Source organism: Schistocerca cancellata, chromosome 11 (assembly GCF_023864275.1).
Source record: "Schistocerca cancellata isolate TAMUIC-IGC-003103 chromosome 11, iqSchCanc2.1, whole genome shotgun sequence".
Taxonomy (NCBI): Eukaryota; Metazoa; Arthropoda; class Insecta; order Orthoptera; family Acrididae; genus Schistocerca; species Schistocerca cancellata.
In genome coordinates, this window is record NC_064636.1 from 32,960,880 (window position 1) to 34,067,845 (window position 1,106,966).

General features: G+C 43.2%; 6 protein-coding genes, 1 long non-coding RNA gene and 2 other non-coding genes across 17 annotated transcripts; 5 read left to right on the plus strand and 4 right to left on the minus strand.

Annotated features, from left to right (window-relative positions):
- Positions 1–1,673: 1,673 nt before the first annotated feature.
- On the minus strand, positions 1,674–48,672 carry LOC126108557 (uncharacterized). 3 transcript variants are annotated; one of them, XR_007523549.1, is made up of 3 exons: positions 47,535–48,672; positions 22,772–22,960; positions 1,674–1,846 (listed from the first exon to the last, which is right to left on the minus strand). XR_007523549.1 is itself a non-coding variant. In XM_049913844.1 (3 exons), exons 1-2 carry the CDS (start codon positions 48,548–48,550, stop codon positions 22,840–22,842), a joined length of 1,137 nt encoding a protein of 378 aa, XP_049769801.1. In that variant the 5' UTR covers positions 48,551–48,672; the 3' UTR covers positions 1,674–1,846; positions 22,829–22,839. The 3 variants fall into 3 exon arrangements, 1 of the variants encoding a protein (XP_049769801.1); XR_007523550.1 differs by having other exon boundaries at positions 22,749–22,960; XM_049913844.1 differs by having other exon boundaries at positions 22,829–22,960.
- A 263-nt stretch (positions 48,673–48,935) lies between these two features.
- LOC126108921 (tRNA-dihydrouridine(47) synthase [NAD(P)(+)]-like) lies at positions 48,936–245,687 on the plus strand. Its single transcript, XM_049914289.1, has 11 exons — positions 48,936–49,190; positions 49,291–49,436; positions 130,943–131,216; positions 146,606–146,805; positions 155,579–155,733; positions 164,566–164,760; positions 174,006–174,122; positions 193,121–193,300; positions 218,300–218,620; positions 222,729–222,910; positions 245,038–245,687. The coding sequence occupies exons 1-11, from the start codon at positions 49,108–49,110 to the stop codon at positions 245,108–245,110; spliced, it is 1,926 nt and encodes a 641-aa protein (XP_049770246.1). The 5' UTR covers positions 48,936–49,107; the 3' UTR covers positions 245,111–245,687.
- On the plus strand, positions 74,270–106,401 carry LOC126108924 (uncharacterized). Its single transcript, XM_049914293.1, has 2 exons — positions 74,270–74,827; positions 105,113–106,401. The coding sequence occupies exons 1-2, from the start codon at positions 74,492–74,494 to the stop codon at positions 105,494–105,496; spliced, it is 720 nt and encodes a 239-aa protein (XP_049770250.1). The 5' UTR covers positions 74,270–74,491; the 3' UTR covers positions 105,497–106,401.
- Positions 245,688–303,982: 58,295 nt separating the features above from the next.
- Positions 303,983–556,615, minus strand: LOC126108922 (uncharacterized). Of its 3 annotated transcripts, none has more exons than XM_049914292.1 (5): positions 556,563–556,615; positions 336,923–337,036; positions 327,833–328,012; positions 321,064–321,261; positions 303,983–304,249 (listed from the first exon to the last, which is right to left on the minus strand). In XM_049914292.1, the coding sequence occupies exons 1-5, from the start codon at positions 556,590–556,592 to the stop codon at positions 304,082–304,084; spliced, it is 690 nt and encodes a 229-aa protein (XP_049770249.1). In that variant the 5' UTR covers positions 556,593–556,615; the 3' UTR covers positions 303,983–304,081. The 3 variants fall into 3 exon arrangements, with proteins under 3 accessions (XP_049770249.1, XP_049770248.1, XP_049770247.1); XM_049914291.1 differs by lacking the exon at positions 556,563–556,615 and adding an exon at positions 512,093–512,137; XM_049914290.1 differs by lacking the exon at positions 556,563–556,615 and adding an exon at positions 510,653–511,339.
- Positions 361,801–887,456, plus strand: LOC126108920 (serine/threonine-protein kinase OSR1). Of its 5 annotated transcripts, none has more exons than XM_049914286.1 (13): positions 361,801–363,304; positions 534,866–534,979; positions 776,198–776,412; positions 777,328–777,440; positions 793,797–794,044; positions 810,261–810,426; positions 826,448–826,549; positions 828,727–828,860; positions 840,556–840,670; positions 862,020–862,124; positions 871,928–872,253; positions 878,516–878,729; positions 886,913–887,456. In XM_049914286.1, exons 1-13 carry the CDS (start codon positions 363,261–363,263, stop codon positions 886,988–886,990), a joined length of 1,974 nt encoding a protein of 657 aa, XP_049770243.1. In that variant the 5' UTR covers positions 361,801–363,260; the 3' UTR covers positions 886,991–887,456. The 5 variants fall into 5 exon arrangements, with proteins under 5 accessions (XP_049770243.1, XP_049770241.1, XP_049770244.1 ...); XM_049914284.1 differs by having other exon boundaries at positions 361,803–363,304; positions 793,794–794,044; XM_049914285.1 differs by lacking the exon at positions 361,801–363,304 and adding an exon at positions 497,777–497,860 and having other exon boundaries at positions 793,794–794,044.
- Trnad-guc (transfer RNA aspartic acid (anticodon GUC)) lies at positions 619,057–619,128 on the plus strand. The gene has a single exon. It is a non-coding gene; the product is annotated as a tRNA-Asp (tRNA).
- Positions 793,171–793,244, minus strand: Trnas-cga (transfer RNA serine (anticodon CGA)). The gene has a single exon. It is a non-coding gene; the product is annotated as a tRNA-Ser (tRNA).
- Positions 887,457–959,676: 72,220 nt separating the features above from the next.
- On the minus strand, positions 959,677–960,649 carry LOC126108937 (uncharacterized). The gene is made up of 3 exons (XR_007523656.1): positions 960,308–960,649; positions 960,043–960,153; positions 959,677–959,883 (listed from the first exon to the last, which is right to left on the minus strand). It is a non-coding gene; the product is annotated as an uncharacterized LOC126108937 (long non-coding RNA).
- Positions 960,650–961,058: 409 nt separating this feature from the next.
- On the plus strand, positions 961,059–1,003,094 carry LOC126108153 (uncharacterized). Its single transcript, XM_049913397.1, has 4 exons — positions 961,059–961,293; positions 978,164–978,239; positions 996,122–997,508; positions 1,003,091–1,003,094. Exons 2-4 carry the CDS (start codon positions 978,176–978,178, stop codon positions 1,003,092–1,003,094), a joined length of 1,455 nt encoding a protein of 484 aa, XP_049769354.1. The 5' UTR covers positions 961,059–961,293; positions 978,164–978,175.
- The last annotated feature ends 103,872 nt before the right edge of the window (positions 1,003,095–1,106,966 follow it).

Genomic DNA, 1,106,966 nt, shown 5'->3' on the forward strand with positions numbered 1-1,106,966 from the left:
TACACAACAGCTTGAAAAAGGTGTATGGAGATGCTGCTGTCGATCGCAGTACAGTTAGTCGATGGGCAAGCAGGTTATGATGAAAGCGGGCACGGCAATATTGAGGGTTGTCCTCACAGCATCAGGCCTCGTGCTGCACACACTCCAGACTATGTGTAGAGTGTTAACGAATTCGTGACTGCTGACAGACACATCACAGTGAAAGAATTGTCACGCTACGTTGAGATAGGGGAAGGAAGTGGTTGCAGAAAACTGAAAGTGTTGGTGTTAAAAAAGGTTTGTGCCAGGTAGGTTCCCAGGATGTTGACAGTGGCCCACAAAGAAACAAGAAAAACAATATGCAGCAAACTTTTGGAACAGTATGAGAATGGTGGAGATGAATTTCTTGGAAGAATTGTGACAGGTGATGAAACAAGGCTCCATCATTTTTTACCAGAGACAAAGAGGCAATCAATGGGGTGGCATCACGAAAATCCACCCAAGAAAAAAAAAAAATTCAAAACGACACCTTCTGCTGGAAGAGTTATGGCTATGGTGTTTTTCGATTCCGAAGGAGTCTTGCTCGTGGACATCGTGCCAAGTAGAACCACCATAAATTCTGATGCATAGGTGACGACACTGAAGAAACTTCAAGTTCGACTGACTCGTGTTCGACCACATCGGCAAGAGCAGGATGTTTTGCTGTTGAACGACAATGCACGGCCACACATCAGTCAAAAAACCGTGGAAGCGATCACAAAACTCGGATGGACAACACTGAAACACCTGCCTTACAGTCCTGACCTGGCTCTTTGGAAAAACTGAAAGACTCTCTTCGTAAAACAAGGTTTGAAGATGACGACTCCCTTGTGCACGCTGCCAAACAGTGGCTCCAACAGGTTGGTCCAGAATTTTACTGTGCGGGTATACAGGCACTGGTTCCAAGATGGTGTAAGGCAGTTGAGAGGGATGAAAATTATGTGGAGAAATGAAAATATTGTTCCTAAAGGATGTATCTACTCACTGTAAAACTTTCAAACATGTACAATAAAAGATGGAATTTTTTTTTAAAAAAGTGTGCATTTCTTTTGGAGTGACTCTTGTATTAGGCTTGGGTGGACACACACACACACACACACACACACACACACACACACACACACACACACACACACAAAAACTGCCTGGCTTCACAATGTATGATGACAACGAGGAGGTAGTGTGTGAAAGAAAGAGGATACACAAGTACAAAGTACCTGCAGGAAAGTCTTGAGACAAGGTTGGGTACTTGTGCACCATTCACTGTAATGTTTTGCGAGTGTATTGTTATGTTGTAAAGAAACCTCTATACTGAGGAAAGTCTCAATAAATAAATAAACCAAGTATTTTCCATTACAGTAAGATATAATCTGCATCAAGTCTGCTGGATCACAGTCAAAGTTGGTAAGTAATAAGGATAGTCCACAACAAGTCACTTTAACATATTACAAAGTGTACTGACCAAACAAGTACTACCTCTGTGTGTACCGTTGACATAAAAGGCAAGATGCACAGAGAGCCAGTGAAAGATTACATCCAATTATTTTTATTCCTTTACATCATCAACACACAAGTTTAGTTTAGTTATATTGTTCAGTAATAGCACAGAACTAAACACTGGGAGCAAACCAGAATTGGATAACACTTGCAATCTGTATAACTGCCAGAAGTCGACTCATTCCGGAATCGTCCGAGGATGAGGCAGCACTGGTACAGTGCAGAATATCCTAAGTGTCATTCTGTTACACTTCCAATCGAACTGTCTCGGTAGAAGCATCACTTGCTACCCTATAGGCCGGGCAGCCATCTCAGCAAAAGGCACAGAACCCTGAAACAGAGAACAGAGTATTACGAAAATGATAATATAAGATAATATAAAAAAAGAAACTCTTTCCTGGTGTTCTGAAATTATTATTTACTTAATCGTGAAACTTCACAATGGAACAGGCTGTTCTGTATGTTTCTTGGACTGTAATAAAGAAAAGAATTCATTATATAGTGCATCAACTTATTTCAATCCCATTATCCACACCTCTCTCACAAATTGAACCACAGGCAAACGTATAGCTTGCAGTAATGGCTAAATCTGTGGATTCAGAAAAACCCTTAATAGTCAATCACAAATGTAATTTTATTGGTTACTAGTTTTGGCTTATCTGCAAGCTACCTTCAGCTCTGTAATAGAGAATAAGCATCTAAGAAGTGCAAAAATTGTACGAGTTACTATAAAAGTTTAATCACAAAATACATGTTGATGTGGTCTTCAGTCCTGAGACTGGTTTGATGCAGCTCTCCATGCTCCTCTATCCTGTGCAAGGTTCTTCATCTCCCAGTACGTACTGCAGCCTACATCCTTCTGAATCTGCATAGTGTATTCATCTCTTGGTCTCCCTCTACAATTTTTACCCTCCATGCTGCCCTCCAATACTAAACTGGTGATCCCTTGATGCCTCAGAACATGTCCTACCAACCGATCCCTTCTTCTGGTCAAGTTGTGCCACAAACTCCTCTTCTCCCCAATCCTATTCAATACTTCCTCATTAGTTATGTGATCTACCCATCTAATCTTCAGTATTCTTCTGTAGCACCACATTTCAAAAGCTTCTATTCTCCTCCTGTCCAAACTATTTATTGTCCATGTTTCACTTCCATACATGGCTACACTCCATACAAATACTTTCATAAACGACTTCCTGACACTTAAATCAATGCTCAATGTTAACAAATTTCTCTTCTTCAGAAACGCTTTCCTTGCCATTGCCAGTCTACATTTGATATCCTCTCTACTTCAACCATCATCAGTTATTTTGCTCCCCAAATAGCAAAACTCCTTTATTACTTTAAGTGTCCCATGTCCTAATCTAATTCCCTCAGCATCACCCGACTTAATTCAACAACATTCCATTATCCTCGTTTTGCTTTTGTTGATGTTCATCTTATATCCTCCTTTCGAGACACTGTCCATTCCGTTCAACTGATCGGTGAACCTCAAAGTTTTTATTTCTTCTCCATGGCTCAGTATACCAGTATACAGATTGAATAGCATTGGGGAGAGGCTACAACCCTGTCTCACTCCCTTCCCAACCACTGCTTCCCTTTCATGTCCCTCAACTCTCATTACTGCCATCATACATACCAAAACAAAATATACTGATTAGTGTACAACTGCCAAATGGCAGGACACATCACCATTATTGGTGTGAAGAGGATTGTTTGTTATACCAGAGTCAGTCAAAAAGCAAAGCCTCTTTTTTTATCCACAGTTTTGGTCCATCTTTTAACAATGGTATATATTTCGGCGAGGTAAAAAGCATGGTCCTGCTTCTGAAGCCACTGATTGTGTCTGATTCTCCTTCTAAACAATGAAACCAAATTTAACTGTGAGTCACAATTTTTTCAGAAAGTCCTCTCCCTCCAGACAGAAATACTACCAGAGATGGGAGGCAATCCCCCCCCCCCCCCCCCCCTTTATTCTGGTCAGTTAAAATTCTCGGCATCCAAGTTGCACAAATCTTTGAGCATCCTAGCTGTTGAATAACTGTCACCACACTGCTTTCCCTGAGTGAGCTAATGTGACACAAATCACTTGCAGTCACTTAGTGGTCAACACGAATGATGTCATTTAGTTGCTGAATGCAGTGTGGTGTCACTGAGGTCATCGGCCTTCCGTTCTGCATTTCGTCAGCAAACGACGTTTGTTCTTCAGCTTCATTACAGCGACAACCTGTCACCTGACAGCACTAATATCCATTGTTGCATCACTGTAAAAAATTTTCCAGTCTCTCATGAAAGCAAATGGGCATTCTGTATTCGAGAATTCTATCACAGAACGCTGTTTAATACGAACATCGATGTCAGCCATTTCACAAGTGACTGCACTGGTGGCATCTGCTGATGCAGAAAATTAGCACTGCGTTGGACTGGAGAAGAAGCATTGTGTAATAGTGCGATGTTCAAATTTTTCACCTAATGAAAAACATTATTTAGGGGGGAAAATAGGAGCCATTACTATTTGAGTGGCCCTCATCAGTCTAACAGAACAATGATGCAAATTATCATGACAATAAGCAAGAATACATAACAAGGATACTTACGTTGAAACTGTAACTCTCAGCCAGAATGAAAAATCAACATATATAATACACAGTGCAGAATCTAACAGCTTTCATGTGGACACTGAGATCATGTTTTCCACATTACATCATTCTAAAGTAACCTCAATAAGTATTGCCTGTTATGGACTGTAGAAACAAACACGTTTCACATTAGAAACTAGTACTGTGTAACCACCATATGTGAACATAAACATCATGTGTCACTCATGACACAAGCTTCGGTAGATCAGGAAGTGCTCGTGCTGTGGCAGGGAAAAGATTAACCAGTGCTATACTTTGAGACTTGCAGGAAGTAATTATTAGCACCATCTGGCAGAAATCGTCTATCTGTAAACCTTGGTGGATAGCATTGGGTAATCTACTGCCTGCCGCAGCTTGGGCACTTGCTAGTCTACTGAAACTTTTGTCGCAAGTGACACACGATTACGTTCACATGTTGATGGTAGGCAATGAAAACCTTGTAACTCCACCTGTCTGTGTAACAGTAATTACTTACGATGTTACTTTATAACAAAATGTGAAAAGCATGATGTCAGTGTTCATATAAGAAAATTGGCACATTCTGTCAGGGTACATTACATACCACAACAGTTTATTCTGGGTAACAGTTGTAGTCTCAATGTAAATTTCCTTGTCACGTATTCTTGCACTATAATATTATTGTCACAACATAAATAGGTTTTTAGGATAATTTACATCATTGTTCCATTAGACTATATAACAAAAACTCCTGCTCATGCAAATTATGATGATGTGTCCTGCTGGTTGGCAGTCGTACACTAATCAATGTTTTTTTTTTGGGATGGAACTTCTATATAGATAATTTATGTTTCTGTATTTGTTAGATGCAATTTCTATATTTCAGACCTACAGACGACTTATAGACAAGCAAAAACAAAGTAATCAATAAAATTACATTTATGATCTTTATTATTAGGTTGGTGCATAAGTTCATACCATTTTTCCACAAATTTAATAAGTACAACAGTTACACATAAGAGAGACTGTATTCATCAATAGTGCATTCTCTTTCACTATTTTCAACAGTTTGCCAATGCAAGGGTAACTTTTCCATTCCGTGACTGTAGAAATTGCACGGTTTTGAGGCTACGAACTTGTGGAATCATGTTCGGTGCACAATTTCTTTTGGAAAGGATGTCCTTTGAAGGTTGTTCGAAAGAGAGTGGGAAAGGTGAAAACCTGAGAATGCAGAGGATCAAGTGAATAAGATGGGTACAGAATGACTTCCTGACCCAACTCTTGTATAGTGCGTTTCTTCAGTCTAGCGTAACATGGGCAGGCAGTATCGTGGAGTAGCATCACTTCACGCAGTCTTCCTGGTTGTTGTTGTTGTTGTTGTTGTTGTTGTTGGACTGGATCTGCAAGATGTCCCAGTTGTTGACAGTTAATGTCAGCAGTGGTTGTTACACCTCAGGGAAGTAACTCTTAGTACACTACACCGTTTCTGTTCCACCAGATGCATAACACTATCTTTTGTGGATGTGCACAGGTCACTGCATGGGAAGCTCCTGCATTATTTGGGCTCAACCGTTCCTTTTTTTCCCTTTAGTTAGCATAAGAACACCACTTCTCTTCGCCAGCAGCCAGTGGTGGATAAAGAAAAATCTCAAAGAGGGGGCGCTAAAGAACTTGAGATACCTTAACTTGTACCGTAATAAAAAAATAATTAAGTGAAATGCACAGTATGACAAAGTTTTATTTATACTGATTATACACATATACAAGACAATGCCTTCTTACGATACAAAAATTTAGTATTTTGGTTCTCTTTCTTAAATGATGAATCCTATGTGCCTATTCTTCCTGGCAAAATGGTTAATTACATCGTCAATAGGACAATAAATTGAAGGGGACAGCACGGACAGCCCTGCAAAGGGGGAGGGGGCGCACGTAACCCGTGCTCCCCGTACGTATCAGCCACTGCCAGCAGCAATACAGAACAGGAATAATCAGTGTCGTTCATGAGCCAATCGATGACAAGCAAGCAGAGATGAACATATGGCCACCCACCGTTTTTTTGTGATTTTGGCTTACAGCATGCAGTACACTTAGGCCCGATTTTTTAACCTGCCCCATTGCGTGCAAATATCACATGAAGGTGTAATGACCACAGTTCACCACAACTGCCAGTTCCCCAGTACAGTGATGTGGATCACTCTGGATTAATGCATTAAATTATCTTCACCAAACCCTGAAGGCCTCTGTGAACATGGAGAGTCACTAAATGTCAAAACGATCCTCCTTAAAGTGAGAAAACCAATTCCTTGCTATGCTCTGGCCAACGGCATTATCCCTGTACACGGCGAGGATGTTTCTGGCTGCTTCTGCTGCTGTCACCCCTCTACTAAACTCAAACAGAAGTATCTGTAAGAAATATTCTGCTTTCTCATTTAGTACTCCATTTTATAGCATCCACAGCTTTACTCTATCTCCAAATGACAATATGTAAATTCAAGTAGCATACAGTGAACTACAAATAAAAAATTACAATCAATAAATAAACCCATAGCAACTAGCATACCAACATGCAACACAAAAACATTATGAACTTATGCACGAATGTAATATTAAGGGTTTCCCTGAATCCACAGCTTTACACAACAGATTGGTTATCTCCAAGTTTGACCATATCAAATAATAAGATAATGGCTAAAGCTCTCACTTGATAGATAAAATTCTATGAAAAAGGAAAACTGAGTAAAATTACATCATTTTTTGTGTATGTTGATCAACAGGAAACAGTGAGCAGTTACAAGAAATGATAAACTATCCCATATGTTGTCAAAATTTCGGATAGCATTGCAAAACAGTTAAAAGTTGCTCCACTACAGACCTGCATTTTGCAACACAAGTAAAACAGCTAAGGTACTATTCAATAGCAGAGATGAAATGATACCTTCGGCACAAAGCAGTTTGTATAAAGTCACTTGCAAGCCCTGTAGAAATGTATATGCCGAGAGATGCTGCAATTAGGTTTTCCTAACAGGAGAGAAGCTAAAGACTAAGATAGGGAGATTTAACCTTTGCAGAACACCTTCTAGCAGAAATCCACCCATATACTGCACAGTGTGACATTTTATTTGGGGTCGTTTCAGACTAGTCTCTCTGCTGAGAAATGGAATGGCAGCTGTGGGCATTGTTGTCATTCAATTCTGATGGTATTTGATGTATTTTGTTATAGTTTTCATTGTTTCTGTATTTTTATTGTGAAATATGTGACTGAACAGTTCTTATCTGCTTTGTGGTGGAAGTAAACTGTAAAGTACTAATTACATTAAAAAACCAACACATTTTTTTAAAAAAGAAAACAAGACCAAATTGAAATAATTAGCCCATGAAGCAAAAGCCAAGCTGCTATAAGGCCCCTATTACATGGTACACCTATTGTATACAAGTCTGCACCAGAGCTCCAAGAGTACAAGTCTGGAAATGCCGACAGTCCCGTTTGCCCTATTAAACTGTGCACCTAACGTATACAAGTCAGCCCCAGTGCGCCAAGAGCAAATATTCGGAACTGTGGGCTCGTTTACATTGATCTCTTTCAACTGTAGGCTTGTTAACGTTGATCTCTTTCTAATGGTGCCGCTTACTCATTAAAAAACTTTTAAGAGATCTAGGTTAGTATTTATTATGCAAGTATTGTTATCTTGAGCAGTTGTTATGATCTTGTGCAGTTATCGTGAAATTACATTACCGCTATACTGAATTATGGGCTAAAATGTTTGTTTTATGTCATGCTGGTACAAGCAAATGATTATCTACATTTATGTTTCACGCAATTATCTATGCAGCACTTGCCATGACAGTGGCCACTACAGTCATTAGGATGACGACGAATGATGACATAACGCCAGGAGCGACAGTTTGGCTAGACCCTGGCTAGGAAGAAGGGTGAAGCATGACATATACCCCCTGTTAATGAAGAAGCTGAGGCTCCAACATCCACAGGAATTTAGGAACTTTGTCAGAATGGATGCGTCTTGTTCTGAGAAGCTGCAATTGATTGTACATGATGGTATTCATGCAAGTGACACAGTAATGATGGAAGATATTTCACAATAGTGTGAGCACAAGGCTGAAAAATGTCTGTAGTCTTCAATTGATGGAGCCATCACAACTGCTCTGACATTTCTCTCAACACTATTCTTTCTGGCGTGCTGAACTAATTCGAAAGATACAATCAAATTAAACACAAGAGGTACTTTCACCAACAACAGTCACATGTACACATATCAAAAGTAAACTATATACACATTTACATAAATTGTATAAACTCAGACTCCAACATTTGTGGCTATATTTTATTTTGGTACAGTGTATCTAGACGATCATATAGACACCTTTCCTTACTCAATGCCTCAGTAAGCATGCTTATACTTTCTTTGTTTCATTCCATTTCTACAATAAGAAGTTATTATTAGATATACAGCTTTTCTTAACGACTAGAGAAAAAGAGGGAATTTTCATTTTTTTAAAATCCAGTATTTACAAAATCAGTTTGGATTCCGTAGAAATACTGGAACACGTGAGGCAATACTGACCTTACGACTTATCTTAGAAGAAAGATTAAGGAAAGGCAAACCTACGTTTCTAGCATGTGTAGACTTAGAGAAAGCTTTTGACAATGTTGACTGGAATACTCTCTTTCAAATTCTAAAGGTGGCAGGGGTAAAATACAGGGAGCGAAAGGCTATTTACAATTTGTACAGAAACCAGATGCCAGTTATAAGAGTCGAGGGGCATGAAAGGGAAGCCGTGGTTGGGAAGAGAGTGAGACAGGGTTTTAGCCTCTCCCCGATGTTATTCAATCATAAAAACGTTGAGGTTCGTCGATGACATTGTAATTCTGTCAGAGACAGCAAAGGACTTGGAAGAGCAGTTGAACGGAATGGACAGTGTCTTGAAAGGAGGATATAAGATGAACATCAACAAAGGCAAAACAAGGATAATGGAATGTAGTCGAATTAAGTCGGGTGATGTTGAGGATATTAGATTAGGAAATGAGACACTTAAAGTAGTAAAGGAGTTTTGCTATTTGGGGAGCAAAATAACTGATGATGGTCGAAGTAGAGAGGATATAAAATGTAGACTGGCAATGGCAAGCAAAGCGTTTCTGAAGAAGTGAAATTTGTTAACATCGAGTATAGATTTAAGTGTCAGGAAGTCATTTCTGAAAGTATTCGTATGGAGTGTAGCCATGTATGGAAGTGAAACATGGACGGTAAATAGTTTGGACAAGAAGAGAATAAAAGCTTTCGAAATGTGGTGCTACAGAAGAATGCTGAAGATTAGATGGCTAGATCACATAACTAATGAGGAAGTATTGAATACGATTGGGGAGAAGAAGTGTTTGTGGCACAACTTGACCAGAAGAAGGGATCAGTTGGTAGGACATGTTCTGAGGCATCAAGGGATCACCAATTTAGCATTGGAGGGCAGCGTGGAGGGTAAAAATCGTAGAGGGAGACCGAGAGATGAATACACTAAGCAGATGCAGAAGGATGTAGGCTGCAGTAGGTACTGCGAGATGAAGAAGCTTCCACAGGATAGAGTAGCATGGAGAGCTGCATCAAATCAGTCTCAGGACTGAAGACCACAACAACAACAACAACAACAACAACAACAACATTTACAAAAAAGTAGCTTACTGCAAAATGTGTAGGACATCTCAGGCAATAGCCGAAAGAGGCCTTAAGAGGTCACATATTTCTTGTCTGCTGACGAGAAGTGAAAACATTCAGACATCCCCCTCAAAATACTGCATCACGCGCGTGTGCGTATTCACCACTAAAAAACCTTACATATTTATTCATTCAGTTTCCAAATTTAAATATTAACTTAAAATTAGTTTTGAATTTGCGGTTTCTCTACTGATATATATGTCTTTGGTTCTCAGAACTTTTAATAATACATAGCATTATTAAAGCCCTTTGAAATACAAATAAAAATTTTCACTCATTGGTGACTGCCAACAAGAGTACGGGCTGGATATGTTCTCTGAAGAATGCTTCAGCACTGAATTGAATCCTTTGCTTTTACATATAGATCATCAAAAATTTTCACATTTATCCTAAAATAGTGGAAAAAGGTATTGGTACCATTTCTAAAGTTCTCTAAAAGTATTAAGAATGCCTCAACATTGTCTCTCCTCACGCTGGTTGGATGAACCCATCACACCGTATTTCTTCTTCTTGTCTTCAGGCATCTAAGAGAGAGCATCCAGGTAACCCCTTTGCTTAATTCTTTGTCAAAATTTAGGAATATACGTACACTGTAAACATGTGACATACTGCAGCTGCAGCATTCCGTCATGCAAGCTACTGCACTATTTGTACGAATGTCGTGCTGATGCAAACAGCCCCCACTTAACAGCCATGCACCCAGCACCATTAGCTTGCCAGCTTGATAAGTGTGAAACAACCCTTATTGTTTCGAAATGCAGACAGGTGACCTCAGTGAAAATACTTTAAGCCAATGAACATACGACACTGAATGCCAGCTTAGTTTCAAATGACCAAGCACAATTTTCTCTTCCACCTTTATTAAATTAAGTTTCAGTTATGCGAATGTTATATTACAATAGTAAAACCAACTTTACTCTTCATTTTTGTTAAATGTAACGATATCCAGTAAAGTAATACCTCCCATTTTAAACAATCTGTATGTTCGTCACTAGTATCTCTGTAAGATGTACTTCAATGTTATCTGTGGTAGTGACATTCAGTTGTAGCAACCTTTCCAATTTTAGTTTATTTGTGTCATATAGCTCTACTCTCACTAATTCAGTTCAATACCATTTCATTCATTATCCAGTGTACCCATCTAATATGCTGCATTCTTTTATCCCCATCACATTTCAAAAGCATCAACCCTCTTCTCATCTGTACTGATTATGGTCTACTTGAATAAACCAACTGACAAAAGCACAACATATAATAAAAAGTGCTTACAATGTAGCCCCTCGATAGTCACAAAATTAAATACAATACAAAACTTACACAACCAGGAATAAAATATGTAAGTGGAATCACTTAAAAAACAACTAACACTGAATTTGCAACTAAAACAGGAAAGTGAATGTCCTGCAGAACTTCCAGATAACTTCCAGAGGATACTACGAACTTAATCAGAACATGCACAACAAAAACTACCTAGAAAAGGGTTTTTGAGACTAGATTCTACAATGAAGTGGAACTAGTCACGAGCACAATCAGGAGAAAACACAATTTATTTCTTTGGGCATCCAATAAAAGCAAGAGGAAAGAGGAGTCAGGACAAAAAGAGAGGAATTCTGGAACAGTAAGAGCAACATGAAAAGGATTATGGAAATCGTGGAAATTATAAGGCAACTACAAATACATATACAATACAAATTACGACAGAAGACTTATAAAAACAGAACAGATAAAAATTAAGAAACTCAAAGGCTCACAAAGTAGATTACAAACTGACACCAACAAACAAGCAATGGGAAGGGTCATTTCCAAGAAGAAGTACTCAGCCAACAGGACACTAAGAAACTCTTTTTGCAAAATTGACTCAAGTGGTCCATGAAAGTCACTGCAAGAGGTACTACTATCACTAGTATTATGATACAGTAAACAGTATTCCCTGTGCATTTCTTATTGTCTGGAACTTTTGGAGCTGGCTGCACTTTTCTCTGGCAGGTCAGCGACTCACTTATTTTACATTCAACAGCACCCAAGTATTACCTGTCACACGCTCCAGTTTTTGAGTTGTTGCTGTTGTGGTCATCACTCCTGAGACTGGTTTGATGCGGCTCTCCATGCTACTCTATCCTGTGCAAGCTTCTTCATCTCCCAGTACCTACTGCAGCCTACATCCTTCTGAATCTGCTTAGTGTATTCATCTCTCGGTCTCCCTCTACGATTTTTACCCTCCACGCTGCCCTCCAATGCTAAATTGGTGATCCCTTGATGCCTCAGAACATGTCCTACCAACCGATCCCTTCTTCTGGTCAATTTGTGCCACAAACTCCTCTTCTTCCCAACTCTATTCAATACCTCCTCATTAGTTACGTGATCTACCCATCTAATCTTCAGCATTCTTCTGTAGCACCACATTTTGAAAGCTTCTATTCTCTTCTTGTCCAAACTATTTATTGTCCATGTTTCACTTCCATACATGGCTACACTCCATACAAATACTTTTAGAAACGACTTCCTGACACTTAAATCTATACTCGATGTTAACGAATTTCTCTTCTTCAGAAACGCTTTGCTTGCCATTGCCAGTCTACATTTTATATCCTCTCTACTTTTTTTGATTGATTGATTTCTTTATTAATCCATGTAACAATTTACATTGTGTGGATTTCGTCAGCAAAATCATATACAATACAATATACCTACAATTATACATATAAAATTTGTATTTACACACATTTTTGAGGTATCTTAAATTAGTTTTATATCCTTGTGTAATTTGTAATTTTCTTATAGTACCGTACAATTTTGATTTCATATTATAATTATTTCCTCATGTATTACAATGCAGGCTACTTTAATTACACTAGACCATCATCAGTTATTTTGCTCCCCAAATAGCAAAACTCCTTTACTACTTTAAGTGTCTCATTTCCTAATCTAATTCCCTCAGCATCACCCGACTTAATTCGACTACATTCCATTATCTTCGTTTTGCTTTTGTTGATGTTCATCTTATATCCTCCTTTCAAGACACTGTACATTCCATTCAACTGCTCTTCCAAGTCCTTAGCTGTCTCTGAGTAGAATGTCATAATTTGGGTTTCACGTGGAATGGTGGCACAACAAATTATTTAAATAGTTGCACGTGTGATCAAAAATTAATGAGAATTTCTGCTTTTCTTAAAGAATCTATATTTATTCATCAACATTAACTTCCCCCCCTCAGATATAACACACTTGTGCCAGCACTTTTTTCAATCTTGGAAGCACTTCTGGATCTCACTTTTTGTAAAAATAGAATCTTGGTGGCAAAACAACATCTTTTCACAGTTCTCTACAGTCTTGGGAATAGAAAGAAGTTGCAGGGGGCCATGTCCGGTGAATATGGTGGCTCAGGCAACGTAACAGTTTTACCTTTCATCAAAAAATCATTAACAAGTATTGAGGTGTGAGCACAAACATCATCATCATCACCACCACCACCACCACCACCACCACCACCACCACCACCACCACCATCCAATATCCACCACTGCTTTTGCCACAATTCTAGTCATTTCCTTCAGATAGCTTTATGCAAATAATGCATAACTTCCATGTAGTATTCCTTATTGCCTACAACCATAATGCTGGAACTCATGATGCACATATCATTGTTATCAGTAAAAACAGTGAGAAGAACCTTCACATGGTTTACCTTTTCGAACTTCTTTTGGTCTTACCTCTTAAAGCAGTTACCATTCGGAACACTGTGCCTCCGCTTCGACATCATACCCATATAACCATGTTTTGTCACCCTTTTAACCTTCTTTAGAAATTCTGGATCATTGTCAACTTCATTCACCAATTCCTCAGCGATGTCTCTGAATTTCATCTTTGGTTGAAGTTCAATTTTGGAACTAACTTTGCTGTCATACATTTCATGCACAAAAGATCTGAAAAAACTGAACGGTATGAAGGTAATAGTGAGCAATAATAAGGTTTATTTGTGGAAGGTGCATGTGATTATGCATGAAACCACTGTTGTCAGTCAGTAGTTTCCACTGACAGAATATACACCCATCAAAAAAAGTTTTGCACCACCCCGGTTCCCAGAACTCCTGAAGACAGATGTTGATTGTGGATATTGTATCACAGACACAGTCCCTTTCACTGTTCAGAGATGTCACTAAAACCACCCAAAGATGTAAACAACCATGCATGAGCAGCGTCTATTAGATGGAGGGGGTCTAACAGCCGATCAGTTCCAGTCATTCCACCAGGAAGGAGGTACACGGCTCGTGTTTTACATAGTTCAACCATGTCTAGGCAGTCAATACCGTGGTTCGATCACATCCGCATTGTTACTTTGTGCCAGGAAGGGCTCTCAACAAGGGAAGTGTTCAGGCATCTCAGAGTGAACCAAAGCAATGTTGTTTGGACATGGAGGAGATACAGAGAGACAGGACCTGTCCATCACATGGCTCACTCAGGCTGCCCAAGAGCTACTACTGCAGTGGATGACCACTACCTACAGATTATGGCTCAGAGGAATTCTGAAAGCAATGCCACCATGTTGAATAATGCTTTTCGTGCCATCACAGGACGTTGTGCGCAATAGGCTGCATGATGCGCAACTTCACTCCCAACGTCCATGGCGAGGTCCATCTTTGCAACTACAACACCATGCAGCGAAGCATAGATGGGCCCAACAACATGCCGAATGGACCACTCAGGATTGGCAACATGTTCTCTTCATTGATGAGTGTTGCGTATGCCTTCAACCAGACGACCATCGGAGATGCGTTTGGAGGCAACCCGGTCAGGCTGAACGCCTTACACACACTTCATCAAGTGCGGCAAGGTGGAGGTTCCTTGCTGTTTTGGGGTGGCATAATGCGGGGCCAACATACGCCGTGGTGGTCAGGGAAGGCGCCGTAACGGCTGTACGATATGTGAATGCCATCCTCCGACCGATAGTGCAACCGTATCGGCAGCATATTGGCGAGGCATTTGTCTTTATAGATGACAATTCGCACCCCCATCATGAGCATCTTGTGAATGACCTCCTTCGGGACAACGACATTGCTCGACTAGAGTGGCCAGCATATTCTCCAGACACGAACCCTGTCAAACATGCCTGGGATAGATTGAAAAGGGCTGTTTATGGACAGCGCAACCCGTCAACCACTCTGAGGGATCTACGCTGAATCGCCGTTGAGGAGTGGGGCAATCTGGACCAACAGTGGCTTGATGAACTTGTGGATAGTATGCCATGATGAATACAGACAGGAATCAATGCAAGAGGACGTGCTACTGGGTATTAGAGGTACTGATGTGTAGAGTAATCTGGACCCCACCTCTGGAGGTCTTGCTGTATGGTGGTTCAACATGCAATGTGTGGTTTCCATGAGCAATTAAAAGGGCGGAAATTGTGTTTATGTTGATCTCTATTCCAATTTTCTCTACAGGTTCCAGAACTCGCGGAACCGAGGTGACGCAAAACTTTTTTTGATGTGTGTATTACTGTCTGAACAGTTATCAAAAGATGACTATGGAGAATTGTAACCTGAAAGTTTAATTTGGAAAAGCAATGCAGCAACAACAAACTTGAGTGTGAAAGTGGAATATATTTAACTATTAATAAGGGCATGGTTGGTGATGTCTGGAAGTATGTGACCCACAATAAGTCAACATAAAAAATAAAATCATCTTCACTGCTATTCTTTCAAAGCAACATTTTTCCACTTAAATTTGGGAAATTTTAATATTCGCAAAATACAGAGACGCTTTTATAAGAGGCAACACGGTCTGTTTCATTTAGTAACACACTGTGTTCAGTCTGTAGACTATACTGAGCAGTTCCAGGAACGTCCGTGCCTATCGATTTCAGAGAAGGCTTACTGTGACTGGTGTTATCTGTGGCCACAGAGGAATTCTAAGCACCGTTGGCTGGTATGGTGTCTAAGCAAGCAATCTGCTGCAGGTGACGAAGTGACTGTCTGATGGAGTGGGTCAGCTAGCTGCCAGTCTACGTACTGTAGTCACAGAGATGCGACCGCCGAGCGTCGAGGGCAGTACCGAGCTACAGACGAGTACAGGCTATCTGTTTCCTGCTACCGTGTATGGAGTACGATGCCCTGGTGGATTCTGTGGCTGTCACATTCTGACAAGGACGGGTGGGGAAGTGACAGGATTTTGCTAAGCGAGATTCTCAGCTAGGCTCGCAAGAGAATAAAAGCCATCGTGCCAGTGATTATCGGAGCTGAAGTTGTCATCAGCCTGCCACGCTTACCGCGCCTTCTGTTCTGGTAGAGGCTACCGTATTTACTCGAATCTAAGCCGCACTTTTTTTCAGTTTTTGTAATCCAAAAAACCGCCTGCGGCTTAGAATCGAGTGCAAAGCAAGCGGAAGTTCTGAAAAATGTTGGTAGGTGCCGCCACAATTAACTTCTGCCATCGCATATATATGTAGCGCTACACTGGCATCCTTTGTAGGCAAAAAGATAAATACTGGGGCCAAAACCTCTGCGTCAGTAAATAAAATTTAAAAAAAAATTGGAAGACGAGCTTTTTTTTCTCCGCCCAAGTTTCGACCACTGCATTTTCATACATTATCCAATGAAGTAAATACAAATTTCGTATTGTTCATCTTCGAATGTAGCAGAATTTCAATGTACTACGAAAGTCCGACTGGCAAGACTGGGATTTTTGTCAATATGGCCAACTCTACGTTCTGAATTTTTTCCTACCTGTGAGAAGAGATGGTTGCTAATAGGAACCTGATGAAATGTGAATCACATGCAGTATTCTCTTCACCATAAGAATAATACGAATATAAACATTTTGCCATGTATTCTTTCGTGTTTGTTTCTATCTCATTTAAATCCTGTCTGCCTAATAAACTACGAAACTAGAGTGAGACAACAGCAAACGCGGAAGAATATACATATCGTGTCATGTTTATATTCGTATTACTCTTATGCCTAATAGTGATACAGTCAGAAATGAAGCACGGCAATTGACTAGATTTTTAAATCGAAGATGACTAATTTCTGTGCAGAATTTCATGTACTAAAGAAGCGGCCGCAAAGACTTTCAAACGGAGAAAAAATTTCGCCAAACTCTCGTTCAGAACATGTTCTATCATACGCAGTCTATTATTTGGTTCTTGTTGATCATTATCAAAGAAAGCAGCAGTATAAGTAACTACAAATAGCAGTCTCTTGCCATTGTTTCGCTAATGAGACGATTCCTCTCTTTTTTTAATTGTAGGCGGCGGTAGCGCACACAAAAGCAAGCCATGCCGCGAGCAGCGACAGGCCGTAAACACGCACTATCAGAATGCGACAAACAATGCATGACACAATATAGTAATGCATTTTCAGCTTAGAGTGACTGACGTAAACACCTATAACACAGAAAACGGCACTTATCAGATCAAAGCAAAATAAGCAATCGATTCAAACCAGACGAAGCACGTGAAAAGGAAGAGTATCCGTGTAAATACGGACGGAGCGCCTGACGCATAGCAATGGCTACCTGGTAAAGCTTAACTGCTAAGCTTACGACTCGAACCAAACTACTGTAGCTGTTTCGTCATTTATTCGACTTAAATTGTCTCTCATATTACAATGGACCAACTTTGTTTCGATTTGGAGGTGCGGCCTAAAACTTTTCTCTGCCCTTGAATATCGAGTCTCAAATTTCAGGTGCGGCTTAGATTTGGGATTTTTTTTTTTTTTTTTTCCTTTATTTCAAATCTCATTTTTCAGGTGTGGCTTAGATTCAAGTGTGGCTTAGATTCGAGTAAATACGGTATTTAGTCTGTTTTCCTCTTTACTGCTGTAGGACAGTACAGCAGTGTGATGGGTAGGTAAACTGGGGTTCACCAGTGTTTGAGTGTCATTGTTTGGCAGACACTTCATCGGTCAGTATACGAGTGACATTGTCTGCCAGAAACTGTGGTTGGTCAACGTACGAGAAATGCTGTTTAAACTGTCATTGCACTTTTTGGTGGCACTGTCCTTTTTACCTGGGGAATCCCAAAAGTAAGGACTCCTATTTTTTTGTATGTACACAGACTTGTTTATTTCTACAATGGTTTACATCAGTTTACAGCTTGAACATTTAGCTATTTTTTTGACATAATCACCATTTCTGTCGATGCATTTTTGTAGACGCTGTGGCAGTTTTTGTATGCCCACGTCATACCAGCTCGCCGTCATGCTGTTCAGAAAGTTATGAACTGGTGCGATTGTTGCTTGGTCTCAGGTGTTAAGTGGTATGCCCAGGTTTCGTCACCCGTGACAGTTGAGTCCAGAAAGTTGTTCTGTTCGGCTTCAAGACAGTGAAGAAATGCGCGGGAAGCATCAACTCGTTGCCACAAGTGGCCCTCTGTCAACATGCGTGGCACCCATCTTGTGCGCACCTTCCGGTAGTTCAATGTTTCTGTTAAAATTCTGTGAGCGGTGCTTCGGGAAACCTCAGGAACCAATGTGCAGAGATCATCCAGGGTGATCTGCTGATCTTCACATTTGCTTTGCTCAACCTTCAACACTGTCTCCTCAGAAATTGACGGTCTCCCACTCCTTTGTTCGTCGTGAATTTCGGTCCGACCAGCTGCAAACACTCTACGCCGCCTACAAACATTTTTGACATCCCTGCACGACTCACCATACACTTCCGTCTATCGCCGATGGATTTCAATCGGTGCAGAGCCCTCGGTGTTCAAAAACAGAATAAATGCGCGCAATTTGCACTTGGTGGTAACATCCAAAGAGAGCTCCATTCTTAACGGCTGCCAAGCCAAGACAGCGCCTCAGTGCGGTGTGTGCTGTTTACACACAGTGCATGAAGCACTCTTCTTTCCAGTGTGACCAACTGCCACACAGAGTTCTGTACTTATAAAAAAAAAATAGGAGACCTTAGTTTTGGAATTACCTTCATAGTTGCCTCTTCTGCAACGTTTGTCTCATGGGTTGTGCTGGTTTAACGTTGCCTCCTAGCAAGCATGAGCTTGCACATAGGTAAAGTGTATCTGTTGGTCTAACTGTCTCTAGTATAAGTAAAGGGCTCGTTATTGATGCCAAGGTTGCTCCTCATTCGTATTCTATTTAAAATTAATATTAAGCTTTGCTTTTATTATTTATTAAATATGTTGTAACTGTGTTGCTTTTAAGTGGTGTAAAAGAATGGAATGTCTGATTGAAAGTTTAATCTGTGAAGGTTGGCAGCATTCGATTGCTATTAAATGTTTACTGCACTGGAATTGAGGTTCTATAACAGATGGTGGAATATAAGTGAGAGCTATTGATGTAAGGTTGCCAACATTTAACTTTGTTAAAGTTTAGTGTGTTAGTTCTGTTATGGCTATGTTAAGGGTTCAGTACACAGGGTGATTCCGTGATGATCTTACAAACTTTCAGGGATGATGAGGTAAGGAACCTTGGTCCGGAAATGACCGAGTCGAAAGTTAAAAGTGAAAATTGTTCTGATACCTCTGACAGTGGAGCTCTTCCACTGCAAGCTCTACCTACTCCCAAACCATAGCTTGGGAGTAAGTAGTATGGACCAAAACAAGAAAAAAGTCCAGTAAGCAGGGCTCTACTGTGTCTACAAGCACTACAAGCACAGTTTTGCTACTGTGAAAACACATCTCTTCTACTAATCAAGTGTTCATAGCTTTTAAGGCACACATTTTGGAACCCGTGTTTGCTACACATTTTCTTTCTTGTTTTGGTTCACACTACCTCCTCCGAAAATATGGAAAGTGCAGAGCTCGTAATAGAAGAGGTCCACTATCAGAGTACCAGAATGATTTCAGTTCATAGCCTTTGCTCCGTTATTTGTGGACCAGGTCCCCCCCCCCCCCCCCCCCCCCCCCCCCCGCCTACTTCAAACTGATACATTTACCCTTATCTATCATCCCTGGAAGTTTGTAGCACCATCTCAGAATCATCCTGTATGTGAATCCAATTGATATATGTTTATTACTTGCATTTTTAGAGCTGCACATCAAACAGTGGTTTTAAAAGAAACAGAGAGTTAACTTGTAAAAGTCTTTAGAGGTCTACAAGGAGAAAAATTTGTTTCCCCGGTGGCAAATGTGGTGCAATGAAGATGGCTATTAATACTTTTAACATCAAGGTAATGACCTATCGTTATGCCCCACTGATGCCAGTACTGTCAGAGTGCCATTTTGTCAGTATGCTGTTTTCTTTCACTTGGCTTACAAAATTCAATGCCAGATGTAGCTAGCAAGTGCAGTATTGGGGCTCAACATTTCGATTTGTGTGTACATTGGCAGTTATCAACTTTTAAGCATTGTTGCAGTGAAATACTGATGATGTGTAGCTCAGCTACTGCATTGTTCCTGTGTTGACATCATGCTTAAAAATACTTGTTTACATTCTGTTATATCATCTGACATTTTTGTGTAGTATTGTTATTTTATGTTGTTTCTGTGCTATTTTTGTTTCTGCTGATGTTTGCTGTTTGTTTATTTAATTCATTTTTGCAATTTTTTTTATAAAAATGTGTCCAATAATAAAATTTGTGAGTTATTGAAAAATACTTGTTATATGGAGTATTTAAGAGAAAGCAGCAGTGGCTCAGAAAGTGACAGTGATTTTCATGCTGGTATATTGATGGAAAGTGGACAGTACGGAAAATACACAGTACACTGAAATGATGGCACCTGAAACACTACAGCCGCTGCCACATCCATTACAGGAGGTGCCTGGACCACAGCATATGTCACCAGTGGGATCTTCCACAACTGAATATTTCAATTTATTTTTCACTACAGCATTACTTCAAGTAATTGTCACTGAAAGAAATCACTCGGCTAAGCAATTTGCATCCGAACACACTGTTATTTTATCCTGCTCACAAAAAAAAAAAAAAAAAAAAAAAAAAACAAAAAAAAAAAAAACGGAAGAATGTCGTGATAGGTGACGTAAGAGGTTTTATAGCATACTTACTGAATATGGGACTCGACAAAAGGCCCATATTCTTTACATAGAGGAGCACAAAACTATTTGGCAAAATGTATTCTGCTAGAAAACATGAGAGTTAGGTGATACAGAACTGCATAGATCGGTCAGACTGTAATGTGCTGTACAATTATTATAATTTTTACCATAAAATAGGGTGAGTAGAAACAATGAGGTGAACAGCAGCAAAACTTCCTGAAAAGTTCTATGCTACTGTGTTGGAAGACAAATGGCAATATCATCAAAAGATCTATTTGTCTAGGCTGGTAGTGAATCAATCTAACAGGGAAGTTATGAATTTCAAAATTGACAACACTGTCAGTCAGTGTCTTGTTCGCTCTATGATGATCACCGGATGTGGTGCTGAATTTGCTTACTTTGAACTTTATTTGAAAGCAACAGTCTAAGTTGTGTTGTTTGAATTTAGGCACACGGTAAGCTAATTTGCAGTCCTGTTTCATTAACCAAAAGTTCAGTTTTAAAGTATACTTTGATCTGACTTATGTTTAAGCTAACTGAAAATGTGGGGGCTGTGATTTTGAACATTGTGGGGTGAACAGAAATGACAATTTGAAGTGTTTCTTCTGAAGAGGATGTAGAATTTGATGGAAATGAAGATACACCTGGCACTGTTCTCAATCCAAGAGATCACCCTGTGATTAATTTTGAAAAGACAAGGGAAATAACACACATTTATTTTTGGAAATGAGGAGTCACTTTAGAGTGAAGGAGATGATGTTTGAAATCTCTTTGTAATTTCAAACACATCATTTTTAAACTTTATGTCACTTACTTAATGTCCAAAACAATGTTAGAAAATAATAATCTTTATTTGGGAAACAGTACAAAAAACAAAATGTATGCAACTTTTTTAGTTTTTGTTAAGGAATGGAACTATTTTGAACTAGATAAATTTTGTTTCTTGTTGTCCTACATCCAAAACACATTTTAATCCAAAATAGATTTTGACATGTCCCTGTTCACCCCAAGGACTAATAAATAGAAAAAATAATAAGATTACCACTGCTATTTCTATTCATCCCTGTCTGTGGAGTGAATGGAAATACAAAGTTTTTAATTGTTTATATTATGCATGATCTCGATCCCAATTTTAATTATATGTTCAAAGTTAAGCCCAGACATGTGAGTCCATGTAATTTAAATTTTCATATTTCTTGTTAATATCATCAGTTGTTTTTTTTCTTTTAAAGTTGAAAACTTTTTCTATTCACCCCATTGTATGATAAATCTGTAAATAATGTTAAAAATTTCATTTTTCTTATGCAAGTTTACTTAGAACTTTTGCTTAGATTTTATGGACATTTGTGTGCTTTCTTTAAATCAAAGGTGGTGTTAATTATATGGAAACAAAATCAAATTCGTATTAACTTTTTATTTTGTCACTGAAAAATGAAATGTTCGTATGGCATTTATTGGCCGGGATATCCCCTTCGGGGTTCGGCTGCCATATTGCAAGTCTTTTTACTTGACGCCACTTTGGCGACTTGTGTCCACGATGGTGAAAATATTATAATAAAAAACTTAAAGTGAAGTAGTATGGTAATCTGTGTGTACTATAACAAACTACATACTTTTGGGGTAAGTGGTATTTTTTTATATTTTCACATCGAATGCAGCACGATATATCGCACTTTAAATAGAACACTGCATGACAGTGTAAAAACTGTATGACATTTTTAGCATTTGCCGTTCAAAATGGCTGACTGCAAAAGGATTAAACTGTGCTACGATTGACAACTGTGAAATTGCTCTTACCATGCAGCATAGTATGGTGATTGTGTATTTATTGGTAAATAACGTCTCTAATTATGTTCACTGAAACCACAAGCACGCTCTACTCCATAAAGCCACGCTCCCTACTACAGTACGCGTATCATCGCCATTTCTGATAGCTGCAGAACTAAAATATAGAGGCAGGAGGGTCATACCGATACGTATCAGATAGACTCGCCTATGACTTGACATCAGCTGGCTATGTCCATCAGTAGAGCAGATCCATTGCTCTTACCCCGTGGGCGGCTACCGTGCAGAGCGACGGCCGAATCGCCTGCCTCGCCGGGCAGCCGGTGGCTGAGGCGTCGGTTTACTGGCTGCCCCAGGTTTCGGACCCACTGCAGTGGCAGGGCCATCCTTGCTGCTGCTGTAAAAGACAGGCCACTAAAGTCAGAGCAGAGCGCAAATAAAAACAACACAGAATAGGACGTTCACATAAGACTGGTTGTAGGGAAGGCAAATGGCAGACTATAGCCCTGTGTGAGAGTTCAGGAGACTGCATGATGCCTGTAAAGCATGATATACACATATTGCACATGAGACTAATTCTTGAGTATTGCTCAAATATTTGCATCCCACACCAGTCTGTCTGTCTGTCTGTCAGTCAGTCTCTCTCTCTCTCTCTCTCTCTCTCTCTCTCTCTCTCTCTCTCTCTCTCTCTCTCTCTCTGTGTGTGTGTGTGTGTGTGTGTGTGTGTGTGTGTGTGTGGGCGCACAATATTTGCCCCTTGCCATAAGCCATCCACCACACTGGTAGTCACAAAATTTGGAACACCATGACCTTCAACAGAAAGACTTTGAAATAAATAATTCCTTTTACATAGTTTGGAGTTTTTGTGACACAAAATGGAAGCTCTGTGGAGGAAATAAGTAGCAGAACATTTGTGTGTAAAAAGAACAATGGCAAGACCAGGATGGAAAAATAACAATACAGAAAGGGTAGATTGATACTCACTGCACAGAGGAGGCACTGAGTCGCAATCAGGCACAGAGAAAAGAAAGGGTTGCTCTGTATGGTGAGTAGCAATCCATATTGCTTATTGATGTGGTATAAATAAAACTTTAGAAAAGGTGAGGGGTTAAGTCAACTAAACCTACCAGTTTAGGACATCAGTTTTGACCAGTGGCATAATAATATGTGCTCAAACAGAAAGAGAACATAACAATGACAATACTGGTATTGCATCCAGAGTAGTTTTGGAAAGTAGGTAGTTGCGACATGATAATCTCTGGTATAGCCCGAGATCTAGGTTAGGTCGGAAGGTGACAGTTCGGTTACGAGTTGGCACGGCAGTATCGAAACCCAAAGTTTCGGAACTGAGAATGTTATGCCACTAGATGTCAAATGTGTGACATTTTTAGCACAACATGTCTCAGGACTATGTCATCCCATTATCAAATGCTACAAAACAAGGAAACCAGTCAAATACTGCAAAACTACATGTACTGACAACCGTATAAAAAATCCTTCTCCCTTCACGCTACAGCCTCCTCCTTACCCCCACCGAGTCGCCACTTCCATCATGCACTGGTGCTGCTGTTCGCAGTGTGGTTTCAGTTCTATGAGACTGCAGATGTGTGTGCAAGTTGTGTTTACGTGTGTGTGTGTGTGTGTGTGTGTGTGTGTGTGTGTGTGTCTACTGCTGACAAAGGCCTTAATGGCCGAAAGCTTTAATTGTGTGAATCTTTTTGTTGTGCCTATCGCGACTCAGCATCTCCGCTATATGGTGAGTAGCAAATTTCCTTCTCTGGTATTGTTACATTCCATCCTGGATTTCCCATTGTTTGATATTTTACCATATAAAAAATAGTTATATTGTCCCTCAGTAAAACATACCTTAAAGCTCCTGTCTGCCGTCAGGCAACGTCAAAAGTAAAAATCCAGCAGAAAATCTGTATCGTCAAACGTAAAACTTTTCTTAGAACAGCTCATGTTGACATGTTACTCTCTGAAGCGTAGTTGTGAACTAAAAGCAGCTGCTTCTACCTACCAAAGATAGTCCATTCCTACAATGCGTACGCCCCCGACGATGCTACTGTCTTCGATAAAATATGTGAACATTAATATGCTGAGTCCTAGAAATACACAGAAAGATAGATCCTTTGCCATTTAGCTACAAAATAGCAGGTCAGCAACTGGAAACAGTTAATACCATAAATTACCTGGGAGTACGCATTAGGAGTGATTTAAAATGGAATGATCATATAATGTTGATCGTCAGTAAAGCAGATGCCAGACTGAGATTCATTGGAAGAATCCTAAGGAAATGCAATCCGAAAACAAAGGAAGTAGGTTACAGTACGCTTGTTTGCCCACTGCTTGAATACTGCTCAGCAGTGTGGGATCCGTACCAGATAGGGTCGATAGAAGATATAGAGAAGATCCAACGGAGAGCAGCGCGCTTCGTTACAGGATCATTCAGTAATCGCGAAAGCGTTACGGAGATGATAGATAAACTCCAGTGGAAGACTCTGCAGGAGAGACGCTCAGTAGCTCGGTACGGGCTTTTGTCAAAGTTTCGAGAACATACCTTCACCGAAGAGTCAACAGTATATTGCTCCCTCCTACGTATATCTCGCGAAGAGACCATGAGGATAAAATCAGAGAGATTAGACCCCACACAGAGGCATACCGACAATCCTCCTTTCCACGAACAATACGAGACTGGAATAGAAGGGAGAACCGATAGAGGTACTCAAGGTACCCTCCGCCACACACCGTCAGGTGGCTTGCGGAGTATGGATGTAGATGTAGATGTAGATGTAGAAATTCTACAAACCAATAATACACCTATGTTGCAACATTTGCATTCGTACAGAATGGCAAACAGGAAACATAAAACCTAACACTGATTAATTCATAAGTTGGTACCTGCTTCTCAAGAAGGACACAGCTAAAGCGGGCCCAGAAATGTCTTCTCATTTACCATGCTGATGCCTTCCTTTCTTAAAGTGCAAAAAACACTGCTTCCTCTAAATCTGGCAACCACCACCATTTATCCTCAAAGTGCAATTACCCTCACTCATGCTGTTCACGATGTTACTGATGAACGCTGCTCACTCTCGACGTGCGTCACCATGCCTCTAAGTCCTCACAATGAGATTGTAGAAATGAGAAAGCTTAGGTAAATAGCAGTAGAAAGTGTTTTTTGTGCAGGTTTAATAGATAGGGTGAATGCAGCAGTAGTGCACAAAAACCAACAAAATTAGATAAATCTCCAGAAGTGTAAAGTAATGCAATATTGGGGAATTATCTCTGTGTATAAAAGGCAATGTCCCAACCGACTGACTCGTCGTCGGCCAGCCCGAACCGCTAAAGGATAGAGATTTGAAGTTTTGAGAGGGAGTGGATCTCATACTGTAGGCATCATTTAAGGATGGACTGCCCAAAATTCCAACCCTAAGGGGGCAAAATAGGGGATGGAAAGCTTTTTGAAAGTATGTCACTATTAAGGGAATTTTGATGCTAGATCTATGAAAACTGGTATTTGGTTTCTCTGTCAGAAAAATATAAAACACACATTACAGAATTTTTTATCCACTAACAGGGTAAAATAGTAGGTGAAAGTTTTTTTGAAAATAAATAATTACTAAAGATCTACTAAAGGATTTTTAAGGCTACATCTATGACAACTGGTACTAGACGTCTCTGTCACAAATAAAAAAAGTATGTGTTTATCGAAATTCTGCCCTTAAGAGAGTGCAATAGGCGATGAAAATTTTTAATAAAATATTTCATTACATTAAACAAATTTTAAAGACAAAATATGAAAATTGGCATTTCACTTCTCAATCAGATATAAGGAAATATTTGTTACAGAATGAAAGTTGCTATGGAAATATCTCCACCACAAGAATGCAAAAGGCACGATTAACAAAACTTGACTCCAGCTACCAGAATCGCTTTTTGGTAAGAATTACATTTGGCAGTGCAGTGCAGAAACTGTGCTAGTCCCGTATAAATTTGTGAGGTTATTTAACAATAAAGGGGTGCAAATTCCATTTAGGGTTGACAGCAAACTGCAGCAGAGGTTAAAGCATGACTGGCAAAGGAGCGTTTGTGAAATCAAGTGTCAAGATTGTGAAATGAAGTACACGGAGGAAACACAAAGAAACTTTAAAGTAAGATTTAAAGAGCATAAGAATAAAGAGAATGGCTCATCGGGAACTGTGCACCTTGAGAGTGAGTAGCATTGCTGGGTAATGTCACGGACTGCATAACAGTAACAGCACTTTGAAGATAGAAGGTGGTAGTTGTCAAATTTAGAAGAAGCAAGAGTTTTTTTGGACTTTATGAAAGGAAAGCATCAGCGTGTTTAATGGGAAGACATTTCTGGGCCTACTTTAGGAATGTCCACCTCGGCAAGCAGCCATCGACTTATCTGAATTATCGGTCTTTGGTTTTATGTTTTCTGTTGGCCATTTTATATAAATGCATATGTTGTAAGATAGCTGTAGTATTGGTTTGTGTGACTCGACATTTAATGTTCATAGATTTTATCAGAGACACTAGCACCGTTGGAGGCTGTGATGTATATGTTGCAGAAATGTACTATCTTTGGTAGGTGAAAGCAACTGCCTTTAGTTTACAGCTATGCCTTGAGAATGCAATACACTGACACTAGTTGTTCTAAGAAGAGTTGAATGTTTAACAATGCAGGTTTGCTGCTGTGTTTTTACTTTTGATGGTGCCTAATGTCACAGGAGCTTTAGGGTATATTTTACTACAGGATAATATAAATATTTTTATGTGCCCAAAATGAAATGTATTCGCAGTTGCGAATGTGAACTAATGTCAGTTGTACAGCAGAATGACGACAATGAAAATTTGTGCTCAACCGGGACCCGAAACTCGATTTCCCACTTATCATGATAATTCCATAATACAACTGACAGTTGTCCCTATTTGCAACTGAGAATACATTTCACGTATTTCATAACGGCTGCAGTGTCTGTTCCTTTGGACGTGCGTGCATATCTGAACTAACAATGCATCATTCTTAACAACACAGGTAATGAAATATCGTATTTTTTATATGGCTACCAGTATGTGCAGTGTTGAGATTTTTTGATTCGATTCATTGTTTTATAGCATTTGATGTTGTACTAAAAATATACATCTGAGAGCTCGTGGTGTAACATTCTCAGTACCGATTCATGAAATAGTTGTACAACAGGAGAACTGCGAAAGAGATTTGTGAAAAGTTTTGCTTGACATGTTCAATTATAGAAAAATGTTGAATGATAGATAGTTAGACTGGGTAAGTAATGAGCACGTACTGAATACAACGGGAGGAAAAAAGAAATTTATGATGCAACTTCCCTATAAGAAGTGATCAGTTGATAGGATATGTCTTGAGGTGTCAAAGAATTGTCATTTTGGAAACAGAGGAAAATGTGGAGTGTAAAAATAGTAAACAGGGACCAAGGCTTCACTACAGTAAGCAAGCTGAAGTGGAGGGAAATTGCAGTAGTTTTGCAGAGATAAAGAGTCTTGCACAGGATACAGTAGCATGGAGAGCTGCGTGGAACCAGCCTTCAGAATGAAAATAACAATGACAACAGGTCATCATATCTGTGATACATTCTCCACCTTTCATGACAGCACAAAAGAAGGCACCCTTCCTTTAAAATGTTGATGTCTTCCAGCAAACCTATGTCCACCCCCGGTAGCTGAATGGTCAGCATGACGGATTGTCAATCCTCTGGGCCCGGGTTCGATTCCCAGCTGGGTCAGGGAATTTTCTCCGCCCAGGGACTGGGTGTTGTGCTGTCATCATCATCATCATCATCATCATCATCCTATCATCCTCATCAACTGCAGGTCACCAAAGTGGTGTCAAATTGAAAGAACGGCACCCGGCAAATGACTGCCCGACGGGGGGCCCTAGCCATACGATTAAATAAAAAAGCAAACCTGTCTGCCAAGGATCCCATACCACTCATCAATACCCGAGATGTGGGTGGACGAGTGTTGTGTAAGCAGTAGCTTTAATATGCTACAGTATTCTGAGAAATCAGCAGAAGCAGAACTTGCTCTGGAAAACGGATGCTGAACTGCATTCGAAGAGACAGCTATTATTAAATGGACGAATGGTTTCTGTGACAGCATTAGAAATGAAGCAGTTCAATAAAATTCCTGAAAACAGCCACAATAAAGATGGTGGTCTGTAGCCAAGCACAGCTGGGGAGTTGGACACTGGAAGTGTGTAGCGTGTGTGATGCCCTTACAAGGAAAATATGACCTAGGACTGGACACTGGTGACATCAGAGGCAGCAGTGCAGCTACAGCGTGTCTCATTGACTATAACGGATCATATGAAGAGGTTCATTTTTTATTAAGGAACATATAGTCTTAAATATGTCTACCTGCTAGGGCAGCTGAGAGGGCTAAATGCCCTGCTTCCAGGACTTGGATAGCGCGCCGGCCCTGGACTGAATCCACCCGGTGGATGAACGATGACGGCCAGTGTGTCGGGCAGCCTGGATGTGGTTTTTTAGGCAGTTTCCCACATCCCACTAGGTGAATACTGGGCTGGCCCCCACATCCCGCCTCAATTACATGGCATGCAGACATCTGAACACTTTTCCATGGATTACACTAGTCGCAGAGAGTTGGGGTACACCATTCTGTTCCAGGCGGTACAGGGTGGTGGCAGGAAGGACAACCGGCCACCCCTTAAAGTTAAACTTGCCAAATCCAATTAACCGTGTCGATCCTGCGTAGCCATGGGAAAAGGCACAAGTGATAGATGATAGTCTTAAATACGTCCTTATGGTTATAATAATGAATAACTACAACTGCACAAAAATTATAATTTATTATAATTAGGTATATTCTGACAGTAATTACACGAACGGTTCAACAGCGCACCCTGTGCTTCAATACATGCTACACACCTTCGATCCAATGCCCATCCAACTCTGGAGAACACATCAAGACACTGTCAAATTTACATACAATGTATCGACAGTTGAGAATATGGACAACCGTCACCTGTATAACTGAATGAAGACAATGAAAATTTGTGACAGACTGGGACTCAAACCCAAATTTCGTGCTTATCGCAAACAGTCACCTTACCATTAGGCTATCTGAACATGTTCCACAGCCAGACCCAAACTTCCACATGTGGTCAACCATGTGTGTGCAATCTGCACTTGTACATTCATTATGTATATTGCCGTACAAGTTGTAGACACACGGTTGACGAGATATGGAAGTTTGGGTCTGGCCGTCGAGAGGGCTCCGATAGCCTAATGGTAAGGTGATTGTACACGATAAGCGTGAAATTCGGGTTCGAGTCCCAAATTTTGTCATCATTCAATTATAAAGCTGGCGGCTGTCCATATTCGCACTTGCAAATACATTTCATGGACAATGAGGTTTCTGGATTGTAGCCGGATCACGTTGACTTCTTGCCGTGATATTTCGGCTGGCAATCGTCCGGTCATCTTCAGGTGAGTATCCGCCACTGGAGACTGCAAGTTCTCGATATCAGCTTTATAGCAAAAATTAAACGCGTGCGCATTGGTGGCCATCACAGCAGTGTGCTCTATCAAACTCCGTGCCTTCTGGAAATACTGTTCTATCTGTGGCGCGCAGGCGCACATGTAAAGGTGGAGACTACACGTCCGTCCTCTGTCGGAATGCGCATTCGCATCACTAAAAACCGGACGTCAGATGTCACCAGACGTGCCATTATGAATAAACCGTCTTCTCTCAGAAGAAATTAGAGAGATCACCGCGTCCCAAGCCTTGTCCAATTGAAAACTGCCATCACGATTTATAAGATTTTGTGCTAGGCGTATTTCCACAGATTCTTTAATTACTGAATCCCAAAAAGTTCTCGCTGGGGCCATGATTTTCGTGGCAGAAAAATCCATAGTGTGTCCGGTAATACAATGCTCAGCTACGGCCCACTTACTGGGCCGCAAAAGGCAAGTGTGGCAGTCACGTTCAACACACCTTTCATGTACTGTGCATGTAGTCTGACCGATGTAAGCTTTGCCACACTGGCAAGGATATTTGTAGATCCCCGCCTTCCGCAGACCCAGATTGTCTATTACGAAACCGAGAAAAGGACACTAATCTTCGTTGGCGGCTGGAAGATTACTTTAAGTTGGTGTTTCCTTAGAATCCTACCTACTTTAGATGCAAGATTGCCGATGTATGGAATGGACACCCTGGACTTTAACAGCTCCTTATCTTCTCGATGTTGTGGGTGGTCACATTTCTTCATTCTTAGCACTGTACTAATCTGACGTGGAGAGTAACCGTTACCTCTGAACACCGACAGTAGATATTCTAGCACCTTTGTATGGCTGTCTTTATCCAAAACAACATGAGCCCAGTGCACCGACATTTTAAGGATGCTGGTAGTTTGTGCAGGGTGATGGCAACTCGATGCCTGCAGGTAAAGGTTCGTCAGTGTGGCTTACGGTAGACATAATGCCCTAATGAACAATCCACTTTCCTACTAACCGAGACATCCAGAAACAGCAAGTAACCATCCTTCTCTGTTTACATATATCGTGGCAAGAACTCATCATCATGAACCAACTGCAATCCTGAAACCTCATCGAAAATTCAGTGCACTGGGAAAACTTTGAGAATCACGCATTTAACATATTTCACAAAGGCTGTAGTGACTGCAATGTTTATTCCTTTGAACTAGGATGCAGGTGGTAGATATATGGGTGACGACATATGGAAGTTTGAGTCTGGCCTTGCTCAGATGGCCCAACTCTAAGGCAAGTGATTGCAATAAGTGAAAAATTCGGGTTCTAGTCCCAGTCGGGCGAAAATTTTCATTGTCATCATTCAATTATACAGCTGATGGTTGTCCATATTCGTAACTGTGAATACATATAGTGTATTTCATAACGCAGTGCCTTTGCATCATAATTCTGAACAACGCTGGCAGTGAAATATCGTATTGTCAGACCCGGTGGAATGCATCAGTGATTTGGGCTTTCAGCTCAGCTCTAGTGGCAATTTGAATAATGAGAACTGTATCCTTGACATGTCCCCAGAAAAAGTTAGCAAGCGGCATCAAGTCAGGGGAATGCACTGGCCATACGACAGGTTGCCTTGTCCTATCCGATGGTCCCCAAAATTGACAGTTAGCTGTGCCACCCACGAATGCTGAAGTGTGCTGGGGCTCCATCAAGCTGGAACCTGAGGCCTCAGTACACAGCATGCTATAAACTGTACAGCAGTTCCAGAAATGTGGTCTGCAGGAACTGTAAACAAGCTGCTCCAGTTAACAGAGGTGGCAGTATTACAGGTCTCAGAATATGATTATCCACAATTCCCACACACCTTTCCAGACGACGTTCATTGGTGTAATTTAATAGCAACCGCATGTGCGCGCTCATAATTCCAGATGTGACTGCCCCTGCAATTAAAGAAAGCCTCATCAGAAAATAAAACATAATTCACTCTTTGATGCACAAACTGCATACGATGTGGGTAATCAGCTGGTGTTAAAACCTGCACTCTGAGAAGATGGTACATGTGTAGGTTGTGCTCCAGCAAAACTCTCCAAACAGATATGTGCTGCTTGAAGATTCAATGCTTAATCAACAGATCACCTCACACCTGCACCTAAAGTCTAGATCGGGGCCAGCAGCAGTCACTGTGGTGCTTATCTACTGCTCGTAGGATGGCAAACCGTAAGTTCTGCGTAACCAACGGGACGATTCTTTGACATAATAAATGAGAGGCGAGCAGGGAGGAAATGTATTTCTAGCAGCGATATTGAAACACTTGTATTGTTTGCTGTTTTTCAGTGTATTGGTGAGTTTTGAGAGAAATATTTTGTAATTCTGGCAGCGAGTGTTATAAGGTGGACTGATTTAGTCCCATATGGTGACGTTCGTTGGTGCATCTCTCACGGATTAATTGCAGAGACACAAAAATGTGTCATATGTGGTGGTGAAATGACTATGCAATTGAGTGCCTGACCACGCTGAGTATGTGGATCAATGTTTTTTAACTAAATGATGGGAGAAGGTAAGCGAATCAATGTTTATTCACAATAGAGTCCCATGTTCAATGTATTAATAAACACAGATCCACCTATCTTCTCTCATGTTTAAATTAAAAACATTGAGCCACATGTTTCCACCCATGATTTAACAAAAAAAAGGGGGAGGGGGGGGGGGGGAGGGGAGACCAGTGACCCACTAACTCCGTGTGCTTGCATAGATCGATTGCGTAGCAATACAGAGTAGAGATATATTTCGCTGCTTTTTTGAATATATCACAGGTTGCGACAGTCCTCAGTTCGCAGATACTAGCACTGTTTCAATAGCTGCGACTCAAACAAGAAGCAATTAAATTCGTAATCGACACTTACAGCAATGTTTCACCCTTTCTTCCGAGTGTACTACTTCGAAACATATCGTCTGTCTGCTATCTCATTGGTTGCACAACACAAACAACTGAGACACGTTCTTTTTTTCCCATCGTACCTCACAGCAAGTGTTGACAACTTTCCTGCACAAAACAAACAAGTACTCCACTGGTCCTATTGTAGACTTTTACCCATACCTGCCACCTCCTACATGCCGAGGACACAAACTCTTCCTTTCTTGTAAGTGTCCACAAATTGCAGCCTAGGAACAGGAATGTGAGTGTCTTCTGATACGGAACTGATTTTCCTAGATACAAAGAGCTGCTTTTCCATTTCCCCTCACCTCTCTGTAAGACATAATCAGGACTAATAAGATGCACAACATTGAAGATACGGTATTATGACAACACTGGCTGAGTGTCGGGACAAGAATGACTCCACAAAATAACACCCTCATTAGGATGGGTGCAGCACATCACAACATGGCAGGGAACATCATGAACAGGCGCATAACTCACAAATGGCACATCAGAGCACATACGTTCCTCGACAAAAAATCATCTCTTTGTGTAATCTTTATCCCTCAACATTTGCTGATGACATCCTGAAACAGCTGTTTATAAGGATGACAGTAGCAAACCACACAACAGCAACCACTTGACTGTAGCCAATGGGCACTTAAGCAGAAGCTCATGGATACTCAACCACTTAACACAGCAGGAAACTCGAGTACATTTTAGGAGTATACAGGATATTTCACAATTCGTGTTACACACTTCTAGAGGTTGTCGAGGGGACTTAATAGACCAATTTTTACTCAGGAACCCATGTCCGGAGACAACATCCGACGACACTGCAGAGCATTAAAGTTACAGGTGCCAGTGCCTGTAAATGTAAGTATAATACAGAGTGATTCTGTGACGACTTTTGTTTTTGTTTTAGGAAGCAAAAACAACAAGGGTGATATGTGCTCATGTCAAAACTGTAAAACACAAAGAAAAGAGAGGACTTGAAAACAACAACACGTCAATCCCAATCGATGGGAGAGAAGACAGCTTAAAACAGGAACATGGAGAAAGGTCTATAAAGTACTCCATAGAGAAATGGATGTCCAGAACTAAAAATTAAATGGCCTTTGCCATATTGCTACAACAGATAAAAAGTAAAATGCGGTCGACAGCCCGTGCTTCGTTCATTAAAACGGCTGATAACTCAGACAGCAAACACAAACGGGAACATAAGCAGTTAAAAGAAGTGCACTCAGTCAGGAAACGGCAGACGGTTAAAAGTTGGGTGCAATGTGCAAAAAGTGGTAGGGGAGCACCACTTAACAAATGGCGACGGCTAAAAAGACAGTGCCCAATACGCAACCTAGTTAAAATGATGTCCTCAGGGAAAAAGAGCCGAGAGGAGGTTGTCCAAGTCGCTAGGAGAGGCTTAATAACCTGGAGCTCGTTCCCGCGAAGGGAGGACCAGTGGTGATGCCGAAGTGACACCACCTGTCGGTTGGTTGGTTTACAGGAGGGAGAAAAGGGACCAAACTGCGAGGTCAACGGTCCCTTGTTCCCGGTAAAATAATTACACGAGGGAAAGAAGAAAAGAAAGGAGACGTACAGCAAAATAACAGGAGACTGGAAGAACCAGAAGAATGACAGAAGGACAACTGACACTATTACAGGCAAAACAGGAAAAGAAAACCACAGAGAGAAGCAAGAAACAGGTAGAAGGGATAAAAAGAAGAGAGCAGATGACCGTGGCTGGCCGTCCACGAGAATAAAAAGTAAAAGCCAGCTACTCTGCGACACATTAAAACATCCAGCCTAAAAGCATTAGAGTGGAGAACACAAAGGGACAAAGGACATGCACGAAAACTTATACACAACGATAAAACCGACCGTCACATACAAAATGAAAAACTAAATTAGCGGATGAGGTGTCGTCAGCCAAAATTAATGGCAACGAGTCCAGTAACCGAAGAGTCCGTCGCAGGGCAGCCAAAGGGGGACAGTTCACTGAGGAATGGGTCACTGTCAGCCGGGCGCCGCACCGACACCGAGGTGGGTCATCACGGCACAGGAGGTGGCCGTGTGTCACCCCGGCGTGGCCAGTGCGGAGCCGACAGAGAACCACAGAGTCACTGCAAGTGGCCCGCGTGGAGGTCCTCCACACATTCGTAGCCTCCTTAACGGTAGAGATGGGGGATCCGCTCTTGAACTAATTCATAGAGTTGAATCTTTCAAAGGAGTGAACAATCAGCGATTCAGAAAAAAAGAACGGTAGCTCCAAACGTTTCCCACGGCAGAGAGAGAGAGAGAGAGAGAGAGAGATGGAGCATATCAGCGGCGCCTCTGCTGGTCAGAGCACAGTGCACGCCACACAACACAGCCAGCGCCGGCCTCTGCCCTGCTTCTACCTTGGCTGCCTGCATTGTGCAGTGCCCCATTGGATTTTGTGTTTCACATATGCCGTGCCATCGCGTGCAGTGAGTGTCTGGCGCAGCTTAACTTAGCAACGCACTCTGTCGGCGATCGTTTCAGTCGCACGTGCTGCCCTCTGGGCAGTTGATGCGAGCAACAGGACAGAGAGCCACCTAGCGGATAACATAGGAACTACTTGCAACAACCTGCTCGCAAGGGAACGGACGATTTGTCTCGGAGCGGGTGAGTTCACCACTCCCCCCACCCTCGGAACTCGCCCGCTCAACGCTCCCCCCACCGTCTCGACTCTAGCCAGAACGTTGAGCAAAGCGACTCAGGTGTCACTCTGGTCTCTGCGGTCTCAGCTCACGCAGTAATACAGCTTGCGGCTCGACCTGCTCGACTCAGCGCCTCTGCATCGGAGTTCGTCCCTACTGCATATTGTTCTTCGTACTAATACCGCTATGTATATTACATTATTATATTATGTATACATCATTTGTTTTTATTTTATTTTTATTTGTTTAAACTGATTAGATTAGGTTCCTGATGACTCCTCTTACTATAGGATTTTTATTATGGACACTCGAATTTACGCTTTAATTACGAGCGAACCGATAAACGTATCGCAAAATGTGATACACCAATATTTTCCTTCTTTTATTCTGTGTCAAATTTATATATTTTTTTCTTATTCTGGTACGGATTTTGCGATTTTAGGCATCTTCGGAAGGAAACGTTCACTTTAAAAATATATGGCTTGCGATGTATTTGTATGAGGTTAATGAAATTTTAATACATTATAGCCAAATATATTGTTAATGTAAATCTCAAGTTACAACATTTTCCGATCACCCAGAAAACCACGATAGTGCAAAATAAATCAATAATCAAAAACTTTGTCATATCGTGGAAATTTCAATAAACAATACAAAATTCTTACTCATTATCTGTGTTACTTCAAAATAGGATCAAATAAGATCAAGATACAGGTATAGTACTGGAATAAACCAAGTTTAAAGGGCAATGTGCCTTCCATTTATTTTCTATTGTAAATGAGTGGTGAGTCATAAAAAAGAGCTAATTCATTTCAGGGAGTGAACAGTTCTGATCCAATCTCTGAAAGGAACAGTTTTGCCCATCTCTACTTAACGGTACGCAGTTTGTTGTGCGTACTGAGGCTGTTGTGACTTGGCAAGACAGCCAAGACACTATGATGGGTAGCCGAAAAGCACGCGTTAAAGCTCACGCAGGCTGGCGTTAGGTCTGGAACAGTTATACAAGTTTATAGTAGGAAGAAAAGTACGTAGCTTCGGGAATACCTAACTTTAATCCACAATTGGTGAACATCGGTCTGACGGGACATGAATCACAAGATAAATAGTAACTGGTAATAGCGCCTTGCTAGGTCGTAGCAAATGATGTAGCTCAAGGCAACGCTAACTATCGGCGAATGAGAGCGTAATTTGTCAGTGAACCATCTCTAGCAAAGTCGGCTGTACAACTGGGGCGAGTGCTAGGAAGTCTCTCTAGACCTGCCGTGTGGCGGCGCTCGGTCTGCAATCACTGAAAGTGGCGACACGCGGGTCCGTCGTATACTAGCGGACCGCGGCCGATTTAAAGGCTACCACCTAGCAAGTGTGGTGTCTGGCGGTGACACCACAGAGGCCGTGCCATTCTGTCACCCAAAGACGCAAAACCTTGCGGCATAGTACTGAACACAGGTCAGTCGCAGACAAGACGATCTCCGTAAGCAGTTTCCGTGCAGCCTGTCGGCAAGTTTGTCGCCTGGGATTCCGACGTGACCAGGGGTCCAGACAAACACCACTGAATGACTGGACCGTTCAAGGGCATAGATGGACTCCTAAATGGTCACTACTAAAGGATGGCGAAGCTAACACTGGTCGACAGTTTGTAGGCTACACAGAAGAAACGACTCCCCATAGCATGAACGAGTGTGCTCGAGAGCACAAGATATAGCCACCAGCTCAGCAGTGAAAACACTGCAGCCGTCGAGCAAGGAATGCTGTTCAATATGTCCTCCACGGACATATGCGAAGCCGACGTGATCATCAGCCTTTGAGTCGTCAGTGTAAACCACTTCGTAGCCTCGGTACACGTCAAGAACTGAGACGAAGTGGCAGCGGAGAACTGTGAGGTTAACTGAGCCCTGAGGACCACGTGAAATGTCTAGACAAAGCCGCAGTCTAGGTGTATACCGTGGAGGTGTGTACGTGAATGGACCTCGAGTGTAGGTGGGAAAGGCAAGGACTCCAGTTTGGAAAGAAGGGATCGGACACGAACTGCATTTGGAAGGCCCGACCTGGGCCGCCAACGCAGGAGATGAACTGTCGTGCGTGGGATAAGGAGACATAATTCGGATGCGCAGGAGAACTACGAATGTGGCCAGAAGTTGTGCATGCCTAACCTGCAATGGAGGGGCTCCGCTCTCCACGAGGACGCCGGTCACCATACTCGTCCTAAAAGCTTCTGTCGCTAGGCAAACACCACAGTGGTGCACTGGTTCGAGTAAACGCAATGCTGAGGGTGCCACCGAACAATGAACCAGACTCCCATAGTCGAGGCAGGATTCGACAAAGGGCTCTGTAGAGCTGAAGTAACGTAGAGCAATCTGCACCCCAGTTGATGTTGCTCAGGCAGTGGAGGGCACTGAGGTCCTGCCAGCTTAAGCTGACGGAGGTGAGGAAGCAAAGTCAATCGGGCATAGAAAACCAGTCCTAAGAATTGGTATGTCTCCACTACAGTGAGTGGATCATCATTAAGGTGAAGTTCTGGTTCCGGACGCCAACAGAAGTGCACGACACAGGACTTTGCGGCCGAAAGCTGGAAACCGTGGGCTGGAGCCCACGACTGTGCCTCGTGGATGGCTCCCTGTAGGTGCCGATCAGCAACACCAGTACTGGTGGAGCAGTACGAAATGCAGAAGTCGTCTGCATAGAGAGAAGGTGAGACGGATGGCCCTAAAGCTGCTGTTAGACCATTAACAGCCATTAAAATTAGAGATACACTCAATACAGAGTCCTGCAGGACCCCAGTCTCCTGGATACGGGGAAACTATGGGAGGCACAGCTTGGACATGAAAAGTACGAAGTGACAGGAAATTCTGGATAAAAATCTGGAGCGGGCCCCGGAGCCCCCACTTGTATAATGTGGCAAGCATATGTTGCTGCCAGGTCGTGTCATATGCTTTTCGTAAATCAAAAAAAGATGGCAACCAGGTGTTGGCATCTGGAAAAAGGCTGTTCGCATGGCAGACTCGAGGGACACAGGATTATCGGTGGTAGAGCGACCCTGGCGGAGGCTGCCCTGACATAGATCCTGCAGGCCACGTGACTCCGGGGCCTAACCCAACCGCCGGCACACCGTATGTTCCAGCAGCTTACAAAGAACATTGGTGACGCTGATGGGCCGATAACTATCCACATCGAGCAGGTTTTTACCGGGTTTGAGCACTGGAATGACGGTGCTCTCCTGACACTGCAATGGAAAGACGCCATCGTACCACATCCGGTTGAAGGTGACGAGGTTATGTCACTTGTAGTCACATGAGAGATGTTTAATCATCTGACTGTGGATCTGATCTGGCTCAGGAGCAGTGTTAGGGCAATGTGCAAGGGCACTGAGGAGCTCTCACTCTGTAAATGGGGCATCATAGGATTCACTGTGGTGTGTAGTGATCCAGAGGACTTTCCCTTCCAGCCACCATTTGAGATTTCGAAAGGCTGGGTTGTAATTCTCTGACACAGAGGCTCGAGCATAGTGCTCAGCAAAGTGTTCACCAATCGCAATAGCGTCGGTAGATAACACACCGTTTATGTTAACACCGGTAACACCTGTTGGGGTCTGGTACCCGAAAACACATTTGGTCCTTGCCCAGACTTAGGAAGGTGCTGTACGGCACCCGATGGTCGAGACATATCTCTTCCAACACTCCTGCTTCCGTCATTTGATAAGTTGGCGAATGTGGGCACGGAGTCATTTAAAGGCTACAAGGTGCTCCAGGGAAGGGTGCCGCTTATGCCACTGTAGAGCTCACCGACTCTCCTTAATTGCTTCAGTGACTTCTGCCGACCACCAATGGACTGCCTTTCGCAGGGGGCACCGTAAAGAGCAAAGGATCGCGTTTTCGGCTGCAGAAAGGATTGTTGTAGTCACCTGCTCAACCATCACATTGGTGTTCCCGTGTGGGGAAGATTAAATGGTGACAGCAGAGGTGAAAGTTTCCCCGTCTGCCTTGTTTAAAGTCCATTTGGGAAGGCATCCTTGTGTCTGGCGCTGGGGCAGTGACAGGAAGATAGGGAAGTGGTCACTACCACACAGGTTATCATGTACTCTCCAGTGGATAGGTGGGAGAGGTCCCAGGCTCCAAATTGATCAATCAATGGCCGAGTAACTACAATGAGTAGTATTTAAGAAGCAGAAGTCAAACTGAGACAGTAAAGTTTCGACATCTCTGCCTCGGCCAGTAAGCACAGTGCGACCCCACAAGGGGTTATGGGAGTCAAAACCTCCCAAAAGTAGGAAAGGCTTAGGGAGTTGATCAATCAGTGCAGCTAATACATTCAGGTGTACTGCACCATTTGGAGGAAGATATACATTGCAGACAGTTATTTCCTGTGTCATCTTTATTCTGACAGCGACAGCTTAAAGAGGGGTTTGAAGGGGCACAGTTTCACAACAGACAGAGTTTAGGACATAAGTGCAAACTCCATCTGACACTCGATTATAGTCGCTACGGTTCCTGTAATATTCCTTATAGTCGCGAACCAAGTTTCCTGGAGGGAAATGCAGAAAGCAGGTGTAAAGCTTAACAGTTGCTGCAGCTCAGCCAGGCGGGGGACAACACCACCGTAATTCCACTGGAGGATGATGTCATCGTGAGACTGGGAAGGCACGGAACATTCAAAGAGGCAGTTTATGCCTCAGGGTCACCTGCTGCCACTGACTTATTCCCTGAGGAGTCTATACCCGTTGTGTCTGAGGGTCCAGTGAGATCTATGTTCTCAGCAGACGCCACAATCTCCACCTCATCCACAGACGCAGAACTTGTAGGTAGCGGTGGTTGGGTGCCACCACAATTGCCTTGGTCTTGGGATCTTCTTTTTGGATTTCTCTTGCTGCTCCTTGGGTTTCCCTGGCTGGGAGGACTTCACTGATTCAGTCTCTGGGACTGAGGATGGGTGTGAAGCCCTACAACCAGCTGCTTTTGGGCTCTTCAGCCACTGGCGGGTGTCACCTTTCCCACTAGCAGAAACCTGGGAAGGTAGTGACCAAAGGAACCTCTTTCTAGCGAGAGGAGCTGAAAAAGAATTATACTTCTCCGGCGCAGAAGTGGGGACTGATATCCCTGATGGTTGGTGTGGGAGGGGGGGGAGGTGCGGGGGGGTGCTCCTGAAGTAAGTGGTGTAGGAGCAACAGGGAGGGAAGTGGCCCCCACTATCAAGGGGGCAGGTGTAGTCTTCCGGCTCCGAGAGGAGACTAGAAATGTTGTGGCGGTGGCATAAGACGACATCATACATGCTGGATATAGTCATTCAAATTTACTCTTAGCCTCAGTGTACGTCAGTCCGTCCAGGGTCTCGTACTCCACGATTTTCCTTTTTTTCTGGTGAATCCTGCAGTCAGGCGAGCAAGGGGAATGGTGCTCTCCACATTTGGCACAGATGGGAGGTGAAGCATATGAGGTATTGGGATGTGAAGGGGCGTCAGCAATCTCAACATGTGATGCTGGAAGTACAGCGGGAAGACATACGGCCAAACTTCCAGCATTTATAGCACCGCATTAGGGGAGGGATATAGGGCTTTACATCACAGCGGTAGATCATCAACTTGACCACCTTGGGTAATGTATCACCCTCGAAGGCTAAGATGAAGGCACCAGTGGCAACCTGATTAACCCTCAGATTCCGGTGGACACGCCGAACAAAATGTACACCTCACCGCTCTAAACTGGCGTGCAGCTCATCGTCAGACTGCAAAACAAGGACCCTGTGAAATATGATACCCTGGACCATATTTAAGCTCTTATGGGATGGTTACAGAAATGTCTCCCAGCTTATCACAAGCGAATAACGCCCGTGACTGGGCAGAGGATGCCGTTTTGATCAAGACTGACCCAGATCTCATTTTGGACAAGCCCTCCACCTCCCTAAACATGTCCTCAAAATGCTCAACAAAAAGCTGAAGCTTCATCGTCATGAAAGATTCCCCATCAGCTCTTGAACATACAAGGTACCAGGGCGAATAAGAGCCGCTGCTATCCTTAGCCTGAAGTTCCTCCCATGGTGTCGCCAGGGAGGGGAATGATTTGGGGTCGTACTTCTGTGCATTGAACTGAGCCCGTGAATGCTTAGAGACTGCTGGTGTTTGACCACCACCAAGAGATGATGTACTACGGTTCATCGCGTGTCATCTGTCCTGGTGCCACCCACTCCGACCAGAGGCCCTCTCCATGGGTGCCACCCAGCCACAGCAAAGGCCACGTGGCAGCATGGCCATTGCTGGGAGTCCTTATGCCCCAGGGTCATGGGCTTCTACTCCTTGGCATACATGGGAAGTTAATGGTGCAGGCATCAGCAGAGCAATCCTCGTGTGGTCAAGGGTCTACAACAAACAGGGTACATGGTGGACCCACCACAACAGACTGGGTACTGCACTGGATATCAGGTGCAACCAAGCAAACAAGTCCATTATCTTCCTGGCATATTAAAACTGTGTGCCGGACCGAGACTTGAACTCGGGACCTTTGCCTTTCGCGGGCAAGTGCTCTACCAACTGAGCTACCCAAGCACAATTCACGCCCCGTCCTCACAGCTTTATTTCTGCCAGTATCTCGTCTCCTACCTTCCAAACTTCACAGAAGCTCTCCTGTGAACCCTTAAGGTCCCGAGTTCGACTCTCGATCCAGCACACAGTTTTAATCTGCCAGGAAGTTTCATATCAGTGCACACACTGCTGCAGAGTGAAAATCTCATTCAAGTCCATTATCATCATCAGCGTAGAAAATGATACTGCACAGTTGATGGAAAAATACGCACCCAGGAGGGTGATCTCACCCAACAGTTGGAGAATGAGGGGGAAGTGCAGATCCACGTCGACGAAGGATGCGATATGTCTCAGCACATGATGGACAAGATCCACCATGGAAGGTGCCCTTCCCCAAATTGCTCACTCTTCAGGAAAATTTTGAAAAATGGAAGTCAAACCCTACAAAGGACCATCACATAAAGGCCGAAACGTGCGAGACTCCTTTTAGTCGCCTCTTACAACAGGCAGGAATACCTTGGGCCTATTCTAATCCCCGGACCGCAGGGGGGCACGGCCTGTTGACACATGGCAACACAGAGATCACGGAATGGAATGTACTAACTAGCAGGCTGAGGTAAGAAGACTATAGCTGTGGCAGCAGTGTCAGCAGCCTCATTTCATGTCAGATCGATGTGACCAGGAACCCACATAAAGATCACAGTTGTGTTTTGTTCTTGTAGGTTTTGTGTGTGTGTGTGTGTGTGTGTGTGTGTGTGTGTGTGTGTGTGTGTGTGTGTGTGTGAGAGAGAGAGAGAGAGAGAGAGAGAGAGAGAGAGAGAGAGAGAGAGAGGGGGGTGAGAGGAGTGGGGGCATAAGGGGGGGGGGGGAGGCAGCAACTTAGTTTTACTTGTTGGTGGCTTTAGTTGGTAAGCATTTTTTCGTATTTTGTTCGGTTTTCGTTAATTAAGTACAGTATGTTTGTTTAGATTTGCAATCGTGTGTGTGTGTGTGTGCATTATAACTGGTAAGTGAAATTTGCAGTTCTCGGTTCTTGACTTGTATGTGGGTCTTTCATAATAGAGGCCTGCATCTGAGATATGTGGATCTAGTAAAATGTGCAATTCCTATTGTTTTCATTTTTCTAGTGTTGTGTTGAATGTTGAGCATTTTTTGTCCTCGATCTTTTGGATAATATCTGTTTTGCGATAGAGCCATTATTGATATTATCATATATTTAGCCTGTTCCCATCCTAAACCTCTTCCTTCCCATACTCGTCCCATTAGTTTAATTTTATTGCAGGAATTAAATACTTCATGTCATTTTTATCTTTGCTCACAGGTGTATATAGTGTTGCTATAGTCACCATATACAATATGCTGGAGATAGGGTGGCTACCATCTTGATGACATCATAGGTCAACACAAATGGTTTAAATTGAATTTTCGGTACTGCCTAATCAGTTTCGGCTGAAGTTTGATGCACACAATTGCAATACAAAACACAAAAATAATTTTCACATTGACTGCCTGCTTGTTCAGGATTCTGAATGGAGTTATGTGCTTTGGAGGTAACATATTCAACATGCTTCAGTGTAACATAAAGAAAGAAACTTGGTATCACTACTAATTCAAAAGAAAGTTATAAACACGCCTCAATTAGCCACCCTTTCTACGAATTACCTGAGTATGTAAATTCAGGAATTTACATGTTGTCAGCTGCTTGGCAAGTTTTAGTGTCTGTCATAAAGCTGCAGGATACATTATAATGTAATGCAAACAGCATTCAGTACTTACAGTTGTGGGTAAACATTTTCTTTGAACAACGTCATTACAATCAACTAAATATTAAGCTATCAACAGCAGACAGACAGGAGTTATTTAGAATAACTGAGAAAGCGACAGAGCTATCCAAAGTTCCAGCTGTCTAATTAACTTGTTTTCACTGGCATAAGTATGAATAGCAGTATAGTGGTAGTTTATTGCTAATAGGTCCTACAACATATAGATTATTTTCCTACATCCCTGAAAGTTATCCTTTTCGATTGGATAACATGAATGCTATAAATGAATAACAACATTTGTTACTGTGTAGAACTACAAAGGCAGTTGTGTTTAAGGCTCTCATCAACCACAAGCTTATTCACGTGTACCTGGTTCTAGGATACCACCCATTTACTTCGGACCATAACATAGTTGCACTGCGCCGCAATGTGCTGTGTGATGCCATCAAGCCGCGATGTTTTTTGGAAGTGGAAGTGAAATGTTGTTGGAGAGGGCAGTGTGTATGAAGAGGTGCCATGCTCTAGTGGTTTAATTACATGGAGTCAATATGTCTTTGAGGTATGTTATTATGTCATTTAGTGTGCTACAGTCGTCATGGTGAGGGATGTATGTAGTTACATTGTGGCACAATGGAATATATTGTGCAGAATGCTGTAATATAAAACAGAGTATGTCATAAAGTATAAACTGTGCACTTAGGTGTCTGCACGATCACTGAGCAAGTGGATTAATGTTTTAAATTAATTCGTGGTAGAAGGTAGAGGGAACAATGTTTACTAATATATCAAACTTGTGACTCTATTATTACGGTAATAAACAATGATCCATCTACCTTCTCCCAAGATTTAATTAAAAAACATTGGTCCACTTACAACATTTATCGGAAAGTATTTTCTCATGGGTTCCACCATCTTGTCTTACCCAACTCTTCACTTGTCATGTTCACTTCCCATCATTCACTGCGCATACAATTAACGAGTGCGACAGAAAAGCCATACCATAAGAGAACTATTACTCTGGGGTTGAGCTGTATAGGTGAATTGGAGATAGGGGTACCAGCTTTGTGTGTGTGTGTGTGTGTGTGTGTGTGTGTGTGTGTGTAGGGGGAGAGGGGGGGGGGGTTATTGGTATCCTGGTCTGGGCTCGGACATATAGATTAATTGAAGATTGGCATATGGGTGGAAACCCTGTCTTCGGTACAACAGTGCTTTACTACAGGCAGGACCCTGCTGGAAATGGTATCGCCTCGTTTTCCTCCAACATTCGAGCTGACTTACAGTCAGTTATGTAGGAAACATACAATTTAATGCTGGCACCACACCTTGATTCAACTTGGCATTCTTCATGTTAACAAATCATTTCCAGGTGTGAAACAAGTGATGAGGGACATGTAAAATGGCACGAATGACTTAGAATTGAACCCTAAGGCTTTGGGTTCACAGTTTGAGACTTATCCACTTAGTAGTGACTAAGGGCACCTGACAAACATGTCAATAAGAGCTTCCGTGGACCATTTGGTACTTTGGGTTAGTTGAAACCTTTGATACTGCTTTACCAATTCACAACCAAACTGTCACCTTTCAACTTAAACTAGACCTCAAGTTACACTGCAGCTTAGTCTTTCGCCACAGTCTACATTTAAAAAAAAAAAAAAAAAAAAAAAAAAAAGGGGATGGAGCAAGGTGGCGCAGTGGTTATCACACTGGACTCACATTCGGGAGGACGATGGTTCAAACCCACATCCGGCCATCCTGATGTAGGTTTTCTGTGATTTCCCTAAATCACTTTAGGCAAATGCCGGGATGGATTCTTCAACAGGGCATGGCCGACTACCTTCCCCATCCTTTCCTAATACGATGGGACCGACAACCTCCACGATTGGTCCACTCCCTCAAATCAACCAACCAACCGAAAAATGATACAGTAGCAAAATAAATAATACAGCAGCTGTTCTCCTTGTCTTCATGAACATACATCATCACATTTTGATTTAAAACTTACTGAATTTGTAACTGAGTTAGCCCCTCTTCTAACCATAATCTATCATAGATCCCTTGAACAGAAAGCCCTGCACTGTTCTTGGGAAAAATTGCAGGTCACACTCATATACAAGAAGGCTAGTAGAAGTTATTGATGAAACTACTGTCCAATATCATTGACATCAATCTGTTGTAGAATCTTAGAATGGAAAAAAAACACACCTCCATGATAACCAGCCCAAATTTTGAATACATCGATCACGTGAAATTCAACTCACACTTTTCTCACATGACATACTGCACACTTTGGATCAAGGCAAGCAGGTAGATGCAGTATTTCTTGATTTTTGACAAGTAGCACACCTACAATTATTGTCGAAAACAGTGTTATGAAGAGGATAGATTTCTATTCAGCATATAGCGGATATGGTGAGTCGTGGACAGGCACAACGAAAAAGACTGCTGAAAAAGTAATCTTTCGGCCATGTGTGTAAGAGTTGCATTACCCCCCCCCCCCCCTCTCTCTCTCTCTCTCTCTCTCTCTCTCTCTCTCTCTCTCTCTGTGTGTGTGTGTGTGTGTGTGTGTGTGTGTGTGTGTGTGTGTCCTTTCTGCCCACCAGCTCACTAGTTTTTCAGTCTTTTTGTTGTGCCTGTCTGTGACTCACAGTTTCCATTATATGGTAAGTAGCAATCTATCCTTTTCATAACATCGACATTATTCCTTCCCAGATTTTCTATTGCCGAAAATGCAATCAAGCGAAATTTGTGATTGGATTGAGGACTCTTTGGTAGGCATGATGCAGCATGTTATCCTGGCTGGAGAGTCATCATAAGCTGTAGTTAAGCAACTTCAGGTGCACCCACGGGAAGTGTGTTGGGCTCCTTGCTGTTCACAAGTTGTATATCAATGACCTAGCAGACAATATTAATAGTAACCTCAGACTTTTTAGAGATGATGCAGTTATCTGTAATGAAGTATTGTATGAAAGAGGCAGTATAAATATTCAGTCAGATCTTAATAAGACTTCGAAATGGTACCAAGATTGGCAATTTGCTTTAAATGTTCAAAAATGTAAATTGTGCACTCCACAAAACAAAAAAAGTTGTATCCTATGGCTATAATATCAGTGAGTCACTGCCAAACACCTGAGTTTAACACTTTGTAGGGATATGAAATGGAATGACCACATAGACTCGGTTATGGGTAAAGCATTTGGTAGACTTGAGTTTATTGGTAGAATAATGGGGAAGTGCACTCAGTCTGCAAAGGATATTGTTTACAAATCACTTGTACCACTGCTTCTACAATACTGCCAACACATGTGGGAATTGTACCAAATAGAAATGAAATTGGCCTCTAATAATTTCTGTCACTGTGGTAACTAAATATTCACTCATTTAAAGCTTCTAATCACGAGTGTGTTCTCTGTTGCTTTCATATAAAGAATGTTTCTTCAATTGACAACAAATTGTAACGCAACAGTTATTTAAAATAACTACGATGATCCGAAGCATCTTGCAAAAAAATTTCGCGTGCGCTATGGAAATCGGTGGGGTTTGAAATAGCAGTGCACTCTTCGCGTGCGCTATGGAAATCTGAGAGGTTTGAAATAGCAGTGCACTCTTATTACATACCCTGTAGCTGCGGTGCATTTCGACGATCCTTCGTCGTCCTCTGAAGAAACAGACGACAACTCGAAGTCGCTCATATGAACGTCACCTTTATCCACGCGACGGGCGATAGGAACGTCACACGTCTCTTCGTCTTCCACTCCTTCATCGCTGTCTTCGGAATGAAGTTGTGGCATATCTAAAATATTGCTGTCGTCTCCACTCTCACTGCTTTCTTCAGTTTCGCAGCAATCACCAACCGCTTTCACCCGATATGAAATCCTCTTTCTTTTCATCGATGTCCTCCTTTCCACGTCTTCAATGACAGTCACATTTGCTTCATTAAAATCATCCCCTACTTTGCTGACTTCATCTTCGAACACCGTCAATCTTTCCATAAGCTGTCCTACCAAACTATCAGTTTCGGCATTTGAGAACGAACTGAGTTCCGGATAAACTCGCAGGCACGCTCTTCTCTGTTCATTGTATTCCTTATTTTCTTGCTCCAACGCCGAGAACATCTCCCTGTATTGCGTTTGTACTTTAGTAAACTGAGTCCCCAGAGACTCTAAGAGGCCAACGTCTTCTTTGCCTTCTGCCAGCGTACAGTCGGGTACACTGAAGACAAATGCGTTCAATTCGAACAATTCTTGTAGTACATATCTAGTTTCATTTTGCTGAAAATCCTTTATTAAGTACAAAAAATGTTTCAGACACTGCCAATCATCGTGAGACAGGCTGATCTTCATGTACCGGGCTGCAGGTTGTTTAAGATAAATTGCTCGCAGTAAGTACAGACCACAAACACGTTCCTCCACTGTTTCCGACTTCAGCCAAATCCTCTTGCAAACTTTTAAGTATTCCTCCACAATCTCTTGCATCTCACCCAAATATTTCCACTGTGTCAGGACGAAAGAAAACTTCATTTCTTGCCATACAGCAGCGAAAGCGTCAAATTGTAAGGAGCCCTTGTCTTTAAATTTCGACAAGAACAGACTGCAATCTTCATTAAAATAATAACCGACTTTCACAGTACTCATGTCTGGGAGAACGAGCAAAGAAATTTACTAACTTATTATTAGTAACTGTTTCTGTCCCTAAAAAACCGCTATTTTAGTACATCCCTGTTGTAACATACACAAAAAAACTGAGTGAGAACCAAATGACAATCGAGCAACACAGCTATTGCACCCTTTGCCGCTGCCAATCTAATTATGCTACATATACTGAATAGGTTATACGGGTTTAGTGATTTTTTTCGCCAATGAAGCTCGCATTATTTTATTATATTTATCGATAAGGTTGACGATTATAAGAACTGGACGAAGGCAATTACTTAATTTTATTACTGAAACAGTGTTTTCTGGTTTGCTTCTTTTCGCAGAAATGTTGGCTATCCACAAGAGAATTGATTACCAATGACTATCTGCGTAATGGCAGAGACCACGACCGAGTGAAGTGTGTATGGATGTAAACAATATTGAAAGCAGGTTGGCTTTGTAAAATACTTCATCGTGACGTGGTTTTGGGTAGCGTCTTCGCAGTTTTAGTTCGTGACATTCTGTTGTGGTACAAGTTAAGGTTCCTCTTCTCAGAGATGGCTAGCACTGCTGTCGCCGTGGACTTACCAGCTGAAGTTAATGGAAGAAGCAAAGGCGGAGTTCTTCTTATAAAACAAGAGTGAGTCTTATTATACCATATAGAAATAATACCGAGGAAGGGGTATTTTGTAACTCATTCAGAGTTTAACTAGTCCTATGACTTTCTTCTGATGTGCCAGGTACGTGATATCTGATCGCGAGATGGTTGCAGTTCAGGTGGAGAAAACCGAAAATGAGAATGGAGAGAAGCCAGCTGAAAATGAAGATAATCAGCCTCCACAGAAGAAGGCACGTTGGAGCAAAGAACAGAAAAAGAATCGCAAAGGTAGGCTATGTTTGTTTTCGCTGGTCATAGTTTATTTATTAACTGTTACTCTGGCTCACACTTCTCTTTTTAAGGAAAAAAAAACACATGGTAATGTACAAAACGTGAATTAATATGTCGCACAAGTATAATGTCATAGTTGATGCTGACATGACTCCTCTGCCCCTCGTTAGCTCCCTCAAACAAAATAGCAATAATAATAATAATAATATTTTATTGATCGTCTAATAATTCATTGCAGATGTACAAAAACATTTCATGATATGCAATACAGCACTACGTCAGATGAGATTAAACATGGGGTCTAAATGGTGTGTGTAATAATTTATCATATCGCCATTGCTTATATATATTCACATTTCTGGTTTTGGGCAAGTACGTGACATCTTCAGATGTGCTTAATCCACTAAAGAGCTTTGCACAGGTATATAAACAAATATAGTTACGCTCCATGGGCATTACTAAGTCATTTAACATATTTCAGTGAATGTACATCTTATCAACACATGGTAAAATATGTCAATTTTTAAATAGATGATTTATTACTATTTACTTTTTTTCAGAACAGTTCTTACTTTGCTTGTGACAATGATTTTCTTGTAATGAGTAGGACGAGTTTTTTTAGAAGAAATTTATTAAGCTGAAACATAATAGTGATAACTATACCTAGCAGTTCATTGGTTAATTTTAATCTTGTATAATGTGGATCATTTTCATAGAGTGTCTGTGTTTGTGTAATTTTTTTCTTTAATAATAGTATTGTACTGATGAAAGTGAGAATATATGTTGTTGTACAGTTTTTTAAAAAATATACAGTACATGTTTTATTACAACAACAATAATAATATCATCTCCATACATAATTACTGTGGAGCTTACAGAACAGTACTGAGTGCCATTCACATAAATAAAAAACAGAAGAGGGCTCTATACTGAACAACGTGGCACATCATATTTTATAGTTGTAATTTTAGTTTTTGAACACCATTTTCTGTTTAAGGATGACAAGCTGTTTCCAGTTACTCAGTAGTTGATTAAGTTAGAAGCAGTTCCTCTTGTGCCACTGTTTTATAGCTTATCATGTAGGATAGTAATGTTCACGCAGTGAAAAACTTTCTCAAGGTGTAGACACGTATCTGCAACATGAATTCCTTGTTCTTGATGCTGCTACCCCCTCCTCAATTTACTGAACAGCTTGGGAGTTGATTTACGTTTTAGGAATGCACATTAGATTTTCAAATGTTAGGTCCATGAACCATGGACCTTGCCATTGGTGGGGAGGCTTGCGTGCCTCAGCAATACAGATAGCCGTACTGTAGGTGCAACCCCAATGGAGGAGTATCTGTTGAGAGGCCAGACAAACGTGTGGTTCCTGAAGAGGGCAGCAGCCTTTTCAGTAGTTGCAGGGGCAACAGTCTGGATGATTGACTGATCTGGCCTTGTTACACTAACCAAACCGGCCTTGCTGTGCTGGTACTGCGAGCGGGTGAAAGCAAGGGGAAACTACAGCCATAATTTTTCCTGAGAGCATGCAGCTTTACTGTATGGTTAAATGATGATGGCGTCCTCTTGGGTAAAATATTCCGGAGGTAAAGTAGTCCCCCATTCGTATCTCCGAGCGAGGACTACTCAGGAGGACATCATTATCAGGAAAAGAAAACTGGCGTTCTACAGATCGGCGCGTGGAATGTCAGATCCCTTAATCGGGCAGGTAGGTTAGAAAATTTAAAAACAGAAATGGATAGGTTAAAGTTGGATATAGTGGGAATTAGTGAAGTTCGGTGGCTGGAGGAACAAGACTTCTGGTCAGCTGAATACAGGGTTATAAATACAAAATCAAATAGGGGTAATGCAGGAGTAGGTTAAATAATGACTAGGAAAGCTCGTGGTCTCGCGGGTCCCGGGTTCGATTCCTGGCGGGGTGAGGGATTTTTCTTGCCTCGGGATGACTGGGTGGTGTTGTATCGTCTTCATCATCGTCATTCATCCCTGTTATGGTCGGAGCAAGGCAATAGCAAACCACCTCCACTAGGACCTTGCCTAGTAAGGCGGCGCGGGTCTCCCGCGTCGCTCCCCTATGCTCTGTAAAGGAGTATGGGACTCATCATCATCATCAGGAAAATAGGACTGCGGGTAAGCTATTGCAAACAGTATAGTGAACGCATTATTGTGGCCAAGATAGATACAAAGCCCACGCCTACCACAGTAGTAACAGTTTATATGCCAACTAGCTCCGCAGATGATGAAGAGATTGATGAAATGTATGATGAGATAAAAGAAATTATTCAGATAGTGAAGGGAGACAAAAACTTAATAGTCATGGGTGACGAACTCGATAGTAGGAAAAGGAAGAGAAGGAAACATAGTAGGTGAATATGGGATGGGAGTAAGGAATGAAAGAGGTAACCACCTGGTAGAATTTTGCACAGACCATAACTCAATCATAGCCAACACTTGGTTCAAGAATCATAAAAGAAGGTTGTGTACACGGAAGAAGCCTGGAGATACTGGAAGGTCTCCGATAGATTATATAATGGTAAGACAGAGATTCAGGAACCAGGTTTTAAATTGTAAGATATTTCCAGGGGCAGATGTGGACTCTGACCACACTCTATTGGTTATGAACTGTAGATCAAAACTGAAGAAACTGAAAAAGCTGGAAATTTGAGGAGATGGTACTTGGATAAACTGAAAGAACCAGAGGTTTGTAGAGAGCTTCAGGGAGGGCATTAGGGAACAATTGACAAGAATGGGGGAAAGAAATACAGTAGAAGAAGAATGGGTAGCTTTGAGAGATGAAATAGTGAAGGTAGCAGAGGATCAAGTAGGTAAAAAGACGAGGGCTAATAGAAATCCTTAGGTAACAGAAGAGATACTGAATTTAATTGATGAAAGGAGAAAATATAAAAATGCAGTAAATGAAGCAGGCAAAAAGGAATACAAACGTCTCAAAAATGAGATTGACAGGAAGTGCAAAATGTCTAAGCAGGGATGGCTAGAGGACAAATGTAAGGATGTAGAGGCTTATCTCACTAGGGGTAAGATAGATACTGCCTACAGAAAAATTAGAGAGACCTTTGGAGAAAAGAGTACCACTTGCATGAATATGAAGAGCTCAGATGGAAACCCAGTTCTAAGGGAAAGCAGAAAGGTGGAGGGAGTATATAGAGTGTCTGTACAAGGGCAATGTACTTGAGGACAATCTTATAGAAATGGAAGAGCATGTAGATGAAGATGAAATGGGAGATACGATACTGCATGAAGGGTTTGACAGAGCACTGAAAGACCTAAGTCAAAACAAGGCCCCAGGAGTAGACAACATTCCATTAAATCTACTGACAGCCTTGGGAGAGCCAGGCCTAACAAAACTCTACCATCTAGTGAGCAAGATGTATGAGACAGGTGAAATACCCTCAGACTTCAAGAAGAATATAATAATTCCTATTCCAAAGAAAGCAGGTGTTGACAGATGTGAAAATTACCGAACTATCAGTTTAATAAGCCACGGCTGCAAAGTACTAACACGAATACTTTACAGACGAATGGAAAAACTGGTAGAAGATCAGTTTGGATTCTGTAGAAATGTTGGAACACGTGAGGCAGTACTGACCCTACGACTTATCTTAGAAAATAGATTAAGGAAAGGCAAACCTACATTTCTAGCATTTGTGGACTTAGAGAAAGCTCTTGACAATGTTGACTGGAATACTCTCTTTCAAATTCTGGAGGTGGCAGGGGTAAAATACAGGGAATGAAAGGCTATTTACAATTTGTACAGAAACCAGAAGGCAGTTATAAGAGTCAAGGGGCATGAAAGGGAAGCAGTGGTTGGGAAGGGAGTGAGACAAGGTTGTAGCCTATCCCCGATATTATTCAATCTGTATATTGAGCAAGCAGTAAAGGAAGCAAAGGAAAAATTCGGAGTAGGAATTAAAGTCCATGGAGAAGAAATAACAACTTTGAGGTTCAAAGATGACACTGTAATTCTGTCAGAGATAGCAAAGGACTTGGAAGAGCAGTTGAACGGAATGGACAGTGTCTTGAAAGGAGGATATAAGATGAACATCAACAAAAGCAAAACAAGGATAATGGAATGTAGTCGAATTAAGTCAGGTGATGCTGAGGGAATTAGATTAGGAAATGAGACACTTAAAGTAGTAAATGAGTTTTGCTATTTGGGGAGCAAAGTAACTGATGATGGTCGAGGTAGAGAGGATATAAAATGTAGACTGGCAATGGCAAGGAAAGCGTTTCTGAAGAAGAGAAATTTGTTAACATCGAGTATAGATTTAAGTGTCAGTAAGTCATTTCTGAAAGTATTTGTATGGAGTGTAGCCATGTATGGAAGTGAAACATGAACAATAAATAGTTTAGACAAGAATAGAAGCTTTTGAAATGTGGTGAAACAGAAGAATGCTGAAGATTAGATGGGTAGATCACATAACTAATGAGGAGGTATTGAATAGGATTGGGGAGAAGAGGAGTTTTTGGTACAACTTGACTAGAAGAAGGGATCGGTTGGTAGGACATGTTCTGAGGCATCAAGGGATCACCAATTTAGTATTGGAGGGCAGCGTGGAGGGTAAAAATTGTAGAGGGAGACCAAGAGATGAATACACTAAGCAGCTTCAGAAGGATGTAGGCTGCAGTAGGTACTGGAAGATGGAAAAACCTTGCACAGGATAAGAGTAGCATGGAGAGCTGCATCAAACCAGTCTCAGTACTGAAGACCATAACAACAACAACAGGTTATGTTTGTTGAGAAAATTTGTAATTTATGATGCAAATTACACAATTAAAAGACATTTAGACACTACCACTCAGTTGCACATAATCCTACATAGACAGTCCGGGTAAACAGATTCCATCACAAGGAGGGAGAGGGTGGAGTGGTGACAGTAAGTGTGTCTGGGCCACACCTTAAACTGGCCTCTGCAGACCTTCGGCCACTGCCTTGTCTATGGTGAGAGGTAAGGCCTGCAATTTGGTAGTCTCAGGACACACTTGACGCTGTGGATCTCTGAATATTGAATTCCTCAATCATTTCTGAAATGGAATATCCTATGCATTTAGCTTCAACTGCCATTCTATGTTCAAAGCGTGTTTGTTCCCACGGTTTGGCCGTAATCACGTCAGAATTGTTTTCACTTGTATCACCTGAGAACAACTGGCAGCTTCGCCAACGCACTGCCCTTGTGTACCTTGTTTACGCAATACTACCACCATCTGTATATGTGCATATAACTATCCCATGAGTTGTCACCTCAGTATACACCACTGTAGTAAGACCTATGATGATTTATAAGGCTACAGTGTGGTGGAATGTAGTACAATAGAAGGTGGCTAATAAGGAACAGGGTAAAGGTCAGAGACTGGCCAGCTCAGCCATAACAGGAACTAGCAGTACTCCCACTGATGGGATGAAGACCATGCTGGACAAGCCGCAAGTATACCTTTGGGTTACAGTGGAGGCAGGGGCATATATGTTATGGATGGGAAAAAATGTCCGGTTAAAACGGATACCGGTATTTTGGCTCCGAATAACGGGTATTTTTTGGTATTTGTTTGGTCTCAGTTGTAACAGGTGTTTTTTGTTTTTTACTAATAACTGAGTTAAAAAAAATACCTATTACCCATAGCAGCACTTCTAAAATTTTTTGTTCTTAAGTAAATCTTTTTTTAAAAAAGGAGTAATATTTGTTCATAAAGTTTACATTGGTTTCAAATATTGCATTATTACAGAAAATGGGAAAAGCAATCAGTGCCGCCAGAAATGAGCCACAAACACGAGGCATAAGAATTGATACAGCATTGCCGAGATGATAATCTCTCTGTTGCTGTTTGTTGTAGCTTAAGGGGGTAGGACGTCAAACGGGCCGACTTGGAGCAGGAGAGGCGCCACAGGACATTTTAATTTCCACTGTCTATACTTTTATAAATAAATTCATAAAACTTTAACAACATGACCAGGAAGGATTCAGGATTCATACACATTGGAGTGGAAGCTCAAAAACGTAACAAAACACTTTTTTTTTACATGTGAAATTTTGTCATTTTTTCACTTACTACTGGCTGCATTTGTTAGTATAGGAACACTTTTCTTCCTAAGTAGGAGAGATTCTCAGATGACTTTTGCACAGCATACAAACCATAGTTACAGGTGTTTGAAACTCTAGAAGTTATTTAATTTATGAAAAAATGTGTGAACTGTTACATTTTAAACTTCATGTTTAGAAAAAATTCAAGAGTTATAGTTAATTACCTCAATTTTTTCCGCAGTTCTTAATAGATCTGGAAAATTCCAGTTTTTCATACACCTGTAACTACTGTTTGTATGCTATGAAAAATTCGTCGAAGAATCTCTCCTACTTAGGAAGAAAAGTGTACCTATAGCAACAAATGCAGCCAGTAATAAGTGAAAAAAATGATGAAAATTCACATGTAAAAAAAGGTATTTTGCTATGTTTTTTAACTTCCACTGCGATGAGTGTGAGTCCTGAATCCTTCCTGGTCATGGTGACAAAGTTTTATGAATTTATTTGTAAAAGTATAGACAGTAGAAATTAAAATGCCTGTGGTGAGTCTCCTGCTCCAAGTCGGCGCATTTGACGTCCTAGCCCCCTTAAGGTATATGCAGTGCACAAGATTTGCCCCTACCTGGTGTATATGGTAGTTTCTCGCTGTCGTCGCACATCTGTTGTATTGCCGAATGGCACTGTCGCTATTATAGTCTGGAAATATTTTTACGATGTGACATAGCAGTGAAATACAGTGCTTCATTTGCTTTAAAAGATTAAAGATTTATCTGCTATTTCTATGAAATAATAATAGAGGAAGAAAATTATGATAACAGTAATAAATTAAAAATTAACAATTCATTCACAATATAAATATAAAGGAGCTGGTCTGCTGCCTGCGTTTACATAATATTTCTTATTTATCTGCTTGTAGTCCTTGAAAAAAGACAGGGTTCTTCAACCTCGGTTTACACTCCTAGCACTGACTATTTGTAATGACCAAAATTGTGCTATAATGCCTAATTACATGATTTTGTTAGGAGAGTTTCAAAAAAATTAGAATCAGTAGGAGAATACTGGTGATCTTTTTGTAATATTAAACCACTTATCACTTTTCGAGAAAGGCAGTGAACGATGGACGGACTCAGTTTTCTTTTATTTACCTGTTTAATCCAATATTTTGATTCTGAACATCTTGAAACTTAGATAATCGAAATTTTACAATTTTTGCTTGATTTCTACATTTATTGCAGGAAATAATGGGAGTAAAAAAACAAACTGAGAATCAGTTATTTCAGAAATTGCGTATTTTGAGCCGTTTGAATAGTCAACTTAAACTGGTGTGGAAAAAACTGATGTAAGCAAAAACCTGTTGTTTCAGTGATAACAATCATCCCTAATATAGGTTTAAAACTGGAAATAACTAAATACCTTTAGGATATTGAGAATCTCACACTTATGTAGTGAGTGTTGTAAATATTGGAATGGTCGGGGAAATACCTGTTAACCATATTATAGTCTTACAGCTGCTTCAATAAATCTTTCAGTGTAACGATTGGAATAACAGACCACGACACCATTCAGGAGACATAGTGTAGTATACTGATGGGTCTGAAAGGCATGGAGCTGCGGCCTAGACGAGAGAGAGAGAGAGCGAGCAAGCAGTCTTTCTTGGGAAGCTGACTGCAGTGCTTCAGGCAGAAATATCTCCTATCAGAGCATGCGTGGAGGGGAATTTGCATAAAAGCTACAAGAATTGTAGCATCTACATTTGTTCAGACAGCCAAGCAGCTCCCAAATCTCTATCAACCCCCTCAACAAGATCAAAGATTGTTGCAGAATGCCATAAAGCCCTTGTGAGACTTTGGGAAAGCAACAGCTGTGGGTCTCTGGTCATTCCAAAGTTAGTGGCACAGAATAAGCAACTAATCCGGCAAGGACAGGCACGACAAACCATAAAATCAACGGTGTGCAATTGGATCAGAAGGCAGCCTGTAGAATATTGGACTGTGATCCAAAAACAAAAACGTGGCAAGCTAATAATGCCGAAGTCACATTCCGAGAGAAGTTCTGTAATCCTGGTCTCGCACAGGGGACAGATTAAACTTGTGATAGGATTTGCAACTCGCCATCAGAACATTTTTTTAAGAAACACCTAATCAAAATGGGTATAGAGGAAGGAGCCCCTAAGGATAGACTATGTGATGAGAATGAGGCTGCACCACACGTAACAGTCCAGTGCAAAGTGTTGGTAGCAGATACTACCGAGTGTTCAGGTCATTAAATCCTGAAAAAGTCGTGTCTGATAAGGAACTTATAAATGTTGTAGGGAAGTTCTTGTAGAATGTAAATAGTTCAGAATTAAAGGAGACCACTGCTGAAAAGCAGAAGGCACACATAAAAAAAGGAAAATTTGTTAGCTTTTGGAGTTATTGTTTGACAAGCCAGAGCCCACGCGCGTGCGCACACACACACACACACACACACACACACACACACACAATGCAGCATTACTGTATGTAGTTTTCTGAAAAGAAGATGAAGTAAATATTCCATAATTCAAACTGGGAACACCTGCCAAAATAAGTAACTTAGAAGTAGATATCCTCAGTGTAGCAAAGCAATTAAAATCACTTAATAAAGGCAAGGCCTCCAGTTCTGATTATATACGTCAGGTTCCTCCATGAGTATGCAGATACAATAGCTCCATTAGCAATCGTATACAACTGATCACATGTTGAAGGATCTGTACCCAAAGACTGGAAAGTTGCTAAAGTCGTTCCAGTACCCAAGAAAGGAAATAGATCTGCTGAATTACAGACCCATATCGCTAACGTAGATTTGCAGTAGGAGTTTGGAACATGTACTGTGTTCAAACATTATGAGTTATCTTTAAGAAAATGATTTATTGACAAACGGCCAACACAGATTCAGAAAATATCATTCTTGTGAAACACAGCTGTTTTATTCTTGCAAAGTAATGAGTACTTTTTGCAGGGGATATCAAAATGATTTCATATTTTTAGACTTCCAGAAGGCTTTTGACACCACTCACAAGCAACTTCTAATCTAATTATGTGCCAGTTTTACAACTGGATTTGTGATTTTTTGTCAGAAATCATAGTAATTGACAGAAAGTCATCAAGTAAATGAGAAGCAATGTCTGATGTTCCCCAAGGAAGTGTTATTGTCCCTCTGGTGTTCTTGATCTACATAAACGATTTAGGAGAGAATCTGGGTAGCTCTCTTAGATAGTGTTTGCAGATGATACTGTCATTTACCATCTTATAAAAGTCATCAGACAATCAGAATAAGTTGTAAAATGCTTTAGACAAGATATCTGTGCAAAAAGTGGCAGTTGGCTGTAAGTAAAAAAGTGTGAAGTCATAACATTAGTACCAAAAAGAATCCACAAGATTTCTGTTACATGATAAATCTCATGAATCTCAAGGCTGTAAATTCTGGTAAATGCTTACTTATTATAGTTATGAATAAGTTAAGTTTGAACGATCGCGTAGATAATGTTGTGGGTAAAGCAAACCAAAGACATGATTTATTGGCAGAACATGTAGAAGATGCAGCAGGTCTACAAAAGAGACTGCCTGCACTGTGCTTGTACATCCCTTTCTCGAGTACTGCTGTGCAGTGTGGGATCTGCACCAGATAGGATTGACGGAGGACATTGAAAAAGTGCGAAGAAGAGCAGCTTGTTTTATACTATCGCGAAATAGGGGGGGAATGCCACAGATATGATACACGAATTGGGGTAGCAGTTGTTATAACAAAGGTGTTTTTTGTTGCAGCTGGACCATCTTATGAAATTTGAATTACTAACATTCTCCTCAGAGGTTGAAAATACTTTTTTGGCGTCCACCTACATAAGGAGAAACGGTCATCTTAATAAAATAAATCAGAGCTCTGGTTTCTCCTATCTTGGAATCAGTTCTGAGACTCACTTTTCATTATTGCGTTCAGCTCCTTCAGCGATTCTGTTTTCATCCCATCAGTGATGGCAAACCGGCATTCTTTTGTGGTTCCCTTCAGCCTCGGAAATAGAAAGAAGGTGCAGGGGGCCATTCCTGGCAAATATGGTGGTGGCCGTGGCAACATAACGGTTCTGTTTTTTGCCAAAAAATCATGAACAAGCATTGAGGTATGAGCGGGAGCTGTATCGTGATGCAATTCCAAGTCATTTTGCTACAGTTCTGGCTTTATTTTGACTGGTTCATGCAGAGGGTGCTTAACTTCCAGGTAGTATTTATTATTGACTATTCGGTGATAAGGCAGGAACTTATGATGCACTATCCTATGTAATAGAAGAAAACAGTGGGAAGAACTTTCACAGTTGATCGAACTTGTCGAATTTTTATCAGTCCGTGGCTCTTCAGGCAGTTTCCACTGGGACGACTGGGCCTCGGTTTCGATGCCATGCCTGTGTACCCATATTTCATCACCTGTTATAACATTCTTTAGAAACTCTGTATCTTTGTCAGCTTCATTCAGGACTTCCTGAGCTGTGTCTACATGGCATCATTTTTCCTTAAAATAGAACAATTTCGGGAGAGACTTTGCTGTTACACATTTCATGCCCGAAACATTGAAAAAATTGCTTGGCATGAGCCAAAGGATTCACTGATGTCATTGACAGTGTCTCTGGTGGCGATTCGGTGATTTTCCAGAATCATTTTCTTTACTTCTTCACATTGTCATCAGTAATTGACGCGCTACAGCATCCCGGGCAGTCGTCATTTCCAACATCTTGTTGGCGCTCTTTGAAACATTTATACCATTTGAAAATTCTTGGTTTACTCATAGTAGATTCACCAAAAGCCAAAGCCAATATTTGGAATGTGGTCAGCACTTTATTCCATTTTTCAAGAAAAATTTAATGCAAATTATTTGATACATTTTTTTCAAAAGTAAAAATTCACTGAGCACTTGAAAATACGTATAATCTTTCAGACTGCCAACAGCATTATAAATGCCTGACATTGTCAGCTGGAGAGTGATCCATTAACTCAATGTAAAGAAAGCTTCTGGTATGAAGTTCCTTATTGCCTTGACCAAGTGTATTTACACTGGATTATTAATTTCAACAGGACTGAGCTGCCATCTTCAGGTCCACGGAATACAGCACAGCGCAGTACGATTTCAAAATGTGTACTCCATGGATCTGATGATTGCAGCTTAGTCATGTAGAAACTAGTAAACGAGTGTACATATATACGGTGGGCAATTAACAAAGTAATATCAGAAGCTTTGTTTATGTGTCAACAATAAACTAAATATTAAAAACAGAGGGCGTTTGATATAATGAAGAATATGATACATCAGCTTTGACTAGTGAAATTAAGAACAAGTAAAGGGTTGGACAAAAATAAGGAAACACTGTGAGAAATGTATGCTTCAACATAAATGTAGATGCTTGCCGAGCCTGCAGGTGGCACTGTTGTATTCGGTCACGAACAGCACCTGTGCGATGTGCTCAATACATTGCAAGTGTCAGTCATGCTCAGAACAGTGGTTCTGTGTAGTTTCGAGTCCATTATATCAGAGCTAGCTGAAGCTAAACATGGGGAAATTGTCGGTGGGCGTTTCCTTGCCGAGGTAGCAGAGTTGTTTGGTGTTTAAAGAGGCACCGTATTGGAGATTTGCGTACAAGGAAAGTGGAAAAGCATCTTCCACTAAGTCACGACGTAGATGAAAGCATGTATTGAGTGATTGTGACAGACAGTCATTGAAGGGGATTTTGATGAAAAATAGGGGGACGACAGCTGCAAAATTCACTGCACAATCGAATGTCGCATTTGCGAACCCTGTCAACATTGAAATAACTTGAAGGGGCTTAGTAGGCAGGGAACTGCAAGGCAAACTGGATTTCCAGAACCACTCATCAGTGTTGCAGATGACCTTAACACAAAAACATGGTGCTGAAACCATAAAACCTGGACTACAGAGTGATAGAAGAACGTCATTTAGTTGGTCGAGTCCCGTTTCACACTGTTTCTTGTTTCTAACTTCTGGCCGAGAGCGAAACACGGCAGGAGTTTGGGGACGATTTGGGTAGCCGTATCGTGGTATTCCTTAGGCTCCCCGTCCCGAGTGTGGGGTTTGCCAGGGATTGAGTGACAGGGGTACATGCTGCAGGAAATTCAGTCGGTTGACTGAACTGAGAGGGAAACTGTCTGATGATGAGGAAAATAAGTACTCAAGAGATATAATTCACCTCAAAATTTATTATGAATCTTTAGATCAAATTTACTTTCCTAGCTAAGGTGCCTCAATGTTAAAAGTCAAGTCCTCACACAGAGACAGTGACTGTCTAATCACTGTTCCGTCTGCTAACTGAAGCCCTTGTCCGAATCTAAGATTGACAGAGTCTTGCAGCCATTTAATTCCGACTGAGCAACATCAGCCTGACACACTTGCTGCCTCTGTCCGCAACCACTTGTCGTGCCTATCCTGTACTGTCACCGAATCTCCACAGAATCTTTCTCTCCACTGGATCTCCAGTCCTAGCATTTTGTTTGTCTTTCGCCTTAGACCTCACCAGCCCCTGAAGTGATGTAGCTTGTAATGCTTCACACTGCCTATTGGCTATGTTGATTTTTTTGTTCATTGGCTATCTTGCAGAGACCAGAGGGGATAGGAAGCCTTTCCCTATACGGCTACCAAATTCATCCTAAGCCTTTCATTGGTGTCTCGTGATGTAGTGTCCAGTACCAGTCCCTCATTCTTTCTCTCTTGCAGCTTGTGTTCTCTGTCTACAATTATTTCCTAATGACCTTGCCTCATTAATTCTGTCAACTAGTTTACCTTTACTGACACTTTGCTTCATTGATTCTGTCAAGTAATTTATCTCTTATCTCTGTAGGCCTCCTGAATCACTCTCCTGTGCTTCTGCACTTCAGGAATGTGACATACTTATCTCTATATGCCTCTGAAATCGGCTCTTGTAGCCCAACACGTGTGGCCCTTGTGGCTTCTGCCACATCCAAAGTTTCATGTTTAATCCAACTTACTTTCAGTAGTGTTCACAAGACTTGTCTTTTAGTTAAGGAAATGACACTGTGCAACGTCACATTATTGCGAAAGATTATGTGACCGTTTTGGCTGATCGGATCCATCCCACAGTAGTATTTTCACTGACGGTGATGCTGTATTCCGAGATGACAGGACTCCTGTTCACACAGCTAGCTCGTCCAGGACTGGTTTTGTATGCACGAGGATGAATTGTCGCATCTCATCTGGCCATCACAGTCGTCAGATCTCATTGTTATCGAGCCTTTATGGGCTACTTTGGAGAGATGGGTGCATAATCACAATCCACATCTGTCGTCATTACCTGAGCTTGCCACTATTAACCCTCAAGTGGGTGCGTATGTATAAAGTTTGCCAAGTACAAAAACATTGGTTTGTACCTTTCCATTGTTGTTTTACAATTGCGAGCTCATACTTAAATTTCTGTGCAGGGAAGAGACCCCACCCCCCAAGAGGGATCATTGCCGATAAAATTTTATTAAATAACTTTTCCATTCATAATGTACAGCCGTAGCCGGCTTGGGCATATTGTGGTGGAAGGTGCTGGCCGGAAGACCGTGGTTGGCACATTCCTGCCACATGCTCCTCGGTCAGACTCTAGTCGCACGAGTTGGTTGCACTGACGAGGGTACGCTACTAGCAAGGTGCGTTGGCGGAATCGACCCTCCGGTCAAAGACTAGTCGTGTGATCACGTGGGGACACAGCCGGAAGCGGCGAGGACATCTCAGAAACAGCTCCGCGCTCGCTTAGCTTCAGACCGCGGCCCCGAGTAGTCGCTCTTCTAGCCTCTGCCTCTCCCCTCAAACCTCCTGATGAACAGATGGCATCTCCTCTCGGGGCTGCTCAGCCCTACGTAGGCACCCATGTACCATTGTTACACGAATAAACAGGGTCCATTCCAGCTTGATTACTTTTAATTATCACAACGCCCACTGCTCCTGACCTCTATCCTGACGAACGTTTCTTTGTTACTGCTTCAGCAGAAATGGTGATAAGTTGTGTTGTCACACGTCCGAGTGAGCAACAGCTATATAAAATAAACAGCAAGCTAGGTGAGAAAAAAATTTACAGTTTGAGCAAGAAAATGACACAGGTTCTCAGCTAGCAGCACAATCCGACACGGAAGCAGCTATGTACGAGGTAACTAGTAGTCGAGTAAGTAGATTGGCATGGATACGAATGCAACTGTGCTGTTTAATGCATCAAGTAGATCACGATTTGGGGCGAGGGCAACACTTGTATGGGGCAATAGGTGATGTAACGAAAGTTTATTTTATTATTATTTAACTGAGTAGTGATTTAGCTCATATACTGTAATTCTGCTCAACATAAAGAAAGCTGTTCTTTACACGTGTTCAGAGTATGCCATGTGCCCACTTGCGGTTTTAGAGGAAGAGTGGTATAACATCCGTGTGAAAACAATACAGTACCTGAAATTGCCCATTCCAAGAAGACAGGAAACTGTTTTAAAGCCAACAGGTTTCCTACACAGTATTAGGCATGGTAATATGCTGTATTTTTGGTACATCCATAGTTTTGTCCAATTCTGTATATTGACTAATGTCGTCCAGTGATACATATTTTAATTATCCAATTACCTGGACTTTAGTGGGAATATTATTGAAATCTTTAAAATATCTAACAACAGTTAGAAAATAGTGGTTTACTTCAGACATAAGAACATCATAGCTCATTTACCAATTCACTTTCCAAACAGTGATGTGAACATACATGGCACCTGCACAAACCTCATCCCCCCACCCCCATCGGTGCCCAGGACACCCTCTACAGAAGCACGTATAGTAATGTAATATATAGAACTTACTCTAGTAATTCTAGTAATAATAATAATAATAATAATTTACTCTAATAATATATTTTCTGGAAAATCTTGTTTGTTATGGAGACCATTTGGCACCCCTCTGCAAGTGGCACCTGGGGCATGATAGACCCTCTTCCCCCCAACTCACCCCCTCACTGCACCGCTGTTTCCAACCTAACCTAGACCTCAGGCGATGCTACAGATTTGTTTGTCACCACAGCTTCTGTTTAGTGCTCAAGGCAACATCACTGGTCAAAGGAGAATGGCCGTATTGCGAACTTCAACATACTTGCAACCGCTGGCTCCATTGAGTGAAGAAATGTAGTTTTTGTTGTTATTTGGAAATTAGAAAGGAAATTTTTTATTTGTGTGGCCACAGTGTCCGTAGTTGCTTTACGATTCTCGACGGTATTTTTGTTCTGTCATTGCAACTACATAAATGCGTGATTTTTTTTTTTTTACCACACAGTTTTGTAGTTGCAACAACAGAGAAAAATACCCCCAAGAAATAGAACGGAAATGTTTGTGTGATGCATTTCCTATTCTTTAAGTTGCCAACAATGTAAAGAATTTACTATACAGTCATTTTCAGGGCCTTCATTATAGTTTTGCTTTGGCATTTAATAGACTCTTATCAGAAACAGTAAAGGGTGTGAATAAGCAGTTGAATGGAAAAGCGATTTGTAAGAAAATAAAACCAGGTTAATGGAATGTAGACAAGTTAAATCGGGTGATGCTGAGGGAATTAGATTAATAAATGAGAGACTAAACATAGCAGATGTGTTTAGTTGTTCAGTCGGCAAAATAAAACTGACAATGATCTTAGCCTTCGTTATAGAAGCTCCAGGACAGGGTGTTTATATATATATATATATATATATATATATATATATATATATATATATATATATATATATATATATATATATAAAAAGAAAGATGATGAGACTTACCAAACAAAAGCGCTGGCAGGTCGATAGACACACAAACATACACACAAAAATCTAGCTTTCGCAACCAACGGTTGCCTCGTCAGGAAAGAGGGAAGGAGAAGGAAAGACAAGGTAAGGAGTCATTCCAATCCCGGGAGCGGAAAGACTTACCTTAGGGGGAAAAAAGGACAGGTATACACTCGCACACACACACATATCCATCCGCATATACACAGACACAAGCAGACATTTCTGTGTATATGCGGATGGATATGTGTGTGTGTGCGAGTGTATACCTGTCCTTTTTTCCCCCTAAGGTAAGTCTTTCCGCTCCCGGGATTGGAATGACTCCTTACCCTCTCCCTTAAAACCCATATCCTTGTCTTTCCTTCTCCTTCCCTCTTTCCTGACGAGGCAACCGTTGGTTGCGAAAGCTAGATTTTTGTGTGTATGTTTGTGTTTGTTTGTGTGTCTATCGACCTGCCAGCGCTTTTGTTTGGTAAGTCTCATCATCTTTCTTTTTAAATATATTTTTCCCACGTGGAATGTTTCCCTCTATTATATATATATATATATAAAAAGAAAAGATCTGAGTTTGCAATATTACAAAGGAACAAATGTTGTTCTTATATTACGTGGTATGTGTGCATTCTTGAAATGATCTTGGTCAGGTTTCTGCACAAACTCAGTAAGTGGCAGGGCTGTGCTTTACAACTCACAGTTTTGGATCTTTGCGCACTAGTTACGGTGGTACAATGGATGCTGATTGTGAGCAAAGAGTGGGCATCTAGTGAAATGTGAACAATGATTAAGCAAGCATATGTTGGTGAGACACTTTCAATAAGTCTTGTTTGTGATTGGCACAAAAGGTTTTGTGAAGGCAGAGATTCAGTGCAAGACGATTCCCAGAGCCACTCACCAACTACAGCACATACCAATGCAAATGTGGGGCATGTAATACAGTTATTCCAATAAGATTTGTCATATAACTGTGCATACAATAATGTAGAACTTAATTTGAATTGTGATATTTGTCATAAGATTTTACGTGAAGGTTTAGTGAAACAGGAACTTAATGAAAAACTACACTAACAGATGAACAAAAAGAGGAAATGTGAAGAATTTCTGCTGAAGTACTGGATAGAACAAGACGTGATCCCACATTTCTGTCAAACATTATTGCTGGGGGTGAAAGTTAGTGTTACCAGTACGACCCTCACACAAAGTGTCAAAGTGCTGAATGCCACAGTCCTGAATCACCAGCCTCGAAAAAAGTCGAACAGCAATCTTCGAGAACAAAGACAGTCTTGATCACATTCTTTGATAGTAAAGAATTAGGTCACCATGGATATGTTCCTCCAGGTCAAACAGTGAACCAAACTCTTTACACCGAAGTCTTGAAAAGTTTGCAGCAAACAGTTCAATGTCGCCTTCCTGATTTGTGGTATTCTCAGAACTGGCTCTTACTGCATGACAATGCAAGACCCCATACTGCTTTATCTGTTACCAAGTATCTGGCCAGACACTTTGTTATTGACATGCCACCATATTCGCCCTCATGATTTTTTTTCTTGTTTTCGCGAGTGAAAAGGCGACTAAAAGGAAAGCTTCATCAAGAAATCGCAGACGTCCAACGAGCTGTGACAAATGAGCTTACAAGCATATCACTTTAAAATTTCCCTGCTTGCTTCCAAGACCCCAGAAACATTGGCAACTGTGTATAGATAGCCAACGGAACTACTTTCATAGGAGCTAGGATCATTATTTGGTAAGTGCAATTTTCTGTTTTTAAGAAAAACCTTTCCTGTAAGTTTTTTGACAACGGCAGTGAAATGCAGATTGTAAATAGCAGGAAAAGAGTTTCTGAAAAAGATAAATCTGATGACATTGAATATAAATTTAATGAAGTATTTTCTGAAGGTATTTGTGTGTATGGAGGTGAAACATTGATGATAAGCCATTCAGACAATACTTTTGGAATGTGGTGCTACAGAAGAATGTATAAGATTAGGTGGGTGTATCAGATAACTATTGGGGATGGGGTGTTATGAATCGGAGAGGAAGAAAAATGTATGGCACAACTTGACTTAAAGAAGGGATCAGTTGATAAAAACACCCTGAGCCATCAAGAAGTTGTATGTAGCCTTTCTCATGGAGTTTCAGCAAAGCTCACAATTCACAGCATTGTTGCCAGAACTGATTGTGGCCCCCTGGTTCTCCAGTCGCATGGAAGGATTGAACCAGAGACATTGTGGGTTCTGTGTCAAGCTAGACAATGACTTCTTAGACGTGTGCCATAGACAAGGACTTCTTAGACGTGTGCCATAATGTTGAGAGTTGAAGGCTCCCCATAAATTGGTCAGGTATGCACTACACATCAGATGCCGCCCAATGTAACTGAAGACCTTAGAGAAAACCTCAGTTCGCTTGCACGTAAGTTCCCTATTCGTAATGCAGTCATTGGAAGAGACTTTAATCATTCAAAAATCAGTTTGGTGATTGTAGTTTTGTTAATGGTGGACATGACAAGACATCCTGTGAAACAGTACTAAATACCTTCTTTGAAATCTACCTAGAAGAGTTAGTATGGAACCCCACTCATGGTGGAAATATGTTAGATCTAATGGCAGCAAACAGATGTGACTTCTTTGAGAATCGAAACTAGTATCAGTGACCATGAAGCAGTAGTGTCAGATCTCTGTGAGAAACGTGAATCTTTTAGCTCAGGACAATAACATTTAGAGAAATTATGGCTCAAGTTTAAAAGAATAGTTAACTATGTACTGGATAGATATTTACCCAGTAGAACAGTTCATGATGGGAGAGATCCTCCATGTTATTGCAGTCACTGTAAAGAACTTCTAAAAAAACAGACACTACCGCAAAAGAGGTGTAAAACAAAGCATAGGACTATATATAGAGATATGCTGAATGAAACGTCTTATTAAGAGAGCAATGCAGTGACTGCTGTAGCAGAATACTGTCAAAATATCTTTCACAAAACGCAAAGTAAGTTTAGTCATATGTATAGGACGTTAGTGGTGCCAAAGTGTCCAGCCACTGATGGACAAAGCAGCAACTTGACAATAGTGAAGCGAAACCAGAAGTACTTAAATTTGTTGTTATTTAGCACCTGAAGCATATTTCGAAGATTTTTAATTTGTACCCTGCAATGTACTTACTGCACTTAGAATCTTTTTTGGGTCTAGTGAAGCAGGGGATACAACCCGTCGGCTTTGAACAATGACGTCATTCCTTAGTCATAGATAGTAATGTCTTCACTTCGAGGCATAGATAATAAAGCAGTTCTGTGTTCTAATAAGCACTATCATTAAAATAATTGAATGTGAATCTAAAAGCGATCGCTTGATATTCGCTAAAGCATTAAACGTATGATTTAATTAAGTTAATTGTTTGTTTCTTATTCAGACGGTACTTAATATTTTTCGTAGTGATATTGAGGTAATGTGGATTATTAGTTTTTTATTATAGAACAATTTGTAGTGTCTTATTTTCGTTTATAGGAATGGATTTGTCTATCCCAATGAATCTGGACGATTTAAGGGAAGTTATGGGCCAAGATATGTTGACCACAATTTGCTTCCTGCAAATGTGTGGTCTCATTGCGGAATACGTTCAATGTCGTGAGTGCGGCGAACATATGCGCCTTACGAGTGTATCGAGTCGCCGTACTCACGACTTATTCGTATGGCGCTGCAGCAAAGATCGGTTGTGGCGGTCCATTAGACGAGGGACGTGGTTCGAGAAATCTAAGCTCGCCCTGAGAGACATAATGAAAATCATATATTGTTGGTGTTTAAGATATCCTGTATGGCTGTGTGTGCATGAGTGTCGTGTCAGTAAGCGTACCGTAGTAGACTGGTACTCGTTTTGTAGGGAGGTTTGTGGGGAATATATGAAATATAGGGGGCCGTTGGGGGGGCCGGGCATTATGGTCGAAATTGATGAATCTCATTTTGGGAAATGGAAATACAATAGCGGGGAACCTCCGGTTGGATTATGGGTGTGGGGGGCACTAGTTTCGGGTCAGCATTGTGATGATGTAGTGTTCAGGGTAGTACCAAATAGAAGTAAGGAAGTTTTGGTTAGGTTAATTGAAGATCAGGTTGCAGAGGGATCTATTGTTATTTCAGACGGGTTTTCTTCTTATAGGGATTTAGGGGATAGGGGTTACCAGCATCTTGTAGTAAACCATAACATTGAATTTAGATCTCTATCGACAGGCACCTGCACTAACAGCATAGAGGGGTACTGGTCAGCGGTAAAATCTCTCATAGGGAAAGGGAAACGCCATATTTCGACTCTTCAAAGCCATCTAGATGAGTATTCTTGGAGACAAAGCATTCCGCGGACATATTGCCCATTTAAATGTTTCATTAAACATGTGGGCAAAATGTACCGTCCCAAACATCTCAGTTAATTTCAGGGGGGGTGGGGGGAGAGGGAACGGGGGGTTGATGAATGAATGAAAGTGTGTGTGTGTGTGTGTGTGTGTGTGTGTGTGTGTGTGTGTATGGGGGAGAGAGAGAGCGAGAGAGAGATATTTCGTAATGTGTTTGTTGTGAGTGTGGGTATGTGATTTTCATTACTGTCTGTTTAGGCGAGCTTCCGTTATTCGTCGATATTTCCGTGTGGTAAGTTCTCTTTTCCATTTGCTTCTTTATCTATGTTTCACTATTTTGCCATATTTCACTTTCTTATTCCACCAATATGCTTCAGTAGCTGATAAGTGTTTTTTGGCTTAAAAAAAAAAAAAAAAACCTCACGAGATAGAATAAACTGATCCTAAGATACAGATGCTTCAGTAGCTGATAAGTGTTTTTTGGCTTTTTTTTAAAAAAAATCTCACGAGAATAGAATAAACTGATCCTACTTTATTAAGCAAGCAATAAAAAAACTAAACTAAAACATAACAGCAAAAGCTGGTAAATGGTAAACTGAAAATAGAATAGATTACGAAGACTTCGTTTTAGTTTAGTTTTTTTATTGCTTGCTTAATAAAGTAGGATCAGTTTATTCTATCTCGTGAGTTTTTTTTTTTTTTTTTAAGCCAAAAAACACTTATCAGCTACTGAAGGGAGCTACAACACTAAGAAGAATCGCTTCTCGGCTTTTGACAAGATCAATGTGTAGTTCCCTTTCAACAAGTGAAACACAAAGGTTAAATAAACAATCAAAATATATAAAATGAAACAGGTTGCAAATGTAACGTACGTGTATTTCCACCTATTCGTTACCAGTGTACATATATCGAGGTCAGTGGAAGTCTGGTATACATATATTACAGACGTAGGTCCTTCTGTCATCAGTAATACTGATATGTACGTAAGAAAAGACTGTTAGTAATAGCGGAGACGAAATAAACAGCACATCTACAATTTGTATCCCGTGTTCCACTTAGGGTTTACTGAAGCGGAGGATACATCGTTCAGGTGAAGAACAGGACAGTAATGCTAGTGAAAACGAAGAAATCGCCTTACGACAAACTCGTATTCCGGACTGTACTTAAGCAACACACTTCGAATGAGCTTTTAATTTGTATCGGGTGTTTCATTTGCGGTTTAGTGAAGCAGGGGATACATAGTTCAAGTGAACAACAGGACAGCAATGCTAGTTGAAACTAAGAAATCGACTACGCTGAACTTGTATCCCGTACTGCACTTAAGCAATGCAATTCAAAAGACTTTCGAGATACAACTGACATACATGTAACGTGATGTATTCTTTGCTAGTAATTTCATTCATTTCTTTCCATTGTATTTTGCGGAGAAATACTAAGATACAAACACGCGATATCGTTAACGTGAAAATACTACTGGCCCTTACATATGTGAAATAAAGTTTCTCTCTCTCGCATTCCTTTGTTTCTCAACATTCTCCTCAGCTCTTTCATCTTTGTAATACATGCTCTCTGGCGACTTGTGACGTTATTGTTCAAAGCCGACGGGTTGTATCCCCTGCTAAACGGGTCTAGTGCAGCAGGGGATACAACCCGTCGGCTTTGAACAATAACGTCACAAGTCGCCAGAGAGCATGTATTACAAAGATGAAAGAGCTGAGGAGAATGTTGAGAAACAAAGGAATGCGAGAGAGATAAACATTGATCTTGTCAAAAGCCGAGAAGCGATTCTTCTTAGTGTTGTAGCTCCCTTCAGTAGCTAATAAGTGTTTTTTGGCTTTTTTTAAAAAAATCTCACGAGATAGAATAAACTGATCCTACTTTATTAAGCAATAGTGTTTTTTGGCTTTAAAAAAAAAAATCTCACGAGATAGAATAAACTGATCCTACTTTATTAAGCAATATCTTGTCAAAAGCCGAGAAGTGATTCTTCGTAGTGTTGTAGCTGCCTTCAGTAGCTGATAAGTGTTTTTAGGCTTTTTTAAAAAAAACTCACGAGATAGAATAAACTGATCCTACTTTATTAAGCAATCAGTAAAAAAAACGAAATTGAAACATAACAGCAAAAGCTGTTATGTTTTAGTTTAGTTTTTTTATTGATTGCTTAATAAAGTAGGATCAGTTTAATCTATCTTGTGAGATTTTTTTTTAAAAGCCTAAAAACACAATCCACATTACCTCAATATCATTACGAAAAATATTAAGTACCGGCCGAATAAAAAACAAACAATTAAGTTAATTAAATCACACGTTTAATGATGTACCGAATATCAAGCGATCGCTTTTAGATAAACATTCAATTATTTTAATGATAGTGCTTATTAGAACACAGAACTGCTTTATTATCTATGCCTCGAAGACATTACGATCTATGACTAAGGAATGACGTCATTGTTCAAAGCCGACGGGTTGTATCACCACCACCTAAAGAGAAGGCCGCGGCGCGCTCTTGTGACGTCACGCAAAGCGGGCCAGGGTTGGCTTGGCGCTGCGCTTTAAGAATCGAGACGCACGGCCTGCAAATCTTTGTCAAACGGTTTTACAGAACCTATTCCGTAAAAAATAATTAATTTCTGAAATACTTTTAGCCTTATATGGCAGCTTCATGATGAAGTGCCAATCATTTCGATAATGGTCATAACTATTGTGGTATTTCACAGATGAGTATCAAATTTGAGAACGTTGCCATCAAAAATAGAGGTCGCTATGAATTTGTGTTTGATGCATATTACACATTCTATTGCTGAGTATGAAATACAGATGAGGTTTTGAAATTTTCGTAAAACTTTGGATCAGTATCTGCTTCCAATCTCGAAAAAATTGAGCATCTGCAACAACTTCACTTCCGATCGCAACGCGCGGCAATGAAATATTCATAACGCCTGTCATATCTCGTAAACCGCTGGAGATAACGAAACGAGATCTTGGCAAATGATACTACGCAAAGAGGAGAGTACTTTGCCGAATGGTAAAAATAAGTAACTTTATCAATCGCGATATAGCAGAAACTATAGTTTATAATTCTTTTTTACCGGTAATGTAATTGCATAAGACTTATCAATAGCCAGTGAAAACGTACGGGTGCGGGATGTAAATAATATTGCGATATACATGATAAAACAAGGTACATTTGTGAAAAATGCACTGTGATAAAGTACATTCTTTCTGGACCAGACAACTATTATTTAGACTCACTTGAAAAATTCTGCACTAATACAGTGTATAATATTAAATTCCTCTGCCTTCAGTATCCTAAATAAATACTGTGTAGCTGTTTATAGAGCTCCCTCAGGAAAGCCGAGTACATTCCCCAAGCAAACAATCACTTTTAACTCACCTCACATAAAGAATTATGCATTGTTATTGTAATGTAAATTTTCTTTCCTGTAAAAATATGGCAGATTTTGAGCATAAGTCAACAGTGAAAATCTACAAACCTTCAGCAGACATTTGCAGCAGTTGGAATGAGACAATGTGTCAAGCTAAAAACGTCAACAATAAATTTAACCTATTTCTAGATTAATTTGTTCCACTGTTTGACACATCGAAAAATAACACAGATATGCTTCGTACAGAGAGATCGGTTTTTAAACATGAAAACAGCAGTTTCAACATTCGTTAGCACTCATGCTAACTAATGCGAGAGTGAAAAACAACACCCACTCACAAATAGAGAATAAAACGTATCGGTAATGCGTACAAAATACGAACTGCAGAGAAATTTAAACACGAACAGAAAGTAACACGAGCCACAAATTTATATTTCGTTTTCAAAATCAAAATAAAGCCACTTGATAACGAATACTAGGCCTACTTACTGCGAACTTTTGCTCACAATTTTACTCAAATGTATCCAAAATGCAAGATATTCCAACAGAAAAAATAACAATTGTACTAGGTATATAGTTTTTACATACCTTCGTGTGCTCAGTGGGTTGGTAATTGTCCCGATGAATCGCTGAAAGACATTTCCAACGCAGATTCGCATCTTTCGGAAAGGAAAAAAACATTACTTTCGGTCGAGTTCCGTAATTCACACGACACCTTGGCACACAGCACTTTTAAACCATGTTCACAGTAGCTTCACTACACGCAAACACTGTAATCGCTAGTTTTAAGCACGAATATAGCACTCGATCCAACAAACGTGTAAATAAACAAACGCTTCGAAACACAACATGGTGGCCCGCTTGGAGTGACGTCACGGCCTGCTATGAATTTCGCGCCGCGGCCTTGTCTCTAGGTGGTGGTGGTTGTATCCCCTGCTGCACTAGACCCTACTAAACTATACCCTCTTTTTTCCCCTTTATTAATTCATCTGTTATATTGTGGGAATGCTGTAATACCTCTACTACTACCGTAATAATTTGTGATCATCCATGCTTGCCCATCTGTTCCTTCGTGCTTAGTTTGCACAACTGATAGAGCGAAATAAACTTCAACATAAATGCTTTTTCGCTCGAAATGCGCGGCTGAACCTCAACATGCCAAAGGTCCGGTATCTTTGCGGTCTTACATGCAGCTGTCTTTTGTTTGAGAAAGTTTAGTGTAGCCGGTCAAACTTGTCACATCGCCTTCAGTCAAAATTTCTCTCGGACACGCTTTGTGACAAAACGTTAAGCAGAGCATCACAGTGTCAGATAATTTGTCAACACGCGAAATTTTACAAATTATTTTATAGCCTTTCTCACTGGCATTGCGTTGTTTTGCCGAGTCACGTGATCTCAGCGGTGAAATAATGCGGTGTCGCTACAGTTCCGCAGTTGGCATCCCTTCCATAGTCCCTACGTAGAGGTCGTCGATTTGTTTACTGTTTACAGGAATGGAAAAGTGGACAAACGAAAAAACCTTAAATTTCATAAACGCGATACATCTGCGACCAGAGCTTTGGGACGTAGAAAGTAGTGTGTACAAAGACCGCAATCTCAAAAAGGACAGTTGGCTAGCTGTTGCCGATGACTACGGTATCACGCCCGATGAAGCCTACAAAAAATTTCGTAGTCTTCGTACGTACGCAAAATGCGAGGAGAAAAAGCACAGGAAGAGTGGAAGCAGTGGCGGGTCTACATCCCCATGGTTTGCGTACGATGCCATGAGTTTTATACTGTCCCAAGACGTGCCTGAAGCAGGAGCTGATAGTGAAAACGCAACTGCAGAGGTAAGCACAGAGTTTTATGTAATATTAGCGTAAATTTATGCTACAATATTATTCTGTAATCAGTAGACATTACATTATGTTTTCGGTACTTACTTTGCTAGCCTAAGCGATTTTGATCACTAACTTTCACACATTGATTTGTATCTTTTCTGTGGCCCCTTTCACTTTCATTCCTAGATGTTGGTTGTCGGTATTGCAAATATACGCCTTTGTTTCTCCAGTATCCCCGTAATATTCTCCCTGTTTCAACATTCAATTATAAAAATAACAGCCGTGGCAGCGAATATAGCATTTGTCTCACAAGTTATCCATGACGCAAAAATATTGTAAATATGCACAAACCATAGCAATTCTAGCAGTACTGTTCGCATTCAGATACACAGTGTGTGAAAAAAATTGCTTAAACAAGAGTTTGGAATGTTTAGATGAGGTAAGAAGGAACACTTTTTTAATGTGACTAGAATGTCAACGTTTCCATGCATAGGAGTTCTTGAGGGTTTTGATGCTAGTGATCATAGATTGTGTACAAATTCCCATGTATTAATTCGTTTGGGCCCCTTGTGTTCTCCATAGTGGTTGTGTTTTTGCTGTGCTGCTATTGTCTTCCATTCCTGGTGTTCTTGATGAAGTTAGTAGCTGTTTTCTTGTTACTCCCTTGAGGTTTTCTGTTAACCCAGTACTCCTTCATTTTTTCTACTGAACTCTGTTTGCATTCTTGAGACCATTTTCTGGTCTGGTCTGGTGGTCAACTTCTGTACAAGCTGTTAGACAGGGCATGGTTTCAGTAGCTAAATGTTTATCATCCCTATTAGTTATTCTGTCCTGCCAGTGATGTTCTGCAAAGTCTTTCTCTATTGCTTGATCCAATGGCTTTACCCTTGTTGGTTACTTTGAACATCATGTAAGGTACGCTGTGGGGAAGTTCATTCTGTACAGGTGGCTATAAAAAGCTAGTAGTCTTCGCATGGTGTTGGTAGATTTAACAGTTAGGTTTGCACTATTGTCTCCCCTTCGGTACTCTCTTCGACTCCTCAATCTTGCACAGGAATTTCCTTCCTTGTAATTTGGAGACCGTTATTTTGTCTACTTGGCTAGGGATAGCCACTCTGCTGTAAAGGGAACTGATGGTCTGTCTACTGTGTTGTAGTCTCATACTCATTGAAAGATCTCTGCGTGCATAATATGTCCTATAGATTTAGATTTTCCTCTGTTTCAGAGCTACTATTTCACTGAGATCATGTGAGATCCATTTTCCTAGGTACTTTACGGTTTTGGCTCTCGATATGCTTGGCAACTCTGACTCTCATTGCTCTCGGGGTCCTTCAATATTGGCAATGAATTCAGTCCTTCTGATGCTGATCAATAGACCTGTCTTCTCTGCTATTAAATGCAGTGCTCAGAGCTACAGGGATGCGTGTTGCATGTTATTTACTAGTAAAGTCAGATCATCAGCAAAAACCATGCACAGCATCCTTAGGTTGTCTGCTTTGATCCACATCCTTAATTAGGTGTTAGCTGGTAGAGATATGGGATAAAGAGGATTGTTTGATACGAGATGTTGCCTTTGACCAGTGACATAAAAATTGTGTGACAGATGCAATAATGACATGGTGACTATATTGGTGGCAATCATTTTTCAAGTGGGCTAAGCTATAGATCAGTCTATTACCACAACCACATTTCACATTTGTTGGTTTCACCAACTCTCAACCAAACTGTCGCCTTCCAGCCTAATGTAGACCTTTGGCAGTGCTACAGATATGTTTGTTACCAGTTTTTTTGCTTCCACATTCATTGGCTTCACTACCCATCAACAATACTGAATATATTCACCAGAAGGCGATGCCACAGCAGCAATTAATGTAACATCAGTGGTCAAAGCTATGAATGGTACAGAGTAGGCCTATTCCTCGACCGAAGATCTGGTCCATTCCCTAACGATTTTTTAGAGGATTCACTTATAATAGACATGAAATACGGCCTCCTTGTCTCATGCTTTTGTGTTGATCGGGAAGCTCTCTTGGAGTTATCCCCTAAACTGTACTTCAGATTTGGTGTTGTACAGGGCGGCCTGCACCATCCTATTGAGTTTTTCATTGAGCTCTAGTTCTCTTAGTATTCCAAAGAGAGTGGTTCTACTCATGAAGTTGTATATCTTCTGGAAACATGTGCGGGTAGTTACCCACTGTCTGGCTATTTTCTTACTATATCGGGGGATGATCTTGAGGGTTTTGTTTTGTTTGTTCAGTAAAGGATATTGACCTTTTGAAACCTGTTTGGTATACCCCTAACGCACTGTCCGGATGTCTTGTTACATGTTATTCAAGGATCTTTGAAAAGATTTTGTATGTGATTGCAAGGAACAATACTCCTCTGCAGTTACCGGAGCCTGTTTTTCTTCCTTCTTTTGAATGGCTAAGGTCCAGTCATTTGAGTGATGAATATTGTTTTAGATATGGTTTTTTGAAAATGTTGTCCATTTACATTGATGCAAAACTGGCAGTGTGCTAATGATTGTGCAATAAAGCAACACACTTTGTATACTGTGATTGCGGTGCACACACTTGCTGTTTAGAGATGACCAGTTTCAACATCTTATGCTGCCATCATCTGATCATATGGAACTCATGATAGAACTGCCGTGCTACATTATATGAAATCGAAGTATTAAAGGCAGCGCTCCCCATGTCTACATGTCTTGATAAAAATCCTGTTTATAAAATGCACACGGTTAAAATTCTTGTATTGTCTATGCTTGTTGGTGGCACATGTGATTCTCACAAGCTTGCCACACAGCATTCAGTGCTGTTAGAGCTGTGTGGAAAGCTTGTGAGAATAATGTTCACAGCCAACAAGCATGGATGATACAAGGATTTCATCATTTAGGTGCATTTTTATCGTTTGATTGCATTTTTATCCACTGTGAATTTCATCAGTGGATTTTTATCAGGATACATATACTTGGGGGATGTTTATGCTCTGACTTCATGTAATGTAACGTGGCAGTTTTATAAGTTCCATTAGATCAGATGACTGCAGCATAAAACTGTTGAATCCAGTCATCTTGGAACAATAAAAGTGTGTACACTGCAATTGCAGTGTACGGGGTATGTTCATTTTCAACCATACAATCGCCCCACAGCACAGCATATGTAGCTTAAAAGATTGTGTAACACACTCACAAGAACCATTTTTCACAAATAATGTCTTCAGGTTCAGCCAAAAGGGCAATCAGTTTTTGGTGAGTGTCTGTTGCTGTCTCAACTTGCCCTTGCATTAAAAGAAACAGATAGGTGAGCAACATCTCTAAAACAACATTCGTCACATGGCAGTTTTAATATCATCTCTGATAATCAAACTAAAAACCTTCATGCATCTCTAGTGAGTAGACAGTGCAAGTTTCACATAAAGTGTTCCTTTTTAGCTCTCATAAACACTACATAATTTTTTAGTGCTGTTCTTTTTTATACTCTGGATAATTTTTCAGAAGATTAAAGAAAAAGCACCTAATCCAAAATTGTTTGCCATTACCATTCATGCTCCAGATATTGGTAAGTTGCTAATGGACTTTTAAATCAGTTGAGAATGGATTCATATGATTTTCTGTCACTTTTAATGCATTGTTAGCAAGAAATACATTCCGGTATCAGTATGGGATTGACACATCTTCATCAGGAAGAGGACCTCCCAGGGGGCTCGCCGTTCTTTGTCGGGTTTGTGCTTGGCTACCACGGGGCCCCAGCCTTTGCAGCATCTTTTCCTTTTCATGCTGCATGTCATCCTCTTGCTGTTCTTTTCTCTCCTCCCTCGGGGAACATGTCTGGCGTGTTTTTGGAAATGGGTTCCACATTTTCAATAGTCAGTATCAGAACAGTCTCTCCACTGTTTGTGATTCCTTTTTCGTTCTTCGTTTCCTTTCTCCACTTCTGCGTTTCAGGTTCCTCTTTTTCTTCTTCCTCCCTGTGTGCTCCTGAAGGCCAGCTCATGCGTCTGACGTGTAACAGGTGACATTGTTATGCGTAGTTTCCAGCCTCAGGTACCTTCCAAAATTGCTGATTCGTCCCTCTTTCAGGTGTTCGGGAGGTGTGAACAATCATGTAAGGCAGGTGCGCCCCCTTCTGTAGCCCCCACCCCTGCCGCCTCCCAGTTAGGAGTGCGCCATCGGAGATGCTGGCAATCGTGGGGATTTTCTTGCAATGAGCCAGTCATCATCATCTCAGTCAATGTCTACGAAACATAAACGGAATGAGGCTAACAATTCAAAGACCCTACCAGCTGGACCACGGTTCCTCGTGGTTGCACATACAGAGGACGGTCAGTCCTTGGCTACAGTGAATCCATTTATTATTCAGAAAGGTGTTGATGCTGTTGCTGGCTCTATGAAATCCTGCTCTTGTTTACACAGTGGCACTTTGCTTTTGGAGACTGCTACTGACTCTCAAGCACAACTACTGCTTGCAGCTTTGCTTTTCCACAGAAAGGAGGCCCTTCGAATGCTAAATTCTTCCTGTGGTGTTGTTTAAATTGGACTGTTTGATGGTCTGACTGAGGCAGAAATCCAAACATACTTTTCTGGTCAGGGTGTCATTGCAATCCATTGGTTGATGAAAAAGGTAGGTGCCTCCTTAATGCCCACAAGCGCTCTTTTTCCCATTTTAGGTAGAGTGGTTCTTCCGTCAAAGATCAAAGTGGGTTATGAAGTTCTCGCAGTCAGTCATTGTGAACCTGATGTGCTGCTACCAGTGTCATAGTTACAACCACACTGGAGTGTCTTGTCGACTCTTGGCCACATGTGTAACTTGTGGTAGGGATGCTCACGAGGGCGATTGTCCTCCTTCTCCCCGCTATATCAACTACAGTGGCAACCGAGCTGGCTCCTTCCGAGATTGTCCTGTGTATCTCGATGAGCAGGCCATCTGGGAAATCTGGGCTAAGGAAAAAGTGCCTTACATGGTCGCTCGCAATTCAGACTCCCTGCGATCTGCTGTCTGGCACACACAGTACTGTTCTCGCTGCTTCACGAAGGACACGGCCACGTAGACATACCACCTGAAATTTGGCACCACGGTTGTAAAATTACCCAGTGTCGTGACCTTCCGCCCTTAGAACAGCATTCCACCTCATCGGGGATTTGTCCTGCTCGTCCAGGATTACGATCATAGTCACCCCGTCTTTCTGACTACTCAGCTTCAAGCTGTTGCAGTTTGCCTTTCTGTTCCTCACTTGACCTTTTCCCTTTGTACCGTTCACATCCCTCCGTCATTCAGTGTCAGTCCGTTCTCTCTGACATATACTCGAGCGACCATTTCCCGTGTGTTATCCATTTGCTGACTCCTACCCCACCTCTATGCACACTCAAATGGCAGCTTTCCTGGCAATCTTTGATGAACCACATTTCCCCAGTTGTGATGACCATGTAGAATATCTTACAAATGTTATCCGTACTGCTGCAGAACATTCTATTCCTCGCACTTCCTCTTTAGCGTGCCCTGTCCCGTTCCCTCGGTTGACTGAGGTGTGCAGCGGTGCAATTTGCTTGCGGAGACGTGCTCTCCACATTTTTAACTGTCATCCTGCAATGACAAACTGCATTTGTTATAAACAGTTGAGTGCACAACATCGTCGTGTTCTTTGGGATAGCAAAAAAGCTAGCTGAATTTCATGTACTAGTTCTTTTAACAGTTCCACTCCGTCTTCCATTGTGTGGGCCAACCTCTGACAGTTCTGAGACCGAGGTCCAGTCCCCAAATTGCGGCCTCACAGTAGCAGACGGTGTCATAGTGGTCCCTATTGCTATCTCTCACACCGTGGGCCGCTATTTTGTGGAGATTTTGAGCTTCTCCCACTGTCACCCTACCTCCCTCCACCAGAAACGACTGGAAGAGGCTCAGGCGATACCCTTTTCTTCTCAGAATTGTGCTACAATGCCTCCTTTACTATGAGGGAGCTAGATCGTGCTCTCCATTCATCCCGATCCTCCGCCTCGAGGCTAGACAATGTTCACGTTCAGGTTTTGCAGAACCCCTCTCTTGCGGGCAACCACTTTCTGCTTCGCAAGTACAATCGCATCTGGACAGAGGGCACATTTCCCGGATGCTAGCGTGAAGCTGCTGTCATACCCGTACCTAAGCCTGGTAAGGAAAAACACCTTCCTTCTAGTTATCTCCCCATTTTTCTCACCAGCTATGTTTGGAAGGTGACGGATCGTACAATTCACTCCCGGCTGGTGTGGTGGTTCGAGTTTCGCAATTTACTGACCACTGCACAGTTCGGATTTTGAGCGTGCCATTCTGTGGTTGACCATCTTGTCACCTTGTCAACCCCTGTCGTAATGGTGTTCTGTGGAAACTCCAGACTGTGGCTGTGTTTTTTGATTTGGAGGCAGCCTGTGACACCTGCCAGAGGACAGGTATCCTCCGTACTCTCTACGTGTTGGGCTTCGGTGACCACATGTCCCAGTTCCTTCAGAAATTTTTAGAAGACGGATTTTTCAAGGTAATAGTGGGTCCTGCCTTGTCGGACATCTTTATCCAGGAAACGGTGTGCCTCACAGTTCTGTCCTGAGAGTCGTCCTCTTTGCCATCGCCATTAACACTATAGTGGCCTGTCTCCTGTCGGGCATCTCCGCTTGCTTTTCGTTGATGATTTTGCCATCTATCACAGTTCTCGGCGGATTTGTGTCGTTGAGCGGCGTCTTCAGCGATGGCTCGATCGTCTTTACTTGTGGAGCATCGACAGTGGCTTTCGTTTTTCCACCGTTTGTATGAATTTCTGCTGGCACAATTGGTTTCCTCCACTATCTTTACATCTTAGGCCTACTACTCTTCTGTTCGTTGAAACGACGAAACTCCTTGGGCTCATGCTCGATAGGAAAATTTCTCGGTCCTTCCACGTGTCGTACCTGGCTGCCCGCTATTCGTGGTCCCTCAGTGTCCTATGTTTCCTCTGCAGTGCTACCTGGGGAGCAGATTGGACCACCCTCCTCTGTTTGTACCAGTCTCTTGTTGATTGGAAACTAGGCAGTGGGTGTCTCATTTCGTATCTGTCCATCTTATGCCGTCTCGATACAGTCCACTATCGTGCCATCCGTTTGGCCACTGGCACCTTCTACACGAGCCCAGTTGAGAGTCTGTATGCAGAAGCTGTCGAACTACCACTGTGACTTCCTCGTCACCAGATACGCGTGCCTTTGTCTGCCTCATCTGGCCACCCATCCTATTCCTCCTCCTTCGATGATTCCGTTGATTGCCAGTATGGGGCACATCCCTCTTCTCTGTTACCTCCTGGTGTTCACTTTCGGCTCCTGCCCCAACAGCTTAACTTCACATTACCTGCTATTTTCCCAATGGGCTTCATGTGGTGGCCCATGTTCATCTTGGCCGTCATTCACTTCCAAAAGACAATACGCCAGGCTTGCTGTATCGCTGTATGTTTCATTAGCGTTACGGCCTCCGGATCATTGGGTCCCGGTTTTGATTCCCGGTCAGGTTGGGGATTTTCTCTGCCCAGGGATTGGGTGCTATTGTTGCCATCATCATCATGATGTGACAGTGGCTAGATTGGACTGCATAAAAAAAAAAAAAGAATTGGACTGTGTAAAAATTGGGACTTTGTACAGGTGCTGATGACTGCGCAGTTGAGCGCTCCACAAACCAATCATCATCATCACGTTTCATGACCTTCGCACGGAATTTCACAATAGAACCTTTGTGTACGCTGATGGCTCTCGAACTGATCACGGTGTCGAGTGTGCGTTCGTCATTGGCACTGATGTTTTTTCAGTATCTGCTTCCGGAACACTGCTCAGTATTTGCAGCAGAGCTCTTTGCCCTGTATCAGGCTACACAGGGGTTTCCAATTGTGTCATCTGCTCAGACTGTCTCAACACTCTTCAAAGCCTCTGTGTGCTGTACACTGTCCATCCCTTAGTGCAACGGGTCCATCATTTGCTCACTCTTGGTGGAGCCACTGTGGTGTTTACGTGGGTTCCTGGTCTGATCAGTCTGACGGGAAAAGAGGCTGCTGATGGTGCTGCCGAGGTTGCAGTCCTGGTACCTCGGCCCACTAGTGCTGATGGCTCTCGAACTGATCACGGTGTCGAGTGTGCGTTCGTCATTGGCACTGATGTTTTTTCAGTATCTGCTTCCGGAACACTGCTCAGTATTTGCAGCAGAGCTCTTTGCCCTGTATCAGGCTACACAGGGGTTTCCAATTGTGTCATCTGCTCAGACTGTCTCAACACTCCTCAAAGCCTCTGTGTGCTGTACACTGTCCATCCCTTAGTGCAACGGGTCCATCATTTGCTCACTCTTGGTGGAGCCGCTGTGGTGTTTACGTGGGTTCCTGGTCTGATCAGTCTGACGGGAAAAGAGGCTGCTGATGGTGCTGCCGAGGTTGCAGTCCTGGTACCTCGGCCCACTAGTGCTTCCATTCCCTCTGATGATCTCAGTGTTGCCTTCTGTCAGCAGGTGATGTTACTTTTATGGCGCTCTACGCCACGGGAGGAAGTGCAGAATCTCGTGTGGTGCGCCGCTTTAAATTGAGCAGAAGTGCTGCGTGTGGCAATTTGCGTGCCTTTGTTAGGCCTTCTGGCAAGGTGATTCTCTCCGCCTGCTGGCTGACGAAGTGCTACAACTTCACTCCAGGACGGGACGTAGTCTTCAGCCGCCGGCGTCGCTTGCTGACTTCACCGTCGACGTACCGGGCTTCACCCCCCGGTCTCCTACCAGTCGACCGCTTACGCCTGACGCAGAACTACTGTGCGTTACCTTCCTAACTTCTCACCCCCCCCCCCCCCCCCCATTCACAGGGACGTACTCCATACTGTGCGGAGGGGGGGCTATGTGGCGTAGAGCGCCATAAAAATCGATATTTGTTCTGTGCGTAAGTGTGCTATCTTTGAGGATAGGGTTTTGGAGAGCATGTTGGACGCTAACGGCAATTAGCCTCCGGACTTGTATCTGTGTAGACGCTAAGTGTGAATAAATCTGTATATGAGAGAATTCTAGTTGTTTACCTACAACTATACCATATTCCCTCACTTTGACATGATCACAGGTCCTCCCTTCATGGGAACAAGCTCCGGGAAATTAAACATGTCCCAGTGGCTTGGATGACCTCTCAGTCATCTCGCTGTGAGGAGATCATTTTAGGAAGGTTGCTTATTGGGCTCTGTCTTTGTAGCCCTTGCCATTTGTTAAGTGGTGCTCCCCCACTGCTTTGTGCTCATTGCCCTCAACCTTTGACAGTTCGCCATTTCCTGACAGAGTGCCTGTTTTTTAACCACTTACGTTCCAATTTATGTTTACCGTCTGAGTTGTCGGCCACTTTAGCGAACAACGTGTGGGCTGTTGACTGCTTTTTACTTTTTATCTGCCATAGCAATATGGCGAAGGAGACTTATGTTTAGTTTAGGACCTAGGTTTCTCTGTGGTGTATTTCATGGACCTTTCTTCAAGTACCTATTTTTTAATGTTTTTCCTTCCATCGACTGGGCTTAACGTGTAGTTGCCTTTAACTCCCCCTCCCCGTGTTGTACAGTTCTGACTTGGGTGCTTATGACCCGCATGTTTTTGCGTGCTAAAAGAAAGCAATACAAACATCAGAAAGAGAAACAGTTTCAGGTAGTTTTAATGTTTGGTCCTGTAGGGCTTGTGCATTTGAAAGCTCTGCAATCTTCATTGATATCAGACATGCACGTAAGTGGATGGGTAATTTGCTTTTGCAACTGCAAATAGTATGTACTGGAAAACTGTTAATAATTGAATTATTTATTTTCATTATTTACCAGGCACTCATTACCTCTGTGTTTGCAGTGAATGTAACCGATGTGGTTAGGTAACTTCCAGCTATCTGGAAGATCTTTGGCAATCGTTTACCATTATTTAGTAAGTTGTAGCACTTAGAAAAATTGTCAGTAAATGTAGAAGAGGTATGCGAGCCGTTTCTGTAGCAGTTATTACAGCATCTAATTATGAACAGGCACCTAATATTGCAGCATGCTCTACACCTCTCTTCATTACGGCATGCAGCACAAAATAAAAAAATAAAAACATTTTGACCTGAGATTGGAGTAACCAAAAGTTAGTGCAGTCTTCAATGCAGCCACATCTTTCCTATTGTGATGTAGTTAGTAACAGCACAAACAGTGATCAAACTCCAGACAATTTGAGCCTACTAAGAGTGCTTGTATACGGTGTGTGCGTAACTTGTAGTCGTTTGATCACGTCAGTCCTTCCTGTGCCGATTTACGCTGGCTGCGGCCAGATGGGCCTCGTGGTATAACTGGATAGACAAAAAATATACTCACCGATCGGCCAGTTGCTATCTTCCTGCATCAAACATTACATCCCGTACAGCCTCAGCACTCGAGGCAAACGTATTTTTCATATGCAGACTCTTTACAATAATATACCGACATGCCCATCTCAGCCTTTAATGGGTGTAATTGCCCACCAGTCTAGTTGAAAAGCAGATTTCTTGGGTTGTTACATCCAAATGGTACTGCTGCTCCATCCAAAAAACAACTTACGAATACATCTCTTATGACTAAGTAATATCCTAATCTCGAATGTATAATCAGCAACTACCACAACACTATTACTTCCTAAAATCGTGCCCCGAAATGATGGCCATTCTGATATTTTGCCTATTCTTCTAGAATAGCTTTTCGTCTCCCCCCTCCCCCCTCTCCCCCTCGAATCTCCACAGTATCATGGTCAGGCCCTGACCTCTTCCTGCACCTATTTCTGTACTATCATATGGCTCCTACCATTGTGACAGTATCTGCTGTGTGTGTGTGTGTGTGTGTGTGTGTGTGTGTGTGCGCAGCCCTTCCTTGCGCTTGGACCTCTTCCTCCCGAACGCGTCGTCGGGAGGAGGTAATTTTAGCTAGACTCCGGATAGGGCACTGTCTTTTTAGCCATCGACATCTTTTAAGCGGCGATCCTCCCCCACTCTGTCCCCACTGCTTTCAGCTGTGGACGGTAAGACACCTTTTAATTGAATGCCCCTATTTTAATCCATTACGCTCCTGTCTACAGCTATCGCCTGATCTATCGTCGATTTTAGCAGATGACACGCGCTCAGCCGATCGCGTTCTCCAGTTTATTAGTGAATGTGAAATGACGTCAGTCATTTGAAGCTTTTTTTGGGGACAACCACCCCCTTTCTGTAGTGGATTTTTAAGCATTCCTTCTATTTCTAGTTTCTCCAATTTTATGACTTTGTTCCCATTGCTGCTGGTTTTCAATTTCGGTTTTTTACTGTCTTAAGTCACGGGCTGGGAGCTAATGACCATAGAAGTTTTGCATCCTTAAAAAAAAAAAAAAAAAAAAAAAAAAAAAAAACAGTATCTGCTGTAACAGTTGCCCTATGCACCTTCCTACCACCACCTGTACTAGCCACGCCACTGGCAAAGCATACACTATCAGAGGATGAGCCAACTATGAAATGATACGTCACGTACCAGTTGCTATGTAAACACTGTTCGGCGTTCTACATTTCTCCACCAAGTTATCAGTCAGGATGAACGGGCGTAGACGGAAGTTGTACAGTGGCAACACAGAATACCCAGTCGCGCAGGGTGCTGTACGACATGACAGTTGTGACTTTTGTGCCTATTTCACCACACGTCATCTGAATTCTTCCCCTTGATACAGTTTCTCAGAACTCTGCAAGTGGGAACTGACATAACTAAACGTTCTCCGTTCTTGCCAAACACCTGGCCTCGATTTCTCGGGTCTCAGCATTTCTTCTCAATAACTATTCCTTTCCTTGCTCCCTTTTAGTTTTCTGCATCTTTTCCTATCTGACTTGCCTATTTTTCCTTGCCCCCACCTGTACTACATACGAGGGTTGTCCACAAATTAAGTTCCGTTTCTATTTCTATCCGTGGCAGTGCTATGATCGCAGTTCCGAGCATGCGCGGCAGGTACTCTGACGCGAGGAGAAATCCCCCCCCCCCAGGGGGTCCACAACTCTTTTGTGGACACGTGCGTAGCGAGCACGGGACCCCGAGCTAATGTGGCCCTCCTTCCTTTCCGGGCTGCATACCTTCCCTTTCCGCATCCTTTCCCATCCCCCATCTTCGCCCCCCTCCCCCCTCCCTCACCTCTGGCTCTTTCCTTCCCTTTCTCCCCCTCTGGGAGTACGGTATGTGCCTACGTCCGAAGACGGATGCTCGAAACTGTTACAAATTCCTTGCTTTCTACACTTGCAAGTCTTCGTCCTTCCTCTGTCCTTCTCTTTTCCTTCCTTCTTCTCTTTGCCCTTTTCTCCGCTGCGGCGTTTGAGACCCCTCTTCTTTCCTTTCCCTTTCTCTTTTTTCCTCCCTGTGCGTGTCTGAAGGCCGACCCACGCACTTCCGTGCGTAGCCGGTGACGGGGTAACGCGTAATTCCCCGCCCCGGGTAGACAGGTAGGACACGTACGTACCCCCTGGTAACGGCCAGGCCCAGGGAGGGGTGATTACCCGAGCTGATACCTTCCAAAAGTGCCGATTGGTCCCTCCGTCCGATTGTCGGGAGGTGTGACCTGAGGTGTGAACAATCACCTAAGGCGGAAGTACCCTCAGCGAGGGCCCCCACGAGGGAGGAGCGCGCCATCGGAGACGCCGGTAATCCTGGGGTTTCTTCTGCAATGGTTTCCTCACCTTCCACTATGTCTGCTCACAAACGTAAGTTCACTGAGTCTCAGCCACAGACAGTTCTTCCATCGTTGCCACAGTTCCTTGTTGTTCCTCGGTCTGACGAAGGTCACGACTACTTCACGGTCAACCCTTTCATTATTCAGAAAGGTGTCGATGCAATTGCAAGTCTTGTTCCAGATTACAGAATGGCACCCTGTTGTTAGAAACAGTCAGTGCCCTCCAGGCACAAAAATTTTTGCGTACTTCTCTGCTCCACACCTTCCCTGTCCAGGTGGAACCGCACCGTACCTTAAATTCCTCGCGTGAAGTCATTTATACACGCTCCCTCGATGGATTGTCTGACGAAGAAATTCAGCACTACCTGTCTGACCAGGGCGTAATGGCTGTTCATAGAGTTATGAAAAGGGTTGACACGAACATCATTCCAACCCGCACTGTCTTCTTGACATTTGACAAAGTTCAACTCCCATCGAAAATCAAAGCAGGCTATGAGATAATTTCCATTCGCCCTTACGTCCCAAACCCTACGCGTTGCTATCGGTGTCAGCGGTTCAATCACACCAGCCAGTCCTGTTCCAATCCGGCCAAACGTGTTACGTGTGGCAAGGATGCCCATGAGGGTGCTTGTCCACCTCCATCCCCTCGCTGCATCAACTGTATGGGTGACCACGCTGCTTCCTCTCGAGATTGCCCCGTTTTTAAGGACGAAAAGCTCATCCAGGAAATAAAAGTGAAGGAAAAGGTGTCGACCTTTGCTGCTCGAAAATTATTCGCCAGTTGTCAGCCCACCGTGCCTCAGACAGGAAAATACAGCACTGTCCTTGCTTCTCCTCGGACAACAAAGGAGGCGGCCACACAGACTTGCGACTTCACCTTTAGTGCCACGGTCGTCAGATCGGCCAGCGCCAAGATCGCCCGTTCAACCTCACCACTTTCGCCTGCCCACTCTATGGCTCACCCTTCGTCGGGTTCTGCTAAATCTCGAGCCCAAAAGTCAGACACCAAGACTTCGAAAAAAGAGCATACTCGTGAAAAGTTTTTACGTACCGCAACTTCCCAACCATCGGTTCCTCCTTCATCTAAACATCATACTTCCAAGAAGGCTACAAAGAAACCCAGTTCCTCCCCTTCTCCGCCAAGGCGTGTCCCATCTACAGCACCACCTGGCGGAAATCGCCCTCGGCCGTCTTCTGTGTCGCCAAGGCGCACTGCTGGTGGCCGGTCAACCGGCCGATCGCTGGTGGCAGGAGCTGCTCCTGACCAACCTATGGATCAGGATCTTCTGCCTTCAGCTGAATGCCATTCCATGCTGTCGTTCGCAAGCTCTGATCAGTCGTTGAGTTGACAGCACCCTTGGTCACATTCCTCCATTTTCTGTTCATCCTATGTCCATTATCCACTGGAATATCCGCGGTATTCGAGCCAATTGGGATGAATTGTCGATCCTCTTACGATCCTCCTCGCCGGTCATCTTCTGTCTTCAGGAAACAAAGCTGCGTCCCCATGACCGCTTTGTTCTCCCTCATTTTCAGTCCGTCTGATATGATCTTCCCTCTGTTGAAGGCACTCCAGCACATGGAGGACTCATGATTCTTCTCCATGAAACTCTCCATTATTACCCAATCCATTTAAACACTTCCTTCCAAGCTGTCGCCGTCCGTCTTTCCCTTTCCGGATACACGTTCTCTCTTTGTACTGTATACATTCCATCATCCACACCAATGGCACGAGCTGATCTCTTTCATCTTCTTGGTCAGCTTCCACCCCCCTATTTGCTGGTTGGGGACTTCAATGCCCACCACCCGCTTTGGGGATCTCCACATCCTTGTCCATGTGGCTCACTATTGCTAGACGTCTTCCACCAAGCGGATCTAGTTTGCCTCAACACTGGGGTCCCTACATTGTTATCTGCCTCCACGACAAATTTATCTCATTTGGACCTTGCGGTCGGTACTGTTCCGCTAGCTCGGCGCTTCGAATGGTTCGCCCTTGATGATACACACTCCAGTGACCACTTTCCATGTGTCCTTAGACTGCAGCCTCAACTGCCATACATGCGCCCGCGACGCTGGAAGTTTGCCCAAGCTGATTGGACACTTTTTTCGTCTCTAGCGACATTCGATGACCGTCACTTTCCCAGCGTCGACGATGAGGTCACCCATAGTACCGATGTTATTCTTACAGCTGTGGAACATTCAATACCACGCACCTCCGAATTGCCCCGGCGCCCCCCAGTTCCTTGGTGGAACAAGGCATGCCGTGATGCAATACGTGAGCGGTGACGTGCTCTCCGCCCTTTCCGCCACCATCCTACTTTGGCCAACTGTATCCGCTATAAGCAGTTCCGTGTGCGATGCCGTCGTGTCATCCGCGATAGCAAGAAGGCAAGCTGGAAATTCTTTATTGGCTCATTTAACACCTTCACTCCCTCCTCGGAAGTTTGGAGTCGGCTTCTCCGGTTTTCAGGCGCACCTAGTTTCTCCCCGGTCTCTGGGCTCACTGTCGCGCATGATACATTCGTGGACCCCGTCGCAATTTCTAACTCGTTGGGTCAGCACTTTGCTGAGATTTCGAGCTCTTCAAATTACCCGCCAGCATTTCTCCCAAAGAAACGTGCAGCGGAAGTGCGACCTCTTGCTTTCTCCTCTCAAAATCGCGAAAGCAACAATACTGTTTTCTCCATGCGGGAACTCCAACATGCACTCTCTTCTTCTCACTCCTCCGCCCCAGGACCGGATCGTATCCACATCCAAATGTTACTGCATTTATCAACCCATAGTCTGCGTTACCTCCTTCGCCTTTATAATCGAATTTGGACCGACAGTACTTTTCCCAGACGATGGCGGGAAGCTATCGTCGTTCTCCGAAACCTGGAAAGGACAAACATCTCCTCTCTAGCTATCGCCCAATTTCTCTCACGAGTAATGTCTGTAAGGTTTTGGAGCGTATGGTGAATTACCGTTTAGCGTGGTGGCTGGAATCCCGCAGTCCCTTAACACCTGCCCAATGCGGATTCCGAAAGCATCGGTCATGCAGTTGACCATCTTGTTGCTCTCTCCACTTATATCATGAACAATTTTCTCCGGAAACACCAAACAGTAGCAATATTTTTTGATCTGGAGAGAGCATACAATACCTGTTGGAGGACAGGCATCCTCCGCACACTGTTCTCTTGGGGCTTTCGAGGTCGGCTACCCCTTTTTCTTCCCGAATTTATGGCAGAGTGCACATTTAGGGTGCGGGTGAACACTAATCTCTCTCGTAGTTTCTCCCAAGAAAACGGGGTACCCCAGGACTCCGTGCTGAGTGTTGTACTGTTTGCCATTGCCATCAATCCAATTATGGATTGTCTCCTTCCTGATGTCTCGGGCTCCCTCTTTGTGGACGATTTTGCGATCTACTACAGCTCTCAACGGACCAGCCTTCTTGACCGACGTCTTCAAAGATGTCTTGATCGCCTCCACTCTTGGAGCATCGAAACCGGCTTCCGTTTCTCTCCCAGTAAGACCGTTTGTGTTAATTTTTGGCGACATAAGGAGTTTCTTCTGCCCTCCTTACATTTAGGTCGTGTCAACCTTCCGTTTTCAGACGTCGCTAAATTCTTGGGTCTTATGTTTGACAGAAAACTGTGCTGGTCCTCCCACGTTTCCTATCTTTCGGCTCGCTGTCTGCGATCCCTTAACACCCTCCGTGTCCTGAATGGTACCTCCTGGGGAGCGGACCGAGTGGTCCTTCTCCGCCTCTATCGCGCCTTAGTGTGCTCGAAATTGGACTATGAAAGCATAGTCTACTCCTCTGCTCGGCCGTCTATTCTTCGGCGTCTCGACTCTATCCACCACCGTGGGTTATGTTTAGTGTCTGGAGCTTTTTACACTAGCCCTGTGGAAAGCCTTTATGCTGAGACTGCTGAACCTCCGCTGTCCAATCGGCGAGCAGTCCTTCTGAGTCGTTATGCTAGCCATCTGTCTTCCATGACCTTTTTTTCAACGCCTCCTTTGATGTAGGGTATGCAGGCCGCCCCTCCTCCCTACTACCACCAGGAGTCCGCTTCCATCAACTGCTCCATTCTCTTACCTTCCACTTTCCTAAAACCTTGACAACTTGGGGTACAGCACCGCCTTGGCTCCGTCCCCGGATCTGCCTGCTCCGTGACCTTTGTCGATTTCCCAAGGATGGTACCCCTTCACTTGTTTATCGTCGGGCATTTGCTGCTCTATGTGCACAACTGATGGACGCCACATTTATTTACACCGACGGCTTGAAAACATCGTTAGGTGTAGGGAGTGCCTGTATTGTTGGCGACACCCCAAATCACTTTCGGCTTCCCGACCAGTGTTCGGTTTATACTGCGGAGCTTTACGCTGTTCTCCAGGCTGTCCACTACATCCGCCGCCATCAGCGGATACAGTACATTATCTGCTCAGATTCTCTCAGCTCTCTCCTCAGTCTCCAAGCTCTTTATCCTGTGCACCCTCTGGTCCACCGGATTCAGGACTGTCTGCGCTTGCTCCACCTGGGGGGCGTCTCGGTGGCGTTCCTCTGGCTCCCGGGACATGTTGGTATCTGTGGAAATGAGGCGGCCGATATTGCAGCCAAGGCTGCAGTCTCTCTTCTTCGGCCAGCTATTCAATCGATCCCCTTCGCCGATCTATGGAGTGTTTTATGTCGTCGTGTTGTTCATTTATGGCACGCGCATTGGTCGACACTTCCCCATAATAAATTGCTTTTCCTTGTGCTTGGACCTCTTCCTCCCGAACGCGTCGTCGGGAGGAGGTAATTTTAACTCTACTCCGGATAGGGCACTGTCTTTTTAGCCATCGACATCTTTTAAGCGGCGATCCTCCCCCACTATGTCCCCACTGCTCTCAGCTGTGGACGGTAAGACACCTTTTAATTCAGTGCCCCTATTTTACTCCGATACGCGCCCGTCTACAGCTGTCGCCTGATATATCGTCAATTTTAGCAGATGACACGCGCTCGGCCGATCGCGTTCTCGAGTTTATTAGTGCCAGTGAAATGACGTCAGTCATTTGAACCTGTTTTTTGGGGACAACCAACCCCTTTCTGTAGTGGATTTTTAAGCCTTCCTTCTGCTTTTAGTTTCTCTAATTTTTTGAGTTTCGTTCCCATTGCTGCTGGTTTCCATTTTCGGTTTTTACTGTTTCCTAAGTCACTGACCGGGCGCTAATGACCATAGCAGTTTTGCGCGCTAAAACCAAAACAAAGAAGCAAGGAGAAGACATGTGCGCCATTTTCAGATCGCTGCTGTCGACGTGTGCTTTGTAGTGCTTCTTTTTAATGTCAGCCGTAATTGAAAATGCTGCCGCGTGTGAAATCAGACCTGTGATTCGTTTTCTAAATGCAAAGAAAGTTAAACCAAAGGAAATTCATCGGCAAATCTGTGAGGTTTACAGACAAAATGCTATGAGTGATTTGATGGTTAGAAGATGGGTCAGACTGTTCAATGAAGGATATGATCAGATGTACGATGCAGAACGAAGTGGATGCCCATCTGTGGTTACTGATGAACTGGGTCACACAATTGGAGAGAAGATTAAGCACAACCATAAGTTTACACTTCGTGCCCTTGCTATGGAAGTTCCACAAATCTCACGATCACTGATTCATGAAATTGTTACTGAAAAACTGAAATTTCGAAAACTTTGCTCACGTTTGGTACCCAAAATTCTTACTGATCGACACAAAAAAACAGTGAATGGGCAGTGCACTTCAGTTTTTTTGACATGCTAGAATGAAGGAGGCGATGGTTTTTTTCTCGGATAGTCACAGGGGATGAAACTTGGGTATCATACGACACCCCTGAAACAAAACAGCAATCAATGGAATGGAGGCACACTTCATCCCCAACGAAGGTTAAGCCTAAGTAAATCTTGACATCACGAAAAGTCATGCACTGTTTTTTGGAACAGAAAAGGCATTTTGCTGATTGATTTCTTACTATGAGGCCAACAGTCAGTGCAAATTAAGAAATTGCACCACGCGGCGGCATTTTCAATTACGGCTGACATTATAAAGAAGCACTACAAATCACACGTCGGCAGCAGTGATCTGAAAATGGTGTACATGTCTTCTCCTTGAGTAAGAGTAACTGCCGCACATGCTCGGAACTGCAATCGTAGCGCTGCCGCGGATAGAAATAGAAACGGTACTTACTTTGTGGATGACCCTCGTATAATGTGCTTAGCTTTCCACTCTTAACAACTCTTGCACAATGTTTTGCCAGCTACCTGTCTTGTTTAACCTCTCAAGTTTTGAAATCTCCCCATTTCGTAAACCTCACCAATCCTTTTCCTTCATCCTTCGTCCTTCCTCTTTGATCAGGAGCTGCCGCCACAGGCTCTGAAAGTGTGCACATTTCCTTAACTTGTGTGTTTTTTCTCATGCCACCACTTTCTGAGTAGATTTTTCATCCATCCCATTATATTTTCAAAAACTGATTTTCACAGGTAGGTGATGTGATTTTCATACTTTTTCTTCATTGACCACTGTTCTCAAACATGAAATACCTATCCAGCATTCCTTAACTTCAGTGATAGATTGGATATCTTGCTGAACTTAGACTAACACAAAGTCTTTAGCCATTTTCCGCTCCACTTCAGCCAAATGACTGTGGAATGAACTACCATGTAACCTGCATCTTGTCCAGAATCACTCTGCATCTGACAGGAAATCGGAGCTATAATTCTTAACATCAGCATAGCTTTGCTCTTGACTAGGATTACTAGATTATTTTATGGAGATGTAGGACATTTGACAAAAATGGAGGATGTTGTTGGTCAATGCAAAAATAATTTAAAGTTCTAATTTAAATGCTATTTATATACACACACAGACATATAAGTTTATATTTTCTTAGAATTGTGTGCATTCAGTGTCAAATGTGATCAGTGATAGCTGTCAGTTATTCTTCTCTGATGAAATAATCGTACACAAAAAATCTAGTGTGTGTGAAATATAACTGAGAAATTAAACACAACTGAAGTTTTAAAATTGCACTTCATAAAACAAAACCTTTGACTGAGTCAATAGATAATCTGTTCCTGTCATCTGTCCACTTTGCTCTTATTTTGTATTTTACATTCTACGGGCTATGGCAGTAACTTTTTTGGCTAAATAGAGGTCTTACTGTGGTGTCAGTTTGCTTGTTTGGGAAGAGTGGGAGTAAAGTATTGCTTTGCTTTGGCTCGGAGCGCAAGTGCAGTGTTACCACGTATCTTGTTCACTGGTGCTAATGCATGAGTACGCTCTTTGAATGTAGCCATATCGAGTTCAACTTGTAGCTAGTAACCAATTATTCATTTCTATTTTCCCAGTCACCAGTACATTTTTTAACAGTCACTACTTGTTTGTGAATATGTAGGACAGTAGGGACTTTTTGAACTACTCCTCCCCCTCCCCCAGATGCCAGACAAATGGTTGGAATTCCAGACATCTGGTAACCCTATTCTTCACATATCCCAGCTATTTTCCTTCTGTCCTGCAGAAGAACCAGTATCTGTCACGTTGTAAACTGTGCACACTTTTCTTATCACTTTTTATTTCTACATTCTTCCTACTATCTCCTCCGCTAATCTTATGCAGTCATGTCTGGCTCTTATGCCTAGCCAACTTCTTCTCCACATTTGATTACTTCTGTGCTGTAACCACACATTTCTGTTAGATGTCATTACTCACATTTGACAAAACTGTAGTAAGAAACTTCTAAAATGATGATAATAAAATTAATGTTCCTTAAATTAAGTATACTCATTACTGTATATTATTATTATTATTATTATTATTATTATTATTATTATTATTATTATTATACTCTACCATCTGGTGAGCAACATGTATGAGACAGGTGAAACACCCTCAGGCTTCAAGAAGAATATAGTAATTCCAATCCCAAAGAAAGCAGGTGTTGACAGATTTGAAAATTACCGAACTATCAGTTTAATAAGTCACAGCTGCAAAATACTAACACGAATTCTTTACAGACGAATGGAAAAACTAGTAGAAGCCGACCTTGGGGAAGATCAGTTTGGATTCTGTAGAAATATTGGAACATGTGAGGCAATACTGACCCTACAGCTTATCTTAGAAGCTAGATTAAGGAAAGGCAAACCTATGTTTCTAGCATTTGTAGACTTAGAGAAAGCTTTTGACAATGTTGATTGGAATACTCTCTTTCAGATTCTGAAGGTGGCAGGGATAAAATACAGGGAGCGAAAGGCTATTTACAATTTGTACAGAAAGCAGATGGCAGTTACAAGAGTCGAGGGACATGAAAGGGAAGCAGTGGTTGGGAACGGAGTGAGACAGGATTGTAGCCTCTCCCTGATGTTATTCAATCTGAATATTGAGCAAGCAGTGAAGGAAACAAAAGAAAAATTCGGAGTAGGTATTAAACTCCATGGAGAAGAAATAGAAACTTTGAGGTTCGCCGACGACATTGTAATTCTGTCAGAGACAGCAAAGGACTTGGAAGAGCAGTTGAACGGAATGGACAGTGTCTTGAAAGGAGGGTATAAGATGAGCATCAACAAAAGCAAAACGAGGATAATGGTATGTAGTCAAATTAAATTGGGTGATGCTGAGGGAATTAGATTAGGAAATGAGATGCTTAAGTCGTAGAGGGAGACAAAGAGATGAATACACTAAGCAGATTCAGAAGGATGTAGGTTGCAGTAAGTACTGGGAGATGATGAAGCTTGCACAGGATAGAGTAGCATGGAGAGCCGCATCAAACCAGTCTCAGGACTGAAGACCATAACAACATTATTATTATTATTATTATTATTATTATTAGCATCATTATTACACAGTATCCGATTAAAAGTTTTGACACATCCCAACATAATGCAGAATGGGTCAATAGAAGTGGACCCCAGTATGAAAGGAGGTGGGGGACTATTGTGTTGTCATTAAAGAAGAAGTGACAGCAAAAATGTATTGGCCGGGGCAGCTCAGTGTTGTCCAAGTTGACTGTTGGTGATGTGACTGTGAGGGGAAGATGCGAAGGAACAACCACAACTAGACTGAGACCATGTAGATATCTTGTACTGACAGGCAGGAATTGTCAAACATTGCGGAGGGTCATATAAAAACCTGCACGAGAGCATTGAAAGGAATCTCTACTGAATATTGTCAAATGATATTACACTAAACCCAGCGAAATTTGGGTCGTATATAACAGCTGTTAGCAGCACCAAAGTTACTGTCCAGCCCTAGCGAATGAGACAGGAACTAAAACAGAGGGTTGCTAAGCAAAAGCTGAAATCCTTAACTCCGTTTCCAAATGTTCCTTTACAAATGGAAACCCAGGAGAGTTGCCCCAGTTTAAGCCTCGTACCACTGAAAAGGTGAATGAAATGTATATTAGTGTCAGTGGTGTTGAGAAACAGCTGAAATTGTTAAAACTGAACAGGGCCCAGTGGAATCCCCATTAGATTCTATACTGAACTTGAGGCTGAGTTAGCCCCTCTTCTAACTGTAATCTGTGATAGATGCATTGACCAAAGAACCGAGCCCAGTTCTTGGAAAAAGGCAAGCTCACACCTGTCTATTAGAAACATTGTAGAAATGTTCTACAAAACCACCATCCAGTATCCTTGACACTGATTTGTTGTAGAATCTTAGAACATATTCTGAGCTCAAATATAATGAGGTATCTGAAACAGAATGACCTCTTCAATGCCGACCAGCACGGATTCCCGAAGCATTGATCACATGTAACCCAACTCGCACTTTTCTCACATGACATACTGAAGGCTTTGGACTGAGGCAGTGAGGCAGATGCAGTATTTCTTGATTTCCGAGAAGCATTTGGCTCGGTGCCTCACCTACGCTTATTGTCAAAAGCACGAGCGTAGGGGTATGAAGTGAAGTTTGTGATTGGACTGAGGACTTTCTGGTAGGGAGGACACAGCATGTTACCTTGGATGGAGAGTCATTGTTAGATGTAGAAGTAACTTTGGGTGCGCCCCGGGGCAGTGCGTCAGAGCCCTTGCTAGTCTTGTTGTGTATTAATGATCTTGCGGACAACATTAATAGTAACCTCAGACTTTTTGCGGATGATGGAGTTATCTATAATGAAGTACTGTCTGAAAAAAGCTGCATGAATATTCAGTCAGATATTGATAAGATTTCAAACTACATTCACATTCATGCTCCGCAAGCCACCTGACGACGTGTGGCGGAGGGTACCTTGAGTACCTCTATCGGTTCTCCCTTCTATTCCAGTCTTGTGTTCGTGGAAAGGAGGATTGTTGCTATGCCTCTGTGTGGGCTCTAATTTCTCTGATTTTATCCTCACGGTCTCTTCGCGAGATTTACGTTGGAGGGAGCGATATACTGCTTGACTCCTCGGGGAAACTTTAACAAAAGCCCGTTTCGAGCTCCTGGGCGTCTCTCTTGCAGAGTCTTCCACTGGAGTTTATCTATCACCTCCGTAACGCTTTCGTGATTACTAAATGATCCTGTAAACGAAGCGCACTGCTCTCCGTCGGATCTTCTGTAGCTCTTCTGTGAACCGTATCTGCTACAGATCGCACACCGCTGAGCAGTATTCGAGCAGTGAGTGAACAAGTGTACTGTAACCTACTTCCTTTGTTTTCGGACTGCATTTCCTTAGGATTCTTCCAATGAATCTCAGCCGGGCATCTGCTTTACTGACGATCAACTTTATATGGTCATTCCATTTTAAATCTCTTCTAATGCCTACTCCCAAATAATTTATGTAATTAACTGCTTCCAGTTGCTGACCTGCAATATTGTAGCTAAATGATAAAGGATCTTTCTTTCTATGTATTCGCAGCACATTACACTTGTCTACATCGAGATTCAATTGCCATTCCCTGCACCATGCGTCAATTCATTGCAGATCCTCATGCATTACAGGACAATTTTCCATTGTTACAACCTCTCGATATATTACAGCATCATCTGTAAAAAGTGAACCGATGTTATCCACAAGGTCAATTGTGTATATTGTGAATAGCAACGGTCCTACGACACTCCCCTGCGGCACACCTGAAATCATTCTTACTTTGGAAGACTTCTCTCCATTGAGAATGACATGCTGCGTTCTGTTATCTAGGAACTCTTCAATCCAATCACAAAATTGGTCTGATAGTCCGTATGGTCTTACTTTGTTCATTAAACGACTGTGGGGAACTATATCAAACACCTTGCGGAGGTCAAGAAACATGGCCTCTACCTGGGAACTCGTGTCTATGGTCCTCTTGAGTCTCGGGGACGAATAGCGCGAGCTGGGATTCCCACGATCGTCTTTTTTGAAACCCATGCTGATTCCTACAGAGTAGATTTCTAGTCTCCAGAAAAGTCATTTTACTCAAACATAATAAGTGTTCCAAACTTATACAACTGATCGACGTTGAAGATATAGGTCTATAGTTTTATACATGACGTCCCTTCTTGAAATCGGGGATGACCTGTGCCCTTTTCCAGTCTTTTGGAATGCTACGCTCTTCTAGAGACCTACATGACACCACTGCAAGAAGGGGGGCAAATTCCTTTGCGTACTCTGTGTAAAATTGAACTGGTATCCCATCAGGTCCAGCGGCCTTCCCTCTTTCGAGCGATTTTAATTGTTTTTTATCCCTCTGTCATCTATTTTGATATCTACCATTTTGTCATCTGTACGGCAATCTAGAGAAGGAACTACAGTGCAGTCTTCCTCTGTGAAACAGGTTTGGAAAAAGACATTTAGTATTTCGGCCTTTAGTCTGTCATCCTCTGTTTCAGTACCATTTTGGTCACAGAGTGTCTGGACTTTTTTATCCACCTACTGCTTTGACAAAAGACTAAAATTCCATAGCATTTTCTGCCAAGTCAGTACACGGAACTGTACTTTTGAATTCGTTGAATGCTTCTCGCATAACCCTCCTTGCACTACATTTCGCTTTGTGTGTGTGTGTGTGTGTGTGTGTGTGTGTGTGTGTGTGTATATATATATATATATATATATATATATATATATATATATACACACACACACACACACACACACACACACAAAGCGAAATGTAGTGCAAGGAGGGTTAAGCGAGAAGCATTCAATGAATTCAAAAGTACAGTTCCGTGTACTGACTTGGCAGAAAATGCTATGGAATTATATATATATAAGTAAAAAGAAAGATGATGAGACTTACCAAACAAAAGCGCTGGCAGGTCGATAGACACACAAACATACACACAAAAATCTAGCTTTCGCAACCAACGGTTGCCTCGTCAGGAAAGAGGGAAGGAGAAGGGAAGACAAAAGGATATGGGTTTTAAGGGAGAGGGTAAGGAGTCATTCCAATCCCGGGAGCGGAAAGACTTACCTTAGGGGGAAAAAAGGACAGGTATACACTCGCACACACACACATATCCATCCGCATATACACAGACACAAGCAGTGTGTCTGCGTATATGTGGATGGATATGTGTGTGTGTGCGAGTGTATACCTGTCCTTTTTTCCCCCTAAGGTAAGTCTTTCCGCTCCCGGGATTGGAATGACTCCTTACCCTCTCCCTTAAAACCCATATCCTTTTGTCTTCCCTTCTCCTTCCCTCTTTCCTGACGAGGCAACCGTTGGTTGCGAAAGCTAGATTTTTGTGTGTATGTTTGTGTTTGTTTGTGTGTCTATCGACCTGCCAGCGCTTTTGTTTGGTAAGTCTCATCATCTTTCTTTTTAATTATAATTATATTTTTCCCACGTGGAATGTTTCCCTCTATTATATATATATATATATATATCCCCCCTGCAAGGGTTTGGCTATGTTTATGTTTGCTGTGAAGTTCCCTTTGCTTCCGCTCAAAGATTGCCAGCTTGTTCTAAATGTTCAGAAATGTAAAATTTTGCACTTCGTATGAATGTAATATCCGTGAGTCACTGTTGGAATCTGCCAACCCGTACAATCAGCTGGGTGTAACACTTCGTAGGGATATGAAGTGGAATGTTCACGTAGGCTTAGTCGTGGGTAAAGCAGGTGGTTTATTATTTGAATACTGGGGAAGTGCAATCAGCCTACAAAGGAGATTACTTACGAATCACTCATGAGGTCAGTACTAGAATATTGGCGAAACGTGTGAGAGTGATACCAGATAGGGCTAACAGAGGATATTGAAAGTATACAGTGAAGGACAGCACAAATGTTCACTGTTTGGGGAGTGTGTCACTGAGATACTGAAGGAACTGAACTAGAAGACTCTTGAATTTAAACATAAACTATACCAAAAAAGTCTATAATGAAGTTCCAGGAACCGGATTTAAATGATGACTCTAGGAATATACTGCAACCTGGTATGTACTGCTCACATAGGGATCATTAGGATAAGATTAGAATAATTACTGCATACACAGAGGCATTCAAATGATCATTCTTCCTGCACTCCACAAGTCATGGACTAACACATGTTGCTTTATGGTAAACAGCTTTGTCATGCTGACAGAATCATCACCTACAGAACTGTTCCTCTGCCATACGCAGGACACAATGGAAGTTTTACATTCTCTTCCACATCTATCTATTTTTTTTTTTTTAAGCACAGTAGCGGGACCACACAATAAGCATGAGAAACACCCTCATATTCCTGAAATGGACTGACCTTCTCATAGTCCCCGCGTATAGTTGAACACTTACAGGCCAAGTTAGAATGTCGACTTCGTTCCAGCATCTGACATCATTTCCTTCTCCGGTTTTATTTTCTGAGGAAGAAGGGGCTGCCATTCCTCCAGACACTCGGACACCTCGTTGAAGGAGCCTTAGCAGAGTTCAAACCGGCTAAAGGTGGAAGAGGGACACATCCTATATTAATGTCCGCTAATAGGTATCCAGATAATTTTGATAAGGACTTTGTTTTATAAACGTACTAAACAAATGACATTGTAATTCTGTCAGAGACAGCGAAGGACCTGCAAGAGCAGCCGAAGGGAATGGACAGTGTCTTGAAAGGAGGATATAAGACAAACATCAACAAAAGCAAAACGAGGATAATGGAATGTAGTCGAATTAAGTTGGGTGATGCTGAGGGAATTAGATTAGGAAATGAGACGCTTAAAGTAATAAAGGAGTTTTGCCATTTGGGGAGCAAAATAACTGATGATGGTCGAAGTAGAGAGGATATTAAATGTAGACTAGCAAGAGAAATTTGCTAACATCGACTATAGATGTGTCAGGAATCCGTTTCTGAAAGTATTTGTGTGGAGTGTAGCCATGTATGGAAGTGAAACGTGGACAATAACTAGTTTGGACACGAAGAGAATAGAATCTTTCGAAATGTGGTGCTACAGAAGAATGCTGAAGATTAGATGGGTAGATCACGTAACTAATGAGGAGGTATTGAATAGAATTGGGGAAAAGAGGATTTTGTGGCACAACTTTACTAGAAGAAGGGATCGGTTGGTAGGAGATGCTCTGAGGCATGAAGGGATCACCAATTTAGTACCGGAGGGCAGCGTGGAGGGTAAAAATCGTAGAGGGAGACCAAGAGATGAATACACTAACCAGATTCGGAAGGATGTAGGCTGCAGATGATGATGAAGAAATTGACGAAATGTATGATGAGATAAAAGAAATTATTCAGGTAGTGAAGGCATACGAAAATTTAATAGTCATGGGTGACTGGAATTCGACAGTAGGAAAAGGAAGAGAAGGAAACGTGGTAGGTGAATATGGATTGGGGGCTAAGAAATGAAAGAGGAAGCTGCCTGGTAGAATTTTGCACAGAGCATAACTTAATCATAGCTAACACTTGGGTCATGAATCATGAAAGAAGGTTGTATACATGGAACAACCCTGCATACTAGGTGGTTTCAGATAGATTATATAATGGTAAGACAGAGATTTAGGAACCAGGTTTTAAATTATAAGACATTTCCAGGGGCAGATGTGGACTCTGACTACAGTCTATTGGTTATAAACTGTAGATTAAAACTGAAGAAACTGCAAAAAGGTGGGAATTTAAGGAGATGGGACCTAGACAAACTGAAACAACCAGAGGTTGTACAGAGTTTCAGGGAGAGCAAAAGGGAACAATTGACAGGAATGGGGGAAAGAAATACAGTAGAAGAAGAATGGGAGCCCGCATCTCGTGGTCGTGCGGTAGCGTTCTCGCTTCCCACGCCCGGGTTCCCGGGTTCGATTCCTGGCAGGGTCAGGGATTTTCTCTGCCTCGTGATGGCTGGGAGTTGTGTGCTGTCCTTAGGTTAGTTAGGTTTAAGAAGTTCTGAGTTCTAGGGGACTTATGACCACAGCAGTTGAGTCCCATAGTGCTCAGAGCCATTTGAACCTTTTTTTGAAGAATGGGTAGCTTTGAGGAATGAGATAGTGAAGGCAGCAGAGCATCAAATAGGTAAAAAGACGAGGGCTAGTAGAAATCCTTGGGTAACAGAAGATATACTGAATTTAATTGATGAAAGGAGAAAATATAAAAATGCAGTAAATGAAGCAGGCAAAAAGGAATAAAACGTCTCAAAAATAAGATCGACAGGAAGTGCAAAATGGCTAAGCAGGGATGGCTAGAGGACAAATGTAAGGATGTAGACGCTTACCTCACTAGGGGTAAGATAGATACTGCCTACAGGAAAATTAGAGAGACCTCTGGAGAAAAGAGAACCACTTGTATGAATATCAAGAGCTCAGATGGAAACCCAGTTCTAAGCAAAGAAGGGAAAGCACAAAGGTGGAAGGAGTATATAGAGGGTCTATACAGGGGCGATGTTCTTGAGGACAATATTATGGAAATGGAAGAGGAGGTAGATGAAGATGAAATGGGAGATACGATACTGCGTGAAGAGTTTGGCAGAGCACTGAAAGACCTAAGTCGAAACAAGGACCCGGTAGTAGACAACATTGCATTAGAACTACTGACAGCCTTGGGAGAGCCAGTCCTAACACAACCCTACCATCTGGTGAGCAAGATGTGTGAGACACATTCCCTCAGACTTCAAGAATAATATAATAATGCCAATCCCAAGGAAAGCAAGTGTTGACAGATGAGAAATTTACCGAACTATCAGTTTAATAAGTCACAGTTGCAAAATACTAAGGTGAATTCTTTACAGAAGAATGGAAAAACTGATAGAAACCGACCTCGGGGAAGATCAGTTTGGATTCCTTAGAAATGTTGGGACACGTGAGGCAATACTGACCCTACGACTTACCTTAGAAGAAAGATTAAGCAAAGGCAAACTTACGTTTCTAGCATTTGTAGACTTAGAGAAAGCTTTTGACAATGTTGACTGGAATACTCTCTTTCAAATTCTGAAGGTGGCAGGGGTAAAATACAGGGAGCGAAAGGCTATTTACAATTTGTACAGAAAGCAGATAGCAGTTATAAGAGTCGAGGGACATGAAAGGGAAGCAGTGGTTGGGAAGGGAGTGAGACAGGTTTGTAGCCTATCCCCGATGTTATTCAATCTGTATATTGAGCAAGCAGTAAAGAAAACAAAAGAAAAGTTCGGAGGAGGTATTAAAATCCATGGAGAAGAAATAAAAACGTTGAGGTTCGCCGATGACATTGTAATTCTGTCAGAGACAGCAAAGGACTTGGAAGAGCAGTTGAACGGAATGGACGGTGTCTTGAAAGGAGTGTATAAGATGAACATCAACAAAGGCAAAACGAGGATAACGGAATGTAGCCGAATTAAGTCGGGTGATGCTGAGGGAATTAGATTAGGAAATGAGACACTTAAAGTAGTAAAGGAGTTTTGCTATTTGGGGAGCAAAATAACTGATGATGGTTGAAGTAGAGAGGATATAAAATGTAGACTGGCAATGGCAAGGAAAGCGTTTCTGTAGAGGAGAAATTTGTTAACATCGAGTATAGATTTAAGTGTCAGGAAGTCGTTTCTGAAAGTATTTGTATGGAGTGTAGCCATGTATGGAAGTGAAATCTTCACTTGAAGATAATGGGTACGAAACCCTTCGAAACGTTGCGAGAAGACGACGCCTTTACTTGGCTGATCACCCGAGAAGATTTCACGAATGGAATACGCCGAGAAAGTCTCAAATCACATTGAACGATAAATAGTTTGCACAAGAAAAGAATAGAAGCTTTCGAAATGTGGTGCTACGGAAGAATGCTGAAGATTAGATGGGTAGATCACACAACTAATGAGGAGGTATTGAATAGAATTGGGGAGAAGAGGATTTTGTGGCACGACTTGACAAGAAGAAGGGACCGGTTGGTAGGACATGTTCTGAGGCATCAAGGGATCACCAATTTAGTATTGGAGGGCAGCATGGAGGGTAAATATTGTAGAGGGAGAGCAAGAGATGAGTACACTAAGCAGATTCAGAAGGATGTGGGTTGCAGTAGGTACTGGGAGATGAAGAAGCTTACACAGGATAGAGTAGCATGGAAAGCTGCATCAAATCAGTCTCTGGACTGAGGACCCCAATAACAACAACAACAAACAAACAAATCATAAAGTTGACTCACTAAGGATGTCTGGTTAGATGTAAGAGAGGTTGCCAAGGCCATAATCTTGTCACATGAAATAAATAAAAACTGTACTAGAAATATAATATTCAGAAGTAAATTACATACTTCTGATAGTCCTAAACTGTTAGATACAATTTTTGGTACCGGGTATTTACTAATGAGTTCATTCTTGTTTTCAGACCCAGTTCAAGACGGAGTTTATGTTGCTGGATGAAGAAAGTGACATGTTGGAACCAGAAATACAAGCGGTACCGCTGAGGCATAGCTACGGTGTGCAGAAGAAAGGACCACACAGGGACAAGCTACAGGACGCTGTCGATAAAGCCGTCCACATAATTCATCACGCCTCGCGGAAACGCACCAATCCGTCTGCGGCCTTCGGTGAACACGTGGCCGATAAGTTGTCACGTTACAGTGACTTGATCAGATCTGAAGTCGAATTCAAAATTAGTGAGATACTGTACAAAGCAGATATGAAGATGCTTCGAAGTGAAAGTGGTCAGTCTGCGACGACTTTCTGTCCACCTTCGCCCGAAGTTGTTTTCAGTGACGGCTCGAATTGACCGTCGCCTCAGTACGGCGTTTGGAAAGAGCTCTGCAGTTACGAATGGCGTACCGCGAAGATGTCGACGGCAGATCGGAGATCTTCCCTGCTCCTTTCTCGAAAGGAATCTTTCGTCCTTCTCCGACTGCGCGTCGGCCGTACCCGGTGGGCTCGGTCACCTCCTCTGGCGAGAGGGTCCATCCCGTTCTCGTGGCACCTCTCTGTCGGTGGTGTGTATCCTGTTAAGGGTGCCCAACTTCACTGCTTTGTGGTGGACATTGAAGATTGACAACACCCTGCCACTGCTGCTACTTGACAGCTTGTGAACAGCAGATTTGTTTTGACATTTTATTTGAGACTGCTCGACAGGTATGGAAGTTGGCTTCCAACCGCAGGACTGAAACTGAGAGGGGGTCAGTGCACCACTCCTGCCTCATTGGGTTTCCTTACCTTTTGACATTTATTATCCCTCCTCCTGTTGCTTACCTGTTTGCCTTGCTGCCTGCCTCAGATGGCACTTTCAATTTGGCAGCCTGTCATTTTCTTCTCCTGGAAATCTTTTGGCTTTGATTGTTACAGGGAAAAACAGAAATTATCACCACGGCTTTTAGTCCCATTACAACCTCCCCAAAAATTTATTAATTAAATCATTTATTCATGTATGTACAGCAAAGCAGGGCAGATGTAGACATATTTGCTGTTATAAGAACTGCAGCAGCAAGTTATAATTATATTATAAGTGTGTTGCTAGATGTATAAACTTTTTGTAAGATTCATCTCGTCATCGTTGAGCTCGTAGTGAGCGACTTGCCAACCGTCCATTTTTTAATTAATTTATTATTTATTAATTTTTTATTACATATTTTGTGTAAATTCATCGTTCTCTCTCTATAGTTGTAAATAACAATAAAACATTAAAATAAACGTTTTATTTTATTTCAAATTTACCTTAATGAATTCCTTGAGTCCTTCTACCAACATGTTGAAAACTTTGCTATTAAGAGGCACGTAGATGAGAAGTTCACTTTGAAAAGTTATGTCATGTATTTCTGTGTATCACCGGTAACAAAAAACCAAAGGGCAATCTCCTCTCTTGTTGTAAATGGTATACAATCTCTCGTATTAGTGGTGACCTTCCCAATTTTTCAACTGCTTGCTTTCACTGTGTTTTCAAACTGGTGTTTCAACATTCTACTGAAATTCTCTAAAAGAATTGTATCACTCCACAATTTAGTTTCAGAAGCAGTTCACTTGCTTAAAGAAGAGCAGGTCCACACAGCTTGATTTGTCATTTCATGTGGAATGCAGAGGGACGAGATCCGCAGTCACTCCCATTACTGCAGCTCGCTTTCGTCTATTTTGTGGCAGTGCAGCGGCAAGGAAATGTATTGCTGCAAACATTACCAACTAACAGTGGCTGGCAACATAGTCAAACTTGAGTCTGTAATTCATGTGACTGGGCAATACTGTCAGTGATATGTAGTTTCTGTGGCCCGTCTAAGTACACCTTTATGGACTACTGGCACCGTCTGCAAATTTTTATGAGATGCGGTCATTACTTGTTAAGCATTTCTGGTTTTGTGGTCAGAATATTGTGGTGTGTCATTGTTTCTCTTTTGATACTTAATGCAGTTAATTCCCCCTTAATGCAGTTAATTCCCCCCCCCCCTCTCTCTCTCTCTCTCTCTCTCTCTCTCTCTCTCTCTCTCTCTCTCTCTCATGAGAGAGAGAGAGAGAGAGAGAGAGAGAGAGAGAGAGAGAAACTGCTTAAACTACAGTCCGATACAAGGATTACCTCAAAAGTAAGGTCTCCTGTTTTTTTTATAAGTACGTAACTCTGTTTGTATCGCAGTTGGACACACTGTTATGAAGAGTGCTTCACGCACTGTGTGTAAACATGAGCACTCCGCGCTGAGACGCTCATTCTTGGCTTGGCAGCCGTTGAGAATGGAGCTCCCGTTGGATGTTACCGCCAAGTGCGAATTGCGCACAGTTATTCGGTTTTTGAATGCAAAGGGCACTGCACCAATTGAAATTCATTGCCAATTGACAGAAGTGTATGGTGAGTTGTGCATGGATGTCAGAAATGTTCGTAAGTGACTTAGAGAGTTTGCAGCTGGTCGGACCGAAATTCACGACGAACAAAGGAGCGGGAGACCATAAATTTCTGAGGAGAAAGTATTGAAGGTTGAGCAAAGCATGCGTGGAGATTGATGGATCACTCCAGATCTCTGCACGTGCAGCAACGAATTGATGCTTCCCGCGCATTTCTTCACCGCCTTGCAACCGAACAGGACGACTTTCTCGACTCAGTTGTCACGGGTGACAAAACCTGGGCATACCACTTTACACCTGAGGCCAAGCGACAATCACGCCAGTGGCGGCATCCTTCTTCGCCAAAGCCGCGGAAATTCAAACACACACATTCTGCCTGTAAAGTCGTGACAACCGTTTTTTGGGATAGGAAAGGGGTATTGTTGGTCGACTTTATGCCCACTGGGACCACAATTAACACTGACAGGTACTGTGAGACTCTGAAAAAACTCAAACGGGCAATTCAAAACCGGAAAAGGGGAATGTTGAGCAAGGGCGTACACATTCTCCGTGACAACGCTCGCCCACACATTGCTCGGCAAACCGTTGCTCTCCTGCAACATTTTCAGTGGAACATAATCACCCACCCACCCTATAGTCCAGTGACTATCACTTTTTCCCTAGGTTAAAAGAACATTTGGCTGGAAAGCAATTCAGCTTCGACGACAAGGTGAAAGAAAAGGTTCATAACTTTCTGAAGAGCATGGCGGCGAGCTGGTATGATGTGGGCATACAAAAAATGCCACAGCGTCTAGAAAAATGCAGTGACACAAATGGTGATTATGTCGAAAAACAGCTAAATGTTCAACCTGTAAACTGATGTAAACCATTGTAGAAATAAACAGGTCTATGTACTTATAAAAAAAAAATAGGAGCCTTTACTTGTGGGATCACCCTTGTAGTTGGTGTCCGTTACTTGCCACTACAAGGTTGCCTCATCGGCTGCCAGCTGGTTATATATGACACATAGCAAGGCAGGTCACTTGGGTCACTCCACAAATGCTCTTAATATGAAACTCTGATCATATTGGAAATGGTTGCCACGATGTATGTCAGGAATGCGAGATGTTATGTCAACAGCTGATTTTAAGTGAGCAATGACTAAACTGTGGCAGATGACAAATTTTGTAGCCCCGAATTTGAACTCGTGTCCTAAGTTAACTACAACCTCGTGATGTGCAATGTATCTGAGAAAGTGGCAGAATTAAAATCATTATTGCTTTGATGACGGTTATTGAAGCTCACCTCAATGAGCAAGCCCAAGACAGAAAAAATGCAGTTTCAATTCTAAAAGCAAACTAATTTCTCGCTACCATTGGTTACCTGAAACTATCCTCAAACTGGTTACATGAGCTGTCACGTTACCAATCTATCATCAGTTCTTGTTGGGACTCAGTTACAGTTTATGGGTGATACAGGCAGATTCCAAACAAAAAAAGTGATATTTGGAAGAAAAATAAAGCATTATGATGATGAAAATGATGCAGCAGACAATAAATTTAAAAAAATTGAACCAATTAATTGAATAAAAATGTTAAACTCTTTTGATTAGATTTAAAAATAAAAATTCACTATATTTGAATAGATTCAAACCTGTGAACTTCTACACCTCAAGTTAGTACACTAACCATTGCACTGCGACACAACCTTGGGTTAGGTAGTTATTATAGCTGTGGTGACCCAGTCTCAGTGGTGGATTGCAGCCTTCTCAAATTCAGCTTCACTCAGTGTCGTGCAAAGCTTTTCTAATGGAAGCCAAGCTGATCTCTGTGATTATGGTAACAGTATATGTGACATGAATCACGCTTTGTATGGAAATATCCAGTAGTCTTTCATCAGTGCTGTGAATGAAAAGTGTGTGTTTCATTAGCATCGTTGTGTGTGTGTGTGTGTGTGTGTGTGTGTGTGTGTGTGTGTGTGAGTGAGATGCATACGCAGTTCTTTCTTTTCTTGGGCTGGTCATTTGTGTAGAACCTAAAATGAAACTCCATTAAGATATTTTGGCTGAAACACCACCATCCAAAAAAATTGAAAAATCAACTTTAATGTGACTGACGGACAAGCATTTGACTCAAAATTGCTGGGCTCAATAGATGATTGAAAACTGAGCATTTTTCGTCATTGTGTATGTGATCTGCAAATGCATATTTTCATAGGAATCAAGGAAAGAAACCTCAACATCTGATGCTTATGCACAAATGAGATAATCACAGTTAGGTGAAAGTGCTACTGACATAATGCCCGAGACACGTGGCTCGAGAACAGGAAACCTGTGTGTTTCCTGCATTCTGCAGTTTAGTTTCTTTTTCCTCTCTTTCTATTTTTTCCCATTTTGAAATTGGTTGGAATTCAAGCATTAATAATGTAAGTATATGAGTAAAGGATAGTAACATGGCATCCAAATAAATCCTGATAACTTTGCTTTGTCACGTTTACTCACCTTATCATATCTTTTCACTTCCTTTCGAACAGCCAGATGGATGGTACTTCATAATATAACATATGAATGTTCGAAACAGATATACTTGTGACACTGAGAACGTCTATTGAATGCAGGCTTCTTGCCAACTACATTATCATTTCCAAAGATTCAGCACCAGACAGACTTAGTATACGTCTAAAATGTCCTCCATTCAGAAATTAATTTTGATGCGTGCCACACCCATGGTGCTGAGTGATAAATTCACAGCTGTCTTATTCAGATTTGTTTTGATATAAGGCTTAAAATTTTAATTTTGGACTAATTCAAGTTGTTTGGGAAATTAATTTGCCTACCAAATTATTATTATTATTACTGATTTACTTGCCTTGTTAACCTAGCTATTCCTACCAGTTTCAATACATAACACTTAAGTGCCTGGCAGAGTAGTCATCAAACTACCTTCAGGCTGTTTCTCTACTGTTCCACTTTTGAACAGTGCACGAGAAAAACAAACACTTAAATCTTTCTGTGAGACCTTAGATTTCTCTTATTTTATTACAGTAATCATGCCCCCCCCCCTCCTCCCCCATCCCCTCCTCCCATTCCCTGCGTGGAGGAGGAAATTGGTGACTGAAATTTCTTAAAAAAATGTCCCCACAACAAAAAACACCTGTATTTTAATGACTGCCTCCCCAACTTGCATATCGTGTGTGACACACTCTCCCCTATTTTGAAATAATACAAAATGAGCTGCCCATATTTCAACTCTTTCAATGTCCACCATTAATCTCTGCTGGTAGGGATTCCATACCATGCATGAATACTCCAGAAGAGGATGGGCAGACATAGTGGAGGAAGTCTCTTAAGTGGATCTGTGGCATATGTAGGTTTTATGCCAATAAAACAGTCTTCGGTTTGCCTACTATACACTATTTTCTTTGTGGTTTAAGTTGTTTATAATTATAATACGTAGATATTCAGTTGAATTGACAACTGTTAGATTGGAATGATTTATTATGTAAAGAAAATTTAATGGATTCCTTTTAGTACTCACATGGATTACCACAGACTTTTCATTTAGAGTCAGTTTTCACATTTTGAGCCATACAGGTATCTTGTCTAAATTATTTACCAATTAGTTTTGATCTTTTGGTGAATTAAGTAGATGGCAAATGATAACAGTAGAAAGGCGGAACACCGAAGAACTCCTTCGAATTGCGGTGTTGGGGGAAGCCTCTTAGAGTTACGTAGGCTGCAAAGAGAATGAATAGGTCAATATTAGAGCAAATAAAACCAGTGTGTTCCCTGGAAGGTCTGATATTAAAACAAAAGCTGACCTACTTTGGACACATCATGAGAAGATGTATTTCACTGGAAAAAACACATATGCTGGGGAAGATTGTAGGACAAGAAGAAGACATCAGAGATAAGATGGATCGATGGCATCCCATTACTTCTGTGTTTCAACCTGGAAAACGTACTGGAGAAAGTGCAAGTCAGGAGAAATTGGTATGCTGTGGTTCATGAGGTCACGGAGAGTTGGAACCGAATAATCGAATTGAGAGAGAGAGAGAGAGAGAGAGAGAGAGAGAGAGAGAGAGCGAGCGCATCATCTGCAAATGATTGAAGAGTACTGTTCAGATTTTCTCCAACTTTATATGATTATGGAGAACAGGGGCGTGTAACACTTCCTCGGGGAACACGAGATTTCAGTTCTTTTTACTTGATGACCTCCTGTTAGTTATTATGAACTGTGACCTTTTTGTCAGGAAATCACAAATCCAGTCCCGCAACTGAGACAATACCCCATAGGCATGCAATTTGATTAGAAGCCACTTCTGAGGAAGGATGTCAAAAGTCTTCTGGAAATGTAGAAATAGGGAATCAGTGTAAGATGCCCTGTTGATAGCACTAATTACTTCATGTGAATGGAGATGTAGTTGTATTTCACAAGAATGACATTTTCTAAACATGTGCTGACTATGTGAATAGATCAGTTTCTCTAAGGTATTTCATACTGTTCAACCACAGTATCCCACCTGAAATGCAAGATATCCGAGACATTTGCTTTTCGAGGCATGCTGCCACAGAATGGTAGGTCTGCAACTGTTTGGTCCTGAGGAAAGTGGATAATTTTTTATTTCGTCCGTTTCAGTTTATTCAGCTGTAGTGGTTACCAGTTTCAGGCTGACATGCCCAGTCTCAAACCACACACCTTGCTATTAACTGTAATTATTCATACAGCATGGTACCAAAGGTCACAGCAAACTATACAGTGGACAACAAGTACTCTATTTGATCTTAGCCTGTGCGTCTGTTGCAACTGACTGACACAATTAACATATCATAAATTTCTTTGAGATGGTAGAGTTCTGTTCACAAATCAACACAGTTTTAGAAAGCATTGCTTGTGGAAAACTCAGTGTGCTCTTTTCTCGCTTAATATCCTGCAACCATGGACGAAGGGTAACAGACAGATTCCATATTCCCAGCTATTCGCAAAGCATTTGATGTGGTGCTCCACTGCAGACTGTTAACGAAGTTACGGACATATGGAATAGGTTCCCAGATAGGCAAGTGGCTTAAAGACTTCTTAAGTAATAGATCCGATTATGTTGTCCTCGAAGACGAGTGTTCACCCGAGACAGGTATCGTCGTGATTGCTCCAGTGATGTGTGATAGGATTGTTCTCATTTTCTGATGATAAATGATCTGGGCAGCAATCTACAGCTGTTTGCTGACAGTGCTGTGGTGTACGGGAAGGTATTGTCATTGAGTGACTGTAGGATCACTTAGACAAAATTTATAGTTGGTGTGACGAATAGCAGCTGGCTCTAAATTTAGAAAAATGTAAGTTAATTTGGATGAGTAGGAGAAACAATACTGTAATGTTAGAGTACAACATTAGTGGTGTGCTACAGTTACATTGATTGAAGATCTTAGATATCTGGGAGTAACATCGCAGAGCGATATGAAATGGAATGAGCGTGTAAGGGCAGTAGTAAGGAAAGAAAATGGTCAGCTTCAGTGTATTGGGGCAATTTAGGGAACTTCTGGTTCACCTGTAAAGGAGACCACGTATAGAGTACTAGTGCTACCCTTTCTCAAGTATTGCTGCAGTGTTAGGGATCTCCACCAACTCTGGTGAATTCAGATGTAGGCTGCTGGATTTGTTACCAGTAGGGTCTGTCACTTCACAGGTATTATGGAGATGCTTCGGGAACTCAAATGGGAACCACTGGAGGAAAGGATATATATATATATATATATATATATATATATATATATATATATAAAAGAGGGAAACATTCCATGTGGGAAAAATATATCTAAAAACAAAGATGATGTGATTTACCAAACGAAAGCGCTGGCAGGTCGATAGACGCACAAACATACACACAAAATTCAAGCTTTCGCAACCAACGGTTGCTTCATCAGGAATGAGGGAAGGAGAGGGAAAGACGAAAGGATGTGGGTTTTAAGGGAGAGGGTAAGGAGTCATTCCAGTCTCGGGAGTGGAAAGACTTATCTTAGGGAGAAAAAGAGACAGGTATACACTCGCGCGCGCCCGTACACACACACACACACACACACACACACACACACACAAGCAGACATTTGTAAAGGCAAAAAGTTTTGGCAGAGATGTCAGTCGAGGCGGAAGTACAGAGGCAAAGATGTTGTTAAAAGACAGGTGAGGTATGAGCGGCGGCAACTTGAAATTAGCGGAGGTTGAGGCCTGGCGGATAACGAGGAGAGAGGATATACTGAAGGGCAAGTTCCCATCTCCGGAGTTCTGACAGGTTGGTGTTAGTGGGAAGTATCCAGATAACCCGGACGGTGTAACACTGTGCCAAGATGTGCTGGCCGTGCACCGAGGCATGTTTAGCCACAGGGTGATCCTCATTACCAACAAACACTGTCTGCCTGTGTCCGTTCATGCGAATGGACAGTTGGTTGCTGGTCATTCCCACATAGAAAGCTTCACACAGTAGGCAGGTCAGTTGGTAAATCACGTGGGTGCTTTCACACGTGGCTCTGCCTTTGATCGTGTACACCTTCCGGGTTACAGGACTGGAGTAGGTGGTGGTGGGAGGGTGCATGGGACAGATTTTACACCGGGGGCGGTTACAAGGGTAGGATCCAGAGGGTAGGGAAGGTGGTTTGGGGATTTCATAGGGATGAACTGAGAGGTTACGAAGGTTAGGTGGACGGCGGACAGACACTCTTGGTGGAGTGGGGAGGATTTCATGAAGGATGGATCTCATTTCGGGGCAGGATTTGAGGAAGTTGTATCCCTGCTGGAGAGCCACATTCAGAGTCTGGCCCAGTCCCGGAAAGTATCCTGTCACAAGTGGGGCACTTTTGGGGTTCTTCTGTGGGAGGTTCTGGGTTTGAGGGGATGAGGAAGTGACTCTGGTTATTTGCTTCTGTACCAGGTCGGGAGGGTAGTTGCGGGATGCGAAAGCTGTTATCAGGTTGTTGGTGTAATGGTTCAGGGATTCCGGACTGGAGCAGATTCGTTTGCCACGAAGACCTAGGCTGTAGGGAAGGGACCGTTTGATGTGGAATGGGTGGCAGCTGTCATAATGGAGGTACTGTTGCTTGTTGGTGGGTTTGATGTGCATGGATGTGTGAAGCTGGCCATTGGACAGGTGGAGGTCAACGTCAAGGAAAGTGGCATGGGATTTGGAGTAGGACCAGGTGAATCTGATGGAACCAAAGGAGTTGAGGTTGGAGAGGAAATTCTGGAGTTGTTCTTCACTGTGAGTCCAGATCATGAAGATGTCATCAATAAATCTGTACCAAACTTTGGGTTGGCAGGCCTGGGTAACCAAGAAGGCTTCCTCTAAGCGACCCATGAATAGGTTGGCGTACGAGGGGGCCATCCTGGTACCCTTGGCTGTTCCCTTTAATTGTTGGTATGTCTGGCCTTCAAAAGTGAAGATGTTGTGGGTCAGGATGAAGCTGGCTAAGGTAATGAGGTAAGAGGTTTTAGGTAGGGTGGCAGGTGATCGGCGTGAAAGGAAGTGCTCCATCGCAGCGAGGCCCTGGACGTGCGGAATATTTGTGTATAAGGAAGTGGCATCAATGGTTACAAGGATGGTTTCCAGGGGTAACAGATTGGGTAAGGACTCCAGGCATTTGAGAAAGTGGTTGGTGTCTTTGATGAAGGATGGGAGACTGCATGTAATGGGTTGAAGGTGTTGATCTACGTAGGCAGAGATACGTTTTGTGAGGGCTTGGTAACCAGCTACAATGGGGCGGCCGGGATGATTGGGTTTGTGAATTTTAGGAAGAAGGTAGAAGGTAGGGGTGCAGGGTGTTGGTGGGGTCAAGAGGTTGATGGAGTCGGGTGAAAGGTTTTGTAGGGGGCCTTAGGTTCTGAGGATTCCTTGAAGCTCCGTCTGGACATCAGGAATGGGATTACCTTGGCAAACTTTGTATGTGGTGTTGTCTGTAAGCTGACGCAGTCCCTCAGCCACACACTCCCAACGATCAAGTCCCACGGTCGTGGAACCCTTGTCCACTGGAAGAATGACGATGGATCGGTCAGCCTTTAGATCACGGATAGCCTGGGCTTCAGCAGTGGTGATGTTGGGAGTAGGATTAAGGTTTTTTAAAAAGGATTGAGAGGCAAGGCTGGAAGCCAGAAATTCCTGGAAGGTTTGGAGAGGGTGATTTTGAGGAAGAGGAGGTGGGTCCCACTGTGACGGAGGACGGAACTGTTCCAGGCAGGGTTCAATTTGGATAGTGTCTTGGGGAGTTGGATCATTAGGAGTAGGATTAGGATCATTTTTCTTCGTGGCAAAGTGATATTTCCAGCAGAGAGTACGAGTGTAGGACAGTAAATCTTTGACGAGGGCTGTTTGGTTGAATCTAGGAGTGGGGCTGAAGGTGACGCCTTTGGGTAGGACAGAGGATTCGGATTGGGAGAGAGGTTTGGAGGAAAGGTTAACTACTGAATTAGGGTGTTGTGGTTCCAGATTGTGTTGATTGGAATTTTGAGGTTTTGGAGGGAGTGGAGCTGGAAGTGGGAGATTGAGTAGATGAGAGAGACTGGGTTTGTGTGCAATGAGAGGAGGTTGAGGTTTGCTGGAAAGGTTGTGAAGGGTGAGTTGCCTTTTCGGAGGTGGGAAACCAGGAGATTGGATAGTTTTTTGAGGTGGAGGGTGGCACGCTGTTCTAATTTGCGGTTGGCCTGTAGGAGGATGCTCTGAAGAGCCAGTGTGGATGTGGGAGAGGAAAGATTGAGGACTTTTATTAAGGATAGGAGTTTACGTGTGTGTTCATTGGGTGAGTTGATGTGCAGGTGAAGGATTAGGTGGGTGAGGGCAATGGATTGTTCAGTTTGGAACTGGTATAGGGACTGATGGAAAGAAGGGTTGCAGCCAGAGATGGTAACTTTAAGTGTGAGGCCTTTTGGGGTAATGCCAAATGTCAGACAAGCCTGAGAAAATAAAATATGGGAGCGTAATCTGGCTAGGGCGAAGGCATGTTTGCGGAGGGAATGTAAATAAAACTTAGTGGGGTCGTTGTGGGGGTGTTGTGAGGGTGACATGGTATTAGAAGGTGGAAAGTGTAACATGAGGCTGAAATGAAAATGAAAATAAAAATATATGGGGAGAGATAAAGGTGAACTAGAAAGTAACTGGAGATCTGGTGTGAAAAACAGGATATAACAGCGTGGAGAGCTGCATCAGACCAGTCTTTGGACCGAAGACCACCTTAATTCGCTTGCCAAATCTCTCTCTCTTTTCCGCTGACTGCTTCCTCAGTTTACAGATTGAATAAAATAAAGGTTATATTGCAACCTTGCCTCATATCCTTTGACTCTTACAGCTGTGCCGAGCTACATAGAAATGAGGCCCTCCGTCAGAATTTTTGAGCTCAATGGGAGGGCCACCTTTTACTAAACTATTGCCCTGGTATGTGTGAGGAATGAATTTGTGTTTCTTCCATTAAGTGCTGTAAATTTACCCTCCCTCAGGTCTTTTATTGATTTTCACTCATTTCATAATAGATTCTTTTAATAAGCTATGAAAAGAGTAAGATTTAAAAATAACTGTTTTACTTATCATCTTTTCTCATAGTTGGCTCCAGTTCTTCATGTCCAGGGGTTTTTTCTTGAGGCTGAAATTTTTGACATTGTAGTTTCCAAATGACATAACTGTTGGAAGAATTGCCTGTTTTTATCTTGATGTTTATTTTTTTCACATTTTTCTATCTTGCTCTGTCTTTACAATTTCCGCTTCATTATCAAAAACTACATTGTTATTGCCAAACATAAAAACACGTTCGACCACAACCGAGGCGTGTTTACTATTACTCATTCTGCGGTACTAACAATATTCCAAAGAGTTTACAAATTTGATTGACAAATGAATTTCTATTAATCTGTACCATTATTTTATAAATGAATCCAGAAATAAACATACTAAATATTGTCTGATAATGCAATTAATAATAGGAATTTTAAGTGTGCCAAATATTTCGTAATTTCAAATGTTTCTAAAAAAAAAAAAAGAGGGGAGAGAGAGAGAGAGAGAGAGAGAGAGAGAGATTTTAGTGCAAAATATAATACATCATGCACAAAATCATATGAAATTCCTTTAGGAAAACAGCTGAGATAATATTAACTTAAGAGTTAAATTCGAAAATATTTTTGGTATTGGTTACTTCTGTTAAATAAAATTATTGTTAGAGGAGGGTGTCCCTTTACAGTGCTCACTTACGACATATGGCCATGTGCCATTTAACTACATACTCTAATTGCTAGTCACTGCAAATTACACAGTGATAGCTCTCTGATGAGTCTTGGCAGCCTGTGAGAATAAATGTGTTTCATAACAGGCTGTAAACATTATCACAGCTGATTTTCGCGAACAGCATTTTGCAGTTAAGTTGTCTGTTGTCTTGAAGAAAAATGTTACTGAAACGTACAGCAGTCTGGAGAGAGCTTAACGGGATTGTGGAATATCTCATCGAGCACGTTCCTGATGGCATTGTGCATTCAAAACTGGCTGGGAAAATGATGATTTGCAGGAAGGAGCAGGTGCACCTGGCCTGTTTCTGCCATAAGAGAAACAACAACCGACACAGCAGGTGCTATTATTTGAGAGGTCTTATGCCTTACTGTGAGACAGCTCGCACACTTCCTCGGGATATCAGTTCGGAGCACTCTCAGTTTTAGAACGACATTTGGAAGTGTCTAGGATTTGTGCATGACGGAGGCCACAACTGTTTACTCCACAGCATGTGCAGGCTTGTGTCAATGTGTGGCATTAATGGAAAGAACGTCTTGTGAACGAGAGCAGTGCTTGGGGGCAAGACATCACCATTGCTGATGAAACATGGGTGTACTGTTGATGTGTTTCAGGTTTGCTTGGACTGTGGGGTGGTTTTTTACAATTCAGTTTGTGCACATAACACTGAAATAAGTGGCCACCTGAACACTCATTTTATGTACAATGAATGTGCACCCTGAATATTTGGTCGCTGCTAAGTATTATTAATGAGGGTCCAGCTAGTCTGTGCCACGAATGTGTGTGCCTTCTTGCTCCGACTTAGCTCAGACTTCACCTTCTTATAGGCTGCAGATAAAGCTGCTGAAAATGAACTTCTCATTTTCTCATTCACTATACTGCATAAATAAGAAGTGAGGTTCAGAATGAAAGTTTCATTCTGCAGCGGAGTGTGCGCTGATATGAAACTTCCTGGCAGCTTAAAACTGTGTGCCAGATCGAGACTTGAACTCGGGACCTTTGCCTTTCACGGGCAAGTGCTCTACCATCTGCGCTACTCAAGCACGACTCACGAACCATCCTCACATCTGCCAGTACCTCGCCTCCTACCTTCCAAACTTCACAGAAGCTCTTCTGTGAACCATGCAGAATTAGCACTCCTGGAAGAAAGAATATATGGTAGAGCGCTTGCCCGCAAAAGGCAAAGGTCCCGAGTTCGAGTCTCAGTTCGGCACACACTTTTAATCTGCCAGGAAGTTTCAAGTTATTCTTATATATTAGCTTCAAAATTACAGCTCGATACATGGTAAATGAGGACAGCTACCAACTCGCATACTGTCTATCTGTACTACATACATAACAGATCTGATATTCAACTTGATAATTTACATACTACTAATACTACAATGTAGTAGGTGAATATGGAATGGGAGTAAGGAATGAAAGAGGAAGCTGCCTGGTAGAATTCTTCACAGCACATAGCTTAATCATAGCTAACACTTGGTTCAAGAATCGTGAAAGATGGTTGTTCATATGGAAAAAGCCTGGAGATACTGGAAGGTATCAGATAGATTATATAATGGTAAGACAGCGATTCAGGAACCAGGTTTTACATTGTAAGACATTTCCAGGGGCAGATGTGGACTCTGACCACAATCTATTGATTATGATCCGTAGATTAAATCTGAAGAAACTGTAAAAAGGTGAAAAATTGAGGAGATGGGACCCGGATAAACTGAAAGTACCAGAGGTTGTAGAGAGCTTCAGGCGGAGAGCATTAGGGAACAATTTACAAAAATGGGGCAAAGGAATACAGTAGAAGAATCGGTAGCTGTGAGAGATGAAATAGTGAAGGTAGCAGAGGGTGAAGTAGGTAAAAAGACGAGGGTTTATAGAAATCCTTGGGTAACAGAAGAGATATTGAATTTAATTGATGAAAGGAGAAAATACAAAAATGCAGTAAATGAAGCAGGCAAAAAGGAATACAAACGTCTCAAAAACGAGATTGACAGGAAGTGCAAAATGGCTAAACAGGGATGGCTAGAGGACAAATGTAAGGATGTAGAGGCTTATCTCACTAGAGGTAAGATAGATGCTGCCTACAGGAAAATTAGAGAGACCTTAGGAGAAAAGAGAGAGACTTGCATGAATATCAAGAGCTCAGATGGAAACCCAGTTCTAAGGGAAAGCAGAAAGGTGGAAGGAGTATATAGAGGGTCTATACAAGGGCGATGTTCTTGAGGACAATATTATAGAAATGGAAGAGGATGTAGATGAAGATGAAATGGGAGGTATGATACTGCGTCAAGAGTTTGACAGAGCGCTGAAAGACCTAAGTCGAAACAAGGCCCCGGGAGTAGACAACATTCCATTAGAACTACTGACGGCCTTGGGAGAGCCAGTCCTGACAAAACTCTACCGTCTGGTGAGCAAGATGTATGAGACAGGCGAAATTCCCTCAGACTTCAAGAAGAATATAATAATTCCAATCCCAAAGAAAGCAGGTGTTGACAGATGTGAAAATTACCGAACTATCAGTTTAATAAGCCACGGCTGCAAAATACTAACACGAATTCCTTACAGACGAATGGAAAAACTGGTAGAAGATCAGTTTGGATTCCATAGAAATGTTGGAACACGTGAGGCAATACTGACCTTACGACTTATCTTAGAAAATAGGTTAAGGAAAGACAAACCTACGTTTCTAGCATATGTAGACTTAGAGAAAGCTTTTGACAATGTTCACTGGAATACTCTCTTTCAAATTCTGAAGGTAGCAGGGGTAAAATACAGGGAGTGAAAGGCTATTTACAGTTTGTACAGAAACCAGATGGCAGTTACAACAGTCGACAGGCACAAAAGGGAAGCAATGGTTGGGAAGAGTGTGAGACAGGGTTGTAGCCTCTCCCTGATGTTATTCAATCTGTATATTGAGCAAGCAGTAAAGGAAACAAAAGAAAAATTCAGAGTAGGAATTAAAATCCATGGAGAAGAAATAAAAACTTTGAGGTTCGCCGATGACATTGTAATTCTGTCAGAGACAGCAAAGGACTTGGAAGAACAGTTGAGCGGAATGGACAGTGTCTTGAAAGGATCGTATAAGATGAACATCAACAAAGGCAAAATGAGGATAACGGAATGTAGTCGAATTAAGTCGAGTGATGTTGAGGGTATCAGATTAGGAAATGAGACACTTAAAGTAGTAAAGGAGTTTTGCTATTTGGGGGGCAAAATAACTGATGATGGAAGAAGTAGAGAGGATATAAAATGTAGACTGGCAATGGCAAGGAAAGCGTTTCTGAAGAAGAGAAATTTGTTAACATCGAGTATTGATTTAAATGTCAGGAAGTCATTTCTAAAAGTATTTGTATGGAGTGTAGCCATGTATGGAAGTGAAACATGGACGATAGTTTGGACAAGGAGAGAATAGAAGCTTTCGAAATGTAGTGCTACAGAAGAATGCTGAAGATTAGATGGGTAGATCACATAACTAATGAGGAGGTGTTGAATAGAATTGGGGAGAAGAGAAGTTTGTGGCACAACTTGACTAGAAGAATGGATCGGTTGGTAGGACATGTTCTGAGGCATCAAGGGATCACAAATTTAGCATTGGAGAGCAGCGTGGAGGGTAAAAATCGTAGGGGGAGACCAAGAGATGCATACACTAAACAGATTCAGTAGGATGTAGGTTGCAGTAGGTACTGGGAGATAAAGCAGGATAGAGTAGCATGGAGAGCTGCATCAAACCAGTCTCTGGACTGAAGACCACAACAACAACAATTTACATATTTATTATCTTTGACATTTTGCATTTCCACACCACCCTTCTGTGGACCTAGTATGTCTACCTCAGCAGGTAGGGTTGTCTGACTGCTACCCACTTCTGTACAGTCACTGGATTGTTAGCTCTGGTATCAGCACCCACGATTTAAAACACCTCCCAACAGTGAGGTGCTCACCACCTATCGATCACTCTCTGTCACAAACATCTTTTCTCTGACATATCTACTTAAGGACGTGATACCTCTCATTTGAGGAATGGGCTGTATCACTAGACTGTTATGACCCAAAGATGAAGCGGAGTAGTGCAGTATTTATGCAACACGGTCAATTCCCATCACAAAAGGCATGAGTGGAGAAGTTGACAAGTAAGGCAGTGTTGAACTACAGGGTGATTCAAAAAGAATAGCACAACTTTAGGAATTTAAAACTCTGTAACGACAAAAGGCAGAGCTAAGCACTATCTGTCGGCGAATTAAGGGAGCTATAAAGTTTCATTTAGTTGTACATTTGTTCGCCATTTCAGCCAATAAAGTTTTTGGTCCCTTTTTCTTCGAAGGTGCTACTTTAACTGGACTACAGTATCTGGAGATGTTAGAGAATTGGCTGTTCCCTCAGCTCGAAGAAGAAGCACAACAATTCATATTTCAGCAGGATGGAGCGCCACCACATTGGCACTCATCTGTCCGTAACTACCTGAACGTCAACTACCTGAGGCGATGGATCGGCCGCCAGGCAGCCCGTGACAGAGCACTTCATCACTGGCCTCCAAGAAGCCCCGATCTTACCCCCTGCGATTTTTTCTTATGGGGGTATGTTAAGGATATGGTGTTTCGGCCACCTCTCCCAGCCACCATTGATGATTTGAAACGAGAAATAACAGCAGCTATCCAAACTGTTACGCCTGATATGCTACAGAGTGTGTGGAACGAGTTGGAGTATCGGGTTGATATTGCTCGTGTGTCTGGAGGGGGCCATATTGAACATCTCTGAACTTGTTTTTGAGTGAAAAAAAATCTTTTTAAATACTCTTTGTAATGATGTATAACAGAAGATTATATTATGTTTCTTTCATTAAATACACATTTTTAAAGTTGTGGTATTCTTTTTGAATAACCCTGTATTTTCGAACACCATGCGATCCTGTACGTTCACAGAGTTTCGAGACGCACTACAGTTACTGCTGATTACTCTAAGAACATCCTGAAGTAACTGGTAAAGGCTTAAGACCACAAAAAGTGAAGGAACCCCATTGGACAGTGGAAGCTTCATCACGGTGGCACCAGGACACATGCTGCTAGTGCTGTTATTGAGATCCTATTCCAAAAATGCATTTCTCTGCTACACCATCTGCCTTGTAGTCATGACTTGGCTTTTTTGACGTATCTTAGCTCAGTGGCTGAAAAGGAAGTTAGGAGGTGTCAGTTTGATAAGACTAAGGCAGTGAAAGATTTATAGCTGACCATGAAGAGGATGTCCAGGTCTCCCAGGAATGGAAAAGGCGGTGGGGCAAGTGCACTGCATGCGGGTCGGCAGAAATAAGTCTGTATGAACAATTTTTTCAAATAAATTGTTGTGTGAGCATTAGTGCGAGTCTTTATTGAACTCCCCTTCTGAAATAAACCTGGCAGGTGAAATACCTACAGAATTAAAAAGAATGTAATAATTTCAGTTCGAAAAAACAGTAACACTTTTTTACAAGAGCATTATTTTTAACCTAATTCTACAACATGACATAACATCAAATCTTGTGTGTGAAAGTAACTGGCTGTAAATGCTGTTGATCTCACAGTATGTTTTTCTTAATATCTACATCTACATATATTATATACTCTGCTAGCCACCAACCAATGTATGGCAGAGGGCACAATTTGCACCGAAGTCATACCCCCCCCCCAATCAGTTCCACCCACCGATTGCGTGAGGGAAAAACAACACTCTGAATGCCTCAGTACGAGCTCTAATTTCTCTTATCTTTGAATGGTGATTTGAAAGTTGGTCTTAATAATACACTCCTCGAAATGGAAAAAAGAACACATTGACACCGGTGTGTCAGACCAACCATACTTGCTCCGGACACTGCGAGAGGGCTGTACAAGCAATGATCACACGCACGGCACAGCGGACACACCAGGAACCGCGGTGTTGGCCGTCGAATGGCGCTAGCTGCGCAGCATTTGTGCACCGCCGCCGTCAGTGTCAGCCAGTTTGCCGTGGCATACGGAGCTCCATCGCAGTCTTTAACACTGGTAGCATGCCGCGACAGCGTGGACGTGAACCGTATGTGCAGTTGACAGACTTTGAGTGAGGGCGTATAGTGGGCATGCGGGAGGCCGGGTGGACGTACCGCCGAATTGCTCAACACGTGGGGCGTGAGGTCTCCACAGTACATCGATGTTCTCGCCAGTGGTCGGCGGAAGGTGCACGTGCCCGTCGACCTGGGACCGGACCGCAGCGACGCACGGATGCACGCCAAGACCGTAGGATCCTACGCAGTGCCGTAGGGGACCGCACCGCCACTTCCCAGCAAATTAGGGACACTGTTGCTCCTGGGGTATCGGCGAGGACCATTCGCAACCGTCTCCATGAAGCTGGGCTACGGTCCCGCACACCGTTAGGCCGTCTTCCGCTCACGCCCCAACATCGTGCAGCCCGCCTCCAGTGGTGTCGCGACAGGCGTGAATGGAGGGACGAATGGAGACGTGTCGTCTTCAGCGATGAGAGTCGCTTCTGCCTTGGTGCCAATGATGGTCGTATGCGTGTTTGGCGCCGTGCAGGTGAGCGCCACAATCAGGACTGCATACGACCGAGGCACACAGGGCCAACACCCGGCATCATGGTGTGGGGAACGATCTCCTTCACTGGCCGTACACCACTGGTGATCGTCGAGGGGACACTGAATAGTGCACGGTACATCCAAACCGTCATCGAACCCATCGTTCTACCATTCCTAGACCGGCAAGGGAACGTGCTGTTCCAACAGGACAATGCACGTCCGCATGTATCCCGTGTCACCCAACGTGCTCTAGAAGGTGTAAGTCAACTACCCTGGCCAGCAAGATCTCCGGATCTGTCCCCCATTGAGCATGTTTGGGACTGGATGAAGCGTCGTCTCATGCGGTCTGCACGTCCAGCACAAACGCTGGTCCAACTGAGGCGCCAGGTGGAAATGGCATGGCAAGCCGTTCCACAGGACTACATCCAGCATCTCTACGATCGTCTCCATGGGAGAATAGCAGCCTGCATTGCTGCGAAAGGTGGATATACACTGTACTAGTGCCGACTTTGTGCATGCTCTGTTGCCTGTGACTATGTGCCTGTGGTTCTGTCAGTGTGATCATGTGATGCATCTGACCCCAGGAATGTGTCAATAAAGTTTCCCCTTCCTGGGACAATGAATTCACGGTGTTCTTATTTCAATTTCCAGGAGTGTATATGCTCTACATCCTCAGCAAAGATGGGATTTCAGAATTTAGTGAGCAGTGCCTTCCGTTTAGTGCGTCGTCTATCTGCAAGTGTGTCCCACTTCAAACTTTCTATGAGATTTGTAACGCTCTCACGATGGCCAAATGTACCAGTCATGAATCTTGCCACTGTTCTTTGGACCTTCTCAATCTCTTGAATCAGACCCAACTGGTGACGGTCCCATACAGATGAACAATACTCTAAGACTGGATGAACTAACATATGGTAAGCAATTTCCTTTGTTAAAGGACTGCATTGCTTCAGGATTCTACCAATAAACTGCAATCTAGAGTTAGCCTTGCCCGTTACTCGTGTAATCTGATCATTCCATTTGAGATCATTTCGAATAGTCATGCCCAGATACTTGACGGATGTTATCACTACCAAAGACTGGGCATTTATATTGTACTTGTACATTAATGGGGATTTTCGCCTTGTTACACGCAATAAGTTACACTTACTGATATTGAGAGATAATTGCCAATCATTACACCATGCATTTATTTGCAAATCCTCATCGATTTGTTCACAACTTTCGTGTGATACTACTTTCCTATTGACTACAGCATCATCGGCAAACAGTCTAATGCCGCTGTCAGTACCATCAACCAGATCGTTTATGTAAATTGTAAAAAGCAGCGGACCTATTACACTGCCCTGGGGCACACTTGAAGTTAGGCTTGTTTCTGTAGAAGTCACACCATTCAGGACGACATACTCTGTCTGTTGGAAAAAACTTTCTATCCAACCACATATGTCATCGGATAGACCGTAAGCGCGCACTTTTTGGAGCAAGCGACAGTGCGGAACTGAGTCAAACGCCTTTTGAAAGTCGAGAAATATGGCATCAATCTGGGAGCCGCTATCTAGAGCCTGTTGTATGTCGTGCACAAAGAGGGCCAGCTGTGTCTCGCATGACTGCTGTTTCCTAAAACCACACTGGTTTCTGCAGATGAGCTTCTCAGAGTCTAGAAAGGTCATTATGTCTGAATACAAAATATCTTCCACGATTCTACAGCAAATTGATGTTGGTGAAATTGGCCAGTAATTATTTGCATCCATTTTCTACCCTTTTTATAGATTGTTATGACCTGGACCTTGTTCCAGTCCCGTGGAACTTTCCACTGTTCCAATGATCTCTGATAGATGACGGATAAGAATGGGGCTATATTTGTAGCATAGATAACATATAATCTTATGGGGATGCCGTGTGGGCCAGATGCCTTCCTGGCGTCTAAGGATCTCTTCTGTTTTGCAATCTCAGATACACTAAACAATATGTCAGCCATCCTTGCATTTGTTCAATAAATGAAAAGGGGAATGGTGCTGTATTAAATCTTCTTAAATGCTTGAAATTGGCACCACCACCATCAACACCACCACCATCACCATGTGTGTGCTCTTATATAATGTAGAAACTAAGCAGCAATCAAGTGTTTGCGTCTTCAAAGATGAACTGAAGCCAACAAAAATGATTTTTCAGTGAAATACTTCCAAGAAAATTAAGGCTTGTTTTTTCTTTTACACTGCTTTAAAACGTTTTGCGTTTTGCATCATTCTTCTCATAATGATGACAACTTTGTCAGAGCAAATCGCTGAAGAATCGTTTGACAGAAAGTAAAACTATGGAATCATATCACATTTCTGTCTTTATCTTAATTTCCTGGCCACTCTTTTCTGTCCCCTTTTTGTCAGATAGCAAATGCATCAACGATTTTAATTGCCTGAAGAAGCTGTTGAACTCTTTAAAAGCCAATTTTTTCAGGATACTAACAACCAAGAGAAAAAATGTTTGCCAAATTTGTTTGCACACATGAAAGAGTATATAAATGTCAAGTACATAAATTTTTTCGAACAATAGAATGAGTTATAAAATATTTTTTTTCATTCAGTTGTTTACATTCCGAAAAATCTTTATAAGCTAAGATAACTTAGCATATAACCTTCCTTGGAGGTTGTTCGAAAGTTATTTATTGTTTTTTCGAGCAATGGAAAGTGTAGGTTGGAATAACAACAGTGTTATGAAAAGAGTAGATTGCTATTCACTGTTCCACACATGAGCTTTCAAGCAAAGCCTTCACATCTCATGCACACAACAGTTATGACTGGCTGCTCCTGCTGGAGATAGCTTTCACGTGTAAGTGAGGCGTGCATTAGAGTGCTGCAACGTTCCATGTTTGACCGGTCACGGCTTGCCTGTTGACGGGGGGACCGAGCCGCTCGTGTCCGGCCCCATACGACACGGCTCGGTCACGTACTCGCCCCATGTCTGATGTCCGGATTCCAGACACGCGGATAACTGAGCATGACCGGTCACCGCTGACGTCTCACCTCACCTCGCCTCGCCATGGCTCGCTGCTCTGTGCTGTACAAATCCAAGGCCTCTCTCTCTCTCTCTCTCTTTTAATACGAAAGTAACGTTTCCAAGAACGGGTACGTTACACAGCTAAATTCATAGAGCACTTTCTTTTATAATATTTACTCCCATCTTCCTAACGTCCAGGAATTTTGTTGTAAATAAAACATTGATCACAAGAGACCAAACTGTGTTAATGTAATGAAATGTAAGCATCAAATAGTGCACCTGATTATGTGAATCAGTCCACATATCAACTGTCACAGCACATGTGTTATTAATAACTTCCGCAATAACAGAAGGCATTATACTGTTTCGTATTGCATCAGCTTGTTCTTTGACATGTCTGCTTATAGTAGAGGGATGTGGCATGGCATCTCCCACGTTAACTTTTCCATAATGCGCACCTAGATGTATTAATTCTTGGCCTAGTTCTCTGAAACCTTCACCGCAAACAGCATTAAAAGGTCTCATATCTTTAGCACACATTGCAACACACTTTGCTGTAATACTATTTTTTATTACTGCCGGTATTCCTGAAGGAGCTGTATCTTTGTGAGGTTTCTTGCAACTGCGTTTCTTTAAAAGAGTGGTTCGCGATTGGAAACAAAATAATGTGGAGCAGTTTATGCACGATACGTACCCAGTAGACGCACTGTTTTCGTCTACAACCACCAAAAATATGCTCCGTACTTGGCTTTTTAGACCTTCCTGTCTCTTCATCGTGTAAACATTGATTTCAATCTTACGTCTTACTGCACTGGTTTCCTCGCACTGCATGATTGCAGAGAGAGAGAGAGAGAGAGAGACACCACAAATGAGAAGCCCGTACTGGCTGCGGTCTCACACGGATAATGACACGTGTAATGTGTTTGAAGTTGCGTGCTACGTATTCGGTCACGGCTTCTATGCTCGGTCACAAGAACTAGTGCGGGCAGCCTATCCAGTTAGGGTGTGCTCGCCCCATCTCGTATTTTGTGCTCGCTTACTCGGTCATGCAGGACTCTAGCGTGCATGTCCGTAGAACGCTTTGCCCGAAAGGTCATTTTCGTCATGCCTGTCTTTAACTCAGTGTCAGTAGCAATCTATACTTTTCATAATATTGTTAATTACACTGGGGTGACAAAAGTCATGGGATATTTCCTAATATACATTGTCTGTGACGAGAGGTGATGCCGCAGTGCAGCAACTCGATGTGGCGTGGACTCGACAATTTGTCGGAAGTTCCCTGCAGAAATATTGAGCTGTGCAGCCTCCTTAGCCGTCTGTAATTGCAAAAGTGTTGCCAGTGCAGGATTTTGAGCACAAACTGACCTCTCGATTATGTCCCGTAAATGTTTGACGAGAACTGGGTCGGGGGATCTGGGTGGCCGAGTTATTTGCTCGAATTGTCCAGAATGTTGTCGAAACCGGTCGCGAACAGCTGTGGCACGGTGCACTGTCGTTGACAAAAATTCCACCATTACTCGGGAACGTGAAGTCTGTGAATGGCTGGAAACTGTCTCCAAGTAGCTGAACACAAGCGAGGATCCTGCCCATTCCGTGCAAGCACAGCTCACACCATTGCGGAGCCACCACCAGCTTGCACAGAGCCTTTATGACAGCTTGGGTCCGTGGCTTTGTGGCGTCTCCCCCTCTTACCAACAGAGATCAGGACTTGTCTGATTAGACCACTGTTTTCCAGCTAGCTGTGGGCCAACAGATACGGTCATTAGCTCAGAAGAGGTGCTAGAGATGTTGCCGTAATCTTAGCAAAGGCACTCGCATCAATTGTCTGCTGCAGTAGCCCATTAATGTAGAGATGGGTCGAACTCGTTCGTTCCCGTGAACTACCTCATTCATTTCACTCTTTGCCGTGAAGCGTTCAAATGAAATAGTTCATTAATGAAGTACGGAAGCATGACGAAGTTGCCCAGTTCGCCGCTCAGCTGCGGCTACACTCGCTTCGCCTCGCTCGTACAATAAAGCTTCCTAATACTTCGTAATTTTACCAACAGATGGCCGAACTACGCCGCGTCTGAGTAAACTTGAGTAGAGCACGGTTGAAGGGGACAAAGGAAAGATAAACAGAGAAGTCTGTCACATATAAAGAAGGCATTACATTTAATCTTGCTCGACATTTTATCATGAAACGCCCAAAAAAGTCTTTACCTGCCAAATGAAACATTATTTTTTGTATTCGTGGACTGAAAACTAGGGCTAGCAACGAAATGCAGTCCAATTTTATGTTCCTTTTAAAATTTAATCCAAAATAGAATGAGTATGTTTACCACTGTCACGAAATCTATATACCTATGTTAAGTAATTATTCAGAAGTTTTCCTGTAGATTTTATTTTTGTTGAGAATAATAACTCTCCAGATTCAAAACGTAAACTGTCACCTGTAGTCATTGGTACGATTTCATGTTAAATCCCTCTTTCAGTGTTATTAACGAACCTTTTATTTTCATGTTGGCTGTGCGTGCTCACACAGCCAGCCTCTTCATTTGTATCTGTAATATTCATTTATCTGAAAGCGCTGCCAGCGGTAGGCTACCCGTAGACGCCAAGTATAACTGCACAAATAGTCATGGGTAATGTTGTCAGCACTGCAAGAAGCAACTGACGCTGCCTTCCTCTCGCCCCTCACTTACACGACCCCTCGTAAAGCTATCGTTCCCCACAAACACCGCGCGATTCGTCGACAGGCAGTAGAGGGAGGACTGAAGTGAAGGGAGAATGAGTGACGTAGCGCCGATGTAACGGGAGAGGGAGAGGGGAAGAGAGTGAGTGAGCTAGAGAAAAGTGTGGAGTGTGCTATCTGTGAAGAGTTTCGAGTACCAGTTCATTGAAATTGAGTGGTTAGTTCACACTTCACTGGAGTGAAGCGTTCATTTGAACAACTCATTCACGAGCTCCCCATCACTACATTAATGTCAAATTTCTGTGCACTGTTCTAACAGATACAGTTGTCGTATACCTTGCATTGAATTCTGCAGTTATTTGACAGCTAAGCCGCTGCTCTCAGTTGTTAAATGAAGACCGTCTGCCACTACATTGTCTGTCGTGAGAGGTGACGCCTGAAATTTGGCGTTCTCGGCGCACTCCTGACACTGTGGATGTCGGAATATTGAGTTCCCTAATGATTTCCGAAATGGAATCCCATGCGTTTAGCTCTGACTGCCATTCTGCATTCAAAGTCTGTCGGTTCCCGTCCCGTGGCTATAATCGTGTCTCGAACCTTTTCACGTGTGACTCGAGTACTAACGACAGCTCCGTCAATGTACCGTCCTTTTATTCCTTGTTTTTGTGATACTACCGCATTCTGTATATGCGCATATTGCTATCCCAAGATTTTTATCACATCAGTGTAATTCTTTTGTACATTAAAACTACAGTTTTTGCTTATATCACTTTCTTTAGACCACACGTTTAAAAATAGTCTTGTTAATCCACTATGTCTGATAATCCGGCATTGGCTGATCCTCGACCATGCCGGATTATTGAGGTCCTACTTTAGAATCATTATTGTCAAAAACTATTTTCAAATATTTCTGCAAAAAATCTGACAGTTGCTGTCATTATACACATACCCAGTATAAGAGAATGCATCTCCTGTCGCAGGGCAGAACAAGGCTCGGCCTTGCCCGTTCCGGGTGGACCGCGCGTCGTGCCTCTGTTCGAGCCTGATCGACAGCCCGACGGACGCAGAGGCAGTAGCGCAGTTTGCCGCGGGGAGGCCGGACGACCAGAAGCGGCTGTTTGAATGCCGCGGGGAGGCCACCTGCACCTACCTGCACGACGTCCAGAGCTACCTGGAAACCAAGCAGCCGGACATCGGGGAGGAGTGCCCCGTCTTCCGCACCCGCGGTCACTGCCCCTGGGGTCTGTCGTGCCGGTGAGTGATTCGCTGCAGCACTGGAACTTTTCCTTACCCTCTTGTGCTGGTGCATCTGTAAGGGACAACAAAATGAAAACCAAACACCTACCACAACCGGACCCTGGAATGGTTCCATTCAAAAGTAATTACGACATGCATTAAGACATTTATCCCGTGGCAAGACGAGACGATCGATTCCTGTTTCATAAACCGTGCTCACCTGCTGACGGATCCACAGTTGCACTCACTATTGCAATTTGTCGTCCAACTGAAACTGACATTCACAAACAGTCAAACCCCGCTTTTACACTTTACAAGGGACTTCAAAATAATGGTGTAAAATGCGGGAAAATGTAAAATTCGGGGAATAACGTTTTATGCTGTAAAAGTTACATGTAGGATACCCCCTTGCATATTATGTATGATATATGTATGTAACAGGAATTAAAAGACTTGTTAGGGACTTGTTTATTATCTAATGAAGGTTTACTATATAATACAAACCACTGATAACTGTCTGGGAAGTAGGAACGTCTGATTCAATTTCACATATCATAATCGATGTTTTTCAAAGCCAGCAACTATCATTCATTATTTAAATAATGAAATACTGCACTAGTTACATATTTTTTCATGCTTAGCACGACACGATTGGAGAAATTTTTCTTGTTGTCAAGTGCAAATATGTACATAAGTATTTTTTTGCGGTGTTCGAATGTGTGTTGTTGCGTCTCATGCACTGTAGTAGTCATTTTCAGGTATCAAGTAATGTGCCTCCTCAGTTATGTAGAAAACCACACACATATGCAAACTATCACTCACATTCTTTGTTTGTGTAACATAAAAAAAAAAATACGTAAATACTGCACTTGACAATGAGAATACATTCTCGAAACACATTTTGCTCAGCATGAATAAAATACGTAACCCGCACTGCGTTTAAACTAAAAAAAAAGAAAAGAAAAATAATAAATTCAATAAATGCAATGATAAATCTTTGTTTTGTTGTGTAAGAAGATGTACAGTGTGGTGGTGGCTTTAATGAAGGTTGGGAAAAAGACAAGATTGATTACATTTTTTTTTTTCCAAATTTGTGAATAGTTTTTTTGTGTTTTGTTCAAAAGTATATAAATATGGCTTACCTGGTTACTACAGCAATGCCTTCAGCTTGACCAAGGTGCGTGGTTCTCCTTCGTTTTAGTTGGTCGAATAATTCTTCAAATTATTTTTGAGGTCTACTCAATTATTTGTTTTGGTTTTTGCAACACAAGGGAAGGGTACCATAGTATTTGCAGCATAACCATTTCTTCCAGTGTGGTATCATCTTTTTCACCTGTCTGTGATGGTTGTTCTCTTGGACTTCATCTCAAAATCTGTAATAGTCACCTTAAAATCTGGAATTTATATCTTTGCTGCACCACATTTTTGTGTATAACTTTCCTTGCTAATTTTGAATTAACAGATGGTATATTCTCTTTGTCATTACATGCCTGTATCACATTAAATGGCTGCCTTCATTTCTTCACTATACAGGAGAGAGTTACAGTAATATATTCAGGGTTTATTTTCTGTGTCTTCCGCCATGCATCTGCTGTTAATATAACTGTTCTTTGAAAGTCTGCCCATCTACAAGGTAATGTGGTGATCCAAAGAATACATATTTCCACGTCAGAGCAGTTATTTCCTGTTACGAAGCTGCTGTGATTGATGTCTTGTGCTGAAAATGCACGTATCCCTTCAATACAGCTCACTGTATGAAATATTATATGCAATTATGACACAAAACTAAGTAAATGATAAAGCTTGGATAATTTTCAAATCTTCACTCACTGGCATTTTAAACTGCATATTGCATAAAATGATTGAAATGAAACATTTGTCCGTGTTTTATAGTCAATATGCTATTTTATGTTACCATTTTCTTATTACATGAATAACTTTTGGTTGTACCAAGCAGTGGAAACTCCAGGTGGGGACAATAACAATGTTATGAAAAGGACAAATTGCTGCTCACCGTATCATTTCATCTCCTTTTCACCACAAAGATGCTTCTGTCACTTTTGTGTCATTGGATAGAAAGACCTGCAACAGGTGACCATATAACTGTAGATGGCGTCTCCTGGCCAATAACGCCATATGATCATTTTATCACTAGACAAACTAAAAATTAGCATTAATAAATTTTATTATAGAAATGGAAGAGGTCATAGGTGAAGGGGAGATGGGAGACATGACACTCTGAGAAGAATTTGACAGAGCACTGAAAGACTAAGTGGAAACAAGGTCCTGTGAGTATACAACATTCTGTTAGACCTACTGATAGCCTTGGGAGCCTATGACAAAACTCTCCCATCAGGTGTGCAAGATATGTTAGACAGGTGAAGTATCTCAGACTCAAGAAGTATGCAGTAATTCCAGGTATAAAAACAATAAAATAAAATACAAGTGCTGGAAGGATGTAAATTATTGAACTATGAGTTTAATGAGACGTGGTTGCAAAATACTAACAGAAGAATGGAGAAACTGCTCGAAGCAGAACTCGGGGAAGATCAGTTTGGATTTCAGAGAAATGTAGAAACTCACAAACCAATACTGATCCTACGACTTATCTTAGAAGATAGGTTAAGGAAAGGCAAACCTACATTTATAGAATTTGTAGACTTGGAGGTAGCTTTTGACAGTTTTACTGGAATACTCTCTTTGAAGGTCTTCAAATAGTAGAGGTAAAATACAGGGAACAAAAGGTTATTAACAACTTGCACAGAAACCAGACGGCAGTAATAAAGAGTTGAAGAGCATGAATGGGAAGCTGTGGTTGAGAAGGGAGTGAGACAAGGTTGTAGCCTATCCCTAATGTTATTCAATCTGTACATTGAACAAGCAGTAAAGGAAACCAAAGAAAAATTTGGAATAGGGATTAAAGCTCAGGGAGAAGAGATAAAACCTTTGAGGTTTTCTTATGACATTTAACTCTGTCTGAAACAGTGAAGGACTTGGAAGAACAGTTGAATGGAAAGGACAGTGTCATGAAAGGAGGATGTAAGATGAACATCAACAAAAGTAAAACAAGGATAATGGAATGTAGTTGAAATAAATCAGATGATGGCAGAGGGAATTAGATCAGGAAACAAGACACTTAAAATAGTAGATGAATTTTGCTTTTGGGTAGTAAAATCAGTGATTATGGCTGAAGTAGACAGGATATAATATGTAAACTAACAGTGGCAAGAAAAACATTCCTTAAGGAGAGAAATTTGTTAACATCAAATATAGATTTAAGTGCTTGGAAGTCTTTTCTGAAAATATTTGTATGGAATGTAGCCATGTACAGAAGTGAAACATGGACGATAAACAGTGTAGATGAGAAGAAAACAGAAACTTCGAAATGTGGTGTTACAGAAGAATGCTGAGGGTAGATGGATAAATTGCGTAAATAATCATGAGGTACTGAATAGAACGGGGAGAAAAGAAATTTGTGGCATAACTTGACCTAAAGAATGAATCAGTTGACAAGACACAATCTGAGACATCAAGTGATCACCAGTTAGAGGGTGACCCAGGAGATGAATACTATAAGCAGATTCAGAAGGAAGTAAGTTGCAGGAGTTATTCGGAGATGAAGAGCTTGGGGGTATCGTGGAGAGCTGCATCAAGCAAGTCTTTGGACTAAAGACAACAGCAAAAGATTGTATTTATTCCAAATAATATTAGTACTATTTATGTTTTATTCAGGTTTTGGTGTTCATTTTTCCCATTATTTATTGTTTGTTAAAACTGTGCCAGACAGTCATTCCAACCAGGAACATTGCTTTTGATGTGGAATGTTCTTACTGACTGAGTTATCAAGACACAACTCAGATTTAATGTACAGAGAAGTTTCAAAGTGGTGTACACCCAGATCCAAGGTGAGGATTCATTCTGGATCCTCCTCACGTGCTCGTTAAACTCGGACAACATTTAAAGACAATGCTACGTTGGATTAGGGTGCGCTGTTATGTTCTCTTCCCTGCAACAAGCATTCGTAACTTCCAGTCTGTGCAAGTTTCGATCTCATATTGTAACTTCAGTCTGTCTTAACTTCACAAGCTGAAACTTTTTGTACATGTGTATAACATGACAAAGAAGATGTACTGTGCGTGGCACTCTTACCGTGATCTTCTGGAAACCATCATATACTTTATCGTCTTGCATGAAGACTTTACAGTCTGGCTGTCTAAAAATCGCCTTTGTAGATTTCAAGATTTCTGAGTGCCCTTAAGTACAGGTCATTTCAGTCGGAGCACTAATAAGTGAACGGATCGCGTGTAAGTTGAATAATCGGAAAGTCACTAGTTTTGTTATTGCTAGTGAAAGGAGTTGGGTGGCAAAACGTAAATTCTAGTTATGGGTTATTTTATTGTTCAGAAGATCAGCCATTCTTTTCTTCAGAATGATTTTGGCAAAATGAGAAAATGGAAAACCCAGAATGGAATAATGACAATATTATCAAAAGGAGACTGTCACAAATAATAGCTTTTGGCCAGTAAGGCCTTCGTCAGAATTAGACAGCAAACATGCAAGTGCAACTCTCTCTCTCTCTCTCTCTCTCTCTCTCTCTCTCTCTCTCTCTCTCTCTCTCTCTCTCTCTCCCCCCCTCCCTCCCCACACACACACACACACACACACACACACAACTTGCTGGCCAAAAGCTATTATTAGTGACAGCCTTTTGTTGTGCCTATCTGCAACTCAGCATCTCTGCTATATGGTGAGTGGCAGTTTTCCCTTTCATAACATTGTTACAGTCCATTCTGGATTTTCCATTGTTTGATTATCAAAAGGGGAGATTGCTGTTCACCATAGGGTGGAGATGTTGGGTCACATGTAGACAAAACAAAAAGACTATCAAACATGTAAGGTTCCAGTTGAAAGACGTTCTGAATTAGATGGCGTGCGCACACACATTTGTGCAAATGCAACTTGTACACACATGACCACTGTCTCTGGCTCCCGAGGCCAGCGGCCTTTAGGCATAAAGTTTGCCTGTTGGTATTCTTTTTGTTGTGCCTGTCTGTGACTGAGCACCCTTACTATGTAATGAGTTACAACTACCCTTTCCGTAGTATTACCATTATTCCATCCTGAATTTTCCACTGTTTTATTTTCTTTCTGTATTTTATTTCAAATTGCATGAAAATACCAGAGTTCACAATAAATTACGAGGACATGCTGAAAAGGAATGTGTGAAAATTCTGAAAGCTTTTTAAATATAAAAAAACTTTATTAACATTCTACACCTTCGTGCTTCATGTCTACATACCTATTTCTCAGTATAGCCACCCTGATGATGAACACATACCTTCCAACAGAAGGCCAGTCGTGTTGATACCGTCACTGTAGAATGTTTGACTTTTCGTGACGGAGCCACAACCGCACCTCTGCTTGCACCGATTCATCACTGTCAAAGTGAAGGCCTCAAAAAGAGTTCTTTAAGTTTTGGACTCAGATGAATATCGGATGGGGCCAAGTCGAGACTGTACGGAGGGTGATTGGTGACAGTGAACCCGAGGTGTCAGGGTGTTGCAGATGTGACAGCACTCGTGCACGGTCTGACATTTTCATGGTGAAGTAGAGGGTGCTCTGCGCGTGGAAGGCTAGAAATTTGATTCCAGCACACGTTTCTCACACACTGACATTGTTAAGCTGCACACCGCTGTGTTATACACTACACTTTGGAACCCTTTAGCGGTAGAGCTTTGCAACTTGTCAGCGGAGTTAGGAAGTCTACCAAGTAATATGCGTGACATGTAAGACCTCAACCGATATTGAAGACAGACACATTACTTCTCAGCACTCCCTTGGAAGAATTTGGTTAGAAACAGAATATAAAATATAAATGTGATGTCATTGTGCATGAACACATACTAAAACAACTGTGGGAGCCTGTGAAGTTCTCTTAATGACATTTGTTTTGTTGACGTATGTATGAATAATTATTTCGAATGTTCCACTGGAATTGTGTTACAGTTAAGGATTAGAGATGCAGATATGTCATAACCGACAGTGCTGTGTTCTGTGCATACAGAATGCTCAAAAACTATTTATGTGTTTTTGACATAGCAGAAGGTTTGAAATTGATCACACTCCTTCTAAAGAAGTCCCCATGAAATATTATATGCAATTATGACACAAAACTAAGTAAATGATAAAGGTAGGATAATTTTCACATCTTCACTCACTGGCATTTTAAACTGCGTATCGCATAAAATGATTGAAAATAAGACAAAATGGTCTCCCTTGTATAATCGTATGGTAAAAGGAACGAAGTTTGCAGTAAAAAAATTGAACTGTATTCTTGATCAAAGTTACAGAAATTGCACCTTATATTCCCTCCAGGGGCCCAGCACTCATTCACCGAGCATGGGCTTTTATGACAATACAAAACAGTTTTTTTATATACAAATAAGAGGGTTATTTATATACAATGAGAGGATTCCCCAGAAAGTAATGCACCACTCGCCCCCCCACCGTCTCCAGCCAATAACAATGGTACGAATGCAAAACTTACGGTACGCATTATTTGATGTTTCCAGAGCGCACGCACAAATTTTCTGTTTCCTCCGACAGGTGACTTAGCTGCAGTAACATTTCAAAATGGCGTCTCTAAGTGATGGGAGTTACAATCGGCACCTCGTCACCTAATTTCTCACTGCGAAGAAAGACTGTCAGGAAGAGTCACGAAATTCTGCGTGCAGTTTACAGAGCATCTGCAGTCAACAGATATATGGTCAGTCACTGGGCAAAGAGGGTGAGGGTTTTACAAGAAGGCGGTTTGGCAGAGCTCCAAGATTTGCAGCATTCAGGGAGGGCACCCACAGCTGCCACACTTCACGAGTTGCAGCTCACCGAAGTGCTCGTTCACGAGGAGCGATGTGGAACAACTCGGCAGTTTGCGCCGAAGCTACCGATTGCCGAGGGAGTGTGGATGCAGTCAGTAACCCGGGTGACTCTTTTATACAATACGATAATGCTCGACCTCGCAAGAGTTTCAGGACTTTGGAACACATAACTAAATGGGGTTAGACTGTGTTAGCCCATTTACTTACAGCCCTGACCTACCTCCCTCTGACTTCCACTTGTTTGGGCCACTAAAAGATGCCATTCATGGAAGACATTTTGAGGATGACGAAGGGACAGTTGGCACAGTGTGAAGAAATGGCTTCGTGACCAGGAGGAGGAGTGGTATTGTCAGGGCATACACACCCTTGTGTCTTACTACAGGAAGTTACATGGAAAAACAGGGAGCACAGAAGAAACGTCATACTTTCTTGTGTGTACTTTTCATCGTGTTCAATAAATATTTGTTGAACAAAAATGTGGTGCACTACTTTCTGGACAACTCCCAATCTTCGTATCCCCCCCCCCCCCACTTGATGCCCTTCTCCCATCACTCAGCAGCAATTTGAATTAATATTTTTCCTTGCTCATATTTGAAATTAAACAGTGGGAACTCCAGGTTGATTACCAAACAGCTATCCACTCAAATGAACGGCCAGACAGACTGTGGCTGAGAGCAAAGTAGACTATCCTGTGGCAAAACATACAGCTGTACGTAACGTGCTCGAATTCAATGGCTGCGTCACAACCCGGGCCATCTGAATCCCCTCCTCCCACACCAGCTTTCTGGACCCTGCAGATGGGAGTTATCGTTAAAATGCATTCTCCACTCCCCTAATTATCCCGGCCTCAACCTACGGTAACCTACTGCTCCACAGCCTCCACCCATTAGTTTCTGCCCCCTCTGTTGTGCCACCTTCTCCCTATTCTCGTCCCCTCCTGCTCTTTGTGTATGCCCTCTGCCAATGCACACTCCCCAGTCTTTCCTATTCACTGCTCCTCTCCTTTCTGCCCGTCACCTCACTATCTCCCAATCTCCTGACTTTGCATCTGCTGGATTCTGGTCCCTGCACACCTTACCAGACAGCACTCTTCTCTCCCTCCACCCATACTCTACTATCCCTTCCCCTTCCCCACACCCTCCAGATTGCTGCTTCCTTTCTACGTGACAGTTGCATTGCGGTCCGAGCTGCCGGAGATGATGATCTTGTGTCATGTGGTGTGCTTGCTTTTTTTTTGTGTGTGTGTGTGTGTGTGTGTGTGTGTGTGTGTGTGTGTGTGTGTGTGTGTGTGTAGCTACGTATCTACCTGAATATGAGATGACCCTGAGTATAAGAGAAATCCCTTTTCTTAAGAGGCTCCTTGAGAAAAATTCATTTGAAACACATTCTGACTATGGAATTAAAATTAGACTGTTTTATTGACATGAAGTACCTGCCAAAAAATTAATGTTATACCTATTTTAAACTTATACCATTTATTAATTGTCAACATTTTGATATTACTAGGACAAATAAAATAAAGAAAATGAAATGATTTACATTGATTTTCAGATCTTTTTCTTTTCTACCTTTTTTGCTTACAAACCTGTATCACTATTTTTAACTGTAATCATCATCGTCATCGTAACCACAGTTATTAAACATGGTTTTCCGAAACTCCGTCACCAAAGAAGATGAGTAAATATTCCGGAATTCCAATTGCCAAGATGAGAAATATAGAAGTAGATATCCTCGGTGTAGCAAAGCAGCTTAAATCACTTAATAACAGCCAGGCCTACAGTCCAGATTGTACACCAGTGAGGTTCCTTTCAGGGTATGCTGATACAATAGCTCCATATTTAGCAATTATATACAACTAATCACTCACAGAAAGTTCGATACCTAAAGACTGGAAAATTGCTCAAGTTACTCCAATACCCAAAAAGGGAAGTAGGAGTAATCCGCTGAATTACGGGCCCATATCACTAATGTCGATTTGCAGTGGGTTTCTGGAACTTATACTGTGTTTGAACATTATGAATTACCTTGAAGAAAACAATTGATTGTCACATAGTCAGCACAGTTTCAGGAAATATCGTTCTTGTGAAACACAACTAGCTCTTTATACTCGTGAAGTAATGAGTGCTATCGACAGGGGATGTCAAATTGATTCCATACTTCTAGATTTCCAGAAGGCTTTCGACACCGTTCCTCACAAGCGTCTTGTAACCAAACTGCGTGCCTACGGAGTATCGCCTCAGTTGTGCGACTGGATTCATGATTTCCTGACAGAAAGGCCACAGTACGTAGTAATAGATGGAAAGTCATCGAGTGAAACAGAAGTAATATCCGGCATTCCCCAAGGAAGTGTTCTAGGCCCTATATTGTTCCTGATCTATATTAACGACATAGGATGCAATCTGAGTAGTCGTCTTAGATTGTTTGCAGATGATGCTGTCATTTGCCATCTTGTAAAGTCATCAGATGACCAAAATTAATTGCAAAATGATTTAGATAAGATACCTGTATGATGCGAAAAGTGGAATTGACCCTGAATAAAGAAAAGTTTGAAGTTATTCACATGAGTACTAAAAGAAATTCACTAAAATTCGAGTATGCAATAAGTTGCACAAATTTGAAGACTGTAAATTCAACTAAATACTTAGGGATTACAATTACAAATACCCTAAATTGGAACAATCACATAAACAATGTCGTGGGTAGAGCAAGCCAAAAACTGTGATTCATTTGCAGAACACTTAGAAGGTGCAACAGGTCTACTAAAGAGACTGCTTACAACATGCTTGTCCACCCTATTCTGCAGTATTGCTGTGTGGTATGGGATCCGCATCAGGTGGGACTGACGGATGACATTGAAAATGTTCAAAGAAGGGCAGCTGTTTGTATTATCGCGCAATAGGGGAGATAGTACCACAGACATGATATGTGAATTGGAGTGCTAATCATTAAAACAAAGGTGTTTTTGTTACAACGGGATCTTGTCATGAAATGTCAATCACTAGTTTTCTCCTCCAATTGCAAAAACATTCTTTCGACACCCACCTACATAGGGAGAAACGATCATCGTGATAAAATAAGAGATATCAGGCTCACACCGAAAAGTGTAGGCGCTCATTTTTCCTGCGCACTGTTTGAGAGTGGAACAGTAGAGAGACAGCTTGAAGGTGTTTCATTGAACCCTCTGCCAGGCACTTTACTGTGAATAGCAGAGTAATCACGTAGATGTAGATGATAGCACAGCTGTGAAATTTATATCTCGATTTTCGCAAATATTTGGCAGTTTCTTCCAAATACAGGACTATTACAAATGATTGAAGCGATTTCATAAATTCACTGTAGCTCCATTCATTGACATATGGTCACGACACACTACAGATACGTAGAAAAACTCATAAAGTTTTGTTCGGCTGAAGCCGCACTTCAGGTTTCTGCCGCCAGAGCGCTCGAGAGCGCAGTGAGACAAAATGGGAACAGGAGCCGAGAAAGCGTATGTCGTGCTTGAAATGCACTCACATCAGTCAGTCATAACAGTGCAACGACACTTCAGGATGAAGTTCAACAAAGATCCACCAACTGCTAACTCCATTCGGCGATGGTATGCGCAGTTTAAAGCTTCTGGATGCCTCTGTAAGGGGAAATCCACGGGTCGGCCTGCAGTGAGCAAAGAAACGGTTGAACGCGTGCGGGCAAGTTTCACGCGTAGCCAGCGGAAGTCGACGAATAAAGCAAGCAGGGAGCTAAACGTACCACAGCCGACGGTTTGGAATATCTTACAGAAAAGGCTAAAGCAGAAGCCTTACCGTTTACAATTGCTACAAGCCCTGACACCCGATGACAAAGTCAAACTCAAACGCTTTGAATTTTCGGCGCGGTTGCAACAGCTCGTGGAAGAGGATGCGTTCAGTGCGAAACTTGTTTTCAGTGATGAAGCAACATTTTTTCTTAATGGTGAAGTGAACAGACACAATGTGCGAATCTGGGCGGTAGAGAATCCTCACGCAATCGTGCAGCAAATTTGCAATTCACCAAAAGTTAACGTGTTTTGTGCAATCTCACGGTTTAAAGTTTACGGCCCCTTTTTCTTCTGCGAAAAAAGCGTTACAGGACACGTGTATCTGGACATGCTGGAAAATTGGCTTGTGCCACAACTGGAGACCGACAGCGCCGACTTCATCTTTCAACAGGATGGTGCTCCACCGCACTTCCATCGTGATGTTCGGCATTTCTTAAACAGGAGATTGGAAAACCGATGGATCGGTCGTGGTGGAGATCACGATCAGCAATTCGTGTCATGGCCTCCACGCTCTCCCGACTTAACCCCATGTGATTTTTTTCTGTGGGGTTATGTGAAAGATTCAGTATTTAAACCTCCTCTACCAAGAAATGTGCCAGAACTGCGAGCTCGCATCGACGATGCTTTCGAACTCATTGATGGGGACATGCTGCGCCGAGTGTGGGAGGGACTTGATTATCTGCTTGATGTCTGCCGAATCACTAAAGGGGCACATATCGAACATTTGTGAATGCCTAAAAAAACTTTTTGGGTTTTTGTATGTGTGTGCAAAGCATTGTGAAAGTATCTCAAATAATAAAGTTATTGTAGAGCTGTGAAATCGCTTCAATCATTTGTAATAACCCTGTATTTTGCTATTTCTGAGGTTGTCTTCACAATGAGACCTAAGATCACAGCTTTCTTTCTTTCTTCCTTCCTTTCTTCTTCTTCTTCTTCTTCTTCTTCTTCTTCTTCTTCTTCTTCTTCTCTCCCCCCCCCCCCCCCTTTTTTTTTGCCCCCCCCATACCCCCACCCCCTCGGAATAGATATCATTTGTAAGTAGGTGTGAGAATATTACAGTATTTCACTCTTCCAAACACATCACTTCCCTCCCACTCCCCCATTGACAGGACCAGCTGACACACCCTCATCCATTCCCGTAGTACATTACGGCAGTTGTTGACAACATTTCAGCAAGAAATGTGTAAATACAGCACTGGCCCCTGTTGACTTTTACCATTCCTGCAGAAATGAATACTATTGTTGAGTATTTGTCCAATTTTAAAGTAGTTTGATTACGATTACAAATGGATTCAGGCTAACTGCATTTTAAATATGGTAGATGTTGATTAAAAGCCAAAGTACATGGTATAGATGCCCTCAATTGGTGGCAACACAACGAAATTTGCTGCCTGTTCAGCGCTCCCCTCCCTGCAGTCATCCTAGCTCCCAGCCAAACTGTTGTCACTGTTTACCTCCCATCCCTTCTGTAATGCTGAGCTTGAGTAACAGCGAAACACAGACTGAAATATCGTCTGGGTGCAGGTCATACATAACAACACCAACGAATGCTTAAATAAAAGATCACAATTACGATCCAGTTTCATTCTTGAAATTGCGCTCGTCCTGCGATCTGGTGACATCTGTCAATACTGACACGTCTTTCCTCTGCAACTTATTCTTGTGGAAACTGTTACAGTCAGTTTAATAGGATTTATTTCCTTTGTTAGACATTTCATTCTGGATTAATTTTCCTTCACGTTTTAATTAATTTTCACCTTCATGTTCTAAAGTTGACTAAAAACTGGTTGTGTTTTTACCTGGTGTTCTAATACATGAACAGTGACTTAATTTCTCATGCATAATCCACTTAGTAAATCATTCCAGTCTTTCATATTGATCTGTTTTTGAATCAGCTAACGTTTTTTGGAGTCACAACATTTCTCTCTGTGAATGTACCTTTACGTAAAAAGCAGCATTAAAATTTGTGTGTGGTATCCATACATAGTATGAGAACATTTATTGCAAACCTACTCAAATATGACAAAAGTTTGTAATGCTATCTGCTCCTGTGTTTCACAAATCCATCAAATTTTAATCAGAGCAACAGACTGTTGTAGTGGCTAGTTCATAGCTTCTTGCGCTCTCACTTGCACTAGTACCACACGAGTCAGTATCACACGATTGTTCTAGCAATGTCAATACTGTATCAGGAAATCTCGAGCCTGTTGGAATGTGAGTATCGTTTGCCGAACCCTGCCCTTCCAGATTCTTCAAAATAAATCTGCACATGACCGCAGTAGCCAAAGTTACATCTCTAAACATAAGCTTACCCCTAGAAACATAGGACTACCCCTATATACTCTACAAAACATCATAATAATGTTGACTGCCAGCACCAATAATTTAATATGTGGATATAAGATGATGCTATATATTCCTGATGATTAATCTGGGGGGGGAAAACGTGTCTTATATTCAAGTAAATATAGTAAATGCCTAACAGTTTATTTATTTATTTATTTGCATGTCAAGTTTCATAAAACCAAATTGAGGAGCAAATCTCCAAGGTCATGGAACGTGTCAGTACATGAAATTACAACATAAAAGTAATAAAAGATAAAAATAAAATGTTTATGAACCCAAAAAAAGTCAAGCCATATGTTTCAGTAAATGCAGTCAACAATATAACATAAGAATCAGCTTAATATTTCAAGGAACTGCTCAGCGGAATAGAAGGAGTGACCATGAAGAAACACTTTTAGATTCGATTTGAAAGCATGTTGATTACTGCTAAGATTTTTTAATTCTTGTGGTAGCTAATGAAAATGGATGCAGCAGTATACTGGAGTTGAGGAAGTCCCAATTGAAATGCAGGTTGGATTTCTGCTGAGTATTGACTGAGTGAAAGCTGCTTACTCTTGGGAATAAGCTGATATTGTATAAAAGAAACAACAGTAAAGAATATAGATATTGATATGGCAATGTCAAAATATCCAGACTAGTGAACAGGGGTTGACAAGAGGCTCGCAAATTTACACCACTTATTGCCCGAACCGCCCGTTTCTGATCCAAAAATATCCTTTTAGAATGGCAAGAGTTACCCCAAAATATATATGACATAAACAAATGAAAATAAGCAAAGTAGACTGATTTTCATGTCAAATGATCACTTACTTCAGACACCATTCAAATAGTAAAAATGGCATCATTGAGTCTTTGAACAAGATCCTGGACATGGAATTTCCACAATAGTCTATTATCTTTCTGAACATCTAGAAAATTGAGCTGTTCAGTTTCACTAATCATATGCCCATTCTGTGAAATTAGAATGTCGTGTTTTGTTGAATTGTGTGTTAGAAACTGCAAAAACTGTCTCTTACTGTGATTTAGCGTTAGTTTATTTTCTACAAACCATGAACTTGCATCATGAACTGCCCTATTTGAAACCGAGCCAATGTTGCACACATCGTTTACTACCAAGCCAGTGTCATTACCAAACAGAAATGTTTTAGAGTCATCTGAAATAATAAAGGGCATATCATTTATATAAATAAGGAACAGGAGTGGCCCCAAGACTGATTCCTGGGGCACCACCCATTTGACGGTACCCCACTCAGACCCCACATCACAGCCATTCTCAACATTGTGAATAATGACCTTTTGCTGTCTGTTACTAAAGTAAGAGGTGAACCAATTGTGAGCTAATCCTCATATTCTGTAATGATCCAACTTCTGGAGCAATATTTTCTGATCAACACAATCAAACACTTTAGTTAAATCAAAAAATTGGCCTAGTGTTTGAAACCTTTTGTTTAACCCATCCAGTACCTCACAGAGAAAAGAGAATATAGCATTTTCAGTTGTGAAATGACTTCTAAAGCCAAACTCTACATTTGATAGCAAATCGTGTGATATAAAATGATCAATTATCCTTACATACACAGCCTTTCAATAACTTTAGCAAAGACTGATGGCATAGAAGTAGATCTAAAATTGTCTACTTTATCCCTTTCTCCTTTTTTATACAACGGCATTACTACTGAGTGCTTTAATCGTTCAGGAAACTGACCGTTCCTAATCGAAAAATTACAAAAATGGCTATTTAAAGGACTAACATGTGCAGCACAGTACTTTAATATTCTGCTAGGCACTCCATATCCGTGAGAGTCCTTAGTCCTCGGTGATTTAATTATTTAATCAATCTTCCCCTTGTGTGTATCACATAGGAGTATTTCAGACATGATTCTCAACAAGGCATTTGCCAAGAGAGTTACATGGTTCCCTGTAGAAACTACATTTTTTATTTAATTCACCAGCAATGCTCAGAAAATGATTGTTAAATACTGAACATACATCTGATTTATCAGTAACAGAAATATTTTTACTACGAACTGACTGTATATCGTTGACCTCATACTGCTGATCATATACTTCCTTCGCAACTGATCATATGGTTTTAATTTTATCATGTGAATTTGCTATTCTATTTACTCACCACATACTCTTTGCCATCCTAATAGCATTTTTAAGCACCTCAGAATATTGTTTGTAATGGGCAACTGTAGCCTGATTGTGACTCCTTCTAATGTTTTGATATAATTCCCACTTTGTTCTACCTGATATCCAGTCTTTTCATATATGTGTAGCTAGACCTTTACAAGGTCCACTTGTTCTTCAGTGACGCACTGCAGCTCTACAGCAACAAGATAACAGATAGTGGCACCAAACTGGACCAGTTCGTCTTTGTTTCTCAGGTTCGGTGGGGCGCACCTGACGACAGACGGAAAGAATACGGTGGATGCCGAGAAGATGTCGAAGTACGCGTCAGACCCTCGACAGGGCACGACGAACGCGCTACACCGCGAACTGCAGGAGAACCTGCGGAAGCGCAGGTACGACTTCTCGAGGGCGGAGGCTGCGGTCGCCGCCTGCTCCAGGAACAAGAAGCCACAAGGTGAGCCGGCCAGACTCTTGTTGGCGATTTACGCTAGTTGTCACCTGTCGTTCGAGGTCCGAAGTTGTGTGTTCTTGCGTGAGGTACTGCCTTTAGGCAGTAGCCACTAGAGATAGGCAAACTTGTTCGTACTTGGGAACTAGTTCACTGCTGATCGTTCTTTTTTGGGAACTGTTCACTTTTACTCATTCACCGTTCATTGTGCTTGGTATGTGGTTCTTACGAAAAACTGAAAACTAGTAGTGTAGGTGACTGAAGGATGGAGGGCACCAAGAGGGGGCTCTTGCGTCCCCCTTGGAGTATAGAGTTTTTATTCATTACAGAATTCTTACACACTTTTAGAAGTAATTTCTGTGATTCTGCAGAACCTCTCGTTTAGCCAACCGTAGCCTTGTGTGGCTGATATGCAGGGAAATAATATAGGGTGGCGCACGGAAAACCGGGCCCCGAGTACAGACTGCTCACGGACGATGTTTTGCTCGTTACGAGCAGATACAACAAACAGACAAACATGCAATAATTAGGCAGTGAAGAAATAACAAGCTAATGCAAGCAACAATTGCGAAACAATCGATGACGATGTGTAGAGAACTGGAGAAGAGAACATGAAAAACTCACGCAAGACGCATGGGCTATAGCTCATGTAGTCTTGAAAACCTGTTGGTGGCTGTTTCCCAACTTAAAAGACCACAAGTGTCTTGTATAAAATTCTTCATTTCGACTTCCACTACATAGCTGTGCTACATTGTAATCAATAATCATTTACACCCTATATATACTTCACGTTCTCTCTGAGTTCGTAGGCGAAGTAAAGACTTTATGAAAGCATAAAATAAAATGTGGTTTTCTCATACTTGCGTCACATGCTTAGTAAAAATTAGGTTTTGATGTTGCGTTATTAAAGTTAATGCAGCAATAGTAATAATAATTAAGTTCACAGTTATAACGTTTTTGGTTTGAAAACTCCTTCTGAACAAATGTTTTTGAGATAATAAATAAGTAAATACAATTTTATGGCAATCTATGGCTTTTCAAATGGAGAGGCACTGCTTTTCCTACTGAGCCAAAATGACCCATAACCCACTTCCCCACCCACCCCCCCCCCCCCCCACCCCCCACCCACCCCACGAAGAAACCAAACTAGCGGGTAATGCAAACTGGAAACAACGAAACTTAAAAATAATTAGGGCCTTCCGAAATGTAATGTTTTGTATATGAAAGATACACGAAAATCGTTTTATATGAATTTTCTTACACTAAAAATTAAGCAAATTATTGAAAGTTAGCTGCTAAATCAAGTGGATGAAACCAAAAAATATATGAATAACAAAAAAATCTTCCCTTGTTATAAGTATGTCTTCTGTTGTTCATCGATATAATGAAGTGAGCTGATATGCTCTTTTGTTACCTGAAAAGACGTACCTATTTCATACAACGTAATTTACGTAACTATAAAATACTTTTTGATTACGGCCGTGGACGCTGAATAGCCAGAACCAAGTGCAAGAACAGTTTGGAACATATGTGAAACAGGCGAGCGCAGTGAACGAAACAAACAACTGGATACTGAACTAACTAGGAGCATCGGCAGTGGAACTGAGACAGGCGGTCATGCGAAGAACGACGAGTGCGGCCGAGGGAGACCGAGACTGAGACGAGCAGGCGACCGAGGCTGGAACGATAACTGCCGAAGTGACCGCCGCGACCGAAGTGAACTAGTGAACTATGAACCGATCGTTCCTAGTTCTCAGGAACTATAAGTAGACCGCTGCAACCGAAGTGAAGTATGAACCGATCGTTCCTTGGAATTCTTTCCTCGGTTCTTTTGTTCATCTTGGTGAACCGTTCCTTTGCACCCATTCGTTCGCGAACTACCCATCTCTAGTAGCCACAGCACTCTGCTCTCCACACCTATCTCCTGCACAAACACAGGGTTGTTCCAAGAGGAATGTTCTAAAACCAGGGATATGAGTGGAGTACTTACTTGAAGCAGAAAACTTCATGTGGACATGTGGCCTATCCCAAATTGCTTCCGATATAGAACAGATTTAGTGACACTTTTGTGTGTTTTTCTTAAATAACTCGAAAATGGCAGCCTCTAGTGATAAAGTTTTGCAATACATAGTTAAACTACATTAAATTTTCAATAAAGAAGATCCTAGTCTTTTTTTCTGTAGGACTGATAGTTTACACGAAGAGAGTGAGAGGATATTGAAAATTTTGTGTGATGCCCTGTAGCTTAGATTTTGTAGGCCAGTTTGAGGTAGTTTCACAAATTGTTGGAACACAAATGTCCCATATCTAATTGTTCATCTCTACATCTAGATCTAGATCTACATCTACATCGATACTTCGCAGTCCACCTTACAGCGCATGGCTGAGGGTACCTAATACCACAACTAGTCCTTTCCTTTCCTGTTCCAGTTGCAAGTAGCATGAGGGGAAAATCAACTGTCTGTATGCCTCGTTATGAGCCCTAATTTCTCATATCGTATTTTCGTGGTCCTTACACACAGTGTATGTTGGTGGCAGTGCCATCGTTCTGCAGTCAGCTTCAAATGCTGATGTTAATACTCACCAAACGCCACACTAGTAATGACAGAAGGTCTGTTCTGCAGTGACACGTCAAAATACAACATAAGCAAACTGAGAATAAATCACTGAGGTCGTTCCGCAATTAACACTTTACCTCAATGCGAACTCATCGTTACGTGCGTTCTGAGTTACGTAATATGGCATCCGAGGCTGTTCCTTGCAACTGCACAGACGCGACGCGGCTTCCGACGCGGAGTGCACATTGATACGAATCTAGAAGAGAACTGGGACCTGGCCTTAGCTCACAGCGCTCTTATTTATATAGCCTCAGTGCAGGCCGCCGAAGGCGCAGCTGACAAAATTTGCCTTCCTGACTAGCCACAGGGGCTAGTAAAGTGCCACTTCAAGTTACTAAATAATTAATTGCTTCATTTGATGAAGGCCAATGAAGCGCTCAATTTAAATGTGCAATCAGCACACGGGTAAGTATCAGTAATAAAATTCTCATGTGGCTATGTTAAATACGTTTGCCAAGAGAATTATTTTAGTTGCACTGCCTGCAATAGGTGAACTTTGAACTTGCCCTTTGGAGAGACGTTACAGCTGTAGTTTTATAGCTACCCATTTAAAACTTCTCACATCTTTGTTATTATAGCATATCACCATTCTACCTAAATCTAAACATCATAGCATTGTCTGATCACTTACTTAATCTATCTTGCTTCCGTACTGTTAGGGCAAAACAGGAAATTATGAATTTCAACCAAAATATTACTTTGTGAGATCCAGCATGCTGTTTCCATTAAATTAGAATGAAAAACGAATCCGAATATAAATTTTGAAGCTTCTAGCTCCTTCCTGTTGTGCTGATGATTTTTACATAAAATGTCCAAATTTTGAAAACTGTTAAAGTTACTAAACTGAAACTTAACACATTGTCATTTTAGCATCACTCTTGACATGCTATTAACTTTTCAGATTATTTACTTTACTTTTAAGGTATTGAGCAAAGTTCATGATGTCATAGCTAGTTTCAGCGGACTAGGCTGGCACACAATGGAAAGCATATGAATTCTATGTGGCGTGAGTAGGCTACTTCCCTACAAGTGCTACAGCCTCTGCTTCTTCATCATTTTCTGAATCTCGTTATAAAGTCATGGTGGGTCTTTTCTATCCTTAATGCACTTACTACGCACATAATTCTCCAGACTGTGATTTACAATCTGCTTAAACTTTGCCCATAATTCCTCTGCATTCATCTTACTGGAACTAAGTGATGTCAGTTCACTGTCTAAGTGAGATGATAACAACTGCTTAATTGGTCTTTCTAGCATAAACACTGTCCTAGCTTTCTTAGCTGATTTAAAAATTTTCATAACCATAGTTGCTGCAATGACATCATGATCACTAATCCCTGTTTCTATACTGACGGTGCTGATAAGGTCCGACCTATTTGTAGCTACAAGGTCTAAGATACATCTATTGCACGTGGGCTGCCGAACTAGCTGCTCGAGGTAGCTTTCAGAATGCGTGTTCAAAAGTGCTTCGCGTGACTGTCTGTACCCCCTACTATGAATCCACAGACATACCAGTCTATGCTCGGTACATATTTAAGCACTGCTGATCACCCACAATCCTTGGATGACTCTAGAACTGTCAGAGCAGAATCAGGTGGCTGGTAAAAACATCCAACAATTAGCTCGGTTTCACCTGGACCTGTTTCACGTGACCAGATAACTTCACTGTCACAGTCAGCTTCGACCTCAGTAGAGACAATGTTTTTCTCAACTGCAATGAATACTCCCACCCGTATGACCTCTAACCTGTCTTTCCAGTATACATTCAATGGCTCGCTAAATATCTCATAGCTTTCCACTTCCTGTTTCAGCCAGCTCTTGGTCCTGAAAATAGTTTGACCATGAGAACTTTCCTGGAGGGTAGTGACTTCGGGAACTCTGTTCCAAATACTTTGACAGTTTACTGATAAAATTTTGACAGTCAAAGTGTCTTTACTCTGAACGTGGTCTAACTTCTAGTGCTACGTATCAGCTGGTGAGTGTTCATCAGAGTATCTCAATTACCACCTAGCCTACAAAAGTCTCACGTGAACTCTAGAAGTACTCCACTGTATGAGTACAGATCAGGAAATGGGGCCAAGAAGACCGTCACAGAGTCGACGAATCCTTTGGTGGAGACCCTTCACTTGGCTCCAAATCAAAGGTCTCTGATCGACTTTGGAAACACTGCTGCAAATTGATAGCTCTGCTTACACGCTGTGTGTGAGGCCAGTAGGCTTACCACTTCTGCCAGCCATACGTACAAACTGAGGACGGCTTCAGAAGCCACACAGCAAGTGTCGTCGGTGCCGACACGAGCCACGTCTGACAGATGACTGCACCCCGCAAGCTCGATACCTGCAGACAAAGCTGCCGGCACATCTCAGATGAGGCCCCCCGGCAGACATGCCGAGTGCACATTGACCTTTTTTTCAGTCCAAAATGCTTCTTCCTGCAGGGCTCCATAACCTGCCTAGCATTGGAGCTGCTTATAAGTAGCAAATCGCTGCATATGTGTGCCTCTTCAGATCGTGCTGAAGGAGTGGGCACCTGTCCACTCAAAGGGTGAATGGACAAGTCCAGACGACCAGTCCCCACATTGGCCCTGTGCCTCGAGCAACATTAATGTGTTACCACTTGCCCTCCCCTGTGTTGTGAGGGCAGATCCACTGCGTCAAGTACTCTAGGAGGTGCCTCGGTAACGGAGCCTGTGGGCAAAACAAGTGACACTTGAGGACGCCCGTGCGACACGTGAGATTCTTCGCCTCCACTACACCCCGAGGCAGCAGCCTGAAGGTGAGTGACCGAAGTCAAAAGCACAGTCAGCTGTCTGTGAACTGTGGCCATCTGCTCCTGCATCCACACACAGCATGCACACATCCTACCCATCGTAGCAAAACTAACTGAAGAAGTAAACTATAATAGCAGACATGATCCTAGATGCACAACTTGTTTCCTCCTGATGTGTCACCAATGGGTGCCGATGCCTCAGTGAGCTATGTAGCTAGTTGTTTAGAAGAAATGAAAACTACGCTACAGACTGCCCGAATTTACGCTTACAGAATACAAGCTTATATATCGTAAATGGAAACAGGCACAAAATTTAATGAATATACTATGAGTAAAAGACAGGAAAAGATAGTCACCTGACTTGTCACTGTCTAGATGTGTATCAATGGAGAGCTGTGGAGCATCTCTCTACTTGCTCTACTCTGCTCGATCGAGTTAGAAACGAGCTACTTCGTACTAAAAATGGTCACACCTAGCAGTGTTCATCTGCCTACTGATCCGTATCGCAGATGGTGAGCCGTCGAGAAGTCTGGTGCTGACTGCAGCTGTGACCCGTATACGTAAACTATCACCGGAAGCGGGATATTTGGACTAAGCGGGGACTGGCGCCGTCTGGGGCTGTATTATTAAGGTTCTACTGTACATTTATAATGCTGCTTCAGAGTGCTTTACAAGGCACTTATCTGTATGTGTGGTATGCCTTCACTTTCCTCTGAGAAACAACCTGACTTATCCAGCCAAATAAAGAGGGACTTAATATGTTAACATGGACTGCAAAAGTCTATGCAACTTGACATTTCCATGTTGTTAGACATAACAGAAAAAAGATGCAATGGCCAACAGGGTATTGAACACGGGACCCTTCTTTTTGTAGTCTGCAATTTACCGTCTAATCCACTGAGTAGGGAAGGCAGTTACGCTGAAACAGGTGGTTTTCAGTTATATCAGTGTATTTCAATGCCAGTTCAGCCTGACTGTTAAAACTGCTCAAACTAACTGGTTTCTGAAATAAACAGTTTTTGATTTTTCATTCCTTTATTTCCAGCAATCAACATCTAAGTCAGAGATTGAAAAATTATGACTCTCTCAGTTCCAAGATACATAGAATCAAAATATGAAACTGAATAGCAAAATAAAAGAAAACAGTCTATCCACAGTTTGCTGCTTTTCTCAGGAAGTGATAAGTGGCTGAATACTACAAAAAAATCACTAGCATTGTCCTATTGATTCTGAGTTTTTGAAACTCTGTTCAAAAATCATGTTGAAATCATGGATCATACCACTGTGTTTTCATTACGAACAGTCGGTGCTAAAGGGTGAAAACTAAGATTGAAGAACTCTGTCTCCCATGTTAATCTGTCCATTTTCAAGGGAAACAAGCAGATAAAAAAAAGGCGTATTATATAGACATGGGTAGCAGATAAGCTACTTCCTGTTTTTATTTTATACTTTGAATGAATTATGGTTAAGATTTTAATTTATTACTTTTATCGTAATTTTCTTCCTCTCTTATTATTTTATGGAAATGATAGACAGAACTTTAATTTTTGGAACCAAATTTAGTTTTGTACTTCATTACTTTGTAAAAATATTTCCAGACTACAGTTCGTACCATTTTGCAATAAAACAGATGTCTGGTGATGACAGCGAAAAACTACCGTACAGACCTAGTGGGGGAAAGTCTTGCTCATCGCACCTACGCACATGCCTTAAACTGTGACAGATCGCAGCAGAGACATTATTGTCTCATCAGTGCTGTACCAATTCTTATGCCATGTGTTTGTTGTTCATTTCTGTTGTCAGTGTTATTAAAACAGCACTGATCATTTTCCCCGGTTTCTACAGTAAAGCAGTATTTCAAACCAATTCAAATTTTACTTACAAAAATTACTCATTTCTTTTTTAAAAAAAAAAGGGCATTTAAAAGTGAAACTTTTAGCATTGCTGCAGTGGATAGTTGATATTTTGGTTCTTTCACTCAGTTATTAGTAAAAAATGAAAAATACCTGTTAAATCCAAGCCCAAACAAATACAGAAAAATATTAGTTATTCAGGACTACAATAACGGTATCGATTTTAATTGGACGGTTTTTCGCGTCCCTATCACAGAGGGAAAGTCCTAGCTTATGCAAAAATAAATTATTTGTCATACAGAAACTGCATAGAGAGCAGAACCAAACTCTTGATGTGCACAAGAGAGTTATGTTCAAGAGGTAAGAAACGAAAATGCGGTGCTATTCTACGTTACTCATTTAAGCTATGAGTAATAAATACAAAACAATTATTTGTATTGCAGAGAGGTCAGTGAATAATTTCATGTCAAATATTTTTTTTGTATTAGTGTCTGTGTTTATTCGAATAATTATGTAGATAGAAAAGTTATTTGAATACTAAATTCATGTCGAAGCTGTCCGAGTTGACGGTCATGTATATGTGATTGTGTGTGTGTGTGTGTGTGTGTGTGTGTGTGTTTGTGTGTGTGTGTGTGTATGTGTTTTTGAATGAGTGGTATGTGTTTCTCTTTCTTTTTCTGATGAAGGCTGTGGCTAAAATTTGTGTGTCATTTAATTGTGCCCATCTGCAACTTAACATGTAATCTTTACAGTAAGTAGCAATCTATCTTTTTGCACATTGTTGTTATTTGAATACTACTTCTGTGTGCAGTATGTATCTAAAAGAGTAAATTTTACCAGGAAATCAAATTACTGTCCAGTAATAAAATTCGAATAGATAAAAAATACAGTATTCTCTCTCTCTCTCTCTCTCTCTCTCTCTCTCTCTCTCTCTCTCTCTCTCTCATATAGCTTCCCTCGTCAGAGATTGCAGCCGTGTGTGTGTGTGTGTGTGTGTGTGTGTGTGTGTGTGTGTGTGTGTGTGTGTGTGTGTGTGTGTGTGTGTGTGTGTGTTGCATTTGCATGAGTGCATGTTGTCAATCTCCGACAAAGGCCAAAAGATGACTTTCTGACAGTCTTTTTGTTGTGCATGTCTGTCACTCAGCATTTCGTCTATGTGGTGAGTAGCAACTATCCTTCTCATAATATTGTCACACCAAGCGAGGTGGCGCAGTGGTTAGCACACTGGACTCGCGTTCGGGAGGACGACGGTTCAATCCCACGTCCGGCCATCCTGATTTAGGTTTCCGTGATTTCCGTAAATCGCTTTAGGCAAATGCCGGGATGGTTCCTTTGAAAGGGCACGGCCGACTTCCTTCCCCGTCCTTCCCTAATCCGATGAGACCGATGACCTCGCAGTTTGGTCTCTTCCCCCCAAACAACCCAACTGGTAATATTGTCATATTTATATATTTTTTCCCCTTTCAAGCAAAAAATACCTTTGTCCCCTCAGTTTAACATTAAACCTAGCTGTCTGTAGCAGTTTCTTACTTATTGCAGAAGTACGAGAAAATGGGAAATCGGAAGAACCGAAAGCTCCCATCCCAGATGAGACCGCTAAAGATGAGCCTGCCAACTCAGAAGGGTCTGTGAAGACTGTGGGTGCTGTCACAGATGAAGACGTGATAAAGTCTCGACAAGTGGAGAAGAAAAAGGTGAGTATTTTCAGAATTTACTTAACCAGCACTGTGTCTGCTTGTCTGCAGACTTCTGTGAAATGTGACAATTCAGAAGAGTTACAGTACTGCCGGCCAGTGTGGCCGTGCAGTTCTAGGCGCTTCAGTCTGGAACCGCGCGACTGCTACGGTCGCAGGTTCGAATCCTGCCTCGGGCATGGGTGTGTGTGATGTCCTTAGGTTAGTTAGGTTTAAGTAGTTCTAAGTTCTAGGGGACTGATGACCTCAGATGTTAAGTCCCATAGTGCTTAAAAAAAAAGTTAAAGTACTAAATGCGGTAAACGAGAAAGTCGCTGATGGACAGCAAAGTCTTCTAGTGTAAAAATGAACATTAGAGATTAAGTAGTAGTTTCTTCGTTTGCTGCACATGTAATTCAAGTTTTTGTGCATTTTCCTTTCAGTAAATTTGTTATGCTGTTTTTTGCAAATTGAATTGTTTGTGACATAATGGAGGTTGCTCAAGTTTTACAAGTTTTTGCCAAACAGAAACTTTCTCAAGAATCAGAATTCTAAGTTGTGTGGAAATTTTCTTCTTAATCAAGTTCCTTGGTCGTTCATACGTGTTACAGTAGTATTTTCGCTCAGAAATACAATGTGTGTGTGATTAAAGTTCCAGTTTCAAAGCTCTATAGAAAGACAACCGCTGCTCAGAATGACATGAAATTTGAACAGCATATTATCAATGCAGTGGAAATTTCACACACAAAAAAAAAAAATGAAAATTTGGCCAATAGATGGCACTGTAAGCATCAGAATATGCACACCAACAGACACGTGGTACACGGCTGTTCGTCAGTTTGTGTCCAAAATGCCCAATGTGACTGCTTGTAAAGCTCTTTTACAAGAATGGTGACTGTGCACCAGTAGCCATGCAGAAGTTCCAGGCACTCATGGGTATGAAACAACAAGGCACTGGACCGATGACTGCTAATGGTGTGGAGAAAAAGATTACAGAATTTGAAAATTTGTGCTTTTGAAGTGAAATGTGGCAGAGGGAGGATAGATGTCGGTCCGACGTCTGTCAAAGATGTGACCACAGCATTGCAGGAGGGGTGGAGCGGTGGTGCGCAAGGAGTTGGTGCGTGGGGAGTTGCACAAACTTGGAGATGCCTGCGAGCATGGTCCGTAAAATCTTATGAAACACCCTGCATTGCTATTCGTACATAAACACCCCTGTTCAGGAGTTGCTTCCTGTTGGTCTGCCAGAGACAAATATTCACTTTGGAATGTCTTGCTGGCGTGAAAGTGTACAAATAATGGCCGTGAAACATTCTGTGGACAGAAGAGGCCCATTTCCATCTCCTGTGATGTGCCAGTATGCAGAACTGCAAAATATGGGCAACACAAAATCTGCACACACATCAACAGGTACCACTTCGTTCGGCAAAGGTGACTGTGTGGGGTGGGGTGACGGCATTGTCTATTGTAGGGCCTTATTTTTCTTTTTAGAGGAGACGAATGCTGTGGGTCCTGTGACCCGTACCATCATTGGTAAACACTATGCGAGTCTTTTGCTCACGAATGTCATACCGACCCTTCGACAGCACGGGTGTGTGAGTAGGCTTATTTTAATGCGAGGTGGTGCTCCTCTGTGCACACTGTGTAGCCAATGAAGCAACTGCTGCAGGGACATTTCGGAAATGCTTTAATTATCAGCCATCATTTCCGTGCAGCCTGTCAGTCCAAGTGACCTATCTTAATTCGTGTTGTCTGATGTTGGGTTCAGTGCTCCGATTTTGAACGTAGCTGAACTGAAGGCGTGCGTTGTGCAGTGCTTTAAAAACCTGTCTCATTTTGCTTTTCATGCAGTATTTGGCCCCAGGACATTTAAAAACAGATTTGGTGGATGAGCTTACCTAACTAACCGTGCCACAACTGTTAACTGCCGAACTCGTGCACATTGAACAGAATGGAAGGTGTAATGTGCAGCTCAAACCGTAGCTGTAGTATTGCAATTCATTCGTCATTTGTAACTGACCACATTTACGTTAAGACTTTAACAGTGCCATTGGTGAAATTTTCATTTCTTCCCTGTGACATTTCTCCCTGAATCAATAATATGCTGTTCGGACTTAACATCATTCTGATCAGTGGTTCTCTTTCTACAGAATTTGGAACTTGAATTATGTTATGAATTACGATATATCCCTCACTGATGGAGTTACCCCATTCTTGTTGCTAAACAGATTTTCTGTGTACTATTAGAAAGTAATTAAAAAAAAAAAGGTAAAGTCGGAATATTTTATACTGTGAAGTGATGCAAATGCCTTTTTTCAAATAGCTATTTTCTACTACGCGGGTAATCCCAAAAGTAAGGTCTCCTATTTTTTTATAGGTACATAGACCCGTTTATTTCTACAATGGTTTATATCAGTTTACAGCTTAAACATTTAGCTATTTTCGACATAATCACCATTTCTGTCGATGCATTCTTGTAGACGCTGTGGCAGTTTTTGTATGCCCATGTCATACCAGCTCACTGCCGTGCTGTTCAGAAAGTTACGAACCACTACTTTCACCTCGTCGCTGGAGCTGGATCGCTTTCTGGGCAGATATTCTTTTAACCTGGGGAAGAGGTGATACTGGGTGCCAAATCAGGACTATAGTGTGGGTAGGTGATTATGTTCCACTGGAACAGTTGCAGGAGAACAACAGTTTGCCGAGTGATGTGTGGGCGAGCGTTGTCGTGGAGAATGTGTATGCCCTTGCTCAAAATTCCTCTTCTCCGCGTTAATTGTGGTCCCAGCGATTCAGCTCCGATGATGAGGTTCATAACTTTCTGAACAGCATGGCGGTGAGCTGGTATGACATGGGCATACAAAAACTGCCACAGCAGCTACAAAAATGCATAGACAGAAATGGTGATTATGTCAAAAAGTAGCTAAATGTTCAAGCTGTAAACTGATGTAAACCATTCTAGAAATAAACAATAGGAAAATAGGAAACCTACTTTTGGGATTACCCTCGTACTAATGCAAAGAGAATATGTGTGAGAAAGTGCTAGGCTGAACTTCACCTTCACGAAGAGCTTGCAGTAGCTGAATTTTGTGTGGTTTCCAGTGGCGTAGCGTGAGAGGAGACTTTGAGACTTACTCTCCCCTGTATTCGTGCTTAAAAAAGATGCAATAGTAATACCAAATTTTCTCTCCAGTCCTTATAAATAAAAATATTGTGCTTGCTTTTCACCCTTTTTATTACTTCAGCACAAATTTCCACAGTCAGTAAGTTTACCAAAATATTGATATGTGCTAATTCAATCAGTCATTACTTTCTCAAGATCAGTCCAGAATTTCTCCACAGTCTGTCAATTGTTTCTGTTAGCAATGATGGTGGGGGCATGAAAATTAATGGAGGTATATTTCTTGTTAGTGCACTGCATGCGCTTTGTGATAAGGCGGTTGCTTGTGGGCCACATATCTCGTACGGACTCTAATATATTTTTGTGTATGACAGAAGCCATTCCCAGAAGCAGAGCACCTTTAGCAATACGTTTTTCTGTTTTACACTTAAAGATGCAATAATTTTCATAATCTATTGTGGCTTCATCTGTGAATCGTGTTTCCTGAAGGGCTAAAATCTGAAGGTTTTTGTCAATCTAGCTCCTGTACTGGGTCGTGTAATTTTCCCGGTTGCATTAGAGCATCAGGGTTGCTACAGAAAAATCAGGGAAATTTAAAAAAAAAAAATTGGAAAAAACCTCAATTTTGTCTCAGTAGATGAAATGGCTTACCTACTGAGATGTCGCACATCGTCGGTGGCTGGGTGCAACTGAGTATGTGCCCTGCTTCCCTGCTCTTTCATTCCTACTGCTTCTCCCCTTCTTACCACTCTCCTCAGCTTGCAGTCCTGTGCTGCCGCCACTTCTTGCTGCTAGCCCAGCAGCTGCCAACGAGAGGCAGGGAGACACATCATCTGATTCTCAGAGACTGTTGACACAGTGGATGGAGACAGTGGTCACGTGTATGTGTTTTGTGATTTTGTGAATGTATATGTGCTCTCGTATTCTGACAAAGGCTATGGCAAAAATTTAGTTGTGAGAAAGTGATTGTCTTTTCTATGTGCCGCACGGGATTAGCTGAACGGTCTAAGGCGCTGCAGTCGTGGACTGTGCGGCAGGTCCCGTCGGAGGTTCGAGTCCTCCCTCGGGCGTGGGTGTGTGTGTTTGTCCTTAGGATAGCTTAGGTTAAGTAGTGTGTAAGCTTAGGGACTGATGCCCTTAGCAGTTAAGTCCCATACGATTCCACACACATTTGAACAATTTTTTTTTTCTTTTCTATGTGCCTGTCTGTGGCTTGGCAATCATCTTTGTGGTGAGTTGCTTCCTGTCCTCATTAGTATTGATTCTCAGAGTATTTGCACAAGCTATCTGTTGCACGGATTGATCACTGTGGTCTCATTTCATCACCATAGTGTCTGAGACATGTGAATAGCTGGTCACACGTGTGGACTTTCATGATGGGCCAAAACCACAGGCCATTTCTGTTGTTATCACTAACAGATTGGGTCTGCCGATCTGAAGGCCGTAGCTTCCCACTAATCTGCGGGCCCCAACTGTCGGATCTAGTCTCGTCGATCTGCCTGCAGGCCGGGTCTGTTTGTGTGTGGTGTAATGCGGCAGATTTCCGTGCTTTATCCGTGGACCCGGGATTATGGTGCTCCTCGCCACAAGTGATGCTTTTCAGGAATTGCGGCTGTCTCACTGCAAGTACATTGTACAGTGCGGCGTTTTATAGATAGTTTATTTATTCTGTACATTTTGGCACTTTGAAAGTAGTTTATACATTAGAAAGTATGTATGATAAGAAGAAGAAATTTGTGGCAGTCGCTGGCAGTAGGTTTGCTAGGTACTCGTGTATTTCTTGAAAGAAAAGTCACACAGTACCTGTAAAATAATAGACATAACAAAGTTGGTAATAACCGACAGTAGTGAACATTACTTTTTTATTGGCGGTCACCTATAGTGTTGGTTTACACAACTCTTTCACGCCGTATACACTTCTTTAAAGGGGCCTACTTTTTTCTGAGGTTATTTCTGAAGGTATTTTAAATCTGTCTTGTAACTCTAATGAAATACGTTGTATTTTGCCACCAAATGTGTTTTGTTTTATTGAAATAAAAGAAAATCAGTGATCTTAATGAAACATATATACAATTTGGCTTGCTTGCTTTGTCCAGAAACTGTTCATTACAAAAGATGTTGATGTTAGTACTTAAGATTTTTGCTCACACGTTCAGAAATACAGAAATCTTTACATTTTTTGTCAACTTATATCTTACCCTTGAGATCTCAAAATTTGTCAGGGAAAAATGCTATATCTTGTCTGGAAATCAGGGTAATATCAGGGAATTTCACTTGGAAACTTGTGGCAACCCTCAGTGTTGATACTATACTATACTATACTATACTATATTGAAACATAAACTGAACAACCAATAACTTGGGCATAAGCCATACTGTTGTAACATAATACATTGTGGCATACGTTACAGAACAAACTACTACTAACTAGACTACTAGACGAAGCAATATACTTTTATTGCAGAATATTACAAAAATTTGTATCATGAATGAGGCAAGGCAAAACTTGCTGAACAAGTTAATAAACTGTCAGTTGCAGCAAAAACTTTAAAGAAAGTACATAATATGTACTTCGAAAACATGAGACATACGGAATAACACTCACCTATTAGTGACACAGTTTTGTATTATTTTTTTTATAATTCTTGAAAACAAATCAAATCAATAGTTTGATGGCATCGAGAACTAATCCAGACAGTACGTCTTTTGTGAGGCAGACAGCACCATGAGAGAACTAATGACTGAAACTACATCTTCCTTGCATCGAATGAAAGACGGTGCTTGTTGGCACTTATCTAATTCTGTGGTTGGATGGAATTTTAGCTTTGACATCCAGTAAAGATCTGTAGCCTAAGATGTGAGTGTTCCACAAATATCATATGGTTACTATGCCAATACTTGCGTAAATACACTCTGTGCCTTTGCCTTTCGCTTTGGTGCTAACTACCACACCAGTCATGGTAGTGTGGCTTATAAATAGAACTGATGCATTTGAAAATGTGAAAGTAGAATTTTGTGGCAAATTTGTTGATGTTGTAATTTAGGTAAACTCAAATGGTTTTATTAAGTGGGATGCCACAGATCACCATGTATCCTACTTTACAGATCAGATTGTGTGAAGAGTCATGGACATCCAACCATTTAGTGCGTAGTTGTAGTTTCACTGTTCTTTTACCTCTGCCCGTAGACACTCATGACAGAGCACGTGAACGTTCAACCACCTTCACCACATTTGAGATACTAGTTCACATACTCTGCATAATAATAATCTGTCCTTTGTCAAAGTCGCTGATCTTAGTGGATTCCCCCATTTGCAGCCCATATCTTCGCTAGGGTGAACCCCAGTCTGTGCCTGTTCCACTTACATACTTTTTCGTTACCAGCAATGCTACCAGGTGGCTTCTGATGTCGCGATGGGCAGTTGTCACAGTGTCTTGGCTTATCAGTATCTGTGGCACATTTGAAAGCCCACACATTAGTTACGTGTTACTCGCCAGCAACAGACAGCTTCTTTCCACAATTGTACTCAAACACACACTATTTCATATCACTCCACTTTCAGTGCGCAATCGTCTAGTTTTTTCTATTTCTGTTTTTCATTCACATTTTTCTGATCGTGGTTCGCATATTTTGAAGAGTCGAAACATCAATGTAGTTGAACAGATTTTGTCCCACATACTTTGATAATAGATTAACACATTTCACTGACTGTGTGCACAATATGGGTTCCGTGATTGCCCATTGTCTACTCTCTTCCTCCGCCAAACACAATGTTCACCGTATCTTGAAATTTTACTGCTAGTATTTGCTGGCTGGAGAGTACTTAACCAGGGTACCAATTCCGTAAATGTGATCTGTCAGCTGTATGTTTGTAATTACCTTTACCCTTAAGTCTTCTTTTTCTGCACTCGTGTCGCTCTTTGCAGCTACACAGTGCCACTTGTAGCTCTGTAGGAAATTGCTGTGATGATGGAAAATTATGTTTGCTGTCCTCTAGCTACAAAATCATGTAACCACTTTTTTTTTTTTTCAAAATCCTTCTGTATTTAACAGTCCCCACAACACACTCAGCATACAGTAAAACTCTATTTTTATGTTCCTGCAGTTTATGTTTTCCTGCTTTGTACAGTCATTTTTGTCAGTCCCAACAGAAGGCCTGTTTTCTCAATACAATGCTTTCCCATCATTAATGATTCTTTCTTACAACATGTTCTGCACTTTAAGGTTTCTTTGACAGTATTATGATCTTTAACATTGATTCTCATACAGATTTTTGCAGAAAGTGCTTTGTATTCCTGCTGAGTCAGCCTTGGAACAAAGCAGAAAATGCAGATTATATGCAAAGTTATTGCTCGTGGAACATAGCGTTAGCAGAGTAAGCAAGATTTTCATTGTCAGAATATTGGGTCGCAGCCAGCTGTATTACAAGTTTGCAGTGTTTGGAAGTGTGGAAAAGTATGCTGTGTCACTGCCTTAATGATGATCACAATATGACTAATAGCAACATTCCTTCAGCTCATTGTGTTGTATTAAAAAAAGCTTTAATTTAATTTCATAGTCATTTACAGAAATATGCACTGCTTTTGAAGATGACTGTGTCTATAATGGCTTTCAGAAGTTCTCGTTCATTCCGTGTTAAATACAGTAATCGGTGCTAGGCATACAGTCTTTCCTATACCACTATTAGTGTAAACTTAGGTTTCTACATGACCGTCTTTCATTGGTACAAAGAAAGTGGGATATGTTGCTACATTGAATAGTGACATGTGCCACCACAATCTGCATCACTCAGCTGCCTAAATTCCAGTAAACAGGCATCGCTGTGTAAACACTCGTCTATGCCATCACAGCCAAAAATTTGTATCCTAAATGAAAATATACTTAATGTGTACTGTTCTGGTTGGATTAAATATGAATTAATTTATGAAGTTTGGTAGTATTCTTTGTTACCTCTCATTTTGCTTGACGTCGTCTCCAATGCGAAGATGGAAGACTTCGTTTTCTTCTTGTTTGCAGGAATGTAATGCTGCAACATTCTGAAAACACCATACACACACATGTATAATAAATGTTATGCCATTTATTATGAAACCCAGTTGTAATTTTACGATTTTTATTATGCCCCTGTATGCCGTAACTTGATAAGAAACATTCTTGTACTAACCTTCTATGAACATGTGGAGATGAAAGCAGTAAAATCAAATAAAAACAATAATTGGCTTCCAAACACAGGGTCCAAAAAGGTGAAATCACAACGCCACCCACTGAACTCCAACTTCTGTCGGGCTCATTGCTCTTTAAAAAGACACCGGTCTTTCGAAAATTTTGACCGTCATTTTCTCAGAAATGGTTGAGTAACTACAGGCAACCAGAGACGTGTGTTCACTTATTTTGACCCCTCTTCCACTGAATGAGGTATCTGAAAATCGGGTTATGACACTTGTGATGTTCCCTCATCAGATGTAAACCTGATGATGCAGTTAGAAGCTGTGAAACCAGCCATTTCAATAAATGATAATTTGACAGCAGTTGTGATTTTTCATTGATAAGGATTTTGACAGCTGTGGCTGCCCGGAGCATAAATTGTTCTGAGAACAGTTCATCTGCAAGCCGTATAGCTTGCTATACTGGTCAGTCTCTCTCTCTCTCTCTCTCTCTCTCTCTCTCTCTCTCTCTCTCTCTCTCTATAATTTTATAGAATTATTAAATTTCTCCGCCCGTTGTGGCCACAGATTGACTGGCATGACAAGCTGTACCTGTCACCACTGACGACGGTGGGGAACCTGCCGTTCCGCAGGGTGTGTAAGGAGATGGGTGCGGACGTGACGTGTGGCGAGATGGCGATGGCTTCGAGCCTGCTGCAGGGGGCCGTGCAGGAGTGGGCGCTCACCAAGCGCCACCGCTCCGAGGACATCTTCGGCGTGCAGGTGAGTCGGCAGGGGAGCTCGCGTTCTCGTTTCACTCTTGTAGCTAGAAAAATAAATCTAATGATTCTAAATTTCCCAGCTGTTTGATGATATTATAAACTGTTAATTGGGTCAGTTGTTTGCTGTTGTGTTGATTTGCCATTGGACTGTTTGCAGACAGTATTACTGGGAAACTTACTTCCCAAATAGATACTGTATTTACTCGAATCCAAGCCGCACTTTTTTTCTGGTTTTTGTAATCCAGAAAACCGCCTGCGGCTTAGAATCGAGTGCAAAGTAAGCAGAAATTTTGAAAAATGTTGGTAGTTGCCGCCACAACTAACTTCAGCTGACGAATATATGTAGTGCATGCTTTGCAGGCACAAAGATAAATACTGGCGCCAAAACCTCTGCGTCAGTAAATAAATTTAAAAAAAAAAAGTGGAAGATGAGCTTTTTTTCACCGCCCCCGAGTTTCGACCACTGCATTTTCATACATTATCCAACGAAGTAGATACAAATTCCGTATTGTTCATCTTCAAATGTAGCAGCATTCCAATGTACTACGAAAATCCGACTGGCAAGACTGTTTGGGATGTTTGTCAATATGGCCAACTCTACGTTCTGAATTTTTTCCTACCTGTGAGAAGAGATCGTTGCTAATAAGAACTTTTATGAATTGTGAATCACACGCAGTATTCTCTTCACCATAAGAATAATACGAATATAAACATTTTGCCATGTATTCTTTCGTGTTTGCTGCTATCTCATTTAAATCCTACGAAACTAGTGTGAGACAACAGCAAACACGGAAGAATATACATATGTAAAGTTAGTAATGATGAAAAAATACATGCATGGATTAAAGGATTTGGTGTACTTGCCGAGAATGTAACTTTAACTGGTGATGTAACCTTGTACTATAATTATTAATAAAGTATGATCTGTAGCATCAGCTGCCAATCTCTAGACGTACATCTGGTGAACGGGGGCTCAAGGATGCAACAATTTGAAAAAAATCGAAAGCATAGTGCCGCGTTGGCGCTGAGTGCCTGCGAGGCTGCATGATGCAACCCGCTTGGGCCGTTGTATTTGTATTATTCTTATGTCTAATAGTGATACAGTCAGAAATGAAGCATGGCAATTAACTAAATTTTTAAATCTAAGATGACTCTAATTTCTGTGCAGAATGTAATGTACAAAAGAGGCGTCTTCAAAGATTTTCAAACGGAGAAAAATTTTAGCTAAACTCTCATTCAGAACATCTTCTATCATACGCAGTCTATTATTTGGTTCTTGTTGATCATTATCAAAGAAAGCAGCAGTGTAAGTAACAACAAATAGCAGTCTCTTGCCACTGTTTCATTAATGAGACAATTCCTCTCTTTTTTTTTATTGTAAACGGCGGTAGCGTGCACAAAAGCAAGCCATGCCGCAAACGGCGACAGGTCGTAAACACACATTATCAGAATGCGACAAACAATGCATGACGCAGTACAATAATGTATTTTCAGCTTAGAGTGACGTAAACACCTATAACAAAGAGAACGGCACTTGTCAGATCAAAGAAAAATAATCAATCGATTCAAACCAGACGAAGCAGGTGAAAAAGGAAGGGTACATATAAATACGGACGGAGCATCTGACGCATAGCAGTGGCTACCTGGTAAAGCTTAACTACGAACCTTACGACCCGAACCAAACTATTGTAACTGTATCATCATTCATTCGACCTAAATTGTGTCTCATATTACAATGAACCAACTTTGTTTCGATTTGGAGGTGTGGCCTAAAACTTTTCTCTCCCCTTGAATTTCGAGTCTCAAATTTCAGGTGCGGTTTAGATTCGGGAAATTTTTTTTTCCTTGATTTCGAGTCTCGTTTTTCAGGTGCGGCTTAGATTCGAGTAAATACGGTATATCACTGTAATAACCTACGTAACTGTGTGCCTGTGTGAAATGTGTCCTCTCAATGTGGGCTATAGCTAAGTTTCATTATAAGGGAATCAATATCCATACTATGATTAAAAGTGACTCTTTTTGAATGAAGCAATTTATGATTAACACTGCGTCTGTTATGTCTCGAGTTCACGAAAATGCCCGTGCCTCAGCCTTAACCTGATCGCACCAAATGAGAAAGTGGCGGTAGCATTTAAATCTTATGACACGCATAGCTTGCAAATGTCTTCTAAAATGAAGACAGGGATATGTCTGCCACATGGTAGCCAATTTTTAAATGACCGACACAGTGAAAAGAATAGTTTGTAGTGATGACTGTAGGGAGGATCTACAACAGCTTGTTGATAGTGTTTCAACAGTAATACTGAAGCAAATAATTTCTCTCTCAGTGATTCAGATGGTGAAAAACTGCAAGACAGAGTTGAAAGTGCATCTAGTTCTCAAAGTAGTGATGAAAGTGACAATAATGCAATGAATGTGCACCACCTGTATCAAAACCTTCATAATAGGAGCATTTTTTCAGTATGGTTCCCAACTTTTACTCTACCATAATTTTGATGTTAGATCGTCATAGCTTGGCATCGAAGACAGATTTTTGCTGAGTCAGGTGATGACTTATCTTTATAGGTGGATGTAATGTTAGAAACATTACATATGTAAATTGTGGACAGTTGAGAATGTGGATCTCACAGGAAGCGTGGAAGGGATAAATCCCTGCAGTCGCACTATTCATCTGTGTCCTCGGTGGCTCAGTGATTCGTGTAAGCAGGAGATCCCAGGTTCGAGTCCCTGTCGGGGCACACGTTTTCAGCTGTCCCCATCGAGGTATGTCAACAACACCTGTTGGCAGCTGAGGGTTTCAATTAATTATCATTTATTCTAGAGAAGCTGCATGGTGATCAATGGTATCTGTTCTTTTGAGAACAGTTACTATCTTCATATACAATTGGTAGAGTCTAGCATGAGCCACTGGTGGTACACCTCGCCCGATGGAAGGATTTAGTGTGAGCCACCAATGGTATATACTGGTGTGTGCATGTTAAACAATAACTTTCATTACTGTTTACAGTTTCTTCAAAAAGTAAAGGTCAAATGATGCTTCATCTGGATATTGCTACCAACACTTGCAGGTTTTGTTTGTGCAATGGCTTTTCAAGCAGAGCTTGTGGCTTCTCCATTGATCATAATCATGTATTTTGTGTTTTAACGTGACCGGAGAGTTTGAACTAGGCCTCGTCTGTGTAGAAGGTGATATCCAGAATATGAATGGTATTCCTCTCAATGAAAGATGTAAATCATTTGCAATAACATTAACGGATTCACTTATCATGATCCTCATCCTTCAGTTTGTGCACAGCTGTCGCTTTATACGGGAGCAATTTCAGTGTTTGCCTAACACTTTATGCACAGCTGCACTCCCAGTATCTGTTTCTTGTGCCAACTTGCACAATGATTTTTCTGGGCTGTATTGCATAGACTCCGGAAAAAAAAAAAAAAAAAAAAAAAAAAAAAAAACAACTACTTCTGTTTATGTCAACTACTTCTGTTTATGTACTTTAGATGGTCTACCAGTTCATTCAGCATCTCACACCGTCCCTATCTGTCTAAATTTTTCAATTAAGTCAACAAATCACATTACGATTAGTTTCAGCTTTTCCCAGGAATTTTTCAGCAAATGGCTTCTGCCATATGTGTATTTGTAACCTTCAAAACAGTTGAAAGCACTGTCATTTTTAAACAAATTGAACTTCTAAACACTAAACCTGGCTTCACTATCTTCTGTCAATTGAACTGAACAGTTAAACATTACAGAACAGTAGAATGAATTTAAAAAAAATCATATATCAGTGAGGAAAACTTTCTGCCAACTTTCATTCTGCCAGCTTTGTGTTAAACTTCTGACACAATTTTCGCCCGTAGTCCAGTGCATGATGACTTTCAAAATGCTCTGCATATATAGAGTCTTTTACCTGTTGTATTATTTTATTATCAATTGGAGATTTTTGCAAGATTTTACAATTTGCAACAATTTTGTTTCTTTTAATTTGCCGAAATCTTCCTTTTTCACTCTCTGAAAATGTTTTCACATTTGTATATGGATATTTGTAAATCGTTGTTACTTTGACATTAGTATCTAGTTATCTGCAAGTAATAATGTTCCCATCGTTGTCTTTTTGTAAGGGTTTTGCCTCCCTCCCATCAGATGGATTTTTACTACCATTCCTGGATTATTTCATCCATATACATAATAATAGTGTTTATATATATATTCTTGTCTAAATCCCTGATTCAGCTCTATAGTTTTTTTTCCTTGGTGTAAGTTACTTCCGTAAACTACATCTACCACCATACTCCGCAAGCCACTTGACGGTGTGTGGCAGAGGGTACTTTGAGTTCCTCTATCAGTTCTTCCTTCTTTTCCAGTCTCATACTGTTTGTGGAAAGAAGGATTGTTGGTATGCTCCTGTGTGGGCTCTAATCTCTCTGATTTTATCCTCACGGTCTCTTCGCGAGATATACGTAGGAGGGAGCAATATACTGCTTGACTCTTCGGTGAAGGTATGTTCTCGAAACTTTGACAAAAGCCCGTACCGAGCTACTGAGCGTCTCTCCTGCAGAGTTTTCCACTGGAGTTTATCTCTCATCCGTGTAATGCTTTCGCGATTACTAAATGATCCTGTAACGAAGCGTGCTGCTCTCCGTTGGATCTTCTCTATCTCTTCTATCAACCCTATCTGGTACGGATCCCACATCGGTGAGCAGTATTCAAGCAGTGGGCGAACAAGCATACTGTAACCTACTTCCTTTGTTTTCGGATTGCATTTGCTTAGGATTCTTCCAATGAATCTCAGTCTGGCAACTGCTTTACCGACGATCAACTTTATTTGATCATTCCATTTTAAATCACTCCTAATGCTTACTCCCAGATAATTTATGGAATTAACTGCTTCCAGTTGCTGACCTGCTATACTGTAGCTAAATGATAAAGGATCTTTCTTTCTATATGTTTGCAGCACATTACAATTGTCTACACTGAGATTCAATTGCCATTCCTGCACCGTGCGTCAAACCATGTGTCAATTCATTGCAGATCCTCCTGCATTTCAGTACAATTTTCCATTGTTAAAATCTCTCAATATACTACAGCATCATCCACAAAAAGCCTCAGTGAAATTCCGATGTTATCCACAAGGTCATTTATATATATTGTGAATAGAAACTGTCCTACGACACTCCCCTGCAGCACACCTGAAATCACTCTTACATCGGAAGACTTCTCTCCATTGAGAATGACATGCTGCGTTCTGTTATGTAGGAACTCTTCAATCCAATCACACAATTGGTCTGATAGTCCATATGCTCTTACTTTGTTCATTAAACGACTGTGGGGAACTGTATCGAACGCCTTGCGGAAGTCGAGAAACAAGGCATCTACCTGGGAACCCATGTCTATGGCCCTCTGAATCTCGTGGACGATTAGCGCGAGCTGGGTTTCACACGATCGTCTTTTTCGAAACCCGTGCTGATTCCTACAGAGTAGATTTCCAGTCTCCAGAAAAGTCATTATACTCGAACATAATACGTGTTCCAAAATTGTACAACTTATCGACGTTAGAGATATAGTTCTGCACATCTGCTTGATGTCCCTTCTTGAAAACGGGGATGGCCTGTGCCCTTTTCCTATCTTTTGGAATGCTACGCTCTTCTAGAGACCTTCGGTACACTGCTGCAAGAAGGGGGGGGGGGGGGGGGGGGGCGGCAAGTTCCTTCCTCTATAATATGTCTATTCATACTTAGTAGTGTATTCATTTCATTTATTGATCTGAACTATCTGATCAAATGTATCCGGATACCCCTATGTAATACAGAGTTGACCACTAGATGTCACGAGAAGGGGACCCACAAGTATAAAAGGATGCAGGGAGTGCTGTGATCTCAGTGGAGAAGCAGTAACAGTACAGTGGGTTGGACAGGAGAGGGCAGTGACGTTGAATGTGGATGAGGCATTGGATGCCACCTGAGTAACATACCGGTTGATGAGGTGTGTTCAGAAAGTAAGGGGACTTCATATTTTTATGAAAAAATATTTACTTATTCATCAATATTCATGTTGTCTCCTTCAGAGTTACCCCCTCAGATACAGTACACTTGTGGCAACACTTCTTCCAATCCTCAAAGCACTTATCGTAAGCACTTCTTGGTACAACCTCGAGTACTTACAGCAATGCGGTTTTCATTTCCTCAATCGCTGAAAATCTTCATCCTTTCATAGGTCTCTTCAAGTTTTGGAAACGGGAAAAAGTCACAGGGGGCCATATCCAGTGAATATAGTGGCCGAGGCACGAGTGTCGCATTGTTTTTGGCCAATAAATCTCTCACAAGGAACGATGAATGAGAAGACGCATTATCGTGCTGGAAATGCCATGAGTTGTCTTTACACTATTCCAGACGTTTTTCGCATATTTCTTCTAGCAAACGGCACATAACGTCAAGGTAATACTCATTATTGATCGCACAATCTTGAGGCAAAAATTTGTGATGCACTACACCACAGTAATTGGAAAAAACAGTGAGCAAAACTTTGGCATTTGATCGAACTTAGCATGTTTTTTTTCAGTCTTGGCTCTCCAGGATGCTTGGATTGGGACGATTGGCCTTGGTTTCGGCATCATAAGTGTAAATCTGTGTTTCGTCACCAGTTATGACCCTTTTGAGTGTATCAGGATCATCACTGACATCATTCGAGAGCTCCCGAGCGATTCTTGTGCGATGGTTCTTCTGATCAAAATTGAGAAATTTTGGAACAAAGTTCGCCGACACACTTCTTGTGCCCAAAACGTCCGAAAAAATTGCACGACACGAGCCGACCGATATGCCAACATCCTCAGCAACTTCTCTTACGATAATTTGACAATTTTCCAAGACAATTTTCGTCACAGGTTCGACATTATTGATGTGCTGGGGCATCCAGAGCGAGGTTCGTCATTGCCACCTTCTCAACCATCTTGGAAGAGCTTATACCACTCATAACTTTATTTATTTTTTTGTAACTTAGATCAGACTCACCATATGCCACTGTCAACATTTAAAGTGCTTTAGAGCAATTGATTCCATTTTTCACACAAAATTTGATACAAATCCTTTGCTCCATTTTTTTATAATAATCGAAAATTGCTGAGCACACTAAAACATGTCAAACCTTTCTGTCTGTCAAAAACAAACAAAATATGCTGTACACTTAAAACAGTGAGCATATGTTTGGGGCATGTGTACCAACATAACAAAAAAAAAAAAAAGATCGATTATCGAATGTTCGTTGCCTGAGCATTTTGAAAGGTGCCTTACTTTTTGAACAGCCCTCGCACATCTGGGAAATCTTGACCCCTCTAAAGTTGCCCTAATCCACTGGTGGTGATGTTATTGTGAAATGAAAACTCAAAAAATAACCAGTGCTAAACCAAGAGTAGGTTGACCTTATGTACTGATGAACAGGGGCTGTTGAGCACTGTGGAGGATGGTTTAATAAAATCACTGGAAAGAATCACTTGTGAGTTCGAAAGTAGTACTTGCATTGGGAGTTAGAAAGAGTGGGGTAGAGTGGTCAAGCAGCCCTTCACAAGCCACGCATATCTGTAGGCAGTGCTAAGTGAAGCTTGATGTGTCATAAAGAACAGTGGGTGACAGGAAATATGTGATCTGGAGTGATGCATCGTGCTGTACCTCCTGACAGTCCAACGGAAGGTTTTGGGTTTGGAGAGTTTTACTTGCCACTGTGTGTGCAGAGTCCAATCTGTCATAACAGCAAAGGATGGATGCATCCCATATTAATGTCCTGTAGTAGGTATCAGGATACTTTTGAGCAGTTAGTGTGAAAAATGATTGTGTGACTGTTACAGGTATTATACGGGGGCAAAAAAGGTAAAACGGATAACAGAAATGCGTGGTATTAATATTCAGTTAATGTGCGCAGAACATAGTTGTGCGTGTTGGCTCAGGTGACACATTACACTACTGGCCATTAAAATTGCTACACCAAGAAGAAATGCAGGTGATAAACGGGTATTCATTGGACAAATATATTATACTAGAACTGACATGTGATTATATTTTCACGCATTTTCGGTCCATAGATCCTAAGAAATCAGTACCCAGAACAACCATCTCTGGCCGGAATAACGGCCTCGATATGCCTGGGCATTGAGTCAAACAGAGCTCGGATGGCGTGTACAGGTACAGCTGCCCATGCAGCTTCAACACGATACCACAGTTCATCAAAGAGTAGTGACTGGTGTATTGTGACGAGCCAGTTGCTCGGCCACCGTTGACCAGACATTTTCAATTGGTGAGAGATCTCGAGAATGTGCTGGCCAGGACAGCAGTCGAACATTTTCTGTATCCAGAAAGGTCCGTACAGAACCTGCAACATGCGGTCGTGCATTATCCTGGTGAAATGCAGGGTTTTGCGGGGATCGAATGAAGGGTAGAGCCACGGTTCGTAACACATCTGAAATGTAATGTCCACTGTTCAAAGTGCCATCAATGCGAACAAGAGGTGATCGAGACGTGTAACCCATGGCACCCCATACTATCACGCCGGGTGATACGCCAGTGTGGCGATGATGAATACACGCTTCCAATGTGCGTTCACTGCGATGGCACCAAACACAGATGCGACCATTACGATGCAGTAAACAGAACCTGGATTCATCTGAAAAAATGACATTGTGCCATTTGTGCGCTCAGGTTCATCATCAAGTACACCATTGCAGGCGCTCCTGTCTGTGATGCAGCGTCAAGGGTAACCGCAGCCACGGTCTGGGAGCTGATAGTCCGTGGTGCTGCAAATGTTGTCAGACTGACCGTGCAGATGGTTGTTGTCTTGCCAACGTCCCCATGTGTTGACTCAGGGATCGAGATGTGGCTGCATGATCCATTACAGCCATGCGGGTAAGATACCTGTCATCTCGGCTGCTAGTGATACGAGGCCGTCGGGATCCAGCACGGCATTCTTCCTTACACGAGGGATCACAACAACGCCTCACAAGGCAACGCCGGTCAACTGCTGTTTGTGTATGAGAAATCTGTCGGAAACTTTCCTCATGTCAGCACAGTGTAGGTGTCGCCACCGGCGCCAACCTTGTGCGAATGCTCTGAAAAGCTAATCATTTGCATATCACAGCATCTTCTTCCTGTCTGTTAAATTTCGCGTCTGTAGCACGTCATCTTTGTGGTGTAGCAATTTTAATGGCCAGTAGTGTAATTTGCTGTTGGTTCTGTCTTTGCAATTTATGGCACATTTTTTTATAGATATGCGGAAACAACCCCCACGTGATGTCCCGCTGTGCGCAGATGTTGGAAGAACAGATCTCGCTGGATTTCCTGGACATCAACCTCGGCTGTCCCATCGAGCTCGTCTACGAACAAGTAAGTGTCGCACGTTTCACGGTTCGGGCAAATTTCTGCTGTTTTGTTAATTTGTTGGTCCCGTGCTCTAGACTGGGTGACGATGGGCTGTGGTGCTGCACTAGAGAAGTAATCTTGCTCTTGTGATGTGTGTCACGAGGATGTGTGTTGTAATTTGTTGTGTTGTTCAGTGGGTAAGTTTTGGAATACAAACCTAAATAATGTGCTAGTCACTCTGTCTTTTGCACCTGTACAAGAGGATTCCTCAGGAGGATGCTGTCATAAGGAAAAACAAAACTGAACATTCTCTAAGTAGCGGAGGTACTGTGTCGCAGATAGGGATGACAGAAAGACTGTCGCAAAATAAGGTTTTGGCCACAAGGCCTTTGACAACAATAGACTCCACACACACACACACACACACACACACACACACACACACACACAAAGCCAGACTACTACACCAGAGTCTATGTTCATGTGTGTAGGAGGTGCGCGCATGTGCGTGTGTGTGTGTCACATATTGATGACAGGTAGTCTGGCTTCAGCAGCCAGAGACTATGGTCACAATATTATGAAAAGGAAAGTTGCTACTCACCATATAGCTGAGATGCAACAACAAAAAGACTCTCACAATTAAAGCTTTTGGCCAGTAACGCCTTTGTCAACAATAGCAATTTGCACATACGACTGCAGTCTCGGGCAACTGAAACCACACTGGCTGTAGTCACATGCCTGTGAGTTACGTTTGCGTGTGTATGTCTGTCTGTCTGTCTGTCTGTCATCTGTTGTTGACGAAGGCCTTATTGGCTGATAGCTTATTTTGTGAGTCTTTTTGTTGTGCCCCTCTGCAACTCAGCATCTCCACTAGACGGTAAATAACAACTATCCTTTTCATAATTATGTTACATTCCATCCTGGATTTTGTGTTGTTCAGAAACTAAACATTCTATGCATTGGAGTGTGGAACGTAAGCTCCCTTAATGAGACTGGTAGGTTGGAAAATATAAAAAGTGGAGTGAATATGTTGACGTTTAGATATAATGGGAATTAGTGAATTCAGTGGCGGAAGAACTGGACTTTTGGTCAGGTGAATACCAGGCTACAAATACAAAATCAAATACGGGTAATGCAGGAGTAGGTCTAATAATGAATAAGAAAATATGACTCCGATTAAGCTACCATGACCGTCATAGTGAACGCATGCAGTATTGTAGCCAGGACAGGTATAAAGTCAACGTCCACCGCAGTAGTACAATTTCATATGCCAACTGGATCCTTACACATGACAAGATTGCAGAAATTTATGACACAAGATAAAATAAATTATTCAGATACTTAGAGATAACGAAGATTTAATTTTGATGGGGGATTTGGAATTCAGTAGTAGGAAAAAGAAGTGAAGGAGAAATAGTAGGTGAATATGGACTAGGAGAAAGGAAAACAAGAGGAACCTACCTGATAGAATTTTGCACAGGGCTTGATTTAATCATCACTAATACATGATTTAAGTATCATGAAAGAAGGTTCGTGATGCCTCTTTCTTCAAGCTTAAGAATTTGGTGTAATTTTTATGGTTTTGTAGGTACATATAATTAATAGTACGTAATGTTCAATCACAGAAGCTGAGATTATGCAAGAGCAAGTAGAAAACAAATTATAGAGACATAATACAAACTACACTGATGAAAAAAAAAATCACAGCACCAAAAATGATTGTTGTAGAGTATTGAAGTTTTGGGAATACATTTGTCTAGGTGACATAATTTAAGCGATTAACATTGCAGGGTCACAGGTTAATGTAAGTGCAATATAACCATTGCAAATATGAAATGCTGGTATATCAATAACCATTGTTGCCACCAGATGATTGAATGCAAACATGCATACATTTGTGTTTTGCAGGTGTGGGATGTCAGGTTACGAGATGGACTTCCATTCCCTTTGCACTCGCTCAAGTCAGTACAGAGACGACTAATGCCTTTTGTCGACGGTGCCAGAGTTGTCATCTGACGACTACGTGTGCTGGATTTAAGACAGGTCCGGTGATCGAGCAGGCCGAGGCAACGTGTTGACACTCTACAGAGCACATTCGGTTACAACAGCACTGTGTGTGAGAGCTTTATCCTGATAGAAAACACACCTTGGAATGCTGAACACTGCGGTCTCTCCTCTCGGTACTGCCACGAGTAGGGTGACCAGACGTCCGGATTAATCGGGTCATGTCCTCTGTCCGGGGTCTGGGCGGATTTTTACAGTGTCCGGCTTTTTCGGAAAGTTGAGCGTAATACAGTTAAATTTACAGTTCGTCCCGTTCCATTGCTCTTTTCTTAAATACTTTAACTATTGGCACAGCCTTCGTGATAAACACGCACGAAGGTGGTGTTAGTAGGTGGCACCAGGATCGTCGATGTTACCGTTGATCTACCTATAAGCGAATCCAAATATCGATTATTTAACATTTTCGTTTCGTATCTTCGCTTTGTATTGGCTTGGCTTCCTGTAGTGCACGTGTGATTTGTGAGTGTAATTTTTAACCGAGTGAGTTACGTAAAATATTTGGCTATAAATCTTTGAACGTAGCTGTTAAGGTTCAGTGACCGTGTCAGAATTATATTGGAACCAATAAGCCCTCGGTCACAAATATTAAGTCAAAATTGACCTGGTTTCGACGCTACTATGAGCGTCGTCTTCAGAATTAGACTAACTGTTCTAAAACATATTAGGTATATAGTAAATTAATAACATTGAAGTTTGTACTGACTGGAAAAGAGAGAGAATGGCACCAGTCCTCTAAATTCATCCTTTGCCGATCATCTGGACACGTGCCTAAAACCACAGGCGATAACAATATTCTGCATACCGAAAAGAAGGGGCGTAGGTTAGATGTCTTACAGGATTTTCAAACATCTCACTCGTCATGACCACCTCATTCTCAACGAACAGCTGCAGCTGCGAAATAAAAACTTTTTTGACTGTATAAAGCCATTGCTTGATCTTTGATTCAGATTTCCTCATGCAGTTTACCGAAATGTTGTTTTCCTGTCACATCTTTGCTGTTTTCTTGTATGTCATAACTAACGTTTTTTACGTTGCAAAATGTATCTCTATTTAAAGCAGGTAATATGTAACTTTATCCTGTTATTATTGATGCTTACGTTATGCCTGAATCAGCTGCATCACAATTTCATGAGTCTAATTTTGAATGTACAGTAGCCTAGTTGTTTCTGCGGCTACTAGATGGCGCTAGTAGCAACACCATGTTTACTTGCCCACACTTTCTAAAGTGGGCACTTCGGTGTTGTTGCAGCCCTTGTCCACAGTACGAGCAGCCCTTAGCGGCTCACCATATCACAAGTGTTCATGACGTTGCCTTTCCGGCTCAGATCTTTTTTAATATGTCACTTGTAAGTACTGCATCTTTTCCAGTCAGTACAAACTTTAATTTTATTAATGTACTATATACCTAATATGTTTTAAAATAGTTAGTCTAATTCTGAAGACGACACTCATAGTAGCATCGAAACCAGGTCAATTTTGACGTAGTATTTGTGACCGAGTACTTATTTGTTCCAATATATTTGGCTATGCCTAAACGAAAGTGTACATTTTCTGATTTCCTTTCCTGCAAATATCCGGCTTTAAGAAAGGGAGAAATGAATTTGAAGCGGAATGTAAGACGTGTGGGTCTGGAACGTACGTCTCAGTGGCCAATAAAGGTAAGAAATAACTCGGCAGATTAACTGTCACGGTTTTATTTCATTGTTTCATAGTCATTCAATTTATTTGTATTCGGAAGGTTAAAGTGCAGTTTACATGTTGTCAGCGGCTGCTTGAATTGTAGAGGTTGGTAGCGGTGCGTCGAATGAAAGGAGGTGAATGGTCTTACATTTTTCGCTTTGTAAACAATTCCGTGTTGTTGACATAACAGAATAATGACGCCACACTGTCACCACAATCAATGTCTTTAATTTTTTTTATATTGCTCATTTAACCACCACCTGACCATCAGTAGCAATTAACTACTAGTTTTACCGGTAATTCCCAGCAGTCACGTGACTTGTCCAAAGCTGACGGTTGGTATCCTCATATGCAGTTGACGCATTTGATGTGTCCTCTTTTTCTTCCTTTGTCATCCTTTTTGAAGCTGTTTGTCCTCCTTTTTAAACAATTGCATCTGGTCACCCTAGCCACAAGGCGATCCGGAGCACTGTCCTCTTGCGACCGTACATTCTCTTGACTCACTGCCAGCAATCGTGTACACTGGCAAAATTCCTGTCAAGTCTTTCTGCAGTATCGCAGAAGGAAGATCCAGCTTCTCGTATTTCTATTACGTGATCTCTTCCAAACTTGGTGAAGTGTTGATAATGGGGTCTTTATCACTTTAAAGGCATTCTTTACTATCAACAACCCGTCACATACAGTCTCAGCTAAACTAATGCTAATGACTATTACAGCATGTATTTAATGGAAATCAGATTTGCATCGTCATAGTGGTGCTATTAGCGCACCACTCTTATGCAACTGGCATGAAATTTGAATAGACGTAATCTTTCAGATGTAGAAACACATGTACCACCTTTTGTTTACATTGCACTGTCAGTATACCTCATAACATGACAAGAAATTTTCACAATTGATACATAAATGATGAAACAACACAGACTCTTGCATTAGCATTCACATACACATTCGCATCAAATTCCTTTACTGATTTCATTCTGATTCTGAATTGTTCATTGCTGAATTAATGCAAGTATAAGTTGAAAATATAATTTGAAAGCAAAGTGTTGTTCAAAGCCAATATTATTTATGCAATCCCAGTCACAACTTACTTTCAAAAATATTCTGAGGCAAGAGGCATATGTTAAAGACGAAGTTTGTGCGGGAGAGTTTTGAGTTGGGTTCACCGACATCTCTGAAAAAGCAATTCACAGTTTTCGACATTACATTGAAGAAATTTGATGATTTTCCTGATAGGTGGTATGCAAACCGAAAACACAGAGAACTTTGATATGGAGTGGACCTATCTTATGAAACACATTTTTAACATAAATTGTGAAATATTACAATGTTTTATCTCATTACCATTTTGTGTAAAAGAAAATTTTCTTGACAACAATTTATGAGTCAAAGATACAGCACAATTGCATTCCAGCTTCATGTAGAATTTCATTGTTATAGCTAAATAAAAGTAATCATAACCTCCTACCATGTACAGTATTTAAGCATGAATGGTAAAATTAATTTTTTTTAAATTTCAGTAGAGATTTTATACATGGAAGAGACCTGGAGACACCGGAAGGTTTCACACTGATTACGTTATCGTAATACGGAGATTTTTTAACCATATTTTGATCTGTAAGACATTTCCTGGGGCAAGTGTGGACTCTCACCACAATTTATTGGAGCTGTAGATTAAAACTGAAGAAAACAGGATTTTAAGGATATGGGACCAGGACAGGTTAAAAGAACCAGAAGTTGAGAATTTCAGACAAAGCATTAGCCAATGGTTGACTAGAACAGGCAAAAGGAATATAGCAGAAGACAAATGGGTAGCTTTAAGAGATGAAATGGTGAAGACAGCAGAGGATCAAATAGGTAAAAAGACAAGGCCTAGCAAAAATCTATGGGTAACAGATGAAAGAAGAAAATTTGAAAGTGCAGCAAATGTTAATGAAGGGATACAAACATTTAGGGAATGAGATTGACAGAAAGTGCAGAATTGCTAAGCAGGAATGGTTAGAGGACAAATGTAAGGATTTAGAAGCATATTTCACTAGGGGAAAGATAAATACTGCCCACAGGAGAAAAGACAAGCAACTGTATGAATATCAAGAGCTGAGATGACAAACCAGTCCTAAACAAAGAAGGTAAAGCTGAAAAATGAAAAGAGTATATAGAGGGTCTATACAAGGAAAATGAACTTGAAAGGAATATTTTGGAAATGGAAGTGGACGTAGATGAGAGTGACGTGGGAGATATGATACTGCAAGAAGCATTTGACAAAGCTCTGAAAATTTAAGTCGAAATAAGGCCCTGGGGGTAGACAATATTCTGTCAGAGCTCCTCATAGCCTTGGGAGAGCCAGCCATGACAAACCTCTTCCACCTAGTGTACAAGATGTACGAGAAAGGTGAAATACCCTCAGAGTTCAAGAAGATTGTAATAATTCCAATTGCAAAGAAAGCAGGTGCTGAGAAGTGTGAATATTATTGAACTATTAGTGTATTATGTCTTCGTTGAAAATTACAAAGACAAATTATTTACAGAATAATGGGATAACTGGTAGAAGTTCAAATCAAGGAAGACCAGTTTGAATTGCAAAGAAATATAACAACACGCATTGTAATACTGACCACATGACTTCTCTTAGAAGATAGTTTAAAGAAGAAAGGCAAACTTACATTTATAGCTTTTGTAGTAGTGGAGAAAGCTTATGACAGTGTTGAGCAGAATACAGTTGTTGAAAATTTGAAGGTAGTAGGAATAGAATACAGGGAGCAAAAGTTTATATGGAACTGGTGCAGAAACTAGATTATAGTTATTTGAGTCCAGGGGCATGAAAGGGAGGCAGTGGTTGAGAAGGGAGTGAGGCAGGGTTGTGCCTTACCACCGATGTTATTCAATCTGTATGTTGTGCAAGCAGTAAAGGCAACGAAAGAAATTTTTGGAAAAGGAATTTAAGTTCAAAGAGAAGAAATAAAAACTTTGATGTTTGCTGGTGACATTGTAATTAAGTTGGAGACAACAAAGGACTTGAAAGAGCAGTTGAATGGAATGGACAGTGTCTTGAAAAGAGGATATAAGATTAACATCAACTAAAGTAAAAAAAGGATAATGGAATATGGGCATCAAAATAACTGATGATGGTCGAAGCAGAGAGGATATAAAATGTAGACTCACAATGGTGAGAAAAGCATTTCTAAAGAAGAGGAATGTTTTAACATTGAATATAGATTTAAGTGTCAGGAAGTCGTTTCTGAAAGTATTTGTATGGAGTGTAGCCATGTATGGAAGTCAAACATGGATGATACACAGTTCAGACAAGAAGAGAATAGAGTTTTTTGAAATGTGGTATTACAGAAGAACGCTGAAGATTAGATGAGTAGATCATGTAACTAATGAATTCGTACTGAGCAGAATTAAGGAGAAAAGTTTGTCGCAAAACTTGACTCAAAGAAAGGATCGGTTGATAGGGCACATTCTGAGACATCAAGGGATCACCAATTTAGTATTGGACGGAAGCATGAGCAGTAGAAATTGTAGGAGGAGACCAAGAGATGAATCCAGTAAGCAGGTTCAAAAGAAAGTAGGTTGCAGTAGAGTTTGGAGATGAAAAGCCTTGCACTAGATAGTGCAGCATCAAACCACTCTCAGATTGAATGCAACAACAGCAATGTTTCATTTCTACAACATATTTCACTTTGTTTAAAACACCTTCAATTATCACTATAAATTCAGTTTAATGAGATCATAAACTCTTCTCATGTCTAAAAGAGAGTTTATCACTCACATACAATATTTCCATGTGTTCTTGAATAACAGACATTCAATTTTTGATACACGGCACCAACACACAGTATTTTCTCACTTGCATGTTTTTATATATCGGCATACACTTTGTATCCATTACGCAGAATACAATCATCTTTGTTTTTGTGGCTTTAGCAATGTCTGCTTTTTTGGTGTGTCCTCCTCCTCCTCCTCCTCCTCCTCTCCCTCCCTCCCTCCCTCCCTCCCTCCCTCTCTCTCTCTCTCTCTCTCTCATTCTACCTGTCTCTTATATGAATCTGGAATGGCTTCATGCGGCACACACAGACTGTGAATGCTATGTAGATGTATATTTAATTAATAGATGTCAGTTGACTGGCTGTATTTTGATTTTTATTTCAAGTACATATTTCAGAACTGAAGTGTGCACATGCCTTATTTCACCTGTAGTCCCCTTCTGGGAAGTTCGTCTACCTGGTGTGAGTCCCGTTATTGTTAGGGCTTCACAGAATCACAAGAGGCTTCCCGTCATGACCTGGTGAAGCATTCACACCCTCATCCAGAGGAGCTTATGTTAATTAATAAGTTAGTTCATTAGTTAGATGTTAAATAGTTCATTAATTATGGCATGGTAGGAGCTATAAAGGAGTGATAAGGTGTCAGGTTAACATTAATTCAGACCACCTGTAAAACAAATTTATTAACAAACAGTTCTTACTCAACAGTTATTAAAAATCATATTTTCCTACCACTTTTTTCCTCCTTTTAAGTGTAGCCATAATAAGGCTTATTCATAATTGATTATATTTACACTGATCAGTATCGAGGATAAAATACCAGTGATACAACAATGTCAAATTTGAGCCCAATGCAATTATTATGCGAATTAAAAGTTTGAACTAAAGCTGGACAAACTACTTGTGATAAACAAAATTTAAGGTCCCCAGTGCTATCTTAAAAATGTGTGCAAGAACCCTTAAAGAAATTTATAATAACAAACTGACAGCAATTGAAACCTAAACACAATATTCAGATAAATCCAGTTTAGCAAAAGCATTTGAAATGCACAACAACTAATTACAGCAGGATCCCCTTATCGTAAGTTTTGTACACACCAATTTTTCTCGCACCAAATTTAAAATTTGCTAATTTACTGCGCAGGAATACCGAACAATTTCAAAAGAAATTTAGGTGGAAAACTCCTTCAGATGTTTGCCAAATTAAGAGACATGAACTATTCAATTACAAAAAGTAATTACAAATCTGCAGCAATAGAATTCAACCACTTCCACCTCAGTGGGTTTACAGAGCCATAATCTTGCAGTCTTATTTTATTTCAGACATCAGTCTTCCACACACTTCCCAGCAGTACATTACACACATCATTCAATATCTGTGGTAACACCTGAAATGTAAATCAGTCGCCACCGGGCTCACACATGCGTACGAGAAATGGCCCCCACCAGGACAAACTCAGTGACAAGCTTTTAGCATGAACAGTTGAAACAAACAAATGACCAGCCACAAAGTAGTGGAACTAATGGCATCCCACAAGGGCAGGCTCAATTACAATTTTGCAAAACGAACAACTAACACACACAGATGGGCAAGTACTCAATAATAAAGTTGCTAAGCTCCACATGGAATTATCCAGTACTTGAGAGTAAATGCAACCGACGTACGGCGATAGTATAGTGACAGCTGTACAGGCCTCCAACCTCACTCCTTCGGGTGACTCCAGTATTGTGCAACCGAAGCACTCTTGTGTGTAAAATGGGAGCTGCTTTCCAAATTGGAGCCTTCCAAACAACAGCTCTCAGCGACAACTAGGCTGCAGTATCATTCCCGGTGCTGCCAAGTTTTCTGGCACATACAACGGGCCACTTCCAGCACAGGGATGTGCTCTCCACCTTTCTCGTGACACTGCTGACTTGAGACTCCTGTCACTGCCCGTCACGTGCCACCTCGTAGACCGCATTTATACCACGAGGCTCTCTGGCAGAGAGATTCTACACAGCCAGCTATACTACCGGAGAGGCACAAAGTAAAAAAATTAAAAATGTTATGGGAGGTTCCGACGTACAGCATAAATTAGTTACATGTTCCATAGATGAACTATTCCTGTATTGAAATGATATGGAATAAGTCAGTTTACAGATGTATACACTGAGCTGACAAAAGTCGTACAATAGTTATACGCACATGTACAAACAAACACAAACATACACGCAAAATTCCAGCTTTCGCAACAAACAGTTGCTTTGTCAGGAAAGAGGGAAGGAGAGGGAAAGACGAAAGGATGTGGGTTTTAAGGGAGAGGGTAAGGAGTCATTCCAATCCCGGGAGCGGAAAGACTTACCTTAGGGGGAAAAAAGGACAGGTATACACTCGCGCACACATACACATATCCATCCGCACATACACAGACACAAGCAGACATTTCTCATACACAGTGCGGATGGATATGTGTGTGTGTGTGCGAGTGTATACCTGTCCTTTTTTCCCCCTAAGGTAAGTCTTTCCACTCCCGGGATTGGAATGACTCCTTACCCTCTCCCTTAAAACCAACATCCTTTCGTCTTTCCCTCTCCTTCCCTCTTTCCTGACGAAGCAACCGTTGGTTGCTAAAGCTTGAATTTTGTGTGTATGTTTATGTTTGTTTGTGTGTCTATCGACCTGCCAGCGCTTTTGTTTGATAAGTCTCATCATCTTTCTCTTTAGATATATATATAATGGGCAGTGTATTGACGGAGCTGTCCTTTGTTCTCAGGTAATTCATGTGAAAAGGTTTTTGATGTACTTATGGCTGCACAATGGAAATTAACAGATTTTGAATGCAGAATGGAAGTTGGAGATAGACGCGTGGGACATTACGTTTCAGAAATCGTTAGGGAATTCAGTATTGCGAGATCCACAGTGTCAAGGATGTGCCGACAGACCAAGTTTGTGGCATTACCTCTCACCGTGGCTGCCGGCCTCCAGTTAACGACTGAGAGCAGCGCCATTTGCGTAGAGTTGTCAGTGCTAACAGACGAGCAACACTGCGTGCAACCACCTCAGAAATCAATGTGGGGCATACACTGGATGTATCCATTAGGACAGAGCAGTGAAATTTGTCATCAGTGGGCAACCGACGCGAGAGCCTTTGCTAATAGCGCGACATCACCTGATACGCCTCTCCTGTGCTCGTGCCCATATCGGTTGAGCCCTAGACAGTTGGAGAACCATAGCGTGGTCAGGTGAGGCCAGATTTTGGTCGGTAAGAACTGACGGTAGGTTTCGAACGAGGCACTGACCCACGAAGCCGTGGACCCGAGTTGTCGACGAGGCACTGTGCGAGCTGGTAGCAGCTTCATAATTGTGTGTGCTGTGTTTGTTTACGTGCAATGGCCTGTGTCCTCTGGTCCAACTGAACCAATTGTTAACTGGAAATGGTTACGTTCTCCTACTAGGAGACCATTTGGAGCCATTCGTGGACTTCAAGTTCCGAAACGGGAGTGGAATTTTTATGGCTGACAATGCACCGTGTCACAGGGCCACAAGTGTTCGCAATTGGTTTGAAGAACATTGCCGACAATTTGAACAAACAGTTCGGCAATCCAGATTACCTGACACAAATCGCATTAAACGTTTACGGGATGTACTCGACAGGTCAGTTTGTACTCAAAATCCTGCACCAGCAATGCTTTTGCATTTATGGATGGCTGTAGAGGCAGTGTGGCTCAATATTTCTGTAGGTGACTTCTGGTGACTTTTTGAGTCCGTGCCACGTCGAGTTGGTGCACTACGTCGGGCAAAATTGGCAGGTGGCCCGTGACTTTTGTCACCTCAGTGTACACGATTAGTGTTAACATTAATGAACACAATATTATGAGAAGGATCGATTGATACTCAATGTACAGAGCAGATGTTGAGTTGCAGGCAGCCTCAACAAAAAGATTGGTACACATTTGAGCTTTTGGCCAGAAGGCCTTCTTCTAAAGTAGCAAAGAACACACGTTCACACAAGAACAACTTGCACACACGTGACCACTGAGCCCAGACTTTGAGCAGTAGGTGAGGTTGCTTACAGTTTGATTTCAGTGGTCATGTTTGTGTGACTTGTGCTCCCTTGAATGTCTGTGTGTTTTCTGTTTTAGAAGACGGTCTTTTGACCAAAAGCCCAAATGTATAGCAGTTTTTTTGTTGTGCCTGTGTGCAACTCACCATCCCCTCTATACAGTGAGTAGCAATCAATCCTTCTCATAATATTTTCATTATTCCAGCTTGAATTTTACATTGTTTGAATCATTAATGGAAACATTTTTTTCGAGTCCTGCTTATGAAACTGGACTTAAAAAGTAGTGTTTTTAGAGAATACCAGTTCTTACATAGAAATTTGCCCATAGAATAGAATGAGTTGTCCAGGAGAACTGGTATTAGATTAGATTTAAAACTTGCTTGCGACCTGTCAGGCATTTTGTTATTCGCCAAATGATCAGAAATTTTTGCTGCTGAATGTTGAGCTCCTTTCTGACCCACTGACAGCTTTAATGGTGGGTTGTAGGGATAATTTCCTGCTCTAGTGTAATATGTATGGACATCACTGTTCATCTTCAATTGTATTTGATTATTTATGACAAATTTCATTGACAGATAGGTGAAGAGTTACCTTCATGATGACGTGGGCGAACACCACATATTATTCTTACCGCTTTCTTTTGTGCGATCAATACTTTCTAAGTGAGTTACCCCAGGAACCTTTTCCGTAAGACATTACTAAGTGCAAAAAATGTGGAATATGTCAGGAGGTTCATTCATATATTTCCAAGACAAGAGACTATGCAAAGTACAAAAGTAGCTGAAGTTAATTATGCAAAGAATTGGTCTCTTGATTGTGTTCATCAAATGGAATGTCAGCGTCTGTGAAGTTTATTTATTTCATTAACAGTACAGAGCAATCCACTGCCTTGAAATGTAAGGTGGGTCGGATGCTTCTGAATCTAACAGCAAAGACCTAGCATTGTTACAGTCTTATTGGTATACAGTTGTTAATGCTTTTTTTTAATAATATAAAGAACATAATATATAAAGATTTCTCTGAGGTTACAGCGAATTGAATGCTTAACAACTGTTAAAATGGTTCCATATAATTTATTACTACCTAGTTGTTGAGAATATAATTTATATAATGCAAATGTCAAAGAAAAATAAATTAAAAAAAAAGAAAAGTAACACAATGAGAGTGGTGAAAATGATTTGCAGTGTGTAGAGGGAAGTGACATGTTGTATTTGGATGTGTAATACAGTCTAAGTAGCATGTTGGTTAATAATGTACTATTTCTACCTATTTCAGATGAGGTCGTCTCGGTACAACCTCGAGCTGTTCTCATCTGAAATAGTTTGTGCTAATGTATGTTACACAGATTATACAGATTAAATGCTGATTGAGCACTTCATACATGGAATACATGAATTTTAGCTTTACATGAGAAATACACTTATGTCTGTAACTTGCTAGTAGAAATAGAATATAGTTCGTTGCTACTTGAATGCATTATTCCTTAAGGGGAGCCGGAAGTGCCTATGCTGCCCATGTTAAAATCACTAAGTTTGAGGAACATTTATGAATAAACTACCAAGTAGAAAAATTTGAATTTTTTTTTTTTTTACATATAGAGTGGTTTAGTATTGCAGTTATGACACAGGGATTTTGGAGTGTCTTTTCTAGTTTCTTTCCAATTATTTTTTTTTATTAATGACACATTTTTTTTACAAATAATTGCTTTATAATTAAACTGAAATGAAACTACTGAACATATTGCCAAATGGCTGTGTTACAATGTAAGTCTGACCACTAGGAGTGCTGTATAAAAATTTCATCTCTCTACCTTGAGTGGATTTTGAGAAAATGTTCCTTATGTTCGAAAAATTCTAATTTACGGGAAATGGCTATCAAAGTTTCTCAATACATTCCTGCACTATAGGATGGATTATTCTTCTTCATCCTCCAAAAGCTTCCTCTTCAGTCTTCTTTTCTGGCCTGTTTTACCATCATACTTCATATGCCTTTCTCTTCTTTCTGCTCCTCTTATCCTTTCACTGTGAATATTTCTTAGTGCTCGTACAGTGTTCACCGCAGCTGTAAATCCTAATGCCTTCAGAACTTCACACTTCACACTGTTCCCTTGGTTGTAGGTTGCTATTGCATCATAAATGCCAAAGTGCAGTGTTTTTATGCTTACAAACACCCTTTTAGGAATCACTTTCCAAATCAAATTGTTTACGCTCTCATTAGGATTCTGCATCTTTCCGTGTAGACATTTGTGTAACAATTCTGGCTGTGCTAGGTCATGAAAAATTGGTTTTATTGCATATATTTCTTAGTGCTTGTACAGTGTCACTAACATATTCACGAAACCTGTCACTTCCACCAGTCAGCTTCTTGCTAGAAGATGTCACAGGGCTATGGCCGGCCATGTGTTGCTTAGCAGAAGAATGCACTGTTTCAGTAATTGTAGTATCGCAACTTGGTATTAGTGTTAATTTTCTTTTCGCTACATTCTTCCTCTTCTTATATACACGGTTACTAAAACGTGGCATCGTAACCAGAACAACGCTTTACACAAGAAGTATAATACTACCAACAACAGGCGCAACACTGAACTAATTCGAAACAGTAAACAGCAAAGAGACGATGTTCCGCGCTCTTAGCGCTTCATTTGTCACAGAAAACAATGTAGCCCACCCTTGCACACTCGCTGTTTGCGTAACATAAGGCGCTGTATGCATAACAGGCCGAGAAAATCCCAAACAATTTGCCAGGAAGTCATGAGAGGGTGTCAGATGCATTCAGCGGCCGCCCATTTCCTCTGCAGGCGTGGGGGAAAATGGTAATAACTCCACTTCTAGGGCGAGTAGAACAATAATTCAAAGTTTACATTAAAGAGGAATGTTCCAATTAATTTTGCTCGCATCTCGTGGTCGTGCGGTAGCGTTCTCGCTTCCCACGCCCGGGTTCCCGGGTTCGATTCCCGGCGGGGTCAGGGATTTTCTCTGCCTCGTGATGGCTGGGTGTTGTGTGCTGTCCTTAGGTTAGTTAGGTTTAAGTAGTTCTAAGTTCTAGGGGACTGATGACCATAGCTGTTAAGTCCCATAATGCTCAGAGCCCTTTGAACCATTTGAACCAATTAATTTTCGGTAGCAAAAAAAAAATCGTAATTTTTTGGATTTGACCACCTCCGGCTCCCCTTAAATAACTTAATACATTTCTCATATATAAAATTCATTGATTGTAGCGTTGGATAGAGAAGAGAATATACTTCTGTCTGCACACAGTAAGATGAGCAATACATTACTACTTGTGTGCAGTGTACTTTAAACGCTGTGCACGATGTCATTGGGGAGGAGGAGCCTCGGAATAAAAGTTCTTCGATCCTTCTCCTCCCAAGCGACATTACCTCATTACTACGGTCTTAGTATGTGGTGCCGGTGTTTATTTGTTTCATGATTTTTGTATTGTTTGTGACAGTGTTGTGGCACGCAGTGTGATAGACTGTTGGTTTTGGTCCCTTACATGTCGATCCCTTCTGAGTCATGTTCACTTAGTGTTCCTTCCTCGGTTTCGGAATCTGTGGTCGTGTATGTGTCGTCCCATGTGGTTTGTTGTGTTGTTCGTGCTTGTCTACACCTCCTTCCATATGGGTTTTCGCGCTTGTATTCTTTGTGCAGAGCATTCGATACAATATCAGCTACGCTATTTATTGTGTTCCATTCATTGGGATTACATATTATTCTGGCCATGTCGTTGTCGTTCTGTATAGGTCCCACTTGTGCTAGTGTGTTTCACAGCAGTGTGACATGTTCTGGTGTCCAAGTTTCTCTGCATACGCATACTTCATCGTTAGTTAGTCCCATACGGTGTAAATGTACCAGATACGGCCCGTGGCCTGTCAGGAAATGGACCATCCCCGGCTTGGGTCGACATGTTTCAGTTGTAGTGTTTCATGTACATCAAGAGAGAGAGAGTGTACTCGGTGACCCTTGTTGGATGCATCCCACCCTCTCTGCCATGTTTGAATCCATCATTGTTTCATTTGTCTTTTGTTCATAATGTCAGTTCCCGTAATTTGGCTGATTTTATCGACCCTGTCCCTCTTACGCCAACAAAGTGCAGGTGTGTGGCGTATTGTTATGTCTACAGGGCAGGTCCCCATCACATCGCAAAGTGCCCCTAGTGACGTAGTGTTGGAGGCTCCGTTCTTTCTCAGGAGTACACTACGTTGACCTCGTCTTGCAGTTGTCTTGTTAGTTTGTATGTTCAGTCTGTGAGCCCAAGCACTTGTGACGAAGCGTGCGTCGGATTTAAATATTGGAATGTGGTAGGTCCTTATCGTGGAGTGTAAATGTGTGGTGTGCGATAGTGAACCATCAGCTCGTAGGCCCGTGTTTCATAAACAAATCAGTGAATGTACACAGGTATCGCTGCCTCCTAACAGACTATCTTCGACGGATGCTAGGAAACGTTCCTCTGCAGGCTAGGAAGAACGTGTGGTACCAACATGATGGCTGTCCAGCCCATAGTGTACGAAGTATTGTAGCAGGGCTTCACAACATACGTGCTCGCGGAGCAAGGTGTGAGCAGCAAGGCGCGAGCACGGAGCAGCGCGAGCATAGTTACGTGGGGCACACAACAGCTGCCGCCAGTCAATGTAAATCCGCGGCCACCTGCAGGGATATCACTCACGAATTATTACTGAAACACATAAAGGAGATTGTACACGTGCCACATTATTTTATTAGCTTAGTGTATGCCTCTACATTCGTATTAATGTGTGAACTGTTACACAATAAAAGGTGTCACTGAAGTGTGGGATTCTCGGTTATCTTGTACTTTTTGCCCTTTACAATTGCGTCTGTGTTCGGAGTAATCGTTCTTGTGCATTTTAGGCGCAGTGTGCAGTTTAAATTTCGATCAGACAATGCGTTTCTCAGGCGCATCTTGTTACATTTCATTGCAGAGAACAGTTGTTCACAAACATACGTGGAACTGAACATTGATATTATTCTAGCCGCCAATTTGTGCAAACGAGGAAATCTATCCTGAGGGAAGTGTCTGTAGAATTCCAAAATGTTTTTCTTATTCTGAAAGTTGTCTCTGTATTTTCTGTCACACTGCACGTCAATAATTTCTTGCTGCAGCTCAGGACGAATCTCTTAAATAATCGCTGAATATGGAGAGAACAGATCAAAATCACTGTCTAGTGTTGTCAGATCTTGAAAGTGCTGATCAACTAAACTATGTGAATAATGTTCACGGTCTTTGTGAACATCTTGCATGGATGATAATTTAGGAAAATGAGCTAGGTTTCCTGTTTCCAGCTGAGTCACCCAAAGTGTCAATTTCATTTTAAAAGCTCGTATTCGATCTACGAAATGAGTAATTAGCAGATCTTTACCTTGTGGTAAAATGTTCAAAGCATTCAGATGGCTAGTTAAATCTACTATGAACGCAAGATCACATCAAACGTGCGCGCGCATTTCCCCTCCCTCCCTACTCCGCGACCTTGCTCCTGCTCGCGAGCACGTGCCTGAGCAGACGCGAGTACTTGCGCTCAAAACTGGCCAGTTGTTAAGCCCTGTACTATAGCATGTCTTCACGAACTGTTTCTGATTCGTTGGATTGGATGCAGAGGACCTGTATGTTGGCTGGACTGTTTCCCATATTTCACACCTGTGGACATTTTCTGTGGGGAAGCTGAAAGATGCTGTCTACAAGGACGTACCAACTACACCTGATAATATCCAATGATGTATTACTGCAGCCTGCTCGAACATCTCCGCAGAAATGGTAGCACCTGTGCTGCAGTCGTTCCGTACAAGACTGGAGGCATTTATTGCCACTGCCAGTGGTCATTTTGAACACCGTCTGCATCGGTCAGTTGCCTCGTTGCCGGTTACGATCCACATAACTAGCGGGTACACTTGTGCTGTTCTTTAGTTTGTCTTAACACAGGTATTATACAAGTGTCAGTGTGGGAACTTTTCAAAATATGATACCTCATAAGCAGCTCGCTCTAGAATCCTGCAACAAACACCGTTGACACTCTATTTTACGCTATTTTTAGTCTGTTAATGTCGATAGGTAGTGCTGCATTTAAAAAAGTGTATGTTTGCACAAAAAATACACTTTGAAAGTACTAGTACAATCTGTGTATCGGCTTACGAGCCCCTGACTACCGACATATTCTGCGATAACTGCACATCAGTACCACGATATTTGCAGTGAAAATTCTAAGTGATTCATCCTGTATAAGGCACTACCCAGCAGAAGACAAACTGGGAATCAGGACTCTCCAAAGATGGCAGAAAGCCAGCTTGCCAATTATCACACAGTTTGGATGAAGCCACTTTGACGAAAACCTGAGAGCATTTCAGAATCGCGTTATCTGTGTATCACTCCATTTTAACTTAGTATCTGACTGAGCCCTAAGTATTCACACAAAGTGTGTTTTATGAAATTACAATGAAATGAATACCCTTAGCTGCATACAGGTATTGATATAAGTCGACGGGGACAGTTGAAAATGTGTGCACCCACCGGGACTCGAACCTGGAATCTCCTGCTTACACGGCAGACGCTCTATCCCTTTGAGCCACTGAGAACACAGAGGATGGTGCGACTGCAGGGACTATCTCTGGCATGCCTCCCGTGGGGCCCACATTCTCAACTTATTGTCCCGCACTATATTCATAGTGCCCCTGCCCATCATACTCATTACTCCTTGCTTTTCCGTCGATTCCCGTAAGAGTTTGGGCACCGTTTGTGTATCCACACAGAAGAAGATGGTCAAATGGCCGGTGAGCCATATATGGCTCACCGGCCATTTGACCATCTTCTTCTGTGCGTATATATAAAGATTTTGAGACTTACCAAACAAAAGCGCTGGCAGGTCGATAGACACACAAACAAACACAAACATACACACAAAATTCAAGCTTTCGCAACAAACAGTTGCTTCATCAGGAAAGAGGGAAGGAGAGGGAAAGACGAAAGGATGTGGGTTTTAAGGGAGAGGGTAAGAAGTCATTCCAATCCCGGGAGCGGAAAGACCTACCTCAGGGGGGAAAAAAGGACAGGTATACACGCGCGCACACACACACACACACACACACATCCGCACATACACAGACACAAGCAGACATTTGTAAAGGCAAAGAAACTCTTTGCCTTTACTTCTTACCCTCTCCCTTAAAACCCACATCCTTTCGTCTTTCCCTCTCCTTCCCTCTTTCCTGATGAAGCAACTGTTTCTTGCGAAAGCTTGAATTTTGTGTTGTTTGTGTTTGTTTGTGTGTCTATTGACCTGCCAGCGCTTTTCTTTGGTAAGTCTCAAAATCTTTGTTTTTAGATATATTTTTCCCACGTGGAATGTTTCCCTCTAAAATATATATATATATATGTCCGAAAGAACAGATACCATCTTCATATATATAAAGTGTGTTTTGTTCAGTGCGCAACTATTAACGTCTAGTCACGTTCACAGGGCGGCGGTTCCGGACTGCTGCGGCGTGAGCGGGTGCTGGAGGAAGTGGTGCGCAGCACGACCGGCGTACTGCGCCAGACGCCACTGACGGCCAAGCTGCGCACCGGCGTCTACAGTGGCAAGAACGTCGCCCACGAGCTGGTGCCCAAGTTTGCCGACTGGGGAGTCTCCCACATCACGGTGAGTGTACGGCCACGTCTGGAGCGGCGAGGATTCCTTTTTTGTGCCCGTGTTTTACTTTCTCGTCCCTCAATCTCGTGAGATTCTTCGTCTCGTAGAAGGCATTTTATATATGCTGTCCAGTCACCTCGATGTGACACCTGTCAAAAGCCCGAATGACCGATGTTTGTAGTGCAGAGCACTGCATGGTGTGCAGGAAGAGAGTCGGGAAGGTACTGACAGGGGCGTGGTGACAGGCCAACTCTAGTACTGTCACCAACAACGGTAGATTTCTCGGTCGAGGATTCGTGGTGCGAACAGTCCGACTGGGGAGGTCCCACAGTTTCTCTGTTAGTTTTAAGTCTGGGGAGTTTGCTAGCCGGTGTGGTGTGGTAAGCTCATCCTGCTGTTCTTCAAACAATGCAAGTAGACTGCGAGTTGTGTGTCAGGTCGCATTGTCTTGCTAGTACACTCATGCTCATAAATTAAGGATAATGGTGACACATGGTGAAACAATGCTCTGCTGGGCGGTTTTCGGATTTAAATCACCTCAGGGTCTGACCGTGCGGTGCATTTGACCTGCAGTCGTCGCACGGTGGCGCTGGCAGTAGTCCACATACGCAGAGGTGTGTTGGTGCATGTCAGAGTACGGTGCAGCGAGTAAGTGTGCAGACGTTTTCAGGCGTGCTAATGGTGACTGTGTGTTGAAAATGGCTCAAAGAACACATATTGATGACGTTATGAGGGGTAGAATACTAGGGCGACTGGAGGCTGGTCAGACACGGCAGGTCGTAGCACGGGCCCTCTGTGTGCCACAAAGTTTGATCTCAAGATTGTGGCAACGATTCCGGCAAACAAAAAACGTGTCCAGGCGCTACAGTAGGGGACGCCCACAGTGTCCGACAGAAGACTGATATCACACCATTAGTGCCTGCAGACGGCCATGGAGTACTGCTCGGGACCTTACTGCAGCCACTGGAACAGTTGTCTCCAGACACACGGTCTACAGACGACTGAACAGACACGGTTTATTCGCCTGGAGACCTGCAAGGTGCATTCCACTGACCCCTGGTCACAGGAGAGCCCATAGTGCCTTGTGTTGAGAACACACTACATGGTCATTGGAACAATGGTCCCAGGTTATGTTCACTGGCGAGTCCAGGTATAGTCTGAACAGTGATTCTCGCCGGGTTTTCATCTGGCATGAACGAGGAACCAGATACCGACCCCTTAATGTCCTTGAAAGGGACCAGTATGGAGGTCGTGGTTTGATGGTGTGGGGTGGGATTATGATTGGTGGACGTACACCCCTGCATGTCTTTGACAGGAGAACTGTAACAGGTCAGTTGTATCAGGACGTCATTTTGCACCAGTATGTCTGCCTTTTCAAGGGTGCAGTGGTCCCCACCTTCCTCCTGATGGATGATAACACACGGCCCCACCGAGCTGCCATCGTGGAGGAGTACCTTGAGACAGAAGATATCAGGCGAATGGAGTGGCCTGCCTGTTCTCCAGACCTAAACCCTATCGAGCACATTTGGGATGCTCTCGGTCGACGTATCGCTTCACATCTTCAAACCCCTACGACACTTCAGGCACTGGTGCAAGAATGGGAGGCTACACCCCAGCAGCTGCTCGACCACTTGATCCAGAGTATACCAACCCATTCTGCGGTCTGTGTATGTGTGCACGGTGATCATACCCCATACTGTTGTCGGGGTTCATGGGCAGGAAACAGTGGCGTTTTGTAGCACACGTGTTTCGGGACGGTTTTGTCAACTTACCAGCAATACCGTGGACTTACAGATCTGTGTTATGTGTGTTCCCTACGTGCCTATGCTATTAGCGCCAGTTTTGTGTAGTGCCACATTGTGTGGCACCACGTTCTGCAATCATCCTTAATTTATGAGCGTGAGTGTAGATACCGTCATGCCGAGGAAAAACAAACTGCTCGTAGGGTTGGACCCGGTCCTCAAGGTCGGACGTATACCTGTGTCGAACCACTGTGCCTTCCGGAATGATGAGATCGACCGGGTAATGCTACGAAAACATTCCTCAGAACGTAATGCCCCTTCCCTCGTTAGCTTTCAGACATTTTATGCCGTACACGCCCACGGCCATCTGTCTGTCAGAGCGTAAAACGTAATTTGTCTGAAAAAGCCACCTCATGCCACACAGTGGGTGGCCAGTTGGGGTATTTACAAGCAAATTCCAGCCTTCATCAGCGATGGACTCCAGTCAGTACTGTTACAGAATCAGGTGCCTACTGTGGAGGCCCATACGTACATTCACTGGACGGTCATTGAGAAACCACTGCCAGTAGCCGGTGGGCTCGTCTCAGCTGTCAGTTCCTCGACAGTTGCACGTCTATTCGCCCTATACATCCCCGCAGCCACCGTTAGCTTTTGTCATCTGTGGTCTGTTGTGCACCACAGGTGGCTTGTCACCAGTTTTGGGTAGCACCACTTTGTAAATCCCAGTATACAAGGGGTCACTCCAAAAGAAATGCATACTATTTTTTTAAATTCATCTTTTAAAGTTTTACAGTGTGTAGATACATCCTTTAGGAAAAATATTTTCATTTCTCCACATAATTTCCATCCCTCTCAACTGCCTTACACCATCTGGGAACCAGCGCCTGTATACCCGCACGGTAAAATTCTGGACCGACCTGTTGGAGGCACTGTTTGGCAGCGTGCACAAGGGAGTCATCATCTTCGAATCTTGTTCCAGGAAGAGAGTCTTTCAGTTTCCCAAAGAGATGATAGTCACACGGAGCCAGATCAGGACTGTAAGGCGGATGTTTCAGTGTTGTCCATCCGAGTTTTGTGATTGCTTCCACGGTTTTTTGACTGACGTGTGGCCGTGATTTGTCGTGCAACAGCAAAACATCCTGCTTTTGCCGATGTGATTGAACAAGACTCAGTCGAGCTTGAAAGCTTGAAGTTTCTTCAGTGTCGTCACATATGGATCAGAATTTATGGTGGTTCCACTTGGCACGATGTCCACAAGCAAGAGTCCTTTGGAATCGAAAAACACTGTAGCCATAACTTGTCCAGCAGAAGGTGTGATTTTGAATTTTTTTTTCTTGGGTGAACTTGCATGATGCCGCTCCACTGATTGCCTCTTTATCTGTGGTGAAAAATGATGGAGCCACGTTTCATCACCTGTCACAATTCTTCGAAGAAATTCATCTCCACCATTCTCATACTCTTTCAAAAGTTCGGTGCATACCATTTTTCTTTTTTCTTTGTGAGCCACTGTCAACATCCTGGGAACCCACCTGGCGCAAACCCTTTTTGAACACCAACACTTCCAGTATTCTGTAAACACTTCCAGTATTCTGTAAACACTTCCAGTATTCTGTAAACACTTCCAGTATTCTGTAAACACTTCCAGTATTCTGTAAACACTTCCAGTATTCTGTAAACACTTCCAGTATTCTGTAAACACTTCCAGTATTCTGTAAACACTTCTAGTATTCTGTAAACACTTCCAGTATTCTGTAAACACTTCCAGTATTCTGCAAACACTTCCAGTATTCTGCAAACACTTTAAGTACTCTGCTAACACTTCCTTCCACTATCTCAACATAGTGGGACAATTCGTTCACTGTGATGCGTCTGTCAGCAGTCACCAATTCGTTGACTCTCTACACACTGGAGTGTGTGCAGTACGAGGCCTGCCGCTGTGAGGACAATCCTCAGTGTTGCTGTGCCCACTTTCGTCACGTAACCTGTTTGCCCACCGACTAACTGTACTGCAGCATCTCCGTACACCTTTTTCAACCCCTTGTGGATGTTTCCCACTGTCTCTTTTTCACAGCACAGGAATTCGATGACAGCACGTTGCTTCTGACGAACGTCAAGTGTAGCAGCCATCTCGAAGACGTGCTGTGACGGCACCACTCACGGGAAGAGGTTGAACTAAGTTTGAAAACGAGCAAGAAGAATGTATCTACACACTGTAAAACTTTCACACATGCAAAATGAAAACTGTATTTTTACAAAAATAGTGTGCATTTCTTTTAGAGTGCCCCTCGTAGTTTAACAACAGTGGCATGTGAACAGTTTACAGACTTAGCCATTTGGAAATGCTTCCACCCTTGACCTGACAGCCAATGGTCGTGCCCTTTAGGTCATCAGGTAAATCACCCTATTCCAGCATTATGATAACGACTACACTGTTCCCTGCCTCCCTCCCCCTCCACCTGCCCTCCATACTTTACGAGGGCTATCCACAAAGTACATTACGTTTTCATTTCTGTCCGTTAGGGGTGGGGCTAGCGCGGCCATCTCGGTATGGCATTCCGCCACTCAGTCGGCATCCTGCCGTGCTAGTGAGAGGTTCGTGCTGTACTCCGTCGAGTTACTGTGACAGTTTGAAATGTCAGCGTTAATTGAAAATGCCGCAAAGTGTGAATTGCGTGCTGTAATAAGGTTTCGGACTGCAAAAAACTGTACACTGATAGAAATCTATCGGCAGCTTTGTGAAGTGTATGGGGATGACATAATCACAGAAGGTGGAGTGCGTCAGTGGGTCATAAAATTTAAAAATGGCCGAAATGACGTTCACGACGAAGAGCGAAGTGGAAGACCCGGCATAGTGACTGCCGAACTTGTCGAAAAAGTCGATGTCGCGGTCCGTGAAAATCGTAATTTCACAATAACGGAACTCTCTATGAGTTTTCCACAAATTTCACGAAGTTTGTTGCACGAAAGCATTACCGAAAAGCTCGGTTACCACAAGTTTTGTGCAAGATGGATACCAAAAATCTTGACAGAGATTCGCAAAAATCAGCGAACGGCTGCAGCGTTAACGTTTTCGGACGCTTACGAGAAAGATGGCTACTCGTTACTCGATCGCATCATTACTGGTGACGAAACGTGCGTTAAGCGTGTGAAGTGCAAGACAAAATTGCAGTCAGTGCTGTGGGGGCACTCAAATCCCCCCCAAAAACCCAAGAAACGCGTGCAGACAATGTTGGCAAGGAAGGTTACGGCGACTGTCTTTTGGGACAGAAAAGGTGTGATTTTTGTGGATTTCCTGAAAAGAGGCACTACAGTAAACTCTCAAAGGTATTGCCAAACTCTGCACAACCTCAGAAGAGCAATACAAAACGAGCGCAGGGGAAAGTTGCGCTCAAATTCTTGCCGATTCACGACAACGCCCGGGCCCACACGGCAAATGCCACTCGTGAAGTTTTCGAATCTTTTAAGTGCGAGTCGTTTCCTCATCCGCCGTACAGTCCCGACCTGGCACCGAGTGACTTCCACTTATTCCCAGCAATGAAGAAGTGGTTGGCTGTGCGGCATTTTGACGACGACGCACAGCTTCGAGAAGAGGTAACCACGTGGTTGAAAGCGCAGGCGGCCGAATTTTACGACGAAGGAATTTCCGAGCTCGTCCATCGCTACGATAAGTGCCTTAATTTAAATGGCAACTATGTAGAAAAGTAGTATTGAAGTGTTGCTTTCATCTGTATATAATAAAAAATTTTTCCAATACTTTATTTATTTTTAATTCCAAAACGTAATGTACTTTGTGGATAGCTCTCGTATATACCTTCCACTACTAGTGCTGCCACCTGTCGTCCGTGAGTGATTATTGCATGTTGACATCAAACATAGACAGTGGTGACGTAATTCTGATTGGACTGTGTAGTTGTGTACTGTCAGATAATATATGTACGGTATATGGACAAGATTCGTTACTCGGTTGAAGAGTTTCTGCCTAACACTACACAGTGTATCCTCTCCTCCCGTCGTCTCCTTTGTCGTCGTCATCGGTAGTGCTTGTGGTTTGTTTAGTTATCTCTTCTTTCTTCTTTACACGCTCGGGAAGTCCTCAGCGTCGTATGTTCGAGGAAGTGGGGAAGGGGAACATCTTATTATCTTATTGAAACCGTGATATACAACAAAATATTAAGAACTTCCAATTTGTAGCCTTCGTACGAGTACGGCAGGAAACAAAAAAAAAAAAAAGTGTCACTGTTTTGACAAAAATGATAACGTCGATGTGAAATTTTAGTTTCTACAGTTGGCCGTCTACTGAAATGATACGCAACATGTGAATTGTCTTTTCGTGTAACTGTAGTTTATTGAAGTCCCGATTTGGCTTAAAAACATTCATTCTGAACTCAGTCATAATTAATGCCAATTTTTATAGTGTTTGCCTGTGTTTGTATGGGATTTTCAACTTATAACTCCGTTCCAGCTACATGTAACCCGAGACTGTTGATATGTTGCTATGCAACCATACAATCAAATCTAATCCCGAAATTTGTCTTTTCTCTCACGAATTGATTATCTTCTGTAGTAGTTAATTAAAAGTCAGTTCAGAATCATATGCTTTCTCAAAACAACTTCTGATCTAATTATTATCGGTAATAGTTCTTTGTTGTAAGCGAAGTCTACACTGATGCTGTAGCGCGTTCCCTTGTAACATATATCACGCCTCGCTGATAAAGTCTGCAAGGTGTCACCTTTATTTGGACAGCTAGTGTATTCTTTTTTGTTTCCCTCTCTCTCTTCCTTTTACCACTCAAAGGACTCAGTAATTAATTAGAATTGCCCTCTACACGATCAGTTAGAACCAAAACACGAAATTGACTTATTGCGCACCAGAGTAACTTGATAGGGTGCAAACATCTCTGTCTTTATCAAAGAAAAAATATACTTCTTCATTGTCAAGTCTATGTCAAATCACTATTATATCACTGTGAATAAGATGTAATAGTCATACAATTTTTACTCATATCATAAACAATTATTTCAATAGCTTTTCAAATAAATAATCTAATTAAAAACCACAAATATTACTGTTGGAGTACATACAGTACATTTCGATATATTAAAAAAAAAAAATTTGATTCAGCGTGACGTCACGCATTGACACTTGCTGTTACTCTACCAACCCAACGTGACACTACACATTTCTCGGAATCAAAACTTCGCTGTTAAGTTACTTTCGGAGCATTTCTTACTTTTACCACGATTGACACGCTGTGTAAGGTTACAACAGCATGCCCTTCTTCCTTTTTCATCTTCTTCCTTGCTGTTTTCCCATTGCTCTGTGGTGTCGGCATCGTGGATTGTGGCTATGTTAGTGATAGCAAGTGGCCGGATTCTCTTCCCAATGCCAGCAGTCTCCCTCAGACTGAATCTGTGGACCACACCTGTCTGCATCTGGTATAAACCACATATTCAAGCGTGATAACATTTTTCTGAATGTTCATATAGCTTGTACCTGAGCCAGGATATTTGTACTGTCCCAGTATTTACCTAGTCGGATGTGGGAAACCACTTAGAAACCACGTCCGTGTCGGCCGGCTCACCACACCTCGTCATTAATTCGTGAGACGTATTTAATCCAGTGTAGGCTGGCTCACTTCCACAGATCCCAGAAGTGGCACATTAAAGTGTTCGACGATCCAGGTAGGTCACGCCATGTCATTCTTAACAGAGAGAAGTTTTCTGATCATCATCATCATCATCATCATCATCATCATCATCATTTAAGACTGATTATGCCTTTCAGCGTTCAGTCTGGAGCATAGCCCCCCTTATACAGTTCCTCCATGATCCCCTATTCAGTGCTAACATTGGTGCCTCTTCTGATGTTAAACATATTACTTCAAAATCATTCTTAACCGAATCCAGGTACCTTCTCCTCAGTCTGCCCCGACTCCTCCTACCCTCTACTGCTGAATCCATGAGTCTCTTGGGTAACCTTGCTTCTCCCATGCGTGTAACATGACCCCACCATCTAAGCCTGTTCGCCCTGACTGCTACCTCTATAGAGTTCATTCCCAGTTTTTTCTTTGATTTCCTCATTGTGCACACCCTCCTGCCATTGTTCCCATCTACTAGTACCTGCAATCATCCTAGCTACTTTCATATCCGTAACCTCAACGTTGTTGATAAGGTAACCTGAATCCACCCAGCTTTCGCTCCCATACAACAAAGTTGGTCGAAAGATTGAACGGTGCACAGATAACTTAGTCTCGGTACTGACTTCCTTCTTGCAGAAGAGAGTAGATCGTAGCTGAGCGCTCACTGCATTAGCTTTGCTACACCTCGCTTCCAGTTCTTTCACTATGTTGCCATCCTGTGAAAATATGCATCCTAAGTACTTGAAACCGTCCACCTGTTCTTACTCTGTTCCTCCTATTTGGCACTCAATCCGTTTATATTTCTTTCCCACTGACATTACTTTCGTTTTGGAGATGCTAATCTTCATACCATAGTCCTTACATTTCTGATCTAGCTCTGAAATATTACTTTGCAAACTTTCAATCGAATCTGCCATCACAACTAAGTCAGCCGCATATGCGAGACTGCTTATTTTGTGTTCACATATCTTAATCTCACCCAGCCAGTCTATTGTTTTCAACATATGATCCATAAATAATATGAACAACAGTGGAGACAGGTTGCAGCCTTGTCTTACCCCTGAAACTACTCTGAACCATGAACTCAATTTACCGTCAACTCTAACTGCTGCCTGACTATCCATGTAAAGACCTTTAATTGCTTGCAAAAGTTTGCCTCCTATTCCATAATCTTGTAGAACAGACAATAACTTCCTCCTAGGTACCCGGTCATATGCCTTTTCTAGATCTATAAAGCATAGATACAATTCCCTGTTCCACTCATAACACTTCTCCATTATTTGCCGTAAGCTAAAGATCTGGTCCTGACAACCTCTAAGAGGCCTAAACCCACACTGATTTTCATCCAATTGGTCCTCAACTAATACTCGCACTTTCCTTTCAACAATACCTGCGAAGATTTTACCCACAACGCTGATTAAAGAGATACCTCTGTAGTTGTTACAATCTTTTCTGTTTCCATGTTTAAAGATTGGTGTGATTACTGCTTTTGTCCAGTCTGATGGAACCTGTCCTGACTCCCAGGCCATTTCAATTATCCTGTGTAGCCATTTAAGACCTGACATTCCACTGTATTTGATGAGTTCCGACTTAATTTCATCCACCCCAGCCGCTTTATTGCACTGCAATCTATTGACCATTTTTTCCACTTCCTCAAATGTGATCCTATTTCCATCATCATTCCTATCCCATTCTACCTTGAAATCTGAAACATTACTGATCGCATTTTCACCTACATTGAGCAACTCTTCAAAATATTCCCTCCATCTCCCCAAGGCGTCCACAGGATTCACCTGCAGTTTTCCTGACCTGTCCAAAATACTTGTCATTTCCTTCTTACCTCCCTTTCGAAGACTGCTAATTACACTCCAGAATGGTTTTCCAGCAGCTTGACCCATAGTCTCCAACCTGTTTCCAAAGTCTTCCCACGATTTCTTCTTGGATGCTGTAATTATCTGTTTGGCTTTGTTTCTTTCTTCAACATAACTTTCTCTGTCTACCTGGGTTCTAGTATGTAGCCATTTTTTGATACACCTTCTTTTTCCTTTTACAGGCTGCCTTGACTGTATCATTCCACCAAGCTGTTTGCTTCATCCTACTTTTACACACTACTGTTCCAAGACATTCTTTAGCCACTTCTAGTACTGTGTCCCTGTACCTTGTCCATTCCTTTTCCAATGACTGTAATTGACTACATTCAACTAACTGGTACCTTTCTGAGACCGCTGTTATGTACTTGTGCCTGATTTCCTTATCCTGAAGTTTCTCCACTCTTATCCTCCTACATATGGACCTGACCTCCTGCACTTTAGGCCTCACAATCCCAATTTCACTGCAGATTAAATAATTATCAGTGTCATCAAAGAATCCCCTGAATACACGTGTGTCCCTCACAGCCTTCCTGAATTCATGATCTGTTATTATATAGTCAATGACAGATCTGGTTCCCCTGCCTTCCCAAGTATACCGGTGAATGTTCTTATGTTTAAAAAAGGATTTAGTGATTACTAAGCCCATACTGGCACAGAAATCCAAGAGTTGTTTCCCGTTCCTGTTGGCCTCCATATCCTCTCCAAATTTACCCATAACCTTTTCATACCCTTCTGTTCGATTTCCAATCCTGGCGTTAAAATCACCCATGAGCAGAACACTGTCCTTGTCCTTTACTCTAACAACTACATCACTGAGTGCCTCATAAAAACTATCCATCTTATCTTGATCTGTCCCTTCACAATGCGAATATACTGACACAATCCTAATTTTCTTGCTAGACACTGTCAAATCTATCCACATCAGTCGTTCGTTTACATACCTTATTGCAACTACGCTGGGTTCCATTTCTTTCCTGATGTAAAGCCCTACACCCCATTGTGCTATTCCTGCTTTGACGCCTGACAGGTAGACCTTGTATTCTCCCACTTCCTCTTCTTTCTCACCCCTTACCAGAATGTCACTAACAGCTAAAACATCCAGCCCCATCTTACTTGCAGCCTCTGCCAGCTCTACCTTCTTCCCATAGTAGCCCCCATTGATATTAATAGCTCCCCATCTCATTACCATTTGTTTGCCAAGTCGTATCTTAGGAGTCCCTGGTTTGTCAGTTAGAGGTGGGACTCCGTCACCTCCAAAGGTCCGAGGCATTTTGCTCTGATGTAAAAGTAAATTGGACTGTGCCTCAAGAAGGTTTATAGGACCATTACTCCGACAACATATATAAAAGACGTAGTGGTAAACGTCAGAAGCACCGTAAGACTGTTCACAGATGATGCTTTGTACAGAGAATCTTCCAGATCTTATAATTAAATTTTCCCCGAGACATTTAAGTCACATCTTTATCTACAATAATGTTGAAAGCTGAAGAAATGAATTAAAATTTATACCACGGCTGGCACTCGAACATGTTTGTTCTTTCTTACTAGGCAGAAAGGCTAAACACTACACCACTGCAGCACTATGGTCAACATTGCTGCAAGAAATACCCAAGTTGAATGCCCTCCTGAACACAAACTTCAATTCAAATCTTCAGCTTATTTTCCCCCTACATTGTCACTACTGCCAGGGCTCTCTGGCATTGTAATAACACCCTGACGTTAGACGTAGTGGGAAAGACCTGTACCATAGGTGACCTTCTAGATCTTATAATTAAATTTTCTGTGAGACACTTAAGTCTCATCTTTATCTATAATAATGATGGAAGATGAAGATGAGACTTAAATATCTGGTGGAAAATCCTGGATTTTATCAGTCAGTAATTTTTTATTACTAATTAAGAATCATTGATCACAGTAACATTAATAGGAACGCTTTAGTGACAGACAGCAACTTGTTACTTATATTGAACGTGACCACTAGTCTACTCAGAGTCTAACATCCTGTCAGGTTCATTTTCTGAGTAACAATTAACTTCTTAATGATTTTGATTAGGTAAGCCACCTTATCTGTTCTTACAGCTTCACAGTGTGGAAGTTTTTAATAAAATTCATCATGTACATGTGGCACAAAGGAAGTAGAGTCTATAGGTCTCCTTGCTTTGTTTTTTTTTTTAACCTAGGTTTCTCATTTTTCATTTCCAGAGCAGGGAAGACACTGATATTTCTGCCACAGTGATGTGCTTTCTTGTTGTTAACATTTTGAAAATCTTCCAGCTCTTCATTGAAAGATATTTGTAAGACAAGATGAAGGGTTACTTCTTTTGAATATGCAACTACTGCATTTTTCTCAAGATTTTCACTGAGTCCTTGAGACAATCATTGAGTCCATTTAGTGTGGTGAAATCATTATCAGTCATCTGCCCTACCTTAAGTTTCCTGCTGTCCTTGGAAATTAGCAATGCTCACTTAATCAGGTACCAAAATCCAAGGATTTGTTTTCCCCTGACAACCTTCTTAATAAATGCAAATCTAGGTCACATTGCATATAAGAATGACTGGAAATCATGGATTTGTGATCTACAGTTTCAGTGCGTGTTGTCTGGGTAATGTAATGCCAGAACCTCACAATGTATTTACTTTTATGTTGACCAACAGTGTTGTCACTAAAAGCTGTGATGTATTTAACTGAAGTGAGTAATCCACCTATATGGGGTAAGAGACAGTAAGAAATAATTTATTGGCATCAACAAGCAGCTTGATGTCATTGCAACTCCAGAGGCTGAACATGTATACGATAACTGTACATCCACAGCTGTCTTGCATGATACACTCTGATGCGAGAACACTGGTGCAGGGGGAGAGGGGGGGGGGGCATTCTTTTGCCCTGTATTTTGCTTCTCTAGCTGTCTTTGCCTTATGTAAATGTAATTATTTTGGAACAATCCTTGTCTGAACTTCTTGGATCTCCATGAACTATCAAATTCTGCAACCTGTGACACATCACATGTGTATCAGTACGAGGCTTTTGACACTGTACCACACAAGTGGATCATAGTTAAATTGTGTGCTTATAGAATATCGTCTCAGTTATGTGACTGGATTTGTGATTTCCTGTCAGAGAGGTCACAGTTCGTAGTCATTGACAGAAAGTAATCGAGTAAAACAGAAGTGATTTCAGGTGTTCCCCGAGGTAGTATTATAGGCCCTTTGCTGTTCCTTATCCATATAAATGATTTGGGAGACAATCTGAGCAGCCGTCTTCAGTTGTTTGCAGATGACACTGTCATTTATCGACTAATACAGTCATCAGAAGATCAAAACAAACTGCAAAATGATTTAGAAAAAATACCTGAATGGTGCGAAAAGTGTCAGTTGACCCTAAATAACGAAAAGTGTTAGGTCATCCACATTAGTGCTAAAAGGAACTCAAACTTCGGTTACACAATAAGTCGGTCTAATCTTAAAGCTGTAAATTCAAATAAATACCTAGGTATTAAAATTATGAACAACTTAAATTGGAAAGAACACACAGAAAATGTTGTGGGGAAGGCTAATCAAAGACTGCGTTTTATTGGCAGGACACTTAGAAAATGTAACAGACCTACTAAGGAGACTGCCTACACTACGCTTGTCCGTCCTCTTTTAGAATACTGCTGCGCGGTGTGGGATACTTACCAGATGGGACTGACGGAGTACATTGAAAAAGTTCAAAGAAAGGCAGCACGTTTTGTATTATCGCGAAATATGGGAGAAAGTGTCTCAGAAATGATACAGGATTTGGGCTGAACATCATTAAAAGAAAGGCGTTTTTTGTTGCGACGAAATCTTCTCACGAAATTCCAATAACCAACTTTCTCCTCAGAATGCGAAAATATTTTGTTGACACTGACCTACATAGGGAGGAACGATCACCACGATAAAATAAGGGAAATCAGAGCTCGTATGGAAAGATACAGGTGTTCATTCTTTCCGCGCATTATACGAGATTGGAATAATAGAGAATTGTGAAGGTGGTTCGATGAAACCTCTGCGAGGCACTTAAATGTGATTTGCAGAGCCTCCATGTAGATGTAGATGTAGTGTATGGAAACTTAGATTGAAGGCCATGTTGAACACAAGTCTCTTATAGCTGTCTTTAACGGGAGGTAAATTATTTTCTGCACAAAACTGTTTATAGAGTTCAGACATTTTCCACAGATGTGCACATATTTTTTATGAGTTAAAAGCATCTATAACAGTAATGAAGATAATATAAAATCAATAAATCATGAAGAACCATTATAATATTTTGAAATTAAATAGCTTTTGTTAGAGACTCAGCCACGAAAACGAAGACCTGTTTGCTGTCACGTGGTAGCCAAGAGATAAAAGTGCACTTACACTCTTTGACTTCTAAAGAGGATATGAGATTGTATTAGCAGTTTTCTTTGCAGCCACTAGATGTCAGCACCAGACTGCTTGTTACTTGTATCTTTTGACCATGCAGATTTGTGTTTGCTTTAACTGCTGAAATCTACACTTACCTCCAAAATTACACTATTGGTCATTAAAATTGCTATACCACGAAGATGACGTGCTACAGATGCGAAATTTAACCAACAGGAAGAAGATGCTTTGATATGAAAATGGTTAGCTTTTCAGAGCATTCACACAAGGTTGGCACCAGTGGCGACACCTACAACGTGCTGACATGAGGAATGTATCCAACCCATTTCTCATTCACAAACAGCAGTTGACCGGCGTTGCCTGGTGAAACATTGTTGTGATGCCTCGTGTAAGGAGGAGAAGTGCGTACCATCACGTTTCTGAATTTGATAAAGGTTGGATTGTAGCCTATTGCGATTGCGGTTTATCGTATCGCAACATTGCTGCCCGCGTTGGTCGAGATCCAATGACTGTTAGCAGAATATGGAATCGGTGGGTTCAGGAGGGTAATACGGAACGCCGTGCTGGATCCCGATGGCCTCGTATCACTAGCAGTCGAGATGACAGGCATCTTATCCGCATGGCTGTAACGGATCGTGCAGCCATGTCTCAATCCCCGAGTCAACAGATGGGGATGTTTGCAACACAACAACCATCTGCACAAACAGTTCGACGACGTTTGCAGCAGCACGGACTGTCAGCTCGGAGAGCGTGGCTGCGGTTACCCTTGACGCTGCATCACAGACAGGAGCGCCTGCGATGGTATACTCGACGACGAACCTGGGTGCACGAATGGCAGAACATCATTTTTTCGGATGAATCCAGGTTCTGTTTACAGCATCGTGATGGTCGCATCCGTGTATGCCGACATTGCGGTGAACTCACATTGGAAGCGTGAATTTGTCATCGCCATACTGGCGTATCACCCAGCATCGTGGTATGGGGTGCCACACGTCTCGGTCACCTCTTGTTCGCATTGACGGCACTTTGAACAGTGGACGTTACATTTCAGATGTGTTACGACCCATGGCTCTATGTGTTGAAGCTGCATGGGCAGCTGTACTTGTAAATGCCATCCAAGCTCTGTTTGACTCAATGCCCAGGCATATCGAGACTGTTATTATGGCCAGAGGTGGTTGTTCTGGGTACTGATTTCTCAGGATCTATGCACCCAAGTTGCGTGAAAATGTAATCACATGTCAGCTCTAGTATAATATATTTGTCCAATGGATACCCATTTATCATCTGCATTTCTTCTTGGTGTAGCAATTTTAATGGCCAGTAGTGTAAATTTCTTTTCATTTATACATCTTGGCTTCTAAAGGTCTCAATTTAAACCTATAGAACAATGAAAGCTGTGAAGGTGTGTGTGTTGATGATTTTATAAACGTCAATAATGTCCGACATTGAGTTGTTCGTGCTCGTAAGAAGGAAACAGTGGTGCTAACCTCAGCATATGTGTCGGAACTCGGAGTGGACCCCAGCTTGTGGCAACTGACGAGACTCATCGGAATCAGATTGATGAACTCATCAGAGAGAATTGTCAAAAAATGCTGACATAGCTTTCAGACAAATGTGGCATACCACGAGAGTATGTACAAGCTGTCATTGCAGAAATGTGGTGCAACAGAAAGCTGTGTGCATGTTGGGTGCCTCAAATGTTCACTCCTGATATGAAACGGAGGAGTTTGGACATGTGTCAACAGTTTCTAGGGCAGTGACAGATGATAAAATCTGGATTCACCCTTTTGACTGCAAAAAGAAAAGAGCATTAGTGGACTTCCACCACAAAGGATTGATGACACCAAAAAAATTTGAGACCAATGCAGCAGCAGACAAAGTTGTGCTCACATTGTTCTGGGATGTTCAAGGTGCTGTCTATTTCAGATTCTTGCCTAAAGGCACCACCATAAACTCTGCAAGGCATTGTAACGGCCTCAGAAAACTGAAAGCACAGATTCGAACAATTCAGCAAGACAATACCAGTCCACACACAAGCACTGCGACAGCCACAACAACCCGTGTCGGTCACTGATCATTCTCCGTACAGTCCCGATGTGGCACCGTCCGTGTTTCACACGTTTCCAAAATTTAAAGAACACGTTCGAGGACTTCACTTTTGTAGCGATGAAGCGGTTCAAGTGGATGTGAGGTAGTGGTTCTGTCAACAAAGTCAAATATTCCACAGTGACGGTATCAAGAAACTGCCCTCTCATTGTGAGAAATGTGTTCATTGCCAGGGTGACTATCTTGAGAAATAAATATGGGCATGTGAAGGATAAAGATGTAGAATGTTAGTAAAATTTGTTTTATTTGAAAAGCTGTGAGAATTTCCACATAGAAAATTCAGAGGCAATACTTTCTAGATTACCCTTATAAAAGCACACCTGTGGGCAAATTATTTCAGGTTGCAGTGAAGTATACGAACTTTCGAGGCTGCTTTTTGTGCAGCAAAATAACTGACGATAGCCAAAGCACTGGACATAAAATGAAGACTGACATAGCAGAGGATGCATGAAAAAGAGAAATTTATTAACATTGCTTACAAATTTAAATGATAGAAAGTCTTTTCTAGAAGTCTGGAGTGTACAAAAGTGAAACATCATCAATAAACAAAACAGGCAAACACTGTCCGAACAGGCCTTTGACGGCCCGACGGTGCCAACTGGCCGCCGTTTTGTCCTCGGCCCTAAGACGTCCCTGGATCTAGATACAGAGGGGCGTGTGGTCAGCACGGTCGTTGTCTGTTTTCGAGACCGGTGCTGCTATTTCTCAGTCGAGTAGCTCCTCAATTGGTCTCACAATGGCTGAGTGCACCCCGCTTGCTAAGAGCACTCGGCAGACCCAGACGCTGACCCATCTGAGTGTTAGCCGAGCCCAGCAGTGCTTAACTTTGATGATCTGATGGGAACCAGTGTTACTACCGTGCGAGGCCGTTGGCATTGTCGATAAACAGTTTAGACAAAAAGAGAATATAAGCTTTCGAAATGTGGTGCTGCAGAAGAAAGTTTAAGATTAGATGGGTAGATCGTGTAATTAATGAGTTGGTACTGAACAGAATTGGGGAGACAAGAAATTTGTGGCACAACCTGACCAAAAGAAGGGATCGGTTGATTGGACACATTTTGAGACATCAAGGGGTCACTAATTTAGTATTGGAGGGAAGTGTGGGCAGTAGAAATTGTAGGAGACCAAGAGATGAGTACAGTAAGCAGATTCAGAATGATGTAAATTGCAGTAGTTATTCAGAGATGAAGAGGCTTTCACAGGAAAGGCTGCTATAGAGAGCTGTGTCTAACCAGCGTTGTGGATTAAGCAGGTTCAGATTGAACTGGTTTCTTTCATAACAAGCGTAGAGGTTTTCAGTGTTTATTAACATCTTCTGTATAGTCACAAATTTCTTGTCTTCCACTGTTGTAGTGTGATATATGTATACAAGTGGTGTGTTTTCTTTTGGACATGTCCGAAAGAAGAGACACCATTCATATACATGCAGTGAAGGTTAATGTGATCATTGAGTGCAGAGCACTTTTCACTCAACTGTGTGCAGGACTTTGCATGATGTGACAAGCAAAAAGACAAAAAAAGAGCTAGGGGACATTACTTTGGTATTGTGTAGCAAATGAGAGTTTGGATTGAATGGGTAAGCGTGCTTGGGTAGCCAGCGCAATTGTGTTTAATCACTGTACCGAGGTGGCGTAGATCGTTAACGCCCAGTAAGAAGGGGACCCGAATTCGAACGCCATCCTTGGTACAAATTCTCATTTGTTGCTAATGAAAACTTTCATTGCCCAAATGTTGCCTAGATCAGAAATTCTACTTTCTCAACATATCATAGCATGGTCGTTAACATCAATAATACACACATCAAAAAAAGTGTTGCATCACCTCAGTTTCGAGAGTTCCAGAAAGTTGGAATAGAGATGAACGTAAACATCATTTCCGCCCTTTTTATTGCTCATAAAAACCGCAGTTTGCATGTTGTACCTTCAGAGGTGGTGGTCCAGATTGCTGTACACACTGGTACCTGTAATACCAGTAGCACATCCTCTTGAATTGATGCATGCCTGTATTCTTTGTGGCATACTATCCAAAAGTTCATCAAGGCACTGTCGGTCCAGATTGTCCCACTCCTCAATGGTGATTTAGTGTAGATCCCTCAGAATAGTTGGTGGGTCACGTCGTCCATAAGCAACCCATTTCAATCTAACCCAGGCATGTTTTGATAGGGTTCATGTCTGGAGAACATGCTTGCCACTCTAGTCGAGTGATGTCGTTATCCTGAAGGAAGTCACTCACAAGATGTGTTTGATGGGGGCACGCATTGTCGTCCACGAAGACAAATGCCTCACCAATACGCTGCTGATATGGTTGCACTATCAGTCGGAGGATGGCATTGATGTATCGTACAGCCATTACGGTCCCTTCCGTGACCACCAGCGGCGGACGTCGGCCCCACATAATGATGCTCCAAAACAGCAGGGAACCTCCCAAGTTGTTGCACTCGCTGGACAATGTGTCTAAGGTGTTCAGCCTGACCGGGTTGCCTCCAAACACATCTTCGACAATTTTCTGGTTGGAGGCATATGCGACACTCATTGGTGTCCATTCGGCATGTTGTTGGGCCAATATGTACCACGCTGCGTGGTGTTATGGTTGCAAAGGTGGACTTTGCCATGGACGTTGGGATTGAAGTTACGCATCATGCAGTGTAGTGTGTACAGTTTGAGATGAAGCATGACGTCCTGTGACTGCACGAGAAGCATTACTCAACATGGTGGTGTTGCTGTCAGGGTTCCTCCAGGCCATAATCCGTAGGTAGTGTTAATCCACTGAAGTAGTAGCACTGGGTCAGTCTGAGCGGGAGATCGTTTTGGTTCATTCCGAGGTGCTTGGACGCTTCCCTTGTTGAGAGCCCTTCCTGGCACAAAGTAGCAATGCGGACATGATCAAACTGTGGTATCGACCATCTAGGCATGGTTGGACTACAGACAACAGGAGCCGTGTACCTTCTTCCTGGTGGAATGACTGGAACTGATTGGCTGTCGGACCTCCTCCGTCTAAAAGGCGTTGCTCATGCATGGTTGTTTACATCTTTGGGCAGGTTTAGTGATATCTCTGAACAGTCGAAGGGACTGTGTCTGTGACACAATATCCACAGTCAACGTCTTATCTTCAGGAGTTCTGGGAACCGGGGTGATGCAAAACATTTTTGATGTGTGTATTTTGAACCCCTTCAGGAAGAGACTGGCCATTTGAAGTTGTTGGTGTTGTTTTTTGGTGTTGTTGTTTTTGTATTCATTCCGGAGACTGATTTGATGCAGGTTTCCTTGTTAGTCTGACATGTGGCAGCTTCATCATCTCAGAATAACTATTACACCTTTCATCTATGTGAAGCTGCTTACTGAATTCATACATTTCTCTCTCACTACAGTTTTTACCCCCCACCATCACACACACACACACACACACACACACTCTCTCTCTCTCTCTCTCTCTCTCTCTCTCTCTCTCTCTCTCCACTCCCCGCCCCCCCCCCTCCCCGCCCCCGCAATTGGTCTTAACTGAAAACAGGAAAGTGGTTTTTTTTATTAGCTTATGATCAGAATATTACTACAGGAGGCATATTAAAACTGTGGAAAATAATGTCATTCCAAGTACAAGGAATCTTCAACAAGTAATCCAGCACTTTTTTTCCTGAAAGTAGGTTGATTTTAGTGAGGATTTCAGTACACCAAATTATTCCCCACTCTTTCAGCTCAAAAGCATATTTTTCAACATAATTGCAGTTCAATGTGACAGTCTTATGCCTACGCAGTACCACTCTACTGGTTGACATTGGAGGCAACATCTTCTTGCGTCTGTGACCTCTCCATCATCCATTTACTGCTTCCTGCAGAGTGCATCCATCATTGGCCCAAACAGATGGAAGTTGGAAGGTGGAAGATGAAGGCTGTAGAATGGGGGAGGAGGAACAGTGGAATTACATATTGTGAGCTCCTTTTGTGTGGGCAGACGTGTATGAGGCCTTGCGTTGTCATGGAGAAGGAGAAGTTCATTTCCATTTTTCTGGCAACTGACACATTGAAGCCATTTCTCCAATTTCCTGAGGGTAGCTCTATACATTACAGAGTTGATCATTCACATCTACATCTACATGGTTACTCTGCAATTCACACTTAAGTGCCTGGCAGAGGGTTCATCGAACCATTTTCATACTACTACTCCTACTCCTACTCCTACTCCTACTCTACCATTCCACTCTCGGATGGCGTGCAGGAAAAAGGAACACCTAAATCTTTCCATTCAAGCTCTGATTTCTCTTATTTTATTATGATGATTGTTTCTCCATACATAGGTGGGTGTCAACAAAATATTTACGCATTTGGAAGAGAAAGTTGGTGACTGAAATTTCGTAAATAGATCTCGCGACAAAGAAAACCGCCTTTGTTTCAGTGATTGCCACCCCAACTTGCTTATCATATCAGTGACACTCTCATCCCTATTGCGTGATAACACGAAACGGGCTGCCCTTCTTTGCACTTTGTCGATGTCCTCCATCAGTTCTACCTGGTAAGTATCCCACACCGCGCAGCTATATTCCAGCAAAGGTTGGACAAGTGTAATGCAGGCTGTCTCTTTAGTGGGTTTGTCGCATCTTCTAATTGTTCTGCTAACAAAGCGCAGTCTTTGTTTCGCCTTCCCCACAATATTATCTATGTGGTCTTTCCAGTTTAAGTTGTTCGTAATTGTAATTCCTACGTATTTAGTCGAATTGACAGCTCTTAGATTTCTGTGATTTATCATATACCCAAAATTTATCGGATTTCTTTTAGTACCCACATGGATGAAGTCGCACTTTTCTTTGTTTAGTGCCAATTGCCATTTTTCGCACCATACAGAAATTCTCTCTAGATTATTTTACAATTGGAATTAATCGTCTGATGATTTTACTAGACGGTAAATTACAGCATCATCTGCAAACAATCTAAGGGGGCTGCTCAGATTATCGCCTAGATCATTTATGTAAATCAGGAACAGCAGAGGGCCTATGACACTACCTTGTGGAACGCCAGATATCACTTCTGTTCTACTCGATGATTTACTGTCTGTCACTACGAACTGTGACCTCTGTGAGAGGAAATCACAAATCTAGTCTCACAACTGAGACGATACTCCATATGCACGCAATTTGATTAATAGTCACTTGTGAGGAACAGTTTCAAAGGTCTTCTGGAAATCTAGGAATATGGAATCGATCTGAGATCCCTTGTCGACAGCACGCATTACTTCATGAGAATAAAGAGCTAGCTGTGTTGCACGAGAACGATATTTTCTGAATCTGTGTTGGTTATGTATAAATAAGTAATTTTCTTCAAGGTGATTCATAATGTTAGAATACAGTATATGCTCGAAAGTCCTACTGCAAATTGAGGTCAGTGATACGGGTCTGTAATTCAATGGGTTAATCCTATTTGCTTTCTTGAATATTGGTGTTACCTGTGCGACTTTCCAGTCTTTAGGAACAGACCTTTTGTCAAGTGTGCGGTTGTATACGATTGCTAAGAAAGGCGCTATTGTGTGTGCATACTCTGAAAGGAACCTGACTGGTATACCATCTGGATCGGAAGACTTGCCTTTCTTAAGTGATTTGAGTTGTTTTGCAACACCTAAGATATTACTTTTATGTCACTGACGCACCACGAGGAAGGACATCAAACTGAATAACCCCTTCAGATTCGCAGAAGTCCATTGCCGTGACGTTACCGACTGAGGGTGTGTCTGTGAACTTTTCCTTTGGAGGAGAGGTGGTGTGGGAGCCATCTGTGGACTGCCACTTTGTTTCCGGTTTGAAGTGATAAATGCATGTATCATTGCCTGTGAAAGTGTTCAACAAAAAAATTGTCGCAGTCAGCCTCTTAATTCTGCACAGAAGGTCCTTCATTGCTCTTTACGGTCTTCTGTTAGGGGACAAGGGTACCGTTGGGCATACAGGGTTGAGTAGTCTAACTGGTGGACGAATGTGTCAGTAGTATTAAAAGAGACATTCAGTCGAACAGTGAGTTGTTTGTCATTGGTCAGTCGTGTCAAATGAATGTCCGTAAATCTGTGGAGAAGAAATAAAAACTTTGAGGTTCGCCGATGACATTGTAATTCTTTCAGAGACAGCAAAGGACTTGTAAGAGCAGTTGAACAGAATGGACAGTGACTTGAAAGGAGGATATAAGATGAACATCAACAAAAGCAAAACGAGGATAATGGAATGTAGTAGAGTTAAATCGGGTGATGCTGAGGGAATTAGATTAGGAAATGAGACACGTAAAGTAGTAAAGGAGTTTTGCTATTTGGGGAGCAAAATAACTGATGATGGTAGAAGTAGGGAGGATATAAAATGTAGACTGGCAATGGCAAGGAAAGCGTTTCTAAGGAGAGAAATTTGTTAACATTGAGTATAGATTTGAGTGTTAGGAAGTCGTTTCTGAGAGTATTTGTATGGAGTGTAGCCATTTATGGAAGTGAAACATGGACGATAAATAGTTTGGACAAGAAGAGAATAGAAGCTTTCGAAATGTGGTGCTACAGAAGAATGCTGAAGATTAGATGGGTGGATCACATAACTAATGAGGAGGTGTTGAACAGAATTGGGTAGAACAGGAGTTTGTGGCACAACTTGACTAGAAGAAGGGATCGGTTGGTAGGACATGTTATGAGGCATCAAGGGATCACCAATTTAGTACTGGAGGGCAGTGTGGGGGGTAAAAATCGTAGAGGGAGATCAAGAGATGAATACACTAAGCAGATTCAGAAGGATGTAGGCTGCAGTACGTACTGGGAGATGAAGAAGCTTGCACAGGATAGAGTAGCATGGAGAGCTGCATCAAACCAGTCTCAGGCTTGAAGACAACAACAACAACAACAACAACAACATTCAAAGGTCACAGGAGCAACAGCTGTGTGGCTGCCGGCCAACATGTGGGGGATGGGACAGCCTTGCATGAATCTGTTGTGTTGCTGACAGATGCCTCACCTAGCGACTCACTGTGCTTTCATTCACTTCCAGGTCTCTGTGGATGTTCTGCAAATGCCTAGGAAAATCTGTAGTGCTCTGGTTTTCTGCCGGAAGAAACTTGGTGACAGCTGCCTGCTTGGAATGCACCTCCATTAAAGATGCCATTTTGGAGGCTACGTATAGGGCTGCCATCTGTCAGAACTTCACGAGACTATAGGGGCTGAAGCAGGAATATTCCACAATGCCCACAGCAAATTCTGTAATTTTTCAACCAAAATTGGTTGAGCAAAAAAAATGTGTTGGATTTCTTATTGAACACCCTTCGTACTGTCCTCACAGATCTGGCAGCAGAATAGGTCTCTCACATCCAATACACCAATGTTCCCAGTCAATTTACCTGTTCATCTTAAGTGACTTCAACTCCCAATCAAGGTGTGTTGCAGGTGTGCCCCAAGGCTCTCTCCTCTGCCCTCTCCTCTACCTCCTGTACACGGCAGGTATGACCCCCCCCCCCCCCCCCTCCAGTACACCTCCTGCAATAGGCTGATGACACCGCATTCCTCGCCCTCGCTCCTACCCTCCAACGGTCCCAACGCCTTCTCCAGAATCACCTTGACCTTTTTGCTGCATGGTGTAACCAGTGGCTCCTGAAACTCAATCCTTCCGAGACCCAGGCAATCATCGTAGGTCGTACCACTCGCTCCTTCCGGCTCCTGGATTTCTCCCTTACCGTCTGTGCCCGTCCTGTCTGCCTCACCCCCACCCTCACCTACCTTGGCCTCACCATTGACAGTCACCTCACCTGGATCCCTCATCTCCACACCTACAAATCCTTAATCCGTCCCATCCTCTGTTATGCCAGTCCCGCCTGGATATCTCCCCCCCCCCCCCCCCAAATTCTATAAGTCCCTCCAGATCCTCGAGTGTCGTGTACTCTGCCTCGCCTTCCGTATACGTCTCCCATCCCCCACGCGGATCCTCTATTACCTCATTCGTTTCCCCCATCTGCTCCTATTCCTCAAACCTATCTGCATACTCTACACCTCCTGCCACCTTGATCCCCCTCATCCCCTGGTTGCTCCTCTCCTCTCCCATCCCCGCCCCCTGCCACATCTTCACTGATGTGTCCCCCCTATCCTCCATCTCTACACCCTACATCTCCTTTCCCAAGGTGGCTTCCGTCAACTCCCCCTCCTGGATGATGCCCTCCTTTTATCCCTCCTATCAACTCTGATCTTCACCCCCCCTCTCCTTTCCTCTGTCCTTTTCCCTGGGCTCCCTCTTCCCACTTCCATCCTGTTTTCTTCCCGCCTACCCTCTCCTTACCTCCCATCTCCCCCCCCCCCCCCCCCGGGTCCTTTTGTATTCCCCTCCTCTGCCTTTCCCCACTCCCTGTCACGTCTGCCCAGCACACCCACCCCCCTCGCCCCTCTTATGGGTCCTCATCCTCCATCAGCTCCTTTCCCCCCTCCCCCCCCCTCGTTGTGCCTCTCCTTCCCCCCTTTTAATTTTCCCATCATCTGTCCAGGTTCCCCCCACCTGCCATCGGCTGTGGTATGTCATATTTGCCAACTTTTTAGTGCAGTGTTCAAGTGAATGTTCAGTGTTGTTCGTCTTTCCAACATGTTGCGAACAGAAATCATGCTGTCATTGGGTGTGAATTTTATATCTCTTGCAAACAGAAACCAGACTGTCACTGTGTTTTTTAATTGTCTGTCTATTGTTTTACCTGTCTGCTTCATATGTGTTTTATTAGCATCATCATCCCTTTGTTCCTATGTTCAACGATTTTTTCCACCATGTTACCATTGAAGTCTCCAATTTTATCACCTGTTTTTATTATTTAATGTCTTCCTCTTTTTCAAACAAATTCTGTAGGCTGAAGAGCGGCATACTAAGCTGCTGCCAGCCCACCCCCATCGGGGGAGGAGGAGGAGGGGGGGGGGGGGGGCGATTCGAAACACAGTACAGGAAAAAAAAAAAAAAAGGTTTATTGTCAATAATAATCAACAGGTTCAAGGCCTGAGAGAAGGGAGAGGAGATGGAGAGCAAGGGGGAGAGGGGGGGAGGGGGGGGTAATGGATAGAGAGATGGGAAAGGAGGAGATTAGAACATACATCCAATTCTCATACATATTTAGGAAATTCTGATGCATCACTGGGTTTTGCTAGTGTTATTTTAAAACCTTGTTAATTTGTCATCACTCAGAAAATATTTTTTCATTCAATTGATTATTGCTGTTGATCCTAGTTGATTATTGCTGTTGTTCCTAGAATTTCTGTATTAGTAATTTACACCTCCCTCATTTTGGCTCTTGTCAGCTCCATGGGCGGTCACGCGAGCAACGTTACAGCAAGTTGGCAGACTGGCCCTACATCGAGCAGTGTGCAGAGCTGGCAGCGCGGCGAGGTGTCCCGCTCTTCGGCAACGGCGATGTCCTGTCCTGGGAGGACTACCGGCGGGTGCGAAACGACTACCCGCACGTCGCTGGTGTGGCCATCGGCCGCGGTGCGCTCTACAAGCCGTGGATCTTCACCGAGATAAAAGAGTCGCGCCACTGGGACATCTCCAGCTCGGAGAGGCTGGACGTCCTCAGGAAGTTTGTCAACTACGGGCTCGAGCACTGGGGCTCGGACTACAAGGTGAGGGCTGTGTGGTCTTAGGGTAAGCACCACACCACAAATTTTAATGACAAAAGAAACAATAGACTGAAGCGAGTCCACAGAGAATTCTCCACAAACATGCGAAAACTTCTCCACATTAAGACACAAAGCAATTACAGACATTGGCTGCAAGTGGACATTGCCGGACTGGGATTCGAACCCTTGTCTCCTGCTCACTGGGCAGATGCTCTGACCACCGACTCATCTAGACGCAGTGGTCATTGCAACTTCGCAGACTACCCTAGCATGCCACATGTCAGACAGAAATTCTCAAATTATCCACACACTACTGATGTAATGCCCTTGTCCACTATTCTCATTACTCACGGCACTTTGCGAATTCCCGTAAGTGATCGAGTCTGGTGTGCATCCACAGTCAAGAGATCATTAGCTGTCCTCGCCAGTGTTTATACGTACGGTGTCTGTTCTTTCAGATACGTCCAAAAGAATGGACGCCATTTTGATCCAGCAGCCACTGCTAATTACAGGAATTGGCAAAATGTACGAGTAATGAGAACAATGGGCATGAGGCATTACACCAGTAGTGTGTGGCTAATTTGAGAATTTAGGTCTGAGGGGCAGACTGTGTGGTTTCAACGTCCACTGTGTCTGGATGGCTCAGTGGTCAGAGCATGTGCCTAGTGCGCAAGAGAGACAGGTTCGAATTCTGGTGTGGCACAACTTTTCAGCTTTCCCAATTGATTTAAACCCGTGCCCACTTATGGCCAGTATCTGTAATTCCTTTCTGTCTTAATTCACAGTGGCTTCGCTATCAAAATGGTGTCTGTTTTCTCGGACACATGTGAAAGAACAGACACCACATATATACTACTCCACGTATTCACCATCTTTAGTGCATTACTTCTCATGTTGGCAATGAAAGTTTTAAATCTCATATGCAAATCTCACATTCACCTGTCCTGACAATCATTCAACTCGGATGATAAGTATTTACTTGTTGAAGGTTGCATAAATTTGCTCTGTGTTGTTACAGTAGTGGAATCCTCTCACGCATACCATCAGTCTTAAGTTTCAAACTTTGTAGGCACCGAGATTCTCGGTCTTAAGCTTCAATTTTGATTCAGTTTGTCTTTGTATTTTTGGCTTAAGATCAGTGTCTTTGTACTTGAAAGATTTCTTTCAACACTTTCTTGATGAGTAATTTCCATGTCAGTTCAGTGCAGAAAAGTAGCATTTTTCAATCTCAGCATCTCAGATTATTTTTAGATTTGGTGCACCCAATGATGCACACAGCAGATGGAAAACCACATTTTGTAGATGTGTATAACAGTTGTATAGGTACGTGACAGTTGTGAAGAAAGTTACAGGTCGGCTAAGTTCGGAAGTTGTGTGAAATAAACTTTTTGCACAATGACTTTGGTCTGTTTTCTTGAGATTTACCATTTTTATAGTAACATAGTGCGGTAATACTGTGCACTTTTTTATCCCCCCACCTGCCCCCCCCCCCTCCCCCATTCAAAAAAAAATTGGAACATAGGGCGTTTTGAGACATTCGAGGTCACAGGCAGGTGAACTTGCATGTGAAAATTGTTATAGTGATTTACACGGAGTCAGATGTGTGTAAATTTCACACAAATTCTAAACTTGGCTGACCTGCAACTTGTGTCACATTTGTCATATACCTCTCAGATTCGTAGTTTTACGTCTCTTATCTGATTCATTGAATGAACCAAATTTGAAAGAAATCTGAGTGGATTGGGTTGAGTGGTGTACTGAATAGACACGGTATTTCCCTGAAGTATTATTTCATTACCAATAAAAGAGACTATGTACAACTTATCATCTAGAGATTTTTAGTGATAATACAGCTTCAGGGTCATCTTTGTTTGCATCTGGGTGCAATTCAGTCTTGTATTTTTTGTTCTAAATTTTTAAAAGAGGATCTGAGACACACAAATTTTCAAAAGTCTTGACTATTCACTTCTTCTGTCTTCTTCAGGCTTATGTTCCTGATTATTACTCAGTAAATGAGTTAATGATTTTGTAGTTGAAGGGTAGTGTGAGATAACGGCCTAAAGTACTCTGTCAGTCCCAGGAAACTTTGTATTACAGCAGTTTCGAAAGGCTTTCATATTTTCAAAAGTAGTTTTTGACCACAGTGTATGGAGCACCTTTCAAGAACTGGCATTTTGTAAAATTAATTTCAAAGCTTTATTTGGATTAACTTAATTGTGTCATTCCTCGATCGATGCACTGACATTTTGATTCTCTTTCGTGGCCACAATCTTCTGGGTCTGCTTCATTTTGGTTCTCCTTCTTTCACAACAATTTTCATTCTGACATCCGTAGTAATTTGAAAAAAAGTGCTGCAGAGTCACATCGAATGCTTGTCGAGGCATATGGTGATCGTGCTCTATCAGAAGCAACGTGCAAAAGATGGTTTCAACGGTTCAGAAATAATGATTTTTATGTAAGAAATGAAGAATGTGGAAGACCACCAAAAAAGTTTGAAGACGCTGAATTGCAAGCAATATTGGATGAAGATGATACTTTGAGTCAGAAGCAAATGGCAGCAATGCTAAATGTTGCACAACAAACAATTTCTGACCGTTTGGAAGCTGTGGGAAAGATCCAAAAGTGTGGAAAATGGGTGTCACATGAATTGAATGAAAGACAGATGGAAAACCGAAAAACCATTTGTCAAATTTTGCTTCAAAGACATGAAAGAAAATCAATTTTGCATTAAATTGTTACTGGCAATGAAAACTGGATTTATTTTAAGAATCCTAAATGGGAAAAATCGAAGGTTAATCCGGGACAACCGTCAACATCGACTGCAAAACCGGATCAATTCGGCAAGAAGACAATGCTCTGTGTTTAATGGGATCATAAACGCGTGATGTATCGTGAGCTTCTAAAACCGAGTGAAACTGTGAATACTAATCGCTACAGACAACAAATGATCAATTTGAACTATGCATTGATCGTGAAAAGACCAGAATGGGCCATAAGACGTGGCAAAGTAATTTTTTTACACGACAATGCACCTTCACACAAAGCAAAACTGGTTCAGGATACAATCAAAACACTTGGCTGGTAGCTGCTACCCCACCTGCTGTATTCATCAGACTTGGCCCCTTCCGACTACCACTTGTTTTCATCAATGGAACACTTCGATTTCTACGAAGAAGTCGAAAATTGGGTGTCTGATTGGTTTGTTTCAAAAGACGAACATTTATATTGGCGTGGTGTCCACAAATTGCCAGAAAGGAGGTCAAAATGTATAGAAAGCAATGGTCAGTATTTTGAATAAAATGCTTTTACTTTTCAATTCAAAATTAGTGTTTCATTTTCACAAAAAAAACACTCATTTCATACTGGTACACCTGGTATTTAGAGAGAGATTGCTCGCTCCTCAGCTGTCGCATCTACAGTTACAAGCAGTCCATTTAAGCATAATTTCCAACCTTTCCTAAACTTTTTCTCACTTAAGTGCTTAAACCCAAAGGTTTAATGCGTTAACTCATTTGTACAATAATCCGATGTTTGAAGCTGTTTTGTACATGGAGTACGATTCTTTAAAGAATATGGGGTTTACTGGTTAAATAAAACATTTGTTATTATCGTATTACAAGAATTTACAAGACATTAATTTTACAAGGAAAGAACTGATTTCACAAGGAAAGAATAGTATAATAAAAATCAAAATAATATGGTTTTAATTGATTATGAACTCATACAAAATTAAATAATGAGTTGACACCATGTAAACTGCAGATGTAAAACATTTTCACACTCACGGTGTCTGCAGCTCGTTGTCTAGTGGCTGGCATTGCTGCCTCTGGATCACGGGGTCCTGGGTTCAATTCCCGGTCAGGTTGGGGATTTTCTCTACCCAGGGACTGCGTGTTTATGTTGTTTTCAATGTCGTCATCATTCGTGACAGTGGTTAGATTGGATTGTGTAAAAATTGGGACTTCGTACGGGCGCTGACGATCACGCAGTTGAGCGCCGTACAAACCACAAACCGAACATCGTACTCGCGGTTCGCTATCCTGTGCCGAAATAAATGTAAGAATTGAGCATTACTGTAGAATGTTACATTAGGGTCGGCACGGTGTTTCAGGGAGTGGAGAACACACGCCGCTTTCTGCTGGAATGGCTGTCGTTCCTCTACCGCTACGTGCCAGTCGGGCTGCTCGAGAGGCCGCCCCAGAAGATGAACGAGCGGCCCCCGCCGTACGTCGGCCGCGACGACCTGGAGACGCTCATGGCCAGCGCCAACTGCGCCGACTGGCTCAAGATCAGGTGAGTCCACGACTTACACAATTCGACTGCGGCAGTCTAAATCTACGTATGTGCCCAGAAAACCCGCTGGGCAGAGTGTACTTCCATTGTACCACTTTTTAGAGCTTCTTCCTATCCCATTTGTGTGTAGAGTGCAAGAAATACAATTGCTTAAACAGTTTAATTTGGCTAATCTTGTCTTTTTGACTTGTAAGGAGCGATATGTAAGGGGTTGTAACATATATTGGGTGGTCATAATCAAACTAATGGTGTTCCGAGTGCTCCAGTGCGGGCTCTATATTCGTCACAGGACGCTGAAACATCATAGGTGAGATAATTAATCGGTGCGCTTGTGAAGTATGGTGAAAAAAATAATAGTTCCATTTTCTGCCACCAGGTGAAAATATAGGTTGAGTCAAAAAGGACTTTACAATTTTGGGATGGTATATAAATTTATTAAGATAACTTAAAGAATTGGTAGATGAGCTGCTTTGTAGCAAAACAGCCTCAGGTTTCACATAAAAGTGTCAAGTGTCAATTTGGTTTGATGTGACTACCATTTGTGATGTGGCAATTTCTTCCCACACTTGTTGCAGCAAATTGGGTGTAACTTATGCAACGTCCATGTAAATTTGCAGCTAAATTCTTTGGTATGGGAGGAACGTACACACGGTTCTTAACGAAACCCTGGAGAAATAAATCTAGAGGTGTGAAGTCTGGGAAGTGAGGTGACCACGCGATTGACCTTTCAGGACCAATCCACCGATCTGGGAAGCAATTGTTGAGGAAACCTCAAACTTCTGTGAGGAAATGAGATGGTGCACCGTCTTGCTGGTAGTAAACAGTTCCATCTCGGTCATCTTCATCGATCTGCGGTATTAAAAAGTTTTCAGACATATTCAGATACACGATACCAGTGACACTTTTCCCCACGAAAAACAAAGGCCAATACACCTTCCATTTACTAAGGGCATAAAACGCAGTAACTTCGGGGCTGTCACAAATGTGTTCCAGGCTTGCATGTGGATTTTCGTTACTGTGTTCAGCAATGTCTCTTCATCGTCTATCTGATGCGACATTTTCGCACAGAATTCCCCACAAGTTACCTTGTCTGTGTCACTAATGTGCTGTGCCGTTGTGAATCTCTACGGTTTCAAGTGTAAACGTCTACACAGTAGTTGCCAAAAAATCTTTCGTGGAATGCCAGTCTCGCGAGACGCACGTTGCCTCGCTTGCTGTGGACCGCAGGCAGAGCTCTCCCTAACCCGTTCGACATAATCGTGAATATGCGGGCGACCTGGAGAATTGTCGTGTCACAGTGAACGACCCTCCTCGACAAAGTTCTTGTGCCGGGAGTAAATCGTAGGCCTGATCAGAGGTTCTTTAGCATATTCAGTGCAAAATTTAAGCCGAACAATTATTGCACAGTTTGTTTTGTGACATCAATTGAAACGTGCCGGGCGGAATCCTTGTATTAGTGCCACTTACAGCTCAGGTCACAACCGGATGTATTGAAACATTTCCTCACCCAGTAGATAGTGCGCAGTGTTCCTGACCTACCTGGCTTTGCTTATTCAATATTGTCTTCTCGGTAGCTTCGTCCGCCTCACCTAAATCACACTGCAATTAAGAAGCCAGGGTCCTAGATTATGTTTTCCAAAATCAAAAGTCAAGACCGTATTCATTGTTGAACACTTATGACAACCACAGTGTGATTTATTTGTTAGCACTCACACACACAATATTCGTGTGACCAGGCCTCTTACACTTAATAATCACCACATTAGGTAGGTCACAAACTTCCAGTCTTCAACTATGTTCACAATATGCGTTAAATTTTCAAAGCCAAATACAATTACACTTTTTTGGTACCAACCAGAAAAGTTAAGCTTCTGTTTCAAGTATTATCACATCACATTCCGGCACCGACTTGCCACACTTTTGCTCCGTGAAAATCTGACCGAGAACTAACTGAGAACTGCACCTGCTCAGACCTTATATAGACAAGTGCTTGAATATTTGACTATTTCTGTTAATATATTACACTTCATAATTTCCCAGGGCTAAAATGATCCTTTCTAATTGGTTTTGAAGTTAACTATCGTGTTTTATTACTTAAATAACACACGTGAGCTGTATCAATTTAAATACGTGGAACTAACTTGTGCATCCGCAGTGGGAATTCCTGACTCATAACCGTGGCAGCCCTCTTGAACAATAAATTTTACTTATTCAAGTTTACTTAAGTCTTAATTAATGCACTTACAAAGTTGAGACTAGAGTCATTTTACGTAGAAAAATAAAGGTAGCAAAAGTATCAAAACAGATCTCGGAATTTTTCACTAGTTTGGTCACAATTGGCACTGAAAGTTATACAGGCTACAGATTTCGAGTCGTAATATCCATTTAACTAATAGACTTTATGTTAATTTAAATACTTTCCTGGAATAAGTAAAATTTAGGCTTTCTTTTGGATGCAGTCTTATAGCTGAATTCGATCTATTAGCTCACTTGAATTTTACTTAATATGTATTGCACAATATACATCATTGTTCATAATTTTTAATAGGATGCATTTCCAATGAAACTAATTAGCATATTACTTTCAGAATAGACATTAGAATGTACTGAAATAGTAGATTTTACTAGGGGAATTTTATTTAAATTATTTCTGAATTCTGTGGCATGAGGCTGAAGGCCACAGAATCTGTAGTCGGAATCTGAGTAGTGAAAACAGAAAAAAACTAAAAGTTCATTGCTTAACTAAGTTACTGAAGGAGTGTAAAACCAAAACAGGATAGCAGTGGGCAACCCTGCTTCGTTACATAATACAGACAGCAAGCACACTCCACACCATTGAAAGTAGCTATTTTAAATGTGCGCTGTGCTGGCCCTCCTGGTGGCAGAATGGGGGTACTGACGTACTGCGTGAATCAAACTTCAGGTTGTTTGCTACAAAGTGACACATCTACAAATTCTGTAAGTTGTGTCAGTAAACTTCTGTATCATCCCACATCTGGACTGTCCTTTTTGAATCACCCTGTATGGTGCTGTAAGCAGTCCAAATGCGGTATGGGTGCAGGAGAAGAAGAGGAATGATCACACACATGACGACAGTGGTTCTGGCTGTTTTAGTACGATACAGTCACAAATTGCAGCATGTGTTCAGGATAGTTTCCCCACTCGGCAACATGCTGCATCTGTAACACAGGTTGATCAACAGTTGTTTGCAGCATATCCAGTGTAATCAGGGTTATGCACTACTGGCCATTAAAATCGCTACACCACAAAGATGACGTGCTACAGACGTGAAATTTAACCGACGGGAAGAAGATGCTGTGGTATGCAAATGACTAGCTTTTCAGAGCATTCATACAAGGTTGGCGCCAGTGGCGACACCTACAACGTACTGACGTGAGGAACGTTTCCGACCGATTTCTCATACATAAACAGCAGTTGACCAGCGTTGCCTGGTGAAACATTGTTGTGATGTCTCGTGTACATCTACATCTACATTTATACTCCGCAAGCCACCCAACGGTGTGTGGCGGAGGGCACTTTACGTGCCACTGTCATTACCTCCCTTTCCTGTTCCAGTCGCGTAACGGTTCGCGGGAAGAACGACTGTCTAAAAGCCTCCGTGCGCGCTCGAATCTCTCTGATTTTACATTCGTGATCTCCTCGGGAGGTATAAGTAGGGGAAGCAATATGTTCGATACCTCATCCAGAAACGCACCCTCTCGAAACCTGGCGAGCAAGCTACACCGTGATGCAGAGCGCCTCTCTTGCAGAGTCTGCCACTCGAGTTTGTTAAACATCTTCGTAACGCTATCACGGTTACCAAGTAACCCTGTGACGAAACGCGCTGCTCTTCTTTGGATCTTCTCTATCTCCTCCGTCAAGCCGACCTGGTACGGATCCCACACTGATGAGCAATACTCAAGTATAGGTCGAACAAGTGTTTTGTAAGCCACCTCCTTTGTTGATGGACTACATTTTCTAAGGACTCTCCCAATGTATCTCAACCTGGTACCCGCCTTACCAACAATTAATTTTATACGATCATTACACTTCAAATCGTTCCGCACGCATACTCCCAGATATTTTACAGAAGTAACTGCTACCAGTGTTTGTTCCGCTATCATATAATTGTACAATAAAGGATCCTTCTTTCTATGTATTCGCAATACATTACATTTGTCTAAGTTAAGGGTCAGTTGCCACTCCCTGCACCAAGTGCCTATCCGGTGCAGATCTTCCTGCATTTTGCTACAATTTTCTAATGCTGTAACTTCTCTGTATACTACAGCATCATCCGCGAAAATCCGCATGGAACTTCCGACACTATCGACTAGGTCATTTATATATATTGGAAAAGCAATGGTCCCATAACACTCCCCTGTGGCACGTCAGAGGTTACTTTAACGTCTGTAGACGTCTCTCCATTGATAACAACATGCTGTGTTCTGTTTGCTAAAAACTCTTCAATCCAGCCACACAGCTGGTCTGATATTCCGTAGGTTCTTACTTTGTTTATCAGGCGACAGTGCGGAACTGTATCGAACGCCTTCCGGAAGTCAAGAAAAATAGCATCTACCTGGGAGCCTGTATCTAATATTTTCTGGGTCTCATGAACAAATAAAGCGAGTTGGGTCTCATACGATCGCTGTTTCCGGAATCCATGTTGATTCGTACATAGTAGATTCTGGGTTTCCAAAAACGACTTGATACGCGAGCAAAAAACATGTTCTAAAATTCTACAACAGATCGACGTCAGAGATATAGGTCTATAGTTTTGCGCATCTGCTCGACGACCCTTCTTGAAGACTGGGACTACCTGTGCTCTTTTCCAATCATTTGGAACCTTCCGTTCCTCTAGAGACTTGCGGTACACGGCTGTTAGAAGGGGGGCAAGCTCTTTCGCGTACTCTGTGTAGAATCGAATTGGTATCCCGTCAGGTCCAGTGGACTTTCCTCTGTTGAGTGATTCCAGTTGCTTTTCTATTCCTTGGACACTTATTTCGATGTCGGCCATTTTTTCGTTTTTGCGAGGTTTTAAAGAAGGAACTGCAGTGCGGTCTTCCTATGTGAAACAGCTTTGGAAAAAGGTGTTTAGTATTTCAGCTTTACGCGTGTCATCCTCTGTTTCAATGCCTTCATCATCCCGGAGTGTCTGGATATGCTGTTTGGAGCCACTTACTGATTTAACGTAAGACCAGAACTTCTTAGGATTTTCTGTCAAGTCGGTACATAGAATTTTATTTTCGAATTCACTGAACTCTTCTTGCATAGCCCTCCTTACGCTAACTTTGACATTGTTTAGCTTCTGTTTGTCTGAGAGGTTTTGGCTGCGTTTAAACTTGGAGTGAAGCTCTCTTTGCTTTCGCAGTAGTTTCCTAACTTTGTTGTTGAACCATGGTGGGTTTTTCCTGTCCCTCACAGTTTTACTCGGCACGTACCTGTCTAAAACGCATTTTACGATTGCCTTGAACTTTTTCCATAAACACTCAACATTGTCAGTGTCGGAACAGAAATTTTCGTTTTGATCTGTTAGGTAGTCTGAAATCTGCCTTCTATTACTCTTGCTAAACAGGTAAACCTTCCTCCCTTTTTTTATATTCCTATTAACTTCCATATTCAGGGATGCTGCAACGGCCTTATGATCACTGATTTCCTGTTCTGCACATACAGAGTCGAAAAGTTTGGGTCTGTTTGTTATCAGTAGGTCCAAGATGTTATCTCCACGAGTCGGTTCTTTGTTTAATTGTTCGAGGTAATTTTCGGATAGTGCACTCAGTATAATGTCACTGGATGCTCTGTCCCTACCACCTGTCCTAAACATCTGAGTGTCCCAGTCTATATCTGGTAAATTGAAATCACCACCTAAGACTATAACATGCTGAGAAAATTTATGTGAAATGTATTCCAAATTTTCTCTCAGTTGTTCTGCCACTTATGCTGCTGAGTTGGGAGGTCGGTAAAAGGAGCCAATTATTAACCTAGCTCGGTTGTTGAGTGTAACCTCCACCCATAATAATTCACAGAAACTATCCACTTCTACTTCACTACAGGATAAACTACTACTAACAGCGATGAACACTCCACCACCGGTTGCATGCAATCTATCCTTTCTAAACACTGTCTGTAACTTTGTAAAAATTTCGGCAGAATTTATCTCTGGCTTCAGCCAGCTTTCTGTACCTATAACGATTTCAGCTTCGGTGCTTTCTATCAGCGCTTGAAGTTCCGGTACTTTACCAACGCAGCTTCGACAGTTTACAATTACAATACCGATTGCTGCTTGGTCCTCGCATGTCCTGACTTTGCCCCACACCCATTGAGGCTGTTGCCCTTTCTGTACTTGCCCAAGGCCATCTAACCTAAAAAACCGCCCAGCCCATGCCACACAACCCCTGCTACCCGTGTAGCCACTTGTTGCGTGTAGTGGACTCCTGGGAGTGTGTAAGGAGGAGAAATGCGTACTATCACATTTCCGGCTTTGATAAAGGTCAGATTGTAGCCTATCACGATTGCGGTTTATCGTATCGCGACATTGCTGCTCGTGTTGTTTGAGATCCGATGACTGTTAGCACAATATGGAATCGGTGGGGTCAGAAGGGTAATACGGAACGCCGTGCTGGATCCCAACGGCCTCGCATCACTAGCAGTCGAGATGACAGGCATCTTATCCACACAGCTGTAACGGATCATGCAGCCACGTCTCGATCCCTGAGTTGACAGATGGGGATGTTTGCAAAATGACAACCATCTGCACGAACAGTTCCACGACGATTGCAGCAGCACGGGCTATCAGCTCGGAGACCGCGGCTGCGGTTACCCTTGATGCTGCATCACAGACAGGAGCGCCTGCGATGGTATACTTGATGACAAACCTGGGTGCACGAATGGCAAAACGTCATTTTTTCGGATGAATCCAGGTTCTGTTTACAGCATGATGATGGTCGCATCCGTGTTTGGCGACATTACAGTGAACGCACATTGGAAGTGTGTATTCATCATCGTCATACTGGCGTATCACCCAACGTGACGGTATGGGGTGCTGTTGGTTACACGTCTCGGTCACCTATTGTTCGCATTGACGGCACTTTGAACAGTGGACGTTACATTTCAGATGTGTTACGACAATGCACGACCGCATGTTGCAGGTCCTGTACAGGCCTTTCTGGATACAGAAAATGTTCGACTGCTGCCCTGGCCAGCACATTCTCCAGATCTCTCACCAACTGAAAACGTCTGGTCAATGGTGGCCGAGCAACTGGCTCGTCACAATATGCCAGTCTCTACTCCTGATAAACTGTGGTATTGTGTTGAAGCTGCATGGGCAGCTGTACCTGTACACGCCATCCGAGCTCTGTTTGACTCGATGCCCAGGCATATCGAGGCTGTTATTACGGCGAGAGGTGGTTGTTCTGGGTACTGATTTCTCAGTATCTATGCACCCAAATTGCATGAAAATATATTCACATGTCAGTTGTAGGATAATATATTTGTCCAATGAATACCTGTTTATCATCTACATTTCTTCTTGGTGTAGCAATTTTAATGACCAGTATTGTGTGTCATTCTGTGCTAGCCTTCAGATCAGGAAGAGTTCAGATCCATCACTCATAGACATTATCTTTCATGTATAGCCACAACCAGAACACACATTGATTTAGGTCAGGGCATCTGGACGGCCACACATCTTGAAATGCCAAGAGGTGATGCAGTCCTTACGAGAGGTTTCTAGAAGTGAATCTTTCACCTGCAAGTGACATGTGATGTCACCCCATCTTGCATGAAAATGATGGAGTGGACCATGTTGTATTCTTGCAAAGCTGGAATCTCGTGTTGCACAAGAATGTCCTTACACAGTATAACCCAACTGTTGTGTACCCAGAATTAATGGTTTCCTGCCATTTATGACTTTTTTATCACTTGCGTCATATTTCCTATGTCCGCAATGTCATTTTGCACCTGCGATTTATGCATTAAGAAAAAATGTTTGTGGAGAAAAAAATGATGGTGGCGTGATTTTGGCTATCCAGTAGTGTTTACAATTATACGTGGTTAAATTTGTTGCCATCAGGGCACTCTACTCAGCAGATTTGAACCGGTAAACATGTAAAAGTTGGAACAATCTGTGCCAAGCTTTAATTGGTGTGGTGGCTGATGGGATTAACTAGGTTCATTCAAATAAAGATATCATGACCAATCATAACCATTTCCAAACTGTTTCTACTGCGGAAACACAGTGTTGTGGTTATTGTGATCATTGTTACACCTTTCTCAAACCATATTTAGCATTTTTCGGCACTCGACCACTTTGTAGCGCTAGATGACGCCGTCATTCACTTTGTGTTGTTCAAATGTTTTTAGTTTAAACACAGTGCCGGTTACATATTATTTTCATGTTGAGCAAAACTTGTGTTGAGAATTTATTCTCGTTGTCAAGTGCAGTATTTATGTATTTATTTTTTGTGATGTTACATGAACAGTGTGAATGATAGTTTGCGTGTGTGTGGTTTTCCACATAACTGAGGTGGCAGTGTACCTGATAACCTCAAACAGACGACTACAGTACAAGAGACACAGAACATATTCAAACACCACACACACTACTTATGTGCATATTTGTACTTGACAACGGGAAAAAATTCTCAAAATGTGTCGAGGTAGGCATGAAGAAATACGTAACTCGTGCAGTATTTCATTATTTAAATAATGAATGACAGCTTGCAGGCTTTCCAAAACATCAATTATGATGCATGAAATTGTGACAAACATTACTATCTCCCAGATAGTTATCAGTTCCAGTTACAACAGCGATTTTTATTAGATAACTTACCATTATAAGATAATAAACGAGTCCCTGATAAGTCATTTCATGCCTGTTATATACATTTATCATGCAAAAAGTGTGAAAATGCAAGGGGGTATGCTATACGTAACTTTTATAGCTTAAAACATTATTTCCCACTTTTACATTTTCCTGCATTGTACATCATTTCTTTGAAGTCGCTTGAAAAGTGTAAAAGCAGGGTTTAACTGTAATGTGCAGATGTCTCTTTACACCTAACAAGCTCACGGGTTTCATCTTGCCACAGAAAATTGTACCAAGAACAAAGAAGCTTGTGAAACCACACCACACAGCCACATAAGCTGAGTGCATTGAATCTTCCTGCACAACGTGTGACAGGGTGGAACCCCATGTGGGGCAGTTCTGTGCATCCACAGCACCGTGCAGAGTAAAATGTCTGTCCGAAGAACACATTTCATCCATTTCCGTATGTACAAAAAAATGAAGGGAAAGTGACGGCGTTGTAGCCCATCTTGGAGATTCATTTGCTGCACATTCAGAAACTTGTAGGGATACAAGTGTAAAATGCACCAAAAGATCTTTTAAAGTGTTGACTGGAGGAGAGAGAATTCCTGTGACACAACTCGAGCACTGGCCGCAGAATTCTAGTCGTGTGCTACAGTAACTTCATCAACAACTGCCGTGGGAATAGGCCGCCTCCATCTCCCTGCTGCACCATCTAATTCACATGTTTGTTCAGGCTCCTCAATCGTATTCTTTAGACTGTTTATTGACACTAGGTCTCGTCACAGCGTCTTCTGTCGGCTTTATTCTCGCAGTGCATCCCTGCTATTGCTGCCGTTCTGATAAAAGAATTTTACCAGCAGTGCATGGTCTTTGTTGTCAATAGCCTTTGCTTTTCTTTAGACCAATAGTCACTTCACAAACGAAATTGACACACATTACAAAGCAACAGACAGCATACTGATGTCAAAACAGGAAACATTTCACACTCTGGCTGGTTACAGCATCATATTTTCATTTGGTGGTAGAAAGTGGAACTATTATTTCTTGCAGCATATTCCATGAGCGGACACTGACTAGTGAACATATCTCTGCTCTTTCAGCATCCTGCAATGTATTCAGCCTGCACTGCAGCATTTGGAACACCGTCAGTTTTATTATAACCGCCTGGTAGCTAGGTCGCGCACTTAAAGCTGATTCTTGAAACTTTGTTAGCAGGCATTTGTGGGGTAGTTTTGAGCCAAGAAACCTTTTTTTTTATGATTGTGTGTTATTGTCAGTGGCTTTCTTCTTTATTCTTGTATACAACTTAAGTAATCTGTGTAACAGTATTATGAAAAGAATAGTTACTATTCATCATATAGTGGAGATGCTGAGTTGTAGATAGGCACAACAAAAAGACTGTCAGAAAGTGAGCTTTCAGCCAACAAGGCCTTTGTCAAAAATAAACCAACCCCCCCACCCCCACACACACACACATATATATACATAAAAAAAAACAAAGATGATGAGACTTACCAAACAAAAGCGCTGGCAGGTCGATAGACACACAAACAAACACAAACATACACACAAAATTCCAGCTTTCGCAAAAAACGGTTGCTTCATCAGGAAAGAGGGAAGGAGAGGGAAAGACGAAAGGATGTGGGTTTTAAGGGAGAAGGTAAGGAGTCATTCCAATCCCGGGAGCAGAAAGACTTACCTTAGGGGGAAAAAAGGACGGGTATACACTCGCTCGCGCGCGCGCGCGCGCGCGCGCGCGCACACACACACACACACACACACACACACACACACACACACACACACACCCATCCGCACATACACAGACACAAGCAGACATTTTCATGTGTCTGTGTATGTGCGGATGGATATATATGTGTGTGTGTGTGTGTGTGTGTGTGTGTGTGTGTGTGTGCGCGAGTGTATACCTGTCCTTTTTTTCCCCCCTAAGGTAAGTCTTTCCGCTTCCGGGATTGGAATGACTCCTTACCCTCTCCCTTAAAACCCACATCCTTTCGTCTTTCCCTCTCCTTCCCTCTTTCCTGATGAAGCAACCGTTTGTTGCGAAAGCTTGAATTTTGTGTGTTTGTTTGTGTGTCTATCGCCCTGCCAGCACTTTTGTTTGGTAAGTCTCATCATCTTTGTTTTTAGATATATTTTTCCCACGTGAAATGTTTCCCTCTATTATATATATATATAGTCTTTTGCAAATGCAACACACACACATGACCACAGTGTCTGGCAGCTGAAGCCAGACTGCGGGCAGTGGTGCATGATGGGAGAGGCAACTTGAGGGGTGGGAGGTTAGAGCAGAGAGGTGGGAGGGATAGCAGGGTCCTGCTATCCCTGCCCTAGCCTCCTCCTTACCCCTACCCAGTTTCCTCTCCCATCACGTGTCTGCAGCTCACGGTCTAGTGCAGTGTTTTTCAACCTGTGGGTCGCAAAGCCTCGCTTGGCAGGTCGCGGTCACGGGAGAGAGCAGTTGCAGCGTGGCTGGTAACATACGTTTCGTGACGATCATCTGCTACGGTGTAAACATCACAGGGAAGTGACGAGGTTTTGTGAAACCACCTTGCAAATTCCCTCACATTCAGATCGGGTACTTATTTATAATAATGTGTACTAATTTAATTTAACCCTGTTGAAGAGTTCAAATACACAAACACTTGCAGAAGTGAGAAGTAACACGATGTCTGTCGACCTCTTCCCAATTCTGCGGAATGGAACTAGGGTGGCGAGAGTCACTAAATCTTGTACAGATAGTATTTATCTGTGTGAGGTTTGCTGGGAGAGGGAAAGGACCACGTCAAATTCCGGGCTGGAGTGGCAGTGCAGTGGCAGCGTCTTGTGTGTTACTGACAACTGGTTGTCAGTACAGTGATTTTAATGCTGGATACATTGTGCCTACACCTAATTTATGGTCTGGAGTGTGATTTCATATGACAGCAGGAGCACTCTTGTTATCCCTCGTGCTTTGCCTGTGAATTTGTGCTGCGGATGATACTGCAGTTGTTGTCCAGTGATGTCCCTTATGTGCTCGACTGCAGACAAATCTCAAGATCGAGCAGACCGAGTCGACATGTCGACACATCTACATCTACATCCTTACTCCGCAAGCCACCTGACGGTTTGTAACGGAGGGTACCTTGAGTACCTCTATCGGTTCTCCCTTCTATTCCAGTCTTGTATTGTTCGTGGAAAGAAGGATTGTTGTTATTCTTCTGTCTGGGCTCTAATCTCTCTGATTTTATCCACTGCAGAGTCTTCCACTGGAGTTTATCTGTCATCTCCATAACGCTTTCGTGGTTACTAAATGATCCTGTAATGAAGTGCGCTGCTCTCCGTTGGATCTTCTCTACCTCTTCTATCAGCCCTATCTGGTACGGATCCCACACTGCTGAGCAGTATTCGAGCAGTACGCGAACAAGCGTACTGTAACCTACTTCCTTTGTTTTCAGATTGCATTTCCTTAGGATTCTTCCAATGAATCTCAGTCTGGCATATGCTTTACCGACGATCAACTTTATATGATCATTCCATTTTAAATCACTCCTAATGCACACTCCCAGATAATTTATGGAATTAACTGCTTCCAGTTGCTGACCTGCTATGTTGTAGCTAAATGATGAGGGATCTATCTTTCTATGTATTCGCAGTACATTACACTTGTCTACATTGAGATTCAATTGCCATTCCCAGCACCATGCGTCAGTTCGCTGCACATCCTCCTGGATTTCAGTACAATTTTCCATTGTTACAACCTCTCGATATACCACAGCATCATCCGCAAAAAGCCTCAGTAAACTTCCTGTTGTGTCTAGACAAGACAGTCTAGACACAAGGTGAGGTTACCGAAAGGGCACGCGTCAACTCACACCGACTGGCGTGAAGTCTGGAACAGGATAAGTAATGAATGCTAATAAGAAAAGTACGTAGCTTGTCTAATACTTATCTTTAATCCATCATTGTGGTACATTGCTATTGACGATACAAGTGAGACTCTCTCCAGATATGGTTAATGGCACCTTGCTAGGTCGTAGCCATGGACTTAGCTGAAGGCTATTCTAACTGTCTCTCGGCAAATGAGAGAAAGGCTTCGTCAGTGTAGTCGCTAGCAAAGTCGTCGTACAACTGGGGCGAGTGCTAGTCCGTCTTTCTAGACCTGCCGTGTGGTGGCGCTAGGTCTGCAATTACTGACAGTGGCGACACGCGGGTGCGACATGTACTAATGGACCACGGCCGATTTAAAGCTACCACCTAGCAAGTGTGGTGTCTGGCGGTGACACCACACTTCCGATGTCATCCACGAGGTCATTTATGTATAATGTGAATAGCAACGGTCCCACGATACTCCCCTGTGCCACACATTAGGTTAAGACAGCAGTAAGTGGGCATTATCCTGTTGGAAAACATTCTCTGTTCATGAATGGCAGCACAACAGCTCAAATCACCAGACTGACAAACAAAATTTGCAGGCAGAGCACGAGGGATAACGAGAGTGCTCCTGCTGTCGTATGAAATCACACTCCAGACCACAAATTAGGTGTAGGCCCAATGTATCCAGCATGCAGACATCCAACACATGCCTATCACTGGCACTGAAGCAGAACCAGCTTTTTTCAGAAAACAGAACAGACTTCCACGTAGCTCTCCGATAAGCTGTCGCTTGACACCAGTAAAGTCACAGATGGCATAGTTTGGGTCAGTGGAATGCAAACTGTAGAGTGTTTTCCTTTTAGCTGTCCTCGAAGTAACCAATTTATAACAATCAGTTGTGTCAATGTTGTACCGACTGCTGCTCACATTTCTGCTGCGGATGCAGTGCGATACACCAGAGGCAATGGCAAACGCGACGGTCTTCCCTCTCACAAGGGAACCTCCCCATCGCACCCCCCTCAGATTTAGTTATAAGTTGGCACAGTGGATAGGCCTTGAAAAACTGAACACAGATCATTCGAGAAAACAGGGAGAAGTTGTGTGCAACTATGAAAAAAATAAATAAAATATACAAACTGAGTAGTCCATGCAACATAAACAAAAGCATGGGCTTTGTAGCGCTGTGGTCCCGTGATTAGCGTGAGCCGCTGTGGAACTAGAGGTACTCAGTTCAAGTCTTCCCTCGAGTGAAAATTTTAATTTCTTTATTTTTGCAAAGTTATGATCTGTCCGTTCGCTCACTGACGTCTCTGTTCACTGTAATAAGTTTAGTGCCTGTGTTTTGCGACCACACCGCAAAACCGTGCGATTGTTATTGCAGTCGCGAGTTATATTTGCTGGATTCATAATGCCCACGGAATACATCTCACATATTTAATACACTCTCGTCCAAAGTAGCGAACACTCAACTGCCAGCCAGGGAGCCTCGTTAGCAGGAACACTCTCTCTTCCGTGCGCTGTAGTCGACTGACATTGTGTGTTTCGATGTTTGTTTAGGTGTGGTGTCCCCATACTACGGCGCAGTTACCTCACATCAGATGGACCGATAATAATTGTCTGAAAATAAAAAATTAAACTTTTCAGTCGATGGACAACTTGAATGAAGGACCTCTCGTTCCGCAGCCACTCACACTAACCACGGGACCACGGCGCTCTTGAGCTCACATTGTCCTTGATGTTGCCTATCTTGCACATGGACTACTCAGTTTGTATATTTTGCTTATTTTTTTCATAGTTCCGCAAAACTTCTTCCTGTTTTCTCGATTGATCTGTATTCAGTTTTTCAAGGCCTATCGACAGTGCCAACTTACAACTAAATCTGAGGGGGGTGCGATGGGGAGGTTCCCTTGTCAGTAGTGCCACGTGGTCGTCCACAGCCCTGTCTTCCTGTGACCGTACACCCTCGTGACCGCCACTGCCGACAGTCGTGTCCAGTGGTTAAATTCCTGCCAACTCTTTCTGCAGTATTGCAGAAGGAAGATTCAGCTTGTCGGAGCCCTATTGCACGACCTCATTCAAACTCGGTCACTCGTTTGTAATACCGTATCTGTCATATCGAAGACATTCTTGACTGACATCAACTCGTTGTGTCCAATCTCAAAGTTACCTAATGCTCACAACCACTGTAGCACGTGTTTAAAGCAAACCTGATTTGCATTCTCGAGGCGGTGCTACTAGACGTCATCTTTCAGATTTAGAAACGCACGTGCCAAATTTTGTTCATTTTGCACAACTCCTTCTTGGTGTTGGACTTTTAGTTTTCCACCAGTATATGTCAAGCCCCGCCTCCACTAAATAGGGTTGTGTTAACCCCATGGTAATTGTCTTCTGGTACTGTGTACAGTGAAGGTAAAATGTAAAGATTCTGAATCCGTGACCTGAATACCGACGTTACTGACGGCAAAATGCGACTCTTGTATCCACTGTGGCAGTAGGAGGGAGTGGGGGAGTAGTGACTAGTCCCTCGCCCTCGCTATTCTTAGCTTCCTATAAACCCTGGTGCTCATTTTGACAGTAGGCTGGGGCTGTCCAGGAGGCACTGGAATGAGGAAAAATCCTCACATCCAACCAGGGCTGACCCGTGGCTTAGGTGCAGTTAATGCTCTACCCACTAGACCACCACAGCTCCAAATGTATGAGGGGCGTATAATAAGTAATGCAACTCATTTTTTTCTGAAAGTCAGTTTGTATTATTCAGAATTTTACTACAGTGCATTTTTCCCTCTCTTGTGGCTACAATATCCTATTTTTCAATGTAGTCTTTGTTCTGTGCGACGCCCTTACGCGACCTTACCAGAAGGATCGGTGTGCCCGCACAGTATCACTCTACTGTTTGACACCTACCATCTACGTGACCACTCTGCTATTCACAATAAAGTGCCTGGCAGAGGGTTCAGTGAACCACCTTTGTGCTGTCTCTCTACCGTTCCACTCTCGAGCGGCACACAGGAAAAATGAGCACTTAAATTTTTCTGTGCGAGCCCTGATTTCTCATATTTTATTGTGACGGTGATTTCTCCCTATGTAGGTGGGTGCCAACAGAATGTTTTCGCAATCGGAGGAGAAAACTGGTGGTTGAAATTTCGTGAGAAGATCCCGTCGCAACGAAAAACGCCTTCGTTTTAATGATTGCGACTGCAATTCACATATCGTGTCTTTGGCACTGTCTCCCCTATTTCGCGATAATACAAAACGAGCTGCCCTTCTTTGTACATTTTCGATGTCATCCGTCAGTCCCACCTGATGCGGATCCCACACCGCGCAGCAGTACTCCAGAATAGGGCGGACAAGTGTGATGTAAGCAGTCTCTTTGGTAGACCTGTTGCACCTTCCAAGTGTTCTGCCAATGAATCACAGTCTTTGATTTGCTCTGCCCACAATATTATCTATGTGATCGTTCTAATTTAGGTTATTTGTAATTGTAATCCTTAAGTATTTAGTTGAATTTACAACCCTCAGATTTGTGTGACTTACCGCATAATCAAAATTTAGCTGATTCCTTTTAGTGCTCATGTGAATAACTTCACACTTTTTCTTATTCGCGGTCAATTGCCACTTTTCACACCATACAGATATCTTATCTAAATCATTTAGCAAGTTGTTTTGATCGTCTGATGACTTTACAAGACGGTAAATGACAGCATCATCTGCAAACAATCTAAGACGGCTATTCAGATTGTCTCCTATGTCGTTAATATAGATCAGGAACAATAGAGGGTCTATAACACTTCCTTGGGGAACGCCGGATATTACTTCTGTTTTGCTCGATGACTTTCCGTCTATTACTACGAACTGTGACCTTTCTGACAGGAAATCACGAATTCAGTCGCACAACTGAGGCGATACTCCGTAGGCACACTGTTTGGTTAGAAGACGCTTGTGAGGAATGTGGTCGAAAGCCTTCCTGGGAATCTAAAAATATGGAATCAATTTGACATCCCCTGTCGATAGCACTTATTACTTCACGAGTATAAAGAGCTAGTTGTGTTTCACAAGAATAATATTTTCTGAATCCGTGCCGACTATATGTCAATGAATCGTTTTCTTCGAGGTCCTTCGGAGCCGTCGTCTTTCCGTATCGATCACCTCCCTGTCGTCCACACACTGCTTTCCGAGGAGTGCGCCCTTCATTCGGCCAAACAGATGGAACTCGGAATGTGTGAGATCCGGGCTGTCGGATGGACGAGGAAGAACAGTTCGATGAAATTTTGTGAGTTCCTCTCAGCCGAGCAGGCTCGTGTGAGGACTCGCATTGTCATAGAGAAATACACTCCTGGAAATTGAAATAAGAACACCGTAAATTCATTGTCCCAGGAAGGGGAAACTTTATTGACACATTCCTGGGGTCAGATACATCACATGATCACACTGACAGAACCACAGGCACATAGACACAGGCAACAGAGCATGCACAATGTCGGCACTAGTACAGTCTATATCCACCTTTCGCAGCAATGCAGGCTGCTATTCTCCCATGGAGACGATCGTAGAGATGCTGGATGTAGTCCTGTGGAACGGCTTGCCATGCCATTTCCACCTGGCGCCTCAGTTGGACCAGCGTTCGTGCTGGACGTGCAACCGCGTGAGACGACGCTTCATCCAGTCCCAAACATGCTCAATGGGGGACAGATCCGGAGATCTTGCTGGCCAGGGTAGTTGACTTACACCTTCTAGAGCACGTTGGGTGGCACGGGATACATGCGGACGTACATTGTCCTGTTGGAACAGCAAGTTCCCTTGCCGGTAAAGGAATGGTAGAACGATGGGTTCGATGACAGTTTGGATGTACCGTGCACTATTCAGTGTCCCCTCGACGATCACCAGTGGTGTACGGCCAGTGTAGGAGATCGCTCCCCACACCATGATGCCGGGTGTTGGCCCTGTGTGCCTCGGTCGTATGCAGTCCTGATTGTGGCGCTCACCTGCACAGCGCCAAACATGCATACGACCATCGTTGGCACCGAGGCAGAAGCGACTCTCATCGCTGAAGACGACACGTCTCCATTCGCCCTCCATTCACGCCTGTCGCGACACCACTGGAGGCAGGCTGCACGATGTTGGGGCGTGAGCGGAAGACGGCCTAACGGTGTGCGGGAATGTAGCCCAGCTTCATGGAGACGGTTGCGAATGGTCCTCGCCGATACCCCAGGAGCAACAGTGTCCCTAATTTGCTGGGAAGTGGCGGTGCGGTCCCCTACGGCACTGCGTAGGATCCTACGGTCTTGGCGTGCATCCGTGCGTCGCTGCAGTCCAGTCCCAGGTCGACGGGCACGTGCACCTTCCGCCGACCACTGGCAACAACATCGATGTACTGTGGAGACCTCACGCCCCACGTGTTGAGCAATTCGGCGGTACGTCCACCCGGCCTCCCGCATGCCCACTATACGCCCTCGCTCAAAGTCCGTCAACTGCACATACGGTTCACGTCCACGCTGTCGCGGCATGCTACCAGTGTTAAAGACTGCGATGGAGCTCCGTATGCCACGGCAAACTGGCTGACACTGACGGCGGCGGTGCACAAATGCTGCGCAGCTAGCGCCATTCGACGGCCAACACCGCGGTTCCTGGTGTGTCCGCTGTGCTGTGCGTGTGATCATTGCTTGTACAGCCCTCAGCACTCTCGCAGTGTCCGGAGCAAGTATGGTGGGTCTGACACACCGGTGTCGATGTGTTCTTTTTTCCATTTCCAGGAGTGTAGTTCATTTGCGATTTTGTGTTGACGAACGTACTGGAGTCATTTCTCCAGTTTTGTGAGGGGTAGCACAATTCACTTCAGAATCGACAATTGCACCGTGAGATCGGAAATGAAACATAATAATCCCTTCAAAGTCGTGGAAGACCTTCACTGTGGCGTTTCTTTAGAGTGGAGGTGGTGTGGTGCCAATCTGCGAAATGTTGTTTTGTTTCTGGTTTGAAGGCACGAAGCCACATTTCATCACCTGTGACAGTATTCGATAAATAATTGTCACAGTGAGCCTCGTATCAGTCAAACAATTCCACACACGTAGTCCTTCATTGCTCTTTAGGGTCTTCTACAGAGTGGAGCACATAAACCGGGCCCTGCACTGAAAGGAATACGAATGAAGAAAATCAACGTAAATCATCACTTTCTTACATTTTTATTGTACAGTTTCATTATTAACTATGTAATTAATAGTTTAGGTAACAGATTTACTCTTATTAGTTCAATAAGCATTTTAGAAAGGAATGTGTTCAAAATTTTCTCCGCCAACATCAGAGTAAACTTGTGCATCATGTCGAAACGTGTTAAGGAAAACACTTTTCAGTACTTTTTGAGGAATGTTCGAAATTCTTTCACGTGTGTTGTTTTTTAATGTGTCAAGCGTTCTGGGACTGTTGCTGTAGACTCTAGCCTTTATAAATCCCCAGAGGTAAAAGTCACACGGTAACAAGTCGGGAGAGCGAGGTGGCCACAAGCTCTTACTAATGGTCCTCTCTTCTGTAAAATCAGTATGTTTACGAGCTGAGGACAAACCTGACATATGAGAAGTTGTCCCATCTTGCTGGAAATATGCACAACATTTTTCGTTTTTAGTTAAAAGAGCTGAAAATTTGTTGCAAGTAAACATGTGTGTTGACAGTTTCGTCGAAGAACAATGGCCCGATAATTCTTTTACCAGATACAGCACACGATACACCAATTTTTAAATCGTGTAATGGCTTTTGCAGTATGCTGTGGGGATTCTCTGTAGCCCAGTGTCTTGTGTTTTGTGAATTAACCTAACTTGACAGATGAAACCGAGCTTCATCCGTCGGAAAAAGGAGGAACGGATCAAGGCGTCCCCCAGTGACATTTTCCAGCAACCAATTACAGTAACGTGTACAGTTATCCTTGTCTGCTTCTTTTATTTGCTGAACAACACTCACACAGTAGGGTTTCATTTTTAAGCCACGAAGGATGTGTTGACACGACCTGTGAGATATTCGACACTGCTGCTATAATCGTCGTGGTGACTTGTAGGGACTACTTTCAGTGTGTGCCGTCACATTTACCACACCTTCAGGTGTACATAGAGTCAGTGCCTTATTTCTCTTTGAATTAACACTGCCTGTTGAACGCCACTTTCTCACTAAATCCTGAATTGTTGATTTTGCAGGAGTATTACTTTCAGGAAACTTTCCACAAAAAGTGTCACGAACAACTTTAATGGATTCAGACCGCACATATTCTTCAACAATGAACACACGTTATTCAGTGGAGTAAGGTGTCGTAACGGCGACCGGAACAGTCGCGGGGTCGAAGTGACGGGAAACGCGGCGGGACCTGTAGAACGGCCCGCAAACAGCAACACAGTGGGAGAGGACAGACACGACCGATGAAGGACCTTACGACAACAACAAGAACGAAACAACAGAGTCAAGAAAACCTAACTAGACAATCACGTCCATTCGTAATCAAAACACAAAAGTAAATACGCTGTCTAAGGCGAGGTGATATGTCCCGAGACGTACGCGAGGTTAGAGCAGCAGGCTGAACGAGAGGCAGGCGCTTAAGCACTCTAACGCGGACGCTGCTGTCGGCCGCTGGGACCACGTGTTCCACTGTGGCGCCCTCACTCTAAATGTGGACCAGGAGGCGCGTGCCACCACAGCTTACGGCGCGACGGTGCAGAGACCTCTAGGGGTCTTCGACGTCCGTGACGTCTGGCGGGGATTCAAATTCCGTGGCGTGCGGTACCAGATAAGGTGTGACAATTAAGTACACGGTTTATAATGACTACTTTCGTACGGACTACTGACACGCTACTGCTGTTGGAAGGTGGCACAGAAACTGACAAGCTAGTAACGCTACTCACGCGCGTTCGCAGTCCGGTTCGCACCGGTTTTATGTGTGCCACTCTGTATTAGGCAGTGAGGAATCCAGTGGTCACACACTTTTGAGTGCCGCAACCGGTGTACGAATGTGTCAGTACTACTGACAGGGATGTCCGGCCAAGCACCGAGGTGTCCGATTGTGACATGTCGACTACCGCAGACGAGTGTGTCTGGACGTTCTGACATTGCAGGAGTTACAGCTGTGTGCAGCTGACCGGCACGTGGCGGATCGGACAGGTTTGCGTAAACGTGTTTTGATAATGACGGACGCCTCACCCGATGACACTCTGTGCTTTTCGTCACTGCAGGTCTCCGTTGGCATTCTGCGACCGCGTACGAATATCTGCAATTCTCTGGTTTTCCGCAAAATAAGATCGACGAATGTTCTCCACTCGGAATGGACTTCCGTAACAGATGCCATTTCGAAGGCTACTTATGCCGCTGCCAGGTATTGGAACTTCGTGAAACTGTAGGGCATGAAGTGAGAACATTTCACTATGCCCCTCAACAAACTCTACATGCATTTGTTATTGCATGCCCCTCATGTACAAAGTTTGTTTGTGTGGTGTGCGTACGGTAAGACCTTCGGTACACACACACCATCAGATTATTTGACTTGTCGCTCTAACGAAGTAGGCGAGTGTCAGCAACATGTCTCGTGGTCTTACGGTGTCATGTTTATCTTCTGCCGTTAGGTCAGACGATAGAAGTGCCACTTGCACGCTTAGAGTAGCAGATTGACAGTGACCAACTTTAAACAGAACTTGATTAATTTTCACACACGTTTATTAAAATAATAAAAAAGCATAGATATACGTAACTTGATTCTGGATGCTGTTTACAATTGACAATCTGAAGTTCCTTTGGTCTTGGTACATTAATCTTATTCTCACATATCTCTGATACTTGACAAAGTGTCTATACATTTCTCTTCATGGCTATGTACAGGAATATGATAATCTTATTAGGCACAGACTGAAACTTGACTATAGACTGGTACAGACTAATGCAGACTGACTAATCGGAGGTCTGTACACTCGTTATAATACCTCGAGCGTTCAGGTATCACTGCGCGAGTGTGATCCGCGAGGAGGAGGTTCTACGTTAGCAGCAATCTGATTGGCTGCATTACCTATTAATACGCAGATCGGCGGAAGCAGAATTTGGTCCGTCTCTAAGACAGTGCCATCTCGTAGTGCGGAGACAGACGGCGCTGCGCCTGCGCTGTTGTGCTTAGCGGGGCGCGCTCTATTGGGAAAGTTGTGTACGCGCTGACTACGCGGGACTATGTACACAACAGTTTGAAATTGTCGTTGACTTTCCAGAGATATGCTGAAACATTACACACACACACACACACACACACACACACACACACACACACACACACACACACACACACATATTTTTATGTGTATACATTATTCGCTTAATTATTGACACGGAGAAATAGTCTAACAAGTAAACTCTCATCCTGTTTTTGAAATAACTGTAATTGTCTGTGTACAGTATACAGACTCCAGAGGTATCGGTGTGTTCTGTGTTGCAGTGAGATGCTGTTGGGCCCGGTGCCTGCGGACTACAAATTCCTGCCGAAGCACAAGGCGAGCGCGTGGGCCTGAGAGTAGAGACGTGTGGGCCCCGGGGAGCGCAGGTTCGGCGCGACGGCCCACACTCTGGTCTGGCGGCGAGGTGCCACACTTGTCTCTGCACGAGCCACACTGCCGGAGGCAGCGCTCGTCTGACAGAGGAGCCGATTTTGTGAAAGTGTGCGAGACGACACGGAAGCGTGTTGTCGTAAGAGACGGGGTATAGAGAAAAGTCAGTTTGTGATGATTTTTGTTTTTATTATTGATATCTGAAATGTGCCTTTATTCCAGGGATCCTGTATAAAGTAACATTGCGCGCCACATTGCAGTTTGAATGTATTATCGAGTTATTTGCCTATCTGCTGAAAGTGACAGCTTTAACGTCAGCCACCTGGTGGTGACGGGGAGTGCAAACCTAGCCCGTGTACAGCAGCTGTGCTTTTTGTGAGGTAACTGGACGTTCTGGCCAGGGAAGTCAGATGATAGTACTAATGGCAGATTGTAATTTACTGGCCTGGTTTATATGCCTCATGCATCTCATGGAATTTTTGCTTCAACCTTCTTCCTGTGGCTATTGATTGTGGTGAAGTGTTATTAAAGGAAGTACACAATACTGCAAACTTTGTTTTCATTCCTCTCCACACTGTTAAGGTCAGTGATCGACACGCCCGGATTCCCCCTTGTGCTAACACACCACTACCGGGGTCTGGGCAGGTGCGACAGCCCCGGACCGAATTCGTCCGGCAGATTGACGACGAGGCCCAGTGTGGGGGCCAGACTGGATTTGGTTTTAGACAGTTCCCACATCCACCTGTGTGAATACTGGGCTGTTTCCCAAGTTCCACCTCAGTTAAACTATATGTAGACATTTAGAAAATGTCACACTGGTAAGACTGTACGCTGTACGCTACAATTTGGGGGAGGGGAGAGCGGGGGGGGGGGGGGGGGGACAGGGAGGCATCCGATTAACTGTGCCAAATCTGAAATTAACCACGCTGCCCCGAGTAGTTGCAGAGCAAAGGCAAAAGAAAAAGTAGTAGTTTAGTCAAGTTACCAGCTTTGTAAATAATAGAAGCCTCAATATTTTAGCACAGGTCAATAAGCTGATATCTGCTTGAAGTTTCAAAAATTTAATGAGTGGCAATAATCTACAGAATAACTGTACGTGTTAGCAACTCACTAGCAGATTGCTACATAATAGCTATACGCTTTGATTATCCAATTGACAGACGTTTAAAAAAAATTTTTAGTACCAAACACTAACTATATGAAACAAGTAACAAGTGTGTGTGAACTGCTTGAGTGATAGCCCGCCACTGACACACACTGTGTGACTCCTACATATACACACATATTAAGAAAATTACGGAATGTCGAAATACTAAGGTATTCCATTTTAGATATAGAGATAAAGTACAGAAGAATTGACAGGGACAAAGATAAAGTAGGCAGTGAAGTAAGGTTCTGTAACCAAAAGCTGCATAACCAGCAAGTGACCTAATAATAGGTAAAAGTATATGAGGGAGAAGTTTTAATGTGGATGGGGTTTCCCATTGATAACCAGGAATTTTCGACAAAGCAAAATTTTCTAATTGGAATAACTAACAAACTAACAGGTTATATTTTTGGAAACAGAAAAATCAGCGTGACAAAACAATGGCACTGTTTTTTGGAAAGAATTCCATTTGGAGATTGGAACGTTCTCTAGCAGGAAAATTTTAAGTATACGCAACTTTGTAAGTATTAAGTTTTCAAGAAAAGAAAAATATTTCACTCAGGCAGGGGAATGAGGGCTGTCAGGTACGCTATTTCAATCAAAGAACAAATAATTTTTAGCATCGTTATATTCTGAAGTTCACACAGATTTCGTGTATAGTAAACTGTGAACATTTCTTTAAATATGGTAATTCTATAAGAACTAAATACATTGTCATCGGCAATTGGTAAATTACACAGCGAATAATGAAGTTTGGTAAAATATTCGTTGAATAAGACATAAAACAATGGAGAGTTCAGGCCAAAGTGTCCAAGTGTTTGTAGGTTGTCAATATGTGTGTGTTTTCCATTTACGAAGGAGGACTTTTTCATACAAAAGTTTAAATGTTTAGCAGCCTCATCATTGTACTTGTGTGTGACTTAGTTATGGTGACCAACTATTTTATAAGAAAATAAGAGAGATACTTACATCCTTGACAAAAAATAAGGAAGATCTTTAAATGCACAATGAAATTTCACCAAAAATCAAAGCAGTATTCATAAAAGATAACAAATATTTACACATATTTTGCATTAGACAGTAGTTTTGTGTCATTCTTAGCAAATTCAGGGAATTCAACTATGTGAATAAGGCAAATTCATGGCAAGTGGCAGTTCAGATTTGATTAGGTTTGTACTACTTCCCTTCCTTACATCTACCCACTTATTATTCATAAGAGGAAATACTTTCTCGGTGTGAGCATACCTTCCTGGTATAACATAACCTACCAAATTATCCAAGTTTTCAAAATTCACATTATTTGACTTTAAAGTTCGTAAAACTTTTGTCCATTTCTGGCTAATGCTACCCTCTATAAAGAGGACAACACATTTAATGGCATCATTAGAACTACAAAATTCCTCATATAATTCCATTTTTTGAAAGCTTTTCTACACGAGATGTGAGAGATAACCATTTAGTGTTCGCATATTGCAGGATTTCAGCCTATACATCATCAGCAAATTCAAAAAATGATTTTAACATTTCCCTTCGTTTGGCAGAACAGGAAAAGTGACTATATATTTTCAATACTAACTCTTCAACATTTACATATTGTAAACAATTGCATGCATGAAACTTCCTGGCAGATTAAAAATGTATGCCGGGCCGAGACTCGAACTCGGGACCTTTGCCTTTCGCAGGCAAGTGCTCTACCAACTGAGCTACCCAACCACGACTCACACCCCGTCCTCACGGCTTTACTTCCGCCAGTAATTCGTGTCCTACCTTCCAAACTTTACAGAAGCTCTCCTGCGAATCTTGCAGAACTAGCACTCCTGAAAGAAAGGGTACTGCGGAGACATGGCTCAGCCACAGCCTGGGGGATGTTTCCAGAATGAGATTTTCACTCTGCAGCGGACTGTGCGGTGATATGAATCTTCCTGGCAGATTAAAACTGTGTGCTGGACCGAGACTCGAACTCAGGACCTTTGCCTTTCGCGGGCAAGTGCTCTACCATGCATGCATGTTCCATGGTATTATGAAGCACATGGTTAAAACAACTGGCTTTGAGGATTTTTTTTCATTCTCATTACGTAATAATTTTATGACAGAACGGTGCTTGCCATATTTTATATTGGCATCTTCAGAACAATATGACGATCTATTACTGACATTCAAATTATGTGACTTCAGTGAGTTTTTAACAACCTATGGACACCCATTGCAGTTTCATCTGCCTGTTCTATGAAATCCAACAATTTGTTTTGAATTCTATAAAAGGGATCAAAATATCATGTTACAAATGGAAATATTTTCCTGTTTAGGTGACTGGAGGCATCTGTTGCTAAAGAAAAGAACATCCTACACTTTTGGGGGGGCATTTAAAACTTCCAAAAAATAGTTCACACATCGTGGGGCCAATATGTTCATTATGATCATTTCAGCTTTAGTTTGCCTGCAAAATATTTTGTTTGACATATTAGATTGTCTGAACATGTTTTTTGAAAGTTTGATCACACAATCCAAGCTCCTATAGTTTATATTTTGTTGTACTGTGTAGTAGACTAATGAAAGTTCCTCATCAATAGTTTTCACATTTAATGAACAAAGTAAGAGCATATGGACTATCAGACCAATTGTGTGATTGGATTGAGGAGTTCCTAGATAACAGGACGCAGCATGTCATTCTCAATGGAGAGAAGTCTTCCGAAGTAAGAGTGATTTCAGGTGTGCCACAGGGGAGTGTCGTAGGACCGTTGCTATTCACAATATACATAAATGACCTGGTGGATGACATTGGAAGTTCACTGAGGCTTTTTGCAGATGATGCTGTGGTGTATCGAGAGGTTGTAACAATGGAAAATTGTACTGAAATGCAGGAGGATCTGCAGCGAATTGGCGCATGGTGCAGGGAATGGCAATTGAATCTCAATGTAGACAAGTGTAATGTGCTGCGAATACACAGAAAGATAGATCCTTTATCATTTAGCTACAAAATAGCAGGTCAGCAACTGGAAGCAGTTAATACCATAAATTATATGGGAGTACGCATTAGGAGTGATTTAAAATGGAATCATCATATAATGTTGATCGTCGGTAAAGCAGATGCCAGACTGAGATTCATTGGAAGAATCCTAAGGAAATGCAATCCGAAAACAAAGGAAGTAGGTTACAGTACGCTTGTTCGCCCACTGCTCGAATACTGCTCAGCAGTGTGGGATCCGTACCAGATAGGGTTGATAGAAGAGATAGAGAAGATCCAACGGAGAGCAGCGCACTTCATTACAGGATCATTTAGTAATCGCGAAAGCGTTACGGAGATGATAGATAAACTCCAGTGGAAGACTCTGCAGGAGAGACGCTCAGTAGCTCGGTACGGGCTTTTGTCAAAGTTTCGAGAACATACCTTCACCGAAGAGTCAAGCAGTATATTGCTCCCTCCTACGTATATCTCGCGAAGAGACCGTGAGGATAAAATCAGAGAGATTAGAGCCCACACAGAGGCATACCGACAATCCTCCTTTCCACAAACAATACGAGACTGGAATAGAAGGGAGAACCGATAGAGGTACTCAAGGTACCCTCCGCCACACACCGTCAGGTGGCTTGCGGAGTGTGGATGTAGCTGTAGATGTAGATGTCATTTGTTAGGTCTGTGCTCAGGAATCCTCGCTGCGAATAATAAAATCTTGAACAATGATTCACAGTAAGAGTGGCACTACAATGAAGTCATGTTTAACCGCCAAGTGTCGATTGACCATTTCTAAGATAATCAGTAGACATAGTGTCAATATAGAATCAGATGTGTCTGCTGTCCAACGTTTCAATGAAGTCTGAAAACGCGTGAAAAATTTAAATGCTTAAAAAATATTTGTATGTATGTAAAGAAAGGGGGGAGGGTTGAAAACTGGAGGAAAATGCCCAGTGGGCCTGAAAATATGGGAGCCAGGATGATAGGAAAAAATATGTTCAGATACGGGAGATCCCAGGAAATACAGGAGAGTTGGTCACCCTAGACTCAATGCCTCCTCTATGTGGTGAGTAGAAGTCTATCCTTTTCATAAAATTGTTGAATAAGAAGTTAGTCATTTCATGTAACTATCATGTATGCACTACTAATGACAAGAGATCAGAAGAGAAAAAAATAATATTGACATCAGGAGCGGTATAAGACAAGCAGGATAGTCCCACCTTGCTGTGTTACAAAGTAAACTACAGACGGCACACTTTTTGTCCAATCTATAATGCACGGTAAACAAAAATGTGTATTTTGCCTGCAAAATGCCATAGAGAGTGACAGAGATGTTCCTGCTCTCTCTTGGCTTCCACATAAAAATCTTTCAAAAGCCATTTGACTATATGAAGGGGTCAGCAGAGGAAAGTTCTAACTCACAAGAGCTTCATTTTGAGTTGTTCCATGATATGCATCAGTTGAATGCTGATACAAGACCATAAGTACAGTAAAATGAAGCAATTTATATTGTAGACAGTTCCTTCTAACAGCACAAATGGAATTACTTTTTACCAGCAGATGCTGTGTCGAAAAAAGATAATAGGTGTGATCAGACTGAAAATTACAAAATTGATGGTTAGCACCTTCTTCTACCGACCCTTTATTTAGTCACCGAGAATTATTTTGCTGCGGGAAGTGATACGTATCGTGTAGCTGCTGAAAAATACTTTCCTTGCACCTCTGCTACAACTTGTTTAGTTTTGTCCGCAGTACAGAGCAGTTTTCAGCCTTTGCATCAATTTTCATCCATCTCCTGCATGAAAGCATGAAACGCATTACAAAGGCTTATTGTAATCCAGTTTCACGGGACAGAGTGGATCAGGTTATGGTTGTGGAAAGGGGCCGTAATGAGTTACTGTTCGTTGCACAAACACGCAAACTTTTATTTTGCTAAGAACGACTTAATTGCACATTGCCTTAAAAGGATCAAATTAAAACAATACAGCTGAAGCCCTAGTTAAGAAAACTTGCGATACCTCATGGGGTGAAGGCCCAAAACCACACAAAAAAAAAAGAACAGCTGAAGGCCTGAAGACAAGTTATTAAAAATGTTTTAAAGAATACACGTAGCTGAAAGGCCTTTAAAAGAGAAAATAAATACTTGGCTGAAGGCCACACACTGGACATTGAACAACTCAGGTCTTGGGGCCTGGATAACAAGAATTTCAGATAAAAAACTTTTTTAAAAAAATTACTTTTTAAACAAATCAATTTTCAAATTTGTGTGTGTGTATCTTTTACAGTTTAGAAGTTATTAATGCTCAAAGTTGGGAAATTACCTTCATATTGACTGCTACAACACATGTATCAAGGTAACTTTGAACATTTGTAACTTCTAAACTGTAAAAGATAGACAAACACAAATTACACCACTAAATTCCAGAGCTCAAGTGAGTGTTATTTGATGTGTCATACACCCCCCCCCCTCTTTCCCATTAAAAAAAAAAAGACTTGAATCCAAAATGGTGGATTTCAAGATGGCGGCCATGAATGACATTCACTCCAAAATTTGTGGCCCCACATCAAACCTATGTTCCCATCATCACATTTCAGTTTGCCCTTTAATCTTTCCAACTTATGAAGGTGTCCAAGGACTTTTGACTCGCCCTGTACATTGTCATCAGCAAATGGCAAATTACACAGTGATTAATAAAGTTTAGTAAAATACTGCTTGAATAAGAAATAAAACAATGGAAAGTCCTGGCCACAGTGCACAAGTGTTTGTAGGTTGTGAATGTGTGTCTTTTCCATTTACAAAGCAGGACTTTTTCGTACAAAAGTTTAAATTTTTAGCAGCCTTTGCATTGTGCTTGTGTGTGACTCGATTATGGTGACCAACTATTATGAAAGAAAATAAGAGAGATACTTATATCCGTGACAAAAGAAAAGAATATCTTTAAGAGCACAGTGAAATTTCACCAAAAATCAAAGCCATATTCATAAAAGATAACTAATTACACATCACAAATATTTATACATATTTTGCAACAGATTTTGCCTTAGGCAGTAGTTTTATATCATTCTTAGCAAATTCAAAGAATTCAACTATATGATGGCTGAAGGCCTTATTTTAAAATTAAAACAAGTAAATTAACAGACAGCTGAAGGCCTCGCACAGTACGTCAGACTAAAATGAAAATCGCAATCTAAAACAGACTGAACAGTGGTGCTCAGAAGTGTTCCAAGGGTCAGCCTGAGGAGGTAGCTGCAACATAAGGTGAGTGCGACAGGCAGCCAGAAGCAAGGTTAAACAATCAGATGGCAACCCGACCCAGGAACAACTGAAAGACCGACCAACGACCTAATCATTTGCCTTCCCCCTGACCGACGGCTCAGCAGTGGAAAGTATCAGCTGAGGACGAAGATAACAGCACTACATCTTCAAAATTGGCATCTAAAAAGGGCCAAGACACAATAACCTTTCTAAGAAAAAAAATATGAGCAAACCACTAAAAGGCTGTCAAACGACATGCCGGGCCAGACAGCATCAGCACGGCGAGGAAAAACATGTTGCCGGAAAACTACGCTAACGAACAGGGCAGGTAACTGGGGCGTTAATGGCCACAAGGCAGAAAATACCACTGGTGCCTTTCTCTGATAAGTAACAACCAATTTAATAATTACAGACCACACAGGAAGACGGCTGCAGAATTTTGCTGACTTCAACACACAGTACGTTGCTGCTAAATGGAACGGCCTAGGAAACCACAATCCGCAATGAACGAAGAGATGTCACAGCAGTTGAGGTTTCATAACGGGTTAACTGATCACTCAACTTCAGTGTCCAGGTTCGGTGGGTAACGAACTTTGCAGCTAGCGCCTCTCAACCCAACTGCGCGTACACACCGCCAGTGGTCCCAGCCTTACCCCGGCCCTCAGAGACTTCCTCGCTGCTCTGTCCTGACCAAACGACTCCATGCAGCATGCAGACAGCATTAAAATAGCTGCTTAGGCAAAACCTCACAAGCTACACACGGTTCCATGAAACACTTCCACGGACAACTCGAACAGTAATAAAACCAGTGACTGTGGAAGAAAGGACGAATCACAAATCGACACACACGGAGAACCCAGAGGCGGTCGGTGACCAAATACACATAGTCCGATGAGACGACCGATCGAACAACCAACCGAGGTCATCCCCACTGAAGTAATGTGTGCCACCAATGGTCGGGCCAGTCATGGCTGTCCGGACCTCACTGCTGCTCTGTCCCCAACTGAACCCAGGACCGTGACAACGATGGACGTAACCCTGGGACTCTATTCGACGCAGTTCGCCGAGCATTCGGACGACCAGCGAAAACGCACGGTTTATTTCGGCAGACGAATATCCGTTCTTCATCAGTGCGTTGTGGAGACGTTCCATCTCAGCGTCAAGCAGCCACGCAGAAATCATACTGACGTACAGGCTACTTCAAAATCTAAGGTTTTCCTGCCGTTTGTTAAAAATGTAACGGAAAGAATAGGGAGGATCTTGACGAAGCGGATTATTACCGTAATTTACAAGCCCACCAGGAAGATACAGGAATTCCTTTAGCCTGCCAAGGACGCTCGCAAACCATTGGAAAAAGCTGGGCTGTATAGGATCCCATGCAGCTGTGGTGATGTTTATGTGGGTACCACTAAAAGAACTGTTTCTAAACGTTTGGAAGAGCACAAGGGCAATTGTAGAAGAGGAGAAACGATACGATCAGCTGTTGCTGAGCACGCTTTCCAGCCAGGGAACCACCACATTCGTTTCGAGGAGACGCAAGTACTAGCGGCCACAAGCGGATATTACGAAAGGCTCTACAGGGAGGCAACCGAAATCGCCAGACACGCTAATAATTTCAACCGAAAGGAGGAGGGCGTGAAATTAAACTGTACACGGATGCCGGTGTTAAAGAAGATGTGTACCACCCGCCCACTACTGGGTGATGCCAACGGCGATCGACGGCGACGGACAGCGGCCAATTGCACTGACGTTTTCAAAACACGTGACGTCACGCCTCGGACACGGAATTTAGCGGCAGTCAGTAGCGAGCCAGTGCGTGTGTTGGACCTTCCATCGAGCTACACACCCCCTTGAAGATGTCTCCCGCCGTCGGAGACGAAACGTTGGGAATTGACACAGAATTCATCAACCGACCACGGCATAACAGCCCGGATAATTATAATGGACAACAAATGGAATAAACCCGAGCCGTGCGCGGCTCAGTAACTGTCTGAGACTCGATTTCGTATGGCGGCAAAAGCACTCTTGTGGTTATCCCGTGCACCTTGCCGCAGAATTGTATGTCAACCTGGTGATTCGGCCTGTTGTGCTGCTGTACATGAACAACATTCCAGGATGTTTTTTCTTCCAGGATGAAGCTTTCCCACATACCGCTGTTGAAACCGAATGTACTGCATAGAGGGTCAACATGTTGCCCTGGTCTACTCGACCACCAGATCTGTCTCTGGTCAAGCACATATGGGACATCATCGGCCGACACCTCCAGCATCATCCACAACCAGCGTTAACTGTCCCCAACCGAGTGCAACAGGCGGTGAACTCCATCCCACCAACTGACATCGCGTACCTGTACAACACAATACTTGCATTCAACATTCAGGTAGTTAAAGCGGTTATTAATATACCAGCATTTCACATTTGGAATGGCTTATCTTGCACTTACACTACTGGCCATTAAAATTGCTACCCCAAGAAGAAATGCAGATGATAAACAGGTATTTATTGGACAAATATATTATACTAGAACTGACATGTGATTACATTTTCACGCAGTTTGGGTGCATAGATCCTCAGAAATCTGTACCCAGAACAAACACCTCTGGCCGTAATAACGGCCTCGATACGCCTGGTCATTGAGTCAAACAGAGCTCGGATGGCATGTGCAGGTACAGCTGCCTGTGCAGCTTCAACACGATACCACAGTTCATCAAGAGTAGTGACTGGCGTATTGAGACGAGCCAGTTGCTCGGCCACCATTGACCAGATGTTTTCAGTTGGTGAGAGATCTGGAAATCCAGAAAGGCCCGTACAGGACCTGCAACATGCGGCCGTGCATTATCCTGCTGAAATGTAGGGTTTCGCAGGGATCGAATGAAGGGTAGAGCCACGGGTCGTAACACATCTGAAATGTAACGTCCACTGTTCAAAGTGCCGTCAATGCGAACAAGAGGTGACCGAGACGTGTAACCAATGGCACCCCATACTATCACGCCGGGTGATACGCCAGTATGGCGATGATGAATACACGCTTCCAATGTGCGTCCACTGCGATGTCGCCAAACACGGATGCGACCATCACGATGCTGTAAACAGAAGCTGGATTCATCCGAAAAAACGATCTTTTACCATTCGTGCACCGAGGTTCGTCGTCGAGTACACCATCGCAGGCGCTCCTGTCTCTGATGCAGCGTCAAGGGTAATCGCAGCCACGGTCTCCGAGCTGATAGTCTGTGCTGCTGCAAGCGTCGTCGAACTGTTCGTGCAGATGGTTGTTGTCCTGCAAACGCCCCCATCTGTTGACTCAGGGATCGAGACGTGGCTGCACGATCTGTTACAGCCATGGAGATAAGATGCCTGTCATCTCGACTGCTAGTGATACGAGGCCGTCGGGATGCAGCACGGCGTTCCGTATTACCCTCCTGAACCCACCGATTCCGTATTCTGCTAACCAACGCGAGCAGCAATGTCGCGATACGATACACCGCAATCGCGATAGGCTACAGTCCGACCTTTATCAAAGTCGGAAACGTGATGGTACGCATTTCTCCTCCTTACACGAGGCATCACAACAACGTTTCACCAGGCAACGCCGGTCACCTGCTGTTTGTGTGTGAGAAATCGGTTGGAAACTTTCCTCATGTCAGCAAGTTGTAGGTGTCGCCACCGGCGCCAACCTTGTGTGAATGCTCTGAAAAGCTAATCATTTGCGTATCATAGCATCTTTTCCCTTCTGGTTAAATTTCGCGTCTGTAGCAAGCCATCTTCGTGGTGTAGCAATTTCAATGGCCAGTAGTGGACATTAAGCTGTGATCTTGCAATGTTGATCACTTAAATATGTTACCTAGACAAATGTATTCCTGAAATTACTCTACATTAATTATTCTCTTTTCATTGGGATTTTTTTCTATCAGTGTAATATTGTCTCAGGTGTTCAGTAGTTGCTGTGCAGTTGCAACATATTTTGCACACGATGTCCAGGGTCAGCGGTGCAAGTCTGAACCTGTTTATTTTTATTGGAAAACGCTCTATGCAGATCTGATTTTAATATGCTTCTCACATTCACAGTTATTTCTGTTTTTCAGTCACAAAGCGTGTTTGCGCGATTGCAATACACTACAGATTTTGCTGCATCGAAGTCTGGTGGAGTAAGGCCTGGTGAGCGAGGGGGCCGTAGGTTTTTTGAAGTGCGACTTTCCCCAGAAAACTCTTCCAGAAGATGCATAGAGTTGATTTCTGTGTGTGCAGTAGAACCATTTTCTTGAAACCATGATTCCTCCTTCCTTTAGCTGGCCAATGGCAGTGTGGAACATTAAACAATAACGCTCACTGTTCATGGCTTCTTCAAAAAAATTGAGATCCAGTAATGCAAAATTTGGGAATTGCTACCCACCCACACTCCAGTTTTCTGATCACATAGTGGCATTTTGAGAACAGCATGATCTTTCTCCATTGGTTGTAATCGTGTGTCTTGTCTGTTAAGATGATCAGATAGCTGGAAACAGGACTCATCTGTAAAGAAGGTGACAAACAGTGGTATTCCTCCCAGTAAAAGATGTAAACCATTTGCAGTAAACGGACTCACTGTTCATGGTCCAAATCTTTCAATTTTTTCACAATTTCAGTGTTTGTCTAACCGCTTTATGTGCTTTTGGAAGCCCAATATCTTATCCTCGTGCCAGCTTGCACAGTGATTTTGCTGGGTTCTGTTGCATACAGTAAAAAATAGCCAACAACTTCTGTCTGTTTAGTTTAGATAGTCTTCCAGTTCATTCAACATCTGACTTTGATCCCATCTCTCAAAATATCTCAATAAGTTGACATTCGGCATTACGATAAGGTACAGCTGTTTTTGAGAATTTTTCAGCAAATGCCTGCTACACTAAATGTGTGTATTTGTTGCCATGTCGAAATGCACGTTGACCAAGAAAAATACACTCCTCAGTTGATCATCATCATCATACCTTGTCGATTTAGGCACGTCCCTCTGTCCACTGTCATCCTCTTTAATTCTTGATACGATTTTATCCTCGTATCTCCTTTGATGTTATTAAAATACGTTGCTCTTGGCCTGCCTCTTGGTTTTTCCCCTAAAACTATTCCTTCAAATACATTCCTTAGGAACTGGTTGTGTCTCATTATGTGCCCTATCATTTTTGATTTTCTTCTTCCTACATAATTTAGCAGCGTTCTGTTCTCATTCACTTCTCTTAAGCCTTGTTCATTACTTTTTCTATCTACCCAGCTTGTTTTCGTCATTCTTCTCCATATCCGCATTTTCGTTGCTTCCAGTCTCTCTTCCTCTACCTTTCCCAGAGTCCACGTTTCACATCCGTAGGTTAAGACACTCCAGACAAAAGTTTTGACGAACTTTTTCCTACTTTCTAGGCTTACATTATTGTCTGTTCGTAAATTCCTTTTATTTTGGAAAGCTTGCTTTCTTCTCTTTATATCTGTGATACATTTATTGTCGTCAGTGATTGTGCGCCCCAAATAACAGAAGTTCTCAACCTGCTCTAGTACATCGTCTTCTAGTTTAATATTAATTTCACAATTTTCTTTTGTCTTCCCTACTACTATAGTTTGTGTTTTTTTCTTATTTATTTTTAGATTAAATTCTCTTAAGATTTTGGCAAATTTTAGCAACATAAACTCCATTTCCTTTACTGAGTCAGCAAGTGCTACTATATCATCTGCAAAACGGATACAGTGTATTCATTCCCCATTAATTTTAATTCCTTTGGTTATTCATTTCAATTTTTCAATCTTTTTTTAATTCTCAGTCGAAACCACCATAATTTAAAAACAAACTGAACGTGTAAATGCAACACATTGCATGCAATTGCTTTCATTGACTAAACCAAACAGTTAAATTGTACACAACAGTAGAACAAGTTAAAAACAATAGTGTACCTATGAAATAATAGTCCTGCCAGTTTTTGTTCTGATGGTTTTGTTTTGAACTTCCATCATAATTTTCGTCCATAGTTCAGCGTACAGTTGACTTTCCGAATGTACTGTATCTCCGTGGACATGTACTGATGATAGAGCCAAATAATGTTCACAAATATACACCATTGCCGTCAGCATGTAACGGAACTGAAATGATGGTGGGCTGACAGTAATTTGGAGCCCGCGCGTCGGAAACGGGCGCGCTTGTGTGAGACTGTCAGGGAGTGCACCCTGATGCCATCTATTGGCGAAACTGGGAATTAGCGCTACCTGTCAGACAATGCACTAAGCTCTCGGAGTCAAATGTATTCTTTTTCTTGGTAATTATAAGTTATTACTGTATAATTTAATGTTGTAAAGCGCTAGTAGTAAATCATTATGACTAGTATGAACTCCAGGGTAATAAATATAAATATTCTTAAATACTAAATGATTTCGGTAAAAAGGTGGTAGGAGAACGCCCCCACTCTTGGTGATACGAGTGTAGCTAGGGGTACCTGGAGACACAGGGACTGAGCAATGGAATGGCCTAGGGAGTGTTGACGTGATCGGACGTGCGTAACTGTGCTCACGCAAAAGTGATTGTGCAACAGAGAAGAGGCGAATACCGTCGCCGTTTTTGGAGTAAAACGCGACGAATGGTTGTTGAAGCCGCCTCTATGCCACTGGGGCTTATTGTAAGAGTTCCTGCGCCCAGATTTTATGGCGGACGTGCAGTAGCTTATACGAGTGCTACGGCTCGTAGTTCCAGCCGCCATTAAGGGCATGAGGCGTAAAGAGCTGCGTTAGCCACATGCATCTCACCACCAGCACCGACACGTCTACCCAAAGGCAAGACTGCTTGCAATTGTTAAGTCGAACTTTGTATACATGTAAAAGGAGAATACCAGTTTTCTTTTATGCAAGTGCAGAGGACAGAATATAGTAATGAGTAAAATTACGACGCGTGTTGTTCATTGTAAAGTGTAGTAACCTCAAACATAGTATAGTGAAATCAGACTGAGGCCACCATCGCCTCTTTCATTTACAATTCTTTTGGTTGTAGAATACTTTAGCGTATAAGAATGTTGAAAACAACAATGGTCACACCAGAATGAGTCGCCTATTTATAGTTACTTAAATTTTTCTGAGTAACCTTTCAAGTAAAGTCACTTGACTAATTCTGTATCAATTGTCCAAAGAGTAATATCCAAAATCATTAAATAAGTTGAAGGATAGAATTTTGTTAACCCAAGTTGCATAAACTGTCTTGGTAGTAATTACCAAGCCAACTCACAGAAATTGAGAGAGTATTTGCATTCTAGAATCATCTAGAATGATCAGAAATAGTAATATTCAGAATTAAGTTTAAATTCAACTCAAGCCATTTCACTTTGAAACGAGCCAAAAATTGATTCATTCTTTTGCTCCTTCAGAGCTGGCGACCGTAGTTATAAGTATTTTCAGGAGGATTCGACGGTAAGTCTGCTGCTCTCGTCGTGCTGATAGGATTATCCACTGCTGCTAGCAGTGGTGATTGGATACATAAGCTCACTACCAAGTTAAGTGGGTCAGGTAGGCAGTGTTACCGTGTGAACTGTAGGGCACTGTAGGCTGTGGATCGAACCCGTTCAATCATCACAGCTCTTAGGGAAATAGTCCGGTTAGGAGTGTACTAATCATTAGGTAAATACTGGCGAGTAACGGTCAAAAATGTATACGCAAGTGAATTTAGCAAGGTCCACGTAGCACCTAGTTAATGTGGTGCAATGGCGAGAGTAGGAGTGGAGTAAACGTGAGCTGAGCTTGTGGCAGCTGTGCTGTATTTAAATATTAACAATGTGAATTCACTACTACCTCTTACCGTTGGGACTGAGCTATTTACAGTTAAAATACGTAGCAGTAAGCGCAAAGGCGTGACAGCTACAAGTCCGTATTGGTTTTATACATACGGAATTAGGAAGCGGGTCATTCCGTCAGTGGACCGAGTCAGTTGAGAACATACCCCATTTACTTATGGAAAGATTCGGCGGTTCGGTCGCAAGCACTCTTCTGGTTTGTACGTCTGAATTACAATTAATGTAGAATACCTTATTATATGCTCTCAACTGACTCGTGATAATATCAGTACTAAAGGTGAGAAGCAGCCATAGTTGTATACTGATATCGCTTACGCATCAATAGTGTGCAAGCAGTACCTATGGATAGCTTCACTCTCACATTGTGAAGCCCTCTGTATCTAACAACACATTACATACGAGGGGGGACCCAAAAGTAACCGGAATCGTAATGTTGCACATCGTGTACTTGTAGTAGCAGGTTGCGCCGCCAGAGGGTTGTAGTAGGAGCTCTGCTGAGTCATTCTGCCACGCAGCGTCAGCCAACAGCGACAAGTGTGCTTTCTTTGGCAGTTCTTTGGGTGTGCGTACAGTGCAGACGTGACACGAGGAAATGGCTTGTTTGTACGAACAATGTGCGACAGTGGAGTTTTGTTTCTTGCTCGGCAAGAACACAGCAGAAACTGTTGCGATGATTCAGACAGCCTACAATTACCGTGCTCTTAGTGAAACGCAATTGTACGAATGGTTTAAAAAGTGAGAAATGGTGGTCGAAGATCAGCCCCATTCCAGTCGACCTTCAACTGCTCGAAGCAAAGACAACGTCGACAAAATCCGTGATCTCATCAGTGTAGATCGACACAGGACAATCGACCGACTCGAGAACTTGTCCGGGTTGTCCTGGAGCTCAGTTCAGCGCATCTCGACCATCGAATTGGGGATGCGAAGAGTGGCAGCAAAATTCGTGCCGAAGCTTCTTACCGGAGATAAAAGGGATCGTCGCATTCATGCCTGTCTCGAAATGAAGGACGCTTTCAAAGATGATCTACATTTTTTTCGACAAAATCATTACAGGTGATGAGTCACGGTGCTACGGGTACGATCCAGAAAGTAAACAACAGTCATCACAATGGAAGTCACCTGGCTCACCTCGACCAAAAAAAGCTCAACAACTGAAATCGAATGTGAAAACGATGTTGATCTGCTTTTTTTTTATTTTTATTTTTTTTTTTTACATCAAAGGGATGGTACACTCCGAATTTGTCCCTAAAAACCAGACAGTAAACCAACAATCCTATGTGGAGGTTATGAAACAGCTTCGCAGAAGTTTGTTGCGGAAACGTCCGGCTTTGTGGGATTCTGGCGCTACTGCGACACGGTTCTCAGCGTTCGCTAGTCTTTGGCCTCAACGAAGACATCTTCCTATTCCCGAGGATGAAAAGAGACTTGAGTGGGAAGCGTTTTGCGGATGTGGAAGACGTAAAATGCAATGTCACGAATGTGCTAGCCGGTATCAAAGAGGACGAATTTAAAAGGTGCTTCGAACACTGGAATGAACGTTTGGACAAGTGTATTAATGCTAATGGAGAGTACTTCGAAGGAGATTAAGGCTGTATTTGAAAACAATAAAGTATATGCTTTCTAGAAAGAAATTCCGGTTACTTTTGGGTCCCCCCTCGTATTGGATGTGTAAATAAAACGATGAGACTGGTAGCATTGTGTTCGATACAGACTTGTAAGGGAGGCAAGTGAACACGTGATCTGCCAGCAATGCCCGTTGGACTGTGCAATAATCCGATCCACGAACGATGGCAGTTCGCGCAGGTCTAGACAATTACAGGGATTGCATTGTTGCAGGTTCCAAGCGACTGTTGTGGTATGTGCATACATGCGCTTCACGCTTGGAGAAAGCATGTATCCCAAAAATTGCCTCTCCCTTGCTTGTGTAGAATTTGTCACTCACCACCGCCATCACCTATGACAACTCACAACAAATCGATTATACAAGGCGTGTTTTTTAATTAAGTACTGTTTTGAAATTAAAAAAAGACGTGCTAAGATATCTCAATAATTTTATTTTTACATGAAAGCCTGTACCTTAATCTACGCACTGACGCCATTACAGTCTGATTCTTCCTTGTTTACGTAGTGTACCGTGTGTTTAAGATGCCTCCGAGTCCCGCCGACTGTGAAGTACGGGCTGTTATAAGATTTCTCAGTGGGAAAGCCCTAAAAGCGATCGATATTCCTCGTGAGATCTATGCAGTTTACGGACAAAGAAAATATGAGTGATGGAATGTTAAGAAAGTGGGTGAGAGCACTTAAAGATGGCCACACAAATGTGCACGATGAACAACGGAGTGGGCGTCTTTCGGTCGTTAATGAAAGTTTGGTGCAGGAAGTGGACAATAAGGTGAGAGAAAACAGACGCTTTACGTTTTCCTCCTTGCGGGATGACTTTCCTAATGTTTCTCGTAGTGTTTTGTATGGCAGTGTGGCCGAACACTTGAATTATCGAAAATTGTGTGCACGTTGGGTACCGAAAATGTTGACGGATGTGCACAAAACCAAACGTTTAGACAGTGCATTGACTTCCCTTGAGCGGTACCACAACGGCGGTGATGATTTCGCAAGCCAAATCGTTACGGGCGATGAAACGTGGGTGGTCTACGTCACACCAGAATCAAAGCAACAGTCGGTGGAAGTTGAGCAAGGGCATCGTTTTGCTGCAAGACAATGCCCGTCCGCATGTGGCGAATCAGACCAAAGATCTCATCACAGCTTTTCGATGGGAAACTCTAGATCATCCCCCGTACAGCCCCGATCTTGCGCCCAGTGACTAACATCTGTTCCTGCACTTGGAGAAACACCTGGGCAGTCAGCATCTTCAAGACGATGACGAAGTCAAAACAATGGTGATGCAGTGGTTAACAAGTCAGGCGGCAGACTTCTATGGGAGGATATTCAAAAACTGGGTCAACGTTATGACAAGTGCCTCAATATTGACGGAAATTTTGTAGAAAAGTAGATTATGGTACAAGGTTTCGCGTAAAAATAAAATTGTTTAGATATCTTAGCACGTCTTTTTTTTTAGTTTCAAAACGGTACTTACTTAGAAAACACGTCTCGTAAATCCACTAAATAACTAACTACAATCACATACATAGCTGGCATTGCATACGAAATTCACAGCAGAGTGCAGAGAATACTACTGAATGGTCATTGGCTGTCGGAGAATGCGTGACGTAGGTATGTAGAACACGCCAAAACTCGACCGCCATGGTTAATCACTCCAGCTATAGAGCAACATTGGTTGACAGTTGCACTTTTTAGTGAAGAAGGTATTTGCTTGTGTGTTCAGACAATGAGCAACATGAATTTCAGGCAAAGGTGAGCAATCAGATTTCAGTTCACACTTGGACTCTGTGTAGTGGAACACGACAGGCAACAGACAGTATTTTGTCGAGGGCTCGAGCGTTTGGTGGTTTCAGGCATTTGCAGACAGCAGACGGACAGTTGAAAATGAACATTACAGTGGAAGGGTTTCAGTTTCCAAAAACTGATGGAAATGTTGAAAGAGACCAGGATGTTGTGCATGCAGATCATTGGTTGACAGTCAGAATGATTGGAGCAGAGTTGAATTTGAGTCATACCACTGTTCATCAGATACTGACCTGTGAATTGGAAATGAGAAACTTCACACTTCACCAACAGAATATGAAGAGGGACAGGTGTGTTGAATTTTTGGAAGCAATTCAAAATGGTGTCATTGTTTGGATCATATAGGCCCAGTTGTGGGTAAAGCAGGTGGTAGACTTCAGTTTATTGATAGAATATTGGAGAAATGCGATCAGTTTGCCAGTTTGCAGAGAAGATGCTTACAAATCACTCGTGTGACCCAGTCTTAGAATATTTCTCAAGTGTGTGGGACCCATACCAGGTAGGGCTAACAGGGGATATTGAATGTATACAGAGAAGGGCAGCACGAATGGTCACAGGCTTGTTCAGTCTATGGGAGAGTGTCACACAGTATCGAAGGAACTGAACTGTCTATTAACAAAGTTTCAAGAACTAGCTTAAAATGGTGTCTCTAGGAATATACTGCAACATTACCACCATTTTGGGGTAACTCCACAACAGAGAAAAAAATTTAGGGTACAGATGCGTATAATAGGAGTAATGAGTTGTGTAAATCCAAGAACATCATGTCGAAACCTATTCAAGGAATTGGGTATATTAACCACAGCTTCTCAGTATATTTATTCCTTAATGAAGTTTGTTGTAAATAATACATCTCTTTTTCCAACTACACAGTATCAATACTAGGAATAAGAACAATATACATAAAGATTTAAAATCACGTACTCTTGCCCAGAAGGGAGTCCAGTATTCAGCAACGCATATTTTCAATACGTTACTAGCAACCATTAAGAGTTTAGTTTCAGACAAGGCACAATTTAAACATAATTTAAAAGAATTTTTGGTGGCCAACTCCTTCTGTTCCATCTATGAGTTTCTCAACAAGTGCAGTAGACCATTTTAATGAAAATTTATTATACTTTAATTTTTTGACAATACTTAGTTCTAACAGCCAAGTAACTACCTACTGTGTGAATGATGGATGTATGGAAAGCAAATGCAAGTCTTAAGTCTGTAAACAGTGGAGTTTAATTTTAAATCTTGTACATAATCTGACTGTTCTTAACTGAGGATCATCGAAATGAATAATTTACTTTAATTTTTGACAATACTTGGTTGTAATAGCCAAGAAACTAGCAAATGTCTGAATGATGGATTTAATGAAAGCAGATGTAAGTACAGGGCTATTACAAATGATTGAAGCGATTTCATAAATTCACTGTAGCTCCAATCATTGACATGTGGTCACGACACACTACAGACACGTAGAAAAACTCATAAAGTTCTGATCGGCTGAAGCCGCACTTCAGGTTTCTGCCGCCAGAGTGCTCGAGAGCGCAGTGAGACAAAATGGCGACAGGAGCCGAGAAAGCGTATGTCGTGCTTGAAATGCACTCACATCAGTCAGTCATAACAGTGCAACGACACTTCAGGACGAAGTTCAACAAAGATCCACCAACTGCTAACTCCATTCGGCGATGGTATGCGCAGTTTAAAGCTTCTGGATGCCTCTGTAAGGGGAAATCAACGGGTCGGCCTGCAGTGAGCGAAGAAACGGTTGAACGCGTGCGGGCAAGTTTCACGCGTAGCCCGCGGAAGTCGACGAATGAAGCGAGCAGGGAGCTAAATGTACCACAGCCGACGGTTTGGAAAATCTTACGGAAAAGGCTAAAGCAGAAGCCTTACCGTTTACAATTGCTACAAGCCCTGACACCTGATGACAAAGTCAAACGCTTTGAATTTTCGGCGCGGTTGCAACAGCTCCTGGAAGAGGATGCGTTCAGTGCGAAACTTGTTTTCAGTGATGAAGCAACATTTTTTTCTTAATGGTGAAGTGAACAGGCACAATGTGCGAATCTGGGCGGTAGAGAATCCTCACGCATTCGTGCAGCAAATTCGCAATTCACGTTACAGGACACGTGTATCTGGACATGCTGGAAAATTGGCTCATGCCACAACTGGAGACCGACAGCGCCGACTTCATCTTTCAACAGGATGGTGCTCCACCGCACTTCCATCACAATGTTCGGCATTTCTTAAACAGGAGATTGGAAAACCGATGGATCGGTCGTGGTGGAGATCACGATCAGCAATTCTTGTCACGGCCTCCACGCTCTCCCAACTTAACCCTATGCGATTTCTTTCTGTGGGGTTATGTGAAAGATTCAGTGTTTAAACCTCCTCTACCGAGAAACGTGCCAGAACTGCGAGCTTGCATCAACGATGCTTTCGATCTCGTTGACGGGGACATGCTGCGCCGAGTGTGGGAGGAACTTGATTATCGGCTTGATGCCTGCCGAATCACTAAAGGGGCACATATCGAACATTTGTGAATGCCTAAAAAAACTTTTTGAGTTTTTGTATGCGTGTGCAAAGCATTGTGAAAATATCTCAAATAATAAAGTTAGTGTAGAGCTGTGAAATCGCTTCAATCATTTGTAATAACCCTGTATTAAACCTGTAAATATTAGAAGTCTAATTTTAATTCATGTACATAATTTTACTGTTTATTGACTGAGGATCATTAAAATTAATGAAACTTAAATTTTTCTAATTGCATTTTTGTAATGTGTTTACCTGACATGTTCCACACCCAGGAGGATTCCCTCTTTTATGGGTCTATGGAATGAATAATTAATCTATCTAATCTAATCTAACCAACATAGGGACTGTGAGGACACGATTAGAATAATTACAGTACGCACAGAAGCATTGAAACAACGATTCTTCACATGCTCCGTGCATGAGCGGAGCGGGAAAAACTCTAGCACATGATTGAGTTGGAGGTATCCTCTGCAGTGCACTTCATAGTGGTTTACAAAGTATGGATGATGTAGATAAAAAATTGTTGGTGGTTGATGGTGAATTCTTCGGTGACCAAGGAAGCCAAAGTGTTTGGTGTTTAAAGAGGCTATCGGAGATTTATAACGCAGACAGGTGATGCGGAAAAATATCATCCGGAAAGTCACAACGCGGACGAAAATGTGTGTTGAGTTATCGAGACAGACAGTCACTGAGGAGGAGTGTGACGAAAAATAAAAGGACGATAGCTGCAATAAAGTCACTGCAGAAATGCACGTCGCACTCATCAATTCTCCCAACACCAAAGCAACACGAAGGGAGCTCCATAAGAATAGATATGGAGGAAAGTGATTCTGTCGGATTACAGTCTGATTTAAAGTACGAGGGCTATCCACAAAGTACACTACGTTTTCGTTTGTGTCCGTTAGGGGCGGGGCTAGCGCGGCCATCTTGGTGTCATGGCATTCCGCCGCTCAGTCGGCATCCTGCCGTGCTAGTGAGAGGTTCGTGCTGTACTCCGTCGAGTTACTGTCACAGTTTGAAATGTCGGCGTTAATTGAAAATGCCGTCAAGTGTGAAGTGCGTGCTGTAATAACGTTTCTGACTGCAAAAAACTGTACACCAATAGAAATCTGTCGGCAGCTTTGTGAAGTGTATGGGGACAACATAATCACTGAAGGTGGAGTGCGTCAATGGGTCATAAAATTTAAAAATGGCCAAACTGACGTTCACGACGAAGAGCGAAGTGGAAGTCCCGGCATAGTGACTGCCGAACTTGTCGAAAAAGTCGATGCCGCGGTCCGTGAAAACCGTAATTTCACAATAACGCAACTCTCTGTGAGTTTTCCACAAATTTCACGAAGTTTGTTGCACGAAATCATTACCGAAAAGCTCGGTTACCACAAGTTTTGTGCAAGATGGATACCAAAAATCTCGACAGAGATTCACAAAAATCAGCGAACGGCTGCAGCGTTAACGCTTTTGGACGCTTACGAGGAAGATGGCGATTCATTACTCGATCGCATCGTTACTGGTGACGAAACGTGGGTTAAGCATGTGAACTGCGAGACAAAATGGCAGTCAATGCAGTGGGGGCACACAAATTCCCCCAAAATCCCAAGAAATGCATGCAGACAATGTCGGCAAGGAAGGTGATGGCGACTGTCTTTTGGGACAGAAAAGGTGTGATTTTTGTGGATTTCCTGGAAAGAGGCACTACAATAAACTCTCAAAGGTATTGCCAAACTCTGCACAACCTGAGAAGAGCAATACAAAACGAGCGCAGGGGAAAGTTGGGCTCAAAGATCTTGCCGATTCACGACAACGCCCGGACCCACACGGCAAATGCCACTCGTGAAGTTCTCGAATCTTTTAAGTGGGAGTCGTTTCCTCATCCGCCGTACAGTCCCGACCTGGCACCGAGCGACTTCCACTTATTCCCGGCAATGAAGAAGTGGTTGGCTATGCGGCGTTTTGATGACGACGCACAGCTTCGAGAAGAGGTAACCACGTCGTTGAAGGCGCAGGTGGCCGAATTTTTACGACGACGGAATTTCCGAGCTCGTCCATCGCTACGATAAGTGCCTTAATTTAAATGGCAACTATGTAGAAAAGTAGTATTGAAGTGTGGCTTTCATCTGTATATAATAAAAAAAATTCCAATAATTTATTTAATTTTAATTCCAAAACGTAATGTACATCGTGGATAGCCCTCGTAGTTGTCACTTGACGTTTGCGGCGTTGTCACGTCAAGCTCTGGCTGGAGGCAGCCGCCTCAGCGCATCGCTACCCCCGGCGATAGAAAATCGTTTGAAAGCCTGTGTCTTCTACAAAAAGTAAGTAAAAAATTTCAAACCCACATATGACGTATATCTCTACAATGTCTCTCAATCTGTCAAATATCTATTTTTAATTTTAATTAGGAAAAGAGTTACGTTAATTTCTTTGAAACCATTTAAATTTATGCGCGACTGCTACGGTCGCAGGTTCGAATCCTGACTCGGGCATGGATGTGTGTGATGTCCTTAGTTAGGTTTAAGTAGTTCTAAGTTCTAGGGGACTGATGACGACAGCTGTTAAGTCCCATAGTGCTCAGAGCCATTTGAACCATTTAAATTCTCGATTTCGGAAACAGCTTCTAACTTATCACGTCATTACTGAAAAACTATTGGTCTCATAACAAAATGTTTTTTTTTCCGTTCATTACCAAAATAGTGCACTCGCCAAAGAATCCTTAAAAGTTTTCGTAGTGCAATACGTTTCCTGTATATAAATTTCTGAAAACAGCGTTTTTGAGCAACCCTATCAGTACTGAACTCGAAACAAGTATGACGTTTAAAATCTCTATCTCCTATAAATATTATGTAAATATTTTGAAATTTACGTACAGTATCGGTCTCAGTGGTATCTACAGGGTGTTACAAAAAGGTACGGCCAAACTTTCAGGAAACATGCTTCACACACAAAGAAAGAAAATATGTTATGTGGACATGTGTCCGGAAACGCTTACTTTCCATGTTAGAGCTCATTTTATTACTTCTCTTCAGATCACATTAATCATGGAATGGAAACACACAGCAACAGAACGTACCAGCGTGCCTTCAAACACTTTGTTACAGGAAATGTTCAAAATGTCCTCCGTTAGCGAGGATACGTGCATCCACCCTCCGTCGCACGGAATCCCTGATGCGCTGATGCAGCCCTGGAGAATGGCGTATTGTATCACAGCCGTCCACAATACGAGCACGAAGAGTCTCTACATTTGGTACCGGGGTTGCGTAGACGAGAGCTTTCAAATGCCCCCATAAATGAAAGTCAAGAGGGTTGAGGTCAGGAGAGCGTGGAGACCACGGAATTGGTCCGCCTCTACCAATCCGTCGGTCACCGAATCTGTTGTTGAGAAGCGTACGAACACTTCGACTGAAATGTGCAGGAGCTCCATCGTGCATGAACCACATGTTGTGTCGTAAAGGCACATGTTCTAGCAGCACAGGTAGAGTATCCCGTATGAAATCGTGATAACGTGCTCCATTGAGCGTAGGAAGAACAGTACATACTGACGAAATTAAAATCAGCTCTAACATGGAAATTAAGCGTTTCCGGACACATGTCCACATAACATCTTTTCTTTATTTGTGTGTCAGGAATGTTTTCTGAAAGTTTGGCCGTACCTTTTTGTAACAGCCTGTATACGCATATCAAATGTCTTTTCTTAGCCGGCCGCGGTGGTCTAGCGGTTCCGTTGCTGCAGTCCGGAACTGCGGGACTGCTACGGTCGCAGGTTCGAATCCTGCCTCGGGCATGGGTGTGTGTGAAGTCCTTAGGTTAGTTAGGTTTAAGTAGTTCTAAGTTCTAGGGGACTTATGACCTAAGATGTTGAGTCCCATAGTGCTCAGAGCCTTTTTTTTTTCTTAATTTTAATTAGGGCCGTTGTTACGTTAACTGTTGAAGTGTGCGAAATTTCCGCGTGCGGAAAAGTTTTCTTGTTTAGATTGCAAATCTCGAAAACTATTACTCACATTGAATAACATCTTGGTGCATACACAAAATGAAATAGAATTAAAATTAATCTCTGCGTGGTAGTAGGAGGTCTTATTTAAAATGAATAGAAGCAGACGATTTGGAATGAAACCTTTTGAATTTCCGGCATGTGCCACAATTATCCTTTTTCCTCTGCCGATCAAAGCTGCCATACTACCACTGATGGGTCCGTCTGTCCAGCCTTCCTTTCAACTGTGTCCTGCATTTCATCTACATCTACATTACTACTCTGCAATTAACATTTAAGTGTTTGGCAGAGGGTTCATCGAACCACAATCATACTATCTCTCTACTATTCCACTCCCGCACAGCGCGCGGGAAAAACGAACACCTAAACCTTTCTGTTCGAGCTCTGATTTCTCTTATTTTATTTTGATGATCATTCCTACCTATGTAGGTTGGGCTCAACAAAATATTTTCGCATTCGGAAGAGAAAGTTGGTGACTGAAATTTCGTAAATAGATCTCGCCGCGACGAAACACGTCTTTGCTGTAATGACTTCCATCCCAACTCGCGTATCATATCTGCCACACTCTCTCCCCTATTACGTGATAATACAAAACGAGCTGCCCTTTTTTGGACCCTTTCGATGTCCTCCGTCAATCCCACCTGGTAAGGATCCCACACCGCGCAGCAATATTCTAACAGAGGACGAACGAGTGTAGTGTAAGCTGTCTCTTTAGTGGACTTGTTGCATCTTCCAAGTGTCCTGCCAATGAAACGCAACCTTTGGCTCGCCTTCCCCACAATATTATCTATGTGGTCTTTCCAACTGACATTGTTCGTAATTTTAACATCCAGGTACTTAGTTGAACTGACAGCGTTGAGAATTGTACTATTTATCGAGTAATCGAATTCCGACGGATTTCTTTTGGAACTCGTGTGGATCACCTCACACTTTTCGTTATTTAGCGTCAACTGCCACCTGCCACACCATACAGCAATCTTTTCTAAATCGCTTTGCAACTGATACTGGTCTTCGGATGACCTTACTAGACGGTAAATTACAGCATCATCTGCGAACAACCTAAGAGAGCTGCTCAGATTGTCACCCAGGTCATTTATGTAGATTAGGAACAGCAGAGGTCCCAGGACGCTTCCCTGGGGAACACCCGATATCACCTCAGTTTTACTCGATGGATTTTCCATCTATTACTACGAACTGCGACCTTCCTGACAGGAAATCACGAATCCAGTCGCACAACTGAGACGATACCCCATAGGCCCGCAGCTCGATTAGAAGTCGCTTGTGAGGAACGGTGTCAAAAGGTTTCCGGAAATCTAGAAATACGGTATCAACTTCAGATCCCACGTTTCATCAAGTCAAACGATATCATCAAAATTTCTTCCCACTAATTCTCTAAGAAAGCGGCATCGCCAGGCTGCAGTATCTTGGCGTTCCATTAGTAACTTTCCGCCAGAGATGGATTTATAGTGGAATCCTAACATTTTCACAACTCGTAACAAAGACGATTTACTACCCTGAAACAGGTCAGCCGCAGTGAGGGTAGCATGTAGTTTTTTGAGTGTCGGATACTCCTTCCTCGAATAAAACGCGTATATTTGACGACGAATGGCATCTTCCTGAAAAGAGTCAAGTTTTGTGACCCTTTTCTCTAGTCGCCTCTTTTTCCCAGGTGTATCCAATTTAGACGATTCACTTGAGCCTTCTTTCGCGAACTTCTCCTTGCAGATTCTTATTACTACTGATCGTTCGCTAACTTGCAGAGCAGCTGCAGTTCGCTCCACCAAAAGGAACGAGAGGCGCTCCTGCATCCCTCTCTCTCTCAAAATACTCCCTTAAGGAACACACGTATTCGCGCGCCTGACTGCTATAACGACGCCATGTCCGCCACTTTTTGGAGGTTTCCGAGGAGTGTGCAGCAGTGAGCGATTTGTGCTTTTACCAGTGGGAGGGGATGTCTTAGGGGGCTAGTAGAATTACATATGTTACTAGCTTGGACCGTGGCGTTACCCATGGGTAAACAGTTATTTATAAATATATGTCAATGCCGAAACTCCCTATTCACGCGTATGCACTATCAGAAAAGCCATCCTTTGTTATATCTTTAAAAGTACATTATAGGTAAAGCTTATTTACAAAATCATCTACATACAGGTATACGACGGGAATTCAAAAAGTAAAGGCACATTTGTGAAAAGCTGTACTTATTCTGATGATAGAAAACTGAAACATGCGTTATTTTTCTACGTAAACTGCCTGGAGTTCAATGCAGTTTTCCCGACGTTTTACGAGTTTTTTTTTTATTTCATCAGAAAATACGTTTTTCAGTTGCATCTGTAACTAGTTTTGCACCGCAGCAATGACATCTTCATCACTTTCAAATCTTCTTCCCTGTAGTGCTTCCGATAAGGGTCCAAACATGTGAAAATCACTTGGAGCCAGGTCTGTACTGTATGACGGATGCTCCAGCACCTCGAACCTCAACTCCTTTATTGCGTCGGGCAGAATGTGGGCGAGCGTTATCTTGCTGCAGGATGGCACCTCTTCGCAGTTTTCCACGGCGTTTGGATCTGGTCGCAGGTTTTAGTTTCGTGCGCAACACATCACATCCACCATACAATACGGACCTGGCTCTAAAGCCTCGTTACGCTGAGTCGACGTCTTGCAGCATTGTGGCGTGCTACGGAAATGTGGCGTGCATCGTCTTGTAGCATGCCACAAAAGGCAACGTCTTCCGGCGTATGTTGCATGCGGCAGGTTAATTTATACCAAAGCAACAGAATTTGTGCCACACGTGTGTCGGTCTTGCAGTATAAAGGATGATAAAGTATCGCAGCGGCGGCCTACTTGGTACTTGCACATGCAGCTAACAACGGAAATGAAAACCAAAGGAAAAGAAAACGATGGTGGAAGAGAAGAGTATTTAAAGAAGGTCCACAAAATAGTATCCTAGGAACTACACTCCTGGAAATTGAAATAAGAACACCGTGAATTCATTGTCCCAGGAAGGGGAAACTTTATTGACACATTCCTGGGGTCAGATACATCACATGATCACACTGACAGAACGACAGGCACATAGACACAGGCAACAGAGCATGCACAATGTCGGCACTAGTACAGTGTATATCCACCTTTCGCAGCAATGCAGGCTGCTATTCTCCCATGGAGACGATCGTAGAGATGCTGGATGTAGTCCTGTGGAACGGCTTGCCATGCCATTTCCACCTGGCGCCTCACTTGGACCAGCGTTCGTGCTGGACGTGCAGACCGCGTGAGACGACGCTTCATCCAGTCCCAAACATGCTCAATGGGGGACAGATCCGGAGATCTTGCTGGCCAGGGTAGTTGACTTACACCTTCTAGAGCACGTTGGGTGGCACGGGATACATGCGGACGTGCATTGTTCTGTTGGAACAGCAAGTTCCCTTGCCGGTCTAGGAATGGTAGAACGATGGGTTCGATGACGGTTTGGATGTACCGTGCACTATTCAGTGTCCCCTCGACGATCACCAGTGGTGTACCGCCAGTGTAGGAGATCGCTCCCCACACCATGATGCCGGGTGTTGGCCCTGTGTGCCTCGGTCGTATGCAGTCCTGATTGTGGCGCTCACCTGCATGGCGCCAAACACGCATACGACCATCATTGGCACCGAGGCAGAAGCGACTCTCATCGCTGAAGACGACACGTCTCCATTCGTCCCTCCATTCACACCTGTCGCGACACCACTGGAGGCGGGCTGCACGATGTTGGGGCTTGAGCGGAAGACGGCCTAACGGTGTGCGGGACCGTAGCCCAGCTTCATGGAGACGGTTGCGAATGGTCCTCGCCGATACCCCAGGAGCAACAGTGTCCCTAATTTGCTGGGAAGTGGCGGTGCGGTCCCCTACGGCACTGCGTAGGATCCTACGGTCTCGGCGTGCATCCGTGCGTCGCTGCGGTCCGGTCCCAGGTCGACGGGCACGTGCACCTTCCGCCGACCACTGGCGACAACATCGATGTACTGTGGAGACCTCACGCCCCACGTGTTGAGCAATTCGGCGGTACGTCCACCCGGCCTCCCGCATGCCCACTATACGCCCTCGCTCAAAGTCCATCAACTGCACATACGGTTCAAGTCCATGCTGTCGCGGCATGCTACCAGTGTTAAAGACTGCGATGGAGCTCCGTATGCCACGGCAAACTGGCTGACACTGACGGCGGCGGTGCACAAATGCTGCGCAGCTAGCGCCATTCGACGGCCATCACCGCGGTTCCTGGTGTGTCCGCTGTGCCGTGCGTGTGATCATTGCTTGTACAGCCCTCTCGCAGTGTCCGGAGCAAGTATGGTGGGTCTGACACACCGGTGTCAATGTGATCTTTTTTCCATTTCCAGGAGTGTAGAAGCAGACGATGGTGCGTTATTTAGTAATGTGTGCTTTCGTCCCAGGCGCGTTAGTCCCCTGCATACCGCTGCCAAAAGGTGGCCTAACGGTGAATGTTCGCACAGGCGCCAGGCCGGTCACCACCCTGTGTCAGGGCCCGGGGTGGGAACTACAGCCCCCAGCTCACACAACTCTGCGGCACGACTGCTGCGGTGTGACTGCCACACTACTTCCCTCGCAAGCTCGCAAGTAAACGATGGCGCACCTTAGACGAAAGCAACAATGACAACATGAGAACGATGATTTAGTTCTAAATGTTTTGAAGTGCTTAACTACTACATAACACTTTTTCAAAATTAATAAGCAAACATATTAATGGTGTAAGTAGGCTGTTTAGGTTTTCTTATTGGTAACGCCACGTAGCGCTCTGTATGAAAATCACTGGCTGTGCTGTGTGCAGTCTGTGGCTGGTTTGCATTGTTGTCTCCCATTGTAGTGTTGGGCAGCGGCAGCTGGATGTGAACAGCGCGTAGCGTAGCGCAGTTGGAGGTGAGCCGCCAGCAGTGGTGGATGTGGGGAGGGAAATGGCGGAGTTTGGAAATTTGTAAGACTGGATGTCATGAACTGCTATGTATATTATGACTTTTCAACACTGTTAAGGTAAATACATTGTTTGTTCTCTATTAAAATCTTTCATTTGCTAACTATGCCTATCAGTAGTTAGTGCCTTCCGTAGTTTGAATCTTTTATTTAGCTGGCAGTAGTGACGCTCGCTGTATTGCAGTAGTTCGAGTAACGAAGATTTTTGTGAGGTAAGTGATTTGTGAAACGTATAGGTTAATGTTAGTCAGGGCCATTCTTTTGTAGGGATTTTTGAAAGTCAGATTGCGTTGCGCTAAAAATGTTGTGTGTCAGTTTAAGCACAGTCATGTATAATTTTTCTAAGGGGACGTTTCAATAGTATGACTATTAAAAACTTTCAGTGTTCGGCTCCACAAATTTAAATTAAATGTAGTCTTACTCCAGTGCGTGGGAAATAAACATCCCAGGTTGGGATGCATAAACTAAAACCAGAGGAGGGGATGGTCTGATGCAGAGGGGGGAAATCCCCACCCCCCTGCAAATCGCACACTGGTGTGCAGCCTCGGCCTCCCTCCCACGCGACTGCTTTCGTCAGACATCGTGAACACGCGAAGCTACAAGCCACTCAAATCTCTCACCCGCACGCCTACAACGGCTCGCAGAAGACTGGCTGGCACAGTGCCTCAGTCAGCTCAGCAGAGCGAAGTGGCAACGCAGTGGCAGCCGACAGCGCCGGCTGCCATTGGTTTATTGGTGGCGGGAGCCCTGCAGCCCGTTGCATGTCAAGTGACAACTAAATAATAGTGTAGTCTCGTTTCATACTGTTTCCGACTTCTGGCCGAATTTACTTACCAAGAGTGAAACACAGTGGGGGTTTGTGAACAGGGTGTACAAAACCCGGGACATCCGGGAAAAACCCGGGAATTTTTTCATCCGGGACAAACCCGGAAATTTCTTAGACTTCCGGGATTTTTCATTGTTTTAGATTTCAGTTAAAGTTTTGTACGTTTGACGTGTAAGATCTGATACTCTGACAAAGAACTTTAGTCCACTACTGCTCAATAATACTGCAACAATGAAACATAAGTCAGGGAGTAACACCAAAATAAAAGTTTAGTTGCATAGAAAATGGGTAATTTACACAATGCACAGACCAGCTTGCTGACACCGTTAAGTGTCAAAGGCTTTAGGTCGAAAATTATGCAGTACGTCCGTAACAACTAACGTGCATTCGATGTGCGTGACGTCACAATTGTTTACATTTCTAACAGATCACCAGTAAATATTACGAATAGTGGCTTGAGATGCGTTACTTTCAAAGGAAATTTCCACGCAAGATGATTTATGTTACGTGTGAGAATGTGCAGTGAATTTCTTAAATCACAGGGCGCTATAACTCTCATTCAAAACGTAACACCTTGAGGATCAGCCATTTGAAAAATGTCGGGCCCAGAAGATAAGTCATTTATGCCACTATTTAAAATTTTACCGGCACATTTGTATTTGATATGTCTTAACGTGTAACACACGCTAAAAAAGACCGAGTTTCAAGTTAGTTTTCATATTTCACATTGTTTTTACATAGATAAAAAATTATGCGATCGATGGCAAAAAGTGTAATTGACCTTCAAAAAAATGTGCATAATGTGTTACTGAGTAATGTCACAAGTCTTTTCATGCCAGAACACCCCGACTTTTCTACGCAACTGATAATCATTTTGGCACGATTTTAATTGCCAAATTAGAGCCTGTTAGTAGGCCTACGGACTTCCTATCATTGTAGGACTAATAACAGTGGATGTCAATAGACGATGGAATTCTCGTTCATACCTACACATCTACTTACGAGTTAACCGCGGTAGAAACGCACTTTGCTGAGTTGAGCGAGCTCGGCCCACGTTCGTATGTAGTAGTGGTTTGGGGGCATGGCTTCTACATAGTACCGCTCTTTATGGGCGACCCGAAGGCTCAGAGCTTGCAGCCTAAGGGTGTCATACCAACCACCACACGTTTTTCACGTTCCACTATCTATGTAATGAAGGAATGCAGAGTGGCCGAAACTTCGCTATCCAATCTCTGTCTCTGCACATCTCTACTACGCCTCAATGCGTCATTAATCGACGTTTAGCATTATTGTTTTGATAATGTTTTACATAGTTGTTTTGCTTATACCATTGGCTATTTTATCCACATTTAGAATAAGTTTGCAAATATCCCGCCAGAGTGCACTAGACTACCGTAACTACAGGCTCTCTAACCGTAACAACAGTACTGCCATCTAGCGAGAGTTTCATAAGTGATTAGAGGACAAAGCGCGCGAAATTTGTCCCGTGACTTTACTTTCCTTGCTTGCTGATGCTGACTGCTTTTGTTGATATCGTGTGATATAGCAAGTTTCTTTTTCGGAGTGTATTTTGCAAGATTTTAGTGAGTTTTACTTGCTTGTGAATATCTGCGACATACCGCGAGTCTGAAACCAGCGCAATACGAATTCAGTGTGCAATTTAGTAGGTACAAACTTGCAACACGGACATAGGACGCAAGTGAAAGAACTTGGTGCACCCAGACCCGATCTAACGATCAATCAAGAACAGAAACAGTGCAAATCTAGGCAAGGATACAAACGCAGTTTTAATACAGCAATGTACGATGCAGCTGAGTGGTTGTGTGGTTGTGAAGTGAAAAATGCATTTGTCTGTTTCACCTGTCGTCGTACAAATACACTCCTGGAAATTGAAATAAGAACACCGTGAATTCATTGTCCCAGGAAGGGGAAACTTTATTGACACATTCCTGGGGTCAGATACATCACATGATCACACTGACAGAACCACAGGCACATAGACACAGGCAACAGAGCATGCACAATGTCGGCACTAGTACAGTGTATATCCACCTTTCGCAGCAATGCAGGCTGCTATTCTCCCATGGAGACGATCGTAGAGATGCTGGATGTAGTCCTGTGGAACGGCTTGCCATGCCATTTCCACCTGGCGCCTCAGTTGGACCAGCGTTCGTGCTGGACGTGCAGACCGCGTGAGACGACGCTTCATCCAGTCCCAAACATGCTCAATGGGGGACAGATCCGGAGATCTTGCTGGCCAGGGTAGTTGACTTACACCTTCTAGAGCACGTTGGGTGGCACGGGATACATGCGGACGTGCATTGTCCTGTTGGAACAGCAAGTTCCCTTGCCGGTCTAGGAATGGTAGAACGATGGGTTCGATGACGGTTTGGATGTACCGTGCACTATTCAGTGTCCCCTCGACTATCACCAGTGGTGTACGGCCAGTGTAGGAGATCGCTCCCCACGCCATGATGCCGGGTGTTGGCCCTGTGTGCCTCGGTCGTATGCAGTCCTGATTGTGGCGCTCACCTGCACGGCGCCAAACACGCATACGACCATCATTGGCACCAAGGCAGAAGCGACTCTCATCGCTGAAGACGACACGTCTCCATTCGTCCCTCCATTCACGCCTGTCGCGACACCACTGGAGGCGGGCTGCACGATGTTGGGGCGTGAGCGGAAGACGGCCTAACGGTGTGCGGGACCGTAGCCCAGCTTCATGGAGACGGTTGCGAATGGTCCTCGCCGATACCCCAGGAGCAACAGTGTCCCTAATTTGCTGGGAAGTGGCGGTGCGGTCCCCTACGGCACTGCGTAGGATCCTACGGTCTTGGCGTGCATCCGTGCGTCGCTGCGGTCCGGTCCCAGGTCGACGGGCACGTGCACCTTCCGCCGACCACTGGCGACAACATCGATGTACTGTGGAGACCTCACGCCCCACGTGTTGAGCAATTCGGCGGTACGTCCACCCGGCCTCCCGCATGCCCACTATACGCCCTCGCTCAACGTCCGTCAACTGCACATACGGTTGACGTCCACGCTGGCGCGGCATGCTACCAGTGTTAAAGACTGCGATGGAGCTCCGTATGCCACGGCAAACTGGCTGACACTGACGGCAGCGGTGCACAAATGCTGCGCAGCTAGCGCCATTCGACGGCCAACACCGCGGTTCCTGGTGTGTCCGCTGTGCCGTGCGTGTGATCATTGCTTGTACAGCCCTCTCGCAGTGTCCGGAGCAAGTATGGTGGGTCTGACACACCGGTGTCAATGTGTTCTTTTTTCCATTTCCAGGAGTGTAGTACTGATAGTGCCTGGACTGTAACTGGTATCACTGACTTAAAGAATTTTCACGCAAAGGTGAAAAGAAATAATTCCAGTGAAAAACACTTAACTTCGAGCTTTGGAGGTGAACTACAATAAACGCCTTAAATTTAGAACTGAAAACACCAAAAATATTAAGCAGCTGCAAAGTTAACATTCATCGCATTAAAGGCCTCTCCGAAACGCGTCTTTTCGTATGGTTTGCTGCAAAGTGTCAGAAAATGTAATGATGACGTATAAAAACACTAACCAAAGATTTTAACTCGAAGTTAGCTTTTAATGATATTTAATAAATACCTGATTATAGAAGACACAGTCTACCGTATCTTCCTTCGCCGTCGGCGTTGTCGTTGTTACCGTGAGACACCGTTATACCACGAGGAAAGGCGCGTCGATCTTAGAGCATGAGATATGATGACCTTAAGCCATTGACAACACACAACGGTCACGGTAGCACCTGATTCCAGAATAGCTGCAGTAGTTAAGATCTACGAACTATCCCCTGTTGACCAGGTCCCCGAAACTTAACTCGTAACGAGATCCCTTCAAAGCAAATTGTCATAACGATCGTCTATAAAGGCTTCGTACAACGAGAAGAAATGTTATAGTTTATGGAATAATAACAGATACAACCAAACTGTCTTGTCTCTTCTGCTTTATTTAACATAACTTCGTTCACAGTTTCATTTCGCATTCACCATTCATTCACCGAAACCCTCTGATGAACAATTTTGGTTGCTTAACACCAACAGTCAATGATAATGATACAGCTTTTCTCCTTTTTATAAATTGAAGCCCGCTCTCCGTGATATAATAAAAAAAAAACGGTCTCAATACAGCGTCCCTCGTGAGATGCGAATAGACTTATCCCGGAATTGACCGCCCTGTAGGTGTACTCAATTTAATGACCACACTTCGCTGTCCGCTATTTCGCGTAACTGAATGTCCATTTGTTAGTCTGACTATACACTGTAACTATTTAAAATTCTCCCCTATATTTTTCACAACGCACAATTAGCACTTCGTTACTTATTTGTTTTTTGTTTTCTAAGAGTAAACGAAAAAAAAGACGCCGTATAATCGGCTTAGTCGACATAAAGCAAAACACCTTAATACGCCCAATTTCACCTCTTCTTATAGGATCGGCTACGTTACTCATTAATTTACTACATATTGTTTCCAATAACACTAAACAGGTATCGCCGTTATATTTTAATTGTATTCAAAAGCATGTTACTACTATTATGACCAACCAAATCGTCACAAATCGCGCGGCGAGCGTTTTTAATGATAACTTTACGCTATTCAATTTCCGTTACAGCTATCTTGACTCGTAATGTTACAACAGTACGTAAAATTATGGGTAGAGAGTGATCTGCCCACCCCCCTCCCCCTGAATTCTTAGTTGTTTATATGTCAGACTAATCTGTAACGTAACCAGAGGTCTATATTGGCTCCGATTGATAAATGCCGCAGCCTTCCCCAGTATACACTCCTGGAAATGGAAAAAAGAACACATTGACACCGGTGTGTCAGGCCCACCATACTTGCTCCGGACACTGCGAGAGGGCTGTACAAGCAATGATCACACGCACGGCACAGCGGACACACCAGGAACCGCGGTGTTGGCCGTCGAATGGCGCTAGCTGCGCAGCATTTGTGCACCGCCGCCGTCAGTGTCAGCCAGTTTGCCGTGGCATACGGAGCTCCATCGCAGTCTTTAACACTGGTAGCATGCCGCGACAGCGTGGACGTGAACCGTATGTGCAGTTGACGGACTTTGAGCGAGGGCGTATAGTGGGCATGCGGGAGGCCGGGTGGACGTACCGCCGAATTGCTCAACACGTGGGGCGTCAGGTCTCCACAGTACATCGATGTTGTCGCCAGTGGTCGGCGGAAGGTGCACGTGCCCGTCGACCTGGGACCGGACCGCAGCGACGCACGGATGCACGCCAAGACCGTAGGATCCTACGCAGTGCCGTAGGGGACCGCACCGCCACTTCCCAGCAAATTAGGGACACTGTTGCTCCTGGGGCATCGGCGAGGACCATTCGCAACCGTCTCCATGAAGCTGGGCTACGGTCCCGCACACCGTTAGGCCGTCCTCCGCTCACGCCCCAACATCGTGCAGCCCGCCTCCAGTGGTGTCGCGACAGGCGTGAATGGAGGGACGAATGGAAACGTGTCGTCTTCAGCGATGAGAGTCGCTTCTGCCTCGGTGCCAATGATGGTCGTATGCGTGTTTGGCGCCGTGCAGGTGAGCGCCACAATCAGGACTGCATATGACCGAGGCACACAGGGCCAACACCCGGCATCACGGTGTGGGGAGCGATCTCCTACACTGGCCGTACACCACTGGTGATCGTCGAGGGGACACTGAATAGTGCACGGTACATCCAAACCGTCATCGAACCCATCGTTCTACCATTCCTAGACCGGCAAGGGAACTTGCTGTTCCAACAGGACGATGCACGTCCGCATGTATCCCGTGCCACCCAACGTGCTCTAGAAGGTGTAAGTCAACTACCCTGGCTAGCAAGATCTCCGGATCTGTCCCCCATTGAGCATGTTTGGGACTGGATGAAGCGTCGTCTCACGCGGTCTGCACGTCCAGCACGAACGCTGGTCCAACTGAGGCGCCAGGTGGAAATGGCATGGCAAGCCGTTGCACAGGACTACATCCAGCATCTCTACGATCGTCTCCATGGGAGAATAGCAGCCTGCATTGCTGCGAAAGGTGGATATACACTGTACTAGTGCCGACATTGTGCATGCTCTGTTGGCTGTGTCTATGTGCCTGTGGTTCTGTCAGTGTGATCATGTGATGTATCTGACCCCAGGAATGTGTCAATGAAGTTTCCCCTTCCTGGGACAATGAATTCACGGTGTTCTTATTTCAATTTCCAGGAGTGTAGAAACCACGAGCTGCGCCTGCTGGTACTGCTGCTAACTTCTTTGTGTCTCAGTTATATTTCGGTGTCACTCTGCGTGTGGGGGTTGGTCATTTGCGGCGGAGCAGCGAGGAAGTCTCTGCAGCGTGTGATCGGGCCCCAGCTGCTGGCGGCGTGCACGCGCGGTCGGGGTTTTGTGGCGCCAGCTGCGAGAACTGCCGAGTTCTACATCTACATCTACATCTACATCCATACTTCGCAAGCCACCTGACGGTCTGTGGCGGAGGGTACCTTGAGTACCTCTATCAGTTCTCCCTTCTATTCCAGTCTCGTATTGTTCGTGGAAAGGATTGTCGGTATGCCTCTGTGTGGGCTCTAATCTCTCTGATTTTATCCTCACCGTCTCTTCGCGAGATATACGTAGGAGGGAGCAATATACTGCTTGACTCTTCGGTGAAGGTATGTTCTCGAAACTTTGACAAAGGCCCGTACCGAGCTACTGAGCGTCTCTCCTGCAGAGTCTTCCACTGGAGTTTATCTATCATCTCCGTAACGCTTTCGCGATTACTAAATGATCCTGTAACGAAGCGCGCTGCTCTCCGTTGGATCTTCTCTATATGTTCTATCAACCCTATCTGGTACGGATCCCACACTGCTGAGCAGTATTCAAGCAGTGGGCGAACGAGCGTACTGTAACCTACTTCCTTTGTTTTCGGACTGCATTTCCTTAGGATTCTTCCAATGAATCTCAGTCTGGCATCTGCTTTACCTACGATCAACATTATGTGATCATTCCATTTTAAATCACTCCTAATGCGTACTCCCACATAATTTATGGTATTAACTGCTTCCAGTTGCTGACCTGCTATTTTGTAGCTAAATGATAAAGGATCTATCTTTCTGTGTATTCGCAGCACATTACACTTGTCTACATTGAGATTCAGTTGCCATTCCCTGCACCATGCGTCAATTCGCTGCAGATCCTCCTGCATTTCAGTACAATTTTGCATTGTTACAACCTCTCGATACACCACAGCATCATCTGCAAAAAGCCTCAGTGAACTTCCGATGTCATCCACAAGGTCATTTATGTATATTGTGAATAGCAACGGTCCTACGACACTCCCCTGCGGCACACCTGAAATCTCTCTTACTTCGGAAGACTTCTCTCCATTGAGAATGACATGCTGCGTCCAGTTATCTAGGAACTCCTCAATCCAATCACACAATTGGTCTGATAGTCCATATGCTCTTACTTTGTTCATTAAACGACTGTGGGGGAACTGTATCGAACGCCTTGCGGAAGTCAAGAAACACGGCATCTACCTGGGAACCCGTGTCTATGGCCCTCTGAGTCTCGTGGACGAATAGTGCGAGCTGGGTTTCACATGACCGTCTTTTTCGAAACCCATGCTGATTCTTACAGGAGTTGAGTAATCAGTGAACCTGTCACGAAAGCTCAACCGCTGTGACACCTCTCATCTCTTCCTTGATTCCTGGTTGTCGCATCCTGGGCTGTCCCCGCAAGCAGCAACGTGACGCTGTGTTGGACTCGGCAAAATTTGGCAGCCGTCTCCCTGTATGCCGTTTAACTTTCGAAATGATTATAATTTACTATTGAAGTGCACCAGCGGTGTCTTCTGCCTTGTGGCCGTTAACGTTCCGGTTACCTGCCCTGCCAATTAGCGTAGTCTTGCGGCAGTGTGTTTTCCTCGCCGTGTTGATTGTTGTCCGGCACGGTGTGTAGTTCGACAGCTTGGTGTTGTTCTCTTTTTCTCTTTGGGTGTTTATTCTGCCTCGACTGTGTTTATACACCAATTATTAAGACATAATCCTGCTGCGATCCTCGTCTTCGCTGATACCTTTGGTTGTCGTGCTGTTGGTCGGGTGGAAGGGAATTGATTAGGCGGTTGGTTGGTTCGTCAGCCGTCCGTAGATCGTGCTCCAACCCGATTGTTTAGTCTTAACGCTTCGCTGCCTGCCTCACCTCAACTGCGGTTAGAGTTTCCTCCCCAGGCCAACTCTTGGAACACTTCTGAGCATCACTGCTTGTTGTTTGTGATTGCCATTCTATTTGGTCGCAGGTACTGAGCCAGGCCTTCAGCCCTGTATTAATATTGTCTGTTTCATGTTTAGTATATCGCCTTCAGCCATATATTGAGGGGCTCCGGAACGCCCTATACTTGCAATGTTAAAATAACGCTTATAAATTACATATTTCCTCACAAAGTATTTGAGGTAGGAAGTTGAGCTTTTTACAGATTATTTATTGGAATATGGGCTACAACTTAACACAGGGATTTTACAAAATTTTAGTTCAGTTATTAAAGACGATTTTTTTTCAATTGTAATGAAAATTCACAACATTTTTTTGCAATTTTTTATTTATATATTCAAAAATATACAGTTTTTTGGAAAAAGGCTGTGTTAAATTATGCAGAAGGTACTGTGTAACATTTACTGAAAGTTTGAAACAAATATGTATGGAAGATCCTTAGAAAACGTGTAATTAGTATGAGAAAATAAAAGTTTTGGGAATCGAGCGATAAAGATTGGATTAACTTTTTAGTGCATTCCAGGTCCATAGGATGGATTATCTTCATCCTCTGCAAACTCCTCCTCCAGCTTCCTCTTGTTCCTCCTCCTGTTTACTCTCGCTTGTATTTGTAGACTCTTTACAGCCCTGTCTGCAGCCCGAAGGCGTTCCTTGTCTAAAGCAAGCATCGCTCGTACCATGTTAGAACCTATCTTCATTCCCATATTTCTAAATACCTTGCACCTTACAATGTTGCCATCATTGAAAGTCGCAACAGCATCATACACTCCAAAGTGAAGTGTTTCTATTCCAACAAATACAGTCTTGGGGATTCTCGACCATATAACACTATTTACACTTTCATTGGGGTTTTGAGTTTTTCCGTGAATACACTTTTTCAACAGTTCAGGTGCTGCTAAGTCTCTGAAAATAGGTTAGCCACAACACATACTTTATCTCACATCACTAAAATGCACCTGATGAACACGGACGTTAATAATAACACCATTTGACAGCAGTTTAACAGCGCCACAGTGGGTCACGCCCATGTAGAACACATTTCAAAAAAAAATTAAAAATAGTTGTAGTCGTCGGAATTGAATAAATTATGTATCTATTAAAAGGTAATAGTCTGCAGATTCAGAAAACGCAAAAAAGTAAAAATTGAACTTTTTATGATTTTGAGCCTTTCCAGAGCCCCTTAATATTGTCTGTTTCATGTTTAGTATATCGCCTTCAGCCGAACTTCATAACGACTTTAGGCCTTCAGCTGTGTTTCATTTACAATTCTTGTTGCTCTGTATTTAGGCCTTCAGCCGTGTATTAATATCGCCTGTTTTATGTTTCGTAGGTGTGGTGTGCGTACTGTAAGACCTTCAGTACACACACCGTCAGATTATTTGACTTGCCGCTCTAACGAAGTAGGCGAGTGTCAGCAACATGTCTCGTGGTCTTATTGTGGCGTGTTTATCTTCTGCCGTTAGGTCAGACGATAGAAATGCCACTTGCACGCTTAGAGTAGCAGATTGACGGTGACCAACTTTATACAGAACTTGATTAATTTTCACACACATTTATTAAAATAATAACAATCATAAACCTTACTTAACTTGATTCTGGATGCTATTTACAATTGACAATCTGAAGTTCGTTTGGTCTTGGTACGTTAATCTTATTCTCACATATCTCTGATACTTGACAAAGTGTCTATACATTTCTCTTCATGGCTATGTACAGGAATATGATAATCTTATTAGGCGCAGTCTGAAACGTGACTACAGACTAATGCAGACTGACTAATCGGAGGTCTGTACACTCGTTATGATACCTCGAGCGTTCATGTATCACTGCGCGAGTGTGATCCGCGAGGAGAAAAGGTTCTATGTTAGCAGCAATCTCATTGGCTGCGTTACATATTAATACGCGGATCGGCGGAAGCGGAATTTGGTCCGTCTCTAAGACAGCGCCATCTCGTAGTGCGGAGACAGACGGCGCTGCGCCTGCGCTGTTGTGCTTAGCGGGGCGCGCTCTATTGGGAAAGTTGTGTACGCGCTGACTACGCGGAACTATGTACACAACAGTAGGCTATATCGCCTTCTACCGAACTTCATAAGAACTTTAAGATTAGGCCTTCAGCTGTGTTTCATTTACAATTCTTGTTGCTCTGTATTTAGGCCTTCAGCCACATCTCTTTCAGAATCTGTGGATTTAATATGCAAAGTAAGGTTTCTATTTAATTATTCTGAATTCTTGAAACAGCCCTCAGCCATGTTCTGTAAATGTTAACTGAAGGTTGCCTTTAATTATTCTTGAGTAAGTGCTTGGGCCTTCAGCCGGCAAGATACTTCAAGTTTTCTTAAGATGTTTTTCGGTTGTACTGTGCAAAAGCTTATCTTTAAAGCCTCTCCGTTATTATGCAAAGAAAATTTTTTATTGGTCTTTCAGCCGAAGAATTAACTTGAATTTTCCTTAATATGGCCTTTAGCCGGAATTTCTAGATGCTTTGCTTTTAAGGAATTTCCTTAGCTGATCTCAAATTTTATTTTGGCCTTTAGCCGAGAAGATATTGTGATTTTACTTAAGTAAGGCCTTCAGCGGATATTCTAAATCCTGGTGCTTTAAAAGGAATCATTTAAACTTCCTCTCGAGATGTTATTTGGGCCCTCAGCCGTGAATTAATCTTTGTTGTTTTAAAGAGAAAACTGTGCATTTGTTTCTAGGAATAAAGTTGTGTGTGTTCCTGTGTAACTAACAGTAATTGACTTTGGTCCATTTCCACAACCAGATCCGCTCTGTACTGCGACACCAGATTTCACGCATGCACAACATGCTCCTGGAAACAGCCAACTCTCGACTTTTACACGGTTCCCGCTAGGTAGCAGCAGTGTGCGCCCACTTCAGCTGTAGTAAAAATTGTGTCGGGACAACAGAAAGCGTTTTGTGTTCTACGTTTTGCGCAGTGCGGGTCAGTGATATCCGTTGAGGCTGACTTCCGTACTACACAGCTGGCCATTAAAATTGCTACACCAACTAGAAATGCAGGTGATAAACGGGTATTCATTGGACAAATATATTATACTAGAACTGACGTGTGATTACATTTCCAAGCAATTTGCGTGCATAGATCCTGAGAAATCAGTAGCCAGAACAACAACCCTGGCCGTAATAACGGCGTTTATACGCTTGGGCATTGAGTTAAACAGAGCTTTGATGGCGTGTACAGGTACAGCTTCAACACGATACCACAGTTCATCGAGAGTAGTGACTGGCGTATTGTGACGAGCCAGTTGCTCGGCCACCATTGACCAGACGTTTTCAATTGGTGAGAGATCTGGAGAATGTGCTGGGCAGGGCAGCAGTCTAACATTTTCTGTATCCAGAAAGGCCCGTACAGGACCTGCAACATGCGGTCTTGCGTTATCCTGCTGAAGTGTAGGGTTTCGGAGTGATCAAATGAAGGGTAGAGCCACGGGTCGTAACACGTCTGAAATGAAACGTCCACTGTTCAAAGTGCCGTCAATGCGAACAAGAGGTGACCGAGACGTGTAACCGATGAATCCCATACCATCATGGCGGGTGATATGCCAGTATGGCGATGACGAATACACGCTTCCAATGTGCGTTCACCGCGATGTCGCCAAACACGGATGCGACCATAATGATGCTGTAAACAGAACCTGGATTGATCCGAAAAAATGACGTTTTGCCATTCGTGCACCCAGGTCCGTCGTCGAGTACACCATCGCAGGCGCTCCTGTCTCTGATGCAGCGTCAAGGGTAACCGCAGCCACGGTCTCCGAGCTGATAGTCCGTGCTGCTGCAAACGTCGTCGAACTGTTCGTGCAGATGATTGTTGTCTTGCAAACGTCCCCATCTGTTGACTCAGGGATCGAGACGTGGCTACACGATCCGTTACAGCCATGCGGATAAGATGGCTGTCATCTCGACTGCTAGTGATACGAGGCCGTCGGGACCCAGCACGGCGTTCCTTATTACCCTCCTGAACCCATCGATTCCGTATTCTGCTGACAGTCATTGGATGTCGACCGACGCGAGCAGCAATGTCGCGATACGATAAACCGCGACAGGCTACAATCCGACCTTTATCAAAGTCGGAAGCGTGATGGTACGCATTTCTCCTCCTTACACGAGGCACCACAACAACGTTTCACCAGGCAACGCCGGTCAACTGCTGTTTGTGTATGAGAAATCGGTTGGAAACTTTCCTCATGTCAGCACGTTGTAGGTGTCGCCACCGGCGCCGACCTTGTGTGAATGCTCTGAAAAGCTAATCATTTGTATATCACAGCTTCTTCTTCCTGTCGGTTGAGTTTCGCGTCTGTAGCACGTCATCTTCGCTTCGTAGTGTCGCAATTTTAATGGCCAGTAGCGTAGGTTATGACATGTTCGATGTGCCTCCCGCTGTTGGCGATGATGTGGCGCAAACGAGTAGCGATATTCTGCATGACCCGCTGAAGTGTCGGAACATCGGTGGTGTCGATGACATCCTGAATGGCTGTTTTCAGCTCATCAATGCCTTTGGGTTTATTGCTGTACATCTTTTGTTTAACATAGCCCCAGGAAAACAAGTCACGTGTGTTCAGATCCAGAGAATATGGCGGCCAATCGAGGCCCAGGGCAGTGGCCTCTAGGTACGCCAGAGCCAGAATGCGGTCCCCATAGTGCTCCTACAGGACATCAAACACTCTCCTGCTTCGACGGGGCCGAGCTCCGTATTGCATGAACCACATCTTGGCGAAATCAGGGTCACTTTGGATAATCGGGGTGAAATCATCTTCCGAAACCTTCACGTACTGTTCGGTCACCGTGCGATTGAGGAATATTGAACAGATTATTCCGTGACTGGACACTGCACACCACACAATCGCCCGTTGAGGGTGAAGAGACTTCTCGATCGCCAAATGCGGATTCTCTGGCCCCCAAATGCGCCAATTTTGCTTATTGACGAACCCATCCAAATAAAAGAGGGCTGCTTCAAATGGTTCAAATGGCTCTGAGCACTATGGGACTTAACATCTGAGGTCATCAGTCCCCTAGAACTTAGAACTAATTAAACCTAACTAACCTAAGGACATCACACACATCCATGCTCGAGGCAGGATTCGAACCTGCGACCGTAGCGGTCACGCGGTTCCAAACTGACGCGCTTAGAACCGCACGGCCACACAGGCCGGCAAAGAGGGCTGGTCCCGGCGGAGGTTCGAGTCCTCCCTCGGGCATGGGTGTGTGTGTTTGTCCTTAGGATGATTTAGGTTATGTAGTGTGTAAGCTTGGGGACTGATGACCTTAGCAGTTAAGTCCCATAAGATTTCGGACACATCTGAACATATTTTGAAAGTGAGCTTCATCGCTAAACCAAACCGTACATGCGCATACTAATTCCCATCATGCACCGCAACCAACCGTACAGTGTGAATGTGCTAACGCAAACCGTTCGGAACTTATGACGATTGTATGTCATGTAGTTCAATAATTGTAACCCTGTATGTATTTTAAGATTAGAAAAGGAGCGCCACTTCTGCAAGTGCCTATATAAGGGCAAAAATTAATAAATCGGTACCGGTTGTTGCTGTGTAACACCCATCTTTGAACACACTGGTAACGAATTCTTCATTCATTACATATACATACACGAAAACTGTAACTGGCAGCCGGCCGGAGTGGCCGAGCGGTTCTAGGCACTACAGTCTAGAACCGCGCGACCACTACGGTCTCAGGTTCGAATCCTGCCTCGGGCATGGATGTGTGTGATGTCCTTAGGTTTAAGTAGTTCTAAGTTCTAGGGGACTGATGACCCCAGAAGGTAAATCCCATAGTGCTCAGAGACTTTTTTTTTTTTTTTTTTTTTTTTTGTAACTGGCAGATGTCTGTACATAGAAGATATTTAAGAAAACTGTATAGGAGGGGTCGTTACAACAGCAATAGAGGTCAAAACAAATATTTTCAGAATTTTTATTAGTTTGTCTGTCTGTCTGTCCATTTGTATGCGCATCACCCAAAATCTACTCCACGAAAATTGAATATAGTTATCACAGCGGTGCTGTTGGAGGTCTAACATAAAATCTGGTACATGTTTTATCTTGATACGCCGCCTAGAAGCAGAGTTATCTGTGTACATTGAAGAGTTGAAGAAACAGATATAGGTATGCGTATTCAAATGCCGTCTATATAAGACACCAAGGGTCTGGCGCAGTTCTTAGATCGGTTACTGCAGCTACAATGGCAGCTTATCAACAATTAAGTGTGTTTGAGCGTGGTGTTACAGTCCATGCACGAGCGATGGGACACAGAATCTCCCAGGCAGCGATGAAGTATGGATTTTCCCATACGACCATTTTACGAGTGTTCCGTGAATATCAGGACCGACGATGACTGACGAGAATCGTTTAGCGTGACAGAAGTGCAACTGTTCCACAAATTACACACATTTCAGTACTGGCCCATCAACAAGTGTCAGCGTGCGAACGATTCAACGAAACATCATCGATATGGGCTTTCGAAGCCAAAGGCCCAGTTGTGTACCCATGATGACTGTATGAAACAAAGCGTTATGCCTCGCTAGGGTCCGTCAACACCGACATTGGACTGTTGATGATTGGAAACGTGTTGCCTGGTCGGATGAGACCTGTTTCAAATTGTATCGAGCGGATGGGCCTGTGCAGGTATGGACACGTTATGAATCCGTGGACCCTGGATGTCAGCAGGGGACTGGTCAAGTTGGTAGAGGCTGTGTAATGAATGGTGTGGGCCGATGCTGTTGGAGTAATATGGGACCCCTAATACGTCTAGATACGACTCTGACAAGTGACAGGTGCGTGAGCATCCTGTCTGATCACCTGTATCCATTCGTGTCCATTGTGCATTCTGACGGACTTGGGCAGTTCCAGCAGGACAATGCGACACCCCACACATCCAAAATTGCTACAGAGTTGCTCCAGGAACACTGTTCTGAGTTTGAACACTTCCGCTGGCCGCCAAACTCCCCAGACATGGACATTATCGAGCAAATCTGGCGCCGGCCGCTGTGGCCGAGCGGTTCTAGGCCCTTCAATCTGGAACCGCGCTGCTGCTATGGTCTCAGGTTCGAATACTGCCTCGGCCACGGATGTGTGTGATGTGCTTAGGTTAGTTAGGTTTAAGCAGTTGTAAGTCTAAGGGACTGATGACCTCAGATGTTACGACCCATAGTGCTCAGAGCCATTTGAACCATTTTTGAGAAAATCTCGGAGGCCTCGCAACGTGCTGTTCAGAAGAGATCTCCAGCCCACGTAGTCCTACAGGCTTCACGGCGTCAGTTCCCTCCAGCACTACTTCAGACATTGGCAATTCCAGCAGGACAATGCGACACCCCACACATCCAAAATTACTACAGAGTGGCTCCATGGGTAGGAGCAGCAGTGAGGTTCAGATAGCCACGACTCGCCCGACTGTTGCTATCAGACACGGCTGCAGTGCGGACAGTACACTATATTAGGCAGGCGTACCAGTTTCTTTGCTCTTCAGTGCGTGACAAAATTGTAACTGGCAGACGTCTGCACGTGGGTTATATTTAAGAAAACTTCATATGAGGGGTCGTTATAAAAAAATGTTCAAATGTGTGTGAAATCTTATGGGACTTAACTGCTGAGGTTATCAGTGCCTGAGCTTACACAATACTTAACCTAAGTTATCCTAAGGACAAACACACACCCCCATGCCGGATGGAGGACTCGAACCTCCACCGGGACCAGTTGCACTGTCCATGACTGTAGCGCCATAGACTGTTCAGCTAATCCCGCACGGGGTCGTTGTAACGGGTGAGCCGTTATAACGACTCGTGTTGTAGCCATCTCTTATTTGCCATCCTGTTTTTGCCATTCTGCCACCTCGTTATGTTAGTTTCAATTACTTGTGTCACTCAGTTGCTGCTTTGCCTGTCCGTGAGCGGCAGCAGCAGCGGTTATGGACATAAGCTGTGCCATATTATCTTTGCGGCACTGCTATTACTTCCCGGTCGTCGTGTGTCACGAAGTAAGTTGGAACGCACCAGCAGTTGGGTTCGGACCTGGCAGTCGGACAGTTGGGACGCGGCAGAAGTTCGGTCGGGTTGGAGCGGCAGTGTGGTTCGGATAGCCGTGAGACACCCGACCGTTGCTAGCAGACACGGCTTCAGTGGGGACGGTCTCGGTTGCTCGTCAGCAGGTCGTCTTACCGGACGACATGTACTTGCTCGTTGATCACTTATGGGACGGCTGTGTGTGTCTCAACTCGTGGTTCATTGCGCAGTCTCTTCTTTGGCATTGGTCACGTTCTGTGCCCAAGTGTTTGTGCAATTATGTGTGGCCTGTGATGTCGAGTGCCGAGTTACACTCCTGGAAATTGAAATAAGAACACCGTGATTTCATTGTCCCAGGAAGGGGAAACTTTATTGACACATTCCTGGGGTCAGATACATCACATGATCACACTGACAGAACCACAGGCACATAGACACAGGCAACAGAGCATGCATCATGTCCGCACTAGTACAGTGTATATCCACCTTTCGCAGCAATGCAGGCTGCTATTCTCCCATGGAGACGATCGTAGAGATGCTGGATGTAGTCCTGTGGAACGGCTTGCCATGCCATTTCCACCTGGCGCCTCAGTTGGACCAGCGTTCGTGCTGGACGTGCAGACCGCGTGAGACGACGCTTCATCCAGTCCCAAACATGCTCAATGGGGGACAGATCCGGAGATCTTGCTGGCCAGTGTAGTTGACTTACACCTTCTAGAGCACGTTAGGTGGCACGGGATACATTGTCCTGTTGGAACAGCAAGTTCCCTTGCCGGTCTAGGAATGGTAGAACGATGGGTTCGATGGCGGTTTGGATGTACCGTGCACTATTCAGTGTCCCCTCGACGATCACCAGTGGTGTACGGCCAGTGTAGGAGATCGCTCCCCACACCATGATGCCGGGTGTTGGCCCTGTGTGCCTCGGTCGTATGCAGTCCTGATTGTGGCGCTCACCTGCACGGCGCCAAACACGCATACGACCATCATTGGCACCGAGGCAGAAGCGACTCTCATCGCTGAAGACGACACGTCTCCATTCGTCCCTCCATTCACGCCTGTCGCGACACCACTGGAGGCGGGCTGCACGATGTTGGGGCGTGAGCGGAAGACGGCCTAACGGTGTGCGGGACCGTAGCCCAGCTTCATGGAGACGGTTGCGAATGGTCCTCGCCGATACCACAGGAGCAACAGTGTCGCTAATTTGCTGGGAAGTGGCGGTGCGGTCCCCTATGGCACTGCGTAGGATCCTACGGTCTTGGCGTGCATCCGTGCGTCGCTGCCGTCCGGTCCCAGGTCGACGGGCACGTGCACCTTCCGCCGACCACTGGCGACAACATCGATGTACTGTGGAGACCTCACGCCCCACGTCTTGAGCAATTCGGCGGTACGTCCACCCGGCCTCCCGCATGCCCACTATACGCCCTCGCTCAAAGTCCGTCAACTGCACATACGGTTCACGTCCACGCTGTCGCGGCATGCTACCAGTGTTAAAGACTGCGATGGAGCTCCGTATGCCACGGCAAACTGGCTGACACTGACGGCGGCGGTGCACAAATGCTGCGCAGCTAGCGCCACTCGACGGCCAACACCGCGGTTCCTGGTGTGTCCGCTGTGCCGTGCGTGTGATCATTGCTTGTACAGCCTTCTCGCAGTGTCCGGAGCAAGTATGGTGGGTCTGACACACCGGTGTCAATGTGTTCTTTTTTCCATTTCCAGGAGTGTATTTTAGTGCTGTCTCCGCGCTGATGTACAGCAGTCGGCCGGTTGCCGTGGACAGCGAGGAACTCTCGGCGGGCTGTAGTTCGGCCGGGGCCCACTGGTGGTCTCTACGCGTTGCCGAAGTGTGTTCCCATTGCTACGATGTCCGCGGCTCACTGATCCTGGACACGAAAGTTCAGTTTTGATTTGACCTGCCAGCAGGTCAAGACTGTTCACATTGTGTCGTTCGGAGGTCGTTCTAGCCACTGTCCGGTGGAGTTTCACTGTATTTGGTTATTTGAATTGAAGTGCACCAGCGGAATCTTCTGCCTTGTGGCCGTTAACGTTCCGGTTACCTGCCCTGGCCGTTGATGTAAATTTCAGGCAGTGCTGCTGCTGTCCAGAACAGTGTGTAGTTTGACAGCTCCATGTATGATTGGTTCTGTGCGCCAATATCTTCTACGTTGTTTTGTTGAACTCCTGTTGTGCCCTGGTCGGGTGCAGTGGAAGTTATCCTGTCGGTGGGTCCGTTGACTGATGGTCGGTCGGGTTGTCGTCAGATGGTGAATGGTTGGCCCGACTGCGTGTCTCACCTAAGCGACCGTTAGTGTTTGAATTACAGGCCAACCCTCGAACATCTGAGCAGCCTTGAGTGGACTGCCTTATTTTTTTTTTAATTTGTTCTTGTTGTTGGTACTTGTATGGCTTCTATCCGATGTTTTTTTTTTAAATTAAATTGTTTTGCCCTTAAGGCCTTAAGCCTAGTTTCAAGCCGGCCGAAGTGGCCATGCAGTTCTAGTCGCTGCAGTCTGGAACCGCGAGACCGCTACGGTCGCAGGTTCGAATTCTGCCTCGGGTATGGATGTGTGTGATGTCCTTAGGTTAGTTAGGTTTAAGTAGTTCTAAGTTCTAGGGGACTGATGACCTCAGAAGTTGAGTCCCATAGTGCTCAGAGCCATTTGAACCATTTTGAACCTAGTTTAAAGTACTGTTTCACGTAAGCCCCTTGCCATTTTAAAAAAAATTGATGTTGTTGAATTTTTAATTCTTGGGGCCTTCTGCTGATTTTGCGTTTGAGTTGTTGTCCTCTTAAGGCCTTCAGCCTAGTTCAAAGAACTGTGACATGTAAGGCCTTTGGCAGTTTAAAAATTTTAATGTTGTTGAATTTTAAGTCTTGGGCGTTCTGCTGATTTTGAGTTTGAGTTGTTTGCTCTTAAGGCCTTCAGCCTAAATTAAAGAACTGTTTGACGTAAGGCCTTTGGTATTTAAAAAAAATTAATGTTATCGAGTTTTAAGTGTTCGGCTTTCAGCCGATTTGAATTTAACTGCCGGCCGGGGTTGCCGAGCGGTTCTAGGCGCTTCAGTGCGGAACCGCGCGACCGCTACGGTCGCAGATTCGAATCCTGCCTCGGGCATGGATGTGTGTGATGTCCTTAGGTTAGTTGGGTTTAAGTAGTCCTAATCCTACGGGAGTGATGACCTCAGATATTAAGTCCCATAGTGCTCACAGCCATTTTTTGAATTTAACTTGTTTACTTCAGCCTAAGTAAAGAACTGTTTCAAGATAAGGCTTGCCTTATAAATTTTTGATTATGCTTTGGTTTTAAGATGATGACCTTCAGTCGTTTTTAAATTAAAGTGACTTTCAGCCGTTAATTAAGTCCGAAAGATTAAAGCTCTGTGTTTAAGAAAAAAAATTTTTTTTGGGCTCCTGTAATGTTTGATCAAATAATAAAGTTGTTTGTTCGAGTGTTACTGACAGCCCCTCATTTTGGGCCCTTTCCACAATTTATACTGTCTGTCCTGTCCTGTGGGATTAGAGGGGCATCTCAAGCAGTAGAACTCAAAAGAATTATTTTTGTTTGTTTGTTTGTTTGTCTGTGTGCCCATCACAGAAAAAGTACTGCACCAATCTGCGTGTGATTATCACTGTGAGTGTGGCAGTTGCGTTGTGGCTGGCCGAGCAGCGGAACTGGAGTTGCTGCAGTGACTCGCTGTCAGAAAGTTCCTTCTGTTTAGGTCCTCACGCTGTGGCTACGAAAAAAATGGTTCAAATGGCTCTGAGCACTATGGGACCCAACATCTGTGGTCATAAGTCCCCTAGAACTTGGAACTACTTGAACCTAACTAACCTAAGGACATCACACACATCCATGCCCGAGGCAGGATTCGAACCTGCGACCGTAGCAGTCGCGTGGTTGCGGACTGAGCGCCTAGAACCGCGAGACCACCGCGGCCGGCTGTGGCTACGAGCTGGTGTTATTCTGGACGTTACCTTATTAGCGGCATTTGCATTAATATTGTTAAAGATGTGCTGTTAGTTTGGTGCATCTTGACCTGGTGGAGGTACAGCGAGACTTCTTTCCGTCGTATTCTGGCTTGCGCTGCTGAGCATTGAGTGTTCCCACGTCGCGTGTCGAAATACTGCCTTGTGCCCTGGTTGATTTACGTATGAACTGGAGTGCCTATGTGGGCGTGTTTGCTTAAATTGTTGATGAAGTGTTTCACAATACCCTTCCTTAAGTGCCTTTAAATTGCATTTCAGTTCGTTACTGAACTTATGTCAGTTAAGGGACGCCCAAATTGTCAAGTAAAGTTTGAGTCTACTGTGATACCACTGTTTACCTGTTGAATTAAAATTAAGTCAATCTTAATCATAGCTAGGAATAGTTCAAGGCTAATTGTAAGTGCCGTGTGTGTGTGTGTGTGTGTGTGTGTGTGTGTGTGTGTGTGTGTGATTCTGTCCTTTTCTCTTACTCACTACTGTTGAGTGTTAAACTGTTTTGGAAACCCCTTTGACGTCATTTCACGGTGAGGTTTTAGAAAGAGCTCTGTGGGTACTGTTGTTAACCGCTCCTGTCGCAACGGGGATTCTGGCACACACACCTATCGCACGCCAGGGGTTTAGTGCCAACCGCCAACAGTGCGGTAACTTGAAACTTAATGGCAGATTAAAACTGTGTGCCGAACCGAGACTCGAACTCGGGACCTTTGCCTTTCGCGGGCAAGTGCTCTACCAACTGAGCTACCCAAGCACGACTCACGCCCCGTCCTCACAGCTTTACTTCTGCCAGTACCTCGTCTCCCACTCCGCTGCAGAGTGAAAATGTCATTCTGGAAACATCCCCCAGGCTGTGACTAAGCCATATCTCCGCAATACCCTTTCTTTCAGGAGTGCTAGTTCTGCAAGGTTCGCAGGAGAGCTTCTGTTAACTTTGGAAGGTAGGAGACGAGATACTGGCAGAAGTAGAACTGTGAGGACGGGGCGTGAGTCGTGCTTGGGTAGCTCAGTTGGTAGAGCACTTGCCCGCGAAAGGCAAAGGTCCCGAGTTCGAGTCTCGGTCCGGCACACAGTTTTAATCTGCCAAGAAGTTTCATATCAGCGCGCACTCCGCTGCAGAGTGAAAATCTCATCCTAGAGTGCGGTAGCTTTTCGAATCACCGTCTGGCCTACGACTATTGATGTATTTCTGTGGTAAACCTCTTGTTAACTTGTCTGAACTGGATGTGCTTGCCTTGTAAAACAGTTCATTACTGATTCTGAGTAGTTTAATCAGTGGCAGGGCACTCGTTATTCTGGACCAGACTGTACTTGGCACTAATTGCATTATGTCATAATTATCCGGGCTGTTATGCCGTGGTCGGTTGATGAATTCTGTGTCAATTCCCAACGTTTCGTCTCCGACTCCGTAGACGTCTTCAAGGGGGTCCGTAGCTCGATGGAAAGTCCAACACACCCACTGGCTCGCTACTGACTGCCGCTAAATTCCGTGTCCGAGGCGTGACGTCACGTGTTTTGAAAACGTCAGTGCAACTGGCCGCTGTCCGTCGCCGTCGATCGCCGTTGCCATCACCCAGTAGTGGGCGGGTGGTACACATCTTCTTCAACACCGGCATCCGTATACCGTTTAATTTCACGCCCTCCTCCTTTCGGTTGAAATTATTTGGGTGTTCAGCGATTTCGATTGCCTCGCTGTAGAGCCTTTCGTAGTATCCGCTTGTGGCCGCTAGTACTTGCGTCTCCTCGAAACGAATATGGTGGTTACCTGGCTGGAAAGCGTGCTCAGCAACAGCTGATCGTATCGTTTCTCCTCTTCTACAATTTCCCTTGTGCTCTTCCAAAACGTTTAGAAACAGTTCTTGTAGTGGTACCCACATAAACATCACCACAGCTGCATGGGATCCTATACACTCCAGCTTTTTCCAATGGTTTGTGAGCGTCCTTGGCAGGCTTAAGGTATTCCTGTATCTTCCTGATGGGCTTGTAAATTACGGTAATATTCCGCTTCGTAAAGATCCTCCCTATTCCTTCCGTTACATTTTTAACAAACGGCAGGAAAACCTTAGCTTTGGCAGTAGCCTGTACGTCACTATGATTTCTGCGTGGCTGCCTCAACGCACGTTTTATTTCGGCGGACGAATATCAGTTCTTCATTAGTGCATTGTGGAGATGTTCCATCTCAGCGTCGAGCAACTCAGGTTCGCAAATATTTCTAGCTCTGTCTCCTAACGTCTTGATAACACCCCGCTTCTGTTGTGGGTGGTGGCTCGAATCCCGGTGCAAATAACGGTCCGTGTGCGTGGGTTTGCCGTATACCGAGTGGCCCAAACTACCATTTTCGTTTCTAAAAACAAGCACATCGAGGAAATGTAATTTGCCGCCTACCTCCTCCTCCATTGTAAACTGAAAATGGTTCAAATGGCTCTGAGTACTATGGGACTTAACTTCTGAGGTCATCAGTCCTCTAGAACTTAGAACTACTTAAACCTAACTAACCTAAGGACATCACACACATCCATGCCCGAGGCAGGATTCGAACCTGCGACCGTAGCGGTCGCGCGGTTCGAGACTGTAGCGCCTAGAACCTCTCGGCCACCCTGGCCGGCTTGTAAACTGAATACTCGAGTTTATACTATTCAGATGTTTGTGGAACCGGCTCAGTTCCTCTCTGTAACGTCACGCCTTGGCGCGGGAGCGCGCGGACACGGAATTTAGCGGCAGTCAGTAGCGAGCCAGTGTTTGTGTTGGGCCTTCCATCGAGCTACAGACCTCCTTGAAGATGTCTCCCGCAGTCGGAGACGAAACGTTGGGAATTGACACAGAATTCAGCAACAGACCACGGCATAACAGCCCGGATAATTTAATGGACATGATATTTCCGGCCGTGAAAGTCTACACTTTAGTATTAATTGCATTGTTTTGCTAAATCGGTGTGCTACGTAAGATTATAACGCAAGCGTCATTGTGGGTAATATTTACCGTCTATCTATATGAGTTGGTTCTGTGACTCATTGTGGCGCACAAGGTCACGTAAGACACTGCTGTAGTGGGTAGATATTGCTATTCGTCTGTGGCATTATTTCCTGTAACCCATTGTGTCCATTTGGTTACGTAAGGCTTAAATACAGTGACCAGTTTGGTAATTTTCTGTGTTTCGTAATAACAATTAACAAGCATTAAAATTTTGGGAAAGGTTTAAATCTCACATTTGCAGGCTGTTTGATGTTAGATAACTTGTTGATGATTCATGTTAAATCAGCGGATGTACCAGGTGATCAAAAAGTAGTATAAATATGAAAACTTAATAAACCACGGAATAATGTAGATAGAGAGGTAAAACTTGACACACATGCTTGGAATGACATATTGCTAGACGCGTGAAAGAATCCTTGCGCACGTCGTTTGGTGATGATCGTGTGCTCAGCCGCCACTTTCGTCACGCTTGGCCTCCCAGGTCCCCAGACCTCAGTCCGTGCGGTTATTGGCTTTGGGGTTACCTGAAGTCGCAAGTGTATCGTGATCGACCGACATCTCTAGGGATGCTGAAAGACAACATCCGACGCCAATGCCTCACCATAACTCCGGACATGCTTTACAGTGCTGTTCACGACATTATCCCTCGACTACAGCTATTGTCGAGGAATGATGGTGGACATATTGAGCATTTCCTGTAAAGAACATCATCTTTGCTTTGTCTTACTTTGTTATGCTATTATTGCTATTCTGATCAAATGAAGCGCCATCTGTCGGACATTGTTTGAACTTTTGTATTTGTTTGGTTCTAATAAAGGCCCATGTCATTCGAAGCATGTGTGTCAATTTGTACCTCTCTATCTACATTATTCCGTGATTTAGTCAGTTTTCAAATTTATACTGACTTTTTGATCACACGGTACATTTAAATTGAACAAGTTATATGTCAGTATGTTGTTACCAGTACCTTGCACGAATTTTCTTGCGTAATCAATTAAATTTTCGTATTCTATCCTCAATTTGTTGCTCAGCCCCTGTATCCTGATCCCAACCATATCAATCAGAGTTGTGCTGTTGGAGGTCTGACTGAAAATCTGGTACATGTTTCATCTTCATATGCCGCCTAGAAGCAGACTTATCTATGTATACAGGGTGTTACAAAAAGGTACGGTCAAACTTTCAGGAAACATTCCTCACACACAAAGAAAAGATGTTATGTGGACATGTGCCCGGAAACGCTTAATTTCCATGTTAGAGCTCATTTTAGTTTCGTCAGTATGTATTGTACTTCCTCGATTCACCACCAGTTGGCCCAATTGAAGGAAGGTAATGTTGACTTCGGTGCTTGTGTTGACATGCGACTCATTGCTCTACAGTACTAGCATCGAGCACATCAGTACGTATCATCAACAGGTTAGTGTTCATCACGAACGTGGTTTTGCAGTCAGTGCACTGTTTACAAATGCGGAGTTGGCAGATGCCCATTTGATGTACGGATTAGCACGGGGCAATAGCCGTGGCGCGGTACGTTTGCATCGAGACAGATTTCCAGAACGGAGGTGTCCCGACAGGAAGACGTTCGAAGCAATCGATCGGCGTCTTAGGGAGCATGGAACATTCCAGCCTATGACTCGCGACTGGGGCAGACCTAGAACGACGAGGACACCTGCAATGGACGAGGCAATTCTTCGTGCAGTTGGCGATAACACTAATGTCAGCGTCAGAGAAGTTGCTGCTGTACAAGGTAACGTCGACCACGTCACTGTATGGAGAGTGCTACGGGAGAACCAGTTGTTTCCGTACCGTGTACAGCGTGTGCAGGCACTATCGGCAGCTGATTGGCCTCCACGGGTACACTTCTGCGAATGGTTCATCCGACAATGTGTCAATCCTCATTTCAGTGCAAATGTTCTCTTTACGGACAATGCTTCATTTCGACGTGCTCAAATTGTAAATTTTCACAATCGACATGTGTGGGCTGACGGGAATCCGCACGCAATTGTGCAGTCACGTCACCAACACAGATTTTCTGTGAACGTTTGGGGAGGCATTGTTGGTGATGTCTCGATTGGGCCCAACGTTCTTCCACCTACGCTCAATGGAGCATGTTATCACGATTTCATACGGGATACTCTACCTGTGCCTTTACAAGTACGACACAACATGTGGTTCGTGCACGATGGAGCTCCTGCACATTTCAGTCGAAGTGTTCGCAGGCTTCTCAACAACAGATTCGGTGACTGACGCATTGGTAGAGGCGGACCAATTCCGTGGCCTCCACGCTCTCCTGACCTAAACCTCTTGACTTTTATTTATGGGGGCATTTGAAAGCTCTCGTCTGCGCAACCCCGGTACCAAATGTAGAGACTCTTCGTGCTCGTATTGTGGACGGCTGTGATACAATACGCCATTCTCCACGGCTGCATCAGCGCGTCAGGGATTCCGTATGACGGAGGACATTTTGAACATTTCCTGTAACAAAGTGTTTGAAGTCACGCTGGTACGTTCTGTTGCTGTGTGTTTCCATTCCATGATTAATGTGGTTTGAAGAGAAGTAATAAAATGAGCTCTAACATGGAAAGTAAGCGTTTCCGGACACATGTCCACATAACATTGGAAAGTAAAATTCAATGTACCGACTTGACAGAAAATCCTAGGAAGTTCTGATCTTACGTTAAATCGGTAAGTGGCTCGAAACAGCATATCCAGACACTCCGGGATGATGATGGCATTGAAACGCGTAAAGCTGAAATACTAAACACCTTTTTCCAAAGCTGTTTCACAGAGGAAGACCGCACTGCAGTTCCTTCTCTAAATCCTCGCACAAACTAAAAAATGGCTGACATCGAAATAAGTGTCCAAGGAATAGAAAAGCAACTGGAATCACTCAACATAGGAAAGTCCACTGGACCTGACGGGATACCAATTCGATTCTACACAGAGTACGCAAAAGAACGTGCCCCCCTTCTAACAGGCGTGTACCGCAAGTCTCTAGAGGAACGGAAGGTTCCAAATGATTGGAAAAGAGCACAGGTAGTGCCAGTCTTCAAGAAGGGTCGACGAGCAGATGCGCAAACCTATAGACCTATATCTCTGACGTCGATCTGTTGTAGAATTTTAGAACATGTTTTTTGCTCGAGTATCATGTCGTTTTTGGAAACCCAGAATCTACTCTGTAGGAATCAACACGGATTCCGGAAACAGCGATCGTGTGAGACCCAGCTCGCTTTATGTGTTCATGAGACCCAGAAAATATTAGATACAGGCTCCCAGGTAGATGCTATTTTTCTTGACTTCCGGAAGGCCTTCGATACAGTTCCGCACTGTCGCCTGATAAACAAAGTGAGAGCCTACGGAATATCAGACCAGCTGTGTGGCTGGATTGAAGAGGTTTTAGCAAACAGAACACAGCATGTTGTTCTCAATGGAGAGACGTCTACAGGCGTTAAAGTAACCTCTGGCGTACCACAGGGGAGTGTTATGGGACCATTGCTTTTCACAATATACATAAATGACCTAGTAGATAGTGTCGGAAGTTCCGTGCGGCTTTTCGCGGATGATGGTGTAATATACAGAGAAGTTGCAGCATTAGAAAATTGTAGCGAAATGCAGGAAGATCTGCAGCGGATAGGCACTTGGTGCAGGGAGTGGCAACTGACCCTTAACGTAGACAAATGTAATGTATCGCGAATACATAGAAACAAGGAGCCTTTATTGTATGATTATATGATAGCGGAACAAACACTGGTAGCAGTTACTTCTGTAAAATATCTGGGAGTATGCGTACGGAACGATTTAAAGTGGAATGATCGTATAAAATTAATTGTTGGTAAGGCGGGTGCCAGGTTGAGATTCATTAGGAGAGTCCTTAGAAAATGTAGTCCATCAACAAAGGAGGTGGCTTACAAAACACTCATTCGACCTATACTCGAGTATTGCTCATCAGTGTGGGATCCGTACCAGATCAGGTTGACAGAGAAGATCCAAAGAAGAGCGGCGCGTTTCGTCACAGGGTTATTTGGTAATCGTGATGGCGTTACGGAGATGTTTAGCAAACTCGAGTGGCAGACTCTGCAAGAGAGGCGCTCTGCATCGCGGTGTAGCTTGCTCGCCGGGTTTCGAGAGGGTGCGTTTCTGGATGAGGTATCGAATATATTGCTTCCCCCTATTTATACCTCCCGAGGAGATCACGAATGTAAAATTAGAGAGATTCGAGCGCGCACGGAGGCTTTCCAGCAGTCGTTCTTCCCGCGAACCGTACGCGACTGGAACAGGAAAGGGAGGTAATGACAGTGGCACGTAGAGTGCCCTCCGCCACACACCGTTGGGTGGCTTGCGGAGTATAAATGTAGATGTAGATGTACAACATATTTTCTTTCTTTGTGTGTGAGGAATGTTTCCTGAAAGTTTGGCCGTACCTTTTTCAACACCCTGTATACAGTGTTTTGTTTAACTCGGGGAAATCGGAATCCGTAGGAGATACAGTGAAACTGTGTTAGGAACCCTCAGGTGGTTTCTTGTGAAAAGAATTCTGCCATAATCAAATTTTTGGTCAAGGACGTGTTGTCCAGATTCGTGCCTCGTACCGCAACAAGCTCCGTACCACTTACCGCGTCCCTCCGGTCTGCAGTCTGCGTCGAGGAAGTGGACGTGAGGGAGTGGAGTGAGGCGGGGAAAGAGAGAGAGACGAGACGCGGCCAGGTGAGCTTGCACGGAGTTTATTGAGACTAGCGGGTACAGTGCAGGGGCGCTACGCGAGCAGAGTGTCCCGGGACACGCTCAGCGCCCGGCGCGTCCGGAGCGGCGTCCACGTCGGCGTCAGTAGTGGCGCGAGATGTCGCCGAAGCGGTTCTCGGGCCACATGCACTCGCAGCCGGAGGGCACGGTGCGCGTCACCATCTCCCAGCAGCTGGACTCGTAGCGGCGGCGCGTCAGCCACACCTTCTGGTAGCGCTGCACGCACGTGAAGCCCGGGTGCACGCACATCTGCAACAACCGCGTCACCTTCACCCTCGAGACCGGCGCCGTCGACAAAATACCTGCACTGGAGCGCCCAAGAAACTGGCACAGGCATGCGTATGCAGCGGGATGGACGTGTACAGCCTCATCACTCCGTGGACCCTGCATGTCAGCAGGGGACTGTTGGAGCTGGTGCAGGCTCTGTAATGGTCTGCGGCGTGTGCAGTTGGAGTGATATGGGACCCCTGATACATCTACACAAAACTCTACCATCTGGGCCGGACGGAGTGGCCGTGCGGCTATAGGCGCTACAGTCTGGATTCGCGTGACCGCTACGGTCGCAGGTTCGAATCCTGCCTCGGGCATGGATGTGTGTGACGTCCTTAGGTTAGTTAGGTTTAAGTAGTTCTAAGTTCTAGGGGACTGATGACCACAGTAGTTAAGTCCCACAGTGCTCAGAGCCATTTTCAACCATTTTTTTTCTACCATCTGGTGAGCAAGATGTATGAGACAGGCGAAATACCCTCAGACTGCAAGAAGAACATTATAATCCCAATCACAAAGAAAGCAGGTGTTGACAGATGTGAAAATTACCGAACTATCAGTTTAATAAGTCACAGCTGCAAAATACTAACGCGAATTCTGTACAGACGAATGGAAAAACTGGTAGAAGCCGACCTCGGGGAAGATCAGTCTGGATTCCGTAGAAATATTGGAACACGTGAGGCAATACTGACCCTACGACTTATCTTAGAAGCTAGATCAAGGAAAGGCAAACCTACTTTTCTAGCATTTGTAGACTTACAGAAAGCTTTTGACAATATTGATTGGAATATTTTCAAATTCTAAAGGTGGCAGGGGTAAAATACTGGCAGCGAAAGGCTATTTACAATTTGTACAGAAACCAGATGGCAGTTATAAGAGTCGAAGGCCATGAAAGGGAAGCAGTGGTTGGGAAGGGAGTGAGACAGGGTTGTAGCCTCTCCCCGATGTTATTCAATCTGTATATTGACCAAGCAGTCAAAGAAACAAAATTCAGAGTTGGTATTAAAATCCATGGAGAAGAAATAAAAACTTTGAGGTTCGCCGATGACATTGTAATTCTATCAGAGACAGCAAAGGACCTGGAAGAGCAGTTGAACGGAATGGACAGTGTCTTGAAAGGAGGATATAAGATGAACATCAACAAAAGCAAAACGAGGATAATGGAATGTAGTCGAATTAAGTCGGGTAATGCTGAGGGAATTAGATTAGGAAATGAGACACTTAAAGTAGTAAAGGAGGCTTGCTATTTGGGGAGCAAAATAACTGATGATGGTCGAAGTAGAGAGGATATAAAATGTAGACTGGCAATGGCAAGGAAAGCGTTTCCGAAGAAGAGAAATTCGTTAACATCGAGTATTGATTTAAGTGTCAGAAAGACGTTTCTGAAAGTATTTGTATGGACTGTAAAATGGCTCTGAGCACTATGCGACTTAACTTCTGAGGTGATCAGTCGCCTAGAACTTAGAACTAATTAAACCTAACTAACCTAAGGACATCACACACATCCATGCCCGAGGCAGGATTCGAACCTGCGACCGTAGCGGTCGCTCGGCTCCAGACTGTAGCGCCTAGAACCGCACGGCCACTCCGGCCGGCTGTAGAGTGTAGCCATGTATGCAAGTGAAACATGGACGATAAATAGTTTGGACAAGAAGAGAATAGAAGCTTTCGAAATGTGGTGCTACAGAAGAATGCTGAAGATTAGATGGGTAGATCACATAACTAATGAGGAGGTATTGATTAGAATTGGGGAGAAGAGGAGCTTGTGGCACAACTTGACAAGAAGAAGGGATCGGTTGGTAGGACATGTTCTGAGGCATCAAGGGATCACCAATTTAGTATCGGAGGGCAGCGTGGAGGGTAAAAATCGTAGAGGGAGACCGAGAGATGAATACACTAAGCAGATTCAGAAGGATGTAGGTTGCAGTAGGTACTGGGAGATGAAGAAGCTTGCACAGGATAGAGTAGCATGGAGAGCTGCATCAAACCAGTCTCTGGACTGAAGACCACAACAACAAACATACATTTACATGTGATTATGCTTGTCCATTACGGATATTTCAGAACCGTGACTGTATATTGAATGTAAATAAGTTATACACAACTGCAACCAGTCACTTTTTGAATAATAATGCTTTATTCCATGAACCGGTTCTCGAACCTTTTCAGGTTCCTCGTCAGATGGTTTCGGGAGGATCCGGGAAGTTACATCATTACTGGTAGTAGCATAATGCTGGGTGCTGGTTCTATGGTAGAAAGATGGGCCACACTTTAATGTATCGCTATGACTATAGCTCATCTGTCGAACTGGATGTAAATTTAGTTTTTACTTACTGCGACAGTATAGGCGGCTTTCTTCGGATCTGTCTGCCTCCATTTTGATGTCCAGAACACTTTCACGCAAACTATATTATGCTATGCTGGAAAAGTGTCACTGTCAAAGTGTAAACTAATATAGTTCGTGTGAAAGTGTTCTGGACATCAAAATGCAGGCAGACAGATCCTAAGAAAGCCGCCTATACTGTCGCAGTAAGTAAAAACTAAATTTACATCCATGTCGACAGATAAGCTAACTATTTGTAGTATCGTTCCCAGAACCGATCGCGGTCCTCTGGTTTGGAGCCGAGTGGAAGGCTTAAACCAGAGGCTCAGACGATTCTGCGGAGATCTGGGGTGCAAATTTCTCGACCTCCGCTATCGGGTGGAGAAATGTAGGGTCCCCCTGAATAGGTCAGGCGTGAGGAAGCGGCTACAAGGGTAGCGGAGTACGTGTGGAGTGCACATGTGGGTTTTTTAGGTTAGAGAATTCCCTCCCTAGGCCCGACAAGACGCCTCCTGAGACGCGGCAAGGTAGGAGTAGGCAAAATGCAACAGGGAATAACAATATTAATGTGCTAATAGTAAACTGCAGGAGCGTCTATAGAAAGGTCCCAGAACTGCTCTCATTAATAAACGGTCACAACGCCCAAATAGTAATAGGGACAGAAAGTTGGCTGAAACCAGACGTAAACAGTAATGAAATCCTAAACTCAGATTGGAATGTATACCGCAGAGACAGGCTGGACAGTGAAGGGGGAGGCGTGTTTATAGCGATAAGAAGTGCAATAGTATCGAAGGAAATTGACGGAGACCCGAAATGTGAAATGATTTGGGTGAAGGTCACGGTTAAAGCAGGCTCAGACATGGTAATTCGATGTCTCTATAGGCCCCCTGGCTCAGCAGCTGTTGTGGCCGAGCACCTGAAGGATAATTTGGAAAATATTTCGAGTAGATTTCCCCACCATGTTATAGTTCTGGGTGGAGATTTTAATTTGCCGGATATAGACTGGGAGACTCAAACCTTCATAACGGGTAACAGGGACAAAGAATCCAGTGAAATTTTTTTAAGTGCTTTACCTGAAAACTACCTTGAGCAGTTAAACAGAGAACCGACTCGTGGTTATATTAGACCTTCTGGAGACAAACAGACCCAAACTATTTGAAACAGTTAACGCAGAACAGGGAATCAGCGATCATAAAGCGGTTACGGCATCGATGATTTCAGCCGTAAATAGAAATATTTAAAAAGGTAGGAAATTTTTCTGTTTAGCAAAAGTGACAAAAAGCAGATTACAGAGTACCTGGCGGCTCAACACAAAAAGTTTTGTCTCAAGTGCAGATAGTGTTGAGGATCAGTGGACAAAGTTCAAAACCATCGTGCAATATGCGTTAGATGAGTATGTGCCAAGCAAGATCGTAGGAGATGGAAAAGAGCCACCGTGGTACAACCACCGAGTTAGAAAACTGCTGCGGAAGCAAAGGGAACTTCACAGCAAACATAAACATAGCCAAAGCCTTGCAGACAAACAAAAATTACGCGAAGCGAAATGTAGTGTGAGGAGGGCTATGCTAGAGGCGTTCAATGAATTCGAAAGTAAAGTTCTATGTACTGACTTGGCAGAAAATCCTAAGAAATTTTGGTCTTATGTCAAAGCGGTAGGTGGTTCAAAACAAAATTTCCAGACACTCTGTGACCAAAATGGTACTGAAACAGAGGATGACAGACTAAAGGCCGAAATACTAAATGTCTTTTTCCAAAGCCGTTTCACACAGGGAGACTGCACTGTAGTCCCTTCTCTAGATTGTCGCGCAGATGACAAAATGGTAGATATCGAAATAGACGACAGAGGCATAGAGAAACAATTAAAATCGCTCAAAAGAGGAAAGGCCGCTGGACTTGATGGGATACCGTTCGATTTTACACAGAGTACGCGAAGGAACTTGCCCCCCTTCTTGCTGTAGGTGTAGGTCTCTAGAAGAGCGTAGCGTTCCCAAAGGATTGGAAAAGGGCACAGGTCTTCCCCGTTTTCAAGAAGGGACGTCGAACAGATGTGCAGAACTATAGACCTATATCTCTAACGTCGATCAGTTGTAGAATTTTGGAACACGTATTATGTTAGAGTATAATGACTTTTCTGGAGACTAGAAGTTTACTCTATAGGAATCAGCATGGGTTTCGAAAAAGACGGTCATGTGAAACCCAGCTCGCGCTATTCGTCCACGAGAGTCAGAGGGCCATAGACACGGGTTCACAGGTAGATGCCGTGTTTCTTGACGTCCGCAAGGCGTTCGATACAGTTCCCCACAGTCGTTTAATGAACAAAGTATGGATTGAGGAGTTCCTAGATAACAGAACGCAGCATGTCATTCTCAATGGAGAGAAGTCTTCCAAAGTAAGAGTGACTTCAGGTGTGCCGCAGGGGAGTGTCGTAGGACCGTTGCTATCACAATATACATAAATGACCTGGTGGATGACATCGGAACTTCACTGAGGCTTTTTGCAGATGATGCTGTGGTGTATCGAGAGGTTGTAACAATGGAAAATTGTACTGAAATGGAGGAGGATCTGCAGCGAATTGACGCATGGTGCAGGGAATAGCAATTGAATCTCAATGTAGAAAAGTGTAATGTGCTGCGAATACATAGAAAGATAGATCCCTTATCATTTAGCTACAATATAGCAGGTCAGCAACTGGAATGATCATATAAAGTTGATCGTCGGTAAATCAGGTGCCAGACTGAGATTCATTGGAAGAATCCTAAGGAAATGCAATCCGAAAACAAAGGAAGTAGGTTACAGTACGCTTGTTCGCCCACTGCTGGAATACTGCTGAGCAGTGTGGGATCCGTACCAGATAGTGTTGATAGGAGAGACAGAGAAGATCCAATGGAGAGCTGCGCGCTTCGTTACAGTATCATTTAGTAATTGCGAAAGCGTTACGGAGGTGACAGATAAACTCCAGTGGAAGACTCTGCAGAAGAGACGCTCAGTAGCTCGGTATGGGCTTTTGTTGAATTTTCGAGAAGATACCTTCACCGAAGAGTCGTGCAGTATATCGCTCCCTCCTACGTATATCTCGCGAAGAGACCGGTGAGGATAAAATCAGAGAGATTAGAGCCCACACAGAGGCATACCGACAATCTTTCTTTCCACAAACAATACGAGACTGGAATAGAAGGGAGAACCGATAGAGGTACTCAAGGTAACCTCCGCCACACAGGTGGCTTGCGGAGTATGGATGTCGATGTAGATGTAGAGTTGTGTAGAGGTCCACTGGAACATGGCAGAGACTTGGTGCCCAGTGCATTACCTGCTTGCTGACTGTGGAGCTGTACTACTGAGGATGTCTACAGCCTGGTGGTGCCCTGTGCTGAAACCCACTTTAAGAATGGGAGGGTTCCGATGAGAGCAGTGTGGACGTCCACTGGAACACCACAGAGACTTGGCGCCCATTGCATTACCTGTTTGCTGACTGTGTTGCTGAGTCACTGAGAATGTCTAGAGCCTGGTGGTGCCCCCTTATGAAACCCACATTAAGAATTGGAGAGTTCAGGTGAGAGCAGTGTGGACGTCCACTGGAACACCACAGAGACTTGGCACCCAATGCATTACCTGCTTGCTGACTGTGGAGCTGGGCTACTGAGGATGTCTACAGCCTGGTGGTGCCCTGTTATGAAACCCACTTTAAGAATGGGAAGGTTCAGGTGAGAGCAGTGTGGACGTCCACTGGAACACCACAGAGACTTGGCACCCAATGCATTACCTGCTTGCTGACTGTGGAGCTGGGCTACTGAGGATGTCTACAGCCTGGTGGTGCCCTGTTATGAAACCCACTTTAAGAATGGGAGGGTTCCGATGAGAGCAGTGTGGACGTCCACTGGAACACCACAGATTCTTGGCGCCCATTGCATTACCTGTTTGCTGACTGTGTTGCTGAGTCACTGAGAATGTCTAGAGCCTGGTGGTGCCCCCTTATGAAACCCACATTAAGAATTGGAGAGTTCAGGTGAGAGCAGTGTGGACGTCCACTGGAACACCACAGAGACTTGGCACCCAATGCATTACCTGCTTGCTGACTGTGGAGCTGGGCTACTGAGGATGTCTACAGCCTGGTGGTGCCCTGTTATGAAACCCACTTTAAGAATGGGAGGGTTCCGATGAGAGCAGTGTGGACGTCCACTGGAACACCACAGATTCTTGGCGCCCATTGCATTACCTGTTTGCTGACTGTGTTGCTGAGTCACTGAGAATGTCTAGAGCCTGGTGGTGCCCCCTTATGAAACCCACATTAAGAATTGGAGAGTTCAGGTGAGGGCAGTGTGGACGTCCACTGGAACACCACAGAGACTTGGCACCCAATGCATTACCTGCTTGCTGACTGTGGAGCTGGGCTACTGAGGATGTCTACAGCCTGGTGGTGCCCTGTTATGAAACCCACTTTAAGAATGGGAGGGTTCAGGTGAGAGCAGTGTGGACGTCCACTGGAACACCACAGAGACTTGGCACCCAATGCATTACCTGCTTGCTGACTGTGGAGCTGGGCTACTGACGATGTCTACAGCCTGGTGGTGCCCTGTTATGAAACCCACTTTAAGAATGGGAGGGTTCCGATGAGAGCAGTGTGGACGTCCACTGGAACACCACAGAGACTTGGCGCCCATTGCATTACCTGTTTGCTGACTGTGTTGCTGAGTCACTGAGAATGTCTAGAGCCTGGTGGTGCCCCCTTATGAAACCCACATTAACAATTGGAGGGTTCAGGTGAGAGCAGTGTGGACGTCCACTGGAACACCACAGAGACTTGGCACCCAATGCATTACCTGCTTGCTGACTGTGGAGCTGGGCTACTGACGATGTCTACAGCCTGGTGGTGCCCTGTTATGAAACCCACTTTAAGAATGGGAGGGTTCCGATGAGAGCAGTGTGGACGTCCACTGGAACACCACAGAGACTTGGCGCCCATTGCATTACCTGTTTGCTGACTGTGTTGCTGAGTCACTGAGAATGTCTAGAGCCCGGTGGTGCCCCCTTATGAAACCCACATTAAGAATTGGAGGGTTCAGGTGAGGGCAGTGAGGACGTCCACTGGAACACCACAGATTCTTGGCACCCAATGCATTACCTGCTTGCTGACTGTGGAGCTGGGCTACTGAGGATGTCTACAGCCTGGTGGTGGCCTGTTATGAAACCCACTTTAAGAATGGGAGGGTTCCGATGAGAGCAGTGTGGACGTCCACTGGAACACCACAGATTCTTGGCACCAAATGCATTACCTGCTTGCTGACTGTGGAGCTGGGCTACTGATGATGTCTACAGGCTGGTGGTGCCCCCTTATGAAACCTACTTTAAGAATGGGAGAGTTCAGGTGAGAGCAGTGTAGCTGCCCAGTGGAACACCACAGAGACTTGGCGCCCATTGCATTACCTGTTTGCTGACTGTGTTGCTGAGTCACTGAGAATGTCTAGAGCCCGGTGGTGCCCCCTTATGAAACCCACATTAAGAATTGGAGGGTTCAGGTGAGAGCAGTGTGGACGTCCACTGGAACACCACAGAGACTTGGCACCCAATGCATTGCCTGCTTGCTGGCTGCGGAGCTGGGCTACTGAGGATGTCTACAGCCTGGTGGTGCCCTGTTATGAAACCCACATTAAGAATGGGAGGGTTCAGGTGAGAGCAGTGTGGACGTCCACTGGAACACCACAGAGACTTGGCACCCAATGCATTACCTGCTTGCTGACTGTGGAGCTGGGCTACTGAGGATGTCTACAGCCTGGTGGTGCCCTGTTATGAAACCCACTTTAAGAATGGGAGGGTTCCGATGAGAGCAGTGTGGACGTCCACTGGAACACCACAGAGACTTGGCGCCCATTGCATTACCTTTTTGCTGACTGTGTTGCTGAGTCACTGAGAATGTCTAGAGCCCGGTGGTGCCCCCTTATGAAACCCACATTAAGAATTGGAGGGTTCAGGTGAGAGCAGTGTGGACGTCCACTGGAACACCACAGAGACTTGGCACCCAATGCATTACCTGCTTGCTGGCTGTGGAGCTGGGCTACTGAGGATGTCTACAGCCTGGTGGTGCCCTGTTATGAAACCCACTTTAAGAATGGGAGGGTTCCGATGAGAGCAGTGTGGACGTCCACTGGAACACCACAGAGACTTGGCACCCAATGCATTACCTGCTTGCTGACTGTGGAGCTGGGCTACTGAGGATGTCTACAGCCTGGTGGTGCCCTGTTATGAAACCCACTTTAAGAATGGGAGGGTTCCGATGAGAGCAGTGTGGACGTCCACTGGAACACCACAGATTCTTGGCGCCCATTGCATTACCTGTTTGCTGACTGTGTTGCTGAGTCACTGAGAATGTCTAGAGCCTGGTGGTGCCCCCTTATGAAACCCACATTAAGAATTGGAGAGTTCAGGTGAGAGCAGTGTGGACGTCCACTGGAACACCACAGAGACTTGGCACCCAATGCATTACCTGCTTGCTGACTGTGGAGCTGGGCTACTGAGGATGTCTACAGCCTGGTGGTGCCCTGTTATGAAACCCACTTTAAGAATGGGAGGGTTCCGATGAGAGCAGTGTGGACGTCCACTGGAACACCACAGATTCTTGGCGCCCATTGCATTACCTGTTTGCTGACTGTGTTGCTGAGTCACTGAGAATGTCTAGAGCCTGGTGGTGCCCCCTTATGAAACCCACATTAAGAATTGGAGAGTTCAGGTGAGAGCAGTGTGGACGTCCACTGGAACACCACAGAGACTTGGCACCCAATGCATTACCTGCTTGCTGACTGTGGAGCTGGGCTACTGAGGATGTCTACAGCCTGGTGGTGCCCTGTTATGAAACCCACTTTAAGAATGGGAAGGTTCAGGTGAGAGCAGTGTGGACGTCCACTGGAACACCACAGAGACTTGGCACCCAATGCATTACCTGCTTGCTGACTGTGGAGCTGGGCTACTGAGGATGTCTACAGCCTGGTGGTGCCCTGTTATGAAACCCACTTTAAGAATGGGAGGGTTCCGATGAGAGCAGTGTGGACGTCCACTGGAACACCACAGATTCTTGGCGCCCATTGCATTACCTGTTTGCTGACTGTGTTGCTGAGTCACTGAGAATGTCTAGAGCCTGGTGGTGCCCCCTTATGAAACCCACATTAAGAATTGGAGAGTTCAGGTGAGAGCAGTGTGGACGTCCACTGGAACACCACAGAGACTTGGCACCCAATGCATTACCTGCTTGCTGACTGTGGAGCTGGGCTACTGAGGATGTCTACAGCCTGGTGGTGCCCTGTTATGAAACCCACTTTAAGAATGGGAGGGTTCCGATGAGAGCAGTGTGGACGTCCACTGGAACACCACAGATTCTTGGCGCCCATTGCATTACCTGTTTGCTGACTGTGTTGCTGAGTCACTGAGAATGTCTAGAGCCTGGTGGTGCCCCCTTATGAAACCCACATTAAGAATTGGAGAGTTCAGGTGAGGGCAGTGTGGACGTCCACTGGAACACCACAGAGACTTGGCACCCAATGCATTACCTGCTTGCTGACTGTGGAGCTGGGCTACTGAGGATGTCTACAGCCTGGTGGTGCCCTGTTATGAAACCCACTTTAAGAATGGGAGGGTTCAGGTGAGAGCAGTGTGGACGTCCACTGGAACACCACAGAGACTTGGCACCCAATGCATTACCTGCTTGCTGACTGTGGAGCTGGGCTACTGACGATGTCTACAGCCTGGTGGTGCCCTGTTATGAAACCCACTTTAAGAATGGGAGGGTTCCGATGAGAGCAGTGTGGACGTCCACTGGAACACCACAGAGACTTGGCGCCCATTGCATTACCTGTTTGCTGACTGTGTTGCTGAGTCACTGAGAATGTCTAGAGCCCGGTGGTGCCCCCTTATGAAACCCACATTAAGAATTGGAGGGTTCAGGTGAGAGCAGTGAGGACGTCCACTGGAACACCACAGATTCTTGGCACCCAATGCATTACCTGCTTGCTGACTGTGGAGCTGGGCTACTGAGGATGTCTACAGCCTGGTGGTGGCCTGTTATGAAACCCACTTTAAGAATGGGAGGGTTCCGATGAGAGCAGTGTGGACGTCCACTGGAACACCACAGATTCTTGGCACCAAATGCATTACCTGCTTGCTGACTGTGGAGCTGGGCTACTGATGATGTCTACAGGCTGGTGGTGCCCCCTTATGAAACCTACTTTAAGAATGGGAGAGTTCAGGTGAGAGCGGTGTAGCTGCCCAGTGGAACACCACAGAGACTTGGCGCCCATTGCATTACCTGTTTGCTGACTGTGTTGCTGAGTCACTGAGAATGTCTAGAGCCCGGTGGTGCCCCCTTATGAAACCCACATTAAGAATTGGAGGGTTCAGGTGAGAGCAGTGTGGACGTCCACTGGAACACCACAGAGACTTGGCACCCAATGCATTGCCTGCTTGCTGGCTGCGGAGCTGGGCTACTGAGGATGTCTACAGCCTGGTGGTGCCCTGTTATGAAACCCACATTAAGAATTGGAGGGTTCAGGTGAGAGCAGTGTGGACGTCCACTGGAACACCACAGAGACTTGGCACCCAATGCATTACCTGCTTGCTGACTGTGGAGCTGGGCTACTGAGGATGTCTACAGCCTGGTGGTGCCCTGTTATGAAACCCACTTTAAGAATGGGAGGGTTCCGATGAGAGCAGTGTGGACGTCCACTGGAACACCACAGAGACTTGGCGCCCATTGCATTACCTTTTTGCTGACTGTGTTGCTGAGTCACTGAGAATGTCTAGAGCCCGGTGGTGCCCCCTTATGAAACCCACATTAAGAATTGGAGGGTTCAGGTGAGAGCAGTGTGGACGTCCACTGGAACACCACAGAGACTTGGCACCCAATGCATTGCCTGCTTGCTGGCTGTGGAGCTGGGCTACTGAGGACGTCTACAGCCTGGTGGTGCCCTGTTATGAAACCCACTTTAAGAATGGGAGGGTTCCGATGAGAGCAGTGTGGACGTCCACTGGAACACCACAGAGACTTGGCACCCAATGCATTACCTGCTTGCTGACTGTGGAGCTGGGCTACTGAGGATGTCTACAGCCTGGTGGTGCCCTGTTATGAAACCCACTTTAAGAATGGGAGGGTTCAGGTGAGAGCAGTGTGGACGTCCACTGGAACACCACAGAGACTTGGCACCCAATGCATTACCTGCTTGCTGACTGTGGAGCTGGGCTACTGAGGATGTCTACAGCCTGGTGGTGCCCTGTTATGAAACCCACTTTAAGAATGGGAGGGTTCCGATGAGAGCAGTGTGGACGTCCACTGGAACACCACAGAGACTTGGCGCCCATTGCATTACCTGTTTGCTGACTGTGTTGCTGAGTCACTGAGAATGTCTAGAGCCTGGTGGTGCCCCCTTATGAAACCCACATTAAGAATTGGAGGGTTCAGGTGAGAGCAGTGTGGACGTCCACTGGAACACCACAGAGACTTGGCACCCAATGCATTACCTGCTTGCTGACTGTGGAGCTGGGCTACTGACGATGTCTACAGCCTGGTGGTGCCCTGTTATGAAACCCACTTTAAGAATGGGAGGGTTCCGATGAGAGCAGTGTGGACGTCCACTGGAACACCACAGAGACTTGGCACCAAATGCATTACCTGCTTGCTGACTGTGGAGATGGGCTACTGAGGATGTCTACAGCCTGGTGGTGGCCTGTTATGAAACCCACTTTAAGAATGGGAGGGTTCCGATGAGAGCAGTGTGGATGTCCACTGGAACACCACAGATTCTTGGCACCAAATGCATTACCTGCTTGCTGACTGTGGAGCTGGGCTACTGATGATGTCTACAGGCTGGTGGTGCCCCCTTATGAAACCTACTTTAAGAATGGGAGAGTTCAGGTGAGAGCAGTGTAGCTGCCCACTGGAACACCACAGAGACTTGGCGCCCATTGCATTACCTGTTTGCTGACTGTGTTGCTGAGTCACTGAGAATGTCTAGAGCCCGGTGGTGCCCCCTTATGAAACCCACATTAAGAATTGGAGGGTTCAGGTGAGAGCAGTGTGGACGTCCACTGGAACACCACAGAGACTTGGCACCCAATGCATTACCTGCTTGCTGACTGTGGAGCTGGGCTACTGAGGATGTCTACAGCCTGGTGGTGCCCTGTTATGAAACCCACTTTAAGAATGGGAGGGTTCCGATGAGAGCAGTGTGGACGTCCACTGGAACACCACACAGAGACTTGGCGCCCATTGCATTACCTGTTTGCTGACTGTGTTGCTGAGTCACTGAGAATGTCTAGAGCCCGGTGGTGCCCCCTTATGAAACCCACATTAAGAATTGGAGGGTTCCGATGAGAGCAGTGTGGACGTCCACTGGAACACCACAGAGACTTGGCAACCAATGCATTACCTGCTTGCTGACTGTGGAGCTGGGCTACTGAGGATGTCTACAGCCTGGTGGTGCCCTGTTATGAAACCCACTTTAAGAATGGGAGGGTTCCGATGAGAGCAGTGTGGACGTCCACTGGAACACCACAGAGACTTGGCGCCCATTGCATTACCTGTTTGCTGACTGTGTTGCTGAGTCACTGAGAATGTCTAGAGCCCGGTGGTGCCCCCTTATGAAACCCACATTAAGAATTGGAGGGTTCAGGTGAGAGCAGTGTGGACGTCCACTGGAACACCACAGAGACTTGGCACCCAATGCATTACCTGCTTGCTGACTGTGGAGCTGGGCTACTGAGGATGTCTACAGCCTGGTGGTGCCCTGTTATGAAACCCACTTTAAGAATGGGAGGGTTCCGATGAGAGCAGTGTGGACGTCCACTGGAACACCACAGAGACTTGGCGCCCATTGCATTACCTGTTTGCTGACTGTGTTGCTGAGTCACTGAGAATGTCTAGAGCCCGGTGGTGCCCCCTTATGAAACCCACATTAAGAATTGGAGGGTTCAGGTGAGAGCAGTGTGGACGTCCACTGGAACACCACAGAGACTTGGCACCCAATGCATTACCTGCTTGCTGACTGTGGAGCTGGGCTACTGAGGATGTCTACAGCCTGGTGGTGCCCTGTTATGAAACCAACTTTAAGAATGGGAGGGTTCCGATGAGAGCAGTGTGGACGTCCACTGGAACACCACAGAGACTTGGTGCCCATTGCATTACCTGTTTGCTGACTGTGTTGCTGAGTCACTGAGAATGTCTAGAGCCCGGTGGTGCCCCCTTATGAAACCCACATTAAGAATTGGAGGGTTCAGGTGAGAGCAGTGTGGACGTCCACTGGAACACCACAGAGACCTGGCACCCAATGCATTACCTGCTTGCTGACTGTGGAGCTGGGCTACTGAGGATGTCTACAGCCTGGTGGTGCCCTGTTATGAAACCCACTTTAAGAATGGGAGGGTTCCGATGAGAGCAGTGTGGACGTCCACTGGAACACCACAGAGACTTGGCGCCCATTGCATTACCTGTTTGCTGACTGTGTTGCTGAGTCACTGAGAATGTCTAGAGCCTGGTGGTGCCCCCTTATGAAACCCACATTAAGAATTGGAGGGTTCAGGTGAGAGCAGTGTGGACGTCCACTGGAACACCACAGAGACTTGGCACCCAATGCATTACCTGCTTGCTGACTGTGGAGCTGGGCTACTGAGGATGTCTACAGCCTGGTGGTGCCCTGTTATGAAACCCACTTTAAGAATGGGAGAGTCCAGATGAGAGCAGTGTGGACGTCCACTGGAACACCACAGAGACTTGGCGCCCATTGCATTACCTGTTTGCTGACTGTGTTGCTGAGTCACTGAGAATATCTAGAGCCCGGTGGTGCCCCCTTATGAAACCCACATTAAGAATTGGAGGGTTCAGGTGAGAGCAGTGTGGACGTCCACTGGAACACCACAGAGACTTGGCACCCAATGCATTACCTGCTTGCTGACTGTGGAGCTGGGCTACTGAGGATGTCTACAGCCTGGTGGTGCCCTGTTATGAAACCCACTTTAAGAATGGGAGGGTTCCGATGAGAGCAGTGTGGACGTCCACTGGAACACCACAGAGACTTGGCGCCCATTGCATTACCTGTTTGCTGACTGTGTTGCTGAGTCACTGAGAATGTCTAGAGCCCGGTGGTGCCCCCTTATGAAACCCACATTAAGAATTGGAGGGTTCAGGTGAGAGCAGTGTGGACGTCCACTGGAACACCACAGAGACTTGGCACCCAATGCATTACCTGCTTGCTGACTGTGGAGCTGGGCTACTGAGGATGTCTACAGCCTGGTGGTGCCCTGTTATGAAACCCACTTTAAGAATGGGAGGGTTCCGATGAGAGCAGTGTGGACGTCCACTGGAACACCACAGAGACTTGGTGCCCATTGCATTACCTGTTTGCTGACTGTGTTGCTGAGTCACTGAGAATGTCTAGAGCGCGGTGGTGCCCCCTTATGAAACCCACATTAAGAATTGGAGGGTTCAGGTGAGAGCAGTGTGGACGTCCACTGGAACACCACAGAGACTTGGCACCCAATGCATTACCTGCTTGCTGACTGTGGAGCTGGGCTACTGAGGATGTCTACAGCCTGGTGGTGCCCTGTTATGAAACCCACTTTAAGAATGGGAGGGTTCCGATGAGAGCAGTGTGGACGTCCACTGGAACACCACAGAGACTTGGTGCCCATTGCATTACCTGTTTGCTGACTGTGTTGCTGAGTCACTGAGAATGTCTAGAGCCCGGTGGTGCCCCCTTATGAAACCCACATTAAGAATTGGAGGGTTCAGGTGAGAGCAGTGTGGACGTCCACTGGAACACCACAGAGACTTGGCACCCAATGCATTACCTGCTTGCTGACTGTGGAGCTGGGCTACTGAGGATGTCTACAGCCTGGTGGTGCCCTGTTATGAAACCCACTTTAAGAATGGGAGGGTTCCGATGAGAGCAGTGTGGACGTCCACTGGAACACCACAGAGACTTGGCGCCCATTGCATTACCTGTTTGCTGACTGTGTTGCTGAGTCACTGAGAATGTCTAGAGCCTGGTGGTGCCCCCTTATGAAACCCACATTAAGAATTGGAGGGTTCAGGTGAGAGCAGTGTGGACGTCCACTGGAACACCACAGAGACTTGGCACCCAATGCATTACCTGCTTGCTGACTGTGGAGCTGGGCTACTGAGGATGTCTACAGCCTGGTGGTGCCCTGTTATGAAACCCACTTTAAGAATGGGAGGGTTCCGATGAGAGCAGTGTGGACGTCCACTGGAACACCACAGAGACTTGGCACCAAATGCATTACCTGCTTGCTGACTGTGGAGATGGGCTACTGAGGATGTCTACAGCCTGGTGGTGGCCTGTTATGAAACCCACTTTAAGAATGGGAGGGTTCCGATGAGAGCAGTGTGGATGTCCACTGGAACACCACAGATTCTTGGCACCAAATGCATTACCTGCTTGCTGACTGTGGAGCTGGGCTACTGATGATGTCTACAGGCTGGTGGTGCCCCCTTATGAAACCTACTTTAAGAATGGGAGAGTTCAGGTGAGAGCAGTGTAGCTGCCCACTGGAACACCACAGAGACTTGGCGCCCATTGCATTACCTGTTTGCTGACTGTGTTGCTGAGTCACTGAGAATGTCTAGAGCCCGGTGGTGCCCCCTTATGAAACCCACATTAAGAATTGGAGGGTTCAGGTGAGAGCAGTGTGGACGTCCACTGGAACACCACAGAGACTTGGCACCCAATGCATTACCTGCTTGCTGACTGTGGAGCTGGGCTACTGAGGATGTCTACAGCCTGGTGGTGCCCTGTTATGAAACCCACTTTAAGAATGGGAGGGTTCCGATGAGAGCAGTGTGGACGTCCACTGGAACACCACACAGAGACTTGGCGCCCATTGCATTACCTGTTTGCTGACTGTGTTGCTGAGTCACTGAGAATGTCTAGAGCCCGGTGGTGCCCCCTTATGAAACCCACATTAAGAATTGGAGGGTTCCGATGAGAGCAGTGTGGACGTCCACTGGAACACCACAGAGACTTGGCAACCAATGCATTACCTGCTTGCTGACTGTGGAGCTGGGCTACTGAGGATGTCTACAGCCTGGTGGTGCCCTGTTATGAAACCCACTTTAAGAATGGGAGGGTTCCGATGAGAGCAGTGTGGACGTCCACTGGAACACCACAGAGACTTGGCGCCCATTGCATTACCTGTTTGCTGACTGTGTTGCTGAGTCACTGAGAATGTCTAGAGCCCGGTGGTGCCCCCTTATGAAACCCACATTAAGAATTGGAGGGTTCAGGTGAGAGCAGTGTGGACGTCCACTGGAACACCACAGAGACTTGGCACCCAATGCATTGCCTGCTTGCTGGCTGTGGAGCTGTGCTACTGAGGATGTCTACAGCCTGGTGGTGCCCTGTTAGGAAACCCACATTAAGAGTAGGAGAGTCCAGATGAGAGCAGTGTGGTGGCCACAGAGACTGGGCGGCCGGTGCGTTACCTGCTTGGTGACGACGGAGCTGGCGCGCAGGCTGAGCGCGTCGGCGGCCTCGCGGTCCTGCTGCTGCTGCTGCTGCTCGCGGCTGGCGGCCGCGGCCTGCCGGCACAGCACCTCGTGGTAGTGCGGCGGCCGGTACTCGTACACGCCGTCGTTCAGCTCCACCCGGTTCCTCTGCGTCTGGCACAGCGGCTGGTAGCTCTGCAACACGCGACGGCGCACCGTACACGTACTGTGGTGGGGTGGCAGGCCAGCTTCACAAACAGACACTCCTTCCTCAGTTAAGGGGCTCCGGAACGGCCTATACTTGCAATGTTAAAATAACGCTTATAAATTACATCTTTCCTCACAAAGTATTTGAGGTAGGAAGTTGAACTTTTTACAGATCATTTATTGGAATATGGGCTACAACTTAACACAGGGATTTTACAAAATTTTAGTTCAGTTATTAAAGATGATTTTTTTTTCAATTCTAATGAAAATTCACAACATTTTTTTTGCAATTTTTTATTTATATATTCAAAAATATACAGTTTTTTGGGAAAAGGCTGTGTTAAATTATGCAGAAGGTACTGTGTAACATTTACTGAAAGTTTGAAACAAATATGTTTGGAAGATCCTTAGAAAACGTGTAATTAGTATGAGAAAATAAAAGTTTTGGGAATCGAGCGACAAAGATTGGATTAACTTTTTAGTGCATTCCAGGTCCATGGGATGGATTATCTTCATCCTCTGCAAACTCCTCCTCCAGCTTCCTCTTGTTCCTCCTCCTGTTTACTCTTGCTTGTATTTCTAGACTCTTTACAGCCCTGTCTGCAGCCCGAAGGCGTTCCTTGTCTAAAGCAAGCATCGCTCGTACCGTGTTAGAACCTATCTTCATTCCCATATTTCTAAATACCTTGCACCTTACAATGTTGCCATCATTGAAAGTCGGAACAGCATCATACACACCAAAGTGAAGTGTTTCTATTCCAACAAATACAGTCTTCGGGATCCTCGACCATATAACACTATTTACACTTTCATTGGGGTTTTGAGTCTTTCCGTGAATATACTTTTTCAACAGTTCAGGTGCTGCTAAGTCTCTGAAAATAGGTTAGCCACAACACATACTTTATTTTACATCACTAAAATGTACCTGATGAACACGGACGTTAATAATAAGACCATTTGACAGCAGTTTAACAGCGCCACAGTGGGTCACGCCCATGTAGAACACATTTCAAAAAAAATTTAAAAATATTTGTAGTCTTCGGAATTGAATAAATTATATATCTATTAAAAGGTAATAGTCTGCAGATTCAGAAAACGCAAAAAAGTAAAAATTGAAGTTTTCATGATTTTGAGCCTTTCCGGAGCCCCTTAACATTACAATATGCATTCCACACTATGTGATCCAGAGCATCTGGACACCCCCTATGTAAAGCGAAATTGGCCACTAGATGTCACGAGCGGTGGACCCACAGGTATAAAACGGGTGGGGAGTATTGTGATCTCAATAGAGAAGCAGCAACAGCAGAATCGATCGGTTATAACAGCACAGTGACTTCAAATGTTCAGTAGTCACGGGACGCCACCTGAGTAATAGATCCATCAGGGACATTGCATCCCTTCCAAACCTGCTGAAGTGACTGTGAACTGGAAATGTGAGGAAACAAGCACAGCTACACTATGTGATCAAAAGTATCCAACCACATGGATGGCTGAGAATGACTTACAAGTTCGTGGCGCCCTCCATCGGTAATGCTAGAATTCAGTATGGTGTTGGCCCACCCTTAGCCTTGATGACAGCTTCCACTCGCGCAGGCATACGTTCAATCTGGTCCTGGAAGGTTTCCTGGGGAACGGCAGCCCATTCTTCACGGAGTGCTGCACTGAGGAGAAGTATCGATGTCGGTCGGTGAGGGCTGGCACGAAGTCGCCGTTCCAAAGCATCCCCAAGGGTTTGTATAGGTTTCAGGTCAGGATGGATGTTATTGTCGTGTCACCACTTCACCACAGGCTGTACATTATGAACAGGTGCTCGATCGTCTCGAAAGATGCAATCTCCATCCCCAAATTGCTCTTCAACAGCGGAAAGCAAGAATGTGCATAAGTCATCAATGTATGCTTTGCTGTGATCGTGTCACGCAAAACAACAAGGGGTGCAAGCCCCCTCCACGAATTACACGACCACACCATAACACCACCGCCTCCGAATTTTACTGTTGGCACTACGCACGCTGGCAGATGACGTTCACCGGGCATTCGCCATACCCACACCCTACCCTCAGATCGCCACATTGTGTACCGTGATTCGTCATTCCACACAACGTTCTTCTCACTGTTCAGTCGTCCAATGTCTACGCTCCTTACACCAAGCGAGGCGTCGTTTGGCATTTACTGGCGTGATGGTTGCCTTATGAGTAGCTGCCCGACCATGAAATCCAAGTTTTCTCACCTCCCGTCTGTCATAGTACTTGCAGTGGATCCTGATGCAGACTGGAATTCTTGTGTGATGTTCTGGATAGATGTCTGCCTAATCACGTTACGACCCTCTTCAATTGTCGGTGGTCTTTGTGAGTCAACAGACGAGGTCGGCCTGTACGCCTTTGTGCTGTACGTGTTCCTTCACGTTTCCACTTCACTATGACATCGGAAACAGTGGACCTAGGGGTGTTTAGGAGTGTGGAAATCTCGCGTACACACGAATGACACAAGTGATACCCAATCACCTGAGGAGGAGGAGGAGATTAATGTTTAACGTCCCGTCGACAACGAGGTCATTAGAGACGGAGCGCAAGCTCGGGTGAGGGAAGGATGGGGAATGAAATCGGCCGTGCCCTTTCAAAGGAACCAACCCGGCATTTGCCTGAACCGATTTAGGGAAATCACGGAAAACCTAAATCAGGATGGCCGGAGACGGGATTGAACCGTCGTCCTCCCGAATGCGAGTCCAGTGTGCTAACCACTGCGCCACCTCGCTCGGTCCAATCACCTGAGTTCCGCGGAGCGCCCCATTCTGCTCTCTCACGATCTCTGATGACTACTGAGGTCGCTGATATGCAGTACCTGGCAGTAGGTGGCAGCACAATGCACGTAATACGAAAAACGTATGTTCTTGGGGGTGTCCGGATACTTTTGATCACATAGTGTAGGTGTCTCTATGTCCATCTTTATACAGACAGTTGAAGGACCTCGGACGTTGAGTACAGAATGTCGAAACAAAACACCTTCCAGCTGTCTAAATTTCCAATTACTATTTTATTCAGCAACCAGTTCCAGCAATATATTACATCTACATCTACATCTATACTCCGCGAGCCACCTTACGGTGTGTGGCGGAGGGTACTTATTGTACCACTATCTGATCCCCCCTTCCCTGTTCCATTCACGAATTGTGCGTGGGAAGAACGACTGCTTGTAAGTCTCCGTATTTGCTCTAATTTCTCGGATCTTTTCGTTGTGATCATTACGCGAGATATATGTGGGCGGTAGTAATATGTTGCCCATCTCTTCCCGGAATGTGCTCTCTCGTAATTTCGATAATAAACCTCTCCGTATTGCGTAACGCCTTTCTTGAAGTGTCCGCCACTGGAGCTTGTTCAGCATCTCCGTAACGCTCTCGCGCTGACTAAATGTCCCCATGACGAATCGCGCTGCTTTTCGCTGGATCATGTCTATCTCTTCTATTAATCCAACCTGGTAAGGGTCCCATACTGATGAGCAATACTCAAGAATCGGACGAACAAGCGTTTTGTAAGCTACTTCTTTCGTCGATGAGTCACATTTTCTTAGAATTCTTCCTATGAATCTCAACCTGGCGCCTGCTTTTCCCACTATTTGTTTTATGTGATCATTCCACTTCAGATCGCTCCGGATAGTAACTCCTAAGTATTTTACGGTCGTTACCGCTTCCAATGATTTACCACCTATGGCATAATCGTACTGGAATGGATTTCTGCCCCTATGTATGCGCATTATATTACATTTATCTACGTTTAGGGAAAGCTGCCAGCTGTCGCACCATGCATTAATCCTCTGCAGGTCTTCCTGGAGTACGTACGAGTCTTCTGATGTTGCTACTTTCTTGTAGACAACCGTGTCATCTGCAAATAGCCTCACGGAGCTACCGATGTTGTCAACTAAGTCATTTATGTATATTGTAAACAATAAAGGTCCTATCACGCTTCCTTGCGGTACTCCCGAAATTACCTCTACATCTGCAGATTTTGAACCGTTAAGAATGACATGTTGTGTTCTTTCTTCTAGGAAATCCTGAATCCAATCACAAACCTGGTCCGATATTCCGTAAGCTCGTATTTTTTTCACTAAACGTAAGTGCGGAACCGTATCAAATGCCTTCCTGAAGTCCAGGAATACGGCATCAATCTGCTCGCCAGTGTCTACGGCACTGTGAATTTCTTGGGCAAATAGGGCGAGCTGAGTTTCACATGATCTCTGTTTGCGGAATCCATGTTGGTTATGATGAAGGAGATTTGTATTATCTAAGAACGTCATAATACGAGAACACAAAACATGTTCCATTATTCTACAACAGATTGACGTAAGCGAAATAGGCCTATAATTATTCGCATCTGATTTATGACCCTTCTTGAAAATGGGAACGACCTGCGCTTTCTTCCAGTCGCTAGGTACTTTACGTTCTTCCAGCGATCTACGATAAATTGCTGATAGAAAGGGGGCAAGTTCTTTAGCATAATCACTGTAGAATCTTAAGGGTATCTCGTCTGGTCCGGATGCTTTTCCGCTACTAAGTGATAGCAGTTGTTTTTCAATTCCGATATCGTTTATTTCAATATTTTCCATTTTGGCGTCCGTGCGACGGCCCCCTAATCGACGTGTAGAAGGATTCCCACCTCTGGTCCTAATCAAAATAGAGACCAGCGTTGATTTTTTGGTATCCATAGATTTTTGCCGCAGAAATCTCTCGGATCCAAGGGATTGCTGCGAATGTATATCTTCTTCCCCACAATGCCACACACGTGTCTCTGCGCCTGAGAGGAGATCACAAACTTGGTTGCACTGCTCTTCCTCAACCACCCTACACCCCAGATTTCGCACATACTGACTTACGTCACTGAAGGATGGATTCCAGAAGAAGCACTACAGCAATGATGGCGGAGTTACCGATGCGGCAAGAATTTGGCTTTGACAGACACCTGTAAAGTGCTATCAAGCCGGCGTACAGGCTCTCACCTTAAGATGGTGAAAGGCCGCAGAAATCAAAGGAGATCTACGTAGAATAATCACTGAATATAAAAGCCGATGGCCCTACAGACAGAGCCGCGAAGCCCAAACGGCTAACGACAGAAACTTGAAATTTGGTGAAGGTATTGATATTATACTGTAGGCATCGTTTAGAAGTGACTTCTCGAAATAGGGGATGAAAGGTTTTTTAAAAAAAGATAGTCGCTATTAAGGGAAATTTGAAGCTAGACCTACAAAAACTGGTATTTGGTTTCTCGAACAGAAATAAAGAAATATGTGTTTCAGCAGTTCCGAAAATTTAAACCCTATGGAGGTAAAATAGTGGGTGAAAGCTTTTTTTAAATATAAATCATTATACAAGAACTACTAATGTATTTTTAACGCTTCATCTTTGAAAACTAGGATTTGACCTACAGATAAAAAAAAATATGTGTTTCATTGTTTTTGTTAATTCAACACCTAAGATGGGTGCAAAATGGGAATAAATGTTTTACGAAAATGTTTGATTATGATAGCGTTTTTAAAAGCTAAATTTGAATTTGGATTCTCAGTTGGAAATAAAAAACACTTTTTGCACGATTTTGGAAATTTAACCCCTGAGATGGCGAAATATGGAATGAAAGTTTTTGTGGGAATATTTCATTATGAAGCCTTTTTGAAGATATATGTATGAAAATTTGTATTTGGCTTTTTTGTTGGAAACGAAAAAACACACATTTAACTGTTTTTTGAAATTCAGCCCCAAAGGGGGTGTAAAGTTTTATGAAAATATTTCATAGTGAAAATTTTTTGAAGCTAAATCATTGAAAAGTGGTATTTGGCTTCTGAATTAGAAAGGAAAAAATACATGTTTCATACTTTTTGGAATTCGAACCCCAAGGGGGTGAAACAGAGCACGAAAATTTTCAAGAAAATATTTAAATTTTTAAACCAATGAAAATTTTTATTTCACTTCTCGGTTACATACAAAAAAATGCGTGTTAGGGGATGAAATTTTCTATGGAAATGTCGCCAAAAGAATGAAAAAGGCATGATTAAGAATAGCTCAAGCTGCCAGAATCTCTCTTTGGTCAGAAAGTACCATGCTTCTGTGGATTAGTTAACGTGAGAAGCTTAGATAGTGTTACTGTTTGTCAATAACATAAGAACTAGATTAAAGAAAAAATAATCTGCGCAGACCATACAGTCTACGTGTGTAAAACAGTGGTTTCTAAGCTAAAGGGTTCTGTAATCAAAGACTCGGGGAATGATGCGGCGTATTCAAATAACGAATGTTCAAAAATGTTCAAATGTGTCTGATATCTTATGGGACTTAACTGCTAAGGTCATCAGTCCCTAAGCTTACACACTACTTAACCTAAATTATCCTGAGGACAAACACACACACCTATGACCGAGGGAGGACTCGAACCTCCGCCGGGACCAGCCACACAGTCCATGACTACAGCGCCCCAGACCGCTCGGCTAATCCCGCGCGGCCAAATAACGAATTGATGAGAACCAGTGTGACGGCAGCAGCACGTCTGTCAGACAGTGATAGTGAATGGCGGAGGGTACTCACGACGCCCGAGTCGCGGTCCTGGCGGGAGGTTCCTGCGACGGGCAGCCCACCGCCGTAGGGCTCCACCAGGTCGCCCTCCAGAGCCGAGTCGTCGGGGAGGAACAGCTCGTCCCACGGGAGCACCGCCGGCGGGCCGCCGGGCTCCTCGCTCCTGAGGCTCCGGGCCGGCTGCAGCTGCAACTGCGCAGAGACACAGAGCACGCCAACAGGTCAGTCCGGTCTGGGGACACCGACACCGGGTACCGCATCATATCATGACAGGTCAGCCCAGTCTGAGGAAACGAATACTACAACATGTCTCACTACAAGAGCCTGCCCTGTCTGGGGACACCATCACCATCACCATCACCATAAAAAAAGGGTCAACCCAGTCTGGGGACACCAACTACACACCACATCACCTGACGAGGGGTCAACCCAATCTGGGGACACCAACTCTGTACCGCTACATATGACAAGAGGTCAGCCCAGTCTGGGACACTAAAACCATGCAGTGTCATGTTACAGGAGGTCATCCCAGTCTGGGGACACCAAAACCATGCCACATCAAGTTACAAGACGTCGTCCCAGTCTTGGGACACCAGAACCATGTGATGTCATGTTACAAGAGGTCAGGCCAGTCTGGGAACACCACAACCATGCAATGTCATGATACAAGAGGTCAGCCCAGGCTGGGGACACCAAAACCATGCCAAATCATGTAACAAGGCGTCATCCCAGTCTGGGAACACCAGAACCATGCTATGTCATGTTACAAGTGGTCAGTCAGCTAAGTCTGGGGACACCACAACCATGCCAAATCATGTTACAAGACGTCATCCCAGTCTGAGGACACCACAACCATGCCAAATCATGTTAAAAGACGTTATCCCAGTCTGGGGACATAAGAACCATGCAATGCAATGTCATGTTACAAGAGGTCAGCCCAGTCTGGGGACACAAAAACCATGCCACATCATGTTACAAGACGTCATCCCAGTCTGGGGACACCACAATCATGCTATGTCATGTTACAAGAGGTCAGCCCAGTCTGGGGACACCAAAACTATGCCACATCATGTTACAAGACGTCATCCCAGTCTGCGGACACGACAACCATGCAATTTCATGTTACAAGTGGTCAGCCCAGTCTGGGGACACCAAAACCATGCCACATCATGTTATAAGACGTCATCCCAGTCTGGAGACACCACAACCATGCAATGTCATGTTACAAGAGGTCAGGTGGGTCTGGGAACAACAAAACCATGCCAAATCGTGCTACAAGACGTCATCCCAGTCTGGGGACACCAAAACCATGAAATGTCATGTTACAAGAGGTCAGGCCGGTCTGGGAACACCAAAACCATTCCAAATCATGTTACAAGACGTCATCCCGGTCTGGGGACACCAGAACCACGCCAAGTCATGTTACAAGACGTCAGCCCAGTCTGGGGACACCAAATCCATGCCACATCATGCTACAAGTCGTCATCCCAGTCTGGGGACACCACAACCATGCAATGTCATGTCACAAGAGGTCAGCCCAGTCTGGGGACACCAAAACCATGCCACACCATGTTACAAGACGTCATCCCAGCCTGGGGACACCACTACCGTGCAATGTCATGTTACAAGAGGTCAGCCCAGTCTGGGGACACCAAAACCACGCCACATCATGTTACAAGATACCATCCAAGTCTGGGGACACCAGAACCATGCAATGTCATGTCACAAGAGGTCAGCGCAGTCTGGGGTCACCAAAACCATGCCACATCATGTTACAAGATGTCATCCTAGCTGGGGACACCGGAACCACGCAATGTCATGTTACAAGATGTCATCCCAGTCTGGGGACACCAGAACCACACAATGTCATGTTACAAGAGATCAGCCCAGTCTGGCGACACCAACACCGCACCATGTCATCTTCCAACAGGATAGCCTAGCCTGGGACAGCAACATAGACTATGTCACATCACAAACTGTCAGCCATGTATGCAGGCAAGTTAAACTGGCACCAACAGGACACTGTGTCACATCACATGCGGTCAGTCGAAATTGGACACTGATCAAGCTCTGAGGTTGGTGCCCCACTCCCTCACCACAAACGAATTCGATTATTTTATTTATTTATAGATCTATTTATTTAATCTTGCAATATGCTCAACATCGCCACTGTTTGTAACGTGGAAAAGTCTATATTTGTGTACATTTCACTGAAGTTGCTGACAGGAATATTACCTGATACGTTGTGACAACACGACACTTTGGAAATTTGGCCATCACGAATTTCATTGGTGAACGCATGTATGGGTGCATTTGAAATGCCTGGCTCTTTGAAAAGGTGCCTACATGTCGTCCATGGGTGAACACTACATAATATTCTTACCACTCGCTTTTGAACAATCAATACTTTCTTGCTAAGTGACGAGTTACCCCAGAAAATTATTCCCCAAGAGATTATTGAGTAGAAACTTGCAAAATATGTCAGGAGGTTGATTCCTTTGTTTTCAGTATTAAAAGTAACAACTGTACGCAAAGAGCAGCACTAACTGATCTTAGTTGTTTGAGAAGCTCAGTAATATGCTTCTCCAATTCAAGTTTTCATCAACATGTACACCCAAAAATTTGGAGCATTCTACCCTATTGTGTGTGTGTGTTTGCTAATTTAAGAAGAGTCCATTTTCAGAAAACCACTTAATAATTCTTTGGAAAACATTATTTACCATCTCTTCTTTTGCTTATTATGGTACTAGTATCGTCTGCAGAAAGTACCAACTTTGCTTGTTGAATGTTAAGTGGAAGGTCATTAGATATAAACTGAATAGGTATGGACCAAAAATTGAGGCCTATGACACTCCTTTAGTGATTTATTTCCGCAGTCACTAACAATTCCTACGTTTCCGACACTGTGACTTATTCAGCAAAACTTTTTGCATTCTGCTTGTTAAGTATGGCTCAAACCATCAGTTCCATAAAAATTAAGTTTTTCCATGAAAGTTAATCAAACGCTTTGGGAAGATCACAAAAATACCAACTGGCAATATACTATTATTTAAGGCTTGTACTCTTTGACGAGTGAACGTATAAATAGCATCAATCCTTCTGGAAGGGCATCGCTTATTGAGTTGGAACAACTATTCGGAATTCTGTTTGAAATTTCATCAGTCTCACACAACCTTTTCCTTTTTAGAAGTTTGGTAATTGTATTACTTTTAGTGAATTGGTGCTACTTCTAGTTCCTTTGTTTTGTGCAATTACATTTTTTAATATATTCTCTCGCTTCTTCAACTGAACCATTTAATCTTTCCTGTATCTGCTGCTATGTCTAGAAAGTCAACATTAAAAGTACTCGTAATTTGTGAATTATCAACCACAGTAATGTCACTTAGTTTAATTGTTGTGAAGTTTTGTATACTGACTGGCTGTCCAGTCTCCTATTCGACAATGTCCAAAATAGGCATTATTTATTTATTTCTAAACAAACATATTTCTGGATATTTTAATGACTTTCCCTAAAATACTACAGTAATCTTTTTAGAAAGCAACTTTGAAAAACAGACACGAAATTTACTATGGAATAAACGGAATTTGACATTAGCACCCTTTCTACATATACCTCACCCCATACTACACTACTGGCCATTAAAATTGCTACATCACGAAGATGACGTACTCCACACGCGAAATTTAACCGACAGGAAGAAGATGCTGTGATATGCGAATGATTATCTTCTCAGAGCATTCACACAAGGTTGGCGCCGGTGGCGACACCTACAACGTGCTGACATGAGGAAAGTTTCCAACCGATTTCTCATACACAAACAGCAGTTGACCGGCGTTGCCTGGTGAAACGTTGTTGTGATGCCTCGCGTAAGGAGGAGAAATGCGTACCATCACGTTTCCGACTTTTATAAAGGTCGGATTGTAGCGTATCGCGATTGCGGTTTATCGCATCGCGACATTGTTGCTCGAGTCGGTCGAGATCCAATGACTGTTAGCAGAATATGAAATCGGTGGGTTCAGGAGGGTAATACGGAACGCCGTGCTGGATCCCAACGGCCTCGTATCACTAGCAGTCGAGATGACAGGCATCTTATCCGCACGGCTGTAACAGATCGTGCAGCCACGTCTCGATCCCTGAGTCAACAGATGGGGACGTTTGCAAAACGACAACCATCTGCTCGAACAGTTCGACGACGTTTGCAGCAGCACGGACTATCAGCTCGGAGACCGTGGCTGCGGTTTCCCTTGACGCTGCATCACAGACACGAGTGCCTGCGATGGTGTACTCGACGACGAACCTGGGTGCACGAATGACAAAACGTCATTTTTTCGGATGAATGCAGGTTCTGTTTACAGCATCACGATGATCGCATCACTGTTTGGCGAGATCGCGGTGAACGCACATTGGAAGCGTGTATTCGTCATCGCCATACTGGCGTATCACCCGGCGTGGTGGTATGGGGTGCCATCGCTTAGGCGTCTCGGTCACCTCTTGTTCGCATTGACGGCACTTTGAACAGTGGACGTTACATTTCAGATGTGTCACGACCCGTGGTTCTACCTTTCATTCGATCCCTGCGAAACCCTACATTTGAGCAGGATAATGCACGACCGCATGTCGCAGGTCCTGTACGGGCCTTTCTGGATACAGAAAATGTTCGACTGCTGCCCTGGCCAGCACATTCTCCAGATCTCTCACCAATTGAAAACGTCTGGTCAACGGTGGACGAGCAACTGGCTCGTCACAATACGCCAGTCACTACTCTCGATGAACTGTGGTATCGTGTTGAAGCTGCATGGGCAGCTGTACCTGTACACGCCATCCAAGCTCTGTTTGACTCAATGCCCAGGCGTATCGAGGCCGTTGTAACGGCCAGAGGTGGTTGTTCCCGGGTACTGTTTTCATAGGATTTATGCACCCAAATTGCGTGAAAAAGTAGTCACATGCCAGTTCTAGTACAATATATTCGTCCAATGAGTACCCGTTTATCATCTGCATTTCGTCTTGGTGTAGCTGTTTTAATGGACAGTTGTGTAGTATTCCCAGCACACTCTTTACACTGTGAACCTCGGAATACTGAATTCCCTCACGACTTCCAGTATGGAATGTCCCACTCCTCTAGCTCCAACTACCATTCCGTGATCAAAGTCTGTTAAATACCAACGTGCAGCCATCATTTCGGAAGCCTTTTCACATGAATCACCTGAGCGCAAGTGACAACTCTGTCAATGCACTGCCCTTTTATACATTATGTTCGCGATACTACCGTCATCTGTATATGTGCATATCGCTATCCCACGACTTTTGTCCCCTCACTGTACTACGTTTTAGATAGAGCCGTGCAAAGGGTTGATCCTCCTTGGTACACAAAACGGGTTAGAACACTGTTGCACAAACAACGAAACAAACATGCCAAATTTAGACAGACGCAAAATCACCAAGATTGGCGATCTTTTACAGAAGCTCGAAATTTAGCGCGGGCTTCAATGCGAGACGCCTATAATAGTTTCCACAACGAAACTTTGTCTCGAAACCTGGCATAAAATCCAAAGAGATTCTGGTCGTATGTGAAGCATGTTAGCGGCAAGAAACAATCCATCCCTTCTCTGCATGATAGCAATGGAGATATATCGAAGACAGTGCTCCTAAAGCAGAGATACTAAACACAGCCTTCCGAAATGCCTTCACATAAGAAGACGAAGTAAATATTCAAGAATTCGAATATAGAACAGCTGCCAACATGAGTAACGTAGAAGTAAATATCCTCGGAGTAGTGAAGCAACTTAATAAAAGCAAGTTCAAAAATGGTTCAAATGGCTCTGAGCACTATGGGACTTAACAGCTGTCGTCATAAGTCCCCTAGAACTTAGAACTACTTAAACCTAACTAACCTAAGGACATCACACACATCCATGCCCGAGGCAGGATTCGAACCTGCGACCGTAGCAGTCGCGCGGTTCCAAACTGAAGCGCCTAGAACCCTCGGCCACAGGATCCGTATCCAAAGACTGGAAAGTTGCACAGGTCACACCAGTATTCAGGTAAGGTAGCAGGAGTAATCCACTGAATTACAGACGCATACCGTTAACGTCGAAATGCAGCAGGATTTTCGAACATACACTCCTGGAAATGGAAAAAAGAACACATTGACACCGGTGTGGCAGACCCACCATACTTGCTCCGGACTCTGCGAGAGGGCTGTACAAGCAATGATCACACGCACGGCACAGCGGACACACCAGGAACCGCGGTGTTGGCCGTCGAATGGCGCTAGCTGCGCAGCATTTGTGCACCGCCGCCGTCAGTGTCAGCCAGTTTGCCGTGGCATACGGAGCTCCATCGCAGTCTTTAACACTGGTAGCATGCCGCGACAGCGTGGACGTGAACCGTATGTGCAGTTGACGGACTTTGAGCGAGGGCGTATAGTGGGCATGCGGGAGGCCGGGTGGACGTACCGCCGAATTGCTCAACACGTGGGGCGTGAGGTCTCCACAGTACATCGATGTTGTCGCCAGTGGTCGGCGGAAGGTGCACGTGCCCGTCGACCTGGGACCGGACCGCAGCGACGCACGGATGCACGCCAAGACCGTAGGATCCTACGCAGTGCCGTAGGGGACCGCACCGCCACTTCCCAGCAAATTAGGGACACTGTTGCTCCTGGGGTATCGGCGAGGACCATTCGCAACCGTCTCCATGAAGCTGGGCTACGGTCCCGCACACCGTTAGGCCGTCTTCCGCTCACGCCCCAACATCGTGCAGCCCGCCTCCAGTGGTGTCGCGACAGGCGTGAATGGAGGGACGAATGGAGACGTGTCGTCTTCAGCGATGAGAGTCGCTTCTGCCTTGGTGCCAATGATGGTCGTATGCGTGTTTGGCGCCGTGCAGGTGAGCGCCACAATCAGGACTGCATACGACCGAGGCACACAGGGCCAACACCCGGCATCATGGTGTGGGGAGCGATCTCCTACACTGGCCGTACACCACTGGTGATCGTCGAGGGGACACTGAATAGTGCACGGTACATCCAAACCGTCATCGAACCCATCGTTCTACCATTCCTAGACCGGCAAGGGAACTTGCTGTTCCAACAGGACAATGCACGTCCGCATGTATCCCGTGCCACCCAACGTGCTCTACAAGGTGTAAGTCAACTACCCTGGCGAGCAAGATCTCCGGATCTGTCCCCCATTGAGCATGTTTGGGACTGGATGAAGCGTCGTCTCACGCGGTCTGCACGTCCAGCACGAACGCTGGTCCAACTGAGGCGCCAGGTGGAAATGGCATGGCAAGCCGTTCCACAGGACTACATCCAGCATCTCTACGATCGTCTCCATGGGAGAATAGCAGTCTGCATTGCTGCGAAAGGTGGATATACACTGTACTAGTGCCGACATTGAGCATGCTCTGTTGCCTGTGTCTATGTGCCTGTGGTTCTGTCAGTGTGATCATGTGATGTATCTGACCCCAGGAATGTGTCAATAAAGTTTCCCCTTCCTGGGACAATGAATTCACGGTGTTCTTATTTCAATTTCCAGGAGTGTATATTGTGTTCGAACGTAATGAATTACCTAGAAGAAATCGGTCTATTGACATACAGTCAACATGGATTTAGAAGACACCGTTTCTGTGAAACACAACAAGCTCTTTATTCACATGAAGTGTTGAGTGCTATTGACAAGCGATTTCAGATCGATTCCGTATTTATGGGTCTCCGGAAGGCTTTTGACACTGTACCACACAAGCGGCTCGTAGTTAAATTGCGTGCTTATGGAATATCGTCTCAGTTATGTGACTGGATGTGTCATTTCCTGTCAGAGAGGTCACAGTTCTTAGCAACTGACGGAAAGTCATCGAGTAAAACGGAAGTGATTTCTGGGGTTCCCCAAGGTAGCGTTATAGGCCCTTTCTGATCGTTATAAATGATTTGGGAGACTATCTGAGCAGCCGTTTTCAGTTGTTTGCAGATGACGCTGTCGTTTATCGACTAATAAAGTCATCAGAAGATCGCAACAAACTGCAAAACGATTTAGAAGAAATATCGGAATGGTGCGAAAACCTTAAATAACGAAAAGTCTCAGGTCATCCACGTGAGTGCTAAAAGGAACTCGTTAAACTGCGGTTACACGATAAATCAGTCTAATCTAAAAGCCGTAAATTCAACTAAATACCTAGCAATTAAAATTACGAACAATTTAAATTGGAAGGAACATATAGAAAATGTAGTGGGGAAGGCTAACCAAAGACTGCTTTTTTTTGGCAGGACATTTAGAAAATGTAACAGACCTACTAAGGAGACTACCTACACTACGCTTGTCCGTCCTCTTTTAGAATACTGCTGCGCAGTGTGGGATCCTTACCAGATAGGACTGACGGAGTACATCGAAAAAGTTCAAAGAAAGGCAGCACGTTTTGTATTATCACGAAATATGGGGGAGAGTGTCACAGAAATGATACAGGATTTGGGATGGGCATCATTAAAAAAAAAGGCGTTTTTCGTTGCGACGGAATCTTCTCACGAAATTCCAATCACCAACTTTCTCCTCCGGATGCGAAAATATTTTGTTGACACCGACTTACATAGGGAGGAACGATGATCAAGATAAAATAAGGGAAATCAGAGCTCGTAGGGAAAGATATACGTGTTTATTCTTTCAGCGCGCTATACGAGATTGAAATAACAGAGAATCGTGAAGGTGACTCGATGAACCCTCTGCCCGGCACTTAAATGTGATTTGCAGAGTATCCATGTAGATGGAGATTCGGATGTAGATGAACAGGCTTGTACAAATTGTTTAAGGAAGGAAAGACGTTCTGCAATGAGACAACGAGAAAAAGAGACCAGTATGCAACACAATGAAGAGACATCATGACTGGGCGATTATTACGACATGTGTCGTTGCTGAAGAATGTAAGAATGTATTCGAAGAGATGGTACAGAGAAAGAATGTTAGAGTACATATTAGACTAATGGTTGATGTTGCGGTACGCAGCAGTTACACTGAAATCAACAGGATACCTGGCAAGCAATCAGAACGCAGAATTGTATTAAACTAACTCTGGCTTTCATGACCAATATAAGGACAGCCCAGGCGGATACCTACCTGCGATCTGTTATAGCGGTGCATGAATCCCAGCTCCATGGCATCTCCTCCTCCTCCCATGGCCATCATGGTCGCCACCGTAGAGAAGACGACGAACTTCCACAGCCGGCACCACTGCAGTCACAAGAAAGGTAAAAAGTTAAAATGGTGTACGTCATGCAGAAAACATTCACCTACATCCACTGAACAGAAACACTATGATGGCTTTCAAGACCAGTTGCTTCACTCACTGCTGAACCTTGCAGATTTTATGGTAGTGTTCCGTGAAGCTTTTCCATTTGTGACGCTTCATCCAAAACTGAACGTGACGCATTTGGAGATTGCTACTGGTTCGGCCGAGTTTTGCCGACTGGTGGATGTAGCATTAGAAAGGGAAATAAATACTGTGGAAAGAGGCATGGTAGGAGTTTACGTGTGATGGCCTCGGGAGAGCCAGTCATGACAAAACTCTACCATCTGCTGAGCACGATGTATGAGACAGGCGAAATACCCTCAGACTTCAAGAAGAATATAATAATTCCAATCCCAAAGAAAGCAGGTGTTGACAGATGTGAAAATTACCGAACTATCAGTTCAATAACCCACAGCTGCAAAATACTAACGCGAATTCTTTACAGACGAATGGAAAAACTGGTAGAAGCCGACCTCGGGGAAGATCAGTTTGGATTCCGTAGAAATGTTGGAACACGTGAGGCAATACTGACCTTACGACTTATCTTAGAAGAAAGATTAAGAAAAGGCAAACCTACGTTTCTAGCATTTGTAGACTTAGAGAAAGCTTTTGACAATGTTGACTGGAACAATCTCTTTCAAATTCTAAGGGTGGCAGGGGTAAAATACAGGGAGCGAAAGGCTATTTACAATTTGTACAGAAACCAGATGGCAGTTATGAGAGTCGAGGGACATGAAAGGGAAGCAGTGGTTGGGAAAGGAGTAAGACAGGGTTGTAGCCTCTCCCCGATGTTATTCAATCTGTATATTGAGCAAGCAGTAAAGGAGACAAAAGAAAAGTTCGGAGTAGGTATTAAAATTCATGGAGAAGAAGTAAAAACTTTGAGGTTCGCCGATGACATTGTAATTCTGTCAGAGACAGCAAAGGACCTGGAAGAGCAGTTGAACGGAATGGACAGTGTCTTGAAAGGACGATATAAGATGAACATCAACAAAAGCAAAACGAGGATAATGGAATGTAGTGAAATTAAGTCGGGTGATGCTGAGGGAATTAGATTAGGAAATGAGACACTTAAAGTAGTAAAGGAGTTTTGCTATTTAGGGAGTAAAATAACCGATGATGGTCGAAGTCGAGAGGATATAAAATGTAGACTGGCAATGGCAAGGAAAGCGTTTCTCAAGAAGAGGAATTTGTTAACATCGAGTATAGATTTAAGTGTCAGGAAATCGTTTCTGAAAGTATTTGTATGGAGTGTAGCCATGTATGGAAGTGAAACATGGACGATAACTAGTTTGGACAAGAAGAGAATAGAAGCTTTCGAAATGTGGTGCTACAGGAGAGTGCTGAAGATTAGATGGGTAGATCACATAAGTAATGATGAAGTATTGAATAGAATTCGGGAGAAGAGGAGTTTGTGGCACAACTTGACAAAAAGAAGGGACCGGTTGGTAGGACATGTTCTGAGGCATCAGGGGATCACAAGTTTAGCATTGTAGGGCAACGTGGAGGGTAAAAATCGTAGAGGGAGACCAAGAGATGAATACACTAAGCAGATTCAGAAGGATGTAGGTTGCAGTAGGTACTGGGAGATGGAGAAGCTTGCACAGGATAGAGTAGCATGGAGAGCTGCATCAAACCAGTCTCAGGACTGAAGACCACAACAACAACAACAACAGCAGAAGTACAGGGGATAGGCAAAACAATATGAACAGTTGTGGTAATGGGATGGTTGTGTTTGACGGTCAACAGCGCAGTTAAGACACGTGTCGCGCTGGACTGTGCGAGTTCAGTACGGACTAAGCATCAGTCCAGACAGTTTGCGAGTAGTGCACACTTCGTATTTGCATTCAGAGGCCGAGGCCGACGTGCAGTGAAAGACCTAACAGACTTCCAAAGAGGGCAGATTGAGGGGGACCGATTAGCTGGAGCGTCAGCAATCAAGACAGCCAACTTACTGAATGTTTCGAGAGTAACTTTTTCAACAGTCGTGACAGCCCGGACAAAACATGGAAAGACAACATCGTGTAAACGTAATAGTGGACTAAATCACATAGATCGTGGTAATCGTGGTACGCTACCATGAATTGTGTGAAAATAAAACAAAACTATGGCGGCAAAAGTGACTGCAGAGCTCAACAGCCATCTTCGGGACCCCGTATCTATCGACACTGTCCGCCGAGAACCCCTTAAAGCGAATTTTCGTGGACGAGCTGTCCGAAACCATTAGTGGCGAAAACCATCGCAAAAAAGCGTAAAAAATGGTGCCTAGAGCACAAAACCTGGGCGACTGATCACTGGAAACACATCAGATGGCCCAATGAGTCAACGTTTTCGTTATTTCCAAAATCGGGCCGGGTTTATGTCTAGACAACGCCAAAAGAAGCCTAGAATACTGATTGCTTGGTTCTGACAGTTAAGCATGGAGGTGGAAGTGTGTTGGTGTGGGCAGCCATATCATGGTACTCTTCTGATCCCATCATGACTGTCAAAGGCCGCGTTACAGCCAACGATTATGTGAATATTTTAGGTGATCAGGTGCTCCCCCTGATTGAAATGTCGGTCCCCAACGATGGTGTCATATTTCAAGACGACAATGCACCCTTTCACACAACCAGGACAGTGCAATCGTGTTATGAGTAGCATTCAACAGAACTGCAGCGTCTTCCCTGGCCAGCGCAGCCCTCAAACTTGAACATTATCGAACCCTTGTTGGCGGTATGGGAGTGCAAACTCCGGAGCAGATTTCCCTCTCCCTCATCACTACAGGAGTTGGAACAGGTTCTGATCGGAGAGTGGCATAACATTCCGCAGGAGACAATACAATCATTATATGCCACTATTTGAAGAAGAATCGGAGCTGTTTTATGGGCAAATGGGGGTCCAACCCCCTGTTAATAAACCATTCCCAGGTAAGTACAGGTGTTCACATTATTTTGCCTATCCCCTGTGGGTATTCAATGTTGTTGTTGTTGTTGTGGTCTTCAGTTCTGAGACTGGTTTGATGCAGCTTTCCATGCTACTCTATCCTGTGCAAGCTTCTTCATCTCCCAGTACTTACAGCAACGTACATCCTTCTGAATCTGCTTACTGTATTCATCTATTGGCCTCCCTCTACGATTTTTACCCTCCACGCTGCCCTCCAATGCTAAATTTGTGATCCCCTGATGCCTCAGAACATGTCCTACCAACCGATCCCTTCTTCTAGTCAAGTTGTGCCACAAATTGCTCTTCTTCCCAATTCTATTCAATACCTCCTCATTAGTTACGTGATCTACCCATGAAATCTTGAGCATTATTCTGTAGCATCACATTTCGAAAGCTTCTATTCTCTTCTTGTATAAAGTATTTATAGTCGACGTTTCACTTCCATACATGGGTACACTCCATACAAATACTTTCAGAAACGACTTCCTGACACTTAAATCTATACTCGATGTTAACAAATTCCTCTTCATCAGGAACGCTTTCCTTGCCATTGCCAGTCTATATTTTATATCCTACTTCGACCATCATCAGGATCCTGGATAAAATATGACCTTGAACTCCCCACCTTGCTCCTTTGCTCTACCCCTCCCATCCCCTTGTATGCCACACCACATTCTCAGAAATAGGTTAATCACACAATTAGCTGATCGAGATACAGCACACCTCTTCTGGGAATCACTTCAGATTGACTCTGCCAGCCGCCCGTTGCTGGCCGAGCGGTTCTAGGCGCTTCAGTCTGGAACCGCGCGGCCGCTACGGTCGCAGGTTCGAATCCTGCCTCGGGCATGGATGTGTGTGATGTCCTTAGGTTAGTTCGGTTTAAGTAGTTCTAAGTTCTAGGGGACTGATGACCTCAGATGTTAAGTCCCATAGTGGTCAGAGCCATTTGAACCATTTTTTTGACTCTGCCAGGTGGACTGATGACGGGGGCCAGTGTGGTTTCTAGGCTATTTCCCGCATCAAAGTAGGTGACTACTGGACTGGTACCCAACTCCCATCTCAGATGCATGGGTTGGAAACATTTTGAAAAATGCTCTATCACTTTCACATGGACAACACTTGACACAAACAGACTGGGTTCATAATTCCCATCCTAGGGGAATGGACGGGAGGGGTAGAGGAAGAAGAAGGGGATGGTGACAGGAATGATATCTGATCACCCCACACTACTAAAATTGCCAAATCCAGGTTAACATGCTGATGGTGTCTAGATATAGGATAAATTTAAGGAAAAGAAGAAGAATGCCAATCAAAGAGTTTCTAAGGCAACACGCACATATTTTCGTCTCAGTTATAACCCGATATTTTACCACCATACAAAATGAATCAACAAATCGGTACATATGCATCATATTCTTATAGTTCGATCTCTGTCCCCCACCTGTGCCTGCCAAAACGTGACTGACAGTGTACAAAAAGTAAAACAACACATTTAAGAAACCAAGAATTGTTTTTATTACTTGTCAAAATACGTAAAGATTTAAATAAGGCTACAAAAGACACTTGGCACTACTGGTGTAACTTTCAGGTTAGGGTACACTCAGTGCCAAATGTGTTACAAAGATCGAATTATGAGTACAATATGGCGGGTGTGGGTTGCATACTAACTTGCTGCTTCATTTTTTGTGGCAGTAGAACTCTGGACCATGATTGGGAGAGCAAAATATGGGTGCATTGTCTTTTAAGCTCTCTGACTGGCCTGTTTCCAAGAAAGTGGCATCGCTTAGGAGAGAGACAAGGATTGGTGATGGCAGAGGGCGAAGTAATCTCAAGATCATATTTTACCCAGAATGCCTATTGCATACCTACTGGCACAGATAATCCTTATCACAGATATAACTATATTGACAAAGATAGAAACTGTCCATCGATTCTGCGGAACTATTGTCAACATATCAATAAGTTTCAGTTTAAACCCATAAATCCAGTTTACCATGGAAATGGAAAATGACAATGTAATATCCTTTTTTGCATATTTTGGTTGGAGCCAGACTGGTAGAAGGTTAGAACATTTTTCGGAAAGTCACGCATACATTGCATTGCATATTTGTATCAACTCCAATCATCATCCACAATAGGAGAGGGATGTCGTTAAAAGTGTTGTCAACAGAGCCAAAAGAATTTCCACACCAGAACACCTGTACACTGAATTAAAACATCTGAAGTAGGCTTTCGAGAAAATCGCTGTTCAGGGAAAGAAGTAAATAGAGTTCCACGACCAAATAATAGTAGTCCGAACGGCAAGAATAAAACACAACAACGGAGCAACACAGTTTCTTTCTGTGTTATTTAAAAAGTAGCTGACCAGATCGTGTAGATTTCACAGAAACATCAGACCAGTTTTCAGACCAACAAAGAAAATACACTACTGGCCATTAAAATTGTTACACCAAGAAGAAAAGCAGATGATAAACAGGTATACATTCGACAAATATATTATATTAGAACTGGCGTGTGATTATATTTTCACGCAATTTGGGTGCATAGATCCTGAGAAATAAGTACCCAGAACAACCACCTCTGGCCGTAATAATGGCCTTGATACGCCTGGGCATTGAGTCAAACAGAGCTCGGATGGCGTGTACAGGTACAGCTGCCCATGCAGCTTCAACACGATACCACAGTTCATCAAGAGTAGTGACTGGCGTATTGTGACGAGCCAGTTGCTCGGCCACCTTTGACCAGACGTTTTTAATTGGTGAGAGATCTGGAGAATGTGCTGGCCAGGGCAGCAGTCGAACATTTTCTGTATCCAGAAAGGCCCGTACAGGACCTGCAACATGCGGTCGTGCATTATCCTGCTGAAATGTAGGGTTTCGGAGGAATCGAATGAAGGGTAGAGCCACGGGTCGTAACACATCTGAAATGTAACGTCCACTGTTCAAAGTGCCGTCAATGCGAACAAGAGGTGACCGAGACGTGTAACCAATGGCACCCCATACCATCACACCGGGTGAATACGCCAGTATGGAGAACCTGGATTCATCCGAAAAAAATGGCGTTTTGCCATTCGTGCAGCCAGGTTCGTCGTCGAGTACACCATCGCAGGCGCTCCTGTCTGTGATGCAGCGTCGAGGGTAACCGCAACCGTGGTCTCCGAGCTTATAGTCCGTGCTGCTGCAAACGTCGTCGAACTGATCGTGCAGATGGTTGTCGTCTTGCAAACGTCCCCATCTGTTGACTCAGGGATCGAGACGTGGCTGCACGATCCGTTACAGCCGTGCGGATAAGATGCCTGTCATCTCGACTGCTAGTGATACGAGGCCGTTGGGATCCAGCACGGCGTTCCGTATTACCCTCCTGAACGCACCGGTTCCATGTTCTGCTAACAGTCATCGGATCTCGACCAACGCCAGCAGCAATGTCGAGATACGATAAACCGCAATCGCGATAGGCTACAATCCGACCATTATCAAAGTCGGAAACGTGATGGTACGCATTTCTCCTCCTTACACGAGGCATCACAACAACGTTTCACCAGGCAACGCCGGTCAACTGCTGTTTGTGTATGAGAAATGGGTTGGAAACGTTCTTATGTCAGCACGTTGTAGGTGTCGCTACCGGCGCCAACCTCGTGTGAATGCTCTGAAAAGCTAATAATTTTCATATGACAGCATCTTCTTCCTGTCGGTTAAATTTCGCGTCTGTAGCACGTCATCTTCATGGTGTAGCAGTTTTAATGGCGAGTAGTGTACCTGAACTACTTCGATCTATAAACGATAAACACCGTCGTCGATTGGCATGCGGGGAATATAAAATTCCGTGTATGTGCACTGGAGGGCTATATTTTAACTACCAGGAGAAGGGCGAATACACGGCTGAGGGAACATAAAAGTCTTTGCCGACTGGGTAAAATAGAAAAATCATTTGTAGCACAGCGACTGAGGAAGTCGCGAAGTGAAGTTTTTCGAAACCAACATTTTATTTACAATAACGAACTGTTATCCACACTTATAGACAAAAGCCTTAGAAATGTGTAAACATGGGGATAATTTTAAAACGAAAGAAGAAGACATGGAACCTTGCGATGTATGGGGAGTAGCTCTACACAATCGACGGATGAGTTTTATGTAATCATGGCTTCCGTGCCCGTTGTCACTGTCGATAAAGTTCTCCAGGATATATAACTGCATTGTCAATGTGTAAAATTCTCAGATGTTTCAGTCACTGTTAAAATGGCCTTTCGCATGGTGTTTGCTGACTTAGTCCGACACAATAGCTGAAACGTCGGTGAATTTTGCATATTGACAATGCGATCACATCAAGGAGGTAAAAAAAGAAGGGAGTTCTCATTCCGTCACAAACTCAAAGCCGACGTCCGACATGTTAAGTAGACCAAAACACTAAGCTCACCGCATTCCTACCTCCTTGGTTCACCGCGCTGACACCTCACCTACGCTTATGTCGAAATTACCATCATGTAGGGTGTCAAGCGAAATTTGTGGCTGGATAGAGGAATTTTTGGTAGGGAGGACACAGCATGTTCTCTTGTATGGAGAGTCATCGTCAGATGTAGAACTAACTTCCGGTGGTCCCCATGGAAGTGTGTTGGGACCCTTGCTGTTCATCTTGTATATTAATGACCTTGCCGACAACATTAATACACTCCTGGAAATTGAAATAAGAACACCGTGAATTCATTATCCCAGGAAGGGGAAACTTTATTGACACATTCCTAAGGTCAGATACATCACATGATCACACTGACAGAAACACAGGCACATAGACACAGGCAACAGAGCATGCACAATGTCGGCACTAGTACAGTGTATATCCACCTTTCGCAGCAATGCAGGCTGCTATTCTCCCATGGAGACGATCGTAGAGATGCTGGATGTAGTCCTGTGGAACGGCTTGCCATGCCATTTCCACCTGGCGCCTCAGTTGGACCAGCGTTCGTGCTGGACGTGCAGACCGCGTGAGACGACGCTTCATCCAGTCCCAAACATGCTCAATGGGGGACAGATCCGGAGATCTTGCTGGCCAGGGTAGTTGGCTTACACCTTCTAGAGCACGTTGGGTGGCACGGGATACATGCGGACGTGCATTGTCCTGTTGGAACAGCAAGTTCCCTTGCCGGTCTAGGAATGGTAGAACGATGGGTTCGATGACGGTTTGGATGCACCGTGCACTATTCAGTGTCCCCTCGACGATCACCAGTGGTGTACGGCCAGTGTAGGAGATCGCTCCCCACACCATGATGCCGGGTGTTGGCCCTGTGTGCCTCGGTCGTATGCAGTCCTGATTGTGGCGCTCACCTGCACGGCGTCAAACACGCATACGACCATCATTGGCACCAAGGCAGAAGACGACACGTCTCCATTCGTCCCTCCATTCACGCCTGTCGCGACACCACTGGAGGCGGGCTGCACGATGTTGGGGCGTGAGCGGAAGACGGCCTAACGGTGTGCGGGACCGTAGCCCAGCTTCATGGAGACGGTTGCGAATGGTCCTCGCCGATACCCCAGGAGCAACAGTGTCCCTAATTTGCTGGGAAGTGGCGGTGCGGTCCCCTACGGCACTGCGTAGGATCCTACGGTCTTGGCGTGCATCCGTGCGTCGCTGCGGTCCGGTCCCAGGTCGACGGGCACGTGCACCTTCCGCCGACCACTGGCGACAACATCGATGTACTGTGGAGACCTCACGCCCCACGTGTTGAGCAATTCGGCGGCACGTCCACCCGGCCTCCCGCATGCCCACTATACGCCCTCGCTCAAAGTCCGTCAACTGCACATACGGGTCACGTCCACGCTGTCGCGGCATGCTACCAGTGTTAAAGACTGCGATGGAGCTCCGTATGGCACGGCAAACTGGCTGACACTGACGGCGGCGGTGCACAAATGCTGCGCAGCTAGCGCCATTCGACGGCCAACACCGCGGTTCCTGGTGTGTCCGCTGTGCCGTGCGTGTGATCATTGCTTGTACAGCCTTCTCGCAGTGTCCGGAGCAAGTATGGTGGGTCTGACACACCGGTGTCAATGTGTTCTTTTTTCCATTTCCAGGAGTGTAGTAACCTCAAACTTTATTCAGATGATGCAGTCACTGTTGTAATCGGCCAACACATACAAATAAGTGGATGTAATAGTTCGTAGGGATATGAAATGGAATGAACACAGAGCGCCGGCCGTTGTGGCCGAGCGGTTCTGGGCGCTTCAGTCCGGAAGCGCGATGCTGCTACGGTCGCAGGTTCGAATCCTGCCGTGGACATGGATGTGTGTCAGGTTAGTCAGGTTTAAGTAGTTCTAAGTCTAGGGGACTCATGACCTCAGATGTTAAGTCCCATAGTGCTCAGAGCCATTTGAACAGAGACCTGGTTGGCCTCTGTAATGAAAAACTGAGTGAAAGGATCAACAACGAACTTGAACGGATGTCATGTGACGTCCGCAACGACCAAACACAACGAACAAAATAAAAAAAAAATGGTAAGGCGACCGTTCTCGATGAGCGGGAAAGCTAGTTCCGATCCGGCACAAATTTTCACTGTCGTCGTTTGATTCTACAGATTATAGTAGTTCTTATTCGCAACTGCGAATTCATCTGATGTGTTTCGTAACAGCTGTGGCCAGGGAGAGCATAAGGGAACAATTGACAGCAGTGGGGGAAAGAAGTACAGTAGAAGAAGAATGGGTAGCTCTGAGGGATGAAGTAGTGAAGGCAGCAGAAGATCAAGTAGGTAAAAAGACGAGGGCTAGTAGAAATCCTTGGGTAACAGAATAAATATTGAATTTAATTGATGAAAGAAGAAAATATAAAAATGCAGTAAATGAAGGAGGCAAAAAGGAATACCAACGTCTCAAAAATGAGATCGGTAAGAAGTGCAAAATGGCTAAGCAGGGACGGCTAGAGGACAAATGTAACGATGTAGAGGCTTATATCACTAGGGGTAAGATAAATACTGCCTACAGGAAAATTAAAGAGACCTTTGCAGAAAGGAGAACCACTTGTATTAATATCAAGAGCTCAGATGGAAATCCAGTTCTAACCAAAGAAGGGAAAGCACAAAGATGGAAGGAGTATATAGAGGGTCTACACAAGGGCGATGTACTTGAGGACAATATTGTAGAAATGGAAGAGAATGTAGATGAAGAGGAAATGGGAGATACGATAATGCGTGAAGAGTTTGACAGAGCACTGAGAGACCTGAGTCGAAACAAGGCCCCCGGAGTAGACAACATTCCATTGGAACTACTGACGGCCTTGGGAGAGCCAGTCCTGACAAAACTCTACCATCTGGTGAGCAAGATGTACGAGACAGGCGAAATTCCCTCAGACTTCAAGAAAAATATAATCATTCCAATCCCAAAGAAAGCAGGTGTTGACAGATGTGAAAATTACCGAACTATCAGTTTAATAACTCACAGCTGCAAAATACTAACACGAATTCTTTACAGACGAATGGAAAAACTGGTAGAAGCCGATATGGGGGAAGATCAGTTTGGATTCCGTAGAAATATTGGAACACGTGAGGCAATACTGACCTTACGACTTATCTTTGAAGAAAGATTAAGGAAAGGCAAACCTACGTTTCTAGCATTTGTAGACTTAGAGAAAGCTTTTGACAATGTTGACTGGAACACTAAAGGTGGCAGGGGTAAAAAACAGGGAGCGAAAGGCTATTTACAATTTGTACAGAAACCAGATGGCAGTTATAAGAGTGGAGGGGCATGAAAGGGAAGCAGTGGTTGGGAAGGGAGTGAGACAGGGTTGTAGCCTCTCCCCAATGTTATTCAATCTGTATATTGAGCAAGCAATAAAGGAAACAAAAGAAAAATTCGGAGTAGGTGTTAATATCCATGGAGAAGAAATAAAAACTTTGAGGTTCGCCGATGACATTGTAATTCTGTCAGAGACAGCAAAGGACTTGGAAGAGCAGTTGAACGGAATGGACAGTGTCTTGAAAGGAGGATATAAGATGAACATCAACAAAAGCAAAACGAGGATAATGGAATGTAGTCGAATTAAGTCGGGTGATGTTGAGGGTATTAGATTAGGAAATGAGACACTTAAAGTAGTAAAGGAGTTTCGCTATTTGGGGAGAAAAATAACTGATGATGGTCGAAGTAGAGAAGATATAATATGTAGACTGGCAATGGCAAGGAAAGCGTTTCTGAATATGAGAAATTTGTTAACATCGAGTATAGATTTAAGTGTGAGGAAGTCGTTTCTGAAAGTATTTGTATGGAGTGTAGCCATGTAAGGAAGTGAAACGTGGACGATAAATGTTTCACTTCCATACATGGCTACACTCCATACAAATGCTTTCAGAAACGACTTCCTGACACTTAAATCTATACTCGATGTTAACAAATTTCTCTTCCTCAGAAACGCTTTCCTTACCATTGCCAGTCTACACTTTATATCCTCTCCTCTTCGACCATCATCAGTTATTTTTCTCCCCAAATAGCAAAACTCCGTTACTACTTTAAGTGTCTCATTTCCTAATCTAATACCCTCAACATCACCCGACTTAATTCGACTACATTCCATTATCCTCGTTTTGCTTTTGTTGATGTTCATCTTATATGCTCCCTTCAAGGCACCATCCATTCCGTTCAACTGCTCTTCCAAGTCCTTTGCTGTCTCTGACAGAATTACAATGTCATCGGCGAACCTCAAAGTTTTTATTTCTTCTCCATGGATTTTAATACCTACTCCGAATTTTTCTTTTGTTTCCTTTACTGCTTGCTCAATATACAGATTGAATAACATGGGGGAGAGGCTACAACCCTGTCTTTCTCCCTTCCCAACCACTGCTCCCCTTTCATGCCCCTCCACTCTTATAACTGCCATCTGGTTTCTGTACAAATTGTAAATAGCCTTTCGCTCCCTGTATTTTACCCTTACCACCCTTAGAATTTGAAAGAGAGTATTGCAGTCAACATTGCCAAAAGCTTTCTCTAAGTCTATAAATGCTAGAAACGTAGGTTTGCCTTTCCTTAATCTTTCTTCTAAGATAAGTCGTAAGGTCAGTATTGCCTCACGTGTTCCAGTATTTCTACGGAATCCAAACTGATCTTCCCCGAGGTCGGCTTGTACTAGTTTTTCCATTCGTCTGTAAAGAATTCGTGTTAGTATTTTGCAGCTGTGGCTTATTAAACTGATTGTTCGGTAATTTTCGCATCTGTCAACACCTGCTTTCTTTGGGATTGGAATTATTATATTCTTCTTGAAGTCTGAGGGTATTTCGCCTGTCTCATACATCTTGCTCACCAGATGGTAGAGTTTTGTCAGGACTGGCTCTCCCAAGGCCGTCAGTAGTTCCAATGGAATGTTGTCTACTCCGGGGGCCTTGTTTCGACTCAGGTCTTTCAGTGCTCTGTCAAACACTTCACGCAGTATCGTATCTCCCATTTCCTCTTCATCTACATTCTCTTCCATTTCCATAATATTGTCCTCAAGTACATCGCCCTTGTATAGACCCTCTATATATACCCCTTCCACCTTTCTGCTTTCCCTTCTTTGCTTAGAACTGGGTTGCCATCTGAGCTCTTGATGTTCATACAAGTGGATCTCTTATCTCCAAAGGTCTCTTTAATTTTCCTGTAGGCAGTATCTATCTTACCCCTAGTGAGATGAGCCTCTACATCCTTACATTTGTCCTCTAGCCGTCCCTGCTTAGCCATTTTGCACTTCCTGTCGATCTCATTTTTGAGACGTTTGTATTCCTTTTTGCCTGCTTCATTTACTACATTTTTATATTTTCTCCTTTCATCAATTAAATTCAATATTTCTTCTGTTACCCAATGATTTCTACTAGCCCTCGTCTTTTTACCTACTTGATCCTCTGCTGCCTTCACTACTTCATCCCTCAAAGCTACCCATTCTTCTTCTACTGTATTTCTTTCCCCCATTCCTGTCAATTGTTCCCCTATGCTCTCCCTGAAACTCTGTCCAACCTCTGGTTCTTTCAGTTTATCCAGGTAAGTAGTCAAATGATATGAAATTCACTAAAACCTCATGCAAAAGTACACGGTTTACTTGAATTTTATTAATTCTCAAATGTCATACAAAATAAATAATATGACCAGCGACGACAAAAATATAATTTTAAAAAAGTTTGAGTGGGAGTCGGGCCTTCGTCTCATAAACTTTCATCCTGCTAACCACTTGACCACCATGAACTCTTTAACATCTAACACCTACGCACAGGCACATAAGCCACATAATAGACGCATAAAACTTCTCTTGCGATTTTTTTTCGGGATTGCCAGAGTAGTGCGCCTTACTACTTGCACATTATGTTGTTTTAATGGCGTTTTAAAGGTGTACAAAGTTTGAAGCAAATCTGTGATCCCTGAGTGGCGGCCTTCCCTTGTTAGCTCCACAGCGGACAGACGACGCAAACAGGTGAGTCGGCGAAGGCGCGTCACGTAGGCCTACTGCTACGTAAAAAGCGGCTGCTGACAGTGGCGTACGAGCTCTTCATCCTAAACGAGATGCGCTTCTCACAAATGTACCGTACGTTCTCAGTAACGGCTCACCTTTGAGCAAGCAGAGTCTAAAACGCTCTCCCGGAGCTGGTTTGTAAGCGCGCAATCCACTCCCTCGCACATCTACACCTGCGGGGTGTCTCAAAAGGTCATCTTCAATACTCGGCAAACCACTGCAAAATGGCAAAGAGTACGTCCCATTGTAGCAATAGTTCGGCCTTTCCTATTCTACACTCCTGGAAATTGAAATAAGAACACCGTGAATTCATTGTCCCAGGAAGGGGAAAATTTATTGACACATTCCTGGGGTCAGATACATCACATGATCACACTGACAGAACCACAGGCACATAGACACACGCAACAGAGCATGCACAATGTCGGCACTAGTACAGTGTATATCCACCTTTCGCAGCAATGCAGGCTGCTATTCTCCCATGGAGACGATCGTAGAGATGCTGGATGTAGTCCTGTGGAACGGCTTGCCATGCCATTTCCACCTGGCGCCTCAGTTGGACCAGCGTTCGTGCTGGACGTGCAGACCGCGTGAGACGACGCTTCATCCAGTCCCAAACATGCTCAATGGGGGACAGATCCGGAGATCTTGCTGGCCAGGGTAGTTGACTTACACCTTCTAGAGCACGTTGGGTGGCACGGGATACATGCGGACGTGCATTGTCCTGTTGGAACAGCAAGTTCCCTTGCCGGTCTAGGAATGGTAGAACGATGGGTTCGATGACGGTTTGGATGTACCGTACACTGTTCAGTGTCCCCTCGACGATCACCAGTGGTGTACGGCCAGTGTAGGAGATCGCTCCCCACACCATGATGCCGGGTGTTGGCCCTGTGTGCCTCGGTCGTATGCAGTCCTGATTGTGGCGCTCACCTGCACGGCGCCAAACACGCATACGACCATCATTGGCACCGAGGCAGAAGCGACTCTCATCGCTGAAGACGACACGTCTCCATTCGTCCCTCCATTCACGCCTGTCGCGACACCACTGGAGGCGGGCTGCACGATGTTGGGGCGTGAGCGGAAGACGGCCTAACGGTGTGCGGGACCGTAGCCCAGCTTCATGGAGACGGTTGCGAATGGTCCTCGCCGATACCCCAGGAGCAACAGTGTCCCTAATTTGCTGGGAAGTGGCGGTGCGGTCCCCTACGGCACTGCGTAGGATCCTACGGTCTTGGCGTGCATCCGTGCGTCGCTGCGGTCCGGTCCCAGGTCGACGGGCACGTGCACCTTCCGCCGACCACTGGCGACAACATCGATGTACTGTGGAGACCTCACGCCCCACGTGTTGAGCAATTCGGCGGTACGTCCACCCGGCCTCCCGCATGCCCACTATACGCCCTCGCTCAAAGTCCGTCAACTGCACATACGGTTCACGTCCACGCTGTCGCGGCATGCTACCAGTGTTAAAGACTGCGATGGAGCTCCGTATGCCACGGCAAACTGGCTGACACTGACGGCGGCGGTGCACAAATGCTGCGCAGCTAGCGCCATTCGACGGCCAACACCGCGGTTCCTGGTGTGTCCGCTGTGCCGTGCGTGTGATCATTGCTTGTACAGCCCTCTCGCAGTGTCCGTAGCAAGTATGGTGGGTCTGACACACCGGTGTCAATGTGTTCTTTTTTCCATTTCCAGGAGTGTATATCGAGCTTGAGAAAAATTATTAACGTCTCCATGCGTGCTGCAGCTAATCCACGAGATGTGTGAGAAAGGTAGTGAGACCGATTTTTTATCTACCAATTTTTATACACCAACGGAATCTTTTTTCCCACTCTTGGCAGTAGTGTTGAAAGGCTTCAACTGGTAGGGTCACATTCTTATTAATTTTCTCCAGACTCTCAAGGTGATGTCTTCCTAAGATATTTTTCTTCGAGAAAACGAGAAAAGAAATCAGTCACAATGACTCAGATCAGGTGAATGAGCGGGGGGAGGGGGGGGACAATGTCCATTCTCACTTGATTCACGCTTTTCCCGAGTCTTTCAGGGACATCTATGTAAAACACTTCATTGACAGTTTGTCTTAAAGGAACAAATTCTTTGTGCGCAATACCCCTACTCTTAAAAAAGCAAATCAGCATTGTTTTGATTTGCTTATTCGAGTTTTTTTCGGCCTAGGAGATGTATCAGAGTGCCACGCCTCACTTTGACGTTTCCATCGGTTTTTGAAGTGTCTGGCCGAGGTTCATCTCCAACGAGTTCTCGGCCTCTCAAAAACGATTTCTGTCGGGGAAAAAACTTGTGTCCTTGATAAAGGATGATCCCCATTGGCCTTTCTCAACTTTCCAAAGATCACACTCGCGGATTCCCCGAGTTTAACACAAAAATTGATAGCCTAACGTTGCTCTAACTTCCTCTGTTGCATTTTCGTAACACACAACAAAAACTTCACTGATGACGCTCTCAAAAATCACGTGGTGGCTGCATGGAGCGTTAGAGACGACGAACGCACTGTCTACACAAGTAGAGAAACACAGCATTGCAAGATCGCTTGCAGTGTTGTCAGTCCTAAGCTTGTCCTCACGATCACTGTGTGAGTGATGTGTAGGGTATTGTACAGGGTGATTCAAAAGGAATACCACAACTTTAAAAATGTGTATTTAATGAAAGAAACATAATATAACCTTCTGTTATACATCATTACAAAGAGTATTTTAAAAAGTTTTTTTTCACTCAAAAACAAGTTCAGAGATGTTCAATATGGCCCCCTCCAGACACTCGAGCAATATCAACCCGATACTCCAACTCGTTCCACACTCTCTGTAGCATATCAGGCGTAACAGTTTGGATAGCTGCTGTTATTTCTCGTTTCAAATCATCAATGGTGGCTGGGAGAGGTGGCCGAAACACCATATCCTTAACATACCCCCATAAGAAAAAATCGCAGGGGTTAAGATCAGGGCTTCTTGGAGGCCAGTGATGAAGTGCTCTGTCACGGGCTGCCTGGCGGGAGATCCATCGCCTCGGGTAGTTGGCGTTCAGGTAGTTACGGACAGATAAGTGCCAATGTGGTGGCGCTCCATCCTGCTGAAATATGAATTGTTGTGCTTCTTGTTCGAGCAGAGGGAACAGCCAATTCTCTAACATCTCCAGATACTGTAGTCCAGTTACAGTAGCACCTTCGAAGAAAAAGGGACAAAAACTTTATTGGCTGAAATACTAACGTTTAATACACCACCTATCAGGAGGTTTAACACCATACTTCGTTCGAAATGCACGCTGAACAACTGTCGTCGATTCACTTCTGCCGTACTCAATAACACAAAAAGCTTTCTGTTCAGCGGTCGCCATCTTAGTATCAACTGACACTGACGCCTAGTCAACAGCGCCTCAAGCGAACAAATGTACAACTAAATGAAACTTTATAGCTCCCTTAATTCGCCGACAGATAGTGCTTAGCTCTCCCTTTTGTCGTTGCAGAGTTTTAAATTCCTAAAGTTGAGGTATTCTTTTTGAATCACCCTGTATTATATTCCTGGAGTTACCGCACACTGAGGAGCCAAAGAAACTGCTACATCTGCCTAATATCGTGTAGGGCTCCTGCAAGCTCGCATAAGTGCTGCAACACGACGTTCCATGGACTCAACTAATGTCTGAAGTAGTGCTGGAGGGAACTGACACCATGAATCCTGTAAAATGGTTCAAATGGCTCTGAGCACTATAGGACTTAACATCTGAGGTCATCAGTCCCATAGAACTTAGAACTACTTAAACCTAACTAACCTAAGGATATCACACACATCCATACCCGGGGCAGGATTCGAGTTTGCGACCGTAGCAGTCGCGCGGTTCCGGACTGAAGCGCCTAGAACCGCTCGGCCACCGCGGCCGGCATGAATCCTGCAGGACTGTCCATAAATCCGTATGAGTACGAGGGGGTGGAGATCTCTTCTGAACAGCACGTTACAAGGCACTCTAGATATGCTCAATAATGTCCATGTCTGGGGAGTTCGGAGGGCAGCGAGAGTGTTTAAACCCACAATTGAAAGAAAATCAGCCCTCGGTCACTATTTTTAACAAATTAACCTGGTTTCAAGATGAACATAAACAAAAGCAAAACAAGGATAATGGAATGTAGTCGAATTAAGTCGGGTGATGTTGAGGTTATTAGATTAGGAAATGAGACACTTAAAGTAGTAAAGGAGTTTTGCTATTTGGGGAGCAAAATAACTGATGATGGTCGAAGTAGAGAGGATATAAAATATACACTAACAATGGCAAGGAAAGCGTTTCTGAAGAAGAGAAATTTGTTATCATCGAGTATAGATTTAAGTGTCGGGAAGTCGTTTCTGAAAGTATTTGTATGGAGTGTAGCCATGTATGGAAGTGAAACATGGACGGTAAATAGTTTGGACAAGAAGAGAATAGAAGCTTTTGAAATGTGGTGCTACAGAAGAATGCTGAAGATTAGATGGGTAGATCACATAACTAATGAGGAAGTATTGAATAGGATTGGGAGAAGAGAAGTTTGTGGCACAACTTGACCAGAAGAAGGGATCGGTTGGTAGGACATGTTCTGAGGCATCAACGCATCACCAATTTAGTATTGGAGGGCAGCGTGGAGGGTAAAAATCGTAGGGGGAGACCAAGAGATGAATACACTAAACACATTCAGAAGGATGTAGGCTGCAGTAGGTACTGGGAGATGAAGCAGCTTGCACAGGATAGAGTAGCATGGAGAGCTGCATCAAACCAGTCTCTGGACTGGAGACCACAACAACAACAACAACCTGGTTTGGACACTGCTAGGAGTGTCTTCCTCAGAATTTAAATCAAAGAATGGTCTATATTCTATAACATTGTCACAACTGAACGTATTCAGACATTTCTCTCTCTACTTATTCTGATCATCACTAAACTGACACACAATATTTTTAGCGCAACGCAATCTGACTTTCAAAAATCCCTACAAAAGAATGGCCCTGACTAACATTAACCTATACCTTTCACAACTCACTTACCTCACAAAAATCTTCGTTACTCGAACTACTGCAATACAGCGAGCGCCACTACTGCCAGCTAAATAAAAGATTCAAACTACTGAAGGCACTAACTACTGGTAGGCATAGTTAGCAAATGAAAGATTTTGATAGAGAACAAACAATTTATTTACCTTAATAGTGTTCAAAAGTCATTATATATATATATATATATATATATATATATATATATATATATATATATCAGTCCATGATATCCAATGTTACAAATTTAGTCTTTCTGGCGGTCACACGTCCAGATCGTCCGCTCTCAAAACTCCGCCATCTCTCTCCCCACATCCACCACTGCTGGCGGCTCACCTCCAACTGCCCAACTAGTGATGGGGAGCTCGTGAATGAGTCGTTCAAATGAACGCTTCACTCTAGTGAAGTGTGAACTAACCACTCAATTTTAATGAACTGGTACTTCAAACTCTTCACAGATAGCACACTCCACACTTTTTCTAGTTCACTCACTCTCTTCCACTCTCCCTCTCCCACTAAATCGGCGCTACGTCACTCATCTTCCCTCTTCTGCCTGTCGACTAATCGCGCGGTGTTTGTGGGGAACGATAGGTTCACGAGTGGTTGGGGTGGGAACGATAGGTTTACGAGTGGTTGGGGTGGTGAGGGGCGAGGGGAAAGCAGCGTCAGCTACTTCCTGCAGTGCTGACATCATTACCCGTGACTATTTGTGCAGTTAAACTTAGCGTCTACGTGTAGCCTACCGTTGGCAGCGCTTGCAGACAAATGAATATTAAAGATACAAACGAAGAGGCTGGCTGTGTGAGCACGCACAGCCAATATGAAAATAAAAGGTTTGTTAATAACACTGAAAGAGGGATATTATCTGAAATCGTACCAATGACTACAGGTGGCAGTTTACGTTTTGAATCTGGAGGGTTGCTATTCTCAACAAAAATAAAATCTACAGCAAAACTTCTGAATAATTACTTAACGTAGGTATACAGACTTGGTGACAGTGGTAAACATAAGCATTCTATTTTGGATTAAATTTTAAAAGGAACATAAAATTGGACTGCATTTCGTTGGTAGCCCTAGTTTTCAGTCCATGAATACAACAAATAATGTTTCATTTGGCAGATCAAGACTTTTTTGGGCGCTCCATGAAAAAATGTCAAGCAAGATTAAATGTAATACCTTCTTTATATCTGACAGGCTTCTCTGTTTATCTTTCCTTTGTCCCCTTCGACCATGCTCTATTTAACTCAGACGCTGTAAGAGCGTAAAACATTGCCTGTACGTTACTGCATAGTTCGGCCATCTGTTGGTAAAATTATGAAGTATTACGAAGCTTTATTGTACGAGCGAGCGTAGCCGCGGCTGAGCGGCGAACTGGGCAACTTCGCCTGGCTTCCGTACTCCATGAATGAACTACTTCATTTGAACATTTCACGGCAATGAGTGAAAGGAATGAAGTAGTTCACGGGAATGAACGAGTTCGACCCATCTCTATGCCCAACGCTACGAGCTGTTCTCATCCAACTGCCCAGCACTACAATAGCAAATTTTACAACAATGCCAACCAGCCACAGACTGCACACAGCACAGCCAGTGATTTTCATACAGAGCGCTACGTGTCGTTACCAATATAAAAACCTAAACAGCCTACTTACAACGCTATCGATTTCTGTTTGAGACTCGCTATCTCAAACAGACAAACGATTTGTCAAATCGCCGTCAGTCTAAATTCCTCTCAAACATTTCACAACAGGCTTTAATTGACAAACACGTCAAACAAAGTTACACTCTTTAAAATAATTTGACAAACACACGATGTTTGACAAACTGTATCATCATCTACGAGAATTTTTAGAACGCAAGATGCCAGCTGAAGTTAAACAGCGATGCAGAACTACTCAAACTTGTCACAACAGTTGATGAAATATCGGTTTTTCGGAAATGACGTCGAAACTAAGGCTCCATCGTCCAAGTAGAAGTATTCTGTATCGCCAAGACTTTTTAAGATCGACAGGTGCGGTCAAATGTGAAGGATACGCTCATTGTATTAAGTGATTTTAACGGTATAGTACACCGCGAGTTCTTGTCACATCGTCGAGCGATCAGTAAGAAGTACCGGTTACAAACTCAATGCCGTTTCCGTGAAGCAATCAGAAGAAAAAGCACGGACTTGTGGCGAAACAATTCAAAGGCTTTTGCAGAACGATAATACACCTACTCACACTTCGTTGATTGTACGTGATGTATCTGCCGAAAACAATTCTTTACATCTACATCTACATCTACATCTATACTCCGCGAGCCACCTTACGGTGTGTGGCGGAGGGTACTTATTGTACCACTATCTGATCCCCCCTTCCCTGTTCCATTCACGAATTGTGCGTGGGAAGAACGACTGCTTGTAAGTCTCCGTATTTGCTCTAATTTCTCGGATCTTTTCGTTGTGATCATTACGCGAGATATATGTGGGCGGTAGTAATATGTTGCCCATCTCTTCCCGGAATGTGCTCTCTCGTAATTTCGATAATAAACCTCTCCGTATTGCGTAACGCCTTTCTTGAAGTGTCCGCCACTGGAGCTTGTTCAGCATCTCCGTAACGCTCTCGCGCTGACTAAATGTCCCCATGACGAATCGCGCTGCTTTTCGCTGGATCATGTCTATCTCTTCTATTAATCCAACCTGGTAAGGGTCCCATACTGATGAGCAATACTCAAGAATCGGACGAACAAGCGTTTTGTAAGCTACTTCTTTCGTCAATGAGTCACATTTTCTTAGAATTCTTCCTATGAATCTCAACCTGGCGCCTGCTTTTCCCACTATTTGTTTTATGTGATCATTCCACTTTAGATCGCTCCGGATAGTAACTCCTAAGTATTTTACGGTCGTTACCGCTTCCAATGATTTACCACCTATGACATAATCGTACTGGAATGGATTTCTGCCCCTATGTATGCGCATTATATTACATTTATCTACGTTTAGGGAAAGCTGCCAGCTGTCGCACCATGCATTAATCCTCTGCAGGTCTTCCTGGAGTACGTACGAGTCTTCTGATGTTGCTACTTTCTTGTAGACAACCGTGTCATCTGCAAATAGCCTCACGGAGCTACCGATGTTGTCAACTAAGTCATGTATGTATATTGTAAACAATAAAGGTCCTATCACGCTTCCTTGCGGTACTCCCGAAATTACCTCTACATCTGCAGATTTTGAACCGTTAAGAATGACATGTTGTGTTCTTTCTTCTAGGAAATCCTGAATCCAATCACAAACCTGGTCCGATATTCCGTAAGCTCGTATTTTTTTCACTAAACGTAAGTGCGGAACCGTATCAAATGCCTTCCTGAAGTCCAGGAATACGGCATCAATCTGCTCGCCAGTGTCTACGGCACTGTGAATTTCTTGGGCAAATAGGGCGAGCTTCATATTCGCCAGACATCACCCCATGCGATTTCTCTCCTCCCATAAACAACGCAAATCTTAAAGACCCACCATTTTACAAGCGTACATAACATTAAAAGCTTATCACCGAGAGAGTTACAAATTATATAAAAGATGAAGTTCCAGAAGTTTTCCGGTATAATAAAAGTGCTGGCCTCTAATGGGGACCGTTTTGAAGTGGGTGACACTGAGGTAGTCGAATAAATAAAGTTCTTTCAAAAAAACACAGGTATTTCCCTTATCTATCCAACACACCTCGCTCAAAAAAATGGTTCAAATGGCTCTGAGCACTTCTAAGGTCATCAGTCCCCTAGAACTTAGAACTACCTAAACCTAACTAACCTACGGACATCACTCACATCCATGCCCGAGGCAGGATTGGAACCTGCGACCGTAGCGGTCGTGCGGTTCCAGACTGTAGCGCCTAGAACCGCTCGGCCACCCTGGCCGGCACACCTCGTTCGAAAAAGGACCCAACTACTAATGTAAACAACAAAACATATATATGGTGACTGACTCAAGGTAACTTTGAGGCTGGACCTACGAAAGCTGGTATTTGAATTCTCGATCAGCAACAAAAAAATTCGTATTTCAGCATTTTTGGAAATTTAATTCTTATGAGAGTGAAATAGTGGGTGAAAGTTTTTTTATAATATATCATTATTGCAGAACTGCTAAAGTCTACATCTATGAAAATTGTTATTCGACTTTTCGGTTACAAATAAAAAATACGTGTCTCAGTGTTTTTGGAAATTCATCCGCTAAGGAGGTGATATAGGGGATTAGGGGATGAAAGTTTTTATGGAATTATTTCATTACGCAAGCAATTTTGAAGCTAAGTCAACGAAAATATGTATTTGGCTCCTCTGTTAGAAATTCATTGTTTATGGAATTTCAAGCCCTAAGGGGGTGAATCAGGACAAGAATGATTCATTGACTTATCATCGCCAAGGCCAAACCGCTAAGGACAGGAATCTGGATAGGGTGCAGGCATCGTTTAAGAAGGGTTTGTTCGAAATACCGCTCCTAAGAGGGTAAACAGGTTACATATACAGAAACATCTGTTAGCGGATGAAAGTTTATATGTAAATGTCACAAGAAGACAAAAGGCATAATTAACAAAAAAAGTTGGACTCACTCTACCAGAATCGCTTTTTGGACAGAAGTACATTCGAAAGAGACCATGCTTCTACGGCCATAATTAGCGTGAATAGTTTAGAAAGTGTTGCAATTTGTGAACGACATCGCCTAAAGAAAAACAAAATAAGCCTGCGCTGAACATATACTGTATTCTACTAGCGTCAAGCATCGAGCGCTAAGATAGTGTAATATAAACGTGAACAGCCTTCTGAAGATGTGCCTTTCGGTTCGAAACCGATAACGGCGCTATTCGTGTTAATAAATATCGTTATTGTCTGTGGCTGGTTGCTGTTTTCTTCCTTGCAAGGATCACCTTGTGTTTTCTACATAATGGCGATCTCAAAAACATCTATTTTCGACAGAATAGCGCGAAGACAGTTTTTGTTCAAAGAGCCATCAGTACCTAGGTACTATATTTTATTTGTGAGACTACACGTACAGAAATACTGTATGAAGTTTTTAGTTAGCAGAACGATAACCAACAAAAACGGCTTCACATATCTTTTAAATTTTGGAACTGTAGGGGTAAGCACGTCAGGGCACAAAGATCAAGCGCTATCTCCAAATGCATGTTTGAAAAGACTGGGTCAAGTATAGGGACATGAAACGGAGTACCGAGAATCCAACGGCACTGAAAAAGTGTTTTGTGAAAAAATGGCACTTACGTTTTCCCACTAACACTCCATACTCCTTGTGCGCTCATAGTTCTGTGTGTGTGTGTGTGTGTGTGTGTGTGTGTGTATGTATGTATGTTTGTGCGCACGCGGCTTTGTGTGTGTGTGTGAGTGAATGAGGTTGTGTATAATAATAACAGGTTAATAATATGCCATTTAACAATATGTGTTTAGTACGTTGTTAGAGAAAAAGAGTTCCTCCTCAGGTGCCATATAACACTAGCAATAAGAACGCATTTCCCATAACGAGTACTACCAAGAGAGGAGGTGAGTACTTCGTAGTGATCACAAAAAATTTAAAAAAAGCAAATTTTACTAATTGTTATGAATTTTTATTAACAGAATCTTTTTTAAATAGTTACTTATGAAGAAGAAGGGTCCTGCACCTGAAAATATCTTTTAGTATAATCTTAACAGTACTAACACATTCTCCGTAATGTGTACTCGATGACCACCATAAATAAATTTTAAAAAATACAAATTTCATTCACTGCAATTGATTTTTACTCACAACATACTTCTTAATGATATACAGATGTGTAAGAAGGATCTTGAACATAATAACAAGAAAATGACATTTGTTGCAGAAAGTCACATTCACTACTAAGACCAAAGTTTTTGAGCTACATTTTACCGAAAAATTCCAAACAGTAATGGAGACTGGTAGAACAAACAATTTTTTTTCAGAATTTGAAAATAATAAAGCACATCATCAGATTACTACGTTTCCAAAAGGTGGGCATAAGGTATCTCCCGTCCTCGATCTTGCGAGGGTTAATATTCGGGAGGGGATCCACGAAGATAGTGAGGTGCAACTGTTCTCGCCGTGGCCTTGTGGAACTTACTAGATCTAAAAAGCCGTCGCCGAGGTGCCACACACGGCTTCCTCTACTTCAGGCAATTAACCGACGTTGACCCTGAAGGTCAGTTGAATGGGGCCCTCCGTCTGTGTATGTGCTCCGTAGCCAGTGCGAGGGGACAGGGCGGCCGTGGTGGGGGCAGACAAAACACTCACGCCGACCGGCGCGCCGTCAGTTGTCTTCCGTCCGCGGTTGTAGACAAGTGACAGTTTGCGTGAGCGTCTGTTGCAGTTCGCGAACAATCACGTCGCTGTCTTCCCGAGGGCTCAAGTCGTATGCGCGAAGCCGTGTGTGACAGAGATCGTTCTAAGCTTTTGCCCTCGTAGCTCCTATTGGGAAATAAGTGCTGGAAACTCAGAATATATCTTATTTAAAATCGCTGCGTTTTAGCTCCTGCAGGAGCAACTATATTAATCTCCCTCCTCATTTTTTATTTAAAAATTTAGACGATAATTTTTTTTTCAAATTTCCGTTTTAGTAAATTCAAAGTAATACATTTTTGTTCATTTCCTCAGAGTGGACTGTCAAAGAAAAACATAGTGTGTAAAGAATACTGCCACAGATATATCTTTTCCCACGACTTCAAGAAAATTTCCCCTTGCCCTCGCTGAAATACGAAAATTACGTGTGCGGGTTTGCAACCTTCTTTTTATCTTTTTGTTTTAAAGACTCTGGTGCAACTGTACTGCCGACAGAGTACGAGTTCTCTCTCTCTCTCTCTCTTTCTTTCTTTTTTGTGCGAACTAATTATATCACCTCCCATAAAATAGATCACGGAAGAGAAAAATAGCGTAGTGGGTAATCACAATTTATTCCTTGTTATCCTACCGAGGAACTTATCGCATGAAAAAAGTAAAAACGTTTATAGTGAGGGCACTGAATCGCAGAAGTAGCTGTTTTAAACAAACAAACATTACTTCTTCCTGCGCTTTCCTGTACAAGCTCACATGAAGCCATTGATCAGAGACGTATTTTTAGCATACACTTACATATTTCCATAAATTCAATATTATGCATTAAATAGAGTAACGGTTCCTACATTTATTCGCCAGTGCGTATATTTGACACAAACAATTTTACGTAGGTAAATTTCTTCTGTCTTGATTGAATAACGTTATTCAAACAGAGGAAACTGACATACGAATGACAATCTGGCGGCAGTAAAAGTGAATAACGATCGAAACGGTTTTGTAATTGCCTTTTCAAATTTCGGCCTCCTCTTAACGTTAAAGTTGCAGTCATTATTTTGTAGCTATTCGGTTACTTCGCCACAGACACTAGCTTTTTAATAGGGCTCAAAGAGTTTACCAGTTCGCCGCTGCAGATATACAGGTGCGAACTATTAAGTTCCTTGACCTAATATCGCAGTCACAGGACTCATCATTATCTCTGCTTCCCATCCCCTCCACGTGTGGACCAATCAGAGAGGAAACCTCTGGTGACAGAAGGGCCAAAGAATTTCTCGTGGGAGTTGCTTGCTGGGCGTCATCTCAAGCGCATTGTCCGAGGACAGATTTTTATTTTTCGGTCTTTTGCTTTAGTTTCGGTAATAGCGCGGTTAACATTTGCTTCTCTGGGGGCACCCACTGGAAGGCAAACTGGTGTTATCTCTGGTTAATGTTATTCCGAGAAAATTGGCGAAAAACGACAAGGAGAAGAAGAAAATGTCAACAACAGACATCGTGAAGATGCCCTTCCTCGCAACAAGGTAAGACAATGACAACAAAAATAAATATAGAAAATGAAAAACACTATTTTTTTTCTCCTGTGTAGTATGCCAGCTTTATTTCCAGTTAGAAAGTTATTCGAGACCTACTAATTTTTCTAGTTTCTCTTATGTACCATTTGAGGAATGCAGCAGACACATATAAGACAAACATTAACGATTAACGAGATTGCCTTAATAATCTACTTAGTTTCTGTAAAGTCAAAATGACACTTAAAAATTTTCTGGTAGATTTGAAAGCTTTTTTTTCTCCTCTAAAATCTACCTTATACAGGAAAAATTGACAAAGTTATTTAGACAATTTTAGTCTCTTTCTCTCTCTCAATAATTTCCAAACTTTTGTTTGACTATCCAGCTTTTATCCAATCAGCTCTATTCCTTATCGTTTCTGCAAAGTGTGCTACAATATTGCAGCAATTACTTCACGGATAGGGACTATCTCAAATATATTTCTGTTCAAATCAAACATTTTCCAGAAATATTGAACTAGTACATTATCTTTTCAGTTCTTTGAATTTATGCGAAAATCTGCACCAAAAATTAGTACAGTGCCAAATTTTAAACTCAGCTGTAATTTATTTGTTTATTAAATTTTTAAACTTGAAGAAATGTGTATATTCTATAGGGCTTTGTTTCGGTGCATAAATTGAGCTACATCGCACACTGATAATATATTTTTCTTCATTGTTTCGTCTTAGTTTATTTTTAGACAACTGAATGAAAAGATGTACCATATTTTCATTACCACAACTACAGTGTTATATTTTATGCAGTTATGTTTCGTTCTGGTTGAATGTATGTGGATGCGGAAAGAGTGTGATTAGTTTAAAAAAAAAACTTCTGGAGGTAAAACATAGAATGATGGGAGTGACATACAGGCATGTTGAAAGAAATGTTTGATAATCTTCTAATTCTTCTTTGAAAATATTTACAGCCAATGGCAGTCACAGATTTTAGGAGAACAATTGCATCATTACTTTTTATTTTATCTTTGATTTAATAAATATTGCTATACTACACATATTACAGAAGGTAATTCGAAATTCTGCATAGACAGACTAGTACAAAATTCTGCTGTATGAGGATAAACATAAACTATAGCATCTAATAATAAAATCAACATCATGAAGTCATGTAACAGTAGGTATAGCAGTAACTGTGTGTGACTGAAGTTGAACACTCGCAATTTACGTTACAGCAGGGGTGAAACACACAACTCAAACTGCCGTGAATACGTCATGTCTGATAGAATATTTAATAACATCAGTCAGATTTACTAAATACCTCCAAATTCAAAGATGCTTATATGTGAATAATCAGAGGTACTATCACATAGGATAATGATAAAATGATCAATTTTGAAATATTGAGTTTGAGAAAACAGTAAATTTGATAAAACGGAATTGTTTGTCATCACTGTTTTAAGCTTCTAGCGCTAATATGTGGTTGCTTTTGTAATGTGGCCGAGATACGATACTCATATCCACCATAACGTACATCTACATATTTTTGTAACTTTGGGAATAAACTAGCACTTGCAAATGATATTACTACCGTGTATATGTCACACCTGATAGAATATTTCATAATATCAAGTGAAATCTTAAAAAATTCTCGTCTGACTGAAGACAAGCAGAGAAGTATAAAATTACGCTCTTACTGAATCATAAAATGTACCTTTTGACTGCTGGATTAGTGAGCTACATCTAGAGTCAATTGTGGCATGCAAAAATTTTGGACCTACAGTGTGTAGATATATAAAGTGGAATGACTACGTAGTCTCCATTGTAGGTCAAGAAAATAGCAGGCTGTCATTCATCGGTAAGATATTGGCAAACTGGAATTTTGCTATAAAAGCTATTACATGAAAAATACTTCCCTGGGCCATACTTAAATGCTGGTCAAGTATATGTGAACTAAACCAGATCAAGTTAACAAAGGGCATTGGGTATGTACAATGAAGGATGGAGTGAATGATGCTACTGTTGTTTGATTCTTAAGAATGCTATTATAATAAGAAACAAGTGAAATTTATTTGTATTTGACGACTAGTTTCTTATGTTTTGCAAGCTGATTGTCATGTAGTTTCATTGATTTGCTCCAATAGTTCGTTAATTGCCATAATTTAAAGATTTTTTATGCGCCAAGAAATGAATTGGACGAGAGAACACTTCCTGGCTGTGATTTTTTCGAGATTTTAAATCGTCATTAACGCATAAACAGTGCAAAGATAGGCTTTGAAATGCATTTGACGAAGAATTCCGACTAAGACAACGATATATAATTGGTACAGCGAATTTAAAAGAGATCGGTTTTTTCTTTGTGATCAATTTCGTGAATAATGTCCAAGGACTGCTGTTATTGATGAAAATATTGCCTCTGTTTGAGCAATGCCTGAAGGGCATCGATGAAAATTTTATGAATTTATTAGGATCACATTGGAAATTGGCACGAGTCAAAACTAATACAATAACGGAAATGAGCAAAATTTGTTGTCGATGGATTCCATATAAAGCAACTCTCATTCCGAAACAATGACGCGTTGACTGGTGGAGAATACTGGAAAAAATTCCAAGGCGGCAATTCAGATTTGATTTGGTGATCATTCTTGGATTAATTGTTATGGTCCTGAAAAGAAAAGTCAACTGGTTCAATGAATTTTTCGACAGAACCTAGGACTGCAAAAGTCCGACAAATTCGCAGAGCTGGCAAGAAGACGTTTGCTAGTTTTTTTTCTGAAACGGGCTAGATTGTTACTATAGCGTTAGAAGACAGACAGACCATTACAACCGATTAGTACACAGATAGGCGTTTACCGCAAGTAGTTGAAAAACTTCGTAAAAAAATTATTTTCCATCAGGACAACGCATCATCGCATACTGCAAAAATAACTGAATGTTTGGATGCTCTAGAGATCAACACCATGGACCCTCCACCATACAGCCCTGACCTAGCACATATTTTCTTTTTTTCTGAAATTAATCAATAAATAGGTGGAATCACTTTTTCATCACCAGATGAAGCAGTGGAACATTATAGAAACCTGGTTTGTGAAATGCGTCATGAATATTGGCATCATTGCTCTAAGGACTGGCTTCATCAACTGCAAAAATGTGTTGATCTTGAAGTGTGACATTTTGAAGAAGAAAGTCCGTCCCCGTTAGCTCAGTGGGCAGCGCGGCAGAATGTCACGCCAAGGGCCCCGGGTTCGATTCCCGGCTGGGGCAGGAGATTTTCTCCGATCAGGGACTGGATGTTGTGTTGTCCTCATCATCATTTCATCTCCATCTCCGACACGCAAGTCGCCCAATGTGGCGTCGAATGCAATAATGGTCAGGTCCTGCAGAAAGTGTCATCACTTCTGTCTCTATGGTGGTCATTTTTGGAACACAACCTACGACCAGCTTAGAGACAGAAGTGATGACACTTTCTGCACGACTTGACCATCATTTCGCAGAACAATGCTCAAGCTCGTACAGTCCAAGCTGTTAGTGATTTGTTTGACTTACGGGGCTGCTAAGTGCACTCCCCTGACTTAAGCCCTCGTGAGTTCAACTCGATTTCTAAACTGAAGGAAACACTTCACGGCATTCGCTTCAGAAGTGCTACAAATTCGTCGGGCAATACACCGCGCCGCTCGAACTGTCAACACAACTGGCACTGCCAAGAGCATCCTACGACTTCCACATCGCCAGCAACGGGTTATACACAATGCTGGTGACTACTTTAAAGGCCAGTAAAACTTTGAAACACGTATCTATTTTTTACGAGCTGTAAATAAATAATTGCCACTATTGAAGTTCCAACCCTCGTACATAGCCTCCCTCCGTTTGCGTACACTGCACAGAACGTTGATAACCCTACTGTGGCATCCAGAATGAGATTTTCACTCTGCAGCCGAGTGTGCGCTGATATGAAACTTCCTGGCAGATTAAAACTGTGTGCCCGACCGAGACTCGAACTCGGGACCTTTGCCTTTCGCGTTCGCAGGAGAGCTTCTGTAAAGTTTGGAAGGTAGGAGACGAGATACTGGCAGAAGTAAAGCTGTGAGGACCGGGTGTGAGTCGTGCTTCGGTAGCTCAGAAGGTAGAGCACTTGCCCGCGAAAGGCAAAGGTCCCGAGTTCGAGTCTCGGTCGGGCACACAGATTTAATCTGCCAGGAAGTTTCATATCAGCGCACACTCCGCTGCAGAGTGAAAATCTCATTCTGGAAACATCCCCCAGGCTGTGGCTACGCCATGTCTCCGCAATATCCTTTCTTTCAGGAGTGCTAGTTCTGCAAGGTTCGCAGGAGAGCTTCTGTAAAGTTTGGAAGGTAGGAGACGAGATACTGGCAGAAGTAAAGCTGTGAGTACCTGGCGTGAGTCGTGCTTCGGTAGCTCAGAGGGTAGAGCACTTGCCCGCGAGAGCCAAAGGTCCCGAATTCGAGTCTCGGTCGGGCACGCAGTTTTAATCTGCCAGGAAGTTTCTACTGTGGCATGTTGTTCAACTCGAGCATTACACTCGTCCCTTCTCTCGCCTTGGCGAACAACATGACATACTTTCTGCACTTTGTCGTTTTATGGTAGGCTCCTATTGACAACATCGCCTCCTGCAATCCGTGTTGATTTTCTCCAAGAAGGAATTTTGCGCTTTTTTTTAATTTCAATCAAGTCGCGGCAGTCGTCCACGCGTAGTTGATCAAGTGTCGAGGTGTGCGGGACAAACATTGCACACACTTTCCTCTCCAGAGAATGTCTTCAACTCTTGATTGAGGCATGTTGCTCCACTGCAATTTGCGATACGGCAATGTTGACGCACCAAGGCCGCACGTTGACTGCTTAAACGTTGTCCGCCTACAACTCACTGCACAAATGCACATCTTTTGTTTTTAGCTGTCGTTCAGGTAGCCACAGAAGTTAACTGCGTGACGTCATTATTCGCAAGGAATAAAATCGCTCTCGGAATTTTTTGGGCGGTAGTGCATGTATTGTGGAAAGTAATTTACATCTACACGATTACTCTGCAATTCACAATTATATCACACCAAAACACACACACACACACACACACACAGCACAAAAAAAAAATAAAATAAAATTAATATCACACCAAAACACACACACACACATAGTCAACAAAAAAAATATTTAAACCAAACCAAAATACAGACACACACACACACACACACACACACACACACACGCAGCGCAAAAAAAAATTATATCATACCAAGACACACCCACCCACCCACACACACATACACACACACACACACACACACACACACACACACACACAGAGCACAAAAAAATTAATAATACACACACACACACACACACACACACACACACACACACACACACACACATATATATACATACACAAACGCACACACAAATACATACACGAACAGACCACAGATAGTTCAGTAGTTACACTCGTAATTTTGGCAATAACCTTCGATCTTTGGCAAAAACATTTGACAGTCGGCAACAGAAACCAAAACATTGCATTAAAACAAGCGTTCAGTTCATAGTGCTGTGGAATGTGGGGAAAAAAACCGCAAATTGGCATTCATAAGAGGAAGACCAACACCAAATATGCAACAGGAGCGTAATATGTAAGAAATTGTCCACGCGACCTGTAAGTACAGTTCAAAACATTACTACATAATAGGAAATACCAACCACCAGAACTGTTTATAACCTATAGGCACAATGACAAATATGTAAATTAAATACCTCAGATAAGTACATAGCCAGCCGCGGTGGTCTCGCGGTTCTAGGCGCTCAGTCCGGAACCGCGCGACTGCTGCGGTCGCAGGTTCGAATCCTGCCTCGGGCATGGATGTGTGTGATGTCCTTAGGTTAGTTGGGTTTAAGTAGTTCTAAGTTCTAGGGGACAGATGACCACAGATGTTAAGTCCCATAGTGCTCAGAGCCATTTGAACCATTTTGAACGTTATCGTGACCACCACGGCCAACGATCGTGTACAGCGACTGCATTCCTACCAAGTCTTTCTGCAATATGGGAGGAGGAGAATCCAGCTTCTCGTAGCCCCATTACACAGCCACGTTCAAACTCAGTGAAGTGCTGACAATGGCGTTTTTGTCGCCCTAAAGGCGTTCTTGACTAACATCAACTCTCCACGTCCAATCTCAAAGACGACTAACACTCACGAGCGTTACAGCGTGTTTTTAAATTATAGCTGTTTTGCATCCTCATAGTGGCCACTGTCATACGACTGGCGCCAAAATTGAACAGATCTCATCTTTCAGGTGCAGAAACACGCTTACCAACTTTTGTTTATGTCCCCTATCTCCTGCTTGGTGTTGCGATCTTTTTCCGATAGTGTGTATTATATACATACAGGGTGTTACAAAAATGTACGGCCAAACTTTCAGGAAACATTCCTCACACACAAATAAAGAAAAGATGGTATGTGGACATGTGTCCGGAAACGCTTAATTTCCGTGTTAGAGCTCATTTTAGTTTCGTCAGTATGTACTGTACTTCCTCGATTCACCGCCAGTTGGCCCAATTGAAGGAAGGTAATGTTGACTTCGGTGCTCGTCTTGACATGCGACTCATTGCTCTACAGTACTAGCATCAAGCACATCAGTACGTAGCATCGACAGGTTAGTGTTCATCACGAACGTGGTTTTGCAGTCAGTGCAATGTTTACAAATGCGGAGTCGGCAGATGCCCATTTGATGTACGGATTAGCACGGGGCAATAGCCGTGGCGCGGTACGTTTGTATCGAGACAGATTTCCAGAACGGAGGTGTCCCGACAGGAAGACGTTCGAAGCAATCGATCGGCGTCTTAGGCAGCACGGAACATTCCAGCCTATGACTCGCGACTGGGGAAGACCTAGAACGACGAGGACACCTGCAATGGACGAGGCAATTCTTCGTGCAGTTGGCGATAACACTAATGTCATCGTCAGAGAAGTTGCTGCTGTACAAGGTGACGTTGACCACGTCACTGTATGGACAGTGCTACGGGAGAACCAGTTCTTTCCTTACCGTGTACGGCGTGTGCAGGCACTATCGGCAGCTGATTGGCCTCCACGGGTACACTTCTGCGAATGGTTCATCCGACAATGTGTCAATGCTCATTTCAGTGCAAATGTCCTCTTTACGGATGAGGCTTCATTCCGACGTGATCAAATTGCAAATTTTCACAATCAACATGTGTGGGCTGACGAGAATCCGCACGCAATTGTGCAATCACGTCATCGACAGAGATTTTCTGTGAACGTTAGGGCAGGCATTGCTGGTGATGTCTCGATTGGACCCCATGTTCTTCCACCTACGCTCAATGGAGCACGTTATCACGATTTCATACGAGATACTCTACCTGTGCTGCTAGAACATGTGCCTTTACAAGTACGACACAACATGTGGTTCATGCACGATGGAGCTCCTGTAGATTTCAGTCGTGTTCGTACGCTTCTCAACAACAGATTCGGTGACCAACGGATTGGTAGAGGCGGACCAATTCCGTGGCCTCCACGCTCTCCTGACCTAAACCTCTTGACTTTCATTTATGGGGGCATTTGAAAGCTCTTGTCTACGCAACCCCGGTACCAAATGTAGAGACTCTTCGTGCTCGTATTGTGGACGGCTGTGTTACAATACGCCATTCTCCAGGGCTGCATCAGCGCATCAGGGATTCCGTGTGACGGATGGTGGATGCACGTATCCTCGCTAACGGAGGACATTTTGAACATTTCCTGTAACAAAGTGTTTGAAGTCACCCTGGTACGTTCTGTTGCTGTGTGTTTCCACTCCACGATCAATGTGATTTGAAGAGAAGTAATAAAATGAACTCTAGCCCGCATCTCGTGGTCGTGCGGTAGCGTTCTCGCTTCCCACGCCCGGGTTCCCGGGTTCGATTCCCGGCGGGGTCAGGGCTTTTCTCTGCCTCGTGATGGCTGGGTGTTGTGTGCTGTCCTTAGGTTAGTTAGGTTTAAGTAGTTCTAAGTTCTAGGGGACTGATGACCATAGCTGTTAAGTCCCATAGTGCTCAGAGCCATTTTAAAATGAACTCTAACATGGAAAGTAAGCGTTTCCGGACACATGTCCATATAAGATCTTTTCTTTCTTTGTGTGTGAGGAATGTTTCCTGAAAGTTTGGCTGTACCTTTTTGTAGCACCCTGTATATATTTAGATACTACAGATATTTAAAAAGAAACTTAGGTCTGTATGAATGTTCATAATAGTATCGTGTAAAAATCTGAAGACAACCGGTCAAGAACTTTTCGAGATTCTTCGTAACATCTTTTCGTCGTTATATGATGCATATATATTTTATAACATATATATTAGGAAAAGATACAGCCTATATCTTTCTGAATTTCCATTAGAGTATTGTGTAATAATTTGAAGTAAATTCATAAAAATTTTCGATCTTTTGGTATGTAGGGTGAAAATTTTAAGTTGGCAAACCAGAATGACTCGAAAAATGAGCTTCACACGAAAAAATGTGTAGAATTCAAAGTTGATTATTTTCGAGGGGGACATCTGCTGGCGCTAAAATTAGCCCGCCACCTGCGGGTGGGGCGCGAAGCAACTTTGAAATTTCGAATGGGAACCCCCATTTTTCATTGCAGAATCAGATTGTACATAAAAAACTACATACATTTTGTCGTAAACATTTGTTTTGTTTCTCGGTAGTTGGCGCTGTAATTCAAGAAAATTCATGTTCTCATTTTTGCGTGGAAAATGGTTACGGACAAATAAAAAATACTTATTCACTTCGTAAATTTTGATTCGCTAAAACTAAAACTCTCCGTCTCTCCGCATAGGGTGGAGTTTGAGAGAGAGGAATTAGAGTTTTACAAATGTTGACTTATCCGAATCTGCGGAAAAAATTAATATTTGGGTCAACGACCGCAGGTCAAATGCACCGCATGGTCATACCCCGAAGTGATTTAAACCCACAAACCGCCCACCAGAGCGTTGTTTCATCACGTATCAGCATTACCCTTAATTTATGAGCATGAGTGTACGTGACCTGTGCATAGACATCAAACGCCACATATCACCGCAATCCTTCCAACAGACTGCCGGATCCCAGATCCGCAGAATCAGTGACTTATATAGTTCCAAAGACGGATAAACAATCCATTAAGCAAGAGGTCATAATGTTTTGGCGCATTAGTGTGTAAGGTTTACACAAAGCAGTTGGCTTTATATTTTTCTTTATATTTTTTATATTATTTATTATATTTATATTATATTTATATTATTATTTATTATTATTTATATTTATATTATTATTTATTATTTATATTATTTATATTTTATATTATTTATATTATTATTATTATTTATATTTTCTTTATATTTTTCTTGTGTGTGTGTGCTTTGCTCATGGATCGCAATCATCAAAAACGACCGGATTATGATTTCTACCTGAAAAGAGCAAAACTGTTACTAGAAATATTTTACTGAATTTGCAGTCTTTCCAGTTTCACATAATTTTTGGCAGTCAAATGGCTCTGAGCACTATGGGACTTAACATCTGAGGTCATCAGTCCCCAAGACTTAGAACTACTTAACCCTAACCAACCTAATGACATCACACACATCCATGCCCGAGGCAGGATTCGAACCTGCGACCGTAGCAGCAGTGCGGTTTCGGACTGAAGTGCCTAGAACTGCTCGGCCACAACGGCCGGCCCTTTGGCAGTCATTTGATGTTCTTTTCAGGTATGTTAAGACACTTTTTAGTCCACTTTCATGTGACTGCAGTAGCAATTTGGACATCCCTGCACAGGTGCGAAGCGCCCATTACACAGAGAGAGGGCTTCATAAAGTTTTATTGGCGAAAAATGCTGACTGAAAACATGGTGTGGTAACCTCAGAACCGTTTTTATGAACCCAAAACTCTTGCCATGTGGTTGCTTCGTCATTTAAAACCACATTTACAGCCCAGACCGGATTTTATGTCCATTAAGTACAGTAAATTCGAACCTCCGAACATCAGTAAAGGATAATGATATCGAAAAAATTTCCAAAGCTCCCCAAGAACATCATCTTATAATATACGGTAAAAATTTCGACGACTTGCCATGAATAAGCAATTGTAGAAGTGCTTTCGGTACCCAAAAATCGTGGTCTTTCGGGTGTGTCTTGATAACAACACGAAAATGGTGTTTCTAGTTGAATGTCTAAAGAATGTACAGCTTAAAAAACACATTTTGCAGTTTTCTGCCCATGTATTGTAAATTTGAACCTCTGGATCTCGGCAACGAGTAATGATACAGAAAAAATTTTGGAAGTTTCCCCCTCGAGAATATTATTTCAAGAAAATACGGTAGAAATTTCGAGGATGTGACGTGAATAGAAATTATAGAAGTAACTGTTCCCACAGTCGGTACTTTTCGAACCCGAAAATCATGGTTTTTGCTTGTTTTCTAAATAACTGCTCATGAACAAATGGTGGTTTCGGAACCCAAACGAGGCCCATCGTAGACCACACCTCATGCTAAAGAACCAACCAATGTGATCAGTTTACATGGGCTGGAGGAAGTGTGTAATTGTGACCCTGTACTGTACACTTGGAGAACTGAAGAAATGAATTCCTCTGGAACTCGTTCGGATTGACAGAGTAATGTGGAGAGAGTGGAAGCCAACTTCCGGGAGTGGCTTGAGAAGTACGTTGCCGAAACGGCCGTCACCTGGAAGATGCTATTTTCACGGAATAATTTTGTAAACTGTCAACACCATTTGAGTATTGTTATGTACATAAAAAATTTTTTTGAAGGACAAGTAATGATATATTTTTTTAAAAGCGTCGGTCACATTCCAGTGATGTTACTATCATAACTTTTAGGAGTTTAATATTGAATTTTACGTATACTGCAATTATTTTAATTTTTTTCTGTCATTAATAACATTCACTTTGAATATGTGCTGAAATTTTTAAGAATCATACCAATTTTTTAATTTTTGTAATTTAGTCTTATTTTGCCCAAGAACAATGCAATGAACAACAACATAAAGTTTTCATTGATAAAATCTAAGCTTACGACCAAAGAGGACGCGTTCAGCTACACGAGAGCCTTTCCCTCTCCTGTACGGTGGCGCAGGTCTGGGTAGCTACGTACAAGGCACACGGCCTTCGCCCATCCTGCTGCATCCCTTACAAGGGCGCCGGACCTGGCTGACACACGAGACGCAGACGCAGACGCTTGTGGTCGGTGGTCGGCTGTGGACCTCGCCGCAGAAACCTCGGGCACAAGTCCACAGTTATCACCCAGGTAGCGTGTCCTTGCTGGCTGACCGGATTCATGTTCACCTTGTCGGCTGTTTAGAGGACGAGTACGAATTTTAAGACCATCCGTGTTTTTGTTTTTGTCCCATTGTCTATAAGAGATCAGCCTGGGCACGTCAGTACACAGCAGCTACGCACGAAAAAAAACGACCTTTTGGGAGGCCATATCTCAGGTTCTATTAATCACGCAGATAAGGGGCCAAGTGTTTTCGATAGCCCCTGGACTAACGACCATTTGTATACCCATCGGGACAAGGTGCATACTGTAGCTGTCCTACATGTACAGTTAAAATTTCAGCCATTTGTTGCGTTTATTTATTTAGATAATTGTGGACGACGTTGCTAAAAAGCACATTTTGCAGTTTTCTGCGCATGTATTGCAAATTTGAGCCTCTGGAGCTCGGTAACGAGTAATGACATAGAAAAAAATTTTAGAAGTTCCCCCTCGAGAATATTATTTCAAGAAAATACGGTAAAAATATCGAGGGTATGACGTGAACATAAATTACAGAAGTGACTGTTCCGACAGTCGGTACTTTTTGTACCCAAAAATCATGGTTACGTTGTTCTTGGGAAAAGTGAGACTGAATTACTGAAATTAAAAAAATTGGTATGGTTCTTAAAAATTTCAGAACATATTCAGAGTGAATATTATTAATGACAGAAAAAAATGAAAATAATTGCAGTATACGGAAAATTCAATATTAAACTCCTAAAAGTTACGAAAGTAACGTCACTGGAATGTGACGGACGCTTTAAAAAACTATATCGTTACTTGTGCTTCAAAAAAATTTTTATTTACAGAATAATACTCAGATGGTGTTGACAGTTTACAAAATTATTGCGTAAAAATAGCATCTCCCAGGTGACGGCCGTTTCGGCAACGTACTTCTCAAGCCACTCTCGGAAGTTGGCTTTCGCTCTCTCCAACATTGCTCTGTCAATCCGAATGAATTCCACAGGAATAGCTTCCTTCAGTTCATCAAGTGTACGTGATTTATGCTCGTATACACATAATTTGAGGTAAACCCACACAGGGTGGTGGTAAGTTCCTATGGCACCAAAAGCACTCCGTCTTCACGCGACAAGTGGCCCATCGGGACCATCCGACCGTCGTGTCATCCTCAGATGAGGATGCCGATAGGAGGGACGTGTGGTCAGCACACCGCTTTCCCGGTCGTTATGATGGTTTTCTTTGACCGGAGCCGCTACTGTTCGGTCGAGTAGCTCCTCAATTGGCATCACGAGGCTGAGTGCACACCGAAAATTCGCAACAGCGCATGGCGGCTGGATGGTCACCCATCCAAGTGCCGGCCAAGCCCGACAGCCCTGCTGCGGTGATCTGCACGGAACCGGTGTATACAACCGTGACAAAGCGCCTAAGACCGCGCGGCTATCCGGACGGCAGTCGTACATGGACAGGTGTAGGGAACGAAGAGACCAACTAATGTCACCAAAGCGGGAAATGACCACGAAAAACAGTCCGAATACCTTCCACTGGCATTTTTGCCGTGTGAGCTGTGGCCCCGTCGTGCTGAAACCAAACTCGCCAAATAGGAATACGTTTTTTTTTTTCTTAGTTCAGCTAGGAAGAACTCTCAGATTGTCTGTTTATAACGTTCCGAGGTTACAGTCATAGTGTTCCCGTTATCATCCTGGAAAAAGTATGGACCAATAACACCTGTACTGGTTACAGCACACCGAACAGTCACCTTGGGACTATGTAATGTCGTGCATTAGTTTTGGATTTTTAGTGGCCCAATAACGACAGTTCGGCTGGTTTACCATGCCTTTCAAATCAAGATGAGCTTCATCAAACAAAATAACATTCTCATTTTGTTGAAGTTCTGTTGTTGTGGTCCTCAGTCCAGAGACTGGTTTGATTCAGCTCTCCATGCTACTCTCTCCTGTGCAAGCTTCTTCATCTCCCAGTACCTACTGCAGCGTACATCCTTCTGAATCTGCTTAGTGTATTCATCTCTTGGTCTCCCTCTACGATTTTTACCCTCCGTGCTGCCCTCTAATACTAAACTGGTGATCCCTTGATGCCTCAGAACAAGTCCTACCAACCGATCCCTTCTTCTTGTCAAGTTGTGCCACAAACTCCTCTTCTCCCCAGTTCTGTTCAATACCTCCTCATTAGTTATGTAATCTACCCATCTAATCTTCAGCATTCTTCTGTAGCACCACATTTCGAAAGCTTCTATTCTCCTCTTGTCTAAGCTATTTATCGTCCACGTTTCACTTCCATACATGGCTACACTCCATACAAATACTTTCAGAAACGACTTCCTGACACTTAACCTATACTCCATGTTAACAAATTTCTCTTCTTCAGAAACGCTTTCCTCGCCATTGCCAGTCTACATTTTATATCCTCTCTACTTCGACCATCATCAGTTATTTTGCTCCCCAAATAGCAAAACTCCTTTACTACTTTAAGTGTCTCATTTCCTAATCTAATTCCCTCAGCATCACCCGACTTAATTCGACTACATTCCATTATCCTCGTTTTGCTTTTGTTGATGTTCATCTTATATCCTCCTTTCAAGACACTGTCCATTCCGTTCAACTGCTCTTCCAAGTCCTTTGCTATCTCTGACAGAATTACAATGTACATGTTTTATTTTGATTACAGTGCAAAGTTCCTTTCGACATGCACGCATATCCAAAGGAACAGGCGCAGCGGTGGCCACGTCGTTGTTGTTGTGGTCTTCAGTCCTGAGACTGGTTTGATGCAGCTCTCCATGCTACTCTGTCCTGTGCAAGTTTCTTCATCTCCCAGTACCTACTGCAACCTACCTCCTTCTGAATCTGCTTAGTGTATTCATCTCTTGGTCCGCCTCTACGATTTTTACCCTCCACGCTGCCCTCCAATACTAAATTGGTGATCCCTTGATGCCTCAGAACATGTCCTACCAACCGATTCCTTCTTCTTGTCAAGTTGTGCCACAAACTCCTCTTCTCCCCAATTTTATTCAATACCTCCTCATTAGTTATGTGATTTACCCATCTAACCTTCAGCATTCAAGTATTATGTGTCGAGCAAAATTTAGCCACTGTACATAACCTATAGGGCTCAGTTGTTGCACCATGGCCATTTTGTAGCTATATAAAAAAAAAGGTCGTGTGACGAGGGTCTCCCGTCGGGTAGACGTTTCGCCTGGTGCAAGCCTTTCGATTTGACGCCACTTCGGCTACTTTTGCGTCGATGGGGATGAAATGATGATGATTAGGACAACACAACAGCCAGTCCCTGAGCGGAGAAAATCTCCGACTCAGCCGGGAATCGAACCCGGGCCCTTAGGATTGACAATCTGTCGCGCTGACCACTTTTTTTTTCTTTTTTAATCTCATTTTCTTCGTTTTCGTTCTTTTTATCTGCTCGGGGCGGACGTCGCAAGACACGCGTTTCACCGTTGATCCACTAACTCAGTTTTTTTATACCTACGAAATCGTAGATAAATACACAAAATACGGCTTATTGAGGCGCAGCTCAGCAGATTGCCTCCTAGCATATTGACCAGGATTACGGAGCGTGATTTTCCGAACTCTTTCAACAATCTCTGCAGTGCGTGCTGTAATCTCCCCACTCCTTCCTAGTTGCAGCTATTGGCCACAATAAGCAAGGTCTTTTATGAAAAATTTGAGCGGAGTGAAGATTACGATACACTTTGCAGTTTATTTAGCTTTTCGTGTGGAGTTGGCTCCAGTTCTTCTTGTCTAGGGGCCTGATTCTTGAAGCAGAAATTCTCACATTTTAGGTCCTCATTGTTCAATTGATCTAAATAAATTCGAAGATTGTTGTTGCAGAATTTTTTTTGTTACGTTAACATATTTTGTCACATTGTAATATAACACAGAGTCTTTTGAATTTGCACATTAACAAAGCCGAAATTGCAGTGTTCGTCCAAAATACAGAAATACATCCGATCACATCAAAGGCATGCTTACTACTCCTTCACTCTGCGGTAATAACCATATTCCAAAGGGTTTACAATTTTTCTTGACAAATTAATTTCGATTATTATTTCATAAGTGAATCCAGAAATAAACATAGTAAACAGTACTAGATTCCGTGATTAATAATATAAATTTTAAACGTGGCAAATAATACGTAATTTCAAATGTTTCTAAAAAATATAATTTTTACTGTACATTCAGTACAGCACAAAGTAATTCCTTTCCATAAACTTTAGCTTGAAATATAATCTATGGTGTGTAAAATTATATGAAAGTTTTCAGAAAAGCAGCTGAGATAGTACTGACCTGCCCAAAATTCGAAATATAATACTGGTATTGACAACTAATGTTGAGGAAAAATAGCGCTAGAGGAGGATGTCCCGTTACAATACTGAGAGAGGAGTCCCTGGCGGTTTTTCATTCATCACTGTTCCTCGTACATGAAATGATTTGGCGCGATGTAAAATGATGTTAGGACTGGGAACACTATTGTGTCGCGCAAGATTGAAATGGCGACGAAAATCACGCTGAACTGAAACGATAGACTCATTATTATGCACAGTATTATTTTAAGCAAACACATGATGTTGCACAGTCTATGACTCCATGACCTCGACTAAACAAAAGGGCAGGAGCTACTGAACACGTGACACATCAGTCCCCCCACTGAGCCTCAATACTATCTGTTCTAAAAACGTTCTTCTACATCTACATCTATATGGATACTCTGCAAATCACATTCAAGTGCCTGGCAGACGGTTCATCGAACCACCTTCACAATTCTCTATTATTCCAATCTCGTATATGGCGTGGAAAGAATGAATACCTATATCTCTCCGTACGAGCTCTGATTTCCCTTATTTTATCATGGCGATCGTTCCTCCCTATGTAGGTCGCTGTCAACAAAATATTTTCGCATTCGGAAGAGAAAGTTGGTGATTGGAATTTCTTGTAATGATGTCAATCCCAAATCCTGTATCATTTCAGTGACACTCTCTCCCATATTTCGCGATAACACAAACGTGTTGCCTTTCTTTGAACATTGTACTCCGTCAGTCCTATCTGGTAAGGATCCCACACCGCGCAGCAGTATTCTAAAAGAGGACGGACAAGTGTAGTGTAGGCAGTCTCCTTAGTAGGTCTGTTACATTTTCCAAGTGTCCTGCCAATAAAACGCAGTCTTCGGTTAGCCTTCCCCACAACATTTTCTATGTGTTCCTTCCAATTTAAGTTGATCGTAATTGTAATACCTAGGTATTTAGTTGACTTTATGGATTTTATATTAGACTGACTTATCGTGTAACCGAAGTTTAACGAGTTCCCTTTAGCACTCATGTGGATGACCGCACACTTTTCGTATTTAGTGTCAACTGCCACTTTTCGCAACATTCAGATATCTTTTCTAAATCGTTTTGCAGTTTGTTTTGATCTTGTGATGACTTTATTAGTCGATAAACGACAGCGTCATCTGCAAGCAACCGAAGACGGCTGCTCAGATTATCTCGCAAATCGTTTATATAGACAAGGAACAGCAAAGGGCGTATAACACTACCTTGGGGAACGCCAGAAATCACTTCTGTTTTACTCGATGGCTTTCCGTCAGTTAGTACGAACTGTGACCTCTCTGACAGGAAATCACAAATCCAGTCACATAACTGAGACGATATTCCATAACCACGCAATTTAACTACGAGCCGATTGTGTGGTACAGTGTCAAAAGCCCTCCGGAAATCCAGAAATACGGAATCTATCTAAAATCCCTTGTCAATAGCACTCAACATCATGTGAATAAAGAGTTAGTTCTGTTTCACAGGGACGATGTTTTCTAAATCCATGTTGACTGTGTGTGAATAGACCGTTTTCTTCGAGGTAATTCATAATGTTCGAACACAATATATGTTCCAAAATCCTGCTGCATAACGACGTTAACGATATGGGCCTGTAATTCAGTGGATTGCTCCTACTACTTTTCCTCAATATTGGTGTGACCTGTGCAACTTTCCAGTCTTTGTGTACGGATCTTTCGTCGAGCGAACGATTGTATATGATTGTTAAGTATGGAGATAAAGCATCAGCATACACCGAAAGGAACCTAATTGGTATACAGTCTGGACCAGAGGACTTGCTTTGGTATACAGTCTGGACCAGAGGACTTGCTTTGGTATACAGTCTGGACCAGAGGACTTGCTTTTATTAAGTTGCTTCACTACTCCGAGGATATTTACTTCTACGTTACTCATGTTCTCGACTCGAATTCTGGAATATTTACTTCGGCTTCTTTTGTGAAGGCATTTCGGAAGGCTGTGTTTAGTGTCTGCTTTGGCAGCACTGTCTTCGATAGTATCTCCATTGCTATCGCGCAGAGAAGGCATTGATTGATTGTTTCTTGCCGCTAACATACGTCACAAACGACCAGATTCTCTTTGGATTTTCTGCCAGGTTTCGAGACAAAGTTTCGTTGTGGTAGCTGTTATAGGCATCTCGCATTGCTAAACTTCGAGCTTCTGTAAAAGATCGCCTATCTTGGGGATTTTGTGTCTGTCTAAATTTGGAACGTTTGTTTCGTTGTTTCTGCAACAGTGTTCTGACCCGTTTTGTGTACCAAGGAGGATCAGCTCCGTCGTTTGTTAATTTATTTGGTATAAATCTCTCAATTGCTGGCGACAGTATTTCTTTGAATTTAAGACACATCTGGTCTACACTTATGTTATTAATTTTGAATGAGTGGAGATTGTCTTTTAGAAAGGCGTCAATTGAATTTTTATCTGCTTTTTTGAATAGGTATATTTTTCGCTTATTTTCGAGGATTTGGGGATTACAGTATTCAATCTCGCTATGACAACCCTGTGTTCACTAATCCCTGAATCTGCCTGATCCTGTATAAGTAGTTGCCAAATGTAGTCCCTGTCCTACATCGAAAACAAAACATCGCTATATGGTAGTGATGAAATAAACAATCACTTATTCGGTAGTGCATGGTCTATTAGCACATTACAGCAGGGTCTAAACGCATTCTAGTACAAACTTACTAAAAACAAACAGAAATTACGTTTATTTTTCCAAAACAAACAGAAACTACGTCTATTTTTCCAAGCTGTGCTGAAACCGCAATGAACATCTTTTTGAGCATTGGTGCGAGCTACTGGGAACATGCAGAGAAGGAAATCAAGTAATGCAGCGAAACCACATGGTCTACAGTATATTTTACAATCAGGCGTAGCAAGTTTGTTTTATTCCCTGACATAGAAAGAAATAAAATTTCGATGTACCATATACACTACATAGGGACTGAAGAGGCTGTATTGCCACTGCTGGCTGCTCTCTGCACGAGGTCCTTGTACCGAGACAAAATACTGTAACATCCAAACCCACCAAAAATAAACCCAAAGTACAACTCTTAAAAAAAAAAAGGAGATAAGAATTCGCTTGACGTCTTCATGAGAGACAGTCTGCATTCCTTCCAAACTACGAGTAACTAAATGAGTTTAACCAAATGTGGGTTGTTGTTGTTGTTGTGGTCTTCAGTCCTGAGACTGGTTTGATGCAGCTCTCCATGCTACTCTATCCTGCTTTATCTCCCAGTACGTACTGCAGCCTACATCCTTCTGAATCTGCTTAGTGTATTCATCTCTTGCTCTCTCTCTACGGTTTTTACCCTCCACGCTGCCCTCCAGTACTAAATTGGTGATCCCTTGATGCCTCAGAACATGCCCTACCAACCGATACCTTCTTCTAGTCAAGTTGTGCCACAATACCTCCTAATTAGTTATGTGATCACCCATCTAATCTTCAATATTCTTCTGTAGCACCACATTTCAAAAGCTTCTATTCTCTTCTTGTCCATACTATTTATCGTTCACGTTTTACTTCCATACATGGCTACACTCCATACAAATACTTTCAGAAACATCTTCCTGACACTTAAGTCTATACTCGATGTTAACAAATTTCTGTTCTTCAGAAACGCTTTCCTTGCCATTGCCATTCTACATTTTATATCCTCTCTACTTCGACCATCACACCGTCAGGTGGCTTGCGGAGTATGGATGTAGATGTAGATGTAGATTTGGCAGGTCGCCTGTGTACAACCTAAAACGAAGGGATCTAAGATATTTTGGGTCTCAACACCCCCGCGTTTTTGAGAAAATCACCACTATAGGTTATGACGAGCGATCGACTCAAAGTTGGTGGGATCGATAGATAATTGTAAATAGAGCATTTTTCATCGCCAGGTACGGGGTCCGAAAACGCATGCTGTTCCAGAAGTCGAGCTAATAAATTTTTACAACTGCCGCGTCTGTACCCACAAGGTGAACGCTTTTCGCCGACAGCACCGATAGCGCAACGGCCAAGGTAACTGGCTGCGAATCTCGAAGAAACGTAGTGGATGTTGTTCTTTCGGTTTGTATTTTTCCATATCTCAACTGATAGGGATAGGAGGAGTAATAAGGTAAGTAAATCAACAAGAAATGATAATAAGGAAGGCAAATAAATTTCTCAAACCTCTTGGGATAGTAAACAAATAAAATGTTACTCTAGGTCACTTTACAATGGCTCTTCAAGTCACTGTTACGTGTCCTCACTTTTCTTCGAACAACTAGATGGATGGTACTTGTTGTGAATTGGCAGGAGCCAATTCACGGGGTTTGGAGGAAGCCGAAAGGCACGCGTTTAAGCTCACGCAGGCTGGCGTGAGGTCTGGAACAGGTAAAGTAATTATACTATCAAGAAAAGTACGTAGCTTCGGGAATACTTAACTTTAATCCATAATTGGTGAACATTGGTCTGACGGTACATGCATCCCAAGATAAATATCAAATGATAAATGGCGCCTTGCTAGGTCGTAGCAAATGACGTAGCTGAAGGCTATGCTAACTATCGTCTCGGCAAATGAGAGCGTAATTTGTCAGTGAACCCTTGCTAGCAAAGTCGGCTGTACAACTAGGGCGAGTGCTAGGACGTCTCTCTAGACCTGCCGTGTGGCGGCGCTCGGTCTGCAATCACTGACAGTGGCGACACGCGGGTCCGACGTATACTAGCGGACCGCGGTCGATTTAAAGGCTACCACCTAGCAAGTGTGGTGTCTGGCGGTGACACCACAGTACTTGTCATATAAACATTCGAAACAAATTTACTCACGGCACCAAGAGCATCTAATGAGTGCAGTCTTTCGACAGCTACACTGTTCCTTCCCTATGATATGACGAAGAGGCAACCGGGACAACATCTCTCCCCGCGTACATTCTGTCCCGTGCCTCGCTGTAAACAAGCGTCGCACGGTTGGCTATCTGTGACCCCTCGTGAGGAAGTCGCAGCACTTTTATTCGGAGTTGTTTTCATGTGACAAGGCTTAAAAGTTTAATACTTTACTAACTCACGGCGTTTGGGAAATTAGTTTGCCTACCTTATTATTATTCCTTATTAGTTTACTTGCCTTGTTAACCCTCCTATCCCTATCAATTGAGGTATGGAAAAATACGCCGGCCTCGGTGGCCGAGCGGTTCTAGGCGCCTCAGTCCGGAACCGCGTGACTGCTACGGTCGCAGGTTCGAATCCTGCCTCGGGCATGGATGTGTGTGATGTCCTTAGGTTAGTTGGCTTTAAGTAGTTCTAAGTTCTAGGGGACTGATGACCTCAGCTGTTAAGTCCCGTAGTGCTCAGAGCCATTTGAACCATGGAAAAATACAAACGAAAAGAATAACATCCGCTAGTATGAAACTTGCTGGCAGATTAAAACTGTGTGCCACACCGAGACTCGAACTCGGGACCTTTGCCTTTCGCAGTCAGTTGTAAAAGTTTCTTACCTCGACTTCTGGAAAAGTATGCGTTTTCGGACCCCATACCTGGTGATGAAAAATGCTCTATTTACAATTATTGATCGGTCGTCATAACCTTTAGGGGTGATTTTCTCAAAAACGCGGGGGTGTTGACCCAAAATATCTTAGATTCCTTCGTTTTAGGTTGTACACAAGCGGCCTACCAAATCTGAGTCGAATCGGTTGGCCGTCTCTGAGGCCTTCCCCTTGTGAGCAAAACGTAGAACACAAAACGCTTTCTGTTGTCCCGACACCGTTTTACTACAGCCGGGTCCGTTAACGATGGCAGTTTGCACATGTCGAGGCACCAGTGTTGACAATTTCAAGCGAGTTAAACGGTATGCGCATGCGCGTGCTTCCCGCTTGAACAAAGCTCGTATCGTGCAACTTATATCTGTCGCTTGTTTTTGCAGAATTTATCGCTAATCGCCACAATCAGCGATGACAACGCGCAACAAATGAAATCGAAATTTACTAAACAACTCGCTTCAGTCATCTTTAATGCTCTCATTAGTTACGGCATTCACAACAGAGCGCTCAGAACACTACTGTACGCTCATTGGCTGTCGGAGAACACGTGACGTAGCGACGCAAAACAAGCCTATACTCAACCGCCATCGTTCGTGATTGCAACTATAGAACTAAAGTGGGTGCACACTGCTGCTACCTATCGGGAACCGTGTAAAACTCGAGTTTGCTCTTTCTAACCGTACGTTGTTCACGCACATATCTCAAATAACATAATAGTTAACGATTTTTTTTAATAGGATGATTCTTTTTGATACGTTGTATATAATGATTTCAAACCTTTCATAAACTTTTTCTCGTTTACGTGCTCAAGGGTAAATACGTAACGGATTAACTCATTAGTAAAGTAATCGGACGTTTGGAGCTATTTTCTACATCTACATGGGTTCTCTGGAAATCAAATTTAAGTGCCTGGCCGAGGGTTCATCGAACCACCTTCACAATTGTCTATTATTCCAATCTCGTATACCGCGCGGAAAGAACGAGTATCTTTCCGTACGACCTCTGATTTCCCTTATTTTATCAAGGTAATCGTTTCTCCCTATGTAAGTCGGCATCAACAAAATATATTTGCATTCGGAAGAGAAAGTTGCTGACTGGAATTTCGTGAGAAGATTCTGCCGCAACGACAAACGTCTTTTTTTTTAGTGATTTCCATGCCAAATCCTGTATCATTTCACTGACATTCTCACCCATATTTCGCAATAATACAAAACGTGCTGGTCTTCTTTGAACTTATTCGATGTCCTCCGTCAATCCTACGTCACAAGGATCCCATACTGCGCAGCAATATTCCAGCAGAGGACGGACAAGTGTAATGTACGCTGTCTGTTTACTGGGTTTGTCGCATCTTCTGAAGTGTTCTGCCAACAAAGCGCAGTCTTTGTTTCGCCTTTCACAATATTATGTATGTGATCTTTCCCATTTAAGTTGCTCGTAATTGTAATTTGCTGCCAATAAAACGCAGTCTTTGGTTCGCATTCCCAACAATATTTTACATCTACATCTACATTTATACTCCGCAAGCCACCCAACGTTGTGTGGCGGAGGGCACTTTACGTGCCACTGTCATTACCTCCCTTTCCGGTTCCGGTCGCGTATGGTTCGCGGGAAGAACGACTGTCTCAAAGCCTCCGTGCGCGCTCTAATCTCTCTAATTTTACATTCGTGATCTCCTCGGGAGGTATAAAACGCATTTTACGATTGCCTTGAACTTTTTCCATAAACACTCAACATTGTAAGTGTCGGAACAGAAATTTTCGTTTTGATCTGTTAGGTAGTCTGAAATCTGCCTTCTATTACTCTTGATAAACAGATAAACCTTCCTCCCTTTTCTTATATTACTATTAACTTCCGTATTCAGGGATGGTATGTGTTCCTTCCAGTTTAAGTTGTTCGTAATTGTAATTCCTAGTTATTTTGTTGAATTTACAGCCTTTAGATTTGACTGATTTATCGTGCAACCGAAGTTTAACGGATTCCGTTTAGCACTCACCTGGATGACCTCACACACTTTTCGTTATTTAGCATCAATCGCCAATTTTCGGACGATAGAGATATCTTTTCTAAATCGTTTTGCAGTTTCTTTTGCTCTTTTGATGACTTTATTAGTCGATAAACGACAGCCTCATCTGCAAACAACGTAAGACGGCTGCTCAGATTGTCTCCCAAATCGTATATATATATATATATATATATATATATATTGATTCGTGATTTCCTTTCAGAGAGGTCACAGTTCGTACTAATTGATGGAATGTCATCGAGTAAAAGAAAAGTGATTTTTGGCGTTCCCCAAGGTACCTTGGGGAACGCCAAAAATCACTTTTCTTTTACTCGATGACATTCCATCAATTAGTACGAACTGTGACCTCTCTGAAAGGAAATCACGAATCAAGTCACATAACTGAGACGATATTCCATAAGCACGCAATTTCACTAGAAGCTGCTTGTGTGGTAGAATGTCAAAAGCATTCCAGAAATACGGAATCCATTTTAAATGCCTTGTCAATAGCACTCAACACTTCGTGTGAGCAAAGAGCTAGTTGTGTTTCAGAAGAAAGATGTTTTCTAAATCCGTATTCATTGTGTGTCAATAGACCGTTTCCTTCGAACTAATTCATAATGTTCGAACACAGTATATGTATATAGACGTTTATGATATGGACCTTTAATTCAGCGGATTACAGCTACTAGCTTTCTAGAATACTACGTCTACATCCATACTCCGCAAGCCACCTGACGGTGTGTGGCGGAGGGTACCTTGAGTACCTCTATCGGTTCCCCCTTCTATTCCAGTCTCGTATTGTTCGTGGAAAGAAGGATTGTCGGTATGCCTCTGTGTGGGCTCTAATCTCTCTGATGTTATCCTCACGGTCTCTTCGCGAGATATACGTAGGAGGGAGCAATATACTGCTTGACTCTTCCGTGAAGGTGTGTTCTCGAAACTTCAACAAAAGTCCGTACCGAGCTACTGAGCGTATCTCTTGCAGAGTCTTCCACTGGAGTTTATCTACCATGTCCGTAACACTTTCACAGTTACTAGATGATCCTGTAACGAAGCGCGCTGCTCTCCGTTGGATCTTCTCTATCTCTTCTATCAACCCTATCTGGTACGGACCCCACACTGCTGAGCAGTATTCAAGCAGCGGGCGAACAAACGTACTGTAACCTACTTCCTTTGTGAGGTGTGCAGTTTTGCAGTCTTCGGGTATCTTTCGTCGAGCGAATGATTGTATATGATTAAGTATATAGCTATTGCATCAGCATACTCAGAAAGGGAACTAATTGGTATATAGTGTGGACCAGAAGAAATGTAATTGTCGTGTGACTAGCGCCTCCCGTCGGGTAGACCGTTCGCCGGGTGGAAGTCTTTCGATTTGAAGCCACTTCCGCGATTTGCGCGTTGATGGGGATGAAATGATGATGATTAGGACAACACAAGAACCAGTCCCTGAGCGGAGAAAATCTCCGACCCAGCCGGGAATCGAATCCGGGCCCTCAGGATTGACATTCTGTCGCGCTGACCACCATTTTTTTCATTTTGTTCGTTATTGATCGTTGTGTTAGGTCGTTGCGGACATCGCAAGACATCCTGTTCAAGTTCGGTGGTTGATCCACTCAGTTTTTTTTATTACAGAGGCCAACCGGCTCTCTGACCGAACACGCTGAGCTACCGTGCCGGCTTTATGGTTTTGTAGGACCTCAAAGGTTGTAAAGCAGATGGTGGATCAAATGTTATTGGACCGAAAGCTTCCGATTTCTGTCGACTGACGACTGGGGTGAAACCTGACGGTGGAAGAAGCAAGCAAAAAAATGTAGAAGATATGCACAATTTATCCACCCCTCAGTTGTTAATCGTTGTACATATTGACAGCTATATTCTGTTCCTCTAAGCTGGGGTTGCTATATCTAGCTGGGATCTCGTCGGGACATTCTGAGATGAAGGTGTTGGAAATAAAGCAAAAAATTTGCTTAATATACTTTTTATTTAGAACGCAATTACATGGAATTCGTTGCGGCAGAAGTAGTTGGTACACCACATTTTTCGGAAGATTTCACCTCTTTTAGCAAATCAAGGCGTTACTTCAGTTCTTGAGCCAAACTCGGAACAATATTGGTACAAAATTTGGTCTTGTCAGCATGTCGGGACAAGAAAGTCCCTAACGGCAACAGTTAGGGACCCTTCTGCGATCCTCCGGTTTTCCGCCAAATGAAACTCAATGACACCTCTGTTACAGACGTCACTTTGAGGACTACGTATAGCGCCGTCACCTATTGGAACTCCATGAAACTATAGGGACTCAAGAGGGAATATTCCACGACGTCCCAAATGCCAGGTTTTTTGCCGAGAAGAAAATGTGTTACATTATTCCTCTTATACACTCCTGGAAATGGAAAAAAGAACACATTGACACCGGTGTGTCAGACCCACCATACTTGCTCCGGACACTGCGAGAGGGCTGTACAAGCAATGATCACACGCACGGCACAGCGGACACACCAGGAACCGCGGTGTTGGCCGTCGAATGGCGCTAGCTGCGCAGCATTTGTGCACCGCCGCCGTCAGTGTCAGCCAGTTTGCCGTGGCATACGGAACTCCATCGCAGTCTTTAACACTGGTAGCATGCCGCGACAGCGTGGACGTGAACCGTAAGTGCAGTTGACGGACTTTGAGCGAGGGCGTATAGTGGGCATGCGGGAGGCCGGGTGGACGTACCGCCGAATTGCTCAACACGTGGGGCGTGACGTCTCCACAGTACATCGATGTTGTCGCCGGTGGTCGGCGGAAGGTGCACGTGCCCGTCGACCTGGGACCGGACCGCAGCGACGCACGGATGCACGCCAAGACCGTAGGGGACCGCACCGCCACTTCCCAGCAAATTAGGGACACTGTTGCTCCTGGGGTATCGGCGAGGACCATTCGGAACCGTCTCCATGAAGCTCGGCTACGGTCCCGCACACCGTTAGGCCGTCTTCCGCTCACGCCCCAACATCGTGCAGCCCGCCTCCAGTGGTGTCGCGACAGGCGTGAATGGAGGGACGAATGGAGACGTGTCGTCTTCAGCGATGAGAGTCGCTTCTGCCTTGGTGTCAATGATGGTCGTATGCGTGTTTGGCGCCGTGCAGGTGAGCGCCACAATCAGGACTGCATACGACCGAGGCACACAGGGCCAACACCCGGCATCATGGTGTGGGGAGCGATCTCCTACACTGGCCGTACACCACTGGTGATCGTCGAGGGGACACTGAATAGTGCACGGTACATCCAAACCGTCATCGAACCCATCGTTCTACCATTCCTAGACCGGCAAGGGAACTTGCTGTTCCAACAGGACAATGCACGTCCGCATGTATCCCGTGCCACCCAACGTGCTCTAGAAGGTGTAAGTCAACTACCCTGGCCAGCAAGATCTCCGGATCTGTCCCCTATTGAGCATGTTTGGGACTGGATGAAGCGTCGTCTCACGCGGTCTGCACGTCCAGCACGAACGCTGGTCCAACTGAGGCGCCAGGTGGAAATGGCATGGCAAGCCGTTCCACAGGACTACATCCAGCATCTCTACGATCGTCTCCATGGGAGAATAGCAGCCTGCATTGCTGCGAAAGGTGGATATACACTGTACTAGTGCCGACATTGTGCATGCTCTGTTGCCTGTGTCTATGTGCCTGTGGTTCTGTCAGTGTGATCATGAGATGTATCTGACCCCAGGAATGTGTCAATAAAGTTTCCCCTTCCAGGGACAATGAATTCATGGTGTTCTTATTTCAATTTCCAGGAGTGTATGATGGGCAGTCAAATAAAACCCGACACTCGCCACAATGGAACCACAGAATGGTTCCATTCAAAAGTAACCACACCGCACGCTTAAAGATATTTACCCCACTGGGAGATGAGACAGTCAATTCTTATTCCATAGAACGCGGTGGGCAGCTGACGGGTTCACTACCGCACCCACTCTTGCAGTTCCCCATCCGGCTGAAACCGACGTCGACGCATGTCTTTCCTCAGGTCACCAAAGATGTGAAAATCACTCGGTGACATATCCGGGCTGCACGGAGGATGTTGCAGTCTTTCCCAACCAAATCGCTCAAGCGTAAGCCTTCGTACGATTGGCAGTTTGTGGGTGGGCGTTATCGCGCAACAGAGTGATTCCGACGAACAGCATTCCGACAACCGGAGAGCGTACGGCAGTGCCGGCAGTGGAAACATCTCATAGCTTGTAAGGGATCCGTGATACCACGAACATTGATACTAGTACGTAGAGTTGGGCAAACTGAAACACGTAACTGTTTCGAAACAAATGAAACAGTACAATGTAATGTTCCGATACGTTGTTTCGAAACAGCGAAACAGTTTGTGTTTTGTATTCTAATAAACCTACACATTTTATCATCTTGAATGTCTACTGTATAAGTCTGTCCATATAAACACAAATGAGGTGCCAGAGCGCTAATAATGTCGCAGAAAGTATGAAACTATTACTTAGGCGTGTTGGCAGTTTCGTATTTCCTGCAGCAAATGCGCTGCTTTCGTGTCGCGTGACTCATATTTTTCAATTGACTGAGGACAGCCATAGCTGAAGACAGAAGAACCACCACGAACGGAACTGGAGGTGGGAGCAAACTGCAGAAACACACATTCCGTTAGTATAGGTAATATACCCATCCTGCTAATTTTCATCTACACAAGGGGAATCATTGTGGATAATAGGCACAATGACTATAGACTCACAAATAACGCCAAATAATTCGAATAAATAACAAAATATAACAGAATTTTTTTTGTCGTTCAAGGTGTTTCGAACCGTTACTATAAATTCACCATGCTTCGCAGCCCTTCCCGTACACCATTACACTATCAGTGATTTGTCAAACAGATTGCTTGCAATTATACTTACATCAAATTTATGTATATGTCTAATAACTGTGACTCTACGCCTTTTTTTATTCAAAATGTTGTAGGCTTACTTGCGTTTCTTAATATGATTACTGTACATGAACAGAGAAGCGTATGTTATAAAAAAAGTGTAATTTAACTGAGTGATTTTCACATATTTATTATTTTGAATGTGAATAGTATGCGTTGTTTTATTGTTCGGTTAGTGTTTATAAAGCAGATGTTACGCCATTTCGAAACAGGACAGTCAGCTAGAAACGAAGCTTTATTTTGGGATATCTTAAGCTTCATGCTATTGCTTGTCAAAAAGATTTCGACACTCTTGAAAGTGTTTCATGAAGTGGTGTGTTGTGTTTCAGTACCTGTGCCGAGCCCGAATCTCGTCCGACACCGAGCGGAATGAAACATCACTGTTTCGATACAATTAGTCCGTTCCAGGCACAGGTGGACTGAAACAGCCTTATTTTGAAACAACGATACAGTTTCTGTGTCTGGCTCGAGATCGAATCTGGTCCGAGACAGGGGCGGAATGAAACACCACTGTTTCGAAACAGTGAACCACAACCGTTCCGAAACACTGAAACAGTTCCACGTATCGATACACTGTATCGAAACATAGAAACAGTGGCCAAGTCTACTAGTACGACACCAAGGTCGATAGCAGGAGTCGATTGTCGAGCGCTGCAGGAGGCAGTGTCGGGTGAGCAGTGGTACGGGAGAGGCGGGCAAGAATGGTGGTCGAGTGAGTAGTAAACGGTAAATTCACCGGAGTACGACAAATGAGCGCGTCTCCCTAACCGTCGCGGGATTGACCCTCATCGATACCGATTCGCGAGTGATATGAAACCAAAAGTGACAAGTGCCGAATTACGTGTCTAGCGTCAACCGCGTCGGCCAGCATCAACCATGGATTGCAGTGAGGATTGTTGTGAATGTTAACCATCCTCATTGGGACGTATGACAGCCCTACTCTAAGCTGAATCCCTGTGTAAAACAAACATATGGTATGCTCTATTATTAAGCATCGCTCTAGCATATCATCACTCAGCTACCGGGAGGCGGACTTTCCTTAAGGGGTTCCGGAAAGGCTCAAAATCATGAAAAGTTCAATTTTTACTTTTTTGCATTTTCTGAATCTGCAGACTATTACCTTTTAATAGATATATAATTTATTCAATTCCGAAGACTACAAATATTTTTAAATTTTTTTTGAAATGTGTTCTACATGGGCGTGACCCACTGTGGCGCTGTTAAACTGCTGTCAAATGGTGTTATTATTAACGTCCGTGTTCATCAGGTACATTTTAGTGATGTGAGATAAAGTATGTGTTGTGGCTAACCTATTTTCAGAGACTTAGCAGCACCTGAACTGTTGAAAAAGTGTATTCACGGAAAAACTCAAAACCCCAATGAAAGTGTAAATGGTGTTATATGGTCGAGAATCCCCAAGACTGTATTTGTTGGAATAGAAACACTTCGCTTTGGTGTGTATGATGCTGTTGCGACTTTCAGTGATGGCAACATTGTAAGGTGCAAGGTATTTAGAAATATGGGAATGAAGATAGGTTCTAACATGGTACGAGCGATGCTTGCTTTGGACAAGGAACGCCTTCGGGCTGCAGACAGGGCTGTAAAGAGTCTAGAAATACAAGCAAGAGTAAACAGGAGGAGGAACAAGAGGAAGCTGGAGGAGGAGTTTGCAGAGGATGAAGATAATCCATCCTATGGACCTGGAATGCACTAAAAAGTTAATCCAATCTTTATCGGTCGATTCCCAAAACTTTTATTTTCTCGTACTAATTACATGTTTTCTAAGGATCTTCCAAACATATTTGTTCCAAACTTTCAGTAAATGTTACACAGTACCTTCTGCATAATTTAACACAGCCTTTTCCAAAAAACTGTACATTTTTGAATATATAAATAAAAAATTGCAAAAAAATGTTGTGAATTTTCATTACAATTGAAAAAAAATCATCTTTAATAACTGAACTAAAATTTTGTAAAATCCCTGTGTTAAGTTGTAGCCCATATTCCAATAAATAATCTGTAAAAAGTTCAACTTCCTACCTCAAATACTTTGTGAGAAAGATGTAATACCGAGCGAGGTGGCGCAGTGGTTAGACACTGGACTCGTATTCGGGAGGACGACGGTTCAATCCCGCGTCCGGCCATCCTGATTTAGGTTTTCCGTGATTTCCCTAAATCTCTCCAGGCATATGCCGGGATGCTTCCTTTGAAAGGGCACGGCCGACTTCCTTCCCTGTCCTTCCCTAATCCGATGAGACCGATGACCTGGCTGTCTGGTCTCCTTCCCCAGAACAACCAACCAACCAAAGATGTAATTTATAAACGTTATTTTAACATTGCAAGTATAGGGCGTTCCGGAGCCCCTTAAGTGATTTAAGTTGCTTCACTACAGCGAGGTTTTCTTCTTCTATGTTACTGATGTTGGCAACTGGTCTTGATTCGAATATGAGTTCGAAACTTTAGAGAATCAATGGCGGGGCTATATTGTGAGATTTTGCAGAGGACATACTCGGTTGCAGAGGATATAAGCACAAGATCCTCTTGCGTCGTTTGGTTTCACAACAGCCAGCCTAGCCACTGGGAACCCGCCTAAACAGACGTGAGGACAGCATGCCGGTTCCGGCTCGTTCGTCTTGTAATGGACGGCCGTTTTGACTCCTCACATACCGCACAGCGCAAGGCTGGCTGTAACTCCGTCTGCAGCGCAGAGGTGACGGCCACAGTCCACCAGCCTTCAGGGCCAGCACTACATTTTCCTGCAGCAGTCGAAATAAGTTGAAAGGCAAGTTGCCTACGAAAGTGATAGTAGAATGTATGCAGCGCACTGTATCGGATTTACTATGAAAGCAGTTGACACATTTTAGACGTTAACAATCATGATGGGACGAGGGGCGTTTTAAAAGTCCGTCCAAAGCACGAGAGATGGCACCACCGGAGCGTATCGAGGTCATGTTTAGTTAGCAGCATCTTTGGAAAGAACGCACGGAGGATGCTAAGTTCACCGGACTTGGATACGATGTGACGTCATTATGACGTATACACGCGACATCGAAAATGATGAAATCGTATATCGACTATTCGACTTTTGTGAACTTTCGAGAGGTTGTGACAGGGTAGCGCTGTGCTCTGCGCCATTCGTTTAGATGCGTTTTGCGTTCCTTGCGTTTAAATCGTGTATTGCACTGTGTTTGTGTCCTGTGCGTTGTTTTCCGCTTGCTCGTCTCTAATTATGTGTTCAGCATTCGAGAGACTAATGGGAGAAAAGCTGAAAGAGTTCAGCATCGATGACGACGGGCAATTGCGTGCTTATTGTGAATCTCAAGCAGAAATTGATGTACTTCTGACCCAGCTGAAGTGCGTCGGTTATTCGTACTCGGTGAGAAGAAGCACTCAGCAGCCAAAATCTTTAGATGCGTCAAGACACTAACCTTTGGTCTAGATTACATTGAGAAATCCACTTCCCCTCGTATTTCATCTCCGGTCGACGATTTTTCTTCAACACTGCCTCATATTTTTCTTTTTAAGTTCGAAATTCCATCATTCTACACACCAGTCATTACTGGACACTAAGGTAGCTGTCTCTGCGGTCCGAGTGTAAAATTACTTGGAATTATGGTTGATAAAAGACTCTCTTGGGATGGACATATAAATTACTTAGCTAACAAACTTGCACGAGTTCTCTTTCAGCTATATAAATTAAGAAAAAAAAGTCAGCAAGAGTATGCTGCTACAATCTAATATGTAGTGACAAGACCAATTGTATGAAACCATACTAAAATGTTCATAATAAATAAATATTATTTTCGGCGTAAGCGATCAATACAACAATCACACAATCTAATCTGGTCGCGACATAAGAAGACTTCACTTTTTTACGAAACGTGTCGTCCGTGGTGTTTTCAAGGCCACGGTCAGGAATATTTCTATTAATATCCAGCTCTTTTACTTTTATTTTGTAGAAATACATATACGCTGCCACACTGAGCTGTTATCAGAATCGCACGTGTCAAAACAAACCACTAGGTGACGACAGTTTTGAATCTCGAACGTTCGTAAAAGTCGATAGGTGTGTTAATCGACTAAAGTGTATGTACGTCATAATGACGTCACATCATATCCAGGTTGGGTGAACTTAGCATCCTCCAGAACGCACAGCAAGTTTCAGCCATATTGGTCTATTTCTTTGTGTTTGGCATTCGTGTCAATCAAGGAAGTAGAGTCATTGTCACAAAATGGACGAAAAAGAATTTCGTATAGTGATTAAACATTACTTGATTCGCGACTCCATGGAGAATTGGAACGAAAATCACCATTGGCCGTATTTTGTTGTTTATTGTCAACAAATCCATTTTCGGTCACTCACTAGGGAACCTCCCCATCGCACACCCCTCAGATTTAGTTATACGTTGGCACAGTGGATAGGCCTTGAAAAACTGAACACAGATCAATCGAGAAAACAGGAAGAAGTTGCGTGGAACTATGAAAAAAATAAGCAAAATATATAAACTGAGTAGTCCATGTGCAAGATATGCAACATGAAGGGTACTGTGAGGTCAGGAGCGGTGTGGTCCTGTGGTTAGCGTGAGCAGCTGCGGAACGAGAAGTTCTGGGTTCAAGTCTTACCTCGAGTGAAAAGTTTAATTTTTTTATTTTCAGTTTATGTGACAAACTCTTATGTTTTCATCACTTTTTGGGAGTGATTATCACATCCACAAGAAAACCTAAATGGGGCAAGGTAGAAGAATCTTTTCACCCATTCGCCAAGTGTACAAGTTAGGTGGGTCGACAACATATTCCTGTCGTGTGACGCACATGCCGTCACCAGTGTCGTATAGAATATATCAGACGTGTTTTCCTGTGGAGGAATCGGTTGACCTATGAGCTTGCGATCAAATGTTTTCGGTTCCCATTGGAGAGGCACGTCCTTTCGTCTACTAATAGCACGGTTTTGCGGTGCGGTCGCAGAACACAGACACTAAACTTATTACAGTGAACAGAGACGTCAATGAACGAACGGACAGATCATAACTTTGCGAAAATAAAGAAAATAAACTTTTCGCTCGCGGGAAGACTTGAAGCGAGGACCTGTCGTTCCGCAGCTGCTCACGCTAACCACGGGACCACGGCGCTCCCGAGCTCCGATTATCCTTGATGTTGCATATCTTGCGCATGGACTACTCAGCAACTAATAACTATTTTGCAGACTTGGAAAGTTCCTATTATTAGGAAGGGATCAACAAATTAGAACAGCGTTGGACAAAGTGCATAAGTCTAAAAGGGGCCAATGTCGAAAAATAAAAAGGTTTACCCCCAACACGTAAGTAGTTTTTATTTTTGCACGGACTTTCCAAACGCCCCTCGTATTACATACACCATTGGCCAAAAGTATTGAGCACCCTAAAAATTTTCCATGTATGCAATAGACATAACAGTAAATGAAAACTTTGGTTTATAAAGTAGTTTGTCGACATCAAAAAAGGCCGAAAACCCTCCTCAAACCCACCTATATCATTTGGTGTGATAGAATTTGTATTTGAATTTTTTTTCTGTGTGATAATCAGTCCGCTTGTTGTGCACACGTATCACTAATGTAATGTTCTTTTCCTGTTTAGCTCTGTAACATTGGTGCTACTGCTGCATTATGCCTTAAAGAAACGAGCAGAGTTTAGAAAAACGAGTGCAGATAAAGTTTTTGTACGAGCTAGGGAAATTCCATGTGGAGGTTTCGAAAACTGTGAAATGTTCACGTCGATCTGTACAATATGCTACTGAGCGATTCGCCATGACCGGTCGCATGTTAATAGACCCAGAGCCGGGCACAAGCGTATCGCAACAGACCGTGAGGACAGGGTGATAGTCAGAGGGTCAAATGGTTCAAATGGCTCTGAGCGCTATGGGACTTAACATCTATGGTCAACAGTCCCCTAGAACTTAGAACTACTTAAACCTAACCAACATAAGAACATCACACAACACCCAGTCATCACGAGGCAGAGAAAATCCCTGACCCCGCCGGGAATCGAACCCGGGAACCCGCGCGCGGAAGGCGAGAACGCTTCCGCACGACCACGAGGTCAGAGGGTCGTTAAGAAATAGGTGTAAAACCTTTTAGACCTCGCTGCTGAGTTGTCTGAAAGTTTTAACAAAAGAAAATCTGTTCGCACCTCTCTGAACGACCTCAAGAAGCTGGTCTACACTGAAGCGCCAAAGAAACTGGTATAGGCATGCGTATTAAAATACAGATTTATGTAAACAGACAGAATGCGGCGCTGCGGTCGGCAACGTTTGTACAAGACAAGTGTCTGGCGCAATTGTTAGATCGGTTACTGGTCTTACAACGGCACGTTATCAAGATTTAAGTGAGTCTGAGCGTGGTGTTACAGTCGGCACACGAGCGATGGGACACAGCATCTCCGAGGTAGCAATGAAGTGGGGATTTTCCCGCAACTCCATTTCACGAGTGTATCAGGAATTCGGCAAAACATCAAATCTCCGACATCGCTGCGGCCGGAAAAAGATCCTGCAAGAACGGGACCACCGACGACTGAAGAGAATCGTTCAACGTGAAAGAAGTGCAACCCTTCCGCAAATTGCTGCAGATTTCAATGCACAATATGTGTCGGCGTGCGAACCTTCAATGAAACATCATCGATATGGACTTTCGGAGCCGAAGGCCCACTCGTGTACCCTTGATGACTGCACGACACAAAGCTTTACACCTTGCCTGGTCCCGTCAACACAGACATTGGACTGCTGATGGCTGGAAACCTGTTGCCTAGTCGGACGAGTTTCGTTTCAAATTCTATCGAGAGCGGATCGATGTGTATGAATATGGAGACAACCTCATGAGTCCATGGAACCTGCATACCAGCAGGCGGCTGTTCAGTCTGGTGAAGGCTCTCTAATGGTGTGGGGCGTGTGCAGTTGGAGTGATACGGGACCGACGATATGTCTAGAAAAGACTCTGACAGCTGACACGTACATAAACATCTGATCAGCTCTAATCATTCATGTCCATTCTGCATTCCCATGAGCAAGTCCAGTAGGACAATGCGACACCCCACACGTCCGCCGGCCGCTGTGACCGAGCGGTTCTAGGCGCTTCAGTCTGGAACCGCGCGACCCCTACGGTCGCAAGTTCGAATCCTACCTCGGGCATGTATGTGTGTGATGTCCTTAGGTTAGTTGGGTTTAAGTAGGTCTAACTTCTAGGGGACTGATGACCTCAGATGTTAAGATCCATAGTACTCAGAGCCATTTGAACCATTTTCGTTTCAAATTCTATCGAGAGCAGATCGATGTGTACGTGTATGGAGACAACCTCGTGAATCCATGGACCTGCATATCAGCAGGGGACTGCTCAGGATGGGGGAGGCTCTGTAAGAGACTGGGGTGTGTGCAGTTGGAGTGATATGAGAACGAGGGTATGTCTAGAAAAGACTGACAGGTAAAACGTACATAAGCATGCTTTCTGATCGCCTGCCATCCACTCGTGTCCATTGTGTATTACGACGGACTTGGGCTATTCCAGCAGGGCAATGCGACACCACAAACGTCCAGAATTTCTACAGAGTAGCTCTAGGAACACTGTTCTGAGGTTTAACACTTCCGCTGCCCACCAAACTCCCCAGACACGAACTTTATTGAGCGTATCTGGGATGCCTTGCAACGTGGTGTTCAGAAGAGATCTCCATCCCCTCGTACTCATACAGATTTATGGACAGCCCTGCAGGATTCCTGGAGTAAATTTCCCTCCAGTACTACTTCGGACATTAGTCCACACCACGTCGTGTTGCTGCAGTATAGCGTGCTCGGGGCCTTCCTCACGGCCACTAGGCAGAGAATTCCGCTGGTACACTTCAATTTGAAACAAGGTAATAGTTAACTCGCACAACAGAACACTGCCTGAATTTACGCCAGTGTTTAGGGCAGGTAACCAGAACACTAACGACCACAAGACAGAAAATTCCACTGGTGCACCCAGATGGTAGTCGAGCAAAATAGTTAATTGCACCGCGTGGCGGCTGAATCTCAGCAGTAGAACCACTCGGTGCCGCTCACCAGGAAAACCTCCACAACAGCAAACCACTGAAGCGAACCACCTCAACATTAACAGACGTGGTTTGGGTAGCTGAATCACGATATTAGACAGGTGTACCAGTTTATTTGGTTCTTCAGTGTATTTTATCTTTATTTATTCAATTTTTTTTTCGGCTCTTGGTGAAGTGCGCACTTCACCGAGTCCCCATGGCGCGACCTCGGAATGCAGATCGGTTTTTACCTTACGGCAGCGAGTAACCGCAGGAGAGCAGGGAAGCGGCCGCACTGAGGTCCAAGGCTGACGCGTGACAGCTGATACCGCCTGTCTGCGGCGCGATCCAGTTTAGCGCCGGGTATCGATACTGGGAAAGGCGATAGGCGAGCAAAACGCCGGCGTCACCTCGATAGCGGCCGCAAGGGGACTCCCCGAACACTGACTCACACAGGCCCACAGTCTCCACTGTCGTGACAAGTCAAGGGATGACGACATGCACATACAGCGTGTTACAAAAAGGTACGGCCAAACTTTCAGGAAACATTCCTCACACACAAAGAAAGAAAAGATGTTATGTGGACATGTGTCCGGAAACGCTTACTTTCCATGTTAGAGCTGATTTTAGTTTCGTCAGTATGTACTGTTCTTCCTACGCTCAATGGAGCACGTTATCACGATTTCATACGGGATACTCTACCTGTGCTGCTAGAACACGTGCCTTTACAAGTACGACACAACATGTGGTTCATGCACGATGGAGCTCCTGCACATTTCACTCCAAGTGTTCGTACGCTTCTCAACAACAGATTCGGTGACCGACGGATTTGTAGACGCGGACCAATTCCGTGGCCTCCACGCTCTCCTGACGTCAACCCTCTCGACTTTCATTTATGGGGGCATTTGAAAGCTCTCGTCTACGCAACCCCGGTACCAAATGTAGAGACTCTTCGTGTCCTTATTGTGGACGGCTGTGATACAATACGCCATTCTCCAGGGCTGCACCGAGCGAGGTGGCGCAGTGGCTAGCACACTGGACTCGCATTCGGGAGGACGACGGTTCAATCCCGCATCCAGCCATCCTGATTTAGGTTTTCCGTGATTTCCCTAAATCACTCCAGGCAAATGCCGGGATGGTTCCTTTGAAAGGGCACGGCCGACTTCCTTCTCCGTCCTTCCCTAATCCGATGAGACCGATGACCTCGCTGTTTGGTCTCTTCCCCCAAACCAACCAACCAACCAAACAGGGCTGCATCAGCGCATCAGGGATTCCGTGCGACGGAGGGTGGATGCACGTATCCTCGCTAACGGAGGACATTTTGAACATTTCCTGTAACAAAGTGTTTGAAGTCACGCTGGTACGTTCTGTTGCTGTGTGTTTCCATTCCACGATCAATGTGATTTGAAGAGAAGTAATAAAATGAGCTCTAACATGGAAAGTAAGCGTTTCCGGACACATGTCCAAATAACATCTTTTCTTTCCTTGTGTGTGAGGAATGTTTCCTGAAAGTTTGGCCGTACCTTTTTGTAACACCCTGTATACAGATGGGGGTAGTAACGCGTACAGACGCACATTGACGAAGCTGTCATACCTACTCGGGTGACTGGAGCAAAAAGGTTTCCCATGTGATTATGACGCCACGATGGGAGTTTACAAACTTTGACTAAAGGCCAAAATACTACACTACTGGCCATTAAAATTGCTACACCACGAAGAAATGCAGATGACAATCGGGTATTCATTGCACAAATACATTATACTAGAACTGACATGTGATTACATTTTCACGCAATTTGAGTGGATAGATCCTCAGAAATCAGTACCCCGAACAACCACCTCTGGCCGTTATAACGGCCTTGATACTCCTGGGCATTGAGTCAAACAGAGCTCGGATGGCGTGTACAGGTACAGCTGCCCACGCAGCTTCAACACGATACCACAGTTCATCAAGAGTAGTGACTGGCGTATTGTGACGAGCCAGTTGCTTAGCCACCATTGACCAGACGTTTTCAGTTGGTGAGAGATGAGGAGAATGTGCTGGGCAGGGCAGCAGTCAAACATTTGCTGTATCCAGAAAGGCCCGTACAGGACCTGCAACATGCGGTCGTGCATTATCCTGCTGAAATGTAGGGTTTCACAGGGATCGAATGAAGGGTAGAGCCACAGGTCGTAACACATCTGAATTGTAGCGCCCACTGTTCAAACTGCCGTCAATGCGAACAAGAGGTGACCAAGACGTGTAACCAATGCACCCTATACCACCACGCCGGGTGATAGGCCAGTATGGCGATGACGAATACACGCTTCCAATGTGCGTTCACCGCGATGTCGCCAAACACGGATGCGACCATAGTGATGCTGTAAACAGAACCTGGATTCATCCGAAAAAATGACGTTTTGTCTTTCGTGCACCCACGTTTCGTTTAGTACACTATCGCTGGCGCTCATGTCTGTGATGCAGTGTCAAGGGTAACCGTAGCCGTGGTCTCCGAGCTGATAGTCCGTGTTGCTGCAAACATTGTCGAACTGTTCGTGCAGATGGTTGTTGTCTTGCAAACGTCCCCATCTGTTGACTCAGGAATCGAGACGTGGCTACACGATCCGTTACAGCCATGCGGATAAGATGCCTGTCATCTCGACTGCCAGTGATTCGAGGCCGTCGGGATCCAGCACGGCGTTCCGTATTACCCTCCTGAACCCACCCATTCCATATTCTGCAACAGTCATTGGATCTCGACCAACGCGGGCAGCAATGTCGCGATACGATAAACCGTAATCGCGATAGGCAACAATCCGACCTTTATCAGAGTCGGAAACGTGATGGTACGCATTTCTCCTCCTTGCATCACAACAACGTTTCACCAGGCAACGCCGGACAACTGCTGTTTGTGTATGAGAAATCGGTTGGAAACTTTCCTCATGTCAGCACGTTGTAGGTGTCGCCACCGGCGCCAACCTTGTGTGAATGCTCTGAAAAGCTAATCATTTGCATATCACAGCATCTTCTTCCTGTCGGTTAAATTTCGCGTTTGTAGTACGTCATCTTCGTGGTGTAGGAATTTTAATGGCCAGTACTGTAAATGTCTTTTTCCAAAGCTGTTTCACAGAGGAAGACTGCACTGTAGTTGCTTCTCTATATTGTCGCACAGACGACAAAATGGTAGATATCGAAATAGACGACAGAGGGATAGAGAAGCAATTAAAATCGCTCCAAAGAGGAAAGGCCGCTGGACCTGATGGGATACCAGTTCGATTTTACACAGAGTACGCGAAGGAACTTGCCCCCCTTCTTGCAGCGGTGTACCGTAGGTCTCTAGAAGAGCGTAGCGTTCCAAAAGATTGGAAAAGGGCACAGGTCATCCCCATTATCAAGAAGGGACGTCGAACAGGTGTGCAGAACTATAGACCTATATCTGTAATGTCGATCAGTTGTACAATTTTGGAACACGTATTATGTTCGAGTATAATGACTTTTCTGGAGACTAGAAATCTACTCTGTAGGAATCAGCATGGGTTTCCAAAAACACGAGACTCAGAGGGCCATAGACACGGGTTTCCAGGTAGATGCTGCGTTTCTTGACTTCCGCAAGGCGTTTGATACAGTTCCCCACAATCGTTTAATGAACAAAGTAAGAGCATATGGACTATCAGACCAATTGTGTGATTGGATTGAAGAATTCCTAGATAACAGAACGCAGCATGTCATTCTCAATGGAGAGAAGTCTTCCGAAATGAGAGTGATTTCTGGTGTGCCGCAGGGGAGTGTCGTAGGACCGTTGCTATTCACAATATACATAAATGACCTTGTGGATAACATCGGAAGTTCAGTGAGGCTCTTTGCGGATGATTCTGTGGTATATCGAGAGGTTGTAACAATGGAAAATTGTACTGAAATGCAGGAGGATCTGCAGCGAATTGACGCATTGTGCAGGGAATGGCAATTGAATCTCAATGTAGACAAGTGTAATGTGCTGCGAATACACAGAAAGGTAGATCCTTTATCATTTAGCTACAAAATAGCAGGTCAGCAACTGGAAGCAGTTAATTCCATAAATTATCTGGGTGAGGCATTAGGAGTGATTTAAAATGGAATGACCATATAAAATTAATCGTCGGTAAAGCAGATGCCCGACTGAGATTCATTGGAAGAATCCTAAGGAAATGTAGTCCGAAAATAATGGAAGTAGGTTACAGTACGCTTGTTCGCCCACTGCTCGAATACTGCTCAGCAGTGTGGGATCCGTACCAGATAGGGTTGATAGAAGAGATAGAGAAGATCCAACGGAGAACAGCGCGATTCGTTACAGGATCATTTAGTAATCGCGAAAGCGTTACGGAGATGATAGATAAACTCCAGTGGAAGACTCTGCAAGAGAGACACCCAGTAGCTCGGTACGGGCTTTTGTTGAAAAAGTTTCGAGAACATCCCTTCATCGAGGAGTCAAGCAGTATATTGCTCCCTCCTACGTACATCTCGCGTAGGGACCATGACGATAAAATCAGAGAGATTAGAGCCCACACAGAGGCATACCGACAATCTTTCTTTCCACGAACAATACGAGACTGGAATAGAAGGGAGAACCGATAGAGGTACTGAAGGTACCCTCCGCCACACAGCGTCAGGTGGCTTGTGGAGTATGGATGTAGATGTAGAATGGTGACAACTCTACGCAAACGCTATGGCCGTCAGCCACTGTATTGTCTGTGGTGCCTGATTCTGCGGACGATTGCCGAAATGGAATGTCCCATGTACAAGTCATGATTGCAAAATACTAACACGAATCCTTTACAAGCGAATGGAGAAAGTAGTAGTAGTCGACCTCAGGGAAGATCAGTTTGGGTTCTGGAGAAAGGTAGGAACATGCGAGGCCTGAACGACGCCACCGCTTATTTTATAAGATAGCTTAAGGAAAAGCTACGTTTATAGCATTTGTAGACTTAGAGAAAGCTTTTGACAATGTTAACTGGAATACTCTCTTTCAAATTCTAAAGGTGGCAGGGGTAAAATACAGGGAACGAAAGGCTATTTACAATTTGTACAGAAACCATATGGCAGTTATAAGAGTGGAGGGACACAGAGAGTAAGCAGTAGTTGGAAAGAGAGTGAGGCAGGGTTGTTTTCAACCTATATATTGAGCAAGCAGTAAAGGAAACAAAAGAAAAATTTGTAGTACCGATTAAAATGCACGGAGAAGAGATAAAAACTTTGACGTTTGCCGATGACATTGTAATTCTGTCAGAGAAAGCAAAGGACTTGGAAGAGCAGTTAAACGGAATGGACAGTGTCTTGAATGGAGGATATAAGATGAACAACAACAAAAGAAAACGAGGATAATGGAATGTAGTCGAATTAAGTCGGGTGTTGCTGAGGGAATTAGATTAGGAAATGAGACACTTGAAGTAGTAGATGAGTTTCGCTAATTGGGGGGCAAAATAACTGATGATGGTCGAAGTAGAGAGGATATAAAATGCAGACTGGCAATGGAAAGGAAAGCGTTTCTGAAGAAGAGAAATTTGTTAACATCGAGTATAGATTTAAGTAATAGAACCCAGTGCGTTGTCCTCGATGGTGAGTGTTCATCGGAGGTGAGGGTATCATCTGGAGTGCCCCAGGGAAGTGTGGTAGGTCCGCTGTTGTTTTCTGTCTACATAAATTATCTTTTGGATACGGAGGATAGCAATGTGCGGCTGTTTGCTCATGATGCTGTGGTGTATGGGAAGGTGTCGTCGTCGAGTGACTGTAGGAGGATACAAGATGATTTGGACAGGATTTGTGATTGGTGTAAAGAATGGCAGCTAACTCTAAATATAGATAAATGTAATTTAATGCAGAAGATTAGGAAAAAGAATCCCGTAATGTTTCAATACTCCATTAGTTGTGTAACCCTTGACACAGTCACGCCGATTAAATATTTGGGCGTAATATTGCAGAGCGATATGAAGTGGGACAAGCATATAATGGCAGTTGTGGGGAAGGCGGATAATCGTCTTCGGTTCATTGCTAGAATTTTGGGAAGATGTGGTTCATCTGTAAAGAAGACCGCTTATAAAACACTAATACGACCTATTCTCGAGTACTGTTCGAGCGTTTGGGATCCGTATCAGGTCGGATTGAGGGAGGACATAGAAGCAATTCAGAGGTGGGCTGCTAGATTTGTTACTGGTAGGTTTGATCATCACGCGAGTGTTACGGAAATGCTTCAGGAACTCGGGTGTGAGTCTCTATAGGAAAGGAGGCGTTCTCTTCGTGAATCGCTACTGAGGAAATTTAGAGAACCAGCATTTGAGGCTGACTGCAGTACAATTTTACTGCCGCCAACTTACATTTCGCGGAAAGACCACAAAGATAAGAGAGACTAGGGCTCGTACAGAGGGATATAGGCAGTCATTTTTCCCTCGTTCGGTTTGGGAGTGGAACAGGGAGAGAAGATGCTAGTTGTGGTACGAGGTACCCTCCGCCACGCACCGTATGGTGGATTGCGGAGTATGTATGTAGATGTAGTTGTAGATGTAAGTGTCAGGAAGTCATTTCTGAAAGTATTTGTATGGAGTGTAGTCATGTATGGAAGTGAAACGTGGATGATAAACAGTTTGGACAAGAAGAGAATAGAAGCTTTCGAAATGTGGTGCTACAGAAGAATGCTGAAGATTAGATGGGCAGATCACATAACTAATGGGGAGGTATTGAATAGGATTGGGGAGAAGAGAAATTTGTGGCACAACTTGACCAGAAGAAGGGATCGGTTGGTAGGACACGTTCTGAGGCATCAAGGGATCACCAATTTAGTACTGGAGGGTAAAAATCGTAGGGGGCGACCACGAGATGAATACGGACTTCCGTCCCGTTGTGCTGAGTCGCTTCCTTTGTCTCCGTGCTATTCTGCGAAATTTCGGGGTCCCTGTCGTACGGTGGAACTATCTGCACTGTCCGAGTGTTCAGAAGTGATAGCTGTTTCTTGATGCACAGAACTCCAAACAAAGCTGGCGCCAGTCGCCGACTGTAGAGACGCGCTTGCGCCAGACCGACGTGCAGCCCCAGCCGATGCTTGTGTTTGCCTGTCCCCGTGTGTCGGCCGTCACGGGCAGGCGTTCCCCCGCTAAACCACTCGTCACGACCTCCCGCCTCATCAGCGGCGCCAGGTGCCGAGACCGACTCAAACTCGGCTCCGGCGAAATTGTCTGCCCGCGCCGTCAACACGGCGTGCTCCCGCAGTTAGCACTGTGCTCCCGACTCCGCTGACAGAAATAATCTCTCACGCTGCAGCGCGCGAGGTCACGTGCCCACCCCATCGGTGCCGTGCGGCATTCTGCACTGAAGAGGCAAAGAAAAATGGTTCAAATTGCTCTGAGCACTATGGGACTTAACATCTGAGGTCATCAGTCCCCTTTGACTTAGAACTACTTAAACCTAACCAACTGAAGAATGTCACACACAACCATGCCCGAGGCAGGATTCGAACCTGCGACAGTAGTGGTCGCGCGGTTCCAGACTGTAGCGCCTAGAACCGCTCGGCCAACGTCGGCCGGCAAGAGGCAAAGAAACCGGTGCACTTGCCTACTATCGTGAAGGGACCCCGGGAGCACGCAGAAGTGCCGCAACATGACGTCGCATGGAGTCGAATAATGTCTGAAGTAGTGCTGGAGGGAACTGACACCATGAATGCTTCATGGCTATCCATAAATTTATGAGAGCGGAGATCTCTTCTGGAGAGCATGTTGCAAGGCATCCCAGATATGTTCGATAATGTTCACGTCTGGGGGGTTTGGTGGCCAGCGAAAGTGTTCAAATTCACAATGTAGTTCAGAAATGGTTGAAGTGGCTCTGTGCACTCTTGCGTGGGACTTAACATCTGACGTCATCAGTACCCTAGAACTTAGAACTACTTAAACCTAACTAACTGCAGGACATCACACACATCCATGCCCGAGGCAGGATTTGAACCTGCGACCGTAGCAGCAGCGCGGTTCCGGACTGTAGCGCCTAGAACCGCTCGACCACAGCAGCGGGCCAGAACGTAGTTCCTGGAGCCACTCTGTACCAGTTCTGCACATGAGAGGTGTCGCATTGCGCTGCTGGAACTGCTCAAGTCCGTCGTAGTACGAAATGCACATGAGCGAATGCAGGTGATCAGTCAGGATGCTCCGCGACCGCTACGGTCGCAGGTTCGAATCCTGCGTCGGGCATGGATCTGTGTGATGTCCTTAGGTTAGTTAGGTTTAAGTAGTTCTAAGTTCTAGGGGATTGATGACCCCAGCAGTTCAGTGCCATAGTGCTGAGAGCCAGACAGGACGCTTACGTATGTGTCACCTATCAGAGACGTATACAGGGTGTTACAAAAAGGTACGGCCAAACTTTCAGGAAACATGCTTCACAAACAAAGAAAGAAAATATGTTATGTCGACATGTGTCCGGAAACGCTTACTTTCCATGTTAGAGCTCATTTTATTACTTCTCTTCAAATCACATTAATCATGGAATGGAAACACACAGCAACAGAACGTACCAGCGTGACTTCAAACACTTTGTTACAGGAAATGTTCCAAATGTCCTCCGTTAGCGAGGATACGTGCATCCACCCTCCGTCGCACGGAATCCCTGATGCGCTGATGCAGCCCTGGAGAATGGCGTATTGTATCACAGCCGTTCACAATACGAGCACGAAGAGTCTCTACATTTGGTACCGGGGTTGCGTAGACAAGAGCTTTCAAATGCCCCCATAAAAGAAAGTCGAGAGGGTTGAGGTCAGGAGAGCGTGGAGGCCACGAAATTGGTCCGCCTCTACCAATCCGTCGGTCACCGAATCTGTTGTCGAGAAGCGTACGAACACTTCGACTGAAATGTGCAGGAGCTCCATCGTGCACGAACCACATGTTGTGTCGTACTTGTAAAGGCACATGTTCTAGCAGCACAGGTAGAGTATTCCGTATGAAATCGTGATAACGTGCTCCATTGAGCGTAGGTGGAAGAACATGGGGCCCAATCGAGACATCACCAGCAATGCCTGCCCAAACGTTCACAGAAAATCTCTGTCGATTACGTGATTGCACAATTGCGTGCCGATTCTCGTCAGCCCACACATGTTGATTGTGAAAATTTACAATTTGATCACGTCGGAATGAAGCCTCATCCGTAAAGAGGAGATTTGCACTGAAATGAGGATTGACACATTGTCGGATGAACCATTCGCAGAAGTGTACCCGTGGAGGCCAATCAGCTGCTGATAGTGCCTGCACACGCTGTACATGGTACGGAAACAACTGGTTCTCCCGTAGCACTCTCCATACAGTGACGTGGTCTCGTCCATTGCAGGTGTCCTCGTCGTTCTAGGTCTTCCCCAGTCGCGAGTCGTAGGCTGGAATGTTCCGTGCTCCCTAAGACGCCGATCAATTGCTCGAACGTCTTCCTGTCAGGACACCTTCGTTCTGGAAATCTGTCTCGATACAAACGTACTGCGCCACGGCTATTGCCCCGTGCTAATCCGTACATCAAATGGGCATCTGCCAACTCCGCATTTGTAAACATTGCACTGACTGCAAAACCACGTTCGTGATGAACACTAACCTGTCGATGCTACGTACTGATGTGCTTGATGCTAGTACTGTAGAGCAATGAGTCGCATGTCAACATGAGCATCGAAGTCAACATTACCCTCCTTCAATTGGGCCAACTGGCGGTGAATCGAGGAAGTACAGTACATACTGACGAAACTAAAACGAGCTCTAACATGGAAATTAAGCGTTTCCGGACACATGTCCACATAACATCTTTTCTTTATTTGTGTGTGAGGAATGTTTCCTGAAAGTTTTTATTTTTATTTTTATTTATTTATTTATTGTTCCGTGGGACCAAATTAAGGAGAAGTCTCCATGGTCATGGAACGAGTCAATACATGAAATTATAACACGATATTAGGAACAGATAAAATGAAATATAAAAAAAAATATATTCAGGTGACAAGTCGTAAGTTTAAATGAAGACAATCAACAATGTAACACTGGAATTTGCTTAATTTTTTAGCTCTTCCAGGAGCTCCTCGACAGAATAGAAGGAGTGAGCCATGAGGAAACTCATCAGTTTAGACTTAAAAGCGTTTGGGCTACTGCTAAGATTTTTGAGTTCTTGTGGTAGCTTATTGAAAATGGATGCAGCAGAATACTGCACTCCTTTCTGCACAAGAGTCAAGGAAGTGCATTCTACATGCAGATTTGATTTCTGCCTAGTATTAACTGAGTGAAAGCTGCTAACTCTTGGGAATAGGCTGAAAGTTTGGCCGTACCTTTTTGTAACAGCCTGTATAGACGTATTTTAATGGCCAGTAGTGTATATTGGAAAATAATGGGAGAGGAGACAAGGCAAGCCAGTCGGTGTACAATATTCCATAAAAATTAACTAAATGACGAAGCTGTGAATGACAAGCCACCAGTTCCAAGTACTTCTAACAAACACTTTCTAAACGTAGCAACAAATGTAGGATTAAATGGTTCAGCTGAAGTAGCAAGGCAATACATTAAAAATGTCATTCCACAAAACTTTAAGCCACCACAAGTAGCACCAGCATCTTTCACGGAAATTAATTAATCTCTATATATATATACGGCAATATCCTGATTGACTGACTCATCATCGTCCAGCCAAAACCGCCAGGGCAGAAACTTGAATTCTGCAGAGGGCGGTGACCTTATCGCGTAGGCATCGTTTAAGAAGGGATTTTTCGAAATCCCAACCCTAAGGGAGTGAAATAGAGCACGATTTTTGTCAAAATGTCTGAAATAATGCAATTTTGAAGCTAGGCCAGCTAAAATTGGTAAATGGTTTCCGGGCCAGAAATACGTATTTCAGCATTTCTGGAAATTTAATCCTATGGGGGTGAAATAGAAAGTGAAAACTTTAAAAAAAAAATACATTATTGATATAAATCTACAAGGTTTACAACTTTGCTTCCGCCATTTGCCGATAGGTGGCGACGACGGTAAGCATCGGTCGAAAGAAACAGATCGCAGACGTCAGTCAGTTAGTTTGGACCTCGGTCAACATAACCTCATTCAAACATTACTCGATATGCGTCTTCATCATAAAGCTGCTCTTGATTGAAAATGTCGGTTTACGAGCCTAATTCTCGTCATTTGCGGAAGGTGTTACTGTTTTGTTTCAATATGAAGAAAACAGCGGATGAGTCTCATCGAATGCTCTGAAGAACGTACGGCAAGGACACTATTAGTGAAAGAATGTGTCGTGAGTGGTTTCAGTGCTTCAGGAACGGTGATTTTAACGTCGTAGACCGGCAGAGTGATGGAAGAGAGAATGTTTTTGAAGATGGTGAACTGGAGACGGTCTCAGGCGCTGCAGTCATGGACTGTGCGGCTGGTCCCGGCGGAGGTTCGAGTCCTCCCTCGGGCATGGGTGTGTGTGTTTCTCCTTAGGATAATTTAGGTTAAGTAGTGTGTAAGCTTAGGGACTGATAACCTTAGCATTTAAGTCCCATATGATTTCACACACATTTGAACATTTTGAAGAACTGGAGACATTGCTAAGTGAAGACTCGCGTCCAACTCGAATTGGTACGATTAGTGGGAGTGACATAGCAAGCCATTTCAAAACGTCTCAAGGCTATGGACATGACTCAGAAAGAGGGAACTTGGGTCCCGTGTGAGCTGAAACCAAGAGACGTTGAACGGCGTTTGTGAGTTTGTGAACAGTTGCTTCAGAGGCAAAAACGGAAGGGATTTCTGCATCGCATTGTGACCGGGGACGAAAAATGGGTTCATTACGATAACCCTAAACGGAAAAAATCGTGGGGATATCCCGGTCAAGCTTCCACGTCGACGGCCAAACCGAATATTCACGGCTCCAAGATTGTGCCCTGCATTTGGTGGGACCAGCTCGGCGTCGTGTACGATGTTGTGTTGAAACCAGCAATCACAGGTGCGCGTTATCGAACGCAATCAATGCGTTTGAGCAGGGCATTAAAAGACAAACGGCCGCAATACAGCGAGAGGCACGATCAAGTGACTTTTCAGCACGACAACGCTCGACCCCACGTTGCAGAAGAGGTCAAAAGGTACTGGGAAACGTTAAGATGGGAAGTCCTGCCCCAGCCGCCGCATTCTCCACACATTGCTCCCTCTGACTATCACCTGTTTAGATCAATGGCACATGGCCTGGCTGACCAACACTTCTTCAGAAGTCACAGATTGTATCGATTAGTGGACCGCTCTTCAAAAGGTGAAAAATTTTTTCCGACGCGGAATTCGTACACTGCCCGAAAGATAGGAGAAAGTAGAGGCCAGTGATGTAAAATACTTTGAATGATATATGTGTAACCAATTTGTTTCATGAAAGCCTCAAATGTTGGGGAAAAAACGGCGGAAGCAAAGTTGTACACCTTGTAGTAAAGTGTTTTTGTATTCGGCTTCATGGTAACAAGTAAGAAGTTCGAGTTTCAGCGCTTCTGGAAATTCAACCCCCAAGAGGTGAGAAAAATTTTTGAAGAAATATTTCGTTAAAGCAAAAAAAAAAAAAAAAAACAATTAAAGCTTAACTAATGAAAATTGGTATTTGAGTTCTCGGTTAGATATAAAGAAATATTTGTTAGGGGATGGAAGTTGCTATGGAAATATCTCCACAAGAACGCAAAAGGCTTGATTAACAAAAACTTTGGACTCCATCTACCAGAATCGCTTTTTGATCAGAGGTATCTTCAGAAAAGACTATGTTTCGGTGGCCTTAATTAGCGTGAAGAGCTTAACATGTGTTTCAGTGTGTCACCAACATAAAAATTCGATTAAAGAAAAACAGAAAAAAATCTCAGCAGGTCGTACAGTACACGCGTGTCAAGCAGCGGGTGCTAAACTAGTACAGGTATAAGAATTCTACAAAATAAAAGCTCATATAGCGTTGATGGAATTCCAAACAGAACTTTAAGTTATTTCAGTTTAATACGTTGTGTCCTTCGTGACATATGCAACGCATCACTGGAACAGAAGACTTTTCCAGACAGATTAAAATATGCAATTATTAAACTATGTCATGAGATTGGTGATAAGACAGACTTAAACAATTATCGCCTATTCTCCTTAGTGACATCTTTTTCCAAAATATTCGGCGAAGTAATGTACGCAAGACTATTGACACGCCTAAGTGGAAAGAATTTACTTAGCACATCAGCGTTTGAATACTGAGAATACGACGTATTCATTCGCTGATCACATAGTACAAGCCTTAAATAATAGTATATCTCCTGTTGGTATTTTTTACGATCTCTTGAAGGCTTTCAGTTGTGCAGACCATGATACTCTCGTAGAAAAACTCAAGTTTTATGAAACTGATGGCTTTACACATAGCTGGTCTGTATCATACATAACAAACAGACTGCAAAAAGTTATGCTGAATAATTCAGACAGTATCAGAAACGTACGAAATTGTACTGCCCAGAGAAAAAAAAATCGTACAGAGAGTCCCACAAGGTTCAGCTTTCGGTCCCCTCCTATTCCTTACATATGTGAATGATCTCCCATTTAACATTCAGCAACCAGAATTGGTACATTTTACAGGCAATACTGTGGCTATAATAAATCCGATCAGCGCGAAAGCATCAGAAAAGTTGGTAAACAGTATTATTAAGTGGGTCTCTGAAAATTAACTCTCCATAAATTCTGAAAACAGTGTTAAATTTAGTTCTGTGCAACAAATAAAGTCATACCACCAATTGATATAGCATGGGAGCAGGACTCAGTAAATATGGTAGAATGCTCCAAATTTTTATACATATTGATGAAAACTTGTGCCAGAAGAAGCATATTACTGAGCTTCTCAAACAGTTACGTTCAGCTACTTTTGCTCATACAATTGCTAATCTTGGCAACAAACATGTCAGCTTGATGACATATTTTGCATATTTCCACTCAATAATGGCGTACGGAATAATTTTCTGGGGCAACTCATCACTTGGAAAGTTCAAAAATGGCTCTGAGCACTATGGGACTCAACTGCTGTGGTCATAAGTCCCCTAGAACTTAGAACTACTTAAACCTAACTAACCTAAGGACAGCACACAACACCCAGCCATCACGAGGCAGAGAAAATCCCTGACCCCGCCGGGAATCGAACCCGGGAACCCGGGCGTGGGAAGCGAGAACGCTACCGCACGACCACGAGATGCGGGCGCTTAGAAAGTGTTGATTGCACAAAAGTGAGCAGTAAGAATAATGTGTGGCGTTCACCCAAGAACGTCATGGAGTTACCTCTGCAAGGAGCTACGAATTTTAACTGAGCCGTCAGAAAACATACGTCAGCTTATGAAATTCGTCATAAATAATCCGTCACTTGTAGAGAAGAACAGTGATGCAAGTACGTAAAAAACTAGAGGGACAAATGACGATTATTACCCAATTTAAAGATGTCAGTGGCTCAGACAGGACTTCAATATGCAGCAACAAGAATTTTTGATCATTTGCCCAGTAACCTTGTAAGGGGTTCACCACCCTGCTGAAGCAAATGTAATCTCGATGTATTGCTCACTTACTAGAACGACAGTTCACGGGCGCTGCCTGAGACATAAAATATCTTTGCCGCTGTCAAAGGAGAGCTGCAATAGAGTCGCAGGTCAGAGCAGTCTCTGCCGCAGTTGCAGTCGCTCGCTGCAACACTGTAGTTGTAGTCTGTCGCTGGTATAGCGCAGTTTATACACTCCTGGAAATTGAAATAAGAACACCGTGAATTCATTGTCCCAGGAAGGGGAAACTTTATTGACACATTCCTGGGGTCAGATACATCACATGATCACACTGACAGAACCACAGGCACATAGACACAGGCAACAGAGCATGCACAATGTCGGCACTAGTACAGTGTATATCCACCTTTCGCAGCAATGCAGGCTGCTATTCTCCCATGGAGACGATCGTAGAGATGCTGGATGTAGTCCTTTGGAACGGCTTGCCATGCCATTTCCACCTGGCGCCTCAGTTGGACCAGCGTTCGTGCTGGACGTGCAGACCGCGTGAGACACGCTTCATCCAGTCCCAAACATGCTCAATGGGGGACAGATCCGGAGATCTTGCTGACCAGGGTAGTTGACTTACACCTTCTAGAGCACGTTGGGTGGCACGGGATACATGCGGACGTGCATTGTCCTGTTGGAACAGCAAGTTCCCTTGCCCGTCTAGGAATGGTAGAACGATGGGTTCGATGACGGTTTGGATGTACCGTGCACTATTCAGTGTCCCCTCGACGATCACCAGTGGTGTACGGCCAGTGTAGGAGATCGCTCCCCACACCATGATGTCGGGTGTTGGCCCTGTGTGCCTCGGTCGTATGCAGTCCTGATTGTGGCGCTCACCTGCACGGCGCCAAACACGCATACGACCATCATTGGCACCGAGGCAGAAGCGACTCTCATCGCTGAAGACGACACGTCTCCATTCGTCCCTCCATTCACGCCTGTCGCGACACCACTGGAGGCGGGCTGCACGATGTTGGGGCGTGAGCGGAAGACGGCCTAACGGTGTGCGGGACCGTAGCCCAGCTTCACGGAGACGGTTGCGAATGGTCCTCTCCGATACCCCAGGAGCAACAGTGTCCCTAATTTGCTGGGAAGTGGCGGTGCGGTCCCCTACGGCACTGCGTAGGATCCTACGGTCTTGGCGTGCATCCGTGCGTCGCTGCGGTCCGGTCCCAGGTCGACGGGCACGTGCACCTTCCGCCGACCACTGGCGACAACATCGATGTACTGTGGAGACCTCACGCCCCACGTGTTGAGCAATTCGGCGGTACGTCCACCCGGCCTCCCGCATGCCCACTATACGCCCTCGCTCAAAGTCCGTCAACTGCACATACGGTTCACGTCCACGCTGTCGCGGCATGCTACCAGTGTTAAAGACTGCGATGGAGCTCCGTATGCCACGGCAAACTGGCTGACACTGACGGCGGCGGTGCACAAATGCTGCGCGGCTAGCGCCATTCGACGGCCAACACCGCGGTTCCTGGTGTGTCCGCTGTGCCGTGCGTGTGATCATTGCTTGTACAGCCCTCTCGCAGTGTCCGGAGCAAGTATGGTGGGTCTGACGCACCGTTGTCAATGTGTTCTTTTTTCCATTTCCAGGAGTGTAGTTAGTAGTTGTTAAAGTCACAGTGCAGTACAAATCGTAAAATTTTATTACATTGAACTGAATAATAATTGTGATCAGCCGCAGAGCTAAATGATACCATGGAATGAAATGATGATGAACATATGAATAATTGTTAATATAATAAAAAATCAACAGTGTATGGGAATACAATAAACCAGTTCATAATCTTTTCATAGATTTTACAAAAGCATATGATTCAGTATTGCAGTCAAAATTGTACAGAATTCTTTTGGGACTTGGAATACCAAGGAAGTATGTTAGACTTATAGAAGCGAGTTTGAAAAACACAAAAGGTAGACTACGCGTGGGGAAATTGGAATCAGAAGAATTTGTAGTAAAGAACGGACTTAAGCAGGGAGATGCCCTGTCTCCACTACTTTTTAATTTAGTCCTAGAACATATTGTACGAATGGCAGCAGATAATTCAGAGGGTGTGGAGTTAAATGGAAATATTAAGATATTAGGGTATGCAGATGATCTAAACATCATTAGCGATAGGAAAGAATCTGTAACAGCAAATGCGAATGCGTTAATCGAGGCTAGTGAAGGTGTACGTCTAAGGATAAGTGAAGACAAAACTAAATACCTGGTTACTACTAGAATGCCAACAGCAGTAGATCAGGAAATGTTAAGAGTTGGAGACATGCAGTTTGAAAAAGTGGACACATTTAAGTACCTAGCCGTGGACATCACTTCGAGATATGAGATTGAACCCGAACTGAAGAAGAGATTACGGGCGGGAAATGCGTGCTGCTTCTCACTGAATAGATTACTTTCATCACGGATATTGTCTAGGAATTTAAAGATTAGAATATACAAAACTATTATTCTACCAGTTATGCTGTATGGGTGTGAGACTTGGTATCTCACAGTGCAAAATGAAAAGTAATTTCGAGTATTTGAAAACAAAGTTTTAAGGAAAATTTTCGGAGCAAAAAGGGATGACATTAGCGAAGAGTGGCGGAAACTGCATAACGAAGACAGTGAGTAAGTAAGTAAGTAATTAAGTCATTCATCTATTGCAAGGTAATTTTTTATTATTTTTATTGGCATGCGCGTAGTTAAGTCACTTGTCTGAGATGTTAATATGTATTTGTTTCAATCTTTTCTTTCGTGATTCGTCAGCACCAGTTGACCCACATTTGTAATATATTCAATTTTCCCCCGTTATGGATTGTAGATCTTTATCAATAACGTAAAAAAATTTTCGGAACATAATTGTTTTTACCAGTCAACTATAAAACTATAATTTCCTCTTAAGTCATTGCCAGCCCCGATCCAGTAATTTATCTAACTTAAAATAATCCAGACCTTTTCTCAGATCATAGTCACGTGTTCTTTAGTAATCAGAAGACCAGCTGTGTCACTAAGTAAAGTCAGTTTTTCTCGTAATGCAGACGTCAGACAAATGTCTTCCAGTATCGGTAGATAGGCCAGCATTGCACTAAGCTGTGCCATTTACGTGCACATATATACACTCCTGGAAATGGAAAAAAGAACTCATTGACACCGGTGTGTCAGACCCACCATACTTGCTCCGGACACTGCGAGAGGGCTGTACAAGCAATGATCACACGCACGGCACAGCGGACACACCAGGAACCGCGGTGTTGGCCGTCGAATGGCGCTAGCTGCGCAGCATTTGTGCACCGCCGCCGTCAGTGTCAGCCAGTTTGCCGTGGCATACGGAGCTCCATCGCAGTCTTTAACACTGGTAGCATGCCGCGACAGCGTGGACGTGAACCGTATGTGCAGTTGACGGACTTTGAGCGAGGGCGTATAGTGGGCATGCGGGAGGCCGGGTGGACGTACCGCCGAATTGCTCAACACGTGGGGCGTGAGGTCTCCACAGTACATCGATGTTGTCGCCAGTGGTCGGCGGAAGGTGCACGTGCCCGTCGACCTGGGACCGGACCGCAGCGACGCACGGATGCACGCCAAGACCGTAGGATCCTATGCAGTGCCGTAGGGGACCGCACCGCCACTTCCCAGCAAATTAGGGACACTGTTGCTCCTGGGGTATCGGCGAGGACCATTCGCAACCGCCTCCACGAAGCTGGGCTACGGTCCCGCACACCGTTAGGCCGTCTTCCGCTCACGCCCCAACATCGTGCAGCCCGCCTCCAGTGCTGTCGCGACAGGCGTGAATGGAGGGACGAATGGAGACGTGTCGTTTTCAGCGATGAGAGTCGCTTCTGCCTTGGTGCCAATGATGGTCGTATGCGTGTTTGGCGCCGTGCAGGTGAGCGCCACAATCAGGACTGCATACGACCGAGGCACACAGGGCCAACACCCGGCATCATGGTGTGGGGAGCGATCTCCTACACTGGCCGTACACCACTGGTGATCGTCGAGGGGACACTGAATAGTGCACGGTACATCCAAACCGTCATCGAACCCATCGTTCTACCATTCCTAGACCGGCAAGGGCACTTGCTGTTCCAACAGGACAATGCACGTCCGCATGTATCCCGTGCCACCCAACGTGCTCTAGAAGGTGTAAGTCAACTACCCTGGCCAGCAAGATCTCCGGATCTGTCCCCCCATTGAGCATGTTTGGGACTGGATGAAGCGTCGTCCCACGCGGTCTGCACGTCCAGCACGAACGCTGGTCCAGCTGAGGCGCCAGGTGGAAATGGCATGGCAAGCCGTTCCACAGGACTACATCCAGCATCTCTACGATCGTCTCCATGGGAGAATAGCAGCCTGCATTGCTGCGAAAGGTGGATATACACTGTACTAGTGCCGACATTGTGCATGCTCTGTTGCCTGTGTCTATGTGCCTGTGGTTCTGTCAGTGTGATCATGTGATGTATCTGACCCCAGGAATGTGTCAATAAAGTTTCCCCTTCCTGGGACAATGAATTCACGGTGTTCTTATTTCAATTTCCAGGAGTGTAGACAGCGTTATCCGCCGACACCATCACGAGGTAAGAATTTTTCAGTTTATTTCTCGCGGACAGATTGAGATTGATTTCACAGGGCCATGGTGTAGTGCTCCTTACGTCAAAATTTATCAGTTTTTCTTGAGTTAAGATTTATCAGTTTTCATACGTCAGAATTAAATTATCCAAATTTAATTATTTTTATTTTTATTTTCTGTTTGGGAAGGTAACACTTCATTATTTTTTTTATATATTTATACTGGAAGGTTACAACCTTACATGTCTGACAGGTAGCGAAGCAAGTTTCAAATTCTATTTAAAATCATTTCTCCTGGAAAATTACTTCTATTCCACTGACGAATTCCTACTTAAAAAGGGGTAGGCAGTAAAAAGGAATTAAGTGCAGTTGCGTGAGTAGAAAGTAAAATAATAATTTGTTCATTATTGTTGACGGTAATTATGTACGAGTATACATATCATCTAAAGTTTCTCGCTCCACATCATTTCGATAAAAGAATTATTCGAGTGATCTACTGAACATGTAACTAATCAAACTTCCTGGAAGGTTAAAACTGTGTGCCGGACCGTGACTCGAACTCGGCACCTTTGCCCCTCGCGGGCAAGTGCTCTACCATCTGAGCTATCCAAGCACGACTCACGCCCGGTACTCACAGCTTTACTTCTGCCAGTACCTCGTCTCCTACCTTCCAAACTTTACAGAAGCTCTCCTGCGAGCCCTGCAGAAGGTAGGAGGCGAGGTACTGGCAGAAGTAAAAGCTGTGTCGACGGGGCGTGAGTCGTGCTTGGGTAGCTCAGTCGGTAGAGCACTTGCCCGCGAAAGGCAATGGTCCCGAGTTCGAGTCTCGGTCCGGCACACAGTTTTAATCTGCCAGGAAGTTTCACATCAGCGCACACACCGCTGCAGAGTGAAAATCTCATTCTGGAAACATCCCCCAGGCTGTGGTTAAGCATGTCTCCGCAATATCCTTTCTTTCAGAAGTGCTAGTTCTGCAAGGTTCGCAGGAGAGCTTCTGTAAAGTTTGGAAGGTAGGAGACGAGATACTGGCAGAAGTAAAGCTGTGAGGAGCGGGCGTGAGTCGTGCTTCGGTAGCTCAGTTGGTAGAGCACTTGCCCGCGAAAGGCAAAGGTCCCGAGCTCGAGTCTCGGTCGGGCACACAGTTTTAATCTGCCAGGAAGTTTCATATGAGCGCACACTCCGCTGCAGAGTGAAAATCTCATTCTGGAATGTAACTAATTAACTAACCAGACCATGTTAATGTCTACTAAATGGGGCCCGGATACTTTCGAGCAGATAAAGTACCTCAAACGGATTTCTCCCCGGTGTCACCTTATGGTATATGCTACGCCGCCACTGTCACAGCAAGCGATTTATATCGGTGGACGTGTGGGCAGCTGCTGGGTAAACGCAGGCCAGATGCGGTCGCAGTCGCCAATACAGCTTGTTTAGGCCGATTTGCGCCTTGTGTATACACACCTCCTGCAGAGCTTTGACGTCACACCTCGTGTGTGTGTCCCTTATAGACACAACTGGCTGTCGCTTTGGCGCCTCCCCAGCCTGTGTTTGCATTCCACAGGTGGCACCAGTTCTGCGGCGACCTGTTGCATCGTACATGTGCCAAAATGGTAGACCTAGCAATTCGAGAGCAGCACCAGCAATCTCCTAGTAAGTTCTTACCAACAAAAACCTCCATTTGAGCCGACCGGTGTGGCCGAGCGGTTCTAGGCGCTACAGTCTGGTCGCAGGTTCGAATCCTGCCTCGGGCATGGATGTGTGTGATGTCCTTAGGTTAGTTAAGTTTAAGTAGTTCTGAGTTCCAGGGCACTGATGACCTCAATGTCCTATAGTGCTCAGAGCCATTTGTGAGTTCTAGGGGACTGATGATCCCAAAGTCCCATAGTGCTCAGAGCCATTTGAACCATTTGAACCTCCATTTGAATCTGCTTACTATATTCATGGCCTGATCTCCCTCTACAACATCAACACCTGCCCCAGTCAACGATTTCTTCCTGCCTCAAGGTGTGTCCCATCAGTCAGTGCCTTCTTTTAGTCAACAATTTTTCCCGCAATTCATTTCAGTAACACCTCACTACTTATTCTATCTACCGAACTAGTCTCCGTCATTCTTTCGTAACACCAATTTTTCTCTTTTTGTCTCAACTGTCTAGAGTCCATGTTGCATTTTCGTACAAGCAAATACCATCAGAAAATAATTCCCAATACCTAACATGTCTTGGGGATAGTGAAGGTTCAAAAAAGGCGTTATATGGGATGATTAAAAGTAAGAAGACGAACGGTACGGCCGGCCGGAGTGGCCGTGCGGTTCTAGGCGCTACAGTCTGGAGCCGAGTGACCGCTACGGTCGCAGGTTCGAATCCTGCCTCGGGCATGGATGTGTGTGATGTCCTTAGGTTAGTTAGGTTAAATTAGTTCTAAGTTCTAGGCGACTGATGACCTCAGAAGTTAAGTCGCATAGTGCTCAGAGCCATTTGAACCATTTTGAACGAACGGTACGACGGGTTATGCTCGCATGGTGAACAAAATTAGACAAGATGTAGAGGATAAGGAGGAACTCAAGAATATGTGGAAGGAGTATTTTGAAGAACTCCTGAACCTGAATGGAAACCTGAATGAGAAGGAAGAAGCCGAGGAGAAAAAAGAGGTGGAACAGCAAATAGAAAAAGATCTTGGACAAGTGGAAGAGCCATTGGACAAGATGAAGGGAGGGAAGTCAACAGGTCTGGATGAGCTAAGTGTAGAGATGGTAAGAGCAGCAGCAGAGGTGGGGATACAATGGCTATATCGAGTAATGAAAGTTGTGTGCAAACAGATGATGGTTCAAATGGCTCTAAGCACTATGGGACTTGACACCTGAGGTCATCAGTCCCCTAGACTTAGAACTACATAAACCTAACTAACCTAAGGACATCACAAACATTCATGCCTGACGCAGGGTTCGAACCTGCGACCGTAGCAGCAGTGCGGTTCCGCACTGAAGCGCCTAGAACCGCTCGGCCACAACGGCCGGCTGTCGTATTTAAAATACACGATTAGACACATTGTCTAAGGGTCAATATTGACCTTTAAACAATGTGTCTAATAGTGTATTGTAAATACGACAGTATGCCATCTTAGGCACTGTATAACATTACAACACTTGATAATGGCACTTTAAAGCCGAAATCATGATCGTGTAAATGTAACGCTGCAAATGAAAAACAGTCTAATGGCGGTACTGACTTTAAAGAAATATATTACGACTTTGGCCCCACATTATTATATTTTCCACATTTCCACTCAATAACGTCTTGTGGAATAATTTCCTGGGGTAACTCATCAGTAGAAACAAAGCGAGCAGTAAGAATAACGCCTGGTGTTCACCCACGGTCGTCCTCTAGGGGATAGTCATTGTAATTGCACCGTCACAATACATATATTTCCCTAATGAAATTCGTCATAAATAATCCATCGCAATTTCAGAAGAACATTAATACTCACACCTACAACACTAGCCCAAAAACGGCCTTTATTACCCATTATAAAAGCTACCAGTCGCCTTAAAAGAGTTCAATCTGCAGCAGCAACAATTTGTTATCATTTGCCCACTAACATAAAACGCCTGACCATCATCGCAGCGAGTGTGAGAACTAAAAGGCTCAGGTGGTGCGGACATGTGAGGAGGAGGCGGAAGCCGGCCGCTGTGGCCGAGCGGTTCTAGGCGCTTCAGTCCGGGACCGCGCTGGTGCTACGGTCGCAGGTTCGAATCCTGCCTCGGGCATGGATGTGTGTGACGTCCTTAGGTTGGTTAAGTTTAACACTTAAATGCATGATTTTTTTCATTTCACGCTGTAGAAAATACCACGTTTAGTTTATAGTGCCTACATTACGAAAAAAATATTGAAATTTTTTTTAAATTAAATTAACAAAGCATTATTGTTGACAATCGCTACAAACACAAAAACGGAACTAATTTCAAATCTATCGTAAAGACATTCGAATTAACTGTCTACACCATATATACTTACGTTTTCAAAATAAAAACGTAATTTTCATAACCACAAATCAGTGTACAAACAGCAAAAAAACGTCTCTACTTTCTGCCAAAACACACGTGCGGCAGTACATCCACACAGCTGATTGTCGAACTGGTTCAGTTCATCCTGCCATTTACGATCGCTATGAAGAACTACTTGGAGCTTAACAACTGCAGTAGAGTGTATACACATAACTACATAACGAATTTGTTACAAAATGTTACCCAGTATGGGATACATCGGATCAATTAAGTCTGTAGCTGATCAACTGCACTATGCATTAAAGGGTTAAGTACTTCTAAGTCTAGCGGACTGATGACTTCAGATGCTACACTACGGGTCATTAAAAAGGCTACACCAAGAACAAATGCAGATGATAAACGGGTATTCATTGGACAAATATATTATACTTGAACTGATATATGATTACATTTTCACTCAGTTTGGGTGCGTAGATCCTGAGAAATCAGTACCCAGAACAACCACCTCTGGCAGTAATACGAGTAACGGCCCCGATACGCGTGGGCATTGAGTCAAACAGAGCTGGGATGGCGTGTACAGGTACAGCTGCCCACGCAGTTTCAACACGATACCACAGTTCATCAAGTGTAGTGACTGGCGTGTTGTGACGAGCTAGTTGCTCGGCCACCATTGACCAGACGTTTTCAGTTGGTGAGAGATCTGGAGAATGTGCCGGCCAGGACAGCAGTCGAACATTTGCTGTATCCAGAAAGGCCCGTACAGGACCTGCAACATGCGGTCGTGCATTATCCTGCTGAAATGTAGGGTTTCGCAGGGATCGAATGAAGGGTAGAGCCACGTGTCGTAGCACATCTGAAATGTAACGTCCACTGTTCAAAGAGCCGCCAATGCGGACAAGAGGTGACCGAGACGTGTAAGCAATGGCACCCCATATCGTCACGCCGGGTGATACGTCAGTACGGCGATGACGAATACACGCTTCCAATGTGCGTTCACCGCGATGTCGCCAAACACGGATGCGACCCTCGTGATGCTGTAAACAGAACCTGGATTCATCCGAAAAAATGACGTTTTGCTATTCGTGCACCCAGGTTCGTCGTCGAGTACAGCATCGCAGGCGCTCCTGTTGTGATGCAGCATCAAGGGTAACCGCAGCCACGGTCTCCGAGCTGATAGTCCCTGCTGCTGCAAACGTCGTCGAACTGTACGCGCAGGTGGTTGTCGTCTTGCAAACGTCCCCATCTGTTGACTCAGGGATCGAGACGTGGCTGCACGATCCGTTACAGCCGTGCGGATAAGATGCCTGTCATCTCGACTGCTAGTGATGCGAGGCCGTTGGGATCCAGCACGGCGTTCCGTATTACCCTCCTGAACCCACCGATTCCAGATTCTGCTAACAGTCATTGTATCTCCACTAAAGCGAGCAGCAATGTCGCGATACGATAAACCGCAATCGCGATAGGCTACAATCCGACCTTTATCAAAGTCGGAAACGTGATGGTACGCATTTCTCCTCCTTACACGAGGCATCACAACAACGCTTCACCAGGCAACGCCGGTCAACTGCTGTTTGTGTATGAGAAATCGGTTGGAAACTTTCCTCGCGTCTTCTTCCTGTAGGTTATATTTCGCGTCTGCAGCACGTCATCTTCGTGGTGTAGCAATTTTAGTGGTCAGTAGTGTAAGTCTAGGGGACTGATGACCTCAGATGTTAAGTCCCATAGTGCTTAGAGCCATTTGAACCGTTTGAGGAGGTGGATTAACGCAGTAATAAAGGCAATAGTAGATGGAGGAGGCGGTGGAGGGTGGCCACTAGGGAGGCTGAGAACGAGATGGAGGAATAGTACCATGGGAAACGTGCAGAACTGGGTGTGGGAGATAAGTATGGAGCTGAAAGGAAAGTGTGGAAGGCTGGACTGAGCGAGGCCAAGAACAGGCTGTGGTTTGTGTGGCCAGTATAAGTAAGTAGTTACAGAAAAAAATGCGGTGGTTAGACATATATGCATCAGGCACTGTGAAGAATTAAGTGTACATATACATATATACTCTGCTAGCCACCAAGCGATGCGTGGCGGAGGGCACAATATTCCCCCCCCCCCCCCCCCCCTCTGTTCCACTCATGAATCGCGCGTTGGAAAAACGACTGTCTAAACGCCTCAGTACGAGCTCTAATTTCCCTTATCTTCGAATAGTGATCATTGGGTGATTTGAAAGTTGGTGGTAATAATATACTCTCTACATCCTCGGTGATGATCGGATTTCGGAATTTAGTGAGCAGCCCCTTCCGCTTAGCGCGCCGTCTATCTGCAAGTGTGTCCCACTTCACTTTCTATGAGATCTGTAACGCTCTCGCGATGGCTAAATGTGCTAGTCACGAATCTTGCCGCTCTTCTTTGGACCTTCTCAACCTCTTGAATCAGACCCCTCTGGTAAGGGTCCCAGGCAGACGAAACGTACTCTAAGACTGGACAAACTAAAGTATTGTAAGCAATTTCCTTTGTTAAAGAACTGCGTGGCTTCAGGATTCTACCAATAAACCGCAATCTAGAGCTCGCCTTTCCCGTTACTTGTGTAATCTGATCGTTCCATCTGAGATAATTTCGAATAGTCACACTCAGATACTTGACGGATGTTACCGCTTCCAAAGACTGGGCATTTATTTTGTACTCGTACATTAATGGGGATTTTCGCCCTGTTACATGCAGTAAGTTACACTTGCTAATATTGAGAGATAATTGCCAATCATTACACCACGCTTTTATTTTGTGCAAATCCTCAATAATTTGTTCACAACTTTCGTGTGATACTACTTTCCTGTAGACTACAGCATCGTTGGCAAACAGTCTAATGCCGCTGTCAGTACTATCAACCAGATCGTTTATGTAAATCGTAAAAAGCAGCGGACCTATTACGCTGCCCTGGGGCACACCTGATGTTAACGCTTGTTTCTGTGGAAGTCTCGCCATTCAGGACGACATACTGCTCCCTGTCTGTTAGGAAACTTTCTATCCAACGGCATATGTCATCGGATAGACCGCAAGCGCGCACTTTTTGTAGCGAGCGACAGTGGGGAACTGAGTCGAACGCCTTTCGAAAGTCGAGGAATATGGCATCAACCTGGGAGCCGGTATCTAGAGCCTGCTGTGTCTCGCAAGACCGCTGTTTCCTAAAACCGTGCTGGTATCTACATCTACATCTACATTTATACTCCTCTAGCCACCCATCGGTGTGTGGCGGAGGGCACTTTACGTGCCACTGTCATTACCTCCCTTTCCTGTTACAGTCGCGTACGGTTCGCGGGAAGAACGACTGCCGGAAAGCCTCCGTGCGCGCTCGAATCTCTCTAATTTTACAATCCTGATCTCCTCGGGAGGTATAAATAGGGGGAAGCAATATATTCGATACCTCATCCAGAAACGCACCCTCTAGAAACATGGACAGCAAGCTACACCGCGATGCAGAGCGCCTCTCTTGCAGAGTCTGCCACTCGAGTTTGCTAAACATCTCCGTAACGCTGTCACGCTTACCAAATAATACTGTGACGAAACGCGCCGCTCTTCTTTGGATCTTCTCTATCTTCTCTGTCAACTTGACCTGGTACGGATCCCACACTGATGAGCAATACTCGAGTATAGGTCGAACGAGTGTTTTGTAAGCCACCTCCTTTGTTGATGGACTACATTTTCTAAGGACTCTGCCAATGAATCTCAACCTGGCACCCGCCTTACCGAGAGTTAGTTTTATACGATCATTCCACTTCAAATCGTTCCATAGGCATACTACCAGATATTTTACAGAAGTAACTGCTACTAGTGTTTCTTCCACTACTAGATAATCATGCAATACAGGATCCTTCTTTCTATGTATTCGCAATACATTACATTTGTCTATGTTATGGGCCAGTTTCCACTCCTTGCACCAAGCGCCTATCCGCTGCAGATCTTCCTGCATTTCGCTGCAATTTTCGAATGCTGCAACTTCTCTGTATACTACAGCATCATCCGCAAAAAGCCCCGCATGGAACTTCCGACACTGTCTACTAGGTCATTTATATATATTGTGAAAAGCAGTGGTCCCATAACACTCGCCTGTGGCACGCCAGAGGTTACTTTAACGTCTGTAGACGTCTCTCCATTGAGAACAACACGCTGTGTTCTGGAGATGAGCTTCTCAGAGTCTAGAAAGGTCATTACGTCTGAACACAAAGTATGTTCCATGATTCTACAACAAATCGATGTCAGTGAAATTGGCCTGTAATTGTGTGCGTCCGATTTTCTAACCTTTTTATAGATTGGTGTATGGATCGTGTTTGTTACCTGCTGTAATTCTCACAAATAAACAAGTAATCTCAGTCTCTGAAGTAATTGTTCTTTCTGTTACGGTGTAACACAGAAGGCTACCCAAGCTTCTATTGTGGGTCCACTGTAAAGTTAGACAATGTTTACCATTGTGTCGGCAGAAGAGCCAACACCGTGTTACTAGTGGAGGCCGAAATGCACGCGTTTTAGCTCACGCAGGCTGGCGTGAGGAGGGAAGAACTATACTGACGTGAGGTCTGGAACATGACAAGGAATGAGAGTTCAGAAAGCGGACGTAATTAGTTTGATACTTAACTTTAATGCATTAATGATGAACGTCGCTCTTGACGGTACATGATTCACAATGTTATCTGTTCAGAAGACATAGTAACTGAATATAGCGCCTTGCTAGCTCGTAGCAAATGACGTAGCTGAAGGCTATGCTAAACTGTCGTCTCTGCACATGAGAACGTATGTAGACGGTGAACCATCGTTAGCAAAGTCGGCTGTCCAACTGGGTGCGAGTGCTAGGAAGTCTCTCTAGACTAGACCTGCCGTGTGGCGGCGCTCGGTCTGCAATCACTGATAGTGGCGACACGCGGGTCCGACGTATACTAACGGACCGCGGCCGACTTAAAGGCTACCACCTAGCAAGTGTGGTGTCTGGCGGTGACACCACATTTACATTGTTTAATGTTACTTATAATCCGTCTTGATTGGAAAATTTTTATTCAAATGACCGGTTTCGGTTCATCCAGAACCATCTTCAGATCTGATGTTTCAGTTACAGGAATAACCCGTCCAAATCCAGCAACTTTCACATGCTGCGTCATATGAATAAAAAAAGTTCCAATCAAGACGGATTATAAGTAACATTATACAATCACTGATTGCTGCTATCCCATCAGACATTATGTCTGTTTTCGCAGAAGCGAAGCTGTGAGTACCGGGCGTGAGTCGTAGCTCAGATGGTAGAGCACTTGCCCGCGAAAGGCAAAGGTCCCGAGTTCGAGTCTCGGTCGGGCACACAGTTTTAATCTGCCAGGCAGTTTCATATCAGCGGACACTCCGCTGCAGAGTGAAAATCTCATTCTAGAATTTACATTGTTTAACTAGGACCAATTTAACCTTCGCCATACACCGTACGGAGCCTTGAGCAAGAGATTGGATGGTACGTGGTGTTAATCACTGCACCACAGTGGGGCTTTTGATAAATTTGCGGATTTTACGACTGGACCTCGTACTGAACCGTGCGGGACCGCCCGTTTTCGCTACCCCAGGCAGGACGCCAAATCCTCCGGCCGCCGAAACTCGCACGCAGCAGCCTGTGGTCCACTTAGGCCGCCCCACCTCCGCTTGGCTCCGCCCACACGTTATGCCCCGTGGCCGCGCAGATGCGGCTTCTCAGAATTCGCACATTAGACAAAACAGGCGCTGCTCGTAGGGCGAGAGCGCCGCCTCAACCACACGCACCACCGTCCCTTGTCTAATGGTACTTGAATTACGCAACCATTACGGCACCTCACCTCAACCTCTCGATACCAGCAATATTCTACTGTGTTGCTGTAAAATAGTTAACATATTTCTGTGACAACATTCAGATTTCATTTCATTAATATAGAGGTACTTCGATATATCGATATGTATATATTGCAATGACATTATTCTTATGTGTATTCTTTATTTTGTCACTATGATCTTTGACGTACTTGTAACTCTGATTTTTTGGGCGCGTAAGTGGTTATTAGAGAGTCAAGTCTTGGTCGTTATGTTAAAAAGACGCAAATTGTAGTCAGTTTATGAAATGTGAACTTTAACAGTGACGAAGATATTTTCAAGTATGTTTTATATTGTGAAGTGATGTTGCAACAAATAAAAAAGAAGTGTAACTAGAATTCGGAGTCCTGATTACTTTTTTACATCACCACTGTCTTGCAAAAGTTTAATCTTCAAGAATGGTTATTGAAACACATCTATAAAACTTTTGAATATCGCAGAATAACAACTAGGTCTCTTTGCATCTGAGCTTGGAATCATCACTACCTAGATTTTCGACGATTGAGCCATGAGTTCACAACGGGACACGCGTGGGAAACACGAAAAGATGAGTGCTTAGTTTGTCCATTATTTCAAGAAATGACTTTATTAACTGTGCTCTTAATGACACCTGCCACATAACATAACTTTGTTGATGCCCGACAATTCAATATTTAGCAGCATGAGCAACACTACAATCATAATTAATTTTTGGCCTTCGTTGTGGTAGGGTTGTTGTACTGGAAACTGCCGAAACTGTCCCTGGAAACTGCCAAAACTGTCGAAACAACTTACATGACATGAACCCCACATTGCGGTGACTGCTGCTTCACAAAATCCTCTTGCACAGTTCTGCAGCATTCCAGTGTCCACCGACAAACATCCCTGTAGCTCCAGCACGTGTTCTGACGTCACCGCCCCAACTCCAATCGGGGCACAGTCTGGGTGTTTCCACACCTCTGGCAATCCAGCAGAGAAATCCCGTGCCCCTTCTGCTCGCTCGATACCGTGCTGGTCCACCTTCAGAACGCGATACAAGAGAGATTCTGCATGCCACGGATTCGACCACGGTAGGTGTGGTGAGTGTCCTGTAAGACCTTCAGTACACACACCATCAGATTATTTGACTCGTCGCTCTAACGAAGTAGGCGAGTGTCAGCCATATGTCTCGTGGTCTTATCGTGGCGTGTTTATCTTCTGCCGTTAGGTCAGACAATATAAATGCCACTTGCACGCTTAGAGTGGCAGATTGACGGTGACCAACTTTAAACAGAACTTGATTAATTTTCACATATATTTATTAAAATAATAACAATCATAAACCTTACTTAACTTGATTCTGGATGCTATTTACAATTGACAATCTGAAGTTCCTTTGGTCTTGGTACATTAATCTTATTCTCACATATCTCTGATACTTGACAATGTGTCTATTCATTTATCGCTATGTACAGGAATATGATAATCTTATTAGGTGCTGACTGAAACTTGACTACAGACTAATGCAGACTGACTAATCGGAGGTCTGTACACTCGTTATAATACCTCGAGTGTTCAGGTATCACTGCGCGAGTGTGATCTGCGAGGAGAAAAGGTTCTACGTTAGCAGCAATCTCATTGGCTAAATTACATATTAATACGCGGATCGGCGGAAGCAGAATTTGGTCCGTCTCTGAGACAGCGCCATCTCGTAGTGCGGAGACGGACGAGCGCTGCGCCTGCGCTGTTGTGCTTAGCGGGGCGCGCTCTAGTGGGAAAGTTGTGTACGCGCTGACTACGCGGAACTATGTACACAACAGTAGGCTTCCAGAGGTAGGTGGCACATGTCACACAATTCCCGTAAATTATGGGTCGGTGGTTTACAGACGGAGGGCTGGCGCCAAACAGTGATCGAGATGTGTGCCATCGAATCCACATTAGAAGACCTTCTTGGTCGAGACATCGACATGGGTCCACTAGCATGCCCCCCAAACCACTGTAGCCTAGTGCGTGCGCATTGTCCTGCCGGAAGGTATCACCACTGTCGGCAACTACATCGAGCGTGAAAGGACGCGGGTGATCTGTAATAATGTTCGTGCAGCTCACAGATGTCATCCTGCATTCGATTTATTTACACTCCTGGAAATTGAAATAAGAACACCGTGAATTCATTGTCCCAGGAAGGGGAAACTTTATTGACACATTCCTGGGGTCAGATACATCACATGATCACACTGACAGAACCACAGGCACATAGACACAGGCAACAGAGCATGCACAATGTCGGCACTAGTACAGTGTATATCCACCTTTCGCAGCAATGCAGGCTGCTATTCTCCCATGGAGACGATCGTAGAGATGCTGGATGTAGTCCTGTGGAACGGCTTGCCATGCCATTTCCACCTGGCGCCTCAGCTGGACCAGCGTTCGTGCTGGACGTGCAGACCGCGTGGGACGACGCTTCATCCAGTCCCAAACATGCTCAATGGGGGACAGATCCGGAGATCTTGCTGGCCAGGGTAGTTGACTTACACCTTCTAGAGCACGTTGGGTGGCACGGGATACATGCGGACGTGCATTGTCCTGTTGGAACAGCAAGTTCCCTTGCCGGTCTAGGAATGGTAGAACGATGGGTTCGATGACGGTTTGGATGTACCGTGCACTATTCAGTGTCCCCTCGACGATCACCAGTGGTGTACGGCCAGTGTAGGAGATCGCTCCCCACACCATGATGCCGGGTGTTGGCCCTGTGTGCCTCGGTCGTATGCAGTCCTGATTGTGGCGCTCACCTGCACGGCGCCAAACACGCATACGACCATCATTGGCACCAAGGCAGAAGCGACTCTCATCGCTGAAGACGACACGTCTCCATTCGTCCCTCCATTCACGCCTGTCGCGACACCACTGGAGGCGGGCTGCACGATGTTGGGGCGTGAGCGGAAGACGGCCTAACGGTGTGCGGGACCGTAGCCCAGCTTCATGGAGACGGTTGCGAATGGTCCTCGCCGATACCCCAGGAGCAACAGTGTCCCTAATTTGCTGGGAAGTGGCGGTGCGGTCCCCTACGGCACTGCGTAGGATCCTACGGTCTTGGCGTGCATCCGTGCGTCGCTGCGGTCCGGTCCCAGGTCGACGGGCACGTGCACCTTCCGCCGACCACTGGCGACAACATCGATGTACTGTGGAGACCTCACGCCCCACGTGTTGAGCAATTCGGCGGTACGTCCACCCGGCCTCCCGCATGCCCACTATACGCCCTCGCTCAAAGTCCGTCAACTGCACATACGGTTCACGTCCACGCTGTCGCGGCATGCTACCAGTGTTAAAGACTGCGATGGAGCTCCGTATGCCACGGCAAACTGGCTGACACTGACGGCGGCGGTGCACAAATGCTGCGCAGCTAGCGCCATTCGACGGCCAACACCGCGGTTCCTGGTGTGTCCGCTGTGCCGTGCGTGTGATCATTGCTTGTACAGCCCTCTCGCAGTGTCCGGAGCAAGTATGGTGGGTCTGACACACCGGTGTCAATGTGTTCTTTTTTCCATTTCCAGGAGTATATATATATATATATATATATATATATATATATATATATAATAAATGTATGTATATATATATATACCTAACGATTTTTTTCCAGTCTGTATTTTATATTGTCTCTGCTTTGCCCACCATGAGTTGTTTTGCTACTCCAGACAGGAAAACTTGTCTACTTATTTCAGCACCTAATTTCTTAGGCTAGTCGTTTCAGAATCGTTTGATTTAATTCGAGAATATTCCACCACCCTTGTTTTACTTTTATTGACCGTCTTTTCACGACACTATCCATACCGTTCAACTGCTCTTTTAAAACCCCTTCCTGTCGCCGGCAGAACTGCGGCGTCATCGACAACCTTCACAGATTTTATTTCATTCCCCTGAATTTCAAATCCCTCTCGAAATTTTTCCTTGGTTTTCTTTTACTGCCTGCACAGTGCAGAGACTGAATAATATCGGGGACAGGCTACAACGCTGTCTCATTCCCTTGTCACCCACTATTTTCCTGTCGTGTCTTTCGACTATTATGGCAACAACCTGCTCTCTGTACAAGTTGTAGCTAACTTTGGCTACCTCTAATTTGTCGCTTGAAGTAAGCCGTAAAACAAATACCTTGGCTGGTCATAAAGGTCGAATTACCAGCACAAAAAAGTTACGTAACATATTTGATGTGGGGGAGTTTGTAATAGTCGGAATCGATATTTGCATTTTACGCCGCAGAAGTTCAATATATCAATATAACACGCACGTGTTACAAGGGCGATGTTCTTGAGGAAAATGTTATAGAAATGGAAGAGAATGTAGATGAAGATGAAATGGGAGATACGATACTGTGTGAAGAGTTTGACAGAGCACTGAAAGACCTAAGTCGAAACAAGGCCGCGGGGGTAGACAAAACGCCATTACAACTAATGATAGAATTGGGAGAGCCAGGCCTAACAGAACTCTACCATCTGGTGAGCAAGATGTATAGGACAGGCTAAATACCCTCAGAATTCAAGAAGAATATAATAATTCCAATCCCAAAGAAACCAGGTGTTGACAGATGTGAAAATTACCGAACTATCAGTTTAATAAGCCACGTCTGCAAAATACTAATGCGAATCTTTACAGACGAATGGAAAAACTGGTAGAAGTCGATCTCGGGGAAGATCAGTTTGGATTCCGTAGAAATATTGGAACACGTGAGGCAATACTGACCCTACGACTTTTCTTAGAAAATAGATTAAGACAAACCTACGTTTCTAGAATTTGTAGACTTAGAGAAAGCTTTTGACAATGTTGACTGAGATACTCTCTTTCAAATTTTGAGGGTGGCAGGAGTAAAGTACAAGGAGCGAAAGACTATTTACATTTTGTGCAGAAACCAGATGGCAGTTATAAGAGTCGAGGGGCATGAATGGAAAGCAGTGGTTGGGAAGGGAGTGAGACAGGGTTGTAGTCTACCCCCGACGTTATTCAATCTGTATACTGAGCAAGGAGTAGAGAAAACAAAAGGAAAAATATGCAATAGGAATTAAAATACATGGAGAAGAAATAAAATCTTTGAGGTTTGCCGATGACATTGTAATTCTGTCAGAGACAGGAAAGGACCTGGAAGAGCAGTTGAACGGAATAGACAGTGTCTTGAAAGGAGGATATACAGGGTGTTTCAAAAATGGCCGGTATATTTGAAACGGTAATAAAAACTAAACGAGCGGCGATAGAAATACACCGTTTGTTGCAATATGCTTGGGACAACAGTACATTTTCAGGCGGACAAACTTTCGAAATTACAGTAGTTACAATTTTCAACAACAGATGGCGCTGCAAGTGATGTGAAAGATATAGAAGACAACGCAGTCTGTGGGTGCGCCATTCTGTACGTCGTCTTTCTGCTGTAAGCGTGTGCTGTTCACAACGTGCAAGTGTGCTGTAGACAACATGGTTTATTCCTTAGAACAGAGGATTTTTCTGGTGTTGGAATTCCACCGCCTAGAACACAGTGTTGTTGCAACAAGACGAAGTTTTCAACGGAGGTTTAATGTAACCAAAGGACCGAAAAGCGATACAATAAAGGCTCCGTTTGAAAAATTTCAACGGACTGGGAACGTGACGGATGAACGTGCTGGAAAGGTAGGGCGACCGCGTACGGCAACCACAGAGGGCAACGCGCAGCTAGTGCAGCAGGTGATTCCACAGCGGCCTCGGGTTTCCGTTCGCCGTGTTGTAGCTGCGGTCCAAATGACGCCAACGTCCACGTATCGTCTCGTGCGTCAGAGTTTACACCTCTATCCGTACAAAATTCAAACGCGGCAACCCCTCAGCGCCGCTACCATTGCTGCACGAGAGACATTCGCTAACAATATAGTGCACAGGATTGATGACGGCGATATGCATGTGGGCAGCATTTGATTTACTGACGAAGCTTATTTTTACCTGGACGGCTTCGTCAATAAATAGAACTGGCACATATGGGGAACCGAAAAGCCCCATGTTGCAGTCCCATCGTCCCAGCATCCTCAAAAAGTACTGGTCTGGGCCGCCATTTCTTCCAAAGGAATCATTGGCCCATTTTTCAGATCCGAAACGATTACTGCATCACGCTATCTGGACATTCTTCGTGAATTTGTGGCGGTACAAACTGCCTTAGACGACACTGCGAACACTTCGTGGTTTATGCAAGATGGTGCCCGGCCACATCGTACGGCCGACGTCTTTAATTTCCTGAATGAATGTTTCGATGATCGTGTGATTGCTTTGGGCTATCCGAAACATACAGGAGGCGGCGTGGATTGGCCTCCCTATTCGCCAGACATGAACCCCTGTGACTTCTTTCAGTGGGGACACTTGAAAGACCAGGTGTACCGCCAGAATCCAGAAACAATTGAACAGCTGAAGCAGTACATCTCATCTGCATGTGAAGCCATTCCGCCAGACACGTTGTCAAAGGTTTCGGGTAATTTCATTCAGAGACTACGCCATATTATTGCTACGCATGGTGGATATGTGGAAAATATCGTACTATAGAGTTTCCCAGACCGCAGCGCCATCTGTTGTTGAAAATTGTAACTACTGTAATTTCGAAAGTTTGTCCGACTGAAAATGTACTGTTGTCCCAAGCATATTGCAACAAACGGTGTATTTCTATCGCTGCTCGTTTAGTTTTTATTGCCGTTTCAAAAATACCGGTCATTTTTGAAACACCCTGTAAGATGAACATCAACAAAAGCAAAACGAGGATATTGGAATGTAGTCGAGTTAACTTGGGTGATGCTGAGGGAATTAGATTAGGAAATGACACGCTTAAAGTAGTAAAGGAGTTTTGCTACTTGGGGAGCAAAATAACTGATGATGGTCGAAGTAGAGAGGATATAAAATGTAGACTCGCAGTGGCAAGGAAAGCGTTGCTGAAGAAGAGAAATTTGTTAACATCGAGTATAGATTTAAGTGTCAGGAAGTCGTTTCTGAAAGTATTTGTATGGAGGGTAGCCACGTATGGAAGTGAAACATGGACGATAAATAGTTTAGACAAGAAGAGAATAGAAGCTTTCGAAATATGGTGCCACAGCAGAATGCTGAAGATTAGATGGGTAGATCACATAACTAATGATGAGGTATTGAATAGAATTGGGGAGAAGAGGAGTTTGTGGCAGAACTTGACTAGAAGAAGGGATCGGTTGGTAGGACATGTTCTGAGGCATCAAGGGATCACAAATTTAGTATTGGAGGGCAGCGTGGAGGGTAAAAATCGTAGAGGGAGACCAAGAGATGAATACACTAAACAGATTCAGAAGGATGAAGGTTGCAGTAGGTACTGGGAGATCAAGTAGCTTGCACAGGATATTGTAGCTTGGAGAGCTGCAGCAAAGCAGCCTCAGGACTGGACACCACCACAACAACAACAACAACAACAACACGGACATAGATAGCTTTGGCGCCTTCTGTACTGCCACGCGCGGGCCTTTCACCGTCGGAGGACGACTGCCAGCGTGCGTGACGTCACGATTGAGGGAGGAGCTATAAATAGCCTGTCCGCCCCCACAGGATGGTGTTAACAGGACAGGTCCGGCACACCAGAATGGACCGCCGCGGGCCCGTGTCTGGCGAGGGAGCGGCCAGTTCCCGGAGCGGTAAATTCGACCGCGTGAGGTTGGTAATGGTCCAGTTCCTCATTAGGGCGACTCGCGCCCAGAGGCGGGCCGCGATCAGAAACGCAGCCCGGCGCGCGACCTGCTGTTAACAGCCTTCGTCTGCGTCTACATGGATACTCTGCAAATCACACTTGGAGCATGTACTGTATTCAAACATTATGAATCACCTCGAAGGGAACGATCTATTGATACGTAATCAGCACGGTTTCAGAAAACATCGTTCTTCTGCAACGCAGCTAGCTCTTTATTCGCACGAAGTAATGGCCGCTATCGATGGGGGATCTCAAGTTGATTTCGTATTTATAGATTTCCGGAAAGCTTTCGACACCGTTCCTCACAAGCGACTTCTAATCACGCTGCGGGCCTACGGGGTATCGTCTCAGTTGTGCGACTGGATTCGTGATTTCCTGTCAGGAAGGTCGCAGTTCGTAGTACTAGACGGCAAATCGTCGAGTAAAATTGAAGTGAGGAGGAAGGTCCTGGGACCTCTGCTGTTCCTGATCTATATAAATGACCTGGGTGACAATCTGAGCAGTTCTCTTAGGTTGTTCGCAGATGATGCTGTAATTTACCGTCTAGTAAGGTCATCCGAAGACCAGTATCAGTTGCAAAGCGATTTAGAAAAGATTGCTGTACGGTGTGGCAGGTGGCAGTTGACGCTAAATAACGAAAAGTGTGAGGTGACCCACACGAGTTCCATAAGAAATCCGTCGGAATTCGATTACTCGATAAATAGTACAATTCCCGAGGCTGTCAATTCAACTAAGTACCTGGGTGTAAAAAATACGAACAACTTCAGTTGGTAAGACCACATAGACAATATTGTGGGGAAGGCGAGCCAAAGGTTGCGTTTCATTGGCAGGACACTTGGAAGATGCAACAAGTCCACTAAAGAGCTTACAGAGACAGCTTACATTACAGTCGTTCGTCCTCTGTTAGAATATTGCTACGCGGTGTGGGATCCTTACCGGGTGGGATTGACGGAGGACATCGAAAAGATGCAAAAAAGGGCAGTCTCGGTTTTGTATTATCACGTAATAGGGGAGAGAGTGTGGCAGATACGGTACGCGAGTTGGGATGGAAGTCATTAAAGCAAAGACGTTTTTCGTCGCGGCGAGATCTCTTTATGAAATTTCAGTCACCAACTTTCTTTCCTGAATGCGAAAATATTTTGTTGAGCCCAACCTACATAGGTAGGAATGATCATCACAAGAAAATCAGAGCTCGAACAGAAAGGTTTAGGTGTTCGTTTTTCCCGCGCGCTGTTCGGGAGTGGAATGGTAGAGAGATAGTATGATTGTGGTTCGATGAACCCTCTGCCAAGCCCTTAAATGTGAATTGCAGAGTAATCATGTAGATGTTGATGTAGATGTAGATGTAGAAGTGGCTGCCAGAGGGTTCATAGAACTGCCTTCACACTAGTTGTGTATTATTCCAGTCTCGAACACCTAGCGGAAAAACGAACACCTATATCTTTCCTTGCGAGCTCCGATTTCCCTTATTTTACTATGATGATCGTTTCTCCCTGCATAGGTCGGTGTCAACAAAATGTCTTCGCATTCGGAGGAGAAATTTGGTGATTGGAATTTCGTGAGAAGATTCCACCGCAACGAAAAACGCCTTTGTTTTAATGGTCTCCAGCCCAAATCCTGCATCATGTCCGTGACACTCTCTCCAATATTTCGCGATAACACAAAACGTGTTGCCCTTCTTTGAACTTTCTCCATGTCAGTCCTATCTGAAATGGATCCCACACCACGCAGCAGGATTCTAAAAGAGGACGGACAAGCGTAATGTAGGCAGTCTCCTTAGTAGGTCTGTTACATTTTCTAAGTGTCCTTCCAATAAAACGCTGTCTTTGGATAGCCTTGCTCACAACGTTTTCTATGTGTTTCTTCTAATTTAAGTTGTTCTTAACTGCAATTCTTAGTATTTAGTTGAATTTACAGCTTTAGATTTGACTGATTTATCTTGTAACCGAAGTTTAACGGATTACTTTTAGCACTCATGTGTGTTACCTCACACTTTTCGTTATTCAGGGTCAACTGGCACTTTTCGCACCATTCAGGTATTTCTTCTAAATCGTTTTGCAGTTTGTGTTGTCCTTCTGATTACTTTATTAGTCGACAAACAACCGAAGACGGCTGCTCAGGTTGTCTCCCAAATCGTTTATATAGGTGAAGAACAGCAAAGGGCCTATAACACTACCTTGGGGAACGCCAAAAATCACTTCTGTTTTACTCGATGGCTTTCCGTGAGTTACTACAAACTGTGACCTCTGTGACAGGAAATCACAAATCCAGTCACATAACTGATACGATATTCCATAAGCACGCAATTTCACTACGAGCCGCTTGTGTGGTACAGTGTCAAAAGCCTTCCGGAAATCCATAAATACGGAATCCATTTGAAATCGCTCGTCAATAGCACTCAGCACTTCATGTGAATAAAGAGCTAGTTGTGTTTCACAGGAATGATGTTTTATAAACCCATGTTGACTATGTGTCAATAGGCAGTTTTCTTCGACGTAATTCATAATGTTTGAATACAATATATGTTCCAAAATCCTGCTACATATCGACGTTAAGGATATTTGGTGGATTACTCCTACTACCTTTCTTGAATATTGGTGTGACCTGTGCAACTTTCCAGTCTTTGAGTACGGATCTTTGGTCGAGCGAACGGTTGTATATGATTGTTAAGTATGGAGCTGATGCATCAGCATACTCCGAAAGGAATCTAATTGGTATACAGTCTGGACCAGAAGACTTGCTTTTATTAATTGATGTAAGTTGCTTCACTACTCCGTTCTCCTACGTTACTCATGTTGGAGCTGTTCTCGATTCGAAATCTGGAATGTGTATTTGGTGAAGGAATTTCGTAAATCTGTGTTTATTAATCCTGCTTTGGCAGCACTGTCTTCGATAGAGTTTCAATTGTTATCGTACAGAGAAGGCATTGATTGTGTCTTGCCGCTAGCATACTTCACACACGACCAGAATCTCTTTGGATTTTCTGCCAGGTTTCGAGACAAAGTTTCGTTGTGGAAACTGGTATAGGCATCCGGCATTGAAGTCCGTGATAATTTCGAGCACCTGTAAAAAAAAAAAAAAAATCGCCAATGTTGGAGGTTTTGTGTTTGTGTAAATATGGCAACAGTGTTCTGAACCGTTCTGTGTACAACGGGGATCAGCTCCGTCGTTTGTTAATTTATTTGGTATAAGTCTCTCAATAGCTGTGAATAATACCTCTTCGAATTCGAGCCGCATCTGGTCTACACATACAGTGTTAATTTGGAAGGAGGGGAGATTGTGTCTCAGGAAGCCGGAGCCACCCAATCCGTTCCTATTCCACAATGGGTACTCATAAATGTGGAAGCACGAGCACAAAAAAGTTACGTAACACATTTAATGTGGGGGAGTTTTTAATAGTGGAATCGATATTTTCATTTTACGTTACAGAATGATATCGATAAGTTCAATGTATTATTTTATAATAACACGCACCTAGATAACATTAATTATTTTGAAGTAAAGTTTGTACAAAAAAATGGCTCTGAGCACTATGGGACTTAACATCTGAGGTCATCAGTCCTCTAGAGCTTAGAACTACTTAAACCTAACGAACCTAAGGACAAGACACACATCCATGCCCGAGGCAGGATTCGAACCTGCGACCGTAGCGGTCGCGCGGTTCCAGACTGAAGCGCCTAGAACCGCTCGGCCACACGGGCCGGCAAATGTTTGTACAGATAACTGTTACGCAGCCGATACTTTCGCACCACAAACAAAGCATTGGTTGCTTTTTATTTACCTTTTCTAATGAGAATATATCGAAGGTGACAGATGTCTTGGGACAGCAATACGCCCACATTCAGACAGCAGTAGTATCGCGTACACAAGATATAAAAGACATATGGGACGCCTTGCAACGTGCTGTCCAGAAGAGATCTCCGCTCTTATACATTTACGGACAGTCCTGCAGGATTCATGGTGTCAGTTCCCTCCAGCACTACTTCAGACTTTGGTCGAGTCCATACGGCGTCATGTTGTGGTACTTCTGCGTGCTCGCGGGGGCCCTACACGACTTTAGGCAGGTGTACCAGTTTCTTTGACTTTTAGTGCATAATGGTGCCCAAGTCGCGGGAACAGGGTCAAGCTAAAAGTTAGAGAGTGTCGAGATAACGTTGAGGCTTAGCGAGAACCGTCGTTCCCGCGAAGCATACCCGACTGCAACAGGAAAAGCGGAAAAGTGGGGGAGTGACACAGTGTAAGTAGGCTGTTTAGGTTTTTATGTTGGTAACGCCACATCAACAAAAGCAAAACGAGGATAATGGAATGTAGTCGAATTAAGTCGGGTGATGTTGAGGGTATTAGATTAGGAAATGAGACACTTAAAGTAGTAAAGGAGTTTTGCTATTTGGGGAGCAAAATAACTGATGATGGTCAAAGTAGAGAGGATATAAAATGTAGACTGGCAATGGCAAGGAAAGCGTTTCAGAAGAAGAGAAATTTGTTAACATCGAGTATAGATTTAAGTATCAGGAAGTCGTTTCTGAAAGTATTTGTGTGGAGTGTAGCCATGTATGGAAGTGAAACATGGACGGTAAATAGTTTGGACAAGAAGAGAATAGAAGCTTTCGAAATGTGGTGCTACAGAAGAACGCTGAAGATTAGATGGGTAGATCACATAACTAATGAGGAAGTACTGAATAGGATTGGGGAGAAGTTTGTGGCACAACTTGACCAGAAGAAGGGATCGGTTGGTAGGACATGTTCTGAGGCATCAAGGGATCACCAATTTAGTATTGGAGGGCAGCGTGGAGGGCAAAAATAGTAGCGGGAGACCAATAGATGAATACACTAAGCAGATTCAGAAGGATGTAGGTTGCAGTAGGTACTGGGAGATGAAGAAGCTTGCACACGATAGAGTAGCATGGAGAGCTGCATCAAACGAGTCTCAGGACTGAAGACCACAACAACAACAACGCCACGTAGCGCTCTGTATGAAAATCACTGGCTGTGCTGTCTGCAGTATGTGCCTGGTTTGGATTGTTGTAATATTCGCTAGTGTAGTGTTGGGCAGCTGGATGTGAACAGCGCGTAGCGTTGCGCAGTTGGAGGTGAGCCGCCAGCAGTGGTGGATGTGGGGAGAGAGATGGAGGGGTTGTGAGAGCGGATGATCTGGACAGAGACAGTAAATTTGTAAGACTGGATGTCATGAACTGATATATATATATATATATATATATATATATATATATATATATATATATATATATATATATATATATATAATGACTTTTGAACACTATTAATACATGGTTTGTTCTCTATCACAATCTTTCATTTGCTAACTATGCCTATCAGTAGTTAGTGCCTTCAGTAGTTTGAATCTTTTATTTAGCTGGCAGTAGTGGCGCTCGCTGTATTGCAGTAGTTCGAGTAACGAAGATTTTTGTGAGGTAAGTGATTTGTGAAACGTATAGGTTAATGTTAGTCAGCGCCATTCTTTTGTAGCGATTATTAAAAGTCAGACTGCGTTGCGCTAAAAATATTGTGCGTCAGTTTAGTGTTGATCAGAATAAGTAAAGAGAGTAATGTCTGAGTACGTTCAGTTTTCTCAGCTGTTTGAAAAGCAAATAATGTAAGGGGTTTACCAGCACAGTGATTCAATAATTTTTCTAAGGGGACGTTTCATAACAGGTACGCTTAGTACCCTCCGCCGCACACCGTAAGGTGGCTTGCAGAATAAGACGTAAATGTAGATGTAAACGGTTAAGTTATTGGACATGCAAGCGGGAAGGACGGAATTTTTAGACAACATAGTCGTGTGGAGATAACAGCGGTTACTTGCCTATAATCGATTATTCAAAATGACAATCAGAATCGCATTATTTATTTTGCCGCCAACCCGCGTTCGGGTCATCTTCAGGGCAATTTACACCGACCGTGCACAGGCAGGGCGACGAGCGACCAAATGGTGTAAATTGCCCTGAAGATGTCCCCATCGCGGGTTGAAACCGGTTTGACGGCAAAATAAATAATGCGATTGTGACTGTCATTTTGAATAGTTGGGAAGGGCGGAATTCAAATTCCAGTCGGACAGTCTGCCGTGCGGCATTAGCCGAGCGGTCTGAGGCGCTAATTGTCCATACAAACTAACCGAAAATTTTTGAAGGGCTTGGATGACATAATATGACTCCATAAATTATGTGAAAATGTGCATCTTTCGTTAGACATCGCGTATCAGTGTCAATTCTCAGCCGGCACGGTAGTTCAGCGTGTTCGGTCAGAGAGCCGGTTGGCCTCTGTAATAAAACACTGAGTGGAGGGATCAATCAACGAACTTGAACACGATGTCTTGCGACGTCCGCAACGACCGAACACATCGATCAATAACGAAAAAAAAAGGGGGGGGGGGCGCTGCAGTCATGGACTGTGCGGCTGGTCCCGGCGGAGGTTCTACATCTACATCCATACTCCGCAAGCCACCTGACGGTGTGTGGCGGAGGGTACCTTGAGTACCTCTATCGGTTCTCCCTTCTATTCCAGTCTCGTATTGTTCGTGGAAAGAAGGATTGTCGGTATGCCTCTGTGTGGGCTCTAATCTCTCTGATTTTATCCTCACAGCTCTTCGCGAGATATACTTAGGAGGGAGCAATATACTGCTTGACTCTTCGGTGAAGGTATGTTCTCGAAACTTTGACAAAAGCCCGTACCGAGCTACTGAGCGTCTCTCCTGCAGAGTCTTCCACTGGAGTTCATCTATCATCTCCGTAACGCTTTCGCGATTACTAAATGATCCTGTAACGAAGCGCGCTGCTCTCCGTTGGATCTTATCTATCTCTTCTATCAACCCTATCTGGTACGGATCCCACACTGCTGAGCAGTATTCAAGAAGTGGGCGAACAAGCGTACTGTAACCTACTTCCTTTGTTTTCGGATTGCATTTCCTTAGGATTCTTCCAATGAATCTCACTCTGGCATCTGCTTTACCGACGATCAACATTATATGATCATTCCATTTTAAATCACTCCTAATGCGTACTCCCAGATAATTTATGGAATTAACTGCTTCGAGTTGCTGACCTGCTATATTGCAGCTAAATGAGGAGGGATCTATCTTTCTATGTATTCGCAGCACATTACACTTGTCTACATTGAGATTCCATTGCCATTCCCAGCACCATGCGTCAATTCGCTGCAGATCCTCCTGGATTTCAGTACAATTTTCCATTGTTACAACCTCTCGATACACCACAGCATCATCTGCAAAAAGCCTCAGTGAAGTTCCGATGCCATCCACCAGGTCATTTATGTATATTGTGAACAGCAACGGTCCTACGACACTCCCCTGCGGCACACCTGAAATCATTCTTACTTCGGAAGACTTCTCTCCATTGAGAATGACATGCTGCGTCCTGTTATCTAGGAACTCCTCTGTCCAATCACAGAATTGGCTTGATAGTCCATATGCTCTTACTTTGTTCATTAAACGACTGTGGGAAACTGTACCGAACGCCTTGCGGAAGTCAAGAAACACGGCATCTACCTGTGAACCCGTGTCTATGGGCCTCTGAGTCTCGTGGACGAATAGCGGGAGCTGGGTTTCACACGACCGTCTTTTTCGAAACCCATGCTGATTCCTACAGAGTAGTTTTTTAGTCTCCAGAAAAGTCATTATACTCGAACACTTGCTCGAGTCCTCCCTCGGGCATGGGTGTGTGTGTTTGTCCTCAGGATAATTTAGGTTAAGTAATGTGTAAGCTTAGGGACTGACGACCTTAGCAGTTAAGTCCCATAAGATTTCACACACATTTCAACATTTTGATTCGGACAGTCTGGACTTCAGTGTTCGACCGTTTCCCTACAGTCACGAAGGGGGAAGCTAAGAGCTGTTCTTTTTATAAAAACGGGGCCGGTTTGCAACCCGTTCGCTGTCTATAACGATGCGGCCGTCGACAGGACGCCGAAAGCTCATCTTCCTTCGTTCCTCGAATGGCGCGGGTGCTCGCTCAAGGGAGGATGCTAAGTTCACCCAACCTGGATATGATGTGACGTAATTAAGACGTATACACGCTTTAGTCGATTAACACACCTATCGACTTTTACGAACGTTCGAGGTTGTAAACTGTCGTCAGCTAGTGGTTTGTTTTGACACGTGCGATTCTGATAACAGCTCAGTGTGGCAGCGTATATGTATTTCGCCAAAATAAAAGTAAAAGAGCTGCATATTAATAGAAATATTCCTGACCGTGGCCTTGAAAACACCACGGACAACACGTTTCGTGAAAAAGTGAAGTCTTCTTATGTCCCGACCAGATTAGATTGTTGTATTGAATGCTTACGCCGAAAATAATATTTATTTGTTATCAACATTTTAGTATGGTTTCATACAATTGGTCTTGTCAGTACATATTAGATCGTAGCAGCATACTCTTGCTGACTTCTTTTTCTTAATTTGTATAGCTGAAAGAGAACTCGTGCAAGTTTGTTAGCTAAGTAATTTATGTGTCCACCCCAAGATAGTCTTTTATCAACCATAATTCCAAGTAATTTTACACCCGGACCGCAGAGACAGGTACCTTAGTGTCCAGTAATGACTGGTGTGTAGAATGATTGAATTTCGAACTTAAAAAGAAAAATATGAGGCACTGTTGAAGAAAAATCGTCGACCGGAGATGAAATACGAGGGGAAGTGGATTTCTCAATGTAATCTTAACCAAAGGTTAGTGTCTAGTACTGATTGACGTATGAAATGACTGAATGCAGTGTCAAAGCATTCCATGGTGGTATGATACATCAGATGTACTGTTAATTATGTTATGTATACAACCACAATAGTTTTCGCATGTACCTGGCCATGTCAGCAGTATAATTTGCTAAGACAAGATTATGCAAAATACGAATTGCTTCACAACATGAGCGGATAGCCACAATAATTAGAGACGATCAAACGAAAAACAACGCACAGGACACAAACACAGTGCAATACACGATTTAAACGCAAGGAACGCAAAACGCATTCAAACGAATGGCGCAGAGCACAGCGCTACCCTGTCACAATTTCTCGCGAGTTCACAAAAGTCGAATAGTCGATATACGGTTTCTATCGTTTTCGATGTAGCGTGTATACGTCATAATGACGTCACATCGTATCCAAGTCCGGTGAACTTAGCTTGCTCCTTGCTCAAGTAGCGACCCGGACAGAACCGGTCGCTGGCGGGCAGTGGGGCAGTGCGTCGGGTCCATAGAGCCGTGTTTACGTCCGACGGTAAACAGGTGCAGTGTGCAGCAGTCGTGGAGCAGACGGCAGCTACACTGTTTGAGGCAATGGCTATTGCACGTTACAGTCGACGCGTCCCAAGCACATGTCTATAGTTTGCACATCTTGTCTGAGAAGAAATGTCCCATGTTCTTACATCAGTCAGTACTGGTCGAAACTAGAAGGAAACTCATGTAAACAAACGCCCAGAAACAAGTTGTTACGATACTACAGTACGCTACTGGCCATTGAAATTGCTACGCCACGAAGATGACGTGCTACAGACGCGAAATTTAACCAACAGGAGAAGATGCTGTGATATGCAAATGATTAGCTTTTCAGAGCATTCACACAAGGTTGGCGCCGGTGGCGACACCTACAACGTGCTGACTAGAGGAAAATTTCCAACCGATTTCTCATACATAGACAGCAGTTGACCGGCGTTGCCTGGTGAAACGTTGTTGTGATGCCTCGTGTAAGGAGGAGAAATGCGTGCCATCACGTTTCCGACTTTTATAAAGGTCGGATTGTAGCGCATCGCGATTGCGGTTTATCGTATCGCGACATTGCTGCTCGCGTTGGTCGAGATCCCATGACTGTTAGCGGAATATGGAATCGGTGGGTTCAGGAGGGTAATACGGAACGCCGTGCTGGATCCCGACGGCCTCGTATCACTAGCAGTCGAGATGACAGGCATCTTATCCGCATAGCTGTAACGGATCGTGTAGCCACGTCTCGATCCCTGAGTCAACAGATGGCGACGTTTGCAAGACAACAACCATCTGCACGAACAGTTCGACGACGTTTTACAGCAGCACGGACTATCAGCTCGGAGACCGTGGCTGCGGTTACCCTTGACGCTGCATCACAAACCTGGGTGCACGAATGGCAAAACGTCGTTTTTTCGGATGAATCCAGGTTCTGTTTACAGCATCACGACGGTCGCGTCCGTGTTTGGCGACATCGCGGTGAACGCACATTGGAAGCGTGTATTGGTCATCGCCATACTGGCGTATCACCCGCCGTGATGTTATGGGGTGCCATTGGTTACACGTCTCGATCACCTCTTGTTCGCATTGACGGCACTTTGACCAGTGGACGTTACATTTCACATGTGTTACGACCCGTGGCTCTACTCTTAATTTGATCCCTGCGAAACCCTTCATTTCAGCAGGATAATGCGCGACCGCATGTTGCAAGTCCTGTACGGGCCTTTCTGGATACAGAAAATGTTCGACTGCTGCCCTGGCCAGCACATTCTCCAGATCTCTAACCAATTGAAAACGTCTGGTCAATGGTGGCCGAGCAACTGTCTCGTCACAATACGCCAGTCACTACTCTTGATGAACTGTGGTATCGTGTTGAAGCTGCACGGGCAGCTGTACCTGTACACGCCATCCAAGCTCTGTTTGACTCAATGCCCAGGCGTATCGAGGCCGTTATTACGGCGAGAGGTGGTTGTTTTGGGTACTGATTTCTCAGGATCTATGCGTCCAAATTGTGTGAAAATGTAATCACATGTCACTTCTAGTATAAAATATTTGTCCAATGAATATCCGTTTATCATCTTCATTTGTTCTTGGTGCAGCAATTTTAATGGCCAGTAGTGTATAAATTATCTTTCAGAAAGCGTCGGATGCTCTTTAATGCTATTCGTTGATGACGCAGTTGTCTTTACCAAAGTAGCAACGCCGCAAGATAGTAAGAATTTGCAGAACGACCTGCAGGGAATTGATGAATGGTGCAGGCTCTCGCAGTTCGCCCTGGACGTAAATAAATGCAACTTGTTTCGCATACATAGGAAAAGCAATCCGCTACTGTACAGCTACACTATTGATGACCAACAGCGTCTGCCGTAAAATATCTAGGCGTAACTATCTAGAGCGACCTTAAAACAGACAGTGGGAAAAGCAGACACAAGACTCAGATTCATAGGAAGAATGTTCAGGAAATGTAACTCATCCACAAAAGAGGTGGCGTATAAGGCGCTTGTTCGCCCGATTCTTGAGTATTGTTCATCTGTCTGGGATCCCTATCAAGTAGGACTGACAGACGAGCTAGAGGAGATCCAATGAAGAGCGGCGCGTTTCGTCACGGGATCGTTTAGCTGGCGAGAGAGCGTTACGGAGTCGCTAAACAAACTCCACTGGCAGACGTTACAAGAGAGGCGTTGTGCATCACGGAGAGATTTACTGTCGAAATTTCGGGACAGCACTTTACAGGAAGCGTCGGACAACTTATTACTTCCCCCAACATACATCTCGCGTATTGACCACGAGGAGAAAATTCGAGAAATTAGAGGCAATACAGTGGCTTACCGACAGTCATTCTTCCCATGCGCTATTCTCGAGTGGAACAGGGTTGGAGGGATCAGATAGTGGTACCGAAGTACCCTCCGCCACACACCATTAGGTGGCTTGCGGAGTAAGATGTAGATGTAGAAAGTTCCACAAGCTGCGACATCGTCGCGAATAAAACAGTGACCCGTATATACAATAGGATTTCTTTATTTTAACGTCTATGGTCACAAACTTTTTATTAACAGATTACCGGTTTCGGTCCATAATGACCATCATCAGATCTGTTTTATAAAAACAAAGTCCTAATGTATGGCTGCAGTACATTAGGACTTTGTGTTTATAAAACAGATCTGATGATGGTCATTATAGACCGAAACCGGTAATCTGTTAACAAAACGTTTGTGACCATAGACGTTAAATTAAAGAAAACTTTTGTAGAAAGTTGATGCAATCGTCAGGTTCTGAGAGTAATATTTCCTTTAGCGGATTTTAAGCCATTCACTAGAGCAGCGTCTTTTTTTCTTGGTCTTCTACATCTACATCTACATACATACTCCGCAATCCACCATACGGTGCGTGGCGGAGGGCACCTCGTACCACAACTAGCATCTTCTCTCCCTGTTCCACTCCCAAACCGAACGAGGGAAAAATGACTGCCTATATGCCTCTGTACGAGCCCTAGTCTCTCTTATCTTTGTGGTCTTTCCGCGAAATGTAAGTTGGCGGCAGTAAAATTGTACTGCAGTCAGCCTCAAATGCTGGTTCTCTAAATTTCCTCAGTAGCGATTCACGAAGAGAACGCCTCCTTTCCTATAGAGACTCACACCCGAGTTCCTGAAGCATTTCCGTAACACTCGCGTGATGATCAAACCTACCAGTAACAAATCTAGCAGCCCACCTCTGAATTGCTTCTATGTCCTCCCTCAATCCGACCTGATACGGATCCCAAACGCTCGAGCAGTACTCGAGAATAGGTCGTATTAGTGTTTTATAAGCGGTCTCCTTTACAGATGAACCACATCTTCCCAAAATTCTATCAATGAACCGAAGACGACTATCCGCCTTCCCCACAACTGCCATTACACGCTTGTCCCACTTCATATCGCTCTGCAATGTTACGCCCAAATATTTAATCGATGTCACTGTGTCAAACGCTACACTACTAATGGAGTATTCAAACATTACGGGATTCTTTTTCCTATTCGTCTGCATTAATTTACATTTATCTATATTTAGAGTTAGCTGCCATTCTTTACACCAATCACAAATCCCGTCCAAATCATCTTGTATCCTCCTACAGTCACTCAACGACGACACCTTCCCGTACACCACAGCATCATGAGCAAACAGCCGGACATTGCCATCCATCCTATCCAAAAGATAATTTATGTAGATAGAAAACAACAATGGACCTACCACACTTCCCTGGGGCACTCCAGATGATACCCTCACCTCCGATGAACACTCACCATCGAGGACAACGTACTAGGTTCTACTACTTAAGAAGTCTCCGAGCCACTCACATACTTTAGAACCAATCCCATATGCTCGTACCTTAGTTAGGAGTCTGCAGTGGGGCACCGAGTCAAACGCTTTCCGGAAGTCGAGGAATATGGCAACCGTCTGATACCCTTCATCCACGGTTCGCAAGATATCATGTGAGAAAAGGGTGAGTTGCGTTTCGCAGGAGCGATGCTTTCTAAAGCCGAGCTGATGCATGGACAGCAACTTCTCTTTTTCAAGGAAATTCATCATACTCGAACTGAGAATATGTTCGAGAATCCTGCAACAAACGGATGTAAAGGATATTGGTCTGTAATTTTGAGGATCCGTCCTTCTACCCTTCTTATACACAGGCGACAATTCCGCTTTTTTCCAGTCGCTCGGGACTTTACGTTGGGCAAGAGATTCGCGATACATGCAAGCTAAGTAAGGAGCCAATGCAGTAGAGTACTCTCTGTAAAACCGAACTGGCGATTTATTTATTTTCTTCTCTGAACACAGTGCCAGAAATGCTTTGTCTGCATTTGTGGCCGTTCTCAGTACTGTCAAAATACTCAACGCACACGAATACCGTCTGCTTCTAATGGGGTTAAACCAACACCGACTCACAGGAAGGCCTCGCCGCTTGCTGGTGACGTCACGTCAGCTAGGCACGGCGAACGCCAGGTCTGCTGCAGGCAGAAACGCCTCGGCGTGCTCATCACTATAAATCTCTTATTTCTGGACAAAATGTTTGGTACTGTTTTGGATTCTGCAGTTTTTATTTGTATTGAGTGACTTGTGCAACCAGTGAAATCCATAATTCATCACACTTCTTAGCAAAGCATATACTGCTGTACTTGAATGTCAGTTAACTTTTAGCTTGTTGCACAGTCAGCGTATATTCTACAGTCGTTTTATCGCTGAGGGATCTGAAAATGTGTTACATGCATGGCGGGTTCCATAACTAGGCTTTCTTATTCGTGAAACAGATGTATGTCAAAAATTTAAATGTGTATGGAGTGTTAGCACCTGGGACTATTTTTATTATACTCATAATGGTGGTGTCTCCCTGAAACAGGAAAATGTGAAACTATTGGCGGTACTTGACCAACACACATTGTTCTGAGTGATTTCTGCAATCAATTAATTGCGTAATTCATTACACTTCTTAACAAATAGTGTACTCCTGAACTTAAATTTCCACCTGTTTTAAGGACTGACATATAAAATCAACTTCATGGTCCAGCAGCGACAGAATTCGTGCTTGTTTACCTTAATTGTAAATCTGAGGAAGTTACGTTTGTACTGGGTTGCTTTTACAAGAAACTGTGAACATATTGGTGCCCTTCTTTAGGTATCTTGGTTGACTATGGGGTGAGGAGCACGGAATGTTAATGAAATATGTTGCGACTGTACTCGTTGAGGGAGGGGGGTGGTGGACAGAAGAAGAGGCAAGAGAGAGATACTTGTTTCATCAAATAATATTGTTTTATCCTATAAACATTCTCCTTTCAGTTGCAAGAGGGGAATATTTATGTTTTCTAATGTGCTTGTTTAAAAAAGTTTAAGCTCAGCAGTATTATCGATGTATGAAGCTATTTTGTTTCCTGTTTAGAATCCCTTTCGTTGAAAACGATTGTCATCTAATGACTGGCAACAGTTGGACATTTACACATGTAAGTTAGCAAACATTTCCAGTGACGCTGTCAAACGAAAATAAATAAATAAAAGAAACGAATTCATTGTAAGGGGTTTGGGTTAAGTTTTGATAACAAAATGGATTAAGTAAATATACCTGAATGTAAAATTTCCGAAGCTTGCGATGGAGCAAAGCATCTTCTCATATTGATCTACGTTTGTTTCGACAGGATTCAGTAATACAGAACTATGATCTTCATTTGTATCTTTACGATAGTAAGAAAATCTTTCATCTAAATAAAACTGCAGAATCCAAAACAATACCAAACATTTTGTCCAGAGATAAGAGGCACGTTTCTGCCTGCAACAGACCTGGCGTTCGCCGCGCCTAGCTGACGTGACGTCACCAACAAGCGCCGAGGCCTTCCTTTGAGTCGGTGTTGGTTAAACTGACGAACTTGTTTGGCAAATCCGGCTACATGATGGCGAATTTGACAAACACGTTTGTCCGCTTACGGGGGCCTCGGTGAGTAAACGTGGGGGCCGACCGCTGTCATACGCCGTGGCTGGGCTTTCGGAAACTAGATCGTACAGTAGCCCCATGTCCGTGTCCGAGATAAGCCGGGAGGTTGGAGGTTGCGCAACGCAGACATAGCAGCTGCGGCAGGAAGCGGACGATTATCCAATAGCGGCCCGCCGTACTCTGGGTAGCCAGTGGTGGGGGTAAGTAGAGAAGGCGAATGTTGGGAGGGGGAGAAGGGGGGGGTCTGCATACGACACGTTCCTCGTCGCTCCCTCACCGGCTTTATCCAGTCCCGTGCAGTTCACCTCTCTACATGGACACATCTCGTCAAACTTAACCGGACACTATTTAGTGCACATTAACATCGTCTTTCGCATTTGCCATGGCCTGTATTCTGCTGGGCACTCTGTCAATTAGGTGTTTGGATGTCTGTGGACCTCAACACCAGAACCACGGCGTGGTAAGGTGCGGGGTCCAAAGGTTCTCACCTTAGTGCGAGGGTGGCTTGAAAAGTTCTCGAGACGGAACAGTAAAAAAGTACTTACATCACTAAAACTTTTTTTATTTTTCAATGTAGGTTAATGTACGATGTTCCTGTGCCACAATCCCATCTCGAAAATCAGTTTCCTCCAGGCCTACAAAATATCTACGTCTAGCAAGCCACCCGACGGTGTGTGGCAGAGGGTACTTTACCTCTATCGCCTCTCCCTTCTATTCCAGTCTCGTATTGTTCGTGGAAAGAAGAATTGTCGGTATACCTCTGTCTGGGCTCTAATCTCTCTGATTTTATCCTCACGGTCTCTTCGCGAGATATACGTAGGAGGGAGCAATATACTGCTTGACTCCTCGGTGAAGGTATGTTGTCGAAACTTTGACAAAAGCCCGTACCGAGCTATTGAGCGTCTCTCCTGCGGAGTCTTCCACTGCAGTTTATCTATCACCTCCGTAACGCTTTCGCGATTACTAGATGATCCTGTGACGAAGGGCGCTGCTCTCCGTTGGATCTCCTCTATCTCTTCTATCAACCCTATCTGGTACGGATCCCACACTGCTGAGCAGTATTCGAGCAGTGGGCGAACAAGTGTACTGTAACCTACTTCCTTTATTTTCGCACTGCATTTCCTTAGGATTCTTCCAATGAATCTCAGTCTGGCATCTGCTTTACCGACGATTAATTTTATATGGTCATTCCATTTTAAATCACTCCTAAAGCTTACTCCCAGATAATTTATGCAATTAACTGCTTCCAGTTGCTGACCTGTTATATTGTAGCTAAATGATGAAGGACCTTTCTTTCTATGTGTTCGCAGCACATTACACTTGCCTACATTGAGATTCAATTGCCATTCCCTGCACCATGCGTCAATTCGTTGCAGATCCTCCTGCACTTCAGTAAAATTTTCCATTGTTACAACCTCTCAATATACCACAGCATCATCCGCAAAAAGCCTCAGTGAACTTCCGATGGCATCCACAAGGTCATTTATGTATATTTTGAATACCAACGGTCCTATGACACTCTCCTGCGGCACACCTGAAATCACTCTTACTTCGGAAGACTTCTCTCCGTTGAGAATGACATGTTGCGTCCTGTTATCTAGGAACTCCTCAATCCAATCACGCAATTGGTCTGATAGTCCATATGCTCTTACTTCGATGATTAAACGACTGTGGGGAACTGTATCGAACGCCTTGCGGAAGTCAAGAAACACGTCATCTACTTGTGAACCCGTGTCTATGGCCCTCTGAGTCTCGTGGACGAATAGCGCGAGCTGGGTTTCAGACGATAGTCTTTTTCGAAACCCATGCTGATTCCTACAGAGTAGATTTCTAGTCTCCAGAAAAGTCATTATACGCGAACATAATACGTGTTCCAAAATTCTGCAACTGATCGGCGTTAGAGATATACGTCCGTAGTTCTGCACATCTGTTCGACGTCCCTTCTTGAAAACGGGGAACTTTTGTTGTCAACTCCGGCTGTCAGTTCTTCGTTTGAAGTGAATCTACGTCCACCAAATAAAATTTTCGGTTTTGGAAAGAGATGGAACCCTGACGCAGCCGTATCAGGTGGATAAGGCGGGTGTGGCAACAATTCATACTTTAGTTCGTATAATTTTTCCATGGTGACGGCACACGTGTGCGGCTGCGCATTGTCCTGATGGAAGATGACTTTCTTTCTTGCTAAACCTGGCCTTTTTTCGCATAATTTTTGTTGCAATTTTGTGCAGGAGGTTAGTATAATATTCTCCAGTAATTGTTTGCCCAGTGGGAAGATAACCTAGAAAGAGAATCCCCTTCGCATCCCAGAACACTGATGCCACGGCCTTTCCCGCTGAAGGATTTGTGTTTGCTTTCTTTGGTGGCGGACAATCAGCATGTTTCCACTGCATTGACCGTTGTTTCGTCTCTGGGGAATAGTAGCGCTCTCAAGTTTGATCTGTAGTCACAAAGCGGAGCGAAAAAATCTTGTTCTTTCCTCCTAAAACGGACCAAACATTTTTCTGATATCTCCGTTCTCATGCGTTTTTGATCCAGCGTCAGGATTCGCGTTACCCATCTTGCAGATAATTTTGTAATTTCTAATTTTTCAGCTAAAATGTGATATACCCTTCCAGGTGACATCTGGCAAGCGTGAGCAATTTCACGCACTTTCAATCGGCGATCCTCGACGATCAGTGTGTGCGCTTTTGCAGTGATTTCTCGAGTAGTGACACACCTTGGCCGACCACTGCGCGTATCTTCAGCTAATGTCTCTCGACCAACTTTCAATTCATTTGTCCACTTGGCAACAGTTGAATATGAAGGAGCAGAGTCCCGCAGTGTGTTCTGGAAATCGGCATGAATGTAGTTTGCTTTCATACCGTTGTTTGCTCTTGCCCGCTAAAGACAAAGGTCCCGAGTTCGAGTCTCGGTCCGGCACACAGTTTTAATCTGTCAGGAAGTTTCATATCAGCGCACACTCCGCTGCTGAGTGAAAATCTCATTCGGGAGACATCATCATCATCATCATCATCATCATCATCATCACCATCATTTAAGACTGATTATGCCCTTCAGCGTTCAGTCTGGAGCATAGCCCCCCTTATACAGTTCCTCCATGATCCCCTATTCAGTGCTAACTTTGGTGCCTCTTCTGATGTTAAACCTATTACTTCAAAATCATTCTTAAACGAATCCAGGTACCTTCTCCTCGGTCTGCCCCGACTCCTCCTACCCTCTACTGCTGAATCCATGAGTCTCTTGGGTAACCTTGCTTCTCCCATGCGTGTAACATGACCCCACCATCTAAGCCTGTTCGCCCTGACTGCTACATCTATAGAGTTCATTCCCAGTTTTTCTTTGATTTCCTCATTGTGGACACCCTCCTGCCATTGTTCCCATCTACTAGTACCTGCAATCATCCTAGCTACTTTCATATCCGTAACCTCAACCTTGTTGATAAGGTAACCTGAATCCACCCAGCTTTCGCTCCCATACAACAAAGTTGGTCGAAAGATTGAACGGTGCACAGATAACTTAGTCTCGGTACTGACTTCCTTCTTGCAGAAGAGAGTAGATCGTAGCTGAGCGATCACTGCATTAGCTTTGCTACACCTCGCTTCCAGTTCTTTCACTATGTTGCCATCCTGTGAGAATATGCATCCTAAGTACTTGAAACCGTCCACCTGTTCTAACTTTGTTCCTCCTATTTGGCACTCTATCCGTTTATATTTCTTTCCCACTGACATTGCTTTCGTTTTGGAGATGCTAATCTTCATACCATAGTCCTTACATTTCTGATCTAGCTCTGAAATATTACTTTGCAAACTTTCAATCGAATCTGCCATCACGACTAAGTCATCCGCATATGCAAGACTGCTTATTTTGTGTTCACATATCTCGGGCCTCGGGCCTCGGACCTTCGGGAGACATTGACACTCTATTCCTAATCATCCAACTACACTCAAAAACAATTATTTTCGCTGGCTACTGCTTTTTAAGGGGGCTAGGACGTCAAACGGGCCGACTTGGAGCAGGAGAGACACCACAGGACATTTTAATTTCCACTGTCTGTACTTTTACAAATAAATTCATAAAACTTTGTCACCATGACCAGGAAGGATTGAGGACTCACACTCATCGCAGTGGAAGTTCAAAAACGCAGCAAAATACGTTTTTTTACATGTGAAATTCCATCATTTTTTCACTTATTACCGGCTGCATTTGTTGCTATAGGCACACTTTTCTTCCTAAGTAAGAGAGATTCCTCGATGAATTTTGCATAGCATACAAAAACTGGTTACAGGTGTATGAAACTCTAGAATTTTCCAAATCTATTAAAAAACTGTGGAAAAAATTGAGATGATTAACTACAAAACTGGAGTTTTTTCTTAACATGAAGTTTAAAATGTAACAGTTCATTCATTTTTTCATAAATTAAATAACTTCTACAGTTTCATACACCTGTAACTGTGGTTTGTATGCTATGCAAAAAGTCATCGAAGGATCTCTCTTACTTACGAAGAAAAGTGTACCTATTGCAACAAATGCAGCCAGTAGTAAGTGAAAAAAATCATGAAAGTTCACGTGTGAAAAAAAAGTGTTTTGTTACGTTCTTGCTCTTCTACTGCTATGAGTATGAATCCTGAATCCTTCCTGGTCATGCTGACAAAGTTTTATGAATTTATTTGGAAAAGTATACACAGTAGAAATTAAAATGTCCTGTGGTGCCTCTCCTGCTCCAAGTCGGCCCGTTTGACCTCCTACCCCCCCCCCCCCCCCACACAAGTAGAAATTTGTCAATGGAATAGAAGGAATTGACCAGGAAAAGATTTTAAATAGGATTTAAAACTTGCTTCGCTATCTGTCAGACATTTTATGTTGTTGGACAAACGATTAAAAAATTTTATTGTTGCATATTCATCTCCTCTGAGCCACTGACAACTTTAACAACGGGTAATAAAGGTCACTTAGTATTGTACGTATATACATCACTCTTCTTCTAAAATTACGGTGGATTACTTATGACGAGTTTTACTAGTGAACATACGTACTGTGACGGCGCAGTTAAAATGCCTAACTCCTGAAGAGGACGTCCGTGGATGAACACCACATATTACTCTTTCGTCTCCTATTTGTGCAATCAATACATTCTTTGTAAGTGATGAGTTATCCCTGAAAATTATTCGGTGCGGCATTACTGAGTGGAAATAGGCAAAATATGTCGTTGACACGTTTGTTTGTAAGATTAGCAGTTATACGAAGAGTGAAAGTTCCAAGTTTCCATCAATATGTTCACTCAAAGTTTGTAGCATTCTACTCTACTTACTCCTGCCCATGCCCTTCATCAGTTGTTGATATGACTCTATTTGTTATACAGAACTGAAAGTAATGTATTTTTTGAGAATTTAGGGAGAGTCCATTCCCACAAAACCAGTTAACAAAGCTCTGGAAAATATCATTTACCAACTCTTCTGTTGCTTTCTCTCTATTGGGATTTATTGTAACACTGCAAAATGTTCCAAATTTGTTCGTTGCATGTTAAGTGGAAGATCATTCGCATATACAGGGTGAGTCACCTAACATTACCGCTGGATATATTTCGTAAACCACATCAAATACTGACGAATCGATTCCACAGACCGAACGTGAGGAGAGGGGCTAGTGTAATTGGTTAATACAAACCATACAAAAATGCACGGAAGTATGTTTTTTAACACAAACATACGTTTTTTTTAATGACATCCCGTTAGTTTTGTTAGCACATCTGAACATATAAACAAATACGTAATCAGTGCCGTTTGTTGCGTTGTAAAATGTTAATTACATCCGGAGATATTGTAACCTAAAGTTGACGCTTGAGTACCACTCCTCCGCTCTTCGATCGTGTGTATCGGAGAGCACCGAATTACGTAGGGATCCAAAGGGAACGGCGATGGACGTTAGGTACAGAAGAGACTGGAACAGCACATTACGTCCACATGCTAACACCTTTTTATTGGTCTTTTTCACTGACGCACATGTACATTACCATGAGGGGTGAGGTACACGTACACACGTGGTTTCCGTTTTCAATTACGGAGTGGAATAGAGTGTGTCCCGACATGTCAGGCCAAGAGATGTTCAATGTGGTGGCCATCATTTGCTGCACACAATTGCAATCTCTGGCGTAATGAATGTCGTAGACGCCGCAGTACATCTGGTGTAATGTCGCCGCAGGCTGCCACAATACGTTGTTTCATATCCTCTGGGGTTGTAGGCACATCACGGTACACATTCTCCTTTAACGTACCCCACAGAAAGAAGTCCAGAGGTATACGATCAGGAGAACGGGCTGGCCAATTTATGCGTCCTCCACGTCCTATGAAACGCCCGTCGAACATCCTGTCAAGGGTCAGCCTAGTGTTAATTGCGGAATGTGCAGGTGCACCATCATGCTGATACCACACACGTCGACGCGTTTCCAGTGGGACACACTCTATTCCGTAATTGAAAACGGAAACCACGTGTGTACGTTTACCTCACCCCTCATGGATATCTACATGTGCGTCAGTGAAAAAGACCAATAAAAAGGTGTTAGCATGTGGACGTAATGTGCTGTTCCAGTCTCTTCTGTACCTAAGGTCCATCACCGTTCCCTTTGGATCCCTACGTAATTCGGTGCTCTCCGATACACACGATCGAACAGCGGAGGAGTGGTACTCAAGCGTCAACTTTAGGTTACAATATCTCCGGATGTAATTAACATTTTACAACGCAACAAACGTCACTGATTACGTATTTGTTTATATGTTCAGATGTGCTAACAAAACTAACGGGGTTCCATTTAAAAAAAAACGTAGGTTTGTGTTAAAAAACATACTTCCGTGCATTTTTTTATGGTTTGTATTAACCAATTACACTAGCCCCTCTCCTCACGTTCGGTGTGTGGAATCGATTCGTCAGTATTTGATGTGGTTTACGAAATATATCCAGCGGTAACGTTAGGTGACTCACCCTGTACAAGGAACAGAAGTGGACCCAAAACTGAACACTGTGCGACTCTTTTGTGATTTTTTTTGTCCTAACCACTAAAACTTTCCGCGTTTCCGACAGTGTCTGAATTTTTCAGCACAACCTTTTACATTCTGTTTGTCAAGTGTGACTCAGACTAGCTGTGTGTAAAGCCGTCAATTCCATAAAACTTGAGTTTTTCTAAGAGGGTGTCACTATCTATACAGTCGAACGACTTGGAGAGATCGCGAAAATACCAACAGGCGATGTATTATTATTTAACTATTTGATGAGTAAATTATAAACGGCATTCTCAGTCGAGCAATCTTTCTAGAATTCAAACTGTGATATGCTAAGTAAATTATTTCCACCTAAATGTGCGACTACTCTTGATTACATTACTTTTTCGACTGTTTTGGAGAAAGATGTAAGGAAACTGGTCGACAATCGTCACTGAGGACATTACTTATTAATTGAAAGAAATTTTCAGAATTTTTGAAATTCCGTCAACTCCACTAGAGTTTTTGTTTTACAGAATTTTTATTATGTGGAAATATAACTGTTGTTATGAAATACCTTTGACCGTGATTTACGCTACTGGCCATTAAAACTGCTACGCCAAGTAGAAATGGAGATGATAAACGGGTATTCATCGGACAAATATATTATACTAGAACTGACAAGTGATTACGTTTTCACGCAATTTGGGTGCATAGATCCTGAGAAATCAGTACCCAGAACAACCCACCTCTGACCGTAATAACGGCCTCGATACGCCTGGGCATTGAGTCAAACAGACCTTGGATGGCGTGTACAGGTACAGCTGCCCGTGCAGCTTCAACACGATACCACAGTTCACCAAGAGTAGTGACTAGCGTATTGTGATGAGCCAGTGGCTCGGCCACCATTGACCAGACGTTTTCAGTTGGTGAGAGATCTGGAGAATGTGCTGGCCAGGGCAGCAGTCGAACATTTTCTGTACCCAGAAAGGCCCGTACAGGACCTGCAACATGCGGTTGTGCATTGTCCTGCTGAAATGTAGGGTTTCGCAGGGATCGAATGAAGGGTAGAGCCACGGGTCGTAACACGTCTGAAATGTAACGTCCACTGTTCAAAGTGCCGTGAGTGCGAACAAGAGGTGACCGAGACGTGTAACCAATGGCGGCCCATACCAACACGCCGTGTGATGCGCCAGTATGGCGCTGACGAATACACGCTTCCAATGTGTGTTCGACGCGACGTCGCCAAAAACGGATGCGACCATCATCATGCTGTAAGTAAAACCTGGATTCATCCGAAAAAAAATGACGTTTTGCCATTCGTGCACTCAGGTTCGTCGTCGAGTACACCATCACAAGTGCTCCTGTCTGTGATGCAGCGTCAAGGGTAACCGCAGCGCGAGCTGATAGTCCGTGCTGCTGCAAACGTTGTCCAACTGTTCGTGCAGATGGTTGTTGTCTTGCAAACGTCCCCATCTGTTGACTCAGGGATCGAGACGTGGCTGCACGATCCGTTACAGCCGTGCGGATAAGATGCCTGTCATCTCGACTGCTAGTCATATGAGGCCGTTGGGATCCAGCACGGCGTTCCGTATTACCCTCCTGAACCCACCGATTCCATATTCTGCTAACAGTCATTGGATCTCCACTAAAGCGAGCAGCAGTGTCGCGATACGATAAACCGCAATCGCGATAGGCTACAATCCGACCTTTATCAAAGTCGGAAACGTGATGGTACGCATTTCTCCTGCTTACACGAGGCATCACAACAACGTTTCACCAGGCAAAGCCGGTCAACTGCTGTTTGTGAATGAGAAATCCGTTGGAAACTTTCCTCATATCAGCACGTTGTAGGTGTCGCCACCGGCGCCAACCTTGTGTGAATGCTCTGAAAAGCTAATCATTTGCATATCACAGCATCTTCTTCCCGTCGGTTAAATTTCGCGTCTGTATCACGTCATCTTCGTGGTGTAGCAATTTTAATGGCCAGTACTGTAGTAGTTTGAACAGTACCATCTGCTGACGTGACTGGGTGAGCTGCCTGATGTGTACATCATGGTTTTCTAGTGCCCTCCTGATGAATTTACTGGTGGTAATTGAGTCAGTGATTTTATTACGAACTGTATTTGATTTATTTTGCGAACGTGAAGCATTCCTTAAAACATTAATTTTCTTCTTTTGATTAGTCAGAATTAGTCAGGGCCTCTTCACGATTACCAAAAACTCGCTTACGTGAAGGGGATTGCATGCCTGTAGTAGCTTACCAGCGTAGCCCCTGATCTGTGTGGGTTCGCGTCACCCCCTCCCCCAAACCCCCCACCCCCCGAGGCAGTAGTCGATGAAGCCCTCAGGTTTCAAGTAATTCGAACGGTGGAGAAACACATACTCCCGAAGCAAAACAAAGACTGACTCATACGGGAATCGTCATAGCGCATTAGATGAAAGATTCCATTTTCGTTCTTGGCTTCCATTCTTAATGCCCCGCAAATTTGAGTAGTGCACTAGTATTGTTGCTCGGCCTACGATGTTTGTCGTTTTACACTCATGCCCATAAATTAAGTATAATGCTCATTGATACATGGTGAAACAATGCTCTGCCGGCCGGAGTGGCCGAGCGGTTCGAGGCGCTACAGTCTGGAACCGCGTGACTGCTACGGTCGCAGGTTGGAATCCTGCCTCGGGCATGGATGTGCGTGATGTCCTTAGCTTAGTTAGGTTTAAGTAGTTCTGAGTTCCAGGGGACTGATGACCTCAGAAGTTAAGTCTCATAGTGCTCAGAGCCATTTGAACCAAACAATGCTCTGGTGGGCTTAAATTACTCCGGTGTACCACCATGCGGTGCATTTGAACTGCGCTCGTCGCACGGTGGCGCTGGCAGCGGTCCACATACGCAGAGGTGTGTTGGAGCATGTCAGAGTACGGTGCAGCGAGTAAGTGTGCAGACGTTTTCAGGCGTGCTAATGGTGACTGTGTGTTGAAAATGGCTCAAAGAACACATATTGATGACGTTATGAGGGGTAGAATACTAGGGCGACTGGAGGCTGGTCAAACACAGCAGGTCGTAGCAGGGGCCTTCCGTGTGCCACAGAGTGTGATCTCAACAGTTGTCTCCAGACACACAGTCTACAGACGACTGAACACACACGGTTTATTTGCCGGAGACCTGCAAGGTGTCCGCATCTCGTGGTCGTGCGGTAGCGTTCTCACTTCCTGCGCCCGGGTTTGATTCCCGGCGGGGTCAGGGATTTTCTCTGCCTCGTGATGACTGGGTGTTGTGTGATGTCCTTAGGTTAGTTAAGTTTCAGTAGTTCTAAGTTCTATGGGACTGATGACCATAGATGTTAAGTCCCATAGTGCTCAGAGCCATTTGAACCATTTGAACCTGCAAGGTGCATTCCACTGACCCCTGGTCACAGGAGAGCCCGTAATGCCTGGTGTCGACAACACAGTACATGGTCATCGGAACAGTGGTCCCAGGTTATGTTCACGGACGAGTCCAGGTATAGACTGAACAGTGATTCTCGCCGGGTTTTCATCTAGCGTGAACCAGGAACCAGATACCGACCCCATAATGTCCTTGAAAGGGACCTGTATGGAGGTCGTGGTTTGATGGTGTGGGGTGGGATTATGATTGGTGCACGTACACCCCTGCATGTCTTTGACAGAGGAACTGTAACAGGTCAGGTGTATCGGGACGTCATTTTGCACCAGTATGTCCGCCTTTTCAAGGGTGCAGTGGGCCCAAACTTCCTCCTGATGGATGATAACGCACGGCCCCACCGAGCTGGCATCTTGGAGGAGTACCTCGAGACAGAACATATCAGGCGAATGGAGTGGCCTGCCTGTTCTCCAGACCTAAACCCCGTCGAGCACGTCTGGGATGCTCTCGGTCGCCGTATCGCTGCACGTCTTCAAACCCCTACGACACTTCAGGAGCTCTGACAGGCACTGGTGCGAGAATGGGAGGCTGTACCCCAGCAGCTGCTCGACCACCTCATCCAGAGTATGCCAACCCGTTGTGCGGCCTGTGCACGTGTGCACGGTGATCATATGCCATACCGAGCGAGTTGGCGCAGTGGCTAGCACACTGGACTCGCACTCGGGAGGACAACGGTTCAATCCCGCGTCCGGCCATCCTGATTTACGTGACTTCCCTAAATCGCCCCAGGCAAATGCCGGGATGGTTCCTTTGAAAGGGCACGGCCGACTTCCTTCCCCGTCCTTCCCTAATCCGATGAGACCGATGACCTCGCTGCCTGGCCTCCTTCCCCCCCCCCCCACAAAAAAAAACTTATCACCAGTACCGTCGACTTACAGATCTGTGTCGTGTGTGTTCCCTATGTGCCTATGTTGTTAGCGCCAGTTTCGTGTAGTGCCACGGTGTGTGGCACCACATTCTGCAATTGTCCTCAATTTACACTCCTGGAAAAGGAAAAAAGAACACATTGACACCGGTGTGTCAGACCCACCATACTTGCTCCGGACACTGCGAGAGGGCTGTACAAGCAATGATCACACGCACGGCACAGCGGACACACCAGGAACCGCGGTGTTGGCCGTCGAATGGCGCTAGCTGCGCAGCATTTGTGCACCGCCGCCGTCAGTGTCAGCCAGTTTGCCGTGGCATACGGAGCTCCATCGCAGTCTTTAACACTGGTAGCATGCCGCGACAGCGTGGACGTGAACCGTATGTGCAGTTGACGGACTGAGCGAGGGCGTATAGTGGGCATGCGGGAGACCGGGTGGACGTACCGCCGAATTGCTCAACACGTGGGGCGTCTCCACAGTACATCGATGTTGTCGCCAGTGGTCGACGGAAGGTGCACGTGCCCGTCGACCTGGGACCGGACCGCAGCGACGCACGGATGCACGCCAAGACCGTAGGATCCTACGCAGTGCCGTAGGGGACCGCACCGCCACTTCCCAGCAAATTAGGGACACTGTTGCTCCTGGGGTATCGGCGAGGACCATTCGCAACCGTCTCCATGAAGCTGGGCTACGGTCCCGCACACCGTTAGGCCGTCTTCCGCTCACGCCCCAACATCGTGCAGCCCGCCTCCAGTGGTGTCGCGACAGGCGTGAATGGAGGGACGAATGGAGACGTGTCGTCTTCAGCGATGAGAGTCGCTTCTACCTCGGTGCCAATGATGGTCGTATGCGTGTTTGGCGCCGTGCAGGTGAGCGCCACACTCAGGACTGCATACGACCGAGGCACACAGGGCCAACACCCGGCATCATGGTGTGGGGAGCGATCTCCTACACTGGCCGTACACCACTGGTGATCGTCGAGGGGACACTGAATAGTGCACGGTACATCCAAACCGTCATCGAACCCATCGTTCTACCATTCCTAGACCGGCAAGGGAACTTGCTGTTCCAACAGGACAATGCACGTCCGCATGTATCCCGTGCCACCCAACGTGCTCTAGAAGGTGTAAGTCAACTACCCTGGCCAGCAAGATCTCCGGATCTGTCCCCCATTGAGCATGTTTGGGACTGGATGAAGCGTCGTCTCACGCGGTCTGCACGTCCAGCACGAACGCTGGTCCAACTGAAGCGCCAGGTGGAAATGGCATGGCAAGCCGTTCCACAGGACTACATCCAGCATCTCTACGATCGTCTCCATGGGAGAATAGCAGCCTGCATTGCTGCGAAAGGTGGATATACACTGTACTAGTGCCGACATTGTGCATGCTCTGTTGCCTGTGTCTATGTGCCTGTGGTTCTGTCAGTGTGATCATGTGATGTATCTGACCCCAGGAATGTGTCAATAAAGTTTCCCCTTCCTGGGACAATGAATTCACGGTGTTCTTATTTCAATTTCCAGCAGTGTATTAGCATTAGTGCAGCATTACTCATTACAACTAACATTTGTACGAGTTTACCCGTACTGTACTGTTTATTTACATGTACACTCTTCATTCCCTGGAAGGAAACAAGGAGGACAAGCCTGTTTACTGGGAAGCCATGATCACTGGGAAGTCACTACTCGTCCATAATGTGGCTCTGTTCTGTCATACTTACGTTGTCCCCGCTGGCTGTTCGTGAGACAGTGCACATCCTCACTTCAGTGTCGATGTCCTCAACCATCTCAATGCTGTATTTCCTGGTCGCCGGATTGGAAGCGGAGGTCGTATTCCATGGCCTGCGACGTCATCTGACCTGATTCCCCTTGAACATTTCCTATGGGGAAATCTAAAGCCACTTATGTTTGAGATCCCAGTGGAAACAGAGATGAACTTGGTTGCCAGAATTGTAGCTGCCTGTGATTCGAAACACACTAGGGATATTTGTCAGCGTGTGTCAGAATCTTGTTCGCCAATGTCATGCTTGCAATGAGGATGATGGCCGCAGTTTCAACGCATTTGGAAGATTCAGTATAAATGATAAGGTTTTTAACATGGCTGTCAGTTAGCTTTTTTTTTCTTTATTGAATTTCAATTCCCCCCGAAGGGGGCGGGCTGGCAGCAGCTTAGTATGCCGCTCTTCAGCCTACAGACGTTGTTAGAAAGATGAAGAGAATAAATAAAAAAACCAGTCGATAAAATCGGAGACTTAAAGAGTAACATGGCGAAAAGAAATCGTGGAACTTAAAACAAACAACAGAGGGATGATGATGCTAATAAAATACATACGAAGCAGACAGGCAAAACAATAGACATACAATTAAAAAACACGGCGACAGTCTGGATTCTGTTTGCAAAAGACATAAAATTCACACCTAACGACAGCATGGTTTCTGTTCGCAACACGAGAAAGACGAACAACGCTGAATAGTCACTGGAACACTGCACTAAAAAGTTGGCAAACGTGACATACCACAACCGAGAGCAGGTGGAGGAAAACTGGACAGATGATGGGAAAACAAAAAAAGGGGGGAGAGGAGAGTAAAAGCGTAGGGGGGGGGGGGGAACCGGGAAAGGAGCTGATGGAGGATGAGGACCCATAAGAGGGGTGGGGGGCAGACGCGACAGGGAGTGGGGTAGGCAGAGGAGGGGAATACAAAAGGACTTGGGGGGGAGAAGGGAGGTAGGGAGAGGTTTAGTGGGGAGAAAACAGGACGGAAGGGGGGAAGAGGGAGCTCAGGGAAAGGACAGAGGAAAGGGGGGGGAGTGAGGATCAGAGTTGATAGGATGGATAAATGGAGGGAGACAGGTCTGGGACGGTGAGTTGATGGAAGCCACCTTGGGAAAGGAGATGTAGGGTGTAGAGATGGAGGGTAGGGGGGACACAACGGTGAAGACGTGGCAGGGGGCGGGGATGGGAGAGGAGAGGAGCAACCAGGGGATGAGGGGGTTCAAGACGGCGGGAGGTGTAGAGGATGCGAATATGTTCGAAGAATAGGAGCAGATGGGGGAAAGGAATGAGATCATAGAGGATCCGCGTGGGGGACGGGAGGCGTATACAGAAGGCGAGGCGGAGTGTGTCAGTTAGCGACTGCTGTATAATACAAAATTTTGAAAAACACAGACCTCAGTCGCGAACACAATTAATTTGTAACCTACGTTTCGGTGTCATAAAGGACACCTTCTTCGGACAAAATTAAAACTGAATGCTACAGCATAACGTACCAAAAAATACGAAAGCTGCGGTCATTACAGCCAACACAACACTGAAACATCGTGTGACTTGTGCGCCACGGCAACTTCAAGACAATACCGCCATCTGGTGGCTAATTGGTAAAACAAGCTATTTTGTAAACATCCCTCGTAACTGTAGAGGGGGAAATAAACAAACAGCTGAACGGTGTACATGAAGTAATTACAATACCGGGATACTGCATGATTTTTTAAAATTTTTATTTACATGTCAAGTTCCGTAGGACCAAATTGAAGAGCAAATCTCCAAGGTGATAGAACGTGTCGGTACATGAACTTACAACATGAAAGTAATAACAGATAAAAAAAATGTTCATAAACCTGAAAAAAAGTCAGTCCATATGTTTAAGTAAACGCTATCAGCAATACAATAAGAATCAGCTTAATCTTTCAAGGAACTCCTCGACAGAGTAGAAGGAATGACCCATGAGGAAACTCGTCAGTTTCGATTTGAAAGCGCGTGGGTTACTGCTAAGATTTTTTAATTCGAGTGGCAGCTTATTGAAACTGGATGCAGCAGTATACTGCACACCTTTTTGTACAGGAGTTAAGGAAGTCCGATCCAAATGCATGTTTGATTTCTGCCGAGTATTAACCGAGTGAAAGCTGCTTATTCTTTGGAATAAACTAGTATTGGTAACAAGAAACGACAATAAGGAAGATACATATTGAGAGCAAATGTCAAAATACCCAGACTCGTGGACAGAGGTCGACAAGAGGTTCGTGAACTCACACCACTTGTTGCCCGAACCGCCCGTTTCTGAGCCAAAAATATTCTTCTAGAATGGGAAGAGTTACCCCAAAATATAATACCATACGACATAAATGATCGAAAATTAGCAAAGTAGACTAATTTACGTGTCGAAGTATCACTCACTTTTGATACCGTTCGAATAGTAAAAATGGCAGCATCAAGTCTTTCAACAAGATCCTGAACGTGGGCTTTCCACGACAGCTTTCTATCTAACTGAACACCTAGAAATTTGAACTGTTCAGTTTCACTAATCATATGCCAGTTTTGTGAGATTAAAACGTCAGGTTTTGTTGAATTGTGTATTAGAAACTGTAAAAACTGAGTCTTACTGTGATTTTGCGTTAGTTTATTTTCTACAAGCCATGAACTGAGGTCATGTACTGCACTACTTGAAACCGAGTCAACGTTGCACACAACATCCTTTACTACCAAGCTAGTGTCATCAGCAAACAGAAATATTATAGAGTTACCCGTAATACTAGAGGGCATATCATTTATACAAATAAGGAACAGGAGCGGCCCCAACACTGATCCCTGGGGCACCCCCCACTTGACTGTACCCCACTCAGACCCCACATCACTGCCGTTATCAACATTGTGATTAACGACCTTTTCCTGCCTGTTGCTAAAGTAAGAGTGAACCAATTGTGAGCTAATCACCGTATTCCATAATGGTCCAACTTCTGGAGCAATATTTTGTGATCAACACAGTCAATTGCCTTAGTTAAATCAAAAAATACGCCAAGCGTTCGAAACTTTTTGTTTATCCCATGCAGTACCTCACAGAGAAAAGAGAACATAGCATTTTCAGTTGTTAAACGACTTCTAAAGCCGAACTGTACATAGCAAATAGCAAATCGTGTGATATAAAATGTTCCAATCCCAAAGAAAGCAGGTGTTCACAGATGTGAAAATTACCGAACTTTTTTTTTTTTTTTTTTTTTTTTTTTTTTTTTTTTTTTTTTTTTGTCATCAGTCTACTGACTGGTTTGATGCGGCCCGCCACGAATTCCTTTCCTCTGCTAACCTCTTCATCTCAGAGTAGCACTTGCAACCTACGTCCTCAATTATTTGCTTGACGTATTCCAATCTCTGTCTTCCTCTACAGTTTTTGCCCTCTACAGCTCCCTCTATTACCATGGAAGTCATTCCCTCATGTCTTAGCAGATGTCCTATCATCCTGTCCCTTCTCCTTATCAGTGTTTTCCACATATTCCTTTCCTCTCCGATTCTGCGTAGAACCTCCTCATTCCTTACCGAACTATCAGTTTAATAAGTCACAGCTCCAAAATACTAACGCGAATTCTTTACAGACGAATGGAAAAACTGGTGGAAGCCGACCTCGGGGAAGATCAGTTTGGATTCCGTAGAAATATTGGAACACGTGAGGCAATACTGACCTTACGACTTATCTTTGAAGGAAGATTAAGGAAAGGCAAACCTACGTTTCTAGCATTTGTAGACTTAGAGAAAGCTTTTGACAATGTTGACTGGAATACTCTCTTTCAAATTCTGAAGGTGGCAGGGGTAAAATACAGGGAGCGAAAGGGTATTTACAATTTATACAGAAACCAGATGGCAGTTATAAGAGTCGAAGCGCATGAAAGGGAGGCAGTGGTTGCGAAGGGAGTGAGACAGGGTTGTTGCCTCTCCCCGATATTATGCAATCTGTATATTGTGCAAGCAGGAAAGGAAACAAAAGAAAAATTCGGAGTAGGTATTAAAATCCATGAAGAAGAAATAAAAACTTCGAGGTTCGCCGATGACATTGTAATTCTGTCAGAGACAGGAAAGGACTTGGAAGAGCAGTTGAATGGAATAGAGAGTGTCTTGAAAGGAGGATATAAGATGAACATCAACAAAAGCAAAACGAGGATAATGGAATGTGGTCGAATTAAGTCGGGTGATGTTGAGGGAATTAGATTAGGAAATGAGACACTTAAAGTAGTAAAGGAGTTTTGCTATTTGGGGAGCAAAATAACTGATGATGGTCGAAGTAGAGAAGATATAAAATGTAGACTGGCAATGGCAAGGAAAGCGTTTCTGAAGAAGAGAGATTTGTTAACATCGAGTATAGATTTAAGTGTCAGGAAGTCGTTTCTGAAAGTATTTGTATGGAGTGTAGCCATGTAAGGAAGTGAAACGTGGACGATAAATAGTTTGGACAAGAAGAGAATAGAAGCTTTCGAAATGTGGTGCTACAGAAGAATGCTGAAGATTAGATGGGTAGATCACATAACTAATGAGGAGGTATTGAATAGAATTGGGGAGAAGAGGAGTTTGTGGCACAACTTGACTAGAAGAAGGGATGTTCTGAGGCATCAAGGGATCACAAATTTAGCATTGGAGGGCAGCGTGGAGGGAAAAAACGTAGAGGGAGACCAAGAGATGAATACACTAAGCAGATTCAGAAGGATGTAGGTTACAGTAGGTACTGGCAGAAGAAGGAGCTTGCACAGGATAGAGTAGCATGGAGAGCTGCATCAAACCAGTCTCAGGACTGAAGACCACAACAACAACAACAACAACAACAAAATAATCAATTAACCTTACATACACAGCCTTTTCGGTAACTTTTGCAAACACTGATGGCATTGAAATAGGTCTAAAATTATCTACATTAACCCTTTCTATAAAGTGGCTTTACTACTGAGTACTTTAATCGCTCAGGAAACTGACCATTCCTAAAGGAAAGATTACAAATATGGCTAAATACAGGGCTAACATGTGCAGCGCAGTACTTTAATATTCTGCTAGGCACTCCATCATAACCATGAGAGTCTTTAGTGATTTAATTATTGACTCAATCTCCCTCTTGTCTGTATCACAGAGAAGTATTTCAGACATCAATCTCGGAAAAGCATTTGCTAAGAAATTTAAATGATTTCCTGTAGAAACTAACTTTTTATTTAATTCACCAGCAATGCTCAGAAAATGGTTGTTAAATACTGTACGTATATCTGATTTATCAGTAACAGAAATATTATTACTGCAAACTGACTTTATATCATCAGCCTTGTGCTGCTGACCAGACACTTCCTTCACAACTGACCATGTGGTTTTAATTTTATCCTGTGAATTAGCTATTCTATTTGCATACCACATCCTCTTTGCCTTGCTAATAACATTTTTATGCACCTTACAATACTGTTTGTAATGGGCTATTGTAGCTTGATTGTGACTACTTCTAACATAAAATACAACTAATGAATGAGGGTTGTTCAGTATAAATGGTACGTTCAATGTGTCCATGATAGTATTTGCAGTTAACTGTCACTAATGTAAATTAAAAAGTAAACAGTAGTGTAATTTTAATCCTGTCATAAGATGCCTTCTCCGACCCCAGATTCCCTGCCTCAAATTGGTCAATGGAGCATCCTCCACGTCCTGTTAAATTTTTACATGTTCTTACGAAATCACGCTGTGGAGCGTTGTGACTATACCGCAATTTATCCTATGTTTGTAGTATATTTTTATGAATGAATATCGAGTTTTGAAATCGGGTCTTTCTTTTCGAAACACCCTGTACGTACGAATTGTCATCCCACAGGTATAAAAGTAATCACAAAACATCACAAAAACAATCTACTTTCGAATATTGACTGGTTAACGATCAAACGCGTGCGATGATTTAGTTCTGTGTAGTTCCTGTTACAGCCGTCAAAAATGGCAGTTTTAGAATCTTGCGTCGTCTTGGTACAATGTTTGCGGACGCCCATGTAAACTTTCACCTTTTCTAAACTTGTCAGATTACTTTAAATCCACGCGCCCGTTTGCATCCTGTTACGAACTTCAGTTTGCAATGCCACCTGTCGGTCGCTGCCAGCTAGCGGAGTTACCGCTGTCACCGCTAGGGTACACTACACGACGACAGCCGTCGACTATTGGTGCTTTCGCATACAAAACGAAACGGGTCTAGGTTGTAGTCTGTTGGGCTCGTAATTTACTTCTGCGTCGACATTAACAATTTGCAAACCCCCGGGAGAGTGGCAGAGTGTATATCCTATTGTACCTGTTATTAGGTTTCTTCCAGTTCCTGTCACGTGTGGAACGCGGAAAGAATGATTGTTTGAATGGCTCCATGCGTGCCGTAATAATTCTAACCTTATCCGCACAATCCCTATGCAAGGGCTCCCGCTGGTTGGGGTGAGGGGGGGGGGGGGGGGGGAGAGAGGCAGTGGAGGCAGTTGCCCCTAGTGAGAATTCATTCAGTTTACGAATATAAAAAAATACCTGTAACTTTAGGGCTCAGTTATGTATGATTTATAATACCTTTAAAATTACCACTAAAATAACCGGAAAATATCGATAAAACGACGAAAAATGATATTAAAACATATGTAAACAGAATTAAAGGATGAACTAGAGCAATGAAAAACTTTAAAGGAGAATCGAACTAAAATTAAAAAATGATGATAAATTTAAAAATTGAGTGTTTTTCTTTAAGAAATCTCGTTCGTTGAAAATGTGCAAAATCGTTATACAGGGTGTTACAAGAAGGTACGGCCAAACTTTCAGGAAACATTCCTCACACACATTTAAAGAAAAGATGTTATGTGGACATGTGTCCTGAAACGCTTACTTTCCATGTTAGAGCTCATTTTAGTTTCGTCAGTATGTACTGTACTTCCTCGATTCTGATGATCAGATTGTAAATTTTCACAATGGACATGTGTGGGCTGACGAGAATCCGCACGCAATTGTGCAATCACGCCATCGACACAGGTTTTCTGTGAACGTTTGGGCAGGCATTGTTGGTGATGTCTCCATTGGGCCCCACGTTCTTCCACCTACGCTCAATGGAGCACGTTATCACGATTTCATACGGGATACTCTACCTGTGCTGCGAGAACATGTGCCTTTACAAGTACGACACAGCACGTGGTTCATGCACGATGGAGCTCCTGCACATTTCAGTCGAAGTGTTCGTACGCTTCTCAACAACAGATTCGGTGACCGACGGATTGGTAGAGGCGGACCAATTCCGTGGCCTCCACGCTCTCCTGACCTCAACCCTCTTGACTTTCATTTATGGGGGCATTTGAAAGCTCTCGTCTACGCAACCCCGGTACCAAATGTAGAGACTCTTCGTGTCCTTATTGTGGACGGCTGTGATACAATACGCCATTCTCCAGGGCTGCATAAGCGCATCAGGGATTCCATGCGACGGAGGGTGGATGCACGTATCCTCGCTAACGGAGGACATTTTGAACATTTCCTGTAACAAAGTGTTTGAAGTCACGCTGGTACGTTCTGTTGCTGTGTGTTTCCATTCCATGATTAATGTGATTTGAAGAGAAGTAATAAAATGAGCTCTAACATAGAAAGTAAGCGTTTCTGGACATATGTGCACATAACATATTTTCTTTCTTTGTGTGTGAGGAATGTTTGCTGAAAGTTTGGCTGTACCTTTTTGTAACACCATATATATAGTGAAAATTTTTTGCCCCTACTAAGACAAAAACCTGCGGGCATCCCTGTCCCTATGTGAGAGTTACCCTTCCTCGGGATAGTTTAGGTCTATCTTCAAGACTCTGCGAGTTCATTTCCTTCACTGTCTCTGTTACACTCTCCCAAGGATCGAACAAACCTGTGACCCAGAATGAGATTTTCACTCTGCAGCGGAGTGTGCGCTGATATGAAACTTCCTGGCGGATTAAAACTGTGTGCTGGACCGAGACTCGAACTCGGGACCTTTGCCTTTCGCGGGCGGCACACAGATTTAATCTGCCAGGACATTTGAAACCTGTGAGCGTTCGTGCAGGCCTTCTCTGCATACGTTCAATATCCCTGTTAGTCCTGTCTGGTACGGGTCCCACACACTTGAGCAATATTCTAGAATCGGTCGCGGTAAGCAGTCTCCTTTGTTGACGTATCACACTTCCCCAGCATTCTACCCACAAACCAAAGTCTACCACCTGCTTTACCCATTACTTGAGCGTATGTGAACATACTGCTCCACATCCCTAGAAAGTGTTACACCTAGGTATTTGTATGACTTCACAGAAACCATCGGCGACTCACTGATATTATAGTCATTGGATAATACTTTTTTTCGTTTGTAAAGTGAACAATTTTACATTTCTAAACATTTAAAACAAGTTGCCAGAGTGTGCGCCACTTTTAAATCTTATCAACACCTGACTGTGCGTATGTGTACCAAGTTACACTGACTTTCGACCATGTCTGCTCGTTAATTTATTTCCTTGTCATGCGGTGTAGGCCGCTGTGGCCGAGCGGTTGCAGGCGCTTCAGTCCGGAACCACGCGGCTGCTACAGTCGCAGGTTCGAATCCTGCCTCGGGCGTGACAAAATGGTAGATATCGAAATAGACGACAGAGGGATAGAGAAACAATTAAAATCGCTGAAAAGAGGAAAGGCCGCTGGACCTGATGGGATACCAGTTCGATTTTACACAGAGTACGCGAAGGAACTTGCCCCCCTTCTTGCAGCGGTGTACCGTAGGTCTCTAGAAGAGCGTAGCGTTCCAAAGGATTGGAAAAGGGCACAGGTCATCCCCGTTTTCAAGAAGGGACGTCGAACAGATGTGCAGAACTATAGACCTATATCTCTAACGTCGATCAGTTGTAGAATTTTGGAACACGTATTGTGTTCGAGTATAATGACTTTTCTGGAGACTAGAAATCTACTCTGTAGGAATCAGTATGGGTTTCGAAAAAGACGGTCATGTGAAACCCAGCTCGCGCTATTCGTCCACGAGACTCAGAGGGCCATAGACACGGGTTCGCAGGTAGATGCCGTGTTTCTTGACTTCCGCAAGGAGTTCGATACAGTTCCCCACAGTCGTTTAATGAACAAAGTAGGATCATATGGACTATCAGACCAATTGTGTGATTGGATTGAACAGTTCCTAGATAACAGAACGCAGCATGTCATTCTCAATGGAGAGAAGTCTTCCGACGTGGGAGTGATTTCAGGTGTGCCGCAGGGGACTGTCGTAGGACCGTTGTTATTCACAATATACATAAATGACCTTGTGGATGACATCGCAAGTTCACTGAGGCTTTTTGCGGATGATGCTGTGGTGTATCGAGAGGTTGTAACAATGGAAAATTGTACTGAAATGCAGGAGGATCTGCGACGAATTGACGCATGGTGCTGGGAATGGCAATTGAATCTCAATGTAGACAAGTGTAATGTGCTGAGAATGCACAGAAAGAAAGATCCCTTATCATTTAGCTACAATATAGAAGGTCAGCAACTCGAAGCAGTTAATTCCATAAATTATCTGGCAGTAGGCATTAGGAGTGATTTAAAATGGAATGACTATATAAAATTAATCGTCGGTAAATCAGATGCCAGACTGAGATTCATTGGAAGAATCCTAAGGAAATGCAATCCGAAAACAAACGAAGTAGGTTACAGTACATTTGTTCGCCCACTGCTCGAATACTGCTCAGCAGTGTGGGATCCGTACCAGATAGGGTTGATAGAAAAGATAGAGAAGATCCAACGGAGAGCAGCGCGCTTCGTTACAGGATCATTTAGTAATCGCGAAAGCGTTACGGAGATGATAGATGAACTCCAGTGGAAGACTCTGCAGGAGAGACGCTCAGTAGCTCGGTACGGGCTTTTGTCAAAGTTTCGAGAACATACCTTCACCGAAGAGTCAAGCAGTATATTGCTCTCTCCTACGTATCTCTCGCGAAGAGCTGTGAGGATAAAATCAGAGAGATTAGAGCCCACACAGAGGCATACCGACAATCCTTCTTTCCACGAACAATACGAGACTGGAATAGAAGGGAGAACCGATAGAGGTACTCAAGGTACCCTCCGCCACACACCGTCAGGTGGCCTGCAGAGTATGGATGTAGATGTAGATGGATGTATGTGATGTCCTTAGGTTAGTTAGTTCTAAGTTCTAGGGGACTGATGACTTCAGATGTTGAATCCCATAGTCCTTAGAGACATTTGAACCATTTTTTGAACCATGCGGTGTACAAAGATCCATCTGAGAATGTTCACTCCTAACCGGTACGGTGAATTAATAAGCTCTCCCTCTGTTACAGGTACGAAACGTTGTAACCGAGAAAGGTGACCTCGCAACTCGCCTAGAGTGGCAGGTTTATTAGTAAGATGTGTTCTCTGTCTGTAGCCGCTGCCATCTTGTTCATCTTGTTGTTCGCAGAATTGTATAAAGAAATATAATATATATGTTGCATATCCTCAAGTGTTAACACATCAGGCATTCATCAAAAAGAACACACGCTTCCCAACAGGGTCGACAGTATTTACATAAGATACTTTACCACTTTTGGCTAACTTCAAAGTAACTGTCATTTTGAAGCGTGTCTGCTAACCATAAAACAGGAAGTGATTTGTACCACGGCACTGTCTCATTTCTTTCCCTCCCTCTCACCAACTCAAATACGAGGGTGGTTTCATAAGCCTGGTAAAAAAGCAAGAAAAATGTATATTTCGTAAACACCTTACATCTCGACATTCTTTGAGGGATATACCCTCGGTCCAACGATCCAAAAGCTTTTTCATCCCATCGAAAAAACAGGTTCTCTCAAACCCTGCAAAATAGCCGTTTGCTGCAGCTATCACTTCTTTGATGAAAATTTCTTCCCACAAAGCCAAAGTTTCAAGTTAGGAAACAGGGAGGAGTTACTTTGGTTTACGTCTGGTGAACACAGTGAATGAGGAACCATTTAAAAGCCCAGTGCATGCACTTTCGGTATTGTTGTTGTTGTTGAGGTCCTTCAGTCCTGAGACTGGTTTGATGCAGCTCTCCATGCTACTCTATCCTGTGCAAGCTTCTTCATCTCCCAGTACCTACTGCAACCTACATCCTTCTGAATCTGCTTACTGTATTCATCTCTTGGTCTCCCTCTACGATTTTTACCCTCCACGCTGCCCTCCAATGCTAAATTTGTAATCCCCTGATGCCTCAGAACATGTCCTACCAACCGATCCCTTCTTCTAGTCAAGATGTGCCACAAACTCCTCTCCTCCCCAATTCTATTCAATACTTTCTCATTAGTTATGTGATTTACCCATCTAATCTTCAGCATTCTTCTGTAGCACCACATTTCGAAAGCTTCTATTCTAGTCTTGTCTAAACTATTTATCGTCCATGTTTCACTTCCATACATGGCTACACTCCATACAAATACTTTCAGAAACGACTTCCTGACGCATAAATATATACTCAATGTTAACAAATTTCTCTTCTTCAGAAACGCTTTCCTTGCTTTTGCCAGTCTACATTTTATATCCTCTCTACTTCGACCATCATCAGTTATTTTGCTCCCCAAATAGCAAAACCCCTTTACTACTTTAAGTGTCTCATTTCCTAATCTAATTCCCTCAGCATCATACGATTTAATTCTACTACTTTCCATTATCCTCGTTTTGCTTTTGTTGATGTTCATCTTATATCCTCCTTTCAAGACACTGTCTATTCCGTTCAACTGCTCTTCCAAGTCCTTTGCTATCTCTGACAGAATTACAATGTCATCTGTGAACCTCAAAGTTGTTATTTCTTCTCCATGTATTTTAGTACCTATTTCAAATTTTTCTTTTGTTTCCTTTACTGCTTGCACACTATACAGATTGAATAACATCGGGGAGAGGCTACAACCCTGTCTCACTCCCTTACCCACCACTGCTTCCCTTTCATGTCCCTTGACTCTTATAACTGCCATCTGGTTTCTGTACAAATTGTAAATAGCCTTTCGCTCCTTGTATTTTACGCCTGCCACCTTCAGAATTTGAAGGAGAGTATTCCAGTCAACATTGTCAAAAGCTTTCTATAAGTCTACAATTGCTAGAAATGTAGGTTTGCCGTTCCTTAATCTTTCTTCTAAGATAAGTCGTAGGGTCAGTATTGTCTCGTGTGTTCCAGCATTTTTAGAGAATACAAACTGATCTTCCCCGAGGTCAGCTTCTACCAGTTTTTCCATTCGTCTGTAAAGAATTCGTGTTAGTATTTTCCAATCATGACTTATTAAATTGATAGTTCGGTAATTTTAACACCTGTCAACACCTGCTCTCTTTGGGATTGAAATTATTATATTATTCTTGAAGTCTGAGGGTATTTCGCCTGTCGCATACATTTTGCTCGCCAGATGGTAGAGTTTTGTCAGGGCTGGCTCTCCCAAGGCCGTCAGTAGTTCTAATGGAATGTTGTCTACTCCCGGGGTCTTCTTTCGACTTAGGTCTTTCAGTGCTCTGTCAAACTATTCACGCAGTATCTTATCTCCCATTTCATCTTCATCTACATCCTCATCCATTTCCATAATATTGTCCTCAAGTACATCCCCCTTGTATAAACCCTCTATATGCTCCTTCCACCTTTCTGCTTTCCCTTCTTTGCTTAGGACTGGTTTTCCATCTGAGCTCTTGATATTCATGCAAGTGGTTCTCTTTTCTCCAAACGTCTCTTTAATTTTCCTGTAGGCAGTATCTATCTTACCTCTAGTGAGATAAGCCTCTACATCCTTACATTTGTCCTCTAGCCATTCCTGCTTAGCCGTTTTGCTCTTCCTGTCTATCCCATTTTTCAGACGTTTGTATTCCTTTTCGCCTGCTTCATTTACTACATTTTTATATTTTCTCCTTTCATCAGTTAAATTCAACATCTGTTACCCAAGGATTTCCACTAGCCCTCGTCTTTTTACCTACTTCATCCTCTGCTACTTTCACGATTTCATCTCTCAAAGCTACCCATTCTTCTTCTACTGTATTTCTTTCCCCTCTATCTGTCAATCGTTTCCTAAAGCTCTCTCTGAAACTCTCTACAACCTCTGGTTTTTCGGTTTATCCACACCCCATCTCCTTAAATTCTTACCTTTTTGCAGTTTCCTCAGTTTCAGTCTGCAGTTCATAATCAATAGATTGTGGTCAGAGACCACATCTGCCCCTGGAAATGTCTTACAATTTAAAACCTGGTTCCTAAATCTATGTCTTGCCATTATATAATCTATCTGATACATTTTAGTAATTCCGGGATTCTTCCATGTATACTACCTTCTTTCTTGATTCGTGAACCAAGCGTTAGCTATGATTAAGTTATGCTCTGCGCAAAATTCTACCAGGCGGCTTCCCCTTTTATTCCTTATCCCGTCCATATTCACCTACTACTTTTCCTTCTCTTTCTTTCCCTACTATCCCAGTCCCCCATGACTACTAATTTTTCATCTCCTAACGCGTTCACTATGCTGTTCGTATTAGCTGACCCGTAATCCTATTTTTTTATTTGTTATTAAACCTACTCCTGCATTATCCCTGTTTGATTTTTTGTATTTATAACTCTGTATTCACCTGACCATAAGTCTTGTTCCTCCTGCCACCGAACTTGACTAATTCCCACTATAACTAACTTTAACCTATCCATTTCCCTTTTTAAATTTTCTAACCTACCTGCCCGATTAAGGGATCTGACATTCCACGCTCCGACTCGTAGAACGCCAGTTTTCTTTCTCCTGATAACGACGTCCGCTTGAGTATTCCCCGCCCGGAGATCCGAATGGGGGACTATTTTACCTCCGGAATATTTTACCCAAGAGGACGCCATCATCATTTAACCATACAGTAATGCTGCATGCCCTCGGGAAAAATTACGGCCGTAGTTTCCCCTTGCTTTCAACCGTTTGCAGTACCAGCACAGCAAGACCGCTTTGGTTAGTGTTACAAGGCCAGATCAGTCAATCATCCAGACTGTTGCCCCTGCAACTACTGAAAAGGCTGCTGCCCCTCTTCAGGAACCACACGTTTGTCTGGCCTCTCAACAGATACCCCTCCGTTGTGGTTGCACCTACGGTATGGCTATCTGTATCACTGAGGCACGCAAGCCTCCCCATCAACGGCAAGGTCAATGGTTCATGGGTGGCGATAACTCATATGATCGTACTTTCGACAATAACAGTCGGTGATAACGAGTGAAATGCCTTTAGGAAATAAAAGAAATACAGCATCCCCCTGACAGCCCTGAAGCAAAGCCCATAGCATGTCACGTGGTAAAAGGGCGAGTTCGGCTTCGAATGATCGATGCGCTCGAAAGACAATATTGTTAGCATTGTTCTGCCAACGCTTTTTTTTTTTTTTTTTTTTTTTATGAAAAGAAGAGAACTGTATGTTAGATTTTCGTGACACACGCGCCCTAGGGACAGGCGAACAGTCTGCTCTGCAGCCCGCACCTGCCATCTGTCGGTGACAGTCCGCACTACGCCAGTCGGGCTAGTCTCCACTGCAGGCAGCTGCTGCCCTCTCGCGTCACTCCTCTACACTACTTACAGTTGGCGTGCTTGCCTGGATTTCCAACTCTGAACGCAGCGGACAGCATGACGCAGACGAAAGAAAAATTTATTGTCATTTCAATACTGGAGCGAGGGAAGACTAATGCCGAACCAGTTGGTACGAAAGAAGATATATTCATGGCATTCTAACCAGCACTTTTCGTCATAATTCACGGTTCCACTGGGTGAGACGAAATGCGGGATTAATTTTTACGTGAAGCACCCTGCTTTTTGGCTGACGGCATTGTGCTGTTTACATCTAGTCCACATAAACCCGGAGGACAGTCGATGAAAGAACCTAAAGTAGCAAGTTTGAAAGTATGCTTGGAATGTGATACAAAAAACTAAACTAACATACAACGAACAAATCGATAAAAGTTCCAGGTTGGGCCGAGAAGAAAAATAAACAGGAAAATAAAAGTTCAGCTGTTTCACTGTAAACTCGATATAGGCTTTTCAAAACAAAGTTTCCAACTTGTTCGAAAGACGAAGCTTGGAAATACTACCAGTTTTGATTTTTAGTACCGGAATTATCACTGATATGCGATGTCTTTCAGATAATTTGTGGACTTGAATTATATCATCCAAGCCCTTCAAAAATTTTCGGTTAGTTTGTATGGACAATTAGCAATTATATTGTAGGAAGTTACCATATGTAAGGAATACCTTACCAAGAAAGTTTGTGGGTATGAAACTAATTCTTCTCAGATAATTAAAAGACTTGTGCCTTTATTGCTATTTTTTTAGCAAATTAGAAATAAGCAATTGTTGTAGCTGCGGAGATGTTTGTTACTTCCAATATTTTCGTGCTAAACTTTAAGTAAAATAAGCAACGCTTGAATACTTCAATGTTGCTTGGTGGTGCCAACAGATGTCAGCTCGAGACGCTGCCTCAGAAATTATGGCGATCCTTTTAGCCCCGTCTTTTATCCGCGTCTACAGTTAGTGTTTGGCTGAACACGAGTCGCATTGGCGGTGAGAAAGTTAGGTTCGTTTAAGCAGTTGCAGGCGGGCTCATGCGCATGCGCAGAGCCGACGTTTCGTACGAGCAGCGCTTTCTGCCGCTCCCGACTGTTTGCGGTGTGCCTGTCACCTGTGCGAGCAGCGACAGCAAGCAGCCAGATTCGCGCATGCGCAGAGTGGTCTCAGTTGCCGTTAGGGCTGTTTATGTTTCGTGAATTCGTTTTTGACTCGCTACCGCAATAACGCCAAATAAACAACTGCATCATAACGTATGTACAGGGTGATCCATTGATCGTGACCGGGCCAAGTATCTCACGAAATAAGCGACAAACGAAAAAACTACAAAAAACGAAACATGTCAAGCTTCAAGGGGGAAATCAGATGTCGCTATGGTTGGCCCGCTAGACGGTGCTGTCATAGCTCAAACGGATATCAACTGCATTTTTAAAAATAGGAACCCCCTATTTTTTATTACATATCCGTGTAGTACGTAAAGAAATATGAATGTTTCAGTTGGACCACTTTTTTCGCTTTGTGATAGATGGCGCTGTAATAGTCACAAACATATGGCTCACAATTTTAGACGAACAGATGCTAACATGTAGGTTTTTTAAACTACAATACAGAACTTTGGTACGTTTGAACATTTTTTTCGGTTGTTCCAATGTGATACGTGAACCTTTGTGAACTTATCATTTCCGAGAACACATACTGTTACAGTGCGATTACCTGTAAATACCACATTAATGCAATAAATGCTCAAAATGATGTCCGTCAACCTCAATGCATTTAGCAATACGTGTAACGACATTCCTTTCAACAGCGAGTAGTTCGCTTTCCGTAATGTTCGCACATGCACTGACATTGCGCTGACGCATGTTGTCAGGCGTTGTCAGTGGATCACCATAGCAAATATCCTTCAACTTTCCCCACAGAAAGAAATCCGGGAACGTCAGATCCGGTGAACGTGCGGGCCACGGTATGCTGCTTCGACGACCAATCCAACTGTCATGAAATATGCTATTCAATACCCCTACAACCGCACGCGAGCTATGTGCCGTTATCCATCATGTTGGAAGTACATCGCCATTCTGCCATGCAGTGACAGATCTTGTACTATCATCGGTAGAAAATTACGTAGGAAATCAGCATACACTGCACCATTTAGATAAAATGGGGGGCCAATTATCCTTCCTCCCATAATGCCGCACCATACATTAACCCGCCAACGTCGCTGATGTTCCACTTGTCGCGGCCATCGTGGATTTTCCGTTGCCCAGTAGTGCATATTATGCCGGTTTACGTTACCGCTGTTCGTGAATGACGTATCGTCGACTAAATAGAACGCGTGCTAAAAATCTGTCATCGTCCCGTAATTTCTCTTGTGCCCAGTGGCAGAACTGTACACGACGTTCAAAGTCGTCATCATGCAATTCCTGGTGCATAGAAATATGGTACGGTTGCATACGATGTTGATGTAGCATTCTCAACACGGACGTTTTTGAGATTCCCGATTCTCGCGCAATTTGTCTGCTGCTGATGTGCGGATTAGCCGTGACATCGGCTAAAACACCTACTTGGGCATCATCATGTGTTGCAGGTCGTGGTTGACGTTTCACACGTGGCTGAACTTTTTCTGTTTCATTAAATAACGTAACTATCCGGCGAACGGTCCGAACACTTGGATGATGTCGTCCAGGATACCGAGCAGCATACATAGCACACGCCCGTTGGGCATTTTGATCACAATAGCCATACATCAACACGATATCGGCCTTTTCCGCAATTGGTGAACTGTCCATTTTAACACGGGTAATGTATCACGAAGCAAATACCGTCCGCACTGGCGGAATGTTACGTGATACCACGTACTTATACGTTTGTGACTATTACAGTGACATCTATCACAAAGCGAAAAAAGTGGTCCAATTAAAACATCCATATTCCTTTACGTACTACACGAATATGTAATAAAAAAAATGGGGGTTCCTATTTTAAAAAAACGCAGTTGATATCCGTTTGACCTATGGCAGCGCCATCTAACTGGCCAACCATAGCGCCATCTGGTTTCCCCCTTCAACGTAGACGAGTTTCGTTCTTTGTAGTTTTTTCGTTTGATGCTTATTTCGTGAGCTACTTGGCCCGGTCACTATCAATGGAACACCCTGTATAATATAACAGAGCACACGATTTCGATAACGGGGATTATTTTCATAAGCATTTGATGATGACCGATATCGTGAACACAATACGGCAAACAGTTTACAACATAAGTTATAACCGAAACTGTGACTTCTCGCTCTACGTCTTATAATGATGATGATGATGCAATAAATAGCTGAGATTCGTACCTTTTCGCTCACCATTTTACGGCGACGATTACGCAGTTCCATACAGCCCCCCATCATTACTGTGTCGGGCTCAGCACCAAAACCGTCTTCATGGTCGTCATCACGAACACAAATCATGATCCATAACAATACGCACATTTTCTAACAGGACTCTGCGTTCGCCTAGCGCTTTGTAACGGTAATCTGTACTTTTCAGCACACTTTTTAGTTACGTTTTCCCGGCCTTGAAAAGTTCACTCTCTTTTAGCGACACCATTAGCTTTGCTGCTGTAGGATGCTCTTTCCTGCTGTTGTACTTATAAATATGCCTCCGAACGTCACCGTCTTGAAATAATCCATGTCAGGCTGAAGCTGCTGTTTCTTCTTTCCAAGAGTCGCTAAAAATATAGTATCTGATCCAGACAGTTCCGAATTCTCGAAACTCACGTTTACATCTTTCAACTTTTGCAATAACACACTGTCGCTTACTACTGTTCTTGCACTAATTCCAAGAACTTTTGATGTTCGTTCCTCAACTTTATGTATGTGTCATACAATGTGTGATTTTGCAGGTGCATTCAGTCATATATTCTTCTTCTTTCGTTTCACCCTCTTTGGGGTACGCTGGCTCAACCATTTCTTTGTGCGTTGTCCTTTTCTTAGGGCCCAGTATTTCTTCATTCTTTCTGATCATCTTTTCCTCTCTTCTTCCGAGATGAAGGGTTTGCACTTTTGTGCAGATTTGTCTCGGAACCTTATGTTTTCATCTTTAGTAATTAATTTAGCTGTTCGATCAATAAGTGAATTTTCTGAACTCTTTAATTCCACTAGGTCCTTCTCAGTTTCTTTACACCAGGTATCTTTCGTTTTGCGGTTTCGGAAAAAGTCAAAGATTTGTTTAGTTAATCTGCTGGAATTCATTCTGAGAAGATGACCATAAAAATTTATTCTCCTTTTTCGCATAGTATCTGAAAGTTTTTTAATTTTCTTGTAGACTGTTTCATTTTTTATGTATATAATCTTATTGTCTTGAAATTTTGGCCCTATGATTTTTCTTACAATTTTTCTTTCCTTTACCTCAAGTTTCTCCATTTGGCCTTTGAAATTCTTGTTTCTCTTTCTGCTGCATACAGTGCTTCTGGCTTAATCACTGTCTTGTAATGTGTAATTTTGGACCCCCATGAAAGGGATTTTTTGTTGTATGTATTTTTTGTTAGTTGGAAGGCCAATTCCAGTTTTTTTTTTCTGGATTCCATTGCTTTGTTTTCCCCAGCATTCCAACTATGCCATTCTCCGAGATATTTGAATTTTCTTACTATTTCAATATTTTGTTCTTGAACTTTGAGGTATTTACACGAGTGCTTGATGTTTGTCAATATCTTAGTTTTTACAAAGGAGATGTGAAGACCTATTTTAGCTGCTTGTTTCCTTAGTTCAAGGATTTGCTCCCGTGCTTCTGCCATTGTTTCAACAAACAGGGCCATATCATCTGTAAAAGCAGTGCAATTTACTTTAAGGTTCATCTTTTTGCAACCCAGTCTTACACCACTCTTGATATTTCTGTTCCATTCGCTGACTACTTTCTCAAGCGCACAACTCAAAAGCAACGGTGACAGCGCATCCCTCTGTCGCACTCCCGTTTTTATTTCAAAGGGTTCCGATAATTCGCCGTAATTTTAACTTTCGAAAATGGGGGGTCGCTTTTACACTAGTGGCCATTAAAATTGCTACACCAAGAAGAAATGCAGATGATAAACGGGTAGTCATTGGACAAATATATTATACTAGAACTGACATGTGATTACATTTTCAAGCAATTTGGGTGCATAGATCCTGAGAAATCAGTACCCAGAACAACCACCTCTGGCCGTAATAACGGCCTCGATACGCCTGGGCATTGAGTCAAACAGAGCTTGGATGGCGTGTACAAGGTACAGCTGCCCATGCAGCTTCAACACGGTAACACAGTTCATCAAGGGTAGTGACTGCCGTATTGTGACGAGCCAGTTGCTCGACCACCATTGACCAGACGTTTTCACTTGGTGAGAGATCTGGAGAATGTGCTGGCCAGGGCAGCAGTCGAACATTTTCTGTATCCAGAAAGGCCCGTACAGGACCTGCAACACGCGGTCGTGCATTACACTGCTGAAATGAAGAGTTTCGCAGGGATCAAATTAAGAGTAGAGCCACGGGTCGTAACACATCTGAAATGTAACGTCCACTGTTCAAAGTGCCGTCAGTGCGAACAAGAAGTGACCGAGACATAACCAATGGCACCCCATACCATCACGCCGGGTGATGCGCCAGTATGGCGCTGACGAATACACGCTTCCAATGTGTGTTCGACGCGATGTCGCCAAAAACGGATGCGACCATCACCATGCTGTAAGTAGAACCTGGATTCATCCGAAAAAAAAATGACGTTTTGCCATTCGTGCACCCAGATTCGTCGCTGAGTACACCATCGCAGGGCGCTCCTGTCTGCGATGCAGCGTCAAGGGTAACCGCAGCCACGGTGTCCGAGCTGATAGTCCGTGCTGCTGGAAACATCGTCCAACTGTTCGTGCAGATGGTTGTTGTCTTGCAAACGTCCCCATCTGTTGACTCAGGGATCGAGATGTGGCTGCACGATCCGTTACAGTCATGCGGATAAGATGCCTGTCATCTCGATTGCTAGTGATACGAGGACGTTGGGATCCAGCACTGCGTTCCGTATTACCCTCCTGAACCCACCGATTTCATATTCTGCTAATAGTCATTGGATCTCGACCAATGCGAGTAGCAATGTCGCGATACGATAATTCGCAATCGCGATAGGCTACAATCCGACCTTTATCAAAGTTTGAGACGTGATGGTACGCATTTGTCCTCCTTACACGAGGCATCACAACGTTTCACCAGGCGAAGCCGGTGAACTGCTGTTTGTGTATGAGAAATCGGTTGGAAACTTTCCTCATGTCAGCACGTTGTAGGTGTCGCCACCGGCGCCAACCTTGTGTGAATGCTCTGAAAAGCTAAACATTTGCATATCACAGCATCTTCTTCCTGTCGGCTAAATTTCGCGTCGGTAGCACGTCATCTTCGTGGTGTAGCAATTTTAATGGCGAGTAGTTGTTTTCTTATCCAGACCCATTTCTTCCAGGACTAATAGTAGAGATTCTCTATCAATCGAATGATATGTTGTTGTTGTTGTGGTCTTCAGTCCTGAGACTGGTTTGATGCAGCTCTCCATGCTACTCTATCCTGTGCAAGCTTCTTCATCTCCCAGTACCTACTGCAACCTACATCCTTCTGAATCTGCTTGGTGTATTGATCTCTTGGTCTCCCTCTACGATTTTTACCCTCCACGCTGCCCTCCAATGCTAAATTTGTGATCCCTCGATGCCTGAGAACATGTCCTACCAACCGATCCCTTCTTCTAGTCAAGTTGTGCCACAAACTTCTCTTCTCCCCAATCCTATTCAATACCTCCTCATTAGTTACGTGATCTACCCACCTTATCTTCAGCATTCTTCTGTAGCACCACATTTCGAAAGCTTCTATTCTCTTCTTGTCCAAACTAGTTATCGTCCATGTCTCACTTCCATACATGGCTACACTCCATACAAATACTTTCAGAAACGACTTCCTGACACCTAAATCTATATTCGATGTTAAGAAATTTCTCTACTTCGACCATCATCGGTTATTTTACTCCCTAAATAGCAAAACTCCTTTACTACTTTAAGTGTCTCATTTCCTAATCTAATTCCCTCAGCATCACCCGACTTAATTTGACTACATTCCATTATCCTCGTTTTGCTTTTGTTGATGTTCATCTTATATCCTCCATTCAAGATACTGTCCATTCCGTTCAACTGCTCTTCCAAGTCCTTTGCTGTCTCTGACAGAGTTATAATGTCATCGGCGAACCTCAAAGTTTTTACTTCTTCTCCATGAATTTTAATACCTACTCCGAATTTTTCTTTTGTTTCCTTTACTGCTTGCTCAATATACAGATTGAATAACATCGGGGAGAGGCTACAACCCTGTCTCACTCCTTTCCCAACCACTGCTTCCCTTTCATGCCCCTCGACTCTTATAACTGCCATCTGGTTTCTGTACAAATTGTAAATAGCCTTTCGCTCTCTCTATTTTACCCCTGCCACCTTCAGAATTTGAAAGTGAGTATTCCAGTCAACATTGTCAAAAGCTTTCTCTAAGTCTACAAATGCTAGAAACGTAGGTTTGCCTTTTCTTAATCTTTCTTCCAAGATAAGTCGTAAGGTCAGTATTGCCTCACGTGTTCCAACATTTCTACGGAATCCAAACTGATCTTCCCCGAGGTCGGCTTCTACCAGTTTTTCCATTCGTCTGTAATGAATTCGCGTTAGTATTTTGCAGCTGTGACTTATTAAACTGATAGTTCGGTAACTTTCACATCTGTCAACACCTGCTTTCTTTGGGATTGGAATTATTATATTCTTCTTAAAGTCTGGAATCATATATTTTTTTGAAATCAATGAAGGAGATTACGTATGTCTTTCCCCTTGATTTTTCCTAGCCACAATGTTTTTGAGGTTTAGTATTGGTTCCGAACATGACCTACCCTTTCTAAAACCTCCCTGGTATTCCCCGGTTTGATGGGTCCAATTGCGGCTCTGCCCCGTTTATTAAAGGAAAAGAAAAAAATCAAACACCCTCCGAATAGGCCTTGAAGTCCCGAGGGATACCGACCGACCGCCGTGTCATCCTCATATATTGGCGTCAGTGGATGCCGATACGGAGGGTCACGTGGTCAGCACACCGCTCTCGCGGTCGTATGTCAGTTTCCGAGACCGGAGCCGCTACTTCTCAGTCGAGTAGCTCCTCAGTTTGCCTCACAAGGCCAGAGAGCAGAGAGTTCTCGGCGGACCCAGACGGTCACCCATCCAAGTGCCAGCCAAGCCCAACAGCGCTTAACTATGGTGATCTGTCGAGAACCGGTGTTGCCCTGCGGCAAGGCTGTTGGCGGTATGTGCACATAATGTCTGCAAAAGGTAACGCCAATAGAATTAGTTACAAAAAAAGGAAAATGTTTAAACATCGTGTCTGATGTTTTACGGCACGACATTTTAATAAGACGCAACTTACTACATCTACATCTACATCTACATGGATACTCTGCAAATCACATTCAAGTGCCTGGCAGAGTGTTCATCTAACCACCTTCACATTTCTCTATTATTCCAATCTCGTATAGCGCGCGGAAAGAATGAACACCTACATCTTTATGTACGGGCTCTGATTTCCCTTATTTCATCTTGGTTATCGTTCCTCCCTATGTAGGTCGGTGTCAACAAAATATTTTCGCATTCGGCAGAGAAATATGGTGATTGGAATTTCGTAAGAAGATACCGTCGTGACGAAAAACGCCTTTCTTTTAATGATGTCCAGTCCAAATCCTGTATCAATTCTGTGACTGTCTCCCATATTTCGCGATAATAGAAAACGTGCTGCCTTTCTTTGAACTTTTTCGATGTACTCCGTCAGTCCTATCTGGTAAAGGATCCCACATCGCGCAGCAGTATTATAAAAAAGGATAGACAAGCGAAATATAGGCGGTCTCCTTAATAGGTCTGTTACATTTTCTAAGTGTCCTGCCAATAAAACGCTGTCTTTGGTTAGCTTTCCCCACAACATTTTCCACGTGTTCTTCCCAATTTAAGTTGTTCGTAATTGTAATACCTACGTATTTAGTTGAATTTAGATTAGACTGATCTATATTGTAACCGAAGTTTAACGAGTTCCTTTTAGCGCTCATGTGGATGATCTCACACTTTTCGTTGTTTAGGGTCAACTGCCAGTTTTCGCACCATTCAGATATATTTCCTGAATCGCTTTGCAGTTTGTTTTGATCTTCTGATGACTTTATTAGTCGATAAACGACAGCGTCTTCTCCAAACAACCAAAGACGGCTGCTCAGATTGTCTCCAAAATCGTTTGTAAAGATAAGGAACAGCAAAGGGCCCATAACACTACCTTGGGGGACGCCAGAAATCAGTTCTGTTTTACTCGATGACTTTCCGTCAATTTCTACGAACTGTGACCTCTCTGACAGGAAATAACAAATCCAGTCACATAACTGAGACGATATTCCATAAGCACGCAATTTTTCTACGAACCGCTTGTGTGGTACAGTGTCAAAAGCCTTCCGGAAATCCAGAAATACGGAATCGATCTGAAATCCGTTGTAATAGCACTCGACACTTCATGTGAATAAAGATCTAGTTGTGTTTCGTACGAACGATGTTTTCTAAACCCATGTTGACTGTGTGTCAATAGACCGTTTTCTTCTAGGTAATTGATAATGTTCGAACACAATATATGTTCCAAAATCCTGCTGCATAACGACGTTAACGATATGGGCCTGTAATTTAGTGGATTGCTCCTACTACTTTTCCTCAATATTGGTGTGACCTGTGCAACTTTCCAGTCTTTGTGTACGGATCTTTCGTCAGGGCGAACGATTGTATATGATTGTTAAGTATGGAGATAAAGCATCAGCATACTCCGAAAGGAACCTAATTGGTATACAGTCTGGACCAGAGGACTTGCTTTTATTAAGTGATTTAAGTTGCTTCACTGCTCTAAGGATATTTACTTCTTCAGTACTCATATTGGCAGCTGTTCTCGATTCGAATTCTGGAATATTTACTTCGTCTTCTTTTGTGAAGGCATTTCGGAAGGCTGTGTTTAGTAACTCTGCTTTGGCAGCACTGTCTTCGATAGTATCTCCATTGCTATCGCGCAGAGAGGGCATTGATTGTTTCTTGCCGCTAACATACTTCACATACGACCAGAATCTATTTGGATTTTCTGCTAGGTTTCGAGACAAAGTTTCGTTGTGGAAACTACACTCCTGGAAATGGAAAAAAGAACACATTGACACCGGTGTGTCAGACCCACCATACTTGCTCCGGACACTGCGAGAGGGCTGTACAAGCAATGATCACACGCACGGCACAGCGGACACACCAGGAACCGCGGTGTTGGCCGTCGAATGGCGCTAGCTGCGCAGCATTTGTGCACCGCCGCCGTCAGTGTCAGCCAGTTTGCCGTGGCATACGGAGCTCCATCGCAGTCTTTAACAGTGGTAGCATGCCGCGACAGCGTGGACGTGAACCGTATGTGCAGTTGACGGACTTTGAGCGAGGGCGTATAGTGGGCATGCGGGAGGCCGGGTGGACGTACCGCCGAATTGCTCAACACGTGGGGCGTGAGGTCTCCACAGTACATCGATGTTGTCGCCAGTGGTCGGCGGAAGGTGCACGTGCCCGTCGACCTGGGACCGGACCGCAGCGACGCACGGATGCGCGCCAAGACCGTAGGATCCTACGCAGTGCCGTAGGGGACCGCACCGCCACTTCCCAGCAAATTAGGGACACTGTTGCTCCTGGGGTATCGGCGAGGACCATTCGCAACCGTCTCCACGAAGCTGGGCTACGGTCCCGCACACCGTTAGGCCGTCTTCCGCTCACGCCCCAACATCGTGCAGCCCGCCTCCAGTGGTGTCGCGACAGGCGTGAATGGAGGGACGAATGGAGACGTGTCGTCTTCAGCGATGAGAGTCGCTTCTGCCTCGGTGCCAATGATGGTCGTATGCGTGTTTGGCGCCGTGCAGGTGAGCGCCACAATCAGGACTGCATACGACCGAGGCACACAGGGCCAACACCCGGCATCATGGTGTGGGGAGCGATCTCCTACACTGGCCGTACACCACTGGTGATCGTCGAGGGGACACTGAATAGTGCACGGTACATCCAAACCGTCATCGAACCCATCGTTCTACCATTCCTAGACCGGAAAGGGAACTTGCTGTTCCAACAGGACAATGCACGTCCGCATGTATCCCGTGCCACCCAACGTGCTCTAGAAGGTGTAAGTCAACTACCCTGGCCAGCAAGATCTCCGGATCTGTCCCCCATTGAGCATGTTTGGGACTGGATGAAGCGTCGTCTCACGCGGTCTGCACGTCCAGCACGAACGCTGGTCCAACTGAGGCGCCAGGTGGAAATGGCATGGCAAGCCGTTCCACAGGACTACATCCAGCATCTCTACGATCGTCTCCATGGGAGAATAGCAGCCTGCATTGCTGCGAAAGGTGGATATACACTGTACTAGTGCCGACATTGTGCATGCTCTGTTGCCTGTGTCTATGTGCCTGTGGTTCTGTCAGTGTGATCATGTGATGTACCTGACCCCAGGAATGTGTCAATAAAGTTTCCCCTTCCTGGGACAATGAATTCACGGTGTTCTTATTTCAATTTCCAGGAGTGTATTATAGGCGTCTCGCATTGAAGTCCGCGTTAAATTTCGAGCTTCTGTAAAAGACCGACCCGTTTTGTGTGCCAAGGAGGATCAGCTCCGTCGTTTGCTAGTTTATTTGGTATAAACCTGTCAGTTGCTGCCGATCTATTTCTTTGAATTTAAGCCACGTCTGGTCTACACTTGTATTTTTAGCTGGAATGAGTGGAGATTGTCTCTCAGGAAGTCGTCAAGTAAATTTTTATCTGCCTTTTTGAATAGGTACTTTTCACGTATACAGGGTGTTACAAAAAGGTACGGCCAAACTTTCAGGACACATTCCTCACACACAAATAAAGAAAAGATGTTATGTGGACATGTGTCCGGAAACGCTTAATTTCCATGTTAGAGCTCATTTTAGTTTCCTTCTTCCACCTACGCTCAATGGAGCACGTTGTCACGATTTCATACGGGATACTCTACCTGTGCTGCTAGAACATGTGCCTTTACAAGTACGACACAGCACGTGGTTCATGCACGATGGAGCTCCTGCACATTTCAGTCGAAGTGTTCGTATTCTTCTCAGCAACAGATTCGGTGACCGACGGATTAGTAGAGGCGGACCAATTCCGTGGCCTCCACGCACTCCTGACCTCAACCCTCTTGACTTTCATTTATGGGGGCATTTGAAAGCTCTAGTCTACGCAACCCCGGTACCAAATGTAGAGACTCTTCGTGCTAGTATTGTGGACGGCTGTGATACAATACGCCATTCTCCAGGGCTGCATCAGCGCATCAGGGATTCCGTGCGACGGAGGGTGGATGCACGTATCCTCGCTATCGGAGGACATTTTGAACATTTCCTGTAACAAAGTGTTTGAAGTCACGCTGGTACGTTCTGTTGCTGTGTGTTTCCATTCCATGATTAATGTGATTTGAAGAGAAGTAATAAAATGAGCTCTAACATGGAAAGTAAGCGTTTCCGGACACATGTCCACATAACATCTTTTCTTTATTTGTTTGTGAGGAATGTTTCCTGAAAGTTTGGCTGTACCTTTTTGTCACACTCGGTATAAATATTAATGGCGTCGTATCTGATGAGCTGTGTCGTACAAACAACATAATTCTGCGGGTATCTTCACTGATATGTATAATAGCAGCGTGCATTAAGTAATGCAACGTCATTTTCTTTACGATCATGTTCGCTTTCTTCAGGATTTCATTACTCCACATTATTCTTCATTCCTTTGGCTAGAAAAACCTGTTTTTCAACATACTCTCCGTTCAATGCGACGGTCTTGCACCCCTACACATCACCCACGTACTACGAGGTGCATTTAAGTTCTAAGGCCTCCGATTTTTTTCTCCGGACTGGAAAGAGATAGAAACATCCGCATTGTTTTAAAATGAGGCCGCGTTCATTGTCAATACGTCCCAGAGATGGCAGCACCGAACGGCAGATGGAATTTTACCGCCAGCGGCGAGAATGAGAACTGTTTTAAATACTTAAAATGGCGACGTTTTCCTTACTTGAACAGCGTGCAATCATTCGTTTTCTGAATTTGCGTGGTGTGAAACCAATTGAAATTCATCAACAGTTGAAGGAGAAATGTGGTGATGGAGTTACGGATGTGTCGAAAGTGCGTTCATGGGTGCGACAGTTTAATGAAGGCAGAACATTGTGTGACAACAAACCGAAACAACCTCGGGCTCGCACAAGCCGGTCTGACGACACGATCGAGAAAGTGAAGAGAATTGTTTTGGGGGATCGCCGAATGACTGTTGAACAGATCGCCTCCAAAGTTGGCATTTCTGTGGGTCCTGTGCACACAATCCTGCATGACGACCTGAAAATGCGAAAAGTGTCATCCAGGTGGGTGCCACGAATGCTGACGGACGACCACACGGCTGCCCGTGTGGCACGTTGCCGAGCAATGTTGACGCGCAACGACAGCACGAATGGGACTTTCTTTTCGTCGATTGTGACAATAGATGAGACGTGGATGCCAGAATCCAGAAACAAAGCGCCAGTCAGCTCAATGGAAGCACACAGATTCACCGCCACCAAAAAATTTCGGGTAACCGCCAGTGCTGAACAAATGATGGTGTCCACGTTCTGGGACAGTGAGGGCGTAATCCTTACCCATTGCGTTCCAAAGGGCACTACGGGAACAGGTGCATCCTACGAAAATGTTTTGAAGAACAAATTCCTTCCTGCACTGCAACAAATACGTCCGGGAAGGGCTGCGTGTGTGCTGTTTCACCGAGACAACGCACCCGCACATCGAGCTAACGTTACGCAACAGTTTCTTCGTGATAACAACTTTGAAGTGATTCCTCATGTCCCCTACTCAGCTGACCTGGCTCCTAGTGACTTTTGGCTTTTTCCAACAACGAAAGACACTCTCTGTGGCCGCACATTCACCAGCCGTCCTGCTATTGCCTCAGCGATTTTCCAGTGGTCAAAACAGACTCCTAAAGAAGACTTCGCCGCTGCCATGGAATCGTGGCGTCAGCGTTGTGAAAAATGTGTACGTCTGCAGGACGATTACGTCGAGAAGTAACGCCAATTTCATCGATTTCGGGTGACAATTAGAAAAAAAATCGCGGGCCTTAGAACTTGACTGCACCTCGTACTTCTCGCAGAGTGTATCCTTCCAAACAGATGGAAGTCGGAAGGTGCGAGACCCAGGCTGTAGGGTGGCCGAGGAAGAACAGTCCAGTGAAGTTTTGTTATCTCCTCTCGGGTGTGTAGCCTTGTGCGAGGCCTTGCACTGTCATGGAGGGGGAGGAGTCCGTTTGCAATTTTGCGGCGACGATTATCTCGAATGAGAGTGTCCGCACGTTCCGACATTGCAGGAGTCACTGTTGCGTGCAGCCGGTCGCTACGCGGGAGATACGAGAGGTTTGCGCGGCCTCGTTGTGATGATAACAGGCTCCTCGCACAACGACTAACCGTGCTTTTGTTCTTTGCCAGGCCCTGTAGACATTCTGCCAGCGCCTACGAACATCTGTAACGCTCTCGTTTTCCGCCAAAAGAAACGCAATGACAGCTCTCTGCTTGGATCGTACATCTACAACTACATTTATAGCCCGCAAGCCACCCAACGGTGTGTGGCGGAGGGCACTTTACGTGCCACTGTCGTTTCCTCCCTTTCCTGTTCCAGTCGCGTACGGTTCGCGGGAAGAACGACTGCCGGAAAGCATTCGTGCGCGCTCGAATCTCTCCGATTTTACATTCGTGCCCTCCTCGGGAGGTATAAGTAGGGGGAAGCAATATACTCGATACCTCATCCAGAAACGCACCCTCTCGAAACCTGCACTGCGATGCAGAGCGCCTCTCTTGCAGAGTCTGCCACTCGAGTTTGCTAAACATCTCCGTAACGCTATCACGCTTACCAAATAACCCAGTGACGAAACGCGCCGCTCTTCTTTGGATCTTCTCTATCTCCTCCGTCAACCCGATCTGGTACGGATCCCACACTGATGAGCAATACTCGAGTATAGGTCGAACGAGTGTTTTGTAAGCCACCTCCTTTGTCGATGGACTACATTCTCTAAGGCCTCTCCCAATGAATCTCAACCTGGCACCCGCCTTACCAACAATTAATTTTATACGATCATTCCACTTCAAATCGTTCCGCACGCACACTCCCCGATATTTTACAGAAGTAACTGCTACCAGTGTTTGTTCCGCTATCATATAATCATACAATAAAGGATCCTTCTTTCTACGTATTCGCAATACATTACATTTGTCTATATTAAGGGTCAGTTGCCACTCCCTGCACCAAGTGCCTATCCGCTGCAGATCTTCCTGCATTTCGCTACAATTTTCTAATGCTGTAACTTCTCTGTATACTACAGCATCTTCCGCAAAAAGCCGCACGGTACTTCCTACACTATCTACTAGGTCATTTATATATATTGTGAAAAGCAATGGTCCCATAACACTCCCCTGTGGCACGCCAGAGTTTAGTTTAACGTCTGTAGACGTCTCTCCATTCAGGACAACATGCTGTGTTCTGTTTGCTAAAAACTCTTCAATCCAGCCACACAGCTGGTCTGATATTCCGTAGCCTCTTACTTTGTTTATCAGGCGACAGTGTGGAACTGTATCGAATGCCTTCCGGAAGTCAAGGAAAATAGCATCTACCTGGGAGCTTGTATCTAATATTTTCTGGGTCTCATGAACAAATAAGGCGAGTTGGGTCTCACGCGATCGCTGTTTCCGGAATCCATGTTGATTCCTACATAGTAGATGCTCGGTTTCCAAAAACGACATGATACTCGAGCAAAAAACATGTTCTAAAATTCTACAACAGATCGACGTCAGAGATATAGGTCTATAGTTTTGCGCATCTGCTCGGCGACCTTTCTTGAAAACTGGAACTACCTGTGCTCTTTTCCAGTCATTTGGAACCTTCCGTTCCTCTAGAGACTCCGTTAAGGCGACATTTTGAAGGCTAGGTTTAGTGCTGCCACCTTCATGAAACTGTAGGGAGTGAAGTGGGGATACTCCACAATGTCCACAAGTGTCTGCAAAATGACTTGCCAATAGAGTTGGTACTAAAGAAGTAGGAAATTAAAAAGTTAATCGTGAAAAAGTTTTACTGCATCAACAGCGAACGTGTGATAAGTGATAAACTTCTTTTTGTGGGGAGTGGGGGTGTCAATGCGCCTAACTTTCGAAAAGGTTCGCAATTATTTTTAAAATTTGTTGGAGGTGGTAATGTGCTGTCATTCTCAAATACTGTGTGAATATAGTCTGAATGATTTGCTCGCCGCCGACTGCTGTGGCCGAGCGGTTCCAGGCGCTTCAGTCTGGAACCGCGCTGCTGAAACGGTCGCAGGTTCGAATCCTGCCTCAGGCATGGAAGTGTGTGATGTCCTTAGGTTAGTTAGGTTTAAGTAGCTCTAAGTCTAGGGGACTGATGACCTCAGATGTTAAGGCCCATAGTGCTCAGAGCCATTTGAATTTGCTTGCCATGGCCTGTGCTGCCCTAGAACATTCATGCAGTTTCAAACTGTAGTACGAGACTTGTTGTGCTGAAACGTTTAACAGAAGATTAAACCTCTTAAGCCTACGAATACCGGGGGGGGGGGGGGGGGGAGAGGTGCTTTACCCTCACCTTTTGAAAATATTGTAATCTAGCCAGTTATTTTACATTTGAAATTTTTGAAAAAATATTAATTCTTTTTAATGAATTGTTCTGCCAGATTCCATATATATTTAAAATTTTTTCATTTAAACGTAATATAAAAATTTAAGTCTCAGTAGCAGATGTCACTTGCCCAGCGAATGTCATATTCAGTACTATCAGGTTCACGCCCTTACTTGCACATCAGTATTTCTTTAAAAAGTGCGCTGAGAGTTGAAATCAACAGCAACGAAGGAAATTTGCATTTTTTTTTTTGTGGTGGTCATAAAGTCCGTAGCAGACGTTATTGAAACAGCGTTGATATTGATGAGAGTGTCTTAAAAAGTCATTTTCAGGTGCTACTCACGCATCAGTAGCTTTTCAAAAAGTATGTTGTTAAAATAATTCACGTACAACTAACGAATTTTGTTTTTTTTTATTTTTGTGTGGTGGGCGCAAAGTAACCCCTCCCTTCAGTAATGCGCGTTGTGGAAAACGCTGTGGTACTGATAGAATTACTGAGTAGATTATGACAGACTGCAGAATTTTTTAAATTACGTTCATAATATTATGTTGTTGTTGTGGTCTTCAGTCCTGAGACTGGTTTGATGCAGCTCTCCATGCTACTCTATCCTGTGCAAGCTTCTTCATCTCCCAGTACCTACTGCAGCCTACATCCTTCTGAATCTGCTTAAGGTATTCATCTCTTGGTCTCCCCCTACGATTTTTACCCACCACGCTGCCTTCCAATACTAAATTGGTGATCCCTTGATGCCTCAGAACATGTCCTACCAACCGATCCCTTCTTCTGGTCAAGTTGTGCCACAAAATTCTCTTCTCCCCGATCCTATTCAATACTTCCTCATTAGTTATGTGATCTACCCATCTAATCTTCAGCATTCTTCTGTAGCACCACATTTCGAAAGCTTCTATTCTCTTCTTGTCCAAACTATTTGTCGTCCATGTTTCACTTCCATACATGGCTACACTCCATACAAATACTTTCAGAAATGACTTCCTGACACTTAAATCTATACTCGATGTTAACAAATTCCTCTTCTTCAGAAACGCTTTCCTTGCCATTGCCAGTCTACATTTTATATCCTCTCTACTGCGACCATCATCAGTTATTTTGCTCCCCAAATAGCAAAACTCCTTTACTACTTTAAGTGTCTCATTTCCTAATCTAATTCCCTAAGCATCACCCGACTTAATTCGACCACATTCCATTATCCTCGTTTTGCTTTTGTTGATGTTCATCTTATATCCTCCTATCAAGACACTGTCCATTCCGTTCATCTGCTCTTCCAAGTCCTTTGCTGTCTCTGACAGAACTATAATGTCATCGGCAAAACTCAAAGTTTTTATTTCTTCTTCATGGATTTTAATAGCTACTCCGAACTTTTCTTTTGACTCCTTTACTGCTTGTTCAATATACAGATTGAATAACATCGGGGATAGGCTACAACCCTGTTCTTACTCCCTTCCCAACCACTGCTTCCCTTACATGTCCCTCGACTCTTATAACTGCCACCTGGTTTCTGTACAGATTGTAAATAGCCTTTCGCTCCCTGTATTTGACCCCTGCCACCTTCAGAATTTGAAAGAGAGTATTCCAGTCGACATTGTCAAAAGCTTTCTCTAAGTCTACAAATGCTAGAAATGTAGGTTTTATGAGATACTGAAATCCAGAATTTTGTTGCTGCTGGCAACGTTTAGATTGGCAGCCTTCAAATGGGATCACGCCCTGTTTTAGTTCAGTAACACAGATTTCTTCATTCACAGGGAGACTACCCCTTGGCATCATCTTGGTACCGCAATTTGTGTGTGTAGTTATGTTTGTATGTATGTGTGTCCATGTATGTGTCAGGGAGGGGGGGGGGGGAGGGAGAGAGACGCCAACCTTGGAGTCCTGAGATTGCGAAGACGCTGGCGCCAGCAGAGTTAGATTCCGCGAATTTGGAAGCGAACCGAAACGCACTCACAGCGAGACATGGCGGATTTCGCGACGCGGCGGAACAGATAAATCTGTAGACAAACAAAGAAGACGGGAAAACACAGGCGGTTGTGGCGCCGCCGTGTTGCGTCACTCCCGATGAAACGGAAGCCGAAAATTTGTAGGAGCGAGGGCGAATAGGCGGTAAAATGGGGCAGTCAGCTAGCGGGATCATTTGACTCTCGGCCTGCCTCTGGGCGTAGCATCTCTGGTAGGGATTATTGGCTGCCGCGAACCGCTCGGTCATTATCTCTGTTCGCGTTGCTTAGTTGATTGTTGTCGTTGCTCTGTCGCTTTATTCGTTGTGCGAAGGGACTGTTACAGATCTGTTGTCGTGGCGATTTCATTTGTACACTTTTCGAGAAATACGTGCACGCATAGTAGAGAGACTCGGTGATACGGGTGCAGGACAGTTAGAACAGAAGAAATTATGTGTTTGTGTGGAATCGTCGCCGCTTACTTTCAGGAGAAAAGGTACGTTGAAGACAAACAGCATCCTTTTGTAGAATTTGTACCAGATAATTTTTATTTGCACACTAGTTCCCATCAACTGTGATCGTGAAAGCTTGACACGGTGGCAAGTGGAACTAAATCTGTGGGAAATGATTTACTATTGCTATTTTTTATAGCTATAAAGAGCTTCTCTTGGCCTGTATTTTCATTTTTGTTTTCTGACAACATTTCAAACCATTCGAGAAACTCAAGAACATCGTGAAAATAAACAGACTAAACTTGCATTTAACACACATTTCACTACCTTAAACAAATCACTTTCACTTTAAGGGGGGTAGGGCGTCAGACAGGCCGACTTGGAGCAGGAGAGGCACCACCGGACATTTTAATTTCCACTGTCTATACTTTTACAAATAAATTCATAAACCTTTGAAAGCATGACCAGGAAGGATTCAGGATTCATATTCATAGCAATGGAAACTCAAAAACGTAACAAAATACATTTTTTTACAAGTGAAATTTCATCATTTTTTCACTTACTACTGGCTGCATTTGTTGCTATAGGTACACTTTTCTTCCTGAGTAATAGAGACTGTTCAATGAATTTTGCACAGCATACAAACTATAGTTACATGTGTATGAAACTCTAGAGTTTATTTAATTTATGAAAAAAAATGAATGAACTGTTACATTTGAAACTTCTTGTTTAGAAAAAACAAAAATTTTATAGTTAATTATCTCAATTTTTACCACAGTTTTTAATAGATTTGGAAAATTCTACAGTTTCATACACCTGTAAGTACTGCTTGTATGCTGTGCAAAATTCATCGAAGAATCTCTCTTACTTAGGAAGAAAAGTGTACCTACAGAATCAAATGCAGCCAGTAGTAAGTGAAAAAGTGATGAAATTTCACATGTAAAAAAAAAGGTATTTTGCTACGTTTTTGAACTTCCACTGCTATGAGTCTGAGTCCTCAATCTTTCTTGGTCGTGCTGACAAAGTTTTATGAATTTATTTGTAATAGTATAGACAGCAGAAATTAAAATGCCCTGCGGTGACTCTCCTGCTCCAAGTCGGCCCGTTTGACATCCTACCCCCCTTAATTTATTTTATTTTCTATAACATTAACCGCCGGCCGCGGTGGTCTAGCGGTTCTGGCGCTGTAGTCCGGAACCGCGGGACTGCTACGGTCGCAGGTTCGAATCCTGCCTCGGGCACGGGTGTGTGTGATGTCCTTAGGTTAGTTAGGTTTAAGTAGTTCTAAGTTCTAGGGGACTAATGACCTAAGATGTTGAGTCCCATAGTGCTCAGAGCCATTTGAACCATTTTTTAAAACATTAACCTTTCCTTGATGCTATCTAACTGATTTCGAATAGTATACCGACACATGCATCGGTAATTTGCAAGAATGATTGCCTATCGAAGTCGCGCAGTCCAAACGATACATATCGAACGTGCGATCCTAAATCGATCTTGCGACTGGTGGCGGGCGTTATGAGTATGTTTACGGTGGTCACTACAGCAGCGACAAAAGAAGAGCGTTACAAACATACTTGTAATTACAAAGGAGATGACTTACCTTACTCCTCGTCGGTGTTGTCGTCATGTGAAAGTCCGTGTGATGTGTACGCTGCGGGAATAATTCCTTGTATGGCATAGCGTGGGTAAACTCTGCCAATATCATGCAAACACAAGTTGTGGAAATACAGGTACTGAAACAAGTGTAGTCCGTCTCTCTCTCCTGGACGACCTTCTCTATTAAACAAACAATTAAAATCGCTCAAAAGAGGAAAGGCCGCTGGACCTGATGGGATAGCAGTTCGATTTTACACAGAGTACGCGAAGGAAAAATGGTTCAAATGGCTCTGAGCACTATGGGACTCAACATCTTAGGTCATAAGTCCCCTAGAACTTAGAACTACTTAAACCTAACTAACCTAAGGACATCAGACACACCCATGCCCGAGGCAGGAATCGAGCCTGCGACCGTAGCAGTCCCGCGGTTCCGGACTACAGCGCCAGAACCGCTAGACCACCGCGACCGGCGCGCGAAGGAACTTGCCCCCCCCTTCTTGTAGCGGTGTACCGTAGGTCTCTAGAAGAGCGTAGCGTTCCAAAGGATTGGAAAAGGGCACAGGTCATCCCCGTTTTCAAGAAGGGACGTCGAACAGATGTGTAGAACTATAGACCTATATCTCTAACGTCGATCAGTTGTAGAATTTTGGAACACGTACTATGTTCGAGTATAATGACTTTTCTGGAAACTAGAAATCTACTCTGTAGGAATCAACACGGGTTTCGAAAAAGACGGTCGCGTGAAACCCAGCACGCGCTATTCGTCTACGAGACTCAGAGGGCCATAGACACGGGTTCCCAGGTAGATGCCGTGTTTCTTGACTTCCGCAAGGCGTTCGATACAGTTCCCCACAGTCGTTTAATGAACAAAGTAAGAGCATATGGACTATCAGACCAATTGTGTGATTGGATTGAAAAATTCCTAGATAACAGAACGCAGCATGTCATTCTCAATGGAGAGAAGTCTTCCGAATTAAGAGTGATTTCAGGTGTGCCGCAGGGGAGTGTCGTAGGACCGTTGCTATTCACAATATACATAAATGACCTTGTGGATGACATCGGAAGTTCAGTGAGGCTTTCTGCGGATCATGCCGTAGTATATCGAGAGGTTGTGACAATGGAAAATTGTACTGAAATGCAGGAGGATCTGCAGCGAATTGACGCATGGTGCAGGGAATGGCAATTGAATCTCAATGTAGACAAGTGTAATGTGCTGCGAATACATAGAAAGGTAGATCCCTTATCATTTAGCTACAAAATAGCAGGTCGGCAACTGGAAGCAGTTAATTCCATAAATTATCTGGGAGTACGCATTAGGAGTGATTTAAAATGGAATGACCATATAAAGTTGATCGTCGGTAAAGCATATGCCAGACTGAGATTCATTGGAAGAATCCTAAGGAAATGCAGTCCGAAAATAAAGGAAGTAGGTTACAGTACACTTGTTCGCCCACTGCTTGAATACTGCTCAGCGGTGTGGGATCCGTACCAGATTGGGTTGATAGAAGAGATAGAGAAGATCCAACGGAGAGCAGCGCGCTTCGTTACAGGATCATTTAGTAATCGCGAAAGCGTTACGGAGATGATAGATAAACTCCAGTGGAAGACTCTGCAGGAGAGACGGTCAGTAGCTCGGTACGGGCTTTTGTCAAAGTTTCGAGAACATACCTTCACCGAGGAGTCAAGCAGTATATTGCTTCCTCCTACGTATATCTCGCGAAGAGACCATGAGGATAAAATCAGAGAGATTAGAGCCCACACAGAGGCTTACCGACAATCTTTCCTTCCACGAACGAGACTGGAATAGAAGGGAGAACCGATAGAGGTACTCAGGGTACCCTCCGCCACACACCGTCAGGTGGCTTGCGGAGTATCGATGTAGATGTAGATATAATGGAAGACTTCACAGATTCCCACAGCCGCCCGATATTCTGCGTGTGCACACTGGGGCCATCCAAAGACACGAAGTCTACAGAGAGGTTGACGAGCTCGTGGTCGAATCCTTCTGCTTTGAGTGTCATGTTGGATTGAAACCCGTCGGTAATGACTTTACTACGAGGTGGTATGGAGTCCTTTAGCAGACGCACTAAAGTGACCTTGTCCGTGGACGATATTGTGGCAACGAAACACTTCCGGGACTCTCTTTCTATTCCACCAAATAGCCTAATATGTTCGAATTCACTCTTTGAAGGTCGTTCTCTATGGTTCTTCCTTCTTGCTATGTGAGATTCGTCCACTTCAACAACTTTACTCGGACCACCAATAGCTCCACTGTCGTTCGTGACTACCACTTAACACACTTCTCTGCAAAAGCGGTAATAGTCGCACACGGTAGCAGCAGGGAAGTCAGTTTCCGATGCTGTTGCTTGCGAGGTGTAATCTCGAATCCAGCAAGATAGAAGAATTACGTCGGTCCGGATGGATAATTTGGAAGAGTCGAACCATGTATTCTTCCTGGTACTCAAATGGTTCAAATGGCTCTGAGCACTATGCGACTTAACTTCTGTGGTCACCAGTCCCCTAGAACTTAGAACTAATTAAACCTATCTGACCTAAGGATATCACACACATCCATGTCCGAGGCAGGATTCGAACCTGCGACCGTAGCAGTCGCTCGGCTCCAGACTGTAGCGCCTAGCCGGCCGAGGTGGCCGAGCGGTTCTAGACGCTACAGTCTGGAACCGCGCGACCGCTACGGTCGAAGGTTCGAATCCTGCCTCGGACATGGATGTATGTGATGTCCTTAGGTTAGTTAGGTTTAAGTAGTTCTAAGTTCTAGGGGACTGATGACCTCAGAAGTTAAGTCCCATAGTGCCCAGAGCCATTTTTTTTGTAGCGCCTAGAACCGCACGGTCACTCCGGCCGGCCCTGGTACTCAGTTTTCCGCACTGTCTGCAATGAAATTTTCACGGTATTTCAGCATCGAAACACTTCTTAATGAAGTTTTACACACACGAAGTTTTACACACTTCGCACCACTCCTTTCCTCGTCCAGTAAAAAATAGTTCAAATGGCTCTGAGCACTATGGGACTCAACTGCTGTGGTCATCAGTCCCCTAGAACTTAGAACTACGTAAACCTAACCAACCTAAGGACATCACACACATCCATGCCCGAGGCAGGATTCGAACCTGCGACCGTAGCAGTCACGCGGTTCCGGACTGAGCGCCTAGAACCGCTAGACCACCGTGGCCGGCCCTCGTCCAGTAGTACTCTATATTTCCGACAAAAAGTGAAACGATTTTCTACGCTAGATACACATGGAATTAGATTTTTCCATGTGAGAGAATCTGCCGTAGAAACGTCAAGAACACCAGACATCGCACTCACTACCGACATAAATCGTCTGGTTTTCCATAGCGACTCACAAATAATCCGCGGAAGTACGTAACGTAGAGCAACTAAGGGAACGACGCAAAACAGATAAAAATGACGATCATAACGCCCGCCACTAGAGAGGCATGACCGATTTACAATCGGAGAAGAATTGGCGCGATTAGTGGGAGTGACACAGCAAGCCATTTCAAAACGTCTCAAGGCTACGGGCACTATTCAGAAAGAAGGAACTTGGGTCCCGTGTGAGCTGAAACCGAGAGAAGTTGAACGGCATTTGTGAGTTTGTGAACAGTTGCTTCAGAGGCGAAAACGGAAGGGATTTCTGCATCGCATTGTGACCGGGGACGAAAAATGGGTTCATTACGTTAACCCTAAACGCAAAAAATCACGGGGATATCCCGGCCACGTCTCCACGTCGACGGCCAAACCAAATATTCACGGCTCCAAGATCGTGCTCTGCATCTGGTGGGACCAGCTCGGCATCGTGTACTGTGAGGTGTTAAAACCGAGTGAAACAATCACAGATGCTCATTATTGAACGCAATTAATGCGTTTGAGCAGAGAATTAAAAGAAAAATGGCCACAATACAGCGAGAGGCACGATAAAGTGACTTTTCAGCACGACAACGCTCGACCCCACGTTGCAAAAGAGGTCAAAAGGGAAACGTTAAGATGGGAAGGTCTACCCCACCCGCCGTATTCTCCACACATTGCTCGCTCTGACCATCACCTGTTTAGATCAAGGGGGTATGGCCTGGCTGACCAACACTTCCGATCTCATGAAGAAGTCACAAATTGGATCGATTGAAAAAATGGTGCAAATGGCTCTGAGCACTATGGGACTGAACATCTGAGGTCATCAGTCCCCTAGAACTTAGAACTACTTACACCTAACTAACCTATGGACAACACACACATTCATGCCCAAGGCAGACTATAGCGCCTAGAACCGCTCGGCCACTCCAGCCGGCCGATCGATTCGAGAATCGCTTCCAAAGATGAACAATTTTTTCGACGCGGGATCGAACACTGCCTGAAAGACGGGACAAAGTAGTGGCCAGCGATGTAAAATACTTTGAATGATACATGTGTAACCAATTTGTTTCATTAAAGCCTCAAATGTTGGGCAAAAACGGCGGAAGCAAAGTTGTACACCTTGTAGGAATAAAATTTTACAATTTTAAAAATATGTCGTTGCGGCAGATATATTGGAAAACGAAGACTTATCTGAGTAAAAAAAATTGCATTTTGTGTATGTGAAGTACCTTAATTGTGAGATTTTATTAAAACTTCATTGCACATTTTTCAAACTAACATGTCTCTTACCATCGTTAACAGCCGTAGTTGATTGTTGTTGTTGTGGTCTTCAGTTCTGGGACTGGTTTGATGCAGCTCTCCATGCTACTCTATCCTGTGCAAGCTTCTTCTTCTCCCAGTACCTACTGCAACCTACATCCTTCCGAATCTGCTTAGTGTATTCATCTCTTGGTCTCCCTCTACAATTTTTACCCTCCACGCTGCCCTCCAATACTAAATTGGTGATCCCTTGATTCCTCAGAACGTGTCCTACCAACCGATCCCTTCTTCTGGTCAAGTTGTGCCACAAACTCCTCTTCTCCCCAATTCTATACAATACCTCCTCATTAGTTACTTGATCTACCCATCTAATCTTGAGCATTCTTCTGTAGCACCACATTTCGAAAGCTTCTATTCTCTTCTTGTCTAAAACTATTTATCGTCCATGTTTCACTTCCATACATGGCTACACTCCAAACGAACACTTTCAGAAATGACTTCCTGACACTTAAATCAGTTGGTTATTCATTGCATAAATACACTCCTGGAAATGGAAAAAAGAACACATTGACACCGGTGTGTCAGACCCACCATACTTGCTCCGGACACTGCGAGAGGGCTGTACAAGCAATGATCACACGCACGGCACAGCGGACACACCAGGAACCGCGGTGTTGGCCGTCGAATGGCGCTAGCTGCGCAGCATTTGTGCACCGCTGCCGTCAGTGTCAGCCAGTTTGCCGTGGCATACGGAGCTCCATCGCAGTCTTTAACACTGGTAGCATGCCGCGACAGCGTGGACGTCAACCGTATGTGCAGTTGACGGACTTTGAGCGAGGGCGTATAGTGGGCATGCGGGAGGCCAGGTGGACGTACCGCCGAATTGCTCAACACGTGGGGCGTGAGGTCTCCACAGTACATCGATGTTGTCGCCAGTGGTCGGCGGAAGGTGCACGTGCCCGTCGACCTGGGACCGGACCGCAGCGACGCACGGATGCACGCCAAGACCGTAGGATCCTACGCAGTGCCGTAGGGGACCGCACCGCCACTTCCCAGCAAATTAGGGACACTGTTGCTCCTGGGGTATCGGCGAGGACCATTCGCAACCGTCTCCATGAAGCTGGGCTACGGTCCCGCACACCGTTAGGCCGTCTTCCGCTCACGCCCCAACATCGTGCAGCCCGCCTCCAGTGGTGTCGCGACAGGCGTGAATGGAGGGACGAATGGAGACGTGTCGTCTTCAGCGATGAGAGTCGCTTCTGCCTCGGTGCCAATGATGGTCGTATGCGTGTTTGGCGCCGTGCAGGTGAGCGCCACAATCAGGACTGCATACGACCGAGGCACACAGGGCCAACACCCGGCATCACGGTGTGGGGAGCGATCTCCTACACTGGCCGTACACCACTGGTGATCGTCGAGGGGACACTGAATAGTGCACGGTACATCCAAACCGTCATCGAACCCATCGTTCTACCATTCCTAGACCGGCAAGGGAACTTGGTGTTGCAACAGGACAATGCACGTCCGCATGTATCCCGTGCCACCCAACGTGCTCTAGAAGGTGTAAGTCAACTACCCTGGCCAGCAAGATCTCCGGATCTGTCCCCCATTGAGCATGTTTGGGACTGGATGAAACGTCGTCTCACGCGGTCTGCACGTCCAGCACGAACGCTGGTCCAACTGAGGCGCCAGGTGGAAATGGCATGGCAAGCCGTTCCACAGGACTACATCCAGCATCTCTACGATCGTCTCCATGGGAGAATAGCAGCCTGCATTGCTGCGAAAGGTGGATATACACTGTACTAGTGCCGACATTGTGCAGGCTCTGTTGCCTGTGTCTATGTGCCTGTGGTTCTGTCAGTGTGATCATGTGATGTATCTGACCCCAGGAATGTGTCAATAAAGTTTCCCCTTCCTGGGACAATGAATTCACAGTGTTCTTATTTCAATTTCCAGGAGTGTATTTATCGTCCACGTTTCACTTCCATACATGGCTACACTCCATACGAACACTTTCAGAAATGACTTCCTGACACTTAAATCAGCTGATTATGCGTTGCATAAATAACTAAGAACGTAGCGTATTACAGAATCATAATTTTAAAGCGTGTTCTTGGAGATCTCCTACAGTCACTACGATCCTTCTAATTGGACGTGGAGACGGGAGATAATTTTTTTTTATTTGACAAAAGGTCCTTCGGGGCTAATAATATCAGTTTCCAGATAGGGCGACTCTAAGGTCTTATTACGCTGAGGCCAAAATAGTGATTAAAGTGCAGAAATAACAGCGACTGCGGACATCTCGTGTCGAGGTCGCAACCTTTACATTGAGCGTGTCGGCATGAATGGAGTGTGGCTATTGCATCAGCTGGAGTTGTTTGTAAACAAAACGGCATTGCGTGCCAGCTGCAACGGTTCGCTAATAATTGCCAGTGACCCTTGTAAAAGGCGAGCTGTCACTGCGACACACACACACACACACACACACACACGTCACTCGCTAGGGAGCGCCTCAAGGGCAGCTACACCCTGTTTCGCAAGTCTTGTGCAGCTTCGGCGTGAAACACAAATATTCGTCGTCAAACCAATTCGGTCGACTTGCGTTGATATTTTTGGGTTCTATACCTCACTCGGCAAGAAAGAAAACCCGTATAGGATCACATTGTTAATTGTCTGTCTGTCTGACCGACTGTTAAAAGTCCTTTTTCTCAGGAGTGGGTGGACATGTAGTTTTGAAATTTATGTGACATACTAACTTCTACTGTCCCTTGGCGGTGAAAAAAACCGAAGCTTCTAATTCAATCGAGTAAAAACATACGGCCATTTATGTCACATATTTTGATACTCACAGACTCACTCATCAAAACCTACTGTGTACATCCCGTTGACCTAGAATCATGATATTTGACAAGAAGCAAGGTTTCACTGTAAAACCACAGGCAAATCCGACAATTGTTAATTTGTAATTTTATTACACGAAAATTTTTTTTTCCTCATTTGTCAACTGACTGTCTATTTGTCCATCCATCTGTTAAGGGGACCACACCGTGGTTCGGGTCGAAAAAAATCGATTTTCGGTTTTCACCATATTTCGATAGATTAAGATTTCATTTAAGTACTCTGAAAAGAATTTTGATGAAAAAAATTTTTTTCGAGCATTTTCCCACCACGTGTGTTTATGTGCCACACCCACTTTTCTGTCACCCACTGCCAACTCTAAGCCATATGGAGATGCCATTATTAACAAAACAGAATGTGTAGGCCATGTTCAAAAACATCTGGGAACAAGGCTGAGAAAACTAACTGTTGATATGAGAGGAAAAAAATTAGAACATGGAAAATTGTTGACCGGACAGGGTCGGTTAACTAAAACTGAAATAGAAAACTTGCAGGTATACTATGGGTAGGCAATTAAGAGAAATAAAGAAAATCTGGAGGCAATGAAGAGAGATGTTTGGGCCATATTTTTCCACAAGTCCTCTACTGATGTCATGGATTGTGTCCATCAGGAGAAAATTCGTGGTGCAAATACAATAGGGCTCAGGCAACTGGAGAATCTTATTCTTAGCAGCATTCTCTTCCTGCTGCTGTTATTACAGCAATTAAACCTATTTTCAGAGACTTGGCTCGTCCTGCCCTTCTAAGGAAATGTCTGCATGCGCAGACACAGACCCCAAAATGAATGTTTCAACAGCATAATTGGAACTGCCTTCCTAAAACTGCATTTGTAGGGACGCATACAATGAACCTAGGAGTCCATTATGTTGTTATTACATTCATTTGTGGTAATATTGGAAAGTGTTGGGTACTGAAAAAGTTGGAAATTAATCCTGGTGAAAATACGATCACTGGGTGCAACATTGCGATAAAATGAGGATAGTCGATGTAGACAGGTCTACATCTAATATGGCCAAGAAAGCAAGACAGACATCCAGGAAGGTGAAAAAGAAGCTGGAAGACCTGCTAGAAGCCAAAGAAGGGCCATCATATGCACCAGAACAGTTTTAATTAATTGTAAGATTTAAATTACAAAAATTTTTTCTTTAAAGTCAATTTCCGACCAACTAAAATGTTCAGTACATATGCCCCATTATATATCAGAAACTATCATAGATAAATGAATGAAATTATCAGAGACTCTGCATAACATAAAAAGCCACCTCTGGTACTACATCCATTAATATTCCCCCATTAGGAAGTTTACAAAAAAATATTTTCTGCAGAAAAAAGTTAATATTTTTGTTAATAAATTTAAAAAAGGATTTCTTAAAAACTATAACATGGATAAAGTAGATTTTCGTACAGTTGACTCAATTAGCATCATGTAATATACAGTAAAAATATTAAGGTCCTGCATCAAACAGTTTTTTTCAGAAATGGGTCAAATACTTGCCTAAATTAACATGGGTTACATGGGCAGGGTGTGGTCCCCTTAACACTCCATTTTCTCAGGATTGGGAGGACGTATTATGTTGAAATTTATGTCTCATACTATGTCTATGGTCTCTGCTGAGACAATGTAATCAAAATATACGCGCATTTGTGTCAATTTTGATACTCCCAAACCCACTCAGCAAAAGCTATAGGGTTCTTCCGGCTGATCTAGCATCATGAAATGTGGCTCGAAGCAAGGTTTCACAATACAAACAAAGGAGAAACCGAAAATTGTGAATTTGACATCACATCACACGAAAAAAAATGTCATTTATTAACCGATTAAACTGTCTGTCCATCCATGTGTTAAGACTCCTTTTTGGCAAGAATGGGTTGACGTATCAACATAATAGGGTCTATAGTCCCGTGGTGGTGCAAGCTCCTTAGCTAATGCAATCAAAAGATAAGGCCGTTTGTGTCACATACTTTGATATTCGCAAACTCAGTCATTAAAATCTATAAGGTACTTCCCGTTCACCTAGAGTCATGAAATGTGGAAGGAAGCAGCGTTTTACGGTACAACCGAAGGAAAAAGTCCGAAAATTGTGAATTTGTAATTGTTGTTGTTGTGGTCTTCAGTCCTGAGACTGGTTTGATGTAGCTCTCCATGCTACTCTATCCTTTGCAAGCTTCTTCATCTCCCAGTGCCTACTGCAACCTACATCCTTCTGAATCTGTTTAGTGTATTCATCTCTTGGTCTCCCTCTACGATTTTTACCCTCCACACTGCCCTCCAATACTAAATTCGTGATCCCTTGATGCCTCAGAACATGTCCTACCAACCGATCCCTTCTTCTAGTCAAGTTGTGCCACAAACTCCTCTTCTCCCCAATTCTATTCAATACTTCCTCTTTAGTTATGTGATCTACCCATGTAATCTTCAGTATTCTTCTGTAGCACCACATTTCGAAAGCTTCTATTCTCTTCTTGTCCGAACTATTTATCGTCCACATTTCACTTCCATACATAGCTACACTCCATACAAATACTTTCAGAAAAGACTTCTTTACACTTAAATCTATACTCGATATTAACAAGTTTCTCTTCTTCAGAAACGCTTTCCTTGCTATCGCCAGTTTACATTTTATATCCTCTCTACTTCGACCATCATCAGTTATTTTACTCCCCAAATAGCAAAACTCCTTTACTACTTTAAGTGTCTCATTTCCTAATCTAATTCCCTCATCATCACCCGACTTAATTGGACTACATTCCATTATCCTCGTTTTGCTTTTGTTGATGTTCATCTTATATCCTCCTTTCAAGACACTGTCCATTCCATTCAGTTGCTCTTCCAGGTCCTTTGCTGTCTCTAGCAGAATTACAATGTCATCGGCAAACCTCAAAGATTTTATTTCTTCTCCATGGATTTTAATACCTGCTCTGAATTTTTCTTTTGTTTCCGTTACTGCTTGCTCAATATACAGATTGAATAACATCGGGGATGGGCTACAACCCTGTCTCACTGCCTTCCCAACCACTGCTTCCCTTTCGTACCCCTCGACTCTTATAACTGCCATCTGGTTTCTGTTCAAATTGTAAATAGCCTTTCGCTCCCTGTATTTTACCCCTGCCACCTTCATAATTTGAAAGAGAGTATTCCAGTCAACACTGTCAAAAGCTTTCTGTAAGTCTACACCTTTGAAATTAAAATTAATTGTGGTCACTAAAAGAATCAGAAGCGTACATTCGCAGCGGGAGAGAAATTACATAACATTGATAATAATCGAAACATGTTAGATATTAAATTTCTATTGAGACATATTACGGTATATTGATAATTTTTACTTGTGGACCGTAATATTACGCGCAACTGAGGAATACAGGACTAGAAAAGTTGAAGATGTCCTGTTGAGACATTTTACTGTGTATAAAAATGCCTGTTGTGCACTGTGCACAACCACAATGTGGAAGAAAGAATCTGCTTTAGCATTTCTTAAATAGAGCGCCGTGCTAATTGCAGTTTATGCCTAAAGCCGGTTTCACACACGCAACGGAAGTATCGCCAGAAGTCAAGTCATTCTGGAGTGGCGCTGTGAGCTAACGTTCACACAGGACGCCACAAATTCTTCGTCATTGCGCAGTTTGCAGCTGTCTCAGCTGATTAAACGGCTGTACATGTTACTAAATAAGAAGTTTTGGAATCATAATAAATGTAAAATATTACTTACCAAACTGTTTTTCGTCTCTCTTGTCTCGACTACATGTTTTAAGAACCGGTGTGCAGCTTCAAACCAAGCAAGGCTTGGTTTATAAATACCGTCTGTTGACGCACCACTCTTAAGTGATTTCAGTACTTTTTTTATGTTCATTCATGTAAGCATTTCGAATGCTTCGAATTTTTTAATTTTGTTGTAGCTACATCAATTCCAGGTACATATTCACGCATACTGTTTACTATTTCAATTAATGCAGCGTCTCTGAAATTTCTGTCTTTGTATGATTCGCGTTTGTGGTTCCAAAGGCATTCTCGTTCTTGATACACCTCCAAGATTCTCATAATTGTCGCTATTGATCACTTTTTCGACATATTAATAGCAAAAGCACAAACAAAAGCACTATCTGCGAACGAATACGCACTAGATAGGTTTGAATACAGCCGCGAGGTAGCAATCGAATGACGTTATTCGATTGTGGAGAAGGCAAAATGGGGCAACAAAGTAGAGCCAAGTTCAACTTTTTGTGACGTGACAAAAGTTGCGCTTCTTAAATGGCGCCACCGAAAACTATGAGTTCACACATGCAACTACAAAGCAACTGCAGTTCGACATTAGCAGTGGCGATACTTTTGTTGCCTGTGTTGAAACCGGCTTAACAGAAGGCGCAGCCTTAAGGCAGGTCAAGCAGTTTTCCTCTGTTCAAGTAGTTTTCCTCTGTTTCACAGTACTCAGAACGTGTCACGTGAACGGTATTTATCCACGCCGTCGTAGTTGCAGTGGCAGCTCAATAGATGGCAGAGCTACGTCGAAAGTCACTGCAGCACTGGCGTAGTCGCCCGGCCTTTTTAGTTTGAGCGGTAAGCCACCAGGTGGCAGACCACGAAACATGAACAGCATCCGCCACCGTAGTTGCTGCGCGTGGCCCATAGATGGCAGAGCCACATCGAGAGGTGAGTCGTGCTGTTCCTCTGCCGCTAGATGGTACTGGCGTCGGTCTCTCTGCACACGATTGGTGTTTTTGTTTTCTTTATTGCGTTCGGCTGCAGCGAGTTCACGTGTACTCAACAGCGCAGCAGGACAATAAAAGAAAAAGGAAGGCGAAGAAACCATTTGTGTTCCTCCGTGAGGAGGCAATTCAAGTAGTCGGCGGCGCATATTAATGTCGGTAATTGAGGCAACGAGCTCGATGCACGCGGACGGGTTTGTTGACGTGCTGCGGCCCTGTGAGCAAGAGGAGGGTCGGAGGAGCGCCAGCTCTAGTGGAGAGGCTCAGAGAACCCTCCTGTCACCTCCAGCCCCACTCGGCCGGCTCTGCCACTCGCTGCAACGCAGTTCTGCCACGTGCCGCGTGTGCAGCCAACAGTGTCTTTTTCTTCCCTCATTATGCAAATGTAGACGAGATATGGCTCAAATTCAAAGATATAGTAGCAACAGCAATTGAGAGAATCATACCTTATACACTGGTAAGAGATAGAACTGATCCCCCATGGTACACAAAACAGGTCCGAACGCTGTTGCAGAGGCAACGGAAAAAGCATGAGGCAACGGAAAAAGCATGCGAAGTTCAGAAGAACGCGAAATCCCGAAGACTGGCTAAAATTTACAGACGCGCGAAATTTGGCACGGACTTCAATGCGAGATGCCTTTAATAGGTTCCACAACGAAACATAGTCTCGAAATTTGGTAGAAAATCCGAAGAAATTATGATCGTATGTTAAGTACACAAGCGGCAAGACGCAGTCAAATACCTTCGCTGCGCAGTGCCGATGGTACTGTTACCGACGACTGTGCCGCTAAAGCGGAGTTATTGAAACGCAGTTTTCTGAAATTCCATCATCACCAGGGAAGACGAATGGAATCTTCCAGAATTTGAAACACGATCGGCTGCTAGCACAAGTTTCTTAGAAGTACATACCTTAGGGGTTGTGAAGCAACTCAAATCGCTTGATATGGGCAAGTCTTCAGGTCCAGATTGTATACCGATTAGGTTACTTTCAGATTACGCTGATACAATAGCTCCCTACTTAGCAATCATATACAACCGCTCGCTCACCGATAGATCTGTATCTACAGATTGGAAAATTGCGCAGGTCGCACCAGTGTTTAAGTAGGGTAGTATGAGTAATCCATCGAACTACAGACCTATATCACTGACGTCGGTTTGCAGTAGGGCTTTGGAGCATATACTGTATTCAGACATTATGAATCACCTCGAAGGGAACGATCTATTGATACGTAATCAGCACGGTTACAGAAAACATCGTTCTTTTGCAACGCAGCTAGCTCTTTATTCGCACGAAGCAATGGCCGCTATCGACAGGGGATCTCAAGTTGATTCCGTATTTCTAGATTTCCGGAAAGCTTTTGACACCGTTCCTCACAAGCGACTTCTAATCGAGCTGCGGGCCTACGGGGTATCGTCTCAGTTGTGCGACTGGATTCGTGATTTCCTGTCAGGAAGGTCGCAGTTCGTAGTAATAGACGGCAAATCGTCGAGTAAAACTGAAGTGATATCAGGTGTTCCCCAGGGAAGCGTCCTGGGACCTCTGCTGTTCCTGATCTATATAAATGACCTGGGTGACAATCTGAGCAGCTCTCTTAGGTTGTTCGCAGATGATGCTGTAATTTACCGTCTAGTAAGGTCATCCGAAGACCAGTATCAGTTGCAAAGCGATTTAGAAAAGATTGTTGTACGGTGTGGCAGGTGGCAGTTGACGCTAAATAACGAAAAGTGTGAGGTGATCCACACGAGTTCCAAAAGAAATCCGTTGGAATTCGATTACTCGATAAATAGTACAATTCTCAAGGCTGTCAATTCAACTAAGTACCTGGGTGTTAAAATTACGAACAAATTCAGTTGGAAAGACCACATAGACAATATTGTGGGGAAGGCGAGCCAAAGGTTGCATTTCATTGGCAGGACACTTGGAAGATGCAACAAGTCCACTAAAGGGACAGCTTACACTACACTCGTTCGTCCTCTGTTAGAATATTGCTGCGCGGTGTGGGATTGTCGGAGGACATCGAAAGGGTGCAAAAAAGGGCAGCTCGTTTAGTATTATCACGTAATAGGGGAGACAGTATGGCAGATACGATACGCGTGTTGGGATGAAAGTCGTTAAAGAAAAGACGTTTTTCGTCGCGGCGAGATCTATTTACGAAATTTCAGTCAGCAACTTTGTCTTCCGAATGCGAAAATATTTTGTTGAGCCCAACCTACATAGGTAGGGATGATCATCAAAATAAAATAAATGAAATCGGAGCTTGAACAGAAAGGCTTAGGTGTTCGTTTTTCCCGCGCGCTGTTCGGGAGTGGAATGGTAGGGAGATAATATAATTGTGGTTCGATGAAACCTCTGCGAAGCTCTTAAATGTGAATTGCAGAGTAATCATGTAGAGGTGGATGTAGACAGTAGTGGTGCCTGCATAGAGTTGTTAGTGCTAACAGACAAGCGAAACTGCGCGAAATAACCACAGAAATCAATGTGGGACATATGACAGACATTTCCGTTGGGACAGTACGACGAAATCTGCCTTAAAAAATCGGCTATGGCAGCAGACGAGAGATGCGGTGCCTTCGCTCAAAAAACGGTTCAAAAGGCTCTGAGCACTATGGGATTTAACATCTGAGGTCATCACTCCCCTACAAATTAGAACTACTTAAACTTAACTAACGTAAGGACATCACACACATCCATACCCGAGGCAGGATTCGAACCTGCGACCGTAGCAGCAGCGTGGTTCCGGACTTAAGCGCCCAGAACCGCTCGGCCACAGCGGCCGGGCGTGCCATTGCTGACAGCACGACTTCGCCTGCAGCGCCTCTTCTGGACCCTAGATGTCTCGAAAACCGTAGCCTGCTCAGATGAGTCCCGATTTCAGTTGGTGAGAGCTGATGATGGTGTTCGCAGATCCCCCGAATCCATGGTCCCAAGTCTCTGCATGTCCATCTTTTCACAGTTGACAGTGGGACGTCCACTATTCAGTACAGAATGTCAGATCAAACACGTTTCAATCTCTACGTTTTCAGGCGAAATACCCTCAGATTTCAAGAAGAATGTAATAATTGGAATTCCAAAGAAAACAGGTGCGAAAACTACCAAACTATCAGTTCGATAACTCACGGCTGCAAAATATGTACTAACACGAATTTTTTACAGACGAATGGAAAAACTGGTCGAAACCGACTAGGGGGAAGATGAGTTTGGATTCCGTAGAAATGTAGGAACACGTGAAGCAATACTGACTCTACGACTTATCTTAGAAAATAGATTAAGGAAACGCTAACATACATTTCTAGGATTTGTAGACTTAGAGAAAACTTTTGACAATGTTGACTGGAATACTCTCTTTCAAATTCTGAATGTGGCAGGGGTAAAATACAGGGAGCGAAAGGCTATTTACAATTATTACAGAAAGCAGATGGCAGTTATAAAGAGTCGAGGGACATGAAAGGGAAGCAGTGGTTGGGAAGGGAGTGAGACAGTGTTGTAGCCTCTCCCAGATTCTATTCAATCTGTACATTGAGCAAGTAGTAAAGGAAACAAAAGAAAAGTTTGGAGTAGGAGTTAAAATCCATGGAGAAGATATAAAAGCTTTGAGGTTCGCCGATGACATTGTAATTCTGTCAGAGACAGCAAAGGACTTGGAAGAGCAGTTGAACGGAAGGGACAGTGTCTTGAAAGGAGGATATAAGATGAACATCAACGAAAGCAAAACGAAGCCGGCCGTTGTGGCCGAGCGGTCGCAGGATCGAATCCTGCCTGGAGCGTGGATGAGTGTAATGTTCTTGCATAATACACCCCTGTTAATCCACGTTTCAGATCAGATGATGGCACCTTCAGAGTGCTGAAACCGGTCATCTAGTAAACGATATTGAAGCGATCCTGGATTTTCAATTAGAGGGCTATTACAAATGATTGAAGCGATTTCATAAATTCACTGTAGCTCCATTCATTGACATATGGTCACGACACACTACAGATACGTAGAAAAACTCATAAAGTTTTGTTCGTCTGAAGCCGCACTTCAGGTTTCTGCCGCCAGAGCGCTCGAGAGCGCAGTGAGACAAAATGGCGACAGGAGCCGAGAAAGCGTATGTCGTGCTTGAAATGCACTCACATCAGTCAGTCATAACAGCGCAACGACACTTCAGAACGAAGTTCAACAAAGATTCACCAACTGCTAACTCCATTCGGCGATGGTATGCGCAGTTTAAAGCTTCTGGATGCCTCAGGGGAAATCAACGGGTCGGCCTGCAGTGAGCGAAGAAACGGTTGAACGCGTGCGGGCAAGTTTCACGCGTGGCCCGCGGAAGTCGACAAATAAAGCAAGCAGGGAGCTAAACGTACCAGAGCCGACGGTTTGGAAAATCTTACGGAAAAGGCTAAAGCAGAAGCCTTACCGTTTACAATTGCTACAAGCCCTGACACCCGATGACAAAGTCAAACGCTTTGAATTTTCGGCGCGGTTGCAACAGCTCGTGGAAGACATTGCGTTCAGTGCGAAACTTGTTTTCAGTGGTGAAGCAACATTTTTTCTTAATGGTGAAGTGAACAGACACAATGTGCGAATCTGGGCGGTAGAGAATCCTCACGCATTCGTGCAGCAAATTCGCAATTCACCAAAAGTTAACGTGTTTTGTGCAATCTCACGTTTTAAAGTTTACGGCCCCTTTTTCTTCTGCGAAAAAAACCTTACAGGACACGTGTATCTGGACATGCTGGAAAATTGGCTCGTGCCACAACTGGAGACCGACAGCGCCGACTTCATCTTTCAACAGGATGGTGCTCCACCACACTTCCATCGTGATGTTCGGCATTTCTTAAACAGGAGATTGCAAAACCGACGGATCGGTCGTGGTGGAGATCACGATCAGCAATTCGTGTCCCGGCCTCCACGCTCTCCCGACTTAACCCCATGCGATTTCTTTCTGTGGGGATATGTGAAAGATTCAGTGTTTAAACCTCCTCTACCGAGAAACGTGCCAGAACTGCGAGCTCGCATCAACGATGCTTTCGAACTCATCGATAGGGACATGCTGCGCCGAGTGTGGGATGAACTCGATTATCGGCTTGATGTCTGCCGAATCACTAAAGGGGCACATATTGAACATTTGTGAATGCCTAAAAAAACTTTTTGGGTTTTTGTATGTGTGTGGAAAGCGTTGTGAAAATATCTCAAATAATAAAGTTATTGTAGAGCTGTGAAATCGCTTCAATCATTTGTAATAACCCTGTATTTTAAAAACATATTAAAAGTTTGGCGGCAGCAGTTACCGCGAGAGAATTCTGTGTCGTAGTTGGGTACAAACGCGCACCTATCCGTGCGGCGACGAACGGCCACGTTTGCAAAAATCTGAATGAGGACTCCGGGGTTGGCTGTGGACTGGAGCAGCTGCTTGGAGAGCGCAGAGAGAAGTAGCTTGAGTCCAGTGGTTACTCTCCAAGTCTGAACAGTGTAGAGCACACGACTCCACACACGTAGCATTATCTGTTCCTCTGAGGAGAGAAACAGGTTTGTGCTAACTTGTGGTGTTCATATGCAATGTGAAGTGAACCTTTGCTGCCACGCACTTGAATCGACCACCTACTCTTGGCATATGTGTAAGTAGCTCGGGTATCGACTCGTGACGGACTCCGCAATTGAACAGTTACGTACAGGAGTTTACGGGCGCAAACCACGTCCACGTTGCAGATTAAAGCCAAGCTCGCTCACGGGAAAGACGGCATCACGACGTTGGCTGGACCGACCGTCGTAATCATCACGAAGAATTACGGTGATATTAGAAATGATCAGCCAAAGTAGGGCACTGTAATTCTAAATGAGTTCGTATTCCGCTAGCTCCTTGACTGGCGCTCTCAGGCAGAACTTCAATACAGTCACTTGCGGGATCAGTGTTGACTTAAGTAGTTGAGAAAAGAGGATACATTGTGCCAATGATAGGCTAGTTAGGTTAGCGAGTGTACAGGATTGTCATGTTAGACTAGAAATATTTCTCATCCTGTTTTCTGAATAAATCTTCATTTGGTATCACATGCTAATCACCGCATTATTGATTTCCTCGCTAGCAATCACAATATTTTTGTTTAATAATTACAGTGTAATGATAATTTCGATGCAAATGATACTGGGGGCATAACCGCGCGTTTAAACAGGGCCAACTTATGTCAGCAACTCAAGGTCGACTAAGACTACCAGTAGATGTTGTTGTTGTTGTGGTCTTCAGTCCTGAGAGTGTTTTGATGCAGCTCTCCATGCTACTCTATCCTGTGCAAGCTTCTTCATCTCCCAGTACCTATTGCAGCCTACATCCTTCTGAATCTGCTTAGTGTATTCATCTCTTGGCCTCCCTCTACGATTTTTACCCTCCACGCTGCCCTCCAATTCTACGAGGTGCATTAAAGTTCTAAGGCCTCCGATTTTTTTTCTAATTAACTACTCACCCGAAATCGATGAAACTGGCGTTACTTCTCGAAGTAATCGCCCTGCAGACGTACACATTTTTCACAACGCTGACGCCATGATTCCATGGAAGCGGCGAAGGGCTTGTTAGGAGTCTGTTTTGACCACTGGAAAATCGCTGAGGCAGTAGCAGCACGGCTGGTGAATGTGCGGCCACGGAGAGTGTCTTTCATTGTTGGAAAAATCCAAAAGTCACTAGGAGCCAGGTCAGGTGAGTTGGGAGCACGAGGAATCACTTCAAAGTTGTTATCAGAAAGAAACTGTTGCGTAACGTTAGCTCGATGTGCGGATGCGTTGTCTCGGTGAAACAGCACACGCGCAGCCCTTCCCGGACGTTATTGTTGCAGTGCAGGAAGGAATTTGTTCTTCAAAACATTTTCGTAGGATGCACCTGTTACCGTAGTGCCCTTTGGAACGCAATGGGTAAGGATTACGCCCTCGCTGTCCCAGAACGTGGACACCATCATTTTTTCACCACTGGCGGTTACCCGAAATTTTTTTGGTGGCAGTGAATCTGTGTGCTTCCATTGAGCTGACTGGCGCTTTGTTTCTGGATTGAAAAATGGCATCCACATCTCATCCATTGTCACAACCGACGAAAAGAAAGTCCCATTCGTGCTGTCGTTGCGCGTCAACATTGCTCGGCAACGTGCCACACGGGCAGCCGTGTGGTCGTCCGTCAGCATTCGTGGCACCCACCTGGATGGCACTTTTTGCATTTTCAGGTCGTCATGCAGGACTGTGTGCACAGAACCCACAGAAATACCAACTCTGGAGGCGATCTGTTCGACAGTCATTCGGCGATCCCCCAAAACAATTCTCTCCACTTTCTCGATCGTGTCGTCAGACCGGCTTGTGCGAGCCCGAGGTTGTTTCGGTTTGTTGTCACACGATGTTCTGCCTTCATTAAACTGTCGCACCCACGAACGCACTTTCGACACATCCGTAACTCCGTCACCACATGTCTCCTTCAACTGTCGATGAATTTCAATTGCTTTCACACCACGCTAAGTCAGAAAACGAATGATTGCACGCTGTTTGAGTAAGGAAAACGGCGCCATTTTAAGTATTTAAAACAGTTCTCATTCTCGCCGCTGGCGGTAAAATTCCATCTGCCGTACGGTGCTGCCATCTCTGGGACGTATTGACAATCAACGTGGCCTCATTTTAAAACAATACGCATGTTTCTATCTCTTTCCAGTCTGGAGAAAAAAAATCGGAGGCCTTAGAACTTGAATGCACCTCGTACATTGGTGATCCCTTGATGCCTCAGAACGTGTCCTACCAACCGATCCCTTCTTCTAGTCAAGTTGTGCCTAAACTCCTCTTCTCCACAATTCTATTCAATACCTCCTCATTGGTTATGTGATCTACCCATCTAATCTTTAGGTATTTCACAATATATAGATAATTGTACAATAAACATTATACTGCAAAAAGTTGCATGAATTGGTTAACCAGTCACTAGAACAACATTGCCGAACTATCAGAGTTGGGTAAAAGATGGCGGACGATTCGTTCTATTTTAAAGGAGCGCTACTCTGTGGCATGACGTCACTCACTGTAACTCCGAGAGGCCGAGGTGCGTTCGTGACACTACAGGTCTTACGAGTGCCGGCAGCCGTCTCTGGCAGGGACTGAATAACTGTTTCAGATGAATTGAATAACTTTTGACTGCGTATTTAAATCCTTAGCAATACTCGATAGCACACGATAAAAACTACGACCTTTACTGGGCAGCTTCTCAGATAAATGCTGATTTCCCGTGGACCCAGCACGCTTAGCCGAGCTTTCAAGAATTGTGTCAGACAAGCTGAAAAGCGTGACGTCACAAGTTGGTTGCACGGGGCCTACGAGAAAGACAGGCTGCGGCGCGTACGTCACGAAGGTGGTAGTCCCGCGCTCGCTCGCTCAAATCCGCGGACAAACTACTTTTCTGCACCTGTTCTCGTAACTAGGAGCGTTCGTGCAAACGAAAACTCAATCTTCTACTGGAATCCGCTATTATGGAATCTTACTGTTATTAGTCCTATGCCGGCCGGAGTGGCCGTGCGGTTCTAGGCGCTACAGACTGGAGCCGAGCGACTGCTACGGTCGCAGGTTCGAATCCCGCCTCGGGCATGGATGTGGGTGATCTCCTTAGGTTAGTTACGTTTAATTAGTTCTAAGTTCTAGGCGACTGATGACCTCAGAAGTTGCATAGTGCTCAGAGCCATTTGAACCATTTTATTTAGTCCTATAATGATGGGAAGTCGATGGGCGTACTTATAATTTGTTACGGCTGTACTGGCGTACAATAAAATAAAATCGTGCTAAAATGATTATCAGTTACATAAGGCACCACTTCCAGCACGTAATGAGTACTGTTAAACAGAAGAGACTAAATGCTATAAACACGCCGTTATACCATTTATATGGAGTATTGATCTTCAATTAAATTTTGCTGTAGTGCTGTTAATCAGTAAGACTTCATAATAGCAGATTCCAGTGGAAGAAGCAATTCTCGTTAGTACTTACACGCCCAGCTGCGAGTTAACAGGTTTAGAAACGCATTTTGCGTGCTGAGCTGTTCGAGCGAGTTCAGGAATACCTTCGTGACGTACGCGCTGCGGCGTGTCTTTCTCGTGCGCCTCGAGCCAACACCGACTCAGAGGAAGGCCTCGGCGCTTGTTGGTGACGTCACGTCAGCTAGGCACGGCGAACGCCAGGTCTGTTGCAGGCAGAAACGCGTCGGCGTGCTTTTCATTATAAATCTATTTTTTTTTTTTTTGGACAAAATGTTTGGTATTGTTTTGGATTCTGCAGTTTTATTTAGATGAAAGATTTTCGTACTGTCGTAAAGCTACAAGTGAAGATCATAGTTCTGTATTACTGAATCCTGTCGGAACAAACGTAGATCAATATGAGAAGATGTTTTGCGCCATTCCAAGCTTCGGAAGTTTTACATTCGAGTAACTATATTTACTTGATCCATTTTGTTATCGAAACTTACCCCAACCCCCTTACAATTAACTCGTTTCTTTTATTTATTTATTTATTTTCGTGTGACAGCGTCACTGGAAATGTGAACTAATTTACATGTGTAAATGTCCAACTGTTGCCAGTCATTAGATTACAGTAGTTTTCAACGAAAGGAATTCTAAACAGGAAACAAAATAGCTTTATACATCGAAAATACTGCTGATCTTAAACTATTTTAAACATGCACATTATAAAAGATAAATATTCCCCTCTTGCAACTGAAAGGAGAAACTTTATAAGATAAAAAAATCTTACTTGATAAAACAAGTATCTCTCTTTTGCCTCTTCTTCTGTCCCCCACCCCCTCACCCAACGTGTACAATCGCAAGATATTTCATTAACATTCCGTGCTCCTCAGCCCATAGTCAACCAAGATACCTAAAGAAGAGCACCAATATGTTCACAGTTTCTTGTAAAAGCAACCCAGTACAAACGTAACTTACTCAGATTTACAAATAAGGTAAAGAAGCACGAATTCTGTTGCTGCTGGACCATGAAGTTGTTTTTGTATGTCAATCCTTAAAACAGGTGGAAATTTGAGTTCAGGAGTACACTATTTGTTAAGAAGTGTAATGAATTGCACAATTAATTGATTGCAGAAATCTCTCAGAACAATGTGTGTTGGTCAAGTACCGCCAATAGTTTCACATTTTCCTGTTTCAGGGAGACACCACCATTATGAGTACAATAAAAATAGTCCCAGGTGCTAACACTCCATACACATTTAAATTTTTGACATACATCTGTTTCACTAATAAGAAAGCCTAGTTATGAAACCCGCAATGCATGTAACACATTTTCAGATCCCTCAGTGATAAAACGACTGTAGAATATACACTGACTGTGCAACAAGCTAAAAATTAACTGACATTCAAGTACAGCAGTATATGCTTTGCTAAGAATTGTGATGAATTATGGATTTCACTGGTTGCACAAGTCACTCAATACAAATAAAAACTGCAGAATCCAAAACAATATCAAACATTTTGTCCAAAAATAAGAGGCACGCCGAGGCGTTTCTGCCTGCAACAGACCTGGCGTTCGCCGTGCCTAGCTGACGTGACGTCACCAACAAGCGCCGAGGCCTTCCTGTGAGTCGGTGTTGCTCGAGCTGACTAGTGGGACGTCACAACTTGGTTGCAGGGCCCTTATACAGTGAAGCGCCCAAGAAAGTGGTACAGGCATGCGTATTCAAATACAGAGGTATGTAAAGAGCAGAAGACGGCACTGCGGTCAGCAACACCCACATAAGACAACAAGGGTCTGGTGCAGTTGTTAGATCGGTCACTGCTGCTCCAAAATTTAAGTAAGTTTTGAACCTGGTATTACGGTCGGCGCACGAGCGATGGCCCACAGCACCTCCGAGGTAGCGATGTAGTGGCGATTTTTCTTTACGATCGTTTCATGACTGTACCGTGAATATTAGAAACCCGGTAAAACACCAAATCGCCGACACCACTGCGGCTGGAAGAAGATCCTGCAAGAATGGGACCGACGACGACTGAAGAGAACCGTTCAAAGTGAGAGAAGTGCAACCTTTCCTCAGATTGCTGCAGATTTCAATGCTGGACCATCAACAAATGTCATGCCAACCATTCAACGAAACCACCTGAGCTACCGAAGCACGAGTCACGCCCGGTACTCACAGCTTTACTTCTGCCAGTATCTCGTCTCCTACCTTCCGAACTTTACAGAAGCTCTTCTGCGAACCTTGCAGAACCCGAGTTCGAGTCTCGGTCGGGCACACAGTTTTAATCTGCCAGGAAGTTTCATATCAGCGCACACTCCGCTGCAGAGTGAAAATCTCATTCTGTAAACATCCCCCAGGCTGTGGCTAAGCCATATCTCCGCTATATCCTTTCTTTCAGGAGCGCTAGTTGTGCAAGGTTCGCAGGAGAGCTTCTGTAAAGTTTGGAAGGTAGGAGACGAGGTACTGGCAGAAGTAAAGCTGTGAGTACCGGGCGTGAGTCGTGCTTGGGTAGCTCAGATGGTAGAGCACTTGCCCACGAAAGGCAAAGGTCCCGAGTTCGAGTCTCGGTGGGGCACACAGTTTTAATCTGCCAGGAAGTTTCATATCAGCGCACACTCCGCTGCAGAGTGAAAATCTCATTCTGGATTCAACGAAACATCATCGATGTGGTCTTTCGGAGACGAAGGTCCACTTGTGTACTCTTGATGACTCCACACCACCAGGTTTTACGCCTCGCCTGGGCCCGTCAACACAGACATTGGACTGTTGATGATTGGATATCTGATGCATGGTCAGACGAGTCCAGTTTCAAATTGTGTCGAGGGCATAGATGTACACAGGTATGGACACAGCCTCATGAATCCGTGGACCCTACATGTCACCAGGGGACTGTTCGAGCTGTTGGAGGCTTTGTAATGGCGCGGGGCGTGTCAAGTTGGAGCGATGTGCGACCCATGATTCGTCTAGACACGACTGTGACAGGTGACACGTAAGCAGGCATCCTGTCTGATCACCCGCATCCCAAGTGCATTCCGACGGGCTTGGGCAATTCCAGCAGGACAATGCGACACCCCACACGTCCAGAATTGCTGCAGAGTGGCTCCAGGAACACTCATCTGAGTTAAAACACTTCCGCTGGCCACCAAACTTCCGAGACACGAATATTATTGAGCATATCTGGGATGCCTTGCGACGTGCTGTTCAGAAGAGATTTCCACCCTCTCGTACTCTTACGGATTTACGGACAGCTCTGCATTAAGAGCCTACGGAATATCAGACCAGCTGTGTGGCTGGATTGAAGAGTTTTTAGCAAACAGAACACAGCATGTTGTTCTCAATGGACAGACGTCTACAGACGTTAAAGTAACCTCTGGCGTGCCACAGGGGAGTGTTATGGGACCATCGCTTTTCACAATATATATAAATGACCTAGTAGATAGTGTCGGAAGTTCCCTGCGGCTTTTCGCGGTTGATGCTGCACTATACAGAGAAGTTGCAGCATTAGAAAATTGCAGCGAAATGCAGGAAGATCTGCAGCGGATAGGCACTTGGTGCAGGAAGTGGCAACTGACCCTTAACATAGACAAACGTAATGTACTGCGAACACATAGAAAGAAGGATCACTTATTGTATGATTATATGATAGCGGAACAAACACTGGTAGCAGTTACTTCTGTAAATTACCTGGGAGTATGTGTATGGAATGATTTGAAGTGGAATGATTATATAAAACTAATTGTTGGTAAGGCGGGTGCCAGGTTGAGATTCATTGGGAGAATCCTCAGAAAATGTAGTTCATCAAGAAAGGAGGTGGCTTACAAAACACTCGTTCGACCTATACTTGAGTATTGCTCATCAGTGTGGGATCCGTACCAGATCGGGTTGACGGAAGAGATAGAGAAGATCCAAACAAGAGCGGCGCGTTTCGTCACAGGGTTATTTGGTAAGCGTGATAGCGTTACGGAGATGTTTAGCAAACTCGAGTGGCAGACTCTGCAAGAGAGGCGCTCTGCATCGCGGTGTAGCTTGCTGTCCAGGTTTCGAGAGGGTGCGTTTCTGGATGAGGTATCGAATATATTGCTTCCCGCTACTTATAGCTCCCGAGGAGATCACGAATGTAAAATTAGAGAGATTCGAGCGCGCACGGAGGCTTTCCGGCAGTCGTTCTTCCCGCGACCCATACGCGACTGGAACAGGAAAGGGAGGTAATGATAGTGGCACGTAAAGCGCGCTCCGCGACACACCGTCGGGTGGCTTGCGGAGTATAAATGTAGATGTAGATGTAGGATCCATGGTGTCACTACGTCAGACTTAAGTCGATCCCTTGCCACGTCCTGTTGCGGCACTTCTGTGTGCTACACGGTATTAGGCAGGAGTACCAGTTACTTTGGCCCTTCAGTGTCTCTCGTTGGCCCCATCGTAACTTGGGGCTCAGACGTACTCGCTGCAGCCTGTCTTTCTCTTGTGGCTCGCCGTAGCTGCAGCGAGACGGGCTTCGCTTAAAACACAACACCGCCCGCCGTTATGGCTGAACAATGGGGCGTGACGGAATGCCGTCAGCTTTTGTGGCGCATCGCTTCACAATGGCGCAGCCGAATAGACTACCCGCGTCTGGAGCCAAATGCCAGTCATAACTGCCCATCGCGCTGTGTGCGGCCGCAGCAGAGTGCATGGCGGAGGGCTCTTTGTACACAAACAGAAGCCATTCCCCGTCCCGCTCCGTTCGAGTTTTCTTACAGCACACTAAAACCCATCCACCACTGTTACTTTAACATTCTTAGTACAAGTGAGTCATACAGGGGATGCGTAAAACACATTACCAAGCCTAACACGGTATAGGAAAGCAGTTGGCGTTCACATACATGATGTTTTCACTCTGCAGCGGAGTGTGCGCTGATATGAAACTTCTTGGAAGACCGAGACTCGAACTCGGGACCTTTGCCTTTCGCGGGCAAGTGCTCTACCAACTGAGCTACCCAAGCACGACTCACGCCCCCTCCTCACAGCTTTACTTCTGGCAGTATCTCGTCTCCTACCTTCCAAACCTTACAGAAGCTCTCCTGCGATCTTTGCAGAACTAGCAGTCCTGAAAGAAAGGATGTAGCGGAGACATGGCTTAGTCACAGCCTTGGGGAATGTTTCCAGAATGAAATTTTCACTCTGCAGCGGAGTCTGCGCTGATATGAAACTTCCTGGCAGATTAAAACAGTGTCCCGGACCGAGACTCAAACTCGCGACCTTTGCCTTTCGCGGGCAAGTACTGTATCGACTCCCGAGTTCGAGTCTCGGTTCAACACACAGTTTTAATCTGCCAGGAAGTTTCAAATTAGCGCAGACTCCGCTGCAGAGTGAAAATCTCATTCTGCAAACATTCCCCAAGGCTGTGACTAAGCCATGTCTCCATAATATCATTTCTTCCAGGAGTGCTAGTTCTGCAAGGTTCGCAGGAGAGCTTCTCTAAAGTCTGGAAGGTAGGAGACGAGGTACTGGCGGAAGTGAAGCTGTGAGGACGGGTCGTAAGTAGTGCTTGGGTAGCTCAGATGGTAGAGCACTTGTCCGCGAATGGCAAAGGTCCCGAGTTCGGGTCTCGGTCCAACACACAGTTTTAATCTGCCAGGAAGTTTCAGGGTGACCAACATTTGATCATGATTTTAAGGGAGATGGTCAACAGTTGACCATGATTTAAACATAAAATGCCGTGCGGCTAGGGCCTCCCGTCGGGTAGATCGTTCGCCTGGTGCAAGTCTTTCAATTTGACGCCACTTCGGCGACCTGCGCGTCGATGGGGATGAAATGATGATGATTAGGACAACACAACTCCCAGTCCCTGAGCGTAGAAAATCTCCGACCCAGCCGGGAATCGAGCCCGGGCTCTTAGGATTGACATTTTGTCGCGCTGACCACTCAGCTACCGGGGGCGGACACTATTATTTTAAGGGAGGTTTAAGGGAGGTCTGGTAGCAATAAATTTCAGGAACACAACTACGCCACATTCTCTTGGAATGGGAGAAATGGAGAATTCCTTGAAAAATTCAGCTAATTCCTGTCTTGCATTGTTGATTGCGTCTATATAAATTTATACCTTGTCATCTCTTTAAGATTCATAAACATTTCATTTTATCTATCATTTCTCTTCTGTTATAATTTCATGTTCTGACACGTCCTATGACCGTTTTCTTGTTTGAACTGCACAGTAGAGCTGATAGTGATGTCTTTTAAATGTCCTTTTCAAATTTATAAACAGCGATGGATGTTACTTAAATCACTGCAAGAAGACAGCGATTTCATATGGATAAACTGAATGATCATTAAAAAATTTATATGTGAACAGTAGACTAACAAACAAACTAAATATTCTTTAATATTACGTTAACCATCACATCCTCCACAGTACATGTGAATACTATAAAGAACATCCTTAATATCTGTACGTACTTTGGTTAAATGTTATTTCCATTACGACCTGAAGATGACATTTCTGCCTGGAAACATGTTGTGTTATTAAATAATTTAAGTAAATCAACAGAAGTGTGTGAGTGGCAGCGTTATCTGCACTTCTTATTTTTGGAACAGTCACGCACAATTTTCACTGAATATGACTTTAAATGATATTACAGGACTGGAACACATCTCAGACTTTCGCCTGTAGCCAGCCCTATAGTAGAAGTTTAATACCTACACTTATTCCAGTTTAAAGTGATTGCATTCACTTTGTGTCTGCTACAGTCTTTTACGAAATTACGAAAATTACACTAGAAATGTAAGGTTTTCCAAATATGAAAAAATGTTCCAAGGTACGAGATTCAAATTTAAAAGTGCTGACATCGAGAAAAATCTTGTCAAGACTGTATTTAATATTCTTGGTGTTACATCATTACCCCTTCTACACACCAGTAATCAGCAAATGAAATCAAGTTAAGAAGAAGTATTATCAAAAACCAGCTATAAGTTAAGAACATTTTATATAGAAGTTATTGTCATCTGACACAGATTTGCATTTTGAAGACAAGGAAAATTGTTAAGTCTTTAAAGAAGCTCAGTTCACTTGCACATATCACGTGTTCTGTGGTAGAAGGCCTCGTTGCCTTTCAAGGTACAAGATGGCGGATGAACAACAAAGTATCGCTCAACCTTCCACACGTTATGTAACTAATGTTAAAAATGTACAGAATTTTACCCCCAGCATAAGACACTGTAACTGAATAATTGAGAATATCCTCGAAATAGCTTTAATACATTACACAGCACTTACATGGAGGGGTCCCTATCAGTGGAACTGCCATTTTGAAGCTGTCGTGTATGGTGATGTAGGTTAAGGTTCCAGATATGACACACCGCAGCCATTCAACCTGGTGGACCCTCATTTGCAAGCAATCGACAAAAAAATAATTCCGAAATTTCGCGTGATGCTCTACCGCTTTAAAAAAGAAACATTTTTGGAAGGTGACTAGCAACAGCCATTAAGTAATGTATGAAATACATATTTGAACCATCAACTATTATTATTTTAAACCCAGATTTCGGTTTCGGTCATGGATCATCTTCACAGATGAAGGGTTAAAATGTTTTAAGCCGCCATTGTTTAAAATGTGTAGTGCATGCCATGAATATAAATATATGATATAAGACTTTAAAAGCAAACATCCGAATTAGTATTCAGATGTTTGCTTTTAAAGTCCTGTGTCATACATTTACATTTATGACATGCTCTACACATTTTAAGTAATGACTAATGCTATATGGTTGCTAAACCATTTTAACGCTTCATCCATCAAGATGGTCCAAGACCAAAAGTGGTAGAATCTGGGCTTAAAATAAAAACAGCTGATGGTTCAAATATGCACTTTATACATTAAAAAAGAAAGATTACACAAGCTGCTTCTGTAGCGTAATATTTCAAATGGCTCTGAGCACTATGGAACTTAACATCTGAGGTCGTCAGTCCTCTAGACTTACAGCTACTTAAACATAACTAACCTAAGGAAATCACACACGTCCATGCAGCAGCAGCAGCAGCGCGGTTCCGGACTGAAGCGCCTAGAACCGCTCGGCCACAACGGCTGGCTTAGCGTAATGGATATATTACAAGTCTGCTATGCAAGAGGTTGTTGTATTGGATCGCGTGAGATACTTTGCAGTTCTTTATATTTAAATCGTTATGAAAATGTCTTTGATCATTGTGTTAATTCAATTAATGAGTTTAAATGTATTTTTTTTATTTCTGTTCCTTTGTCACATCATTTTTAATTATTATATTAAATTTTTCAATTGCTCTCTTTTTTTCCTTCCCATCATTCTTTTTCTAGTTTGAAACTTCATGGATGTGAATTTCATTATGTAATTATTTTTATTTCTGTATCACAATATTTAAACATTTGGAAATGGCGGCCTAACAGTTAAATAAAAACGAAATAATGTATTTATATGTGCGATGGTGTAAAAAATGTGATTTTCGTTACAAATTGTACATTTTCTTGGATTGTGATCGTCATATAAACATGTAAAACATAAATTCTTATTGCACTAAGGACAAAAGAATACAGATGAAGGTTTAAGCAAAAGAAGAGGTTATATGTAAAATGAAATACAAACAAAATGAGGAATAGAAGTGATGGATAATGAATGTAGTAAAAAAATACAGGGTGATGAAATGGAACTAATTAAATCGATATTAATGCATGGAAATAATTAAAATCGTATGCACAAAATTTTGAACTGGAAAAAGAGTTAGGGGAGAAAAAATTAGAGAAACTGAAGAAGTTTATGCAGTGATTAAAAAATTCGTGACAAAGAAATAAATAAAATACATTTGAACCCTTTAGTTGAAATAAAATAATGATTACAGTAATTTTGATAAAGATTTAAAAATTCAAATTTTCAAAGCACCCATGGAACCCAAAATCTCTTGCATAGGAGAGTTATAATATATCTGTGATGCGATAAACCATCCTGTAAATTGTTACCATTTTTAAGTCTATAGAGCATCACGTGGAATTCCGAAACTACACTACTGGCCATTAAAATTGCTACACCACGAAGATGACGTGCTACAGACGCGAAATTTAATCGACAGGAAGAAGATCCTGTGATATGCAAATGATTAGCTTTTCAGAGCATTCACACAAGGTTGGCGCCGGTGGCGACACCTACAACGTGCTGACACGAGGAAAGTTTCCATCCGATTTCTCATACACAAACAGCAGTTGACCGGCGTTACCTGGTGAAACGTTGTTGCGATGTCTCGTGTAAGGAGAAGAAATGTGTACCATCACGATTCCGACTTTGATAAAGGTCGGATTGTAGCCAATCGCGATTGCGGTTTATCGTATCGGGACATTGCTGCTCGCGTTGGTCGAGATACAATGACTGGTAGCAGAACATGGAACCGGTGGGTTCAGGAGGGTAATACGGAACGCCGTGCTGGATCCCAACGGCCTCGTATCACTAGCAGTCGAGATGACAGGCATCTTATCTGGATGGCTGTAACGGATCGTGCAGCCACGTCTCGATCCCTGAGTCAACAGATGGGGCCGTTGGCAAGACAACAACCATCTGCACGAACAGTCCGGCGACGTTTGAATCAGCATGGACTATCAGCTCGGAGACCACGGCTGCGGTTACCCTTGAGGCTGCATCACAGACAGGAGCGCTTGTGATGGTGTACTCGACGACGAACCTGGGTTCACGAATGGCAAACCGTCATTTTTTCGGATGAATCCAGGTTCTGTTTACAGCATCATGATGGTCGCATCCGTGTTTAGCGACATCGCGATGAACGCACATTGGAAGCGTGTACTCATCATCGCCATACTGACGTATCACCCGACGTGATGTTATTGGGTGCCATTGGTTACACGTCTCGGTCACCTCTTGTCCGCATTGACGGGACTTTGAACAGTGGACGTTACATATCAGATGTGTTACGACCCGTGTCTCTGCCCTTCATTCGATTCCTGCGAAACTCTACATTTCAGCAGGATAATGCACGACCGCATGTTGCAGGTCCCGTACGGGCCTTTCTGGATACAGAACATGTTCGACTGCTGCCCTGGCCAGCACATTCTCCAGATCTCTCACCAATTGAAAACGTCTGGTCAATGGTGGCCGATCAACTGGCTCGTCACAATAAACCAGTCACTACTCTTGATGAACTGTGGTATCGTGTTGAAGCTGCATGGGCAGCTGTACCTGTACACGCCATCCGAGCTCTGTTTGACTCGATGCCCATGCGTATCGAGGCCATTATTACGGCCAGAGGTGGTTGTTCTGGGTACTGATTTCTCAGTATCTATGCACCCAGATTGCTTGAAAATGTAATCACATGTCAGTTCTAGTATAATATATTTGTCCAATAAATACCCATTTATCATCTGCATTTCTTCTTGGTGTAGCAATTTTAATGGCCAGTAGTGTATTTTTCCGTAGATTACTTGCAAATGACGGCTCATCAGGATGAATTGCTCCAGGAGACCTTAACATACCTCACCGTATAGATAGCTTCAAAATGTCGATCCCACTGCTGGGGGCGTCTGCTCGTTAAACATGTAGAACTCATAATATTTACAAATGCTGCAGGAATCACAGCCTTATGTCTAGAACAAAATAAAAATGCTGAAAGCGGTATATGGGTGTTTCTAGTCCACATTCCTTCATATCTAACAGCAACGAAAACAATATAAAATGCTGCAACGTATTTATAGGGTTTATAATGCACATTTCTTCGTGTGGCTCTAAAAGTGGCCGCTAGATTGAAACAGCAACATGGAAGCATCATGGCTTGTGCTCCTAGGTGTACTATGCTCCAGGTACGACACACTCTCTCCCACCGTAGGTTCACTGCAGCCGACGACGATGACAGACAAGCGTTTACACCATAGAGTAAATATCTCGGGAGTGAGCATTGCGTTCTGCGCATGTTGTCAACATTAAACCAGGATTGTCACGTGTTTGCGGGACTTCGCTGTGCGTGTGTGCTTTCCGCAGAGTTTGAAGTTTATAATATCAAGAGTTTTTGTTGTGTTTCACCGTTTGTTTATAGTGTAATAGCGATGGTGAATTACTGTTGTTGCTACGGATGCAAAGAAAAATATGTGAAAGGAGGGATAGTAACTTTTCATGGGTATTATGTTTAAAAATTTCGAGACGCTTTATAATTAAGGCTTGATTCTGTAGACCTACTTTTCTACGATTTTATGACTTTATAAAAGAATTATGGCTCGTGCAAAAGCTTACAAACAATCGCTTCCTCTCGTAAATTTGCTAGTGGAACAGGAAAGGGAATTGTTAGTTGTTTCAGCAAATACTATCCTCCATGCATTCATCAATGACTTTTCGATTATGTATATAGATTTGAAAGACGGGAGACAGATAAATTCAATAGAGTGGGAGTTTGTAGTTGTCTTCGTATAATATGTGTGCCCAAACCTTTTGTTTACTATAAAGTTACAGTAGGAGACCATGTTAAGTGTGTCTAGGACACGGAGAATGATGATGTGTGATTTATATTTTAGTTTCCCGAAGGATGAACAACGAGTAAAGATGTGGCTCCCGAAAATAAGGAGGAGTAATTTTGTCCCCACAAAATATTCCATAGTATGTTCAAAACACTTTGAAGAGGAATGTTTAAGACAGAAAAATTTGGAGGTGTGTGGCTGAAGGCAGATGCTATACCAACTATTTTTAATTTTCCATAGCAGCTACTGCCAATTTCTGCATTCAGCGTAAATACATTTTCTGCACAAATCAAATAAAGAACACAATAGTGTAGCTAATCAAAGTACACATTCATCTTCTTTGGTGTATTTTGCCTTCAGTTTATTTTCTTCACCATTTGGTTAAGAAGCGTAAAATGTTAGTGGACATGTCCCCAAATTCTTTGATTTGTGTCACTTTCCACTTCCCTTAATGGTGTTATATGGGTTGACTGTTACATGACCAACTGTATTTGCTTTACAGTATATTTATTCTCCGATCGCCTTTTTTCCCCCTTCTTACTCAGTTTACTATTTATTTAATAAACTGGGAGCAAGAACGTAAAATGCGTCAAATAAACACTTCAAAGTGTCACCAGTAAGAAAAATTGTCCTTTAGGTCGCAAAAACGAGAAAATAAATAGGCAAAAATAGCAAAAAAAAGGACGAATTAGCACGGATATAATCGCTAATGTGTGGCAAATTCGGTGTTTTTCGGACACTTGCAAAAGTACTGGCGTGCTGTCAAGTCGTTTTGCAAGACTGTCACTGCCGAAATGTACGTCAGGCTCTGTAATACTATACAGTGCCGTATCATGCCGAAAACTACCAAAAATCGAGTGCATCTGAACTGTGACACCTATCGCAAAGAAGCAGAATGCAATATCACTTGCCCTTAAAAGTTACGTAGCTGGTTTATTCCCGGTATCAAATGGATTCTGTTAAAATGTCTGCGCAATGTACAGGGTGTTTCAAAAATGACCGGTATATTTGAAACGGCAATAAAAACTAAACGAGCAGCGATAGAAATACACCGTTTGTTGCAATATGCTTGGGACAACAGTACATTTTCAGGCAGACAAACTTTCGAAATTACAGTAGTTACAATTTTCAACAACAGATGGCGCTGCGGTCTGCGAAACTCTATAGTACGATATTTTCCACATATCCACCATGCGTAGCAATAATATGGCGTAGTCTCTGAATGAAATTACCCGAAACCTTTGACAACGTGTCTGGCGGAATAGCTTCACATGCAGATGAGATGTACTGCTTCAGCTGTTCAATTGTTTCTGGATTCTGGCGGTACACCTGGTCTTTCAAGTGTCCCCACAGAAAGAAGTCACAGGGGTTCATGTCTGGCGAATAGGGAGGCCAATCCACGCCGCCTCCTGTATCTTTCGGATAGCCCAAAGCAATCACACGATCATCGAAATATTCATTCAGGAAATTAAAGACGTCGGCCGTGCGATGTGGCCGGGCACCATCTTGCATAAACCACGAGGTGTTCGCAGTGTCGTCTAAGGCAGTTTGTACCGCCACAAATTCACGAAGAATGTCCAGATAGCGTGATGCAGTAATCGTTTCGGATTTGAAAAATGGGCCAATGATTCCTTTGGAAGAAGTGGCGGCCCAGACCAGTACTTTTTGAGGATGCAGGGACGATGGGACTGCAAGATGGGGCTTTTCGGTTCCCCATATGCGCCAGTTCTGTTTATTGACGAAGCCGTCCAGGTAAAAATAAGCTTCGTCAGTAAACCAAATGCTGCCCACATGCATATCGCCGTCATCAATCCTGTGCACTATATCGTTAGCGAATGTCTCTCGTGCAGCAATGGTAGCGGCGCTGAGGGGTTGCCGCGTTTGAATTTTGTACGGATAGAGGTGTAAACTCTGGCGCACGAGACGATACGTGGACGTTGGCGTCATTTGGACCACAGCTGCAACACAGCGAACGGAAACCCGAGGCCGCTGTCGGATCACCTGCTGCACTAGCTGCGCCTTGCCCTCTGTGGTTGCCGTACGCGGTCGCCCTACCTTTCCAGCACGTTCGTCCGTCACGTTCCCAGTCCGTTGAAATTTTTCAAACAGATCCTTTATTGTATCGCTTTTCGGTCCTTTGGTTACATTAAACCTCCGTTGAAAACTTCGTCGTGTTGCAACAACACTGTGTTCTAGGCGGTGGAATTCCAACACCAGAAAAATCCTCTGTTCTAAGGAATAAACCATGTTGTCTACAGCACACTTGCACGTTGTGAACAGCACACGCTTACAGCAGAAATACGACGTACAGAATGGCGCACCCACAGACTGCGTTGTCTTCTATATCGTTCACATCACTTGCAGCGCCATCTGTTGTTGAAAATTGTAACTACTGTAATTTCGAAAGTTTGTCCGCCTGAAAATGTACTGTTGTCCCAAGCATATTGCAACATACGGTGTATTTCTATCGCTGCTCGTTTAGTTTTTATTGCCGTTTCAAATATACCGGTCATTTTTGAAACACCCTGTAAATAAGTAATCCACGACACGCACCAAAAGAATCCGTCTGTACTGGGGATGTAGTGCCATTCTAAATATACAGGGCGCTATACGGACAAACACACGACGTCCCGAGAACACGTGACCAGGCCGGCAATGTATGTTGGCAACACAAAATCTGTACTCCGCATGTGAACGCTCACTCCAGAGATATTTACTCTATGGTTTACACGTCAGTCCAACACTGAAGCGTGAAGAAGAGAGCACGGAGACAGCGGATGTGTTGACATGTGATGGAGGTGCTGGATCTTTTTGCAGAACCGTGCCCGACGTTCGCCGCCGGAGAACTGGAGCTGTCATTGGGCCCGACGCGCCAATCATATTCCAGCACGACTCGGGCGGTTTCCTCGGTCACGTGATGGGCCGCTGCAGGTAAACATCCCCGCCGTTCCCCAGCTGGTGCGGTCGGCATGGCTTACCACCACCCAGCACGGCTTGGTTCCGGGCAGCGACGCCCGTTGCTTGCGCACCACACACTGCTTCCGCTATGGAACCCGACAACTGTTGACACCATTTTCTTAATTTTAGGCCATCGCTCACCAGGCTACTCACTGGTCTGATGTGGCCTGCCAAGGCTTCTTCTCCTGTGCCAGTCTCATCTTCTCAGAGCAGTGTTGCCACACAACCAGCTCAATTACACTCCTGGAAATTGAAATAAGAACACCGTGAATTCATTGTCCCAGGAAGGGGAAACTTTATTGACACATTCCTGGGGTCAGATACATCACATGATCACACTGACAGAACCACAGGCACATAGACACAGGCAACAGAGCATGCACAATGTCGGCACTAGTACAGTGTATATCCACCTTTCGCAGCAATGCAGGCTGCTATTCTCCCATGGAGACGATCGTAGAGATGCTGGATGTAGTCCTGTGGAACGGCTTGCCATGCCATTTCCACCTGGCGCCTCAGTTGGACCAGCGTTCGTGCTGGACGTGCAGACCGCGTGAGACGACGCTTCATCCAGTCCCAAACATGCTCAATGGGGGACAGATCCGGAGATCTTGCTGGCCAGGGTAGTTGACTTACACCTTCTAGAGCACGTTGGGTGGCACGGGATACATGCGGACGTGCATTGTCCTGTTGGAACAGCAAGTTCCCTTGCCGGTCTAGGAATGGTAGAACGATGGGTTCGATGACGGTTTGGATGTACCGTGCACTATTCAGTGTCCCCTCGACGATCACCAGTGGTGTACGGCCAGTGTAGGAGATCGCTCCCCACACCATGATGCCGGGTGTTGGCCCTGTGTGCCTCGGTCGTATGCAGTCCTGATTGTGGCGCTCACCTGCACGGCGCCAAACACGCATACGACCATCATTGGCACCGAGGCAGAAGCGACTCTCATCGCTGAAGACGACACGTCTCCATTCGTCCCTCCATTCACGCCTGTCGCGACACCACTGGAGGCGGGCTGCACGATGTTGGGGCGTGAGCGGAAGGCGGCCTAACGGTGTGCGGGACCGTAGCCCAGCTTCATGGAGACGGTTGCGAATGGTCCTCGCCGATACCCCAGGAGCAACAGTGTCCCTAATTTGCTGGGAAGTGGCGGTGCGGTCCCCTACGGCACTGCGTAGGATCCTACGGTCTTGGCGTGCATCCGTGCGTCGCTGCGGTCCGGTCCCAGGTCGACGGGCACGTGCACCTTCCGCCGACCACTGGCGACAACATCGATGTACTGTGGAGACCTCACGCCCCACGTGTTGAGCAATTCGGCGGTACGTCCACCCGGCCTCCCGCATGCCCACTATACGCCCTCGCTCAAAGTCCGTCAACTGCACATACGGTTCACGTCCACGCTGTCGCGGCATGCTACCAGTGTTAAAGACTGCGATGGAGCTCCGTATGCCACGGCAAACTGGCTGACACTGACGACGGCGGTGCACAAATGCTGCGCAGCTAGCGCCATTCGACGGCCAACACCGCGGTTCCTGGTGTGTCCGCTGTGCCGTGCGTGTGATCATTGCTTGTACAGCCCTCTCGCAGTGTCCGGAGCAAGTATGGTGGGTCTGACACACCGGTGTCAATGTGTTCTTTATTCCATTTCCAGGAGTGTATTTCTGAATACAAGGCAACTTGATTATAATGTCTCTCAGATTTCTACATCCTTCTGTAGCACCACATCTCAAACGCTATGGTTCTCTTCTTTCCGAGTTTCCCCACTGTTCCTTCGGGTCATCAGTCTTCTGACTGGCTTTATACACCCTCCAAGAATTCCTCTCCTGCATTAACCCCTTTATCTCAGATTCTCGTGCAACCTCTGTTTTCAATTATTTTCTGGATAGGCTCTGTCTTTGTGTACAGTTTTTACCCTCTAGTACCACATACGTTGTTCCCTGATCGCTTCACAGATGTCCTATGCTTGTGTCCCTTCTTCTTGTCAGCGTTTTCCACATATTCTTTTCCTCACCAATTCTGTGGAGAACCTCATCATTTCTTACCTCATCAGTCCATCTAATTTTCAACATTCTTTGATAGCACCACATCTCAAATGCTCTGATTCTCTTCTGTCCCAGTTTTCCCACTGTCGACGTTTCATTACTATACATTGCTGTGCTCCAAATCTGCATGGTCAGAAGTGTCTTCCTCAAAATAAGACCGAACTCTGATACTAGCAGACTTCTTTTTTCCAGGAATTTCCTTTTTGCCTTTGTTATTCGATCTTTTATATCTTCCTTTCTTCACTTGTTACGTGTTAATTTGCTTCTGAGGTAGCACGATTTCTTTATTTCGCCTCTTTCATGGTCCCAAATTTTGATCTTAAGCTTTCTTGTAATCTCATTTCTACCACCCCTCATTTCTTTCACCTTTCTTTGATTGGCTCTCAGTCCACAACCAGTGATCATCAGAATGTTCATTCCATTCACCACGTCCTGCAGTTCTCCTTCACTTTCACTGAGCAATTCGTCAGTGATTCTTATTACTGATATCCTTTCACCCTGGATTTTAATCCTAATCCTGAACCATTCTGTTGTTTCCTCTGATCGATGCTCGATATGCAGGTTGTACAACACATGTGAAAGACTGCATAGTTCCCTTATGCCCTTTCTAATCAGCGCCCTCCATGCTTGGTCTTCCATTCTTACTGTTCTCTCTTGATTCTCGTACATATTTACATTCCCCCCTATCCTATTTTTCTAATTATTTCAAAGATTCTTACTGTTCTCTGTTGAGTCTCGTGCAGATTTACATTACCCTCCATCCTTTCCTATTTTTCTGATTATTTCAATCATCTTGCACGACTTGTGTTTTCAGATGCCCTTTCAATGTCGACAAATCAGTATAAAGTTGCAGAAAATTGTGTCATATGAAGATCTCAGCACATTCACCCAATGAACTGAGTAGACTACTTGCATCCATAAATGATTCTGCCTGCTAAACTTGCATGCATATTTTGGGCTCAATACTTTTTTCGCATTCTGTCTGATTAATCGGAGGAACCACAAAGCTTGTATTTTTGCACTTTCTGGGTTTTGTCACTTTTGCACGTAAGAATCCATTTGCACACGTGGTGGAGTCGATAGTAGCATATGGAACATACACCAATGCATGACTTTATTTTTAAGGACACAGTCTCTTCTGTAAAACATAGTAAGCAACCTGAGGAAAGCGGCACAAAGTTTGTAGATTAGCAACTAATTTAATAATCAGAGTTATTAAATACTATGTCAATAATCTGTTTTCCTCCAATTCCTAATTTTTACAATCAAACAAAAAAATAATTTGCGTTTTATGAGCAACTTCTCTGATTTGTCAACAAACTAAAGAATTCTTGCAACAAAAGGAGGATTCAATGAATTTTTGAAGCAGCTTGGTGTAGGGTGTGTGGTTTCAAGAAACTGATTAAGGCAAATAAACCCTGCTGCATTGTGAATGATTCCAGGTGATAAAATAAGGAACTTCTGAAAGGCAAATAACAACGGAAATTCTTAAATTAATCTGCATCGACGTGGATACTCTGGAAATCGCATTTCATGTGTATCCTGGCGAACAATATACTCGGGCTTCGACTCTCTATGGCATTTTTCATTTACTTGATCACATGGATGTTCCAACAAATCATTTTAAACATAGTAACAACGCATGTTGTTCTCTACACCTTCAGATATGTAGTAGTTATATATGTACACACAGTGAATATATATACAGGGTGGTCCATTGATCTTGACTGCACCAAATATCTCACGAATTAAACGTCAAACGAAAAAACTACAAAGAATGGAACTTATCTAGCTTGAAGGTGCAAACCAGATGGCGCTATGGTTGGCCCGCTAGATGGCGCTGCCACACGTCAAACGGATATCAACTGCGTTTTTTAAAATATGAACCCCCATTTTTTACTACATATTCGTGTTGTACGTAAAGAAATATGAATGTGTTAGTTGGACCACTTTTTCCGCTTTGTGATAGATGGCGCTGAATAGTCACAAACACATGGCCCACAATTTTAGACGAACAGTTGCTAACAGGTAGGTTTTTTAAATTAAAATACAGAATACGTACGTTTGAACATTTTATTTCGGTTGTTTCCATGTGATACGTGTACCTTTGTGAACTTATCATTTCTGAGAACGCATGCTGTTACAGCGTGATTACCATTAATGCTATAAATGCTCAAAATGATGTCTGTCAACCTCAATGGATTTGGCAATACGTGTAACGACATTCCTCTCAACAGCGAGTAGTTCGCCTTTCGTAATGTTCGCACATGCATTGACAATGAGCTGACGCATGTTGTCAAATGTTGTCGGTGGATCACGGTAGCAAATATCCTCCAACTTTCCCCACAGAAAGAAATCCGGGGACGTCAGATACGGTGAACGTGCGGGCCAGGGTATGGTGCTTCGACGACCAATTCACCTGTCATGAAATATGCTATTCAGTACCGCTTCAACCGAACGCGACCTATGTGCCGGACATCCATCATGTTGGAAGTACATCGCCATTCTGTCATGCAGTGAAACATCTTTTAGTAACATCGGTAGAACATTACGGCTCTGAGCACTATGGGACTTAACATCTGTGGTCATCAGTCCCCTAGAAATTAGAACTACTTAAACCTAACTACCCTAAAGACATCACACACATCCATGCCCGAGGCAGGATTCGAACCTGCGACCGTAGTAGTCGTGCGGTTCCGGACTGACAAGGGGAGGCCGCCAATTGTGAAATTCAGATTCGACTCATACTGCGCGTAATAAAAGCTCATGGCCAGAGGTGTAATGTGGCAAAGCACCAAGATGCACTTCTCAGCCGTTGTCGAGAAAATCGACAGTTAAAAGAAACCGTTACGGTGAAATACTCTCTACGATTAACGGTTTTCTACAGCGTTGTGGCGCAGCGGTAAGCACTCGAGTTCGTAATCCGAAGGTCGCCGGATCGAATCTCGCGCCATGTAATTTTTTTATTATTATTTTTTTGTAATTATTATTATTAATTATTATTGTATGTATATATATATATATATTTATTTATTTATTTATTTATTAATATAAAAACTATTAATGAATTGCTTATGCATGTTGGTGGTGAAGGCGGATCGCTCTCCAATTGTACCGCCTCCATTTTTCCGTTTGTTTAACAGGGTGTACCAAAGGTCTCCCGTCCGCACCGATTTTCGACGATGTTACAAGTTTCGCTAGGGACCGCACCTACCTTCTTTCGAAGTTAGCACGCAACTACGCTGTTATGCGGCGACTCGTTTCGGCCCATTCAACATCTGTCCTTCAAGTGTAACGAGCGAGTAACGGAGTTTATATTTCGTACCTGCCACGGCAAATTTGCGTTCGTGGGGTCTCTTTTCTAATTCGAACGTTTGACTTACGCTATACGTATTCGTTTCGCAATATCGTTTCTACGTCTTCCGTTAACTATACGTGGTTAACATTATGAAGACAATAACATTTGTGAAATACAACTTTGTTTGCGGAAAACATAATGATGTTCGAAGTCGCCAGTTTTTCCACGACAAACGACTTTCAACAACTTATTATATGCATAATTGATGCAACTGATTGCCGGGTATATATATATATAAAAAATTACAAAACACAAATACTAAAAAAAAGGTTGCATGGCGCAAGATTCGATCCAGCGACCTTCGGATTACGAACCCGAGCGCTTACCGCTGCGCCACGACGCTGTAGAACATTATTAATCGTAGAGAGTATTTCACCGGAACGGTTTCTTTTAACCGTCGATTTTCTCGACAACGGCTGAGAAGTGCATCTTGGTGCTTTGCCACATTACACCTCTGGCCGTGAGCTTTTATTACGCGCAGTATGAATCGAATCTGAATTTCACAATTGGCGGCCTCCCCTTGTGAGCGCCTGAACCGCTAGACCACCGCGGCCGGCCCGGTAGAACATTACGCAGGAAATCAGCACACATTGCACCATTTAGATTGCCATCAATAAAATGGGGGCCAATTGTCCTTCCTCCCATAATGCCGCACCATACATTAACCCGCTAGTCACTGATGTTCCACTTGTCGCAGCCATCGTGGATTTTCCGTTGCCCAGTAGTGCTTATTATACCGGTTTACGTTACCGCTGTTGGTGAATGATGCTTCGTCACTAAATGAAACGCGTGCAAAAATCTGTCATCGTCCCGTAATTTCTCTTGTGCCCAGTGACAGAACTGTACACGACGTTCAAAGTCGTCGCCATGCAATTCCTGGCGCATAGAAATATGGTACGGGTGCAATCGATGTTGATGTAGCATTCTCAACACCGACGTTTTTGAGATTCCCGATTCTCGCGCAGTTTGTCTGCTGCTGATGTGCGGATTAGCCGCGACAGCAGCTAAAACACCTACTTGGGCATCATCATTTGTTGCAGGTCGTGGTTGACGTTTCACACGTGGCTGAACACTTCCTGTTTCCTTAAATAACGCAACTATCCGGCGAACGGTCCGGACACTTGGATGATGTCGTCCAGGATACCGAGCAGCATACATAGCACACGCCCGTTGTGCATTTTGATCACAATAGCCATACATCAACACGATATCGTCCTTTTCCGCAATTGGTAAACGGCCCATTTTAACACGGGTAATGTATCAGGTAGCAAATAGCGTCCGCACTGGTTGAATGTTTCGTGATACCACGTACTTATACGTTTGTGACTATTACAGCGCCGTCTATCACAAAGCGAAAAAAGTGGTCCAACTAAAACATTCATATTTTTTAATGTGCTACACGAATATGTAATAAAAAAGAGGGTTCCTATTTGAAACAACGCATTTGATATCCGCTTGACCTATGCCAGCGTCATCTAGCGGGCCAACGATAGCGCCATCTGGTTTCCCCCTTCAACCTAGACGTGTTTCTTTCTTTGTAGTTTTATCGTTTGACGCTTATTTCGTGAGATATTTGGCCCGGTCACTAACAATGGCCCACCCTATATCTATATACACTACTGGCCATTAAAATTGCTACACCACGAAGATGACGTGCTACAGACGCGAAATTTAATCGACAGGAAGAAGATCCTGTGATATGCAAATGATTAGCTTTTCAGAGCATTAACACAAGGTTGGCGCCGGTGCCGACACCTACAACGTGCTGACATGAGGAAAGTTCCCAACCAATTTCTCATACACAAATAGCAGTTGACCGGCGTTGCCTGGTGAAACGTTGTTGTGATGCCTCGTGTAAGGAGGAGAAATGCGTACCATCACGTTTCCGACTTTGATAAAGTTCAGATTGTAGCCTATCGCGATTGCGGTTTATCGTATCGCGACATTGCTGCTCGCATTGGTCAACATCCAATGACTGTTAGCAGAATATGGAATCGGTGGGTTCAGGAGGGTAATACGGAACGCCGTGCTGGATCCCAACGGCCTCCTATCACTAGCAGTCGAGATGACAGGCGTCTTATCCGCACGGCTGTAACGGATCGTGCAGCCACGTCTCGATCCCTGAGTCAACAGGTGGGGACGTTTGCAAGACGACAACCATCTGCACGAACAGTTCGACGACGTTTGCAGCAGCACGGACTATCAGCTCGGAGACAGTGGCTGCGGTTATCCTTGACGCTGCATCACAGGCAGGAGCGCCTGCGATGGTGTACTCGACGACGAACCTGGGTGCACGAATGGCAAAACGTCATTTTTTCGGATGAATCCAGGTTCTGTTTACAGCATCACGAGGGTCGCATCCGTGTTTGGCGACATCGCGGTGAACGCACATTGGAAGCGTGTATTCGTCAACGCCATACTGGCATATCACCCGACGTGATGGTATGGGGTACCATTGGTTACACGTCTCGATCATCTGTTGTTCGCATGGACGGCACTTTCAAGAGTGGACGTTATACATTTCAGATGTGTTACGACGCATAGCTCTAACCTTCATTCGATCGCTGCGAAAGCCTACATTTCAACAGGATAATGCACGACCGCATGTTGGAGGTTCTGTACGGGCCTTTCTGGATACAAAAAATGTTCGACTGCTGCCCTGGCCAGCACATTCTCCAGATCTCTCACCAGTTGAAAACGTGTGGTCAATGGTGGCCGAGCAACTGGCTCGTCACAATACGCAGTGTCTCTAGTCTTGGTATCGTGTCGAAGCTGCACGGGCAGCTGTACCTGTACACGCCATCCAAGCTCTGTTTGACTCAATGCCCAGGCGTATCGATGACGTTATTACGGCCAGAGTTGGTTGTTCTGTGTACTGATTTCTCAGGATCTGTACACCGAAATTGCGTGAAAATGTAATCACACGTCAGTTCTAGTAGAATATATTTGTCCAATGAATACCCGTTTATCATCTGCATTTCTTGTTGGTGTAGCAATTTTAATGGCCAGCAGTGTATATAGTGTTCAGAAACAGTCTGAGAATCTTGCAAGGGTGTTGCAAGGAAGGCAGTGCTGAGAAATAATTGTTTGGGAAAAATACGATACGTTGCGCCGTTTCAGAGTTATTTAGCATTGAAGTTAGCCAGTCAGGTCGCTGCACGCGCAAATTCAAGCAACTTACCGGAGCCGGCGTCGCCAGTCGTGTTCTTCGTTTGGTTTCTTCAAATCAAACATAGTTACACTCAACTAATTTGAATTTATTACTTCCGGAAAACGCACATTTAAACTGGTAATGAGCATTTCATAAAGTGACAACTCATCACAGACCCACAGATGTCTGTGGGTTACTGCATTTTAGTGCGTGCAAGTGCTTGAATTGATGCACGTAATCATCTCATTGGCCAACTGCAATGCTAAATAACACGGAAACGGCGCAACGTATCTAAATTTTTTTCTGAGCTATTATTTCTCAGCACAACCTGCCGTGCAACATCCTTATACGCTTTACAGACTATTTCTGGCCACCTTATATATAGTGCATATTTGATTTGTAGAAATAGAGGTTCTGGTACTGTAACCTTTCAGATGGTGTTTTTGAAATTTAGCCTTGATAAAACGTTATTTTAACACTTTTCTGAGCATTTTAAAAGCTTCAGCACAATATTTGTTTTACACTGCTTCAACTGCATTCTCAGAATCTGCAGTTCTGATTTTTTTCGCCAGAGGTACTAGCGCCTACTGTTACAAATCTAGCAATATATATTCTTTAGAGGTCCTAGCTGACTTTATTATGAATTTTTATTTACAACTGACGTGGATAGGACAACTGAAATTCTTTTTCTTACACAACTAGCTGAAAAGTACCCACTTCACTTGGTCTTTATGACATTTGTTTTCTGAGCTGGAATAAAATGCAATTACTAGAGCTGTACACGTACTACTTACGTTATATATATATATATATATATATATATATATATATATATATATATAGGGCTTAAGTCAGGGGAGTGCAGTAGGTGGTATATATATATATATATATATATATACGATGAAGCTTATTTGGCTAATTACTTTGATCGTAGCATGTCTGATTAGAAAATTGCGTGCACTTAGACCAAAAGATGATCATTGCTGAGCTAAGTTAATAAGATAATACAAAAAATGAAAAATATTGCGACACGTAGCTGGAATGAATATATACGAGCGTTGGAACTTTTAATAGTGGCAACTATTTATTTACGGCTCGTACGAAAAGATACGTGTTTCAAAGTTTTACTGACCTTCAAAGTAGTCACCAGCATTGTGTATAACATTTGCGAGCGATGTGAAAGTCGTAGGATACTCTTAGCAGTGCCAGTTGTGTTGACAGTTGCTCGACGAATTTGCAGCAGTTCTGAAGCGAATGCCGTGAAGTGTTTCCTTCAGTTTACAAATCGAGTTTAACTTACGAGGGCTTAAGTCAGGGGAGTGCAGTAGGTGGTACAGCACTTGGCACCCCCGTCAGTCAAACAGATCAGTAACAGCTTGCACTGTACGTGCTTGAGCATTGTCCTGCTAAATGATGGTCAGGTCCTGCAGAAAGTGTCATCACTTCTGTCTCTAAGCTGTTCATTTTTGGAACACAGCCTACGGCTACTACAGATATTCGGATTTAATTTATGACACGTTCGATATGCCTGCCATCATTGGCGATGATGTGGCACACGCGAATAGCGAAATTCTGCATGACCCGCTGAAGTGCCGGAACATCGATGCTGTCGATGACCTCGTGAACGGCTGTTTTCAGCTCAGCAATGGTTTTGGGTTTACTGCTGTACTCCTTATCTTTAACAGAGCCCCACAAAAAGGAGTCGCACGTCTTCAGATCCGGAGAATATGGCGGCCAATCGAGGCCCAAGCCAGTGACATCTGCCTACCCCAGAACAAGAATGCGGTCCCCAAAGTGCTCCTCCAGGATATCAAACACTCTCCTGCTTTGATGGGGCCGAGCTCCGTCTTGCATCAACCACATCTTGTCGAAATCAGGGTCACTTTGGATAATGGAGACGAAATCATTTTACAAAACTTTCACATAGCTTTCGGTAGCACCGTGCCGTCAAGGAATACCGCACCGATTATTCCGTGACTGGACATTGCCCTCCACACAGTCACCCGTTGAGGTTAAAGAGACTTCTCGATCCCGAAATGCGGGTTCTCAGTCCCCCAAATCCGCTAATTTTACTTATTGACGAACTCATCCAGATGAAAGTGGGCTTTGTTGCTAAACCAAAGCATATTCAAATCAAAAGTTCCCATCATGCCTCGCGACCAACAGTACAGTTTGAGCGTCCTAACGCAAAATATTCAGAAGTTATGACGATTTTATTACATATTGTTCAATAATTGTCACTCTATATTTTACTTTACATACCGCGTTCCTAGGAGGAAGTTATTGTCTGTTCTACAAGATTATGGAATAGGAGGCAAACTTTTGCAAGCAATTAAAGGTCTTTACATGGATAGTCAGGCAGCAGTTAGAGTTGACGGTAAATTGAGTTCATGGTTCAGAGTAGTTTCAGGGGTAAGACAAGGCTGCAACCTGTCTCCACTGTTGTTCATATTATTTATGGATCATATGTTGAAAACAATAGACTCGCTGGGTGAGATTAAGATATGTGAACACAAAATAAGCAGTCTCGCATATGCGGATGACTTAGTTGTGATGGCAGATTCGATTGAAAGTTTGCAAAGTAATATTTCAGAGCTAGATCAGAAATGTAAGGACTATGGTATGAAGATTAGCATCTCCAAAACGAAAGTAATGTCAGTGGGAAAGAAAAATAAACGGATTGAGTGCAAAATAGGAGGAACAAAGTTAGAACAGGTGGACGGTTTCAAGTACTTAGGATGCATATTCTCACAGGATGGCAACATAGTGAAAGAACTAGAAGCGAGGTGTAGCAAAGCTAATGCAGTGAGTGCTCAGCTACGATCTACTCTCTTCTGCAAGAAGGATGTCAGTACCGAGACTAAGTTATCTGTGCACCGTTCAATCTTTCGACCAACTTTGTTGTATGGGAGCGAAAGCTGGGTGGATTCAGGTTGCCTTATCAACAAGGTTGAGGTTACGGATATGAAAGTAGCTAGGATGATTGCAGGTACTAGTAGATGGGAACAATGGCAGGAGGGTGTCCACAATGAGGAAAGCAAAGAAAAACTGGGAATGAACTCTATAGATGTAGCAGTCAGGGCGAACAGGCTTAGATGGTGGGGTCATGTTACACGCATGGGAGAAGCGAGGTTACCCAAGAGACTCACGGGTTCAGCAGTAGAGGGTAGGAGGAGTCGGGGCAGACCAAGGAGAAGGTACCTGGATTCGGTTAAGAATGATTTACACTCCTGGAAATTGAAATAAGAACACCGTGAATTCATTGTCCCAGGAAGGGGAAACTTTATTCACACATTCCTGTGGTCAGATACATCACATGATCACACTGACAGAACCACAGGCACATAGACACAGGCAACAGAGCATGCACAATGTCGGCACTAGTACAGTGTATATCCACCTTTCGCAGCAATGCAGGCTGCTATTCTCCCATGGAGACGATCGTAGAGATGCTGGATGTAGCCCTGTGGAACGGCTTGCCATGCCATTTCCACCTGGCGCCTCAGTTGGACCAGCGTTCGTGCTGGACGTGCAGACCGCGTGAGACGACGCTTCATCCAGTCCCAAACATGCTCAATGGGGGACAGATCCGGAGATCTTGCTGGCCAGGGTAGTTGACTTACACCTTCTAGAGCACGTTGGGTGGCACGGGATACATGCGGACGTGCATTGTCCTGTTGGAACAGCAAGTTCCCTTGCCGGTCTAGGAATGGTAGAACGATGGGTTCGATGACGGTTTGGATGTACCGTGCACTATTCAGTGTCCCCTCGACGATCACCAGTGGTGTACGGCCAGTGTAGGAGATCGCTCCCCACACCATGATGCCGGGTGTTGGCCCTGTGTGCCTCGGTCGTATGCAGGCCTGATTGTGGCGCTCACCTGCACGGCGCCAAACACGCATACGACCATCATTGGCACCAAGGCAGAAGCGACTCTCATCGCTGAAGACGACACGTCTCCATTCGTCCCTCCATTCACGCCTGTCGCGACACCACTGGAGGCGGGCTGCACGATGTTGGGGCGTGAGCGGAAGACGGCCTAACGGTGTGCGGGACCGTAGCCCAGCTTCATGGAGACGGTTGCGAATGGTCCTCGCCGATACCCCAGGAGCAACAGTGTCCCTAATTTGCTGGGAAGTGGCGGTGCGGTCCCCTACGGCACTGCGTAGGATCCTACGGTCTAGGCGTGCATCCGTGCGGCGCTGCGGTCCGGTCCCAGGTCGACGGGCACGTGCACCTTCCGCCGACCACTGGCGACAACATCGATGTACTGTGGAGACCTCACGCCCCACGTTTTGAGCAATTCGGCGGTACGTCCACCCGGCCTCCCGCATGCCCACTATACGCCCTCGCTCAAAGTCCGTCAACTGCACATACGGTTCACGTCCACGCTGTCGCGGCATGCTACCAGTGTTAAAGACTGCGATGGAGCTCCGTATGCCACGGCAAACTGGCTGACACTGACGGCGGCGGTGCACAAATGCTGCGCAGCTAGCGCCATTCGACGGCCAACACCGCGGTTCCTGGTGTGTCCGCTGTGCCGTGCGTGTGATCATTGCTTGTACAGCCCTTTCGCAGTGTCCGGAGCACTTATGGTGGGTCTGACACACCGGTGTCAATGTGTTCTTTTTTCCATTTCCAGGAGTGTAGAAGTAATAGGTTTAACATCAGAAGAGCACCAAAGTTAGCAATGAATAGGGGATCATGGAGGAACTGTATAAGGGGGGCTATGCTCCAGACTGAACGTTGAAGGGCATAATCAGTCTTAAATGATGACGATGATGCTGATGATGACTAAACACTGTACTTTCACGTTGAAACTGTTCTGGAACTTTCCACTTTCTATATTACGTTATAGAAATTCATAAACTGTTTCTAGCGTCCAACTACAGTGTCTAGCATGTAAAGCAAAGTAGTATACACATAAATACCCATACATTTCAGGTGCTTGATGATGTCCTTCAAAAAATAAAGCCTAAACGCAAATGGTACAATAAAACTGCTTCCACCAAAAATTTATCAACATAATGTTTCATGTGTGTCTGCAAAAGCTACCTCTTCAATAAGAAGCAAAACTGAAAGAATGAGTTTATGCTGCACCTGACAAAATCACAATGGAACTAAGCTATACGTAAAATTTGTTTTGTAGGACATACGCAAACGAGAAGCATGATTAATAGAATGACATCAGCTTTAGTTGCGATAAGATTTATTCAATCGCACGACCGGTTTTTGGATTCTAAAATCCCACCTTCAGGTGTATAAAAAGCTTGAAACCGGTCGTGGATCGAAGAAATCAATATTACAACTGAAGCGAATGTCACACTATTAAAAACTATACGTGACAGAAAAAAAATTAGGTCAGATATGGATTCACTGGGCAAAAAATCATAAGGTTATTCTATATCTAACAAAATAAAACAAAAAAATATTTTTCCACTCGCCTATGTAAGCGTTGATAGATCGCAAGTTGTAGTACAATCCTTAAAGGATGTAGAAGCCTTGCGAGGTGCCGGGGTGGAGATGAGTTTGTTCCTCTTTAATTCAGACGAATTTTGTATGAAAACGAGACATGCACTCTACCCCCTCCTTACCTATCACCTGATTAATGATGTGCACAACGGTAACGAAGGGAAATGATGGTGGACCCTGCTAGTTGGTAAAATAAGGAGTGCACACTCAAAATAATTTAATAAATATCGTAATCTACTCACAAGGGAACCTCCCCATCGCACCCCCCTCAAATTTAGTTATAAGTTGGCACAGTGGATACGCCTTGAAAAACTGGACACAGATCAATCGAGAAAAAGAGGAAGAAGTTGTGTGGAACTATGAAAAAAATAGGCAAAATATACAAACTGAGTAGTCCATGCGTAAGATTTGCAACATCAAGGATAATTTCAGCTCAGGAGCGCCGTCGTCCCGTGATAGCGTGAGCAGCTGCGGAGTGAGTTGTCCTTGGTTCAAGTCTTCCCTCGACTAAAAATTTTACTTTCTTTATTTTCGCAAAGTTATGATCCGTCCGTTCGTTCATTGACGTCTCTGTTCACTGTAATAAGTTTAGTGTCTGTGTTTTGCGACCGCATCGCAAAACCGTGCGATTAGTAGATGAAAGGACGTGTCTCTCCAATGGGAACCGCAAACATTTGATCGCAAGGTCATAGGTCAACCGATTCCTCCACAGGAAAACACGTCTGATATATTCTATACGACACTGGTGACGGCATGTGCGTCACATGACAGGAATATGTTGTCGACCCACCTAACTTGTACACTTAGCGAATGGGTAAAAAGATTCTTTTACCTTGCCCGATTTAGGTTTTCTTGTGGATGTGATAATCACTCCCAAAAAAGTGAAGAAAACGTAAGAGTTTGTCACATATACTGAAAATAAAAAATTAAACTTTTCACTCGAGGGAAGACTTGAACCTGGGAACTCCCGTTCCGTATCTGCTCCCGCTAACCACGGGACCACGGCGCTCCTAGAGTTCCATTGTCCTTGATGTCGCCTATCTTCGCGTGGACTACTCAGTTTGTATATTTTACTAATTTTTTTTATAGTTCCACACAACTTCTTCCTCTTTTCTCGATTGATCTGTGTTCAGTTTTTCAAGGCCTATCCACTGTGCCAACGTATAACTAAATCTGAGGGGGGTGCGATGGGGAGGTTCCCTTGCCAGAGAGAGAAAAAGAGAACTTTATCATAATAAACAACAGGAAATGGGATTCTGCATATATCAACGAAATGATATGCGGCTTAAATATTACAATACTATTTATTATACATCAGTACATAAAGGCACATGATTATCGACACAAACAGTAGGTTAAGGATAGGGTATTCTGAACTATTATGCGAATAAGAGTTGACTCGAGAACAAGGGGCTCCTACTCCCTGTGATGCAATAGAGTGACGATAATGGCTGGAGGTCCTAATGAATCAAATATTAATCTCCCGATTATACACGGTGAGTCACCTAACGTTACCGCTGGATATATTTCGTAAACCACATCAAATACTGACGAATCGATTCCACAGACCGAACGTGAGGAGAGGGGCTAGTGTAATTGGTTAATACAAACCATACAAAAATGCACGGAAGTATGTTTTCTAACACAAACCTACGTTTATTTAAACGGAACCCCGTTAGTTTTATTAGCACATCTGAACATATAAACAAATACGTAATCAGTGCCATTTGTTGCATTGTAAAATCTTAATTACATCCGGAGATATTGTAACTTAAAGTTGACGCTTGAGTACCACTCCTCCGCTGTTCGATCGTGTGTATCGGAGAGCACCGAATTACGTAGGGATCCAAAGGGAACGGTGATGGACCTTAGGTACAGAAGAGACTGGAGCAGCACATTACGTCCACATGCTAACACTTTTTTATTGGTTTTTTTCAGTGACTCACATGTACATTACCATGAGGGGTGAGGTACACGTACACACGTGGTTCCCGTTTTCAATTACGGAGTGGAATAGAGGGTGTCGCGACATGTCAGGCCAATAGATGTTCAATGTGGTGGCCATCATGTACCGTGTGTACCGTGATGTGCCTACAACCCCAGAGGATATGAAACAACGTATTGTGGCAGCCTGCGGCGATATTACACCAGATGTATTGCGGCGTGTACGACATTCATTACGCCAGAGATTGCAATTGTGTGCAGCAAATGATGGCCACCACATTGAACATCTATTGGCCTGACATGTCGGGACACACTCTATTCCACTACGTAATTGAAAACGGAAACCACGTGTGTACGTGTACCTCACCCCTCATGGTAATGTACATGTGCGTCAGTGAAAAAGACCAATAAAAAGGTGTTAGCATGTGGACGTAATGTGCTGCTCCAGTCTTTTCTGTACCTAAGGTCCATCACCGTTCCCTTTGGATCCCTACGTAATTCGGTGCTCTCCGATACACACGATCGAACAGCGGAGGAGTGGTACTCAAGCGTCAACTTTAGGTTACAATATCTCCGGATGTAGTTAACATTTTACAATGCAACAAACGGCACTGATTACGTATTTGTTTATATGTTCAGATGTGCTTACAAAACTAACGGGGTTCCATTTAAATAAACGTAGGTTTGTGTTAAAAAACATACTTCCGTGCATTTTTTTATGGTTTGTATTAACCAATTACACTAGCCCCTCTCCTCACGTTCGGTCTGTGGAATCCGTTCGTCAGTATTTGATGTGGTTTACGAAATATATCCAGCGGTAATGTTAGGTGACTCACCCTGTATAGCAGAATCGCAATTAGTAGTGAGAGCTCAAATGGGATCACATGGAGAAACAAGCGAGGTGGACTTGTAGCAAAGCGAGCGCGCGTGCTGTTGAGGACTTGAGTATAAAATTGATAGGTCCTACAATGCCGCAAAATATCACACCAGACCTGAAATCTGCAGCAACTCTGTGTCAACCCCTGGCCTCGAAGGCTGTCCGAGAATTCTAAGTTCTGTCGAAAAACTGCGACTAAGTCGCAAGACCGTCCAACTCCGACGAAGATCAGAACCCGAATAGCTACTGCCCGCGCAATGCAAGAGCGGAGCCAACATTGCTCAACTCCCTACTCTCCTCGAAAACCGCGAATCAGCATTCAGTTCTGACTCCAAAATTCCCCCCACACTGTCTCAGAACGTCATTCGCGCCAATACCGACCGTTCCCTCCAATTCTGAGCAGGGCTTTATGACGTCAACTAGCCTCAGTTTATAAGTTGACCAGTCATGCATCTCCTATTCAGCTGAGGGCACGGAACTTGCCGTTTGACCAGCTAAAAGAAAAAAAAAGTAAGTTCAAATGCTCTGAGCACTATGGGATTTAACATCTGTCATCATCAGTCCCCTAGAACTTAGAACTACAGGGTTATTACAAATGATTGAAGCGATTTCACAGCTCTACAATAACTTTATTATTTGAGATATTTTCACAATGCTATGCACACACATACAAAAACTCAAAAAGTTTTTTTAGGCATTCACAAATGTTCGATATGTGCCCCTTTAGTGATTCGGCAGACATCAAGCCGATAATCAAGTTCCTCCCACACTCGGCGCAGCATGTACACATCAATGAGTTCGAAAGCATCGTTGATGCGAGCTCGCAGTTCTGGCACGTTTCTCGGTAGAGGAGGTTTAAACACTGAATGTTTCACATAACCCCACAGAAAGAAATCGCACGGGGTTAAGTCGGGAGAGCGTGGAGGCCATGACATGAATTGCTGATCGTGACCTCCACCACGACCGATCCACCGGTTTTCCAATCTCCTGTTTAAGAAATGCCAAACATCACGATGGAAGTGCGGTGGAGCACCATCCTGTTGAGAGATGAAGTCGGCGCTGTCGGTCTCCAGTTGTGGCATGAGCCAATTTTCCAGCATGTCCAGATACACGTGTCCTGTAACGTTTTTTCCGCACAAGAAAAAGGGGCCGTAAACTTTAAACCGTGAGATTGCACAAAACACGTTAACTTCTGGTGAATTGCGAATTTCTGCACGAATGCGTGAGGATTCTCTACCGCTCAGATTCGCACATTGTGTCTGTTCACTTCACCATTAAGAAAAAATGTTGCTTCATCACTGAAAACAAGTTTCACACTGAACGCATCCTCTTCCACGAGCTGTTGCAACCGCGCCGAAAATTCAAAGCGTTTGAATTTGTCATCGGGTGTCAGGGCTTGTAGCAATTGTAAACGGTAAGGCTTCTGCTTTAGCCTTTTCCGTAAGATTTTCCAAACCGTCGGCTGAGGTACGTTTAGCTCCCTGCTCGCTTTATTCGTCGACTTCCGCGGGCTACGCGTGAAACTTGCCCGCACGCGTTCAACCGTTTCTTCGCTCACTGCAGGCCGACCCGTCGATTTCCCCTTACAGAGGCATCCAGAAGCTTTAAACTGCGCATACCGTCGCCGAATGGAGTTAGCAGTTGGTGGATCTTTGTTGAAGTTCGTCCTGAAGTGTCGTTGCACTGTTATGACTGACTGATGTGAGTGCATTTCAAGCACGACATTCGCTTTCTCGGCCCCTGTCGCCATTTTGTCTCACTGCGCTCTCGAGTGCTCTGGCGGTAGAAACCTGAAGTGCGGCTTCAGCCGAACAAAACTTTATGAGTTTTTCTACGTATCTGTAGTGTGTCGTGACCATATGTCAGTGAATGGAGCTACAGTGAATTTATGAAATCGCTTCAATCATTTGTAATAACCCTGTACTTAAACCTAACTAAGGACATCAAACACATCCATGCCCGAGGCAGGGTTCGAACCTGCGACCGTAGCGGTCGCGCGGTTCCAGACTGAAGCGCCTAGAACCGCACGACCCCGGCTACAAAAACAACCTGCCTAGACCACCGGCCATCTGGTGCCAGACAGTCGCACCTAGCAGAGCACAGTCCACAAGTACTCTCAGAATCAAGAGGTCAATGCAGTCAGTCGGCGTAAGGAATCTTCGTTCTGATCGCGCCAGAACGGTAAAAACATAAACTGCTCGACACTCACACGCCTCGCAGGCCGTTGCCCCCTGCATACAATTAGGCGAAACTCGACCGATGTCAGGCGTTCCGCCAGGCGCTTAAGCTAGGGTGTCCATTCGTCCCGTTTTTCCCGGGACAGTCCCGTTTTTCCCAGGCCCCCACAACCGCACGAGTGGTCGACTGTGAAGAGCGGACAAATTGAACAGCTGGCCGGCGGCCATTAGAGTGGTAAACTGACGCGCGGAGTTCGAATGTTTATACGCCGCTTTTGGTTATAAAATGCCTTCCCTTGAGTTAGGTCACAAACATAATGCCTCATTTAAATACGTTACTACAATACACTTTTTAATTTATGAACAAACAGCAACTAGCCACTGTTAATGAATTTATCTTACGTACTACATGGAATCTGCCGTAGCTAAAAGCTACGTACTCGACCCCTAGCATTTTTCGTAGCTCATTTACGATAGATGTGCGCAAAATGCATCAAAATACTCGAAGATTTGCCCACTATATTAATAGATATTTTCTGCTTTAGATTTTATGACGAGAAGTGCGTTACATATGGCATAGTGCTTTGGCAACTCACGACCAAATCATCAAGTTTCAACCTAAGCTAGACCATGGAAACACTACAGATCAGCCAACTTTCTTCAAAATGATCAGAACATATAAAATCGTATTCTGTCGGTCGCAAATGTTGCCTCCTGACAGCGTGTAACCATTTTTGTAACAGCTGTGGTTTTGAGAAAGGAAACCTGCAAATAGATGCACAGACATTATGCTAATACCGTGTTACAGAAACATTTATTAAGCAAGTGCACTGACATACAAAACAACTTAAAATATTCACTTACCTGTGAAATGTAATATTCGTTCCTTTCTCGAATTTATTTGTACAATTAATCGCTGTACGACTCTTCACCAGTGTACTTCTTTTGATTGGAACGTACAGACAGTAGAATTACGAGCAACAAATACTGTATGTACGCCCCAACAAATATACAACGTTGAATCAGGGTCTTCATAAACAACAGTACTACACAACACATCAGACTACAACCACTATAATGGCGTCCAGCCGAAGGTTCAAATTATCCCGCGACTGCAGCGCCATCAGTGAGTCTAGTCTTTGGTTTTTTACCAAAATGTCCCGCTGTCCCGAAAGTTTTTGGGGGGGACGCTCAAATGTCCCGTTTTTTTTATGATTCCGCTTGGTTAGAGTATTTTAAGTTACTGGTTGTTTGACTTGCTATTAACTGCGCAATTATTTACGCTAGGAAGCGTGTGATGACTTTCAGCTAACCCCAAACATGTACCGAACTGTCAAAAATCGCAAGTAATTTTAAATATTAAAGAATGGTGTTCACCATTTCTCACACCTTTTAAAGCATTTGACTGGGTTAATACTGAAAAGGAGCAGCTACAGTGGAATGATATTCAGGACTGTTGTGTTTTTGTTAAAATTATTGTACCAAATTTTCCTGTTGATGAAGACGAACTGTTCGATGGATTTTCATGTGCACAGAAATTCATAAAAAGTGAAGGAGACAAAGAGCGTGTTAGTGCAACGTGGTGTAAAATATTTGCTTATTTCAAAAGTAAAAACATTAACATGAAAAACATGATTCATTTGGTGGAGTTTTGTCTGGCAATTCCTGGGTCAAATGCTGCTGTGGAACGTTTGTTTTCGTTAGTGAACTCTTTGTGGTCAGATGAAAAAAAAAAAAAAAACAGAATGAAAATTGAAAAGTGAGGGCCTTGCTCATTCTCAAAACACACTTTAATGGTGTATCGTGTACTGACTTTTATGATACAATTTAAAACGAAAATGCACTTCTTGATAAAGTACATAAAAGTGAAAAGTACGGTGATAGTGTGGCAGAATAATTGTAAAAAGTGATTTGGGATAATCTGAGAGCACGTTATAAAGGTAAACTTGTATCTGTATTAAATTTAGTCAGTACAATATTTATGTCCCGTTTTTTTCTTCATTGTCCCAGGTATTTCACGAATTTATTTTAAATGTCTCCTTTTTCAATGAAAATGAAATGGACACCCTAGCTTAAGCCCATTGTACGAACCCCTCAGAATTCAGGGAAATGCAGCCCGAAATGCAGTGTGCCGCGTCCTCCAATGCTTGCCTCGTACGGGCCACCCGGGGAAGTAACCCAACATGCATAGGAATCAAGCGAAAAGTATTTTTGAGCTCTCAGTACAAATACTCTCATTACAATAACATTATTCGGTCTGTTACTACCGTGCAATGACACAGAACATTAATAAAATTGATGAAAATGAGAGGCGACATGGGAAAGAGGCCATGGAACCTCTCAGCCTATTAGCTGAGGTAGAGCACTTTTCCCGAGCAGGAATCTTTTTTGGAACTGCAGACACATCGCTAGCGTTTGCAACAAAGAAAAACTGGGTACATTTGGTATGTACTTCAGTGTACTATAGAGCAGCTGATTCGACGCTGTGTCGACAAAAGTTTATTCTCCGAGAAAAAAGTGGAAGGTCCTACCTGGTGCATGAAAGTCGGCCCTGAAGCCATTCTACAGTCGGTGTTGACTTGCGACGTCGCTCAACACAAGTAACATCCCCGGCGCTGTCGCTGGTCCCTTATATAGCGCTCTCCCGTGCCTGTTAATCTCCCCCTCGCTGATACCACAATTTTGTTTTGCGAAATTCCATCTCCAAACAGATAAACGCCTCCATACCTTCTCCTACTTCCTAACCCTACCCCTTCTTCCTGCTCCTCCCTCCCCCTCCACCTCTCAACACAGAAACAAAAAATTCGCGCCCTCGGGCGCCCATAGTTACAAGAATATCACAGACAGAAAAGTAATTAAAGATTAGTCTGTTTCGTAGTATATTTCCACGAAGCCGGAATGAGCCGCCGCCATTTTGTCCCCGTCAGGGAGATTAAAACACTAGAATGTGTGTGGGAGGAGTCGAGGAGGAAGGGGGGAGAAAAAAAAACACCCAACGGTCGCGGAGACATTTGACGATCGTGTTCCGGTCTGGGCGCATTTGTTTTTAACCGCCGGTGCGCCAGCCACTCAGAGATAATTAAATGTTAGCAGTCGAGCGGCGCGGCTTGCCCCATTTGACAGATGACAGTCGTGGCGACGAGGCTCCACCATTATTGAGCCAACCGGGATGAATCACGGTGGTGCCGGCGTGCGATATTACAATTCTCTCGCGTAGGATTTGCCCGTCTGTGCCGTTCGACACGCTGCGATCCGAGTTATCGCCAATCAGGGCTGCGCTTAGCCAGGGATTTCGCCTCCGATTAGTTCGTCCTATTGCCGAGGTGTCAGTCTTGCGGCTGCGAAATCGCGGCGATGTGACACGCAGGAATTAATCAAACAGCGTGAGTCACCCTTAATGAAATGTGTCGCATTTGTCCTGGGTTCTGCCTCAGGTAAAACACCCACACACAAATACATGTACAAATCTGTATCGCTAAATGGCTAAAACCGTTCTTCAAAACCCACGTTCCAGGTTGTCTGTCTAACGGTTTCCAAAGACAACGAAAATTTTCGGTACTTCATATAATTATTGATTGAATTTAAAATTTTAAAATGCTGTCATAATCTAGTCATTAAGAGGTACTAGTATTGCCCGCCGTCGAAATTCGACCAGTTACGTCAGTGAACCTGATCTGTGATAGCAAATGTCACGTATCATAGAATTGTCTGAAATTTTTGCCGCGGAATTGATCCGTGACAAATGCTGCATTGTCGGTGCGTATATTTGTAAAATAATTCTTTGATTTTTCTTTAATTAGCCCGCATCTCGTGGTCGTGCGGTAGCGTTCTCGCTTCCCACGCCCGGGTTCCCGGGTTCGATTCCCGGCGGGGTCAGGGATTTTCTCTGCCTCGTGATGGCTGAGTGTTGTGTGCTGTCCTTAGGTTAGTTAGGTTTAAGTAGTTCTAAGTTCTAGGGGACTGATGACCATAGATGTTAAGTCCCATAGTGCTCAGAGCCATTTGAACCATTTTTTTTCTTTAATTGCTCGATCATTTGAAGGGAGTTTTTGATACACTGCTTTGAAAAATAAATTTTGTGGTAATATTGTCAAGCTAACTTTTCCCTTATGACAACACAATGTGAACGCGGTTGTATCGCGTAAATTCTCCTCAGACGCGAAATGATATACATTACAAAATCTGCACTGTAAATTCATCAAACTGCAATTGTTGTTGTTGTTGTTGTGGTCTTCAGTCCTGAGACTGGTTTGATGCAGCTCTCCATGCTAATCTATCATGTGCAAGCTTCTTCATCTCCTGGTACCTACTGCAGCCTACATCCTTCTGAATCTGCTTAGTATATTCATCTCTTGACCTCCCTCTACGATTTTTACCCTCCACGCTGCCCTCCAATGCTAAATTTTTGATCCCTTGATGCCTCAGGACATGTCCAACCAACCGATCCCTTCTTCTAGTGAAGTTGTGCCACAAACTTCTCTTCTCCCCAATCCTATTCAATACCTCCTCATTAGTTATGTGATCTACCCATCTAATCTTCAGCATTCTTCCGTAGCACCACATTTCGAAAGCTTCTATTCTCTTCTTGTCTAAACCATTTATCGTCCATGTTTCACTTCCATACATGGCTACACTCCATAAAAATACTTTCCTGACACTTAAATCTATACTCGATGTTAACAAATTTCTCTTCTTCAGAAACGCTTTCCTCGCCATTGCCAGTCTACATTTTATATCCCCTCTACTTCGACCATCATCAATTATTTTGCTCCCCAAATAGTTAAACTCCTTTACTACTTTAAGTGTTTCATTTCCTAATCTAATTCCCACAGCATCACCCGACTTAATTCGACTACATTCCATTATCCTCGTTTTGCTTTTGTTGATGTTCATCTTATATCCTCCTTTCAAGACACTGTCCATTCCGTTCAACTGCTCTTCCATGTCCTTTGCTGTCTCTGACAGAATTACAATGTCATCGGCAAACCTCAAAGTTTTTATTTCTTCTCGATGGATTTTTATGCCTACTCCGAACTTTTCTTTTGTTTCCTTTACTGCTTGCTCAATATAGAGATTGAATAACATCGGGGAGAGGCTACAACCCTGTCTCACTCCCTTCCCAACCACTGCTTCCCTTTCATGCCCCTCGACTCTTATAACTGCCATCTGGTTTCTGTACAAATTGTAAATAGCCTTTCGCTCCCAACTGCAATTACAGTTCTCAAAATTGTTTGGAATTATGTTCAGCGCAAATTTAAATGTGTCAGAACGACAACAGAATGATCTATATCAACATCTGTATTATTCCTATCACTTTCTCTGTACAAAAATTGTATCTCTCTAGCTCTTCGTCTTTCAGTCCAACCCGTTAATGTTCTTCTTTGAGGCATAGCTTAAAACAAATATACGAGGATCATTCAGTAATTAAAGAGACAAATTGGTCTGGAGAAAAAAGCGTTTATTTTTACAATACTTTTTCTACTTTTCAATATAATCCTCTTGAACATTTTTGCACTTGATCCAACGGGCTACAAGCTTTTTTATTCCGGTTGCAAAGAACTGTTTATCTTGATGTTTGAACCAATTTCCCACAAACTTTAGGTTTTCCGTGATTTCCCTAAATCACTCCAGGCAAATGCCGGGATGGTTCCTCTGAAAGGGCACGGCCGACTTCCTTCCCCATCCTTCCCTAACCCGATGAGACCGATGACTTCGCTGTCTGGTCTCCTTCCCCAAAACAACACAACGCAACCCACAAACTTTTTCAAATCCTCGTTGTCCTGGAACCCCATATAATGCCTCCTTTAGTGCGCCAAACAAATGGAAATCAGTAGGCGCTAAACCAGGACTGTAAGGGGGATGAGCAGTGCTTCCCAGCCCATTTTGTCGATGGTTTCACAAGTTAGTTTAGCGATATGAGGACATGCGTTATCTTGCTGGAGACTCACACCTCTCCTCTGAGATCCACGACGTCTCTTCACAAGGCTGGCTTCACCTTCTTTAAAAGCATACCCGAGTAGTATTGGCTGCCACTGCACGCTGTTCTTGGAGATAATCACAAAAAACTGGACCTTCAGCATCCCAAAACAGTGTCAACATGACTTTTCCTGCTGATCCTTGGGTTTCGAATTTTTTCTTGACAGATGGGTTGGTGTGCTTCCACTCCGTGCTTTGTCTTTTTGATTCTGGCTCGCAATAGTGAACCAAAGTTTCATCACAAGTTAAAATTTTGTTGAGAAAGTGCTCACCTTCTCTTTCGTAACATTCCTTTAGCTCTGTGCACACTCTCTACCTTGTTTCCTTGTGTAGCCGCGTCAACCTCTTTGGGACTCATCTTGCACATGTTTCGCGGTACTTCAGCTTGTTACAGATAAAGTTATGAACTGTACCATTACGAACTTGAACCTTATCAACTATCATTCCCACAGTCACACGGCGGCCGGCACGAATAATGTCATCAATTCGATTTTCAAGTGAGGGAGTTGAAACTGCAACTGGTCGGCCAGAACGGTGTTCGTCAAGTCACTGAGCCGCGACCATTTTTGAGCTGCTGCACCCAATTGTAAAAATTTGCACGATTCATACAACCTTCACCATAAACTTCAGACATACTACAGTATATACAGTATTCACTTGCTTCTCGCCTTCAGCAAGTAAAAAACGAACAACAGAACGTTTCCAGGAAGAGATTTTCACTCTGCAGCGGAGTGTGCGCTTATATGAAACTTCCTGGCAGATTAAATCTGTGTGCCGGACCGAGACTCGAAATCGGGACTTTTGCCTTTCTTTTTACTTTTTTTTCGCTAACCACTTTTTATTACACAGTAAATTAATTGACAAATAACGACAACATTGTTTCAACATGAATTGGAATAAACATTCGTAGATAATTCAGAGAGTGACGGGGAGACAAAAAAGGGACAACCGGTTTTTTTATTGTTTTTTTTTACAAAGAAAACAAAAATCTCTGGTGTTCTAAAATAAATGATGGCGTTTTGCATAAAATAAAATAAAAATATTTCTTGAAAATGCAAATATACCTTTTTGATATCAAGTTTTTTGCTTTCAGATAGTTAACTGAGCTACCCACGCACGACTCACGACCCGTCCTCACAGCTTTACTGTTTAAAACTCAAAACAGTAGTTTTACTGACAACATGACTCGTGCATGTGATGTGATTTATATGTAGAATGAGATTTTCACTCTGCAGCGGAGTGTGCGCTGATATGAAACTTCCTGGCAGATTAAAACTGTGTGCCCGACCGAGACTCGAACTCGGGACCTTTGCCTTTCGCGGGCAAGTGCTCTACCATCTGAGCTACCGAAGCACGACTCACGCCCGGTACTCACAGCTTTACTTCTGCCGGTATCTCGTCTCCTACCTTCCAAACTTTACAGAAGCTCTCCTGCGAATCTTGCAGAACTAGCGCTCCTGAAAGGAAGGATATAGCGGAGACATGGCTTAGCCACAGCCTGGGGGATGTTTCCAGAATGAGATTTTCACTCTGCAGCGGAGTGTGCGCTGATATGAAGGTTCCTGGCAGATTAAAACTGTGTGCCCGACCGAGACTCGAACTCGGGACCTTTGCCTTTCGCGGGCAAGTGCTCTACCATCTGAGCTACCGAAGCACGACTCACGCCCGGTGCTCACAGCTTTACTTCTGCCAGTATCTCGTCTCCTACCTTCCAAACTTTATAGAAGCTTTACAGAGTCTCGGTCGGGCACACAGTTTTAATCTGCCAGGAAGTTTGATTTATATGTATTTGACGATGCTGGTGCTGATTCCGCATTTAACAGTTGACTATGCCACTTGGCTGCAGTGCATTAGGACTTTGATTTTATGAGACAGATCTGATGATGGTCATAAAGACCGAAACCGGTAATCTGTTAAACAGAAGAGATTGTGACCATAGACGTAAATTGAAGGAAACTTATTAAATATACGGGTCACTGTGTTTTTTCGCGACGATGTTTGAGTTACCTTCCCAGAGCGAAGAGCGACCCTTGGAATACTTGCTGAGAACCACTTGTGCTGATTGCTTAGATTGTGATGTTTGTTTTAAGGGTGTTTGTAATTTTCTAATTATTGTTGGTGTGGCATTCAGCCGAGCAATACTTTCACTTCTTTCATAATAAGGCCTTCGACCGTGTTACAGTAAGTTTTTTTTTAAAGCAAACTTATTTTAAAAGCAACGTATTTGTTGAGACGTGTGCTATTTGGAGTTGTTTTCCTGACTTCTTATTCAGGCCTTCAGCCGTTTTGAAATTGTCTGTGGCCTTCAGCCGAGTAATAATTTCACTTCTTTTATAATAAGGCCTTCAGCCTTGTTACAGTCTGTTTTAAAACGAAGTATTTATCGTAATGTGTGCTATTTGGAATTGTTTTTCTGACTTCTAATTCAGGCCTTTAGCTGTTTGTTGTTTCACGTTGTTGTTGGTGGCCTTCGGCCCCAACATTGTCGAATTTTTTCCTGTGATAAGCCGTCATACAGTCAATTGTGTTGTTTTTTAAAGAGATTGTTTTAAATTTTTAATTTCTTTAAATAAAGTTTACGTATTTGTTGTGCAACCGACAGTAATTGATGACGGCCCCATCCACAATCATAACCCTATCCTGCCCCATCCTGAGAAACCAGCTCTCAATTACACTATCAAATTTATTTGTCAAAATTGATATGTCAAATATTTATGTCAAAGAAATTTGACGGTGTAGTAGGGAATTTTGTCAAATGTCGCCTGTCGTCAAATAAATACGATCTAATCTAGGGTCTCGCCGTAGTTTTGATCAGAAACGTCGTTCGTCTTCTGTTCACTGCAGCGATGTTTGATAGTGTGGCTTAAAAGTTGTTGTGTTCCTCCGACTTTTTTTTTTTTTATATTTTTAATAAACTTGCCTCGCCAAGGTTGGGGGTGAGCAAGGGGCACAGTGCATGCTTGATGGGCAGGTGGGATATGCTGCAGGCGACTTCATGTCGACAATCACAGCTACAGCCATCCACCTCTACATCTGGAAATATCCAGGCAGCTTTTCAACAAGCCGGAATAGGGAAAAGAAAATAAAAAAATTCTTTCTTAGCTTTCCTTTCTACTTTGTTTATCGTTGAACTCTAGATACCACAACTTAAAAAGCGCTTCATCTGTTTCGTACTTTATATTAATTTTTGTCGTTGTTGGAACACTACTTCCATTATTCAAAAATAAAAATAATTCTTATTGTCCATATACAAGGTCGTCCAATTGATCGTGACGGGGCCAAATATCTCACGAAATAAGCGTCAAACGAAAAAACTACATAGAATGAAACCTGTCTAGCTTCAAGGGGAAACCATATGGCGCTATCTATGGTTGGCCTGCTAGATGGCACTGCCATAGGTCAAACGGATATCAACTGCGTTTTTTTAAAATAGGAACCCCCATTTTTTATTACATATTCGTGTAGTGCGTAAAGAAATATGAATATTTTAGTTGGACCACTTTTTCCGCTTTGTGATAGATAGTCACAAACGTATAAGTACGTGGTATCACGAAACATTCCGCCAGTGCGGATGGTATTTGCTTCGTGGTACATCACCCGTGTTAAAATGGACCGTTTACCAATTGCGGCAAAGGTCGATATCGTGTTGATGTATGGCTATTGTGATCAAAATGCCCAACGGGCGTGTGGTATGTATGCTGCTCGGTATCCTGGACGACATCATCCAAGTGTTCGGACCGTTCGCCGGGTAGTTACGTTATTTAATGAAACAGAAAAAGTTCAGCCACGTGTGAAACGTCAACCACGACCTGCAACACATGATGATGCCCAAGTAGGTGTTTTAGCTGATGTCGCGGCTAATCCGCACATCAGCAGCAGACAAATTGCGCGAGAATCGGGAATCTCAAAAACGTCGGTGTTGAGAATGCTACATCAACATCGATTGCACCCGTACCGTATTTCTATCCACCAGGAATTGCATGGCGACGACTTTGAACGTCGTGTACAGTTCTGCCACTGGGAACAAGAGAAACTACGGGACGATGACAGATTTTTTGCACGTGTTCTATTTAGCGACGAAACGTCGTTCACCAACAGCGGTAACGTAAACCGGCATAATATGCACTACTGGGCAACGGAAAATCCACGATGGCTGCGACAAGTGGAACATCAGCGACCTTGGCGGGTTAATGTATTGTGCGGCATTATGGGAAGAAGGATAATTGGCCGCCATTTCATCGATGGCAATCTAAATGGTGCAATGTATGCTGATTCCCTACGTAATGTTCTACCGATGTTACTAAAAGATGTTTCACTGCATGACAGAATGGCGATGTACTTCCGACATGATGGAAGTCCGGCACATATCTCGCGTTCGGTTGAAGCGGTATTGAATAGCATATTTCGTGACAGGTGGATTGGTCGTCGAAGCACCATACCGTGGCCCGCACGTTCACCGGATCTGACGTCCCCGGATTTCTTTCTGTGGGGAAAGTTGAAGGATATTTGCTATCGTGATCCGCCGACAACGCCTGCCAACGTGCGTCAGCGCATTGTCAATGCATGTGCGAACATTACGGAAGGCGAACTACTCGCTGTTGAGAGGAATGTCGTTACACGTATTGCCAAATGCACTGAGGTTGACGAACATCATTTTGAGTATTTATTGCATTAATGTGGTATTTACAGGTAACCACGCTGTAACACCATGCGTTCTCAGGAATGATAAGTTCACAAAGGTACATGCAACACATTGGAACAACCGAAATAAAATGTTGAAACGTACCTACGCTTTGTATTTTAATTTAAAAAACATACTTGTTACCAACTGCTCGTCTAAAATTGTGAGCCATATGTTTGTGACTATTACAGTGCCATCTATCACAAAGTGAAAAAAAGGTGGTCCAACTAAAACATTTGAAACGTCCCCTTAGAAAAATTATAGAAGACTGTGCTTAAACTGACACACAATATTTTTAGCGCAACGCAATCTGACTTTCAGAAATCCCTACAAAAGAGTGGCCCTGACTAAATTAACCTATATGTTTCACAAATCGCTTACCTCACAAAAATCTTGGTTACTCGAACTACTGCAATACAGCGAGCGCCACTACTGCCAGCTAAATAAAAGATTCAAACTACGGAAGGCACTAACTACTGATAGGCATAGTTAGCAAATGAAAGATTTTTGTAGAGAACAAACCATGTATTTATCTTAATAGTCATAATACTTACTTACTTACTTATCGCGAATGGACCCAGAAGGATCACGCAAAGCTTTCTGACGTCGTTTCTTCCACACTTCTTTCATTCGTTCTCCATGTTTTCTTTTTCTTTCTTCTGTCCATTTTGTTCCTGGTCTCTTTAGTGCTTCCTTCTCCGACAATACAATCCACTTTTCCACCTTATTTCTAAAAGTTTTTCTATCTTTGACATCTTTAAGTTCAATATTTGCTTTTTGTAAATCTAATTTTACTTGGCTAATCCATGGTGTTGTTGATTTGACTTTTTCTATGTTAGTGAGAATTCTGTTGGTGAGTCGTGTGGGGGGAAGTCTAGTGACATGTCCATAAAATTTTAATCTTCGCCTTCTTATGTCTGCTGCCAGGTTTGATATAGTTTCTGTGGTTCTTCTTGATTGTATCCGGTATCCTTCTTCTGTTAATTTTGGACCTAAAATCTTTCTCATAATTTTGCGTTCTTCTTTTAGTATTTTTTCTAAGTCACATTTTCTGTGGAGTGTGAGCGTTTCACTAGCATATAGTGCTGCTGGCTTAATTACTGCGCAGTAGTGTCTGATTTTTGTGTTCGAGGAGATGCATTTTTTATTGTATATTTCATGTGTCATACCATATGCTCTCTTCATTTTCTGTTGTCTGATCTTCTGTGCAACTTTCTCTCCTCCGGTTGGCTCCAAAATTTCACCTAGGTATTTACAATGTTTTACTCTATTTATTTTTCCATATTTTGTGTTCAAACTGTGTATATGGAATTTCGTACAGAAAAATTCTGTCTTTTGAAACGAAATTTGTAAACCTACTTTATCCGCGCATTCCTTAAGGATCTCTATTTGTTTGGTGGCGATTTCTTCATCATCTGCAAGTATGGCCAAGTCGTCCGCGAATGCTAAACAAGATATCTCCACGTTGTCTTTGGTTCTACCAAGATGGATTGGTTTCCAGTAGGATTGATTTTTTAATTCTTTTTCCCATTCCTTAATGACTTTATCCAGGACTATATTAAACAGAAGTGGAGATAGCCCGTCACCTTGACGTACTCCAGTTTTTATGAGAAAAGGTTCAGAGATTTCTCCCCTGAATTTAACTTTAGATACAGTGTCTGTCAGTGATTCTTTGATAAGCCTTAGTGTTTTGGAGTCAAGTCCAAGTTCCTCTAAAATGTTAAACAAAGATTGCCGGTCAATTGAGTCATAGGCTTTCTTAAAATCTACAAATGTACAAATTATGGGGGCATTTCTAATTGCTTTGTGTTTTAATATTGTCTTTAAATTAAATATTTGTTCTATGCATGAGCGACCGGGGCGGAAGCCTGCTTGATAATCACCAGTTTGGCGTTCCAGCTGCTCTTGTGTTCTTTTCAGCAGGCATGTTGAGAGAATTTTGTAGGTGACTTGTAAAAGTGAGATTCCCCTGTAGTTATTGACATTTGTTCTGTCTCCTTTTTTATGTAACGGGTGAATAAGGGCACATTTCCAATCCTCTGGTAATTTTTCTGTTTCCCATATTTTTGTTATTATTTTTGTGAGCTCTTGCAACGTCTTTGGTCCTAGGTTTTTTAATAGCTCTGCAACACTGCCATCTTCGCCAGATGTTCTATTATATTTTAAGTTTTGAATGTGACATCTGATTTCTTCCTGTGTTGGTGGTAATGAATCCGGTTGAGCGTTGGCACTGATTCCTTTGGGAAACCTTAAACTAGGTTCTGGGCAATTTAGTAGGTTAGAAAAATATTGAGCCAATACTTGACAGTTTTCCTGGTTTGTTAGGGCTAATTTACCATCTGGTTTTCTGAAACATAAATTTTGAGGGATATATCCTCGTATTTTATCTGCGAAAGTTCTGTAGAAGTCTCTTGTATTATAGTTTTGGAAATTTTCTTCTATGGCATCCAGTTGTGCCTTTGTGTACTTCCTTTTTGCTTGCCTAATAGATTTTGAAACCTGTTTTCTAACCTCGTTAAATAAATGTAGACTTTCTTGTGATTTTTTACTGTTATATTCTTGAAATGCCTTTTTTCTCCTTTCCAATGCATTTTCACAGTCTGAATCCCACCAAGGGTGTTTGAATATCTTTTTCAAGGGAATAGTTTCCTTAGCTATTCGCGTGATTTTAGAATGAAATTCTTCCCATGTGTTTGCCTTTTCCTTCTCCCATTCTTCTTTTACTTTAGATTCTTTAATCTTCTTGGTGTCATATTTCTGTATTTCTGTTTTCTTCTGATGACTTCTTCGTGCTGTAAACTTGATTTTAATTCTAGTTAGGTAATGGTCTGAATCAATGTTTGCTCCTCTGCGTACTTGGACGTCGTAAATTTCTTTTCGTACTGGGTATGAAATCGCCACATGATCTATTTGAAACTCGCCAATTTGTTGTATAGGAGATCTCCATGTCTTTTGTTTTCTTGGACATTTTCTTAGAGATATTGACATTATCTTCAGGTTATTCTGCTTACATAGTTCGACGAGCCTTGTACCATTTTTATTGGTAAATTTATGTGCAGGATATTTGCCTACGGTTTTTTGGTGGATTTTCTCTCTACCAATTTGGGCATTAAAATCGCCGAGTAGAACTTTTGTATCATCTTTTGTAATCTGGGCCATTATATTCTCCAAATTTTCCCAGAACTTTTCTGTTTCTATGGGGTTTTTCTTGTTGTCTCCGTTTGTGGGAGCATGAACATTAACCATTGTGTATGTTTTGTTGGCACATTGTAAGCGCATCGTCATTATCCTATTATTTACGGGAGTAACTTCCTTGATGGAGCTGAGCACGCTCTTGTGTATGATAAACGCCATCCCGAGATGGGGGGCTCCTCTTCCGATTCGTTTATCCGTCTTGCTCTTAAAGATGCGATAGTTGCCATAATCTGATGTTTCTTCATCTGTAAAACGTGTCTCCTGTAAAGCTAGTATTACTATCTTTTGCTTTTCAAGTTCTGTTGTAAGATTTAGAAGTTTTCCTGGTTGGATTAATGTATTTATGTTAAAGGTTCCAATGTATGTAGGTGTTTTAAGTGGAAGTTTGCCAGAGAGCTCCGACTTTCTCTGATGTAATCGTGTAAGTCCAGGTTCCCCAGAATCCGAATTCCTGGTTGCCATCTGTTGATGAGTGGATTGGTTACCACCAGGGGTAATGTTGTTATTACTTGCACGAGTCATACTTGCTTGTAATCAAGTTGGTCCAGTGTTTCCACTGGGTGTTTAGAACCAGGGATTGTTAGTTCCTGGCGCATTATGACCAGCCGCACATTGTGTGAACAGACGCTGACCAGGATGCCGATGGTTCCCACTTCAGACGCGTCCTGGATTTGGGTGTTCACAGTGCTTATTGTAATGGCGGCACTTACTCGCCATGACACAGCAACGTCTTCGGGTTCTGTGGTTTTTGAATGAGTGTGACCCTTGCCAAAAGTCACCCTCCCTCACCCTCGTGATGCTGCCGCCTCGGTCCGGGTCTGCTTATTTGGGTTTCCCCTTATTCGCAGCTGTCCACCATATCTGATGGATCGTTCGCTATCCGCCACCTGCGACCCGCCCTGTACCTGAGGCTCGGCTAGGGAATAGTCATAATATACACTCCCGGAAATGGAAAAAAGAACACATTGACACCGGTGTGTCAGACCCACCATACTTGCTCCGGACACTGCGAGAGGGCTGTACAAGCAATGATCACACGCACGGCACAGCGGACACACCAGGAACCGCGGTGTTGGCCGTCGAATGGCGCTAGCTGCGCAGCATTTGTGCACCGCCGCCGTCAGTGTCAGCCAGTTTGCCGTGGCATACGGAGCTCCATCGCAGTCTTTAACACTGGTAGCATGCCGCGACAGCGTGGACGTGAACCGTATGTGCATTTGACGGACTTTGAGTGAGGGCGTATAGTGGGCATGCGGGAGGCCGGGTGGACGTACCGCCGAATTGCTCAACACGTGGGGCGTGAGGTCTCCACAGTACATCGATGTTGTCGCCAGTGGTCGGCGGAAGGTGCACGTGCCCGTCGACCTGGGACCGGACCGCAGCGACGCACGGATGCACACCAAGACCGTAGGATCCTACGCAGTGCCGTAGGGGACCGCACCGCCACTTCCCAGCAAATTAGGGACACTGTTGCTCCTGGGGTATCGGCGAGGACCATTCGCAACCGTCTCCATGAAGCTGGGCTACGGTCCCGCACACCGTTAGGCCGTCTTCCGTTCACGCCCCAACATCGTGCAGCCCGCCTCCAGTGGTGTCGCGACAGGCGTGAATGGAGGGACGAATGGAGACGTGTCGTCTTCAGCGATGAGAGTCGCTTCTGCCTCGGTGCCAATGATGGTCGTATGCGTGTTTGGCGCCGTGCACGTGAGCGCCACAATCAGGACTGCATACGACCGAGGCACACAGGGCCAACACCCGGCATCATGGTGTGGGGAGCGATCTCCTACACTGGCCGTACACCACTGGTGATCGTCGAGGGGACACTGAATAGTGCACGGTACATCCAAACCGTCATCGAACCCATCGTTCTACCATTCCTAGACCGGCAAGGGAACTTGCTGTTCCAACAGGACGATGCACGTCCGCATGTATCCCGTGCCACCCAACGTGCTCTAGAAGGTGTATGTCAACTACCCTGGCCAGCAAGATCTCCGGATCTGTCCCCCATTGAGCATGTTTGGGACTGGATGAAGCGTCGTCTCACGCGGTCTGCACGTCCAGCACGAACGCTGGTCCAACTGAGGCGCCAGGTGGAAATGGCATGGCAAGCCGTTCCACAGGACTGCATCCAGCATCTCTACGATCGTCTCCATGGGAGAATAGCAGCCTGCATTGCTGCGAAAGGTGGATATACACTGTACTAGTGCCGACATTGTGCATGCTCTGTTGCCTGTGTCTATGTGCCTGTGGTTCTGTCAGTGTGATCATGTGATGTATCTGACCTCAGGAATGTGTCAATAAAGTTTCCCCTTCCTGGGACAATGAATTCACGGTGTTCTTATTTCAATTTCCAGGAGTGTATATATCTGTTCATGACGTCCAGTCTAACAAATTTCAAAACTCCGCCATCTCTCTCCCCACATCCACCACTGCTGGTGGCTCACCTCCAACTGCGCAACGCTACGCACTGTTAACATCCAGCTGCCTAACACTACAATGGCAGACAACAATGCAAACTAGCCACAGACTGCACACAGCACAGCCAGTGATTTTCATACAGAGAGCGCTACGTGGCGGCGGCGTTACCAATATAAGAACCTAAACAGCCTACTTACATAATCTTTGTTATTGTAATTATGAAAAATTTTATCAAATCATTAATGGCCACTGCCCAAAACAATTTGTAAAATTTTTTGTGGGGAGCACGGGGGCTATGTAAGTAGGCTGTTTAGGTTCTTATATTGGTAACGCCGCCGCCACGTAGCGCTCTCTGTATGAAAATCACTGGCTGTGCTGTGTGCAGTCTGTGGCTAGTTTGCATTGTTGTCTGCCATTGTAGTGTTGGGCAGCTGGATGTGGACAGCGCGTAGCGTTGCGCAGTTGGAGGTGAGCCGCCAGCAGTGGTGGATGTGGGGAGAGAGATGGCGGAGTTTTGAAATTTGTTAGACTGGATGTCATGAACTGATATATATATTATGACTATTAAGGTAAATACATGGTTTGTTCTCTACAAAAATCTTTCATTTGCTAACTATGCCTATCAGTAGTTAGTGCCTTCCGTAGTTTGAATCTTTTATTTAGCTGGCAGTAGTGGCGCTCGCTGTATTGCAGTAGTTCGAGTAACCAAGATTTTTGTGAGGTAAGCGATTTGTGAAACATATAGGTTAATTTCGTCAGGGCCATTCTTTTGTAGGGATTTCTGAAAGTCAGATTGCGTTGCGCTAAATAATATTGTGTGTCAGTTTAAGCTCAGTCTTCTATAATTTTTCTAAGGAGACGTTTCACATTCATATTTCTTTACGTACTACACGAATATGTAATAAAAAATGGGGCTTGTCATTTAAAATAACGCAGTTGATATCCGTTTGACGTATGGCAGCGCCATCTAGCGGGCCAACCATAGCTCCATCTGGTTTCCCCCTTCAAGCTAGACGAGTTTTTTTCGTTTGACGCTTATTTCGTGAGATATTTGGCCCGGTCGCTATCTATGGACCACCCTGTAGTGTACTAAACATTTATTTTCATTCACACTTGCCACTTAAGTGCTTTATAAATCACTTCACACCTTTCTGGAATTATTTTGGTTAATGTGCAATGTGATATTCGAGTGCTGTGTTGTAAACTAGAGTAGCTCTCTCCTGTGTCAAGAAATCTCAGTGTCACAGTTTGCCTGTCTTCTGCACGTAAAGCATCGTTTTTGTAATATGAGCAGCCACTTTACTGAGCAAATACTGAAATACACTCTCACCCATTCGTAAGTAATTTACGTCCTCCATTGGCAGCTCTCGTAACACATTTTGCTGAATGTTTTTACGGTCACGACATAATACCTGTGGCTTCATCCAAGTATGTTTTCTTTTTTTCCGCCGCTTTTCTTCCAAATACACACACAATGCAATAGTGGTACTAGCAACTGCAGCGCATAGTAAGAAGTCGTTGTCTGCCATCTTTAAATTTGATGAAAAATATGATGACATTTTTGTAATATCCCTTTCTAGCGCGACGTCAAATGTCTTTGTCAAACAGCTTTGACGAATATTTGATCATATCTTTGATCAAATCTTTGCCACAGAAATATTGAAAGGGTCCTGTAGCCACCTTTCATTGGCAACTCTCGTAGTGGTCAAGTAGGCAAAGAGGTTTCCGCTACTTGTGAGAAATCCACCTGCGTTAGGTTGGTGGCGGAAATGGCATTCTGGGGTTTTCCGGTCCACGCGGAGCGTGGAAGAGGCTGGAGAAGCGGGAGGCAGTCTGCCGCCGGTACAGGAAGCGTACGCAGCTGTGCTCCAGTCGAAGAAGGGTGAGTTGGACTGACCGCGTGGCGCGTTGTCACATAGAGAGGGGAGCTTTTAGCTTTTGGTCTCGAATTTCGTCTTATAAAGATTTACTTGCTGGGTTGCACCAGGGAATGTAAGGCTTTTGTAGACTTTCAGTTTGATTCCCAATGCAGTCTTGACTTTGATCCGTGAGAGGAACGCGGCACAAGGGAGTTGCATATGTTGAAGTGCCCTCGGTTCAGTGTGAATGTTTATGTGCCTACAACTGTGTGTGTATGCTTCTAATCTTTTCCGGATCTTGGTAATTTTTGTGTATTTGTGAATTTTCTTTGTCTCATGTGATTAAAATTTGGCCACGGTCCATAGAAATTGTCTCCGCGGACCGAGTGGGCACGCGAGTCTGTTACGAAACGTGTAGTATTTCACAAGCAATTGTACGCAGTTAGCATGCAACAGCAGTCTATAGATGCACTACATCAATGTTTTAAGGAATAAATAATTTTGCCTTCAATCTTATCTTGTGTACCGATGTTACGTCGCCGTTACCTTCGCCATTTACCTTGTAGTTTTCCTTGTTGGCCCACCTATAGCGTTTCCATGTGCACAGGTGTAGTGATTAGTGTCCCTTTTTTTATCTGAAACAAATGCTCTGGAATAGATCCTGTTTTCACGAATCTTGCTGCAGGCTGCACTTACGCATGGAGTTCACGCCCTCTTTACTTTACTCAATATTTGATTCACGGGAAGAATGCCTGGATCATATTAGTAACTACATCCCATTCTTTATCAATGACTTTACAATGAATGTTCTTTTGTGAGTTTTTCTTATTAATAAATTAAGTAATTTTCCGACTCTGTGCTACCTCTTCTTTGTCGTGTGGCTAGAGTTGGTGGCGACCCTATCTTTTATATTGATTTCAGTGTCAAGTAGCATTTTTTTATTCAAAGTGCGCGTGGCTCTTTTAGCTATCAGGATACATTCGAAGGGCGCTTCATGCTTCTTGCACATAGCGTCCTTTTATTCACGCCACTTACAATATGATAGCGTAATACCGGCCTAACCGATGTCGTGGGACAAAAGTTGGAATGTACCCTACGTGAAGAGGTGGCGGCCTGCGACTCTTGCACACGGCACTACACACGTGCCGTCTAATGGGCCACGCCACACGGCACCAGTTACGTCACTGCCTCTGCAGTGCTGTACCGCCTCCTATGTCACGTCTTTCTTGTTCCTAACTGTCGTCGTTGCTATTAAAATAACGCAGATCGTTTTTCGCAGTATTTCAAAACAATTGAAATTTACGATTAAACATTACTCGTCCTTTTAAAAAAATACCATTTAAGAACGAAAAATTTTAGCGGTGCTGCCTGTGGCAAATTGGTATGTCAATTTTCTGTAGCCAGATATTAGTAGAAAATGAAAAACGCCTGTTATAACCGAGACCAAACAAATACCGAAAAACACCAATTACTCAGAACTATCGGTATTGGCTCAAATGGCTCTGAGCACTATGGGACTTAACATCTGAGGTCATCAGTCCCCTAGAACTTAGAACTACTTAAACCTAACTAACCTAAGGACATCACACACATCCATGCCCGAGGCAAGATTCGAACCTGCGACCGTAACGGTCTCGCGGTTCCAGACTATCGGTATTAACCGTTTTTTTTTTTTTTTTTTTTTCTAATCCTACTGCACAAACTGACGACAATTTCGTATCTGTCGTTCGTCATAGGTTCTATAGGATTCCAAAAGACAGCGCTATTTTTGTAGAGGCATCAGTCAATGACTCATACTCTTTTAAATGTAGAGAAGCAACAGTCGTGACTAATGCAACTTCGAAAATAAAAATGGGTGGAGCACTCTGTGTATGTAACGTAAAAGTAAATATCCTCGGAGTTGTGAAGCAACTTAAATCACAGTCTGGTCCAGACTGTATACCAATTAGGTTCGGCTCTGAGCACTATGGGACTTAACATCTGAGTCCCCTAGAACTTAGAACTACTTAAACCTAACTAACCTAAGGACATCACACACATCCATGCCCGAGGCAGGATTCGAACCTGCGACCATAGCAGTCGCGCGGCTCCGGACTGAAGCGCCTAGAACCGCTCGGCCACCGCGGCCGGCCCAATTAGGTTCCTTTAGGACAGGGGCGGGCAGGAATCCTGCACGTGTGCGGTGCACTTGCACGTGTGCAGTAAACAGGTGTTCTGCGTGCACACAGGGGCAAGCTGGCCACCCGCTTCTCTCCCCTCCCCACCATACCTTCTGTCCGCTCCTTCCTCTGCAATATGTTTTGTTTCCTAGCTTGCTTTATTGAAAGAAGGAATAAGATTAGTAGTAGTAGTGCTTGAAAGATATCGTGGTTTGAAAGAGTACCTATTACCTACGATACGTTTTATTTAATCATCATAGGTGGAGCGGAACAAAATTTCTACATACAGACAAACGCAAACAGTTACTTAAATTTTCATCACTGGTGTTTGCTCTTAACCGAGACTTACTAATTCAGCAAATGGTTTTCCAGCTCTCGCTATATTAAGCGCAATCTTATAACTTGCACGTACCGCTGGTTATTATTGTTGTCGTCCTGAAAAATTGAAAACAGTGCTCCATAAAATGTTAAATCAGTTAGACGGGAGGCATGACGAAAGAAAGTTGCAGATCTCTCGTGACCACAGCAACTACGACAGATTCATTTAGTATCGTCAGATTGCTCTTCTTAAGCTCAGTCAATTTCCCCATCCGCCCAGAATCCGACAATAAATAAATTGTACTCGTCCTTGTGAAATTTGTTGTAATGGCCTTCAATACTAAACTTCCGCTGACCAGTGAGAATACTGCCACATATTAAACATTTCGATTTTTCACGATTTTGCACAAAGGAAAAATGATTCTCCCATTACTTTTTAAAAGACAGCAAATCTCCACTTCTCCGTTTCCTTGTTTCACTCTGCATTTTCCGGTTCTTGAAATACAACGTTCACTACGTAGTGGTCGCTTCGCATCGACGTCCGCGGCTTAGCCTGGCACTACACTGCCGCAACCTGCCGGCTGTCGCCACAGCCCCATTCGACGATTGCACGCGAGCAGCACACGTGCAGCGCTGTGCGCTCACGAGCCGCGTGCAACGTCTGCCCGCCCCTGCTTTAGGAGTATGCTGATGCATTAGCTCCATACTTAACAATCATTTACAACCGTTCGCTGGACGAAAGATCCGTACCCAAAGACTGTAAAGTTGCCCAGGTTACACCAATATTCAAGAAAGGTAGTAGGAGTAATCCACCAAATATCCTTAACGTCGATATGTAGCAGGATTTTAGAACATATATTGTGTTCTAACATTATGAATTACCTCGAAGGAAACGGTCTATTGACACACAGTCAACATGGGTTTAGAAAACATCGTTCTTGTGAAACACAACTAGCTCTTTATTCACATGAACTGTTGAGTCCTATTGACAAGGGATTTCACATCGATTGCGTATTTCTGGATTTCCAGAAGGCTGTACCACACAAGCGAAGAGTACTGAAATTGCGTTCTTATGGAATATCGTCTCAGTTATGTGATTGGATTAGCGATTTCCTGTCAGAGAGGTCACAGTTCGTAGTAACTGACGGAAAGTCATCGAGTAAAACAGAAGTGATTTCTGGCGTTCCCCAAGGTAGTGCTATAGGCCCTTTGCTGCTCCATATCTATATAAACGATTTGCGAGACAATCTGAGCAGCCGTCTTTGGTTGTTTCCAGAAGACGCTGTCGTTTATCGACTAATAAAGTAATCAGAAGATCAAAACAAGCTGCAAAACGATTTAGAAGAAATATCGGAATGGTGCGAAGGTGGCAGTTGACCCTAAATAACGAAAAGTGTGAGGTCATCCACATGAGTGCTAAAAGGAACTCGTTAGACTTCGGTTACACGATAAATCAGTCTAATCTAAAAGCCGTAAATTCAACTAAATATTTACGTATTACAATTACGGACAACTTAAATTGGAAGGAACACGAAGAAAATGTTGTGGGAAAGGCTAACCAGAGACTGCGTTTTATTGGCAGGACGCTTAGAAAATGTAACAGACCTACTAAGGAGACTGCATACAGTACGGTTGTCCGTCCTCTTTTAGAATACTGCTGCGCGGTGTGGGATCCTTACCAGATAGGACTGACGGAGTACATCGAAAAAGTTCAAAGAAAGGCAACACGTTTTGTATTATCGCGAAATATGGGAGAGAGTGTCACAGAAATGATACAGGATTTGGGCTGGAAATCGTTAAACGAAAGGCGTTTTTCGTTGCGACGGAATCTTCAAAAAAAATGGTTCAAATGGCTCTGAGCACTATGGGACTTAACATCTGCGGTCATCAGTCCCCTAGAACTTAGAACTACTTAAACCTAACTAACCTAAGGACATCACACACATCCATGCCCGAGGCAGGATTCGAACCTGGGACCGTAGCAGTCGCGCGGCTCCGGACTGACCGCCTAGAACCACTAGGCCACCGCGGCCGGCACGGAATCTTCTCACGAAATTCCAATCACCAACTTTCTCCTCCGAATGTGAAAATATTTTGTTGACATCGACCTACATAGGGAGCAACGATCACCATTATAAAGTAAGGGAAATCAGAGCTCGTACGGAAAGATATAGGTGTTCATTCAATCCGCGCGCTATACAAGATTGGAACAATAGAGAATTGTGAATGTGGTTCATTGAACCCTCTGCCAAGCACTTAAATGTGACTTGCAGAGTGTCCATGTAGATTTAGATGTAGATCATCAGTGAAAGGGTAGAACTGGCGTGGAAAATCAGTATCAATACTTACAGAGAGAGGAGAAGGAGTAAAGAGGGAAGCTAAGACAGGTTCTAAGCTGCATACTCTCTATCCACACCCCGAGGAGATGACACGTGCATTCTCGTGGTGGAAGGAGATTTTTTTTCTTTCGATAGTTGAGCGATGTTATTGCAGTGTTTTGCTTCCCGTAGAACCAGGGGTGGGATGCACTTGTAGCATAACATAGACGGTGCCATTGCTATTTTTTGTTTAAATATAGTTGTTCTAGTTGTTTGGAGTAGGAATTAAAATCCATGGAGACAGAATAAAATCTTTGAGGTTTGCCGACGACATTGTAATTCTGTCAGGGGCAGCAAAGGACCTGGAAGAGCAGCTGAACGGAATGGATATAATAAGATGAACGTACAACAAAACAAGGATAGACCTCGCGGGGTAGCCGTCTTAGGCGTCTTGTCACGGACGGTCATCGCGGCTTCCCCCCCCCCCCCCACCCCCACCCGTCGGGGGTTCGAGTCCTCGCTCGGGAACAAGGGTAGGTGGGTGTGTTGTCAATAGCGTAAGTTAGTTTAAGTTAAAACTAAGTAGTGTGTAAGCTTAGGGACCGATGACCTAAGCAGTTTGGTCCCATAAGATCTTACGACAAATTATAATTAATTAAAACAAGGATAACGGAATTTGGTTGAATGAAATCAGGTGATGATGAGGGAATTAGATTAGGAAATGAGACACTTAATGTAGTTAATGAGTTGTGCTATTTGCGATGCAAAATATCTGATGATGGTCGGATTAGGGAGGATATAAAATGAAGACTGGCTACAGCAAGGAAACCGTTTCTGAAGAAGAGAAATTTGTCACCATCGATTATAGATTTAAGTGTTAGGAAGTCTTTTCTGAAAGTATTTGTATGGAGTGTAGCCATGTATGGAAGTGAGACGTGGACGGTAAATAGTTTGGATAAGAAGAGAATAGAAGCTTTCGAAATGTGGCGCTACAGAAGAATGCTGAAGATTAGATGGGTAGATCACATAACTAATGAGGAGGTATTGAATAGAATTGGGGAGAAGAGGAGTTTGTGGTACAACTTGACTAGAAGAATTGATCGGTTGGTAGGACACGTTCTGAGGCATCAAGGGATCACCAATTTAGCCGGCCGCGGTGGCCGAGCGGTTCTAGGCGCTTCAGTCCGGAACCACCCGACTGCTACGGTCGCAGGTTCGAATCCTGCCGCGGGCATGGATGTGTGTGATGTCCTTAGGTTAGTTAGGTTTCAGTAGTTCTAAGTTCTACGGGACTGATGACCTCAGATGTGCTCAGAGCCATTTGAACCATTTGATCACCAATTCAGTATTGGAGGGCACCGTGGAGGGTAAACATCGTAGAGGGAGACCAAGAGATGAATACACTAAACAGATTCAGAAGGATGTATGTTGCAGTAGGTACTGGGAGATGAAGAAGCTTGCACAGGATAGAGTAGCATGGAGAGCTGCATCAAACCAGACCTTGGACTGAAGACCATAACAACAGTTGTTCTCTGATACGAGGATTATGTCTCTCTCCCCCCTAGACACACTGGTACCAAATGGCTCTGAGCACTATGGGACTTAAGATCTGAGGTCATCAGTCCCCTAGAACTTAGAACTACTTAAACCTAACGACATCACACACACATCCATGCCCGAGGCAGGATTCGAATCTGCGACCGTAGCGGTCGCGCGTTTCCAGACTGAAGCGCCTAGAACCGCTCGGCCACACACACTGGTACCACTCACAAGAAACATGTCTGACCATCCCGGAATATTGATTATCGTGTTTGTTTGGTCCTACCAGCATTATGTTATTGGTGAAGTCTTCTACTCACCATAGTATGTGGAACGTGTTAACTGAATGTATGTTTACCGGCAGTTGGATTGTGTTAAGTGCTCATTTTGTAGTATACTCAACGAAGATTCAATATTCTCGATTTTTATATACACGCTATTTGCACTTTTGCCGCCACAGTATTCGTTTCAAAGGCGTAATTCTACACCCTTTACACGAAGTGAGGTGAAGCCTGTCGGTACAGTATTCGTTGTAGCAAGCATAAGAATCATACCAGGAGAATGCACGGTGCTGATGGTTCAGTCTGTGGGAAGCCCCTAGCTATATCGTCACAGAAACATCTGTAATGGTTACCCGGCGAGTGTGATCCGACTGCAGGAAAAAAAATTACTGACCATGCAAAGGGACACTCATGACCAATGTAATTAATTAGCCAATCAGTTTGATATCGGTGACTGGCGACGCGTGGGTCGAAGCGAGGGCGAGAGAACCACAGATGTGTTTCGCGAGTTGGAGTGGTAATCAGACGTTTTTTCGTTGCGGCGCGGCGAGATCTTTTAATGAAATTTCAGTCTCCCACCTAAAACGGCAGAGACGGTCGTCCTAATAAAATCAGCTATATCATGGAATTTATAACGTGATACGAGGTATAAACCTGATTCTTACAACTCCACTGTGCTGCTAACTTAAGAGAAATTTTAGGTGCAGAGCCATGTGGCTATCTTAGGGGACCACACCGTGCTTCAGGTCGAAAAAAATCGATTTCCGGTTTTCATCATATTTTGATAGATTAAGGTTTTATTTAAGTACTGTGAAAAGGATTTAGCTGAAAAAAAAAATTTTTCGAGCATTTAAAGAGCATTTTCAGTCCCGTGTGTTTTCTGTGCCACGCCCACTTTTCTGTCACCCACTTTTCTGCATATATTTTAGATCTTTACGTCCCCTACATTGCATGTTAGCGATTTTTATTACTCCCGAGTGTGTTGACTATCCTTGGAATGCAACGGTCGGTATTCTTTTGTTTCTGCTTTTTGTGAACAACACGCTTTCAAACACGCCGTCAGTTTTGTTCAAGTGTGATTGTGAGTAGTTGTTATACTTACGTTTCAGTGCTTGTTTGCGTGTGTTTATCGAAGATGACGAAACGTAAAGGCATTTTCAAGAAACGACAATTTAGAGGAAACAAGTTTAGAAAGCTTTCTGTACAAGAGGTTATGCCGCCCGGCAACGATGTTTCTAATTGTAATCCTTCAACAAGTGCATCATCGAAGAAGCTCTCACCATTTGAAGAGTGTTACAACGAATTTACTGTAAGTGACAACGGGTGCAGTAACATTATTATAAATTTGAGAATATATCAGATGTAATTTCTAAATTAGTACAATGTAGACAGTGTGGTGAGTCACAGAGTGTGAAAATTTGCGAGAGTGCCAGTGGGAGAAAAGGTCTAGCAATTGCTCTGGATTTAATTTGCAGTAAATGCTCAGCTGTGATTTCATTTATGAGTTCTTCAAAACCAGATGCAAGTGGCCCTTATGAAATCAATACTAGCCTAGTTTATGCCTTACGATCCATTGGCAAGGGCATGGCTGCAGGGGAGAACATTTTGTTCAGTAATGAACTTACATCAACCACCAAATAAATTTGAAAACTGACTGCAATATTAGAGAAAGCTGTATGTGAGGTCAGTGAGGAAATCATGAAACTGGCTGCTAGGGAAGCAGTGGAAGAAAATGATGGATGTTCGGATATTGCAGTTGCACTTGGTGAAAGTTGGCAGAAAAGAGGACGTACTTCTCTCTGACTGCCACGAGTGCAGACACCGGTAAAGTGTTAGATGTGGAGATTATGTCTAAATATTGCAAATGTTGTAAAGTCAGTGAACATAAAGACCACAACTGTGTGGCTAATTTTAGAGGAACAAGTGGTGGTGTGGAAGTTCATGGAGCACAACAAATATTTCATCGCTTCGTAGAAACAAGAGGCGTACGGTACACCAAATATTTGGGCGATGGTGGCAATAAGGCATACAACAATGTGGTGAACTCTAAGCCATATGGAGATGCCATTATTAGCAAAATAGAATGTGCAGGCCATGTTTAAAAACGTTTGGGAACAAGGCTGAGAAAACTAACTGTTGATACGAGAGGTAAAAAAATTGGAAGATGGAAAATTGTTGACCGGACAGGGTCGGTTAACTAAAACTGAAACAGAAAACTTGCAGGTATACTATGGGCAGGCAATTAGGACAAATAAAGAAAATCTGGAGGCAATGAAGAGAGATGCCTGGGCCATATTCTTCCACAAGTCCTCTACTGATGATAAGTCATGTCATGGATTGCGTCCATCAGGAGTACATTCTTGGTGCAAATAGAATAGGGCTCAGGCAACTGGAGAATCTTATTCTCACGAGCATTCTCTTCCTGCTGCTGTTATTACAGCAATTAAACCTATTTTCAGAGACTTGGCTCATCCTGACCTTCTAAAGAAATGTCTGCATGGGCAGACACAGAACCCAAATGAATGTTTCAACAGCATAATTTGGAACCGCCTTCCTAAAACTGTATTTGTAGGCATGCATACAATGAAACCTGGAGTTCGTGATGCCGTTATTACATTCAGTTGTGGAAATATTGGGAAGTGTTGGTTACTGAAAAAGCTGAGAATTAATCCTGGTGAAAATATGATCACTGGGCAGCAACACTGCGATAAAATGAGGATAGCCGGTGCAGACAGGTCTGCATCTAATACGGCCAAGAAAGCAAGACAGACATCCAGGAAGGTGAAAAAGAAGCTGGAAGCCCTGCTAGAGGCCAAAGAAGGGCCATCATATGCAGCAGGACAGTTTTAATTAACTGTAAATAACAAATTTCAAAAGTTTTTTCTTTAAAGTCAATTTCTTGCAAACTAAAATTTTCAGTACATATCCCCCATTATATCAGAAACTATCATAGATGAATGATATTTTCAGAGACTCTGCATAACATAAAAAGCCATCTCTGGTACAACATGCATTAATATTCCCCCATTAGGAAGTTCACAAAAGATTTTTTCCGCAGAAAAAACTTAATATTTTTTGTTAAGAAATTTAAAAAAGTATTTCTTAAAAACTATAAAATGGATAAAGTAGATTTTAGTACAGTTGACTCTATTAGCATCATCTAACATACAGTACTAATATTAAGGTCCTGCATCAAATATTTTTTTCAGAAATGGGTCAAGTAGTTGCCTAAATTAACGTGGGTTTGATAGGCAGGGTGTAGTCCCCTTGAGAAAGTGCGAAGTTGAGGAGTGTGATAAACCTTTTGCATTTCTTTCATGTTTTCGTCTTCTTTAAAGGCAAAGAGACAAGGTGAAACGGTAGCCCATCACAGAACCTATGCCTACCGTCAGGTACTTTTGATTTTCATTTGTTAAAAAAGAGAGGAGTTTTCTTGTGCCAGTATGGGGAAGGGAGGATTCGCGCTGAGCTAGTGAACGAGTGAGAAGCATGCCATTTTAAGCGAGTAATTGTAGACCGCCATTTTGGGGTCGCTATGAATAAGTGAGGAGGATGTATTTCAAATGTGCACCGTTTAGAAAAATAGAGTATTGTTTTATTAACAGAAAGGTCGTGTGAGTTTTTATTTCAAATAGTACGATAATTACAAGAACTGAAGCCCACCTGTATACTTTGGAAAATTACGAACATCCGAAAAGCTTAATGGGAACACGGTCAAGACTTCAAAGGTGAAAACGGCGACCAAACGTAGCATTATAAAGAATGGTAAGCACAAATCTACAGCGGAGAAAGAAACTACTTCGCCCTGCAAAATAATATGAACCAATACGAACTTATTTCCAGGCATAGCTCAGCTTATTGTGCTTGTCATTCATGCCGAAAAATTAATCTCATTAATTCAATACATTTTAAAAAGCCACGCATTTGAACATTTTATTATATCTATTCCATTATTTATTATATTATAGGAGGCATCCTGTGACAGATATGGAGCACTTCTTCATGAGCTAAAAATGAGTTGAATATGTTACTCCTATGATGTAGAATGTAACAGCTATTAATCTGATAATAACAGATTTTTTTTATCTGATGAGAGAATACTTGGAGGAAATACAGCCAATGCTATACTGTTGTACAGGATTTGTACAATAAGTAACTATATCTTACCGATGTGAAAATGCATGTATGCTCCGGTTTTTTCTGTCTTCGAAAATAACTCGTATAAAAGGGAGTTATTTCAATTTCGCGTGGTAAATTCGAGGTGTATTGATAAGAACATCTACGTTTCAGATTCGATAAAGTGGACTTTCTAAACTGGGCAGAATCTATGATGGTGGTGGAATTGCACTTAGGCCCTAGGTATGGGCTAAACTGCGATTTTCTGATATCAGTGATTTCTGTGTATGCTACTTTTCTGTAACTGCGTTTTGTCGCAGTTAAGAATCGCAGTTTACCGAATTCACAACTTGTTTCCCTCTGCGATTTTTGCTACTCCTTCGATTTACCCGATTTCTGCGGCTTACGCGATTTCTGTGACTTCTGAGATTTCTGCGTTTTACGCGATTTCTGCGATTTATCACCGTAAATGGTACACTGTCATTAGGCGCAAGTAAGAAACGGACTGTGTTGATGCAACCGAGAAATACGTTCTGCCTGTAAAGGCGATTATTTATGAGGGCCTAATGTAACATCCAGTAACCCAGCTGACAAAAGGTTACCTGAAATGGTTTTATTAATATTTCCAACGATTCTTCCTCAGTTATATGATATACGAAAGGTACGCTTGCCCACAGAAAAAATTTCGTCTCAACAAAACAGTCAATATTAAGATTGTTTTACTTATTTCCTTCCTTTGGCTTTAGTTTTATATTAATGGAACAAGTGTGAAAATATTGATAGTGTGATGTTGAGACTCATAACACAAATGCCACATAGTACGACAGGAGTTCTTGTTTAGTGTAAGGGTTCCACCAGTGTTGGTATGTTCACAAGTATCAGTGACAGCAGAACTGGAAAAGTTGCCACAGTGTCTTTACACCGTCTTGGTCAGAAGTAAGGTTAGTTTCTGAAAAATGGTTCAATGGCTGTGAGCACTATGGGACTTAACATCTGAGGTCATCAGCCCCCTAGAACTTAGAACTACTTAAACCTAACTAACCTAAGGACATCACACACATCCATGCCCGAGGCACGATTCGAACCTGCGACCGCAGTAGCAGCGCGGTTCCGGACGGTTAGCTTCTGAGTTTGTGAAGTGTGAAACCTCCCCATACTCAAGCGCTTTCGTTACCAGAAATATTAGCAGTTGTGTAATATGAATTATATCGCTAGTAATTGTGAAATGAAGTCCCATGCTTCTTTACAGAGCGTAGGGGAACGATGCGGGAGACCCGCACCGCCTTACTAGGCAAGGTCCTAATGGAGGTGGTTTGCCGTTGCCTTCCTCCGACCATAATGGGGATGAATGATGATGATGAAGACGACACAACAACACCCAGTCATCTCGAGGCAGGAAAAATCCCTGACCCCGCCGGGAATCGAACCCGGGACCCCGTGCTCGGGAAGCGAGAACGCTACCGCGAGACCACGAGGGGGCGGACATCGCTAGTAATTAACAGCACTCGTAATTAGCAGCAGTATAAAAGCTTAATACTTCTCGTGATTTTCCAGACGCAGTTCCCATTTCGATTACTGGCAGCTCTATGTACCCATCCACATCTAGAACAGACAATCGTAAAGATTCAAAACGACTCATGAAGGATTCCCAGCCCAAAAGAGCCATAATTGATAACGTAAGTGTGGAAAATCAGTGTTGGTACAGTGCGTCATTGAAGTCAGTATGTGATTTGAAGAAGATAATAAGTAAATCTGAAGTTCACTGTGAAAATTCCATTCTCACCTTTCATCCCATACCGCAAAATTTTCTGCCGCGTACTCACAAGGGAACCTCCCCATCGCAACCCCCTCAGATTTATAAGTTGGCACAGTGGATAGGCCTTGAAAAATTGAACACAGATCAATCGAGAAAACAGGAAGAAGTTGTGTGGAACTATGAAAAAAATAAGCAAAATATACAAACTGAGTAGTCCACGCGAACATAGGAAACACCAAGGATAATTTGAAAAAAATGGCTCTGAGCACTATGGGACTCAACATCTTAGGTCATAAGTCCCCTAGAACTTAGAACTACTTAAACCTAACTATCCTAAGGACATCACACACACCCATGCCCGAGGCAGGATTCGAACCTGCGACCGTAGCAGTCCCGCGGTTCCGGACTGCAGCGCCCGAACCGCTAGACCACCGCGGCCGGCAAGGATAATTTGACTTAGGAGCGCCGTGGTCCCGTGGTTAGCGTGAGCAGCTGCCGAACAAGAGGTCCTCCCTTCGAGCGAAAAAATTTTTTTTTTTGTTTTCGCAAAGTTATGATCTGTCCGTTCGTTCATTGACGTCTCTGTTCACTGTAATGAGTTTAGTGTCTGTGTGTTGCGACCGCACCGCAAAACCGTGCGATTAGTAGACGAAAGGGCGTGCCTGTCCAACGGGAACCGAAAACATTTGATCGCAAGGTCATAGGTCAACAGGAAAACACGTCTGATGTATTCTATACGACACTGGTGACGGCATGTGCGTCACATGACAGGAATATGTTGTGGACCCACCTAACTTGTACACTTGGCGAATGGGTAAAAAGATTCTTCTACGTTGCCCGATTTAGGTGTTCTTGTGGGTGTGATAATCACTCCCAAAAAAGTGATGAAAACGTAAGAGATTGTCACATAAACTGCAACAAATGAATCCAAAAGTCTCACAGTCGCACACTTTTCCCTGTGCTCTGTAAAAACATATGTTTTTAACGTTTTCAAATTTTTCCGTGTGTAGACCGTCAAATCCTGCATATGTCCAAGCAAATCTGAACATGACCTGTTATTTTGGAGAGCGAAGTTGATTATGTGTGAGTGCCTGAAGTTTCATAATTGTCTGAAAATAAAAAATTAAACTGTTCTCGCGAAGGAAGACTTGAACCAAGGACCTCTCGTTCCGCAGCTGCTCACGCTAACCACGGGACCACGGCGCTGCTGAGCTCACACTACCCTTGATGTTGCCTATCCTGCGCATGGACTACTCAGTTTGTATATTTTGCTTATTTTTTTCATAGTTCCACACAACTTCTTCCTGTTTTCTCGATTGATCTGTGTTCAGTTTTTCAAGGCCTATCCACTGTGGCAACTTATAACTAAATATGAGGGGGCTGCGATGGGGAGGTCGCCTTGTCAGTAATAAAGACTTGCTAGAGTGTGATACAGACCCGTCCATCCCTCGCGCCTTGAATGGTAGTTCTGATAACAAGACTGACCTGCAGCGTAGCCCAGGGTCTGGGTTAGGATGGAAGGCTGCGTGTTACAGGGTTGATGGTGTGCAAGCGAAAACAGTGGAAAGTACCGATCTCACAGGTAAAAGTTGACAGTGGCAATATTATTAATGTAACATTTGAAAATCAGGCAAAAGTTTAACTGCGTATTGTACTGTCGGAAAAAATATCCGTCTTGTGAATACAGTAGCTAAACACTTGGTAAAACTTACGTTAGTAGACACCCGATTGCATTTTTAGTACTTTATGTGCTATACAGGGTGTTACAAAATGGCATGGCCAAACTTTCAGGAAACATTGCTCACACACAAATAAAGAAAAGATGTTATGTGGACATGTGTCCGGAAACGCTTAATTTCCATGTTAGAGCTCATTTTAGTTTCCTTCTTCCACCTACGCCCAATGGAGGACGTTATCATGATTTCATACGGGATACTGTACCTGTGCTGCCTTTACAAGTACGACACAACATGTGGTTCGTGCACGATGGAGCTCCTGCACATTTCAGTCGAAGTGTTCGTACGCTTCTCAACAACAGATTCGGTGACCGATGGGTTGGTAGAGGCGGACCAATTCCGTGGCCTCCACGCTCTCCTGACCTCAACCCTCTCGACTTTCATTTATGGGGGCATTTGAAAGCTCTCGTCTACGCAACCCCGGTACCAAATGTAGAGACTCTTCGTGCTCGTATTGTGGACGGCTGTGATACAATACGCCATTCTCCAGGGCTGCATCAGCGCGTCAGGGATTCCGTGCGACGGAGGGTGGATGCACGTATCCTCGCTGACGGAGGACATTTTGAACATTTCCTGTAACAAAGTGTTTTAAGTCACGCTGGTACGTTCTGTTGCTGTGTGTTTCCATTCCACGATCAATGTGATTTGAAGAGAAGTAATAAAATGAGCTCTAACCTGGAAAGTAAGCGTTTCCGGACACATGTCCACATAACATATTTTCTTTCTTTGTGTGTGAGGAATGTTTCCTGAAAGTTTGGCCGTACCTTTTTGTAACATCCTGTATATGTGTGTAATTTGCATCAAAATTCTCAGCGGGACCTTATCCACTATATTTTTCTTGAAATTACCCTGCTGTTTTAGGTTTTATGACCAGTGTGCTCAAATATGTCACGAAAATTTCAGCCTACGCTATAGGTCGACTATTTAGCACGACTTATATTCCGCCTTCGCATTCCTCGACTGCACCAGTTCTCAACCGAGTATAAAGTTTTTTTTCAAAATAAATTGGCATAGATCGCATGGGGCATTTTATGTTACCTGCGGTTTGTAGTTGTTACTTGCGACTTCTAGTTGTGACTTGTCATAGAAATCGCAGCTAGACTCGATAACGTGTCACAAGGAAAAACAGTAGTTCGCACTTAGGCCGTCAGATTGCACTCGGCGTTCATTGTTAAGTGCGCTTTTTAGTTGAGACTTGTCACTGAATTAACAGATAGACAAGAGGTTAACAGGAAGAAGTACGAAATTCTGCCAACAGATGGCACACAACGTTGAATGTCAACTGCGCACTTTAGTTGCTACTTGTGACTTGTCACTGAAATCGCAGCTCAGACAAAAGGTTCAAAGGAAGAAGTACGAAACGCTGCCAACAGATGGCACAGAGCGCTGAATGTTAACTGCACATTTTAGTTGCTACTTGTGACTTGTCACTGAAATCGCAACTAGGCAAAGGGTTCAAAGGAAGAAGTACGAAATTCGGCCAACAGATGGCAAACGGCGTTGCATGTTAAATGCTACTTGCTAAACCTACGCGTGACTGAAATCGCAGCCAGAATCTGTAAAGTTGTTATTGTGACATCTGTGACTTCTCAATCACTGTGATTTGTAATGGATACGCTATTTCTCGATCACGCCTATGTGCGCGAAATGCCGAGCCGCTACACGCGCAGTCGGCTGGGGAAGCGTGGGGAGAGTGGGTCGCTCACAGCACTTGTAGGGGAAAAACTGCCGCTGTGAACTAAAGCCTACGCTCACATTCTTTGTAAATATTAAGTGCGGCCCCTCCACGCCCACCATGGTGACCATTCAAAAAGATCTACTGTCACCTCTGCTTTCATTAGCATTTAGAAAGAATTCCTCCGAAAATGCAGCGATTTATTTTCGCCTGGCCCGTTAACCATTTGTAACTTTGAGAGAAGCGCCATGAGTGGCGAATATTGAGTAAGACCTACACATTTATCTAGTTGCTAAGTCAACACTTGCTTCAAAACTTCGCCAAAACACAGTACTGTTTACACTGTCTCACCAACTAATATTTTGTGTAGTCGCTAGTGCGAGAGAATTCTGAAACAGAGGTTTATTGAGTTTATTAAGTGAGGGACGGAGGAAAAAGTCAGTAGCATACGAAAAAGTACATCATCGGCACAGACAAAACGTGTAATGTCTTCACTTACGTTGTTCCAAAACCCATAGCAATTCTCGTTTCACCAGCCTTAAAAATAACGTTCTTTCACCGAAAAAATCTGTAGTTATTGGAATACAACGGTAGATAACAAAGTTTTACACAATAACGATATGGCAAAATACTCTCATATTTGCGTGCTATTATATTTGCGTGCTATTATTTGCCAAAATCTGGTTTCGATATCTGAAACCGTTTATGAAATATGAGCAATGTTGCCGATATTTCACCTGGCTTCATCGCTGGCGCGGCGCGATCGCAGATGAGTGTGGTACGTCAGATCAATTTTCTCGAGATTGTTGACAGATAGAGACCTCTACCCAAGTCTAAAGAAAAATTCAACATGTTAGCTAAATTTCTTACGCAACATTATGTAATATGCAGCAAACGCACTTTTCCGAATTTCATGTAGTGTCTTACGAAATGACGGGCACATCATCCCAAACCTGACATATAAAGCTGTAAGTAAAGCAAAAACGAATTTTCTTTTTTACCGAATATTTTCTGTGAAAGTAGGTAAAAAGACGAGGGCCAGTAGAAATCCTTGCGTGGCGGAAGAAATATTGAATTTAATTGATGAAAGGAGAAAATATAAAAGTGCAGTAAATGAAGCAGGCAACAGGGGATACAAACGCCTCAAAAATGAGATCGACAGGAAGTGCAAAATGGCTAAGCAGGGATGGCTAGAGGACAAATGTAAGGATGTAGAGGCTTATCTCACTAGGGGTAAGATAGATACTGCCTACAGGAAAATTAAAGAGACCTTTGGAGAAAAGAGAACCACTTGTATGAATATCAAGAGCTCAGATGGGAACCCAGTTCTAAGCAAAGAAGGGAAAGCAGAACGGTGGAAGGAGTATATAGAGGGTCCATACAAGGGCGAGGTACTTGAGGGCAATATTATGGAAATGGAAGACGATGTAGATGAAGACGAAATGGGAGATACGATACTGCGCGAAGAGTTTGACAGAGTACTGAAAGACCGAAGTCGAAACAAGGCCCCGGGAGTAGACAACATTCCATTAGATCTACTGACGGCCTTGGGAGAGCCAGTCATGACAAAACTCTACCATCTGGTGAGCAAGATGTATAAGACAGGCGACATACCCTCAGACTTCAAGAAGAACGTAATAATTCTAATCCCAAAGAAAGCAGGCGTTGACAGATGCGAAAATTACAGACGAATGGAAAAACTGGTAGAAGCCGACCTCGGGGAAGATCAGTTTGGATTCCGTAGAAATATTGGAACACGTGACGCAATACTGACCCTACGACTTATCTTAGAAGCTACGCGTGAAGGCAAGAAGGCAAACCTACGTTTCTAGCATCTGTAGACTTAGAGAAAGCTTTTGACAATGTTGACTGGAATACTCTCTTTCAAATTATGAAGGTGACAGGGGTAAAATACAGGGAGCGAAAGGCTATTTACAATTTGTACAGAAACCAGATGGCAGTTATAAAAGTCGAGGGACATGAAAGGGAAGCAGTGGTTGAGAAGGGAGTGAGACAGGGTTGTAGCCTCTCCCCGATGCTATCCAATCTGCATATTGAGCAAGCATTAAAGGAAACAAAAGAAAAATTCGGAATAGGTATTAAACTCCATGGAGAAGAAATAGAAACTTTGATGTTCGCCGATTACATTGTAATCCTGTCAGAGACAGCAAAGGACTTGGAAAAGCAGTTGAACGGAAAGGACAGTGTCTTGAAAGGAGGATATAAGATGAACATCTACAAAACCAAGACGAGGATAATGGAATGTAGTCGAATTAAATCGGGTGATGCTGAAGGAATTAGATTAGGAAATGAGACACTTAAAGTAGTAAATGAGTTTCGCTATTTGGGGAGCAAAATAACTGATGACGGTCGAAGTAGAGAGGATATAAAATGTAGACTAGGAATGGCATGGAATCCGTTTCTGAAGAAGACAAATTTGTTAACATCGAGTATAGATTTAAGTGTCAGGAAGTCGTTTCTGAAAGTATTTGTATGGAGTGCAGCCATGTATGGAAGTGAAACGTGGACGATAAATAGTTTAGACAAGAAGAGAATAGAAGCTTTCGAAATGTGGTGCTACAGAAGAATGCTGAAGATTAGATGGGTAGATCTCTTAACTAATGAGGAGGTATTGAATAGAATTGGGGAGAAGAGAAATTTGTGGCACAACTTGACTACAAGAAGGGATCGGTTGGTAGGACAAGTTCTGAGGCATCAAGAGATCATCAGTTTAGTATTGGACGGCAGCGTGGTGGGTAAAAATCGTAGAGGGAGACCAAGAGATGAATACACTAAGCAGATTCAGAAGGATGTAGGATGCAGCAGGTACTGGGAGATGAAGAAGCTTGCACAGGATAGAGTAGCATGGAGAGCTACATCAAACCAGTCTCAGAACTGAAGACCACAACAACAACAACAGTTTCTGTAAAATCGTTTGGGGAAGATTGCAGGGTGTGCGCCACGATTCTGCCCTCGTTGACCAGCTGAAAGATGGAAAACACTCATCGGCCTCCCCTTATGAGGAAACGAATGAACTCGCCCAGTGGCTTTGGCTATGGATCGGTCACCTTATCCCGTGCGAGCTATAACTGTGGGTTGAAATGGCTCTGAGCACTATGCGTCTTAACAGCTGAGGTCGTCATTCCCATAGAACTTGGAACTACTTAAACCTAACTAACCTAAGGACATCACACACATCCATGCCCGAGGCAGGATTCGAACCTGCGACTGCAGCAGACTGAAGCGGCTATAACCGCTCGGCCACAGCGTTCGGTTATAACCGTGGGGACAAGCCCCCGTATATAGCGACCGTTGCGGTGCGCTTTGGATGGCTGAATAAGGAACCAGCCAGAATACTGACTGAGCTGCGACGGAAGCGGACGCGCGTGTTGTGTGAGAAGAATCAATGTGGCGAGTGTTTGCGCTGGATGATTATTCCCCCCATGTAAATTGATCGGCTGACTGCTTCGTAGTCGCGGTGACAGCCTTTCCAGACCCTAAGCTTCTGGTACGGCTCTCTGACTTGATGGAGCTGCATTTAAAGAGAAAATTGCATTTTAGTGGCGGCGCGTTTTGACAAAGAAAATGCAATTCCCCTAACTCACTGGCGTTCAAAAAAGTACGAGGTCTGAAGAATTCAGTGGGGCCTTACAAGAATTATAACCATTGTGTTATAAAGGTTTTGAGAACACTGTCGATCTTACATCTATTTTCGACAGTGTTTGCCATTTCGGTTGAAAGCGACCTGTGCATGTGCAGACATAACTGATTGACCTGTAAAGTAATTCCAATTGTAATTACAAATCTTTTTCCGTTAAAACCACGTCGTCTACATTGCTTTTCTCAGGTCCCCATAACATGGAAATTAAGCGTTTCCGGACACATGTCCACATAACATCTTTTCTTTATTTGTGTGTGAGGAATGTTTCCTGAAAGTTTGGCCGTACCTTTTTGTAACACCCTGTATAAATGTGCTATAGAACATACAAAATTTATTGAAAAAGTAATTATTTTTACAAACACATTGACTTCTCGCATTTGTGTATGAAAATTTATATCCTCCATATGAACACCCGAGGCCTTGCGACAACGAGCTATGCGTTCACAGAAGTTGTCGACGACGCGTTCACAAACATCTGGTGGGATGCCGTCAATAACCCTTTTAGTTTCATCCTGCAATTGATGGATTGTTTTCATTTGTTCACGTACACTTTTGATTTCACAAATCCCCACAAAAAAGGAGTAAGATCACACGATATGGCAGGCCATTCTTGATTGCCACGCAACGAGGAAACTTTTTGTTCGGCAGAGCATTCGTTTCACGGGATTGTGTGACATGTCGCACGATCTTGTTGAAACCATTGAAACCAAAAATCGCCCCTTTCATCGATAAGAGGGAAAAACCAAACAGAAAGCACGTTTCCGTAACAGTTCCCATTCACAGTGACGGGAACTCCCTCATCATTTTCAAAAAAGTATGGGCCGATCTCTCCCCCTGTTCAGAACCCATACCACATAGTCGTGCGTTCTGGATGCATCTCACCTTCCTCAGTCACTCCCGGATTTTCGTTATCCCAAATTCTGCAGTTCTGCTTATTGACGCACCCACTGAGGTGGAAGTGCGCCTCATCTGAGAAAAATTATTCTTTTTTTTTGTGAGGGTCTCGTTCTCCGATTGTCGAGCCAAAACCCACTGAGCAAATCGATGTCTCTTTCCATGATCTGTAGCCTTCTACAAGTTGAATCTCGTACGCATGAATTTTCAGATCTTTTGAAAGGATTTCATGCAGCGAATTTGGTGATAAATTCAAAGACGGCCGTCGTGGTCGAGCAGTTCTAGGCGCTTCAGTGTGGAACCGCGCGACCGCTACCGTCGCAGGTTCGAATCCTGCCTCGGGCATCCATGTGTGTGATGTCCTTACATTAGTTGTAGGGGATTGATGACCTCAGATGTTGTCCCATAGTGCTCAGAGCCATTTGAACCATTTGATAAATTCAATTGTTGAGCTCGTCGGCGAACCGATTTTCCGGCCCTTACGGCCAGATTGTCACGCACAACAGCAGTGTTTTCTTGTGTTCGAACAGAACGCCGTCGTCCTGGTTTCTTAACATTCGAAACAGAACCCGTGGCCTCAAACTTCCGGATCAACTTCGGAACTGATGATTCGGTTGGAGCAGGCGGGACTTTCACTGCATATGTTGTAACTTTTTATCACTCGGATACTTTGCTCAGTTGTTATCTACTCCATGACGATGATGAACATCAAACAACAATGCTCGCCACACAAAAGATATCAGGCTACTAATGGGAAGGATCGCAGATAACATACGGCAAGTTGATAAAGGGAGAGTGAGAGGGAGACACTGAGAAGGCGATAAGGCGTCTTCAAAAAGTCTCTCTGCAGTGCCGCGTGATTGCTCGCCTGTCTGGGCTACTTCCCTTCAAGTGGACTCTCCCAACATTCCTCTGTTTCGTTTATCTCAGCCAGCGCCAGTAGTATCGTTGGTGTGTGTCGAACGTGTTGACGTGAACGTTTAAGTTTAGTTCCTTTGTTCGTTTGTTTCGTTTTTGTCACTGTTAAAATGCTAACCATCGAAAAACGTGTGTTCATAGTCGAACAAGTGTTCAAAGCTGGCGGTAAATACACAGTTTCATTCCGTCAAACATTTAATTCAGTTTTTCCGTAGAAACACTCCCACATCGCGATACTGTGCGAGATTGGATTAACAAATTTCGAAGTACGGGTTCAGTGACAGATGCACCGAGAAGTGGTCGTCCTAGCGTTTTGTCTGAGGATAAACTACTAGATATATCCGATAAAATTTCCACGAGTCCGAACAAGTCCGTAAGAAAACCCGCCCAGGAAATCGATGTTGGTGTCGGAACGGCCCACAAAGCTGTAAGGAAAAAACTGGAACTTTTCCCATACAAAGTGACAGTCGTGCAAGAAGTGAAAGATACTGATCATGGCAAAAGACTGCATTGTTGCCAAAGGTTCAAAAATTTCGTTCAACAAAATGGAAAGGATATTCTTAATGAAACGTTTTTCACTGATGAGGCATGGTTTCATTTATCCGGGTACATGAACTCGCACAATTCTCGTATGTGGAGTACTGCAAATCCATTGTGTATTCATGAGGAACCACTTCATTCTATGAAAATAGGAGTTTGGATTGCAATTTCTCGACGTCGGATTGGGGTCCCGTTTTTTTCAACGAAACAATAAACGCACAACGATACTGCAGTGACATTCTGTACCCATTCAGAGGATAAGTGGTGTTAAGTGAAATACTGAACAGTTACTTTCAAGCCGGCCGCGGTGGCCGAGCGGTTCTAGGCGCTTCAGTCCGAAACCGCGCGACTGCTACGGTCGCAGGTTCGAATCCTGCCTCGGGCATGCATGTGTGTGATGTCCTTAGGTTAGTTAGGTTTAAGTAGTTCTAAGTTCTAGGGGACTGATGACCTCAGATGTTAAGTCCCATAGTGCTCGGAGCCATTTGAACCATTTTTGAAGTTATTTTCAACAAGATGGTGCAACCGCGCATACAGCTCGCTTTTCAATGTCACTGCTTGCTGATGTTTTTGGTGATCGCATAATTTCACAGGGACTTTGGCCTCCACGATCGCCTGACCTAACACCACCTGACTTTTTCTTCTGGGGTGCGGCGAAAGCAACTGTCTATAAAAACCGCCCAAAATCCATCGACGAAGTGAAAACTGCAGTATCCACTTTCACTGCTTCTGTTACAGAAGAAATGTTACAACTTGTGATTGGAAACATGATTAGACGAATTGAATTGTGTATTCAACAACAGGGGGGACACTTTCAACATTTAATGTGAAAATTTGTAAGTAAAATCAATATTGAATAAATTAATAACTTGTATTTCACTGAGTTTCATTTCGGTATACTCACTGCGGCATACGGCACGCGCGGCTAACAAGCATACGGCACTGCGGAGAGACGTTTTGAATACCCCATTTATGCGTGCGTATGAAAACCCCTTCTCTCAAAAAATAAAAATAAAAAAAAACCTCTCCTTCATACCTCCTCTGTGTTACCACAGATGAGGTGTCACTGATCTCATTTGTACACAGATTGCAGCACAAGCAAGGTGGCTCTGTGCTTCCACCGTCCTCAGGCGACGCTACAGTTCTAATAAATGTTCACCGACCTGCAATCTTCTCTATTTGCTGTCCCCTGCGCAGAAAACATCACGTACGTCGTGAATCCGTTATGTTGGGTTGCACGAAATTCTTGGCGAGAAACTGTTATTTTGGAAATAATGAAATTTCCAATCACTTTGTTTATATGGGATGCCACTCCCATTATATTACACTACTGGCCATTAAAATTGCTACACCACGAAGATGATGTGCTACAGACGCGAAATTTAACCGACGGGAAGAAGATGCTGTGATATGCAAGTGATTAGCTTTTCAGAGCACTAACACAAGGTTATCGCCGGTGGCGACACCTACAACGTGCTGACGTGAGGAAAGTTTCCGACCGATTTCTCATACACAAACAGCAGTTGACCAGCGTTGCCTGGTGAAACGTTGTTATGATGCCTCGTGTAAGGAGGAGAAATGCGTGCCATCACTTTTACGACTTTGATAAACTCGGATTGTAGCCTATAGCGATTGCAGTTTATCGTATCGCGACATTGCTGCTCGCGTTGTTCGAGATTCAGTGACTGTTAGCGGAATATGGACTCGATGGGTTTAGGGGGGTAATACGAAACGCCGTGCTGGATCTCAACGGCCTCGCATCGCTAGCAGTCGTGATGACAGGCATCTTATCCGCACGGCTGTAACGGATCGTGCAGCCACGTCTCGATCCCTGAGTCAACAGATGGGGACGTTTGCAAGACGACAACCATCTGCACGAACAGTTCGACGACGTTTGCAGCAGCACGGACTATCAGCTCGGAGACCACGGCTCCGGTTACCCTTGGCGCTGCATCACAGACAGGGACGCCTGCGATGGTGTACTCGATGACGAACCTGGGTGCACGAATGGCAAAACGTCATTTTTTCGGATGAATCCGGGTACTGTTTACAGCATCATGACGGTGGCATGCGTGTTTAGCGACATCGCGATGAACATACATTGGAAGCGTGTATTCGTCACCGCCATACTGGCGTATAACCCGGCGTGATGGTATGGGGTGCCATTGGTTACACGTCTCGGTCACCTCTTGTTCGCATTGACGGCACTTTGAACAGTGGACGTTACATTTCAGATGTGTTACGACCCGTGGCTCTACCCTTCATTCGATCCCTGCGAAATCCTACATTTGAGCAGGATAATGCACGACCGCATGTTGCAGGTCCTGTACGGGCCTTTCTGGATACAGGAAATGTTCGACTGCTGCCCTGGCCAGCACATTCTCCAGATCTCTCACCAAGTGAAAACGTCTGGTCAATGGTGGTCGAGCAACTGGCTCGTCACAATACGGCAGTCACTACCCTTGATGAACTGTGGTATCGTGTTGAAGCTGCATGGGCAGCTGTACCTTGTACACGCCATCCAAGCTCTGTTTGACTCAATGTCGAGGCGTATCAAGGCCGTTCTGGGTACTGATTTCTCAGGATCTATGCACCCAAACTGCGTGAAATCACATGTCAGTTCTAGTATAATATATTTGTCCAGTGAATACCCGTTTATCATCTGGATTTCTTCATGGTGTAGCAATTTTAATGGCCAGTAGTGTACATATACACCCAATTCGTGAAGACTCGCTTCGTGTCTACTTCCTGTGTGCTTGTCGGGGTGTGTACGTTTGCACATTTCCCGCGTTATGATGACCGTCCAAGTGCCAAATCGTGAAGATAAGTTAAAGCTGTGAACGAAGGAGAGCGGAAGCACACGGTGTGTCGACGCCGCTGGTTTCACGACTTCCTGGAAGGTCCTGCAGGGCAGATAAGGACAGCGGCCGGGGTTTCCAGGAAGAAGTCTTTTCCCGGCGCTCCGTGGCTACCTGCAGGCTGTAATTAAGCAGCCGTGATGGAGACAGCTTCTGCTGCGACAGCGCTGCCGAGGTGCGGCCGGCAGACTCCACGGATAAGCCGGCGCCGCCCTCGGCTCCCCGGCGTGGGCGGCCATTACTGCTGATTGCGACGGCCCAGGCGCCAAGTCTGCCGCGCAGCGCACGAATACACTGCAGAGCCGAAGAAACTGCCATCACAATCTACGTGATTACGCTGCTATTCACAATAAAGTGCCTGGCAGAGGGTGGAATGAACCAGCCGCCTGCCTCCCTGGTTGCTGCAGAGGCCCAGCGTCCTTTTAGACTTGTCAGAGTACCGGAGGAGCTGCACTCCTGCGTTTGTTTGTACCTCCTTATTTTACGATATTTTAAACCAGCATCCCGGCCGTGTAGCAGTATTTACGGATGGCTCTAAACAGGCGGACCGAGCGAGGTGGCGCACTGGACTCGCATTCGGGAGGACTACGGTTCAATCCCTCGTCCAGCCAACCTGATTTAGGTTTTCCGTGATTTCCCTAAATCGTTTCAGGCAAATGCCGGGATGGTTCCTTTGAAAGGGCACGGCCGATTCCCTTCCCCATCCTTCCCTCAGCCGAGCTTGCGCTCCGTCTCTAATGACCTCGTTGTCTACATCTACATCTACGTCTACACTCCGCAAGCCACCCAACGTTGTGTGGCGGAGGGCACTTTACGTGCCACTGTCACTACGTCCCTTTTCTGTTCCAGTCGCGTACGGTTCGCAGGAAGAACGACTGTCTGAAGGCCTCCGTGCGCGCTCTAATCTCTCTAATTTTACATTCGTGATCTCCTCGGGAGGTATAAGTAGGGGGAAGCAATATATTCGATACCTCATCCAGAAACGCACCCTCTCGAAACCTGGCGAGCAAGCTACACCCCATGCAGAGCGCCTCTGTTGCAGAGTTTGCTAAACATCTCCGTAACGCTATCACGGTTACCAAATAACCCTGTGACGAAACGCGCCGCTCTTCTTTGGATCTTCTCTATCTCCTCCGTCAACCCGATCTGGTACGGATCCCACACTGATGAGCAATACTCAAGTACAGGTCGAACGAGTGTTTTGTAAGCCACCTCCTTTGTTGATGGACTACATTTTCTAAGGACTCTCCCAATGAATCTCAACCTGGTACCCGCCTTACCAACAATTAATTTTATATGATCATTCCACTTCAAATCGTTCCGCACGCACACTCCCAGATATTTTACAGAAGTAACTGCTACCAGTGTTTGTTCCGCTATCATATAATCATACAATAAAGGATCCTTCTTTCTATGTATTCGCAATACATTACATTTGTCTATGTTAAGGGTCAGTTGCCACTCCCTGCACCAAGTGCCTATCCGCTGCAGATCTTCCTGCATTTCGCTACAATTTTCTAATGCTGCAACTTCTCTCTATACTACAGCATATTCCGCGAAAAGTCGCACGGAACTTCCGACACTATCTACTAGGTCATTTACATATATTGTGAAAAGCAACAGTCCCATAACACTCCCCTGTGGCACGCCAGAGGTTACTTTAACGTCTGTAGGCGTCTCTCCATTCTGCACAACATGCTGTGCTCTGTTTGCTAAAAACTCTTCAATCCAGCCACACAGCTGGTCTGATATTCCGTAGGCTCTTACTTTGTTTATCAGGCGACAGTGCGGAACTGTATCGAACGTCTTCCGGAAGTCAAGGAAAATGGCATCTACCTGGGAGCCTGTATCTAATATTTTCTAGGTCTCACGAACAAATAAAGCGAGTTGGGTCTCACACGATCGCTGTTTCCGGAATCCATGTTGATTCCTACAGAGTACATTCTGGGTTTCCAAAAACGACGTGATACACGAGCAAAAAACATGTTCTAAAATTGTACAACAGATCGACGTCAGAGATATAGGTCTATAGTTTTGCGCATCTGCTCGACGGGACGTTAAACACTAATCTCCTCCTCCTGCTAAACAGGGGGACTCCGTCGGTTGTGCTGTTGTTTTCCCTGATCGAGTCGTCAACTTACGGCTTCGTGCGGCGTTTACCGTCTTTGATGCCGAATTGTTTGCGATATTGCGGGCATTGGAGCAGATGAGATGTGTTCCCAGTCTTAAGCGGAGCCGGAGGTGCCTGTGCTGCCCATGTTAAAATCACTAAGTTTGAGGAACATTTATGAATAAACTACCAAATAGAAAAATTTGAATTTTTTTTACGTATAGAGTGGTTTAGTATTGCAGTTATGACAGAGGGATTTTAGAGTATCTTTTCTAGTTTCCTTCCAATTATTTTTTTTATTAATGACCCAATTTTTTTTTACAAATAATTGCTTTATAATTAATCTGAAATGAAACTACTGAACATATTGCCAAATGGCTGTGTTGCAATGTACGTTTGACCACTAGGAGTGCTGTATAAAAATTTCATCTCTCTAGCTTGAGTGGATTTTGAGAAAATGTTCCTTATGTTCGAAAAATTCTAATTTACGGGAAATGGCTATCAAAGTTTCTCAATACATTCCTGCACTATAGGATGGATTATTCTTCTTCATCCTCCAAAAGCTTCCTCTTCTGTCTTCTTTTCTGGCCTGTTGTTCCGTCATATTTCATATTCTCTTTTTTGTGCTCCTCTTATCCTTTCTCTGTCAATATTTCTTAGTGCTCGTACAGTGTTCACCCCAACTGTAAATCCTAATGCCTTCAGAACTTCACGCTTCACACTGTTCCCTTGGTTATAGGTTGCTATTGCATCATAAATGCCAACGTGCAGTGTTTTTATGCTTACAAACACCCTTTTAGGAATCACTTTCCAAATCAAATTGTTTACGCTCTCATTAGGATTCTGCGTCTTTCCGTGTAGACATTCGTGTAACAATTCTGGCTGTGCTAAGTCATGAAAAATTGGTTTTATTGTTCCCTCCTGATTCTTGTACATACTGCATATTACCCGCTTTACACAAGAAGTGTAATACTACCAACAACAGGCGCAACACTGAACTAATTTCAAACGGTAAACAGCAAAGAGACGATGTTCCGCGCTCTTATTCATTGTAGTATCGCAACTTAGTACTAGTGTTAATTTTCTTTTCCCTACGTTATTCCTCTTCTTATACACACGGTTACTAAAACGTGGCATCGTAACCAGAACAAAAGTGTACGACAATATTAAATGGAGCAAGATGTTCGAAATTCTGAGGGAAATACGAGTAAGCTGTAAGGAAATACGGGTAATATTTGTCACAGAAAACAATGTAGCCAACCCTTGCACACTCGCTGTATGCGTAACATAAGGCGCTGTATGCGTAACAGGCCGAGAAAATCCCAAGCAGTTCGCCAGGAAGTCACGAGAGGGTGTTGAATGCATTCAGCGGCCGCCCATTTCCTCTGCAGGCGTGGCGGAAAATGGTAATAACTCCACTTCTAGGACGAGAAGAACAATAATTCAAAGTTTACATTAAAAAGGAATGTTCCAATTAATTTTCGGTAGCAAAAAAAAAAAGTCGTAATTTTTTGGATTTGACCACCTCCGGCTCCCCTGAAGTTTCTCATCTGTTCTGACTCCTTGAGTGCCCTTCAGACCGTGCAACACTTGTACCCAGCGGATACGGTCGTCCAGAACATCCATGATGCCCTACTCCACCTGCAACGGCAGGAGAAGGAGGTTTCCTTCTGCTGGGTGCCGGGGCACGTGGGTATTAGGGGAAACGAACTGGCGGATGTGGCTGCCAAAGATGCGTGTTCCCTCCCTCACGTTGTTGAATGTGCCGTCCCCCTCCATGCTGTTACCTCGCTCCTGCGTTTTCGTGTTATGCGTCAATGGGAAGAGGAGTGGCTGGCAGTCGGTGAAAATGACCTGCGTCTGGTCAAGGCAAAGACCTTGTAAAAAATAACTAGACTCACTGATGGCGCTGCAGTCGCGGGATAATTTGAACCTTCGGCTGGACGCCATTACAGTGGTTGTAGTCTGATGGGTTGCGTAGTATTGTTGTTTATGAAGACCCTGATTCAACGTTGTATATTTGTTGGGGCGTACATACAGTATTTGTTGCTCGTAATTCTACTGTCTGTACGTTCCAAACAAAAGAAGTACAATGGTGAAGAGTTGTGCAGCGATTAATTGTACAAATAAATTCGAGAAAGCAACGAATGTTACATTTCACAGGTATGTGGATATTTTAAGTTGTTTTGTATGTCTGTGCACTTGCTTAATAAATGTTTTTGTAACACGGTATTAGCATATTGTCTGTGCATCTATTTGCAGGTTTCCTTTCTCAAAACCACAGCTGTTACAAAAATTGTTACACGCTATCAGGAGGCAAGATTTCCGACCGACAGAATACCATTTTATATATTCCGATCATTTTGAAGAAAGTTGTTTCCTTGCAAATTACGTAAATCGTACTTGTGCAAATGTTTGTTTATTTCACATGTTTCATTCTGTGGGGCTATGAAGTTGTTCAGAAACTGATGAAAAAACCACACATATAAACTGAGGTGTACATCCTCGAAAGTATATCTTGTGACTAGTGTGATACTGGATGCCTGCCTGAAGCTGTGTTTGTTGTAGCTGGCTGATCGGCAGTGTTTCCATGGTCTAGGTTAGGTTGAAACTTGATAATATGGTCGTGAGTTGACAAAGCACTACGCCATATATAACGCACTTCTCGTCATAAAATCTAAAGCAAGGTAGAGTCAGAAAATATCTATTAACATAGTAGGCAAATCTTCGAGTATTTTGATGCATTTCCCATCCACCCTCCGTCGCATGCAATCCCTGACGCGCTGATGCAGCCCTGGAGAATGTCGTATTGTATCACAGCCGTCCACAATACGAGCACGAAGAGTCTCTACATTTGGTACCGGGGTTGCGTAGACAAGAGCTTTCATATGCCCCCATAAATGAAAGTCAAGAGGGTTGAGGTCCGGAGATCGTGGAGACCACGGAATTGGTCCGCCTCTACCAATCCGTCGGTCACCGAATCTGTTGTTGAGAAGCGTACGAACACTTCGACTGAAATGTGCAGGAGGTACATCGTGCATGAACCACATCTTGTGTCGTGCTTGTAAAGGCACATGTTCTAGCACCACAGGTAGTGTATCCCGTATGAAATCATGATAACGTGTTCCATTGAGCGTTGCTGGAAGAACATGGGGCCCAATCGAGACATCACCAACAATGCTTGCCCAAACGTTCACAGAAAATCTGTGTCGATGACGTGATTGCACAATTGCGTGCGGATTCTCGTCAGCCCACACATGTCGATTGTGAAAATTTACAATTTGATGACGTCGGAATGAAACCTCATCCGTAAAGAGAACATTTGCACTGAAATGAGGATTGACACATTGTCGGATGAACCATTCGCAGAAGTGTACCCGTGGAGGCCAATCAGCTGCTGATAGTGCCTGCACACGCTGTACACGGTACGGAAACAACTGGTTCTCCCGTAGCACTCTCCGTACAGTGACGTGGTCAACGTTACCTTGTACAGCAGCAACTTCTCTGACGCTGACATTAGGGTTATCGTCAACTGCAGGAAGAATTGCCTCGTCCATTGCAGGTGTCCTCGTCGTTCTAGGTCCTCCCCAGTCGCGAGTCGTAGGCTGGAATGTACCGTGCTCCATAAGACGCCGATCGATTGCTTCGAACGTCTTCCTGTCGGGACACCTCCGTTCTGGAAATCTGTCTCGATACAAACGTACCGCGCCACGGCTATTGCCCCGTGCTAATCCATACATCAAATGGGCATCTGCCAACTCCGCATTTGTAAACACTGCACTGACTGCAAAACCACGTTCGTGGTGAACACTAACCTGTTGATGCTACGTACTGATGTGCTCGATGCTAGTACTGTAGAGCAATGAGTCGCATGTCAACACAAGCACCGAAGTCAACATTACCTTCCTTGAATTGGGCCAGCTGGCGGTGAATCGAGGAAGTACAGTACATACTGACGAAACTAAAATGAGCTCTAACATGTAAATTAAGCGTTTCCGGACGCATGTCCACATAACATCTTTTCTTTATTTATGTGTGAGGAATGTTTCCTGAAAGTTTGGCCGTACCTTTTTGTAACACCCTGTATAGAAGAATAAAAATTAAAAAAAAAAAAAAGATACTCCAGAATAGGGCGGACAAGCGTAGTGTAAGCAGTGTCTTCAGTAGACCTGTTTCACCTTCTAAGTGTTCTGCCAGTGGATCGCAGTCTTTGGTTTGCTCTACCCACAATATTATCTGTTTGATCCTTCCAATTTAGGTTATTTGTAATTGTAATCCATAACTATTTAGTTCAATTTACAGCCCTCAAATTTGTGTGACTTACCACGTAATCGAAATTTACATGATTTCTTTTACTACTCATGTGAATAACTTTACCCTTTTCTTTATTCAGGGTCAATTGCCACTTTTCGCACCATACAGATATCTTATCCAAATGATTTTGCAAGTCGTTTAGATCATCTGCTGACTTTACAAGACGGTAAATGACAGCATCACCAGCGAACAATCTAAGACGGCTACTCAGATCGACTCCTATGTCGTCACTATAGATCAGAAACAATAGATGGCCAATAACACTTCCTTGGGGAACGGTGGATATTACTTCTCTTTTACTCGATGACTTTCCATTACTCGCACATCACGATATTATAGAACTAGTATTTATGAACAGATTGGAACCACTGGCAATGGATTAATTCATTAATGAAAATTAAGCTATTGTCATTTAAATGTTCCTGGTAAATGCCATTTCGTGTAGTATCTAAATAGTTCATTTGATTTTTTTCCGCACCTACATCTACATGAATACTTTGAGGTTCGCCGATGACATTGTAATTCTGTCAGAGACAGCAAAGGACCTGGAATAGCAGTTGAACGGAATGGACAGTGTCTTGAAAGGAGGATATAAGATGAACATCAACAAAAGCAAACCGAGGATAATGGAATGTAGTCGAATTAAGTCGGGTGATGCTGAGGGAATTAGATTAGGAAATGAGACACTTAAAGTAGTAAAGGAGTTTTTCTATTTGGGGAGCAAAATAACTGATGATGGTCAAAGTAGAGAAATTTAAAATGTAGGCTGGCAATGGCAGTTTCTGAAGAAGAGAAATTTGTTTACATCGAGTATTGATTTAAGTGTCAGGAAGCCGTTTCTGAAAGTATTTGTATGGAGTGTAGCCATGTATGGAAGTGAAACATGGACGACAAGTAGTTTGGACAAGAAGAGAATAGAAGCTTTCGAAATGTGGTGCTACAGAAGATTAGGTGGGCAGATCACATAACTAATGAGGAGGTATTGAATAGAAGTGGGGAGATGAGGAGTTTGTGGCATAACTTGACTAGAAGAAGGGATCGGTTTGTAGGACATGTTCTGAGGCATCAAGGGATCACAAATTTAGCATTGGAGGGCAGCGTGTATGGTAAAAATCGTAGGGGGAGACCAAGAGATGAATACACTATGCAGATTCAGAAGGGTGTAGGCTGCAGTAGGTACTGGGAGATGAAGAAGCTTGCACAGGATAGAGTAGCATGGAGGGCTGCATCAAACCAGTCCCAAGACTGAAGACCACGACAACAATAATAACAAGTTGTCCCTTTCGTTACCATACTGATCCAAATGTTTTTCGCAGCTGTCCAAGCGTGTTTGTTTACGCAACTGTATGAGTTGTTTTGGGACCCATCTTGCACAAACTTCATGAAACCCAAGTCTGCTGTGGATGATTTCGGGGGCAAAACCGTGACTAATTTCGAAACGATGTGCCACTTCGTCAATAGTTAATCGTCTGTCTGACATAATCATTTCACGTGAACGCTCAATGGTTTCTTCATTTGTAGCGGTAAACGGTCTTCCGGCTCCTTCACCGTGCGTAACCATTTCGGAATTTTTCAACCCATTCGTAGACACTCCATTCTGGCAAAACACTGTACCGAAAGTCTTCGATGAACTTCGGTCCTGATACGCCTTCCGACCACAGGAAAGGGATCACTGAACGTTGCTATTCTTAGGTGCAAATAGACAGCGGAGCAGCCATGATTAATGCTGACTTCCGCAAGGCGTTTGATTCAGTTCCCCATAGCCGTTGAATAAACAATGTAAGAGCATATGGACTATCAGACCAATTGTGTGATTGGATTGAAGAGTTCCTGGATAACAGAACGCAGCATGTCATTCTCAATGGAGAGAAGTCTTTCGAAGTAAGAGTGATTTCAGGTGTGCCGCAGGGGAGTGTCGTAGGACCGTTGCTATTCACAATATACATAAATGACCTTGTGGATAACATCGGCAGTTCACTGAGGCTTTTTGCGGATGATGCTGTAGTATATCGAGACGTTGTAACAATAACAATGGAAATTTGTATTGAAATGCAGGAGGATCTGCAACGAATTGACGCATGGTGCAGGGAATGGCAATTGAATCTCATTGTAGACAAGTGTAATGTGCTGCGGATAGACAGTAAGACAGATCCTTTCTCATTTAGCTACAATATTGGAGGTCAGCAACTGGAAGCAGATAATTCCATAAATTATCTGGGAGTAGGCATTAGGAGTGATTTAAAATGGAATGACCATATAAAATGAATCGTAGCTAAAGCAGATGCCAGACTGAGATTCATTGGAAGAATCCTAAGGAAATGCAATCTGAAAACAAAGGAAGTAGGTTACAGTACGCTTGTTCACCCACTGCTTGAATACTGCTCAGCGGTGTGGGATCCGTACCAGATAGGGTTGATAGAAATAGAGAAGATCCAACGGAGAGCAGCGCGCTTCGTTACAGGATGATTTAGTAATCGCGAAAGCGTTACGGAGATGATAGATAAACTCCAGTGGAAGACTCTGCAGGAGAGACGCCCAGTAGCTCGGTAAGGGCTTTTGTTGAAGTTTCGAGAACATACCTTCACCGAGGAGTCAAGCAGTATATTGCTCCCTCCTACGTATATCTCGCGAAAAGACCGTGAGGATAAAATCAGAGAGATTAGAGCCCACACAGAGGCATACCGACAATCTTTCTTTCCACGAACAGTACGAGACTGGAATAGAAGGGAGAACCGATAGAGGTACTCAAGGTACACTCCGCCACACACCATTAGGTGGCTTGCGGAGTATGGATGTAGATGTAGATGTAGACGTAGAAATCAAATGAGGATGGCGGAAAGGTGCCGCCGAAAGTAGCCGTGTGGTAGAATAAAGACATTCTCAAGATACGGCTGTGATGGTACTTTCTGTCATTAAAAAAAAAAGAGAGAGAAAGAATTATTATTTTCGTTAAACAGATCTGATTTTCCCTCAGTTGGAACGAATGTGATTAAAATTTTTATCAATTTGTTATTTGTGCATAGCATAGGCTATCCTTTGTCCACGTGTTGTGAAAAGTAAAGCCGCGCAAGATTAGCCGAGCGGTTTGGTCCGTCTCTAAGGCAACGCCATCTCGTAGTGCGGAGACGGACGAGCGCTGCGCCTGCGCTGTTGTGCTTAGCGGGGCGCGCTCTAGTGGGAAAGTTGTGTACGCGCTGACTACGCGGAACTATGTACACAACACTATACCTTTCTTGAATAACTTACGTTACAAAAATCTTTGTTACTCGAACTACTGCAATACAGCGAGCGCCAATACTGCCAGCTAAATAAAAGATTCTAACTACTGATGTCGCAAGATGAAGATGAACAGATAGAGAAAGTGTATGAGGAAATTGAAAGGGTAATGCAGTATCTAAAGGGGGCGAAAATGTAATAGTCATGGGCGACTGGAATGCAGTTGTAGGGGAAGGAGTAGGAGAAATGGTTACAGGAGAATATGGGCTCGGGACCAGGAATGAAAGAGGAGAAAGACTAATTGAGTTCTGTAACAAGTTTCGGCTAGTAATAGCGAATACCCTGTTCAAGAATCACAAGAGGAGGAGGTATACTTGGAAAAGGCCGGGAGATACGGGAAGATTTCCATTAGATTACATGATGGTCAGACAGAGATTCCGAAATCAGATACTGGATTGTAAGGCGTACCCAGGAGCAGATATAGACTCAGATCACAATATAGTAGTGATGAAGAGTAGGCTGAAGTTCAAGACATTAGTCAGGAAGAATCAATACGCAAAGAAGTGGGATATGGAAGTACTAAGGAATGACGAGATACAAAGTTCTCTAACGCTACAGATACAGCAATAAGGAATAGCGCAGTAGGCAGTACAGTTGAAGAGGAATGGACATCTCTAAACAGGACCATCACAGAAGTTGGGAAGGAAAACATAGGTACAAAGAAGGTAGCTGCGAAGAAACCATGGGTAACAGAAGAAATACTTCAGTTGATTAATGAAAGGAGGAAGCACAAACATGTTCCGGGAAAATCAGGAATACAGAAATACAAGTCGCTGAGGAATGAAATAAATACGAAGTGCAGGGAAGCTAAGACGAAATGGCTGCAGTAAAAATGTGAAGACATCGAAAAAGATATGATTGTCGGAAGTACAGACTCAGCATACAGGAAAGTCAAAACAACCTTTGGTGACATTAAAAGCAATGGTGGTAACATTAAGAGTGCAACGGGAATTCCACTGTTAAATGCAGAGGAGAGAGCAGATAGGTGGAAAGAATATATTGAAAGCCTCTATGAGGGTGAAGATTTGTCTGGTGTGATAGAAGAAGAAACAGGAGTCGATTTAGAAGAGATAGGGGATCCAGTATTAGAATCGGAATTTAAAAGAGCTTTGGAGGACTTACGGTCAAATAAGGCAGAAGGGATGGATAACATTCCATCATAATTTCTAAAATCATTGGGGGAAGTGGCAACAAAACGACTATTCACGTTGGTGTGTAGAATATATGAGTCTGGCGATATACCATCTGACTTTCAGAAAAGCATCATCCACACAATTCCGAAGACGGCAAGGGCTGACAAGTGCGAGAATTATCGCACAATCGGCTTAACAGCTCATGCATCGAAGCTGCTTACAAGAATAATATACAGAAGAATGGAAAAGAAAATTGAGAATGCGCTAGGTGACGATCAGTTTGGCTTAAGGAAAAGTAAAGGGACGAGAGAGGCAATTCTGACGTTATGGCTAATAATGGAAGCAAGGCTAAAGAAAAATCAAGACACTTTCATAGGATTTGTCGACCTGGAAAAAGCGTTCGACAATATAAAATGGTGCAAGCTGTTCGAGATTCTGAAAAAAGTAGGGGTAAGCTATAGGGAGAGACGGGTCATATACAATATGTACAACAACCAAGAGGGAATAATAAGAGCGGACGATCAAGAACGAAGTGCTCGTATTAAGAAGGGTGTAAGACAAGGCTGTAGCCTTTCGCACCTACTCTTCAATCTGTACATGGAGGAAGCAATGATGGAAATAAAAGAAAGGTTCAGGAGTGGAATTAAAATACAAGGTGAAAGGATATCAATGATACGATTCGCTGATGACATTGCTATCCTGAGTGAAAGTGAAGAGGAATTAAATGATCTGCTGAACGGAATGAACAGTCTAATGAGTACACAGTACGGTTTGAGAGTAAATCGGAGAAAGACGAAGGTAATGAGAAGTAGTAGAAATGAGAACAGCGAGAAACTTAACATCAGGATTGATGGTCACGAAGTAGAGGAAGCTAAGGAATTCTGCTACCTAGGCAGTAAAATAACCAATGACGGACGGAGCAAGGAGGACATCAAAAGCAGACAAAGGCATTTCTGGCCAAGAGAAGTGTACTAATATCAAATACCGGCCTTAATTTGAGGAAGAAATTTCTGAGGATGTACGTCTGGAGTACAACATTGTATGATAGTGAAACATGGACTGTGGGAAAAGCGGAATAGAAGAGAATCGAAGCATTTGAGATGTGGTGCTATAGACGAATGTTGAAAATTAGGACTGATAAGGTAAGGAATGAGGAGGTTCTACGTAGAATCGGAGAGGAAAGGAATATGTGGAAAACACTGATAAGGAGAAGGGACTGGATGATAGGACATCTGCTAAGACATGAGGGAATGACTTGCATGGTACTAGAGGGAGCTGTAGAGGGCAAAAACTGTAGAGGAAGACAGAGATTGGAATACGTCAAGCAAATAATTGAGGACGTAGGTTGCAAGTGCTACTCTGGGATGAAGAGGTTAGCACAGGAAAGGAATTCGTGGCGGGCCGCATCAAACTAGTGACAAAAAAAAAAAAAAAAAAAAAAAAAAAAAACACACGTATGGATTAGTCTGGGATTGGGATGTTGTCGGATGTCGGCGTGCTCTTGGCTTCCTGCGGCCCAACTTGCCGACGACGTTGTACTGCTGGTCTCACGCCGCTATTTATAGCCGCCTTCGATTCCCGACGCCCACTACGCCATTTGATGCTCTTTTGTTTTTCACAGCTCGCGTTGATATCGAGTGAAACGAAAATTCCCTCTCGGCGTTTTGCCAGCTCCTGTGGGTGTGACGGCCGGCGGGATTTTAATAAATCAAGTGCCGGACCCAAAGCAGTATTTAAATGGACACCTCCATGCCTGTCTTCCAGGTTATCTGACGTCTGTATTTCGTCAGACAACTTAATTACCCTGTCCCACAAACTTCGTTCGCACGGCTATACTTGTCTCCTCGTGTTTCATTTCGTGATTACATTCGAGGCAGGTTTCGGCGGCAGCTGATTTCCGACATTGTTTTAGAGTGTGTTATCATAAGAATAAACCTGATGTAGACATTGCACCATGTATTCTTCTGCGTTTGCTTGAATCTCATTAGACTTCGTTCCACGCGGAGCGGAAACCAAGCTGTCTCGAGTACAGTCAAGCACAATAGGGATAGGCTATACAGGGTGAGTCACCTAACATTACCGCTGGATATATTTCGTAAACCACATCAAATACTGACCAATCGATTCCACAGACCGAACGTGAGGAGAGGGGCTAGTATAATTGGTTAATACAAACCATAAAAAAATGCACGGAAGTATGTATTTTAACACAAACATACGTTTTTTTAAATGGAACCCCGTTAGTTTTGTTCGCACATCTGAACACATAAACAAATACGTAATCAGTGCCGTTTGTTGCATTGTAAAATGTTAATTACATCCGGAGATATTGTAACCTAAAGTTGACGCTTGAGTACCACTCCTCCGCTGTTCGATCGTATGTATCGGAGAGCACTGCAACATGCAGCTCTCCATGCTACTCTATCCTGTGCAAGCTTCTTCATCTCCCAGTATCTACTGCAACCTACATCCTTCTGAATCTGCTTAGTGTATTCATCTCTTGGTCTCCCTCTACGATTTTTACCCTCCACGCTGCCCTCCAATGCTAAATTTGTGATCCCTTGATGCCTCAGAACATGTCCTACCAACCGGTCCCTTCTTCTTGTCAAGTTGTGCCACAAACTCCTCCCCAATTGTATTCAATACCTCCTCATTACTGATGTGATCTACCCATCTAATCTTCAGCATTCTTCTGTAGCACCACATTTCGAAAGCTTCTATTCTCTTCTTGTCTAAGCTATTTAGCATCCATGTTTCACTTCCATACATTGCTACACTCCATACAAATACTCCCAGAAACGACTTCCTGACACTTACATCTATACTCGATGTTAACAAATTTCTCTTCTTCAGAAATGCTTTCCTTGCCATTGCCAGTCTACATTTTATATCCTCTCTACTTCGACCATCGTCAGTTATTTTGCTCCCCAAATAGCTAAACTCCTTTACTACTTTAAGTGTCTCATTTCCTAATCTAATTCCCTCAGCATCACCCGACTTATTTCGACTACATTCCATTATCCTCGTTTTGCTTTTGTTGATGTTCATCTTATACCCTCCTTTCAAGACACTGTCCATTCCGTTCAACTGCTCTTCCGAGTCCTTTGCTGTCTCTGACAGAATTATAATGTCATCGGCGAACCTCAAAGTTTTTATTTCTTCTCCATGGATTTTAATACCTACTCCGTACTTTTCTTTTGTTTCCTTTATTGCTTGCTCAATATACAGATTGAATAAAATCGGGGAGAGGCTACAACCCTGTCTTACTCCCTTCCCAACCACTGCTTCCCTTTCATGTCCCTCGACTCCTACAACTGCCATCTGGTTTCTGTACAAATTGTAAATAGCCTTTCGCTCCCTGTATTTTACCCCTGCCACCTTCAGAATTCGAAAGAGAGTATTCCAGTCAACATTGTCAAAAGCTTTCTCTAAGTCTACAGATGCTAGAAACGTAGGTTTGCCTTTCCTTAATCTTTCTTCTAAGATAAGTCGTAAGGTCAGTATTGCCTCACGTGTTCCAACATTTCTACGGAATCCAAACTGATCTTCCCCGAGGTCGGCTTCTATCAGTTTTTCCATTCGTCTGTATAGAATTCGCGTTAGTATTTTGCAGCTGTGACTTATTAAACTGATAGTTCGGTAATTTTCACATCTGTCAACAACTGCTTTCTTTGGGATTGGAGTTATTATATTCCGCGCATTTAACTACGGAGCAAAAAGGCAACCAGCTGGTCCGAGTGACCTGCATGGTCTGGGCAGTTGCAGTTCACACATAAAAAGAGAGGATGCGAGAAACAATATAGTTTCGAATGTCATTTAATTTTTTAAAGAGAGTGAAATAATATTCGGAAAAACTCCTACACTACCTCACGCTTCTTATGTGACCAGACGGAAACCGTAAAATTCTGTAGTCCTCACCTAACATAGTACTATAATTACAAACAAGAGTGGTGCAAATTCCTAACTTAAACAGAGGGTAATTTATCTGAGGGAGCTATGTCTGACTCAGAAGCGTATTTCAGGGATTTCACCGTATTCTTGAATACTGACGCCACTGAAGGTATTAATTACAGTCAGTCGTCTGGTAATCTCTTAGGTCCTTCCTTATCTGAATCCTACAAATACGTTTCAGTTCTGGAACTACTACGTCTACTACGTTGACAAGGAGTCGGTAAACAACAGAGTCCACGACGCCGTCCCATTTTCCCCGCTTCTTTTGTCACATGCCGTTCTGTGACCCGCCAGCGATCGGCAGTGACGTGTGAGAAAGCTGCGTGCGTTGGTTCCGGTACGTCTGCAGCTTAACAGTCACGTTATTTCTCGCGACAAATTCCGGAACGTGGCTCTAGATCAATTCTGTTGGATTTATATATAATCGTACACTGACAAACGTAAAAATGCAGCATTTGTATGGTGTGCTCAATACTGTGAAAATAATTGTTTGTCATGTTTCAAAAATGATTCAAATGGCTCTGAGCACTATGGGACTTAACATCTATGGTCACCAGTCCCCTAGAACGTAGAACTACTTAAACCTAACTAACCTAAGGACATCACACACATCCATACCCGAGGCAGGATTCGAACCTGCGACCGTAGCAGTCGCGCGGCTCCGGACTGAGCGCCGAGAACCGCTAGACCACCGCGTCCGGCGTTTGTCATGTCTATGCGACACTTTATCACTCTGCTTCGTGTGAGTCTACATCTGTGTTATGAAACAATGGACAAAGCCAAAATTTTTTTAATTTTTGTCCTAAAAAATTAAACTGTTATGTTTTCTTAATTTGTTGTTGTTGTTGTTGTGGTCTTCAGTCCTGAAACTGGTTTGATGCAGCTCTCCATGCTACTCTATCCTGTGCAAGCTTGTTCATCTCCCAGTACCTACTGCAACCTACATCCTTCTGAATCTGCTTAGTGTATTCGTCTCTTGGTCTCCCTCTACGATTTTTACCCTCCATTCTGCCCTCCAATGCTAAATTGGTGATCCCTTGATGCCTCAGAACATGTCCTACCAATCGATCCCTTCTTCTAGTCTAGTTGTGCCACAAACTCCTCTTCTCCCCAATTCTATTCAATACCTCCTCATTAGTTACGAGATCTACCCATTCTTCAGCATTCTTCTGTAGCACCACATTTCGAAAGCTTCTGTTCTCTTCTTGTCCAAAGTATTTATCGTCCATGTTTCACTTCCATCTTAGAGGAAGCTTTTGACAATGTTGCCTGGAATACTCTCTTTCAAATTCTGAAGGTGGCAGGGGTCAAATACAGGGAGCGAAAGGCTATTTACAATTTGTACAGAAACCAGATGGCAGTTATAAGAGGCAAGGGACATGAAAGGGAAGCAGTGGTTGGGAAGGGAGTGAGCCTCCCTGTTATTCAGTCTATATATTGAGCAAGCAGTAAAGGAAATAAAAGGAAAATTCGGAGTAGGTATTAAAATCCATGGAGAAGAAATAACAACTTTGAGTTTTTCCGATGACATTATAATTCTGTCAGAGACAGCAAAGGAATTGGAATAGCATTTTAATAGAATGGACAGTGTCTTGATAGGAGGATATAAGATGAACATCAACAAAAGCAAAATGAGGATAATGGAATGTAGTCGAATGAAGTCGGGTGATGCTGAGGGAATTAGATTAGGAAATGAGACACTTAAAGTAGTAAATGAGTTTTGCTATTTGGGGAGCAAAATAACTGATGCTGGTCGAAGTAGAGAGGATATAAAATGTAGACTGGCAATGGCAAGGAAAGCGTTTCTGAAGAAGAGAAATTTGTTAACATCGAGTATAGATTTAAGTGTCAGGAAGACGTTTCTGAAAGTATTTGTATGGAGTTTAGCCATGTATGAAAGTGAAACATGGACGGTAAATGCTGCAGAAGAATGCTGAAGATTAGATGGGTAGATCACATAACTAATGAGGAGGTATTGAATAGAATTGGGGAGAAGAGGAGTTTGTGGCACAACTTGGCTAGAAGAAAGGATCGGTTGGTAGGATATGTTCTGAGGCATCAAGCGATCACCAGTTTAATTGTGAAATCTTATGGGACTTCACCAATTTAGTATTGGAGGGTAGCGTGGAGGGTAAAAATCGTAGAGGAAGACCAAGAGATGAATACACTAAGCAGATTCAGAAGGATGTAGGCTGCAGTAGGTACTGGGAGATGATGAAGCTTGCACAGGATAGAGTAGCATGGAGAGCTGCATCAAACCAGTCTCTGGACTGAAAACCACAACAACAACAACAGATTCAAGATACATGGAATCAAAATATTGAATAAAAGAAAACTTGGTCCGTCCACTGTTCGCTGCTCTTCTCGAAGAGTGAGAAGTGGTTGAAAATATTACAAAAGTTGTATACTACGTTAAATCACCGGCGTTCTCCTATTGATTCTAGTTTTTTGAAACTCTGCACGAAAATCATGTTGTAATGGGGGATGATACCGCTATTTGACCATTACGAACAATCAGTGCGAAGATTTGAAATCTGACGTTGAAGAACTCTGTTTTTTGTGTTAATTTGTCCGTTTTTAAGGGCTATAAGCAGACAAAAGTATGTTAGGTAGACAGAGACAGCATGTCAGCTACTTTCTACTTTTATTGCATGCTGTGAATGAACACGTGTTCAATTATTTTAGTTTATTACTGTTAGCACCATCTCCTTCCTCTTTTATTATTTCATAGAAACGGCAGGCAAATCTTTAATTTCTTGAAACAAACCAAGAAGTATAATTGTGTAGGCCTCCGCGGCCAGAGGCAGTCGACATAAAAGTTTACTGGGGGGGGGGGGGGGTTGGGTTGGGTTGTTTGGGGAGACCAGACAGCGAGGTCATCGTCTCATCGAATAAGGGAAGGGGAAGGAAGTCGGCCGTACCCTTTGAAAGGAACCATCCCGGAATTCGCCTGGAGCGATTTAGGGAAATCACGGGAAACCTAAATCAGGATGGCCGGACGCGGGATTGAACCGTCGTCCTCCCGAATGCGTGTCCAGTGTCTAAGTTTTCTGGATATGGTACCGCGTCATAATGTATAAAACTATAGACCCAGAAGAAGGCCGCCGCAACCGTGGCCGAAACGTTTTTTATTTCTCCAGCAGCAGTAGTTTTATACATTATGACGCGATACCGTACCCAGAAAACTTTTATGTCGAAATCAAGAAGTGTATTTCACTGCTACGCCATTTCTTAAAAATATTTCCAGACTAGGTTTGGTGCCATTCTGCAGTACAATGTCCGGCAAACTCAGCGAGAAACCCACGTACAGAACAGATGGCGGTAAGTCTCGTGTTATCGTACGTCACGCCCGTAGAGTAAATATCTCTGGAGTGAGCATTCACATGCGCAGAACAGATTTTGTGTTTTCAACATACATTGGTCACGTGTTCTCGGGACGTCGTGTGTTTGTCCGTATAGCGCCCTGTATATTTAGAATGGCACTACATCCCCAGTACAGACGGATTCTTTTGGTGCGTGTCGTGGATTATTTATTTACATTGCGCAGATATTTTAACAGAATCCATTTGATACCGGGAATAAACCAGCTACGTAACTTTTAAGGGCAAGTGATATTACATCCTGCTTCTTTGCGATAGGTGTCACCATTCAGATGCACTCGATTTTTGGTAGTTTTCGGTATCATACGGCACTTTATAGTATTACAGAGCCTTTTGCAGTTATAGTCTTGAAATACGACTTGACAGTACGCTAGTACATTTGCAAGTGTCCGAAAAACACCAAATTTGCCACACATTAGCGATTATATCCCTGCTAATTCGCCCTTTTTTCTGCTATTTCTGCGTATTTATTTTCTCGTTTTTGCGACCTAAAGCACAATTTTTCCTACTGGTGACACTTTGAAGTATTTATTTAACGCATTTTACGTACTTTGACCCAGTTTATTAAATAAATACTAGACTGAGTAAGAAGGGGGGTAAAAGGCGATAGGAGAATAAATGTACTGTAAAGCAAACACAGTTGGTCATGTAACAGTCAACTCATATAACATCATTAACGGAAGTGGAAAGTGACACAAATGAAAGAGTTTGGGGACATGTTTACTAATATTTTACGCTTCTTAATCAAATGGTGAGGAAAATAAATTGAAGGTAAAATACACCATAGAAGATGAATGTGTACTTTGATTAGCTACCTTCAGCCACACACGTCCCAAATTTTCTCTGTCTAAACATTCCTCTTCAAAGTGTTTTGAACATACTGAAAGGTCTCTGTTGGATTCCTTTCATGTTAATTTCTTAAATCTGTTGTCATTTACGGCATAAATTCCTCTTCTAAATTTACTGTGGCGTTTCTGACTATCTGGGAGGAGACTGAGCAGTGAAACGTGTTACTTTTACACATAAACAAGAACGATCTGTCACACTACTACACTTTAAAACACAGTTTATATGTAATTCATGTCACACAGTCTCATACGGAACCTACATCCGCTTTCTTTTATATACTTTATATGATAAGACACTGTCATCCCGCTTCCCTTCTGTGTGAGAGGATGAACGAGCAAATGTATTTCTAGTTGCATGCTTGAGGGTAGCAGACAAGCCTGTCTGCTAGAGAACAGTAGGTCCAACGTCGGAACAGGTAGCTACGCTTTCTAAAAGCAGAGAGGTTTCTATCCTTAGTATGGTCCTGTCCGTCCTTTGTCATGTTGGTATAGGAAGCTGCCCCTCTGGCCACTTCCGTTTGTATTTGTGAGCCACCCCTCAGGAAGGGACCACGGCAGTCTGTCCGTGGCGAGCGTCTGAAGTGGTAAGATCTCCGGCTAAGCGCGTGTCTAAGTCCGTAGGACAATGGATTTCTTAAGTTCAGCCTAACTGAAAATTTAATCACCTTTATTTCAGGTTTAGCTCTAAAATATCTAATGTTATCTTAAATTGCAACGCAGTGTATTTCGAGTGTGAAGTTCAGAATATCTTCCAGTAGTTACTTTGTCACTACTTTGTGAGTAAAGTGGAACCACGTGTTGATCAGTAACTCTAACTAAGATCATCAATCTTAAATGCGAGTGTGCGTGAGATTATAACATCTCGTCTTGACAATATTTTTCAATATAGCAACTTTTCTTTATATTCAACCCACGTGGGGTGTACTTTGTGAGACCAGTACCACGTGTTTATATAATTGTTTGACCCATCAGGTTAATAGTAAGACGTTAGTAACCAGTTCGAGGTTTTTCTTTTGTAAATTGCTTTTCGATCTAATTTATTTTAATTATCAAAATTATTGTGGAGTTACACGCTTTGTGTAAACCAAGTTGACCACGTGAAGCACGTGGTGTAATCATCAAAGTAGCCCTCAGCTATTCTTTTTGGGAAGATTTCACAGAGAGTTAGTATGAATTTAGTATACCAGTGTGTGGTAATTACATGACAGACAGGATTGTACTACGAACGTAACTTCTTTGGGTGAAAATTGAATCGGTTGGTTGTGGTTAATTTCCTCTTGCATATGTTTCAACGTTCTTTGTGTGGTATTTTATGAATGCAGTGTTGTATGCAGTCTCCCAATCTTGGCTCCATATTTGATGTGTTCCGTAAGATTACAAACTCACATTTTCCACAATCCTAAATAAGGCACCAGTTTAGTTATGAATCAAATTTAATATGCTGGAATTTCAATGATCAATGTTAAAATAAATTTCCAAATATAAACTCATTTATTTCTTTTTATTTAAATTCTCTTATATATATATATATATATATATATATATATATATATATATATATATATCACCGGTTGTCGTATGACTATTAAAAGATTATAATTAATGTTAGTCTGGTTCGGAATTTGGTAAGCTAGACTGGATACCTGGTGAAACAGTTGCGCAGTAATGCAAGGTTAACTTCCCCAGACAGCTCACAGCTTTAACCCGCTTTTATTGTCTATCAGTTCCGCTTACACCACAAAATAAAGCAACAACGTTATAATACCTTGGAATATTTTGTGGGGACAAAATTACTCCTCCTTATTTTCGGGAGCCACATCTTTACTCGTTGTTCATCCTTCGGGAAACTAAAATATAAATCACACATAATCATTCTCCGTGTCCTAGACACACTTAACATGGTTTACTTATAGTAAACAAAAAGGTTTGGGCACACATATTATACGAAGGCAATTACAAACTCCCACTCTATTGAATTTACCTGTCTCCCGTCTTTCAAATCTATATACATAATCGACAAGTCACTGATAAATGCATGTATTTGCTGAAACAACTAACCATTCCCTTTCCTGTTCCACTAGCAAATTTACGAGAGGAAGCAATTTTTTGTAAGCTTTAGTACGAGCCGTAATATCTATTATATAGTTACAAAATCGTAGAAAAATAGGTCTACAGAATCGTCTTACTTATAATACGTCTCGAAATTTTTAAACATATACAGTCTCTCTTACTAATATGATAACTATAATTAGAGCTACATGGTATGTACCCATAAAAGTTACTACCCCTCCTTTCACATACTTGTCTTTGCACCCTTAGCAACGACAGTAATTCACCATCGCTATTACACTATCAACAAACGGTGTAAACACAACAAAAACCCTTGACATTATAAACCTCAAACTCTGCGGAAAGCACACACGCACAGCAAAGTCCCGAAAACACGTGACAATCCTGGTTTAATGTTGACAACACGCGCATTACGAAATGCTCACTCGAGAGATATGTACTCTATGGTCATGCCACATGATGACAGGGACATTATTGTGGCAGCATGCCATCTGTTGCTCCTTTCTGTCAGCATTGTTATTAAAATAGCACAGATCTCTTTTCCCATTTTCTATAATACCGCAATATTTCGAACCAATGCATATTGTAAGAAAAATTTTAGAAATGCTGTTATGGCTAAATGATATTTTTTTGTACTCTGCTATTAGTAAAGTACAAAACCAGCTGTTGTAATCGAGACCAAACAGATACCAATAAATATCGGTTATTCAGAACTAAAATGCCGGTATTGGCTTTAATCGGTGCGTTCTTCCCATCCTTATATTGTACAAGATTGTATGTGCGAATATCCACAGAGGAGCATTGCCGCATCAGCTCGCGAAAGTTCCGACAGCGTGCCTTCGTCATTATTAATGACGAATAACCGCTGACTGAGAAAATTCCACCCTTGCCGCGCTGCCCCACAAACATACCTGTGCACGAGTGAGTCAAAGATTCCGCATTTGTGGCAGCCGGTTGTTATACACTGACGAATATCAATGGTTATCGTCTTATCACTAGTCATATTATATTTTTATACGTAACTGAGAGCACTGCAGGTAGCGCATCCTCGGTAGTATAGTGGTCAGTATCCCCGCCTGTCACGCGGGAGACCGGGGTTCGATTCCCCGCCGGGGAGATGCGATTTTTATACCGCAAGACTTCCCTGATATTACGGGAATGACACGGTTGCTGCACAATCTTAAGTGGATGCGGCTTTTTTTCCACTTAAATTGTTATTTGTTTAACATTTTATTGGTCTGGCAAGTTTCGGATTTTAAGTCATCGTCCAATGTTTTTAGCTCTAAGCAAAGGCATACCACATTACAGCTGTTACCATAACACGAGAAGAACTGCGAAATTATAGTAATATATGAAACTAAAGAGCCAAAACTTTTTTAAACAAAAAATCTGTATCGGATTTTTCACTCAAGACCATGTATTAAATCTATTGTAATAACTATACAAGGGTGAGACAGTAGGAAAGCTACAGGCTTTGATAGGTGATAGTATTAGTCATTCTGAGCAAAAAAACTTCATATGGACGTATGACCTATTCCGAATGGTTTCCGCGATAGAACACATTTTATATCACTTTTATACGTTTTTCTTGAATAACTCGACAACCGCAACCACCAGCGAAAACGTGTCGCTGTACAAAATTAAACTATATTAAATTTCCTGCAAAAAAGGTCCTATTCATTTTTTTTCTCTAGAACCAATGGGGTGTGCGAAGAGAGAGCGAGAATCTTGAAAAACTCGCTCGACGCGCATGCGCTGTACCTCACGTAGTTTTCGTAGGACAATTTGAGGTAGCGTATCGAGGTACCAAGTTGAACAGTTTGATACGGGACACTTGTGGTCTATCAAGTCGGGAAACTACCTCAGATTGGCCTGTTCTAGTGATTTTTGTTCATTTCGAGCTATTTTTCAGCTTATTAGGCCATCTTCAGCAAACAATTAGAGATAGCCTAATAATCCGATAACTAGTTCGAAACAAACAAAAATCAGTAGAACGAAAACTGTGTACCTGCTACTTAACTGTAAATATTAAACTGTTCTACCAAGAAGTAACTGTAGAATCCATAAATAACATTCTAATGCATTAACAGTGATCAACGTTTTTCTTAATCATACTTTAGCTATCTAACTTTTATTTCAAAAATCATGTACAGTCGTAGTCTCTGTAATCACTACTTTTGCATCTTCCGAAAGACGAAAACCGAATTTCATAAACCGTTTTTAGTTGTCGTTCTTACATGATAAGGTCTGAAGCTGATTTTTGTAACCCAGTTAAATATTGCGCCTGGGAAACACGTGTTCCAGTTTCTGATACAGTCAGCACATTTGCTGTATCTCTTCACTTACATATTAAAGCAGACAGTTTCATTCTCAATGTAATATTTGTGCATCTCCTTCGTTGCACAGTAAGGTCACTCCGTCCATATTCGACGAATATTTTGAAAACAAGACATAATTTGATTCCCAAACACGTTCCAGAAACGGTTGTGTGTTCACTTCGTATCGAAGAGCTATTGCAGAAGTAGAAAACTGGCAACCATATGCGGAATTTCAGAATCGATTTTGGAGTGTTTAGATGACAACCAGAAGCGGTATTGGTAAATCGGTTTACGAAATCCGGTTTTGAGAGCGCATGTAAACATAGTGACTGTTGTGCTCTGATTGTCACGCTGTTGATTTATTAGTGTGAAAATGGCTTCCGCTGCTCCCTGGAACGCTGTTAAAAAGTGGCAACAAATAGATTGTAATTCGGAAGTCTACAGAAAAAATTCGGTTTTGAAGTAATCCAAGTACATTATTTACGAAATCTAAGGCGAATTTGTAAATGGGGGGGCGTAGTTGAATTGGGGCGTTGTAGAACTTCGATTTTCTGTTTTTCGTTCAATTTGAAATACCTACATATTTTAAATATTAAAGTCATCAAATATATGTTAATTAACACGTATTTAATGATCTTTTTTATGAAAAATGCATGTATTCTTTTTTCTAATGACATATTACATAAAAAGTTCCAGTTTTCATCGCAAAAATAAATTCTTAACTATCCAAGATCGTATAAATTAAGAAGACTTCATCATCATCATCATCATCATCATTTAAGACTGATTATGCCTTTCAGCGTTCAGTCTGGAGCATAGCCCCCCTTATACAGTTCCTCAATGATCCCCTATTCAGTGCTAACATTGGTGCCTCATCTGATGTTAAACCTATTACTTCAAAATCATTCTTAACCGAATCCTGGTACCTTCTCCTCGGTCTGCCCCGACTCCTCCTACCCTCTACTGCTGAACCCAGGAGTCTCTTGGGTAACCTTGCTTCTCCCATGCGTGTAACATGACCCCCACCATCTAAGCCTGTTCGCCCTGACTGCTACATCTATAGAGTTCATTCCCAGTTTTTCTTTGATTTCCTCATTGTGGACACCCTCCTGCCATTGTTCCCATCTACTAGTACCTGCAATCATCCTAGCTACTTTCATATCCGTAACCTCAACCTTGTTGATAAGGTAACCTGAATCCACCCAGCTTTCGCTCCCATACAACAAAGTTGGTCGAAAGATTGAACGGTGCACAGATAACTTAGTCTCGGTACTGACTTCCTTCTTGCAGAAGAGAGTAGATCGTAGCTGAGCGCTCACTGCATTAGCTTTGCTACACCTCGCTTCCAGTTCTTTCACTATGTTGCCATCCTGTGAGAATATGCATCCTAAGTACTTGACACCATCCACCTGTTCTTTGTTCCTCCTATTTGGCACTCAATCCGTTTATATTTCTTTCCCACTGACATTACTTTCGTTTTGGAGATGCTAATCTTCATACCATAGTCCTTACATTTCTGATCTAGCTCTGAAATATTACTTTGCAAACTTTCAATCGAATCTGCCATCACAACTAAGTCATCCGCATATGCAAGACTGCTTATTTTGTGTTCACATATCTTAATCTCACCCAGCCAGTCTATTGTTTTCAACATATGATCCATAAATAATATGAACAACAGTGGAGACAGGTTGCAGCCTTGTCTTACCCCTGAAACTACTCTGAACCATGAACTCAATTTACCGCAACTCTAACTGCTGCCTGACTATCCATGTCAAGACCTTTAATTGCTTGCAATAGTTTGCTTCCTATTCCATAATCTTGTAGAACAGACAATAACTTCCTCCTAGGAACCCGGTCATATGCCTTTTCTAGATCTATAAAGCATAGATACAATTCCCTGTTCCACTCATAACACTTCTCCATTCTTTGCCGTAAGCTAAAGATCTGGTCCTGACAACCTCTAAGAGGCCTAAACCCACACTGATTTTCATCCAATTGGTCCTCAACTAATACTCGCACTTTCCTTTCAACAATACCTGAGAAGATTTTACCCACAACGCTGGTTAAAGAGATACCTCTGTAGTTGTTACAATCTTTTCTGTTTCCATGTTTAAAGATTGGTGTGATTACTGCTTTTGTCCAGTCTGATGGAACCTGTCCCGGCCTCCCAGGCCATTTCAATTATCCTGTGTAGCCATTTAAGACCTGACATTCCACTGTATTTGATGAGTTCTGACTTAATTCATGTGGTTCATGGTGTGGGTTCCTGTGGTCATGTCCTAGTTTGTGAACCACGGGCAACGTATGAGTGGCCAAGTAAGTGGTCCCGACAGTCGGGATACCAGCTACTTTGGAATAAGGCTGGGCATCTCGGACATTTTCTGAGTCGTGGTCACCTTTGTGCTCATACGGCAAAGACTACCAAATCCACCGGTTAGTCCCTCAGCCGTTAGGGGTAAAACCCAATGGGACTCGGGGCAAGTAAGGCTAGCAACCTGCTTCCCTGGTACTTTAAATATGATGCTGGCAACAATTAAGAAGACTTAGCAAATTAAATTATAGGACAAAAATGAAATGTATCAAACACTCTTAACTTGGATTATGGTCGTTGTTTTATATCACAGACGTGGTTATCACATGAGCCAGAGTGATAACCGTCGTGGAAACATGGAGCACACTAATTTTCACAGCATCGAGCACACGGTACAAATGCTGTATATTTACATTTGCCACCGCACCACTGCAATATGACCCGAACAGAGCTGATGTGGAGCCAAGTTAAGGGACTTGTCGCGATAAATAACGAGGCATTTAACCCACCAGACGTACTGAAACTAAAGAACGCAGCTTCGTCACACGTTTGTGCCAAAACCTGGTGGGATACGGAACGGCAGGTCGTAAAAGAAGAGGAGAAAATGTGGCGCTTCGCTAGTTCCCCGGATTCTGTAGCTGGTCGACTCTTCATCAACGTAGCAGATGGCAGTTCCAGTACTGAACTGTATTTCTCGGATTCGTCAACCTTCAGAGGCTTCAGTATTTAACTATACGGTCAAATCCCGTCAAAAACGCCTTGAGTCACACATAGCTCGAGCTGAAAAATTCCGAGATTAAGTCGGAAATTTTCAACACTCTTGTTTTTAATTTCAAAACTATGGTATCTGAGAACGAGAGAATGTTACACTCTCCTTCTGGTTGCAGGAATTTTCCCGACCATTACTTCATTCTGTTCAAAAGTTAAATGACATTCGATGCTCTATTGTTTCTCTGCTCGCCTCTTTTCACGTCTTACCTGCAGCTACAAACATTAGTGCAGGTTAAACTGTATGAAACGTCCCTTTAGAAAAATTTATGAATGACTGTGCTGATAAACCTCTTACATTACTTGATTTTCAAACAGCTGAGCAGAACTGAACGTACTCAGACATTTCGCTATTTACCTATTCTGATCAACACGAAACTGACACACAATATTATTAGCGCAACGCAATCTGACTTTCAATAATCCCTACAAAAGAATGGACCTGAGTGACAATAACCTATACCTTTCATGAATCACTTACCTCACAAAAATCTTCGTTACTCGAACTACTGCAATACAGCGAGCGCCACTACTGCCAGCTAAATAAATTCAAACTACGGAAGGCACTAACTACTGATAGGCATAGTCAGCAAATTAAAGATTTTGATAGAGAACAAACAATGTATTTACCTTAAAAGTGCTCAAAAGTCATAATATATATATCAGTTCATGACATCCAGTCTTACAAATTTACTGTCTCTGATGGACACACGTCCAGATCATCCGCTCTGAAAACTCCGTCATCTCTCTCACCACATCCACCACTGCTGGCGGCTCACCTCCAACTGCGCAACGCTACGCGCTGTTAACAGCCAGCTGCCCAACACAACAATGCCAACCAGCCACAGACTGCACACAGCACAGCCAGTGATTTTCATACAGAGCGCTACGTAGTGTTACCAATAAGAAAACCTAAACAGCCTATTTACAACTGGACCAGCTGGTTCATTTTTTTGCTTCAAAGTTAAATGGGCCGGTGAAGCTGTTGCCCCGTATTACCGCTCAGACGGTGTGCGCATCACGCACAGCATAAGCGTATCCGTATTATCGTGCTGTACCTGTACACACCATCCAAGCTCTGTTTGACTCAGTGCCCAAGCGTATCCAGGCCGTTATTACGGCCAGAGGTGGTTGTTCTGGGTACTGAAACTTTCCTCATGTCAGCACGTTGTAGGTGTAACCACACGCAGGTCTGTAGCACGTCATCTTCGTGGTGCAGCAATTTTAATGGCCAGTAGTGTAACTGGATTTCGTTCCACGCAGAGCGGAAAACCAAGGTGTCTAGAGTACAGTCAAGCACCAACCGATTTCTCATACACAAACAACAGTTGACCGGCGTTGCCTGATGAAACGTTGTTGTGACGCCTCGCATAAGGAGGAGAAATGCGTTTTATTGGAAGGACACTTAGAAAATGTAACAGACCTACTAAAGAGACTGCATACTGTACGCTTCTCCGTCCTCTTTTAGAATACTGCTGTGCAGTGTGGGATCCTTACCATATAGGACTGACGGAGTACATCGAAAAAGTTCAAAGAAAGGCAGCACGTTTTGTATTATCGCGAAATATGGGAGAGAGTGTCACCGAAGTGATACAGGATTTGGGCTGGAAATCATTACAAGAAAGGCGTTTTTCGTTGCGACGTAATCTTCTCACGAAACTCCAATCACCAACTTTCTCCTCAGAATGCGAAACTATGTTGTTGACACCGACCTACATAGGGAGGAACGATAACCAAGATAAAATAAGGGAAATCAGAGCTCGTACGGAAAGATATAGGTGTTGATTTTTTCCGCGCGATATACGAAACTGGAATAATAGAGAATTGTGAAGGTGGTTCGATGAACCCTCTACCAGTCACTTAAATGTGATTTGCAGTGTTCCATGTAGATGTAGATCTAGATGTTGTTCGGGCATGGAGGAGATACAGAGAGACAGGAACTGTCGATGCATGCCTCGCTCAGGCCGCCCAAGGGCTACTACTGCAGTGGATGACCGCTACCTACCGGATTATGGATCAGAGGAACTCTGACAGCAACGCCACGATGTTGAATAATACTTTTCGTGCAGCCAGAGCAGGTCGTGTTACAACTGTGCGCAATAGGCTGCACGATGCGCAACTTCACTCCCGACATCCCTGGCGAGGTCCATCTTTGCAACCACGACACCATGCAGCGCGGTACAGATGGGCCCAACAACCTGCTGAATGGACCATTCTTCACCGACGAGTGTCGCATATGCCTTCAACGGGACAATCATCACGTGTTCGGAGGCAACCTGGTCAGGCTGAACGCCTTAGAGACACTGTCCAGCGAGTGCAGCAAGGTGGTGGTTCAAAAAATGGCTCTGAGCACTATGGGACTTAACATCTGAGGTCATCAGTCCCCTAGAACTTAGAACTACTTAAACCTAACTAACCTAAGGACATCACACACATCCATGCCCAAGGCAGGATTCGAACCTGCGACCGTAGCGGTCTCGCGGTTTCAGACAGGTGGAGGTTCCCTGTTGTTTTGGGGTGGCATTATATGGGGCAGACGTACGCCGCTGGTGGTCACGCAAGGCGCCGTAACGGCTGTACGATACCTGAATGCCATCTTCCGACTGATAGTGCAACCGTATCGGCAGCATATTGGCGAGGCATTCGTCTTTGTGGACGACAATTCGCGCCCCCATCCTACACATCTTTTGAATGACTTCCTTCAGAATAACGACATCGCTCGAGTGGAGTGGCCAGCTGGTTCTCCAGACATGAACCCTATGGGACATGCCTGGGATAGATTGAAAAGGGCTGTTTATGGACGACGTGACCCACCAACCACTCTGAGCGATCTACGCCGAATCGCCGTTGAGGAGTGGGACAATCTGGACCAATATTGACTTGATGAACTCGTGGATAATATGCCACGACGAATACAGGCATACATCAAAGCAAGAGGACGTGCTACTGGGTATTAGAGGTACTGGTGTGTACAGCAATCTCGACCACCACCACTGAAGATCTCTCTGTATGGTGGTACAACATGCAATGTGTGGTTTTTATGAGGAATAAAAGGGCGGAAAAAATGTTTATATTGATCTCTATTCCAATTTCTGTTCAGGTTCCGGAACTTTCGGAACCGAGGTGATACAAAACTTTTTTTGATACGTGTAAATTGTTTTTTAAACCTCGAAGAATTTGCTATCTATTTCCAATGTCGCAAAAATGGAACGTATGTAAAGAGATCTTCCACGAACGCACTTGCCAGTGAAAAAGCCAGAATGAAATATTCACGAATCCCTCGTATCTCACAAGATTTAGGCTAATAATAGCACGCAGAGGGAAGGGTATTTTGCATACGATTTATATACGAAACTTCCATATCTACCGCGATATTCAAGGAACTAAATATTTTTGTAAATGAAATAATGTAATTTTTAAGGACCACCAATAGACTGTGAAACGAGAATTGCTGCAGGTTTTTGCAGTAATATAAGTGAAGAAGCAGCACACTTATTTTTATACTCACAATGAGCTTTCTCATAACTATTGGTAAGTCTCGCCTTTAGTTACCAGTTTAATAATACGCTGTTTTAAGACTCTGCAACAATTTCAATTGCATTAAATTGTTAGTGGCATGTACACCTGTAAACGCTGCTGTCTGTAGGCAAAAGAAGCAGATGTTAACACAGCAGCAAGAAAAGTAACGTATTACTCAAAACTCGACACAGTCCATTGTACGCAGGGAAATATAACCGCTTTCCTCCGCTGCATTGTTGGAGCTTTATCCATCACAGCCGAATGGTATTGCGCATTTTCCATTACTATTGCCGAATTCGGAGGAATGTTTTGCAACGGAACATTATCTTTCCAGCCGGTGAACGTGTTCTTGAACGCCCACTTATATTGCGAATCTCGTGTTCAGATATGCTGCACTGTTATTATTAAAGCAGCGCCAAAGCGAATACCTCACGACTGTAGAAGAATTCAACGCCAGAAAATATCGCTTTACAACGAGAGCTAATGAACGTTGGTGCCTCTAATGCGTGACACGACGTGATTCTGTTCACTAGAGTTGTGGCGATTCACGAATTGAACGGCTGTAAATAAAGAATAGTAAGAATCGAATCGTGATATGGACGAATCGTCGTTCAAAAGAATCGTAAGAACGATTGCGTGTTTCCGAGTCGTGACAATTCCAACGATTCATCGATTCCTAGTACGCTATGCTTCGAAGGCAACTTCCGAATCATGCCGAGTCGTGCCGAATGATTACGACCGCCAGATGGCAGTAAAGTGGAGGATGTGTGTGAACAAAGGAAGCTCGGAACGAACAAACGAAGTTCGTGGGCCGTAATATTACTCTTGAAAACCAAGTTCAAGCTGATACTTGGCGGTGGCTGAAGGGAACAAGCGTAAAGTAATTTCCCATTGTACTATCGCTACCATCAGCCACCGCGCCGACATCAGCTGAGTTTGCGCGAGTAATACACGAACTAGTGATGACAGAAACGATATATAGCGAGTACACAGCTCCCAATACACACGATTAAAATGAAGAAATCCAAGTATGCTGAATAAATACGTACCTCTTACTTTTTGCAGATGCAATGCAAAACACACACACACCTTCTTTACACACGAGCAATAGCACTTAGATTATGTATTATATTTTGCGTATCTCGAAAACGGCCCGAACGATTTGGATGAAATTTTGTATTTAGACTGGTTTTTGCCTTTTGAGTTTACCTACATAGTTCCATTCTTTCGTAAAAAGTCAATTTTTGCAAAATATATATATATATATATATATATATATATATATATATATATATATATATATTACAAATGATTGAAGCAATTTCATAAATTCACTGTAGCTCCATTCATTGACATATGGTCACGACACACTACAGATACGTAGAAAAACTCATAAAGTTTTGTTCGGCTGAAGCCGCACTTCAGGTTTCTGCCGCCAGAGCGCTCGAGAGCGCAGTGAGACAAAATGGCGACAGGAGCTGAGAAAGCGTATGTCGTGCTTGAAATGCACTCACATCAGTCAGTCACAACAGTGCAACGACACTTCAGGATGAAGTTCAACAAAGATCCACCAACTGCTAACTCCATTCGGCGACGGTATGCGCAGTTTAAAGCTTCTGGATGCCTCTGTAAGGAGAAATCAACAATTCGGCCTGCAGTGAGCGAAGAAACGATTGAATGCGTGCGGGCAAGTTTCACGCGTAGCCCGCGGAAGTCGACGAATAAAGCAAGCAGGGAGCTAAACGTACCACAGCCGACGGTTTGGAAAATCTTACGGAAAAGGCTAAACCAGAAGCCTTACCGTTTACAATTGCTACAAGCCCTGACACCCGATGACAAAGTCAAACGCTTTGAATTTTCGGCGCGGTTGCAACAGCTCATGGAAGAGGATGCGTTCAGTGCGAAACTTGTTTTCGGTGATGAAGCAACATTTTTTTCTTAATGGTGAAGTGAACAGACACAATGTGCGAATCTGGGCGGTAGAGAATCTTCACACATTCGTGCAGCAAATTCGCAATTCACCAAAAGTTAACGTGTTTTGTGCAATCTAACGGTTTAAAGTTTACGGCCCCGTTTTCTTCTGCGAAAAAAACGTTACAGGACACGTGTATGTGGACATGCTGGAAAATTGGCTCGTGCCACAACTGGAGACCGACAGCGCCGACTTCATCTTTCAACAGGATGGTGCTCCACCACACTTCCATCGTGATGTTCGGCATTTCTTAAACAGGAGATTGGAAAACCGACGGTTCGGTCGTGGTGGAGATCATGATCAGCAATTCATGTCATGGCCTCCACGCTCTCCCGACTTAGCCCCATGCGATTTCTTTCTGTGGGGTTATGTGAAAGATTCAGTGTTTAAACCTCCTCTACCAAGAAACGTGCCAGAACTGCGAGCTCGCATCAACGATGCTTTCGAACTCATTGATGGGTACATGCTGCGCTGAGTGTGGGAGGAACTTGATTATCGGCCCGATGTCTGCCGAATCACTAAAGGGGCACATATCGAACATTTGTGAATGCCTAAAAAAACTTTTTGAGTTTTTGTATGTGTGTGCAAAGCATTGTGAAAATATCTCAAATAATAAAGTTATTATAGAGCTGTGAAATCGCTTCAATCATTTGTAATAACCCTGTACATCACTTTTGGTTATAAAATGTCTTCCCTTGAGTTAGGTCATAAACATAATGCCTCATTTAAATACGTTACTACAATATACTTTTTAATTAAAACAGATGTCTGTAGTTAGACACATTCAAGCCACACAACCAAACTGCCATACCACGTAATTTTGCACCACCTGTCGCACAAATCGACTCCTCTTTCCTGGTATACTTAAAATAAAACAATAGATGCCATCAAATCAAACGTGACCTTTCATCAATTAAAGCATTACATATATAAATCGACAATCACACTTGTGACGTCATGTGCATGTTTACTAATAAATAAACTATTTCTGGCATATCTTATCATGACACAGTTCGATTCTAACCCCATTGGCAATTTCAGACATGTCCTGCCATCTGTGAGTAAAATGTGGATTTTTTTGCATTCCGTAACAATCGTGCCATCGCAGACTAGAATGAATCGTGAACGAATCATTGGAATCGATTCGCAATGTGAGATTGAATCGTAGGAATCGAATCGGGAAAAAGAATCCCAACTCTGCTGTTCACCCACGGCGTGGCAACAGGGGCGCTTTACCTAGCGAACCGCTGGCGGCGTGGTAGGGAAAGCTGGCTCGCCATTACTGTTACCTGGGCGACGGCGACATGCCACCTGCGCTGAGCCAGACGTCAAAGGTCGCAACTAATTTTAAACGCACTATAGTCGAAGAGAGTTTATTATAAAAACAGGAACAGACCAACTTTTAAGCCATGTTTACAAACGCACTACAGGGACGTCTAACAGCTGTAGCGACGCCAGCGCTCGAAGCAGTTACGTTTCATATTGCGGTGAACAGAAGACGAACGCCGTCTGTGATCGAATATAGGGCGAGATTTGACAAAGTTCCCTATTACAACATCAAATTTCTTTGACATAAATATTTGACATATCAACTTTGACAAAGTAATATGATACTGTAGTACCGGCCTTACACGTGAAACTTGGCATTCTCGGCACGCTATTGACTCTGTGCATCTCGGAATACTGATTTCGCTAACGATTTCGGAAATGAAATGTCCCATGCGTCTAGCTCCAACTACTATTCCGCGTTCAAAGTCTGTTAATTCCCATCGCGCGGCCACAATCATGTCGGAAGCCTTATCCACTGCCCTTTTTACACCTTGTGTTCGCGATGCCACTGCCATCTGTGTGCATATACGTATCCTGTAACTCAGCGCAGATGGCAGAACTGCTTCGCTGGTGCCTTTACATCTACATTGATACTCTGCAAATCGCATTTAAGTGTCTGGCAGAGGGTTCATCGAACCACCTTCACAACTCTCTATTATTCCAATCTCGTATACCGCATGAAAAGAATCAACACCTGTATCTTTCCGTACGAGCTCTGATTTCCCTTATTTTATCTTGGTGATCGTTCCTCCCTATGTAGGTCGGTGTCAACAAAATATTTTCGCATTCGGAGGAGAAAGTTGGTGATTGGAATTTCGTGAGAAGATACCGTCGCGACGAAAAACGCCTCTCGTCGCGACGAAAAACGCCTCTCTTTTAATGATGTCCAGCCCAAATCCTGTATCATTTCTGTGACACTCTCTCCCATATTTCACTATAATACAAAACGTACTGCCTTTCTTTGAACTTTTTCGATGTACTCCGTCAGTCCTATCTGGTAAGAATCCCACACCGCGCAGCAGTATTCTAAAAGAGGACGGACAAGCGTAGAGTAGGCAGTCTCCTTAGTAGGTCTGTTACATTTTCTAAGTGTCCTGCCAACAAAACGCAGTCTTTGGTTAGCCTTCCCCACAACATTTTCTGTGTGTTCCTCCCAATTTAAGTTGTTCGTAATTGTAATACGTAGGTATTTAGTTGAATTTACGGCTTTTAGATTAGACTGATTTATCGTGTAACCGAAGTCTAACGAGTTCCTTTTAGCACTCATATGGATGACCTAACACTTTTCGTTATGTAGGGCCAACTGACACTTTTCGCACCATTCCGATATTTCTTCTAAATCCTTTTGCAGCTTGTTTTGATCTTCTGATTACTTTACTAGTCGATAAACGACAGCGTCTTCTGCAAACAACCAAAGATGACTGCTCAGGTTGTCTCCCAAATCGTTTATATAGATAAGGAACAGCAAAGGGCCTATAGCACTACCTTGAGGAGCGCCAGAAATCACTTCTGTTTTACTCGATGACTTTCCGTCAATTTCTACGAAATGTGACCTCTCTGACACGAAAGCACAAATCCACTCACATAACTGGGAAGATATTCCATAAGCACTCCATTTTACTACGAGCCGCTTGTGTGGTACAGTGTCAAAAGCCTTCTGGAAATCCATAAATACGGAATCGATCTGAAATTCGTTGTAATAGCAATCAACACTTCATGTGAATAAAGACCTAGTTGTGTTTCACAGGAACGATGTTTTCTAAACTCATGTTCACTGTGTGTCAATAGACCGTTTTCTTCGACGTAATTCATAATGTTCGAACACAATATATGTTCTAAAATCCTGCTACACATGGACGTTAACGATATGGGCCTGTAATTAACTGGATTACTCCTGCTACCTTTCTTGGATATTGGTGTGACCTGTGCAACTTTGTAGTCTTTGGGTACGCATCTTTCGTTCGAGCGAACGGTTGTAAATGATTGTTAAGTATGGAGCTAAAGCATCAGCATACTCCGAAAGGAACCTAATTGGTATACAGTCTGGACCAGAAGACTTTCTTTTATTAAGTGATTTAAGTTGCTTCACTACTCCGAGCATATTTGCTTCTACATTACTCAGTTCTATATTCGAATTCTGGAATATTTACTTCCTCTTCTTTTCTGAAGGCATTTCGGAAGGCTGTGTTTAGTAACTCTGCTTTGGTAGCACTGTCTTCGATAGTATCTCCATTGCTATCGCGCAGAGAAGGCATTGATTGTTTCTTGCCGCTAACATACTTCACATACGACCAGAATCTCTTTGGATTTTCTGCCAGGTTTCGCGACAAAGTTTCGTTGTGGAAACTGTTATAGGCGTCTCGCATTGAAGTCCGCGCTAAATTTCGAGCTTCTGTAAAAGATTGCCAATCTTGGGGATTTTGCGTCTGTTTAAATTTGGCGTGTTTTTTTCGTTGTTTATGCAACAGTGTTCTAACCCGTTTAGTGTAGCAAGGAGGATCAGCTCCGTCGTTTGTTAATTTATTTGGTATAAATCTCTCAATCGATGCCGTACCATTTGTTTGAATTTAAGCCACATGTGGTCTACACTTATATTATTAATTTGGAATGAGTGGAGATTGTCTCTCAGGACGGCGTCAAGTGAATTTTTATCTGCTTTTTTGAATAGGTACATTTTTCGCTTACTTTTCGAGGATTTGGGGATTACAATATTCAGTCTCGCTACGACAGCCCTGTGTTCACTAATCCCTGAATCGGTTTTGATGCTCGTTATTAACTCAGGATTATTTGTTGCTAAGAGGTCAAGTGTGTTTTCACAACCGTTTACTATTCGCGTGGGCTCATGAACTAACTGCGCGAAATAATTTTCAGAGAATGCGTTTAGCACAATTTCGGATGACATTTTATGCGTACCTACGGAAGTAAACATGTATTTTCGCCAACATGCAGATGATGAAGAAATAGATGAAATGTATGACGAGATAAAAGAAATTATTCAGGTAGTGAAAGGAGACGAAAATTTAATAGTCATGGGTGACTGGAATTCGTCAGTAGGAAAAGGGAGAGAAGGAAACATAGTAGGTGAATATGGATTGGGGGGAAGGAATGAAAGAGGAACCCGCCTTGTAGAATTTTGCACAGAGCATAACTTAATCATAGCCAACACTTGGTTCAAGAATCATAAAAGAAGGTTGTATACGTGGAAGAATCCTGGAGATACTAGTAGGTATCAGATAGATTATATAATGGTAAGACAGAGATTTAGGAACCAGGTTTTAAATTGTAAGACATTTCCTGGGGCAGATGTGGATTCTGACCACAATCTATTGGTTATGAACTGCAGATTGAAACTGAAGAAACTGCAAAAAGGTGGGAATTTAAGGAGATGGGACCTGGATAAACTGAAAGAACCAGAGGTTGTAGAGAGTTTCAGGGAGAGCATAAGGGAACAATTGACAGGAATGGGGGAAAGAAAGACAGTAGAAGAAGAATGGGTAGCTCTGAGAGATGAAGTAGTGAAGGCAGCAGAGGATCAAGTAGGTAAAAAGACGAGGGCTAATAGAAATCCTTGGGTAACAGAAGAAATATTGAATTTAATTGATGAAAGGAGAAAATACAAAAATGCAGTAAATGAAGCAGGCAAAAAGGAATACAGACGTCTCAAAAATGATATCGACAGGAAGTGCAAAATGGCTAAGCAGGGATGGCTAGAGGACAAATGTAAGGATGTAGAGGCTTGTCTCACTAGGGGTAAGATAGATACTGCCTACAGGAAAATTAAAGAGACCTTTGGAGAGAAGAGAACCACTTGTATGAATATCAAGAGCTCAGATGGCAACCCAGTTCTAAGCAAAGAAGGGAAGGCAGAAAGGTGGAAGGAGTATATAGAGGGTTTATACAAGGGCGATGTACTTGAGGACAATATTATGGAAATGGAAGAGGATGTAGATGAAGACGAAATGGGAGATAAGATACTGCGTGAAGAGTTTGACAGAGCACTGAAAGACCAGAGTCGAAACAAGGCCCCGGGAGTAGACAACATTCCATTTGAACTACTGATGGCCTCGGGAGAGCCAGTCATGACAAAACTCTACCATCTGGTGAGCACGATGTATGAGACAGGGGAAATACCCTCAGACTTCAAGAAGAATATAATAATTCCAATCCCAAAGAAAGCAGGTGTTGACAGATGTGAAAATTACCGAACTATCAGTTTAATAAGTCACAGCTGCAAAATACTAACGCGAATTCTTTACAGACGAATGGAAAAACTGGTAGAAGCCGACCTCGGGGAAGATCAGTTTGGATTCCGTAGAAATGTTGGAACACGTGAGGCAATACTGACCTTACGACTTATCTTGGAAGAAAGATTAAGAAAAGGCAAACCTACGTTTCTAGCATTTGTAGACTTAGAGAAAGCTTTTGACAATGTTAACTGGAATACTCTCTTTCAAATTCTGAAGGTGGCAGGGGTAAAATACAGGGAGCGAAAGGCTATTTACAGTTTGTACAGAAACCAGATGGCAGTTATAAGAGTCGAGGGGCATGAAAGGGAAGCAGTGGTTGGGAAAGGAGTAAGACAGGGTTGTAGCCTCTCCCCGATGTTATTCAATCTGTATATTGAGCAAGCAGTAAAGGAAACAAAAGAAAAATTCGGAGTAGGTATTAAAATTCATGGAGAAGAAGTAAAAACTTTGAGGTTCGCCGATGACATTGTAATTCTGTCAGAGACAGCAAAGGACATGGAAGAGCAGTTGAACGGAATGGACAGTGTCTTGAAAGGAGGATATAAGATGAACATCAACAAAAGCAAAACGAGGATAATGGAATGTAGTCAAATTAAGTCGGGTGATGCTGAGGGAATTAGATTAGGAAATGAGACACTTAAAGTAGTAAAGGAGTTTTGCTATTTAGGGAGTAAAATAACCGATGATGGTCGAAGTAGAGAGGATATAAAATGTAGACTGGCAATGGCAAGGAAAGCGTTTCTCAAGAAGAGGAATTTGTTAACATCGAGTATAGATTTAAGTGTCAGGAAGTCGTTTCTGAAAGTATTTGTATGGAGTGTAGCCATGTATGGAAGTGAAACATGGACGATAACTAGTTTGGACAAGAAGAGAATAGAAGCTTTCGAAATGTGGTGCTACAGAAGAATGCTGAAGATAAGGTGGGTAGATCACGTAACTAATGAGGAGGTATTGAATAGGATTGGGGAGAAGAGAAGTTTATGGCACAACTTGACTAGAAGAAGGGATCGGTTGGTAGGACATGTTTTGAGGCATCAAGGGATCACAAATTTAGCATTGGAGGGCAGTGTGGAGGGTAAAAATCGTAGAGGGAGACCAAGAGATGAATACACTAAGCAGATTCAGAAGGATGTAGGTTGCAGTAGATACTGGGAGATGAAGAAGCTTGCACAGGATAGAGTAGCATGGAGAGCTGCATCAAACCAGTCTCAGGACTGAAGACCACAACAACAACAACATCGAGGGTAAATTAAAGTCACCACCAACTATTATCGTATGAGTCGGGTACGTGTTCGACATCAAACTCCAGTTGTCTTTGAACCTTCCAGCAACTGTATCATCTGAATTGGGAGGTTCGGAAAGCCGAACTACCAGATCTTTTCCACACTTTCATGTACAATTCTTGTGTCGTCTTAGCCGTCCTCCGCAATCTGTCCCATCTGTGATGCACGCTTTGTTCTTCAGTCTGGCAATATTTGCGCCAGTCCCGGAGATAGTATGTTGTGTGGGGACCAACACGCAACGTGCCGTTTGCCTAGTGAGCTCACACTGACCTACGGCTACAGCGCAAACTCCACGCGGGGTGTATCTCGTCTTATCTCACGTAGCAGAGCGAGATTTGGGATCCTAACAGAAGACTGGCAAAACAGCATACGCAGGGAGAAAAAAAGGTGGCAAAATTCAAACTTTACGTGGATCTGAGTACATTTACATTCGCAGTCGGTCAATCAGTGTGAAGTGCATGGGGCAGAAAGTACACTGGGGCGGTGGCAAGGAGGGGGGGGGGGGGCTATGGAGGCTTTAGCCCCCCCACTCCCCCGTGGAGTATCATATTACACTGGATAAAATGACTTCAGAAATCAGCGAATATATTACTTCAACAGAGTCAATCTTTTTTTAAATAATTATGTAGCAATATAGGTTTCAGTGTATTTCAAGCACAGTTTAACAAAAGAAGAAGACTGGCAAATACGAGGGTTGCCCAGTAAATAATGCCCCATATTTTTTCTCTCCAGAAGTATTTATTCCACAACAATCAAATTTACATATGTGAAAGACTGATGTTTTGTCTACTTGCTTTATTTTTCCACATAATCTCCTTCAAGTTCGACGGCCTTTTTCCAGCGAGACACAAGAGCGTGTATTCCCTGCCGGTAAAAATCTGTACTCTGCCTACGGAGCCAGGTTGTCACTTCGTGAATCACTTCTTCGTCATCGGCAAAACGTCTTCCACGAATGAAATTCTTCATTGGCCCAAACAAGTGAAAGTCTGAAGGAGCCAAATCGGGGCTGTAGGGTGGATGGGGTAACACTATCCAACCCAGTTTCGCGATGTGTTCACAAGTCCTCAAACTTGTGTGAGGACGAGCGTTATCATGCTGAATCAAAACATCCTGTGGGTTAACATGACGCCCAAGGCGCCGGAAGCGCTGCTTAAGTTTGTCTAATGTTTTGAAATAAGCCTCTGAATTTATGGTACTGCCTTTTGGCATCACATCAATGAGAATTACGCCCTCGCAATCCCAAAACACAGTCATCATGACTTTTCCGGCTGAAGGAACTGTTTTGAATTTTTTCTTCTGTGGAGAATAAGCATGACGCCATTCCATCGATTGTCTTTTTGTTTCGGGCTCAAAATGATGCACCCAAGTTTCATCACCTGTCACAATCCGTGACAAAAAGGCCTCCCCGTCAACGTGAAAGCGTCGCAACAAATCGAAAGAAATGTCATTTCTTTGGGATTTGTGATCGACAGTAAGACACCGAGGAACCCATCTTGCACACACTTTTGAGTATCCAAGCTGATTGATAATCACATCCACACTTCCTTTGCTTACTGACAACTCCAGTGCCAATTGTCGAGTCGTAATGCGTCGATCCCGTCGAATGAGAACATCAGCCCGCTGCAACATGTCAGGCGTGACAGCCGTGGGAGGCCTTCCCGACCGCGGCAAATCTCGAAGCTCCGCAGCACCGCCCTCTGATGCTTTCACCCTCTGTGCCCAGCGACCAACAGTACTCCTATCGACTGCAGATGTTCCGTAGACTTTGCACAAGCGTTTATGAATATTGCCCACGGTTTCTTCCTCTGCTACGAGAAATTCAATCACTGCACGTTGTTTATGACGGATGTCACCTGCAGACGCCATTTTAGAACATTCCTACACCACCGCTCTCTGTCGGAGGAAATTGAAACTTTGCGTACACACGCGGGAAACTTCAAATAACTCGCACCTAAAGTGTCACATTTCTAATATTTTTTATTTCGGAGAAAAAAAATATGGGGCATTATTTACTGGGCAACCCTCGTAGTTTATTTCTAAACCAATTAATATCATTTAACTTAATATAGGCGTCTTATTATTTATTAATACACATTTTTCCCTGAACTTACAACAGTTACCAAAAACTACTTTAGGCAACACCAAATTTGACCAATTTGTCGGTAGAGGACCCCAACTCTCCTTTTGTTAAGCCATATTTCAGTCCCTCAAACCCCCTCCACCCATTAGCCGCCCCCCCCCCCCCCCCCCCCGCTTGACCGATTTCTAGAATCGCGCCTGACTCAGTAGGCAGTACAGTTGAAGAGGAATGCACATCTCTAAAAAGAGCAACCGCTGAAGTTGGAAAGAAAAAGATAAGTACAAAGGTAACTGCGAAAAAACCCTGCCTAACAAAAGAAATACTTCAGTTGACCGATGGAAGCAGGAAGTACAAAAATGTTCAAGGAAATTCAGGAATATAGAAATACAAGTCGCTGAGGAATGAAATAAATACGAAGTGCAAGGAAGCTAAGACGACATGGCTGCATGAAAAATGTGAAGAAATCGAAAAAGAAGTGATTGTCGGTAGGACTGACTGATCGTATGGGAAAGTGCAACGGGAATCCCACTGTTAAATGCAGAGGAGAGACCGGATAGGTGGAAAGAATACATTGAAAGCCTCTATGAGGGGAAAGATTTGTCTGATGTGATAGAAGAAGGCACAAGATAGAGTAGCATGGAGTAGCATGGAGAGCTGCATCAAACCAGTCTCTGGACTGAAGACCACAACAACAACAACAACGATAGAAGAAGAAACAAGAGACGATCTAAAGAAGATAGGGATGCAGTATTGGAGTCGGAGGACTGAAGATCAAATAAGGCAGAAGGGGTAGATAACAGTCCATGAGAATTTCTTTGGGGGAAGTGGCAACAAAACAATCAATCACGTTGGTGTGTAGAATGTATGAGTCTGGCGACATATCATCTGACTTTCGGAAAAGCATCAGCCACACAATTCCAAAGACGGCAAGGGCTGACAAGTACGAGAATTGCCGCACAATCAGCTTAACAGCTCATGCGTCCAAGTTACTTACAGTATATAGAAGAATGGAAAATAAAATTGAGAATGCGCTAGGTGACGATCAGTTTGGCTTTAGAAAAGGTAAAGGCACCCGAGAGGCAATTCTGACATTTCGTTTGATAACGGAAACAAGGCTAAAGAAAAATCAAGACAGTTTCTTAGGATTTGTCGCCCTGGAAAAAGCGTTTGACAATGTAAAATGGTGCAAGATGTTCGAAATTCTGAGAAAAATAGGGGTAAGCTATAGGGAGAGACGGGTCATATACAATATGTACAACAACCAAGAGGGAATAATAAGAGTGGACGATCAAGAACGAAGTGCTCGTATTAAGAAGGGTGTAAGACAAGGCTGTAGCCTTTCGCCCCCACTCTTCAATCTGTACATCGAGGAAGCGATGATGGAAATAAAAGAAAGGTTCAGGAGTGGAATTAAAATACAAGGTGAAAGGTTATCAATGATACGATTCGCTGATGACATTGCTATCCTGAGTGAAAGTGAAGGAGAATTAAATGATCTGCTGAACGGAATGAACAGTCTAATGAGTACACAGTATGGTTTGAGAGTAAATCGGAGAAAGACGAAGGTAATGAGACGTAGTGGAAATGAGAACAGCGAGAAACTTAATATCAGGATCGATGGTCACGAAGCAGAGGAAGCTAAGAAATTCTGCTACCTAGGCAGTAAAATAATCAATGACGGACGGAGCAAGGAGGACATCAAAAGCAGACTAGAAATGGCAAAAAGGGCATTCCTGGCCGAGAAAGTCTACTAATATCAAATATCAGCCTTAATTTGAGGAAGACATTTCTGAGAATGTACGTCTGGGGTGCAGCATTGTATAATAATGAAACAAGGACTGTAGGAAAACCGGAACAGAAGAGAATCGAAGCATTTGAGATGTGGTGCTACAGACGAATGTTGAAAATTAGGATTGATACGGTAAAGAATGAGGAGGTTCTGCGCAGAACCGGAGAGGAAAGGAATATGTGGAAAACACTGACAAAAAGAAGGGACAGGATGATAGGGCATCTGTTAACACATCTGGGATTGACTTCCGTGGTACTAGAGGGAGCTGTAGAGGACAAAAACTGTAGAGGAAGACAGAGATTGGAGTACGTCAAGCAAATAATTGAGGGCGTAGGTTGCAAGTGCTACTCTGAGATGAAGAGGTTAGCACAGGAAAGGAATTCGTCGCGGACCGCATCAAGTCAGTCAGAAAAAAAGGACGAATTTAAAAATTTAAAACGCTGTCATAATCTACTCATAAAGAAGTACAATAACGCAATAAGGCAGTTACTACAGTTAGAAACTGTGTATATCTATTGCGGCAGCATACCTCACTGCGCGGAAGTTGCACAGACTGCATTCATTCAGTATCCAAGAATGAGAGCAGTTAGCGACTTCCAACAATCCTTACACGTAATTTGAAATAATTTCGAAACTCTTTCTCGCTGACAACCCCCCAACAAAATAATGAAAGGAACAAATAATTATCGCTTATTACACTACTGACCATTAACATTGCTGCACCAAGAAGAAATTGAACAAATATATTATACTAGAACCTACATGTGATTACATTTTCACGCAATTTGGGTGCATAGATCCTGAGAAATCAGTACCCAGAACAACCACCTCTGGCCGTAATAACGGCCTCGGTACGCCTGGGCATTGAGTCAAACAGAGCTCGGATGGCGTGTACAGGTACAGCTGCCCGTGCAGCTTCAACACGATACCACAGTTCATCAAGAGTAGTGACTGCCGTATTGTGACGAGCCCGTTGCTCGGCCGCCATTGACCAGACGTTTTCAGTTGGTGAGGGATCTGGAGAATGTGCTGACCAGGGCAGCAGTCGAACATTTCCTGTATCCAGAAAGGCCCGTACAGGACGTGCAACATGCGGTCGTGCGTTATCCTGCTGAAATGTAGGGTTTCGCTGGGATCGAACGGAGGGTAGCGACACGGGTCGTAACACATCTGAAATCTAACGTCCACTGTTCAAAGTGCCGTCAATGCGAACAAGAGGTGACCGGGACGTGTAACCAATTGCACCCCATACCATCACGCCGGGTGATACGACAGTACGGCGATGACCAATACACGCTTCCAATGTGCGTTCACCGCGATGTCGCCAAACACGGATGCGACCATCACGATGCTGTAAACAGAAACTGGATTAACCCGAAAAAATGACGTTTTGCCATTCGTGCACCCAGGTTCGTCGTCTACACCATCGCAGGCGCTCCTGTCTGTGATGCAGCGTCAAGGGTAACCACAGCCGTGGTCTGCGAGCTGATAGTCCATGCTGCTGCAAACGTCGTCGAACTGTTCGTGCAGATGTTTGTCATCTTGCAAGCGTCCCCATCTGTTGACTCAGGGATTGAGACGTGGCTGCACGATCCGTTACAGCCGAGCGGATAAGATGCCTGTCATCTTGACTGCTAGTGATACGAGGCCGTCGGGTTCCAGCACGGCGTTCCGTATTACCCTCCTGAACCCGCCGATTCCATATTCTGCTAACAGTCATTGGATCTCGACCAACGCGAGCAGCAATGTCGCGATACGATAAACAACAATCGCGATAGGCTACAATCCGACCTTTATCAAAGTCGAAAACGTGACGGTACGCATTTCTCCTCCTTACACGAGGCATCACAACAACGTTTCACCAGGGAACGCCGGTCAACTGCTGTTTGTGTGTGAGAAATCGGTTGGAAACTTTCGTCATGTCAGCACGTTGTAGGTGTCGCCACCGGCGCCAACCTTGTGTGAATGCTCTGAAAAGCAAATCAGCATCTTCTTCCTGTCGGTTAAATTTCACGTCTGTAGCACGTCATCTTCGTGGCGTAGCAATTTTAATGGCCAGTAGTGTACATTTCCGGTGTTTGTTAAGCGAAACTTCACCATCAGGCATGAGGTTTTAATCTGCTACTTCTTCACTGCAAAGTGTATTCGCAACACATTTTGCAGACGGTATACACGTATTGGTATATAGCTGCAAAATTATTCCGTAGTGTGGGACATAGGAGAAGAGATGTGACGTCATAAACACTGAGATGCCTCAGAAGTTAGCTTGTTTAAAACGGAGCAGTTTTATACACGGGAATCAGGTTCTTTAAGGTATAGGGAGTGGAGACTGGACGTTACTGGTTGAACTCCTAATTTTCCATAAACACAGATTTCTCCAGACGTTCGAATCAGTTGAGCGAAGATCGCGTTCCAATGATTCGTGTTTAAAAACATTGAGCTGCCACATTTCTAAGACAGTTTAGCGGGCAGCTATGTGCTCTTTCCACAATTTTGTGGACTAATGTTCAGGGCAAAGTACACAAAAGGTTCAATCGAATACTGTATTCAGCGTAACAATAAACCTGAAGTAAACATTACAGCTTGTATTCTTTCGCGTTTACTGCAATCTCATTGGATATCGTTTCACGTGGAGTGGAAGCCAAGGTGTCTCGAGTACACTAAAGTACGGTAATAGAGATACGTTTTACGCTATGCTTTCCGCGCACGTCGATTGTGCTATAATACGGGACAACAGCTTTACCGGCGCATTTGACTAGGAAGCAAAAACTCAACCAGCTGGTCCAACTAACCTGCAGTTCCAGTTAAGACGTAAAAAAGAGACAAGCAGAGAAACAATGTAGTGTCGAATGTCATTTAATTTTTGAACAGAACGAAATAATATTCGGCAAAATTCCGGTAATACTGCACGCTTCTTAGGGGACAAGACGGAAAGCCTAACACGCTCTCGTCATGCGTGCCGGCTATGGGGAAGCGCCGGGGTTCCAGCGCCCACATACATATTCTTGTGGATGCGCTGCACCCACAAAATTTTTAGTTCGATAAAAACAAAATAAAATATTTCTCACTTGCCTTTATAAAAAAAAGTAATCAACTATTGAAATGAAATGATCGTATAGCATTGTTGGCCGTATTATCAAGTCCTTTTTACTAGACGCCACTTCGGCGACTTGCGAGTCAATGATGATGAAGAACACAACACCCAGTCATCACGAGACAGAGAAAATCCCTGACCCCGTCGGGAATCGAACCCGGGACCGAGTGCGCTGGAAGCGAGAACGCTACCGCAACAACACCAGCTGCGGACAATCAACTAATAAAAAATGAGATAGAAGTTAAAATTTTTGAGTTCTAACACATATCTGTTTCTTCTCGATGTCTTTGTGCAAAGGCAACCAAGCAATACCCTCACCCCCCCCCCCCCCCACCGTTCTTTGCCTTTCTCTGGCCAAGTCGAAAGCAGTCGCACTGTACTATGAACGGAATCCCGTTTTTTTGCCTGCTTTCATACATGTTTTTTTAGAAGAGATCCGCTACAATGCGGCCACGCCATTCGTCAATAATTGTTTTAATGTATCTGCCTGCAAATACTGAGCAATAATAAAGACTAATTCAAGATACATGAACGCCGATTATTAAAGACGACGTCAACAGCATTTTTTAAACATAACAACGGAGTGGTTTAAGATTTCAGTGAAATTGTTTTCACGTAATCTGGATTATTCTAGTTCTGTTTGTTGAGACAATGGCTTTATGGTTTGCAGGAGCTTATATTGTACACTGAAGGGACAGTCGATGAAAATGCATTTTCTGGCATATTAGCGAAGTTTCGACATGCGGGAAACTTTTTTGTTACTGGACCTAGGTGGGCACATTATGCTGCGAAATCTTGAGAATGAATCATATTTTCATCTACTCCAAACCGGAATCTGTCATGAGTTTTCTATCACGAGATAATTTTCGTTATATGTGACCCATAATGGTCCACTCGCTAGTCAAGTACTTTGAACGGCCCCCCGCGCGGTTTCGTTACGAGAAACAGATCGCTAAGTTTGTAGTAATCAAATAACAGGGGCCAACCTTTCAGGCGAACCGAAAATGAAAATATTTTTGTGCTATACAGCAGACGCAGGTATTCAGTCTGGTGTAGAAGACTTAGGACTTAGGTACACTGCAGGCAACTGTGTTACTGACATTTTTAGATGCTTATCAACATCATTATATTTCCTCATAGCATATATCTTAGATTTTGCTACGTCAGAAATAGGCGGATCGGAAAATATAATACTTTGAATATAGTAAACGAGTGGTGTCTTTGATTAAATCACATTCGATTTTGCAACACACTCCATTGAATTTCTGCTTCTACCCGTTGTAATGAAAGTTGCGTTAGGTAATTATAGGTTATACATTTTATGTTATGGGTCAAGATTTTTGTTTTTTCGGGCATACGTTACGCCTCTGGGTCTGTGGGTTCGTCCAAGTACATTTGAGCCCGACTTTGACCTCATTTCTGTTGCTTTTAAGTCAGCTGTATCACCACCTGAGCTAAGGCAGTCTCAACGTACGCTTATAGTAGCGGCATATTTTTTGGAAAATTGTGGTAAGTTCCTGTGGGACTAAACTGCTGAGGTCGCCGGCCCCTAGGCTTACACACTACTTTAACTTACGCTATGGACAACACTCACACACATCCATGCCCAAGAAAGGGCTCAAACCTCCGACGGAGAGGGGGGGGGGGGACGCGCGAACCTTGGCAAGGCGTCCTAGACCACGCGGCGGTATATTTTATTTTTATCACAGCACTGTTCTTCATGACACAGGCAGTGTTCATGACATATCATGAATTAAAGACAAACATATATATGTTTGCAGGTACATTCGTCGGTGTACGCGGATATTGTCTTCAGAACGTATTGCCAATGGAGTTGTTAGTACAGAAGTGATAAACCAAAACGTCGTGTCTGATGCCGAAGTTTTACCGCGGGAAGAGCGAAAATCTAAGTGGAAAATCAATGGTACTTTATTCCTTTCCTTTTAGAAAGTCAGTTAAGTTTTCCAGATATTGTCTGTGTTTTAGTTCCGTCTGTTCGTGCGAAGATCGTAAGAAATTTTAGATCGGGAAACAGGTAGGAACTTCGCAGTTAGGTTGAAAGGACACACATGAATAGCTTCAAAGAACGAACGCAGAATTGTGAGAGCAATGAAATTACGTTTCATATACACCTACTTTCGAAATGTGGTGCTACAGAAGAATGCTGAAGATTCGGTGGGTAGATCACATAACTAATGAGGAGGTACTGAATAGAATTGGGGAGAAGAGGAGTTTGTGGCACAACTTGACAAGAAGAAGGGACCGGTTGGTAGGACATGTTCTGAGGCATCAAGGGATCACCAATTTAGCATTGGAGGGCAGCGTGGAGCGTAAAAATCGTAGAGGGAGACCAAGAGATGAATACACTAAGCAGATTTAGAAGGATGTAGGGTGCAGTAGGTACTGGGAGATGAAGAAGCTTGCACAGGATAGAGTAGCATGGAGAGCTGCATCAAACCAGTCTCAGGACTGAAGACCACAACAACAACAACATACACTTACGCATCCAAAAACACAAAGCAGAACGAGCAGAAAGTGCAACGAAAATTCCACAAGGTCCACCCAAAGGGCCGACCGCTGTGGCCGAGCGGTTCTAGCCGCTTCAGTCCGGAATCGCGCTGCTGCTAAGGTCGTAGGTTCGAATCCTGCCTCGGGCGTGGATGTGTGTGATCCACTTAGGTTAGTTAAGTTCAAGTAGTTGTAAGTCTAAGTGACTGATGACCTCAGATGTTAAGTCCCATAGTGCTTAGAGTCATTTGAACCATTTGAACGACCCAAAGGAACTCCAAAAGATTTCCTGGAAGATCTTGAATCCTAAATGGTAATTTGGTGAAAATGTTAAGGTTTGATGAAGAATAAAACACGTACATGTCGAATAAATATTTATTGTCAATAGTCGTACTTTTATATTTATTTCACTTTTTTTTAACTTTTAGGCGACAGCTTTCACTCTTTGATGTACCCTTTCGAGTCCCGTTTGCACAATCTCTCGAGTAGTTACGGACTGCTGTGTGACTCTGTATGAATGTTTGAAAAGAGAATATTTGAAGGTTAGTATTCTGATATTTCATAACTCACACAAATAATTCGCTTAAGCAGAAAATTTAGGAAACAGTTACCTTGTGGATGATGAACTTGGGCAGTACCGCTATCAGACATAATAGTTACTTTCTCTGATGGTGTGCAGATGAAACTGCTTTCACCTGTCATCCAAGAATTAGTTATATCTTCATCTCCCTCAGATACTTCGAGTATTGACTTTTGCATTATCCTCCTTAATTTTTTTTTTCGGCTTGACATTTGTGTTAATAACCTTAATTCCGATGCCACATAGTCTCCAAACACCTGATGTTCACCAACATAGCTACAGTAAGACAGATGCCCGAATGGCTGTACAGATGGCCCATGGTCCGCGTTCCGATCACCAAGACCTCTCTCCCCGTCAAACTACGATTTTGCGCGCAGTCTTCCGCGCTGTAACGATACTAAAAGCCATAGAACATTAGGTGTGCTAAGACAGGCCGTGGAGATTATACCAATAAAGTCTTAAGATCTCCGGCCGTTCGAGATACAGGGCAGGACGAGAAGTTTCTCGAGCTGTGACGTAGACAGCTGTCGGCGCGGCGCGACTTGCGGAGCCCCCTGTGCCGTGCCGCCTGGCGCCTCGTCGCGCCGTGACGTCACGCTCGGCATGTGACTCCCGGCATGCAGTGCGTCAGCCGCCGGCGTTCCACAGGTGGCAGTCTGGCTGCTGCAGTGCTGTGAGTTTGTAACAAGCTGACGCGGAGCCACGAAAATACGGCAGGCGTTCGATTGACTCGCGTGGCCTATAATAAATACAGGCCCGTGCGCACGTCCGTGTGACGTCAGTAATGTGTGTTACTACTGGCCGACACTAAGGCCGGTATTACACTATCAAATTTCTTTGTCAGAGATTTGATCAATTTTTCCGTCAAATATATTTGACAAAGATCTTTGACGTAGCGCTAGAAGTGGTATTACAGTCATCAAATTTTTCGTCAAAGTTCAAGATGGCTGACAACAACTTGTTATTAACCGCAGCAGTTGCACGTACCGCAATTGCATTGTGTGCGCATGCGGAAAAGAAGTGGGGGAAAAAAAGGAACCATACATACGAGGTTTACAAATTCCTGGGATTACAACTTGATAATAAATTCAGTTGGGAGGAGCACACCACAGAACTGCAGAAACGCCTTAACAAATCTGTATTTGCAATTCGAGTGTTGGCAGACATAGGCAACATAAAAATGAAAAAGCTTCCATAATGTCATATGGTATAATATTTTGGGGTAAATCTTCTAGTCAAACAAAAGTTTTCAGAGTCCAAAAGCGTGTAATACGTAATATTTGTGGAGTAAATTCACGGACGTCCTGCAGAAACCTCTTCAAAGAACTGGGTATACTAACTACTGCCTCTCAGTATATTTACTCCTTAATGACATTTGTCCTAAATAATATATCTCTTTTTCCAACAAACAACTCAGTTCATACATATAATACCAGGAACAAAAATGATCTGCACAAGGACTTAAAAGCACTTACTTTAGTTCAAAAAGGGGTCCACTACTCAGCAACACTCAGCTTCAATAATTTGCCAGCAAACAAAAAGTTTATTTACAAATATAGATCAGTTTAAAAGGAGCCTGAAAGACTTACTAGTGGCCAACTCCTCCTACTCCATTGACGAAATTTTTAATAGGAACATATGATGGATTGTATTTATTCATACTATTAGTATTGTTATTTCAGCTTTAAAAAAAATTGACATGTTCCACATCCACGAGGATCTCCTCAGCACGGATCTATGGAACGAAAAACTAATCTAATCTGGGTGAAGCCGTGGGTTTTACGACGACACGATAAAAGCATTCAACAAAACTTGTTACGTGAGCTTACAGTGGAAGACGTAAAGTCGTACATCAATTACTTAAGAATGGATGAGCATACATTTCTGTATGTGCTCAGTGAGGTGTATCCTCATATCACAAAGCACAATATTCACTTAAGAACTGCTACATCTGCAGAAGACAGGCTCACTGTAACACTCCGATTCCTTGCTACAGGAGAGGGTTATGTTAGGTTATGTTAGGTTAGGTTAGGTTAGGTCGAACCTGCGGCCGTAGCGGACGCGAGGTTCCAGACTAGCGCCTAGAACCGCTCGGTCATTCTGGCCGGCTCTGCCTTCATATTTGCATACACTATACTCATTTAAAACATACCATTTCTTAATTCAATTCATCATAATCGATGTTTTTGGTACGCCTATAACAGTTATTCATGATTTAAATAATTAATCACTGCATTAGTCACGTCCTTTTCATGCTTCTACATCTACATCTACACCCGTACTCCGCAAGCCACCTAATGGTGTGTGGCGGAGGGTACCTTGAGTACCTCTACCGGTTCTCCCTTCTATTCCAGTCTCGTATTGTTCGCGGAAAGAAGGATTGTCGGTATGCCTCTGTGTGGGCTCTAATCTCTCTGATTTTATCCTCACGGCCTCTTCGCGAGATATACGTCGGAGGGAGCAATATACTGCTTGACTCCTCGGTGAAGGTATGTTCTCGAAACTTCAACAAAACCCAGTACCGAGCTACTGAGCGTCTCTCCTGCAGAGTCTTCCACTGGAGTTTATCTGTCATCTCCGTAACGCTTTCGCGGTTACTAAGTGATCCTGTAACGAAGCGCGCTGCTCTCCGTTGGATCTTCTCTATCTCTTCTATCAACCCTATCTGGTACTGATCCCACACTGCTGAGCAGTATTCGAGCAGTGGGCGAACAAGCGTACTGTAACCTACTTCCTTTGTTTTCGGACTGCATTTCCTTAGGACTCTTCCAATGAATCTCAGTCTGGCACCTGCTTTACCAACGATTAATTTTATATGGTCATTCCATTTTAAATCACTTTTAATGCCTACGCCCACATAATTTATGGAATTAACTGCTTCCAGTTGCTGACCTGCTGTATTGTAGCTAAATGATAAAGGATCTTTCTTTCTATGTATTCGCAGCACATTACATTTGTCTACATTGAGATTCAATTGCCATTCCCTCTACCATGCGTCAATTCGTTGCAGATCCTCCTGCATTTCAGTACAATTTTCCATTGTTACAACCTCTCGATATACTACGGCATGATACGCAGAAAGCCTCAGTGAACTTCCGATGTTATGCACAATACGACATGTTTCGAAAATTTATTCTCGTTATCAGGAGGAAATATTTACACATGTGTTTTATGTGGTGTTTGTATCTGTGTTGTTCTGCGTCCCTTACCCTGCAGTTGTGGTTTTATAGTTTTACTGCAGTCGAACAGATTTCTTTTGTCCGATTTTCCGAAAACATCACATACAACCTGTACGTCAATATTTGTTCCTGATCATGAGAAAAAAATTGTCCCAACGCACCGTACAAATCGTGAAAAAGTACTCATAAATGGTCCATTATTTCATTATTTACACCGTGAATGCTACCGGTACTTCTCCTAAAGATACTTTCGTGGTTAGGTGAAGGCTGTTAGCAACAGGGGGAAGCCACTCCAGCTTGCAATGAGTTCACGGCACACAAATTCCACAGTGTACCAGTTTACGTATTATTTCAGAAGCATGTGAACCGATGAGTACAAATCACCTAGGAGGAATTTATGAAGCTTAAGTTGGGTTATTTAGAGTACAAATAAATATACAATTATTTAATGTATGTACAGTTTGAACAGGTGGACGGTTTCAAGTACTTAGGATGCATATTCTCACAGGATGGCAACATAGTGAAAGAACTGGAAGCGAGGTGTAGCAAAGCTAATGCAGTGAGCGCTCAGCTACGATGTACTCTCTTCTGCAAGAAGGAAGTCAGTACCGAGACTAAGTTATCTGTGCACCGTTCAATCTTTCGACCAACTTTGTTGTATGGGAGCGAAAGCTGGGTGGATTCAGGTTACCTTATCAACAAGGTTGAGGTTACGGATATGAAAGTAGCTAGGATGATTGCAGGTACTAGTAGATGGGAACAATGGCAGGAGGGTGTCCACAATGAGGAAATCAAAGAAAAACTAGGAATGAACTCTACAGATGTAGCAGTCAGGGCGAACAGGCTTAGATGGTGGGGTCATGTTACACGCATGGGAGACGCAAGGTTACCCAAGAGACTCATGGATTCAGCAGTAGAGGGTAGGAGGAGTCGGGGCAGACCGAGGAGAAGGTACCTGGATTCGGTTAAGAATGATTTTGAAGTAATAGGTTTAAACATCAGAAGAGGCACCAATGTTAGCACTGAATAGGGGATCATGGAGGAACTGTATAAGGGGGGCTATGGTCCAGACTGAACGCTGAAAGGCATAATCAGTCTTAAATGATGATGATGATGACAGTTTGAACACGCTGGGCTTCTCACATCTTCATCTACTTCCATATCGTTTGTTTTTGTAACTATGTAAGCTTAACATCATTCACAGAGCGGCCACTTCGAATGCAAATCATTGGTGCAGCTATTCCAACCGCTTATTACGGTTTTTGTAGTCAGCGTGCTTAGTGTTACGAAAAATTTCGTATTTTTCATACTTTCCGATGATTGCTGTGGCGCTAGCCACCAATTATACTTCGTCATTTTATACCTTAAATCAGGGCTTAACAACTGGCCGGTTTTGAGCGCGAGTACTCGCGTCTGCTCAGGCACGTGCTCGCGAGCAGGTGCAATGTCGTGGAGTAGGGAGGGAGGGGAGGGAGGGGAAATGCGCGCGGACGTTTGAATGTGATCTCGCGTTCTTAGCATATTTAACTAGCCATCTGAATGCTTTGAACATTTTACTACAAGGTAAAGATCTGCCAATTACTCATTTCATAGATCCAATACGAGCTTTTAAAATGAAATTGACACTTTGGGTGAGTCAGCTGGAAACAGGAAACCTAGCTCATTTTCCTAAATTATCATCCATGCAAGATGTTCACAAAGACTGTGAACGTTATTCACATAGTTTAGTTGATCAGCGCTTTCAAGATCTGACAGCACTAGACAGTGATTTTGATCTGTTCTCTCCATATTCAGCGAATATTTAAGAGATTCGTCGTGAGCTGCAACTAGAAATTATTGACCTGCAGTGTGACAGAGAATACAGAGACAAATTTCAGAACAAGAAAAACATTTTGGAGTTCTACAGAGACTTCCCTCAGGATAGATTTCCTCGTTTGTACAAACTGGCGGCTACAATAATATCAATGTTCGGTTCCACGTATGTTTGTGAACAACTGTTCTCTGCAATGAAATGTAACAAGAGGCGCCTGAGAAACGCATTGTCTGATCGAAATTTAAAACTGCACGCTGCGCCTACAATGCACAAGAACAATTACTCCGAACATAGACGCAATTGTAAAGGGTAAAAAGTACAAGATAACCGAGAATCCCACACTTCAGTGACACCTTTTATTGTGTTAACAGTTGACAAATTAATACGAATGTAGAGGCATACACTAAGCTAATAAAATTATGTGGCACGTGTACATTCTCAGTTATTTGTTTCATTTGTCACAGTAATAATTCGTGAGTGATACCCCTGCAGGTGGCCGCGGATTTACATTGACTGGCGGCAGCTGTTGAGTGCCCCACGTGACTCTCCCCACTCCCCGCTCTGGTCCGGTAGTGGGGGTAGCGTGCTCGCGCTGCTCCGTGCTCGCGCCTTGCTGCTCACAGCATTCTCCGCGAGCACGTATGTTGTGAAGCCCTGCCTTAAATACACTGAAGCAAGCGAAGCGACATGTACGCAATGGCAAACTTTGTTGTGTTGGTTATGCCCTTGCTTTAACTTTTATCAAAGATCTTGGCTGAAAGCTTCACTTCTACACTGTCAAAGAATTGCCGTAAGGGCTTTGATAAATATTAATCGTTGACTACGAAAACTATATTGCTATTGTCACACAGACGTGCGCTTAGACCAGGGTATAGTGTATGTGCCCAACGATTAATACTAGTCAAAGACCAAAGATATCACTATGTCTGCGTGAAAACCCTTATATCAGTTATTTGACAGTGTAGTAGCGCAGCTTTTAGCAAAGATCGTTGATAAAAGTTACGCGTCGCCTCGCTTGCTTTCGTGAGTTTAAGCTATAAAATGGCAAAGTATAATTTGGTGCTTGGCTGGCACCACAGTGATCGTTGCAAAGTATGAAAACTACGAAATTATTCATACCAAACAGCAGGCTGGTTAGAAAAAACCGTAACAAGAGGTTGGAATAGCTGCAGCAATCAGCTGATTCTGAATTTGCTGCATTGTGGATGATATCAAGCTTACATATCAAAACAAATGATATAGAAGAAGATAGAAGTGCGAAAAGCCAGTTGTGCTCAAAGTATATGTAAGTGAAACAAAAGTGATATCATACACTCGAAATAACGTAATATAACCTTCATAAATTCCTCATTGGGTGATTAATATATTGGTTTACAGGTTTCTGGAATAATATGTAATATGGTACATTCTGGGATTCGTGTACTATATTGAAAGCTGGAATAGCTTTCGCCTGTTACTGTAAACCTTAAATTAGACATGAGACCATCTTTAGCAGATGTAACATTCATGATTTAAACAATGGAACACTCTACCAATTATGTACTTGTTCCAGGATTTGTACAATGCTTTGCGAGAATTTATTCTCATGATCAAGTACAAATATTTACAAAGGTATTTTATGTGATGTTTCGAAGAAACGTCCAAAAAAAAAAAATTGGACGATTGGAGTTGATCATAATAACTGAAGGCGAGAAAGGCAGAACAAAACACATACAAACACTACATAAAATATCTATGTGGATATTACCTTTTGATTACGAGAATAAATGCTCGAAAAGCGTCATATCAAACATGAAAAAATACGTAACTAGTGTAGCGTTTCATAATTTAAATAATGAATGATACCGTTGCACGCTTTCCAAAAACATCGATTGTTATTGTTGTTGTCTTCAGTCCTGAGACTGGTTTGATGCAGCTCTCCATGCTACTCTATCCTGTGCAAGCTTCTTCATCTCCCAGTACCTACTGCAACCCACATCCTTCTGAATCTGCTTAGTGTATTCATCTCTTGGTCTCCCTCTACGATTTTTACCCTCCACACTGCCCTCCAATACTAAATTGGTGATCCCTCGATGCCTTAGAACATGTCCTACCAACCGATCCCTTCTTCTAGTCAAATAGTGCCACAAACTCCTCCCCAATTCTATTCATTACCTCCTCATTAGTTATATGATCTACCCACCTAATCTTCAGCATTCTTCTGTAACACCACATTTCGAAAGCTTTTATTTTCTTCTCGTCCAAACTATTTATCGTCCACGTTTCACTTCCATACATGGCTACATTGCATACAAATACTTTCAGAAACGACTTCCTCACGCTTAAATCTATACGCGATGTTAACAAATTTCTCTTCTTCAGAAACGCTTTCCTTGCCATTGCCAGTTTACATTTTATATCCTCTCTACTTTGACCATCATTAGTTATTTTGCTCCGCATATAGTAAAACCCCTTTACTACTTTAAATGTCTCATTTCCTAATCTAATTCCGGCAGCATCACCCGATTTAATTCGACTACATTCCATTATCCTCGTTTTGCTTTTGTTGATGTTCGTCTTATATCCTCCTTCCAAGACACTGTCCATTCCGTTCAACAGCTCTTTCAACTCGTCTGCTGTCTCTGACAGATTTAGAATGTTTTATGATGATTTAAATTAAGAAATGGCATTCCTTAAATGAGTACCGTATTTGCAAATTTGAGGGGCCACTTTCTTGAGCGTAGACCTAAACGCTTGTTCGCCCGTTCTCAAATAATTTTCGTTGTGTTTTATATCCTGTAGCTCAGTAAGCAATTTCTTGTGAGACCTTTGAGCTTCTACTCTCGCTGTCCACGGTTTCACCCACCATCGTTTCCATTTCTCTCTTTTCCTATAATGCTCTCGCCGCTAACATATACTGTTATTAACTGTTTGGCGCCGGCCGTTGTGGCCGAGCGGTTCTAGGCCCTTCAGTCCGGAACCACGCGGCTGCTACGGTCGCAGGTTCGAATCCTGCTTCGGGCATGGATGTGTGTGATGTCGTTAGGTTAGTCAGGTTTAAGTAGTTCTAAGTTCTAGGGGTCTGATGACGTCAGATTTTAAGTCTCATAGTGCTTAGAGAAATTTGAAATTTGAACTGTTTGGCATCCGTTCCCGAACAACCATGACGAAAAAATTTGACGATCGTGTAAAAGCTCTAGTGAAGTAACCTGATCGAAGAAGCTTCACGAAATCTTCGAGAAAGCACGGGTTTGTGTCGGCCGGCTGTTGACACTACCTTGCTGACGTCACATAGACGTGCGCTTAGGCCTGTATTTATCGTAGCCCACGCTCACTGGGGAGGCGCACGAGAAGGACACGCCGTGGTGCGTACGTCACAGCACGTGACACTGCTCGCGTTACGAGTGCCAGAAACCGTCTCTGGCGGCGAGTGAGCGACTATTTCAGACGAGTTTAACAACTCTTGACGGCGCGTTTAAACGCGTAAAAGCTATTGACGGCATACGAAAAAATTAAGGGCTTGCCGTAGATAGGCTACCTTTTCGGTTACATATCGATATGCCGTGGGGCCTGCAAGGAGCCGAGCGTTCGCGAAGTGTGACGTCACAAGTTCGTTGCGAGGCCCGTATTTCTCGTGGGTCCCGCGTATTCGGAAGGGACGTCAGAATAAATTGTCTGTCGCTGCGACCACCAAAATCGACATGAGTAATGTACTAGTAGATATCCTCGGAGTAGTGAAGCAACTCAAATCACTTAATAAAAGCAAGTCTCATGGTCCAGACTGTATACCAATTACGTTCCTTTCCGGATATGCTGATGCATTAGCTCCATACTTAACAATCATATACAGCCGTTCGCTCGACGGAAGATCCGTACCCAAGGACTGGAAAGTTGCACAGGTCACACCAATATTCAAGAAAGGTAGCAGGAGTAATCCACTACAGGCCCATATCGTTAACGTCGATATGCAGCAGGATTTTGGAACATGTATTGTGTTCCAACATTGTGAATTACCTCGAAGAAAACGGTCTATTGACACACAGTCAATACGTATTTACAAAACATTGTTCTTGTGAAACACAACTGTCTCTTCACTCGCATGAAATGTTGAGTGCAATTGACAAGGGATTTCAGATTCATTATGTATTTCTACATTTCGGGAAGGCTTTGGACACTGCACCACACAAATGGTTTGTAGTGAAATTGCGTGGTTATGGAATATCGTCTCAGATGTGTGACTGGATTTGTGATTTCCTGTGAGTGAGATCACAGTTCGTAGTAATTGACGGAAAGTCATCGAGTAAAACAGAAGTGATTTCTGGCGTTCCCCAAGGTAGTGTTATAGTCCCTTTGCTGTTCCTATATTAACGATTTGGGACACAGTGTGAGCAGCCGTCTTAGCTTGTTTACAGGTGACGCTGTCATTTATCGACTAGTGGTCATCAGAAGAACGGAAGAAACGGCAAAACGATTTAGAAAAGAAATCTGTATCGTGCGAAAAATGGCAATTCTCCATAAATAACGGTCGGCCACTGTGACCGAGCGGTTCTAGGCGCTTCAGTCCGGAACCGCGGGACCGCTACGGTTGTAGGTTCGAATCCTGCCTTGGGGTCCGCACCTCGTGGTCGTGCGGTAGCGTTCTCGCTTCCCACGCCCGGGTTCCCGGGTTCGATTCCCGGCGGGGTCAGGGATTTTCTCTGCCTCGTGATGACTGGGTGTTTTGTGATGTCCTTAGGTTAGTTAGGTTTAAGTAGTTCTAAGTTCTAGGGGACTGATGACCATAGATGTTAAGTCCCATAGTGCTCAGAGCCCTGCCTTGGGCATGCATGTGGTTTAGGTGGTTTAGGTGGTTCTATGGGACTGATGACCTCAGATGTTAAGTCTCATAGTGCTCAGAGCCATTTGAACCATTTGAAGAATGTAAGCGTAGGCTTCCGCGGCCGTTGTCTTCTTCAATAAAATTCTTCAGGGTATCAGACCGCATCGTCATAATTTAAAATGCGCCAACGTTTCGGCCAGCGTTGCAGCTAACCTTCATCAGGGCGTTACTTTAAACAGTTTAACGCAAGGCCCTGATGAAGGCTAGCTGAAACGCTGGCCGAAACGTTGGCGCAATTTAAAATTATGACCATGCGGTCTGATACACTGAAGAATTTTATTGAACATTTGAAGAATGATTGTCGGTAAGCCTCTGTGCAGGTTGCAATTTGTCGAATTTTCTCGTCGTGGTTCCGCGAGTCGTAAGCTGCTCTACCAGAACATTAGGACCACCTTCCTAATAGCCGGAATGTCCACCATTAGCAGGGGTGACAGCAGGGGCGTGTCGTGCCATGGAAGCACTGAGGCATTTACCGGCGTGATGTGTTGCTTATGAGCAGCCGCTCGACCATGAAATGCAAGTTTTCTAACCTCCAGCCTAACTGTCACAGTACTTGCATAGTACCGATGTAATTTGAAATTCCTGTGTGATGGTCTGGATAGATGTCTGCCTATTACACATTATGACCCTCTTCAACTGTTGGCCGTCTCTGTCAGTCAACAGACGAGGTCGGCCTGTACGCTTTTGTGCTGTACGTGTCCCTTCACGTTTCCACTTTCCTATCAGATCGGAAACAGCGGACATAGGGATGTTTAGCAGTGTGGAAATTTCTCGTACAAACGTATCGCACAAGTGACACCCAGTCACCTGACCACGTTTGAAGTCCGTGAGTTCCGCGGAGCGCCCCAGTCTGCTCTCTCACGGTGTCTGATCACTACTGAGGTCGCTGATATGGAGTACCTGGCAGTAGGTGGCAGCACAGTGAACCTAATATGAAATGGTTTTTTGGGGTGTCCGGATACTTTTGATCACATAGTCGTTTAATGAACGAAGTAAGAGCATATGGACTATCAGACCAATTGTGTGATTGGATTGAAGAGTTCCTAGATAACAGAACGCAGCATTTCATTCTCAATGGAGAGAAGTCTTCCGAAGTAAGAGTTATCTCCGGTGTGCCGCAGGGGAGTGTCGTAGGGCCGTTGCTATTCACAATATACGTAAATGACCTTGTGGATGACATCGGAAGTTCACTGAGGCTTTTTGCAGATGATGCTGTGGTGTATCGAGAGGTTGTAACAATGGAAAATTGTACTGAAATGCAGGAGGATCTGCAGCGAATTGACGCATGGTGCAGGGAATGGCAATTGAATCTCAATGTAGACAAGTGTAATGTGCTGCGAATACACAGAAAGATAGATCCTTTATCATTTAGCTACAAAATAGCAGGTCAGCAACTGGAAGCAGTTAATTCCATAAATTATCTGGGAGTACGCATTAGGAGTGATTTAAAATGGAATGATCATATAAAGTTGATCGTCGGTAAGGCAGATGCCAGACTGAGATTCATTGGAAGAATCCTAAGGAAATGCAATCCGAAAACAAAGGAAGTAGGTTACAGTACGCTTGTTCGCCCACTGCTTGAATACTGCTCAGCAGTGTGGGATTCGTACCAGATAGGGTTGATAGAAGAGATACAGAAGATCCAACGGAGAGCAGCGCGCTTCGTTACAGGATCATTTAGTAATCGCGAAAACGTTACGAAGATGATCGATAAACTCCAGTGGAAGACTCTGCAGGAGAGACGCTCAGTAGCTCGGTACGGGCTTTTGTTGAAGTTTCGAGAACATACCTTCACCGAAGAGTCAAGCAGTACATTGCTCCCTCCTACGTATATCTCGCGAAGAGACCGTGAGGATAAAATCAGAGAGATTAGAGCCCACACAGAGGCATACCGACAATCCTTCTTTCCACGAACAATACGGGACTGGAATAGAAGGGAGAACCGGTAGAGGTACTCAAGGTACCCTCCGCCACACACCGTCAGGTGGCTTGCGGAGTATGGATGTAGATGTAGACGTAGATAGTGTACGTATTCTGTCATAGACGATAATCTTTCTGTAAATTGCTCTTGCACTACTGTTCAGACTATATAATCGTAATTTTTGATCACAGGATGCCCTGAAGGTGGTACTGAGTACCCAAACCGGTAGGCGACCGGTAAAATAAGCTGCAACTACAGACTAGAAGATGCACTTTTTCATTATAGTTATTGATAGTATAAACAGTAATGGTAAAGCGAGCTAGCACTATGTAGGATATAATAATGAACACTGCATAATTTGGGTATGAATCTGTGCGACAACTAGTAGAGCCTGCGTGTAAATTATAGGTTCCAAACTAGACGGAAACAATTCGACAGAAAATCGACGTCGCCGAGGGCACACAGCCTGGAACGACCTGTGCCCGTTACCAACTGACGTAGCTCGCTCCATTGATCCAACGTCACACGGCTGTCTGACGCTACCTCTACATCTACATGCCTACTCTGCAATTCACATTTAAGTGCTTGGCAGAGGGTTCATCGAACCACAATCATGCTATCTCTCTACCATTCCACTCCCGAACAGCGCGCGGGAAAAACGAACACCTAAACCTTTCTGTTCGAGCTATGACTTCTCTTATTTTATTTTGATGATCATTCCTACCTATGTAGGTTGAGCTCAACAAAATATTTTCGCATTCGGAAGATAAAGTTGGAGACTGAAACTTCGTAAATAGATTTCGCCGCGACGAAAAACGTCTTTGCTTTAATGACTTCTATCCCAACTCGCGTATCATATCTGCCACACTCTCTCCCGTATTACGTGATAATACAAAACGAGCTGCCCTTTTTTGCACCATTTCGATGTTGTCCGTCAATCCCACCTGGCAAGGATCCCACACCGCGCAGCAATATTCTAACAGACGACGAACCAGTGTAGTGTAAACTGTCTCTTTAGTGGACTTGTGGCATCTTCCAAGTGTCCTGCCAATGAAACGCAACCTTTGGCTCGCCTTCCCCACAATATTATCTATATGGTCTTTCCAACTGAAGTTGTTCGTAATTCTAACACCCAGGTACTTAGTTGAATTGACAGCCTCGAGAATTGTACTATTTTCGAGTAATCCAATTCCAACGGATTTATTTTGGAACTCGTGTGGATCACCTCACACTTTTCCTTATTTAGCGTTAACTGCCACCTGCCACACCAGACAGCAATCTTTTCTAAATCGCTTTGCAACTGATACTGGTCTTCGGATGACCTTACTAGACGGTAAATTACAGCATCATCTGCGAACAACCTAAGAGAACTGCTCAGATTGTCACCCAGGTCATTTATATAGATCAGGAACAGCAGAGGTCCCAGGACGTTTCCCTGGGGAACACCTGATATCACTTCAGTTTTACTCGACGATTTGCCGTCTATTACTACGAACTGCGACCTTCCTGACAGGAAATCACGAATCCAGTCGCACAACTGAGACGATACCCCGTAGGCCCACAGCTCGATTAGAAGTCGCTTGTGACGAACGGTGTTAAAAGCTTTCCGGAAATCTAGAAATACGGAATCAACTCGAGATCCCCTGTCGATAGCGGCCATTACTTCGTGCGAATAAAGAGCTAGCTGCGTTGCAAAAGAACGATGTTTTCTGAAACCGTGCTGATTACGTATCAATAGATCGTTCCCTTCGAGGTGATTCATAATGTCTGAATACAGTATATGCTCCAAAACCCTACTGCAAACCGACGTCAGTGATATAGGTCTGTAGTTCGATGGATTACTCCTACTACCCTTCTCAAACACTGGTGCGACCTGCGCAATTTTCCGATCTGTAGGTACAGATCTATCGGTGAGCGAGCGGTTGTATATGATTGCTAAGTAGGGAGCTATTGTATCAGCGTAATCTGAAAGGAACCTAATCGGTATACAATCTGGAGGGACAGTTGCTCCTCATATTCGGTTTTACAAAACTACCGTCCAGTATCCTCGACATCGATTTGTCACAGGACCTTGGGACATATTCTGAGCTCAAACCTAATGAGGCACGTTGAACAGAATGACCTCCTCCATGCCAACCAGCATGCATTCCGTAAAACATCGATCAGCTGAAACTCAATTCACGATTTTCTCACATGACATACTCAAACCTTTGGACCAAGGCAACCAGATAGATGCAGTGTTTCTTGATTTCCGAAAAGCATTTGACTCAGTACTGAACCTACGCTTATTGTCAAAAGTACGTTCATATGGGGTATCAAGTGAAATCTGTGACTGTTTGGTAGGGAGGACACAGCATGTTATGTCGATTGGAGAGTCATCGCCAGATGTAGAAGTAACTTCAGGTGTGCCCCAGGGAAGTGTGTTGGGACCCTCGCTGTTCATGTTGTATATTAATGGCCTTGCAGACAATGTTAAAAGTAACGTCTGGTTTTTTTTGCCGTTATCTACACACTGCATCTCCTCGGTTCAGAGTTCCTGAACCTGTACATAAAATTGGAATAGAGATCAACATAAACATCATTTCCAACCTTTGTATTGTTCATGAAAACCACACATTGCATGTTGTACCACCACTTTGTATACAGGGCGTTACAAAAAGGTACGACCAAACTTTCAGGAAACATTTCTCACACACAAAGAAAGAAAAGATGTTATTTGGACATGTGTCCGGAAACGCTTACTTTCCATGTCAGAGCTCATTTTATTACTTTTCAAATCACATTAATCATGGAATGGAAACACACACCAACAGAACGTACCAGCGTGACTTCAAACAATTTGTTGCGGGAAATGTTCAGAATGTCCTCCGTTAGCGAGGATACGTGCATCCACCCTCCGTCGCACGGAATCCCTGACGCGCTGATGCAGCCCTGGAGAATGGCGTATTGTATCACAGCCGTCCACAATACGAGCACGAAGAGTCTCTACATCTGGTACCGGGGTTGCGTTGACAAGAGCTTTCAAATGCCCCCATAAATGAAAGTCAAGAGGGTTGAGGTCAGGAGAGCGTGGAGGCCACGGAATTGGTCCGCCTCTACCAATCCGTCGGTCACCGAATCTGTTGTCGAGAAGCGTACGAACACTTGGACTGAAATGTGCAGGAGCTCCATCGTGCATGAACCACATGTTGTGTCGTACTTGTAAAGGCACATGTTCTACCAGCACAGGTAGAGTATCCCGTGTGAAATCATGGCGGTGAATCGAGGAAGTACAGTAGATACTGACGAAAGTAAAATGAGCTCTAACATGGAAATTAAGCGTTTCCGGACACATGTCCACATGACATCTTTATTTGTGTATGAGGAATGTTTCCTGAAAGTTTGGCCGTACCTTTTTGTAACACCCTGTATTAATGACCTTGCTGGCAATATTAACAGTAAAGTCAGTCTTTATCCAGATGATGTAGTTATCTATAATGAAGTACCGACTGAAAGAAGCTGCATAAATACTCAGATCTTGGTAAGATTTCAAAATGGTGCAGAGATTGGCAACTTGCTCTAAATGTTCAGAAATGTAAAGTTGTGCGCTTCAGAAAACGAAAAAAAAAAAAAAAATAATAACGTAGTGTCCCATTACTCACACAAACACATGGGCGTAACACATTGTGGGGATATGGAATGGAATGATCACAAAGGTTGACTCGTTGGTAAAGCAGGTGGGAGACTTTGGTTTAGTGGTAGAACAGTGGGAAATCCGTCTCCAAAGGAGATTGCTTAAAAGATAACTCATGTGACCAGTTCATGAATATTGCTCAAGTGTGTGGGGTCCATACCAGATAGGACTAACAGGGGATATTGAACGTATACAGAGAAGGGCAGTACGAATGGCCACAGGTTTTTTTGATCCGTGGGAGAGTGTCACAGAGATACTGAAGAAAAAAAAATGGTTCAAATGGCCCTGAGCACTATGTGACTTAACATCTGAGGTCATCAGTCCCCTAGAACTTAGAACTACTTAAACCTAACTAACCTAAGGACATCACACACATCCATGCACGAGGCAGGATTCGAACCTGCGACCGCAGCGGTCGCTCGGTTCCAGACTGTACCGCTTAGAACCGCACGACCACTCCGGCCGGCGATACTGAAGAAACTGAACTGCAAGACTATTGCAGGTACATGTAAAGTATCCCGAAAAAGTCTGTAAACAAACTTAAAACATATTATTTACATAAGCTTTTAAAAATGAAAAACGTCTTAGCACAGCGGCTACGTCACAATCAATAAAATAAAATAACTCCAACAGACATTTTATTTTATTGATTGTGACGCTGGGCAAAGACATTTTTCATTTTTAAAAGATTATGTAAGTAATATGTTATCACATACGTAATTTTAGTAGCTTACGTATAGATTGTATTACTAGTCTACATGTTATTTTGATCATTTTTTAGGACTTCTGAAGAAGGCTATATTATTATAGCTGAAACCATGATCAAGATGTTTTTGTTGTTGTGGTCTTCAGTCCTGAGACTGGTTTGATGCAGCTCTCCATGCTACTCTAGCCTGTGCAAGCTTCTTCATCTCCCAGTACCTACTGCAGCCTACATCCTTCTGAATCTGCTTAGTGTATTCATCTCTTGGTCTCCCTCTACGATATTTACCCTCCACGCTGCCCTCCAATACTAAACTGGTGATCCCTTGATGCCTCAGAACATGTCCTAGCAACCGATCCCTTCTTCTGGTCAAGTTGTGCCACAAACTCCTGTTCTCCCCAATTCTATTCAATACCTCCTCATTAGTTATGTGATCTACCCATGTAATCTTCAGCATTCTTCTGTAGCACCACATTTCGAAAGCTTCTATTCTCTTCTTGTCCAAACTATTTATCGTCCATGTTCCAGTTCCATACATGGCTACACTCCATACAAATACTTTCACAAACAACTTCCTGACACTTAAATCTATACTCGATGTAAACAAATTTCTCTTCTTCAGAAACGCTTTCCTTGCCATTGCCAGTCTACATTTTATATCCTCTCTACTTCGACCATCATCAGTTATTTTGCTCCCCAAATAGCAAAACTCATTTACTACTTTAAGTGTCTCATTTCCTAATCTAATACCCTCAACATCACCCGACTTAATTCGACTACATTCCATTATCCTCGTTTTGCTTTTGTTGATGTTCATCTTATATCCTCCCTTCAAGACATCATCCATTCCGTTCAACTGCTCTTCCAAGTCCTTTGCTGTCTCTGACAGAATTACAATGTCATCGGCGAACCTCAAAGATTTTATTTCTTCTCCATGGATTTTAATACCTACTCCGAATTTTTCTTTTGTTTCCTTCACTGCTTGCTCAAAATACAGATTGAATAACATCGGGGAGACACTACAACCCTGTCTCACTCCCTTCCCAACCATTGCTTCCCTTTCATGTCCCTCGACTCTTATAACTGCCATCTCGTTTCTGTACAAATTGTAAATAGCCTTTCGCTCCCTGTATTTTACCCCCGCCACCTTCAGAATTTAAAACAGAGTATTCCAGTCAACATTGTCAAAAGCTTTCTCTAAGTCTACAGATGCTAGAAACGTAGGTTTGCCTTTCCTTAATCTTTCTTCTAAGATAAGTCGTAGGGTCAGTATTGCCTCACGTGTTCCAACATTTCTACGGAATCCAAACTGATCTTCCCCGAGGTCGGCTTCTACTAGTTTTTCCATTCGTCTGTGAAGAATTCGCGTTAGTATTTTGCAGCGGTGATGTAGCCAAGATGTAGTATAAACATAATTAGTGCAACTGTGCGTGTTTTTCGTTCGAAACAGTATGGGTCTGCCTTTCTTAAAAACTTTTTTCCAGTCGTTAGGTACATTTGGCTGCTCAAGCGATATATGATAATTTACTGCTGGAAGGGGTGAAAGTTCTTTCGCGTAATGTTTATAGGATTTTATAGGTATCTCATTTGGTCGTGACGCCTTTCCACTACTAAGCGATTGTAGCTGCTTTTCAATTCCGCGATGAGTTATCTCAGTATCTGCTACGAGGGCTATCCACAAAGTACGTTACGTTTTGGAATTAAAAATAAATAAAGTATTGAAAATTTTTTTATTACATACAGATGAAAGCCACACTTCAATACTACTTTTCTACATAGTTGCCATTAATTTAAGGCACTTATCGTAGCGATGGACGAGCTCGGAAATTCCTTCGTCGTAAAATTCGGCCGCCTGCGCCTTCAACCACGTGGTTACCTCTTCTCGGAGCTGTGCGTCGTCATCAAAACGCCGCATGGCCAACCACTTCTTCATTGCTGGGAATAAGTGGAAGTCGCTCGGTGCCAGGTCGGGACTGTACGGCAGATGAGGAAACAACTCCCACTTAAAAGATTCGAGAACTTCACGAGTGGCATTTGCCGTGTGGGCCCGGGCGTTGTCGTGAATCGGCAAGATCTTTGAGCCCAACTTTCCCCTGCGCTTGTTTTGTATTGCTCTTCTGAGGTTGTGCAGAGTTTGGCAATACCTTTGAGAGTGCCTCTTTCCAGGAAATCCACAAAAATCGTATTTCTACCGGGTTACTGATTAACCACGTGGTTGAAGGCGCAGGCGGCCGAATTTTACGAAGCTCGTCCATCGCTACGATAAGTGCCTTAATTTAAATGGCAACTATGTAGAAAAGTAGTATTTAAGTGTGGCTTTCATCTGTATATAATAAAAAAAATTCCAATACTTTATTTATTTTTAATTCCAAAACGTAATGTACTTTGTGGATAGCCCTCGTATTTCGATGTTCGTACAACGATTGAAAGGAGTGTTACGATCTTCCGCAGTGAAGCAACTTCAGAAGACCGAATTCAGCATTTCGGCCTTCTCTCTGTTATCTTCCGTTTCGGTGGCGGTGTGGTCGCTGAGAGAATGAATAGATGATGGTGACCCACCTACTGATTTTTACATACGACCAAAATGTCTTAAGGTTTTTACTCATGTCGGTTGACAACTTCTTACTTTCAAAATCATTCGACGCTTCTCTGATTGCTGTCCTTATGCTCACTTTCACTTCGTTCAGCTTTTCTGTCTGCCTCTCTCGCACCTACGTGTGAGTCGGCTGTAGAAATTGCGGTCGCTATTTTTTTTTGCAGAAGCAGCTCCGAAAGTATTTCCACATACATTGTGTCATCTTCAGTTTCGGGCCCAACCGGTTTCAGGATTACTTCACGAGTCAGCAGGTGAGGTCACGCTTGCGACTCACTGAACACTTCTCACATACCTCTGCTTGTGCTTCATCACATTGATTTTATTTTTTTTTTTTTTTTCGATTGAACGTATTATGTAGCTCTGAAAATATCGACGTCTGCAGGAAATAGGATGACGATGATGATCTGAGGTGAGGGACGCTCAACGTCGCGGTCATCAGCGCCCTGACGAAAACTACACTCCTGGAAATTGAAATAAGAACACCGTGAATTCATTGTCCCAGGAAGGGGAAACTTTATTGACACATTCCTGGGGTCAGATACATCACATGATCACACTGACAGAACCACAGGCACATAGACACAGGCAACAGAGCATGCATAATGTCGGCACTAGTACAGTGTATATCCACCTTTCGCAGCAATGCAGGCTGCTATTCTCCCATGGAGACGATCGTAGAGATGCTGGATGTAGTCCTGTGGAACGGCTTGCCATGCCATTTCCACCTGGCGCCTCAGTTGGACCAGCGTTCGTGCTGGACGTGCAGACCGCGTGAGACGACGCTTCATCCAGTCCCAAACATGCTCAATGGGGGACTGATCCGGAGATCTTGCTGGCCAGGGTAGTTGACTTACACCTTCTAGAGCACGTTGGGTGGCACGGGATACATGCGGACGTGCATTGTCCTGTTGGAACAGCAAGTTCCCTTGCCGGTCTAGGAATGGTAGAACGATGGGTTCGATGACGGTTTGGATGTACCGTGCACTATTCAGTGTCCCCTCGACGATCACCAGTGGTGTACGGCCAGTGTAGGAGATCGCTCCCCACACCATGATGCCGGGTGTTGGCCCTGTGTGCCTCGGTCGTATGCAGTCCTGATTGTGGCGCTCACCTGCACGGCGCCAAACACGCATACGACCATCATTGGCACCAAGGCAGAAGCGACTCTCATCGCTGAAGACGACACGTCTCCATTCGTCCCTCCATTCACGCCTGTCGCGACACCACTGGAGGCGGGCTGCACGATGTTGGGGCGTGAGCGGAAGACGGCCTAACGGTGTGCGGGACCGTAGCCCAGCTTCATGGAGACGGTTGCGAATGGTCCTCGCCGATACCCCAGGAGCAACAGTGTCCCTACTTTGCTGGGAAGTGGCGGTGCGGTCCCCTACGGCACTGCGTAGGATCCTACGGTCTTGGCGTGCATCCGTGCGTCGCTGCGGTCCGGTCCCAGGTCGACGGGCACGTGCACCTTCCGCCGACCACTGGCGACAACATCGATGTACTGTGGAGACCTCACGCCCCACGTGTTGAGCAATTCGGCGGTACGTCCACCCGGCCTCCCGCATGCCCACTATACGCCCTCGCTCCAAGTCCGTCAACTGCACATACGGTTCACGTCCACGCTGTCGCGGCATGCTACCAGTGTTAAAGACTGCGATGGAGCTCCGTATGCCACGGCAAACTGGCTGACACTGACGGCGGCGGTGCACAAATGCTGCGCAGCTAGCGCCATTCGACGGCCAACACCGCGGTTCCTGGTGTGTCCGCTGTGCCGTGCGTGTGATCATTGCTTGTACAGCCCTCTCGCAGTGTCCGGAGCAAGTATGGTGGGTCTGACACACCGGTGTCAATGTGTTCTTTTTCCCATTTCCAGGAGTGTATTTTCTTTCTTTGTGTGTGAGGAACATTTCCTGAAAGTTTGGCCGTACCTTTTTGTAACACCCTGTATAACAGGTCACACGTTGCCAAAATATGCTGAACTGGAAAGTGGCACAGCACAAACCTCGCAGAGTGGTGGATCCTCGCACTGGAGGAGGTAGCGACGTGTGAAAGGCCTGTGTCCGATGGACAGCCTGGTAAGCAGAATCTTCCCCCATTGGTGAGGCTGATGAAGTCCGCCGTGCCTGTGCGGTCGATTTGACAGACGCGAGCCGCGTCTATAACACTCCCGTATGCTACTGCTGTACCATAACCTTAAAGCTGGATGCAGGTTGTGAAATAAAACTATCTTGTTAAAGCAGTTATGGTATAACGCAGCAGAGCAGTGTTACCCTATCGTCAACTGTTGTGTTGACCGAGTTGTACCTAACGGGGTGGCTTGTTGTTGTTGTTGTGGTCTTCAGTCCTGAGACTGGTTTGGTGCAGCTCTCCGTGCTACTCTATCCTGTGCAAGCTTCTTCATCTCCCAGTACCTACTGCAGCCTACATCCTTCTGAATCTGCTTAGTGTATTCATCTCTTGGTCTCCCTCTACGATTTTTACCCTCCACGCTGCCCTCCAATACTAAATTGGTGATCCCTTGATGCCTCAGAACATGTCCTACCAACTGATCCCTTCTTCTGGTCAAGTTGTGCCACAAACTTCTCTTCTCCCCAATCCTATTCAGTACCTCCTCATTAGTTACGTGATCTACCCATCTAATCTTCACCACTCTTCTGTAGCACCACATTTCGAAAGCTTCTATTCTCTTCTTGTCCAAACTAGTTATCGTCCATGTCTCACTTCCATACATGGCTACACTCCATACAAATACTTTCAGAAACGACTTCCTGACACTTAAATCTATACTCGATGTTAACAAATTTCTCCTCTTCAGAAAGGCTTTCCTTGCCATTGCCAGTCTACATTTTATATCCTCTCTACTTCGACCATCATCAGTCATTTTGCTCCCCAAATAGCAAAACTCCTTTACTACTTTAAGTGTCTCATTTCCTAATCTAATTCCCTCAGCATCACCTGACTTAATTCGACTACATTCCATTATCCTCGTTTTCCTTTTGTTGATGTTCATCTTACACCCTCCTTTGGCTTATCGGAAATGAAAGTCAGAGTTACGTAAATATTTGAACAGTAACATACAAAATTTTTTGCCTCTCTGCACTGTTTAACGGATAAAGAAAACGGTCGCCAGCCTAATTAGGCAAGAGAATGATTAACATTCTTCTTCAAGAAAACAGTTATTAGTAACTTTAACGGATAAACACAACCTATACTTTGTCACACGCGAGTGCAATGAACTCTGACACATACATATGTTTACGGTAAGATTGAAGCTAACAGCTAGAGCAGCACAAACTATTTCCAAAAATGTAACAGATACCGAAACACACTGTTACTTTCAGGGCTTGTTCAAAGTGAATGGTCTTTATAACATTACTATTAACATTCACTGCAGGGTCATAAATTGGACATAGGTCAAGTCTCTCTCAGTTAAATACTTTACTATTTAAAATGAAAGTTAATTGGAATCCACTAAAGGTTGCTTCTCACTATCTTTTGAATAAATAAATTAATTGTGGTTTTCATAAATAGTGGTCTTCCCGTTACTTGTTACCTTATATTTGTGCACACTAAAACACCCAATAAGCTGGTCCTTCACTGTACATTATTATAGTACTCCTTTACAGTGATTGCGCAATGTTGTGGCAATTGCATCTTGGTAGGTGGATTTGCAGACAGAATTGCTGGACTCTGGCCCTTCTTGGTGGCGATGATGAACACCAATTCCAGAATCGTTCCAGCTATTTATCCATCCATCCAAGGCATTGGAAAGCGGCAGAAAAAGCCTCTCTCGGAACCAGCACAATATACAACGTTTATATGGCAGTGCACAGTTTGGTAGCTCGTCCCCGACTGACTCTTGGGTCCACTTTTTCTACCTAGCCCGACCACAATTTGCGCGCGCTACTAAGTTCCGTTCCCGAGGGGAACCACTCTACCTTTTCCATGCAGAATAATTAAGAACCCTAAGTGAGGATCAGCAGCTTATATAGCAGCAACGAAACACATTAAATAAAACAGAACATTTGCACATATTGACATTTCTACCAAAAATTATTCACACAGAAATTACAATCATATACAGTAAGTTTTGTTCCCTCCAAATGGGACAAAGAATTTAAATGATAGATACAATACATAGCATAGAATCAAACAATGACATCAAAGCTTTAACAAAGAAAGGAGTATACAATTTTGTGTTATCGATTCAAACACATTTACAGAAACTTCCTGGCAGATTAAAATTGTGTGCCGGACCGAGACTCGAACTCGGGACCTTTGCCTTTCGCGGGCGAGTGCTCTACCAACTGAGCTATCAAAGCATGACTAGTTGTGCAAGGTTCGCAGAAGAGCCTCTGTTAAGTTTGGAAGGTAGGAGACGAGGTACTGGCAGAAGTAAAGCTGTGAGGACGGGGCGTGAGTCGTGCTTGGGTAGCTCAGATGGTAGAGCACTTGCTCGCGAAAGGCAAAGGTCCCGAGTTCGAGTCTCGGTCCGGCACACAGTTTTAAACTGCCAGGAACTTTCATATCAGCGCACACTCCGCTGCAGAGTGAAAATCTCATTCTGAAAACATTTACAGAAGCTCAACGATGTAACATTAAATAAAACAAAAGGCAAAATAAATCAGTAGAACATTAGAGCTGTGGTGTTACATGCCCTCTCCCAACTATGCGTTTTCGTGAACTTCACCGTCTATCTGTGTTCGGTTTCCCATCCTTGTTGCGGTTACGTCGTGGTTCTTCTTCCTTCTACGTGTGGCAGCAGTGACGTCTATCGATATTTGCGCGGTGTACCATCTTTGGTTTGGTGCATATAGTTTCCGGAAAGGGGGTCTGGGGTGAGTGGGTCTGTTGTTACGGACGAGGGAAGTTATCACCTCGCGGTGCAGTCGGCTGGGGCAACACCGACTCAAAAGGAAGGTCTCGGCGCTTCTTCGTGACGTCACGTCAGCTAGGCACGGCGAACGCCAGGTCTGTTGCAGGCATACTCATAATGGTGGTGTCTCCCTCTCTGACACAGGAAAATGTGAAACTACTAGCGGTAGCTGACCAACACACATTGTTCTGACAGATTTCTGCAATCAATTAATTGTGCAGTTCATTACACTTCTTAACAAATAGTGTACTCCTGAATTTAAATTTCCACCTGTTTTAAGGATTGACATACAAAAACAACTTCATGGTCCAGCACCAACAGAATTCGTGCTTCTGTACCTTATTTGTAAATCTGAGGAAATTGCGTTTGTACTGGGTTGCTTTTACAAGAAACTGTGAACATATTGGGCTCTTCTTTAGGTATCTCAGTTGACTATGGGGTGAGGAGCACTGAATGGTAATGAAATATCTTGCGATTGTACTCGTTGCCGGAGGGGGTGGGGGACAGAAGAAGAGGGAAAAGAGAGATACTTGTTTTATCAAATACAATTTTTTTATCTTAAAAATTTCTCCGTTGAGTTGCAAGAGGGGAATATTTATCATTTCTAATGTGCATGCTTAAAAAAGTTTAAGCTCAGCATTATTTTCGATGTATGAAGCTATTTTGTTTTGAAAACGACTGTAATCTAATGACTGGCAACAGATGGACATTTACACATGTAAATTAGTTCACATTTCCAGTGACGATGTCAAACGAAAATAAATAAATAAATAAAAGAAACGAGTTCATTGTAGGGGGGTTGGGGTAAGTTTCGATAGCAAAATGGATCAAGTAAATATAGTTACTTGAATGTAAAATTTCCGAAGTTTGCAGTGGGGCGAAGCATCTACTCGTATTGACCTACGTTTGTTTCGACAGGATTCGGTAGTGTAGAACTATGATCTTCATTTGTAGCTTTACGATAGTAAGGAAATCTTTCATCTAAATAAACCTGCAGAATCCAAAACAGTACCAAACTTTTGTCCAAAAATAAAGCGATTTACAGTGATAAGCACGCCCGGGCGTTTCTGCCTGCAACAGACCTGGCGTTCGCCGTGCCTAGCTGACGTGACGTCACCAGCAAGCGCCGAGGCCTTCCTCTGAGTCGGTGTTGGCAGGGGCCGCTGGCAGCCCCTGCACAGTCTCGCAGCGTATGCGGAGCTGTCCGATCGCTACGAGCTTCGTGGTTCAACGACGCAGGACCTCAAAGCTGAGTAGTGCTTTAAACTACCCAAGCCACGTCTATTCACGTTGTGGTGCTTCGTTCCGGTGGTTTGCTGGTGGGGAGGTTTTCCTGTGAGCAACACCGAGTGTTTCTACTGCTGAGATTTAGCCGCCATGCGGTCCAATTAACTATTTTGGTCGACTACGATCTGAGTGCACCAGTGGAATTTTCTGTCTTGTGGCCGTTAGTATTCCGGTTACCTGCCCTGGGCACTGACGTAAATTCGGGCAGTGTTCTTTTGAGCGAAGTTAAATATTGCCATGTTTCAAATTTAAGTATACCAGCGGAATTTTCTGCGTAGTGGCAAAAACCGGTTACCTGCCCTGGTTACTAATGTAATTTCCTCATCTGTTGTCGCTGTCCAACATGGTGTGTAATTTTGACAGCTAATACATACGATGTTGTGTACATAGTCCCGCGTAGTCAGCGCGTGCACAACTTTCCCACTAGAGCGCGCCGCGCTAAGCACAACAGCGCAGGTGCAGCGCTCGTCCGTCTCCGCACTACCAGATGGCGCTGCCTTAGAGACGGACCAAATTCTGCTTTCGCCGATCCGCGTATTAATATGTAACGCAGCCAATGAGATCACTGCTAACGTAGAATCTTTCCTCCTCGCAGATCACACTCGCGCCGTGATACCTGAACGCTCGAGGTATTATAACGAGTGTACAGACCTCCGATTAGTCAGTCTGCATTAGTCTGTAGTCAAGTTTCAGTCTGCGCCTCATAAGATTATCATATTCCTGTACATAGCCATGAAGATAAATGAACAGACACTTTGTCAAGTATCAGAGATATGTGAGAATAAGACTAACGTACCAAGACGAAACGAATTTCAGATTGTCAGTTGTAAACAGCATCCAGAATCAAGTTAAGTAATTTCTATGCTTTTATTTATTTTAATAAATGTGTGTGAAAATTAATCAACTTTAAAGTTTGCCACCGTCAATCTGCTACTCTAAGCGTGCAAGTGGCATTTCTATCGTCCGACCTAACGGCAGAAGATAAACACGCCACAATAAGACCACGAGACATATTGCTGACACTCGCCTACTTTGTTAGAGCGACAAGTCAAATAATCTGATGGTGTGTGTACCGAAGGTATTACAGTACACACACCACATACTCCATTCTGGATTATCACGTTTGTAACATTGCCGGTTTGAGTTCTTACGAAGTGATTGACGGGAAGCCAGTCGTTGTGTCGGTCAGTCCTTGGCTGTCCCCTGGTTCGGTTCCGAGGGATCGAGTGTAGTTGGACCCACCACCTGTCTCACCTGAGTGGACGAGGGCAGACCGACCTCCGTGGAGGCTTCTGAGTGCCACCAGTGATTAATTATCTGTTTTCAGCTATTTTAAATTTTAGACTTATGGTTATTGTTTGTTTCTTAAAATTTTGCAAATTAGTTTTTGAATTTATCTTTCAAGGTTAAACACTGTGGCCTTCTGCCTTTAAAGAGTATGGTAATATGTTTTAAAATTTTGAAGTTTGATGTGGCCCTCATCCATTGGTACTGCAACTTGCACATGTTGTTTCTTTAAATTATTTTATTGCTATCTTAATTGAATTTTGATTTTTTGAAAAGATTTGTTGTTGACCTTCTGCCTTTAAAGGTCTGTGGTAATATATTCTAAAATTCTGGAAATTAATTGTGGTCCTCAGCCATTTGTATTGCACCTGGCGTATGTCGCTTTCTTGAATTATTTTATTGCTATCTTAAGTGGATTTTTATCTTGTTTAGATATCTTGTTGGAGGCCTTCAGCTGTGAAAGAGTTGCTAAATTACCATAACTGACAATCAGAAGCAGAAACTGACCTCAACCCTTGGCCCTTTCCACAATCCTATCACTTGCTGTGCCCAGCGGGTTTATTTGGCGTATCAGACAGCACTTTGTTTTCTGTCACCCTCATGTCTCAAACTTGTGAAATATTCTGCTGCTTTCCGTACAGCGATCCATGTGGCGTCAAAAGTGTCATTTTGCACCCGTGTCCAGTTAAGAAACAAAACGATACACGTGCTTGTTTTAACAACACATTACCAGAGTACATAATTGGATACTTAACTGTAGAAAGATGCTAAGTGGTAGATGGAGAATATCGAGGAGGATTACATATGAAAAGTGCTATGTCGACCGATAATTCCGAGTGGTTACATTTGCCACCACTAGATGGCAATGCTGCTAATTTGCCTGCTGATTTCATAAGAATGGCGGAGTGTGACATTCAGTAGTGCTTGTTTCACTTTGCAGCATATCGATTGATATGCAGCAAGTTATGTCTGTGCCGACACTAACGCACTCCGAGACGTTTTATCGCCGCCACTTATCTTGTTACAACACGGCAGTATCTGTAGGTGAAATCCTTCAGTCTTACATGTGCATGTGGGATGAGAGAATCGCTATTAGAGGTAGAGAGCCGGCCGCTGTGGCCGAGCGGTTCTAGGCACTTCAGTCAAGAACCGAGCTGCTGCTACGGTTGTAGGTTTGAATCCTGCCTCGGGCATGGCTGTGTGTGATGTCCTTAAGTTGAAACTTCCCCTATGTTTGTAAAGAATGACACTGCTGGAAAAACTGTTACGTTATTTCATTTTCCAACTGCTGAGCAAAACTGAACGTACTCAGACAGTTTTCCCTCTACTTATTCTGATCATCACTAAACTGATACACAGTATTTTTAGCGCAACGCAGTCTGATTTTCAATAATCCCTACAAAGGAATGGCCCTGACAAACAATAACATACATGTGGTGTGCGTACTGTAAGACTTTCGGTACACACACCATCAGATTATTTGACTTGTCACTCTAGCGAAGTAGGCGAGTGTCAGTAATATGTCTCGTCGTCTTATCGTGACGTGTTTATCTTCTGCTGTTAGGCTAGACAGTAGAAATGCCACTTGCACGCTTAGAGTAGCAGACTGACGGTGACCAACTTTAAACAGAACTTGATTAATTTTCACACACATTTATTAAAATAATAACAATCATAAACCTTACTTAACTTGATTCTGTTTACAATTGACAATCTGAAGTACCTTTGGTCTTGGTACATTAATTTTATTCTCACATATCTCTGATACTTGACAAAGTGTCTATTCATTTATCTTCATGGCTATGTAAAGGAATATGATAATCTTATTAGGCGCAGACTGAAACTTGACTATAGACTGGTGCAGACTGACTAATCAGAGGTCTGTACACTCGTTATAATATCTCGCACGTTCAGGCATCACTGCACGAATGTGTGTGAGGAAAAAGGGTTTTACGTTAGCAGCGATCTCATTGGCTGCATTACATGCTAATACGCAGATCGGCGGAAGCAGAATTTGGTCCGTCTCTAAGGCAGCGCCATCTCGTAGTGCGCAGACGGACGAGCGCTGCGCCTGCGCTGTTGTGCTTAGCGGGGCGCGCTCTAGTGGGAAAGTTGTGCACGCGCTGGCTACGCGGAACTATGTACACAACACTATACCTTTGTTGAATCACTTATGTCACAAAAATCTTCGTTACTCGAACTACTGCAATACAACGAGCGCCAATACTGCCAGCTAAATAAAAGATTCTAAGTACTGATGTCGCAAGCTGAAGATGAACAGATAGAGAAAGTGTATGAGGATATTGAAAGGGTAATGCAGTATCTAAAGGGGGACGAAAATCTAATAGTCATGGGCGACTGGATTGCAGTTGTAGGGGAAGGAGTAGGAGAAAAGGTTACAGGAGAATATGGGCTTGGGACCAGGAATGAAAGAGGAGAAAGACTGATTGAGTTCTGTAACAAGTTTCGGCTAGTAATAGCGAATACCCTGTTCAAGAATCACAAGGGGAGGGGGTATACTTGGAAAAGGCCGGGAGATACGGGAAGATTTCCATTAGATTACATCATGGTCAGACAGAGATTCCGAAATCAGATACTGGATTGTAAGGCGTACCCAGGAGCAGATATAGACTCAGATCACAATATAGTAGTGATGAAGAGTAGGCTGAAGTTCAAGACATTAGTCAGGAAGAATCAGTACGCAAAGAAGTGGGATATGGAAGTACTAAGGAATGACGAGTTACGTTTGAAGTTCTCTAACGCTATAGATACAGCAATAAGGAATAGCGCAGTAGGCAGTACAGTTGAAGAGGAATGGACATCTCTAAAAAGGGCCATCACAGAAGCTGGGAAGGAAAACATAGGTACAAAGAAGGTAGCTGCGAAGAAACCATGGGTAACAGAAGAAATACTTCAGTTGTTCCGGGAAAATCAGGAATACAGAAATACAAGTCGCTGAGGAATGAAATAAATAGGAAGTGCAGGGAAGCTAAGACGAAATGGCTGCAGGAAAAATGTGAAGACATCGTAAAAGATATGATTGTCGGAAGTACAGACTCAGATTACAGGAAAGTCAAAACAACCTTTGGTGATATTAAAAGCAACGTTGGTAACATTAAGAGTGCGACGGGAATTCCACTGTTAAATGCAGAGGAGAGAGCAGATAGGTGGAAAGAATACATTGAAAGCCTCTATGAGGGTGAAGATTTGTCTGATGTGATAGAAAAAGAAACAGGAGTCTATTTAGAAGAGAGAGGGGATCCAGTATTAGAATCGGAATTTAAAAGAGCTTTGGAGGACTTCCGGTCAAATAAGGCAAAAGGGATAGATAACATTCCATCATAATTTCTAAAATCATTGGGGGAAGTGGCAACAAAACGACTGTTCACGTTGGTGTGTAGAATATATGAGTCTGGCGATATACCATCTGACTCTCGGAAAAGCATCATCCACACAATTCCGAAGACGTCAAGGGCTGACAAGTGCGAGAATTATCGCACAATCAGCTTAACAGCTCAAGCATCGAAGCTGCTTACAAGAATAATATACAGAAGAATGGAAAAGAAAATTGAGAATGCGCTAGGTGACGATCAGTCTGGCTTTAGGAAAAGTAAAGGGACGAGAGAGGCAATTCTGACGTTACGGCTAATAAGGGAAGCAAGGCTAAAGAAAAATCAAGACACTTTCATAGGATTTGTCGACCTGGAAAAAGCGTTCGACATTATAAAATGGTGCAAGCTGTTCGAGTAGGGGTAAGCTATAGGGAGAGACGGGTCATATACAATATGTACAACAACCAAGAGGGAATAATAAGAGTGGACGATCAAGAACGAAGTGCTCGTATTAAGAAGGGTGTAAGACAAGGCTGTAGCCTTTCGCCCCTATTCTTCAATCTGTACATCGAGGAAGCAATGATGGAAATAAAAGAAAGGTTCAGGAGTGGAATTAAAATACAAGGTGAAAGGATATCAATGATACGATTCGCTGATGACATTGCTATCCTGAGTGAAAGTGAAGAAGAATTAAACGATCTGCTGAACGGGATGAACAGTCTAATGAGTACACAGTACGGTTTGAGAGTAAATCGGAGAAAGACGAAGGTAATGAGAAGTAGTAGAAATGAGAACAGCGAGAAACTTAACATCAGGATTGATGGTCACGAAGTCAATGAAGTTAAGGAATTCCGCTACCTAGGCAGTAAAATAACCAATGACGGACGGAGCAAGGAGAACATCAAAAGCAGACTCGCTATGGCAAAAAAGGCATTTCTGGCCAAGAGAGGTCTACTAATACCAAATACCGGCCTTAATTTGAGGAAGAAATTTCTGAGGATGTATGTCTGGAGTACAGCATTGTATGGTAGTGAAACATGAACTGTGGGAAAACCGGAACAGAAGAGAATCGAAGCATTTGAGATGTGGTGCTATAGACGAATGTTGAAAATTAGATGGACTGATAAGGTAAGGTATGAGGAGGTTCTACGCAGAATCGGAGAGGAAAGGAATATGTGGAAAACACTGATAAGGAGAAGGGACAGGATGATAGGACATCTGCTAAGACATGAGGGAATGACTTCCCTGGTACTAGAGGGAGCTGCAGAGGGCAAAAACTGTAGAGGGAGACAGAGATTGGAATACGTCAAGCAAATAATTGAGGACGTAGGTTGCAAGTGCTACTCTGAGATGAAGAGGTTAGCACAGGAAAGGAATTCCTGGCGGGCCGCATCAAACCAGTCAGTAGACTGATGACCAAAAAAAAAAAAACTACTGAAGGCACTAACTAGTGATAGGCATAGTTAGCAAATGAAAGATTTTGATAGAGAACAAACAATGTATTTACCTTAATATTGTTCAAAAGTCATAATATACATGTCAATTCATGACATCCAGTTTGCCAAATTTCCTTTTTCTGATGGACACACATCCAGATCGTCCGCTCAAAACTCCGCCATCTCTCTCCCCACATCCACGACTGCTGGCGGCTCACCGCCAACTGCACAACACTACGCGCTGTTAACGGCCAAGTGCTCAACAATACAATAGCAAATATTCCAACAATGAGTCCAACCAGCCACAGACTGCTCATTAGAGTTGGGCAACACGATTCTTTTTCCCGATTCGATTCCCACGATTCAATCTGACATTGCGAATCGATTCCTACGATTCGTTCACGATTCATTCTAGTCTGCGATGGTACGATTCCTGCGGAATACAAAAAGTTCTACATCTTACTCACAGATGGCAGGACATGTCTGAAATTGACAATGGGGTTAGAATCGAACTGTGTCATGATAAGATACGACAGAAAAAGTTCATTTATGAGTAAACATGCATATGACGTTACAAGTGTGATTCTCGATTTATACGTGTAATGCCTTAATTGATGAAAGGTCACGTTTGATTTGATCGCATCCATTGTTTTATTTCAGTATGCCAGGAAAGAGGAGTTGATTTGTGCGAAAGGTGGTGCAAAATTACGTGGTATGCCAGTTTTGTTGTGTGACTTGAACGTATCTAACTACAGACGTCTGTTTTATAGTAACAAAATCTAACAGTGAGGCAGACGTGGTTTGGCTCATATCATCCTATGTTTTTCTGTGGTAAGATGTCTTTCCACATCACCCTTGTTATTCATAACGCAGCTGACAGCCCTCCCACAAGGCAAATGTAGCTTAACTTTCATTTCTTCTAAATTCAAAGCATAGGTATTTTGCTTTTAATTTGTCTGAGAACTTGCCGCTGTCACTACTATTTACGTGAGAAGACGACACCGCCAAGTGTCAGCTTGATTTTCACGAGTAATATTACGGCCCACGAACTTCGTTTGCTCGTTCCGAGCTTCATTTGTTCACACGCATCCTCCACTTGACTGCCATCTGGCGGTCGTAATCATTCGGCACGACTCGGCATGATTCGGAAGTTGCCTTGGAAGCATAGTGTACTAAGAATCGATGAATCGTTGGAACTTGGAATCGTCACGGCTCGGAAACAAACAATCGTTCTTACGATTCTTTTGAACGAGGATTCGTCCGTATCACGATTCGATTCTTGCGATTCTTTATTTAGAGTCGTTCAAATGAACGACTCATTCACGAATCGCCCCAACTCTACTGCACGTAGCGGGGTCAGCAAATTCCATACAGCGCGCTACATGGCGTCACCAACATAAAAACCTAAACAGCCTACTTAGAGGGTTAGTTAAGTTTAACTAGTTCTAAGTCTAGGGGACTGATGGCCTCAGATGTTATGTCCCATAGTGCTCAGAGCCATTTGAATCATTTGTAGGGATGGAAATGAAATCGCGTCATGCATTCTGAAACTGTTAAATACTGGGATAACAACGAAGAAAAACCTTATTGTTTGGGGTGACAGCGGTGCTGCACAAAACAAGAATCGAATGATGGTATTATTTTTCTTTTTCTAGTGCAAATGGGTTGTTCACACGAATAGAACAAAGGTTTCTTGTTAGTGGGCACAGCTTCCTCCCCTGTGACTCTGAGTTCGCCTTGATAGAGAGAAGGAAGTCGGTGACGAAGGCATTTGTACCCAGCGACGTATGCAAAATGGTGGAGGAAGCAAAGGTTATTAGACGAGATACTCTCTACAAAAAAGCTGAACATTTCAAAACCTGTCAGCATCACGTATGATTCAACAGATGTAGCACGTGTAGCAATAAGAGAATGTTACACCGACATGGAAAGGATCCGTAAGGCGAATGTGCTCAGTAAAAGGGAAACACGCAAGAAACATTCAATCTGCTACCTTTAAATCTGTTTCCTCAATCCGTTCAATTACAGATGAAAAGAAAGGTTTATGATACCTTACCTGGAAAAGAATGAGCGTAAAGAATATTATACGCAGATCTGTGGAGAGTGACTAAGAAGATAGCACCTTGAATAATTTGATAGGATTTAGCACCTTTCATTAACGTTTCTGTTTGAATTGCCTTCAGCACCAAACAATTCCAACAGTGTCATCAAACCACCACTAATATAAGATACTCTACTTAGTAACCTGGAAAGGTTTGAGGAATAAGTAATTAAAACACTGCACTACAGACAGTTTGATCATAATAACTTCAGTGTATAAATTTGGTACTTTGCATCTTTCTACTGTTAAGTATCCAATTGTAAAGCGACTACTATACTGCCCTACTATCCAGTGAGGTTCAAGTCTCTTTTGCAATACCACAGTACCACGCCTACAGGAAAATATGTAGATGCAGAAAATGATTTTGAGAACGCTGACTGGACAAGTGTTTGAAATCATGAACGTAGCAAAAATGAACTATGCAGAGCGCAAGGTTATTCACAACGTATACAGAAACTAGACTGCAGCGATAACAGTCGAAGGGTATGAAGGTGAAGCGGTGGTTGAGAAGGAAGTGCCACAGGTGTGTTGTGTGTCAGCTATGTTATTCATTCAAAAGCGTCCGAGTAGAACAAAATGTGAAACAAACTATACAGAAATTTGCGAAGGAATTACGGTTCAAGGAGAAGAAATAAAAACTTTGACTTTGGCCGATGACATTGTAATAATGTCAGAGACGCAAAAGATAAAAAAAGGGAGAAAGTGACCATCAACAAATGTAAAACAAGGTAATGGAATGTACACTACTGGCCATTAAAATTGCTACACCACGAAGGTGACGTGCTACAGACGCGAAATTTAACCGACAGGAAGAAGATGCTGTGATATGCAAATGATCAGCTTTTCAGAGCATCCACACAAGGTTGGCGCCGGTGGCGACACCTACAACGTGCTGACATGAGGAAAGTTTCCAGCCGATTTCTCATACACAAACAGCAGTTCACCGGCGTTTCCTGGTGAAACGTTGTTGTGATGCCTCGTGTAAGGAGGAGAAATGCGTACCATCACGTTTGCGACTTTGATAAAGGTCGGATTGTAGCCTGTCGCGGTTTATCGTATCGCGACATTGCTGCTCGCGTTGGTCGGGATCCAATGACTGTTAGCAGAATATGGAATCGGTGGGTTCAGGAGGGTAACACGGAACGCCGTGCTGGATCCCAACGGCCTCGTATCACTGGCAGTCGAGATGACAGGCATCTTATCCCCACGGCTGTAACGGATCGTGCAGCCACGTCTCTATCCCTGAGTCAACAGATGGGGACGTTTGCGAGACAACAACCATCTCCACGAACAGTTCGACGAAGTTTGCAGCAGCATGGACTATCAGCTCGGAGACCGTGGCTGCGGTTACCCTTGACGCTGCATCGCAGACAGGAGCGCTTGTGATGGTGTACTCGACGACGAACCTGGGTGCACGAATGGCAAAACGTCATTTTTTCAGATGAATCCAGGTTCTGTTTACAGCATCACGATGGTCGCATCCGTGTTTGGCGACATCGCGGTGAACGCACATTGGAAGCGTGTATTCGTCATTGCCATACTGGTGTATCACCCAGCGTGATGGTATGGGGTGCCATTTTTTACACGTCTCGGTCACCTCTTGTTCGCATTGACGGCATTTTGAACAGTGGACATTACATTTCAGATGTGTTACGACCCGTCGCTCGTTCGACTGATACCCTGGCCAGCACATTCTCCAGATCTCTCACCAATTGAAAACGTCTGGTCAATGGTGGCCGAGCAACTGTCTCGTCACAATACGCCAGTCACTACTCTTGATGAACTGTGGTATCGTGTTGAAGGTGCATGGACAGCTGTACCTGTACACGCCATCCAAGCTCTGACTCAATGCCCAGGCGTATCAAGGCCGTTATTACTGCCAGAGGTGGTTGTTTTGGGTACTGATTTGTCAGAATCTATGGACCCAAATTGCGTGAAAATGTAATCACATGTCAGTTCTAGTATAATATATATGTCCAATGAATACCCGTTTATCATCCGCATTTCTTCTTGGTGTAGCAATTTTAATGGCCAGTAGTGTAGTTGAATTAAATCATGTGATGGTGAGGGAATTAGACTGGGAAATAAGACACTATACCTAGCAGATGAGATTTGCTATTTGTGCAAGAAAATAACTAGTGATGGCCGAAGTAGAGAGGATATAAAATGCAGACTGGCCAAGGTTAAAAAAGTCGTTTCTGAAGGAGAGGAGTTTGTTATCATCGTATTTAGATTTAAGGGCTTGGATTTTTTTTTTTAAAATATTTGTCTGGAGCGTAGCCATGTATGGAAGTGAAACATTAGCAGTAAACGGTTTAGACTTGAAGAGAATAGAAGCTTTTGAAATATGATGCTACAGAAGCATGCTGAAGATTAGATGGGTAGATCACGACGCAAATGAGGAGGTACTGAACAGAATCGAGCAGACAAGAAATTTGTGGCAGAACTTACAAAAGAAGGAATCGAATCACAGTACATTCTGAGGCATCAACAGTTTAGTATTGGATGGAAGCGTGGGAGTAAAAATCGTTGAGGGAGACCAAGAAATCAATAAAGTAAGCAGGTTCAGAAGGATGTAGTTTTGCAGAGATGAAGAGGTTTCCACAGGAGAGAGTAACATGAAGGGCTGCATCGGACCAGTCTACCAGTTGATGACCACATCAGCATTGTGGAACTTTCGTAGAAAACTTGTAATATTGTTCTAACATGGACTGTGGGAAAACCGAAACAGAAGAGAATCGAAGTATTTGAGATGTGGTGCTGCAGACCAATGTTGAAAATTAGGTGGACTGATAAGGTAAGCAATGAGGAGGTTCTACGCAGAATCGGAGAGGAAAGGAATATGTGGAAAACACTGATAAGGAGAAGGGACAGCATGATAGGACATCTGCTAAGACATGAGGGAATGACTTCCATGGTACTAGAGGGAGCTGTAGAGGGCAAAAACTGTAGAGGAAGACAGAGACTGGGATACATCCAGCCCGCATCTCGTGGTCGTGCGGTAGCGTTATCGCTTCCCACGCCCGGGTTCCCGGGTTCGATTCCCGGCGGGGTCAGGGATTTTCTCTGCCTCGTGATGGCTGGGTGTTGTGTGCTGTCCTTAGGTTAGTTAGGTTTAAGTAGTTCTAAGTTCTAGGGGACTGATGACCATGGATGTTAAGTCCCATAGTGCTCAGAGCCATTTGAACCATTTGATACATCCAGCGAATAATGTTGAGGACGTAGGTTGCAAATGTGAGATGAGGAGGTTGGCACAGGAGAGGAATTCGTGGCGGGCCTCATCAAACCAGTCAGAAGACTGATGACTCACAAGAAAAATTGTCTTAACTTTTCCGCAAAAGGATAAGGCCGAGTAGAGTTGAACGCCATCAACGTCGATGTCATTAGAAATCTGTTTCGGACAAGGGGCAGGCGCCAAGGGAGGGGGGGTGGGGGAGGAAGGAGGATGGGGCGGGGAGGGAGGGAGGATGAGAGATGAAATTGACGATGTCCTTGTAAAGGAATCATCCCAGGATTTCCCTTTCGTGAGCTGGTAGGCTAGACACGCTTTGAACGTGCCAAATACACTCCTGGAAATGGAAAAAAGAACACATTGACACCGGTGTGTCAGACCCACCATACTTGCTCCGGACACTGCGAGAGGGCTGTACAAGCAATGATCACACGCACGGCACAGCGGACACACCAGGAACCGCGGTGTTGGCCGTCGAATGGCGCTAGCTGCGCAGTATTTGTGCACCGCCGCCGTCAGTGTCAGCCAGTTTGCCGTGGCATACGGAGCTCCATCGCACTCTTTAACACTGGTAGCATGCCGCGACAGCGTGGACGTGAACCGTATGTGCAGTTGACGGACTTTGAGCGAGGGCGTATAGTGGGCATGCGGGAGGCCGGGTGGACGTACCGCCGAATTGCTCAACACGTGGGGCGTGAGGTCTCCACAGTACATCGATGTTGTCGCCAGTGGTCGGCGGAAGGTGCACGTGCCCGTCGACGTGGGACCGGACCGCAGCGACGCACGGATGCACGCCAAGACCGTAGGATCCTACGCAGTGCCGTAGGGGACCGCACCGCCACTTCCCAGCAAATTAGGGACACTGTTGCTCCTGGGGTATCGGCGAGGACCATTCGCAACCGTCTCCATGAAGCTGGGCTACGGTCCCGCACACCGTTAGGCCGTCTTCCGCTCACGCCCCAACATCGTGCAGCCCGCCTCCAGTGGTGTCGCGACAGGCGTGAATGGAGGGACGAATGGAGACGTGTCGTCTTCAACGATGAGAGTCGCTTCTGCCTTGGTGCCAATGATGGTCGTATGCGTGTTTGGTGCCGTGCAGGTGAGCGCCACAATCAGGACTGCATATGACCGAGGCACACAGGGCCAACACCCGGCATCATGGTGTGGGGAGCGATCTCCTACACTGGCCGTACACCACTGGTGATCGTCGAGGGGACACTGAATAGTGCACGGTACATCCAAACCGTCATCGAACCCATCGTTCTACCATTCCTAGACCGGCAAGGGAACTTGCTGTTCCAACAGGACAATGCACGTCCGCATGTATCCCGTGCCACCCAACGTGCTCTAGAAGGTGTAAGTCAACTACCCTGGCCAGCAAGATCTCCGGATCTGTCCCCCATTGAGCATGTTTGGGACTGGATGAAGCGTCGTCTCACGCGGTCTGCACGTCCAGCACGGACGCTGGTCCAACTGAGGCGCCAGGTGGAAATGGCATGGCAAGCCGTTCCACAGGACTACATCCAGCATCTCTACGATCGTCTCCATGGGAGAATAGCAGCCTGCATTGCTGCGAAAGGTGGATATACACTGTACTAGTGCCGACATTGTGCATGCTCTGTTGCCTGTGTCTATGTGCCTGTGGTTCTGTCAGTGTGATCATGTGATGTATCTGACCCCAGGAATGTGTCAATAAAGTTTCCCCTTCCTGGGACAATGAATTCACGGTGTTCTTATTTCAATTTCCAGGAGTGTATTTTGGTGTTCTGTGGCTTCCATACAGAGAACACAATACGCTCTGGCTCCTTTTATAGTGGCGTGGCCAGCTCCAGCGACAATTCTGCATTATTGTTGATAATTCTTCCGGGTTATATGGCCGTGGTCCATGGAATTCTTCTAACGTTTCGTCCAATACTACGTTGGACGTCTTCAGAGGTATGGCTGGTCCTGCTGAGTCCTGCCGACTGACATACCTCTGAAGATGTCCAACGCAGTATTGGACGAAACGTTAGGAATAGAAGAATTCCATGGACCGCGGTCATATAACGCAGAAGAATTATCAACAACAGTACCATCCGGTCGTGAAAGCCTTCATTGTATAATTCTGCATTACATAGGGCTGTCCAGATCCTTATGACCAGGTGCAGTACGTGCCGTCTGTGGTGACGCAGATAAGGACGGCCGATTCTCTTCATATTCGGTGGTGACCAATGCAATCTAACACCTTCCGTGAAAACCTGTGTAAGGTGTCAGGCAAATCCAACACCTTCCATGAAAACCCTGACATGATAAGCAAATCCTGCAGTATGTCACATAGCTCCGAATAAATCCTGACATTAAACTAACCAAAGTAATACGAGTGACGAGTGAGCAAATGGAATACCACAGACTAACACAAGAACGCCTAAATGCATGTCATACCTGCCCACCGTGAGACAGACGCAGTTCCGAGGGGAGAAACGAGAACAGAAGCCGAGAGGAGAACCGTGTTAAGCTGGAAGGCCCTACGATAAGGGACGGGCACCCACGTCTCCAGCTAACCGCTAGGACCACCCCCCAGCCCATCTTAAAAGATAGAGCCCTCCAGAAGAACAGTATAGATCTTACGATAACACTAAAAGGACCACACCAGCTGCAAGTTTTAGCGTGAGACTCTGTTACGTTGCAAACTTTAAAAACATTGCCTCACCACGAAAAGTATAACGTTTCTCATTGGATAGACAGAATTTTTGTAGGCAGAGCTTAAGGTTAACATTGAGACCCTGATTGGTCAGATGAAAACACAGCCAGATAGTTTTTTTGAACCAACTTCGGTAAGTTGTAGTAAGGAGAAGTTAGGAGAGTGTTGCTTCCGAGACGGCGAGGTGAGCGGAGCTGTGCTGTGCGCCACACCCTGACGAACACCGACAAGGTAATGAACGCACGCGATGCCGCATAACAGCGCATAAAGCTTCACTCAGAAGTCTCATCTGTTACAACCCCTTTTTGCGTAATACTAGTGTCGATCGTCAATTAAAGCTCATGGTGTTCACATTTGCCACTTGAAGTAAAAATCTGAAATGCGATGATTTTTCTGTTATATAGTTATTGAGAAGCCACATCAGCCACTGTAATTTACGACAAGTTAGATAATTAAAGACAATTGAGGGTCACTGTAGACCATTTTGATAGTTTTCTCTTTTGTGAAACTTAATTTAAACCTAGATTATAGATGTGATATGGCATAGGTCATCCTTCAATCCATTGTAGAACTTGGAAACCTATTCAGGGAATATTCGTTCACATTTTTGTTGAATGCAGTTGGTTCTTATCATCCTGTACTAAAATATTTCCTTTTATCAATAGTGCAATTTATAAACAATGTTTTGTGAGTAGAATAAAATTTCCAATGGTAAACTTAACTGCTTTTTCGACGTTATTTTACCAGCTAACTAAAAATAGGAAAGTCTTGAACCCCTTCCACTAAATTTAGTTAGTATCAAGATTCTTTTACAGGGAGTGCGGTGGAGCTGACGCTGAAATCATTAAGTATTTGGTTATATCATCGCTAGTCTCACTGAACTCTTCTGAACTCTACATGTCATGTGTGGTCTGACTTCTCCTTACCAGCAACAGGTCCCAGGTTCAAACTAGTGAGTTCCCTAAAAAACACGCTCAGAGCGTCGTTGCGCGAAAGTGGTAGGGAGACACGACTTAGAACAGTCGCAGAAACCACGCAGAATGTTAGACCAATTTCTTTTTCCTGAGGATCGCCGTAGAGGAGGGAGGAGAGAAGTGGAGTCTGGTTTCACGGTGCAGTGAGCGGACGTAGACTGACGGGCAGTCGGGTGCAGCCGGCGCCGCAGTAAAACTCGGCGTTTTACGAGATGCATTCAAGTTCTAAGACCTCCGATTTTTTTTCTAATTAACTACTCACCCGAAATCGATGAAACTGGCGTTACTTCTCGACGTAATCGCCCTGCAGACGTGCACATTTTTCAAAACGCTGACGCCGTGATTCCATGGCAGCGGCGAAGGCTTCTTTAGGAGTCTGTTTTGACCACTGGAAAATCGCTGAGGCAATAGCAGCACGGCTGGTGAATGTGCGGCCACGGAGAGTGTCTTTCGTTGCTCGAAAAAGCCAAAAGTCACTAGGAGCCAGGTCTAGTGAGTAGGGAGCACGAGGAATCACTTCAAAGTTGTTATCACGAAGAAACTGTTGCGTAACGTTAGCTCGATGTGCGGGTGCGTTGTCTCGGTGAAACGGCATACGCGCAGCCCTTCCTGGACGTTTTTGTTGGAGTGCAGGAAGGAATTTGTTCTTCAAAACATTTTCGTAGGATGCACCTGTTACCGTAGTGCCCTGTGGAACGCAATGGGTAAGGATTACGCCCTCGCTGTCCCATAAAGTGGACACCATCATTTTTTCAGCACTGGCGGTTACCCGAAATTTTTTTGGTGGCGGTGAATCTGTGTGCTTCCATTGAACTGACTGGCGCTTTGTTTCTGGATTGAAAAATGGCATCCACGTCTCATCCATTGTCACAACCGATGAAAAGAAAGTCCCATTCGTGCTGTCGTTGCGCGTCAACATTGCTCGGCAATGTGCCACACGGGCAGCCGTGTGGTCGTCCGTCAGCATTCGTGGCACCCACCTGGATGACACTTTTCGCATTTTCAGGTCGTCATGCAGGATTGTGTGCACAGAACCCACAGAAATGCCAACTCTGGAGGCGATCTGTTCAACAGTCATTCGACGATCCCCCAAAACAATTCTCTCCACTTTCTCGATCGTATCGTCAGATCGGCTTGTGCGAGCCCGAGGTTGTTTCGGTTTGTTGTCACACGACGTTCTGCCTTCATTAAACTGTCGCACCCACGAACGCACTTTCGACACATCCGTAACTCCATCACCACATGTCTCCTTCAACTGTCGATGAATTTCAATTGGTTTCACACCACGCAAATTCAGAAAACGAATGATTGCACGCTGTTCAAGTAAGGAAAACGTCGCCATTTTAAGTATTTAAAACAGTTCTCATTCTCGCCGCTGGCGGTAAAATTCCATCTGCCGTACGGTGCTGCCATCTCTGGGACATATTGACAATGAACGCGGCCTCATTTTAAAACAATGCACATGTTTCTATCTCTTTCCAGTCCGGAGAAAAAAAATCGGAGGCCTTAGAACTTGAATGCACCTCGTACGGCAGCTTACGGCCGCGCGCCGCCGAACAGTACCGCAGTCGTGCAGCGCTGTGAAGGTCGCGACAGAAACGACGGGGAAAAACGGCGAACTCGCGGAAATGTGGCGCAACAGCGCTGCAAACTGCCCAGAGGCGACGTTCTTACTTACCTGAGCGGCGAACCACACAGCAGGAATGCCTGTCCGCGGAACACAGCGTCCTGATAACTATTTTCGCTAACAAATTGGTTTGTGTTCCCATCATCGGCAGCATCAGCACCACCGAACCCCATTCCACCCACTTGTTCATGAACCCTTCCATAAAGCGTTTAAACCAAAAGTCATATCAGCTCAACATCGAGACTTTCAGCCTGTCTCTCACATCTATTACACTCATATTCAACATTCCATACCTCGCACTGAATAACCAGCCGACATACACTAGCCACTGACACGCACACACACACACACACACACACACACACACACACACACACACACACACACACATGCACTAAAAAAATGTGTATACTCTCTCTCTCTCTCCCTTACACACACACAAAATACTAATACATACGTATATACGCTCTCTCTCTCTATACAGGGTGTTACAAAAAGGTACGGCCAAACTTTCAGGAAACGTTCCTCACACACAAATAAAGAAAAAATGTTATGTGGACATGTGTCCGGAAACGCTTACTTTCCATGTTAGAGCTTATTTTATTACTTCTCTTCAAATCACATTAATCATGGAATGGAAACACACAGCAACAGAACGTAGCAACGTCACTTCAAACACTTTGTTACAGGAAATGTTCAAAATGTCCTTCGTTAGCGAGGATACGTGCATCCACCCTCCATCGCACAGAATCCCTGATGCGCTGATGCAGCCCTGGAGAATGGCGTATTGTATCACAGCCGTCCACAATACGAGCACGAAGAGTCTCTACATTTGGTACCGGGGTTGCGCAGACAAGAGCTTTCAAATGCCCCCATAAATGAAAGTCAAGAGGGTTGAGGTCAGGAGAGCGTGGAGGCCACGGAATTGGTCCGCCTCTACCAACCCATCGGTCACCGAATCTGTTGTTGAGAAGCGTACGAACACTTGGACTGAAATGTGCAGGAGCTCCATCGTGCGTGAACCACGTGTTGTGTCGTACTTGTAAAGGCACATGTTCAACATTACCTTACCTCAATTGGGCCAACTGGCGGTGAATCGAGAAAGTACAGTACATACTGACGAAACTAAAATGAGCTCTAACATGGAAATTAAGCGTTTCCGGACACATGTCCACATAACATCTTTTCTTTATTTGTGTGTGAGGCATGTTTCCTGAAAATTTGGCCGTACCTTTTTGTAACACCCTGTATACACTATGTGATCAAAAGTATCCGGACACCTGGCTGAAAATGACTTCAAAGTTGGTGGCGCCCTCCATCGGTAATGCTGGCATTCAATACGGTGTTGCCCCACCCTTAGACTTGATGACAGCTTCCAATCTCGCAGGCATACGTTCAGTCAGGTGCTGATAGGTTTCTTGCGGAATGGCAGCCCATTCTTCACAGAGTGCTGCACTGAGGAGAGGTATCGATGTCGGTCGGTGATGCCTGGCACGAAGTCGGCGTTCCAAAACATCCCAGAGGTGTTCTATAGGTCAGGACTCTGTGCAGGCCAGTCCATTACAGGGATGTCATTGTCGTGCAACCACTCCGCCACAGGCCGTCTATTATGAACAGGTGCTCGATAGTGTTGAAAGATGGAATCGTCAGCCCCGAATTGCTCTTCAACAGTACGAATCAAGAAGATGCTCGGGACATCAATGTAGGCGTATGCTCTGATAGTGCCATGCACAACAACTAGGTGTGCAGGCCCCCTCCATTAAAAACACGGTCACACCATAACACCACCGCCTCCAAATTTTACTGTTGGCACTACACACGCTGGCGGATGACGTTCACAGGGCATTCGCCATACCCACACCCTGCCAGCGGATCGCCACATTGTGCACCCTGATTCGTCAGTCCACACGACGTTTTTTCACTGTTCAATCGTCCAATGTTTACGCTCCTTACACCAAGCGAGGCGTCGTTAGGCATTTACCGGCGTGATGTGTGGCTTATGAGCAGCCGCTCGGCCATGAAATCCAAGTTTTCTCAACTCCCGCCTGACTTAGTACTTGCAGTGGATCCTGATGCACTTTGGAATTCCTGTGTGATGGTCTGGATAGATGTCTGCCTATTACACATTACGATCCTCTTCAACTGTCGGCGGTCTCTGTCAGTTACCAGTCGAGGTCGGCGTGTACGTTTTTGTGCTGTACATGTCCCACCACGTTTCCGTTTCACTATCATTTCGGAAACAGTGCACCTAGTGATGTTTAGGAGTGTGGAAATCTCGCGTACAGACGTATGACACAAGTGACACCCAGTCACCTGACCACGTTCGAAGTCCTTGAGTTCCGCGGAGCGCCCCATTCTGCTCTCTCACGATGTCTAATGACTACTGAGGTCGCTGATATGGAGTGCCCGCAGTAGGTGGCAGCACAGTGCACCTAATATGAAAAACGTATGTTTTTGAGGGTTTCCGGATACTTTTTATCACGCAGCGTGTGTAGAGATTAATGTTGAAAAATAGGATTTTGTAGTCAAATGAGTGGGAAATAATATGGTGTACAGGAATCGTGAATAAGTCAGCTTGCTTCCAGAAAAAAAGTATTGCATTAGTTATTGCACGCACCACGTAGATCCAGATGCGAGTGTGCAACGTAGCGACTGAGGCGCTGCAGTCGGCAGTGAGGTAAGTTTCCACCGGCTGTTATCAGCAGGGTGCAATGGCTGACCCTGCAGGCGGCTCCACACGGACGCAGAATTAGGAGAGCGTAAACACGGCACAGGCGCACGACAGCGCGCTTAATTTACGGCGCGTCGCCCTCACATCCCGGCTTAACGCGTCACAGAGATGCGCGGCGGGGCAGTCTACACAGCAGGCGCCCAACAACTCGGCCCGACTACAGACTTTTTTGCGACCGGGCATCTAGGGCAAGCGTAAGCGCACTGTAGCAAAAACAGTTACCACCACTGCCCCGTGCGGGTTGAATGGCGCCGGGCGGCGTGGTGGGCCAAGGACGCTGCAAGGAAAGGGTACACCGAGATGACAATAGTCTTGCGATAAGTTTCCCTATAATTTACGTCTATGGTCACAAACTTTTTGTTAACAGATTACCGGTTTCGGTCTATAATGACCATCACCAGATCTGCAGCAAAAAATGGGAAAACATAAATACACTCGCAGACTGTCTACAGCTTAAAAACAATACAAAGACCATAATGAAAAGTACTACTAACAATATATGCATTTGTGCGCTTTAAGTATGAAGAGGCATACCATCATCATCATCATCATCATCATCATCATTTAAGACTGATTATGCCTTTCAGCGTTCAGTCTGGAGCATAGGCCCCCCTTATACAGTTCCTCCATGATCCCCTATTCAGTGCTAACATTGGTGCCTCTTCTGATGTTAAACCTATTACTTCAAAATCATTCTTAACCGAATCCAGGTACCTTCTCCTCGGTCTGCCCCGACTCCTCCTACCCTCTACTGCTGAATCCATGAGTCTCTTGGGTAACCTTGCTTGGTTCATGGTGTGGGTTCCTGTAGTCATGTCCTAGTTCATGAACCACGGGCAACGTATGAGTGGCCAAGTAAGTGGTCCCGACAGTCGGGATACCAGTTACTTTGGAATAAGGCCGGGCAACTCGGACATATTTTGAGTCGTGGTCACCTTTGTGCTCATACGGCAAAGACTACCAAATCCACCGGTTAGTCCCTCAGCCGTTAGGGGTAAAACCGAATGGGACTCGGCGCAAGTAAGGCTAGCAACCTGCTTCCCTGGTACTTTAAATATGATGCTGGCAACAATCAGAGAGGCATACCTGTTCGATAAAAACAAACTCCTAATGTACTGCAGCCATAGTGACATCGTCAAATGTTAAATGCAAAATCAGCTCCAGCATCGTCAAATATATATAAATAACACTACTGTTTAAAACAAGCTGCCGTACAGTAGCCACAAGATGCTTGTGTTGTAAGTTCACCAGATGTCGCTAATGTCTGCGTATACTAGTTTTCAGTAATTTATTGAACAGCGAAAATAGAGGGGGATACAGTAATTGAAGTCTGGAATACGCTTATAACGTATAAAAGGCATCACAGTAATAAAAAGCAATACAAAGAATACGGAAAAAGTAATATTGTTAAAAAGAGGAAGTACAAGAAACAGTAGTTGACATATGCTCTAGTGCCAATATTCTAGTTAATGATGTAAATATTGAACACCTTTGATAGTGCAGCGGATAATATTAAACAACCATAAAACAAATCGCTAAAGAAGCCACAAATGAAAGAAAACATGGTGCTGTACATAATCACAGCCCTCTGTTAGTGCTAACGTTATATATGACGATGTTGGAGCTGATTCTGCATTTAACATTTGACGGTTGCACTATGGCTGCAGTACTTTAGGAGTTTCTTTTTATCAAACAGATATATGCCTCTTCATATTTAAAGCGCACAAATGCTTATATTGTCAGTACGACTTTTCATTATGGTCTATGTATGGTTTTTAAGCTGTAGACAATCTGAGAGTGTATTTGTGTTTTTCCCATTTTTTGCTGCAGATCTGATGATGGTCATTATAGACCGAAACCGGTAATATGTTAAGGGGCTCCGGAACGCCCTATACTTGCAATGTTAAAATAACGCTTATAAATTACATCTTTCCTCACAAAGTATTTGAGGTAGGAAGTTGAACATTTTACAGATTATTTATTGGAATATGGGCTACAACTCAACACAGGGATTTTACAAAATTTTAGTTCAGTTATTAAAGATGATTTTTTTTCAATTGTAATGAAAATTCACAACATTTTCTTTTGCAATTTTTTATTTATATATTCAAAAATATACAGTTTTTTGGAAAAAGGCTGTGTTAAATTATGCAGAAGGTACTTTGTAACATTTACTGAAAGTTTGAAACAAATATGTTTGGAAGATCCTTAGAAAACATGTAATTAGTATGAGAAAATAAAAGTTTTGGGAATCGAGCGACAAAGATTGGATTAACTTTTTAGTGCATTCCAGGTCCATAGGATGGATTATCTTCATCCTCTGCAAACTCCTCCTCCAGCTTCCTCTTGTTCCTCCTCCTGTTTACTCTTGCTTGTATTTCTAGACTCTTTACAGCCCTGTCTGCAGCCCGAAGGCGTTCGTTGTCTAAAGCAAGCATCGCTCGTACCATGTTATAATGTTATTATTTACAGTAATAACACATTCCTTTGGCTTTCCAACATTTCTCCTTTTCTTAAAAGCCTTCAGAGGATTTCTAATAACTTTACTTTTACTCGTTATTATACTTCAACGAAACAGGGACTCAAGAAACAGAATTAATTACGAATATTTTCGAGATAACGACAGAGTAAATAAACATGAAACAATCGACAACCACACCAGCGATATATATTGAACCATCACAGGTTAGCCACAACACATACTTTATCTCACATCACTAAAATGTACCTGATGAACACGGACGTTAATAATAACACCATTTGACAGCAGTTTAACAGCGCCACAGTGGGTCACGCCCATGTAGAACACATTTCAAAAAAAAAATTTAAAAATAGTTGTAGTCTTCGGAATTGAATAAATTATATATCTATTAAAAGGTAATAGTCTGCAGATTCAGAAAACGCAAAAAAGGAAAAATTGAACTTTTCATGATTTTGAGCCTTTCCGGAGCCCCTTAACAAAAAGATTGCGACCATAGACGTAAATTAAAGGAAACTTATTGTATATACGGGTCACCCTTTTATTCGCGACAATGTTGCAGCTTGTGAAAATAGTCTTGCGATTGCGAAACGCGCACATACAAATGGTGACAGTACCGCGTACACAAGGTGTAACAGGGCAGCACATTGGCGGAGCTGTCATTTGGAATCTGGTGATTCATGTGAAAAGGTTTCCGACGTGACTGGTCACACGACGGGAATTAACAGACTTTGAAAGCTGAATGGTTTATTTATTTATTTACACATCAAGTTCCGTAGGACCAAATTGAGGAGCAAATCTCCAAGGTCATGGAACATGTCAGTACATGAAATTACAACATAAAAGTAATAACTGATAAAAATAAAATGTTTACGAACCAAAAAAAAATCAATCAATAAATAAACACAATCAACAATATAACATAAGAATCAGCTTAATTTTTCAAGGAACTCTTCAACAGAATAGAAGGAGTGACCCATGAAGAACAGTTTCGATTTGAAAGCGCGTGGACTACTGCTAAGATTATTGAATTCTTGTGGTAGCTTATTAAAAATGAATTTGAAACCATTTTGACTATTTTCGACCGTGACTGTCTCAAGAAATATGCAAAAGTTTTTTAAATTACCGCTACTAGTCACAAACTTTGTCAACTATTGTATTATATATTCATTTAGCGACATGTTTCGAGGGTTGAACCTCATCTTCAGGCTAAATGGCATTACAAAAACAACTTTACAATAAGGCCATAGTGATGTTGCATTGTCTTTTCGTAAATGCTGCGGTCGTCTTTTTTCTTCTGGCGTGGCAGTCTCGTTGTGATGTGTTGCGGTGTTTCCATTTCCGTGGCTCTCTTGACTACTGTTCACAAATTGTCACTAACATAGCAGTTAACTTGGAGACACCTGTTCAGTGTGCACGGCCTGTGGCGGAGTAGTTACACGACAGTATGTAACCTCCTCCTCACTTATCGACCTTAATGACAGTGAAACCGCGTGTACCTAATGGAAATTTGGGAAAAGCAATCGTCACCGAAGTTAATCTGTCGGTGAAGAGGGAGGAAAGGGTTACATCTAAATGAAAGGAAAAATGCAAATGAAACTGGTGGATATTAATTTTGAAAAGGGGTAAAGTTAATAAAGAAAGTAAATGTGCGGCCGTTACGTTAACAGTTAACTAGCGGTAATTACATATTAGAGATTTGGGGGAAATTACGGTCGCCAGTCCTATGGACAATTACTATAGTAACTGAAAAAGAAAGGTTATTACACATATAATTAGCACTAGAAGCGTGGCAACTGAAGGTTGACACGTGTAGTGTGAAAACTGAAAGATTGTCAGAAGTAATAAATTTCGCTACACTCTGACTTAATTTAACAAAAGAATTAATAAAACCGGAAAATTGGAAGTTAATTTAGTGACTGAAATTAATAGTGAGCTTTGTTTCTGAAGCACATCGAAATTCAGTAAAATACGGTTAGTCTTGGGCTACCTCAACAAACATTTCAAAAGCTACTTGAATCTACGCAATTTAGAAATAAGAGATTTAACTTTGAACTTGAATTAAATGATTCTGAACAATTAACAATAGTAAAATTTAGTACGTACCAAGCTGAGCTGCAGTCACAGGTAAGCTAAAATACGGTAACAAAACTCGCACTCTTAATTTGTGCTTGAGTAATCCAAATATTGTAGCCAGCTATGAATACTTTAACTGAACTTTGAAATTAAAGCAGTGAAATGGAATGATATTACTTTAATGCTGGCGTTTGAATTTCAACGACACTCGGGTTCATTCCGGAAAAGGAAGGGACCCTGCTTGGTAATGCAATTGGGACAATGAGCAACAAAGGTTCATGCTAAGTTGCTGTAATTTTGATGCAACAGTTTGAAAAGCTGAGGTCTGCCATACAGTTCTAAAACTTTACGTGCTTCCAGTCTTCCTTGTTGGTTGACTGAAGGTCTGCAGTCGCCGATCGGGGAGGTGGCGACAGTCACTCATTGTCGGCCGTCGCTGTTGCAGAAGCTGGATGTTGGCGCGCCTTCTTCTCGACACGGTCACCAGGCGAAACGAGCTCTTGATGTGCGCCAGCTAATGCTTCCCGTCCGCGACACCGTGTCAGAAACTATCATAGCAAGTCGAGCGCAATTACATGCTGCCAAACCACGAAAGCGTGGCAACTCGCGGGAGCGTCACACAACACACCTGCTCCGCCGCCCTACTCCAGCCAGACTCTCTCTGCCCGCGCTCCACGCGACAGAGTTCACACAACCAAAGATCCTAAACACTTTGGTTCTCCACACGACCTATCGATGTAATCGTTCAATAGCATAGTTTTCCCTTGGCAAGACGCAGCGTAAAAATGCAAATAATATTCACAAACAAATCGATTATACATTGACATTATATATATATATATATATATATATATATATATATATATATATATATATATATATATATATAGGGTTAGTACAAATGATTGAAGCGATTTCACAGCTCTACAATAACTTTATTATTTGAGATATTTTCACAATACTTTGCACACACATACAAAAACTCAAAAAGTTTTTTTAGGCATTCACAAATGTTCGATACGTGCCCCTTTAGTGATTCGGTAGACATCAAGCCGATAATCAAGTTCCTCCCACACTCGGCGCAGCATGTCCCCATCAATGAGTTCGAAAGCATCGTTGATGCGAGCTCGTAGTTCTGGCACATTTCTCCGTAGAGGAGGTTTAAACACTGAAGCTTTCACATAACTCCACAGAAAGAAATCGCACGGGGTTAAGTCGGGAGAGCGTGGAGGCCGTGACACGAATTGCTGATCGTGATCTCCACCACGACCGATCCATCGGTTTTCCAATCTCCTGTTTAAGAAATGCCGAACATCGTGATGGAAGTGCAGTGGAGCACCATCCTGTTGAGAGATGAAGGCGCTGTCGGTCTCCAGTTGTGGCATGAGCCAATTTTCCGCAGGCTACGCGTGAAACTTTCCCGCACACGTTCAACCGTTTGTTCGCTCACTGTAGGCCGACCCATTGATTTCCCCTTACAGAGGCATCCAGAAGCTTTAAACTGCGCATACCATCGCCGAAGGGAGTTAGCAGTTGGTGGATCTTTGTTGAACTTCGTCCTGAAGTGTCGTTGCACTGTTATGACTGACTGATGTGAGTGCATTTCAAGCACGACATACGCTTTCTCGGCTCCTGTCGCCATTTTGTCTCACTGCGCTCTCGAGTGCTCTGGCGGCAGAAACCTGAAGTGCGGCTACAGCCGAACAAAACTTTATGAGTTTTTCTACGTATCTGTAGTGTGTGGTGACCCTATGTCAATGAATGGAGCTACAGTGAATTTATGAAATCGCTGCAATCATTTGTAATAGCCCTGCATATATAGTAAAACAATTACAATATATAAAGACACAGAAATGTCATATCTTCAGGTAATAAAATAAGGGAAAACATTTATAGTACAATAGATGGAAATAGGAGGATATGCAATTCCGGTGTTACAAGTAACATCCCTGCAATGAACTGGCCTGCACAGAATCCTGACCTGAATGCTACAGAACGCCTTTGGGATGTTTTGGAACGCCGACTTCGTGGCAGGCCTCACCGACCGACATCGATACCTCTCCTCAGTGCAGCGGTCCATAAAGAATGGACTGCCATTCCCCAGAACCCTGATTGACCGTATGCCTGCGAGAGTGGAAGCTGTCATCAAGGCTAAGGGTGGGCCAACACGATATTGAATTCCAGCATTACCGATGGAAGGCACCACAAACCTGTAAGCCATTCAGAATGAGATTTTCACTCTACAGCGGAGTGTGCGCTGATATGAAACTTCCTGGCAGATTAAAACTGTGTGCCCGACCGAGACTCGAACTCGGGACCTTTGCCTTTCGCGGGCAAGTACTCTACCATCTGAGCTACCGAAGCACGACTCACGCCCGGTCTCACAGCTTTACTTCTGCCAGTATCTCGTCTCCTACCTTCCAAACTTTACAGAAGCTCTCCTGCGAACCTTACAGAACTAGCACTCCTGAAAGAAAGGATATTGCGGAGACATGGCTTAGCCACAGCCTAGGGGATGTTTCCAGAATGAGATTTTCACTCTGCAGGGGAGTGTGCGCTGATATGAAACTTCCTGGCAGATTAAAACTGTGTGCCCGACCGAGACTCGAACTCGGGACCTTTGCCTTTCGCGGCCAAGTACTCTACCATCTGAGCTACCGAAGCACGACTCACGCCCGGTCTCACAGCTTTACTTCTGCCAGTATCTCGTCTCCTACCTTCCAAACTTTACAGAAGCTCTCCTGCGAACCTTGCAGAACTAGCACTCCTGAAAGAAAGGATATAGCGGAGACATGGCTTAGCCACAGCCTGGGGGATGTTTTCAGAATGAGATTTTCACTCTGCAGCGGAGTGTGCGCTGATATGAAACTTCCTGGCAGATTAAAACTGTGTGCCCGACCGAGACTCGAACTCGGGACCTTTGCCTTTCGCGGGCAAGTGCTCTACCATCTGAGCTACCGAAGCACGACTCACGCCCGGTACTCACAGCTTTACTTCTGCCAGTACCTCGTCTCCTACCTTCCAAACTTTACAGAAGCTCTCCTGCGAACCTTGCAGAACTAGCACTCCTGAAAGAGAGGATATTGCGGAGACATGGCTTAGCCACAGCCTGGGGGATGTTTCCAGAATGAGATTTTCACTCTGCAGCGGAGTGTGCGCTGATATGAAACTTCCTAGCAGATTAAAAGCCATTGTCAGCCAGGTGTCCGGATACTTATGATCACATAGTGTACTACGAGGACATGTGCTGTGCGTGTCTGACTAGCAGTCATTCCTCGCCAGCTGACGCAGCTATCGCCTGGGCGGGTTCGTATCGTAATTAGCTCTGTGGTTATAATGTTCTGGTTAATCAGTGTATATTGTCCACTGCTAGTGGCACTACTGGCTACCTGTGAGTGTTTATCGCACGTTGGCGTTGAACTTAGTTGTTGGTCTCGTTAATCTAACTGGAGCGCGTACTTTTATCCGACCGTGAGACAGGACGGTAAATGTCTTCGTGGAAAAATGTTCGTGGTAGCCTACGCAACCATGATTGTACCCTGACGTGGACATCTTCGTCCCAAGGAATCGGCGGCCACAAACAATACGGAAATCTCACGCGGAGAGGTCGTCACTGTATGGAGTATACAGGGTGATTCAAAAAGAATACCACAACATTAGGAATTTAAAACTCTGCAACGACAAAAGGCAGAGCTAAGCACTGTCTGTCGGCGAATTAAGGGAGCTATAAAGGTTCTTTTAGTTGTACATTTGTTCGCTTGAGGCGCTGTTGACTAGGCGTCAGCGTCAGTTGATGCTAAGATGGCGACCGCTCAACAGAAAGCTTTTTGTGTTATCGAGTACGGCAGAAGTGAATCGACGACAGTTGTTCAGCGGGCATTTCGAACGAAGTATGGTGTTAAACCTCCTGGTAGGTGGTGTATTAAACGTTGGTATAAACAGTTTACAGAGAATGGGTGTTTGTGGAAAGGGAAAGGTTCTGGACGGCCGAGAACGAGTGATGAAAATGTAGCACGCATCCAGCAAGCATTTGTTCGCAGCCCAGGAAAATCGACTCGCAGAGCTAGCAGAGAGCTGCAAATTGCACAATCAACTGTATGGAGAGTCCTACGAAAAAGGTTAGTTATGAAACCTTATCGTCTGAAATTGGTTCAAGCACTGTCTGCAGCTGATAAGATTAAAAGAATCGATTTCTGTGATTTTATCCTTGCTCAAATGGAAACAGATGAATCTTTCGTTTCAAAGATTGTGTTTAGTGATGAAGCAACTTTCCACACTAACGGGAAAGTCAACCGTCACAATGTCTGTATATGGGGCACTGAGAATCCGCGGGAAACAACTCAGTATGAACGTGACTCGCCTAAGGTGAACGTTTTCTGTGCCATTTCAGCCAATAAAGTTATTGGTCCCTTTTTCTTCGAAGGTGCTACTGTAACTGGACTACAGTATCTGGAGATGTTAGAGAATTGGCTGTTCCCTCAGCTCGAACAAGAAGCACAACAATTCATATTTCAGCAGGATGGAGCGCCACCACATTGGCACTTATCTGTCCGTAACTACCTGAACGTCAACTACCCGAGCCGATGGATCGGCCGCCAGGCAGCCCGTGACAGAGCACTTCATCACTGGCCTCCAAGAAGCCCTGATCTTACCCCCTGCGATTTTTTCTTATGGGGGTATGTTAAGGATATGGTGTTTCGGCCACCTCTCGCAGCCACCTTTGATGATGTGAAACGAGAAATAACAGCAGCCATCCAAATTGTTACGCCTGATATGCTACAGAGAGTGTGGAACGAGTTGGAGTATCGGGTTGATATTGGTCGAGTGTGTGGAGGGGGCCATATTGAACATCTCTGAACTTGTTTTTGAGTGAAAAAATGATGTATAACAGAAGGTTATATTATGTTTCTTTCATTAAATACACATTTTTAAAGTTGTGGTATTCTTTTTGAATCACCCTGTATATAAGGGCTTAGAAACTTTTGCAGCGTTGTCGACACAACCTTCGCAACATGTAGGCCGTAACAGAATGGTGCCATCAGTCAATATTCCTGGGCGTTTGGACTCGATGGCGCGCTCGCGAACTGTCCACGTAGCGTTGTGAGTTGATTGTGGCACTGTGTACCAGAAAGTCAAAGAGCAGCGTGTTGAAGCAACACCGACTCGAAGGAAGGCCTCGCCGCTTGTCGGTGACGTCACGTCAGCTGGGCACGGCGAACGCCAGGTCTGTTGCAGGCAGAAACGCCTTAGCGTGCCTCTTTATTTTTGGACAAAATGTTTGGTATTGTTTTGGATTCAGCAGTTTTATTTAGATGAAAGATTTTCTTACTATCGTAAAGCTACAAATGAAGATCATAGTTCTGTATTACTGAAGCCTGTAGAAACAAACGTAGATCAATATGAGAAGATGCTTCGCCCCAGTGCAAACTTCGGAAATTTTACATTCAAGTAACTATATTTACTTGATCCATTTTGTTATCGAAACTTACCCCAACCCCCTTACAATTAACTCGTTTCTTTCATTTATTTATTTATTTTCGTTTGACATCGTCACTGGAAATGTGAACTAATTTACGTGTGTAAATGTCCATCTGTTGCCAGTCATTAGATTACAATAGTTTTCAACGAAAGGAATTCTAAACAGGAAACAAAATAGCTTGATACATAGAAAATACTGCTGAGCTTAAACTTTTTTAAACATGCACATTACAAATGATAAATATTCCCCTCTTGCAACTGAAAGGAGAAACTTTATAAGATAAAAAAATTTATTTGTTAAAACAAGTATCTCTCTTTTGCGTCTTCTACTGTCTCCCACCCACTCCCCCAACATGTAGAATCGCAAGATATTTCATTAACATTCAGTGCTCCTCACCCCATAGTCAACCAAGATACCTAAAGAAGAGCACCAATATGTTCACAGTTTCTTGTAAAAGCAACCCAGTACAAACGTAACTTCCTCAGATTTACAAATAAGGTACAGAAGCACGAATTCTGTTGGTGCTGGACCATGAAGTTGTTTTTGTATGTCAGTCCTTAAAACAGGTGGAAATTTAAGTTCAGGAGTACACTATTTGTTAAGAAGTGTAATGAACTGCACAATTAATTGATTGCAGAAATCTCTCAGAATAATGTGTGTTGGTCAACTACCGCCAATAGTTTCACATTTTCCTGCGTCAGAGAGGGAGACACCACCATTATGAGTTTTCCTGCAACAGACCTGGCGTTCTCCGTGCCTAGCTGACGTGACGTCACGAAGAAGCGCCGAGGCCTTCCTTTGAGTCGGTGTTGGTTGAAGGCTCCTTCGTTCTACTGCTTCTTAGTGCCCGCCCATATGTTGTCAAGTTTGTTTCGACTACGCTGAAGAAATTTCCAAGTCCTTAGATGTACTCCATACAGTGCCGACCTATGCGCATGCGATTTCCATATTTTTGGAACTCTGAAGAAAGACATTGTCGGCCATCGGTTTGCTTCAAACGAAGAGGGGCACGCTTCTTTACAATCATAGCTCCACAGGCAACCCAGAAGATATTTTATTTTATCTCGCTTACGGATGCATTAATTGATATTCTGACACCACGCCTGCCTCTAAATTACGTAAACTTGCATGTAATGAGACGTCCCCTTAGAAATATTATACATGACTGTGTTTAAGCTGACACACAATATTTTTAGCGCAACGCAATCTGACTTTCAAAAATCCCTACAAAAGAATGGCCCTGACTAACATTAACCTGTACCTTCCACAAATCACTTACCTCACAAAAATCTTCGTTACTCGAACTACTGCAATACAGCGAGCGCCACTACTGTCTGCTAAATAAAAGATTCAAACTACTGAAGGCACTAACTACTGATAGGCATAGTTAGCAAATGAAAGATTTTGATAGAGAACAAACAATGTATTTACCTTACTAGTGTTCAAAAGTCATAATATATATAGCAGTTCATGACATCCAGTCTTACAAATTTCAAAACTCCGCCATTTCTCTCCCCACATCCACCACTGCTGGCGGCTCACCTCCAACTGCGCAACGCTACGCGCTGTTAACATCCAGCTGCCCAACACTACAATGGCAGACAACAATGCAAACTAGCCACAGACTGCACACAGCACAGCCAGTGATTTTCATACAGAGCGCTACGTGGCGTTACCAATATAGAAACCTAAACAGTCTACTTACAGTAATACAGGTCAGACTTCCGTAGGCAAGTCAGTGAAACAAGAATATGTAAAGAGAATAAAATACTGGGTCTGCAATTACCTTCTGTTGATGGATTCAGTTTTATCATACAAGGCGCCTAAACAGTTTATATGTTTTAATATTCTTTTATTCGTAGTCAAGGCCAAAACTGCTGCATCTGCCTTAGATCTAATATTTTGTGGATACTGACACTGTAATAAAATAAACTATAAACTATGCAAGCTGTTATTAAGTGAGATAGTTTGAACCGGTTTGTGGGTGCTACTGTGGAAAAAGACAAGAAATATTTTGTGACGTTAGAAATCGCCGCGTAATGGCGGAAAATTGTTGCACACCAGCAGTGTTCTGTTTCCTGCCGGCGCGGCAGCTACAAATTGCTAGAAATTGTTTTAACATTCAAAACATTGATACAAGAGATGCGAAGGTTACTTTCAATAATAATAAGGCTAACATTTCGTATATGTACACTGCAAAACCAAAGAAACTGCTACACCTGCCAAATATGGTGTAGCGCCCCCGCGAGCACGCAAAAGTGCCGCAACAGGACGTGGCGTGGACTGGACTAATGTCTGAAGTAGTACTGGAGGGACCTGACACCATGAATCCTGCAGGGCTGTCCATAAATCCCTAAGAGGGGGTGGAGATCTCTTCTGAACAGCACGTTGTAAGGCATCCCAGATATGCTCAACAATGTTCATCAGTGGGGAGTTTGGTGGCCAGCAGAAGTGTTTAAACTCGGAAGAGTGTTCCTGGAGCCACTCTGTAGCAGTTCAGGATATGTGGGATGTCGCATTGTCCTGCTGGATCTGTTCAAGTCCATCGGAATGTACATTGGACATGAACGGATGCAGGTGAGCAGACAGGATGCTTACGTACGTGTCATCTGTCAGAGTCGTATCTAGGCGTATCAGAGGCCCCATATAACTCCAACTGCACCCGCACCACACCATTACACAGCCTACACCAGCTTGAACAGCACCTTGTTTGGTGCTTAATATTTTCTTTATTTGAAAACAATATCGAAGTGTCTTACTTCATGAATTTTATTAGTTTGAATGTAATTTTTTGAAATTTCTAGTGGCAACTAAAATCGACCATATGGAAAGTACACGCTACCTCTGCAAACTCTTCAAAATTTCGTGCAATGGTTTACTTCATCTAATGCTGCACAATGACTGCGTCGAATATCGAAAGAAAATTAAGTCATTTATGGGGGGGAAGGTATCAGTCAAGAAGATGCGTAAAAATCAAATTTTTGGGCCAAACAGTTTTTATGAAATCGAATGTTAAAGTGTGTCAAAGCAGTCGAAACACCGTGTGTCTGCACAGGCGAGCAGTGCATTGATGACAAAATCGCGCACAGCGCGGAATGCGGGGAGCACGTCTCTGTAGCAGCGAAAGGCTTAATGCGGCCGTGGCGGCTTTACTTCATAAACTGGGCGCTCCCCCCTAAACGTAAGTTTGCGAACTATACTACGCTACGGCGCTGCTTCGCTCGGCGCGTACAACTGGCAACGCAGCAATCTCCCGCGTCTGGGCGGGCATGCGCGAACCGCCAAGATAAAAGAATGGAACTATAGTATACATTCCTCAATTCTTAATTTGTCCTCAGTCGCCTTTAAGTTCTGTGATAAATGAGCTGCAGTGAAACTGCCTACGAAAACGTGTACCTGGCTATTCTCTAGTCACTTTTGATTGACAGCGCAGCTGCAGCGGTTGAATGGGGGCCCCGTGGAGCTTGCCAGGCCTGTGGGAACCCCAGGTGGCCCGCTTTGACAGCGCGCTCTCGTTGGCTCCATTGCGGCAGGTTGAGCTGCTGCAGTGGTTGCGGCGGAGATGGGGACAGGCAGGCTGGAAGGAGGATCTGTACTCCACCCCATTCACCGAAACAAGAGGCGTACTGTAAACACTGCAAGGCGCGTGACCTCAGCGCTGCCGCCGAGGGGTGTACAAGGCAGCGGCGTCAGAAATTAAAAAAATTAAAGTCGTGTTATTTTTACAATTTGGCACCTGAACATGATAAAGTGATCTGAGAACTACCTTCCGACACCTTTTTTACATTACATTAAAATTTATTGTCACTGAAAAAGAGAAACATTTCAGCTTTAGGGGAAAGTTGTTTCTTCGCGTTACTCTATATTTATCACGCCGTATCTCCTAAAGAGCAGTTGAACGGAATGGACAGTATCTTGAAGGGAGAATATAAGATGAACATCAACAAAAACAAAACGAGGATAATGGAGTGTAGTCGAATTAAGTCGGGCGATGTTGAGGGTATTAGATTAGGAAATGAGACACTTAAAGTAGTAAAGGAGTTTTGCTATTTGGGGAGCAAAATAACTGATGATGGTCGAAGTAGAGAGGATATAAAATGTACACTGGCAATGGCGAGGAAAGCGTTTCTGAAGAAGAGAAATTTGTTAACATCTAGTATTGATTTAAGTGTCAGGAAGTCATTTCTGAAAGTATTTGTATGGAGTGTAGCCATGTATGGAAGTGAAACATGGACGGTAAATAGTTTGGACAAGAAGAGAATAGAAGCTTTCGCAATGTGGTGCTACAGAAGAATGCTGAAGATTAGATGGGTAGATCACATAACTAATGAGGAAGTATTGAATAGGATTGGGGAGAAGAGAAGTTTGTGGCACAACTTGACCAGAAGAAGGGATCGGTTGGTAGGACATGTTCTGAGGCATCAAGGGATCACCAATTTAGTATTGGAGGGCAGCGTGGAGGGTAAAAATCGTAGGGGGAGGCCACGAGATGAATACACTAACCAGATTCAGAACGATGTAGGTTGCAGTAGGTACTGGGAGATGAAGAAGCTTGCACAGGATAGAGTAGCATGGAGAGCTGCATCAAACCAGTCTCAGGACTGAAGACCACAACAACAACAATCTCCTAAACTGTGTGTCGCACAGCAAAATAATTTTATAATTGCGTTCAGTACTATATGTTGATGACGTCTGCAAATACGAGGGCTATCCACAAAGTACATTACGTTTTCGTTTGTGTCCGTCAGGGGCGGGGCTAGCGCGGCCATCTTGGTGTCATGGCATTCCGCCGCTCAGTTGGCATCCTGCTGTGCTAGTGAGAGGTTCGTGCTGTACTCCGTCGAGTTACTGTGACAGTTTGAAATGCCCGCGGTAATTGAAAATGCCGCGAAGTGTGAAGTGCGTGCCGTAATAAGGTTTCTGACTGCAAAAAACTGTACACCGATAGAAATCTGTCGGCAGCTTTGTGATGTGTATGGGGACGACATAATCACTGAAGGTGGAGTGCGTCAATGGCTCATAAAATTTAAAAATGGCCGAACTAACGTTCACGACGAAGAGGGAAGTGGAAGACCCAGCCTAGTGACTGCCGAACTTGTCGAAAAAGTCGATGCCGCGGTCCGTGAAAACCGTAATTTCACAATAACGGAACTCTCTATGAGTTTTCCACAAATTTCACGAAGTTTGTTGCACGAAATCATTACCGAAAAGCTCGGTTACCACAAGTTTTGTCCAAGATGGATACCAAAAATCTTGACAGAGATTCACAAAAATCAGCGAATGGCAGCAGCATTAACGTTTTTGGACGCTTACGAGAAAGATGGCGATTCATTACTCGATCGCATCGTTACTGGTGACGAAACGTGGGTTAAGCATGTGAACTGCGAGACAAAATTGCAGTCAATGCAGTGGGGGGCACACAGATTCCCCCCCAAAATCCCAAGAAACGCATGCAGACAATGTCGGCAAGGAAGGTGATGGTGACTGTATTTTGGGACAGAAAAGGTGTGATTTTTGTGGATTTCCTGGAAAGAGGCACTACAATAAACTCTCAAAGGTATTGCCAAACTCTGCACAACCTCAGAAGAGCAATACAAAACGAGCGCAGGGGAAAGTTGGGCTCAAAGATCTTGCCGATTCACGACAACGCCCGGGCCCACACGGCAAATGCCACTCGTGAAGTTCTCGAATCTTTTAAGTGGGAGTTGTTTCCTCATCCGCCGTACAGTCCCGACCTGACACCGAGCGACTTCCACTTATTCCCACCAATGAAGAAGTGGTGGGCTATGCGGCGTTTTGATGACGACGCACAGCTCCGAGAAGAGGTAACCACGTGGTTGAAGGCGCAGGCGGCCGAATTTTACGACGAAGGAATTTCCGAGCTCGTCCATCGCTACGATAAGTGCCTTAATTTAAATGGCAACTATGTAGAAAAGTAGTATTGTAGTGTGGCTTTCATCTGTATATAATTAAAAAAATTTCCAATTATTTATTTTTAATTCCAAAACGTAATGTACTTTGTGGATAGCCCTCGTATTCTGCCCAATAAAGTCAGTAACAGTGAAGTAATAAATTAAAATCTCACGTCTGATGCAGAACTTTTACCAAATCATCATCCGAAATACAGTGAGCGACAAACTTTTTCACTTTAAATTTTTTGTGCGCGGGTGTAAGCGACAGAAGTTTCAGAAAGGTTTGAATTTAATTTTGTAGTTTGTTCGAATGCGATGGGTGCAACCGTCTGTCCTTTATGGGCGATGCACTGTGCGGTTCGCAGGCGCGGCCGCCTCAGTTGCAGGTGTGAGCTCGTTAGTGGGTGTTGCACAGCGGCGATTTCAGGATATCTTAAGTTCGTCTGTAAAGACGCTTGAAAGACTAGTTGTTGATTATTAGAGTAAGTATATGTGTTTGTAGTCACGCTGAGCATTCACTGTTTATGTGCGTGTCCAATAGCATCACATGGTTTCTTATTTTATACAGGGTTATTACAAATGATTGAAGCTATTTCACAGCTCTACAATAACTTTATTATTTGAGATATTTTCAAAATGCTTTGCACACACATACAAAAACTCAAAAAGTTTTTTTAGGCATTCACAAATGTTCGATATGTGCCCCTTTAGTGATTCGGCAGACATCAAGCAGATAATCAAGTTCCTCCCACACTCTGCGCAGCATGTCCCCATCAATGAGTTCGAAAGCATCGTTGATGCGAGCTCGCAGTTCTGGCACGTTTCTCGGTAGAGGAGGTTTAAACACTGAATCTTTCACATAAGCCCACAGAAAGAAATCGCATGGGGTTAAGTCGGGAGAGCGTGGAGGCCGTGACACGAATTGCTGATCGTGATCTCCACCACGACCGATCCATCGGTTTTCCAATCTCCTGTTGAAGAAATGCCGAACATCATGATGGAAGTGCGGTGGAGCACCATCCTGTTGAAAGATGAAGTCGGCGCTGTCGGTTTATTCGTCGACTTCCGCGAGCTACGCGTGAAACTTGCCCGCACGCGTTCAACCGTTTCTTCGCTCACTGCAGGCCGACCCGTTGATTTCACCTTACAGAGGCATCCAGAAGCTTTAAACTGCGCATACCATCGCCGAATGGAGTTAGCAGTTGGTGGATCTTTGTTGAACTTCGTCCTGAAGTGTCGTTGCACTGTTATGACTGACTGATGTGAGTGCATTTCAAGCACGACATACGCTTTCTCGGCTCCTGTCGCCATTTTGTCTCACTGCACTCTCGAGCGCTCTGGCGGCAGAAACCTGAAGTGCGGCTTCAGCCGAACAAAACTTCATGAGTTTTTCTACGTATCTGTAGTGTGTCGTGACCATATGTCAATGAATGGAGCTACAGTGAATTTATGAAATCGCTTCAATCATTTGTAATAGCCCTGTATATTCACTTATTTCATTAGCATCAGACACGGCTGTCCACATTATGTCATCCACGGATTCAGCGAGCGAGGTCGATGTGTCAGTTCTGAGTCTTAATGTGTATAAAACGGAACTGTTACATCCACAGCAGTCGATGAGTGACATTGTTTCGAAAACGGCTGCAGCTACAGGTGTTGGACGTTCTTCAGTGTAGCGCATGATAAGTGAATACAAGGCCACACACTCTTTGAAATCTCGCAAGAAAGGAAAATTACGACAGAAACTTTCTGAAAGTGTTGATGACTTGCCCCCCCTTCTAACAGCCGTGTACCGCAAGTCTCTAGAGGAACGGAAGGTTCCAAATGATCGGAAAAGAGCACAGGTAGTCCCAGTCTTCAAGAAGGGTCGTCGAGCAGATGCGCAAAACTATAGACCTATATCTCTGACGTCGATCTGTTGTAGAATTTTAGAACATGTTTTTTGCTCGCGTATCATGTCGTTTTTGGAAACCCAGAATCTACTATGTAGGAATCAACATGGATTCCGGAAACAGCGATCGTGTGAGACCCAACTCGCTTTATTTGTTCACGAGACCCAGAAAATATTAGATACAGGCTCCCAGGTAGACGCTATTCTTCTCGACTTCCGGAAGGCGTTCGATACAGTTCCGCACTGTCGCCTGATAAACAAAGTAAGAGCCTACGGAATATCAGACCAGCTGTGTGGCTGGATTGAAGAGTTTTTAGCAAACAGAACACAGCATGTTGTTATCAATGGAGAGACGTCTACAGACGTTAAAGTAACCTCTGGCGCGCCACACGGGAGTGTTATGGGACCATTGCTTTTCACAATATATATAAATGACCTCGTAGATAGTGTCGGAAGTTCCGTGCTGCCTTTCGCGGATGATGCTGTAGTATACAGAGAAGTTGGAGCATTAGAAAATTGTAGCGAAATGCAGGAAGATCTGCAGCGGATAGGCACTTGGTGCAGGGAGTGGCAACTGACCCTTAATATAGACAAATGTAATGTATCGCGAATACATAGAAAAAAGGATCCTTTATTGTATGAATATATGATAGCGGAACAAACACTGGTAGCAGTTACTTCTGTAAAATATCTGGTAGTATGCGTGCGGAACGATTTGAAGTGGAATGATCATAAAAAATTAATTGTTGGTAAGGCGGGTACCAGGCTGAGATTCATTGGGAGAGTCCTTAGAAAATGTAGTCCATCAACAAAGGAGGTGGCTTACAAAACACTCGTTCGACCTATACTCGAGTATTGCTCATCAGTGTGGGATCCGTACCAGATCGGGTCGACGGAGGAGTTAGAGAAGATCGAAAGAAGAGCGGCGCGTTTCGTCACAGGGTTATTTGGTAACCGTGATAGCGTTACGGAGATGTTTAGCAAACTCGAGTGGCAGACTCTGCAAGAGAGGCGCTCTGCATCGCGGTGTAGCTTGCTCGCCAGGTTTCGAGAGGCTGCGTTTCTGGATGAGGTATCGAATATATTGCTTCCCCCCACTTATACCTCCCGAGGAGATCACGAAAGTAAAATTAGAGAGATTAGAGCGCGCACGGAGGCTTTCAGACAGTCGTTCTTCCCGCGAACCATACGCGACTGGAACAGGAAAGGGAGGTAAAGACAGTGGCACGTAAAGTGCCCTCCGCCACACACCGTTGGGTGGCTTGCGGAGTATAAATATAGATGTAGATGTAGATGTAGAAATGCGATACGAAGGAAAGAACACGAATTTTTTTTTTCATAACGAATTCCCAACAATTGATAAAGTGCTTACATTCGTGAACGAAGATGCAGATTTTCGAAGAACTACATTTTATAAGTTATTGAGAGAAATTAATTTCAAATATGTCCGGCGTGGGCGCGATAGCATGCTAATAGACAGGGATGACATCATTTTATGGGGGCGGCGTTATCTTCGAACCATTAAACGGTTGAGAGATGAAGGCAGACCCATTTACAATTTGGACGAGATGTGGGTGAATGCAGGACATACCCGAAGTTACGTCTGTGTAGATGACACAATAAATTCCTCAAAACAAGCGTTTCTGTCCGGATTATCCACCGGAAGCAAGGTCCCATCAGGGAAAGGGAAACGTCTGATTGTCGCACACATTGGCAGCAAAGCAGGGTTCGTTGAAGGATGTTTGTGGACTTTCGAATCCAAGAAAAGTGGGGAGCATCATGAGGAGATGTGCGCCGAAACCTTCGAGAAGTTGTTTCAAGATGTTGTTCCTCGGCTTCAGGAAAATGTAGTTATTGTTCTCGATAACGCGCCGTACCATTCTCGGAGAACCGCAACCGTGGTCTCCGAGCTGATAGTTTGTGCTGCTGCAAACGTAGTCGAACTGTTCCTGCAGATGGTTGTTGTCCTGCAAACGTCCCCATTTGTTGACTCAGGGATCGAGATGTGGCTGCACGATCCATTACAGACATGCGGATAAGAATCCTGTCATCTCGACTGCTAGTGATACGAGGCCGTTGGGATCCAGCACGGCGTTCCGTATTACCCTCCTGAGCCCACCGATTCCATATTCTGCTAACAGTCATTGGATCTCGACCGACGCGAGCAGCAATGTCGCGATACGATAAACCGCAATCGCGATAGGCTACAATCCGACCTTTATCAAAGTCGGAAACGTGATGGTACGCATTTCTCCTCCTTACACGAGGCATCACAACAACGTTTCACCAGGAACCGCTGGTCAACTGCTGTTTGTGTATGAGAAATCGGTTGGAAACTTTCCTCGTGTCAGCACGTTGTAGGTGTCGCCACCGGCGCCATGCTTGTGTGAATGCTCTGAAAAGCCAATCATTTGCATATCACAGCATCTTCTTCCTGTCGGTTAAATTTCGCGTCTGTAGCACGTCATCTTCGTGGTGTAGCAATTTTAATGGCGTGTAGAGTATTTCTGACAGCAACAAACACGCCACCGCGAACTGTGTTTAGCCTATCCTTTCAGAACACCGTTGACTTCTTCGCAAAAATTTCGGGCGATGTTATCTCCGGCTTTAGCCAGCTTTCACTCTCTATAATGATTTGAGCATCAGTGCTTTCTATTAGCGCCCTGGTACTTTCCCAACACAGTTATGACAATTAACAACTGTAATACCGATTCTTCCTGTATCTAAGTTCTTCCCGTGTTCGGCCTGCCCCATTGAGACTGAAACCCTTTTTGTGTCTTCCCGACACCCTCTAACCTAAATTCTAAAAGACCGCCCAGTCCACGCCACACGGCCCCTGCTACCCGTGTAGCCGCTTCCTGCGTGTAGTGGACTCTGACCTATTCCACACGACAGGTAAGGGGTACGACCATCAACATTTTGGATACGTAACACTTGAAAGCCTGTATGAGGGTGAAGATTTGTCTGATGTGATAGAAGAAGAAACAGGAGTCGATTTAGAAGAGATAGGGGATCCAGTATTAGAATCGGAATTTAAAAGAGCTTTGGAAGACTTACAGTCAAATAAGGCAGAAGGGATAGATAACATTCCATCAGAATTTCTAAAATCATTGGCGGAAGTGGCAACAAAACGACTATTCACGTTGGTGAGTAGAATATATGAGTCTGGCGATATACCATCTGACTTTCGGAAAAGCATCATCCACACAATTCCGAAGACGGCAAGAGCTGACAAGTGCGAGAAATATCGCACAATCAGCTTAACAGCTCACGCATCGAAGCTGCTTACAAGAATAATATACAGAAGAATGGAAAAGAAAATTGAGAATGCGCTAGGTGACGATCAGTTTGGCTTTAGGAAAAGTAAAGGGACGAGAGAGGCAATTCTGACGTTACGGCTAATAATGGAAGCAAGGCTAAAGAAAAATCAAGACACTTTCGTAGGATCTGTCGACCTGGAATAAACGTTCGACAATATAAAATGGTGCAAGCTGTTCGAGATTCTGAAAAAAGTAGGGGTAAGCTATAGGGAGAGACGGGTCATATACAATATGTACAACAACCAAGAGGGAATAATAAGAGTGGACGATCAAGAACGAAGTGCTCGTATTAAGAAGGGTGTATGACAAGACTGTAGCCTTTCGCCCCTACTCTTCAAACTGTACATCGAGGAAGCAATGATGGAAATAAAAGAAAGGTTCAGGAGTGGAATTAAAATACAAGGTGAAAGGATATCAATGATACGATTCGCTGATGACATTGCTATCCTGAGTGAAAGTAAAGAAGAATTAAATGATCTGCTGAACGGAATGAACAGTCTAATGAGTACACAGTATGGTTTGAGAGTAAATCGGAGAAAGACGAAGGTAATGAGAAGTAGTAGAAATGAGAACAGCGAGAAACTTAACATCAGGATTGACGGTCACGAAGTCAATGAAGTTAAGGAATTCTGCTACCTAGGCAGTAAAATAACCAATGACGGACGGAGCAAGGAGGACATCAAAAGCAGACTCGCTATGGCAAAAAAGGCATTTCTGGCCAAGAGAAGTCTACTAATATCAAATACCGGCCTTAATTTGAGGAAGAAATTTCTGCGGATGTACGTCTGAAGTACAGCATTGTATGGTAGTGAAACATGGACTGTGGGAAAACCGGAACAGAAGAGAATCGAAGCATTTGAGATGTGGTGCTATAGACGAATGTTGAAAATTAGGTGGACTGATAAGGTAAGGAATGAGGAGGTTCTACGCAGAATCGGAGAGGAAAGGAATATGTGGAAAACACTGATAAGGAGAAGGGACAGGATGATAGGACATCTGCTAAGACATGAGGGAATGACTTCCATGGTACTAGAGGGAGCTGTAGAGGGCAAAAACTGTAGAGGAAGACAGAGATTGGAATACGTCAAGCAAATAGTTGAGGACGTAGGTTGCAAGTGCTACTCTGAGATGAAGAGGTTAGCACAGGAAAGCAATTCGTGGCGGGCCACATCAAACCAGTCAGTAGACTGATGACCAAAAAAAAAGCACTTTAACATGGATGTAAAATGGCATATTAATGACCTTGCAGACAACATTAAAAGTGACCTCAGAAGAGTGACCGCAGTTATCTACACTCCTGGAAATGGAAAAAAGAACACATTGACACCGGTGTGTCAGACCCACCATACTTGCTCCGGACACTGCGAGAGGGCTGTACAAGCAATGATAACACGCACGGCACAGTGGACACACCAGGAACCGCGGTGTTGGCCGTCGAATGGCGCTAGCTGCGCAGCATTTGTGCACCGCCGCCGTCAGTGTCAGCCAGTTTGCCGTGGCATACGGAGCTCCATCGCAGTCTTTAACACTGGTAGCATGCCGCGACAGCGTGGACGTGAACCGTATGTGCAGTTGACGGACTTGGAGCGAGGGCGTATAGTGAGCATGCGGGAGGCCGGGTGGACGTACCGCCGAATTGCTCAACACGTGGGGCGTGAGGTCTCCACAGTACATCGATGTTGTCGCCAGTGGTCGGCGGAAGGTGCACGTGCCCGTCGGCCTGGGACCGGACCGCAGCGACGCACGGATGCACGCCAAGACCGTAGGATCCTACGCAGTGCCGTAGGGGACCGCACCGCCACTTCCCAGCAAATTAGGGACACTGTTGCTCCTGGGGTATCGGCGAGGACCATTCGCAACCGTCTCCATGAAGCTGGGCTACGGTCCCGCACACCGTTAGGCCGTCTTCCGCTCACGCCCCAACATCGTGCAGCCCGCCTCCAGTGGTGTCGCGACAGGCGTGAATGGAGGGACGAATGGAGACGTGTCGTCTTCAGCGATGAGAGTCGCTTCTGCCTTGGTGCCAATGATGGTCGTATGCGTGTTTGGCGCCGTGCAGGTGAGCGCCACAATCAGGACTGCATACGACCGAGGCACACAGGGCCAACACCCGGCATCATGGTGTGGGGAGCGATCTCCTACACTGGCCGTACACCACTGGTGATCTTCGAGTGGACACTGAATAGTGCACGGTACATCCAAACCGTCATCGAACCCATCGTTCTACCATTCCTAGACCGGCAAGGGAACTTGCTGTTCCAACAGGACAATGCACGTCCGCATGTATCCCGTGCCACCCAACGTGCTCTAGAAGGTGTAAGTCAACTACACTGGCCAGCAAGATCTCCGGATCAGTCCCCCATTGAGCATGTTTGGGACTGGATGAAGCGTCGTCTCACGCGGTCTGCACGTCCAGCACGAACGCTGGTCCAACTGAGGCGCCAGGTGGAAATGGCATGGCAAGCCGTTCCACAGGACAACATCCAGCATCTCTACGATCGTCTCCATGGGAGAATAGCAGCCTGCATTGCTGCGAAAGGTGGATATACACTGTACTAGTGCCGACATTGTGCATGCTCTGTTGCCTGTGTCTATGTGCCTGTGGTTCTGTCAGTGTGATCATGTGATGTATCTGACCCCAGGAATGTGTCAATAAAGTTTCCCCTTCCTGGGACAATGAATTCACGGTGTTCTTATTTCAATTTCCAGGAGTGTATAATGAAGAGCTGTCTGAAAGAAGTGCACAAATATTCAGTCTCGTCTTATTACGGCTTTAAAGTGGTGCAAAGGGTGGCAACTTGCTTTCAATATTCAGAAGTGTGAAGATACAGGTATCCCAAGAAAGTCTACGAAGAAACTTGCAAGAATCGGCTTTGTATCGTGACTCTAGATCTGTAATCCCCTATGTATCGCTCACATGGAGATCGTGAGGATAAATATACAATAATCACTGCACGCAGAGAGGCATCAACCATTCCTCCCGCACTCCATACATGTATGGAACGGGAAGAAACCCTAATAACTGGTACAATGGGGCATACCCTTCGCCATGCACTTCGCAGTGGATTGCAGAGCGTAGATGTTGAGGTAGATAATAATTGACACTGACTAGAAAGTGATTTCGCATTTGTCTCGTAATTCTTAAGGATCCTGGGAAGTATGAAACGATACATGGCAGGACAGTTTTCTTTAATGTATTGGCTTTCGTGCCGTGCCCCTTTAGTCATCTCACTAGTGTAAAGTCAACGCAACAGCCAGTCCATAAGCGGAGATTTCCGACCCAACCTGGAATCGAACCCGCGGCCCTTCTCTTAGCAGTTTGCCACTCTGAGCAAGCAACTACCGAGGCGGACAGGACATTTTATTTAGGATTATGCTGTAACCAACTGGTATTAAATAACGTGTTTCGTTTTCTTTAAGAACAAAAAACTGGCTAGTAAACAGCAGAAGACCCTATATTTTGCAGAAAGACATCGTATATGACTATATGTAGTAAACATTGGGAAGTTTTCTTCACTACGCTTTGAGTGAAATTAGTGAAAGCGGAACGTACGAAACTTGTATGGAATGTAAGGTCTACATTATTGAACGTACCAAATAAGGTATCAAAACTGTAGCTGAAAGGAAAACCACACAGACGTGGTAATAAAACATCAAAAGGACAACAGAGCAGAAAGCCGAGCGGTTCCTAGGCGCTTCAGTCCGGAACCGCGCGACCGCTACGGTCGCAGGTTCGAATCCTGCCTCGGGCATGGATGTGTGTGATATCCTTAGGTGAGTTAGGTTTACGTAGTTTTAAGTCTACGGGACTGATGAGCTCAGATGTTAAGTCCCATAGTGCTCAGAGCCTTTTGAACGATTTTGTTGTCCCGTTATTATCGCTCAGTCGTTACGCAAATTACGGAGAGCATTGAACGTATGACTGTTATGGTACCTGCCTGTACTTGAAACACCTTCCTTTCGGCTCCACGTGAAACGAAACCCAATGAGATTGCAACAAACGCGGAGGAATACATGAAAAAGGATTATTCTTATGATGGGGACAGTACACACGCCATGGAATGCGTTTCCAGCGCCTGCGAGTAGACTCATATATGTGTGTGTGTGTGTGTGTGTGTGTGTGTGTGTGTGTATGTGTGTGTGTGTTAAACAGCTGCGCGTGGCACGGCGCGACACAAGGACACACACACACACACACACACACACACACACACACACGGCGAGGCGTTAACCTGGCCCACTTAGGACGGCGTAGTTCGCTGGGGCCTTTCCGGAAGCGTGACACCTCCGCGCAAAACAGCTCGCTGTCACAACAGCAACAGAAGTACAGGGTTATTACAAACGATGGAAGCGATTTCACAGCTCTACAATAACTTTATTATTTGAGATATTTTCACAATGCTTTTCACACACATACAAAAACTCAAAACGTTTTTTTAGGCATTCACAAATGTTCGATATGTGCCCCTTAAGTGATTCGGCAGACATCAAGCCGATAATCGAGTTCCTCCCACACTCGGCGCAGCATGTCCCCATCAATGAGTTCGAAAGCATCGTCGATGCGAGCTCGCAGTTCTCGGTAGAGGAGGTTTAAACACAATCTGTCACATAACCCCACAGAAAGAAATCGCGTGGGGTTAAGTCGGGAGAGCGTGGAGGCCATGACATGAATTGCTGATCCTGATCTCCACCACGACCGATCCATCGGTTTTCCAATCTCCTGTTTAAGAAATGCCGAACATCGTGATGGAACTGTGGTGGAGCACCATCCTGTTGAAAGATGAAGTCGGCGCTGTCGGTCTCCAGTTGTGGCACGAGCCAATTTTCCAGCGTGTCCAGATACACGTGTCCTGTAACGTTTTTTTCGCAGAAGAAAAAGGGGCCGTAAACTTTCAACCGTGTGATTGCACAAAACACGTTAACTTTTGGTGAATTGCGAATTTGCTGCACGAATGCGTGAGGATTCTCTACCGCCCAGATTCGCACATTGTGTCTGTTCACTTCACCATTAAGAAAAAATGTTGCTTCATCACTGAAAACAAGTTTCGCACTGAACGCATCCTCTTCCGTGAGCTGTTGCAACCGCGCCGAAAATTCGAAGCGTTTGACTTTGTCATCGGGTGTCAGGGCTTGTAGCAATTGTAAACGGTAAGGCTTCTGCTTTAGCCTTTTCCGTAAGATTTTCCAAACCGTCGGCTGTGGTACGTTTAGTTCCCTGCTTGCTTTATTCGTCGACTTCCGCGGGCTACGCGTGAAACTTGCCCGCACGCGTTCAACCGTTTCTTCGCTCACTGCAGGCCGACCCGTCGATTTCCCCTTACAGAGGCATCCAGAAGCTTTAAACTGCGCATACCATCGCCGAATGGAGTTAGCAGTCGGTGGGTCTTTGCTGAACTTCGTCCTGAAGTGTCGTTGCACTGTTATGACTGACTGATGTGAGTGCATTTCAAGCACGACATACGCTTTCTCGGCTCCTGTCGCCATTTTGTCTCACTGCGCTCTCGAGCGCTCTGGCGGCAGAAACCTGAAGTGCGGCTTCAGCCGAAACAAAACTTTATGGGTTTTTCTACATATCTGTAGTGTGTCGTGACCATATGTCGATGAATGGAGCTACAGTGAATTTATGAAATCGCTTCAATCATTTGTAATAGCCCTGTATATGCACCCACCCAGTGGTGGGTTCTGGAGGTCCGTGGGCGGCAGGTATAGGCGGAAAGGGGTGGGGGGGGGGGAAGAGTGTCACGGTTGGAACGATCACATAGATAATATTGTGGGTAGAGCAAATCAAACACTGCGTTTCATTGGCAATACGCTTAGAAGGTGCAACAGTGCAACTTACACCACCTTCTCCGACCTATTCTGGAGTACTGCTGTGCGGTGTGGGATCCGCATCAGGTGGGACTGACGGATGACATCGATAAAGTACAAAGAAGGGCAGCTCGTTTTGTATTGTCGCTAAATAGGGGAGATGGTGTCACAGACATGATACGTTAATTGGAGTGGCAATCATTAAAACAACGGCGTTTTTCGTTGCGACGGGATCTTGTCACGAAATTTCAATCACTAGTTTTCTCCCCCGAGTACGAAAACATTCTGTTGGCACCCACCTACATAGGGAGAAATGATGATCACGATAAAATGAGAGAAGTCTGGGCTCGCACAGAGAAAATTAAGTGCTCGTTTCTCCCGCGTGCCGTTCGAGAGTGGAACGGTAGAGAGACAGCATGAAGGTGGTTCATTGAATCCTCTGCCAGGTACTTTATTGGCAATAGCAGAGTAATCACGTAGGTGTAGATGTTTATTGGTTTAGATAGTAAGCTGTTTGCCACTCTTATTCTTTTGTTAAAATGTGTTTGAAATACACTGAAACCTATATTGGTACATAATTATATAAAAAATGATTGACTCTGTTGAAGTAATATATTCGCTGATTTCTGAAGTCATTTTATCCAGTGTAATATGATACTCCACGGTGGGGGGCCTAAAGCCTCCATAGCCCCTCCCCCCCCCCCTTGCCACCGCCCTTGTGTGTGAGTACTTTCTGCCCCATGCACTTCACACTGACTGACCGACTGCGAATGTAAATGTACTCAGTTCCGCGTAAAGTTTGAAGTTTGCCACCTTTTTTTCTCCCTGCGGTTGCTGTTTTGCCAGCCTTCTGTTAGGATCCCAAATCTCGCTCTGATACGTGAGATAAGATGAGATACACCCCGCGTGGAGTTTGCGCTGTAGCCATAGGTCAGTGTGAGCTCACTAGGCAAACGCCACGCTGCGTGTTGGTCCCCACACGATATACTATCTCCGGAACTGGCGCAAATATTGCCAGACTGTAGAACAAAGCGTGCGTCACAGATGGGACAAATAACCAAGAACGGCTAAGACGACACAAGAATAATATGCAGAAGTATCGAAAAGACAACTGACAAGGGAACCTCCCCATCGCACCCCCCTCAGATTTACTTATAAGTTGCACAGTGGATAGGCCTTGAAAAACTGAACACAGATCAATCGAGAAAACAGGAAGAAGTCGTGTGGAACTATGAAAAAAAAAGCAAAACATACAAACTGAGTAGTCCATGGGCAAGATAGGCAACATCAAGGATAACGTAAGCTCGGGGGCGCCGTGGTCCCGTGGTTAGCGTGAGCAGCTGCGGAACGAGAGGTCCTTGGTTCAAGTCTTTCCTCGAGTGAAAAGTTTGCTTCTTTTATTTCCGCAACGGTATGATCTGTCCGTTCGTTCATTGACGTCTCTGTTCACTGTAATAAGTTTAGTGTCTGTGTTTTACGACCGCACTGCAAAACCGTGCGATTGTTATTTTAGTCGCGAGCTATCTTTGCTGGATTCATATTGCCCATGGAATACATCTCACTTATTTAATGCACTCCCGTCCAAAGTAGCGAACAGTCAACTGCCAGCCAGGGAGCCTCGTTAGCAGGAATACTCTCTCCTCCGTGCGCTGTAATCGACTGACGTCGTATGTTTCGACGTTTGTTTAGGTGTAGCGTCCCCACCCTACGGCGCAGTTACCTCGCATCGGACGGACGGAAAGACAGATAATAATTGTCCGAAAATAAAAAAAATTAAACTTTTCACTCCAGGGAAGATTTGAACCACGGACCTCTCGTTCCGCAGCTGCTCACGCTAACCACGGGACCACAGGGTTTGTGGGAGTACATCATCCTTGATGTTGCCTATCTTGCTCATGGACTACTCAGTTTGTATATTTTGCTTATTTTTTCATAGTTCCACACAACTTCTTCCTGTTTTCTTGATTGATGTGTGTTCAGTTTTTCAAGGCCTATCCACTGTGCCAACTTATAACTAAATCTGACGGGGGTGCGATGGGGAGGTTCCCTTCTGAGAATCTGTTAAGTGACGATCAGTTTGGCTTTCGGAAAGGTAAGGAGAACAGAGAGGCAGTTCTCACGTCTGCATCTGTGTACACTACGTGATCAAAGTAATTGGACAAAAAACAAACATACGTTTTTCGTATTAGGTGCATTGTGCTGCCAGCTACTGCCAGGTACTCCATATCATCGACCTCAGTAGTCATCAGACATCGTGAGAGAGCAGAATGGGGCGCTCCGCGGAACTCACGGACTTCGAACGTGGTCAGGTGATTGTGTGTCACTTGTGTCATACGTCCGTACGCGAGATTTCCACATTCCTAAACATCCCTAGGTCGACTGTTTCCGACGTAATAACGAAGTGGAAACGTGAAGGGACACGTACAACACAAAGGCGTACAGGCCGACCTCGTCTGTTGACTGACAGAGACCGCCGACAGTTGAAGAGGGTCGTAGTGTGTAATTGGCAGCCGGCCGCGGTGACCGAGCGGTTGTAGACGCTTCAGTCTGGAACCGCGCAACTGCTACGGTCGCAGGTTCGAATCCTGCCTCGGGCATGGACGTGTGTGGTGTCCTTAGTTTAGTAAGGTTTAAGTAGTTCTAATTCCAGGAGACTGATAACCTCAGATGTTAAGTTCCATAGTGCTCAGAGCCATTTGAACCATTTTTTTTTTAATTGGCAGACATGTGTCCAGACCCTCACACAGGAATTCCAAACTACATGAGAATCCACTGCAAGTACTGTGACAGTTAGGCGGGAGGCGAGAAAACTTGGATTTCACGGTCGAGCGGCTGCTCATAAGCCAAACATCATGCCGGTTAATGGCAAACGACGCCTCGCTTGGTGTAAGGAGCGTAAACATCATACGAATGAACAGTGGAAAAACGTTATGTGTAGTGACGAATCACGCTACACAATGTGGCGATCCGATGGCAGGGTGTAGATATGGCGAATGCCCGGTGAACGTCACCTGCCAGCGTGTGTAGTGCCAACAGTAAAATTCGGAGGCTGTGGTGTTTTGGTGCGGTCGTGTTTTTCGTGGAGGGAATTGTACCCTAGGTTGTTTTGCGTGGCATTATCACAGCACAGTCCTACATTGATGTTTTAAGCACTTTATTGCTTCCCACTGTTGAACAGCATTTCTGGGATGGCGAGTGAATCTTTGATCACGGTCGAGCACCTGTTCATAATGCACGGCCTGTGGCGGAGTGGTTACTTGACAATAACATCCCTGTAATTGACTGGCCTGCACAGAGTCCTGACCTGAATCATAAAGAACACCTCTGGGATGTTTTGGGACGCCGACTTCGTGCCAGGCCTCACCGACCCACATCGATACCTCTCCTCAGTGCAGCACTCTGTGAAGAATGGGCTGCCATTCCCCAAGAAGACACCCTAATACCTGATACAGTGGGACGTACCCTCTGCCATGCGCTGCGCGCTGACTGACCGACAAATTCGCATAGAGTTGGCCACCTGTCAGAGATTTTTTCTCCCTGTAGTTGCTGTTTCGCCCACTTTCTCTTAGGATTCCAAATCTCACTCTGGTGCGTGGGATAAGATGAGGGCAGAGCTCGCGTGGAGTGTACGCTTTAGCCATAGGTGAGTGTGAGCTCACTTGGCAAACCCACGGTGCGTGTTGGTCCCCACACAACATACTATCTCTGGAACTGGCGCAAATATTGTCAGACTGAAGAACAATGTGTGCGCCAGATATGGGGCAGATAGCGAAGGTCGGCTAAGAAGACGCAAGAGTAGAACATGAAAGTGTGGAAAAGATCTGCCACTTCGGCTTTCCGAAAGGTAAAGGGATCAGGGAAGACTTGTGACATCTTCGTTGAGGTGACGATAGTTGCACGGCAGCGATACGTACACAGATGGCGGTAGTGTCACGAGCACAAGGTATAAAAAGGACAGTCATCATCAGTTATCTACTATATTAGCAGGTCCTTTGCCTCTCCATTTTCTGCGATCCATTGCTTCCCTCTTAAGGCTGCTGTATGTTGTACCGTCCATCATGTCATCCAGTATCTGGAATCTCTTCCTTCCTCGCTTCCTGTTCCCTTCTACATAACCTTCTAAAACTGTTTTTATCAGTCCGTCATTCTTTCTTAATATATGCCCAATCCAATTTCTTTTTCTTCTCTCTTTTCTCTCTTTTTCATCTCTCTTTTCTTTTCTCTTTTTCTTCTCTCTCTTTAAAGAGAGTGGACAGGAAAACCAGAAGACTTATAAACTCATTATACCTTAATCAAAAAGTTTCAGTTGAAGTGAGAGGAGAAAGTACAAACTGGATCAGACTAGGGAAAGGAGTAAGACAAGGATGCTGTTTATCACCTACTCTTTTCAACCTGTACTTGGAAAATATGATTGACCAATGCTCATTGGATGACAAAGGAGTAGAAATTGGAGGAAGAAGAGTAGGGTGCTTGAAATTTGCTGATGACATGGTCCTCCTAGCCACAGGGGAAAAAGAATTACAGGATTTGGTGGACACCATTGCAACTAACGGGAAAAAATATGGAATGAAAATTAACACAAATAAAACAAAAGTATTGGCAATAGGAGGAAATAAGGAAATAAAAACTCTGCTGAATGGAGAAACACTAGAACAGGTGCAAAATTTTAAGTATCTTGGAAGCAGGATAGACACCGACTGGAAGTGCACCACAGAAATTAAAACAAGGATAGCAATGGCAAAAGAGGCGTTTTATAAGAAAAGGAGAATCTTATGCAGCGATCTGGACAGAGAACTCAGAAAGAGACTCATAAAATGTCTTGTATGGAGTGTTCTTCTATATGGCGCTGAAACATGGACTATGAGGAAAAAAGACAGAGAAAGGCTGGAGGCTTTTGAGATTTGGACATGGCGGAAGATGGAAAGAATAAGTTGGATGGACAGAGTAAAGAATGGAGAGGTACTGAGAAGAGTGGGAGAGAAAAGACAGTTAATAAAGAGAAAAAGGACAGTGCATAGGCAAAATTTGTACTCAGGTGATTCGTGTCAGGAGGTTTCCGACATGGTTGTGTCCGCACGATAAATTCGTTACCCTTTGGTTACACGATAAATCAGTCCAATCCAAAAGCCGTAAATTCAACTAAATACCTAGGTATTACAATTACGAACAAGTTAAATTGGAAGGAACACATAGAAAATGTTGTGGGGAAGACTAACCAAAAACTGCGTTTTATTGGCAGGACACTTAGAAAATGTAACAGACCTACCAGGGAGACTACGCTAGTCCGTCCTCTTTTAGAATAATGCTGCGCGGTGTGGGATCCTTACCAGATAGGACTGACGGAGTACATCGAAAAAGTTCAAAGAAAGGCAGCACGTTTTGTGTTATCGCGAAATATGGGAGACAGTGTCACAGAAATGATACAGGATTTGGGCTGGACATCATTAAAAGAGAGGCGTTTTTCGTCGCGACGGTATCTCCTTACGAAATTCCAATCACCAACTTTCTCCTCCGAATGCGAAAATATTTTGTTGCCACCGACCTGCATAGGGAGGAACGATCACCACGATAAAATAGGGGAAATCAGAGCTCGTACGGAAAGATATAGGTGTTCATTCTTTTCATGCGGTATACGAGATTGGAATAATAGAGAATTGTGAAGGTGGTTCGATGAACCCTCTGCCAGGCACTTAAATGCGATTTGCAGAGTATCCGTGTAGATGTAAAGGCACCAGCGAAGCAGTTCTGCCATCTGCGCTGAGTTACAGGATACGTATATGCACACAGATGGCAGCAGTATCGCGAACACAAGGTGTAAAAAGGGCAGTGCGTAAGGTTTCCGACATGATTGTAGCCGCACGATAGGAATTAACAGATTTCGAAAGCGGAATAGTAGTTGGAGCTAGACGTATGGGACATTTCATTTCCGAAATCGTTTGCGAAATCAGTATTCCGAGATGCACAGAGTCAATAGCGTGCCGAGAATGCTATAGGGCCTGTACTTCATTATCATATTTCTTTGTCGAAGTTGATATGTCAAATACTTATGTCAAAGAAATTTGATGGTGTAGTAGGGAACTTTCTCAAATCCCACCTGTCGTCAGATAAATATGATCAAATCTAGGGCCTCGACGTAGTTTTTATGGCTCTTAGCACTTTGGGACTTAACTTCTGAGGTCATCAGTCCCCTACAACTTTAGAACTACTTAAACCTAACTAACCTAAGGACGTAACACACATCCATGCCCGAGGCAGGATTCGAACCTGCGACCGTAGCAGTCGCGCGGTTCCAGACTGTAGCGCCTAGAACTGCTCGGCCACTATGGCCGGCGTAGTTTTGATCATAATAGTCGTTCGTCGCCTGTTCAGTCTGAAGTGTGTTTGTAAACATGGTTCTTCCGACTCTTCTTTTGTTATATACAGCGCTATTACAAGTGATTGAAGCGATTTCATAAATTCACTGTAGCTCCATTCATTGACATATGGTCACGACACACTACAGATACGTAGAAAAACTCATAAAGTTTTGTTCGGCTGAAGCCGCACTTCAGGTTTCTGCCGCCAGAGCGCTCGAGAGCGCAGTGAGACAAAATGGCGACAGGAGCCGAGAAAGCGTATGTCGTGCTTGAAATGCACTCACATCAGACAGTCATAACAGTGCAACGACACTTCAGGACCAAGTTCAACAAAGATCCACCAACTGCTAACTCCATTCGGCGATGGTATGCGCAGTTTAAAGCTTCTGGATGCCTCTGTAAGGGGAAATCGACGGGTCGGCCTGCAGTGAGGGTAGAAACGGTTGAATGCGTGCGGGCAAGTTTCACGCGTAGCCCGTGGAAGTCGACGAATAAAGCAAGCAGGGAGCTAAACGTACCGCAGCCGACGGTTTGGAAAATCTTACGGAAAAGGCTAAAGCAGAAGCCTTACCGTTTACAATTGCTACAAGCCCTGACACCCGATGACAAAGTCAAACGCTTTGAATTTTCGGCGCGGTTGCAACAGCTGGTGGAAGAGGATGCTTTCAGTGCGAAACTTGTTTTCGGTGACGAAGCAACATTTTTTCTTAATGGTGAAGTGAACAGACACAATGTGCGAATCTGGGCGGTAGAGAATCCTCACGCATTCGTGCAGCAAATTCGCAATTCAGCAAAAGTGAACGTGTTTTGTGCAATCTCACGGTTTAAAGTTTACGGCCCCTTTTTCTTCTGCGAAAAAAACGTTACAGGACATGTGTATCTGGACATGCTGGAAAATTGGCTCATGCCACAACTGGAGACCGACAGCGCCGACTTCATCTTTCAACAGGATGGTGCTCCATCGCACTTCCATCATGATGTTCGGCATTTCTTAAACAGGAGATTGGAAAACCGATGGATCGGTCGTGGTGGAGATCACGATCAGCAATTCATGTCACGGCCTCCACGCTCTCCCGACTTAACCCCGTGCAATTTTTTTCTGTGGGGTTATGTGAAAGATTCAGTGTTTAAACCTCCTCTACCGAGAAACGTGCCAGAACTGCGAGCTCGCATCAACGATGCTTTCAAACTCATTGATGGGGACATGCTGCGCCAAGTGTGGGAGGAACTGGATTATCGGCTTGATGTCTGCCGAATCACTAAAGGGGCACATATCGAACATTTGTGAATGCCTAAAAAAACTTTTTGAGTTTTTGTATGTGTGTGCAAAGCATTGTGAAAATATCTCAAATAATAAAGTTATTGTAGAGCTGTGAAATCGCTTCAATCATTTGTAACAACCCTGTATAATAAACTTGCACCGACTTGGTTTGACCGAGCGAGGTGGCGCAGTGGTTAGCACACTGGACTCGCATTCGGGAGGACGACGGTTCAATCCCGCGTCCGGTCATCCTGATTTAGGTTTTCCGTGATTTCCCTAAATCGCTCCAGGCAAATGCCGGGATGGTTCCTTTGAAAGGGCACGGCCTACTTCCTTCCCCATCCTTCCCTAACTCGAGCTTGTGCTCCGTCTCTAATGACCTCGTTGTCGACGGGACGTTAAACACTAACTTACTCCTCCTCCTCGACTGGGTCTGGGGGTGAGCAAGGGGCACAGAAAATGACATTGGGTGTTGACGGGCAGGTGGAGTATGCTGCAGGCGACTCCATGTCCACAGCCACCACTACAGCTATCCACCTCTACATCTGGAAACATCCAGGCAGCATTTCAGCAAGCCGGAATAGAGTATGTGGTCACACTCTAAAATAAAAAAATCTTTCTTAGCTCAACATTCCAATTTCTCTGTTTTCAGCTCTGGATATTACCAGTTAAAAAGCGCTTTATCTGTTCCGTACTTTTTACTAATTTTGTATTTGTTGGAACACTAATTCCATGAATTAAAGTATTCGAAAATAGAAGTAGTTCTTATTGCTCGTATATAGTGTTCTAAACATTTATTTACCTTCACATATTCCCTCTTCAGTTCTTTATACATCGCTTCACCCGTTTCTGGAATTATTTTGGTTAATGTGCAACGTGATATTCGAGTGCTGTGTTGCAAACTAGAGTAGCTCTCTGCCGTATCAAGAAATACCAATGTCACAGTGTGCCTTTCTTCTGCACAAATAGCATTTCTCAAGAGAGTCCTCTCTTTGTAATATGAGAAGCCACTTTACTGAGAAAATACTGAAAATACACTCTCATCCAATTGTAATTTATATATTTCGAGCTGACTTCCTCCAGTTGCAGCTCTCGTAACAAATTTTGTTGAATGCTTTTATTGTCTCTACGTGATACCTATGGCTTCATCCAAGTATGTTTCCTTCCTTCCCGCCGCATCGGTCCAAATACACACATTGTTGTGGTACTAGCAACTGGAGCGCAAAATAACAAGCTGTTGTCGGCCATCTTGAAATTTGACCAATAATACACTACTGGCCATTAAAATTGCTACACCACCAAGATGACGTGTTACAGACGCGAAATTTAACCGACAAGTAGAAGATGCTGTGATATGCAAATGATTTGCTTTTCAGAGCATTCACACAAGGTTGGCGCCGGTGGCGACACTTACAACGTGCTGACATGAGGAAAGTTTCCAACCGATTTCTCATACACAAACAGCAGTTGACCGGCGTTGCCTGGTGAAACGTCGTTGTGATGCCTCGTATAAGGAGGAGAAATGCGTACCATCACGTTTCCGATTTTGATAAAGGACGGATTGTAGCCTATCGCGATTGCGGTTTATCGTATCGCGACATTGCTGCTCGCGTTGGTCGAGATCCAATGACTGTTAGCACAATATGGAATCGGTTGGTTCAGGAGGGTAATACGGAACGCCGTGCTCGATCCCAGCGGCCTCGTATCACTAGCAGTCGAGATGACAGGCGTCTTATCCGCACGGCTGTAATGGATCGTGCAGCGACGTCTCGATACCTGAGTCAACAGATGGGGACGTTTGCGAGACAACAACCATTTGCACGAACAGTTCGACGACGTTTGCAGCAGCACGGACTATCAGCTCGGAGACCACGGTTGCGGTTACCTTTGACGCTGCATCACAGACAGGAGTGCCTGCGATGCTGAACTCGACGAAGAACCTGGGTGCACGAATGGCAAAACGTCATTTTTTCGGATGAATCCACGTTCTGTTTACAGCATCGTGTTGGTCGCATCCGTGTTAGCCGACATCGCGCGAACGCACATTGGAAGCGTGTATTCGTCATCGCCATACTGGCGTATCACCCGGCATGATGTTGTGGGGTGCCATCGGTTACGCGTCTCGGTCACCTCTTGTTCGCATTGACGGCACTTTGGACAGTGGACGTTACATTTCAGATGTGTTACGACCCGTGGCTCTACCCTTCATTCGATTCCTCCGAAACCCTACATTTCAGCAGGATAATGCACGACCGCATGTTGCAGGTCCTGTACGGGCCTTTCTGGATACAGAAAATGTTCGACTGCTACCCTGTCCAGCACATTCTCCATATCTCTCACCAATTGAAAGCGTCTGGTCAATGGTGGCCGAGCAACTGGCTCGTCACAATACGGCAGTCACTACTGTTGATGAACTGTGGTATCGTGTTGAAGCTGCTTGGGCAGCTGTACCTGTACACGCCATCCAAGCTCTGTTTGACTCAATGCCCAGGCGTATCGAGGCCGTTATTACGGCCATAGGTGGTTGTTCTGGGTACTGATTTCTCAGGATCTATGCACCCAAAGTGCGTGAAAATGTAATCACATGTCAATTCTAGTATAATATATTTATCAAATGAATACCCGTTTATCATCTGCATTTCTTCTTGGTGTAGCAATTTTAATGGCCAGTAGTGTACACACACAATGTTGTGGTACTAGTAACTGGAGCGCATAATAACAAGTTGTTGTCGGCCATCTTGAATTTTGACGAGAGATATGACGATAGTGTAATACCCCTTTTTATCGTTACGTTAAAAGATGTTTGTTGAAAAAAATTGACGAATATTTGATGATATTTTTTGTCAAAAAGAAGTGTGATAGTGTAATGCCGGTTTAACCCGTCTCCCCCCCCCCATCCCCCGGACAAAGTAGTGGCCGACAGCCTTCACTTAACGACAGAGGGAGCAGCGTTTGCGTAGAATTGTCGGTGCTAACAGACAAGCAACTCTGCGTAAAATAACCGCAGAAATCAATGTGGGACGTGCAACGAACGTATGCGTTAGGGCAGTGCGGGGAAATTTGGCGTTAGTGGGCCGTGGCATCAGACGACCGATGCGAGGGCCTTTGCTAACTGCTCGACATCGCCCGCAGCGCCTGTTGTGGGCTCGTGACCGTATCGGTTGGACCCTAGCCGACTGTAAAGCCGTGGTCACATGAGTCCCGGTTTCAGATGGTATGATCTGATGCCGGGGTGTGAGTGCGGCACAGAACCCACTAAGCCATGGAGTCAAGTTGTCTGCGAGGCTCTGTGGAAGCTGGTGGTGGGTCCTTAATGGCGTGGGCTGTGTCTATATGGAGTGGACTGGGTCCTCTGGTCCAATTGAAATAAACATTGACTGCAAATGCTTATATGTTCGGCTACTCGGAGACCATTTGCAGCCGTTCGCGGACTTCATGTCCTCAAACAACGATGGAATGTTTATGGATGACAATGCGCCGTGTTAGAAGGTTCTGGACACTTCGATCAATGATTTGGTCACCAAGACCACCCGACACGAATTCCATCGATCATTTACGAGACATAATCGAGACGTACGTTCGTGCACAAAATCCTGCTCCGGCAACACCTTTTCAGATACAGGCATCTGCAGAGGTTCAGTATTTCTGCATTGGACTTTCAACGACTTGTTCAGTCCATGCCGCGCCGAGACGCCGCGAAATTTGAATAGACAGCTTCTTTGAGATGCAGAAACACGTCTACCACTTTCGTTTATGTCGCACTACTCTTTCTTGATTTTCCGTCAGTGTATACAGACAGTAAGAGCGGCCCTATCACAGTTCACTGGGGCACTCCTGACCGTACCCTTGCCTCTGATGAACTATGGCCATCGAGGACAATGTACTGGCTTCTACAGGCTGTCCGAAAAGCCTTTCCTTCATTACATAAATTGATAACTCAGGCTAGAACTAACATACAAATATGAAACTGGTGTCTAATTGTTTATAAAGTACCAAAGTTTTTTTCACGCATCAGTAAATTTCCACATCACCACCCTTGGTAGCACGTAGCACATCTAGGCGATATTCAATTTCCGTCCACACATTAGCCAACATGTCCGCCGCTCGTGGTCTCGCGGAAGCGTTCTCGCTTCCCGAGCACGGGGTCCCGGGTTCGATTCCCGGCGGGGTCAGGGATTTTCACCTGCCTCGAGATGACTGGGTGTTTGTGTTGTCCTCATCATTTGATCATCATCCAGGAAAGTGGCGAAATTGGACTGAGCAAAGGTTGGGAAATTGTACGGGCGCTGATAACCACGCAGTTGAGCGCCCCACAAACCAAACATCATCATTAGCCAACATCACTGGAGGGATCGATTCAACGACTGTGGTTATCCGTTGCCGCAGGGTTTCAAGATCTGGTACACGTGTTCGGTAGACCTCGTCCTTCACATAACCCCATAAAAAGAAGTCTAATGGGGTTATGTCAGGAGACCGTGGAGGCCAAACCGTTGGCCCATCACGACCAATCCATCGCCCAGGAAAGGTCATATCGAGATAGACACGCACGTCCAAACCCCAGTGAGGCGGTGCACCGTCTTGCTGAAACAAGACATCGGGGTGACACTGAAGCATCTGAGTAACAGCATACAGTTGCAACATGTCCAGATACACTGCAGATGTGATGGTAGCCTCAGCGAAGAAGAATGGCCCGATAATTCGATCGTGCGATAGCGCGCACCAAACATTCACCTTTGGACTGCCTCTGGTGCACTCCGTGACCTCGCCAGGGGTTGTGAACCCCAAATGTGCACATTATGGCGATTCACTACTCCACTGACAAAAAAGGTCGCTTCGTCAGAAAAGGCAATTCGTCTGAGATAACCACCATCGTCCTCAATACGTGATAGCATTTCGACCGCAAAGTCATATCGACGTGTACTGTCATTGGGCAACAACTGCAGTGGAAATTTACTGATGTGTGAAAAAACTTTGGTAGTTTGTAAACGATTAGATGCCAGTTCCATATTTGTATCTTACTTCTAGCCTGAGTTATCAATTTATGTAATCAGAGAAAGACTTTACGGACACCCTGTATAACTAAGATGCCGGCCGGAGTGGCCGAGCGGTTCTAGGCGCTACAGTCTGGAACCGCGCAACCGCTACGGTCGCAGGTTCGAATCCTGCCTCGGGCATGGATGTGTGTGATGTCCTTATGTTAGTTAGGTTTAATTCTAAGTTCTAGGCGACTGATGACCTAAGAAGTTAAGTCGCATAGTGCTCAGAGCCTTTTGAACCATTTTCTATAACTAAGATGTCTTCAAACCAGTCATATATGTGGAAACCTATTCGGTATTGGCATTCTACAGTTATGGAATCTGCCTGCTGCCCTTCATACATAGTTCGCAGGATATCATGTGTGAAAAAGGGAAGCTGTGTTTCGCAGGAGGGATGCTTTCTACATCGGTGCTTATTTTGTGGACAAAAGCTTTCCATCTCAAGGTAATTTATTATATTTGCCCTGAGAATCGGTTGCATTGCTCAAGAAACTGGCGTCGTAACACCACTCAAAGTGTACCTTACTTACACTATGTGATCAAAAGTATCCAGAGAAACCCCAAAATATGCCTTTTTCATATTAGGCGCATTGCGCTGCCACCTACTGGCAGGTACTCCATATCATCGACCTCAGTAGTCATTAGACATCGGGGGAGAACAGAATGGGGTGCTGTGCGGAACTCACGGACTTCGAACGTGGTCGGTGATTGGGTGTCACTTGTGTCATACGTCTGTACCCGATACTTCCACACTCCTGAACATCCCTAGGTCCACTGTTTGCGATGTCATAGTGAAGTGGAAATGTGAAGGGACACGTACAGCATAAAAGCGTACAGGCCGACCTCGTCTGTTGACTGACAGACACTGCCGACAGTTGAAGAGGGTCGTAATGTGTAATAGGCAGACATCTATCCAGACCATCACACAGGAATTTCAAACTGCATCAGGATCCACTGCAAGTACTGTGACAGTTAGGCGGGAAGTGAGAAAACTTGGATTTCGTGGTCGAGCGGCTGCTCATAAGCCACACATCACACCAGTAAATGCCAAACGACGCCTCGCTTGGTGTAAGAAACGTATACATTGTACGATTGAACAGTGGAAAAACGTTGTGTGGAGTGAGGAATCACGGTACACAGTGTGGCGATCCGATGGCAGGGTGAGGGTGTGACGAATGCCCGGTCAACGTCATCTGCCAGCGTGTGTAGAGCCAACAGTAAAATTCGGAGGCGCTGGTGTTACGGTGTGGTCGTGTTTTTCATGGAGGGGGCTTGCACCCCCTGTTGCTTTGCGTGGCACTATCACGGCACAGGCCTACATTGATGTTTTAAGCACCTTCTCGCTTCACACTCTTGAAGAGCAATTCGGGGATGGCGATTGCATCTTTCAACACGATCGAGCATCTGTTCATAATGCACGGCCTGCGGCGGAGTGGTTACACGACAATAACATCCCTGTAATGGACTGGTCTGCACGGAATCCTGACCTGAATCCTATAGAACACCTTTGGGATGTTTCGGAACGCCGACTTCGTGCCAGCCCTCACCGACCGACATCGATACCTCTCCTCAGTGCAGCACTCCGTGAAGAACCGGGTGCCATTACCCAAGAAACCTTCCAGCACCTGATTGAACGTGTGCCTGCGAGAGTGGAAGCTGTCATCAAGGCTAAGGGTGGGCCAACGCCATACTGAATTGCAGTATTACCGATGGAGGCCGCTACGAAATCATAAGTCATTTTCAGCTAGCTGTCCGGATACTTTTGATCGCATAGTGTATACTATATCTCAGCCTGACAGTCGTTGTCGCTGAGCCTGACAACGGTACTTACATGGGCGTGTCGTTTGTACACGTGCATACGAGCGTAGGAGAAATGTAGAATGGGAGTTCTATGTGGGTGGGAAGTCCTGGCGACGCAGCTTTGCCAGTTCTGCCACGGACGCAGTGTGACATCGCTACGGCTCTGTGAAAAATCTTTGTGTTTGGTCGAATGCTTGAGTGGACCATAAACGCCGGTCCCTGGAAATTACATAGTGGTTTTTGGTCCAGATTTTCATAGATTGGGAAGTGGACAGATTGAGGTTCAAATTGAGACCAGCGTGATTTCTAGTTTTGCAAAAGCAGATTTAATTGTTTGAAAGTAAACAGGATAGTTAAGAAAATCTTGCACACTTCCAGCATGCTGGGGTAGGTTGGATCAGCAACTTCTATGAATCAGTAGAACGAAAAACCAGTAAAAGTTGTAAATTTTTACTTTTTATTCATTTGATGGTTAGTTTCGGGCGGTGATCCATTTTCAGATCGTCATAACCAAGTTATACAGTGCATACAGTTATCCGTATGCGCTGTAAATAACGAACATTATTTTGGAAATCTTCGGAAATGCCATTTTCGGCTTGGCTATGAAGATTTAAAAATGGGTCTCGTCACGAAAACAGTCATCGAAAGAATAAAAAGTAAAAAATTTGCAACTTGCACTGGTTTTTCGGTCTGTTGAAGAAAAATTTGATTAGTTGCTTGAGGGGAAAATTGCACGATGGATTTCTGTCCGAATTTTCGTGGCCAAACGAAGATTGAGGAATGGGCTAATGGGATATGAAATTGACCAGTGTGAGCTCTAGCCTTGCAGTACAAAGTGAATATACAGCTTTGACAAAGTTGTCAAGTACATCAAAAGTGGCAAAAGTTTTACAGTTCCACTTTGTATCTTACGTCTTAAACAACTTGTTGCGTTATGGTGCTTTAGCATGGGAGCGCCACTTATACACGTGTGTAATTTTGCAAGGTTGTAACAAAAACTCTGTTTGTCATTAGGCCATCTAAAGACGAGCGCCATTAATAGATGTGTAATTTCGCAAGATTGTAACAAAAATATATTTGTCATCAAATCGTCTAAAGACAAGAAGAGCCCGAAACGCAAATGAATAAAAAAAGGATCCAGAAACATTCTGTACTATTATTTCGCGACCAATCAGCTATTTTAAAACCATTTTAATTTTTGTGAGCACAATGGTCGCAGCCTCTACCACAACTTTTAGTCTGTCATCGACGACGACATGCCACACACATCACAGACAGGTCAGACATATTTTAACATTTCAACACGCAATTGAGAATGGCTACAAAGCCGAAATCGCAATTGAGTAAAATACACAAACAATTAACAGTCAAATGGTGCAATTTTCTTTCAAAAAATTCTAATCAGAATCTTAGAGTTTTAAAGGGTAGTAGACTACAGCTGTCTGATGAGTTTCATTCAGTGGTCTGCTTACGTCACTGATGTGAGAACATTTATGCCGCTTACGCGATTTAGAGCGTTATTCAAAGGCGAGTCAAATGCTTATCCAGTGATTTTATTTCTTACTTTTAGAGAAGTGATTTCACAAAACACTTGACCGTTCTATTTTCCAACAGTTTTATAGACCATCTCGAGGTTGGCAACGCGATGCAATCCAATCCATTTCGCAACTGCAGTCAGTGCAGAGGCGGCCGTGTGTGCACAGCCCACTGCCGGTGCCGGTCAAACGGGGCGCGCGGACAAGTGACGGTCGGTCAAATGGGGCCTTGTTTATGCGGCCCGCGTACCGCGCGAACCCGTCGAAACCGGCCTGTCGTTACGAGCTGACGTCAGTAGAGGACGGAAGGAAGGAAGGAAGGAATAAGGGAGGAGCGCGGCACGGAATAAGAAGAGGAGCCAAGGCCGGGCGGCAGACGTGAACCTGACGGACCTATCGCCCCACTCGCCGCGATTTATTGCTGCTATTATTGAAGCGGCCGAGTGTGCAATGCAGTGCTGCCAACTGCCCCACAGCCGCGATCAGCTGAAGTGAACGTTCCGAAAACGTTTGCTCCGCTTTCCCATGAGAGTTTTCTTTATATTTTTAGTTTTTATTTTTCTGCTGAGGCCACAGCCGTAGTAGCAGCTTTACACTGATGAGCCAAAACATAAAGATCACGTACTTAAAAGTGTGTTGGTCCACCTTTGGAACGCAATTCAGCAGTGATTCTGCGTGCCACGGATTCAACAAGCACTTGATAGGTTTTCAGAGGTTTGTTGCTCCAGATGACTTCGCCGCACAGGTCAAAAACTTCCCGCAATTTGCGTGCGGTTGGTTTGTGGGCGCGTGACTAGCAACTGACAAGTGTCCCAGTTCGGTTTCATCGTATTCAGATAGGTTTGCGGACATTTGCCACGCTGGACATTTGCCACTATTTTACTTGTTCCGAAGGGTTGGGTCCATTGTCTCCCCCTCCTCCTCATCGCTGTCGCGCAGTAAAGGTACTTACTGAGCCTTTCCGCTGGTTTACTTAATATAGGACCAGAATCTCTTTGGATTTTCCGCCACATTTCTAGAGAGACTTTCGTTGTGGAAACTATTAAATGCATCTCGCATTGAAATCCGCACCAAATTTCTAGCCTCAGTAAAACTTCGCCAATCTTGGAGATTTTGCGTTCGTCTAAATTATATGTGCCTTTTTCGGTGCCCCTGCAGCAGCTTTCTGTCGTATTTTGTGTTCCATGGGGGATCAGTTCCGTCTCTTATTAATTTCTTTGGTATGAATCTCTCGAGTGCTGTTGACACTATTTCTTTGAACTTAAACCACATATGGTCTTCACTTACATAGTTTGGAAGAGTTGGAGACTGTCTCTTAGGATGACGTCAACCGAATTTTTAGCTGCTTTTATAAATAGATACATGTTGGGTTTAGTTTTGGTGAATTTCTTTGCTACGGAATTGAGCCTCGCTACGACTGTGTGTTCACTAAGCCCTGTATCCGTCGTGATGCTCAGGATTATTTGTGGCTAAGAGGTCAAGTGTGTTTTCGTAACCATTTACAGTTTTAATGGCCTCGTGAACTAATTGTTCAAAATAATTAAAAAAAGCATTTTGAACAATTAGTTCACGAGGCCATTAAATCTGTAATAATTAAAAACTGTAATAATTAAAAAAAGCATTTTGAACAATTATAGAAGTTGTTTTCTATCTACAATAGGGTCTGAAAATGTATTTTTGTCAACATACGGAAGGTAGATTGAAGTCACTGCCAACTATAATTGTATGGGTAGCGTACCTATTTGTGATGAGACTCAAGTTTTCTTTGAACTGTTCAGTAACTGTTTCATCTGAGACCGGGGGTCGGTAAAAGGAGCCAGTTATTAACCTCTGCCCATATTAAGTCACAGAAACTATCTGCTTCAATGTCGCTTGTGAACTCAAACACACATTACATTATTTTTCCTTGTGCTTCTTGTTTCTGTTGTAGTGCAGATTATTACAATTATGGCTTTTCCCTCCAAAACCTAGGATGCTTTCTATGTGACCCTGTAAATACCAGAGCTGAACAATGCAGAACAACAACGTACGTTACAAGCATAGCATTCTGTATTACTTCATTTCCTTATTTCTAACATTTTAAAATTGTACGTGGACCTTAGATGACATGTCAATCATAGATGTTCTTATCTCTATTTAGTGAACGTATTTTCAGTCATGTTTTGAACACTGTCCCGCTACACTTAATTAACTAATGTTTCACCGCAAGGGATATTGGATTTTAGAGAGTAAATTAATATGGAGTATGTTGTTCTTCTTTTCAAACATACCCATTCTCATTTCTTCTTTCCTCATCGTCTTTAAGGCATGCAGTTGTAGTAATTAAAGTAGGCACAAATGCAGTGATAAAAAAGAAATGATTAGCGTACATCAGCATTCTCTTTACATCGTTCCTTTCTTGTTGCATCCCTGCCGATGGAGTGTTTCTATCGCAATCAGTAAGCGTGAAAGGAAGCTACCGTACAGGCAGAAGGATGTATGTTTATCCTTGGCAGAACTAATTACATACTGGCATAATCGTCGGTATTGCTTTCGTTTCCCAAAAGTTATAAATATTTCGATTTCGGAAAAGAAGCTCTGTATTCCGCCAAGATGTCGAAGAAGGTCCCTTAAGTGCTGGTTGTGTCGAGTAAGATGTGGAGAAGGCCGTTTGAAAGCGGACAGAAGAAGTACGAGCAAGGGCGTCCCATTTAGGCTAGGCGCAAATTGAGACGCGTATAGCGCGTGTGGCGCGACGCAGCGCAGCGCGCGTTTTTGTAACACCCTGTAGGTTCAAATGGGACCACCGCGCAAATTGCGACGCGACGCGACTGGGACGCGACACGCGTCTGCGCCAGGTCGCGCGGCGTTGTGGTTGCGGCACAGTTTCTCGCGCAGCGCGTCGCTAGCATCGTGGGAAATCTGAGGAGGGGAGCGGAAAAGTAGGCCGGCCATATGCTCACATCGGAAAGGCGCATATGAGCAGTGGTAGTATTGCCCATACGATAAATTTTGCCTTACTGTGTGTACTGAATTTTATTGCCTTTGGGTAGTGTTTCGTTTTTCGCCATTTAAATGCTCCAGCTTTCTTCGTTAGCACGTTATACTTTTCTATTATTTATATCTGCATAGTTTTCTTCTGTCAAGAAAAATGTATACTTCAGTAACTGATGAGCCATTGGCCGCTGGAATTGCACCATATGCCTCCGTGATGTTTTCAGATCACAAGAATGGACAGAGGGTAGTGAATAAGGAAGCTAGGAATATTATAAAATCACGTGATCAAGAAGCAAGGCAGGAAAGTAAAGCAAGGTTATATTCTCGCTGCCTAGTAAGCTAGCGTATCTGTACGATCTGTTACAAAAATTTAGAAAGGGATAATCTCCACAGGTGTGATTCCTTTGTGCTTGTGGTAAAAAGCGTCCAATATCTGAAGTATAGAAGTTTCACTGTGATTACTCTGATATGGATGTAATAATGTAATACGACACACTGTATTACGTGCATGTGAACAACATATTTCCACTGCTAGCTAGAAACAGTCGAAAAGCAGTCACAAATAATGTAAGTGATGAGAAAAAGCATTTCAATTGTTGCATGGACTTTATCAGCATTAATAAACTAATTATACAACAACAGGCTACACAAATGAAGAAAATGGTCGGTATTATTACGAAAGTAGGAATATCCTAAAAGAGTGTTATGATTAGATATATTTAATTTGTTGAAATGTGCTGCTGACAAAGGCAGATCTACTTTCATCACAATGTTTTTCGATCTCCATCTCACAAGGCACACATGGCTAGCTTGTGCATTCCTGTCGCGCGCATTATCCTTCGCTGCTGACAATATACTGACCATTGTGTTGCGCCACACATCAATTGTTTATTTTTCTCAATAACAACTATTTTATTCGTGATCAGGCATTGTCAGTTTGGCAAGCCGTAGGTGAGTGACCAGTACCTGGCATGTGCCTATCATTCCGCCCGAATGAACGCTCGTCATTATTTTAGTACTGCTCAGATCAAGAGAAAGAATAAAATCCTTTGGTAAATTGCCATTCCAGTCGCTCAGTGTTAAAAATACGATGGGTTACGGGGAGTCCACCAAAATTCCAACAGAATTGGCAATCTGTTTTTGTGTGACTTGTTAACCTTTTCTCATTCGAAGAAGCATCACCATTTATGAGTAAAGGCCACATTTCTCTTGGTGACTGGTTTAATTGTACTTCCTTTGTCATAATGTACACTCCTGGAAATGGAAAAAAGAACACATTGACACCGGTGTGTCAGACCCACCATACTTGCTCCGGACACTGCGAGAGGGCTGTACAAGCAATGACCACACGCACGGCACAGCGGACACACCAGGAACCGCGGTGTTGGCCGTCGAATGGCGCTAGCTGCGCAGCATTTGTGCACCGCCGTCGTCAGTGTCAGCCAGTTTGCCGTGGCATACGGAGCTCCATCGCAGTCTTTAACACTGGTAGCATGCCGCGACAGCGTGGACGTCAACCGTATGTGCAGTTGACGGACTTTGAGCGAGGGCGTATAGTGGGCATGCGGGAGGCCGAGTGGACGTACCGCCGAATTGCACAACACGTGGGGCGTGAGGTCTCCACAGTACATCGATGTTGTCGCCAGTGGTCGGCGGAAGGTGCACGTGCCCGTCGACCTGGGACCGGACCGCAGCGACGCACGGATGCACGCCAAGACTGTAGGATCCTACGCAGTGCCGTAGGGGACCGCACCGCCACTTCCCAGCAAATTAGGGACACTGTTGCTCCTGGGGTATCGGCGAGGACCATTCGCAACCGTCTCCATGAAGCTGGGCTACGGTCCCGCACACCGTTAGGCCGTCTTCCGCTCACGCCCCAACATCGTGCAGCCCGCCTCCAGTGGTGTCGCGACAGGCGTGAATGGAGGGACGAATGGGACGTGTCGTCTTCAGCGATGAGAGTCGCTTCTGCCTTGGTGCCAATGATGGTCGTATGCGTGTTTGGCGTCGTGCAGGTGAGCGCCACAATCAGGACTGCATACGACTGAGGCACACGGGCCAACACCCGGCATCATGGTGTGGGGAGCGACCTCCTACACTGGCCGTACACCACTGGTGATCGTCGAGGGGACACTGAATAGTGCACGGTACATCCAAACCGTCATCGAACCCATCGTTCTACCATTCCTAGACCGGCAAGGGAACTTGCTGTTCCAACAGGACAATGCACGTCCGCATGTATCCCGTGCCACCCAACGTGCTCTAGAAGGTGTAAGTCAACTACCCTGGCCAGCAAGATCTCCGGATCTGTCCCCCATTGAGCATGTTTGGGACTGGATGAAGCGTCGTCTCACGCGGTCTGCACGTCCAGCACGAACGCTGGTCCAACTGAGGCGCCAGGTGGCAATGGCATGGCAAGCCGTTCCACAGGACTACATCCAGCATCTCTACGATCGTCTCCATGGGAGAATAGCAGCCTGCATTGCTGCGAAAGGTGGATATACACTGTACTAGTGCCGACATTGTGCATGCTCTGTTGCCTGTGTCTATGTACCTGTGGTTCTGTCAGTGTGATCATGTGATGTATCTGACCCCAGGAATGTGTCAATAAAGTTTCCCCTTCCTGGGACAATGAATTCACGGTGTTCTTATTTCAATTTCCAGGAGTGTAATTTGCCAAACTCATCTCACAGCAGCTATTGAGACATTATTCCGAAACGGAGGGCCCCATTAAACAAGTAATTGGCAATCGCAGAGCTCAATAGTTTACGAAAAACCTCATAGTATCGGTTTGTAGTAACATAAAAAAAGAAATTTCATGTTTATTTTCATACTAGAAAGCTCTTGTTTCGCTAGCTGTCGATGGCTCTTAAAAAATTACAGTCACTGGAGTGAAATAAATAAAAAAGAAGTGTAAGTTGTGATATATCGCCATACAAAAGAAATTTCCGTGTGTTTAATAATTGGCAAAACACTCTCCTCCATTCGCCAAACTTTCGTTTCGATGTCTCGAGCGGTTTAGGAGATACGAGAGATGTTGAGAGTATTTCATTCTCGCGGGCGTGAGATCGGAAGTGAGCGCGCTACATGGGAGCCATTTTCTCTGAGATGGGAGGCAGATAGAGACCTCCTCCCAAGTCTAATCAAAAATTCAGCATGTTAGCTAAATTTCATACGCAGCAACATATGGTGTAATACGCACCAAACGCAAAATCGTAGCTATCCCTAATTTTCGTTGCAAACTTTTTGAGTTTTGCGTAGTGTCTTACTAAAATGTGCACATCGCAATAAGAATGATCATTAGCGAGGTGATGGGCACTTCGTCACGAAGCTGACATATAACGCTACAAGTAAGGCAAAAATCATATATTTTCAGAGAATAGTTTCTGTAAAATCGTTTGAGAAATATAATAGGTTGCACGTGCTTCGGTTCTGTCAGCGCAGAGCTTCGCCAGTCGGCGCGTTCGGAGTACGGTGTACGCGTCGCAATATGCGCTGCACCCGCGCGACCCGTGCAGCATGTGCGTGTCGCGCTGTAGTGTCGTGTCACGTCACACGTGCTGTACGCTTCTCAATTTGCGCCTAGCCTTACGTGAGGGATCGCTACCTCACGAAGGGGCAAGTGTGGCAAATGTCCGGCGTGGCAAATGGCCGGCGTGGCTGAAGTCCGGCATTCATTCAGATAAGCCGAATTTGGTTTCCAAGACATGAACGTGAGTTCAGTATAGTGTTCCTCAAACCATTGCAGCACGGCTTTGGACTTGTGACTCGGGCAGTTACCTTGTTGTAAGATGCCATCGCTGTTGGGGAAGGCATCAAGCGTAAGGACTTACAGGTGGTCCTTAATAATGTACACGTGGTCCACAGTTATCGTGTTGCGTCCGATTACTACTGCAGGTCCCATGGAAGCCCAAGTGAGTGCCCCCACAACATAATAGCAGCCTGCTTCCGTGTCGCGCTACATGTTCCGAGTAGCCGTTCGCCACGACCATCGTCCTGATTTAACAATAAACGGGATCCGTCCGACCACGCGACACGATTCTGTTGATCCGTGGTCCAATCTCGATGTTCCCACGCCCATTCTAATCATACAGTGAAGCGTCGAAAAAACTGGTATAGGCATGCGTATGCATGTATGAGGGCGGTTCAGAAAGTAACCTCCGATCGGTCACAGTGCGGGTTGTGGGGGGAGTAGCGACGCCATCTGTGCGTTCACGCACTCAACAGGTCAGTCGGCATCAAGCCGTGGTCGAGTGAACGTCGTACCTGCGCTAGTTTAGTTTTTGTGGCAGTTTGAAATGTGTGCTGCAATAGAAAACCCCGCCAAATGTGAAGTGCGTGCTGTCATAAGGTTTTTTACAGCCAAAGGATATTCTGCAGCAGCTATTCATCGTGAGCTTTGTGCCGTGTACGGACCGAGAGTTATGAGTGAAGGAGTTGTCCGTGAATGGGTACGTTTATTTAAAAGTGGACGAGAAAACGTTCACGATGAAGAGAGGAGTGGTAGACCGTCATTGGTGACTGACGAACTCGTTCAGACAGTTGATGCAAAAGTTCGTGAAAATCGACGTTTCTCAACGTCGGAGTTGTCTACTGGTTTTCCACAGATTTCTAAGACTCTCTTGTACGAGATAGTGACAGCAAGATTGGGTTAGCGTAAGTTCTGTGCACGACGGGTGCCCAAAATTCTTACCGACCACCACAAAACTCAAAGAATGGCCTCTGCATTAGACTTTCTGTCACGTTATGAGGACGAAGGAGAACCATTGTTAAACAGAATCGTGACCGGTGACGAAACCTGGATTAAGTACGTGAACCCTGAGACAAAAGAACAATCAAAGATGTGGGCACATTCAAATTCGCCTACCAAACCGAGAAAAGCCTCGCAAGATTTTTCTGCCAGAAAACTGATGGCAACGGTGTTTTGGGATGCCAAAGGGGTGTTGTTGGTTGAATTCGTGGAACGTGGAACGACCATTAATCAAGACGTGTACTGTGAAACAATAAAAAAGTTACGACGGGCTATACAGAACAAACGCCGTGGTATGCTGACTTCCGGTATCGTTTTTTTGCACGATAACGCCCGTCCTCACTCTGCTCGCAGAACAATGGCCCTTCTTGAGTCCTTCAAGTGGGACGTTATCGACCATCCACCTTACAGCCCAGACCTGGCGCCAAGTGATTATCACCTCTTCATGCATTTGAAGAAATGGCTCGGGTCACAGCGGTTTGATGACGACGAAGAGCTCAAAGATGCGGTCACAGGCTGGCTCCAGGCACAAGCGGGTGATTTTTATGCAGAAGGAATTTCAAAGCTTGTGAAGAGATACGATAAGTGCCTCAATCGCTATGGAGACTATGTAGAAAAATAGTGCAAAGATGTAGTTTTAAGATGTATATATTAAAATATTTTTATTTAACTTGGTGTATTTTTTTAAATCAACCGGAGGTTACTTTCTGAACGGCCCTCGTACACAGATACGTAAACGGGCAGAGTACGTCTCTGTGGTCAGCAGCGCTTACAAGACAAGTGTCTGGCGCGGTTGTTAGGTCAGTTACTGCAGCCACAACGGCAGGTTATCAAGATTTAAGTGAGTTTCAACGCGGTGCTATAGCTGGCGCACGAGCGATGGGATACAGCATCTCCGAGGTAGCGATGAAGTGGGGATTTTCCCGTGCGACCGCTTCACGTGTGTACCATGACTATCAGAAATTTGCCAAAACATCAAATCTCCGACATCGCTGCAGCCGGAAAAGGATCCTGCAAGAACGGGACCAACAATAAGTGAAGAGAATCGTTCAACGTCAGGTGACACCAATATTCGAGAAAGGTAGTAGGAGTAATCAGCTAAATTACAGGCCCATATCGTTAACTTCGATATGCAGCAGGATTTTAGAGCATGTATTGTGTTCGAACATTATGAATTACCTCGAAGCAAACGGTCTATTGACACACAGTCAACATGGGTTTAGAGAACATCGTTCCTGCGAAACACAACTTGCTCTTTATTCATATGAGGTGTTGAGTGCTATTGACAAGGGATTTCAGATCGATTCCGTATTCCTGGAGTTGCGGAAGACTTTTGACACTGTACTTATAAAAAAAAAAAATAGGAGACCTTACTTTTGAGATTACCCTCGTACATGCAGTAGTCCAGAAACTGGTTGATTACTCGCTTCGAAACAGATAAATGAATTAATTGACAGCACAACACAGCAGTAACTACATAAGAGCTAGTATAGTGCTGTAGACAGTATTATTATTATTATTAGCCGGCCGCGGTGGTCTAGCGGTTCTGGCGCTGCAGTCCGGAACCGCGGGACTGCTACGGTCGCAGGTTCGAATGCTGCCTCGGGCATGGGTGTGTGTGATGTCCTTAGGTTAGTTAGGTTTAAGTAGTTCTAAGTTCTAGGGGACTTATGACCTAAGATGTTGAGTCCCATAGTGCTCAGAGCCATTTGAACCATTTTTTTAAATTATTATTAGACACAAAGCTTTAACAACATGAAGTCTTCCAATTTCTGCCAGTTCAGAGGTAAGGAGTGCAGCAATGGAGGGATTTACGAACAGTAAGTATAGTGCACACATCTGAACTTGTTTGATTTGAAATGGGGTTGCAGTGTGTAGGTCAAGCAAATTCCTCAATGGAGAGGAGTAATAAAGGATAAGTATGTTTTGTAACAAGTGTGCACCCTCACTGTGGAGAGTTAGCTTTCTTACCTGAGAAGGAATTGTGGACAGCAGCCGGGCGGTGTGACCGAGCGGTTCTAGGCACTTCAGTCTGGAACCGCGCGACCCCTACGGTCGCAGGTTCGAATCCTGTCCCGGGCACGGATGTGTGTGAAGCCCTTAGGTTAGTTAGGATTACGTAGTTCTAAGTTCTAGGGGACTGATGACCTCAGTAGTTAAGTCCCATAGTGCTCAGACCCATTTGAACCATATTTTGTGGGCAGCACTGGCGAGGCACCACGAATTCCTTCATCATTCGTTCTAACACACCCACTCACTCACACACACACACACACACACACACACACACACACACACACACACACACACACACACAAACTACACTCCTGGAAATGGAAAAAAGAACACATTGACACCGGTGTGTCAGACCCACCATACTTGCTCCGGACACTGCTTGAGGGCTGTACAAGCAATGATCACACGCACGGCACAGCGGACACACCAGGAACCGCGGTGTTGGCCGTCGAATGGCGCTAGCTGCGCAGCATTTGTGCACCGCCGCCGTCAGTGTCAGCCAGTTTGCCGTGGCATACGGAGCTCCATCGCAGTCTTTAACACTGGTAGCATGCCGCGACAGCGTGGACGTGAACCGTATGTGCAGTTGACGGACTTTGAGCGAGGGCGTATAGTGGGCATGCGGGAGGCCGGGTGGACGTACCGCCGAATTGCTCAACACGTGGGGCGTGAGGTCTCCACAGTAGATCGATGTTGTCGCCAGTGGTCGGCGGAAGGTGCACGTGCCCGTCGACCTGGGACCGGACCGCAGCGACGCACGGATGCACGCCAAGACCGTAGGATCCTACGCAGTGCCGTAGGGGACCGCACCGCCACTTCCCAGCAAATTAGGGACACTGTTGCTCCTGGGGTATCGGCGAGGACCATTCGCAACCGTCTCCACGAAGCTGGGCTACGGTCCCGCACACCGTTAGGCCGTCTTCCGCTCACGCCCCAACATCGTGCAGCCCGCCTCCAGTGGTGTCGCGACAGGCGTGAATGGAGGGACGAATGGAGACGTGTCGTCTTCAGCGATGAGAGTCGCTTCTGCCTCGGTGCCAATGATGGTCGTATGCGTGTTTGGCGCCGTGCAGGTGAGCGCCACAATCAGGACTGCATACGACCGAGGCACACAGGGCCAACACCCGGCATCATGGTGTGGGGAGCGATCTCCTACACTGGCCGTACACCACTGGTGATCGTCGAGGGGACACTGAATAGTGCACGGTACATCCAAACCGTCATCGAACCCATCGTTCTACCATTCCTAGACCGGCAAGGGAACTTGCTGTTCCAACAGGACAGTGCACGTCCGCATGTATCCCGTGCCACCCAACGTGCTCTAGAAGGTGTAAGTCAACTACCCTGGCCAGCAAGATCTCCGGATCTGTCCCCCATTGAGCATGTTTGGGACTGGATGAAGCGTCATCTCACGCGGTCTGCACGTCCAGCACGAACGCTGGTCCAACTGAGGCGCCAGGTGGAAATGGCATGGCAAGCCGTTCCACAGGACTACATCCAGCATCTCTACGATCGTCTCCATGGGAGAATAGCAGCCTGCATTGCTGCGAAAGGTGGATATACACTGTACTAGTGCCGACATTGTGCATGCTCTGTTGCCTGTGTCTATGTGCCTGTGGTTCTGTCAGTGTGATCATGTGATGTATCTGACCCCAGGAATGTGTCAATAAAGTTTCCCCTTCCTGGGACAATGAATTCACGGTGTTCTTATTTCAATTTCCAGGAGTGTAAATATCATTCATCTTTCATCAGTTTAATAATAAGAGGGTTCCAAGTCTTTAATGTGGGAGAGGGGGAGGGGAGCGGGGGCAAATGACGCCGGGGGTACTAGCTAACGCCGGGGGTACTAGCTAATGTCGGATTGTACTCAGGGGTAATGGTCTAAGAAAGATTGGGGACCACGGAGCTAGACAGACGCCGTTCTGCAAAATGTCCCACAGCAGTCGCCTTGTGCAGCGCGCCTTGTGGGGAAAAAAAAGCCATTTACAGCTCAGTTGGACTTCTCTGTGATATGTGCCAAGTACTGGGCACGCCAGAGAAAGTACGCGCGAGTTTAGTTTCCCAGATGCTGTAGGCAACCCGCACACGGGGACGCCGTTTGTCTCCCGGTTGCGCATTGCAGCACCGATCGATCTGACGAAAGTAATTTCGCAGATGCATGCAGCCTGGTGCCTCGCTCGTCTCCACGTGTCTGCATCTGCATCTATACTGCTGCGAAACACTGTGAAGTGTGTGAAAGAGGGTGCTTCCCACTGTACCGTGTGTTAATGTTACTGGAACGTGGGAAGAATGACTTGTTTTACACCTCTGTATCAGCTATAATTTGTCTAATATTAGCGGCTCTATCTCCACAGGATAGATACGTAGGTGGCTCAAGAAAGCTTCTGCTCTGAAAGACAATTCTTGAATTTTTTTTTACTTTTTCGCCCGCTGTCGCATATGTCATATTTTCACACATTTACTGTATAAAGGGTGATTCCGTGATAATGTTAACACTTTCATGGATGATTAAGAAGGGTAAGTTATCAGTTTTAAACCCTGGACCGGAAACGACCGACTCGAAACAAGCAAAAATCGTTCTGACACCTCTGACCCTCGACCTCTTCTATTGCTTTTTACCTTCCATATTTTGAGAGCTGGAGGTATGGAACAAATTAAGGAATAAAATCTTCAGTAAACGTGTGCTCTCAGGCGCATACCTTAAGAGCTACGGGTACTTTTTCATTTTCATTACTGTGAAACGCATCTCTTCTACTGAACAAATGCTCACAGCTCTTAATCTAAAAGCCGTAAGCCGGGCGTTGTGACCGAGCGGTTCTAGGTGCTTCTGTCTGGAACCGCGCGACCGCTACGGTCGCAGGTTCGAATCCTGCCCCGGGGATGGATGTGTATGATGTCCTTAGGTTAGTTAGGTTTAGGTAGTTCTAAGTTCAAGGGGACTGATTACCTCAGATGTTAACTCCCATAGTGCTCAGAGCCATTTGAACCATTTTTGAAAAGCCGTAAATTCAACTAAATACCTAGGTATTACAATTACGAACAACTTAAATTGGAAGGAACATGTAGAAAATATTGTGGGGAAGGCTAACCTAAGGCTGCGTTTTATTGGCAGGACACTTAGAAAATGCAACAGACCTACTAAGGAGACTGCCTACACAACGCTTGTCCGTCCTGTTTTAGAATACTGGTGCGCGGTGTGGGATCCTTACCAGATACGACTGACAGAGTGCATCGAAAAAGTTCAAAGAAAGGCAGCACGTTCTGTATTATCGCGAAATATGGGAGAGAGTGTCACAGAAATGATACAGGATTTGGGCTGGAAATCATTAAAAGAAAGGCGTTTGTCGTTGCGACGGAATCTTCTCACGAAATTGCAATCACCAGCTTTCTCCTCCGAATGCGAAAATATTTTGTTGACACCGACCTACATAGGGAGGAACGATCACCACGATAAAATAAGGGAAATCACCGCTCGTACGGAGGGATATAGGTGTTCATTCTTTCCACGCGCTATACGAGATATATACATAAATGACCTTGTGGATGACATCGGAAGTTCACTGAGGCTTTTTGCAGATGATGCTGTGGTGTATCGAGAGGTTGTAACAATGGAAAATTGTACTGAAATGCAGGAGGATCTGCAGCGAATTGACGCATGGTGCAGGGAATGGCAATTGAATCTCAATGTAGACAAGTGTAATGTGCTGCGAATACACAGAAAGATAGATCCTTTATCATTTAGCTACAAAATAGCAAGTCAGCAACTGGAAGCAGTTAATACCTTAAATTATCTGGGAGTACGTATTAGGAGTGATTTAAAATGGAATGATCATATAATGTTGATCGTCGGTAAAGCAGATGCCAGACTGAGATTCATTGGAAGAATCCTAAGGAAATGCAATCCGAAAACAAAGGAAGTAGGTTACAGTACGCTTGTTCGCCCACTGTTTGAATACTGCTCAGCAGTGTGGGATCCCTACCAGATAGGGTTGATAGAAAATATAGAGAAGATCCAACGGAGAGCAGCGCGCTTCGTTACAGGATCATTTAGTAATCGCGAAAGCGTTACGGAGATGACAGATAAACTCCAGTGGAAGACTCTGCAGGAGAGACGCTCAGTAGCTCGGTACGGGCTTTTGTCAAAGTTTCGAGAACATACCTTTACCGAGGAGTCAAGCAGTATATTGCTCCCTCCTACGTATATCTCGCGAAGAGACCATGAGGATAAAATCAGAGAGATTAGAGCCCACACAGAGGCATACCGACAATCCTTCTTTCCACGAACAATAAGAGACTGGAATAGAAGGGAGAACCGATAGAGGTACTCAAGGTACCCTCCGCCACACACCGCCAGGTGGCTTGCAGAGTATGGATGTAGATGTAGATTGGAATAACAGAGAATTGTGAAGGTGGTTCGATGAACCCTCTGCCAGGCACTTAAATGTGACTTGCAGAGTATCCATGTAGATGTAGATGTGGATCCTTTCAGACTCTCTGGCTACAATTGTGTACATTAACTTGAACTGTGCCTGAGCTGCGACAGAACTATTTTCTTCCCAGTGGAAACCCGAGTTACACATTTGTGAATGCTCGACCTTTCCGTAATGCGCAACTGCTGCCAACTGTTGGGCATCACTATGAAAACATCGGCAAGCCAGTGCAACGAATAGACAGCAGGTCATGACCACCAGAACACACGGATGTGGATTGTTCGATCTGTTCCACTTGTAATCTCTCCCCTCCTTCCATCTTCGCTCTATAGTCCACATTAAACAATGACCAGGCCAAGTAATTAATAAGCAAAGTCTTTTATGAAGCTTGGCGAGGAGCGAAGATTACAATAAACACTCATGCTTACTTACATAACGTTGAAATGACTCCAGTTCTTCTTGTCTAGGGGTCTGATTCTTGAAGCTGAAAATCTCAAATCAGGTTTGAACTAAATAAATCTGAAGACTGTTGTTGCAGCATTATTTTAACGTAAGTATATTTTCTCACATCGTACAGTATTTTGATTTTTCACATTAACAAAACAGAAGTTACATTGTTCGCACCTATTATACAAAAATGCGTCCGATCACATCAGAGGCAAGCTTACAACTCTGACACACTGCGGAAATAAGAATATTACAAAGGATTTACAAATTTTTCTTAACAAATGAATTTCTATTAGTTTTCGTTACAGTATTAATTTCGATTATTATTTCATAAATGAATCCAGAAATAAACATTGTAAACACTACGGTATTGCGTAATTAATAACAGAAATTTTAAGTGTGCAGATAATTCGTGATTTCAGATGCGAAAAAAAATAATTTTAACTGTACATTCAGAGCTAGTACTTTTCGATTATAACATCGAAACTAAAATATTTTATAAAGTAATTTCTTTTCATAAATTTTAGATTGAAATACAACATACTGTGTATAAAATTATATGAAAGTTTTCAGAAAAGCTACTGAGATAATCCTGACCTGTCCAAAATTCGAAAAATAATAGTGGAAGGGTAAAGTGGGGTAAATCCGACCGGGTGTGTAAACCCGACCGCCCTCTATTTGCGGGAAACGGCAAAGCGGAGCGAATTCGCATTAGTGTTACCATACAGAGCATTCGGAATGAAGAAAATGTCACCTAGACAGCTTTGCCGCATTTGACATTTGGACACTCAAAAGACATGTGCGTTTTCGATTGTTTCAATTAAATTTTTGTGTAAAATTCCCCCACTAGGTTTACCTTATTAAATAGAACGATCGCAAAGAAAACGGTTAGTGATTTTGTAGTGCATTTAGTGACCCATACAGTATATTTATCGTTTTTGTTGGAAATTTCGAGTAAATTGTTTCTATGCGTGTTAAATGAAAAATGGCGTGGTGGGGTAAATCCGACCGCATGTTTTTTACCGTTTATTTGTATGGAATTATTTATTTATGGAAACAAAGTGAATTTTTGTTTATTTTTAGGAAAATGGTACGAAATTACGAACGAAAAAAGACAAAACGCAATCAAAACGATATTCGCCGAGCAGTTGCTGCAGTGCAGATGGGGATGTCTTTACGAGCTGTCGCTCATGATTTTAACATTCCGAGATGGACATTGCTGTTGCACCGCCGTGCAATGAAATCATCTTTTTTCAATTAAAATTTACATTCATTTAACTTTTAGTACATTTAGTAAACTAAACATTATTATTTTTAATACATTTTGTTCATTTATGTAAAAAACATAATTGCTTATAATTATTTCCCAAAAAACCGTTCATTTAGAACTATTTCTGCGCAAAATCAGCCAAACAAATAGGGGGTCGGATTTACCCCACCATTTTTGCAAATGGAAAAAAATGGACGTTTCTTAAAATACGGACATCTCAAAAATTATTGATAGTATAGCAAAAATATTTTGCAAACAGTTGCTCCTTTATATTACCTATAATTTAACGTATATAACGTTAAGATCCCATCTCGGAAAATCGTTTTATAGCCACAGGAAATTACTAGGGCGGATTTAACCCACCTTACCCTATCGACAACTACTGTTGAGGAAAAGTAATGCTAGAGGAGGATGACCCGTCACACATTGTATATTTGAATCGTTCTTGTTATTTTGCATGGTTATTATTGATTGATCATTTTACTATTTGTTACAATAGAGAATATTACGTAATTATTTATTTTAGCCCATAAAATGAAGCAAAATGTACAAAGTATGTTTTGAAAACGCGTACACAATTTTGTCTAAATCTTGCATCTAAAACAGGGTGTATACGGCCCGGGACATCCGGGAATTCCGGGAAAAACCCGGGAATTTTTTAGAATTCCGGGATTTTTCGTTGTTTCAGATTTCAGTTAAAGTTTTGTAAGTGTGACGTGTAAGATCTGATACGCTGCAAAGAACTTTAGTCCACTACTGCTGAATAATATTGCAGCAATGAAACACAAATCAGAGAATAACACCAAAATAAAAGTTTAGTTGCATTGAAAATGGGTAATTTACACAATGCACAGACCAGCTTGCCGACACCGTTAAGTGTCAAAGGCTTTAGGTCGAAGATTATGCAGTACGTCCGTAAATACTAACGTGCATTCGATGTGTGTGACGTCACAATTGTTTACATTTCTAACATCACCAGAAAATATTACGAATAGTGGCTTGAGATGCGTTACTTTCAAAGGAAATTTCCACGCAAGATGATTTATGTTACGTGTGAGAATGTGCAGTGAATTTCTTAAATCACAGGGCGTTATAACTCTCATTCAAAACGTAACACTTTGAGGATCAGCTATTTGAAAAATGTCGGGCCGAGAAGATAAGTCATTTATGCCACTATTTAAAATTTTACCGGCACATTTGTATTTGATATGACTTAACGTGTAACACACGCTAAAAAAAGACCGAGCTTCAAGTTAGTTTTCATATTTAATGTTGTTTTTACATAGATAAAAAATTATGCGATCGATGGCAAAAAGTGTAATTGACCTTCAAAAAAATGTGCATAATGTGTTACTGAGTAATGTCACAAGTCTTTTCATGCCAGAACACCTCGACTTTTCTACGCAACTGATAATCATTTTGGCACGATTTTAATTGCCAAATTAGAGCCTGTTAGTAGGCCCACGGACTTCCTATCATTGTAGGACTAATAACAGTGGATGCCAATAGACGATGCAATTCTCGTTCGTACATACAGATCTACTTACGAGTTAACCGCTGTAGAAACGCACTTTGCTGAGTTGAGCGAGCTCGGCCTACCTCCGTAACGTACGCGCCGCGGCCTGTCTTTCTCGTAGGCCTCGTGCTCTGAGTAACTGCCGTCATTCGCTAGCGAGATCACGTGACATGAACTAAGACTGGCTGACAAAAGTGCATCGCTCAACGCAATCTCTATTTTAGAGTTTCGGAAGCTACGGTGCTGTAATTTGTGGAATTTGTGTATATACTTTAGCATTACGAAAATAAACTCTGTGCATATTGTCTCGCATCAAACGACTTTCCAAACGCATTGTTTTTCCTAGATTTCGTTTCCTAAAGTGCTGGGACGTCCTCCGCCGGTATAAGACCTTTACGATTCAAAGGACTGACAGGTTTTACAGCTCCGAGGGAAAGTATACTGCTACTTAACACGGATGTATTTTCACCCGCTTTATACGTAATTTCATCCGGGAGAAATTGTGTTTTTAACCGGGAAATCCGGGAAAAATCCGGGAATTTTTTTTTCTTGTCCACGTAGATACCCTGTAAAATCATCAAAACATCGCCTAGGAATATTACCACTGAACTGAAAATTTTTCTTCCTCCAGAAAAAATTCTGGTCTGAAATGGCTATGGTGTTCATTTGAGAGCCCATGTTTACTGGACAGTTTTTTCTAGTTTTCTTGTTTGACCTCCCAAACTACTGAAAGCAAAGAAATTGCAGCAGAAGAGCTGCCGTGTCAGAGGTATCAGAACGGTTGTGCCTTATAATTTTACTCGACTGACTCGACTGCTTCTGGGCCAAGGTCCCTTACCTCAAATTGGTACGTTTACCATTTTCCGTCGACACTGAAAGTTTGTAACATCATCATGGAATCACCCTGTGTATTTCCCATACTTCACACATATTTGTACGCACATTTCATTCGTATCTCTAGCGAATTTCGCCCTGCGGTTGCATCTGAATGCCAGTAACTGACTGTCACTTCGAGAATAACGCTGTCGCTGGCAAAAGTCTGATTTCAAATCAACTATTTGTTGCCTTTCGCCGGCCGCTGCGGCCGAGCGGTTCTAGGGGCTTCAGTCCGGAACCGCGGGACTGCTTCGATCGCAGGTTCGACTCCTGCCTCGGGCATGGATGTGTGTGACGTCCTTAGGTTAGTTAAGTTTAAGTAGTTTGTAACGCCTACGCTCTCGGGCGGACGTTAACTCTTTAAAGCCTGTACTATGATACGTTGACGGGCTTCACCTTATAAGAAAGGATTTTAGCAAATATGTTGACCGCGTGTACCTGAATGGAGGCAGAATCAGACTTACACCCACTCAATAACAACAATGATACGTCAAGCAAGTCCAAAGTGTAACTGCACGTTAGGACGGGCAAGGAACATACACAGCAGATGCTACCAATTGTTAATAATACGGTCGCCAGCCTAGTTAGGCATTAACTGAGTTTCTTCCCTGTACAAGAGGAAGTATGTTCAAGCATAACAACACGTAGTAACATTGCATTATATGGTAAATTTTAGAACCAGAAAAATCTACTGAACTAATATTTTCACTTTCTGTACTAATATGGACAAGCTATAAATACGCAACATTACACTGCAATGTTTACTACAACCTGCGTTTTGTCTTTTGATCCGACTGAAATCGGGCATAGGTTACCCTAGAAATAGCACTTTTGAAACACACATACAAAGTTAATTTTAAGAAGGGTAAAACACTGATAAATTTAGGTTTTATATTGACTATAACTTTGCTGGTCAAATCAGTTCAGTACACTTCAGAATTCAAATGAATAGAAAAGTAAAAAGGGGGGGGGCGGACCCTGAAACTATTATGAGCACTGTAGTGAAAGTTTGATTATTGAGAGCATTAAGCATTCAAGATTTCCAAAATATGATTTACCGCTCTTTTTGTCTTATTTCCTGCTCTTTTAACTACCGTTATTTTTGTCTCAATTTAAATAAACTTCATTACTAAACTAATTTCAACATTATCTTCCAACTTTGTCATACCTATATTATTCGTCCAGTATTAATTAACAACAAAGTTCTTTAAACATCATTTTAACATTGAGAGGTCTGCAGGTAATTATTATTAACATAAACTTTAAATCTTCATCTTGGGACACTCGGATTGCACAACATGTGGAAAGGACCCTGTCTAGGTTAGTTGTGAGGATAATTAATTGATAGGACAGTTCTGGTAAAATTTAAGTTGTTATTGAACAGTATGTAGCAAAAGTAACACTGGTCCACACGAATACAGTACTGAAAGTGTCAACCTGTTCGTATCGATGAAGCGGACGGCAGGCGGCGAGATGGCGAGGCACAAAGCACACGTGCAATTACAGCAATGGCTCATGAAATATCGGCACTTTACTTCTTCATGGCGTCGCAATGCTTTTCCATTTAGTGCCTATGGAATATTGCCATGGTGTATAGACGTCGGAAACAGCGCATCCGAGGCTCAACGAAACCACTTTTTCCAGGAGAGCCTCCCCGATCCAGCACGTGTTTCTCAGATCGATGCCCAATTCCGACTACCACTTCTGAGCCCGTTGTTCCGTGCCGCGCCCGTGTGCATTTTCCCGCGCTCGCCTGCCATCCACCTTTTACCGCTCCCCTACAGACAGGGTATTCACCTAAGGTTTTACATTCTACTTGTCCTAATACATGGCCTACGTATGGACCAGGCGTACAAATACAACTGTCACATCTTACAATAGTTTCAACATTAGGTACACTTCCCTTCGATTACAACATTACTTGAAATTTGACAGAAATATTAAAATTTACATCGAAAATTGTTTATAGCTTCTTCAACATAATGGCATGAAAAAAAAAAAGAAATGAAATCAGAACATCGATTATACTAACTTAACGAAATTCAGAAGAAAAAATTTATTATAGGTACAATACTATAACGTTAGTGTTGTCACAAGTTCCAAGTCCAGGGGACTGATGACCTCAGATGTTAAGTGCCATTGTGCTCAGAGCCATTTGAACCATTTTGTTGTTGTTGTTGTTGTCTTCAGTCCAAAGACTAGACTGATGCAGCACTCCATGCAACTCTATCCTGTGTGAGGCTCGTCATCTCCGAGTAACTACTGCAACCTACAGCCTTCTGAATCTGCTTACTCTATTCATCTTTTGGTCTCCCTCTACGATTTTTACCCTTCACGCTGCCCGCCAATACTAAATTGGTGATGCCTTGATGCCTCAGAATATGCCCTACCAACCGATCCCTTCTTCTAGTCAAGTTGTGCCACAAATTCCTCTTCTCCCCAATTCTATTCCGTACCTCCTCACTAGTTACATGATCTACTCATCTAATCTTCAGCATCCTTCCGTAGCACCACATTTCAAAATCTTCTACTCTCTTCTTATCCAAACTTTTTATCGTCCGTGTTTCACTTACATTCCGTACAAATACTTTCAGAAACTGCTTCCGGACACTTAAATCTATACTCGATGTTAACAAATTTCTCTTCTTCAGAAACGCTTTCCTTGCCATTGCCAGTCTACATTTTATATCCTCTCTACTTCGACCATCATCAGTTATTTTGCTCCCCAAATAGTGAAACACATCTACTATTTTAAGTGTCTCATTTCCTAATCCAGTTCCCTCAGCATCAGCTGATTCACTTCGACTACATTCCATTATCCTCGTTTTGCTTTTGTTAATGTTCAACTGATATCCCCCTTTCAAGACAGTGTCCATTTCGTTCAACTGCTCTTCCATGTCCTTTTCTGTCTGTGACTATTTACACGAAAGAAATACCAACTGATCGTTTGCAGACGTGTTTACACTGATAATACAAAACATTATGACCACCTGTTTGCCAGCTTGTTTGTCAAAAAAATGGTTCAAATGGCTCTGAGCACTATGGGACTTAACTTCCGTGGTCATCAGTCCCCTAGAACTTAGAACTACTTAAACCTAACTAACCTAAGGACATCACACACATCCATGCCCGAGGCAGGATTCGAACCTGCGACCGTAGCAGTCCCGGCTTGTTTGTCCATACGAAATACACCACTGATCCTGCTTATCGGGGATCCCACAGTTTGTTGGTAGGTTCGTGGAGATATGTGGCATTAGATGTCGACGCACAGGTCATGTCTATCTATCCGTCTACATCCGAATCCCGCTCCAGCTACTGCCGGGTCTGGGTGCTGACGAGTCCTCTCCATGTGGCTCGGTCCTCCCACCACTTTTCTTCCTCCACTTGCTGCCAGGTCACACCTCTCCTTTCTACAGACATTCTAACTCCCATTTTCCACCGTGTTCTTGGGCGCCCTCTAGGTCGTTTCCCATCCATCTTTAGTTCTTCCATAATTTTGGGGAGTCTCTGCCCATGCATCCTCTTAACATGCCCATACCATCTTAATCTCTTCCTTTGAATTTCTTCTCTCATACTTTCTTGTTTGAGGTCCTGTCTAATCTCTACATTCCTTACTCTGTCCATTCTTGTTTTTCCCGTACCTGCTCTGAGAAATTTCATTTCCCCTGCTTGCAGTCTGTTCCAGTCCGTCAGTGTCCATGTTTCTCCACCATAGGTTACAGTAGGGATGCAATAATTCTTATATATAAGAAGTTTTGCTTTTTTGAAATTTCCTTATTCCAAATCAGGTGTTTTATTGTTTTGTAGAAGTTGCCTCCCTTGTGTAACCTCCAATTAATTTCGTTAGTTATTCTTCCATCTAGCGGTTCTAGGCGCTCAGTCCAGAGCCGCGCGACTGCTACGGTCGCAGGTTCGAATCCTGCCTCGGGCATGGATGTGTGTGATGTCCTTAGGTTAGTTAGGTTTAAGTAGTTCAAGTTCTAGGGGACTGATGACCTCAGCAGTTAAGTCCCATAGTGCTCAGAGCCATTTGAACCATTCTTCCATCCCCAGATATTTCAGTCCCTAAATAAGTGAAACTTTCTACCACTTTAAGGGGTTCTCCATTCAAGGTAATATTTCCGATGATCCCTTTGTCTCTTCCAAATACCATTACTTCACTCTTATCTGTATTTATTTTTAATCCATACCTTTTCATCATTTCCTTCCATGCATCAAGTTCTAACTGTACATCTACCTCTTTATCACATTATATTATCATATCATCTGCAAAAATCATCTTTTTGTATTTTTCTTTTACTATATCTTTAACTGCCCTATTCATTCCCTCCATCACAACATTAAAAAGTGCACTTCATGTAATTCTCCTAAATAACGGGCCACCGATCTGCGTACGCAGTAATGGCGTCAGATAGCGACCCACTTGGGTCCCATAGGAATTACATCAGGCCAATTTGGTCGCCGAGACGTCAACGTAAGCTCAAGATAATGCTCCTCAAACCGTCGTAGCGCGATTCTGGCTCCGCGACACGGGCGGCTGTAATGCTGAAAGATGAGATCGCCGTCGGTGAAGACATCAAGTGTGAAGGGATGCAGGTGGTTCGCAGCTGTCAGCCTACCTTGCACTACTGCCACAGGTCCCACGCAAGCCCAGAACGTCTCACATAGCATAAACGGCTGCTCCCATCAGCGTGCGTCCGTGGTGTGCTGCGCATTTCGAGCCGCCGTTCACCTCGACGCCGGCGCACAGGACTTGGGTTAGTTGAAACGTCCCCTTTCAACAATTATATACGACTGTGCTTAAACTGACACACAATATTTTTTTAGCGCAACGCAATCTGACTTTCAAAAATCCCTACAAAAGAATGGCCCTGACTAACATTAACCTATACCTTTCACAAATCACTTACCTCACAAAAATCTTCGTTACTCGAACTACTGCAATACGGCGAGCGCCACTACTGCCAGCTAAATAAAAGATTCAAACTACTGAAGGCACTAACTACTGATAGGCATAGTTAGCAAATGAAAAATTTTAATAGAGAACAAACAATGTATTTACCTTAATAGTCATAATATATATAGCAGTTCATGACATCCATTCTGTACTCAAAAATCCGCCATCTCATTCCCCACATCCACCACTGCTGGCGGCTCACCTCCAACTGCGCAACGCTACGCGCTGTTCACACCCAGCTGCCGCTGCCCAACACTACAATGGCAGACAACAATGCAAACTAGCCACAGACTGCACACAGCACAGCCAGTGATTTTCATACACAGCGCTACGTAACGTTGCCGATAAGAAAACATAAACAGCCTACTTACATAGTTAGCTGGTTACATGTTCCATGGATCATTTCGCCAGACACATCGTAATGCTGTGAAACGAGTCATTTTACACTCCACAACTACACTACTGGCCATTAAAATTGCCACACCGAGAAGAAATGCAGATGATAAACGGGTATTCATTCGACAAATATACACTCCTGGAAATTGAAATAAGAACACCATGAATTCATTGTCCCAGGAAGGGGAAACTTTATTGACACATTCCTGGGGTCAGATACATCACATGATCACACTGACAGAACCACAGGCACATAGACACAGGCAACAGAGCATGCACAATGTCGGCACTAGTACAGTGTATATCCACCTTTCGCAGCAATGCAGGCTGCTATTCTCCCATGGAGACGATCGTAGAGATGCTGGATGTAGTCCTGTGGAACGGCTTGCCATGCCATTTCCACCTGGCGCCTCAGTTGGACCAGCGTTCGTGCTGGACGTGCAGACCGCGTGAGACGACGCTTCATCCAGTCCCAAACATGCTCAATGAGGGACAGATCCGGAGATCTTGCTGGCCAGGGTAGTTGACTTACACCTTCTAGAGCACGTTGGGTGGCACGGGATACATGCGGACGTGCATTGTCCTGTTGGAACAGCAAGTTCCCTTGCCGGTCTAGGAATGGTAGAACGATGGGTTCGATGACGGTTTGGATGTACCGTGCACTATTCAGTGTCCCCTCGACGATCACCAGTGGTGTACGGCCAGTGTAGGAGATCGCTCCCCACACCATGATGCCGGGTGTTGGCCCTGTGTGCCTCGGTCGTATGCAGTCCTGATTGTGGCGCTCACCTGCACGGCGCCAAACACGCATACGACCATCATTGGCACCAAGGCAGAAGCGACTCTCATCGCTGAACACGAAACGTCTCCATTCGTCCCTCCATTCACGCCTGTCGCGACACCACTGGAGGCGGGCTGCACGATGTTGAGGCGCGAGCGGAAGACGGCCTAACGGTGTGCGGGACCGTAGCCCAGCTTCATGGAGACGGTTGCGAATGGTCCTCGCCGATACCCCAGGAGCAACAGTGTCCCTAATTTGCTGGGAAGTGGCGGTGCGGTCCCCTACGGCACTGCGTAGGATCCTACGGTCTTGGCGTGCATCCGTGCGTCGCTGCGGTCCGGTCCCAGGTCGACGGGCACGTGCACCTTCAGCCGACCACTGGCGACAACATCGATGTACTGTGGAGACCTCACGCCCCACGTGTTGAGCAATTCGGCGGTACGTCCACCCGGCCTCCCGCATGCCCACTATACGCCCTCGCTCAAAGTCCGTCAACTGCACATACGGTTCACGTCCACGCTGTCGCGGCATGCTACCAGTGTTAAAGACTGCGATGGAGCTCCGTATGCCACGGCAAACTGGCTGACACTGACGGCGGCGGTGCACAAATGCTGCGCAGCTAGCGCCATTCGACGGCCAACACCGCGGTTCCTGGTGTGTCCGCTGTGCCGTGCGTGTGATCATTGCTTGTACAGCCCTCTCGCAGTGTCCGGAGCGAGTATGGTGGGTCTGACACACCGGTGTCAATGTGTTCTTTTTTCCATTTCCAGGAGTGTATTATACTAGAACTAACATGTGATTACATTTTCACGCAATTTGGGTGCATAGATCCTGAGAAATCAGTGCCCAGAACAACCACCTCTGGCCGTAATAACGCCCTTGATACGCCTGCGCATAGAGTCAAACAGAGCTTGGATGGTGTGTAAAGGTACAGCTGCCCATGAAACTTCAACTCGGTACCACAGTTCATCGAGAGTAGTGACTGGCGTATTGTGACGAGCCAGTTGATCGGCCACCATTGACCAGACGTTTTCAATTGGTGAGAGATCTGGAGAATGTACTCGCCAGGGTAGCAGTCGAACATTTTCTGTATCCAGAAAGGCCCGTACCGGACCTGCAACATGCGGTCGTGCATTGTCCTGGTGAAATGTAGGGTGCCGCAAGGATCGAATGAAGGGTAGAGCCACGGGTCGTAACACACCTCAAATGTAACGTCGAGTGTTCAAAGTGCCGCCAATGCGAATAAGAGAGACGTGTAACCAGTCGCACCCCATACCACCACGCCGGGTGATACGCCAGTATGGCGATGACGAATACACGCTTCCAATGTGCGTTCACCACGATCTCACCAAACACGGATGCGACCATCACGATGCTGTAAACAGAACCTGGATTCATCCGAAAATATGACGTTTTGCCATTCGTGCACCCAGGTTCGTCGTCGAGTACACCATCGCAGGCGCTCCTGTCTGTGATGCAGCGTCAAGGGTAACCGCAGCCACGATCTCCGAGCTGATAGTCCGTGCTGCTGCAAACGTCGTCGAACTGTTCGTGGAGATGGTTGTTGTCTTGCAAACGTCCCCATCTGTTGACTCAGGGATCGAGACGTGGCTGCACGATCCGTTACAGCCGTGCGGATAAGATGCCTGTCATCTCGACTGCCAGTGATACGAGGCCGTCGGGATCCAGCACGGCGTTCCGTATTACCCTCCTGAACCCACCGATTCGATACTCTGCTAGCAGTCATTGTATCTCGACCAACGCGAGCAGCAATGTCGCGATACGATAAACCGCAATCGCGATTGGCTACAATCCGACCTTTATCAAAGTCGCAAACGTGATGGTACGCATTTCTCCCCCTTACACGAGGCATCACAACAACGTTTCACCAGGCAACGCCGGTCAACAGCTGTTTGTGTATGAGAAATCGGTTGGAAACTTTCCTCATGTCAGCACGTTGTAGGTGTCGCCACCGGCGCCAACCTTGTGTGAATGCTCTGAAAAGCTAATCATTTGCCTATCACAGCGTCTTGTTCCTGTCGGTTAAATTTCGCGTCTGTATCACGTCATCTTCGTGGTGTAGCAATTTTAATGGCCAGCAGTGGATGTATCTCTCCCATCACAGCAGCGAGATTGCTGTTTTACTTTGTGACAGAACGTTTGATGACAGAAGTCAATATTTCAGTTTCTTATTTTATACACACATAAAAAAAATTTTTTTGCTTCACCCCGTCTCCCAGAACTCCTCAATATAGACATTTACTGTGGACTTTGTATTACAGACACAGTCCCTTTGACTGGTCAGAGATGTCACTAAACCGGCCCAAAGATGTAAACAATCGTGCATGAGCAGCGCCTATGGGATGGAGGGTTCTGACAGCCGATCAGTTCCAGTCATTCCACCAGGAAGGAGGTACACGGCTCGTGTTGTCTGTAGTTCAACCATGCCTAGACGGTCAATACCGCAGTTCGATCGCGTCCGTATTGTTACTTCGTGCCAGGAAGGGCTCTCAACAAGGGAAGTCTCCAGGCGTCTCTGAGTGAACCAAAGCGATATTGTTCAGACATGGAGGAGATGCAGAGAGACAGGAATTGTCGATGACGTGCTTCGCTCGGACCGCCCAAGGGCTACTACTGCAGCGAATCACCGCTATCTACGGATCATGGCTCTGAGGAACCCTGACAGCAACGCCACTATGTCGAATGATGCTTTTCGTGCAGCCACAGGATGTCGTGTTACGACTCAAACTGTGTGCAATAGGCTGCACGATGTGCAACTTCACTCCCGACGGCCATGGCGAGGTCCATCTTTGGGCAACCACGCCACCATGTAGCGCGGTACAGATGCGTCCAACAACATGCCGAATGCACTGCTCAGGATTGGCATCACATTCTCCTCACCGGTGAGTGTCGCATATGCCTTCAACCAGACAATCGTCGGAGACGTGTCTGGAGGCAGCCCGGTCAGGCTGAACGCCTTAGACACACTGTCCAGAGAGTGCAGCGAGTTGGAGGTTCCCTTCTGATTTGGGGTTGCATTATGTAGGGCAGAGTTCGAGGCCGGTGGTCACGGAAGACGCCGTAACGGATGTACGATACGTGAATGCCATCCCGCGACCGATGATGCAACCATACCAGCAGCATAGTGGCGAGGCATTCGTCTTCATGGACGACAATTCGCGCCCCCATCGCCCACATCTTGTGAATGACTTCCTTCAGGATAATGACATCGGTCCACTAGAGTGGCCAGCATGTTCTCCACACATGAACCCCATCGAACATGCATTTGATAGACTGAAAAGGGCTGTTTATGAACAACGTGACCCATCAACTACTCTGAGGTATCTACGCCGAATCGCCGTTGAGGTGTAGGACAATCTGGACCTTCAGTGCCTTGATGAGCTTGTGGATAGTATGCGACGACGAATAGAGGTATGCGTCAATGCAAGAGGACGTGCTGCTGGGTATTAGAGATAGCGGTGTGTGCAGCAATGCTGGTCGCGGTGGCCGAGCGGTTCTAGGCGCTACAGTCTGGAAGCGCGCGACCGCTACGGTCGCAGGTTCGAATCCTGCCTCGGGCATGGATGTGTGTGATGTCCTTAGGTTAGTTAGGTTTAGGCAGTTCTAAGTTCTAGGGGACTGATGACCTCAGAAGTTAAGTCACATAGAGCTCAGAGCCATTTGAACAATTTTGTACAGCTATCTGGATCACCACCTCTGAAGATCTCGCCCTATGGTGGTACAACATGCATTGTGTGGTTTTTATGAGCAATAAAAACGGCTGTAATCTTGTTATGTTGATCTGTATTCCAGTTTTCTGTACATGTTCCGGAACTCTCGGAACGGAGTTGGTGCAAAACTTTTTTTTTGTGTGTGTGTATATTAACTACCTAGGAACAATCTGAGTAGCCATCGATGTTTGCAGATGCTGCTGTTATTTACCGTCTTGTAAAGTCATCAGATGACCAAAACGAATTGCAAAATGATGTAGATAAGATATCTGTATGGTGGGGAAAATGTCAATTGACCCTGAATAAAGAAAGGTGTGAAGTTATTCACGTGAGTGGCAAAAGAAATCTGCTAAATTTCGATTACGCGATAAGTCACACAAATCTGAATGCTGTAAATGCAACTAAATACTTAGGGATTACAATTACAAATAACCTACATTGGAACGATCACATAGATAATGTTGTGGGTAGAGCAGACCAAAGACTGTGACTTATTGGCAGAACACTTGGAAGGTGCAACAGGTCTACTAAAGAGACTGCTTTCACGACGCTTGTCCGTCCTATTCTGGAATACTGCTGTGCGGTGTGGGATCCGCGTCAGGTGCCCTCTGCCAGTTACTTGAATGTGATTTGCAGATTATCCATGCAGATATAGATGTAGACTGACGGATCACATCGAGAAAGTTCAGAGAAGAGCAGCTCGTTTTGTATTGTCGCGAAATGGGGGAGATAGTGACACAGACATGATACGTGAATAGGAGTGGCAATCATTAAAACAAAGGCGGGTTTCGTTGCGACGGGATCTTGTCATGAAATTTCAATCACCAGTTTTCTCCTCCGATTGCAGAAACATTCTGTTGGCACCCACCTACACAGGGAGAAATGATCATCACGATAAAAGGTCTCGCACAGAAAAACTTAAGTGCTCGTTTTTCCCGCGCGCCGTTCGAGGGTGGAACGGTAGAGAGACAGCTTGAAGGTGCCAGAATGAGATTTTCACTCCGCAGCGGAGTGTGCGCTGATATGAAACTTCCTGGCAGATTAAAACTGTGTGCCCGATCGAGACTCGAACTCGGGACCTTTGCCTTTCGTGGGCAAGTGCTCTACCAACTGAGCTACCGAAGCACGACTCACGCCCGGTCCTCACAGCTTTACTTCTGCCAGTACCTCGTCTCCTACCTTCCAAACTTCACAGAAGCTCTCCTGCGAACCTTGCAGAACTAGCACTCCTGAAAGAAAGGATACTGCGGAGACATGGATCAGCCACAGCCTGGGGGATGTTTCCAGAATGAGATTTTCACTCTGCAGCGGAGTGTGCGCTGATATGAAACTTCCTGGCAGATTAAAACTGTGTGCCCGACCGAAACTCGAACTCGGGACCTTTGCCTTTCGCGGGCAAGTGCTTTACCATCTGAGCTACCGAAGCACGACTCACGCCCGGTCCTCACAGCTTTACTTCTGCCAGTATCTCGTCTCCTACCTTCCAAACTTTACAGAAGCTCTCCTGCGAAACTTCACTCTGCAGCGGTATCCTTTCTTTCAGGAGTGCTAGTTCTGCAAGTTTCGCAGGAGAGCTTCTGTAAAGTTTGGAAGGTAGGAGACGAGGTACTGGCAGAAGTAAAGCTGTGAGTACCGGCCGTGAGTGGTGCTTCGGTAGCTCAGATGGTAGAGCACTTGCCCGCGAAAGGCAAAGGTCCCGAGTTCGAGTCTCGGTCGGGCACACAGTTTTAATCTGCCAGGAAGTTTCAGCTTGAAGGTGGTTCATTGAATCCTATGCTTGGCACTTTATTGTGAACAGCAGAGTAATCAGGTAGATGTAGATGTCAGCATCTATGGAAAGTGGTTGAAGGGTGCTGAAATAACGAGTAGGCCAGATGATTTTGGACGATCACGGCCCATCACAAAACGAAGAGGTCTCAGGATGGCTCGCTGTGTAATCAGACCTGATGGCAAAGTGCAGTGCTGGTGCAGGCGCAGGTGTTTGGAGTCCACCGTTCAGAGGCCATTGTGGTTCGTGGAGCTCCACATCACACGACCCCTGTGTGTTGCTGTATCGACCCGACGAGATCGTTGTTACGACTGCAGTGGACACAGCATCACCGAGTTTGCTTATATTCCACCAGAACTGCTGCGAACAACTGCTGATCATATCGTTTTACAGACGAGCATAGCGTCGACGTCTCCGGCGCTCATATTGGATAAATCAATAGAAACGTGTCGTCTGCCGAACGAATCGCGTTTCTACACATATCAAAAAAAGTTTTGCATCACCTCGGCTCCGAGACTTCCGGAACCTGTACAGAAAACTGGAATAGAGATCAACATAAACATCATTTGCGCCCTTTTTATTGCTCATGAAAACCAGACATTGCATGTTGTACCACCATACAGCGAGACCTTCAGAGGTGGTGGTCCAGGTTGCTGTACACGCCGGTACCTCTAATACCCCGCAGCACGTCCTCTTGCACTGATGCACGCCTGTATTCGTCGTGGCATACTGTCCAAAGTTCATCAAGGCACCGTTGGTCCAGACTGTCCCGTTTCCTCAACGGCGATTCGGTGTAGATACATGAGAGTGGTTGGAGGGTCACATCGTCCCTAAACGGCCTCCACTCTCCGCACCTCTGTTTTAGCAATTGTATTCTCGGCTGCCGTACCGAGCGAGGTGGCGCAGTGGTTAGCACACTGGACTCGCATTCGGGAGGACGACGGTTCAATCCCGTCTCCAGCCATCTTGATTTAGGTTTTCCGTGATTTCCCTAAATCGTTTCAGGCAAATGCCGGGATGGTTAGTTCGAAAGGGCACGGCCGATTTCCTTCCCAATCCTTCCCTAACCCGAGCTTGCGCTCCGTCTCTAATGACCCCGTTGTCGACGGGACATTAAACACTAACCACCACCACCATCGGCTGCCGAATACTGTGCTCCGATTTACATTCACGTGTAAAAATGGTGAATGTCCAGTTGCGTAACACTCTAAGGACGATTTCTGGAGTAAATAAACCCACTCCAACGCAATGGCTCCCAATATTAGGCCACATCCCGCCGCCACACCTGCGACGTACTGACGCCCTTGTACGTGAATACAAAAACATCGTGGGAATTCGAAGCCTGCCAATCCACCAAGACATTGAGGCTGCAAACACTAATAGGATTCGATCTAAGAACCCACCAACAAGAACAGCAAGGAACTGTGTACAAGAAGGTTTCAGTATCACAAACGCACGGTCTGGAAAATGGAATGCATGGCAAAATCATAACATGCCTTGCATCACACAAAAGCCACCTGGTTTTGACCTACCACGCAAAACATGGTCCACTCTAAATAGGATTAGAACTCGTCATGGCAGATGTGCTTACTCCCTGTATAAATGGGGTAAAATGACCATCCCCTGCGGAGAAAGACCATCAGCCACATTGTTGAAGAGTGTTCCAGAAGAGCCTATAATGGGAGCCCCGACGACTTCCTGCTCGCAACTCCAGAGTCGATGGATTGCATTAATAGACTTGATGTTTGTTTGTAATCCGTAAACTTCGTTATACACTCCTGGAAATGGAAAAAAGAACACATTGACACCGGTGTGTCAGACCCACCATACTTGCTCCGGACACTGCGAGAGGGCTGTACAAGCAATGATCACACGCACGGCACAGCGGACACACCAGGAACCGCGGTGTTGGCCGTCGAATGGCGCTAGCTGCGCAGCATTTGTGCACCGCCGCCGTCAGTGTCAGCCAGTTTGCCGTGGCATACGGAGCTCCATCGCAGTCTTTAACACTGGTAGCATGCCGCGACAGCGTGGACGTGAACCGTATGTGCAGTTGACGGACTTTGAGCGAGGGCGTATAGTGGGCATGCGGGAGGCCGGGTGGACGTACCGCCGAATTGCTCAACACGTGGGGCGTGAGGTCTCCACAGTACATCGATGTTGTCGCCAGTGGTCGGCGGAAGGTGCACGTGCCCGTCGACCTGGGACCGGACCGCAGCGATGCACGGATGCACGCCAAGACCGTAGGATCCTACGCAGTGCCGTAGGGGACCGCACCGCCACTTCCCAGCCAATTAGGGACACTGTTGCTCCTGGGGTATCGGCGAGGACCATTCGCAACCGTCTCCATGAAGCTGGGCTACGGTCCCGCACACCGTTAGGCCGTCTTCCGCTCACGCCCCAACATCGTGCAGCCCGCCTCCAGCGGTGTCGCGACAGGCGTGAATGGAGGGACGAATGGAGACGTGTCGTCTTCAGCGATGAGAGTCGCTTCTGCCTTGGTGCCAATGATGGTCGTATGCGTGTTTGGCGCCGTGCAGGTGAGCGCCACAATCAGGACTGCATACGACCGAGGCACACAGGGCCAACACCCGGCATCATGGTGTGGGGAGCGATCTCCTACACTGGCCGTACACCACTGGTGATCGTCGAGGGGACACTGAATAGTGCACGGTACATCCAAACCGTCATCGAACCCATCGTTCTACCATTCCTAGACCGGCAAGGGAACTTGCTGTTCCAACAGGACAATGCACGTCCGCATGTATCCCGTGCCACCCAACGTGCTCTAGAAGGTGTAAGTCAACTACCCTGGCCAGCAAGATCTCCGGATCTGTCCCCCATTGAGCATGTTTGGGACTGGATGAAGCGTCGTCTCACGCGGTCTGCACGTCCAGCACGAACGCTGGTCCAACTGAGGCGCCAGGTGGAAATGGCATGGCAAGCCGTTCCACAGGACTACATCCAGCATCTCTACGATCGTCTCCATGGGAGAATAGCAGCCTGCATTGCTGCGAAAGGTGGATATACACTGTACTAGTGCCGACATTGTGCATGCTCTGTTGCCTGTGTCTATGTGCCTGTGGTTCTGTCAGTGTGATCATGTGATGTATCTGACCCCAGGAATGTGTCAATAAAGTTTCCTCTTCCTGGGACAATGAATTCACGGTGTTCTTATTTCAATTTCCAGGAGTGTGTTAATAGACTTGATGTTTGTTTGTAATCCGTCAACTTCGTTATATTAGTTATGTTGGTTTGCAGTTATTAACGTTTCTTACATTAGTGATTTATCTGTTTGTTTCTTATGTGTCTGTATTGCCATACGATAAATAAATAAATAAATAAGCCCTTTTCAAACTATCCCAGGCATATTCGGCAGGATTCATGTAGGGAGAACAAGTTGGCCACTCTAGTAGTTATCCTGAAGGAACTCATTCGCAAGATGGGCACGATGGGGAATTGCCGTCCACGAAGGCGAATGTCTCGCCAGTATGCTGCCGATATGGTTGCACTGTCGGTCGGAGGATGGCATTCACGTATCGTACAGCCGTTACGGCGCCTTCCATGACCACCAGCGGCGTACGTCGGCCCCACATAATGCCACCCCAAAACAGCAGGGAACCTGCACGTTGCTGCACCCGCTGGACAGTGTGTCTGAGGCGTTCAGCCTGACTGGGTTACCTCCAAACACGTCTCCGGCGATTGTCTGGTCGAAGGCATATGCGACACTCATCGGTGAAGAGAACGTGATGCCAATCCTGAGCGGCCCATTCGGCACGTTGTTGAGCCCATTGTACCGCCCTGCACGGTGTCGTGGTTGTAAAGATGGACCTCGTCATGGGCGTCGGGACTGAAGTTGCACATCGTGCAGCCTATTCCGCACATTTTGAGTCCTAACACTACGTACTGTGGCTGCACGAAAAGCATTATTGAACATGGTGGCGTTGCTGTCAGGGTTCCTTCGAGCCATAATCCGTAGGCAGCGGTCATCCACTGCAGTAGTAGCCCTTGGGCGGCCTGAGCGAGGCATGTCATCGACAGTTCCAGTCTCTCTGTATCTCCACCATGTCCCAACGACATCGCTTTGCACTCCGAGAGGCCTGGACACTTCCCTTGTTGAGAACCATTCCTGGCACAAAGTAACAATGCGGACGCGATCGAACCACGGCGTTGACCGTGTAGGCATGGTTGAACTAGAAACAACACGAGCCGTCGTGTACCTCCTTCCCGGTGGAATGACTGGAAATGAACGGCTGTCGGATCCCCTCCGTCTAACAGGCGCTGCTCATGCATGGTTGTTTACATCTTTGGGCGGGTTTAGTGACATCTCTGAACAGTCACTGTCTGTGATACAATATCCACAGTCAACGTCTATCTTCAGGAGTTCTGGGAATCGGGGTTGCTGTGTGTTGTTGTTGTTGTTGTTGTGGTCTTCAGTCCTGAGGCTGGTTTGATGCAGCTCTCCATGCTACTCTATCCTGTGCAAGCTTCTTCATCTCCCAGTACCTACTGCAGCCTACATCCTTCTGAATCTGCGTAGTTTATTCATCTCTTGGTCTCCCTCTACGATTTTTACCCTCCACGCTGCCCTCCAATGCTAAATTTGTGATCCCTCGATGCCTCAGAACATGTCCTACCAACCGGTCCCTTCTTCTTGTCAAGTTGTGCCACAAACTCCTCTTCTCCCCAATTCTACTCAATACCACCTCATTAGTTATGTGATCTACCCATCTAATCTTCAGCATTCTCCTATAGCACCACATTTCGAAAGCTTCTATTCTCTTCTTGTTCAAACTATTTATCGTCCATGTTTCACTTCCATACATGGCTACACCCCATACAAATACTTTCAGAAACGACTTCCTGACACTTAAATCTATACTCGATGATAACAAATTTCTCTTCTTCAGAAACACTTTCCTTGCCATTGCCAGTCTACATTTTATATCCTCTCTACTTAGACCATCATCAGTTATTTTGCTCCCCAAATAGCAAAACTCCTTTACTACTTTAAGTGTCTCATTTCCTAATCTAATTCCCTCAGCATCGCCCAGTTTAATTCGACTACATTCCATTATCCTCGTTTTGCTTTTGTTGATGTTCATCTTATATCCTCCTTTCAAGACACTGTCCATTCCGTTCAATTGCTCTTCCAGGTCCTTTGCTGTCTCTGACAGAATTACAATGTCATCGGCGAACCTCAACGTTTTTATTTCTTCTCCATGGACTTTAACACCTACTCCGAATTTTTCTTTTGTTTCTTTAACAGCTTCCTCAATATACAGATTCAATAACATTGGGGACAGGCTACAACCCTGTCTCACTCCCTTTCCAACCGCTGCTTCCCTTTCATGCCCCTCGACTCTTATAACTGCCATCTGGTTTCTGTACAAATTGTAAATAGCCTTCCGCTCCTTGTATTTTACCCTTGCCACCTTTAGAATTTGATAGAGAGTATTCCAGTCAACATTGTCAAAAGCTTTCTCTAAGTCCACAAATGCTAGAAATGTAGCTTTGCCTTTCCTTAATCTATTTTCTAAGATAAGTCGTAGGGTCAGTATTGCCGCACGTATTCCAACATTTCTGCGGAATCCAAACTGATCTTCGCCGAGGTCGGCTTCTACCAGTTTTTCCATTCGTCTGTAAATAATTCGCGTTAGTATTTTGCAGCTGTGACTTATTAAACCGATAGTTCGGTAATTTTCACATCTGTCAACACCTGCTTTCTTTGGGATGGGAATTATTATATTCTTCTTGAAGTCTGAGGGTACTTCGCCTGTCTCATACATCTTGCTCACCAGATGGTAGAGTTTATGAACTACATGAATATTATGCATTGCTTCATGCTTGAAGTCTCCCACTACTGCAGTGACATTTCCAGCAGGATAACTGTCCGTGTTGCAGGGCCAAAACCGTGCTACAGTGGTTTGAGGGGCATTACAGTGAACTCACATTCATGTCTTGCCCACCGAATGTTTTTGGTCTGTACCGGCTGCGGGGCCGTAATCCAGCATCCCTTAGTTTGCGGGAATTGCTTGACCTGTGCGTACACATCTGGCGACACACACTTCTGGAATCCTGTAAAGGACCTGTAGAATCCATGCCAAGCAGAAACCGTTGTACTGCGTTTGAAAAGTGCAACAACAGGCTGCTAAGCAGGCGATATTTTGGGTCATATGTATACAGGATGGTCCATTGATAGTGACCGGGCCAAATATCTTACGAAATAAACATCAAACGAAGAAACTACAAAGAACGAAACTCGTCTAGCTTGAAGGGGGAAACCAGATGGCGCTATGGTTGGCCCGCTAGATGGCGCTGCCATAGGTCAAACGGATAAACTGCGTTTTTTTAAAAATAGGATCACTCATTTTTTATTACATATTCGTATAGTACGTAAAGAAATATGAATGTTTCAGTTGGACCAGTTTTTTCGCTTTGTGATAGCTGGCGCTGCAATAGTCACAAACGTATAAGTACATGGTTATCAAGTAACATTCCGCCAGTGTTAAAATGGACCTTTACCAATTGCCGAAAAGGTAGATATCGTGTTCATGTATAGCTATTGTGATCAAAATGCTCAACGGGCGTGTGCTATGTATGCTGCTCGGAATCCTGGACGACATCAGCCAAGTGTCCGGACCGTTCGCCGGATAGTTACGTTATTTAAGGAAACAATGTAACGTCCCCTTAGAAAAATTATTGAATTACTGTGCTGATAAACATCTTACGTTATTTGATTTTCAAACAGCTGAGCAAAACTGAACGTACTCAGACATTCACTAAAGTGACACACGATACTTTTAGCACAATGCAATCTGACTTTCAGTAATCCCTACAAAAGAATGGCCCTGACTAACATTAACCTATACGTTTCACAAATCATTTACCTCACAAAAATCTTCGTTAGTCGAACTACTGCAATACAGCGAGCGCCACTACTGCCAGCTAAATAAAAGATTGAAACTACTGAAGGCACTATCTACTGATAGGCATAGTTAGCAAATGAAAGATTTTGATGGAGAACAAACAATGTATTTACCTTAATAGTGTTCCAAAGTCATAATATATATATATTCATGACATCCAGTCTTACAAATTTACTGTCTCTGATGGACACACGTTAGATCATCCGCTCTCAAAACTCCGCCATCTCTCTCCCTACATCCACCACTGCTGGCGGCTCACCTCCAACTGCGCAACGCTACGCGCTGTTAATATCCAGCTGCCCAACACTACAATAGCGAACATTACAGCAATGCCAACCAGCCACAGACTGCACACAGCACATCCAGTGATTTTCATACCAGCGCTACGTGGCGTTAGCAATATAAAAACCTAAACAGCCTACTTACAAAAGAAAGTGTTCAGCCACGTGTGAAACGTCAGCTACGACCTGCAACAAATGATGATGCCCAAGTAGGTGTCTTAGCTTCTGTCATGGCTAATCAGCACATCAGTAACACACAAATTGCGCGAGAATCGGGAATCTCAAAAACGTCAGTGTTGAGAATGCTACATCAACATCGATTGCACCCGTACCATATTTCTATGCACCAGGAATTGCATGCCGACGACTTTGAACGTCGTGTACAGTTCTGCCACTGGGCACAAGAGAAATTACGGGACGATGACAGGCGTTTTGCAATCGTTCTATTTAGCGACGAAGCGTCGTTCACCAACGTAAACCGGAATAATATGCACTATTGGGCAACGGAAAATCCACGATGACGACAAGTGGAACATCAGCGACCTTGGTGGGTTAGTGTATGGTGCGGCATTATGGGAGCAAGGATAATTATCCCCCATTTTATCTAAATGGTGCAATGTATGCTGATTTCCTACGTAATGTTCTACTCGATGTTACTACAAGATGTTTCACTGCATGACAGAATGGCGACGTACTTCCAACATGATGGATGACCGGCACACAGCTTCGTGCGGTTGAAGCGGTATTGAATAGCATATTTCATGAGAGGTAGATTGGTCGTCGAAGCACCATACCGTGGCCCGCACGTTCTCCGGATGTGACGTCCCCGGATTTCTATCTGTGGGGAAAGTTGAAGGATATTTGCTACCGTGATCCACCGACAACGTTTGAGAACGTGCGTCAGCGCATTGTCAATGTATTTGCGAACATTACGGGAGGCGAACTACTCGCTGTCGAGAGGAATGTCGTTACACGTATTGCCAAATGCATTGAGGTTGACGGACATCATTTTGAGCATTTATTGCATTAATGTAGTATTTACAGGTAATCACGCTGTAACAGCATGCGTTCTCAGAAATGATAAGTTCACAAAGGCACATGTATCACATTGGAACAACCGAAATAAAATGTCCAAATGTACCTACGTTCTGTATTTTAATTTAAAAAAAACTACTTGTTACCAACTGTTGGTCTAAAATTGTGAGCCATATGTTTGTGACTATTACAACGCCATCTATCACAAAGCGAAAAAAGTGGCCCGACTAAAACATTCATACACACCTGGAAATTGAAATAAGAACACCGTGAATTCATTGTCCCAGGAAGGGGAAATTTTATTGACACATTCCTGGGGTCACATACATCACATGATCACACTGACAGAACCACAGGCACATAGACACAGGCAACAGAGCATGCACAATGTCGGCACTAGTACAGTGTATATCCACCTTTCGCAGCAATGCAGGCTGCTATTCTCCCATGGAGACGATCGTAGAGATGCTGGATGTAGTCCTGTGGAACGGCTTGCCATGCCATTTCCACCTGGCGCCTCAGTTGGACCAGCGTTCGTGCTGGACGTGCAGACCGCGTGAGACGACGCTTCATCCAGTCCCAAACATGCTCAATGGGCGACAGATCCGGAGATCTTGCTGCCCAGGGTAGTTGACTTACACCTTCTAGAGCACGTTGGGTGGCACGGGATACATGCGGACGTGCACTGTCCTGTTGGAACAGCAAGTTCCCTTGCCGGTCTAGGAATGGTAGAACGATGGGTTCGATGACGGTTTGGATGTACCGTGCACTATTCAGTGTCCCCTCGACGATCACCAGTGGTGTACGGCCAGTGTAGGAGATCGCTCCCCACACCATGATGCCGGGTGTTGGCCCTGTGTGCCTCGGTCGTATGCAGTCCTGATTGTGGCGCTCACCTGCACGGCGCCAAACACGCATACGACCATCATTGGCACCGAGGCAGAAGCGACTCTCATCGCTGAAGACGACACGTCTCCATTCGTCCCTCCATTCACGCCTGTCGCGACACCACTGGAGGCGGGCAGCACGATGTTGGGGCGTGAGCGGAAGACGGCCTAACGGTGTGCGGGACCGTAGCCCAGCTTCATGGAGACGGTTGCGAATGGTCCTCGCCGATACCCCAGGAGCAACAGTGTCCCTAATTTGCTGGGAAGTGGCGGTGCGGTCCCCTACGGCACTGCGTAGGATCCTACGGTCTTGGCGTGCATCCGTGTGTCGCTGCGGTCCGGTCCCAGGTCGACGGGCACGTACACCTTCCGCCGACCACTGGAGACAACATCGATGTACTGTGGGGACCTCACGCCCCACGTGTTGAGCAATTCGGCGGTACGTCCACCCGGCCTCCCGCATGCCCACTATACGCCCTCGCTCAAAGTCCGTCAACTGCACATACGGTTCACGTTCACGCTGTCGCGGCATGCTACCAGTGTTAAAGACTGCGATGGAGCTCCGTATGCCACGGCAAACTGGCTGACACTGACGGCGGCGGTGCACAAATGCTGCGCAGCTAGCGCCATTCGACGGCCAACACCGCGGTTCCTGGTGTGTCCGCTGTGCCGTGCGTGTGATCATTGCTTGTACAGCCCTCGCAGTGTCCGGAGCAAGTATGGTGGGTCTGACACACCGGTGTCAATGTGTTCTTTTATCCATTTCCAGGAGTGTACATAAGATGTGGCCGGATAATACTCTATGGAGTGACGAGGCACATTTTACACTCAGGGTGCAGTAAGTACACAGAACTGACGAATTGCCGGCCGCTGTGGCCGAGCGGTTCTAGGCGCTTCAGTCCGGAACCGCGCTGCTGCTACGGTCGCAGGTTCGAATCCTGCCTCGGGCATGGATGTGTGTGATGTCCTTAGTTTAGTAAGGTTTAAGTAGTTCTAAGTCTAGGGGACTGATGCCCTCAGATGGTAAGTCCTATAGTGCATAGAGCCATTTGAATTTGAACTCACGAATTTGGGGTGCTGTGCGCGAAGAAGCTTTGCACTTGCCTTATGTGACTATGTGCTGTGGATTCACAACGCTGTCCGTTCTTCTTTTAAGAGAATTCACGAAGAGGGCCTGACAGGTGTACCGTGACGTATGCAAGTTATCGAGACCACTTTTTACAGCATGTGATTCCTGCTTTGCGAGTTCGCAACTGTGTGGAAACCACTATTTTCATTTCGCACGCAAGACGAGGCAACACCTCATGGCGATCGTCTAGAGAAATATCTGCTTAAGGGGCTCCGGAACGCCCTATACTTGCAATGTTAAAATAACGCTTATAAATTACATCTTTCCTCACAAAGTATTTGAGGTAGGAAGTTGAACTTTTTACAGATTATTTATTGGAATATGGGCTACAACTTAACACAGGGATTTTTCAAAATTTTAGTTCAGTTATTAAAGATGATTTTTTTTCAATTGTAATGAAAATTCACAACATTTTTTTCCAATTTTTTATTTATATATTCAAAAATATACAGTTTTTTGGAAAAAGGCTGTGTTAAATTATGCAGAAGGTACTGTGTAACATTTACTGAAAGTTTGAAACAAATATGTTTGGAAGATCCTTAGAAAACATGTAATTAGTATGAGAAAATAAAAGTTTTGGGAATCGAGCAACAAAGATTGGATTAACTTTTTAGTGCATTCCAGGTCCATAGGATGGATTATCTTCATCCTCTGCAAACTCCTCCTCCAGCTTCCTCTTGTTCCTCCTCCTGTTTACTCTTGCTTGTATTTCTAGACTCTTTACAGCCCTGTCTGCAGCCCGAAGGCGTTCCTTGTCTAAAGCAAGCATCGCTCGTACCATGTTAGAACCTATCTTCATTCCCATATTTCTAAATACCTTGCACCTTACAATGTTGCCATCATTGAAAGTCGCAACAGCAACTTTACTTTTACTCATTATTATACTTCAACAAAACAGAGACTCAAGAAACAGAATTAATTACGAATATTTTCGAGATAACGACAGAGTAAATAAACATGAAACAATCGACAATCACACCAGCGATATATATTGAACCATCACAGGTTAGCCACAGCACATACTTTATCCCACATCACTAAAATGTACCTGATGAACACGGACGTTAATAGTAGCACCATTTGACAGCAGTTTAACAGCGCCACAGTGGGTCACGCCCATGTAGAACACATTTCAAAAAAAATTAAAAATAGTTGTAGTCTTCGGAATTGAATAAATTATATATCTATTAAAAGGTAAAAGTCTGCAGGTTCAGAAAACGCAAAAAAGTAAAAATTGAACTTTTCATGATTTTGAGCCTTTCCGGAGCCCCTTAATACAACTTTCCACGAACGTGTTATCTGCACAGGTGTTCCAGATGCATGGCCTGCGAGACGATCTCATCTGAATAGTTTTTACTTTTGGCTCTGGGACTGTATAAAAGAACGCTTTTACCACGGATACGTTCGGTCTGTACCTGATCTGAAGGAGAGTGTAATATCAACGCGTTGCTCAGATTCCACCTAACTGCTGCGAGCAACTGTTGATCACGTCGTTTTACGGATGCAGCATCTCGTCGGCAACTCCAGTGCTCACATTCATTGAACAAATCCTGTAGTAATCGGTTAATAATAACATCATCAGCATAACGCCTTCCTCGCTTTTTTTACCCTTTCTGTCCACATTCCGTTCCTAAGCCATTACACGTGGAAAGAGTTCCGTACGCCTTGCACCTTGTGCCAAAATCGGAACTATTTTTATCCACGTTAATCGGTTCTGTATTAACACATTAGAATATCTATCAAGTTTCGCTGCCATAGAGCCCACACTGTGAGTAGCTGCATTTTATTTACAGTCACTCGGTACATATTTTTGTAGAGCTTGGTCGGCGGCTATTTGATGATCACAAATCATGAAGAAAGGAAGAATGGTGATCATGACAATAGGGGATCAATCATGAGCGTTGATATGCAGGACAACACCCAGAAACGTAAGCTTGCTTCCAACAGGCGGGGATCCTCCTCCCTCCCCCCCCCCCAAAAAAAAATCACCAAAAAGGCAAAACCACTGTACTAAAAACTGATGGTAACAAATGATTATGATCATGAAATATTGTATATATTTTACTCTTATTTTTATTAAAATTCTGAGCATATGTAGCGCATTTCGTGGGGGAGAGAGACTGAAGAACTCTGACGCTCCTTCCCTCCCCATCTTTTCTTAACCCTGTATCCGTGCCTTGTGCCTGTCTTCCAAACAGCACTTGGTTGCTGTTATTGAAACACGCAGTCGGGCAGAGGGAGATCCGATTACGTAAAAAGGATTGGCTGCCAAGAAAAGCTCGTTTACCTTGATTTGTCAGAAATGAATATTGATCTGACTGCGGCAAACACTCACTACTGTTGCGGAAAAGAAATCTCCGATCACAACCTTCTGTGTACAGTCTATTGATTGTAACAGCAACGCCACAGCCACTTTGTACACTTTTACGCGTTTTGCGCAAACAAATGAAGCTAAGTAAACAGCCACCGTGTCAGATGCAGTCTCACCTCAACAAAGTGCTATGAGGCATCCTTCTCTGCTATTAGGAATAAATAAGGTGCATGCAATATCTGTACACTGTAAAGACTGTATTTGTTGCATTTTACTAAACTATATCGCTCTTTCTAGAAGAAAATACAGTGCCGTTATGAGGCGAGCCAAGAAGTCCGGTTTACTCGGTTAATGAACCGATTGGGCGATCGCAAATATGACCTTTGTCCGTGTAGTCTACAAGAGCGATAGTCGCTTGCTGCGTGCTGTCGTCACCACGTGTGGACCCGCCCCCTTCTTACGCGTACAGTCTTTTGTTTCTCCTGCTTACGTTGTCCTATTTGCTTTATTGCGCTCAGAGTTATCTTTTAATAACTTTCGTTCCTCACGCTTTTCCTTGCTGCCAGTGTACTAAATACTGAGAAAGTGTCTTTTACAATAAGAATGCTGAATTACATGTGTTTGTGTCCCCTCCTTTCAGGAAAATCTCTCCCGGGCTCATGCCGCCTGGCTCGCCCGGTATTTTCCGGCGGAAAACATCCAACTGCACAGGCCCGGACGGCTTAGGTCCGCATTTGGCCGCCAGAGCTTCCATCGGAGATATTCTCGCTCACAAAATGGCGACGACTGGTGCCGGCTCGACGACGCAAGGCTGGCCCAACTCTAAGGATGACTACGAACTGAAGGAAGTTATCGGTCAGTAAAATAACTGTCTATAACGTGACGGCGAAATCTGCCTGGTGTCGTTCAACGTTTGTAATATTTGCAATATGAAGTTCGTGTGCTCATTTGGAATGTGTGTATACATTTTCTCTCTTTTTTATTGGAAGTCGAATGAAGTTTGTACCGCAGCTTGCTATTTTACGTGGCCTTTGTTTTTCATTTTTGTGGAGTAAGACTGTATTACTGCATCATGCAGTCCCTAGACAGTTGTTAGTTGAATGACAGTGCCAGAAAGAAGCGGAAAACGTGACGTACCGGGAGTGAAACCAGTGTTTTATTGAATGTTTTGTTAAAAGTAAGAGTTTTTAATGAAATGTTGTGAACTTGACATAGTTTTCTAACAGTTATTCTAAACACAGGCAATGCTCCTAAGATAACATTCTGCTGAACTGCAAAAAATGAATGTTTTTGTGGATTTTTTACGTCGTGGCATGACTGCAGTTGAATTCTGGGCGTTATGCTATGGTGTTCTTGTTACTTAAAGGCAATGGAGACGTAACATATTAGTAGACGAACAGTTGGGTAGTTAACTTATAATAAAATACTGTTTCTGTTTAGGTGATAGTGTACAGTAAATTTTGCACGTAATGACATATGACAGCCTTTGACATTTAGACCCCGTGTATTTCACTCGTTTCTTCTTCCCTTCGTACAGTCACACACATCTTGTAGATAGTTGTTTCCATCCCGGAGTGTTTTATCATACTTTTACCTCGAATAAATAAAAATAATGGCGATTTTTGCAGACTAGTGTACAAAACATGTCGCAAACTTCACAATATAAACGACTAATGTCAATAGTTAGTTACTTAATGTTAAAATCACTATAAATATGAATATTTCTGCAGAATATGTGCCAACGTATTGAAATTCTACTTTTATTTCTAGGTGTCGGAGCAACAGCAGTTGTTCACGGCGCTTTTTGCAAACCACGGCAAGAAAAATGTGCCATCAAACGAATAAATCTGGAAAAATGGAACACGAGCATGGACGAATTGCTGGTAATTATTTAAGATAGAGCAAGACTTGTTCTCTCCAGCCCATCGCCCTTCCCAGACCTCACTGTAACACTTTTTCGAACATTTTTACAAGTAGGAAGTAGTAAGATTTTTTTGCAATTGTTTTTCAGTGTGTTGATACTTGCACATTAATGAAACGTTTCAGGTACGTAACAGCAATATTGTAGCTTCAGTATGTTTGTGAAACAAAACACACATTTTAACTAAATCTTCAGCAGAAAGTTTCCCATTTATTTTGGGGAAAAACAGGAAAAGAAAATGAGCAATATGGTGTGAAGAATCACTGCTGTTACATTGGAAGAACTAGCTTTGAAGTACTATATGAAATAAGGATGTCCATGGTGGATTTGACAGCAAGTTTTGTCCAAGGTGCTTATGTGACTAGATAATGTGTTGCCTGTGAGAAAGTGTATTTTATTTTTTTCTATCTTGAAGCACTTACAGTGAATCTTTCATCTTTGTATTATAAACTGTTATAATGAATGTTACTGGAATAGTTGCCCTACCGTAAAATTTCTGAAATAGATAAAGAGGAGTAAATGTTACGGATGTGATCAGAGATTCACTGTAAGAGAAATTTGCATGTTAGCTGTAAGCAGATTGATTATTTCACCTGGCATTGATTGTTGTCCAGATTGAGTTACTGTCCACAGGCATAATTTCAAAGTGGTGAGGCTTTTTTCCTTGTTTGATAACTTTGATTTTTTTCTTTTAATTAAGTAAATAAAGCCTTTTATGTGTGCCGTTTGAAAACCCTGTCTAGCATATGTATTACTTAAAATGATAGATGACTAGAGGCTGTTAACATAAGATTTTGTTGAAAGGGAATATGCCAAGCCTTTTTCAGCAAAGAAAAATGCGGAACATATATTTCTTATATTGTTACCACGACATATTGAAATTGTTTTTGGAGAATAGTATTCATTTCTGTCTCTTTGCTTGCTTTTAGAAATCTTGTTATAAAATTACTAATGTTCCTTTCAGTGTTTAATTGCATCAAGTGTCATGCATGAGCCATTAAGTGGGATTCTATGTCAGGATATGTATATTAAAAGATTGTTGGTAATTAATATTATACTTTGCTCACAACCACAGGAGATAAGTGATCTGCATCCATGGTTTCATTGCTGTCTTATTTACAATAATTGCTCTCTGTGATTGTGAAAAAAGTAAATTATTTATAGTATATTTTATGAAGAGGGTGCTCACAGCTCATAAATATTTAAAGAATGGCATAGCATTATTTATTCAAAATATGCAAATTATCTTTTGATACATGATCTGTGCACTTGGAACAGATTGGTAAATAATTGTTATATTAGCAGTTCATTATGGTGAATTAGACATTCTTTAAATGTTTGTTTATATTTCATTCATTGTTGGACAGTGGCATTATGAGAAGTGTCTGCAATGCATTAAGAATTTTTATTGTTTTTACTGCCTAATTGAGTGTGTTATGAGAGAGACTATTTTGTCCTCCATGAAACTGTTTGTGAGGTAACAGCTGATGGTTAGTTTTAAAGGTACACTTTGTGTTAACAAATAGCAAGTGTATTGCTGATTGTATTTCACTTCAACTTTGTTAGTTCTCAAAACAATAGACTGATAGCAATTTGTGGACCGACAGTATGGTTCCCTTTTCATTCTACTAACATTACCTACGTCTCTAGTGGTTGTAAGACCCATTTGGGCAGTTTCTGCTTTGTAATTAGCTTGTTTTTACACATTTATCCTATTCTAAATATTTTTCCTATCATTGACTTGGAGTTCAGCCATCTTATTAAATTGTGGAATCATATCTGATCAATTCAGTATGTCAGTGTGTTTGAGATGTTTGGTCTGCTTATACTGCACCAGCTCTGTATTTACCCATGAGCAATGGGCATGCCGATTCTCATTACCATTGAAATGTAGTGACTAGAGAAATTGGGCTATAAAGGTATACAATTTCTGAAAACAGCAGTATTGGCTGGAAGATCAGTATATCGTATAAAAACACAACTTATCACTTTTTGCAGACGATTGCTGGGAGCAAAAGTCCACTGTCTGAAATGTTGCTACTATGAATTACAAATAAATATGACAAGGTTTACAATTTCAAGTGGACAGACTTACAGAATATGAACTAAAGCACTTTTTAATCAAACAATAATGAAATAAACTTTCACTAGACCACTCTGTTGCCATGGATAGATGTTACCGCACAGTAATGACCCACTCGAAGCAATAAACAGTGCAGTTGCATCAGATCCCAGATGACTGCTTATTTGATTACTAATTATATCATAGACAATAGCTTGCTGTGTGTGTTATGTTACGGCTGATCACTTGGACATACAAGAACACAGTCCATCATTGTTAGCTGAAGCAAAAATAAAGTAATAGCTATGGGCCCACAATTCCAAAAAAACAATGGAATGGGGCAGAACAATTTTTTTGTAAAAACTTTCTATGTAGGTGCATCTGCTCAAGGTTAAAATAATTTTTTAAACTGTTATTGTGGCTGGTTACAGTTTTATAATTTAAAATCTTAAAATTGTGCTACATCCACAGTTCTCGCGTCAATTTCTACGAGATAGTGTACAAAGTTATAGTGAGTCACCAACCGAATGATAGGTTAGCTGCAGTTCATTTCAGCTTAACTGCTGTCTCTGACATTGAGAATGATCCATATTCATAATGTCTAAGCCATGCTTTGTGTCTTTTATTCCATCGTACCTTAAACTAAAATTTTTAGCAGTTACTCATGTTGCAGTACGTGTCGAACCATTTTATATTTTTGATTAATTATGTTATTTATTTTACATTTTTTCTGATTATGCAAAGGGCTATCAGATGAGCTGCACTTGTTCAAAGATTGAGGCAATGTTGACAACAAGTTCCTATATGGAGAAAGGTGGTAGCCAACGAAAGGAAAGTGTGTGTTACCCAGTCAGCAGCTGTTGACTAGATAAATCTTTATACGGCAAATATACTAATTAATCATATTTTGTGGATGGCCTTTCCATCACATTCTGCTTTTGACACTGAAATGTTATTAATCATTTCATCTGGAATACGAATCTCGGTTGGAGTAACAAAATTATGTGAATAACTTGTGTTGTGTGGATGGTGTTTTCTGGATTTTCTGCTTTTGCCACAAGTTTGTTTTATTGATTTATAGAGCACTTTGCACAATCTGTGTTGAAGTGTTATTAATGACTTTATCTGCATAGCGGCGACACTAATTGGTAGTGTAGCCTGAGGTCTAGGTTAGGTTAGCTTCATTTCACTTTTCATAATTTTTAGTTTAGTTGCGGTACGAGTCCTGCTGTATACACTCCAGTAACAGAAATAGCGACTGACTGTTAAACTAATTATTACTGTGTGTGTGTGTGTGTGTGTGTGTGTGTGTGTGTGTGTGTGTGTGTGTGTGTGTGTGTGTGTGTGTGTGAAGTGTTTTTCTCCAAAATTTGTTTGATAATACTCTAGCACCTAGTGTGTTAAGGTTGTTGGCACTTTAAATACTTAACATGTCTCGTGCAATCGAAACAAAAATGTATTAAAAAATGTGTGAGAATTTCTAAGGGACCAAACTGCTTAGGTCATCGGTCCCTAACGTATAGTTACGTCAATGGCTACCCAAATAGCTCTTCTGTCATCATAACTTTCCACTCCCGCTTGTGACCGGCATTACTGACACGCAATTAGAGGTTGGAGCTTGGATAGTCCCTTGTAAAGTTCAATCTTTTATCTCTTATTGCTTGCTCGATCAGTCCTGTAGTTCTGCAGCAGTCCCCTGTGACATCACATTCCAAAGGCTTGCAACTTATTCCATTTCTGTCTTCCCAGTTGTCTGTCTGCTTCTGTTGTCCTTCTCAAATGCTAGCACCATTGTGTCGCTTTGCAGTAATTTTCCTACTATTTGTTTTATTTATTTATTTATTTATTTATTTATTGTTCCGTGGGACCACATTAAGAAGTCTCTATGGTCATGGAACGAGTCAATACATGAAATTATAACACGATTGTAGAAACAGATAAAATGAAATATAAGAAACATATTCAGGCGACACGTCATTAGTTTAAATAAAGAAAATCAAGAATGTAACACTGGAATTTGCTTAATTTTTTAGCACTTCCAGGAGCTCCTCGACAGAATAGGAGTGAGCCATGAGGAAACTCTTCAGTTTAGACCTAAAAGCAGTTTGGGCTACTGCTAAGATTTTTGAGTTCTTGTGGTAGCTTATTGAAAATGGGGCTCAGCAGAATACTGGACTCCTTCCTGCACTAGAGTCAAGGAAGTGCATTCCGCATGCAGATTTGATTTCTGCCTAGTATTAACTGAGTGAAAGCTGCTAACTCTTGGGAATAAGCTAATATTGCCAGCAGCAAACGACATTAAAGAAAATATATACTGTGAGGGCAGTGTCAGAATTCCCAGACTATTGAATAGGGGTCGACAAGAGGTTCTAGAACTTACACCACACATAGCTCGAACAGCCCGTTTTTGAGCCAAAAATACCCTTTTTTAATCAGAAGAATTACCCCAAAAAAATAATACCATATGACATAAGCATATGAAAATATGCGAAGTAGACTACTTTTCGTGTTGAAATGTCACTTATTTCAGATGCTGTTCTAATGGTAAATAAAGCGGCATTTAGTTTCTGAACAAGATCCTGAACATGGGCTTTCCACAACAGCTTACTATCTTATCTATCCTACGCCTAGGAACTTGAACTGTTCAGTCTCGCTTATAACATGCCCATTCTGTCTGATTAAAATATCAGTTCTCGTTGAATTGTGAGTTAGAAACTGTAAGAACAGAGTCTTACTGTGATTTAGCATCAAATTATTTTCCACAAGCCACGAACTTATTTCATGAACTACATTATTTGATAATGTTTCAATATTACACACAAGATCCTTCACTACCAAGCTGGTGTCATCAGCAAACAGAAATATTTTTGAATCACCTGTAATACTAGAAGGCATATCATTTATATAAATAAGAAACAGCAGTGGCCCCAGCACCGATCCTTGGGGAACGCCCCATTTAACAGTGCCCCATTGGGACTGAACATCATTACCACTCTCAATATAGCGGAGAATTACCTTCTGCTTTCTGTTCTTAAAGTAAGAGGCGAACCAATTGTAAGCTGCTCCCCTTACTCCATAATGTTCCAACTTCTGCAGTAATATTTTGTGGTCAACACAGTCAAAAGCCTTCGTTAAATCAAAGAAAACACCTAACGTTCGCAACCTTTTATTTAATCTGTCCAAAACCTCACAGAGAAGAGAGACCATAGCATTTTCAGTTGTTAAGCCATTTCTAAAACCAAACTGTACATTTGACAGCAAATTATGTGAATTTAAATGCTACAGTAACCTTGTATATACAACCCTCTCGATAACTTTAGCAAACATCGATGGCATAGAAATAGGTCTATAATTATCAACATTATCCCTGTCTCCCTTTTTATAAAGTGGCTTCACTACCGAGTACTTTAATCGGTCAGGAAACCGACCACTCCTAAAGGAAAAGTTACAGATATGGCTAAGTACTGGGCTAACATACATGGAACAATACTTCAGTATTCTGCTAGATACCATGTCATATCCATGAGAGTTCTTGGTCTTTAGTGATTTAATTATTAACTCAATCTCCCTCTTGTCAGTATCATGGAGGAGCATTTCAGGTAACAGTCTCGGAACACATTTTTCTAAGAGCGCTATATGGTTCCCTGTTGGGACTAGGTTTCTATTTAGTTCACCTGCTATATTCAGAAAGTGATTATTAAATACTGTACATATATGCGACTTATCAGTAACACGGACATTCCCACTACGCACTGATTGTATATCCTCGACCTGTCTCTGCAGACCAGCCACTTCCTTTACGACTGACCATATGGTTTTAATTTTATCCTGAGACTTAGCTATTCTATCTGCATACCACATACTTTTTGCCTTCCTAATAACTTTTTTAAGCACCTTACAATACTGTTTGTAATGGGCTACTGCATTTAGATTGTGACTATTTCTAATGTTTTGATATAATTGCCACTTTGTTCTACAAGATATTCTTATACCTTTAGTCAGCCACCCAGGCTGCCTGTTTGTGCTAGTACCCTGTTTTGAACGTTCTAACGGAAAGCAACTTTCAAAGAGCACGAGAAAAGTCTTGAGGAAAGCATTATATTTATCGTCTACTGTATCAGCACTATAAACATCTTGCCACTCTTGTTCCTTGATAAGGTTTACAAAAGTCTCTACAGCAACTGGATCAGCTTTCCTAAAACGTTGGTAACTATATTTAACCTGCGTTGCAGCACAAAAATCTTTTAGACTTAAAATTTGTGCATCATGATCTGAAAGGCCATTCACCATTCTGCTAACAGAATGCCCTTCTAGTAATGACGAATGAACAAAAATATTGTCTATGGTTGTTCTACTGTTCCCTTGCACTCTCGTTGGAAAGAATACGGTTTGCATAAGATTATATGAATTAAGGAGGTCTACCAGCATCCTTTTCCTTGCACAATCACTTATACAATTTATATTGAAGTCACCACATATAACTAACTTTTTGTATTTCCTATAAAGTGAACCAAGAACCTCCTCTAGCTTTAGCAAAAACGTTGTGAAATCGGAGTCTGGTGATCTATAAATAACAACAGTAAGAAGTTTAGCTCCACTAAATTTAACCACACCTGCACAACATTCAAACACCTTTTCAGTGCAGTACTTTGAAACATCAATTGACTCAAATGGGATACCGTTTTTCCCATACATGGCTACTCCCCCACACCGCAAAGAGCTCCTAGAAAAGCTGCCAGCCAACCTGTATCCTGGTAAAGGAAGCCTCTGAATTATCTCCTTATTTAAGAAGTGTTCAGATATACCAATAATTTCAGAGTCAACATCTATAAGTAATTCACTAACTTTATCTCTAATGCCTTGTATGTCTTGATGAAATATACTAATTATTATTATTTCTTAAAATAATTATTATTCTGTTGTGGTACACACAGCCCTACAGCATACACTCCCTGCCACCTGCCTATTATATGTGATATGATTGTTGCTCTCATTTTTGCCTCTTATGTTGTGTATTTAACAATAGTAATACCACTGCATTTTTCATAAAGCCTGTTACTAGGGGAGGCGGAGTACTTTATGCCACCCTAAAAAACTTTTTAAAAATCATTAATTATTGTTGAAGTATATGAAAACGTGCTTTTTGAAGAGGTACTCGCATGTAAGTATGGTACAGAACCTGAAAATACCTTTTAGGGCACTTTTGGCAAGTAGTCCAATGCCCCTTCAACAATGGGTGCTGGCAACATTTACAACCAGACATTACAAAAAATACTGATTTTGTTCATTGTTGTTGACTTTTACTCTCAAAACAGTTTTTAGAGAGATTATGTAACTAAAGCCTTCACCCTGGAAGTACTGAATGTGACATAATTGAGGAAAGTGACATGGAGGGGAATAGGAATTGGATAAATCCTGGAACTTGGCAGTTTTTGTTTAGGATGTGTAGAATGGAGGAAATTTGTTTGTCTTTGCTGAAATAAGATATGTGGCTTGTGATTATATTTGTCATGTTTGTTTTGGGGGTGTGGTGATAGTTTTGTAGATTACAAAAGTTTGATCTGAGTAGAGTGAAGAGAGAAACCTCCCATCTCATCGTTACTTGGTATAATGGAATGTGTAACAGTGATAACACTTTTCTTGGAAATACTATGTCTTCTGTAGTAAAACTCTCTCTCTCTCCCCCCCCCCTCTCCACCCTCTCCCTCCCTCTCCCCACCCCCTTGTGACAACAACTTCAACTCAAAGCAGCACTTGCACCCTATGTCCTCAATTGCTTGATGGATTTATAAGGTGCGCCCACATGAAAAGCAGATTCAGTTATATGTAAAGAAATTTTAATAACAATATTGTGATTACAGTTGATGTGGGGCTGTAAAACTACACATGGGAAGGGAGTGGATTGGTTCAGTGTAGAAAGTCATGGGATAGTAACAGATCCAGTTTTCCACAGTGCCGTGCACTTCCTTGTCACTGTTGAACCTGTTACCTTTTAAAGATTATTTTAAGGGGCAGAAGATATTAGTCATGTGGGGAGAGAGATCGGGGATGTAAGAAAATCCCATTAAAATTTTTGAAGGTCTTCTTGGCTACATGTGACTTTTTGCTGTTCTGGAGAAGTGCTGTCCCATTTAAGGCTTGTTCTTTATGGCCTGTTTAAGGCTTTGCACACCATGGTAGCCGGTCTGTCAGTCAGTAAGTAGAAATCTTTTTTTTTTTGGGGGGGGGGGATGGTTGAGCCAAGGTTATTAGTCATGTGGGGAGAGATCATAAAGCGGTTACTGCATCGATAATTTCAGCCATAAATAGAAATATTAAAAATGGTAGGAAGATTCTTCTGCTTAGCAAAAGTGACAAAAAGCAGATTTCAGAGTACCTGACGGCTCAACACAAAAGTTTTGTACAGATAGTGTTGAGGATCAGTGGACAAAGTTCAAAACCATCGTACAATATGCGTTAGATGAGCATGTGCGAAGCAAGATCGTAAGAGATGGAAAAGAGCCACCGTGGTACAACAACAGAGTTAAAAAACTGCTGTGGAAGCAAAGGGAACTTCACAGCAAACATAAACATAGCCAAAGCCTTGCAGACAAGCAAAAATTACGCTAAGCGAAATGTAGTGTGAGGAGGGCTATGCGAGAGGCGTTCAATGAATTCGAAAGTAAAATTCTGTGTACTGACTTGGCATAAAATCCTAAGAAATTTTGGTCTTACGTCAAAGCCGTAGTTGGATCAAAACAAAATGTCCAGACACTCTGTAACCAAAATGGTACTGAAACAGAGGATGACAGACTAAAGGCCGAAATACTAACTGTCTTTTTCCAAAGCTGTTTCACAGAGGAAGACTGCACTGTAGTTCCTTCTCTAGATTGTCGCACAGATGACAAAATGGTAGATATCGAAATAGACGACAGAGGGATAGAGAAACAATTAAAATCGCTCAAAAGAGGAAAGGCCGCTGGACCTGATGGGATACCAGTTCGATTTTACACAGAGTACGCGAAGGAACTTGCCCCCCTTCTTGCAGCGGTGTACCGTAGGTCTCTAGAAGAGCGTAGCGTTCCAAAGGATTGGAAAAGGGCACAGGTCATCCCCGTTTTCAAGAAGGGACATCGAACAGATGTGCAGAACTATAGACCAATATCTGTAATATTGATCAGTTGTAGAATTTTGGAACACATATTGTTACAGTATAATGACTTTTCTGGAGACTAGAAATCTACTCTGTAGTAATCAGCAAGGGTTTCGAAAAAGACTATCGTGTGAAACCCAGCTCACGCTATTCGTTCACTAGACTCAGAGGGCCATAGACACGGGTTCCCAGGTAGATGCCGTGTTCCTTGACTTCCACAAGGCGTTCGATACAGTTCTCCACAGTCGTTTAATGAACAAAGTAAGAGCATATGGACTATCAGACCAATTGTGTGATTGGATTGAAGAGTTCCTAGATAACAGAACGCAGCATGTCATTCTCAGTGGAGAGAAGTCTTCCGAAGTAAGAGTGATTTCAGTTGTGCCGCAGGGGAGTGTTATAGGACTGTTGCTATTCACAATATGTATAAATGATCTTGTGGATGACATCGGAAGTTCACTGAGGCTTTTTGCGGATGATGATGTGGTATATCGAAAGGTTGTAACAATGGAAAATTGTACTGAAATGCAGGAGGATCTGCAGCGAATTGACACATGGTGCAGGGAATGGCAATTGAATCTCAATGTAGACAAGTGTAATGTGCTGCGAATTCATGGAAAGAAAGATCCCTTATCATTTAGCTACAATATAGCAGGTCAGCAACTGGAAGCAGTTAATTCCATAAATTATCTGTGAGTAGGCAGTAGGAGTGATTTAAAATGGAATGATCATATAAAGTTGATCATTGGTAAAGCAGATGCCAGACTGAGATTCATTGGAAGAATCCTAAGGAAATGCAATCCGAAAACAAAGGAAGTAGGATACAGTACGCTTGTTCGCCCACTGCTTGAATACTGCTCAGCAGAAAAGGTTGATAGAGATAGAGAAGATCCAACGGAGAGCAGCACGCTTTGTTATAGGACGTTGAAGTTTTGAGAACACACCGTCACCGCAGGAGTCAAGCAGTATATTGCTCCCTCCTACGTATATCTCGCGAGGAGACCATGAGGATAAAGTCAGAGAGATTAGAGCCCACACAGAGGCATACCGACAATCTTTCTTTCCACGAACAATACGAGACTGGAATAGAAGGGAGAACCGATAGAGGTACTCAAGGTACCCTCCGCCACACACCGTCAGGTGGCTCGCAGAGTGTGGTGTAGATGTAGAAGGTGCTGCTGCTCCTTGTTCATCCGTTTGTAGGCAATGTCAAAGTGGTGACAGCACATTTCATCTTGTGCCACAGTCTGCGCAATGAAATCTGTTCCTTGGTTTGCATATCTCAATAGATGGGTCAGGCAAACATCCATTCTTGCTGCCTTCTGATTCTGTGATAGATGCTTGGGCACAAATGTACACAAACGTTGCTACAACAGAGCTACTCATCAGTTACGTGATACACAACTCGGCGATATCGAGAAGTAGTTTCACCTTGGTTTTGTCACATGTTGAAGACGCTCACCACAGCACTCCTCGAACACCCGACAAGTCGTGGAGTTCTGGAGATGCTTATGCTGAGCCTTTGGGCCATCACAGTCTGTCCTCGATCAAACTCACATTGCGTGCCTTCCCCATTCTACACGCGGACAACCCTCCCGCTGATACTTCGTGCACTGCGCAAGTGTCTGGTTAACAGTTATTCCTTGCCAGGTGACACTGCTGTCGCCTGGACAGATTTATATGGAAAGGTCAGTGGTGATAATGATTTGGCTGATTGGTGTACATCAGTTTGAAGAAAGGCTGAAAATGTAATTTATACTAGTGGCAAGTGTGCACAGCATTATTTCTCATGGAATCTGAAAACTATATTGCCTTCAACCGCAAAACTAGTGACTGTTGCCCATCTGTCTTTTCCTCTCCCTCAGTTTCATGTCCAGGTTGAGTGTTATTGAAACATTTTATTGATTGTGGAACTGTAGGTTTGGCCAGCAGTTTTCAGCTCTTGGAGTTCATTTTTGTTTTGTGTAAACACTCTCCTACATTTGGGTCACAGATGACTTCTCAGGTTGCTTCTTGCTTTTTGCTTTTTTAAGTGTTGGTTAATATTGGAGAAAAAGGGTGTGTGTGTGTGTGTGTGTGTGTGTGTGTGTGTGTGTGTGTGTGTGTGTGCTGCGCATTTCCATTTTGTAATTTCTTTCTTTCTTTACTGCTTCTTCTTCTTCTTCTTCTTCTTCTTTTTTTTTCTTTTTCTTTTTTTTTTATTTTTTTTTAAGAATCTTCATTAGATGGAAACTGATACAAAACTGCTGACTTTCCTGAGTGAAATTGAACTGATTGCTAACAACCGTATTTCCTTTGCAGCTGACTTGTAAATTGCTATGGTCACTTGATCTTTTAGTGGCTAAGACTTTCGTACACAATCTTTGGAGTGTGGTGAAACATCCTCTAATTGGGCACAGAAAAAGTAATGTGTTTACTCATACTAGAGCTTTTGTAGCCAAACCTTTCACCAGCAATCCCTTTGAATTTTTTTGTCCAGAAGACATTCGATCTAAGTAGATTTAACAAAGAAGTTTTGTTTGTGTTAATTTGCGTGGATCTTTTAAACATCTCTTCTTGACCAATCACTTGTTTCTTTTTAGTTCACTGACATCCAGAAGTAAATCACATTTTCTATGTACTAAGGATAATACCAATATACTTCAATTTCAATGCACCTTGGCGACTAAAGTAGAACATCTGATTTGCAGGCACAGTTTGTGTATATGACTGACACTCGAGGTAACTAATATTGGATCAGGGCAACAAAATCAGTTGGCCCTAATGTGTAATAAGACAGTGAAAATAAGTTTTAGAAATGTTAGTTGGATTGCTTGGGAGTTGTCACAGGGTCTTTAAAGAAAGTGTCACAAAATCCCACAGGGGGTAGCGTTGTTCCAAGTTCCTATGTCTAGAAAGAAATGCCTGTTCAGATATGGAGCCAACATGTCCTGTCATTCCGATCTGTCTTGTTACCTAGGAGGAGGCAGGCAGGCTGGTTTTCAAAGATCCTGACACATCCACCAGACCTTTGCTACAAATTGCACTCTCTTTCAAATACTTCTGGCTGTATTCGAATAGTGCCACACTCTTGTGTAATGTCTGAACATTGTTAGTGGGTTGGGCATCCATCATTGCCTTTAAATGTCTCTGTTATCAGAAATCCAATGGATTCAGGTCTTGTGAATGGGAGGACCAGGCTGGTGGACCTCCTCGACCAAAGTCTTGTCCCCACAACATTGCGGTGAGGTACTGGCGCACCAACCACAGTAATGGGGTCGTGCTCTGTCACGGATAAAGCACAATAGTCTACTTCCTGCAAGGTAATGTTCTTGTGTAGCTCCGGCAATTCGTCGTGCAGAAATCGGCGGCACTTAGCACCTCTTAATCTGTTAGGTAATGAGTTATTCGGTGCCAGATGGTCTAGAGGTTCCCGCACGACCGTAGCGGATTTTGATGAAATTTTGTATGAATGATTGCACATGTTCCCAATGAACATAACAACTGTTAATTCAATACTTCCAGAGATATAGTCATTTGTTTGATCTTGTAGTGCAGCTCTTGACAGTGCACCTGTGAGTTTTCGGCAGTTTTGTGACATCTCCTCTATGGCAGTATTTTCTTGAATGAAACAAAACTAAGCCATCTTATACAACTTTCTGCACTTTCTTTAGTGAAACAATAAAAAGTTTTCGTTGATTATTTGTGTATGAATAATTTAATCCAAAGTTGGCCAAAAGAATAGATGCCCCAAAAAAAGTGAAGTTTCACTTTTTATATCTCTGAAAGTAACACGAGAAACCTTGCACCTAATAACTTTCATATGCAGGGTCTTGGAATGTAAAATTTCATTCTCCTATGGCGCTCTAACAGTTTACAAATTCTGGGCAAAGTTGACGATTTTTCTCAGAACGCCAAAAATGGCTGTTTTTGGCACACTTTTACAAAAAGTGTTCTGCAAACTTATTTTCATTAGAAAGACCATGTTCTAAACCATCTGAAATCCATATTTGGTTTTCTAATGCAAATGTGTAAGGCCCTAAAAAGTCAATGTGGAGGTGCATTGAAAATAGGCCCATATACTGCTGTCAGTCAAATCTCTCATCTTTTATTATGTTCTACAATTGTTTAGCATTCTGTGGGAAAGGCAGTATCAAGTCTTGATGATGACTGGGAAGTGAGATAAAGTCTGAATAACTTGAAACACTTCAAAAAAGTGTGTGTTTTGTCACGACTCACCGTTACATTTACCTTTTTCCCTGCTGTAACTGCAGAATAAAACTTGTTATAAACTTCACAGTTTATCTGTGCATTATCAGGGCAGTGGAGAACAGGGCAGTAAAATTATTGCAAAACAACTGCAACACTCATCGTATAAATAGGCTGCGGGTCCTACACCAATGTCACATTGTATAAATTTATCACATTGTCTACATTTTGAAGAAGATCACAGCAGTCTTCCTGACATTTTTTGGAATTGATTAATGTTACAGAGAATTATTAGTATGTCTTTAATGGATAATGCTGTTGGTCTGCTAGTTTAATTCTGGTTTAAGTATAACATATTTTGTGTCAGCGTTATTTGCCATTAAAGCGGAATGTCGGTGTACACATGAAAAATTGTATAAGTGTGTTGGTTTCATCTGTGGCGGCTTAACCACTGCTGGTTCCTTTTAAAGTGAGGAAAACAGGTTCCCATCACCATAGGGGCCATGCCTGATATCTGTGCAGCAGCAGCATGGGTGAGTTTCTTATCACAGATTCTCAACCTGATAAGGGTTTCCTTACACAGGATCCCAAGCTGATGATCCATTTCTAGAAGTGTCAGAGGCCAAAGCTAGAAGAGATCTCTTTTAGGATCCTGAGCTTACATTTACTTCAAGCTAATTGAATTTTTAACAGGTTTCATTAATTTGCTGTAGTGTCACTAGGAAAACTACTGATGGCCAAGAGATATCACTGTTTGGATTGTTTGGGAAGAAATTTTGGCAAGACAAACCCAAAAAATACTTTTCAAATGTTTTTACATCAAATTTCACTTTTTATAAAAAGAATGCTGCAGAGACATAAAAAAGGGGGAGGGAGACAGTTTTTCTGAGTCAAGCTCATTTCCTAGTCATTGGGACTTCTTATATTATGTACCACAGAGAGCACTAAACAATTATAGAACATAATAAAAAAGTCAGATTTAATTAGAGTATCTGTTGAATATGGCCCCATTTTCTGTGCGTCTCCACCTTCTCATACTCTTTTAGTGCCATATAGGCTCCATTGCAAAAATAAATATAGTTCTTTAGGTAGTGTAGAATATAGTATTTCTAATGAAAATGGTTCAGTAGAATGTGTAGAAGACACTTTTGCAAATGTGGGCCAAAAATAGCAATTTTTGGGGTTTTTAGAAAAATTGCCGACTTTGCCCTCAATTTGTAAACTACTGAAAATCAGTAGGAAAATGAAATTTTGTTTTGTAAGACTTTGTACTGGTAAGTTATTAGTGCAAAGCTTAATGTTCATCTTGCTGTTACTTTTGGAGATATAAATAGCTAAACTCTTCTTCTTCTTCTTCTTCTTCTTCTTCTTCTTCTTCTTTTTTTCAAATTATCTGTATGCAGATCTCTCAGAAATCATTTTTCTTTATTATTATTTCATGTAAGAGAGGGTTAATAGGTGCAGAAGAGTGCCTAGTTTTGTTTCATCCGAGAAAATATTGCTGGAGATGTTGCACGTCAGCTGCTGAAAACTAGCGGGTGCAGAATTGGTAGCTGTTCTGTGGGGTCACTTGATTATATCCTCACAAGCATTAGATTGCTGAAAGTAAAACTTTACCAATGTTCATTAAGAATACGTGTGAATTTTCACACATTTTCAGCAAAATCTGACTCTCATCTGGAAACTATCTCTGAAATTGGACCACTTGGCACGGAATGGCCGTAAAGTGTAGGGCCCTACGAGTCAGTCAAGAGTTCCCGCACAGACATTGATGCTGAAGTGATCCTGGTGCCCCACATTCACAATGACTCGAGAATTTACATCTGCCCACAGTAGCAGTCTTTCGATAATTTACTAAACTGCCTCTTCTTGCGAACAGTAAGATAGCCTGCTCAGAGTCCGAACAGGCCTCGGAAGGTCCGACGGTACCAACTGGCCGCTGTGTCACCCTCTCAGCCCGGGGGCAGTATTAGATGCGGATACGGAGGTGCACGTGGTCAGTACACCACTTTCCTGACCGTTGTCAGTTTTTGTGGCCAGAGCCGCTACTTCTCACTCGAGTAGCTCCTCAGTCTGACTCGTAAGGGCGAAGTGTGCCCCGCTTGCCGACAGTGCTCGGCAGTCCAGACGGTCACCCACCAGAGTGCTAGCCCAGCCCGACAGCGTTTAACTTCGGTGATCTGGCCGGTGTTACCACTGCAGCAAGGGCATTGGCTGCTCAGCTGAGTGTTGCGCTAATTCCAGAATGAGATTTTCACTCTGCAGCGGAGTGTGCGCTGATACGAAACTTCCTGGCAGATTAAAACTGTGTGCACCGACCGAGACTCGAACTCGGGACCTTTCCCTTTCGCGGGCAAGTGCTCTACCAACTGAGCTACCGAAGCACGACTCACGCCCGGTCCTCACAACTTTAATTCTGTCAGTACCTCGTCTCCTACCTTCCAAACTTTACAGGAGCTCTCCTGCGAACCAGCAGGAGAGCTTCTGTAAAGTTTGGAAGGTAGGAGACGAGGTACTGACAGAAGTAAAGTTGTGAGGACCGGACGTGAGTCGTGCTTCGGTAGCTCAGTTGGTAGAGGACTTGCCCGCGAAAGGCAAAGGTCCCGAGTTCGAGTCTCGGTCGGTGCACACAGTTTTAATCTGCCAGGAAGTTTCTGTTGCGCTAATTATTTGTCACAAGTAAATGGCCTTTATCTGAGTAGATACTTATTTCTTGGCATGATATTATAGGAACTTTTCTTCCAATTTTGTCCAGTACTACGTCTTGTAGCAATATGTAACTCTTCCTTTTAAACAGCCTGTACGGTGTACGTATCTCGTAATGCCACTGTCAATTTTAGTTTAGAGTGAAACTGCAGATTTTTTTTTGACATTAAGTGCTCACATAACCTGTGGAGAGTGGTACTGAGGTGCGGTGGCGCGCGTGCCCTCAGAAGGAGATCCAGGCGATGTCGTCGTGCAACCACGAGAACGTGGTGACGTACTACACGTCGTTCGTGGTGCGCGAGGAGCTGTGGCTGGTGCTGCGTCTGCTGGAGGGAGGCTCGCTGCTCGACATCATCAAGCACAAGATGCGCGTCGCCGACTGCCGCCACGGCGTCTTTGACGAGGCCACCATCGCCACGGTGCTGCGCGAGGTGCTCAAGGGGCTCGAGTACTTCCACAGCAATGGCCAGATACACAGGTAGCGTAGTGTAATGTGGTTAGTGGCTAAAGTGCACTCAGTGTCTGTGGCTAGCGGGTTCGTTGGCGTCAGTCGTGGCAAATCGGGTGGTACAAAGTGTCCCACATAAAACCGGTATGCCTGTTGCTCAAGTTTCGAGTAGCTGTGAACTAAGTGAAAAAGAGTATGTAATAGTAATGTTGAAAAACATGTAGTTACCTATTTATAAGAGATAGTGGAAGTTGTGGCCACGGGGCATCGCTGACTCGATGTGAAGACATCGGCATAACATTGTAATTCTGCAAGTGTGACGATGATAATTTCTCTAGTAATGTTCTGTTGTAAGGTCTTCTGTTGTGCGAGGATTGTCAGCACACATTAGTGTTCCCCATCAATAAAAATCAGTGTTAAGCCTGAGGACCTTGAGGGGTAAGAGGCCTGTGGCACTGTTGTTAGTTCGTGTGCCCAGATCTATCTGTGAACGTGGTGTAGTCCTTGCTCCAGTAAGCAATGACTAACAGAACTAGTAGAATGTCATGTCGGATGTTCTGGGCAGCAATTGTATAGAAGTTGTGAGGCTGTCATGAGGAACGGTGCTGAAACTGTCAAACTGACTGTTCGTGCATTCTGAGTGGAGCCGTGCATCCACATATAATGGTGTTCGGCAGAGGATGTCCACTTGGCACCGCCTGTGTGTCATAAGGCTGGAGGATAATACAGGGTGTCCCAGCTATCTGGTCCACCCAAAATATCTCTGGAACAATAACAGCTATTGGAAAACGACTTTCACCGGTATCAATGTAGGGCTGGGGCCCATGAATGTACATATTTGGAAACATTCTAAAACGAAAGCATGTGTGTTTTTTAACACAAACTTATGTTTTTCTAAATGGACCTCCTATATTTTTTCTTCAGCAATCCATAGCATAACAAAGCACATACACAACGGCATTGATTGCATCGCAATATTTCCATTACATCCCGAGATATTGAGACGCGAAGTTGACTCTTGAAACACCCGACATGCGCTGCTAGCGCACGTCCTGAGGCTCAGGCGTGAACCCCATGCTGCCCGTAATCGCAGCAGGATGACAGCAGACCGTATTATTCGTTTCGGCCCTCTTGATAAGTATGGAAGTGTGATTACGCATGTCAATCACATTGCGATTGCGGGCAGCATGGGGTTCACGCCTGAGCCTCAGGACGTGCGCTAGCAGCGCATGTCGCGTGTTTAAAGCGTCAACTTCGCGTCTTAATATCTCGGGATGTAATGGGAATATTGCGATGCAATCAACGCCATTGTGTATGTGCTTTGTCATGCTATGGATTGCTGAAGAAAAAATATAGGAGGTCCATTAAAAAAAACATAAGTTTGTGTTAAAAAAACACATATGCTTTCGTTTTAGAATGTTTCCAAATATGTACATTCATGGGCCCCAGCCCTACATTGATACCGGTGAAAGTCGTTTTCCAATAGCTGTTATTGTTCCAGAGATATTTTGGGTGGACAAGATAGCTGGGACACCCTGTATAGTCTGTGTTATGTGCGCCATCTACAGTGTGTGACTGTAACTGTGTTTCACCTCTCAGGAGCATAGTGTTTTCGTGTCGTGCCCTCTCTGTGTGTGGCTGCATGTTGTATCTTCTGGTGGAAACAGCAGGTAAATTTGTTGTCGATATGGAGAGCGGGAAGGAAACGAGGTGTGCTGAAATTGGCCTGTCGTGTAGCTCGAGGCCTAGGTTGGTGTGGAATGTGACAGTTTGCTTGTGAGGTAGCAAAGCTGCCAAATCTTAACTCAAAAATACAATAACTGTAATATATTGATGTGTAGCATAGACAGAGATCAGTTTGTCGTTGCAGTAACCTACTTGTGTGCAATTTGAGTTCTTTGAAAATTCTGACTGTGGTTAAATTCTAGCCTCATTGAACAAAATACCAGTTAACTTACTGTATGGATTGTAGGAAGTCATGAACAAGCATTCAGATTAGCTGCTGACAACTGGTTCAGTTTGTCCATTGTATTCAGTTTACCATTCATCACACTCAAGTTATCGACAATGGCATACAATGCAATACCAGTGAATATTGTAAGTACATGTTTACTGCGGGATGCTGCATTTGTGTGATACGAGGGCATTTCGAAAAGTAAAGATACAATGGCTCGCAGTCCTTAAATAGAACATTTATTTAGAAAACGTCAGTTACAACTTATTAACTGGATTATTTGCTATTTTTCGACATAATCACCCCCACTATCCAAACATTTAAGTCAGTGCACAAGCTTTTGTATCTCACAGTCATAGAAGGTTGCCGCCTGTTGTCAGAACCACATTTAAACTTCATCTTTGATCTCTTAATCGTCGTGGAATGATTTTCCACCAAGATGTGCCTTCAGGTAACGGAAGACATGGAAGTCAGTGGGCGCAAGGTCCGGGCTGTATGGTGTATGGTCCAATACGTCCCATTTGAATTGTTTGAGTAGTGCTTTGGTTACGAGTGCTGTGTGAGGCTGAACATTTTTATGAAGTAAGCTGACTCCACTTGTCAGCATTCCCCTGTGTTTGTTTCCAGTTGCCCTTCAAAGACGTTTTAAAGTCTGACAATATGCAGCAGCATTGTCATTCCAGGAGGCATAAATTCCATCAGAAGAATGCCTTGTTTGTCCCAAAAAACACAAGCCATGATTTTCTTCGCTGAAATTGACGTTTTGCGTTTCTTGGCTTTTGGTGAATTCGCAATTCTTTCAATGTGAGACGTCTATTAGCACGAATTGCTTCCTCCGTTATCCGAAGGAGGGCATCAGAGATCACAGATGGCCAACCTGTTCTTTGTTTGTCGTGAACATCTGTCCTACCTTCAGAGAAATGATGACTTCTTTTCGTTACATTTTGTCGATTCATGATGTTCCCATAAACAGAAACAATTTCTTTTGTGAATATCCCCTGGTCATTGACCTTTTGCATGAAGAAATCGTATGACGGAGCGCACTTCGCATTTGGCGGGATTCTGAATCGGCGCAGCCATTTTAAACACGACCTACTCCAACCAGAAGCAACGTTCAACTGCCGAACGACAGTGAGGAGAAAGATAACAGTTCAAGGTTATCACCAGTGTTTCCAACTTGCTCGCCAAAACTCTTCTGTTCCTCTGGCGTATGGTGTATCGTCACTTTCTGAAATACCCTCATAGATAAGTAAAGTCTAGAGCTGGGGCATAGTTAGACAGCCTATCTAGTTCACTAAACCAGTCAGGTCAAGGAGGGACAAAAAAAAAGGTTGTGATGTATTTTTGAGTGCTGAAATTTAAGGAACACTGTAACAGTGTCATATATAACTGAGTAAGAAACTGCAGCGAGCATCCACCATTGTGTGGTACACATCTGTTTGTTAGCTTGATATGTCAAGCAAATGTAAAAACAAGTGTTATTGCACATTTTACAGTATATTCAACAGTCATCTGTCAGTGCTACACACACAGACAAGGCCATGTGCATAAGATGCTTTTTGTTCTGACAAAACTTTGCATGATGTGCTACATTTTATTTGCTAACATGACAACTTGGCATGAGGTTCAAAGTCACAGTGAAAACATACTGTAACATAATTTTTGATGATGACAGCAAAGCCTGTTGAAACCGGTTGTCAAAAATAAGTATGTGAGCATTTATGCAAATTTGGTTGTAGAAATGTTATTAGATAAAATGTAACACATTTTGCAAAGTTTTGTCAGAAATAAAAAATGAAAGATCGCTCATTCTCATTTTTGACAATGAGAAATTTCAACGAAATATGGTATATAAATAACCATGGAAAAAATTCTAATTTACATTTTAATTATTTATCTAATTACTAATCTCAGGCAGGTACTGAGAAAGTTGTTATAGACTGATATTTCATGAAGAAAAAAAAAAAATTCTAAGCTGATGTCATGTTCTAGACCATTCCAAACATCCCTTTTTTGTATAAAATAATGATGTCGTCCAACAGTATATGTTACATACAACAATGATGTTACCAATAACAATAATTGTGAACTAGTGAAACATCAAAACCTTGAATGAATGTTGAAGTTAACAAGAACTACAAAAGGAAATGCTATCACAACCTGTGGATAGCGTTGTTGTGGCATGTCTCAGTTCAATTTAGTGCTTCTTTTTCTGTCGCATTAAAACAGCAGTGTTAATTTGTGGGTTTCCCCCTCAAATTTTTCATATTTTGGTACTGTACCAACCCTGATTGGAATGGTAGGCCATTAGATTTTTGATTGCGATGATAAATTTTCTTACTTTTACTGTCATTCATGTTTGTGGCATGCAACTAATGATGCTGCTGTATTCGTTCTTGTCGCCGATTTGATGCAGTCCGCCACGAATTCTTCTCTTGTGATAAACTCTTCATCTGGAATTAGTGCTTGCACCCTAAATCCTCAGTTGCTTGCTGGATGTTTTTCCATCTCTGTCTTTCCCTTTGGTTTTTACCGTCTACAGCTCCCTCAAGTTCCATTGAGTTATTCCTTGATATCTTCCCAACATATCCTTTCCCTTCAAGTTGCTGTTTCGTGTTCCTTATATTGCCAGTTCTTCACAGAACTACCAAATTTATCTTATTTGAGCTTACAAGAAAATAATCAATTTTGTGTGACTTTCATATCTGTGACATGCGTGGGCTTAAATCCGTGGGAATAGGGAATGAAAGAGTAAGACCAAACTAAAATGGTAGCTTTACTTTAAAATAAAAACAAAGCAATAACTAAAATGAAGCCAATTGTTTCAGAGAGCATTTATTTGTACATCTGTGGAATCAAAATCTGCCAAGTAACATTCAGTATCCTGTTGCCTCACCTCGTGTGTTGCAGCCCTCTTGGTATGCTGTACACAAGATGGTGGAGAATGTCCCTGTAGCTCGTCCCACTGTTATATGCGATCTTCGGTTTTCCTGGTGTATTTCTAACTTTCAGAATTCTTGAGTGTCTGCCCCAGATCACATTGTAACTTCTCCACGATATTTCAGTTAACAGCCTTGTTACCACATTCAGGCAGTTCCCCATGACTGCTGCTCACCTCTGATGAGCTCGTGGCCTATAGGAGGTGTTATCAGAGGGTAAAGGGAATTATTGTTTTTCTTGAAGAACCATTATTTATTCATCATCATCATGAAGAACATAAACTTTGCCCCCCTTCAAAGTAATCCTCCTCAGATCTAATGCACTTTTCCAATCTTGGAAGCACATCTGGAACTCGTGTGTTGTTGTTGTGTTCAGCTCCTTGCCAGTATGTTACTTTTTATCTGATGAATGGTGGCAAAATGTCATTTCAGGGTTCTCTTCAGTCTCGGGGATAGAAAGTCGTCACAGGTGGCTATGTCCAGCAAATACAGAACCTGTGGCAACATAAGTTTTGTGTTTTTGCCAAAACATCACGAACAAGCATTGAGGTGTGAGGGAGAGCATTCCTATTACTGACTGTATAAACTGAGCATAATTTCGAGTTAGTATTTCTTACTGACTGTATGACTATAAGGCGGGAACTCGTGACACACTGTCCCATTGTAATCTAAGAAAACCATGGAGAATTCACATGTGATCGAGCTTGTCAAATATTTTTTGCTTTTGGCTCTTCGAGTCAGTTTTGGTGGGGAAAATGGGTTTCAGCATCATACCCATATGCCCATGTTTTGTCTGTATTACAGCCTTCTATAGAAGTTCCAGTTCATTATTGACTTCATTCAGCAATTTCTGTACAGTGTCTATGTGACATTGTTTTTGACGTAAATTCAACAATTTATACCAAAACTTTGCTGCTACAAATTTTTTGCTCAAAATGTCTGAAAAAATCGCTTGTCATGAGCCAAATCATATGCCTATATGATGAGCAAACACTCTGAGGGTGATTCAGTGATTTTTCAGAAAACTTTTGCTTCCTTCTTCCATATCGTATCAGTCAGTCATTGATGTGCTATGACATAAAAGGCGGTCAATGTCTTCAATGTCTTCTACGTCTTCTCGACAATCTTTGAAACGTTTATACCACTGGTAAACATGTGACTTAACGATATTGATTTAGCCAAAAGCCACGCTCAACATTTCAAATGTATTGCTGCACTTTCTTCAGTTTTTCAAGCAAAATTGAATACAGGTTCTATGATCCATCTTTTTCGAAAGTAAAAATTCACCGAGCACTTGAAAACGCACAAAATGTAGTGTTAGGAGAGCTATGCGAGAGGCGTTCATTGAATTCGAAAGCAAAGTTCTATGTACTGACTTGGCAGAAAATCCTAAGAAATTTTGGTCTTGTGTCAAAGCGGTAGGTGGATCAAAACCAAATGTCCAGACACTCTGTGATCAAAATGGTACTGAAACAGAGGATGACAGACTAAAGGCTGAAATACAAAATGTCTTTTTCCAAAGCTGTTTCACAGAGGAAGTTCCTTCTCTAGATTGTCTCACAGATGACAAAATGGTAGATATCGAAATAGATGACAGAGGAATAGAAAAACAATTAAAATCGCTCAAAAGAGGAAAGGCCGCTGGACCTGATGGAATACCAGTTCGATTTTACACAGAGTACGCAGAGGAACTTGCCCCCCTTCTTGCAGCGGTGTACCGTAGGTCTCTAGAAGAGCGTAGCGTTCCAAAGGACTGGAAAAGGGCACAGGTCATCCCCGTTTTCAAGAAGGGACGTTGAACAGATGTGCAGAACTATAGACCTGTATCTCTAATTGTTGATAAGTTTTAGAATTTTGGAACACGTATTATGTTAGAGTATAATGACTTTTCTGGAGACTAGAAATCTACTCTGTAGGAATCAGCACGGGTTTCGAAAAAGACGATCGTGTGAAACCCAGCTTGCGCTATTCGTGCACTAGACTCACAGGGCCATAGACACGGGTTCACAGGTAGATGCCGCAAGGTGTTCGATACAGTTACCCACAGTCGTTTAATGAACAAAGTAAGAGCATATGGACTATCAGACCAAATGTGTGATTGGATTGAAGAGTTCCTAGATAACAGAACGCAGCATGCCATTCTCAGTGGAGAGAAGTCTTCCAAAGTAAGAGTGATTTCAGGTGTGCCGCAGGGGAGTGTCGTAGGACCGTTCCTATTCACAATATACATAAATGACCTTGTGGATGCCATCGGAAGTTCACTGAGGCTTTTTGCGGATGATGCTGTAGTATATCGAGAGGTTGTAACAATGGAAAATTGTACTGAAGTGCAGGAGGATTTGCAGTGAATTGACGCACGGTGCAGGGAATGGCAATTGAATCTCACTGTAGACAAGTGTAATGTGCTGTGAATATATAGAAAGAAAGATCCTTTATCATTTAGCTACAATATAGCAGGTCAGCAACTTGAAGCAGTTAATTCCATAAATTATCTGGGAGTAGGCATTAGGACTGATTTAAAATGGAATGACCATATAAAATTAATCATCGGGAAAGCAGATGCCAGACAGATTCATTGGAAGAATCCTAAGGAAATGCAGTCTGAAAACAAAGGATGTAGGTTACAGTACTCTTGTTCGCCCACTGCTCGAATACTGCTCACCGGTGTGGGATCTGTACCAGATAGGGTCGATAGAAGAGATAAAGATCCAAGGGGGAGAAGCGCGCTTCATTACAGGATCATTTAGTAATCACAAAAGCGTTACGGAGATGATAGATAAACTCCAGTGGAAGACTCTGCAGGAGAGACACTGAGTAGCTCGCTACGTGCTTTTGTTGAAGTTTCGAGAACGTACCTTCACCGAGGAGTCAAGCAGTATATTGCTCCCTCCTACGTATCTCTCTCGAAGAGACCGTGATGATAAAATCAGAGATTAGAGCCCACACAGAGGCATACCAACAATCCTTCTTTCCATGAACAATACGAGACTGGAATAGAAGGGAGAACCGATAGAGGTACTCAAGGTACCCTCCGCCACGCACCATCAGGTGGCTTGCGGAGTATGGATGTTCATGTAGACTGTCAGCAGTAGACTAAATATTCAAAACAGCTGAAAATGCAGTCAAACATCAGGAACATGTGCACCAATCACATAAAAACTTCTTATTGAGAGTGGGATTTATAAAGCCCACGAAATTAAAAAATTCTCATCATTTTTTGGGTCACACCTCATACACATTGGCTGTTACTGTGTTCATCACTAGACTCCCGTTGCTTTCTGTGCAGCCACCGTGGTGTTCAGTGACAGCACCGCCAAATCTGCTGAGGCCGATCAAAGTTTAAAAACGGGCTGTGCCGTAGATTACAACAAACCTAGTTACTTGGGCTGTCTTCCTCTTCCTACAGTTCAGTGATTAATATGGCTGTTCGAATTAGTCAGAGTAGATGTGATTAACAAAGATAGTGGTGTACAACTAACAAGGGAACCTCCCCATCTCACCCCTCTCAGATTTAGTTATAAGTTGGCACAGTGGATAGGCCTCGAAAAACTGAACACAGATCAATCGAGAAAACAGGAAGAAGTTATTTGGAACTATGAAAAAAATAAGCAAAATATTCTAACTGAGTAGTCCATGCACAAGATAGGCAACATCAAGGATAGTATCAGCTCAGGAGCGCCGTAGTCCCGTGGTTAGCGTGAGCAACTATGGAATGAGAGGTCCTTGGTTCAAGTCTTCTCTCGAGTGAAAAGTTTAATTTTTTATATAATCAGCTTCGCTCTCCAAAATTCCAGAAATGTTCAGATTTGCTTGGACATATGCAGGATTTGACGGTCTACACACGGAAAAATTAGAAAACGTTAAAACATGTGTTTTGACAGACCACAGGGAAAACTGTGCGACTGTGAAACTGTTGCATTCATTTGTTGCAGTTTGTGTCAAATCCTTCACTTTTTTGGGAGAAAACCTAAATCAGGCAAGGTAGAAGAATCTTTTTACCCATTCGCCAAGTGTACAAGTTATGTGGGTTGGCAACATATTCCTGTCATGTGACGCACATGCCCTCACCAGTGTCGTATAGAATATATCAGACGTGCTTTCCTGTGGAGGAATCGGTTGACCTATGACCTTGCGATCAAATGTTTTCAGTTCCCATTGGAGAGGCACGTCCTTTTGTCCACTAATCGCATGGTTTTGGGGTGCGGTCACAAAATACAGACGCTAAACTTATTACAGTGAACAGAGACGTCAATGAACAAACAGACAGACCATAACTTTGCGAAAATAAACTAAACTAAACTTTGCACTCGAGGGAAGACTTGAACCGATGACATCTTGTTCCGCAGCTGCTCACACTAACCACGGGACCACGGCGCTCCTGAGCTCACACTCTTCTTGATGTTGCCTATCTTGCACATGGACTACTCAGAGTGTATATTTTGCTTGTTTTTTTCATAGTTCCATACAACTTCTTCCTGTTTTCTCGATTGATCTATGTTCAGTTTTTCAAGGCGTATCCACTTTGCCAACTTATAACTAAATCTGAGGGGGGTGCGATGGGGAGGTTCCCTTGAGTCGGGTGTGGAATCCTGTACTGAGCTGAGAAGAAGCAAAGTGTTCCCAAACCGTAAGGTCTGCTTCCAGTGGTGGTGGCAGAGAATGGGAATAACAGTTGGCAGCCAGGCATAGCTACTGCTACCACGCACTGTGGTGGACGCGCGGACAGTGAAAGGAACGGAGTGATGCAGGAGGCGATGGCCGATGTACGAGGGCCTTACTGAAAGTAACTGGAGCGGGTGTCGCGTATTTTGGCGGGTGGTGGGGGAGTTCTGCGCAGGCAGCAGTTAGTGGTGGGGAGCCAGCTGCGGCAGTGTAGCCACAGTGTGTGTTACCTCTCCGTTCGACTGCTCCTGACCGCTGTGCATTGAAGCATGTGCGCGTGCAGGAAAGTTAAGAGCGCAATAACACCTGTACGTCTTTGTGAGAAAGGCGTTGTCATCTAATCGTCTGCCTTTAAAATATGGAGTTGTATAAAATGTGTAAAAATAAAAAAGCTGTGATCATTGGCAAGGATAATGGACAGACTTGCATTGTTTGTTCTGTTGTCGATCAACACAAGAATACAGTGTTCAGTAACTGGGAAAACTGCTGCGCATTTATCTATCTTTCCTATTCTAATTCAGGAAATACAATCTCCTTGTGCTGCCTTGAAAAATAAAATTTGAAAAGTAGAAGAAACCTTGCGAAAAGATATATACCTACTGATAATCACATGATTTTTGTAAGACACACGAAATGTTTTGCAATACGTGTGAGTACCGGGAAAAATCGTGGCACATACGGGAGTATTTCTGTCTCTTTCGAACCCAGAGAATACATTCACCCTATGATGGCTTGCCATCCATAGTCAAAATTATTTATTTGGGTTGCAGGGGAAATACAAAATTGTTAAGGCTTTCGTGGCCACTTGTTGACAAACTGCCTATTGGCTTCTGTCTCGGGTACTTCGGCCGACGTTCATCTAATGATTTTTCTGACGTTTCGCCAGCACGAGTGGCTGGCATTGTCAAAGCTTCACCCTCCATTGCCGGTGGTGAACTGCAGTGGAGGGTGAAGCTTTGACAATGCCAGCCACTCGTGCTGGCGAAACGTCAGAAAAATCATTAGATGAACGTCGGCCGAAGAACCCGAGACCGAAGCCAATAGGCAGTTTGTGCAGGGGAAATATTTGCATGTGTGAAATTTTTACATGCCAGTTTTTTAAGTGACCTAAGCAAACTTCTGAGCAGTTTATACGTAGAGCATCTTTTCGGCACATAACTGAAAGAGTCATATTTCAGAAAATATAAAAAGAGCCTGTCATACATTAAAAATAGTTATTAAAAGATCCAAAGGCACTTTGTTTCTAGACATCTCACTTACAACAAATAATTTATAGTTGTTTATATTGTGTCTATTGTACATAGTTACTGTCATACATAATATAAAACAAGTTTCCATGTGTTGTTTGTTGGGACTAATTTTCGGGAAAGCAAGAACAATTACTTTTCAGAAATGAAGAGAGCAGTCCGACTAGCATAAATACAAACGAAATTTTACATATTTTGATGGATATAGATGGAAAGTAGATGAGTGTAATCACTAAAGGCCAGCTTTAAACAGTCCACAACGAAATTGCGTAAGAAACTAAAATCTTTTTATAATTCTTTACCAGCCAGGCAAACCTAGACTCAAGTTACATAATATAGGCTTATGATTTACGATGTGTGTTTAAATGCTTACCACATCATTGCAGTACTGTCACAGGTATCCCAAAATGTTGTCTTCATCCTCGCTGTCTGAAGACGAATCCAAATGGAAGGCTCCATCACAGAGTCTCTGTCAATTTCCTTTTTAAAATCATCTTCCTGGAGTATTTCTGAATGTCTGACGCAGTTTGCCCCTGCAGATATGCTTACGTTGTCCACTGCTTCATGTGAGAGTCTTTCCACATCAGCAATTTGGAAGGTGCTGTTTCTTCCTGAGATATGGCTTTTAACTAGGCCCCTACCAGCTCAATAAGGTTGCAGTGGCTGTGATATGGTGGTAACCAGATCACTCTGTGACCATGCTGTCTTGCCAGTTCATCTGTCTTGTAAGTTTGGTATTTAGGCTTGTACGCATTTAGAGCATGAGTAACTCTGCCCTGGTCTGTGACGCTGTGTGAGGAATTCCATTAGATAACTGTGAAATAATTTAATCCGTCCTGGTATTTGAAGTAGGAGCCTTATTCACTTGTACAGAGTGCACACTTGCATTGTCCATGACAATAACAGAATTCCGTCATTTACAGAAGTAGCTGTTATACAAACCACCACTGAAAGACAGTGTAGGTCATTTCAGAGTGATGGTCATCCGATTCCTTCATCTTTGATGCCTTAAATATTAATTTTTTTTCTCTGGTATGAAGCCTGTCTCTGCAAACCCGCGTGAAGCACAACAGAGCGTTTGTTTTCCCACAGGAACCTTCAGGCCGCCAACATCGTCACTTATCTTCCAGCACGTTGGTGTAGAATGGTTCTGGTGAACGTATGTTTCATCGAGATAGTAAATATGTGATTTTCCGGCTTGTTTTCTCTCTTGCATTTCTCTAAAGAACACAATTATTGCTGCTACAATGCCACTTCTCTCTAAGAGCAGTTTTCTTCCGTCATTGCTCTTTCTGTATTTAAATCCCATCTCCCTTAATATTCTCAACATGGTAGATTTGCTGTCATTGAAGCTTTCAGCTTCTTTCCTGTAGGAACATGATTTATCTGCCGTAGGATATTCACCTTGCCTATACATATCAAATATTTTGTGCCATAACACGTTCTTGCTGAAATCGTCGAGCTCACTCGAATTTCTTTCAATTTCGGCACTTACCAGGCGACTTAAAAATATGTGATTCGTTCTCTTCAGTAGATGCTTTTTCACTGGTGATCTGTTGTACAATTCTAAAACGGATACCACATGCCTCAGCTGTTTGTTATTGGCACTTGGCAACACTGGGCAATGCTGTTTTGTCATCTGTGGCTGTCGCTTCCAGCTCTCATCTAAAGAACTGATACACGCAAAATATTATTTCTCTCACCTGCCTGTGTAATACTGGGTGACATTTGCTGTTGCCACTCATATTACCACAATGCCTTGCTATAACTTCCGAAAAAGCACCATACACAATGCTAAAACCAGTTGTAAACTTGCTCCGCACAGAATGACATTAGATTGGGCGCCCGCTACGGCTGACTGACTCCTATTGGTCGGAATGTCACGTGACTTCCGTGCTAATGCGCATCCAGTCCTCACCCGCCAAATTACATGACGCCCGCTCTAGCAACAGTTTTTAAAATTTTTAATCTTTTTTTTTTTTAGACGCACCAAATACATCTTAATCTGGAGTGTTGGCACTGTAATATTTATGTATACAAAAAAAGATACATGTTTCAATGTTTTGCTGCCCGTGAGTAGTCACAAACGTTGTGGGTGTCATTGTGTTGACGGTCAAGAATGGATCTGCCTGTTGTCCGACAAATCTCTACAACAGCTCTGAAGGGAGTGCCGTGCATCACTTTCTGCCATTTAGGACTCAAGTTGCAGTGACAGGGGCTTAAGTCCAGGGAGCTGTGGTAGCTGGTAGAGAACCTCCCAGGCCCGTCAATTGAACAGATTGGTTGCAGTGTGCGCCATATGTGCTTGAGCGTTGTCCTGCAAAATCACGAACAGATCCAGCAGAAAGCATTACTGTTTCTTTGTCTAAGCTGTTCACAGGCACTGCTTTAAAAACATGCATGTGGGTTTTATTGAAAGGAAGCAGAAAGCTGAAAATTCAGTAATATGCTTTGCTGCTTAAAAAATTCTTTATGTGAAGGTATTAGATGTGTCCCTTGTTGGAGTAGTTTTTTGGAAAATGTAATTTTTGCATTAAAAAAATTAAAAACCACATATTTTGGCTTTGCATGTTTTCTTGCTAGACAGTTGTTATTAAAAGTGATGTATGATACTTCAAAGTTAAGTAACTTGCTGCCAGTTTTTCAAAGAATGTGCAATGTGTCATGAGTGCAAATTGTGATTGCATATATGACAGAAGCAGAAACTGACAGTCGTAAATGGTGTCTTTTTTCAAAATGGGGTCACCCAACCGTCTGTAGAAGTATTTCAAAATTTCTGTAGCCATCTAGTAGGAGTTTTTAAATGACATTACATCCTCTGTTTCTATGTTTCTAAGGTGTCAAGAAGATCCTGCCCATGTCTTGATTCCTTCGTTAAGAAGATCACAAATTGGCCAATTTTTGCGTGCAATACATCTACTTTTGGCTGTTCCGCTTATTGAATGGTTCACAAGAAATGTACCTTAATTTCAAAGTGTCCAAATGAATGTTATCTGAACACAAGTCACTGCCAGACTGACTGCTCAACACCAAACACATTCCTTTTGTTAGTGGTGTATCACAGGAAGCAGAGCACCCACACCCGTAGTTTGGCCGTGGCTACATTGTGCTGTGCAGTTAGGCATCCAGAGTTCTACCGTTCACTGCTAGGTGGCAGTGGCATTGTTTCACAGCAACGGTTGATGAATTCATCATAGTTCAGTCATCTGTGAAATTTTTAGTGTATGTACACAAACCTTTATCATAAATCAGTCTATTAGTAAAACTGTATCAACGGCCTTGCAGTACTTCCTGAGATAAGCCTGAATACACGGAGAGAAGCGAGTAGGGGACATGAATTTGTATATATGGGTTTGTGATGAATGGCGTGTATAGATTGTTGACAAACTCTGTGGAATGTGTAGTCAGTGTAATAATGTAGATTGGAACTTACTGTAAAGAAGACATATTACATTGCAAACAGGCACAATTAAGATACTGTGCCAGTCTGCTACTTAATGTGTCTTCTTTATGGTAGGGAGCAGTCCATCTTTTACACATTGTTGATATTCCTTAGTGGAGTTTGCATTTTTTAATGCACTAAATACGTAGGCAGTGATGAGAGCAATAGCTAAATTTGAGAAAATTGACTGAGTTGTGGGCGTTAAACCTCTGGCGTGTCCTCGTTTTAACCATCCTGTTGAAGACATCGCTTTAACGAGTGTTAATGTTGTTGCAAATTCGGTGAAATCTGTTTGCTGACATTCACAGCAGGTGGGATGTTTCCAGAACCAGCATGCAAGGAATTCTGAAATACAAAGTGAATCTCGGTGCATTTAGAATCCAACTGACGTGAGAACTGAAGCCAGTCACGAAAGGTACTGAGCATTTGGCTGTCGGGCACTTGCGAAACAAAGAACAGACAATAATTTCATCGAGAAAATGATGTTCATTGGTGAAGCACACTTCATCTACTTCTGTATGTACACGGATACTCTGCAAATCGCATTTAAGTGCCTAGCACAGGGCTCATCGAACCACTTTCACAATAATTATCTATTTCACTCTCAAACAATGTACGGAAGAAACTAGCACCCATATGGTTCTGTGCAAGCTGTGATTTCCCTTATTGTATTATGATGGTTTATCCCTACTAGGTCGGCAGTCGACAAAATATTTTCGCATTCGGAGGAGAAAGCTAGTGATTGAAATTTCGTGAGAAGATCCTTCAGCAATGAGAAACATATTTGTTTTAATGATGTCCACCCCAAATCCTGTATCGTGTCCTCTATTTCTCAGTAATACAAAATGTGCTGTCCTGCTTTGAACTTCCTAACTGTCCCATTTGATGTACATCCTGAACTGCACAGCAATACTCCAGAAGACTGTGGTCAAGTGTACTGTAAGTCTCTTTAGCACACCTGTTGCATCTCTTACATGTTCTGCTAATAAAATGCAATCTTTGGTACCCATTCCCCACAACATTTTGTACGTGTTCTTTCCAATTTAAGCTGTTCATAATTGTGATTCATAGATATTTAGTTGAATTTACGGCCTTTGGATTTGATTGGTTTATTGTGTAACCAATGTTTAATGGTTTCCTTTTAGCACTTGTGTGGATGACCTCACACTTTCCATTACTTAGGGTCAATTGACAATATTTGCATCATACAGATATCTTTCCTATATTGTTTTGCAATTTGTTTTAATCTTCTAGACGATAAATGACAGCATCATCTGCAAACAACGTAAGGCAGCTGCTCACATTGTCTCCTTAATCATTTGTACAGATAAGCAACAGCAGAGGGCCTATAACCCTACCTTGGGTAACCCAGAAATCGCTCCTGTTTTACGTGATAACTTTCCATCAATTAGTAAAAACTGTGACTTCTCCAACAGGAAATCATACATCACATAATTGAGATGATATTCCATAAGCACACAGTTTGATTACGAGCTGCTTTTGAGGTACGGTGTCAAAAGCCTTCTGGAAATCTAGAAATACTGAATCAGTTGAAAATCTCTTGTCAGTAGCACTTGCTGTGATTGCATATATGACAGAAGCAGAAACTGACAGTCGTAAATGGTGTTTTTTTTCAAAATGGGGTCCCCCAACTGTCTGTAGAAGTATTTCGTGAACTAGCAAAATGGCAGGATAGGGGCACAGAAAACTGTTGAGTGATTAGGGAGAATCCATTACATCTACAAGTTACTGGGGGTGTAGCATTTCAGACGAGGGTACAATCGAGATGTACTGCTTCGAAGATAGCGTGATGCTGCAGACTCGTAGAGGCCATTTGTATAATATTGTATTTCGTACATAATCACGTATACCGTACACAGCAATAATATATAAATTAGTGAATTTCACCAATTTGTTTGTAGTTTTTATGGGGCGTGCTTTAAGTTCCATTTCGGGAACAGTTAGTTCTCTACCTCACAGCGGGGTACACTTTTTGTTTCAGGGATATAAAAGCCGGTAACATCCTTTTGGGTGAGGACGGCACAGTGCAGATAGCAGACTTTGGCGTGTCAGCGTGGCTGGCGACTGGCAGAGACCTTTCGCGGCAGAAGGTGCGCCACACTTTTGTCGGCACCCCCTGCTGGATGGCGCCAGAGGTCATGGAACAGGTACAGTCCCACTTTCCCTTACCATTTGTCTGTGGATACTTGGTGTAATTTGGCAGTATTTATTGTGCAGTGTGTGGTGATCATTAGGAAAAATGTTTGGCTCTAGGTGCTTCGTAGAGGTCTCTGTATAAAAACTTTGTTATGATACGAAAAAGTCTTCCTGAAATATTAGATTTACGAGTGCTGTTGATTACAAAACATTTGACCATTGACACTGTAGCCAGTAGTTCAGTGTGTTGCAGAAAAGTCCACAGTCAGAGTTACTTGTTCCAATATCACTGGTTGCAACTCTTCTTTTAATTCTATATTTATCATCAAATGGATTTGTTAATTAACAAATTTTGAATCTTAATTATTTAATAAAAATAACATATTTTATTTTAATTACTGATCTTACAGAAATGCAAATAAATGAAAATATGATAAAAATGCAAAACATGAAATAGGAAATAAAATAAATTGCAGTAGTTTAAAAGAATAACACATTCTGCATGCTACATATTAAGTTTTTTATTTAATTTGCACATCCAGATGTGTTTCGTCGTATTTACGAGGTATCTTCAATGGGTTTTCTGAAATATTACACGATCTTTTCGTTGGCAAATATAGGCGATTGTTTACACGTATAGGTTATAGATTTAAGACAGTTCGTAAAATACCTTTTTACTTCTAGACACTGAATAGTTATTTGACGTATATAATTTTAACAGCAAACCATTTAACCTCTGTGTATCAAATTTTAATAAATTTTTGTAAATGAGTAATTAAAAAAATTGTACTAGATTCTGTTTCAGCATTTGTTAATTACCATTTGCTTTTGTTAATAAATATGGAATTTAAATGAAAGTAAAGAAGAAGTTGCTATTAGTTAATTTGAACCAGTGACCGCAAGACTACTAGACTTTTATGCTACCCACTCAGCTAACAGGAACTGTGAACAGCAGATTATTCATCTCATGACATACATTAGCAGTCCATATGGGTTGCATACAGATGTGTCAAAAATTTACATTACAGTTGTAATGATTTTGTGACAGTAGTAAATAGCGACAGTGAAATTATGTTTATATGGACAAGTATTTGCGTGTATATGTAAAAAGTTGTATACAGGTCAAATTACCATTTTGTCCTACAAGATTCATCCACTGAGTAACAGCATTTAAGTATTACTGCTATGTATATAGCTTCCTTTTAAGTGGACCTAAGTTCATTTGCATTATTGTGTCTTCTTTTAGTTTATAATTAATTTCATTCTCATGTATGGTAGTGCCGGGGTGTATGGGAAGCATAAAGTGTCTTGTATTGTATGTGAACAGAATGGTTACTCTCAGATAGTGGGAGAGTTACTGTTTGAAGTTTTCTAAATAATGGCTGACATGGTTCTTTATGCTGTACAGTGCACAATTGCTAAATGATTTTTTTCCCCTGTACCTGCAGTATCCACGCTGTTAGCTGAATTTCCCCAAAAACAGTACCATTGCTTGCCTACGGGGTATTGCCTCAGTTGTGCAACTGGGTTCATGATTTTTTGCCAGAAAGGTCACAGTTTGTAGTAAATTGATGGAATGTCATTAAGTAAAAAGGAAGTAATGTGTTGTTTCCGAAGGAAGTAGTACAGGTCATCTGCTGTTAAGTCTACATAATTTATTCAGGTGACAATCTGACCAGCCCTCTGTAGGTTGTTTGCAGAAGACACTTGTCATTTACCATCTAGTAAAGTCCTCAGAAGATAAAACCCAATTGCCCAGAACTATGGAACACACTTTACGTTCGCGAATTACACTATTTGATCAAAAGTATCCGGACAACTGGCTGAAAATGACGTAGAAATTCGTGGCGCCCTCCATCGGTAATGCTGGAATTTAGTATGGTGTTGGCCCACACTTAGTGTTGATGACAGCTTCTACTCTCTCAGGCATACGTTCACTCAGGTGCTGGAAGGTTTCTTGGGGAATGGCAGCCCATTCTTCACGGAGTGCTGCACTGAGGATAAGTATCGATGTCGGCCGGTGAGGCCTGGCACGAAGTCGGTGTTCCAAAAGATCGCAAAGGTGTTCTATAGGATTCAGGTGAGCTATATGCAGGCCAGTCCACTACAGGGATGCTATTGTCGTGTAACCATTCTGCATCAGGCCGTGCATTACGAACAGGTGCTCGATCGTGTTAAAAGCTGCAGTCGCCATCCTCCAATTGCTCTTCAAGAGTGGGAAGCGAGAACGTGCTTAAAACATCAATGCAGGCCTGTGCTGTGATAGTGTCACACAAAACAAGGGATGCAAGACCCCTCCACGAAAAACATGACCACACCATAACACCACCACCTCCGAATTTTACTGTTGGCACTACATACACTGGCATTCACCATACCCACAAACCCTGCCATTGGATTGCCATATTGTGTGCCGTGATTAGTCACTCCAAACAATGTGAATCTACTGTTCTATCGGCCAATGTTTACGCTCTTTCCATCGAGCGAGGTGCCATTTGGCATTTACCAGCGTGATGTGTGACTTATGAGCAGCTGCTCAACTGTGAAATCAGAGTTTCTGAGCTCCTGCCAGACTGTCTTACACTTGCAGTGGACCCTGATGCCGTTTGGAATTTCTGTGTGATGGCCTGGATGGATGTCTGCCTATTACACATGATGACCCTCTTCAACTGTCGGCGGTCTGTGTCAGTCGACCGATGAGGTCGGCTTTTGCACTTTCGTGCTGTACGTGTCCCTTCTCATTTCCACTTCACTATCACATCGGAAACAGTGCACATAGGGATGTTTAGGAGTGTGGAAATCTCGCGTACCGACGTATGACATGAGTAACATCCAGTCACCTGACCACGTCTGAAGCCCGTGAGTTCCGCGGAGCGCCCCATTCTGCTCTCTCACGATGTGTAATGACTACTGAGGTCACTGATATGGCGTACCTGGCAGTATGTGGCAGCACAGTGCACCTAATATGAAAAAAGTATGTTTTTTGGTGTGTCCAGATACTTCAGATCACATAGTGTATCTGTATGGTGGGAAAATACTCTAAAGACTGTAAATTCAACTAAATACCTATGAATTATAGTTACAAACAAATTAAGCCATGTAGGTATTGTCACGGGCAACACGAAACAAAGAGTGCTTGTTATTGGCAGGACACTTGCGAAAGTATGTGCAACAGATCTACTAGAGACTGCTACATTAGACTTGTCCATTCTTTTCTGGAGTAGGAGATTGTCAGCAGGTAGAATTTTGCGGAGGACATCGAAAATGCTCAAAGTAGTTTAACTCGTCCTGTGTTTTTGTGAAATACGGTAGTGTCACGGATGCAATAAGCGACTTGGGCTAGCAGTCATTAAAACGAAGGCATTTTTTTTTCGTGGTGAGATCTTTGCACAAAATTTCGATCAACATCTTTCTCCACTGAATGCACCTACACAGGGAGTAATGATAAAAAAAAGAGAAATCGGTGTGCAGGGAAAGATTTGAGTGTTTTTGTGTACACACCATCCAAGAGTGGAACGGTAGAGAAATTCAACGAATCCTATGCCAAACACTTAACTATAAATTGAAGAGTAGAGTTTTATGAATATAATAGAGGGAAACATTCCCCGTGGGAAAAATATATCTCAAAACAAAGATGATGTAACTTACCAAACGAAAGCGCTGGCATGTCGATACACACAAACATACACACAAAATTCAAGCTTTCGCAACCTACGGTTCCTCCATCAGGAAAGAGGGAAGGAGAGGGAAAGACGAAAGGATGTGGGTTTTAAGGGAGAGGGTAAGGAGTCATTCCAATCCCGGGAGCGGAAAGACTTACCTTAGGGGGGAAAAAAGGACAGGTATACACTAGCGCGCGCGCTCACACAAGCAGACATTTGTAAAGGCAAAGAGTTGAGGCAGAGATGTCAGTCGAGGCGGAAGTACAAAGGCAAAGATGTTGTCGAATGACAAGTGAGGTATGAGCGGCAGCAACTTGAAATTAGCGGAGGTTGAGGCCTGGCAGGTAACGGGAAGAGAGGATATACTGAAGGACAAGTTCCCATCTCCAGCGTTCTGACAGGTTGGTGTCAGTGGGAAGTATCCAGATAACCCGGACGGTGTAACACTGTGCCGAGATGTGCTGGCCGTGCACCGAGGCACGTTTAGCCACAGGGTGATCCTCATTACCGACAAACACTGTCTGCCTGTGTCCGTTCATGCGAATGGACAGTTTGTTGCTGGTCATTCCCACACAGAAGGCTTCACAGTGTAGGCAGGTCAGTTGGTAAATCACGTGGGTGCTTTCACACGTGGCTCTGCCTTTGATCGTGTACACCTTCCGGGTTACAGGACTGGAGTAGGTGAGGGTGGGAGGGGATGAGGAAGTGGCTCTGGTAATTTGCTTCTGTACCAGGTCGGTACATCCCCTCAAACCCAGAACCTCCCACAGAAGAACCACAAAAGTGCCCCACTTGTGACAGGATACTTTCCGGGACTGGATCAGACTCTGAATGTGGCTCTCCAGCAGGGATACGACTTCCTCAAATCCTGCCCTGAAATGAGATCCATCCTTCACAAAATCCTCCCCACTCCACCAAGAGTGTCTTTCTGCCGTCCACCGAACCTTCGTAACCTCTCGGTTCATCCCTATGAAATCCCCAAACCACCTTCCCTACCCTCTGGCTCCTGCCCTTGTAACCGCCCCCAGTGTAAAACCTGTCCCGTGCACCCTCCCACCACCACCTACTCCAGTCCTGTAACCCGGAAGGTGTACACGATCAAAGGCAGAGCCACGTGTGAAAGCACCCACGTGATTTACCAACTGACCTGCCTACACTGTGAAGCTTTCTATGTGGGAATGACCAGCAACAAACTGCCCATTCGCATGAACGGACACAGGTAGACAGTGTTTGTTGGTAATGAGGATCACCCTGTGGCTAAACATGCCTCGGTGCATGGCCAGCACATCTTGGCACAGTGTTACACCGTCTGGGTTATCTGGATACTTCACACTGACACCAACCTGTCAGAACTCCGAAGATGGGAACTTGCCCTTCAGTATATCCTCTCTTCCTGTTACCCGCCAGGCCTCTACCTCCGCTAATTTCAAGTTGCTGCCGCTCATACCTCACCTGTCATTCCACAACATCTTTGCCTCTGTTCTTCCGCCTCGACTGACATCTCTGCCTAAACTCTTTGCCTTTACAAATGTCTGCGTGCGTGTGCGTGCGCGTGCGTGTGAGTGTATACCTGTCCCTTCTTCCCCCCCAAGGTAAGTCTTTCTGCTCCCGGGATTGGAATGACTGCTTACCCTCTCCCTTAAAACCCACATCCTTTCGTCTTTCCCTCTCCTTCCCTCTTTCCTGATGAAGCAACCATTGGTTGCAAAAGCTTGAATTTTGTGTGTATGTTTGTGTTTGTTTGTGTGTCTATCAACATGCCAGCGCTTTCGTTTGGTAAGTTACATCATCTTCGTTTTTAGAGTAGATCTTTAGATGTACAGGCGGTGGAGAAAGTAATATGAACATCACATACATAATATTTATTTATTAATAAGGTGTTGGTCCACGATTGGCTTTGGGAACAGCTTCAGTTCTTCACAGAATAGATGCGTGGAGTGTCAGAATAGTTGCTGACGGAGTGTTCTCCCAGTTTTGTACAGAAACATCTGCGTATTGCTTCAGTGATGTTGGAGCTGGGCATCTGCTCCTCCACTCTCTGCTCTAAAACTCCTCATAATGATCCAGTTTTGTCGAGGTCTGGCAATTGTGCTAGCGAGGGAAGATTTGTGACGAAATTCTGATTCTTGACAGATTGTGCTTGAACCTTTCTGGCTGTGTGTATCACTGCATCATTATCTTGGAATACGGCTGTGTTTGGGAGCAATATGCTAGTTTTAATAAATCCTTTGCTGTCGGGGATGTCGAGATACTTATTTGCACCGAGCTGGCCAGTGAGGCCGATGATTGGACGAGCTGAATACCACGATATAGCTGTTCAAATTGTAACCGAACCTCCCCCGTGCTCGATTGGAGGAAGCAGGCAGGCCAGATCGTGGACTCGTTTTGGGGTTCTCTGTACATAAATTTGGCCATTTGCAGGAAATGTCCTGTGGCATATCATCTTTCACATCCTTGCATTGGCATCAGTTATTAAGAGTTTCACACTGCAGTCCTTCAATGAACGTTAGCCTCGTGTTGCTCCCACGTTACTGTTTTTGTCGACACAATGTTACTCGAGTGAGTGTAGAGTTTGGCAGCCTTCTTTGCCACAGTTGTGTGTGGCCACACCCTTTTTTTAATTATGTTGGTCTCTGTCAGTTAACTTCAGCTTTTGCCCTCTATTCCTGTTCGCCAATGGTGTCTTACAGAGTTTTGTGTGTGCTGTTATTACTGTCGATACTGTTGCTTGTGAAATGTTAAATGGTTCAGCCGTTTGTCACAAACGAGTTGACCTGTCTCGAAGTCTGATCTTTCACCGAATGCTTGTATCGAGTCGCAGAAAAAATGTAAAATACACTGAAAGATAACCTCCGAGATGAAAAAGATAACCTCAAAGATTCGGCACGTCAACTGGGCACTTCAGCCGCGTCAGTGTTGATATGTTCACAGTGGTGCCAACTTGCAACAAGATGTGCTATATTGCATGGTGTTTGTATTATTTTGTCCACCCTCTGTTGATACCTAATAATAGATTCAAAGCAACTTTTAAATTGTTAATAATTTCGAAATTTTTAAATGAGAGTTATAGCAAAAGTAAGGTTCCCATATTTTTTACAAATAGGAGATACCGCTTACTGTTAGTAACTTGTACATCGTTCAAAATCTTACACGTTTGTCTATTTTTCAACAGTCTCCTCTCTCTCTCTCTCTCTCTCTCTCTCTCTCTCTCTCTCTCTCTCTCTCTCTCTCTTTTAACTCACTTTTGAAGACGGTGCTCCAGTTTTTGTATTCCCAAGTCGAAGTAGTCTCCCGCCAACCCATTGAGGAAGCATGTGACCTTTGATCGGACATTGTTGCTCTTGAAGGGTTTGCCACCTAAGTGTTTCTTTAGCTTTGAGCTAAGTCTGGGCTGTATGTGGAATGGGGCGTACCAGTCCTCCCAAATATCTTCAAAACCTCACGCATTTGACGAGCGAATGGGGTCGAGTGTTGTCGTGAAGAAGCACTACTACCTCCGTCAGTAGTCCTCTCCGGTAATTCTGGATTGGTCAGTGTCTCACAATATCTGTCTTGAGTTTATTGTCGTTCTAAGTTGCACGAAATTGATGAGGAGTACCCCCTTCCGATCCCAAAACAGTCGCCATAACCTTTCCTGCTGACTGCGTTTGTTTGAATGTCTTTGGTGGCGGTGAATCGGAGTGATGCCACTGACGACATTGTTGTTTTGTTTCGGGGGTGTAATGAAACACCCACATTTCATCTCCCGTGATGATAGTCCAGCTACTTTTCCTTGTTGCCTGCCCCCTCACTTCATTGAAGGAACTTGCGAGCACTGTCAAGGCGTCGCTCCTCGTGTTCGTCAGTCAGCACCCGGGGGGACCCAACGAGCACACACCTTGCAGTAATCGGACGTTTCTGTTAAAAGTTCTTTCAGTTGTGCCGTGGGAAGCTTCAGGAATGCGTCAACAAGTTCACGGACAGTACCCTTCCGATCTTTGAGCAGCTCGCTGTCGATCTTCTGGACAATCACGTCCGAAACAGATGGTCTTCCACTCCGTTCGTCGTGAACTTCTGTGCGAACCTCGGCAAAAGCTCTGCACCATTTGCGGAAGTGCTGAACGGACGTGCACTCTTCGCCATAAACCTCAGTCAGTTGCCGACGAATCTCCACGGGCGGTAACTTCCTCGCGTGGAGAAACTGGGGTACCGCTCGAACCTCACACTAGGTGGATGCGGTGATCGACTCTTCCACCCCTGACGGCTGCTGAGCCGACACTGAGCGACGTAGAGAATTGTGGACGGGTGGGCTCGAGAGCAGGGGAACTGCTGCGCACGATGCTGTCGTCGGATTTAGCGTAGTACCTTCCCTCGAGGCCGTAGCTTGTCAGAAACCTTACTTTTAGTACAACCCTGGTACTTAACGGCTCTAGACGGTGATTGCATTTGAGTATTTTTGAGAATTGCTGTGTAATGCCATAGGGAACTGATGTTTAATGCTGACATACAGAGCCTATAGGTATAAGGGGTGATCCAAAAGTTCCCTTTTGAGAGCACTGCTGTTGTGTATATGCAGTGTATGCAATGTTGGGTGGCTCTGATCTTGGTACATTAGCACTGTCATATAGGTAACGGATCGGAGTGGCATTCGTTACTTTCCGACACGTGCACAGTACGTGCACTAACGTGACCTGCGATTACATTATTACCAAATATGCCCAGACAGGAGCAGAGTGCTGTCATCCTGTTCTACGCTGCCGAAGTAAATGTGCATCTGCGAATGAAGCGTGTTCGTGGGTCAGCAGGTCTGTCAAAACCGGGAGGACTGCGACAGGGGTTTCTGCTGTCGCACGATAATGCGTTTCCCCGTATTACGTATGTCGTAACTCGGAAATTATGCCAACTCGTGCAGGAGAAACCCTAGCACTCCACACCTTTAGTCCCGATACCTTCTCGCATAGTTATCGCACCTTCGGTTACTTAAAGGTCTCGCAGGGGACGATTTCTGTCAGATGAGGGTGTGCAGCACGCAGTAAGCAACTTCTTCTCGCAGCAGGACGTGGTGTTTCATCAGATAGTTGTTTGCCACCTGGTGACTCAGTGGGGTGATTCTCACGATTTTGCCCAATTGGCATACGAATTCAGGACTGTATGGCATTCAAACGGAAACTTTTGGATAGCTCCTTACGTAATGTGAATTGAAGTGGGCAAGTGCGTAAGCTCCCCTTGTTAGTGCAGTGGCTAGATGTTGGGGTTTAATTACACCACAGACAGATAAGTTTTTGAAACTTGCTGGCAGATTAAAACTGTGTGCCCGATCGAGACTCGAACTCGGGACCTTTGCCTTTCGCGGGCAAGTGCTCTACCATCTCAGCTACCGAAGCACGACTCACGCCGGGTGCTCACAGCTTTACTTCTGCCGTCTCCTACCTTCCAAACTTTACAGAAGCTCTCCTGCGACGGTTCACAGGAGAGCTTCTGTAAAGTTTGGAAGGTAGGAGACGAGATACTGGCAGAAGTAAAGCTGTGAGTACCGGGCGTGAGTGGTGCTTTGGTAGCTCAGATGGTAGAGCACTTGCCCGCGAAAGGCAAAGGTCCCGAGTTCGAGTCTCGGTCGGGCACACAGTTTTAATCTGCCAGGAAGTTTCATATCAGCGCACACTCTGCTGCAGAGTGAAAATCTCATTCTGGAGACAAGTTTTTGTCCGCAATGCTGGTAGCAATTGAAATACTACCACATCAGTACTCTAGTACATCAGTAGGAGAGCCAATTGCTTTGAGAATCACCAAGCTTTTGACAAAATATATTGCGGTATCTTTGCTCCACACATTCAGTCATCTCGTGAGAATCGGTAATCTGACAAACACGTAGCATCTCACTTGGCGACCGACAGGCAGCGAGTGACGTGCTGGAAGGCGGGGACAAAATCTTCCTGACTTAAAACAATTCATCTGTCTCTTGGTCTTAATCTAGATCTCTTGCTTTCTATTGTCATTTTATGGGCCTGTCTGTGTCCTGCCAATTCTCCATATAGTGGAGATGCTGAGTTGCTGAAAGGCACAACAAAAGGCTTTTGGAAAGTTAGCTTTCAGCCAAGGGCGAGGCCTTTGTCAAAAATAGACAGCCCCCCCCCCACACACACACACACTTTCCCATTATTTATCGTGCTAATTCTTATTCTTTTAACATGCACTTACCATTGTAGTCTTGTCTTTTCCATTATCTCTTCCAAAGGCTTCTTTAATTATTTCTCTCACTTTCTCATTCATGCTCCTACTCAGTCTTATCCTGCTTCTAGCAAGCCAGTATCCTGCTCTCCTTCCTTTTCTTCATTACCCACATTTCTGGTGCACACAAGTATTGGAGCACAATACGTGCGTTGTAACATTTGCATGCTTTTGGTGGTACATCCTTGATCCAGATTTGGCTTGTTGCTCTGCAAGATAGTGTTGTTGTTTTTCCCTTTCACTTATCTCCGGCTGTCTTGTATTGTGCTCCCCAGTTACTTCAGACATTCCACTTTAGTACTTGCACTGTAAAACTTGCATCCATTCTTATTCTACTCATACTCCTCGTTCAGTCATTTCATATTTCTTTGCACTAAATTTGAATACATATAGTCTCACCACTTGCTTCAGTACATTTCAGTTTTGAACCTCTCCTTTCCCATTTCCCTACACAACAATCATCTGCAAGCACCACTGCTTTCATATTTTCCTCTCCTATTCGCACTGCTACCAGTATCATCGTCTTATGCGTAAGGGTGATAAAAAGTAGATGGGATTTAGGGTTGTGTAGTTCTTAACTCTGGCAAACATTTATCGGAATCTGGCCCGCTTTTTCTGGAACCATAAGACTAGTCCCCTCTTTCTCATTGCACTTGTAATGTGGTGTAATTGTTTCTAGTTCTCTGTTGTGTCCAGTTCTTTATGCTCTCATCTCTTTTCGTGGGACCCACAATTTTTCTCAGGATTTTTAACCCTTTAGTTCTAAAGAGTTCGCCATTTCTGACTGTGTTTAGAAACTCTGGGGCATACAGTATGGGAGGTATTGCTGTGGTGTCGTAGTATCACAGTTTAAGATTGAGGGGAAAAGGTTTTCAATCTGGAAATGTCTTTGCAGACGTGGCAGGTGCTCTCCAGTTTGATGTACCTGTTGTTCATGACGAGACCCTCATTGCTTTTCAAGATCACTATTCTTAGAGGTATATCAAGGAGTTAGTCTTCTATGTTAATATACAGTACGAACCGATGGTGTCGTGCCGAGTACATTCTGACATTTGTAATGAACAGTCTTGTCGGCAGTGATTGCCAGTCCTGCTTCAGCTGCTGTGTGGTTGAGGGGATAAAGCCACTATACTGGATGCTAGATGTGTGGTATCCTGTGCAAAGGCTTTGCGATTGGCTACTAACTTGACCTGACTGGCAGTCAGGGGTGTGTGTGTGTGTGTGTGTGTGTGTGTGTGTGTGTGTGTTTTTCCACCCATTTATTTTTGACAAAAGCCGTGTTGGCTGAAACCTCACTTTCAGACAGTCTTTTTGTTGTACCCATCTGCGACTCAGTATCGCTGTACAGTCAGTAGCTACTATCGTTTCTATAATATGTTTACATTCCATCCTGGTTTTCCCATAGTTTCATTAGCTCTGGTATCTAAGCTCATTGACAGTTTCCCTCTGAATTTTGCTTTTGGTAGCGTATTTGTAACTATCTCCTTCACAAATTTTCAGGTCTTGTTCTCTAGTCCCCATTTGGTTATGTCTGGAAGAGGAAAGTCTGTCCATTGACTTGTAGCCCTTTTGGAAGTTGACAAACGTTGCTTGTATGGCAAGGCTCTGTAAATCATTGTATGTGAGAATGTTTTTGAGTCTCAGCGTATGTTCTGCACATGAACTTGACTTCCCGAGTCCAGCTTAGTATTCTTCTCAATATTTTAGAAACTTATTTCTGGACAGTGATTGTTGTAACTTTATTTGGCTAAAATGGAATTCAGTGATGATTCTCAGGAACTGTTGGTTATATGGTATTCTTAGGTTTCAGCTTAGGTGGGTTTGGATTTTCACAATTTGTTGGTAGTTTCATTGCTTCAGTTGGCTAGAAGAGGTACTTGGTTAGAACAGGTACCAACACCTCAGCTGACATACAGATTGAGCTGGGGCACTGTTGTAAATATCAGACTTGCTCTTGAGAGGTGCCAGGTTCGTATCCCTGTCCGGTGATACAAATTTGCGATTTCTGTGGTTTCCTTAGATTGTGTAAAGTGAATGCCAGTATCTAGTCTTGGATGAGGACAAGGTCAAATTCTGATTTCCTTCCTTCCCCATCCTGTTGTATTCAAGTGTGTGGTCATAGTCAAGATTGTGCCCCATCTCTAATGACTCGTCATTGAAAGGACATTGCATCCTAATCTTCCTTCACCTAACACAGTTGCAAAATCTCACTTAAAGCTGTGGATGATATCACGAGGGAAGGTCTCACCTATACAGTGGTGTAGGTTACCATCCCAGGCATCACACATTGCAGCAGTTCATTCTAGTGAACCCTAAAATAAGTAAATAAATAAATAAATAAATAAATAAATAAATAAATACCTTCTTGTTAATCAATAACCCCTTGAAATAACTATAATTTTTGTCTAGCATAGCATAGCAGAAAAGTTATTTTACTGGTGTGCTAAAAGTTGCAGATTAAAGTCCCATTGAGTGTCAAGAGTATTTATCATGCATCTTTATTGAAGTGGCTGGCATTATTATTTTTATTCAGTTAATTGGTGTGTGTGTGTGTGTGTGTGTGTGTGTGTGTGTGTGTGTGTGTGTGTAGTTTCTTTATTTCTATTCGTTCACCACATAATTGCAATAGTGTATTAGGTTTTTTAGTAGCTCTCATTTTTTGTCCTTCATTCATTTTTCATTTGGAAACTATGCCCATATAATTTTAATTATTTTTATGTATTTACTTTGATTTATTTCTTCCTTCTTATCATTTATTTTCACCCTTACCGCAATCATCATTTCTATTACTCATTTTGCTTGACTTTTACTTTTGTTTATAAAACCTTCTTTCATTTAAATCTTCTTCTATGTTACTATGCCCATGGTGTGAGAAGAATTTATGCTTTTAATCTTTTGTAAAACGGTTCCCATTTTATAAAAATTTACATGTTGCAACAAGAATTAAATTTGACACCATTGTGTAGCAATATAAATAGATTATTTTCTCCTCTGGTTTTTAACCATTACATAATTATTTTTAACCTTTAAATATTTAGATAGATAAATAAAAATAATTAAAATTGCGTGGACAGATTCCAGATGAAAAAAGAATAAAAGGAATGATTTAAATGAAAGCAAATAAAAATATATTAATATGACTATTAAAATCAAGTGCCTAAGTGTTAAAAGTAAAATATATATATATATATATATATATTTATAAAATGCTCCATCACTTCTATTTCCAGTATAAAGAATGGATGAAATCCACCAGAAGCTCTCATCAGTTGTCCTTTTCTCAGCTGTCACCTCTTCTAGAATCCATTTGGCTTTTGTAACTCGCTGCTATCCGTGAGGGGACTGATGACCATAGATGTTAAGTCCCATAGTGCTCAGAGCCATTTTGCTATCCGTGACATTGTCTGGGACAGTTCATTTAAGATCATCTTTGTGAGGTGCAAAATACCAGAAGATTGGTGGTATTCCTTTGGATCCCACCAGACAGGTTGGAATTGTGGTAAATGATCTGCATCATTTCACCAAAGAGGAAATATTATTGTGCAATAATGCGCTTGGAAATGACAGTGGTAATTTATATTATTACTTACTTGTGTTAACATTTTTTGCAAACTACTCCTGTGTGTTATCCAAGTAATCCTTTAAACCTTTCTAATCAACTTGGGTGATTTAGTGTACAGTTTAATTCCTCGGTAGAAAATGCTGCATTGAGATTTGTGTTTATACTTTGTTGGTAGGTGAGATTTAGTCTCTCACTCCACAGTTATGGACAGAGCTGTTTGTGCAGTAGTTATCAACACTCTTTTTTTACCTACATGCACTCCATCGTAGTTAGAAACCCCCAATGTTCTGAATAGATCTTTACAGTGAGCTAGATCACTCTTGCGGCTCTTTTACGTATGTATATATTTTTTATGATTGTCTTCTCGCTCCCAGTGTGACTCCCAACAAAAAAAATGGATAATACAAAAGCTGTTTCAAAGAAATAAGTGTATATGTGAGTACTGTATAATTGGAATGTATTGGCTGTTACTGAAAACAAAAACTACTACCGTATTTACTCGAATCTAAGCCGCACTTTTTTTCCGGTTTTTGTAATCCAAAAAACCGCCTGCGGCTTAGAATCGAGTGCAAAGCAAGCGGAAGTTCTGAAAAATGTTGGTAGGTGCCGCCACGACTAACTTCTGCCATCGAATATATGTAGCGCTACACAGACATGCTCTGTAGGCACAAAGATAAATACTGGCGCCAAAACCTATGCGTCAGTAAATAAATTTAAAAAAAAAAAGGTGGAAGACGAGCTTTTTTTTCTCCGCCCCGAGTTTCGACCACTGCATTTTCGTACATTATCCAACGAAGTAAATACAAATTCCGTATTGTTCATCTTCGAATGTATTAGAATTTCAATGTACTACGGAAATCCGACTGGCAAGACTGTTTGGGATGTTTTTCAATATGGCCAACTCTACGTTCTGAATGACCTGATGAAATGTGAATCACAAGCAGTATTCTCTTCACCATTCACCATAAGAATAATACGAATATAAACATTTTGCCATGTGTTCTTCCGTGTTTGTTGCTATCTCATTTAAATCCTGTCTGCCTAATAAACTACGAAACTAGAGTGAGACAACAGCAAACGCGGAAGAATACACTTATCGTGTCTTGTTTATATTCGTATTATTCTTAGCCTAATAGTGATACAGTCAGAAATGAACCACGGCAACTGACTAGATTTTTAAATCTAAGATGACTCTAATTTCTGTGCAGAATTTGATGTACTAAAGAAGCGGCCGCAAAGATTTTCAAACGGAGAAAAATTTTCGCCTAACTCTCGTTCAGAACATGTTCTATCATACGCAGCCTATTATTTGGTTCTTGTTGATCATTCTCAAAGAAAGCAGCAGTGTAAGTAAACAACAAATAGCAGTCTCTTGACATTGCTTCGCTAATTAGACGATTCGCCTCTTTTTAGCTGTAAGCGGCGGTAGCGCGCACAAAAGCAGGCCATGCCGCGAACGGCGACAGGCCGTAAACACGCACTATCAGAATGCGACAAACAATGCATGACACAGTACAGTGATGCATTTTCAGCTTAGAGTGACGTAAACACCTATAACAGAGAAAACGGCACTTATCAGATCAAACAAAATAAGCAATCGATTCAAACCAGACGAAGCACGTGAAAAAGGAAGGGTACCCGTATAAATACAGACGGAGCGCCTGACGCATAGCAATGGCTACCTGGTAAAGCTTACGACTCGAACCAAACTACTGTAGCTGTATCGTCATTCATTCGACCTAAATTGTGTCTCATATTACAATGGACCAACTTTGTTTCGATTTGGAGGTGCGGCCTAAAACTTTTCTCTCCCCTTGAATTTCGAGTCTCAAATTTCAGGTGCGGCTTAGATTCGGGAAATCTTTTTTTCCTTTGTTTCAAGTCTCATTTTTCAGGTGCGGCTTAGATTCGAGTGTGGCTTAGATTCGGGTAAATACGGTATGCATGTAACATGCTGATAGGCATATTGCACTACCCGATCAAGTGTCCGGACACCCCTCTGTAATGCGCAGTGGTCCACTGGATATAGCAAGAGGTGGACTCTCCAGTGTAGGAGGAGGGAGAGAGTATCGTGTTTCTTGTAGACAAAGATTGATTGTATGAGCACGACAGTGCACCTTGTCGTAAAGTGGCACGTGTGAGGCAATATTTGGCAGACAATAACTTTCCTGAATTGGACTGCCCTCCCCAAAGTCATGACCTGAACCCTGTGGAACACCTTTGGGGTGAGTTAGAATGTCAGATTCGCTCCCGTCCCTAGCAATCAAAATCATTATCTTCTCTGGTTTTGGCTCTTGAGAAAGAATGGGGCTGACACACCTTCACAGATGTTGACACTTCGTTGAAACTGTCACCAGTAGAGTTGAGGCTGTATTTAAGGTGATGGGTGGGCACATCCCATATTAATGTTCAATAACAATTGTTCGGATATTTTGTATCAGATCAAGTACTGCAGTTGGTCGAGCTAATTGCTTGTTTTGTTACGTGTACTGTTGTTATAAAAGCCGCCGACAGAGTTATGTGTGTTTCGAAGTGTCAGAAATATATGTTCCAGTTTGAAAATAGAAATGATATCTGGAATAATAAAATTGTTGTTTTCAGGACCATGGGTATGACTTCAAAGCTGACATATGGTCTTTCGGCATTACAGCCATAGAGATGGCCACAGGAACCGCACCGTACCACAAATACCCTCCCATGAAGGTGAGTCAGTCTTGAATTCTGCAGTCCATATAAGACAAAGAATAAATTTTGAGATCAACAATACTTGTTAAGTGTGTTGTAAATTCTCTCTCTCTCTCTCTCTCTCTCTCTCTCTCTCTCTCTCTCTCTCTCTCTTGTCCGCCGCTCGTGGTCTCGCGGTAGCGTTCTTGCTTCCCGAGCACGGGGTCCCGGGTTCGATTCCTGGCGGGGTGAGGGATTTTCACCTGCCTCGAGATGACTGGGTGTTTGTGTTGTCCTCATCATTTCATCATCATCCAGGAAAGTGGCGAAATTGGACTGAGCAAAGATTGGGTAATTGTACGGGCGCTGATAACCACGCAGTTGAGTGCCCCACAAACCAAACATCATCACAATATCTCTCTCTCTCTCTCTCTCTCTCTCTCTCTCTCTCTCTCTCTCACACACACACACACACACACACACACACACACACACACACACGTTACCATGTTGGCGGATTGTAACTATTAAATCTATGCATTTTCATCTGCATTTAATGGTCTGGGTAGTGGAGATCATTTTATAGTGACTTTCCTGCAGTTAAGTTATTAAGAAGTGATATATTCGGATGTTATATGGCAGTGTATATCATCCGTTAACTGTGCCAATTTTGGGACCCAGTGTGGACTTGGTTTAACATTTCGTGGTATGTACTTGAGTTTACTTCTTGGTTTTTGTGTCTCCCCTGTGATTTATATGGAACAGTTTACATCCGGTTTGGTTGAGCACTACCCCGTATATAAAATCCACTGTGAGATAGTTAAGTAGTAGTAGCTTTTTCCCCTCCCCTACAACTTCTGATAACGAGACTACTGCCAATGATGATCTTTCCATAGATACTACTCAGAGGTATGATGATAGGAATTTTCTGCCCAAAAATTGATGTTTTCTCATCTCATAAATAGTGTTCTTATAATAGGTGATATAACCTTGCTGGTACTGTTGTAAAAGGTGTGCTTTTTAAAAGCTTAACATATGCAATATCCACTTCTCGTTTTTGGTTTCCTTCATCTTTTACATGGGTGGACACACAGTTTTACATTTTACAGTCGTCATCCTAGTATTATTATAGTTCCTCCTTACTGAGTGTTGTCTAATAACCATTGAGAAAATCTGTGGTGTTCCAATAGCTGTAATTCCTCTTTTGTCATTCCTTTTTGTATACTTACTGTTCAGATTACCATTACTTATAGTGAACCCCTTTACTGTACATGATATATGATCCTGTTATCTTACTTTGCATACGATGAGTCAGTCCCTTTGCCCGCCTCTTTTACTTTTTGACAAAAACCGATAGTATTACCACACATAATCGTACATATTTGCAGACAATGGGTATACGGGACTGATGGTTGCATTGCTTTGACACTTCTGTTTTATTACTACTTCCATTAGGTTACTGATGTTTTCGCAGTATGCAGGAATAACTGGTTAATTTCTGATTGTACAAATTACGTTTTAAAATGTAGATTTTAAATTAAGACTGTTTTCTTTTACTTATGTAAATTAACATGTAAGACTTGCTTCACTTAGACAATACTCTCTGACTTTTTACCATGTACGTATTACTCTTTTGTAATATATCTAAAAACAAAGATGATTTGACTTACCAAACGAAAGCGCTGGCACGTCGATAGACACACAAACAAACACAAAACATACACACAAAATTCTAGCTTTCGCAACCAACGGTTGCCTCGTCAGGAAAGAGGGAAGGAGAGGGAAAGACGAAAGGATTTGGGTTTTAAGGGAGAGGGTAAGGAGTCATTCCAATCCCGGGAGCGGAAAGACTTACCTTAGGGAGAAAAAAGGACGGGTATACACTCACGCGCGCGCGCACACACACACACACACACACACACACACACACACACACACACACACACATCCATCCACACATATACAGAATTAATGATATGAATATAATAGAGGGAAACATTCCACGTGGGAAAAATATATTTAAAAAGAAAGATGATGAGACTTAAGTCTCATCATCTTTCTTTTTAAATATATTTTTCACACATATACAGACATATGTCTGCTTGTGTCTGTATATGTGTGTGTGTGTGTGTGTGTGTGTGTGTGTGTGTGTGTGTGTGTGTGTGTGTGTGTGTTTGTGTGTGTTTGTTTTCTTAGTTAATGAGTGCTTTTGGCAGGTTCTGATGCTGACACTGCAGAACGATCCGCCGACACTGGACACGGGGGCAGAAGAGAAGGACCAGTACAAGGCGTACGGCAAAACGTTCCGCAAGATGATCGTCGATTGTCTGCAGAAGGACCCCTCCAAGAGGTACGTACTGCATTGTGACAGTCGTGTAAGCCGGTGGGTCGACGGGTGAATACTTGGCACGTAATTACTCAGAACTGAAAAATTGTTCCCCAATATTAGGTATGTTGTGACCATCCATATTCTGCTACAGAGTGGAATATGGACTCTGGAAACAACTGCTCTACGTCTGCTTTTCAGTGCCACAGGCACAACTTGAAGTTCTTTTCTTCCACTTCAGCAGAGAATTGAAATACCTGCCAGTGACGGTTCCCGTTCAGTTAAGAATTGGCCAGAATCTCGTCTGGCAATTGAGCCGAGTGGATCTGTCGATATGCACGGCATCTCAAGTTGTTCGTTCCTAGCATTAGGCAGCCTTGTGTGCGTGCGAAGCATAAGGGCTATTCAAATACAACCAAACACCTGCCATTATGCACAGTTTGTGGAACAGGTGGCCCCACGGTTGTCAAGTTTCTATTCTGTCACTGCTGTGATGGGGAATGGGGTAGTGCCACATAACAAGTGTACGCAGTTGCTGGGTTGTGACCTCATTTGTTGGCGGACTGGTCTAGTGCGTTCATCCAGCTGTAACCGTGGGGGCGAGCAAAGAGGAGCACAGGTGTGTGGTTTGTTTTGTGGTTGCCGAGGGTGCTGGAGAATGTGAAATTCCTTATTGCATGTCCACTCCGTATGGTGAACAATGCTTGTCCATAACGTGTGTGCACGAGTGACAGGAGATTCTCGGAAGGGCCCACTTTGCTGTGAGACTATCTTCACGCCGGACAAGCCTGTTCAGCCATTATCCCTGATCCCAGATTTGATGGCCTTTTCTGGAGAGGCTGACGAATCATGGAGGATGAAATTCATGTTCGGGTAGGTATACCATCATCGAAGACCACTTGCTTTACTGCAAAATTTGCATGCAGTGGATGTCATATCACCTAGCGGAGGGACAAAATAGGGACAGAATGGTGTCAAGCCAGTCATCTGCTGTGCTCCCACGAGGAAGAGGATGCGTTTCTGACCTGTATTGTCACTAAACAAAATGTGGTGCCACCTTTTCGAGCCTGACGGCAAATGGCAGAGATGATAGTGGAAGCATTCCACATTTCCCCTGTCAAAAAATTCCAAAGCCGTTCATACAAGTCATGACCCCCTTCTTTGACAGTAGGGGCTCGTTGCTCATAGAGTTCGTCGAGTGCAGAAACTGCAGTGCGTCCTAAAGTCAAAACACCCAAGAATTCTGTCAGACAGAATGATCCTTTTGTGCAATAATATCCATCTCTCTCCCAGTAGCGACTATCATCACCCAGTAGTATGCAGGAAATCTACGACAAGACTTGTTCTGGGTGCCACCTTACTGAAATCGGGAAATAGAGTGTGAACATTGTGTATTCTGCCAATCTGTCTGACTGCATTACGAGCTAAAATGGGGCAAGGTAGTGGCTAATGTTTACCCGATGTCACTTTTCATTACCACACAGGTCTCGCTATTACAGAGGTGTCAGCAGTGCTCACTCCGCCATTCCTGCTTAATGCATTTGTTATAGAATAGGACTGGTACGTAAACGCTCTCGGCACATGTGGTTGCGTTAGGAGTAGAATTTCTTTCATCACGTAACAAAGGTAACGTGATCTTGTCCACCTGCTCTGCCTACTGCTTTCTCCTTAGTGGCCGTGTGGCTCCATAGAAGCACCGATGTTCTGTCTTCCTCTGACCCACTCTTAGAGGTGAAGTATTATTCTTTGCACTCGTCTCGTGTAGACACCACCGTGATGTAAGTCCACTTCAGCAGTTTGGTTGGGAAACACTGCAACATCCTCTGTACAGCCTGGATCTTTCACCATTTGATTTTTCACATTTTTTGCCAACCTGAAGAAAGATAAATGTGAATAACTGCTTTAGTCAGATGAGGAAGTGCAAGAGTGGGTGCAGTTGTGGATCTGTCAGGTTCCAACTGCGTTCTTCGAAACAGGAATTGGTCATCTCGTATCCTAGTTGGATAAATGTCTCAACGCGTGTAGTGATTACTTTTGAATGGAACCATTCCGTGGTCCCGTTGTGTTGGGTGTTAGATTTTCCTTTGACTGCCTTTCATATTATTATTAATGCCCTTGCCAGCTTGCAGTTCACAGGGGTGGATGATGAGCGAAGCCTTGCTTTGGTGATGGTTGAAATGTTTCAGTGGATAGGAAGGTGAGGATTTTGCTGTAGGTTTTTGTACTTCCGTGCAAGTGGACTTTCCTGCCACAGAGATTGTGCTGGTATGTGGCTAAACATGGGTAGCCAGAAAGTAGGTGTCAGTCTGATTGTGCCCGTTACAATGTGCTCAGTATGGTTAAGTTGTGTGTCAACAAGTCTTGTGCTAGTACTATTCGTCAGAGCTGGGAGCAATATTCCGCAACAGTGCAAGTCGATCCTGGAGTTGAAGAACAGTGTGTCAGTGCATAGGATACCTATTTTGCATGACATTTTAGAAACTTCTTGGCGGATTAAAACTGCATGCCAGATGGAATCTAGAACGTGGAACTTTGCCTGCTGCAGGCGTGCTCTGTTGACTGACCATCCAGATTAGATTCATAACGTACTCTTAGAGCTATGCCTCTGTCAGTACGTCTTGTTCTACCTCCTATACTTAACAGAAGTTCTCCCACACAGCTTGAGGGTTTAGTACTCCTAGAAGAAAGGATTTTGTGGAGATGTGTTTTAGCCACAGCCTGGTGGTTTGTTTCCAGAATGAATGTCCATTCTGCAGTAGAAAGTGTGCTGTTTCGAAACTTCCTGGCAGGTTCCTGTTTTGAGTTCAGGCCTCGCACAGTTTTATCTGTCAGGAAGTTTCAACCAATTTTATCTACCAGGAAGTTTCAAAACTGTGCACAGCCCACTACAAATTGGCAGTAGTCATTCAGAATAAAACTTCCTCCAGGTGAGTAGCATGGTATTGCAGAGCCAGTTGAAAATAGTATGTTGCTGGAATTGTTTGCAGAGAATAAAGTTGTCTGCTAGTCCATCAAAACTACACTGAATTATCCCATTTGTAGATTGTTTAACAGCATATAAGCTTTCATTTAGATTGGAGGGGGGGGGGACACATCTACATACTCTAGTGTAAGATGATCCCATTGTTTATAAGAGGCTCCCTGAGAAATTTTTTTAGAGGTATTCTGGCTGAGCAAAATTACATACCGCTTTATTGATATAAACTATATGCCTAAACATGTTAACATTGTACCCACTCCAAACTTATGCCATTTATTGATAGTCTACATTTGGGTAATACAAGGAGAAATATAATAATTAAAAAGAAAGGTTTATTATCTTCATATTTCTGTTTTGCTTATTTTCTAAGCCAGTCACAATTTCCGAACTAGTGGGACCTAACAGCACAGCTTAAATTGCTGCGAATGAAACAGGCGTTGACAGAATTTATAATTTTGGCTTGGTATTTGGCTATTTCTTTTGAGTATACCGTAATTTTCAGGGTTGTGGTTAGAGTAGCACCTGAGAACACAGCTTTTTCTGAATATGTTGTGAATTTTGCATGTATATTGACACGAGACAATATTCCTTCATCTCTTGCTTCCAAACATATCTACTTGCTGCTCTCTCATTGGCTGCATAGAACACAGGGTGTTTATGCCCATAGACAAATGGGGAAAAACCTGGGAATTTTTGCGTCTGGGAGAAAACGGGGGAAAAAACCAGAGAATTTTAGAATTACAGGAATTTTCCATTGTTTCAGTTTTCAGTTAAATTTTTGTAATTTTGACTGGTAAAAACTGGTATTCTAACAAAGAATATTACTGTCCCACTACTACAGAATAGTACAGAAATGAGACCATCACCAAAATAAATCTGAAGTTGCAAGCAAAATGCCCTATTTACAGCAACAAAACACTGTAACACAATAGTCTTCCAACTGCACAATGTATCAAAGGCCTTATGACAAAGACTATGCAATACTTCGTAACAACAAACTGCTTCCAATGAGTGTGACGTCACAACTGTTTACATTAGTTCCGTTTGAGCAGTTGCAAGCAGGCTCACATGCATGTGCATGTGCATGTGCAGAGCTGAAGTCGCATGTGGGCAGTACAGCACCCCCACCCTCCTCCAAATTTCGAGTGCCAGTTTTTGGGTGTGGCTTACATCCAAGTACCTTACTTTTTTATTATTGAATTTTGAGTACCATTTTTCAGGTGTGGTTTAGATTTGCGTGAATACAGTATGGTTGATTGTGGGTGGAGGAATAGTGAACAGAAAATTACGTCATGTTGCCAACTGTGGGAAACTATACTGTGTACTTTGGCTTCGTACGTCCGTCTACCATGATTAAACTGCAATTTTCCTGAATCCTTTTGAATTGACCTCAAAATTGGACAAATACACGACGACGGTATACATTTCCGCAGGAGATGGTAAAAGTCTAGAAAGGTCAGTGGCCTGCAACAATGTTGTCAATGCTCACTGTGATGTATGACAGGAACAGAAGGGTGTGTGTTGGCTGCTGTTTCTATGCAGCAGTGAGAGAGTGGTAGGCAGATGATATGTTTGGAAGCGAGACATTGTAACATTCTCACATCAGCAGAGAAGCGAAATCCAATATGTATTCAGTAAAAAACAGCTCCATTCTCAGGTTCCATCTTAAGTACAACATCAGATATTGCAATGTATTTGGAAGAAATGGTGAATATTTGTGACAGTGAAGATATAAATTTCACAACTGTGCTATGAGGATGATGCTGATGGTAGTGGTACCGCATATGACAGGCACAGTGAGCAGAATAGGTAATAAAGATGGAAATTAATGTAAACCATGTCTTTTTATTTTATTTTTCTTGTATAATCAAAATGTAGACAATCAATAACTGGCCTAATTTTAAAATAGGTATAATGCTAATGATTTAGGCAGATACTAAATGTCTCTAAAACAGTGTAGTTTTGGTTAGTCAGAATGTGTCAAATAATTTTTTTCTCAAGGGCCCTCTTAAAAAAAGGGGTTCATCTTATATTCAGGGTTCCCTTATACTCTAGTAAATATGGTATACCACTAAATGTACCTACAAAAATATACCATGTGACATGCAATTCAGGAGATATGATGCCATAAACACATGAAAACGTTTTTGCCTAAAATGGAGTGCAAATAACCCAGTTTATATTAGTGTTACATACTGGGAGCACTTACCACTTCCAACAAACTTTAAGCATAATTTGAAATGTTTCCTAAACTTTTCTCGTTTTTGAAGACAAATATTAAACACATTAATTCATTTGTAAAGTAATCAGACATTTGAAGCTGTTTTATACATGAGTTCAGTTCTTTAAGGAACCCGAGGTTAACTAATATTAATCTATTACAGAGCATAAAAACATTCACTTTGGCAACAATAGTTTAATCTGAGAGTATAATAAAATTCTGCATTTTTTGAATGATGAGTTTGTAAAAAAATTTTATTAGGTTCATATGTTATGTACTCTGTCATTGTACAGTGCATGGCTGAAGGTACTCTTCCTGATATTAGCAATCCCCTGTCTTATTCCATTCACATACAACCTGCCCCTAAAAAGTTTGGTGAATCGTCTCGGAAAACAAAGGAAACAAAAGTTTCAAATGAAATACCTTTACTGGCTATCAATCACCATTAGCCATCCACACTACTGACATCAGTTTAAAGCTGTTGGAAATTGCCAGCAAACACTTATTGTGGAATTACTCGAAGTGGTGCATTGTTTTATATACGCTACGTCTGTACAGTGTAAGCCTTTCACGCCTTATTTACGGGCGGGGAAACAAGATGGAGTCTACCGTGGGCAAATTTGTAGAATAGGATGGGTTTTGGACAACTTCACAACTGATATCAGATGTGTGTTGTGGCTAATGGTGATTGCTTCAAAGACCGTGAAAGGTGTTTTCCTTATAGCTCTAGTTTCCTTTATTTTCTGAGACCATTCACTGAACATTCCAGACATGTCTTCTATTAAGCAAGAGGGGGAAATCTGTCCGCATGTCTCTGTAGGTGCCCAAATTTCTTATATATTATTTCCATTATCTGTACGTGAAATATGATGGTCGTTGCACAATGACTGCACAGTCTTCATTGTCTACAGTTTCTTTAAATCTAGCAGACAAGAGTTTTGTGAAAACTTCTGGTATAACTCTATTCAACCCATTGCACTTTCTATAAATTGGATATCATTTGTGATTGATCACTTCCAAATCTGTTGTCTCAAGTGAAAAGTGTTCTGTTCACCCCAACCTAAATTATACACAATAAAAGGTGTTTCTGATGTAATATAACAAGAGACTTTCAGCCACTACACAAAATTGCTTGGAATTATCTGACCTTTTTTATATCACTATTTTTACTTACACTCGGTTACGAGCTATTTTCATGTGTTCCAAATGTACATATTTGCCAGCTTTACTGACACTTATCAAAGTCAGAACGAATTCTTATACATAGTGAGTTAACAGCTTCTTGTCCTACAAACCCCAATATGAGAACTCGGCACATCTCAGGCCATTAACTGTGAAATGTTTTTCTTCGGTCTATATTTCTTTCAGGATTGCCTTGTGGAATTAGAGACTGGGAAAAAAGAAATAACCTTGAAATAAATGTTATACTGTAAATCCCCTTTTTAATGAATCACTGGATACCCAAATTATTTTCCTTAAATACGAGATACAGTAAAACCCCGTTTTAGTGTGTCAGTGGGGACCCAAATATTTTTTTCTTAAATAGGGATTTTTCTTAAGTGGGGATTTTGCCTAGGTACACGGAAGGTGTTACCCTGAATCGTAATTAAAGCATCTTTAGGTGATGTAAGAGCTATTTAATCACCAACTTGGCAATGGTATGCTACAAATTTAAATGCACCATACACATAGATTCAGTACGCATTCTTTACTTTTAAAAAAAATCGAGAAGAGTTGTTTGGTTTCTGCTTCCAGTATACTGTAATGACAGAAGTTATCACTGCAATTGGTCGATGTTTTTTGTAATTGACTCATGTACATGAAATGATGAAAGTAATTGTTGACAGTATCCGGCTGTTGTACATTAGTAGTGCCCTCCTCCTTCTTCGTGATTGTTGCCACCACCACTTCCTACTTCACAGTGTTCTTTTACTAGAATTTCACACATCTCACTCATTCATCTCGGGTGTAGAAGTCAAAACTTAATCGTCACAAAAAACAGTCCTGGAATGTCACATTTTCAGGATCATCTATGATTCTACCCCATTCTTCTTGAGGAACTATGTCATCTTCATGAGCAGCTGATGTACCACAACAAGCCTTTGCAAAACAGTGTAACAGTGTCTGCTGCATTACACGATTCCGTGCAGCAACAAATGTGCATGGCGTATAAAACACTAAACCTCATCACTTCCTCCATCTCGAGGAATGTAATTGATTTGTGGACGAGTGACACCCTGTAAACAGAGTGTATTATGCAGATGAAACATGACGTTAATTTCTCAGAAATGATGTTTCCTTTGGATGCTCAAGGTATTGGTCAATCATAAGTCATATTTTCCTAGCTGCTGCACCCATTTTACCATCTAAACACTTAAGAAAGCTTGTAAAGATTTCTTTCTCATCTAGGCATTTCTGTTGTATTCATAAGTACAAGGTAATGTCTTAATGTTTTTAAAATACCTGGGAGCTTTAAATTTCCCTATATTCAGTGGCGGTAACTCCCATCACAATCTATGCACAATAGTGCAATCATTCTTTCTTTACTTTTCGTATGTCGATGGTATTTTTCTCCCTTAAGAGAATAAGTTTTTTGCAGGAAATAAATTGTAAAAAATGCCTGTTTTATCTCTGTTAAAAATGTTGCTGGGCTCATAACCCTTATTAATTATAGCAATGTACGTTTTTTTTTTTTTCCCCCCAGTAGTTTACTCTTTCCACATCCACAGCCTCACACTCTCCAGTTACACTCTGAAATGAAAGATTGTGACGTTTCTTGAAACGGTCTAACCATCCGTCTGATGCACTGACATTTTTGATGCTGATCTTCAGGACGATTTCTCGAGCTTTCTCGTGCAGAATTGTTCTGCTTATATGAATGGTGCCACTTCTCATCCCTTGAAACCATATTAAAAGAATAGATTCCATGCCACTGAACGTCGACATATGAGTGTTCTTTTGCAGCCATAGGAATCGGAAGCTTTGGCTTCCTTGTTTTTGAGAATGTTGCGCAGTGTAGACGGTGCCAAATCACACTTTTTCACCATGTCTGATGGTTTTATGTTAAGATTTTCTTAGACATCCTGGCTGATAGTCAGCTTTTGCTCAATCGTAAGCTTCCTATGTTCACATGCCATAATTCCACAAATCTGTAAAACTTTAAAATTCGCCTACAGCAAAGACAACACTTCACGGCTCGTGTTTCATGCGACTGTGACATCAGATCACATTACTAGAATCACATAGTAGACAGGACGAAAATTGCTTTCAGATTTGTTAAACGCTTTTTCTGGGATCACTACAATGGAATTTGATCTAGATAAGTGTTTTCTGGAAGAATCGATTACCATTTACTGCCGTCACATGACAAGAAGTGCAGCCAGTGTAAAACTGTAATAAGTCATAAACTCACTTGGAGATGTTAGGAATTGCATAAAAACTGGATTTTAATGTGCGGAATGTTTCATGTTTATTCCTTAAAAAGCGGACTTTTTCTTAAAGCCCAATTTGTTAAAAGCGGAGGAGAATAACATTGCTCTTAGGGGAGTTTCGCTGGGACGGACAGAAGTATTTCTTAAAAGTGGGTTTGTTAATTCGGGGTTTTACTTATTTTAGTCGATCCCCAAATGGAGTTTGTGGCCTTTGCCACTCTTTTCACATTTTAATTTTTTTGTGCCAGACAACAAAGAATTCAATGTGGCGAACCACAAAACACACAGAGCACTACTTCCTTGCATTTTTCTCTTTGTTTCCCCAAGTTGTGTGTTCAATCACATGTCAGATTCCAGAAGTCCTAAATTGAACTGGAACACGTGAAGTGGCTGTGTTAGGTACGAAGGACATCCTCCCCTTCTCGGTTCAGAAGGAGCAGATGATCGAGCAAAATACACCATTGCCACCACCCTTCTGAAATGGAGCAATGGAATATTTTAATTTGTGAGGCAGCTAGAAGACATGGGGATTGACTAGTGATACATCTGTTGCATTGGTGAACAACGGAAAGTAGTGTTTTTCAGACAGTACTTCTGCGCAATCCAGTCCATCATGTCCACGCCTCCCATTTGCTTGTATTCTGCCATCGTTCTTTGCTGTGGAACTTGTGTTTCTTGATTGTCAGCTTTGCGCAATTTCTTTACTGTGCGCACTACTGTGTGCACTGTCTCATGGTTTGACAAGAGTTTTACATAATTTTTATCTTTCCATATTATTGCCATGACCTCCATGTTCTTGTCAAAGCTATAGTCTTTCCTTCACGTTTGTTTCTTTCTCATGGTGTTCTCACTTTCTATGCGCCAGTTATTCATTCCGTTCATTCCGTTCATTTGGGCAGTTCCAGTCACCCTTATTCATTTCTGAGAGCTCATTCGTCAAACGGAAACTCGTGGAAAAGTTGTCAAAATAGATTTTGTGACGTTCGGGAGATTCCAAAACGGAAATGTTCTGTACAACTGACCTGTCAAGTCCCAAAACTGTAACCTCACTCGAATCCTTCAATTTTACTTCATAGACTGACATACAATAACAGTAACCACTTTGGGAACAGCGTACGGTCCACTCTTCAAATCCGAATCTCTCAGATTTTCCGCAGATGAGTTCTTTTAGTTAATGGCATCGGTAATATCAAACCGTTTGCTCATCAGTGCAGAGGCTATCAGGGGGGAGGAAAAAAAAAGTTTATTCAGCAAGTCCATCAAGGGACAAACTTCAAAAAGTTTCTCTCTTTAGCTGCGATTCTGATCAGATGTTCATAATTGAAGTGAAGGTGGCAGTAGATTTCCAGGTATCTGTTGGGCTCATACGTTGCATGCATCTTATGTCGATGCACTCATCTTCATTCCAATATAACTGTTCTTGTGGAAGTACATGGTATCCAGTAAAGAGCAGTAAACCTAAGAACTGTTTTGTGTGTTCATTGAATAATTCAAACTTACAATTATTCTTCTGAGTAGCATATCAGTCCCTTTCACTGGCAATCAATGAAGCTGCATCTTCTGTTGTCCGGTTTGAAGTGATATTAACTTCGATTTTCTTCTTGCAGTGGCTCGCATTTCCCTCATCCTTCCATTCTTCATTATAATGAACATACGAGGTACCTGGCGCATCAGCCAGTAGAATGTCTTCCAGTATATTTTCGTCAATATCGTCACAGTCGAATGTGTCATCTACACGATCTGTCGGTAGCTCGACAATATCTGCGGCCTCATTCATTTCACCCTCATCACCAGAAGCGGCCGTGGAGGTGGGGGTCATTTAAAATTTCGTCTATTTCCCTTACAGAAAGTGCTTTATAATGTCTCTATAGTGCCTGGGAGAAAAGAAAAACAAAATGAGGATAGAAATTCAGAAAGTCTTTGCAGGAAAATAAGTTGTGGAAATAAGTAAACATCTACTAAAACCATTAAGGAACATGCCAGCATAGTTGCTGCAGAATAACGTGCCTGGAAGATGTGCAATCAGCGCAGTGCAGAGAGCAGCGGTGGTGGAGCTTGCAGACGAGCACTGCAGGGGAAATGAGCACTGGAGAGGGAAGTGCCATTATAAACTGAAGCCGGTGCTCCAATTTTTTGTAAATATTAAGTTGGCCCCTTCCACATCCACACTTGCATGGTGACCATTGCAAAAGATCTTTCACCTCTGCTTTGATTAGTATCTAAAGAGTTCTGCCAGAAATGCAAAGATTTATTTTCACCTAGCTTGTTAAGTATTTGTAACTTTCAGAGAAGCCACAATTAACAAAATATTCCAAGTTGTTATGCTGTGGTTTAAGGGATTTCACTTCAAAACCCGACATTTCGTCCCCATCTGCGGAGGACATTTTCGAGGGGGATCGTAGCTTTGTTGAACGTCAGATTCACATCCTGGCTCGGTACTGACTACAGCAAAATTCCGCTTCTGTGCAGTGGCGTGAAGTGTCTTTTGAATATGCGAGCACAGCTGGGGTTGTTGTCGACTGCAGTCATTCGCCGTTACTATCGTCCCGTGGTGGAAGACTGCTACACATCTTCTTCAGCACTGGAATCCAGATTTCATTCAGTTTCACCCCCTCCTACTTCGTATTAAAATTGCTGGGATGTTGCACAATCTCTATGAACTCTCTGTATAGCCTTTGGCACGGCACGTGTGCCACGTACCTCACTCGGGCAAATTATGTGTAAGAACACTGCGTGCAAGTTTTCTCAGAATAAAAACTGGACTCGGTAAAACATTTTGTATACCTGCTAGTTTTAATCTTCTGTAATGAGATTTTTAAAAATAGATAAAACAGGGGTTCATCGTTTCAAAGAAATATCACAAATTTACTGCCTTCAGTTACAAAGCTATGATTTTTCAAAAATGGTTTAAAACAGCAGTTCAGCTGCCCCATCCAGGGTAACTGAGGCCAGTCTCGAATGTGTTAACCCTTTGCAATCCAACTTTTCTACTCAGTGCATTGTCCCCGACTCTTGTTTATAGTACAGTAGAGGAGTAATACACACACTGTATTGAGGAGATTGTAATGTCGTCCTCTTTTCTTATAGGCCAACAGCGAGTGAGCTGCTGAAGCACCCGTTCTTCAAAAAGGCCAAGGACAGGAAGTATTTGCAGTCCACTTTGGTTGCTATTGGTCCCAGCCTGGAGACGAGGGTGCAGAAGGTAAGGCTAGTGGCAAACGTAATCACTTTTCTAGTGCTCGGTATAGGGTAAACACTGTGAAGAGCAGGGCTTAAATACAACAAATTTATTTCTATGATCATGTTTTGTGGCTAAGATCTGAACTGCTCTGTATAGTTTCAGCGGTATTCTGTATGAGAATGTGTACTCGAGTACTTTTATAACATCTTCCATAAAGGTGTGTTCACATAGTCTATACACCGATGTGTGATCACAATGCTGTTGTCAACATAGCTGCAATATTGTGGCAGTGCAGATGCAGGAGGATGTTGGAGCTACTTTCCAATGTATGGTCGAAGTCTTGTCTGTTTTGTCCACTGAGGGTGGAGAATATTTTGTGTGTCTGTTGCCACACTGACACCTCTGCAGTGCCAGATTGTGTAATCTGAGTGGGGAGTTTGGAGTTTAGCATGTGTACACATCTATGTTGTCTACAAGAATTTAGAGATGAGTAAAAAGTGAGGACTATGGAGCATGGAAAGTAATACATAAAAGGTACATACAAGTAAGTTATAAAACCTCCATTGCCCCCCCTTTCCCTGCCCGCACCATCACAAACTGATAGCACAGAAAATGTATTTGAATTACTCCTTGGCGTCGTTTCTCTGCCACTGTACACATTTTTGAGAAAGTTGATGCCAAGATTCTGTGGCTGGTGCGAATGCTTCAGTAGTAGTCTGGTTACGTCAATGGAAATTTCACATCTGTCTTTCATCAGTTTTCACAATTAGTGAAAAGGAACTCCCCTTCGTGCTATCTCGCACATCAGTGTTGCCTGGCAACATGTGCCATGTGCACGGTCTTGTAGTTGTCTGCCAACATTTGTGGCATGCACCTGGAGTATGCTGTTTTTAAGTATAAAAAACAGTCCTCTTGTCTCACCACTGCCATTAGAGTTGTGTGTGCTGTTTAGTGCTGTAATGTCTGTCATGCAGTCACAACAAGTGCACGCACATTTCCCCGTTTCCAGTCCTGAGAGGAAAAAGTCAGAGGTGTTAAAACTTCAGTGCACCTTGTACAAGGACGACAGTCTGAAATATAGGGTGTGCCCAATGCTATCGTTGTGTAAGGTGATCATCTGTGTTGTGAACCATAATTGTATTCTCCATAGATTCTTAAAACTTCTAAACTATTTGGAAGCTTCATCACATGTTTGTGTGTTCATGGGTGGCTCTTTGCCAACTGTATGTGTTTTTATTGTAATCTTATTATACATACTTCCCACGTACCATTATTCTGGTTGTTGGTGTATTACATTTGTGTAATTCATAGTTCTCTCGTACTGTGCTGGTGAACCATAGTAATGTATTAATATAAATGTTTGACTGTTCCAAGAAGATTGTTTTGTTTTATTGCATTCCTGCTTGTAAGTTGTGTGTAGAATATTTACTTTATTCTCATCATTTCCTACGTAATATATGGCTGGGAAAGAAGCAATGCCTCTACGAAATTTGTATTTGCTGGTGCTGTTTTGTTTTTATCCTCGATTGTAGTTTCCATTTTTGTGGACACTCGCAGTAAAGTTTGATAAATTGTAAAAAAAAAAAAAAAAAATCTTTTGCACTAAACATATGTGGCAAAGCAACAACACAATGTGCCATATTGTCAAATTTTCCGTCAACGAAAATTTCTGTCAAATGCGTCAGATGTCCTCTGTTTGACAAATGTGCCAGACACAGTGCACCGTCAAATATGTGGCAAAAATAATAAAATTTGACAAATGGTTTGATCATGTGCGGGTGCTGTAAACCAGCTGAAGAAATAGGCTGACACTGAGTGTGGCCTTTATGACGAGGCCTATGCAAACGCAAAGTTTCTGGGATGGCAGAATTAAGGAATCAATTTAAATAAATATTTCAGAAAACTTAATAAACAAGGGCGGAAGCTTCAGTTGAAGCAATTTATGAAGACTGTGCAGTCCATTTCGTGCACCAGAGTTTGGAAATGCAGAGAGAATGTGCGTTTCACGGCATATCAGTGCGGGCTCTGAAAAAGAAGGGCATCGAAAGGCGTAGTGCGAATCGAGAATTGAACGTACAGTAAACTGTAAATAGTGGCACGAGACTGACCACAATTTACAGTCTGGTTGGAATGCAGGCAACGAAAACACGCAACAGGCCACATTTCAGTTCCATACCAGTCTATGCTAAAGATTAATATCTTCAGAAAAGACTTCCTTTATATTTGATGTTAGCAAATTTCACATCTTCTGAAACACTTTTCTTGCCATTGCCAGTCTAAATTTTGCAACTTCTCTGCTTTGGCTGTCATCAGCTATTTTACAGACCAAATATCAAACTCCTCTCTACTTTGTGTCTCGTTTCCCCGGAGTAACTGCCTCGGCATTGCTTTTGTTGAAGTTCGTGTCTCCTCAGCCCGAGACACTGTCCATTTCGTTCAACTGCTGGTCTGAGTCTTCTGTGTCTCTGACAATAATACAATGTCATCAGCAAATCTCAGACTTTTTATTTCTTCTCCCCAAGCTGTAATTTCTTCTACAAAGTTTTCTTTGCTACTTGCCCAACATATAGGTTGAATAACATCAGGGATAGGCTACAATAGTCCTGTCTCAATCCCTTCTTTACCAATGCTTTCCTTTCGTGCCTCTCGACTCTTGTAAGTTGTGTCTGGTGCGTCTGACATCTGATTATAGCTCGCAGTCACCTACCGTCACCTTTATATTTGTACTGCGAGTTCACAGGTGGCTGGTCATAATGTGATTCTGGCATATAAATCATCTGGTTCAATGGTCAATCACTGAAGTAATTGCTTCAGCTTGACAAGAATTTAGTTTTTTCAATTTACACTGTGTGTGATACATTTTGGGAAACAAATCCATTTAATAATGTTTATCTTCATCTACATTTACATCTGCACAGTTACCCTGCAATTCATAATTAAGTGCCTGGCAGAGGGTTCATCAAACCACTCTCGAGCAGCACACACGAAAAGCAAATATTTCAGTCTTTCTGTGGGAGTTCAGAGTGCTCTTATTTTAGTAAGATTTCTCCTTGTGGAGGTTGGTGGGTGCCAACAAAGTATTCTCACCCTCTGAGGAGAAACTTGGTAATTGAAATTTCACGATGAGGTCCTGCCGCAACAAAATGAGCTTTGTGTCAGTGACTGCCTCCACAATTTGTGTATTGTATCCGTTTGACTCTCTCCCATATTTTGCGATAATAGGAAATAAGCTACCCTCCTTCAAACTTTTTCAGTGAATTCTGTCAATCCTTTTTGATGTGTCTCTCTCACCGCAAAGCAGTATTCCAGAAGGTGGACAACTGTAGTCTCTATTGTAGAGCTGTTACATATTCTCAGTGTTCAGCCAATAAATCGGTCTGTGGTTTGAGTTCCTCACAACATTATCTGTGTCATTGTTAGAGTTTAATTTATTCGTAATTGTAATTCCTAAGTATTTAGTTGGGTTTACTGATTTTACATTTGTGTTGTTTATTATGTAACTAAAACTTAGTGGATCCTTTTAAGTGTTTGTGTGGATGACTTCACTTTTCACTATTTAGAGCCCATTTTTGCACCATACAGATCTTGACTAAATCATTTTGCAATTTGTTTTGGTCATCTGATGACTTTACAAGACCATAAATGACAGCATCATATGCAGACAGTCAAAGAGGGGTTCTCAGATTCTTTCCGTAAATTGTTTATGTAGATCAGGAACAACGGTGGGCCTGTAATACTTCATTGGGGAATGTCAGATATTACTTCTGTTTTACTCAATGACTTTCTGTCCGTTACTATGTACTGTGATATTCCTGACAGGAAGTCGTGAATCCAGTCACACATCTGAGACGGTACTCCATAGGTGCGCAATTTAATTGGAAATTACTTGTGAGAAACTTTGTCAAAAGCCTTCTGGGAGTCTAAAAATATAATCGATTTGACGTTCCTTGTCAATAGCATTGATTACTTCGTGAGAATAAACAACTAGTTGTTTCAGAAGAGCAATATTTTCTGAATCCATGTTGGCTGTGTGTCAATAAACTGTTTTCTTTGAGGAGATTCATTATGTTAAAGCACAGTATACAGGGTGCGACAATAAAGTAATGAGACTGATGTAGAAAAAAAAATGTTGCTTACCGTTTTAGTCAAGTTTAGTGTTGTCTCCTTCAAAGTAGTTCCCTTCTGATTCCACACACTTTTTCCAGCACTTCTGCCATTGATGGTAACATTTCTGGAACTCATCTTTTGCAATATCCTCCAAGATCCTTGTCACAGCTTTTTGGACATCTTGCGTTGTTTGAAAATGGTGTCCCTTGACTGCCGTTTTGACTCTTGGAAATAGAAAAAAGTCGCATGGATCAATATCTGGTGAATAAGGTGGCTGTGGTAGTACTGAAATTTGTTTTGAGGTTAAAAATTGCTGTTGTGGTGTCAGATTTTTGGGGACCATTTTTGCACAAATCTTTCTCATACCAAGATCTTCAATAATTATTATTAGACGAACCGTTTCTTGGTTGATGTTCAGTTCTTGTGCAGTCATTTTCACGGATATTCGTCGATCAGATCATACGAGTTCACACACCCTGGCCAAGTTGACATCCGTCTGTGAGGTCGATGGTCGTCCACTGTGGTCTTCATCTTCAACATTCGTTGTGCCTTCACTAAACATTTTATGCCAACGAAAAACTTGAGCTCTTGACATGACCTCTCCAAAAGCCTTCTGAAGCTTACCGTAAGTTGTCGGCCCATTTTCACCCAATTTAACGCAAAAAAAAATGGCATACCATTGCACAATATTATGCGGTTCCATTTGCGTGACGAGAGACACGGATGCATCTTAACTTATTACAGCACAACTCACGACTGAGCAGTTGCATCGATGTGCCGCTTGTACTAGAAGCAGCTTATAGACAGAGGTCAAAGATATTGTGCCTACGCAAGCCTGCAGGGTTGTCACATCTTGCAAAGAAAATAAGTCTCATTACTTTGTCACACCTTGTATGTTCCAAAATCCTACTGCAAATCAACATTAGTGATATGGGTCTGTAAGTCAGAGGATTACTCCCATATCCTGTCTGAGCCATTTGTTTGACTTTTCGCAACTTTAACGTCGTTGGGTATGGATCTTTCTACAATTGAGCTGTCAGGGTACGGATATTTCTACAAATGAGCTGTCATATGTGATTGCTAAGTATGAAGCTATGTATCAGCATACCCTAAAAGGAATGTGATTGGTATACAGTCTGGACCAAAAGTCTTGCCTCGCCTTTGTTTTAAGCTACTTTGCTACACTGGAAATATCTACTGCTAAGGTACTCATGTTAGCAGCTGTTCTTGATTCAAATTTTGGAATATTTCCTTTGTCATCTTTTATGAAGTAATTTTCGAAAACGGTGCTTAATTACTCTGCTTTAGTGGCACTGTCATCAAGAAAATCACTATTGTTATTGTGCATCTGGCCACTGGTGTATTTTATGTACAACCAGAATCTCTTTGGGTTTTCTGCCAGTTTTTGAGACAGAGTTCCTTTGTGGAAACTATTTCGAGCGTATTGCATTGAAGTTTGTGCTAAATTTCAATCTTCTGTTTAACTTTCAGAATGTTGGGGATTTTGTGTACTTTCAAATTTGGCATGCTTTTTCTTTGCTACTGCAATAGTGTTCTGAGCTGTTTAGTGTAGAGATATTGGTACTATTTCTTTGAATTCAAACCACATCTGCTCGTTGCGCACATAGTCAAATTGGAAGGACTGGAGAGTGCCTCTTAGGAAGGTCTTGAGCAGAATTTTTACCTGATTTTTTTTTTTTTTTTTTTTTAATAGATGTATTTTGCATTTGGATGTCACGGGAGTCAGTCTGGGTACAACCACCATTATGGTCACTGATCCCTGTATATGTAATGATGCTCCTTATTTGGTCAAGCTTATTTGTTGGTAAGAGCTCAAGTATATTTTTGCAACCATTTACAGTTTGAGTGGGCTTTTGAATTAGTTGTTCAAAATAGTTTACTGAGACGGCATTCAGTATGATTTTGGGGATCTTTAATGCCTATCACCGGCTTTAAACTTGTATTGCTGCCAGCATATTGAGGGCAGCTTGAAATTACTATGAACTGAAACTGTGTGAATTATGTGAGGTGGGGTACCTATTTGAAATGAGAATCAAGTTTCTTTGGACTGTTAGGAAACCGTATCATTGGAGCCAGGGGGATGGGGCATTGGTAAAAGGGGTCTAGTGAAGCAGTGGATACAACCCGTTGGCTTTGACCAATGACGTCAGAATTAACCAGAGAGCATTTATTACACTGATGAGAGCTGACAAGACTGTTCAGAAACAAAGGAATGTGAGAGATGAAAGTATAGTTGACATACATCAAGGCAAGTAATATTTTCACGTTAAGGATATCGCGTGTTTGTATCGTATTAGTTCTGTGGAAAATGAAGGGAAAAAATGGATGGAAATGTTGGTAGCATAGAATACTCACATCACATATATGTGGGTTGTATCTTGAACCTCATTCCAACTATTTTGGTTAACTGCAGTATGGGATAAAAGTATAGTGTATGTCGATTTCTTCGTTTTTGTTAGCATTAATATCCTGTTGTTCAGTTGAACTATATAGATCAACTGAAGCATGGGATACAGATTTCTTTCGCCTCCGCTACCACTAATAGTCTGTTCTTACGTAGATAGTAGTACTATCGATGGCAGAAGGAGCTACATATATAATATTTGTATCCCATACTTCCGTTGACCTGTATACATGTACACTGCTAACGAAAACGTGGAAATGGTGTACGTTAAATTTGTAACCTGTACCTCAGCTGAACTACGCGAAGAGGCAATAAAATGACATATATAAAATTTGTATCCAGTTCTACACTATGGGGTACAGCTTTTTTTCCCCTTTTTTTTTTTTATTTTTATTTCACCCTCGATGCTAATAGTATCGACTGAAAGTTATAGTTTTGATCACATCAGTGACAATAATATCCCATTCTTTAGTTGAGCTATATATTTATACACAACATTAGTATCCTGCTCTCCAGTTGACATATATAGGTAAATCTCACCAATGTTACATATGTCGTTCATTTCGAATAGGTGGTGTCAGTGTAAAGGTCAACTGAAGGATGGGATACAAATTTTAGTTGTTTGGCGTTTAGCCTTCAATATCGCTCGTACAGGTCTGAAAATATCGGTACTGTTACCAGTGCTGAGAAACAAAAGAACGAAAGCTGCAAAATTTCTATTACGTACGAAAACATATGTAATGGTGTAATACAACAATGAAATGTGTCAAAATAATCAAAATACAGTAAAAGAAAAAATGGAGAACTGAACTTACCACACGGGAACTTCTTAAAAGAATCGAAGCTCGCCTAGAAAGCCATCAACAAAAATCACACACACACACACACACACACACACACACACACACACACACACACACACACACACACACCAATCCACAACTGTACGCTTATTCACACGACTTCCATGGACACACAGCTACACAGGATATCTCAAACACCAACAGTACATGATTTTCCTAATGTCTCTCAAGGTGAGCTTAGATTTTTCGAATCACGTCCCACGTCTAATGGACCGCCACAGCCGATCTTTTGCTGCAGCGCCATTCGAATAAGTCATGAATACGGCGACAAGATACACTTGTGAGGCGCATATGTTCAGGCACTCATGACATCTGACATACTCGGCAATGAGACCACACAATTGTAAAAAACAAATTGTGGCTAACATGTCTGTGCCCATAGCCTCTCTTAAATCATCCAGGTTCATCGGAACAGATAAATCATACCTACAAACGAAAATGAGATACTAAAAATTGTCCTAAAATAAGAAACTAATAGTCCATATTACCTAAATATCACTAAGAATGAAATTAAGTATCGAATGAATTGCAAACAACCAATTATTTCAATAAATGTACACGAAGAATATTTAGAGTTATATGTAGTGATCTCTTTTAAAATCACATTCAGTTATTTTTATGTACAATGATAGCACTTACCTGGAGAACAGAACTGTTTTATTATCTATGGCTGAAAGTGAAGACATTATCTACGAGTAATGTATGACGTCATTGGTCAAAGCCGACGGGTTGTATCCCCTGCTTCACTAGACCCGGTAAAAGGAACTGATTATTATTTTTTTAGCATTAATTGTTGAAATTGTGAATTCGTTGTTCCAGATGTAAGATGGTCTATCTTTTTGAAAGTTTGTGTTAATGTGAAAACACGCAAATTTATCAGTACTTAGGTTCCTTGTCATATAGATAGGAGTGTGTGTGTTTTTGGGCTTCAGTCCACTTGCGTTGGAGTTGTTAAATTATGCCCTGTCATACAACCCCCTCCAAGGAACACGAGAGAAAAGTGTACACTGTCATATTCTGATTCCCATGGAATACCGGAGTAAGCACAGATATGACTGTAGTATTCTTTGGAGTTGTTGAAAAAAGTTGAATGTAAGTGTTGCTCAGCGTAATGTTTTGTGGGCATTTTATGTGAGTATGTTGAACTATAGTTTTCCAGCAAATATCAGATACACTGCACAAGTAGAATATTAATCTGTTAATATTAATCTGTTCAAACATTTGAACTCTTGCCAAGATTTTATTGATTGAGAATATTTCCATAATTACGAGAAAATGATATTAGTGTATTAAGATTTGAGTGTGGAAATGATTGAATAGTGCTTGCTCACATTCAACTACCATTTGCAATAGGGAGAGTGCTTGTTCAGTGATGCTCATTTGCTTTTTGTGTGTGATAAATTGAGTGCTCATTAACTGGTGTTAAACATTATGTGGGTGGTTGGGCTAGAAAGGTTTTTTGAAATGCTGAAGGAACTTCCGCAAGTCCCCATTTTATGGTTTATTATCTGCATCTGGCTGCTAGTACTTGATAGATATTCAGATTCAAATGATGTGAGTAATTCTGAAATTCTAGAGGTTGTTTGCACGCTAAAAACTGTTCACTGGATTTTATCTCTAAAAGTGGTATTATTTCCTTTCATGTATTGGTAATGAAGTATCAAAACTATTAGGTGTGTTGTGTAGCAATAAATTGAACTCTAAATCAAATTAAAAAGAAAACCCAGGACACTCAGTTTCTTGGAAATAGGAAAAATAAATTGTGTACCAAGACACTTGAAATTTTGAAACTGAAATTACTTCACTGTATTTCGGCATGTGTAGGGCTAGACATACAGGGCTACAATTATTGAACTATATTAAATAAAATTGTCATCACTTCTGAACGGTTACATTAGGACGTTCAAAGTGCACGGTTTGCCACAGGGCATAACTGGAATTAGTATGCAGATACGCATGAGCCTTTGGCCATTTGCACAGGAAAATGTCACGGTACAGCATGCCTGAGTGTATAGTGCTTGTAAAGGCCACCTATACGAGCAATAACAGCCCAGTATGGTTCAAAGGAAGTTTGCGACAAAGTTCAAGCTGAAGATAACTGATCAAAGTGTGCTAATAATCAAGAATTTGAGTTGTAAGTTTGTGAGAACGATTAGTGTTTGTGATGACAGTGTTGGTCATCTAGAGAGGGTGAAACGACCTCAAAACATTGAGAAGACACATGTTGCATTTCAAACTAGCCCCAGGAAATCGATCAGGTGAGCTGCACAGCAGGTGGGAATCAACTGGGAGATGCTGCGACAAATTGTTGTTGAAGACATGCATCTCTTCCCATACAAAATTCAAACCCATCAGCCATGAAACCCCAGGGCACGCAAAAGCAGTTTTGTTTTGCCAACACTGTTGTTCACAGAACAGACGAACAGAACTTTGATGTGAATATGGTTTGGTCTTGTGACGAAGCCCACTTTCATTTGGATGGGTTTGTCAATAAGCAAAATATGCCCATTTGGGGAACTGAGAATCCACATTTTTTGATCAAGAAGTATCTTCACCCTAACTGGTGACAGTGTGGTGTGCAATATCCAGTCACAGAATAATCTGTGCAGTGTTCTTTGATGGCATGGTGACTACCGAATGGTACGTGAAGGTTTTGGAAGATTTTCATCCCCGTTATCCGAAGTGACCTCGATTTTGACAAGATGTGGTTTATGCAATATGGAGCTTGACCTTTCAGGAGAGTGTTTGATGTTGTGGAGGAGCACTTTGGGGGACTGCATTCTGCCTCTGGGGTAGCCAGAGGCCACTGGCATGGGCCTCGATTGGCCACCATATTCTGCAGATCTGAACACATGCGACTCCTTTTGTGGGGGCTATATTAAAGACAAGGTGTACAGTAGTAACCCCAAAACCATTGCGAAGCTGAAAACAGCCCTTCAGTAGGTCATGGACAGCATCAGTGTTCCTGATCTGCACCACATCGCCAATGATAGCACGCATATCTTGCATGTCATAACCTATATCCAAATATCTATAGTGACGTTTACATGTTGAATAAAGTGTGTGCACACCGTAGTTTGTAATTAACTTGCATACTTTTTCCCCATATAGTTCAATAATTCTCACCCTGTATGAGGAACAATACATTTTTATATTCTTGTGTTACAGGGTAATATCCAGAACAAATCAGCAGCTTTACCAATTGTTTATCATGGTCTCCACTATAGCTGCAGTCCTTTTTTTTATGATACTTGACTAGGTCCTCCTTTCTTTCTTTCTTCCCCCCCCCCCCCCCCCCCCCCCCCCCCCCTCCGCCCCCCACAGAAAGTTGAAAAGCTTTTCTTATTCAAATCTTTCAAGAGCAGAAATCACAAGTGAAACATTGATGACTAGTTTCATCTGATGATACAGCCATCTTAAAAATCCGGATTGAAGTATTGTAGTTTGCACGCTAAATAGTTTAACTAGTTAGTTGGAACCCAAACTTTATATGCAGGAATGCTAGCAGGTCCAGTAGCGTGTGGTCCCATTCTGAGTTGTGAGCAGAATCTGCTATGGTACCTGTATATAATGTTGGTGGACAAGTTACTGGTGTTACTATTTAGTGTGCAAAATATATCAGTGCAGACTTGTATGTTGGGTCTTGTATACCTAATGTTTAATCTCAATGGTATTTGTCATTATTTTACTGAGATCTGGTTTTCACCTGAGTGTCCACTGAGAAGCTGATGGTTTCCTGGTCTCATTTTATGAGCAGGCACTGTATGTGTTTTTTTAATTATTATTATTAATAATTTTTTTTAATAATCAGTCTGAAACTAGTCATAACTTAATGTCTTAATTACAATTTTGGTTGTTAAATGATTTTATTAATTTTATAACTTTTTGTAAATGATTAGATTGTCTCCACCCTGTCAGGAACTGGGCCTAACAAGTTTGCTTTCAGATTAATGATAACGGTTGATTCTACCAACTTTGCACTTTCCACCATTTTAGAAAAAGAAACCGTATCAGAAATAATTAATTTTGGAGAGATCATCAGTGTGTGACTTCAATTCTTGGCTCTGAGCAACATCATCGTGTATGACATAAAGAGTTCATGATATTAAATGATTTGGCAGACAATGAATGTTACCTGTGGTTGCCTCAGTAATTCGTGTAAATTATGATTCTAGCCTAGTTTATTTCACATGTGTATGTTTTCTTTCCTTTTAGTGATATATTCATTTCTTTTAATTTGTGTGCTACATATATATTTAATGCTCAAATGTTGTGGCAAGGCATGAGGTGTCTTGAGTCTTGTATAAATTTGTTCCAGAAATTAGGATTTATCAGCGATTACTAAAAATGCCACATACGTGGGAATAACGTGAAACAGGGGAAGGCCCCTCTTTTGAGATCATCATGTGGCATTGCCGAAGTGATAATTTGTGATGATCCATCGGATGTTGACTGTAATTTCAAAGATCAAGGCTGACTTTCATCATCATCATAATGTTTACTTACTCCTTTTTTTATTATGAGTCATCTGTCCATTACGCTGTGTAGTTGCTGTTGATTCATTTTCGTTTTATGGACAGGTTTCTGCAGAATTTATCACATGTAGGTGCTTGTAGTGCGGGGGGGGTGTCTGGTTGAACTACGTAGCTGAATTCTGGTTGTTGTTTCCATGGTTGTTTTCCTGAATTTTCATTAGGTAGGTGTTGTGATTTATTATAGGATTTATTTTGACTACTTGAGCTATAGAGCTCAATTCTAGCAACTCTAGTTGTTTGTTCCATGCTTCATTACTTTTTTTAGCTTACCTTGTTCCTGTCTCTGTTTAGATTCCCTTATCGTACTATTACTGTGATTCTTAGGTTCATTACGCTGCATGTTATTTTCTCCCCATCCAGAACCCAATTTTACTGTAGCTGTCCTGTTAGTTTCTGTATTTATTATTAAGAATTCCCTATGATCTATAATTCGTGATTACATTTTGGCCCCATGGAAATGTTTGAGCATTGTTGCCATTATGGAATCTTTCGTGTGTTGCATCTTAGAGTTTGGTGTGATGTCACTGGTAGAATTGTGCGCTAGAATTTATCAAAGACACTCAAAATTTTGCAAATAAATTACTATAATATGTTTCAGTATGTACAGGACTAGACATATCTGCAATGATACATTTTTACATTCTTGCAATACAGGGAAGTTTCCAGAAAAATAGTGCTTTTTTCTGATACTTGGTTTGCTTTCTTTCAGATTAACAGTAGTGCTACCCTATACGGGTTTCACACTTCTCACCATTTTAGAAAATGAAATTTCACCAAAAACAATGTGTTTTGGAGAGATATTTAATGCAGTTTTTCATTTAAATTGCATTTTTTTTTAAATAAGCAAGTGTAAATACAAAATCCACCAAATACAGTAGGTTAGCTTAAGAACAGGAATGGTTAATGCCTCAAAGTAATATATAAACTATATAGTAACAAGAAAAATGAGGCTTTAACCATCCTTTAACTGTGAAGAAAGGGAATGTGCTTGTTTCCTCGAAAACCACAGAATTGTAGTTGCTAGTTGTGCTTGTAACAATCTTAGAAAGAATTATTGCATCACCACTCCACTGGAAGTGTAAAGTTTACCTGCCTCAATGAAAAAGTGATGTAATCTCTCTTTTGAGTGATAGCTTAATGGAATGTGTACTCAGCTAGATGACCCATGGAGTGCTCAGTGGAATGGCACTTTGGACATCTCACCACATTCTGTGTGTGAATGATTGGAACGAACTGGTGAATCTACTATGTTGACCCTGTGGTTCACTCTCAACAAGGAAACCTCACCAACTTGATCTCATATGTTAAGAAGAAAAGAACTCACAACCAAGACATCAGCCACAGAAATCATCCCACATAAAAATATGGGCCACAATTCTCATAGTAAGAAATTACGATGTTGTAAATGTTCAGCTTTTAATCGAGCATGCTCACCAGCTGTCAGTCGTTTCGCTCCGCTGCAGCTGTTTAATGTGAAAAGTACTAACAAGGGAAGTCTCTCCGCTTGAACAGAAATTCAGTATTTGTTATATTTAGAAACTGTCCACACCACTTTGATTAGAATGGTGAAAGCATTCAGTTGTTTTACTCTGTTTGCCCTCTATCACATTTTGAAAATATACATAAGGGGTCTCAACAAAATGCATGGATCAATGTGCAGAATCACAATAGGTATGTTTGGCAAAAGCAGTATCTGAACCAACATCAGAACCACATCTTGAGCTGCAGAATCAAATGCCACTTGAACGACATTTTTGAATTCAGCAACATGTGTGCATGTGTGGCAGTTTTGCACTCCACTGCTTGCCAGGAATATTGAAGCATTGACTGATAAACTGGAGATGTTTATGAACAATAAGAGGTCTGTACAAAAAATTCTGGAACTTTGTTCCTCAAAATTTTTCTGTGCTTACCTTTTACTTATTGTGTGTGGTCTCCTTCAAAATACTCTTGTCAATTGATACACCACTACCAACACTGCCTCCACTTTTGGAAGCAGTCTTTGTACGCCTCTTGCCAGATTGCGGGAAGTGCTGTCTGTGAATTTTCTTTTATGCCAATTTTCTTTTATGCCATTTGTTGTTGCAGATCTTAATACTTTCAACGGGGTTTTCAACTTTGGAAATAAAAGGTCTGCTGGGGCCAGGTCAGGAGAGTGCATCAGATGAGACAGCACAGTGATTTCATTTTTTTGTGCAATAGTCATGCACCAATAGGGATGAATGTGCAGTTGTGTTACCATGATGCAAGGGCCATGAATTGTCTCGCCACATTTCAAGTTGTTTCCGTGTCACATTTTCTCGCAGACATTGCAACACGTCCCAGTAGTAATGTTAACAGTTTGTCCTTGTGGCGTGAATTCGTAATGAACTAATCGTTCAGTCAGTGAAAACTGTCAGCATGTCGTTGACATTTGACCTGACCTGACAAGCTTTTGTTGGTCTTGAATAACCTTTCCTGACCCATTGTGAAGACTGAACCTTGATCTCAACATCATAACCATAGACCTATGTCTCATCATGAGTTAACGATTCTCTTAGGAGCATCTCATTCTCATTTGCACAATCCAAAAGCTCTTCACAAATTGTGACAGTGAGAGACAAAGGTTATTCTGGTCTCAACTCGTGCCGTGGGACCAACTTCATGGCAGCATGATGCATTCCAAGATACTGTCAGATTTTTCATGACATGATGCTACAGAAATGTTACATTTTGCTGCAGTCTCTAGGAGAGTCAGTCTTCAATTGGCACACCCTATTTTGTTGACGTTGCTGACCAGTGTGTTGTCGGTAGATACCGAAGGCATCCTGAATGAGGGTTATGTTTTAACTTCCGTCCAACCATTTTCAAATTACAGAGTCTGTTATCTTTCATGCATATACATTAACTTGGATTTCACAATATTTAAAATGTTGCAAACATTAATGGTTCCGTTTATTGTTACTGTATATGTATAAAAATACTGAAACACACATACTAAACATGTCAACTACTTGCTGAGGTAACTGATCGACTGGCATGTTAAACCCCATCCCACCTCCTAAGATTGCAACCGCTGTTGTGTACATACTGAGAGAGATGGAACAGTGTACAGTTGTTTAAATAGAAATTCCTGTTCAAGCAAAGAGATGTCTCTTGTACGTACTGTACAGTCGAGTAAGAGGTATGTAAAATACTGTTTTGACACTGATAAAATGCCATGTTCGTTATGCTAAAGTGTGTGGTTTCTAACTTGTAGCTGGTGCCAATGAGCTCTTCGCTTTAAAAATTTTCATGTTGCGATTCAGAAATGCAGTACAAAGGAATGAAAGCAATGTGAGTGTCCTTAAAAAAATTGCATAGTGCTGTTTGATTATTGGCATTGCTGTATTGCGATATTTTCTTTTTTTAAGTTGGCACTTTTAAATTGAAGTACATTTGCAACGGATGCACTATTTGTCAACATGAGTGGCATGAATAAATTGTCAATCAAAAATTAACTTCATTTCACAATAATTCTTCAGTTGCTTAGGTTTATTAATTTTGATTTTGAGGCATATGTAGCGCAAAAAGGTGGGAATTTAAGGAGATGTGACTTGGATAAACTGACAGAAACAGAGGCTGTAGAGAGTTTCAGGGAGAGCATTAGGGAATGATTGAAAAGAATGGAGGAAAGAAATACAGAAGAAGAAGAATGGGTAGCTTTGAGAGATGAAATAGATTAGGCAGCAGAGGATCAAGTAGGTAAAAAGACGAGGGCTAATAGAAATCCTTGGGTAACAGAAGAGATATTGAATTTAATTGATGAAAGGAGATGAAGCAGGCAAAAAGGAATACAAACGTCTCAAAAATGAGATTGACAGGCAGTGCAAAATGGCTAAGCAGGGATGGCTAGAGGACAAATGTAAGGATGTAGAGGTGTATATCACTAGGGGTAAGATAGGTGCTGCCTACAGGAAAATTAAAGAGACCTTTGGAGAAAAGATAACCACTTGTATGAATATCAAGAGCTCAGATGGAACCCCGATCCTAAGCAAAGAAGGGAAAGCAGAAAGGTGGGAGGAGTATATACAAGGGCGATGTTCTTGAGGACAATATTATGGAAATAGAAGAGGGTGTAGATGAAATCGGAGATATGAGACTGCGTGAAGAGTTTGACAGAGCACTGAAAGACCTAAGTCGAAACAAGGCCCCGGGAGTAGAAAACATTCCATTAGAACTACTGATAGCCTCGGAGAGCCAGCCCTGACAAAACTCTACCATATGGTGAGCAAGATGTATGAGACAGGTGAAATACCCTCAGACTTAAAGAAGAATATAATAATTCCAACCCCAAAGGAAGCAGGTGTTGACAGATGTGAAAATTACTGAACTATCAGTTTAATAAGCCACAGCTGCAAAATACACTCCTGGAAATTGAAATAAGAACACCGTAAATTCATTGTCCCAGGAAGGGGAAACTTTATTGACACATTCCTGGGGTCAGATACATCACATGATCACACTGACAGAACCACAGGCACATAGACACAGGCAACAGAGCATGCACAATGTCGGCACTATTACAGTGTATATCCACCTTTCGCAGCAATGCAGGCTGCTATTCTCCCATGGAGACGATCGTAGAGATGCTGGATGTAGTCCTGTGGAACGGCTTGCCATGCCATTTCCACCTGGCGCCTCAGTTGGACCAGTGTTCGTGCTGGACGTGCAGACCGCGTGAGACGACGCTTCATCCAGTCCCAAACATGCTCAATGGGGGACAGATCCGGAGATCTTGCTGGCCAGGGTAGTTGACTTACACCTTCTAGAGCACGTTGGGTGGCACGGGATACATGCGGACGTGCATTGTCCTGTTGGAACAGCAAGTTCCCTTGCCGGTCTAGGAATGGTAGAACGATGGGTTCGATGACGGTTTGGATGTACCGTGCACTATTCAGTGTCCCCTCGACGATCACCAGTGGTGTACGGCCAGTGTAGGAGATCGCTCCCCACACCATGATGCCAGGTGTTGGCCCTGTGTGCCTCGGTCGTATGCAGTCCTGATTGTGGCGCTCACCTGCACGGCGCCAAACACGCATACGACCATCATTGGCACCGAGGCAGAAGCGACTCTCATCGCTGAAGACGACACGTCTCCATTCGTCCCTCCATTCACGCCTGTCGCGACACCACTGGAGGCGGGCTGCACGGTGTTGGGGCGTGAGCGGAAGACGGCCTAACGGTGTGCGGGACCGTAGCCCAGCTTCATGGAGACGGTTGCGAATGGTCCTCGCCGATACCCCAGGAGCAACAGTGTCCCTAATTTGCTGGGAAGTGGCGGTGCGGTCCCCTACAGCACTGCGTCGGATCCTACGGTCTTGGCGTGCATTCGTGCGTCGCTGCGGTCTGGTCCCAGGTCGACGGGCACGTGCACCTTCCGCCGACCACTGGCGACAACATCGATGTACTGTGGAGACCTCACGCCCCACGTGTTGAGCAATTCGGCGGTACGTCCACCCGGCCTCCCGCATGCCCACTATACGCCCTCGCTCAAAGTCCGTCAACTGCACATACAGTTCACGTCCACGCTGTCGCGGCATGCTACCAGTGTTAAAGACTGCGATGGAGCTCTGTATGTCACGGCAAACTGGCTGACACTGACGGCGGCGGTGCACAAATGCTGCGCAGCTAGCGCCATTCGACGGCCAACACCACGGTTCCTGGTGTGTCCGCTGTGCCGTGCGTGTGATCATTGCTTGTACAGCCCTCTCGCAGTGTCCGGAGCAAGTATGGTGGGTCTGACACACCGGTGTCAATGTGTTCTTTTTTCCATTTCCAGGAGTGTACTAACGCAAATTCTTTACAGACGAATGGAAAAACTGGTAGTAGCCGATCTCGGGGAAAATCAGTTTGGATTCCGTAGAAATGTTGGAACACATGAGGAAATTCTGACCCTTCGACTTACCTTAGAAGATAGATTAAGGAAAGGCAAATCTACGTTTCTAGCATTTGAAGACTTGGAGAAAGCTTTTGACAATGTTGACTGGAATACTCTTTCAAATTCTAAGGTGTCAGGGGTCAAATACAGGGAGCGAAAGGCTATTTACAATTTGTACAGAAACCAGATGGCAGTTATAAGAGTCGAGGGGTACGAAAGGGAAGCAGTGGTTGGGAAGGGAGTGAGACAGGCTTGTAGCTTCTCCCCGATGTTGTTCAATCTGTATATTGAGCAACTAGTAAAGAAAATAAAGGGGAAATTTGGAGTAGGAATTAAAATCCATGGAGAAGAAATAAAAACTTTGAGGTTCACCGATTACAGCAAAATGAGGATAATGGAATGTTGTCGAGTTAACTCTGGTAATGCTGAGGAAAATAGGTTAGGAAATGACACACTTAAAGTAGTAAAGGAGTTTTGCTGTGTGGGGAGCAAAATAACTGATGGTCGAAGTAGAGAGGATATAAAATGTAGACTGGCCAATGGCGAGGAAAGCGTTTCTGAAGAAGAGAAATTTGTTAACGTAGAGTATAGATTTAAGTATCAGGAAGTCGTTTCTGAAGGTATTTGTATGTAGTGTAGCCATGTATGGAAGTGAAAGATGGACGATAAATAGTTTGGACAAGAAGAGAATAGCAGCTTTCGAAATGTGGTGCTACAGAAGAATGCTGAAGATTAGATGGGTAGATCACATAACTAATGAGGAGGTATTGAATAGAATTGGGGAAAAGAGGAGCTTGTGGCACAACTTGACTAGAAGAAGGGACTGGTTGGTAGGACATGTTCTGAGGCATCAAGGGATCACAAATTTAGCATTGGAGGGCAGTGTGGGGGGTAAAAATAGTAGAGGGAGACCAAGAGATGAACACACTAAGCAGTGGGGGGGGGGGGGGGGGGTTGCAGGATTCGTCCAAAAGATAGCAAGTATTCATTCTTTTTCATATGCCTGCAAACAACTCAGTGTTACTACTATTTGGTGAGTGGTGTCCTTTGTTCCTAAATTGTTTATATTCTACCTTTCTTTCCTCCATATCACGGCAGTATAATTTTAAGGAAAACTAAAGGGCAATTCTATCAGGTTTAACTCCATTGGGAAGTAGTTGTGCTCAGTGACTCTATTTATAGTAGTAAAGGGTACAGCAATCAGTCACAAATAATATTTACTGCAAATATGCGTCATTCAGTCACAAACAACATTTATTGCATATGTGCAATGAACATTATTTGCAACTGATTACTGTGCACATTGCTACTTAAAGTGCAATTGTTCAAAATTGAAGTTTTATGTTGTCTGTTGTTTAACCCTTAAAGTAGCTCTGGTAAATATATACAGGGTGCATATTTTCTCTGGTGTTTCAGCAGATATATGCAGTTTCCTTTTCAAATTGTGTTACTGGAGTCTGATAGATCTCCTCGTGTCTTTTATGAGACACCCACTGTCAACAGAAAGCATAAGTTTTTTCCCATTACAAACAAAATGAGGCAGCGACACTACTGCCCTGGCCTGCATTGACTACTAGCACTAAGCACCCGGCACTACTGAGTCACTTACTTTTGTGTTTTACTGGTTATACATATTGACAAAATGAATATTTGACTAGACTAAATTTGGAGCACTCTGTTGAATGGGGACATAAAATTCTGATTTAAATAATTTTGTTTGTGAAGGGTAACAAACCAATAATTTTTGTCACTGGGCATCGCGTGAAAGACACGGTGAGCAGTAACTGTTGGGCTGACTCGAGCTATGCAGTGCAAAAACGAAATTCCAAGTATCTACCAAAACACCGGAGAAAAAGCGTGTGATGACTCCTACGAGGTGTATCCAGTATACCACTGGCAAAAAATTCGAATTACCGTGTATAATTGCTTTGTTCCTAATCCACTGGTGTGAATATTTACTGCCCCGTACTTCGTGGTAGACTTTGGAGTAGGTAATAAATTGAACAGGTTAAATCGCCATCCTGTCTGTTGTGCAGTTTCCAGGTTTTGTTTCCTCATAAGCTGTTCAGATTCTGTGATCTTAACAGATGTAATTATGAGGAAGATAGCTGAAAACAAAATATCATTGCAGATTGGTATGTTCACAAACAGTTACTAGATGATGATCTGTGGTCTTGAAGTGTGAGAAGTTACTGTGAATCGTGGAAATGTGAGGTGCTACCCAAAAGTTCCCAGAACGTACATATAGCATGTCAAGTCTAGCTGGTACGATGAAACGCCGCCGGGCTCTATCCCGAATGTGCTTCACGAGTCTGTGTCTCGATCAGGTTTGTGCTAGGTGGTAGTGTTTAGTTTTTATGGAGTTTCCATTGCTGTGTGTTGCACGTCTTGCGAAATTGACAATTGTGGGTGTCTGGGAGCAAGGTGTGTGCATTAACTTTTGTTTCCCATTTTGAAAAATGGCTGCAGACACACACGTGTTGAAGCAAGTATTTGGGGAAGATGGCATAGGTCATAATCACTTAAGACCATCCTAAACATTTTAAAGATGACAGATGACGATCTCCATTCACTACGTCCGCCGACTGGCATCACTCCTGAAAATGTCGTCATCGATAACACTGTGGTGCTGGAAGATTTTAGGCAGAACATCCGGGTCGTATGCCATATTTTGTGCCTACCTTATGGGACTCAGCGTAGCATTTGTCCGACGAACTGCAATGTGACGGATTGCCACAAAGTTTGCGCAACGGATTGTCAGCGATGAGCAGAAACGGCATTGTGTGCAAGTTTCCAGAGAACTTCAGGAAAGGCTCGAAAGTGAACCAGCCTTTCTTTTGACGGATATTAATCCCGACGGAAGCTGGGTTTGAGTACAATCCCAATACCGAGCAGCAATCGTGAAGACGGAAGAGACGTTTGTCACTCCGTCTCGAGAAACCTCGACAAATGAAGTGTGATGTGAAATGTGCTCATCCGTTTGACACAGAACCTCGAGTTAATACACTTCTCAGTCTGTCACTGTAGTGTTCTACCGCAGTGTCCTTATGCAGTTGAAGGAGAGCAGAACACATCAGGAAAAGTGGGACAAAGGCAACAGGTTCCTCCATTGTGACAGTCTGAAGTTATAATCTGCGTCAGTCCCCTCTCCTGCACAAGTGACTTTAGTTTAATTCTCCAGAATGAAATTAAGGTTAAAAGTTTAAAGATTTGACACAATTGAGGAGAGTGTAACATAATCACAAGTGGCACTAAACTGTATCATGAAAAATGCATTTCAGGGAACTTTCAGTTCATGGAAAAACTGCTGGGAATGATGTATTGACTTGCAAGGGGACTTCTTTGATGGTGATGGTGGTGGATATTTTAAATGATAGGTTCCAATGACACTATTTAACAGTTTGCGATAAGTGTAATGTTTCTGGTAGCTTTACTAATTTTTTGTATTGTGTGTAAGTGATGAGAAATTGTGCTTACACCTTATAAAATTAGTATTTTAGTGATGCGGATATATAATTGCGTGCTACGGACATAATTTCAGGCGTCCAAAAGGCAGCCCGGAGCGTCAGGGCGGCTTCACCGCACAGTGACTGGCGAGTGGGTGTGGTCTTCAGAGGACGAGGAGGGCGACTCGTCAGACGAAGACGTGAGTTCTGCTTTTTGTTACTCTCCCTCCTGCTTCACCTCGAGGCATGTTCTTTCCAGCAGCACATTAACTCAAACCAGTTCTGTTTAACCTCGTTGTATGGTTGTCACTATGCACCTACAGAGTTCATAGTTCCTTTTTATTTTCCTACTTTCTTCCTTTATTTTCCTAACTGTGCTGTTTACATAAATAGACTTTGACAAAAAGCAAACAGTAGAAAATCCTGGATGGATTGTAGAAAGGGTAGATTGCTACTCACCGTATAGTGGAGCTGTTGAGTTACAGGCAGCCACAAGAAAAAATCCTTTTGTCCGTAAACTTAAGTGTTTAGCAATATTTTGCCGTGCCTGTCTGCGATTCAGCATCTCTACTATACAGTGGGTAGCGATCTATCCTTTCCATAGTATTTGCTAAAAGTAAGTAATTTGTTACCCTTGGATTCAGTACAACATATTTAAACTGTGCATGTTCAATATACTGACCTATGGTTAACTCCCAGCTTGACTTGGATCTAACCAACATCTTAGATGCCAAGAGTGACAGTGTAATGTACATTTTAAATTTTAAGAGTGGGGAATTTACGAGTAGCACGCTAACTACCGACATGAAGAAAGACCGGGATTTTTGCTCTGTCTTAGCACACTGAGACAGCTATGCTAGTAATTGTTTCAAGTTTCTGTATCTAATTTACCTCTGATACTTTCTGATGTCTGGAGTGACATGTGATCTACTCGAGCATCTTACTAAAATATGGTGTAATTTTCCGCTTTTACTGCATTAATTTTTTTCTTCACGTCTAGTTCCACCCTTCTAGACCATTCTTAAGTGATGTTGTGGATGTGTAAAAAATGGAACATTTTTATTTCATTTTTTACTATCCCTCCCCCTTCTGCCCCTCCCCTCCCCTCCCCCTTCTGCCCCTCCCCTCCCCCTTCTGCCCCTCCCCTCCCCCTTCTGCGCCTCCCCTCCCCCTTCTGCGCCTCCCCTCCCCATCCTCAAATATGCACATAAATATACATTCACAGAATTTGAATTATTATTCCACTCTATGCTTAGCTTTATTCTTCAATCAGTATTATACTTTTGTAAATGTCAAACTGTCAAACCAGCAAGACAGCATTTGTGAACTATGATAATAGGAAACACACATGTAAAGATGTTGTCATTTCAATAACTAAGGCATAGTTTTCTATTGTAGGTAAACGTATTTCAGATAAGATTCTCACCATTATATTTCCATTTGTGGAGATAATATAATGTATTCCATTATATTATACCTGCCTCGAGATGACTGCATCCAGCATAGTGGTGAAATTGGGCTGAGCAAAGGTTGGGAAATTGTACAGGTGCTGATAACCTCACAGTTGAGCGCCCCAAAAACCAATCAGCATCTCACCATATAGGGGAGATGCTGAGTCGCAGATAGGCACAACAAAGTGACTGTCACAAATAAACAAAGCTTTCGGCTATCAATGCATTAGTCAATGATAGACTTAGAGAGAGAGAGAGAGAGAGAGAGGGGGGGGGGGGGGAGACCCCTTACCACACACACACACACACACACACACACACACACACACACACAGATCAGATGACTGCCAGCTCCACAACTCCAGCGGCTCAGACAATGCCACTAGTTTTGTGAATAGTGAGGAAGAATCAACACTTCCTTGAACTTCGAAGGTACAGACAGAGACCACAGTACATACACTTCTAAATACACTGAAGGGAAAAAAGTTAGTACACCCTTTTTACGTATCCAAATTGTTCAAAATTTATTGTTCCAACAGTGTATATGGGTACATGAAATGACCACCTCTACAAATCTGTAGCACATATGGTTCTGAGATACCAGATACTGACGTACACTGAAACACCATATTAGTACGTGGCGTAGCCTCCACAGGCAGCAATGCAGGTGCAGACTCTGGCAACCAGTCGATCATACAGATGACGAATAGTGTCCTGAGGTACATTATGCTACACCAGCTCGACCTGTTCACGTAGTTCCGTGAGAGTTGTTGGTTGACGAGTTGCACGAGACTTCTTGTACCGTCGTATCCTATACGTGCTCAGTTGAAGAAAAGTCCGGAGATTGTGCTGGCGAGAGAAGTTGCTCCGGGAGAATTGGAACAACACATTAGCTTCCTGTTGCAAGAACAGGTCTAACAACATTCTGCACGTATGGACCACTGGTTAGCGTCAGCTACAGGAACGCCGGGGTTGAAAGAGAGTTGTAGCTTATCACAGCACAGACTGTAAGGCCTGGGATGGGGTCACTGTTTCTCGGACAAATGCACTCTACGAGAAAGAAAGTGTTCACCGGGTCTAGGTCGTAGGCACAAACGACTGTCACTTGTGTGCGAGCAGAATCCACTTTCATTGTTGAAGACCACGATGTGCCATTCCATCTTCCAAGTGATCCTCTGACAGCACCAGTCGATCTGTGCATGTCGACGGTGTGGGTGGATGGAAGACGGGCTAAAGGTGTGCGTGCCCGTGATCTCACTGCTAATAACCGGTTTGCGACAGTTCCTGTTGATGGGTATGGACTAATGAGGTCCCTTATCAGTGCTGTGGTAGCTGTACAATCTGTCACAGCTGCCCTTGTGGCCCAAGTGCTGCAGCACATACAACGTACTTGCCAATTATCTGAAAGGAGCATTCCACCACTTGGAAGACCACAATTTCATCCCTTTCAAACTGGCTCAGTTGGCTGTAGGAACCACGTGTGCATCTCTGTCGTGGTTGCCTGCTTTCTTTCACTCATTTGCACCCCACTGAGCCTTCTGGATGTGAGCATCCCTTATTTAAGGGTAGACACAGATGGCGCTGTGTAAGCTGTGCCACAGTGCTATCTTTCAGCATATGATGTTGACACCATTATCACTCTCCCCCGGGCGGCACATACCATCGTTGGGTCAGAGTTGGCTGTATCTATCCAGGTGTCCTAAATTTTTTTCCCCAACATCATATTTCAGTAACCTCATTGATATTTGTACACAAACATGGCAATTAAAACCTGCTAGAGAAGTTAAAGTATGTTGTTGTGGTCTTCAGTCCGAATACTGGAATGATGAAGCTCTCCATGCTACTATCTTGTGCAAGCCTCTCCCATTTCACATTCACTTGAGCATGCTTACTGTAGTGAAGCCTCGGTTAACCACCTCTTCCCCTACCGTCCCTCCCCCTCCCCTCACTTTCCACCGTTGCTAAATTAACTATTCCATGATGATTCAAGATGTCTCACATTAACTAATCCCTTTTTTAGTCTAGTTATGCCACAAACCTTTTTTTCTTCAATTCAGTACCTTCTCATTTATTATTTGATCTAATCATTATAGCACTGTACTTCAAAAGCTTCTGTTATCTTCATATCTAAAGTCAGTTTCAATTCTGTACAGATCTACACTCCTGACAAACTCCTTCAGAAAAGACTTCCTAGCATGTAAAGTGTGTGTTTCAGAAACGCTTTCTTCACTTTTACCAATCTGCATTTTATATCCTCTCTACTTTGGCCACCATCAGTTATTGCGCTGCCTAAATACAGATACACATCTATCACTTTTTCTTTCACTTCCTAAACTTATTCTCTCAGCTTTGGCTGATTTGACTACATTCCATTGTGTTTGTTTTACTTTTGGTGATGTTCATCTTATCTCTTGTTGATGTTCATCTTATCTCTTGTTGATGTTCATCTTATCTCTTGTTGAGATACTGTCCTTTCTGTTCATATGTTCTTCCAAGTCCTTTACTGTCTCTGACAGAATTGTAATGTCTTGGATCTTTAATTCCCTTTCCAAATTTGTCTTCAGTTTCTTTTGTAGCTTACTCCGTGTGTTCATAATGAACATCGGGGATAAGCTATAATCCTGTCACACTGCCATCTCAACCACCACTTCCCTTTTGTGTCCTTCAACTTTTATAATTACAGTCTGCTTTTTTCACAAATTGTAAATAATCTGTATTGTACTCCTGCTACTTTCAGATTTTGAGAGAGAGAGAGAGAGAGAGAGAGAGAGAGAGAGAGAGTAGTCCACTCAACATTGTCAAAAGCTTTCTCTGAATTGACAGATGCTATAAACATAGTTCCGCCTTGTGACTCTTCAAGCTTTCCCGGCAGATGTGTTGTAAATAGTCTTCATGGGTTTGCTGCCGGATCACGTTGTGCAAATTCCAGAATATTTCCTCAGAGCAACTGTCAAACATTGCCATGTGGTTTCGCCTTTCTTCAACTTATTTTCTGGGATAAGTCTTAGGGCCAGTATTGCTTCACATGCTTCTACATATCTCCGGAACTTGAACTGATGTTTTGTAATATAAGATTTTTTATTCTCCTTTGCATAATTTTTTGTATTCACAGCTGTCAGCACATACCCTCTGTGAAATTGGAATTTTTACATTCTTACTACAGGGTGTGTAGAGACTCCTTGTACTTCTTAGAAACACCTCAATTGTCAAAGTTCTAAATAGTGCTCAAAATTTTGTACGCAAAGAACTTGTTAGAAACTCCTTATATTATCGTGATGTGAAAAGTGTGTGACTTCAAATGCATATTTTCACCATGAAAATATTTTCAACATATTGTGATCCCAAAGTGAAGAGCAATGCTCTTAGCATGTCATTCAGCTCGAGCACAGTACTGTTTGGGTCACCTTCATAACCACACCTAGTCTTCTACAGTCAGAAGAGGAAGGTGGTTAATCGAGACACTCCCTTTCCTCCGCCACCCTCTCTTGCGAAGCTCCAAAAAGTGGGCCACGACGGTATTGCCAGATTGCGGTTAATTACCTGGAATTCGGATGTTTTGGAGTTTCGGGGCTTTACATAAGTTACTTAATACGACACGAGATGGCACTAGGTAATTCTAAACTTGTAAAATGAAAATAATGCATGTAAAAAGGTTCAAGTGATTGATGTTTTAAACTAACAAATTTGGAAATTAAGTCGCCAATTTTTTGTCTATGAAGTGCTTTTATTTTCCTTTGCACACTTTACTTAAAAATTCGATGTGCACATGACAAACAGCGACTCTGTCTAGAGTTTATTTGGTCAGCATATATGACCATTGATCTTGATTAAAAAACCATTGTTTGCCATTCTGTATTTAATTTAAACTTAGCAACCAGTAAGCAATATTGTGTATACTGTGCAGTTTTAGCAATAACTGTTAGTTTCTAATAGAATAAAATTTGCTTGAAATCTTTTCTCCAAATGGGGCATTAAAAATTACTTTGTGTGCTTGTGCTGTAAATGTGAAGTAATACATGGTGGGGACTCCTTTGATACTCCTTAGATTTTTTGTCAACTCTGTACATACCCGATTCTGAAGTCTGAGGATATTTTGCCTACATTGTATATCTTGTGCACTGGTGGAATAATTTTTTCATAGCTAGCTGTCCCGAGCATCTCTGTAAGTATGAGGGAATGTTGTCTACTACAGGGGCCTTGTTTCCACTTAGGTCTTTCAGTGCTCTGCCATATTCTTCTCACAGTATCACATCTATCTCATCTCACCTACATCTTTGCTTTCTATAATATCGTCCCCAAAGTTTGTTTCTTTCTATAGTCCCTCTACACAGTGCTTCCACATCTTTGCATTCCGTTCTTTACCCAGTACTGGCTTGTGATTTGAGCTGTTTGACAATCATATAGCTACTTCTCTATCCTCCAAAGGTGTCCTTAATTTGAAGGGTCTCTTTAATTTTTCCCATATGGAGCATCAATCTTTGTTCCTAGTTATGCATATTTATAAACTCGTGCTTTTGTCCTCAATTTCTGCTAAGCCACGTTGCACTTTCTGTCGATCTCATTTTTGTGTGTCTGAACTTGCTTTCGCTTGCTGATGAGAGAAAGTTTGCTGCATACAAATGTATCAGTATGTGCAGTGTAAATAGAATAAGAGTTAGGTAGTACTAATACAAACAAATGAGAGAAATGACAAGATTTTCAGTGAAAACATGACCCCAAGATATCTCTGCTGCAAAGGATAAGGATGAACATTTTATAAGCCATGTTTAATTTCAATCATGAACAGTTACGGAGTAGTAGCTGGTAACTCCTTTCACTTTCCTGTAAGAATCAGCTTGTAAATATACCTATCATCACTGTTCGTGGTAATTTAGAGATTCTATTAATACTTGATGTGGTCTTTCATTGCACTATGGCACCATATTGCCGCAGTTCTGTCATATATTCTTTCTGTAATGCAAAAGCAGATCCCTGACGGTTACAGTGTGTTATGCTCATCTGCGTGGAGTGATGATGTTAATTGATGTTATATACAGAGGATCTGATATGTCATCCCCATTTTAAATGGTTAAGAAAATTGGTTCATAAATAAATTATAAAACTACTTTTGATAGAAACAGCACTCCTTGAGGTTGTGTTAAACATCATTTTAATCCTCCACATAAGCCCTACCAATCTCTGTGCATTTTTTTAAAATGAACTGGTATGCATCATTTGCACAATGTGCAGGTGTTCCATCCAACATGAAGTGAAGTGAAGCTGTGGGTTGTTCTGTTGTGAAATTACTGCCCGTACACGATCTTGCAGCATTTCCATTTTTCTTTCACCATTCATTGTGTTCCGCAGAAAGAATGGACCGTCAACTTTGGATGACGTGATACCACACTGTACTGTCACATGTGGATGGCCCTGTGCTTTTTTTGACACATTCGTTTGGGTTTTTGGCTGCCAAGTGAAGACAGTTACACCTGTTTACAATTCCTCCAATGTGGAAAACTGTCTCATCAGTTCACAGAATGTTCTCAAAAAGTTTAGGCCAATCATCATTCCAGCCCAAGGAAATTTCTCCAGACTCCATTCTTCTGTCACAGTCGTCAGGGAACAATTGCTGCACATATGTGGCTTCCGTGGTGTAAAAGTCAAGAATTGTTGCAACTCCATAACGTGAAACATCAGTTTCACGAGATCCTTGTTACCTTGATTTCTTAGGTGACCTCGCGACTGTCACGAACTCTGTAAACATTCTCATACTGAGATAACTAGATTGCATACACCCTTCTCACGCCTGCTCAGAAGACTGACAGTCAGCGAGATCAGTGAAAAAAGTCAAATGAGGTACATAAAATAATTGCTATTTTTGTTCTTAAATTTTCTGTCAGCTGAGATATAATCGTACATTCCTACGATATCTTTGCCGTACGGGGACGGCGTGTATGTTTATCTATATGTGTAGGCCATTTTAAGAATGTTCACATTTTCCAGCTCTATTTGTATACGAGTGTAGCAGACGGTCGAACGAAACATCTGCTACCAACGGCTCTAGGCACAGGCTAGGCACAGGTAGCAGCATCTAAATGGCCCCTTTCTCAGACACACATTAATTCATATCTCTGTTGTGTAACAGTTTATAATCCTCTTGATGAGTAGCAGAAACGATGCGAGCGGAAGCGAGGAGAACATGCAAAGCAGACTAGTGTAGGCAAAGGGGGGCGTCAAACGTTGGCCATAATCTGAGGAATAACATTCTAAGAATGTGCCTTTGGGGCGTGGCATTGTATGTTGTTGAATTGTGGACTGTGGGAAAACTGGAACAGAATAAAATTGAAATGTTTGAGATGTGGTGCTGTGTAAGGGTGTTGACAATTAGGTGGAGTGATACCAGGAATTGGGAGGTTCTCTGAAGAACTGTCAAAGAAAGGAATGTAAAACAGAAACTGGAGTAAGTGGAACAAATAGTCATGTTGTAGGTTGCAAGTGCTGCTCTTTATGAATAGGCTGGCACAATAGATGAATTAGTGGTGGGCCATTTCAAACCAGTTAGAAAAATGATGATTCAAAAAAAGTAAATGCTAGTATAGGGTTTGAAGGCTGCCAGTGACGGTGGACACTTGTAATTGTTTTTCGAAATTTTATAGGTGTGTGTCAGATAATACACAAATTTCAAGATTGGTAAGCTACATTAGTACAATATGTGTACGCTCTTACTACTGTTATTTTCTACTACAGAATGTACACAACTTTTAACAGTGATCACAATTTGCTCCGAAACAGCGAGATTGTTGCAGCTCATTTATAGTCATTCGACAGCAGCAAGTGGAACTTCTTGGCAGATTGAAATTGTGTGCTGGACCAAGATTCTAAGTCAGGATGTTTGCCTTTCTCAGGCAAGCGCTCTATCGGACGAGCTACTTGAGCAAAACTCGTGACCTGTTCTCGCAATGTTACTCCCAGCAGTACCTCATCTCCTACATTCCTAACTTCACAGAAGTTCTGTTGCAAACCTTGTGACATTAGCACTCCTCTGAGAAAGAATATTGTGGAGATGTGGCCTACCCACAGCCTGGAGGATGTTTCCAGAATGAAATTATCACTCTGCAGCAAAGTATGCGCTGATTTGAAACTTGCTGGCAGATTAGCTCGGTTGGTAGAGCAGTTGTCCATAAAAGGCAAAGGTCAGTTTTAATCTGGCAGGAAGTTTCGTATCAGTGCACACTCTGCTGCAGAGTGAACATTTCATTCTAGAAGCAGGAAGATAAACAAAAATTTTATCTTTATGGATCAATCTGAGTGATTGTTGTTGTAGTAGTTCCATTTAGGTGACTAGATTCCTTAGGTTTTCCATATGTGTGGAACACTCTACCTTTTTTTAAAAAAATCTGGTTTAAAATAATTTTTCCGTTTATTCTTAATTCCTTGGTCAAAAAATATAAATAAAAAAATTGGATAGCACACTACTTGTCAGCCACAGCTTTGTTACAGCTATCCCTGCATAAATCTCGATACAAAGTTGATTGAAGATACAACTTAATAAAAAAAAGTAGTGAAATATCTTTTGTGTGAGTCAGCAAATAATAATTTTCATTTTAAGTTTTCTTTATATAATTTTTACAGAAACTTCGTTTCATAGAAATGAATTTTATAAAATGAAATAATTACTTTGAAACATTTGAATTTTATATTGAAACAAGAATAATTAAATAAAAAACATTTCTAATAGCCGATTTCGTGTGTGGCAGGATTGCGTGCTTCTCATTATATGTGCAATCTGAAATCCGAAAGGTAAAACGGAGAGAACAGTACCTGTATAGATGAACACCTGTACCTGGAATATATCGCAGTGCCAGATATATTGCGTCCTGAAATGTTTTTGACCCTTTTCTTATGTGTTTGAAGCCGAATCAGAACACTTCGAACTGTCACCTGTCGTATTGTGCGTTAATTTACCTTTAATTTAACTCTGTCACCGTTAGTTATCTTCTTTATTTGTAGGTCCTGCAAAGCAGTATCTCCCTAGAAATATGCTCAGACCTGAGAAGACTTGAACTTTTCTCCTTTTTGTTACGAAATGACATCAGCATTTCATCACTTAGTGTCTCGTATTTGTTTCAGTGGGTGTAAAGGTCACAATTACTTTGTAGCTCGGAGCAGATACAATATAAATGTGAGAGAAGATACATCCTGTAGGCTTGACAAGAAGTGAGTGACATTTCATTTAGGACCTCCTTTCGTCCACTGCCGTGTACGTTCTCAGAGAGGGTGTCCGCTCCTCGACAGTCGAGACGCTGCCGAGTCGTGACGTCGACACGTAAAAGGTCCGGCCCACACCAGGTGGAGACGTTTACTTGCCACCGCACTTTGCCGGTTACTCGAACTGCGCACCTCTGTATTTGACTGTGTACAAATGTGAAACAAAATGACCGCACACAGTACGCGTTCGGGGACATATTGCCTACCCGATACTATTTTGTCACGATCGTCTTTCCTCGTTTCAAACTGGGAGTGGGAAATGTCGTTCGCCCGAATGGCACTTGACGCTCCTCTCCGCATTTCAGCGCGTGAAGCCCATGAACAACATCGACACGGTGGGCTCGTCGGGCAGCGAGAGCGACAAACACGAGGAAGGGGGAGGCAGCAGCAGCGCTGGGGGTGGCAGCGGAGGCAGCACGGCGTCGGGACACTCGCAGCAGACGGGCGGCGCGGCGGCGCAGCAGGCGCTGGCGGGCGCGGCGGCGGTGCAGGGTGCCGGCGAGCGGCTGGCGGCGATGAGCCTCGGCATGGGCGTGCCGCCGGTGCCCCCGCAGCAGCAACAGCAGCAGACGCTGGCCGCCATGCAGCACGTCATGGAGCCCGTGCCCATCAACCTGGTGCTGCGCATGAGGTGAGCCGCCGCTGCAGCTGCATCTACTGTGCAAGGAGAATAAGAAGAATTATCGTTTGAATGCCTCTTTGTGTGCTGTAATTATTCTTATCCTTAACGATATGTCTGTGAATGATTGTTTCTACACTGGTAGAATCATCATTCGAAGCCAGTTCCTGAAACTTTGGGGTTGTTTATAAATAACTCTTGTGCTATCAGTCTCAGTTTTCTTTTCCTTTCCCCTCCATATTTTACATTACACCTTTATGAAAATGATTCCCATTTTCAAATGTGGTTTCTCTTCATACTATGCCATTTTGACATAATGTTTTCGATGTGTGAGACTCTGCTTTATTTTATTGACTTTACTGCTGTACATAAAAAATACACAATTTCTAGTTAGCTACTGATTTTTACATTTAGTTAGTGGTGAAATTGGAAAGAACCTGTATTACAGTTTTCTTATGATCCATTTGTGCAGAGTCCCACACATCTTAAACATCACACACAACTTTCAGTGAACAGAATAAGTAGGGAATAACATACGTAAACAAACAGTTGCAAAGATGATTTTAGATGTAGCTGACAGAAATAATGTTACAGGTTGCCACAGACACGTTTTTGTAAAGAAGGTATTTATCTTGACAATATGGATTATAATTTGCTTACATCTAGTTTACAATAATGATTGTTTCTGTATGTTTCTACTTTTGTTTAAGTACATTGTTAAAATATCTGAAGAAATTCATCGATTACTTTAAAGTTTTTTGTTTAAGATTTTGGCTTCATATTTTCTGTAATGTGTGTTTATCTCCAGTTCTTCAGACTAATCCATTTTCTATATTTTCAAAAATCACAAAGTAAAAGTTGGGTGTTCTACATCATATAAATTGCATTGAAAACTAATACACAATATAAAGTGTGATAATGACACACAGTGAGACTCTGGAATATACAAAGTAAACTGCCAGGAGTGCTCCATGTTCTACGTAGGACAAACAAACCAAAATTTCAGTATAGGTACACAGAGCACATTAAAGTTTACCCACACAAGAGATACGTCATCAGCTATGGCTACACATATACAAAATACAGGATATCCATTTGGAAAAGTACAGCAAAATATCAAAGTACTCCACTGACTAAATGACGGGTGTAAAATGGAATTGTTGGAACAACTGGAGATGTATATACATGACAAAAAATTTGAAGACAAAATGCTTAATGAAAGACTTGGAAATGAATTGGTGAATTTTTCAGATGCTTCAACAGTATACTTAAATAATAGTAGTATCATATAGAAACAAACACTATTGTAAATCATATTGTTAAGATAAATACCATCTATCCAAAAGCATATCTATGGAAGACCTGTAACATTATTTCTGTCAACCACATCTAAATGCATCTTTGTAACTGTTTTATGTAAGTTATTCTCGATGTATACTGTGCACTGAAAGCTGTACGTAATGTTTACATGTGTGCGACTCTGCACAAATGGACCATAAGAAAACTGAAAGCACACGTTCTTCTAAAATTTTACCACTAACTACATTCAAAAATCAATAACTAACTAGAAATTGTGTGTTTTTTCATTTATTGCAGTAAAATCTAGAAAACAAAGCTTCAACAGTTGCAGGCTTTCAAAAAATCCTGAAACTTCATTAGTAGATTTTCTTCGGATGCTTTACGGCTATCTTAAAGATTCTGCCAATTCAGTTGCTTAAGCTCTCCCAGGGATCAAACAAACCTGTGATCATTTGTGCTGCCATTCTCTGTATATGTTTCCATTGAGAATAGATGCGAAACATACTGCCCAACACACTAGCACAATTTGACCATATTTCTGGATGATGTCACTAACTACAGATAGACTATCCCATGAACTGAACTGCTTAATCCCTTAATCTCCAACAGGAGAAGAGTAAGGGTGCAGCAAGTAAAGGAATTGATTTTCTGACACAACATGCTATTTAACTATAACTCGTCGCAATATGCTGAATTGCTTCCTATCTTCTTGTCGTATTAAAAGATATATTAGGTCCACATAAAACTTTGGATCTGCCGTTTTGTAATAGAAGGAAGTAGTTGCAAATGGTAGGTCATATCATACAATAAGCTTGGTAAACATAGCACCACCAAAATATTGATCGATTTGTGATTACCCCATAAAGTTATTCTCAATTGAATATGTCAACTTATGAGCTCAGTCTTAATCATTTGCCAGAAGTTTTTGATTTTCTGTTTTAACATGAAGAAATCTACAGTTGAGGCTCATAAAATGCTGGGTAAGACCTACGGTTACTAAGCTATTAGTGAAAGAACATTCAGAGAATGATTTCAATGCTTCAGGAATGGTGATTTTTGACGTCAAAGATAGGGGATGTGAAAGAGACAAGGTTTTCAAAACTATTGAAACGGAAACAACTGCAGGAGATCGTTATCAAAAGCAGTTGATTTGTTTGAGCTGAAGACTGAAGGATAAATGGCCACAATACAACAACAGATATGAAGATGATTTTACAGCATGAAAATTGTGGTCTCATGTCCCAAAACCTGTCAAAATGTACTTTGAAACATTAAAATGGGAAGTCCTACCCACCCATCATATTCTCTAGACATTGCTTCCTCTGACAACCCGCTTTTTCTATCAGTGGCACTCTGTGTGGCTGACCATCGCTTCTGGTCATATGGACGATGGCAAAATTCCTAGAGAATACCCAGTTCTTCTGCCCTGGGATTTGTATGCTGCACAAAAGATGAGACAAAGTAGTGACTAGTGAGGACCAATACTTCCAATTGTAAATCATTTATCTTTTTCAGAATAAAGCCTCAGACTTTGAGACAGAGGAGGGAAGCAAAGTTGTAGACCTTATATATTACTAACTTGTGAATGCCCAATCTGAAGGTGGGCCTGAGAAGACACAAAGCTAGTTTATTGGAATAAACAAATATTTGTATCTTTATGTGACTGCTGTGCCCTTAAAGTTTTTCAAACTTTTTTCTCTAGTTATCATTGCTTTAAAGTACAGAATTACAATTCGACATTTCTGAAACAACTTGTGACAATCCCATTAACGACTTGTATCTTCTCTTCACCAATATGTAGTTTAACCAGATTACATAAACACTGTCTTGATTCACTACCCAAGCTATGAATGAAAACAAGTTCATTTCATGTTCTCAGAAGGTTCCATTGTTAATATACCTACACATTGGGAGTCTGCGCATATTGATGATCGCCAGATTGGCAGTCTGTGGTATATTTTTTTTACCGCATCTGAGCAGGCATTTTTTTCTTGCAAAGTTGCTGCGATTACCCTCTAGTGTCGAAGACACGTGGTGTTCTGTGATAATGCTAACAATGTACAGAATAAAAATAACTCCTCCTGTGAACATCTGAATTTCTACATTTGTCATATTCTGTTACAAATTTTAGTTGTAAATATTATTCGTAGGTGAGATAATGTAGGACTATGTGTCACTCCTCTGGAACGGTATTTATCACTACAGTAGTTATACAGGTTGCCCCCACATAATACTGGTATACCTCACTCCCGAGATTCCAGTAACAGTCAACTAACTAAAAAAATAGATAATAGTGGTGATAAAAAAAAAGTAGATGTGCACTAAATGGTGGCAATGGGCATTAAGGGATTGCTGACTTTGTGTGATGATTGTTACCAGCAATACTCCGTAATTCTGCAGGCGTGATGTTGTTAATGTCTGTAATAATTTCCAGTTTAAGATCGTCTGTTGGGTGGAGATTGTCAGCATACACTTTTAATGAGCCCCCTAAATAAAAATCGCACAATGCTCAAGTGCAAGGACCTATGGGGCCAGAGGCCTCTACTGACACGTCTGTCTTCAGGGAACACAATCCTCATGTGTGCCACAGATGTGTGAGCGGTTGTTACATCTTCTTTGAACACTGTGTTCAGCTTCTCTGCATCTGTGAATTGTGCATACAAGGTGTCAAAGATCATCTGATGTGAAGTAGACTAAGGGGTCCAAGTAATCATTAGCAGTCGATGTTAACAACCAGTTTTCCTGATAACCAGATTTCAGCTCTTGCATCACACTTGGCTTTTAACTTTGTATCTTTCAGTACACAATGACACATTGTAAGATATCTACCAACCTGCTGTGATAACCTCTACAGGGTGTTACAAAAAGATACAGCCAAACTTTCAGGAAACATTCCTCACACACAAAGAAAGAAAATATGTTATGTGGACATGTGTCCGGAAACGCTTACTTTCCATGTTAGAGCTCATTTTATTACTTCTCTTAAAACCCCATTAATCATGGAATGGAAGCACACAGCAACAGAACGTACCAGCGTGACTTCAAACACTTTGTTACAGGAAATGTTCAAAATGTCCTCCGTTAGCGAGGATACGTGCATCCACCCTCCGTCGCACTTAATCCCTGATGTGCTGATGCAGCCCTGGAGAATGGCGTATTGTATCACAGCCGTCCACAGTACGAGCTCGAAGAGTCCCTACATTTGGTACTGGGGTTGTGTAGACAAGAGCTTTCAAATGCCCCCATAAATGAAAGTCAAGAGGGTTGAGGTCAGGAGAGCGTGGAGGCCACGGAATTGGTCCGCCTCTACCAATCCGTCGGTCACCGAATCTGTTGTCGAGAAGCGTACAAACACTTCGACTGAAATGTGCAGGAGCTCCATCGTGCACGAACCACATGTTGTGTCGTACTTGTAAAGGCACATGTTCTATCAGCACAGGTATAGTATCCCGTATGAAATCGTGATAACGTGCTCCATTGAGCGTAGGTGGAAGAACGTGGGGCCCAATTGAGACATCAATGCCTGCCCAAACGTTCACAGAAAATCTGTGTCGATGACGTGATTGCACAATTGCGTGCGGATTCTTGTCAGCCCACACATGTCGATTGTGAAAATTTACAATTTGATCACGTTGGAATGAAGCCTCATCCGTAAAGAGACATTTGCACTGAAATGAGGATTGACACATTGTTGGATGAACCATTCGCAGAAGTGTACCTGTGGAGGCCCATCAGCTGCTGATAGTGCCTGCACACGCTGTACACGGTACGGAAACAACTGGTTCTCCCGTAGCACTCTCCATAGAGTGACGTGGTCGACGTTACCTTGTACAGCAGCAACTTCTCTGACGCTGACATGAGGGTTATCGACAACTGCACGAAGAATTGCCTCGTCCATTGCAGGTGTCCTCATCGTTCTAGGTCTTCCCCAGTCGGGAGTCGTAGGCTGGAATGTTTCGTGCTCCCTAAGACGCCGATCAATTGCTTCGAACGTCTTCCTGTCGGGACACCTCCATACTGGAAATCTGTCTCGATACAAACATACCGTGCCACGGCTATTGCGCCGTGCTAATCCATACATGGGCATCTGCCGACTCCGCATTTGTAAACATTGCACTGACTGCAAAACCACATTCGTGATGAACACTAACCTGTCGATGCTACGTACTGATGTGCTCGATGCTAGTACTGTAGAGCAATGAGTCGCATGTCAACACGAGCACCGAAGTCAACATTACCTTCCTTCAATTGGGCCAACTGGCGGTGAATCGAGGAAGTTCAGTACAGTACTAAAATGAGCTCTAACATGGAAATTAAGCATTTCCGGACACATGTCCACATAACATCTTTCCTTTCTTTGTGTGTGAGGAAAGTTTCCTGAAAGTTTGGCCGTACCTTTTTGTAACACCCTGTATACCTACTTGCAGGGACTTGTCATAATGTGTGTGTGAATTCTGTTTATAATTTCAGAGGTCCTCACTGTCAGTCGCGTACTTCTCTGCACATTCTGAATGGATCCTACAGCCTGCCATCTCTTTTACAGATCTCGAATAGTACTGCTCGTGCGAAGTTTCTTACCGGGATACTTCGCTTGAAACATTTCTTTACATTCCTCGATGGAGCCTATCTTTGTGTACCACTCCACAATATTGATTCACTGTTCTGATGCAAATTGCTCCATGTTTCTAACAACTCAGCAATACGAGCTTCTCTCTGTGTTTTCACTTCACAAGCAATTCGACTAGGAATCATTAATCAGTACGTTCGGCATACCAGTTTTATGTGGGACACCACGAGTATCATTTTACGTTATGTATGTGTTTGTCTATACACCTGTAATGATTCTAACACAAATCAAATAAATGAACCTGTGAAAATAAATGTGTAAGGTCATAACATACCTGGTCTAATTATTTCATGTTTTAGATGCACTGGTTACACCGCACACGGTGATTTATTTCTCGCGGAATTACAGGAACCCACGCGGCGAGCTGAACGACATCCGGTTCGAATTCGCCCTGGGCAAGGACACGGCGGACGGGATAGCCGGGGAACTGGTGGGTGCGGGGCTGGTGGACGGCCGCGACGTGACGGTCATCGCCCTCAACCTGCACCGTCTCATCCAGCTGGCCGTCCAGCCGCCCAACCCTGCCGTGCCGCACATCGCCAGGACCGTCACCTTCATGCTGGTGAGTGCCGGTCGTCGGACAAAATGCACGACTCGGTTGAGGGTTTTGCGATACGTAGGACCGGCGTGCTAACTCGGACGGAGTTGTCGACGGATGTAGAAGTAACCTAATCGTCGACAAACGGGCAGCCTGGTGATTTATCGTGTCACAGTGAACAACCTGTCTCGACAAAGTTCGTGTGCCGAGAGTAAATTGTAGGCCTGCTCTGAGTTTTTTTAGTGTATTCGGTGCAAAGTTTATACCGAACAGTTTTTGCAGAGTTCACTTCACGAAACTGAAACACACAGCGAGCATGCTCTGCACCAGTGAAAGCAGCCATTTTAACTGTGCACTGCACTGGTGATCCTGGTGGTGGAATGGGGTGCTGATGCACTGTGTGAAGCAAACTTCTGATTGTTTGCTGAAAAGTGACACATCTACACATTGTATAAGTTATCTCAACATATCTGTATGTCATTCCACAGGTGTAAAGTTTTTTGACCTGCCCTATATGCTGTATATTAACAACCTGGCAAACGTTATTGATAGTAGTAACTTGAGATTTCCTGCAGATGATCCAGTTATCTGTAATGTACAGTCTGAAAAAAATTGCACAAAGGTTTGATTAGAGAGTTATAGGATTTCAAAGTGTTGCAAATATTTTGATAGCTTGCTTTCAATGGTCAGAAATGTAAAACTGTGTTTACAGAAAAGTTGAAAATCCTAAACTGATGGACTCTTTAATTTAAATTCTAATTATCTCGTGAAAACCTAGTTAAAATTTTTGAGAAAGAGTACTAACAATGAGAGATTTCTGAAGGTAGGATTGTCTTTTTGAAACCATACGACGATGTAGCTTAAATTCCCAGATATCACAACCATTCACCCTGGTGGGCCCTCAAAAAAGAATTGTGTGGTCCTCAGTAGCAGTGAAGAAGCACCATTGAATTGACTGGTTGTGTGGTGTAATGGATAAGGTAAGACATTTATTTTTAAATGTTTATTGAAATGACTCTGATCATTATTTTTATTCAATTAATTGGTTTAAATGTAATTTTTTATTTCCTTTGTCATATTTTAACCATAATACCGACTACATCTGCTCTCATTTTTCCTGCTATCATTCTTTTTCTGCTTGAAGTCTTTGTTCATATGATTTTAATTAATTTTATGTATATTGATTTCTCTCTTTTTTTATCATTCTATTTTTCATCCATATTATTGTATTATTCCTATTCCTCATTTTGCTTGAATTTCGTTTTGCTTATAATCGGTTCTTTCATTAAAATCATATGCGTTATTTTTGTCCGTAGTGGAGTAGGAATTTAAGTTTGGTGTAAACATTTGTATGTCAGTTACCATAAAAATCCACGCCTTATAACAAATGCATTTCTGAGACCATTGCGTAACCAGTATAGGTAGATTTCGTCTTCTGTTTTTTAACTGATCATCATTTTCAAATATTTAATTATTATAATAAATAAATATAATTAAATTCACATTCACAAAAATTTCAAATGGAAAAAGAATGATCTAAAGAAAAAAATGAGTGGAGGAAAAAGTTCCATACGATAATAAAATGGTGTGACAAAGGAATAGAAATAAAAATTTACATTGAAACCAGTTAATTGAATAAGTAATTTTGATACAGTTTTAAAAATAAAAAAATCATTGCACTTGGCAAGATTCAAAGCCACAGCCGCCTGCACAGGAAGGCTATACCCTATCCATTACACCACGGAACCAATCAACACAATACTACTCTATTCTTTAATAGTATTCAGCATCGCATAAAATTTCAAAAAATTAAAATTTTTTTTGTTGATTACTTGCAAGCGAGGGCCCACTCGGTGAATGACTGTACGATTTGATACCTAAGGCCTTAACCTACGTGACCATATAGATTTTCCTTCTCATCCCGAATGGTAAGTCTCCCATAAACTGCAGTTGTGGGTGACTTTCCTGAAATCTACCCCTTTTCCTAGACCTCTCCAGTCCTTTCCCTCCACCCCTCTTCCTTCCCCTTCAACCCTTCTGGATGGAGGAGGAGCCACTGGCTTGAAAAGCTTGCCAGTCACAATTGTCTTTTGTGTGTGTGTGTGTGTGTGTGTGTGTGTGTGTGTGTGTGTGTGTGTTCTGCCACCGCTTGGCAAGTAGATTTTTTATCTACTAGTTATGTATTATTATAGATGCTAGTGGGCATTATACGTGTGACAATTTGTCCATAAGAAATGCTATTGCTGCACAGTGTAACAAATGATTGAAACATAGCACAGGAGCACTATAAACAAGAGTTAACGCTTATTTATTTTTTCAGTTTATGAGGCAATCCCATGCTGATACTTCTTCACAAAAAGATGTTGAAGTGCAAAATGACTCTACAAGGCTACATTGAACATTAGATATGACATTAAATATAATATTAGACATAGACATTAAATATGAAACAAAGCAATAGAATACTTAAACTTTCTGGGCACCTCTGCGTACACCCCCATGGTGTGTGCCTCGCCCTCACCTTCAGCTGGAGTTGGCACAGGGCCCGAAGGACTCAGTCTCTACAGAGGCCTTACGCCGGCACTTTTATTCCATCCTGGACACGTATCAGGGCTCTGCCGTTGTATACACTGACGGTTCGATGGTTGCTGGTCATGTCGGTTATGCACTAACTCCAGGGGACCATTCCGAACAATGCTCCTTGCCGGCTGGCTGCAGCGTTTACACTGCTGAGCTGATCGCCGTCCTTTGTGCCCTAGAGTATATCCGCTCCTGCTCAGGTGAGTCCTTCGTTATCTGTAGCGATTCCCTGAGTGGTTTACGAGCTCTCGACCAGTGTTTCCCTCGTTCTCGTCTGGTGATGGCTATCCATGAGTCCCTGCATATTCTTGCCCGTTGCGGCCGCTCTGTGGTCTTCGTTTGTACCCCGGGCCATGTTGGATACCCGGCAATGAGAATGTTGACTGCCTGGCGAAAGAGGCCACTAGTAAATCATCTCTGGAGATTGGCCTCCCGGAGACGGATTTGCGAGCAGTCTTACGCCGCGAAGTTCTATCGGTTTGGGATGCTGAATGGCGGAATCTGCCCACGCCCAACAAACTCCGTCCAATCGAGGCGACGACGACTGTGTGGCGGTCGTCCATGCGGGTCTCCCTCGAGGAGTCTGTTGTCCTCTGCCGGCTGCGCATTGGGCACACTCGGCTTACGCACGGCCACTTATTGCGCCGTGAGGACGCACATCTATGTTTCTGCGGCTCCGTTTTATCTGCGGTCCATATTTTATTGGAGTGTCCGCTTTTAGCTGTGCTCAGGCAGACGTTCGCACTGCCTGACATGCTCCCTGCCCTTTTAACAGATGACCCTGCTATGGCTGGCTTAGTTTTGCATTTTATTCGGGCAGGGGTTTTTTATCATTTAATATGTGTGTCTATGTTTTATTTTATTGTTTTGTTTTGATTCTGGCCTTTGGCCTACAGTTTTAAACTCAGTTTTTAATGTGTTTTCGGTGGTTGGCTTTTCCTTTTTTTGTTGCTATGGTCGGCCAACCACCGTCACACTCTGTGTGATTTTATTTAGTTTTGTCTGGTCCTTGTCTACGTTTCTTTTGTTCTGTGTAGTCTGTCTCCTATTCTGTTGAACGTTTTTTATCCTCTGTGGGTATTTTCAGTTTTTTGGAAAAAGGGGCCGATGACCTCTGCAGTTTGGTCCCTTTAATCCTTAAACCAACCAACCTACCAACCAATACTAAAACCAACTACCTAACACATACTGTACCCAGAAAACTCAACAGTAAGAACAAATTTATTCCTCATTCCAGGTGTTGTATTTACCTGAGTATAAGACGACCCTGAATGTAAGATGACACCCTCCCCATTGTTTGTTAGATGTAAGGGATCCGTCTAAAAAGTTTCAGTGCACTTATTCTAAATTTATGCTATTTATTGATTGACTACATTTTGATAATGCAAAGAGAAATAAAATAAAGGAAATATTTACAGCAACTTTTATCTTCACTGCCATTCTTTTTAACTTAGCCTGTCATCTCTGGTATCACTATTTTTAATCATCATCATCTTAACATTAAGCTCCATTGTCACAAATATTTGGTTGCTTTTCCCAAATATGTTTCAATTTCTGAGGTCTCGGGTACTGTAGGAATAAGAACACAGCTGTTTCGTTTTTTTCCCTTCCGAACACACAGCAGATCTCGTGAGAATGTTCCCGTGTCTCTTGCTGACAAACGTATCGTCTGCCAGTTGCTCTCTCGTTGGCTGTGTAGAACCAGAAGCTGACACACGCCCTATCGTAACTATACCACTGGCCTCCATCTGGTCTTTTACCATCTCCTGTGGAAGTGTATGCTATTGTTGAGTATTTGTCCATTTTAAAGTAAGTTTGATTCAGCGTGCAAATGGATTGAGGCAAGCTGCATTTAAATGTGTTCGTAGAAAGCCAAAGTACGTTGTGTGCATTCCCACGGTTGAGTGCACAATGAAATTTTTGTGTGCTCATCTCTCCCCTCCCTGCATTCACTGGGGGTATTGGCCATCCTGGGTCACTGCCCTCCTCCCAACTTTTCATAATGCCGTGCTTGTGCAACAGTGAAACATGGATGGCAGTGCCTTCTAGGGTACAGATCACATGTAACAACAGCAACTAATACATAAATAAAAGATCACAATCACTATTCGGTAGAGTTATCAAACTTTTTTTCATCCTGCATCTAGTGACCACTGTTTGTATTATCTTCATGTCGAGTCTTGCCACTGTAATTTATTCCCTTAACAATTGCAGTCAATTTGATACATTTCATTTGCTAGACATTTTATTCTGGATTAATTTTCTTTCTCTTTCGATCGGAGTGTCACCTCAATTTAAAGCTGGTGGTGTTTTTCTCTGATATTCTAATACATTTACAGTGACCGAATTTCTTATTTGCAACTCACACGGTAAATAACGAGTTTCTCATAACAAAATAAGTTATTGACTTAGATTCAGAATCGAGTAGTGGTTTTTGAAGGACAATATTTTTGCCTTTTAATGTTACCTTTACTTAAAAGGCAGCACAAATGTGTGTATGCGGCAACTGTACATTCGTGAAAACTTTGTGAGTCTGTTTAAATACGGCAAAAGTTTGTGGGTTGATAAGTTTTAATTTTATTTCCTACTGTATTTCACAAAATTGTCAATTTTTAAGCAGAGCATTAGATTGTTGCAGTTGCTAATTGTTTCTTGCGTATCCCTTGCACTAGTGCTGCATGTCAAATGTCAGTCGAGCAAGCTTGATACTGTATTGTGCACTTCAGTGTATTGGGAAATCTGGAGCATATTAGAGTGCAAGTAAAATAAAGTGTTGTTTAATATGCCCTATCCTTCGGGATTGTTCAAAATAAATTGATACGAAATGTAAATAGCCAAACTTTATCTGTAAGTGTAGGATGACCCCTGTATTACTGTATTAAACAATATAAGAACATTGACATCATTAATCTGTGAATGTAAGACAATCTTGTATTTGTTGAATGACTAATTTGGGAAAAAAACTTCGTCTTATAATAGAGTAAATACGGTATTCGTCCTTCTCATCCGATGACACAAAGATGGCATTAGTTTTACAAAATTGGCCTCTTCAGTCTCATACATTTGGCATAACAGAAATATGTAGGCCTACAGCAGACTAAGAATTGATAACTGCTAAAATCATGGACATAGGGAACTGTAATCACATCACAGATATTATATCCAATGTTATCAGATCTCTCCTTGCATGATTTTGCCTCAACAGCTATGTCTTTAGCATGAGATTTTCACTCTGCAGCAGAGTGTGCGCTGATATGTAACTTCCTGGCAGAGTAAAACTGTGTGCCGGACCGAGACTCGAACTTGGGACCTTTGCCTTTCGCAGGTAAGTGCTGTGAGGACAGGGCGTGAGTCGTGCTCGGGTAGCTCAGTTGGTAGAACACTTGCCCGCGAAAGGCAAAGGTCCCGAGTTCGTGTCTCGGTCCGGCACACAGTTTTAATCGGCCAGGAAGTTTCAGCTATGTCTTTGTTTGGTTAGTGACAATTTGCAGTAAATTTGCTGTTGAATTACTGCCTGTTTATTGGGTGACTTTGGCAGTTCTTTCTTAGCCTTGCATACTGGTTTTCCCAACGCCTAAGGCAAAATTGTATGAACATTCTTGTCTCGTTGCTTATTTTTAAGTTTTTCTCAGTCTCGCTGACAGTTTCTTTCTACAGCCGTTCTACGTTGCTCTTCCTTTTCTGCCAGTGCTGCACTACTTTCCTGTTGGTACACTCTGCCTCTCTCTTACTACTTCACTTTTAAAGTGTTTTTCTTCTCCCCCTGCTGGGTGTGCTTCCTCCAGTTTTGCCAGCTTCCTTTTCTAGGTATACGAGACCTGGCCACTAAAATGTAGCCAATATTTTGGAGTAAGAACAGGATTCTCACATGCCTAACAAAATAAAACTTACAGACTGCCACAGCTCATATTTTTACGCATTATTGTTAGATGAGAATTGGTTGTTCAGATAGACTTACTTGATGACTAAATTAGAGCACAGGAGTTCTGAGTCCAGAAACAGCTGTTTCACAGCTTCAGCAAAGAAAACCTAGCTTACAACAAGAGGTGACTTTCTGAAACCATCTATACAGTGATGTAGGTTAAGGTCCCGCGGATCTCACCTTGCAGCCATTCACTATCATGGGCCTCCGTTAGCGAGTAATTGAAGAAAAAAAAAAAAGAAAAATTGGAATTTTATGCGACAATCGGTAGCCTTAAAAAAGTAGCATATTATGGACTGGTTGTGTGGTGTAGTGAATAAGGCAAGACCATCATGTGCAGAAGGTTGTGGGTTCAGATCTTGTCAAATGCTGTAATTTTTTTCTTATTAAATCTTTATTGAATATTCTTTGATAATTTTTATGTAATTAATTGGTTGATGTGTAATTTTATTATTTCTGTTCCTTTGTAACATCATTTTAAGCATCCTATGAAATTTTTCATTTGTTGTAATTTTTTTCTTTATGATGATCTTTTGCCACTCAAAATTTTTGTGACTGTAACAATATTTATCTATTATAATTAAATATTTGAAAATTTTTGTGTGTAATTTAAAAACAAAAGACAAAATAATCTATTTATACTGACTGTGCAGTGGTGTCAAAACTTTTTTTTAACTGTAGTTGCCAAACATACATTTAAAACATAGCCTAAATTCTTATTGCACTATTGAAAAAAGTGCAGATGATTTGAACAAAAGAAGGTATTATAAATAAAATAAAATTCAAGCAAAATGAGGAATAGAAGTAATGAACGCAGTAACATGGATAAAAAATAGTCATAAAATGAAAAAAAAATTAAATTGAAATTAATACATAAAATCAATTAAAATCACATGAATGAAGATTTCAAGGGAAAAAGAATGATAGCAAGAACATAAGAGCAAATGAAGTTTATATGACAGTTAAAGTGTGGCAAAGGAAGAGATGGAAAAATTACACCTACACCAATTAACTGGATAAAAATAATGATCAGCCATTTCGATAAAAATTAAAACATTAAAAGTATGTGATGAGATTCAAACTCATGATGTTCTGCACATGAAGGTCTTGCTCTTTACATCACACCACACAACCAATCTGTAAAATTATACCTTCTTAATGCTATTGAGTGTTGCATCAAATTATGAATTTTTTTGGTAGATTATTTGCAAACAAGGGACCCATCAGGGTGAATGGCTGAAGTGTGTGATACCTGGTACCTCATTTCATAAAGTTGATCCCATTGCTGGAAACCTCTCGAGGTTACAGTGTTTGCCTTGTGTCGGAACACTGTTGGAAGCTGTTTCGATTAATTTGGGCAGCATTGCCAAAGATGATTCACAGACACTAGATGCAACTATCAGTGGTACTAAGTTCGGAACATACTTTCTTCTTGCTCTGGGAAGAAAAAAAATTGTCACATACTTAGCAGGAATTTTACAGTTTTCATCTTCACTGTGTACACCAGTCTTGAGACATGAGTTTCTGGTGGTTAATTTTGTTATATTTGGAAAGTACATATAATTATCTTTCTTTTCATATGCTACTTTCATTAGTTCTGTGAAATGTTAAATACATGTATCTTGCCCAAAATATTGTGAAATGTCCCCTCTGCATGATTTCACAAAATTTTCTTTATACAAATTGTGCAAATTGTGTGTTGCAGACATCCAGCCAAGCCATGAATGAGCCACTGGACGAGAAGGCCCTGATCGGCTTTGCGCAGATCTCGATAACGGACTGAGAAGTGCCGGGGGAGTGTGAGGGATGGACGGACACTGGTGGATAGTGAGTCGAGTGTACAGGGTATCGCACCCTCTCTGCCGTCCTGTGGGGGAGAGGCTACAGACTGTTCAGTGTGTGGCACTTTTGTGCGATTTGTGGAGGCGGAGGTTGTAAAAACTGGCCGGTTTGAGCTCCCGGCTCTTGGCAACGTATACTACATTGGGAATGGCAGACACACATTTTATGGAGAGCTCGAGTGTTTTAAATGAGACAGTGAAATATGGTGCATGCAAATTGTAATTCTTTCCTTCTTTGTAGTTGGAGGAGGAGTGAGGATATTGTTAATATTAACTCTGCTCTATCTGTTACTGTGGTTCCTCTAAACAAGAGTGCAAAGGAATTTCTGGCCAATGTTGTCTTTAATTTAATCACATTTACTTTTTTCCCTCCTCGTGTAAATAAATGATTTTATTTCAGTTACAGCATATTGTTGTTTCCACTTTTTTTTTGCTTCTTGTCTTTCTGTTGTTTTTGCAGTTGTAAGTATATGGCAATATTTGACAGGGTGTAAGAAAACATTTATTGATGCAGAGCCTGGTGGTATTATTAGTTCTGAAATACTGTTCATTAGTGACTTTGATTACAAATGTATAGAAGGGGAAAGTATTTCCATGATACTACTGTGGAATATTTCCTTGGTTATTACCTTTCTATTTCCATTTTCTTCTGATAACTGTTTTATTGTGGAGTTTACTGCCCTGTCACATAAGGAGTAGGGAATGTGAAAATGTTTAATACCCTAGGTACTTTAAATTAGTAGGGACACAGATATTTCATTTTGACGATAATGGGGAAATTACACACAATCGGCACATCAGTCACGTAATGCAAAGATGGGGCTATTTACTACTGTGGAATTTCCTGTGTAGTCGAGTAAAAATGTTGTGTATCTAAGAGCAACAGTTGATTGATGTTGATTATGTCCTTCGTACACTGTGACAGTCACTGATTTGTATCATTTACACTTATTTTATCCATGGGCAACATGTCAAATAAAACTAGTTACTCACAGGTAACGCATTTATTGACATCCTCAGAGGGATAGTGTTATTCTCATGTTTCTTTTTGCTCACTGGAGCTATTTGTTTTCAGTACATTTTTATTTATCAACAAAAATAATCAGTTTTTGGGAATATAGTGTAATGGAATACACAAGAAAAATTCAGTTACCAAGTAGTGGCAGGTGAACACACTTATAAAGGCATTGACATTTGCAAGCTTTCGGAGTCACTTCTTCTTGTGCAATTGTTGAAGAGAGAGGAACAGGAGTGAAGGAAAAGGGCTGGTGAGGTTTAGGAAAAGGAGTAGAGTACGGAAAAGTTGCCCAGAACCCTGATTCAGGGGAGACTTAGTGGATGGGATGAGAAAAAAAGACTGACTGTCGGGGACTGTCCCGGCTAAGACTTGAAAACCTGAGAGCTTCAAGGTGAGAGATAAGGTAATATAAAAGACAGAGGTTATTGCTGAAACATTGTGCACAATTTAATAAGAGCAAAAAGCTAAGTGTGTTGTACATGATAGGGGTGGGAGGGGGATGACAGGTCAGAAAATGAAAGATGTGGAAAACTGATGTAAAAAGTCTGCATCTGAACAAATGTGTTTGCCTCGAATACTGAGGCTGTATAGGAAGGGGAATGTTCAACGTGGAAAGGATAGCTGCTGACAAAATGTAAGTACTGTCGTTTGTTAGTGAGTTTTATACGAACGGAAGTGTGTAGCCGGCCTTTGATGAGGACGAGATCGACATAAAGGAAAGTGGCGTGGGATTCTGAACAGGACCGTGAGAAATTTAATTGGAAGAATGTATCTAGAGATTCTAGGAATTTTAACAGTTCAGCCTCATCTTATGTACATTACTTTTGTCAGTCTCGCCATTTACTCACAAACTGTTCCTTTCTTGACCTCTACATCGTTATTTTCTGACCTGTCTATTTTTCACTATCACCCTCCTATTTCTGTCTCACAAAATGCATTTAGCTTTTCGCTCTTAGTAACACGTGCATGTTGTTTTAGCAATAATCTCTGTCTTGCACATTACCCTATCTTCCACCTCGAAGCTCTCAGGTTGTCAAATCCCACCTGGGGCTGTCCCCAACAGTCACTCTTTTGTCCCATCTGGTAAGTATCCTTGGACCTGGGGTTCTGGATGACTTTCGCAAATCCTACCCCCTTCTTCCTAAACCTCACCAGTCCTTTTCTTTCAATCCCCTACCTTCCCCTTCAACCCGTCTGCCTGGAGGAGGAGGGGGAGGAGGAGCTACCCGCTCTGAAAGCTTGCAAACTTTAATACCTTTATACGTGTGTTCTGCTGCCACTGCTTGGTGAGTAGATTTTTTATCCATCCTTATGTTTTTATTTTGGTCTTGTTCCTGCATATAGCAGGGTATTAATACATACATTGTACGAGTGATCAAAGATCAAAGTAGGAGACTACTTTACCTAGGAAGAATATTTTCTCTTACAAGTAAGGAATCCTGGGACAGCCTTTGGTATAGATGTTAAGAAGATCAATGATTGATTTGATATGATGATGATGATGATGATATGAAATGGCAGGAGATGCAAATGTCTGATATGAAGAGGATAATTGGCAATGAACTGGGGTAAAAAACTGCACATTGTAATTTGCAGATGACCAAAACAGCTGTAGCTAAATTTATATTAAGGGCAGGAAGACCCAAGGGGCGTAATAGTTAACTGACACAGTATCTCTCTATATATTGTAAAATCACTTATGAAGTTTGGCAAGGTATGTTCACTTGCAGTGTACGTGAACTAAATACTATCTGTGAGTTTCGACCCATCCAGTAATTCTAGAACCCACTGAAGAGACAGGGTAGGAAGTCCAGATCTGTGGGAAATAGGCCAACAGGGCCGCTAGGAACTATAAAAATTAATAGACAAAGTCTCTCTCTCTCTCTCTCTCTCTCTCTCTCTCTCTCTCTCTCTCTCACACACACACACACACACACACACACACACACACACACACACACACACACGAGACAAGGTACTGGCGGAAGAAAAGCTGTGCGGACGGGGCGTGAGTTCTGCTTGGGTAGCTCAGATGGTAGAGCACTTGCCTGCAAAAGGCAAAGATCCCGAGTTTGAGTCTCAGTCCAGCACACAGTTTTAATCTGCCAGGAAGTTCCAAATAAATTAGTGTTTTTTGCATTGCTAACTAGATATTTGTATTGTAATTAGTGAACCATACACAAAACCCTGGTCTTTGTTACCACTGATACAGGACTGACTTTTAAGTGTGGTAAATGCTCTACAACAAGTGCATTGCTTTATTATTACCCCTGTAGATGTGGAGGAATTTCTTTCTGTATAGAAGCTAGATGGGTTACACCGAATAAATTTGCTTATACTTAATTTGCTTCTACCCAATATTATCCAAACAAAAACTTTTGTTTTTCATTTTCTATTATTTTACATTTATCATTTTGTATATTATTGAGTAATGAGTTGTCTGCCCTGTACATATTTCTTGGCACTCTTGTTAAGAAGCAGCCAGTGGTTGTACTGGAAGTTATATTGATGAGCTAGAAATTGCACACGGAGATTGTTTACTTGTGTGACTTCTGTGCCTTTACACATTTTCAATTATCACTTGATGTTAAATTCAAAACTACACTGTTAGAGTTGCAAAAATGTACGTTATTGTCTGTGTTGTGGGAGTCCACCTTAATGGCAAATGCAGTTCTGTGTAATGGAGTTCTTCCTTCGTCATCTGTGTAGATGAGGCAGGAGGTTATTAGTAATATGACACAGCAATGTGGAAGACTGAGGTAGGTGGTGGTAAAACTGATGGAGCATGCAGAAGAAGAGATACCTCACTTCATATGGATTCCCTCCACTGTACAGTACTTGATTCCATTCATAAAAGGTTCCAAACATTCATCCCTGAGTGAGGTTTAAAGTCAGCCAATACCCCGACAAAGTTGAGCATCTAATTAAAATACAGGGCGAATCAAAAAGGACTTGACAACAACTTTGGAATGATACAGAAATTTATTGAGGTAGCCCCTAGAATAAGTAGTAGTGACATTTTGCTTCGATGCGACTACCATTTGTGACGCGGCAAACATCCCACTGGTAATAAATTTCTTCCCACCCTAGTTGCAGCAAATTGAGCATAACTTGTGCAATGACACATTACATTTTTCAGGTTGGCTAAATTATTTTGGTAGTGGAGGAATGTAAACACGGTCTGTAATGAAACCGTTCAGAAAAAAATCCAGTGGTGTTAAGTCTGGGGAGAGAGGTGGCCATGCGATTGGCCCTTCAGTCAATCTACCAGCCTGGGAAGCAATTATCAAGGAAACCTCAAACTTTCATGAGGAAATGAGATGCTGCACCATTTTGCCGGTCTTAAACCATCCTTTCTCGCTCATCTTCATTGGTCTTTGAAATTAAGCATTTTCAAGTATATCTAGATACACAATACCAGTGACAAGTTTTCTCCATGAAGAAGAAAGGGCTGTAAACTTTGTTTGCAGAGGGCACAAAATATATTAACTTTGGGGCTGTCACAAACATGTTCCAGGGTTGCGTGTGTGTATTTGCTGCCCCATTTTCTGCAGTTGTGGGTGCTCACCATGCCACTGATACGAAACGTTGACTCATTGATGAAGATTATTGTGTTCAGCAATGTCTCGTCATCCTCCAACCGTTGTAACATTTCCGCACCAAATCCCCCACGAGCAAACTTACTTCCATAATGCATCAGTAGTCTGCTATGCCATTGTGAAAGTGTATGGTTCCGAGTGTAAACGCCTACACAGTACTTGCCAGACACTCTCTTGTGGAATGCCAGTCTCAAGAGATGCACGTCATGTTGTTTTTTATGGACTACAGACAAAGCTGTCCCTAACCTCTTTGACATAATCATCAATATGCGGGCGACTTGGTGATTTGTCGTGTTGCAGTTAGCAACCTGTCTTCACGAAGTTCTTCTGCCGAGAGTACATTGTAGACCTGTTCGGGTCTTCTTTTGCGTATTCGGTGCAAAATTTACACTCGACAGTTGTTGCAGTTTTTGTTTCGTGGTTAAAAAACACACAACAAGCACGCTTTCCGCCAGTGAAAGTAGCCATTTTAATTGTGCACTATGATGCCGCTCCTGGTGGCAGAATGGGGTACTGATACGCTACATGAATCAAACTTGAGGTTGTTTGCTGCAAAACGACACATTACTGATTCTGTAAGCTATCTCAATAAATTTCTGTATCATTGCAAAGTTGTAAAGCCCTTTTCGATATATAAAATTAGCCGCATTTTTAAAATGACAAAAGATACATAATTTTTAGTTAACATTTAAAAAAGACTAAAGCATTTTTAGACTTTTCATTAAGCTGATGCAACTATTTCAGTTGGATGCCACTTCGCTGACGTGTCCAGAACCTGCTACAGTAATCTGACCAGAAAAATGGGACCGACAATTTAACACGGAATCTTGAACCGTATATGGTTTCTGGTGACTCCGCACATCACTGAGAGGTGAAGGGTAGGTTAAAAGACAGACTAAAAACTCGACGATCAGATTGTCCTGTGGCCTTTGTTTCCGGGCACATACTGGACACACAACATAGATGTTGAGGCCCGACAAACTGATAATGATGCAACGAGATGGTTGTTATCCTCAGTTTTCTTCAATATATTTTTTATTCAGTTCCTCATTTTTCTTACCAGTCAAAATCCAATTTCAGATGTGTAATTTGGGCCAAATGAAGTCTTAAGTAGGTTAAAATTATTTCTCACTGTTCTTGGTCATTTTTAAATACATCTAGTCTCTTTTCTACAGACCTCAGGGAATCTCATTAATCATATTCGGCATTCTCCATCCACCTCTTGAGCCACACAGCAAAACTGGTGCAGCTATTGATGTATAATGTGTAATTATTGTCTATTTTCTCTGGATTGTTCCACTTATATCCTAGTACTTGCCCAGCTTGTGATCGATACCGAGATTGGTGTCATAAGTTGTCGCAGCTGAGACATTGAAAGTGACACACTTCCTCAACAAGCGTGTTACCTGACAGTTGTTTCCGGCAGGATTCAGTTTGTTTTTTTCCTTTAAAGCCATAGTCTTTGCATTCTGTGCAGAATGTTACACGGTGGGTTGCTCTGTGAAGGTCATCCTCAGTTTGTTGAATAACAACATAGAATGTAATCTTCCGTTAGTTACTGTTCCATATACTTTACAAGTAGCTTTTAGTACACTTATTCCTCTGCAATTTATTGTCAAATATTTATAAAAAAAATTTGTTAAAGGGTTTTGGTTATTACATAGTCCTTTTCAGTGTGTTTGGTGCAGTCTACAAGCTTGCATATAACACCCACTTGTCCCAACCACTTATGTAGCACTTTTCTTTCCCATTGCCCATTAAAAAAATTGCAAACTTCAAGAAGCATCTTTGACTAGCACAAAGACTTGACAGGGAGGTCTGTATTGTAGATTTGCAGATGTTATAAAACCCATTACAGTCATTCTGGTCATAACTGCTTGTCGTCTTGTGTACAAGTATGTGCTAACCGCCTATATATGGCCTTCTGACACCCATCTAAATCGTACAGAAATCAAAATTGTCTTCTGAACAATTATTAGCCCTTGACCATTTCTGTGTAGCATCTTGGGTCTTCTAATCAGTGTTAAACAGTACTTAAAACTTTTGAATACAATGGTGTGGCACTATTATACAGTACAATATTGTTTTCATTCTGTGATAAATTTTAGTCTGTGACACACATTCCGAGCACGGGATGGGAAAACTCATTTTTGTTCCTTCTCTTTGCTAAAAGATAATGGACTGATGATGATGTTTGTTGCCATAGCAGCAAGCAAATTTACATGGGCTGAGGCTAACTTAATGTAACCATCTGTAAGCATGCAAGAGTACGAGACAGTATTACTGACGTGCACATGTTGCATTGGGCCGACCTAATCGTAGAGACTTCCCTGTGTGCTCCACCACAACCCGTTCTGTTTTGCTCAGTAAATCCATACACCACTGGACTTTGATCACATTTGCAATTTCTTAATCTTACCATTACACAATATGCAGTCTTTGTTCAAATTTCCAGTTTAATTTTTATGAACTATCAGATAATTGGTGTCGATCCTGTAACTCGCAGACAGTGTTGCAGTTCAGAAATACTTTTGTACTTCAACTTTCCTCAATATTTAGTCTTCTCACAAATGCAGCGTACCGCCGGAAAGTTTTTGTTTCTTCATTAGCCATGAAAATAATTTAGGGAAAAAAATGTCATTTAACTTTCACAGACAGCTAATAAAAACATCAAACACTGTTTATTATTAACTTGACATACAACACACTACTTCAGTAATATAAAATGTATGTATTGGAAAATGTTGATTTTTCCAAGATGAGCCAAACATAGACTCTCTCCTTCCAGCCATGTTCTTCTTAACCATAAAAATACTTGATTTGTTAAGAAACACTTTTGTTCACTTTGTTGGGATCATTCCGACCTCTGCTTTTGATCGACTGGTTGTCCCCAGTGGTAGTTACATTCATTTAGTGAAATGGTAAGTGGCCCTAACGAAATTGTCATGCTGGCACCTGCTCCACAGATTGCCAAGTACACGAGGTAGAAAATATAACAATGATTAATCCTCCTCATTACTGCCAAAATGAATAAAAATTAAAATGTAGTTGATTGAGAGGATATTACCCAAGTTTTTATTTTTCCTTTGCCATAATTCTCATTTTTGGTAATGTAGAGGGGCTGCCATTTTACAACAGGTGGGCTTTAAAAAGTGTCTGAGTGACAACTTGAGAGAGATAAACATTTTGACAATGATGGATATGTGGAAGAACTTTCTAGTTAAAGGATAGGAAGCAAAAGTGAGCCCTGGAGCAAAATGTGGGAATAATCTTGCATTCATTATAACATATTTTGTTAAATAACAGAAATCCATTCATATTTATTTTTTCGCTAAGACTAACACTTTATAAGCAACTCTCCCTAACGAAATAAATTAACTTTTATTTAAATCCTCGTCCTCCACACGTGTGCGAAATGTCGACCGAGGATGTCGTTACATTGCCGAAACGGGTCTGTGTCGAGGGGAAGAAGTGAGATTGTCAACTGCATTAAGGTGGTCACCCACAGCATCGTACAAATGTTTTTATTGTATTCTAAAGAATCTGCATCAAGCGCAACGAATTTAAAGTGAGGCTGTGATTAACAATACTCACTGTGGAATTGAGAGAAGTGACATAATATGTACGTCTCGAGAGGCCGATGATATTTTTGATCTGCTGCTGTTGTGATGTGCAGTAGACAGTGAAATTTATGGAAGGCACAAAAAGGAATGTGGCAAACTAGTTTTAGAAAGGGGAAAATAAAGCACAAAGTCTTGCCTTGTCTTACAGTATTAGCATTAGCATACTAGCTGTTTTGTGTTAAACAAAGAAGCGTTGGTGCAAAAAATTGAAATAGAGCAAGACTGAGACTTGAACCTAGTCCTTAGCACAGACAACCAGTTCCTGAAATATCCCATGTGGCTCAGTTGGAATGACACCTACCATCAGGCTGTGGGTTTGAGACCCAGTGTGGCTTGCAGTTGTGATTGTTCCTTACACTTCTGTAAGAAATTCAAAATAGCAGCTGTGTACTGAGGTGGGTGTGTATATCTAAAGTTTTCCCAGTTCTTTTGAGTGTATGTTCTGTGCTGTGAACGTATGAATGATCCTCTGTGTGTGTGTGTGTGTGTGTGTGTGTGTGTGTGTGTGTGTGTGTGTGTGTGTGTACACAACATGGCAGTTCAGAATGAACACTGTGGTATTTGTTTGGAGGATAGCTTAGTTTCGTACCTATTGTCAACTCCTTCCTCAGAATAGCAGACAGTATGTAAGCTGTGCAAATGCCTGTCCACTATAACTGTTAAGTGCTCCTTTTCCATGAGGTACAGTGTTAAAACGGTTCATTCGAATATGGAACCTGGTGAGGTGCTTGTGTATAATGGAAAGTAACGTGTTCCCAGAGGGTAAAGCCGTTCTCACACGGGACACGGATGTCCAGCAGGATGATATTTGTGACTTACGAATTCTTCTGGTTCAGATGTTGTGCCACAAGAATTAAATTTTATAGGTGACACAAAAAGCTTACTGTATGTCAGAGTATTGATAGTTATCCATTCAGTATCCTCAGTGCCTGTAACTGAAGTGCAACTACTCACTGAGATCAGTGTTGGCTGTCATTATCATATGGCAGCAAAACTTGGTAGATATTCTGATGTGTTAATGTGGAACCGATTTACACTGGAAAAAAAATCAGTTCCAGTTTTGGCCTCCGTGTGTAAATCTGGTGCTTTGAATGCAAGAAAGACACGTAGAACTGTTTCCGTAAGTAATGGATTACGAACAGCACTCGGACAGAAGAGGTCGAACAAGTGAGAAAGACAGTGTTGATTTTTATTATTAATTTGTTCAATACGAGCACTGGAGACATCGACAAGATACTGTACGGCGCCCGATTTGGACCTGGTGGCCAAAATGAGAACTATTTTTCTTTTCAGCATAAATTGGTTCGGCATTAACGCATTGTCATATCTACAGAGTTTCGCTGCCGTACGATAATTGTAGCTCGCACTGGACCTCCGTGAGTCACTAATCCAGTTAACGACCTTTTAGATTACTTTGATACTTAGGTGAGAAAGATTTCACAATTATCTTCAAAGTACGTCTTTTTGTATTATTAAAAATATTTTTTTAAGTTGTCTGAAATTATATCGTTATAGGCTGTGATTAAGCCTGACAACAAGCACACTTCCTGTTCAACACGGCTGCATTCTTCGGGATTCTGCCCTATGTGTAAAACTAAATGTGGTCTCGGCAAGCTGCCACAGGGGCAGTTGGTGCACGGGCAAGGGGTCAAGTCGTGTGTGGTGCGAGTGAGTGTAGGTGACCTGAGAACTGGTTGCGGATGCTGGCCTCGTGTGTGACTACGATCTTCAGGTTGTGCAGCAGTGTGTATGGGGCAGGAGTCGACTTCGGAATTTGTTGCAGCCTGCCGACATGTTCGATCGGTCCTTTCTGCACCCCTACAACACTGCAGACGACGAATTAATAGGAAAAAGTGATGCTCGGTTTCAACACTGGGCTACAAAGGTCAGCATGAATATGCAGCTGTGCGACTGGAAGTAATGTAATTTTTGATGAACAGTGTGACAATCTAACAAACATCAGTTAACAGCAATTTACTAAGAGCGTAGTATTGTCTCAGTGCGATCAGTTATACGGGGGGTTTCAAAACTCAATTTGAAGTAATGGACCTCGATCTGGAAATAACGGAGCCGAAAGGGATACCGTATTTACTCGAATCTAAGCCGCACCTGAAAAATGAGACTCGAAATAAAGGAAAAAAAAATTTCCTGAATCTAAGCCGCACCTGAAATTTGAAACTCGAAATTCAAGGGGGGAGAAAAGTTTTAGGCCGCACCTCCAAATCGAAACAAAGTTGGTCCATTGTAATATGAGACACAGTTTAGGTCGAATGAAAGACGATACAGCTACAGTAGTTTGGTTCGAGTCTAAGCTTCGCAGTTAAGCTTTACCAGGTAGCCATTGCTATGCATTAGGCGCTCCGTCCGTATTTATACGGGTACCCTTCCTTTTTTCACGTGCTTCGTCTGGTTTGAATCAATTGCTTATTTTGCTTTGATCTGATAAGTGCCGTTTTCTTTGTTATAGGTGTTTACGTCACTCTAAGCTGAAAATGAATTACTGTACTGTGTCATGCATTGTTTGTTGCATTCTGATAGTGCGTGTTTACGGCCTGTCGCCGCTCGCGGCATGACTTGCTTTTGTGCGCGCTACCGCCGCTTAAAAAAGAGGAATCGTCTCATTAGCAAAACAATGCTTTCTTTGATAATGATCAACAAGAACCAAATAATAGACTGCGTATGATAGAACATGTTCTGAACGAGAGTTAGGCGCAAATTTTTCTCCGTTTGAAAATCTTTGCGGCCGCTTCTTTAGTACATCAAATTCTGCACAGAAATTAGTCATCTTACATTTAAAATCTAATCAGTTGCCGTGCTTCATTTCTGACTATATCACTATTAGGCTTAAGAATAATACGAATATAAACATGACACGATACGTATATTCTTCCACATTTACTGTTGTTTCACTCTAGTTTCGTAGTTTATTAGGCAGACAGGATTTAAATGAGATAGCAGCAAACACGAAAGAATACACGGCAAAATGTTTATTTTCCTATTATTCTTACGGTGAAGAGAATACTGCATGTGATTCACATGTCATCACGTTCCTATTAGCAATCATCTCTTCTCACAGGTAGGAAAAAACTCGGAACGTAGAGTTGGCCATATTGACAAACATCCCTAACAGTCTTGCCAGTCGGATTTTCGTAGTACATTGAAATTCTGCTACATTCGAAGATGAACAATACGGAATTTGTATTTACTTCGTTGGATAATGTATGAAAATGCAGTGGTCGAAACTCGGGGCGGAGAAAAAAAAAAAGGTTTTGGCGCCAGTATTTATCTTTGTGCCCACAAAGCATGCTTGTGTAGCGCTACATATATTCGACGGCAGAAGTTAGTTGTGGCGGGACCTACCAACATTTTTCAGAACTTCCGCTTGCTTTGCACTCGATTCTAAGCCGCAGGTGGTTTTTTGGATTACAAAAACCGGAAAAAAAGTGTGGCTTAGATTCGAGTAAATACGGTAAGTGAAAATAGTTCTGGTACCTCTGACGGTGGACCTATTCTACTACAAGTTCTTTGCTTTCTGTATTTTCAGAGCCAGTGGTATGGTCCCAAAACAAGGGAAAAAGTCCAGTAAATGTGGGCTCCAAAAAGCATATCTTCGGAGCTGAGAGTACCTTTTCATCTTTGCTACTGTGAAACATCTTCTACTGAGCAAGTCCTCATAGCTGTTAGGTACATATTTTAGAGCCCACATTTGCTACACATTTTTCCTTGTTTTGGTCCACACTACCTCCTCCCAAAATATGGAAAGCAAAGAGCTTACATTAGAAGAGGTCCTCTGTCAAGGTATCAGAACAATTTTTGCTTTTAACTTTAGACTTGGTCTTTTCTGGACTGCGATCCCTTGCACGAAATTAATACATTTATCCTTCTCATCTGTATCTGTATAATTTGTCAGCACACACTGCGTAACAGTAAACATCCTCGAATAACTTGTAACTGTACATTTCTGGATCCGTGTTAATTGCTATATGAGGAATCCATTCCTCAGATTTAACCGTCTAGTTTTGAACACCTTATACAATTTTGTCGTCTGATTGGTTTGGTGTGGTTGCCACAACTTCTTCTCCTGTGTCAATCTCTTCACCTAATGACCTTAATTATTTGTTGGATGTATTTAAATCTCTGTCTTCCATTTCAGTTTTTACACTCTGTAACGTACTCTAGTACCATGGAGATGTTTTTACACCCATTCTGCCATTCTGTCCTTTCTTCTTATCAGTGTTTTGCTCATGTTGGTCTCCTCACCAATCCTGGGAAGAATCTCCTCATTCCTTATCTGTCCAGCTAATTTTCAGCAACCTTCTACAGTGCCACATGTTAAATGCTTCAACTTCTTTTTCTGTCTCCCCCACCCCCACCTTTCTTCCAGTCCACTATTCACTTCCACATAGTGCTGCGCTTGAGACATACTCTCAGAAATATCTTCCTCGAATAAAAGACGAAGTTCCATACTGCTAGATTTCTTTTGGACTGGAGTGTCCTCATTGCTTGTGCGAGTCTGCTGCTTATGTCCGTGCTTTGTCCATCGTACATTAATTTGCTTCCACAGTAGCAGAATTCCTTCACTTTGTCTTCTTCATGGTATACCATTTTGATGTCAACTTCTGTGAGCAGTTGATTACCGTCATTCAGTGGTTCCTGCTCTGAGTACAGCCACTGTCTATCAGTATGATTTTGAAGGTCTCAAGGTGGCTGTGTGATAATCAAAACGAGTCACTTTGTAATAAATGTGCCTTGGTGATCTAGACTGTTTAAAGTTAATTTCAAGTATTCTATTTTGATCACTGACTCTCCCCGGCAATGTTTTCAAATATAATTGTCATCTATATCAATTCAGCTGCTTGTCACTTTCATCTTTCTTCGGTTCACTCTTAATCCACGTTTTGTGCTCAGCAGAATGTTCATTTCATCCAGTATGTCCTGTGATTCTTTCTCAGTTTTGATAACAAGTAAACCTACCTGAGGGATACACTTAGATTTTGATCAGCTTTGAATATGTTGTAGTGTAGTGCAAAATAACACTTTTTTTACATGTGCCCAAACTGCTGTTAAGGGGAGTGAACATCTCCTTGAAAAAAATTGAGTTTAATGTTTATGAATGAATACCATTGAAATAGTAACAGACACAAAAAGACAATTGAAATAAAAATTCTATCATTTTTACTGAACAGTGCATCCAGATTTATAATCATCCCCCCCCACAGAGTACCATGTGCTTGATGTGGAAAATCAAATGGCATTCGACATGTTAATGGCTGAAACAACTCTGCACTTCCTCATTATTGTCCAGATTTATAATAATATTACAACAATAATGTATAAATAATTTTCAATATTAAATAATTAAATTTGTAAATTTGAAAACTTTACAATTTAAAAAACGGCACAAACATATCAAATAACCCAACATTAAGGGATATTTCTAGATTATTTCTGACAAATGTGTCGAAATATCACATCTTACGCAAGTGAATTTTTTATTAGTGACTATGATTTACTACTTGTCAAATGCCGAAATGAGAAACAAAATAATGGGAGGGATTTCAAAAAAGAAAATGTGTTTTTTTTTTTATTTTTTGATATTTACAAATTTGAGTGCACTGTTGTCACTTAACATTGAAAATGATGAAATTTTTATTTAAGGGGGGGGGGGGGGGGGGTAGCGAGGCAGCAGCAATAAGCGCCCCTCTTGCGTTTACCTGGTCTCTTCAGAAAAAGAAAATGTTGCCCCAAGTATCACTAAAGAGCTGATATCTCGAGAAGAATCCTTCAACAATTGCTGGCTAAAGTATTGCAGACATTCCATCAATGTACATTTTCGGAGGAGAGAGGTATGTGACCGGCACACTGGATGTCGCCAGCAGCTGTTGCCTGTGTGTGCTACAGTCACAGTTCTCGGCAAGTGTGTACTGTGTTTTCTGAGCGCTTGGCGACCTTGTGGAAAACTGTGTCTGCATTCGTGTCCTGTTTGAGGATGGCTTAAGGATAGACTTTATAATTTTTGCCATTTACAAAAATAAGTTGACTACTGGTAAGACAACAGAAATAATGAAATTCTTATTTCTGGGTACGCAGCTGAGTTAGTCGACATTTTCGTTCCACAATATGTCGACATTTTCGTTCCACAATATGTCGACATTTTCGTTCCACAATATGTCGACATTTTCGTTCCACAATATGTCGACATTTTCGTTCCACAATATGTTGGAAATTGCAGTTTTTGCTGAGGAACCTAGTAATGTAACTGTTTATTGGGATTGTCAGGCTGCCAAAATGACCAAGGTGGACATTTATGAGAGTAGCAGAAACTTTTTATTTTTATTTTTATTTTGCCCCCTCTATTTTTTCCATATACTACATAATGGAGTCTGGTGAATGTGCAAATACTACTGTTAAACGCACAAGGTGGTGCAGAGGAAAAGGATCTCTCTTTCTCATCTCAAGTGAGTTGTATGTTTAAAGGGGCAATTAATTGTTTCTTTATCTCCAGGTCCTCTGATAACGATTGTTGATGAGACTTTCAGTCCCATTGTATGGAACTGCTGTAGAAGCTGGTGTGTATGTAGTATCTTACAAATAAAGGCAGTTATGTTTACTCCAAACAATCCATTTCCTCTTCCCCACCCTGTACTTAGTGTTGTGTTCTGAACTATTTTTTTTTTTGTCAGTGCCAGAAAATCGTACGATATTTATCAAAATGTACAAGCAGAATAATTGAGGTTCCTTTCTGTCAAGCAGTTGTAACAGATATTTTCACTAAATAAGGCATTTTGTTACAATCATTTCCTTTTTTACTGAAGAAAAGTCCTCTTATTAAGACATAATATACACATTGTAATAAGTAAGCTGTGGTAAAATTGATGATAGTTTTAAAATGAGGCTTGTTCATCATAGGAAAGTAAGCTTTTAGAAAAGTTTTAAAGAACTCTTGACTTTTCTCCTGAGATCATTCTTTCTGTGTAAAGGTGCTATGTTCCTTTCTTGAATAAAGTGTCATTGCTGAGTACAACTTAATAGTTCTTTCTGAGGACGTTTACAGAATGGGACTGAAAAAAGAAAAAAGACTGTTGTATTATTTTAACTGTACACTTCAGTATCCTAGTTCTTGTATAAAGAAAAAATGTCAATTTCACACTTTAGATGTTAAAAATTTTATTATAGCTGAATGCAGAGAAGCAAAACATGAAAGTTAGTAACAAGCAGCTGGTGTCTGTTTTGATACAACTGGTGTCTAGTTTGAGATAATTCTCAAAAGAATGAAATTTGTAGAGTCTGCATTTTCTGAATATAATATTTTGTTATTTTCCAGAAACCTATAGACTGTGGTGGAACATGCAGACTATAGTGTGTGTAGGTGGCACTTGTGATGACACGTCTGGTGTTAGGAACTTGCTTATTCTGCATAAGAAATAGTAGTAAATAATAATAATAGTGGTGCTGTCATTGTTGGTTGGTAATATTTACTGGCAAAATGCAACCTAACACTAGATTGTGTACTTACAGCTATCCCACAACTTGAAAAGAGAAAGAGATTATTAATTGATCAGTGATTCGTCAGTTCCCGATTGTGTTCAGGAGGCGTACGGATTGATTACGCGAAAGGGTTTTCTTAATTGACCTTTTGACCCAGATTGCCTTCATGCAATCAGAATCTTCGATGAAAATACCAATTTGAATATGAAAATGAAAGCAAATTAGTGGAATTTTGTAAGAGAAAGATTAACAGATCGGAAGTTGAACACATTAGTGGTCTCCCAAATACAAATGAGACACTGCTATAGAGCGAACCTATAACAAAGCTGATATATAATTTGAACATCATTTTTGGTTAGTGAAAGAAAAGAATAAGAAGAAAATTACATCATAAAATATTAATATATTTTGAACAAATTGGCTTTAAACGTCTAGACATTGACAAATATACAATAGACATGACTTACATCTGATACTTCTTTTGTACATGATGCAGTCCAATAATTGCTGCTTTGTCAGTCCATTCCTTCCTAAAATTAAATGTCCTTGCATGTGCGCAAGTATATTGTATCTTCACCCAAGTTACCTAAACTTTTGTTCGTCTTTTCACATTGTTTTTACTGGTACACAAAATTAAAATACAAGTTGTAGCAATGTTATGTAGTACGTCGTAACATGTCGGCAACCAAAAGTAGAAAGGTAATCGAGTCTCTAGAGTATTTCTTAACAAAAGATTAGATAGTTGCTTCTTCTGTTTCGCAGCTTCTTGCTATGAAACGCTGTGGCAATAATTTTAAATATCTGCGCCCAGCGGGTCATAGTGTTTAAAGTATTTAAATGCTGGATGCATGTCTTGGTATAGGTGCACATTTAAAAAAATATTTCATCTCTTTCGCGCTGTGATGCTTAACTTTTTTACGAACTACAGCTCGTTGGCTGTCCTTTACTTCAATGATAAATATCTCGTATGCAAAGAATCTGAAATCCAATAATATTACACACGCCAACTACCAGCGTAACAAGGATAACAACTCCCAACAGATACTGCGGGGCCTGCTCTAACTTGGCATCTTCTTTACAGGACTGTATAGACTGCTATCTTGATGTATAGAGAAACTGTAAGCTGCTGAATCTTGTCACTGCGTGGAATAAATACCAGTTTATGGTTGATTCTACATCTGCATAGACTGATGAGCAAAACATAATGACCACTTGCATAATAGCTTCTTTGTCTGTCTTCAGAACGAAATACATCACTGATTCTGCATATATGGGGGACCTGACAGTTTGTTGGTACGAGGGTCACTCCAAAAGAAATGCACACTATTTTTGTAAAAATACGGTTTTCATTCTGTATGTGTGAAAGTTTTACAGTGTGTAGATACATCCTTCCCGCTTCTTTTCAAACTTAGTTCAACCTGTTCCCGTGAGTGGCGCTGTCACAGCATGTCTTCAAGTTGGCTGCTACACTTGACGTTTGTCAGAAGCAACGTCCTGTCATAGAATTCCTGTGCTGTGAAAACGTGACAGTGGGAAACATCCACAAGAGGTTGAGAAAGGTGTACGAAGATGCTGCTGTCGATCGCAGTACAGTTAGTCGGTGGGCAAGCAGGTTACGTGATGAAAGCGGGCACGGCAATATTGAGGATTGTCCTCGCAGCGGCAGGCCTCGTACTGCACACACTCCAGACATTGTGCAGGGAGTTAACGAATTGGTGACTGCTGACAGGCGCATCACAGTGAACAAATTGTCACGCTACGGTGGGATAGGGGAAGGAAGTGTTTGCAGAATACTGAAAGTGTTGGCGTTAAAAAAGGTTTGCACCAAGTGGGTTCCCAGGATGTTGACAGTGACTCACAAAGAAACAAGAAAAACAGTATGCAGCGAACTTTTGGAACAGTACGAGAATGGTGGAGATGAGTTTCTTGGAAGAACTGTGACAGGTGATGAAACGTGGCTCCATCATTTTTCACCAGGGGCGAAGAGGCAGTCAGTGGAGTGGCATAATGAGAATTCACCCAAGAAAAAAAAATTCAAGACCACACCTGCTGGAAAAGTTATGGCTACAGTGTTGTTCGATTCCCGAAGGACTCTCGCTTGTGGACATCGTACTGAGTGGAACCACCATAAATTCTGATGCATATGTGACAACACTGAAGAAACTTCGAGCTCGACTGCACATCGGCAAAAGCAGGATGTTTTGCTGTTGCACGACAATGCACGGCCACGTGTCAGTCAAAAAACCGTGGAAGCGATCACAAAACTCGGATGGACAAGACTGAAACACCCGCCTTACGGTCCTGACCTGGCTCCATGTGACTATGATCTCTTTGGGAAACTGAAAGACACACTTCGTGGAACAATGTTTGAAGATGATGACTCCCTTGTGCACGCTGCCAAACAGTGGCTCCAACAGGTCGGTCCAGAATTTTACCTTGTGGGTATACAGGCGCTGGTTCCAAGATGGCGCAAGGCAGTTGAGAGGGATGGAAATTATGTGGAGAAATGAAAATATTTTTCCTAAAGGATGTATCTACACACTGTAAAACTTTCAAATATGTAGAATAAAAGATGGATTTAAAAAAAAAATAGTGTGCATTTCTTTTGGAGTGACCCTCATATGTTTGTAGAGGTATGCGGTATCATCTACATCTACATCTACATCTATACTCCGCGAGCCACCTTACGGTGTGTGGCGGAGGGTACTTATTGTACCACTATCTGATCCCCCCTTCCCTGTTCCATTCACGAATTGTGCGTGGGAAGAACGACTGCTTGTAAGTCTCCGTATTTGCTCTAATTTCTCGGATCTTTTCGTTGTGATCATTACGCGAGATATATGTTGGCGGTAGTAATATGTTGCCCATCTCTTCCCGGAATGTGCTCTCTCGTAATTTCGATAATAAACCTCTCCGTATTGCGTAACGCCTTTCTTGAAGTGTCCGCCACTGGAGCTTGTTCAGCATCTCCGTAACGCTCTCGCGCTGACTAAATGTCCCCATGACGAATCGCGCTGCTTTTCGCTGGATCATGTCTATCTCTTCTATTAATCCAACCTGGTAAGGGTCCCATACTGATGAGCAATACTCAAGAATCGGACGAACAAGCGTTTTGTAAGCTACTTCTTTCGTCGATGAGTCACATTTTCTTAGAATTCTTCCTATGAATCTCAACCTGGCGCCTGCTTTTCCCACTATTTGTTTTATGTGATCATTCCACTTCAGATCGCTCCGGATAGTAACTCCTAAGTATTTTACGGTCGTTACCGCTTCCAATGATTTACCACCTATGGCATAATCGTACTGGAATGGATTTCTGCCCCTATGTATGCGCATTATATTACATTTATCTACGTTTAGGGAAAGCTGCCAGCTGTCGCACCATGCATTAATCCTCTGCAGGTCTTCCTGGAGTACGTACGAGTCTTCTGATGTTGCTACTTTCTTGTAGACAACCGTGTCATCTGCAAATAGCCTCACGGAGCTACCGATGTTGTCAACCAAGTCATTTATGTATATTGTAAACAATAAAGGTCCTATCACGCTTCCTTGCGGTACTCCCGAAATTACCTCTACATCTGCAGATTTTGAACCGTTAAGAATGACATGTTGTGTTCTTTCTTCTAGGAAATCCTGAATCCAATCACAAACCTGCTCCGATATTCCGTAAGCTCGTATTTTTTTCACTAAACGTAAGTGCGGAACCGTATCAAATGCCTTCCCGAAGTCCAGGAATACGGCATCAATCTGCTCGCCAGTGTCTACGGCACTGTGAATTTCTTGGGCAAATAGGGCGAGCTGAGTTTCACATGATCTCTGTTTGCGGAATCCATGTTGGTTATGATGAAGGAGATTTGTATTATCTAAGAACGTCATAATACGAGAACACAAAACATGTTTCATTATTCTACAACAGATTGACGTAAGCGAAATAGGCCTATAATTATTCGCATCTGATTTATGACCCTTCTTGAAAATGGGAACGACCTGCGCTTTCTTCCAGTCGCTAGGTACTTTACGTTCTTCCAGCGATCTACGATAAATTGCTGATAGAAAGGGGGCAAGTTCTTTAGCATAATCACTGTAGAGTGTCAGATGTCTATGCACAGGTTGTGTAATTTGTATAAATAACGTGCAGCTGAGTTTTGTATAGGGTGATGGTGCCTGATAGCAAACCAGATGGAGTCCATAGGATTTACATCAAGTGGATTTCGGCACAGAGACATAGTGAGTTCACTGAAATGCTCCTCTAACACTATCGCACGGTTCTGGCTCCGAGACACAGGCAATCGTATTGCTGAAAGATGAAATCACTGTTGGGGAAGACATTAAGCATGAAGTGATGCAGGCGGTCTGCAGCCGTCAGCACGTCTTCGATTACCGCCACAGGTCCCATGCGAGTGCAGGAGACTGCCTCCCGTAGCGTAATCACTGCTCCCGCCAGGCTGCGTCCGTGGTGTGCTGCACGTTTCGAGCCACCGGTCACCTCGCCGGTGGCGTTTGTGGAGACGACCTTCAAACTAGTGAAGCGAAACTGTGATTCATCTGAAGAGCTGACAAGTTGCCCACTATAGTCATAATTGATGACGACGCGTGTCAACATGTAAATAAGTAGGGGTGGTCTGCTACGGAACTCCACGTTTGACAATGTGCGATGGACAGTGTGCTCTGAAACACTTGTGTGTGACCCAGCATTCTGCTCTTTCGGCAGAGATGCCACAGATCACCATCTGTGCTACCTTAAAGGGCAGACAAGCCTCTGTACCCCAAGTTTTGTGAAGAGTCGTAGATGTCCGACCATTTAGTGCCTTGTGGTACTTTCATTGTCCTCCTGCCTCTTCCCGTAGATGCTCGTGACAGTAGCTTGTGAGAGTTTGATTAGGTTCGGCGTTTTCGAGATACTCATTCGCAGGCTCTGTGTTATAGCAATCTGACCTTTGCCATTGTCGCTTATCTCGATGTATTTCCCCACGTGCCACCTGTACCCGGGGTGATCCCCTGTCTGTGTCTGCTCCACTTTTGTTATTAGTAGATTCTTACTTACATTGCGTGTGAGTTTAGTGTAGGTGGTGTAATTTCGAGTTTTAGTTACTGTAATCGTAAATTAAGGCAGATTGTAGTGCAGTCGTTAGGCATTTGTACAGGTTAGTTCATACATTCTTTGCATGTTTCCCTTGCGTCATCTAGGCACGGACCCGTGTTTCAGTAACTGTTGTTCAACATCAATTAGAATGGACAGGGACTGTTATTGCTGTGTTCGGATGAGGGCCGAGTTGGCATCCCTTCGCTCACAGCTGCAGGCGGCGCTGACTTCGGTCGCGCAGCTTGAGGCTGTTGCCAATGGGCACCACTGTCGGGAGCCGGACTTCGGTATCACGGGGATGTCAACCTCGTCCCGTCTGTCCCCAGATCGGTCTGCCGCTGTGGTTGCCCCGGTTGCTGCCCGCAGTGGGGCTGAGCCCTCGCCTGTGGTCGATTGGGAGGTCGTTCCGAGGCGTGGCAGGCAGCGAAAGACGTCCCCGGAGGCTGATCGGAAAGCCTCTCCGGTGCGTCTGACAAACAGGTTTCGGGTACTGTCTCTGGCTGAGCCAGATGCAGCTGCCTGCCCTGTTTCAGAGGATGATTCTCAGCCTTCGAGGTCCGGACAATCGCAGAGGGTGGGCTTATTGGTAGTTGGGAGCTCCAATGTTAGGTGCGTAATGGGGCCCCTTAGGCATATGGCGGCTAAGGAGGGGAAGAAATCCATTGTGCACTCCGTGTGCATTCCGGGTGGAGTCATTCCTGATGTGGAAAGGGTCCTTCTGGATGCCATGAAGAGCACAGGGTGCAGCCAGCTGCAGGTGGTGGCACATGTCGGTACTAATGACGTGTGTCGCTTTGGATCTGAGGAAATTCTCTCTGGATTCCAGCGGCTATCTGATTTGGTGAAGGCTGCCGGTCTTGCTTACGAGATGAAGGCAGAGCTCACCATCTGCAGCATCGTTGACAGAACCGACTGTGGACCTTTGGTGCAGAGCCGGGTGGAGGGTTTGAATCAGAGGCTCAGACGGTTTTGTGACCGTGTTGGCTGCAAATTCCTTGACTTGCGCCATAGGGTGGTGGGGTTTCGGGTTCTGCTGAATAGGTCAGCAGTTCACTACACTCAGCTGGCGGCTACACGGGTAGCGGAGGCTGTGTGGCGTGGACTGGGCGATTTTGTTGATTAGAAGGCCTCGGGAAAGTACGAGGTGGGCTGCAATCTCAAAGGGTGCATGGCAAATACAGGACGTGATTGGATCAAGGAACAGTCGGAATTGTAGTTGTAAATTGTTGTAGTTGTGCCGGGAAAGTCCCTGAGCTTCAAGCGCTAATAGAAAGCACAGAAGCTGAAATTGTTATAGGTACAGAAAGCTGGCTAAAGCCTTGAATAAGTTCTGCAGAAATTTTTACGAAGTCCCAGACGGTGTTGAGGAAAGATAGATTAGGCGGAATTGGTCGTGGAGTGTTTGTGTCTGTCAGTAGTGGTTTATCTTGTAGTGAAGTCGAAGTAGATACTCCGTGCAAATTGGTATGGGTGAAGGTTACACTTAACAGCCGAACTAAGTTAATAATTGGCTCCTTCTACCGACCCCCAGACTCCGATGATACAGTTGCTGAACAGTTCAGAGATAATAAATACCCCACTCATACGGTTATAGTTGGTGGGGACTTCAACCTTCCCTCGATATATTGGCAAAAATACTTGTTCAAAACCGGTGGTAGGCAGAAAACATATTCCGAGATTGTCCTAAATGCTTTCTCCGAAAATTATTTCGAGCAGTTAGTCCACGAACCCACGCGAATTGTAAATGGTTGCGAAAACACACTTGACCTCTTAGCCACAAACAATCCGGAGCTAATAGAGAGCATCATGACTGATACAGGGATTAGTGATCACGAGGTCGTTGTAGCTAGGCTCAATACCGTTTCTTTCAAATCCACCAGAAACAAACGCAAAATAATTTAATTTAAAAAAGCGGATAAAGTGTCACTAGAAGCCTTCCTAAGAGACAATCTCCATTCCTTCCGAACTGACTATGCAAATGTGGACGAGATGTGGCTCAAATTCATAGTAGCAACAGCAATTGAGAGATTCATACCTCATAAATTGGTAAAAGATGGAACTGATCCCCCATGGTACACACAACAGGTCCGAACGCTGTTGCAGACTCAACGGAAAAAGCATGCGAAGTTCAGAAGAACGCGAAATCCCGAAGATTGGCTAAAATTTACAGACGCACGAAATTTGGCACGGACTTCAATGCGAGATGCCTTTAATAGGTTCTACAACGAAACATTGTCTCGAAATTTGTTAGAAAATCCGAAGAAGTTCTGGTCGTATGTTAAGTACACAAGCGGCAAGACGCAGTCAATACCTTCGCTGCGCAGTGCCGATGGTACTGTTACCGACGACTGTGCCACTAAAGCGGAGTTATTGAACGCGGTTTTCCGAAATTCCTTCACCAGGGAAGACGAATGGAATATTCCAGAATTTGAAACACGAACAGCTGTTAGCATGAGTTTCTTAGAAGTACATACCTTACGGGTTGTGAAGCAACTCAAATCGCTTGATACGGGCAAGTCTTCAGGTCCAGATTGTATACCGATTAGGTTCCTTTCAGATTACGCGGATACAATAGCTCCCTACTTAGCAATCATATACAACCGCTCGCTCACCGATAGATCTGTACCTACAGATTGGAAAATTGCGCAGGTCGCACCAGTGTTCAAGAAGGGTAGTAGGAGTAATCCATCGAACTACAGACCTATATCATTGACGTCGGTTTGCAGTAGGGTTTTGGAGCATATACTGTATTCAGACATTATGAATCATCTCGAAGGGAACGATCTATTGATACGTAATCAGCACGGTTTCAGAAAACATCGTTCTTTTGCAACGCAGCTAGCTCTTTATTCGCACGAAGTAATGGCCGCTATCGACAGGGGATCTCAAGTTGATTCCGTATTTCTAGATTTCCGGAAAGCTTTTGACACCGTTCCTCACAAGCGACTTCTAATCGAGCTGCGGGCCTACGGGGTATCGTCTCAGTTGTGCTACTGGATTCGTGATTTCCTGTCAGGAAGGTCGCAGTTCGTAGTAATATACGGCAAATCATCGAGTAAAACTGAAGTGTTCCCCAGGGAAGCGTACTGGGACCTCTGCTGTTCCTGATCTGTATGTGAATGACCTGGGTGACAATCTGAGCAGTTCTCTTAGGTTGTTCGCAGATGATGCTGTAATTTACCGTCTAGTAAGGTCATCCGAAGACCAGTATCAGTTGCAAAGCGATTTAGAAAAGATTGCTGTATGGTGTGGCAGGTGGCAGTTGACGCTAAATAACGAAAAGTGTGAGGTGATCCACACGAGTTCCAAAAGAAATCCGTTGGAATTCCATTACTAGATAAATAGTACAATTCTCGAGGCTGTCAATTCAACTAAGTACCTGGGTGTTAAAATTACGTACAACTTCAGTTGGAAAGACAACATAGATAATATTGTGGGGAAGGCGAGCCAAAGGTTGCGTTTCATTGACAGAACACTTAGAAGATGCAACAAACTCACTAAAGAGACAGCTTACACTACACTCGTTCGTCCTCTGTTAGAATATTGCTGCGCGGTGTGGGATCCTTACCACGTGGGATTGATGGAGGACATCGAAAGGGTGCAAAAAAGGGCAGCTTGTTTTGTATTATCATGTAATAGGGGAGAGAGTGTGGCAGATATGATACGCGAGTTGGGATGGAAGTCATTAAAGCGAAGACGTTTTTCGTCGCGGTGAGATCTATTTACGAAATTTCAGTCACCAACTTTCTCTTCCGAATGCGAAAATATTTTGTTGAGCCCAACCTACATAGGTAGGAATGATCATCAAAGTAAAATAAGAGAAACCAGAGCTCGAACAGAAAGGTTTAGGTGTCCGTTTTTCCCACGCGCTGTTCGGGAGGGGAATGGTAGGGAGATAGTATGATTGTGGTTCGATGAACCCTCTGCCAAGCCCTTAAATGTGAATTGCAGAGTAATCATGTAGATGTAGATGTATTGTGTCACGTGACCGCAATGTCACCAGCTGGCATGCAACGTCGCCGTGTGTGGAGTGCGTACTGTAAGACCTTCGGTACACACACCATCAGATTGTTTGACTTGTCGCTCTAACGAAGTAGGCGAGTGTCAGCAATATGTCTCGTGGTCTTATCGTGGCGTGTTTATCTTCTGCCATTAGGTCAGACGATAGAAATGCCACTTGCACACTTGGAGTAGCTGATTGACGGTGACCAACTTTAAACAGAACTTGACTAATTTTCACACACATTTATTAAAAGAATAAAAAGCATAGATATTATGTAACTGGATTCTGGATGCTGTTTACAATTGACAATCTGAAGTTCCTTTCGTCTTGGTATGTTAATCTTATTCTCACATATCTCTGATACTTGACAAAGTGTCCAGTCATTTATCTTCATGGCTATGTACAGGAATATGGTAATCTTATTAGGCGCAGATTGAAACTTGACTACAGACAAATGCAGACTGACTAATTGGACGTCTGTACACTCGTTATAATACCTCGAGCATTCAGGTATCACTGCGCGAGTGTGATCCGCGAGGAGAAAAGGTTCTACATTAGCAGCAATCTCATTGGTTGCGTTACATATTAATACGCGGATCGGCGTAAGCAGAATTTGGTCCGTCTCTAAGACAGCGCCATCTCGTAGTGCGGAGACGGACGAGCGCTGCGCCTGCGCTGTTGTGCTTAGCGGGGTGCGCTCTATTGGGAAAGTTGTGTACGCGCTGACTACGCGGATCTATGTACACAACACTGTGGGTGGTGACCATAATGTTCTGGCTTATTGGTGTACAAACTCCACAGACCACAGTGAAGTGTATAGCACAGTGTGATTTCCACTGTACCAGTTGTTAGGGCTTATTCCTACTCCATCCACATATGGAATGTGGGAGGAATGTTTAAGCACCTCTGTGTGTATGTAGTTTAATCTTTTCCCTGTGGCTCCTACGGGATCCATACATAGGTGGTTATAGCGTATTCTTAGATACATCCCTTAAAGTTGCTGCTTGAAACTGTAAGCAGTCTTTCTCAGGATAGACAGAAAAGCCAACATTGTATGAGGCGCGCTCAACTATCAAGCAAACCAATAGATATTGCTGTGGTCACGGAGCCATTATCCTCTGCGAGTCCTCGTTGCCTGTTTACCCGTGCTCAGCTGACTCTGAATGAGTCTTCTGGAAGTCATTTTACTGGTATTATGTTAAACACAATGAAGATGTTTATTATGCCACATGACAAATGTCACAGATACAATTCCTAAATTCCCAATAACAAATCAACCATGTTCTTATGTACACAGCTGTATTACTGAGATTATGGATTACAACATTCTCATCACATTATTGTATTTGCATCTTAAATACTTTCTTTGACATAATTAAGCTGTGGCGTGTGGCATATGTGCGCGAATACAGTGTGGACATTATTTTTTACTCAAATGTTTTTATAGGTTTTGACAGATGTGTAAAATAGCCTGAAGTCTAGCTTAGCTTAAAGATGGCAGTCTTATGGTAAGTTGCCTTGAGAATAACTCTAATTATTGTTATGGTTACGCATGTTGCATTCAAAGAGTCATTTATGACCGCTATTTTCATGTGATGGTGCTGAATGCTTCAATTAGCCTGACGAAATGATGAGCATTTCATTTTTGAAAATTAGAGTGACATACCTATTCCACCTACGTGTGCAAGGCCTCAATGCAGAATACAACACAGCAATCGAAACAAGTTTCTGAGAAGGAAGAGTATTCAACACAGCAGTTTAAAGTGTAGGCACAGAAAACGTCATTGAGGTGTTTAAATTAGAAATAAATCTGAATGACTTTCGCCCGGAAATTCGTTTAAGATCCCCAGAGACAGTTTTCGAAACAGATAAAGTAACTTCTGAAAACATGGCCCTTATTAAAGACACAAAATACATGAATATTTCCGTGTACATTACGTTCTTCGGTTTTAACATTTACTTTCACGGTAAAAGTCGCGTTGTAGACCCCCTCTCATTTTTTATAGTTCATGCTGCTTCAAATTACTAACCTGACACATGCCCACGATCTATTACAGTTTCTCTGAATTTACCACGCAATTTTAGTTTTCATGACGAAAGGTTCGTCAAATGAGGCATAATGCGTTATACAGGGTGGTTATAAATAAACTTTCAAGCCGCTGTACAAATAACATCACCGGTCAGAATGACGTGAAATTGCAACGGAATATTATCGGAGAAAGGAGAAAACGTATGGCAGAAAAAAATTTAGCAATACAGAGGGGTGTAAGCATCAATTTAATAGTGGTCGATTACAAATGACAAATGAATCATACAACAATGCCCAAGGTGTACGTTTGACGTTAAGCGAACTGTACTGCTCACAAGGGAACCTCCCATCGCACCCCCCTCAGATTTACTTATAAGTTGGCACAGTGGATAGGCCTTGTAAAACTGAACACAGATCAATCGAGAAAACAGGAAGAAGTTGTGTGGAACTATGAAAAAAATAAGCAAAATATACAAACTGAGTAGTCCACGCGTAAGATAGGCAACATTTAGGATAATGTGAACTCAGGAGCGCCGCGGTCCCGTGGTTAGGGTGAGCAGCTGCGGAACGAGAGGTCCTTAGTTCAAGTCTTCCCTCGAGTGAAAAGTTTATAATCAACTTCGCTCTCCAAAATTCAAGGACATGTTCAGATTTGCTTGGACATATACAGGAGTTGACGGTCTACACACGGAAAAATTTGAAAACGTTAAAAACATATGTTTTGACAGAGCACAGAGAAAACTGTGCGACTATGAAACTGTTGCATTCATTTGTTGCAGTTTATGTGACACACTCTTATGTTTCCATCACTTTTTTTGGAGTGATTATCACATCCACAAGAAAACCTAAATCGGGCAAGGTAGAAGAATCTTTTTACCCATTCGCCAAGTGTACTAGTTAGGTGGGTCGACAACATATTCCTGTCATGTGACGCACATCCTGTCACCAGTGTCGTATACAAAATATCAGACGTGTTTTCCTGTGGAGGAATCGGTTGACCTATGACCTTGCGATGAAATGTTTTCGGTTCCCATTGGAGAGGCACGTCCTTTCGTCTACTAATCGCACGGTTTTGCGCTGCGGTCGCAACACACAGACACTAAACTTATTACAGTGAACAGAGCCGTCAATGAACGAACGGACAGATCATAACTTTGCAAAAATAAAGTAAGTAAACTTTTCGCTCGAGGGAAGACTTGAACCAAGGACTTCTCGCTCCGCAGCTGCTCACGCTAACCACGGAACCACAGCGCTCCTGAGCTCACTCTTTCCTTGATGTTGCCTATTTTGCCCATGGACTACTCAGTTTGTATATTTTGCTTATTTTTTCATAGTTCCACACAACTTCTTCCTGTTTTCTCCATTAATCTGTGTTCAGTTTTACAAGGCCTATCCACTGTGCCAACTTATAACTAAATCTGAGGGGGGTGCGATGGGAAGGTTTCCTTGTCAGTGTGGATGGATGTACAGGTGTGATAACTGTTAGTTACGTAAGCCCATCCACTACGGCAAGGTCATATCACATCAGATGGGGAAAAATCGGTTTTTAATTATCCTGTGGCCAAAAACCGCATAAAAATCATCAATCAAAATGAAATGAAATGTCGCGTGACGAGGGCCTCCCGTCGGGTAGACCATTCGCCTGGTGCAGGTCTTTCGATTTGACGGCAATTCGGCGACTTGCGCGTCGACGGGATGAAATGATGATGATTAGGACAACACAACACCCAGTCCCCGAGCGGAGGAATTCGCCGACACAGCCGGGAATCGAACCCCGGCCCTTTGGATTGACAGTCTGTCGCGCTGACCACTCAGCTACCGGGGCGGACTATCAATCAAAATCAAATCGGATAATTAATTTCGTGTGACTGGCACAAAATATGTTCAATACGCTGTCCACCGTTTCCTGCTGCAAGTTGAAGTCTAGAAACAGCATGTTCCCCAACTGCAGGTCGGGGGGTTAGAATAGGCCCGCGGTATTCCTGCCTGTCGTAAGAGATGACTAAAAGGAGTCTCACACGTTTTGGCCTTTGTGATGGTCCCCTGTAGGGTTTGACCTCGATATTTCAAAATTTTTCTGAAGACCGAGCCAACTGGGGAAGGACGCCTTACATGGTGCATTGTGTCCATCGTGCATTGAGAACTTTATCCTGCTTCCTCGTCGTCGCATTGCAGTCCCGCATGTACTCCATCTCTTGCGCGTGGAAACATTCCTGGGTGCGTTTTCCGCCACGCACTGTGCAGAGTCGCTTTCTGCGGGGACAACAACCGTGGACTTACTTGCACCTAATATTCAGCACGGTATCCATTCTGTTGTGGTGGGGCCGCCATGTACCCTGTTGGTTGTAGCCCCCTGACAACACAGGGATCACTCTGCTGATGCCTGTACCATTAACTCCCCACCTATGCTAAGGAGTAGATGCCTATCTCCCTGGGGCACCGGGACTCCCAGCAATGGCCATCCTGCCAGCTGACCCTTGCCGAGGCAGGGTGGCACCCGTGGGGATGGCCCTTGGTCGGAGTGGGTGGCATCAGTGCGGATGACCTGCAATGAAGCGTGGTACATCATCTCTCGCTGGTGGGCCTCCAACAGCAGTCTCTAAGCGATCGAGGTCTAACCTCAACGGAAGAGAAAACAACCCGAGAGCATTCCCCTCTCTGGTCACTCCATGGGAGGAAGACAGCGAAGGTTATTCACCCTGGTACCTCATCTGTACATGAGTTGATGGGGAATCATTCATGTCAACAAAGCCTCAGTTTTTTTGTGGAGTATTTAGAGGACAAGTTTGGGGAGGTGGAGGGGTTGTCGAAAATGCACTCTGGGGCAGTTTTGAGCTAAAGAGCATCCTCTGCCCAGTCACAAAGGTTACTAGCTTGTGACAAGTTGGGGGATGTTTCAGTTACCATCACACCCCACAAGAGTTTAAATATGGTCCAGGGTATTATATTCCACAGGGATCATCTTTTGCAGTCTGACGATGAATTGCGCCCCAACCTAGAATGACCAGCCGTTCACTTGATCCGGCGCGTCCATCGGTGCCTTCATCTCGGCCTTCGAGGGTGACGCATTACCCGTAAAGGTCAAGGTGATGGTTTACCACTGTGATGTGAAACCATTTATCTCTCCACCAAAGCGGTGTTTTAAATGTTGAAAGTTTGGGTATATAACATCCCAGTGTACTTCCAGTGTCACATGTCGAGATTGTCGACGTCCTTCGCATCCCACTACTCCGTATGCCCCGCTTCCCGTCTGTGTTAACTGCGGAGAGCACCATTCCCCTTGCTCGCCAGACCGTAGGAATCTACAGAAAGAACAAAAGATAATGGAATATAAGACCAGGGACCGCCTGACCTACACTGAATCTAAACGGAAATATGAGACACTCCATCCTGTGCAGATGACATCTACCTGTGCCACCGCTGCGACAACGGTCCGGCCCTCTCCCGTTTCGGCGTGTTCAGTAGGCTCTCCGAGCAGTCAGACCCCACCTGCCCCCTTGATGGTGGGGGACATTTCCCTCCCTATTGCTCCTGCACCGCCTACTTGGGGAGCAACACCCCTCAACCATCGGCGACACCAGTCCCCACTTCTCACCTGGAGAAGAATACATCATCTCCGGCTCCTCTCGCCAGGAAGGAGTCCCTTGGGTCTCTCCCTTCCCGGGTTCTAACTGGTGGAAAAGCAGATGCCCGCCAGTGGCTGAAGTAACCACAGGTGGCTGGTTGTAGAGCTTCACGGTCCTCCTCAGTCCCTGAGACTGACACAGTGAAGCCCTCCCAGCCGGAACCACCGAAGGACCGAGCGAGGTGGCACAGTGGTTAGACACTGGACTCGCATTCGGGAGGACAACGTTTCAATCCCGCGTCCGGCCATCCTGATTTAGGTTTTCCGTGATTTCCCTAAATCGCTCCAGGCAAATGCCTGGTTGGTTCCTTTCAAAGTGCACAGCCGACTTCCTTCCACGTCCTTCCCTAATCCGATGAGACCGATGACCTCGCTGTCTTGTCTCCTTCCCCAAAACAACCAACCAACCAACCACCGAAGGAACAGTGGAAAAAACCGAAAAAGAAGGCGGCACCCAAGAATCCCGACCTTGCGGTACACCCATACCACTGCTCCCTACAAGCTCTGCGTCTGAGGATGAGGTGGAGATTCTTGCGTCCGCTGAGGACCTAGATCTTGCCAAACCATCAGATACAATGGATGTCACTCGCACACATACTCAATCGGTGGCAGCAGATGACCCTGAGTTGTAACCTGCCTCCTTGAACACTTAATGTCTTTCCACCCTCATCTTGACGTCTTCCTCCAATAGAATTGCGGCGGTTTTTTTCACCACTTGGCTGAACTCAGACAGATTTTGAGCTCAACACCTGGTCTCTGTATTGTCCTCCAAGAAACTTGGTTCCCAGCAATGCGGACCCCTACCCTTTGTGGCTATCGGGGGGTTTTATAAAAATCGGACTGACTAACAGGGCGTCAGGTGCCGTATGTATGTCCTTCCCTCTGTTTACTCTGAATCAGTGCTTCGTCATACAGCTGTAGAGGCTGTTGCTCTGCGGGTAAGGACAACCTTGGATATTACTGTCTGCAATGTCTACCTTCCTCTGGATGGTAAAGTACGTCTTAATGAATTGGCTGCTCTGATTTCCCAACTGCCCACACCATTGCTACTTTTGGGGGTCTTCAACGCCCATAACCTCTTGTGGGGTGGCGCTGTGATTACTGGGTGGGGTAGGGACATCGAGAATCTTCTCTCTCGGCTCGACCTCTGCCTCTTAAATACAGGAGACCCACACACTTCAGTGTGGTTCACGGCACTTATTCGGCCATTGGCCTCTCATTTTGCAGCCCAGGACTTTCACCATCCGTCCATTGGAGGGTTTGTGACGACTTGTGTGGTAGTGACCACTTTCTGATCTTCCTGTCACTACCCCAGCATCACAGTTCTGGACGTCTGCCTCAATGGGCCCTTAATAGGGACAATTGGCTGGCTTTCACATCTGCTGCCACTGTTGACAGTCCCACTCATGTAACTATTAATGTGGCGCTCAAGCAGGTCACTGCGTCGATTGTATTGGCTGCAGAACGCGCGGTTCCTATTTCTTCTGGATGCCCTCGGCATAAAACTGCGCCTTGGTGGTCGGTGGAAGTAGTCACTGAGGCTATCATAGACCATAGGCGGGCCCTCCAACGACATAAGCGGCATCCATCGTTGGATACTCTCATTCTTTCTAAGCGGCTCTGTGCCTGTGCCCCCACCACCTGATACGACAACAGAAGCAGGAGTGCTGGGAACGATATGTTTCCTCCATTGGTTCTCGTACTCCTGCCTGCCAGGTGTGGACTCGGATTCGCTGCCTTTATGGTTACCTGACCCTGCTGGGGGTGCCTGGGATTTCAGTCAATGGGGCAGTGTAAACCGACTCAGGTGAAATTGCTGAGCATTTTGCTCGGAGTTCTGCATCTGCCAATTATCACCCAGCTTTTCGTTCCTTGAAAGAGCGGGCAGAACGACAGCATTTATCTTTTACATGGCGCCGCCTTGAGCCATACAATGCTCCTTTTACTGAGTGGGAATTCCTCAGTGCCCTTGCCCATTGTCTTGACACAGCTCCAGGCCCTGGCCGAATTCACTCCCAATTTCTCAAACATCTGTCTGTGGCTTCACTGCATCAGACTCTGTATGTCTCGAATCGCATCTGGAGCGAGGGAGTGTTCCTTCCCAGTGGCAAGACAGCATCATCGTCTCAGTGCTGAAACCTGGGAAGAAACCTGCAGCATTGGACAGCTACTGCCCCATTAGCCTCACCAACATTCTCTGCTCATTACTCAAATGGTGAGCCGGAGGTTATGTTGGCTCCTGGAGTCTCGAGGCTTTCTAGCTCCACCCCAGGGTGGTTTCTGCCAAGGCCGCTCAATGACAGATAATTTGGTGTGCCTCGAGTCTGCCGTCCGAACAGCTTTTTCCAGGCGCCAACATCTGGTAGCCATCTTTTTCATTTACGGAGAGCCTACGACACAACCAGGCGCCACCATATCCTTGACACGCTGCACGAGTGGGGCCTCTGTGGCTCACTCCCGATTTTCAGCTAGAACTTTCTCTCCCTCTGTACCTTCCGTGTTCAAGTTGGAGGCTCGTTTAGCTCCTCCCATATCCAAGAAAATGGGGTCCCACAGGGCTCTGTATTGAGCGTTCCACTGTTTTAGTCGCTATAAATGGCCTAGCAGCAATTGTAGGGCCGTCAGTGTCACCCTCCTTATATGCTGACGATTTCAGCATTTACTTCAGTTCCTCCAGCATTGGTGTTGCTGAACGCTGACTACAGGGAGCCATTCAGAATTCGCAGTCATTGGCTGTCCCCCAAGGGTTTCACATCTCTGCCGACAAGACCTGCGTTTCGCACTTCTGTCAGTGACGGACAGTCCATTCTGACCCTGCACTTTTTCTTGATGGCCATCCACTAAGGGTAGTCGAAACGTATCGCTTTTTAGGACTGGTTTTTGATGCCCGGCTAACATGGCTCTCCCACATTTGTCAGCTCAAGTGACAGTGCTGGCGGCATTTTAACGCCCTCCACTGGCTGAGCAACACCACTTGGGGGGCAGATCGCTCTACACTGCTGTGACTCTACAAAGCCCTAGTTCAGTCACGACTCAATTATGGGAGTGTAAAGTATGGTTCGTCAGCGCCCTCAGCATTGAAATTTCTTGATCCTGTGCACCACTATCCATCTAGTGACGGGTGGTTTTAGAACGAGTCCAGCGGCCAGTCTACTAGTGGAGGATGCAGTCTCTCCATTGCACACTATGCAGCGCACATCCGTAGCTTGCCTCAGCATCTGAATTACCATCTTATGTCCCCGAACACAGTAGTTCATCTCCATGAACGGCGGCCTCAGTCAGCGATAATGACCACCGTACGTGTCCGTTCCCTGTTGTCTGAACTCGAGTAATTTCCTTTACAGCGTTTCATGCGGGTCCGTACACATATGCCTCCTTATATGCCTCGGCCAAAACTGCGACTGGACCTTTCGCAATTCCGTAAGGACTCCGTTCCTCTTCAGGTACTCTGCAGTCACTTTTTATCGATCCTTGACGTGTCCCAGGTTTCTGAAGTCATCTATACCAATGGCTCACTGGTGACAGTCACATAGGCTTTGCCTATGCGCATATCGAACAGCGCTCCTTGCCGGATGGCTGCAGTGTCTTCACTGCCGAGCTGGTGGCCATCCCTCGTGCCCTTGAGCGCATTCGTTCCTGCCCCGGTGTGTCCTACCTGGTCTGCAGTGATTCGCTGAGTGGCTTACAGGCCATCGATCAGTGCTACCCACGCCATCATCTGGTAGCAGCTATCCAGGAACCGGTTTATGCCCTCAAACGATCTGGTCTGTCAGTAGTCTTTGTATGGCCCCCGGGGCATGTCGGAATCCCGGAAAATGAGCTCGTTGACAGGCTGGCCAAACAGGCCACACCTAAGCCACTTCTGGAGATTGGAATACCCGAACCTGACCTCCGATCGGTGTTATGCCGCTAGGGATTTGGGATGCCAAATGGCGTAGCTTAGTTACACCCAATGAACTCCACACGATCAATGAGAACACAACTGAGTGGAAGTATTCTCTGCAGGCTTCTCGCAGGGACTCTGTGGTCCTCTGCCGCCTTCACATTGGCCACACTTTGGTGAAGCGTGGATATTTATTACGCCGCAAGGACCCACCTCTCTGTTGATGTGGTTCAGTACTGACGGTGGTCCACATATTGTTGGACTGTCCTTTTTAACTCCGCTCAGGCAGGCATTTGTGCTGCCTGATGCGCTCCCTGCACTTTTATCAGATGACGCTGCAATGGCAGACTTAGTTTTGCGTTTTATCCGTGCAGGGGGCTTTCATTGCTCTAAGTGTCTCTTTTTTGTGTTGAGTCCGGCCTTTGGCCTACGATTTTAGATTTGGGTTTTTAGTGGGTTTCTTGGTGGTTGGGTTTTCCTTCTTTTTCTATGGTCGGCCAACCACTGTGCTACTTCGTGCTTTTATTTCCTTGCTTTCTGGTCTTCGTCTGTGTCTTTCTTGTTCTGTGTCGTCCCTTGTTACCTCTTTTACTTGGTTTTACTCCTTGTCTTTTCTTATGGTCGTGGAACAAGCGACTGATGAGTCTGTAGTTTGGTCCCTTTATCCCTCAAACCAACCAACCAACTGATGTGTTTCCGGGGTCACATTCAGAATGCAATGTGTGTCTTCGATGCAGCCAAGTTTGCAATCGGAACACTGAACACATCTTTCAGATACTCCCGCAGCTAGATGTCACACGGATTACGATCAGGTAATTGGGACAGCCAGGTTGTAGGGAAATGGCGGCTGATAATTCTAGCATTTCCGAAATGGCGCTTCAGCATCTGCTTAATTGGATTTGCGAAGTGCGGAGGTGCGCCATCTTGCATAAAAATCATCCTATCCACACATCCACACTGTTGGAGAGCTGGAATGACGTGGTTGCTCGAAAGACACTCGTAGTGCTTATCAGTGACGGTACAGGTAACAGGACCAGAAGCACCTGTCTCTCCAAAAAGATATGGCCCTATGATAAATGATGCCATAAACCCGCATGCACCACACAATAACCTTTTCAGGATGAACTGGTACTGGTTGATTTGCGTGTGGATTTTCCGTTGCCAATATTCGACAGTTCTGTGTATTGATATATCCTGTCAGATGGAAGTGGGCTTTGTCTGTCCTCAAAATCTTCCACGGCCAGTCATTGTCCACTTCTGTGCGAGCAAGAAATTCTAAACCAAAGGTCTCTCTTGCTGGCGGGTGAACAGGAAGCAACTCGTCCACATGAGTGATTTTGAATCGATAGCAAAGAAGGATGTTTAGAAGAATTTTACACACCGTGCTCACAGGCATGTCCAATGTTTGGGCAATTCTCCTTGCACTACACGTTTGCACACCACCACCCGTCTCCTCCTGCACTGCTGTGTCCACTGCTTCCACTGACATCGAATCAATTCGTTTCCTCCCTCTACCAGACTGCACACCACAAGAACGGATCTTTCCGAATTTCCGAATTATTTTCTCTAGACCCACAGCAGTCATCAGACCAACACCTTTTTTCAAATCCTTCAGCGTGCGGAACGTCTGCAGAGCGATGTGTGCACAGTCATTCTTGTAACAAAGGCCGAGCGGTTCTAGGCACTATAGTCTGGAGCCTCGTGACCGCTACGGTCGCAGGTTCGAATCCTGCCTCGGGCATGGATGTGTGTGATGTCCTTAGGTTAGCTAGGTTTAAGTAGTTCTAAGTTCTAGGGCACTGATGACCTCAGCAGTTAAGTCCCATAGTGCTCAGAGCCATTTGAACCATTTTTTGCAATACAGCTTCACAAGCAGACCATGATCCCGCATTGGGACAGACATGGTGAAGATTGCAGGTGCAAGAGGAGGAAAAGCCATGTACCTGGCGTATTTATACCAACTTCGATGGGTGGTGCGCATGACGGGTGTTTTCATTTACAAATTCTGACACATACAGCGCCATCTATTGATCGATTTTCTCGATATTTTTTTCATCTGCCCTACGTTTTTCCCCCTTCTCTGATAATATTCCGTTGCAATTTAATGTTATTCTAACCAGTGATGTTATTTATACAGCATTTTGGAAGTTTAACTTAATTATAATCACCCTGTATATAGAGCGAACATAAACATTAGGTAATGCAGCAATTCAGTTTGTTACGACTTTTATTTATTATTCGCCAACTCGCAAGCAAAAGTGTCACCTCCCAACCTACCCTGTAATTGAATTGCTCATTTAAAAAAAAGGCGTGACACAAAAAGAAAATTTTACACAGCATAAATCACTTGTGTATTCATTGTTATTATAGTATCGTCAATGATTGTGTAGCATTGTGTACCTTTGTTTTGTAATTTTTAGTTAACACAAAAGCAATTTTAAAAATTGCTGACTCGCCACCTTTTTTGTACCCAATACCGCCAATTTCCAGTTTCAGAATGTACAGCTACTGGAAATGCAGTATTCGAATCTATGTAGCAGCACGCCTGACAGTTAAAACAACCTGACTATGAAATGTTATATCCCAGAGACTAAACTCAAAGCTATAAATCCTTACAATTATGAGAAAGGTAAACGGTAATAGCACATGTTGTCAGCGCTTACCGTGAGGTATGATGGGAACAGAAGAAGGCGTGTCAGTTGTTTTTGTTACGCAGCCAATGAGAGAGCAGCAGGCAGACGGCATGTTTGGAACTTCGACCATAGATACTAGTAGACTGGCCTTGCTGTGCAGAAGCTATACGACTGGTGTGGCTCCAACATAAACCACGTGACTGTTGGCAAAACGTGGCAAGATTTCAAATCAGCGGTCTGCCATCCTATGTTTGTATCGGATTTTCCCCACATTTCTCAATTGACTGCCAAACGCTTCCAACAAAAACTACTTTCTTATTTGTGAAAAATTATGCCAGAACTACATTTGACCTGGATTTGTTCAAAGTACCATTTATAAAATCTAACAAATACATCGAACGCCACTCTGGTGGGCAGTGGGACGAAATTACTATAAACTATCAATTATAGTAAAATGTCGTTAAAATTCTTTTAAACAGTAAGAGTGGGCTCGTGTCAAAACTTTAAACATTGTATTCGCCACGTTTCGAGCTTTAGTCACTTATAAAAGAAAATGGGCTATGGGAATTATTTCAACTATAGGTGCCAAAATTGTTTACTTTAGGAGCAGGTCCATTTTAGAGTATCAATTTTAGGTGCACTTCAAAGGTTCAGTTCCCACTATTTTTACAAAAGTTTAAACTATTAGTTTAAAAAAAAATTATATTTTAGATGAAAGGTGAGACTTTGCAGTTTCAGAAAATAATTTTGGAGCCTAGGTTTAAAAATGACAGACACTGTAAATACAAATTATAGATATATATTGTAAATAATAACTAACCTATCAAAACACTTCTCCTCGAAGTGCTTCGAGCAAAGGCGCGTATGTGCAAACGGCTTTAAGTTTTTCCGTTTCAAGGCCTGTATCCAAAGGCTGCCTTTGGTTTTCATCCTTACAGAACCTATGAGTAGGAACGAGAAACAGTTATACTTACTTCTGTAACCGAATCATCACAGATACTTTCCAAAATGTAATATGAGTCTGAGTTTACAGGCTTCACTTTCAACACTTTAATTTACGTGATACTCCATTTCAAGTGTAAAAAACATACAAAAGTCACTTCAGCAGATTTCAATAAACGCGTCTGCACTATCTTAGACACACTTACACGTGAAATGCAATGCCATTTCCCCGACAAAACGCTGAGTACAGCCGTAAGCGCAACACGAAACAACCATGTTTTGCCAACATTCACGTGACTTCAGCCCAGAGATGTTGGAGCCACGAAAATGACGTCAGGGCCAGTCTATTATACACTCCTGGAAATGGAAAAATGAACACATTGACACCGGTGTGTCAGACCCATCATACTTGCTCCGGACACTGCGAGAGGGCTGTACAAGCAATGATCACACGCACGGCACAGCGGACACACCAGGAACCGCGGTGTTGGCCGTCGAATGGCGCTAGCTGCGCAGCATTTGTGCACCGCCGCCGTCAGTGTCAGCCAGTTTGCCGTGGCATACGGAGCTCCATCGCAGTCTTTAACACTGGTAGCATGCCGCGACAGCGTGGACGTGAACTGTATGTGCAGTTGACGGACTTTGAGCGAGGGCGTATAGTGGGCATGCGGGAGGCCGGGTGGACGTACCGCCGAATTGCTCAACACGTGGGGCGTGAGGTCTCCACAGTACATCGATGTTGTCGCCAGTGGTCGGCGGAAGGTGCACGTGCCCGTCGACCTGGGACCGGACCGCAGCGACGCACGGATGCACGCCAAGACCGTAGGATCCTACGCAGTGCCGTAGGGGACCGCACCGCCACTTCCCAGCAAATTAGGGACACTGTTGCTCCTGGGGTATCGGCGAGGACCATTCGCAACCGTTTCCATGAAGCTGGGCTACGGTCCCGCACACCGTTAGGCCGTCTTCCGCTCACGCCCCAACATCGTGCAGCCCGCCTCCAGTGGTGTCGCGACAGGCGTGAATGGAGGGACGAATGGAGACGTGTCGTCTTCAGCGATGAGAGTCGCTTCTGCCTTGGTGCCAATGATGGTCGTATGCGTGTTTGGCGCCGTGCAGGTGAGCGCCACAATCAGGACTGCATACGACCGAGGCACACAGGGCCAACACCCGGCATCATGGTGTGGGGAGCGATCTCCTACACTGGCCGTACACCACTGGTGATCGTCGAGGGGACACTGAATAGTGCACGGTACATCCAAACCGTTATCGAACCCATCGTTCTACCATTCCTAGACCGGCAAGGGAACTTGCTGTTCCAACAGGACAATGCACGTCCGCATGTATCCCGTGCCACCCAACGTGCTCTAGAAGGTGTAAGTCAACTACCCTGGCCAGCAAGATCTCCGGATCTGTCCCCCATTGAGCACGTTTGGGACTGGATAAAGCGTCGTCTCACGCCGTCTGCACGTCCAGCACGAACGCTGGTCCAACTGAGGCGCCAGGTGGAAATGGCATGGCAAGCCGTTCCACAGGACTACATCCAGCATCTCTACGATCGTCTCCATGGGAGAACAGCAGCCTGCATTGCTGCGAAAGGTGGATATACACTGTACTAGTGCCGACATTGTGCATACTCTGTTGCCTGTGTCTATGTGCCTGTGGTTCTGTCAGTGTGATCATGTGATGTATCTGACCCCAGGAATGTGTCAATAAAGTTTCCCCTTCCTGGGACAATGAATTCACGGTGTTCTTATTTCAATTTCCAGGAGTGTATTTATGGTCGAAGCCTATTACACCATCAAATATCTTTGACAAAGATTTTTGACAAAGATTGACAAAGAAATTTGATAGTGTAATATCGGCCTAACCAACACAGGTTTCTTGTTCGAAATTCGGCCGTGGACTGACTGTCTCAGGACCAAAAATCGGGCCCCTATATATCCTAACAATAATAGGTACTGTAACTACACTTTGTTCGAAGTTAAATTTACAGAAATTACAACTAAAACTTAACTCATTAAATTAACTGAATACATCGAAAAATTCGTTCTTTTTAACGTTTCTTCTACTACAAGATTTAGGCCAAAATATTTTTTTAAATGACGATATTAACAAATATAGTTACGCAAACAATACTTTTGATGAAACTGGAAATTACTTTGGAATTAATTAAGGGCTGCATTTGCTAACATGTTTTCGAATAGAGCCAAAGAGATCCTTTAAGAATACTATTAGTTTTTCCTTCAAATGTTTATAATTAGTACAGAATTTGTATTTGTTTATAAGTCAACAATAGAATTTAAGTAACGAAACAATTACTGATTTCGCCCTATAACAAAGCTAATAACCAGGAATTGTTGAAATAAATTAGAAAATTAATTGCATACATAAAACTAAGCACAAAATTAGATCTGGTGTTATATTCTTTAAAAGTGAGGGCCATCCTTTGTCCCATAAAATCTCAGAATGATGACACCATTTCCTCCAAACAAGTAAAATGTTACATGAGGAGTCGCTTAGATGGTCCAGTATTTGTAGTGCATATATTACATTTCAAAGGTATTTCATGTGCTTGTCCTCTATTAGTTGCCCATCTACATTCACAGCAAAGATTTTAATGTTTGGGTCTCAGATAATTTATGTTCAGATTTTCAAGGTCAGTATTCTTCGTTATGCTGAGGTTCATTGTTTTCAGTTTATCTATGTAGCACTCTTATTTATTGCCTGTGTTTGTGCTACCATAGGCAGTGGCGCCCGCAGGCGGGGGGGGGGGGGGGGGGGGCGGGGGGGCAGTGGAGGCAGTTGCCCCTAGTGAGAATTCATTCAGTTTACGAATATAAAAAAATACCTGTAACGTTAGGGCTCAGTTATGTATGATTTAAAATACCTGTAAAATTACCACTGAAATAACTGGAAAATATCGATAAAATGACGTAAAAATGATATAAAACATATGTAAACAGAATTACATGATGAACTAGAGCAATGAAAAACTTTAAAGGAGAATCGAACTAAAATTAAAAAATGATGATAAATTTAAAAATTGTGTTTTTCTTTAAGAAATCTCATTCGTTGAAGATGTGCAAAATTGTTATATATCTGTTTTATAGCTATTGCCTACGAAGTATCTTTATTTTTATTTCTACACCCTCACGTGGTAGAAATTAACAACAGCAAGTGAGGCAACAATGGGAATAATCAGATGAACCAGCAGTTTATTGTTAACTTTTACAAATGCATTCTTCAGGAACATTTAAGCGTTTTCGCTGAAGGCACGCCCATTGTTCGTTCTTTACATATTAAAAGAATCAGTTGTGTCATAAAGGGACGGTAACACAAACTTAAAAAATTGATATCTTCCTTGAAAAATAATCTACAATACAGTATCCATATGACGAAAAATACAAAATTAAAGATAGATATCAATAGCCGGAATATTCGATATTTTAGTAACTGTAAACAATGCATATCTGATAGCAAAAGACCGTTTACATGTTAACAAACTCTGGGCATTACTAAAAAGCTATAATAAAATAAAGCGAATCTGCCGATCAACAAACTACTACATGTGTACGTGGTCCGATTAAGAATGGTACCAATGGTGTGAGTTCCATCTCGAAAATGTTGACTTATTGGGTACTAAAATGTCATCCTCTCTGTTCCCACCTCACTAGGTACAAACCTCCTCATAAACCTCAACTGGCAACACAATACAGTTGCACAACAAAACACACTCGGCAAAATGTTATTCTTTCAAATTTCAAATAATGGTTAACAATTGTCAGACGCTAATTTAAATTAGCGTATTGTATTATGTTCCTTTTCGTTTGCTGAAGAAGTGTTCGAGGGTACTGTGTGGCCACTAATATCGCTACTTGTCTGTAGAAGTAGGCAGTATTCGTCTTTGGAACTACTGTCAACGAACGTGATCTAGCAGGGTGTGGCGTGAGCTACCTTCATTTCCAGAACGTTCTAGATGAGTCTTGCTATGTTCTAATAGGAACATATCGCATAAGTATTTCCATATCCATCGCAAGAAACCGCTCCAAACGATCGCGCAGAACTCAAAGTCGCTGGCTTGGAGTCTAATGGACACCGCGCTGTTTCATTGTTGAACCAAAACCCCTCCCTCCATCCACTGTGATACGATTTCAGTTTCTGTTCTTTCGTCATCGCTCAGCTTGGTTCAGCATCGCATCGCGTTAAGGGTTGTGTAAATTCATTGTGAGTTGCAAGTGGACAGTGGTGCATGATTGTGGTTTGCATAGACGTTTGTCCGTTGTGAATGTAAAAGCGCAGTGTATACAGTGGCAAAATGACCGATATACGAGGGTTGTTTTTTAAGTGAGGGCCGTTTTTATTTTTTAAAAAAAGATACAAATACTTCTGTAAAAAAACTTTTATTTTCTGATTCTACACACTTTTACCTATTGTTCTACATAGTTGCCTATTTAAGCACTTGTCATACCGTACAACTAAGTTTTTAATTCCCTCTTCAAAGAATTCGTCCGCCTGCTCCGACAGCCGAGAGTTCACGGCCGCTTTCACTTCATCGTCGTCATTGAAGCGCTGCCCGCCAAGATGGTGTTTCGGGTACCGGAAAAGGTTAAAATCGCAAGGAGCAAAGTCAGGGCTGTACGGTGCACGGTCCAAAACTTCCCAGCCAAAAGAATCAATCAAATCCCGAGTCTTTTGAGAGGTGTGAGGCCTAGCGTTATCGTGCAGGAACAAAACTCCTTTTGTCAGCATGCCGCGCCTTTTGTTTTGAATTGCTCTGCGGAGCTTCTTTAGAGTTGCACAGTAGGCATCTGAGTCGATTGTCGTTCCTCGTGGCATAAAGTCCACTAGCAAAACACCGCGCCGGTCCCAGAACACAGCATTGACAGCGTCTGTTTGGCTTTGACCTTGACGGGTGAGGTTGTGTGTCGCCATTTCATCGATTGTCGCTCGATTTCGGGAGTGATATGGGATAGCCACGTTTCATCTCCAGTGACAATTTGACTCGACATGTCATCCCCTTCTTCCTCGTAACGAATCAAAAAGTCCAATGAAGTGGCAAATCTCTTCCCTTTGTGGTCCTCTGTGAGGAGTCTGGGTACCCACCGAGAACACAGTTTCTCAAAGTTTAGGTTTTCAGACACAATTTTGTACAAAACCGATCTCGAAACTTCTGGAAATTCCAAAGAAAGAGTGGAAATTGTGAATCTTCTCACGAATCTTTGTTTCGACTGCAGCCACCAGATCATCAGTGATCACAGAGGGCCGGCCTGAGCGTTCTTCGTCACGGACGTTTTGACGGCCATTTTTAAACTCTCTAACCCACTGACGCACTTTACCTTCACTCATTGCATTCGAGCTATAAACTTCTGTTAACTGACGACGAATTTCTGCAGCTGATAGGCTTCTCGCGGTCAAAAAACGTATCACTGACCGTATCTCACACGCAGCGGGCGATTCAATGATCGTAAACACTATAAAGCAGCACAGCGATGCGTACACGTCAGCTACAGAGCTGCAACTTGCATCAGTGTGAGCGGGAACGATGACGGCAAGTGGCGCGGTGGCTTGTTGCGGCGTCCGCGCGAACTACGGGACTATACGCGCGAACGGCCCTTACACAAAAAACATCCCTCGTACGTAAGTTTTTTGTACCTCATAAGCGAATGAAAACTACAAGTGACAGGTCACTGCCCAGAGAAGGAAGCACTAAGCTGCTCACAAGCAAATACACACAGTTCTTTTTGTGTGCCATTCTGCTCCTCAGTGCTTTTTCTGTCTGGTGAACACTGACCAGTCCTCATGTGTATCTTTTTTCTCGCTGTGGGGTCTGTAGACCACTGCATCTAATCTAATTCAAAAGTGTTGATGATGACAATATGGATAGGAAACTACACAGGATGGCAATGAGATGCAAAGCTTATCAAAATATCAGTCCACCTCAAAGCGATGCACTGCATAGCTCAGTTGGCAGAAGCAATTCTCCACTGATGGTTGCAACTTGAATATTCATATTCTGTGGCAAAGAGAGTGAATACTCATGATTTGTACTAGATCCAATAGAAATTTTTCTATATCGAACTCTTGTCTGAAATTTGTACCCATTTGCTGCATTCTGTAATGTCTAGTCAAGAGGAAGTGACCTAAAACTTCATGTAATTGAATGCTGGACGTAACCGATCTGAGGTAAGTCCAGGCAGATATGAATGCATTCTATATTATAGGTTTGTACATAGTCTGAAATTTTAAAAACAACTGAAAAGTCTTAGAAGCACTTTAAGATGCTACACAATTGAGTAATACTCATGCTTAACTACTGCATTCTTTGTGATGAAAAATGATTTGAAATATATTCTGCATCATCGAACCTCCAACCAGGCTGAGGAATTATGACCAAATGATAAAAATTGGCAATCCCAATCTGTTGTAATAGGAAATGGCCCGAATTTAATCCACACATTTGTGTTGTTAACATTTTATCTCTTACAAACTCTGATACAACAGGGCAGCTACCAGTTCCTTAATAAAATATGTTTATAGATTTTTTATCCCCGTAACCTAAATTGTTTGCTTCTTTACGAGGTGCATTCAAGTTCTAAGGCCTCCGATTTTTTTCTAATTAACTACTCACCCGAAATCGATGAAACTGGCGTTACTTTTCGACGTAATCGCCCTGCAGATGTACACATTTTTCACAACGCTGACGCCATGATTCCATGGCAGCGGCTTCTTTAGGAGTCTGTTTTGACCACTGGAAAATCGCTGAGGCAATAGCAGCACAGCTGGTGAATGTGCGGCCACGGAAAGTGTCTTTCATTGTTGGAAAAAGCCAAAAGTCACTAGGAGCCAGGTCAGGTGAGTAGGGAGCATGAGGAATCACTTCAAAGTTGTTATCACGAAGAAACTGTTGCGTAACGTTAGCTCGATGTGCGGGTGCGTTGTCTCGGTGAAACAGCACACGCGCAGCCCTTCCCGGACGTTTTTGTTGCAGTGCAGGAAGGAATTTGTTCTTCAAAACATTTTCGTAGGATGCACCTGTTACCGTAATGCCCTTTGGAATGCAATGGGTAAGGATTACGCCCTCGCTGTCCCAGAACATGGACACCATCATTTTTCCAGCACTGGCGGTTAACCGAAATTTTTTTGGTGGCGGTGAATCTGTGTGCTTCCGTTGAGCTGAATGGCACTTTGTTTCTGGATTGAAAAATGGCATCCATGTCTCATCCATTGTCACAACCGACGAAAAGAAAGTCCCATTCGTGCTGTCGTTGCGCGTCAACATCGCTCGGCAATGTGCCACACGGGCAGCCGTGTGGTCGTCCGTCAGCATTCGTGGCACCCACCTGGATGACACTTTTCGCATTTTCAGGTCCTCATGCAGGATTGTGTGCACAGAACCCACAGAAATGCCAGCTCTGGAGGCGATCTGTTCAACAGACATTCGGCTATCCCCCAAAACAATTCTCTCCACTTTCTCGATCGTGTCGTCAGACCGGTTTGTGCGAGCCCGAGGTTGTTTCAGCTTGTTGTCACATGATGTTCTGCCTTCGTTAAACTGTCGCACCCACGAATGCACTTTCGACACATCCATAACTCCGTCACCACATGTCTCCTTCAACTGTCGATGAATTTCAATTGGTTTCACACCACGCAAATTCAGAAAACGAATGATTGCACGCTGTTCAAGTAAGGAAAACGTCGCCATTTTAAGTATTTAAAACAGTTCTCATTCTCGCCGCTGGCGGTTAAATTCCATCTGCCATACGGTGCTGCCATCTCTGGGACGTATTGACAATGAACGCGACCTCATTTTAAAACAATGCGCATGTTTCTATCTCTTTCCAGTACGGAGAAAAAAAATCGGAGGCCTTAGAACTTGAATGCACCTCGTAATTCACTGAAGTAGCTCTCAGTTTCAGGGTCCTGTCCTTGTTTCGTAGCAAAAACTATCGCACCAACAGGTATTGCAATGTGCTGATTTCTTACGTACTACAATTCCTTAGACTTTCATGCCTATCACTACCAGTTTTTGTTAGCCCTGTATCCGCGAGATCTCACTGGTAACGGAAAGTTTCAAATACTTTGCAGTGATCATCCGAATTTCTGACGCCAATTTCAGGTTTATTTGCGAACCAGAACACAAGGCGTTATTTGTGTTTCAGTATTATTATCACCTGAGTTTCGATGTGGGGTTATTAGCACATGCTTTTCGTATTGGTAGCTGGATGCATCAACACTATTCACTTGAAAACTTTTTGCTGAACAAATGTCTGCAAACTTTTTTGGGCTGTGGCGTACCACGTCTGCAGATTTATTGTCTGAATAGAGACAGTAATATATGTTGTGGGTTATACATAGTTTCCTTACTATAGTTGTTCGTTACTGCAGTGCATTTAAAACCGCTTGATGTCAGGAACGTTTTTTAATGCTGAAGTTACCCATGAGAAGCATTCAGACTGTCAGAGCGTCTTTTGAATATTTTTTTCATGTCTTCAACATTTTTGCATGTCACAAATGGAAGGCTACTTGTGGTTTTACTATATCGCATGTAATGTGCATTATATTTTTAACGTTTTGCACTTGATACGGAAAACAAATCCTGTGAGGGCCATATCTGTTGTTTATGTTCTTGTTATTGCGGTGATTTGTCGTCCAAAAGAGCTTCAAACCAGAAATATCTAGGTAACGGTAAGTTTTCACATTCGCTGTCTGAAATTGTACTACTAGGGGTGTGTATTACTGATCCTGTAAGCATCGAGTCATTCGGAAGACGTTTACCTGAGTAATTTCATCTCGTGTTTTTCTTTCGGGGACAGATATATTTCTGCGGACTTTGCACCCCACTAATGCCTTTTCGAACGTTCCGCCCGAATTTTGGCAGAAGCATGACCGCCGATGCGGCGTTGGCTCTCTATACAAATACAGGCTCTTGATAAAACTGAGTTGCTCTTTCATTTGACATATCATTTATTTAACTGTAAGTTTAATATAATAAATACACTCCTGGAAATTGAAATAAGAACACCGTGAATTCATTGTCCCAGGAAGGGGAAACTTTATTGACACATTCCTGGGGTCAGATACATCACATGATCACACTGACAGAACCACAGGCACATAGACACAGGCAACAGAGCATGCACAATGTCGGCACTAGTACAGTGTATATCCACCTTTCGCAGCAATGCAGGCTGCTATTCTCCCATGGAGACGATCGTAGAGATGCTGGATGTAGTCCTGTGGAACGGCTTGCCATGCCATTTCCACCTGGCGCCTCAGTTGGACCAGCGTTCGTGCTGGACGTGCAGACGGCGTGAGACGACGCTTCATCCAGTCCCAAACATGCTCAATGGGGGACAGATCCGGAGATCTTGCTGGCCAGGGTAGTTGACTTACACCTTCTAGAGCACGTTGGGTGGCACGGGATACATGCGGACGTGCATTGTCCTGTTGGAACAGCAAGTTCCCTTGCCGGTCTAGAAATGGTAGAACGATGGGTTCGATGACGGTTTTGATGTACCGTGCACTATTCAGTGTCCCCTCGACGATCACCAGTGGTGTACGGCCAGTGTAGGAGATCGCTCCCCACACCATGATGCCGGGTGTTGGCCCTGTGTGCCTCGGTCGTATGCAGTCCTGATTGTGGCGCTCACCTGCACGGCGCCAAACACGCATACGACCATCATTGGCACCAAGGCAGAAGCGACTCTCATCGCTGAAGACGACACGTCTCCAGTCGTCCCTCCATTCACGCCTGTCGCGACACCACTGGAGGCGGGCTGCACGATGTTGGGGCGTGAGCGGAAGACGGCCTAACGGTGTGCGGGACCGTAGCCCAGCTTCATGTAGACGGTTGCGAATGGTCCTCGCCGGTACCCCAGGAGCAACAGTGTCCCTAATTTGCTGGGAAGTGGCGGTGCGGTCCCCTACGGCACTGCGTAGGATCCTACGGTCTTGGTGTGCATCCGTGCGTCGCTGCGGTCCGGTCCCAGGTCGACGGGCACGTGCACCTTCCGCCGACCACTGGCGACAACATTGATGTACTGTGGAGACCTCACGCCCCACGTATTGAGCAATTCGGCCGTACGTCCACCCGGCCTCCCGCATGCCCACTATACGCCCTCGCTCAAAGTCCGTCAACTGCACATACGGTTCACGTCCACTCTGTCGCGGCATGCTACCAGTGTTAAAGACTGCGATGGAGCTCCGTATGCCACGGCAAACTGGCTGACACTGACGGCGGCGGTGCACAAATGCTGCGCAGCTAGCGCCATTCGACGGCCAACACCGCGGTTCCTGGTGTGTCCGCTGTGCCGTGCGTGTGATCATTGCTTGTACAGCCCTCTCGCAGTGTCCGGAGCAAGTATGGTGGGTCTGACACACCGGTGTCAATGTGTTCTTTTTTCCATTTCCAGGAGTGTATTATAAAGCGTTGACACCCCGATATCCATTTATAAACAGCCTGCGTATACATGAAAGTATAACCCACAAGCAAAACGTTGCGCTAGCAAAATTTTTCTGCATCAGACTCGGTAATACAATTAAGTACCGTGTAATACCGAAAAATTGCGGTGGCTGATCCACATACCAAATTGGGTGCCCCTATACTGGAGCAAACATGAACCAACGAGCAATCCAGCGGACAATTCGCTAGTGTTCACTACAATTCGCTTGTACTTACGAACAAGCGTTTACACCAGACGAGCGAAAGAAAGCGCTGTCAAACTCGTATTGAGCGAGCAATCGCTGCGATTTTGTTTATTTGGCGCTAAACTAATACACACAGATATCCGATAGAACGGTACCGTAGTGAAACTGTCACGATGAAAAAAAAAATGATATCCAGGCAGGATTTTTGTGTATGTCAGCTGCTGTTGCCGACACAGAAAGCAAAGCAGAGAAGGAAAAGAAAAATACGGCTGTCTGAATTTTTGCAGAAGCTTCAAATACGTGGTGATGGTTAATTAGTCACTGAATTACTGCTTCTGACTTCATTAGGCCTGTTTTAAAATTTTACGCATATGTCGGTGGACGATTTTCACTGATTGCTTGCTACAACCGAGGAGAAAATTGAAAAGCAAGACAGCAACTACAGACGAGCAATCGCAGCTGAAGAAAGACTTGCACTTACACTCTGGTTCTTAGCAACTGAAGACAGTTATGCAAGTCTTAAGTAGTCATTTCGAATTTCAACAACAGCTGGATCACAGATCGTCCCTGAAGTCACAGTGCTATATGCGAAGCTCTCGAAGATTATATTAAGGTAAGGAAAATAATTTCTATAAATATGAAAATGTAAAGTAATAATATACAAATGACCTTCTGTAATCCGTAAAATATCTATTACTTCAAGCCTGTGGTTCCCAGGCATTTTAAGATTATTACCCCTACCCCTCCCTCAGTTCATATCAGGTATTAGCTAATTCCCTCTCCCCCTCCCTCCCAAATAACGAACATTATTGCCAAACTTTATTTTAGAATGAAAATCTTTTATCAAAGATTGATTAAAGATAAACGATATTCACTTCTTGTTTGTGTTTTAGCAAAAAAAGAGACAGTGAGTCTGTGAGATACTGATACCGCTTATTTCTAATCTTTTTTTAAATTTGTTTTCTTCTCTTCTCAGGCAGTGCATAATGTTAAGTCATACTCCAAGTCTATTCAGCTTTTTGTTTGACTGATATCATAATCAAAAATTTCCTTTCAAACATGTATATCTGGAATGCAATGTTTCTGTTAGTGTGCTGTGTTTCAGTAGTTTTCCTTAGAAAAGAAAGCCGCACCACCACCAGACATAGTCGTATTTGCTTCTCCCACACCCTCTACCCTCAGATAAAGTCAGTCCAGTTAAAATGTTAATAGTAATTACTGCTTGTAAATTATTTGATTGCTGGACCTCTTTACTTCCAAACAGACTGAAATTAGAAGCCTTCAGTATGCCAATGCTTCATGTCTGAACACTGCCACTAATAATAATAATAATAATAATAACTGAAAGACTCCGACATGACTGGAATTCTGCTCTAACTCGTCCTCTTCATAAGAAAGGCGACAGAACAGCTGTAAATAACTATTATGCTATCTGTCTCATATCAACAACCTATAAATTCTGTCGAAAGCTCTGCAAACTATGACAGAAGAACAGCTAGACCCACAGCTGGGAGAGAATCAAGGAGGTTTCACGAAGGGGCGATAATGCATCGAACAGATAATGAACTTCAAATCCATCCTTTAGTACCTGAGGCTCAGGAATAAAAATTTTGTTGTGACCTTTGTGGATCTCAAAAAGGCATACACCTCGATTGATTGTAAAACCTTGATCATAATTCTAGAAGAACTTGGCCTAGACACGAAGACCAAAGCGATAATCCAGCAAACACTAACCAACACAACCTCAGAAGTGAAATTTAGAGGAGAAACATCAGAAACTTTTGAAATAAAGACTGGAGTGAGGCAAGGGAATGAGCTCTCACCTCTGCTCTTCATCTGTGCCCTTGAGAAGGTGATTCGTGGGTGGCGCAAAGAACTGGAAAACCAAGGAATTAAAAACGTTGTCAGGCTGTGTTACAAGTAACAAAATCTTGAAATCGATTGTCTCGCTTTTGCAGATGATTTTGCAGTTTTTTTTCTGATTCCATGGAAATAACTGAGACACAATTAATGAGCTTAACGTACAAACACAGAAGACTGGCCACCAAATTTCATTTGAGAAAACCGAGTTTATGGCGAACATAAATTCACCACCAAGGGAGCTCGTAGTGGGTCAAGACAAAATTAAGAGAGTTGAAATTTTAAATATCTTGGAGAATGGATAACAGCCACCTTATCAGTGAAACAAGCCTTCACATCACGCATGAACAAAATGGAAATGGCATTCTGTTTAACCAAAACATCTACAAGGTTAAGGCATTACTGGAGTGTTATCCGTCTCGGGGTCTTGTACACTTATGAATGCCTAGTAATGAACAAAAACGGCCTAATCGAAAAACTGGAGGCCAAGGAAAGGAAGATTTTGAGAAAGATCTTAGGTCCCATCAAAGAGAATGGGGAATATAGAAGACGTCATAATCATGAACTGTATTCCCACAGAGAGAAGATAACCAATACCATCTGGATTAGATTAGATTAGATTAGATTAGATTAGTACTTGTTCCATAGATCATGAATACGACACTTTGTAATGATGTGGAATGTGTCAGGTTAATAAAAGGTGTCTGTACAAGAAATTACATTACGCAAAATATTACATGACACTCAATATCTTTTTTTATTTTTATTTTTTTGAGGTTGGGAAATTACCCACTTACTATATCCAAAAATTCATCTAATGAGTAGAAGGAGTTGCCATCAATAAATTCTTTTAATTTCCTTTTAAATGCTATATGGCTATCTGTCAGACTTGTGATGCTATTAGGTAAGTGACCAAAGACGTTTGTGACAGCATAATTTACCTCCTTGTGAGTCAAAGTTAGATTTAAGCTTGAGTAGTGAAGATCATCCTTTCTCCTAGTGTAGTAGCCATGTACATTGCTATTACTTTTGAATTCGTTCAGATTGTTAATAATAAATTTCATAAGTGAATATACACTCCTGGAAATGGGAAAAAGAACACATTGACACCGGTGTGTCAGACCCACCATACTTGCTCCGGACACTGCGAGAGGGCTGTACAAGCAATGATCACACGCACGGCACAGCGGACACACCAGGAACCGCGGTGTTGGCCGTCGAATGGCGCTAGCTGCGCAGCATTTGTGCACCGCCGCCGTCAGTGTCAGCCAGTTTGCCGTGGCATACGGAGCTCCATCGCAGTCTTTAACACTGGTAGCATGCCGCGACAGCGTGGACGTGAACCGTATGTGCAGTTGACGGACTTTGAGCGAGGGCGTATAGTGGGCATGCGGGAGGTCGGGTGGACGTACCGCCGAATTGCTCGACACGTGGGGCGTGAGGTCTCCACAGTACATCGATGTTGTCGCCAGTGGTCGGCGGAAGGTGCACGTGCCCGTCGACCTGGGACCGGACCGCAGCGACGCACGGATGCACGCCAAGACCGTAGGATCCTACGCAGTGCCGTAGGGGACCGCACCGCCACTTCCCAGCAAATTAGGGACACTGTTGCTCCTGGGGTACCGGCGAGGACCATTCGCAACCGTCTACATGAAGCTGGGCTACGGTCCCGCACACCGTTAGACCGTCTTCCGCTCACGCCCCAACATCGTGCAGCCCGCCTCCAGTGGTGTCGCGACAGGCGTGAATGGAGGGACGAATGGAGACGTGTCGTCTTCAGCGATGAGAGTCGCTTCTGCCTTGGTACCAATGATGGTCGTATGCGTGTTTGGCGCCGTGCAGGTGAGCGCCACAATCAGGACTGCATACGACCGAGGCACACGGGGCCACACCCGGCATCATGGTGTGGGGAGCGATCTCCTACACTGGCCGTACACCACTGGTGATCGTCGAGGGGACACTGAATAGTGCACGGTACATCCAAACCGTCATCGAACCCATCGTTCTACCATTCCTAGACCGGCAAGGGAACTTGCTGTTCCAACAGGACAATGCACGTCCGCATGTATCCCGTGCCACCCAACGTGCTCTAGAAGGTGTAAGTCAACTACCCCGGCCAGCAAGATCTCCGGATCTGTCCCCCATTGAGCATGTTTGGGACTGGATGAAGCGTCGTCTCACGCGGTCTGCACGTCCAGCACGAACGCTGGTCCAACTGAGGCGCCAGGTGGAAATGGCATGGCAAGCCGTTCCACAGGACTACATCCAGCATCTCTACGATCGTCTCCATGGGAGAATAGCAGCCTGCATTGCTGCGAAAGGTGGATATACACTGTACTAGTGCCGACATTGTGCATGCTCTGTTGCCTGTGTCTATGTGCCTGTGGTTCTGTCAGTGTTATCATGTGATGTATCTGACCCCAGGAATGTGTCAATAAAGTTTCCCCTTCCTGGGACAATGAATTCACGGTGTTCTTATTTCAATTTCCAGGAGTGTATATATTGTGAGGCCACAGTGAAGATCTCTAGCTCTTTAAATAAGTATCTGCAGGATGATCTTGGATGAGCTCCAGAAATTATTCTGATTACATGCTTTTGTGCCATGAACAATCTTTTACTCAATGATGAGTTACCCCAGAATATGATGCCATACGAAAGCAGAGAATGAAAATAGGCGTGATAAGCTAATTTACTCAGATGTATATCGCCAATGACCCTAATAGCATAAGTAGCTGAACTCAAACGTTTTAGCAGATCGTCAGTGTGTTTTTTCCACTTCAACCCCTCAACAATGCATACACCGAGAAATTTTGAATATTCTACCTTAGCTACCGATTTCTGATCGAAGTCTATATTTATTAATGGGGTCATTCCATTTACTGTGTGGAACTGTATATACTGTTTTGTCAAAGTTTAATGAGAGCCCATTTGCAGAGAACCACTTAATGATTTTCTGAAAAACATCGTTTACAATTTCACCAGTTAATTCTTGTCTGTCGGGTGTGATAGTTATATTTGTATCATCGGAAAAAAGTACCAGCTTTGCGTCTTCCTGACTATAGAATGGCAAGTCATTAATATATATTAAGAACAGCAGAGGACCCAAGACCGAACCTTGCGGCACGCCATTCTGGATTGTTCCCCAGTTTGAGAAATCGCCAGTTTTTTGCATATTATGTGAACTGTTTATTTCAACTTTCTGCACTCTTCCAGTTAGGTATGATTTAAACCATTTGGGTCCGCCCCTCGTGGTCTTGCGGTAGCGTTCTCGCTTCCCGAGCGCGGGGTCCCGGGTTCAATTCCCGGCGGGGTCAGGGATTTTTCCTGCCTCGAAATGGGTGGTTGTGTCGTCTGCATCATCATCATTCATCCCCATTACTGTCGGAGGAAGGCAACGGCAAAACCACCTCCATTAGGACCTTGCCTAGTGAGGCGGTGCGGGTCTCCCGCATCGTTCCCCTACGCGCTGTAAAGAAGCATGGAACTTCATTTCCATTTCCATTTCAAACCATTTGGAAAAGAAGGATTATGTTTTAGGGACATTTTACGCGAATGAGCCCTGGAAGACTCACCAATCGGATGATCACCTATCTTCAGGAGAAGAAAACAAAATGGGCCTGGTACACAGAGATGGAGAAAGATCTTAAAGAAGTGGGAATCATCCATGATGACATCTTGGAGCGTGTCCCACTCAAGGAGAAACTTATGGCGTGGCAGGGCTTCCAAGAAAAGCCAAAACTGAAAACAGGAAAGGGTTGGACCCAGGAGAGGAAGGAGCAACACCAAGAACGAAACCGGGAGCACTGGGCAAATGTCAGAGCACGTAAAGCAAGACAGTTGAAATAATGTGATCCAAAGATGGCCTATACAGAATGAATGAATAAAATAATAACAATAATAAATAATATACAAGGAAAAGAAGAATGAAGTGATGAAAAAAATAAGGATGGCAAAAAATGAAGCATGGGAAAGAACATGTGGCAAGGTGAATAGCAAATTAGGATTTGGGAGAGCAAAAGAAGCATGGTCAGTATTGAAAGGGCTTCGACAGGATACAAAAAGCAAAACTAATCTCCAACTGATAACACAAAAGGAACAGGAAGAGTATTTCCAAAAATTATTAAATGAGGACAGAGAAGAATATCTAGAAGAAGGAACAGGGGAAGATAAAGGACATGAAGATGATGAGATCCAGGTTTTAGAAAGTGAAGTACTTCAGGCGTTGAGAACAGGAAACAATGGTAAATCACCGGGACCAGGCAATATGAATCTGGAGTGTCTGAAATATGGTGGTGACAAAATTGTGAAACTGATAACACAGCTCTTCAACAAAATGATACATGGAGATTCAATACCCAACGAGATGAAGCTAGGTTACATTTATACAATATTTAAGAAAGGGGATCGCAAAATTTGTTCAAACTATCGAGGAATTTGTGTTACAAACACATTAATGAGAATTTTTGCGAAAGTAGTTAAAAACAAACTGGAAAAAAATTTAGAAGAACAATGTGGATTCACGGCTGGGAGATCATGTGTAGACCATATTTTAACTTTACGACAGATTTTGGAGAAACATAGAGAAAAATCAAAAAATATAGGATTAATTTTCCTAGATGTAGAAAAAGCGTATGATACTGTTACAAGAAAATTACTTTGGAGAGCACTACATATGGCAAACATAAACCCTTCCTTGATTAAAATAATACAACAGATGTATAAAGATAACATTTGCCAAGTGAAAGTTGGTAATAAACTTTCACTGAAATTTAGTACAAGCAAAAGCGTTTTACAGGGCTGTCCCATGTCACCATCATTATTTAAAATCTATATAGATATTAGCCTTAGAACATGGTCTCGTAAATGTAATAGTATGGGATTAGAAATAAGAGATGGAGTTTACCTACATCATTTATTATTTGCTGATGATCAAGTAGTCATAGCACAAGATGGGGAGGATGCTAACTATATGTGCAATCAACTAGCAGTAGCATACTAAACTTGGGGTTTGAAGATTAATCACCAAAAAACAGAATACTTGACTAAGGATTCAGATGAGCTATACATTGGAGGAAAGAAAATCAAAAAGATAAACACTTTCTGTTATTTGGGATCCATTTTAGAAATCGAGGGAAAATCAGAGTCAGAAATCAATAAAAGAATTAGTAGCGGACGGAGGGTCATTGGGATGCTTAACTCAGTCTTATGGAGCAGGAATGTAATGAGCAGAACTAAAAAATTAATATACAAATCCATATTAGAGAGTGTGGTTCTGTATGGAACGGAGACGTGGACAATTAACATGAAGCACATTAAAAAATTACAAGCTCTAGAGATGGACTTTTGGAGAAGATCGGCAAGAATCTCCAGAAAAGAAAAGATGAGGAAGACCGAAGTAATAAGGAGAATGGAAATAAAAGAAAGAATATATGACGTAATGGATAGGAAGAAATTACAGTGGTACGGGGATGTACGACAAATGGAGAAAACCAGAATACCAAAATTGATACTGGAGTGGGAACCGGAGGGGACAAGAAGAAGACGACGACCTATGACTACCTGGCTCCAAAATGTACAGCACACAATGAGGAGAATGGGCGCAGAGGAAAAAGACACACAAGATCGAAACACCTGGAGAAATATTTTGAGAATATAGTATAAGAACGTTTATTGTTTATATTGTAATTTCCAAGTAAATTATTATGTTGGAGATAAGCCTCTGTAATGAGGAAAAGCTCAAAATAATAATAATAAAATAAATATTGCGTAGAGCACTACACTAACCATTACATAGTTACTGTCTTTTGTTTTACCAATGTTTCAAAGCGCATACTGAAGATATTTCTCTTGTGTTATAGACACTGCATAAAACTTAGAGACACTTTTCATACATTTAGCATTTGTCACTTGCGTGTCTTACTCTTGTGCATAGAGCATAACAAATACATGTACGTGTGCTAATAACGATCCTCCAAAATTACAGACACAATCAAACACTTTTGTCTCCACCCCACCTCATTTCACCCCTCAGGGAGTATTTACCCCCAGGTTGCAGACCACTGCTTTGTGTAATAAAATCTCCTTTGTAGTTTCAAGGGATAATATAAAGTGCTGAAGATGAAAACTTACACTTACATTCATACATACTTATACAGAATAGTCTAATAAGCTAGTCAGTAATATACAACTGTGTGAAGCAGTGTGTGTCCACAACCCATGCCTAACAATTGCAATTTATAGATCTGATGGTGAAAATAATATAGTGTAATTATTCCTGTTGTTTCAGCTTCCCTGCAAAAGAAGGGATTGGCTGCAGATTGTGTAGGGCTTTGAAAAGCTGTGGAACTTTCCGCACTGACTTGGAGCTATGGACGGCCAACACTGTCAAATCAGTGAACCTGCCAATAGTGAGACTGACTTTTATAATTATGAAGGCTTCGAGTAGATCTGTTAGGGGTTGTTGATGCACTGGTGGCTAGGCAATGAACACAGTTCATTTTTACCTCTAATATCTGTGCCTTGAAAATCTTCAAAGAAATGTGCATAAATTCGAAATTAACACAACATTTTAAATCTGATGTTGCATGGGTCCCCCGGTAAAACAATCACTATTAATCATTATACACGGTGTTTCAAAAATGACCGGTATATTTGAAACGGCAATAAAAACTAAACGAGCAGCGATAGAAATACACAGTTCGTTGCAATATGCTTGGGGCAACAGTACATTTTCAGGCGGACAAACTTCCGAAATTACAGTAGTTACAATTTTCAACATCAGATGGCGCTGCAAGTGATGTGAAAGATATAGAAGACAACGCAGTCTGTGGGTGCGCCATTCTGTACGTCGTCTTTCTGCTGTAAGCGTGTGCTGTTCACAACGTGCAAGTGTGCTGTAGACAACATGGTTTATTCCTTAGAAGAGAGGATTTTTCTGGTGTTGGAATTCCACCGCCTAGAACACAGTGTTGTTGCAACAAAACGAAGTTTTCAACGGAGGTTTAATGTAACCAAAGGACCGAAAAGCGATACAATAAAGGATCTGTTTGAAAAATTTCAACGGACTGGGAACGTGACGGATGAACGTGCTGGAAAGGTAGGGCGACCGCGTACGGCAACCACAGAGGGCAACGGACAGCTAGTGCAGCAGGTGATCCGACAGCGGCCTCGGGTTTCCGTTCGCCGTGTTGCAGCTGCGGTCCAAATGACGCCAACGTCCACGTATCGTTCATGCGACAGAGTTTACACCTCTATCCACACAAAATTCAAACGCGGCAACCCCTCAGCGCCGCTACCATTGCTGCACGAGAGACATTCGCTAACGATATAGTGCACAGGATTGATGACGGCGATATGCATGTGGGCAGCATTTGGTTTACTGACGAAGCTTATTTTTACCTGGACGGCTTCGTCAATAAACAGAACTGGCGCACATGGGGAACCGAAAAGCCCCATGTTGCAGTCCCATCGTCCCTGCATCCTCAAAAAGTACTGGTCTGGGCCGCCATTTCTTCCAAAGGAATCACTGGCCCATTTTTCAGATCCGAAACGATTACTGCATCACGCTATCTGGACATTCTTCGTGAATTTGTGGCGGTACAAACTGCCTTAGACGACACTGCGAACACCTCGTGGTTTATGCAAGATGGTGCCCGGTCACATCGCACGGCCGACGTCTTTAATTTCCTGAATGAATATTTCGATGATCGTGTGATTGCTTTGGGCTATCCGAAACAGACAGGAGGCGGCGTGGATTGGCCTCCCTATTCGCCAGACATGAACCCATGTGACTTCTTTCTGTGGGGACACTTGAAAAACCAGGTGTACCGCCAGAATCCAGAAACAATTGAACAGCTGAAGCAGTACATCTCATCTGCATGTGAAGCCATTCCGCCAGACACGTTGTCAAAGGTTTCGGGTAATTTCATTCAGAGACTACGCCATATTATTGCTACGCATGGTGGATATGTGGAAAATATCGTACTATAGAGTTTCCCAGACTGCAGCGCCATCTGTTGTTGAAAATTGTAACTACTGTAATTTCGAAAGTTTGTCTGCCTGAAAATGTACTGTTGTCCCAAGCATATTGCAACAAACGGTGTATTTATATCGCTGCTCGTTTAGTTTTTATTGCCGTTTCAAATATACCGGTCATTTTTGAAACACTCTGTATATGCATGTTCAAAGGTTTAATTAAAGGAAAGAACTGTAAACTGTAAACAATTTTTATTCATTAGAGTACCATCACAACATGTGATAAATCTTAGTTTGCTGTTCTATATCAGATTTTTAATCAAAATTGCCCATATCTGTTTGAAATAATATTTCATGCATTTTCTATTGTGAAATGTTTTGGACATTTTTGGTGTAACCTTTTAAATTTGTTGCTACATATTCGCAATAATAAATACTAGTTGTGCTACGCTTTTCTGCATCAGTAGCTTTTACAATATTGTTGCTAATAGATTTTATTATGTCAAGAGCACTGCTGATTTCTGCTTCTGATTTATTATACTACTGGCCATTAAAATTGCTACACCGAGAAGAAATGCAGATGATAAATGGGTATTCATTGGACAAATATATTATACTAGAACTGACGTGTGATTACTTTTTCACGCAATTTGGATGCATAGATCCTGAGAAATCAGTACCCAGAACAACCACCTCTGGCCATAATAACGGCCTTGATACGCCTGGGTATTGAGTCAAACAGAGCTTGGATGGCGTGTACAGGTACAGCTGCCCATGCAGATTCAGCACGATACCACAGTTCATCAAGAGTGGTGACTGGCATATTGTGACGAGACAGTTGCTCGGCCACCATTGACCAGACGTTTTTAATTGGTGAGAGATCTGGAGAATGTGCTGGCCAGGGCAGCAGTCGAACATTTTCTGTATCCAGAAAGGCCTGTAAACGACCTGCAACATGCAGTCGTGCATTATCCTGCTGAAATGTTGGGTTTCACAGGGATCGAATGAAAGGTAGAGCCACGGGTCGTAACACATCTGAAATGTAACGTCCACTGTTCAAAGTGCCGTCAGTGCGAACAAGAGGTGACTGAGACGTGTAACCAATGGCACCCCATACCATCACGCCGGGTGATACGCCAGTATGGCGATGACGAATACACGCTTCCAATGTGCGTTCACCGCGAAGTCGCCAGACACGGATGCGACTATCATGATGCTGTAAACAGAACCTGGATTCATCCGAAAAAATGACGTTTTGCCATTCGTGTACCCAGGTTTGTCGTCGAGTACACCATCGCAGGCGCTCCTGTCTGTGATACAGCGTCAAGGGTAACCACAGCGTCGGTCTCCGAGCTGATGGTTCATGCTGCTGCAAACGTCGTCGAACTGTTCGTGCAGATGGTTGTTGTGTTGCAAACGTCCTCATCTGTTGACTCGGGGATCGAGACATTACAGCCATCCGGATAAGATGCCTGTCATGTCGACTGCTAGTGATACGAGGCCGTCGGGATCCAGCACGGCGTTCCGTATTACACTCCTGAACCCACCGATTCCATATTCCGCTAACAGTCATTGGATCTCGACCAACGCGAGCAGCGATGTCGCGATACGATAAACCGCAATCGCGATAGGCTACAATTCGACCTTTATCAAATTCGGAAACGTGATGGTATGCATTTCTCCTCCTTACACGAGGCATCACAACAACGTTTCACCAGGCAACGCCGGTCAACTTCTGTTTGTGTATGAGAAATCGGTTGGAAACTTTCCTCATGTCAGCACGTTGTAGGTGTCGCCACCGGCGCCAACCTTGTGTGAATGCTCTGAAAAGCTAATCATTTGCGTATGACAGCATCTTCTTCCTGTCCGTTAAATTTCGCGTCTGTAACACGTCATCTTCGTGGTGTAGTAATTTTAATGGCCAGTAGTGTAATTCTTCTTTTCTTCTGTGGTGGTGCCCGCTTCTCATCTGTGTCACTTGTTTTAGATACCACAATAACTTCATTGCTACCCAACGTGTCTTCCACGACCTCCAGAATGCTACGTTGATCTTCGTCTACTACAGTTTCTTCAACTGAATTATGTGTATCCTGTAAGAAATCAATATTTATTAATTTAGCAAATTCTTTTGGGTTTACATGAGTTTGCAAACAGAGTGCTTGCATAAATGGAATCATATATATGTGAAAACACTGTTCAGTACTAACTGGGCTTATTTCTATCAACGCCCAAAATATGGAGAACCTCAAAGTACATTTGTTATCCGAACATAAAATCATAAGCATTAAAACAATATTTTGCAGAGAGAGAGAGTGCGGGTGAGAGTCAGTTTTCCTTTAAATATATATAAATTTGCTATTCATTTAAACGAAACAGGTATGGGGCTATACGGCATAATATCAGTACGATATGTTTCTCCTTTACAAATGTTTGTTCAAAATGGTTCAAATGGCTCTCAGCACTATGGGACTCAACATCTATGGTCATAAGTCCCCTAAAACTTAGAACTACTTAAACCTAACTAACCTAAGGACAGCACACAACACCCAGCCATCACGAGGCAGAGAAAATCCCTGACCCCGCCGTGAATCGAACCCGGGAACCCGGGCGTGGGAAGCGAGAACGCTACCGCACGACCACAAGATGCGGGCTACAAATGTTTGTACTTACTGGATCAGTGTGTAGGTTATGCTTCTGACTAGTATCGTAAGGCTGAAAAACCACAGTTACTCTTTAAGATATTTTCTTCTTTGAAGCATTTCCTTTTGTGAATATCGTTGCTTCATAGATATGTCAAAGAGGCAGGGAGCATTATATTCAGACTTTTAAATATTGGTTTGCAGGAGTCTATGTATTTAGATTGTTTTATTATTCTGACAGTCTCCGTATGGAGATTAAACGTTTTTCTGCTAATTATCGAATTCCCCGCAAAAGATAATCAGTACATCTACATATACACCTACATTTATACTACGTAAGCCACCCAACGGTGTGTGGCGGAGGGCACTTTACGTGCCACTGTCATTACCTCCCTTTTCTGTTCCAGCCGCGTATGGCTCGCGGGAAGAACGACTGTCTGAAAGCCTCCGTGCGCACTCGAATCTCTCTAATTCTACATTCGTGATCTCCTCGGGAGGTATAAGTAGGGGGAAGCAATATATTCGATACCTCATCCAGAAACGCACCCTCTCGAAACCTGGCGAGCAAGCTACACCGCGATGCAGAGCGCCTCTCTTGCAGAGTCTGTCACATCTCCGTAACGCTATCACGCTTACCAAATAACCCTGTGACGAAACGCGCCGGTCTTCTTTGGATCTTCTCTATCTTCTCCGTCAACCCGATCTGGTACGGATCCCACACTGATGAGCAATACTCAAGTATAGGTCCAACGAGTGTTTTGTAAGCCACTTCCTTTGTTGATGGACTACATTTTCTAAGGACTCTCCTAATGAATCTCAACCTGGTACCCGCCTTACCAACAATTAATTTTATGTGATCATTCCACTTCAAATCGTTCCGCACGCATACTCCCAGATATTTTACAGAAGTAACTGCTACCAGTGTTTGTTCCGGTATCATATAATCATACAATAAAGGATCCTTCTTTCTATGTATTCGCAATACATTACATTTATCTATGTTAAGGGTCAGTTCCCACTCCCTGCACCAAGTGCCTATCCGCTGCAGATCTTCCTGCATTTCGCTACAATTTTCTAATGCTGCAACTTCTCTGTATACTGCAGCATCATCCCCGAAAAGCCGCATGGAACTTCCGAAACTATCTACTAGGTCATTTATATATATTGTGAAAAGCAATGGTCCCATAACACTCCCCTGTGGCACACCAGAGGTTACCTTAACGTCTGTAGACGTCTCTCCATTGATAACAACATGCTGTGTTCTGTTTGCTAAAAACTCTTCGATCCAGCCACACAGCTGGTCTGATATTCCGTAGGCTATTACTTTGTTTATCGCGCGACAGTGTGGAACTGTATCGAATGCCTTCCGGAAGTCGAGGAAAATAGCATCTACCTGGAAGCCTGTATCTAATATTTTCTGGGTCTCATGAACAAATAAAGCGAGTTGGGTCTCACACGATCGCTGTTTCAGGAATCCATGTTGATTCCTACAGAGTAGATTCTGGGTTTCCAAAAACGACGTGATACACGAGCAAACAACATGTTCTAAAATTCTACAACAGATCGACGTCAGACATATAGGTCTATAGTTTTGCGCACCTGCTCGACGACCCTTCTTGAAGACTGGGACTACCTGTGCTCTTTTCCAATCATTTGGAACCCGTTCCTCTAGAGACTTGCGGTACACGGCTGTTAGAAGGGGGGCAAGTTCTTTTGCGTACTTTGTGTAGAATCGTCAGGTCTAGTGGACTTTCCTCTGCTGAGTGATTCCAGTTGCTTTTCTATTCCTTGAACACTTATTTCGATGTCAGCCATTTTTTCGTTTGTGCGAGGATTTAGAGAAGGAACTGCAGTGCGGTCTTCCTCTATGAAACAGCTTTGGAAAAAGGTGTTTAGTATTTCAGCTTTACGCGTGTCATCCTCTGTTTCAATGCCATCATCATCCCGGAGTGTCTGGATATGCTGTTTCGAGCCACTTACTGATCTAACGTAAGACCAGAACTTCCTAGTATTTTCTGTCAAGTCGGTACATAGAATTTTACTTTCGAATTCACTGAACGCTTCACGCATAGCCCTCCGTACGCTGACTTTTAGCTTCTGTTTGTCTGAGAGGTTTTGACTGCGTTTAAACTTGGAGTGAAGCTCTCTTTGCTTTCGCAGTAGTTTCCTAACTTTGTTGTTGAGCCACGGTGGGTTTTTCCCGTCCCTCACAGTTTTACTAGGCACGTACCTGTCTAAAACGCATTTTACGATTGCCTTGAACTTTTTCCATAAACACTCAACATTGTCAGTGTCGGAACAGAAATTTTCGTTTTGATCTGTTATGTAGTCAGAAATCTGCCTTCAATTACTCTTGCTAAACAGATAAACCTCCCTCCCTTTTTTTATATTCCTATTAACTTCCATATTCAGGGATGCTGCACCGGCTTTATGATCACTGATTCCCTGTTCTGCACTTACAGAGTCGAAAAGTTCGGGTCTGTTTGTTATCAGTAGGTCCAAGATGTTATCTCCACGAGTCGGTTCTCTGTTTAATTGCTCGAGGTAATTTTCGGATAGTGCACTCAGTATAATGTCACTTGATGCTCTGTCCCTACCACCTGTCCTAAACATCTGAGTGTCCCAGTCTATATCTGGTAAATTGAAATCACCACCTAAGACTATAACATGCTGAGAAAATTTATGTGAAATGTATTCCAAATTTTCTCTCAGTCGTTCTGCCACTAATGCTGCTGAGTCTGGAGATCGGTAAAAGGAGTCAATTATTAACCTAGCTCGGTTGTTAAGTGTAACCTCCACCCATAATAATTCACAGGAACTATCCACTTCTATTTCATTACAGTATAAACTACTACTAACAGCGACAAACACTCCACCACCGGTTGCATGCAATCTATCCTTTCTAAACACCGTCTGTGCCTTTGTAAAAATTTCTGCAGAATTTATCTCTGGCTTCAGCCAGCTTTCTGTACCTATAACGATTTCAGCTTCGGTGCTTTCTATCAGCGCTTGAAGTTCCGGTACTTTACCAATGCAGCTTCGACAGTTTACAATTACAATACCGATTGCTGCTTGGTCCCCGCACGTCCTGACTTTGCCCCGCACCCTTTGAGGCTGTTGCCCTTTCTGTACTTGCCCGAGGCCATCTAACCTAAAAAACCGCCCAGTCCACGCCACACAACCCCTGCTACCCGTGTAGCCGCTTGCTGCGTGTAGTGGTCTCCTGACCTATCCAGCGGATATTGCATGGTTCACTGCTGTGTTACATGACTTGTATTTTGCATTAGGTTTCTTACAGCAAATGTGACTGTATTTAAATTTTTATTTAGATTATTCAGGTGCACCTCCGATTTGCCTGTACATACAGGTACCCAAAAATTTTGTCTCACTTACCAATGACAGTTTTCCTGTCAATGCTTAAAATCGGCATTGCAGGGCTTAGTTTCTGTGCAGTGGGGGTTTAGTATATAGGCTTGTACGTTCAGAACAATCGAGATTACTATTCGTTAGGACGTCTGTAGGATCTAGCTAGGTCGGGATGGTTCCTTCAAGATCACGTACCGCCACCTGACCTATCCTTTCCCCATTAAAAACCTGTCAGATTAGCTGTAACGCTCGATATCACCTATCATATGCATATGATTTACTTGTTTGTATAAAGCCGACGGATCCTGGAACATTGTGAAATGATTCTTGGACAAATAAATTACTGATACTGAAAGTAGACTCTGGTTGCAAGACGTAGGTTATGCCACTTCTATTTTTATATACAGTTGCTACATGCAGTAGAGATTTTTTTCGTATCTAAGTACTATTTCTCTTTATTTTTGGTATAATATTCTTTAAAATTAGTTTATACAGATAAATGCTGACAAGCAACTTCAATGTTTCAACTTGAACGAGTAAAACAATTTGGTGTACGACGATAAACAATAATTAAAGCTAAATAATGGAAATTCGTAAATTACGAAAAACTTGGATCTGTGTTTGGATTTAGAGGTACGTTCTCACGAGGTGGAATCCAAAGACTTGACCAAAGCGCCACTGTACTTAAAGTAGTAAGCAGATACATCCTCATGGACTTCAGTAAGGTAACAATCTAAAGGTGCGTTTACACTGCGATTTGTATCAGCACATGTATGACATACATGTATATGCGACTTTGCGACATGTATCGTGACTTGTATGAGTTGACAAGTATCAACCTCATACATGTACGAGGTGCATTCAAGTTCTAAGGCCTCCGATTTTTTTTCTCTGGACTGGAAAGAGATAGAAACATGTGCATTGTTTTAAAATGAGGCCGCGTTCATTGTCAATACATCCCAGAGATGGCAGCATCGTACGGCAGATGAAATTTTACCGCCAGCGGCGACAATGAGAACTGTTTTAAATACTTAAAATTGCGACGTTTTCCTTACTCGAACAGCGTGCAATCATTCGTTTTCTGAATTTGCGTGGTGTGAAACCAGTGAAATTCATCGACAGTTGAAGGAGACGTGTGGTGATGGAGTTACGGATGTGTCGAAAGTGCGTTCGTGGGTGCGACAGTTTAATGAAGGCAGAACATCGTATGACAACAAACCGAAACAACCTCGGGCTCGCACGAGCCGGTCTGACGACATGATCGAGAAAGTGGAGAGAATTGTTTTGGGGGATCGCCGAATGACTGTTGAACAGATCGCCTCCAGAGTTGGCATTTCTGTGGGTTCTGTGCACACAATCCTGCACGACGACCTGAAAATGCGAAAAGTGTCTTCCAGGTGGGTGCCACGAATGCTGACGGACGACCACACGGCTGCCCGTGTGGCATGTTGCTGAGGAATGTTGACGCGCAACGACAGCACGAATGGGTCTTTCTTTTCGTCGGTTGTGACAATGGATGAGACGTGGATGCCATTTTTCAATCCAGAAACAAAGCGCCAGTCAGCTCAATGGAAGCACACAGATTCACCGCCACCAAAAAAATTTCCGGTAACCGCCAGTGCTGAAAAAATGATGGTGTCCATGTTCTCGGACAGCGAGGACGTAATCCTTACCCATTGCGTTCTAAAGGGCACTACGGTCACAGGTGCATGTTTTGAAGAACAAATTCCTTCCTGCACTGCAACAAAAACGTCCGGGAAGGGCTGCGCGTGTGCTGTTTCACCGAGACAACGCACCCGCACATCGAGCTAACGTTACGCAACAGTTTCTTCGTGATAACAACTTTGAAGTGATTCCTCATGCTCCCTACTCACCTTACCTGGCTCCTAGTGACTTTTGGCTTTTTCCAACAATGCAAGACAGTCTCCGTGGCCGCACATTCACCAGCCGTGCTGCTATTGCCTCAGCGATTTTCCAGTGGTCAAAACAGACTCCTAAAGAAGCCTTCGCCGCTGCCATGGAATCATGGCGTCAGCGTTGTAAAAAATGTGTACGTCTGCAGGGCGATTACGTCGAGAAGTAACGCCAGTTTCATAGATTTCGGGTGAGTAGTTAATTAGAAAAAAAATTGGATGCCTTAGTACTTGAATGCACCTTGTATGAGCGTGCGTTTACACTGGTTGATTTGTATCACTGTGCGATGGCTTCCGACGACGATTTGGAAGATTTCACATTTTTATGTGCTGGTACACTTGCTCTTTTGGAAGATGATAGGGAGAGAAGGCGGAGGAAGCGTAGATGGTGGCAGAGAGAGTTTCTTCGCAAACTCATGGAGCTTACGCAATGCTCGTTCAGGAATTAACGCTAGAGGATGGCGCATATTTTAGAAATTATGTTAAGATGAGTGTGGAGGATTTCCGCGGTTTGTTATCTCTTGTGACTCCTCTTGTGTTCAAAACCAACACAAACTTTCGGGAAGCGATTCCACCAGAGGATCAGTTGGCAGTAACACTCCGTTTTTTGGCCACTTGGGATTCCTTTTCGACGTTAATGTATCTGCATAGAATATCAAAAAGTGCCATATGCAACATTATTCTTCGTGTTTGCGAGACCATTGTGCAAGTTTTATCCCAAGAAGTGAAGGTAAAAGTTTTATATCTATCAGAGTATGTAATACATTATATAATTTTTTCATACATCTGGCACGTATATAAATTTTTTGCTATTATTCCGGCGGCCTCGCGTGATAATCTTGACAACTGTGCTAATGCCAACAATCTTGTGTGAGACGTTGGCATTAGCAATCGCACGACAATGCAAATGTTTTGTCATGAAATCTTCGTTTTATGAGGGCAATTACTTTTAACGAGCGGACGAGGGTACATACAAGTAACTGTCAACCTGGAACAACAGCACAAAGTTTCTACCGTGCCATTGATGTTGCCAGCATAACCACGTGAGTCTGCTGGAATAGGAACTAATATTTTAACGGCACATACATTTTGCACCATAAATTTCTCAAATTTTGCTGAAATGGTTTAGCTTTTAGTTCTTTGGAACGAGTGACATGCTTCACTCAGTAATACAATATCACAATTTCTGAGAACACTTTCTGCACAGTAAAGATATCCAACAACATTAATTTGTATTTAGGTTTATTAAGTAGTACTTGACAGCACATGACATGCATATTTCAACATTTATACATGTTTTTAAAGAATCCATAAATTATGTTGCATTTGCATCTATTAGTTCATCGTTTGCCTCCTGCAGACATCTGTATATTCCGTTCTCAAGTCTTGCCATAATTCTAGTATGGTCATTTTCATAAAGAAATCTGAGGTTATTGGCGACAAAGTCACCCAAGTGGGTAAACTGGTCCCTTTTTCTGCCTGCTAAATTGTCGCCAACTTTTCTTAAGGTCTGTAAAAGACCTTCTTGGTCCTCATCCAGGTGTCTCCTGGCTTTCTTCAGTGCACTTGATCTACCACTTCCACTCGGACTTGGAGTGGTACAGGGTGACATGTTTGCAGATCCACTTTCATGTGGAGGCACAGAGATGACTGGAGTGGTTTCCACTTCCACAATGTCTTGTGGGGGTGTGGCAAATGTCACCTCCTCCATTTCTGTTACATCGAAAGGGAAACTAATACTGCCTTCTCCTTCTCCTTCACCATCTCCTTCTGTGGCTGGGGCTTCCATGACCTTTAAAATACATAACACATTTCTAAGGCAAAGTGAGCTATGTGTTATACATACATTATAATCAAAGTATCTTAATGTATTGAGAATTTTTTGAGTGTCCATGCGTAAATTAAATTAAAATAGTAACAATTTTCTTTCCAGCTTCCTGCTACTGAAGAGGAATGGTTGAAAATTGCCAAAGAACGTGAAGAAAAATGTAATTTCCCCAGGATTTTTGGGAGCTATAGATGGGAGGCACATTGACATTGTGGCACCACCCAACAGTGGAACAGTTTATTTTAATTATAAAGAGCGCTTCAGCATTGCTTTGCTAGCAATTGCTGATGCTCATTATAGAATAATTTACGCTGATGTTGGCACACAGGGGAGGATTTCAGATGGTGGTGTCCTTAAAGACACCACATTTTACAAAATGTTAGAAACCAAAACTCTAAATATATCACCATCATCTCCTCTTCCTGGTAGGAGCAAGCCTGTTCTATATGTTTTCGTTGCTGACGAAGCCTTTGGCATGGAGGAAAATATTGTAAAACCATTTCCAGGTCTGTATGAAAAAAATAGTTGGCAACATACTTTTAACTATAGAGCATGCAGAGCAAGAAGAGCAATAAAAAATGTATTTGGGATTATAAGTGCTGTTTACACAGTGCTGAGGAAGCAAATGCTTCTCAGTCCGGAAAAGGCTACAGTGGTGCCACTAGCCTGTGTTTATTTACATAATTTTCTTCAAAACAGAAAATCTCAAAGGTATTGTCCAGCAGGAACATACGACAGAGAGGGAGATGATGGCAACGTAATACCTGGGTCCTGGAGGGACAACCCTACTGTGCTGGAGTCACTGCCCAGAACTGACCGAAGAACTTCATTGCTGAACGACAACAGAAGAGAATATGCTGAATACTTCTGCAGTATTCAGGGCTCCATCCCATGGCAGTATGGAAAATAAGTTCCACATCATTGTTAAATGATGACATAAAGGAATATGCTCTATTCTTCTGCAGTATTCAGGACTTCAAACCATAGCAGTATGGAGAATCATGTTTTTCAGTGAAACTGTAAATAATTGTAAATATTCACATTATGTAAAGCATTAGCACGAAAAAATGTTGCCAAATATATGATCAATAAAATAATATAACAAATTTACTTACTGGTACTACTTCATGTGTGCTTCTATGAGAGACTTGTTTGTAATTGTCTCTTATGAACTGCATACTTTCAAAAACATACCATGTAGAGTGGTACACATTGCTTGTAGCACTTCCAGTTCCTTTGCTGCTCTTCCTTTTCGCTAACTCGCGACTGTATTGGATTTTTAAATTATACCACTTGTCCTCACATTCCTTCCTTGATACGTTAAATGCCTTCGCAATTTCCTCCCACTCGTCGTACCTTTTCTGAGTGTTCTTATAGTCTCCTAGTTTCACATCCCATATACAGGGATGCCTGCTCACTGCCTCTACAAAATGCAGTGTATTTTGTTTTGATCAAGAAGTCATGGCAAATTTTAAAGTATTACACGCAGGCACAACACATGACACAATACACAAATACCTAAACAACAAACGACAGTCGGCACCTCCAAAACTCAAACAGCCACCAAAGAGCCTGGTACTACGCATGCGCTAATCGTCAAAATAAGTGGCAGGCGACAAAACGACAGGAAATGATAGTACTGCGCATGCGCGAGTTCTTCAAATGTCGCTCATACATGTCGCGTATATGGCCAAAAAGCGATATACAATGTATACGCGACATGTATGAGCTCGAGGGTCCGCATACAAGTTCCGTGAATTTTTGTATGCCGTGATGTATCGCGACATGTCAAATTGACATGTTGCTCATAAGGTGCGTTTACACTGCCATTTGTATTGGCACTTGTATGAGATACATGTATATGCGACTTTGCGACATGTATCGTGACTTGTATGAGTTGACAAGTATCAACCTCATACATGTATGAGCATGCGTTTACACTGGTTGATATGTATCACTGTGCGATAGCTTTCGACGATTTGGAAGATTTCACATTTTTATGTGCTGGTACACTTGCTCTTTTGGAAGATGATAGGAAGAAAAGGCGGAGGAAGCGTAGATGGTGGCAAAGAGAGTTTCTCGCGAATTAACGCTAAAGGATGGCGCATATTTTAGAAATTATGTTAGGATGAGTATGGAGGATTTCCACGGTTTCTTATCTCTTGTGGCTCCTCTTGTGTCTAAAACCAACACAAACTTTCGGGAAGCGATTCCACCAGAGGATCAGTTGGCAGTAACACTCCGTTTTTTGGCCACTGGGGATTCCTCTTGAAATGAAGATTTCATTGCAAAACATTTGCATTGTCGCGCGATTGCTAATGCCAACGTCTCACACACGATTGTCGGCATCCGTTGTCAACATCATCACGCGAGGCTGCCGGAATAATAGCAAAAAATTGATATACGTGCCAGATGCATGAAAAAATTATAGAATGTATTACATACTCTGATATATATATATAACTTTTAGCTTCACTTCTTGGAATAAAACTTGCACAATGGCCTCGCAAACACGAAGAATAATGTTGCATATGGCACTTTTTGATGTTCTATGCAGATACATTAACGTCGAAACGATAGTCGGCACCTCCAAAACTCAAACAGTCGCCAAAGAGCCTGGTACCACGCATGCGCTAATCGTCAAAATAAGCGGCAGGCGACAAGACGACAGGAAATGATAGTACTGCGCATGCGCGAGTTCAAATGTCACTCATACATGTCGCGTATATGGCCAAAAAGCGATATACAAAATGTATACGCGACATGTACGAGCTCGAGGGTCAGCATACAAGTTCCGTGAATTTTTGTATGAGGTGATGTATCGCGACATGCCAAATTGACATGTCGCTCATACATGTCGCGATACATGTATCCCAGTGTAAACGTACCTATACATTAGTGGTGGTCAGGAAATCGCGTATCTGTTAGAAATCACAGTGACTGAGAAGTCACAGTAGCAACTTTACAGAATCTAACTGCGATTTCAGTCACAGTTAGCAGTCGCAAGTAGTATTTCATATTCAAAGACGTGAGCCATCTATTGCTCGAATTTAGCACTGCTTTCTGCGATTTCAGTGACAAGTCGCAACTAAGAGTCGCAAGTAGCAACTAAAAAGCGCGGTTAACAGTGGCATCTGTTGGCCAAAGTTCGTACTACGTCCATCTCTGCGATACGGTATCGGGTCTAACTGCGATTTCCGTGACAAATCGCAACTAAGAGTCGCAAGTAGCAACTAGAAAGCGCGGTTGACAGTGCCATCTATTGGCCACAGTTCGTACTACGTCCATCTCTGCTATGCGGTATCAAGTCTAACTGCGATTTCCGTGACAAGTCGCAACTAAGAATCGCAAGTAGCAACTAAAAAGCGCAGTTAGCACTGCCATCTGTTGAGCAAAGTTCATACTACGCTATACGCTACCGAGTCAAACTGCGATTTCTGTGACAAATCGCAACTAAGAGTCGCAAGTAGCAACTAAAAAGCGCAGTTAACATACTTTTCCTAGTGTCATCTGTTGACCGACGTACGTACTTCGTTATGAGAGCCTTGTGCCTCACGAGTTCGATGTGCTGTGTGTGCATATGAAGGGCTTATTTCAATAGTGGTACAAGTCCATTTTTGTTCATTTTGAGATACAGAGTCGTAAAGTTAAATGAGCGCTGACAAATCTGCATTTGAGATACCAGAAATATTCAAGCATATGGCTTCTTGCTAGAGATGAACCTTTATTTATGTTTGTTTGGATCACTAATTTCAGACGCATTATAGACAGAAAAGTGGAGGTGATGGACTTGTACCACTATTGAAATAAGCCCTTCATATTATATGATGACATGCACATTCAGCATCAGTTATGGTTGGTCAAATACTGCTGTGACTCTGAATGTATTATATTAATAAGAAACAACATTGCCTTTTTCTCCTGAAAATATCTAGTAACGTAACAAATGTGCTTGATTCTGCTTCCAATATGACAGTTTTGGTTAATACTCCACATGCCTACAGGACTTTGTAGTGTTAACACAGCAGAACTCAGACATCTGTATAAGTGTAGAGAAATGAAAACAGTCATATGAATGCCTCACTTTTGTTCCGACACAGTTCAAGACTCAGGAGAAAAGTTTTACACCTGGTGTTCTACATGGCAACTTCACACACAAGAACTTTTTGCTGACACTACTACCACCTACATAAGTAAGCTTTTCCTGTGTTACTTTCAAGTAATGCACGTAAGCTATTCCTGATTTAACTGGAAGATCTGTACTTCCCACTTTCATATCAACAGCCTCAAAATGCATATTGTAGACTTCGGGATAAGTTACAGGTCAGTGTCACACCAAGATTGTGGTGAAAGGGGGGGGGGGGGCGGCATGTCACTCTCCAACAAGTGTTTACCAATAAGTAAGTGGCGGAAAATTATGGGTATAGGGCGGCTTAAACATGTGGAAAATGAGATTTTTATTATTCACTCACTGTATTTGACATTTATTATTCCTTTAAAATCGCACAACAACTTCAATAAAACACAGTTTAATCATTCACACACTTATTTCACAATTATTTCACTTTTAAACTGCAAATCCTCTAAGAACTGTCTTGAATCTTCACTAGTCTCTCTCAAAAACAGCCTTGATGTGGGTAGATAGGTACAGCAACCAGTAATCAGAGTCAGAACTGTGTCTGCAAAAACACAAGGATTATTAAACAATTTTTGCTGTCATTAATTACTAGCAATATAATTGACAGAGTAGATTGCTAATATTTGCTATAATGAATATCACATTTGCAAGAACGATCACACTGAAGTAATTAAGTCCATCGAAACGCTTAGAAACTAACCTCTCGTCTGACGAAAGCGGTCTAAAGACACAGTGGCAATTTCTTCAGATCTGTTGACAATGATATTTTGAGTTATCACTTTACTGAGTGACTGAAATGTAGTTCAGGTACCTGTGAACATAACAATATGTTACAATTCATTTTCTAAATACGAACTATTACGGTACTGTACGTCTACTTACATATTAATTACACTATTAATATTTTCACAGTTGTTTCTTTAATACAAAATTAAAGCCAACGGATGAAAAAACGTAAAACATACTTGCCAAAGACAGGTTTGTTGAGATGCAATTTTCTGTGTTGACAGATGTAACTTTCTCATACGGTGGTAAGTCGCAGAAATCGCAGGAATCACAAAAATCGCAGAAGTAGCAGAAGTCACAGAAATCGCAGAAATCGCAGAAGTAGCAGAAGTCACAGAAATCGCAGAAGTAGCAGAAGTCACAGAAATCGCAGAAATCGCAGAAGTAGCAGAAGTCACAGAAATCGCAGAAGTAGCAGAAATCGCGGAAGTAGCAGAAATCGCAGAAATAGCAGTGGCGGAGGGATACACGACCTATGTTCCTTAACTGCGACTCTTAACTGCGACAAATCACAGTTAAGAATCACAGATACTCAAAAGTAGCATTCACAGAAATCACTGATATCGGAAAATCGCAGTTTAGCCCATCACTACTATACATGTATCCCAGTGTAAACGTACCTAACAAATGTTTTTCAGGAAAGAACCAAAGATTAACTTCCGTATCGTATCCTATGAACATACGTATTTCTGCATGAATCACTCATAAAAGCATATAATAATTACGGAATGTATTCGAACCTATAAAAAATGGCGATTTTATTTAGTAGTCAATCACGGTTGGAAACACAAAAACAACGTAAAGAGCAAACAAGTCAGCTGTACCACAGTTTACACAAATAACGAAACCCTCTGGCCTGAGTTGTTACCAACTCGTTGGTTGTTACCGTTTGACAGCTGGGACGACATTAGCGCTCCAAGCGGTCAGAAATAGTAGATTTACCTATGTCGTAAGAATAATACGAACATTAATTAATTTATACTTAAAAAAAAATGGTTGTTATATTTCTGCGTTCCATACGTTACGCAAGTACCAAGAGACATGAATTATTGTGAAATACACGTAAAAACAACCAAATCAGACTGATTTAATGACACAAGCTAGAACCTATCCATGAGGAATTACTTCCGAGTATGTTGTGTGTCTGCAGCTTATTCCTCTGAAAGTAAGAATATGAACGTATACATACTGCATGAGAAGCATATATTTCTGTTGGTGTCTTGTTTTTATCATAGCACTTGTCTCAAAATGGAGTTTAATGATTCGTCCATTCTTAACATTTCACTCGACTTTCTGATACATGAGTGTTTTTGTAAATGTTATTACTTTTTGTTGAGAAACAAGTGTGTTGATGATTCTTGCCGTCTGAGGCCCAGATTTGGCAACTATTGTGGAACTGTTTCTTCTGTGATAGAAAACAGTTTTATTGCGTTTGACGTTTTAATATCACATCCAAGTGGCTTTTCCTTACGCTATAGCTGTAGTGACTTCTTGGTACGTTAAATGATGTAGATATTACATTCCATATATGTTTCTTAGGTTCCACTTTCCTGATTCGGCTGAGAGTGTGGTGAATAATACTCTGCTCTGTTGGGTAGATATACATCCTCTTTTTACAAAAGGTAAGGTCTTCTAGTGCTTCTTACAAGCATTTTTTGTTATTAAAGGAACAGAACACTATTCAGTAAATGTCTGTACGTTACAAGAGATTAATAACCAGTCTGCCCTGTAATACACCCCTTCGTACCTCCCTGCGTCCTTAGTAAATTAAATAGTGACAAATGTGGAGTTCTTTTTTACTTATTGTCGATTTTTTATGGTATTATATACGCTTCCTACTGTAAAAACTATGTTAAAAACCAACATAAACGTTAGCATTGGAAATAGTCTGATATCGCTGTGGGTAACATAAACGAGATGAAGTGTCGCTACTGTTATGTTGAACTGTGTCCGTTCGGTCCACGAAAAATGTGTGGAATCGAAATATAAATAGCATGTAAAAGCCGAACCTTAATAACTCGTTTTTATCACGCGGTCCTTACAAATGAAACGATAAACATTAACAGGGTATGAAGTACGTTGCTTACTGTACTTTTATTAACCTCACGATGATTCCATTTCCGTTTCGAATACTTCACTTCTTAAACATAATATTACGTCTAATTCATGTATGAGGCCTTCCAACATTGGCTTCTTCGTGCCTGTATGTTGGTCAACAGAGGCGTCCGATCCCACCCGTCAGCTTTCACCCGTGACGTAAGGGTATTGTGGTGTGTGACGTCACGACGGCGCGGAGTTTAGTTTATGAGTGTGTTGTGTTTGTCGATGTCGTTTTGTTGCGGTCGGTGGTGTCCTGTGGTGGTGTGTTTATGGTTCGCGTGTTGTGTGATGTATTGGGTTAATTTTTGTATCGCTATTTGAACTGTTCAGTTGTCGGTTACGACTGTTGTTCAATAGAAATTCTTCTACAGAAATTGGTTTCAGTGAGTTAAGAATTTTGTTTCCGTTGTGTTTAAGTTATTGTAGTGTTGTTTGCTGTATGTCGTGTGGTAAGTTGTTTAGTTTAATTAGTGGCTGCTTTTGTTAGGTATGGATATGACTGATAAATACAGTAGTGCTCGTTTGCGGGCTGAAATGGGAGATGATATGCTCTCCCTCATTAAATTCTTGCAATTATTCGTGCTGCTGGCTGAGATTGTGAAATGCGTAGTGTGTCGGCAGATTATGCTGTCGGCCAGAGCTCCGGCATCTCTGACCGGGGACTGCTACGTGTGGCGGTGCGGAAGGCACAAGGGTTGACACTCCATATGGCGTGGTACCTGGTTCGAGAGGTCTGGGTTGGGCATGAGAGAGATAGTTTTGATGACATATTATTTTTGTTATAGATCCTCCCATAGTTTTTGTGCTTGAGAGTGGTGTGAGCGAGAGGACGGTTTTTGATTGGTTTTGGAGGTTGATGAGTCGCAGTTTGGGAAGTAGTAGTATGGGAGGGGTAAGTCTCCGTTTGGATTATGGGTGTCGGGGGCTGTTGTTTCTGCGGGTGGTTGTTCAGTGTGTGTTTCTAAGGTTTTGGAGGGACATACGAAAAAGGAATTGGTGGGATTGAGGAGTATATAGAGGAGGCTACTACAATAGTTTCTGATGCCTTTTCATCTTGTAGGGGATTGGGCCAGAGGCGGTATTATCATTTAGTTGTTAACCATAGTTTAGAATTCAAGAGTTATGAGGCTAGGACAGGTGTTATGGGGGCAGTTAAGTCAGTTATTGGGAGGGGGAAGAGGCGCTCTTCTAACCTTCAGTCTCATTTAGATGTGTATTGTTGGCGGAAGAGTGTCCCTGGGTTGCATTTTTCGCGTATCTTTAAGTGCTATGTATAGGCCGAAGGTGGTCGGTTAAAGATGTGTTGTGAGGGTGGGGGACTACAGCTCGGGAAGTGGGGGGGGGGGGGGGGGGGGGGACTTGTTGGTAATGTTTGTGGATGGGGCGGTGGTTGTTGTTGTTTTATGATTATGTTGTGGAGTATCTGTTTTGTTGCAGTTGTGTGATTGAGATTTGTTTATTTTTTTGGTATTTATTTGTTAATGGATCTTTGATTTTGGGGGGAGTTTGTTTTGGGAGTTTCTTTTGGTCGTGTCTTTTTTTGTTTGTTTGTTTTGTCTGTGTGTGTGTGTGTGTGTGTGTGTGTGTGTGTGTGTGTGTGTGTGTGTGTGTGAGAGAGAGAGAGAGAGAGAGAGAGAGAGAGAGAGAGAGAGAGAGAGAGTGAGAGTGGGGGGGGGCTGTGGCTCTGTGGGGTTGTTGTGCTTGGCCTAGTGTGTAGCACTGGAACTTTTTTGTGGTAAGTAGTCCTTTTTTTTGTGTATGTTTTGTGTGTTATGATGTTTGGTGGGGTATTTCTGTGTTATGTGGTCGGTGGTATTTACTGCATGTGTTTTTGGATGATGTTTCGGTACTGTCACTTGGGGTTGATTCATGTATCTTTGGGGAATTAATCGATTTAAATTTTTTAGTATTGTTAGTTTTTTTTTTTTTTTTTTGAGCTATTAGGTCAATGGGAGTGTCTGATTTCAATGGACCGTCGTAGCTACGTGTGTTTTGGTATCTTGAGCTGCTGGTCAAGGGAAGTGTCAGATTCCAATGGGCCATCGTAGCTATGTGTGTTTTGGTATCGTGAGCTGCTGTTGACTAATGTTGGTCAATGGAAGTATCCGATTCCAATGGGCCGTGGTGGCTATGTGGAATTTAATCGATAAGCGATAATATTTGGTCATGTTGACGCAGCAAGTAAATGTTCAAAATGGTTAAAAGCGATTTTCTGATCTACAAAACGTACCGCATCTTATGCCAAATGTGGCGTTCTCAAAATACTAACATGACAATTTCATAATAAATCACGTAAACAACACATCGTGGATTGACATAATACGTACTGCAGCAGAACTGTGTGGTAGATTAACATTTCATCAGGCAAATTTTACACTGTAAGTTCATAATTTAAGACATTGTTATTGTAAGCAAACAATATTATTTTATGTAATTTACACCATAAGAGGTCCAATTTAAAACTGCAGCAATACTGATTAATAAAGTCTTAAAACCAAAAGGATGGGAGTTGCATGTAGCCGATATAGTTTTGTTGACAGTTGTTGGAAACAGGAAGTAAATATTTCATGGAACTAGGGATTAGTAATTTCCTTTTATTTTATGGTTGTTCAGCGTTATACCACAGTCTAGTTATACTGTGGGTACACCTGCAAACTGTTGTTCCATAAGATTTAGTTATATTTTGTGGGTCGAAATAATTTATTTATTTATTTTCTGATGTATATTTGTCATACTGCATATTCACGAAGGAACTCCAATGTTTAGCGAATTTTTTCTTCCGCATTAAATGATAAATTGGGTTTTTATGTAAAAATACAAACTGACATCTGTAGTGCATGTGTGGTTGACAGAAACTGAAGTTCTGTACTTGTTCCACAGCTTCCACGCAGTATTAGTGTCAATACATTTGAAATATTTTCAAGTTATTCCATGCATATATGCAAAACATTTTTGTTGGTATGTTTGCATAAGCTATGACTATGGTATATAGAGTCTAGTGCTAGATTTCTCTTGTAAGAGTTATAGTTAGCTTGATACAGACTCGCTTTCGATAGCTCAGACACGCTGGAAAATTTTAGAAAAAGCAGTCGATAGAAATTTTTATTTTTCATATAATTATTTTTACAAATAATGTTATTAAAGAACACTAAGAAACAATGCATGATATCAAATATATCATTTGTCGTCCTAATATCGAAAATTAACTGTGCAGTATTTTTGGACGATGTTGACAACGAATTTCTTAAAAGTAAAAAGAACAGACTGGCTAAGATTTGAGAACGGACATCACATAGTACCATTACTGTTGTGTGTCATTTTTCTTCCTAAGTCCTGGCGAAATAAATTAAACAGTAAACTAGAGTGGATTACACCTGTAATAAAAATTTCTAGTGCCAGAAAAAGGAAATTCCGTAGTGAGTCAAAATCAAACAGAAATCCTGATTTTGTTAAATGTCAGATGCTGTAAAGCTACATTCAGGAAAGTTGTACTTACAGCTAACAAATGGCCAGTAGTTATTTAATCATTCAACATAGTAATAAGCGAAAGGCAGTGTGCTTAGTTGTTGAATCAGAATTAGGTGCTACAGTTGAAAGTCTTGAGATTTCGAAAATTAATTTGAAAATAATACTGTAATAAACCTTGTTCAGGTGTCAAATTGTTTTGGTGAATTATTCTTAAGTGTAGTGAGGTCAGTTGTAGAAATAGCAGTGCACCAAGACAATATAAGTTTGGAAAAACCACCTGAACACACATTTCAAACACTTTGAAAAAGTCACCCAAAGGGATGTGGAAAATGAAATTTTGTCTTTAAAAAACAAAACCTCATCTAGGTGCGATGAAATATAGAGTTCACAACCAGTGATAGTTATTATAAACCAATATTTTGAGCAGGGATGTTTTCCATACATACTGAAATGTTGTTGTTGTTGTTGTTGTGGTCTTCAGTCCTGAGACTGGTTTGATGCAGCTCTCTATGCTACTCTATCCTGTGAAAGCTTCATCTCCCAGTACGTACTGCAGCCTACATCCTTCTGAATCTGCTTAGTGTATTCATCTCTTGGTCTCCCTCTACGATTTTTACCCTCCATGCTGCCCTCCAGTACTAAATGGGTGATTCCTCGATGTCTCAGAATGTGCCCTACCAACCGATCCCTTCTTCTAGTCAAGTTGTGCCACAAATTTCTCTTCTCCCCATTTCTATTCAATACCTCCTCATTAGTTATGTGGTCTACCCATCTAATCTTCAGCATTCTTCTGTAGCACCACATTCCAAAAGCTTCTATTCTCTTCAATCGAACACATCTGGAATGTGACTGAACACGGTGTCGGAACTCACCATCCCCCAAGCCGGAATTTACGGGAATTAGGTGATGTGTGTGCAGATGTGGTGTCCGCTCCCTCCAGTGACCTACCAGGTCCTCATTGCTTCCATGCCACGATGTGTCGCCTCTGTTATCTGTGCTGTCATGATGTTCTGGTTGATCAGGGTACATTTTGACAGGTGCGACAAGCATAGGCATCAGGAAGATATCCTGTCTCTTGTGCTTTGAGTTATTTATTCAGGATGCCATAATCTTGAGGGGAAATTCAGCAGATGTCACAAGACTCCTAGTATAACGGAAAGATAGGGCCATGTGTGTTGCCAAACGGGCATCATTTCAATCACTTATTAAAAAATCTAAAAGTACTATCTATTTCTACCCTTTACATATATGAGCTATCATTCTCATATAAAAATCAATATATACTCAACTCTCTTCATTGCGACAAAGACTGCAGCACTGGTCACAGAGAATTTTAAACTCCCCAACACACCATTCAAAACTCTGTGCTCACGCACCAGAGCATATGAGATTAAAAATTTACATTAAAATAAAAGAATGTAATATATTTGACATGGAGTTTCACTGAAAAGATTGTTCTATACCCAGCTGGTAGAAATGTGTTACTACTGTAGTGGAGAATTCTTTGAGGACAGTTTTACAGTTTGAACAAAAAAAAATTATGCATTTACTTTTGTATACTGGAAACTGCAGTGTATAATTGTGTAGCAGTATCTCAGAAATTTGTATAAAGTAATGTAAAAATCCTGATATGTCTCCAATACATCGAATCAACAGTGATTTGAAGTTGTATGCTATGAGAGGAATAAATCTATACACTTATCTGCTTTTTTCCTCCCTCATTGAAGTAGTATGCTGAAGGGCAATAACAATAAAAAAATGTTAAGTTAAATCAACTTATGAACTTATAAATCTCCAAACTGGTTTACTATCTTAGTGCTGAGGGTGTTTAATTTCCAGTAAATTGCTTTTCATGTGCACATTTAATCTTTGTGTAAACTCCATTTTATTTATTGATTTCCCCATAAGTTGAATTGGTAAAAAGGCTATTGTACCTTCTGAATATATGAACGCTGCTTACTTGCAGAGAATCTGTTAATAATTTACAAGAATATTGTGCAGTATCACAAACACTTTTTTTAACTTCTAGTTCCAGATCAGTAGACTTCTAAGGCATGGGTCCCTAGAGTTTTACTAGGTGTAGAAGTACAAAACTGGAATTTCGCTATAGATGGTGCTAGCCGTCAGTGTAGGGGGCTGTGAGACTGCCTCTGCACTGACATCTGCTTCCTGTAAAGACTGACGAATGTCAACACAGAGTAACCCAAGTTCCATACATCGGTATCTGTTTTAAACCTGTAAACATGTTGAGTTTGTGGCTACGAACTAAAATTTGCGGACAGCATTGGTTTTCTGTTATCATTTGAAGAAAACTGCTGCAGAATCGCATCGAATGCTTGTCAGAGCTTTCGGTGAACATGGCCTTGGGAAAACGGTGTTTTGAGTGTTTCAAAAAATTCAAAAGTTGTGGTTTTGACGTGGAAACAATGAGTGCGGGAAACAACCGAGAAAGTTAGCAGACAATGAATTGCAGGCCTTATTGGATGAAGATGATACTCAAACTCAACAGGAATTCGCGAAACAACTGAATATGATGCAGAAAGCTGTTTCTCTTTGGTTGAAAGCTGTGGGAAAAGTTCAGAAAGTGGGAAAATAGGTTCTGCATTAACTGAATGAAAGACAGCGAGCAAATCGAAAGACCACTTGGGAAATGCTGCTCGACAGATACAAAAGAAAGTCATTTCTCCATCAAACAGTGACAGCTGATGAAAAATAGATATATTTTGAAAATCCTAAGTGTCACGAATCGTGGGTGAATCCAGGCCAACCATAGACATCCACTGCAAAACCAAATCACTTCAGAAAGAAGACAATTCTCTGTGTTTGGTGGGATGAGAAGGGTGTCCTCTATTATGAGTTGTTAAAACCTGGTGAAACCATTAACACTGATTGCTACCAACAACAAATGATCGATTTAAATCGAGCATTACGCGAAAAATGACCGGAATATGGAAAAAGACAACAGTCATATCGCTCCACGATAACGCCCCGTCACACACAGCAAAACGGGTCAGGGAAACGATCGAGGCATTCGGTTGGGAAATACTAGGATGTGCAGCTTATTGTTCAGACTTGGCTCCATACAATTATCATCTATTTGCATCACTCTGAACAGCGCTTCAATTTGTATGGAAATGTAGGCAAATGGGTCACTGACTGGTTGGCTTCAAAAGAACTACTGGTTTTTTGGCATGAGATTCATAGCCTACAGGAGAAGTGGGAGAAATGTATAAATAGCAATGGAGATTATTTTGAATAAAATATTGTTTCAGTTTTATGCTTCTACACCTGGTACTTTTCTTGGTACCTGCCAGGTGGATTCAAGTGAGGTTGCTACAGCATGTTGCTAACAAAATGAAAAACCTCAGTGCCATATCTCTTCCACTCGGAAATCTCTCTGTGTTGACTTGCAGATTGGCGTAGTGTCACTCAGTTCTGCCCTGTTGCATAAGCTTCTGGTGCATTGCAGATAAGGCGAAAACTATTCATTCTACAGAAGTGTGCATTAGAATGTTGAGTACATTGATAGCTGATTGTCCAGCAGAAGCCTCTTCAGGGATCTAAGAAATCTTACATTTATGTGGCAATATATACAGGGTTATTACAAATGATTGAAGCGATTTCACAGCTCTACAATAACTTTATTATTTGAGATATTTTCACAATGCTTTGCACACACATACAAAAACTCAAAAAGTTTTTTGAGGCATTCACAAATGTTCGATATGTGCCCCTTTAGTGGTTCGGCAGACATCAAGCCGATAATCGAGTTTCTCCCACACTCGGCGCAGCATGTCTCCATCAATGAGTTCGAAAGCATCGTTGATGCGAGCTCGCAGTTCTGGCACGTTTCTCGGTAGAGGAGGATTAAACACTGAATCTTTCACATAACCTCACAGAAAGAAATCGCATGGGGTTAAGTCGGGAGAGTGTGGAGGCCATGACACGAATTGCTGATCGTGATTTCCACCACGACCGATCCATCGCTTTTCCAATCTCCTGTTTCAGAAATGCCGAACATCCTGATGGAAGTGTGGTGGAGCACCATCCTGTTGAAAGATGAAGTCGGCGCTGTCGGTCTCCAGTTGTGGCACGAGCCAATTTTCCAGCATGTCCAGATACACGTGTCCTGTAACGTTTTTTTCGCAGAAGAAAAAGGGGCCGTAAACTTTAAACCGTGAGATTGCACAAAACACGTTAACTTTTGGTGAATTGCGAATTTGCTGCACGAATGCATGAGGATTCTCTACCGCCCAGATTCGCACATTGTGTCTGTTCACTTCACCATTAAGAAAAAATGTTGCTTCATCACTGAAAATGAGTTTCACACTGAACGCATCCTCTTCCACGAGCTGTTGCAACCGCGCCGAAAATTCAAAGTGTTTGACTTTGTCATCGGGTGTCAGGGCTTGTAGCAATTGTAAACGGTAAGGCTTCTGCTTTAGCCTTTTCCGTAAGATTTTCCAAACCGTCGGCTGTGGTACGTTTAGCTCCCTGCTTGCTTTATTCGTCGACTTCCGCGGGCTACGCGTGAAACTTGGCCACACGCGTTCAACCGTTTCTTCACTCACTGCAGGCTGACCCGTCGATTTCCCCTTACAGAGGCATCCAGAAGCTTTAAACTGCGCATACCATCGCCGAATGGAGTTAGCAGTTGGTGGATCTTTGTTGAACTTCGTCCTGAAGTGTCGTTGCACTGTTATGACTGACTGACGTGAGTGCATTTCAAGCACGACAGACGCTTTCTCGGCTCCTGTCGCGATTTTGTCTCACTGCGCTCTCGAGCGCTCTGGCGGCAGAAACCAGAAGTGCGGCTTCAGCCGAACAAAACTTTATGAGTTTTTCTACGTATCTGTAGTGTGTCGTGACCACATGTCAATGAATGGAGCTACAGTGAATTTATGAAATCGCTTCAATCATTTGTAATAGCCCTGTATAATGCCTAATGGTATTTAAAACAATGGATAATCTGGGGTGTTATGTAACAGTATTATGAAAAGAATAGTCACACACATATGAGCGCAGTCTCTAGCGGGCAGTCTGCCTTCAGCTGCCAGAGACGGTGGTGTCGTGTGTGTGTGTGTGTGTGTGTGTGTGTGTGTGTGTGTGTGTGTGTGTGTGTGTGTGTGTTTTTTTTGTCTATTTTCAACGTAGGCATTGTTAGCCGAAAGCACACTTTCTGACAGTCTGTCTGTTGTGCCTATCTGCGACTCAGCATCTCTGCTATATGGTGAGTAGCAACTCTCATAATATTGCCTAACGGTATTAATAATAAGAGTGAATTAGGATGAACTCACCAAAACACAAACACAGTACTGGAGGACTCAAGAATGTAAATTCTGTGTGACTCTTATATTTCTATTAGAAAGATCTGTACTTTTTCAGTATACAGACTCCTGATAGTGGTATTAGCAAAGTTACATAAATGCTTTGTTTGAAGTATTAGAATAAAACACCAGCTGACAGTATAGAAGGATGAGCAGGGGCTATTATCAAAGAAACTGTTTTTCCTCTACCAACTAAAACAGATAGATAATTTTGATAATCTCATGTTTATCATTATTGGCAGAGTAGATCTAGTCATCATTTGCTTTGAGTACACTCTAAACTGACTGCTTCTGCCTATTATTCCATATTTCCGAAGGACATTCAAACGATAGTACGTACCGAATGGGATGTGTGAATGAATGAACGAGTGAGTGCCTCTCAGATATTTTAAATCCTCGAAATTAGATAATTTATTTTTCTTTCAAATTTACAACTTCTTGCCTTAAATTGGATGGGAGAATGTAACTCCACTTGGAATCCTGAGCGAGGAGGCAAATTCTGCTTGAGAATAATTTTTGCCTTGTATTGTGATTGTGTACAATACAGTTCAATTGAATTTCTTGCCATAAAAAACTATTAAAGACCAAATGTACTGGGAAATAAGTGTAAGAATTCCAACATCCTTAAAGAGGCTTCTGCAAGGTGTACGATTACGTACCTTTCACAGTATTTTTGCTGCGCACTAGTGTCGTAAGGCGGCAGGGCCTGAAAATAATTTAACGTAAGTAGTTCTACATAAAGAAATTACACTAACAGAAAAACACACTCAGCTGAGCTGCTTCATTAGTTTGTAGTGTTTCCTTTCCTAGGGGTTCTTCCGTGAAAATATAAAATATAAAATCTGATTGGGTTTTGAATTTCGATGGAATAAGTTACGGATAAGGTGGACTTCGTACCATTGATTGAGATAGTGCTGTAATTTGACCATGCATGGCAGACTGGGTCAGCAACACTACAGAAAGCGTCTGTATGGAAATAGCATCATAAATTAGTTGACATTTACCTTATAAGTCTGTTAGAAACGTAGTATTAATTGTAATATTGTCTTCGTGGCTGTCTTCTTAATTTTCTTGTAGGATGACCTGTTTTCATTGTTCTCCGTCTGTTGAAAATTTCTTTAAGTTGTCACTGTCAGGATTAATTTATAAATTTGGCGATATTTCGAATCACTATTGAAATAACTTCGTTTCGTAATATAGTTTTAATTTTCACTTAAAAGCATATTTAACACAGCGCCGAAAAATACACGTCTTTCTTCTGAAGACTAGAGAGAGAGAGAGAGAGAGAGAGAGAGAGAGAGAGAGAGAGAGAGAGAGTAAACAATTAGTTGTTAAAAACAAACACCTACGCAAAAGTAAAAAAAAAAAATCAAAATTATTTATAAAAATCGGTCGCTGCCACAGCGCTCTTCCGCATGTGCGATCGTAAATCATATCTTTGTATTGCCAGAGGCGCAGTAGTCAAAGTACCGTTACAAGTTCATCTGCTAGTTGCCTCTCAAGTATTTCATGCAACCTGTTTCATTCTGAGTCAAACCATTAATGTTCACTTCTGGTGCTGACTGGTAATTTTTGCTTGTTTTAATTTGCATTTTACGCTGATGAACCGAAACAGTACGACCACCTGCTTAATAGCTTATTTGTCTGTCCGTGGAACAAAATACATCACTGATTTTGTGTATCTGGGATTCAACAGAATGTTTATAGGTTTGCGGAAGTATGGGAAGTATGTGGCATTAGATGTCTATGCACAACTCGTGTAATTTGTGTAAACAACAGGCCCCCGATTTGAGTACACGCCAATGCGGTGAATGCTCCTCAAACCACCGTAGCATGTTCTGGCTCCGAGGCACGGACAATTATACGGCTGAAAGATATCACCAATGTGGAAGACATCAAGCACGAAGGGATGTAGGTGGTTCGCAGCTATCAGCGTATCTTCGATTACTGACATGTGTCCCATGCAAGTGTGGGAGAATATCTCCCATATCATAAGATCAGTTTGGATTCCGTAGAAATATTGGAACACGTGAGGCAATACTGACCCTACGACTTATCTTAGAAGCTAGATTAAGGAAAGGCAAACCTACATTTCTAGCATTTGTAGAAAGCTTTTGACAATGTTGACTGGAATACTCTCTTTCAAATTCTGAAGGTGGCAGGGGTAAAATACAGGGAGCAAAAGGCTATTTACAATTTGTATAGAAACCAAATGGCAGTTATAAGAGTCGAGGGGCATGAAAGGGAAGCAGTGGTTGGAGGGGCATGAAAGGGAAGCAGTGGTTGGGAAGGGAGTGAGACAGGGCTGTAGCCTATCCCCGATGTTATTCAATCTGTATATTGACCAAGCAGTAAAGGAAACAAAAGAAAAATTTGGAGTAGGTATTAAAATCCATGGAGAAGAAATAAAAACTTTGAGGTTCGCCGATGACATTGTAATTCTGTCAGAGACAGCAAAGGACTTGGAAGAGCAGTTGAACGGAATGGACGGTGTCTTGAAAGGAGGATATAAGATGAACATCAACAAAAGCAAAACGAGGATAATGGAATGTAGTCGAATTAAGTCGGGTGATGCTGAGGGAATTAGATTAGGAAATGAGACGCTTAAAGTAGTAAAGGAGTTTTGCTATTTGGGGAGCAAAATAACTGACGATGGTCGAAGTAGAGAGGATATAAAATGTAGACTGGCAATGGCAAGGAAAGTGTTTCTGAAGAAGAGAAATTTGTTAACATCGAGTATAGATTTAAGTGTCAGGAAGTAGTTCTGAAAGTACTTGTATGGAGTGTAGCCATGTATGGAAGTGAAAGATGGACGATAAATAGTTTGGACAAGAAGAGAATAGAAGCTTTCGAAATGTGGTGCTACAGAAGAATGCTGAAGATTAGATGGGTAGATCACATAACTAATGAGGAGATGTTGAATAGGATTGGGGAGGAGAGAAGTTTGTGGCACAACTTGACTAGAGGAAGGGATCTGTTTGGTAGGACATGTTCTGAGGCATCAAGGGATCACCAATTTAGTATTGGAGTGCAGCGTGGAGGGTAAAAATCGTAGAGGGAGACTAAGAGATGAATACACTAAGCAGATTCAGAAGGATGTAGGTTGCAGTAGGTACTGGGAGATGAAGAGGCTTGCACAGGATAGAGTAGCATGGAGAGCTGCATCAAACCAGTCTCAGGACTGAAGACCACAACAACAACAACCATAATACTGCTCTCACCATGCTGCGTCCGTGGTGTGCTGTACGTTTTGAGCGACTGTTTAGCTCGGTGATGGTGTTTGAGGAGACGACCGTCGACCTAGTGTAGCCAAAATGTGATTTACCCAAAGAACCGACACATTTCCATTGATTGTCGGTTAAATCCCGATGGTCGCGTGCCCACAGCAATAAGTAATTGATGATGATGTTGGACCGACATGTGAACACACAGGGGTGGTGTACTACAGAGCTGCTTGTTTGACAACATATGATGAACAACGTGCCCCAAAACACTTGTGCATGCACCACCATTGTGCTCTTTTGGCAGAGATGCCACAGATCACCATCTATCCTACTTCACAGAGCAGACAAGCCTCTGAACCCCTCGTTCTGTGACGAGTCTTGGACGTCCAACCATTTAGCGCCTAGTGGTTTCACTGTCCTCCTACCTCTTTCTGTAGAGGCTCACAACCAGCTTCGCCATTGGTACTCGTCCGCGTGCTCTTCGTAATAATAACCTGCCTTTTCTCAAAGTTGCTTATCTCAATGGATTTCCCCATTTGCAGTCGGTATCTTCGCTAGGACGATCCCCTGTCCATGTCCGTTCTGTTTGCATACTTCGTTACCCCGTCTTGTGCCCGCACTGCCACCGTGTGACATCAGTCGTCACGGTGGGCGGTAGTCGTAATGTTTTCATTTATCGGTGTGTGATTATTTGTTACAGTACTGTATTCAGATAGGTTATAGATCTGTTCAGGTACCATCTGAGTTGTCTGATAAGGATTAATTTCAAACCTCAATTGATACCCTTCTGCGGCTAAATTCCCGATCGGGGCAGTTGTGGTGGAGCTATCTACATCTTGTAGGTTGACAACACAGCAGTTTCGCATAGCCAGTGGGATGATACTGTCAAATAACCAGTGAGAGGTGATAACGTAGGCAATGTATTTCTAGCGCCAAAACTGAAATGTTTTTCTCGCTTGTTGTTTTTCAGTGCATTAGTCAGTTTGGAGAGATATTCTGTGATTGTCAGCAAATAGTATGAAGTGCAGTGGTTTAACAGATTTAGTATCCACCTACCTCCTTCCATGAGTTAATAAAAAACATTGATCCATTTACCCCTCTCATAATTTAACTAAAAACATTGATCCACTTACTCAGGTGCTCAGGCTGATCAGTTTCATAGCAACACGTAGCAGAGAAATATCTCACTGCTTTTCAGTTACATCGCGGGTTGCGATACTGTTGTTGCATTACATTTATAATCTCATTTACAGCAATATTTAAACTTCTTTTCTGAATGTATTCAAAACGCGTCATCTGTTTGTCAGTCTGTCATTGGCTGCATAACACAAACAGCTGACACATCTTCAATTGCTCCCATCGTACCTCACGGAATGCACTGACGACATTACTGTGTGAGACACGTAAGTACACCACTGGCACTGTTCTAGACTCGTACCCACTTGTACGGTACAAAATACATTTATAAAGTACCACGGCATTTCTGTCATATGCTACTGTCGATAACTGTTAGTGTGACGAATGGTGGAGAGTGAATGTGATGGATCTCGTGCGTCAGTTGTCAGTAGTCAGTCCGAAAATTCATTCGTAATCTTCTATAACTCGTGAACAATGTTAACTGTAATTTTGTTTACCTGGATAGAAATTAACCATTCATCAAAATTTTCAATGCAATAGGAAATGTGACAAACAAGTAGTTCATAGCAATGATGAAAGTACATTTCTGGCTGCGCTGCATATCAGTCTAATATAGCAATCATATTTTTGAGTTTGGAATCGTTGGATTTGCAAATGCAACCAAATAGGCACATTCCGACCTATCCTAGGTCCCGGGCTTCTCTATAGGTTATCATGTAAGCACAAAGTTTTCTTCCATTCGTATTCAGTAGCTTCACCAACTCGAAATGAGTGTCACATTCCACCATAACCGAGGTCTCGGAGTACAGGTCAGTCTGTCAGCACTTCTAGTTTGTTTTCTTCCTGGTTGCTGTATTGAAAACAAATCGAGTCGCATACTTTGCCAGAAGAAGCCATTCATTTAGTTACTTTCAGTGACTACCATATACTATCACCTGACTGGCTACGATTGCCAGAAACAAATTGTCAGCAACAGGACATAATGGAAAAGTGTGGTACACCATAAGTGCACTTTAGCCCTCTTGTGTCGTTAGCAATCATTATAGTCCAGCGCAGATCATGCCACCACCATCATACATTTCACATAGGCGCAGTTAGACTAAGATAAAAAAAACCTTCCTTGTGTGCCTTTGGAAGGCAGTGTTACAGGACACTATCAAGAGGCTTAACACATATAGTGCTGTTCCCTTTAGGTTATATGGCTTTCCGAATGTACACAAGGAAGGGGCTCCTTTACGTCCTATAGTTGGGAATATTGGTGTTCCGACATATTGTGTAGCCGAGCATCTTGCTTCTCTGTTGAGTCCACAGGTAGGTCAGTGTGAACATCACATCATGAACTCGGCTGATTTTTTACGTCGTTTGGAGGGACTGCAGTTGAATGACTCCGATTTTTTAGTGAGTTTCGATGTGGTCTCTCTTTTCACTCGTGTTCCTCTGTCTGATTTGTAGCGGTTAATTGAGGTTAGGTTTGGTGCTGAATTAGCTAATCTCTTTCGGCATATGTTGACATCCACTTACTTTTTATTCAGGGACCAGTATTACGAGCAGACGGATGGAGTTGTGAGGGGTAGTCCGTTGTCACCTGTGATTGCAAATTTGTTTATGGAAGATTTTGAGGAACGTGCATTGGGGTCGGCACCTTTGAAACCCACCTGTTTCTTTAAATATGTTGACAATACTTTTGTTGTTTGGCCTCACAGTAGGGAGAATTTGAATGCCTTTCTAGAACACCTGAACTCGATCCACCCTAACATTTGTTTTACAGTGGAGGTGGAAGAGGATGGTTGCCTTCCCTTTCTTGATGTCTTGGTTAGGAGGAAAGATGATGGATCATTGGGACATGCAGTTTACAGGAAATGTACTCACACCAACTTGTACTTACAGGCTAATAGTTGTCACCATCTGGCTCAGCGTGAAGGGGTACTTCGTACCTTGGTACACAGAGCACATGTCGTTTCCGATGCTGAGACTTTTCCAGCTGAGGTGTTCCATCCTGAAGCTATGTTTCGCCAAAATGGTTATAGTGATAGACAGATTGAATGTGCAATGCGCTATCGACCAACTGTGCATCGGGTGATTGATGATAATTTTGAGTTGACACCTAAGTCTACTGCCTTTTTGCCTTAAGTAGGAAACACTTCCAACAAGATCGGTCATATTTTACGGAAATACAATGTGAAATGTGTTTTCCAACCTCCATCTAAAATTAGAGCGTTTTTGAGTTCTGTTAAGGATGATCTCGGTCTGCGTAAGGTGGGTGTATATTGCACTCCTTGTAGCTGCGGCACGGCATAGATTGGTCAAACTATCAGGACCGTGGAGGACCGATGTACTGAGCATAAACGACACAGATGATAACAGCAGCCAAATAGATCTGCTATTGTCGAACATTGCTTGGATACTGGTCACCCCATGTTATATAATAACACTGAGATCTTGGCATGCACGTCCAGCTATTGGGACAGTGTGATTAGGGAGGGAGTTGAGATTAAATTAGTGAGCAACCTTGTAAACAGGGATGGAGGTTTTAGTTTAAACTCTGTTTGGAATCCTGCTCTATCCCTTGTCAAAAAACAGAGGGACAGAGTCAATGTTACGTCATCTGCTAGTTCGTAGTCTCACTATTGATATCTCTGACTTTAGTAATCTTTGGTGGCACTAGCGTGTGTGTGTGTGTGTGTGTGTGTGTGTGTGTGTGTGTGTGTGTGAGATCTTTCCTGCATTAGTCTGAGAACTGAGGTTTTAAATTTGCATGTACATCACCTGTCTGTTGCAGTTTGTCTCGAAAATGGCGGGGTGTTCTCCCGCCGAAATATCGGAGGTCGCTGAAAATATTACCGGGCTGAATTCCCGTAAGTTGTTTGAAAACCTTTCATATTCTATCACATTATTAACCCTTTCGCTCATTCTTTTACACTTCTGAGATGGTAATTTTGTATCCAAGCAGAACTTATTTTTTGAAACTTTTTCATGTAACAGAACCAAATTGGACCACCCAAATCCAAGTTATGGGACATGTACATTTAATCTCTAAAATTTTTGTGACACCTTTTTGTAAAGGAATGGAACATTTAAATAATAAGCTTGTAAAATAAATATGAAAATGTACTATAAAAATCTTTACAAAAGTGAAAGGTTTCTGGTGACACAGTATTTTCATGCAAAGTTTATTTTGTATAGAATTGTAGAAAGTAATTATGCTCTCTTGGTATACAAAGATGGAGCTCGCATCTGGAACACTCGTGTGCATCTTAGTTTTGCACACAGGGTTTTTGCAAGTAGAGGCTGATTTCTGCTGATCAAAGCACGGTAAATGGTTCACAGAAACGTATCTGATATCCTCCACGTGTTTCAGTGAATTTCTACACTTTGCATGCACGTACATTGATAAGCCAAAACCGTATGATAACTGCCCATTGCACACATGTCATGTGGTAACAAAAGTATGTTGGCATAACAGACACGGAGGGGGGATAACCCTAGCGAAGATATGGGCTGCAAATGGGGAAATTACTTTGTCAAAGGGAAGATTATCATTACGCAGAGTCTGGGAAAAGGTATTTTGAAAACGACAGATCTGGTCGAATGTTCACACGCTACTTTTGTGAACATCTACGGAGAGAGGTAGGAGGACACTGAAACTACACTAGGCGCTAAATCGTTGGGTATCCACAATTCGTTACAGAATGCGTGTGCAAGTATTTCGGAGCTCACTGTTCATTGTACATTATCGTCTGTGGAGCTCCGCAGCAGACCATCCTTACATGTGCATGTGTTGACCCAGTGACATCATCAATTACGACTGCAGTGGGAAAGGGACCGTCGGGACTCGACTGTTGGTCAATTGAAATATGTCGGTTCTTTGGACGAATTGCGTTTTTGCTGCACTAGTTTAACGGTCGTCTCCAAAAATGCCGTCATCGAGAGGGTGACTAGCTGCTGGAAACGTGCAGCACGCCATAGACACAGGCAGCTAGGAGCAGTATTATACTATGGGAGACATTCTCCTGCACTGGCACGGGACCTGCGGTAATAATCAAAGATTTCACAAGCTGCGACATCATCGCAAAAAAACAGTGACCTGTGTGTGTGTAATAAGTTTCCTTTAATTTACATCTATGGTCACAAACTTTTTGTTAACAGATTACCAATTTCGGTCTGTAATGACCGTCATCAGAGTACAGCAAAAATGGGAAAAACATAAATACACTCACAAACTGTACAGGGTGTTAGAAAAAGGTACGGCCAAACTTTCAGGAAACATTCCTCACACACAAATAAAGAAAAGATGTTATGTGGACATGTGCCAGAAAACGCTTAATTTCCATGTTAGAGCTCATTTTAGTTTTGTCAGTATGTTCTTCCACCTACGCTCAATGCAGCATGTTATCACAATTTCATACGGGATACTCTACCTGTGCTGCTAGAACGTGTGCCTTTACAAGTACCACACAACATGTGGTTCTTGCACGATGGAGCTCCTGCACATTTCAGTCGAAGTGTTTGTACACTTCTCGACAACAGATTCGGTGACCGACGGATTGGTAGAGGCGGACCAATTCCGTGGCCTCCACGCTCTCCTGACCTCAACCCTCTTGACTTTCATTTATGGGGGCATTAGAAAGCTCTCGTCTACGCAACCCCGGTACCAAATGTAGAGACTCTTTGTGCTCGTATTGTGGACGGCTGTGATACAATACGCCATTCTCCAGGGCTGCATCAGCGCATCAGGGATTCCGTGCGACGGAGGGTGGATGCACGTATCCTCGCTAACGGAGGACATTTCGAACATTTCCTGTAACAAAGTGTTTGAAGTCACGCTGGTACGTTCTGTTGTTGTTTGTTTCCATTCCATGATTAATGTGATTTGAAGAGAAGTAATAAAATGAGCTCTGACATGGAAAGTAAGCGTTTCCGGACACACGTCCACATAACATATTTTCTTTCTTTGTGTGTGAGGAATGTTTCCTGAAAGTTTGGCCGTACCTTTTTGTAACACCCTGTATACAGCTTAAGAACAATACATAGACCATACTGAAAAGTTGTACTGACAAAATTTACATCTGTGCACTTTAAATATGAAGAGGCATACCTGTCTCATAAAAACAAATAAAACAAAGTCCTAATGTACTGCAGCCATAGTGACATCATCAAATGTTAAATGCGGAATCGGCACCAGCATCGTCAAATAGATATAAATAACATCACACGCACGAGTCATTTTGTCAGTGGTACTACTGTATAAACAAGTTGCCATACAGTAGCCACAAGATGTTTGTGTTGTAGGTTCACCAGATGTCGCTAATGTCGGCATACACTAGTTTTCAATACTTAATTGAAACAGCGAAAATAAAGGGGGATACAAAAGTTGAAGTCTGTAACAAGCTTATAACGTATAAAAGGCGTTACAGCAATAAAAAGCAATAAAAAGAACAACACGACAAAAGTAATATTGTTAAAAAGAGGAAGAGTTAAAAAACAGTGGTTGACATGTGCTCTAGTGCCAATATTCTAGATAATGACATAAATATTAAACACTGTTGACACTGTACCAGGTAATATTAAACAACCGTAAAACAAATCGCTGAAGAAGCCGCAAATGAAAGAAAACATAGTGCAGCACATAATCAGCGCACTCTGTTAGCGCTAACCACAGAATTCCGCACAGGCGGGAGGTGGCTGGAGGAACGTGACCGGCAGAGGACACCTCGTACCCAGCGGTGCTCCGTTGCAAGAAAAGAATGATGAAATTCCGTAACAGTGGATGATCTACATCATCTGATTAATGTAGTCTATGAAATGAATAGAGAAGGAGCAAGAACATACTAGAGTCATGTGTAAAACGTATGAAAATGAAGTAATTATGTGATGCACTCAATACTAGGTGAACTTATCAACACACTATATGTAACAGAGGCGTGCAGTGATTAGAGTAAAACTGTCAAATAAAGCAAAGTAGGCATTGGGCACAAAGTCATTTTGCCAGTTAAGCAGTTTAGTTGGTTCTCTATTTTTTGCTTTATAAATTTCAAGCTTCTCTACCAAATTAAGAGCACGGCCTTTCTCCACTCTGTGAAGAATACGCATACAATTCTCCGTGCTCCCTATGGAATGACCAGTATCAGACTAATGCTGTCCCAAAGCCGTTTTGTTTCGTGGCTGTGAGTGTTCTTTAAACCTTACTTTAAAAGAGCGGCCTGTTTGACCGATATAATATTTGTCACAGTTACTGCAGTCAATCCTGTATACTCGAGAACCATCAAATTTATCATAGTTTCCTTTCAGTTTATGTTTTATTTATGGTTTTAGGGTGTTATTAACCTGAAAGCCACATCTGACATCAGACTTTTTTGTTTTTCTATTTGCAGGGACATTCTGCCGTTAACTTTCATAGGAATGGTTTTCATTCTATCTTTGCCAGTTCTCTTTTGTGTGTGTGTGTGTGTGTGTGTGTGTGTGTGTGTGTGTGTGTTGCGCGTGCGCGTGTGCCTGCTGTTTGTTAAATGTTACTTTAGCCTACTGTAGGGGCGTGTGACGTCATTTATAGAAAAGCCATTGGCTACCGCGATCTGCTTTAAAATGCTAAGTTCTTTACGAATTTCATTTTTGTCCAAAGGTAGACGGAGGAGCCGGTGAACCGTGGAAGTGAAGAAAGCTATTTTGTATCGGGGAGGATGGCATGAACTGGCATTGATGATAACTGTCTGTACAAGTTGGTTTCCTAAAAATCGAAAACTTACGTTTCTTATTAACTTTCTTAATAGTGAGATCAAGGTAGTTAATGGTGCCATCTTCTTCTATTACAGTGGTAAAAGTTATTTTGGGGTGCATGCTACCTATTGCTTGAGCGAATGTGTTGACCTCACTGGTGTCACCTTCTATCAGTAACAAAATGTCACTGACAAACCGTTTGTAATAAATCGTTTTATCTCTTAGTTGTGGATACTTGGCAAAAAATTTACATTTTTGCTGCAGACCTGGTGATGGTCATTATAGAAACTGGTAATCTGTTAGCAAAAAGTTTGTGACCATAGACATAAATTAAAGGAAACTTAATAATCAAAGACATACTTACAGGTGCGAATCACCTGCATACCTACAGGTTTGATGTCTTCCCCAATGGCGATGTCATCTTTCAGCAGTATAATTGCCCATGTCTCGGAGTCAGACTGTGTGACAGATACAGACAGGGAGACTCAAATGTCTATAACGGGTGGCAGGGACAAAGAATGCAGTGAAATTTTTTTAAGTGCTTTATCTGAAAACTACCTTGAGCAGTTAAACAGAGAACCGACTCGTGGCGATAACATATTAGACCTCCTGGTGACAAACAAACTCGAACTATTTGAAACAGTTAACGTAGAACAGGCATCAGCAATCGTAAAGCAGTTACTGCCGTAAATAGAAATATTAAAAAAGGTAGGCAGATTTTTGTTTAGAAAAAGTGACAAAAAGCAGATTTCAGAGTACTTGACGGCTCAACACAAAAGTTTTGTCTCGAGTACAGATAGTGTTGAGGATCAGTGGACAAAGTTCAAAACCATCGTATAATATGCATTAGATGAGTACGTGCCAAGCAAGATCGTAAGAGATTGAAAAGAGCCACCATGGTGCAACAACCGAGTTAGAAAACTGCTGCGGAAGCAAAGGGAACTTCACGGCAGACATAAAAATAGCCAAAGCCTTGCAGACAAGCAAAAATTACACGAAGCGCAATGTAGTGTGAGTAGGGCTATGCGAGAAGCGTTCAATGAATTCGAAAGTAAAGTTCTATGTACTGACTTGGCAGAAAATCCTAAGAAATTCTGGTCTTATGTCAAAGCGGTAGGTGGATCAAAACAAAATGTCCAGACACTCTGTGACCAAAATGGTACTGAAACAGAGGATGACAGACTAAAGGCCGAAATACTAAATGTCTTTTTCCAAAGCTGTTTCACAGAGGAAGACTGCACTGTAGTTCCTTCTCTAGATTGTCGCACAGATGACAAAATGGTAGATATCGAAATAGACGACAGAGGGATAGAGAAACAATTAAAATCGCTCAAAAGAGGAAAGGCCGCTGGACCTGATGGGATACCAGTTCGATTTTACACAGAGTACGCGAAGGAACTTGGTCCCCTTGTTGCAGCGGTGTACCGTAGGTCTCTAGAAGAGCGTAGCATTCCAAAGGATTGGAAAAGGGCACAGATCATCCCCATTTTCAAGAAGGGATGTCGAACAGATGTGCAGGACTATAGACCTATATCTCTAACGTCGATCAGTTGTAGAGTTTTGGAACACGTATTATGTTCGAGTATAATGACTTTTCTGGAGACTAGAAATCTACTCTGTAGGAATCAGCACGGGTTTCAAAAAAGACGATCGTGTGAAACCCAGCTCACGCTATTCGTCCACGAGACTCAGAGGGCCATAGACACGGGTTCCCAGGTAGATGCCGTGTTTCTTGACTTCCGCAATGCGTTCGATACAGCTCCCCACAGTCGTTTAATGAACAAAGTAAGAGCATATGGACTATCAGACCAATTGTGTGATTGGATTGAAGTGTTTCTAGATAACAACGCAGCATGTCATTCTCAATGGAGAGAAGTCTTCCGAAGTAAGAGTGATTTCAGGTGTGAGGATACGAGGTGGTGCTCCGTCTTGCCGGTAATACACCGTCCCGTCTCGATCATCTTCGTCAATCTCTGGAGCTGAAAGGTTTTCGAGCATGTTCGGGAACACAATGAGCGTGCTCCCCAAAGGTGAAAGTAGCCATGTTAACTGTGCACTACATTGGCGCTCCTGGTGGCAGAATGGGGTACTGATGCACGATGTCAATCAAACTTCAGGTTGAAACTTCCTGGCAGATTAAAACTATGTGCCTGACCGAGACTCGAACTCGGGATCTTTGCCTTTCGCGAGCAAGTGCTCTACCATCTGAGCTACCGAAGCACGACTCACACCCTGTACTCACAGCTTTACTTCTGCCAGTATCTCGTCTCCTACCTTCCAAACTTTACAGAAGCTCTCCTGCGAAGGTTCACAGGAGAGCTTCTGTAAAGTTTGGAAGGTAGGAGACGAGATACTGGCAGAAGTAAAGCTGTGAGTACAGGGCGTGAGTCGTGCTTCGGTAGCTCAGATGGTAGAGGACTTGCCCGCGAAAGGCAAAGGTCCCGAGTTCGAGTCTCGGTCGGGCACACAGTTTTAATCTGCCAGGAAGTTTCATACCAGCGCACACTCCGCTGCAGAGTGAAAATCTCATTCTGGAAACTTCAGGTTATTTGCTACAAAGTGACACATTAATCTATCTGTTTATTATCTCAACAAATTTCTATACTATTACAAAGTTGTAAAGTCCATTTTGACTCACCCCCACGAACCGTGGACCTTGCCATCGGTGGGGAGGCTTGCGTGCCTCAGCGATACAGATAGCCGTACTGTAGGTGCAACCACAACGGAGGGGTATCTGTTGGAGAGGCCAGACAAACGTGTGGTTCCTGAAGAGGGGCAGCAGCCCTTTCAGTAGTTGCAGGGGCAACAGTCTGGACGATTGACTGACCTGGCCTCGTAACACTAACCAAAACGGCCTTGCTGTGCTGGTACTGCGAACGGCTGAAAGCGAGGGGAAACTACAGCCGTAATTTTTCCCGAGGGCATGCAGCTTTATTGTATGGTATCGTATATATGGACGTGGCCATTTGCAGGAAGTGGTTTACGTTTTCAGATATTTTAGTTATGGGAGACCTTGAGCTGATTTTTATCCACATGACATCTTTGCATGAGGTTCAGCATAGAATGAACATGTATCATAACAAAAAGATTTTAATCAAACTGTGGAAAATCCAGGATGGAATGTAACAATATTACGAAAAGGAAAGTTGCTACTCACCGTATGGCGGAGATACTGAATCACAGATAGGGACTGCGAAAAGATTGTCTCGATATAAGCTTTCAACCGACGAAGCCTTTGTCACAAATAGATAGACAGACACCCACAGCCACACAAATGCAAACACAACTGGCGCACACACGACTGCAGCCTCTGGCAGCTGAAGCCAAGATTTTTTTTAAGAGCTGAGAGTGGCAGCAAAGTCTGTCAAAACCGGTTAATTTAAATAAAGAAATATTTATGCAATTGTGGGTGTTGGAATGATTTTAGCAAGTTCTCAAGATTTGTTTATACTTGCACAGTTTTTTCAGATCATACATTATTATAGACAAATGCATCATCTGCAAAGTCTGTGGTTGTCTGCCATGAACAGCAAGGGTCACATCACAGTTCCTGGGGCACACCTGACATTACCTCGACATCCGTTGACATAGCTGTCATCCCTACCGAGCAGTTCTCAGTCCGGTCGCAAATTTTAGTGGGGGCTCCGTATAATCGTACTTCCGAAGACGAGCATCGAGAGACCGGACCTCGCAAGTGGCTTCTAATCGGATTGTGTGCTTGTGGAGTATTGTCTCTGTTATGCGACTGGTTCAATGATTTCCTTCCAGAGAGGTCACAGTTTGTAGTAGTTGACAGAAAGTCATCGAGTAAAACAGAAGTGATTTCCGGCATTTCCGAATATAGTGTTATAGAGCCTCTACTGTTCCTGATCTGCATAAATTATTTGGGAGACAATATAAGCAGCCATCTTAGGTTTTCAGATGATGCTGTTGTTTATCATCTGATAAAGTTGTCAGAAGATGAAAACGAATTGCAAAAATTGGCAGTTGACCTTAAATACTGAAAACCATGATGTCATCCATGAGTGCTAAAAGGAATCCTTTAAACTTTGATTACACAATAATTCAATCAAATCTAAAAGCCTTAAATTCAACTAAATACCTAGAAACTACAACTATGAAAAACTTAAATTGTAAAGAACACACAGAAAATGTTGTGGGGATGGCAAACCAAAAACTGTGTTTTATTGGCAGAACACTTAGAAGCTGCAACAGATTTACTAGAGAGACTGCCTACACTACACTTGTCTGTCCTCTTTTGGAGTGCTGCTGCGTGGTGTAGGATCCTCAATAGACAAGATTAATGGAGTACATTGAGAAGCTTCAAGGAAGGGCAGCACGTTTTTTATTATCGAGAGATAGGGGAGAGAGTGTCATGAACATAATACGAAGTTGGGGTGGCAGTCATTAAAACAAAGGTGTTTCTTGTTGTGGCTGGATATTCTCACGAAATTTCGATCTCCAACTTTCTCCTCCAAATGGGAAAATATTTTGTTGATGCCAACGTACGTAAGAAGAAACAATCATCATAATAAAATAGGGGAAATCAGAGCTCTTGCAGAAAGATACAGATGTTCATATTTTCCGCACACTGTTCGAGAGTGGAATAATAGAGAATTATTTTGAAGGTAGTTCGAAGAAGCCTGTGCCGTGCACTGAAGTATGATTTGCGGAGTAGCCGTGTAGAGGGAAAAATACAGCATCTACCTGATTGCCTTACCCACGCCTTTCTGTGGGCCACAGGTTGGATGGTGGTGACACACACACACACACACACACACACACACACACACACACACACACATTTATGTTTGTCGCAAAAGCATGTGGCGTGCTGTGTACGGGTTGCATTGTCCTATGTCACTGACATCTGTCAATCACAAAGTTATGTTATACAAGCTGTAGTCTCAGTGGACTGGATGGTGTCTTGGAAAAAGGCTATAAGATGGATATCAACAAATGTAAAACAAAGGTAACAGAGTGTAACTGAATTAAGTTGTGCAACAGTGTGGGAATTACATTAGTAAATGACTCGTTAAAAGTCATAAATTAATTTTTGCTAATTGGGCAGCAAATTAACTAACAGTGACCAAAGTAAAAGGATATTATGTGGAAACTGCACTATGTGATCAAAAGTATCCGGACACCTGGCTGAAAATGACTTCAAAGTTTGACGCCCTCCATTGGTAATACTGGAATTCAGTATGGTGTTGGGCCACCCTTATCCTTGATGACAGCTTCCACTCTCGCAGACATACGTTCAATCAAGTGCTGGAATGTTTCTTGGGGAATGGCAGCCCATTCTTCATAGAGTGCTGCTCTGAGGAGAGGTATCGACGTCAGTCGGTGAGGCCTGGCACGAAGTCGGCATACCAAAACATCCCAAAGCTGTTCTATAGGATTCAGGTCAGGACTCTGTGCAGGCCAGTCCATTGCGGGGATGTTATTGTTGTGTAACCACTCGCCACAGTCCGTACATTATGCTCGATCGTGTTGAAAGATGCATTCGCTATCCCCAAATTGCTCTTCAACAGTGGGAAGCAAGAAGGTGCTTAAAACATCAATGTAGGCCTGTGCTGTGATAGTGTCACACAAAACAACAAAGGGTAAAAGCTCCCCCTCCCCCCCCCTTTCCATGAAAAACACAATTACACCATAACACATCTGCCTCCGAATTTTACTGTGGCACTGATATGGCGATCACCAGAAATTCGCCATATCCACATCCTGTCATCGGATCGCCACATTGTGTACCATGATTCACGTAACGTTTCTCCAGTGTTCAATTGTCCAGTGTTTACACTCCTTACACCAAGCGAGGCATCGTTTTGCATTTACCGGTGCGATGTGTGGCTTATGAGCAGCCACTTACCCATGAAATCAAAGTTTTCTCACCTCCCACCTAACTGTCATAGTACTTAAAGTGGATCCTGATGCAGTTTGGAATTCCTTTGTAATGGTCTGGATAGATGTCTGCCTATTACACATTAAGACACTCTTCAACTATCGGCAGTCTCTGTCAGTTACCAGTCGAGGTCGGCCTGTACGCTTTTGTGCTGTACGTGTCCCTTCACGTTTCCACTTCACTATCACATTGGAAACAGTGAATCTAGGGACGTTTAGGAGTGTGGAAATCTCGCATACAGATGTATGACACAAGTGACACCAATCAATTGACCACATTCGAAGTCTGTAAGTTCGGCACAGTGCCCCATTCTGCTCTCTCACGATGTGTAATGACTACTGAGGTCTCCGACATGGAGTACCTGGCAGTAGGTGGCAGCAAAATGCACCTAATATGAAAGATGTATGCTTTTGGGCGTGCTTGGATGCTTTTGATCACACGGTATACAATAGTGAGAATAGCTTTTCTGGAAAAGAGAAAGATGTTAACACTGGATATGGAAAGTGTGTCATGAAAATATTTGTTTGGAGTGGAGTCTCATGAAGAAGTGAAATGTCAGTGGTAACCAGTCTGTAGAAGAGGAGAAAGCAGGCTATTGAAGTATAGTGTTACAAAAGTATGCTGAAGATCAGGTTGGTAGATCTTATAAATAATGAACACATACTGATCATCATCATCATTTAAGACTGATAATGCCTTTCAGCATTCAGTCTGGAGCATAGCCCCTTTATAAAATTCCTCCATGATCCCCTATTCAGTGCTAACATTGGTGCCTGATACACATACTGATGGGAATAGAAATTTATGGTGTGCCTTACTCAGATAGGTGGATAAAATACATTGTGAGGCATTAACAAATAGTTACAATGGTAATGGAGAGAAATGCAGGAGGTAAAAATTATGGAGGCTTGGCCACAGAAAATGGGTTTTAGCAGATGTGAATTGCAACAGTTACGTACAGTATGTGTGTCCCAGAAGTTCCTGTACTTCTCTTTCAAAGAAGTGTAGGCCTACTGTATATTCGAGTACTTACACCCACAGATGAGCCAGAACATTAAGCCAGCCCCACCAATACTGTGTTGGTCTACCGCTGTAACAGTGTAATACAGCGGCGATTCATGCCTGCCGTGAACCCGATAGGTTCTCGATTGGTTTCCAGAGGTATATGGCACCAGATGTTTATGTACAGGTCACACGATTGTCATAAATAATGGGCCGATGGTTTGTGGGCAGGGAGCTGGTACTTGACAGCATTCCAGATGTGTTCTGTCGTGTTCATATTGGGCGTATTTGGTGGTCAAGACACCAATGTCAGCTCAGTGTCATATCCCTCAAACCACTGGAGCATGTTCCAGCCGTGTGACACAGGCAATTATCCTGCTGGAAGCTGCCATCGCAGTTGGGGAAGACATCGAGATGAAGGGATGCAGGTGATCCACAATATTATTCATCTATCTTGGTGCCTTTGATTACTGGCACAGGTCCCTTGGAGTGAATGTCCCCCCATAGCATAATACTCCCCTACCAGCCTGCATCCATGGTGTCGTGCACGTTCCTACCAGCCATTCGCCTGGATGATGGTATATCTCTACAACCAAATTGACCTGATGTAAGATGAAACGTGTATCATCCAGCCAAGGGACATGTTTCCATTGATCCAGAGTAGGGTCTTGTTTTTCCCTTGCACATTGCCATTATGATTAACGATGTACACTGGAGAGCCAAAGAAACTGGTACACCTGCCCAATACTGTATAGGGCCCCCACAACGTGGCATGTACTGGACTAATACCTGAATTAGTGCTGGAGGGAACTGACACCATGAATCCTGCAGAGCTGTCCATAAATCCATAAGAGTATGTTGGGGTGAAGATCTCATCTGAACAGCACGTTGCAAGGCATCCCAGATATGCCCAATATTGTTTATGTCTGAGGAGTTTGGTGGCCAGCAGAAGTGTTTAAACTGAGAAGAGTGTTCCTGGAAGCACTCTGCGGCAATTGAGGATGTATGGGGTGTCGCATTGTCCTGCTGGAATTGCCCAAGTCCATTGGAATGCACAATGGACATGAATGAATGCAGGTGACCAGACAGGATGCTTACGTACGTGTCACCTGACACACAAAAATCAAACGATGACAAATCCAGGATGGAATGTAACAATGTTATGAAAAGGGAAGTTGCTACTCGCCATGAAATGGAGATGCTGAGTCACAGATAAGTGCAACAAAAAGATTGTTACGAATAAGCTGAAAGACCTTCACCAAAAAGACAGATTCTCACGCTTGCATGTTCAACACCATGTATTGAATGATGATGTGATCCATAACACTTGTGTCTGCGCCAGCATTGTACTCTGCTTTTCTGCTGCAGGTTGCCACTGACTCTGTTTTGCAGAGCAGAAAAGTCTCTGTCTCCAGGTTCCGTAATGGTCCTGGATGTCAAATGCCTTGTTGCCTCGTCATAATTTTGCAGTTTTTCAACCACATTCCGTCGATTCTCACAACAGTAACACATCATCAGTCGACCAGCCTCGCCATTTCCAAAATGCTCTCTCCCAGAATGAAGGTAGGAGACGAGGTACTGGCAGAAGTGAAGCTGTGAGGACTGGTTGTGAGTCATGTTTGGGTAGCTCAGTTGGTAGAGCACTTGCCTGTGAAAGGCAAACGTCCTGAGTTTGAGTCTCGGTCTGGCACACAGTTTTAATCTGCCAGGAAATTTCATCTGTTCTTTGTCAATGTCATTTATGCAATTGAATTTCCACATTTTTGGCTCATATCATCACTAGAAATAGTTTGCTATTCATTTCTGCTCCAGTTGTATAATTTTTCCCCATATGGAGTTTGTGCCTATTGTAAAGTCAGGGGTCCTTTGTGTCCATTTCATTCACTGCAATGTATGATCTATAAGGGGCGTTCAAAAAGAAACGAGTTGGAGGAATAATTACAAAAACCAGTACCTGTATGTTAGAAGTATTGATTCTGGCTGTTGAGACACTTGTCCCACTGTGACACAAGGCAGTGAATGAATGGCTGTTTTATAAAATTCCCGGGGCTGCGATGTTAACCAGTTCTGCATGTACAGCTGGACATCATTGTGTGAGGTGAATCGTTTGCCCCTATGCTGACGTTCTTCTTTGACCAAGGTGGTCCCCTTCTGATTCACTTCCTGCAGCACGGGACAACAGTAAATGCCCAGCGTTACTCACAAACCTTGACCACACTTCGCCAAGTGATCAAATCAAAACGACCAGGCAGTCTCACTCGCGGGGTCATTCTGCTCCACGACAATGCAAGCCTCGTACAGCCGACGCAGTAGCGGGACTCCTGTAGAAATTCAAATGGGAAGTTCTCGGCCACCCTCCGTACAGTCCAGACCTCTCTCCCTGTGAATACGCCATTTTTGGTCCCTTAAAAAGGCTCTGAGTGGCAAACGATTCACCTCGGACGACGACGTCCTGCCGTACGCGCCGAACTAGTTGACATCGCAGCCCTGAGAATTTTATGAGACAGCCACTCACCGCCTTGTGTCACAGTGGGACAAGTGTCTCAACAGCCAGGGTCAATACTTCTAACATACAGGTACTGGTTTCTGTAATTATGCCTCCGGCTCGTTTCTTTTTGAGCGCCCCTCATAAAATCGAGCAAATTTTACACAATGTGTTTTTACCTCAGCAAACCCTTCAAAATTTTGTGCAGTTACTTAATATGAAGCAGCACAAAAACTATGGCATATAACAGAAAGAAATTCAATCATTTATTGAACAAAGATATTAGACACTAAGATGTGCAAAAAATAAAAATTTTTCACCTAATAGTCTTCTGGAGATTTTGCCAAACCATGCAGAAGCTCCATCTTGCAGTATTCACATGTGATACACGATTCCCTTGTATTTGAGCTGAGGCATTAACCGTATTTGCACTATCTTCAAGTAATAATTTCTGTTCACATACCCTTACAAAATATAGACCTGACAGCTATTGTGATGATGACTTTCTAGCCAAAATTGTGACATGACCTGTATTCTTCCCAGCTGTTGAACATAATGCAGATTCCCATAGACTAGAAAAAGGCATTCTGAATCCGTTTGCTGCTACAGACGTGCTGTCTACATTACGTGCTGAGGGCAGCTTTTGTTACAACTGTCTGCTTGCCAAATGCTGCTGCCTGTGCTGAGAAATGGTGTTCTGGCTGATACGAAATATTTATCATCCGATTTTTCGGAAACTATTAGGTGAAACAGTTTTATTTTTGCATATCTTTGTGTCTGATATCTGTTCTTTGTAAAGGATTGAATTTCTTTTTGTTATATGCCATAGTTCTTGTGCTGCTTCATATTAACTAAAACATTGCACAAAATTTTAATTTTAGATCGTACATGGCAGTGGGTGAAATGCCGTTAAGATATCGAAAGTTTATTTAAAATTCAGATCAGAACAATGTCTCTTTTCATTCTCAAGTTATTGGGTTTTATTGTCAGTGGATTGTTGCACACGACATGCCCATTCGTGTCACGGCGCATAGCGAATTGTGTGGTGGTAAAAATTTTCATATTTGATAAATGATTCAAGATGTCAAAATGAGGTATTTGCAGGTGATAAGTACACAATGCGACGCAGATATTGTATGATAAATATTCAAAATTTTTTTTAATCGATGAGATAGGGAAGTAATTTGTCTGCAGGAGTGACAGGTTGGCAGCTCCAGATGTATACAGGTTTCCATAGCACTGTAGATAAACTCAAGCTCTTTGCTTATCCCTGTGCACAGCATCTGTGTAACATCTACAACAAGATCTACGTACATACTCCACAATCCACCATACGGTGCGTGGCGAAGGTTACCTCATACCACAACTAGCATCTTCTCTCCCTGTTCCACTCCCAAACAGAACGAGAGAAAAATGACTGCTTATATGCCTCTGTACGAGCCCTAATCTCTCTTATCTTATCTTTGTGGTCTTTCTGTGAAATGTAAGTTGGTGGCAGTAAAATTGTACTGCAGTCAGCCTCAAATGCTGGTTCTCTAAATTTCCTCAGTAGCGATTCACGAAGAGAACGCCTCCTTTCCTGTAGAGACTCTCACCTGATTTCCTGAAGCATTTCCGTAACACTCGCATGATGATCAAACCTACCAGTAACAAATCTAACAGCCCGCCTCTGAATTGCTTCTATGTTCTCCCTCAATCCGACCTGATAGGGATCCCAAACACTTGAGCAGTACTCGAGAATAGGTCATATTAGTGTTTTATAAACGGTCTCCTTCACAGATGAACTACATCATCCCAAAATTCTACCAATGAACCAAAGACGACTATCCGCCTTTCCCACAACTGCCATTACATGCTTGTCCCGCTTCATATCGCTCGGCAATGTTACGCTCAACTATTTAATCGACGTGACTGTGTCAAGCGCTACACTACTAATGGAGTATTCAAACATTACAGGATTCTTTTTCCTATTCATCTGCATTAATTTACATTTACCTATATTTAGAGTTAGCTGCCATCCTTTACACCAATCACAAATCCTGTCCAAGTCATTTTGTATCCTCCTATAGTCACTCAACGACGACACCTTCATGTACACCACAGCATCATCAGCAAACATCCGCACTTTGCTATCCTCCCTATCCAAAAGGTCATTTATGTTGATAGAAAACAACAGTGAACCTACCACACTTCCCTGGGGCACTCCAGATGATACCCTCACCTCCGATGACCTGTATAGATAAGGCTAATGTGTGTACTGCAGTACATCAAAAGTGTTCAGAAAGTAACACTCTTGAGTGATAAACGGCATACGGAATAGTGTCAATAAGGAAGACAGAAGGAAGGACAGGGTCGAACGTCCTGTCAGTATTGAGGTCGTTAGAGACAGACGGTGTCAACAAAGCACGGCAAGCCGCAACTCGCTGCAGTATGTTGTTGGCATATTATACAGTATATTGTCAGATGCATCATTCACATAAATCAGTCTAAATTATCTATTTCCTTTCATTTTCAAATCATTTTTAATGTAGTCGTGTGATGACTGTGGTGCCCCAGGTTCAGATTGTAAGGGTACAGTATCCTTATATAGCTGTACCTAGACATAGTATCGATCATATGATCTATGCAGTGATCATAAAGTAAAGCAAAGACTGCAGTGCAGTCGACAATGTGCAAGTGGGTGAGTGAGGAGTCGAGTGTTAGAGTCCGTGAGTGAAAGTCGGGTGTGCGGGAGGCTAGAGACGGTTGCTCGGTAACGAGGCCGGAGATTAGTGGCGGTATATAGGCGTAATGGCACACGGTATTCAATTTCTGTTGATTGTTTATAAATGTTGATTTGTTTATAAATGTTGGTTTACAAAAGGAAGTTTTAATTAATAAAATTCAGTACTTGAGAAAGGACATGTTATCATTTAGCAGTTTTCCTTAGATTTCACAATAACAGAAGGGAATGACAACGAGTTTCACGAAAAGGAGCTATTACTTATTATGCTAAATTAATTAAATATAAATTCATCTTTAGCATATGCGAATAATAAAGTTCGGTGTGAAACTGGGACGAGGTTATAAGCTGCTGTTTTGCTGGTAGATATTGCTGGAGACTGCTCGATTGATTGAGTAACAGTGGCATATACTTCCTCTCAATTTTTCTCACGTTCACTGTGAAGTGTGTGTGCATCACTGTCCGGAACAAAAGTAAGGCTGCTTGGCGAGGTGGGGCGTGGCCGGAGCGATCACTGAATGTGCTCGTTATCTCTGTCATTGTCTGCCCTGCATGTGGGTGTTTGTGCACCCCCAATTGTACAAAGGGAGGAGGGGTGCACGGTCTCCTCGGACACCCTGTAGAGATGTACGATTTGCAGACGACGGACTAACACGGAGAGCTGCAGCAAAATAGTCTTGCGACTGAGGACCACAGTAACAACATAGCCGTGCTATATTATTGCCTACCGAGCGAAGTGGTGCAGTGGTTAGCACACACTGGAGTCCCGTGTGGAAGGACGACGTTTTGAACTCACGTCCGGCCGTCTAGATCTAGATTTTCTGTGATTTTCCTAAATTTCTCCAGGCAAATCCCACAATGCTTCCTTTGAAAGGGCACGGCTGATTTCCTTCCCCATCCTTGACATAATGCCAGCTTGTGCTCCGCATCTAATTACAGTAAAAACTCGATTAACCGTCACTCTTTAAACCGTCAGTTTTGTTAACCCTCACTGCTGTAACAGCATAATAATACTGTAATAACAGAATGCTCTAAAGCGCAGTGACGCGTTCGCTTTGTTTATTTACTCTATTTTAGTGGGAAGTGAATGTACCCGCCTGCCGTAGAATGGTACATAAAATATGACCTTCAGTTGACGTGCTAACACATCTCCTCCTTTTCTTGTCTTTGTCTCACTTGTGAGTCAACAATCACCACTGGATCGGTTTCCAGTTGTGGTGAGAAGACTGTAATTGTCGCAGTGCATCTAGCGGGCTGTGCCGTGTTACGTGTTTCCCACTTGAATAAGCTTCATTGACTAATATTATACACTACCGTATTTAGTGCAGGTGTGTGTGATACAGTGACTTGATAAAATGTCTGAAAAATGTAAACGTGTTGTTTTAGGACTTAATCAAAAACTTGAAATTATAAAACGCTTAAGAGAGGGCGAAACTACGACAAGTGTAGTGCTGATTTATGGTATTGGAAGAACAACAGTTAACGATATAAACCATGATGCTGATAAAATAGAACAACGTGTGTCAACAATGCAGAGCATGGCTGGAGATGTGCGAACAAGAAAGACAATGAAACCTGCAAAATATGATGAATTGGACACTGCAATGTACCGATGGTTTATACGAGCAAGAAGTCAGGGGATTCCACTTTCAGAGCCTATAATAATGGCCAAGGCTGTTGAAATGTGTTTCTGTTATCCGTCTATTCGCTTAACCGTCACGACCACGGTCCCAAAGATGACGGTTAATCGAGTTTCCACTGTACCTCAATGTCAATGGAATGTTAAGTCCGATCTTTCTTCCTTTTTGTATTATCGCTCGATGTTCACAAACAGATGAAACATACATACTTAAAATTTGTAGTGCAGCTTATTCTGACGAGTAACTAGGAAATTTATTTTTGTTCACAGAAATGGCATCGACTCCACCGGCTGTGATTTGTGACGACTTACTGCTTTCCATATTTTCCTTCCTGCCGATCCCAGACTTGGCTCGGTGTGCTGCCGTGTGCCAGCAGTGGCACAAAATTGTGACAGGATTTACACACCTGTGGAAGGGGAAGAGGTACGTCAGTGACAGAAGTCCGAGGGAATCTGACGAGACACGTGCAATCTTGAGCACTCTGCCGCCGTTGCAGGAAGTCATCGTCAAGCAGCACGTCAATTTCGAGGTGGACATTTCCTACCCCCGTATGGTTGTGTCGGTGACCAGCATTTCCGACTTGGGAGCCACGCGGGGCTACCAGAGACTGACGTGCGCGTACCTGTCGACTAAACTCGACATCGCGGACAGCACCCTCTCCCCCCGCTCGCCTGTCGACCTGGCGGCGCTCCGCAAGCTGCGGATCGTCAGGGCGATCCCGACGCTCGAGCCCGACGCCAGGGCGGAGTACGCGGTCAGTTCCGCTCTGCACCTGTGCCCGAATCTCAGAGAGCTGAGCGTGTACGTAGACTCCATGTCGGCGGACTGCCTGGAAGGTTCGGAAGGGATCGGCCGGTTGCGGACGCTCGAAATACGGTGCCCCCACCTGAAAGAACTTTCGTTCCTACGACACTGCTCGGCCACGCTGGAGGAACTGGAACTGAAAGGTTGCTCCGACCTGCCGTCCGCCGCGTACGCGGAGCTCCGGCACCTCGGGAACCTGCAGAGGCTGCGGCTGCGGGACTGCTGCGTGCTGGGAGACGACCTGGAGGCAGCCGTGACGGGTCTGAGGTCCCTCGCGTCCCTGCAGCTGGTCGACTGCGTATTCGTCTCCGACCTGTCCTTCCTGCGCCGTTGCGACCGGCTGCGGGAACTCCGCGTCGAAGCCGAGGACGCGCCGGTCGCGGGCCTGCGACACCTCCCCGCCAGCGTCCGCTCGCTCTGTCTGGTCGGCGACACCGTGACCGCGGAGGACCTGTCCGAGCTGCTGCCGCGCCTGCCGCTGCTCGAGGAGCTGGACCTCTGCCGCGCGGAGCTGGCCCACCTGGGCTTCCTGCGGCACTGCCCTCGGCTGCGCCGCCTCTGCCTCGAGTTCTCGACGTGGTCCGACGAGTGGGAGCTGTCGAACCTGCACCACTTGACGCAGCTCGAAGTCCTGGACCTGAGGAGGTGCGCGGTGGACGCGGACGTCCTCTCCGGAGTTATGCCGTCACTGCCGCGACTGCACGCTCTGTCGCTGGCTCACGTGGAGGACGTGATCCACTTGGAGTTCCTCGGGTGCTGCCCGCAGATTCGTAAATTGTCACTTTTTAATGCCTTCGGATGGGAGTTGGAGGCCTACCGGGAACTCTGCCACCTGAAAAATCTGCAGCACTTGTGTGTCAGCAAATTAGTGTACAACTTTGTCCACGAGCTCGTCCGACCGTGCTTGCCGCGAGTAAAAATTTATTGTTCGGATCGGTCTATTTAAACTTCTGCTCGAGGAACTTTTCTAACTGTGGATGTCGACAATTGTATAGTTTAATGTACATCGTTTACAGACTGAATTTTTCACTATGCAACAGTGTGTGTGCGCCATTTCCATTCTTACTGGCAAGTTAAAACTGTCTGCCATACAGGGACTCAAACCCACCTATTGCAGACAGTACCGACTCGGTTTTACAGTCGTCGTCCACAGTCCCCTCCCCACTTTACTTTAGCCAGTACCTTACTCTACATTCCAGACTTCACAGACAATCTCTTGCATAACTAACTGAGATAGCAATTGTGAGAATAAGGATATGGGGGAGAAACTATTTTCAAAGTGAATGTGTACTGCAAAGTGAAAATTTAACTAACTCTGGGAACTACCCCTAGGCTGTGACTAAACCATTTCTTAGCAATGTCCCATCTTTCACGATTGCTACTTCTGTAAGGCATGCAAGAGAACTTCTTTAATATTTGGAAGGTGGAAAATGAGGTACTGGCATAAGTATGGCTGTGAGGGTACCTCGTGAGTCGTGCCTCAGTAGCTCAGGTGGTAAGAACGTTGCCCACGATAGGTAGGGTTCTGGGTTCCGATCCCAGTATGGCACACAGTTTTAATTTGGCTAGAAGTTTCTCTACAAGTGATGTCTGAAAGAATTCTCATTAAATAACATTTTCTGCAGTTCACTTTTAGTACCAGGTCAGTGTTATAAACACGAGCGAGCAGTTCAGTTGTAGTAAAACCTGTTTTACATTTCCAGATTCTATGTTTACCTGCTCTTTTATGTTATTTTCTGTCAGTCCCTTCATAAGCTGTATCATCTCTATTAGTTATCGTCCTGCCATTAAAAATTTTCTGTAGATAACATTTCCCACGGTTGCCACATCTGAACCACTACCACAAGTTGCAGCATAGATTTTCAGATTGGTTTGTGTTCCCACTCATGCAAAACTTGTAAGATAATGCATAATGTAAACTGCATGTTTTGAAGATTTTTCTTCTCATTTTACATGTTTATGTTTAGTGTCCACTTATGACCCAAATGATTCCTTTAATGCCCACAAGAACCAACTGTGCAAATGCCTTTAGGAGAAATGCAACAATGTTGCTCAAGATTGTATTTTTAAACATTGAAAATAATTTAATGGTTCATCTGCTTATTGTTGTTGCCGTGTAATTTATTGTTAACCTGTAGCAGGATGCGTATAAAAACAAATGTTCAACCCATGAATTGTGCATTTCTTCCCAACCTTTCAAGCCTCCACCACAATGGAAATACACTGTTTTATTTCATTCTTGTTTCTCTGGTGCCTTCGTCCAGCGTTGTCGCAGGGTCGGCACGGTTACAGTACGGTGTGCCACGGTTAATTGTAAGAGGTGGCCGGATGCCACCTCTTTGAGGACAGCACACAATCACCCAATCCCTAAGTGGAGAAAATCTCCAACCCAGCCGGGAATCGAACCCGGGCCCCTTGGCAAGACAGCCCGTTGTGCTGACCACTCAGCTATTCTTCTTTTTTTTGGTAACATAATAGACTTTTATTTACAAATTAACAATACGTTTTTACAGATGGAGATACCTTCAAGTCTCTTGCATATGTTTTCTGTATAGTTGTTGAGAGTCTTTTTCTTTTCATTTTGCTGTGATTGTTTTCTGAAACACATATTTTGTTTGTCAGATATCTATTTTGTTCACTTGCAAATTGATTTATAGTGTTACAGTTATTTTATTTTAGTTCTAGTCCTTTTGCTGTCTATGGCGAAGGGACATAAAGTTTTCTTTTTTCAGTTTTTGTTTCTGTTATGATATTTTATGAGCTTGTTAACGCTGTCGTTTCAAAATTGCTGACATTAGAGAGAGATTGATCTGGTGCCACAAGGTGGTGCCTTGTAAAAGTTGTTTATAGTTTTATCTTACTAACTATGATATACATCTAAACAAAGCAAAACCAGTAGGGTATCATATTTGATATAGCAAGAGCTAGTCGTGAAATTGTGGTGCAGAGAGAGAGAGAGAGAGAGAGAGAGAGAGAGAGAGAGAGAGAGAGAGAGAGAGAGAGAGAGAGAGAAAGGGGGGGGGGGGGGGGAACACATGAGACATACGATAAAAAAAAGAAGTGTTGCAGCCCGTCGATGGTCAAACTCAGGACTCCAATTGGCAGAGCCAAAGCTGGGGCCCACCGCACTGTTTCTCGTCAGGAGGCTGAGCAAGTGCAGTAGCGTCAAGGGGCAGTGCAGAGTGATACAGCAGTATTCGGAAGTATTCCTTTATTCGGCCAGTTTACAGAAGTGTAATGTCGGCGCGCCACCCGCGCCGTTCTGCGAGTCCGGCCGTCTCGGCACTCCGGGGCTGGCGACACCGCTGCTGCAGTCGTCAGGGCTGCCCGATGGTGGAAGTCGGCCGCTCTCGCCCGGTCGCCACGCGCCGAGGCGTAGCGACTGGCACCGTTCTACTGCCCGCGATTCCGGAGACCGTTACAGCCCCGGTTTCCGCCACTCTCCGCCCCGTCTGGCCCGCTCTGTCCGACTGTCGGACGGAGGTGGTCGTATCGGTCACCCGTGGCCCTCGGGCCACTGCTGCTCCCGGCACGGGACCGGACTCGAACCCGCGCCCTCCCGGACGCCGTGCCGCAGCTCGCTGCTAGTGGCGTTCGCCGGACGGCGACATCCGCCGCCGTGTCTGGCGCCGACGCGGTGCTGCTGCGCCTCCCGCAGTGTACGCCTCACCTGCCGGTACGCCGGGTGGGAAGCGGACGCGGTCCGTCCTGGACCCGCTGCAGACTGCAGTCACTGCCCGCCTTCGGGCAGGCCGTGCAGTCTCAGAGTACCCGGCTGCCGTTCCGTCCCGCCTCGGTGTCGCGTCCCCGGAGGCGGAATACGGCCCGAACGAGTACATAGAAACAGAGTAAAGGTTTACACAGAATATTCGCAACATCGCTGTCAGACTGTACCCCATAAGCGTAGACCGGCACAGGTGCGACACGACTCTCGACTGACCTGGCACCCCTACGAGCTAAAAGTGCCCGACTATTTATACTGCTTTTCACCTCACTTCTGACGTACTGTCAGAGAGAGACAGAAACTGTGGCAGGGGTGAATTCCCATACGCCAGTCACTTACACGTCGCAACTACCGGCTCGGGCCTACTGCCTCGATCGTACGGCACAATAACTTAAAGCAGAGCTGCAGTTCCCTGCCTCGCTGTTGCTCCACTCCGAACAAATTGCACGTGCAATAAGCCGCTGCAGCTCCGCGCCACGTTTACCCTGCCCGGCCTACCGGCTGCCGACTATTACCGTACACTACCGGTGGCCCCAGATTTAATCGCCCAACTGCGTTCAATATTTTTTGTGGGATCTAAAATTTAAAAACCTCTCTCACACCGGCCTGATTTAGCTTCACTGATCAGGATAGTAAAAAACATGCATATATTAAGGGAATTTTCATTCACGAAGCAGGCTTATCACATTCACACACTTCAGTACTGTTCTATCCTGATTAAATTGAGCTCAACTTAAATTCCATAAGGCAGTGAAGCAATTTCGAAGCCTCGGTGCGACGAAAATTGTCAGTCGATATCCTGAAAACATTTGTAATAATTATTAACTTTCGGTGATCACACGGGGAAGACCGGAGATCTGCTGGTAAGACGGTGTTAGCCCATTTATTGAAAGTAATAAACTGGATATCTAGAGCGTACAAAACGGCAGGTTCGTCCAGTGTAAATCAGACGTTCCCCACCACTCCCGTGCGACACAGCGTAGTAAGCAGACACTGTCAATAATAATCAGTTAAATAATACGTGAACACACTTACTTTAGTTTAGTTCATGTATTAAATGCCTTCTCATACAGAATCTCATCAAGATGGCGACTAGCTCAACAGTACATACATATACATCTTCGTTCTTTCCTGGCTAATCCTCAAGATCTTAATCCTTCTTTTCATAAGAGAAAACATAGATAGCAGACAAGATATTCCATGGAGTAAATGCACCCTCCAAGGAATAATAGGGCTTGAAACTACTTTGCATTGATAATCATCGTATATTAAAGTTTAGGAATCGGTAAGATACGAACAAATATTTCGAGATATGTACTGAGTTATATAATTTATAAAAAAAATTTCTAGAAATATCGTGGAGAGACCGCTGCAAGAGACATTACACGCGCCTTTACTGAATTTTTAACAAAATTCCCCTTTCCTACGACTAAGGCTAATACTAGCGCAGCACGAGTCTTTGTAAATCTTAGTATTTGTATAGGGTCACAAACACAGTTCTAAATAATGTACTTTGATAATTGATTTGGGTTGCAGTGAGATGTTTGTTTGTTATATTACTCTGATGTTTCTCAGATTTACTGTCACACTATCTCGGTTTGCAATATAAGTGGAGCACAAACAGAAGATCTCTATTATTAACACTTTTTCCTAGTGGGGTGGCAGTATTATTTGTTACGTCACTCTATTTGACGTAGGAGAACACTGTAGATGCACTGCACACGCTTTGCACAAATACACACTTTTAACACGCACTTGTGGGAATGTGGGAGAGTGTGTGCTGCAGCGACGACGAGGGCGCGAGGGGTTGGGGGGGGGGGGGGGGGTACAGTGGCGGGGGTGGTACGGTGGCAGTGGCGGCGGGGGTGGCACGGTGGCAGTGGCGGCGGGGGTGGCAGATGCGCCACGTAGGAACGGAGGGCATCCTCGAAGGCAGCATTGAACGTGATCTGCAGGTAGCTCTGGAACACCTGGCGGTCGCTGTTTTTCCGTTCGGCTCTCGTGTGCTCCTCCCAGACACCCGTGAGGAACTGCACTGTGTCTGTCTGCTTTTTTGCGGTTACGGCATGTGCTGTCATTGCTAATGTCCACATGGTTGCAACACACTTGGCTCGTGGGAAGCTTTTTGCAGCAGGGACGGTGAGAGCTGTAGTCTCTCTAGTTTGGTGATGTGACCTGTTCACGTGTGCCACCATTTCCAGCAGGTCTCCCATATGTCCTGGCTTGACCTACACGTGAAGGAGTATTCTGGTGTGTGTATCTGGTTGCACACTTCACAATTTGGAGACTCACGCGTGTCGATTCCCACTAGTCGCTCGTCGTTTGGTGTGGTCTTATGTATGATTTTCTACCACTTGTCTCTTGCCTCTGGATGTATGGCCCTTTCTGAGACATTCTTCCAGACTTGTCGCCAATTGTGGCCTGGAAGGTTCATTTCTATCTCGCTTCTGCGTTGTTTTCCCCATAGTGCGCCATAAATTTTTCTTGCTGTCCTCATCTCTGTAACTGCTATGGTGGGCAAGGCGTAGCTTCTATCTTACAACTTTAAACATAGCTGTGTGCGGCAACTGTGAATTTTTTTTTTTTTTATAGTAAAGACAGCCCACTGGTTGCAATGGAATTTATAGTCGAATTGGCTGTGGTTTCGACTTCTAAACTAAGGGAGTCTTCATCAGAATTTATATTACCTATCTATTATTATCTGTTTCAGGTAGCGCATCTTGAAGGGTATCCGGCTGGCGTCAACCGCTGCTTCCTCAGTCTGCTTTGTATAGCTTTAATAGAGACGACGTGGTACAGGCTACATTTCTCTCCTCCAATGTTATTGCCCTTTCCCCCTCTCTGTGCAGATGGTGCAACGTAGCAGGTGCATCTTCAATCGTGCCGTGTGTCTGGCTGCAAACGACGGTGCCTTTCATCTGTTGTCACTCGATGTTGAGTAGGCACACCTTTATTGCTCTGACTCGTGTAAGAAGCAGGTAGTCATCTGGAGGACTGTCGAGCACATCCTTCGGACATTGTGTGTAAAAATCTACCGTACTCTTCCTCCGGAATGCCTTCTCCGCACTGTGCCTAGTCGGTGCCTTCCGTATTTGTGGTTTCCCGTATTCGACCCACCATTGTGTGGTGGACGTATATTGTCGCCAAGTCAGTAAGCTTTCTTGTATGGTGTGCGCAATCTCCTGTTGTAATTTGACGTCACTGAGATGTTGCATGTTGAGCTTCCACACTGCTCTTCCTCCTGTGGTTTTTCCGGTTGCCAGCTGCAGCTTGCATTTATAGGCACATTGGTCGGAGATCGTTACACGGCAGACATCCACGTGCGATACAGAGGTGGCCAACTCCCTGTTCGCATAAATTCTGTCGAGCTTGCGTGTTCCGCGGTTGTAGAAATACCTGAATTTGGTTGTTTTGGGGTACAGTAGATGCCAGGAGTGATCTAGTTTTAGTTTCTTAAGAATTCCTGCAGCTCCGTGCACAGATTTCATACCGGGATTTGATCTTCCGGAGCAGCTATGCAGTTGAAGTCCCCTCCCAGCACAACGTTGCTATTGTCGTGTGGAAGGAGCCCAGAGAGTTCTTCATCGAAGAACTGGCTTCTGGCATGCTTATTTTCTGTGCCTGACAGTGCGTAGACATTTGCAAAATAGATCCCTGCTATTTTAATAGCTATTCCGCGGCCGTCAGTCAGGGCCTCGATGTCCTCCGTATCGTTCAATTTCTCAAAATTATAGCAGTTCCAGTTCTCGTTTCTACGTCTATGTTCACAAAGACGTCAAATCCCGGTACTCGTTCTATGTCGGTGGTGACAACTTCTCATAGCATTGCCACGTCGGCAGCTCGGTGCTGCAGGAACTCTGCGAGGGCTTCTATCTCGAAAACTGAATTCATCCTATTTACATTGCACGTGATGACGTTATAGGCAGACCATTCCTGCATTTAATCAGTATGTGGAGGCAGAGATTGTGGTTGCTGTTTGCAAGGTCCTCCAGTTCGGTGTTTTGTTTACCCGCGTTCGCGGGAGGTGTGTCTGACACTTCCCCGTCAGAGGTCTCTGTCCTCAAATCGTACAAGTCGTCGCTTCAGCTCTGCCGTCTGTCACGTCACCTTTTCGCTTCGGACGACGATTGCCGGTGGTCACCTGCCTCTTTCGGTTCGTCGTCCGTTTCTTTTAGGACGCGTGCGAGTTCGGTCGCTCGTTTCTCGATCGCGATCTCGCGCGCCTCGGTATACGAGGTGGGCACGGGCTCGGTGCCGGGCCCGGCTGGCTGGCTGCTGCGAATGACGGGCACAGCCGACGGCTGGGCAGGCGCGGTTGTGCACGTGACCTCCAGCTGCCAGCTGGCGGGGGAGAGGGTGGCCACCGGTTCGGCATCCATCGAGTTTTCGTTGTCCGAGTCGGAGCTCGGGTGCCGCTTCTCCCTCGCGTTTCCTGCGGCAGCCACTGCTGGGGCCGGTGTTGCTACCTGGGCGGCCTCGGCTACCACTGCTGCTTCTGCTATGGCAGGATCTTCGTTCACGTGCGGGCTCTGGCCCGTCAGAATTCCGGCACAGCTTGCTGCCTGCTCAGTTCCGTTGTGTGCGTTTTCACTCGGCAGCTGGGCCACTCTTTAGCTTCACTCCGCACGTGTTCTGTCGAGCTTTAAATGGAGTGCGTCAGTGGTTGCTCGCTATACTGAACGACACTGTGTCCCCCCTGTGACAATAGAGGACGGCACGTGTTTCCTTAGAATGATCCTGATGCACCTAACATCTGTTTCCACCTTGTATCTGTGGCCGGCACCCCAGAAATCTTTCATTACAGGGAAAACTGTTCCGTACAACTTGAGGTGGCGTGCTGCTTCCTCATTCGGCACGTCGAAGGGTAGGTTTTACACCTTCATATTTCTCACGCCCTTTCTGGCGTACGTGATTTTCACTTCACTCGACCGTCCCTGTGCTTGAAATTTCGGATTCCCCCCGCTCGCGTTTACGAGCGTCTCACATCTCACCTCCGTTTTCAGTTTCGAGAAGAGGCCGAGCGGCATAAAGTCCGACGGCAGCCCCTCTATTTCGTCCTCTCATATTTTCAGTTCCTCGTACATCCGTTCCTGTATATTGAAGGAAGAGGGTTTCTCGTATTCACGATCCGTAGCGCACTGTACCGTAGTGCCGGAGCAGTCGAACGTTGTCACGACGATCGTTAAGACTCACCGAAGTGTAGTTTGCGGAAACGAAATTGTCGATGGCGAAACGGCTACGGCTGGCGTGGCGCGGGAGTCAGCAGGCGGCAGGCGCGGTGTGGTGGAATGTGAGGTGACGGCTCTGCGGTCAGTAATCCGATGCACGATGGGCAGCTAGAGCCTCTGAGCGGAGCGTGCGCTCGGCACAGTGTCCCGGAAGCAACCGGGGGCGGACTCGCTGTTTGATTTCCATTACCGGTATAAAACAGTGCAGGTTCACAGAGGCTATATGTGGGAGATGTACGGTTTCATCTGTACGTACATAAATTCCAGTCTGTCGAGTGCATATACTTCCAGTTACACGTGACTCTGATTAGTCTTGTCACACAGTAAAGAGCACACAAGATGCGTGTATGTAGGATCCGTCGTCAGCTGCAGGAGATTTTGGAGTACAAGGGCTGGATACAGAGGGGTAACGTCAAACCGGTTAGCTGCTATCTGTGTCGACACAGTGAAGGTCTGTTTGATGACGATGTACAGTGAGTGTGGACAGTACTCTGTCAATCTACTCCAGTGTGTAGACCACTGAAAGTCATAGCAATAGTGTAACCACCCTAACCTTATGTTTACAAAGGTAGAGTAACATTTTTGGCTCAAAATTGGAGTGAGAAGAGGTCAGAGCACACAGGACTGTTTCCAGAGACTGTGTGAAGCACGTGGCGATGTGGCATTGCCGTACAGCACAGTTGCACGATGGGTTAAAGCATTGATGTTAGGCAGAGATGCTGTGAAGGTTCACCCCCGTACAGAACGACCTCACGTGGAGGAGAATACAGTTCAAAGTGTCGCTTGCTGTGTGGACATCGATCCCCACTGGACCGCAAGTGAGTCCGCAACAGAAGTCAGAGTGTGCCACAGAACTGTGCTCCACATTCTGCACGACATTCTCGGGTACCGAAAATTACAGCACGTTGCGTACGTCACGAAATCTCTGAGGTGCAACAATGGACCCACTGTTCCGTCACACGGCATTTGTTGGCCGGTGTAACATTACGACTCAAGATAGCTGTAACGGAACTTGAGTAGCGTAAAGTTATCGTTAAAAACGCACGCCGCGCGATTTGTTACGATTTGGTCAGTCATAATAGTAGTAACATGCTTTTGAATACAATTAAAATATAACGGCGATACCTGTTTAGTGTTATTGGAAATAATATGTGGTAAATGAATGAGTAAGGTAGCCGATCCTATAAGAAGAGGTAAAATTATCATATTAAGGTGTTTTGCTTTATGTCGACTAAGCCCATGATACGGCGTCTTTTTTTCCGTTTACTCTTAGAAAAAAAAAACAAATAAGTAACGAAGTGCTAATTGTGCGTTGTGAAAAATATAGGGGCGAACTTTAAATAGCTACAGTGTATAATCAGACTAACAAATGGACATTCAGTTACGCAAAATAGCGGATAGCGAAGTGTGGTCATTAAACTGAGTGCACCTACAGGGCGGTCAATTCCGGGATAAGTCTATTCGCATCTCACGAGGGACGCGGTATTGAGACCGTTTTTTTTTTTTTTAATTATATCGCAGAGAGCGGGCTTCAATTTATAAAAAGGAGAAAAGCTGTATCATTATCATTGACTGTTGGCATCAAGCAACCAAAACTGTTCATCAAAGGGTTTCGGTGAATGAGTGGTGAATGCGAAATGAAACTGTGAACAAAGTCACGTTAAATAAAACAGAAGAAACAAGACAGTTTGGTCGTATCTGTTATTATTCCATAAACTGTAACATTTCTTCTCGTTGTACGAAGCCTTTATAGACGATCGTTATGACAATTTGCTTCGAAGGGATCTCGTTACGAGTTAAGTTTTGGGGACCTGGTCAAGAGGGGATAGTTCGTAGATCCTAACTACTACAGCTATTCTGGAATCAGGTGCTACCGTGACCGTTGTGTGTTGTCCATGGCTTAAGGTCATCATATCTCATGCTCTTAAGATCGACGCACCTTTCCTCTCGGTATAAAGGCATTTGTTGGCCATTACTAAAGGGAAGATGATAACTTCCTGTAACACACTGTCAGTATCGACGAAACCTGGGTGCGCTTGTACGAACTGAACGTGAAATGCCAATCCGGTGAATGGAAGCTCCCGGTTCTCCTCGTCCACAGAAAGTGTGTGCTACACTGAGTGCTGTGAACTTGATGTTCATTGTTGTGCACGACATTGAGAGGGTAAGACTGTGTCACGTTGTACCACCGAGGGTGACGGTAGTCGTTGCCTACTACTGCACGTTCCTGCAACGCCACCTTTGTCCGGCACTCGGGTGAAAGTGATGACATTTCGTTGAACAGTACCCCGTCATTCTCAGTGACAATGCACGATGCCACACCACTGCTGCTGTCCGGGACATTTTGCGCCACTGGCAAAGGGAGAGTCTGGAACATTCACCGAACTCGTCCGGCGCGAGTCCTTGTGATTACGATCGCTTTACCAAAGTGAAAGTATTACTGCACAGGATCTGGTACGACACCAGAGGTGACGTTATTTGTGCCGTAGGTTGGTCAGTTGGGACGTCAACAGAAATAGATGCACAGATGGTATATGACACCTTCTGGACAAATGAGCCAAAGGTCATAAATAATGGCGGCGATTATATTGAAAGTATGTACCTCTGTCAATAAAAGTGTTTCAGACAAATATAATAGTGCTTATTACTGTCCATCCAGCCCTTGTATTTATAAGAAAATTTAAACTGTACCTACATATTTTTCGTCATCTAAGAAGAAAGTATAAATTGCAGAAAAAATATGAGTCAGTTCACAAAATAATTGCATAGGATTTTGCCTATTATGCTGCATGTTTCAGCCCATGGTAACAAGTGCCCCATGATTATTGCTGCTTCCATACACATTTCAAATTCCTGTGCAAAATTTAGTCACTGTATGCGATAGAAGTTGTGTGAGCAAATTTCTTGAAGAAGAAGAAGAAGAAGAAGAAGAAGAAGAGAAAAAAAATTAAGTAGATCTGGGGAAGAGTACTGAGTGACTGTGTTAAGTTAAATTTTATGCCTCAGAGTGCTTTTGTACAACAGCTTGTGCAGAATGGAAATACATCCGTATTCATCTCCTGAACTAATGCAGTTACTCAGTTCAGTGCATCATATGAGACATCACCACCTGTTAGCTGATCCTAAATATAGTACATATGGGGATAGGCTAGCTATTGAATAGCATCCAGACAAACTTCAGAAGTGTTTTTTTAGATATATAGAGGTAACAGAGGTCAAACTGTGCATTTCTGTTATGGTCGAGGCTTGAAAGACTGAGAAGAAAGGCACAATCCCTGGGTTGAAAATTCTCTAAGATTGTCAGTGTGTTTTCCTTGTAAAGATTAAAGGCCTGTAGTTACTGTATGTCAGAACAACATATTATTAATTCCAATAGTGTATGCAGCTAATATTAAGCTTGCTCCAAATCTTAGAGGTGCTATAATGGTTGCTAGTCACAAAGCATGTACTGTCATCTGAGCAGTATGTGATTATGGGAGTTATCAAAATGTTCTCATGTGTAAAATAGGTTTCTTTGAAAATATGGGAATACTATTTTTTCCATGCAGACAAAGCACATTGCTGCTATGTCACACTCTTCTGACATTGCAGCGTCTGAACTGTTAAGTTTCATCTCGTGTAAAAAGGTATATATGGTAGAATAAAATATATTGCAACTTGTGAAAATATAATTTATTACTGTATTCAGATTTTATACATTGTTAATGTACATTTAATGCTTTAATTGTGGAAAATAAATTACTGTCGTTAAACATTGTTGTTTTTTCTATTCCAACCCTATTAATGAATCTGCAATATTTTCCAAATAACTATTTTTATATGCTTTAAATTTGGCTTGTATCCTATACAAACCAAATGGAGCAAGAATAGCTTTAGGTATGCCACGTGTAAACTCTGCTCGTTTTTTAATTTCTGTTTATAGGAGTAATACTAGCAGGCTTAGGCATAGCACACATACACACAGCTGTACTCTTGCGTAAATCCTCCCACTCACTGTGACGTTTGTTCCAACACATACCTCACTACATCATCAAAGAATAGTTTCATATGTGGTCATCTAAGACTGAATCTGTCCATGGTGATCCATATTGCAGCATACAAGCTGCACTGATCCGTGACACTTGAATGCTTTAAATATGTGCACTGTGTTGAGTTTTGAGATGTTAACTAGATCATTTCACCCTGAAAGATGTTGACGGATGCACAGTCGTTTGTACCTTTGTCATATTTACCTGTGCTAATATGCCTCCAGTAGGTTCATTTCCGCTGAATCTGATGTTTATAGCCAGATTGAATCTCTTTCACTGTAAGTTATGAATGAATATGAGGTAAGCCACGTATTACACTTGATTGATGTTCTATAACAATGGTGATTGATTGAGTGCAGTAACCTAACACTGAAATGATAAAAGTTTATGTGGGGGCAAGTAAACCATTAACACAGTTACTAATTACACGTCCTTCTGAACAGGTAGTTATATCAAAATGTAAGCAATGTGCAGAGTAAGCATAATTTGGAAACAACACAATCCCCAGTGTGCAGAATGCATTTTTGAAGTTTGCTTTCCCCTACACAGTTCTTGAGATTAATTCCAAGCTCACATTAAAAACAGTCACTGAATTACAGAATGATTTAATGAATGCAAAATTCAGACTAAGCTCAGTACATTACATGAGCTGTAATTTGTGCTGCTTCAGCTGTGTACATTCTGCAGTAACTTCAGTCATAGATTTTGCTCATATCGTAACCTCCTGCAGACTGACTAAAATGGCTCCCAAAATGCTCCTTTTATAAGTTTACAATAATTAAAACCATATTAATTAGTGACTCACTGTATAGTGGCAAAGAACAAATCACAGAAATACAGAAACAAGCAGACAGAATAGGACTAGAAATATCAATTGAACACACGAAAACACACACACACACACACACACACACACACACACTTCATGACAAATATAATTTATGCCCCTCAAAATCTTAAAATTCATAACAACCCAATATCTAAAACTGTTTCAGATACCAAGTATAATGGATAATAAGCAACACAAGACTAGATAGCTATAGTAAACAGAGAACATAAAATGGAAAGCCCACCTTGGGCCATGCGGATGGTCGGGTGGCTTGCATGCCTCCGCAATACAAATAGCCGTACTGTAGGTACAACCACAACATAGGGGTATCTGTTGAGAGGTGGTTTCTGAAGAGGGGCAGCAGCCTTTTCAGTAGTTGCACAGGTAACAGCCTGGATAATTGATCTGGCCATGTAACATCAACCGAAACAGTCTTGCTGTGCTGATACTGTGGATGGCTGAAAGCAAGGGGAAACTGCAGCCATAATTTTTCCTGAGGACATGCAGCACTACTGTACGGTTAAATGATAAGAGTTCTCTTGGGTAAAATGTTGTTGTTGTTGTGGTCTTCAGTCCTGAGACTGATTTGATGCAGCTCTCCATGCTACTCTATCCTGTGCAAGCTTCTTCATCTCCCAGTACCTACTGCAGCCTACATCCTTCTGAATTCATCTCTTGGTCTCCCTCTACGATTTTTACCCTCCACACTGCCCTCCAATGCTAAATTTGTGATCCCTTGATGCCTCAGAACATGTCCTACCAACCAGTCCCTTCTTCTTGTCAAGTTGTGCCACAAACTCCTCTTCTCCCCAATTCTATTCAATACCTCCTCATTAGTTATGTGATCTACCCATCTAATCTTCAGCATTCTCCCGTAGCACCACATTTCGAAAGCTTCTATTCTCTTCTTGTCCAAACTATTTATCGTCCATGTTTCACTTCCATACATGGCTACACTCCATACAAATACTTTCAGAAACGACTTCCTGACACTTAAATCTATACTCGATGTTAACAAATTCCTCTTCTTCAGAAACGCTTTCCTTGCCATTGCCAGTCTACATTTTATATCCTCTCTACTTCGACCATCATCAGTTTTTTGCTCCGCAAATAGCAAAACTCCTTTACTACTTTAAGTGTCTCATTTCCTAATCTAATTCCCTCAGCATCGCCCAGTTTAATTCGACTACATTCCATTATCCTCATTTTGCTTTTGTTGATGTTCATCTTATATCCTCCTTTCAAGACACTGTCCATTCCATTCAACTGCTCTTCCAAGTCCTTTGCTGTCTCTGGCAGAATTACAATGTCATTGGCGAACCTCAAAGTTTTTGTTTCTTCTCCATGGATTTTAATACCTACTCTGAATTTTTCTTTCATTTCCTTTACTGCTTGCCCAATATACAGATTGAATAACATCGGGGAGAGGCTACAACCCTGTCTCACTCCCTTCCCAACCACTGCTTCCCTTTCATGTCCCTCGACTTTTAGGACTGCCATCTGGTTTCTGTACAAATTGTAAATAGCCTATCACTCCCCATATTTTACCCCTGCCACCTTTAGAATTTGAAAGAGGGTATTCCAGTCAACATTGACAAAAGCTTTCTCTAAGTATACAAATGCTAGAAACGTAGGTTTGCCTTTCCTTAACCTAGCTCCTAAGATAAGTCGTAGGGTCAGTATTGCCTCACGTGTTCCAACATTTCTACAGAATCCAAACTGATCTTCCCCAAAGTCGGCTTCTAACAGTTTTTCCATTTGTCTGTAAAGAATTCGTGTTAGTATTTTGCAGCTGTGACTTATTAAACTGATACTTCAGTAATTTTCACACCTGTCAACACCTGCTTTCTTTGGGATTGGAATTATTAGATTCTTCTTGAAGTCTGAGGGTATTTTGCCTGTCTCATACATTTTGCTCACCAGATGGTAGAGTTTTGTCAGGACTGGCTCTCCCAAGGCCGTCAGTAGTTCTAATGGAATGTTGTCTACTCCCGGGGCCTTGTTTCGACTTAGGTCTTTCAATGCCCTGTCAAACTCTTCACGCAGCATCGTATCTCCCATTTCATCTGCATCTACATTCTCTTCCATTTCTATAATATTGTCCTCAAGAACATTGCACCTGTATAGACCCTCTATATACTCCTTCCACCTTTCTGCTTTCCCTTCTTTGGTTAGAACTGGGTTTCCATCTGAGCTCTTGATATTCATACAAGTGGTTCTCTTTTCTCCAAAGGTCTCTTTAATTTTCCTGTAGGCAGTATCTGTCTTACCCCTAGTGAGATAAGGCTCTACATCCTTACACTTGTTCTCTAGCCATCTCTGCTTAGCCATTTTGCACTTTGTGTCGATCTCATTCTTGAGATGTTTGCATTCCTTTTTGCCTCCTTCACTTGCTGCATTTTTGTATTTTCTCCTTTCATCAATTAAATTCAGTATCTCTTCTGTTACCCAAGGATTTCTACTAGCCCTTGTCTTTTTACCTACTTGATCCACTGATGCCTTCACTGTTTCATTCCTCAAAGCTACCCATTCTTCTTCTACTGTATTTCTTTCCCCCATTCCTGTCAATTGTTCCCTTATGCTCTCCCTGAAACTCTCTACAACCTCTGGTTCTTTCAGTTTATCCAGGTCCCATCTCCTTAAATTCCCACCTTTTTGCAGTTTCTTCAGTTTTAATCTACAGTTCATAACCAACAGATTGTGGTCAGAGTCCACATCTGCCCCTGGAAATGTCTTACAATTTAAAACCTGGTTTCTAAATCTCTGTCTTACCATTATATAATCTATCTGATACCTTCTAGTATCTCCAGGATTCTTCCATGTATACAACCTTCTTTTATGATTCTTGAACCAAGTGTTAGCTATGATTAAGTTATGCTCTGTGCAAAACTCTACCAGGCGGCTTCCTCTTTCATTTCTTAGCCCCAAGCCATATTCACCTACTATGTTTCCTTCTCTCCCTTTTCCTACTCTTGAATTCCAGTCACCCATGACTATTAAATTTTCGTCTGCTTTTACTACCTGAATAATTTCTTTTATCTCATCATACATTTCATCAATTTCATCGTCTGCAGAGCTAGTTGGCATATAAACTTGTACTATTGTAGCAGGTGTGGGCTTCGTGTCTATCTTGGCCATAATAATGCGTTCACTATGCTGTTTGTAGTAGCTTACCCGTACTCCAATTTTTTTATTCATTATTAAACCTACTCCTGCATTACCCCTGTATTCTGGATGTAAAATAGTCCCCCCATTTGGATCGCCAGCTGGGGACTGCTCAGGAGGATGATGTCATCAGGAGAAACAAAACTGCCATTCTACAGAATCGGAGTGTAGTATGTTAGATCCCTTAATCAGGCAGGTAGGTCAGAAAATTTAAAAAGGGAAATGGATTAGTTGAACTTAGATAGAGGGGGAATTGGTGATCTTTGGTGGGAAAAGGAACAGGACTTCTTGTCAGATGAATACGGGATTATAAATAAAAAATCAAATTGGGATAATTCAGGAACACGTTCAGCAATAAATAAGGAAATACAAATGCGGGTAAGCTACTATGAACAGCTCAGTGAACACACTATCGTAGCCACAAAGACCTCCCCTGCCACAGTAGTACAAACTTACATGCCAATTAGCTCTGCAGATTATGAGGAGATTGAAGAAATGTACAAGGTGTACAACTTTGCTTCCGCCGTTTGCCGATAGGTGGTGACAACGGTAAGTAGCGGTTCTAAGTATTATTACAATCTGTTTATTGGCTAACAATACGAGCCCCTGGCTGCTGATCCATTCTGTGAGAACTGCACATCAGTAGCACTTCCCATTTCCATAATATTTGCGGTTCATGTTTTAAGTGAATCACCTTCTATCCCCCCTCCACACACACACACACACACACACACACACACACACAGTGGATCAGGAAGAATGTTACATAATTTGTTAGGTGATTCTACACGTAAAAATAACCTGAAAAAGTCCTATGAACATGTGTTTCATTTTCAGTCATTATGGAGCGGCAGCAGGTTGAAGACTACACACATCCATGAATGAATATGAAGATAAGTGTGAATATTCTTACCAAACTGCTGTGTAGTTGACGTGATGAACAGAATTATGGTGGGACAGATGACTGATCCATCCTAGAAGAGGTGTGGGGTAGAGATGGCGAGCTCATTCATTCTTTGGAACTACAAGGTGTACAACTTTGCTTCCGCCGTTTGTCGACAGGTGACGACAACAGTAAGTAGCTGTCGAAAGAAACAGATTTCAGACGTCCAGCAGTTAGCTTTGACCTCGGTCAACATAACCTCATTCAAACATTAGTCAATTTGTGTCTGCATCATAAAGTTTTGCTTAATTGAAAATGTCGGTTTACGATCCTAATCCTCATCATTTGTGGGAGGTGTTACGGTTTTGTTTCAGTATGAAGAAAACAGTGGCTGAGTCTCATCAAATGCTCTCAAATACATATTTCAAGGACGCTATTAGTGAAAGAATGTGTCGTTAGTGGTTTAAACACTTCAAGAACGGTGATTTTAACGTCGTAGACCAGTTCAGTGGTGGAAGAGAAAATGTTTTCGAAGATGCAGAAGTGGAGACATTGCTGAGTGAAGACTTGATTCAAACTCGAGAAGAATTGGCACGATTAGTGGGAGTGACACAGCGAGCCATTTCAAAACGTCTCAAGACTATGGGCACGATTCAGAAAGAAAAAACTTGGGTCCCGTGTGAGCTGAAACCGAGAGACGTTGAACGGCGTTTGTGTGTTTGTGAATAGTTGCCTCAGAGGCAAAAACCAAAGGGATTTCTGCATTGCATTGTGACCGGGGAAGAAAAATGGGTTCATTGCGGTAACCCTAAATGCAAAAAATCATGGGGATATCCCGGCCATGCTTCCACGTTGACAGCCAAACCGAATATTCACGGCTCCCAGCTCGGCGTCGTGTAGTGTAAGGTGTTAAAACCGAGTGAAGCAATCACAGGTGCTTATTATTGAATGCAATTAATGCATTTGAGCAGAGAATTAAAAGAAAAGTGGCCACAATACAGCGAGAGGCACGGTAAAGTGATTTTGCAGTACGACAATGCTAGACCCCACATTGCAAAAGAGGTCAAAACGTAGTTGTAAACGTTAGAATGGGAAGTCCTGCCCCACCCACCGTGTTCTCCAGACATTGCTCCCTCGGAGTGTCACCTATTTGGATCAATGGCGCTTGGCCTGGCTGACCAATACTTCCAATCTCACGTAGGAGTCACAAATTGGATCAATTTGTGGATCACTTCAAAAGATGAACAATTTTTTCGACATAGGAGCGTTTGTACACTGCCTGAAAGATGGGAGAAAGTAGTTGCCAGCGATAGAAAATACTTTGAATGATACATGTGTAACCAGTTTGTTTCATTAAAGCCTCAAATGTTGGGGATAAATGGCGGAAGCAATGTTGTACACCTTGTATGATGAGGAAACAAGTTATTCAGATAGTTAATGGAGACAAAAATTTAATCGTCATGGGGGACTGGAATTCGATAATAGGAAAAGGAAGAGAACGAAAAATAGTAGCTGAATATGACTGGGGAAAGGAATGAAAGAGGAAGCCAGCTGGTAGAATTTTGCACAGAGCATAATTTAATCATCGCTAACACTTGGTTTAATAATCATAAAAGAAGGTTGTATACATGGAAGAGACCTGGATGCACTGACAGGTTTCAGACTGATTATGCCATGGTTAGACAGATATTTAGGAACCAGTTGTAGACTCTGACCACAATTTAGTGGTTGTGAATTGTAGATTAAGACTGAAGAAACTGAAAGAAAAAAAACGTAGGAAGTTAAGGAGATAGGACCTTGATAAGTTGAAAGTACCGAAGGTTGGTGAGAGCTTCAGAGGGAGTGTTATACAACAGTTGATTAGAACAGGTGAAAGGAATACAGTAGAAGATGAATGGGTAGCGCTAAGAGATGAAATAGTGAAGGTAGCAGAGGATCAAATAGGTAAAAAGACAAGGCCTAGTAGGAATCCTTGAAAAACAAGAGATTTAAATGAAAAAACGAGAAAATTTAAAACTGAAGCAGACAGAAAGGAATACAAATGTTTAAAAAACGAGATTGACAGGAAGTGCAAAACTGCTTAGCAGGAATGGTTAGAGGACAAATTTAAGGATTTAGAAGTGCATTTTAGTAGGAGAGAGATCTATACTGCCTACAGGAAAATTGAAGAGGTCTTTGGAGAAAAGAGAAGCAGCTATATAAATGTCAAGAGTTCGGTTGGCAAACCTGTCCTAAGCAAAGAAGGGAAAGCTGAAAAGTGGAAGGAGAGTATAGAGGGTCCATACAAGGAAGATAGACTTTAAAGCATTATTATAAAGAGGGAAGTTGATGAAGATGAGAGGGGGGATAAGATACTGCGAGAAGAATTTGACAAAGCTCTGAAAGATCTAAGCTGAAACGAGGCCCCAGGATTAGATGATATTCTGTCAGAACTACTGATGGTCTAGGGAGAGCCAGCCATGACAAAACTCTTCCAGCTAGTGTTCAAGATGTATGAGACAGGCGAAATGCCCTCTGACTTCAAGAAGAATGTAATAATTCCAATTCCAATGAAAGAAGTTGCTGACAGACGTGAAAATTACCGAACAATCAGTTTATGTCATGGCTGCAAAATACTAATACGAATTCTCTACAGAAGAATGGAATAACTGGTAGAAACAGACAAGATCAGTTTGGATTCTGGAGAAATGGAGGAACACATGAGGCAATACTGACCCTACAACTTCTCTTAGATGATAGGTTAAGGAAAGGCAAACCGATATTTATCGCATATGTTAACTTAGAGAAAGCATTTGACAATGTTGACTGGAATACTCTCTTTGAAATTCTGAAGGTAAGCAGGGGCAAAATACACGGAACAAAAGGCTATTTGCAACTTGCATCAAATGGCAGTAATAGGAGTCGAGGGGCATGAAAGGCAAGTGCAATGGTTGAGAAGGGAGTGAGATAGGGTTGTAACTTATCACCAATGTCATTCAATATGTATATTGAACAAGCAGTAAAGGAAACCAAAGAAAATTTGGAGTATGAATTAAAGTTCAAAGAAATGAAATAAAGACTTGGAGCTTTGCCAATGATATTGTAATTCTGCCAGAGACAGCAAAGGACTTGGAAGGGCAGTTGAGTGGAATGTAGTGTCTTGAAGGGAAAATATCTACATCTATATTCTAAAACCACCGTGAGGTGCATGGCAGAGGGTGCATCCCACTGTACCAGTTATTAGGGTTTCTTCCTGTTCCATTCACGTGTATGCCCATGTCATACCAGCTCACCGCCATGCTGTTCAGAAAGTTATGGACCTCTTCTTTCACCTCATCGTCGGAGCTGAATCGCTTTCCGGCCAAATGTTCTTTTAACCTCGGGAACAGGTAATAGTCTCTGGGCGCCAAGTCAGGACTATAGGGTGGGTGGATGATTATGTTCCACTGAAACTGTTGCAGTTTGCCGAGCGATGTGTGGGCGAGCAATGTCATGGAGAATGTGTATGCTGTTGCTCAACATTCCTTTTCTCCGGTTCTGAATTGTCTGAGTTTTTTCAGAGTCTCACAGAACCTGGTAGCGTTAATTGTGGTCTCAGCGATTCAGCTCCGACAGCGAGGTGAAAGAAGAGGTTCATAACTTTCTAAACAGCATGGCAGTGAGCTGGTATGACACGGGCATACAAAAACTGCAACAGCGTCTACAAAAATGCATCAACAGAAATGGTGATTATGTTGAAAAATAGCTAAATGTTCAAGCTGTAAACTGATGTAAACCATTGTAGAAATAAACAGGTCTATGTACTTATAAAAAAATAGGAGACCTTACTTATGGGATTACCCTCGTATCATTGCAATCAGGTAGATGTAGTATTTCTTTATTACCAAAAAGCATTTGACTCAATATCACACCTACGCTTATTGTCAAATGTATGAGCATATGGATTATTGAGTGAAATTTGTGACTGGCTTGAGAACTTTTGGTAGGGAGAACACAGCTTGTTATCTCAGATGGAGAGTCACCGTCAGATGTAGAAGTAACTTCGGTTGTGCCCCAGGGACGTGTGTGCAGAGACTCTTGTTGTTCATGTTGTTTATTAATGACCTTGCACTCAGTATTAATAGTAACCTCAGACTTTGCAGATGATACAGTTATCTATAATGAAGTATTATCCGAAAGAAGCTGCATAAATATTCTGTCAGATCTTGATAAGAATTCAAAGTGGTGCAAAGATTGCCACCTTGCTTCAAATGTTCAGAAATGTAAAACTGTGCCCTTCACAAAAGGAAAAAAACGTAGTACCCTGTCACAACTGGAATCGCCAACTCGTGCAAATACCTGCGTGTAGCACTTGGTACAGGTATGATATGGAATGATCACAAAGACTCAGTTGTGGATAAAGCAGGTGATAGACTTCAGTTTATAGGTTACTGGGGAAGTGCAATCAGTCTACAAAGGAGATTGCTTACAAGTCACTTGTGCAATCGGTTGTAGAATATTGCTCAAGTGTGGTAGGACCTGTACAAAATAGGGCCAACAGGGGAAACTGAATGTATACAAAGAAGGGCAGAATGACTGGTCACAGTTTGTTTGATCCAAGACAGAATGTCACAGAGATACTGAAGGTATTGAACTGGAAGATTCATGAAGGTAGGTGTAAACTATCCAAAGAAAATCTGTCAACAAAGTTTCAAGAGCCAGCTTTGAATGACAAATCGAGAAATATCCTACTATCCCCTGCATATCGCTCCCATAGGAATCTTGAGAATAAGATTAGAGTAATACTGCATGCACAGAGGTTCTCAGACAACCATTCTTCCCATGCTCCATATGGAACAGGAATGAGAAGAAACCCCAATAACTGGTACAATGGGATATACCATCTATTATGCACCTCACAGTGTTTTGCAGAATATAGCTGTAGATGCAGACTAGAATACGTAATACATTTTTCTTTCTTCATAAAGTGAGCATACAATCTAAATAACATTTATGGGCCAGGCCTAAACCAAATACACAGTAACATTCTCTACAAGACAAAAATGTCGTCAATAACAATACACTGTGGGTGAAAGGAAACACGTAAAACTGAATGTTTAGAATGCCTAAGTGTAGATATTGATCAAAACATGACTAACAAATCACATTCTGTAAAGATCCAAAAACGCTTGTGTTCAGCAACAAAGGCCTGCATGTAATTCCTGATTTTAAGATGAAAGCATTTGAAAATTAACTTAGCCCTTCTTTCCATACTTCAATTCATTGATACTGTATGAAACAATTTTCTGGGATGATTACATGTGTAATCACACAGCATTCATTGCACAGAAACTAGCTGTAAGGATATAATCTGGCATTCATATTTGAACATCATATAGACAATATTTTTAAAGAAATAGGCAGGTTAAGAAGAGCCTCAGGATAAATTTATTCTCTTATAAAGTGTTTTGTACAGAACTGGGCACAATTTCAGAATAATAGTAGCGCTGACAAATATAAAAATAACAATAAAAATAACATCCACTAACCACAACATAACTTCAGTTCTGAATGGAAAGAAGCAAACCTAAAAATATTTCACCAACTCCCTTGTGGTTTTAATGTGCTGGCAGATAATGAAAGTTTTAAAAATGTTTGGCAGTGTTCGTTACTGTGGAAAATGCCGAGTTGCACTGTGCTTCCCAGAAGTAAATTTTAAAATGTACGAGGTGTGACTGATTTTCTTTGCAAGTTCTGGTAACCCTGCAGCCTTGTGTAGGCACAATATCTTTGACCTCGGTCTATAAGCTGCTTCTAGTCCAAGCAGCACATCGATGCACCTGCTCAGTCGTGAGTTGTGCTGCAATAAGTTAACACGTGTTTGTGTCTCTCGTCACGGAAATGGAACCGCATAATATTGCGCAATGGTATGCCATTTCTTTTTGCATTAAATTGGGTGAAAATGTGACGACAGCTTACGGTAAACTTCACAAGGCTTTTGGAGATGAGGTTATGTCAAGAGCTCAAGTTTTTCATTGGCATAAAATGTTTAGTTGAAGATGAAGACTGCAGTGGACGACCATCAACCTAGACCTAAAAAGCTCGCATGTTGAAGTCAAAAATGAAATGCATGCTTGTATGCTTCTTTGATTTCAAGGGAATTGTTCATAAAGAGTGGGTGCCTCCTGGGCAAACAGTTAACCAATATTCCTACAAAGAGATTTTAGAAAGACTTCATAAAAGAGTTCTTTGTGTCCGTGCCAACATTACTGATAATTGGATTCTGCATCACGATAATGCGCCATCCCATACTGCTCTGTCAGTACAGCAGTTTTTAATCTCAAAACAAATTTCAGTACTACCACAGCCACCTTATTCACCAGATATTGCTCTGCACGACTTTTTTCTATTTCCGAGAGTCAAAACGGTGGTCAAGGGACACCATTTTCAAACAACACAAGATGTCCAAAAAGCTGTGATGAGGGCCTTGGAGTATATTACAGAAGATGAGTTCCAGAAATGTTACCATCAATGGCAGAAGTGTTGGAAAAAGTGTGTGCAATCAGAAGGAAACTACTCTGAAGGAGACAGCACTAAACTTAACTAAAACAATAAGCAACTTTTTTTTTTTCACATCAGTCTCATTACCTTACTGTTGCACCCTATAACTGGCTGGGTTTTGTTGTTGTGATATTCAGTCAGGAGACTTGCTTGATGCAGCTCTGCACACTACTTGGTCCTGCACAAGCCTTTTCGCTTCTTAATAACTACTGCAACCTGCAGATGAGGAGATACCCAAAGGAAACATAACTTCTTTTTAAAATTTATTTATTCACATTTTAAGTACAAACCTTCACTCCCTTCAATGTGCTCTCCATTAGCAGTAATACACTTCTCTAATATTTTATTCCATTTTTGAAAACATTATTTAAATATACACTTATCAGCCAGAACATTATGACCATCAACTATTATTGATATACCATGTGTACCGGTATGAAATGAGCGTCTTTTTGTGAAAATGAAACACTAATTTTGAATTGAAAAGTAAAAACATTTTATTCAAAGTACTAACCATTGCTTTCTATACATTTTGACCACCTTTCTAGCAATTTGTAGACACCACGCTAATAGAAATGTTCGACTTTTGAAGCATACCGATCAGATACCCAATTTTCGACTTCTTTGTAGGAATCGAAGTGTTCCTCAGCCAATGCGTGTCCCATTGATGAAAACAAATGGTAGTCAGAAGGGGCCAAGTCTGGTGAATATGGCAGGTGGGGTAGCAGCTCCCAGCCAAGTGTTTTGATTGTATCCTGAACCAGTTTTTCTTTGTGTGCAGGTGCATTGTCGTGTAGAAAACTTACTTTGCCATGTCTTCTGCCCCATTCTGGTCTTTTTTCGATCAATGCATAGTTCAAATTGATCATTTGTTGTCTATAGCAATTAGTATTCACAGTTTCACCGGGTTTTAGAAGCTCACGATACACCACACCTTTCTGATCCCACCAAACACAGAGCATTGTCTTCTTGCCGAATCGATCTGGTTTTGCAGTCGATGTTGACAGGTTGTCCCGGATTAACCCACGGTTTTTCCCGTTTAGGATTCTTAAAATAAATCCATTTTTCATCACCAGTAACAATTCGAAGCAAAATTGATTTTCTTTCATGTCTTTGAAGCAAAATTTGACAAATGGTTTTTCAGTTTCCCATCTGTCTTTCATTCAATTCATGTGGCACCCATTTGCCACACTTTTGGATCTTTCCCATAGCTTTCAAACGGTCAGAAATAGTTTGTCGTGCAACATTTAGCATTTCTGCCATTTGCTTCTGACTCAAAGTATCATCTCCATCCAATATTGCTTGCAATTCGGCGTCTTCGAACTTTTTTGGTGGTCTTCCACGTTCTTCATTTCTTACATAAAAATCATTATTTCTGAACCGTTGAAACCATCTTTTGCACGTTGCTTCTGATAGAGCACGATCACCATATGCCTCGACAAGCATTCGATGTGACTCTGCAGCACTTTTTTTCAAATGAAAACAAAAAATTAATGCTTTCCGCATATCATCACTTTCTGATACAAAATACGACATTGTTAACATGATGAAAACATATGATGTTGTTTGTTCCATGACTTGATGTATACTAAATATCTTTGACAGATATCATACCAACCAAACAAAAAAAAAAATTAAGGCTCATTCACAACAAATGTTCCCTATCGACACATTTGTATCTTAGCGCTCATTTCATATTGGTACACCTGGTAAACCTATCCAGGCAATAGCAGCATCACCTGATGAGGAATGACTGCCAGTCACACACACATGGTGAATGTAGTATCAGTGAGCGTGCTGTCCGTGTGTAGAATGGGGAAGGCACTGCGATCTATCTGAGTTTATCAAAACTAGACACGATTGTCTTATTAGGATAGCCGCGATCGTTCTTTGAATAAAAATAAGGCATTTCAATCTTTGATCGCTATTTTTTTTATTTTCATTAACCAGATTCAGGCTAGTTGCCCATCTTCAGATCTGTTAGATAAAGTTAAAAATGTAATTAACAAGAGAGATTATATAGTTACTGATAGAACTATGTTAGTGCACAAAGATTTTTTGGAATGAATTAAAATGCAAACATACCATGTATTGCAGTTACAGAGTAACCTGTCAGTACAGAACAATTGGTTTGCTGTCATAACTACAGTAATTTTAAATCTGTTAAAACCATATGTGCAACAGAGCCCTGAGATTGCCACTAAAGGAAGATGAGTTGCAGAAAGAACTAGGCATTACTAAGCAAGTAGCAACAGCTAATGGGTACAGGACACAAGATGTTACATGTATGTTTAACAAGTTCAAAAATAAATCCATAGGTATCAGTAATGATTCTAGGAAAATTAAAGTAAATAAGTTGGTCGTGTTGACATACAAAGGACGTGTGTCGGAAAGAATTGCTAAATGCTTTCCAAAAAACATCGCTGTGGCATTCCAGAATGAAGGGAAAATGGCACATAGACTAAGACAGAAACTAGCAACTACAAAATAAATGAAATACAACTATTCTGGAGTATACAAGATCAAATGTGCTGAAAGTGACAGTTATTATAAAGGGCAGACAGGGCAGAATTTTGAAATTTGATACAGGCAACATTGCAGTCATAGCAATCGGATGGCATTTGGAGCACACGTAAAGGATAGTAAACATGAAGTGAGCAATATAAATAAACAAATTTAAAAATTGTCTTATTATGATAAAGTATATTCGCCATTAATATGTGTGGTGATAAAATAACATCTTAGTACATATGCACAATTTTTACAGATAGAGGGCACTTTTTACTTTTACCAATCAGGTTTCTCCAAACTGTGATATAAGATTTTAACAGATTAAAAATTACTTTAGTTATGACAGGGAACCAATAGTTCTGTACTGACAGGTTACTCTGTATCTGATATACAGTATTTTTGCATTTTAATTCATTTCTTAAAATTTTTGTACACTAAGATAGTTCTATCAGTAACTATACAATCTCTCTTGTTAATTATATTTTTAACTTTATCTAACAGATCTGAAGATGGGCAGATAGCCTGAAACCAGTTACTGAAAATAAAAAGATAGCAATCAAAGACTGAAATGCCATATTTCTATCTGAGTTTGATCGAGGGCAGATTGCGACAGCCCAGAGACTCAGCACGTGTATTTTGGAAAAAGTGCACAACTTCTCAGGTGTTTGAAGAATGCTGTGGTTAGTGTCTTCAACACACGGTGAAACAAAGTGAAACCACGTCCAGATGTCGCAGGGTTGGCTGGCCACCCCTCATTAAAGATGTCGAATGTCGTATGCTGGGCGTACCGGTAAAACATAGCAGGTGGCAAACTGGTGGAACTAACACCAGACTTTAATGCTGGGTGAGGTTCAAGTGTGTCTGAACACACAGTGCACCGAACACTCCTAGCGATAGGCCTCTGGAGCCGACGAACCGTGCGTGTGCCAATGTTAACTCCACAATGTCGCCAACTGTGAGTGAAATGGGAATGTGACCGTCAGCACTGGATGTTGGTGCTGTGGCAGAGTGTTGCACAGTCTAACGAATCCCAATACCTTCCTCATCGTGCCTATGGGAAGGCAGGAACCTGTCATCTTTCAGGTGAACAGCTCCTTGGCACCTGTACTGCACGACAGACACATGTTGGCGGCAACTCCATTACGAGGGGGGACCCAAAAATAACGGGAATTTCTTTCTAGAAAGCATATATGTTATTGTTTTCAAATACAACCTTAAACTCCTTCGAAGTACTCTCCATTAGCATTAATACACTTGTCCAAACGTTCATTCCAGTGTTCGAAGCACCTTTTAAATTCGTCCTCTTTGATACCTGCTAGCACTTTCGTGACACTGCGTTTTACGTCTTCCACATCCGCAAAACGCTTCCCTCTTGAGTCTCTTTTCATCCTCGGGAATAGGAAGAAGTCCGAGGGTGCTAAATCCGTCAAATAAGGTGTGTGGGTCAAGGTAGACGTCTTCCTCGAGGCCAAAAACTAGCGAACGCTGAGAACCGTGTGCACGGGAGTGTTGTCATGATGCAGGAACCACACGCCAGAATCCCACAGAGCCGGACGTTTTCGCGACAAACTTCTCCGAAGCCATTTCATAACCTCCAAATAGAATTGTTGGTTTACTATCTGGTTTTCAGGGACAAATTCGGAGTGTACAATCCCTTTGATGTCAAAAAAAAACAGATCGACGTCATTTTCACACTCGATTTCACTTGTGAGTTTTTTTTGGTCGAGTTGAGCCAGGTGACTTCCATTGTGATGACTGTTGTTTACTTTCTGCATCGTACCCGTCGCACTGTCACTCATCACCTGTAATGATTTTGCTGAAAAAATGTGGATCATATTTGAACGCGTCCTTCATTTTGAGACAGGGTCAAACGCAACAATCACTTTTATCTCCGGTAAGAAGCTTCGGCACGAATTTTGCTGCCACTCTTCACATCCCCAAATCGACGGTCAAGATAAGCAGAATTGAGCTCCAGGACAACCCGGACAAGTTCTTGAGTCGGTTGATTGTCCTGTGTCGATCTACACTGATGAGATCACGGATTATGTCAACGTTGTCTTCGCTTCGAGCATTTGAATCTCGACTGGAATGGGGCTTATCTTCGACCACCATTTCTCCCTTTTTAAACTGAGAAAACCATTCGTACACTTGAGTTTTACTGAGATCACGGTCTTTGTAGACCGTCTGAATCATCGCAACAGCTTCTGCTGCATTCTTGCCAAGCAAGAAACAAAACTTCACTGCCACACGTTGTTCGTAAGAACTAGCCATTTCCTCGTGTCACGTCTGCACTGTACGCACACTCAAAGAACTGCCAAAGAAACCACACTTCTCACTGTTGGGTAACGCCGCATGGCAGAATGACTCAGCAGAGCTCCTACTACAACCCTCTAGCGGTGCAACCTGCAACTACAAGAACACGATGTGCAGCATTACGATTCCAGTTACTTTTGGGTCCCCCCTCGTATGTTCTGGGGGAACATTCACGTGGGCATCAAGGGTCCAGTGGAGTTTTTGCAAGGCACCATGATGGCCAAGGAGAATCATACACTTGTTGCAGACCAGGTAAAACCCTTCATGACGATCACATTTTTCAGCAAGATAATGCACCAAGTCACAAGACCAGGAGATCGATGGAGTGGTTCGAGGACCACAATTGATGTGTTGGCCCCCCAACTCGCCAGTTCTGAACCCAGTCAAACAAATCTGGGATGTGTTTGAACGTGGCATCAGAGTTCATTGCCCTCCTGTGCAGTATTTATGGAAATTATGTGACTTGTGTGTGCAGTGTGGTACCAACTCCCTGCAGCACTTAATAAGGCTGGAAGGTAGGAGACGAGATACTGGCAGAAGTGGAGCTGTGAGGACCGGGCGTGAGTCGTGCTTCGGTAGCTCAGATGGTAGAGCACTTGCCCGGAAGGCAAAGGTCCCGAGTTCGAGTCTCGGTCGGGCACACAGTTTTAATCTGCCAGGAAGTTTCAAGGCGTCATTGCTTCAATGTCATGATGTGTTGCCCCTGTGATCTGTGCCAAAGGTGGATATACCAGCTATTAAATAGGATGTCATAATGTGATGGATGATTAGTGTATACAGGGTGTTACAAAAAGGGGCGGCCAAACTTTCAGGAAACATTCCTCACACACAAATAAAGAAAAGATGTTACGTGGACATGTGTCTGGAAACGCTTAATTTCCATGTTAGAGTTCATTTTAGTTTCGTCAGTATGTACTGTACTTCCTCGAATCACCGTCAGTTGGCCCAATTGAAGGAAGGTAATGTCGACTTCGGTGCTCGTGTCGACATGCGACTCATTGCTCTACAGTACTAGCATCGAGCACATCAGTACGTAGCATCAACAGGTTAGTGTTCGTCATGAACATGGTTTTGCAGTCAGTGCAATGTTTACAAGTGCAGAGTTGGCAGATGCCCATTTGATGTACGGATTAGCAAGGGGCAATAGCCGTGGCGCGGTACGTTTGTATCGAGACAGATTTCCAGAACGGAGGTGTCCCGACAGGAAGACGTTCGAAGCAATCGATCGGTGTCTTAGGGAGCACAGAACATTCCAGCCTATGACTCGCAACTGGGAAAGACCTAGAACGACGAGGACACCTGCAAGGGACGAGGCAATTCTTCGTGCAGTTGGCGATAACCCTAATGTCAGCGTCAGAGAAGTTGCTGCTGTACAAGGTAACGTTGACCACGTCACTGTATGGAGAGTGCTACGGGAGAACCAGTTGTTTCTATACCGTGTACAGCATGTGCAGGCACTATCGGCAGCTGATTGGCCTCCACGGGTACACTTCTGCGAATGGTTCATCCAAAAATGTGTCAATACTCATTTCAGTGCAAATGTTCTCTTTACGGATGAGGCTTCATTCCGACGTGATCAAATTGTAAATTTTCACAATCGACACGTGTGGACTGACGAGAATCCGCATGCAATTGTGCAATCACGTCATCGACACAGATTTTCTGTGAACGTTTGGACAGGAATTGTTGGTGATGTCTCGATTGGGCCCCACGTTCTTCCACCTACGCTCAATGGAGCACGTTATCGTGGTTTCATACGGGATACTCTACCTGTGCTGCTAGAACATGTGCCTTTACAAGTACGACACAACATGTGGTTTGTGCACGATGGAGCTCCTGCACATTTCAGTCGAAGTGTTCGTACGCTTCTCGAGAACAGATTCGGTGACCGATGTATCGGTAGAGGCGGACCAATTCCGTAGCCTCCACGCTCTCCTGACCTCAACCCTCTTGACTTTCATTTATGAGGGCATTTGAAAGCTCTCGTCTACGCAACCCCGGTACCAAATGTAGAGACGCTTGGTGCTCGTATTGTGGACGGCTGTGATACAATACGCCATTTTCCAGGGCTGCATCAGCGCATCAGGGATTCCGTGCGACGGAGGGTGGATGCATGTATCCTCGCTAACGGAGGACAGTTTGAACATTTCCTGTAACAAACTGTTTGAAGTCATGCTGGTACATTCTGTTGTTGTGTGTTTCCATTCCATGATTAATGTGATTTGAAGAGAAGTAATAAAATGAGCTCTAGCATGGAAAGTAAGAGTTTCCAGACACAAGTCCACATAACACATTTTCTTTCTTTGTGTGTGAGGAATGTTTCTGGAAAGTTTGGCTGTACCTTTTTGTAACACCCTGGATGTGGTGTCTGTTCTTTTGGGTGTGCCTGAAAGAACAAAAACCATTTTGATCCTGCAGCCATTATGAATCAAGGCAAAAAAGAATTAATGATGTTTAGATGCTAGTGGGCACACATTTAATCAATGGAGAACATTGAAAATTTGTGGCATACCAGGATTCAAACCCAGAAAGGGCATTAATAAAAAACTGAAAAACTGCACGGACAGATGCTTGACAAAATGGATGAAGAAAGGTCCTACGAATGTGTGTCCAGAAATGCTCCATCGTCAGGGTAGCTGGCTGACGAATGGAAGTTCCTCGGAACGCGTGTCCTGTCTGTAGCCCACTGATGACTATTATGCAAACCCATAATGCCAGTTCTGGTAAAGGTTAAAATTAAAATTTAAAACAGTCTTGATTGCATTGTTGTTAAAATATTTTTTTATTGGAGTGAGTGACCAGTTTCGACTCTATGAAAGAGTCATCTTCAGACTCCGAAGCGGTGGATGAACACTGCTAGATAAGTTCCATCGACACTCGTGTAACTGCTGGTAAAGGTAAAGATCTGGTAAAGGTTGCTTCGTCAGTAAAGAAGACCAATGATAGAAATCCCATAATTGTGATGGTGTGGTGCAAAAACTGTCTACAAAATCCTCCGTGTAGAGGGAAATCAGTTGTGATAATCCTTGAAGTCATTGCAGGTGATAAGGATAGTAGCGGTTGTCATGTGGGATACACATAATTGTACTTTGGCTTACATCAAGTTGGTGGGCCACTTTCCTGGAGCTTGTACTAGGGTTCATATCAATATCCTATAAAACCTGGTCCTCCAAATTTGTTGTACACACAATCCACTGCCCCTCTACACCTTCATCTGTCTGAAAGGATCCACGATCACACAAGTGCCCAAAGAGGGCTCGAAATATTATGTGATACGGTTGATGTTTGTGATGGTAATTTTTTGGTACACCTGTGTTACCACCTGAACTGTTTCCGTCTGCTCGGTCATACACAATCACCATTTCGGCTTATTGCCGATGCGAATACCGGACCGTTCACTGCTTACAGTACGCTGCACCAGTCACACTGACTGTGACATGTGAGGAACACGTGGCACATGGTCAGAGGAACTTTCATTCGTCAGCACCATCTACCAGGGAAACAATGCATTTCCTTTTTCCTTCCATTTCCAGTCAAGGACCCATCCCTACAGTTCGTCAGTTTTATTAATGTTCACCCTCCATAATAAAGATAAGGCTTTCCAAAGATCCATCCAGTGCAGACGCACACCAACTTGAACTCTTACGGGAATCAGCGAAATGCTGCAAGTAGTGAGAATAATGGGCAGGGGCACTACCTTAGTAATGTGTGGATAATTTGAGAATTCAGATCCGGTGGGAAGTGTACTAGGGAAGTGTAGTAACCAAAACCAACTGCGTGAATGCCTCGGGCTGTGGATCGGAGCTGCCAGGCGGGGAAGCCGCCGGCGGTGGAGCACGTACCACCGGGTAAACACAGGACGAGTCAGGCGACAGACTAACGACAACTGACAACAACCGACCACGACCGACTGTGACTGACACAACAAGGAAGAGATAAACAATGGAGGCTTGTGGAAACCACAACACCAAACACAGAACCAGAGCCAGGCAAATGTCAACAACGAGCAACGACCAGAACGCAGTACCGCCGAGATAGAAACGAAATCCAGAGCGAGTACCAGACTGACTGGACTAGGGCAGCGCAGGTCCCTATGTACGAAACCGGAAGGAGCGGCTATCGGCCGCTGTCTGCACGTGGCTCAGCGGTGGCGCCCTCGCTGCGCGAGAACCGCTGTGCGGAACAGCCGCCGCGGAGGCGGCGCCCTCTATGGGCTGACCAGGTCCATTTGTTCTGGCACGTGTTCGACTTGCACGGCGGAAGCTCCTAGAGGAAGTATGTGCAGCTGCACTGATCACTGTGTCCAGATGGCTTAGTGGTAGTTCCCGGGTTCGATTCCCGGCGGGGTCAGGGATTTTCTCTGCCTCGTGATGACTGGGTGTTGTGTGATGTCCTTAGGTTAGTTAGGTTTAAGTAGTTCTAAGTTCTAGGGGACTGATGACCATAGATGTTAAGTCCCATAGTGCTCAGAGCCATTTGAACCATTTACTCAGGAGCGCCATGGTCCCGTGGTTAGCGTGATGAGCTACGGAGCGAGATGTCCTTGGTTCAAGTCTTCCCTCGAGCGAGAAGTTTACTTACCTTATACTCCCTCGAGTGAAAAATTTACTTTTGCCGGCACGGTAGCTCAGCGTGTTCGGTCAGAGGGTTAGCTGCCCTCTGTAATAAAAAAACTGAGTTCACCGATCAACAACGAACCAAAACGGGTGTCTTACGACGTCCATCCCGAGTAGATACAACTAACGAAAGAGAACAAAATGAGATTTTAAAAAAAAAAAAAAAAAAGGAAAAAAAGTGTTCAGAGCATCTGCCTAGTGAGCGGGAGACCTGGTTTCAAACCCAGTCCAGCACAAATATTTAACTTTTCCCATTGATTAAATTGCTGCCCACTAGCAGCTAGATATCATTAATTCGTTTGTATCTTGACATTGTTTAAAGTCATCTTTTGTGATGTCTGACAGCGCCTCCACCATTTTTTTTTTTTCTTCATTTCAGCAAAATGCTTGTCTTTCACATCTCTCTTCATTTTGGGAGACAGAAAAAAGTCACACAGGGCAAGGTAGGGTGAGTACTGGGGATGAGGAACGAGGGTATAGTACTTCTGGTCAGGAATTGTTGTACAGACAGGGCTGTAGAGGAGGGGCACTGTCACGACGGAAAAACCGGTCGGCCGCAAATCGAGGCTGCTTCCACTACACGCTATTGCCCGATCTTTGCAAAACTTGCAAGTAGAAAGCCCGGTTAACTGTCTTATCCTGCGCAGAAAACACTGAACGGATGACTCCTTCCACATAAAAAAACCCAGTCAGCACGGTCTTAATGTCTAATTTTACCTGTCAGTTTTCTCGGATCGATGTGAACTTGAAATCTTCCACTGGCTCGACTGTTGCTTTGATTCGGGATCGTAAGCATAACACTGTACAGTGGGGCCCGTTACTGAATGGATTTAACGTTATAAAAATTTGATTTTTTATTTTTCACTCGATGTTCGCCAGTGCCTTCTACCTGGTGGCTAGTTTCAGCGTGTATGTCATGTTGCGCGAAACCGGACAGAACCGCTATGAAACTCACTTGTTGAACCATCAGCAGCTAAACTCACGTGTTGCTGACGAGGTAACGCTATCGAACTGTGGGTCTACAATTTGGCTGTCGAATAGGGAGGGTCGGAGGTGGTCACGTGAGGATGGAGCCACAGCCAGTTGCCGGGAGCGGACACGCCGTCCGTTCTCTTCTGCTGGCAGCTTCCGACCCAACTAGATGTTCTCCTTTCGTGCTCTTGGGCAGCAGCGCATTCAGTTTCGGCGGCTTCTTTACTGCATTTAATCACCACGCCCTTATCAAATGTTTAACTTCTTCACCTCAACGAGTGTCCACTGCTTTCCCCTCCTCACCAATCCTGACACTTTAACAGCACAGAGTTTCGTCCCCTGTGATAATTTTTGAAAAATGTTTGGATAATTTTGAGACTCTTCTTTCAAAGCAAAGCACGCTTCCACGTGACCTTATTTTTGTTCGGCAGTCGGAAAGTGTGACGCAAAATTGGCAGCCACCCATTTCGTTCCCAAATATTCTGTCACAATTCATTGCAGTGGACTTAAAGTCACTCCTGATAGCTCCAAAGTTTCTTCGAGGGTTTCTCATCGATCTCTTTTGACAATTGCATGAATATTTTCAACATTTTTGTTTGTTTGAATTGTGGAAGCATGACCAGAATGAGATTTGTCAGCAAGTACATTTCACTATTTTTTGAAATGGGAAAACCAGTCACAACTGAGTTATCCACATAGCATCATTCTTGTACACTGTTTTTTACAATTTAAGAATTTCTGTTTCACTTTTTCCGGGCAAAAAGTGAAATTTCACTGCCACACACTGTTCGTGAAAATCAGAAATTACAAAAATGACAGTCACATGAAACAGTTGTCACTATAAACTCTGTCAAAACCAGCCCTGACCTCCTTCAGCAACAGCACTTGGCTTCCAGACTCTGGAATGTCTGATCTCTGTGCTCCTAGCAGCAAAATGCAGTGCTATAAAAGCTCTGCCCACCAAAATATTAGTTTGGTTCTTCTGCGTACCCACTCATACATTTCAACCTGCTTACTGTAATTCATCTCTTGATCTGCCCCAACAATTTTTGGCCTGTGAACTTCTCTCTGTTAACAATTTGAGGGTTCCTTGATGTCTCAGAATGTGTCCCACCAACTGATCACTTCTTTTCGCCATGTCAAAATTTTTTTCCTCCCAAATTGTGTTCAGTACCTCCTTATTAGTTACTCTATCTACCCATCTATCTTCAAGATCCTTCTGTCAAAGATTCTATTCTCTCCTTGTCAGAACTGCTTACCATCCAAGTTTCACTTCCATACAAGGCTACATTCGAGACAAATACCTTCAGTAAAGATTTCCTGACACTTAAATTGATTTGCATTGATTGATTGTTCCATCAGCTCTTGTTACAATATTTTGTAGATTACCTTTGGAAGTAGAGATACACTGCACATGCACTAGTTTAAAATCTTTGCTCCAACAAAATTTCACTGCACCACATACTTATCTTCGAAACCGATGATGCTAACAGCTGAAAACTGGTTTGTGTGACAAATAATAAATTTTTCTAAAAACAAAGATGATGTAACTTACCAAACGAAAGTGTCGGTATGTTGATAGACACACAGACAAACACAAACACACACACAAAATTTCAAGCTTTCGCAACCCACGGTTGCTTCATCAGGAAAGAGGGAAGGAGAGGGAAAGACGAAAGGATGTGGGTTTTAAGGGAGAGGGTAAGGAGTCATTCCAATCCTGGGAGCGGAAAGACTTGCCATAGGGGGAAAAAGGACAGGTAGACAGTTGGGCACACACACAGACACACATATCCATCCGCACATATACAGACACAAGCAGACATATGTAAAGGCAAAGAGTTTGTAGAATATTACACCAGTGTTGTGTGTGTGTGATTCATAATTCATAATGTACTTAAATTTATATTAGAACATTTATGTAGAGTGGGGCTAATAAAAGTGGCCCAAATGAATGGATACAATTGGATGTGAATGTATGCATATAACCACACCCTGTGACATGCACACCATGTGTACACCTGCCAAGTGATCCACACTATTTCAGAGCATAGTGCTGGTCGGTTGGTCGATTCGAGGGAAGGGACCAAACAGGGAGGTCATTGGTCCCAACAGACCAGGGAAGGATGGGGAAGGAAGTCAGCCGTGCCCTTTCAAAGGAACGATCCCAGCATTTGCCTGAAGCAATTTAGGGAAATCGCGGAAAACCTAAATCGGGATGGCCCGATGCGGGTTTGAACTGTCGTCCTCCAAAATGCGAGTGCAGTATTGCACCACCTCGCTTAGTCATAGTGTTGGCTGTGTTAGTATGAATGGAAAGCTATGTGACGAAAAGTCATAGAAACAGTGTGATCATTTGTTTGCTGAGAAATTTAATGGTGTCAAAGTGCCACCAAAGAGTGCCATGCAATGCTTAGTCTGAAAATGGCATCAGTTAGGATGTGTTTTGAGCAAGTAAAAAAAAAAAATTCGAAAATGTGCTCACACACCAGAAAATATGGCTGCAGTTCACCAGAAAATGCTTCAGAGTCCTACTAAATTGACCCTACGAGTGTCGCAAGAGACCGGCATATCACGTCGATTGTGTGGACGAATACCCTTCCTGGACCTGCGAATGCTTCTCTACTGAGTGTCTGTTCTTCGTGCACTAAAACCAGCAGATGCTCCTCAGTGTCTCCAGCTTTGTGAGTGGCTGTTCACTGAGATAACAATTAATAGCATGGACACAGATCTGTTCTTTATGTCTGATGAAGGCTGGTTTCACCTGAGTAGTTATGTCAACTCACAGAATCACAGGTTGTGGGCAGCAGAGAATCTGCAGAACTTCCACAAAACACCATTTTATGATCAGAAGATTGGGGTTTGCTGTGCAGTGTCTGCATACCACATTATTGGTCCCACCTTTTTCATGAGATGCTGACTTTGGTGTGCTACATTACCACCATTTTGAGATCATCTGTGGCGGCTATAATGGAGGAGTAAAAGCTCTACAATTACACTACTGGCCATTAAAATCGCTACACCAACAAGTAATACAGATGATAAATGGGAATTCGTTGGACAAATATTTTATACTAAAACTGACATGTGATTACATTTTCATGCAATTTGGGTGGATAGATCCTGAGAAATCAGTACTCAGAACAACCACCTCTGGCCATAATAATGGCCTCCATACGTCTGGGCATTGAGTCAAACAGAGCTTGGATGGCGTGTACAGGTACAGCTGCCCATGCAGCTTCAACACGATACCACAATTCATCAAGAGTAGTGACGGCGTATTGTGACGAGCCAGTTGCTCGACCACCATTGACCAGACGTTTTCAATTGGTGAGAGATCTGGAGAATGTGCTGGCCAGGGCAGCAGTCGAACATTCTCTGTGTCCAGAAAGGCCCGTACAGGACGTGCAACGTGCGGTCTTGCGTTATCCTGCTGAAATGTAGGGTTTCGCACAGATCGAATGAAGGGTAGAGCCACGGTTCGTAACACATCTGAAATGTAACATCCACTGTTTGAAGTGCCGTCAATGCAAACAAGAGGTGACCGAGACGTGTAACTGATGGTACCCCATACCATAACGCTGGGTGATACGTCAGTATGGCGATGACGGATACACGCTTCCAATGTGCGTTCACCGCGATGTCGCCAAACACGGATGCGACCATCACGATGCTCTAAACAGAACCTGGATTCATCCAAAAAAATTGGCGTTTTGCCATTTGTGCACCCAGGTTCGTCGTCGAGTACACCATCGCAGGCGCTCCTGTATGTGATGCAGCATCAAGGGTAAATGCAGCCACGGTCTCCAAGCTGATGGTCGTGCAGATGGTTGTTGTCTTGCAAATGTCCCCATCTGTTGTCTCAGGGATCGAGACGTGGCTGCATGATCCATTACAGCTGTGTGGATAAGATGCCTGTCATCTCAACTGCTAGTTATACGAGGCTGTTGGGATCCAGCACAGCGTTCTGTATTACCCTCCTGAACCCACCAATTTCATATTCTGCTAACAGTCATCGGATCTCGACCGACGCGAGGAGCAATGTCTCGATATGATATACCACAATTGTGATAGGCTACAATCCGACCTTTATCAAAGTCGGAAACGTGATGGTACGCATTTCTCCTCCTTACACGAGGCATCACAACAACGTTTCACCAGGCGATGCCAGTCAACTGCTGTTTGTGTATGAGAAATCGGTTGGAAACTTTCCTCATGTCAGCACATTGTAGGTGTCGCCACCGGCGCCAACCTTGTGTCAATGCTCTGAAAAGCTAATCGTTTGCATATCACAGCATCTTCTTCCTGTCGGTTAAATTTTGCGTCGGTAGCACGTCATCTTTGTGGTGTAGCAATTTTAATGGCCAGTAGTGTACTTCCAACAGGATGGAGCAGCTGCCCGTACAGCTGGCTGGACCTGGGAGCACATTTAGACAATCTTCACACCTGACAGAGTTGTTAGCAGGATCAGTCTGATTTCGTGGTTCTAGGTGGCCAGCCAGGTCACCGGAGCTATCAGTATGTGACTATTTTGTGTGGGGAGCTTCCAAGTCTAAGGTGTATTGCAACAACCCTCATAGTCTTCACGAACTGCAGTAGAGCACTTTGGATGAGATTGGAGCGATTCCAACAGTCCAGCTTTGATCCACCTTCAGCAGCTTGCTGGACGGGGTCCAAAAATGTGAAGAGATGAACGGTGGTCACTTTCAACGTCTGCTATAGTCAGGTTAGTACCGTATGACCGTAGCCGAGCGGACGGAGTGCCGGCTCGTCACGCCGGACGGCTCGGGTTCGATTCCCGGCCGGGTTGGAGATTTTCTCCGCTCAGGGACTGGGTGTCTGTGACGTCTTCATCATCGCCATTTTGTCCTCACCGACGTGCGAGTTGCCGAAGTGGCGTCACCTCAGAAGACTTTCAGAGTCGGTCGGGTCTACCCGCCAGGAGGGACTCGACACACGACATTTCAGTGCTGTACTTTCTTTCCCCTGCCGTGTTTCTTTGTAGCCTGGAACTGTGTTCTGTGTTCTCCAGGCCACTTTTATTTGCCCCACCCTGGAGGTACAATGACAGGAAATAATGATACAGATAAGTGAAATGACAGGTCTGTCTTAAAACTGCAAGCACATTTCCATACAATACGAAAAGATAGCTATTGAACTATAGACCTATATCTCTAACATCGATCAGTTGTAGAATTTTGGAACACGTCTTATGTTCGAGTGTAATGATTTTTCTGGAGACTAGGAATCTACTCTGTAGGAATCAGCACGGGTTTCGAAAAAGACGATCGTGTGAAACCCAGCTCGCGCTATTCGTCCACGAGACTCAGAGGGCCGTAGACACGGGTTCCCAGGTAGATGCCGTGTTTCTTGACTTCCGCAAGGCGTTTGATACAGTTCCCCACAGTTGTTTAATGAACAAAGTAAGAGCATATGGACTATCAGACCAATTGTGTGATTGGATTGAGGAGTTCCTAGATAACAGAACGCAGCATGTCATTCTCAATGGAGAGAAGTCTTCCGAAGTAAGAGTGATTTCACGTGTGCCACAAAGGAGTGTCGTAGGACTGTTGCTATTCACAATATACATAAATGACCTGGTGGATGACATCGGAAGTTCACTGAGGCTTTTTGCAGATGATGCTGTGGTGTACCGAGAGGTTGTAACAATTGAAAATTGTATTGAAATGCAGGAGGATCTGCAGCGAATTGACGCATGGTGCAGGGAATGGCAATTGAATCTCAATGTAGACAAGTCTAATGTGCAGCGAATACACAGGAAGATAGATCCTTTATCATTTAGCTACGAAATAGCAGGTCAGCAACTGGAAGCAGTTAATACCATAAATTATCTGGGAGTACGCATTAGGAGTGATTTAAAATGGAATGACTATATAAAATTAATCGTCGGTAAAGCAGATGCCAGACTGAGATTCATTGGAAGAATCCCAAGGAAATGCAATCCAAAAACAAAAGAAGTAGGTTGCAGTAAACTTGTTCGCCCACTGCTCGAATACTGCTCACCGGTGTGGGATCCGTACCAGATAGGGTCGATAGAAGAGATAGAGAAGATCCAACGGAGAGCAGCGCGCTTCATTACGGGATCATTTAGTAATTATGAAAGTGTTATGGAGATGATAGATAAACTCCAATGGAAGACTCTGCAGGAGAGACGCTCAGTAGCTCAGTACAGGCTTTTGTTGAAGTTTAAGAACATACCTTCATCGAGGAGTCAAGCAGTATATTGCTCCCTCCTACGTATATCTCACGAAGAGACTGTGAGGATAAAATAAGAGAGATTAGAGTCCACACAGAGGCATACCGACAATATTTCTTTCCACAAACAATACGAGACTGGAATAGAAGGGAGAACTGATAGAGGTACTCAAGGTACCCTCTGCCACACACCGTCAGGTGGCTTGCGGAGTACGGGTGTAGATGTAGATGTAGATGAATAATTTTATAATTATGTTTTGGTTCCTTCTCTTTGTTCTCTTGTATGTGCTTCTTTCTGCCCTCGTTCATTGTTCAGTATCTTGCCTGCAGCAGTGGTTGGGCTGCGCACTGGAGAAAGTCATGCGAGAGTGGAATAAGAAATGCCAACCAAACATCAACATTGGCAGAAATATCAAACTCAATTGGCTGGCCTTTGCTCATGATCTAGCACTGCTTGCAAATAGCATGGAAGAGGATAAACACCAAATTGAATAACTTGAAAAAATAGCAGCAAAAGTTGGACTACGGATATCGTTTGAAAAGACAGAAATGGTGCCATCCTTCTAGGTTGAAATACCAGCCATTACACTGAATGATAACAAACAAATTGAAATTTTAAATAAATTCAAATACCTTGGGGAGGTTATAAGTTGGAATTCAAATGAGAAAATGTCAGTAGAAAGCAGAAAAACTAAACTGAAACAAGCGCAACGCATCACCTGGCCAACATACAAGGAGAAATGACTCTCAATAAATGCAAACCTAAGACACTACCACTCTGCTATTAAACCAGACCAACCTATGCTAGTGAAACACTGTTCAAGATTAACACCAAATCAACCACAGACAAACTACAGAAGGCAGACAGAAGAGTCTTTACAACAGTTATAAACAAAAAATACCAAGGAGAGGGACAGTGGCGACTATTAGCTAATTAAGTTGTATACCAAGAAACTGAATCAATAACTGATACAATGTGGAAAGGGAAGGTTCCTTTTTTCTGCCACATTTCCAGACTACCAGAAACCAGGCTACTGAAACAACTGTTCACCTACTTTTGGAAAAGTAAGACTACGAACAACTGTTTAAAAGAAGTTCAAGATGATTTGGATGAGTCATGCTTGTCAATGCAACAAACTGAAGGGAGAGAAGAGAAGAAGATCCTGAAACACAGTGACACAAGATTTAAACTAAAGACATTTACACACAAAAAATACACCGTAACTGATGAAGAAAGGGCAGCCAGGTCCGAAAGGATGAAGAACTTTTGAGAGCGGAAGAGGAAAGCCAAATCTACAACTAGTATTAAGACTTAAATGTATATGGATTGAATAAAGTGCTCCAATGTGGACGTAAAATTTGCAAATAAATAAATAAATAATATTTAGTTATAATATGTTTGGGGCCAGAACCAGGTTTTACAGTATGACAGTAATAACAGTGGGAAAATGAACTCATCAGTTCAAGAAATAATGTACAATTACAGCACAAGAAACTGAGAAGTATGGGTTACAATTGTTTGCGGACATGAACTTTAGAAACTGCAAAATTTAGGATTGAAACTCTCCATGAATGGGAATGGTGGAGTTCACTTAAGGAGACACAGCTAAACAACAGGCACAGAAGGCTCCTTTGGAAGAATTACAGAAAGATGAGAGGAAATGTAAGTCACAAATAATCCAATGAATTTTAGACAATCACTTGGAGTATGCAAACAATAAGGGAAGTGCCTATGATTTGTGGAACTTGTTAACTCAAACTTTTGAGCAGAGAGGTATGGCTAAACAACTTTTATTATGAAAAAACCTTGTTGACAATGAAGTTTAATGCAAATGACTATACTCCTGATAATCATTTTTTTAAAAGTCTGATAAGTTAATACACGTGTTGAAAATATCTCGTGCCAATATTGAAGTAACTAATACACCATGCAGTTTGTTAATAACAGTGCATCAAGAATAGAAAGGTGTTGCTACTGCTCTGAAAACCTTGTCAAGTGAGCAGTTGAAACTGACTTCTGTAAAAGACAGACTATTGTACGAAGAAGCAGAATGTAATAATTTTTAATGTCAGTGAAAGGCTGGTTTCATCTACGGCATTTGTCTTGAGCCATGTAAAAGGAAGTGTCAACCAAGTCTGATGGTATGTATGATACATGGTCTAAAGATGACGGGTGTTCAGTACATAATGCAACATATTTTTTTGTGAAAGCAGGTTGGTTTTATGCAGGATTCCAATACGCCGCATTATTCCCAGTGCTTTTGGCTATAAAACCATATTCCTCAATAAAATCTCAATGGCCTTATGCCACCTGTTTGGGAGGACCTGTATGGCCACATGGTACCACTCTACTGATCTACATCTACATCTACATCTGCATCTACATCCATATTCCGCAAGCCACCCGATGGTGTGTAGCGGAGGGTACCTTGAGTACCTCTATTGGTTCTCCCTTCTATTCCAGTCTCATATTGTTCATGGAAAGAAAGACTGTCAGTATGCCTCTGTGTGGGCTCTAATGTCTCTGATTTTATCCTCATGGTCTGTTCACAAGATATACGTAGGAGGGAGCAATATAGGTATGTTCTTGAAACTTCAACAAAAGCCCATACCGAGCTACTGAGTGTCTCTCCTGCAGAGTCTTCCACTGGAGTTTATCTATCATCTCCGTATTTCACAATTACTAAATGAACCAGTAACGAAGCGCGCTGCTCTCTGTTGAATCTTCTCTATCTCTTCCATCAACCCTATCTGGTACGGATCCCACACCGGTGAGCAGTATTCGAGCAATGGGCGAACAAGTTTACTGCAACCTACTTCCTTTGTTTTCTGACTGCATTTCCTTTGGATTCTTACAATGAATCTCAGTCCGGCATTTGCTTTACCAACGATTAATTTTATATGGTCATTCCATTTTAAATCACTCCTAATGCCTGTTCCCAGATAATTTATGGAATTAATTGCTTCCAGTTGCTGACCTGCTATATTGTAGCTAAATGATAAGGGATCTTTCTTTCTATGTATTCGCAGCACATTACACTTGTCTACATTGAGATCCAATTGCCATTCCCTGCACCATGCGTCAATTCGTTGCAGATCCTCCTGCATTTCAGAACAACTTTCTGTTGTTACAACTTCTCGATACACTACAGCATCATCCGCAAAAAGTCCCAGTGAACTTCCAATGTTATCCACAAGGTCATTTATATACATTGTGAATAGCAACGGTCCTACGACACTCCCCTGCGGCACACCTGAAATCACTCTTACTTCGGAAGACTTCTCTCCATTGAGAATGACATGTTGCGTTCTGTTATCTAGGAACTCTTCAATCCCATCACACAATTGGTCTGACAGTCCATATGCTCTTACTTTGTTCATTAAACGACTGTGGGGGAACTGTATCGAACGCCTTGCGGAAGTCAAGAAACATGGCATCTACCTGGGAACCAGTGTCTATGGCCCTCTGAGTCTCGTGGACGAATAGCGCGAGCTGGGTTTCACACCATCGTCTTTTTCGAAACCCGTGCTGATTCCTACAGAGTAGATCTCTAGTCTCCAGAAAAGTCATTACACTCGAACATAAGACGTGTTCCAAAATTCTACAACTGATCAATATTAGAGATATAGGTCTACGGCTCTGCACATCTGTTCGACGTCCCATCTTGATGTCGGAGGGTTTGGGTTCTTTGGGGAAGGAGACCAGACAGCGAGGTCATCGGTCTCCTCGGATTGGGGAAGGATGGGGAAGGAAGTCTGCTGGCCCTTTCAAAGGAAGATCCCAGTATTAGCCTGGAGCGATTTAGGGAAATCACGGAAAACCTAAATCAGGATAGATGGACACGGGATCGAATCATCGTCCTCCTGAATGCTAGTCCAGTGTGCTAACCACTGCGCCACCTCGCTCGGTGGTCGATGTCGGAGCCAGCATCTTACTGCACCAGTAAACTCCTACTGTCCGTGTACTGCTTCCCGTGGAAGGCGTCTTCCGTCGGGATGAGTGGATGGAAGTCGGAAGGTGTGAGATCTGGGCTGTAGGATGGATGAGGAAGAACAGGCCGATGGAGTTTCGCGAGCTCCTTTCGGATGTGCAGACTTGTTAGAGGCATTGCATTGTCATGGAGAAGGAGAAGTTGTATAAAATATTCTCAGACTTCTTGCCACATCAATTAATCATAAAAACCCTGAGCTATCAACGCTCCATTGTCTTCATCAGGAGCAACTGTCTGTCAAAACTGCTGCTATGGTGGCCTTATATAGTCCATAGGCAGCTTCTGATTGGTAATTAACTATGTGATGCTGTTGCAGATGGTGTCAATGCCCACGCTGGTGGTGCCACTGTTCTCACCACAGTGTAAACATTGCAACTAATATCTCTGGCTCTTTTCTGCACCGAGCGCTTCCTTCTGTGAACTGCTAAGACTGCATCTACTGTCACAGTTGAAGATCTCACACATTCTTAATTCTGCAGCCTCTTTAATTACAGAATCCCAGAACATAGGAGCCTGGGAAAAAACATTTGTTTAGTTGAATAGTATTTTGTGTTTATTTGTGAGGCTGTGCTCAGCAACTGCATATTTCTCCAGTTCTTGATTTCTAATATGCTGCTGAGGTTCTGCACGGGGTCAGAAATGGTACAGATGGATCAACTGATGTATCTGCATCTGCACTCAAAAGGGATGTTATAAATCCCAGGGATTCTCAGGCAAAGACTATCCTTAACAGGACGTAGCATCTCCTTTATTTTCTTAGAAGGTCAGAAAATAGATCTTGTACCTCATCTTCACGGCATTCTTCCTACATTGCTGAATGTAGTGCTGCAAAAATGAAGGAATGCAATCAGTCACTTGTCATGTTAATGTTTGGCATTTTCATATTTCCTTTACTTTTTCTAACTTCATATCTTGTGACCTGTAGCCATTCTTTCAGAACACATACTTTATATGACTAATTTTGGAATCCAAGTGGTCCTCATTAGAAACAGTTTTTGCTCCATGTACCACTGTATTTAAAACTGCTCTCTTCTGGACTGTATGGTGAAAACTCTGCCTGCTAAGATATAAATCAGTGTGCGTTGGCTTGCAGTACATTAAGTGGCCGAGATTTCCATCTGATATTCTTTGTATCAAAACATCCAAAGTAGCAGCCTCCCTTCTTTCTCTGTCTTGATAGTCAATTGGACATTTCAGTGCGTACTGTTCATATGTTCATGGAAGTGCTCTGCAACGTCTATGCTGCGTGGCCAGACCATAAACATCTTGTCAACATAACGACTCAACGGATATGGACAAAGGGGAGCCAAATTTAATGCACACTCCAAAAAATGTTCCATATAAAAGTTGGCCATTGCTAGAGACAATGGAGAATCTATAGCCCTTCTGTCCATCATTCATAAAATTGACCCACATAGAAGAAGTAGGTGGTTGTCATAACACAGTGTAACAATTTTATTATTTCAGGGGGAAAATGCTCTGCCAACAGTTCATTGTGTCCTCCACAGGAACTTTTGTAAATAGTGAGACCACATTCAGACTGATTAAAATATTGTTTGGGCCAACTCTGATCTGTTTAATTTTCTTAATGAACGTCCGAGATTTTCTGGTGTGATGTTTACAGTGGACAACTATCAGAGTTATCAACTAAATTAAATAAACACATCAAAAAACGTTTTACATCACCTCGGTTCTGAGAGTTCCAGAACCTGTACAGAAAATTGGAATAGAGATCAACATAAACATCATATCTGCCATTTTTATTGCTCATGAAAACCACACATTGCCTATTGTACCACCATATAGTGAGACCTTCAGAGGTGGTGGTCCAGATTGCTGTACACACCGGTATCCCTAATACACAGTAGCACGTCCTCTTGCATTGATGCATGCCTGTATTTCTCATTGCTTGCTATCCCCAAGTTCATCAAGGCACTGTTGGTCCAGATTGTCCCACTCCTCAATGGCAATTCGGTGTTGATGCCTCAGTCTGGTTGGTGGGTCATGTCGTCCACAAACAGTTGGTGGGTCATGTCTTCCATAAACAGCCCTTTTCAATCTATCCAAGGCATGTTCAATAGGGTTCATTTCTGGAGGCCTGCCACTCTAGTCGAGCCATGTCGTTATTCTGCAGGAAGTCATTCACAAGATGTGCACAATGGGGAGGTGAATTGTCATCCACGAAGACGAATGCCTTGTCAATATGCTGCCAATATGGTTGCACTATCGGTCAGAGGATGGCATTCACGTATCATAGAGCCATTACAGCGCCTTCTGTGACCACCAGTGGTGTACGTTGGTCCCACATAATGCCACCATAAAACCTTTACCTTGCTGCACTCGCTGGACATTGTGTCTAAGGCGTTCAGCCTGACCGGGTTTTCTAGAAACACGTCTCCAACGATTGTCTGATTGAAGGCATATGCGACACTTATCAGTGAAGAGAACGTGATGCCAATCCTGAGCGGTCCATTCGGCATGTTGTTGGGCCCATCTGTACCACGCTGCATGGTGTCGTGATTGCAAAGATGGACCTCACTATGGACGTCAGGAGTGAAGTTGCGCATCATGCACAGTTTGAGTTGTAACACGCCGTCTTGTGGCTGCACGAAAAGCATTATTCTACATGGTGGCGTTACTGTTAGGGTTCCTCTGAGCCATAATCCATAGGTAGCGGTCATCCACTGCAGTAGTAGCCCTCGGGCGGCCCGAGCGAGTCATGTTATCGACAGTTCCTGTCTCTCTGTGTCTCCTCCATGCCCGAACAACATTTCTTTGGTGCACTCTGAGACGTGTGGACACTTCCCTTGTTGAGAGCCCTTCTTGGTACAAAGTAACAATGTGGACATGATAAAACCGTGGTATTGACCATCAAGGCACGGTTGAACTACAGATAACATGAGCCGTGTACCTCCTTCCTGATGGAATGACTGGAACTGATCGGCTGTCAGACCCCCTCCGTCTAATAGGTGCTGCTCGTGCACGGTTGTTTACATCTTTGGGCAGGTTTAGTGACATCTCTGAACAGTCAAATGGACTGCGTCTGTGATACAATATCCACAGTCAACATCCATCTTCAGGTGTTCTGTGAATCAAGGTGATGTAAAATGTTTTTTGATGTGTGTATATGGCCAGTTGGCCTGAATGGCATACCTTCCGTGTGGACTTTAGGTAATCCATAGAGCCTAGGATGTTTAGGGGCTCAGCCTTTTCTGGTAGACCAGAATTCTTCAGCAGCTCCACCATTTTTCTGCTGTATGACAGAACCAGGTCCCATTTTGGGCAGATGTGTGTGATATCTTCCAACAATGATCCCACAGTGCTGCGATATTCAGCGGTATTAAGAACGACGGAAATTGAATGTACATCTCGGCCCCTCAGTGTACTGCAAGCTGATGCATACTGATTTATATCTGAGACTCCAAAGTTTTCACTGTGCAGTCCAGAAGAGATCAGTTCTAAATATACTGGTACGCAGAGCAAACAACTGTTTCTGATGAGGACCACTTGGATTCCGAAATTAACCATCTGGAGTACATGTTCTGAAAGAACAGCTGTGGATCACATGATGTGATGTCAGAAACAGAAAAGGAAAAAAGAAAATGTCAAACCTTCACATGATGAGCCACTGATTGCATTCCTTCATTTCTGCAGTGCTACATCCAGCGAAACAGGCTGAGTCCCAGGAAGACGAGGCATATGTGGTATTTTCTGACCTACTAAGGAAATAAAGTCCTGAGACTGGTTTGATGCAGCTCTCCATGCTACTCTATCCTGTACCTACTGCACCCTACATCCTTCTGAACCTGCTTCGTGTATTCATCTCTTGGTCTCCCCTTACGATTTTTACCCTCCACGCTGCCCTCCAATACTAAATTGGTGATCCCTTGATGCCTCAGAACATGTCCTACCAACTGATCCCTTCTTCTGGTCAAGTTGTGCCACAAACTTCTCTTCTCCCCAATCCTATTGAGTACCTCCTCATTAGTTATGTGATCTACCCATCTAATCTTCAGCATTCTTCTGTAGCACCACATTTCGAAAGCTTCTATTCTCTTCTTGTCCAAACTATTTACCGTCCATGTTTCACTTCCATACATGGCTACACTCCATACAAATACTTTCAGAAATGACTTCCTGACACTTAAATCTACACTCGATGTTAACAAATTTCTCTTCTTCAGAAACGCTTTCCTTGCCATTGCCAGTCTACATTTTATATCCTCTCTACTTTGACCATCATCAGTTATTTTGCTCCCCAAATAGGAAAACTCCTTTACTACTTTAAGTGTCTCATTTCCTAATCTAATACCCTCAACATCACCCGACTTAATTCAACTACATTCCATTATCCTCGTTTTGCTTTTGTTGATGTTCATCTTATATCCTCCCTTCAAGACACCATCCATTCCGTTCAACTGCTCTTCCAAGTCCTTTGCTGTCTCTGACAGAATTACAATGTCATCGGCGAACCTCAAAGTTTTTATTTCTTCTCCATGGAATACCTACTCCGAACTTTTCTTTTGTTTCATTTGTTGCTAGCTCAATATACAGATTGAATAACATCGGGGAGAGGCTACAACCCTGTCTTACTCCCTTCCCAACCACTGCTCAGGACTGAAGACCACAACAACAACAACAACAAGGAAATAAAGGAGATGCTATGCACTGTTAAGAACGTCTCAGCCTGAGGATCTCTGGTGTTTGCAACATGCCTTGGGAGTGTAGAAGCAATTACATCAATCAGTCCATCCACACCATTTCCGACAGCTGTGCTTAACATCAGTGCTGTATTAAAAATTGAGTACCGCAGAAATCTGCTGTTGCTGAGCACAGCCTCATGAATGGACACAGAATACTGTTTGACTAAACAAAAGTTTTGTTCCAGGCTCTCACATACTGGGAATTTTTTAATGAAAGAGGCTGTATAAATAAGAGTATGTGAGAAGATATTCAATTGTGATAGCAGATATAATCTTAGTGGTGCACAGAAGTGAGCTCTTGATGCAGAAAAGAGCCAGAAATGTGTGTCACAATGTTTATGCTATGACGGGATTTGTGGCGCCACCGGCGCAGATGCTGACACCGTCTGCGAGAGCGTTACACAATTACTGACCGATCGGAAGCTGTCTGTGTGCTAGATAAGGCCACCGTAGGAGAAGTTTTGAGATCAATTGCTCCTGACAAAGATGATGGAGGTAATTATCAAAAGCTTGAGGTGTTACCCTGGAATGAAGTGGCAAGAAGTCTGAGAATGTATTATACAACAGTGCTGTGCTGAGAGACTTCACTTTTGGGGAGGCTAACTCACATTTTTGTGGCAATGGGCACGCTGAATTTATTGCTTCAGTTTATTGAGGGTAGCACAGATCTTCATGACCTTGTTGTGATGATCACAGACACCTTGCCCAATGACTCACGGTGCTTTTCATCACTGTAGACATCCTGCAAGCACTTATGAATATCTGCAATACTCTGATTTCACCAAAAGAAACTCAGTGATAGATGTTGTAGCAAAGCAAGCTGGAACCCATTTCCATTTTCTTTTGTTATTTGCCTGCTTGAATGGTATTTTTTTTTTTTTAACATTAGTGAGAGATGTGGCATAAGATAAAGGTGTCATTCTGTAATTCTGCGAATAAGACCAGGTTCAACTTTGCTAAATTACACTAGTCAGTGTAATTTCCTAATTAATTTGAACCTTTTCATGTAACTAGCTTTGCTGAAACTCAGTTCAATTAACCAACAGTAATTATTTGCTGTTCTAGTCACATTGTTGACATGTAATCACATGTAACTACTATATTACTGATAAAATTGGGAAAATAACCCATAGAAATATTTTAAGTATTCGTGTGGTTAAATTTCCAAAACTTGGTAAGAACATCAGCACTTAATTAGTACCTGAGTAATTAACATTTTTATGTATAGTATTGTTTGTTTATCTATTTTTGCATTTTCATAATCAAGAAGGATTATTTCAGTCAAAACTATTATTGTAAGATAAAGTTCAGACCAAAATCAATTTTTCTGCATTGTTCAGTTAATCTAAGATGTAAAATTCTTACTGTAATTATCAAAATTTCATATTTAACAGTGTCAAACTTTGTTTTGCAAAGCTTTGTTTTGCAAAGCTATGTAAGTACTGAGCCTGAAGCCATTTTAAGTCCATTCTGAGATTTCGAGAGTGGCACCCACGTTTGTCAAAACAGCAATAATGTATGTGTGCAATAAAGTGTTTAACTTAATATGAAACTGGACTGTGACTTGTTGTTGTTGTTGTTGTGGTCTTCAGTCCTGAGACTGGTTTGATGCAGCTCTCCATGCTACTCTATCCTGTGCAGGCTTCTTCATCTCCCAGTACTTACTGCAACCTACATCCTTCTGAATCTGCTTAGTGTATTGATCTCTTGGTCTCCCTCTACGATTTTTACCCTCCACGCTGCCCTCCAATGCTAAATTTGTGATCCCTTGATGCCTCAAAACATGTCCTACCAACCGATCCCTTCTTCTAGTCAAGTTGTGCCACAAACTTCTCTTCTCCCCAATCCTATTCAATACCTCCTCATTAGTTACGTGATCTACCCACCTTATCTTCAGCATTCTTCTGTAGCACCACATTTCGAAAGCTTCTATTCTCTTTTTGTCCAAACTATTTATCGTCCTTGTTTCACTTCCATACATGGCTACACTCCATACAAATACTTTCAAAAACGACTTCCTGACACTTAAATCTATACTCGATGTTAACAAATTTCTCTTCTTCAGAAACGATTTCCTTGCCATTGCCAGTCTACATTTTATATCCTCTCTACTTCGACCATCGTCAGTTATTTTACTCCCTAAATAGCAAAACTCCTTTACTACTTTAAGTGTCTCATTTCCTAATCTAATCCCCTCAGCATCACCCGATTTAATTTGACTACATTCCATTATCCTCATTTTGCTTTTGTTGATGTTCATCTTATATCCTCCTTTCAAGACACTGTCCATTCCGTTCAACTGCTCTTCCAAGTCCTTTGCTGTCTCTGACAGAATTACAATGTCATCGGCGAACCTCAGAGTTTTTACTTCTTCTCCATGAGTTTTAATACCTACTCCGAATTTTTCTTTTGTTTCCTTTACTGCTTGCTCAATATACAAATTGAATAACATCGGGGAGAGGCTACAACCCTGTCTCACTCCTTTCCCAACCACTGCTTCCCTTTCATGCCCCTCGACTCTTATAACTGCCATCTGGTTTCTGTACAAATTGTAAATAGCCTTTCGCTCCTTGTATTTTACCCCTGCCACCTTCATAATTTGAAAGAGAGTATTCCAGTCAACATTGTCAAAAGCTTTCTCTAAGTCTACAAATGCTAGAAACGTAGGTTTGCCTTTTCTTAATCTTTCTTCCAAGATAAGTCGTAAGGTTAGTATTGCCCCACGTGTTCCAACATTTCTACGGAATCCAAACTGATCTTCCCCGAGGTCGGCTTCTACCAGTTTTTCCATTCGTCTGTAAAGAATTCGCGTTAGTATATTGCAGCTGTGACTTATTAAACTGATAGTTCGGTAATTTTCACATCTGTCAACACCTGCTATCTTTGGGATTGGAATTATTATATTCTTCTTGAAGTCTGTGGGTATTTCGCCTGTCTCATACATCTTGCTCACCAGATGGTACAGTTTTGTCATGACTGGCTCTCCCAAGGCCATCAGTAGTTCTAATGGAATGTTGTCTACTCCCGGGGCCTTGTTTCGACTCAGGTCTTTCAGTGCTCTGTCAAACTCTTCACGCAGTAACTTATCTCCCATTTCATCTTCATCTACATCCTCTTCCATTTCCATAATATTGTCCTCAAGTACATCGCCCTTGTATAAACCCTCTATATACTCCTTCCACCTTTCTGCCTTCCCTTCTTTGCTTAGAACTGGGTTGCCATCTAAGCTCTTGATATTCATACAAGTGGTTCTCTTCTCTCCAAAGGTCTCTTTAATTTTCCTGTAGGCAGTATCTATCTTACCACTAGTGAGACAAGCCTCTACATCCTTACATTTGTCCTCTAGCCATCCCTGCTTAGCCATTTTGCACTTCCTGTCGATCTCATTTTTGAGACGTTTGTATTCCCTTTTGCCTGCTTCATTTACTGCATTTTTATATTTTCTCCTTTCGTCAATTAAATTCAATATTTCTTCTGTTACCCAAGGATTTCTATTAGCCCTCGTCTTTTTACCTACTTGATCCTCTGATGCCTTCACTACTTCATCCCTCAGAGCTACCCATTCTTCTTCTACTGTATTTCTTTCCCCCATTCCTGTCAATTGTTCCCTTATGCTCTCCCTGAAACTCTCTGCAACCTCTGGTTCTTTCAGTTTATCCAGGTCCCATCTCCTTAAATTCCCACCTTTTTGCAGTTTCTTCAGTTTCAATCTGCAGTTCATAACCAATAGATTGTGGTCAGAATCCACATCTGCCCCTGGAAATGTCTTACAATTTAAAACCTGGTTCCTAAATCTCTGTCTTACCGTTATATAATCTATCTGATACCTTTTAGTATCTCCAGGATTCTTCCAGGTATACAACCTTCTATTATGATTCTTGAACCAAGTGTTAGCTATGATTAAGTTATGCTCTGTGCAAAATTCTACAAGGTGGCTTCCTCTTTCATTTCTTCCCCCCAATCCATATTCACCTACTATGTTTCCTTCTCTCCCTTTTCCTACTGACGAATTCCAGTCACCCATGACTATTAAATTTTCGTCTCCCTTCACTACCTGAATAATTTCTTTTATCTCGTCATACATTTCATCAATTTCTTCATCATCTGCAGAGCTAGTTGGCATATAAACTTGTACTACTGTAGTAGGCATGGGCTTTATGTCTATCTTGGCCACAATAATGCGTTCACTATGCTGTTTGTAGTAGCTAACCTGCACTCCTATTTTTTTATTCATTATTAAACCTACTCCTGCATTACCCCTATTTGATTTTGTATTTATAACCCTGTAATCACCTGACCAAAAGTCTTGTTCCTCCTGCCACCGAACTTCACTAATTCCCACTATCTCTAACTTTAACCTATCCATTTCCCTTTTAAAATTTTCTAACCTACCTGCCCGATTAAGGGATCTGACATTCCATGCTCCGATCCGTAGAATGCCAGTTTTCTTTCTCCTGATAACGACGTCCTCTTGAGTAGTCCCCGCCCGGAGATCCAAATGGGGGACTATTTTACCTCCGGAATATTTTACCCAAGAGTACGCCATCATCATTTAATCATACAGGAAAGCTGCATGTCCTCGGGAAAAATTACGGCTGTAGTTTCCCCTTGCTTTCAGCCGTTCACAGTACCAGCACAGCAAGGCCGTTTTGGTTAATGTTACAAGGCCAGATCAGTCAATCATCCAGACTGTTGCCCCTGCAACTACTGAAAAGGCTGCTGCCCCTCTTCAGGAACCACATGTTTGTCTGGCCTCTCAACAGATACCCCTCCGTTGTGGTTGCACCTACGGTACGGCTATCTGTATCGCTGAGGCACGCAAGCCTCCCCACCAACGGCAAGGTCCATGGTTCATGGGGGAAGGACTGTGACTTAAAACTATTATTAACATATCTGGATTTACTTGAATATGGAAGACAGTCAGTGCCTAGATTATCAGTGTGAAACCCATGTCAGTCTTAACTGTAATAATGTAATGGCGCAATGATGTGTTGTCAGGAATAGGAAAACAGACAGTGAAGTAGGACAACTAACAATAATCGCTGATTAACTGTAATACAAAAGTGCCACAAGTGTTGGTCATTTGAGTGAGACTGTTATTGCTTGGTTAGGTTATTCTGCACAGCGACTACTGTCATATATGAGGGTTGGAACTTAAATAGTGGCAACACTGCTGTGGAGACACTACGCAATGGAATCTACTGTTGTCGCTGATAGCACACGTTCTTGACATACCTACCTTACCTCCGAGCAAATGGACTAGCCCATCCCACGTCACCGGCATGTGTACAATCGAGGGAAACACAGCCACTTGTGAGCAAGCAGTCTAATGTAACGGTGTCACTATGTTTTTGAAACAGGAGCTACGGAGCTGGATCCAGACTGAATGTGCCAGAGATCGTACAACACAACATTGGCATCAAGGTCTTCAAGAAACGTCCGGGGAATCAGCTTTGCTGTACAGAACAGTGCCACGTTGGGTAAAAGCCTCCAACGAATGTGGGCAAACTGTGGCAGACATGCATCGGGCAGGTCGTCCTATCGTCTCTGAACAAGAAGTGCATGCTGTTGCTGCATTAGTGGACAGTCACTGATGCCATACGATTTGTGAGCTCACCCACGAAACCAGATTAGTGCGTACGACTGTGCTTCACATCCTGAAGGAGCATGCAAACAATTGCATCACGATGGGTTCTGCATGAATTGATGGAAATGCAGAAATGGATGCACCTTCAGTGGTGGTGGTCCAGATTGCTGTACACACCAGTACCTCTAATACCCAGTAGCACGTCTCTTGCATTGACGCATGCCTGTATTCATTGTGACATACTGTCCACAAGTTCATCAAGGCGCTGTTGGTCCAGATTGTCCCACTCCTCAATGGCGATTCAGCATAGTTCCCTCAGAGTGGTTGGTGGGTCATGTCACGTCATCCACAAACAGCACTTTTCAATCAGTCCCAGGCATGTCCAATACGGTTCATGTCTGGAGAACACGCTGGCCGCTCTAGTCGAACGATGTCATTATCATGAAGGAATTTGTTCACAAGATGTGCACGATGGGGGCATGAATTGTCATCCATGAAGACGAATGCCTCACCAATATGCTGCTGATACGGTTGCACTACCGGTCGGAGGATGGCATTCACGTATCATACAGCCATTATGGTGCCTTCCATGACCACCAGCGGCGTACGTCGGCCCCACATAATGCCACCCCAAAACAGCAGGGAACCTCTACCTCGCTGCACTTGCTGGACAGTGTGTCTAAGGCGTTCAGCCTGACCTGGCTGCCTCCAAACGCATCTCCAGCAATTGTCTGATTGAAAACACATGGGACACTCGTCGGTGAAGAGAACGTGATGCCAATCCTAAGCAGTCCATTCGTCATGTTGTTGGGCCCATCTGTACCGCACTGCACGGTGCCATTGTTAAAAGATGGACCTCACCGTGGATGTTGGGAGTGAGGCTGCGCATCATGCAGCCTATTGCGCATAGTTTGAGTCATAACATGACATCTTGTGGCTGCATAAAAAGCGTTATTCGACATGGTGAATATGCTGTCAGGGTTCCTCCAAGCCATAATACATAGGTCATGGTCATCCATTGCAGTAGTAGCCCTTTGGTGCCCTGAGTGAGCTATGTCATCAACACTTCCTGTCTCTATATGTCCCCCATGACCGAACAACATCACTTTGCAGAATGAGATTTTCACTCTGCAGCGGAGTGTGTGCTGATATGAAACTTCCTGGCAGATTAAAACTGTGTGCCCGACCGAGACTCGAACTCGGGACCTTTGCCTTTCGCAGGCAAGTGCTCTACCATCTGAGCTACCGAAGCACGACTCACGCCCGGTCTCACAGCCTTACTTCTGCCAGTATCTCGCCTTCTACCTTCCAAACTTTACAGAAGCTCTCCAGCAAACCTTGCAGAACTAGCACTCCTGAAAGAAAGGATACCGCTGCAGAGTGAAGTTTCACAGGAGAGCTTCTGTAAAGTTTGGAAGGTAGGAGACGAGGTACTGGCAGAAGTAAAGCTGTGAGATCGGGCGTGAGTCGTGCTTCGGTAGCTCAGATGGTAGAGCACTTGCCCGTGAAAGGCAAAGGTTCCGAGTTCGAGTCTCGGTCGGGCACACAGTTTTAATCTGCCAGGAAGTTTCATATCAGCGCACACTCCGCTGCAGAGTGAAAATCTCATTCTGGAAACATCCCCCAGGCTGTGGCTAAGCCATGTCTCCGCAGTATCCTTTCTTTCAGGAGTGCTAGTTCTTCAAGGTTCACAGGAGAGCTTCTGTAAAGTTTGGAAGGTAGGAGACGAGATACTGGCAGAAGTAAGGCTGTGAGACCGGGCGTGAGTCGTGCTTCGGTAGCTAAGATGGTAGAGCACTTGCCCGTGAAAAGCAAAGGTCCTGAGTTCGAGTCTCGGTCGGGCACACAGTTTTAATCTGCCAAGAAGTTTCATATCAGCGCACACTCCGCTGCAGTTTAACATCACTTTGGTTCACTCCGAGATGCCTGGACACTTCCCTTGTTGAGAGCCCTTCCTTGCACAAAGTAACAATGCGGACACAATCAAACTGCGGCATTGGCCGTCTAGACGTGGTTGAGCTTAAGACAACATGAGCCTTGTACCTCCTTCCTGCTGGAATCACTGGAACTGATCGGCTGTCGGATCCCCTCCATCTAATAGGTGCAGCTCATGCATGGATGTTTACATCTTTGGGTGGGTTTAGTGACATCTCTGAATAGTCAAATTGACTGTGTCTCTGATACAATATCCACAGTCCACGTTTATCTTCAGGAGTTCTGGGAACTGGGGTGATGTAAAACTTTTTTTGATGTGTGTATTTTATTGTCTCACAAGGTACAAAGCATGTTGCCATAAACATAAATTAGAGCGAACTAACTGAAGGTCCCGATAGGTTAGTTGAGGTACCTCAGGGCAGAGATATTGTTCCAGTTAACTGCACAGAGTTAGTCCCCACAAGTTAAGGGAACTGGAAATATCCAACAAGAATTACAGTTATCAAAAGTGATACAAAAGGTTTCAGCAGTTGCTTTGTTTATTTTATTTATTTATTCATCCGTAGACCATTCAGAACAACAGTATCAGACATGCCAGATACAAGACAGAAATAGTATGTAAAATCAAACAATGGAAAATCCAGGATGAAATGTAACAATATTCTAAAATGGATAGTTGCTACTCATTGTATAGTGGAGGTGCCAAGTCACAGATAGGCACAACAAAAAGATGGTCAGTAAGTGGGCTTTCGGCCAGCAAGACCTTTATCGAAGATAGACGATAAAGGCCTTGTTGGCCAAAAGGTCACTTTCTGACAGCCTATCTGTGACTCAGCGTCTCCACTATATGGTGAGTAACAACTACCCTTTTCATAATATCATAGAAATAATATGTACATATACAGGGTGTCCACAATGAGACTCCAACCTTTTAATATCCTATATCTTTCTCATTTCAGATGGTGGACATGTGGATCCTGAAGGGGCAGACAGAGCAACTCAACAAGTTTGTGGTGTGATTAGCCTAGATTAGTTTTTCGTTCCACAGATCCGTGCTGAGGAGATCCTTGTGGATGTGGAACATGTCAATTTTTAATAAAAGCTGAAATAACAATACTAATAGTATGAATATCATACATCATTTGTTTCTATTAAAAAATTCATCAATGGTGGAGTAGAAGGAGTTGGCCACTAGTAAGTCTTTCAGGCTCCTTTTAAACTGATCTTTATTTGGAACTAAATTTTTTAAGTTTGCTGGCAAATGATTGAAGATGCATTTTCCTAAGTAGTGGACCCCTTTTTGAACTAAAGTAAGTGCTTTTAAATCCTTGTGCAGATCATTTTTGTTCCTGGTATTGTATGTATGAACTGATCTGCTTGTTGGAAAAAGACCTATATTACCTAGGATAAATTTCATTAAGGAGTAAATATACTGAGAAGCAGTAGTTAGTATACCCAGTTCTTCGAAGAGCTTTCGACATGACGTCTGTGAATTTACTCCACAAATAATACGTATTACACGCTTTTGGACTCTGAAAACTTTTGTTTGACTTGAAGAGTTACCCCAAAATATTATACCATATGACATTACGGAATGAAAGTAGGCAAAGTATGCAAGCTTTTTCATTTTTATGTTGCCTATGTCAGCCAACACTCAAATTGCAAATACAGATTTGTTAAGGCGTTTTTGCAGTTCTGTGGTGTGCTCCTCTCAACTGAATTTATTATCAAGTTGTAATCCCAGGAATTTAAGACTGTCAACCTCTTCTATCTGCTCTTCTTCATACTTTATGCATATGCTGGGTGGAAACGTCTTACAGGTTCTGAATTGCATATAGTTGAGTCTTTTCGAAGTTTAATGTCAGTGAGTTGGCTTTAAACCATTTATTAATATCCATGAAAATATCATTAGCAGATCTTTCTAGAACTACACTCGACATACTATTTATTCCAATACTTGTGTCATCTGCAAACAAAATGAACTCTGCTTCTGGCAGTGTAACTGATGAGAGATCATTAATGTACACAAGAAAAAGCAATGGCCCTAAGATGGATCCTTGTGGGACACCACATGTAATTTCTTCCCATTCTGATGATGACTGATGACTTAATTCACTAGTCCCTTGCACTGGCACCCTTTGTTTCCTGTTAGCGAGGTATGACTTGAACCATTTTGCAGCACTGCCTGTGACACCATAGAATTCTAATTTATTTAAAAGGATGTTGTGGTTCACACAATCAAATGCCTTTGACAAATCACAGAAAATACCTGCTGCTTGTAATTTGTTATTTAATGAATTAAGTACATTTTCACTGTAGGTGTAAATAGCCTTCTCGATATCAGAACCCTTCAGAAATCCAAACTGTGTTCTCGATAATATGTTATTTGTGGTCAGATGGTTGAGAAGCTGCCTGTACATTACTTTTTCTAAAATTTTTGAGAATACTGGCAAAAGTGAACTCGGTGTGTAGTTTGATGGTATCTCTTTAACCCCTGTCTTGAATAGAGGCTTAACATCTGCATATTTTAGCCAGTCAGGAAATGTCCCAGTTATAATTGACTGGTTACACAAGTAACTTAGAATTGTACTAAACTCACAAGAACATGCGTTTATTAACTTTGTTGATATTTCATCATAACCACTAGAATGCTTTGTTTTTAAAGATTTTATTATGGAAGTTATGTGACATATTCATGTACCTGAAGCTATTTGTAAAGGCTAGTTTCAGATATCCAAGAGCATTATTTACTGATCCTGACAATCCCATGGATATAAAGTACTTGTTAAATAGATTTGCCACACTATGCCCATCGGTTACAAATATGTCATCTACCCTTAATACTATTTGCTCCTGTTCTTTTCTGGTTCTACCAGTCTCCTCTTTCACTATATCCCATATTGTTTTTATTTTGTTCCCTGACATTGCTATCTTCTTCTCATAGTGCATTTGTTTAGATGTCTGAATTACTTTTTTTAATATTTTATAGTATTCCTTGTATTTAGCTAAATCATCAGCAAATTTGATACACCAAGTGGCCGTAGTGGAGCTGCAGTCAATTGTTTTAGCAAAATGGAGGATATGAAGGAGCATGCACTAGTGGTCTGGTGGTATGCAGAGACAAAATCAACGACCCGAGTGCAAAGAAACTTTCGTCGAGTTTACAACAAAGTGCCCCCATCGTTCGAGACTATAAAGAAGTGGTGTGATCAGTTTTTTCTACTCGGAGAGTTGCAAAATGGCGAAGTGGTGGTAAGCCTGGGATCAGCAAACGTCATGTGAAACAAGTGCAGCGGTCATTCGAACAAAGTCTACAGAAGTCAGTGCGACAGGCAGCACGAGAACTTCGTATGAAACGTTCATCAGTGCACAAAGTGCTTCATCAGCGATTATTTTTGTACACATATAAAGTGGAGGTTGTGCAAGAAATCAAGCCTGACGATGGACCAAAGTGAGAAAAATTTGCACGTGTCATGTTAGGTCGCATTGCCGCGGACGAGACATTTTTATCACACGTGATGTTTACTGATGAGGCAACCTTTCACGTGTCAGGGGCTGTAAATCGTCACAATGTGCACATCTGGGGTGTCCAAAAATCCACAAGCACCTAGGGAACACATGTGAGACAGTCCAAAAGTTAATGTGTGGTGTGGTTTGATGATAAATCGCATTGTTGGGCCGTTTTTCTTTCAGGAGCCGACTGTGGATGGAGCCATCTACCTGGACGTGTTGGAACAATTTGCCGTGCGACAGATAACAGACCTGCAGCCAAATGTGATGTTTCAACAGGAGGATGCACCACCCCATTGGAGCCTTGATGTCTGAAAATTTTTAAATAACATGTTCCCGCAATGATGGATTGACCGTGGAGGTCCAATTCCTTGGCCACCACATTCACCCGACATAACACCCCTCAATTTTTTCTTGTGGGGTTATGTGAAAGACTGGGTATATGCTACACCAGTAAAGGACCTGCAAGACTAGAAACAGAGCATAAGAATTGTCATCAACTCTGTCACAGAACAGATGCTCTGTAACACGTGGCACGAAATTGATTATAGACTTGATATTCTTCACGCTACCCGTGGTGCCCATGTTCAAGTGTACTGAACCGTCCACCTGTATATGAAAACTTGATGAGCTGCTGTATGATTTCCCTGTATTTGTTCATCAATAAATCAGGATGGCAGACAGGTAATAGAAACCCTGGTCTTCCCGAATGTGAGTCCAGAACATTAACACTGGTGTAGCTACCTCACTAGGTACATGACAATAATAAATAAATGCTTATTTTTGTTCATAATAACTTAAGAGTCATGGACATGGTTTACAAACACAAGCACATTAAAAAAAGTTTAGAAGTAACGATAAATATACACAATAACATTAAAAATCCTTGATGGAGTACAAACATTTTTGCTTTAATTTTGTCTTAAATATATTTCCATTTGACAATTTTATATTATTTGGCAATCTGGTATAAAAATGACTTCCAGCAGAAAATGGACTATGATCTGTTGCTCTTTTATTATAAATTTTATGTGGTAATCCTCTCTTTTTCTTGTATCATATTTATGGATTTCACAACTGATTACATTAGGCTCCAGATTTTCTTTTACAAACAGTACATTTCTGAGAACATACAATGAATACACTGTTAATATGTTACACTTACTGAAATATTCTCTCAGTACTGGCACTTAGTAATATTAGCTATTTTCTAGCCTCTAAAAGCCCTATCCATATATGCCGTTGGTGCCCCACCCCAAATCTCGATACTATATTACAGGTGGGAGTGTATAATTCCAAAATAGATTTGTATAAAAACATGTTGTTCTATTATGCTAGAAAGGCGTTTTAGCAGATAGATGTTACAGGAGATTGTTTTTACACATGTAGCTGATGTGCTCCTTCCATGTAAGATGTTTGTGTACTATAATTCCCAGAAATTTATGTTTATCAGTGATCTCAACTGATAGCTCTAGTTCTCTATTCACTTGTCTTGATTTATAATTTAGCAGAAACTCCATCAGAATTGCCTTGCCCTTATTGAGGGCCAATTTGTTTTTCGTGAGATATTCCGTGATGAGGCTAATGTTCTCTGCATTATTTTGCACTGATAACTGTTTCGTACAGCCCCAACTTATGAAGGAGGTATTACTAGCATAATTTGGTAGGTTTGAATTTTGTGGAATTATTATATCATTGATGTACACAATAAACAAAAAAAGTCCGATAATGCTTCCCTGAGGGACTCCACAGCTAAGAATTTTGTATGTCTCCCAATTGCATAATACAGCTTTACACATTGTCTCCTGTCAGCAAGGTAGGATCTTAACAAATCTAATGCTACTTCTCTGATTTCATAAGTTTCTAATTTATGTAGAACAGAACGATTACAGAGTCAGAAGCCTTGGTTAGGTCTAAGAAGGTGCCAATAACTTTGTTTCCATCATCAAGTTCATTCAATACTACTTGCAAAAATGTAGCTACAGCTGTTATTGTAGACCGGCCCTTACTGAAAACATGCTGACAGTATTTTAATAGATTGTAGTTACAGAAAAATGATTCCAGTTGGTCAACAAGTAGTTCCAAAGCTTACTAAGTATTGATGTCAATGAAATAGGCCTATAATTCTGTATATCTATAGTTTTTCCCTTTTTATGCACTTAGGAAGAATGAATTACTAACATTACCGGGATTTAGCAGCTGTCATGTTTCGATCACATACTCCATACTCATCTTACTAAACTGATCTCTCACATACTTCCTTTGGGTCACTCAGAAATTTTTCATTGTCACTTATTATTATGTTATTGCACACTGCATTGTTGCTTCCTCCTCTTTCCTTATTTACTATACTCCACACTGTTTTGGTAACATCACTAGATTTCCTCATCTGTTCAGCATACATCTGTGCTTTTAATGTCTTAAGTGCTTCCCTCTAGATTTTTCTACAGGCTTTGTATTTTGATTGGAAGTACTGCGGTTTGGTCTGTCTAAAAAGAATATATAAATGCTTCATATCTTCCTTTAATTTTATCATGTTAGGGAGAAGTTTAAGATCCTGGAACTGTCAGTTTTCTTTAGTATTTTGACCAAGGGAGAGAAGGAAACATAGTAGGTGAATATGGATTGGGGCTAAGGAATGGAAGAGGAAGCCGCCTGGTAGAATTTTGCACAGAGCATAACTTAATCATAGCTAACACTTCGTTTAAGAATCATGAAAGAAGGTTGTATACATGGAAGAACCCTGGAGATACTAAAAGGTATCAGATAGATTATATAATGGTAAAACAGAGATTTAGGAACCAGGTTTTAAATTGTAAGACATTTCCAGGGGGAGATGTGGACTCTGACCACAATCTATTGGTTGTGAACTGTAGATTAAAACTGAAGAAACTGCAAAAAGATGGGAATTTAAGGAGATGGGACCTGGATAAACTGACTAAACCAGAGAGTGTACAGAGTTTTGGAGAGAGCATAAGGGAACAATTGACAGGAATGGGGGAAAGAAATACAATAGAAGAAGAATGGGTAGCTTTGAGAGATGAAGTAGTGAAGGCAGCAGAGGATCAAGTAGGTAAAAAGATGATGGCTAGTAAAAATCCTTGGGTAACAGAAGAAATATTGAATTTAATTGATGAAAGGAGAAAATATAAAAATGCAGTAAATGAAGCAGGTAAAAAGGAACACAAATGTCTCAAAAATGAGATCGACAGGAAGTGCAGAATGGCTAAGCAGGGATGGCTAGAGAACAAATGTAAGGATGTAGAGGCTTATCTAATGAGGTGTAAGATAGATACTGCCTACAGGAAAATTAAAGAGACCTTTGGAGAAAGGAGAACCACTTGTATGAATATCAAGAGCTTTGATGGAAACCCAAGTCTAAGCAAAGAAGGGAAAGCAGAAAGGTGGAAGGAGTATATAGAGGATCTATACAGGAGCTATGTACTTGAGGACAACATTATGGAAATGGAAGCGGATGTAGATGAAGATGAAATGGGAGATACGATACTGCGTGAAGAGTTTGACAGAGCACTGAAAGACCTGAGTCGAAACAAGGCCCCCGAAGTAGACAACATTACATTAGAACTACAGACAGCCTTGGGAGAGCCAGTCCTGACAAAACTCTACCATCTGGTGAGCAAAATGTATGAGGCAGGCAAAACACCCTCAGACTTCAAGAAGAATATAATAATTCCAATCCCAAAAACAGCAGTTGTTGACAGATGTGACAATTACCGAACTATCAGTTTAATAAGTCACAGCTGCAAAATACTAACGCGAATTCTTTACAGACGAATGGAAAAATTGATAGAAGCCGACCTCAGGGAAGATCAGTTTGGATTCCGTAGAAATATTGGAACATGTGAGGCAATGCTGACCCTACGACTTATCTTAGAAGAAAGATTAAGGAAAGACAAACCCACGTGTCTAGCATTTGTAGACTTAGAGAAAGCTTTTGATAATGTTGATTGGAATACTCTCTTTCAAATTCTGAAGGTGGCAGGGGTAAAATACAGAGAGCAAAAGGCTATTTACAATTTGTACAGAAACCAGATGGCAGTTATAAGAGTCAAGGGGTATGAAAGGGAAGCAGTTGTTGGGAAGGGAGTGAGAGATGGTTGTAGCCTCTCCCAAATGTTATTCAATCTGTACATTGAGCTAGCAACAAATGAAACAAAAGAAAAGTTCGGAGTAGGTATTCCATGGAGAAGAAATAAAAACTTTGAGGTTCGCCGATGACATTGTAATTCTGTCAGAGACAGCATAGGACTTGGATGAGCAGTTGAACGGAATGGACAGTGTCTTGAAAGGCAGGTATAAGACGAACATCAACAAAAGCAAAACGAGGATAATGGAATGTAGTCAAATTAAATCGGGTGATGCTGAGGGAATTAGATTAGGAAATGAGACACTTAAAGTAGTAAAGGAGTTTTGCTATTTGGGGAGCAAAATAACTGATGATGGTCAAAGTAGAGAGGATATCAAATGTTGACTGGCAATGGCAAGGAAAGTATTTCTGAAGAAGAAAAATTTCTTAACATAGAGTATAGATTTAAATATCGAGAAGTCGTTTCTGAAAGTATTTGTATGGATTGTAGCCATGTATGGAAGTGAAACATGGACGATAACTAGTTTGGACAAGAAGAGAATAGAAGCTTTGGAAATGTGGTGCTACAGAAGAATGCTGAAGATTAGATGGGTAGATCACATAACTAATGAGGAGGTATTGAATAGAACTGGAGAGAAGAAAAGCTTGTGGCGCAACTTGACTAGAAGAACGGATTGGTTGGTAGGACTTGTTCTGAGGCATCAAGGGATCACAAATTTAGCATTGGAGGGCAGCGTGGAGGGTAAAAATCGTAGGGGGAGACCAAGAGATGAATACACTAAGCAGATTCAGGATGTAGGATGCAGTAGGTACTGGGAGATGAACGAGCTTGCACAGGATAGATTAGCATGGAGAGCTGCATCAAAACAGTCTCAGGACTGAAGACCACAACAACAACATATAACACTACTGAAATGTGTAATATGGGAACACACAAAGACCTGCCAACACTATATCCACTGCAGCTAGGCTAGTGCAGATCCATTCTCAGCAGAGGTATATCCCACTTCATCTGATACAGAGGAAACAGAAACCAAAAGCAGAAACAGTCTTCACAAAGACAATCGCAGCACCAATGATACATCAATTAACAGAATCAAAAGAATTCAACAATAAATAAAGGTCTAGTATTCCTGTAAGCTACCATATTCACTTACAGTGTGACAATTATTGAACTACACTACTGGTCATTAAAATTGCTACATCACGAAGATGACGTGCTACAGACGCAAAATTTAACCGACAGGAAGAAGATGCTGTCATATTCAAATGATTAGCTTTTCAGAGCATTCACACAAGGTTGGCGCCGGTGGCTACACCTACAACATGCTGACATGAGGAAAGTTTCCAACCGATTTCTCATACACAAACAGCAGTTGACCAGCGTTGCCTGGTGAAACGTTGTTGTGATGCTTCGTGTAAGGAGGAGAAATGCGTACCATCACGTTTCCGACTTTGATAAAGGTCAGATTGTAGCCTATCGTGATTGCGTTTTATCGTATTGGGACATTGCTGCTCGCGTTGGTCGAGATACAATGACTGTTAGCAGAGTACAGAATTGGTGGGTTCAGGAGGGTAATATGGAATGCCATGCTGGATACCAACGGCCTCGTGTCACTAGCAGTCGAGATGACAGGCATCTTATCCGCACGGCGTAATGGATCGTCCAGCCACGTCTCGATCCCTGAGTCAACAGATGGGGACGTTTGCAAGACAACAACCATCTGCACAATCAGTTCGATGACATTTGCAGCAGCGTGGACTATCAGCTCGGAAACCACGGCTGCAGTTACCCTTGACGCTGCATCCCAGACAGGAGCACCTGCAATGGTGTACTCCATGAGGAACCTGGGTTCACAAATGGCAAAACGTCATTTTTTCAGATGACTCCAGGTTCTGTTTACAGCATCATGATGGTCGCATCCCTGTTTGGCGACATCACGGTGAACGCACATTGGAAGCGTGTATTCGTCATCACCATACTGGTGTATCACCCGGTGTGATGGTTTGGGGTGCCGTTGGTAACACGTCTCGGTCACCTCTTGTTTGCATTGATGGCACTTTGAACAGTGGACGTTACATTTCAGATGTGTTACGACCTGTGGCTCTAGTCTTCATTTGATCCCTGCCAAACCCTACATTTCAGCAGGATAATGCACGACTGCACATTGCAGGTCCTGTACGGGCCAATCTGGATACAGAAGATGTTCGACTGCTGCCCTGGCCAGCACATTCTCCAGATCTCTCACCAATTGAAAATGTCTGGTCAATGGTGGCCGAGCAACTGGCTTGTCACAATACGCCAGTCACTACTCTTGATGAACTGTGGTATCATGTTGAAGGTGCATGGGCAGCTGTACCTATACACACCATCCGAGCTCTGTTTGACTCAATGCCCAGGTGTATCGAGGCCATTATTACGGCCAGAGGTGGTTGTTCTGGGTACTGATTTCTCAGGATCTATGCACCCAAACTGCGTGAAAATGTAATCACATGTCAGTTGCAGTATAATATATTTGTCCAATGAATACCCGTTTATCATCTGCATTTCTTCTTGGTGTAGCAATTTTAATGGCCAGCAGTGTATATGAAAAAAGAACTACAGCATGCACACACTTTATTCAACATGTAAACGTCACTACAGATATTCAGATTTAGGTAATGACATGTTTGATATGCCCGCCATTCTTGGCAATGATGTGACACGAGGAATAGCAAAATTCTGCACGACTGCCTGAAATGCCGGAACATCAGTGCTGTCGATGACCACTTGAATGGCTGTTTTCAGCTCAGCAGTGGTTTTGGGGTTATTTCCGTACACCTCGTCTTTAATATAGCTCTGCACAAAGTAGTCGTATGTGTTCAGGCCCGTACCAGTGGCCTCTGGGTACCCCAGAGCCAGAATTCAGTCCACCAAGTGCTCCTCCAGGACATGAAACACTCTCCTGCTTCGATGGGATGAAGCTCCAGCTTTCGTGAACCACATCTTGTCGAAACCGGGATCACTTTGGATAATGGGGATGAACACATCTTTGAAAATCTTCCATACCATTCAGTAGTCGCTGTACCACCCGTGACTGACATTGCACCACACAGTTAGCTGTTGACGGTCAAGAGACTTCGTGATCACAAAGTACAGATTCTCAGTCTCCCAAATGCACCAATTATGCTTATTGACGAACCCATCCAAATGAAAGTGAGCTACACCGTTAAACCAAACCGTGCTGCACTTATTAATTCCCATCATGCCCTGTGGCATACCGTGCAATTTGATTGCAAACCTTTCAGAAGTTATGACAATTTTATTTCATATAGTAACAATATTATGAAAAGAATAGTTGCTCTTCATCATATACAGGGTGTTACAAAAAGGTACGGCCAAACTTTCAGCAAACACTCCTCACACACAAAGAAAGAAAATATGTTATGTGGACATGTGTCCGGAAACACTTACTTTCGATGTTAGAGCTCATTTTATTACTTCTCTTCAAATCACATTAATCATGGAATGGAAACACACAGCGACAGAACGTACCGGCGTGACTTCAAACACTTTGTTACAGGAAATGTTCAAAATGTTTTCCGTTAGCGAGGATACATCCATCCACCCTCCTTAACATGGAATCCCTGACGCGCTGATGCAGCCCTGGAGAATGGCGTATTGTATCACAGCCGTCCACAATACGGGCACGAAGAGTCTCTACATTTGGTACCGGGGTTGCATAGACAAGAGCTTTAAAATGCCCCCATAAATGAAAGTCAAGAGGGTTGAGGTCAGGAGAGTGTGGAGGCCATGGAACTGGTCCACCTCTACCAATCCGTCGGTAACCGAATCTGTTGAGAAGCGTACGAACACTTCGACTGAAATGTGCAGAAACTCCATCGTGCATGAACCACATGTTGTGTCGTACTTGTAAAGGCACATGTTCTAGCAGCACAGGTAGAGTATCCCATATGAAATCATGATAACGTGCTCAATTGAGTGTAGGTGGAAGAACGTGGGGCCCAATCGAGACATCAGCAACAATGACTGCCCAAACGTTCACAGAAAATCTGTGTTGATGATGTGATTGCACAATTGTGTGCGGATTCTCGTCAGCCCACACATGTCAATTGTGAAAATTTACAATTTGATCACGTCGGAATGAAGCCTCGTCCGTAAAGAGAACATTTGCACTGAAATGAGGATTGAAACATTGTCGGATGAAGAATTAGCAGAAGTGTACCCGCGGAGGCCAATCAGCTGCTGATAGTGCCTGCACATGCTGTACACGGTATGGAAACAACTGGTTCTCCCGTAGCACTCTCCATACAGTGACAGGGTCAACATTACCTTGTACAGCAGCAACTTCTCTGACGCTGACATTAGGGTTATCGTTAGCTGGACGAAGAATTGCCTCATCCATTGCAGGTGTCCTCGTCGTTCTAGGTCTTTCCCAGTCACGAGTCATAGGCTGGAATGTTCTGTGCTCCCTAAGACGCTGATCAATTGCTTCAAACGTCTTCCTGTCGGGACACCTCCATTCTGGAAATCTGCCTCAATACAAACGTACCGCGCCGCGGTTATTGCCCCGTACTAATCCGTACATCAAATAGGCATCTGCCAACTCCACATTTGTAAACATTGCACTGACTGCAAAACCAGGTTCGTGACGAACACTAACCTGTTGATGCTACGTACTGGTGTGCTCAATGCTAGTACTGTAGAGCAATGAGTCGCATGTCAACACAAGCACCTAAGTCAATATTACCTTCCTTCAATTGGGCTAACTGGCAATGAATCGAGGAAGTACAGTACATACTGTCGAAACTAAAATGAGCTCTAACATGGAAATTAAGCGTTTCTGGACACATGTCCACGTAACATCTTTTCTTTATTTGTGTGTGATGAATGTTTCCTGAAAGTTTGGCCATACCTTTTTGTAACACCCTGTAGTGAAGATGCTGAATTGCACATAGGCACAACCGAAAGACTATTACAAAGTAAGCTTTCAGCCAACAAGGCCTCTGTCAAAAATAGACAAAAAAACCACACACACACACACACACACACACACACACACACGATAGACAGTCTTATTGTTGTGCCTATCCGCAACTCGACATTTCATCTATATGGTGAGTAGCAACTACTATCCTTTTCATAAAATTGTTACATTCCACCCTAGATTTCCAATTATTTCATATAGTTCAATAATTGTCACCCTGTACATAGTAGAAACACTTCTCAATATGTCCAGCCTCTTTATGTATGTTGGCAGTGGATTATAAAGAATGGCACCAAAGTGATTCATACGTCTTTGAGTGTAGATTGTTCTAACTCTGCGTCTACATCCACATCTACACTCTGCGAACCACTAAGAGGTGCACGGCAGTGTGTAAGTTCTATTGTATCAGTTATAAGGGTTTCTTATTGTTCCATTCACATACCGAGTGCAGGAAGAATGATTGTTTGAATGCCTCTGTGCATTCAGTAATTATTCTACTCATACCCTCATGATTCCTATGTGAGTCACACTTGTTCTATATGAAGGGACCCAGAGTTGTGAGTATTATTACTGTGATAACTGGAGTCAGTTAGCGCAGCACCAAGTCTAGCTCTTATTGACACACATTTGTATATGCACAAGGAAGGTGGGCTAAGCAAACACAACTTTTTAAATAAATGACTGCAATGAACCCTAGCTGAGCTATGTGACAAGATTCAAATAGCCCTTTTATCTAATGTAAAAATTTCAATTAATCAGCTATTAATTTTACCCCAGAAAACTATTCCATAAGCTACAAACGACTGCAAATAACCAAAATAAGCCATTCTAGCACCATCTGCGGAGAAAACTTTAGAAATCATTCACAGAGCAAAACATCTAGAACTGAGTTTCTGGGAGAGATTAGTTACAGGGTCGTTCCAATTTAAGTCTTTGTCAATGTAAATCCTAAAAGTGTTGTGCATTCTCTCTTTTCTGGCTCATTTCCTCTCAATAGCAGATGCAGATCTTGATTTTGGTTCATCTTCTCACACTGTATATAATATACACATCAACAAAAGTTTTGCGTCACCTCAGTTCCAAAAGTTCCAGAACCTGTACAGAAAATTGGAATAGAAATCCACATAATCATAATTTCCGTCCTTTTAATTGCTCATGAAAACCACACATTGTATATTGTACCACCATACAGCCAGACCTTCAGAGGTGGTGGTCCAGATTGCTGTACACACCGGTATGTCTAATACCCAGTAGCACATCCTCTTGCGTTGATGCATGCCTATATTCATCATGGCATACTCTCCACAAGATCATCGAAGCAGTGTTGGTCCTGATTGTCCCACTCCTCAATGGCAATTTGGCGTAGGTCCCTCAGAGTCATCCATAAACAGCGCTGTCCAATCTATCCCAGGCATGTTCGACAGGATTCATGTCTGAACATGCTGGCCACTCTGGTTGAGCAATGTCATTATCCTGAAGGAAGTCATTAACAAGGGGCCACAAATTGTCATCCATGAAGGCAAATGCCTCGTCAATATGCTGTCGATATGGTTGCACAATCAGTCGGAGGATAGCATTCACGTATCTACAGCCATTACAGCACCTTCCGTGACCACCAACAGCATATGTCGGCCCTACATAATGCCACCTCAAAACATCAGGGAACCTCCACCTTGCTGCACTCACTGGATAGTGTGTCTAAGGTGTTCAATCTGACCAGGTTGCCTCCAAAAACATCTCCGACGATTGTCTGGTTGAAGGCATATGTGACACTCATCAGTGAAGAGAACATGATGCCAATCCTGAATGGTCCATTCGGCATGTTGTTGGGCTCGTCAGTATGGCACTGCACGGTATCATGGTTGCAAAGATGGACCTCGCCATGGGCACCGGGAGTGAAGTTGTGCATTATGCAGCCTAATGTGCACAGTTTGAGTTATAACACAACATCTTGTGGCTGCACAAAAAGCAATATTCAACATGGTGGCATTGCTGTCAGCGTTTCTCTGAGCCATAATCAAGGTAGCAGTCATCCACTGCAGTAGTAGCCCTCAGGCAGCCTGAGCGAGGCACATCATCGAGAGTTCCTGTCTCTCTGTATCTCCTCCACGTCCGAGCAACATTGCTTCGGTTCACTCCAAGGAGCCTAGAGGCTTCCCTTGTTGAGAGCCCTTCTTGGTGCAGAGTAACAGTGCAGTCGCGATTGAACCATGGTATTGACTGTCTGGACGTGGTTGAACTACAGACAACACAAGTTGTGTACCTCCTTCCTGACGGAATGACTGGAACTGATCGGCCGTCGGACCCCCTCTGTCTAATAGGCGCTGCTCATGCATGGTTGTTTACATCTTTGGGCAGGTTTAGTGACATCTCTGAACAGTCAAAGGGACTGTGTCTATGGTACAATATCCACAATCAACGTCTGTCTTTAGGAGTTCTGGGAACCAGGGTGATGCGAAACTTTTTTTGATGTGTGTAGTTTGTTTTCTTCACGTTAAGAGTCAACCTATTGGCACTGAACCTTGAATACAAAGACTTAAGGACTTTATCAGTTCTAGTAGACAGAAATTCTTTACGTCACTCACATTAGTGTAATGACATTATCTGCAGTTTCTGAGTTTACATGTCATTTATGTATACAAGGGACAGTAGGGGGCCTGACACACAACCCTGAGGTACAGATATTTTGACTTTCCCTGCACCAGATACTAATCTGATTTCATGATTAGTATGAGCTAATATGAGCTCTACAGCCTATGATCTAAATGTTGGTGAAACCACTTGTTTTCTATTCCTTTTATCCCAATTTCTCCCATCTAGGCTAAAAGAATTTTATTACTACCCAGCTTTAGAAAGATCTAAATTTACTCCTACATCACTACTGTTATCATCCAAGTTTCAAACTATTTCATTAGTCATTTCTGTGCTGCTTCCAGTTTGAAAGTCATCTGATTATTATTTGGCATACAGTGGTCATTGAAGTATTTGGCAATTCATTGTTTAAAAAACTCTCAATTACTTTAGAGAAGGCCAGGAGGAGAGAAATGAGTCAGTCATTTTCAGCATCATGCCTGTTTCAACACTTGAGTAAAGGTGTCACTTTTGATAGTTTTAATCTTTCAGTGAATGATAAATAAACATTGTGATCCAAGGGCTTTGCAATTTGTGAAGCAGTAGGGATTATAAGTGATGCTGGCACATCAACACCAGCTGACATTTTCCATTTCAGACTTTTAACTGCCTTTACTGCTTCATGCTTATTAGTTGGAACTAACCTCATGCTGTATGATGGTGTGCAAAACCAAATTTCATCCTGATTCGTGAATTTCAATTTAAGTGTTTGAGAAGCATTTATAAAGTAATCCTTTATGCAGTTTGGATGTCTTCTTTGCCAATATTGATATCATCAGAATTTGTAAGAGTAATTTTCTGCTCTTCATATATCATCTCTGTTTCATTTTTTTACTGTATCCCACACAGATTTTGATTTGTTGCCCAACAATCTTATTATGTTACCATTCTTACAAACCCCTCTTTCAAAAGTTGTCAATCCTCTCACTTCCCTGTGTGTACATACTAGAAATCTGTAGGTATGTTAGAAATAATCTGACAGATATAAATGAAAATTTTAATATCCACTGGTATGGCACAGGGCAAAAGAAAAAGCTTCATGTCCAGTCTGTAAGGATATTAGCCTACAAAACTTCCACAATAAACAGTAGAGTAGAGTACAGTTTTATTGGTCCTAGTAATCATATAGTACACAAATAATACATTATGATGTAGGACAAGTCAATGTATAACAAAATATAATATTAAATTTGCATTAATGTTATTATTTCTACATTAAATGATCACTGAGTTACAATATAAAAGCAAATATTGAACAAAAATGAAGAGTAGATATTTTAAAGCAGAAAGAGCAAGTACTGTACTGGCAGATTAATATTTGTATTGCAGTAACATTTACATGGTAAATCATTAAAAAAACAGTGGTATACAAATTTACAACAGTCTTCCACATATGTGAAAATCACATCATCATTCACGCTCTTTTGTAAAATCCTAAGGGCATTCTTATTAGATCATTGTTTCTATTCAGTAGCACAATTTTTTAGAACATTTGAGTTACAAGAGACTTCAAACAAGACAGTGCGGCTACTACAATAGTGAAAACTCTTTTGTGGGTAAAGCTAAAATTTATGTATCAACAGAAATAATACTGTATTTTTGCACTGTTGTGTTGTATTGCTGTTTTGTTGTGTGTCCTACATTCTGGAAAGATTTTTTAGATGAATACATAAATAAATATCTAAGTAGCTTTGACTTTGCAATTGCCTGATGATATATTTTCCTATAATTCTTAACATGTTATATAAACTGCGGATCTTGTCATTTGAGAACTGCATTTTTAAAGTCCTACAGGAAATCTTAATGCATGACATAATCCAGGATCTAGATTCAGTGATCTGACCTGAATGGGATCTTGGCAGATTCTTAGGAAAACACATTTCAAAATTTGAAAGTGAATACTGAAGAGAAATTATCATAAGCACTGTTAGTACTTGACTGTGAAAGCACTTCTAACTAGAATTCATTACTTACACAACCAACAAAACTAGCTCAATTTTCTGCAGAAAAATTTCTTTTCTAAAAAAGAAATAAGGTCCTTCCTGTCACAGGTATAGCTGCAATTATAAGGATGAGAGCATAATGATCACATAGCCCTAACTCATATTAATAGTTTTGTCTCTGTGTTGTCAATATATGAAATAATGTTTATAAAACCCTCCATTCTGTATGTTATTCTTGTGGCACTATTTATAAGAGGAAACATGTTGAAGCTGTGCAGTGCATTTACAAACAGCTTCCACTATGCAGATTCATGCATAATGTCTCTATTGAAGTTCCTATGGATAATTATAGTGGCTTCTCCATAAGAGACTACAGTTTATTAGTGACTGTCTATGTCCCCACTAGGTGCACTATAAACTGCTGTAATTATCATGTTACCCAGTTCCCAGTAGAACAGCAGCAGCTCCAAAATAATTTTCAATGCTCAAAGTTTCTGTCTCATGCCTCCTTTTAAATTCCACAATAGATTTAATGAAAATACAAACACCATTTTTGGCATCCTTCCTACAAAACTGTCTACGAATTCGCAAAACATTACATTTGTCTATGTTAAGGGTCTGTTGCCACTCCCTGCACCAAGTGCCTATCCGCTGCAGATCTTCCTGCATTTTGCTGCAATTTTCTAATGCTGCAACTTCTCTGTATACTACAGCATCATCCGCGAAATGCCGCATGGAACTTCCGACACTATCTACTAGGTCATTTATATATATTGTGAAAAGCAATGGTCCCATAACACTCCCCTTATCTTCTGCAAGGCATTCGATACAGTTCCGCACTGTCACCTCATAAACAAAGTAAGAACCTACGGAATATCAGACCAGCTGTGTGACTGGATTGAAGAGTTTTTAGCAAACAGAACACTGCATGCTGTTCTCAATGGAGAGATGTCTACAGACATTAAAGTAACCTCTGGAACGCCTCAGGGGAGTGTTATGGGACCATTGCTTTTCACAATATATATAAATGACCTAGTAGATAGTGTCGGAAGTTCCATGCGGCTTTTCGCGGATGATGCTGTAGTATACAGAGAAATTGCAGCATTAGAAAATTGCAGCGAAATGCAAGAAGATCTGCAGCGGATAGGCACTTGGTGCAGGGAGTGGTAACTGACCCTTAACATAGACAAATGTAATGTATTGCGAATACATAGAAAGAAGGATCATTTATTTTACGATTATATGATAGCAGAACAAACACTGGTAGCAGTTACTAGTGTGAAATATCTGGGAGTATGCATACAGAACGATTTGAAGTGGAATGATCATATAAAATTAATTGTTGGTAAGGCGGGTACCAGGTTGAGATTCATTGGGAGAGTCCTTATAAAATGTAGTCCATCAACAAAGGAGGTGGCTTACAAAACACTCGTTCGACCTATACTCGAATATTGCTCATCAGTGTGGGATCCGTACCAGATCGGGTTAACGGAGGAGATAGAGAAGATCCAAAGAAGAGTGGCACATTTCCTGACAGGGATATTTGGTAGGCGTGATAGCATTACAGAGATGTTTAGCAAACTCGAGTGGCAGACTCTGCAAGAGAGGCACTCTGCATCGCAGTGTAGCTTGCTGTCCAGGTTTCGAGAGTGTGCGTTTCTGGATGAGGTATCGAATATATTGCTTCCCCCTACTTATATCTCCCGAGGAGATCACGAATGTAAAATTAGAGAGATTCGAGCGTGCACGGAGGCTTTCAGGCAGTCGTTCTTCCCGCGAACCATACGCGACTGGAACAGGAAAGGGAGGTAATGACAGTGGCACATAAAGTGCCCTCTGCCACACACCATTGGGTGGCTTGCGGAGTATAAATGTAGATATAGATTAGCCAAGTTGTAGTGGTTGATGGTAGCACATTCCCGTCACTGTCTATAGAACCTATAGGACCATTGTGGTTTCCCAAACACTTGGCACTTGAAGAATTTCCGTGCACAGTTTTCCCGATTGTTACTCCGTGAGGCATTATTTCTGAGCAGTGATGGCTTGAAGTCAGTTCTTCGTTCTTTTAGTTCTTTGGAGAGCCATTAAATGGTTGTCCCTGTTTCCACCAAGTTTTATGTGACTTCTACATCTACATCTACATGGATACTCTGCAAATCACATTTAAGTGCCTGGCAGTGGGTTCATCGAACCGCCTTCACAGTAATTCTCCATTATTCCAATCTCGTATAGCGCGCAGAAAAAATTAACTCCTATATATTTCCATATGAGCTATAATTTCCCTTATTTTATTGTGGTGATCATTTCTCCCTATGTAGTTCGGTGTCAACAAAGTATTTTCACATTAGAAGGTGAAAGTTGATGATAGGAATTTCATGAGAAGATTTTGTCGCAGCAAAAAATCCCTATCTTTTAATTAATGATGTCCAGCCCAAATCCTGTATCATTTCTGTGACACTCTCTTTCCCATATATTACGATAATACAAAACGTGCGGCTCTTCTTTGAACTTTTTTGATGTACTCCATCAGTGATATCTGGTACGGATCCCACACCGTGCAGCAGTATCCTAGAAGAGGACGGACAAGCATATTGTAGGCAGTCTCCTTAGAACATCTGTTACATTTTCCAAGTGATTTTCTGGATACTGAAAATGTCAGCAATAATGCAGCAATTAGCCTATTAAATTTGGAACTGTAACACTCAGCAAGTGTTCATTTCACAAGTGCAAAACATGGCAAGCCAAATAAATGCATACAAACAATTACAGAAAGAGTTCAACAGTTTATAATGCATAAAAGATAGTCTAATAATGTTTTAAATTACACTTTTTATTCTTAATATGCACACAAAACACATTACTAGTTTTCCAACATCAAAACATGTTAACCAACAAAACCTAAATGTATGCTGAGCCAGGTACTTACATTGCTGATATTATGATCTTCAATGCTTTCTTCATGGTTGGACAGATTATACTCACTGCCAGATTCTTCAAATAATATATTGATATAATTAAGACCTTCAAAATTCAGTTGCATCCTCATTTTCCTTTGCCTTTTAGAGGAACAAATCCCACTTAATCCTACCATTGTGTCTGTGGGATACCAATGTATAAATTTTAAATAATGCAATTGTGGCTTACCAAAATGTATATTATTCTGCCATCTGTTGGATTTTTGATGGAATGACATGATATCCTGCTGGCTCACTGCTTGAACAGTCTCAGGGTTATCATATCTCAATTTTTAACAAAATGTGGGTTATCATGTTTTCGCTCCCAGCTCTTGATTTCATAAAGCAGCTACTACTAGCACATAATCGTTTTTTTTTTTCTACAAACAGTGCTTTCAACAGCAGGTGAAATTCTAAGGGTGGAGGGCACTTCACTGGCAATGGAGGATACTTCACCGTTTAATGGTCGCCTGGTCGTAGATATAGCTAATTGCTATAATCGCACTATTTCACTCCCATTTACGGAGCTTGTTAGCACTTGATGTTAGGTTGGCGCCCTTAAAATGCATTGGGTTGTAGTAATCGCTGCTCCTTGCTGGATCACTGCTGTCTCTCGATGCTGATGCTGGCTCTACATCTGGTTGTCTAGGGTTAAAAAACATGAGGTCCCGTGTTTTGTTTTATGTGCTTTTGATGATAAAGGATGAACGAAACCCACAAATATGTAAACTTCAAATATTTATTTCTCTGGTGGCCATCTTAATTCCACTGTCCACCAAAGACTATGACACAACACAACTTCCTTTACATGTTCTTTGCATTGTTTATCCACCTCAAACAATAACACACTGTACCAAAGTGACATTTCGACTGCTTTTCGACCCTTCTTGCTGCTCGTATTTATAACATTGTCAAAGAACTACTAAAAAGAGATATAGTTTACAAGTCACATGTACATCTGTTATCCTAATTTGTGCAGAAAAGTTATTAATTTGCATCGAGTGACATAATTTAACATGTTATTAAAATGACAGACAGATTTGTTGACTTGACAGAATAATTCTTTGTTACAAAAAGTCCGTTTTCTAGAAGTTTGTCAATTGACTTCTCTAATTTGCATAAATAAGTAATTAACATGAATTATTAAGAAATACATTGGTTTTCGTCTAAAACAGGATTGATTTCGTGAATACTAAGTGAAACCGCTCCTAGTGAACAAATAGGTTTCACTGGGTGATTTTTATTTAAGGAGATCCAAAATACCTAAGTTGGCCACTATTTTTCGTACTTCATATTAATTATTTAAGATGAACTCAGTGTTTTTACATGATGACATTTGCTGTATCAGTGATCAAGTGACAACTTTTGTGTGGGGTAGTTATTCAGTATAATTTAATGGGTTGACTGTTTATGGAGACATGTTACACAATCATTGTTAACATACACAATAACTTTTCTATAATCATAAATACTCGTTAAACTGGTTGAATTTGGTGGGTATCGCATACTTCGGTACAGTAAAGCCTTTAATATGTTCCGTTACAATACCCCCCTCGGGTAATATCATTTACAGAATGTTAATGATATTAGCCGACTAGGACAAATGTGTCAAATGGTTAAAATTTGGAAAAGTACTACTTTAATAAATTTTTTTTTTTTTTTTAATGTGTATGTATGCAATGACCGTTACACCGTTCCAAAATGACTTTTTCCCGCAAACATTTTAGTTGTGTTGTTTCAAATGCACTTTGAGTTATGTCATTCAGTATGACAGCATAATAAAAATAATTAGTAATATATGAAAGTAAAAAAAATGTTAATCTTTGCTCCCAGTGAGCCACATGGAAAATGATTAAAAACAGACACAAATATATCACATGCGATTTTAAGATATATCAAAAATATATGTAAATTATTTCAAAGTCAGTTCTCATTGAGTCACAGATTAATCAAGATAATAGAAGGAACATAAATATATTACATAGATGGACAGGTCATATGTCCATAGGAAAATATTGCAACTGTCTGCTCTTTTTGAGCCACATAAAAGAAATGAAAACAAAGAACATAAATATAAGTATGGACATGATATATAAACACAAACACTAGAGAAGTCACATGTATGAATATAATATGCACTTGCAAAAAAAGGAAATATTTAAAAAACTTGTCTCCCATTGAGACGCATAGTCAAGACAGTACAAGAACATATTAATACTAAAATTGGACACTTAAATTGGTCACAACATAACACAAACATCAAACTTGGTGAACATCTGATTAACTGTAGAAAATTGTACACAAATCTTATGCCTAAGAACACAATAGTCACAAAATGATGGGTCTTGCACAACAGTTTTTTCATTGTCTTTTATTTGGTGCAAGTATGTCCCATATTCAACAATACAAAAGGAAAGTAATAAATGTTTGTCACCTTCTTGCCCGTTGCAAGTAAAGAAGATGTCTCAAAATTTAATACTCAATAGTGACAATAAAAATATAAAAACATTCTCTCAGAGATCTGGAACTTCTCCAGGGTCTGTAGGATGAGTGGTAGTTGCTATTAGACACACCCAGTAAAAAACTTTGCTGATAAAATTCTTTATGGAAAATGGGTAAGTAACTGTATTCAAACAGGGAAATGTGCTTAGTCATGTTTATATGGTTTCAATTCAGTGATGTTTCTTAATCCAAATAACCTTCTTGATCTGGGAAAGATAAGTCTATACGCATTAGGATGTGGGCTTTCTTTTATTTCAAATGGACCAATGTAAAATGTTTACTTTAACATATGGACAACTTAGCTCAACATCTTTGTCTATTTCAGTATTTTCAAACAATAGATCATTTTCAAATTTCTTTAGTTCCTAAGTCTAATGTCTCTTTCCTACACTTAGACACATCCCTCTCTGTTTGCAAAGCATTGACATTTAAACATAAACCTTTATTTTCATCTGTTCCTTTTAACACTGTGTTGTCACTTAAACTACTGTTTTCACCCCCTTTTTTATAAAGTCCACTACGGATTCTTGTCCACCATGTAGGATACAAGGTTGCACTTACCTTTGCTAATTCTTTCCAAAAGGCTTCTTTGTTTATACAGTTTCCATAGTTGTTCCACAAAACTTCTAAAAACTTTTCCCCTTTCTCTTGAAAACACACATTTACATTCCATCCCTTTATATTTTCTTTAATATTATTATTATTACCATTCTCATAGATTAGTGTTTCATAGTTCCCAATAGGCAATAGCTTGTCCTCAGATACACATTACCTAGTCTGCATTTCACTTACAATAACCTCATTATGACCCATGTTTGTCACACCACTTACCTTTACCTCATCATCACTTTTCAATTCTACAAATACTTTTATTTCTTCCTCCACACTCTCATCAACAACATCACTTGATTTAGGATCATTATTTAAATGTCCCTCTATTACTTCTTCCTCCTCCTCCGCAACAACCCCATCTTCAGTTTCCCCCCCTATGTATCTGAATCTCAGCAATTGAGTCTTTGGCTCCATTAAACACTTCGTCATCCCCCTTCTTATCAAATAAACCCCCCAAAATAGATTCTATTTGTGGTGTGTCTGACTTGATATTAACACCAGTATCTTTTTCAGCCCAACTATGGAACTCTGCAATACCTTCAACTTCTGCACTTTCACTAACTACCTGTGCTTGAACACTGTTTTTATTAACTGTATCACTTTTACTCATAGTATCCCAAAACCTTTTATTAAATTCTAATTTATTCATTCTAACAACATCAGTGTTTTCATGGTACTTACTCTTTACATTGTATCTCCTCCTTTTCCAGTTTCGGTTATGTGTTGTCCTATCATAATATTGTCTAGCCCCAAAACTATGGACATCTAGTGGGACTGTCCACCGTTTCCCGGCTGGTTCCCTCGGTCTGTCCGTTTGTAGTTGTCGTTTTGTTCACTAGTTTCAGCAAACCCGCTTCTATCTTGTTCTCTTCCCCAATACCTACTTCTATCATTCCTGTTATCTCTCCTCCATCCTCCCTCCTGTGTATTGTTTCTGAAATCATTTTCATACCTCCTATCTCCCCTATTTGGAGCATTATTTCCAGAATTTTCAAAGTCTCTCCTCCCATAATAATCTCTATTTACATTCCTGTTCCACCCCCCATACTGGTTGTTGCCAGAGCCAAAACTTTGGTTATTTTCTCTTTCCAAGGCCCTATCTAATCTATCTACAAATTTCAGGAACTCTTCCATTGAATCGTCTGGTCCATGGACCAATTCCCACTGCAGTCTCTCTGGTAACCTTCTTTTTAAAACATCAATTTGTGTCATAATATCAAAAGAGTTATTCAAGTGAGCAAGCTTTTTCAATTGATCTCTGCAAAATTTTTGCATTCCCCCTACTTTCCCTCTATACACTGGTCCATTTAGAAATTCTGACTTTAATCTGGCTTGTATGGATTGTGACCAAAATTTGCAAATAAATTTAGCTTCAAACTCTTCAAAAGTATTCCAAGAATCATTATTCTCATTTGCCCAGGATAGGGCCTCCCCTTCTAGAAACCGTTTTACTAACTTAATTTTTATGTTATCTGACATTCCTACCACAAACATATCCTTACATTGGTGAATAAAGTCAATAGGGTGCAGATTTTCACCAGGAAAGCATTTCACTTGGATGTGCCCATACATTGTATTTTGATTGTAAATCGTTTGTTTGGACATCAATGCGTCCTCCAATTGTGTACATTTAGTGTGTATATTTTCTACTTTTGTATCTACATTAGTGGTATACAGGTTGTATTCTTGTTTAAGGTTTTCTGAAGTTTTGTCTATTCTCTGATCTAATCTTTCAACTTCAGTATCTACTCTGTTGTAGATGACAGCAATGCTGTCTGTGTTAGCTTGTATGTTTTCATTTAAACTTTCAACTTTAACTTGAAATTCTTTTCTGAAGTGTATCAACTGTTCTCTAGTGTCCTTACTGAGGGTAGTTTTAATTTCCTCACACTTCTCATTGAGATGAGTACTTAATACATCAAAATTGAAACTTAACTTATCCAGTCTATCTGTGTTTTCTTTCAGTTTCACACTTATTTCTTCACTGGATTGTTTAAGTTGCGAGCTTATTTGAGTTGCAAACCCTGCTAGCCACTCTGTTAAGTTTAATTGTTCACCATCCCCTGGTTCAATTTTTACATTTCCTACGATCTCATCACTCTCAGGTAGAGACATGTTAACTATTGATTAATTTAAATGACAACAACAACAAAATACCTGGCTTTATGCTATGATGTCGTGATCGGTGTTCCTGTTGGTTTCTTCACTTCTATTCGGTTTTATTGAAGCTGAGGTCTTGATTGATGACTTCTGTTGACATAATCCAGACGTTAATCTTCCGAGCGGTGTGATGATGGTTTTTAGTAGTCGCACAAACACACTTTATTTATTTATTTATTTTTGACATATTTTCACTGTTGCCACACTGCACAAATAAACTTTTTTTGGAATGCTAAGCACTTACGAAATTTATCGCTGCACTATTATCATCGATGCACTTAAAGATCCCGGACGAGCCCCCACTTTTGTAATGGTCACCTGGTCGTAGATATAGCTAATTGCTATAATCGCACTATTTCACTCCCATTTACGGAGCTTGTTAGCACTTGATGTTAGGTTGGCGCCCTTAAAATGCATTGTGTTGTAGTAATCGCTGCTCTTTGCTGGATCACTGCTGTCTCTCGATGCTGATGCTGGCTCTACATCTGGTTGTCTAGGGTTAAAAAACATGAGGTCCCGTGTTTTGTTTTATGTGCTTTTGATGATAAAGGATGAACGAAACCCACAAATATGTAAACTTCAAATATTTATTTCTCTGGTGGCCATCTTAATTCCACTGTCCACCAAAGACTATGACACAACACAACTTCCTTTACATGTTCTTTGCATTGTTTATCCACCTCAAACAATAACACACTGTACCAAAGTGACATTTCGACTGCTTTTCGACCCTTCTTGCTGCTCGTATTTATAACATTGTCAAAGAACTACTAAAAAGAGATATAGTTTACAAGTCACATGTACATCTGTTATCCTAATTTGTGCAGAAAAGTTATTAATTTGCATCGAGTGACATAATTTAACATGTTATTAAAATGACAGACAGATTTGTTGACTTGACAGAATAATTCTTTGTTACAAAAAGTCCGTTTTCTAGAAGTTTGTCAATTGACTTCTCTAATTTGCATAAATAAGTAATTAACATGAATTATTAAGAAATACATTGGTTTTCGTCTAAAACAGGATTGATTTCGTGAATTCTAAGTGAAACCGCTCCTAGTGAACAAATAGGTTTCACTGGGTGATTTTTATTTAAGGAGATCCAAAATACCTAAGTTGGCCACTATTTTTCGTACTTCATATTAATTATTTAAGATGAACTCAGTGTTTTTACATGATGACATTTGCTGTATCAGTGATCAAGTGATATTAACTTTTGTGTGGGTTAGTCATTCAGTATAATTTAATGGGTTGACTGTTTATGGAGACATGTTACGCAATCATTGTTAACATACACAATAACTTTTCTATAATCATAAATACTCGTTAAACTGGTTGAATTTGGAGGGTATCGCATACTTCGGTACAGTAAAGCCTTTAATATGTTCCGTTACAACCGGTAGCGAAGGGAACCTCACTAGCAGCAAAGGACCCTTCAGCAACAGTAGAGAGCACTTCACCAGTACTGTAGGTCACTTCACCAGCAGTGGAGGATCCTTCATCGGTAGCGTAGGCACTTCACCAACAGCAGAGGACCCTGGCATTGGTAGTGGGAGGGCACTTCACTGGCAGCAGAGGGCACTTCACTGGTAGCAGAGGGCACTACACTGGCAGCAGGGAGCACTTTGCTGGCAGTGGGCGGGGGGGGGGGGGGGGGGGGGACTTCACTGGCAGCAGAGAACCCTGTATTGCCAATAGAGGACCCTGCATTAGCGGTGGAGGACATTTCACCGGCAGTGCAGGGCACTTCACTGGCAGCACACAGCACTTTACTGGCAGTCAAGGGCACTTCACTAGGAGTGTAGGGCACGTCACTGGCTGCGGAACACCCTGATCACCAATGGAGGGCACTTCATCCGCAGCATAAGCCATTCACTGGCAGTGGAGGGCACTACACCAGGAGCAGAGAGCACTTCACCAACAGTGTGGGACACTTCACCAGCAGCAGAGGACATTTCACTTGCAGCAAAGGGCATTTTACCAGTAATGTAGGTCACTCACCAGCAGAGGAGGATCCTTCATCGGCAGTGTAGGGCACTTCACCTGCAGCAGAGAATCCTTCACCAGTAACGGAGTACTCTTGCATCAGAAGTGGAGGGAATTTCACCAGCAGGAAAGGGCACATCACTGGGAGTGGAGGGAACTTCACTGGAGCAGAGGGCACTTCACCAGTAGCTTAGGACATTTCACCAACAGTGGAGGGAATTTCACTGGCAGTAGAGCATCTTCGCATTGGTACAGACGGAACTTCATCTGCAGCACAGGGCATTCACCAGCAGTGGACGGCACTTCACCGACAGTGGAGGACCCTTCTATTGGCAGCAGAAGGCACTTCACCGACAGTGCAGGGTACTTCACTGACAATGGAGAATTCTTCACAGGCAGTGGAGGGCACTTCACCAACAGCAAAGGGCACTTCACCAGCAGCAGAAGACCCTTCACTGGCGGCGGAGAACTCTGCACCGGCAGTGGAGGACCTCTGCATCAGAAGTGGAGTGTACTTCACTGGCAGCAGAGGGTAGTTCACTGGTAGTAGAGGGAACTTCACAGTAGCAGAGAGCACTACACCAGCAACAGAAGACAATTCACCAGTAGCATAGGGCATTTCACTGATGGTGGAGGGCACTTCACTGGCAGCAGAGGATCCTCGCATTGGCGGTGGACGGCATTTCATCTGCAGTGCATAGCATTCACCATCAGTGGACGGCACTTCGCCGACAGTGGAGGACCTTTCTATCGGCAGCAGAAGGCACTTCACTGACAGTGCAGGGCACTTCACTGGCAGTGGAGAATTCCTCACAGGCAGTCGAGGGTGATTCACTGACAGCGAAGGGCACTTCACCAACAGTAGAAGACCCTTCACTGGCAATGTAGGGCACTTCACCAACAGCAGAGAAACCTGTACTGGCAGTGGAGGGCACTTCATCAGCAATGCAGGGCATTTCACTGGTACTGGAAGGCACTTTTCAGCAGAGGGTACATCACCAGCAGGGGAAGGCTCTTCGGCATCTGCGGTGTGGGTCCTTCACTGGCAGCAGAGGTCCCTGCCTCAGCAGTGGAGGGCACTTCACTGGCAGCAGAGGATCCTTACATTGGTGGTGGACGGCACTTCATCTGCAGTGCATGGCATTCACCAGCACTGAACGGCACTTCGCCGACAGTGGAGGACCCTTCTATCGGCAGCAGAAGGCACTTCACCGACAGTGCATGGCACTCCCCTGGCAGTAGAGAATTCTTCACAGGCAGTCAAGGGCGCTTCACCGAAAGCGAAGGGCACTTCACCAGCAGTAGAAGACCCTTCACTGGCAATATAGGGCACTCCACTGGTAGCAGAGAACCCTGCAGCGGCAGCTGAGGGCACTTCATCAGCGATATAGGGCATTTCACTGGTAGTGGACAGCACTTTTCAGCAGAGGGCACTTCACCAGCAGGGGAAGGCAGTTCGGCATCTGCGGTGTGGGTACTTCACGGGCAGCAGAGGTCTCTGCCTCAGCAGTGGAGGGCACTTCACTGGCAGCAGAGGATTCTTACATTGGTGGTGGACGGCACTTCATCTGCAGTGCATGGCATTCACCAGCAGTGGACGGCACTTCGCCGACAGTGGAGGACCCTTCACTGGCAATGTAGGGCACTTCACCAGCAGCAGAGAACCCTGTACTGGCAGTGGAGGGCACTTCATAAGCAATGGAGGGCACTTCACTGGCAGCAGAGGATCCTTACATTGGTGGTGGATGGCACTTCATCTGCAGTGCATGGCGTTCACCAGCAGTGGACGGCACTTCGCCGACAGTGGAGGACCCTTCTATCGGCAGCAGAAGGCACTTCACCAACAGTGCAGGGCACTTCACTGGCAGTGGAGAATTCTTCACAGGCAGTCGAGCGTGCTTCACCGACAGCGAAGGGCACTTCACCAGCAGTAGAAGACCCTTCACTGGCAATATAGGGCACTTCACCGGCAACAGAGAACCCTGCAGCGGCAGTGAAGGGCACTTCATCAGCAATGGAGGGCATTTCACTGGTAGTGGACAGCACTTTTCAGCAGAGCGCACTTCACCAGCAGGGGAAGGTACTTCGGCATCTGCGGTGTGGGTACTTCACGGGCAGCAGAGGTCCCTGCCTCAGCAGTGGAGGGCACTTCACTGGCAGCAGAGGATCCTTACATTGGTGGTGGACGGCATTTCATCTGCAGTGCATGGCCTTCACCAGCAGTGGACGGCACTTCGCCGACAGTGGAGGACTCTTCACTGGCAATGTAGGGCACTTCACCAGCAGCAGAGAACCCTGTACTGGCAGTGGAGGGCACTTCATCAGCAATGGAGGGCATTTCACTGGTAGTGGACAGCACTTTTCAGCAGAGGGTACATCCCCAGCAGGGGAAGGCACTTCGGCATCTGCGGTGTGGGTCCTTCACTGGCAGCAGAGGTCCCCTCCTCAGCAGTGGAGGGCACTTCACTGGCAGCACCCTCCCCTGTCAGCTGAGGACCTTGTGTTGTGCCAGCAGTCTGAGTTCAGACACCGGTAGCAGCAAAAGGAGATCCTTCGTGGCAGTCGCCGATCCAGCCTCACCGGCAGCCGCTGTGGAGAGCAATACAATGCAGCCAAAAGGAAGACCTGCAAGACACACAAAGCCTGTAGTGTTCAAGGATTTTTTTGCTGCCCTCCTCGAAACAGCTTTAGCTATGACACACACGAAGTGTGAGTCCAACTGTTACTAGTTTCTGTTCTAGTGGTTTTCATAGTTTAGGCTATAATATCCAGAGCCTGAGAAATAAACCTTTTGAACTTGAAGTTGCTGTTAAGGATGCCAATGTTGACTGTCTGTGTATCACGGAGCACTGGTGTGGGGATTTTGAATCAGGTATTTTTAGCAAACTCCAGCAGATTACCGTACACTTCAGAAATACTGTCATCAATGTCAATACCGTTATCGTCAATTTTAGAGCCAGATTCCTCAAGCAGCCTCAGAATTTCTCGATCGGTCAAACTGTCCCCGATTTTATGATAAACTTCAATTGAGACAACTACGGATGCACACTGCAGCGACAAATGTGCGGGAACTGATTTCACCTGTTATATGTTTTTGAATCGAGAACAGCTGCCAACGTGAGTAATGCAGAAGTAAATACCCTCGGAGTAGTGAAGCGACTTAAATCACTTAATAAAAGCAAGTGTGCTGGTCCAGACTGTATACCAATTAGGTTCCTTTCGGAGTATGCTGACGCATTAGCTCCTTATACAAATGTTCGCTCAACAAAAGATCCGTACCCGAAGACTGGAAAGTTGCACAGGTCACACCGATATTTGAGAAAGCTAGTATGAGTAATCCACTAAATTACAGGCCCGTATCGTTTGAGATGAATCTTGAAAGTACACAATCCGTGACAGAACCATTTGAGCTGCAGGAACAAAACTCTGTACGTGGAAATGAAAATGTTCCTGTATGTAAAAAAAGGAAGTAAAAGAAACAGAAGAGGAATGCAGGCTTTGTGTACACAATGGTTAATGAATGGATAACCGTGGGAAAATGGGAAATAGGTCATGACTGTGAGTGCAAGAAATACTGTTTTCTAAAGATTCCACAAGAACTTAGGGAAAATATATTTTCAGAATTCTGTGCCACGAGAAACTATTATCTCCAGATTTTATATTTGAATGGTTCAAACAAAGTCTTCCCACTTAAATGTAGATACATGAAGAAGGGTGGTGGAAGTAGAAGATCTAACAGTGTAGCGTGTACAGCTTTGAAAGATTCTATGGAAGTGAAGTTTGTAAAGTAGTATTTCTAAACATACGTGGACTTCAAAAATTGAGGGGAAGGGTTGAGATTATCATTAAAAAAGTAGCTGTATGTCAGAACATCCCTCATTTGGACCAGAGAGGCTTTCACGGAACTAGAAATAATGCTTTTAGTGATGATCAGAGAACGTATGTAACTGATCACATTAACAAAATTCTGAAATACGAAAACATTAAAGCCAGAAATATAACCTCAACACGGTTTATATTGGACACAAGCACTCTATTAGAAGTATTTATGATGATTTTGTCAATGGTTTTTGCAAAGAAAATGCACTACAGCCAGTTTCCTTCAACAACTACAGAAAAATCTTCAGTACACTGAATACATATTTCAAGCATTCAAAGAGTGACATGCTTTCCTTGAAAATTAAAGACTGAAAATTAAAAAATTATACCGAGGAACTCCGTGAGTTAGAAGTTCAACAAGAACTGCATCATAGAACAGCACAAGCTGGATTTACAAAAATAAAAGGACATATAGATTTAGCCAAAGTTGAAGAAGATACTTATAAGTTCACATTTGGCCTTTGACAAATAAACTGAGCAGTGGCCCACCATTTTTTTCCCAGGAAATTGTGGTGCTACCATTTTAGTGTACATGACTGCAAGTTTGGGCTAGATTACTTCTATATTTGGGATAAACCAACTGCTGGCTGTGGATCAGAGGAGATCATAAGCTGTTTAAAGAATCACATCGAGAAATTTAGTTTGAGAAGAAAGAAACTTCTTTGATAACTGATAGCTGTGGTGACCAAGACAAAAATTGGTCTACGGCAGATTTTTTTATCATACCTCATTGCTTGTGGTTGTTTCGAACATTTAGGACATCATTCCCCTATTTCAGGTCATACGATGCTTCCTTCAGACCAAAATTTTAGCCATACAGAAAGATATATAAGAAGGCATGCACAAGTTGTGTATGTTCCTCAATGGGTAGAAATTATAGAAAAATCTTCTCAAAGAAAGAAGTTCACAATAACAAGAGTGATGCAGAAGGATTTTGTAAGTCTGGAGGACCTCAGGAAGTATTTAATCTTTAGAACAAAGACTGACCAAAAGGAACCTATCCAATTCAAAGATGCAGTTACCTCCTCATGGTTAATGGATGAGCCAATGGAATTAAACATTAAGTACCAATATAAAGGCTGGATGAAACAGTAAATCTTTGTCTGAGAGATCAAGTTGGATCGCCAGCAAAGGCAGTCTTTCCCTTAAAGTATGAGGTTCATTCAAATGAAGCCTGCTCAGTGCATCTACCATTGCCTTACACAAAAGGTAGCACTGCATAATTGCGGGTATGGTGGCACCATCTATTGGTAGAGAGACTGATGCTTGCACATCATTTGATGTTGTATACCGCCAGTTGGTTTCACACTGAAGAGAAGGTGGTCACACAAGTTATCGTCCACTACCGAACATCCAGGCGAGAAAGCAGCAACAATGAGGAGTGATTCGATTTTTGGTGGCAGAGAGAGTTGGAGGCCATGAAATGTATCAACGGATGAAGGTTGTACGAGGGCTTTTTGAAAAGTAAAGATACAATGGTTCACAGTCCTTAAACAGAACATTTATTTAGAAAATGCCAGTTACATCTTATTAACTGGATTATTTGTTATTTTTCGACATAATCACCCACGTTATCCAAACATTTGTTAAGTCGGTGCACAAGCTTTTGTATCCCACAGACATAGAAGGTTGCCGCCTGTTATCGGAACCACATTTCAACTTCAACTTTGATCTCTTCATCGTCGTGGAATGATTTTCCACCGAGATGTGACTTCAGGTAACGGAAGACACGGAAGTCATTGGGCGCAAGGTCCGGGCTGTATGGTAGATGGTCCAATATGTCCCATTTGAATTGTTTGAGTAGTGCTTTGGTTACGAGTGCTGTGTGAGGCCGAGCGTTGTCACGGAGCAAGCGGACTCCACGTGTCAGCATTCCCATGCATTTGTTTTGAATTGCCCTTCAAAGACGTTTCAAAGTCTGGCAGTATGCAGCAGCATTAAATGTCGTTCCAGGAGGCATAAATTCCAACAGAAGAGTGCCTTGTCTGTCCTGAAAAACAGAAGCCACAAGTTTCTTTGCCGAAATTGACGTTTTGCATTTCTCGGCTTTTGGTGAATTCGAATGGCGCCATTGCACTGATTGTTGCTCGGATTCAGGTGTATGGTGATAAACCCATGTCTCGTCACCTGTCACCACAGCACAGCATGTGAGGAAGTCGAGTGCAAAGCCCATCCTTTTCTTTTTGTGTTCTCCCGTTAACAGTTTTGGAACCCAGCGCTCACACAATTTCTTGTACCCTAACGTGACAGTCACAACATCATAAAGAGTTGTCATTGACACGTCTGGTAGGATCTGATGCAATTCTTTCAATGTGAGAAGCCTATTCGCAGGAATTGCTTCCTCCGTTCTCCGAAGAAGGGCATCAGAGATCACAGATGGCCGACGTGCTCTTTGTTCGTCACGAACATCGGCCCTACCTTCAGAGAAATGACGACATCATTTCATTACATTTTGTCGATTCATAACGTTCCCATAAACAGAAAAAATTTCTTTGTGAATATCCGCCGGTCGCTGACCTTTTGCACGAAGAAAACGTATGATGCAGCGCACTTTGCATTTGGCGGGATTCTGAATCGGCGCAGCCATTTTAAACACGACCTACTCCAACCAGAAGTGATGTTCAACGGCCGAACGACCGCGAGGAGAAAGCTAGCAGTTCAAGGTTAACACCAGTGTTGACAACTTTCTCGCCAAAAATCTTCTGTTCCTCTAGCATACAATGTATCTTTACTTTCCGAAATACCGTCGTATATGGTGAGTACAGTCTGAAGTGTTCAAGTGTTGTGGAATGGCACAAACGATTCCTTGAGGGGGCACAAGTCACTGGAAGATGATGCTCGTACTGGACGGGCTCACTGTGTCATCACACTGGAAATGGTTGCGCAAGTGAATTCTTTAGTCTCGGACAACTGCAGAGTCACCGTGGATGAGATCCATGTTACTGGGTATGAGCGTGGGCACCGCCCACACCATAGCACATCAACATTTGAACTTTAAAAAAATCTGTGTGCAGTGAGTTCCCCACCAACTGACCGCCGCACAGCGCAACACTCGAATGGCGCTGTCTTCGAGGCATATACAAAGTTATCATTGAACCATCAATTAGGGCAGTTCACAAACAATAACTCAAGTACACATGTTATACCAAAACGTAATCGAGGAAGTGGGGGTCAGGAGGTGCTGATGTAATAACACACACTGCTAAAGATACCTTTTTATTTTAAAAGACTTCCTCAATAATAAATTTTTAAGTCTGACATTTTTTAAAAAAACAACTTCCATTAGCTGACAAATTTTCTTTATGAAAAAGAGATTGCAAGGTATGACGTTAACAACTTCCCAATAATAAGATTTTAAACTTCTCATTAAAATAGTTGTCTCTTGCCAATTAAATAACTTGCAATATTACACCTGTCAGTTGTTACAAGGTAAATGTGAATAAGCCAGCACACAAACCTTCACATTAAAGGCAGTTCCCAAAAAAATTTTCCTTAGCTCGGCGAGGGAGTGACGTGTCTAAAGGGGCCCACAATCACAATAGGTGGAATAGTTATTGGTGGTCTACAGGGCCACAGCAGATCAGCTCCAAAACTTGCATTACAAGCCACCGTCTCCCCAAGTTACCCAAAACCAGAAGATGTAGTGAGGGTGGTGCCTGCACAGACTCTGAACCACAGAGACACGCGACATCGACCCTAAATCACCCAATCGAGGTGTGCACGAAACAGCCCGACCGAGAAGCAAGTACCACATTCCTGCAGACAGGCAAACAAAAACTGTGGTGCTTGTGCTCGTCAGAGCCAACCGCTGCCAACGGTTTCAACGGCCGATAAGATGACGTACGGTCCCACGCGCTGATCTCCTGCGTCACGGCTTCTGAGCTTCGTAAGCCACGTACGTGTGGGTAAGGCAGACACAGCCCCTCACAGCCGAGAGGTCGGCCAAAGCACGTGGCGAGCAGTTGACGACCCCCAACAACAGGGCCCCGCTCGCGCCACCACCTCTCTCGGTCACCGCCCAGTACGTACTCCTCGATCGTCACGCGACCGTACACTCGCTCCACCTCCCGCCAGAGGGCAGTAGCGATCCAAAGAGCACGCCAAACTGAAAGCGCCACCACAAACACTAGACGCAAAGCGAAAGCACTCCGTCTGGCACGTTTTTCGAAGAGCCGGACACAACTACTATTCAATCACGACGAAGAAAATGGCTTTTGTCACGTATTATCACAGGTGACGAAACATTGTGTCACCATTTCGAACCGGAAAGCAAGCGTCAGAGCAAGCAGTGGAAACATGCGACTTCACCAACTCCCAAGAAATCAAAGGCTGTGTACACCAGTTCTGGTAAGTTCATGATGTCCTTCTTTTTTGACAACAAGGGCACACTGCTAATCAAGTCCCTGGAACAGGGAACCACCGTCAATGCCCAGTGTTATCAAGCAACTTTACAAAACCTTAGACGAGCCATCAAGCTGAAACGCCGAGACATGTTGTCCAGTGGCGTTATCCTCCTGCGTGATAATGCCCGCCCACACACGGCCAATGCGGTGAAGACGGCATTGCAGCAGTTCCAATGGGAAACACTGGAACATCCAGCGTACACTCCCGACTTTTCACTGTGTCAATTTCACGTGTTCGGACATGTAAAAAAGCTATTCACGGACATCGATTTGCAACGGATGATAAAGTGTGTGACTGGATCCAGGCCTGGATCTGACGGTAGTTTCTTCGAGGATGGAATCGACTGGGTAGTGTCACAATAGGATAAATGTGTCAACAGTTTTGAGGACTATTTTTGAGTATGTTTACTGTGTATAAGTACATTTTTGAGTTAATAAAATTGTTACTGTTATTTTACACTAGTGACCGGGTTTCATTTGAATGCCCCCTTATACAATGGACCAAGAAGAATAGAACCGTTAAAGCTAAAAGACGTTCAATACCTGAAAGGTTACACCCAAAACATCTTCTTGGAACAGTATTACAATAAAGTGAAAATAGGTCACAGACCAGAGGGAGGATTGGATGAAGAGAACTGTTCTGCAATAATAACTGTAGATACATAAATACGGTAAATTCCTATGTACTTGAGTAATAATGTTCACTATATTTTTCCTACTTCTCAATGTAATAAGGCGTGTAAAAATGTCAGAATGTGTTACAGAAACCAAATTTATGAAATATTATTAGAGGAATATGCTTATTAGTATTAATTAAGGGTCATATCTGGTATTAATAACTTCTTTGAAGAGAAAAATACATGCACTCTTAAATATTCAGTACATCTTTTATACCACTGTCAAGATATTGCCATAAGTATATTGTTTGTGTTATGATATAATGTTTTCAACAGCTCTTAATTAACACTTATTTCTGAAGAGATATGTGTTGTTAAACATTCAATCATTTCATAAATTTAGACAACATAGTCTATGGAGAGCAGACGTGGTGCTACACACATCAACAAAGTTTTGCATCACCCCAGTTCCCAGAACTCCTGAAGATAGACGTTGACTGTGGACATTGTATCACAGACACAGTCCCTTTGACTGTTCAGAGATGTCTCTACACCCGCCCAAAGATGTAAACAACCACGTATGAGCAGCACCTATTAGACGGAGGGGGTCAGACAGCTGATCAGTTCCAATCATTCCACCAGGAAGGAGGTACACGGCTCGTGTTGTCTATAGTTCAACCGTACCTAGATGGTCAATACCGGGGTTCAATCGTTACTTTGTACCAGGAAGATCTCTCAAAAAGGGAAGTATTCAGGTGTCTCGGAGTGACCCAAAGTGATGTTGTTCAGACATGGAGGAGATACAGAGAGACGGGAACTGTCGATGACATGACTCGCTGAGGCCGCCCAAGGGCTACTACTGCAGTGGATGACTGCTGTCTACAGATTATGGCTCAGAGGAACCCTGACAGCAATGCCACCATGTTGAATAATGCTTTTCGTGCAGCCACAGGACGTCATGTTATGACTCGGACTGTGTGCAGTAGGGAGCATGATGCGCAGCTTCACTCCCAATGTCCATGGCGAGGTCCATATTTGCAACCACGGCACCATGCAGCGCGGTACAGATGGGCCCAACAACATGCATCACGTTCTCTTCACCAATGAGTTTCGCATATGCCTTCAACGAGACAATCGTCCAGAGACGTGTTTGGAGGCAACCTAGTGAAATATGCTCACTATTTTTTATTTACTTAAATTTGGCATATTTCGGGACAGTACCTTTTCCGTGAAATGTTTACAAGGTGATAATTGTCTTGGCTTCAGGTGTCTAGTGGAAGTATGATTCCACAATGCAGTTTCATCGGCTGCAGAAATGACCTGGTTCAATGCGTTTGCCTCATTTTTGGTGCTTCAAATACCATTTCTTCAAATGTGGTTTCTTCTTAAAGTTTATATAGAAAAAGTAGTAACATAATTCATTTTTTCCTGTTCACTAGCAAATTATTTATGACGGCGACCTGTACATTGTTCTACCGTCAACACACACCACGAGTTCACTGTCGACTGACTACAGTCAAAGACGACTCCAGTGTCAAAGACATTTTACACAACACACAAGCTTCCACTTGTAATCAGTCTCTTTTATATTCTTCGTCACATTTACCAATAGTAATCAATATGCTGTCACTCTCAAAAATATAAGTAAATTAGCATATAATAAGGCAAATTACAATAAAAAAATTCTGACAAAAATATAAGAAAACATTTACAATTTGGTATCAACAAATCCGGTAGAAAATAACATATCTCCCAGATCCATTACACCAGTCAGGCTGAAAGCCTTAGAAGCACTGTCCTTTGAGTGCAGCAAGGTGGAGGTTCCCTGATGTTTTGGTGTGGCATTATGTGGGGCCGACGTACGCCATTGGTGGTCACGGAAGGCGCCGTAACAGCTGTGCAACACGTGAATGCCATTCTCCAACTGATAGTGCAACCATATCCGTTGCATACTGGCGAGGCATTCATCTTCGTGGATGACAATTCGCGATTCGTGCCCCCATCATACACATCTTGTGAATGACTTCCTTCAGGATAATGACATCACTCGGCTAGAATGGCCAGCATGTTCTCCTGATATGAATCCTGCTGAATGTGCCTGGGATAGATTGAAAAGGGCTGTTTGTGGATGACGTGACCCACCAACCACTCTGAAGGATCTACGCTGAATTGCCATTGAAGAGTGGGACAATCTGGACCGACAGTGTCTTGATGAACTCGTGGATAATATGCCATGATGAATACAGGCATGTATCAATGCAAGAGGACGTGCTACTGGATATTAGAGGTACCGATGTGTACAGCAATCTGGACCACCACCTCTGAAGGTCTCAATGTGTGGTTTTCATGAGCTATAAAAATGGCAGAAATGATGTTTATGTTGATCTCTATTCCATTTTTTTGTACAGCTCCCAGAACTCTTGGAACTGAGGAGATGCAAAACGTTTTTTGGTGTGTGTATATTTATGTTCAAATGAACAGTTGAGACCGCAATAATATTTGTTTATTTACCAGTTTCGGCTTATGCAAAAGCCATCTTCAGAATTTTTGGCTCCCTATGGCTGGTGTTGGCTGCCCCTCAGTTTTCTCGTGACCCCATGCTCGTACTATCGTTTGCCTGTTATTAAATTTATTTTCATATGTGTCTCTGTTTGTATGAGATAATTTTATTTTCAGCTAACGTTCATCAAACAATGAACAAATGGTTCTACATCATTAGAAATAACTTTTCATGGTAAGAAGATTATTTCCTTAAATGTATGTGAATAAGACAATTATGTGTTACACAGTGTGAAACAGTACATTTTTCTCAGGAATGAAATAATAAATATTCAATGAGCCTTTATACTGAAATAACATACTCATTAATATTAAAAACATGCGGTAACCAAAATTTCAGATGGATTTTCCCATGAAAAACATGCTAAGCCACACAAAACAGTTAGAAAATACTAAAGGAGATTATTCTGCTTTGATAAACAGCTTCTCTACATTAAATTATGATATTTCTGAATTTTCCAGTTTACAATATGTAATGTACATTTCAGGGCAAGAAAAGGAAATTGGCTTCTGTGGGTTACCATGTTATTGCCCCCAGTTCTTCAAACAGCCTATTGTCAATAAGTAAACTAGAAGTGGGTGGATATTACAGTTTATTCCAAAAGATTATAAAGTTATAAGTGTCGGTCAGACACCGGCAATCTTTGGTGATCCACATGCCTGATCCACATACATACTTAAGGTAGTTGGCCACCTTGTCATATGACATGACAGCAGTGCTCCCAGCACATAAGCTCAAACCTATAGCTTCTGTAACATTAATATTTATGGGGTGATGTACCAATATGAATGGTCCCCTTTTGCAACATGCCACACCAACAAATGATGCCTCAAAACAAGCATTTTTGATACTACATTCATTATATGCTCACATCATCTTCAGATGTCTACATTTATTGACACATTGTAACACTGTATCTTTAGTTGTGATGTTCGACAATTGCTGTCTTAAAAATTCCTGTTGCAAAATTTTGCAATACTGTTAGTAAAGAAATAATGTATGTGATACATAAATGTATGTGATACATAAATAAATGGGTTGCCAAGCATCTTGAAATATCATAACAGAAAAATAACCATCTTTAAAAACAACTGGGTGCAGCTAATTCATCATAAATTACCTTCAATTTCAACAGTTGCAGTGTTGTAATATGTCCACAGGAGACAAGAATTATTCATTAACATCATCACAAGAAAGAACATTTAATGGTGGTTTTTTATTGTTATTTATTATCACTGGGTTTTGAAATTAGTGTTTCATTTTACATTATTCTGGCTTTTAAAATGTTTAAACTCAAATGCAAGTCTGAATCAAACTAAAATTATCTTTGAATATAATAGAGGGAAACATTCCACGTGGGAAAAATATATTTAAAAAGAAAGATGATGAGACTTACCAAACAAAAGCGCTGGCAGGTCGATAGACACACAAACAAACACAAACATACACACAAAATTCTAGCTTTCGCAACCAACGGTTGCCTCGTCAGGAAAGAGGGAAGGAGAAGGAAAGACAAAAGGATATGGGTTTTAAGGGAGAGGGTAAGGAGTCATTCCAATCCCGGGAGTGGAAAGACTTACCTTAGAGGGAAAAAAGGACAGGTATACACTTGCACACACACACATATCCATCCACACATACACAGACACAAGCAGACATTTGTAAAGGCAAAGAGTTTGGGCAGACATGTCAGTCGGGACGGAAGTACAGAGGCAAAGATGATGTTGAAAGACAGGTGAGGTATGAGCGGCGGCAGATTGAAATTAGAAATTAGCGGAGATTGAGGCCTGGCAGATGCTGTTTGTAGTAGCTTACCTGCATTCCTATTTTCCTATTCATTATTAAACCTACTCCTGCATTACCCCTATTTGTTTTTATTTTTATAACCCTGTATTCACCAGACCAGAAGTCTTTTTCCTCCTGCCACCGAGCTTCGCTAATTCCCACTATATCTAACTTTAACCTATCTATTTCCCTTTCTAAATTTTCTAACCTACCTGCCCGATTAAGGGATCTGACATTCCACGTTCCGATCTGTAGGACGCTAGTTTTCTTTCTCCAGATAATGACATCCTCTTGAGTAGTCCCCGCCCGGAGATCCGAATGGGGGACTATTTTACCTCAGGAATGTTTTACCCAAAAGGACGCCATCATCATTTAACCATACAGTAAAGCTGCAGGCGCTCGGGTAAAATTACGGCCATAGTTTCCCCTTGCTTTCAACCGTTTGCAGTAATGATGAAATAAAAGAAATTATTCAGTTAGTGAAGGGAGACAAGAATTTAATAGTCATGGGTGACTGGAATTCGGTAGTAGGAAAAGGGAGAGAAGGAAACGTAGTAGGTGAATATGGATTGGGGGTAAGAAATTAAAGAGGAAGCTGCCTGGTAGAATTTTGTGCAGAGCATAACTTAATCAGAGCTAACACTTGGTTCAAGAATCATGAAAGAAGGTTGTATACATGGAAGAATCCTGGAGATACTAGAAGGTATCAGATAGATTATATAATGGTAAGACAGGGATTTAGGAACCAGGTTTTAAACTGTAAGACATTTCCAGGGGCAGATGTGGACTCTGACCACAATCTATTGGTTATGAACTGTAGATTAAAACTGAAGAAACTGCAAAAAGGTGGGAATTTAAGGAGATGGAACCTGGATAAACTGAAATAACCAGAGGTTGTACAGAGTTTAAGGGACAGCATAAGGGAACAATTGACAGGAATGGGGGAAAGAAATACAGTAGAAGAAGAATGGGCAGCTTTGAGGGATGAAATAGTGAAGGCAGCAGAGGACCAAATAGATAAAAAGACAAGGGCTAGTAGAAACCCTTGGGTAACAGAAGAAATATTGAATTTAACTGATGAAAGGAGAAATTATAAGAATGCAGTAAATGAAGCAGGCAAAAAGGAATACAAACGTCTCAAAAATGAGATCGACAGGAAGTGCAAAATGGCTAAGCAGGGATGGCTAGAGGACAAATGTAAGGATGTAGAGGCTTATCTCACTAGGGGTAAGATAGATACTGCCTACAGGAAAATTAAAGAGACCTTTGGAGAAAAGAGAACCACTTGTATGAATATCAAGAGCTCAGATGGAAACACAGTTCTAAGCAAAGAAGAGAAAGCAGAAAGGTGGAAGGAGTATGTAGAGGGTCTATACAGGTGCAATGTTCTTGAGGACAATATTATAGAAATGGAAGAGAATGTAGATGCAGATGAAATGGGAGATACGATACTGCATGAAGAGTTTGACAGAGCACTGAAAGACCTGAGTCGAAACAAGGCCCCGAGAGTAGACAACATTCCATTAGAACTACTGACAACCTTTGGAGCGCCAGTCCTGACAAAACTCTACCATCTGGTGAGCAAGATGTATGAGACAGGCGAAATACCCTCAGACTTCAAGAAGAATATAATAATTCCAATCCCAAAGAAATAGGCTGTTGGCAGATGTGAAAATTACCGAACTATCAGTTTAATAAGTCTCAGCTGCAAAATACTTAGGCGAATTCTTTACAGACGAATGGAAAAGCTTTTAGAAGCCGACTTCGGGGAAGATCAGTTTGGATTCCGTAGAAATGTTGGAACACGTGAGGCAATACTGACCCTACGATTTATCTTACAAGAAAGATTAAGGAAAGGCAAACCTACTTTTCTAGCATTTGTAGACTTAGAGAAAGCTTTTGACAATTTTGACTGGAATACTCTCTTTCAAATTCTGAAGGTGGCAGGGGTAAAATACAGGGAGCGAAAGGCTATTTACAATTTGTACAGAAACCAGATGGCAGTTATAAGAGTCAAGGGGCACGAAAGGGAAGCAGTGGTTGGAAAGGGAGTAAGACAGGGTTGTAGCCTCTCGCCAATGTTATTCAATCTGTATATTGAGCAAGCAGTAAAGGAAACAAAAGAAAAATTTGGAGTAGGTATTAACATCCATGGAGAAGAAATAAAAACTTTGAGGTTCGCCAGTGGCATTGTAATTATGGCAGAGACAGCAAAGGACTTGGAAGAGCAGTTGAATGGAATGGACAGTGTCTTGAAAGGAGGACATAAGATGAACATCAACAAAAGCAAAACGAGGATAATGGAATGTAGTCCAATTAAATCGGGTTATGCTGAGGGAATTAGATTAGGAAATGAGACACTTAAAGTAGTAAAGGAGTTTTGCTATTTGGGGAGCAAAATAACTGACGATGGTCAAAGTAGAGAGGATATAAAATGTAGAGTGGCAATGGCAAGGAAAGCGTTTCTGAAGAAGAGAAATTTGTTAACATCGGTTAGATTTAAATGTCAGGAAGTTGTTTGTGAAAGTATTTGTATGGAGTGTAGGCATGTATGGAAGTGAAACATGGACGATAAATAGTTTGGACAAGAAGAGAATAGAAGCTTTCGAAATGTGGTGCTACAGAAGAATGCTGAAGATTAGATGGGTAGACCACATAACTAATGAGGAAGTATTGAATAGAATTGGGGAGAAGAGGAGCTTGTGGCTTAACTTGACTAGAAGAAGGGAAAGGTTGGTAGGACATATTCTGAGACATCGAGGGATCACCAATTTAGTACTGGAGGGCAGCGTGGAGGGTAAAAATCGTAGAGGGAGACCAAGAGATGAATACACTAAGCAGATTCAGAAGGATGTAGGCAGCAGTAGGTACTGGGTGATGAAGAAGCTTGCACAGGATAGAGTAACATGGAGAGCTGCATCAAACCAGTCTCAGAACTGAAGACCACAACAACAACTACCAGTGGGAATTGACTTGCATCAATGGGGTAAGTTGAAAATTTGTGCTTTACTGGGATTCGAACCTGTGTCTCCTGATTACTAGGCAAAAGTAGTGTGTAGTGTAACATGGGTTATTTGTGAGAATGATCTATGTCCTGATGAAGATGCTCATGCTGGCAAAAGATGGTCATGTCTTTTATAAACATTTTATGCAGTGTGAAAAATATATTGTGTGCAACCCGATCTCTGATCTGTGGGATGGTGGGCATGCAATGATGTAACATAGCAGGGACAAGGTACAGTGGTGAATGTGGTAACACTTGCTGGATGTGGACATTTACTCCTTGATGACACCCCTTGAAGGCACCACAAACACCGCATAGAAAACAGACACACTACAATGTAAATCCTCAAGACAAATCAAGTCTAGGTCTTAGACGTTAAGTGGGGTTTGGTGTGGTCAGATGTATAGAATGATGTATTTGAAGTTAAATTCATTAATAATAGGATTTGTCTTCACAACTGATATAATTATTTGAAGCAATACAGCGTATTATCATTGAAGATGTCTTTGTCATTTGGTAACTGGAAATAGTGAGACATTCTCTCACAGCATCACCCTGCCTGCAGACAAAGTCAAGAAGAATAAGTTCACAAATGGCCTCAGTACAGAGTAGCTGGACCATGAGAACAAAAACAAAAACAAAACAAAAATGTGACCATATTTAAAGAGAACAGTAAAAGGTAACATCAAACTGACAGATCTGCCAAGCAGTGTTCCCCACTCTCGCCACTCATGGTGTTACAGTCAAGATATATATATATATATATATATATATATATATATATATATATATATATATATATATATATATATATATATATATACCTAAAAACAAAGATGATGTGACTTACCAAGTGAAAGTGCTGGCAGGTCGACAGACACACAAACGAACACAAACATACACACAAAATTCAAGCTTTCGCAACAAACTGTTGCCTCATCAGGAAAGAGGGAAGGAGAGGGAAAGACGAAAGGATGTGGGTTTTAAGGGAGAGGGTAAGGAGTCATTCCAGTCCCGGGAGCAGAAAGACTTACCTTAGGGGGAAAAAAGGACGGGTATACACTCGCACACACACACATATCCATCCACACATATACAGACATAAGACATATGGCTTGTGTCTGTATATGTGTGGATGGATATATTGGTCTTTAAATATGTCTGCTTGTGTCTGTATATGTGTGGATGGATATGCGTGTGTGTGCGAGTGTGTACCCGTCCTTTTTTCCCCCTAAGGTAAGTCTTTCCGCTCCCGGGACTGGAATGACTCCTTACCCTCTCCCTTAAAACCCACATCCTTTCGTCTTTCCCTCTCCTTCCCTCTTTCCTGATGAGGCAACAGTTTGTTGTGAAAGCTTGAATTTTGTGTGTATGTTTGTGTTCGTTTGTGTGTCTGTCGACCTGCCAGCACTTTCACTTGGTAAGTCACATCATCTTTGTTTTTAGATATATTTTTCCTTCGTGGAATGTTTCCTTCTATTATAACTATATATATATATATATATATATATATATATATATATATACACACACACACACACGGACTATGGATATTGTACCACAGACACAGTCCCTTTCACTGTTCAGAGATCTCACTAAACCTGCCCAAAGATGTAAGCAATCATGCACGAGCAGTGCCTATTAGACAGAGGGCGTCACACAGCCAATCAATTCCAGTAATTCCTCCAGGCAGGAGATACACGGCTCGTGTTGTCTGTAGTTCAGTCGTGTCTAGACAGTCAATACTGCAGTTCGATTGCATCTGCATTGTTACTTTGTGCCAGGAAGGGCTCTCAACAAGGGAAGTGTCCACACGTCTTGGAGTGAACCAAAGTGATGTTGTTTGGACACGGAGAAGATACAGACACAGGAACTGTCGATGACATAACTCACCCAGGCTGCCCGAGGGCTACTACAGCAGTGGATGATCACCACCTACAGATTGTGGCTCAGAGGAAACCTAACAGCAACGCCACCATGTTGAATAATGCTTTTTGTGCAGCCACAGGACTTCGTGTTACGACTCAGACTGTGCACAGTAGGGTGCATGATGCACAGCTTCACTTCTGACATCCGTGGCGGGGTCCATTGCAACCACAAGAACGTGCAGCACAGTACAGATGGACCCAACAACATGCCGAATGGACTGCTCAAGACTGGCATCATGTTCTCTTCACCAATAAATGTTGCATATGCCTTCAACCAGACAATCGTTGGAGAAGTGTTTGGAGACCATCCGGTCAGGCCGAATGCCTTAGACATAATGTCCAGCGAGTGCAGGAAGGTAGAGGTTCCCTGCTGTTTTGGGGTGGCATTATGTGGGGCTGACGTATTCTGCTGGTGGTCACGGAAGGTGCCGTAACAACTGTGCGATAAGTGAATGCCATCCTCTGATCGACAGTGCAACATTATTGGCAGCATATTGGCGAGGCATTCATCTTCACGGATGACAATTCGCAACCCCATCGTGCACATCTTGTGAATGACTTCCTTCAGGATAGTGACATCGCTCGACTAGAGTGGCCAGCGTGCTCTCCAGACATGAACCCTATTGAACATGCCTGGGATATATTGAAAAGGGCTGTTTATGGACGATGGGACCCACCAACCACTCTGATGGATCTATGCTGAATTGTCATTGAGGAATGGGACAATCTGGACTAACACTGACTTGATGAATTTGCGGATAGTATGCCACGACAAATAAAGGCATGCGTCAATGCGAGAGGACATGCTTTAGGGTACAAGAGGTACTGGAGTGTACAGTAATCTGGACCACCACCTCTGAAGATCTGGCTGTGTGGTGGTAAAAACATGCAATGTGTAGTGTTCATGAGCAATAAAAAGGGCGGAAATGATGTTTATATTGACCTCTATTCCAATTCTCTGTACAGGTTCTGGGACTCTTGGAACCGTCGTTATGCAAAACATTTTTTGATGTGTGTATATAAAAAGGAAACATCACAGCTGACCACTATGCCATCCCAACACAGTGGTCACCACACCCACCTCCTGTCAGACCCAAAATCCCACCTCTCTCACTGGCAGCTGTCTTCAGTTCCTTTGTGTCTTGACTCATAGTGGCTACACAATCAAAATTTTGTCTGTTCTTTTGGACTCGGTATCAAGCTGAGGGACTGGGCAAAGTAAAGTTTTATGAACCTGGAAATAAATACTTGGGTTGCACAGAACATAAACAAATGCCGTTTACTACATACTCAGTCTGTGTTCGTGCCAGATGACCACTTGAGCTGACACACACTAATGTGCTTGGTCTACAACATAGTTTATTCTGTGGAATGAACTAGTGACTTCGACTGACAATTATACTCACTTTACAGGAATTTATACTTTTCAAAGTCGGAATAGTTTCATTATTTTAAAGTATATTATGGAATGGCTATTAGTCATTTTAACTTCAAAACCAGCATGAGTACATTTCAAGTGAAATGATGGAATTCTTTGAAGAAAAGGGTGAGCAGTTAGAGTTTACATAAGTTGTACATCTCATCCAGTCATAATGGCAGAACGACTAAATCGTACTATCGTAGGAAGGATCACATAATTCTTGGACGCAAACTTGGAAATCAATGTTGGTCACAAGCTGTAATAGCAGCTGTTTTTATCATTAATCATAACCCTACTTCAGCTTTAGATGGAAAAATTCCAGCAACCCTACAGTGTAGAATGAAGTCAAACTTAATTTTTTTTATTTTTTTATTGGTCCTGTAGATCATTCATTTTGTACAGTAAAGCACATCTTGATATAGGACAGTCAATGTGAAAATTATGTTAAGATGGTGTATGACGAGAGATGACAGTAGTGGTACATAACTCACACTGCAGAATAAATATAGGATAATTTTTTGGAAATTTGTGGTAAGGTCTTATGGGACCAAACTGCTGAGGTCATCAGTCCCTAAGCTTACACACTACTTAATCTAACTTAAACTAACTTATGCAAAGGATGACTCACACACACCCACGCCCGAGGGACAACTCGAACCTCCAACAGGGCGAGCTGCACGGACCGTGACGAGACACTTCAGGCAGCACGGCTACCCCACGCGGCTAGGATAAACAGACAAAATATAAGAAAGGTGGTGTGTGATGAACAATGACAGTGATGGTACATAACACACATAGCACAATACGTATAAGAGATACAGACATACAATAATTAATTATCTTACTAATTAGAAATATCTACAAGTGATATACAGCTTATTACAAGTAATTAAAGTTTTGTTTCAAGAAATTCATGTACAGAATAGAAACAGTGATTTAGTAGTAATTCCTTTAATTTGATTCTCATTATTTTTGAGTTTTGTTGCTTGTTTTTATGTCTGATGCGAGGTGGTTGTATATTTTAATGCCCACATACTTAATCCCATTAGCATACAATTTTGTGTTGTGAGGTATAATTTGTAATTGGGTTTTGTTTCTGGTGTCCCGTGTGGGGCAGTCTGCTTTTCTGTGGAGGGATTCCAAGTGCTGTACAGTAAAACAAGCTAGTTCCATTATATAGAGGCATGGCAGTGACAGGATTTTTAACTGTTGAATCAGTGGTTTACAGTGTTCAGTTCTTTTTTTACATTTCATTATTCTTACCACTTGTTTTTGTAACTTGGAAATTATGAGAGATTCAGAGCTATTTCCCCTGAAGATTAAGCCATAGCTCAAGACAGACTCAAGCAGGGCATATACACCAGGCTTCAAGGTATCTACACTGGCCATGTCTTTTAATTATCTTAATAAATAACAGGTTTTCTTAAGCTTTTGTGACAGTATCTCAATATGTGGTTTCCAATTTAGAGTGTTACTGATGATAAGTCCAAGAAATTTGGTGTCCTGCCTGTTTGTAATGTCATCTTTGCCAATAACTGTAACTGCATTGAAGGGGGTTAAGATTGTCTAGTGTGGAAGTTCATACTTACAGTTTTTTGAGTATTTGTGAGTAGGCTATTTGCTTCAAACCAAGATTGTAATTGACAAGTAGTTTCATTGACTGCATCTTGCTGTCGGCATACAGAAAGGAGCTGGCATTTGGTTGAGAGATCATTTATGAACAATATGAAAAGAACAGGGCCGAGAACAGATTCCTGAGGGATGCCATTTATTGTATGTAGTGTATCTGACCTGCAGTACCTGGATGTCTTTGATTTTCTTAATTCTACATATTGCTTTCTTTCATTACGGTAGCTATGGAACCAATTGTCAGCTACACCTCTAATACCATACTTCTGGAGTTTCAAAAGAAGCAGCTTATGGTCGACCACGTCAAATGCCTTAGACCGATCGAGAGATACACCAACAGCAGGTTGTTTATGGTCAACAAAACTTGAGCATTATTCTAGAAATGCATACAAAGCGTGTGTGGTGGACCTATTTTTTCCAAAATCCGTATTGGTAAGATGAGATTATGTTGTTAGAATTTAAAAATATTTCTAATCTAACTGACATACAGTATTCAAATTTTTTGAGAAGGCAAGTAGTATAGAAATTGGCCTATAATTTGCTATGCCTCTTTTCTCTCCCTTCTTGTAGAGAGGTATTTAAGATATTTGAGAGGGGTCCACTGATGTAATTTGAACACTTATGAAGTAAGAAGCAGGGTATCATATCATACCCTGCAGAATAAATCTTTTTAACTCTTTTTTTAAATAATATCTTCAATTTCATATGGTGTTGTAGGAGATAGGAAAAAGGAGTTCAGATGAGTATTGTTTTTGAGAAGAGAGTGTGCAGTGTTTGGAGAGTTAGTCAGGAGATTTGTGGGAAGAGAGTGTATAGTATTTGAAGAGTTGGTTAGGAGATTTGTGGAAAGTTCTGAAAAGTAGCTGTTGAATTTATTGGCAATTTTATGTGGATTTTGCCGGCCGCGGTGGTCTAGCGGTTCTGGCGCTGCAGTCCGGAACCGCGGGACTGCTGCGGTCGCAGGTTCGAATCCTGCCTCGGGCATGGGTATGTGTGATGTCCTTAGGTTAGTTAGGTTTAAGTAGTTCTAAGTTCTAGGGGACTTATGACCTAAGATGTTGAGTCCCATAGTGCTCAGAGCCTTTTATGTGGATTTTCAGTCTTTTGTCCTTCTATATTTAGTGTGATTTTATCCTCTATGCTTAACTTTCTACCAGTCTTGAAGACATTATGCTTGTTTGGGTGTGTTGAGCACTTGCAAATTCCAAAGGAATTAATAAGAAGCAAGTGTGACACCAGGGCATCAAAGAGTTTTGTGACTGGATGGTTACACATTATGGTGTCCCAAACAACACAAATTTGTGTTTGGAAGAGACTTAAACTTTAAAAAGGACAAATTTCTATTTGAAGTTGAAAGTAGTGATGACTGTATCATGAAGCAAGCTATTTAAATAGACAACATAACACGGAACACAGCAGAAGGTAAACATTGTCAGAATGAAAAAACTTTGAGGGATCTGAAGAAACTGCTGAAGTAACTCAGAGCTCTTAACTTCAGAAGAGATGCAGAAAACAGACCCTTTGCAGCAAAGCAAAAGAATAATAAGAAGATCCAGATACTTGGATGGCTATGTTATTTTGGCTTTGAATGCAGAAAAAATTGTGGAAAATTTATCTCAGAATTTTGACGATGTGAAGGATAAGCACGACGAGGAAGAATGGATAAAAGCAATAAAGGAGTGATATTGGGCTCCCTATCATGCAATGGAACTTAGACTTATGTAACACATTCAGAAAGCCATTGACAGCATCTACATCTACATTTATACTCTGCAAGCCACCCAATGGTGTGTGGTGGAGGGCACTTTACATGCCACTGTCATTACCTGCCTTTCCTGTTCCAGTCGCGTACGGTTCGCGGGAAGAACGACTGCCGGAAAGCCTCCGTGCACACTCATATCTCTCTGATTTTACATTTGTGATCTCCTCGGGAGGTATAGGTAGGGGGAAGCAATATATTCGATACCTCATCCAGAAACGCACCCTCTCGAAACCTGGACAGCAAGCTACACCGCGATGCAGAGCGCCTCTCTTGCAGAGTCTGCCACTCGAGTTTGCTAAACAGCTCTGTAATGCTAGCATGCTTACCAAATAACCCTGTGACGAAACGCGTCACTCTTCTTTGGATCTTCTCTATCTCCTCTGTCAACCCGACCTGGTACAGATTCCACACTGATGAGCAATACTCAAGTATAGGTCGAATGAGTGTTTTGTAAGCCACCTCCTTTGTTGATGGACTACATTTTCTAAGGACTCTCCAAATGAATCTCAACCTGGCACCCGCCTTACCAACAATTAATTTTATATTATCATTCCACTTCAAATCGTTCCATATGCATACTCCCAGATATTTTACAGAAGTAACTGCTTCCCCTATCATATAATCATACAATAAATGATCCTTATTCTATGTATTTGCAATACATTACATTTGTCTATGTTAAGGGTCAGTTGGCACTCCCTGCGCCAAGTGCCTATCCGCTGCAGATCTTCCTGCATTTCGCTGCAATTTTCTAATGCTGCAACTTCTCTGTATACTACAGCATCATCTGCGAAAAGCCGCACGGAACTTCCGACACTATCTACTAGGTCATTTATATATATTGTGAAAAGTAATGGTCCCATAACACTCCCCTGTGGCATGCCAGAGGTTACTTTACCGTCTGTAGACGTCTCTCCATTGAGAACAACATGCTGTGTTCTGTTTGCTAAAAACTCTTTAATCCAGCCACACAGCTGGTCTGATATTCCATAGGTTCTTACTTTGTTTATCAGCAAGTAGATGTCCAAAGTAAAAAGAGATGTATCTGGAAGATATAAGGCATGCCAATACAGGCTGTCCAAGGGTAAAAGAGAGTAACTATGAGGAGGGATTACACCTACATCAACATCTGTACTTTGCAAACTGCTGTGAAGTGCATGGCAGAGGTATTTCCCATTATACCAGTTATTAGGGTCTTCTCCCATTCCATTCATGTATGGAGTGTGGAAAAAATGATTGTTTAAATGTCTCCATTGTGCTGTAATTAATCTAATCTTGTTCTCACAATCCCTATGGGAGTGATAAGGATTGCAGTATAATTTTGGAGTCATCATTTAAATTTGATTCTTGAAACTTTGTAAGCAGGCTTTCTCAGGATAGTTTATGTCTATCTTCGAGAGGAAGGACAGGAATACAGCAGTCCCATTGGGCTTTTTAATTATTATTGCTTACCAGATTTCAGCTATAAATAGCCATGTTAACTGCATTTGAGTGAGCTATAGTCAAACTAACTCCAGTCGCCATATAGCTTTATTGGTGTACAGTCAGGAGTAAACTGGTGACATGTACTGCTGGAAATTTGTTGGATTATTACTCCCATTGTGACTGGTTGTGGTATTTCTATCCTTCCTTATAATAATAGGTGGTTGCTGTCCACAATGGTTAAATATGGAGTCAAAGATGGTGAAGTGTCTCCAAAAGACTGCCAGTTCAGTTTCTTCAGCATCTGTGTGACACTCTCCCACAGGTCAAACATTCATCTTTCCCTTCTCTGTATACATTCAATATCGCCTGACCCCCATTCGTCTTACCTAGTATGGGTCCCACACGCTTTGGCTGTGTTCTAGGATGGGTCAAACAAGTGACTAGTAAATAGCTTCTTTTGTAGATTGACTGCATTTTCCCAGTTTTCTATCAATAAACTGAAGTCTGCCACCTGCTTTATCCATGACTGAACCTATGTGATCAGTCCATTTCATATCCCTACAAAGTGCTACACCCCCAGGTATTTGTATGTGTTGACCAATCCCAAATATGAGTCACTGATATTGCATAGTAATAGGATACTACTTTTTTTTCATGGTGTGTAATAAATAAACACAACATTTTTATGAAGTAAGTGGATGTACAAAATGCATTCCTACACATAAAGCTAAATTTATCTGTGAAACCTATGACAGTTTGTGACGATTATCATTGTGCATACTGCTATTACAGAAATGTGAACATAAATGAGTGAAGTATGTGGATATAAAATACAATTTTATACAACTGTTCTACATCGGGCATCTACATGTTCAGTTATCAGCTCCAAGGAAAAAGTGGCAGATATCTTAAGAAAAGCATTTATGAGTTCACAATTCAACAGGGTGTTTCAGGTTGGGGACACTGAAACTGAAAGATGCTTGGTGTGTTAATGTTTGTGCTTGTGATTTGCCATATGTATGTGTCATTTTTGGAAGTTCCCAATTGGAATTATTAAATAGAGGGGGATGTTGAAGTATGAACAACTTGGTAATTATACTTTTATATTTTCTCCTCTGTCATATGTGTTCCTCTCAGCCTTTGTTCTTGTTCAGTATCTTGCCAGCAATGGTGGCTCTCCAGTAATTGTAATATCGGTTAAACTATTATTAGGTTACTTGCCTAACTGTGGTTTCCCAATTTTTAACTAGATAATATTCAGAGAAGTTTCTAGTTACAACATG

What these genes read in the sequence shown, in the direction of transcription:
- LOC126108153 (XM_049913397.1), top strand. Translation starts at nt 978,176, where the DNA reads ATGGCGGGGTGTTCTCCCGCCGAAATATCGGAGGTCGCTGAAAATATT. An exon ending in TATTACCGGGCTGAATTCCC is followed by an intron (nt 978,240 to 996,121) that starts GTAAGTTGTTTG and finishes TTTTGTTCACAG; the next exon opens with AAATGGCATCGACTCCACCG.
- LOC126108921 (XM_049914289.1), top strand. Translation starts at nt 49,108, where the DNA reads ATGGCTAGCACTGCTGTCGCCGTGGACTTACCAGCTGAAGTTAATGGA. An exon ending in GACAAGTGGAGAAGAAAAAG is followed by an intron (nt 155,734 to 164,565) that starts GTGAGTATTTTC and finishes TTGTGGCCACAG; the next exon opens with ATTGACTGGCATGACAAGCT. An exon ending in TCGAGCTCGTCTACGAACAA is followed by an intron (nt 174,123 to 193,120) that starts GTAAGTGTCGCA and finishes TCACGTTCACAG; the next exon opens with GGCGGCGGTTCCGGACTGCT.
- LOC126108920 (XM_049914284.1), top strand. Translation starts at nt 363,261, where the DNA reads ATGTCAACAACAGACATCGTGAAGATGCCCTTCCTCGCAACAAG. An exon ending in CGAGCATGGACGAATTGCTG is followed by an intron (nt 777,441 to 793,793) that starts GTAATTATTTAA and finishes GCGTGCCCTCAG; the next exon opens with AAGGAGATCCAGGCGATGTC. An exon ending in CAGAAGGACCCCTCCAAGAG is followed by an intron (nt 828,861 to 840,555) that starts GTACGTACTGCA and finishes CTTTTCTTATAG; the next exon opens with GCCAACAGCGAGTGAGCTGC.
- LOC126108924 (XM_049914293.1), top strand. Translation starts at nt 74,492, where the DNA reads ATGGAAAAGTGGACAAACGAAAAAACCTTAAATTTCATAAACGCGATA. An exon ending in GTGAAAACGCAACTGCAGAG is followed by an intron (nt 74,828 to 105,112) that starts GTAAGCACAGAG and finishes TCTTGTTTTCAG; the next exon opens with ACCCAGTTCAAGACGGAGTT.
- LOC126108922 (XM_049914290.1), bottom strand. Translation starts at nt 510,793, where the DNA reads ATGAACATAAAAAAAGTACTGAAATCACTTAAGAGTGGTGCGTCAACA. An exon ending in GAGAGACGAAAAACAGTTTG is followed by an intron (nt 337,037 to 510,652) that starts GTAAGTAATATT and finishes TTGTGACTGCAG; the next exon opens with TGGTGCCGGCTGTGGAAGTT. An exon ending in AGGACCGCGACTCGGGCGTC is followed by an intron (nt 321,262 to 327,832) that starts GTGAGTACCCTC and finishes CGCGTGTTGCAG; the next exon opens with AGCTACCAGCCGCTGTGCCA.
- LOC126108557 (XM_049913844.1), bottom strand. Translation starts at nt 48,550, where the DNA reads ATGAGTACTGTGAAAGTCGGTTATTATTTTAATGAAGATTGCAGTCTG. An exon ending in AAATGCACCGCAGCTACAGG is followed by an intron (nt 22,961 to 47,534) that starts GTATGTAATAAG and finishes TGTCTTTTACAG; the next exon opens with CAGCAGCAAGGATGGCCCTG.